Source organism: Takifugu rubripes, chromosome 13, assembly GCF_901000725.2.
Source record: "Takifugu rubripes chromosome 13, fTakRub1.2, whole genome shotgun sequence".
Lineage (NCBI taxonomy): Eukaryota > Metazoa > Chordata > Actinopteri > Tetraodontiformes > Tetraodontidae > Takifugu > Takifugu rubripes.
Genome location: NC_042297.1, coordinates 17,680,662 through 18,808,380, shown reverse-complemented (window position 1 = coordinate 18,808,380; position 1,127,719 = coordinate 17,680,662). Strand labels below are relative to the sequence as shown.

At 46.5% G+C, this 1,127,719-nt stretch overlaps 51 protein-coding genes and 4 long non-coding RNA genes across 134 annotated transcripts in view; 32 read left to right on the top strand and 23 right to left on the bottom strand.

Annotated features, from left to right (window-relative positions):
• mrvi1 (murine retrovirus integration site 1 homolog) overlaps nucleotides 1–16,693 on the top strand; it is a 20,402-nt gene extending 3,709 nt beyond the window's left edge. The window contains exons 15-37 of one of the 3 annotated variants that reach the window (XM_029845754.1): nucleotides 1–26; nucleotides 301–988; nucleotides 1,374–1,527; nucleotides 2,994–3,022; nucleotides 6,578–6,793; nucleotides 8,973–9,079; nucleotides 9,150–9,211; nucleotides 9,451–9,624; nucleotides 9,707–9,834; nucleotides 10,217–10,657; nucleotides 10,825–10,903; nucleotides 11,217–11,331; nucleotides 11,431–11,461; nucleotides 12,684–12,824; nucleotides 12,950–13,081; nucleotides 13,203–13,356; nucleotides 13,473–13,522; nucleotides 13,799–13,936; nucleotides 14,119–14,180; nucleotides 14,699–14,809; nucleotides 14,979–15,113; nucleotides 15,285–15,365; nucleotides 15,675–16,693. The exon at nucleotides 1–26 is cut by the window's left edge and continues 66 nt beyond it. In XM_029845754.1, the coding sequence (XP_029701614.1) occupies nucleotides 1–26; nucleotides 301–988; nucleotides 1,374–1,527; nucleotides 2,994–3,022; nucleotides 6,578–6,793; nucleotides 8,973–9,079; nucleotides 9,150–9,211; nucleotides 9,451–9,624; nucleotides 9,707–9,834; nucleotides 10,217–10,657; nucleotides 10,825–10,903; nucleotides 11,217–11,331; nucleotides 11,431–11,461; nucleotides 12,684–12,824; nucleotides 12,950–13,081; nucleotides 13,203–13,356; nucleotides 13,473–13,522; nucleotides 13,799–13,936; nucleotides 14,119–14,180; nucleotides 14,699–14,809; nucleotides 14,979–15,113; nucleotides 15,285–15,365; nucleotides 15,675–15,942 (3,522 nt within the window). In that variant the 3' untranslated portion in view covers nucleotides 15,943–16,693. The remainder of the gene's footprint in view (nucleotides 27–300; nucleotides 989–1,373; nucleotides 1,528–2,993; nucleotides 3,023–6,577; nucleotides 6,794–8,972; nucleotides 9,080–9,149; nucleotides 9,212–9,450; nucleotides 9,625–9,706; nucleotides 9,835–10,216; nucleotides 10,658–10,824; nucleotides 10,904–11,216; nucleotides 11,332–11,430; nucleotides 11,462–12,683; nucleotides 12,825–12,949; nucleotides 13,082–13,202; nucleotides 13,357–13,472; nucleotides 13,523–13,798; nucleotides 13,937–14,118; nucleotides 14,181–14,698; nucleotides 14,810–14,978; nucleotides 15,114–15,284; nucleotides 15,366–15,674) is intronic. The other 2 variants (XM_011610246.2, XM_029845755.1) reach the window with 2 other exon arrangements.
• Nucleotides 16,694–17,232: 539 nt separating this feature from the next.
• On the top strand, nucleotides 17,233–19,208 carry lyve1a (lymphatic vessel endothelial hyaluronic receptor 1a). Its single transcript, XM_003970010.3, has 6 exons — nucleotides 17,233–17,609; nucleotides 17,688–17,871; nucleotides 17,944–18,083; nucleotides 18,159–18,374; nucleotides 18,455–18,527; nucleotides 18,616–19,208. The coding sequence occupies exons 1-6, from the start codon at nucleotides 17,522–17,524 to the stop codon at nucleotides 18,779–18,781; spliced, it is 867 nt and encodes a 288-aa protein (XP_003970059.3). The 5' UTR covers nucleotides 17,233–17,521; the 3' UTR covers nucleotides 18,782–19,208.
• ampd3a (adenosine monophosphate deaminase 3a) lies at nucleotides 18,967–28,029 on the bottom strand. Of its 2 annotated transcripts, XM_011610245.2 has the most exons (16): nucleotides 27,972–28,029; nucleotides 27,808–27,877; nucleotides 23,233–23,455; nucleotides 22,971–23,151; nucleotides 22,701–22,866; nucleotides 22,398–22,617; nucleotides 22,179–22,308; nucleotides 21,843–22,037; nucleotides 21,634–21,765; nucleotides 21,409–21,572; nucleotides 21,209–21,335; nucleotides 20,970–21,133; nucleotides 20,708–20,828; nucleotides 20,190–20,363; nucleotides 19,730–19,840; nucleotides 18,967–19,651 (listed from the first exon to the last, which is right to left on the bottom strand). In XM_011610245.2, the coding sequence occupies exons 2-16, from the start codon at nucleotides 27,863–27,865 to the stop codon at nucleotides 19,484–19,486; spliced, it is 2,334 nt and encodes a 777-aa protein (XP_011608547.2). In that variant the 5' UTR covers nucleotides 27,866–27,877; nucleotides 27,972–28,029; the 3' UTR covers nucleotides 18,967–19,483. The 2 variants fall into 2 exon arrangements, with proteins under 2 accessions (XP_011608547.2, XP_029702115.1); XM_029846255.1 differs by lacking the exons at nucleotides 27,808–27,877; nucleotides 27,972–28,029 and adding an exon at nucleotides 24,415–24,455 and having other exon boundaries at nucleotides 19,462–19,651.
• A 1,902-nt stretch (nucleotides 28,030–29,931) lies between these two features.
• On the bottom strand, nucleotides 29,932–32,319 carry adma (adrenomedullin a). The gene is given in 4 exon segments (NM_001032581.1): nucleotides 29,932–31,142; nucleotides 31,286–31,411; nucleotides 31,519–31,621; nucleotides 32,198–32,319. Coding segments are annotated over 3 exon segments (525 nt in total). The 5' UTR covers nucleotides 31,614–31,621; nucleotides 32,198–32,319; the 3' UTR covers nucleotides 29,932–30,838.
• Nucleotides 32,320–34,772: 2,453 nt separating this feature from the next.
• On the top strand, nucleotides 34,773–93,926 carry sbf2 (SET binding factor 2). 3 transcript variants are annotated; one of them, XM_011610243.2, is made up of 42 exons: nucleotides 34,773–34,932; nucleotides 41,661–41,746; nucleotides 54,447–54,584; nucleotides 57,355–57,489; nucleotides 57,776–57,886; nucleotides 58,480–58,582; nucleotides 61,432–61,564; nucleotides 61,858–61,966; nucleotides 62,156–62,269; nucleotides 64,092–64,169; nucleotides 64,278–64,391; nucleotides 65,103–65,231; nucleotides 65,395–65,493; nucleotides 65,652–65,856; nucleotides 65,995–66,104; nucleotides 66,595–66,744; nucleotides 72,218–72,286; nucleotides 76,950–77,120; nucleotides 77,340–77,605; nucleotides 78,485–78,657; nucleotides 78,942–79,015; nucleotides 80,555–80,750; nucleotides 80,871–80,998; nucleotides 81,280–81,455; nucleotides 81,554–81,687; nucleotides 81,777–81,978; nucleotides 82,257–82,453; nucleotides 82,532–82,672; nucleotides 83,333–83,416; nucleotides 84,531–84,605; nucleotides 85,543–85,721; nucleotides 86,248–86,424; nucleotides 86,750–86,851; nucleotides 88,651–88,836; nucleotides 90,033–90,159; nucleotides 90,361–90,488; nucleotides 90,955–91,179; nucleotides 91,255–91,362; nucleotides 91,447–91,637; nucleotides 91,926–92,013; nucleotides 92,081–92,212; nucleotides 92,684–93,926. In XM_011610243.2, the coding sequence occupies exons 1-42, from the start codon at nucleotides 34,878–34,880 to the stop codon at nucleotides 92,780–92,782; spliced, it is 5,697 nt and encodes a 1,898-aa protein (XP_011608545.1). In that variant the 5' UTR covers nucleotides 34,773–34,877; the 3' UTR covers nucleotides 92,783–93,926. The 3 variants fall into 3 exon arrangements, with proteins under 3 accessions (XP_011608545.1, XP_011608544.1, XP_011608546.1); XM_011610242.2 differs by having other exon boundaries at nucleotides 58,477–58,582; XM_011610244.2 differs by lacking the exon at nucleotides 84,531–84,605 and having other exon boundaries at nucleotides 34,774–34,932; nucleotides 58,477–58,582.
• A 2,910-nt stretch (nucleotides 93,927–96,836) lies between these two features.
• swap70a (switching B cell complex subunit SWAP70a) lies at nucleotides 96,837–102,315 on the bottom strand. Its single transcript, XM_003970008.3, has 12 exons — nucleotides 102,162–102,315; nucleotides 101,596–101,736; nucleotides 100,856–101,029; nucleotides 100,552–100,779; nucleotides 99,889–100,035; nucleotides 99,652–99,760; nucleotides 99,368–99,549; nucleotides 98,704–98,811; nucleotides 98,422–98,588; nucleotides 97,951–98,149; nucleotides 97,471–97,567; nucleotides 96,837–97,185 (listed from the first exon to the last, which is right to left on the bottom strand). The coding sequence occupies exons 1-12, from the start codon at nucleotides 102,255–102,257 to the stop codon at nucleotides 97,073–97,075; spliced, it is 1,761 nt and encodes a 586-aa protein (XP_003970057.2). The 5' UTR covers nucleotides 102,258–102,315; the 3' UTR covers nucleotides 96,837–97,072.
• An 860-nt stretch (nucleotides 102,316–103,175) lies between these two features.
• Nucleotides 103,176–113,328, bottom strand: ipo7 (importin 7). Its single transcript, XM_003969963.3, has 25 exons — nucleotides 113,029–113,328; nucleotides 111,617–111,698; nucleotides 109,829–109,982; nucleotides 109,585–109,743; nucleotides 109,359–109,515; nucleotides 109,166–109,255; nucleotides 108,982–109,076; nucleotides 108,811–108,895; nucleotides 108,594–108,728; nucleotides 108,394–108,493; nucleotides 108,237–108,313; nucleotides 108,000–108,116; nucleotides 107,791–107,880; nucleotides 107,528–107,693; nucleotides 107,283–107,443; nucleotides 106,762–106,890; nucleotides 106,155–106,221; nucleotides 105,906–106,031; nucleotides 105,713–105,810; nucleotides 105,539–105,634; nucleotides 105,100–105,317; nucleotides 104,793–105,001; nucleotides 104,486–104,692; nucleotides 104,289–104,405; nucleotides 103,176–104,201 (listed from the first exon to the last, which is right to left on the bottom strand). The coding sequence occupies exons 1-25, from the start codon at nucleotides 113,110–113,112 to the stop codon at nucleotides 104,104–104,106; spliced, it is 3,117 nt and encodes a 1,038-aa protein (XP_003970012.1). The 5' UTR covers nucleotides 113,113–113,328; the 3' UTR covers nucleotides 103,176–104,103.
• Nucleotides 113,329–114,407: 1,079 nt separating this feature from the next.
• tmem41b (transmembrane protein 41B) lies at nucleotides 114,408–119,771 on the top strand. Its single transcript, XM_003970007.3, has 7 exons — nucleotides 114,408–114,952; nucleotides 115,919–116,036; nucleotides 116,272–116,400; nucleotides 116,602–116,695; nucleotides 117,529–117,633; nucleotides 117,768–117,906; nucleotides 117,998–119,771. Exons 1-7 carry the CDS (start codon nucleotides 114,856–114,858, stop codon nucleotides 118,165–118,167), a joined length of 852 nt encoding a protein of 283 aa, XP_003970056.1. The 5' UTR covers nucleotides 114,408–114,855; the 3' UTR covers nucleotides 118,168–119,771.
• A 1,332-nt stretch (nucleotides 119,772–121,103) lies between these two features.
• Nucleotides 121,104–141,045, top strand: dennd5a (DENN/MADD domain containing 5A). 5 transcript variants are annotated; one of them, XM_011610240.2, is made up of 24 exons: nucleotides 121,104–121,329; nucleotides 127,481–127,546; nucleotides 128,246–128,355; nucleotides 128,430–129,114; nucleotides 131,164–131,351; nucleotides 131,428–131,739; nucleotides 131,856–132,071; nucleotides 132,152–132,386; nucleotides 132,563–132,703; nucleotides 133,661–133,811; nucleotides 133,886–133,979; nucleotides 134,434–134,565; nucleotides 134,694–134,846; nucleotides 134,929–135,013; nucleotides 135,105–135,192; nucleotides 136,623–136,751; nucleotides 137,079–137,200; nucleotides 137,291–137,436; nucleotides 137,840–137,958; nucleotides 138,049–138,230; nucleotides 138,411–138,493; nucleotides 138,982–139,105; nucleotides 139,310–139,478; nucleotides 139,592–141,045. In XM_011610240.2, the coding sequence occupies exons 1-24, from the start codon at nucleotides 121,230–121,232 to the stop codon at nucleotides 139,773–139,775; spliced, it is 4,014 nt and encodes a 1,337-aa protein (XP_011608542.1). In that variant the 5' UTR covers nucleotides 121,104–121,229; the 3' UTR covers nucleotides 139,776–141,045. The 5 variants fall into 5 exon arrangements, with proteins under 5 accessions (XP_011608542.1, XP_011608543.1, XP_029701749.1 ...); XM_011610241.2 differs by having other exon boundaries at nucleotides 132,563–132,637; nucleotides 139,592–139,775; XM_029845889.1 differs by lacking the exon at nucleotides 127,481–127,546 and having other exon boundaries at nucleotides 139,592–139,775.
• Nucleotides 141,046–141,676: 631 nt separating this feature from the next.
• sinhcafl (SIN3-HDAC complex associated factor, like) lies at nucleotides 141,677–145,980 on the top strand. Of its 3 annotated transcripts, none has more exons than XM_003969962.3 (6): nucleotides 141,677–141,787; nucleotides 142,869–143,022; nucleotides 143,137–143,236; nucleotides 143,319–143,433; nucleotides 143,931–144,081; nucleotides 144,170–145,980. In XM_003969962.3, exons 2-6 carry the CDS (start codon nucleotides 142,895–142,897, stop codon nucleotides 144,348–144,350), a joined length of 675 nt encoding a protein of 224 aa, XP_003970011.1. In that variant the 5' UTR covers nucleotides 141,677–141,787; nucleotides 142,869–142,894; the 3' UTR covers nucleotides 144,351–145,980. The 3 variants fall into 3 exon arrangements, with proteins under 3 accessions (XP_003970011.1, XP_011608541.1, XP_011608540.1); XM_011610239.2 differs by lacking the exon at nucleotides 141,677–141,787 and adding an exon at nucleotides 141,796–141,917; XM_011610238.2 differs by lacking the exon at nucleotides 141,677–141,787 and adding an exon at nucleotides 141,956–142,064.
• Nucleotides 145,981–146,779: 799 nt separating this feature from the next.
• scube2 (signal peptide, CUB domain, EGF-like 2) lies at nucleotides 146,780–161,856 on the top strand. Of its 3 annotated transcripts, none has more exons than XM_029846565.1 (23): nucleotides 146,780–146,986; nucleotides 147,449–147,565; nucleotides 147,843–147,968; nucleotides 148,149–148,283; nucleotides 149,024–149,149; nucleotides 149,233–149,349; nucleotides 150,306–150,395; nucleotides 150,988–151,104; nucleotides 151,231–151,353; nucleotides 151,928–152,044; nucleotides 152,150–152,272; nucleotides 152,553–152,669; nucleotides 153,436–153,525; nucleotides 153,662–153,784; nucleotides 154,256–154,423; nucleotides 154,692–154,895; nucleotides 158,354–158,524; nucleotides 159,311–159,478; nucleotides 159,579–159,740; nucleotides 159,842–160,039; nucleotides 160,111–160,263; nucleotides 160,354–160,433; nucleotides 160,709–161,856. In XM_029846565.1, exons 1-23 carry the CDS (start codon nucleotides 146,899–146,901, stop codon nucleotides 160,853–160,855), a joined length of 3,060 nt encoding a protein of 1,019 aa, XP_029702425.1. In that variant the 5' UTR covers nucleotides 146,780–146,898; the 3' UTR covers nucleotides 160,856–161,856. The 3 variants fall into 3 exon arrangements, with proteins under 3 accessions (XP_029702425.1, XP_011608539.2, XP_029702426.1); XM_011610237.2 differs by having other exon boundaries at nucleotides 146,781–146,986; nucleotides 154,689–154,895; XM_029846566.1 differs by lacking the exons at nucleotides 152,553–152,669; nucleotides 153,436–153,525; nucleotides 153,662–153,784; nucleotides 154,256–154,423 and having other exon boundaries at nucleotides 146,781–146,986; nucleotides 154,689–154,895.
• Nucleotides 161,857–162,483: 627 nt separating this feature from the next.
• On the top strand, nucleotides 162,484–165,824 carry tmem9b (TMEM9 domain family, member B). Its single transcript, XM_003970005.3, has 5 exons — nucleotides 162,484–162,705; nucleotides 163,205–163,296; nucleotides 163,373–163,481; nucleotides 163,604–163,738; nucleotides 164,870–165,824. Exons 1-5 carry the CDS (start codon nucleotides 162,634–162,636, stop codon nucleotides 165,023–165,025), a joined length of 564 nt encoding a protein of 187 aa, XP_003970054.1. The 5' UTR covers nucleotides 162,484–162,633; the 3' UTR covers nucleotides 165,026–165,824.
• Nucleotides 165,825–166,077: 253 nt separating this feature from the next.
• dennd2b (DENN domain containing 2B) lies at nucleotides 166,078–198,836 on the top strand. Of its 3 annotated transcripts, none has more exons than XM_003970004.3 (20): nucleotides 166,078–166,193; nucleotides 175,710–175,808; nucleotides 177,959–179,209; nucleotides 180,245–180,390; nucleotides 183,650–183,762; nucleotides 184,339–184,554; nucleotides 184,816–184,912; nucleotides 185,062–185,106; nucleotides 185,253–185,437; nucleotides 185,974–186,083; nucleotides 186,255–186,324; nucleotides 188,359–188,436; nucleotides 190,016–190,156; nucleotides 190,288–190,436; nucleotides 195,030–195,207; nucleotides 195,867–195,908; nucleotides 196,197–196,308; nucleotides 197,793–198,032; nucleotides 198,204–198,290; nucleotides 198,382–198,836. In XM_003970004.3, the coding sequence occupies exons 2-20, from the start codon at nucleotides 175,735–175,737 to the stop codon at nucleotides 198,414–198,416; spliced, it is 3,369 nt and encodes a 1,122-aa protein (XP_003970053.2). In that variant the 5' UTR covers nucleotides 166,078–166,193; nucleotides 175,710–175,734; the 3' UTR covers nucleotides 198,417–198,836. The 3 variants fall into 3 exon arrangements, with proteins under 3 accessions (XP_003970053.2, XP_011608532.2, XP_011608534.2); XM_011610230.2 differs by lacking the exon at nucleotides 166,078–166,193 and adding an exon at nucleotides 169,238–169,467; XM_011610232.2 differs by lacking the exons at nucleotides 166,078–166,193; nucleotides 175,710–175,808 and adding an exon at nucleotides 175,868–175,995.
• A 517-nt stretch (nucleotides 198,837–199,353) lies between these two features.
• On the top strand, nucleotides 199,354–212,471 carry trim66 (tripartite motif containing 66). 4 transcript variants are annotated; one of them, XM_029846636.1, is made up of 19 exons: nucleotides 199,354–199,555; nucleotides 201,628–201,839; nucleotides 202,233–202,446; nucleotides 203,786–203,915; nucleotides 204,241–204,357; nucleotides 204,435–204,549; nucleotides 204,794–204,940; nucleotides 205,108–205,225; nucleotides 205,354–205,654; nucleotides 205,808–206,141; nucleotides 208,066–208,269; nucleotides 208,882–209,011; nucleotides 209,106–209,184; nucleotides 209,264–209,429; nucleotides 209,521–210,326; nucleotides 210,402–210,525; nucleotides 210,726–210,800; nucleotides 210,930–211,082; nucleotides 211,166–212,471. In XM_029846636.1, the coding sequence occupies exons 2-19, from the start codon at nucleotides 201,831–201,833 to the stop codon at nucleotides 211,400–211,402; spliced, it is 3,459 nt and encodes a 1,152-aa protein (XP_029702496.1). In that variant the 5' UTR covers nucleotides 199,354–199,555; nucleotides 201,628–201,830; the 3' UTR covers nucleotides 211,403–212,471. The 4 variants fall into 4 exon arrangements, with proteins under 4 accessions (XP_029702496.1, XP_011608535.2, XP_011608537.2 ...); XM_011610233.2 differs by having other exon boundaries at nucleotides 205,354–206,141; XM_011610235.2 differs by having other exon boundaries at nucleotides 199,355–199,555; nucleotides 205,354–206,120.
• Nucleotides 212,472–213,343: 872 nt separating this feature from the next.
• Nucleotides 213,344–221,659, top strand: stk33 (serine/threonine kinase 33). Of its 4 annotated transcripts, none has more exons than XM_029846670.1 (14): nucleotides 213,344–213,427; nucleotides 216,212–216,409; nucleotides 216,777–216,890; nucleotides 217,022–217,126; nucleotides 217,268–217,406; nucleotides 218,083–218,165; nucleotides 218,626–218,713; nucleotides 218,838–218,919; nucleotides 218,991–219,103; nucleotides 219,181–219,266; nucleotides 219,345–219,417; nucleotides 219,526–219,665; nucleotides 219,878–219,964; nucleotides 220,276–221,659. In XM_029846670.1, exons 2-14 carry the CDS (start codon nucleotides 216,263–216,265, stop codon nucleotides 220,465–220,467), a joined length of 1,449 nt encoding a protein of 482 aa, XP_029702530.1. In that variant the 5' UTR covers nucleotides 213,344–213,427; nucleotides 216,212–216,262; the 3' UTR covers nucleotides 220,468–221,659. The 4 variants fall into 4 exon arrangements, with proteins under 4 accessions (XP_029702530.1, XP_029702531.1, XP_029702532.1 ...); XM_029846671.1 differs by having other exon boundaries at nucleotides 218,844–218,919; nucleotides 220,276–221,658; XM_011610227.2 differs by having other exon boundaries at nucleotides 213,348–213,427; nucleotides 216,218–216,409.
• Nucleotides 221,660–314,507: 92,848 nt separating this feature from the next.
• LOC115252091 (uncharacterized) lies at nucleotides 314,508–337,280 on the bottom strand. Its single transcript, XR_003890531.1, has 3 exons — nucleotides 335,553–337,280; nucleotides 315,279–315,405; nucleotides 314,508–314,885 (listed from the first exon to the last, which is right to left on the bottom strand). It is a non-coding gene; the product is annotated as an uncharacterized lncRNA (long non-coding RNA).
• On the top strand, nucleotides 316,866–339,838 carry lmo1 (LIM domain only 1). Its single transcript, XM_011610224.2, has 4 exons — nucleotides 316,866–317,721; nucleotides 330,442–330,655; nucleotides 337,305–337,430; nucleotides 339,276–339,838. The coding sequence occupies exons 1-4, from the start codon at nucleotides 317,700–317,702 to the stop codon at nucleotides 339,379–339,381; spliced, it is 468 nt and encodes a 155-aa protein (XP_011608526.1). The 5' UTR covers nucleotides 316,866–317,699; the 3' UTR covers nucleotides 339,382–339,838.
• Nucleotides 339,839–362,878: 23,040 nt separating this feature from the next.
• On the top strand, nucleotides 362,879–365,411 carry ric3a (RIC3 acetylcholine receptor chaperone a). The gene is made up of 6 exons (XM_011610223.2): nucleotides 362,879–362,910; nucleotides 363,127–363,347; nucleotides 363,536–363,608; nucleotides 363,719–363,812; nucleotides 363,881–364,038; nucleotides 364,112–365,411. Exons 2-6 carry the CDS (start codon nucleotides 363,153–363,155, stop codon nucleotides 364,825–364,827), a joined length of 1,236 nt encoding a protein of 411 aa, XP_011608525.2. The 5' UTR covers nucleotides 362,879–362,910; nucleotides 363,127–363,152; the 3' UTR covers nucleotides 364,828–365,411.
• A 79-nt stretch (nucleotides 365,412–365,490) lies between these two features.
• tub (TUB bipartite transcription factor) lies at nucleotides 365,491–387,962 on the bottom strand. 2 transcript variants are annotated; one of them, XM_029846470.1, is made up of 12 exons: nucleotides 387,859–387,962; nucleotides 373,951–374,002; nucleotides 372,994–373,156; nucleotides 372,251–372,388; nucleotides 371,132–371,284; nucleotides 370,284–370,405; nucleotides 369,715–369,906; nucleotides 369,527–369,639; nucleotides 368,112–368,226; nucleotides 367,757–367,855; nucleotides 367,501–367,672; nucleotides 365,491–367,125 (listed from the first exon to the last, which is right to left on the bottom strand). In XM_029846470.1, exons 1-12 carry the CDS (start codon nucleotides 387,912–387,914, stop codon nucleotides 366,992–366,994), a joined length of 1,509 nt encoding a protein of 502 aa, XP_029702330.1. In that variant the 5' UTR covers nucleotides 387,915–387,962; the 3' UTR covers nucleotides 365,491–366,991. The 2 variants fall into 2 exon arrangements, with proteins under 2 accessions (XP_029702330.1, XP_003970049.1); XM_003970000.3 differs by lacking the exon at nucleotides 387,859–387,962 and adding an exon at nucleotides 377,087–377,438.
• A 1,068-nt stretch (nucleotides 387,963–389,030) lies between these two features.
• rras2 (RAS related 2) lies at nucleotides 389,031–408,156 on the bottom strand. The gene is made up of 6 exons (XM_003969960.3): nucleotides 407,521–408,156; nucleotides 393,680–393,767; nucleotides 392,903–393,005; nucleotides 391,995–392,103; nucleotides 390,958–391,076; nucleotides 389,031–390,792 (listed from the first exon to the last, which is right to left on the bottom strand). The coding sequence occupies exons 1-6, from the start codon at nucleotides 407,620–407,622 to the stop codon at nucleotides 390,705–390,707; spliced, it is 609 nt and encodes a 202-aa protein (XP_003970009.1). The 5' UTR covers nucleotides 407,623–408,156; the 3' UTR covers nucleotides 389,031–390,704.
• A 951-nt stretch (nucleotides 408,157–409,107) lies between these two features.
• Nucleotides 409,108–415,403, bottom strand: copb1 (COPI coat complex subunit beta 1). 2 transcript variants are annotated; one of them, XM_029845834.1, is made up of 22 exons: nucleotides 415,249–415,403; nucleotides 414,396–414,548; nucleotides 414,063–414,292; nucleotides 413,802–413,971; nucleotides 413,597–413,711; nucleotides 413,431–413,523; nucleotides 413,208–413,345; nucleotides 412,982–413,101; nucleotides 412,639–412,746; nucleotides 412,416–412,562; nucleotides 412,188–412,333; nucleotides 411,963–412,059; nucleotides 411,724–411,884; nucleotides 411,519–411,639; nucleotides 411,218–411,445; nucleotides 410,928–411,107; nucleotides 410,512–410,656; nucleotides 410,313–410,432; nucleotides 410,084–410,229; nucleotides 409,924–410,013; nucleotides 409,539–409,694; nucleotides 409,108–409,400 (listed from the first exon to the last, which is right to left on the bottom strand). In XM_029845834.1, the coding sequence occupies exons 2-22, from the start codon at nucleotides 414,484–414,486 to the stop codon at nucleotides 409,368–409,370; spliced, it is 2,835 nt and encodes a 944-aa protein (XP_029701694.1). In that variant the 5' UTR covers nucleotides 414,487–414,548; nucleotides 415,249–415,403; the 3' UTR covers nucleotides 409,108–409,367. The 2 variants fall into 2 exon arrangements, with proteins under 2 accessions (XP_029701694.1, XP_003970008.2); XM_003969959.3 differs by having other exon boundaries at nucleotides 409,108–409,380; nucleotides 415,249–415,402.
• Nucleotides 415,404–416,819: 1,416 nt separating this feature from the next.
• On the top strand, nucleotides 416,820–436,987 carry pde3b (phosphodiesterase 3B). The gene is made up of 16 exons (XM_029845817.1): nucleotides 416,820–417,872; nucleotides 428,335–428,385; nucleotides 428,867–429,115; nucleotides 429,537–429,688; nucleotides 430,061–430,161; nucleotides 430,244–430,472; nucleotides 430,556–430,632; nucleotides 430,808–430,989; nucleotides 431,058–431,192; nucleotides 431,339–431,450; nucleotides 431,541–431,654; nucleotides 431,783–431,982; nucleotides 432,901–433,104; nucleotides 433,195–433,356; nucleotides 434,035–434,287; nucleotides 434,429–436,987. The coding sequence occupies exons 1-16, from the start codon at nucleotides 416,985–416,987 to the stop codon at nucleotides 434,644–434,646; spliced, it is 3,327 nt and encodes a 1,108-aa protein (XP_029701677.1). The 5' UTR covers nucleotides 416,820–416,984; the 3' UTR covers nucleotides 434,647–436,987.
• A 457-nt stretch (nucleotides 436,988–437,444) lies between these two features.
• On the bottom strand, nucleotides 437,445–440,109 carry cyp2r1 (cytochrome P450, family 2, subfamily R, polypeptide 1). Its single transcript, XM_003969957.3, has 5 exons — nucleotides 439,873–440,109; nucleotides 439,431–439,572; nucleotides 438,692–439,324; nucleotides 438,257–438,586; nucleotides 437,445–438,156 (listed from the first exon to the last, which is right to left on the bottom strand). Exons 1-5 carry the CDS (start codon nucleotides 440,107–440,109, stop codon nucleotides 437,939–437,941), a joined length of 1,560 nt encoding a protein of 519 aa, XP_003970006.1. The 3' UTR covers nucleotides 437,445–437,938.
• A 3,593-nt stretch (nucleotides 440,110–443,702) lies between these two features.
• calca (calcitonin/calcitonin-related polypeptide, alpha) lies at nucleotides 443,703–446,805 on the top strand. Of its 2 annotated transcripts, XM_029845818.1 has the most exons (5): nucleotides 443,703–444,184; nucleotides 444,273–444,364; nucleotides 444,447–444,575; nucleotides 445,566–445,747; nucleotides 446,081–446,805. In XM_029845818.1, the coding sequence occupies exons 1-4, from the start codon at nucleotides 444,062–444,064 to the stop codon at nucleotides 445,726–445,728; spliced, it is 507 nt and encodes a 168-aa protein (XP_029701678.1). In that variant the 5' UTR covers nucleotides 443,703–444,061; the 3' UTR covers nucleotides 445,729–445,747; nucleotides 446,081–446,805. The 2 variants fall into 2 exon arrangements, with proteins under 2 accessions (XP_029701678.1, XP_011608487.2); XM_011610185.2 differs by lacking the exons at nucleotides 445,566–445,747; nucleotides 446,081–446,805 and adding an exon at nucleotides 444,951–445,548 and having other exon boundaries at nucleotides 443,706–444,184.
• Nucleotides 446,806–513,309: 66,504 nt separating this feature from the next.
• Nucleotides 513,310–617,844, bottom strand: sox6 (SRY-box transcription factor 6). 7 transcript variants are annotated; one of them, XM_011610181.2, is made up of 17 exons: nucleotides 617,403–617,844; nucleotides 601,504–601,575; nucleotides 595,587–595,640; nucleotides 583,570–583,810; nucleotides 581,229–581,439; nucleotides 567,980–568,069; nucleotides 558,792–558,964; nucleotides 557,273–557,341; nucleotides 547,286–547,409; nucleotides 543,979–544,058; nucleotides 536,451–536,600; nucleotides 534,350–534,518; nucleotides 533,978–534,165; nucleotides 525,052–525,157; nucleotides 518,872–519,045; nucleotides 518,519–518,735; nucleotides 513,310–518,211 (listed from the first exon to the last, which is right to left on the bottom strand). In XM_011610181.2, the coding sequence occupies exons 3-17, from the start codon at nucleotides 595,619–595,621 to the stop codon at nucleotides 517,908–517,910; spliced, it is 2,331 nt and encodes a 776-aa protein (XP_011608483.1). In that variant the 5' UTR covers nucleotides 595,622–595,640; nucleotides 601,504–601,575; nucleotides 617,403–617,844; the 3' UTR covers nucleotides 513,310–517,907. The 7 variants fall into 7 exon arrangements, with proteins under 7 accessions (XP_011608483.1, XP_029701596.1, XP_029701595.1 ...); XM_029845736.1 differs by having other exon boundaries at nucleotides 547,286–547,406; XM_029845735.1 differs by lacking the exon at nucleotides 617,403–617,844 and adding an exon at nucleotides 603,046–603,152.
• A 1,302-nt stretch (nucleotides 617,845–619,146) lies between these two features.
• On the bottom strand, nucleotides 619,147–666,745 carry plekha7b (pleckstrin homology domain containing, family A member 7b). 12 transcript variants are annotated; one of them, XM_029846606.1, is made up of 29 exons: nucleotides 666,447–666,745; nucleotides 666,287–666,363; nucleotides 666,127–666,184; nucleotides 645,987–646,070; nucleotides 643,994–644,111; nucleotides 643,158–643,268; nucleotides 642,979–643,051; nucleotides 642,511–642,611; nucleotides 640,347–640,525; nucleotides 639,312–639,689; nucleotides 638,610–639,147; nucleotides 636,510–636,593; nucleotides 635,842–635,976; nucleotides 634,720–634,773; nucleotides 633,336–633,407; nucleotides 632,182–632,262; nucleotides 631,941–632,090; nucleotides 631,489–631,590; nucleotides 631,202–631,313; nucleotides 630,854–631,008; nucleotides 630,496–630,687; nucleotides 630,299–630,413; nucleotides 630,125–630,216; nucleotides 629,834–630,052; nucleotides 627,999–628,226; nucleotides 627,651–627,784; nucleotides 627,354–627,490; nucleotides 625,294–625,460; nucleotides 624,067–624,565 (listed from the first exon to the last, which is right to left on the bottom strand). In XM_029846606.1, exons 1-28 carry the CDS (start codon nucleotides 666,527–666,529, stop codon nucleotides 625,309–625,311), a joined length of 4,014 nt encoding a protein of 1,337 aa, XP_029702466.1. In that variant the 5' UTR covers nucleotides 666,530–666,745; the 3' UTR covers nucleotides 624,067–624,565; nucleotides 625,294–625,308. The 12 variants fall into 12 exon arrangements, with proteins under 12 accessions (XP_029702469.1, XP_029702466.1, XP_029702467.1 ...); XM_029846609.1 differs by lacking the exons at nucleotides 624,067–624,565; nucleotides 625,294–625,460 and adding an exon at nucleotides 619,147–620,321 and having other exon boundaries at nucleotides 666,447–666,744; XM_029846607.1 differs by lacking the exon at nucleotides 634,720–634,773.
• Nucleotides 665,098–669,013, top strand: LOC115252141 (uncharacterized). Its single transcript, XR_003890587.1, has 3 exons — nucleotides 665,098–665,470; nucleotides 665,569–665,707; nucleotides 668,629–669,013. It is a non-coding gene; the product is annotated as an uncharacterized lncRNA (long non-coding RNA).
• Nucleotides 669,014–669,292: 279 nt separating this feature from the next.
• On the top strand, nucleotides 669,293–675,253 carry nucb2a (nucleobindin 2a). Its single transcript, XM_003969954.3, has 13 exons — nucleotides 669,293–669,441; nucleotides 669,853–669,993; nucleotides 670,731–670,838; nucleotides 670,909–671,041; nucleotides 671,170–671,273; nucleotides 672,139–672,324; nucleotides 672,397–672,487; nucleotides 672,573–672,631; nucleotides 672,700–672,792; nucleotides 672,870–672,959; nucleotides 673,048–673,218; nucleotides 673,575–673,635; nucleotides 673,728–675,253. Exons 2-13 carry the CDS (start codon nucleotides 669,853–669,855, stop codon nucleotides 673,955–673,957), a joined length of 1,467 nt encoding a protein of 488 aa, XP_003970003.1. The 5' UTR covers nucleotides 669,293–669,441; the 3' UTR covers nucleotides 673,958–675,253.
• Nucleotides 675,254–675,392: 139 nt separating this feature from the next.
• Nucleotides 675,393–681,594, bottom strand: caprin1a (cell cycle associated protein 1a). Of its 2 annotated transcripts, none has more exons than XM_003969953.3 (16): nucleotides 681,436–681,594; nucleotides 679,762–679,896; nucleotides 679,274–679,336; nucleotides 679,015–679,101; nucleotides 678,670–678,911; nucleotides 678,504–678,586; nucleotides 678,268–678,423; nucleotides 678,132–678,184; nucleotides 677,965–678,048; nucleotides 677,713–677,874; nucleotides 677,439–677,547; nucleotides 677,015–677,076; nucleotides 676,475–676,631; nucleotides 676,194–676,376; nucleotides 676,006–676,112; nucleotides 675,393–675,933 (listed from the first exon to the last, which is right to left on the bottom strand). In XM_003969953.3, the coding sequence occupies exons 2-16, from the start codon at nucleotides 679,894–679,896 to the stop codon at nucleotides 675,853–675,855; spliced, it is 1,764 nt and encodes a 587-aa protein (XP_003970002.2). In that variant the 5' UTR covers nucleotides 681,436–681,594; the 3' UTR covers nucleotides 675,393–675,852. The 2 variants fall into 2 exon arrangements, with proteins under 2 accessions (XP_003970002.2, XP_011608480.2); XM_011610178.2 differs by having other exon boundaries at nucleotides 678,132–678,181.
• An 18,978-nt stretch (nucleotides 681,595–700,572) lies between these two features.
• Nucleotides 700,573–712,149, top strand: alx4a (ALX homeobox 4a). The gene is made up of 4 exons (XM_011610177.2): nucleotides 700,573–701,277; nucleotides 707,842–708,131; nucleotides 710,806–710,934; nucleotides 711,675–712,149. Exons 1-4 carry the CDS (start codon nucleotides 700,605–700,607, stop codon nucleotides 711,993–711,995), a joined length of 1,413 nt encoding a protein of 470 aa, XP_011608479.2. The 5' UTR covers nucleotides 700,573–700,604; the 3' UTR covers nucleotides 711,996–712,149.
• Nucleotides 712,150–714,789: 2,640 nt separating this feature from the next.
• ext2 (exostosin glycosyltransferase 2) lies at nucleotides 714,790–728,364 on the bottom strand. The gene is made up of 15 exons (XM_003969684.3): nucleotides 728,212–728,364; nucleotides 727,439–727,779; nucleotides 727,120–727,343; nucleotides 726,756–726,845; nucleotides 726,337–726,453; nucleotides 725,978–726,173; nucleotides 725,745–725,884; nucleotides 725,567–725,660; nucleotides 721,802–721,933; nucleotides 718,968–719,157; nucleotides 717,456–717,622; nucleotides 716,839–716,982; nucleotides 716,572–716,700; nucleotides 715,899–715,981; nucleotides 714,790–715,768 (listed from the first exon to the last, which is right to left on the bottom strand). Exons 2-15 carry the CDS (start codon nucleotides 727,751–727,753, stop codon nucleotides 715,630–715,632), a joined length of 2,160 nt encoding a protein of 719 aa, XP_003969733.1. The 5' UTR covers nucleotides 727,754–727,779; nucleotides 728,212–728,364; the 3' UTR covers nucleotides 714,790–715,629.
• A 933-nt stretch (nucleotides 728,365–729,297) lies between these two features.
• dagla (diacylglycerol lipase, alpha) lies at nucleotides 729,298–752,514 on the bottom strand. 3 transcript variants are annotated; one of them, XM_029846109.1, is made up of 23 exons: nucleotides 751,875–752,514; nucleotides 751,321–751,773; nucleotides 751,048–751,144; nucleotides 742,830–742,931; nucleotides 742,539–742,750; nucleotides 742,341–742,442; nucleotides 742,122–742,260; nucleotides 741,918–742,005; nucleotides 741,460–741,594; nucleotides 741,299–741,376; nucleotides 740,793–740,917; nucleotides 740,398–740,548; nucleotides 739,412–739,495; nucleotides 738,899–738,976; nucleotides 738,609–738,689; nucleotides 738,271–738,413; nucleotides 737,284–737,352; nucleotides 737,121–737,193; nucleotides 736,611–736,819; nucleotides 736,162–736,288; nucleotides 733,315–733,481; nucleotides 733,074–733,091; nucleotides 729,298–732,648 (listed from the first exon to the last, which is right to left on the bottom strand). In XM_029846109.1, the coding sequence occupies exons 4-23, from the start codon at nucleotides 742,922–742,924 to the stop codon at nucleotides 731,562–731,564; spliced, it is 3,261 nt and encodes a 1,086-aa protein (XP_029701969.1). In that variant the 5' UTR covers nucleotides 742,925–742,931; nucleotides 751,048–751,144; nucleotides 751,321–751,773; nucleotides 751,875–752,514; the 3' UTR covers nucleotides 729,298–731,561. The 3 variants fall into 3 exon arrangements, with proteins under 3 accessions (XP_029701969.1, XP_029701968.1, XP_011608476.1); XM_029846108.1 differs by having other exon boundaries at nucleotides 751,048–751,773; XM_011610174.2 differs by lacking the exon at nucleotides 733,074–733,091 and having other exon boundaries at nucleotides 751,048–751,773; nucleotides 751,875–752,512.
• A 568-nt stretch (nucleotides 752,515–753,082) lies between these two features.
• On the top strand, nucleotides 753,083–755,566 carry LOC115252152 (uncharacterized). The gene is made up of 2 exons (XR_003890591.1): nucleotides 753,083–753,239; nucleotides 753,931–755,566. It is a non-coding gene; the product is annotated as an uncharacterized lncRNA (long non-coding RNA).
• A 359-nt stretch (nucleotides 755,567–755,925) lies between these two features.
• polr2l (RNA polymerase II, I and III subunit L) lies at nucleotides 755,926–757,040 on the top strand. Of its 2 annotated transcripts, none has more exons than XM_003969683.3 (3): nucleotides 755,926–756,051; nucleotides 756,321–756,425; nucleotides 756,623–757,040. In XM_003969683.3, the coding sequence occupies exons 2-3, from the start codon at nucleotides 756,331–756,333 to the stop codon at nucleotides 756,729–756,731; spliced, it is 204 nt and encodes a 67-aa protein (XP_003969732.3). In that variant the 5' UTR covers nucleotides 755,926–756,051; nucleotides 756,321–756,330; the 3' UTR covers nucleotides 756,732–757,040. The 2 variants fall into 2 exon arrangements, with proteins under 2 accessions (XP_003969732.3, XP_011608475.1); XM_011610173.2 differs by having other exon boundaries at nucleotides 755,966–756,051; nucleotides 756,300–756,425.
• Nucleotides 757,041–757,281: 241 nt separating this feature from the next.
• On the bottom strand, nucleotides 757,282–761,314 carry LOC101070366 (cleavage and polyadenylation specificity factor subunit 7). Of its 3 annotated transcripts, none has more exons than XM_029845931.1 (10): nucleotides 761,141–761,314; nucleotides 760,692–760,788; nucleotides 759,633–759,836; nucleotides 759,452–759,555; nucleotides 759,230–759,375; nucleotides 758,824–759,148; nucleotides 758,602–758,705; nucleotides 758,162–758,306; nucleotides 757,828–758,045; nucleotides 757,282–757,559 (listed from the first exon to the last, which is right to left on the bottom strand). In XM_029845931.1, coding segments are annotated over exons 1-9 (1,341 nt in total). In that variant the 5' UTR covers nucleotides 761,143–761,314; the 3' UTR covers nucleotides 757,282–757,559; nucleotides 757,828–757,831. The 3 variants fall into 3 exon arrangements, with proteins under 3 accessions (XP_029701791.1, XP_011608473.1, XP_029701792.1); XM_011610171.2 differs by having other exon boundaries at nucleotides 757,828–758,048; nucleotides 761,141–761,313; XM_029845932.1 differs by lacking the exon at nucleotides 761,141–761,314 and having other exon boundaries at nucleotides 757,828–758,048; nucleotides 760,692–761,134.
• A 55-nt stretch (nucleotides 761,315–761,369) lies between these two features.
• On the top strand, nucleotides 761,370–764,058 carry sdhaf2 (succinate dehydrogenase complex assembly factor 2). Its single transcript, XM_003969950.3, has 4 exons — nucleotides 761,370–761,512; nucleotides 762,188–762,411; nucleotides 762,549–762,658; nucleotides 763,424–764,058. Exons 1-4 carry the CDS (start codon nucleotides 761,486–761,488, stop codon nucleotides 763,552–763,554), a joined length of 492 nt encoding a protein of 163 aa, XP_003969999.2. The 5' UTR covers nucleotides 761,370–761,485; the 3' UTR covers nucleotides 763,555–764,058.
• A 2,959-nt stretch (nucleotides 764,059–767,017) lies between these two features.
• On the bottom strand, nucleotides 767,018–824,846 carry syt7b (synaptotagmin VIIb). Of its 3 annotated transcripts, none has more exons than XM_029845928.1 (13): nucleotides 824,713–824,846; nucleotides 798,485–798,588; nucleotides 791,881–791,960; nucleotides 791,289–791,423; nucleotides 788,595–788,795; nucleotides 785,489–785,836; nucleotides 783,340–783,462; nucleotides 773,859–773,979; nucleotides 771,895–772,162; nucleotides 771,630–771,799; nucleotides 771,058–771,172; nucleotides 770,655–770,854; nucleotides 767,018–769,823 (listed from the first exon to the last, which is right to left on the bottom strand). In XM_029845928.1, exons 1-13 carry the CDS (start codon nucleotides 824,759–824,761, stop codon nucleotides 769,719–769,721), a joined length of 2,019 nt encoding a protein of 672 aa, XP_029701788.1. In that variant the 5' UTR covers nucleotides 824,762–824,846; the 3' UTR covers nucleotides 767,018–769,718. The 3 variants fall into 3 exon arrangements, with proteins under 3 accessions (XP_029701788.1, XP_029701789.1, XP_029701790.1); XM_029845929.1 differs by lacking the exon at nucleotides 824,713–824,846 and adding an exon at nucleotides 808,024–808,063; XM_029845930.1 differs by lacking the exon at nucleotides 788,595–788,795.
• Nucleotides 824,847–829,225: 4,379 nt separating this feature from the next.
• Nucleotides 829,226–831,387, bottom strand: LOC115251948 (uncharacterized). Its single transcript, XR_003890430.1, has 3 exons — nucleotides 831,264–831,387; nucleotides 829,854–829,991; nucleotides 829,226–829,320 (listed from the first exon to the last, which is right to left on the bottom strand). It is a non-coding gene; the product is annotated as an uncharacterized lncRNA (long non-coding RNA).
• Nucleotides 829,232–830,204, top strand: saa (serum amyloid A). Its single transcript, XM_003969682.3, has 4 exons — nucleotides 829,232–829,369; nucleotides 829,457–829,556; nucleotides 829,635–829,773; nucleotides 829,848–830,204. The coding sequence occupies exons 2-4, from the start codon at nucleotides 829,457–829,459 to the stop codon at nucleotides 829,984–829,986; spliced, it is 378 nt and encodes a 125-aa protein (XP_003969731.2). The 5' UTR covers nucleotides 829,232–829,369; the 3' UTR covers nucleotides 829,987–830,204.
• A 34-nt stretch (nucleotides 831,388–831,421) lies between the features above and the next one.
• apba2b (amyloid beta (A4) precursor protein-binding, family A, member 2b) lies at nucleotides 831,422–861,017 on the top strand. Of its 5 annotated transcripts, XM_029845925.1 has the most exons (16): nucleotides 831,436–831,558; nucleotides 831,749–831,877; nucleotides 836,914–836,971; nucleotides 846,740–847,231; nucleotides 847,444–848,483; nucleotides 850,053–850,133; nucleotides 850,447–850,486; nucleotides 850,882–851,027; nucleotides 854,094–854,129; nucleotides 855,692–855,781; nucleotides 856,521–856,706; nucleotides 857,724–857,903; nucleotides 858,741–858,953; nucleotides 859,071–859,190; nucleotides 859,635–859,775; nucleotides 859,871–861,017. In XM_029845925.1, exons 4-16 carry the CDS (start codon nucleotides 846,760–846,762, stop codon nucleotides 859,940–859,942), a joined length of 2,817 nt encoding a protein of 938 aa, XP_029701785.1. In that variant the 5' UTR covers nucleotides 831,436–831,558; nucleotides 831,749–831,877; nucleotides 836,914–836,971; nucleotides 846,740–846,759; the 3' UTR covers nucleotides 859,943–861,017. The 5 variants fall into 5 exon arrangements, with proteins under 5 accessions (XP_029701784.1, XP_029701783.1, XP_029701787.1 ...); XM_029845924.1 differs by lacking the exon at nucleotides 831,749–831,877 and having other exon boundaries at nucleotides 831,422–831,558; nucleotides 836,914–836,966; XM_029845923.1 differs by lacking the exon at nucleotides 831,749–831,877 and having other exon boundaries at nucleotides 831,422–831,558.
• Nucleotides 861,018–861,154: 137 nt separating this feature from the next.
• sord (sorbitol dehydrogenase) lies at nucleotides 861,155–863,732 on the bottom strand. Its single transcript, XM_003969681.3, has 9 exons — nucleotides 863,604–863,732; nucleotides 863,482–863,515; nucleotides 863,149–863,313; nucleotides 862,912–863,071; nucleotides 862,651–862,769; nucleotides 862,314–862,379; nucleotides 862,044–862,222; nucleotides 861,780–861,901; nucleotides 861,155–861,708 (listed from the first exon to the last, which is right to left on the bottom strand). Exons 1-9 carry the CDS (start codon nucleotides 863,655–863,657, stop codon nucleotides 861,543–861,545), a joined length of 1,065 nt encoding a protein of 354 aa, XP_003969730.1. The 5' UTR covers nucleotides 863,658–863,732; the 3' UTR covers nucleotides 861,155–861,542.
• A 540-nt stretch (nucleotides 863,733–864,272) lies between these two features.
• On the bottom strand, nucleotides 864,273–865,944 carry terb2 (telomere repeat binding bouquet formation protein 2). Of its 2 annotated transcripts, none has more exons than XM_011610169.2 (7): nucleotides 865,636–865,944; nucleotides 865,305–865,386; nucleotides 865,072–865,211; nucleotides 864,934–864,995; nucleotides 864,795–864,843; nucleotides 864,610–864,698; nucleotides 864,273–864,533 (listed from the first exon to the last, which is right to left on the bottom strand). In XM_011610169.2, exons 1-6 carry the CDS (start codon nucleotides 865,697–865,699, stop codon nucleotides 864,640–864,642), a joined length of 456 nt encoding a protein of 151 aa, XP_011608471.1. In that variant the 5' UTR covers nucleotides 865,700–865,944; the 3' UTR covers nucleotides 864,273–864,533; nucleotides 864,610–864,639. The 2 variants fall into 2 exon arrangements, with proteins under 2 accessions (XP_011608471.1, XP_011608470.1); XM_011610168.2 differs by having other exon boundaries at nucleotides 864,791–864,843; nucleotides 865,636–865,943.
• A 10,015-nt stretch (nucleotides 865,945–875,959) lies between these two features.
• Nucleotides 875,960–934,336, top strand: tjp1a (tight junction protein 1a). 10 transcript variants are annotated; one of them, XM_029845914.1, is made up of 31 exons: nucleotides 875,960–876,527; nucleotides 883,953–884,154; nucleotides 912,981–913,037; nucleotides 914,008–914,132; nucleotides 914,292–914,394; nucleotides 914,514–914,841; nucleotides 915,510–915,613; nucleotides 915,969–916,137; nucleotides 916,257–916,392; nucleotides 919,132–919,271; nucleotides 920,260–920,365; nucleotides 920,476–920,626; nucleotides 921,729–921,837; nucleotides 921,920–922,139; nucleotides 923,124–923,308; nucleotides 923,431–923,526; nucleotides 923,904–923,930; nucleotides 925,203–925,285; nucleotides 925,581–925,791; nucleotides 925,915–926,015; nucleotides 926,101–926,445; nucleotides 927,305–927,556; nucleotides 928,543–929,352; nucleotides 929,436–929,518; nucleotides 929,665–929,835; nucleotides 929,949–930,055; nucleotides 930,137–930,390; nucleotides 930,465–930,619; nucleotides 930,693–930,913; nucleotides 931,010–931,153; nucleotides 932,718–934,336. In XM_029845914.1, the coding sequence occupies exons 1-31, from the start codon at nucleotides 876,436–876,438 to the stop codon at nucleotides 932,810–932,812; spliced, it is 5,382 nt and encodes a 1,793-aa protein (XP_029701774.1). In that variant the 5' UTR covers nucleotides 875,960–876,435; the 3' UTR covers nucleotides 932,813–934,336. The 10 variants fall into 10 exon arrangements, with proteins under 10 accessions (XP_029701774.1, XP_029701779.1, XP_029701778.1 ...); XM_029845918.1 differs by having other exon boundaries at nucleotides 875,961–876,527; nucleotides 915,507–915,613; nucleotides 931,010–931,093; XM_029845917.1 differs by having other exon boundaries at nucleotides 875,961–876,527; nucleotides 915,507–915,613; nucleotides 931,010–931,114.
• A 747-nt stretch (nucleotides 934,337–935,083) lies between these two features.
• On the top strand, nucleotides 935,084–968,887 carry fam189a1 (family with sequence similarity 189 member A1). Of its 5 annotated transcripts, none has more exons than XM_011610218.2 (12): nucleotides 935,084–935,911; nucleotides 948,610–948,666; nucleotides 957,006–957,116; nucleotides 958,343–958,474; nucleotides 962,973–963,080; nucleotides 964,627–964,787; nucleotides 965,641–965,776; nucleotides 966,490–966,568; nucleotides 966,632–967,402; nucleotides 967,585–967,656; nucleotides 968,055–968,377; nucleotides 968,617–968,887. In XM_011610218.2, the coding sequence occupies exons 1-12, from the start codon at nucleotides 935,660–935,662 to the stop codon at nucleotides 968,806–968,808; spliced, it is 2,394 nt and encodes a 797-aa protein (XP_011608520.2). In that variant the 5' UTR covers nucleotides 935,084–935,659; the 3' UTR covers nucleotides 968,809–968,887. The 5 variants fall into 5 exon arrangements, with proteins under 5 accessions (XP_011608520.2, XP_029702440.1, XP_029702439.1 ...); XM_029846580.1 differs by having other exon boundaries at nucleotides 966,472–966,568; XM_029846579.1 differs by having other exon boundaries at nucleotides 958,310–958,474.
• Nucleotides 968,888–969,931: 1,044 nt separating this feature from the next.
• golm2 (golgi membrane protein 2) lies at nucleotides 969,932–975,375 on the top strand. Of its 3 annotated transcripts, XM_011610159.2 has the most exons (10): nucleotides 969,933–970,942; nucleotides 971,987–972,041; nucleotides 972,153–972,255; nucleotides 972,320–972,410; nucleotides 972,533–972,632; nucleotides 972,700–972,783; nucleotides 972,857–973,117; nucleotides 973,212–973,346; nucleotides 973,945–974,112; nucleotides 974,622–975,375. In XM_011610159.2, exons 1-10 carry the CDS (start codon nucleotides 970,616–970,618, stop codon nucleotides 974,696–974,698), a joined length of 1,401 nt encoding a protein of 466 aa, XP_011608461.2. In that variant the 5' UTR covers nucleotides 969,933–970,615; the 3' UTR covers nucleotides 974,699–975,375. The 3 variants fall into 3 exon arrangements, with proteins under 3 accessions (XP_029702441.1, XP_011608461.2, XP_011608463.2); XM_029846581.1 differs by having other exon boundaries at nucleotides 969,932–970,942; nucleotides 973,945–975,375; XM_011610161.2 differs by lacking the exon at nucleotides 973,945–974,112 and having other exon boundaries at nucleotides 969,935–970,942.
• Nucleotides 975,376–975,510: 135 nt separating this feature from the next.
• ctdspl2b (CTD (carboxy-terminal domain, RNA polymerase II, polypeptide A) small phosphatase like 2b) lies at nucleotides 975,511–983,444 on the top strand. 4 transcript variants are annotated; one of them, XM_029846583.1, is made up of 14 exons: nucleotides 975,511–975,687; nucleotides 976,927–977,032; nucleotides 978,235–978,425; nucleotides 978,778–978,916; nucleotides 978,997–979,143; nucleotides 979,219–979,461; nucleotides 979,540–979,636; nucleotides 979,713–979,824; nucleotides 979,904–979,990; nucleotides 980,097–980,159; nucleotides 980,238–980,317; nucleotides 980,428–980,554; nucleotides 980,632–980,727; nucleotides 980,827–983,444. In XM_029846583.1, the coding sequence occupies exons 3-14, from the start codon at nucleotides 978,258–978,260 to the stop codon at nucleotides 980,890–980,892; spliced, it is 1,425 nt and encodes a 474-aa protein (XP_029702443.1). In that variant the 5' UTR covers nucleotides 975,511–975,687; nucleotides 976,927–977,032; nucleotides 978,235–978,257; the 3' UTR covers nucleotides 980,893–983,444. The 4 variants fall into 4 exon arrangements, with proteins under 4 accessions (XP_029702443.1, XP_003969729.1, XP_029702445.1 ...); XM_029846584.1 differs by lacking the exon at nucleotides 975,511–975,687 and adding an exon at nucleotides 976,207–976,848; XM_003969680.3 differs by lacking the exon at nucleotides 976,927–977,032.
• A 128-nt stretch (nucleotides 983,445–983,572) lies between these two features.
• On the top strand, nucleotides 983,573–994,631 carry strc1 (stereocilin 1). The gene is made up of 29 exons (XM_029846089.1): nucleotides 983,573–984,907; nucleotides 984,983–985,007; nucleotides 985,090–986,416; nucleotides 986,486–986,799; nucleotides 986,950–987,313; nucleotides 987,395–987,460; nucleotides 987,699–987,809; nucleotides 987,901–988,055; nucleotides 988,511–988,697; nucleotides 989,230–989,345; nucleotides 989,533–989,662; nucleotides 989,740–989,922; nucleotides 990,180–990,218; nucleotides 990,303–990,473; nucleotides 990,610–990,750; nucleotides 990,869–990,930; nucleotides 990,999–991,134; nucleotides 991,223–991,311; nucleotides 991,446–991,581; nucleotides 991,688–991,884; nucleotides 991,952–992,042; nucleotides 992,218–992,389; nucleotides 992,502–992,677; nucleotides 992,786–992,941; nucleotides 993,003–993,145; nucleotides 993,239–993,387; nucleotides 993,477–993,574; nucleotides 993,661–993,811; nucleotides 993,959–994,631. The coding sequence occupies exons 1-29, from the start codon at nucleotides 984,562–984,564 to the stop codon at nucleotides 994,051–994,053; spliced, it is 5,526 nt and encodes a 1,841-aa protein (XP_029701949.1). The 5' UTR covers nucleotides 983,573–984,561; the 3' UTR covers nucleotides 994,054–994,631.
• Nucleotides 994,632–994,676: 45 nt separating this feature from the next.
• eif3jb (eukaryotic translation initiation factor 3, subunit Jb) lies at nucleotides 994,677–998,292 on the top strand. The gene is made up of 8 exons (XM_029846586.1): nucleotides 994,677–994,823; nucleotides 994,955–995,043; nucleotides 996,388–996,445; nucleotides 996,531–996,634; nucleotides 996,701–996,803; nucleotides 996,878–997,048; nucleotides 997,132–997,205; nucleotides 997,313–998,292. The coding sequence occupies exons 1-8, from the start codon at nucleotides 994,811–994,813 to the stop codon at nucleotides 997,436–997,438; spliced, it is 738 nt and encodes a 245-aa protein (XP_029702446.1). The 5' UTR covers nucleotides 994,677–994,810; the 3' UTR covers nucleotides 997,439–998,292.
• cilp (cartilage intermediate layer protein, nucleotide pyrophosphohydrolase) lies at nucleotides 998,252–1,003,803 on the bottom strand. The gene is made up of 9 exons (XM_003969943.3): nucleotides 1,003,707–1,003,803; nucleotides 1,002,888–1,002,991; nucleotides 1,002,702–1,002,755; nucleotides 1,002,363–1,002,632; nucleotides 1,002,075–1,002,254; nucleotides 1,001,701–1,002,006; nucleotides 1,001,516–1,001,624; nucleotides 1,000,927–1,001,075; nucleotides 998,252–1,000,818 (listed from the first exon to the last, which is right to left on the bottom strand). Exons 2-9 carry the CDS (start codon nucleotides 1,002,949–1,002,951, stop codon nucleotides 998,459–998,461), a joined length of 3,492 nt encoding a protein of 1,163 aa, XP_003969992.2. The 5' UTR covers nucleotides 1,002,952–1,002,991; nucleotides 1,003,707–1,003,803; the 3' UTR covers nucleotides 998,252–998,458.
• An 18,376-nt stretch (nucleotides 1,003,804–1,022,179) lies between these two features.
• Nucleotides 1,022,180–1,065,287, bottom strand: igdcc3 (immunoglobulin superfamily, DCC subclass, member 3). 3 transcript variants are annotated; one of them, XM_029846394.1, is made up of 14 exons: nucleotides 1,065,174–1,065,287; nucleotides 1,064,921–1,065,014; nucleotides 1,059,507–1,059,812; nucleotides 1,038,829–1,038,973; nucleotides 1,038,625–1,038,755; nucleotides 1,038,238–1,038,375; nucleotides 1,035,929–1,036,087; nucleotides 1,034,033–1,034,198; nucleotides 1,029,622–1,029,869; nucleotides 1,028,651–1,028,815; nucleotides 1,028,370–1,028,558; nucleotides 1,027,970–1,028,288; nucleotides 1,027,681–1,027,891; nucleotides 1,022,180–1,027,607 (listed from the first exon to the last, which is right to left on the bottom strand). In XM_029846394.1, the coding sequence occupies exons 3-14, from the start codon at nucleotides 1,059,736–1,059,738 to the stop codon at nucleotides 1,027,482–1,027,484; spliced, it is 2,229 nt and encodes a 742-aa protein (XP_029702254.1). In that variant the 5' UTR covers nucleotides 1,059,739–1,059,812; nucleotides 1,064,921–1,065,014; nucleotides 1,065,174–1,065,287; the 3' UTR covers nucleotides 1,022,180–1,027,481. The 3 variants fall into 3 exon arrangements, with proteins under 3 accessions (XP_029702254.1, XP_003969991.1, XP_029702253.1); XM_003969942.2 differs by lacking the exons at nucleotides 1,064,921–1,065,014; nucleotides 1,065,174–1,065,287 and adding an exon at nucleotides 1,063,543–1,063,839 and having other exon boundaries at nucleotides 1,027,970–1,028,105; nucleotides 1,028,184–1,028,288; XM_029846393.1 differs by lacking the exons at nucleotides 1,064,921–1,065,014; nucleotides 1,065,174–1,065,287 and adding an exon at nucleotides 1,063,543–1,063,840.
• Nucleotides 1,065,288–1,068,795: 3,508 nt separating this feature from the next.
• On the top strand, nucleotides 1,068,796–1,082,865 carry ano5b (anoctamin 5b). Of its 4 annotated transcripts, none has more exons than XM_029845905.1 (22): nucleotides 1,068,797–1,068,934; nucleotides 1,071,266–1,071,483; nucleotides 1,071,595–1,071,639; nucleotides 1,074,457–1,074,518; nucleotides 1,076,666–1,076,773; nucleotides 1,077,067–1,077,135; nucleotides 1,077,275–1,077,559; nucleotides 1,077,637–1,077,756; nucleotides 1,077,980–1,078,095; nucleotides 1,078,174–1,078,308; nucleotides 1,078,964–1,079,069; nucleotides 1,079,168–1,079,228; nucleotides 1,079,307–1,079,458; nucleotides 1,079,525–1,079,599; nucleotides 1,079,695–1,079,920; nucleotides 1,079,985–1,080,163; nucleotides 1,080,399–1,080,496; nucleotides 1,080,581–1,080,711; nucleotides 1,080,783–1,080,988; nucleotides 1,081,118–1,081,305; nucleotides 1,081,387–1,081,492; nucleotides 1,081,586–1,082,865. In XM_029845905.1, the coding sequence occupies exons 2-22, from the start codon at nucleotides 1,071,459–1,071,461 to the stop codon at nucleotides 1,081,781–1,081,783; spliced, it is 2,691 nt and encodes an 896-aa protein (XP_029701765.1). In that variant the 5' UTR covers nucleotides 1,068,797–1,068,934; nucleotides 1,071,266–1,071,458; the 3' UTR covers nucleotides 1,081,784–1,082,865. The 4 variants fall into 4 exon arrangements, with proteins under 4 accessions (XP_011608456.1, XP_029701765.1, XP_029701764.1 ...); XM_029845904.1 differs by having other exon boundaries at nucleotides 1,068,799–1,068,934; nucleotides 1,071,269–1,071,483; XM_029845903.1 differs by lacking the exon at nucleotides 1,071,266–1,071,483 and having other exon boundaries at nucleotides 1,068,803–1,068,934.
• A 1,126-nt stretch (nucleotides 1,082,866–1,083,991) lies between these two features.
• On the top strand, nucleotides 1,083,992–1,094,081 carry slc17a6b (solute carrier family 17 member 6b). The gene is made up of 12 exons (XM_003969940.2): nucleotides 1,083,992–1,084,395; nucleotides 1,085,459–1,085,714; nucleotides 1,086,439–1,086,557; nucleotides 1,087,886–1,088,000; nucleotides 1,088,810–1,088,897; nucleotides 1,088,994–1,089,080; nucleotides 1,089,243–1,089,385; nucleotides 1,089,467–1,089,616; nucleotides 1,090,303–1,090,435; nucleotides 1,090,735–1,090,845; nucleotides 1,091,356–1,091,483; nucleotides 1,091,705–1,094,081. The coding sequence occupies exons 1-12, from the start codon at nucleotides 1,084,322–1,084,324 to the stop codon at nucleotides 1,092,044–1,092,046; spliced, it is 1,746 nt and encodes a 581-aa protein (XP_003969989.1). The 5' UTR covers nucleotides 1,083,992–1,084,321; the 3' UTR covers nucleotides 1,092,047–1,094,081.
• Nucleotides 1,094,082–1,103,814: 9,733 nt separating this feature from the next.
• gas2b (growth arrest-specific 2b) lies at nucleotides 1,103,815–1,113,499 on the top strand. Of its 3 annotated transcripts, XM_029846035.1 has the most exons (9): nucleotides 1,103,815–1,104,043; nucleotides 1,104,449–1,104,542; nucleotides 1,106,339–1,106,563; nucleotides 1,106,643–1,106,788; nucleotides 1,106,894–1,107,035; nucleotides 1,108,041–1,108,104; nucleotides 1,108,541–1,109,000; nucleotides 1,109,077–1,109,184; nucleotides 1,112,844–1,113,499. In XM_029846035.1, the coding sequence occupies exons 3-9, from the start codon at nucleotides 1,106,353–1,106,355 to the stop codon at nucleotides 1,113,045–1,113,047; spliced, it is 1,335 nt and encodes a 444-aa protein (XP_029701895.1). In that variant the 5' UTR covers nucleotides 1,103,815–1,104,043; nucleotides 1,104,449–1,104,542; nucleotides 1,106,339–1,106,352; the 3' UTR covers nucleotides 1,113,048–1,113,499. The 3 variants fall into 3 exon arrangements, with proteins under 3 accessions (XP_029701895.1, XP_029701894.1, XP_029701896.1); XM_029846034.1 differs by lacking the exon at nucleotides 1,104,449–1,104,542 and having other exon boundaries at nucleotides 1,103,816–1,104,043; XM_029846036.1 differs by lacking the exon at nucleotides 1,104,449–1,104,542 and having other exon boundaries at nucleotides 1,103,819–1,104,043; nucleotides 1,106,679–1,106,788.
• A 148-nt stretch (nucleotides 1,113,500–1,113,647) lies between these two features.
• Nucleotides 1,113,648–1,119,929, bottom strand: tmem276b (transmembrane protein 276b). Its single transcript, XM_003969679.2, has 4 exons — nucleotides 1,119,301–1,119,929; nucleotides 1,117,093–1,117,206; nucleotides 1,116,584–1,116,721; nucleotides 1,113,648–1,116,372 (listed from the first exon to the last, which is right to left on the bottom strand). Exons 1-4 carry the CDS (start codon nucleotides 1,119,695–1,119,697, stop codon nucleotides 1,116,125–1,116,127), a joined length of 897 nt encoding a protein of 298 aa, XP_003969728.1. The 5' UTR covers nucleotides 1,119,698–1,119,929; the 3' UTR covers nucleotides 1,113,648–1,116,124.
• A 317-nt stretch (nucleotides 1,119,930–1,120,246) lies between these two features.
• Nucleotides 1,120,247–1,127,099, bottom strand: slc39a13 (solute carrier family 39 member 13). Its single transcript, XM_011610152.2, has 10 exons — nucleotides 1,126,557–1,127,099; nucleotides 1,125,344–1,125,709; nucleotides 1,124,877–1,124,984; nucleotides 1,124,533–1,124,675; nucleotides 1,122,546–1,122,650; nucleotides 1,122,381–1,122,470; nucleotides 1,121,770–1,121,820; nucleotides 1,121,567–1,121,699; nucleotides 1,121,387–1,121,486; nucleotides 1,120,247–1,121,305 (listed from the first exon to the last, which is right to left on the bottom strand). The coding sequence occupies exons 2-10, from the start codon at nucleotides 1,125,669–1,125,671 to the stop codon at nucleotides 1,121,230–1,121,232; spliced, it is 1,134 nt and encodes a 377-aa protein (XP_011608454.2). The 5' UTR covers nucleotides 1,125,672–1,125,709; nucleotides 1,126,557–1,127,099; the 3' UTR covers nucleotides 1,120,247–1,121,229.
• Between the last annotated feature and the right edge of the window lie 620 nt (nucleotides 1,127,100–1,127,719).

Here is a 1,127,719-nt window from a genome sequence, read left to right as displayed (position 1 = left end):
AGCATCAAGCAGCAGCTTGTCAATGTGTATGTGAGTTTTTTTTTAATACCCACCCGTTCTCCTGTTATGGTAACAGACTGGAATTGGTTGATGTTACTCTCTGTTCTGAGAAGCCTCCTAATAAAAGGGGCATCTGGTTCTGACAGCGTATTTATGATCATCTCCGTTACACAAACCTTCGCAGTTACTATCTGCTGTGTGTTCGCTTCTATCAGGGATAAGTGCAGGTTTAGTGCCCCTTGGTAACTGCAGACATAACACTGGGAGAAGGAGATGTTTATAAAGCGGTACTGGTTTCAGGCTGCAGGAGCTGGAGCTGCACAAGTGCATGTGGGAGGAGAAAGGGGAGAAGGTGGAGGAGCGCCGGAGATCCTCCGAGCAGAACGAACAAAAGCAAAGCCAGACTGGGAGCCAGATTAATGTCCAGGATGCCAAGAAGGTGGCTGTGGTGAACTGGTGGAAAGCCTGCAGATCAGAGGGAGCTACGGGCCGCAAAAAAAGAACCGTCTCTGAGACCGAAGAGAAGCTCCAGCAGGCAGAGCAAACCATCAGTGATATGCAGGAGCAGCTCCGCCACCTGCAAACCTCCCTCAGATCTGCACAGGAGCGTGAAAGCAAGCAAACAGACGGCACAGTTGTTCACACCGACAAAGGGACCAACACAGAGGAGAAGGACGCGGACAGGCCCACGAAGAAGCTCCTGAGGGATGCAGCAGTGGCCACAGAGGACTCTGGGGGAGCAGCGGAGACAACCCAGCTGCAGGTGACCGCCAATGGTCTTCTCACAACCCTCAGGCGGATGGAGGCGCTGGTCAGCAACGCCATGGAGAAGGCTGAGCTGGTGAGGGAGAGCGAGCAGAGGGTGAGCCAGGTGACAGTGAGGATGGAGAGCATCACTCGGAGAGTGGAGGAGGCTCTGGAGCGAGCGGCTGACACCGACCAGCAGCTCAGCTGTCTGGAGGCCAGAATCACACAAGCTTCAGCTCAGGTGTGTAGAAAATGTGTGTGGCCCAAAGAAAGCCCAATATTTTTTATTTGATGCGACTGTAGTTCAGGCATTTACTGCTGTGTTTGTTTGTTACGGCCAAATTAAAATGGCAGTAAATGAATCACAGTTATGTTCACATTTTTCAAGCCTGTGCAGATTTCTTTGGCTCAGAAGGGAGGAAGCAGTCTGATGGTCCTGTTTTTTCCCACAGTGCAATCCAGAAGGTTGTGCTGGTGTCATACAGATTGGACCAAATTCAAATCATGCATAGGAGACATTTACAGCTAAAACAAATAAACACCCACTCCCCCCATCTCGCAACATTAAGTCTGACTTTTCAAGTCAAAAGTTGATTTATTGTGATTTTTCATATCCCGTATATAAGTCTGCAGGTCCCGAGCCGTCGGCTGATTTCAGGACGCATGCCACGTGTCCGGCGGTGGAGTCAGAAGGATGGACAGAGCCTGAAAATGAGGCGAGAGCAGAAAGTCCCCCCCCATCTCCCGACGTCAAAGAGCCTCCACAGCTCCCCCTGAATGGTACGATGGGCTGCGACTCATATGGTCCTGGTGATGCTGGGTTATGGGGTCACTTCCTTCTCTGATGGTAATCCCTGAGGATGTCTGAAAATAAGTGCAGCCGTTATTTACATAGCTCTGTTGGGGAAGTTGTTATCTGTTAAAGAAGGCCAGGGGGAGGAGAATGGATCGAAGGTATTTTTAACTCCATTATAAATTCAACTGGGGGAAATTTTAGAACTGCTGGTATTGATTTAAAGCTTTGGGGGATTATTGAGGGGTTCCTGGTCTTGCTGATATTTACGACAGATGTATATTTTATAAGTGATGATAAATGTGAGACCACATTTAAGTGCTTCCTTCCACACAGTTTGATGAGCCTTTACAGGGACCAGTGTAGATGCTGCTTGGATGGATTTTGCAACACTGTTGCAGGGAGCCCAGTGATTTCAGGAAGATCATGGGAGATGAATTTATAATATTTAGGAGGGAAACGGGCTTTCTTTTTACTGTTCAATATGAATTCTCTTAGCTAACCCAAGTGAATAAAATCCACAGAAAGCGATGAGGGCTACCGTTAACACGGCTGTTATTGCCATCTAGTGGTAGTGCATAGGTACTACTATTAATAATATTGATACAATTGTTATTATAATAAAGTGGTACCACATCAATGCAGTACAACCACGATAGTCCATGATTCCTAAAAACAATTACAGAATGATGTTCTATAAATGTTCTTCAGTGGCTTTTGTTATAAAGCTTTCTGTTCTGCTGCCCTGCTGATGTCGATCAGCTCGTGTTGAAGAAGCAGGAAGGAAAATAAACACTTGGCATGCATTGTTCAAAAACATTATGGTACCAGAAGCTCAGTGATTAAATTATCTTCTGATTTAACATTTTAAATCAGAAGATACACACAAAAAAGTCAGGCTCTATAACTAGAATGTGAATCACTTGGTGAGGGCAGCTTGAACTGGTGAGAATTCCAGGAAGCCTGATGTGGAATGAAAAAGAGAGGAAAAAAGAAAGAGGACAAACGGCGCACTCAGCAAAGTCAAGCACCAACTGCAGGTTTCCTACATTTAGAATGGATTTATGCTTCATGTGGGGTTTCAGTTCAATTCTGCAGATGAGCGAAAACACAATAGTCTTCATCAGAGCTGAAGAGCTTTTGACCAGCAGATCAAACGTCTCATGATGGTTGCCAGGTTATTGTTGCCCTTAGTTATGAAGGTGTCAGAGGTGGGGGGTGGGGGACACACTTCCTGAAACCAAATTTAAAGTCGTTTAACCAACCAGACGAGGTAAAAACCAAAACAAATGTCTGTCAACATCATCCTCAGCATAAAGAAAGTCTCTCTTCGTCCTCTTTCTGACCCCTGCTCTTTATTTAACCGTCTTGTTAGATTTGCATCTCTCATGCTTTTCCTGTCAAATGCAAATCAGCTTGTTTTTTTCTGCTCTCTGTGCTCTGGTTCATACAGGTGGCACAGGACCAGGCAGCTGCAGTGAGGTGAGACCACACACACATCACTTTTTCACTTCTGTGTATGTGCGACGTTGTGCAACAGCTTTTTTTCTGCTTGTTCGCCGCTGCTTCAAACTTCATCTCCTCCAGACTCAGCCTCGCCGTGCAGTACTTTTGGATCCCCGGCCGGTTTGTCTCTGTCATTTTTCAGCATTTCTGTTTGTAAGGATGTGGAAAACCATCCAATTATTATTCAGAAGAGCAAAACCTTACTATCTCAGAGGGGAAAGGGCAGTTTTTAAGGGCTAAAAAGAACATCTGACTGCTTTAGCTCATCTTGAAATCGGGCTGTGAAGCTGTAATTCGCTGTGAATGTCAGATGTGCGCCTCTGAACAATGCGGCCGCTGTGCTCTGCTTTTCCGCATCGCTCAGGACGAATGCGTTCATTGTGCTCGCTGTTGAAATGGAGCAAAGGTTTTGCCAGCGCGACTTCAGCGGTGGCGACTGTCAAGAGCGCGGCGGCAGATGCGTCTCGCACACGGGCTGGATGGATACAACATCCCATAAACATGCTGTCACATGCAACAACATTCTCAAGATGGCCTCCTACACTGGGATTACAGAGGAAACAAAAACACCGAATCTCACACAAATAATACATTTGTTCAGGATTTATCTAAGGGATGATCCTTGGAGAACACACACACACACACACTTACACACACATGCACATACACACACACACACGCTCCACAGGCGTACAGAGCCCTTCTCCTTAAATGGTCAAAGCTCCCAGGAGTGAAAAAGAGGCAGCGGCTGAAAAAAGACAGGGAACAGAGGGGACGGGAGAAGGAAGCAGAAGCCCCGAGGACAGAGGAGTTTTCTGAAGCTGCAGGCTGAGAGTGACAGTTTGGTAGTTGAGGAGATTGGCAGGGGTGTGCGTGTCTCCGCGGGGCTGCTGGTGGACTCAGGTAATTTGCATGCCCCCTTCCGTTTGCATGCTCTTCTGCTGGGCAGGTGTGTGGACTTTATGTGGACACTTCGGGATGTTCTCGCTGCTTCTGCATCTTGTGGTTCTCTGGACTTTTTCTCGCTCCAGCAGAGCTGAGCGGTTGCTGCCCCCGGGGTGAGTTTACATGCTCAGGTGTTTGTCTAGACGAAGCTGCTCCTTATGGATGTTTGTCGCCGTGTTTTTCTCTCTCCTGCTCCATCAGTGGATCTGCTTCCTCACTATCGATACCAGCACATCACCTCCTTTCTCACACTCCTCGGACCTTCCGTGTAGCGAGCACTTCCTCTCTCAGCCGTGCAGAGCCACATTTTTTACAAATCTGGCAGGAGTCATTGGTCTTATGTAACGGAGGAGGGGAGGAGGCCATTTGTCCCTTCGTCCCCCTCGTGCAGACAGCTTAAAGGCGGGTTGGAGCGAGAAGAAATCGTTAACAATTGTGTTGTCCTTTCAGGGGATCAGTGCGCGGTCTCCATGTCATGAACAGGTTGTAGCAAAGGGACGGCCTTTGTTTTGGTCTGTGTGATCCGTCCCCCAGGAAATAATCTCTGCGATTCAATTAGCTTCATAATCTGCCAGGGAAACTATCTGCAGGGGACTGTCGGGCATCTCCGTGTGGGCCTAATCAGTTTTTAAAGAGGCCGTTGCTTCTTTTGCTTCTGTCAGGATGGCTGCAATCATACCGACTATTTATACTCTGATGTCTGACGCTTTCATTCATCTCCTTATTTGGTATTTTCCAGGGAAATTGCTTTAATTTGCAGAGCTGCTCTCTTCAGGTGTGAGAGGAATCTGCCATTCTTGGTTAAAATATGGCAGATCAAATGTTTTACAGCGGCAGTGCAGGAAGTGTGGGAACAAAAGGAAACCTCCTGGGCTGCATAAACGCTGCAGCTTGAGAAAGAACGTTGAATTTACAGTTTGACAGAGTTCTTGCGGTCAGGAAATATCCCGGCAGCTGACTGGGAGTCGGTTAAACAACTCATTTCCTCTATAGAGTCACTGCTTTTGTGTGATCACAGAACCTGTGACACTGAGCAGGCGCTGGATACCCCGGCCCAGGATCGCCGAGGATTCCTCCTGCCTTAGATGTGTTCTGCACCTTTGAAATCAGCCACAAGTCACCCAAGCTGAACCTGCACTGCTTTATCAGCAAACACAGGCCTGCATATGGACATCTTAATATTTACACTTAACAATCCGAGCTGCGTTCGTGCTGTGTGTGCAGCCCCAGACGTCAGCTCTTCAGACGTTGGTTGATGTTTTCTTTTCCCTGAGCTGTAATTAACCAGCTCAGGTTCTCAGATTTGCATGAATATGTTCCTGGGAGAGTTCTCTGCTGCAGAAATAAAGCCCAGTCCTTTAAATCAGCAACGCTTAGTGAGGCCTGGAGAAGAGGGGGTGCCTGTGTCCATCCTGCTGCTCATATAAGAACGACTGGTTTGGTAGAGGTTCACTCGCATGACGAAATCTTCTAATAACGCTCTTGTTTGGTGGAATCCTGAGATCTGATTACACAACAGATGATGACACCGGAGCTGATTTTTCAAGCTGTTCGGATCACTGGTGACAACAGAAAGCCTCCTATGAATGCACCTTTGATAGATCGCGTTTCACTTTTGTTTTCTTTATTTTATAGACACTTTTAACGTTGTCTTTCTTTCTTCCTGCTATGGCTGCCAATTTGTTTACCAGGTAGATGATGGGAAAAGCCATGTTTTCATCATGTTTTTTTTGAACTTGTGTCCATGAGAGTTTCCACCAGGAGCAGGTTGCGCCTCAGACTGTCCTCCCAGAACACTTGGGATATTGGATATAAGCTAACACAGTTCTGAGAGACATGACCATAATAAACATAGCGTGTAAGCTTGAGAGCGAGCAACATCAGGTCCTTTGGGAACTGCACCGACAACCTTCCAGATGACAATCTGTCTGCACCATGTTTTATCTTGATTAAAAGGCCTGAGCACTTCCCACATTTAGGTCAGGTGACCGGAGAACCCTGGTCACTCTCCCTAAAGTAAAGGGCTCAGATTATGGTCAATAAAATAAACGATCCAAACATTCACATATTTTCTTAGTGTTGGTTGGAGTTGGAGTTGGACTGAGGCTTCAGCAGAGTTTGTCATTTTTACTGTAAAGAGAAGGGGGGGGGGGGGGGGGGGGGGGGGGGGGGGGGGGCAGGCGTTTGATTCCAAACATCTAAAGTTGCTGCTACACAAACAGGGTTGAATCTTTTTCTCAGGACTGATAAAAGCTTCCATCAAGTCAGAAATTAAAACATGTTAGTCCGAGAGAACTCAGCAGCAGTGCAGTTAAAGTTCTTTGAAGCTCATGTTCTGATGGACTTGATGTTTTGGATGTAAAAGCCTGTTGGGACCTGTTGCTGATCATTTAGTCCTGAGGCCGTGGAGAATGTGGCTATATAAGGATTTGAACATGGTGATGGTGGTTTTTGTTATCGTGACTGTAAAAGTTTTTCTTTCCGTGCATCTCTTTTCAATTAATGCTCCACACCACAGACGTGCATGTGTGTTTGTGTGCATGTGTGTGTGTTTCTTCGACACATACGTGATTTCTACCTCTATAGTTTCAGGAAGACAGGGAACGCTCCCCTCAGACGTCCATTCAGGGAAGCGATCTCAACCCTAAGAAGCCCCCTGAGGCCCCCTCTGCTGCCGAGAGCCCTTTTGTTTTCCCACACACCCGATCACGCCCCTCACTGCCCCCCGCCATGCCCACACTGCCTGAGGAAGAGGAGGACTCACCTGAAGATCTGGACAGTTCATCCAGCTCTCCCAGCACAGTAAGCGCACATTTTTGTTACCTAACGTGTTACTGCTGGACATAATGAGAAGCATGTGAAGACCTAAAAATGAACACTGACAAATTTGGAATTTGTGTCTCAGATCAAACAGTGTTGTGCTTTTATCCAAGAAATCCAAATGATTTGACAGATATTATTAGTTTAGATTTTTCCTGCTTACCTTGCACATGTAAAATATTGTGTAATTACAAACTTATTTTTCTGCATTTATTCAGAAATTAAATGTTTTTTCCCCTTTAAGACTGAGATTCATATATAAATAGTGGCATTTGACTTTTAGTTCTAACACAATAATTTTTTTAGTTAGGTTTCGCTATTAAAAGAATGCTAGCTTTATAACGAAAGATAACACACTGAACCTTAAATTTGCTGTCGTATTCATCACATTTAAAGGTTCTATAATGTCAATTTATGCTCACATAATTGTTTTGGGCAACTGTAACTTGTTTTTACACCTTTTGAGGCAAAAAGTAGTAGAAGCGACTCTCCTCGTTATATCCCAACATCCTTTAATTATCACTAATATTAAATATATTCGCAGCTACAGCGACCCCTTCCGGCAGTATGATGTAGTTGAACAGAAACTTAATTCAATGCATCTTATTAATTAACTGGAAAAAATGAATCTTCACTCTTTTTGAATGCTTCAGATATCGTTGAAAATTGACATCTTTTATTCATTCTTTCCCGATGCATTTCCTATAAATTGCAAAATTCCTTTGGTTTCAAGTTTCTTCTCTTTATAATTAGTATAATTTTAAGATCATCCAACAAGAAATTACTTACATGTACATGCAATTTATTTCCATCATAGTAACTTTTTTGTGTATGATTGTGAATCAAAATTTGAATCATTCTATGCAGCATCCTTACTTTTCTCAAACTTGTAATGTATAAGTTGGAAAACAGGGTTTATTATCCAAACCCACCGATGTTGAAAGCAGCAATATTATTGCGCAATTGTCAAAATGTCATACGATTTAAAAAGAAAAAAAAAGTCCAGATGTCAACAAACTTCCTGCAGAGCGAATGTGTCTTCAGCTGCGCTTGAACACACCGTTCAGGCGGCTGAATCACCAGGACGTTTGCCAAGGCTGTAAAACATTTCTACCTTTAGCGCAGCGGCGTTCTTCCTGCAGCTGCACGCACGCACGAAATCATGTTGTTTGGACTCCGGCGCAGAGATAAGGCCTGAGAGGAGCTCTCAGAGGAAGAGTGTTGGATATCCATCTAGTTTTATTTGCGTAGTTATCGTTGATGGGTGGACAAGGTTTTGGAGAATTTTAAAAATAAATCAGGTTTTGTGTATTCCATTAGAAGGGTTTATACCTGCGGGAATATGAGTCCTGCACCTCTGCACAGCCTCAATTATAAACCACATTCATCACACGCTTTGAGATTAAAGAGTTGCTGATTTATACCGCGGGGAGATGAGGAGGTCGGAGCCAGACTAATAATCCAAACAGGAAGGATGAAGAAAAGCTTAAACACGGTTCCAAACTCTTCAATCAGGTCAGAAATAAATCCACACGCAATCCATACAGGACTTAAAATAAAGCACGCAGCACAGGTGAGAGCCAAGGAGACACAGGTGATGGGTTTAAGCAAAGTAAACGTATGACGTAAACAAAATTCACTTTAACGTCAGAAATCTGAACTAAAATTGATGCAGATCAGCATGAAACAGGGAAAATAAGCAGAATTGACCCTGGACACTGACAACATGTAGCAGAAAAGCTAACTCTGATTCAGATGACCATTTTCTTTTATCTTTAATTACATTTTAATGTACCCACTCTTATCTGTAATAAAACAAGTGATTTGCATCAGTCCTATGTCAAACATGCTGTAGAAAAGCCAGGCACTACAGAAATGGCCTTTCCTCTTAACAGTTGGTTCGCTTGTAAATTAATTCGGGGGAAGGTCGGTTATTCTTAGGAAACTTAAAGATGAGCAGAAAGTGCCCCGTTGCTGAGGATCCAGAGGAAGTCCGTGTTGTTTCCCAGGAAATGTCTGCAAGATTAAACCAAATCCTAGTATGTTTATGTGAGATGTTCCAGTTTATGAGGACGTATGAGACTGCTCTGAGTGACCTCTGACCTGTCCAGGGTGGATTCCGGTTTGTCCTTAACTTTCTTTGACCCTTTTCACCCACCAGTCGACACCAGGTGAAAGTCGAGCCATCATCATGACCGCTCCCACGATCGTCTACCCCCAGCAGGCTACAGTAGTGCAGCAGGACGGCCAGCCCCTGGAACAGAACAGGTCCCATTTTCATACTTTTACGGTGTCAACGAGAGAAACGTGCTTTAACTCCCACCACTTCCCCACTCAGGCCTCACAGTCCCAGAAGTCGGCTGTCCAGGAGCTCATCTGGGGGGCCCATCACCACAGTCGGTGGGTAAAAACCTCTTTGATATGATGAGAAGCTTCAGAACATTTCAGAACATGAATCTGTCTGCGTCAGGAAAGAACGTTTTCATCATCTCCTGAATTATTGGCTGACGTCCTGCTGTAAGTTCTTATTTAGGATGACAGGAATTCCCCTTCAGATGCAGCTGCGCTCAGACGGTTCTTCAGTAAATCCTATAAAAGGAGACGAGGAGAGGCTAAATGAGCTTTCTTTTTGTGTTCAGACAGCACCGGTAACGTGATCGACCTGGTCAAAGATCATTTGCCAGAGCTGCAACTGTCTGAGGAGGACCGACAGAAGAACCTGGAGCTCCTCGAGCAGGCCAAGAAGGTCAGCGACCGCTTTTTGACTCGCCGCGGCCGCCGCTCCACCACCAGCCTCTCCGAGTCCCCGACAGGCACGTTGCGCTGTTGTGCTTAATCGTTCCGAAACATTAGTTATATTGTGAAAAACCTCACGGAAGCCTTTTTTGACCACAGGCCTTTCTTCAGCTCCGAGTGCATCCTCCTCCACGTGCGCTGTGGCTCCACAATCTGGGAATGAAGTCTTTTTTTCGGCTGTGGGACACACAGAAACAAGCCACATCAGCTCACAGACCGTTAGCCAGGTAAGAAAATCCGCTTCAACCTCCATTGGCTTCGTGGTCGTATGGTTAATCTACCCGCCAGCGTGTGGCCATTTGACTTGCATCTTCAAGCTCTAGTTTTACAAAGAAGTTTGCTTAAGTTTTTATAAGAACTGAGGTGAAACAGTTGAATCTGTTACTTAGAGATGGATTAGAAAACAGAATCCCTGGCAGCATTTGGAAGGCCACACAGGATCAGGCAGCCAGAATAATAGAGTCGTAATAGAGCGTTGTTGTAGTTTGGGTTGATCGTGTGGCCTCTCTGAGCAGGTTTCCATGGTAGCATTGGTGTTGGTTGTCCATCCTCAGAAGACTTAACCCAGCTGAGACACTAACTGTATCGGTAACTGCGTTCTCTCTTCAGGGAAACAGACTGCTGGTGGACTGGAAGCCAAATGAGAAGAGGAAAGTTTCCTCAGGGACTCTGACGCCCCGTTATGCTGTACAGAAGGAGAACTTTGATCCAGCAGTATCCAGGAGTCCGGCTGCTGTCTCCAAAGGAGATGACGGAGGTCGAAACCTCAACCTGGCTCCGGCCACGGGGGTGGCCAAGCCCGTCCCCCGACCTCCAACCCAACAGGCGCCCTGTACGGCCGAAATCAAGACGATCGGGGCTTTTCCTCCTCTGATGAGGGCTGTCTCCTGGGACTCTGTAGGCAGCATTGCCTCCAGAAGTGGAGCTCAGGGTTTACCACCAACACCAGAGGATACGTTCTCAGACAGAGACAACGTCTTCAAGGCCTCAGGATACAGCGACCTCTCCGCCCAGCCCGGGAGCCTGCTCAAACTGTCCAAATTTAAAGAGGTAAAACACTTAGCACACAAATTAGCCTTCAGTTCTAATATGTTGTTGCTGTAAACTCAGAAAAGTCATTCACCCCCCCGTGTGTGTGTGTGTGTGTGTGTGTGTGTGTGTGTGTGTGTGTGTGTGTGTGTGTGTGTGTGTGTGTGTGTGTGTGTTTGGCTTCAAAGGAGCACAAGCTAATGCGTAACCAAAGCATAGCCGGATCTGCGCTACCAGACCTGAGTGAAGCTGCTGAACAGGAAAAAGGTGAGTTTTTTTCGCTGTCTGGTCTGTATAAGACGGAGATTCCTGTCAGCGGTTTGTCCAGGGTGGGCACTTCCTGGATCTCTGGGAAAAGGACCGATCATTTGTTCTTGTGTTTTTGTTCCTCCATGCCACCCATTTCCTGGCAGGGCTGTAATAAGGAATTAATTGATTTCCCGTCAGCAGATGGCTCGGTTGTTAGGGTAGAGCCCAAAATATTAATAAAACAATAGACAACAGGGTCTGACGTCGACGCTTTGTTGAAATTTGCACGGTGGATTGAAGCACCACGTCTGTGTCCGCTTTCTGCTTTTAGGTGCTTCACCAAGCACGGCTGGGAGTGAGGAGGCTAAAGAGAAGTCTGACGCCATGCCCAACATTTCCGATGTGATGCTGCGGAAACTCAAACTTCACCGAGGTTTACCGGGCTGGTGCGTAACAGAAGCGGCTGCCGGAGCTCACACTGATTCCAACCACTCATGTTTATTCATCACAAGCGTAACACCTCCCCTTTTCTTTTCCTTTTCCAGTGCACCCCCGCTCACAGAAAAAGAAATTGAGGTTTGTACACACGCGCGTGCTTGACGCTGACTTGTAATAAATGTGTCATTACAGTCTTTGCTATCTAAATATTACCTGTGGGCTGGAAATATGTGTGGAATCAGTTGTCAGGAACAAAGTGTTCAGTTCTTGAAATCTCCACACTCACACAAGTTGTGGCTGAAGCTCACACTCTCGCGACACTATTAAACGACAACAATCCTGAAATTCACAACTGAAAAGCAGATGTAGTAGCTGCTATGGCCAAATTCTGGTTTAAAGTAACAGATTGTTATTCTATTTGCTGTGAAATGACTAATATTCCTGTTTTCAGATGATTTGTAATCTTTAGCTTGAGCTAGGCTATTGCTTAGCTATACTAACCTCCTGCTAGCAGCAGATTTGTGTAGTGAAAGTAGTGCTGGTGGCAGTGGCACAATTAGGCCACAGCACCAAGGTTCCTGGTAATGGACAGGACCTGCCAGGGGTGTCTTCCTGCCTCTCACCCACTGCCTGTTAGTGTAGTTGCCACTTGTCATCCTGATTAGTAATAACTGGTTAACAGAAAGTTATGGAGAGATTACATTTATGTGCATCTTTGCATTGGTTTTTAATTGGTTGAGTCCTTTCTCAGTTGTCAACACAAGGCTGCACATCTGCCACATGCAGCCCTCTCGCTTTTTCCCCCCTTTTGTTCCCAAATGGAATAGTTGAAATGTCATAAAAAGTGCACGCCTGTATCAACAGGAAAGCTTTTTATTTGGTTCCTGGTCCTGACTGATGACACACACGCAACGATTTCCTGTGGAGAAAAGGCAAACATTAGTGACGCTGTCAGCCTCGCACTGTGGCCCCTCTCGCCGATCCCTCAGGGACGCATCTGCTTGAGGACAGGCAGGGGTCGTAGATTTCCTCTGGGCCGCGTCCCCTCCGCGGTGGAAAACTGCCTCGGCTAACTTTGATCGCCCGGGAAAAACACCAGCAGGTCAAGCGCTGGAGTCACTGTTCAGTCTGCATGTCAGCTCCAGAGCTGCCCAACCGCCCCGCACGCTTTTTAACCACTAAAAAATGCATCATCTGCGCTCGCCGCCATCCAAACATGTTTGTTGATGTGCGTGTTTTATACCGTGGGAGACTTCTGTGGAGAGTCTTCGGAACCATTCCGCTCTGCTGCGGCGCTGCCTTTAGCAGCACTTCGCTATCGTTTGTTGTAGCGCTCTCAGTCTCAACTCGCTATCTGCAGAACGCATTCGTCCAGCTGTCACTGGCCTTTCGCAATGACAAGTACACTCTGGAGATGCGGCTGAAACAGGCAGAACGTGAGAGGAACCTGACCGAGGAAGACACCGAGAAGGAACTGGAGGAATTCAAAGGAGCGCTGAAGGTCAGTCCTCCAAAACAGATGAAAATAGAGGAACGTCATGGTTCCCAAACACCCCACACTTTAAATGTCCCCACAGAATGGGAACACAGGTGTCCCATCATGAGCTTTGGTTGCGTTTCCTGCAGGTGACCTCACCGCAGTGGCAGAACCTGGAGCAGCGCGAGTCCTACCAGCGCCTCGTGGAGACGGTCTCGGTGCTGCACAGGCTGGCCAGGCGGCTCTCCAGCAGGGCAGAGCTGGTTGGGGCGGTTCGACAGGTGCGTCTGCACTTGTGTCAGTATGAGGACAAATATAAAGGACCGTTTACATCTACAATGTCATGTAAGAAGGCCTGGTTCTATCATCGGCCGCTGATCCGCTCCGTGTTGGTGCAAACAGGAGAAACGCATGAGCAAGGCCACCGAGGTGATGATGCAATACGTGGAGAACCTGAAGAGGACGTATGAGAAGGATCATGCCGAGCTGACGGAGTTTAAGAAGCTGGCCAACCAGAACTCAAATCGCTCCTACGGAGGGTCTGTTGAGACTGGAGGTGAGAAGGGCCGTGACGCCGTCTGCAGGCCTTCGTATCTCATGATCAACTTGACGATCTCGGCACATTTTTGAATCAGAAAGTCACCTTTATTTTCTCTCTCTTTGCCCGAGCAGATGATGGCGTTCCTCGGCCGTCAAGATCAATGTCGCTCACGCTTGGAAAGGTAAACGCCTGATATTTTTGGAGCTGGAATATTTTGAAACCACTTCTTCAGTCTCAAACAAATACAAGCTTTTTTAGAACGCGGAGTGTTTATTTCAATCATTCTGCGTCAGTGCCCTCAAGTGCACTTATTTCGCAAAGGTTTTCAACTGGTGTGCACTTGGAGAGCTTTCTGAGGCAGGTTTGAGTGGCACCATCTTGTCCTCTCGCTGTCTGCCAGACTCAGCCGTCACATCACATACCTGTTAAACCCTTTCCTGTTCCACCTCCTGTCCAGGCTCTGCCAAGACGCAGGGTGAGCGTTGCCGTGGTGCCCAAGTTTAACCTCCTGAACATCCCCGGTCAGACGCCAGTCACCAGCCCGGTCTCAGGGTCCAGCACGGGACCAACCCCTGGAGCTGCTCTTCCTGTCGTGGTAGGTTTTTCCTGTCAGGATGCAGAACGACACAGCCGGTGTTTTTTTTTAAAAAAAAACAACAATATTGATGATGCATTAGTGAATTAAACCCCGGCAGGCTGTTGTTGGCTCATGAAAAAGACCTGACGAGGGCACATTTGAGCAAAAGTCCAAACTCGGCGTGTTTCGCTCTTTTGTAGTGTGAAAATAATGATGTGAAGGTCAGCACGCCCACAGAAGCCCCACAGCCAGCAGCAGAATGGTATGTGTCGTGTACTCCTTCCCTCGCATACATACCCCCCCACTCCCACCCACACACACACACACACACCAACCCCCGTTGAATAGATGTCAAGGACACCACACAGTCCTTAAAACAATGAGTCAAAACAAACCTGAGCTTTTAATCATAGTTATCAAAAACATTCTGAGCTGAGGTTTGACCTGGGTGACCTTCAGGATGTGTAGGACACCGCAGATGTGGAGGTGAAGCTATCCCCATAAGCCTGAAAAACAACCTGATGGATGCGCTGTCCTGGAGCCTAATCTAAACATTTCTGCGTGAGCGTGACAAAGTCCAGACATGAGGCTCCGAACACATCCTGGTTCCACAGACGAGCTTTCAAGTCTCTAAGATGTGTTGTGAGGCAGCCCCGGCATGTGTTCCCGCCACCCCCACCCAGCGCCCCCGCTGTGTTTCACCCATTAAAAACTGACCGTTACCATGGCGATGCTCTGGTTTCCACCTGTAATTGTTCTCTCCCCTGCGAAACGATGCAGTGGGAAGAGCGTGACGGCGCCCGACAGCGAGCCAGCCAAGCCACCGGTGAATTTGGAGGAGATCAGAGCCGAGCTCAAGGCAAAGATCGAGGAGGAGGCCTATAACAAAGGGTGAGTCCTCGCACTCCTGGTTCCTCAAGACACTCGCACCCTAAATGAAGCGTTCATCATAAACCTGACCTTTACTGGGGGGTAACCAGGGGTGCTTTATGGTTTATTTTAATTAATAAACCATCTTAAACTCAGCATCAGTCACCGGTTCACTGTAAAATATCAACAGCTACCAGGAGGGACTGAAGCATAGTAAAGCCCTCCAGGAGAAGAGGCGTGAGGAGGAGGAGGAGGACATCGCCGAGAGACTGCTGGAGATGAAAAACAAAGATGAGGAGAGTGGGAAAAAGATCAACAAAAGCAGGTAATCTGCATCTGCCAGTCCAAAATACAGAGATCCACCTTAACCCGTCGTACCTCCCGTCACCTCGGCTGCTCCGTCGTAATGTTAAAGGTCTAGCGTGTAAGATCTGGCGACATCTAGCGGTGGACATTGCAGCATGCATGACTTTAATACCCCCTCCCTTTTCAACAGTGTTAGAGAACCTACGGCGACTGCTGAGGAGCAAAGTGGATTTTTATCCCGACTGCATCCACAAGTATCCCCAGTCCAGAGGTTTGTTTGTTGTAGATCTGTGCAGAGATGAGACTAGTCTCTGGAGACTGAAATTAGAACTGCGGATTAAAATGTATATTAGTATAGTATAAGTATAGTAGAGCGGAAGTACACGGAGGGGGACCCGCACCAATATTGGTCCAGAGATTTTATCCTGACTGGCATGAATCAGTGTAAAAGGATTCTAAACTAAGGTTTGCTTTGTTTTTGGATTATTAAGAATCTTACACACTAGACCTTTAACGTTCAAGTGAAACAAAAATCCCTTCACTGCAGTAATTCGCTGTAATCCTGCTGTTTTCTGTTTAGAGGAATCTTATTTTATCTCAGTGTGCCATCGTTGTCCTCGCAGGAGGATGGAGGAGGTCCTGCTCCTCATTGGCCGCGTTTGCCCCAAGATCTCCCTGAGTCGACGCCTCCTCCTGATGGCGCTGACGCTGTTCGTGGTGATGTGTCTGATCATCAGCATTTTCACCTTCTTCGGCGGATACTACAACAGGCGCGAGGACACGTAAGCAGAGGTGGATCTTTGCCTGGGGAGGGACGGCGAAACAGCGAGGTGTCAGTCAGCCCCTGACCCCTTCAGCTGACCCCATCGGCCCGCTGAGGCTCCACGAGTCCATGACCCAGACCCTCAAGGGTCAACAGCGGTTCAGGAGACCTCGTGGACGGGGGTGCATTGGACACATTCACACGATAACTATGGATCAGAAAATGAAGAGAGCCTTTCTTTAGGGACCAATAATGTAGTGTAATGCAGAGATAGTGTTTCTGATTTATGGTTTGGGTACATTCAGGAGACGACTGAGGTCAAAAATGTATATTTGTGTTAACGAATAAATAAAAAAAACAATCTATTTATCTTTAAAGGGACAGTTTTATTCAATGTCAAGCTCTGGCCGGCAGGAGTGTCCAACCACTTTGAATAGTTGTCTAGAGAGATTTCTGACAGTTTTTTTATTACAATTATTTAATTCTTTTTTTTTTTTTTTGATGAACTGTCTCTTTAAAATACATTCTCTCAGGTCTACTAGATAATGAGAGACTTTGATTTCTTATTTAAAGACATAGAATATAAATGTTTTTAAGATTCTTTTAATTTTACTGTATATTTAAAAACGTAAAAATGTGAACGCATTCCGGAGTAGCTCTTTAACTGCCGCGTGTTGCAGTTAACTGTCTGTGTCACTTTGGGTTGTGTCTGAGCACTGATGGATTTCCCTCATATAAGTGAGCACTGTTAGATGGTAACGGGCTGGTTTTCATCTCCCTGCACAGCTGTCTCCTTTATTCTTTTCTCTATCTTTAAATAAAAGTGCCTGAAATAATGTTGCAGTTATTTAAATGCTTCCACTGTTCAGAACAAAGTTTTTGCCTCATTTACAGCAAAAAAGAATTTTGGTTAAAAAAAGTAGAACATTTTCTGCAGAAACTAAGCAATAGGTCTCAAATTTTCTCCAGCTTAATCTCGCCATAACCCACTCGGGAAAACCATTTACTGCAATTAAACATAATTTGACTCTCGGCCCTCCTCTCATAAATCCCCCCCCGGCACATGAAACCCACCTTATCAACGCTCAACTGTTCCACTCACTCCACATTTTAATTTTTTTTTTCTTTTTTGTTCTAACGCCCCGGCGATCCACTCACATTCGACGGAAACCCGTTCCCGTCATTTCCTGCTGTCGGCGTGTGTGTTTTTGTGCATGTGGGATGTCGCCCAGTCCTCACCAGAGATCACAAGCTGCTTCACGATTGCGCAATGTCCCGTGGGAGGAAATGATTTGGACAGAATGCTCAGTGCTGTATCGGTTAAAATCACACCATGGAGATCAAAAACATTAACATTTCCCCCTTTTTCAGGCGCCGCGCTTTCACAGATTTAACACACGTCTCTTGGGTTGAACTCACAACAAATAAAAAAACATTTCTGTCTGTTTGACAGTGTTGACGTGAGTTTTATCTTTTTCTCCGGGGCCCATATGATGGCTCATAATCTGCCCTGTGAGCTGGACTTCCCTCTTCCTTTTCCTTTTACGCTCTGGCAATGACAGAATTCACACACCCCAGCGAACAGAATCACCTCTACTTAACCCTCCTCATTCGGCTGACGGGTGCTAAAGTGAGCAGCTCTCCGTCTCTTCACTCCTCCAGCCATGAAGAAGATTCTTCTTTACATCGCATCAGCGCTGTCCGCCACCGCCGTTGTGTGTGCTCAGAGTTTTAATGGAAGTGGCATCAGAGGTAGGCGATTTCATTCTTATCCACTTTCTGAACCTGGGGATTTCTTTCAATCTGGATTTTTTGGTATGTTGTTTCCAGTTTTCCCTGCAGAGAACCAAAGTGTTGCAGGGGTATTCCTGGTGAGTCACTGGAACGGCCTCCACCAGCCCCAGTACGCCTTCAACACCTCTGAAGCTCGGAGGATGTGCGGCTCCCTCGGCGTGAGCATCGCTTCAAAAGCACAGGTCAAAGAAGCTCTGGACAGGGGCTTGGAAACATGCAGGTAACGGAACACAGAGATGGCCTCCCTCGGCTGACAGGAGACTGCATATGAGGCTGTTGTTGTGCGGCTCAGGTACGGATGGACCGATGAAAACCTTGCAGTTATCCCCCGGAGCAAGGCTCTGGCCAGCTGTGGCCAGAACAAGACGGGCCTGGTCACCTGGAGAGCTGCAGTGACACAGAAGTTTGATGTGTTTTGCTTTAACGAAACAGGTAGGAGGCAGTCGCTCCATTCATTCTCAGCCGAGTATTTTGGAGCATTGCCTTTATCTAATCTCTCGTGCACAGATGCTGCAGCACAATTGAGGACTACAACAACTGATAGCCTCTTCAGTTCCAGCGATTTCCCCGAGCAGACTCATTCATCCTCTACAGTAGCCAGCCCCACCAGAAACATGCCACCCTCCTCTTCCCTCACCCCTTTTCCTTCTTCGTCCTCCAGCCCTGCGGACAGTGAGGTGGAATCGGCCCTGTTTGTCGGCAGCACAAAAGGCTCTTTTGGAGGTCTGTGAACAAAGGAAGGAATTTTTCTTATATAAATAAAAAGGCACTGACTGTTCTCCTTTCTCTCTTCTCCCCCCAAGCCAAAGCTATTCTCATCACATCAGCTTGCGTCCTCCTCCTTGTCGCAGTCGTCATCCTTGCATTTCTAAAACTGTGAGTATTTTCTCATCTGTTTCCCCATTATTCTCTCCTGGTTTATCTGGTGTTTTCTCTGTCTTGTGCACACTATCTATCTCCGAAGGAGAAGGAGACACGTAATGAGTGCTGACATGAAGCAGCCACAAGAAGAAAGCATCCAGATAGAGGAGTGGACATGTGGGGGAAATGGACAGGAAACCAAGACAGATCCTCAGGAAGATGAGAGGATAGAAGTGGGCGGCACTTGTCAAACTGATGTTCAAGGATAGTCAAAAAAAGAATCAGTAATATTATTAATATTGTTCTTGTTTTAGAGCCAACTACGTCTCTCAATATGTGTTTTCTTGTCTAAATGTCACAATTGTTTTTATGTACGATATATTTTCGGTGCCGCTGCATTCTGAATTCTTGCCACTAGTTGGCGCCGTTTGGCCCATAATCACCGAGACTTGTGTTGACACTTTTATATTTTAATTTCTTCAACTATGACCAAAACCTTTCTGTTAAGAGCATGTACTTTTCCACGTGGGCATTTCTAATGCTTTTCAAACAGTCTGAGCCATATTTAACTGTGGTACAACACCGTGTAAAGTTCTCTCAACATCAAGAGTTCTTATGTCTTAAGCACACAATAATGGAAAAAAAACTTTTTATAACACCAGAGAGGGTGTAAAATACAACAGTTTATACATAGTTCTGAAGTGTGTATGTGTATATCTCCTTCACACACGGCTGTCTGCAGATGTACTTTAAACCTTTAAGTACCAAAGTGTCATCGGTCATACTAGTGGCGTGTTCTTACTTCAACCGACACCTTTGTTCTTGACTTGTAGCCACTTGAAATATTGAGGATTTTTTTTCCTTATTGTTATTAAGGAATCAGAATGTTCCCTCTTGGAACTCAAGATAAAGGTAAACAGTGACAATAAGAGCACGGCATGCTTAGCAAGGTGTCCAGTATCAGGTGTGTCTTATTCATTGACAGTTTCAGACTTCACGGCGTCGACAATGAAGCTGAGCTCGTTGCACAGCGTCTCGTGTCTGTAGGCCATGCGGATCTGGGCCACGTTGGTCCGTCGGATGTCGTTCCCTTCAGGTCCGTCTTTCAGATAATTCGCTCCTAAGAAGTGCTTCTTTTCCTGCAAGCAAATATTTGTTTTAGGCTCGTTGGGTTGAGCGTTAAATCCGACAGGGGGGCCAAGGGAGCGGCGGCGTACCTGGTGAGACAGTCCGCTCTGCAGCACGCTGTTCCTGGCTATCTCACACACGTCGCAGGTGCTGAGCTTCCACAGCTGGGCTGCAATTGCGTACTCTTCCATCAGAGGTTCCTAAAGATCAGAAATAAATACAAAAATCAGATGCAAATGAATGTCTGGCAGACAAATGGAGACCTTCTAAATGGGTCAGTGTTTTCTTGTGTCCTGTTTTGTTGGGTTTTTTTTAGCTTCATCTTGGTTTACTTCTCTGCCTTCATTTTCTGTCCTACTTCACATGTGGAATTTAGTCAGCGGTCCAGTGTCCTTAGGTGCATATCCCAGATTTAGTCTTTTTTTAGATTGTTTTCCTGTTTTTGTCTAAATAAATAGCACTCAAATATCCAGATTTGCCTTCAGTGACTGCACTGTGGTTAATGAGCAGCAGCCCAGAATCATGGCCTCTTCACCCATTTGTCCTTACTTTGGTGTAATGGAACAGCATGGGATCGTCTGTGGACAGAGACACGCACAGTCCTTTGTGCAGGAATTCTCTGAGAGGGTTCTTGGAGTATTCCAGGAACAGGCTGTTGTTGCTGAGGGGAGACATGGCGATTGGAACCTGAGCCAGGTAGTACAGGTACTGCAGAACAGGGCTCTGTGGGAAGACGAAGTTCAGTCAATAACACTCACAGGCGCAGACAGGAAGGATGTCATTGATTCAGCTGCCTAACACACACAAAGCCTTGTTTTTCCTCTTATCTCAAGTCATCTTATCTTTACAGAGCCGTGGCAGAGTGGTTCTGTGGCTTCTACAGGCTGCACAAGGGCCATTGCAAAGCATTTTGTTGCTTAAACTCAAATGTATGAGAATTCAATTGTTTTCTGTACTACCATCCCCATTTTCACTCTTTTAATCTATCCCTCAATAAGGTCGATCCCCTGTTGACACGAGTTTAATCACAGCGGGTTCCAATGCTAATTCCAGCAGCTCTCAGGTACCTTCTTCAGGTTCAGGCCATGTGAGATGTTGTCAGATGTGAGGAAGGCAGAGACCAAATGAGTGATTGAGCCAGCTTCACCACAGTGGGGGCGGAACTGGAAGGTGTTTAGTCCCCGCTCCCTGGAGGAAACACCGAAGCAGAACACACTTACATCCACCACACCGGGGCAGAAAAGCACAGGTGCTGTTCACAAGCCACTCCGACCTGCTTAAACAGGGACTTCAAATGAGCTTTTTGAGTTTGAAAGGAGAAAGACTCACTTTCTGAGGTTGTTGAGGACCATGATGTTTGCATACATGTGGAAAAGGTAGTAGCTGTAGGGAGGGTTGTCGTCGGTGGTCCACTGATCTGGTTTGGGGCTCCTGTACGAGAACATGTGATCGCTGTGTTTGGACTCATCGTCCACGCTGTCGAAGCCGGACACCTACCCCAGCGAGGGAGCACGCGGTCACTTGCAGTTCAGATTAAACAGGCTTTAAGCCAAGACCAACAATCTTACATATTTGAGGAAAACATGAAGTTCTTTGTGGTTCTGTGGGTCAACAGTGGCCTCAAACAGAGGAAGAAATATGTTCTCCAGCATCTTGGCAAAATTTGTGACCAGCTTCTTTGATTTGAAAATGTCACTGAAACACAAAAAGTTGCCTCACACCATTATAGGGATTATCGTGTTCTGTTGCACATATGCTTAGCACTCACTAGATTCTGGGGACTTGGATCATCCAGCTCATGTTTGGAGATTGCATTTTGTGGTGAATGAACCACTTGGAGAGACTGTCCCACTCTTCTGGACAGGAACCGTAGATGGAAAGCCTTGGCTCTGCATGCTGGTACTTACTCTCCTCCAGATCGTGGGCCACTTCCTGTTGAAGGGTCAGAGTCAAAGTGCGCTGATCCGTCTCAGCATTACAGTCTTTGCCATACCTTGATGATGCGGGCGAAATAGTCGCCGCCGATGAGGTTGTCGGTTTTCAGGAAGATTTCCCGTAGTTCGCTGGCCCCGACAGGGTTGTATTTTGAATTGAACTTATCAAAGCGGTGGAAGGTGTGTCTCCCCTGTCGATAGACAACCACAGACCCATCACACTAAAAGAAAAGAGGCTAATGCTACAACATTGGGAATTTTTGCTCACCGCGTGCACATCCAGAGAGTCCACGGTGAGATCGTAGGGGTCCATGTCGAGGCTGTCGAAAACCTGCTGGAGCGTCATCTTCTTCCCGTCCTTTGCCAGCACAACCCGGTCTGCATCGTGGTTATATGTCTTCTGTATGAAGGTCAGGAGGTGCTTCTGGGACATGCAGGCAGCTGCGTGAATGTGCGTGTCCACCTGCCAGGAAGAGACAAAATTATATAGAATTAAGGCCAATTTGAATGACTTGATTTAAAACCTGTACGAGTTTTTAAATTTCCTTTTTCTGAGGCATTAATGGTGGGGTTCAATATTGGTTTACAGAGAGCGATTTCTAACCTTCCGGACGTTGTAGAAATCTCTGTGGGGCACGCTTTTCAGTTCCTTCAGCTCCGCCATCTCATTCAGCATCTCATGGAGGTGGAACTTTGAACTCAAGAAATTCAAGCGTCTGTGGCAGTAAGTCTTCCTGAAATTCAGAGCAGGGCACTTACAGCAACCGGTTTGACAACTCTGTTTGTTCTATCGGCATTGCCCTTTTTTGTTTTGGCAACTTACGCGGGCCCGTCGGCGATCATGGCCAGGACATGACTGAGGTCTATGGCGAAGGTCTCTAAGTCTGGGTAAGGGAGGTCGTGGGGACGGTTTTCACTCAGGGCCTCAGCATTGTCGTATACATACACGATCCCATCTTTCATTTTTAGGGGATAATTCAAATTTTCAGGGATGTTGTCCATGCTGTAGGGATCCTCGCCCTCTGCTGGACACTGGCAGACATCTGCAGAGCAACAGATCACCAGTGACGTGACAATCGGAAACAATGAGCTGACGGTGGGAGAAGAACCTGCTGATATATCAAACCTGGTTGGACCTCATCGTCTTCAGTCCATCTTATGTTCTCTGCACTCCGGAGGAACTGGGCCGTGGTCCTGCAGAACTTATGATAAGCTAGTTTGGAGTATTTCTCACGTATAAGCAGGGCCTTGAAGAGACCTTTAGCAGCCTGTTCGTAGTCGTCCACTGTAATCTGAATTAGGAGTGGATGTACATTTATTTTTAAATAAATCTTTTTTTTTTTTGGAGTTAATTGATTAGCTCTGCATGGATTGTTATTTTATTGCTCCTACTTACTCCAGCACAGTAATCTCCACTGATTGTGACTCTCTGGTAATCAGGGCAGCTCTCTGGCACTGAAGAGCAGGTGGAGCTGGAGGACAGGAACGGAGAAACGGCCAATGACCGCATCCATTCTGCATTCAGTGGGATCTGCAGGGACATCGACTGGGAGCGGATCATCTTCAGACTTTTCCTCCTGTAATAAACGAATTTCCCATTTCATTTCGTGAGACAAACGATAATCACTGTAGGATGTCCCTCTAATAACAAGGCCTACCTCTTGGTGCTCTCCTCCGACTGCTGCTCAGCCAGCTCCTTAAGGATTTCATGTTCCTTGGCCTGCTGGAGGCCGATTGGACAGTCCTCGGGCACGGTGAACATTGACAGGGCATCCTTGTGATCCTCTTCCTTCAGCGCCGATGCAAAAACCTTTTCCGCCAGAAGCTGCGTCTCCTCCTCCACCTCGCTCAGGGTTAACTTCGGGAACTGACGAGGCATGTCTGAGGGCAGAGAACGAGAGTGAAGTGAAAGAGGACGTGCCCTTCTAATTGTACCTTTCCTCACCTGCCTTTGTTATCATGTAAACAAGAAAATCCACCCGTAAGCCAAAAGCCCGCAGTGTCGCAGTTCCACATGACACTTTCGTGTATTCACACACAACCCACACGGCGTGAAATCACACTGAACTTTGGTGGAGAGCAGCATTTCTTGAGTACCAGTACAAAATATCAAATTATTCCACAGCTGCTTTCCACCCAATTTTAAAAGGTACATTAGAACAAAAACATAAAAAGTATGTTAACATAAGACAGCAGGAGAAAATAAAAGTGAAAAATAAAAATGAATAAAGTCAGCAAATGGGAAGAAACTAACAATTTGTGCATAAATAGAAGGAAAAAAGAAATAACCTAATTAAACTACTATATAATATAAAGGGAGGTGAAACAAAATGATTGATGATAATATAATAAAGGAATGCCCAACGTGCTCAATGAAGATTAGATCTTTTAAAAATAAAATAAAATTGGATGCATCAAACCGCTTCAATAAGGAGAGTTGAGGGTGTTGATGTATGTGATAAGAGATTGCCCTGTTTTATAAAAAAAAAATAAGGTGCTGGGCCTCTTAGAGAATATTTCACCTTTACCAAAGACAAAAATTGCATTATATCATTTAACCAAGAAGAAGAAGGAGTGTTTGCAATTTTAGTAGTAAATACGTCTGCTAGATTGGGACAAGAAAGAACATGAACATGGGTATCCACGCCTGAGCTGATGCCTCTCCACCGCCACTCTGATTAATCCAAGCCAAGTTTCCTTACCCAACTATCCATGACCCTCAAAAGGGAATCGGTATTCATTAATCAGTACAACAGTGTTTGATCAGTATTCTAAAAGGACCGTGTGTTTAGTAGGAACTAGAATGGAAAAGATCTGTCATGGGGTGCTGGTCAGAATACCTCAGGGTTTTAAGGCAGCTATTCACAACTCTGGGGTTTAGCAATAGCGCAATATAAAGCCTAGGGCGGCATTATGGTCACAGTATACAGTATGTCACTTGATCAAAGTCCCTTGGCTTGGATGGTCAAGTGACAAAGTCTCCTTGATATCATCAAGGAGACTTTGTTTTATTGATTTCTTGGTAAAATCTCTTGAACATCGTAGTTGTTTGATGTAACTTCTGTGCAAGTTCACACCCAAATGTGCAGGACACAATTGTTCCGAGTGGAAGATTCCTTAGTCTCCTTACAGGAAACGTGTTTCCAGCCTCCATTTGACTCAGATACCGGACTTGGAAGAATGAAACAACAGGTCAGGTGTAAATGCATCCCCTGATATTCATGCCAGTAGCTCTAACGAAACCATCATTGTTGGGATGAATCTTGACTACACGTCAGACAGCATGTAGCCGTGAAGGCGCCCTGGATCCTGTAATTGGTCTGTGGGTTGGGAGCCGGAAAAGAGGGAATAGACTGTGTCCACTGGTCACCTGAGAGTCCCGTCACACTGCCGACAGGTGGAGATCCTTAAACCAAGCAGTCTGGGAGCAGTAGGCAACACCAAAGTCCCCTTAGATCCATTGTCGAGGATGGCAAAGGTTTCCAGGCTCCACTGTTCATACTGGACACTCACCAGAACCACCATCAGTACAACCCAATTCTGAGCACCAGGTCTATCCAGTTATAGGTTATTTAGCTTCTCCGGTCTGCTATTGATTTCATGCAGCACCAACTTCCCTTGACAGAAGTTACAGGACTAATTTAATGTGCACAGGTCACATCACCACTCTTATTGAAGTCATGCTCTGTACTCTCGCTTTTGGAATAGGAAGCTCTCCCTGACAGGTCTCTGAATCAGGGTGGGATGGTCACCATTGGGCTCCCAGGACAATTGTCATGGCTCAGGAACTGCCTTTCTCTTCTGCTCCTCCCAGTGGACTGTGTTTTAAAGCTCTGACCCCATGAGCAACAGCTAATTCCATCAATTCCACTAGATTAATTGGGACTTTGAAATAATGGTGACTAATTATCAATTTTATCAGCTGATATGAGCTATTTGAATTTGGCCATGCTATCTCTGATAAATGTAAAGCTCATAAAGAGCAAAATGACGTAGAAAACCTCATTTAACTATGTTATGGGTGTTTAGGTTCCGTAGTTGTCCGCTAGGGGGACCCCGCATCAACCTCTTAGGCCAGAAACCGGTCTGGATTGGAACTCCACGTTTATCACCAGCTGATCAAAGCAGTCTGTGTTTTGCAGTAAATTTTGAAAATACAGGTTTACATTTAACGTTGATTAAGTTTATTTTTAAACTGCACCGTAATGGCACAGTTAGACTCACTACACAGCACATAAACGGCAGGGGGAGTTGATTATGTTCACATGCTTATGGAAGGAAATTTTATGTGCATTGGCTTATAGTTCGTATTTTTATAAAAATTGGTATCAGTTTCAAAATTCCTTTATCAGCAAACCACACACAACTTATCAACTCACTGAAAACAACATTTGCTGTTGTTTTCTATGCCAAAAACCAAGTTCACTCTGAAAAAACAAGGTTAAGCAACCACTTCAAGTTAAGACTAATATTTAGTAGCTCAACCTTTGAGAACATTTATTGCACTTAAGTGTGATATAAAGTTGCTATTTAAGGAACATTTATTGTTTGTTCAACCAAGCAAAGTTGACCAGACATTACTAGTATCAATGATTAAAAACCAACACATGCCAGTGATATTCAGTAATAGCATATAGCATTTGTTAAAACTAAAGCAACAGTATTCATTGATGACTTCCAGTAACCGGATGTATAAAAACTTTACAAAATGAGATTAGGTCATGACTTTATAAAAAAATTATATATAATGCTTATAAAAAAATGACAAATTCATTTTTTTCCAAACTGATTAGCGATTCATGTATGAATATGTGAAAGCTTGTGCTGTACTGCTCTATACATGTAACAATTGTTGGAATTTGCTTCTGTTATGGATGTCAATCAATTTTGTATCAGATGAAGGATTGTGTGAAACGTGCTTTTAAAGCCACGAGGGAGCTCCACACCTCCAGGGATGAATCCCCTCGCTCCATGTTATCCGATCACGCTGCTGACCAGAATCAGCCCCGGGCTTGTTTGTGGCCATCATGTGCTTAGAAATTCGACTCTGCTATTCTGCAGAGCACAACTCATAAGTGGAATTACACAGTTTACCGTTTGTTTCATTTGACCGGCCGAAGGGTACCCATGAGTTCATTTCTTACCTTCGTTGTTGTTCACGGCCACATCTGAGGGTACTGGCGTCCGAAGCGTGTTGCAGTAAGGCAGAGAATGATTCACTGGGAGGTCTAAAAAAGCTCTTCTGTATCTCATTTACACTCAGATCCATGTTTGGTGCCATGGTGGTACACGATTTTTATTTTCCTGACTTCCCATCTCTTTCCATTTAAAGAAAGAAGTGGCATCAGGCTATAAGAGGTGCAAATATGTCAAATCTGGCCATAGATAAGGAGCTGATCTCTCGTTCCCATCTGGCTGCTGCTGTGAGTGGCTGTCTGCATCGCACTGTGACAATCAGGCATAACCAACAGGCCGTCATCCCAGTTTCAGTCAGTAGGTCACAAGCTTTTCTCTTGCTTCCCCCGGGCTGGCCGGCTGTGTAATAACAATCATAGTATTTGTGAGTCCCCTGCACCATGATTCAATTTGGCTCCGTCCTCGGGCTCCTGTCTGTTCTGATCTCATTAGATACAGGTCTTCAGCTCCCTTGAAGCAGGGCAACACTGCGGCAGAGCCTCGACATCACTGGGGACACCTCTGCATGCCAAGAGAGGTACAAACACACTCTGTAGGCCTCGCTCAGCCACTCCTATGTGTGTGTGGTTACAGTGTATAGATCCCATCAGGGTGTGTTCTGATTGAAACCTCTGTCAGTCCATAAAAGACCCTCCAAATCAGCACTAAATGAATACTGCCAGCTGCTCATCGGAGGAGCCTTTTTTCTTTTCCATCAATGGTTCCAAGTTTAGAACAAAGATGGCTGGAAAACGCCAGCATGAGTCGGCTCCATAAATCCCTACCAGAGACGAATGTGGGGAGCATTTTTAAGGCCTAATGTGTTTGCATATGCTCTCATAAATGTAAAGGGAACGATATACACTCTCCGTACTTCAGTGTCGTGGAGTGCTTTGCTACAAGGAGGCTCCTTGAGGCCATTACTGCACCACTCAAAGCCTCCTCTGAGCTCTGGCATGCTGTGTTTTTCCCACCGACACATCACTGCTCCACAACTTTCGTGGGAGTTGAAGGGTCAAAAAGCACAAGAACACACACATTTTAGCCAAACAACTCACTCTTTCCCAAGCAGGGGCTTGACTGTTGTCTTAAAAGAGGCGCTTCTCCTCTTTTCATCCTTCCAAGAGCCTGGAAAGATGACAGTTATAAGAAAGTGCGTTCAGGTACATCTTATTTGACAGCTGCCCGGTCACGCCGGTGACATTCATTCACGTGTACTCACCTCCGGAGTCTCTGCTGCTACTGAGGTGGATCTGCTACGAGCCGGTCCTCTCGCTCAGAGAAACATCTATGTCATGCTGCTGTTGTTGTGGCTCCCGTTATGTGATATCTCATCCACCACCCCGCAGTGCACATCCTTAACCCTCTCCCTGCCACAGCTTAGCATCTGGACACTTATCACAGAGTCAGCAGCGCATTAATACAGCCCCCCCCCCCCCCCCCCCCCCCTCCCCAATATATTTTGCATTTGCAGAGAATTCTGCTGAGTCATAACAGGGTTGTGAGGATCCCTGTTGGACTGGATCACTAACTGCATGTGTTTAAGAGGGACATAAACTTTATTGGGTCTGTATCTCAGGACACTTTCTCGCATCAGTTTATGGGGCAGGAGGAAAGGCACTCGAGCACTGAAGCTTAGGCTCAGACCAGGACCAGGCTTCGCCGCTGCAGGGGGTCACCGACAGGGATTTAGCTCAACAGCATTTCAGATTATCAGGCTAAGCCTCTCAACTCAGGTTATCAGGGAACTTTGAGAGTTAGCAGCAGCCAACTGACTTCTAGCCCTAGATCATGTCGATATCTATGCCTCCTCTGTCCTCTCCTCTCCTCTCCTCTCCTCTCCTCTCCTCTCCTCTCCTCTCCTCTCCTCTCCTCTCCTCTCCTCTCCTCTCCTCTCCTCTCCTCTCCTCTCCTCTCCTCTCCTCTCCTCGCCTCTCCTCTCCTCTCCTCTCCTCTCCTCTCCTCTCCTCATACATTCCTCATTTATTTTTTCATATGATGCCATCATTTTTTACCAACACAGTGCTCCTCCTAAAACAAGCTCCGCTCCTAAAATAATACCACAGAAGATTGTCTAAACACAGCAGTGGAAAAACAATCTAACACTTGGACTTTAGCGTGCAGTAAATCCTGAAAAAGTGGGTATTATTTTTTACCCGCTGACCTACAGTTTCTTGACACTCTTATCACACACTGGCGTCACTGACTGATTGGCTTAGCAAGGGAGTGACACGTATTTAGACAGCACATCGAATCAACCAGATCCACTTTACCTATTCTTGGATTTCACAATGTGGTAAGAAACCCTCTGCTTATTTTTACTAAGCTTTGCACTCAAGGTAAATCCCTTGAATATAAATATGGAGGTGATTTAAACGGCCACCAGGGGGCACAACCGTCATATGGACTATTAGATGTCTGAAATAATTAAATTACACATTCCAACAATACTGCCCCCCCCACACACACACACACACACACACGCACACGCACACACTACACTCTACACACCCTACACACAGACTTGATAAAACAAAGAAAAAATATGATCGTATCATCGTGGTACACTAGATGGCGGTAGAGAACACACAATCGTGGGCCTCCAAACCACAGCCAAAAAGTGCCTCGAGACAGTAATTTAGTTTCATTTTTAAAACCTTTTGATGATTAAATTTTATCGTCTGTACAAACTATTATATAGATTAGTCAACACATCCAAAGACAATTATAGAAGATGCTTCATTGTGTGTCAGAAAGGTCTCAAGGGTCTGTGTGATTAAGGAGGTACTAATCAGTGTTTTGCTGGAACGCTTCATGAGATGCTTTTTCAGGAATGCCTTCCCAGAACCCCCCCCCCCACATCGGCCTTCCCGTGCCTTAACAATCCACCATTGAACACAGATGGAGCTAATGCTTTGGGTGGCTTCGGGGCACTTCTGCGGCGTGGCTACTCGACAAATATGAGGGAGACGTGCAGGAATGTACCAGGCACCCTTGTCTGCCCCCTTTTTTTTTATGGGAAGGAGGGCATCATAACTGGGGAGGGTAAGGGGTCGATCTAATGAGACCCTGCCATCACCTAACAGAGACCAGGTGTTTACAACTGAATACGATGTTCTATTTAAAGGATGGAATGAAGGGCTGAGAAGGTTTCAATTTTGTATGCAAAATGTTTATTGAATAGCAATATTACTGCTGACACAAACAAAATAGAACACATTTACAAATATATAATAAAATATATAGCTATAAAACATATCTCCTATTACCACAGTATAATGACAAATAGCTACAATGCCCATATATATTTCTTCCTGTACAAAAATAGGTCTATCTGTAGAAGTACTTTAATGCAACCAATATATAATATTTAAATAAAGTGATTCTTTTATACAAATACCTGAAATAAAAAAAAAATACAAATATACGTATAGATTGCACATGTTTTTGTACACACAATAATAATTTCAAGTATATTTCAATCCATTGTGGATTGGCACATTTCTCAAAGAATTTAAGGCATTTTCTCGAATAGTGTCCACACCCGAGAGCTTGTGAGCTCTATAGCCTTCCTGTATGGTGTTGTGACAAAGATGAGTTTTCCTGACGCTTTATATGACTTTAAGTCCCAGTAGAAAAGTGCAGACGATTTCTGACCGTTTGGAACAGGTTGGTATAATCCTTAGAGGACAGCACTTATCGAAATCTTGGCTTTGAGGAACGAAATGCTGGAAATCACACAAAAGATGAATTCCTGCTTTAAGACAAAGGACGTGTCCATTTTTTTTAACCCCCCTACAAACTAGCACTCTTCTCCTCCCTCTACCGAGTCAAGAGCAGCATCTGGAGTTTGCGCCGCACTTTGCCATCCAGTGACTGTGAGTCCGCTGCGCTTGTTGGCACCTCCGACATCACTGAGTTGTGAGGCTCAGGCTACCTGCAAACGCTCAGTGCATCAAATCTGGCTCTGACTCAGTCCCCTTGTCTAGAAAAATGTTCTGGACAGTACTTGGTGGGAGTCAGAGGCATTTGGAGAATTTCACTCTGTGTTGCTCTCCTGCCTTTCTTCCGATCTCCTCAGGGTCCCACTCATGTCTGTCTCAGGAGAGCCTCCAGCTTGTGAACTTGTGAGGCTGCTCTGCTCCACACGGGCCTCAGCCTGCCCTGCTCCAGCCTCAGCGTGACCCTCTGCTCGGGAAGGGAGCGACGCCGCCGGCCGTATCCCTGCGGGCTGATCTTGTCCACGGGGGCAATGTCGATCTTGTACTGGAAGCCGAGCTGGTGCAGCCGGAAGGCCAGATCATGCACCGTGCAGGTGCCCAGCGAACAACCGTTTTTTCTCGACTGGTTGACCAAGTTTTTAGACCGCTTGGTTCGGATGTTGATGTCAGTGCTGGAGGAGAGAGGGAAAGACACTTTAATTCACTCTTGAGGCACCACTTTGAAGTATTTTCTGAGTACTTTGTTTTTTCTACAGGCAAAGAAAAAAAATGGAGCGATTTAGAGATTTTGAGGGATCTGCTGTTAGCGTTTTACCTGGAATGTGGCAGCAGCGTGTCCCTGATATCCTCTGGTCTGACAAAGTGCTGCAACTCTTCTGTCTTCCCTACTGACACTCTGGCCAGATCTCTTCTCAGTCTGTTCCTCAGCAATATATTTAACCTGGAAAAGGAGGGAAAAAGGCTTTAGGACTGGGCAAATGTTGCCGATCCATCATTACAGTTGCATCTTGAATCATTTGTAACATTTTTTGAATGACTCCGACTCACCTCTTCTTCAACTGTGGCTTCGCATCAAATTCCACACAGTGTGCTACTGTTGCCAGCAGACAGCAATAGAGAAAGGACTGGAAGATCAATTTCATCTTGTCTCCTGCAAAGAGCAAAGAAAACATCATCATTTATGTGACAAAGTAATCCTCAACTGCATGGATTTCCAATTGCACACGCTTGTAAATCTCCCTCGTACAGTATTCCTGCAGTTGCCAAAGCAAAGCTTGCTTACACAAGAGTCCAAAAGCCAAGCTATTTGCACTTATCATTCATTTATTTAAAATGTTAAGCTGGGGTCAGCTCTTGCTTGGTTAAGTAAACCTACAACCACGCTTTGGGCTTCAGGCCAACAGGGCGAGCTCAGCAATGCAAAGGACGGTCTACCAATGACCTGTCCCAAACACACTCGAAAGCCAAGCAACTTAGTGGCCTCTTTAAAGCGAACATTGCAATTCTAACTTTTGTAAATGCCGAACATCGGATGTTCTGCCTCTGCCGGATTCTGTGCAGCAGCTTCCCAGCAGACACCCACATTAAGAGCTGAACTGCTTATATAACCACACAGATAACCTGTCCTTGCCTCTCTACACGTGCACTGACCTCAAAAAAGCGAGGATAAACCCATCAGCTGAAAGCAGAGCAGCGTAATACCTGATTTAAAAGAAAGTGGACGTACCTGTAAGTCAGTCGTGACCCCAATGAGAAACGGCTTCTTGTAGGTCCGGTCGTGAAAGAGCACTCCACAGGGTTCTTGGTATTGCCAGTGGCTCTGTAAGGCAGCTGTGTCACTCTGCTAATAGTTCCTACACACCAGACAGCGAGCATTTATAGTGGAGGTGGGAGGGACACACACGCACACGCACGCACACGCACGTACACACACAGACACAGGCACACACACACACACACACACACACACACACACAGAGTCTCTCATCCTCTTTCCCCCACCCCACTCAGTTCATTATTGTGCCGTGGCCACGAAGTACAAAAACATAGAAGTAAAAATGATTAAAGCCTGAAATAATAGCACACATCTGACAGCTGAAGTCTGTTTTCATTCTTTCACCGAGTCAACCTTTCACTCTTCCCCCAGGTCCGGCTTCCTCCTGGACTTCTCAAATGATGATAAAACTGTCTTTGTCCATTAGGAAAGTACCAGAAGAAGATTGTGCATGTGTGTAATGAACACATAAATTATCATCAGTTACGTAAGAGAAATTATTACACCTCGGGAACAGTATGACCATCTCTGCCACGATACAAATAAAGACATAAATAAAAGGTTGAATTAGACTTTTTGTAGTGTTCCTGTCAGTCCGACCAGCTAAAAGGGTTGAATAAAATTCACGGAATTCTGTCCCGGGGGACTAGAGGAGGAATCGGAGGTTTGGAAATAAACAAGCACTGAGTGACTGGTTAAATATGTAAGTGCAGCGGGTCCAACTGCAAACACAACAGGCTCAATTTATTTGTTCGAATGGAGCCAATATTTGACTGCTGACTACAGACCGTGTCAGTCAGTTGGTTATTAGACCCACACGAGATGGAATTTTACAATTAGTTCAAAATAAATCCAGGGACAAAATGAACTCAAGCACTAATATAAGGTGTGTGAACAATATTGACTTTTCCGCCTCAGGAATGCATGTGCATTCAATGCTCTATGATTTATTATTCATGAAACAATAGAATAGAAAAGTAGGGTGTTTCATGAAGCAGGTGTTCTTTACGCTCGTAGGGGGGAACATATTGTAGGTGACAGGTGACACCTTGGTGTGTTGTCACCCCACAGTGGATGCGCGCGGATAACCCACACCTGTGAAACTTGATGCATTTCCAAAAGAGTGAAATCATCTATCCATTTATGACAGACTGTAAATACCAAAGGTGGCTACATTTGGTTTTGTCATCACCAAAAGTCCAGTGATGAAATTTCCTGCGGTACATTTGTCTTATAGTCAGAATCCTGCTTTCAGTTTTGATCTTTGTTTCACTTTCAATTGCGGGAAAAGCGCGTCTTTTAGCGCGTTTCTGCACGCTCGACATCCCGCGCTCCACGTACAGGTTTCTCCAACTGTTTCCGACAGAAACCATCCTGGGTTTATTTTTATCTCGCACGACCTCATTCTGCTCTCAGTGTCTTATTTTAAACTAATAAAAAAAAGAAGTTGAGAAAAAAAACCGGGTGGATGGGAAATGTTAAACACATGTGCAGAGAACCACTGAGGTTTTGCAAGTGCTATGCACCGATAATTGTCTCCGGCAGACAAGTAATCCCTCTATTGTGCAATAACGACCAAAACCATAAAAAAAAGTGCGTTACTTTTTCGGCTCCTTATATAGCCATCCTGCTGCGGTGCTGCGTGATGTTTGGGTCATGCGGTGACTGTCAGGTTTAGGTGACCTTGACGCTGTGTGTTCAGGCAGGTATGAATGGCAGGAAACCTGAACTGCGTGCCAGAACAAGGGTGTCAACCCTGAACGCACAAACCTATAAGATGATTCATACAATAGCTGATACAACCGGCACCTCGATACACACTCGCTTCAACACACACGTCTTTCCGAGCATTATATTGTCTTGGCAAACGTAATAATTGTAGTTTGTGTTTGGTATTTAAACTTGATTTGATTATTGGAAATGCAGTGGATATTTTACAATGTTGAAATGAAAAAAAAAAACAGAAACAATATTCATTATGTATATATATCTGCCTGTGGAGATTCCATTTATAATCACCTGTCCCTTGTATTAAGTCGTTGAGTAAGAGTTTTCTTCATGCATTCCAATAAAATCAATTCAGTTTAGACACTGAGGATGAATTTGGCTCACAGAAGCTGGATATTCTCAAGTGCTTTGGGTATTCTAGTCAGTATTAATACCGCACTATTCCGCTTTGTGTGTAAATCACATCTGACAAAATAGAATAATTTCACATACAGGGCATTTCTTTCGAATCATCCTCCATCTGTGTTTCTGTCAGGAGTTTCCCCCTCTCAATATTAATAGCTCCAGAAACTCTTGGAAAGCCGTCAGGGAGTCTCTAGAACACCCAATCTGTAATCTATCATGGCGTTTATTAATCTGACTGTAGTTTTTGGGTTTGCTCAAGAGCGTGCGTTGAACTGCTGTGCTGTCATAATTGTTTGTGATGTGGACCCTCCCGTTTCGGAGCCAAAAATGGGGCTCTGTAGGGGACACAGTGCTCTATTTGTGAAGCGCCGGGCCCACGCCCAGGGATGTCTCCTGCTCCTGCGCGCAGGCGCAGTGGCACTCCTGTCAAACATGGCTGTGCTTTGGAAGAAGGAAAAATGCTGAATTGTGTTGGCATATCTCGGGAAAAACAGCAGACATGGCAAGATTGGGTGACTATTTTATTGTCGTCGGATACGATCAAGAGAAATCCGGTAAGTTTGGACGGCGGGGCGGCTCTCGGACGGCTGTGCGAGGGTGATGTTCGCGTCCAGGCCGCCAGTCAGTGTGTCATGATGTTGATGCTACATAGCTGCGGTTAGCTTCAGGTTAGCCGCCGCTAACTCAGGCAAGACGGGAAACGCATTCTTGTCTTTCTCTCCCCCCTCATGACCTAAGACTCTATAGCTCCCGATGTGTGTGTGTGAGTTTGTGGAGCGCTTCAATTCACCAGTGTTTAGAGCTGACACACAACACGCTGCGATGTTCCTCCTGGATCAGTCGGAACTTTTTTTTTTTTTTTTCACCCCTCGGATTCCCAAAAAATCTGCCACATCCTGTCCCCGCTGAGCCAGCAGTCCTGACAGTGTCCCATATAGGGGACAGGCTTGTCATAAGATTACGAGCCCAGAGTTTCTAATCCAAGCGTGTTTATAATGTTGCACGGGAGCTAGCCAGCTCGGGGTAAAGGTTGCTAGCCGGTGGCTGACCCGTGTTGTGCGCATTTGTTGCTCGATGTTGTTGTTTGTCCGTCCTGCCCTGCAGGCTGTGTTTCAGGTGTGTTTTACCCGCTGCAGCAGCGCTTGTCTGTAATTTGTTCTGCTGTATTTGTTTATGCCGGAAGGACTTTGGTGATGGGTCAGACACACAGCTCCAAGGAAGGGCAGTCCCTGTGCGCACAGTTCCTCTTCCCACCTCTCTCCTCCTCTCCTCCTCTCCTCTCCTCATGTCTTTTCCTTTCTCCCTGCTGTAGACATGATTCCATTGGGAACACGGGGAGTTCTTCAGCTTTCCCAATTCACGTGGTTGGCAGTGCATAGTTTCATATTTTCCCACCCTTACTGCCTTACTGTCACTCAGGAGCTAATTTACTTTGCAATTTATCTTTCACTCACAGCCGCAGTTTGACTCGTTTCTCAGTTGTTGCCATTTTTCAGTGACATCCTCTCAGCTCTTTCCCAGAGGGCCTGGAGCAGCTGATTCCTCTTAGCTGCCCTAGCTGGTAAACAGGGTCTTTCATCATCTCTGCACGCCCACGTATCAACTGACCATTTTTCCTTTTATTTTCGTGCTTCTGAGACAAAATGTTCCTGGCGAGACCACGTGGTGAGATGAAGTGTCATTCGAGGAAAAGAAAAGGCATCCTGAGACAGAAAATCCACCTTTGAAAGCAGGCAGAGCTGAAAACATGGACAGAAAATCCCAGATTGGCAGATATCGTGTATGCAATGGACGTCATACCTTCCAAGTGTCACTGACATGAAATAGCCACGATGACCCTTCGCTGCTGCGCCGTGGCTCTATTGTTTGGAGCAATCTGGCCCAAAGCCCAATAATAGTAACCGTGCAGCAGGTAGTCTAGACAACAGGTTTTCCCCGTCCATCCTAATTGTTAAATTGAAGCAGAGATCCCCACACGGGTCATTTTCAAGCTTCTTGCTCTGCGTTGGCTTTTGCTCCACTGGCCTGACCCAGTTCTTACAGTTAAGGTCTTTGCACACCAGTCCGACACTCGGCCATCTGGCTTCAGAGGGAGTCGTTGAACCAGGTTTGCTCGGCGTGTCCCGCAGCTGTCCATGGTTGGAGTACAGCAAATACCTCTGCGGCTTTTTCCTTCTCCGTTATAGACGGTTTAACGTGCACAGACCTTATATATGCCAGGGTCTTGCAGATCCCAGGGCAGTTCTGTATCCTCCACTTGTATTTATTTAATTCTTTGATACCAGGGCCACATGGACGCCTCAGTCTAAAGGCTTTTGCCTCAAGAGACTGAATAGAAACCCACCAGATGTAGGGTTGTGAGTCCAGCAGCATGTTTGGGACGCTTAATTGAATAACACTTGTTTAAATCATCCCCGCTCATTGCAGCAATTTGAAAATGATTGAAGATGAAGTGGGGGGGGGGGGGGGCAACTCTTTATATGAGTATAAAAGTGAAGACGAGCATTCCTGCAAGCCACAAACGATGAAGATGGTTTGATGAATGCTGCTGGGAAAAAAGAGAGTATAAATAAATGCAGTCTGTAATAAACGCTTGAATATTTTCCGTTTGGACGGAGACAGTTTCTCATTCCGGCTCAATTTTATATACGGCCTGGCAGCCTTTTCCTAAACAGTCGACTGCATGGACAGCGTCACTCCTTATTGAATCAAACTGTTTGGGAATGCGTTTTATAGACGCCGCTCTTGCTGACCCTATGGGTGCGTACCTTCTGCTCTGGATGTGGAGAATGATTTATGTAACCCAGAACAACAAAATCTTTCCCAATATTCAAAAGAATGTTCCCGTCATTGATTCAAACGGCCGCTTTTTCCTGAGATTTATCCCGGATATACCTAATATTGATCTTGCATGAACATCTCATCTCAACGACTCTGAACATTGAGCAGAACACCTTTAATCCCGAACGCACAGATGGTGTGTAACAATTTGAGTTCATGTTTTATGGTCTTTCTTGTTGCTGCAGTCATCTATTCTGGTGTCTGTGCTCCGGCTCATGGTTTGGTTCCATAAACCCAACACTGAGCTGGTGGGGCTCCACTTATCTTCATCTTTGGCAGCATTTCTGTTGAGTACTTTTCCCAAAAACTCAAGCAGCGCATTACTACATCACTTTATGAGGCATGAGAAGAATTTTGAACTTTCGTAACTTGAAGTTCCTGGTTACAAAATGCTTTTTCTATAATAGAACGATATGAAGCTTCTGGATCCTGTTCTGAGATCTTCTTTTCATGAGATTTGTTTAAACGTATACTTTAAGCACTTTAGAGCAAACTCCCTTAACCAATCTGAGATAATATTTACTCTTAATTCATGTCAAATGTGGTGACTTTGGGAAGTATTTAATAATGCCATATAATTTTGGTTTGGGGGTCCTCCAGCAGCTGGAGATGTTGATGTAGTCGAACCGCGTTGACACGGTGGCTTGCTCAACTTATGGAAGAGGAGGAATAACTATACAATCACGGTCCGTGTGGTTTCAACATTTGCTCCCCGTCTTTCTTCCTCTAACATCGGCCTTGTGCAACATCTTCGGTGACGGCGCAGAACAATAACGGCAGCCGCTGGGATCAGATGGCAGCCGCTGGTGTCACCAAAGGGCTGCGGTGAACAAACCTCAGCACCTTTCGCTCACCACAGCCGGCGGCGCTGTGACTGTAAGTCAGACGGCAGATGTGTGATGCCGCTTGCTGCCTCCGTCCAATGTTTTCCTTTGGACTCCGCATTTGGCAGCCTTAAATTTGGATCCAGAACTGGTGGCATCCTGACCACAATGGAGGAGTTCCTTCCTCCCTGCTGTAGGGTTGCGAGCTGAATTGTGGGGGAGGTCCACCAAGAGGTTTCTCTTTTGTAAGAACGCAGTGTAACGGTGGAGCAGACTCATAGGTTCTTCTGAAGATGCCGTCAGTGGCAGGGCCGATCGGATCAGCAGATCGGAGTGAGGAGAAGGTGTCATGGGGTCCATTTCTCAGAGGTTTTTAGCGTCCCACAGTCAGACAGACGTCATTGTCCCTTTAAACATCTCGAAAGACAAAATATTAGGTAAGAAGGATCCCATGATTCTGTCAGTGGCTGTCCCAGATCCCCAAGAAGAGCTGTTGGAGTCGTCACAGGGCTCTGTGGGAGCATAAACTTCATCTTTGAGTCCAAGAATGTGAGATATCAATTCTTCCAGGAAATTAATGGTTTGGAGATGAGCTCGCGATTGGGAAAATAGGACAAAAATAGAAATCGTCAGGAGGAAAATCAAAGCTTCAGCTGTCAAATATATTGCCCAAGTTTATCTTCACGCCAGCTGCTGACAGCAGCAGTTCATCAGAACTGAGCTTCACAACAAGCTGCAGCACACACACCCTTAATGTAAGGGTGTGGGTCGACACCTTTAAAAACTTGATGTGAGTAAAGGGAAGCAATGTGTCGGTATATAGCCACATGGATTTACATAAAGTAGGTCTACTTAGGGCCATACCAAAGATATAATGAAATTGGCTGATTCAAGCACAGATAAATCAGAGGGATAAATGCAGCATTTTTGTGTTTCCTATGAGCAGAAACATCTGCACTAAGCAAGACGGACTAGCAACAGCTCTGCACTATTTCACTTGTTACGACTTTGCTGAATCATGCAACTTCAAAAGTGACTATAGGCTCTATTTTTTACATTCAGTTGCATCTGTTAGGTGGCGTGTAGTACAGGCAGAAACCCGCCCTTGGCCACGGTGTTACAGAGCTATGTTACCGCTATTACCCAATCAATTCATGGCCGGGCCATTTTTCTTTTTGTATTGTCACGGCAAATCAAAGCTTTAAAGATAACAAGCCTTTCATTGCATTATTGTGTCGGGATGTCAAAGGCCAGTTGTGTAATAGTGTATAACGAAGACAGCGCCATGAACTCGGCAGGATTTGGACCAAAGAGAAAAACGGCTTGCATAACTGAAACACCTGACGGCACAATTGTTTCCTTTCTGTTTTATATCCTTTTGTCCTAAATGTGAAACATATTTTGCAGATAATTTTTGGATTACATCGGTCTGCTGAGAATTTGTTTCAGCGATTGTGTGTCATATGTCTACCTTAAATTTTCGGAAAAAAAAAAATGAAATAAAATGAGAACTGAAGCAGGCATCTGCTGTGGATCAGCAGGATTTTAACAAGATATCAGAGAAGCATCTCTCAACAGCGACCAGCTGAACCACCAACTTTGTTATATTCTGGTAGAAATTTGCCACGGTTTAAAGTTCGCACATGGGTTGCTTTTCTACTCTTCAGCCCAAATAATTAAATAAATGATCACGATCTTGGACTTCACCCCCATCGCGTTTCACCGGCGGATGTTCAAATTAGCATGTTCCCTTTTGGGTCTGGGTTCTATTAGCTAAGCCGATGGGGTTCTTTTTAGTTGTCGGCGGTTGAGGGGGGGTGTTTGGAAGCACAGCTTGTTTTAATACATGACTGCAGCCTTCATGGAATGTGAAGAATTTTGTCTTTTAGTTTCAGCCATGGTTGAAAATTTGAACTTAGAGGACTTCAGACATGCGAGTTCAATTAGCAGAGCTGTAAAAACCTGTAAAGACCAGTATCTGCTGGACAGATTTCCAGCACTGATCTCCAAGCAGAACCCATATACAGGTCTACCTACCAGCAGCATTTGGGTGTATACAGGTGAACAAATCAACCACTGACTGCCTCTCTGCTCTGATCATTAAAAAAAACCAACCTCCCGGCACAGAGGCTGTTATTTAAGTGGCTTGATAGCGGAGTTGCCGTTGTAGTGCCACAGAGGACGTGTGATCCCGTTTGGTCTGACAGTTGTTCCAGCAACTCGCCTCTCATGTCCTCCTGTCACTCACATGCAAAGGTGTCGCTCAATCATGAGGCCTGCTTGTCTTTCACCAACTGAATGTCAAATTCTTGCAGGAATATTTCACAAATATACAGTTTTTGGTCCAAATATTGAAGCCAGTTGTTGCACCCTGCGGCCTTCAACAATCCTGACGCTGCCTTGGACATAAAAACCACCCGATCGACAGTTCAGTCTCCAGATGTTAAAATACACCTCCATCCAACATGCTATGATTCTATACAGCACAAGCACACCAGTTTTTGTTTTTTGTCTAGTTCATCAAGTGTAATGGTTGGTGCAGTCGCTTCTAGTGGGGAGGATCAAGGTTCCAATCTTGGTTGGGTTTTCTCCACTTGCCTGGCTTTTCTCTTGGGTTTGGACTTGCCCTTGGGTATGGGTGTGTGAGCCTACGGCATCTGCTCCCTGCACAGGATCAACAAGTTCGATCTTTGCCGAGATGATCGCGCTCCACGGCTGACAAATAGATGCTATTTTAAGAGTTTCTTAGAATATCATTGGGATGAAGTCATGGGGTCAGCCAGCCCAGGGATGAATAAGCCCCGATGGTTTTGGCATGTTAAATGAGGGAGTTTTCTTAAATTGGAAACAATTTCCACATTTTAGTTTTCAGATTGCTAAAGCAGAAACTTGCCTTCATACATCAAGTGTCAAGAACACGTGCTGCTGATACGCGTTGCAGATCTACTTTCAGTTGCAGTGGTCTGCAGGACGTGTAGGGCCGCTGGTGAACCTCAGGATGGCTGATTGTGAAGTGCAGCACATCTGCTGTAGATTAGCCGTCCTCAAGCTGCTCTCACACTATAGTGTGTAAGCGTGCCTGTTTTCATCGCCCTCCGCTCGGATCTCAACATCCTCATCCTGATGCGCAAGCTTCATGCAAACAATTTAATGTACAACAGTTTAATGTTCACACCGTGTGCACGTTAGCGCGTCTGTTTAGTGTCAGGTTTAGGATGCACCAGGATGTGCTTTTTAAAACAAGGAGTGAGTGGAGGTCTGAGGTCGAGCGAAAGATTTCACACACATTGGAAACAACCTGCTACCTGTGCTTTTGCAGATCATCGAGTTATTTTTGCAGATTTCTGTAGACATGAAGTTTTTATCCTTATCTTCCTTTCCTTTATTGAGCATTTAGAGTTGGGTTGGGTCTGGAGTTCTTCCTGTGCTGCTCATTGATCTACATTTGATGTTTAACCCATGTACGAATCTGCACGTTCATCTTTTTGTGGCAGAAGTCTGAGGGACGGTGGCACACGGAGCTGACGCCCTGCTAAATAAGCTGTTTCTCATTATGAAACGTGGTGTTCGTTGTTTTTTCTGCTGACTGACTGGACGTCCTGTGGATTTACCTGCAGGCTCCGGTGAAGGATGTGGGAAGATCATCCAGCGATTCCCCAAAACAGACTGGGAGGGAACAGCCTTTCCTCAAGGGGTGGAGATGGTGAGTGATGTGAACGTTATCAAGACGATCAAGGCTTCAGTCATACTGTGATAATTGCAATACAATGACAGAATTATATATACCTGTACGTATAGTCACTGGAAATCTGCTTCTGTTTCATAGAATGTGACATAAACTGATCACACAGCTCCAGCAACATGACTAACTTTCAATCATAAAGGCTCTGAAGGCTTCTGAAGAGCACCATCATCACTGCGCTAACATTATTAGGACGTATTGGGTTGGTCACAGCCAGCCGAGCAACTTTAAACTTCCCTCATTCACTTCTCTTATCTGAAGATATAATTGGCTTCAGAAATAAAGTGTTCTCCCACACGTCTGCCCGCAATCCTAAAAAAGAACAGACGTTGGAATGGCCTTCACGTTACTCGGCCGACGCATTTTGGTTTGTGTGAGTGGACGAAGGGTGTGAGTTTGTGAGTAGGTCCGCGGGTTTGCGTCACGACTGTGACTGCGGCCTTCGCTGACCCGGACAATAACACAGGTTTGGAGTTTGTGGCAGAAACGGGTCAGATGCCGTCTCAGGAAGAGTTAATGTGTGATGTGCAGGTTTAATAATGTTTGTCCGGTTAGCGGGTGTCCTTGTTCCTATCGGTTCCAGGGTTATGCGGTCGGTACGGTTCAGAACCTTCGGAACAAAATGGGAATAAGTTGTCCGACTCGGGGCCCAAATTATATTCGGTGTAGCAAAAATGACAAATGTTACCCGAAGGAATTTTCATGTTTTGACAACACGTTGCCCTCTGGAGCTCGGGTAGCAGATATTGGTATTTCCTGTCTTAGATAAATTCTTAATTGTTGTTTATTTAAAAGTTTGTTTGTTTGGAAACCTTTCAGCGTTCCCTAATTGGGAAATATCTTCCCCCGTGAAGCTCGTGTGTAATATCCAGTCTGCTTATTGTTACTGTTATGTGGTGGGTGACCCGTAGGGGCCTGTCACAGTGGAGTATTTGCTTATCAGGACTGGGAAAGCTCTCTGTCTCCAGGGACACGCCAGCTGAGACTGCGCAGGACAGGACTGCCCGTGTCCAGACCTTTATTTATGCCGTTCTCAGTAGATAAACCGCCCAACCGATTCGTTTTGTCTGCAGGCTCTGAGGAAAAAGCCAGCAAGTAAATTTCAACATTCATGTCGTTTCATATTGATTTGAAGATTTTTGCCCAAATGTCACCACTGTCTGTCAATTTTGGATCAAAACTGTTGATGTTTTTTTTTTTTTTTTTAAAAGCTTAAAGTGTAAACATTAGGGCATCAATCATGCAGAGACAAATCACAGGACAAACGCACTTTGATGTCACTCGTTCATCAATGAATCTTCCGGTGTGTGAATTATATTATCGGGGTTGCACCGTCTCAGCAGTCATCAGGTGAGAGGCAGGAACGAGCTTTGGACAGGTGGCCAGGCTGTTGCAGGACTCTCAACATTTAAACTCCTCCTGGGCCAAAGGAAGCTGTGAAAGACTGCAGCAGAAAGGCTTTTGTGCTTCAGCAGGTGTGAGGCCAGCAAACGGAGTAATATAGGTCAGATCTGGAGGCCAATGTCAACACGAGGAGCACATTCAAACATTAGGAATTCACAACATTCTTACACAGCAATTTGTTTTTCGCTGTGACTGGAACTCTGCAGATCCCTAAATGCAACACTTGACTCTGGACCCCAAGTTATTTGAATGGCAGCTTGTTGTTTTTTTTGGTTTGTAATGGTCACTGATGGCCAGGAGTTATCAAAGCCGCAGCTGGAGTCTTTGGCTCTGGTCAATGAGATACTATTGTACACAGGGCCTTGTTTATGCAGTGATATTCACAAGTCAGTTGTGGACAATTGAAGCTCTTATTGGAGCACAAACGGACATATTGTGAGTGGGAGGTTTTAATGGCATGCAGGCTTTTCCCTCATCACCAAGTCTGTTGGTGGCCATCAAGGGTGTCATTGTTGTGAGTTACTGTTAGTAGATGCGACTACCGCATAGCAGAGTGCTAGCGTCTTCATGAGACGCTAACGAGATGCAGCACGCACCGCTAATTAAAGTTGCAAAAAAAAGGTGTTGTGTGAGGTTTGAAGACATGGTTGAGGTTGAAGTTTTAATTTCCATTGATATTGAGAGAACGAAGCAAGGCACTGGTTTTATTTAGCCAGCAATTGTGAAACAGGATTGAATTTATTATCTCTGCGTCATCGCTCAAGCTTCCTGTCATGGCTCGAGTTTAAATTTAGAAACACTTTTGCAACTTTAGCTAAATATAAGTTTAGCTTAATGTTTCCAGATGTTACTGAGGACCTGTGTACCATTTATTATACCATTCTGCATGTGTTTGTGCGCGTACCAGCGTGCACGTATTCATGCTCTGTTATTTGTCTTTATTGTATGTCAGCGAGGATGGAATTGAGACACACTGCAGTCATCCACTGCTTCAACCCTGATGTTCCTGATGGGAAGTGGTTGGAATCATGAGGGTACACGGAGTGCTAGCTACATACTTGGAATACTAGGATACACATCATGGGTTAGGAATGATACACATGCTGAATGAATCCATTCTATGCAGTTCTTATGAACTATCAGTCATATTTATGATAATAATCATTTGCATAATCTTTGTTATTAGTAGTATTTTAGACAACTATAATGAACAAAGTTCTTGGAGATTAGACTAAAGAATTTACATGTGACAAATTCTTGAGTCATCTTGGGGTTGTCTAAAACAAAAGCATATTGGCAAACTTAACTGTACATAATTGTTTTTCTTTTTTCAATGAAATAACTACCGAAGGAATAAACAAAGACAGGAAAGAAGAGGTTATTTCCTACTATGTCAAACGTTGGCCCAGAGCCAAATGACTGAAATTCCAACTTTGAAGCTTTAATGAAGATAAGCTATATCCTCAAAGCTATTTGAATGCTGGTTTTGGTATATAAGCCACTATTATTTACAGATTTTTCCTGGACTTTGGGGGGAAAAAAAAGCTAATTTACAAACACAAAGTAACACATCTGTGGAGACCAGTGGATGAGGCCGAGCACATAAAACATCTTGCGGTTACGACAGACCCCCAGCAAACTAAACAAGCACAGATGAGGAATGCACAGACAAAAAGTGTTTACAACTTGCACCGAGAAAAAAAATGTGTTTCTAATCTTTCCGTGCAAGTGCTGATGATACGAACCAGCACGAACCCTCATCTGTTGTGGATGAGCCGTGTCTGTAGATGGAGGTCGTTGCCCATCTAGTATATTTCCATCACCTCTGGTACTGTATCAGATCCTCATGGAGAGAGGCTCCAGAGATGCTGGGATGAATCAGCACTTAAACCAAGAAAGAATTCTGTGTTTTCATTCCAAACAGCACAGCGCATTCGGCTACAAAGGTCATTTGGTGTGATGGCTACTACAACTGTAGCTCCGTTAAGAACAACATGCAGATTACCTGTACATCGTTAAGGTGACTAAAGCCGGAAAAAGGAGTCATTGGAGGATGCCGCTGACCTCAGCAATGAAGTCAGAAAGTCATTATCGGCATTCCGACTGTGTTTATGAGCTACCGATTGGAGGTTTATCTCCATGGAGATGGTTAATTCACATTCTCCTACATTGCCACAGCATGTGGTTTGTTAAAGTTTCAGGCAAGAGGAGCAAGTATGGCTGATAATGGCCAACAATCTGAATTATTGGCAGCCACATTTCATTAGATTGAGATCAACATTTGCTACAAGATTCTCTATTATCTAAATTTGCTGGTTGGTTAAAAACACAAAGACAGTATAAACAAGTTTGTCTTTCCAGGTTTTTTTTTTATGGCTTGGTTCAATTAGCGAGCTGTGATTTGTTGGTGTTGTCGCCACTGAGGTTCAACAAGTCAAGTGTCTCCATTTAGTTACGCAAGTGGCTGAAGTTTAGAGCAGAAACTGGGATTTGCCACACATCTACAAAAAGGAATGTCTGGCTATGAGATGGAACTTTCCAAAGCTTTTCTTTAATTTCATGTACTCCTCGTTTACTGCACAGTCACTGTGAATATTTATATATACGTATATATATATAGTATATGCTTGTATCAGTTATTTTCTGAAATAGGACCGTTTATGTGACTGACTGGAATTCAACGCTGCTGCTCAGCTGTTTTTTCTTTCTTTCCATTTTTTTAAACAAGTAATTAAGGAAGCACTCCAGCAATACAAATCCAAGGAAATTGGATTAGTATGTTAACAGATTTCCATAATCCTCTTTTAACTGGCTTTATCGTCTCCAAAAGTTTGTAGAACACACTTTAAGTCTAATTCATAAAGGTCCCCAGAGCCACAGTGATAATGGCCGCCTAAGGCTCCGTTTACACATCAAAGTTTTCACTGTAAAACTGTCCCCCGTGCAGGCGGCACCCGGACCACCAATACGCTATCGTGCACGTTAGCTGTAATGAAACAGACGCGCGTACACGTATACTGAAGCACGTGAACAGTGAACATTATAAGCAGCGTTTATAACGGCAAGAAACAAAGTATTCCAGTGGGCCGATGATGAGGTGAAGTTGCTTCTGCCAGCAAACCCGAACAGTGAAAATCCGAGATAGTGGATTGGAAGTGGTCGAGACCACTTGCACGAGCTCAGTTGCCTTTTGTAATCGTGCCTGAAATCGCTGCCAACATCAGGTTTTTGCGTTTTCACCCGAAAGTGTTGTTGTAGGAACATGAGCCTAAAGAAAACAGTGAGATGAGACGGATGAAAATGCGTAGCATCACTTTCAGTCTCTTCTGAAGCTCATATGAATCCTGACGCCTGACGCCGAGAGGGCAAACGCGTCCCAGAAGGCAGCAGAGTTCAGGAGCGCTCCGTTCCAGGACCCTGCAGCCTCGCTGCTGCTGTCGCGCTCCCCAGCACGAGCACGACGTATCTTCCCTGATAGCATGTTCTCAAACGTAATTGTTGCATTCTGGAAACTCTAATCACAGGGAACAATTACAAGAAGTTAAAGACTGAAAAGGTTTTTAAAGTTTTTACAATCTGGTTTCGGACTTTTGTGCTGTTATTTTTTTTGTTTTTTTTTAATGGAAAAAAAATACTTGTCCGGTTTAGAGGGATGAAAAAAAATGAAACGATGTCGGTTTTGCCCATTTTTGTTATGTTTTAATTGGTCTGATAGTTGTTACATTTGTACATGCTTCACATTCCTCCTTGCTAGGATGACGCATTTCGGCAAAACACCACTCAAAGGAGAAATATCCACCCAGGGTTTGTTGTCCACCTGTTGTGTCTGACGTATTTTATCATTTGAGCACAAAATGTGACGTTACAGTGTAGGCTTATTGCTGAACTTTGCTTTTATCTGTGGTTTTGGGTACATGAACTACGGTTGTCTTTTTGGTTTGTTAGTCAGTCTGTTTCTATTTGTAAGTCACTGCTAAAAATCCGATTGTAACCTTTAAGTCCAACCACAGGTCCATTTCAGTTGCACACGGGTTACATGTCTCTTTCGCACAAACTATGACTTGCTCAGTTTCTCCCAAGCCCCCCCACGAGGAACGTGGCGCACGCTTTCGGGAAGGGTGCTGAGGAGTATATGAAAAAAAGAAATTTCAACACTTGTCAGATTTATGCCCCTGATGCTTTGTATCGAACCCTTTTGATTTCCAGTCATGCTCAAGCATCATTTTGAGTAAAAGGAGTCTTTCATCTGCCGTCCGCCTTGCATTGGCAGTCGTGACCAGACCTAACTGCACTGTTCAGCTCGCTGGGTTAGTCAGTTTTGGGCCCAAAGCCAGAGACTCAAAAAAGAATTTCTCCTAATTGTATCACTTCATGTGTTTGCTCAAGTGACCAATAACTTGACATGTTCCGCTACACGTCGGTCTCCTGATGTTTGCTAAACTATGAGCGAAAAACTAAACACTGCATTCCAGAAGGGAATGCCAGAGGGAGAATGGGATCATGTGTTTGTCAGGAAGATCCACATATGAGTAATCAATGCTCCGTCTGCCAGTGAAGCTAAACACATCAGGAAACAAAGCTGGGCTGTCAGGCCGGCAGGACTTTCCATGCTGAAACACACTGTGAGTTCACCAGGAAGTGGGAAAACACAGGATGGAATGAAGTCACAGCACTGGAAGTGCAGACATTCATATTTGGAATAGCATGATTTAAGCTGTGCGTTTGTGTAATTACTGTATTATTACAAAGGCCAGTTTTTCACCCCTTCACAAGATAAATGACTGATGGGTTTGAGAGCAAACACTAACCCACCTTAGCCCCTAAACAATCTGAAATGAACACACTGCTGATTTGAGCCCTCATGACAATTAAGCAATAGCAATTTAAGGTAAGTTTTTACAGTGTAAAGACCAAAGACAAATTGTGAGGCCCCAGTAAATTTCCTTCCTTCAGTACTTGAGCCGGACGACCTTCTAATTGGCTGAGAATCACTGTCTGGTATGTGAACGAAGATCAATTTTAAATGTGACAGTGAAAGATTTTTATTTAAAAAATATGATATTTTAATATGATATATAAAGTGTAATATAGCATGTTTGTCATCAATCCTCTCGTGCTTTAATACGCCCAGAATTAGATTTTCCTTTCAGCCTTTCTGCCAGTGGTTTTAAACGTTTCAAACAGCCGTTTACTTGAGAGGTTCCTCCGCGTTGGCATCGCGGGGATCAAATCCAGTCCAATCCAGAGCACGGCGCTGCCAGCTGAAGGTCCGCCGAGAACAATTACTGCTGTAATAGAGACGAAAAGGATGTTTGGATGTTATGAGTGAATAATATTCTTTGGAAGCGTCTTTTCCACTGACAGCATATCATTTAGTGCGCTGCTATATTACACTGCTGTTATCCATTGACATTTTCAGCCGTTCCAGCAGAGGTGTGGGGCTCTGGCATCCCATGATGTTTGCAGTCGCTCATCGTGCGTGTGCACCAACAACTGGCTTCAAGCAACCAATGTGACAATAGCTGGTGGTGCCATTACGTAATCTGACATTCCACAGTCCTTTGAGCCTTGACCGTGATCCTCGATGTCTTTGTTAATGTCTGCCCCTTTTTGTATCCTGTTATTTCTTTACATTTAATGTCTATTGGTATTATTTGAGTCCCGGTCACATTGCATTTTGGCGCTGGAACTGAACACTCTGAACATCACTGTTTTAGAAACGGCTTGTTTACTGGACACTACGGGGACTGAAACTTTGTCCTCGTCTGCCCCGTCCAAGCGGAGCTCATAAACAATGAAGCAGCACCATATTTATGCAGCTGATTTGTGTATCTGATTTGTGTATTTTCATTATTTTTCTGTCATGTGGCACCAACTTTTAAGTATCCACCATCCGCTTGGCTCCTTTTTCAGAGAATTTTCTTTCAGCATAATATTTGCTTGACCATGTCAAGGCGTCTTTTTATCTTGTTGCAACAAAATACGATTGATGTGAGGAATGTCTTTGCAGTGAAACAATTTCTTAGAAAAAATGGAGCCTGTTAGCGTCTCGACTGACAAATGCAGCAGAGGTTTCCTTCTGTAGTCTATCATGTGGTTTATACTGGGCTTCTTAAGGGCAGAATTGAGACTGAGGCACAAACACTGGAACCTCAACAGATCTCCCACCCAGAAGTGGAGGAGGAAGCACCTGTTCCGCCGCCATTATCAAACCTTATCTCGCTGTGCTGTCCGGGCGGGGGTCAGCAGCCCGGCGCAGCCATTGTAGTCATCTACAATCTCAGGACAAAGCTGTTTACCCCTTCTCTTTCTTTCATCGCGCCATGCGTCCAAAGGTGTCTTTTTGAAGTTCTTGTTTTCACTTTTTTTTTGTAGGGAATCAAAACACGACTGTGTCCCCAACGTATGCGAAAGCATTCCAGTGTTCATATCGGAACCCCAGGAATTTAAACGCGATGGATGCAATGTGAAAAGGTGTCCATGAAACAAATGTTTGGGAGGAATTTCTTGGAAGTGGCCAACTGTGAATGTGCTGATGCACGACACGTGGTTATTTTTTGAAGTTTAGCTCCACTTCTGGCTGGCTGCACGCCTTTAGCATTAACACTTGCTTTTGTTTACATCGTGCTTCCCGTCTGTGGTCTGATGTCCTCGGTATACGTTTACAGCGTCTTGGCTTGAATATCGAGCGTGTCACAAGCCTTAAGCTGATTTAATTACGCCTGTATTTTTATAGTTCAGGTGGTTTTAATATTGGCCTTACAACCAAAACCTGCTTTTGATGCTAGTATGAAGCCACGGATTTCCTTGAATGTAGAAGAATGGATTTCGCACCCTTGACTAGATTTTCCAACAGTCACCCCCTCCCCCCCCCACCCCCCCAGATGTGAATCAGCTCATTCACTCTCTTGATCTGTTCTAGTTAACCTACTTTCAGATTTATTAAATTCCATCCGAGGTATGAGATCCTCATTCCTAAACTGGTTATGTGATATTAATTTACTTATTGTTTTCCGCTCAGACTATTTGCCCTGAAGTGAAAAAAAACGTCCCAGGGGATGTTGGGAATCTGTAATGCTTTTGTCTACCAGAAAAAACATCTGTTAGTAGGAACATTTTCTGGTGTTTCTTCTGTACACACATGACATTCGTAAAGCATTATGAACACAGCGTGGTCCACAACATTTGCTCAATCACTCATCATTTCTTTGCAATGACTGGTGGCCATCGCGGTTCTCTAAAAATATCCCTCTAAAATAAACCATATGATCCTGGCGTTGCATAACATACCTGTATAGGGAAACTAGGACTCCGCTGACACTGAGGAGTCGCTGCGCTGCCACCTTCATTTAGGTTAAACGACTGAAGAGCACATGACGTCTCCTCGCTGCAAATGAACTCACACCTAAACAGTCAAGTTGAATTTATGTCTGATGGCTTGAAAAATGCAACAGAATGGAAGACTGCTCTGGGAAGAAGAAGCAATCAGTGTGATTGACAAGAGGCTGGAATTGTGTGATAAGACAGACGGCTGGTTTTGCTTTGTTTTTTTTTCCCTTTGCTGCATTCTAAGTTCAATCAATCTTTATTTACATATCATCTGTTACAATCAGGTGCTTTCCAGAATCCCAGGGCTTGACCCCCGACAAACAGCAGTGGCAAGGAATAACTCCCCTTTAACAGACAGAAACCTTGAGCAGGACCAGGCCCATGTAGGGGGACCCTCCTGTTGAGGAGAGGAGAGGGGAGGAGAGGGGAGGGGAGGAGAGGAGAGGAGAGGAGAGGAGAGGAGAGGAGAGGAGAGGAGAGGAGAGGAGAGGAGAGGAGAGGAGAGGAGAGGAGAGGAGAGGAGAGGAGAGGAGAGGAGAGGAGAGGAGAGGAGAGGAGAGGAGAGGAGAGGAGAGGAGAGGAGAGGAGAGGAGAGGAGAGGAGATTACAATTGTTGTAGCTCATCCTGCGAACTTGATGACGCAGGGCTGGCAGCTCTCCACTGACCTCCACAGGTACACCACCTCCCCCACGATGACACGGTCCGTTTCTCTTTCCACCATTGTGGCGTTTTCCTGGCATGAGCCTCTTCCACATGAATGGCGAGAAGCTTGATTGAAGTGAGAGGGGTTTGCGCACATCTTTTCCTGAACACATTGTCTTGGCAGAGATGTTTTCCCAGTATTGTATGTAAGAATGGATGGAAAATGAATTTCTTTTTATATTTTTTTTAACCATTTTCCCTTAAGGCAAGTGTTAACATCCCTTTTTTTGTAATTAATTTACTCATATGTTTATTTTACATTAATTTCTTTCATTATTCTATATGTCTTTAAATGGTAATTATTACTAGAATATCATTTACTATATAAACTAGAACTCTATTCCAGTAACGTGCGTATTCCTGGTTTTTTCCCTGCATGTTTTCCTAAATTCCTGATTCCCAGAAACAAACAGGTTTATTTTTGTGTTGTGTCAGTGTTGAGATAAGCCAGAACAACATAGTTTGTGAATGATCTATTACATTGAGAGACAACACGGAACACTTTTGGTGTTTGCGGGTTTGTAAATTAGGAAACAGTCTGATTTCTTCATTTGTGATGATGTTTAAGTTTTTATGAGCCACTCAAGGCCTGTGTCATCATCTTCAAGTAGACGGCTCATCTATCACGTGCCAGTTCACTAACATTCTCTTTATCACTTTCTACTGAGTCATCTTTACAAATGGCTACAGATCCAGTTATATCTGGCCCCCGCCGGCCTGATGCAGCATTCATTTTGTCATCATGGTACGGGAATACAGCTCTGTGGTGAGCGGCGTGCGTGTGTGCGTGTGTTTTATGGAACTGCTCATCAAACGCTCCATTGTGACGATACTTAACAGGTCAGACTGCAGATCCAGTGTCAGCGGCTGCGTTGGAGAATAGAACATTCGGGTCAGTCACACCAGGCTGATGCGGTGCAGATTTAGCCGGGGGCAGCAGGGTTTTATGCTGCTTTGACGCTAACATGGGCAGTGTGTCCCTTGTGGGTTCCCAGTCACTTGACTCGGGTCTAATTTGAGATGGGGAGATGTCCTTTTCTCCCCTCTGTATGTGCTGCACGGGGGCTGCCCAGGTGGTAACCTTTGTATTTGTTGTGCTGCAGAACATTCCCGTCATGCTAAAGCTGGGTGCAGAGCTCGTGTCCATCTGCCTCCACTTCATTAGGTCCTTAAATCTCGGTCAACCCAGCTTTTAACATTCTTTGAAAGCCCCTCAGTTGCAGCTTTTTGGGGGTTTTGCAGCCCTTTGCAGAACTTGCTGAGACGTGTTCCAGATCCAGAAATGGAGGCATCTGTTTCAGATAGTTTATTCACAAACAGCAAAAACACATAAACATGATTTTATAGAGGACACAAGCCTGGTTTGATGTAGCCAATAAAAACAGGACCAGACAAAGCTGGATGATGTTTCAGGGAAATAAGTTTACAGCATCAGTTATGTAAATGTTTTAATGAGATGAGGAAAAATTTATTGGCTTTTTTATCTTGCTCAGATCATGCACGTTAATCCACCTACAATATTGACCCTCCACAGCCATTTCATTTCCTAAAACCGTGACCCTGGACCATAATTATCTTATGACTGTGATATGATGCAGGGACAATTATTGCAATATTCTATCTCAGTGATGGTCCATGAATAAAAATCATTTTGTAAATATTCAACTCCCTTAAGTGTCTTTGGGCCTCCACCAACTCTCAAGAATCCCTTTTGAGACAGACATGCAAGATAACAACTTTGAGGAAACACAGATTTAATATCAAGGAGGTCGATTCATTTTCACACATTTGTCTCTCTGTCACGTGCACGTACAGCTGCAAACAGATGTACAGGATGTCATATCTATTGTCAACTTCTGAGCTGTGCAGCTGTTTATCTACCTCTGACAACAATGAATGGCATAGTTGAAATAGTTTAGGGCAGCTTTCGATTCACACTTGTGCACACACATGCACACAGGTGTGTGTTTGTGTGGCTATTTTGTAGTCTGATACCTGTCTAGTGTGTTTTCTCCAAACAGTGACTGCTAGAATAGACTCCAGCATTGTTGGGTGAGCACTATTTTCTCTACGGTATCTTGAAGTCTCCCTTTGAAACCGGGAACTTGAAGATGGCTACATCAGCTTTATGGTCTTGTGTAGTAACAGCCCCAAACATCTCAATGTAATGAAGCCTGCAACCTGGGAGATTTAGAATTAAAAGAGGAACTGCAACAAATGGAAACTCTAAAATACTTTCAAAATTCCAGTTACCCACTAAATAATCTATTTTTGCAATCCAAAAGAAACTGTAAACTACTCTACTGTCACATTTCTTTTCCATTGTTTGCAACGTGCTGCTCTTGGGCCATATAAAACATCACAGCGCTGTTTGTCATCATACATCTTTTTGTAGGCCGGCGGAACTGTGCTGCAATGGTTGTGTTATTCTGTGTTATTCAGGACTTTTGTCCCCGTGCTGTGGTCACTTTGTGTTTGGGAGCTTGCCTTTACTTCGTAACTCTTTTCTTTGCCACCTTCGTCCTTACACTCATCCATCTGTCCAGCATTCCAGCAGGGTTTGGGCTCACCCACACGTTCTCTTGCCCGGTTTCTTTCTGCATGTGTCCAGTGATCCCTTGTGTAGCCTTTAAAGAGCAGTCTAAACACACTGCACAGAGCCAGGGCAGTTGGGCCTCCAGCAAAAACAGAGTCTAGACACAAACACTCAGGCCTCAGTGACCTGCCTCCCATAGCTGCTCCTTTATGTGCCATAAAATTCATCTGTTACTTGTGTTACCCGTCTGTGTTTGTGCATGCGTCTGTTTTTGTATCTGTGGTTGTCCGTCGTGACAAACAGGTGACCTTTCAGAGGTGGCGGCAGCATGAATGTGAGCACGTGAGTCATAACGCTCTGCTTCTTTAACCACTTTTATGAACCTATGTTTCCTGTTTTCACTGATGGGACAAACGCTGCGTCAACTCTGGCTGCCCTTCGTTGACTGAGGCAGCGCACTGCATCAGAGAACGCTTGTGTCCTGCCTATTTTTGATTTATCGATTTGCAATAACCCGGTATCGTTTTTACAAAATGGTTTTACAGAGTGACGAGAAGCTCAGACCTTTTTCAGTGTTTTGTCAAAGAAAATCTCGTGGCACGTAGTAATAAGCCCCGAGCCTCTCATCGTTTCAGATTCTCCCTGAACACGATCGTCGTCTCAACTGAAGCACTTTATTTTCATTTCAGTTTTGCCAGCCTGGAGGTTGGAGGCTCTCCAGGGACAGGAAAGCCCCCACGTTCTTCACCGTTGTCCTGACAGACATCGACTCGGACCGACACTACTGCTCCTGCCTTACCTTTTATGAGGCAGAGGTCAATCTGCAGGTAAGACTGAAGCACTGGCGTGCGCCCATTCATCCTCTGATGGGGTTACAAGACGATAAACCCTCCACTGAGTGCGAGTGAAACATGTTTTATTTTACTTCAAACAAATGGAACAAAACCTTGAGCCTGAAATGGAGATTAATCAGATCTAGGAATCATTAGAAAGACACGCGAAAATGATCTCAAGAAAGGTGTTATTTCTGCCTGAAGGCCTAACAGTGCTTTACTGGGTTTCTGAGCAAACTTGAGCGCCGTGGAACCTCAGGGCAGGAATGAGAGCTTTCTCATGACCAGTATTAAGATCACGTTTTCACGTGTCCCACATGATTAAAATAAGCTGGAAGTGTCTGTGTTGGCTGTCTCATTGTCTATTCCATTTTATTCACAGTATCGGTGCTCTCTCGACCAGAGATGCTCGGAGTGTGCGTTTAGCGTACATATAGCAATAGTAATTGGTTACTTATCATAGTAGGTTGCGTTATGAACAAAGCCTTGGCTTTGATCTTGTTTAAGGTCTATACTTGCAGTCAGACGGACAGACACGCCGGTTTTTGCGTAACCGCCAAAGTCAATAAATATTAAATCAAATGTGAGCTGGATGGAGGATTCCATTAACGAGGGCAGGATGGACCTGCGTTCTCCTCTGATGCTTTTCACGTGCGATCATAGATGTGTGGTTATGAGACACATGTTCAGAAACCCCATAAATTATTAATTACAGATTTCTTTGGAAAAGCTCATTTCCATTCTTGAATTGTTTTGTTAACGTCTCCCTTTGCCAAATAGCCAAATAATCATTTCACTGTGCAGAACTTAGAGGCCATAAATGACTCGTGTCCTTCTGCCCTCTGACTTCACATGCAGTCCCACATGCAGGAACATTCTGCTGAGATCAGTCAAACAGTCCCCCCTTTAAATGCAATAGGCAATAGTCTATGAGAACAACCGGCCGTGGGCTGAGAACTGTTGCCGAGCATCTTTTCCCTGTTACTTGAGTAATGCACCATTGAGCCATAATGATACAAATACTTCTCTGTGGGCTCTGAAGCGTGCGACAGAGAAGGGTTTAGGGCACGTTGTCTTATCAAAGGACAAACGTAACTGAACATAAAGCACTCTTTTGGTCTATTTCTAGTCATTTAGGTCCTAGAAGCACGTGAGAGATTATTGACTGGAGGTTCATGTTTACTTACTACAGCCCTCACCTTCTGGAACCAGTACATAAACTATATCTAATCCTCATAAACTGACTTGTATGGATATCTATGCCAAAAGCTTTTGACCAAGGCACGCGGATGGATACCTTGTCCAAAACATGCTGTGAAGAGTGAGCCCTTTTAATTGAATAGAGCCCTAAAGCACAACACCACCCCAACCCAGATCATTATTATAGGTAGCCTATATTTGGCTTCATCCAGGTGTTATATCCTCATAAAATAAGCACACATTCCAGGATTCAGTGGAGAAACGTGAGGTTGTTTAAACAATCTTTGCTCTCTAGACTGACATCCTTGTCTTGTCAGATGGATTACAGGCAGAGTTTAGACAGCAAGCATGGAGGAATGTGTTTTGTCTAATAATTGTACAAAATCCTTACAATAATGGTGAGATGGGACTCCCATCTGAATGGGATATTTTAATTTAATGCTGCAGGGTCCCGAGACACCAAAACACTTATGGCATGTTTTCACTGCTTGGAGAAAATATACCAGTTTGTGCTAAGGGGCTTTAGTTAGGAATGAGCAAGGGTTAGCCATGCTCTGGGGTTCCTGGATCCCCGATAGAAACCAGATTGCTTGTTTATCAGGCATGTTGTGAGTTATATTTTTATATCAAGACTGGTTTTATAGTCTGGGATGACTGAGTGTACAGGAAACGGCTTGAACCGCAAACTATACATTTCTTATTGTACATGTTTATGTGTTGTTTTATTGTACTATAACAGTACATCATGCCTGAAATAAGCCCTCAACACAGTTTATGTCTCGTATTTGCAATCTGGAACTAACAGCCTAAGAATTGCAGACTCAAAATGCCAGAAATGATTGACACAGTGCACAACAACGGGTTTTAGTGTATGTGTTCCATTAATAAAAAAGGAAATCAAGACAAGTCTATTCACTTCTTAAAGACAGGTGTTTCACACGAAAGACTATTGAGTCAGTGTTTTTGGTTCAGCATAATAACTTCCCACTTTGGTTATCAGTGTTTCTGAGGAGGGACACCGCATTTATCATCCAACCATATTTTAATTCTCTGAGGTACCCCGTCACTGATTGTCTATTTACAGGCGAGATCTTTTATTAACCATCACAATTCAAGCTAAGTGTCCAGTGAGTCCGGTGGGATGAACAGCTGCACTAAATGGGGTCAGACTAGGAATCAAAAAATAATAGATTAAACATCCGTAAATGTGTTTCTGGACACAAAGGAGGTATTTTTACCATTTCTGGGGACCTGTTGATAAAAAAAAAATGTGATAACTTCATCTCCCATAATATTTTCTTGGTTATTTTTATCTATGATGAAATATAATCAACTCTGTGTTATTATAACTCAGTGCAATATTATCGCACTCCCCTAAAATGAAAATGTGATGGAATCTGGAAATTTAATGGAAGTTAAAGTGAATGTCCAGGAAATTGAGGCACGTGTTGTAATTTGAAGTGAATCACTCGCAGGGTCTCAGCCCTGCAGTGCCGTTAAAGATCTAGTCCACGATACCACGTTGAACTCTTGAACTGAAAGTACCTCGATTTTATTGTTTCAGGGATCAAAAAGCATCGAGGCTGATGGGGATGAAGACGAGGAGTCGGAGGAGAACGGCCTGATCCAGCCAGCTCAAGTGTTTGCACCGAAAAGTCTTATTCTCGTGTCCAGGCTGGATTATCCTGAAATATTCCGGGTAATAATGTGCCGTGTGATCAAATCTTGATTAAATAGCATTCCCTGTCTTGTTTCATATCATTGTTTTCATCTTGCAGCTCTGATCTCTACTGGCCAAGATGTAGGCCATAAATCATGGGCACACAGTAGATGTGACGCACAAGCGTGTCTGATGTGTTCCAGATATCCAGACTCAAAATCAGCATAATATTAAACGTCATTAGTCGTACAGCTGCTGTCTGTTAGCAATTTATCTGCCTTGACTGCGTGTGTAAAACCACTATTTCACTTTTTTTTCATTCCAGGGGTGCTTGGGACTCATCTACGCAGTGTACATTGATAACCTGCCTTTTCCATTGGAGGGTCTGGTGGCCAACCTCTTCACATTCCAGGTTCCTGTTATTGGTGGATCTCAGGTGTGTTCTCGACCCCACTATAACTGAAATGATTCATGTTAAACATGTGAAACAGCTCAGTCTAGATTGAAAGACTGGCACAGACCCTGACCTCTTTTTGGTAGCCTCACATCAGATGCTCAGACCCAAACAGACTGGCTGGTGGACAGTCAGATCAGGAAATCCTCAGTCAAAAACAAATCTGTTCTAACCTTTTGTTCTAAAAGGCCTTTGACCCTTATTCCAATGAGACACAGCTGCTTTAGACCTCAGACGTGCCTTTAGGCATCACCCCAACCATGGAACTGACTCATTTATCAAACAGTACGTAGGCAAGCTGTCACGTCACGCCTCTGTTGTGTGTATTCCAACAACAGGCAGACATTGAATATTTTTTAAATGTAAGGAGTCTAAAATAATGCGCTTGTAAGAGAGAAAGTCTGTGTTTCAAGAGCAGGTAAAGGAGATTTGTCTTGTTCACTCAAACACCTTTATAGTTTCTGCAGCAGGGAAATCTTAGTGGAGGCCTTTTTTGATGTTTTTCCCCTTCAGGCAAGATGACCTTAAAATGTTTACGAGCTTGTCTGTAAGTGGCTTTGCTTTCTTGACAGAAGCTGTTCAGCCTGGGAGCAGGAGACAGGCAGCTCATCCAGACGCCTCTCAACAACACTTTGCCCGTCACGTGCAAAAGCGTCGCTCTGCTCTTCCAGCAGCTGGGTGAGTCCGCACACTTAAGGACCATGACTTATTTGTGAGTCTGTGTTGTGTCGCTTATTTGTTAACTTCCTGTTAAAGAATTTATTCACAGAGCATTGTTTCCTGCCCCAGGTCGTCACATCAACAGAACTCGCGCTTCTTTAGTGTTCTGAAGCACATTCGTGGTGTTTTTTTTACTTATCAGGGCTTGAAGGAGCACATGAAGATATGCAGTCTACAGCATTCAGACTTCAGATGAGTTTTACATTCAGTTAGCACTTAATTTTTCTGAGTAAAACTAAATGACATTTACCTGAAATCTGATCCGGAAAGTTGGCCCTCACTTAGTCCCATTTGATTGAAAGAATGCACTTCAAAACAGAGTGGAATTTATTTTCTGAGTGCCTTTGCATCAGCCTCCTGTTTTCATGGATAAAGTGCCGATCGTGCACATAGAGGACAAATGCAAGCTCAACGCACGTGTGATCAGGTTATGAAGGAGTCATTGGAACGCACCAAACAAAACAAACTGGACATGATTATTACCCAGCAAAGGACGGTGAGCCTTCATAAGCCTCCTAATCAGTACATTATGCAGCGTTCTTCCCCTCATCACAGCCTCAGGGTCACAAATCCAAAAAAATGTGTTTTAACAGACATGTGCTCAATATTTGAAATATTTTTAAACCGCTTTACTGTAATTTTCAACATTGAACTAAGAAATTCTCGACTGACAGACGACTGGTGTTAAATAAGGGCACGACTCGGTTGAGGGTACGCATTATTTAAAAAGGTCTCACCCTTTGTAAAGGAGCAGGTTATCCCACATGATCCGGCAGCACTGGACGGTTTTCTTTGTGTGAAATGATCAATGTATGAAGGAACATTTGGAACTAAACCCTCAAGAGAGGCAGCATACATAGTGAAAGTGGTGAACGGTTAAGCGTTGACTGAGTTAATCATTCTACCACTCTTAAATGTTCTTTACGTACTGACAGGAAAGTAAATATCACCAGTCATCTTATCAGTGAAACATAAGCAGAAAGCAAGCAAGCGGAGTGTTTCCACTTGTTAGGCCAGCCTCATATGTCCATATGAGGCTTGTCCAGGAGCTTTAGAGGCCGGCAGATCCTGTGACATTCTTCGCTGTCAGGTCGCACACGTCACGACGCAGGAATGTCTGCATGTCACCCCACGCAGGAAGTACATCCCCCCCTTGGGTGAGATAAAGCCAGCCATCAACAGCCTTGTGTTTGTTGTTTGTTACCATTGTCTCCTTCCAGAAATGGTGGTGTCACTATTCAGGGCTTGGAAACACGCTCGCTGTTTCCAGAACACCAACATGAACACCTGATTCTGAGGTGGAAAAATGAAAGTGGAAGGAGACTTTTTATAGAAAAGTTCCCAAGATAGCGTTTGTCAGCACCCGCGCTCGTACCAACCAAGTCCATCTGGGTTGACAGATTTTGTTGATGTTCTGGTTATGTTTCCTGTTTATCATTGACGTGCACCAACCGTCCAGAGCCAGCACCCCCAGTGGTGCGGATATTTGTCTGCCCGGGTTCCTCTCTTTATCACTCAAGTGTGTGATGAATGGGTCCGTCAGTTGCTTGATAGGAGACAATAGCAGGAACTGTAATCTTAGAATTCTTCCCGATTGTCACATCAGCATTTGATATTATTTATACTGTATAAGAGCATACTACTTCCTATTGTTGCTTATGTGCTTGTTTACTATAGACTTCAGTTCCAGTTTGGCTGTGGCGACATTTGCTTTCTTAAAACATGAACTGGATCAGGAAGCTGTGAATAGTTTTCAGCGTATCTGAATGGACTGATTTTGATCTGATGTTACATCAGACCTTTGACACTTGTATTTGTGATGCTATGCTAATGCAATGTGTTTGAGGGAGAAATGTAATAATCAAGCCTTGCAAGTGGAAGAGCTGTAAAAATCATATTTTTAACTCTATATTGATTATTTAGTTGTGCATAGATTGAGCTCTGAGCGAGTCGGAGCCCAAGTGTCTCTTATTTCAAATGAGCTTTTCAAGAAATGGTCTGCAGCACGCAGAAAAGTTCTAACCTCCACCGCTTTCTTCCTTTTATGCTTTCACTTTCTTTCTATCCACATTTACCCAAAAACCAGGCAACTGACTATTTCCATTTTGATGTCCCAGATTTTCCAGCGAAAGATTCCATTTGAAATTGTTGCTTTGCTAATCTTATGTAAGTCAGCCTCATCTGTGCTGTCATCTCATTTATCCATACGGACAAATCTGTGGAAAATAAACAGTTTATTTAATCAGATTCTTCAGTTTGAGTCTGCATGATATCTAAACATAGCTTACTTTAGCAGTTTAATCCAATCAGGATCAATCATCAGGGCTTGCGCTCTCCAAAACTTGATTGTCTTTTTCTCCTGCTTCTATTATAATTGGCATATCACCACAAAAATCCAGTTCTAAATAACAGCAAACCTTCACATTTAGTTACTGTTGTCAGTCAGAATTCTACAGCTGTGGTATTTTAAATGTGAAAGTAATCACTATAGCAAAAGCAGGCACTTGGAGAGAGAGAGAGATCTGAGTTATCTTCCTTTAATAGGGGTTGTTGGACCTAAAAATAACCGTAGAAGTTAACCAGTACAGAAGTACCACTATGTATGCAGTATATAAACAGTAATACTACAGGGTTGCATAAAACTTTGTATCATTAAAAAGGAAAAACCAATACCGATACTTTAACATTACATTTTAATGCCAACATAGGTCAGTAATATAGGACATCTCTAATTTTTTATTTTAACCCATGATTGATCTGCAAAAGCTCTGCAGTCACATTCCAACAAACATTTCTTCTCATTCCAGGCATCCAAAATGTTCTGAGCTTGTTTTGTGCGGTTCTGACCGAACACAAGATTTTGTTCCACTCCAGCAGTTATCAGAGGCTCGGGGAGGCGTGTCGAGCCTTGGAGGCCCTCATGTTTCCCCTTAAATACAGGTGAGAGGGCCTTCGACGCCAGCACCATCACAGAATGTCATGGGATTATCGATCCTACTAACGATACTGAGATCAAACAAGGAAATGTTGAAGTGTTCAAATGATGCAGTATATGCCAAACCAGCTGTCAATCAAAAAGGGATTCATTTGTAGTCGATGAAATATTAACACATCGGTGAAAATTTGACCATTTAATTTTTGACATTTTGGGGGAAGCTTTGCTTCTTGCATTCTTAGAGAAATTGCCTCTGCTGTACTGTGCATTTACTGTCCGTTTCTTCTTGAACACGTAGTTACCCATACATCCCAATCCTGCCTTCACGGCTGCTTGAGGTGTTGAGCTCGCCCACCCCCTTCATCATCGGCGTTCACTCCAAGTTCCAAAATGAAATTCTGGAGCTGGTGAGTGAAAATGTCTCGGGCATGTGTGTTTACATGCAGGGTTTGGGCTTTTGAATGCTGTAACTGGTTAATCACACGTCACATATCAGTGTTGCCACGGGCTCAAACTCACTCATTTGTGTTAAACTTGCTCACGCACTGTGGCGTCGCCTCAACCTTGAGATTTACATGTTCGGTTTTATTCACTAGTTGGATGTTATTATCGCTGACCTGGATGGAGGAACAATAAAGATTCCCGAGTGTATCCACTTGTCCATGCTCCCCGAGCCTGTCCTGCACCAAACACAAGTCGTGTTGTCCATGGTAAATGCACACACACACACACACACACACACACACCCATCCTTGTACTTCTATCTTTGTGAGGACTTTCAGAGACATACATTTCCCAGCCCCTTACCCTAACCATCCCAACTAACCTCCTTACCTGAACTCAGAACCTGACCCTAACCTAAACCCAATTCTAACCTCAACCTTAAAACCACGTCTTAACTCTCAAACGGTCCTTTGAAGTTGCGAAGGCTAACATCTTCCTTGATCAAGCCCGACATCTTGCTTAGAATTGAACGTGATTGATCTCTGACCGGTGGATTGCAAAGACGTGCTGATTGAGTTGAAGAGCTCAACGTGACGGGTGACGGTTTGCAGAGTTACAAAAACAGAAAACCGTAGCAGTGGCAGATCAAAGAGCGCATATCTTTGCCTGCTGGACATCTGTACTATAGACATTCAGTGGAGTGGAATGTGCTACTGGCTCTGCTTTTATTGTCTTTAGATCAACACACTGTATCCATGCTCAGATAGTTTCACACACATAAAACATGTGCCTGCCCCACATGGGGCCATCTAACAGTACACCGCACTAGGGCATGTTTACAGCTGAACGTGGCCAACAACCATCCCAGTTAATGGCGCTTAGCCAAGCGGAGCAGGAGCAGGTACCACAGTGACTGGTAGGAATCTGTGTATTTGTAGGAAGCTAAGCCTGCATGTTGTTTTAGTTTGGCGTTCAATAAATGTTGACTTGATATTAAATTAGAATGACAGACAGTTTGTTTTCCTTCCTAACTTGCACTGCAGTGGTTTCATGTATTAATTGCACAGGTTTTTTGGTCTTGAAGAAAACTGCAAAACGGAACTCGCCCTACATTTTGCAGCAGGGGAAAAAAAGGGGAGAAATAAATCACACGTGCAAAAAAAATTAGCTCCATCGAGATGGGCCCTGACACGCCGTGATTTGTTTTGAAAGCTAAAATCTCGGTTCACGTCTCAAGTGTCAAATGTTGACGATTGTTTAAGCACTCGAACACTTATCATATCTGTAATCAAGAAAGTCAGGGCTGAGGATTTTCTGTCGTATTTTGGAAATACAGCAGTGACAGCTCCAGAAAGGCGAGATAAAGGGGCCGACAGTAAACAGACACATTGGAACAAGTCCCAGAATGAGAGAGCAAATGTAAAACTTGTCACCCTGATGCAGCGACTTTACATTTAGCTCTTCCACTAAAACATAAACATAAACATATCTGACCACATTATTCCAGCATAAGAGCTCAGCCTGGTGCAGCACAGTAGGCTACGTTACAGCAGGAAGTGGGCCGTGACTAAAGAGCAGCAGCTTCCGTTTAGAAATATATAATAGAATCCCCCACATATTCTAATAAACAAGCACTTCATCCAAGCAGTTTTTTTAGTTCCCCAATAATTTCAGGAACTTGGATTTATTCAATAGGCAGGAGTCCCTCATTTATCATTAATGAATTGCTAATTGACCTGTTCAGGTATTATCATTGTTGACAGCTGTGTGTCACAGCATGATTGAACCAAATTATTCTATTTTTTGTCAGCGTAATTTGAAAGTTGTAATGTAACCATACAGTAAGAGAGCTTCTGGCGTGATTTGCATTGCAGTTTTAATAAAGATCCTTTTTCCGTCAGCATCATTTTACTTTTCCCGCACGGCACGCAACACACAAGGGCTTTGTTTTTCTATTCTTGCGGAGTGACTAATAAAGGGGTTTAACTTTAATGGTCAGACATCTTAGCTGGTTACTTCAGTAACTGGAAATGGTTGCTAACGCCGCTGGAAAAGCTATTAAACTTTGCATAAACATATTCTTTGCAGGTTCTGCACCCTGATCTGGAGATAGCAGACAATGCGTTCCCTCCTCCTCGCACTGCACCGTCCAACCTCAAGTTGTTGGTGAGTAAGACTCACTTGTATTATTAGCCAATGTGTCCTCTTTTTTACCCCCCAAAATGTACAGAAGTCCTAAACATGTGTACAATATTGTATGTCTGTGTGTTACAGGACAAGGAAGTCAGAGCCGTCTTTCTTAGGCTGTTTGCACAACTCTTCCAGGGCTATAGATCCTGCCTGCAGCTTATCCGCATCCATTCTGAACCTGTAATTCACTTTCACAAGGTTGGCCTCAAATATCTGGACTTTCCTGATTTTTATTCCTTTTTTTTGTCTTCTGGGAATTTTCTTGTTACTTGATCTCTTGAATCAAAAATCCCTGGCAGATAATCCAGGGTCGTATAGAGCGTGCGTATCGGTTTTTAAATGTGCACCCTCACTCTTCTGGGATGCTCTCGTGTTTACGCAAGCACCGGACACAATCCCGTAACCTTGGGCAATGCCCTGCAATGAGCCATATGAAACACATTAGGTTTACATTTTTGTTTTGCGCCGGGGATTTTGTTTGTTCGTGTCTGTGATGTCTCCGTGGTAACCTCTTAGCACATCACCCTTAAAGTACCCCACATGGATCACATTATAAACAAACTCTGCTTATTCGCCTGGAAAGTCTGAGTGGGAAAGGCTTAGCTGAACTGTTTTATCTCTCCAACCCACATGCACACATAAGTATGCATGAAGTCAATTAAACTCATTTGCATGCAGGCATTTTTAGCTAGATTTGTTCCCCATTTTGCATCCACTATTTCAGCAGCAAAAGATGTTGATCTCAAGCCCCTCGCTGAAATTTGTTTGTGAGGTTTTGCAAGCTTGTTCTAAAAATGGATCCGATCACGCTGCTTATTTTTCATTCTATCGTACGTCCAAACGAAGGAGATTACAACGCTCCCATCTGCGCGGGGGACTAACTGTCCATCTGATTCTGACATTATGCAGACTGCCTTCCTTGGCCAAAGGGGCCTCGTTGAGAACGACTTCCTGACCAAGGTTTTGGACGGCATGGCCTTCGCCGGCTTTGTCTCAGAGAGAGGTCCACCTTACCGAGCCTGTGATCTCTTTGATGAGGTACAGAACCACGACGCACCACTTTTTCTGTAGTTAATCCCGCTGCCCGGATACTGCATGAGCCGTCATTCTAACTGTCAAGAGCGTGATTATCGATGAGTTCAACCACCTAACCCATTGATTGTAACATATTACTGCTGTTTTTTTGTCTATGGTTTTCTAGCTGGTGGCCTTAGATGTTGACAATTTTAAAGAAGAAGAGGAAAGTCCGGCCAAGCTGCAGAAACGCATCAGAGAACTTTCTGAGCAGCTGTACAGAAATGTAAGAGTTGGAGCAGATGGTCATCTCATCTGTTGTCTTAGCATAGGTACCAGTTGTCAAATAGCACGATCCAAGAATGTCTTGCTGTGTGTTTACTGCACATACATCTGTGGAACACATTTAATGATGCACGTGGTTCTCTGGCATGTTTCTTGTAGGAGAACCCAAATCCACACATGGCTTTCCAGAAAGTGCCTCGGCCGTCAGAGGGATCACACCTGCGAGTCCACCAAGTGCCCTTTCCCCACCTGGATGAGGAAAAGGTGGAGAAAATGGTGCTGGAGGGTGTGGCCAAGCACAGCAGCACACCTGTTTGCACACGTCCTGAGAAGAAGTGTGTCGTACCTGCTGGGCCACCCGTTGGTACGGCCCGGAGCCAAATGAGCTCATCTGTGGCTTTAAACATGTTAATTTGGGACGGCGCTGAAAGAAATGTAACATCTGGACTTGAATATGTTTTACTCTTCACTCGTGACTCTTTTATTCTGTCTTTTGTCACAGTGTCCATTATGGGTAAAAGTGGCTCAGTTTTCAACAGCGCACGTAGGCTGGAGGTCGTGCGTAATTGCATTTCCTTCATCTTTGACAACAAGACTCTGGAGACTGAAAAGGTGATCCATGTTGCTTTGTTTGTGTGTTGTTTTTTTATTGGTTTTGATTATTAGAGGCCGTCGATCCCATTAACTGACTTTATAGGTAGAGAAACTTAATGTGGCAATTTCCTTGTCACTCAAATAAAAAGGGGCTGAAGTCCAACAATTCCCTCTGTTATCGCTTGTGTTTGTTTCTAAAAACATTTTTTTTGTCCTACAAAGATATTTTTCATCTAGTTTCCTTTTTTGTGACCAAATATACAGGAGGTCGTAGCCTTTATCCAGCCATTGTGTTTCTGTTAGAATGCTTCTAGGCAATGCTTTATATATCCCACTGGCTTAATATAGATGTTATATAAGTTCAACCCGAGTCTCTGTATGTCACCAAAACAAGCTTGTAAATTAAGTTTCTGTCTTGAACCATTCTAAGACTGATTCCAATTCTGCCACAAATACCTGAAGGTCCTCATTTGGATCAGTTCATTAATGTGTTTGTCCTTCTCGACAGACGCTGCCGGCTGCACTGCGTGCACTGAAGGGTAAAGCGGCTCGGCACTGTCTCACCGAGGAGCTGAGTCTCCACGTCCAACAGAACCGCATCATAATGGACCACCAACAGTTTGACTACATCATTCGAATGATGAACTGTGCCCTCCAGGTGAGTCTACAGTTGCCACCTGTACCTGTTCTGTGTTTTATCAAGCCGGTAGTCCTTGTTCTGTAGTTCGCAAGTATCTATAGTGAACCTTTTTTATTCTTGTTTATGGCTTATGTCATACAGCATTACGTGATTTTATAGTGCACCTTGCGTGTGACCATTCCGGCCCCCAAAAAAGTTGAATCACATCCAAGCTGAGCGTCTTCCTTTTGAGTTTTAAATTGGGAAAGAAGACGACTGACGGAGAAGGAGATAGAGATGCACACAAGCCTCCGTCACAAAAAAAGATGGAATGTATGAGTTACAATCCTGACGGGGCGAAACACACAGTTTGAATGAGTACAGTCAAATCTTTTTTGGGGGTTCGGTACCTTGCTCAGTGGTACCTCAGCAGTTCATTGCACCTCCCCCTGCTACCTGAGCACCTTCCCTCGCTTGTCTTTATCGAGACCTGAGCTGAGAACCCTCCGTTTCTCAGCCCAGTCCCCAACAGACAGAGCTACCTCCTATGTTTATAGCATAACAGCAAGGTTTCTCCTGGGCAGATATTTCCAAGCAGACGTACAGTTCAGGCTCTTTTGTGCAGCAGATGAGAAACACACCAAACTTATTGCCTTTTGAAATCAGAAGATGTGCAGCAGTGCCATCAGAACCGGCAGAGACCAGCAGGTACAACCATCTACTGGCCATAAGTGGTCTTCAGAGAAGAGTTGTAGCCAAAAAGAAATCCCTCCGACATGGAATCAAGGCCGATCGACTCAACTATGAATGAAAACATAAGAACTGTAAAAATGGCAGCAGGTGGTCGGGGCTGAAGAGACTAAATTTGGAGTATTTGGCTGCAGCAGAAGGCAGTTTGTAGAAGGGCTGGAGAAAGGTACAATAATGAGTATCTGCAGGCCACAGTGCATGGTGGAGGTTCCTCACAGGTCTGGGGCTGCAGTCCTGCAATTGGAGGGAAATTGATGCTGTCTTGAAGGCAAAAGGTGGTCACAAAAAAAAACACTTCCATTTTGGAAAGTATTCTTAGTTTACAGCATTTTTTTTCATACCTGCCTAAAAGCTTGTTACAGTACTTAATACAGTGTAATACATTGTTAATAATTAAAACCTGAAGACTTGTTTTTCCTGTGAACCTTAGGTGTGAACTTTAGGTCACATGGTCAAATATTTGCTATTTTATTTTACATGAATTCCACTGTGAAATCTTGGAAATCCCACTGAACACGCAAAGTAAAGAAATACGTATATTTTAAAATAATCTTTATTCTCAGGACACTAAACACTAAATTGTGGGGGAATGCCTGCAAAATAAATCTACAGGGAAAAACCAACATGCACACCGCCATCTGTTCACAATGCAACACTCGGGAATATTGCATCATACATCATTACCTCTGCTAAATGATCAGTTTTCATTCAAAATGATATCTGTGGTTTTGCTTAGGGTGAAAAATAGTATTTCCATGATTTTATCTGCCGGTAAAGCTGGCTCTTGAAGCCTTTATTAAGCGTTTTGCTTAATTACATTAGCTCCTTCTAAAGGGGAAATCTGACCTGAATCTTAGTTCATGCCACATTATGCTGCACAAACACTTTAGCCCCGGCAAAAACATTTGCTCGAATTCAAGGATGAGGCGGTTGAATTTTTTTGGGGTCAAAGGTCAGGGTTTCAGCGAAGATACATTGTGAATGGAACATGTTGAAGGGTGTGTTCAAAGGTCCCCATGGGGTCAAGGCTACACGCTGTACTATCAGTTGCTCAAAGGTCACTCGAACCTATTAAAGCAAATTTAAGTGTTGTCTAAACCAGTCACAACTAAACACTAATATATTTACATTCATGGCAAACCTGTTTCCCATCTCTGCCTCGTGCCTTCATTCCACAACTACTCGTGAAAGCGAGTAAGGGATGTGTTTCTGTGCAACTCATAAATAGCTGGTGAGGCTTTTTTATTGGTAGTTCCTCACGTTTTACTGCCCTGAATCAGCCTCTCACAGAGAATTGAATATTTTTTAGCAGTCCTTACAGAGTGCAGTTTTTATGGAGTGGCTTAAGATTCCAGCGATTCTTTTTCCTTTTCCTATAAATAATCGCAAGTCATTACGTCCCTCCATCTGTGTCGGACCGGAACACACGATGTCATTTTATGTGCTCTTGGTTCTCGTATTTAGTAAGTTGCCACGGATTGCTTAATATTTCTTTAAATTAATTATTTCAGCACGCTATTAATATGCTCTGCGTGTGTGTCCTCACGTCTGTGTGTCTGTATAAGAGCCAGAGTGACTGCACGATAAAAAATGTTCAGTATGTGCAGTAACAGAATTCTGCCTGATTAGGATTTCTGGCATAAACGTTGATGTGACATATTGATGGTTGATGACCTCATCACTGTGAGGCCCGTTTTATGGTGTGACTGTCAGCTCCAGCCTGACAGGACTGTTTTCTGCTTACAGTCAGAGTTGAAAGGTTCGCAGGGGAACACAGCTGTAGGATGTGATATTCAAGACGGAAATCCATAGGTAATAGTTTTACCGTCCCCCGTCGCCACTTTTTTATTTTACTCACATTTCCCGGTGCAGCGCAAATTAGCCTTGATACACTCTCAGGAATGCCGTGTTGATTAGTTACAGCGATGGCTTTTTCCTGCTCAGGCATCTGTTGCACTTCTTATCGGAGCTGTTTCACCATGAATCACACAAGAATGTCATTAGCCTATTTGAATTAATTGCACTCAGTATTTCCCTGTGCGTGTGTTCCAGGCTCTGCAAGTAAATGTTGTGCAAGCCATGTGGGGGAATAATTCGTGCTGTGGATGTATCCTGGCATCCCAACCATTTCCTGTACGATAGGATTATGAGCCCTCTGTGCTCTGCTCTCTCATGGCCCAGGGCCTCATGATGCTGCTCAAAAACACACACTCAATGGCAGTTTACTGTGAGAGGGGATTAGTGCGGGGGGTAGATAGGACCCTCCTCCAGTGGCATGGAGTCCAGGAACACTGTAGGATCCTCAGCTTGGCCCTCTGGTGTGGAGAGCGCCCAGAACCATTTGCAGAATGACTCTTCTGCGTGAAATTTCAGTTAATTAGCTGTTTTAACTATCAACTGTATCTGTGGCCTTTGACCCCTGTGCGGGGGGAAAAATGTTGTCGGCCTCCATTTAATCACTTTGAACATTTCCTTTACTGTAGGAAGATGACTACATGCCATGTTTGCATATTTTACATCATATTTTAGTCTCTTGCAGTGAGAACATGGCCTCTTTCTGCCACAGCATTGATATAAAGGGTCACATGGTGGGGTCGCGTTATTCCCATCTTACTGGCCATCCTTATGTGTGGGTAAATAAATAAAATAAATAGTTTATCATTTTCTTTATGGCATCTAATGTGCATTCCCTCCATAATTAATCTTTCAAATCTTTGGCTTCATTATTGTTTAGCATGTTTTAAATGTCGCTAGCTATAAATGACTCAAAAACAGCCCCTTGCAGTCACCTTGCAGCTTTTCCCGTGAAAAATATTCAAGCTGAAACGCACAGGAAGCCGCTGTTTCTTCACATCCTCTGTTTTTGTCACATACACAGAATTCTTGTTTGTGGCTCCCTGGATGCGTGTCTGACACAGAGTAGCTGCCTTAGTCATCGCAGCTATAATGTATGTGAAATGATGGGGGAGACGTTAGAAAGAAGGAAGAAAGCAGGTTGATATAAACAGAAATGTGAGGAGGTGAAACAATCTCATCACTCGCTAATGTTACATGGCATTTGCTCTAGTCTGGCACGTTGTTGATTTTGTTAACAATACTTACTAAAATCTCACCTTTGGCAGCGTTGGTTTGCAGCGATTCCTCCCTAATTTTATCTCAGACCTGTTCTGATTCCACTTCTTATCTCTGAAAATGTGCATCGACCCTCATTTATTTTAAGCTCTCCCTTGCTGTCTGTCTGTGGGGGACTGGGGCAAAGGTTTTTAGGAGATAATAAGTTGTGTTTTTGTGAGAGCTGCCAGTCTGAACCAATCCCGAGCGCCTCTCATTTGCTTCTCTTTGTTTGTCCGGTGGTGTTTTCTCCACTAGTTTTTTAGTGACTTCGATGCATTTCCACGTCTTGTTCTGTTTTGACTTGGGTCCAGGAAACTCCGATGACCTGCTGCATTGTTATGGGTGCCAGTAAACTTTACTTTGGGACTGTTCAAACGTTTTACTGCTGCCCAAGTAAATGCAAAGGGAAAAATTAGGGACAAATAAAACAGGAACTATGTTGCTTAGTTGACAGGGGGTCAGACTTTCATGTGTGAAACTGGTGTTTTATATTTTCTCCCCTCGTGGCAGTAACAGAGTTCCCAATTACAGGCTGCCATCAGGAATTGCGGCATTCTTCCCTATAGTTGTACGTTACATCATTTTAGTTTTACTCTGCCATTAAAAAAAGGCATCTTTAAAACCAAATGTTGTCCTAAAAAATAAATGTGTCAGGCATTGTTTTAGTCCTAGAGGAACATTTTGTGTGCCGCTCGGTCACAAACAGTCCAGTAATTGGTCCATGCTCTGCACTGAAGTTTCCTCTGGCCATTTACAAAGACGCGCCGATAAAGCCCAAAAGCTTCCCACAGATAAGTACCAATTTCCTGCTAAGTACTTTTGAGTTCAACTTTTTTTCTTCTGTTTTTGCCCGTCTCTGTGAGCTATGCCAGAAAAGGACCCTAAAGGACCCCTTCCTTAAGCCTCTTAATGTGCTGTTAATCATTTGTTTTGAAACCACCATCGAATGTTGCTCCTTTGACATGAAAAGGCCCCAAATACAAAGACACAGACCTTTTGTGGTCATCGTGAGATTGAGTAACAAATTTCTGGTTTGTTGCGGCTCCTTGGTAAACGGCCTCAGCTTTTTATTGCCGAAAGGTTTGAATTGTGTGCAGTTACTTTCAAAGAGTCTCAAAGTCCTGCTCAAGAATGCAAAACATAAAATTACCAATAAATTGAAGGCAGTAACACGTCCCCCCCCCCCCCCCAACGCTTGCATTATATAAGGCTATTGAAAGCATATGTCACAATAATTGGGTGGTTTTGGCAGGGCAAATTTTTCAACGCACCACTGTGAAATTGAAGACGACAGAGTGTCTTTATGTGACCGCCTCAGATAATATCGCCGCCCTGGTGTTCATCCAAGATTATACGTCTGCACCGCCGTGTTGTAAAGGTCGCCAACCATAAGCCAAAAGGCGCATCATCAGGTTTCCCGTCATGATTTAACCTACATCCCCTCTCAGCGTATCAGCAGCATTTATGTAACAACATGCTTTATATATCAAAAGGATGCGTCCACCTGTGTTAGATTTTTTTGTCCCAGCCTGTCTAAGCGCTCTGTTGGAACTCTGTGCTTTGAGATGAACACGTGCACGCTACATGTACCATGTTTCTTGCTGTGTCCGGTCCTGTCGTCACTCATCTCCTGTTGTTTCACCCACAGGACTGTTCCAGCTCAGAGGAGTATACTGTAGCCGCCGCACTGCTGCCCCTGTCAACAGCCTTTTACAGGGTAAGGAACTAAATAAAATATGTCTAACTCCTCTCTTTAGTGAACAATATGTGCTAGAAAAGCACTTTTTTTTAGCATTTATGCTACTGGTGTGGTAGATACGGCGACTCATGTTTGCTTTTATGTTACATTCAATGAATATAGAGAGTTTTTCTTGTTTTGTTCAAAGTTTCTCATTTGAAACTACATCCCGGGTTATTAGATCAGGACATCGGGGTAGGCCTGCAACCCGTGCTGAGGTAGAGAAACGTTTCTTTCAATAGACAAAAAAAGCTCAGTACTATTAAAAAATAAAATAAAATTCAGCAGTGATGGCAAATATCTGGTACATGACTGTTGCCATCGGTCCATCATGAGGTCCTTCATCAGGCCAGCAGTGTGTCTGAAGACCTGAAAGAGCTGTAGTTGGACAGTTTTAATCAGATTACCTGCTCGGGGTCACAGGAGTCATGGTTTGTTTCCCTGCACGGTGGGTTTCATAGATCTGGTTGGCCCTTTGTTTGTCTGCAGGATTAGTGACAGCTGATAAAATGTGTTGTTTGTTTACCAGCAGCTAAGCTTCAAATAAAACAGCAAAAACAGTAAGTATTTAACTTTCGTTGGAGCGTTCTTCCAGTCTCTGAAAGCTAAACGGTCTCAGAATTCGCTCGACACAAGTCTGTGCTCGTGTTGAGTAAAGTCGGCCTCGGCCTCTGACCTTTTACTGACCTCCGAGCACATACATGCTCCGATCAACTTGTTTAAGGTCTCCAAATTATGTTGTCAACACAGTGGATCCCCACGGCTTACTTGTTGCTATGGGGACAGACATAACTGTCCACATGGGCTTTCTGCCGGGTACCAGTTCGATATGCCAATGGGCTGACCTGGAACCGCTCGACCGCCGCATGACTCATCATCCTGATGCAACTGCTTGGATAATTTGTGTGTGTTCACATGGTCAAACCAACATTACAGAGTAACCCAACAGAGAACTCTGCAGCCTCTTTCTATTATTTGTGGCTAATTAGAGGCTGAGAGGCATTTCAAGATGACTGAAACCACTGACATGTTTGAGACCTGCCTCACCCAGAGATTGAAATGTGAGGTCAGGCAGGACGCTGCCAGTTGATTCTGTAATCTTTGTGCATTCGTTCGGCCAGGATCATGGCGTGAAAATGAGCGCGTAGGAAAGCTTGGTAATGGAGGATTCCAGCAGCTGTCATCATGGGTGGGTGCATTCTCCTCATATCCTTAAATCCATCAGTTGTTCTTTTTCTTTCATTTTATTCAATTATGGTTGTTATGAAATGAAACAACAAGCTGACAAAACTCACTTAGGACAATCGATGGCTTTTTTTTTTTTCCTTTCTGAGGTTTTCCAGCCAGTGCACATTCTTTGTCCATTGCGGGCGGTTTGTTGTGTAATAATCTAGAAGTGGTTTGATGGTGCCCCAGTTAGGTTTTAAGGTGGAGCGTTGCTCTTTCTTATGTGATGAATGCAGCGCACCATTTATCACAAAGAAATAGATCTTTTTTTATTCCAGTCACACACTTTTCTAGGGAAAAATCCATCCCAATCATTTACATTTACATAGTATTTCTCTCATGAACATTAATTTGGGCTCATGCGTGACATAATCGGATCTTGGGTATCAGCAATTAGCCCGTGCTAAATATATTTTAAGTCCATGATAGAAAAAAACAGATGTATATTGTTACAAGGTTACACAAGGTTGTGCAGCTCATATTGGATGCATGTGTTCATACTTTATTTCTTACTATGAAATAAATCATTGATTTGCTTATGTCACCATGTAACAACCACCTTAAAGGACCCTTGACATTAAACGTGCACCTTTTGGAGTACTGTATTTACCTTTCCCTACACATTCTCATGAAACAAAATATTTTAATAGTCTCAGTTTTACTTTTGCTCTATGATAAAATAACTCTTGCACTATATGATCATGAGACACCCACGTGTTGTTCCACTGCCTCTGCATGCCAAACTGGGTAAAACATTGTCCTTGTCTGTTCAGGCGCTGGACATTAAAGGACTCCAGTTAGACATTACTCAAGCCCCTGTTTGGAAGTGCTGGCCAGACTTTGTGGGCTGACACTGTCTTCCTGTGGACACAGAGCTCTTACTTGACCCTTAAGTCAAGGTTATGGAGTGTCGGATGACTGGATCGAGACAGGCGTCTTTCTGACCGACACGTCGTATTTTTATATCAGTTTTCATCAGATCGGGACATTTGAATGATGGCATTCTGATAGAGGTTTTGACCAAAATATGACGTCATAAGGCCAACGTAGGTAAAGTTTACCAGGATGTCACAGACCCTTTGCACAGTGGCTCTTTGTTAATTGTGAGCGTTAACATTTGTTTGTCATTCTCTGACCTTTCCTCTGGCGTTCATTATCTAGCTTGGGCGGGGCTTATCAGAGGATGGACAGGTTTCAGGGCCTGATGTTCTGTCTCCCACAGCCTCACATGACATTTGATGTATTTGAATTAATTTGAAGTACAGACACTCTGGATGACTTTGACGGCATGAGCACTTGACTGTTAGCATTCCTATGCACTGCGATGATTTAGCCGTGCGTGCTGGCCAACAGCTATAGGACGTCCTTGTGGGGAAATTACGTACCAAACATGTCCAGCACTTGACTCAGAGACTCGTTGTTTACTTTCTTCGGCCTAATTGGTTGTGTGTGTTTCCACGGTTGCGTCTCAGAGACACTCCGTGTTATGTGTGACTTGGCTCTATTTATTTTACTGTGAAAATCTGGGTCTAAATGAGCAGATTTCTTTCCATGGTTTCGTGATGCACGCAGGCTTTTCATAATACACTTTGTTGTGAGGAGATGGATTGCGTATGGGTCAGGCATGCATCCCCACAAAGGACCAGAAATAACAAGTGTTTTGTATCTGCAATTCAGGAATGTTGTGAATTCTTCACAACACTTGTAAATAATCTTGCTGCCCCAAGGCTGGTCACATATCAGCCAGAGCGTCTTTGCTCAGTGACAACATGCAACATCTCTCAGCCTGACACGCTTGACAAGTGCGACGCTGTCTGCCGAATAATCGGAGGCCACAGTCCATCATATGATGACCTGTAGGATAGTCTCCTAGAGTTCATGGCCAGTTCCGGGATCCCGATAGCCTCATTCCTCTGCCGTGTACGTGGCATTCTCTTCCATTTATCCCCTCTTGTGTTTGTCTGTTTGTTTTCACCCTCTCTCCCTCCATCTTGCATTCCTCCCCTGCACTGAGCACACAACCAGATTGGCCCACTCAGTGTTTACTCCCTCCTTTGCCTTCATCTTTACTTCCTACTTTGCTTTTCTCCTCCTTTTCCCCTCCTTTCTTCTCTCTATTCCCATCTTCCTCCTTCACCATCTGTTTTGTGACTGTCTCTGTAGGATCAGTGTATTATCATATTGGGAAGAGATGACCTCGGTCAGTGTGACCTGCGCATATCTGGCAAGTGAATAAGGAACAGCCATGCTGAGTGTGGACGCACACCCACACAGGATCTGCACACAGCACCAACATACTGCTGTGAGAGGTGGACCACTTCCATCCCGAAGGCTTCAGTTCATCATGTTATCAGTTTATCTTATGATTTATTGCTGTTCTATTCCAGTTCATTTTCAGGTATCTCCCAAATAATAATCGGCACATTCGGAATGTTGGCTTTTCAGTTTGCGGTTAGCAGTTCGCAACGTCAATGTCGGTGTTTTCCCAGAGCAGTACTCATTATTTCATTTTTTTGGGAAGGTTTAGCTTAGGAATGATTATTTAGCACAGCATAAAATTAAATGTCTATTAGAGAAAAGGCTGCAGGTGGAAGGGTCGAAGGTGCCAGTAGGTTCAAATGCCACAGCAATAAATAAGTTTGAGTTGTGTTGAGAGATTTCTTTTGTGGGTAGAGGTAAAGCCTCTCTTTTCCAAGAAAATTCGGTCAACGAGTGGTTGACTTGATTGGGGGAATCTGCTGTGTTCCATTATGGTATTATTGGTTTATTCTGTCATCCTGCTTCATCCTGTTTCCAGTGCATATCGAGATGAGCCCATCATATTCCCAGTGATACATCAATATACATACATCTGTTTGACTTTTAAAGTTTCAAATTCTCTCGCTCGGGAAAGCCTAAAACACTATTTTAAATGCTTCTGCATTTCATAATAATCTTAACTCACTTATGTTTATAATGAGGATGGGCTGATTACAGTTACATCAAAGTGTTTAATCTTATCAGTGTTTGAAGTTAGGTATTAGCTCTCCATCCTCTTTGTTCCCTGCGTGCCCTCTCTGCACTCCTTATTTTTGGCGTCTGGCCTGTCACACTGGGACTGGAGCTCTGTTAGTTCTGGCCATCATAATTACAATAACCACTCTAGTTCTTGAACAGCAAAGGTAAACTATGAAGTGATAATGGAAGCTGCTATGTTTTGTCAGACTCCAATGGGAGAAATCGGAAGCAAATCAAATAACAGGCCTGGGTCTTGCAGGTGGCCACCCATGCAAGATGAATGACTAGTGAATGCTGTAGAGGGCAGGATCAATTTTTGCAATAGCCTGCAGAAAAAGGAAGGGAAAAAAAGGAACAAAATTATTACACAATTCCAAATATTGTCTTGTGTCAACAATATCTGTGTTTTGTCTTGCAGAAACTGGGTCCTGGAGTCAACCAGTTTGCTTACACTTGCATTCAGGACCATCCCATCTGGACCAACCAGCAGTTCTGGGAAGCCACTTTCTACAGCGAGGTCCAGAGTCAGATCAGAGCCCTTTATCTTAACTCCTCAGAGGAGAAGATGGGCCTCACTGTCAGGCTACGGGTAAGAAGAAAAATTAAAAAACAACGTGGAAGTTGTGGATCTTAATACCTGAAAGGTGTCAAAACCATGTTTTAATGCATTTATTGGACTTGAAGCATTTGGCAACACCTAACCCTCCCATAGCAAATGCTAACGCGGGGTAGCTAATACTATGGATAACCATGTATACTCAGATCAACCCTACAGAACAATCTTAAAAATCTGCTTTGACCTCTCCAGGATACAGGGGCCTCTGCAGACAAAGATGGGGAGCAGACAGCCATGGACCTGGCAGCAGAGCAGCTCCGCTTGTGGCCCAATCTAAGCAAGGAGAGGCAGCAGGGGCTGGTGAAGAATGAGGAGAGCACTGTGTTCAGTCAGGCCATCCACTACGCCAGCCTTATGGTTTATTTACTAGTTCCCTTGGACACCAGCAAGAACAAGCTGCTTCGAAACACACCTGTCGCCGACTGGGAAAGCGGCAGCAACAGCATCGTCACCAACAGGTGAGGAGGGCAGCAGAGACGCAGCACTGCACTGTTGTTTTATGACTTGCATGCTTCTGTCCACAAATATCAAAACTTTCCTAGTGTTCCCCTTCATTCGCTCCTCTTTTGTAAGGTAAAACAATCAGTTTCATCTGGAGGAAACGGCAAGAACAGGTCCGAGTATTTGGGAATAAATGTTCTACTGTTAATAAGGTGATGATAAGTATGTAGGTGGATGCGGTTTAACCCACAGTCTACATGATACCTCGGTATTTGGCCAAATGAAACACGGAACCTTTGCTGTTTCCAACCCACATCCATCCTTGGGGCTTACTTTGCTACTGCAGAAATCAGATTGAGCCCCATTTACTTCTGTTGATGGTTAAAACCCACAGGGAAGCTTTTTTGGACCGTAGTGTGCCGACGTGACATCTGTGGAAATCCTTTTTGCCGTGGAGGGTTAAAGAAAATCCATTCCTTTTACTGAATGTCAGGGTTTGTTCCTTAATTGTCAGAACACAAAGTTCTCATTTGTTTGATGTGTTTCAGTTTGACCAAGGCAGAAATGGGATCACTTCAGCCAATAACTTGTTTATGTGGAAGCTTTCTCTCAAATTTGTACCCCAGACATGTTTATTTCTCACATAAGATATTTTGATTTCAACATTCTTTATTTTGTCAACCCGGAGGGAACATTGCATCACCATCTCATGTGACCCATTTGTCCGGTTTAATAAAGACTGAACGATTGGTGAAAACCGCTAAAACTCTTATGCCAGGCGGCTTTTTATCACTCTCAATCCCATTTCTGTCAACACGTTAAACCTCCGAACTCCAATTGTATCACGTTTTGGATGCCGTCACTTGAACTTCCTCCTTTCCTTCCGCGCTTCGCAGCATCGCCGGCAGCGTTGCAGAGAGCTTCGACACTGAAAGCGGGTTCGAGGACTCCGAGAACAGCGACGTGGCCAATTCTGTGGTCAGGTTTGTTGCGCGCTTCATCGACAAAGTTTGCACGGAGAGCGGCATTACCCAGGAGCACATCAAGAGCTTGCACAGCATGATCCCAGGTAGAGTAATCACACTGTTCATTCATGCGTCGCCACTGGCCCAATTCCATTAGCTTTATACCGAGACAGTTGTGTGTGCGTGTGTGTGTGAGTATTCTCAGCTCAGGACAACAGTAACTGAGGCCTCTAAGCTGATTAACTTTTGACTCATTAAGGCCTTATAACCTGTAAATACCCCCTCTGTTTTTAAGGATGTGTGGACATGCATGTGTTTCTCTGTTCTTGCCGTGCGTGTGCACTCGCGTGTGTCCATATGGTAACCGACCTCGGCTTTTGACCACCAGGCATCGTAGCTATGCAGATGGAGGCTCTGGAGGCGGTTCACAGAGAGAGCAGGAGGTTACCCCCCATCCAGAAGGTGAGTGTTCCGGAGGTTAAAAAAACACTACATTTGAAATATAGACAGTTATATCCCGGCTTAGAACTGAGAGTCTGGGTCACTGGCAAATAAAACACATTATTCATGTTGAACTTTTTCACCCTCACTTAAAAATTCACCAGAAAATGTTTCCCCTGAAAGCAAAGGTCACACAGCTCTAAGAGTGGAAGCCAGGTTAAGATGTGAAGATAGGAATGAGAAACTGAAATAGCCAAGATTTATATCTGATACATCATAGATGTAAGAGCTGTGGGAAGTTTGAAAGCCTAAAAGCAGCATTGGATGGTGTGCAGTGTATTCTCTGCACATCAGCACAGTTATTTGGTCTTTTGGTCCCTGCTGTGCCGCTCATTTCTTTTACATTCGGGCTCTTTTTCATTCGCTCAACAAAATGTCACACCGACTCGGACCGGAGACGATGGCGAGCAGTCTGGGCCAGATGTCTGCTGTGAAACGTAGCTAACATTACAAACTTTTATGTGTTTGGACATCCAAGTTGGACCGCTTGACGTGAGCGGCATTCCAAATACTAAAATGTGTGGAAATGTGAATGGAACAACATCCCAGAATCATGACAGGACACTGAAAGTAAAAACAATGGACACGTTTGATGCGCAGAACAAAAAAGACAGTTTGAGGCCGTAATGAGGTGCTCAGGGTTATTGGCTGAGGTCTTTATAGAAGTGCTGTGAATGATCTAATGTCCCTTTATATTAATGACAGCGGAATAACTGAGTGTTTCCAACCAGGCTTTGGGTGCCTAAAGAGTTCAGGCACCATAAGGTCGTTAGTTACCCCAAACACTGTTTGCATTGGGTGTGTTTAATGTTAATCAATAAGAAAACAAAAGCTCAGTCTGTACGTTGGTTTATTTCATAAAACATGCGGTTTTCTTTGGAAACGACAGGGAAGTCTGTCATTTTGATGCATCTCGTGATAAACTTGAATTGATTAATGAATCAATAAGACTTTTTCTGATTTTTAAAGTGACCCAGTAAAGATTGAACTGATAACCTTTAACGCCTTTAACCTAAGAGTAAAAATTCATAACTTAGCTCTCTAAACATTGAATTCATGGCGTGGTTCTGGTTCTGTAAATTTGATAAGCTGCAAATCTTTTATATGAAAAACAGATTAAGACTTTTGCCCCAGCAGCCAGAGAACGCAATTATGATTTTGTTGGCAGTTTTGTGGGGGTTTTTTCCAATGCCATCAAATTCTGTGTGTGCTTGCAAAATGTGTGTTTTCGATAACGGGCTGATGTGCATGTGAGTCAAAGCTTCTTCTGTATCGAAGTCCTGTAGCGTTGGGAATTGACGTGTTAACATTCACTTGATTTCCTGGCACTTTTAAAAGTCTGACTCAGTGACAGATGTTTCCACATTTGGAGTAACATCTTGACAGATCTGTTCATGTACCATGTGTGCATATATGCAAGTTTCTTTTCATTTTTGTGTGTTTTTGCGCAGCCCCCAGTCCCCTCATGCAATACATTGTTCTATGCTCTTTTCCCACTAGCCCAAGATTCTCCGTCCAGCTCTGCTTCCTGGAGAGGAGATGGTGTCAGAGGGGTTGCGGGTGCTTCTGGACCCTGATGGCAGGGAGGAAGCTACTGGGGGTCTCTTGGGGGGCCCACACATCCTGCCAGCAGAGGGAGCTCTCTTTCTTACAACCTACCGCATCATTTTCAAAGGCATGCCACACGATCCACTGGGTAAATAAGGATTACGACAACAGCCCGGTGAAAGTGGATCAATGGGAATGATTCCCATTTTTCTGCCTGCAGCATCTTGCACCCGTCCTGTCATTAATGTGATGTTGGTCTGTGTTCCAGTGGGGGAGCAGGTAGTTATCAGAGCTTTTCCGGTGTCCTCACTCACCAAAGAGAAGAAGATCAGCATCCAGAACCAGCTGCAGCAGAACTTGCAGGAGGGCCTGCAGCTTCGCTCTGCATCATTTCAGGTAAAAGCACAAAAAAAAGGGTAAAAGCTGAAATCTTGAGTGAATTTCTGCTGCAGAAATATAGTATTAATAATAGAGGAAAATGTCATTGAACAATTATCTGCGGCCTTTGCTTTTAGTAAGTCTGAGCTCTGCTGTTGCATTATAGTCTATTTTTAACCAACGGGTTTGGGAGCTTTAGCAGCTCTACTCTTAAAGCATTACAGGCCGATAAAGGTGGGTCTTGAACTGTGTGTGTCGGAATTTAGTGCTTGCTCAATAACCAGTAATATCTGCTACAGCTTATAAAAGTGGCTTTTGACGAGGAGGTGAGCTCAGAAATGGTGGAGATCTTCAGAAAACACGTCCAGAGGATCCGCTACCCACAGTCCATCTTCAGCTCTTTCGCTTTTGCCGCCGGACAAACGACACCCCAGCTCATCCTTCCAAAGCAGAAAGAGAGGAACACTGGCCTGAGGTACCTTCGGTTTCAGTGCAAACTGTTCTGACCTGGCCGTTGATCGTGGCCGTTATCACTTATTAACGCAACCAGCGGCTGTCTTGCTCTCCTCGTAGAACACTGTCTAAAACCATTGTGAAGGGTGCAAAGAGGGCTGGAAAGATCACCATGGGCCGAGGCAGCCAGAGTACCCTGAAGAAAAATGACAGAGGCAGCCGAATGACCTGGCACGAGGATGATGACATTTCTAGTGAGGGAACTAAATAGCTGCGGATCAAGACAGCAAAAAGGTATTAAGGCCAAAACAAACACGCACCAATTTGCTGGCTTGTGTTTCAGTCTCAGACGACGGGGAGCTGCTGCCCACCAGCACCTTGCGAGCCTCAGAGAAGTCCACCATGGAGCAGCTGGTGGAGCAGTCCTGTTTCCGTGACTACCAGCGTCTGGGCTTCGGCACCATCACCGCCAGCTCGTCTCGCTCCAAGTCAGGCGAGCAGTTTAGGATCACGGCCGTGAACAGGCTCTACTCTCTCTGCCGCAGGTACGCACGTCACAGGTTGCACACCTAAGTGCCTTTTAGCAGCAGAAGTGTTATTTTAAAAACCCGCCGATCCAACTGAGCCGTGCTAATCCCAGCCCACTGGAGCGGCTCACAGTTAATGGGGTTTTGTGGGCCTGCTGGTATCATTGTCTCAAAAAGCTGATTTTGGAAATGTTCACTTCATTGAGTCAGCTCAGCATTTCAGTCCATTTCGACTTTTCTCGTCCCTATAATGAAAGAAATGTCGAAATTTCCTTTCATTTCCGCCTCTCCCTCAGCTACCCGGGCCTGTTGGTCGTCCCTCAGGCAGTACAAGACAGCAGTTTGCACAAAGTGGCCCGTTGCTACAGGCACAACCGCCTGCCAGTCGTCTGTTGGAAGCACCCGCGGACGAAAGCAGTGCTGCTCCGCTCAGGAGGCTTCCATGGCAAGAGCGTGGTGGGACTGTTCAAGTCGCAGAACCCCTCCTCAACAGGTGTGCCTTGTGAACGCTAAAGCTTTTTGTAAAAAAAAAAAGGGAAAATAAGTTTGTTGTTGTTGTCGTGTTTTTTAGCGCCTGCATCGTCTTCAGATTCATCCAGCAGTCTTGAACAAGAAAAGTACCTCCAGGCCATCCTTGACTCCATCCCCGTCTACTTCAAAACCAATGGAAACAACACCCTGTCGAACCGCTCCCTCATTGGCCTCTCCCCAGGTACGTTCCAAACCTGAGCAGAATGTTCTAGTACGCTGACCTGTGACCTCAGCCTGACCTTTATGTTAATCTAAACTAACATCATAGCTCCTGGTTGGCCTTATTTTCCCTGCCATGGATCTAGCGTGGGAAAAAAAATCCGTCTCGTTTGTTTTGAGGGGCCAGAGGCCACCGAGGGTTCATTTCTTCTGATAAGGAGAAAAATTGCAGATTTGCATTCTTGAGAATTATTTTTGTTCGCTCAAGCTGCTGTTCTTTTCTGCCATTGGGCAAGCGTTCCTCTTCCTTCCTTTGATTTTTTTTTCACCTACTTATCTTTGTTTGGGACGGAGCGCAGCGGACTGTGTGAAAGAAATAATGAATCTGAGATTTGGTAACATTTGAAAGGAAATTAATACAATAAAAGGTTGTGTAAGGATCACGGCACAACCTGAGATCACTGCCCTGCACATCTGTCTCCGACATCCTGACATCTGTCTCCTCACGAGCACTGTTCATCCAGTAAACACACTCGCACGGACAGATATGTGTTATTTGTGGTTCAACCACCAACCACCATGTCCTGTTTGTTTTCTTGTTTGCGGATGATTAGTCAACCTCCTGTTTCGTGGTCCCGATAAACTTTCCTGTTTCTGACACTCGCGCTGTCCCAATTTTTAGGCATCGACAGGAGGACATCCAGGATACCAAAGATGGCTCCCGTCCATTTAGACATCCCATTTGCAAATAGCTTTACCCGAGGAGGTGAGTGTTGTCCCCCTGTTTATTTACTCATCGTGCCGTGTGCCTTCCTTCCTGGTGCTGGATGAACTGGGAAATACCAGAGGTGCTGAGGTGCACGACCGTAGTCCGTAGAGTATTTTAGCCTCACCATCTCTCTGAAGGGAAGCATATTTGTTACTTATTGGACAGCTAAGTCTGCTTTTTAGTTGGCAGATGATGTGACAGCGTAAACTGGAATGTAAACTCCCCACCAGCGCTGCTTGTTATGCCTTGGACACATGTTGTGCTCGGTGTTGGTACGAGCTTAAGCTGTTTGTCACCGCTGCAGATGAGAGTCAAAGGTGAAATTGTTTCTGAAACTGAATCAGCAGTTTTCAGAAGACTGGAAAAGATGACGCATCATCTGTGGGTATTAATTAAATAGCATTTGCAGAGGGTTTTTTTTTTTTATCTTCTAACCACATGACTGAAACACATCCAGTAGTAATCACAGTTTTAATGGTGGGACGCATTCTTTCCCTCCGTGGAACCAGAGTTTGTATTTCCAGACACATTTCGCCAGAATCTGGCCAAATAAATGACAAAAATGACAGAGGTCCAAGACTTGACTTGTGCAGTTCTCCCGTTTGCTCCCCTTGATTTTTCTGTAACGCTGAATCCTATTTGCAGCCTTTTGGTGCACTCAGATAACAACTTTTCCACATAAAACTTAACCCTGCCAATTGTGGTTCATGTCATTAAATCCTGTAATGTGGACCTCTGTAAACATGCCTCACGGGAGAACAAGCGGTTTGCAAACCAGTCCAGTCCTGTTTGATCCAGACATCACATGCTTCTGAAACAAAATGTGTCACGTCTCTGAGTAACCGCCAGAAAAAAAAAAATCATCGGGCTATTACTTTTCATGCCATCAGTCATAACAGTAGAAAAACATGCATGTTTTGATATTCATCCTAATAATTCAACAAAATCATCTCTGAACTGTAACTCCTTAGATCTGCTTCTTTTATTTGAAATGGTCAGTAAGGGGGGGGGGGGGGTGAAGCTGTTGGTTATGTTTGCCTGATACTGATGTGGTTTGATGTTTTTCATACCCTGGCCCTCATCTTCTGCCCCTGCCTTCTGTAAACTCCAGTGCTTGAGTACAGAGATAAACTGTTCACTCACTCAAACCAAAAACCGGCAAATAAGGAAAGAATCCACAATCAAGGTATAGTCCGATCCCGCCCCTCACTCCCTCTCCCTGCCCGCCCTTGATTTCTTTCCACATCGTCACCCTTTTCTTCCGCTCTCTTCATTTAACCAGCTCGTTAATCTCTTCCTGCCCTATATTATATTGCACGGTGCAGCAGAAACTGGCTCGCCACTAACCGACTTGGTGGGTGCTCGCGTGGAACCTGAGCTTCCCACCAAATGCTTCCCTGCAGCTCCTTCTGTTGTTATTCTGCTGGATGCTCTGCAAAGCCATGGAAGCCATTTGTCATAAAAATGGAGTCATGAATCACCCAAAATTGGCCCCTTTGATCCTATTTCACTGATCCTGTTGATCCTTCATGTATTCTGTGAAGGGGACCGGACGGGAGTTGAATGGAGCCCACAGAAAAAAGGTTTAGTGTTCAGTTACTGTGTACGGTTGTGGTGACTAAGCTGCAGCAGTCGGGTGTAACGCCACGTAAATTACAGTTAATCGTATGGCTTTTTAGGAATCTTTACATTTAGGTCACAGATTTGTGCTGCGTAACTGCTCCAGATGCAAACACCAACGTCGGTGTTGAGTTCGCTGAAAAGTGATTAACGGGGATACTGTGAAAAATAATCCTCCTTCCTCTCAGCGGTCGATTCTTTGGACGGTATTGCGTGGTATTCTGAGAGCTGGCTTTTAGACCTGTTGACTTGCTCAGAAATTCCAGCAACTTCTGCTTCTAATTTCTCAAGACACCCGGATTCACAGAGGCATCTGCCTTTTTGTCAGGCTAGAAGAACGAAGCACGTTTACATAATCGCTGTTGTTCTGCCACGCATGTAAGCCTAGTCTGCATGCCTTCTGTTGTTTGTCATGCGTCCTCAGTGTGTTTGACAGTGTGTGTATATCTGACGGGGCAGCCCCCGCATGTGTGTAACTTTGGTCTGCATGTGTGTGTTTGCAGGCATGTGGGCCAGCCTGCGCTCCAGCAGCAGACTCAGCCAGCACCCGGCGACACCAGACGTGGGAGCCAGGATGGCAGGGAAGGAGCTGGCGCCCCCTGTGGGTAGCAGCAGTCTGCAGGCTCAGCTCCTCAAACAGCAGGCTGCTCTCTACATCTTTGGAGAAAAGTCTCATTTAAGGGTGAGGATGGGGGGCTTTATTGTTTTCATTCTCAATATCCAGTTTAAAAGCATTGATAGATTTTCTATTTGCAAATGGAAGAGCAACATTTATCTCCTGTGATGACTAACTCACTGCTTAATGATGTTCTTACTGTGTAAAATTTCAACTACTACTTTAAAAACAGAATTTAAATAGAATACATGCACACGTTTCGCAATGGTGTCTTGAAAAGGTGCTGTTGTGCAGAGGAAAGGAAAGAAATGAATAGATAACAAATAATAAATAGATTTTAGGCATTAGAAAACAGTACGACAAGGCTTGGGGGGGGGGGGGGCGGCTGTGGCGTTGCTCGCTCACTTTGCTCATGTTGAAGTGTGAATTCATTTAAAGGACAATTTATTTAATGAATTCTGGATGAATTGCAGACTCCAGCAGATGTCCGTACCCGGTCAGGAGGAGCTTCAGAGGAAGCCTTGGTCTTTATCTGTGCTAGAATGAAACCTCTAAAAAAAAAAGAATATTTGCTTTTGTCTCTCCCACACAGGGCCTTCGCCTGGACTCTTGTCTGAACTGTGAACTGGTGCCTGTGGAGTTTGCCGAAACGCGACAGGTTAAAGCCTCTTTCAAAAAGCTGCTGAGAGCCTGCGCTCCCAGCGCCACCTCCAACGACGCCGAAGACTCCTTCCTTAAAGTTTTGGAGGACTCTGAATGGATCCAGCAGGTGAGCGGATGCAGGGGGAAGAGCAACTGTGCATTTGTCAAGGATCTCAGACGGTCTTACTCCGCTCATCAGGCATGTATGAGATTCTCATAATGAATAAATCCAGCCTAAAGCCATTTTCCCAGGGGAACAGACTCGCATTAATGGGATAAAAGTGTAGTTCTTATTATCTGGTTATCTTGATTGACCTCTGTGAGAAACCGCTCAGAGACAACAAACATTTCTCATGGGAACGCATGCACGAAGAGGATTTTGGACTGTGTTTCAGCGTGAGCTGTTTATGGTTGTACATATGGTCACGTGCACGTATGCCCGTCTCCCGCAGCTACACAAGATCCTGCAGCTGGCGCTGTTTCTGGTGGAGCTTCTGGACAGCGGCTCATCTGTCCTGCTGAGCCTGGAAGATGGCTGGGACATCAGTACACAAGTAAGAAACACACACAAGACAAACCTGTTGGAACGGAGGCAAAACATAGAGGTTTACTGCACGTGTCCATCAACCATTGGCTCATTTTTATGTTTTTATTAGATTAAGTAGACTAGCAAATAATAGTAAAGAATACAGGAAGCTAATGAGCATCCAGAGAGCTCAGACTATCCAACAGATGGAGCCAGAAACATAACCTGCCTGGTGGAGGTTTGTGTAAACAAAAACACAGAGGTGCCCTTTGTCGTCAGCTCTCAGGTTCTGAAGCTGAAAGAAGGAGCATTAAAATCATCCATCCATCACAAAATTAGAATTAAATGTGAATTTTAAAGGTTGAGATTGCATATGTGTGTGCTTGTGAGTGGGCTGTTGATGTTAATCTTGCAAACCTGCTTTCAGTCTTTGCGCACAAATGCCTGTCAGCTCTGATCCTGATCAACACTAGTAAACTGCCTCTGTCAGCATATTATCACATATCTACTGCTTTAGCTCATGTTTCCCATATTAGGGGAAAAAAAGCAGCTCTGCAAAGTAGGTGTGTGTTGCAAAAGTGTCCCACACACGTGTTTAGAGTCTTTCGAAAATCCCGTGCTGCCACTCAAAAACAAACTTGTGGGACTTCATGTGTTCGGCACGTGTTCGGCTCAGAGCATCGTCCTCGCCTGGATCCATCGTGCCAGATCTGTCCACACAAACGAGCCCCACATGCTCCGCAGATCCCCAGCAGACAGGACAGGGAAGCATCTTTGCTCCTAAACTCCGCTCACCTCGCGTGCATTCCTCTCTTTATTTTTATTGAACCCACAATTTTTGGGATAATGCTTTAAATGGCAAAAAAAAAAGAAGATTAATTTGGAGCTGAAGGGTTCTTCTGGGGCTGTAAAATGGATCTAAACAGATCTGAACAACTTGACGAGGGAAACTTGAGAAACACTGGGAGATGACCCAACACCACCCTAAACAATCACCTTAAAACTGAGCAATTAATGTCAGTTTAAATTAATATCAGCTAAAGGAAAGTCAGAAAACCTGGTCTGGTCTAATGTGATGCTCAGGACTTTTTAACTGGGCTTTTAAGAGCTGCAGCACCCTTTTCCCAACACTTAAAACCCAAATCATTAGAAACTTAACACAAAGCAGCGCAAATAAAAGTCAAAATGGATTTAATCTGTGCGTATGTAAAGAATTCCATCCTCCCCCTTTCGTCTGGCTCAAAGGGGCAGCGAATATTTCTGCTGGTTTCACTGCGAGGGTGGTTCTGTGGCCAACACGCGGGTCTTCCTGCAGTTCTGGGGGCTTTCTCTGCCACTCTGGACTCAATGTTCTTTTTGCACCCTGAGGGGTTGCCATGAAAGTTATTCCCACTCATTCCAAACGCATCACGCTTGATCAGTAGACTTGGAAGAGACCCAAGCAGGGAAGCAGGCCTAGCAAGTGTAGACAAGTGGTTCCAACCGGGGACGGTAGAGAGACTTTGTGTGTTGAGAGACGCTAAATTTAATATTTAAATCAATTAACTACGGCAAAAAAAAAAAGTTCCTTTGTCCATTATCAGCTTTGAATATCAGTACCAGGTTGTAACCCTTCGTCCACAGTCACTTAAGGACAAACTCCTCATTAGCAGATGATAAAGAGAAATTAGTCAAATCATCACATTTGGACTTTCCAGGAAAAATCTGAAGGATTTATTAGAACGTATAGCTGTTTGATATCCATGCATCCTTTTGTTGTTATTCCCGTCGGTGCTGCGGATTAAACCCTGTCATCACTCCCACCCCCCCTTCTCTCCCTCTCTACAGGTGGTGTCTTTGGTGCAGCTGCTCAGTGATCCCTTCTACCGGACTCTAGAGGGTTTCCAGGTGCTGCTGGAGAAAGAGTGGCTGTCCTTTGGCCACAAGTTCAGCCAGCGTAGCAACCTGAGCCCCAGCAGCCAGGGCAGCGGCTTCACACCTATTTTCTTGCAGTTCCTGGACTGCGTGCACCAGGTAAGGCAGGTTTAACGGCGTGTGACCCCCCCAAATAAACCCATCACGCTGCTTTACCCTGTTTTATGAGATGGCAAATACTCTTCAATAAAGGTTAATTTAAAGACTAGAGTTTTAGTGTTAATTAAAATGATGGTAACTCATTAACTTCAGCCTTCCACCAGGGGGCGGTAGTTATTCCCTGTCCTCTCTAAAGTCTGTGGATTAAATAAGTGAAAACACACTCAGCACCGAGAGCCTCACCCGTAAAACTGCACAGGCTGGGACTTTTTTCCCCGCCGCCACACAGTCGAGCATCTCTCCTCTGCGCTACGTGACCTTGTTCCACTTTTCCTCCCCGACACGTCAGAATTCATACCATCCTCGTGAGCTCACTGCATTCCTCTGCAGCAAAGAGGCGAGAGGACGAAGCCGGCGAGAAATTCAGCTGTCAATATTTTAGGCATTTCCATGTGGTTCGGTTTTGCACTTCTTAACTCTGGATGTGTAATTTCAACAGCGTATTGCACCATGAGGCGTGCGGAGAGGCTGCTGCCCAGATGGCCCCCGGGCCCAGGCGTCCGCTGATGCCGGCGATCGCGTGTTTTGCCGTCCTCTCATCGTTTGAGTGCGTGTTTAGAGCGGCGTGTTGAAAAGTGCTGGTCTGGGGATTGCGAGGCTCGGTGCAGCGATGGGAGGTTGAGGCAGTTATGAATGAAATGCTAATTGTGGAGGGTTTTTTTTTTTTGGTTTTTCTTCCTCCTTGGGGGGCTCAGACAGATCCACCCCTGCACGCTTACATCAACACATAGTTTCTGCATTTGTCTTTGCCTTGGCCACTGAGACACTCTGGCAGGGGTCTCGGGGTCTGGGGATCTATAAACAGGAGGAGAGCGGGTTTGGGAACAGAGCTGAAAATAGAAGTGCCTCATCTCCAAAACAGCTGTTGTTTTTGCCAGTAGACCCAGGTGGCCCCGAATATTCAACACTGTCGCTGGAAACCTCACACCCCAGGACGGGAACAATGGAGTTCCAGAACTGCTGGTTCAGTCTGGATTGTGTCTGGCAGTGATGATATCACTGACCTTTGCCTTCAGAAGGACTGGAGACGTTCTTTCCTGTCTCATGCGAGGGGGATGTGATCCAGCTGTCGCACACACTCTGACCTTCCTCCACCCTCTCTAACTGTCTCTCTCTGTCTTTTTATATCCCTGCAGGTTTTGGAGCAACATCCTCTGGAGTTTGAGTTTAATCAGTATTACTTGAAGTTCCTGGCCTATCACCACATCTCCAGTCGCTTTAAGAACTTCATGTTGGACTCGGACTATGAGCGTTTGGAACATGGTCAGTTTCATTTCGTTGTTATCTGAGATCGTCCTGCAGTTATTTAGATTGATGGAGAAAATGAGCGAAGGTTGATTAACGCAGGCGACCATTTTTCCTGAGCTGCAGAACATTTTGACTGGAGGGTTACATCAGCTGAACCCACGGGGGGGGCGAGTTGGCTCGCGCGCTGAATTGCTTCTCTGCTGTGTCTTCACTCAGGCCTGCTGTTCGAGGACAAAGGTGACAAGCAGGCCCATAGAGGCATCTGCATCTGGGAATACATCAGCAGGATGCACAAGAGGAGCCCCATCTTCTTCAACTATCTGTACAGCCCCCCCGAGAGCGAGGTGACCCCCTTTGGTGCAACATTAGTCCGCCTCCGCCTGGCAGTGAACAGCTGCAGCACGCGGCTATCGCATTAACCACGTCTCTCTTGTGTCCTCGTGTATATCAAATGATCGCAATCAGCTTTTAATGAATGAAATCAGTCTTCCCATTAAGCACAGTGTTAATCTGAACTACCAATGAACTTTGTTGGAGCAGAGCTGAGGTACAATATGTCATGTATCTGAGGTCCATTATTCCAGTGCTAAATGGTGCTAGCTTCAAAGATTGATAAAAACCAACACAATTATGAATAAAAAAAGCGCTTGATGTAAAAACATCCCTTCCAATTAAGTGTTACTATCGACGTTGCACATCACACACCAATACTGACCACGAGCACACTCATTAATGGGTAAAGTAGCTCTGCAGCAGCTAAAAACTCAGCGTTCTCCTCATCTCGTCCTGGTTAAACTCTTTGTTTGGCAGGTGATCCTGAAGCCTTCCATCAGCATCCCCAGCCTGAGCAAATGGGACTTCTTCACCGATGAGACTCTGTCCACGGGGCCTTGCTACGACTGGAGGATGACGGCCGTGAAGACGCACGGCTGCGAGGAGGCGGACGCCGTCGCCAACAGCAAGAGGAGGATCGTGTGGCCGTGCTACAGCAGCGTTAGCCACGCCCAGCCGGACGCCATCACCAAACTTCTGGCTGTAAGATGGCTACGATCTTAGAAGTCGGCGGGTTTTTATTTTCCGGGGCGTCACAATCGTTGTCGTGGTCGGCAGGACATCGAGAGGCTGGAGGGCGAGTTGAACCAGGGCGCTGAAAAATGGCAGGCAACCCTGGAACGAGTCCGAATCAGCATTCAGGAGGACCTCGCGCAGGAAGGAAATGTGCGTCTGGACGAAGGACGATGTTCTGCTCCTCACTGTTGTTCGGGTGTGTAAACAAGTTATTATCTCCGCTCCGTCCCTCAGCTCGTGAAACAGACGGTGTCCGTCTCCGGCCTCATTCCCACGTCCAGCCTGCAGGCCTTCCAGCGGCGCTCCATGCTGCACCTGCCAGACAGCGGCCTGGGCGAGGACCACAGCGCCGCCACGTCCAATGGGATCAACCGCCGCGCTGCCACGCTTTACAACCAGTTCACCCCCAAGAGTGAGGAGAACAGGTGGGTCGGGGTCTCTCTGAGGCCCGAGACAAATAAAAAGTCACTGTTCCAGCAGGATGAGTCAGAGCTTCACTATGGTGTGTTTCATATTTGCATGGATTGCCTGTTCTCTGCTAAATTCAGTGTGTAATTATGCCCCAGTGCCAGCGCTGAAGCATTTGGAAGCTTTTTATGACTGTTTTCCTGCCCGATGTTTGACCTATAAATCATACGAATTTTATTAGCTTCATTTTATAGCAATGAACGACAGATATTTGCACAGAAACATGAGAGCGATCTGATTTTTAGGTCTTACGAGGGGATCCTGTATAAACGGGGAGCGCTGCTGAAGGGCTGGAAGCCTCGCTGGTTCGTTTTGGACAAAACGAAGCATCAGGTGAGACCATAGCGACGCGCGTCGGCCGCGGCGACCGACCGCAGCTTTAACTTCTGCCTCCCCACAGCTGAGGTATTACGACACCGGCGAAGACACCAACTGTAGGGGCCACATTGACCTGGCGGAGGTGGAGTCCGTCATGGTCGCCACGCCAACCATCGGCGCTCCCAAACACATCAGCGAGAAAGCGTTCTTTGACGTGAGTACATCAGCACCGGGGTCACGGGGAGGGGACACAAAGGCATGAGTCGCCAGTTCATCACAGGACCCTTAATGAGCTTTTGTGGGGTCGGCACCTTGCTCGAGGGTACCTTGGCAATGCTCCGAAGGTTTTACGGCACCTTCCCCTACTACCTTCCACGTTTTGTCTGCCCTGGGGCTCGAACCATTGACCCGCCGCTTCTCAGCCTAGTTCCCAACAGACTGAGCTACCACCACGGCGTCATCAGCGTGCGAGGAACAGGGGCAGCAAAGCGTCCTCTGAACAGGTAGAAACCCTGAGCAGGACCACGTGGGGAGGGGGAGGGGGTGTCCTCCTGCTGGTGGCCGGCTGGTAAAGGAGCGGAAGGGGAGATCGGGTTTCCCGGGGCTTTAGGAGCCTTTCTGCCAGGAACCAAAGGTTCTCGTGTGGCGCGCTAACCTCCTCCGTCCATCTTCGTGTCTTTTCCAGCTGAAAACCAGCAAGCGAGTCTACAACTTCTGTGCCTCGGACGCGTCCAGCGCTCAGCTGTGGATGGACAAAATCCAGAGCTGCATCTCTGACGCCTGAGCCGCAGACCTCGGCGTGGACCGGGGAGGTGCTGTCAGGGCGTTGAGGGAAGAGACGCGGCACTCAGATGTCTTAAATTCGGGGATCACAGAGAACAAAGTGCCTGGCAGGGGAGGACGAATCCCGTCCGATCACACCTCTCCGCCTGTTTACACCGCAGCCAGTCAGTCCGGCGTCAGTGCACATCAAACCCGCCGGCCTCGGCTATCAGCTCCCTCCTCGGTGCCTCTGGCAGGGACGAAAGCAAAGATAAGCTGATTTACTCGAGGACTGCACTACCGAGGAGATCCGTATCCTTCTTAAGCTGTAAATCAAAGCAATATCACTGGCCAATCAAACTGTGGGTTCAAGTTTAGAGTCACTAGAGTCACTAGAGAATAACCTATGAGAGAATTTTATCAGATATTTTACTACAAGGAGAGGTTATTGCTGCTTAAAGAGACCACCAAAAACTCAGAGATTTTAATGCACAACATGGAAAAGCAATTCCTTTGCACTTCGTTCTAAAGTATGCACTCCTTACCAGCGCTAGTTTCTAACGCAGACAACGAGGCCAACGGCATTACGTCAACACGTGCATTTCCTCAAGACAGTTCAGAATTTGCACAGCGAGTTCAGCAAACTTACCCGACCCTCTTTTCTATTTAAATACGTGACGTTTTCTCTGTTTTGTTGAATGTTTATTGATTTCTAGGTCATAATCCCATGTAAGTTATTATTATTTTTTATTAAACGTGCAACTAATTTCGGTGGCGTCTTCTCCCCCTCCCCTCCCTGTAAATACACGCCTGACATTTCATTATTTTTTATGTATTGACTGTTTCTACACTTAACTCTTAAAACTTAATGTGACCAACATATTTTTTTTTTTTTTAACGTGTCAATACTGTTGCAAGACAAACCCCGCGTGGCCTCTTACCAGGCTGCGAAAACCGTCGTCCATCGTGGTCCCAGTTGTCCAGACGGGCTCTGTGCTTTTTAAGGGCTTTTAGAAGAAGTTAAGAGGAAAAACAAGCATGTAGGATTCTGTTGGGGGGGGGGGGGTGAGACGATTCAAAGATGTCAGAGGTGTTTTTGTTACTGTGTCTTTGTACCATGTTTTTGTTGTGACACTATTTTTTTAATAAAGCAGACATACTTGAAAGCATTTGTTTTTTTAAAATATTCACGTGTTTAACAGGCAGAAACCTCCGAGCAGACCCCTCCACCCTCCCCGACTGCAGCCCTGGCCCGGTCGTTATTTCCCTTTCTGGAGTCCGTGGGGGCTCCAGTAAGAACACGGTGCTTAAGTATTAATTTAACGCATCTTTTTCTGTCCCACACAACAACTGTGGCTGACTAACAGCTGAGCGCTGACATGCTAGCAGGATAGAGCAAACACAAACCGGCGCTGACAGCGTGTTCTCGGCCAGGAATTTTAAACACTTGCACAACAAAAAAACAACGCTGGCTTCAGCACGGCGGCGAAACCTGGAAAACAACAGTAAAATCGGGATGTTTATTTCGTTTGAGTCATAGTTTGAAGTGTTGCGTCCATGTCTCGTAAACCCCGCCGTGATAAAAAGCGCGTGTTTGACACATGGGGACGTTTCCAGAGGTCTTTGGATCGTGGTTAGCATTTCCAGTTTTTGATGGAAACACGTGCCGAGTTTAAATTTTAAGAGGTTTTACGAAAACAGACCTCCCCCGTGAGCCACCACCCTGTTTTTTTTTGTTTTTAAAAAAATAATATTTAAGCAGATTTATGGCCCGGTGTGACATCCTTTGTTCGATTTTCAAGAAAAGGAGATTTAAAAAGCCTCTCGCCTTTGCTGGGATTAGTGAATTTACCTGAGCTTATCGGCATTGCCAGGCCTGAAGGACACAAACCGCTCAGATCCACGCTCACAACCGGCCAAATTAAACACAAATCAAAGTTGGGGAGAGCAGAAAGACCCGGAAACGAGCAGCAACTGTAGAATCTGGCGGTTCACGATATAGCTCGATTTGGCTCGTTGGTCCCTCTTAACTGCTCGGCTCCGTCAAGACTTGCTGAACAAATCTGGGAGAAAAGGCCAGGAAAGACTGAAGACAATTAAGATCATTTGGGGCCGAGTTGGAGCAGCCCGGCGCGGCCTGACTGGACTCCTGATCCGCCACGTTTTCTCTGGCTTCCTGCGAAGATGCAAGTCTTGTTCTTTCTGTCAATGAAAGATGATCACAGATGGCTGCAGATCAGTTTCCTGCAGAGGCCAAAAGCAGAACCTAGAGAGGAGGAAGGAGGCTCAGGGTCTGTGGCGTGGACCTCAGGACCCCCGTGGCCTCGGGAATGTTTGGAATCGAGCTGAAGGTCAGGAGGAGAGCAGATGCGAGGCGGCGCGCTGTTGTCGATGGGAACCAACTTGGCCGCCTCCCACTGGCAGCAGGTGCAGACGCTGCCGCAGATGCACATCTGGGCACAGCTCCTGGCAGGCCCCTCCATATTTAGCCTCTGGGTTTTTTTGGGAGATTAGGACCTCTGCCCGAGAACGGTGGGATGAAGCGGAGGTTATCCTTGAGGATTATGTGGAATGGCATGATCGGAATCACTTCCTCCTGAGGCAGAAATGGAACCGGGCCATTTTTTTTATTTTTTTTTTTTGTCGATTACAGCTGTGTTCCACTGACTGAATCATCCAAGTTGTGTGGAAGCTTCAGGAGATGAATGATCTTTGGCAGCACCACGCCGAGAGTACATCAGAGTTCTCGCTGAGCTTCTTCCTCATCTCCTGGTAACACGTTTCCCCCCAAAAATGTGGTCTTATGTAACATTTGTGCCTGAATGCAGTGCGTGCACTCGGGGGTCTGCACGGGAATGTGTCACATACCTGAATCCGCTAAAGTCCAGATGATGTTATCCCGACACCATCTGCTCCTCCGTTTGTAGACGGATTAAACACGTGGTTTAGCTGAGAAAGGTGCAGTGAGACCGGAGCAGGACCTGCAACAGCGTCAGGAGAGGAACCAGGACAATAAAAATATGAGGAAAATAAGAAATATTTAAGCAGAAAGACATTAAAATGATACAAGTCTTAGAGACAGAGGCTAGCCAGACAGGCTGTCCTGCTCCCTGCCCTCTGCTCTGCCCCTCGCCTGCAGCTGTAGCTTACCTGCCCTGTCTGTCGGAATTTCTGACCAAACCTAGAAGTATCAGTCGTAACATTATTCCCCAAGTTCCAATCTGTCAAGCTGTCGGATTGTGGGCCCAAACCTTGAATTCTTAGCTGTGTTGACATCAACCGATGGACACGTCAACACAACGGGGACGTCCATAAAAGGAGAAACCACCTGGCTCACCTGACCTGCTTTGGTGTTGAACTAGATGAGCTCAGACAGTGATCTGACAGTGATTCTCTGGAGCCCTCTGGTATAAAGAGATCTGTACGGTGCTGACGGCCAGATCTTATCTCAGCCTCTCATCCAGAGCGAACCCAAGATGAACTGATCCCAGGGTTGGAGGCTTTAGCATCCTTCCCAGTGTTGCCTCCTCTTCACTGGACCAAACAGACACAGCAGGTGAAGGTGAGGTGCAAGAACATTGGACCTTTGTTGTTCTGTTATGACGACGGTGCTGCTTCACATCACGCACATCAGTAGGATTCATCTGGCTGCACCTGTAACTGGAACGGTGACATCATACCTGTCAAAACACTCGGGGGAGTATTCAGGGACGCCACCGATCCCTTAAAGCTCCAAACCTGTGGCGAGCAGGCTGATACTTGTTACACCTGTTGACGCCCCCCTGACTTTAGTATTTTATATTACACGTATGCACTGTTGTGCACCTGCATTGGGAAGCTGTTTTTGGTGATGAATTAGTAAATCCTGTTCAAAAAATCTGCTTTGGACCCCCAGCACCCCACCAGTATGATTTAGTGGTGTAGCCACGTTGACACGGTTCAAATGTGCTCCTTCACCTGCCTCTTTATGACCTTTGAACAAAAGCAGACCGAGCTTTTTTTCCAGGTTCTAACTTTCCCGGGACTGTGTGTTTGGCGCCCCCTGCTGGGCGCCCGCCGAAATGATCAAGCCAGACAAAGGTCGGCATTATTTTATTTTCACACTCTCGCGATCATGTACTTTCACAAAAAGATTGTTTCTATTTTGTTAATTCCTCAAGTCTGTTAGTTGATCTTTTAATTAACAGAATCTTCCAAATGGAGATTACATTTTGATGTTTTATTTCTACATAGCCTGGACAGCTGCTATCGTTTGTCCAGCTCGGTAAGTTCTTATCATCTGATTATGACGCTGAAGAGCCATCTGCAACATTTACTGAGCGTCTTCATTCTTCCTCTTCTGCCACGACTTCTTTCTCATCTCCAGCTCGGTATCTGTGATCGAGGCCAGACCCCAGTTCGTGATCCTCTGAGGTCCTTTATGGCCTGAGGGACCAGGAAAAAAGAGAACCTTTAACACAAAACAGCACTCAGGTGGACTGCACATATCTGCACGCCTCTACTTGGAATTCATCTTTCCACTGTGAGCTGCAGCAGCAGCTTCCATAGATTTCCTTTATGGTCTTTCAGAGGCCAAACCCCCCCCCCCAAAACTAAGTGAAATCCCTCTGGGAAATTGATTATGCTCACCTGAGATCCTTATTTGGCATATTTGATCTGTATCATTTATCAATCAACTTGTAATAATCATTTGAATTTGACTTTATCTACCTGGCTGTATGAGGCGCACCAGCCCCTCATGTTTGGCCACTTTGTCCTTCCAGGTCTTTGTCTTGTTGGCGGCGTGTTCCAGCTTCCTCGACACCTCCTACATGAGACGCACAGAAAAACAGACCTGGAGCCATGTTCAAAGATCCTGAAGGACCTGGGCTAGCATTTATGGATGAATTTAATTCATTCGATTTACTTGTATATACCTATGTATATACCAATAAAGATGACTCCTTAGGAGCTATAGACTGAGCTGGTGCCACCAGACATTTCTCCAACGAATATAATTTCAAACCAATTAACACAAAATGACCAGCAGAGGGAGCTGTTCGCAGATAATGATTAGGTTCGATGATCTATTTATTGATGAAACACTGCAAGAGCATGTTGGGAAACCAAGTCACGTGATTGGAAACAGGTGTAATAAATCAGAAAAAGCATCTTCATAAACTCTGAGGAAGTTTTAAACGGTGCTCTTACCTTATATTTCTCCAGTGCTTCCTGTCTCTCACTCTCCAGTTTGTCCAGCTGTGACATAGCCGCCTGTAGCTGCCTCTCCTTGGCCAGCTGTTCGGCCACCAGCTCCTGTTTTTCTGCCTCAGTTTGAGAGAGCGCCATCTGCTGACTGAGGTGGAGCTGCTCCAACTCTGCCCTCTTACCCGCCTCTTCATTCAGCAGCCTGGATGGGGGGCAAAAATATATATATATATATATATTTTAACTTCAACTCCCTGTAAATAACAGCCGTGGTCATTGCTGATTAAGTTGGATTTTAATTCGATATATAGAGAGGACATCTTGGGAGAGGAGGGAATGCACCCAGGACAGGTCACCAGACCATCCCAGGACACACACACACACACACATACACACACACCATTTGTTTCCACACTCAAGCCTGAGAGGTGAAACCAAAACCATGGAGGAACAGAGACAGGTCCATTTGTGCACCTGGCCTGTAGTTTGCGCATGGCCTCCTCGTCCAGTTTGGCCTGTCTCTCGTCCTCTAGGGCCTCCTCCAGCTGATGGTACATGTCCTCCAACTCCTTGACGCGCTGCAGGTACTGCTCCAGCTCACTGGACTTCTGAGCAATCTGCTTCTCCATCTGCTGACGCACCTGAATCAACCACACACACACGGGATGCTGCAGGTGCCATAGATGGCAAAGGGGATTTTGCCTCATATATTTGAATGTTTCTTCACTGTTGGCACCCACAGAGAGGCCCTGTTACCATTTTCTCTCTCTCCAGGTCCAGCTGGTAGCGGTTTTGCAGGTCCGCCTGAGTCCTCTTCCTCCTGTACTCCTCCATAGTTGCTCTTTCTGCAGCCTCCTCCATTTTCTACACAGCAAAAAGGGGGGATGAAGCTGTTACTTCTGTGTGTGAGATATGATCCCCATTAACAGCCGCGATCTGAAACAGTGAGATTTAAAAGATGTGTGAAATTTTGAGATATAAAAAAAAAAGAGGCTTCAGATGTTGCAAAAAGAGAAGTGAGAAGCTGTGAAGCTGTGAAACTGCCATTTCGCTGCAGATGAAGAGAGATAACTGCATGTGTTTGCATATCTGGTTTTACTTCCCTGTTTACTGATCACCGTCCGCTGCACCATTAGTGGGGAAATGCAAAAGACATTGACAGAGGTGTCCCTGAACTCAACTTCCTGTCTATCACATTGCTTTTAATGGACCAAATCTGTCACCAAACCCTACAGACAGGGATCAGATCTGCGGTCAGCGAGGGGCCCTGGCCGTCTAACAGCAGGATGAACGTCCCCCCCCCCCCCCCCCCCCCCCAGGTTTTCCCCTGCACATCTGTCGTGTTTTCGGGGGCTGAACTCCACATCGGGACACGTTTGCTACCCACTGTTAACTGCTCAGATCTCAGAGACGACGCTACCTTCCTCATCTCTTCCAGCTGCCTCTGTTTGTTCTCGTTGGCCGCCTGCAGCTGCTTCATCCTGTCCTCCAGGTCCTCCACCTGCACCTGCTGCCTCTGCCGCAGCTCTCGGCGCCTGAGCCGGGCTTCGCGGTGAGGGGACGACAGGCCCAAGCTCAGCTGCTGGATGCAGGTTTGAATGGCTGAAAGGCAGCGAGGCAGGGAAAGGTTATGACTCCTGAAACAGGAGCTGCAGGGTTAGTTTTTCAGACTTGGACCCTTAATGGGGGAGCAGTGAAAAACACCTTGAATCCATTCCTGTTTTTTCTTCTTGTCTGAGGCGCTGATCTCAAAGCTTTTATCGCTGCACTTGATGATGAACAAGCATTTCCTCCCTTCTTTATCTGCCAGAGACTGAAGGAGAGAAACGCACACAAGAAAGATTGAGTCTAAACGTGAAGGTGCATCCAGTCAAGTCCAGATTGTAGTTGTAGTCCAGGACTAAAAGAGGATTAAACAACAAATGGCTGAACAGTGTGAACCTCCACAGAGCAGAACTGGTCCAGAACGATATCTCCTCTTTTCTCCACCAGATCTTCGGAGATGTAGTACGACAGCGAGTTGGGTCGAAGGACAAACCAGCGCTCTGTCCAATTCTTCCTTTTGTGTCCCTTCTTCATCATGTAGCCCTTTAAAACAGCATGAAGGAGAGAAAGTCTTTTTTTTTTTTAATAAATCATTTTCATTTTAACTTTAGAATCTGACACTGACATTTACATCAACACCTACAAACGATGAGTAAAGTCTCACTTTTGTCTGTTCTGGGCTACCGTAGAAAGATGGCAGAGCAACATATGAGAACCAGTTTTGGGGAACCAACTCTAATTTATACATAAATAGTCCACATTTGACCTTGACTCATCAAGGCCCAGGGTGTCTCTACGGAGCACCCTGGAGTAGTGATCAGGTGGCAGTCATGGCTGGGACAGGAAGTAGCTGCTCTAAAGGGGAATTTTAAACTCGTCTAACAGTTCCTGAGCTTCAGTTAAATGTTCTGTGTTACATTAAACCTGTTCTGATGATATTTTCCATGAAGTGTTAAACTAGGAAGCATTTTCCAACTTCAGCATCATCACCCCTGAACTATAACACTGGGGAACCCCCGGTGTAATGTGAACTCCGTTTCAAGGCCGATCTCACCCGACCTGCTTCAGCACATCCAGGATGAGCTCCTGGAAGAGCTCGCTGATGCCCATGGACAGACTGTGATGGCTCAGGCCTTTGCTGAAGTAGCCTGACCCCAGCAGATGGAGCAGCTCCCACACCGTCAAGCTGTTGCTCTTTAAACTCAGCCGCAGCTTCTCCTCGCTCCATCGGCCCTCCCCGCCGCCACCGCCGCTGGCCTCCATCAGCTTTCGGAGAAAGTACTCGATCTAAGAAACAGACGGACGGACGTTCCACTCAATGTTTGACATGCCTCTAAAGGAACGTCTGTGAGCTCCTCCTCACCTCTTCGACCACAATGACCAGAGGGTATTCGTCTTCTGACAGGAAGTTGAAAATGCACCAGACTTTGAACGCATCGTCCTCTGAGATGAGCAGATGCTTGACGCAGATGTTCTTCTTGCAACACAGAGTCCAACACACCTTGTTGAACTCCAGTATGTCAAAGTCCTCTTGTACCTGAGAAGGAAACCTTACAGTTTAGCCTCTTAATCTCTAATTGTTTTAAAATGACCCCAGCGGCCTCTGGGTGAGAGGCAGGAGTACAGCATGGACGGGACACACACACACATACACACACACACACACACACACACACACCCACACACACCAATAATATCCACCTTAAAATCAACCTGGATTGCATGTTTTTGGTCAAGGTGCACAGCTCAGAGTCAAACCCAGAACCTTGTCGGCTGTCCCAACCACTGCATAATAACGCGATTACACAAGCGGAGCAGTGGCTTGTTTGTCCTGCAGGACCTGAGCAATGAACGTCTCATCTTTATTCAAGTCAGAGCCTCGGAGTGAAAAGCAAGTACAAACCAGGCTTGTTTACGAGCGAGAACACGAGAGTCGGTGCTGTAAACTAACTTGGAGGAAAAGAACAGTCCTTCAATCATCAACTCCACAACGCAACAGGTGACAAAATGTGTTCGGATGAAATAGAAGTCACATGTTGAATTGTTGATTAAGGATCATGATTAGAGGGGCACTTTCTGTGTTTCAGTATTTGTTGCCCTCACCTTGTCCAGAATGAAGCGCTTCAGATAAGGCATGTAGCCCTGGTTGGACAGAGGTCCTTCGTTATCATCTCTGAAATGCTCTTCAAGGGCAACAGGGTCGTGAGGGATCTTCATCACTGTGCAAAGACTATGTGACAGCACCTAAACAGCATAAAAGAGCCATAAGATACTCTTCAAGTGAACATTGGATTTCTAGACAGTAAATTTCCATCCAAAAGGGTTTAATTGTAACACCAGATGATTTTTTAAAAAAAACAGGATTATATTGACCTAATTTGTGCAGCATTAATAAAATATTTTCCTGTTGGATGGTCAAAAATTGCAGTTTTAAATATAAAATCACCTATTTGTAAAACTGAGTAACTATTGACCTCAAATGAAGGTTAAATTGATGTCAATTGCTTTTCATTTTTAAATAAATATACATGTACAGGTTAAAAACACTGTTTTATGTTATGGCTATTTCTTATATATATATGTATTATTTAGTAAAGCTAGTGTCTGCTAGTTGTGCATGTTGTTCACTTGACCCTGAAATCTTAAAAATTCGAAGTCTTTGAACGCACCTTGAGCTGAGACTTGGAGACTTTTCCACGTTGATCCAGATCCAAGGCTCTGAAGGCGTGCCATATGGACTTGAGAAGCTCCTCTCGAAGCCACATTTCGTCTGTAGCTGCAGGTTTGACTGTCTCTTTCACCCCATAGTTTTGGGGTTTTTTGGTAACTTTGTTCCAACCAAGATCACGATACCCGCCGCGCCTGCAGCGCCCCCTGCTGTTATTAACCAGTTTCACTCTAAAACGAGCTCCGTGCTCATGTAAAAGAAATCTGTCAGCACCATTAAAGTGTGCAAGTCAAATTAACGGTATAATAGATGAAGTTGTTTTTAATTAAGTGGTTAAAAATAAAACAAAATAACCAAAACAAAAACAAGGCCTTGAAGTTATTTTCTAATCAGAGGTAGTAATCATTTAGGTCAGAACCGACATTCTCAAAAATGCGCAACCAGTACAATAACATGGTTTCATCACGTAAACACCATTTTAAAGTGTACAAACTGAGCATGCTTAAAGATGAATTGGTACATCCAGGACCAGACATCAATTAAATATGACCTGCTCATTACCAAAAAAAAAGTAGGAATTTTGGATGCATGAATTGGTGCAAGTACAGAACTAGACAGCTTTAAAGACAATCAGTGGGGAAAATAATACACTCCTTTGAAATCAAGCAAGAAGTGGATGTTCTGATATTAAAAGAACCCGCATTAAATGGGCCAAGAGGCCGACGGAGAATTCCGTTTGTTCCCTACATGAGGCCGATCTCCCAAATTCTTCCCATGTTTTGTCAAAAACATCAGATTATCACAACACATGTGGAATAGCTGAGCATGAGTGTGTGACACCAGGACGCTGGAAAAGCTTGACAGATTAGAAAAGTAATCCAACACGCACCGACTTTAATTTAAAGTCTCCCTTGAAGTTGATTATAAGTTCGCGAGCTGAATCAGGAGCGGTGTGATCTCCATACAGCTGCATCAAAACTAAAACAGAAAGGGTCGCAGTAAAGAAACACAAACATTTCCCTTAGCTTTTCTTTTTTAATGTTGTATATATAGATGGTTCATCCATACACCAACCAAAAGCTTGAGAGCTTGACGATTTCAGTGCTCCAAAACACGTCCTGCAGCATTTCTGAACACCAAGAGCATCCTCTTTTCCATGAAATTCAAAGTTCTCAGTTGCCCACTGACCTGCTCTGCCATTAACCGAGTCGCTTGCAAAGTAACAAAGTTGCAGCTGATTTCATTTTAAATAGTCCTCAATTTTAAAAAAATTTGCAGTCTGATACAGAAGGCTAGGAGACCTGAACAATATGAAAGTGCTCGTCATTATCTTACAGAGATCAGGCATGACAGTGCTATCACGTATCCAATATGCTACATATGAATACAACTGTTAACACCTTACAAATACCTCTGGTTGGTTGAGCCAAGGCTACTTGAAAAAACAAACAAACAAAAACAATATTAAAAAAAAAGAGGGAAAAAAAGCTAACCTTGGCTTATATATCCATAAACATGAGTTTATGCAGTAATAGATATCCCAACTACCAGAGGTGTGACTATCTTGAGACTGTTTAGCCACGGTGATAATGAAATATTTAATGCCATTATCAATTTGTAACTGTTAGTTTGGGAAAAAGAAACAACAAAGAAACAAAAGAGTTGGCATCCTGGTATTATCTTTCATCTTGGGCTCCAGAAAACAACGTTCAGAGCTTCTTCTCTTGCGTCACACTCAAGTCCCCAGCCATTGGTTGCATTCTGGTTGCTTTCTCGCATCTTCTGCTGCTATTTCCCCCCCCCCCCCCCGAATCAGACAGATTGAAGAATGACTGAGAAGAACCAGTTCCGAAACCACTACTTAAGGGAACAACACAAGCTTTTTTTTTTTTTTCACTTCACTACAATCAGTCACAGAGTAATAAAAAGTAGAACAGATGGATTCAATTCATTCCAGGAGCGCTGCCTCCAAAGTTGAAACTAGATGGGACCACCGGCGCCGTGAACTTGTAACCGCCGTGTTTCTCAATCATCTTGGATTCTGCAATCAAAACAGGTGTTGTTGTGTATGACGCGTTCAGGGAACACAGGATATTCGGATGAGAGCACAGTCTCATCTGGTACTGACCGTGTGCTGCCCGTCTCTGGTCTGCAAGTGTTCCAATGTCCTGAAGGTGTTTCTTCTGTTCCTCATTGAGGGCCTGTGTTAGTGCCTGGTACCACGCCGGGTCACGGCTCTGAATATCTGCACGGCGGAAAGGACGCATCAGACAGCTCAATCATGGCCGGCGCCGCTGCGATGAACCACGTTTCTGATCGTCTTACTCTGCAATATGGCTTTGAAGATCTGATACTCGTCGACAAAGTTGTCTTCGTCATCTATGTTTGTAGTGTATCCCTCGAGCGCCGTCTCCTCGGCGTCGTCGTCCTCCCAGTCTTCGTCGTCTCCGTCCTCCCCAGCCTGCTTGGCGAGCATCTCCAGGTATTCCTGCCCCTCCTCGTCAATGTCGTCCTCGTCGCTGCCCAGTTCAGCTACAACAACAGTTCGCCATCCCGGTTATAAGCGTTTATAAGCTACATCTCATCATGTTTAGAATCTACATCATGCGGAGGCACAGAGCTCGTTCCCTACCGTTGTCATCGTCCTCTTCCCTGTCTTCGTCATCATCATCTTCGTCGTTCTCGTGTTCTGCTCTGCAGGCGTACGCCCTCTTCAGGCCGTTGAACAGAAGGATGGCTGCTGGGAGGAGCTGAACGGCTAGCTCGTTGACAATCTGAGGCCTGTGCTCAAGGTCGATCAGAGCACAAAGCCCGAGGATGCACATCTTCCTGTCGTGGAGGCTGCGTGAGACACAAATGTAGGGTTCCGCTCCTTTAAGTGACTCGGGAACAAACAAACAAAAATCCTTCACTGCATGTGTGACGCATTAAACTCTCACCCGAGGAAGCAATCGACGTCTTTGAGCCACCGGGTGATGAACTGGTTTGTGATGGATTCGGTGTTTGGAAAGCGGAGGTTCTCCAGCGTGGTGAGGAGGATATGTGGGCTGTAATAAAGTGCTGCGATTGCCACCTGCAGGCACATCGTCCTCAGCTCACTGGTCTTCACCTCCCTGGTCAGACGCTCCAGTGCAGTAGCCACAAACAGAGGCACCACCTGCAACAGCAGCAAGCTCATTTTCAAATTCAGAATCCATATGAACCGTGCCTCTATCGACTCTACAATCCCTCTGGAATTCTATGTAATTGGGTGGTTACTTGGGGAATATTGAAGGAAGATGATTAAGAGCGTGTCTTCAATTTTTCTTCCCACGATTTCACAAATGTTAGCATCTTTGAGCCAGAAACCTGCTCACAGGTAACAGTTTTCGGACCAACCTGGTCGATTCCACGACCTTTGCACTGCAGAATGATGACCTCCAACAGCTTGGCTGCGTGGCACTCTGGGTCCTCGCCTGGATCACCTGTCAAAACCTGCGAGGTGAAAGTCAGGTAAACCCCCAATAAGAGCACTCATTGAAAAGAAACCATTAAAGGCACCATTTTTTTTACCTTCTTGCACATGCTATAAATGATCTCCAAGTATTTGGTTTGGGATAATAAGGCGTCTGTGTCAACTGTGACGTAGTTGTGAAGAAGAGGCATCATATCTGAAGCACAACACAAATGAATTGTTAGAAAAGAGGCAATGTGTCTACATTAGGTTAGAAACACTGATATACTACAGACACTGGCTGAGCATCACCTGTGAAGTAGTCAAAGCCGTCCTGCTGGAAGACCTCATACACCAGTGGAAGGAGTTCCCACATTTGATGCGACACCTGCTGGCAGGTCAGGCTATGAGCCAAGGACAGAATCTCTTCATAGAATTCTAGAGGTTTTAAAAAAAGGACAAGCTTGAGACAAATATAAATCACTTGCATCAAATGTATTAATTTGCCATCCAACAGTGCAACATATGCCAGCAGGTGCCAGAGGAGCCGCTAATACGTACCAAGTACGTGTTGATGGAGCACTGTGCCAATGACCTGCAGGCAGATTCCCTCCAGCTGCTGCGTGATCTGAAAAATAAAACAAAACACTTTTTATGACTGGAAAGAAACCGTTTTATGTGAATGAGAGAATGTTTCAGTTGCACATCGGCTATTTTTCTGAGCAGGGAGGGAGACATAACATCTCTGGCACCTCCGCAGTACATTTTCTCTGCTGATGCGGCTAAAAATAGTTCCTATTTTGACCAGAGCGCGATGATCCAAGCTACTGAGCCGTTATGTAATCTGAATGATTTCTTAGTTTAGAAGAAGAATTCCTGGTCCAACACAAAAGCTTTTTATCTGCGAGCACCCACAGTCCTAAGTTTAGACAAATGCGGTGTCAAAGAGCTCTGGCACCATTTCTAGTATCCGCTTCAGTTTCTGAGTCATTTGAAATATGGGGGAAACGGAGCGTGTTGCCAAGTGTTGGTGGGTAGCAGCAACACTTGGGAACTGTGTTGGCGACTATACTCCTGCAGACAAGAGCCGCATAAGTGAAACAGCTGAGTTATCAGCCATGAAAGTACACTTGTATGTTTGTGCGTATACACATATGTGGCTCCCAACCTCTTTGTGGTCTTCCACCACGCTCAGCAATGTGTCAATGGTGTTAAGGATGCCCATAGCAGTCACAGCCTTGTCATCACCGCCCTCCTCATCAGGCCCCGTCTGAATCACTTGGTTGAACGTCATCGCCTGGAGGGATGAACAAAGAAACATCATGTTTGCATCTGGAGGCTTCAGGAGTCACATTTTGTGCAGCGCAATTATTTTCCCCAAAGTGTTGAAAAGGAAACAGCTTTATAAATTTTGATGTATTTATACAGTGGGATGTCTAAAACGCCAAATGAAACTAATCCTGTTGCTAATTTAGGCTGTTCTGTGTAGTGATGCAAAAATTAGCAATGTAACGATAAGATAAGGTGAGATTTTCGTATCATTCCATCCCCACCACTGTGGCACTTTGACCTAATACACAGGCGGTGTTTAGCCTATGCCATCAGCTCATACAGCCAGAGGCCCAACAGGCATCGGAATAATGAATCACACATGTAATGACACAACATGTGTCACACTTATGAGCTTACCAGGTGTTGCGTCATTTCCACTGCGATTGGTGTGACTTCCTCGCTGTATTCACAGATCATCTTCTGAATGACATTGGTGAGGTCATCGTTCTCCGTCTCCCTGACGATGTGCAGGAGTGCATGCATCACTGATCGGATGAAGGGGGTGATGTATTCTTTGGCTAAGAAAAGAAATAAACGGTTAAATAAACCATACATTTAGTAGAAGATGAGAAGAAATCTACAAAACAGTGTTTGCAACTTGCCTTTCTCCTGGTTGCTGATGAGGACCTGCAGGGCAATGGCGGCTTCAACTTTAACCGGCATCTCGTTGTCGTTGATTAGGCAGAGACGCGTCAGGTCGAGAGCCGTCTGCAGGTTCTGGTCACTTTTGAACTTCACCTCACAGAAGTAATGCAGCACCCAACAGGCCTGCGTGAGAGGGAATCGGACAAAGGTGGCGACGGTGGAAACGAGCTACACTCCAGCAGAAACAGGCCGGTTTGATTGAAAATTAGCAATCACATACCCTGGCTCTCATGTAGCCAAGTGCGTTTGTGAAGAGGGGGAAGACGTGAGCCTGCAGCATTAATTCCATCTGGTCTTTGTAAATTTTTTTCTGTTCAGAAGTAAAAAGAAAAAAAGCTTTTTTTATTCTTTTAAAAAGAGCCACAAACAAATAGAAGTCAGGAGGAAGATGGTTAAGTTGAGAAATACAGTTTAATTTTATGCGTTTACCTTCAGCAGGATTTCAGCCAGAGAGCCAATCATGTGAAGGGCGCCATCTTTTTTCCTGGCGTCACATGCAGGATCAATGAGAATCTGGTAGCAGAACCCCATCGTCTTTTGCAGCACCTTAACACAACAAGAAGATAGACGGGTTAAAAAGAAATTGTTAAGGCACTTGAATGCTTGTTTACCCACACAAAGGTCATTAAGCTTTAAAGGAAATAAACGGGAAACATTTCATCTTGCCTCTTTTCTTTTGTTGCAGGAGGTGAAGAGGAGAGTCTGCGCTGCAGTTGTTGGAGAAATGAAGTCCTCAAACACATCTGGAGGAAGCAACAGACAAAACGTTTAGTCATCAGCAGCAAATTCCTCTTCGGTTAAAGCATCCCTCTTCTTTGCTTACCAAACTTCATGCGAATGTACTCGTATGGATCCTCCTGCCACAGTCTATCATCACTGTCTGTGTAACACATGAGGGGGAAAACCACATCCTGAATGATGCCCTAAAGAAATAAATTGAAATAATTAAAGGGGTTCCAAGCAGTCCTTTAATGACCACTCATTTGGATGGACCTGAGAAGGTGGACACTATTAAAATGATACCTGGATATGTGGTTTGAGGTTTCTCCATGTCAGAGCATGTGCGATACCCTGATTGATATAGTTCAGAGTCTGTTGGAGGACTCTTGGAGCCACATACTGCTTCTCCTTGTACTGGTACAAAACTTTCAACAGAACCTGGTAGGAAAAATCCTCACGTTATTGACAGTGGAGTTAAGGTGAAGGCAGCCGTTGCTGTTAAACCACCTGAACTTCCTACCTGCTGAGCAGAAACTGCAAATTCCTTCAGGAAAAGTTCAGCAAACTCTGTGTACTCTTTGGTTGTGTTGCCGGGGCTTCCATACCTGCCAAGGTCGTTTAATAAAGCAGCAATTTATATTCATCACTCAAGAAAGCTGGTTTAAAAAGTTAAAGAGGTATGATCGCCCACCTTTCAAACAGGCGAGCCAAGATGTGAAGAGCCCACTTCTTACACTTCCACCACGGCAGCTCTGGTAGCTCATCTTCCTTTATTTGCGCCGTTTCCTGCAACGTTCCACGACAACGATTGCGCGGTCAGAGAGTTTACGGACATTGGATGTGAAGGTCAAGAAACTGTACTCTGCGATATCTACCGGAGGGACGTCTCTATCCACTACTGTCTTCAGGATCTCCATCCATTCTGTCAGGTTCTGTCTGTTGATCAGTTCCAGGGGGAGGTTGTACTGGGGAGGCAGATCAGTCACAAAGCTCAGTTTGATTGTTATGAAATTACTACAGAGGGTCCATCGACCAGGTCAACATTAGCCAGCTGGGTACAACCATTACCTGGAAGAGGGCGTACAGGATTTTGAAGATCTGTTTCTGTACGAGCACAGAGTCGACGGAGTGGTCGGGGAGCAGCTGGATAAAGCGGTCTTTCAGCATGGGCATGAAGATATGCATGGCAGCCACCAGAGGTGCACGTTCTTCTGGTTTCTTATATCTGTTTGACACACAGCTCGTGTCATCTCCTACACAATGCGGACGCAGCGATCATACGAGGTTGACTTACTCATAGTTTTTCACGAGCTGGTAAAGGCAAAGCAAGATGCCGAGCCACCCTGCTCTGTTGTCGGACTGCAGATAGAAGCCAATCTTGTCCACGATGGTGGTCCACTTGCCAGGGTAGTCATGCTTGATCATGTGATGGATGCAGGTGGTCAACTGTACCCTGACGAGTTCAAAAGAGCAGTTAAAGACTGGCAGATTTAGGAAAAACCCCATTTAAACTCAACCAACACTTGGCGGCATGTTACCTGATGCGCTCGGGAGAGTGGATGATGGCCTCCACGATGCTGTCTCGGATGAACTGCCGGTCCTCGTCAGGAATGTTATTGACGGGCGTCTCTGTGCCTGAACCATCACCGTCGCTCCAATGCTGAGTTATCATGTTCTTCAGATAAATCACACCTGGACAGGAGGCAAAAATTGGTATTTATGACCAGAACACAGCATTTAAACATTCATGAAAGGGGGCATTTTTAAAAAAAAAATTGTGCGGGGGACATATCCTCCAATTGTAATTTACATTGTTAATATAAAAAGTGAGTTATAAATAAATATGTGTTCATTTGACTGTATGTTATATTCTATATGGCCCGATTTTGACTTACTTTAACAATATAATGTGAAATACTGACTGAGCCTTTAAAGCCAGACAGTTGTGCAAATGTAAGAGATACTGGCCAGATAAAGACTAAACATACACCTTCCTAAATATTAATAACACTCAATACAGAAGTTGTCCTGGTATGTGCCGTACATTTATATCCATGAGAAATGTTCCCTCTAAACTTGAAAATGAAGATGGGCCCCACAGTGGGAGAGGATGCAGGAGTGAATCAGACAGACTGCTGACACAAACGTCTACAGCACTGGCGAGGCGATCATAATCCCGCCTACTGATGCTGACAGAGCATTAACTCATCTCTATCAGCCTCAGTCCGGTAAAACCAGCAAAATGAAACAAAAGGACATCAGCGCAAAAAGCCAGCATATCAATTCCACGAGCAAAAGGATGTTTGTTCACCATCATCTTCCGCTGAAAAGGTTAATAGGCGTAGAAAAAGTGTAAACTTTCCAACTACATTACGTAACCCCCCCCCCCCATGCAGCTTGAATTTGAGTTTAAATTGAAACAAACTTCGCTACAGTGCTCACAATAGTCATCCCGCATCAATAGAACGGAAAAGATCTATATTCTAATCTGATCTAAATTCACACCATCACTGGGAAAAATAAATGACACTCGGATCACCCCAAGCACTCAATTTATTCAACTCCGAGTGTGACGAGACACACGCTCCCCAAACAGAGCCAAGGTCCAGAGAATAACGCTGGACGACTGGTTGTAATGGGACGAGCTGTGGCCTCCCAGTCCCATCGTTTACAACAGTAAAGCTGTCGGACTTTCCAAAAGCGCACTGACTTTAGATAACCAACCGAAAAGTTTTCCCTACAGCTCCAAATGTGATTTATTGAACTGAAAGACCCCCGTCCCCCCAAAATCAGCCGTATACTTCATTAATTTACTATTTTCTCAGACTGCAGTCGTTCACCAAGCACAAAAAAGCTACATTTATCCATCTCAACGCATCTGCTGCACTTCAGCGGGACATTTTAACCCCTGCAAAAACAGGACACACACACATCCTCACTAAATTATCTTTTTGAATGTATTATGTAAGCAACCCACTTGACTCGCAGTCATGAAGAATATTACTAGCGTCTGACCAAACAGATCCAGCAACACTGAAAATAAATGTTCTTCCACTTTTGTTTTTACTATTGTACACATTAAAAATAAAAAAAACTCCTTTTCGTTTCATTCGTATTTTAAAAAACAAGCCTCTTGGCAGGTCTTAGCCAAACAATTAAAACAATTACCAAAGGCCAGTGAGCAATTGTGATAAAATGACAGCCTATCACTGTGCCAATACGCACAACAGAGTCTAAGAGGAGCTACATTACATTCTGTAATGATTCCCCATGCATGAAGATTTGGCCAAATATAAATCAGCGTTCCAATTGTAGTTTATACTCACCTGCTTGCCTGACAGGCAAATCCAGCTGATCAGACATGGTGATCTGCAGCAGAGTGGACACAAAGCATACCTGGGTGTGACCCTGTAAAGGAAGCAGAGGAATAGAATCATCATTTACACTCAACACTATCAAATCAAACTTGCATGGCATAACCAATGTGGTTATTTTTCTGTGCCAGGGGAAAATTCGGATGGTAATGGCATTGCATATGCAATATTTTGTTATGACAAAGACACAGAGTGCACTTTGGTTTGACCTCAGTCAGCAAATAAGCCCATTTCACTCTCAAATTAGGTATTAAAGAAATGAAACCGGAATACAGAGCTTAAAAGAAAACCCTACCAGTTATTTGCGCATTTCCATAAATATAATCTAAAAAAATAAATAAATAAACACTTTATTTTAAATGGATTCCATCTGCCTGCTAAACAAATGAAATGTTTCTTTGGGCAAACAGAACTTGTTCAGCTCCAATCATCGACATGTGCCCAGTTTTGGCCTTTAATCGAGCCATGCTGTCAAAGTACGTATGTATGTGAAAGGGCCTTTAACATAACACGCATACACTCAACTTGTATCAAGGAAATACAGAAAGGAATAAACCAGAAATCCCACTTCTATGCCAAAAACCTTTAACGTTTATTGACACAATAAGGGTGTAAAAAGACACATTGCAAAACATCCCATCACGGAGCAGCTCTGCTAACATGCCAGTACTTGGTTGCCACTAGCTCACGTGGAATGTGGCTACACAAACATTTCCACATTTTTACGGACTCTTATTTAGGGGGGAAGGAACACAAGATGAACGAAACAAGTAAATCGTAAGAGTTGTTTGGTCTCGGAGGTCTTGGGGATTCCAGAATGTCATCGGTTCGGGGCTTGTCACAGTGACACGTGAGCAGCAGCTATCGCAGCCAAGTTAGCCAAACTAGCCGACACTAGCCACACCGCCAGCCTCTTTACCCAACAATTACGACACGTTACCCGATATATTACGAACATTGAATGTGTCTTTCGTGAATAAGCACACGCCAGGTGTACGATAGCTGCATTTTATGCGGCTGACATGCCACTATAAGAAGTGTTGACTTGGTTAGCATTAGCCTTACAGCTGGCGAAGCTAACATGAACATTATTTTAAATTGGCTCAGTAGTGTCATCGGGAAAAAACATAACGGCTGTGAAACTAAAATTTAAAAAAAACCATAACGGATGTTCTCCATTGGTAAATTCCGATCAAAAGAGGAACGTTAAAGGGTCTTAAACAGTAACGCGCTGGAAACGTAATTTCATCGCAACGGAAGCTCCGACCGATGTGCGTGATCGCACCATCTTGATGTTGTCAACGTCCGAGGCCCGAACCCGAACACAACCTCCATCACAATTCCCCGCTAAGTCCAACTTTTACCTCGTTCAGCTGTCTCTCGGCGGCCTCTCGCAGGCTGGGGTCCATCGTGCCCCGCAGGGCCTCGACCAAAGCGTCGGGATCCATTGCGAAAACTCTTCTTTTGCGGCTCGGATTTTTCGGATTTCAGACGTGTATCAGTTCCCAGGCGATGCGCACATGGACGCGCGGCTCTCCGGTTACCCGGCGCGAAAGGAAGCAGTGAATGAAGTACCCGGATAGATCAGCGCCAAATTTGTGCAACACGAACATCCGGCGAGATGTTCGGAGTGGGAGTTGTAGTTCTATTTATCTGCTGGGCTCACGTTCGTAAGTTAACGCAAACTATATCTGAAGACACTAACTTGGCCTCTTAAGATCAAACGACAAAAGCATTTGATCTCACAAAGATCAAAATCTTTGATCCTTGCCCCCCCCCCCCCCCTTCCCCACAACCAAATAAATAAACAAAACAACATTTTGAAACACCAATCAAGTTGTGGCCTTACTACAAACGCTGTGATTCTGTTTCAGTCAGTTATTGTTAAATCATTTCCCCTCAGATTAATGCAAGGGTTTTGGACTTCAGTCCCCAATCCGGGGTTTCTCAACTACCAGGCTGAACAATTACACGATTCCGTGCATTTTTATTGCAATCTATGAAGCCTGGAATACACTTGTGGAACACACCCCCAAATTATCTGCTGTTAAAACAAAGAGAACACAATATATTAACCGCAGATGTCAGAAAGGTTTAAAGCTGGAGTCGCTATCGAAGCTCGGATTCAGGAGGAGCAATGTGGTTTTGGTCCTGGGCGTGGAACAGTGGACCAGCTCTACACCCTCAGCAGGGTCCTCGAGGGTGCATGGGCGTTTGCCCAACCAGTCCACATGTGTTTTGTGGACTTGGAGAAGGCATTCGACCATGTCCCCCTGGGGGGTCCTCCGAGAGTATGGGGCGTCGGGCCCCAGGATACGGGCCGTCCGCTCCCTGTACGATCGGTGTCAGAGTTTGGTCCGCATTGCTGGCAGTAAGTCGAACTCGTTTCCAGTGGGGGTTGGTCTCCGCCAGGGCTGCCCGTAGTGGTGAAGAGAGGGCTGAGCCGAAAGGCGAAGCTCTCGATTTACCGGTTGATCTTCGTTCCAACCCTCACCACCGAAAGAACAAGATCACGGGTACAAGCGACCGAAATGAGCTTCCTCCTTAGGGTGGCTGGGCTCTCCCTTAGAGATAGGGTGAGAAGCTCTGCCATCCGGGAGGAGCTCGGAGTAGAGTCGCTGCTCCTCCGCGTTGAGAGGAGCCAGATGAGGTGGCTTGGGCATCTAGTTAGGATGCCCCCTGGGCGCCTCCCTGGTGAGGTGTTCAGGGCATGTCCCTCCGGTAGGAGACCCCCGGGAAGACCCAGGACACGTTGGAGAGACTGTGTCTCGACTGGTCTGGGAACGCCTGGGGATCCCCCGGATGAGCTTAGGCTGCTGCCCCCGCGACCCGACCCCGGATAATGGACGGATGGAGTCCCTATTTCTGTGTCAACGATGAATACCAGTCGCATTTACAGAGACAAAAACCCCCAAACAAATCTCATCAGCTTTCCTGCCAATGAAGAAACACTAGGATAGGGGAAATGTCGCCGTCCCATCGTTGAAAATACGGGGTTGAGCTGTGGGACCCAGCTGCGGGACATGCGGGGACGTTCCAAGTCATCCAAGGGTCTCTGTACCGGCAGGGGGCGCTGTGACGAATCCCGAAGGCCTCCGTGCTGATGTGCAGGTGAAAGGTCACCAGCGAGCTGTCGCTACACCGGCGTCAGCCTTCCACGGTTCCCCGTCTGACCCGAAAGATCGCAAAACATGGCTAAAAAGCGTGCAGAGAGACGAGAAGCCGACGGGGTGTCCATGTCGGAAGACGAGATCAAGGCGAACGCTAGAAATTCGCAAGCCTTAAAAGGTGGGTTGTGATTGTGGTGGCTAAACTCAACTGTCTATTCATTCTTAACGAAACAAAATCATGAACAGACTTGAACTAAACACAACGAAACGGTGTTCTTGATTCTGCTTAGAAGTTACTGGATGACAGAACAGCAATTTTAAGAACAATTACACTGGTTATCTTACTACACCAGGCTAGCTAAGATTAGCCGACTGTGACTTGGCTAGCTACAGTAAGTAGAGCCAGACAGCAAATAAAACACCACTAAGTTAGTCAGAATACACTCATATTGCAGCAAACACAATTTATTTGGCTCGAATTATAGTTAGGGATAATTTTTAGACGCTAAAATAATCTGCAGAGGAGCAGGAGAAACAAAGATATACTAGATGACCTCCTTGTGGTCTAAATAACGTATATCAGCTACTTTGGTATAAAAAATTAGACACAGCTCTATTAAATCTAACTGCAGATCTTAAATCACTTTCAAAGTGCTGTACGAAATACATCTATTTTTGCCCAATAGAATGCAAAATGAGGAAATAAAATCACAAATCTAGTAAGAAGACCAATGCAACGCGGTGCCTTTTGAGATAAAGTAATAAGAAATACTCTTATTGCATCCACAGAGTATTAGTTAACCAGTTTTAAGGTATTTTTGCCTAGTTAGGACTTTTCCTATAAATACCTTTGATCATTTCAGCATCTTTTCCATAAGTACTTTGTCATTGAATATGTCAGCTCAGACCAAACAGACATGAAACTATTGGCATCAATTACTATAAAAGCAGACATTTTTATTTTAGTGCTTTTTCTGAGTATATCAGCGTACCTTGGAGCTGAAAATACTTGTTTTACAAATAACTCTGTGTATTCATCGTGTTAAATTCAAAATTTTGTAGGACAAAAAAATCAAATCACTGTAAAGAACCAGGAGTAGCCTCTTTATTTATTGGTCTTCTAAAGCCCTTTTTATTCTTCCAGAGGACCAGCAGAGTGTGGGAGGTTCAGCACGGATGTCCCTGCTGATTCTGGTGTCCATCTTCACTTGTGCTGCCTCGGTTATGTACCTGGTCTACAGGAACTTTCCAGAGCTTTCAAAGTGTGTTGTTTTTCTGATTTATCCTTGGACATTTAAGTCAGCCTACAGAAGTGTTTAATCTTAGACGGCAATGAAATTGTTGTAATTTAGTTAGGTTGCTTCTAATAATATCACAAAGCAAAGCAGGATGATATTTGATTATATCTGTTTCAATATTTCAATATTAGCTAGGATAATTAAAGTCTTTGAATTAAAAAAATAATAATAATTGTGTGAATGTTTTTTACCTTCCTAGTGATGAAATGGAGAAAATCAAGATCCCTAAAGACATGGATGATGCCAAAGCTCTGGGAACTGTGCTGTCCAAGTATAAAGACACGTACTACACTCAAGTTTTAGTGGCCTATTTTGCAACATATGTTTTGTATCCTTGAAGCAAAGATGCAGATCTTTCAATGTCTCCATTTTGTTTGCTGCTGAGGCTGTATTCAGGATTCAAAGACACTATAGGTGGCCTACAGTATTTGTATGTTTGTGACCTTTAAAGTCATTTAACTTATTTAGCCATATTACATTTTTATACATATATTTTTTGCACGTTCCTACCTTGACATTTTGTTGCCAGCCTTCAGACATTTGCGATCCCTGGATCCATCTTCCTCAGCATCCTGTCTGGGTATCTTTACCCTTTTCCTCTGGCTCTTTTCTTAGTCTGCTTGGTAAGTAGAAAATCACAGGACATTTCATTAAGAGTCGACTCTTCTGTCAACAATTGTTCAAAAGATCCATTCTTCTGTGGGTGGTGAAATATATAACTAAGTATATGTTGTCATGTACTTTATGCTCAAGTTGAAATCACATCAATTAGGTTAGTAACGGTTTTTACAGCAAATTTAAAATCAAGGTCAAACAAATGTAATTGGCAGCTTTGGTACTAATTTGTTTTAAACTATGGTGGATATAATTTCACCAATGCTTTTGATTCTGAAAGCATGTTGCAGCTGAAAGACTCCATTTATCATCACAGTCCTGTAGATCTACTAACATGAAACTATGCTCGTGTTCTGGAAACGGTTTAAGACAAAATCAATTGTTGGCTGCAGAGATAACAGCAGCAGTTCCTCAGACATCAGTAGAACTCGATGACGCTAGCCTGGTTACATTTAATAGAAACCAAAAGCAGCGTGCTTCCTGAAACCATGACCTGCTTACTCAGAATAAGCCACATATGTTGTTATGAGCAGTTTTGTTTATGAGCAAGTTTCTCCCCAGTACCATGAACTTTACCACACCAAAAGGAAACGTGCATTTGCATTTGGGAGCAAAGTTCTGTGGTTAAGAGAGGGCTGTAACATTAACCTGCTCGTGGATGAGTACACAAGGGCCTGTAAATCTCTGTTTAAAGTCTTAAACCTTTGTGGGGACATTTGTTAAGCATTACTGAAGCAGAAAATGTGTGCAGTGAGACAAAGATGATGTGATTGTGCGTGAACCACGATCGCCCCCTCCCCGTCATACGGTTGCCTTGTACTGTGTTTTCTGCTACCCGCAGTGCTCTGGCTTGGGCGCTTCCTTCTGCTACATGCTGTCATATCTGGTGGGTAGACCCATCGTCTACAAATATCTATCGGAGAGAGCCCAGAAGTGGTCCCAGCAGGTAAAAATCACAACTCATTGTCCATAAAACTCGTGACCTTCCAAAATAATCAAATGCATTGTGACATCGTAAACTTTTTGGAATATTACTTCAACTCGGGTGTATTTATGTATCTATGCCTGCTTTGTGCACAGGTTGAAAAACATAGAGACCATTTAATCAATTACATCATCTTCCTGAGGATAACCCCGTTCCTCCCCAACTGGTTTATCAACATCACCTCCCCCGTCATCAATGTGCCTTTGGGGGTCTTCTTCATCGGTACCTTCCTTGGTAAGCCCACTCATCCCTTCTGCCACGTGTCATTTAGCTGTTTCTGGTAGTTTCCGTTTACTCATCCATGTTGAATCTGTGCCATTCACAGGAGTCGCCCCACCTTCTTTTGTAGCGATCAATGCCGGCACGACGCTGTACAAGCTGACAACAGCAGGGGAGGCTGTGTCCTGGAACTCTCTGGCTGTGCTTGGAATTCTGGCCGTGCTCTCAATCCTGCCAGTTTGCTTTCAGAAAAAACTGCAGAAGAAACTAGAGTAGGACGGCAAACGCCTCATCTCCTGGTCCCGGCATCCCCTCTCCTCGGCTCAGGAACGTGCAGCTGTTGCTCCAGTTGCTGTGGCTCGGTCTCCTGTCGGTGCGCTGCTGGTGGGAGAGTTCAGAGCGCTGGCAAGAAAAGACATGTTGGTAGGTAGTCACCAAGATTAGGGAAATATTGTATTATTGGGCCGCTGCCTGCACACGTGGTGTTTCCCTCTCCCATTTATAGTGGCACATCCTGTACATAAGTCAAAAAGTTGCTTCTATTTAAGAAAGTTGTCACTGTATGATTTGTGACAATTAAAGGTGCTACTTGAATTTTTTTTTTAATTATTATTATTTTGAAGGTTTATGTTTCTGTCTGAAACTGAATTGCAAATATGGAACTGAAGGCGGTAAAAACACTTGTTATATCCTGTTAGTAGCACCTTTAATTTTTACTCCCTTTTGAAATATTTTTGTGTCCATGTCCAGCCCCACTGGGCTGTACCGACAGCAATAACCTCGTGGCAGTGCTTTTAATAGTGTTTTTAAGTTCATAAATGTGGCGCCTGCCTTGGCTAATGTTCTGCAGTGAGGATGCGATGATGTTGGGGACATGCTAAGCGTGATGCCTGCTTGAAGTTAGTTAGTGCTCTTTTGTAATCGAACAGGGTTCCCATCTTTTATGTCTCCTAAATGGTGCCTGCGTCATTGCTCCCTGATGCTTTTTCTTTTTTCTTTTTTTTAAAAGACGAATGCCAATTTCTTTGCACCGAACAGACTGAACCAGTTTGAAACGTTGAAACGGACTCATAGCACAACAGCGCAACTTTGGAAGTGTCCAAAGGAGAACATGACTTAACCTCTACATTAATTTTGTTTCCATTTTTAAGAAAATGTGAGTTTCTTTTATGCCCGTGTACCAATTTAACTTCAATGCTGCTGCTAAAAACGTTCTCAGTAGTTTCCAGAGACGATGATGCAGTGAGAATGTCCATGCAGGCGACTGATTCAGTCTCTTAAAACCGCACATTGAGGGTTATTTCTTTTATCGTTATTTAAACTATATCATGTTACCTTTAATGTCTTATTGGTTATTACATGTCACAGTGTACTACTGACGGATTATTTACTCGGACTGAAAAGAATTGATAACAGGACTACTCGTCTTTGGGTTTTTTAAAAGTTTAAACATCTTTTAAAACTCAAAATTATTGGCTCGGAGGGTTGCATTTGTACAACTGTAAGAAAATGATTCTCTAAACTGATCTTCAAAATGTCTTACTATCAAAACTGTTTTATTTCTGAAAGGTGTCCTTATATCTGCCAAGAGACATTTTCTCCACTTTATTTTCAACTTCATATTTTTGCTACTCATTAAATTGTCTTTTTAAATGTTGCTTTCTGTCTGTAATCCTAGAAAAAAAATCCTTGTTAAACAGTTATTACATTTCGCACATCAGTATTTCTTTGTACTGAGCAGTCATGTATGCTGTGTGAAGTTTGTACAAATGGCAACTTATCCTACTAATCAGTAATTTATTTTTGGTTTTATTTAATTTATTGAATCATTAGTTTTCTTTACAGAATCAGAAGTTTCAAAATAAAAAAAACCTCCTCACACATCAAACGAATCCTCATCATTTGAATTGAACCTGATTGAATTATTATCCGGGATTTTAAATTTTCAGGCCATTAAAAATGGAGGCTGTATTTTGATGTTTTGGTTCCACCAGATGGTGTTATTGTAGCAGCTGCTGTTAAAAGCTTTTCAGCATTGGACCCTGCTTCTCACAGCGAATTCAGGAGTGAATCCATTTTAAAATAAAGAAAAAAATCAAAATGGGATTGATTGGTTGTCATTAAGTATGGCCAGAGTATATTGAAGGGCTTAACTGTAGCTTTTAACCTAAAAAGAAGTACAGGGTCCATAAGTATCTTTAAATGGCCTAGAACAGATCTGTGGCCATTTGTTTATTCTTGGTTTCCGAAATTAATTTGTAACATCATCAGACCTTGTGTCCACCTCCTGTTGTGTTTTTGCGGTGATGTTCTCTTCGTGGAAACACATTTAAAAGAACGCATTTCGAAATCAGCCGAAATGTAGCGTTGAAACTGGCCACGTGACCGCCCGTCACTGTTCTAATGACGTTTAATCCTGACTATCACAGGTAAACAACAAAGTCGCGCAACACCTTTGTGCTGACAAATCATTGACCCGATTCTCAAGAGTTTACCACATCCTACTGATTTTTCCTCCCCGTTATTTTCCAAGCGCGCAGAAATGTAGATGGTTTAACCAGATTTACTCTTGCCGCCGTAGAATATCAAATTGTCTAACTACTTCTCAGTCAACTATTCTGCCAAAAAATTATGCTATTTTCCAATAAAATATATATATATACACACACATACATAACATACATATAATAAAGAACTAATACTTTCCAAGTTGAATAGAAAACGTTATAGTAACACTTTTTATATTTATTTGATTTTGTCTACCAAGTTGTTTAGAGCTGCATCGAATTGTTTAGTTGCCTAAAATATGATCTTATATTAAAGAACAACTATTTAAAGGTTATTACATCTACGATATTGTTGATTACCCACAATGCATTTCGTCTGCACGATCTGATTTCTGTGCTTGTGCAAAGTTCCTGTTGCCAGAGTATGATCGGAATTAAGCCGGAAGCTTAGAAATGCCTAAAAATAAGGCAACATTGAATTACTTTTATTTCATTTAGTCTACAATTACAAACACGTTTCTGCCGATTGTATGGTATTTAGTAAATATCATACAATCTAAGTAAACTAATTAAATCATAGATTACATTTGTAAAAGGTTTCGCTTACTCTATAGAAGAAAAATAACTGTTCGTGTTTTATTGTGAAGAAACGCGAGCGGAAGTTGGTTCCTCGCGGACGTTAGCGTAGGAACAGGACAGCTGAGGATTTGTACTGATTTCCAGGCGTTGCAGTAACACAGCATCTGTGATGGCCGAGAGAAAGCGCTTCTCCGGGTTGCTTTAATATGCTCCCCGTTGAAGGGATTAGGGAAGCACTGGACCAGTCTCAAAATGACCACCGGCTTCAGCTCCGGTTCCTGCCGATTCGCAGATTATTTCGTAATCTGCGGACTCGACACCGAGAGCGGACTGGAACCCGACGAACTGTCCGGTAAGCATATTAGCCGTCGGTGTGAATGTAATGTCGGGCTGGTTTTTCTAACGATAACAACTACGACGCCGGGGGGAAAAGGGGGTGAAATAACAGCAGCCCACTCTTCCTATTGAGATTTTGCCATCCCGTAATGCCACCGTTGCGCATTTGTCAGTTTTACGCGTGCTCTTTATTATGAAGACCAACACAAAGCGAACGTATCGTCAGGCCTAGCGCATCAGCTCCCAGCCTGTTTGTGCAGTGCTCGCAGCGAATCGATGGGATTACAGGCTTGTTTTGATGTCTTCACCCCACTGGCGTGAATTTCAAGTCATACGCGGTAATACACGCACGCACAAACGCGCGAAATTACGAGCACTGCGGTTAAATTCGATTGCAAATCGAATCCTGTCCAGCCACTACTGGCTGTCATCCTGCAACATGGTGCCGTGGAACCACCAGAAATTCGGGACGCGAATTTGTCTTCGGCTTTTGTGTCGAAGCGACATCCTCACAAAGCCCAGATTTACATTGTGCCCTGTGCATGCAGCCAGTCTGTCGACACACCCCTGACACGAAGTCCTGTACAAGCAGCCTCACCACCAGATGCAAGATGCTGGGGAATAATGTGTGTGACTGAGTCGACCAGCATGAGCATGTGGAGAAGACGGAGGGCTTACAAACCCTACCTTACAACCCTAACCCTTTACACCTGCATGTTGGCCTGAGAGTCCCTGACCTGTTTAAAACACGAGCATGAACTTTTGAGACGTTACCACGGTGATAGGGCTGTTGTCCTGTCCAGAAGATGTGTAAAAAAAAAACCAAAACTGGATCAAATGAAGTGTTGTGTGGTTGTAAATAATTGTGTTGTCAACGGGTGTTTCGAAAATTGTACCTAATCAGAGACCGGCCAACACACCATGGAGGTTTCATCTGTGAAAAAAGCCTCTAATTAACCCTCTCGGGGCAGAGCAGCTTACAACACAGGTTAGGGCGACAAAGGTTATCGTTTAAATGACTGACGATGACGATTTGAGTCACTTGGAGGAAGGAAGAGGGAGGATTATTGAAAACATCACCACTTTTACAAGGAACGTTGACCTTTTTTACTTCATCAGCAGTTTACAGATCAGCATCTCGGTTGGGCACTGACAATTTTTGCTTGAGGAGTGTCTATAATAACCTTATATCATAAAAAACACCCCGGTTAAGTTAATATGCTGGCAACAAATTTGCTTATTTGAACGAATCGGCCGACCAGAAGTGGCGGGCTGATTTAAGCACACTAATACATAAGCTCTCACTGACCGGGTTACATCGTTGCATCTAAAGGAACAATCCAGGTTATCCAATTATCTTCTTTCGGTCCATATTTTAGTCTGGGAGAAATAGATATGGAAACAATCATGATTTGTGTGAAATGCCAGCGTTCCTTTTTTACACATTTCTGTGTAATTTAATCTGATGCAAACAGTGAGAGCCCTGTAGATAAAAAAAAAAAAAAGAAAGTTACTTCCTCTTACAGCGCGAGTAAAACATCTTTTTTTGCCCACAATCCTGCACTTCCTTTAAAAAAAGCTTCCGTTCATTCGGGTTTTGGTTTGCATTTGAGCCTGCGTCGTTCTAATATGATTCAATTACACCAACATCGATCAAGCAAGTGTGCGAGAGCGCTCTTGTGTGTTTTGACCTTCCATCTACTGTAAAGTCATCTGTTCCTTAACTGCATATACCCACTAAAGGACATAGCCAGTGGTCTATAGAAACCCCTGACTACTGCCCACTGCATTCTAATGTTATTATACCTTTGGCTATATTTCCATTATTATTATTATTTTATATAGTAGTACCCAAAATGCCACAATTTTCTACTGCTTCCTGTGTATGTAATGTGGAATAGATCAACATATTAGTGTTTTTTTTTAATTTTATTTCAATAATATCTTTTTTATTCATAATAATCCTGTTTATGGCTGTGTGGATTTGTCTCCATAGGGCTTTATTTTTTCATTTGCTGTGAGGATTCCTGCCGCGGCCCCATCTCCTCTGGCCATTTGACCAGGGATTAGTACGCTCCGGTCTTGTTTCTGGAGTTCAGGCCTACTTTATAGCCTCGGTCGTGTCTTGAATATTAGAGGGCGGCACCAAATCCTGGGAAGTGGCACCTGTAGCGGTGACGTTGAAGCGTCTGCGTCCAGTTTCACCTTTGAATAAGTGAAAAGGTTTTAAGTCACAGGTTCTGTTACAGGTCAGGCTTCATGTTTCCTTCCACAACTCTCTGAACACGGTGTGTTAGTGTTTATTCTTGTAAAGTGGCCTAACATCCACTTCCTCAAAGAGGAGCTCAAACATGTTTACTGTATGATCAGACGTCCCTGAAACTGTTCTACTTATTGCGCATTGTTGCTTTTTACTGTAGAATAAGGTCAGGGACTTACCCCCTTCATCTGTCAGTGTCGAGGAAAAGGAAGAGTGTAATTTCCACGGTTACAGATTCAAAATTACTGTAAAGTGACATCCTCCCATACCGAAACCTGTGTCACCATTTGATAAAATCACATTGGCCTTTTAGGAGAAAATTGCACCCTTTTGGTAATGCAGCGATATTGTCATTTACATGTCTGATACTTTTGAGAAACATTTTTGTGTTGTGTTGCATTAGGTACCTGAGGTTTTTCACATTTCCTCACAATCGGTGGCTGTTGATGGAGAGCTGCCTCCTAAACCGACGCTGAACACATCCCTAAATTTTTAATAGGGTGCAGTGAAAGACAATCGATTCTGACGGGATAAAGCACAATGTTTGGCAGCATCACGAGGACACGATTAGCATATGTATGACCCTGCAGGCTCACAGGCAACACCGGGAAAAAAAAAAAAAAACCCAACACACACAGGGTACTGAGGGACATAAGTACACTCACACAGGCTCTATTTATTCAAATGCTAAATATCCTTTTGAATTTTCCGGGCAACCTCACTTCCCCAAACAAATGGGGCTGAATGGCTCGAGGTGAACGTTGCCTTTAAATGCATAATGTAAACATTCTTATTTGCACTTTGATGTTGATTTGTGGACTCATCTCTCTTGCTATTTGCCGCCATCCCCAATTATAGACGACAAAACAGATACCCTTATTTTGAAAGTGTGACGGCAACGTTTCACAGCTAATTAGCTGAGATACTGGTAGTGAATAAGAAATGCTTGTCTACTTCATTTAGAGTCATGCTTTAAACTTTCAACCAGCTCTGAATGCATGATAGCATCAAAAGTTCAGGCTTCTCCTCAATTTTAGAAATACACTCAAAGATTTTCCCTTCATCTGATGGCTCGGTTCAGATCTGCCAAAGAGGAAAAACGACGCCATTATTATATCACCTGCGGTTGCTTTATCACACCTTTAGCCGGAGAGATGCTAACATTTATTATCAGCATTTCATAATGAGCAGTGAGCTATCTTCTTTGTCAGGAAGGTGTGGGCGGGAGTATAGACTGTGTGGCGGCACAAGGGGCTTTTGATGCACCTACACAACTTGGGACCGCTGTCTTGATCTTATCTCACCTTTAAATACAAAACCACAAGATTCTGTTCAAGAGTTACTGGAAGGCTTTCAGTTGGAGATCTGCTGGTCTCTCTTCGAGTGGGGCGCCACAGTTCCTCCTAACATCGAGGGCAGGGTAATTCCACCTGCACCATCTTGTCTACGTCTGGGAGTATTTTCCATGGGACTAGACTTTGTGCTCCACAAAAAGCCTGACGCTGCATCAGAAGTATAGTTCTTGTCCAGTTAAAAGTATCCTTTGTATTTATTTAATCTGTGTTTGATTTTACTATTAGATTTGCATAGGAAAAGGGATGGGGTGGAACAATTTTAATAGGGATGTTCGATACCACTTTTTTTCAAACCGAGCTCGCGTCTTCACTTACTTTTTTGCTTTGAGTATCGGTGACGGGTATCAGCAGTTATTACTACTTAGTACTGATGCTTTGAAATGAGGCTGTAGTGGCCCGACTCAGCCAGTCCTAGTTTTTAACGTAATAAAGGCATCCGGCAGTAGTTTCGAGGGACTGCGGTGTGTTTAGCTGAGAGCAGGTGTCCTTTCAGTCAGTGTTGGTCCTCAGGGTGATAAACTGTTAATATTTTTGTGCTTTCACACTCTGCTGTGGGTAGCGAAGTGTGTCGTTTCATATAGAGTATATATATACACTAAAGGAAGACATTTTTTCCACACGAATGGGTAACAGCAGCTTGTAACCGGCCGTAAACACCTGGTGGAAAGAGCACCTGTGTGTGCACAGGAGTCCCAAACTCGAAAACCCCGTCACCCTGTTAGGAAACAGGAGAAATCATTTATTTTCCTATTTTATGCTTCGCTAATATGTTTTGTGTTCTTATGTTGTAACCTGCCGCTGGCACGTTCCATGATAGTTACCCTTCATTTTTCCCTTTATTATTAATTCTTTACTTGATCATTTTACTGCATTTACCAGCAGCTACAGTCGAGCACTGTTTTCGCTGCATTTCTGCGTCTTTATACTTGTTAAACGTTCCAGAACATGGAAACAGCATTCCTAAAGGTTTAAGCAACCAGCCGCCTAAAACGTTGCAGCATGAATGGATCCTACTCTCATCATAATGGGATCAAAATTTCATAAATAATAATGACTCATTTCAGTCCGGCCCAACTTGTAATAAGCTCGTTGGCTGACCTGTCTTTGGTGATGTTGCTGATGTTTTTAAAAAACTGGGTTCTATTCCTGACCTACTTTCTTCCCTGTAGGCAGTTTGGATCAAACCGTTGACAACAAGTCACTTATTGTATTGACCAAGCTGGATTCGTCTCTCCATTCTAAATATGAACCTAATCTGAGATAGTTTATCACCCCCACTCAACTGCTGAGTTGGAGCCTAAACTTTGGACTGTCGGCTAACAAACTTTGCCTCAGTAAACTAACTTTCTCCAACACATTTTCTCACATTATCAACTGAGTTTATGAACTGAGTTTTCAAAGCAACTCACCCAATACAAATTGTTTGTTAAACCCTTAAATACAGCCAGATGAAGGTGAGCTCATGCTCATATTTCTAGGCGCGTGAGCAGCCTCCTGTGTGAAACTGGTGTGGAACAGAGAGGAATCAATGGCATGCATGACAGAGTTCACATGCAGCTGTAGCGCAGGCGTCGGTTTCCTCCAGCAACAGCTCTGCCGCTGCGACGCTTTTGAGACTGGGAAAGAGCTGCACGAAACTGGGCAACAACAAAGTGCGTTACTGCATCCGGACCATTTTATAAATGTTACATGATCTAATTTATCTCCATGGTCTCTTCATGCAGCAACACTGCAAGTGCTCGTTCTCTAAATCAGTGCCGCCACTGTTCTCTGAAGACGCGCCAGAGCCGTGTTTTGCACCGTTGAGGCATTATATAAACTGGTTGGATAAGAAGTCACACGTGAACAATGGAGGAGATTGTGCTGACGGCTGTTGGTGTGCTTGACATCATCGAGGAGACGGGTGTCATTTGAGAAGAGGAGGAAGACAGTGGGAAAGCAGACAAATTGAATAGTATTAAGGATGTGTTTAATTGGACATAGTGTTATATATTGTGTGTTGGATAAGATAAATATGTTTATTGCTGGTTGTTTTGTCAATCATCTCCACTGGCTCACGTGACCTTTTAGAATCACCTCAGCCTGGTACCTACAGTGACTGACTAATTATCTCGAAATCCTCCTCCTTTTATTAGCAGCAAATTGAGAATACATCTAATATCACGAACACTAACCTGCATAAGCAAGTCTTAAACTGAGGCCTCTGCTATCTGCATGTTAGCATGGCATTAGCTTTTAGCTCCAGGCCTCAGAGGGCTGGGTGTTCTTAACCTATATTAAACCAAAAGTGTTTTTGTTTGTTTGTTTTTTTGCATGATCTCTTAAAGAAGGGGAAAGCAGAAATGCTTAATCCTTGCGTCATAACTCCGCAGGCTACATTTGATTAGCCAGCCCACCTGTGTGTACATGTGTGTACGTGTGTGTACGTGTGCAGTTTATTCACTCGGAGCAAGGCTTTGGCATCTCGGGACGCAATTGCACAAATGAGAAGTGATGCGCTAACCACCCAGAACCAGGTTTTTAATTGTATTTTTGTTTTATGTGTTGTGTAGCTTTATGCCAGTATATAGAAGCTACTAAATTCAGAGATGGGGCCAGAGGAAAATTGGCAAATGAAGGTAACCCTCCCACCACACACACTCCTCCCCTCTTACCCTCAGCTCAGCTTTAACCCTGCAGTCTTTCACCTGGCACACCTTGGTTTCACACCTCCCGGCAGCCCTGTTTCATTTGTTCAAATCCTTTTATTTCTTTGCACAGGTTTGAGAGCCTTTCTGTTGGCACAGCCCTCCTTTTATTTTCCTCCTCCTCTCCTCCTTCAGTTGCAGTGGAGCAGTGAGCCGACGTTTGACAATCACTGCTTCTAATTCTCACTCAGATCTCTCCCCAACACTCTGATGTTTCAGTACTAGCTTGGTGTGTGCATCACTTCTGCTTTACTCTGGGTTCAAATCAACTCAAAATGTGCTTTGCTATGACTTATGTTGTGTTTTCCTTTTGTATTGCCACTAAAGCTGTCAGGAAGCATTGAAATCCATCAATTATATCAGTTTTCCTGCTTAAATTGTCTGATGTGAAGAATTAGATGCTGCCTGAGAGCGTTGACAGCTTTAATTGATGCGATACAGTCTTTCTCTTGAGACAAATGTGTGCAGTAGCTTTCTCCTCTAGACCTGCAATTTAAGCCTACATCTGATCCTCAGACTGTTTTCTGCTCCTTTTATCTACTCTTGGAATTATGCAATGCTTCTAATTTGGCTTTTTCCTTTTTTTCCCTCTTTTTTTTTTGTTTGTTTCTGCCCTTCTCTCTGTTTCAGGTGAGAATTTTGAGCAGAGTCCCCTGCGGAGAACCTTTAAATCCAAAGTTCTAGCACATTTTCCTGACAATGTTGAATGGAATCCATTTGACCAGGATGCAGTGGGCATGGTACGATTGTTAACGGTGCATTGCATTGACGCAAAGGTCTCGGGTTTACTAAAGTGATTACTGTCATCTAACAGCTCTGTATGCCGAAGGGTCTGGCTTTCAGGACGCAGGTTGATTCCCGGGAGCCTCAGTTCCACTCCTTCATCATCACGCGAGAGGATGGCTCTCGGACTTACGGCTTTGCCCTCACCTTCTTTGAGGAGGTGACCAGTAAGCAGATCTGCAGCGCAATGCAGACCCTTTACCACATGCACAATGCGGAGCAGTACGACATCTTGCACACCCCCATCGCGCCGCCGGGATCGGAAGAGCAGAGGCACCAGCACTCCCACCTCCGTCCTGTGCTCCACGCGGCGCCCGCCATCTCGCGCCTGCAGCGCTTCAACTCGTACGACATCAGCCGCGACACGCTGTACGTGTCGAAGTGCATCTGCCTGATCACACCCATGGCCTTCCCCCAGGCCTGCAGGAAGGTGCTGCAGCAGCTCCATCAGGCCGTCTCTTCCCCCCAGCCCCCTCCCCTCCCACTGGAGAGCTACGTTTACAACATCCTCTATGAGGTCCCCCTCCCGCCTTCCGGGAGATCCCTCAAGTTCTCTGGCGTCTACGGGCCTGTCGTCTGCCAGAGGCCAAGCACATCTGAGCTGCCACTGTTTGAATTTCCCATCAGTGAAATGTTTCACCTGCTGGGGGTAGAGAACGTCCTGCAGCTGTTCACCTGTGCCCTGCTGGAGATGCAGATACTTCTGTACTCGCAACGTAAGTATGTGTATGTGTGTATATATTTCAGCCAATGAAGCTTTGATCCTGAACTTCACAATTCTTGCATTAGAAAACCTGATTTCCTTGTATGTTTACACTAGTCCAGTATATTAGACCGTGTGTTGTTATTCCACTGTCGTGGGACCGTCCTGCTTTAGAGCTGGCAGATATTAAAGTTTAGATTGTCCCTGTGAAAAGTGTACCCAAAAGCTATGTGGGTCTGATTCATCCGCGTGGCTGAGCTCATATCCCAGAGATAGGACAACCTTTTGTGCGCTCCCATCACGGCGCTGCAGCACCACGCCGGCACCGGCCCACTCATGAATCACCGACAGCTCACATTTGTTGGCATGTCCGCACAAGCTTGTCTTGTTTATTACGTTTTAAATGCAGGGCCAAAAGGCGTCGTGTGAAGAGGTTATGGCATCGTTCGTGGTTTTAGGAAACGCGTCTGTTCGGGAGCAAATTCGTTTTAGGGGGGGTGGTTCTGGCCTGGTGATCGGATCCATTACACTGGCATGGGAAGGCAAATGCTTTACAAAACAGCAGAGGCTGGCGGGGGAGAAGCTCTTAAGGGAGAAAGCTGTGGCGTTGCTAGGCAACCGGGAGACACGGAGGTTAGTGGTGATGCAGGGTGATTATTATTGGTTGGAAGTGACATCATGTTGCCCTCCCTATGAGTCTCATCACTGCGCAGTGTGTGAGGGTTGTTGTGTGCAGTTGAGCCCTGGCCATCTTCAACAGAAATGAGATTGATGTTCAACGCACACACACACACACACACTGAGGGGACTGAAGAGACAATTAAGTTTATTGAGGAAAATAATAGTGGAATTCTGATTCCAAAAATGAAATAACAACCTAAATGAACCTAAACTCTTGTCGGTAAAGTGTTTGTGCGTCTAATGGCTGACTCTGAGGCAGCAGTGTGTTCTTGTCAGGATGTCCTCGTCTAATGCAGCTGGGTGATGTTAGTATTCTTGTCTGCGACCAAGAACAGGAAGCCCACTTAGATGGAGGATAAGAGGGAGGCCTCAGCTGGGGTCACAGCCTCTCTTCACGGAGCAGCACATGACCAAATGAAGGAGCGGTAGTTATTTTGCCACCATATTGGGAGCGGCTGAGCTTCTGCTAAAGGCACGGCGCTTGTCAGCAGATGGTGCAGGAATTCAGATGTTGAGGACCAGACACATATTTTCGTGTCTGCTGGTTAAGTGTGACAGCCTGGCAGTGAACAAGTGTCACTGTCATGACAAAAGAATGTTATGTTGGAGGATCAGCTGACTGGTTGTGTCACAGTTCGGAGTGCGGGGGGTCAGTACTCACATGATACGGCCCCCTGCTCCTAGTGACCAAAATACCTTATGTAGCATCTCTCTCTTCAGATATTGATATTTGAGTGAAAACAGTCACAGCAGTGGGAGAATTTGGAGGTTCCTTTTTATTTAAGATCCTTGAAGAGGTTTTACCCTGAATTTTAAAATACTTCCTAACTTGTAGAATATGATTTCAGGGTTTAACGCTATCTTACCCTCAACTCAAGTCGGTCCCGAGAACTTGCAGATGTCCGGCTGCAGGGAAATTTCACAAGATGTCAAATGACAAAAAAAATGACTAAGTATTTTTCACATCCACTTTTTCTGTTCTGAATCAGCTGATAAACCAAGTCCAGCCTGTGATCAAAGAATTCCTCACATGATCTCTTTCTCCACCAGAAAGACTGGTTTGGTCAGGTGCTGTTCTGTTGGTTAGCCAGACAGCTAGCTAGGCTACGGAATACGCAGTATCATGTGTTGTATCCATGGGGCAAACAGAGAAGCAGTAGGAAAAAACAGTCTGAGTTTAGTGACATTACTGCGTGTTGTCTATATTGTTTCTTAGGGGTGTAGGTGTTTCGGAAGAATGCGTAATTATCAAGGAAAAAATCCATTCCTAGTATAAATTCTCTTGACGACTGAAGAATACTAACCCCTTGTTTGCTGAAATGTGTGGAAAAGTGAGGTTAAACTCCCATCTTTTACATGTTCTGTATTTGATGTGTGACAGATTATCAGCGGCTGATGGCGGTGGCAGAGAGCATCACCACCTTAATGTTCCCCTTCCAGTGGCAGCATGTGTATGTTCCCATTCTGCCTGCCTCCCTCCTTCACTTCCTGGATGCTCCCGTGCCGTATCTTATGGGCCTCCATTCTAATGGCCAAGATGACCGCAACAACCTAGAGCTGCCACAGGAGGTGCCAACCATTTACTAAATTGTAGCAACACAGTCTGTTGTATATCTCGTCCTCATTGTCCTTGGTTTCTTTCCAGGCTAACTTGTGCTTTGTGGATATTGACAATCACTCTGTGGAGCTACCAGAGGATTTGCCCCAGTTTCCCAACAAGCTCGAGTTCATTCAGGAGATCTCAGAGGTTCTCCTGTCCTTCGGGGTGTCTCCAGAAGGAAGCGTTAACTCCAGCGAGAGCCAGTCCAAATACCGCAGTTTCAGATCCGTCGACATGGTCTCTGACAAGCGTAACGGCAACCTGGCCTCACCCCTCAACTCCTACCTGCTGAGGGAGAATGAGACTATCGCCAGACTCCAGGCGCTGGTCAAGAGGACGGGGGTCAGCTTAGAAAAGGTGACAAAACTGCCATGATTGTTATTTGCACGGCCAAATGAAAGAAGTTGGGACAATCAAGGCGGCACAACCCCGACATGGTTTCATTTTCTTTCTCCTGTGTGTCGGTGCATCAGCTGGAGGTGAGAGATGATGCCAGCGGCAGTAGAGACGGGAGGTCCCAGTGCGACGAGGAGGAGCTCAAGATGCACCAGGTCAACATCCACGTGCGCGAAGTCTTCGCCAACCGATTCACTCAGATGTTTGCCGACTACGAGGTGTTTGTCATCCAACCCAGCCATGACAAGGAGTCCTGGTTCACCAACCGAGATCAGATGCAGAACTTTGACAAGGTCAGTTTCTACCCTTCGGTTCAGTGAACTCCAACATTATTCCACTGTTTTTAAATGAACATTTTCTTTTGTGTGCGAAGGCGTCCTTCCTCTCCGACCAACCAGAACCCTACCTGCCCTTCCTGTCCCGCTTCCTGGAGACCCAGATGTTTGCCTCCTTCATCGACAGTAAGATCCTCTGTCACGACGACGAGGAGAAGGAACACACGCTGCGGGTGTTTGACTCCCGCGTGGACAAGATTCGCATGTTAAACGTCCGCACACCCACTCTGCGCACGTCCATGTACCAGAAATGCACAACTATCGAGGAAGCAGGTGAGGACCTCTGAAAACAAAAAGAGCTCGTAAGGAAAATGGAATTTTATCTTTGCGTAGCGAGTTGGTGTTAAATGGAAGTTTCAGTAACTCACAAGCACGTTGTTTGTCACGTGTTCCTGACGGTGACCTGTTCTGCTGGGATAACCGTTTGGTAATTGCTGTCTTGTTTGCAGAAAAGCTGTTTAAGAAACGATATGAAAAAGCAGATTTTGCTGCGCCTGGACCTCATGACATTAGGGTTGAGAACGGCAAGACTCACGTTCTTGATATTTGCTCTGGTCAACTTAAACATCCCTGGGTGGGAGTGCAAAGCAGTGGGTAACCTCATGGAGGACACACAACCACACTGAAGCTTAGACACTAAAGACAAGACTGTACTTTGTATGATTATTAGCCGTATGTTCAGCACAGATCACTGGGAGTCCTCTCTGAAGTCCTTGATGCATTGCACGCCTATTTGCTGTTGCAGCTTTGTGAAGCTTTGAGCTTTTTTGGACTAAAGCACGCAAACCGTCGATTTCGGGTCGATGTTGTCGGACTGTGCTGAGCTGAACTACACGTGGAGCAGCTCCGGGCTCTCCAGTTTCAGTCGCTCGCCACGGATTGCGATGGTGTTTCATGTTCGGGTGGAGGAGTCACGTCGTTACTGCTGGTGTAAACGCAACATCTCCGAATTCTAATATGTTCACGGTGCTAACTTACAGCATGAGGGGGAAGTGGTGTCATTCAAACATGGTTCCTGAACTACAGCTTCAAGGGTTATTTCTTTTTTCTGACAATGTTTTTCTTGTATTTAAGTTCTTTTTCTAATTCTGATTCTTTTGTTACGCAGCCCCTTGGTGGTTGACAGTCATCTTTAATGTCACTCTTAATTCTGTTTTTGTTCCGATGAAGAGCGACATTTATTTGTTTTCTTTGTTCTGGTGCTTCTTTTTGTTCTGTGGCTGTTTGGGAGCATCATTGTAGACCTTGGTTTGTCCTCTTTCTTCTGCTGTCACTCATTTTGTTCCAGCCAAATGACACATTCTGCTGTATTCTTTTTAAAGAGACTACAATGTTCTTATGGAATGATTGTTACCATTTAGAAAAACCAAGGAACTATCTGAGCTCAGAATATCCATAGAAATAACTTTCTTTTAAAAGTTTGAGGCAAAAACCTTTTAAAATTACACATATTATCTACCGGTACTTACATTGAGAGATTGTTCACAAACAGAAAATAATCTAACGGTTATCCACATCCGTCTCCTCAACATCCGTCTCCTCAACAGAGAAAGCCATTGAAATGAGGGTCTCCAAGATCGACCATACCGCCCTGCACCCCCACCTTCTGGACATGAAGATTGGCCAGGGGCGCTACGAGCAGGGCTTCTTCCCTCGTCTGCAGTCAGACGTTCTCTCCACTGGGCCCACCAGCAACAAGTAAATATCTCAGATCATAAACAGATTTTTGTCGATCTGTGGCAGCTGGTAAGTCAGGTGGTTTCATCTTCCAGGTGGGCCAAGAGGAGCGCTCCTGCCCAGTGGAGGAGGCGGGACCGACAGAAGCAGCACGCTGAGCATCTGTATTTGGACAACGACCAGCGAGAGGTGAGAGGCCTCGGCCCTGGTTTTGTCCCCCGCCTCTTGTTTTTTTTGCCTTTTGTTTCTTTTATTTTTGCTTGAGCCTTTGCTTCATTTTAACCACAGTCTCTGTCTGTTCTCCTCATCCTTCCTCACACTTCCGGACACCCCTTTTGTTTTCTCCCGCCTCCGCCTCCCTCTCATTCTCGCACACTCTCAGCATGTAGAGTGTTTGTTTTCGGAGCTGCAGCTCCTGCGGTTTCTTGACTACTACTGGCTCTCGCAATCCTTCAAGCCCTGTCTGAAATCGGTGGCTGTGGACGTGGTATGTGTTTGGATTTGTGATGACTGTAACCTTGACGCTGACCTCTGTAGTTTTCTTTCTTCTGTTTCTCTGGAATAACCTGTGATAAGAGACCAGTAGTGAACTGAGATGATTTAACTGTCAGCTGTTTTCAGACTCAAGCCTTTCTGTTGGCAGAAATACATCCAGGAGGCTCGAAACCTGGGTACAACCATTCGCCAGCCAAAACTGTCCAACCTGTCGCCTTCTGTCATCGCTCAGACGAACTGGAAATTTGTCGAAGGACTACTGAAGGAGTGCAGGAACAAGGTTTGTATAGTGTTCATAATGCTGTAAAAACACACTAGAATCTTAAAAATACATCATACAAAATACAACCTAAACATTTCAATATGATTGGTTCTGTTCTCTGTGTTAATTTATGTGTCTACATGCAGACTAAGCGTATGCTGGTGGAGAAGATGGGGCGGGAAGCGGTGGAGTTGGGCCACGGAGAGGTCAGCATCACCGGTGTGGAAGAGAACACTCTGATCGCGAGCCTCTGTGACCTGCTGGAGAGGATCTGGAGCCACGGGCTGCAGGTTAAACAGGTCAGGAAGGGAAACCTTTGAAATCAGCAGAGTAGCCTTTTCATGTGACCCTCGATTCAAACGCTTTTGGGTATTTGTGCAGGGTAAATCTGCACTGTGGTCCCACCTTCTCCATTACCAAGAAAACAAAGAGAAAAATTCAACTCCAGGCAGTTTGGGACCTCCAGGTAAATAATGAAGCCTGTTCATCTGAGGAAAGGAAATGCAATTTTGGAGCTGTCAAATTTAAGATTTTCCTTCTTTTTTTTTAATCTGCAGGCCTAATTCATGACACTGAGAGGCGCAAATCTGATGGCGGCCTTTCAGCCATGGCCCCTCTTAAAGTGTCACTGATTCAGGACATGAGGTGAGGAGGACTGTATTTTATCTACATATAAGTTAAAAGGAGGCGGAAAATACCAATTCAGTGCACTTTAAATTCTTCTACCTGCTTCTCATTGTCAAAATCCTTGGCTGGATCAAACGTTTGGTTAAGGGCGCCCCCTTGTGGTGGATGTAAGTCAGACCGTTTTCTGGCGTCCTGATGCTAAAGAATACTAGAAGCATCATTTCAGCAGGCACACACGAATATCTATGGAAGTGTGAAGTTACTTTAACTCCTCAAGACACATATAGATATGCACTCATTAATTAAACAGATGTTTTTATTGTTGACGGTTGGCAGAATACATGCTTCCAAAATCACATTTGTCACTCAAATGTCATTTTAGAATTGCATTTCTCTGTTAAATTGACCTCTGTCTCTCTCACTCACACACATACATACAGCAATACAGACTATGCTTAATTTCAAGGTTAAAATTTAATGTCACAGTAAGAAGATAAAATTGTAGTCGTATCATTGCAGATGCTTTTACACCCGTTTTAAGTGCGTTTGTGATTGTCAGATTGAAGAGTCAAGGTTTGTTCCTTAAAGGAGGCACAGTGCATAACAGCATGTTACTTCCAGTCTAATTAACAGACCCCCACCAGACTGACTCAGATGACGGGGTCAACCTAGAAGAAAACATCAGCCTTTCTTCATAAAGTTTAATAATTGATAATAATGTCTCAGACATAGTTACGGTACTACATCTTATATTTCACGGCCTTTTTACAAACAATCATCTAGCTGATATCTGGTTACACTTTGCTTGTTTTAGAGTAATAAGTTATCGTAACAGGATGTGTTGTGCATGGTTATGTCTGTTGCCATGGCAATCGCCAGCAAAGAAAAGTGGGTTACTTGGTTTGTGAGCAAACATGATAGGTGGAGACGTTGAGGGGGGTGGAAGTTAGCAGAGTGGGGGCACTGAGCTCTCAGCAGACGGCCGTATGGCACAGGTGGAGTGGAAGGAAACGCGTCCTGACACCAAAACCACGAGTGATGACATAAACAGTGGCTCTGGGTCTGAAGTCTGTGTAGAAACAACCGTTTCTGGGACCAGAATGTCTCATTCCGCCATGTCTCCGCATGAGTGGTGTGTTTAAAAATATATTTGATGTAAACTTGACTAAAACAGATTGACGCCCCCATGTTGTTGTCTGCGTATTTCAGTTACTGATGCCACATTTAATCCCGTGGGCATAACCACTGCAGTCACTGTCATCAGGAGCAGTTTTCTCTCATTTTCTTTTATGTTGATGGTTTTGAAACCAGCTGCTGCAGTGACAATTTTCCTTAATTAGCATCATGGTAAACAGGCAATAATAGTAGACGCAAGACCAATATTTTTTTCCAAATCCACTTGAGTTGAATGCAAAGTTGCAAAACCTAAATCTGTTTTCCGTGTACAGACACATCCAGAACATGAGTGAGATCAAGACGGATGTAGGGAAGGCCCGAGCCTGGGTGCGCCTCTCTATGGAGAAGAAGCTTCTTTCCAGACATCTGAAGCAGCTGCTCTCAGACCACGAGCTCGCCAGGTAATGGCTCTTGCTTGGGATGCTTTCCCACCTCTCGTGGCTTCCTCGTCCCTTTCTCCAGTCTGTCTTTCGGGAAGAATGACTGTCTCGTGTGGAATTCAGTTTATGTTTGACCTATGAAACATGGAATCATTTCAAATTGCAGAGCATCATACTCTGGTCCGCCATCACATCAATTATTTGCAGCGTTCTTCATAATTGATATCTGACTGTGAAGTGGGTCAAAAGGGTTGTCTGTCTGCCTTTCGTAACCGCGTCTTTTCATGGATTCCTTCTTTCTACGTTCTAAACTGCAACCCAACCTAATTTCCATTTGTTTTTTCGTAGAAAACTTTACAAGCGATACGCTTTCCTCCGCTGTGATGATGAAAAAGAGCAGTTTCTCTACCATCTCCTGTCCTTTAATGCTGTGGATTACTTCTGCTTTACCAACGTATTCACAACCATCAGTGAGTGTGCTGACACCAGAGCGCCCAGCAACACTATTCAGAGTGTTAAAAGTGATATGTTTACGACCTTTGCTCTGATCCGCCTTCCAGTGATTCCCTACCATGTGGTGGTTGTTCCCAGTAAGAAGCTGGGGGGCTCCATGTTTACTGCCAACCCCTGGGTGTGTGTTTCTGGTGAGCTGTCAGAGACTGGAGTCTTGCAGGTTCCCAGAAACACTTTGGAGATCACATTTGAGGTTGGTAGCAACTCTTTTTCTGACACGAGGTTGAAGATGTGATAGACATCTCTTATATGATAAAATCACTTCTTTTGGTTAAAAATACCTTTTTCACTGGCTGGCAGGTTCTCAGGACCTTTTACACTTCATGAAAACAAAGTCACTTTTTCTGAGTGAACTCACTTAATATTAATTTTCCTTTGAAAACTTTCTCTGCAAACATTTTCATCTCTTAAGATATTTTTCAATTATGCAGACAAAGTAATTACATAATTACAAAGTGGAATGTAGGGAAAATTGTTTGGTCTCACTTATTGTTCATTTTTATTCATGGGGCCACATTAAAAAAATAAAACATCAAATTGCTGATTTAAAAAAATGACCAAATATCTCAAGTGTTCTAAATAAACCTCTGTATCAGTGCCAGAATCTCGGAAAGCTGACCACGGTGCAGATGGGTCACGATAACTCAGGACTCTACGCAAAGTGGCTGGTGGAGTGCGTTGTGGTCCGCAACGAGATCACGGGGCACACTTACAAGTGCGTATGTCTTTGGAGCGACGAGAACACGCTACGGTGTTTTGTTGAGCGTTGGGTTCCGGAGCAAAATGAAACCAAGTCGTCCTGCAGGTTCCCTTGTGGACGGTGGTTGGGGAAGGGCGTGGACGACGGCAGCCTGGAGAGGATCCTTGTGGGAGAGCTGATGACGCCGACCACCGAGAATGATGAAAGAATGTGCCGGACACCCCCGATGCAGCAGTCCCCAGGGATGATGAGGAGGTTTGTTACCATCTCACCAAACACCAAACCAAGTAAGTTCACCAAAAACCGTCATTTTAAACCCAAATAAGTTTTATTCAGAAGTTGATTTGTATCCCAGCAGAGGGGAAACGTGTCCTCATTTTTAGACGTGGTGGGGCAGCATTGGCCTTGGCTGCTGAAATCTTCCTTCCTGTGTGCTCCTGTTGATTGTCCGCTTTGTTCTCGTCCAGAGTTAAACACGGGTCAGATCCAGGAGGGAGTGGGAGAGGCCATCAACGGGATTGTGAAGCACTTTCACAAGCCAGAGAAGGAGGTGAGGGAAGGCAGTCTAGACAGGCTCCAACATGCAGCTCTATTATTCATCACCACTGATGAAGAAGCTTTCTGCTTCGGTGGTCCCCCCACCCCTCAGCCACTGCGTGCCATGCCATAATAATATGGCTTCAGAAATAAGGATAAATAAGAGCGACAAGAATGAATTCTTTACTCGTCTGGAAACAGAAAGCATCGGCTCCCTTGATAAAACTTTATACACTAGTAAAACAACTGTTCCCTTCCTTGTGACTTTTATTTTTATTAACACAGCTATTTAATATTGCATAACTAATTGTTTGTTAAAAATTATTAACTTTGTTACATTGTTTTATATATATATATATATAATGTATACTCTTCACTTTTAATGTGACAATTGGATTCAGGGGAGATAAAAACAATTTCCATAATTTTGTGTTTGGGAAAAGATGCCCTTTAATCGGTAACCAACAGTAACCATGTGCGTTTTGCTGTTGCTTTCCACAGAGAGGCAGTCTGACCCTTCTGCTCTGTGGGGAGTACGGACTCGTCTGGGCTCTGGAGCAGGTTTTTCAACATGGTTTCAAAACGCCGCGACTCTTTAAGAATGTCTTCATCTGGGACTTCTTGGGTAATTCAGACTATGATCACATTCTGTCTCTGAAGGCTAAAGAAAGAAAGAACTGTTCTTTTGAAGCACAGCCACAACCTTTAAACTCACAGGAGCTATATCCTTGTGATACCCAGCTGTTTTCCTTCAAACTTTTTCGCACGTTGTTAATTTTTCCTCTTGTGACTCTTTTATGTATTTTTTTTTTTTTTTTAAATTTGACAGAGAAGTCACAAGTGTACTTTGAAAGCGCGGAGCAGCGAGAGGTGACACCGGATGAAAACTGGCAAACGAGAGTGCGGCACTTCTGCCGCTTCATGCGTGCCATCAACAACACATCCAGAAACATCGGGAAGGATGGCAAGTTCCAGATGCTCGTTTGTCTGGGCGCCAGGTAAGACAAGAACGCATCCTCGCTAATACATGAGCAATTTAAATTTTGATGTAACAATAATGACCAAACAGCCTTTTTGATCCGAGTGTCCATGTTGACTGTGTCTCTCTTAGGGACCATTTGTTGCATCACTGGATCGCTCTCCTTGCAGACTGTCCAATCACTGCTCAGATGTATGAGGACACTGCTCTAATTAAGGACCGATCATTGGTAAACTCTCTGATCCGAGTACTCCAGACACTGCAGGAGTTCAACATCACATTGGAAGCATCACTTGTTAAAGGTGTGGGGATCTAATCCAGCCCGACTTCCCACCAGTTCTACCAGCTGGGGACCACTAAAACCAATAACTCAAACTTTTATATGCAGGAACTGACTTGAACAACAGATGTTTTCTGGCTTATATTAAAGCTACTGTTACATTTGCCATATATCAAGTGCAATGAGCCTTTCAAGATATGTTGTTATTTTTATCCTCAATGATGTTGCATTAGATGTTAAAAAAATATGTTTTCTATTATGAACTATGATTTTCACATTATTGACCTACTTGCGCGATAATGTTTTATTAAAAGCTACATATTTTCATTGTTCTTGTGAACTGCTGACAATGGCTATATTTAAGGGAAAGAGGATCATACTGTTAATATATTTTCAGAGAGAACAGTATTATTTTGTTAATTCAGTCAGGTTGCTCGCCCTGTTGTCAACGCAGATTCCAATGTCATTATGCAGAGATTAAAGCGAATGATGTAGAAGTATGCTTTATAAGTATGTGTATGACAAAGGGGTTTGCAGTGTGGAAAAGGAGTCATCTACCAAGACGTACATAGGCTTACATTTGTCCCCTAACCATGCACTAGTATGCAGATTTTTACCTGGAATATTGTGAGCAGAGAAAGAAAACTCCCTCGTGCATGATATTAAGACTGTGACTTCAGCCTGTATCCAGTGATGGAAACTAATAATATGGATAAAAGAAAACATCAAGTCCTTCAGTTGTGTTCCAGACTCTAGTCCTCATGATATATTTGACCCTGCTTTCTGCACAGAGTGGATCCAGTAATGGGATTATTGTAAAGACCTCCAACCAGCCCTGCCCCTGTATACTATACCCTCTTCTGAACACAAAAAGAGCACCGTCATTTCTGTACACTCATAATACTGATTGCTTCCCCTGCAAGGAAAAGAATAGGACACCCTCTTGTGTTTTCATCATGGTTTCTTGCTATGCAATGCCCAAAAGAGAGAAAATTCAACTTCCTACAGACTCCATATCAGGGTGTTGTGAGGTTTTAATCCTCCCCTTCTCCTCTTCTATTACATATATTGAACCTACTGTGCAGAACAGATTTTATATGTGGAGGACTTTTACGTGCCAATGTCTGGAATGACTGTTGTACTGGTCTGTGGGTGACCTACACATGAGCATCTTGGGAGTTATATTTTTTTCCAAAATTGTTGTACATTTATTGAAATAGCTGTGTAATGTAGTGTTTACTAAGTGAGCAACAGTGTACAGTGTAAAAAAAAAAAGAATAAAGCATCTGTACTGAGGTTAAGTCGGTTTACTTGTAAATATATATTATTTGAAGTTTATTATATTTCTTAGAAATGTGATAAATTATGAGTAATGTGAATAGCTGTTTCTTAATCCCAAATATTTTATATATTGTGGCAGCTCATTGCCCAACTAATTTAATCGAACACTATCGATTATGCGAATCATTGTCATAAAACATTTAATGCAATATAATCGGCGATTGTGTGAATGTCAATTTAAAACCATTAGCAACTCCGGACGGTTCTGATATAAAACGGTATAAAGGTCGGTCAACTTTTGGTTAAGGACAGCCAGGTGGTTAAAAACTGTTTAATGGTTAATAGTCAAAAAATAGTTTTAGTTCCTCTGTTAAACGTGTTTCCTCAGCTGAAAATATGTCAACAAAGTCTTCGCGCCATTCACATAGTGCTGTTTTTCTTTAACCATTGATTCAAATGGCTTATGGGACTTGTAGTTTCAAAAGACAGTCTGAACGTAAAAAGGCGCACTTGTTGACTACAAATCCCATCGTTCACGCTCATTCGTGCTCATTCGTGCTCGACGTGCGGTACGCCTGAGGAGCGCCAATTGGTTGAATTCGTATTCGAACTCAACGGCTGCACTCCTTATATGGTCATTAGGCGCTCGGTCCTTTCATTCCGGCTTTTTATGCTAATGATATTGTAATGAACAGCTGTATGCGTTTGTAGTAAGAGCATGCGCAGTGCGTAAAAAGAATACGGCGAAGATTCAAAGTTTTTGTTCGGTAAGTACATCGATATCTGTCTTGTGTAGAATTCACAATCGTGGAAACTTATCGGATGGCAATTTTTAAATAGACCGAATATATAGCGCCTCGGTCGCCGCCTGACGTGTGCGTTTCCATTCGCTGCGAGGTAAATACCGCTACTGTGTTTGAAAAGACTCGACAATGGGGATAACGTGGAAGTGAACGAGAGCGTGGCGTGGTAATGGTAGCAAAGTCGGCTAACTAGCATGCTAATAGCTAATAACAATGAGCCATGTTTGGCGCTCTGGAGGACGTAAGTTATAATTTCTAGCGGAGGATCGTTTACTCGTGGGATTATGTACTAAATTTATATCTTAGCGTTGCACACCATCTGTACCTATTTAGAATCCGTGCGTTTTGATACACGCGGTGGACGTAAGTCAACGAGTAGCCCGGTAGCTTTTTGTTTCTTTACTTCAGCGTCGTTGCCCGCTTTTTGTTTCGAATTTTCGATGCGAACAAAACCATAGTTGCTTGATACGTTGCGTGATTGAGAAACCATTTCTTGACTTAGGAGGGTTTTAAAAAGTTTTTAAAGCGAAGCTCTACTGCGCTGGAAAGTAAATACTCATGAAAGTAATACTCGTGAACCGGACTAAACAGTGTTGTGGGTGTGCATGGTGGATGCAAGTTTGGAATTTTGCATCGTTAACTGTAACGACAAAGTCAGCTAAGCGACTTTTTTTCTTTCTGTTTGTCTCTAAAGTCAAAAGAAACAACATATAGTCGTCACGCTGTGTGTGTGTGGTTGTTTTTTAGGTTTTTTTTTAGATCGTTTGTTTTTAGCGTTCCCGCTAATTCGACTTAAATCCAGTATCCGGATGTTGTTGTTTTGTCTTAGATTGCTGTTGCGGTTGAAAACGCACTTGAAAAAAAACGTCGTTTTAAACACCGATCTTCGTCTCAGACGTGTTAAATAATTAATATATTTATAATCCTATACTTGCGTGTGTTGGGGAGGTTCCCGCCCCCTTTTGGTTTGCAGAACCTGCCTGCAGACGTGCACGCTGCTCGTTGCGAGGACTGGCTTTTACTCATCGTTGGACTGTATTTTCAGTTTTTGTCACACAGACCGAGGAAACGATGTTTGGTTTTCACAAGTCAAAGATTTACCGGAGTAACGAAGGATGCTGCATCTGCAAGACCAAGTCGTCCAGTTCGCGCTTTACGGACAGCGGTCGCTACGAGGAGACCTTCAGGCTCTGTTTTGGGTAAAAAAAAATTAAAAAGAATCATTTGTCGTGCACGTGTCTGTAATTATTGAACCAGTTGCACCACCTCAGCAGTTGCTGATTGCATTTGCATGCCCTATTCTTGACTTTAAGGCTGTCAGAAGATCGTGTTGGAGACATATGCAATGCCTGTGTGCTGTTGGTGAAGAGGTGGAAGAAGTTGCCCAGTGGTTCAAAGAAGAATTGGAACCATGTAAGTGATGTTCAGGTGGAACGCGTGACAATTGTTTTGCCACTGTTGGGCTTGAATTGACATCCCTCCCGCCCTCAATCAGGTGGTGGATGCCAGAGCTGGGCCAGGATTTAAGGTCACAAAACCCAAAAAGATCAAAAACAGCGATGGGAAGAAGAAAAGCAAACTAAAGAGGCTTCACAAGCTGAAGAGACAAGGTTGGTTCTTTACAAAGACTGGGTTTAAGATTTTGATGAGCGAGGGGAATGGCTGCATTTAAAAAGAACCTTCTCCTTAAATGCCTGCCGAGCAGCATCTTGTGCTTTGTGTCGGGATGCTGTGGTGAATTTATTGAGGCTTATTTAATCTTATTGTTTTTTTTTCTTATGAAATAATTATGCATAAAACGTATACTCCACATTCCAGATGAATATTTATCATATATAGCATTTGTATGTATTTTGGGTTATAATTAGTTTATTTATTTTTTTACATTCAAATACTGTAGATCTTTATTTTTATTCATACTTTAAGTCACAGGCACTTTTTGCTTTAGTTCCATTCAGTTTTTGTTGGCCATGTTTAATTATGTGGAAAATTGATTACAGTTACTAATCTTGGATAATAAATTAAACGGCTATGTTTCTTTTAATAGTGTCTCTGTTGAGGTGAACAAATCTTTCATGGGGTGTTTTTTTTATTTATTTTTTGGTAGACTCTGATGCCCACAGCACAACCTCCAGTGTGTCTCCTGCTCAGTCGCCCAGTTACAGCAACCAGTCTGATGATGGATCTGACATCGAGTCCAAACAGAGACGCTCCACTCCCTCCATCTTCTCTTTTTTGGATCGATCATACTGGAAAAGGTACCTGTCAGCTCATCCATCTGCACTGATACTGAAGGGATCGAGAACAGATGGTTTATTTCTTCTTTATTTCTTTTTACCCATTCAGGCAAAAGGTGTGCTGCGGCATTGTCTACAAGGGTCGCTTTGGCGAGGTGATCATTGACCCTCGGCTCTTCAAGCCTTGCTGCAGTTCCAAAAAACAAACGCTGGGATCCACACAAGTGGCCACACGCCTCCCCGATGCGCTTCCTCAGCAGCTCCAGGAAGACGTGAAAGAAAGCTGGTGATTGCTTTTATTGAACCCCCCTGCAGGGTTATCCATGGCATCCGCCTGACATTGTCTCCAGTGGCAGACTTCCATGTTTCAATTCCTCCAATGAAATGTTAGATTTTTTTTTTTTCTATTAAATGTTTCTTTTTATGTGGGTATTTTTTTACATTTTTGTATAGAGGCGATTTTCTCTTTTATTAAAAAAGGTAGAAAAAAATAAAAAAAAATATTACGGGCATTAGTGTTATTTATAGGATAAGGACAAAATGTGAGGCACCATTTCTGATTCTGAATTCTATTGATTAATTTGTATTAAGTGATCAACATTGTAAATATTTTTGTTAACTTTCTTACATATCAAGTCTTTTATTATTTTCTGAATTTGTAAGTTGTAAGTGCACAAATGAAAGGCCCCAGTTCTCCTGACACGGTCTCTGCTGTTGTGTTGACTCCTCGACACACGGCAGCGGTGGTGTATCTGCTCGCTCCGTGCGCACAATGCAGGAATTTCTAGGATTTTAGCGTATGAACGGCCACTCTCACCAGGGTTTGTTAGTACAACTGTTCTCTATGAATTTGACTTCAGTGTGTGTAGATCAGATCTTTTCACTGTTAAACCATGTCACCAATAACTCCATGCATGCAGTACATTCCTGTTTCTTGACTGGAGATGTGATTTATTTATTTTTTTTGTACAGCCAATGATAAAGTGACTTTTTTTTTTTAACTAGAATTGTAAATACAGTTTTTTGGCTCTTGCAACATTCGTTTTGAGTTTGACACAAGCCACTACAAATGTCTGGAAATGTACTTTCATGCCTAGCCAGTGTAATCGTACCATATTTTCACTTTGTGTTCTTAGATTTATTTTTTTTCAAGCAGAAGAAACTGTTGTTGCTTTTGGAAACTGTAGACACTGCAGGGATAGATAACTGCTCAATACTGTAATCATTTTTCACAAATGGCAAGGACAAGGAGGCAAATGATGATGGTCACTTGTGTAAAAGATGGCTGTTGAAATGTTTGAGGCTGTTGTGAGTTTTTTTTTGTCTCTAATCTGCAGAAGCAATTGTCAGAGTTCAAACTATGCAGACGTTTTGAATGTGGAAAATGCTTTAGATGCTTTTCTGTCTCGCTACTGTAGTGCGAAGTGACGGATCCCCACGTAACCAAACTGGCTTGTAAAGAGCACCCCTTTCTTCCGTGGTTATTTTGCATTTTTCTACTAGGTTACTTTTCTAGAATATTGATGTGATGCTACTTTTTTCTTACATATATCAACTTTTACGGCAGGGTTATGAAAATGCTGAACATTTTATGATTCCTATGAAAAGGAGAAATTTTGGTTCCCTTTTTGAAACCTAGAAAATAAGCTTGTTTTTCTCTCTGGAGGGTTGCCATATTTTTGTAGGAGGTACATTTTGGGATGTAAGATGTGCCTTAATGAATCTCTTGAGCTTTTCATTATGGATATCTTAATTTATATTTATTTATTGGAAACTTTTATGTGAAGCTTTGGAAACTGGTGTAGAGCCTTTCAGAAACTGTTTTTTGTGCACTTGTTTAAACATGCAATGTAGATGTATTCTGTCTCTTAACTTTACCACAAACTAGTTCAGTATTGTAATAAAGAAAAGACAAACGTTTACTTGTACATGTTTTTACCCATAGGTGGCAGACGAGCTACACGAAGGGGAAATATCCCCATTGGTCGACACTTTATATTATTTTGTTTAAGTACTCAGTTTTACCTTATCGACCAACATGATATTTTTTCCCCTTTTAACCTTAATCATTACTCGATGGACGTGGTTTAAATTATTGCTAAAAACATCGTTTTAGCTTTGGCTCTTAACAAACCGTCAGATTTGAAACGAAGAAGCTATTTGGAAGGATTCTTTTAAAAGATGTTTTGAAACAGCGAGGCATTATTGTTTCTCCCTTTTTCGTATTTCTTGTATAACTTAATGAATCAAGCGCAAACAAAAACATAGATGGTGCTCGCCTCATCTATACGTCGTAAATTAGGAACGATTACGGCGTTACCTAGCAACCAGGTTGCTTGGCTAACAGTGGCTAACCGGAACTAGCATCTAGGCCAAATAATGACTGCCTCATAACTTTGTCTTGTTTAGACTGGATTTTTGAAGGTCAGCTCTAAAACAAACACCAAAGGCCGCGTTTATAGCAGTTATATTTTATAATTCGATAATCGCATCATCCAAGTATTTCCTGTCCTGACTTTCAAAACAAGCGCATATTGGGCGGACCTGGATTAAAGCGTTTTACACAGACTTCCGGTTTTGCTCAGTCAATCTAGCTGACTTGACGCGCTGAGTTTCTTTGCGCGCGCGCACGCTCTCATTCATGGTCTCTCGCACGCACACGCACACACACACACACACACACACACACACACACACACACACACACTCCTTTCTCTTTTCAAAAGCCCCTTGTGAAGCAGATTGACAGACTAGAATGAAAATGAGGCGGACTCTCGTTCACCACTTCAGTGCATACGCGTCCTTTTGAGAAGACCTCTAAACTTGGATCATATCACCATGGGAGCGATTTGGGCTGCGAGGGACCTGTGTTTGTTTTTGCTCTTGTTAAACAGTCACCAAAGTAGAGCGCTTCCAGAGATTCGAGGTGGGACGGTTGTAAGCGTGTGTGCATGCATGCATGCGTGTGTGTGTGTCCGTGGGTGTCGTATTTTCTGGTCGCTACTTTACGCTCCGTTTTCTTGAGTGCGCTTGTGTTAATTTTCTCACTGCTTGATTTCCCCCCCTACATGTGCAACAGTGCGTAATTGGGAAGTAATAATTGTGTTGAGGGAATATAACGCGCATGTTACTCGTACACGCGAGTGAATTCAAGACAGTTTGTTTACGGCGGATTATTTCAGCATATCTTCAAATCGCTTCTATTACGAGAGCACGTTATGTTTTAGGGTTCGTAAATTCAATCTTATAATTATTATTATTTGCGCTTGCATTTTTATAAGCGCCGTCCTCGGATAACACGGCAAACAAAAGTGCTTATGCTGAATGTGTTATAATACAAGATTCCTGGTTTGGTGGTCCTAACCTATAAAATCCCGGTGGGTTCCAGATCCATGTGCAGAGGGAAGTGATGGCTGTCACATTGATGCTATTTGTCAAAGTACTCACGGTTCATACAAGTGCACGTGTAAAGCAGGCTTTAAAGGCGATGGACATCACTGTGAAGGTAACACGATCCTTTTTGTTTCACAGATCTTATTTAGAGTCAAAACTGTCGCGTCGGATCCAAGAGATCGCGCAGTGACTGTGATGCAGAATGGCATGATAATCGATTATACCAGTTTCTCGTTTGGAAGCTGCTGTATCTTTTATTTTGCTAAATTTGGAAGTTTGCACCTTTAAAAATAGGCACCGTGCATCCGTTTATGTCACTGCAGTTGTTCTTACTGAAAATCCAAACTGTTGGAAGAGATTGTGATGATTTTTTCTCCGTGGTTTCGCAGACATTGATGAGTGTGACTTGGAGTCTAACGGTGGTTGTGTGCACGAATGCAACAACATACCCGGCAACTACCGTTGCACGTGTTATGATGGGTTCCATTTGGCGCACGATGGACACAACTGTCTGGGTAAGATGTTCCTCCTTTAGTTGAATAACGAAATACCTAAATGGGGTATTTTAAGAACTTGCAGTGTTTGTGGCCCGTTTCCAAATCTGTTCATGATCTGAACAGATCAGACTGTTTCTGAAAAATAGAAAGAATTAGCAAAAATTGGGAAGCCGTGCCACTCACTTTGCTGCCTTCTAGATGTGGATGAATGCAAGTTCAACAATGGCGGGTGCCAGCACATTTGCGTAAACACCATGGGCAGCTACGAGTGCCGCTGCAAAGATGGTTTCTTCCTAAGTGACAACCAGCACACCTGCATCCACCGTTCCGTGGGTGAGTACACACCCTACACACATCTGTGGCAGCGCCGATCAACTCCACCGAGCTCACTTTTCCTTTTTTTTGTCAAAAATGCATTGCAGTGTGTCATAATTGCTTTTCCAGGCTGTGTTTTTGTGTGGTTGTGATGTCCCCCCCCCCCCACCCTTCCGATCTATGTAAAAAAAAAGACTTTGAGCAAATTCTCCAAATCTCATATACAAACCTTGGATTGACGGCACAATGAGGGGTGACAGGTTCAAGCTGACTCTCGTCCCCGAGCTTTTATCAGCGGCAGCAACATGCTGTGGGAAAAGGATCGCCATGTCCCAGAGAACAAAATGCGCTAATAACAGCAACACCCTGCTCTGTGTCACAGATTAGCCTGGAGTGCTTTTGTTTTGTCTTCTTGACTGAAGTCAACTTAAATGCAAGTACTTTCCGCTCCATTGAGTCCCGACAACCCTGGTAAATCCCGCGGACAGTTCCACTCGACTATAGAGATGAGCTATGTAAACATCGGCTCATCTCATTTTACAGCCAGGCCTTACGCGATGGCGATGCCACAGGGATGGCGAGCTTTTTATTCAGGGAATAAACGCTTCGGCCTGGTTCTGTGTAAGTGCTGGAAGTCACACGTGGCCTGATGTCCGTGGATCGTGTCAGGTGTGAGAACAATCACTGTCTTCTGGGTTGCCGGGCTAACCTCTTAGCATGTGTGCCTTTGTGTGCCTCTCAACCTCTTCCTATCTTAGAGGGCCTCAGCTGTATGAATAAGGAGCACGGCTGCGCCCACATCTGCAAAGAGACACCCAAAGGGGGCGTGGCCTGCGAGTGTCGTCCGGGGTTCGAGCTGGCCAGGAACCAGAGAGACTGCATCTGTATGTGCCCGCCATACGCACGCCACACATACGCATGCAAATCACGGCATGATGTAACGCGTTCCTGTTTCACGTGACCGCAGTGACGTGTAACCATGGCAACGGCGGCTGTCAGCACACCTGCGAGGACACGGAGAACGGCCCGATATGCAGGTGTCACCTCAGGTACACCCTCCAACCCGACAAGAGGTCCTGTGTAGGTAAGACTTGTTTTTAGCGAACGAGCAGACTGTAAAATCCCGTCAGCACGGCTGCCAGTTCGTGTTTTAAAACACGTTGTGTCGCCTTTGATGATCCCAAATCCCCTGAAAGCACGTCTCACTCCTCTGATGTGTGTTGTCATCTATCAGCCTTTGAATGCTCGCTTGCCGTTTATTAATTCATCAAACCTAAATCGGTTTGAAGAGATTAAAAGCGAGACTTAGTTTGGCTTTTTAAGGGAGGACAGAGAGTCTCATTACTAGATTTCTCCTGGGTGTTAGGAAGGTCTGCCTGTAAACTTTGGAGAGGCAGAAACGAGCCTCTCAGTTCAGATTTCCCCTGAGATACAGAGAAATTATAACCCAAAGGGAAATGTAATTATAAATGCCGCCTTTATTTGCCCTTCATACTTCCTTCGCTGTTAAACAATGTTACCTCACTTGCTATTTGCTTACATATCTATAACCAAAATAGGTCATCCACGGGTCAGAATTATGCTTTATTGGGTTTATGATCATTTCAGTGCAGATCTCGACCTTACGAGTGCTTGGAATGTGTGTGTGTGTTTTTGTAAAGTGGAGATGAAATAACAAAAAGCAGAGTAAATGGAAACATCTCTCTCTGTGGGCTCTACTGCTGGTGCATTTTTCTACACAATGGTTTTGTAGGATAAGGATCAGAAGTAGGGTAATATCCATCCCTCCAGCCGCAGTGTGTGTGAGGTCTGGGCGAATCTCAGCGATGTTGTCTCCAGATTAACGTGTGCGCGTTATCAGACACACAGCAAAGCGCCACAGGCTGAATATCTCACATGTAAACATGTATTAAAAGGTGACCAGTGGGAAGCTGAAGTGAAATGTGTTTTCGGCTGTATGCTATGTCTGTACCATGATCCATTATATTGCTGGAACCCAGTCAGTTGCTATATTAAGGATGACAATGTTGTGTATCACAGAGCGAGACGAGGCCAGCACCGATACCTCAGAGCACAACTCCACATCCTTTACCGAGGTGGACAAACGGGTCAAGCGGCGACTGTTAATGGGTAATAATGACACTCGTTCATCACTCGTTTACCCTGATGTGTGTTACCTTCAGCCCCCGCTGTGCTGCCAGGAGCCACTCAGGGGTGCTACTAATGTCTAGTAAACCTATGCATTCCTCAGACTTTTAAGCAAACTGTGAAATGGCCGTGCACTCGCGTTCTCACCCCCGGTTCCACCCTGAAAAATACGCATTTGTGACAGTGTGGTACATTTCGCGTTTTCCTCACATTTGGAAAGGGGCAGCCTGTGAATCTTTACTTGTGTAGTTAGTATTTATCAGCTGTGTGATTCTGGGTGATGCATGTAACCAAATATTTGGGTCTGAGAGTCCCGCTGAGCATAAGAAATAACAGTCAGTGTTATGGTAGCTGTACGGAAGCACTCTCCAGTGTATGGGTGTAAATATGGGTGTATCAGGGGAGTAAAAAGTAATATTATGTAATATTGCTCTGCTGTGAGCTGGTAGCGCTCCTATGATAACGGCGGTGTTTCTCTAGGGATCTTGGGGCTGGCATTGAGGGATAATGTTGCATTTCCCCGCAAAGAAAGCAGGTAATTCATGTGCATTCTCCTTGTGTGCTGTAATTTCAGAAACCTGCGCTGTGAACAATGGGGGGTGCGACTGCACCTGTAAAGACACATCCACAGGTGTGCGCTGCAGCTGCCCCGTTGGCTTCACACTACAGCCGGATGGAAAAACATGCAAAGGTCAGGTGGCGAGTTCCCAAACAACCTCCAGGGATTGGGCCATTGTTGCAATAAGCTGACGTGACCGATTTGTGCAGGAAGTCGGCTTGACGTGCTGTAAGGATATCCTCACCTGTTCCCCCACAGATATCGATGAGTGCGAGCTTCACAATGGCGGCTGCGAACACTTCTGCCGAAACACCATCGGCAGCTTCGAGTGCAACTGCAGAAAGGGCTTCAAGCTGCTAACGGACGAGCGCTCCTGCCAAGGTAGAAACCGCTCTGTTCAAACCGCCGGCAACCGTCCGCTCAACAATCGTTCTGTAGTTGGAACTGGTTGTGAAGCGACAGCCCAGATAAATGTAGGCTGATAACGTCCAACTATGTGACATTTTCACTGAGGAATTTACATTCACTTATTACCAAATGTTGAACAAACCGATTCATTTCTTATAATGTCAGCTTTGTGGGCTGGACGCCCTTCGTCATGATCGGGGGGGATGGGGGGTAGAATGTGTGTTTGTATAGTGTTAAATATTAAATATTTTGCACAAGTCCAAACCTGACCGTGGCAGTATTCTCCGATCGAGTACGACTCCGTTTGATGACCTGTCGCTTCCCAAATGTGAGCAAAAAAAGTGACGGAGATGCGTCACAGGTGGCTTCAGACTGATGCAACTGCGTTTAAATTTGTCTCGGCGAGAAACTGCCTCGTCTTTGACCTGTAATTACCATCAAGCATCAGGTGCGGTACGTGTGTGCGCTGCGGTCGGGAAATCCCTCCTCGTAAACATTACAGCCGACCTGCCCTGCTTTCATATCACCTGCCTGATTGTGATTACAGATATAGACGAGTGTTTTTTCGAGCGCACATGTGATCACACATGTGTGAACTCCCCTGGTGGTTTTCAGTGTCTCTGCAACAAAGGCTACACCTTGTATGGACTGGCCCACTGCGGAGGTGAGTCTGCACACATGACAAGTTGAGCGGAACACGGCCGCGCTCGGCGCAGGGGGGAGCACAAAGGCCAGCACTTGCCGACGGTGTTTTCCCTTTCCCCCTCAGATATAAATGAATGCAGCGTGAACAATGGCGGTTGTGAGCACGGCTGTGAGAACTCTGTGGGGGGATTTGAATGCTTTTGCCATCCTGGCTATAAGCTCCACTGGAACAAGAAGGACTGTATTGGTAAGCCATCTTGGTTTATGAGAGGAGAATCAGCTGAACGCTGTCGCCTGGTGCAACAATCCGTGTAGATTAAACTCATGGGGGATAAAAACAGGAGATACTTTTGATTCTCTCTTATTTCTCTTCACTTTCCTGTCACTTGGATTTCTTGTGCTCGCGTCAAGCAGCCGTGATGCGGTTGACGCCGTCAGGACTGTTGTTGTACCTTCAGGTCCCGCTTTTGCTTTAATGTGGACTGTCCCTTTTTTGACCTTGGAGTTTTGCTCTGATTCCCATCTAGAGGCCCAGGGTTTACCTCCGGCTAACCCCCACTCTAAACCCACCTTGAACTGTAGCAAGCAGGAGGGAGGAGACCGCTGCTTTCTCACCTGCCAGTCTCAAGTTCACATCAGCAGTGGTGAGTTGATGCGTCCTCATAGCCACGGTCATGACAGGGTTTGTTTGGAACTTTACATGATTACAGGTCTACTACAGTCTACAGTCGCTGTAGCATAAGCTCACCATGAGAATTTAAATGCATAGCTCACATCACTTCTCAACCTTCTCAATGATGTGATAGTGGAGAGGTGAATCCACAAAATGCTCACAGAGGTTTCAGAGGTAAGTATGATGGCTCAGTTGAGCGCCATTGGATAGAATGGTGCCATGGCTTTACCCAGTTATTTATAAAGCACATTTTGAACTTCAACATATGCGGCTGTCAGTGGATCTATAAGACGACAACACAGCATACGTGTTGATTTATGGAGCATTCTCCCAACCATTATCTGACATCCTGCTTGATAGATAATGTCTGTTCATTTTTTTTGTGAATTGTCTCTTTACAACTTGTGTCCTATTGGTTTGTGCTACCTCTCTTCTTCATTTAAATTTTTGTCAGCCGTTGTTCATGTATGTCTTTGCTAGTCTGGAAACAATAGCATTAGTTAGTCATTAGTTGACCTGACACACAAAAGGCAAGGTGAAGGTCAGGCATCACCTGATGCTAAGGTCTGCTAATGGAAGTGTAATTAGTCAGGGAGTCAGTCTGTCTTAGTCCCGGTGTCAGTCTGCACTACAACTTTTCGTGTTCCTACACGCTGCCAGTTTGCTCTCGCTAACTTCTGCCGTCTTTACTTTTGTCTGTGTTGGTCTGCGTGTCACGGCCTCTTGTGTGTTTTCAGGGATGGAGGATTCCTACACGGTGACCTGCGGAATGCCGCTGCCTTGCCTGGCTGACACACAAAGGAACAACAGTGGCTTGTCTTGCTTAGGCGAGTAACTCACATCGCCGATTTGCATCTGTCTTTACGCTCTGCCTCACAGAGCTTCGTGCGCAGCAGCAGCACAGTCTCAGTTGATACATAAATAGCTCTAAATTATAAGGTTCTCTGCCTCCTCATCTCGCAGGTTCAGAAAAGGCCACCGTCCCACGCATTAAGACAACAGCCACGTTCAAATCCGGCACTTCCAAATGCAACTTAAAGCGGAGTCACGAGAATCTGAAGCAGAGTTTAAACTGGGCGCTCTCAGGTACCGGGGATACCACCCAACAATAAAAGCACGCATCAGCCTTAAAATAACAACTTGCTCTCTGGTTTACCAAGAACTGCCAGCGTCTGAAGCCACAAAAGATAACCAGACCTGAAGGCAGCTTCAAAGGGTTCCAAAAACCAAAGGCAAATGTGAAAGAAATTTGTGGCGATATTGATGTGGTTTTGAACGTCTTGACTGTCTCGGTGCAGCACTTTGTCTGGCAGTGACAGGAGGGGATGTAATTAGACATCGTGTGCCTTTCAGTCCTGTCTGACTTTGAGCTTTGAGTTGAAGGACTGCCTTTCTTCTCCAGAGGCTTTTTAAACATCCCAGAATGACACATGATAATGAAATTAAAGGAATTATAGTGTTTGCTATCAACATGAAATTAGTTTCTTAATCATATTGCTTTGTGTGTGTGTGTGTGTGTGTGTGCGGATGGCTGATCCTTATGTCCCATGTCCACAGACAGCAAGTTCTTCTTCACTGAAAATGTCCAGTTCAGCTACGTGAGGCTGCGCTGCACCTCGTCTGGGCAGAAAACGCGCAGCCGCCACGGCAGGAAGGCTGGCGAGGAGGACGGATCCTCCATCATGGCCGAGTTTGAGCTGGATGTGAACCTAGAGGAGGTAACAGGTTGGTCTCCCATGCGCCGACTCTCCGACGGCCTCCTTTTGCTCCTCGTTCTCCGTCTTTTTTTCCCGTTGCTGCCTGTTCATTACTAAACCGACTGAACCCGTTGAAGTATCTCCTGTTTTGACTCTGTTATGGTGGTGGGCTCCAGGGTGAAGCGTTTGACCGGTAGCAGGGTGTCTAGCATGTGACCAGCGGTTCATGAATGTGCGTTTTCTGTTGGCGTCTGTGTGGTGGAAGCAGCTGTGGTATCAAGTGCCTCTCTCAGCAGAGAGCTGTGACCTTTCCTGCGTGCGCCGCCGCTCGGAGAAGAGGCTCCGGAAGACCATCAGGACCCTGAGGAAGTCCATCAACAGGGAACAGTTCCACCTCCACTTTGCCGGATCAGACTATGAGCTGGGCAAGAGTCAGAGCCAGCCGGCGGAACTGCCGGGACACTGCGTGACGGGGCAGGTGCTGATCGGCAGGAAATGTGGTGAGTCTGTTTTCTGTGTTTATTTAATCAGTGTTCATCGCCAGCGTTGGCATCACTCAGCCGGCTGTCAGGTTTGGGGGGAAACACTTATGTGGAACTGGAAGTTCCGTCTCACCGCACACCAGAATCACAGTTGTGCCTTTGAGCGGTTGAAATTGTGCAAAACAGTGAGATATATTTAGACGAGCTGCTGCAGTGATTGGCTTTGGAGCAGGTGCTCTCCAGATGAGGGCCAGATTTGGGTTGCAGACGTACTGTAATGAAACCGGGAGTGAAAATGAGGGAACAGATGGACTGTTGTTGGTTTGAGATGTGCCAGCATCAGGACACGTGTGCAGTGAGCCGGCTGTGGGCAGAGTCGCTGGATTCTGCAATTCTTCAATCTGTGACGGGGAAAAGCTTCATAAAATCGACTCTCTACTGTAACATGTGGTTTCTCTGGCTTTTAGGAAAGCTCTCCCCTCGTTTTGGGCCTCACACTGAGTTTGCTGCCTGTTGTCTTAATATCAGTCTGGGAAATGTCACACTTTTTCCATTTCTTGGGGTTCAGTGAGGCTGATGGAAGGCCTCCAAAACTACAGCCATCCTTTAGTTTCACGAGCAGTCAGTATTGTAATTTCTTTCAATCAAAGCCGTTCCTCCGGCCGAACCGCACGGCCGTGATTTAAGCCCAGGCTGCACCACTTCATTAGTGCTGTTTTCCTACAGTAAAGTTCTGGGGTGTTTATTCTTTTAACTCCCCCGCTACACTTACAGGTCAACATTAAGCAGTCTATTGGCCATAGCAGGGGTGTAGACATGTAATTTAGGAGAAGAAGAAGAAAAAAAGGGTTGGGGTGAAGTGGGGGGGGGTCTGAAAGGCATTCTTCTTAACCTCCAGCTCTTTAAAACAGCTATATTTTTCCCCTCCTCCCCCGACTCCCACTCTGCCCCAGCTCCGACTGCAGTTTAGGCCTTTTCAATTTACCCGCTCCATTGAAGCCTCCATTCGGGGCTTGTTCTCGGAGCCTCAGAGGGATGACAGCAGTCTACCGTGTGGGTGTGTGTTTGGAAAAATGATGTTTTTAAATCCGTGCGCCCTTTATTCCTGCTCCGGTGTGTGACTCATTCTGGATAATGGCTGCTTGTTTTTATTTTCCGGGACATTGTTTTTAATTAACTAAAATGGTTTCAATGATCTAACGAATCAGACCTTTATTTATTGATATTTGTTGACCGTTTTTCCGACTCGGCTCGTTTCGAAGCCTCAGCGTAAATATTATCATAACCTGGGAGAGCTGGCGTTGAACATTTTGAGACGCTTCCACCGAAACGCACCAGCACCTCTTTGACTTCTGTGTCTGGGTGTGTTTGTGTGTTTGTTTTAACATTGAAGATGTTTAGGAAGTGCTGTTGATTCAAGCTGGCAGTTTGAGTGCTGTGCCCCCCCCCCCCCTTGCCCTCCAACTGAGGCCACTTTGCATGACCCCCGGCCACTAAACTGCTCAAGAGAATTGACTTCAGCCACACCATGGGAATCAATTAGCATCATTTGTTTGGGCCTCCGCTTGATGGGCGCAAGCAGCGATTGGGCCGAGCAGAATGGGGGGATTCAGAAACCTGACCCCTTTTATTGGGTTCAGCTCCTTACCACTGTGATACCGGAGTGTTTTCCTATGTCATCAAGTAGGCAAAGACTAGGAACTTGAATAGAGGTGAAAGGTCTTTTAAACCTCTTTGGGGCCATCAGTTCGAGGACTATATAGAAGCACTTCTTTGCATTTGAAAGGCTTCAAGGTTCTCCTTCTGTCTTTCTGTCTCTCTCCTCTTCTCTCGCTGCTTTCCTCTGTCAAATAAAAGCTGTTTGAGGACAATGCAACGGTGGGTCCCTTATGGTCTTTCAGAATAAACAATAGCGTTGAAAAAATAAACTGCTCTTGAGAGAATTACATTTTCTCTCTTTTTTGGAATTGGAGAATCTGCTGAGATGTGTATGATGGACGTACGTTAAAGCTTCTGTGCAATGAAATGTTGGTGGAGAACTTAAAAGCAGCAGTTTAGGTACATTTTTTGTAATGCAGTCAAAGGATTTAATCGATTTATTCTTATGAGATGTGAGTTCATCTTCCAAGTCGCCTTCTAAAGACCATCAGACAGACACAGCAATTCCCAAATTAATTACAGACATCAGTCGGAATGGGAGGAACCAAAGCAAAAGGGCCCTTTAATAAAGCGTTTGAACTTTTGTGGAATAAAAGGGAAATATTTTCTTTGATTTGCTCCCTCGTCTGCTTTTAGAAGAGGTGTGGGCACTTATGGTGGCATTAAAGTTCCTCCTTGATGCATGATGTATGAATTATTTAGATGTGTGAAGGGCAGGAAACAAGGGCAGGAGATCCTAGTTGTTCTGTCATCGAGATCAGCTTCAACGCATCTGGACAAATTAGCGTCAAATCACTGTAATTTTATAGTGTTCTGATGGTTTAGTTTGTTGTTTTAAGGAAAAGTTTTTGTTCCAAAAGAAGAACCGTAGTCATTTTGTTCTAAATTTACAATTACTAATACATACAATAATCTTCAGATTTACTAATACTCTGAAACGCTTTGCGACCATCTTGTACGTTTTGTTCATACGGGACTAAACCCCCCTTTGTGTGCGATGGATGATGTTCAGAGGGATTATCCATCTTTATTTTATGCCACAGAATTTAAAAGACTTTATTAAACATTCTCAGCGCTTGTTTTATCAGCTGCGTGCCGGCGAACTAAAGCCGGTCTGTCTGGACACATCAGATTAGCTGTGACAGCCTGAACCCACCCAGAACCGGTGGAAAAATAACTCAGCCCAGCTGCAGCATTTCAAGCCCAGGTTGGAATCGGGTAATCATACCTGTTATGTTCATTATCGTGTAAAACTCTCAGATCTGTCAACAGATTAAATAATTGCCCCGGCTCTGCTGTTTCCTTTGCCGTGTTAAAGATGTTCTTCATCAAGTTTAGCCTTCTGAAATATGTATGTGGGCTGGTGTGATTACACTTGAGAGGCGGCTGATGGTGAACCGGTGGCTCTACTTGAACGATCTTGTCACGCAGTGGAGCTGCTGTATTTACGGGGTGAATCTACCGTGTGGTTGGGGAGCGTTTGATCGCGGCGACCCTCGGGGCATCCTGCTCCCGTTGTTGTTTCATGTCTGCGTTGCTACGTTGTCCCTCTCCCAGAGCACGCCGCGTCATCCATCTGTCTGCTAACCTGTTGTCAAATACAAGCCCTCACATGCGCACACAGACGTCTGTTTTGGGTTTTATTGTGTTTGTTTTTGCTTGAAGAAAATTATTGATTTCAACAGCTCTAATAGTTCCATTTGTTCCAACCTGATGGCCTGCGTCCAATATTGGGTATTTCTTTTAAAAGACGTTAGCTGTGTGCGTGTCAATAAGAACAGAATCTAACGCGGCGTCTTTCCTGGCCTGTCCGTCAGTGAGCTGCGGCGCCGGGACTCACTACGATGGCGATCAGGGGCGGTGCGTGTTGTGTCCAGCCGGGACGTACCAGGACGAGGAGGGACAGATGTCCTGCGAGGTCTGTCCAGGACCGGAAGGAAGAGAAGTCTCCAAGGTCGTCGGCGCTCGGAACATGTCCGAGTGTGGGGGTGAGACGCGTGTTTAAAGATGCTTTACTATCCGTGCACGCTTTCTCTTTCGATTCTGAGCCGCCAGCAGGGATCAAATCCGCTGAGTGGTGGAAAACCGTTGTTGCTAGTCTGCGTTTTAAGCTAAACGGAATAGTGGCAGTTCTATTTTAAAAAAATGGAATATTCTGGTAAAATGTGATAGATCCATGGTGTATTTTAATGCCGTCAGCGGTGGGAAACCTGTTTAAATCCCAAAGACAGAAATCTAAATAGAAATAACAGAAATTGGGAACCCGATCCGCACAGGAAGTGTCGGTGCCCTGATAACCATCTCCCCTCCTGGCAGGTGTTCCGCTCTGTGTCAATCCAAAGACGCTTACGTCTAGATGATGAAGATGTATTTGAATTCTAAAGCTCTTGAGTAAGAGCTGAAGGAGCCACCATGTTTTGGTCACCCTCAGTCATTTCAGGGCTGGATCCCAGATCCCATCTCCCACGTAAGACTAAACACGAGCTATCAACAAACTCCTGCGTCCACCCCCACATGGGACATGGAGAGAAATCACGGTCATTTCACTAAGACCCTGAACCAAGCCCCTGAAAACAACCCCTCCCTTTGTGTTATCTATAAATACTAAATAGATATTCAACCTAGAGTTGCCTCCAAAGCTGATCATCTGAGTGCATGTGGAAAAGGCCAAGTAGGTCGCTGCCACACGATTGGGTCCAGAAAAACCAACCCCCCCCTTGGTGTCTGGTGTCTTACACATTTACACTCTGACTTGACCAAATGCATGTGTTCAGGCCAGTGCTCACCTGGTCAGCACTCCCACGATGGCTTCGTCCCCTGTTTGCTGTGTCCACTGGGGACGTATCAGCCAGAGGTTGGTCGGACCACCTGCTTCCCCTGCGGCGGTAACCTGGTGACCAAGCGCATTGGTGCCGTTACCTTCCAGGAGTGTGAAACCAAAGGTAAGAAAGTGACAAATCCCCCTCCGAGAACACTCTTTCGTGTCCTCCCGATGTATAAATCACTCAGCTAACATGAGAAACCTGTGGGTGGCTCCTGCAGTCCAGTGCTCCCCAGGACATTACTACGACACCAGCACGCACCGCTGCATCCGCTGCCCGACGGGCACGTACCAGGGGGAGTTCGGACAGAACTACTGCGTCGCCTGCCCCGGGAACACCACCACCGACTTTGACGGCTCCACTAACATCATGCAGTGCAAAAGTAGGCGACCGTGCCCGGGGCACGTCTCTCCCTTCGGGTTCTAAACCCGCTCACACGGACAGAAATACCAAACTATTTAACAAGAGCGTGTCACTTTGCAGACCGACAGTGCGGAGGAGAGCTCGGGGATTTCACCGGTTACATCGAGTCTCCCAACTACCCTGGAAACTACCCGGCCAACGTGGAGTGTACCTGGACCATCAACCCACCGCCCAAGCGCAGGATCCTCATTGTTGTCCCAGAGATCTACCTGCCTATTGAGGACGAATGCGGAGACTATTTAGTCATGAGGAAAAGCTGTAAGTGTTGAGCGTATTAACCCAGCAGTTACGCTGCGATATCGTTCTAAACCCGGACCTCCGCTTCACAGCTCTGTCCAACTCTGTGACGACCTACGAGACGTGTCAAACGTACGAGCGTCCCATCGCTTTCACCTCCCGCTCCAAGAGGCTTTGGATCCAGTTCAGGTCCAACGAGGGAAACAGCGGGAAGGGCTTCCAGGTGCCATATGTGACATACGACGGTGAGAAATAGTTCAGGGCAGCAGCTTTGAAGCTGCTGTGCCGCACTTTTACGCGATTCTGGATCAATAAATGTTTTCGTTCGTTTTCAGAGGACTACCAGGAGCTGATAGAAGACATTGTCAGGGATGGACGGCTCTATGCTTCCGAGAACCACCAAGAGATCCTCAAGGTATCTGACATTAAAATAAGTTGAATAAATAAATCTGAAATGGGAAATATGCGCATTTTTACCTGTGAATGGTTTTACCCCCATACTAATCTCTCTTAGTCCAATTAATGCCCTCAATTTTAGACCCCCCCCCCCCATTTTACAACCTTTTAAATCTACATCCTGAATTCAGCGCCTAGCGCCAAACCTCTTCTGGTCGTGTAGCGCCCCCTTTAGGAATCTTGTGGAAGTACACGTCCACTCTGACGACCTGCTTCTCTTATTTTTTTACCCAGGACAAGAAACTCATGAAGGCCCTGTTCGATGTGCTGGCTCACCCACAGAACTTCTTCAACTACACAGCCCAGGAATCCAGAGAAATGTTCCCAAAATCCTTCATTCGTTTCCTGCGTTCCAAAGTCCTCAGATTCCTCCGTCCTTAGTGGAGATCTGGTTGCTGTTAACTTGCTGGATGCTTCATAAAAACAATAATAATGTACTGTCCAAAGTATCAGTATCAATCCCTGGACTCCCCTCATAGGAAGAATGCTGCATCAACTTCTGGAGCCGCGCTAATCTGGAAGAGAAAGCGGAACCCTCGAGGTATTGGACAGTTAACTGGCGCTTTAAGAGGGGAAAATGATGGATAAGTGCGATGCAGTTTGCAGATTTTCAGGGGCATCCTTAGACATGCAACTGGCCTATTTTCTGCCACAGTTTTTTTTACTGGCAGCAAAAAGAATTATAATGACCTCAACACTAGAATGTAAATCCAAAGTCTTTTCTTGGAAGTATTTTTGAACAGCACACAAACCCGGTCTGATGATGAAATGATCCAAATGTGGCAGCTGAACTGATATTTAGTGGATGTCAGTGTTGCTGTATAGGTGGCATCCATTCAGTCGTATCATAGGCGTCTTCACAGTTTTAGTCCGACTGACAGACACAGCACAAATGCTTCATGGAGATTTTTAGCCCTCACCAAGAAGTAGCGGCACCACAAAAGCAATTATTCAGAGAAATGTTTTGTATATAATGTAAAAAGATTTAGGTGAAATTTTAATGTATCGTAGCTACTATATACAGTTTTCACAGAATAGCAATGCTGCAATTTACTCGGGGTCTTTTGTGGTACAGGTTGGATGAAAAACTACAATGTACAAATGTTGCAACGTATTTACAGTTGCTCTAATGCATCGATGAGCGATTGACAGTAGCAATCATTGTGAACTAGTAACCAATGGCAACAGCAGATTCTGCAGATAGTCCAAGAACTGGAGGTGATGTGGCTGAAGAGACATATACGAGGTCCGAAAATGACATGTCCTGTAAAATAGAATTGAATTATTCACCTTAGATGACAAGTGTATGTATATTTTTATGGTTTTGTACATCTAATGTGCTGTAAATAAAAGTAGAAGGATTAAAAAGTGTTTTAACTTTTGTTCCATATTCATCACTGCAGTTCTCTGGGTTCCCTGATTATTTTCTTTATTATTTATCACAGCCAATTGCCTTGAACCCAACCCTAACATGAACCTAATTTTAGTGCTCAACACTTGTCTTAAATCTCTTGGTTATTATATTTGTGAGCACCAGTTGTTAAAATCCCTGTTTACCATTAAAACACACAGAAACGTGACAGGTTACATTTTCTACCTCTTTTCCTTTACAGTTGGAGGCCTTTATTTAATTTAATTTATTACCTCAACCAAAGAGCTAATGTTTGAGCTAATTACGTTTGTAATTTATGTAACCGAATTTAATTTAAAGGAAATGTTGATAATGGGTTAAGGAACAAAAGATTTAATTTTGGTGATTCTGGAGGGACTTTACTACGTTACCTTGTTGTACTACTGCTTATATACAGTATATTATACTGCAGTGTACGTCACAATATATGGAGAAAATGTTATTTCCCCGACTAGATTACGGTTTAAGATTAGGAATATAATCTCATAAAGACATTTTGGGGAGAAACGAAAACAGTTGCGTCACGTCTCCACCCGTCCAGAACTGACCGTGAACAAAATCGAGCGCTCCTGTTTGTCGTCAACGAGCCGCCGTCCCTGAAAACTACAAGTCAGCTGTCCGGAAGTGGACGCTGTTTATTCCCGTTGTATCCAAATGGGAAACGCTGTAAGACATTAGCTTGGGATTTCTTGCACTAACAGTGCTTTTGCTGGAAACAACCGACATTGAACATCCATACGATTCGAAGATGAAGTATTTGTTTCTTGTTGAGACTGTGGTTTTGGCTGGTTTTGTGCTGCTATGCCAAGTGACTGCGAAGGTAAGGCCAAATGCTAGCGGGATTAGCCGGATGGATGGTGGTTTAATGTCAGCGAAATTCACGATATATGTGTAACTGCATTCAACATTTGCTCCCTAAAGTGACTAATTGTAAGTTGTAGAATAGGGTTTGAGGAGCAAAGCCAGCCGATTTTTCTCAAACGTGACAGTTTAGTCGTAAACACTGTACTCATTGTACATGTTTAATGGGAGTTCCACATTACAATCATTAGTAAAGCTGCTTCCTTTTAGCCTTTTAGAATGTTGAGCAACCTGTTCAGCCTTTGTTACCCTGCTGACCAATCCGCTCACACGTTATTACATTGCAAATATGCCATAACCTCACAGATCGTATAGTTGTCAATAATAAGAGTATATGTCGTATATGAGTATATAATAATAATAATGTCTTTGCATTTGCAGCAATGCCAAATGTTTGGACGCTGCTTTTGAAGCTATCTTTAGCCATTAAAACTTGATGTGCATCCCATCTGTTGCAGAATTCTGAGGACATTCGCTGTAAATGCATCTGCCCACCTTACAGAGAGGTGGAGGGGCAGATCTACAAGCAGAACGTCTCTCTCAAAGACTGGTGTGTAAAGTGATTCCTCGCTACGTTTGACCTCCTCCTCTCATTTCACCAGCTAATTGGTTGTGGTTCTTTCCAGTAACTGTCTTCATGTGGTCGATCCAATGCCAGTGGACGGAAGAGACGTGGAGGCGTACTGTTTACGCTGCGAGTGTAAATATGAGGAGAGGAGCTCAGGAACCATTAAGGTAGATGAACACTGAGCTTCAGCGTGAGGGAGTTCTGAAACGTGGGGGCTTTAAGGTCATTTTGTGAAGTACAAGTAACCCAAATGCTTCCTCTGATGAGTGAACTTGTGTTTTTCTTTCAGTTCACCATCATCATGTATCTGTCCATCCTGGGCCTGCTGCTGCTCTACATGGTCTACCTGACCCTGCTGGAGCCTATTTTGAAGAGACGTCTGTTCGGACACTCGCAGCTTATTCAGAATTACGACGACGTCGGGGTATGTGCTGCATTTAACCCTGCAGATTACGCTACAAACTGGCTCTACGTTGTGTCCCATATGTGTCGCACCTTTGACCCTGAATGCTCTACAGTTATCCCAAGAATTTCCCATTTGTAGGATTGCACGAGGCCATCGGGTAGGTGGGGTCCGAATGTGCTGAAAGCGCTTGTAAATGTTCAAACTGTCTTTAGAATTCAACCTGCGACCTCTGAATCAGCAGTTACTGGGTGATATAAACTCTGAACAGTCATATTTGGCAGCTCCTTAATTTAAAGGGTGTCAGAGCCTCGGGGATGAGAACAGATCCACAGCATAGAGTGATAAGATCTTTAATTTTCCAAGCTGTTTTAAAGATGCCTTTTAATATCAGATCCAGCTGCAGTTTAAAAAGCTTCCAGGTTTTCCCTCCACCTCTGCATGATAATGACCAATGTGTGATTGTTGCTAGCGAAGGGAGGAAACCTCAGTGCAGAACTGAAACCTAATTTCACACCTCAACTTTCTTAACAACGCTCAGCCGTTCTTTATATACGAGGTGTTCGTTTCCACTTGCAAACTCAACTCCAAAATGTTTCGTAACCTGGATCAACGTCACTTACAGCTGTTGACAGAGGTCAAGAGGGCGCGCGGCCAGTGAGTGTTCTCAACAAAACCAAAGTGTTTGAGTTTGACGCAGTTTAGTGAAAACAAAAACCTAATCAGGGACCAGTTTACTGTCTGGTTAGCACAAGGACAAGCGTATAAAAAGGGGAGGAAAATGAGGGCAGCCGTGCTGCGGTTATCCATATCAAGGAGGGACTATTTCTGGTTACTGGACCCAAAACAACGTCAGAGCGAGATGCAATCAGGATCGTTCTAACTGGAAGCGCAGCACGAGCATTAATTACAGAGGAAATGGTGGGTCTGTAGTGTTTACACTTTAATACCCACAGGCTGCTCGGTTGATAGTCGCAGGGTGATCCTCCCCTTTGATTTTGTGCCGTGATTAAACAACAAAAAAGGAGGGGTGGTGGGGGGGGGGGGGGGGGGGGGGGGGTTGAATTTAGCAGGAAGGAAAGTGAGCAGACGGAACCCTATTTTACAGCTGCTCCTGCATGTGAGACGTGTTTTTGCCCGCCTTGTTTTCAGGACCAGCAGCCTTTTGCCAACGCTCACAACGTTCTGTCGCGGTCTCACTCCCGACCCAACATGCTCAACAAAGTGGAGCACGCTCAGCAGCGGTGGAGGCGGCAGGTCCAGGAGCAGAGGAAGTCCGTGTTCGACCGCCACGTCGTGCTCAGTTAATCCCCCCCCCCATCAGAAGCAAAATCCCCCAGAAGAGCCCGTCTCTGACTGAACCTTCGGGTTATATCCTTCCTCTCCTTCATTTGTGGTTGGTTCCTCATCAAAAGTGAAACTTTGTGGTGATATTTGCAGAGTAGTGGTCAATTTTTAGGAGATGGGTTCTATTCCCTGGTCAGCACATCAGTTTTTCTTTTCTCGACATGTCAGCAGTTAGCGTTCCTAATTGGTAACCAGGAAATAAGAATCAAACAGTCGAGCTGTTACACTGACTTCGTTTTTGCACATTGTGGAAGGTCCTCAAAGTCTCACGTAGGGAAACTCTCATCAAAATGACCAGATGTTGCCAGTAACAGTCCTGACCGAAGCTCTTCTTACTGCACGAGAGTGGACGTCGTGTAAATTAGCCGCTGCAGAAGCATGTTTTAAAATAAATGGTAGGTTTTTGTGTCGTCGGTCCATGTTCTAATGTCTTATATCTACTGTGGGAGCATCAGCTCACCTGTTACCTGTTCTCCAGACCTCATTACCGGTACTAAAATCTTTACCACCTTCCTTGTGGCGTCGCAGTGAAATCCGTTGTGCTTTAGCTCCTCGTCCGGCGAAGAACAAAGCGCCCTCTCGCCCCCGTCTGTCCTGCTCGTCTCGTCTGAAGCAACATGAAGATAAAAGTGAAACTGTCACATCAGGATTTGTGTTTTGGGCGGTGAGGATGAAGAGATGCCTTTGAGGGATGTGTGGACGTGTTTTTAAGTATTGTATACGTAAAACTGTAACTTTGAAATAAATTTTACGTAGTAAACCTGGTTTCTCCTGCCTGAAGTTTTCATATAATTGGTCACGATGGTGACCCTAATTCTCCCTTTTTTGAGTTTAACAGCTCTGAAACGAGCTGAACTCCATCACACCACTTGTGTCCCACTCGTCCCCGGTTCTGAGTTCCTAGTTCTGGTTCTAAAATGATTTCCATACAGCTGCGTCATCATTTCCTGTTCAGTCAACTTTTTCCTTTTTTTCTCTCCCCCCTCATTGCATGAAGTTTGGAGGAGAAGCTTTTTTTCCACAGACAAAAAAAAAAAAAAAAACCCAGATCCGAGGCTGCACAGGCAGAAAGCGACCAGAGCAAGAATGGATCTCTGAGACAAACCGTCCAGTGGACGCAGACAGACAGGTAGGACTGGTTTTCCAGATCGTTCCATGCTTTATGTGGGGGGCGACGGCGACGTTTAAGGATTTTTGGGGTTTGGAGCATCTTTGGGTAGTTTGCCTGGTAAGAAAAGTGCGAACTTTTGTGTTCGTTTTCTCTGTCGTGCTGCTGATTGACGAGCAGGACATTTTCCAGCTGAGGTTTTAATCTCTCGCAAATCGATGAACGCATGCGGTTTCTCCGTTTGATGCGTGGAAGAAGCCGTTCTTCTCCGCCCGAGAACCGCATGTGCGGCCCTCGGCCTACAGAGGGCGCTTCAGCCCCTGCGGAGATGCGCGCTCCTGTCGCGTCGTGCGGCGGCAACAGTCTGACTGACGCGCGTTTACTGACGATACGGCCGCAGCTTTAGTGAAACGGGGGGGGAACAATCCCAGTAATGGGATGGAGGAATGTCCCTGCGCCGCTGGCTGCTGGGCGACATGTTGTGAACGCGCATCTGCAGTTCCGTGAGCCCCCGCAACGGAGTCAAAAATAAGATAATGACAAAATGGTGCTGGCTTTCACATGAGCACAGCGTTTGAAGTGTTCTCACATTTTGCATCAGCTTTGGTTCATTGATTTATGTTTGTGGGGGGGATGTCCTTAAATGCACGTGATGAAGGCTCGTTGTTTGTGATCTAAGAATAAAAGGATGGATTGATGATGTGTTGAATAAATAAATAATGGCAAAGTAAACGCGTGGGTGCTCAAAGCTACAATGTAACAATATAAAATACCACTATCGTGAGGTAAAACCTTCATTTAGCACGTTCGTCATCTCATCGCCCCATTTTTGTTGGATTCTGAAGATTATGTTGTTTACAGAATCTTTGGTATTTTGCCACAAAAATAGTGAGCAGGGAATAAATATTGCATCCATCAGTGTTGCTCTGCCATGTTGCTACAGTGGCCCCAAACAGACCTTCCTCAAAAACAAACTCCAGTTCTTGCAAATGTTTCTACCACCAATCCCTCATTTTTGGAAGCGAGTAAGCTTGTTATGGGTGGGGGGGGTGATTTGAGGACAGGTTTTTAACTCTTGCAGTCTGCATGTTCACCACTTGATGCCACCAAATTCTACATCTGGACCTTTACCTGCAACGTTAGCATGATTTTAATGCGACGGTGTCAGCGGGGAAGCCGTCAGCCTGACAGACGACGCAATGGATTCAAGAAAACATCCGACGGTTTTACCCGTCGGGAGGGTTGATCCTGCCCTTCCCGCCCGGCTCATCTCAACCCCAGAGGATCGGCCTCAGGTCTGCCAAATGTTGTGGCTGTGGAACCCATTCTCAACAAACATGACGCAGATTAATGTGCCGGGCCTTTCACGCTGCCCTCGGACCTCTGAGAAGGTCCAGGAGCTGAAGAGATCAAGTGTGTGATCATGAGAATGGGAAGCAGGGCTGTGTCGGGGTTTTGGTTCGTCTTATATTCAAGTAAAGATTCCACCAGCCTGAGGGGGGGCAAGATTTAGGCCTTTGATGCTTTCATGTGGAGAAAGAGGAAGTGGTTTGTAATGAGGAACGCAGACCAGCAGCTTAATGAAATTCATCCTTTTGAAACATCCCACAGAAAAGTCTTCATCCCTCCTCTGCAGGAGTGAGGACTGCTGGTGTTCTCTAGGAAAGGGTTTTTATAGCGAGCCCGGGCGGAGCGGCACGGTGGCGGAGCGGCGTGGGTTTCCTGTGACGACAGATGGGGCTTCCGTGGCTTCCTGTCTCTCCAGGCCTGTGGGACGATCAGACCTCTGGGGGGAAATCGGCTGTAGAGATGAGCACATCAAGGGCAGGAGCACTTTTACCTGCGAAGGTGATTTAGCTCCAGCTTTTGTCCCCAAAAACACAATTATAAATGGAGCCTCACCACATCTCGTTACTCCTTTGTGAGCTCCTCCAGTAGACATAATCCAGCTCCTGACCCGCCCAAATGTCCTCTCATCCCCAAAATGGTCTCACTTACGGTACTCCACGCACGTGCACGCACACACCCACGTGCACACGTTGGGTTTTGGATGAGCAGTGATCCTGACATGTGCCCCAGATCTCCTGTAACCACCCACCTCTGGTGTCACGGGCTCTCAGGAGCACCTGTTCAGTAAATAGTTCTGATGATATACTGGATTTAGACACATTCAGCATGTTAAAAGTACCAAAATGTTTTTTGTTTTTTTTTTTTTTACCCACAATGCTTTGCACAGGACTGAGTTTACTGAACACACTAATAAGGCCTATAAATAAAATTATTTCCTTTGAAGTAACAGCAGAGCTCTGTGGGATTAATCCCTGGTGAAGGTAAAAAACTGCTTGTTAACTCTTTTTTTCTCTTCATTTCCATACATATTTCCTGCCAATTCCATAAACTTTACCTGGGAATTTTAATTTTTTCTACAATTTGATTTCTAGTTAATTCACGGCAGTGGCCAAAGTCGTACAATTTCATTTATCTTTGTGAACCTTCATATGCCCACGACTAATTTCCCTCAGCATTGTGCCTCATAACTCAGCTGCTGTCCCCACATATTCCTCACTAAACAGACGACCGCTACGGATGTTGTTATTGATGCCCCGTGAGTTACAAGTACTTTTAAAAACAGTTATTTCAGCAGTGAGATATGGCACAAGGTGTTTGCTCCAGGCCGCCGTCCCACCACTCGGCTCGGGCTTTGGGTCCCCATGGGAACAAGTGCCGTGTCCTTAATGGCATTCAGAACCTGGTGTCTCTGTGGCCCGCTTTGGTTCTGCACATTCATCATCTCCAACAAATGAAAGGCACCTTTGTGCGGCTGCAATGTTGTCCTGGGGAGCAGTGGGCTCAGAGGAGGGTGTCGCCATGACAAAGAGGTGCTGCTACTCTGGCAACTCGCTCGTTCATCCCATCAGCACCGCTCAGCTGCTGAATATTCATCCATATTCCCAACAATAAACAAGGCTAGGAGAGAAAAGGGCTGAATGCCTGGATGAAGAGGGTAGGGGGTGTAGGGGGCAAATCCCAAGAAGTAGTGGGGGCAAACAAGCCGTTGCTATGGTAACAAGTCCAGCCTTCCGCTGTGCAGCAGGCTGAGAGGGGAGGCAGGAGGGGTTTTTTCCCCCCCTCCTTCCCCCCGCAGTTTGGCGGATTTTAGTTGGAAAGATACGAGTCGGGTTTATTCAGACGAGCAGGTAACAACTCGACCGACTTTTACCGCCGCGCGCAGAGCCGAATTTGGGAGTTTAACCCGAGAATGTCAGCAGACATGGATGCGTGGAGGAACTCGGAGGTAACACTCGTCCGCTTTTTCAGCCGACATGAGCTAGCAGCAGGGGTCCAAACTCCAGTTTAGAGTTGAAAAACAGCCTCAAAGTTTCGCAAACGGTGATAAATTAAAGCGGTAAGGTGCGTTCAAATGCAGTCGAAAATCTCCATGTGGCCATATTTGGTCATCGGCATGTTCGCTGAAGGCGGCGATCCGAAACAACTACGGTGTTGGTTTGTCCAGACAAATGTTTAAATGAACAAAAGTGTCGCAGGAGGGGGGCACAGGCATCAGCATTGCCATTCCTCTGATTTAAAGTCAAACCAGCAGAAGAATTACTTTGACCTGGATGAATGAGACCCTTCAGGACATTTTCTAGCGGTGGAGATGGAAGATATGTAGTTCCAGTTGCATTCAAAGACCTGCCTCACAGCAGACTGTGCACACTCGATATTGTCACTAACAGTTTTGCTCTTTCCATCCCAGATTATGTCAGTTATGCACCATGGGACATGGGGCTGGTGGTCTTTGGCCGTGTTTCTTTGGTTTTTAGACTCTCTTGTGCAGATCAAACAATGACCTTCCCTTCTCACTGTCAAGGCTACTGAGGAACTTCTTCTCTTCTCATATGAACAGGAGCGAGCCAGACCTCTGTCAGACATTTTCAAACAGTCTGTTGTTCTCCCAACACCACAATGGAGGCAGCTCTTCTCTTTCCTGCTCTCTGTCTGTCCTGATAGTTTTGGCATGTTTTGCTGAAGATAATAAAAACAACGATGTCTCTGCACAGAATCAGGAGATCTGAACTTGTGCAGACAGAATTATGGCTGGTCCAGGTGTGTTGTTATGCACTTTATCAGGAAACTTTGCTAAATTATAATAAGCGTGCACGATTTTTGAGTAAACATTCTTGATTGGAGATGCATTTAGGACCCCCCCCCCCAAAAAAAATTAAAATAAAATAAATTACACACGCTGGTGGCTTGGAATTTTTGGCAAAAACAATATCATGTGATTTTATTTGAGCACAAATTTGGATGCAGCAGAGGTTGTGGAATTTGTGTGCAAAACATCTGCTATTTTCCAGATGAAACACAAGTCATGAGCGATGTCTCCTTAGCTAGTTTTATTTAAACTTAGCATTAGCCAAAACAAACATGCAAGTGTCAAGTCAAGGGGCAAGAAAACATTCTCCTCCAGTATTGTTTGTCATTTTGGAATAATTTAATCCAGAAATGGAAAAAAAAATTCAATTAAAAAAAAAAAGAAGAAATCATTGCACGTTGTATCTAATTCTAAACAATTTCTTTATTGTTTGTGGTGTGTTTTTACTGGCAAGTGTGCGACCCTTCATAACTCTTAATGCGTCGGATTAATTTCTAACACAAATTTATCGGAATCTCAAGCTGTGTTGTGAATATCACATTTGTTGAGTTAAAGCTGTGATTTATGAGAATCAAGCATGAGGCTCTTCCCAACTCTGAACCCAGCTTTGCAAGGAAAAGCTCCACCGACTGCTCACATGTTGCACACACCTATAGGTCTCACAATTTGTCACCATCATGACAGTTCTGTTAGGTGTTCCACGCCGAGTGGACTCGGCGAGATGCTGTGAGATCCCGCCGCTCACACCGAACAGTTTAAACTCTAATGTAAGGCTCTTCCTCCATTTTCACTGACGATGCCTTCAGGGTCGCCGTGGCTGTGTGGGATTGTGGAAAGTTCTTGTCATTTTCAGCACTGTTTCCATTCATATTCCACCTGTTATTGATCATTTTCTGTCCCAAGCCTCCACACTGATGGCCGTATTTAGTTCCTGAGCAGACAGATGTTTACGTCTGGTGGCTCTCCACCAATGAGAGGCCGCCGCTGCCCTCTGATGTTTGTGTGTTTGGTTGTGTTTATAGAGCCCTCAGTATGGATTTAATGGCAGCAGAATCGTTGTTTGTAACTCACAAAGGACTCGAAAGACGTCCTCGCAATTCTTTACGTCACTGAGGAGACAGAACATGACTGTTGGGCTCCTTTCACCATGTTCCAACAGAAAAGCTTTTGTTATCCCCATTTTAAAGTTTCATACCGCCGTTTTCTTTTAAATTTACGCTCTCGCCAGTACGCTGACATGCAGATATTGTGTGCATTTAATAAAAGCTCTATTTTGCACTTGAAAATGAAGCCGAGCGGTGCTTTGTAGAGCGTGCCAGTATTTTGCTTCACACGCGTACGCCCAAACCGACACATGAGCGTTGCTGTTTGTCTGGGCATTTAGGTCATTAAACACCTCACACGGCTGTTTATAGCAGAGAAAGAATTCATGTAACCTTTTTTTCAGCACGACTCTCCTCTCACTTTCCTTTAACCCCAGGCTACAATAGAGAGAGAGATTTTTTTTGCCATTTTGAGTTAAGAAATTTTGATTTTGAGTTTAGCTAATTTTGATTTGGGGTATTTACGGGGACATTACGCCGTTTGTGGTTTTGGTGAGACCGAATGGAGCAGATTTAAGGGAGCTGGCAGTGCAGCGGCGACCTTCCGTACGACCGACCGGATACTTCCAGTCACACGATGAGCGTTTCTTCTCGTGGTATTGGAATCACATTTAACAGCTTGTATTGGTAGTTTCTCCATTTCTTTTTATGCCGTCCAGCTGTTGCGGGAGGATGTGAGTAATTGTGTTAAGTAAGTGTGATTTTTATGTCGACCAAAATTGTCTTGATTATGATTTTTGGTAGAATAAAACAGCCATTAAAGCAACTTTAGAATATTTGCTTTTATCTGCTATAGATGGGGTTAATAACCATCAATCAGTGAAGACAATACATAAGTAGAAGTTATTCTTATTATTGTTCTTATTATTATTCATCTAAATTCAGTTTTAGACCCAAACAAGAAAGCATCTTATACATTTCACATCCTTGGAAAATTCAGTGTGGGTCAGAGGTCAGCCCTGCGACACAAATCTTAGCCCCCCCCCCCCCGTCACTGGATATAAGCCCGTTTTCCACATGCCTGACTCTGCAGCTGTGCACGCTCGCGTCTGACTTACACTGGAGGCCTTTTTCTTTTCCACAAAGAGAAAATATGCGGCGATTGCCTTGAAAGAAAGAGCTGAAACGGCGAGAAAAGGAGATAAAATAAGATTCCAACAATTGCTTCCACCTGGTTAATTGAGCCGTACAGTGGCGGCGGTGAACCATGCGATGGTCATTACGCCAGTAGCGTCAACCTTGGGGGGTTTTCTTTGACATATAGGCGTAACGGAAGCTTAAAGTGTCGCAGACCATATAAAATATACTGCATATGTATTCAAATTTTGCCCGTCACGAACGTGCTCGCGCACGTGCCCCGTCTCCCAGCCTTGTGTGTTGTTAAAGCCTCGGTATGGATCCTCGTTGAGCACAAGAACCGGGTTCTTCTCTACTGGGATGGCCCGATCCAGTGTGTGGGATCACGGCTGCCAGTCTGATTTACCGCGCTGACAGCGTTGACAGTCTGCAGGGTTCTTCGCTCTTCCCCTCCCCGCCAGTTTTTTTCAGCAGCCCTTAAAACTTTGAAATCGGGTTGCTGATTAGCAAAAACCAGGAACTACTGTGTGTTTGGTTGAAACCAAGTGCTCTTAAACAAAGCCAGATTGGGGCTATTGACAGTTCGCCCATCATTACATCATCAGACGCAGACTGTGTTCTCATCAAGTTGGGACCATGTTTGGGTGTAGTCTTTATTGCCTCCCATTATTCCCTGTGAAAAAACATTGTTTAATATTTTGAACGTCGCCTGGGCCTGATGGATAAGTTAAATATTAGTGCATTCCTTCGTGTAGTGGAGAGGACTGTGTATCAGATGATACGTCAACGGGACAGGGCCAAGGCCGTTCGGGCTCTCCTTTAATAGATATTTTACCTAGCAGTCTCGGTCTCTGAGCATCTCACACACACACACACGCGCGCGCGCGCACACACGCGGCTGATAAAAGCCTTACTTTTTAACCACGTCTCATTTTCAAGGACATATCAGACACAAAGAGCTCTTTTATTCTGGCCCGGTCTAATAAGGGCACCATTCCGTCACATGCATGTGCTCTGCGTGCTTCGGAAAATATGCTTCTCAGATACAAATATTTCTTGAAATAAGTATCAGACGCGTCAACAACGGCTTTGAGAATAATTATTGAAAAAGGAAATGCTGTTTTTATATTTAAAAAAGGGCTGTTGTCCTGTTGCGATGCGCCAACAAACGACAATGGTTGTTGTGGTGGGATTGACCTGTGTGTGTGTGTGTGTGTGTGTGTGTGTGTATGCATGTATGTATGTATATAACAATGGGTTAGGGTGACATTTGTCCCACTGTAAGCTGTCAGAGTCTCTGGTGCATAAAACAGAGGGATAGGTCATTGGGAGCCATAGAGAGGCGTCCTCAGACATCCACAGTGCGTTTCACTGTTATTATTTCCATTTTATGGTTGGTAACTTTAGAGATTTTCAGGAGTTTTCAGTCTAAATGCCCCCCTCAAAAAAATCCCGTCTCTGTAGTGGCTCAGCACAGCCATTCTTTCACAAGCACATTGCTAATATTTGTTGTTTCATTTCCGCGATAAGAGTAGATATTGAGAGTCCGTGTGAGCGAGCGGCCGACAGTGAGACTGCCAGAGTGTCGACTCATGTCTCGACTCATCCTGTCAAATAGAAGATTACAGGTGAATCAGTGCCCATCTATCAACCGTTGATTTGCCTTTGGCGCCCTCTCAATGATGTAGAAACTGGTTGAGTGGACCTGAAAATTTTTTTTTTAGAAGTAGTTGTTTACAGCTTGTGATTTTTGTGGGGGGGAGATGGTATCAGAGCTCAGGAAGTCAGTTGGCTAACGCCTTGGTGTTTGTCCATCTTGGACTCATATGTCCCACGCATGTCTTTCTGTCACTGTCTTTTCCCAAAACGTGCATCCACTTTGTGACTGGACTTTAATGCTTCTAAGGACATTTGTTTATTTGTCAGGGAGTTCTTTTTAAAGGTGGACAGGTGTATATTGGTCATGTGGAGTTGCACTGACGGCATTTAAGTGCCATTTAAGTGTCATTGGCATAAATGCAGCTCTTACTGCACGTGGTGTACAGCAGAGGGTCCTATTTTATGGAGAAAAACGCCCTGTGCTCTTCAAAAGTCAGTCATTTTGACAGGAGACAGGGGAGGATCAATCTATGGGAACAATAACTTATGCTCGCCCCTATTAGCACGCTTTACAGCCACAGGAAATAGCTGTCAGCAGGAATGCTCCCTCTCTCCTCATCTGTCTCCATGAGCCTGGGCTTCACTACTGGTTGGCTGGATTCTTCATACAACAACTTCCTGTAAACAAGCGGTGCTGCCAAGCCCCCTCCCATCCTCCACCTCTGATCTCCAGAGATCTCCATCTGACCTCCTTATGCACCAGAACAATTACTTCGAGCTCTCTCGAAAGGGTCATTGCTGCATTTCTCAAAGTGATTTTCAGGGGCAGTGACCACCAGTTCAAAGGGTTTAATCTGCCGCTGGTACAAATACCATGTTTAACTTAACATGCAGACCATAATGGGGAATTCTTTGAGCCGTGTTTTGTTTTGCTACGTGAACATAACCCGATTAAATCTCAAGCGTTTTGCATAATTAAACATTTCATGCTTGACCTGACTGTGACCCACCGTAACCCCGACGGTCACACTGTCAGTGTTAATAAAATGTTGTGTTTTCTACTTAAAAATGATCATTTACAAAGATTGTCTTGCCTTTCTTGACCATTGGAGTGTGTTCACTGTACTTTATCAGGAGCTGAAACTGTTCCACTATCTGACTGTGCTTTTTGGAATGTTGCCCATCTATGGCATTGCCAAGGGAATAAGTAAAATTAAGCCCAAGGCTGTGACGTTTGCCCAGAAAAACCATTCAGTTTTGTGAACTTCATGTAATTGTTAAAAAAAGTTTGTGCAGCAGGAATATGGGAGTGAATCCCAGTGATGTAATGTGAACTGAACTGGTCACACTGACGCACGGTTTAAGCTCCGGTCCTTGACAGGCGCCTACAGGAATGTAGCAGCTATCGATTTAATCTTGAGTAAAAGCCTGTCTTTATGACAGGAAAGTGTCCACTGTGAATCCACACATTAACCATTTCTCATCCCTGAAGTTAGAACTTTGTATCCAAATTTTTTTTTAAAAAAGCAGAAAAAACCTGGAGAGAAAGTCCGGATTTAGGACTGGAATTAGTAAATGACTTCAGGTGTGTTTGTCCTTTAGGTGAGTGGCTGGTGCGGAGATAAACATGACTGCCAACAAGAGTTCGAAGGCTACGGCTCGTGCAGGAGGGGGTAAAGCTGCCCGGGACGTCTCCGACAGGTCAGTGACATCTGGGACAGAGAGGGTGAGAGAGTCGGGGGGGGGGGGGGGGGGGGGGGGGGTTCTTTCGCTCTTCAGTCACGTTCTACCAGCAGGACACCGAAGAGCTGTCTGCAGTGTTTAAGGCTACTCATGGTAGTTTCACATGTATGAGCCTGAGTTCTGGACATTCTGGACCTCCGCCTCTGTGAGTACAGTGAAGCTCGCGTCAGCATGTCGAGAACGTGCACCGTCCCGTCTGTCGAGGAGCCATAATTCTTTTAAGTTTCAGCAAAAGTTACTTGCCAGAAAGTTCGTGTTCCTGTGACTGTAACTCACAGTTTTACTTTTAATAATGCTAATAATGAGCAGGTTTATTTTACAATCAGGCAGTTCTGTAAACACCCAGGAACCTATCAGACTCTGAATACTCAAGTAACCATTAATTACATTATTTCTGATCGTTAAGTTCACAGAGTTGACAAATACACTCTTTTTCCATATGAGGGAAAACCGTAACCACAGTAGCATCGACCGCACAGTTGTGCATTTAACCTCAGCCCCTTTTGACAGATCTATGGTCATTGTAGTACGTGATACTTGTAACAGCTGTCCTGTCGGCCTTTTCACATTTAAGGCTGATGAGCTGAAGATGGTTCGCAGCTCCAGGTTTTAGTGCTGCGCAGCGCCATGAGCCAAAGTATGATGTCAACCAGGGATCAGTTTCTAGGACAAATTACACCTACAAGGCAGCTTCACGTCCTCAGGAGGCACACATGGTAACATGTTGCAGCATGTATTGGAAAAAACAATGCAGGTCACGGCAGAAATATATTCCTGGCCTGCGACCTTTTGCGATTGATTCACAACTTACTAATCAAATCCAGAGGTGTTTTTGGCAGCGGCCGGCCGTCCAACTGTAACAAACATTGACAGATTTCCCAGGACCAGACTGAAATCTGAGAAAGTGTAATCAAGTGTTGCAGAGCGCTAATGGAGGAATGAGTTTGCACGTTACGCTGTAGTGCTGTTGGTACGAGAAGTCTGGTCAGCAGCAGGAAGTGGCTTGTGGTTCGCCTGCTCTCCGAGGCTGGATTCCAGCTTGTGACGGACATCCAGTCCTTTGTTCTGTGCTGTACGTGTGGCTGGGCCACCTTATTCTGATTAAACGTTGTACGTTTTTAAGATCATGTTCCAGACTAGGGAAAAAACCACTATCAAAAGCAGTTTAAGTGTATCATGTGAAGAATACAAATAACCACCAGTGCATCATCTCACCTTTACATGAAGGGGCTGATAAAGGTTCCTCTCTTGAAGGAAGTGAGAAGGCCATTTCCGGTTACATGATTATACCGGCAGTAACGATCTTCTCCAGCTGTGGGGTCAGAGTTCAATGCCTCTCCGAGGCAAGCGAGCTGCGCTGCATTCATCATGTAGTTTGCTGGATTGTCAGTGCTGTGAGTGTTCTCACCCTGGAGGTGGTTGAATGAAACCAGGGAAGGGCAGAAAGGTGCGAAGCAAGATCTGCCCCAACCTGCATTGTTTGATCACAGTCCACCGAACCAGCTTCCTCCTCCCACAACGCTTGTTATTCCAAGCGTGGCTGTGACATCAGATCTCCCAGTGCTTCACTTTCGCAAGAGCTCGTCAGCTTCCAATCCATGACAAGGCTGCTGAAAACTTTGCCTGTTAGGAAACGCTCCTTTTCGGTGGAAATCTAAGACTCGGTGAGCAGTGTGAGAGAACAGTCGGTGGTGTAACAGGAGTGTTTGTGACCGTTGTAGCACAAAGATCACAGTGTACGTTTTGGGAATAGAGGGGAGCGGTGATTTTCCCAGGTAAGAGCTGAATAATCCTTGCTCTGGATGCTGCTGTTTGTGAGGTCTCCGTAAGATTCTGTGGAAAATCCTCAGTGGCAGTTTAATGCAGCCTCTATTACTTTTGGCCTTTACTCTGATGACATCCTGCCAAAGCGAGAATACTTTCCTGTGGTCGTGCAAAATTACTGCCTCAGGTTTTCAGTCTATCTTTGATCTTGGAAGTGAATTCAACATTTCCAGCTGATCCCCAAAAGTATTTTTCTATCTGCTCCACTTCTCACTCGGGAATTCAAGTTTGGTTTTGTTTTAATATCTTCTCGCCCATTTTAAGAGAAACGTTTTTTTTTTCAGGTGCCAGTCAACATCTCCGTGTCCCGTGCTGTCTGTCAGTCAGACACAGAGCCAGCAGTCGTTCCTCGGCGACCGTGAATTGGGAAATCAGGCGAAGTACATCAGGACCGACGGCAGGTTCCTGGTTCGCTCTGGTTGGAATAACAAGACCGCTACCCTGTGTAACCCCCCATCTCGCGCCAGTGACTCTGAGGGTCGCCTCACCAAATCAAAAAGCATCAGCTGTTTGGACAATCGGCTCTCCATCTATAAGCCACAAACACAAACGTCCTGCCAGGAAAGTCAGGGCTTCCAGGAACAGAAAGTGAAGCAGGGGGATCTCTGTGCAGGAGATGGTCTTAATGGTAGACCTCTGAGCTGGAGCACGCTCTCGCTGGGATCTTCCTCTAGCCAAAGCCACAAACGTACGCTCTCTCTCCCTCGCTCCGCAGCAGGTGTTCCTCCCACCACCATCCGCAAAAAGATCTCAGAATGGGAGTGCAGGAGGGTGTCCCTGCCTAAGATGAGCCTGTGTCTGGATAAAAGAGTGGGGGAGCGTGTAGATGGCAGCGAGGGCTGCCCCAGCCTGCTCTCTTCTCCCTGCAGTGAGAAAAACTTTGACTTTAAGGGGGTTCGCAGGATGAGCACGGCCTTCTCGGAATGCTCGTACACCGAGGAAGAAGAGGCGGTTTCAGACCGAGACGGAGTAGGCCGCTTCCAGAAAAGGACAGGCAAGTCAGAGACTTCGGGATCCTTCGTACGATCCATGTCTGCTCGGAAAGAGACGTCGGCCGTCCTCAACAGGATACAGAAAATCGAGCAGTCGCTGAAGGAGAACCCCAGCCTGCCGCCGCCACGGTATCTGAACAACTGCTACGCTCCGGACAAGACGAAGCAGAAGTCTTTTGTGATAGGTGACGACTTTGACAGCACGTGCGCCAGCAAGCGCAGCAGCATTTGCTCGGTCGCGACCGAACCCGATTCCGGTTCAGTGCCCGATAAGCTGTCTAAACTCAAACAGAGGTTCAGCATGAACTCAACCAGGTCTGAGAGCCCAGAACCACCCAGCTCACAGACGCCCGTCGGCACACCAATCAACCCCTTACCTAAACCCAAACGCACTTTTGAGTATGACGCCAAAGGGGACCAGAAGAGCCTGTTGCCAGCCAATGGACTACCTCCGAACCGAGGCTCTGAGTCCCCTCCACCACTGCCCTCTACTCCTGCACCCAGCGTGACACGGACACTAAAGACTGGGGGGGGCAGCCAGAGGTGAGAATGGCACTGTGCTTTTGTTGAAGGTCAGCTAAAGCTGTGAGAGGCACATTGAAGAGCAGCAATAAAACAAAATGTGCTGCAGAAATGCTCTTTATTGTATTATTTTTTTACAATCCAGCATATCCACTTTCATCAAACGGACATTTTCAGACTTTGCTCATGAGGTAATACTCGTTCTGATTTCTCTTCACAATAGAGCTTCCTACTGACAGAAGTGATTTTATGGCAGCATGACGTGCTACCGTTGGGAATGGAAAATTGTACGTTGGATTGCATTATGATCGCTGGGTGTGTGAACCAGAGGAGAGCGAGTAAAAGTGACCTTAGGAAATAAAGTCTCAGGGATTAAGTTCTAAAAATCACTCTAACCAAACTTTGAATTGTTGTGGCTTTTTTTGTTGCACTACTAGGTCGTTGCGTGTTCTTGTTATTCTCAATCTACAGGTCTGGATTTTTGGGTTTGGGCGTGAGGGTGGGACTTGGGATTTTCTGACTTAATGAAATTCTCCACCATTCATCCCTTGTGTTGAACATTCCAGTGGCTTTAGCAATTGTAAGCCATACTTAAAGGCCACAACCTGTCGAGGGTTTGACGTGACCATACCGTGTGGGCCTTTGCACTAATGCAGTTCCTCTGGGGTGCTTTCACATGTAATCTGTGTGTTTTGCACTGCTAAGAAATAGCAGGGTAATTACATGTTCCCATTTTGCTGAAGCAAATGTTGGTTCGGGAGTGTTTAAAGCAGGGGTGCCCAAGTTTAGTCCTCCAGGGCCGCACTCCAGCCAGGATTTCTGTCCCTTTCACCTGGAATCTCACATTCCTTGGAGAAAGAGTTATCTGCCTGGTAGGATATAAAACCCGACTGGAATGAAACCCTCAAGGACTGGATCTGGCACCTCATTTAAAGGAATATTTTTATATATATGTACTTTAATTCCTCCTTTGAAATAGGCATTTGTCTCTTCTTGTTTTGAGTGTGTGTTTAGTTTCCTACCTTCCTACCTTTGACTGTCTTCTTTTCTTTGCAGGGAGTCGTGTGAGTCCGAGGATACGACCAGTCTGCCGTCTTCATATCCATCCTCACCTACAGAGAACGGCAGACTGACCACACAGGCACGTAGTCGACCCTATTCCAAAAGCACTTTAGAGGAAAATGCCTATGAAGACATTGTAGGTAAGCGCCTCGTTCATTTGCTTAAACTCCACTTTAATCTGTCCCTGGTTTCTGTCAGACCCGCTGGTTCTTGTTTATGATCCCAGAAATATTTTGGCCCTTCGGCTGGATGAAACAACACATTTCATTATAACATCTGGGGAATTTTAGATGGCCCAGTTTCACAGTTTGGTGCTATTTTGTGGACAGATTAACCTGTTGACTGTACAAACAAATCACTTCAAGATGCGTGGTGTAGAGTAGGATAGCAGGTTTGTGTGTTTGCCTCCGACTCGCTGCGAAAAGCAGTTCTCCACTCCAATGAAGCGGGAGAGAATTACTATTATTCATGTTCAGTCTGTCATTATTGTGCAATGCAACGGGGAACTTGGCAGAAAGCGGCAGCGGTCAGTCAGTCACACAGAGTTAGCGAGAGTGATAGCGCCACAGGACGGCGTAGCGTTGCTCCTCCTACTACGTCTGCATCATGTAGACGTGTGTGGTTTAGAAAATCTCTCAGTGGGAGCACTCCCTGATCACTGACTAAAGACTATGGATAACATATGTCTATGAGCTATACTGTACAGATTATCTGCCTGTCATCAGATTTCAGCACTGACAAACTGCGTTACCCACAACGATACTGATATAGGTATTAGAAAAAGCCTCAAATATGCAGCCCTAAAACCAAAATTAGTTTGAGGAAGGTATTTATTTCCTTCGCGTAACCATGAATCGACCATCCTGTACTTTACCGTGCACAAGATTGACGCCAACGTTCTCAGCGAAGATGTCCCTATGAAATTCTGGACATGTTCTGAAAGCCAAATTCCTTTCCGCTAGCGAATGACCACAGGCCCGCTGCCATTTTCCCCAGTGCATACTTAATGTGGTGGAAATGTGTGTCAGAGTGAGCGCAGTTTCGTGATAAACGTTGGATTTCAGATGCAATAAAACGTTTTTGCTTGGAATTTTTTTTTATGATAAATGTTCGGCGGTGGACAAATAAGGGCTGATTCAAATATTACATTACTTAGTGGTTTTTCTCCAAGTGCTTTTCTTTGATCAGTGATTCGTTTGGTGCTCAAAAATATGCTTTCCCCCCAAAAAGCTGATGTTGTGCAGTTGTCCCAAAGAGCGCGTCAGGGCACGACTGACTTTTGTGTCCACAAAGCCTCCATTGTTCATTTTCTTGTGTGCTGTTTGGAGATGTGCTTTTGCCAATAAGTTGGTTGGTGCCAAAGATATTGTCTCGGGATTAGTTTGAAAACCAAGAGCCTGCTCCTGTGCCAGATCAGATGGTCCATGTGAGGCGTAAATGAGCCGTGATCTGACCCTGTCATCCTCCCCTTTAGCTGCACAATATTTCATGCGCAGGGTTTTTCTTGGGAGAACACCTGCACTTGCTGTCAGATGTTGATTATGCGATACACCTTTCAGGCGTTTTCTGCTTTGAAAAGATTCATTTCCCTGATTTTGATGGAGCTATGTGGGTTTATTCTATCCCAAAAATGTTTGAATGATGGAGTTTGGAGGGCAGGTCAGAGCTGCGGTGGGCATGCTGTCGTATTAAAGAAATTCCTGAATGATGCTGAACCGGTTGAGAGCTTCCACTGTTGGCCGTGTTTCTGCCAAGAGCCTTCTTGGTTTGTAATAATATCTGGAGGTGAAACCATGGCAACGGCCGCTTGGGTGCCATGAAAGTTTCCCAACATCGCAGCTGTCAGTTCTGACTTCACTTGTCAGCACTTTTAATGTTGTGACTGTAAAAACGAGCTTTGTTATCTCATCATTGTGTTTTTGAAACATCAAAAAGTGTCATTTTTAAAGCTGCGACCAAAGAGGTTGGGCTGGCCTGCGTTACTGTAGGTTTCATCTTATACGGGAAGCCCAAATTGCTGCCCAGGGACTCCATTGTCTACAGAAAAATGCACAATCGCAGTGCAGTCAAGGTGTGTCTACCCTCTGCTAATGCTTTGTCTGTGGGTGTGTTCGAGAGCTCTGAGTGTTTGTAATCAGAGGTGTAGATTAGAAGCTTCAGTACATCAGCAGCTATACAGACGTATAATTTTCCCAGCAGGCTCTCATTACAGTATTGCTTCAGTTTTACAGACTTGCGGCACAATGTGGGGTCAACCCGAGCCCTCTGACTCCGCTCCTCGGCTTTAATGATGCACAGAAAATCACTTCAGTAGACTAATTTACTGCGGCACACAACATAACACTTTAACGATCCCGAGCGCAGTGTGTCGTCTGCCTATGTCTGTGTTTGTGTATTCGCCTCAAATTGGTTCAATAATTCGCCTAAAAATAGATTCCTGCCTGCCTGTAAGTTAAACTCTGCTGCTGTAAAACCAGAAAGTCATTGTTTGACGTGCTGAGTTCACTGGGTTTTCCCGTTAATGTGCTGGGACAGGAGCAGCCCTGCCTCATAGCTTTTTTTTCCTCCTTCTTTTCTATTCTTTCCTTTTCTTGTAACAGATAACGCTGCTTTTCTTTCTTTCAAAAGTTGCCCTCGTGCATTCTGACGCCATCTGGCTCCGTATTTGTTCTTCACTGTGGTTTTTCACTTTCTCACAACCTTTTTCAGACCCTGCCAGAAAGCTATTCTCAGAGTGCATGTCTGAATAGACGCAGCTTCACACAAGGTTTCTCTTTATTGAGCTTGGCCTCCTGCCAGGTGACGCCAGCAGAGCCGTGCACTGCTTCGTAACGTTTGTGTGTTTTTCCCCCGTCTCCTATTGACCCTATCAAATCCATACAGCGGCTCAAAAGAGCCGCGGTTGCATTGTCATTGTATTGTATCGTAAACCTGACGAGGCAGGTTTGTACAGTTCAGTCGGGGAAAGAGGGTTACAAGAGTGGTCAAGTAAAAGACAATAATGTTGCCAGCAGAGTCTCATCCTGAGAAGGTGAATCTCCTCCTTGTTTTTCACAGCAGGCTGTTGAGCATGCCTGGACTCTGACTCACCAGTCCTGTTGTGTCCAGGAGTTTCAGATGGGCCAACTGGGGGCTGTGGGCCCAGTGCCGACAGTAACAGGGGAGTAAAAAAAAAAGAAGAAGAAAGAATTCACTCCGGCCAGCTGAGCGTGACCTTTGACTCACCTTTGGGACTGACTACGTTCCCGGGCAGCTATGTCAAGTCCCCCTTGTGCCCCCGGTACCCTTTGCTGCCCTGTTGTTGCCCCTTTTGTCAGACTTGTGTGACGCTCTCTCGCCGCGCTTTGGCTTCTGGGTTGAAAGTCTTTTGATTTCAGCTCGTATACTTCCTCTCCGCAGAGAAAGAGAACCCGTACGAAGATGTTGACCTGAAGCGAAAGAGTTTGGGACGGAAGTTGGAGACAAACCGATCTTGGACTGCCATGGACAAGAAGCAGAGCTCTCCCCCTCAGGTGAGTTCCAGCCTGAGATCCTCCACGTTCCTCCCACTGAATCAGGGATAATGTTGATTAGACAAATGTGCAGTTCCGTTTGTCTTCCTGTCTGTCGGGGCAACATTACTGGCAGTCATGTGAACTGCAGCTGAAAACTCCAGCGTAAACCATATACATTGAGCACTTAATTTGGCTGAATTATGATGAATTATGAACTATGAGAAGCTGCTGCTTCCACTTAAAGTGTCCTTGGTTAATAATTAAGCCAGGGGGCGTGTAGGCTGCACATGCTAGCAGAAATTAAACAACACTAAAGTAGTTCTTCATATGAATGCTTCCTGCCACTTCTTATCACTCGACTATTGATTATTATGGATTACAAGTTAATCACTATACGAATTTTAGCTGTTTGTCTTTGCGATATCAACTTTCACGACAACGGTTCCTTTACAAGGGAGGTTTTCCTTGTCTGAGGTCAGACTCTGGGTTTATGTACAGCACCTACATTTAACCCTGATGACATATTGATAAACTTGAAATGAAGCTGAAAAGTGACTAAATCTATAAATGTAAATGTATTTCATTTGGGTCTAGTTGCCCTCCAAACCCAGCAGCCAGTCCCTCCGTGTGTCTGGTCCTAGTGACAGGAAGAGCCACCGGACATCGCAGTTGACCAAACGCTACAGCCACGATGAAATGCTGCTTCTGCCTCAGCTGGGTGTCTCAGCTTCACCGTGTGGCCTACTGGATGACAGCCTCTGTAGCACCGGCGATACCCTGGCCTCACACAGGCACTGGAGGATCCCCAAGGTACACAGTCCCAGATCCTACACAAACATCTCCGCTGAGCCCGTGCAGAGCCTCGACTGTGTTCTCCTTCATTTCTTGCTCCTCAGACCAGCTCAGGTTTCTGTCGAGGCCAAGTCAGAGTCAGAGCTGCCCCCGGATCGCTTAATTCCTCGGTTTAGAGAAGATGTTTTTGAAATAACCTGCCTCATTGCATGACATTAGTCCTCAGATTTTCAGAAGAAGTCTTGTAGATTTGCCCATCGACATTTATTTTGTTTACAGCTGGTCCAGAGGATCAACTCCATTTACTGCACGAAACGTGGGAAAAAAAGGCTGAAGAAGCTGTCTATGTCCACTGTTGAGACCACATCTCTGAGAGGTAAGGGGTCCTTCTTGACGCACTGGACAGACGAGTGAGTAAATATTTGTTCCGACTGTGCTCTCCACATGATATCTGACCACACATGTTTGTGAAATTGACCTCTGACCCTTTAAAAACCCTCTCGCCCATCTCATGTCTGCCTCCAGATGACAACAGCGAGAGTGAGAGTGACTCTGACGACAGGTTCAAAGGTGAGTGACCACAGCATTCATTCCTAAAGGTCAGGGGTCGGAGTTCCTTCGGAGTTGTTTTTCCTCACTGTCTAAGGACTCTAGATTCAGATACTACCACAAAGCGAGTGCTGTTTAAATGTACTGATGATTGTTTCCCTCCGCAGCTCACACCCAGAGGTTGCTAAAGCTACAGTCCATCCTTCGGCGGGCGCCCAGCTACCGCACGCTGGAGCTGCAGCTCATCGAGTGGCAGGAAAGGGAACTTTTTGAGTATTTTGTGGTGGTTTCTCTCAAAAAGAAACCCAGCAAAAACTCGTACTTCCCAGAAGTCACTTATCAGTTCCCAAAGGTACGAGCGTGATTACACGACTAAATATTGAAGGTAGAGGAATCACATGTGAAGAAGTGCTGCGCCGTGCACCGGTTTCTGGCCACCGGTGCTGGATCTGTGTGACGTTATCATCATTGTGTAATGCTGCTGACAGGAAGGGCTGATTTGAAAAGAACTTGATGGAACATGTTAGTGTGTTCAGGTGCTTGGATCACATCAGTTTATCTTCTGCCACAGATAAAACAGGGCCCAAAAACGTGTTAGAGCAAGAGATGAGTGGAGACGCTGTGTTTTTACTAATGATTTACCAAAACGTGTAACATCTTCGCCCTGCATCTGGGTATTAGGGAGCTATGAAAGAAAAGCTGTGGAGAAACTGGGGATAAATGTACCCGCTAACAATCCAAAAATAAGTTTTTATTGTCGATGGCATCTGGCTCATCACCCTTATTCTCTTGGAGAAGCACTCACAGTATCTGCCCACACATAAGGTGTCCTATTGTTGAGGTAATGTTGCACGGAAGGTGTAAAGGTAAATTTCTCTCCTCGCACAGCTGGAGAGGCCCACCAAGCAGATGAGGGAGGCGGAACAGAGGCTCAAAGCCATTCCTCAGTTCTGTTTCCCAGACGCCAAAGACTGGAGTCCAGTGTCTGACTACACCAGGTATTAAAACTCCCTTGGACACGTGCAGCCTCGTCACCGAGAGCGTGTCAGGACCATTTCTCCAGTGACGTCACTGGTTACCCATCACCCAGCTGATGACTGTATATCCTATTATATTATAAATCATATGAGATGAATAAATAGTCTAATCCTGTTGCCCTCTTTGTACAGTGAGACCTTTTCCTTCATGTTGACTGGAGAGGACGGCAGCAGGAGGTTCGGGTACTGCAGACGCCTGCTGGTAAGCTGCTGTCGAACACCTCATCCTCTGCTCACACCCTGCTGAGCCCAGCTTGTTCCCACAGATATGTGATATATATGGAAGACCGTTAGGGCCACCCATGAGACAAGCATGTCCAGAATCACGTGGAAATATAATGTGGCTCTTTGGAGACTATAACCCCAGCACATGTGACTGCGTCTTTAAAATGCTGTGACTTTATCCTTGACTAGAGATGCGGCTTTATAAACAGAGCCGATTGCTAAGCGACGGTTTCTCCGATTGTCCTTTTTTTGGACATATTATCCACGTGAAAACATTTTGGGTGATCGTTAACTTTGTCTGACAACCACTATTAGATTTGTGAAACTTGTGTTCTATTGTGAAAATGCAAAAAAAGAGAAAATCACTGCCTTTTTCTGCAATTTGGACTTTACATTGTATTCCGAGGTATTTCCACACATTGTATTTTAGCTTCATTCTAAACATTTTAAACTTTATTCTCAACATTTTAACTTTTTTCTTGGAGTGCATGAAAAAAAATCCACCTCCTCTCATTTTTCTATCTCATCGGTGGCCCAAATTTTTTTTATATTTTGCTGAGCTACTGATGGGTTGTGTCAATATTTGCTGTGGCATGTAGAAACAGAGTTGCAAAACAAAACTGGGGGCATTTAGAGGAAGTACAAATGTAACAGTCCCAGTTAAATTAAGATTTCTTGGTTTGATGCTTAGTCCAGATCACACATTTGCTGACGAACTGTTTCGCTCTCTGTTCTCACTCTGACTGTTCGGAATGAAGAATAATAATAAAAAGAGAGATACACAGAAAGCTCCAGTCATAGTTATGGCTGCTGATGAGCCTGAAGGTCATATGTCATGTGTTGTCAGGTTTCTGGTCTTGCTTGCCCAGGATGTCAGGATGTACCTTTTAGTCAGCAGTTCCAGAGACTTTTAGCATAAAAAGTACTAAAACCACATTGTTGCTATGAGAACCTGAATTCACTCACTATAAAAATACATTTCAATCATTCGATAATCGCCAGGGCGAAGCATTCGGCCTCCATCAGGAGGCTCATTAATACACAGACCAACAATTTATGACTAAAAACCTAGTTAAAATCCACTGTTTTGGTTTAATATCGAAGATCTGTAGAGCTTGAAGAATCCTAACTTTGCCTGTGTGAAGAATTTCCTCCCCCTAATAAAGGACAGAGGAATCTTTGAAGTGTTCTGGACCTTCTTAATAACTTACTGGCAGAGCTCGTGACTGTGGGTCTCAAAATGTTTTCCTGCCCCGTTGAGCTGAGATTTATGCCGATAAACGTTGATTTTAATGAAGGTAGAGGAGAAACGAGCTCCTCTCTGCTAGTAACTTTGCTTCCTCCTGGCTGCCGGCGCGGTCGCTGGCAAAAACCACACATTCCTGAAGACTTGAATCGCATAGTTGATTTAATCATCCATTTGGAAAAGCGGAGGAGAACAAGAGCAGAAAATTGTATACCTAATATGGACAAGTGGATTGGCGTTGGAGTGTGCGCGCGCGCCTTCATTTGTTTCTTTGTGTTTGACTGTCTGTGTCTAGGAGCACATTAATGGCTGAGAGTGTACAGAGAGAAGTAGATATGATCATCTGGAGCAGATAAACCAGCCTGCACTTAGGAAGTTTGTGTTCACATAAAAGACTTTCACCTCAGATCTCAGATAGAAGGACAAGAGTATCTTATAAAGTATTTGAGATTATGATGTGAAAACTGGATTGTGTCTTCATTCCTGTGGTTCTGAGGGATCAAACCATCATGAAGTCACCAAGCTGAGAGAAAACACATTTTGTTTAATAGAAAGCGTAAGATAGAAACTGGCCTCGTTGTGTTTAAAGGCTCTATGCTTTGACAAAAGGTGCATTATGGGATATTTGACTTGGATTTTTGGCTGCCGCTGCCTCCTTTATTCTTCAAGTTTCAGTATATTTCTGTTTTCTTTCTGTTTGTAATTAAAAAAAAACATCTGTGAATGTGTCTCTCCATCTTTATCATGTCTGCTGCTTTCCAACAGCCAACTGGAAAAGGACCTCGTCTTCCAGAGGTGTACTGTGTCATCAGCAGACTGGGCTGTTTCGACTTGTTCTCCACGGTGAGCTCAGGCTGCCTCATGCAGCCGAACGTCCCCACGTCTGTCTCTGCAGCAGCACAATGACTTCAGCAGACATGTTGCCAAACGCCTGTTCACGGTAGAATCCTAAATTCATCGTCCTGAACCCCTCTGCCAGGTTCTTCTCAGTGGCGCTAACACACAGTCGAAAAACTCGTCCTGAGTAAGTCCAGACTGCTGAAGCACAGTTGTCTGCTATATGGCATGGAAATGCCGTTCCCTGCTATATTTCAAAGATAAGCCACAGGAACTTTTATCAGTCAAATGGGATTTTGAAAATCGTCAGCACATTTCCCCCGAAATAACCACGGGAAAAACGTTCCTCTGACCCCCAAACATTTCCTGACCACAACAGTCGGGGTGGATCCGCTCGCTATAACCCTTCCCCGTACATCATCAGCCCAATTTGAATAGATATTGTGTAACTTTGGAGCGCAGTGGAAACACAAATCACACAAGTTACCACAACATTTTTTACCCGGGTAAATAGAGTCCTGGTGATAAAAATCCTGAGGATATTGTTGGAAAAAGACAATTTCCTGTAGTGTCTAATATTAGTTCTCTTTCATTTACTGGGTTTTTACCTTCTATTTAAGAAGTTGTGGTACCAGCTTAGACTGCAGGAAAACACAACACATCGAGGAGTCGCTATATTTGAATGTCCCCTTGGGCATAATAAACCATCTTAAATTAATGATAAAAAAAGACAGTGACACTTTCTCCTTTTGATTCGCTGCTACTTGAAGAGCCCAGACAGAAAAGCAGCTGCAGTCACAGAGGGAAAGCTAATTTAAGCCAACAATGTGATGATATTTATTTTTGTGTCCGCTCATGACATTTTCTATTAGCCTCTTCATAAACACCTCTATCAGATATGTCAAAATGAATGAAAGTGATGGTGATGTTGTAACGTACTGTCGGCGTGGACGACACATCTCCACATGCCTGTTTCTCCTCTGCCTGAACGTGATCGGCCAAATATTTATTTATTTATGAAGGCTGCATTTCTGCTGTCCTAGCACTGGAATTATACAAGATTGAACTTTTACTTGTGTGAAAATGGGGGGGAGGGTGCTAATGTCATCGTGAGAATAGCACTCCAGCGAGCCTCAAATCTAAAAAGCAATACATTTTGCAAGAGCTTTAGTGATAAAAGTGCAAAGAATCCGGTGTTTGATTTCCGAGGGAGTTCACCATGTGTGTGAGAGAGAAAAACATGAAAGCAGTGAGATGGAGAGAACAAGAGAGACGCTATCACATGACCGTCATAACATTGTTTCCCAAATCAGCTTTCCAGACAAAAGGAAGTTGGAAGCAAAACAGACAGATGGGCACGCCGGGTGGAAATTTTCCAGCCCCATCGGCACGGAAAGAAATTCATGTCCGTCTTTCAGAGCAAAAAAAAAAAACGTTATTGTTGTCAAACAAGTGTCGTTTATTCTTAAAATCGGCGTGCAGACAAGGAGCTGGCGTAACCGCCGAGGTCCTAAAACCCACGAGTCAACAAAGCAAGTGTGTTGATGTTACAGCTGTGTAAAATAGACTGTGCTGTCATTCCCAGATCCTGGATGAGGTGGAGCGGCGGCGGGGTGTCTCCGCAGCTCTGGTCTACCCCTTCATGAGGAGTCTCATGGAATCACCGTTCCCTGCACCAGGGAAGCTTATCAAAGTTAAGACCTTTCTGCCTGGTGCAGGAAATGAGGTCAGAGCAGCTGACAGCAGAAACACTCTTCACACTCTACTTCAACCCTGGAAGATAGCGAACCGTTTCCGTACGCTCTTCTCAGGAATTCGATCTAGGGGTCATTTTCTTCTTCTCTTTTCGTGTCCCAGGTCATCGAGCTGAGGCGGCCCAGCGACTCCAGACTGGAACACGTGGACTTTGACAGTCTGTTCAGCTGTCTGAGTGTGCGTCAGGTCATCAGAGTCTTTGCCTCTCTGCTGCTGGAGCGCAGAGTCATCTTTGTGGCTGATAAACTCAGGTGAGTCTGAGGATTAGTCTTAGAGCTCATCTCTGTCACCTCGAGGTGTGTTCATTCTACTCTGTTGGCTCCAAACAAATGTATCATAATCCCTCCCACAGACCGCCGCTCTGACTAATAATGGCAGAATTAACAGTAGTTAAAGCTCGGAAAATGATTTATTCATTCAGGTTTCTCACAGTTGATTTGCTACAGAATGCCCTGAACACATCGCAGCAGAGCTTGTCCAGATTTGCTCTCAGCCTGTTCAGCGGTTTGATACAAGGTGGTCGTGAAGTTGGTCACATGTCTGTTTTGCTACAAGACGTAAAGTGGGTCACATCAGTGGGAGCTGCAGCTGGCGGGGGCTCGGGCTCGGGCGGGACTGATACGATGTGAGCGGTCTCCAAGGACTCAGTGTCCCAGTCTGTCCTCTGGATAGAGAAAGGAGAGGAGTGAAGGCGAGGGTGGAGAGATTTTAGAGAATAATCTCTCCATGTATCAAAGCCCCAGTTTAAACAAACACTAGTGGGGGCAGTGACTGTGAAGAAAAGGAATGCACTTCCTGTGTGCACGGCTCTGCCCTCTGTGATCTGCGGCCCAACTGTCACCGTTTGACTTATGATGCCACAGTTCCTCGCTGTTCCTGAGCTCCGCGGCGGCTTTGCAACCTCGCATTTCTGTTTTGGTACGATCTAAGCTCACCGATGCGAGCATGCTAAAACTGTTAGCATGTTACCAGCTCAGATGAGAAGAACACTTGGCTGCGGCGGCTGAACGAAACAAAGAGCTCCATCTCAAACTGCAAATTATGTTGCCAAAACTGAAGTGACTATTAAGAAAATTGCAAACGTGAGCTGTATAATTTCGTGTCTTCGATACGCAGTTGTGTTTACAGTACTCTGTGATCTACTCTAAACATTTGCTTGTGCGTATGTGTGCGTGTGTGTGTGTGCGTGTGTGTGAGGGGGGCTTTCCAAATATGCAACAATGCATGAAAGCAGGCAGATCTCCCCTGTTTTCATTTCATTTAAAAACAGCGGGACGGCCCCAGTGCAGCATAAATGACTATGATATGAAGGGCTACTCCCTCTGGGACCTTGATGCATGATCCAATCCCAAAATACCTCCCCAAAAGAACATGATGTATGGTTTGAAATGCATATCCAACACAAGTAGGAAGTGAGAATGTGAAGCCCTGTTAGGCAAACCGCTTTCTGTGAGGTTCTTTTTTGTGTTGGGGGAAGGTTCTTAAGTTAATGTTCCTTGAACTCTTGCACATGCAGAAAGTTGTTGGTGTTTAGAGGTGGGTCTGTTGCTCCTGCACAATGACGTGATCATCAACCAGCCGATGCTTGTAATAACAAGTTGGCTGTCTAATTTATCTCCAGCTCTGTCATGCTGTAACTGCTTCACTCCACTGAGCCCTGCAGACTTGAGTAAACATCCTGTTGGTCCTCCGGCTGCTGTTGAAATCAGCTACCAACATTTTACCTGGGTGTTAAGGCTCAGTATAATGGAGCAGGGTGGGTAAAAGGCACTATTATAAATGATTATGACCATCAACACTGGAGAGGAAGAGCTCTACTCCCGTCGTTTTGCTAATTAATGCACGTGGATGTTGGTTCTCACAGAGGCCGATCCATATGGGTGCAACGCCAGAACCGCTTTAACAGCCTAACTGGTTTCCCATGTGGTGCTTAACTCAGAGGTGTACTGAAATCCACACTGTAAACATATGAAACGTGAAAGACTCCAGCTGATTTTTGCATTAGTGTAATTCTCATGAATGTTTACACCCACGTGGAAATGGTTACACACACACACACATGCACTCACACACCTGCACACATTCATCTGAGCTGTAGACGGTGCTGATCAGTCTCTGCGCATTGTGGTTTTAATAAGAGTATGTATAGAGTTTCCCACCGGGAAGCCGGTTCTCATTGTAAATGATTTCTGCTGTTGCTTTCTGACAACTGGAGATCCTTCCAGACAGGAAGTGAGGGAAAACAATTTGGGCATATGGGAGCAGAACAGTTTCTACTGGAGGATAAAAATACACCACCTGCAGCTTGTCTTAGGAATCCTGTAGGTCTGTACTGCACACTCTTCTGAAATTGTATGTGATGTTTTTGGCACTATTGCAAGGTTGAAAACACCTCTGACATTTAAGGATTGTTTTGCTTTAACTGTGCAGCACAGCTGGCATCTGACAGCCACGGTTTTTTTGGTCTCATTCCTTCCCTCCATCTTGGACAGTGAAATTTCCTCCTCCTCCGCTGGGCTTCACACAGTAAGCCTCTCGATCCCATGTTTCCTGGAGTGTCTTTCAGCTCAGCTTCACACACATTAAACCTGGTCTGGCAGATCCACACAGCTAATATGTCAGGATCAGCTCCCAAAACCTCAAAACATAACAGCTCTGCACAGACCTCGGCCCTGCAGCCCGGTTTGTGTCTCTTCTCCTAAGAGCAGAGTCATTAATTCTAACTTTGAAGTTCAGAATCAGATGCAATTAATCACATTTATCTTTCAGAGCTGGATTACACCAAGTATGATGTCATTTCTTTCATGCTAAAAAAAAAAGAAGCCGAAGCTTCTGCTTGTCGTCATTTCTTTCGCCATGGTATCATAAAGCTCCTCTCCATCGGAAACCATCAAGTCAATTTCACGGCTGGTGAAGCATGATTCAGGTCACTTTGAGAACTCAAGGAATCGGTCCATTCAACTACTGGGGGAGAAGATTGACAAGATAAAAGCATAAAAAAGGGAATTACCTGTCTGATACATTAACATTCAGTGTTGAGCCAAAAAACATCTCTTTAGTCCAGACGGGTCTGATTGGTTTTTCAGTTTTCAGACAGAGCAGGTAAGTTCCAGCTGCAGGCAGACAGCACCAACATCAACATATCCCATCGCAGGATGCCAAGAGGAAATAGTAAGGTTCACCACGAGGATGCTAACAGTCAAGTTTTCCATTTCCCGAAAGGATCAGTGGGAATGTAACCTGCTGTGATGTGGTCATAGTTGGAATTACTGAAAATATCTCTGGCGGGAATCAACCCAACCTTCGTAAAAAAGTTCCTGTGTTCGCTGGTGATGGACTGACTGTCAAAGCATCCAATCAGCCAGTCCTTGTGTCAGTGAGCAAGCACATAAATCAACCTAAAACAAGAACAAACACGGCATCATATGAGTCATAAATCCTCACATCGGTGATTCCGGATTTTATTTCTGTTATTATTAATCACGGAGGTGTGGAGGACAGAGTTCTCCTCTTTTATGACCCACGTGTGGTCTGAGGATCTCTTGTTTTTGCTTTGGTTCAAATTTGGAATTGAGTGGCAGCGTCTGGCGGCGCAGACTGTTTTTACTGAGTTCCTCCTCTTCCCATGAGTGCGCAGTGGAGAATAAGCGTAACCGATCCTTCTGGTGTCGGCGGTGTGCAGGGCTTTTAGCAGCCTGTGGCAAAAGCTTTCTGAGATCCGTGCCCTGGCGCTCCATGTTGGAACTCGCCTGACCCAGGAGACGGGATCTGTTAGGAATTATCAAGACCTCCCGAGGCAGATGGAAGTCAAAGGGGCCAAGCAGGCTCACAAAGACGACTGAGCCAAGTGGTTAATGCAGCTTTTTGGGTGTCTGTATTACGTTAACGTTGTCAAGACGACACGGTTTCATCTCGGCGATTTGACTCATGGGAAGTTATAGTGAGAAGGGTGGGGGGGTGGGGGGTCGCCGGTTCCTCACGTGTCGCTCTAAAAATGTAATTATGAAGTTGATGGCGGTTGTGAATGGGGTCACTTAAAAGGGAGAATGTTCTGTTTACTGGGATGTTCTCTCTGTTAATGACAGCGACCCTGGAGAACATTCCTCATCACTGTGTATCTCATCTCACGCAAACTGCTTTAGCATACCATGTTTGATCCCTGGACTTGTTTTTAATCCATACTGGCTTGGTGCTGCTGCTTGTGTGTGTGTGTGTGTGTGTGTGTGGTTTATTTTCTCTGTTTTTGTGTGAGTGGATTGGACAGTATGTTGAGGACAGAGGGGAGGAGGGTCAGCCACTGTCAACAAGGGACGGATCGTGAGAAAGGCAATCTGTATTTTATATCACAGCTGTTGGAATTAAAGCAATTTAAGGTTTTTTTGGGGGGTGAATGGGTGTTTCAGAGAGCCTGTAGTCTAACTCTAGCAACATGTCAGAGTCACACCACCCCTACAGACAGAGAACAGTGCCTCGATAAGAGTTTATGTGTGAAGAAAGTTTAAGAGATGGTGAGCAGCAGGAATAACAAAGAGGTGATGTTGTGTGCTGTTAGGGATCAAATGTCTGATTTTAAGGGGGAAAAGGGATCAAGTGTCATTCAACTCAATAAAAAGGCAGCTTTTAAGGTTGTATTTAGACCAGCTGAGGTTTAAATTTAGTGATGAAACCTTTCTAAGGTTCCTGACAGGAAAGGTTTGCCACAGTAAATAGAGCCACTCCCTGTTTGCTCTGGAAATGAAAACATTTGCCCCGTTATATGTCTTGTGTTATCTGATGTGACCCCAGCAGGACAGTGTCATGTGGAGGGGTTGGACTCACAGCTTGTTGCTTTTATTCTTCATCAGCACTCTCTCCAGCTGCATGCATGCGGTGGTGGCGCTGCTCTACCCGTTCTCCTGGCAGCACACCTTCATCCCAGTGCTGCCTGGCTCCATGCTGGATATTGTGTGCTGTCCCACCCCCTTCCTGGTGGGGCTGCTCTCCAGCTCGTTACCCAAACTGAAGGAGCTGCCTGTGGAAGAGGTCAGTGCCGTTTCCTTTTATCTTTTGTTCGCTCATTCACCTGATTCTGATTCGGGAAATATGGATATTGTTGTCCTGGCTGATGAAATTCCTGATGCGGTTCGGTCTGACCTCATGTTCTTTGTCATTATTCGGGGGAACCGGCCTGCCAACTTTCAAAAAAATACAATTAATTGTGAATAAAGGCACATTTTTCACACCAGAACAACGCAGAGACGCCTGCGCTGATTTTTAACCTTCATAGGGGCACAACAACCGTCACATGACTGCCTCTGTCAGGGACATGATCGAGCCACATGTGTCAGACAGATCCGTGGGGAGAGAAGACAATAAATACACGAAATAAAGGATACATTCTTTCATCTTCTACTGCTTTATCTCGTGTCATGGTTGCTGGAGTCTGTCCCAGCTGCCTTAGGGCAAGAAGTGGGGTCCATCCTGGAGGAGTAATATAGAACAGACAAACAAACGCTGACATTCACACTAAAGGTCAATTTAAAGGAGCCAGTTCGCTTATCCCCACATGCATCTTTAGTCTGTGTTATCTTTTCACTGAGTCATGTCACATGAGCCTACTTTCTGATTAACTCCTGAATCCATTTATGTTTCTAAAGCGTCTCGTAAGAAGAAATTTGCCATTCTCTTCATTTTTTTTCCAGGCTTTAATGGTCGACCTGGGAACTGACAGATTCATTCGACAGGTCAGTGTCTGAACTTATGAGGTACTTATGAGGTACGCAACTAAAAGTAATAAACATCCAATCAGAGTGACTAGTCTCACTGAAACAGATGGAGCGGCCTCCGTGTTTCCAAAGTCTGTTTATACTTTATAACGCTGAATCTGATTTGAGGGAAAACCTGTTTTTGTCCTCGTCTGGCCTAAAACGTTGTTGTAAAACACGAGCTTCTCTGTTGTTAGCCTTTGAAACTTCTTGTCTAAACAGTTGTTGTTTATCGATGTTGATTCGGGTCTCTTTGCTTGTTCACAGATGGATGACGAGGCCTCGCTGTTGCCACGGAAACTCCAGGCAGCCCTCGAGCAAGCGCTCGAGCAGAGGAATGACATCATCAGTCAGGACTCCGACAGTGAGTCAGACGAGGGTGAGTGGCCGGCGATTCCGTACCAGGGATGTTATCGTCATTGGCGACAGCGTTGACTGTGTCTCCGGGACGCTGCCGCCTTCCTTATCGTCCCGTGAGTCACAGAGGCTCCGCTATGGCGAAAATCTCCGCAACATCAAACCAGACGTGGAAAGAGAGTGACAATGAATCAGTTGCTCTCCCATACAGATGTGAGGCCTTCCAACCTCTGCTATGGGAAAATACATTTTATTTTAGGAGGGTTTCTCCCCCGGGGATCAATAATAGATCTTTACTCACACGATCCATCGTCTCGGTGTGGATGATTCATATTTTTGGCGCGTAACGTTTAAGTTGTGTTTTCGGTTATTTGGAAAATGTAAAACAGCACATCTGCGTGGCAGTAAATTGTGGTTTATGGTATCACTGATGTTTTGGGGAGGTCTGCAGAGTCATTAGGAGTCTACAGAGCGTCCTTTGAGACACCTTGTGGACTGGATAAAAAGTGGGTTTGGACATGCATCAGCGGCACAAATGAGCGGCGCAGTCAGCAAATGTTAGAGGCAAAATCTGATGAAGTCCAGACGTCTGGATTCACCTAAAACATTTGGGAGAAGAAAAATTGAGGAAATACGATCGAAAATATGATCTTTTTCTAAATGCACGTTACACGGGGAGGCAGCCTGTCCAAAATGGGATTTTGGTGCCTGTGTGAGTCTGACAGATCAGATTGTGCTGTGGATTCATTTATTGTCATATTTTTGTTGAGTAGTTTGCTTGAATGTGGTGTGAATGTGGTGTGAATCACTAGTTTATTTTTACATTTGACCCCCCGCCCCTTCCCGTTTTTGATTTTCTGTAATGATGGCAGAGCTCATTGCTCATCCCTTTAATTTCTACAGTCATTTGGATTAAAGTGATGTGTTTGATGCTTTTGCTGCTCATTATATTCTCTTCTCTGTGTACTGAGTCAGCCCGATATAAAGGCTGCATTGTTCCAGAGCTTTATCTTTGTTTTGAGACAGAAAATACAAAGAGGACACTTTGTTGAAAATGCAGCCCCTTCAAATTCAGAAGCAAATTCATTGTAGGTTTTGGAATTTAAGGATTTCTTTCCAAGTGGTCCGATCTGGTTCTTTTCTCAAGGATTTTTTTTTTTTTGATGAATTGTTTTAAGGTTTGGTTTGGAATGTTTTCTTTGTCAGATGGCTTTTTTGATCCTGAATTTGGACACTGACATTGTCTTTTCTGTTCCCACAAAGCTTCAGCAGACTATTGTAGATCTGAAATACTGGCAACATCCATGAGACGACCACATGCCCATTGTGCCTTATTGTGTGGTTAATTAGGTTCAGACTAATTTCAGTGTACATGGTGGGACGTGACCCTCCCCGGTCACAATGTGATTACATGTTTAGCTAATCTCTGTTTTCGCTGTGTGTTGCCTTTAGTCCTGAATGCTGATATAAACGGTTGAACAGAGCACGTCTCCTTCGTGTGTGCAGAGTATAATTCCTTGAACAGCCTGGTGTCGGAGGCCTTTATCCGCTTCTTCCTGGAGACCATCGGACACTACTCCCTCTTCATCACACAAAACGAGCGCGGGGAGCGGGTCTTCCAAAGGGAGGCCTTCAGGAAGTCTGTGGCGTCCAAAAGCATCCGCCGTTTCCTGGGCGTCTTCATGGAGTCCCAGATGTTTGCAGGGTTCATTCAGGATCGGGAGCTGAGGAAGACTCGGGCCAAAGGTAGCTTGCCTACGATTTCACACCAGAGTGTGTAGAAAGAGAGCGTAGGCGCTGCAGTAACACTGATCCCTAGTGGTGAATGTTACCACCAGCATGCTTCCCCACACGGTCATACTGACATTATCAGCATCATGGTCACTGTTAATATTAGATTTGCTTATCTGTTGACAGGTCTGTTTGAGCAGAGGGTGGAACAGTATCTGGAGGAGCTGCCGGACACAGAACAAAGTGGAGTCAACAAGTTCCTGAAAGGTCTCGGTGAGTTCTGCAGCATACACACCAGGCAGGACCCAGAAGGAAGATCAGCACAGTTTACGCAACTAAACAGGCGCTTAAACTCTGTTTCCAGGAAACAAAATGAAGTTCCTCCACAAAAAGAACTGAGGGGGAATCGTCCCGTCAACCCAGAGGCCTGATGTCTCCATGACACTGCATTATGAGGATTCAGTTATTTGTCCTTTGTAAACATGTACATATGATTTTTAAGACGGCCGTGAGACTTCTCAGTGTGGGTTTGCCGTCCCGTGTGAGACGGCGATGCAGTGTAGCAGGACGGTACACGGCAGTGAGCTGCAGAGTAACCACTGATGCCCAGGCGTGTGTGTGAAGACGGAGTGAGTGTAGCGTGTCTTTCAGATGTACAGTCGGTATTGTTTTTATTTAGCATTCTTTCACAACCGTGTTGTCTGGTTAATGGTGTAAAACCGGCTCAAAAAACTGATTCTGCAACAAGACAATGAAGAAAATGATTGTAACTCTTCATAGAGTCTTTTTACAGCTTTTTATTAAAAAAGTTCAAATGCTTCTCTGCGTCTGACTTACTGACATCGTACCCGCTCGTTTATTACTTTTTAATCTTGTCTCTGTGTGTGGAACGTGTTTCAGATCTTACAAAAGTAAAAAAAAAAAAAAAAAGGTTCTTTCCCTTCCTGTTACTGTTCAAGATTTTTGGTTCTTATAGCTGTGTGGATAAACTATGTGTGAGACAAATGTGTTCAGATGTAACACCTGATCCACCATCCCAGGTACAATCTGTAGGTTGGGCAGCTTTTATTTAGTAACCTCTGTCCACAGATTATGTAGTCTGATTACATCTAAAATCCTTTAGAATGCTATCCGGTAACAGGGGGCACAATGAACAAAATGATTCCAGGTGATTCCAGAAATGTTCATTAATCATAATTACAATTTAAAAAAAAGAAGCTTCCAAACAAATGAGTGACTCAGCTGTTCGCCTTTCATTTCCACGTGAACGCGTGCGCGGCTATTTCTATAAAAATAAGAAAGCATTGTTCTCATCTGCGCATTTCCTGTGACAAGGTGCCGCAGTACATCCACAGATGCTGCCTCGTCCTCCCGTCCCAACTTTAGTCACACTACAGCTTTGAGAAACGTCAGAAGTGTTGCATGAGACCGGACATAAAATCTCACGATTAACTGCGAGACTTGACATCCCCAAATTTTGGGGAGAGCGTAAAGAGCGGCGGCCGCTGGGGGGGACACTCGGAGCCTGGCGGGTCAAGGTAAAACCAGAAAAACACGCGATGAACTCGGTGCTTTGACATGTGACTGACAGGCCGATAGAAGTTGAGTTGCGGCGAACGCGGCGCCGCTCCGACATCCTCACGCACGCCCGTGTTTACCTGACAGATGCTGCGCACTTAACGAGCGGAATTAATGTGGACGCAGACGCAGTTTGAGGACGCCCCGCGCACACGTTCGACTTTCTGTGTTGTGATCTTAATCTTAATCCTCGTTTTTGGTCAAGTGCACCTCGACAGGGGCGTAATCTCATGCGCACTTTGTAAACCCTAATCTGGCGCTCAGTGACGCGCTGGATGCGGGGCTGCAGAGGCGCAGGCGGGCTGTGGATGCGGGGGCAGCTCTTCTGCGGGTTGACTGACACGCTCATTGTGGATCAAGTGCAGTCAGACTGACGTGAACGGGTGGATTTAGCCAAACGTCAACGATGCCGGAAGGAAATTCACTGGAATGAGCAGATTTCCTCAGCGTGACGGACCACCCGTTCCTCATGATTTCAAGGATTCGCCGATCATAACGTAATAAAAACGCACAGATAAAAACAAAATCGAACTGCTTATTACCCAGCTACAGACAGTGTAAGATAACGGTAAAGTTTTAGTCTTGTTCGATTCCAGTTATCTGATGAATGTTACTTTTAAAAACGTAAAGGTAGCTCCACAACACCATGTGCACCCCAGAGGTTTGTTTGTTGGAATTTAGAATGCAGCTTCGCCAACCAAAGATCGGATTCAAATCATTTTGTCCATTCTGGGCCAGTAGAAACACATTCAAGCACACTTGGAGGGCACCTGTGCCAATATGAAAGTGGATAATTTACCCGCTATTTTATAAATTAATATGTATGTGTTATATTATGTGTATATTACATTTGATTTGTGGCACCAGATGATTACAAAATTCAGTTTCATAAGGGTAGTAATTCGTACTATTTGACCAGGAAGACAATATGGGAGATTTATATTTTAAATAATTGTTAATTTTTTAAATTTTTGTTCTTAGATGACACCTACTGAAACGCTTCAGAGACCAAGAGTGGTTAAAAGTAATCCTGCTTTCTGTGTGATCTCATTGCTCGAGCGTTAATAGATGTTACGCCAGGGGGTGCTTTCAGGGGGAGAGATCACTGCGCAGGTTTCTATTTAGGATCTCTTCCCTCCAGACGGCACCCTTTTATGGTGCCTCGGTGCCCTTCTAGCAGGGCAGAAAGTGCCGGTGGAGGGGGTCAGTCTGAGGGATAAATGCTGTGCAGTGGCTCTGGCAATAAGTGCACAGTTAAAAACATGCGGGGTGGGAAGCGGTTCGACTAATTGTGTGTCAAATTGGGTCTTTGGTGATTGCTCTGGGCTCCCGAGTGAAGCACCCAAGGATGAGAGAGTTGTCAGATTTGTAGGTCAGCCTCCAGGGGTTGTTGTCAGGCAGACTTGTACTCGGCTCCAGATGTGGCAGCACATTGGCGCTGGGATATATTGGATGGCAGGTTGGTGGTAAGCAGACTTGTTGCCTTTGCAGGCACGTGAAGGAGCTTTTCACACTTTCACACGATTCTCCCCCTCGTTTGATTGAGTTAGTGCCGGCTATTTCCTCGTTTCATTTTCCCTGACATGCCAAGTTAAATTGAAAAAAGGAGCTGTAGGAGTGTAACCTATCTGGAGCTCATCAGAGTCTGACCTGCTTTTGGCACACCACGTTAGCGAACGGCTCCCCCGGGACCTGTCCCCTGCTTGTGCTGACTGTAAGAAGAAGGCCACAACCAGCCCAACATAGCCCGGAACCACCTGACAGCTCTTAACCCCGCCTCGTGCTGCCACGGTGACAGAATGTAAAAGTTGCTTACAAAATAAAACTCCTCTCTTCCTCCTTATTTTGGGTCACTTCATTTCAGTCGTCCTTCCTCCATTTTGGAAGGAGCTTCCGGGCATATTTTGCCCTACAAAAAAAATAATTATCTCATCTCTCTAATTCCCAATTATTATGCGCAGGCTTATTTAAAGAAAAAGGATTAGCGAGGAGTGGTTGAATTTGATCGCGATGCTTTTTTCCTCCGCCGCAGTGAAAGGGGAGTCCTGCACATGGATGAACCAGGGGAGGAGAGAGCACAGTGAGGCTGTCAAGACGTCTCCTCTGGGGCCACCTCTCGGCTGCGCTGCTTCCTGCCTCAGGTAGGCGCCTCAGTGCTGCTGCTGAGACACCAGGCTGCTCGCGCCCCTCTGCTCATCCTCCAGCTCCAACAGCGACTCCACTTACAGCTCTGCCATGGAGAAGGTAGGAAGGCTGCTTCAGCTATATTTCAAGCTCATTCTTGCTTCTCAGGAGACAGGATTCTTTTTTTGTTCTGGTCTTCAGCCCTCGTTCTCCTTGATATTGTGTCGCTGTCTCTCTTCTCATCCTTGATGTTTTTCAAATTGCTGCTGTGGAAGTAATGTTCGCCCCAAGGGTGTTTTAAAAGCTCAAGTAAATTCAGCCTTCTTGTGACTATGATCCTCCACTCAAGTATCTCAGCCTCGCGTGAGAGCCACTTTCTGACGTGACTTCAGCAATGTAGTGCGGCAGAATAAATATTTGTACTTGTCACTCATTTTCTTTTTTTGTCACACGGACATGTTTCTGTACGTTTTAATTGTTTTGTTCGGTGGGGGGGGGTTGTGTCTTTTGCAGAGCTGCTCCGAGTGCTCAGAGCCCACGCTTGCACAGAGCCTGTGTACACTCTGCAACAAGTGGCTATGCTATCAGTGCACTGACGTGCACCAGCATCAGAGACCCTCTGTCCCCTCTCAGTACTCAGACCTGCACCCACAGCAGAGGACCAGTTCCATCCAGTGTCCTGACCTGCACCAGAAAGGCTCCAGTTCTCTTCCTCCAAATGGACAAGGTATGACATTTGCATGATTCAAAACTATGCTGCCTTGTTTTCAGGCCAGTGTTATCATATCATATCATATCATTCATTTCAGCATAACCTCTGACTCTCTTTTTGTTTGCTGAAAGTCTGCTTTTTTTTCTTATTTATTTTCCCGCAGTGCTCCATTTGTTTGTCAGTCATATCTCAGTATGCGCCATTGCAATGAATAATGCATGGAACTGGAGATGGCTGATAACAGTTCCTGGATATCCCTGTGTTTTATTACACCTCTATTTAACACATGGCCCAGATTCTAAAGTGCTCAAATGATTTCATTTTGGCTAATATTAGTCTATGCTATTTAAAGACTGAGTATGCCTCAAGTATGGAAGCTTTGTTCCCATCTTCTTTTGCATGTCTGGATTGCAGGAGTTGTTGGCGCTGCAGATATTTTATTGCCGTGTGCTTTATTTTGATGCAGTGCTGCTGCTGCTTGCTTTGTGTAGTTGTGAAGACATCTGCGACTGCTGCAGACAGGATGTGGTCGGTCAGATTTTGGTGATGCACAGGCAGCAATGCATAGCTCTCCACCACAAAGACCTGCGGTGGTGTGCAAGCTGGGGTGTGTGTGTATGTGTGTGTGTTGGGGAGGGTGGGGGGGGTGTTTAGGGGTTGGTTGATGTGAACTGGCCAGTAAACAGCAGTGTAACTCTGTTCATTGGCCTCACCCACCTATTGTTGGATTGGCAACTAAGAGCCTCTACCGTGACCTATTTAGAAGCGTGTGCGATATCATTGAGTGTGTGTGTGTGTGTGTGTGTGTGTGTGACTGCATGAGTGCTGGTGCATCAAAAGCTGTTTGGATAGCACGGAAATACTCTCAACTTACTTCACTTTATGCTTTTTCAAGGCAGCTCATAAGCTCACAACTCTAGTTCTTTCAGCGATGGTCCTTTTGAATGTTTCATGGGAGGGTAATCCATCACAGTTTACTTTTAACCACCCGCCGCTCCACATCCAGCCCCCTAGTTCACAGGCTGCTTTGATTATGCTACTGTAAAAACATTACCAATGCTTTTTAGTCAACAGAGATGCAGAAGAACTATTGTTTCTTGTCCTAATGTTGCTTTGCCCATCTTAGCATAGAGGATGTTCATAAAGCCGGACTGGCTGCATATCTGCAACAGAATCGAGCTGCCAGCACCGTAAGTTTAACGAGGCTGGTGTGAAATGCATAATGGATCTTCAAACGGTGACATATTTGATGCTGAGGGAGGTTTAGCTCATCAGAAACTCTTATTTGTTGCTCCTCTACCTGTATGCTGACTGCCCCCTCCTGTCCCCTCCCCCCTTCCCGCCTGTCTGTTAGGCCCGGGGTCGTATCCTTGTTCCCTCCTCATGTGCCACTCTCACAGACAGGAGCCCTTGGAGCTGTTTTGTGAGTCATGTGACCTTCTGTGCTGCAGCAGCTGTCACCTGTCCTCCCACAAAAACCACAGGTCAGTCTACAGACACACGCGGCACAAGGACGTTGCACGGAGGGGCTAACCATAGGTTAAAAATTTCATGTGAGCAACAACCCTCCTTACCTGCCCTGTCACTTTTACCACCTGTATCTGCATTCCCTACCCTTGGCCTGCCTGATACCTCATTATGCATTCATGTGATTTTGTTTTCTGGGATGTTTCGCTACAGTAGCTGCCTCTGAGGTCGTCTGCATAATAGCTTTGTCCTTGGGGACATAAAATTTAATTCGGGTTCTTTTCCTACCCAAAGACTGAGTTAGTGAACACTTCGACCCGCGTGGATGTGTTGTGTGCTCAGGGTGGTGCAGACGGGGAAGGCCCTCCAGGATCAGCAGTGGCTGTTTGAGAACCTGATGGTTCAGGTGGAGGAGAGGAGGTCTGCTGTGGAGAACAGTGCCAAACAGATAGAAGACAGGTTGGTTTGCACTCACATTCCTATTTATTTGTTACGTTTCTGCTGAGGTCGATGCCTTTATATCCTTTTTTTTGCAGACTTCATGGAGTGAAGATTGCTCACAGGAAGGCAGAAAACCAGATTAAAATGGCAAAGATGATTATGATGAACGAGCTTAACAAACGAGCCAACCTATTAATAGAGCAACTGGAGGTAATTACTTTTCTCTCTTTCTCTTTCCTTCTTATCTTTAAGCCGTCCGGGAATCTACATGCTTGGAATCAGTGATCGCTGCGATGTAATCGGTCCTGAAAGCAACCAAACCAAAGCCAAATGATAATCTGTCAAAGCTGCTTAAGTCAACTCCTCGAGAAGCCCATCCCCATCATCCCGAGGATTTCATCTCAGTGCAGATAATGACACCTAACTGAAAGGTTTTTCTATGGGGTGCCCACAGAAAATCTCGGAGGACTTCCAGCAGGGTCTGGAGGACCAGCTGCAGGGGGCAATAGAGGCATGCAGCCAGCTGGACCACGTTCAGAAGTTCATCACCTGGGCTATGACCCACCACTGCAGAGGCCCGGTGCTCTTCAGCAGGGCCCTGGTATGTTGCCACTGCAGACAACAGATGCCCAGTGTCTTACTGGTGCAAATACAGTCCAGCCATGAAGCGGAATGCCTAATCTACTGATGGCGGCTAACGTCACCAGCATATACAGAATGGACATAGCTGAAGGGACAGGTGACTAAATTTGTGTGCACTTCTCTCAGGTTTCCTTCCAGATGCAACAATTGCTCGATCAGCCACTTAGTTCAGACTCCTGGAGTCCGCCCAAGATCAAGTTCAACTGGGATGCCAGTTACTGGACAAAGCATATTTCCTCCTTTGGTAAATTTTTTTTAAATATAAATAACTGCATTTCATGACTCATTTCAAGAGTCATTAGCTTATACTGTATATAGCTTCAACTACGGTTACTTAACCACAGTCTTGATATGAGACTTTGTGTTCCACAGGTCAGTTGACAGTTGAAGGAGGAAACTGCACCTATCCTCAGGGCCTGGCCTGCTCCAGTATTCTCAGGCCTCAGCCTGTCACCTGCCTGTCTCTGCCGCCAGTGTGCCACCGAGGGCGAGAGCCAGGCTACGGCTACCAGGCCTGCTGTGAGCCTCAGAGGTGCTGCCTGCACGATATCCCCTCCCAGTCGGATCTATCCAGTCTGGACAAAAACCAGATGGATGTGCCCATTTGCAACTCCAGCTGCATTCAGCCTGCCCACATCGCTGCCTCTCTGCACCAGAACCAGCAGCTCCAGAGGTGCTGGGACCGGGAGAACTTATCACAGCTCCATCCCTCTCCGTCACCCGTCCCAGTTCTGGGGCTCGCCTGCAGTCGAGGATCTATGGTCCCACCGCAAGTGGGTCCTCCTCAACCCCAGTCGCTAACTAAGTCTTATCTCTATCATCAAAGCCCGGCAGAACCAGACAGGCCCACACAGTGTACGGGGAAGCTGTCGCCCAGCCCAGACCTGCCCCGAGAACTCACAGCCGCTGAAGCAGAATACATGAATGAAGAGATCTGGGAGGAGACGTGCAGGCTGGAGGAAACCCGCGGACAAACGCTGCGGGCCGACAGCCGAGAGCTTCTGGATGACGTGCTGCAGCAGGACCGCAGGGAGACAGCGGGGAGTCCTGTCCAGCAGCTTCATCCCGCTGCAGAGATGAGACAGGAACAGCAGTGGAGCAGACCCACACAGACGTTGAGAGACCACAGAGACGGCAGGGTGAGAGACCCAACATCTCACGTAAAGATTATTTATCATTGTTCAATCATTTCAGCTGATATTATTGACAATACTAGGTCTTGTTAAATACTGCCACAGTAAAATCCACCGGATCACATATTCTATACGGCACATAGATGTTCGACAGAGAGAAAAGAGAAAGAGAAAATGTGAATATGCAGTCGTCATAACAACATTGCATGCATGCATCACTGACGACACTTTATTTGTACGTTGCTGTTAGATTTGACGGATCTAACAAAGCATTACACCAAATTGGTGTGTTTGTTTGAAGCGGTGTATGTTTGTGTGTGTGTGTGTTCTTGCTTCATATTGAGTCCCAAAGTCCTTATTCTGCTAGCAAAGTGAGGACATTTTGGCTGGTCCTCACAACTTCAAAGGACAGTTTAAGGGTCAAGACTTGGTTTTATGGTTGGGATTAGAATCAGGTTTAGGTTAAGATTGGGATTAAGGGATTGGTTGGGATGGAAGGGTAATACATTATGCTTAGTCCTCACAGAGATAGAAGTAGGATGGGGGTTAGGGTTACCTCAGGTTTTGTTTTTCACATGCTGCTCTGTCAGATCTCTGCTGAGAAAAAAGGAGCAGATGTGGTAAACCACAGAATGCTTCATATGCAGAATTTATCATTTGACTCATGCCCGTTTCCGATGTAGCCCAGGTGTTCAAACCCACTCAAACGAAGAACAAAAGCAGCAAAGCTTACTTAAGAAGCACCAAAGTCAGTGGAATCAAGTGGATTGCATAAATTTCAACCACCGAGAGAGTATTGAAACAATGTCAGTGCTTGTTTTTGAATTAGCTTTAGACAACAGCAAGTGAAGAAGCATTTCAAGCAAATGCCAGAGTGACGCTGTCCCACACTCTGCCAGCCTGAAAACAGATGGCACAAAAGGAACGTGCTCCCACTTTTAAGATGAAAGGATGACAGGAAAACAAAGCGCTGCTCTGTCAATTAGAGACATGCCGCTCAGAGCGACACTAGATCCAGGAGAACACTGTTCATTACAGTCGCACCAGAGGTTCGAGCTGCTGCCTCTCACCTCTCGGGGCGCGCCGTGCACGTCAGCGGCAGACACAGTGATGTAACATATTTGTGTTTTCAAGTCACAGCATCCGAAAAGGACACGAAATCACCTGGGTGCAGTCATTTATGGACTTAACCTGTCATTAATGAGCCACTGAGGGAATTGGGGGAGCTGCCAGCTCGAGTTCTGTTCTGGTTTTCAGCTCCGAGATAAATTTCTGCGCAGCCCCTTCAGTGGCGATAGAAGGATTAGAGTCCGCTCTCCCCGTGCGTTCTGAATCCTGCGTATTTCTCCCGAGGGGGCGCGGATCAGGTGAGTGTTTTAATCGCAGGGTACTCACACGCCAGCAAACGCTTGTCAGCCCGGGCTGAATATGCATGATGGCGCAGTGGGGGGGGGGGGAAAGAGAGCCAGAGACCTTTTTAAAAACCCCGTGTTAAATGATTTGTCAGCCTCTCCTGCTTACATTAGTGAGAACTTTAAAGGAGCTTTTCAGGACACTCGCATCGGTTAAATAGCAATTTGAGGAAGTGAGGCAGAGTGGTAGAGAGTGATTTGCTGTCCTGGTTTAATCAAAGTGCCACACAGCACTCCAACTAGTGAATTTACATATGATAATTGATGCTGTAACCAAACCTGCCACCATCGCAGTAATATATGCAGCTGTGTGGGCCGTCCTCTGTGTTCCGAGCAGCACTGAATTAATCCGAGTCCCTGAATAGTGTTTTTGTTTGTTTCGTGTGTGTCTACTCATGTGTGTTTGTGTGACACTCATTTGTTTCCACGTCCCACTGGCGTCTTCTCCCCTTTGTTTTTAATGACATGAAGCACGGCGCTGCCTGCATGTGCAGCCGTGTGAGGCGCCGCTCCGTTCTCAATGTTTGTATATCTGACAGAGATCCACATCCCTGGAGGTGTCGGTGACAACCTGTGAGCGTGTAGCGAACATGCAGAGCAGCAGGATCAGCCCCGGTTTAGCGTGCACGAGGAGGCGGCGCTCCCAGAGCATCCCGGCAGAACTGGCGGCCCCGTTTGCCGGCCCTCTCTCTGAGAGACCGTTAGGATGCACGCCAGGCAGAGAGACGCGAGATGCAGACGCGGTAAATCAGAACCGGGGGGGGGTAACGTTTCGGTCAAAGTAGCAGATCATTTTTTTCCTGTGAGAAATTTCCATCATAAAAGTTGGTTTTAACTGCTTAATATCAGCGTTGATCTGCTTATTTTAATCCTGATTATTTACTCAACTGCTCTGTAGATCATCTCTAAGAGACTTAGGACCTAAACTCATCTAATTAGTTTGGCTTTTCAACCATGAATCATCCAAAAACTTTACTAATCTTCTGTAACTTACAGCCAATTCATTGGTAGACCATCAATGTATCAGCAGATGAAATTAAGGTCAGAGGTCACACAATTGGCATTCTATTTGAACTAATTTAAGCCTCTGGAGGGGCAGGACTTGTGTTCAAGTCCCTCCAAATGGCGCTGGTGATTATGTCTGTCTGGTTGATGTGTCCTGTTTGATCCTAATTTATGTTTGAGGATACTATCTCGGTCATAATAGCTTATTAAATCATAACTTTAAAGTGTGACTGCAGAGATTTTTGATCGCCCCCTGGTGGCAGCCTGCAATACAGACAAGATATGTGACGTGATGATACATGTGATATATCTGTCAGATGAAATTTTGAGAATGATATTTTATTTTCCAGCATGACACTATGGATCCCAGACAGAGGAGAGCTTCTGATGGATTACTCTCTACTGTAAAAGAAAGCTCACGTAGCACAGCGCCCCCTAGAGGTCACCGCTCTCCTTTACAGTCTTACAAGACCGAGCCAGGTACTGCAAATATATAACGTTATCACAATAACTCCCTAGTAAAACAAAAGATAAATATATCATTATCATTGTGGTTATATCTTCATTTTCTTAGATCATTCTTTAACTCACACAAATGAAAAACTTGATCATGATACTAAGGAGAAATGCGGCGTGTCCAGAAACGGCCACAGGTGTGTTGGCTGTCACATCAAAGAGGTGTTCTTGCTGTGTAATGTTCATCTTTAACCGACAGTGTGTGGTATGATTTAGCGCCGTGGCTGTCCAGAAAGACTCGGGAAGGATCAGGGTTCCGGTAGTTTGCCTGGAGCGACTCAAGATACTTGTGTCTCAGTTGCCTCTGCAAGGACGCCGGCAGAGCGACCCTTTACCAGCCAGTGGAACAGAGAAGAGGACCTGGCACGCTGTAGCTCCTCAAGTACATCCTCTTAATCAGCTTTTGTTATTCCTCCATAACAAAGCATGTTGTGGTTAAGAAAGAATGCATGTATCATCTTCATCATCTGCAGGAGGCAGCTGGAGGTGTAAAGAACATGGGGACCACCCGCTCACTCACAGCGCCCCCGTATGGGGTTCGTCAGAAGGAGAATCCCTTGACGACACATTCCACCCCCTCTGGGCCGGTCATCCAAGGGAGGAAAAGCTCACAGGAAGCCACCCGCTCACCCACTGACCTCAAATATGCGCCACAGAGTTTGTCTGTGCTGGAAATGGACTCTGACTCTGATCCCAACACACCCTCAGAAGGAGAAGCAGAAGTTTCTCCAGGCGAGTCTTCCTCTGAGGCCGAACTCGAGCGTCTGGCTGAGGAACAGTCAGTGGCTGCAGGAGGGGCGGAGCCCTGCCCTGGAAATGATACTACAGATTCAGAGCCAAGTTTGGAATACGAGGGAGACCCAGAGTCAGATCCCGGAGCAGGATCAGAGGATGGCCCGGAGGTGGAATCGGGAGAGTCAGACGTCCAGCCCGACTACCAGGTAGAGACCGACTCTGAAGCCCCGCCCCCTGACTCTCAGGGCTCTGTGGAGTCTGAGCTAGACGTCGAGTCAGAGCTGGAGCTGGCGACGGATGAACCACAGCCGCTCCGTTCCGACCTGGAAGAGGACTGCCACGAGGGCCCTGGTCAGAGGCCGCTCCTGATGGCTAACCCCATCGCTCAGAGAGGCCCGGAGGAATTCCAGTCTGATGACACAGAAATGGAGAGCGAGGACTTCTGCGCCGTGTGTCTGATTGGTGGCGACCTGCTGTGCTGCGACCGCTGTCCAAAAGTCTTCCACCTGTCCTGTCATGTCCCGCCTCTGCTGAGCTTCCCCTCGTACGTATGGCCTGACACTAACACGCACGCGCAGCTTTTGCTGTGTGTTTATTCCTGTTTGTGTATCTGCTGCAGGGGCGACTGGGTCTGCAGCCTCTGCCGGGACTCCGTGCTGCCAGAGGTCGAGTACGACTGTGAGAATGAAAGAACATCTGGAGAGCACGCGCACAGCCAGGGGCTGCCTGCCTGCGACCAAAGAGTAGGTCACATCGGGCAAAACGCCACTAATGAGAATTTGTCAGTTGAACTATGCTGATTTGAAGACTAAATAAAAGAACAATTTGAGGGCTTTGTTGTTTTGAATGTGGCCCGTTCATTATGCTTTTTCCACACAGTCTTTTAAGTTAAATCTCATATCTTTCTGACCTGCTGGATTCAGAATACTGACTGTCTTTGTAGAAATGCGAGCGGCTGACCCTCCTGATCCTCAGCAACATCCTGAGTGCCCCCTTCCATGAACCCGTCAGTCCACTGGTGAGGAACAAACACCCATATGCCACAGCTTTATTATTTACTATCATCCAGGTTTGGCAGTCACCACACGTCACTGTCCTAATCGGATCCAACTGGGTTCTTGAGTGTGTAACGGTGTGTTTCATGCAGGCTCGCCATTACTACCAGATCATCAAGAGGCCCATGGACCTGTCGGTGATCAGGGCCAAGCTCAACAAGAGGAACAGTCAACATTATCACTCACCGGACCAGTTTATTGCCGATGTCTTTCTAATGTTCCGCAATTGTGCCAAGTTCAATTATGTAGGTAGAACATTAAGATGTGTTCAGGTCCAGTCTGCAGTGTCTACTAATATTAACAGTTCTCTCTCTCTCTCTCCTCGCAGCCCGACTCAGAGGTGGCCCAGGCGGGCCGGAGTCTGGAGGTGTTCTTCCTCTCCCAGCTCAGAGAGGTGTTTCCAGACAGAGCGTTCCCTGTGGCCGAGGACGATTCCGACAGCGACGAGTACGACGAGGCCTACAGGGCAGCAGGTGGCGGGTTCCCCTGGCCCGAGAGGAGGGAGCAGTGCCACAGGAAGAGGAAGAGGAGAAATTCCCTCAAGTCCAGAAGACACCACTTCTAAAACCATGCGAAAGGAACGCAAAAGTAGACTTGGTTTAGGTGGTCTGCAGGTTATTCTGTCATATAAAAGTAGCCCTGAGATCATAGTGCACTCGTGCCACGGCAGCTGAACATGCTGAATCAATATTGAAATACTATAAGATCGTTAAGATAATTATATAGGATGAAAATGACAAATTCAACGTTTTTTCTTAAATGTCTTCTGCACTAAGTTGTAGCAATGCTGCAGTTGTATAATAGTTTGACAGTTGAGGAGTTGTGATTAGAAAGTTCATGCTGTAATTATGCACTGATCACGGATAGTAAAAGAATGCTGATAGCTGTACAGAGGACGGGGATATTTAACAGGCTCACACATTATAGAGACTTTATACACAGCACTTTGAAACTTCCATACATATTTAACGTGTTGTTAAGCATGTTAATGCTCAACTGTATAGATTTTTTTCTATATTTTTTCATTTTATTTACAATCCAACTTAACATATCATAGGTTTTATTATTGATATAATTCATTTTTAATGTGTCTTATGGACCAGTACAGAATGTGAGTAAATCCAGTGTTAGAAATAAGCAGGATGTGGGTGTTTTCATCGGTGCTGGAGGAATTAAAGGTTTTTTTCTATTATAATTGAACATATAACTTTGCTGTTACACCAGTTTCTTTAAATAATAAAATATCTCAGGATAATAAGTGTGCAACTGATAATATTGAGTTTCGCTTATATATAGAAATGTCTTACTGTTTGTAAAGCAGCATTGTTGTGGTTTTATAATGTCTGTTGTAGAGATTTCCCTCTTGAATATAAATATTCTTTACGTGCTTCCCCAGTTTAAGATTGCATCTAGGAGTTGTTCAGAATAACTATATAGAATAATCATCTGTACACTTATTGCTCAGTGTCATGAATAGTGGACCTACAGCATATCAACTATTACATGCTTTAAAACCAATCAGTGTTGAATGATATTAGTCTTAAGATACAGTAACTTCTGTTTCACTTTTACTGTAACTCTCATCAGTAAATGCACTTACTATATACTGCTACCAATAAAAATAACATGTAAGAGCCTGCATTCATCTGCATTTCTTGACTAGTTGTGTCTTGTGAATTTATATATATATATTTATATTCTTTGTTTCATTCATCATACAAAGTGTCGCGGACTCAAATTACTTTGAGTTTGTTTGGCATCAATAATCAACATATTTTACTGAATACTCAATATTAATTTTACAGGCTGGGTTGCTTTTACAGAATCATAGTTTGCAGGAGGGTATATGATTTCAGACCTTTTCACTTCTGACCTAAATTAATTAGCCTGTTGGCCCCCTCTGAGCAGTCAGGCACCACAGTAATTACAGCAATCATTGTTTCATGGATTGATTTAACTCACTTCATGCTGTGCTCATTGCCTCATGCCATTAAGGCTTTGTGCATTTCTATTTACTGGGCTGAACTCTTAACTTTAATTAAAGTTGGTGAACATTTAATTAATACCATTAAATGCTTTCTACTAAACAAACAGACAATGGATTTGGTTTTTGTACAATAATCCATGTTTAGAACACCAAGTATTTATACCACACAAACACGCGCGCGCGCGCGCGCGCACACACACACACACACACACACACACAATTTTACTTATTTGCTGTGAAGAAAAGACATGTGTAGGACAATATTGTCCACTAGATGGAGACAAGGACCACGATAAACTTTGGCCGCCGTTGAGAAAAAAAGTGACTTTTATCTTTCAAAGAAAAAAACCACATGAAATAAAAACCCTTATTAATCAGTTGTAATAGCCAAACAACATTCAAACGTTGTCATGTCATCATCAGTAACGCGTCAACTAGTTGCCGTCTTTTGTTGATAGTTATCCAAACCGGGAGGGTATTCATGCTGTATTATTAACCAGCACCTCATTTACTCATTGAGCCTCTTCGGCCCCCGTAGTCGGTCACGGAAAAAGTTTGGAGGTGATTAGCGACTTTGAGAATTAAACCTACATCTTTCTGCAGGTAGGACTGTTGCTTTGCTGTCAATATTTATTACAACTTCGTGAATGCATCGTTTATGATTACTTTCCACAACAGTACGTTGTAATGTTTATGGCTGCTCGGTTTCGTTGTCATGACAACGCGTGCTACCTAGCTCTGTCAGCTAGTTAGCTGCTGCGAGGAAGTTAATTTTACGTTTGTTTTTTTTGTGTTTTTTTTATATCTTTGCTAAGGAGGTTGTGTGACAATCGGCGTCTGTCTATAAACAAAATAACTCGAAATGTTATGAAATGATTTGAATTAAATTTGTGTGGTCAAATTAAATAGACTAATAAACGTTATATAACATACGTCATAGTGCACTGTTTTTAATTAGGGCACTAAAATGCCTCTCTAATAACTTTCTTAGCTAATTGGATTAATTACAGCATAGCTGGATCATCTGTTTAATGCTAACTGTTTCAATAATAGCTCTACGGATTATAAACCATCCAGTAACTTTTTACTGAAATGGTGTTGAGCCACTTGGTTGGTAACCTGGCATAAACATGCTTGGTTTTATAAAGTGCCCACATTTACCTCCACCAAGAGGTGAAGAGGTCTGTCTGCCTGTCTGTCTGTCTGCCTGTCTGTCTGTCTGCCTGCCTGCCTGTCTGTCTGTCTGTCTGTCTGCCTGCCTGCCTGCCTGCCTTCTGTCTGCTATGCCTGCCTGTTCCTGTCTGTCTGTCTGCCTTGCCTGCTCTGCCTGCCTGCCTGGCCATGCCTTGACTGTCCTGTCTGTCTGTCTGTCCTGCCTGCCTGCCTGCCTGCCATGCGCCTGCCTGCACTGTCTGTGCCATGCCTGCTGCCTAGTCCTGCCTGCCTGCTGTCTGTCGTGTCTGTCTGCCTGCCTGTCTGTCAGTCTGTCTGCCTGCCTGTCTGCCTGTCTGTCTGTCTGTCTGCCTGCCTGCCTGCCTGTCTGTCTGTCTGTCTGCCTGCCTGTCTGTCTGTCTGCCTGTCTGTCTGTCTGCCTGCCTGCCCGCCCGTCTGCCCGCCTGTCTGTCTGTCTGCCTGCCTGTCTGTCTGTCTGTCTGCCTGTCTGCCTGTCTGCCTGCCTGCCTGCCTGCCTGTCTGTCTGTCTGTCTGCCTGCCTGCCTGCCTGCCTGTCTGTCTGTCTGTCTGTCTGTCTGTCTGTCTGCCTCAGAATAGCTTGAAAAGTTAGATTTTAATGACATTTTCAGGAAAACAGATTAAATTTTACTGATGCTCTGAGTCCAAGTGGACTTTGACCTTTGACCTTCCAATTATCAAAGTATTATAAGCACGCACGCATGCACGCACACTCGCGCGCACACGCACGCGCGCGCACACACACACACACACACGCCACTAATCTATGGGTGTAAGTCACAACATTGTGGAGAAAGCAGCTGCTTGGCGGAGGTCTTTTTTCCTTGTTGTGCGCTGTGACATGAACGTACAGAGTTGTGTTTGGGTTTGTCACCATTCCATTTGTTCTTGTTTCTGCTATGGCCCACATTTTTATAGATGTCTGCCCTCCCAGCTTCCCAGGGCTGAGCCCAGCAAGGGCAGAGATTAGCCTTAACCAGGATTAAACCAATGAGAAAATTTGAATTTATTGGGCCTTATCTTTTAGCAACATGTGGAGCGCTCTGAGCAAATGGTAGAATTGGCTCTTTGCTTCCTTTTAGCAAAGCATGTTTTCCTGCCAATAGACACTTATCTAACATGACCATTGGACACAGAAGGAATTCTTGGAGGGGCCTTTAAAATGATTTGTTTATACGGGAAACAACATGAATAACTTGCTTGTATCTATGCAGGAAGGCAGCTGCAACTTTAGATTCTCCTTTTTGACAGCATTTCCAATCCACCAGCTTTCAGATACGATAAAATGTGATTCTGCTTCGAGCTTTAATAACTGAACATTGATAATTGTGCATTGAGAGCTTTGATAATCTTCTGGTATAATATTAGGATTCACCTCCCAACTTAGTAAAGTAGACGGCTGTGTATTTGCATTCTAAACATGCAATTTCCTGCCTCATCAGGTAATGTAATTCCACGCTTCATTAGGACTGTGACGTTTATCATTTGTCATCAAAGCCGAGCTGTCAATAGATGATTAAGTTTCACATGCAGAAAATGTACTTTTTGGTCTCTTGTAGTTTACATTTTAATTGCACCGGCGGGATTGGGCTTGTTTGATTTTTTAGGCCTCGTGGTTTCTGACAGTGAGAGGCACCGGAGCCTGAGAACAGAGCCGCTGAGCCCAAATATAACCCAAAACGAAGATTCTTCCTTTAAAAGCAGCCGCTCCTCCCTCCAAACGGGACCCCTCACCTCACCCTGACCCCGACAGAACCGCTCTTTTGTCCCTGGGCCCCACCTCTGACTGGGGACACCTCAGGTGCGCGGCGCTCTCCCTCCTGGGCCTTTCCCTCTCTTTCTCCAGTGTTCACATCCCTCTGTCACCCTTAAATGAGCTGTGATTGAACTGATTGGAATTTCCAGAGGCTGTCACAGTCGTTTTGATTTGAGAGCAGACGGGAGATAACGGGAGAGGCAGGGTGTTGTGAGGGCACCGTCGGGAGTAAAGTAATGTGTCGGAGCCCAGAGGTTAAGGATACCACTTCCTTGTTAATAATTATTGGCTGTGCACGTGGTGGATCCACTTCATCGCTCCCAATCATCTTCGGATAACGGCTTTACATTTAATTTAGTTTTAGAGACTTAGATTTATTTTGGCCAGGGGAAAAATGTGCTTGCAGTTCAAAGATCTCTTTTCTCGTCTTTCACCTGGAGATGCAGCGATCCAACGCGCGTTCTGCACCCATATAGGACGTCCTCTGGCCCATGTTTCAGGTGGGACCGCGACGCCGGATGACGCTGGAAGATGCGAGTGGACTCGACATGGCGACCACGCGGAGAAACAGGGACAAACTGGACAAACCGGACGGGGATATACCTTTAAAACGCCTCGACAGCGACGATGACATTAAGGTATGGGCCACACTAAAGCATCTGCACCATCAACCCTCACTCAGCAACCCCCCCATTGGGGAGTTTTACTGCTCCCCACTAAAGCCGGAGCAGCCAGTGCTCAGCCTTGCATGCACACAGATAATGATCAAGTTAATTAGACCTGAGATTGAACGAAGTGCAGCAGCAACTTAATCATTTGTAACTTGATTAGAAATAGCATATTCTCCGCCTCTGGAGGCCTGGAAACTTCTTGAAATTAGGATGCGCTTTGGAATTCGGGCCATGAGAGAGGATGTAAAGTCTTTATAGGCAAAACATCTGTCTGTGAGTGACACTGAGCAGGGGTAGATTACAACTCTATTAATGTTTTCTTTGTATTTCATAGAGAATTTATCATTTTGGAAGGAAATTAGGTCAAGGTGGCTTCGGAGTTGTTTATGAAGCCACCCACATTGAGACGCAGACAAAATGGGCTATTAAAGAGATTTGCAGACCAGAGGTAAGTGTGTTTTAGCATCCCCCTGGGAAGCCTGAGTTTTAATGTGCCAGAGTAATAAAAGAATTTAATGGGTGAAAAGAAAGACGTGGTAAAAGAAAAAAACCCACCAGCTGTGCTTTCTGTTAATTTAGGCAGGAAGTTGGAAAGTGAAGATGCTGGAACATGAAATTAACATCCTCAAACAAGTAAATCATGCTCACATAATCCATCTGCAGGAGGTCTACAACACCTCTAAGGTGAGCACGGCAGCACTTAATTAGGCTAATGAAGAGGCTGAACCGCAGTGTGTGTGTGATGCACGCCAGATATGATAATCCATTACTTAGATAAGCACACAAATTGATTATATATTGAGGCTGATTATCTTTTGTTCGGAGATGATTTATCTGGTTACCGAGCTGTGTGTCGGGGGCGAGCTGAAGCAGCTGCTACTGCAGAGAAACTTCTTCACCGAGGACGAGACAAAGCACATCATCTGTTGCCTGGCTGACGCTGTCGACTACCTCCATAAAAGAAGTAAATCTACACATTTACATTTCAAAGCTAGCAACAGGCATCTTAATCCTAGCTGGAATTCTTGCTCGACAATGTCCTCCAGTGATCGTAATCCTCCCATTGTTGCCGACAGATGTCTGTGGCAGCTAATACAACTCTAATCAGAAAGTGCGCAGTTAAAGTGTTTGTTCACTTAACAACTTCAGCAGAGCTGGTATAGACCTGCGATGTAAATCTGCTTTGGGTGATGCCGTTTGCTTTTTAATGGTGAAATCTGTGGTTGCAGCTAATGTGGGACATTGTCTAGTAATGAGGCATCATTACATGCGGCTAATGACTAATTTGCAACAACCTAGTGAGCAATACTGATTAATAGCTGCGCTCTCACATGGAAAGTCCCTGTGTGCTAGTTCTCCTCACCTTCACAGAGAACGGCGATCCTGCCGAAGTGGTCGGGACCGTTCGTCCCCCACGTTCGATTTGGCCGAGTCTAAATGTTCCTGCTGTCTTTTGTTAGCTTTGGCTGTTTCAAGCATCAGACCTTCCCTGAGCATTAATGTTCATTTTCATCGTGATGTTTCGCAGCCATCCGTCTTAGCACGTAGCTTCGCACACCAACTTTAATTAAAACATTTTTTTTTTCCCAAGTAAATGTATTTCTCTGGCTTCCAACAATATAATGTGCTCCTCCTCACAGATATAGTGCACAGGGACTTGAAACTCGAGAACATTCTCGTGAAAAATTCCATTGTGGACAATAATGACAAGATTAACATCAAGGTAAGATGGTGAGACAAACCGTGAAACGTTCCGCCGGCACCTCTTATCCATGCTCTGTCAAAACGGGCTCCTTTTCCTTCCTGCCTATATCTCCTCTAGACATACCTTGAAATCCTAACTCGTTATGTCAGACGCACTCCAGTCTCCTGTTATGGTGCACCTTTTTAAAGAGAGACTTCTTTAATCAAATTACCAGCAGTGCACGGCATGGTGCACTGACGACAGGCCGACCAAAGCAGATGCCCAGCGTGTGAACTAAAGCAGCAGGAATTTTCCAGCCTGCCCTGTCTTGTCATTACAGGCCGAGACACAAATATGCAGTATATATGTTGTGAATAGGGTTCGCTCACATTGCTGCAGTAGATTTCTGTCCAAACCTACTCTAATCAGGAATTTAACAGCGGTTCCGTCAACATGAATCATTTGTTTCACTTTTTTTTATCGTCTTTCTTCCGCCTAGGTGACAGACTTTGGTTTATCAGTGCAGACTAACGGATTAGGGATCGACCACATACTGACGGAGTCCTGTGGCACACTTACCTATATGGGTAAGACATTATAGTCCTCACAGGATGCTAAATACGTATCTTTTGACCGGCGGTGGCGCTGTGCGCCAAGGTTGTAGGAAGCTAATGTCCGGTACCGAAAACCTCACTTTTGAGCATGTCTGAGTTTCAGCGCCTGAAATCATGAGCGGCCGAGGTTACAGCCACTGGTGTGACGTGTGGAGCATGGGGGTCATTATATATTGGCTGTAAGTAGTTAGACGAAGACCGTAGACATACAGACGTACCGTGCACGTGTCTGATGGGTTTGTGCATGCAGGCTGTGTGGAGAGCCCCCATTTGTTTCTAAAACAAAGAGTAAACTGCTTGAGGAAATTACAGAAAAGGGGCTCAGATTTAAGCAAAGTGTCTGGGCCACGACCAGCGACGCAGGTAATTCTCATGTTAAATCAATCCGTCAAGCAGGTATTTTCTTGTCCTACAGCAAAGTAAAATACCTGCCTCCACAGCGAAAAAGGTACTGACCTGTCTTCTGGATGTGGATCCTTCTTATCGCATGTCTCCTTCCCAGCTGCTAGAAAACCCCTGGATCACCGTGAGATTTGTTCCAGACACTTCTGTTCACGTTACAGTGGTCAGACGGTAACTGCTCCTGTGCTGCTTTGTCCTCCAGGGTGACACCGGCGTGCCCTCTACGCCGTGCAACGTGCTGGAGATGATGCGTCAACACCTGGAAGAGAAAGACAGTAAGATGCTCAGTCAGGCCTGTAGTGTTTGAGGACACAGGACAAAACCATGTGGATGGTAGGAGAGATGAGCTAACGCTGCGTTGGGTCTAAAACTGTCTGCTACAGGTGCACAGACTCTGGAGGACTCGTCTCTGTCCTCCTCTGAGGAAACATCTCACGTGTCCGAGGACAGTGGAGCAGTCTCAGCAGAGAGTAACCACGCTAAGTTCAGTTCTGGGATGGACAGCAGCTTCTCCAACACCACGGTAACGCATCCGTTTACACTTCACTAGCTTGGGTTTCTTTCTTCGGCCGTTTGTAGCATTGTTGCATGAGTTTTTAAGGTCAGTTTACTGTTCAAGGGTCACGTTAAGAACCCAAAAATATGACAAAGTAACACACTATAATAACTATAATAGATCATCACAGAGTCCAGCTGTTGATCTCTTCTCTTTATTTCTTTACATCTGGAATGAAGACAGCAAAAGATGGTCACAGGCTTCAGCAGAACAAATTCGCTAACAGCTCTGAACCATCAGTGCCACCTCAGGCCAACCCCAGACAGGTTTATGCAGCCTTTAAACTCAGCTGAAACACTTTGTTTTATATACTTTCTGCAGGAGATGATATAAACCATCTAATAAATGTTATATTGTGTCAATGTGTATAGATAATGTTCATGTAGAATTAATGCAAACAGTCCTGGTGCCAAAATCCCTTTGTGGCCTTAACAGGCTATCATATTCCATCACCACTAGATGGTGCCAAATCTACCTGTTAGACGATTGTGGGAAAGGTGTGACTGTGCAGCAGTAAATAAATACATGTAAAATTGGATCCAGTCATGTGAAATGCCTGTAAATCTGATCTCCACAGTGTCCTCCTGGAGTGAAGCTACCCGCAGACCCTGGTGTAAAGAGGTGCGCCGGTACAGGACAGAAAACAGCCCCCTGCGTCAGGAAAGTGTCCAAAAGACCATCTACCTCTTGTAAAACAAAGAGTGAAGCACACAAAGCCTCCACCATGGCTAAGAGCAACACTCCCAAACAACAGAACGAAAGACCCTGAGAGGGAAGACAGCAGCCTGATGTGGTAACTCCATTTTAGGGCTGATCTTCGTCTAGATACTGAAAACATGATGAAAGCAATGTGAATGATGCAACCTGGCCAACTTGACAAACCGGTAACAACCACTTGTAGATGACCTTGTTGAACAGAAATAGTGTGAAACTACAGGCAGGGACATGGATGCTGCTGCTGCACAGGGTGTGAGGTGTGTGTGAGTGTGTGTGTGTGTGTGTGTGCGTGTGTGTTAGCTTTAGTTTTAATTTCCTCACAGAAGTAGCTTTTAATCGATGGAACAGGCCAGTCAAACAAGATGTGAAAATACCTGAAACAGCTGCATCTGAGGGTCCAGATCAGCTGTGGTTTGTGCCAAAGAAAAGATAAATTAATAGAGATTAAACAGCCGTCCTGAGCTAAAACTGTGATCTGGTGATGCGATAATCGCTCTGTGCACTTTAAAAAACAACGACACCAGATTTAAATCCCAAACTGCAAAATCTGCCAAATATCGTAGCGCAGACAAACCGTCGCTGTTTAACTTCAAAGTGCGGGACATTCTCCCGGACAACACCTAACAACACCAAAGTTAGCGTCAGGGGATTTTCTTTTCTTTTTCTTTTTCTTTTTCTCCCTCCTGACCTCTCAATTCCAAAATGGCCCGTGTGCAGCGGCTGCACCCACTCGGTGTCAGAACAGAAAGACTGTCACACAGGCTGGTTACGCTCCATCTGAATGCAGAGGATTGGGAGCGAGGGCAGCCACGGCTCTAATCTCGTTTGGAGGCCATTGAAAGCAGTAGGAGCTACTTTGAGGGCACTGCCATTCAAGCACAGGTTTTTCTGCTGTCGAGAGAATAATCCCCAGCATAGATATAACATTAAAGTAGCCAAGCATAACACAGAGAGGCTGAATTTCAAATCCGGACATTTGCATCTCGAAGTGAATGAGTGCCAACAACGGGGCTCCGTGTTCACGCTCAGGCTCTGTTTTAGTGCGCCTGCGTGTTGTTTAAGGCATTTCAGGGAAGTTTTCAGGGTCAAACGTGCTTCACGTTCTCTCCACACACACACGCCGATCGCCGTCGCCTAATCTGGCGAGTAGAACAACGCCGAATGTCGCGATTTGTGGTTAATAAAGTTGAAAGAACAAGTTTGCCTGGCGTTGCTTTGATGTGAGTTTTCTGGTTGCTGGGGAAGTCAATCTGAACAGAGAGCCCGCCCCCCCCCCCCCATCCCTAAAATGTGCTACCTAGTTTTGTGTGAGGAATGCTGAGTCGCTGCTCATTAAAACGGTGACATCCGTGTAATGCGTCGCTCATTAGCGTGTGCCGTATTTAATGTCGTGGCGGTCTTTTCACAGGAGCGGCGGTTTTGTCTCTGTCTGCCATTTTACATCTGTGCGGTGACAGAACCGGAGCAGGGATTTCACCATATGGCCGTCGCCGCTGTGATTAATTACGAGATGAATGAAAGTCTTCAAATTGATTTGTGCACGCAGAGTGTGCAGCAAAAAAAAAAAAGGAAAAGACTGGAGGTGGCATTTAAAGAGAAAAATCCATCGGAAAGATAATAAAGAAGGATCTTCGGCTCGATGTTGGACAGCAGCAGCTTTGGCTAAAATGCTGCCAGTTTACTTTAACAGCTGTAGCCAAAATGACAGAGAATAGCAGTTGGGGGTGGGAGAGGCTGTATGGTGGATAGGTTAGGGGCGTGAATTTGGGACAAAGCATTGGAGCCAAAGGAAATTAGAAAATTCGTCGGGATGGAACAAGGGATCCCCCCCCCTCCACCCACCCACCCACCCAAACAAACCATCCCCCCTCTTCTCCTCCAGCAGCGCTCCTGACAGATGGAAGTAAGGGTGGGTGGGTTGACGGGATGGAGGGATTAAAGCGCGGCAGCCCCCATTTTGGAGTCTGAGGAGCGTGCGTCCTTCCTTTAAAGGTGGGGCGCCGAGAGGCACTTGTGGCGCGAGTCGCGGGGCGTTCAGCGCGGATGCACGCGGGCTAATGTCAGGAGAGGCGAGGACGCTTCCTCCTCTCTTGCCCCCCCTCTGAGGAGCATGGAGGGTTTCGGGGGGGGGGAGTTCTCAGCGAGCCTAATAGAGCTTCCTTTAATTAATCGGCTCATCTGCAGAAGCTGATACCTGCAGCTTGAACCCTCTTCTCACCACAAACGCTACATCCTCACGCTGCGGCTGTGACATTGTGGTAATGAGCTAACGCAGCTACAATGTCACGGAAGTGTTGCGGAGACGTTATCTGCGGGCCCTGATAACACATGCTGATGTTCCTGATCCCCTTCAGTATTCCTGTTAGCGCAGCTCCATAAAAAAAAAGGGGGGGAGGAGGGACCCAAACCTATACATTTGGAACAGATGGCAATTTTCAGAGCTAACCTCATCAATCTCTGTTGACAATAATCATAATAAAAAAAGATTTATTCGGAATATTCGTAAATACAACACCGAGTCTCAGCTCGGTTGAACACTAAATTAATTACTGAGCACACTGGAGTAAACAGCTCTTTAATAACTCCTTGTTAAAAATGAAAAGTTCTCCACTACGGTTGAATGGCGTGTTAATTTACAGTGATATCTAATCCCACGTTACTCCACATAAAAGGCATTACTATACATATTTTAATGTGGAGGTGGTTGTTTTCCAGAGCAATTTTCTGCTAGAGCACATTTTTAATTTATTCATATTTAATTTACTGGTCTTTGCCTACCCGCTCAGTCAAACTAATCAGCGCCATGTATAGGCCTCTCAGAGCCACATCTCTGGGGTTTGGCAGCAGCCTCTGCTCTGGGATAAGCCCTCCTTTCTTGTGCACGCAGCTGGCTGAGATGCCCCCAGCCGGGCAGGAAGGAGGGTGCCACCTCGGGGGAGGGACGGTTTTTAATCTGGGAGAAAAAAACTGGAGGGAAGACAAAAGTCATCCGGTCTTGAGTGGTCCAAATCCTTAAAAAACAACCCAAAGCAGGTTCAAGGCAGTGATCAGACGGAATAACCACCCCCGACACCCACGCCTTTAATTCCCTGCCCTTGATTTGGTTTGATGGAGCATCGGCACAGTTCGGAATCTGGCCTGCGCTCCATTTATCCACCGACCCTCTGACACTGGGAGCACACGACCCTCCACGTGAGAATGATTTCATTTAATTATCATTCCCCTTTGATCGGTACGGGGCGGGAAGGAGACAACAGGAGCGTTCCTCCGGTGTAACGAGCTGCGGAAAGGTCGTTTGACACATTCCCGCCAGGATGGATTCGTTTACTCCGACCGTCACCAAACTGGCGCGGGGCCCGAGGAGCGTAGGGAGGGTTCCATCCCAGCATCTCGAGCTGACGACAGGTCTGAGGGAAACACCTGAACAGAGAGGGAAATCAGGCCTTCTATCATAGGAAAATCACCTCCGTCAACCCCCCCTAAATTGGAGCATTCATTATATTTCAGCAAAAGTCCAGGTTGCTATTAGATGAGCAATTTGAAAGTGGGTTTGTGGAGAAAGAGAGACTGGAGGAGGTCACAGATACGGGGTCACAGTCAAGTAAATAATGGGAATTGGTCCCGCGAGGCTCGCAAAACCACAAAGCCCATGGTCACGCACCGACGTCCAACTCAGCATGGACGAGAAGCAGGAATTCAATCATCTGGCAGAAATGAAAATGAACCCTCATGCCCCCTCAGCAACACAACTATTACAAATGGAAGTCTTCCTGAGCAGTTTACTGTCTTTTACGGGCTCTGACCCCATGAATAGTGGGAGGGGAAACTTTAACATTAAATCTTTAAATTCCCACGTGTGAATGCAGCCGAGGATGTTGCTTCCTTCTGCCGCTGGAGGCGTCGGTCCTGCAAACCAGAGCTTTTCTATTGTGTTTGGCCCTTTCAGCAGAAAGAGAAGACAAAAGGAAACCTCCATCAAAGGGCCGTATTTACCATGGTCATGTTGAAAAACACAACAATCGGGAGGGAATTTTACAAAACCAGTTCCAAACAAAGACCGCGCAACAGCGCAGACAGGCCGCAGCTCCGCCGCCCCCCCCCCCCTTCCCGAACACGCCCGAAGTCACGACCAAAAACGCGTTTCTGGATTCTCTTTGAGAGACTTAAACACTCAAAACAAATCTGCACAATTACTCCTTTGTGAAGCTGCCGCTAATGGCTTTTCTTTTTTAGCGGGAGAAAGCGCCGCCACATTAAATATGAATAAACTCGTCCTGATGAAACAATTAGGCAACGGTCTTGTGCGGAGCTGGTTTTAGCATCTCGGTGGAAAGAAAGCGCTGATGACAAAAACAAAGCTGCAGAATAGTCCTCAAACGAGCCTCCCTTCTGTGTGGAGCAGCCGTAATTATTGAGGGGAAAACCCACACAGGGCCTCTGCTGTCAACCACCCCTGACAAATCAGATAAGGATCCACCCCAATCAGCTTTTTCCCATCCTTTTTTTAAAAAAAAGAAGCAATGTTCTTGACAGAACAACGCGGCAGAGTGTGGGGTGGCGCTCTCCTCCGGCCCTTTTACCCGCTCAGGAGGCAGACTAGGCTCCTCACCCTCCGCTGCCCCACATTATTGTCCATTATCACACCGCGGTCCGTGTGCGAGGTGACAGCGGTGCTCTGATGGAGAGGTGGCAGGGGGACCCGCACTGCAATAAAATATTATTAGCTTTTTCTTTTTTTTTAACTCTCTTCTTCACAGCTCCACCGGGCTGGATTTACACTGGATATCCAGAGACCTCGGAGGGCAGTTCGCTGTCACGGCGGCGTCCAACAGCAGAGCAATCGCCAGATACACGACGGTGCACGTGGAAGGAACAGGCTCGCGCGCACGCGCACGTGGGGGGCGTACGCACCCACTGACAGGCCTTTTCCAATTAGCCTCAGTGTTCACACTCCTCTTTTTCCCTAGATACATAGATAGATAGATAGATAGATAGATAGATAGATAGATAGATAGATAGATAGATAGATAGATAGATAGATAGATAGATAGATAGATCGTCATTAAACGGTCCTCGCTAATGCTAGGCGCTCTTATCCATGCTAATGGTGACACTGTGACGGACGCCTCTCGTCCCAGCCCTGTTTATAAAACAGTCAGAACTTCGTTAAAGGACAATAACATCAGCGGGGCTTGATTATAGTGACATTTTGCTGACATGCAGATTGCCTCCCCTCCATCTTTCTTTGTATGTAAAATCCTGATGTGCCAGTCACCTATGGATGGATGAACTTTGGGAGGATCGATGGTATTGATGAATCATAGATCATACGAGTCAACAAGACTGACGTCGGCAGAGCGAATTCCTCGCACGCAGGAAGTCAATACCAAATTGTAATCATAATCAGACAAAGTGAGTTATGTGTAATCGATAGCACAATTATGATAGCGCCAAGGAGTCGCGCTTGGACGATGAGCGCTCCCCGGCCGGCTTATTTACACACCTTTACATATATATTCATATATAAAAGACTGTTGACTCTCTCTGGGACTGTGGGAATAAGATCAAGATTGACAGTGGTTGCTGGAGGAGTGTGTAACCAGTTTTGGTGTGAAATATGTCCGAATTTTCAGGAGGAGACAGCACAATAAGGCTGCTAAACCCAGCGAGATGATGGCATTTGATTGTCCTTTGGTGTGGCCTGAAATATTGGAAGGATTGCAGGGTATTTCAGAGGAGACGCGCGGAAGCTGCACGTGATATTAGCGGGAAATAACAGGAAGAGTAACGCTTTTCCGATCTTTCTCCCCGTTGTGGTTTCCGACAACGTCACTTGAACACAAAACAACGGAGCTGTACTGATTTCAGTGATGTGGGGTTCCGGGGTAACGGATAAAATAACTGAAATGGAGGAGCAGAGAAGATAAACTGCAGGTACTGGATATAATCAAGTTTCCCAGCAGCATCTAATCATGCCCGATATTGAAACCTCACTCTGAAATCGAGACGGAAACACCTTGCAGGGGCTTCCTTTGTGAGGAAGGTGTTGGCACAGACTGGAATAGACGGGCCAAACATGGTCCGCTTTAAACAGCTCAGACTGATTTCAAGTCAACCTAAACACCTCCATCATGTAATTAAACACTTAATCTGGTTTAATTAGACGGGACGAATACGTTGAAACGTTATCCTGACTAACAAAGCTGGACCGTCACTGGATCTGCTGTGTTCCGTCTCAACTTCATTAATTAATGAGGCCTAATAACGAGTCAACAGCCAGCGGCTGAAGGTTAACGGCCGCGTGCGAGGGCGTCGTGACAGTGAACAGAATTTTTAACCAGGATGGAAACAATCGCCGGCGTCTCCGGTTAGACGCCACTTATTCCCAATCAGGCCGGGGGGGGGGGAGTCCCAGCGGTCAGGAATCACCAGTTCATTAATGAAGACATTTATGCTAAACTGGCCATTATACTTACTTTTACCCTCGTGCAATAACGTGGAAAATCTGTTGGCAACTTTTTAAGCATCAGTTAACCTTGGTTGTGTAAGATGTGAAGCCTCACTGGTTATTTTTCTTTCATAAGCAACCTTCTCCTACATGAAAGGCGACATAAGTACAGGTCTGAAAACTCCAGGAAAATCGCAGAGACCTCTTATATGTCTTTTTCTCTTCTGTTAAATCTTATATATATAAAATATAAAATATCCAGGATATGATTGTAGAGGGCAGAGAACAGAGGAAAGAATGGAATGGAATCATTAACATGTGAACTGAAGCAAATGGACTGTGAGTTTTAGGCCCTCAGATCTGAAATATAGCTGAAGGCTACATGTTCAGTTTGGCTCGTGGTGATGCGTTCACTGAGTGTGTGTGTGTGTGTGTGTGTGTGTGTGTAAAAGTTTTGATGCACAAAATACCTGAATTCAGAAGAGATTTAGAAAAGTAGTTTAAATTAAATCTTAATTAATTCAACCACCTTTATTACCTTTTCCTACTTGATTTGAATTATTTGTACAAAATCGTGGTGGTACGCTTGAGCATTCACGTGCACACGCGCGCACGCTCACACCCACCCACACACTCACATGTGCACTCAGACAGACGCTAACAAAAAATATGGGGATTTATGCAACTCAATGAGATCTTAATATACTTTCAAGAGTGAATATAATCATCAAAACAAGCTCTCTCCCTCTCTGGACCGTGAAGGCGCCAATAGAAAGCATCACACATGACTCACGTGATGTGAGGCTGCTTTTTTCCTAATCATTTCCCCCCACGAGCGAAACAGCCTCTGTCATCTTCATTAGACGATGACGGCTCTCGCCATCAAAAGGCTCGTCTTACCGACGCACAAGTGCTTTGAATCAGACGCCGTAATTGCTGACCATCTGAAATCCTCAAGGCTGCTTGGAAACCGTCCTCGCCGAGGCCTCATTGTTCTATTGTGACTGGATTGAGCTGCAAGGTCTAATAACTTCAGAAATTCAGGTGCATACCTGATAATCCCCCCCCCCCCCTCTTCTTTTATCAAGGTTTTCCTTCATCATTTCCACTTAACTACTGACACTTGAGGAGGAAGGATTTTTTTCTCTTCTGATTCTTTGTAGCAGAAAGATGTTCTGTGAGGTCCACCACTAAATGGAAAGAACGTAATGTCCATTAAAAGGTGCGGGAGGTCGAAGAGCCCACATCCCGTTGCCCTTTGCTCTGTTTCCTTTCCCTCGCTGGCTTTTGTTGATTAACCATAATGAGGTGCTGCGCCACAGAGCCTGTGATGGACGCCCTCTCCACCGAGGTGGCACGCACGGAAAAAGTGGCGCCGCGGACTGACGGGGAGGGGGTCAGCTCAAATCGGGCAGAGGCTTCCTTGTATCTGGCGGCCGACACTTTCAAATGTTAATGGACGGGGGCGAACAAAGTTGAAGTGGGCCTGAAAATGGTAATTGTCCTTAATTCATGTAAATAGGTTTCTTAATGGAGGAATTAAGCATTTTAAATATGCGATTGGAGGTAATCAGTCCTTTCATATGGACACCCCCGCCCCCCCCCCCCCCCCCCCCCCGCACAGGTGTGTTGAATTGAAATTCATCTTTGGCTCATTTTTCATTCAGCCGCGCGCCGGCGCGGATGACAGCGACTGGAAGAGAGGCCGCTTTTCCGTGCTGTTCCGTACTGATACGGCCAAAGGAAACGTGTTGCGCAACCTTTAATCTGTCGGCCCAAACGAGATAGAAGGAGAAGGCGATCGATGCAGATGTTAATTAACGCTGGTGAAAAGAGCTCCGGGTAAAAATATGGGGGATAATTTACTGGCACCAAAGAGAGATGGAATCTCGACTGTATATGAAAGATAGAATCTTATAGCTACAGTGGTGTCATGTTTAAATTAAAAATAACAACAAGAGCAGCACACCGCAGAGGAAGGAGGCCCACCTAGCTGCACATCACGGGCGGAGGAGCAGCAGAGTCGACAGCTCTGACTTATTATTCTGATCATCTCAAACAGACAATAAACCAGGAGGTCATGTTTCAGCATGTAATAACACGGCGCAGCGGCAGGACCAGAGACAGTGGGAAATGCCGTGTGTGCGCGGGCCATGAATCAAACGGGCCATGCATTGTCTCACAAATGACTTATTAGTCAATATAAAGGTGGATACTGTGTCTTTGAGGTGTAAATAGCTGCGGCTCTGCAGAGAGGCGGAGGCAGCCCCGGTTAATGAACGAGACAAGAAAAACCTTGCTTAAAAGGACAAATCAGATCACAAGATTTCAACCCCATTAGCTGCTCCTCACTGGGAATGATAAAAATGATAAAGGAGGGGAGCGCCTTTTGATTTCCGAGCAGCGAACTCCGTTGTCTTGAGGAAAAAAAAAAAAAAAAAAATCTTTTCCTGGAGGGGAATCAAAGAGCAGTTCATTTTCACGCTGACCTTCAGGGCTCAAGGCGGCCAGACAAGGGCACAAACAGATTGAGAATTAATTGGTGCAATTAACATTTTGTGATTATAAGGACTGCAGATCAATACCCTATGCAAATAGCAGTATTGATGTGCGGCAGAAACCTTGTTAATTGTGTTTGGCGAACAAACAGGCCCCCGTGTTACTATTCCATAATGGAACAGGAGGCATGGACAAGTTCAAAACGCTTTAGATGCATGAGGACGCGCAGCACTCTCTCTCCCCTCCATTTCACCAGTTCGCACCCCCCCCCACCCAGCAGCCTGTTTAAGAATTCGGGGAAAACTTGCAGAGTTGGGTGCGTTGGCCTCTCATCAGTCCTCAGGACGCAGATCCTCCGCTGTCTCCGTGCTCATCTGGGGCTGCGGCAGATTACGCCAGCGGCCCCGTGCTCGTGTTTCCCAGTCCTCAACTGTGACATATGAGGGAGGATAGAAACACGCTGCGTGGAAGCCAACGGAATGAATTAGTTTCAGCTTTATTGCTATGGACCGGATTTTCCACTCTTGTTATTAAACTGCGTTAAAATGCACTTTCATTTCAGATAAGTACCAGTAATCCTGTTTGCAGACCACAGCAGATGAAGTTAAATATAATTTAAGCAGAAACGGAAATGGGCAGAGCGGCGTAATCGCTGAAAGTGAGATTGGAGTGATGCTATTCTTATCGTTATTAGTGTTTTCATTACTGTCGGTGTGGAAAGACGGGAGCGGCAAAGACGCGGGGTGAGAAAAGATGAAAAAACAAACCACTCCATGAACCATCTGAGCCAATAAACCCCTGCTCTCCACCACCTGTCTGACTTCTTTGTATGACAACCGGCGTACATCCTGTGGCCTTGAAGCAACACACCAAGCTGGCAACAGGCACAAAGCGCCAAGCTACCGTTAATTAGCCGAGTTTACAGGGCAAAGGAGCAGTTCGCGGGGTCTTTCATGTGCCACGCTGCCCGCTGGTGCTGCTGTAATGATGCCGGGATTGATTTTGGTTTGGCGGGGTGGTGTCACATTTGCTGGGATGGAGCAAAACAAGGTAAAACCTTGGGGAGTACAGAGCAACTGAGAGGCAAACCGTGCCCTTTTAAATAAATAAATAAATAAATAAATAAAGTCCCTGCAATGACTTGAGCTGCGGCCTAATTGAAACGATTGAGATTAAAATAAACCCCAATTTCACCATCATTTCATATTAGGCTCTCCAGAGGAACAGTCAGGGTTATATAATAAAAATGTTACAATTACAATTATATTAGCCATTTGTTAGTGCGCTAATTAGAGTTAATTCTTTTCAATTTTGGGCTGTGCTCCTTAAGGCATTAGCCTTAATCTCCCTGGTGATGAAGTCGGTGAATTAAACAGGAAGCACGGGCGGGTGGGGAGAGTGGACGTGCAATTAAAGCATCATGAGAACGAGCAGGTTCGACAAACACCAGCGTCTAACTTCACTGTTCTACAACCACTCCAAACACCTTCATCTAAAATTCATTTGTGCTTTGAGATTTCATTATATCTCATTTAATAAAACACATAAAGTAGCTTCCCAGCAGAGGGCTTTGATGCCTAATGAGGAAAAAAGTAAACAAAAGAACAAAGAAAAGGTGATATTTAAAATCAGAGAGGGACATTTTCAAATTTTGTGTTGCGGCTGGATGAGAAAGCTGACACAGAGCCCCCGTGACCTCATGAGGTTTTCATTCATTCATTCATTCATTCATTGGCTGATTCAGTTGATGAACTTCTGTGATCAATTTGGCCGAGCGTGCAGAATTCCGGATGTAATAGAAGCGCCAGTGAAGCCATGAGTAAACATCAATACGAGGGCGCTCAAATCTGAGGGTAAACATTGCTACGACGATGATGATGATGATGATGATGATGGTGAGGATGATGTCGTCGTTGGAGAATTGATTGTGTGTTGGCAGTAGAGGAGCGGAGCAATCAGCTTAACAAAAACACATCACGCTGGCTTGTGACTGGTACGGAGCCAAAAATGATGCCGGCAGTAAATCATAAAACAAGCGGCCCAAATGTCCACCCGGAGCCGGGCCGCGGACGGCGGCTGAAAAATACACGGCGCCATTGCATTTTTAGACGTGGCCGAAAAAGAACTTGTGGAGATTGATGCGTCTCCCGTAGCCGTGGTTAATAGTGAGGCAACGCCACCGAAATTAGAATCCACTTTCTAAGAGTGCACCTGTGAACGGAGGACATCTGGGGTTCATGTCATCTCTGTGGGTTCCCCAGGAAGGAGAACAGCCAATCTGTGAGATGTAATGGATATGTCAAGAGTTGCTAAATCATAGGTGGGAGAGGCAGAAAGACAACTAACCCAACATAATGTCACGGTGGAAGCAGCACAAAGAGGAGGGATGGAAACAACAGCGGCCTGTTTACAACCAGGGATGCAAAAATGAGGCAAAAAAAAAATAAATTAAGTGTTTATTTTCCTGTGCAGTGTTCTTTATTATTACCTATTTGGCATCTCTGGCTGGGTGCATTATGGAAATGAAGTAATGCTACTTTGGTTAACAATAACACACTGACTTTGAATCCTCTTACTTAAGGTTTGATTGCTTCTTGACGGTGGTTTTAAATGAATTGTGTTGAGGAGTGATAAAGAGCTTATTGCTAGGAATAAAAGCCCAGAGCAATGAAGAAAAGCTACACACATGGAGTGGCTAGGCGATACAGGCTATTACGGTGAGGGAATGGTGTCCTTGACTGCCAGGACGGCTTAGAATTTTATTTCATCTTGTTTTGCCGGCTGCTGACAATGATGCGTGACTCTGGCACTGGAGGAAGAGGGCAAGCATGAGAGCCATTTTAGATCTCATTTACATACACTGTCTCTGTGGCAGCATGAAATAATCGCGTCTCCACGCGTGCATATATGCAGGTTTCGGGGAGCGTGTCCGTAGTGATGCTCTATGTTGTGCATTTCTATAGTTTTGAGAGGAAGTCGTACCCTTCTCTGTGCCTAGGACACACTTGATCTGACCTCTGGCGCTTGCATGTGCCGAAGGCCCCCAGACGTCATGTAAATTTTGGCAGAGGAGGACTGGGTGACTCCGGGAATTCTTGTTTATCAGCGCAGCGAAAAGAAAGGTTGAACCGTAATGGCTCTCCGGTGGGCCCGGCTCGCAGACTCGTCTGTGAGGCAGCAGTCTGCAGCTTCCCTCTGGAGCTGCACATCCCTGCGCCAGTTTACTTCGGTTCTTTGAGTCGGTCCGTCAAGGTGAGTCGGTGCTTTTGTTGCATGCACTGGCTCAGGGATGAAACAGCAGGATCTCCAAAGGAAAGTTCTTCCTTGCTGTGGTGTTTCTGTTTAGATAAAAAAAACCTTGGAGTGCATTCATCCAAGGTTAAACTTTTTCATAGGTCAAATGTTTCCTGCTTAATGATCCTGTTAAACAGCAGCCCAGCAGCCCAAAGTACCCTGCATGCTACAACTAAAGAATACATGTACTCATTTGGCTTCTTTGGTTGGCTTGATTGTTTTCCTCAAAATGAAAAAGAAACAAAAAAGAATGCAACAGACTAGTAGTGTTTGTAGAAAACTCATATGAGATTTAAATTATTGAATAATAATGAAAGGTTATTGCCATCAGATGAAAAAAGTTGGCAAATTCAAAACAATAGTGCAGGTGGCCTTCAGATGGCTCCGTCACGTGGATTTAGCCATGCATGATTAGACATGCTAATCGAATTAAAAATGCTGCAAACTTTCCATGGAGTTTGACAAAAGTGTCATTTTTTTACAGAATTATTTTAGAAAAACGACTGCGTACAATTCTGCATTCAGATTTTAGGGTGATGAACCACCCTGGTTCCATTAGCATGAGAGGAACGTTAACAGGAAACCTGGATGGATGCAACATTCTTTTCAATAACAGCCTGACTGGATCAGGAGTGCTGCTAAAACCCACGTTTACCAACCACTGCTAATCAGATGCACTGATCAATGCGACGCCGGAGCCACACGCCCCCTCCCCTCCCCTCCCCCGCTCAGACTTGTAACCACGTTCAAGCCTGAAACTGCTTCATCTGAGGTGTTCCATTAATGAAGACGTCACCTCCTTCACTGTCTGTTAAAGGAGCAATTTCAAAGATGCAGAGTCAAACGTCTGCCTTTGTCAGCTTTAGCTGGCGTCGTCAGAATTCCGCTGATCTGAAAATGAGGCTTGAAAACAAACTGTTACACATTACACCTGTAAAGGTGTTTTCACGTCCTCACGGCCGTGTGATCTTAGATGAGGGTCCCGCCCTCAGTCTGCTGCTGAGGAGGCATCGCGCTCGGCGTGCTGCAGAACTGCTGCTCAGATTAGATATGAGGTGCATTTTAATCCATCCCTTTAAATATTTACTGTTGTGTTTTGGTTTCCCAAAGAGCTGAAAGTGTCTGAACACAATCTTCGGAGGTCCTGGACAGTTTTATCTGGACAAAAAAAGAAACTTTAGACACTTTCAAGCCTCCTAGAATCAAGGAAGTTCAAGAGCGAGACACTAAAAATGGGATTATTTTGACTGAATCGGTCAGACGGCAGCAGATGAACGAGGACGTTTTAGATAAAACCGAGCAAAAAGGGAATCTCACAGTTTCTCAGAAACAAACTCCGGGCTCTGCCTTCATGCCCACAGAAAGCTATTACTGTTTAAGAGGAGGATATTCCCAGCAGTTATTCCATATGTGACAGTGTGTATTCAAGCAGATGGAAAATAATGATCGCATGTTCCAAAGTGCCCGAAGAGCCGTGCGGCTAAAACATCTGCCTCTGATACGGTCAGGCATTTCAGATGCCCCTTGGTCAGAGCTCCTTTAAACTCCGTGGAATCGATCCACGGGATTAACGGACGCCACGCCATGAATGTGGAGGGGACCACATGACTGCTGCCGCCCCCCCACAGTGTGTAGCTAAAGTCACCTTAGCTTCATATGCTGTCATGAGCTCATTCGAACCCCAAATGAAAGCACAACGCCAGCTCGGCCCCTCGGAATCATCGCCTCCGACAGCAGCACCCCCGACCACCCTCCCCCCAAATCCTCCTCCTCCCAGAACTTTATTTAATGAGTGAAGTTTGGAGGTGGGGGGTTCTCACTCCGGGGCTGGAGAAACAGAGGTGGGGCTTTCACAAAACCGTGGACGAACAAATGGGATTTAACACACAAGAGGCTCTGATGGCCTATTAATTCTGCTTTGGCTGGCATCCAGAACGCAGCAGCTCCTCTCCTAATTGGAGAACGGCTAATTTCTATCAAAGGTATCAGGAGACTTTTTCTTCTCTGTGCAGGATGCAACCACATAACTTTAATGGATTCATTCAAGGACTACAGCACGCGAGCATTGATTAGATTACCTCCGAGGCCCCCGCTGCTGGTCGCCCGACATAGGCAGCAAATGAAATGTGACCTCTGGTAAAAGGACCGGACCAGCCAGCCCCAGTTTAATCCATTAGCTCGAAACCTTTCCCAGTTCCATTTAATTAATGAAGCAATTTGAAAGAGGGCGAACATTTACCAGTGCCTGGAACTGGAAAATAGTCAGCATGCAAAGTAACTATGACAACGGGGCAACAGGAGCGGCGGTTACCGGCGGCTCAGAAATCCCGCTGACATGGTAATGGTCATGCAGCAACTGTTACGGCAGCGAGATGGAATATTAGTTCACCTTGGAGACAAGATGCCCCAACCCAGAAACACACCGAGGTAACGAGTAGTGTTCGGAAAAAAAAAAGCCACTGTTGGGTCGGATTCTAAGTTGAGGAGCGGAGGGAAGAAGTGGGTTTGTTCCAGCTCATCAAAGTAAAGACCGAGAGCCGTGAAGGAGATGTTAATCTGGGAAATAAGACGCAGAAGAAGAAGAGGAGCTCTCCCACTTCTTTGGCGAACAAAGGCTCCACTCGGTTCTTCTTGTGTCGTGGCTGTGCAGCGGTGACGTGCACTGATCTGCGCCTTTCTGTACCTGCTCGCTTTCTTCACACACCTGCAGGTGTAGCGGCGGCGCTGCTCGTCTCCAAAGGCTGGAAAACATCAATGTCAAAAGAAAGACGAGCGCCGCGGCCCTGCCGGTGCATCTGTTGCATTACTTATTTTTCTAATTGAATTCATTTATTTATCTTCATTTAATAATTTACGGCGCAGCACTCAGTGGTATGCAAATGAACTATTTAAATTTAATGAGTTTTTAATGACCAGACAAATAATTAGCCGAGCCCGGTGTGGTGTGCATGTAATTTGAGGAGGAATAAATTGGAGAGCTTTGTTGAATGTTTGAGTACAGACAGGCTAATTTACCGAAAGTAGTTTATGTAGGGAAAAAAAACGCAAAAACGGATAGTCGCCACCTCAAGGTCAGACAGATGACAGTCGTGGTCACGCCAGTGGGAGGAGATAAGGTAGGACATTAGATTACGGCAAAGAGGAAACTAGAGGCCGATGCTGCGAATTCAACTCACACGCTGACAAAAGAAAAAAAAAATGCGGTGTGGGTATCCGAAATATTCCGGCCAGTCTCGTCAGTGTGGGCGGAAGCGGCAGAGGGCTACATGCCACCGGATCCAAATGGCATCTGATAATGACCTCCCCCCCCCCCCCCCCCCCAACCCCTCAGCAAAGCCAAAAGACATTGTTAAGATTTACATGTTCGGATATATGCTGACCTTTTTTCTCCCCCCTCTGCCGTGTTCGCTTGTCATCAGGACTGTAATTGAATCAATATATTTCCTGATCAGTCCGCGGATTGAATAAGGTCACGGGAAGCCATGTGCGGACATTAAAAATCATTATTCTACTCAAACGGAGCAGGGATGGCATTGGCCATTCAGGGTTCAAAATGAAATTATATTAGAGTCTATTACACTTTTACAATTATAGAGACATTCCAATATTACAACGGGAAATGAAGTCATAATAAAAAGCCCAGGGGTGTATTACAAAAAAATGACCCAACTTTTTTCACTTTCACACTGTTATTGAATTGATGAAGAGAACTTGGTGGCATTATATTCACTGATAAGTGACCTTATTCATGAAAAATAGAGGGGCAGCTTTCAGCAGCTCCATTTTCTGGCTCCACATTTGCTGCGGAGCTGTTCTTTACCTGCAAGGTTTCCAGTTTCTGTGTGTTTACATTCCTACACACACACACACACACACACACACACACACACACACACACACACACACACACACACACACCTCCCCGTGATACTAACGCAGCAGCTCAACCACTCACCGCCTTAATTGCCTTTAAGCACACATTTATTTCAATTATTCATTTATTTTCCGGGATATGGGATTTTTTATGTTTCATTATTCATTTATTTTGCTCCTCGCACTTTTCCAAGCAACAAAATGGTCCTAACTCAACAGAGATGTGCCAGTGGAAGGCAAACTTTGAGTCTTGTTAGTCCAACGCTGCAGAAAAGATTAATAAATTAAACCGCACTATTAACTGGGAGGTTTCAGCGGAACCCTGCAAATTATCTAACCATCCCATTAGACAAAACTTCATTTTTTACTGGCTCATTTACTGAAATAAATAACACCTGCATTAAACTGACCAGAGCAGCATGAAATAAGAAAAAGGGCATGAAAAAATGTAAATAGTTAAGTTAAAAGTGTGACCGCATCATCGGGACCTTTTCAAATTTAAATTCACCTTCATTCATAGTGTCTGTTAAAATCAAAATGGTCTCTGGGCTCTTTACAGAAACCCAGGATGTGACCCCAAACAAACAACAGTGGCAGGAAAACATCCTCTTTAGCAGGAAGAAACCTGCAGCAAGACCAGGCTCATGTGGGGGCCCTTCTGCTGATGGAGGGAGGACAGGTAGAGAGAGAATAGACATAAATCATACTAATATATTAATTACAACAAGCTATCAGTAGAAGATCTGAGTGGGTCCGAGAGTAGCAGCAATACTTGTAGATGGATACAGAGAGGGGTGGAGGTAGGGGGTACGGAAGCAAAAAACTACACAAGAAAACGAGTTAATGTGGTTGAAAGAGCCTGGAACTCGTCCAAACTCACATTTGTTCTGTTTTTCAATTGTCCAAACACCACCGGATTGAAGTTTGCATAAATGTCCTAAAGCACAGGTGTCAAACTCTGGCCCATGGGCCAAATATGGCCCGCAATGTATTTATATTTGGCCCGCGAAGCAATACCAATTGACTATTAGAGCTGGCTCGCCGGTATTAAAGTGCATGTGCTAATACTACAAATACCAGAATGCTCTGCTGGTGTTTTGGTGTGAAAATCCACACTCCGCATCAGTTGGTGGTGGTAATGCAGCAATTTGTGGCTTGCCAACCACCAAGAGAGAGGAAGTAGTCATAGCGACCTTATATGCTAATGCTAATTCTGGCACTACCCCTCTGAAAAATGATTAAAAGAAAGGCAGATATTCTGAAGGAAAGGTTTAGATATATAAAAGACGGATCTGTCTGTCTGGTATGTAGAGCCAATGTGCATTACAAGGAGAACAACAACAGATGACACTATAAAACACAACACCAAGACAAGCACAAGCTCCTGGAAATGACTCAAAGGCACCAGAAAGTAGAAGAGATGAAAAGGCATTACATTTACATTACATTAACTTACAATGGCAAAAGATTGCTGTTGAAATTTAATTCAGAAGGCTGCAAATAAAAAGAGAAGAAATGAATGCCAGTGATGTGTTTTTTTTAAAATTTGAATTTCGATTTTGCAAGTGTGCAATAATAAATTATATATTGTATTGTGTTATGCTTTGCTTGATCCATGTTCAGTTGTTGAGTAAAACTAGTTTGGGTCCATGTCAAAAGGTTCCGGGTTATAGCTGGAGGAAGATTTTTTCAATAAATATCAATGTTGGCCCAGGACTTTGTCCCAGTTTTGAATTTTGGCCCACTGGGTATTTAAGTTTGACACCTCTGTCCTAAAGGCTGCAGGTTCCCTCCGACCCCCCACCCCCCCAACTACAGAGAGAAGTCATACCCTCCAGTAGGTCCTTCTTTCAGGGGAAGGTGAGAGAAAGTATTTTCCTGGTTAATTCTGGTGGAAACGTGCCCAGGTTTTTCTGGGTAAATGATGATCCCTGCAGTTTGAAAAGGAGCTAAATACAGACAACTAAAATTGCTGAGAAAGTGGTGTCCTGTGATTCCTGAGGAGGGGGCTTATGTCTTCAGTTGTTATACTTCTATTTCACTTAAAGCTCAACCACTCTGGTCAATTAACCATGAGGGCCAGAGTGTCTGGAAAGCGCCGACGTGGCGCTCCTCAAAGCCTGTCAAATGATGGTGGGGCCCGATCACCTGGAAACCGCGGCAGCCCCGGAACCCATCATCATCATCTCCGGATGTAAATAGCTTTTCATTTCAGGTGGAACAGCACAGCCAGCATGGCCTGTTTAAATCCTGCATACGGGGGGGACGAGCCGTAATGAAAGGCCCATTCACATCCGCCGTTCCACCTCCACCTCTACACACTTTGAAAATATTAAACCTCCGAGTGGAACGTTTGCGAAACACATAATGACAATCTAAATCGGAGGGTGGCTTCAATCTACGGGGATTAGTGGGCTGGGTGTAGTTCAACAAGTGAAGGAATACTTGTCACCTTATTACTGTAAGAGCCTGAGAATTCCTCCCTGATGGAGGAGAGGAAGGGTGAGTGCGCACATCTCTGGAAGCAAATTAGGGGCCTCTATTCATCTGGGGGGGGGGGGGGGGGGGGGGGGGATACAGGTTACAAGCCGCTCAGCCTGTCACGTTCTCAAGGAGAGGAAATATCTGTGGTTGATTTTAAGGCTAATGATATGCCTGGAAGATTCCTGCCGACTATGATTGTACACAGGTAGGTGTGAAATGGAAGGTGCTGCTTGTTATAGAGTCTCAGGGTCCTCCTGGGTCATTTGTGTGTATTCAGTATTGACAAAACTTCAGGAACCAAAGGATCAAAACAGGACACCAGCATTAGCGCCCCTCTGAAACCAAGGCGTTACTTTAAATTGAAGAGGATTTTACTTGGAAGATCTCATGGCCTCCTCCAAGGATTTTATCTCTTCCGCCTGGTTTTGAGCTGCACTGCAGTGCTGATTTTCATGAAACTGGGTGCAAAGGTGACGCTAACAAAGGAACCAATTATGGGTTTTGCAGTATTTCAGAATCAATGCAATTTTTCAAGGTAACTCATCTATTAATTTAAGGCTGCTCTGTTGTTGAGTTATTGTTGTAGGGCGGGCTGTTTCTAGGCTACGGCATTTAAAAACACACAAAGAAACTTTTTTTTTTGTTTTTATCAGAGGGATATCAGTCACATTTTTTTAAGACTGGGGCTTTTTAATTAGTTAGTATAGACCAAAACATCCATATTATTATTTTTGAGCTTGTTAAAAAGAAATTTCATTGGAATTTAGCGGAAGGTCGGTTAAATGTGATTTAGAAATTGAACATTTTTCTTGTAAATGAGTTTGTAGATTTTTACTTTTGGGGGGATTTTGGTGAATTGAGCTTTCTCAGCCGCCACAGGCTTTTATCTCCCAAGCTCATAAAATACTGATGCACACTGATTTTGTTCCTATGTGTCGCAAACTATAGCAGCAATAACCACAAATGTCACCAGAGCCATACAATAATAATGGGAAAGTTATAAGAGGAGGCATTTTAAAAGATGATGGAGCGTGGCGAGTCGTAATTCAATCTCCCTGAATATCTCCTCTCGCTCCCACAGGTGAAGCATCTCACTGGTAAACAATATTAGATAAATCAGGATAAGTCAATGTATTGATGAAAACAAACCTTTAAAACGGGTTTGATGCAAAATTGGTGCTAAATGTCCTAAAATACTTGTCTGACTACCTGTTCCCCCTTGAAGTCAGCAGGAAGCTAAAGAGCCTCTCCACTGGGGCACTTGAGGCTGTTGTGTTAAATTTCATGGATATGTTGGCATGCTCTCGTCTACGCCTCACTCAGGGTGCAGGGTTTGTGGTGGTGGACAGTTAATTCTGACCTGGGCAAAATTCTTCTTCTTCTACTCCTCAGAGAAACAGTAAAATCAAAGTCAGGTCATGCAAACCGGCTCAAAATGGGAGATTTGTGCAGAAATGTCCTATTCTGGAACAGTAATCTAAAGTAAGTAATCTGTGTGAAGATGTGGAATAACCACTGTCATTCCTCCAGTGTGCTCCCTACTGGTCGGTGTCTGGGTTAATGAACAGATGTCTTCACTTATCTAGGAAGCCAATTTCAGAGAAGGTTTCCAAATTGCAAATAAGACGGTCTCTTTGAAGACCCAGTTTACTGAGAACAGGCCACTAGATGGCGTTCAGCTTTAAAAGAGAGCTGCAGGTTGTCATTAGTTGAAGGTCTCACAAAAACACACTCGGTCTCTAGTTCCCACAAGGGGTCTGTGGTCGATGTGCTCTGCAGTCTGATCGTCTCTGTCTTCAGCCAAACTGGCTGGCTCGCTCCATCACCTCGGTCTGTTGGAGGCCCGATGGTGATGAATGTCTTTTCCTCTTTGTGAAGTCCCCTGCATTGCTACAGCATGCCAGGCAGAATGAAAAACAGATTAAGGAGGTAGGAAACCAACACAGAAAGGATGTTTGGCTGTTGGCTATTGAGTTATCAGCCCTTTTCACACCTAATGAAACAACTTTCAGCACTGCGGCTTATTAAATATCCCCCAGACGCTGGGCAGAGCTGCAGAGTTGCCAGGCCCCAAGAAGGCTACATTAGATTTTAATTAAAAACAAACAAATTACCCAGGGCTCCGTGCATCCAGGAAATTCAGCTTAATCCAAATAGGGGCCTAACTTTCAACTGCTGAGTGTTAGAGGATGTCTAGAAGCCTAATGATCTCTTTGGTGAAAGGTATTCAGATATTTAAGATAATTGATATGATTTGATAGTGTGAGAACCTGTTTGGTAGCACAATTGCCAGCATTGTTCCTCTGGGGTGGGGGGTGGGGGTGGGGGGGTGTCAGCTAGAGACTTACACACTGGACCTCAAAGGTACATTATGTTGTCTTACATGGTTGCAGAGCGATTTTTGTCTCTAATCGCTTCTTATCTTCCTTAGCTGCGCCAGCTGCCTGCCCCCTGAATACAGTGCAAAAATGCCTGGTCTCTGGAGACAACAGGGGGGTCTTGAACGTTAAAAAAAACAAACTAGGGTGACGGGCGGTGCCCCAAAACAGACCAAACCAAGTTCCAGCACACTGGCAAGGTGGTTGGATAAAAGGGGTGGGGGTTAGTGGGCGTGCAGATATAAATATCAATTCACTCGACAACTAGTTGGAGTTAGCTCAGCCATCTTAGCGATGTTAGCGTAGCACAGATGCACTTTCGATTTCGATGTTGCCTTCATGACAGTTACGGAAACATTGGGGGAGGGGCGAGCATTCTCTCTTTTATATTTACTTTTAATGGCAAAGTGACATCATGCATAGTGCAGCTCAAAACCTAACCAAACAAAATGCTTTAATGTCTTTTTCCCCCCTGAAAGAGTTGGATATAGCTCCATTTTAGCATTAATTCTGCTACCAGATTGTGTTTTGTATGCAGGTCAACGAACACAAAGCCTTCCCACAATGCCTGTCTTCTCTTTTCTTTTTTTTAAATCTTCTTCAACGCTCCATCTTGTTCTTTTTCAGCTCCCTTGAGTACAAATCAAATTGTATCATTATTTGGATTTCGTCTGTGCCTGCAGCTTCATAAAGCACATCTGGTTCTCCTTGTAGCGGGGCATCATTTGTTTTAGCCCAACATATCTTGCCGCGTGAAAAAGATTCAGCTCATTACCGAAATGTAGATATGAGGTAGGAACATGTGCATTAACATTTTCCTGAGACAAACGGAGACAGAATGGAGGCGCAGAATTGGCTGAGAGGCTGAAGGGCGTCTGTCCAAGGTGGCTAAACCAATGGGAACTACTTCTTCAGGCTTTTTCCTCCCAACACTGCTCCCCTTTCTCCCTCTGGATTTCCGCTGTCCTCCAACTGCACACGTACCAGGCTTGTTCGTTTCATTTGGGTTTGACCCCTGCTTACCTTACTTCCGAGCGGGCTTCATTAAATGTCTTTCTGCCTCTTTCAGGGCCTCGTCGCTCTCCCTCTCTTTTAAGACACTCGCTAAGTGGGAGAACAGTAACAAAAGGAAAGCCTCTTTTCCCAATTCTCAGTGGAGTGGGTGACCCCAACTTTAGGGAGGAAAAGAACCTGAGGATAATAGCAAATGAAGCCAAGGGCTGCATTAATGGGCCGACACGGCGCGCGGACTTCCTGGTGCAGCTTTAAGTGACAGACATGTATATTAATACTCAGCACTTTTTTCATGAAAAGGAAGGAATATGAATATTCATCCTCATTTATATTTCAAGGCATTTCCAATCCTGCGGGATTCTCGGTAGTTTTAGACCAATTTTCATCCCCATTACAGAAATGACAGCTCTCACTCTCGGGCTTTGACAGAGGTCTGCCCAATGCACAGGAGGTCTTACAAGAAGGGAGCTGCTGCCCGTTCCCAGCTGTCCACAAACACTCATTAACACAGGAAAATATCCAACGGAATCTCTGTGAGAATTTTTAATCACACAAAGGTCCTGCTAATTAGGCAGCTGATGGGGCATGGAAAGCACAAGGACGAATTCTTTAAACAAAGGACTAGAAACTTTAGGAGCCTTAATTACTCGGGCAAAGAGTTCATTCCAGAATGGCAGAGCACATCATTCCACTAATGAGACCAAGTGGCAGCACATATTAGTGAGAAATAATGTGGAAAGTTCAATTACATTGTGCTTTTGGAGCCTTTTCCCTCTTTCCCTTCCTGCTTCTCCTACACATGCAGAAGACAAAGTCCAAGCCAGCATAAAAAGCAGGCAGGGGCGGAGGACACATACTCGCTGGCACCGGCGTGCTGTTCCTCACATGTTTCTTGGCAGGCTTGATCATCTTAATTGCCCATTAGAAAGTTCTCCTGTTAAAGTGAATATCATTATGGTGATCCAATTCTGGCCCTTGCTGGAAAGACTTGCAATTTGGCCATTCGATGCTTTGTGTGTCTAAAATTCCAAACACACATCCAACTAATTTTGCTGGAGTGTTTTCAATTAAAATGGACAAATTTGTCAAACAGCAGGCACACTGAGCATTTTATTTGGTCAGCAACCCCCCCCCAAAAGAAAACCCCAAAACACACAATGACCATACTGTTTATATTTTAAATACATTAGAAAAAGCAATTGTACTTGCTGCCCTCTTGTGGTATAAACACTTCAAATACCTTAGCAGTCACATTGCTAATGTATTGTATAAGCAAGCATAAATCTGTTTCACGTGTGCAGTGTTCCAGCCCCTCCCCTTGTCTCTGCACGCTGGAGGAGCCCACAGCAGCACTTGTTATCCTAATCAGGTGGCGCCTGGTTCAGGCTACGCAGGAAACCAGAGCTACCAGCTCATCTCATTGTTCTCTCCCTCTCGTCTCGTCCCCAGGATCCAGCCTGTCGAGGTTAACGTTTGGATGTTGGTCCTTCGCAACGCTAAACAACACTTACACCCATACTGATCATTTGTGTCCAACAGACCCCATGAGCCTTGAAAATAGTTACATTCACTGAACCACAATACAATGATTGGCATTCCAACCTGTCTGTTTTCCCTTCTTTGTCACATTCAAGGAGCTGGTTTATGACAAGTGGGTACTCGTCCAAAATGTCTGGAGCTAAAAAAATAATGTTGGTTGGTGTTAAGCTTCTGCATAAATCAGAGCTAATTTATTGACTTGTCTTTTCTAGGTGTGTTGCCATTTGGTTATGGCGTCAGCATTTTCATTTACCAGCTATTTTTGGAGAGGAATTGCCACGTTGATTGGTTGTGGGTAGCCATTTTATGTGTGTTTATTCAGAATCCTTCAGTTGCCGTCCTAGAGCAGCTCAAAAGGGACCACCTTATGATGACTGCAGAATTTTATGATGTGGAAAAAGATAAAAAGCTTTGTTTAAAGCATTGGTTTGTCCTGTGGACCCATAGACTCCTAATATCATGCTGCTTACATTCTTATTTCCAATTCTGACCCTCCTCTTAAATTGCTCCTTTGGTACCAAGGTTGCAGGGCTTGTGGGGGTTGGAGGATGTCACCTGGAATTGAACTGCAATGCACATGAATGACAAATATATCTGTAAAAAGCTCCAACACCATCACAACGTCCAGTCTGGCAATAAACAATATATTTCCAATAAGCAGGAGTGCTTTGTCAAAAAACAGGATCGTTCCAAAGAGGAGTGAAAGTGGCGAGTGCCGGTCATTTTGTAGAATGCAACTATTTTCAAGGGGTACGATGGACACAAATGATCAGTACATTATGGAGGGCTCGGATGAACGAGCAATGTTTGGGTCCGTGTTGTTCAGTGTTACGTTAACCTCGACAGGCTGGATCCTGGGGACGAGACGAGAGGGAGAGAACAATGAGATGAGCTGGTATCTCTGGTGTCCTGCGTAGCCTGAACCAGGCGCCACCTGATTAGGATAACAAGTGCTGCTGTGGGCTCCTCCAGCGTGCAGAGACAAGGGGAGGGGCTGGAAACCCCCCTACTCGTGAAAAAAGAGTTCTGTCCAAAACCTTGACCACTCACCATTATGTAGCAGAAACACAACGGATAGTAGAAAAAAGGAGCATACTTATCCCTTTTGGTATCACAGTTTTATGTTTGAAGTTCATGTGCGGTGCGATTCACTGCCAGGCCACATCGTAACAGCCATGATCTTTATCCTCATTACACATTAATGCACGATAAATATTTGTGATTGACAATCCAATAATGCGCTACTGAAAATGCTAATGTGTGCACATTCTCACCTGCATGAAAACCCAAATGACCACATCGGGAGCCACGGAGATACCAATTACAGCAAACAGGAAGGAAATTTCCCATGAAATAAAACTGCTAATGGGAAATGGAGGGCTGTGGGCAGCCTTCCATAGACCTGCTTAGCTGGAACAGGCAGAGCTAAAAGGTCCTCAACTGTCCTGGAAAGATGGGAGGGAAATAGGACGCCAGGAATGAAGCTGCATTTCTCTTGCTGCATCTCCAGGAATGTCTGATGACGGCTCTTCGTCACCCATTTTAAACAATCTACGGGGTTTTAGCTGCTGTATGTTACTTTTTAAACATGTTCTGCTATATTCAGACCAACCTCATAAAAGAAGGATGTTGACTTTTTCAGAAGCTCCACCTCCGGACCGTCTTTGGGCAGACAAAGCCTGAGAGAACAGCGCGCACAGAAGGTCCTCCATTGAGGAAACCTATTGATTTTTGTCAACCCCCCCTCCACACCCCCCACAGCCTCTGCTCTCTCAGTTGCTTGTTTCATTTTTGCTCATTGGCCTCGTTTCATTTACAGACAGTGGGATCAATAGAAGCACTTCCTCACGCGTGTTTCTGGCTTTATGTGACTGAAACGTTAACAGTCTTAAACACGCTGCCAAAACTGCATCATTTGTGCAAGTGGTTCAAACAAGATGCTTTAGAAATGCTGGATATGATGCATATTGTGCACCTCTGAGCTGTCACAACATCTCATTAAGACTTTTGCTGCCGTCGATTCTTAAAAACGCAGGATTGAAAGATTCCACGAACACCTGTTTGGATCGATGTGACCGTTGAAGCTGTTTAGCATTTAGTGCAACTGCTAACAGTGTATACAGGCATTTATACCTCCACTTAGACCCTAAAACCCGGTTTTCTGAATCAGATGAGTCAGAGTGCCCCAGTTTAAAGGAGACTGTTCTCTCAATCAATCAATCAATCAATCAATCAATCAATCAATCAATCAATCAATCAATCAATCAATCAATCAATCAATCAATCTTTATTTATATAGCGTCTTTTACAATCAGAATTGTTTCAAGGCGCTTTCCAGAATCCCAGGGCCTGACCCCAGACAAGCAACAGTGGCAAGGAAAAACTCCCCTTTAACAGGAAGAAACCTTGAGCAGGACCAGGCTCATGTAGGGGGACCCTCCTGGTGATGGCTGGCTGGGTAGAGAGAGAGTAGAAGGGGGAGGACAGGTAGAGGAGTGGGTCAGTGGGGTCGGAGGTCAGTATACAGCTCTGAAGGCGGCGATGCCTGTAAATGGATACGGGGGGGGGGGAGAAAAACTACACAGGAAATAGCATTACTAGTCTACTTGATGAGGAGAGGAGAGGAGAGGAGAGGAGAGGAGAGGAGAGGAGAGGAGAGGAGAGGAGAGGAAACCATGACCCAGTGGGGTGACAGAGGCCTGTCAGGTGATCATGTTTCTGGACCCCGGCAGCCTTGGCCTATAACAGCATAGCTAAGATGTGACCTAATGATTAGACGACCCCCTAAGTATGATAATTTCTAAAGCTGTCATTTACAACGTCTACATGGATGTTAAAATCTCCAATGATAATGACTTTGTCCGTTCTTAGGACCTCAAGAATAATAATAACACATCCTGCTTCACGAAATTCTCTGGAGGTCTTTATGGGGATTCTGTCAAAGAAAAACGTGACTATGTGGTTGCTGTAATCTCTTCTATAGGCTAAAGTTAAAGGGAAGGCTGCACGTATGGATAAAAGAAGCTACAGTTGAGTGAAAAACAAGCTCCATGTCAAGGAGTTGGCAGTTTTTATATTGGGGCTCTCAAATAGTTCAAGTGTGTTGTTACAGGTTCCCTGTGAGATGTTTAAATAACACCACATATAGGCTTTAGAGAAGTCAACTGGACTTCTGTTAGTTTTCTTCTGTTCTGGTGGTAATTCCAGAGATCTATATTATGCTGTTTTACTCAATGCCGACCTTAGTGGTCCTTGGTGGTAATTTGCATTATTAAAGATTTGTGGATTATCCTGGTGATCATGTGATATTGGGTTTGCATGATTGTGACCCTTTTTGGAAGAGGAACCCTGGAAATACCCGATTTACATGGATTACACTTAAATGCTAAAGGAACTTAACCTGTAAGAGTGTTGTAACATATGTAACACATTTAAATACTATTATAAGACATGTAAACATGCAACTGTTTACTGTGTTTCATGTTTAAGTAGAGTTGATTGTAACATATGTAATATGTGACATATTTAGTAAGTCTGCAATCAAATGTTGGTTTTCAAGCAAAGTAATACAATTTATACTTATACTTCCTATACTTCTTATACTACACAATTTATTTATACACTGCAAAATGATCAGGCTGCTGAACAAACCTGGCTGTGGTGCATTCAAACAATGTTGGTGGGGGAATCTAAAGATATAGATCAGGTAATAATACACTTTAATACCCGTGTTTGTATAAATCTTTAACTGATACACTGAGTTGCTGTTGCCTTCAGGTACGACGAAGAGCTGTTCCATGGTTTTTATCAAAAGCTGGACCACAAGTTGTCAATAAAAAAGAGAGCGCATCGTCATCATCACCATCATTACCGTCTCAAATATCCACCATGGTCAAAGATAAGGACTGACACCGCCACCCTACAAATATTTCCAGTAAACATACAGACACCCTGCTGTCTGACGTGCATTGCTCAAGTCAGACTTCAGCTTTTACACAAATAGACTAGTCAGAATGATGTTAAAAAGGGGACACTGAGCCGTCATTACATGTGGCCACCATCCACAAACATTGTGGAAACTGCTTATTTAAGTAGTAGCGCAGTAAAGTGAATATTGTTTATACCAAGCACGGACGCTTACAGGTTGAAAATAAGTTTGTTCCATCCCTGAGAAAGGACTGAAAGGGGATAGTAATCACATCAACATGCAGCAGGAATGCCACCAACCACTGCGGCCTTTAATGTAGCGTGAGCTGCTGCTGTTTCAGGAAACCCTGCTCCTCTAGATTTGAAAGGCACCAATGGCGTCGGTATTTTATAGACTTCTCTCGCCTCCCGTTGACAGGCAGGCTGCTCCCGCCCCGATGCAGAATGCTTCCGCAGGCATTTTGGTGCAGAGGGCGCTACACATTGAATTAAAAGAGTTCTGATTGATAAGGTAGTTGAAGGCAAATCTGCTCCCACTAATTGTCTTTCAAATGCCCTCATTAATCAAAGTGGAGGCGCCCCAGTGACGGGCGGCCCTGTCAGCCGCTCTGCTACAGGCTCTCCTCCGGCCACTCACCTCCCAGCATGATGCCTGTTTCCCCTCTGTCAGGCGCTGCTGTCCGAGGACTAGAGGAGCACAGGCCATCCGTCCGTCCGCCGCACACCTGCCTTCTGCCAGACAGGGTCTGACCGCCCCATGCCACCGGGACGGCCCCAGAGACCAATTTAGCAGCCACTTAATGATTCATGACTTCAAGTGGTGGAAATGAGGGCAGCATATGATAACAGGAATAAACACATTTAATTAGCTCCTCTTATACATTATTTATTTATTTACCTGCACTCTGATTAATTTATATATTTTGTGTTTGTGCCGGGGTTTTTTGGTATTCACAGCATCTGCCAGCGAGCCTTTGTTGTGGAGCTGAGAGAGCTTCTCCCATAGCTACAGTATGTTTTGGGAATGGGTAAAATGGCATTCCTTCCTCTTATCTGAGGACCTTTTGCAAGGGTGCAGCGAGGTGGGGTACCAGCAGGGAATTGGCAAGTCCCCAACGAGAAAATGAAACCAAATGACGGGGAATATTACACTTTAAAATATACAGTTCCCTATGCTCTAAGTAGCCTTGTTTGTGAGTTTTCTGACAGGTAGTTACTCCCCCAGTTTTCTTTGAGCAAAGGGCATACATTTTCATGGAGGTACTAATCAAAGCTGTGCTGCGGCAAACAGCCCCACCACAGCAGGGCCAATCAAAGCTGTGTACCTGGTTCTCTCACGCGGGGCTCGGGGAACGCTGATGACAACTTTTACCCTAGCATCTGCCATCGCATCCATCACAGGTTGACGTCTTTTGCACTCATTCGCCACATCGCGCTCTCAGAGACAGGTGAGCAGGCCGGATTAAGCAACACCAACTTCCGGAGAACTATCCTGGGAATAAACGCGTGTCACGCTTCCATTCGGAATATTCTATAAACCTCATTTTGATGGATGTCATTTGCTTCAAAGGACAAAAAACCCCGGCCACAAACACTGTTGGATTTAATTAGATCCTGTTGGGGAAAGAAACTAAGCAGCAAATTAAAACATCTGACGTAAAACAAGCTCATAGCGGACAGTGTGGGAGTGGCCTCGTGTGTTCTCTCTTTGTCCCTTTTGTGAGGGAATGTATCGAGGGCGGCGGGAGGGTGAGGATGACAGAGTTGAGCAGGAGGAGAGAGAGAGGCCTAAATCTGAAGCATGAGTGGACGCCGAGATTCCCATTGAGAGAGCGATTCTCCTCCTCTTCACTTTTCAGTTTCCGCGTCCACCCTCTTCTCCTCTAATCCCCAGTCACTGAAGACCTCCAGACGCCCTCCTCTCATAATGACACGGCTATCAAACCCAATTGCTGTGGCTCAGACCCAAGGCAGTGCATTAAACCCCTTAGTGTCTGATTGCTTCTCCAGAGTCAAGTGGTTGTGTCCTCCCTGTCATTCCCCCAGCCACCAGAGCTGCCACCCCGGCTGCTTGGAGCTGCTGAGCCGAGGGCCCACACGCAGACATGGTTTACCTGTTCACCTCAAACATGCAGGACGGGCAAAACAAGGTCATCTACAGGAGGTGGGGCGAACGCTACGCCATTAAAATAACCATTTAAATCATGTAATTACAATCCCAGACATGTACGAAAGATTATATAGACGTGGATCCCACCAGTGAATGGATCCCAATCTGTTTTTCCCTTTGGTCTGATCTGATTTATTTCATACAGCAGTTCCAGGGCAAGAGGTACCGATTCTCCTGGCTCCGCTTTGATCTCTTCATCCCTGCCATCTTTTCCACTGTTCAAAACAAGTTGGTTGCAGCAGTGTTGGAAAATGTCGTGCAAACATGAACAATAACAGAGGGGACTGTGGTTTTCCAACCCTTCGGCCTTCTTCACCTCAGACGAGGGAGAGAAAACTGCCAAAAACAGGAATCTCTGCTACTGTTATCAGGCGAAGAGATGATGCGAAAGCATCACATACGTATATACATACATAAACCATCAAATACTCCTGAATGTGGGAGGAGTGGAGAGGTGTGGGGGGTGCGGGAGTGTTCTGGTGCTGGGGGAGATGCTATGACACCTTCAGCACATGAGGTACCCTTGAGCAAGGTAATAAAACCCCCAAATAGGTGCAATGAGCTGGCAACTCACTCCTGTGTTTACACTGTTTACGCTCGTATACAGCTGGGATAGGTTCAAGCCCCGTGACCCCAAAAGGGACAAAAGTCCACCCCCCCCCCCCAAAAAAAAAAATAAATAAAAAAAATTCTGAAGCACTATGACAAGGTTTTGTTAAAAAAAATACTTAAAAGGTTTACTGACAACTTTCTGTTACAGTATCTCAAGATTCTCAAGTGTGGAAACAGATCTTTAACCTGACATCAGATTTCTTTCAAACTTTTGGAAACTGCTGTTTTTATTATTGTCTTCTTAGTCTCAATTAAATATCCAATAAACTACTTTTGTTTTTGCTACAGTGCTCTCGACTCCTGCACATGAAATCGAATCAGTTTATCCATTAAAGAAATTCTGGACCTGCGTCTTCACAGACCCCACAGTTATAACAGCTTGACTGTATTTCCAAACATTTCTTTTATGTAATTGATTGCAACATTACAGTAATGACTTGTCGAGGGGGCCATCAAAACATATTGCTGCGGGGATTTTTCAGCACTGCAAACGGCCGAGCGTTGCCCACGTTGCCTGCCTCTCTGTGGCTGCACTGAAGGGAAAAATAATGGGAAGGAAATTGCAAATGTGTGTAAGTATTTGTTTGTCAGCGTGTGTGTTCCCGCGCGTGTGTACACATGTGCATGAGCTGTATTTGAGCCTCTGTGCCGGAGTGCAAGATGGAGTGCAGTGTCGGAGTTTGGGCAGAAGGTGAATAACTACAGTGCTTACAGTGTAATCATGGTTCCTGTCAGCCCAGCTCCAGAGGAGGGGGTGGGGGGTGGGGCGGTGGGGTCGCCCGGCAGACTGAGCTCCTCGGTGATGAAGTACGGGCAACCCAGGAGCGTTCTACACCTGGATATTTATTAACACAGGCCTGACAGTAATGAGCCCCGAACAGGTGGGCTGGGACACACATATCAGAGTGAGGAGCATCCGCCAGGAGGCAGTGGGGGAGATGGTGAAGACGAGTGGGAGAAGTTCACTCTGCAGGAACGCAGCCCTACAGCGAGCCGAGGCTGCACACCCACTCACACTTGCATACACATCTAACTTGAAAACAATAACAGAAAGCAAGCACTAAATGTTTATTGCCTTAAAAACTTCATAAGGCTTCAAGTTTGCATAGAAAATGACTCAGACTAAACTTAAATACGGAGACAGGTTACATCAGACGGACACAAAAAAGTCTAACGGGGAAACACAATGCACTGCTATTATTGCTAACGCTTTAAAATTATTCATGTAGTATTATTTATACATAAAATCAGGGCCTTCTGACATTTTCAAAGTTTTATGCTGCACCTGAGATGCTGAGCTGGGAAGCAGAACAAATAATAATGAGGGATATACAGCCACCATTACACCCGCAGTTAGGGAGGGAGTGCAGGATAAACTACACACCAGCCAGTTATTATAATGTGATCTAGTGTGCCTGCGTTTGTCCTGCGTTGGCTTCCCCTATGCCGGGTGTGTTATTAAGACTCTGAGGATAATCACTGCTGTCATCTGACGCTGAACAGATGCACCGAACAAAGAAGAGGAGGAGACTCTGCGCCCAAGGTGCATCTGCGGGGGAGGAGGGAGAGCTGATGCTAGCGGATGGTGCTCCCTGTCAAGTAGCCCTCTCAGAGACTAATGGGTGAAGAAAAAGCAGAGGGTGACTGTGTCCAACATTTCATGTCAAATCCACCTTAATAATTTGTCCGCGCCAGCTGTGACTGACAGTCATGCAGGTGAGATGGCTCGGCGTGCTCGCCCCGAAATGGCACATGCGGAAATTCACTTAACAAGTGGAGTCGAATCTAGGCGCGGTCGTGGCGGAGCCGTGTCTTCAGTGTGTGAACAAAGTGTGAGACTCCAGGAAGGAGAAACCGGACGCTCCCTTATTCTTTTGTTGCTGTGTCTCTCTTTTTTGTAATTTAAAAAAAAAAAAAGACTGCTGACAGGCAGAGGTGTGACTGTTAGCTCAGTTCTCCATCCGCCCTGCTGGGTCTGCTGGGAGCCTTCCCTCATTACCTATGCAGGCGCTCCTAACAGATGACCTTGGATTCATCAGGACGGCCATAGATCTCCCCACACCCCAAAAAGCACAATATTCCCATTGAAAGTGTTCTCTGAAATCTCACTGTGTATCTGCCAAAACTGGTCAAATTTAAGCTTCGTACGCCGCCCGTGGTGGCATTAACGTCATCCCAACAGCTGCACCATTATTCGCCGATAAGGTTCATCTTAAAATGTGCTATACGGTAGCTTTGGGTTAATATACACAGATTCGAATCTCCCACGATGGGCCCTAAGCTGCTCTAAGTGCATGTTCTGGAAGAAAAGTCCACAACAAGAGTAATTGGAAAGGCATGCACTCTACATGGATTTAAATGAATAGCACACATATCCTGCTTTACACATCAGTAAAAAGGGAGCTTTCTCTTGTGCAGCCTGTTCCAATTTTAGCCCTCTAGTCAAAACAGTCACATAAGCATACAATAGGGCTTTCCAGTTGTCGTGCTGCTATGCGAGGACGACAGATCTCCAATCTGAAAAGAACAAGTGGTTCTCTTTAAAGATCCTGTGTTTAGAGCTAATCTGGTAAACTCTCATAAATGCACTCCGGCACCCCAGATGGAAGGTATTAGCAGCCCCAGACAGTACAGAAAGGCCTTAAGCCAGTGATATACCTCCGAGATTAATTAACTTTCAAGTTTCTATATTATTATAGAATCTTTGCTTGCTACAGAAATTACCATGTCTTCAAGTCCATTAGACAGATCTGCGCTGTGGACCAGGGAGAGAGCCGAGGCGCTTAGCAAGGCTCTGTCTTCCATAATGCATGCTGGCCTCATCCCTTCTCTGACAGCACTTAAGAAACTACATCCATTTGAGTGACAAAGATCTCATCTATTTTTCAGTTTTGATTCTCACCGTATAAGAGAGGACCTTTCGCGCCAGAACGTGCCGGCGCGTGCGCGCGTGAGCACACGGGCTACTGTTAGACGAGTGTTTCGGGAAAACAGTCTCAGATTTACCCACAAATCATCTCAACCGAGCGTGAGCTAGAGGGTCTCTCCTCGTGTGAGTCGTGGTTTTAATGAGTTCTCTTCATGCAGTGCTCTGCCGCCTCGCTCGCTGGCGCTGCAGATTCACTGTTTTGCTCTTACAAATCTGTGTGTCGGCGTATATGTGTAGGATAAAGCTTCCCATTGAAGGAAGGCGAGCAATACATACCGAGGGAAGAAATACTCCTTTAAAAGGAAGAAAACAGACAATCTCCTGCTAGTAAGAAATCTGTATGAAATTGTTTTGAGGAAATGACCTGGAGTGGGCAGCTCAGACCTCCATCTCTGTCCGTGTCAGGAAGCTTAGATTCTGAGTCTCCCAATCATCCCTCCTGCTTGCTCGGAAATGAATTTTATTTCATGTGGTTTCAAAACTTATTACTAAAGTGCTCCAGCATTCTTAACACCACCCCGTGCCACCAACAACATGACGAATACGCCACAATGAAGTAGTCTCCCCAATAAAAACCTATGTGGGCTCCAAGATACATTAAATATCTTTAGGCAGAGCTGCTCAGTATGCTAACTTTGGCCTACACAAAGAGGCCAAGCTGGATAACAGAGCCAACATGTGAGGTGCAGCAGACAGGTCCGCTCCAGGATTGAACAGCATCTGATGTGGCCTGCTTCTTATTGCACATTGAGTGTTTCCAGACAAAAGAGCATGTGGTGAGCGATGCATTAGTAGACAGGCTGCTAAAGATGTGTGCACTCTCCTGGATGCCACTTGTATTGATTTTTATAGCCTTTTTAATTTGGGGCACTCCCACTTAAGGATGACACAAATGTGAGAAAAGCCTGGCTGCATATTGGGCTGTTAATGCTACAATCATGTTCAATTAAAAATGCATGGGGCCACAGATTAGGATGGGTCCCTTGAATCGGCGTATTTGCTTGTCATTCAGCAATTAGGATTGGTTAAAGGAAAAGGTAGCTGGTGAAAACAGGATGGGGGCAATCAGAGGCTCTGAGTGAGGTAGCAAGTGAATGTAGCACATGGGTGAGCGTGACCTTGCAGAGCAGCCTTGAAAACCCTCAGATGACTGTTCTGCTGTCTGATAACGCTCACCTGCATGCATGCGTTAAGTAAAATTGCTGTTTTCAAAGATTTCAGGCTGCTGTTTGACGGCATGCAGAGAGAAAGGAGGAAGGGAGCGCATAGAAATTGTCTGCGGAGCAGGCTGGGGGCGCCCAGTGTCAAGCTCATTAACCTCAGCAAGGGAAATGTTGGAATGAGACAGGAGATATGCACGGTGTCGGGTCACATCCTCAAGTGCTGCTCCTTGTAAAAACCTGAACCTTCACCAACTGACACAGCTGCATTTTATATATTAAACAGCTTTTGCTCTGAAGTGGAGCCATGGTGTTTGAGAGGAGGATTGGGAGCTGTGATACTTTACTTTGTGATACATTTTAAATATTCAAATGCAGAGGAGAAGTGAGGAGATGCGGGAAACCTCGTTACGCCTCCGCCGCCAGGTTTCTTCATTTAAGATGTGTCTGGTACGGTCATCTAGAAACCCGGTCTGCTCAAATAAAGCCTTTGTCCCACACCCACACACACACACACACACACACACACACACACAATCACGGTGATGAGTAAACACACTGCATCTATCTTGCCTATTAATCTGGGCACCCAGCTGTGAGAATATCTGCCCCTGTCTATCCGCAGTAACCAGCTGGTTCTGCCGTCGTGTTTGGATTTCATCGTTTCTATGCAACACGGATCACGAGGTGGTGGCGAGTGACGTGTCCCTGGGAGTGTTGTGACTTTATTGTTCGAGACGGCAGAGATTGCTGTGGCTACTCTGGGAGCTCGCACACCCCACACGCAACCCACTTTTTGAACTTTTGGTAACACAAACTAATACACGACAAGATGCAGGAAGACCAAAGTCTGCCTGTGAAAGTGACCTAGAATATTCAATCAACACACAATTCTTGATGACTTAGACCTTCGACTCGACTATATTTTGTGCTCATATAACACCACATAGTAGATGGCAGCATTATTCATTCAGTTTAATTACTAGTTACTTTGCATGAGGATTCTGGACATTTCTGGAGAACTAAAATGTATTTAGGTTCGCACATTTCTTATTTTTTATTTCCCTTGAGAATTCTCTCACAGAGGAGAAAAGGGAAATGACTTCAGGCTGGTCTGTAGTTACGGGCCTAGTAAATGTTGTAAAATATAGTCAAATATACATAAAATGATGATTTAGAAAGAACACCTCCAACATTGCAATAAAAATCCGATGTAAAATGTATAAAAGCAATGTTTTAAAAAAGCGTTTGGTGTGAGGTTTACGCCCAGCTTCAATCATTGCATCTAATAGAAATGCATGAAAATGATTTAAAAATGAACGTGAACAGTCGTGCTCTCTGTAATGCTGGGAATATTCCAGAGCTTTTCATCTGCAGCGGTATTAAGGTGTGGGGCTGCTGTGGTCACGTGGGAGGGTTTGGTCCCATTCAGGAGTAAAATGCTGGGGCAAATAACCAGGAATGGAGCTACACTGTGGTGATTTATGGCCGCGTTAGTAGCTTTTTTATGGACATGATATTAACTGCTACAGAGTCTGACAAAAGGCAGTTCTCTTTTTCAATTCATGTCAGTTCAGACATCAATTCGTGTCAGTACAGATGGCGCAATTCATGGAAACTATAGGTGCATTAATAGAATAGAATGGAAATCCTATTACTCTTCTGGATCTGGGTGTGAAATGCATAAATTGCGAATGTGGAACACGGAGGATCTGTTAATGAAGGACTCTGATTAGCATTTGTTGAAACTCAGTGAAGTTCTTACGTGCTAAAGGTCAGGCCGCCGCTCTGACACGAGAAGATGAAAACGTTGTACTTTTTGGGGAATGTCATGATTTGAATTAAGATTGTCAGATTGGCTGTAAGCTCGTATCACGGTGCAGCCGTCTTGTATGACCTTTTCAAGGAATTGTCATTTTCTGCCCCTGTGATGCCACCGAAGCCCCCTTTCCTGACCATGTAATTTCTACTGGCTGTTACCTTCCATGCTGCACAATCGCCCAAAAGCTGTGTATCTGCAGACCAGCAGGCTGCGACTGTTGAGAATGCGGCTGCTTTGGTTCTACTCCACGCTCTGAGTGAAGAGGAACAGGCCTCTGCTGTGTGCTGCTGCTGCTGCTGCTGCTGCCTGAGCGTCACACACTCCCAGCTTTGTGTGGTCTCAGTGCTGGAGCATCCACTGATCTAAAGCAAATATGATGTCAGTAAACCACAGCGGCTACACTTGCTACAACAGCTGCACTCATGAGTGATCGGGCGCCGATGCTGTTGGGGAGCAGAGCTGCTTTACCGTAAACTCCTACATTTTAAAAAAAAGCATACACTGCTATGATTCTGCGTGGGTCACTCTGCATTTATTAGGAGTAAATGTGTGATGTATTAGAAGTGCTGTAATCTGACACAGCCATCATGAATCATGGATTCAGTCCACAAGACTGATTACTTTAGTTAGTGTTTAGTTCTTGGCTGTATTTATTAGTTTAGGCATAAAAAGACAAACAACTATATCACAGCCCTTGACATATTTCATTATTTTCTGAAAACATAAACATTAGAAACAGCTACTTTAGGCATCATGCACATGGTTGTGATTTCCCAAGCAGCAGCCATCTTAGTTTTTAAATTCTAAACCATTGCCATGTCCGACCTATAGGGGGCACTGTAAGGAACACGGACCAAACGTCCATGGAGTTGGCTGGTGTGCACGAATGAATAAAAGGGCTGTCCATGCGGCTGTCCACTACAGGGTTAAAGTTTAAAGCGTGTAAAATTGCAGTTTAACTGAATTGTTAGTTTAACTGAAGACAGATTTTGTGAGTGAATTTCCAGCAGTAATGACCATTATTGCATTCCCAGTAGTACCCAAAAGTCACATGTGCACCAGTATTCTGGCATCCAAATTGTTGCCAGAACACTAGCTGACTGTGGCCATTCAGAACAGTCAGGAGGTGCCCTTGAGAGGACACTTTGTGCCCAGAAAATGTGTTTTCACCAGGGCTTTTGCCAAGAAAATACAAATATAAATAAAAAAACAAGATGCTTTTCTTATTTAAGTGAAAGTTATTGTAGATCTACAACTGTGAAATACGTTCGGAGTCAGGAAACACTAAACTTTTTATGTTTTTATGTTTATCACGGCGACATTGTCGCTGCCTTTGTGCTATCTTCAGTAACTGGCACACCTTGCACTCATCTCACTCATCTCACCAGTGCCTAAATTCACATTGGTTTTGCTTAGAATTGCAAAATATCCACCGTGCACATAAATGGAAACCAGACTAATGATGAAATCAGCATAAAAAACCATCAAAGACTCAAATCTGTGCATGTAAAGCAAACCAGGTGGGCAAAATTCTCCTCATTTCAAAAACATCAGGTGGTGATAAAAGCTAACTGGCTGGGGAAGTGGGGGGGGGGGGGGGGTGTTGAGCGTTACGCCATCAGATAAAAGGGATTTCGTGGTCAACTGTGAGACTCTTCTATCGTTTCCTGACACGGACAGAGATGGATGGAGCGAAAGCTGCAACATCAGTTTGTTTACAGCAACATTGATCCATATTCCGCTGCAGTGACATAATGGCGTGGGCGGCCTTCGGCGCTTTGTACCTGCTGTTGAGGGAAGATCACGCTGCAGAGCAGGACCGGAGCTGATGCGGCCCCGCTGTCCTTTCACAGCTAATTGGTTGCTCGGCGCTCATCATCTGGTTATCAGCAGTGATTGGCTGATGGCAAAGCTGCCACTGGTCATTCAAGTGTCACAAGGCTGTGTTCCCATAATTAAAACCTGTCATCCAGAACCGCATCCCTCGTCTCCGCTAAACCCTTCCGTCAGATGGCAGAGCCCAGATAACGCGCCCTACAGTTATTTCTCTGATCGCACAATGGCACATTCGTGTCAGACAGAGAATAAGCGCCCAACTTTCCACCAAGATTACATGTTGAAGTTGGTATGTTAATAAAACAAATCCTTACTGCGTACAGCCAGTAAAGCAGTGCTTTGTTAAAAACATGTTTCTGCACAGGCCTTTTGCTGCTGGAAGGCGCCCCGATTTCTAATGTGGCTGGCCTTCAGATACACAGACATCAGAAATCTTTGGAATTAATTAAGTAGACAAATCCCTTCTTGCTACTGAAGTGTGGCATTTAAGACATTGTCCTTGGCGCTCATATATTACCACCTTTCGGCGTCGACCCCTCTCCTTCCACCAGCTGGATAATTCAGCCTAATCCACATTAGCAATCACTCCGGTCCCTGTTGTGTCGTGGCGGTCCTTCCTAATTGCTTGGCATTATTAGGTACTTTACTTGTAAATTTGAAGAGGAGGAACATCATTCTACTGCATCCAAGCAGCAAATGATCCAATTTGCCTAATTCCTAGAAACACCTCTACAATCTCTTTTTTTTTTACCCTCAGTGCTCCCCCTATTGTTTGGTGGCTGGAATGACAGGGGATTTTATGCTTGTATATTTCAAGGTACCCTGCATCAGTTATTAAGTGAAAATATGAAAGTAGAATGCATCTCCACGTGGATAAAACGTCCATATCCACGGACAGGCAGGGTAAGGAACAGCAAGACTTTCATCATACTTAATCACCCTGTACAATAAAGGAAGAGGCTCCACTGCGATGGACTGGCAACGCGTGCAGGGTTCCGCATCCGTCCAATGACAGATGGGCTCTGATGGAAGACTTCCTTTGAGCTTCAGCGCTGCACAATGATTGACTTAATTACAAAATGTCATTTATTTACAGATGAAGCTCTGCGTGCGTGACGGCTGTGACGACGTTCGCCTGTCAGCCAACGCGTCTGCTGCACCGACGTTCTGATTACAGGATGCTTATTTCTTTGAATATGTAAGTGGCATTTATTTCTAACAGCTCTAATTAGACAGAGCCGCGCCCAGTGCTGTTGAAACAGTCCCAATCCCAAACAATTCCAAGAATTACATCAGGAATCTTGATAACAGGGATGCAGGACACTGACTAATCTGACAGCTGACACCAGCAGAAAGACCTATAAGTGAGGGATAGTGGAAAACTCTGCCTTTAAATAGCTAATGTGACCTAATGTGACCTAATGTGACACTCAGAGGGCCAACGGAACCCTGCGCCATCTCCCCCACTCTACCTCTGTGAATTTCTTTCCAAACTTTTATTCCTCGGTCTCGGTATCCATATAACTTTCACTTTTAAAGAGATTTCCTTATGAGCTGTTGATCTCTCGTCTCCTTTTATTTTTCTGGATTAAGGGCCACGTGTATCCCAATCCAGCACGTCTCTCCCTCTGCCTGTCATCCAGCTCGACGGCCGGCGCGTCCCTGGCTCGCATGTGGTGGAAGCCGTAGCCCAAGGCGTTCCAGTACACACCGAGGGGTAACAAGGCAGACGTGACAGCCTGATGACACTCGCTTTTGTGTATCGTATCATTTTACCAATCATCTGCGTTTCATTTATGTGAGACTCTGCACTCCGACGCAAAGTGTCAAGCCTGTTGGCCTAGTTCAGTTGAAAGAGAAGTTCTGCAAGTAAAAAAGCGAGCTGATGAAACCTTCCTGTCCGTCGCTGGCTGACAGCCCCGGCACTCCAAATGGGAGTGGAAAGGCATCCTTATTACAGTGTGTTTCAGTAAACGTGAAAACAAATGTGACTTGATATCCCAGCATGCCCTTTGTTGTTGCTATTACTGCTGCTGATAATGCCTGGTGTTTTGTTTCAGCTGTCTCCTTCTGCTGCTTTAACCAAACAGGATTTGCTAGCAGAAGAGCCTCTGCAGCCGGGAAGGGACGATGCTCATGTCCCACATTACCGGCTGCACTTTGTTATTTTTTCTTACTTTGAGTTATTCTCTGTGAATTTGAAAGCTGGGGATGCAACAAAAAGTAAGAGAAGTCTGGTCTGAATGTTGTTCTGCTCCCTGAGCGGAATGTTTGGGATTACTTTCACATTTGAAGAAAAAAAAAAAGCCAAACCCAAAACACACTCTGAGCATCTGATGAACAACATCATCAGTCTACCAAATAATGGATTTTCCACCCACCAACTTTCTTTCAGCAGTTTTAAAAAAAAATCCAAACTAATTAAACTCAATCATTTTATCCTTCAGATGAGAACAAAAACAAACCGAGTCTTTTGACACATCATTTTTAGATTTCAGCTCATTCAGCTAAACAGCTTAAAGATATATTTTTGAAATCATTCACTGTTGATATAGAAGGAACATTACGCTATAATAGCAGAGCAATTACACCGTTCTCCACTGATTTTTGGAACCGTTTTCAAGTTTCCCATAGGAACATCGACACTCGGAGACAAACATTTAAAAGCTCTTCATGCAAAAGTGGTAAGAGACTGCCATCGGAAAAGGTCTAAATACTGAAATGAATAAATAAATACAATAAAATGTGGGCACTGTTCTCATTTTGCAGCTTGGATGCAGCCTTGTCAAATAGCACTTAAAAGCAAGGGAGCTGGTCTTGGGGGAGGTTGAGATGTTTATTCTAATGGATGCCATAATGAATGCTTACAGAGGCAGGCCTTGGCTTCGGCGGGGTGGGGGGGCTCTGTGCCAGCATGGTTTTAAAGGAGAACAGTCACTGCAGCAGCCCCGGGCGCTTGGCACACAGAGCTCCCCACAATCTCCTGGTACACACAAATGGCACCAAGGACCTGGAGATAACCGCCCGTGAAATCTCTCATCACATGCTTTTGATTACTTGTCCACTATTTACTGTTTTTAAACCCCGAACTTCAAACGCATCACATGAAACAGCATTTCCGTGACATCACCCACCCACCCCCCCCAAAAAGTGTTGTGTTTATTGAAGATATATTTCTATAAATTGTCGTGTTGCCGCCGTCTCTCGCTGCTTTCCACAAGCGCAGAAAATGAAAGGAAATGGGAATAAGCGAAACACCGGATCGTCCCCAAATATCCAATCCTTGCTCACTGTCAGAGAATCACTAATTTCAACATCCGAAGGAGCTCTGACAAGAGCGGCTTCCTGTATATTTCCATAAACGTGTGTTTCTCTGATTCTGTTACAGAGTTTGCAGGGTGCAACTGTGCATCAGAGCGCGCGTGCGTGCGCGCGTTGGAGCCTGCTGGGGGTGAAGACTGAAGCGCTTTATTAAAATGATGAGAGCAAGTTCAATTTGAATCATGCAGTGCCTGTCAGTGGCTTCTCGAATTGCAGGGCTGATGAAATTGCTCTTGCCGTTATTTAAAAGCAGTTGTAATCCATCTGAAAATGCTGTGATATAATCCATTTAATTTCTTATTCCTTGCAGCAATAACACTGAGTAACAAAAATCTATTAAAGCAATGTAACCCGGTGATTTAGCAATTATCTTTATTTTACATTACTGCAATTCAGCCTGGATTAATTGGAGTCTTATCAGAGCAGAGAGGCAGGTCACTTACCTTAATGCAACACAATGTGTTTTTATCTTAGTCATCAACCTCCACAAACGCAATTGTGTCCTGCTGTGCCGGGAAACTATTATTTTGTGATGCATAAAATTGTAAATATCCCCCTGCAAACCAATAGTCATTCAAGTGGTCTTAGCGGGTCCCTTCAAAATGGAACATTAAACAAAATTAGAAAAGGTACACAGCTGATTGTGGAGGGAACGTGATAAGCAGAATTAGACAAGTTTAAATGACTTAATTTCACAGACGAATTGTCAGGAAGCAAAAGACACTGATGTGTAACCAGACATGATGATGATGATGATGATGATGATGATGATGATGACGATGATGATGACGGTGACGATGATGAGCAAAGAAAGTCAGCACAGAGGACAAATGAGAGAAGAAGAAAAGATTTACATCATCAATAAACTGGAAATGATCTTCTGATCAAAAACACTGAGCACTTGTTCCTTCTGGGAACGTTGTTCTTTAAGTTCACACGAGGGCACCACAGCAATGGAGACCAGGAACAACCCGGTCCAGCTGTGGAAAACAGGCCGTGACGCTCTCACAGGACGCATCAAGGCCATTTCGAGGTGATGGCGGTCGGTATACGCGTGCAGAAGTGAAAGAGCTTTTGACTTCTCTACTTCATCACCATCTATAGCGAGGATGCTATATGTCCAATACCCAACTGGAATATGAAATCAGCCAGCAAATGAGAGAACGGACAGTAATTGGAAGACATGAAGGCAACTCCCCTCCGCCCACTGTCCGGCTTCCTGGAACTTTGAGCGCATCAAAAATAGGGAGAATTGACGAGTGTATCGGGCAGGATCAAGAATCAAACAAGAGGCAAGCGTGAACACACCGGGAGGGGGATCCCCTGGGGTGAATTTCTGAGAAACTGTCACAGACAGTTAAGGACACGGGTTAATGAGGAGGAAGAGGAAACGCAGTGGAAGACGAGGCCTCTCATCGGATGTACATCTGCAGGTAGGGGAACCTTGCAGACATCAATAAATCCTCCCAGTGGCTAAAAAGGTCGGACCAGATAACACAAAGGCTCGGAGCGCAGGAGCAGGCTCTGAGGTCTCAGGGCTTTATGAGCACAATCCAGGCTAACTGGCCAGACAGGAGCAGAGGGGTGCAGGTAGAAATGGATAGAATAGATAGGTTCTATTTTATTCTGGAAAGAATAAAGCTATATTACACCAACTGTATATAAAAAGAATATTTCATGTAGGTGTGTGTCATCGTCCCACAGAAAAACGTGGGAGGAAGTCGCATCCAACACGGAGAGAAAGTGTGTGCGTGTGTGTGTGCGCGCGCATGTCTGGTTGAACTATTTCTTTCAGTGTTGTATTTGGGGCGTGCTTTAACTGTCAGCAGCAGACAGCCCCATAAATTAGCACCTTTGAGAGACAGAACAGTCCAACCAAAGACGCTGGTTAACGCGGGCGTCAAAGCACAATGGAAATCCCTGCTGATAATGAAACCATCCAGAAGCAGCAACTGGGACACAGATGTGAAGTGTGAAGTTCAAAGTCGGCCCAGCGTTAATGGTGGGAGCATTAGAGGATTTAACCCCAACATTCTGGAGTGGATCCAGCAGGTACAACACCTCAGATCTCTGTCCAGAGCAAATTTCCTACTTTCTGTCCTTCTTTCCTTCCTTCCTTCCTTCCATCCATCCCTCCTTCCTTTCTTAAATTAACCTTTTAATTGGACGGGAAGATTTTAATTGAGTCTGATCCATCCTAATAAAGTTGGGTTCATTTCTCTTTCTGTTCATTGGTCCAGAAGAATGCAGATTCCAAAGTTAACAATAACTTTTTTTCCCATTTGAAGATTTAAAAGTCTTCCAGAAGGTGACCTCTTCCAAAGACCTTATCAGAAGAATGTCGTAATGAGAAATCAAAGGTGACGGCTGCATGTTTATCGCAGAGTAAATGTCACTGAGCAGATCCTTCCTGGGAGAACACACCAAACGTCCACCATTGATCAGTTGTTTAGCTTGAGTTAATGTACGAACGATGCTCGAGGTATTCCCTGATGGGTTCGCTGTCTGCATGCAGAACACGGGTAATAAGACATCGCACAGCAGCATAATTCAGCCTTTCTCCAAGCCCTGTCTCCCTTTTTTTGCTCTACCAGGGTTATTGGACATCTTCGCAACAAGGACATCGAACTGCTTTTCTTTATATCAGTATCTCCAAAACAAATTATTAGCCTGGATGACAAATTTCTGTTGCAGCTCATTTACGTCATGTCCCTGGCATTATTCGGATCATTAACCCGGGATTACGTCGTTGCCGTAGGAAAATTACCTGAGTGGGCAACAATGGCAACTGTGACAACAACACAGCCAACCGATGGAATTTGGATCTTTAAAACAAAGCCACTCCCATCAACCCCAAATAAATGACCAGAATAACAACACAAAAGGCAGAGATAAACTATACATTTACGTTTGTGTTTGATATTTGGTGTAGTAGTTGGATGAAACTGGTCCTCACTGAGACTAACTGATTTTGTCAAATGCGGATTCGATTCAGGAAATCAGCCCAGTTGTTATTTTGACAGGCCAGTAGCTCACACACATTCACAGTATTAATGGAAAAATACAGGCATTATGCTTAAACACACAAATGGCCTTTAAAATACAAAAAAAACAGGCTTCATTAACAATCTCCCTGATATTGTAAAATAAATGTAATGGTTATGAGGAATTCAAGGACCAACCGTTGCACAAATAGTCAGGGTACCTTATAAAAAAATGCTTTAAAAAGACAAAACGTGTGCTCTTTAAATTACTTACGGTGCACTAACAGGAGTGCTGTCTTTTCCCCAATGGAAAAAATAAATACATCACAGGCAGCAGGTAGAAAAAAAATCATTAATTTTGATTTGAATTTACCTTGCCTGCAGCTATGAGTGTATTGATGCCATAAAGAAACACACATAACAGGCCAAAAAAGAAACATGTAAACCTTCAACTGAGGTGGGACTTCATGATGGCATTTTCATGTATTTTGATCAAACCATCTGCACTCCCAGAAAGCTCCTCACATGTTCTGCGGCATAAGTGCTCATGTCTAATACCCTCAGAGGACGTTTTGGTCTGTCTCTATGAGTCTAATTTACGGATATCTGCATGAATTGGGAGGGCCTGGGGCCAACCATCTCATGTCTTTTTAAGGGAGGGGGGGCTGGGTTGTTGCGTTAGTGGGCCCTTTCGGGACAGGAGCAGCATTTCAGATAAGATCGGCGGTGGGAAGTGGTGAGCCGGGCCGTTTGTTCTCGTTGGCCATCTCTCATGTTGCACCACTGATTGGGAGGAAAGCTAAAATTGCTTTCACCGGGGCTCACTCCAGCAGTAGGCAATGATAACTAACAATGCCCCCGGGACCTAGTTAAAGCTGCATCACACGCGCTGGAAAACCACTTTAATGTGGCAGCATTAGGAAGCTGTCAGTAGGGCTGGTAGGGGGAAACAGATTCCAACTCACGGCCGTTTTTTGAAAACATTTGTTATCCTCCCTTCCAAAATGCATATAATCAAGCAGGCATTTTTAATTTTGTCTCACACACTTGCTGCGAAGAGAAAAAAGGGTTTAAAGATCATAAAAGCCAGGGCTCCGAGCAGAAATTACCACGCACGCCCTCATCTCTCCAGCCCTCCTCTGCCTCGCTCGGTCACGAGCACGATCGCAGAGCTCTTAACTGAAATGCAGCAGGTTGCGAGTGTCGCTTGTAACTCAGGTCGTAAATCAGGTGCCATTCAGCAGATGTATTTTGCAGTCTTAAATTTGTTCTAGCTGCTCATAATTACGGCTTTACTTGCCAAGCGTGATGTAGAAAAACCACAGTCTTTATGAGGTCTGTGATAATGGAGTCGTTTCTCAAACAGCCGCTTCATTACAGGGAAAAAGGTTAGCGTGGAAGAGGTTTACGGTATTTTATTTATTTCATACAAAACTATTTATGTTAGGGGCGGAACAGTGATTAACGTGGTTTCCTCATGGCTCAATTACAGGCTGGGAGCCTTTTTTATGTGTTTGTATGTTCTCCATGTGTCTGTGTGGGCTGTCTCCATCTATTTTGGTTTCCTCCCACAGTCCAAGGACATGAGCATTAGACTAATTGGTGGGTATAAATTACCTCTTGTGCGGTGTGTGTCTTCTGTTCGACTGGCAACCTGTCCAGAGTGTATTCCTCCTACGTCTTGCCTGGTGACAGCTGAGATAGGATCCAGCAACCCCACGACCCTAATTAGGATTTATTAGAAAGAACATAAGATTGCTGGGGGAATTAACTTTTGGAATTTTTCATGCTGGAAGCACATCGTATTCACCCCCCAGAAAATAGACAAATAAAATAAATCACAGCTTATATTTCAAATGAGATTTTCTTTTCCTCGCAATTATGAGACAGGTTTCAAGTTAATTTTCCAGATAAATTTGGACGGGTGCCACGCCCACCGCTACTTTATGATTAGAATAGTTGGCATTCCATTTCCTCAGCTTGTCTCCAAAATTTGAGAGGTATCTGAGTCACCACCGAGCAATCTTGGATGCATTTCTAATGCCTGAGTTTATACCCGTGGAGAACTCTGGGCTTTCCTTCTGAACAATCCAGAGCCTTGAGGTACCTGCACAGTGTTGACAAACTATACCATCAATATTTTCAGGTCGGAAACAGATCTAACTGTTGTATCAGACTATGGCCTGGACAGCAGTAGAGTGGACAAGGAGAGTGCAAGTGGACCTCATTCTCCAGTTCCTTTGTTGACCCGACTGCTCCAGTGACAGACACCTGAACCAGGTGGTAGACCCCCAAGTATGGGATGCTGTCAAGCTGGAGTCCTATTGAGCTTGGTTGTCTTGAGCAGCCGTTGGGCAAAAACTTGGGTCTAAGAAAAGTGAGGGAAGGCCATGGATGAGGCCTAGAAGAAATTCTGGCGAACCATCAAGTGGAAATTTGTGGTCGATGGACTTCTAGTTCCTGTTGGCCTGGTATTTTTGGCTGAAATAAGAAATAAAAAAAAACAACCCCCCAAACTCTTCTCACATCTCTGTCCTCTTGATAAGAGCCGAAGTTGCAACACAATCTAACGATATAGTTAGAGTAAGAGTTTTACATGTGGCATCGACCAGCTGTAAGAGCTGCAGGGCTGCAGTCTTTGCTAATCTGAAACGATTTGGGATAAACTGACGTGCGCAACACATATTCTGGCATTCTTGGAGTTTTGGTTTCTCAGCTATCTTATATTCATAAAGCCTACATTGTAAAAAGGAACAGCCAAACACAAAGTGCTATAAAAATACAAGATATGACCAGCTAGCCAAGTTCTGTTACCATTCCAACAGCAAGAAAAGTCAGCATGTTTTCTTCCTCGCAACCTTTATTTTGCGAAGCGCTCGCCAATGACTAAAAGCTGGTGAAAGGTTTACTCGTTTACTTTCTTTTAAATTCGTGTCTTCTTTTGCCAACATCCTCACTCAAGTATTGGGGCCTATTCCAACTCTGCTATCTTGCCAGATTTCCCTGCGCCTGACCTGGAAGCTTCTTCCTCCTGCTGGAATGAAGTATCGATATTAATGACGTCAAACCCAACACTTTGTCTTCCCTCGAGGTCTTTGGACCAGTCCAGAACTGCACAGATACTGGAGGTGCACAGTGAACTGCATTTTACCTGTTGCCACTATTAAACACCATAATATTCTCACCTTTTTTACAGTCTAATTATAGATAATTTGCCATGTTGATTTATGGGGGGTTGTTTTTTTTGGTCAGTGTCTTCAACAATGGACGCAAACAAAGACAGGTGGAATGTAGCACATTTTCTTTGTGGTGTTTTACAGGAACAAAGATGAAGTGAGACAGAAGAATAAAGAGAGGTAACTTTAAAAACTTCAATAACAAGGGTTTTTGCTCATTATCTGGTCTGAATCAATGAGTCAGGAACATTCCTGTAAGAACCTGCTTTTACAACAGATTGATAAATTACCATGAAGTTAACGTGCTACCATCAGCAAATTTAGATTCATGCACTGATTTTTGAATCTGTTCACAGCACAAAAATGTTCTAAAACCTTTACTAAATCTCTCTTATACCCTGACAGCCAATGTAGCTTCTCTTTGCATAAGGAAAAAGAGCCGAGTCACTCTTGATCACCATTTTAGTTGTTTTCAGCAGCAAACATTTTTGAAACCACTTTAGCTGGTGTACTGAAAATAAATTATTTTATCTGACTCGTTATTGGTTCTGGGTCTGACCTTTTTTTTTTTTCAAACTGATTTCAATATGTTATCAATTATTTTTAGATTCTAAAAAGCTGCGTGCTGCCAAATGGTTAGAGGAAAAAATGCTTCCTGCATTTCCTTGACTTGAAAAATTAAAACGACAAAAACAAGGAACAAAGCTCTTCATCCATACCCACACAATCTCTGATCACTTGACAAAAGACACACCATCTTTGTTTAATGCCTTCTCCTCCATTTGGAAATGCTCTCTGAGTGTCTAAGAGGTGTTCTTATCCATTTAATATATGCTCAGAGTGTATCCTGTCAAATATAGATTTGAATCAATAGCACTCTGGAGTGGCTCGTTAAACTTAAATCAGCTTGGAAGTGGTGCATGCCTGCCTCACAGCTGCTGTCATTAACCACTGCCTTGAAGATTATTGGAGAAATGTCCTTGTGTGAGCACATTCTCTAGTTTACCTGACTGGCTGCTCGGAACTCCAATGTAAGATGAACCGGCACAGGTGTGCAAGCAGCACAGCCTCGCAGCACCGCAGCAATCCTCTACCAGGAGTCTATCTTTTGGCTGCTGACTGCGCTGCTGTGTGTTCTGGGATATTTGTTGTCGAGAGTTTGCAGTTCTGACCTTCACAGAATGTGGGGCCCACTTGAATTTGAATCAGTTGTAAATTCCCATAATGAAAAACTTTTCAAACTCGCACAGTATATTATCCTGGCTGGCCATTCACAGGCTGGACGCAGCTGCTTCTGCAGATATCGGGACCGGCCACTAGGGGCGCTACAGGCAACAAACGGAGCTTCTGGTGCTGCTGAAACACCAGCTGGTGGCATCAATATACATCCATAACAGTTTCTCATTGTTACTTACTTTTTGCCTCCATTTCAACGACCATGTGTGAATACAGACCTCAAGCTTCTTTGGTAAACACGCCTGTTTCTGCATTTGATAGCAAATCTAAGGATCCGATTCATTAGTATTCCACCTCAGCAGAGGAATTGTGGCGTTGGAGGTCAACGTTATAAGACGTTTGAATCCAGCAGGAGGAATTTGTAAGAGATGTAGGATTTGTCGAGGGGCCAATGAAAGTTGTGGAAGGCTACGGTGAGGTGGGTGCCGGGTTTTTAGTGCAGGTGAAAACTCTAGCTGCAGAATTCTGAAAACATTAGAGCCTATCTAGGCCTCTGCTGGAAATCTCACAGGAGTGCACTGCAGTAGTCCAAGCATGAAGGCCTGGAGGAGGGCTCCAAATATACAATGATCAGAGTGTGGAGATGTTTTTTAGGTGAAAAAGGTGGTTTATGTGAGACTGTAAGTTGAAGGTAGACTCAAACATGACTCCAGGAGAGATCTGGTGATTGAGCAACCCTCCAAAGATTGGCAAACCTCCAATATTATTGAAGGGTTGTTATTTGCAACAACATGAGCTCAGTTTTATGACCGTTGAGTTTGAGGAAATTGGTTGTCATTCCATTTGTGACGTCTTTCAGACAGTTGACCAGGGGGCTGGTAGGAGTGGAATGGATGGCTTTGTGCTATTGTAAAGTTGTTATGTCACAACGTAACAATAGAAGTTGAGGCCATTCTTATAGATGATTTCCCAACATCAAAAGAAGGAAAAGCCTCAATGTTTCTAGGACCAGATGAAGGATAACTAATTTCCATCAATACACAGAAGTGTGTGTGTCAGGATGAAGCAGCTGGGAATCAGTTCTCTATCTCTATCAGTAATCAACGGAATTGTAACCTTTACGGCATTCCCAATCAGCGATCCTTTTACACAGTTCTCTTTCGCTGGCCTTGGCTTCAGTCCTAGAAGAAACGTCCCTCGACTTTGGTTCTGTTCTCTTCTGTGCCTCAACAGCATTAATAACTGAGGGGGGAAAAAAAACCTGAAAGCTAATTTGTCCACACTGCTGTAAAGAGCTTGGTGCGCAACCACGCCTTATGGGAAAGGGTTAACTGCATCAACAACAATAATGAGAGCGCAGTGAGACGTATGAAGTAATTAGTCAGTCTGCTCTCCAATATTTACCCAGTTAATTATTTGCGAGTATAACTCGTCTCCCCCTCAGAAGGCTGCCTGTTGTTTTTTTCCACACCATTTGTCACTGTCCACCTCTCCTGGCTTCTCATCTCCTCTTCCTGTTGCTTTTATTCCTCGCTCTTCCTTCTATAATGATGGTAGTGTGGCATTTTGTTGAACTTTTGTCAGTGGAGGTGTTAGACCGCTGTCCCTGCCCGTGTGAGGTCAACTATGATTATCTGTCTGTTTGGCTAACGTGAGTAGCAAGATGTGAAAATGGCTGCTGATTTTCCAGAGTGGTGCCCAGCGCAGAAAGGTCAGATGAAGGAGAGGATGCTTTAAAGTTCATAGGCCTTTAATATGTATGTATTCGTCCAAGAGGCAAAAATGACACCTGCACCAGATGCAACAAAGGACCTTTGCCTTGGTTGTTGGATGAGGTTAAAAATAAAAGTATTATGGTATATACATTATGGTATATGGTATTATGACTATATAGTTAACTAAATGTGGTAATCACAGGCTGCAATATACGGAAGCTGCAAACAATAATTGATGTATTCCTCTAGGATCACAGGAACATATAAATATTTGTCTAACTGATAAACGCTTCTGTAAAGGTATTGTGCAGCATTTTTATCACTCTAGCATCGGGTTTTGTGTAGGCAACACGATTCATGTGCTTGTGCTATTATAGGTCAAATTCTGTGGGACTTAGTCTGGTCCTACTCAAGGTTCCTACTTGTTGAAATGGGTTTTTTCTGTCTGTAGACAGTCACCACTGTAAAAGCTGTTGAAGATAAAGGTTCAAATAATTGAACATTTTATGCTTTAAAAAGCACGAGGTTATGGTGCCCATATATACAGTATTCATTCATTCATTCATTCTCTATTAGCCATCAGTTGTTGAGATCCATGAAAGGAGTGGGGGGGGGGGGGGGGGGGGGGGGGACGACCATCTACCTTGGAGTAGAAGCAGGAGATGCAGGAGGATTTGGGGGAGAAAGACTCAGCCAAGGCTGCAGCAGTGGACGGTGTTGACCGTCTCTATAAACAACCTGAATCTCCTCGCTGTGACAACAAGCAACATACCACAAATCAAAAATACCATCCCATCCCATCAACTAGCTTTTGAACAAACAGCTATCTTTCCTTCTTCACGCTCCACTGCCCTAAGTTATTTATTTCTTTACAACCCCATTTAATATTCTTCAATTTTTTGTTCATGTGTGAATTTATGCACAGTTTGTGCTTGCATGTTGCCTCAAGAACAGTCAGCTATGCTTAAGGGATCTTTTTCTTTCACAGTTTGAGAGTGAAAATTAACCTGTGGAGGCTGAAAGCACAAAGCACAGATGAACTGAATGAACACCACGTAGCGGAAGAGGAGGTTGAAGCCTTCTCCGTTCAGCTGTTTATAAATGAAGCTAAAATCTTATATTAATTCCACAAAAATGAGACCAATTCAAGTCAAGAAAAAAAGCTCAAACGCCCCCCCCCCCCCTTCAAAAACAAACTGTTCTGTTGACTTTGAGGAAGCAAAATCAGCCTTCGGCCAGTGGAGCCAATCTCAGATTGTGACTGAAATCTGTTATCGCGGTCGACATTCAATTAATGTTTCACATGCGGTGGAAATATGATCATATTTTTGCAGCGTTTGGGGGGGGGGGGGGGTCAAAGGGACTGGGCGGAACGGGAGACAAAACAGTAATTATTTCATTATGGCTCGACAACGATAATATTATGATAGTGTAGTTTGCAGTTTGCAGTCTGCAGACGCCGATCTGTGGAACAAATGAGCTGTCCCTCAGGAGAACAGGGAGCCTAAGGTAAGGTCTGCATCGCTCTCTCTCTCTCTCTCTCTCTCCACCCCCAACACAGCCGTATGTGCACTTTCCCCTTTCTCAGCTACTGTTTTAATATTCTTATTCAATACACTTGCAATTATTTTAAAAATAAATTTAGCACAGATAAAAAAAAAAAAAATGAGGGAGCCTCTTGGGTGACGCAAATGACTTCCTTGTTTTTATTAGAAGACAAGGTGTTTATTAGGAGCCTTGTTGGCTTATTGTAGGAGGTTTCTGAGTTTGAGTAATTGTCCAATTAGGTGTAATTTCTGGATTGGTGCGAACCCAGGCGATTGTGCTGTAAGAGGAAGCCTACCGCTGGGACACACATTAATGAATCCCACTGAGACCTGTCTACCTTTAAGAAAGAGAGACTGTGTCGGCTTCTGTTTCGCCTTCCCAAATCTTTTTAACGAGGCATTATAACTGGGATTTGCAATTGAGACAAGGCACCGCTCCTCCCTCCCCCACTTCATTGTTCCTTATTCTTCACTGTCTGTGCACTGGGTTACAAAAATAATTTATCATTCATGTTATTTCACTTCTCTGAGCAATTGCCTCTTATTCAAACAGAAAGGTTACCTTAATTGTTATGTAGCTCAGCTATTTATGCCCTGGCATAAAAATGCATGTTTGCTGCGCCATGGAAAGGTCACTCATTACAACCCAAGTTACTTTTGCCCCCTTCTCTCTGTTGTTGTGGGCCCCTCGAAGTGTTTGTCGGCTACTTCACGCAGGGAGAGGGGGGCAAGGTTTTCAGAGAGGGCTCCGGAGGATTTCAGCTGTCGCCATCTCTCTGATGTCACTAACTGTCGTTCCCTCTCCTGGTTTCCCTTTGAAGCGCGCCGCCCCCTTTAAGAGCACTTCAGCAGTTGGAGAAAGATAACCACAATGCATGATTTGTGATTTGCAGCGGGTTATCTGTTCCGAGTCTCTGGCTGTGGTATCGATCTGGTCATTAAATTCTCAGCAACCATGTCAACGCCAAAAAAATCATGAAAGCCTTCATTACTAATTTAGCTGGAAAGGGCAGCTGAAGTGAAGAAGAATGGCTGCTTTGTGCGTAAAAACCTACTTTGTTTGTTGATGACCTCATTAAATAGGAAACAATCCCGGCGCGTGAAGAAAGGGAAAGAGATGGAGAAAAGGACGGGGCAAATGGAGGACAGCGTTGGGCTAAGAGCTGCAGGACCCGCGAAAGACACATAAAACCTGAAATATTAATAAGGTGGAGAGCTGTGAAGTTTAAACCCTCAGACATCTTCCTGTGTTTGCTGGGCTGCTCTTTGCAGACAAATAACAGGTGTTGTGCTGATGTCAAAAGTCGGCGCGATGCATAATGTACAACGGCCTCGCACGGAAACAGGTGAGTTTATCAGAGCGGGACTGCTGCTACTGGCTTGGTGCTCCAGCAGGACACCGAGGGAAGATGTGAAGGAGACTTTCACTTGAGCCCTAATTAGGTAAGAACTAACGTGGCTGCTCGTCCCCCCTCACCCAGGTCTGGACAGCGCTGGACCTGAAAGTGGCACGCTGTTTCTGCCAGTGGCTAGCTGAGGCGCTAGGCTGCGAGGGCAGCGTCGAAGAAACGCATCCGAAGCTTATATTTAGTTTGGGTTCGCGCTAAGGTTGTATTACAGCCAACCGCCAACACAAAAATGCCGCCCTCTCCTTTTCCTATCATCTCCGCTTCGTTCTTTCTCACGTTAGAGCCACTCGCAGCTCCACCGCAACCACTGACACCACCACGAGCACATCACACCCTCGCAGCCGCTACCCGCCGCTCATCTCCGCGCTAAACCTTGTCCTTCTTTTAGGCTTATGTCTCTACGCTCCCTCTGAAGTGAGCCATTTCAGAAAGATTCGCCAGAGCCGCCATGCCGTATAACCGCAGCCATCACGGGCTCCTTTGCTGATACAGTCTGACGTTTCAAAATGCTCCGGGATTCAAAACAAAATCAGGCTTCCTGATCCAGCGACAAACTGAGCTACCGGGAAGGCGCTTTTGCTAAGACTCTTTGTGACATGATGATTGGGAGACAGGCTCAAATTCTCTATGAATATGGATATGACTGTTTATGCCTCTAGGAGAAAAATATCAAGCACATACTTGGCTGGTAAATATTTGTATAAAAAAGATCTTGGAATGCTTTTGGCGATGAAGGCTATATATCTGTTTTGTTAAGGATAGATGATTTCTTTCCAGTGTGTGGGCTTGGACTGTCAGTTCATACTATCTTAAAAAGGATTATCTGATGCACCTAGGTCTGATTTCAATTTGAATAGGTGTGAATTTATTTTGCAGTGCTCAATATCACATGGAAATAAGACTGCTATAATCCAATTCCACCCTCACCACGAGGAAAAAACAGGATAAAATAAGAATCTCATTATGCTGTCCTGCTTTATGTTGGCTTGTTCCCTCGCAAACAATCTACCGAATTCAATACCAGAGTATTTACTCACGGCTCTTGAATGGAAAGAAATGTAACTGTTTGACAGGCGATTTTCTTTTTCTTTTCTAATTTCATAAAATTCAGGTGCAGAGATCCACACCGAGGCTTTAATTCATTCAGGAAAATCCCATGCACAATGTCTTATTTACTGCCCTTGTGATACTGAATTCATTGTGATTGAATGTGGGGCTATAAAATTAGATTGCATTGTGTGTCTCTGGCTAATAATTCCAGATGGAATAGCTCCTCACTCTGCTTGACATGATGCACCCGGAGAGAAATATGGAAGTGGAGAGCCAAAGTTAGGGTTGCTTAGGTTCATCCAGAGGCCCCAGACACCCGATGAATCAAGTTTTACTAAATCTTAAGAGTGGGAAGGACCCGTGTAATTTGCTGTGAGAAGTATCCTCGGAGGAGGTGTGTGTGGCGCTCTGGCCGCAGGAAGAGGCCCGGCCTCTTCTGTGAACACAGTGTGATGTGATGATAAGATGAGGTGTCCTGTTTAAGAGCTTGATTAATGGTGGAGGAAGAGATGGCCTTTCAGCACAGATACTGTTTGCCTTTGCTGAAGCACACTTGTGCTCAGGCGAGGGAGCACTCCTGTGGCGCTCTGCTCCGTCCTCACGCAGACCCCAAATTACAGACACCGCTGTCACCACAGCTCATCTTTACTTAAGGCGTAATGGCACAGATCGCGATCAATTTTCACAAGTCCATCGGAGCAGGCCCCTTCATTATGTTTAAAAACCATTCACACTGATTGATCCACAATAAGTGCACGGTATTGATAAATAATTAAAAAGCTCTCAGTTTAATTTGGGGGTAAGTAGAGGATGGAGAATGTGGGAAAGGGTCGGCGCTGCGGTTGTGTCAGGCCAGCGGGCTCTTAGATGGTGTAATGAAGCCCGGCCCCCCAACTGTGGCACACCCAGCCGCGGCTCCTGTCTGCCTCCCCACTTTTCCCCAGTGGACGCGCAACCAGCTGGATTCATCTGCCATATTTGAGGCAATCAATGCAATCTGGCTTGAAAGAAAATCAATAAGACGTGTCCACTTATGCCTCGGAGTGTAGAAGAAGATCTATTGCGGGGGCAAATCTGCAGGACTAAAAGACAGATTTCATAAAATGATTCCTGACGTGTCCTTGGAAACCATGGGACTCCATAGTTTTTAATGTTTCTTTAAATACTATTATATAAACAGCTCAGGCTGCAGCAATTATTTAGAGGGCTCGAAAGGCTTCAGACTCATACGTGTCGTCATGTCACTGCGGAGGCCCTAAACACTGTCCAGCTGTCATCTTAACGCTAAACAATAGCACTTTAGCAGCAACCACAATGGTGATGAAGAATCTTTTGGCTTTTAAAGTCTTTTTTACTGATCTTTGTTACTGATGAGTGAGCGAGAAAAACAAGCGGACTGTATTTAAAATCCTAAACTTGATCAATTTCACTCCAGATTTCTGAGCTTGGGGCTTTGGTCTGACTGCGACTGTTGACTGAGACACGTTCAAATAGCTCCTGCTGTTCGAGGAGGTGCAACAGCTTCTGTTTATTGTTAGCGCGTGCGGTTCAGAATAATTCTTCTCGAAAAATAAAGTGCGGCTTACATGAAGAAACACTCGGCTGGACAGATTTTGTGGGTGTCGGCTGTGTTGGCAAATCTGTTTTAATAAAACACCGCAGATGGATGCGTGAGTGCTGTCTAAATGTATCAGAAAGTGTGACATTGTTTTTAGAGGAGTGTGAGGGAAAGCCCGACGAGGGGAAAGTGTGGTATCATTCAAATCCCCAGGTCCCTGCGTCGCCACCTTGCTAAACCAGTTAACACCGCTGGTTCGAGGTCACAGCTCGGCCGGGCTGGTGCAGCCAGCTCCTGTAGGTGTGATATGAGGCCTCTCGTGGTGTCCGACCCACTGCTGAACATCAACGCACTCCGGTTATGGACTCACACCTCCACCGAGGAGCAGGAGGAATGTAAATCTGCAACAAAGCAAGGTCAACTCTGACGCAGGCGGACATTGATGCACACACAAAGTGTCACCTGGAGCTCAACATGGAGTTACAGCTGTTGCCACCAAGACGCCGCACACAGCTCCGCGCCACCATGGACATGCCTGCACCACTCTGCTCTGACGTTGTCACTTGTTTGACATCCTGGCTGCTAATTTTTGAAATTTCTTCATAGAAATTGACAGATGTTTTGCATTCTTTGAGGGACAAGGCTGTGCGAAGGCTTTGCCCCTCAAGTTGGTCCATTTTTCGCCCCCCACAATAGATGGAAGCAAATGAAATGGAAGTGCGTAGGAGGAAACACTAAAAAGAGAAGCAACTGTTGTGGCAGGCTCCCTCTCTGCAACACATATTTGCATTTCTGGGGTGCACATCAGGGGTCTTAATAGGGTCATCACACAAGCATAACACAGGCTTAAATAGGCTACCTAAACACACTACACGTGTGCGGAGTGGGGAGCGGTGTGTGTGTGTTTGTGTGATTGGCTGCCATTCACTGATCTCCTGTACAGCCCAACGCCAGAGAGACGGAGCATTATGCTGCGTCACATGTTTCCGTGCTGATATCTGTCTAATTGATGACTTTGTGCCTCATCAATCCATTATGCATAATTTAACATGGATCAAGTCCCACATTAACATAATCACCCATTGGTTATTCTGCATAGTGTGACACGCTAGTGAGGAGCAGAACCCCAGCCTGAGAAAAAGTGACAGGGGAGATGCACCCTGCATGAGCAGCCAAACACACACATGCAGACACGTGCACACCGACATGCGCGCACACGCACAGACAGCAGCAGAAGCTGGGATGTGACTGATATTACAAAGATGTTAGATCTTACCTACTCCTCATTTTAGTGGGAGTCTAGTCTGAGCATTTCATGTTTATGCCCAACCACATAATAAAGAAATAAATAAACCAACACACACGCACACACACACATGCACACAGGAACAGCTTGGAAAAGTGAGGGGTGTGAAGCTGCCTGGTTAGACGCTGCTGTTGCAATCACTAAGCAGCTTTAGTGTCTCCTACCACCCTCCTGATTTAAAATTCATAAATGCTAATCCTTCATAATTTACAGTTTAAAAAGCAGCCCTGTTCACAGGCCCTGTGGCCACAGCTCTGTCAGAGTAATTATACCAAGGAGCTGGGAATGGACTACTAGCAGACTTTCAGCAGTCAAGGAAATCCCCCTCACTGGCACCAGACCCAATTACTCCAAATACCTAAACAGATTAGCACGCCATTTTCCAGTTCAAATTGAGCATAGGTGCCAAATCAGTGTTACACTATAGTCAGGTAGGTAAATAGCATTAAAGATGAGACATGTCTGTTTCTTATTAAGTGAAAAGTATGCCAAGTAATTTTATTAGCTATTTTCATTTCATTTGTGGCCTTGGTTATTGTCTTTTATAAGGTTACGAGGCCCTCTCCAGTGTCAGGCGGTGATGTGCTGCCCTCCAAGCGATCACGATGGCGCACGGACTATAATGGGAAGATAGCTGTCCCTGATGATTGGAAGCTTCTACTGGAAACCAAAGTGGAGCAAAACAAGGTCCTTTGTTGCTGCCAGGACAAAGTATATCCATTTCCATGTATCTGTGATTCTAATTAAAGCCATTATCAAAAATGGTCCGATTTCAATGCAGTGGCTAAGAATGATGTCACAAAACCTTTGTAGGTCCTGCGTGAGAGCCCTGCTTTACATGATGAAGCTCTCAGGACAAAATGGCTCACCATCTTTTTAAATGTATAATTAAGTAGCCATCCCAAATATTGACTCCTCTCTCATCCTGAGCGAATTGTGGACTTTTGTAGGACAAAAGCACTCGCTTTGGGTGATAGTCATCACTGTCCCAGCTGCTCTATCAGTCCTGTCTGGCACACACTTGTGTATTTAGATTCCAAAAGGTGATATGACAGTGATGATGAGTTCTACTCATATTTGCCAAAGCTGAACAAGAATATAAGTCAAGTAAACACGTCTGGGCCTAAAAAAATAGACAGTGGCTCATTAGGGAAGACCTAGACACCAATAAATGAGGCAATATGCAATAAGAAGACACACAAACACAAACATCTTCAGAAAGGTGGATCCTTAGCACTCATTTTTGGCTGCTGGTCCCCACCTCCCCCTTCCTACAGCCCATCTCACAACACCCACTCTGCTCTGATTGGTAGCCCTGCATGCTGGACAGCTGATCTCCACTCGATGTACTGCCTAGAGAATATGACTACACAATGAAATTCCGCCCTCCATGACATCAATGAGAATCATTGATAGAAGAACCTTTCCACAAGGGAACGTTCTCAAGACCTGGATGCTCCACTATAAGGTGCACAGGGACGCAACAACCACACAATACATGATATTGAGCAGGAACATGCTTAGATTAAACATACATATTTCCAGTGTATGGAAGTTTGCAGACCTTTTTACTTATTCCACATTTTGTTATATTAAAGCCTTTTGCTGAATTAAAAAAATAAAGTAAGAAAGATTCCAAATGTGGTAAATTCAATTGACTGAACGTGATTTGCAAAGACTCACCTCTGCCTATAGAAGGCTCCCAGAGGAGCACGTCTAAAAACCAAGGTCAAAAGAACTGTATCAAGAATGTATTAAAGCACAGATCTGAGGAGGGCTACAGGAAGTTTCTCCTGCACTGAAGGTTCCCAAGGCACAGTGGACTCCATCATTCTGGGATGGAACAACCAGATATTTCCATACATGCCTGTCAGCCTAAGTAGGCAATGTGACATATACATACCCCCCCCCCCCCCCCCCCTTTACACACACATATTTATATATATATATTTATAGAAATGATGATCAAAATAAACTTCCATATGATGGTTTCACTTTCCAAAAGTCCTGGAAAATATCAGAGCAATTATTTAGTGTGTGAGTCTGTCAGATGTGTCTCCGAGGTGGACTGTGGAAGATATTCTAACTGCAGCGGCATCTCCAAGTGAAAGAAATCAGGATTCCATTAAAGAAGATTAGGAAGACAGCACTGGACATGGTGTCACAAATCCCAAGCTTTAAAGTTTCTCCGACGTCTCCTCCGCACCCGTCAGCCGTACAGACGGATTCCAGGAAGGACTCGCGTGTCACCAAACAATATAAGAACTAAAATCATTTCCAACGTTGAGTTCAGACGGAGTGCTGGAGGTGACAAAATAAGACAGATTTAAAGAAATTACTCAAACAACTCACTGCTTCTAAACAAAGGACACATTTTATTCTATTTTAACTGTTAAAAGCTAAAGAAAAGAAAAGTTGATGTTGTGGTCGTGTCAGGTGACACAATTATTGTAGGGAAATGGAAAAAAAGGACATTGAAAACGCGAGTTATAAATATATGTTGTTGATTGGCGTTAACATAATATGTTAGCAGGCATTTGTGATATCACATCTAACATGTTTGCTTTGAGTCCAGCTGACTGAACTCAAAAATAACTAACAAAAAGAATATTTGTTGCCTTTAAATCCCTTTTTCACTGTAGGAAATGAAGCTTCCTCCTGCACACTTATCATCGTTACTACTGAGGGACCACTGCAGGTAATAAGGAATTATTATTTTCCTCATCAAGGATGATTTTATCTGCTATTCATTTTTATGACCTGGCCAGTCGGATCAATACACCAGGACGTGCACATCACTACGTCTCTGTGCTTCTCCTGAGTTAATTGGGGGGAAACTGGGGGTCAGCGAAGGCAGGGGGTCGACAGATCAAGGACCACCTGTCCCCCAGCGGAGTCGAGTGCAGATATTTAAATAATAATGCACCGGGGGCAGCTGCTATTTCGATGGGAATGAGAGATCACACAGAAGTTAATTTGTGTTATTACCAAAGCACGCCTATTAGTTAAGCTATAATGCATGCCACAGCCAGATTATGCATTATTTACTGGCATTAGCATCCATGATTTGGCCATGCCCTAAATTCATTTACTGCATATATCATGTAAAATAGGGCTGTTTGGATCGCACTTCTCCCAAGGTTGTCATTAAAACGGCATGGATCACCTTTGGAGGAGCTTCATTTTAGGACCAACTGGAAGTGGGGATGATTCCCTCCACATGTGCCAGGCGTCAGACATCAAAACCAAAACTTAAATCAATTAATCATCCAAAATTACCCATTCAAATTTATCCCGGCTGCTCATCCAGGATCCTGGAGTGGGACTGGCATCAGAGGTGAAACGTCACCACCGATGTTCCCAGGCTGGCTCGTGACCATCGGAGGAGGAGGAGGAGGAGGAGGAGGAGGAAGGCTTCCACTTTGTACATTTTCTGCATTCCTCAGAAATCATGCCAATTACCTCTGAGTCTTGTATTCTGAGGATGACAATCTCCACAAACATGCCTGAGTTGTTTTTTTTTATCCTGCTGCATCACTGTTCAAAGAGGCAGCTTCAGAACGGCAGCGCGTGCACACGCTACTGTATATCTCCTCCGCAACACATCTCGGCTTCTAATGTGTCAAGTTTGTGGTGCGGCAATTTCACAACCAAATAGCTTTCGGGGGTGATAAGAGTTTCATTATTGCGTGAGCAAATCAAAGGCAACAAGCGGCGTCGCTCGTAAAACAGATTTCAATATTTCACCTGTTTAATTTAGGTGTTCAACAAAGCAGCGGGGAGATGGAAGAGGGAGCAGGGAATAATGGAGTTGGTGCGTATAAATACACAAATAAGGCAGCACTCCAAAGGATATTGCTTTTAGTTGCTCTGGATGTGTGTCTGTGCTTCTGTATGTTGTGCAATTTTGAAGGCAAAGACTGATCACACCAACAGCGCAGGAAAGAATGAGCTTCCCAACCACTTGCTATTTTTGTTATTTAGGCTTTGAAGCTAACCACAGCGTTCCGCCGCCTCCTCGTCTTTAGTTAGAACAGTCGGAATAATTGACCTCACTCTAAATAATTAGATATGAGATTAGATCCCATTAGGTGGACACAACAACAGCAATAGGTGCACCATTCACATTGTGTTCTAGAGAAACTGCCAGGCGACTAATTAATCATCCTTTAATTAGCTGCATGGTTTTACTTTGATGCTATCACATCTTGCGTACGGCACGGAACAACCAAAATGGCCATCGACGCAGCAGCAGCAGCCTGTTAAGACCTTGAATGCACAAAATGCAGATAAGTGCGCGGAATCTGATCCACCGGGGCCAAAACGGCAAAATTAAAAAAGAAAATGAAGTGTTTTCATTCTGCGAGCCTTCCACTCATCATTCAGCCTCGGTCGCATGAAACACACACAGCACCACGGCTTATAAATAAGTCAGCGCTGTAGAGGTTCAGCTGATGCAAATACTTACAGGATGCGGCGTGCGGTGTCACAACGGAAAGGGACGTTTGGTTCCCGAGCAGCTGGGGGAGCTGCAGCTCATCGCGTGATGACGTTCGTGTCATGAGCTCAAGGTCAGTGAAGTTTGGCGACTGTGCTCAGTTTGTTCTGCGTGCTGTTGAGTAAACGGTGTCGCCGGGAGGGGAAATACGGCCCTCATATCAATTAAAGCAGAATTCCTCCATTTGCCCCTGTTCCTGCGTTTATCTGCTCTGCAAATTTAATTCCAGAGGTCAGTTGTGGAAAATACCAGCAACATATCCTAATTTTCCCTGATGTCGTTCTGCTTCTCAGCGACATGCCGAGCAGTAACTCTCACCGGTTTTTGCTCCAGATAAGACATCAGATTAGCAGAACATAGCCTTTGGTTAGCCCCACTCGCACTATCCCACGATGCACTTGGCCAATCTTTAATATATTCACGAAATCAAGCAGCCTACCTGGTAGCGTTGCAACCTTTTGTTAACTAATAACTTCTCAGGAAAAGATGCATTCAGGCACAGATTGGGTGAGAAAGTCATTTACATTCAGTCAAAAAACCCCAAAATAAACACAGTCACGTATGGAATGTGTCCGAAAACCTCCATAGTGAATGAAATTGCTCCTTACAAACCAAATGTTATTCCCACCACTAGTTTGGAGCACTGTTAGCGACCAAATTCTGCATAATTTCAGAACTGTTGGCTCACAGCAAGATCCAATCTGTGCTGCGTCATTCCTATTTCAATGTTGCGTCCATGCCAACATGGATCCGACCCAGAAACACAGCCTATTTTACTGTATACTGCCTATGATGTAAATGTGAGCATATGCAGCTGTTTTTATATGATAGCAATGTTGATGAACTGGAGACCTGTCCGGGAGAGATAATGGACCACTAATGGGTAATTTCATATAAATTGCCGGCCTTTGCTTGTCGCTGCTGCTTCGTGTATTCAGATGATTCAATTTAGATAGTTTAAACAGGAATAATGACACATTCAAGAGAAGCAATAACAGCAGCACATTTGATACTAAAGACGGAGCAGATGTTGATGTCTGGAGCTCCTTCCTTTGATCCAATTATTCTCCTAAACATTAGTAATCGCTGCTGGAAAAGGAACAGGAAATTACAGCGAGAGAGAGAGAGAGAAAAAACCCAACTCACTGGCCCACATGCCGGCAAAAACAGCCTCACAGTTGTTGTCACCATGTGTACAAATGTGAATGTAATTACCTCGTCTATGAAACCCCCCCTTCACCGCTCTGCTCCACACTGTCGTACAGTTATTCTGTCCCTCCTCGTGTGAGGAAATAACAAATAACTCTGTGATGAAGCCCTGGGAACCTCTGAAGCTACGCTCTTCCAGGACAGACAGCTGGAATTTTGTTAGAAGAACTTTTAATTTAGTCACATTTACTAAGAGAACTCGATTTCCGGGATTTTTCTTTAATTAAAAGCTGTAATCTCAAGTTATCTTGGTAACACGGGTTATTACTTAGTATTCACTCTCACATCGTTTCAACATTAGGGAAAATGCTTGATGTGTGGTACGGTGAGCCATACAGAGCCGCCCAGTTTGACTCTCATAACGTAATTAGTCCATCTCGCTAGGAGGTTTTATGAGCTTTTCCTATATGCCAAAGTAAAGTGCAGTCACTTTGATGATAAAAGGGATAAAAAAGGAAACGATAAGGTGGAATGTTGAGCACTGCAACGCTGGTGTGAGCCAGTCAACGGAGGTCTAATTGGATGAAGGAACCCTGTTGCATCAGACGCTCTTTCCTAGGATCGCAAAGACATTATAAAAACCTCCCGCGCTGCTTTCCCTCGATTCAATTAATTTATTTTTCTGCTAAACTGATGGAAATATTGCCTCTTTCCAATAAAGGCCTGACAGCTTTAGCGCTGTAACATGTCTTGGAGTCCTCTGCTCTCAGGAATTTATTGAGAATGCGCTTTGCTTCCATCATACAGCCTTCAATCACGTCCTGAAAGGAAACCTGTCACCCCGAGTCCGCCGTGGCCCATTTCGGGCTCAGCCTCTGGTCCAGTAATCTCATTCTCCTCCTCCATGTTTGGTGCTCTGGCTTTTGTTTTGACCGGGCCTGCGACTGAGCCTCGGCTGATCGCTGCGGCTCGACTCGGCTGAGGAAAAATACCGCTCCAGACAATAGGCAGAGGATCAGAGAGGCCGGGGCAAACGTTTCAGGTGCCCTGAAATGAATTAAAGCGTGGACCATGGATGCGGAAATAACTCTGTGTGAGGCCCTAATCAGTTGCAAACAAGGAAGGGGGGGTGGGGGGGGGGGGGAGCTTTCATTCCTGTAACTAATCATTTGCGGTTTCCCAATGCAGTCAGCCTAACGCCAAAGGCTGAGACTAATAAACTGGGAGGCTGTGTAGATTTATAAATGATTAATTAAGGGGCCTCCCACGGGAACTACAGCAGCTATAAGCAAAAATATTAATTAGTTGAGATGAGACTTAAACTAACAGGAAAACATTCCAGCCATGTTGGAAAGCTTGTGGTGGGGGCAGCGTGTTTTGACTCCAGGCTGACAAAGAGGGCTCTCACTGCTGTATGGTGGCGGCGGTGGTGGTTGGGGAAGGGGGGGGGAATTTGGCGACAGGATAATGAAGAGCTGCACAGAGTGTCAGAGACACACACGGGTCCTTAGCATTAAGTTGTAAGGAGAGACGACTGAGTGACTGAGAGGGTTCAGATTTGGACTGAAATGAGTCCTCGACTGCTTTGAGTGCCTCTGTAGACCCCTCCCAACACACGCACCTACACACCTACACACACACACACACACACACACACACACACACACACACACACACACACACACACACACACACACACACACACACAAAGAGCTGCACTACAATCTCCGGTTGCCTCTCCTCACGCCTGCCCTTCAGGGAGGTCTCCTAAACCTCTCTCCTCAGCTTCTTTTCATGAATGTCAAGATGGTGCGTTTAAAGTCCTGCAGATTAAACGGGAACAGTTGAGGTTTATTTTGCATCTAAAAAAAAAAGATTTCATTCCAGGGATGTGAATGTCACTACGATTTCCAACGCCATGAGCCAGATCTTTTAATTCTCTTCCATCATCTGGTGGGATGAAAACACAAAAACTGATTTCTAACTTTTTCCTCCACTGCAGAATCATCAAGGATGATGCCAGATGACTGGTCTAAAAGAGTGTGTGGAAGTGTGACATAGGATAGCAAAGTGAATACCAAGGGTGGAGAAAAAACTGCATTCTTCTCATATTTGTAGTAAAAGAGTCAGCTCTGAAGAGCCGTGCAGACCTTTGATGAGTGATAAGTATTCCTGCGAGGCTTCATAATTGAGCACTGGAGGGCCAGACACTGGTGCCAGAAGTCAATTTTACCAAAATCCCATGTCAAGGCTTAGGTTTTCTTTTTTATTTGATGAAATAAATAATTTATTCAGCCATCGATGGTATTTATGTGGGAGAAGAAAAGGAGGCCTTTCAACTGTGAGTTTTTAAAGAGTCGGTGGTGAATGCAGGAAAACTGAGGCTACTAAAGGCTACCAGCAGCACAGAGCAAGGGAGGCATTGTGTTTCATTGCCAGACATAGAGGCCAATTCATTTATACTGATGTGACCATCAATACAATTTAGAGAACTCAAATTTGGGAAATTCACAGTAGATCACACAATACTGCATGAGTGGGATGGTAAAAAGCACTACAGGATTAGTACAATTATTTACCCAAATATTTCCAAGTAAGAGGACTGAAAGTCTACAGGGTCATTGCTGAAGGATTATGCAGAATCTTATACAGACTAAAAGACTTTAGCACCTGTCAACCTTCTTGGAGAGCATCAGAGTAGCTGAAGGCTACAGCCAAGAACAGGTCAGTGAGGAAGGTGCACATTCTATACACCATCTACGCCACATTGCTGACATTATGGGCTCTTTATATCACACTCTTGCACTCCAAAGGGAAAGGTCTCGAAAAAGCGGGACAAACGGTTGTTACGGAACTGATTCAACCTGGCCCCCCCCTGTACAGCTCAGACAATGTGCAGCTAAAGAGGCTAGTGGAAACGCACCAAACCAGCACAAATGCATCTGGAACATGTGAGAGCCATAGAAATGTTTCCTTGAGACACCGTGGGATGAAGAACCTCAGGAGCTAAATAACCGCGAGCCAAGCACGCTCTTTTCCTGTTCCAATTCACAGACGCACAACTCTAGGTCTACACACACACACACACACACACACACACACACACACACACACACACACACACACACACACACACACACACGGTGGAGAAGACCTTTGAGGTTTTCACAATAGCACATTTATCCACAAAATTAAAAATGGTGATTGATCCGTGGAATATTAACGGTCAACAGTGTTTTTCATTAACTTGTGAAGGCGAGTGAGGAAAGGGGAGAAGAAAGGAGAACAGGAGGGGGAGAGAACAGAAACCTTTATTTAATGGGTTGTTTTTTTTTTATAAAAAAAGAAAGAAATGTAAATCCTCAACTTCAATACCGCAACAGCAAACTTATCATATTTACAAACTCTATTAAATTTGCCCATTTTGTTCGCCTTGCTCAGGAGGGCCTAGCATGTAATTGTGATTGTAACCACCGTTAGCTTATGGAAAAATTTAACTGCAGTGATATCAGGTGACTGCTGGGATTATTATTACTTTATTATGGTGCAGTATATGTTTATTAAAACAATTTGTCATGCAGAACAGGAGTGTGGAATAGAAACATTAAATCCTGCTCCACTCTGGCTGCAAAAATGAGTTGCAATAAAATTAATGGTGGGGAGGCCCAGGCTGACACCAATTCAGTAATAACCCGCTGCTTCGTTTCATTTGCCGATCATTTCCTGTCGGGCCCTCACCATTAAACATACATGCTGGGGATTATTGAAATAGCCCGGCAACGGCTGTTGTAGTGCACTATCTCTGTGTCCTGTCAGGCTGTGTGAGGCCTCGCCTCTACAGTATTTTTTTTCCAGTCTGTGAACTCTGGCTGCAAATTCGGCTTTTATGTGTCGGAGAAAAACACTGGCGTCATGGCAATGTGCCACGGTTTGTTTGTTTTTCTGCTCGTGCTGTTATGAGAGGAGAAATATTAGGAAAAGAGAAGCTGGGATCTGAAGTCTTAGGAGGGGCATCATTTCACTGAGTGCCTGGGAGGGGCAAGATTAGTCTGTCAGTTCCGTCTAAGATGACTTTGAGGCGGTAGCTTCAGGGAAATAGTCAGAGTTTCGCCTCGGAGTCAAGTGCATTTCCACTGAACAATGTCCTTCGTTCCCCTTGCAGTTGAGTATTTGTGGGCCCGACCATGTTAACATGCAGATATGTTGATATTAGTCTGCACAATATTGACGGAGAGCTTGAGAGGGTAGTATCCTTGCAAAGTGGGCCCAAAAATAATAACATGATGTACTTGTTGTTCACAGCCATATTGTGAGCCGACTCTCCTTGCACTCAATTGAAATTGGAGTGTTTTTAGGTGCGATTCTGTATTTCTTAAAACTATTTTAGGCCCTGGTTATAGTAACAAGGCTCTTTGCATTCCATTTGCCCTCCTTCTCCGTGGTGAAGGGAAACAGTGAAAGTAATAGGACCGTATCCTTCCATTGCCATTCCAAACAGCCTGACCCGATCACTGCTTCATAAATGCTCGGGTGTTGTGCTGTGTTTTTGAATTTACTCCTCCACCAGTTGTACCAACAAAGCCTCAGTTTTCTAAGAAAAGCTCCCCTATTACACTGGGTACACAAATAAACCAGAACTACCCTCTAATTCCACAGTAATTAAAAAATAAGCCTCAGCTCGCCAGGACATGACTCCAGAGTTCTGGGCCTTGGTGGATCTGAGGAGAAGGAACCTGCTGAGGCATTTGCACTGTGTAGATCTGCTATTTAAGTCCTCTGGTTACCCCAAGAGCGCCATCATTATCTCACACAATCTGGTAAGACTGTCCACAACCTTTTAAATGACGTCAATGAAGCTCAGCCTTCATCATGACACAATCCGTCCTTCTGCTCTCCATGTGGGAGTCTGGTTGGTCACAAGCAAATTCCTAGAATTTACTGACTTTACCTGCCATGCTGGACATTTGGAAATGTAATAACTGTAACGGTGGCAGCCAAACTCTTCAGTATACACTCTGCATGTCTTACAAAGCACCAGTTATTAGGCAGTAAGCAGGCATTATTATACATTCTTTTTGCTGCAAATGTGGCATTTCTGACAAAATTACAGTTAAAAAATGATGGTAATCAAGTGGACAATTAGTTTATAAGTGAGGTCGTAGTGCTCATTTCTCTTTCTAATGTGCACCCCCACCTCCATACAAAGCCTCTTATGACCGAAGCGCATTAATGCACCTAATTACCATGTCAATCACAGGTAATGCTTATTAATTGCCCCAGAACAGGGCTATTTCAAACAGTGGGTAGCGCCTTTAAAAGCCCACTGAAAGGCTGCCTGCATGTGCCGGCCGCTGAGCTCCAGCCTCACTGCTGGCATTAGTCAATCTGCTGTCCAGATGTCTTCCACAGGTGACAGCTGCAGTAACCTAACAAGCAAATTAATCACGGAGCTTTTGTGGCGCTTCATTTGAAGGAAACTCATTTCGTTTCATAAAAGGCTTCATCTCGTCTGAAAAATGACAAATTGCAGGCGCGGAATGATGTGGAGGGCCGAGCCGCCGCCTCTCCTTTCTCTGCCGTGCCTGCGAGGTGCTAAAGAATAGAGAGGCAGTCAGATAGAGCAGACGGAGAACCGGGCCAGAACCAGCCACATGGTAATGAAGCCCAGCTCTGCCCCCACCCGGGGTGGTGGGGGGGGGACTCAAGTTCTGAGGAGCCTCACAGGTGGTTTGGTCAGATTAAAACTCAGTTTAATAGGATGAGGTTCTGAATGAGCGGGATACACTTCTGAGCACTGTCACTCATTGTCCTGGCACAGCAGCGCTGGGAACATTTTAGGAGTACTGTTCCAAACAAGGGTTTTGCTGGGAGGGATATAAACCCAGATAAATGTTCCACGTCGGTGCATTTTTAGTTTTATTTGATTTAGTATTTATAGCTTATTTTCTGCCACAGGAACTTTAACCGTTAACCCTGAATTTTTGAAAAACCTCGGTCTGTTTGCACAGAAATTACCCAGGAAAAAAAATGTTTCCTCAATGCCAAACTTTCCAGAATAAGGTACATAGTAGAGGGGGGTGGGACTTTCCAGATTCCCTGGAATTGCTGAGGGGCGGGGCTACGTGCTGAAGAATGCTGATTGGAGGAAGGCCGTTGGAGCTTGGGGTTCAAAAAGCTTGAATCTGATCACTTGGAAGATGGAGCAAAAAAACGAAAAGATTCATTTCGAAGGATTTCGGGGGAACATTATCCAAAAATTTGACACAGTGGAAATGCAACCCACACAGATTACCAGGACTTTATTTAACAGAGGTAAATGCCTGGTAATTACAGTTGCTGGTTGGTGGGAAAATGTTTTACACGGACTATTATACTTCTTGTCTGTGTAAATTCTCAGTCATCCAGGTCATTGTATCCAAGGTAGTTTTCTCTGTCAACTGGACTGGGTTTCTTCTCTTGAAGACGTTTCGCCTTCTATCCAGAAGGCTTCTTCAGTTCTGAAATCGCTTGGGAGAGAGCTTGAAAATATATAGCCCCTGTGGACCATTTGCATGCTAATGATCCGGGTGGTCACCTGAGAGTCGTTAGCAGGGTCGTTGGTCGGGTCGTTCACCTAGTTTCTGTTGAGGTGTCTCCCCTTTGTCTGCTGGGTCACATGGTGATGAGTCACTGGGTCTCCTGGAATGGTGTGAATGTTTGTTTTGCTGTTGGAAGGAGTGGAGGACTGCATTGTATGTGGGTGATAGGAAGTGCCTCAGGCCACCACCTCTGTTCAAGGATGGTTTCTCCAATTTAACATGGATAGCTTCCTTAACCCCCCTTTCAAACTTCTATTATACTTCTTATACTTTTTAGTAGCTTTTTCTGAATTTTTGCAACCACCAAAAAGTAACAATTTGGTTTTCTTTGTCATGGAAATCAGACGTAAGAGGGATCATTAACGTTGAAGGGAAAACGCTGATCACATTTCAACATTAACCCGATCGAAAATGTTATTTTCTGAAGCAAAACTAGAGTTTTTATGTTATGTTATGTACACGGTGGTGCACCGATGTCACCTGTAAAGACGAAAACACAAAGTTAAGGAGAAAGTCAGATTTCAACTTAAAGTATGGGAAATTGAAAACTGACAATGGCCACACAGAACCGGCAAATTAAACTTTTTGGATTTAAAAGCTTCAAAAATCCATTAATACAAAAAAAGGAGATAAATCCTTGAAAGCCGTCCAACAAAAACTGTAATTATCATTGTCAGTAGAAAAGAAAAGAGCACGGGGAGGCGAGAGGATTACACTCCTTCACAACAGACGAATGTTCTGTGTTTATTTCTCTTCATTCGTTGAAAGAAATTCTGGGGTGACAGATGCAGGCAACACTTTATAATTTACCATAATTATCATGTTCCCTCTATTGTACGGCTGCATATTGTACTCCACTTTCTATTCTTCCCGTTCTTTCTTCAACTCACTTTTATTGAGTGGAAATTCCTATTTGCCGTCTTAAATGTTTGACCGTGGCACATAAAGGGAGTCTTTTGCTTAATGGATTAGCAAACGCAGATTCCTTGACGGCACAAAGAATGTTGTCATACAACTGAAAAAGTTTTCATTTCATTCTCCTTTGGTGAAGTCTTCCCAAAACTTAATATTTTAATGCCTGTTTTTGACTCCAGTCCCTGAAGTTTAGTTCAGAAATGAAGGTTTTGTGGAGGTTTTAAATGTGGCCGAAGAAAAGTGTCTAACAGAGGAATTAACAGTTTGATCTCAGTGAAGTGTCACCATGGGAAGCTGAAATCCTGACATCCAGAGTCCACGGCATCCCGAGACTGAGATACAGCCAACCGCCGACTCCTCGTGGAGGTCCCACGTGCAGATAAGCTCTTATCAGACGGGGCTGGAGCATACATCTTCCAACAGCCAAAGACGTACAAAAAGGGGGCATTAAATAGTGTAATTTCTAAGAATAACAGCTGCAGTTGCCTATTTTGTTGATTTAAATGGGCATTTTTAGATAGAAGAATTTAAAAATTGCTATGTGATGATCTAAAAGCACAATTTCATCTGGAGTATTGCAGGAAGTCACACACGCTGGGTGTGTGTTGATCTCCAACACCTTGTACACAAGCTGATCCGGCCACATGTTCACGCTTGTCCGTGTGAATTGTCACCTCTTCCCTGGTCTCGGAGCCCTTGGCCCCCCCTTCCTTTATAAGGCTACAGCCAGTATCTTCGAAATGAAGTTGTGGATAACTGAATGAAATGGTCACCTGAAGACGACCAGGAACTGACACCATCTGTAAAGAAACAGTGGTTTTGTCGAATAAGTTGTCAGACAAAAAGGTTCTGCAAAGTGTTGATGTTGTGTTTGCACTTTGCAGATCCCCGTAATCAGAGGAGACGATGGTGGGGGTGGGCAGAGGTAGAGGGAGATGTGGCTCATGATATGTCACCAGACGTTGAGGAGTCATGTTCATTTTAAATATGTATATCACTGACAACAGCAGTCCAGTCTGATTATTCTCATTTTAAAAGTGACGTTCCAACCCACGAGTTTTCTTGCTCTTTCCTTTTAGTGTCTTGGTCTGTTGCACCACCCTCCACCTGTTATTGCCTCACTAATGCATGTAACTGCATTAGTTCCCCCAATATTAGAGACACCCTGATTTGCTCTGACATGTATACGCCTTAATTGGAGGTAAACTGCAATGAAGTATAACCCCAGAACAAAAACATCCAAGATAGTCAGTCACAGAACAAGGTCACCAGAAATAGCGGGCAACTCTTCTGTAGAATAATTAACCTGTAAATGAAGTGCAAGATGAACAAAGATGTATGATTATCCATCTTCTGAAAACGCTGGGCTGCCGCCTGACCGTCTTTTGTGATGATGGCTAACAGAAAAGGGGGGCTGAATTAACCTGCAGAAAAGATGCTTATCGCCATCTAGTGTGGAGGAGGAGGAAATGTTGCCATTAGTTATTCTACTTTCTTGGCTGTATTTCAACTGGAACAAAAAACAAATCCCAACAAGATGCCACGATCTAATTTTAAGTATAAATCTTTGCAGGTAAACGTACAGACTCGCTTGACTGTGGTTGCAGTACCAGTTTGGGCCGCAAACTAACACAGAGGCTCTTTCAAAAACAGATTAGCTTAGCCTAACCTGTCAAACAGCATAAATCAGTGTTGATTTTCAGTTAAAGCTGATAACTTAAAGACAGACCAGGAAGTAAAGATGTGTCAAATTGGAACTATAAAAACCCTACACACTCGGACACTTAGCGCCCCTTTCCTCTGAGGGACTCGCTGCTAATTAGCTCTTAAAGCATTTATTTATCACTGATAAACTGTCCTGCAATCTCACTAGCACATCCCCAATGGAAATACAAGAACTACTCATTAGTTTGTTCAATTAAGCTTCTTTTCCCACTTCACCCACTGCACCATTGCAAGGAGAATACACTTTTTGGTCAAACAAAAGTTGCTTTCCTTAAAGGGACAGTTCACTCTCCTGCGGTTACATCACCATCTATCACTCTACACTCACAACATGTCAATGCAGCAATAAAAGCAGCTTTAGCAGCTAAGCTTTGTGAGCTACACTGTTATCCAAATGTGAAAAAGAAGCCAGAAACTGACCTTTCATATGGAACACGGCCATTTATTACCTGTTTAACCTCAACAGATGCACCGATGGTATTGATAGGCAAAATTGCTAGGATAGCAAACAACGTTTCAAACGAACAAAACATGCGGGCCGTATGGGGTGATGTATGAATAAGGTCACGTTCATGGTCAACCCCTCATCGGAGATTACTTATTTTTCCAGCAATGTTCTCCTATGCCAAAAATCTTCAGCGTTACAACCATCAACAGCGTGGAGTCTGCCTGCTGATAAATGTGCTGAACTTGGAGAGTGGATTTTACTTTCCTCAGGACTGAGTATCTATCCCCTCAAGACAGTATTGCAGACACACAATGGAGGCAATATTTGGTCCATTCCATCACTCTAATTCACTCCCTGCACATCCATATTTCATTCGGCCTCGGCTTTAATGAAAGTCACGGCAACTTCACCACCACTGGAGTCTGCAGCACACACACACACACACACACACACACACACACACACACACACACACTGAGCAGAAATAAAAAACATAAATAAGGACATTGGCCTTCATACAAACAATATGAGAGACAATGAGGCCGTAATAATTCTGGGTGTTGAAAGTTGGCAGAGTTCATCATAGCTGGAAGAGGATGGCCATCGCTCTTTACTTCCGCCTCTTTCCTCCACCTTTATTTGTAGAATAATGCCCAACTTATCTGGAGCATTATGTTGGGATGTTGCCATGTTGCTCATCTGACTGAGCCACACAGAGTTGGACTCTAACTGGACTCACAACGTGGCTACGAGGCCGATCTTAAAAAGCAATGGACACGTTGATTTTGGCCATTTTTATTGGCTAAGAGCTACTTTTCATTTCTCTTCCTACATTGGATAAGATATACATCATCCCTGCAGTGTAACATTATGTATTAACGCTGACAGAGAAGGCTATAAAGGCGAGCTAAAAGGCTTGAATTATTCCCCCATTAGCTTACTTAACATGATATCTATTTTTAAAGAAGCGACAGCCAGGCAGACAACCACAAAAATATTTATTTAACAAGAATAATTTGTCATGAAGCTAAATATACTGGTTTTTATGTTTCTGCAGATATACTTCAATTCAGAGTGTGCCTAATGGTGCAAAAAAGAAAAGAAAAAAGAAAAGCGATAATAAATTTGTGTATCAATGCCTATTAAAGCCAGTGGTCTAAAAGCAAATACAGATGAGTCTATTATCCTATTATGAAGTATAGAGACATAAGAGCAGGCAGAGCCCATCAGAGAACATTAGATGAGAACAGCTCCCACTCTCTCTCAACAGGACCGTTTACACCAGAATTACAGAAATAAATGCTCACCAAGTCCAAAATGCAACGGTGGATATCCTAAATTTAAAACAAAGAGTCCGAAATGAGTATTTACAACAACGTGGAGTTCATTGCCAAATTCACATGTTACAATTCAAGTTTATAATGATCTGTGTGACGTAACCTTATTCACATTATAAAGCACAGTCACGTTAAGATGTGGCGTGCAGTTGGCCCGGGCTTGTTGCAACTGGCAACTTTGTCCATTTCCAAACCTAAAATGTCTCCAAACACATCTGCTCGGAGGAGCCGACGGTGTCATTACCCCGTTGGCCTTTTTTTTAATTAAATATGTATGTTGTTTGGCCAAAGTGGCCCTCAGTGCAGCCTCAGGGGTGGGGCTTGGTTAAGATAAAAGTAATCAGCTCGTACATTCAGGCACTTTATTATCATTTTTGACCACTTTTGTGAGCGCAACAGGACGTGGTCCCTTCCAGTTTGTGAAAGTTAGAATATCAGGACGAAGTTCTTCCACATGAACTGCAAACACAACTGTAAGGGAGGCGCACTCTGCACGCACCCCCTGAGGCCTCCACGCATAAAAGACGCACACTCAGCATAAGGTACTCACTTTGCAGATAAAGGGCTTCTTTCCACTGGTAATCAAAACATACAATAATGCATCATTCTCCACCAGATAGCCAGAAAAGAATTAGCTCCAATTATTTTAAGTTGGTCTTAATTACATTTGGAGCCTGAAGCTGTTCGCTGCAGCCGCTCGAGCCTCAGAACTGCCAGAAAGTTTACAGTAACTCTCGTTAGTCGATTTATCGCACCCCTCCTCCACCCTTTTACCCTCCCACCACTTTAAAGTGATGCTTTCTGAAGCGTCCCACTCTTTATCTGTATGTACACCTCCAATGTGATCACAGCACTAAACGATATTTCTGCCAACACTCATCCCTTAAATTAAAAAAATCAGTGGGCGTGCATTTCTGAGGGCACAATCTTAATAATCATGATCTTTCAATGGGCCATTTATGTAGGGTTTTAAGACTCTAATTATCTCAGGCCATTACGGAATCACAGCCTCGAGTGGTCTGTTGTATCCCCCTTATTCTGTAGGGACAGATGCCTGACATGCAGAATATTTATCTCAGATTGTGGAGACAGACGACAGTATATTTAAAATGGCTTGCTGTACATTTAAGGCTTATATAAGACAGGAGTAGAAGTGAAATGTTCATGTTTTGCAGTGATTTTCCATGAAACACGGGGCCCTCAAACGCAGACGCGTGCAGCCCGACCTCTGACAAAGCTGTTAATGTTCAGTAAAGAATGTGCAAATTGCAGAAATGAGTCCAAGTGTGGGCAGAAAACACTTCTGGTACTTAGAACCAGCGATGGAACAAATTTGGTCAAATTGGTAAAGTGCCCGAAGGGAGGAGGGAGATGTTCCACGGAAAACCAATTCCAAGCTTGGGTGAGCTCAGGATTGTTTGGAAACTCTCCAAAACTGCATTGAATTGTGTGTCAGGCAGACACTGTTAAATAAGATTAGAATAAGGACCGGGAGAACAGCACAGGTACCTCGCTGGATGGCTGGGTAAAGAACAGAAGGAGCCGTAAATCAGCTAGCAGGCGGCGGTGAAAAAGGTAACATGAAACATGGAAACTCAGTGGACAGAAGGAGAAAACATTATCAGTTTTTAGTGCATTATGAGCTCTGTTTGGAAGAACTCCCACTTCTTGCTTTGATTTATTCCTCGTAGCACCAATTAGTGTTGGTCCACTCCTGGCGGAGTTGAAAAGCTGATGATAGATATGTCATGAGATGGTATGATCAAAGCAGAAAGCTAAAGCAAAACACAGAAACAGAGGAGCCTCGTTCGGCTTCATATTTACTGTATTAAGCCTTCAAAAGAGTCTGTGCTGCAGCTTGTAAATGCAGGAACTTCCACCAAAAAAAGATGCTTCAATCTGTGCAAAATGAACATGACCTCAAAATGAAATAAACAGATAAATCAACATCTTTGATGCTTATTCCAGCGAGCTAATGAGACAGAAATATTTCAAAGACTCAGGATTCTGACTAATCTTTGGCTTCCGTCCTTTTGGTTCAGTTATCAAGAGCAATAACTCGCCATGCCAAAACATTTAGACTTGATGCAGCCATCAATGAAAAGGTCACGTGGCTCTCTCTCCGTTCAGTATCTGCTGATGTCGTTATATTGGAGTTCATGTTTTTGGGAATGTTTTTTTTTATCTCAATAGGAGAATAATTCAGCTGTTTGTTTGTTTTTTAAACTGTTAGTGCGACTAAAATTGAAGATTTAGAAGCTGAGCTAAAACACCAAGATAATGTGTCTGAACGCTGACCTGGAGGTCAGACAGTATCTAAAATGGTAAAGAGAGGAACAGGAGGAGGAAAGCAGCGGAAGAAGGTGAAAACACCTCATCTGCACTGAAAGTAGAAGGACAGCAAGTCCACTGTACAAATTCCCAACATCGTTGCCTTTAGGTTGCCAAATTGCTAGTTGGCAAATACTACTAATCTGATAAGAGTGTAAATGGTCACCTATCCTCTCAAAGTTTTAATCATTCCAACAATAAATCTATTACATTCTGGAAACAATCAGAACCAGTTATGGCCACGATATACCGAGCACGTGTCCTTTAGTCTCCTTTTTTTCTTCTTTTTTCACATTTTCTCAAGGTTTGTATGTGGGAACTATGATAGAAGGCACAGGGCTGCCAGAACAATGTGATCATTTTGATCGTTTAATCATAGAGAATAACAAGAATAACCTCCGACCGAGCCAGTAATCACAGTGTTCAGACGGTGACCCTATGCGCAGAACCTACATAGGAGGCTAACCTAGATGAGTATAATTCAACCCTTTAAAGGTTAAACACTGTACAATGTTCCACGAAGCCAACGCCTATTTTATAAAACCCAGCCGAGTTATTTGGAGAGACTGAAAGACGCAGTCCTGTACGCTCATCGTTAAACACAAGGGTGCGGAATTAAAAGGCTGCGTTCCTTCCCTTTATCCCGAGCTTAGTGCTGTTTGACGGAGACAGATGGGGACGGTAAATCAAGGCAGCTGAGTGGAGAGCACTGCTGACAGCACATTAGAGCCTCTCTCAATGAACTGTCACGAGTGCACAGGGAAAGTAAAGTTTGATCATATGTGGCTGCTGTCCTGTCAGACATCCTTAAAAGCAAATGGGGTCTAAGTGCTGCAGAGCACCGAATGAGCCTGAAATGACAGTTGTAGAGAGGGCATCCACACTCCATCATGCAAAAGGACAATGTGGTGACTCAGGCAGCTTTTCTTGCCCCACACCCTCAACCTTGCAGTGAAAGCATTTGACAAAGTGTCAATCTCCCACATCCTCGGTTGCACTGTTAATGGCCAGGATTCAACTTTTATCCCGCTTTTTCAATAAAGCCATGAAGGTGTGCCACAGTTCTTATTCTCAGCAAATTCTTCCGGCAAAGTTCAAGCCTTTAAAACAGGTTTTGGTGAAGGCCAAACTTCTTTAAGAGCAGATATTTGAGGCAATCAACAGGCTTCTTTTGCTGTGTTTGCCTGTTCTTCCCAAACATCTACATGTGTGTGTGTGTGTACAACCCAAGCTTGCCTTATTCTTCATCAATAGTGTATAGAAAGCTTTTAACCCATGACGCATTAGAAAAGCCAACAGTGTAGTAAATAAAAGAACTGCCTAAGACACAATTCATGGGACGCACGGAGGCCAAAACACTCTGTCTGCATGGCTGCTCACGTGGGACTCGCTGATCAATTTTCCATTTGTTTCAATCCACTATTTAGATCATCTTTCTGCTGGAGGAAAATAAATGTGCGAGGGCACAGTGGAAAGCTTAGGCTTTCTGTTGAGAGTTTGCAAGTTGTCTTCGATCAATTTGATCGAGATTGTCTCCAAAGAAACCCAGAAACCGACCCAGAACCAGCAACAGCAGCGAGGAAAAACTTCCTTTCAACAGGATATATAATATGTAATATATAAAGTAAGTATATAAAGTAAGTAGATAAGATAGTATATAAAGTAAGAACTTCAACATTATTTATTTTACCCTTCAAAAAGAGCTATTTTCACTTCCCTGTTCAATCACTTGGCAAACAATATCGTCCCAACTGACCATCTTGTGATTGGCTGTCACACGAGGAGGGACGAAACTCAAATGTTTCTATTTGTGTCCCAAAGTCTCCTGAAATCTGGAACAACAAAGGCCGAGTGTTCTCTGCTCTGTTTGCCTCTGTCTTACGAGTGAGCCAGCCAAATGTGCCGCTGAGCTGAGGAGGGCAGCACTTGTGTGTAAAGGTGAAGACTCGTGGTGGCAAATGTACAGTTCCCCATCAACGAACACTGCGACTGCTCAATATTCAAGCTCCTGATGTTGCCTTTGGGCTGATGGGCCAAAATGAAAGAAGGCTGCGGGATTAAAGAGCAGCAGTGCTCTGACATTCAATACATGCGAGGAAATAAGCTACACTTTTGAAGTGTGCGGATGCCTGACGGCTGATGTGTCGTCTAAATTCTCACAGCTGATTCAATGAGCTGGAGATCTCATTTATCACGTAATGATAACCTAAAAACTTACCAAAACAACAAGTTACAGTAAACTGAATGCTGCCAAGCACTTTTAACCTAAAGATGGAACATTAGTGGGGTCAGATGTGCGTGGATCTGAGGTCTGAAAAGTGCAGGTTGTGTTTCTGAACAAGTGGAAGAGGTTCCTGTTAATATTACATTTTTGCGGATGCCGTGAAATTGTGCGACGCGGCACAGAATAATTCCCTTCCAAATTATTTTGAGTTCAGCTCAGTCTGTTAAATCACATCTCGTTCAAAACAGAGCGTCGCTCCTTCTTTTAGGCAGCAGACAAATTAAACTGGAGATATGAATGGCAGCTAAGGGCCGCTGTGACTTTTACAAAGCAATTAAAAGATAAAAAGGCTAATAAATAAAAAGAGCCTGCTTTCATCACTGAGTAATGAGTAAAGTAATGAATGACGGATTACTCTTTTTAAAGCTAATTCCACAATATTGTTATTTACTTTAGCTATTCATCATAGGAGCGATTGGTTGAGATCAGAGAAAGTCTGGAATAAATGGGCGAGTGTTTCAAAGAATATAACAGGGCAGATACAAAGGTAGAAGCCTTAAACAGGAAGTTTACATCACCACATAAAAATCCGATTATTGCCCGATTTATCGGATTATTTAGGTGATGATGTCAACACCACGACATGATATACTTTATCAGATGAGTGCAGTAATCCGATGACAAGAAATCCGATCAACATACCTGGATTTGTCCCTAATACTCCTAAATCTGCATGTATGTATACAAATGAATCTGAAATATTTTGTTTATGTGCATCTGCGTATGAGGAAAAACCAACGTGGAAAACAAAAACAAAGCGCCGACCCACAGTCGACGAAGAGGCACTTCAGGCTTTTCCCTTTCAATTGTTAAGTCACAGCTGAATTATATATAAAGGAAATTATAGAAGCTGATTAAAAGATATAAACCTATCGTAGGTTTGAGAAGTTTTACTCCCAATTATGGATTTTTATGGTCACGTGTCACTACGCTCATACGAATGCAGCATCTAGAAGTCGGTTCTGTAAAGTGCACGTGAGCAGAGAGAAGTGAATTTTTGCTCCTCGTGCACCGAACCATTCGGCCCCCGCACTCTCGTGCTCAGAGCCTCTGCAAGTCGCTCCACTCATTATCTCTCCCCCACTTTAGTCAAATTTAACTCCACTCTGCTGAAATCGCTCACAGTTCAGTGAAAACTGGCAGAGACTGGAGCGTTGCAAATAGCCCTTCCTGCAGATCTGGGTGAAAAATGCAAGTGTTTTGTGGTCCAGGCAGATCACCCAGCTGCGGAGGTGCACGGCTCGTCTGGCCAACATGGCGCCCAGAGCGTCCAGCCGCCCTTTACATAATGTATTTTTACAATTAAACAAACAAAAAGCTCGGTAAGGCAGCGTTCTCTGAGTGCACAATTTAAACTCACCTTGATCCAACAGCACAAAATGGAGGGAGTAATTAGTGACCAGGTAACAGCTGGGATAATTACCTCACCTCCAGTTGAGCCACTCCAGTCCTCCACCCCCCACCCCCCCGGGCCAAAATCTCTGCAGCTGAGTGCCAAAAAACACTCACATGATGATTCATCCCTCTACAAAAGCAAACAGATTTTTGAGAAAAACTATAATGGCGGACCAACAGTTCGTATACGCAGGTGTGTTCTGGTTCAGACACACTTTAGACCCATCATGGATGGAGACACGCTCCAATGTTTTAGGTTTAAATGTGCAGCCCGCTCTTCCGTCCAAAATTCTTCCACTCCCACTCTGCCCACTCCTGTCGCGCTCCTGCCCTGTGCGCTACACGTTGTTGTTCTTTTAATTAAAATCAGATAGAATTCTGATTGATATCATGATCATATATTATATAAAGTTATGAAGGAAGTCATAGTATCCAAATATGTGATATACTGTAATTAATGAACTTAGCAAGCGTGAATTTTGTGTGGGAATAGCAGCTAGGTCACCCGGAGCACGACGATGGACGATATCGCCTTCATGTAATTTTGAGTTCTACTAAAGAAAAACACTATGACAACCGGATCATTAGATCTGTATCAATATCTGAAGCTTATTCAGAATCCACTGTAGCTTTCACTGACACAACACTAATTTTATAGCCTATATAGCCAATGCGACCTTCAGCTACTATCAGCACGTTTTAAACATCACAATGCTACGGGGTAACCCTCAGAATCACCGACATGAAAATTGTCAACAGGTTGGAGCAACTCAAGTGTGACACTGAAACCACATCAAATAGGCCTTTTGCTATTGCCAGAATTAAGGCTTTTATGTACTTTTATGTGCAAGAGATGTGTTCTTGCTCCCAGGGATACGGGAACAAAATGCCACTTTTGTTCTCACAGCCGTGCTCTGGGAGTTCTCACAGCTCGTTCTTGACCCATCATCTGGCAGAACCTTTTTTCCTCGTCTGGTGTCTGAGAAATATTGTGCGATTGTTCGGAAATTTGGAGTGGCAAACAGCTGGCCATTACGGTGAGGAAGTAGACATAATTTGTGACATGTGCTGTGGTGGGAAGTGCTTGGAGCAGGAGTTCTGAGGTCCTCAAGACGTATGAACTCCTGTGATGAGAACTTTGTTCCTGGCACTGCGAGAAATGAAGTTTCTGTGGAGAATCAAACACCTACTCATTTTGCAAAAGTCACTTTATTATGTCTAAAAAGGGAGAGAAAAGGAGAAATGGCTTAAGGCAACCAGAAAAGAACTGGCTGTAATTTCGAGAAGCTCAACTGTGATAGTTAGGGTTTGCTTTGTGGAACTGAAGCGCCGCTCACCTTAAATGTGAGAAGAGAGAATGGGCTGGGTACTGTGGAACAGGTGCCTGCACTGGCATTTCTTTGACAAATGAAATACAGTCGGTGGGCCTCCGATGGGTAGCACTTAACCCCAGCTGTTTACCTCAGCCCAAAACCTGCGTGCTGACAACGAACACTACTTCACTCTTCCATTAGGGTTTGCGTTGAGGCCTGTGCCCACTGCTTAGCCGGGCGCAGGAGTGCTTCTAGCAGTAGGACTTTGGTCTCCCTTATATTCTAAAATCCACTTTCCTTGGCTTCCCAGTGGGCCAGCATTCCTTACCGCTGATGGAAAAGGAACACTTTCATAAGTGCCCTGCTGATGCGGGAAAACAGACAAACAAAGAAATATTCAGGCAAGGATTGAACTTTCTTGTTCTTGACCAATTTGTTTGGTAGGTGGTAGTAGGCAAATGGGCTGTTTCTCCGAAAGGAATGTTTTACACACTTAAAAAATTTACAGGGTGGGCGAGCAAAGCGTGTACATTGAACGTGGGATCATCATTATGTCATTAAAAATGCAAACATTTCTAGAGGCCTTTTAGAGTCCCAGTGTGGGCATGTTTGTTCTACACTGATGCTTTCAATGTTGACCATTTAACGCTTAAGTCATTACTGTCCTCCAGGGAGATTTCTTTTCCTTCAACAAAGAGGATAACCTAGTTCAAAAAGCACAGAACAAAGGACGACGGCGGAGCAGAAACGGCCCTCGCTTTTAACGTCTGTGTTCTTAGACAGGCATCACCCGACGCTTAGCGGTGGGCTGGCACCCAGAGACGCGGCCATTAGGAGTGATTCAACTGCATGAAAGTAATGTCTGACAGGTCCACTCACAGTGACAGATGCCATTATAACCTGTAAAATGTAATAGAGCCACTTTAAGGTTATATCACTTTACCCCACAACGCTGGCAGCCCATCTGCTGGATAAGAGCATCTCTTTGTTTTAGGTCACAGAAGCAGTTCTACATTACTCCACCTTTGTTTGTTATAAATGTTGAAGCCCTGCCCATTAGGGACTGTTTTCACTTCCTGGACTCCTGGCCACTGTCTTGTCATTTAAGAGTGATTTTCTGCTATTTTCCCATACATTACAGAGATAATCAGCAATATCGCTCTGTTTATTGGCAAAATTCCTTTCCCAGTCTTTGGGTCAAAAGTCAATTTCTTCATCTTTGACTCCAGACAGGAATTTCGACACATAAATCTGAGCTGAAATTTTCATTGCGGCGACAGTTCAGATGACAATTATGACAACCTCGGTTTAATAATCGTTCGCCCAATGTCAACATGAAACCTTGACGAGAAAAAGAATCCTGCCTTTTTCTCGCGAGATAAGCGGCGCATCGCCGCTCCGGGAGGGAGGGGGAACTTGCAGGTCGCACGGCAGAGACTTGCATGTTTTCTTATTTTTCTCTCTCTCACACGCTCTATCCTCCCCCTCTCCTTTTTTTTCCCGAAAAACCACCCAAGAAGAGATTAATCATGAAGGGAAAACTCAACTTCACCCTCTAGCTGCAGGTCACAGTTCTTATTTCGTGTGGAATTGGCTTTCGGAAAGCAGAAGGCCTGCCCGAGGGGCAGGGACCTGATATGAGAGGAATTTGAGAATGAAGCAGAGGGGATTGATTAGCTCACTTCATATCCCACACTCTGTAAGCACAGTCCAGCTGCAATCTAACACACCGCTGAGCTGAATAGACAAGAGAAATTGGATTCCTTCCTAATATTTAACCTTCAAGTCAGCTCTAACAGCTGTTGATGGGTTGCTCTACCAGGTAGCTACAAGAGGACTTTTTACACGTTACACAGAGAGGGAAGAGCAAAGTGGGAATGTGATGACTTTTCTGTAGGTTATTCAATTACAACGGTGCGAGGAGCAGCTAGGCCATCGAAGCGCATCATCTGCATGCAACTGCAGTGGTGGATTTAATTTTACACCTCTACTTGTCTGAACAGGCCACGTGAGAGCGTGTGGGCACCACTGACACACACTTTAGTAAATGGGACACACATGGGCACACAAACACACAGACTACTAAACAAGCATGTGCACATTTACACCCATTAAGGGCAATTTGGTGCGCAGCTAATGGATGGATCATATACAGCACGGCCGCAGTGACTCCAGCTGAACCTATTTTCCTATTTCCGCATAGGAAGATGCTTGGAAATATCCAGTAAAGGCTGATGAACACCAACCATGGCAGCAAACCTCCTGCCCAGAATCGGAGTCTTTCTTAATCTCTCCCCAAACAAATGAATGCACGGGAAAGCACGAGACGGGCAGAAATGAATGTCGAAGTTTAGGGTTCGTTTGGATCCTATCCGCCCATCTCTAGTGCCAGTTGGGAAGTGTTGATAAGAGAGCAGGATGTCATCAGGCTCTCTTTCTTCTAAAGTCATTAATCTATGCGGTTTATTCTGAGCAGTGCGTTTCTATTTGAATGTGCACATTAGCAAATGTCTGATGATAATTGAGAGCCCGAGTTGCAGCGTTGAGAAATCAGATTCATTAGTAGAGTCACACATTTTTTCATTAGCACCTGATTCTGTTCCAGGGCTGCAGCTTCTCTCCACACAATGAGAACAATTTAAGCACTGAACTTCAACGCTGAGAGGACATTTTTTAAAACGGTTAGTTATTTGTTCCTCGCGTGAATTTAGGTCAGTTTGCTAAAACATATTAAAAGCGTGGACAAGCAATTCAATGAAGTAGTTTGTGGCCAATCTATAGAGTCATGATGCTTCACTTTCAGTTATAGGGAGAATTTGATCTACATCAGGATTTTGTGTCCGTGTTTTTGAAATCATCAAGGATACCCTGGAGAGAGAGAAAACCACCAAGGAAGGACTAGTCAACTTCCTCTAGACGACTGGTAATGTGAAGCCAACCAACGCTGCAAACCAGTGCTCCCTTATTCCAAATTGAATATTGACACATTGACTATCGAGCACAGACCGAGCCAGCACGAAAACAATCCACTGGGGAGCTCATCCAGGGAGTGGGATACTATACTCACAACACAAATTAATTGGAAGGAAAAATTATTTGTAACGTTCCCTTAAGAGGGTCTTTCATCTTATAAATAGTGTCTGCAAACTTGAGTATTTCTGCTTAAGTAGCAGCGCTGCAGATGATAAGATTTGTTTGGCTCAACCCCAGGGGCCCCAGATGACAAAGAACACTTGTTTAGCGACTGCATAAGCAGGTCCCAACATGGGCCCGTGACTGTACCCAACCTCACCTAGAAGCCGACTTCATTTGCATTCTACCTCTCAAGACACCAGGACAGAGTCTAAGGGGATACTGCATCCCAGAGACGGCATTGGAAGCCCACACATAAATTAGTCCTAATTCCCCCACCCCTCAAATGCACCCTCCCTCTCTCCCAACGCCGCTCCTCCCCTCTTCCCCTTATTTGTCCCATGGCTTCATCGCATCACAGTTCATGCAAAGGAGAGAGTGAAATCCAACTTTAAAGTTTTTCCCATCTAATTACAATCTGTATTTACTTTCCGGAGGCAGCTGCGTGAGCCGGCATATCAGCTTTTTAAGTGCTGAAAGGAATATTTAATTCGGCGATGAACAAATCCAGAGTAGAACGAAAACAAGAGTGCAAAGTACAGTCGGCCAATAAACTGAGATCCCATATTTCTGGAGAGGAATTTACCACTGAAGTCTAAACTGTGTCATCCTCATCTGAATGCGTGTTTATTGACACTGGAGGTCTGCATTCACCCTTTTCTAGCTGTGTTCACCACATATGTGCCCCACCATCAGCCGGGTGAAAGAGCGAGACCACCTCTGTGGCGTGGACGCGTCCAGACGTCCCATCACGCTCACCTTTGGCAGGTCATTGCTGCAAATATAGTCATGAATGTGCCCTCTCCAATGAAAATTTAAATACTTACGACGTGGTTTCCCCCCCTTTTCTCGTTAATTAAATACAATTGTGACCAACTTAAAACCGACTTCATCCAAATGCACAATCTAATGTTTTGTATATGATATAAAACATCAAGTCAATAATTTATTCAATTACTTGTCTCCATTCATTTTCTTGTATCTATAATTGATCTCTCCAGTTGAAACTGCGTGGTTCCTCTTACTCAGCTAGTCTGTGGAGAGGCCTCGTGACGTCCCTGTGAACAGGGCACACACACCCCCCGCTTGAAAACACACGCGTGCTTGAGCCGTGTGTCATTTGTGCAGCAACAAAGCCTTGCAATGCTAACACAGGCGCCATCCCTATTGTAGTGTATGATTACGTTAACGATGCTCAAATCTGTTTCGACCCCTGAGAAGTGATCCTGCCATTCTCCTGAAAAAAGTTGTGCCAAAGACCCAGAGCACCTGCTCCTTAAAGGCAATGGGAGACGGTGCTCCGGTTGGATTACTGGCTGATACGCCTCAGAAACACCCTGAATTAATGAGCTGATTCAGCCTAACCCTTGTAAACCTTGTGCTTGGCACAGGATCCCTTTTTTTGCCATTTAATTAGAGAAATTGGGGTTGCCACCCCCCATAACTGTGAAGGTACCAATTCACCAAGTTGAACCATGTTCTTTAAAATCCTCTGAAGACTTTGAGCTAATATAGAATCAGCCGAAGGTGCAACTCAGCTTTATTCTTTATTCAGTCTGAAATTATGGCCAGAAGTCAGACTGTGATGCAGTGTTGAAAGTTGTTCAACTATTTGTTACGGTGCTTGTTAACAGTCAGGGAAACGCTGTCTCTTTGAGGGGTGGTTAATTTATCACTAGACATGTGGTTGCAGGGGATCTAATAAGCACAACGACATCTCGTTTCTTTTGTTTTTTTTATGGACATTCAATCTTTCCTCAAGGTTTTTGGAACTGGACGGGCAGACCCCAGCAAATCGGCTAACGTGCACGCGAGCATGCGGCAGCCTGGCTCTGAGCCTCCTCTATGCGTCTTTTGTTCGCACATCTACAATTTTGGCCGGACAGACAGCGACACTGCCAAGAAACTGACAAAACTGGAGCAGCGCTACACCGATTTAACATGCAATTATTTTTAGACGCTTCTTTGATTATCATTTGCTGTACGATCCCAAAAGGATTTACAGGTAACAGTGATAAAAATACAGCCGTCTGTATTGTTTTCGAGAGTGCGTCGAGTCAAAGGTAGACATACAGTATATGAGCTTAAATCTCCAACCATTTCAATGGCGATCCCGAGAACAAAGGTTTAAACTGACACCAAGGACAGACGAGGAGCCATTTTCAAAATTGGTCTATAATTAAATGTTTACATAATTTGATGGTTCATTTTGGTTCATTTTAAAATTCAAGTGCCTCGCCGAAACAATTTCCTCTCCCTAATTGTAATTTCCTTTCATCCTGACATTTACAATGCAATCTTCAGATCTTTGGAAATGTGTTTCTGATTTATTACTTCTCCTGTCATTGCAGTATTTAGCGACGAGGAATGAATAAGAGCTCAAATTATTACGGCCTTTGACCCGTGCCGCTGAATAATTAATGTCTGTCAGAGGCGAGCTGAAATATTTTTGACAACCGTGTAGCAGAGGAGAAGATCAGAGGCGGAATAGGTTGTTTCAGTTCTAACTAAACACCTCCCTGCTATTGAAACCAGCAGCGGGGACATCAAACACTCGTGGTTGTGCAGTTTCCAGAGCGAAGGCAGACAAAATTATTCGATGCCATCTGGGACTTACCGATGCTGAAGATCACAATGCTGCTAGTTGACACACTTGTGATTATTCGTGGCACTCACGCTCATTATCCTGGAGAGAGAGAACAATGCTTTTCCTCTGGTGGGAAGTGAACAGTTTAAGTTCTAACCTCTGCCAAAACAGTCACCCATTGCGCTTCTTTCAGCAGTGGAACAACAGAGGGATGCAGGCGTCTCCGTCTCCCTTGGGTGTAATCTGATTTAGGCAAATATTTGCCACGCCGTATGAACACTACACAGAACCGTTGTGGCGCTAGCTTGAATCCTTCCCTCTGCCACGGAGCTGGATTTCAGCCTTGATGCGACTTTTATTCAATATGTCAGTGTTTTGCTAAAATATCAGGCCATGAAATGCAGCTGAAAGCGGAATGAAAACTGCATAAAAAGAAAAATCAATGAAGAAATAAAGTTGTTTTTAAAAAAAAATCCACCTGATTAAATTATTTTTGGCACGGAAATTTAAATGCTTTCAAGCCCACAGTGATATGAAGAGGTTTGGGGGGGCGTCGGTTTTGGTTTTTTTAAACTCTCATTTAGCTTTTTTTCAAGCAGGTGCGTCGAGCATTAGCTGCGACACAAATGATACTGCTTTGACTTTGAAGAGCTCCGGTAAAGCTGTTCCCTGGATTTCTTCTTACCCCACAGCGGACGCTGGCCACTGCAGTTCATGTTTTACCATCGAACACATCCATCACAGAGTCAGGAATCATATCAATACTTGCCCATTTCTCCATTTGGGGAGAGCTGAGTAGATCAATTCATTTAAAAGGAACCACAGCCAGACATCCGTTTTAGAGATTAGAGCACATATTGGCTAGTCATCTGATGGACGTTTTAAGGTTCATTGAGTCAATGGAATCTTTAATCAATCTGTAAACCTTAAGTCCAGGCTTTTATGGCAGAATTTCTGCTGCATGTCTTCTTACACTCGTGAGGCATAAAACACTAACCAACGGCAGGCTTATTTCCATTTTGTCCTGTTTTGATAACCTTGGCTTTCCTTTATTTTTATTATTTGCATGGGGGAAACCCAGTCTGAGAACAGAATGCCTTCCAATCCCATTATATATTTAGAAGATGATGTAATGGAGTCTGGAGAAGATTCTCCTGCCTGGATGTTGAGGGAATGAAACTGTAAATATGGAAATATCGGTGAGCAAGAAGTTGTGGTCTCAAAGGCAAAACAACCAGTAATCATGGAAGGACAAAGGATAGTGGGAATCTCATCGAAACCCACTTCCAATACCGTCCAATGAGTGTGTGTGAGGGGGCAAAGCTCAATCAGCGGGTTTATGTAAATCCTCTGACTCAAGTTCCTTTCAACAGTCCAGTGGATCGGTCTCCAGCTAAATCACGGGGCATAACTCTGGCTGTGATTCTTGAGTGTCACTCGTGTCCACCTGAATTATTGTTTTTGAGGAACGCAGGGGAGATCCAGCATGTAATAAGAAGTGGTGGTGCCCTCTGATTGATTGTTAAGTGTTGTCCAGGAGCCTTTTGCCAGACTCCACTTAACGGCCTGCACGGCAGAAAGCAATCAGTGGCTGTTACTAAGGGTCTCGTGGGGATGGGTCGGCTCATGATTGATCTTCAATGAAACTCTGAAGATGTCTCGGGGTGTTTTCACACCCACCTTGTTAAGTTCTGCTGAAACTTACCCTGGTCCATTTACCTCTCGGTGTTTTCCTTTGGGCATGTGTGAAAACAGCAATTCCATTCAGGTGAGGGACTGAGGGAAGCAGACCGAAACCTTGTTGAAGGGCTAAGTTACGAGCCGATGCTGGTACGGTTCATTTGTGATGATAATGTCATCTGACCTTGATCCGAATCAATGTGTCCCATAACACACCACGTGGCTTCTGCGGCAGCTGTGTGGTGCATTATGAACTGCGGAAGCTTGCAAGCATTGCTAAATAGTTAGCATGGTAGCCATCTGGGGAACTACACCAATCAAGCATTGGCTTGGGAAAAGACTGAAAAATGTGGTTCCACCGGCTGATAGGCCCTGGGGCCGTGAGGTCCTGGAAGCCTTCGGACAACTGGTTCAAGGCTATTAGACACATCGTGGCCTGTCTGGTTTCGATGTGGTAATCCCCATTTGACTCTTCTACTTACCCTTCAGCTGGACCGGTGCGGAGCGCATGTCTCCGGGTAACTAAAGCGTCAGGCCTCCTGCAGCACCCTTAACATCCACCGCCGGTCGTTGGCGAGCTTCCTAGGTTATTCCGGTCTTGAGCTTCTTCTTACATTTTGTGGTGTGCAAAGCTGCACTGCGCTGGATCGGCTTGGCAGGGTGGAGCACATTAGCCAGGTTTCCGCTAGGGAAGAGTCAGGTGCCTAAACTATGAGACTCCACTTTTGGCTTCAAACTGGTATTCTATTCTTCTTTTTTGCTGAATTTATTAGTGCGCTGTGTCGCACTGCTATTACATCACAGTGCTTACACAGCCAGGGAAGCTATTGCTAAACATTTTTAACAGGAATTCTGCTTAAACGTCGCCATGGAACCAAATTAACTACAATTAACCACAACAGGTCTCATGAAATTACAAGTGTGTTATGGGTAACTTGAAAGAACATAGCAACACCATTTGTCCACTGGAGTATGGCACCTGAGGAGACACACGTGCACACAGACAGCTGCCTCTTGTGTCAGACAGCAGAGCTTCTGGCTCTCCAGTGGTGCTCGGTGACCAGAGGGCCTGGTGTTAGTCTCATTACAGGGGATCAAAGGGACATGAGCTTCACAGCAGCAGGGACTCTCTTCAGACCCCTGAGAAGCAACTCCTCCTCTAATCTGAAAGGTCACATTTAGCCATTCAAATATAAAACGCCATCACATCCATAGCACACAAGTGACCCGTTGAAGTCTTTTCCAGAGGCGAGGTTGAGAAGAATGAGACAAAGAGTGAGTTTGGTTCATAACGAGAAATAATCTCAGATGTCTCCAATTGTGGATGTTGCCGTCGACGTCCAGCCTAGACAAGTAAGGCTGTTTAAATCTTCTATTAAAACTCTTGCTGCGAATAGTGACCATGATGAAGAGACTCCATGAGCATGGCCAGCGTGTTGTTTGTACACCGGTCTCTATAAGACATGTTGGATGTAAATAAATCGATATAGCATAGAGCTACAACCCCAAAAAATGGACGGAACAGCGTGACAACTACGCAACTAAAATCACACCAGTGATTTTTGCCGTGGAATTTAGTTTTCATTCTTCAAATGACACGGTGAGAGGACAATGATGGTGGCAGCTAATAACGCTGGAGTGCCAACAGCGGTTCCTCGGGATCTGAGCAGCTGTTCCGCAGTCTATATTGGCCTGTTCTTCAAGTGGAGTGAAGAAAAAAAGAAAAGAGCAACCTAGATGAGAATTTTGTGCTTCAGTGGCTATTGAAAGATGAGGCAATAAACTGCTAAACTTGAGTAATCACACACTCCCTGGGGAATTTCTCAAATGGAGATGGTCAAAAACCTTGAAATTTGAGCAGCACGGGCTTTAACATTTGATGAGATTCATTATTGTAGGAAGCTGAATACAAGTGTCTCCTGATTACAGGGCACTGCCATTAAAAGTTCCCACCGGTGCGCATTTCCATGGTAGAATGTCAATGGGATTAAAATCTCAATTCACTCCAGTCAATTCTCCAGTAACAAGATTTCATTAAACGCAGGCAGGAAGGAAAATGGACTCGAAAGCACTGAAACAGCTGGACTATGAATTATAAAAATGTGCTTTCTGCTAACTGAACACACCTTCAGCTTGCAGATGCATTATTATTTAATGTTCAGAAGAACTAGTTTTATGTAAATTGGAGTCTTCTATACACCCCCCTCCCCCCACCATGCCAGGTACTTCCGAACCAAGCAAAGGGGGGAGATTATGCAAACCAATTAACATATGAAAATAACATATTAATATACTGTCTCTGAACTGTATCCAATCAGTTCCTTTTCACTGGCGTGTGTACAAAACAATTAAAATTAAATTTATACTGTGCTTCCTTAACATATTCTGCAGCAAATGGAGTCAGTGAGCAAATGCTGACAAAAGTTTTACAGGCCTGTGTTCCCCCTTAAAGGCACACCGACTTTAAGAATATTTATAAGAAGCTATGCTAATAAATTCCGGTCTTTGTTTCTCCCTAATGATGTGTGCATCTGAGACAAAGCAGTGAAATCCATAGTGGCAGCCAGGTGCTAATGAATGGTTTACATTATGCTGTCCGCTAATTACCGCTGCACCATAAATAAAACACAAGACAATCAATTAGTGGGAGACATGTGTTTGTTACTCATGGGCAGCAGGTTCCTCCAGGCCAAACCTTTGCACAGACCTACCCCAATTCTTAAAGGGGTTCGCATCGCGTTTGGAGACTCGGCAAACGCACTCCGGGCGCCTCATTTCCACCCTCACAGATCCTAAGTGAATTAAAATTTGCCTGGTTTTGGGAGGTGAGCGAGGTTTTAACGTTCACATGAAGCCCAAAGTCCTTTTCCACTGAATTAGACAAAAGAACTCCAGCGGGCGGAGACGGTCCCCCTGCTTTTTAATGTAGCCCTCTGCTCCGCTTCATATAAAGCTCCGCCAGTTTTCCAGACACCAAAAGGCTGACGTATCATACTGGATTTGAAGCAGAGCAGGGGAAATCAGAGTGCATTAACACCGCATGTAGACGGCACTAACCGAATGATCCCGGGCATTATGCGGCCTCTGGCCTCGCCTATCTGCGTAGTTTGATGCATAATTTGAGCATTAATGTAATTTACATTTTAACACAGTCCCGAACGTAAACTGATTAGTTTGATAGATATCTACTAATGTGCCAAGAGGACCCGCATGTCACTGGCGTGCAGGCAGGAGGACAGGATTACACATGACAGGGTTAGCCTCGCAGGAAAACAGACAAAGAGAAGGCGGCTGTCAGAAGGACGGACGCCAGGGAGGGACGGCGCCCGCCACCGCCACGGTGCTCACCAGGTCCGTCGGGAACCGTCGCAGGTGAAGTCCAGGTTGTTGCATCTTGGTCTAAAATACACCTCAGAATCGATTCTCATAATTTGACCAGATGACTCCATTAAGTGGTGCATTTAAACATTCCAACATCTGTTCAAACCGCGCTCTGATACCAACCAACGCGCACATGTGGGCACTTCACTCGCCAGACATTGTATAAATCAATCTAATATTCAAATTTCAAAACTTATTAAAAGTGTTTCTGGGCCATCAAATGTCTTTTATCTCTGTCCCAGCAGAGTTCCCTCTTTTTCATGGAAGGAATTAGTGCCCTTGTGGATGACAGAAGGGCTTTAAAGAAAGTGCAACAGAGTTGTGGTCCCATGATGCAACGCTCCCAGTGGTTACATCTGCTTCCTGCTTTCATCTTTCTCCATTGTTAGGTGGGAGCTGTCACATTAGGAGGAGGATCGTGGCTCCTTCCCAGCCCCGAGTGCCCCCACCCCCCCTCCATTCCAGCAGTTGGCAGGGTGGCAGGGCCGTACAAAGGAGCGTGCACCGGGAGCACAGAGGGGAGCACCGTTAGAGGAAAAACAGTTTGGGAATTAAGGTCATTAATTTTCCACTTTCAAGGGCTGCCACACAGACGGAGATAAAGTCAGCATAAATATTCCACCGAAGTTTCCCCTGTTTTTCTCCTCTCCCCATTTTCATCGGCAGCCCATTTATCTCCATGCTGTCAATTAGAGGCAAAAGCAAAGAACTAATTAGGAACTGTGCAATTTTAATTAGCTGTTTTGATAATTAAACTAATTGGTTCCCTTGTGTTTCTGCAATGTGTTCTGAGAACTTTTTTGATATCTGGGCAGCAGATTTCCCATCCGCTGGTTAATTAGTCACTTTTGCATTAAAAAGGAGCCTGCCTTAATAGCCTTAATTTGCAGTTGAAAAGAGAATCTACCATCAATAATTTGTGTAATTGGTAACCGTTTGATTGTAATTTAGAGGCACGGCCGGACAGCTCGGCATGTCTAATTCCTAATGACTAGGATTAAAGTTGGATTAACTGTTTGGGAAAGGGATTCACTCTCCCTTCTCCCCTACCCTCCAAATGACACCTTGTCTACATTTGATTGGTCATGAAATTCAAATTGACGAGGTGAACGTCGGATCTTATAGCGTTCCCATTACTTCCTATATGGTGAGCTGTCAGGTCGCATCAAAGAGATTCCGATAATTCTCATTTCCTCCCACAGTTCCGTAAGCAAGAATATGAAAGCAGGCGCACGTTATTATGTTGTGTCTTAAATCCTCTGCCGTTAAACCCATTTGTGTACAGGCCGGTGGGGGAGACAGAGCCGCGGTGAGCCACTAGGAGGAGCAGAGCCTTAAATCTCAGACGGGGAAGTAAAGTAGGCCTCACACAACAATGAGATTTGTTAAACAGCAAGAACTGTGACTCCGATCGTATAACATTAATGCTAAAGAGAGTATACGCAAACACTGTCTGCCCGGGGTGGATGCTGACGTTATTTATACACCGTTTTTTGCCCCATTTAGAGCTCAAAGCCCCGGTGGGAATCGCCCCGGCGCTCACAGGTGCCAGATTAACACGAGGATGCATTTGAATATTGCTGAAGTCCGGACGGTCGGATTAAAATCATATATCGTTCATCATCTTAACTCTCGGGCGCCGTCTGTGTGTGTGTGTGTGTGTGTTTTCTTTTTGGTTTTTTTTAACAGCGCAGGACACCGTCAGTAGTCTGATTAAAAAGCACCATTCATCCCACTTAGCCGGAATACAATTAAGGGACATGGCTTTAAAAGCCCAGCCCTGAAGCCTCTCCCCACCCGACATAAAAGGAGCACTCTCCGCAGAGCATTGCCTGTAAATATCATGTTTGATCTGAGGTTTTAATCTGCTTAGCCATTCTGAACTATAGAATGGGCTCATCCTCTCTGCGAAGCCCCTGTCCACCGGGTTGTGTGCCTGAGGACGAATAGGAACACAACTCCGGTGCTCTATCTGATTAGGTGGGGTTAATTACAGTGCACTGTTTTGTAGTGGCTACGTTTGAGAGCCGCCCATAAATAGATGGCTATGGCTAATGCATGAGCAGGAATGAATTTTAATTAACGGTGCATCAGAGAGGCCCGCTCGGGGGCTCGTTTCTAGTGCCGACCCGCTGTTAGGACGTGGGCCGGAAGGCTCGGTCCACGCCCCCGGACACTGGGTGAAGTGTACGCCGCGGCCTACTCAAGGTTGGTCGTGTGTTTCCTGGTCCAGATCCATGGCGGTGGTCCACAGCTGGACCGATTGTCTTTGCGGTTCTAAGTGAAACGTGTTCACCCACGCCGCTCGGTGTTAGTCCTGCACGCCAACACCTGGTGGCGCCGACCATCCAGTCCGTTCGCCCTCACACTCGCCGGTCCGCACAATGGTCACATGTGGTGTTTTTTACTCTGCATTTAAATGTCAAGCGGCGACTGGACGTCATGGCTGGATGGCACCGGACCGTTCTCTCCTCTTTCCTTTCCAGTTTTCTGTGTGATTGGATTAATTATGTGTCACTCACTTTGCTAGAGGTCAGCAAACATACATTCTCGGTCATAAGTCATCAATCTATGTGACCGTGGAGATGAAAAGTCAAGCATGTCAGCCAGGAAGCTGGACAGAGAGGGATCAGGACATTGATTTCAGGGCCAACCCAATCTCACCACAGTAGGCTGCCCTGAGAACTGAAATTATCCCTATGGGCTATGTACAGTGAGCTTTAAACCTTGGATTTGTGGTGCATGATCACATTAAAGCAGCCAATAGATGGTTATCACATACAGAAGCACGTGGCGAGTTAGCAGCGGAATTGAATTGAAAATAAATGCACTCGTTTGTGAATATCATTATTTTTTACTCGATATCCCGATGAAACCTCTCACCTTCAGCCTTGTTTGTGGAGTTTGGACCAGCGGTGGAATGCAGATGGAGAGCTCCCCTAAGAACCGATTCCTCCATCGGAGCATGTTCTTGGTTGCATTTGCACCAGCAGGAACGACGTCCTGAAGGCTATTTTAAACACAGGTGAACAAAAGCTGCTAACATCCACGAACGAGGCGTGCAAAGAGAAACACCTCCAGAGGCCCAACAACCAAACCCAGCTGCCGTGCCGAGCCAGAGCCTGATGGTTTTCTATTTCTATTTCGGTGCCCTGCGGTGCGTATATGCATTCCAATTTGCCCTTGATCCATTTGGTGCCCTTTTCCCTCCATTAAAATGTTGGACACTGACAACAAACTGATTTTTCAGGGTGGTTTAATATCATCAGGTGTGGGGCTTTTGGATGAGCCGTGTGGCCTACAGCAGCGTCTGAGGTACACGTACCGCGTTCAATCAATGAAAGACCACCCTGGACATTTGACATGTCCTCCAACCATCATGACTCAATGCATTAGATTCATGTATGCTACATTAGTGTGCGTAATAATTAAGATTAGCAGCGTTGCAAGTGCATAAGCTAGCAGCTACAGTTATTTAACTGTAAAGTGAGAGTGGCTGGTAGTGGCGTAGTTGTTCCTGCTATAAGAAGATGCCAAAACGGTGTCTTTCCGGTAAATGGGTCTGAGAACCGGAGAGTGGTTCCTCCAAAGCAAAAAAAAAAAGAATTAAAAGCAGCGTTCCCGGCTGCAGGAATCGCACCAAATATGGCGCTGCACTCGATGCGAAGTTTGAGAGTAATTATTTGATTATAGAGCTGATAATGATAATGTGCTCAGACTTGGGTTGCAATATCTGCCGCAAAGATCTAACAGAAGGCAAGGGCAGACTGAGCAAGTTCACACCAGAGACAGTCTGCTGACGAACCAGCGTTATTGTAGCCATCCTCCACTCCACTCTCCTAAATGGCTAATCTTTGTTGGATCTCACCCTTAATTGGTTAACAGTCTCTGCAGGGCAAGTGAAAGTGGTGCTATTTAAAGCTCCGCAATGAAACAGCAACACTTTCATCTTGGCAATAACAGACAACAATTATATTAGCAGATTTGAAACCGAACCGTCTATCTAGCCGCTAATCAAAAACACAGCCCATCTGTTCTGCTGCCTCCTCTGAAATGAGTGTTTATCTGCAGCCTGTATGATAACTGCGTCTGGACACTAATTAGCTGCTAAACAGACCACAATAAGACGCTATTTCCATTAAATCCTGCGGCAACGAATACATAAAGAGAAGGAAAACAATAACTGTGTTTTATGTTTACTCCAACTGTATTAGGCAACGGTGGAGAGAGCCTCTCTCTCTCTCTCTCTCTCTCCCCTTGGCTCTCTCCCATTTGCGCGCACCCGCGTCCGTGCACCAGTATAACCTTCCGTACATGCGCGTTCTCCATCTCTCTCACTCTCTCTCTCCCACGACCATTCAAACTGGCAGGCACAACAGACGCACTCTCTCTCTCTCTCTCTCCCTTTCACACGCACACGCGTGCGCGCACGCACACTTTCCCTTAACTGTGCTTTTGTGTTTTGTCAGAATTAATGAGAAAAGTTCCCTTGCCCTAGGGGTAATTAGTGTCCTTGGAGTTAAATAAGCTAATACTTAGACACCTCTGGCACAAGCAATTATGTTTGTGTATTGAATAATTGATTCAAAGAGGGGGGAAGGGCTGCTAATCAGATCTGAGCATAATGAATTGATTTAATTAACAGGGGAATCCGAGGCTCTCTGGAAACAGCGCGCATTTATTCAGCGGCGGCAGCGGCGAGCGCGGCACAACCTGGGAGCGCGGCGGCGGCGTGAGTTCGCTTTCAGCAGTTGTCAGATTCGGATCGGATTTGTTTGAATATAGTTGCCGATTCGGAGCAAATGAGCGCGACAGAGAGAGAATATTAAGAGCGCGGAGAGCTCGGCCGGTCAGTCGGAGCGTTCCAAGCGTCCGTGCGTGCGCGGTCAGAGGCAGGCGGCTCGACATTTATCCCGCTTTTCATTGTTTTGGCTCGGGGTTTTTCGTGCGCGTGTGTGTGGGGTTGCTTTTTTTTATATATATATTCGCATGGAATTCATCGGGAGCAGCCGCCGCTGCTTTTAGTCGCGTTGCTGCTCAGGTCGGACGGACGGATCTCGCCGCGTTCCGCCGCCGCGTTTCTCTGTGAATTATCTTAGATAGGGAAGAAGGAGAGACGGGGAGGGGAAGAAAGCGTGCAGACGGCGACTCGTCTTTCCAGGGTTCTGATTTATCGAGGCGTAGTCGAGGCAGCCGCGCGTTTCAAAGCCGTTTCCAGGAGCAGCTCTGAGCCAGAGCGAACGCTCCAGCCCCCTGGAGCCGAGGACGGATCGCCCGGGGAAGGACTCCTCGTTCCTCAGGACGATGGTGTTGGACAAGGAAGAGGGTGAGTATCCAAGCGGGTCGTGTGGTGTTCGAACCTGGGGTGCGACTGTGACGTTAAACACGCCAAACGCGTCGTCCGGACCGCGGGCACCGGCAGCCTGCCTCGACCCAGTTTGGTGGCAGCAGGTTCCGGGCTCCCCCACCCCCTGTTTCTTCCTTTCAGAAGGAGCCCGAATCGTGCCCGCTCTCCGTGGCGTGAACTTGGGGTGCGCCAGCAGAAGCGGCGCGGTGCGGCGCGGCGCGGCGGAGTTTGGTGGATCTGGATCAGACGTGTCCGCAGCAGCTCTGCTGGGACTCGGACTTTGAGGAGAGTGCGCGGACGGCGCGGCGCACGCGTGTGGCTCCCCTTTCGGTGCAGCTTTGAGTGTTTTTCCCCCCTCTTCTTCTCTGCGCCTGCGAAGTTAGCGAGGCAGCCTTTGACTTCACCCCGGGATGGGAGATGACAGGGGAGTGCTTTCAACTTGATTGCAAATCATGGCCGGCGCGCCGCGCGCGTCCTTCCCTCACTTTCCACCCAAATAGGCCTTCTTTCTCCACTTATCTATTTCAATGTATTCAGGTTAATGGGTGAGGCAATCTAATTAATTTCAATTTAAATCAAATTCGCCTCTAATGAAGTCCCATTTTGGATTAGACCGCTGTGCAGATGTGCAGGACATTTATCACTTTATAGTCCTCAGTAATTATGCGTGCATGAATATATTTATGCAGTCAGAATATTCCAACATACAGCAGTACAGGCTCCGCTCTAATGAAGTTTCCCCTTCTCCTTTTTTTGACTCTTTTGGGTCTTTTCTGCTTGTTTTGCTGGCTGACTGGACCACCTGCTGTCATGCACACTGAGCACCAGCACTAACATGCAGCACTTTGTCTCATCTCTCACACTACAGTGTAGTTGTGGCACCTTTTCAATTACCCAGGGTTCACTTGTTATTGATGGGTTGTTTTTTTTTATGTTTTTCCATATCTGTCTGCAGAGCTTCCTTTCGTTTGTTCATCTAGAAAACCAATAAAAGATTGCAGCAGAGACATCCATTGGTCCGTCTGGCTGTAGCCACAGTGCACTGCAAATGCAGCTAAATTAACTCAACTGTAAATTGTCTCCTCTGGATGTCTGTCTGGCTCAAAGTTCTCCATATGATTCATGATTCAGATTGCTTTTAACAGTTATTGGCCGAGCAATATGGTAAATGTACAAGGTGATGCAAATGGCATTAGTGGGAAAGGATGCACAGGAGCATGTAATGCAGTCAATACTACATTAACTACTGATGCCCAATTACAGAAGCGGGGAGAGTGGCTTTTAGGAGCATTAGGACTTGCAGAAAAGCTGAGATCACCTGCTGCTCGATGCCTAAAAGCTTCACCCTTTATTTGCTGGTCCCGGCCAGCCAGCCAGCCAGCCCCAGCCTTCCGGCCGTGGTTTGTCAGCAGGGCTGCTCGTCTCTTTCACTGCGGAGCCTCTCAGCGTTTATGGCCCTGAAGTTATACGCCTGTCAGTTCAAACCTTCTTGTCTAATGCAACCACTTAGCAGCGGCGCGATTAAAAGCGTCGGGAGGGAGGTGTTGGGTCGGCGTCCGGGGCGACGGGGAGCATGCGTGCGCAACTTCCCTCCCGTTGCTGATCGATTCCCCGCAATGCCCCTGAGCGCGCACGCGTGTGTTTTTACACTGCTAATGAATTCATATTTCAGAAAAACAGGCCACCTATTAATTAGACCGTCGGTGTTCCCGGCCTTTTGCTGGCGGCCTGCGAGCGCACGGGAAACCTACAGCCAGTTTGGAGGGAGGGCTGCAGGGTCTTTGAAAAGTCTGACGCCAAACTCGGCCGCCGCTAACTGGTGTCAACGTGTAATTGATCACTCGAGTCTCACCTTGCTACTCCTGATGTCTGTGTGCGTCATTAACCTGCACACAGGTGGAGCCCCACGTGTGAGGACGACCTGGGGTGTAGGTTACAGCGTCCCGCGTCTACATCTGATTCCAGGCGTCATCCGAAGGATCCAATTTATAGCTAATTCGGGGCAGCTCGGCCATGTTCTCTGTTCCTTCCCAGCAGCTGCAGGGACGGCGCCCAACGCACATTTAGATTTACTCAATATGCCGCACAAGCCTCCAAAGCCCCCGCTCTTACCCAGATATGTCTGTTTACCTTGACTTGGTAATTTAGGAGCCCGTAATCATCCTGTCCACTGAAATTTGTGCATTCATAAAGCATGTGATTGAAAAGCGCGGCTGCAGATGAACGCAGACTGCTGATTTGTCGGCTGCTGTAATAATACTTGGGCTCCAGGCTCCGATTTTTAGTTTGAAATAATATAAATTGCTTCATTCTTTATCGGCGTTACCATGGTAATACTGTCTTGTAGCAATGTTATATTGATTTAGAGAGTGGACAGTAATATTTCTTTTCTGTTATTTGGTTTCCGAGGGTTGATTTCTAATTTCCAGTTGGAGATTACTTTTATATGTTCTTTAAGTCTTTTCACTTTTCCAAAGGAATGCAATTTGCTTCCCCGTATTTGCTATTTTCACAGCTTATTGGTTTTCTCTTACTTCAAAATTAAACTTGCCCATTTCAAATATTGAAATTGCGTCTGTTTTTGTGCTCAGGGCCCTGAACAATATTACAAAGCCACTGCTGCGTTTGAAAAGACGGCCCTTTTTTTAATTGCAGTGATGTTATTACAGGTATCCACCTTTGCAGTCCTTTTCCCAATTTAGTCCTAAGCAGAACCTTACTGGTAAGTCTTTTGGTTTTGTTTTGATGTGCTTACCAGAATATTACGGCATCGAGTTTCCCCGAAACAAACGCAATAACAAGCGCTGCGCGTGGAATTTGTGATGCTGTGCTCTCAGCATCCACGTCATATCAAAGGTGAAGCTAAGCTAGGCTAAAGCGTAAACACAGAATCGCCTCTTGTTGAGTTTTTCCTCCTGAGTTACCTGCTTCTGCTCCTGCACGCATCAAGAGCTCCGCCACACCTCCAGATTCTTATCCACCCCTGCTGTTTCATCTACGAGCGCTCCAGATTTGTATCTCGTTCTGTAATTTTAGTGGAAATCAAAGGGACTGATGTGAGACAAGAGCGGAGAAAGGAGGCCCGTGTTAGCGAGCGAGGCCGTCTGCCTTGGACGTAACGGGCTGCACTTGTTGGTGCGGCACAACAAACTTAATTATGCACTCCTGAGCTATAAGAGCATCCCTGTTATTGTTGCCGGGGGCCACGTGCTGGACATCTTTTCACAGGAAGATAATCCTGCTGCATGCTGGGAGTCTCCAGTGTTACGTTTATTTCATTTTCTTTTTAAAAAAAAATGTCTTTCTGATGTCAAGACGTATTCGTGACATTTGGTGGAGTTGTTGAAAGCTGCAAATCCCATAAAACAACCCCCCCCCCCTTCCTAAAAAAAAGAAGAAAACTGACCCAGATGCAGACGTGCACACTTCTGTTAACATTCGTGTGCATAAAACGCATTTGGGGAACGGGAACGGCTTCTGTTGACTCCGCTGCTGTCAGAGGGAAGAAAGTATTCCTACTGCAACTTCTCTACAAACACACTTCCTGCTCAAGCCCATCAGTTTGTTTTCACGGTTATTTATTCACCTGTTTACATCTGCGTGCCGCTCTCGAGCTCTTTCTCTGCTATGTGGAAAATCTCTCCTCCTTTATTCTGTCTTCGTAGGCTCGGTGAGAAGACAGAAAAGATGAGAAAGCGGCACGCAGCGAAATTCTTGAGATGAGCAGATGTCAAACTGCAACGCAACCAACCATGAGGGGGGGGTTTTGGCAGCCGTTAAGTGTGAGGATGCTCAGAAAATGTCACAGAATAAACCGTCTTCTACTGCAGTCCCCAATAACATGTCACACTCTATAAAGCAACATTAGCGCTCGCGTAGCTGCGACGGTGGAATGCAGCAGCGGTGCCAGAGTCAATGCAACGCCTTAAATATTTAAATTACATAGTTTTACATGCAGTAACATGTGAGAGCGTAGAGAAAACTGTCTCTCAAATTCTCTACTCCAACGTATTCGGAGCCCTAATCCTCACTTTCAGCGTAAACACGCGCTAAATGCTAAATCACTCCGTAATCGTGTCAGTTGAAAGTTGCAGTATTTCAACCTACTCCTCTGCATATCTATGGTGACGGCAGGCTCTATACGTGCATGACAGTGAGGGCACTTTAGAAAATAATAGCTGCAACTCAATCATTTACATCTCGAGCAGTTCCTGGTAGGTGTGTCCTTTTCCATGTCACCGAGCTTATTGACTGATAATAAACACTTTACTGACTGATTTGATCCACACGGTTGATGACAAACCCGCAGGACGGCCGCTAAGTAGTACTTTGGTCAGAGCCTCTGTTGTGGGGGCTGTAAGGAGCAGCGTCGCCTCTAGGGGGTGCTAGTGATGCTTTGAGTCTGTAAAAACGCCTTGAAAACACCGTTTTCTCCCCCCAATTTCACTTTTCTTTATTGCACCTGAGACAGTCGTAACTCCTTGAGATGTGAACGCTATTTTGTGAAGCTGTTTTTATGTAGAGTCACGTGCAACGCGCGCTTCGACTTCTCGTGACCTTTACCCGGCTACTTCCCAGCTCCGACAGAGGGCTGTAGCATTAGTGCGGATCGAAGACAAGAAGTAAAAAGCATACTCAGGCCTCCTGGAGACAAATAGGGAGGAACAATGTGAATTACCGTTTAAATAATTGCAGCCATCTTGATGCCGAAGAGAAAAAAAAAAAGAAACCCGGGCGCCGTTTCTTAAATAATAGCCAATCTGCTGAGAAGTAATCACTTATTGGATGACCTTCAGTTAACTGAGTCGTAAATAACTAATTAAAGTCTCAGAGTGGGGAGTGCAGATTTTCTCCCACTCGGTCGGTCGATGGTTTCGGGTCGGGATTGTCAGCTTTGTGATTAAACCGAGATGCGCGTGCGGATCCGCCTTTGTCACGTGACTCTAACGGGTTTACAAAGCAGTCAGGCGCATTTTGGGCGAAGACCGGCTCCCCGAATGCACTTAATGAAGCCCGGCTCATTATTTACCCCATCAGGTGTGAGAGCTGAGTGACATTAGAAGCATGTGCTGCCAAATAACTGCCCCCTGTGGAGAATTTGCATTATTCAAGATTAAGGAGCCTCACACGGCGCTCCGCGGCGTGGCACTCCTCCTTCCCCTCTATTTTCGACACGCCGAGGACCTTGAATGGCGCACCTGTCTCCTGGCATATCCTTTGAAATATTAAGTGTGCGGTAATTGCTGGGGAGTGGGGAGAATTTTGTACAGTCAGTTCCTGACCTCATGAGTGACACAAACTTTCGAGGGCTACATTTATTCTTCCCCAAATGCATTTTTAATGGTGGACTGAAAGTGTTTGTGCATTATTCGGTTCCGGATGGAAGCAAGTGGCCATGACAGGTCTAATGGCTTTTTATTATTATTATTATTATTTTCATATATATATTTATATTTGAAAGCAATCATAAAGTGGCACTTAAGATTACCTTGTCCATCAACACTAAAAGTCTACTTTGTGTGAACAGGGAGATTTATGTTGATGGATCTTACACCAAACTAAAAGGCTTGAAAGGGAATAACCACATATAGAGTGTGCACTTTTATGACAAACGGGGAAATGATGGGTTTTAGGAATTCACGGCCTTACACAGGAAGTGCCCGAAAAGCAACAATCGTGCATTTGATTGGCTAAATGCATTAGCGGACCTTCCCGTCCTCTGGTGTATTTAATGCCTTCAGGGGTTTATTTGGAGCAGCGCGATGCTATAAAAGTTTGTGTCATTTCCGCTCCTCCCCATTCATCTTTTAGCCCGACTCTCATTTACTTGCCCCACCTCCAGCCCCCTCCCTGCCACTGACAGCTCAGCCCCGCAGAGCTCCCTCTCCCAGCCAGCTACCAAGAATTGGAACAAGTCGCTTTCTGTAATAATTTGGAAACTCTGCCAGTTTCATGTCTTTATAAAAAAAAAAAAAGCAGCGATGAATTTAATTAGAAAGCTGTTGCATATCTCTGTGATACATTTCTTTTAATTAACCCCATGTGAATAAATTAAAAATAATAGGGGGCTGAAAAGTGTGGAAAAACACCCTAATGAAGTTTTCCGTTAATTGGGATGGAGACTGCTGCCAAACCACAGAGTAGAGACGACCAGGAGCTAACAATGCCTTCTGTAAGCTGCAGAAAAAAGAACCCAGGGCCTTCGTGCTGACTTCAAGTGTAAGAAATGCACCTCTGACGTGATGGAAATGACCGTGAGATGGGAGAAAAGGCAGTCCTGTTCCAGGCCGCTCTGCTGAGACTCCCCATGCCGCGCTTGAAGCCGGGCCAGTGTTATTGCAGCCCTAATGCGGCTGACTCATTTGGAGCGGATCAGGAGTAATTATGGTCGAGAAAGTGGCTGCCGACCGTGGGGGTCAGGACACTTGTAACATGTGAAAAGAGCAATTATTCCAGTAGACAAAACCTTCCCTTATCGTGGGCAGTGCCAGGGTCAAAGCCAGGGACGCCCAGGCTCTGTTTCACTGGGCCTTATTAGCCGTAGCAAGCTGCAAAGTTTGAGCGAGTGCATCTTGTTAATGAACGGTCCCCTCCCCGTCCACACTGGCCCTGTCTGCTCTCACTCCCACTTACTGTGGGTGTTAATTATGTCATAATCATAGCATGCACGCAGTCCCAGAATTCACCTCACTGACAGCATTCATACACAACCATCTGGAACTCCAGCAGCACGTACAGTAACACACAAGGTTTTTACAGCAAACTCAGAGGAAAAACACCCCAAATTAATTGTACTTTTGGCAGCATATGTTGAGTGTGTGTTTAGGTCTCTGTCTGCACGTGTGTGTGTGTGCGCGTGCGTGTGTGTGTGTGTGTTCTGGCATAATCTTTTAGCTTTTGCGCACACTTGAGCCAAGCATTGGTTAACTCAGAGAGAATCAGCGCTCTTTATTTTGCTTATCGCTCTGAATTCACTCATCAGTCCGCTTTCATTTGGCACGTGCACGCCTCCCGATATTATAACCAGATGTCGCACAGTTTTGTCTCGGAAAAAAAAAGAGAGAGAAGGAAACACATGTATGTATGGGCTTAATTAGAGCAATGACGGAAGCTGAATGAAAGGGACTGATTCACAGACTCAATACGGAGACATCTGCATGAGATCCCCATTAATCCTACAGGACTTTGGATTAAGGACAAAGTTCGTTAGAGCTGCGGCCTTTAAGTTTCACACTGAAAACATAAAACAGCCGGGCTTCACATGAGAGAACTTTAGAAATACATTTAAAAAAAAAAAAACCCAAAACACATTATGGTCTTTTTATTGCCAGACCACTAACTGCATTAATCATGCTGGGGTCCAGAAGAACCTTTGCATCATAAAGCAATTAAGGCTGAACCCAAAGGTCTTAGCTAGCATTACTTATTAGCCTGATGGCTCCAGGCTACCAGCAGGTGTTCACAAGCAAACGGAGAAAGTCTACTTACAGCTTTACATGGTTTATTTTATGGGTGTTGGTGACCCAGTCAAGGCTAGAAGACGGATGGAGGGAGGGACGGGGGGTGATACACTAAAGACGAGGGCGTGTCATTTGACCTGGACCTATGTAATAGGGACAAGAGAGAATAATATAACAGCATTACTTGCCACAAAGTCCAGAGTATAGGAGCATTCCAGCTTCAGGTGGCAAAAACTCTGGACTTTTCTTTTCCCATTTGGAAGACAGGCCTTGTTTTACATGCGAGCACATGTATTATTCAGGACTATTCCAAGGAGAAGCGTGATCCTTTATAGTTCTGCTGTATACTGTTGTCCTGTGCTGTTGCTGAAAGCCACCCAGCCAAATTTGGATGTCATTTTTAAGACGTATTTGGATTTCAAAGAAAAAACCTGGATTTGTGTTGGTGCCTTAGCTCTTTGTCAACCCCTACCACACAGCTCGTATTGCAGTCTGCAATTTGTGCACCTGGAAATGAATTTCCACTAATCGCTATTAGAATTTTGTATTTTTGGGTTCACGTGGTGAATCTCTCTTGAATTTGTCCACCGGTGACCTACACACACAGCTGGTGTTTAAAGCATCACATGCTTCCATTTCAGAGGACACTTTAGGCCAGATCAGGAGCGTCTGGCCCAGTTCGCCACCCAGTCTGGGGCTGCGGTGGGGCTTTGATGCCGAGGCATCGGTCCAATGCCGCCATTTGCCCGACAAATGCTGTTTTTTTAATCACTTTTATGCCGTCTGAAGGAGAGTCAAGGTGCCGTGAATGCAGCTGTGTACTCTGGACACGCCAACTTTCCTCAGCTGGAAAAAACTGTGGTCGACACATGGCCTCAAGTTACCGCCGCTGCTTGTTTATCAAGCGTAGAGTGTCATTATTTCTGTGCTTTTTTCTTCTTACATTGGCACTTACCAGTGCTCAGTTTCACAACCAACGGACATATTTATTTTCTATCAGTCTGATCGGATCAGCCGCCTCGATGGTGATGATTCTACCCAGACTCCTGAAATTCAGCCCTTCGTTAAAAGTATGCTCCAAATGATTAACTCCGACGTGCAGCTGTTGGTGGGTTCCTCACAGGCTATTAGCGTCTGGTTGATGTCTTGTGCAAGATTGCTTTTGGTTGAACTGATGACGGAAATGTACTTTCAGTGCATCTCCCATCACCTCAGCGTATATCTAATTTCCCTGAGCATCACCGGTCTGTGTGTTCATCACACTGGTGGCTAACAATCCCTTATTTGCTGCAGCTGGGAGCTGGAATTATAGGGGGCCCCTGAGAGGAGGCCCACCCAGACTCAGCTCTACCCTCCATAAAAAGCCCCCCCCCCCCCACCGTGTGTCTTGGAGGCTGGATGAGTCTCATCAAGATCCTTTAGCTCCCCGTGAAGCAGCAAAGCCCACACCGCCCCATCAGTGCTTTTAATTGATCAGAAGACATTTAAGGAGGAGGAAAAAAACCCCCAACTGTCTCTGTCGCTGCTGCCATTAGGGATGTGAGAGCAGCTGTTCCACTGGAATCAGGTGTAGCCGAGCGTAGTTATCGGGAATTTGTGGAACAGTGTCCTCACAACGCTGCTGAAACCATTGATGACGCCTTCTTTCTATCCATTTTTTATACCGTATTGTGTTAGTATGCTGTGGGACTGTTAGCCAAGCGGATCACCCCCGACTTCAGAGTTTAACACATGAATATTTAATTTTTTTAGATGTTCACAGACAGAACAAGCAATTGATTATCCCAGAAATTAAGGGCCGATCATACATTAAGCAATGATCCTGCCGTGTGGGGATTATGTAGTGATTAAAAATAATGAAACTGCTCTTTTCTTTTTTTACCAAGACCTTAATTATATATCAAAAAAGGTTTGAGACCGATGCTAGCCTTTGAAAGCCTGAAAAGATAGAGGTTTAATGGGGTAAGATTGATGGGATGCTATCTCTATAATGGAAAATACATGCTCTGATGGACTGCTCGGGCTAAGAGAAACTAACTGTACATATTCTTGAAAGATACAATCTCAAAGAAAGTAGATGGATGAAAGAAGGGTGAGATGACAGGCCTTTAGACACAGCGTTAATGGCAAATTAAATTCCCTCTTAGGAAGGATACTTGGCAGGGAAGTGCTGTCTCTCCACTTTGAGGGGTAAAATGCATCCCTTGTTGGAGAATGAATCGCGCCGGTGAGACATGCTTTTGGTGACATCAAATGACACTGGAAGGTCAGTGGCACTTGTATCTGTTAAATGGATTGGATTAAGTGGAGGCTGCCTCCTAGTCCGCCGCTTCCTTTCATAATGCAGCTTTTCTTTGTGGGAGGCGGAAAGCATGGGAGGCTCTGTTGTATGCCGCAGCTTCACACAGCACCAGGAGTGGGGACAGGTGCAAGAGAATGTCTGGCGGCATTAAGGGAATTGAAAAGACATTTACTTTACAAGCGGCTTCTTCTTCCCCCGTCACGTTGCTTTGTTTAGGAGGTAGGTTCGAACCGGCGCTTGCTCCACTGCCATTAAAAGCTGTTTTCAAGAGGCCGTTTTGGAGACATCAAACCCGGGTTTGAAGGAATGCGACGGCTTTTGAGCGTGCGCGCTGGCAGATGTAGAGCGTTCTCCTGGTGCAACATACTTCTCATACATACCTGGACGTAAGAACAAAAACATGAATATGAGATGAACTGCTAACGCGGGGGGGGGGGGGGGGGCAGCGAGGCTTTGAAGAAGCAGAGAAAGGTGCATCCAACAGGGGAAGCGTGCAGCAACTCTCAGGTAGGTTAAGTGTTGGCCTTTTCAAACATGCGTAAAACACACACGTGATGCATGTTTAAAGAATGTGCAGCGCTTGTTGTCAGCCAATTAGGAGCGGTTCTCTGGAGGTGGAGCGACGACCTTTTTGTATAATTAGTTCTCTTATTTAAAGCAAAGATTTTGAGTAGAATGACTAATTAGGTGTCATAAAAGGCAAATTAAAGATTTTTGTGATCCCAGGGGGAATTGCAGTAACTCTTTTCTTTTCTTTACACAAGATCTAAAGTGTGTGCGTTCTCTCTCTCTCACGCACACACACACACACACCTCATTAAGACTGTGTTTTTAGTTCTCCAGACGTCTGTCAGCCGAGCACTGTTGGCGTACCTGCAGAGAGCTCCCCTAACAAGCCATGAAATGCAGGTAGAAGGGTCCGCCCTCGGCCAGCGTGGCTCAAATGTGAAGCTTTTTAGCTTCATTTACACTGAACACTGGTATTTATAGCAGGTTTGTGATCCTAATGTGCCAACTTCAAGGGAGCTTTGGAGGTGAGGAAGCTGGAGGCCACACAGTGGCACACCTCTCTTTTGCCAGCTGTGGTTTAAAAAGGGACGTCCCCGCAAATTTGAGGGCTTAAAATCTGACCACTGTATCATCTTGTTTCTCTTGTGATCGTCCGTCAATGACAGAATAGTTCCATCGTGTCGTGGAAACTCTTCACAGAGGGTTGGGGGTTCTACTCCACGCGCTCATAATATAAGCAGGCTTCACAGAAATACACCATCAAAAAATATGTATGACCACTTTATCCCGCTTGGGAAGTTATAATTTGATACTGAGAGTTAAATAGTTGTCTGGAGGGCAAAACAGTATCGATGTAAGCTGTCCACAGGCTAGCAAAGTGATAAAAAAGTTGTTTAAGCGAAGAACCGAGAGAGAACGATTTTCGGTCGAGCTGGATGCCCAATCAGATGAGCCTGACTGGACTGTTGCTGTACTCAAGTAGGCTAGCTAAACAAATATCAGCATCTTAACATGTCCAGAGGAGTGTAAACACCACGCTGGGTGGCTCTCGGAGCAACATTTAGCATTAATGCTGCAGCACCTGTTTTATATGGATCACAAAAGTCGGATCTTGGTTTGATCCATGACCGACCCGATTTAACACCTTCAACGCGGTCCAGGCGAACATCAGCCCTGACCTCTGAGATTCTAATTTTGTTTTTCCACTTCTCTTTTCCGCCGCAAGGTAATTATAAAAAACCTGATCTGCTCCAGACAAAACACTCCGTGCACATGGAAGCACTGCAGTGACATTATCGGAATAATGGGTTTTATAGACGCTCTCATACAGAATGCTGGTCCGACCCCCCTCCGTGAGGCAGAATGTCCTGCCTTTTTTTTGCGAGGCAGCGAGTGTGAGGGAGAAATGTGTTTTGAAAGTAGAGTGGCAAGTGGCGTCCACTGTGTGTTCTTTTAGGCGGATCAATAGCTCAGTGTGTGAGAGAGTGTCTTAAGAGCTGTTGTCTTGTGCTTTCAGCTGTGGCAGACCTGTTAGTGCTACAGAGGGGAGCTGTGTGCCCCTGCCTCGCTACCACCAGTGGCCTGAGGGGGGCTTTTAGTCCAAACACAAATGTCAGCCACACATAGACTATTAGTGTTTAGTGCAGTTATTAAATGGACTTTATTTGTCCTTTAGGAGGCTAAAAGGCATGCTTAAAGGGGACATGCGTGACAGCAGGGCAATTTGTGAGTTTAGCAACATCGGCTCGCTCTGTGCGGACGTGCGGCCACAGATAAGTGTAAAAGGAGGAAAAGCTGTAATACTCTGAGTGGGGTGTGTGTTTGTGGTTTGTGCGCGCAAATGCATGTCCGGCCCTGCCTGTGTGTGTGCGAGACACGCAGCATGAGTGTATGCTAAAAGGCACTTAGGCCATAACATATCTCACTGGGGTCTGTTAGCAATGTTTTTGTGGTCAGATGCTTTTAAAAAGGTTAATGTTAATCTATACCAAACAAAGCCCACGAGGAGCTTTTATAGCTGCGGACAGTTGAAATGGGCTCTGATGAAATGGTAGGTAACCAAGGTGCACGGCTGGCTGTAAATACCAGAGTAAGTAAAATAAACAGGGACACGCGCTACACGGCCGCTCTTCTGACAGCAGCTGGAAGTGATCATGAAACTTGTGTATGACAGCGCTGGAACAAGTAAGTCAGGGCTGTGTAGTGCGATGTGACCCGGGCGCCTATCTACATGGAAGAGTGTTTTCTTTAATGCATATGAAGCAGGGAGGCAGCGTGCTGTGGCCGCGAGCGAGACCGGGCTGAGATGCAAGAAGAAGCAGCGGGCTTATCAAAAAAAAAAAAAAAAAAAAAAAGACCAACATGAAAAGTCACTCGTGTTCCTGGGCCGTAAATCATGCATGGCTGTTTGTCTCCTTATCACTCCAGGTGTGCCGATGCTCTCTGTCCAGCCCAAAGGGAAGCAGAAGGGGTGTGCCGGCTGCAATCGCAAGATTAAAGACCGCTACCTGCTCAAGGCCCTGGACAAATACTGGCATGAGGACTGTCTGAAATGCGCCTGCTGCGACTGCCGTCTGGGGGAGGTGGGCTCCACCCTTTACACAAAAGCCAACCTCATCCTGTGTCGCAGGGACTACCTGAGGCAAGAAAGACACACACCTCGCTGCACGCCCGACACACACAAACGCCGCGTCATTTCCAGAGCCGCGTCGCGTCGAAGGGTCAAAGGTTTCCGAGTCGCGGGTTAAACAGAATATACAGTAGGTGTGAAGTCGGACCGGTTGAGAGGACAAAGTGTGATATTATCTTAGCGTTAGCTCCATTTTCCTTCCTCTTGATGCTTGTTGTGTCAGCATACCAGAAGCAGACGCACTTTTTTCTGCTCTCCTAGCAGTTTTGCATTAGCGTCCTCTGTTATCCTCTTGATCTCTGTTCCGCCGCTCTGGGGTTTTTTTTTCTCCTTTTTGTATCGATTACGCAATAATTAGTTTGCGTTGTTAAGCAAGAGTCCAGACGCAACGCTGCAGCTTCCTCACGCTTTCGGAGCGGTCGGCAGCTTTCAGGTGCAGATTACAGCCACCGTCTGAGTCGGTGTGAATCAGAATGGTCGATTACATTCCACTAATGAGGCCATCTTAGGGGTTTTTTTCTTCTTATTTTAATGACTGAGGTGCATAATCCGGCTATTATCCATTATAATCCAACTGACTATTTTCACGGTTAATTAACAAATGTATGTAAACTACTGCATCTCGCTTGAGGTCATTCCGTGGAGCTGGATATCAGCAGAACTCCAGGTCGGGAGCGTTCTGCCGGCCAATCGCAGGACAGGATCTCTGCTTGAGGCTGTTGTACGGTGAAACTTCTATTATTCTGTTCAGCCTCATTTATTTAGCAGCGATCTTGAGCAAAGATCTGGTGACGTGTACAGTCGTTGGTCTATTATCAGCTCTGTAAACTCTGGTCTGATGTCTTTGACGTCTTTATGTCAACAACGTGCAGTTTGGGATCTGTTTGTGTGAACAAAGCAGAGTTTCAGATGATGCCCCGATGCACCGAGGCTGCAGGCTGGATTGTTGTCTCCTCAGTGTCTTTGGCTCTGTAACCCCCCCCCCCCCCCCCCACCCCTTCCCCTCTCAGTTGTCCCTGCCATCTGCTTGTTAAATTAAACATGACCATTTCCTGGGTGTTAAGTCACATTCCCAATGAGATCCTCCCATTTATATGAGAGGAAATCCCCCCGGGGCCGACTTAGGGATGCCAGTGCCCAAGGCCCCCCTCCCAGAACTCCCTGCCCCCGTTCCTTTCTCCATTTCCCTTCTAGTTATTTGCCCCTTTCACATTCTAACTGATACCCCTCACTTTATTGCCACCTGCTGGGTGTGCAATGTTTTATTTTTAAAAGCAAATTGAAGCACCGGCCATAAATTAGCATCTGCGCCAAGGCGCTCTCAATTAATTTGGCTTTCCTCTGGTTTCGGTGGCAATCTCGCCATGACATCTTACTAGAACCAGTGCTCCTCCTCTGACCTGGAAGGAGCCCGCAGCTCACTTGAAAAGCGCTTAGAGATGTTACGTTGAGATGGGCCATTACCATCCATCAGTTGCTAGCCAGCGCTAATGCTTTTAAGATGCGGTGAGAGGTCCACTAAGACCTAATGCTGCCCCCAGAAGGGGGAGATGAGGTAATAATAAATGGGCAAATGACCAGGAGAAGAAAAAAAATGATGAAGTTGAGAGTCTCACTTGATAAAATACATCTGCTGAAAGGGCTGTAACCCCAACCCCCCCAAGTCATTAGAACCCAAGAGGCTCAGAGGAAAGAGCGAATCTTCCTCTCACTTTAGACCATCGAGATGCAGAGGCCAAAGAACGGAAGGAAAATGTGAGAATCTAAAGTTAGGACTCCTGAAATAAGAAGGAAGAGAGCTTTCTGCACTCCTCAGTTGCCCTGGATTGCCTAATGAAATCCATCCCACTCTCCTGATCTCCTGCCTGCGACCAATGCAGATCACTTAATGGCCAGAAATGCTTGAAATGAATTCCATTATGGAACAAATTAAAAACCTCGCCTTGCGTATAGAAAGGAGGAAGTTTGAGAGACTATTTCAAAGTAGGCGATGCGGCCTCCGTTCAGCGCCAGCTCCTTTTCATTCCTCGCTCTGTGTAGTCAGATGAAGCCTCCCTCTCACCTGCAGTAATGAAGTTAAATCTGTGCACTGAATTAGCCGCCCACGCTTCATTAAAAACAAGCGGGTGGATCAAACACAGTTTGGTTATTTCCCAGGGTTTGGACCCCTGCCATGCTCACATTAATTATTATAGGAGCTCCATCTGTGATTGTCCTTCAGTGGCATTAGCAACTTATTGAATCTACGCACGCTTTCCAAACTAACACACAGACACGCATGCACGCACCTGCGTGCACATTTCAACGCACGCATACCTGGAGCGGCGTCCTCTGATGCCCTCCAAACCGCTGCACCCCCACAAAGTTGTTTCGAACACCCCGACAATCATCAATTGCCCCTCTCTGAAGACTGAAGAGAGAGCGGAGGGGTTTTTTTTTAGTAACGTTGGCACATTTTTCTTTAAAATAGATTAATTAGGCGTTTGCCTGATGTCTAGAGTCCACGATCATGTGCCGGCACCGGGACTGACAATTTAGTAATGGTGTGATCATCAGGACTCGAAGCTTGAAATCATTTAATCTTCTATTTCATATATTAGAGAGGACATAATAGTCATCCACTTATCAAAATGGGGTATAATTAACTGTAAGAGGAAAACGTTTTCAAGATAATGAACATTATAAGTCATCCACAAACCGGTGAAATAGAAGGGTGCAGATGATAGCTCTGTCTGGATGTGACTGTTTTTCAAATCTCTCCTCTTCTTTTACATGGTCGGGAGGTAAAACAATCCCTTTCCTGCTGAACAGAACCCCTCTTTTTCTGGGAAGAATAGATCTGAAAAGAGCAGTTTAAACTCCGCACGAAAATCCCACACAACCGTGGGGCTGGGGGTGGGGTCAGAACATGCAATGCATGCATTAATAGCTCTGCGTTTAATGAAATCTGGCAACCCCTCGCGCGGCTTGCAGAGTCTCAAAGAGCTCATGGGAGAGGTAGAAAACTTCAAGAGCCAGGGCCCAATCTGAGAGAAGCAGCAAGGAGAGGCACACAATGCACCGAGCTATCGTGGGTTTGAAGTTAGAAAAGCAGCGAGGAGAAAAAAACCGAACTAAAGAAGGCCATCTTTTCTCTAAAGACCTATTGTAATAACTCAATAACAGCAGAAGGAGAGCCAAGGTTGTTTTATATTCACACTATTCAACCCTGCTCCCATCAGCCCACATCAACACATAAAGCTGCACATTTTATCTACTAAATAGGAGCTCTATTACGGAGAACCAAGCATGATCACCGCAGAATGAGAATCTACGAATTATTGATTTAGTCTTTGTTGAAAAGAGCTTCCCCGAGCTTCAGGTCCCTGTTGTCATTAAGGGGTTTAGTTTCTTTTAGCTTCCCAAATGCACCTTTCCTTTCTCACGCATGCTAATAAATGAATATAACAGACTTTTGATTGGACAAAACAAGACATTAGTGTCATATTTAGCCCCGTGAAACCGAATGTTGCCGTGTTAAAACAGTCGGCCGATGGAGCCCGACGCGGCGATGCGCCTTAAAAGACATTTTCACCTCTCCGCAGTCTTATTTTTAAACCTCAATCCCATTTTGCTTGCAGAGAATCCCGAGTTATTTAATCCAAATGACGGGGGAAATTGAAGTGCATGAGCCACTGCTCCCCTACAATGCAGAGCATGTGTCAGAACAATACTTGAGAACCGTGCAGAAAATAGTCTTTTCAGACAACAAAGACTTCTGTTAATGAAATGAATTCATAATTCCCTAAAGGTAATCCACAGTGTATGTTCTTTGAAGGTTTTGTTTCACTGCTGTGTAGCATATCAAATAGATGGAAGGGATGAAAGCAGAAACAGGTGCATTAACTGATAAATAACAAACAGAAATGGGTAATTATAAACCATCTGAATCTGAACCGTAGTGCAGGCACAATAAGGTGTTCTCCCCACTTTGCCTATCTGGCAGCGTCTGTATAACCTGAGCTAAAAGTTGGATGATCCTTTTATACAGCTGACATCAGATCCCTTCACCTTTTCTGTCTGGATCAGAATTTAGTGTCAAAGAACTCGCTGCTCCTCCACTTCAGCTGCTACTCGTGGAAGCGCAGCGGTGGAGGCTCAACTCTGGTTGTTTTTAGGCTTCAGAGGAGCGGGGAGAGAAGAGCTGTAATGTGTTTCAACAGTTCTCTCATGCTGCAATCTCCTCTCGGCTCAAGGAGTCCAATTAAGTCATATGTTGATGCTATATTATAACCCAGATACATCAGTGTTTGGCCAAGAAGTGTGACAGCGTGTGCAGCAACATTCGTGCAATAGCTTTTACACACTTAAGCTCCGACGCTGTGTTATAAAGGAAATGGAAGACAGGGTGACGGTGGTCAACAATGTAGCGTGTAGCTTAGAGCTAACATTTAAAATGTTCAAGCTCAAATGGGCTTTAACCACAACGTACCCGGATATTGGTTCAGTCTTTTAACTGGCTTTCAATGTCTCGTTTAGCGTTGTCAAAAATATTGATCTGAAGGGTAAATAAATGCTTTAGGTCTTGTTACGACGCATCCCAACGTGGCTGACAGCTCCATTGATTTAGAAGGAGTGAATCTATGGTATGTGAAAGAAAAAACACATCTCCAAATGGGGTCAGGTTAAATAAAAAGGAGAGCTGCCCCTACCCTGCACTCAGTGTGTGTTTTCCTGTCTTCTGACCAGAAAGCTACAGGCCTCATGTGAGAGTTAAACCTGTACATCAGTGGAAGCTCTAGTCGGACTCTGATATTGTTTCGTGTTCGACTTAGAATGAGGCTCTCGTCTTCACAGCCCGGACGCGTGAAGTGAGCACCATGTTCAGGGCCCAGCAGGGCGTGTTGGAGATGGGTTAGAGTATTCTTACCAGCGGTTACAGGTGTGTGCACGTCAGCCTCTGTGAGTGATCAAGGCTCTCTGCGGTCCTTTATATCCTACATTTCCTGGGGGAGAGAAACGGGCATCAGCGTGAGACCATTAACTCCAGTGAAGAGCTGAGACGTGGTCAGACCTGGAGGGGATGAAACCAGGGGGACTGGTTATAATGCACAAAAGGGAAAGCAAGTTTTATGATATGGCATTCAAAAATTAAGTAAAATGGCCACCTGTCAAGCTGCAGGTGCCCTCTCTGAATCAGCATATGACCACCAACGCTGAAGAATTTGGTTCAAACCCAAGAAATGTGGAATCAGGCCTGTTTATATGCAACTGTGTGTGTCCATACGTCCACACAGATATGAAACCCAGTTATCAGTTGGGGCCAAGTATGAAAAATCTCCATTGAGGAATAAAAAAAAACAACCAGGAAGAAGAAGCAAAGACGAAAATGCCTTTGGTGGCGGCTTTTGCCAGCGCAGAGAAGTTAAGCATAATCGGGGCTGCCAGCGCGTGTTGGAAGGCTGACTGTACGGAATGTAATGGAAACAGGGATAACTTCAGAGGCACTGATGTGTGTTCTATTTCTGGATCAATACCGAATGTGTGAGAATTCTCTGTTTGGAAAAAGGATTTCTTTTTTCTAAAGACCTCTGTGAGAAGCTAAACAACAGATTTGTGTTGTAGAGTGTTGGGTGGGTGGCAGGCGTGTACTGTAGGAGACGGAGGCACATTTACTGAAACAGTAACCAGTTGTAACAATGTCTCGGTTTAACGCCTTGTGAATCCCTCTTGTGGAACATAACAAGCTTTCTCCCTACCGTTTCGGTCTCTCCTGCTCCTGTGGGGCAGTGTCTGCTTATTAGAGGCAAGCCTGCTGGATAGACCCATTCTTTAACAAGGTAAAAGCAACTGAGTGGGGGGGGGGGGCGCAAACGGAAGGTCCAATATCAACAGGGTGACATGGAGTTTGCTGGAAAAGCATCTCTATCCCTCTATTGCAAAGCTGTGAAATGGTCCTTTTCATCCAGGAGGAAATACAACACAGGAGCTAATAAACAGGAATGTAAATTGAAGCAGGAGGCATCTGCACCAGTCCTGGCTCGTTCTCTTCCATCTCCATCATTTGGTTTCTCTGTAATAAGTCTAAAGCAGCATCTGGATGGTGCTCTGTGAAACATTTAGTCTCCTCTTCAAGGTTACATCTGCCATCACTGTCTTGGTCTCCCCGCTAAATGAAAGGCAAAGATGGAGAAAGAGAGAAGAGCCAGAGCCAAAAAAATCAACTCTTGAAGTCGGCACTACAAAGGCTGCTTAACACAAAGGCTACCGTATATAACATAACGTGGCGTGCGAAAGTCTGCCTGGTTTTGTTGGGAGACAGACTCATTAGGCATTTTTGTCCTGAAAGATGAAAACGTTCAGCGGCTGTATGCTTTACTTTAGATCTTTTCTGCAACTTCGGAGCGGCAAATGTTCTGAAATGCGAGATTAAAACCATGTGATCATTTTAATTAGATCATTAGCAGAGAGCCGAGATGCGTGTTTGTCTCTCTCATTAACAAAAACACCACGCGGCTGCCAAGGCAGATTTGTAGATTGCCTTCAACCGATTTGAATTTTGCCTCTTTCCCTCTTTCCCATCCACCCTTTTTCCCTGCTATTCTTGTGTTCCGTCTGCTGTTTTATTGCATCAATGTAAAGGGAAGGTGGGCTAATCTCTGCCGCTGCTTCTGTCTTTCAGGCTCTTTGGTACAACGGGGAACTGTGCAGCCTGCAGTAAACTGATCCCAGCCTTTGAAATGGTGATGAGAGCCAGAGATAATGTTTACCATTTGGACTGTTTTGCCTGTCAGCTTTGTAACCAGAGGTAAGAATGGGAATCACAAACCACTGTGTTAGATCAAAAAAAGTGCAGCAGTGCAGTTTTTTTTTCACTCTTTCTGTGTTATTAGTTGATTCAACTAAGCATTAAACGAGCCTCTAAAAGAAGCTGTAGCTTCCTGGAAAACTACACCACAAGTTTGTTCACATCTGCTGCTAGCTCTGGAAGTCTTTTAAACCACGGGGATACAGAGGTATCTCATTCTCATGTGCAGGGAGGTTTATGAGCAGGGAAAGAACTCATTCAGATGGCAGACGTACATACTTTAGGTGTGCGATGACATTTCTATTACGACAGAATAATGCAGGTTAGAATAGTAGGGTAAAGAAAATGTCCAAATATTTTTACTTTTTTCCATTAATATAGTCTATAATGGTACCACTCCGGGAGCAGAAAGTCCTTTCCATGCTTGTCAGGGGTGCTGTGACCCTGTTCCCCCACACAGCACAAGCCTATTAACCTTCTGCAGGCCAGATTCAGTTACCATAGTGAACACCTGCTGTAAGGGAATTATGACTGCAGCCTCTCCTCTTAGCTGGCAGTCCTGAAGCCAGCTCTCATCTGGCACACTATTGCCATGGCTGTTTAACCAGCCTGCCTCATTACTGAAGCCAAGTTATGGTTGATTATGGTCTTATCTGCACTCTTCAGTTATATTATGGAGCCGCCTCCGCCACAGTATGTGACAAACAAACGGCAGCACAGACGAGGACGTGGTTCAGCACGAGGGACGAGACCTCGTTTCCTCTGAAGACGCTGTCCTACAGTCAGGACGTGACGTTGTGACATTCCAGAAAGTTGTTTTTTAAGCTGCAACGGCACCTTTTGGCCGGTGTATTGCATGTTTGTTTAATGAATATAGGGACTTGTGCACAGTGGGATGCAGAAATCAACTGTGCACAGCTCCCTCCGTTAATTAAACCAACATGCGATAAACCAATCAAGGAAGGCTGCTGTCATTACCTGTACAGCTGCACCCATGGTGCAAATATGGACGGTACCGGGACAGAATTAGCAAAGCTACGTGCACCTCTCGTGCCCAGAGTCTCGCCAAATTTAGGATGACCCACATTTTATCTGCACAACTGTACAAACATGCATCAGATCAAGTTGGAAAAGAACTCAAATCGTCTGTTGCCGTTTTAATTAAATATATTACCACAATTAATGTGATTATAAAATATTAGGAAATAAGCAGCTGGTAAGCAGCAAGTTAAACATCCTCATGGCTGATCTCAGAAATCGGTCTCAGAAAGCAGATTATCAAACTCGGAAATTAGTGATTTCAATGGGCTCATTTAAATGAAAGAGGTGGAGGGAACTGAAATCCCTTCACACAAATCCATGAAGATGTTCTTTCTGCAGAATCCTGCTTATAAACACCACCTTAAAAAACATCAATGTGAAAATGCAACACCTTGAAAAGGGAGGACAACAGCGCCACCTACGCCACGCAAGTGACGGGGGCGGCGTCTGGTGTGGAACGGCTAACGCCGGGGCGGACTCGGCCCTCTTGTGGTGCCAGCACCTTTTTTGCCAGGCCACAGGGAGCTGACCTGACTTTCATTGGGCGCCAGCTTGTTTGCTTTGAAATGATCGGGTTTAATCTGCTTTCATTTGAAGCCACGTATTTATGAGGACCATCAAAAACACGCTTTGAATCACGGTGCGCTGTGTAAAACATCCCCAGCGGAGTTACCCCTGATCATAAATGCAGGGATTTTCTCTGCCAGAGTAGCCACTAAACACACACACACACACACACACACACACACACACACACACCGTTTTGCATTAACACTAATCGTCTCTGTTTTTCTCTCTCCACAGGTTTTGCGTTGGGGACAAGTTTTTCCTAAAGAACAACATGATTTTGTGTCAAATGGACTATGAGGAGGGCCAGCTGAACGGGAGCTTCGAGACGCAGGTTCAATAGTGGGAATCTGGTGGCAGCAACAGTCGGCTCCACACTTTACACACCAGATGGATGTTCTGCTGCACTTGGAAAAAGACAAGCGTCTGTCTGCTTGCCTGCAATACTTTTTAAGACCCCTTTATCGGTCCCTAAGGACTCTACTGTAAATGTCCATCTTTTTGGCCCCGCCCCTGCGCCCCCCTGACTCCCCCATTCCCTCCCCCCAACCCAACCCAACCCAACCCCAACACTGAGCAGTTACAAAAATTTTGATGTACAGTTGTGCCTGCTTAGCTGAGCACTGTATTGCTTGTATGTTTTGTGAAATTTGTTTCTGGTTTGTTTGATTCTCCTTTCAGAAAAGGTTCATTGGAGGGTATGTACAGTCTGTTTTCTCTGTATATATAAACTGGAACATTTATTTTATGAAATGTAATGCAATTTTATTACTAGTGTGAATTAAAGATTCTTAAATGTTCATAGTGAGGGTTCTTTTTGTTGGTTTCTCTCTCTCTTGCGCCAAAGCCAAAGTTGTTGGAGGAGTTGGGCCCACGTGTCCACATCATCAAAAACAGTCAGACTTGCAAGAGAAGACACTTTTGTCTGAGTCCTTCTTCGAAATGCGATGCAACAAAGTGTTTTCTATTCATTTTACAGCCACATGATGGAATTAGAACTGCTGTCAAAAATCATATTTTATTTGGAATAAAAGAATGCTTCTCCAACCTGTGTTGTTGTGAACGTGCAGGTTTCATGAGAGCGAGCGAGCAGAGCCGCGCTGCTCCCCGCCACCCGGCCCGTGTTAATTGCCACCCCGTCCTGAGGTCCAACGGGTCTGGAAATGAAATGCAACGGCAAATAAACTAGAAAGAAAAGGCTCACCGAGTTTGAGCTTGTACGAACTCGTCGGCGACGGTTGAAAGAACCCGACCGTCGGTGGAGACACCGAACACTCGGGGCCACGATTCATGTCAAAGACTTTAGGAGTGGAAATAATAAAGCAAACATTTCACTTGGTGAACCATTTCCACAACCAGTGACCCACTTGCTGTCGGACTTAGATGCTAAAAAAATGCAACATTAGACTGAAGCTCCAACTATTCACTCCGGATGATGCTAATGAATCATTAAATAAATAAAAGAGGGTCAAAGTGATGCAAAACTACAGTAAAACTATTGGGAAGATCAGCGCATGCTGAATTTCTCACTCCTGCTTCAAACATTCCCGCTAATTAATTTCTCGTTATCAATGCGTGTTTTTGATGATCCGTTTTCTGCTGATCCAGTTAGGATTAAAGATTAATAACCGGCTTCCTCCAGGTCTTTGTAGTTGTGAGTGGCTTCCCCCGAGAGGCCCGGCTTCCTCCCACAGCCCATAGACATGCAAGTTATGTTAATAGCGAGTTAATGCGCATGTGATTGGTTGTTTGTCTCGATGCATCGGCAACCTGTCGAGCACGCGCCGCCTCTCACCCGTGTCCGTCGGGAAAGGCTAAATCCACCTCGCGGCTCAGCAGCGCACACGCAGATAATGGATCCCATTGAAGCACCTATCGTACAAGTTAAAACCATCATTCTCTGATATGGCTTTTTCTTTTTTTTTTCCCCGGAACGGAACAGAGACCTTAGCGGGAAACAAATGAGAAGCGCTTCTATAAATTAACAAATAGATCTTATCCATTTGATTTGAGGTCAGGTTGAGGAACAGATGCATCATCCCGGACAGCGGTCTTTATTTTTACTCAGGGAAAAAAAATGACATCATACGTTATCAGACCTCCAGAATGGCTGAACTCTGCAAACCCAGAAGACCCAATTTGTCATTTTACATCACCGGCTTTGATTTAGTGTAATGTTACAGAGTGTCTGGAAAATAGTATCTCTCATCACTCAGCCGCCAGTGGAATGTAAGATTCAAAGATTGTCAAGGACTAAAATCTCCCTGGCATGTTTTACAGTAGCTTTGTCGCAAAAGCCATTGATATCATTAGCTTTGGAAATGAATTTAGCATATTTATTACAAATAGAAGGGTCTTTAGATGGACCCCTTCTCTTAAAGTTGCCTCATAATGATGGGAAATTCCCAGTAGCGTAGCGCCTGCTGTTAGGCGCTGGCAGTCATCTCACCGGGCACGGATAAAACATGGCCTGTTTGCATACGTATCCCAAAAGGGGGGAAATGGCAGTATCATCCACACACTGCGTATCAGTAAATTTGGCAGATGGATCACACCTTGCCTGAAGGGTCACATGAGCTGCATATGCAAGAAGCTGACTGCAGGATCACGGAGACGTGATGAAAGGACTGACAGCATCAGAGAAAATGGGGCTATATGACAGAAATGTTGGAGTGCACACCTACAGCATGACCACGTAGCAACAACATGGACGGGAACATCAATTTCGCACAGGTAGCTGTGATCAAGATGATGTCTAAAAGGGTAGGCGACCACGCGGAGCAGACGAGCGCTGCCATGGAAAAACAACGCAGGCCCGATATCACAGGTCACCACCATCTGTGCTCATTGTCACGTGACAGCGGGACACAAAAGAAGCGCGCGGCCCTTCACCTGATCACCACTCGATCACCGCCTCTGTCGCCAGACACAGAACGGTTAAGAAGGGAGGAAGCTGGAGCGCAAAGATGGTGGGAAAAGCTGCACTTTTGCTCAGGTCGCTCCTAATTCCCCACAATGTGAGACGCTGCATGTGTTGGTGCAGATAACGAGGCGGCGCTCCCTCAGCGGGCGCCAGAGTGTTGCCCCGCAGTAGTTTTGGGAACCAACAGGCTCAGATTCAAACCTTCACGCTTGTTTTACTGACTGAATTCGGACAACAAAAGACGGGAAGCAGAAGGACGTGGAGGAAGAAGCAGCAACTAGGAGCGCTAATGCTAACGCTAACACGTGATTTTCTTGGTGGATGGATCATCATCCGTTTTCTTCACTTTTGACAAATCCAGCAAAGTGGGGAAAAAAAAGTCTGCACTTTTCTGCAAGCAGGACGAGAACGTCGATATAATTTGCTAACACATAAATTAGGTGTACAAAGAGCATTAATTAGAAATTCATTAAAAATTCAGACTCGGTGGCAGGTGTGCAAATAAAGGATTAGGTAGACATCAATTATACCACATAAGAGAACATTTTAATTGCAATTCCTGGATTGATTTACAGAGGGAAACAATCAGGCTGCATGCAATATGGCTGATTGCTTATTTTATGGAAAAATAATGAGGAAAACACAAGGTAACACTGTTCCCAGCTGTAAACGAACACACACGCGCCGTGCTCTACCACGCATGTGTGTGCAACATCCGAGCTTGCACGTTTTCTATTAGAAAATAAAAGCAAATATGTAAAGAAGTGACACACACCGACACCACTCACTAAGACTTATAAAACCCCGATGCACACACATAAATGCGCCGGCACGGCTGCTCGCCATTCCATCTGCTCGCTGTGGTGAAGTTCTTAAGCACCAAATGTTTTGCTGTTATGACTCAAGTTTGTGAATTCTCAAACCTCGCCTGTGTTCCTGATTACTGCATTATGGCATCTGCTTAATTAGCTTGGCTGGTGTCATATGTTGCACACAAGGGGGGTGTTAAAAAGTGTCCTTCCCTCTTGCTCATTATCTGGCTCGATTGGTGTGATGTATAATCTCTCTTGACAGACATTCGTATTGACACAGGGACAGCTGTCAGCAGAGCGTGGCCATAAAGGAAGCGCGTGGAATGAAAAGCACGAGCAGAGCAGATAAGTGAAACCGGTGATTTGGTGTTTCATTCCATCCATTAATGCTGTAACGCTTCTAATTAAAGTGGATTTAATTTTATGGATGAAAGTTGGGGGGTTTTTTTGTCGAAGGAACTGATAGTTGGCCTTGAATTTTGATTACTTTAGGTCATTTTCATTGTAACCTTGTGCCAGCGTATTTTCTAAATTCACGTGGCGTCCAAATCTTGGCGGGGAATCAACCTCATTACTGCAGTGGCACAAATTCTACTCATTATCTGCCTAACAGCTCCGGACAATCATTTCTATGGCACAATATGCTACTGTCCTTCATTGGAAGGAAAACGTCTCCTATTGACAAATTAATAAATGGTATCTCAATTCAAAGCACATTCCAATATGACTCCAATATCAAGAGATCCCTCTGAGATTGTTGTTGGAGCGTAAATATGAAGCTGTGGTTCTGGGACTGATTCCTTCAGTCCGTGAAAGAGACCCGAGGCCAGAGCTGCTGAGGCAGCTAACAACTGTATGTTATCATTTCATCTTGGCGTGTCCTCATTTGGGAGGGCTTTAATCCAATTTAAATGTCTAAATTGGAGAGTTCTCATTAGCTTGGCTTTACCTTCTCGGGCTTCTTCCATCTTCGACTCCGGCCGCGGCGCAGAGGTCGACCAATCAATTGCATTTGGAAATTCCTCAGCCGGGCTTAAAAGGGATGATAAAGCTGTTTCAGTGGTGGCCTGAGAGCGGCGGAGGAGCCTAATCCTTCACATCAGAGCTGACCAGACCCATTTTAAAGCACGACGGCTGTCAATACTTGTTAGCAAGATAAATTAACTTTTATTGTGCATGCAAAATGAGTTTTGTAGGGTTTATCGAGCCGCGTTCATTGGCGATTCATAAATTTGGCTCGACGAACCGGCGAAGCTTCCCGCGTGGTGTCGAGTCAGAAGGTTCTGAAGGTTTGTTGGCTTTTAACGCAACAATCTGGTCTAACTGGGAAGCCACCAGCTTTAACACACCAGTACTGCTCAGTCCCAACACATTTAAGCCAAACAAGTGTTTCAGGATCTTGTACTGGACATTAAAGCAACTTTACTTCAGTGCAGAATCAATATTCCCCCCCTAGAATCAGGTACACTTTACTTTCTCAGCAAGGACTCGGGGAAAAAATGAAATAAACAATCTGCTTTCGCTAAACAAAAGCCATCATGCTGTTTTCCCAAACTGCTCTGACCTCACAGCTCTCAAAGACAAAGCCGCGGTGGTTTGTTTTGAAAATGCGAAGCTCAAATAAAAGAAAATCTTTGGAGAGATGCTAAACGTGGTCAAGTGACTATTATTCCTGTTGAAAACAAGCAGAATTTTACACCCACTCAAAAACTCCAACATATGTTCCTCTTGGTCTAATGGGCTGCTTATGCCTCGCAGATTGGTGAGGGCAATTAGCTGCATGTGGCTCGGATTAGCGCCGATTCCACAGCAGTGCGCGGAGAAAGACAATAAACAATACACTAAATTACGGGTAAGGAACCTTTTTTGAGAGAATGCAATGAAATAGGATGAACTATTAAAGTTGGTAATAGCAGGTAAATGTGAATAAGTCAAGTAGAGCGCGGTGCCGCTGGCTACGATTATGCGTATTCTACCTCCAAACGGGCCGCGCCGGGCACATGCATATAAAACTGAAATAAACGGCTACAGATGCATGAACTTGCCCTGAAAGAGGTTTGCCTACTCTGTGATCTCATTCTTAAATGAAACCAATTTGCCTAGAAATTGGTTCTAAGGCCTAATGCTGAACTCTGTACATCGCCTCCGCCACACACGCTCCGCCACTCACACACCCGCTCTGCTTTTCCAAACGCACTTTCACAGTCACACTGCTTCCGCCCCTTTCCCTCGCCGCAAATCTTGTTTGACTTTGAAGTGCTAATTTTGGAAGTTTAACCAATTTTTATTTGCTGCTTTGAAATGTATCCCCTAAGCTGCTGCCGCGGCGGCGGAATATACAGACCTTTACAATGAGGGATAAGTGACCAAAATGAGGAGCGCCTGGTTTTCTTCCCAACATTATATAACTGGGAATAATCCCACTGAATTTCTCCTGTGCCATCGCCGCCTCAATTTATATTCCAAAAAAATATTATGCAGACCTTTTACTTTTTCGCTCATTCCGCCACCCCCACCCTCTCCAACCGCCCCCTACCCCCACCCCCCCCAAAAAAAAGTTTGAGCTATTTTAACATCCTGTATCTGCAACACAAATGCTGCAGGGGAATGCCCTAACACAGCCCCCACCCCACATTATTCCACAGTTTTATCAGTATTTGCAAATGTAAGTAAATTCATGCAAGAAAGGGTGACGGCTGAAGATGTTCTCACTCCGATAATGCTTTGGCGCCGTCTAGATTTCGCTAACGGCGCGCCGTGTATGATCCAGTTCAACATCTAAACATGATGTTAGATACAAACTTCAGGGTTGGGGGGGGGGTTGGTAATTCACTGTACAATAATGCAGCGGCAGCATTTGTGGATGGATGTGAGGATGACCTCAATCAGAATCCATTCTTAGCTGCTTTCAGCGAGAGCTGGAGTCTTATATAGTAAAATAAGTTGATCAGATTGGCTCCTCACCAGGCAGCAAAGCTAATAACACGGAAAGCAAAGAGCTGGAGGGAGAGGAGATTTGGTGTGTGGCTCCTCCACTTTCGAGCACCGCTCTGCTTTAACACCGTCCTGGACTTGGCAATAAATTGCTTTGGTAATCAGCTTTTTGAAAAGCTTATTTACTGCCTATTTGTGTTTATTGTAGCTCCCAGAATGAAATAAGATTGGATTTTATTACATGTGCAATTTTCTGTGTTGGTGAAGAATAGAGAGGGAGTGAAGGCACATCACCCTGTCGGGTATGGATGATCCAGAGAGGATCTATAGTGTTGGAGTTTTGATTAGCTCTCTGAGGCTCCTACTGATGCACGTGGTGCAATTAGGCGGGACTCTTTTTTTTACCAAAATGTCCAAAACTAGACAAAAAAGTCTATATATCAACGTATGTTTAAAGACAGAAGTTTCTGTGCGGGGAGACGGAGGCAGAAGGTTGGAAATGTGTCCATTACCCAGATTTTTTTGTAGGTTATTAAGACGAGAGCAAAAGAACTGTAATAATAATTCCACATAATTGGGTGTAGATAACGTGATTGTGTCCACAGTGGAAGCTGCCAACGCCACCCTCCACCTGCTAAAACAGCAGCGTGGTTCATTCCCGGTTTTATTCATGGACTGCAGCCGACAACAAGAGAATTCGAATGAATGGAGCCAGGATGTGTGGACGTTTCCTGTTTCTGACTCTCAATTGTTCTGTTTTTTTTCATTATTATGACCTGAATTTCATCTGTAGGAGGCTGTAGGCGGGGGGGGGACTATTACTCGTGCGACGTGATGTATCAACAGTAAATAAAGATAATATAACAATTATTGTTCTACTGAGCAATAAAGTGACTTTCTTTTTGAAAAGAGGAGCAGGTAATGAGTAATAGATTACTTCTTCCACCTTCTAAGCCATTCTGGACCCTCTTTTGCGTCCACCCGCTGCTCTTCTTGCTGCATTCTCTGGGTTCTCCTTGGTCTTTTCGCTAGAATAATAACGGCCATCTGTGCTAAGGCAGATTGCACGTGGCCATCAAAGCTTTTAAACACAATCACAGGCACCACGATATTGCTCACGCATGATAAATTACATTGCTTGCGTTCAATTGAATGTGTCTTCACCCACCTGCATTTTGCACCTCGCTGCTCACTCTTAATGGGCCAAATTGGGACGTTTTAGTGAGTGATATCCTGTTTTTTTTTTTACATGTTTCTGTCCAGGCAGAGCAGGCCTTTGGTTTAAAACTAGCAGAAAGACGCCATGTTTGGTTCGATTTAGCCGTTCCAGCATCTACGACAAAAACTTCTCTTCATTTGTAAGTGGCTGCTTCGATCGTGCGTCGATGATGAACAATAAAAGGATTCCAGTAAAGTTTCTTGCTCGGAGCTTTTCCTCTAGTGCCGTGTCCTAATTTAACTTCACTCCTTTGTTCATCTCATCCCACTCCTGATTATTCTGCCCCTCCCTGGTTTCATTGTTCCTGTGTTTACTAGCTCAGATGTTTCCAGTTTGCCAGATTTGGTAAATCTGTGGGTTTTGGTTCTTTCAGTTCTCTTCTGTGCTTTGACTCTAAAGTTGTGAGCTCCTCTGTCTTCCTCCTCTGCAAAGAGGGATCCACCGGATTCCACCGTCCACCTTAGATTATTGCCATCTTGTTTTTACCCAGAGGCCATTGCAGTATTTGCTAGTGCAGTCTGTGGGAGTCAGATTTCGCTTTGCAGGATTGTATCAAGTTGCAAAAATATGCAAAGGTTTCCAAGAGCGCCCAATGGATCCAATCTTAGCGAGGCTGTCTGGTCTTGGTCAGAGACCTGACCATGAATCCAGTGGTCACTGGTTCTGTTCTGAAGGTCAGCGTCGGTGTAGCAGAGGAGGCCAGACAGAAGCCTCCTAGCTTGTGGACACCTGAAAGCACCTACAGGACTCTCAGAGCGTCAGAGACAAGATTTTCTGGGATGAAAGCAAGATTTAACTTCTTTCCTAATTTTCAAGCACCATGTTTGGAGCGAGCCGGGCTCTAACTGTGCTTTCCTATCCAAACTGCAGGGTCCACAACAGTCCGACTGCACCGGGTGAAGCCTTGGAGCCTGAACAGCCTTTCACAGTCTGCACTTTATGCTCAGCATAACTTAAAACTTAACCATTCTTCTAGTGGCACAGAGGTACAGTGAGATCTCCATAGCACTGACACACTTTCTGCAAGCAGGTACAGGACGCCTCATATATGATTAATTAATTGCGGCAACCTGCCATCTGTGTTTTAACTGATTAAATAGCTCACAAAGTGGGATGCACCGTTTGATGTGAACCTTTGGGGAACAGACTCCGTCTTTGTATTTCTACCTTGATTAAGCACAATACTCCAACACTTCCTCCAGTCCTTGATTTCAAAGTCTCTTTAATTTGGGAGGAAGGGACACAAAGGCGCTCGGTATGCTTTTAAATGCTGCCCATTTCCGCCAGTCAAGGAAATGATTTTCTCGCTCTCTCTCTCTCTCTTAGTTTTCTCCCCCTTTTATAAAGTGAATGCTTCACACAGGGCAGGGCAGGTGAGCAAGCATCGAGATTTCAGATAAAAATTGATTCCAGTAAATTCTCACCTGAGATCCATCACGGTGAAAGGCTTTAAAAGGTCACACATGTAATAAGTTCCTATGGTCGCAGTCCCTCCAATAATAGGCCTTTAGTCTGGCATGGAAGGCTGGTATATAGAAATAATTGAGTAATCTGTGGACCGTTCAATTCACTAGTGAGGCCCGGTGACAGTGCAAGGCCTGTTGGGCCGCGAGGAGGTTGCTGCGAGGCGTCTTTTTGCTGCCAGGGAAATGGTTTGTCGTCTAAAGACATGCACCTCCATCTTTGTGACGGCACATTGGATCACTGACATTTTAGAGGCTCTTCCAGGCTCAACTTATACAGAACCTGGTCGGCATTTCAATCAGGAGAATACGGCATTCCTGAGGCTACGAGCTTAATCACGCGCTCCCGTGTTATCCTTCTCAACAGGCGTCCTCGTTGGCGATCGCCTAACGGTTTATAAATGATGTCAACCACACTTCAGTATGTATTAAAAAACTAATGCTTAAACATGCACAAAAATACTAACAATAACTGATCGGTCTACGTTTTTAAGTTCGATGACATTTGTATCCCTTCTTTGCTCAAGGAGTCGGTACGAATCGCAATTTAATTTACATCTTTGCCAACCTTTTGTGTTATTTGGCTCCGTTAATCGGCTTTCTTTGCCAAAGCAAGTAGCTGACAACGTCTAAACTTCAAGGCAGCCATATTGCTGCAACGCCAACGTGGATCTGTTTTGAACTGTCGACAAACAGCGGCGCTAAGTGTCACAGTCTTTACACGTTTTATTTCCAGCGAAACACTGTTCCACCAACAGTTTCCGCGCACAGACACAAGATGACAGATTTAGAAATATGACGTAAATCTGAACAGATGGCCCTTAACAGTAAAACACAGTAATTCAATCTGGCTAATGGGAGGAAAGCCACAGACTGCTCCGTTCTCATTTCTCTGAGTAAAAAACTCGTCTGCATCGCTTCTGCAGCTCCGACGCTCAAACCCTTCTATCATAGTGTGTTTCTGTGTTCCCTATGCATATTATAAGACATTTAAAAGGAAAACAGTGTATATTTACTTGACATGCTTCATGGTGTGCACAGACAGGAGCTATTAGTGCTCAGAGAGGGGAAATGCATTGTAATTGATTGTTACAAAAGATTACCCTCTTCAAGATGCATTAAGCTATTTTAGAACTCTATTTGACACCTCAGAAGCAGGGCAGAGAAGGCTCTTTTAGTGCTATACATTCACGCCGGCGTGCAGTTTAAAACCAATTACTGTGAGCTTTTGTTTGATCCCTGTCCCCACTTTGGTTCCACTCATTTTCCAGCCATGAGGGTAATCAAAGCTTCTATCAATGTTGTCACTTATAGACAACGGTGCGGTCGGAGGCTACGGGCCCAAGGAAGCCTTTTCAACACTTAAATGATGCATTTGAAATGATAGGAAAGTTGTGTGGGCAATAATAACTAATGTATTCAAAGTGCTAGCGAGGCTGTGTGGTCTTAAATAGAGAAAAGAAGCTAAAGTGCAGAAGAAGCTAAAGTAATATGATAAGTCAAGAACACAATGGAAATGAAAAGAAATGAACATAAACTAACAAAAAGCAGAAAGTCCTCACTTTTTTTATATATATTCTTGTATAAAAAAAACAGATAAAGGGATGAATAAGAACTGATTTCCAGTCTATAGAGCTGGGTATCAGAGCAGAAGAGGACAAAAAGATGCTATCCTCTAATTAGCTCAGCCTTACTGTCCTCCTAGAGTTCATTTCATTTTCTGTTAACGGCTGCTCATTCCAAATCAGGGTCGGAGGGACGCTGGAGCCCATCCCAATGACATACTGTACATTACTGAAAAATGCCTCCATTTTTTATTCGCAGTTTACACATCCAAATGATAAATAGACACCGGACTTTAATGGTTTCATTTAATTAACGATCGTTTACTTCCAAAATGAATCTTAGATTAAATGTCAGTCCTGACTAAAGCTCTGGCTGGGTCAGGGTCACCCGATCGGAGCTGCCGCTGACAGCAGCAGGTCAGAATCAACTAGCTATGAGATGATCTCCAACATCGTTGTGGAACATCTGTGCAGGGACAAGGGTGCCCCTGCTTCACACGCTCAAATGTACATTCACATAAAGACCCAAGTGTGGCCCCTCACAACCGGACCTAAACAAACAATACAGCCTAGAACCCAGTTACTTCCTGTTTGGCACGGCGTGCTCCAGTTCCAGAGAAACGTCCCCTCCAGCTTTGTTTACACGTGCAATGAATCTAACTCTACTAATCAAATAAATAATGACAGCAAAAAGGGCTCTCCATGCAGTTAAGAGTGCACTTTAATAATCTATCTGATGAGAGATTAGTGGATAAACGCTGCGTGTAGATCTGGAATTCTGGAATTTAAACATGCAGCACAGCAGCAACGTAGCTCAGAAACCTCCAGTCAGTCTTAAGGGCAAATACATAATCTGTGACGCCACGGCCAACCTTATTGTCATCGTGACCCACCTCGTTGTTGACGGGTTTAATGAGCCGAACGCTATTTATGATGTATAGCATAATAACCCAAATGATGTCTGTAGGCTCTGACTCTTAATATTGGCTGCCGAGCGGATCAGGCAAAATTATTGTAATGAGACGGAATTTCCATACAACAGCAGGATGAGTTCATTACTCTAAGTTATATTTGTGAGGGGCCCTAAATTGATTACGCCGGGATTGAATTTTCACCATAAACTGATTACAGGCACGCGGAGGCAGACATATCGACATTATTGTCGATAAGAGGTTATAAAAATGTCCCAAATTGCCTTTTCCGCTGAATCCTAAAGGATTCTGATTATTGGGAGAGATGATAGGACTGCAGCAACGTGGGAGATTATTTTTTTGGGTGGTTTTTTTTGGGTAGGTGACCTCTTGGCCCCCTCCGCCCACCTCCTCTTTGTTTCTGCCCCTGGATCCAGTGTTTGCACCAACAGTGTCGACAAAGTGTGCAGCTGGCAGCAGATCTGTAACGGTGCAATCTGAAACTACGTGGTGCACCAGCCGCACAGGCCACATGTGGTGAAAATGAGAGGCGCCTGCACCCACGCCCCCACCCCCCCCGTCAGGAGACGGTTATTTTTATACTGTTGTTTTAAGGCAAAAATCAAATAAAGCCCCATCGTGGCTCTTGAAGCAATTTCCAAGCCCTTCCAGAGTAGCAGGGAGATGGATCCCCATAACATAACCTGGGATCGTTGCCAAATTGATCATTTCCTGCGCACGTAGTTGGTGACAGACACATTTGTGTTTAAATAGAAATACCTTCGGCTATCAGCGCTATCGACCGCCATTCAAAACCTGCATTCCTCATACGCGTCTACGTATCTATTAAACAAAGTACGGGCAATCATTCCTCCCTGAGGCTTCCGTCCCTCAATAGCTGCTCGTGCTCGCCAGCTGCCCGCGCACGACCGCTCCAATGCCTCCTCTCCATCAGATGATCATGCTATCTATCAAGCCCAGCTGTCACTGCCCATTTACACCTTTGTAAAGTCCTCTGTGCGACGCGGCGTGCTGCAAACGTACGGGGGGGAAACGTGATTGCGTGTTTGTAACGCGGCGCCTGAACATCTTTTGCCCTTTGCATTTCCCAGAACGGATAAGCGGGACGGAGCGTTTAAAGACGAGCCGTTCGGGGCTAGCGCCGCGCGGGAAAATGGTCCTGTTGACGAAAAGCCTGGCGTGGAAGCTAACGTTTCTTCCCGTTCCTCCTTGTAGTTAAGGAAAAACAGATCCCAGCTCCTTGTTGTTGTTGTTGTTGCCATGGCGCAAACAGGAAGCTGGCAGCTCCAAAGATTCAATTATAAAAAGTACAGAAAATAATTAGAAAAAATAACAGCACTTGAAAAAAATTGCCCCTCCAGAAATTGCGCATAACAATAAATCTGTTAATTAGCTCATTAATATTCAATTGGGGTCAGTGGACTTAATGGAACCTTTTTCATGGGCCAAGGAAATGTTTAACACTCACTTTTCCTCTGCCTGTTCTCATTATCAACCATGCACAGGCGGGCCTTATCAGCACTCCAGATGGCGAGGAACAATGCGGCGCCATTATCGTCTTGCAGCAGCGTGTGTGCCTTGTAACCGGTGTGTGTGCCTGGGACAGTGAAGTATAGATACTGAGGCATTTAGTGTAATTGATATGTGGTATATATAGTATTGTTTAGGCCCGTTTGTTTGCTCTGCTGGTATTCAAGGCAAAAGGCGAAGGCAGAGATTGATTTTCGCCGCAGCCGTTCCCGCTCTCGCCACAGGTCACAGATAACTTGTCAATGCGGGGTTTTTTTTTGGGCTGGTGTAAAATGCATCAAGGCTAAACTCTCCGGGGCCCGGTGAAGGATAGGGAGCTTCATGTCTGCAAACACGAGCCCGCTCGGCGCCGTTACCTTGTGCGTGAGACAGATGTTTTATTCAACAAGTACGCGGGACGGCGAGATGTCCAAACCGGAACCGTTTTGCATCTCCGCCCTGGAAGATTGCCATTTCTGAAGTTGTTCTTTTGCTTTCAAGTGCAAACATAATTTACTGTGCTGATAGATATTGATTTTTTTTTCTTCCTTTAGCATTTATTTGCAGTGTGGAAATAGTGCAGGCGTGAAATAAATAAATGGCAGGATGATTCCGGCTGATTGGCTGCTGAAATATCGCAATTGATGAAAAGAATTTCTTAATCAAAACAGTGTCAGGAGGAATACACAAAGCCTGAAGGATCCAGATGGTTGGTGCCAGGCTAAAACCTGTATTATTACACTTTGCAGAGTGGGCACATCATATTTTAGATTATTAATTCAGCAGCGTCGCATCTTAGCTGAAGCTCCGCGGCACAAACTAGCATCGTCTCGGGCTCCTCACTGTCATTTCTGAGCTTCTCTAAAATTTGGAAGACTCCAAGCTCATTTTCTCCAAGTAGAGCTCTGGCCTATCATCAGAAAGCAGACCAAGACAGAGTTACTCATGCATACACAATTGGCCAGGAAATGACTGTGTCAGAGTCTACAGTAAAGGCGAGTTTAATTAATGTAGGTATGATGAAGGCTAAGTTGTCACTAAAGGGCATTTTAAACCAGTGACATTTAAATTGCCTTTGTTGGGATCGCTTCCAGAAATCAAGAACACTAAGCAATATGCTGGGGAGGATTTCACACTCCTCTGATTTCCTGAGCAGAGTAAATAATACAATCTGCAGAGACATCTTCATTCACTGGCAGTCACTGCTGAGCTCCTTTCCGCCTCTTACGCATATCATGTATACTTTAATTAGCATTTCCCCCCTGAAGCTCCTCTTATAGAACCTTTGCAGAATTGACGCGCAATACCCACCGTGACCGCTGGTGTCGCTGTTGCTGCCGCCCAATCTACCAGACACACAACTGGAAAATGATCTACACATCTAATGGGAACATTGGGAGTGGGAGCAATCATGGGGACTGATTGATAAGCCTTTATCTGACTTCAAAATTACATTTTCTTTGACCCTCTGGATTTGGCACACATTAACTAAATAAACATGCCTGGCTCGTGCACAACGAGGACGCCGTGAGGATCCGTTCACAGAAAGCATGCTAAGAGCTGGAGGTTCAGGGGAGAAGAAAGAAATCCTTTCAAGATTTTCACCACAAGTAAAAAAAAACAAAGCAAAACAGGTCATTAAATGTGATTTCACTAAATGTTCATGATCATTAAAAAATAATTACTTTTCTGTCTTTGGGGAGCACGTAGCTGCACAGGTGAAAACAAACCAATCATCTCAGCAAAGGAAGGCTAAATCTGCAAAGTCTTATTTTGGTTCTACCAGAACCAATTAAAAGTAAAAGAAAATAACAATACATGCAAAAAGATTTAGGATCAAAAGGATACAGCAGCGAGTGAACAGATAATCAAAGTGTGATTATTTACACAAAGGGGCATTATTTTATAACCGGAAGAGTCAACGCAACAAATGTTGACTAAAAGTTGGATCCGACGGAGCAAAAAGCCACATTTTCCATCTCATCTAAGTTTCCCTTTTTCATAAAAAAGAATGTTTGTTTTCATCCTGTATCTGAGGGAAAGCCTGTGGATCTTTGGAGATAAAGGATTTTGCATTTGTTCCTAACGTATCAGTTTATTGACAGTGTTTCCACAAGAAAGGGAGATTATTAGAAATGACAGATTATCGCTTAAACGGAAACATTTTTATTCCAGGTCACTGGTGCGGAAAAACGGTGAACAGGGAAAGACTGAGGGAGCTTTTGCTCATCTTGTCAACTTTAAGTGAAACTAAAGCAAAGTCAAATTGAAATTGCCTGACAGAGACAAGACTGAGGCTTTAAAGCATTTCTAAACAAACAACAAACAAGGTCTTTCTGGGCCGAGCGCTAGCAGGGCCACCATATCTTAGAGCCCCACAAACGAGGACCTTCCTAAATTGTGTGCTAAAGGTTGCAGCCCCAGAACGCTGGTGTCGTACGTAATTCCTGCTCACACATCTATAGCACTCACTACCCCCCCCCCCCCCCCCCCCCCCCCTCCTAGCTTAGCTTCACCTCTCTTCACCGCTATCCTATCGATTCTCCCCCAAAATCTCCAAACCCCGGCCCCCTCCTCAGCTCAGCCGTGAGGGCAAAGGGAAAGAGGACGCTCCCCACTGAGCGCAATTGGGATTTAAAAACGTTAAACTCTTCTCAAGCACAAAATTTCAGCCTGGGCAGCAGAGATGGGATTCTGTCCTCGGGTCCCTGCCTGCTCACCTGATCAGAAGGTCAGTCCCCTTGCCCTCATCCTCCTCGCTGCCTTTCACTGGGTCTACGGGGGGCTCGGCCATCTCATTAACTCCAAACACTGCTGTCAACAGTTTTTGCGGCCGTCCTTGACTCCGATACCAGATTTTGAGAATAACACACAGTGGGGGGGGGGGGGGGGGGCAAAAGACCCCCAAAAAGGAGACGGCATGACAGCAGACAAGGTGGTGAACTTTGGTAGACACTATAAACCCCCAAATATAGATAACTGAGAGGTGTCTGTCTTTATTCAGAGCGGCTGGACTTTGAGAGACTGGCGAAGGTTTGTTAGCATCATACGCTATCGTGACGTCTTTGGTCCTGCTGGTGGCGCTGTGACAAAAGGACAAAAAGTCCTCGGTAGGACAGCAGCTAACATAACATTAGCATTGTTTTCTACCACAAAACAATCTCAGATTAGAGTCTTTCGGTTCTGCTCCTGGATTATTAGCGCACATGTAAAAACTCTCTTTTCTCAGAGCTGCCATTTTATTGTAGCGACGGTGCTCTGGATGTCCAGATTATCACGACACAACGCCCCCCCCCCCCACCTCTCTTTAGAGACACACGTTCACCCGGGAACGATGCTCCCGCCACAACCTGCAGGAGCGACGCGCTGGTGTTGGAGGCGGCATCGCCGCTACATAAAGAGCTGTATGTATGTTAACAAGAACAAGACAAGCATATTACGCACAATACGGCCCAATCCCGTGCTCCCTTTCAGCCGGCGCGTCCCACCCCCTCGGGGTTAGCAGACCTTCCTTCATGTTCAAAGATTATCTGTTAATCCAAAATGTGCAGGAGCATGAGATGGAGGGAAAGGGACCAACACAGGGGGAGGAGGGAAAGACGGCATGGCTTTATTTGTTTATTGGCTTTCATATTAATCCATTGGAGCCCCCCCCCCCTCCGCTTTTCTGGGCATGTGTGAATGTTTTAGAGGCATTAAATGGAAGATGGAATTTTCAATGGATAGCATGTAAAAGTATTAATTGTAAAGACCATTATTTGGTGTCCATGAGGCTGAATCAGCTTAGCCACTCCATCCCCCATTTGCATACAAAATGCTTTATTTTGGCAATCAATGAAAGTGCTCCACTGTATGTGTGGCTTATCACATGCTTGCAGGAAATGGATTCCTTAGCCATCTCGTTAAATTCTGTTGATGCAGAACAATTTGAGACATGGCGCAGGCAGCAATGACATTTAAAGATGCCTCAGCTTAATTATATTTTGCAAACATTTGGGCTGTTTGTCCTCGGGGATAAAGTGCCTCCAATACAAAGTTAACTTGTTAATAATTCAAAATGAACCTCTCTTTTTGTTGAGCGCCAATAATTATCTCCTATTAATGCCGGTTGAGGGCGTTCAAGGTGCCGCAAACTCAGGGGGGAGACATGCAGCTATTTGATACTTGAACTCAAGTACACGCGAGAATTTCAGCAGAACAAAACAACCTCTGAGCTGTCTGTCAGCTAAAGTCCCTGATTTTAGTCTAATAATTCATTACTGCAGTAATTCGTTAGTAGATCGGGAATAGAGGACTATGTTGTTTTGATCATTTAACAATATTAGAGGTATTTATTGAGCAGAAATGCGAGCGTCTAATGCTAAATCCCTCTGAATTCTGGTGTGAGTGTTTATGTGTGGATGGTCGGGTGCTTTATTACCTCATCAGCCGCTCACCTAACGAGCAGGAATGCTAGCAGAGCTTCCCATCAGTGGCTGGCTGTTGGTAAACTTCCAGAATTAGAGCTTAACCCGAACATGCGTCCGAAACAGAGCCAGGGGTCCGTTCACACCCCCTGCTCATCAACACACTACCTGAAAAGGTGATTGAAGACGTGGAAACGTTCAGCAGTCCTGGAATAAACCACGGAAGCCTTCTCAACGCCATCCACCATATTTCTGAGTGGAATATTTTCTGTACATGACTCCTGACTTTGCACATTTAGCTAATGCTAATTACAGAGACATAAACGGGAGAGTTTGTGCCTGTTTAAGCGGTGGCTGCAACAGTTGGCCAGCCTGGAATCCTCCCCTCTGACCCAGCGGCTGAAGGCCGCAGAGTCCAGGAACATCCTGCATCTGAGCATTCATGAGAATCTGAATGGCGCCTTCTTGTTTTGTTCATCCTCCCTTTGATATACCGTCTGTCCTTCTGACGCTGATGAATTAAAGCAGACTGGCAACCGCACACAACCAAAAGACAGTCAAGGTCTTCCCTATATTGTGGAGCAACTTTCAACTCCATTAATCCACCTCATTCGCTTTTCACACCCGACTCCCCCCCCTCCATGAATATACGGGATTCAAATTTGCGACGGCGTGTCCTTCGTGACACTCGGAGCCAGGTGCATCCCCATCAATATCAGCAAAAAAAGGGAAAAAAAAAATTAAACCTTCTCAAAATACATACTGTTGGAGTGCATTGATTTAATATACTGCCATAAGCCCTTGCTCCTACACTCGACATGCAATTTTGAAATAAATTGACTGATTTAGATAGAGGCACGGGAGGAGCTGGGAGGAAAGGAGGAGGGAAAAAAGCCGCTGTAAACCAGGGCTGCTATTCACTAAGGTGACATTGCGCAACAAATCACTTGCATGAATAGAGAAAGAAAACGATTTCTATTTCTAAAAAGTAATTTTGTTTGGGGAAGGTGCGTTGATTGCCACGTATGTGAATCCATTCCTCTCTCGACTCTAGGTGCGCGAGCGTTTTATAAAAGTCAAAGTTATATTTTGCTGTTAGCATGGTAATCAGAAAGGCCAGACTTTCATCCAAAGAATAGCAGAATCTCATTTATTCCAAGTACATAATAGAAGGCCAACTGGAGCAGCCTCCCTCTGCCGCCACGCCGCCGCCGCCACCGCCGCCCAGAGAGCCGACTTCTGCCGCAGCCCGAGTCAATTGTGTTTTAATTGAGCCGAATGAAGAATAATTAAGTAATCAAAGGCGCGATAAGAGCGAGGCGCGGTAAACAGATGAAAGAGGCGAGCTAGCTGCGGAGTGAGCTGGACGCTCACTCCAGCGTGTCGCCTCCCGCGTCCGACCCAACCGGGCGCCTGGACTGGGAGTGCACCGTGATATTTTCCGCCACTCTGACATTAGCATCTCTCTTTTTTTGGTTTGAGTAATTGTGCAGCTTGAAGTGTACTCATGGGTTTCCATGAGAACGATGAAAGTCTTATTTCAACCGTGCCACAATTATGGGGAAATATGGGAATACGTTTTGTGCCGGTTCACAGTCGACTTGTCTGGAATAATGGGAATAGAAAACAGTAACAGGGAGCAATGGCAGAAATATCCTTAAAACACCAGCTGATTGTGAGAAAGAGCCCTTGTAGCCTCTAATGCTAACGTTAAAGTGCTGTAATATTCGCTTCATTCGACCTACAGCGGCTATAATCTCTGCTGGCATCATATGCTGTATGGCAACGATAGTCCATAATCCACTCAACCAGAGCGGCTGCACAAATGCATATTTGTTTCCTGAGATTAAAAGCTCACGCCAAATTTTGGCCGGATTGTGGATTTGGTTTCCAGAATTTATCGCTCCAAGTATTTAAACAGACAGCACGATGTAAAAGTCCCCGGTAACGTGCCGCTGTGGTTAAACATAAAAACATGATCTCAGCACAGCGGCTCTTATTTTGGGGGATCATTCCGGCAAATTTGCAGGAGTGATGAGAATTTTGATTCCCTCCCCTGTCAGCCTGCCTTGTGGTCAGAAAACAAATCTGTCACGTGAAGGTCACCGGTCCACGGGCCAAGATTGAAAAGGTCTGCAGTCATTGTTGTAAAATGAAATGAAAACCTGAAGTGCTGCAGAAATCGGCCAATCAGAACGCTGCAACACATCTGGCTCTAACTGAAGCATCTGCTGCCGTTTTAACAGGAACGGCGTCGGTTTCGGAGGTTTATCGGCCATTAAAAAACAACATTCTGCAGTTCCAAACACTTCATGCTGCCTGTCCTGATATCATGGCTAATATTCTGGTCTGTCCTACTGTCTTGAAGGTTGTAAATGACCCTCATTTCCTACCCGCCACCCAAGTATCTGCACTGGCTGTGCGGCTGCGTAGCCCATCGGGTTCGAGGCTAGCGCCGCCCGGCGTGACGCTCGCTGCCGCCTCGAAAGGCGCCGCCGGTTCTGTGCCCTGAAAATGTTCATGATTTCAACAAACCGGGTAGTGAGAGGTGAGTTCTGGTGGCTGGTGGACCTGAGCGGGGAGGGGAGGAGGCTGCCGATATCGCCACTTCACGAGTGACTGGTGACGTGAAACGTCACAGTTGGTGGCGAAGTAAACTAAAGTCAAAGTAAATCGGTCGATGTGCGGTTGCCGGCTACACACCCACACGCAGAGACGCAGACCAGAACTTTAAGTTTCCACGTGAGGGGACAGCAAGAGGCGAAAACGGATATTAGCGAGCGTTCATCGGAATACCGTGTTGGTCGGAGAGTCCTAAAACTAGAGGGAAATGAAACACTTCTAGGACCTCTGTTCTGTCCCAACGTGCCACAAAACTACCTGGAGTTGATGTCTTTGCGCTTGGATAAACCTGCTGTTAGGACTGTAGGTTGACACGGTGTAGCTAACAACCTGTCGCTGTAGCGACGACGCAGACGGGTGTTGTTGCTGCCAGGAGACGGAGCCGTGGGGAAGATGAGGAGCTGCTGTGTCAGCCCCGGAAAATGGAAACAGATCAGCTGGAAGATAACGCGGATCAAATCCGACCCTGACCGCTTTAGGAAACGCCTTCGTCCGCTCCTGATCCCGAAACTAAGAATTCCCAAAAATTAAGGTTGCCAGGGAGACCATCTATCGAACCGGTAACACCATCGAAGAAGAATAATAATAGTAGTAGTTGTGTTTGTACTATTCTTTATTAATACTCTTTGTTTTAATTTGGTTCTTTTTAGCTTCAAAAACTGGTGCTTCCCTAAATAATGGTCAGCTGTTCCAGCTGGAGTCCAAATGAGCAAAATTATGGGCTGTCCTATTGAAACAAAAATTCTTGACTTACACAACAACTTCTGACCTCTGGCCTGTCAAATCGAAGCCATTCTATGGTCAGAAAAGCAGTCGTAAATGGGAAAGAAAGACCCTTCCTCAAGGTGTTCCGGAGATATTGTGCTTGTGAGAATGGGACAACAGATGGCTGAGTGAATGGACAGACACAAGGACGAGGTGAAAACATGGCGTCCTCAGACGCGGCTCTAGCCAAACTGTGAAGCTATTCAAGACGTTCTGCTGATGGCAACAAAGACGACTCGACGGCATAAAGGCAACTGGAAGCCCGGCTGGGGAGGACTCATAGCTCTGGCTGCGAAAATGCTAATCTCAAACACGCTAATGGTTTAGATGTTATTCTCAAGGTTGCTGATAAAAGCTTTGTACAACAAAACATGCGTTTAGCTGCGTGCCGGCCAAGTGGCAGTTTTCACTTTTTAGATCCGGAGCAAAAAGAGATCCAAAAGCCCGCGTAAATACAGGAGCAATGACGAGGAAATAACATTTTAAAAACACGGCGCAGACTTTAACTGGACATATACTAATTCTAACTGAACACGTCTGTCCAAGTTTTTATTTTTGTCGGACATTGGTGGATCTGAAGCCACAGATGCAATCTGAGAGATGAGTAAAACATCCATGTCCAGCAAATATCCCATTATTTTCTAATTCAGAATATTTTTCAGTTGTATCTGATTCAGCCTTGTTTAACTACTAGTATTAATGATATCCCCAAACACCGACACCCTTGGTCACACAACGTGGGCTTCAGGGGGTTAACAAATGTTCCAAGGTGTGCATTTAATTTGAGAGGATGCAAAATGTATACATTTTTCAAAACTGATTTCATTGAAAGGTGACATGGATTCCAAGCTAGCTTCATCATAAATTCACAATAACGACCGATTCAATACGTCAGACCTCTATATCTGTACCTACACTGCCATCTGCTGTTCAGACGGGGGAAACACATGACGGCCTGCGCAGATCCATAGGTTAAGAGGTCATATGATGCGTTCAAGTGCGGGTCGTAAATCCCTAAACCCTCAGACTGAACGGGGCATATTCAAGTCTTCATATTTCCAGTTAGTAAATGAAGTAACAGAGGGTTTTTTTGCCTTAGACCAGATCTTTGTTCCACAACGGCCACTAGAATACATCTGAAGACTCAGCCTTTCTGTTGAGATGTGGCTGGTTACTACAGACCCCGCACACCTTACATTAACAACATCCTTAAAGAAAATAAAAGAGTTGGCAGCTTTATCATTATACCACAGTAGCAAAGTGCACAGGGTTGGCTGAGGCTTTCATTTTTTAAAAATGAAAATCTATCAAAAATCTAATTTTTCCAGGCAGTGCTCGAAAGCAGCTGTTCTAATCTGATGTAATCTGAGCAGAGACGTCATCCAGATGAGAGATGGCATCTGTGGGCACTAGCTTTGCTCTTCAACCGATATAAACGCACAGCTGCCGATTTTCTCCGTTAAAAATGCCCATAACGACTTGCCAGAAGGTGACTCTGATATCATGTTCTGTTCTCTGTGTTTCACTCTTCCTGCCAAGGATACTTTTACCTGCTGGAAAAAGGGAAGTGGGGCAGCCTGGGGGTAAGTCGGCTTATCAGATCATCACCACATCATCTTTATCATCATCATCCATCACCAACCATCTCCATGTCTATCTGTCCATGTGTGTGTTGTGGATGAGCTTGTTGCTCTGACACCATGAACATCAGGCTTTTAAAAGTACCACCCAAATTCATCACACATATTCCTATGTAGACTTTTGAAAATGTGCATTTTAATTCTGTATTTATCTCTATTCATTTATTTTACGTTTCCACCATACGAAGAGCAAAAGCAGAGCAAACTTTTTTGTCCCGCTAAATAATTTAGTTTTGTAAACCTGCACATTGTTGTACATTAAATAAGATACGAATCGCCACTGTTCTGAATGTCAATTAATAGTTTTATTCCAAAATGGACCAATTCATGCGGGGGTTGAAAAGCGATAACTTTGAAAGCGAGCAGATGATTATTATTGGTCATAATCCCTGTCAATCACAGATTCCAGCCTGTGATTGGTTTATAATTACCATGGGAACCGCCCACGCGCTATAACAATAAGCGGTGTCGCTGCCTGAAACTGCCGTGACGTAGACACAGATAGTTCTACAACCAGAAACACAAAAACCTGTTAATGCTGTAGCTGCCCTAATGTTTCAAAATGAATTCCGCACTTAGATTATAACCCTCGTCTTTGTTTATTTTAAAATATCCAGAAGAATGTTTCGTTGTTTATTTCTGACATACGTTTGTTTTCCGCCGTTGGCTTAACAGAAAATACGGAACTCACGACACATTTTTCATTTCATTCGGAGTCAAAATCCAAATTACACTGTGCAAAATCCAAAGTGTAGCAAGACATCGCGGGAAAGACAGCTTAACTACGCACACCTAACGTGACTGCAACAAACCAACCAACCTCTTAACCATAACTAACATTTAATCTATAACTAACAACTTCTGTCATCTGCTACACAGCTCAGAAACGCCTTATTTCTAGTCTTTATTATTTATTTAGCGAAATTAAATCCTAAACACCAATGTTTAAAAATGGCGGGATGACCCGTCGCTCACGTGACTTACTTGTGACGTCAATCCGATGACCAATCAGAGCGTTGCACTGTCTGCAACCTGGCTACGTCACTTTTTAGGATCTGGAAAACCGGAAACCAGACCCGCAGGTACCAAAAGGAGCATAAACTTAAGCAAACGCGAAGCAATAAACGAGCGCTTTCATGTCTATATCTGAAGGCGAACATTATTTTGATATTGGTATTAATTCTATGAGTTTTCATTCACAGGAAATTGTTTTCATTATTTTATAATAGGAAAAAATGTGTTGGGGGGGGGCGTTAAAGACAGGGAATGGTTAAATGTGGGATTTCTGTGTTCTCCAGTTGGACCCGGATTTTATCCAACTGTGATGCACCAGTATCAAATGCATCATGAGGACCAAGACCAGTGGGGGGTGGACCATCCCTCCTCCATCACTCATGGGGCAGAGGTCATGCTTAAAATACAAGGCAGCCAGCCCCGAAGGAAGCACAACCTAATGGCTCAAGTCATACCACTATATGGCTTTGGGATTTTTCTTTACATCTTTTACATTATCTACAAGGTAACTCTTAAATATTAAACAGACAATATATACATGGACATAGACTACACTGAACATTTATTTTCAGTGATTGACACAAAACATTTCTCATATTAATACACACAGATGCAGGGTCTTTGTTTCCCACTGACCTACTTTGAGTACTGTGTGATATATTTATCCACGCCATAAGCATTTTATATTTACAGCTTACATGCAATGGAAAGACTGTTAAATCAGGGAACAGTGCGATACCAGACTCAAGCATGGAGCATAAGAAGAGTAAGTATCTGTCATTTAAAGACTTCTTTTTAAGTAACATATGTCAGCTATGCCCCTAGCATAAGGTAGATGTGCTATAATGTTTGCTGAGATGCTTTTGAATCCAATAGTCATCAACTGTGAGCTGATCAGACTGCAGGAGAGGCTGCAACAGGCAGAGACAGTGATGGAGAGGATTGTCTCTAAAAAACAAAGTTCCAGAAGGTAAAATCAAAACTTAATTAAGATACATCATTCTGATCCTATGACAACACGTTTGTGTCGCCCTCTAGCGGTAGACGAAGGAAGAGTAAAGGGACGCCCTCCAAGAACGAAGAAAAATTGCTCTTCCAACTTCGACAATTCAGTCAACTGATGCAAGATGGGCGGTTGGAGGGTGCTTCTCCAGAGATGGAGGCAGAGGAGGTCCCCTATGGTGCAGACTGGGAAGGTATTCAACAAAATGGGGACATCCAAACTCCATTCATTTGGAATGCTGCGTTTATGCTTGATTTCCTTTGAAGGCTACCCAGAGGAGACCTACCCAGTGTATAACGATGATGATGAATATCGGGGTGATGATGAAGACTATCCCAGGCCCAGAATTCCAACCTTTATGCTGCTTGAACCATCCCAGCAGCTGTCTGCTGAGGCACTGGCGGAGAGGATGGAGCAAGTGGAGGAGCAGGCCATGGCGAGGAAACTCTCCATTGTGAGAGAGGTGGACGAAGAAGAGGAGGACGAGGAGGATAAAGAGGAAGAGGAGGACGAAACAGAGGAAGACATAGAGGAGGAAGAGGAGGAGGAAGCTGAAGCAGAGAAGAGGCACCTGCTCAGTGTGAGTTCGGCCCAGATGGAGAGAGAGGAGCGACTGGGTCTGGAGATTAGCAATGAGCTCCAGGGTTTCAATGGCGGGAAGAAACAAATAAGCTTCAGCGAGCACACAGACGTGTTTCACTACCCCAAAGAGGAGACATACCAGGAGGAAGACCAGGAAGGTGATGGAGATGAGGAGGACGAGGGGGAAGAGGAAACTGATGAAGATGACCCGGTGATAGAGGCAGAGAGTCTCCAGTTCAGTGGGGACGGTTGTCTGAACCCGGAGGAGGAAGCGGAGCGGGCCGTCCAAGAGTCCTTACTCACCTCTGAGGACGGAGGTGGAGAGCCTGATGTTCATACTGAGGTGCCCAGGGGGGTGCAGGCAAGTGGGCTGAGGATGCGAAACAGGAGAGAGACCTAAAGAAAAGATCCTACCCCTGAACTAAGAACATTCCAACTGAAGCTGTTGTGTATAAATGATTTCACCCTGGTCTAGGGTTGGTTTTTGGCTCCGGCGTGAGTGAATGTGCTGTCTCTGTAAAGGTTCTAGACATTTACAAACATGCTCACTAAATTGTTCTTTTAAATGCTCGATGGGTCCCCCTGGTGGTCACAGGAGGGGGTGGCACCACAAGCACAGAGACCCCGTCACCCCCTGGAAAAGCGGGCCATTTTCAGGTGTTTTAGGAAACACACAAAGTATTGGTAGCATCAGGAGTGGGGGAAACATTTTTAACAAAACTGACCAAGGCTCTTTCTTCAGGTAGGTGACGAATTCACATATAAAAATCTATCTATGCAGTTTTAGGGCAGCAGGGCCGAAGTACATTTTCTGGTCTGTCTTATTATTTTATGTATAAAGTCACATCCAAGACCCTGAACCTTTAATCATAAGTGTCACAAGATCTCTCCAAGACCCCTGAGATTTATTACATTTGGTGTATGCAAGCCTGAGAAAATATGGTCAATAAATCTCAATAAATATCCTCCTCCTCACCTTTAAAACTGGGGTCAGTCTGCACTTTATTTAAGCAGTTTTGGGGAACTACAAAACAGCTTTTATGGACAGAGAAGAAGATATTTTTGAGGATGAGGAATGCAAAGTTTTTTTTCCCCTTTTTTAATGATCAAAAGTTTAGACCATCACAGTAAACTTTACACCATTTACTATACATTACAACAAGAGTACTAAAAAGAGAAGGTGAAAGAAGCTTTAAGGTCCCAGACACACGTATGAACAGCAGACAGCAAGAGCATCAACCATTCACAATAGAAATCGAAAATAGAAGATAATTGAGTACAAGAATAGCACATGGATAAAGTATCAGATTGTTCTTTGCCTTTTCTCTTTTTTCCCTTTTCACAAGCCATAAAATACAAAATATTTCTTTTTTTTAATATTTTAGATATCACCCAATAAGCAAGAGAAGAGTAATACTTTCATTAAAAACATGAGCAGCACATGAACGTGAACCTACGGCTGGGCAGATGAGAAAATTCCAATAAAGTGAAGCGAAAGTGAGAGAAAATGGATTAATACTGATTAATGAGATTAGGGGACAAACATCAGAAGACGGGCGCAACGTTGAGCCGTGGCTGCCGTTGCTACTTTAGTGACTGCGCAAAGAAAATGTGGTGTTTTTACTTTATAGTCGTCTGGGAAAGAAATGAGCTGTTTGTTGTTCTTTTTTTCCGCCATTAAGTGAAATTTAACTGTCACTCAAACCAGTTTTAGCCCCTTTGGTCCTTTTATGGGATGTCACGGTTGCTGATGACGAGGAAAACCTTCAAGATCAACAAATTTCACATTTCATCTGAGCATCAATTTGAAAAAATATAAGAATTTTGACTTGGCGGTGACAGAAAAATGACAGGAGCCGGTGGAAACCGAGCTCCTCCTGCAGCTAAAGCCTGGAACCAGAGTCAGTCTTCAAAGGCACCGTAAAGGACGCGCAGACACGAGTCAACCACCGCAGATCTCAGCGTAAAGTGTCCCACCATCCTACACATTCACATACGTGATGGGAGGTGATATTTACTGAAGTGGCCGATCTCTGCTCCAGGTAAACGATGTGCTCGGCGTGGGTCAGCACTGCTGGATTTACTGTCAGTGGCAACAGAGGGAAAAATAGGTAATAAATACATAAATAACATAATAAATACATTGTGACGTGCAAGGCTATATAGCTACTGTAGGTACACGAGCGGGTGTCATGCTGGAGGAAATCTGACGTGGATCCGTGTTGTGGGTTAAACTCCGGTCGACTTTCAGAAGCAGATGTTTTAGTTATTTTAACACGTAAAGAAAAATGTTAAACGTCTCCAATACGACAGAAAAGAAGTGTTTGTTGTTACGGTACAAAATAAAAAGGTTTATAAAAAAAAACGTGTTTGACTTTCCAAGTGTTGGACTCAGTGTGCTTTCCCGGCACTGACACACACACACACACACACACACACACGTTGAGGCCCATAAGAGTTTCGCGGGACTTCCAAGGTGATCCGGTGATGCTGAACCTGCCCCGGAGGTCCGTTGGAAGCCCTTGTTCCCAGGACAAACGGAGCGTCCCAACCTCCGGCTGGGTTCACTCGCAGGCTAGCTTGCTGTCGAAGCTGGACAGCGCGATGGCGAAGGCTTGCAGGGCACACATCGGGTAGTTAAAGTCCATGGTGAAGACGTCTTCTGCCACACGACCAAACTGCATCACGATGTAGTCGGCTGCAGAATATCAGCAGAAACAGGCTGCGTGTCAGTGGTTATCTTCAGACTGGAACAATAAAAAGCAACCTTAAAGTTGACGTTATAGTCTACAGATTTCAGTTTTGGTGTATTAAATAAATAAAAAGTAAGCGTGACTGCCCTCTATGGGTGGAAACCCGCTATTACAATAAATTTTTGCTATTTTCTGTCGACTAGTACTGTTAGAGTCACACTGTTAGCTTGTTAGCTGTCTTAAGTGTCTGTGTGATTCTTTTATTTTGTGTGTACTGTAGTGGTGGCTGTTGGAGAATTGCCCCATCTCAACTGCCCCAGGAGCCCTGCCCATTGTCAAGGCATCTTTGGGGCTCTGAGAGTTCAGGTGCTCATACTCACGGTCGTTGTCGTGGATGATCTGGAAATTCTTGACGGAGGCCTGTGTGACTCTGCCGTGGAAGTTGAGCACGTAGGACTGAGTGTCGTCGTTCCACACGGGCGTCTTGTTGTGGAGCTCGATGACGCTTTCGGTGTTCTTGTTCTGCCATCTCGCCAGCAGTGACTCGTGCTCCTGAAACGAAGAAGAACGAGCTCCTGAGCGTGACAGCGCGGACACCGGACACGCGGCACGAGCATCAGAGGCGGCGCTGCGTACATTCCGCGGGCGAATAGACACCCGTTCATGGTCCATGTTCATCCCTGGAATGATTACGCTCATTTTACGAGGTCCTTTGAATCCCAAAACATTGGTTTCCTGAGCGAGAAGAGAAGAGAAGACAGAGCTGTAGCAACAACAAATCAATAAAAACGATGGCAGTCGGCAGCACAAAGGGGCGTCTTCTTTAATCTCAGTAACAGAAACAGCTTCTAATCCTTTAGCGTTCATCATTCCACATCCTCTGGGTTACTGCGACCCACACACACCTCCTGTATTCAATGAACACACGTTTACACACACTCGTCTCGCGGTCGGTTCTGAAAGTGCGTTTCTGAGGCGGGTCTGGACTCACGTAGCAGATGGCTGCCAGCTCTTGACGCAGGTTCCCGGCTTCCAGGCTGCTGGTGGTTTTCACCGGGTTGAGACCGCTGTCGTACACCGTGAACTTGGTCCCCATGAGGTTGGACCTGCCGTGTAGACAGAACTGAAGCAGAGCGCAGCTGACGGCTGGAACAGCCCTTTTGACACTACGACCCGGCGCAGCCAGATTACGTAATATCACACAACCTTGTGCTCTCATTGGACGTTAAATTCTAACTGCTATCAGGTCGGTGGCCCAGCACGCACACTGTGGCTCAGACTGATGGCTGGACTTCCTGGTGGTGGACGAACACACCCCGTCCTCCCGCCATCAGTGAGCGTGCTTTGGCCTTTAAGCTAGTTTGGGTTTGTGTTTCTTCTGTTTTGGCTCACAATGCTTCCTGCTTCCTGTTCTATTCCGAACGCTCTCTGTTCTGCTCTTGCTTTGTCTTTGCAAACCCTCTTTCTATTTCCCCCGACTGTTTCAGCTGCCTCCTGCTCCCAGAGTCCTGCAGCCCCCCCCCTCCCCCGTCACGCCATGATTGATTGATTCAATTAGCTTGTCTTGGATGGCTTTTTCTGGAGCCTCTTCCGTTACTTCGTCTCTGTCGCAACTGTTGCGTTGGCGTTTGGCCCCGCCCACCCGGATGCAACAATAGCTGGTTTTATTTACAATAATCGCCATAAAAATCCTCATTCCCGTCCTCCGTCGCACAGGTGATTCCCACCAGTCAGAGTTGCTGTGACAGCTAATGCAGCGGGCAAAACGCAGGATGCGAGCGCACGTCTCAGCTTCCTGTCGGCGGCCGCTCGTCTCAAACCCTCGCGTTGACTCTGCGGCGTCTCTACCCGGCGTGGAAATGGCCCGGTGCTGCTGTGGTTCGGACTCTTTCCCAGCTGTACGGCGCCCTTCGCCAGGCCTCATTTAGCGGTTAAGGGGGACTCTTGAGGAGCTCCGGATGAAAGGTCAGCGTTCACTTAAATTTAGATCTCCATCAATCAAGCCGGGCTGTGATTGCGGCGGTTTGAGCAGCGCATCGACCGACGACCGGGCCGCCTCTGAAGATTAAAGGCTGAGCAGAGTCGTATTTGATTAAACGCCGTGGCGTTTCCATGGAGCCACTGACGCCGGCCCGAAGCGCTCTTCCCAGATAACACGACCACTCATTTCCTGCCGGGCCCATTGTGGCTGAGTCTATAGCTAATGCACATCTATTAGACAGATCTATGATAGATAGAATGTGATGAAGAACATGCAAGAATATAATTTTAAAGTGGCTAATCAGGAAGCCATTGTTCACATTCAGACTGGACCTGCTTGTGATTCAGTGATCACAATGTCAACAGTGCGATGATGATGGTGGATATAGTCTCATCTCTGTTGCAGCAGGTCTGCGGAGAACTTACCTCAGTTTACCGATGAAGCTTTCCCCACCGCGAGACAGATCAGTGGGATCAATGGAGATGAGGTAATTCGATGTTTTGCTCTTTTTCCTCTTCCTGCCGGCCAACAGGAACATCTGCAACCAGCAGAGATCCCAACGCTGAAGCTCCTCCCATGAAGCCAAGGTTAGATTTCGCATCCCTGAACTCACCTTTTTCCCATCCTCCTTCTCCAGGTGCAGGTAGTAGGTGGGGTACATGCCTCGGTCCATGCCCTTCTTGTCCCTGGTGATTCTGCACTTCACTCGGACCCCCTGGGGCGCGGGGCGCAGCACGAACTCCTCCAGGTCGTCCACGTCCACGGCAGGGTCGCCGACCGGCGGGGTGGGCGCCGACGCCACCTCCTGCGCTCGGGGAAGGAAAAAAAAAAGACCCCACGTGAGACGGCGGCCATGTGAGTGACGCACGGCGCCGAGTGTCAGCAGGTCGGAGTGTGATGAGCACATCGCTCACGGGGAGAAAGAACCAGCACACGGGGTCCAAAAGAAGGAGCTGAGGCACGAGGAGGAGAACCCGTGAAAGGAAATGAAGCCATCAGCCCAACACGCCCGACATCAGTGACTAAACCGAAATAAGCAAAGCCCAAAATAAACTCTGAAGCATCCAGCTGAGCAGAAAATTGATTCTGCATCCCCCCCCCCCCTCTCTCGGTTATTAACTGGCGAACGGCTCGGCGTTCTCCGTGTGGGGCCAAACCGCGCGCTCGCAGCACGCCGCTTACCTTGCATGACTTCCTGCTTGTGGCGGAGCCGGGCCGCGTGTTGCTGTTCAGCTGCGAGGAGCTGGAGCTGATTTCATCCTCGTCGTCTTCCTCCTCGTCAAAGTTCATACTGCTGGATATACCTTCATGGGTGAAACATATCAAAGAAAGGAGGGAAACTAAATAAGGCGTCAGCCCCCCCCCTGTTAATTGGCATCGTGGAGTTTGTAGCCTGCGACAGGAATGCCCCCCCCTCATTCACAGTCAGGTTTAATCCATCACAGAGGAGGTGTGAAGCCCCCAGATTAATAATGCCTTCGAGTTAGCAGCTTTAAATGAAATAATGATGCATCCTCTGTTGTCATATTACCAAACCAACGCGTGGCGGGTTGATGGCGCTTTTATGGGAGAAGACGTGCAGCATTTGGGTGTTTTCCTCTCTGCAAGGACGCAGCTCCTCCAGTCCACAACAAAAGGCCCATTAAAGTAAACTGACCTGGACAGAACTCAACGAAATAACCTGAAGAAAGAAACTGCTGTTTTCTGCTAGCTAATAACGCTCATGCGGTCATATATATGTTATATATGCAGCGGGTGAGTGGTTATAACCACCACCTCCACTAAAACAAATTGACCGGTTGATCATTAATGACTGGAATCTTTACAACAGAGGATTTATGCGCCAGGCTGTCGATATATAGGGCTGAGGCGCTGGCTCTTAAAATAGCATCTGTGTGCTTCTGGCGTGACTCAGTGTGTTTTACCCTCCTACAAGACTCTGCAGAGCTGGAGCAGAATGTTGTGGGTGTAATTACGGACTTGTGGTCAGTGGATTTAACGGCAGAACCACTGGTTGCTGCTGACGGTACCTTTCTTGAGCATGGTGACACGCAGGTCCTGTTTGCTCTGCGAATGAGTGCAGCTCATCACGGGCTCCGGGTTCCCCTCCTCTGTGCTGTTGTGACCCACTGTCAGGATCTGGATCTGGCCGTCGTCCTGCTGGAAACCCAGGCCGTCCACTGCTGCAGAGCCACAATGCAAACAAACCATGTCGGTCTCCGTCACGACGTTAGCTGTTGCTAGGCTATTGCATTTGTTGTGCTAAAATGGAAAAAATAACTCAAATCTGTTCTTCCCAATCTACTCTCAATCCCCCAGAACCAAAAAAATGAAACTACAAATTCTATGTTGCCTATCTTCTATGACACCTTAAATGCCATATTTCACTTTGGACTGTGAGTTTGAAAATCTGGATCTAAAAACAGTTTTTTTTTATTTAAAATGTGGGCAGTTTGGGATTCGCCCCCTAGCGGTCAACCAAGGAACTGCGGGATTTCTTGACAGTCAAGAAATTGTGTTGTTTTCTCTTCTTCTAAAAAGTAAGGAGTGAAAACAACCAGTGGTTTTCCAGTGTCCGCTGAAACGTGTTGCATTAGAAGCCTTCCCTCATGTATCCTGTTGCCTGATACGTGTTTATTACTGCGAGTCCCTACTCGTGCTGTAATCTCAAGAGACTCGGCGAGTGAGACAGAAAAGACGGTGAAACAGGTCCTACTGCTGACCTGATTAATCGCTCCTCTCGGGGGAATTCTTTTTTTTTTCTGGGACAAAGTCATTTCAAAGATGAACATCTCGTATCGTTGCTGTGAGGATGATTTCCCAAATTAGCCTTCAGAGTGCAGGAAGATACTGTATTTGTCTGTGCTGATATTGTGACACATTCTCGTGGACAGTTGCAGTGGCAGAGAGCAGACAGCCCCCCCCCCCCCCGATGCCAGTCTGTAACTGAGGGCTTGAACAGAGCGCTGCAGCTGCAGGGTCATTCACATTCTGGGCTGCTCTCGCCGCCTAAATCAGCTTTTTCATCGTGTTCTGCTTTGTTTTTGACCGTCTCCTCCTTCTGTCAGTTACTCTTTCTTGCGTGTCTGTTTTTTTGGACATTCCCCTCCCCCCACTCCTTCACTCTACCCATTTGTCTCAATGCTGACCTTTGTGCTTCCCCTTCCTCTCCTTCTTTTCGCTTCCGGTCTGTGGCGTGGAGCTGGCCGACGCTTTGCCCTTTTTGGCCGAGCGGGGCGGCTGTGCATCTGCTCTTGACGTCGCCTCCTCCTGTTCGGCCTCTTGCACTGAACACAGATGGGGAGTGGGTTCTAACTTTGGAAAAGCAGACTGCATATTGGACTCCATTTTATTCTCACAGCAAGTGCGACGGTTCCTACAATAAATCAGAATTTTGGCTTTGAAATGTGTGAAAGAGAACCGCCCATATTAAAGGAAAAGGCAGCTACGTCCTGCTCATGAAGAGGAGGTTGGTAAAGGGAATATTACCCTCATTTCATCAGAATATTTGCCTGGTGCAGTTTGTCTGTATATTTTCTCCTCCATCCTCATGAATTGTGACAGTTTGTGGCCTGCAGCCCAGTAACCGGGCCTCAGAACTGGAGATTAACTGGCTGCTGTGTTCTCTGTGCAGATAAGCAGACTTCATCAATCCCCAGTCCCAAACCACTTCCTCGGATTTGCAGCTCTCCGGAAAACCCACAAAATAAAGTCTCATAATTTCCGCTGCTTCTGATTGAGGCGGTAACATTCCGGAACCCCGTACGCCATCCGTCATTGCAAAACCCATTTTCAAACCCATTTTCAAGCCAAGAAGTTTAGTGAGTAAGCGAGGTAGACAGATTTATCAGCCCCGTCCTCCCCGGGACCGGGGAGCGCTCCTCTTCCTCACCGTTATAAATGGTGCTGCTGTTGCTGCTGAGGTAGGATTCCACCAGAGGAGCCTGTTCCTCGCTCTGCTTGGTCCGCCGAGTGCGAGACCTCCCGTCCACGGTGGACTGGACCATCAGAGGCTCCTGCCTCTTCTTCTTCTGCTTCTGTTCAAGGAGCGCTCGCTGTCGAGGTCGCGGTGGCGTGCGCAGGCATACAAACAGACAGACACGTGGAATGAGACTCAAAATATTTCGATTCCGATCTGGGCTGCAACAAAAAGGCAAAGTGGGTGATAAAGCTGCGATTTCTGGCTGCCACACAGCGGCGGAGATAATCCTCGCTGATATTCCAATATCTCCCTACATGATTTTCTCTTTCTGACAGAGGATTATTCATTAAAAGTCTGGGGACCTTTGAGCATCCTTCAGTATTTGAAACATATGCTGACATAATTCCTCTAAAACATATCTGAGGATGCGCTGCCAAAACGGCTAAAACCTGCGCTTCGATACTCATCTGGACTCCATGTCACATATACGCCAGACTCACAACCAGGACTCATCAAATATTAAAGGTTTCTATTAGTGGAGGAGGCTAATAGGCTACGTGCTCCACAGCTGACGTCCTCGCAGGAGCAGCACCGGCCCAGAGGCTTGGAGGGTGCTCGCGTTTGTGCACGTCAACAAAAGCTGAACCCAGTGAGGTTAAACAATGAAACATTACAGCCAGTCAGTCCTGAGGAGTGACATCATCCGGATCAGTCACCTGACCTGCTGATGATAATCTGAGCCTTTATCACTTGGTTTTAATCCCGTTAAATATTTACTCTTCTTCTTGAATAGGTTTGAAACCCCTTTCCAAAGGTGCGTGCTGCATTATTTACCGTCCTTAAACGCATTTCCTGCTCACGAGAGGGACCGGAGTGATGGAGAGAACCCTGTTCTCCTCTCTGGGATGGAGTGTTATAATAACCCACCTGTCTGTCCAGCTTCTGCTGTCGGAGGTTGGTTCCCTCATCATCTAAAGAGCTGCAAAGAGAAGAGGAATAAGACGCAACTTAATTAGCCTCCTGCCCTTTAATTACACTGCTTATCTTCGTGCCATTCACCAAACCGAGCCAAAGTTTTGGACTGAAAGGAGCTTCCCAAAGTTTAAATTGGACCGAGTTTTGATTTTGGAGCTAATAAAAACACAGCGTGCGTCTATGGAAATGCAGTGCAGAATATAACGGCATGAATCATCTCCAGCGGCAGCCGCGGCATCTTCCTTTGGAATGATAAGCAGCTTTACAGATCGCAACGACCACCAACCCGAGCTCAATATCAACAAATCAAACGAGCCGGTGTCGGACTCACGCCGCAGCGGTGGAGTTTGCTGGGATTCATGCCAAATTTGCCTCCGCCGACCGGCTCCTAAACGTGATCCTGTGAATCTACTCGTTGTGGAAACGAAGCTTTATGAACACACAACACGCAGCAGGGGCGAGGATCTATATATGATCTGAAAACATGAGTGACGGCTGTCACTTTCCAGCCATTCTGTGGTGCGACTCACACCCGTTAGGGGTGGACAGGGCGCCCCCGCCGCTCCAACACACTCCCATCAGCAGCAGTGGAACCACGACTGTGTTCTGAACGCTTGTGTTGTATCCACACAGGGACGTTTCTGGAACTGATCCCCTCCCCACCACACCGTACTAAGAACCTGCAGGGGCCTCCAAGATTCTAATCAACCTAATGAGCATATTTTTCCAAGGCTGTGGGAGGAATCTGGAGCAACTGGAGGAAAAACCCACGCAGGCAGAGGAGGAGGACGTGCAAACTGTGCTGCCTGTGCTGCTTTCTGAAACGGGCCGTAAATTTGTGCCATGTAAGACGGGTCAGCTGGTTATTCCCAAACGCGTGCACACAGGAGCCGGCGTGGCTGTTTGTCCCTGGGAGGCCTCCATAACCTGTCACCCACCACCTGGAACAGGCTCCAGCCTGCTGCCGTCCACATGGAGAGAGCAGCAATGGATGGACAGACATGGTGGGACAGAAACAATGACACAAAACCAGGCAAGGACAGCAGGGACAGGGGGTCCTCGAGTGCTCCTCTAAAGACCGTTTGGATGTCATCCACCACAAATTAATGACGCCCCTTCAGGTCGTGGGTTTCCCAGGTGACATCACTAGCATGGACCCATTTTGGATGGGAAGCAGCCACGGAAGCTCCCACTGGCTCATCGATTCAAAAACGTCTGACCATCCTAATCAAATTAAGAGACGAGGACTTCCTAAAGGAAATAATCAGCATGAAGTGAGTTCACATGAAAGAGATAATGGGATGTCACCAGTGTTCAGCCTTCAACCCAACACCTGGTACTGCTCTACAGGTTGCACTGGACCGAACCCTTTAGGGTGTGACCCCAGACTTCCCTGTGAACCCTGACAGAGTCCAAATGATCACACAAAGTGAAGTAAAGCAGAGAAGAGATGATTGAGGGTGGAGGAAGTGGTGCTGCTGGTGGGTGGGAGGAGAGGGGAGGGGGGTCTGCTGGCATGTGAGAAATGAGAAAATGTTGTCGCCGTCCAGATCTGCTAACGACGACGGCCACTGATCTGCTCTTTATGTGTTTGCATGGCTAATGAAAAACTGCCATTGTTGCTCTGCACAGTCAGATTGAGCTCCTTCAAGCACCTCAGCATACCTTCTCTTCATGAATCCAGGGGTAAAATGCACATATACGGTTAGAAAACGAAGTCAGCTCCCATTGGCTTGAATACCAGCAGTGTGATGAATAACAGACATATGATGAGGGCTGTTTTCAGATCCTTCACACACACACGCAAACAAAACACTCTGCATTCAGTCGTCATCTGTGTGAATGGGCATCAGAAGATAATGGCTTTAGAAGAGCAGCTCCACAGGAGGTCAAGCAGCTCAGTTTGGGCTCTGTTGTATATGTATCTGCATCATATCAGCGGTGCTCCTATTAAATAGCCATTATGGCTCTTCTGCCATGCAGGGCAAATTGTAAAATAAGGTGCAAATGTTAGTAATGGATGGGTTTAACATGGGCGAGATGGGTTCTCGTAACTGTGACTGACACATGCAGTGATGACAGCCTGATGGGATACAGCATCAGGGATGGAAACATTCATGACTTTACACGCCCAGTTTAACAAAAACTAAAGGGGATCTGACCAGGGGACTCAAGGAAACCTGGGAATCTGGACTTTTTCAGAAAGAAACAGGATCCAGCACAAACCCCACCCTCTGTTTAGGGTAAATAATGAAGCTGGTGCTAACGACGGGCTTCTTTTGTCCCCTCATCGAGTGCGAAGCAGAAATAAGACAAAAGATCTTCAAAATGCTGAGACGCTGATGTGGAAGATTTGCCCCAAATTCAAAAAGCAGCTTCGGGGTGTGTGTTGTCGGCTGTCGGGAGAGTGTGTGTTCCTTCGTTCCGCTCCAACTTAGCACAGCTGAAGGAGACTTTTGGTTGTGTGTCGCTCATGTCTGTGTGGGGTTAAGCCCAAACTCGCAGTGACACTTCAACAGCTTGAAAAAAACTGAGTGCTGGGTCCCCATTTCCGCATTTAATAGAAAATTAATATAAGACGTGTTCACTTCCTGCCGCAGCCTCATTGTGGAATCTGTGGACCGTCACGGCGGCAGCGTGAACCAATGGCTTCAAAGTAAGTGGGGGAACCATGGCGATGGGTTTTCAATCAGCCAGGCTTGTTAACAGGGCTCTTCAAATGTCAAAATCAGGCCAAACACTCAGATTTGCAGACATGACACGAGAAAAGAACACACAACGCCTAAGAACGATATACTATGAGCTATTGTCATATTCAGACACAAAAAACCCAGAGCATTCTTAATGATACGGCCAGCTAGAACTCCTGGATTCACTTTGGGGAATAATTGAATGTTCCTGTTAGAGAAGTGCCCGTGGAAGCGTTAAACATCAGCATGTTCCTATTCAGATCAGAACAATTCCCGTCTCCAAACCCCGTTTGTCTTTCCTACCAGTTGGACACGTGTAACCGACCAGCTGCTCGATAAACAAACACGGGGCTTTAAAAGATGAAAGCGCTGCCCTTTCCCAGGGGGGTGCACTGTACCTGTAGGGGATCCAGTCGGAGGAGTGCTTAGAGCTCATCCTGTGTCAGTCACTCCGGCTGCTGCTGCTGCTGCTGCTGCCTGACGGACTGCGCCAGCGCGGGTGGAAGCGGCTACGGGGGTCTAAGGACAGCGCTCACAGCTGGAGAGCCCGCATCGCCTGCTCATCCTCCGCAGTCTTGATGTCCCCGGACCTGCCTGGCTTCCTCTGCGTGTCCTCTAGCAGTGCGGCGGGCAGAAGCATTCCACGGTCACGGAAAAGGAGCCTTTTCTCGTCTCCCATGTGGATGCTTCCAGTCGCCGCTGCTTCTCCTCATGCATCCGCCTCCCCTGCTCCTGCTCTGTGCTGGTCCCCCCCCCCCCCCCCACTCTCGCTCTCTATCTAAATCTCCATTTGTTTCTTGCCCTTTAAATCCCCCCTCCCCTCCCTTTTCCCACCTCTCAGTCCAAATCTCACTCTTTACCTCTCTGTCTCATCTATCTGCTGTTATCTGCCGCGCGGCACCACCTTCGGCATGGAGTGGAAAACCTTAAGCCCGGGAAGGTTGCGGCGCTCCTGTTTTGTCCTGCCTCTGTGTCATTTCTGCACAGCGCCAGCCCCCATCCCATTTTCTCTTCCTCTCTCTGTAACACACGCTCTGTACCTTCCTTGCCTGTGTTGCTCGACGCATGTAAAGCAGGGAGTCAGATGCGTTTTGTGGGGCCATAATTTATTTATTCTCTCAGAGTAAGGGGCATTAGCATATGACTGTGCAGGCTAGTGCTAACAGCCTTTAATTCAGCCAGACAAAGCCACCCTGTGATAGCGGCGCGGCTCTGAACCTCGCTCACACACATCTGCTTCCGTCCTCCTCCTGCCGCCCCTCACTGTCAACACAAACACACATCGCTCACTGTGCTCCCGGGTTATTCAGGAATCCGTCTACAGACCGTCCCACTAAGTGGCTTCCTTGTAACAAAACCGCCTCACAACGAGCCGATTCACGCCTGCGTGCGCATCCATTTCAGCAGTTATCCATACAGGTGTTGTGTGAAGGTGAGGGAATTGATCTGTGGAACGTGTTCTTCTCCTCATGGGTGTGGATGAAAGCCTAGAGTCTCCACAGAACGCCGTCACAGCCGTGCACTTTTACGGGCTCCTGTAACATGCTCATGTTGATTTACAGCATTAAATGCAACAAAGCACTTAAATAAAAGCAACAATTTACTGTGCGAGTTGAAACCCACGCCCATTTTTCTCAAGGCCGGCTGTTATTATCTGCACGTCTGACACACGAGCAACGGCGTTACACATGATCTTCATCCCAGCAGCTTTCATTATTTATTGCTTGTACGAAGACATGACTCACTAAACATAGAGCACACGGCAGTAAACAAGAGCGGTGGAAGCTAAAACAGAGGCTTTTTGTCCCTGAATCAGCTAAGGTTTTATTCCATGAACGACTGGTGTTTTAAATTAAACTACGGCTCATCCAGCGAGTCTGGACGGACGGATGGACTATTATAGACCTCGTCTAAACAAATGCATCTTCCAAAATCCTTCTGGTACACACAGAAGGACTAAATGTCATATCACACAGTACAAATCAGGCCAGCCTGGCTCATCGGGGGTGGCAGGGAGTTGGCTGGCCTTATCTGTCACCAGATCTTAATCCAACGCAGCGCAGGGATCTGGAGTTTGGCTTCATGGATGTGTAGCTGACATATCTGCAACGAGTGCCTGACGCAGTCGTGCGAATACAGGCCGAAGTCTCACAAATGACATCTGTAAAGGGCAAAAGCAGTCCTGCAGGTAACAGGAGGCCTGACCTGACTGTAGAGAGCAAGAGGAACAACGTAAAACCTGCAGAAATAAAGAAAGGCCAGGCAAAAGAGCGCCCCCTAATGGCTAACGGCTTTGAAAACAGAGGCGTAAACGGTTGACATGCTAGACACATGAATGCTGGAGTATCTGGAGGACAAACATACAACCATGAAGAACTGAATGGGACTGTGGAACATTAATCAAGGGCTGCATATACAGGCGAGAGGCCACGCCCCCTCCCGTTGTTGCGTTTTGGCCCAGATAATCACAAAGAGTTCCAAAATAGAACAACGTGCACCTGCCCCACCAGAGATCATCCCACGGGTTACTGTATCAGATAGAATCAAACACGGGCATTAACAGGTGCTCGCAACGGGGGGGTCCGAGCGCCCTGAAGCAGCCGGGCAGACGTTCAGGAAACTGAATGCAAATTGTGGCCACGAAGGGGCAACGAGAAGGTCGGCGCAACACCCACACGCAGACCCTCAGACCCAGAGAGCGACCCGCTGAGCCTCAGAGCCACCATCTGGTTCTGAACAGTGTCTGCTCACAGGCGCTCATGATTAGCCTGAAATGTGCCAGGCCTTTAAAAAAGAGCATTCGCTCCAAATTCGCTCCTGACACGACTGAAACCATTGATTGAGGATCTTTCAATTACAGCCTCTCGGCTCCTCAAAAGAAGAGAGTGTTGGGTCACGACCCTGGAAACGCGTGTTCCTTCTTTAAGGACTTCTGCCATTATTCCATTAGAGCAGTTAGCACAAAGAGTGACCTGAGCTTGGAACTGAACGGCATCGTCGACCCTCTGAGGTGTAATTATCATTATATTTGAGGAGGTCTTTTTTTGAAGGGAGCTCTTCCTGTGCTCCTTGGAACGGTGGCTGATAGCCATAGAAACAGACGTGTTCTTTAAAGGTGCCTCTCACAGTTAATGACAGAAAAGGGTGGAAATGGCCCGAGGCAGCTCCTGGCCTGCCTGACGAACGTCAGAGTAAATAAAAGGAGCGTCGCAATGATGGAACAGGTGTAACGCAGCGGCCTGGGAATATTTGATGCTGAGAGGACTTTGAAGTTCGGCGGCGGTCACCAGAGGGCCGCTAACGGCCGAGTTCCACGTGATTCCCCAATGGCAGGCCGTGTTTTATCGGCCTGAAGCGGAGCGTCTCTTTCCTCCCTGCTGAAAGAGGCGAGGAGGAGAGAAACAAACGCCGCAGCGTTTCCATCCCCTACCTGTCTGGAGTCTCGGAGAAGTTTAGGAGGATCCTCCAGAAACACGACATACCGGTTCATTTCAAACCCAGCAACACTCTCAGACAGAGGTTAGTACACCCAAAGGACAAGACACCAAGACCCAAACAAAGTAATGTTGTTTATGCTGTACAGTGCCAGGAGAAATGCAAGGAACTGTACATTGGGGAAACCAAACAACCTCTACACAGAAGAATGGCACAACACAGACGTGCCACCTCTTCGGGTCAGGATTCAGCAGTCCACTTACACTTAAAGGAGAGTGGGCACTCCTTCGAGGACAGCCAAGTACAGATACTGGCCAGAGAAGACCGCTGGTTCGAAAGGGGGGTCAAGGAAGCTATCCATGTTAAATTGGAGAAACCATCCTTAAACAGAGGTGGTGGCCTGAGACACTTCCTGTCACCCACATACAATGCAGTCCTCCACCCCTTCCAACAGCAAAACAAACATTCACACCATTCCAAGAGACCCAGTGACTCATCACCATGTGACCCAGCAGACAAAGGGGAGACATCTCAACAGAAACTAGGTGAACGACCCGACCAACGACCCTGCTAACGACTCTCAGGTGACCCAGATCATTAGCATACAAATGGTCCACAGGGGCTATATATTTTCAAGCTCTCTCCCCAGCGATTTCAGAACTGATGAAGCCTTCTGGATAGAAGGCGAAACGTCTTCAAGAGAAGAAACCCAGTCCAGTTGACAGAGAAAACTACCTTGGAAGTTCCTCTTGACAAAATCGATTTTTCCTGTTCAGAATTGGCGTTTTCCCTAAGGCGCCGTTCTCCCGGTAACAGGAGGCCGGTGGCACCAGTAATTATAATAACGGTCCTGGCGCAGAACGCTGATGTGGAAATGGAGCTCTGGCTTGTGTCTGCTTGTTGCCGTCACACAGCCCTAATAATCCGGTCCAGCACATCTCAGCTCTGTAGAGGACCCCCCCCCCCCCCCCCGTCTTCCCCCGTCAACCTAAAACATGTCACATCCTGCACGAGCCGCCATCTCATCATGGCGGAGGGATTTGAGCTGCTCTCTAATGACCCTGATTACCAGCCGGTCCTGTTTCCCCCAAAACAAACCAGTCCTCTGTCCAGGAAGACCCTAATGGAGAGTCACTGCTAGACCGGGAAGCGTGTCTGTCAGCCCAAACCGGGGGAACGGGACCATCCAGCTGACATGGATGAACAGATGGAGATGATCGGAAGATCAGCACACGTCCAGAAACACGTGTGAATCTTCCAGATGAGCACATCTGCAGAGCTGGAGACGGCAGCTCCCCTCAGCGTCTCCCAGCATTCAACTGGGTTTGTGACGCGAAGGTAAAACTCTTCCTGCAGAGAAGCAGCTGCGTTGGCGGGAGCACCGAGGTCGTCCCCATCAGACGCTTCCGTCAAATTCGGCCTTGAAAGACGGGACTGCGAGGGACGCAACTAGGACGCAAAGGGAGGAGGCGTGGAGTGGACGCGCGCGGCGTCCCGTTTCATGTGGGGGAGGAGGGCAGGAGAGGGAGGGAGGTTCTGCAGGGAGCATTTAAAGTCTCACAGGCTGATGGAGTTTAGCAATGCTAACAGATTAATCATGGATAGGGTGAAATGAATGGGTAGAAACATAACGGAGGACAGGAAAAAAGGATCAAAAGTGCTTCTATTTCCACTCCTCAGATTTGTTGTAATGTGACCTAAAGGGAAATGAATGCATTTAAAAGTGAGGGCAGAAACACAGCGGGAAAGTCTTATTAGATAAAGGGCACGTCGATGGAAACAAAACTAATCAAATAGTGCACGGCGCTCGGGAGAAGTGGCCCTCAAAACCTAATCTGGCCCTTCAATTTGCTCCGAACCTCCCAAATGAAAGCATGTTGTCATTACATTACCTATTTCAGAAATCTTAACCTTAACCTGGTTATCGGCCCCGGTGCGGCAACATGGTGGGGGGGTCATACACATGACTGAAAACACGGGACTGAGGCCCTCTGTTGATCTCATACTCCAGCAGATATCGAAGGGAATTTAAAGAGAGAATTACGAAAAACTAAAAAACCCATCTGCATTTTGAGGGAAACCTCAGGGCGTTAAGCAATAATGTACGAAGCAGAATGTGGGCGACCCCCACTCTAGGGCTGCTTCCTGTCGTTAGACCCAGAGCCACGTGCACAAAAGCCTCAGTCAGACCCTCTCGGCAGACCCGGGACATGCATAAAACATGATTTGGATGAGAAAATGTCAGGCTGGATGGAGCAGCGTCCCACAGAGGGGAGCAGATGGACTGCTTCAGTCAACCACTGCGCCTCTGCATCGCCGCGTATGTACGCAGGCACAGCGACGCCGCCAATACCAAAACAAGGCTAGAACAATCCCAAGGTTCACTGGGGCTTTTATGGCACAAACATCCGTCTGAAGACGGGACCTAAGTGAGTGTTGCGGTACAGGACGTCAGAGCGGCGCCTCATTGTAAAACTTTCACTTTTTTAAAAAAGGACTTCAACTCAATTCAGTCAATTCTAAGCTGAGACGATGTGCTTGCATTTGAAAGCCACCGGTAGCCATGGTTACCACACAAACGTCCTTGTGTAGCAAGATAGCAAAGCAAGTATGGCGCGGCGAATCAAAACGAGTTTTTTCTCTTCCCCCAAATGAAAAAGTTTCTCACGTAAAAAGCGCATTTGCACCATTTAATACTAGATCCTGGATGGGCTCTAAAGAAGAGTTCCTGTCATCAAGAATGACGTTATGCTGGTAATCTCACTCTCAGAGGCAGCGATGTTCCAGCGGTGCCATCAGGGGATGCGCCGCGTATTAGCCTCGTCTATCTTTAGAGAGCAATTAATGGACATGAGTCATTCCGAGCTGCTCCTACGAACATTATCTCCATCGACGGTGTTGAGAACTCCACCGCACTTCCATAAAAATCAATTAGAGGAGGGTAAAGCAGATATGCCACAGCCATATTGGCAGATCACATTCAAACGCAGCCCTCTGGCAAGAGAATAGCAGGACCGCACACACACACGCACGCACGCACACACACCACTGCTGGTTTGATCCTGTGACCATGGCAACAGCAGAGTCTACATCACTGTGCTTTAACCTACAAATGAGTTTGTATTTTATAGATAATAAAAATACACCACATGCAGGATTTCCACAATGAATGTGACTAATTGGTGTGTGTCGACAGCAGGACGGTGGAACGTCTCGTTGTGCTACAATTATCTTTTCCGACCGCAGACGTGGTGTTCATCCTCGGCCACACGGGGGCGCTGTGGCCCAGGCTGGCGGCCCCTGGAGGAGAGGGGCCATTTCAGAGGCTGCAGCTGCAACACTTGGACTCAATATTTGCTCATCACAGCCATCATTCATTTCTCACACTGTTCCATTGAACTATTCGCATTCACAAAGATAAGAAGGAAAGTCAGCCTTAATCTTAAAGGATCAGTGTCGGCTGCTAGATTTGATGTGACGCTTGTTTAAATATGTGTTGGCTTTTCTCTGCTTTTAGAGGACGGCAGCCATCCAAACACACTCGGATTCACATGCTGTCTGCATTTAATCCTTTCATCATTACGAGTACACTAATTGCCATTTATTATTTTCCATCAAGCTAGTTTGGTTCAATCTGTCTCCATTAAATCGGTGTCCCCTGCAAAGGTGGGTGCTTTATGTCATTTGCTGGCTCCCAGTCACGCCTGTCTGGTTCTGTGTGCAGCAGACAGGCAGCAGGGTTTGTTCCACGGTTGTTTTCTTTGTTTACTCGCTCCCCTGGAGCTGCAGAGCATCACTCGGGGCAGCAGAAGGAACCACACGACCTGTCAGTGTAGCGCTGCTATGAACATTAACTCGCTGACTCAGCATGGATCAACGACCCGGGGCCTTAATGAAGCCTCTCGATTACCCTTTTGTTGACTTCCTCTATGAAAAAGGACGCGCAATGTCTACGGTGTCTCCCTCTTTTGGCGAGCAGAGCAATTACACAATCTGTTATCGCATCTATGATGTCATATCCTCCACATAAGCGCCGCTGACGCTCGTCCAGGTGAATAATGTCGGACGTCTGTTCGCGCCCACAGTCTGAGCACAGATGAATGGAGCATGAATAGGAGAACAGCAGGACGCAGGACAGAACCATCCTGTACCGAGGGATCCAAGTTAAATGTCAAAACATTCACAGTGAAGCGAACTGATTGTAAAAGTTTAGAATAAAATAATCCACAATCAAACATCGGGGGGGGGAAATGTATCACTGCGCTGCTAAATTGCAGTCAGTTAGAATGGAAACAAGTGGAAAATTACAGTTCGAGAGAGCCAGAGGAGCTAATTAGCAGCATGCTAATGAGATCGAGACCCTCCTCCCAAAATGAGGAGGTCTAATTATTTGGTCATTTATTCTTCCTTCCTTCCTTCCTCCATGCTAACAGACACCACGTCTAAATCTATAGGATTTGAATATATTTGGAAAGATTTCCAAATGTTTAGAATAAAAGCGGAGCACCCACAAACGTGGCTGTTCAGATCAAATCACATCCTAACAAACTGTGAGCCGTTAGCTGTCAATCAAAGCAGCCTTAATTAGGAAAACCTGGTGCCATAATATCATTTACACAGGTAAAGACTTATGAAGTCAAATCAGTGAATTATAGGGGGCCAGACAAGCTAGTTCTGAATCATATTCCTCCTCCAGCAATGATTCAAAGCAGATCATTTATGGTGAAAGGGGCCCAAAATAATATTTCAGCTATCATAACAATCTTTGGTGACTCCAAGTCGGTGCTGGATGATGGAGCCCTTTAGAATGGAGAATTGGTTCAGCTCAGAAATGCAGAATTGCAGATGGAACCAGGCTACGTGTGCGTGTGTGTGTGTTTTCTAATCATCGGTCTCCATAAACCTTCCAATGTCTACTGGAAACGTGTGCGGATGCCTGGATGCTACATCTCCAGCTGTGTAGTGTGATTGGAGGCTGTTAGCTTCACATGGATCCAAGCTCCATCATCCCTAACTAGTCTGTCCCAGGGGCCACTGGGGGCCATACAGGAAGACACCAACCAAGGGTCAACAGTCCATCCAGACAGGCACCATTTAGAGTATCTAACCAACCTGTTTCCACCTCAAACCGGAGAGACAAGATGGCGGACCATGGCTCCCATCTGCCCCTGAAGACTCATTCAAGGCTGTTCGGGAAAACCGTCGATAATAACTTACAGATTCACCTGCAAAACCACCGCGCGCGACCCTGCAGCCGGTTTGCTTTGCCGCCTGCTTCCGCCCGGTTACTACAGAAACAGGCTGACATTGACTAATCTGTGACTGCGTAATAGCTGGAGAGGAATCGGTCTAGCAACCGCACAGCTGCCCGCTGCTCCTGGAGTGTGGACGGCTTAATTGCAGAGGTCAGACTCACTGTGACTAATTGGTGTGTGTGTGTGTGTGTGTGTGTGTGTGTGTGTGTGTGTGTGTGTGTGCTTGTAATAACAGCACTATAGCAGGAGGGTCATCGAGCTGAGAGGTGAGCAGGTCTGATGAAGGAGGAGGGGCCATTCCAGACACAGCAGGTGGGGAATTATTCTTTTTTTGTGTGTTTGCTACATGAAAACAAGAATGGCTCATAACGCTAACGACACTTTCACTTTCAAACTTATGAAGCAACCGGATAATTCTATCTTGGAGAGTCTTTAATGCCACTGGGGGCCCTCAAAACCATGGATCCGGGCTGCAGGTATGCTGGCTCCGTGCACACTGTGGCCCCCAGGATGTCGGAGGGCTCGAGAGAACTTGATGAGTCAGCATTATTTGATTAGATATTGACAACCTGGTTTTAAAGTGGTGCAGATTAGTTTCTATTCAAACCGGCAAGAATAGAGTCACACGAGTCGTCCTTGAACTCGGCTCCTTTGACCCAGAGGACAGTTTTCCACCTGTTGGGCTCCTGTGTTTGCAGACTTGGTCCCATTGGCAGCAGAAACACCGTCCTTGAGGGCTGTTGTGGCCTGACGGGCGACACTCGATTTCCCAAATAAAGAGCGTCAGAAAACGTGTGGTAGATTTACAAGTTTTAAATTTAAGGCGACAGGTGAGCGCTTGCGTTAGCATCCAGCTGTTTGTCCATTCCAGGTTGCCGTAGGAACGTGACCGAGACACATTCTTGCACCAACGGAGGGGGACAAACCTCAGTATTTAATATGAGATATCCTATTGCTAAGAATTCTTCTGTTTATCACATTAACAGTATCACACCCATGAATTCCACCGCAGGCTGCTGCCAGGTGGCTGCTCGTCAGAGGGAGAAATGTGCGTGCACGTGGTGCTGGGCCATGTTTCTGATTAGAGGAGCCGAGATGCGAACACTCATCGTTGATTAAAAGAGGCCCCGTCTGCTCTCAGCTCTGTCTCTCCAGCCCACCTTGTCCTCCCATCTCCTGGAGACGCTGTTTGCTGAGTGGGCGCCGGGACACGGTGTGATTGTGCACGACGTGCACGCGGCGTGCAGACGTGTTGTGCCATTAGTATTCCAAAGGCAGGACAGTAGCTGGTGGTCGTGTTTCGCTGTCAGAGCTGCATTTGGACTCGTTAAAGCCTCGTTCACACATCGCAACATCACCCAACGTCTCCCCAAGCATGACGCGGCATTTCTCACTCCCAGGTGTTACCTGAATTACCAGATGTTAATCCTACTTTATAACTGTTTATAAGCCTTATTATAACCTGCTCATGGACCAGAGCTGAGCATTGATGCCAGCAGGGGGGTATCAAGTGTATCAAAGTTATATAGTGATCTTATTCGGATCAGGATGGTTTTAGCTTTAATACTTTAAGGGAAAAAATATCCAAACTGATGTGTTGTGTAACACACGCTTACAAATTCACACAAATATATGAATAGTAAAGTCTAAAGTGACTGGCAGAGTGTTGTGATCACTATTACTACAGGAATAGAACTGCTAAAAAACCAACATTCCTGTGTGTGATAGTCTTAAAACCATGTAAGATGTTGGACGCACGCACGTGCACGTGGACAAACTGTCGCACATTTTAACAGTAAATCTCCAGATGATTCCCAGTCGGCGCTGAGGGCCCAGTCGGCCTGGAAAGAATCTTCCGGTTTTGACAAGCTGGTCAATATTGATCGCACAACCAAACCAAAGCAACACGTCAGCACGAGTCGTCAACATGGCTCGTTCACACTTTCCCCGGGAAAGCGTCCCGATGGCGTCACATTTTCTGATCACACGTGGGACGTCACACATCCAACATTTCTCCTTTCCATCCCAAATCTCCGGAATCCTCCTTGGACGTGAACCCAGAAGGTGGTTCCAACACACATCCCGCGCACTTTCTATTCTTAACATCGATGGTCATGAGACACCTGGGAGGCGTCTGTGCACAAAAGTTCTGCGGAAGGTGAGATGACACCCATCCAAAGGTGTGTTGACGACGCTCTGGGGACATTTGGGAAGATCACGCGCACCGTGCAGCCTGAGCTGAGGCTGCAAAACATCAGCTTTAAGCTGCTTAATGACGCTCCTTTTTCAAATTTCCCAAATCCGTTGCACCTGTCAACTAATCGCGCAGATGAGGGCTGGTGTGTGTGTGCGTGTGCGTGCGTGTGTGTGGGGTGTGGGGGGGGGGTACTCTCAACCTGACGGCCTGAACGTGGCGACACGAAGCCGATAGCCTAGGACGCGTTCTACGAGCGCTGTTGTCAACACGAAGGCTGTCTTACCTGTCATAACTCCATCTGCTGTAGGACATGCTCCTGTTGCCGCTGACTCCCTCCATGGCTGCCGGGTGGTGGTGGCCGGGGGCGGCGGGGGGTGGGGGGGGGGGGAGCGGACCTGAGTGGCGGGGCGAGAGTGACACCGGCGGAGAAATCAAGTCAGATCAGATCGGACGGGCGTCGTTCGCCGAGCGGAGGAATCGTCTTCCCTGTGAATGAGCGCTCGGGCGCGCGCTCATCTGGGCTGCACCATCGCGCGGAGGGGGCGCGCGAGCTGTCAGGGAGCGGGGCACGCGCCGCTGCATCTCTGTCGTTTCATTCACGCGGACACAGCGTGCTAATTAACTGTAGCTAATGGCGCGCGCGCACACGCACGCACGCAAAAGAACAATTTGCCCATTAACACCTGTCGCACTCAGCTATTTTAACAATAAAACTGAAATCAACTCGCAATCACGTGACTACTGTGGCCCAGAGGGATCAATCCCTTTGATTACCTGAGCTGCCATGAATTTAAATGTACTTTGAGCCTAAAATGACAGACACGCTTTGCCTCAGAAGGCTTTGCAGTCTGCACAGTTGTTGCTTCCTCTGTCCTTAGACGCTTCAACCAGTTCAGGGCAAATTTAAAGACCCTTTTTGGGAAAAAGAGAGAACCTGTTGAACACGGATCCAGACTGGGATCCGGCTCCTGAAGGCTCTGCCCCCTTTTGGAAACACTAGGAACTACAAGCGTTTTGAGAGGGCAGAACTCTGGGCAGAGTTCACTTAAATAAGAGGGCGTGAGACAGTTCTGTGTTCCTGGTTCTAGTCATCATTCTGGACCAGCTGCACAGTCGGTAACAGCAAGGCTACAGAATATGTTCCCCATGTGTTTGGGGCCTAATATGATAACATCAGAGTCCAACTGTAGGACGTTCCCGGGCCTCCTTTTGTCTTTGAGTTTCAGGAGCTGATCCATTTGGTCAGGCTCCATTGACAGAAATAATTGGATGTCATCAGCATAACGATGGAAGTTTACTGAATGCTTCCTGGTAAGCGTGTATAAAATGAGCATATTTGGCCCGAGCAGTGAATCTTGTGGTATTTTCTTTCTCTGGCTCTAGCGATGATGTTTCTTTTTTGATGAAAATGGACTTCATGCATCAGGAAATACCCAGAAAAGAAACTCTGCTCTGTTTCTAGCTCGATGACAGATTTTATTTTAAACACCAAAAGCTACACACAGGGCAAAAGACACCGATATGGAAGAAAAAAAAAAGAGAGAGAAAGGAAAGACCATGATTCAGATGAGCGTTGGGGTTTGCGATGAAATGGCAGTTTGGGTTTCTTTTAATCTCAAATATTCTAATTCATTGGTGGGAGGACCTCGACCCTTTTCTCACACCCTCTCCCCGGGCGTGGCCCACATGTGGCGGACGCCACGGGTCGAATAACCTCCGTCATCAAAGCGATAAAAACATTCCTGGTCGCGTCCGGATCCGATTTTGACAATTTGGGCCAAGAGTCTTCTTCAGTTTAACAGAATCAAGAGAATTAAATACTCCTCTTTACACATATACACAGCGGCGCTGTGGCTTTGTATTCACTTATAAACATATAAAAATACTAGTTTGATAAGAAAATAACGTATAAAAGTAGAGTAGAAACGTTTAATCAAGTCCACCACCTGATCTTCTCGCTTATGTTACAAGATGATGAAGAACAGACGCAGACGAGCCTGAACAGAAGCACGAGAAGGCAGAAAAGTGATGCGTCTGTGGCCCCCGGCGCCGGGCCGCTGGGGGGCGGCGGTCTCAGCGGGTCGTAGCAGAACACGCGGGGGGGACTGAAACGCACCTGCGACCGCGTCACTGGAATGATAGAACGCCTGTTTCGTCTGTGTTCTAGAGCAGATGTGTGAGAAATAGAGCCGTTAAAGAGGAATATTAGGAACCGAGCGGAGCCCCGGCGGGAGCGCGCTGCTGATGACTGCTCGTTAGGAGTGGAAAACATCCCCCCGCACGCACGGAGTTTCAGACAGGTTTGTAACTTTCTGTACATTTAAAATATGGCATTGGTCAAGGATCCTTCAATCTATAAGACTTTTAGAAAACAAAAACAAACCCAGTACAGTAGACACTGTAGAATTGGCAACTGAGATAAAAAGCAAAAGAAAAAAAGAAAGAATCCACTGCAGAATGCCAAAAAACATCTATCACTGTAGCTTTAAGGGCTGTCTAGGCATTATATACAATCTTATATATTCATTTTCATATATGCAAAACCAAAGTCAACCTCACACACTGTACTGTGGTGATTTAATAGTTCATTAGAAATACACTTTTAAAATCACAACAATTGTCACATATGTACAGCAGATTAGCACATGGGGGTAAAGGTCGATATGGCACAACATACACAAAAGCTTCATAGGATAATCTCTCCGCTCTGCTCCAAAGAAACTCGTTAACATTCTGGATATATCCTGTTCATTCAATCTCGGTAGCAAGTACAAATGTCACAACAAGGCAAGAGAAGTCCTTCAGAGTACAAAACATGGATCTGTCGGGCTGAATTAGAAGGCAATGTTTAGTGTTGGGACTCTCTGGCGTGGTTATTTACGGCTGAAGGTATAGTGGTGTTAGATTTTGGTGTTGTCGGTCGTCCACTGCGGTTGTCCCGGGGACAACGGTTCCCGGTCAAAGCAGCTCGGAAAAAGGCCGTCTGGAGTCGTGCGCGTGGAGAAGGCAGCAGTCAGTCATCCACGGAGGATGTGATGTCAGGCAGAGTGGGCAGGGTCGGGGGTCGGTGGGGGGGGGGGGGGGGGGGGGGTCAAGAGTAGCTGCATGAGTTACAGTGATAAGGCCGACTCAGAAGATCACGCAGTGGCAGCCGCTCTTGTCCTTCTCTTTGCTTTTCGGCTCTGGTGACGGTGGACATTCCTGCTCCTGGAATTTCCTGCGGAGCGGAAAGGTCATCAAACAGCGGACAACGCGTGTAAAAGTCACTTTGCATGTAGGTAACTCGAACTGGAGGCAGAAGCGGAAAGAATGGCGAGCCGTTAATGCCCGTTGGGAGAAACAGCGACACCTGGTGGACGCCCATTCAAGAGACATCCCTCACCTGATGACTCGAACCAGTTCGTGGAAAGCCTGGTCTACGTTCATTCGGATTTTGGCTGAAGCCTCCATATACGTGACCTTGAGTTGTCTGGCGAGTTGCTGGCCCTCTTCCTGGGTTACCTGAGGACAGAGGGAATAATGAAGCTACGGTCTGATGTGTACTGTCCACAAGCTCCTAAAACAAACCCAAATCTCGTTAAATGACATCTGGCTCTAACTTAGAATGAGTACATTTAAAACCAAAAACATCGAATGACCCTAAAATGTACAAACACACACTGTCCACTCTACCATAGCAGTGGATACTGTTCGCATTAAGGACTAATTAAAAGCTGTTTAAAATGCCATGAAATCTGTGATGTCAAGACTTTCTTCACAATTTAGATCCTTTTCTCAGCAGAATTAGATTCACATTATAATCATAAAGCTGAAAATCATTAATATCCACTTTTTTTCCTATTTGTGTCCGATCTTTGTGTATTTGTATGTCGTTCTTTGTGTTGCTGAGACTTTTCCGCTCCATCTTCTTTTAAAAATATTTTCGGCACAAAGTGACAAAAAGACACGAAAAATACAAAACACCCACTTTGAAACGCAGGATAAACTAAGGAGAGTTCAACTGGGTATTGCTGCTGTGGCAGGATGCCCACACTACAACAATGAATATGAATAATTGTGGCAAAAAGTCAGTAAAATGAATTTAATGTGATTATTTTGGCAGAAAATACTGGCCGCATATTCACATGCGTGTTATGCGCAGCGCCGCCGCCAGGGGGCGGTGTGGTTTTACCGCAGACCCACTGCATAACAGCCAGCAAATTCATCATTTCATCACATTCCCTTTTCTCTCCATCCTTCCCTCCCTCCTGACACCAGCATTTCTGCAGCCGCTCTGTTCTTTTGGGCGCTTTCACTCACATCCTGTTGTATCTCTGCAGCTGGAGCTGCTCGCTTCCACTTTCAAACACATGCAAATGCTCCTCCAGACCGGCTGATGCCATCGACCATCAGAGCGGCTGGCTGTTCTGGCGGACTTACTTGTCTGTGCTGCTCCAGATCCGCTTTATTTCCTACGAGGATCATGGGAAATTCATCTCTGTCTTTTACTCGCAGGATTTGTCTTTGGAATTTGTAGATTTCCTCAAAGCTGTAAATAATAATAATAATTAAAAAAAAAAAAGCCAAGACAAAATGATGCCAGACAAACACAGACTCAAACCTAGATCAGAGAAAACAGGAACACCAGTTGTATAAGCGGCTTTAAAATGTTGGAATTGGCCCCGTCTGACGCAGCTGCTGTGCTGCTATAATATAAATGTCACGTGCCTTTTTTTTTTCCAACTGAAATGCAAGAAGACATGTCAGTGTGGGGTGAGGAAGGGTGGGCAGAGCTGCGCCACAAACCCAGGGCGGCATTCCAGCCACAGGCGTGCACGGACAGCTTGTCGAGCACATAGTAAATCTGGAATGTCTTGACTAATATAAATGGAGGAAGGAAAGACTGTTTACAACATAAACACTGGGAGGGGGCGGGGGTGGGGCGGGGGAACGCAGCTTCCAGACACGGGGAGGACGGGGTGCGACGCCCATCGGGGGAGAAGACTTTTTGTCGAAATGGTGCCATTTTCTGGTCACTTCTGGGGTTTTTTCTGGTTGTAAATCAGCCGTGCTGGGACCAGAGTGTGTGATAAGGCCACGGAATCCTGTTCCACCTACCTGATGGCGCCATTAGATCCAGAGGACACAAAGCAACTACAGCGACTAACTACAGATCAGATAACCAGCAGGAGGAGAGCAGCCTGGTTGTAGCCAGCTCTGTGTTTATGGTCTTAGAGGAGCAAAGAGGCCAGACGAGAGGAGGGAAGAGTGTGTGGCTGCGAACAGCAAACAGAGGTGTGCAAACAGGCGGAGAGATTAGTGGACGTGTGACGACAACCGTCACTCACCTCCCTCTGTCGGTGACCGAGAAGACGAGCAGGAAGCCCTCCCCTGTCCGCATGTATTGTTCTCTCATGGCTCCGAACTCTTCCTGTCCAGCCGTGTCGAGGACTGGGGAGAGCGCACAGTCACACACGTCAACACACATCGGTAGCTGGCAGCAACGGGACACAATTCTGTTCCTCGAGTACGACAACGCACAGCGGAATCCGGCCAAGCGTTTGGCCACAGTAAACACGCGCTGGTGGGACTGGTTCCTCAGTGACCATCCCTGGGTTAATGGTTAATTCATGGATAAATAATCTTAAATGAAAGCCTCGTTTTTAAAGTAAACAATGATTTGCGTTTCAGTTTGTTCATTGTAATTACGTAAACAGGTATTTAGATGATGGTAATTTAGCCATTTTGGACGTTGCTTTCACCCTCCTTCAGTCCAGAATCATCACCAGGGATCTAGAACTTGTTACACTACTGGTTTCTGAGTGAGGGCCTGGATTTTACCATCAACTGATGCGGCGCCTGTCGGGCTGGTTTTAATGTCCCTGGTTGCGGTTTCTGATGTGTAAAAGCTGGTCTGAAAGTGTAAAAGATGATTTCAACGGTGCTTGTGCCAACTTGTACCCAGAATGAAGCTGTGACTCCTTGAGAAACACTGGGCCAATAACGAACCCAGTCAGGCCCAGGATACACCCCTGCACACAGATAGCTGAGATGTGTTGGGGTGTGTGTGTGTGTGTGTGTGTGTGTGTGTGTGTATTCTGGTTTGTTTGGAACAGAGCACTTACTGTCGAGCCTGGCAGCCCTTTCGTCAATAACGCACTGCTTGGTATAGGAGTCTTCGATCGTGGGGTCATAGTCGGTTACAAAATATGACTGCAGAGGAGAAAAGAGGGAGAAAAGAGGGAGAAAAGAGGGAGAAAAGAGGGAGAAAAGAGGGAGAACACGGTCAGTACGTACAGGAGAGGCACAAAAGCAGCATGCATGCTCCACTCAGTTTTGTAGCGCTATAATAATAATGATTAGTGCAAACGTGTGCACACAGCTGCGTGTGTCAATATCATTGTGACAAAAGGGAGAAGCAGCAGACAATTCCCCCCCTTTGTTTTAGGTTGAAACAGCTTCTTCCACTGCTGTCACGCTGCAGACAGGAGGTAAACACGCTGCAGACGTGCACGCAGAGCAGTCAACTCTGGCACGAGGACCACTTCTCATGCTTAGCTAGCAGGCTGCGGCTCCATGCTAGTAACACATTTACAAGAAGTCGTTTCAGTCGCAGCTTCTGACTTCACAAGGCTTTGACTCTTGCGTTCTGGGGCCAATATCTGGTCTCCTAGTAACCTCAACTGGAAGGGTGGGGCAAGGGGGGGGGGGCTGGGAGGAAGAGGAGCCGCACATTTTTTACATTTTTCCCATGTTTTGGAGTTGCAGTGACAGCTGAAGGGAGTGCTTCGGGGATACCGAACCAACATTCCCTGATGAGTCGACGCGCAGCTGAGAACGGTTTGTGTAGAGCTGTGGGTTGTTAACACACTCGAGGATTAAAGCCTGGGGGGGCTTCTGACTCTCCATGAAAGTTCCTGATGTTATAAGACTGAACTGCGACTTATCTCAGGAATATAATGAGTTCCCATCGCAGGACTCAATAACAAACAGCTCCAAAAGCACCCGCCGATAATTCACTTCTGCTTTGACTCTCATATCGACGTGTGAGGCGGGTGTGTCCCGGCTTATTGCCTCTCATATCCGCTGCGTCCATTTCCTCTCCTCACCTGCAGCTCCGTGCTGCTGTGAGCCATCGCTCCGCTCCTCTCCGTTTGTCGCTCTGCAGCGCGCGGCGAGTGCTCTGGTCCGAGTCACAGCCACTCGCCGCTCTTCAATAATGCATCTGCTGCACGGCTCTGCCCTCGGAGAGGAAGAAAAGAGATGCTTCTGTCTCCCTTTTTCGCCCCTCCGCCACCTGCACAACCCTTCCGGCTTCAGTTTTGCCACGTGACCTCGGCTTCTTTCGCCCTTTCACGGCAGCACGCTCCGCCCGTGCTGCCACGTGCAGGGGTAGATACCTCCGGGGCTGTTCTCCGAGACCCTTGGGGCTGTGGCCGATGCTACCGGGGCCGGAGCTCGGGCCTGGCTCCAGATCAGCTGCGATGGGCTTCGAGAAAGGGAAGTGCGGCGTGACTCAGGAGGACTACCACTGCCTGACAAACCAGCCTGAGTCATATCCAGTAACACACCCTGGAAATCATTCCATTAGCTCATGACTTCATCTGATGCAACGGGCTTATCAAACAGAATAAATCAGGTTCCCTGAGCCGAGCTGGTCCGAGCCGCCCTGGGCCACAAGACCTCACCTCCCATCACGCCACATTGTGCTCGCAGCCCTAAACACAGGATGTTTACCCCCAATGAGTCTTTACTACGGAGGAAACACCGTAACCACCCCAGGACCGTTGGCTCGCGTATCACAGCGGCAGGTTTCGGAGCGACGGCGTGTTCGTGAGGAATAAGTCACGTGACCTGTCCCTGGAGCACCAGGGGTCGCGATGGGGGTTACCCTAAATCAGGATGAGCTGTGACGTCATCGACGTGACATAAGGAGGCTGCGGAGGCTCGCGCTCGCTCCGACAGTTGACGGACAGCTGAATTTACCCGACGTTTTACGAACGGTTCCAGATTTCAGATGCGGCACAACTACGAAACCGCGTTCAGACGCCGGCCACGCCGGATCCTGCCGCGCTCAGCAGGAAGGAAACTCCACCTCTGCGGGCGACTGTGCGCTCTCAAGCGCAGCCCTTGGGTGTTGCTGATGTCACAGGCTACATGTTCGCCCGACCCCGCCCGGCCCAAACCTGTCAGTCAGTTCCCCTTCCAGCATTCCAGCTGTACGCCCCCCTCCCCCTCCCCCACCCAGCACATGCAGGCAAACACCAGGAAAACATTAGAAGCCTGTTTTGGCTGCTGGATGAGTCTCAGCTGCAGCCTGGAATCTTTGGAGGCGTCTAAGTCTACAAAATTACCTGAGCATACTGCTGAAGGCCTGATTACGTTGACGATCATTCTACTAGTCAATAAAAATCGACATTAATTCCACAACCGATTTAATTCCACGAGCACATTAGCATGGTTATTATTTAAGCAGTCCTGCAGCATAATTAACGGACATGCTGGGAATATGCTCATCCGTTCAAACTGCTCCTGCATGGAAACATACAGCAATAAATCCAGAAAAGCATGAACGGGTGATGTGTAGGCGTGTCATGAACATCATGGTTACACCACGCACCCACTTCCTTTCCACACAAACAGCTTTACAAACACTAAATATAGATTCTTTTTCCATCTGTCAGTTATCCCGCTTGGTTTGGGTAGACCTGCATCTTCTTCCGCTCGCCGACGCTGCATCATAACTAGAGCAGGAAAAGACAGATTCAGCAGCAGGAAACTGCGATTTTAACAGAAACAGGGGGGTTAAAAAACACAACAAACCTCTGGTGATTAATTAGAGAAATCACACTGCGCCTACACAGATGAGGGGAAATGGTTTCCCCTCCCTATCCTCGGCCGTCATAATGAGAGGGGAATGCTGAGCTAAACCAATACTCATCAACGTAGCGAGGAGTTAATTACCTCCTGCGTGTGGCGCAATGCCCGACGAGATTTCACAGACCTTGACTCAAAAATCATCTCCCACAGTTTTTCTTTAATTAATGTAGGGCGAATGCTGCTAACGCCTGTTGTTCGAGGAGCAATTCTGTCCACACGTGCACGTTTATTCTCATTCCCTGCACCTAAATAATCTCCCGCGATGTTTTTATTTTTCAGTTAATGCTCGTGCAGCAAATCCTGGGAGGTGGAACTGTCACTGGACCAAAGTATTTAGTAGTTAATTAGTAGTTGGCAAATACTACCAAAACTAGACAATACTCAATTACACAAGTATAAAGTCTGTATCCACCGCCTCCCTGTCGATGCCCAGGTTAGCTTAATAAACTAGACATCAGTGTATAGATGTGCCAACAAAATGACTGTCAGTTTAAATTACCCAGCTTAATTCTAATGAATGCTTTTATCATCACCGGTGAGATGCTAAATTTGTTAGCATGCTGCTAGTTTGGGACTGCAGGTGGTGGTGAATTTTATTGGTTAAATGAAGAGAAGTGTTTGATAGGAGAGTCTGGTGCTGGTTCTGATTACATCCTGACATAGCAGTAAGCATCGTGTACCTTCAAATACAAGTACAGGTGTAACTTGGTTCAATACGTTTATCCTCGCAAAAAATATTCCGAGCTAGCAATATTTCTTTTTAAATTACTGCACGACAACAGCGACAGATGGTGCGTGCCTAAATTTGAGTGACAGTTGAAAATATCTGCCAAGCCCGGGTGATAAGTAAGTCAAAGAGCTATGAGACGCAGCAGATACAGCACACACACACACACACACACACACACACACACACACACGCCTGACAGAAATGCACAGTGTAGTCGAGTGCAATCGACCAGAGCAGAGTAGCCAAATTATGTGTTAACAACACGGCAACATTGTCAAGAGGCATTTCTTTGAGAGGAGCCTTTAATGTTGTTGGATTTCCACAGAAAAGTCATCAAATCAACATATATCTGTGGTCGTACATTAAATAAAGAGTTTACGGCATATGGAGAAATCGGAACATCCGATCTATTCCCCCCACTATAATCCCAATCCAAAGCATGAGTCAGCAGCTAACAGCAGCTAGCAATTAGCCTGTCGTCCCGTGTGACACGCAGCAGCAACAGAACCCCCTTTCCCTCAGATCCTTAGGAAGAACAGGTCCACGGAACATCTGGACATTCATACCAACCTCATACATTAACATTTAATGGATAACCAGTGGAATAAAGCAGTGCTAATGTTTATACCAAAACCACTTCCTGTTTCCAAATAAACTTTGCTGTAACCTTTGGCGAACCTCTGGCCTCAGCAGCTGCTGGTGATAATATGACCGCCGTACGGACGTAATGTAGAACAGCTGGAACTGAAGACCGGCTCTTTTTTACCCGAGCCGCCCTCCATCATTACCTCTTCCCAATCGCTTTCCAGCCTCTCACACTGTCTGTGAGGAGCATCGTGCTGCCGGGGGCCTACGCTAACGCTAATGAGACGGGATGAAAGGTCTCGAGGAGGTGGGAGACACAAGGAGAACGGGAGAAAAAACGGGGGAGGGAAAGGCATTAACTTCCTGTGGAAACACCCACTTTTCCCCATGAGCTCACACAAACCAGAAAGGGCACTTATTCAATAACAAACACACAGGCAGAGATGCCTTAAGGGCCCCCGGGGGCCCATCGGCTAAACAGCAAAAGTTTGCTCTCCAAAATTAAAAGTTGTCCGAGAAACACTGCGACTGCCGAACAGAGCGCATCTCAGAACGAACCCATGTACATCTGTCACCCGGCGGGCTGTCCTTAAAGCTGCTGAAACCCTCCTACACACACTCCCTGCATCCACACCCACAGGACATCAGATCACGGACGCTTCCCCAGTTTAATTACGCAATTACAGGTGTTGGGCAGACACAAATGACATTACATTTGGGAAGCTCATTAAAACGGGAATGGTGTGCTCGCTGCGGCTCATCGGGCGCTGACGTTTGGTCACGACCCTTCCGGCTCGCAGGGTGATCTGGGATCAGCGGATGACGCCCGAGCTGCACACGTCATGCGTGACATCAGCGCGCTGGTGTGACTGCGTCGCTCTGGGATCCCTCTAAAGTGGCGAGCAAACATATGAACTTCTCTATTGTGGACTCGCTGGCAGCGACAGTTGCCCTCCAGGAGGGTGGACGGGGGGAAGGGGGGGCAACAGCACCCACGCAGGGAGTAAAGCAGAGAGTAAATGTCTCACCAAGCGGGGCAACGCCTGGTCGGTCCGCCCCCTGCTCCGCGTTGACCTCCCTGACCTTCCTACTTCAATCCAAGTCCCAGATATCAATGCGAGCTGGACGCTGGACACTTTTGAACCTGTTCAAAGCTGCAGAATCAAAGGGGTTGCCATTTAAAGCCCCCCCCCTCTTACCCCCCCGGCTGGACTGAGAGCTGGTGCTCATTCTTCATCTCTTTTCCTTGTGCACTTTTATTTAGTTCCTAGAGCAAACCCTTTTGAACAGAACAAGGCCAATAAAAGTGTGTGAACCACCCTTGTTCTGACAGATCATGTGACACCGCTGATGCTCCCCATGCCTGGAATAAGCCCCCCCTAAGCCCAGCCATTGACGGGTTATCAGCTCCCTTTGCTTCTACGGCCCTTCCTTGTTTTTCTGGGTCAGAGAGACTTATTTTGACAAGAATTACCCTCTAAAACAACATGGGGAGTGCAAAACCTGTCTGGAACTGCCATAAATCAAGAAGACGCTGACTGATCGGCGACATGAGGCTCAAACAATGTTGGTTAAAACAATCCTCTATTATAATTAACAATAACCAACGCCAGACAACCATTCACATATGAGTTCTCTGATAGTTTAATAAGGATTTCTAAGACAACCAGCAGCTCCTGCAGGGCTGATTTCATCTCTTCCGCCTTCTTCACCTGCTGAGTGTGTTTCGCCCCCGTGTCCTTTACCAGGGAGCATAATTCCTGGCGTGGTGCGATATGTCAGAGGAAATGGGGTCACTTCCCTGGCATCACGTCAGATGCACAGCAACATTACTGATGTGTGCTTTCAGGCCAGCAGCCCCACGACGCAGGCAGCAGAAATCTCATTACTTCAGCCCATATCTGCTCATAAATACCAGCTAATGGACACTTGTTCTCTATCTGATGGCTCCTCCTTCCCCGTCCTGTCGCCCTCATTAAGCGTCCCTCCACTTGGGTGTATGTTACGCGTGCGTAAATATAATCCTCCGACTCCCCAGATGTCCGACCGGCTGAAGCCGACTGACGTGCTAAGGCCCATTAAACCGACATCGTGACGGCCAAATCGATTAATTCCACAGGGATCACGTGGTTGAAGCTGCAGTGCAGATGCGGCTCTGGAATATGAGCTCATAACTGACACCGAGTAACTTTGTAGACCTCAACCTCCTGTGACCTTTGTCAATCCAGAGCAAATGACATGTAGCGAAGGAAAATCAAAGGCTCAGTTTTAGCGTTAGCAACAGAATCAGAGCAGAACCCCGCCCGCCGTTTCAGTGCTTCGCTCAGCAGAATGAACCTTTTCACCACAACTGGGGGGGGGTGAATGTCACGTTTTTAGCGATTGTAAAAACCTTCATTATGTTGCAGCACAGCTGGCCCAGAAGGTGACGGCAGCGGCGGCTCGTCCACTGTATTAAGGTGCCGCGAGCACAGCTGTGGAGCCGGTGAAGCCACCCAAAAATATCCGCTCCGTGTCCTTTGGCTTTTTCTCACTTCTGCACAGGAGCCCGGCGTGCACCGGTTTGGACGCTCGCTGTACCGTCACCTGTTGAGGGGCTGTCTGAGTCCATGCCTCACCTCCCACTGACAGGCAGCAGGTGCCCCAAAGACCTCTGGACAATGTCTGCACGAGATGTGCCAAATGTTCATCAGCTGCCTGCCAGGCCACTCGGGGGCCTGGCGTTGGCGACGAGCTAAAAAGGCACAGACAGAACCACCCGTGACGGTGCTTCTGCGACGTTATGTGGAAACTGGCCGCTATTAAACAGCAGGCGATGTTCAAAAATGGCTGCAATCTCCTGAATATGGTCTCAACATTAATAAACGTAACGCAGAGATCCTCTGATGGCCGATTGTTAGACGCGGCGAGAGTCGGCGTGCTATTTTCCCACAGGCAGTTATTGTTGTTACATGGCTCCGAGATGTGAGACCTGATACTGTGGTCAGTTATTCTTTGTCCTGATGGAACAGAAAAAGCCATAAAACAACAGAGAGGAACCCGCTGCCCTCTCTGTCTGTCTGTCTGTCTGTCTGTCTGTCTGTCTGTCTGAGGGGCAGTGACCTGGAAAATAAGGCAGATGCTGCAGGTGGAAGTGCTGGATTCTCTCCCTTTAACAACAGCTTCAAGGTCTGTAATAACTGTGCTGATGAAGATGGCAGCATTTACACAGCAGCGTAAACAGGTTATAACCCCATAAAAGACATGAGTCATTGAACAGATCAATGACCCAAGCAAATATCTAATATCAGAAGAGTCATATGTCTGCAAGATTTGGACAAACTGGCTTTTAGTCAACTGGAAAAATGTGTTTACGGGCCTAAGAAGATCGATCAGGCGGCCGAGGGACCGCTGCTGCCCGCGTTTACAATAGAACAAAGGAACCGGATCGCATCACAAACACCTCCTGTGTCCTGACGTCGGTGTGTGGAGCTCCAGGAGAGGCCAGATATGCTCCACGGAGTTACTCTCACATCCAGACCTTCCTGTGCTGCACCGCCGTCCTGCTAATTATGGATTGGGAATTCTCTGCTTTCATATCGCGCCATCAAGGTCTCTCCAACGTCCCCTTGACTGTAGGAAGAGGCTCGTCCTCCCTGCCGGGATCGGCAGTGTGCATCGTTAGCGCTGCGGGATCTCCGTGCACGCACATCCGTCTGTGTTTTGTGTCAACAGCGTATACGGGCATGTGCCCTTAAGGGACTTCAGAGAGAAGCGAGCCAGGCCAAAGACAGACCTACAAACGCCGCTCGTGTGAAACATGGCTGCCTTTTCTTCTCCCCGCGCCAGCGACCGTCACCGGCCGAGGCGCCACGTCGTCAGAAAAAAAAAGCCGGCGTTGAGGACACGGTCCGATGACGCCTGCTTCCACAACAAAAAAGAGCCACATCAGATTTACGGCTATCGTAAAGGACTAACCCACTCTCACGGTACAGCGCGTTCAAACCGGACAGCCCCAAATACCAGTATGAGCTGCTGGGAGGTCCTGAAAGGGTGATGATCAAAATGCTAAAACGACCATAAAGCGATCACACGGCTCACCCCGTCCCACCATTACTCACTGAACAGGAATTCCAGGAACAGGAATTCCGAAGAGCAGCGGGAACAGTGAATACTTTTCCGTCCGTGATTGTGCAAAGTGAAAAGGATCCCTTGCTCCGCTGACTTGTTCACACACGCTTTAATATTCATCAGCATCACTTGCTCCTGTGGCTGCTGCCGACTTAAAGGGCTCACGCGATCATCTGATCTCAGATCTGTAATACGTGGTGGAAAACACACAGGGAAGCGCCCTCGCCTGCGGGCCGCCGCTCTTCCTCTGCACAGCGCCGGAGCTGCTTGGGCAAAGATGGAGGACAAATAGGTTTGGAGAGCGAAGCACCTTTTAACCTCATGTTTGATTGCTTCCTTATTTCCACTGGAAACGAAAAACACGAGGGGAGGGAACCTCAAATAAGAGCTTGGAACGCCCTCTGAAGGCAGCGATGTGATGCCAGGGGAGCTGCTGTAGATTGTGAAGACAGCAGGCTTCGTTTGCATTAAAGGCCATTAAAGAACGTGATGAACTCCAAACGGCCCCCAATCATCTCCCAATGCCCCCAAAACCAAGTAAAGCAGGACTCGAAGGTACAGAGGCTTGGGGCTGCGTGTTCATGGTCGTTGGCGAGGATGGGAAAAGGGGAGCTGGTTCCGAGGTGAGGACTGAGGACACGGGCAGCGGTGGATGGTTCAGGTGGGCTAACGGACGATCCGTAAACACGGGTCGCCGCGTTCAACCCGCCTGCCTGAAAATGGCCTCCCAGATCGAGAAGAAATGATCCCGAGGGGGCGTCGTCTAGAGCCTGGAAACCGGTTCTTCCCTGCTCATTAGTTCCTGGGTAGTTTGGAGGCGAAGGGATGACCTGCGTGTCTCTGGAGCCCTTCCAGATGGGTGGGGGTGTCCTAAGCTCCCTAACTCCCTTTCTGCATGAGCATTCCTGGGCTGTGCTGTTTGGCATCCCGCCACATCGCAGGGAATTGCTTCAGCTAAGGGGCTCGACGTGCGTTTGTTTGAACATGCAAAGCCTCCCAGCGGCCCCGGTGCCGCGATTCACAGGGAAAATTATTAGGATTACTGGCCAGATTTATCGGATACGGCCGATTCCATTTGAAATGACCGCAGTCTTGACTCTAACGCGGTTAAAAAAAAATCCCTTTGACACTGGTAAAACTAAACTAGACTCAACAGGTTTTAACTTGGTGCCAGCAGCATCATCGTGGTCATTTCTCTGATTTCTCGCCCCTCGTGGGCACATTTAGAACAGGTGTGGTATTTTACAGCGTCCACTGACTTCGCTCCTTGTTATTTATTCTGGGATGATTCTCCTGAGAGGCCGAGCTGCTTGGACATCTGACTGTGGGTGGAGGTGCTGTGAGTCTCAGAGGGGTCAGGAATCAATCAAACACAGTAAATGAACTCTAAAGTAAAGTAAAGTAAAGTAAAGTAAAGTAAAGTAAAGTAAAGTAAAGTAAAGCAGACACGTCGTTTGGCCTGTTCCCTCCATTAAAAGAAGACTGCGTATGTGTTAAATTTGCTTTCAGTGTTGCCCAAACATTCAAGACGTGCACAGAACAGTGAAGGTGATGACATGAAGCGGATGTATCCGACACGCTCCGGCGTGGAACGACGGCTGTGATCCTGTTTTCCCTTCGCTCCGCTGTGGTGACATTCAAAAATGCACAGTCGGTTCTCTTTGTCTTGACCACTTTTGGGGTCGCGGTGAGGGTTCTGGAGCGGATCCCAGCCGCTAATGGGCGAAGGCAGGCGACCGGGCCCTAGGTGAACACTTGAGGTTTCGGTGCCTTGCTCAAGGGGTACCGCGGCAGTGCTGCGAAGGTCTCCTGGCACCTCAGCCTGAGCTGCCCCCACTCCTGCTGTTTTCTTGGGTGAGAACCCAACAGATGACGTGACCGTAAAGCCCAACAAACAACGCGTGCGTGCACACACCACCTGCTGGATCATATGCTCCAGAAGAGCTGTGAGAAAGCTAATTCAAATGTAGGAGTGGAGGATTGAGAGGACGCACACGGGGGCAGATATGAAGACAGGAATGTAGCCGTGTCTCAACCTGGCCCAGCGTCGAACCCACGCCACGCTGCAGCCGGCTCGTTAATGCCGAACCGCCCGCGGCTGTCGTTGGGGAACGCACACAAAATGGCGCTGGAACCTCAGACCCGCTATCATCGCGGAGCCTTGCGTCCACACACGCCCGAGTCGAGCTGCCCTCCGAAACCATGTTTGTCCTCCGGACGTTTTTCCCGACGGCAACATTCTTCCGCAGTGAAGTCACGACTAAATCACCAAAACTTCACGTTAAAACTATGCGAGTGAGGGGGCAGCGGGATTTAGGAACAGAAGGTGAAGGATGGCGCGCGTCAGGTGTAAATCCGCCCGGAAAACTCGGCTAATCTGCCTGGACTTGGCCAGCCAGGATGTTTCGCTGGTCCTGAACGAAGCTCCGCCACCGCGCGGCGCTAATATTAGCAGCGGCGCGCGCACACATACGTGCATAAATATAAATGTACAGCGAGACAAGGCGCGCGCGCACACTCAGACGCGCAGCGACTGCCCCGCGCGGCCCTCTCATGGTCCGCGTGAGTCATGTTTTCCCTTACTTGGGAAGCTTCCTACATCGCAGACCTCCCATTAAACAACACGCCGTGCTCCACAACTTTTGTCAGATGGCTCAATGTTACGTCATCCTGATGCTATTTCGGCTTGAGTCAACTGCTTGGCGCTAACGGGGGCCCGCAGCACCCGGGGGGGGGGGGGAGTTGCTGCCATTCCGCTATTGCTAACCTTCCAGAATTCCGCGCACAAAAAGCAACTAAGAGTTATAGATGATATATGAGGATATGGCGATGAAAATAACCCCGCTGTCCGTCCAATCCAACGCCGTTAAGACACATTTGCTTGGCATTCGGTGACTCATACGGTCACGGGCTGTTTCCTGATCTGAGTCGCGGCGTCTAATTATGGGATTCTTGTCGGTAAAATGGTTCCGATTTTACATATTTCAAAGCTTGGTGCAGGAACTTTGAGCTAATCAACAAACCACTAAAGAACTTCAGGATGCTGGTTTATTGCTGGCAGCTAATGCTAAACTGGTTTTGTATCATCAGTGATAAAACCTCAAACCCTTGACGGGGCTCCCGTGCACACACGCGCACGCTCGCACAGAGCTCCAGTGATTCAGGAAACAGGTCATGTTTTTCCATGCACAACTAGAAGTCCCCGTGAGCAGCCGTATGGGGACTTCCTCTGCTCAAGGGCTAAATTCCACATGGCCCATGACCATTAACCCCCCAGGCTGACTCAGACCCCCCACCCCACCGGGCTTACTGCCCCCCCGCAGAGTTCAGGGACAGCCTCCACTTCTCAAACACTTGTTAGGACTGTTCCAACTTCTACAAGCTTCTGAGAAGGTTGACGGTCCCTTTCACACTTATCATAAAGTTCCAGCAAAGTCACAATGGAAAAAAGTGTTGGTCTTCTCTGAATGGATGGAAGAATGATGGATGGATGATGGATGAATGATGGATGGATGATGGATGAATGATGGATGGATGAATGATGGATGGGTGAATGATGGATGACTGATGGATGGATGATGGATGAATGATGGATGGATGAATGATGGATGGGTGAATGATGGATGACTGATGGATGGATGGATGAATGATGGATGGATGATGGATGAATGATGGATGGGTGAATGATGGATGAATGATGGATGGATGGATGAATGATGGATGAATGATGGATGGATGATGGATGGATGGATGGAAGAATGATGGATGGATGATGGATGAATGATGGATGGATGAATGATGGATGGATGATGGGTGAATGATGGATAGATGAATGATGGATGGATGGATGGATGATGGATGGGTCAATGGATGAATGATGGATGATGAATGGGTGGATGGATGGATGAATGGATGATGGATGGATGGGTGAATGGGTGGATGGATGAATGGATGGATGATGATAGATGGATGGATGGGTGAATGGATGGATGGATGGATGATAGATGAATGGATGGATGATGGATGGATTAAAAGGCTTTTTGAACAGGTCTCATTAGGCTTCTCATCGCGTTATCATTAATTAGTTATCATGCAAATCTGCCTGAATAACAGATGATAAAATAGGTGTTTTGCAGGAACTCTATCAGGAACTATATGTATATGTATATCAGGAACTATATGTATATGTATATCAGGAACTGTATGTATATGTATATCAGGAACTATATGTATATGTATATCAGGAACTATATGTATATGTATATCAGGAACTTTTCCAGGGACCCTTTGAAAGAGCTTCCTACTTTTCCACCACTGGTGCTTCTCCAAAGGTTCAGGAACTTTCACCTGGCGCTGAAGCGGGCTACTTCACGCCGATGTCACTTCTGAAGGTTTATGGCCGATATTTGGCACAAGCATCGGCCTCCCAACCCCGTCGGCAGCGTGGGCGCCTCTCACAAAAGCCCAATATCCTCTCTTTGTCTTTCATTTTCAGTGTGAAAGCGGCGCCGGCCTCGGGTCACTCGGGTCACGGAGCCGCGGCACCAAAAAATCCGTGCCACAGTAATCTGAACCCTTTTTCTTCTTGGTATGCAGTTAATGAGCTTTTTGAACCCTCATTAGACACAACCCCCCCACCAAAACACACACACACACACTCAGCCCCCCCTATAAAGCATGTACCAGCCCACTATTGTTTGACAGTATGGAGACATGCAGCTGCCTGCAGTCTGGTCATGAAACACACGAGGCAGAGGGCAAAGTTTGTCATCTCTTTTATACAGAGAGGGCGTGTGTGTGCGTGTGTGTGTGTGTGTGTGTGTGTGTGTGTGTTGGGTGGGTTTGAAAGAGCATTCTGAAAGCCTGGAAGGTCAAAGCAATGCAGGCTAATGTGTCTGCAGTGTGCAGGAATGCGCGGAGATGGATGGGAGGTGAACTGTTTACACGACTCCCCAGGGTGACACGGGTGGCGTTTCACGCAGGTCGCTGTGAAAGAAACGACCAAATTAGCTCCTCTTCAGCGGCTGTGGGTAGATTTATATCTGCAGTTTCTTTTTTTTTTGATTCCTATTGTTTGCCTGTCTTCCTTATTCTGAAGTCACAGAAGGGGGGGGCGAAAGCAAAAGTTAACCACCTCACGCAGCACTACGGGCCTATTTTACACCCTCCGAAACCCATAACGAACATATGCTGGGAGAGTTTGAAAGAATTCACCCAGAAAACAACACCCACGTCCACGCTGCTGACATTAACGCGGCGGTCTGGAGCCACTTTGGCACTTTTCTCCGAGGGCGACAACTTAGCTCGGACTCCGCTACTTGCTAAGAAAACAGGGCGACGTAAGAAGTCCGCGGAGCCGCGTCGCGCTGCGGCTAAAAACCGTCCCGTCGAGGCGGCTTTCTGGACGGAAAAAAAAAAATAAAGAAATAAAATGGTCGCGTCGTCGTGTCAGCCGCCCTCTCCTGTTCAGCTCAGCCCGACATTGTCCGACAACTCCCCGGTGAAGAGTTGTAGGCCTCGGCAAAGTAGCGGAGAAGAAACCCGTCCCCGGTATCCTCTTACTGGGGGTTCCCGTGTCTGGCCTCCCCCCCCACCCCCCGTCTCTCTCTTTAGCTGTTGTGTTTTTAAGGAATTCAGAGCAAAAGCTGAAGGCGGACTGACCTGGATGAACTGGATAGTCAGGGCTGATTTGCCGACGCCGCCACCTCCGACCACCACCAGCCGGTACTTCTCCTGCACCGAGCCGTCCTTCCAGCCAGCCATCGAGGACACTTCGTTGCGCTCGCCGCCGCCGCCGGAACACCAGTGAGCAGCAAACACCCACTTTTTTTTTCCCCTCCTCCGGTCAAATGAAGAGGCCCCTCCGGTGGAGCGTGGACGAAGAGAGGGCAGGTACGTGGCGGAAAAACAGAGTGGTGGGTGGACTCCGTCTAGTGCCCGGTTAGATAAGAGAGGGGCGCCCTCTCCACACGCCTGTCCGTGTTTCAGCGTCGGCAACGCGGCGGTGTTCGAGCCGTGGAGTCGTAGGCAGGAGGGATCCGCGGGGGCAGTACCGGTGTCTGCCGCCAGGGGCGCCTCCGCTGACAGCGTGTGTGTGTGTGTGAGGCGGCTTCAAAACGCGTGCGCGCTCACACACACGCTAACTAACATCACTCCCCTGCAGCTACATTCCTGTGCACACACGCGCGCGTCATAACGCTCCCTACAATCAAATATTGAGTGTTCATAAATGCGTTGTTACTATAAAGCGGCGGCGTGACACAGACGGACTTCTCCGGCTTTAATCGACGCACTTGACGTCACTGCACAGTGGTAAATTCCGTGAATTTCGTCCAAGAATTAACTCGCCCCTCAAAACGGGGACCGACCCAGCAACGTGTAATTAGCCGCACATTCGCCGGGACATTTATGTTTGTAAAGTCTGTTTCCCGAGGCGCTCTAAAGAAATCTAATGCGGAGCCAAATTCTAAAAGTAATTCCAAGGGCGCGGCGCACTTCCTCTTCTCATTAATATTGTTAATCTATAAGCATTTATGTAAACAATTTCTCCAAAAAAAAAAAAACAAACCCAAAATTTCTCACGTATGCAGATAAAACCGTCGTTGCACCACATCTCTTATTCCAAGGTCGGACAGAATATTTAGAGTTCATTAAAATGACTCTGAACAGTTATAAACGCCTTTGTAGCGAGTTTAGATTACTAGCGCCATCTGGCGTCCTGAAGGCGATGGCGTTCAAATCAGTGACAAATCAGTTCACATCCATGATGTGGAGGATTCAGCATTTTATTTTAATTGTTTATTATAGCGTTGCAACTATATTATTGTGACACAATGTTATAAAGCCATAACTATTTAGACAGTGTAAAGTCCGATTGTCCAAAGCCGGACCTCCAGGGCCCTATTGCAGCCGGGTTTTGGGACATACCAGGTAGACGACTGCCCAGATTCCATCCTTTTCCAGGAAATTCACCTGAACTCATGAGTTATCTAAGAGAATAGGTAAGTGTGCACCGATACTAATCCATTTTCATCCCGCTTAAAAAATAAAAGGTTTTAACGACATCAAACTGCAGAAATTTTGATTGCGTTTTGTCTGAAAAATCACCGCGGCACCTAATTCTGGAGGACGTTTTCAGTTCATCCGACTTAATTAAGCGAAACATCTTTATTATAGGACAAACATGTTGAGATTAAACATAAAAATGTGAAGCAAGTTTGAAGATTTGAAACAATGAACAACACAGGGTCAAAGTCTTTTCCGTTCTTTTAATACATTTGTGTTTTTATTGAAAATTTTACAGGACAGGGACAGAATTTAACTGAGATGTACAGTTCAGACAGCGGCGATGGAAATAAAAAAAAAAAAGAGGAAAGAGATCTAACCTGGCAGCAATGAAACGGCTGTAAGACGACAGGCAAGAAAGTAGAAAAAGGAGAGATCGGCGGGAGGAAAGTGGCCTCAGACATTCGCCTTCTTCTGAGAGAGGTTGATCTTATCGCCGAGGCTCAAAGCCATCCCCTGCGAATGAAGGATACATGCTGGATTTAGCATTAGCCAGTTCGTATATATATATATATAACAATATAATGTCACATGTTATAATCAACTTGGCTGCGACCAGAAGTAGAACCAGACGACAGTTGTGTTACACTGGATTTTTCTCAGCTGTGACCCACCTGACTTTTGGCTCTGATGCGTATGTGTCCTGTGACGGGCGCCTCGGGGCCCAGGTGGATGGGCTTCTCGATGCTGACGTTAGCCAGGGCGTCTTCTCCGAAGATAGAACGAGCGTAAAGGTTGGCAGCCATGAAGCCGCAGAAGCCAGACAGAGCCTGATGGTGAACGAAAGAACTGCGGCTATTAGTGATTGTTTTCTGAATCGAAATAGAATCAATTCCATTTACAAACTGCTTAGGTACAAAATGAGTCTTTATTATCAGTTATGACGCTTCAAATGGGAGGAGGTTATATTTAAGGGCTTTGCCATATTGAAACGTGTGTTTTATCTTTAAAGCTTAATTTTCTGTCTTCACCGTGACCAGTGTGAAGCCTCAGACCCACCTTTTCAGGAGTCAGACACTTCATGTTGGTGGACTTCAGGATATGCTGAAGATAATCGTTCAGGTCAATGATATTGGTGTTGACCGTCACCTACAACAAAGACACGGAGACGTAAGACTCGGGATTTTCTTTTCTTTTTTACAAGCAACTTCAAATTTACCTTATTTTCCCACTCAAACTCCGCCCACATCTGTCGGAACTCTGCATCGGTACAGGAAGCTGGCTGGATGTAGTCCATGATGTCGATGTGGATGTCACTGAGGACCACGCAGTTTCTGTCGCTAGCAGCACCAGAGACGTCGTAGACTGACGAGAGGGAGACAGACGCGAGGATCAAGCACCGTAGCAACTAACCTTCAGCTAGTCAGCAAACAAATAGATCATCTCACCGATGTTGCCAAATATGATGCCGTTCTCGGTGGAGGCCACCTTCACGTTGGCCTTGATGTTGGCGAAATCGTGGGGAGCCAGAGTCAGAGGGGAGGGCTTTTCAACCAACTTCAGATCACCTGAAGGAAAAAAAGAAAGCTCTGATTAATATTGAGTCATGTCACACAGCCGAGTGCTGCTGAGGCAGAAGCAGCTCACCTAAAGTGGCCAGCTCAAGGGTGCAGTTCTGGAGGGTATCACTGGTTTGGTTGACCACCAGTACATCCAAAACAATATCATACTGGTTGACGTGAACGTAGGCTTCCGCATATACAGGGTCTGAGAAGCCAGTCAGCTGGGTTACCTAGAATGGAGCCGAGTAGAACGATAGTGTCATTATCCATCCATCCATCTCCTAATTACTCTATCTCAACTTTGGTCCTCAACCGGGACTTGAACCATCAACCTGGAAGCCTCTCAGCCCCTCCCCAATAGCTGAGGAGCCACCGCCCATTACATGTAATGTTTGCTATAGTTCTATGCATATTCTTAAAAAGACATAATGTAAAGATCCACCATTGATAGAATTCTATAATCTCAGATCACATAGAGGGCGCGCTTGATTTGTGAGCCACCTTGTTGAGTTTTGAAGCGAGTGGGTCGGCAGCCTCCTTCCTCTGAGTGTTGCCCATGGCAGCCAGGAGACTGAGCTGGAACTGGTCCTCCTTGGACGTCATTTCGTTCTTGGCCGTCAGCTGCATGAAGGAGATCGGGTCGTCGGGCTGCACGGTGACGTTCCGCTTCTCCGACTCCTTCTGCGGTCAGAGGCGGACGCACGGTTACTTACAGACAGGACGCCGCGGCCTCGCTAGCGAACGACAGAACGGAGGCCGGCGTTTTCAGCTGCGTGAATAAGCGCCTTCACCTTCTGCGAGAGCTTCTCCTCCTCCAGTCTGACAGTCAGCATGTGTGACAGGGATTTACGGCACTCCTTATTGAAAATGTCATTCATAAGTGGCGAGCACTCCGACAGGACTTTCAGGCACAGCGAGATGCGGTCCACGTCGTCGTCTGTGATTGGCTTCTTGGGCAGAGAGGACTTGCCCAGGTGCAGCACAGTGACCATGATGAGCATGGCCTCTGCAACGAAGGACTGAAACAGACAGCGGACGTCAGAGCAGCGGACAAACATCCGCTTGTTTCCAGCGCGGCGAGCGGCCACTCACATTTTGCCTCTTTTTATCTGGGACGATCTCAACGTAACGCAAGGCCACTTTGGTCAGCGTGGTGGCCAAGGACGCTGCCACGTAAAAATCTCCATCCATCAGGAAGCTTCTGAGCGGAGGTCTGGGTGGAGAGAAATGGTGACGAGTTGTGTGGAGTTTGGACGCTCCGTAGAAGCAGGGAGACACAACTGGAGACACTTTTTACCTGTCCTCTTCCTTCTTTGAGGGCCTGGAGGAGCTGAGAGCACTCTGTGTCACATAAGTGCCCATTTCTGTCACCAGCTTCTGAGCTGGAGCTGCACTCACTTCATCCTCTGCTTTCACCTCCCCCGTCTCTTTCTTTATTTCATTTTCTACAATGGGAATCTGTCCAAATGGGACACAGCCGTTTGTTGCTTAACTTATGGGATTCCCAGGTGAGGGTAGTGTTGTCACAATGCATACCTCTCCCAGGGACCTGCGCACTTCCGTCATCACGCTCTGGATGTCTTCCTTGGTGCTGCAGTATTCTCCCAGGATCCACAACGCTCCCCTGTAAATCCTGAAAAGTGACAACTTCCATAAAAACTCCTTTTTACTGACTCTCATCAAATCCTATGGCAAACTCCGTAAAGCCAAGCTGACATTACGAACATCGGCGGTCCTCTAGATGTGCTCGTAAAGCCTTACTTGACAGTTCTGATGGCGTGGAAAACTTCCAGCATCTTCTCGATGACGAGCGGCCTCAAGTTATCGAACCTCTGAATCGCCTCCCGCACAAACTCCAGCACGTCGGCGGCGGCCGCTTCATTAGTGTCGCTTAGGAATTCCATCAGCTGCGAAGGATTCCCACATCCGAGGTTTTCACCACTTCATACATCAATGCAAACATGTGTTTATGAAGAACTGAGCACTTACTACAGGTATGACATTGGCTGCCATGTCAGGGAAGCGCACGCTGCAGGAGTGGAGCGTGCGCACCAACAGCTGCCTGTACTTATCCGTGTCTTCGTGTTCGCTCACGTTGTTCGTCTTGATCACCTCTTTCTTCAAAACGATCACCAACTGCGACGCAGACGGGCGTCATTTCATTCAGGCGGCTCGGCGACGGCAGAAATAACCTGGCTGTGTGGTCACTGACCTCTTCTACGTTACGGGACGAGACAAGGTCCAAAGCCAGCTGCAAGGTCTTCTTTCTTACTTCGAGGTCCGGGGTGCTGAGCACGCGCAGAATGTCCATGACCAGGTCCTGGAAAGGAATAAAAAAAAAATGGACTTCCATATTTGATAGTCACACATTTACAGAGAAATCGTTTCTGAATCACCCGAAATGTAACTTTAAATAACTTATCGGAACACAATATTCTGCTTTTTAAGGGTTAAAACGGCACCGTTAACAAATGCCCTCCTCCCTACACACACTGTAGTTTGTTCATTACAAATGCTAATCCCAGAACCTCCACCTTAGTTTGGGTCCCACCTACCTGGAGAACACGCTCATGAGTGGGATGCTCCTTGAGTTCTATCAGGCGGTCGAGAACGATCAGCTTCACGTTGTTGTCGCTCTCCTTGATGATCAAATCAATGTAGCACTGGGCTGCAGCCTGAAGCCCAACACAAAGGATTAAAGTAGCGACATCAATACTCTGGTACAATAGAAATATGGACCAAACGATACATGAGCCGACAAGCATAACCTGAGTGGTTTACCTTGATGGCTGTGGGAGCACTGGACAGGGTTACAAGAGTGCCCGCAGCTTCGTATTTAACCGCTGGGCTGGAGGACTGCAACAGGTTGTAGATGCATCGGATAAAGCGGGCCCGTTCAGAGGGGTTAGCATGGCAAACCTAACGGGTAAAAGGGTTCTGGTTAGACAAAACAGCATATGAGGTGGGAAGATTGTAAAGCTTGAATCAAACAAATGACACCAACTTTGTAAATCAGCTCCACAATGACCAGCTGGAGAATGTCCCCGAAAGTGTGAACTTGGTCGATACACGTGCTGAGGTAATCCAGAGCTCGATCCTGTCGGACATTAAAGTGTGATTAAATCCTCAGGGACCAGTCCTCTCTGTCTATGAGAGCAAACGCTGCAAACCTGATCGGCATGAATTAGCATCATGAACGCATTTCTCTTGCAGCTGGCATCTTTCTCATTCACCAAAAAATCATGGATCAGCTCTGGAGCATCTGGGATGAGGTTTTCAAAGTTCCTGACACAAATACGCGCAGTCAGTCGCTTGGTCGTGAATAAACGCCAGACAAGCACCATTTACGTCCAAGCAGAGAGTCAAGCCTTGTACCTATAGATGGTGTAAATGGCCAAGACGGCATTTCGTCGCACGTAACTGTGACGGTGCTCCAGACAGGCCCGGATGGCTGGCATGAGAGGCTCCAGCAACTCTGGCTCCTTCAGTTTGCACAGGAAACGCAGCGTTGAGCCACGGATGAACTCATTGGGATGCTGAAGGTCCTGAAATCACAAGGAGCTCTCAATATCACCACTGGTGATTCAACGTAAGCAAACGGAAGACGGTGCTCACGAGTGCTGTTTGCTGACTGACCTTTCTGTAGGCATCACAGACCAGGATCATCTCCTGAAGGAGTTTACCATCAGTTGTTGTTTTGGGGACAATCTCCCAGAAAACCAGCAGCAGCTTTTTGATGGTGTGGTCCTGAAGTGGCAGCACGAAGCGAATTATGGTCATCAGCAGCCCTGGCAACTTTTCACCATTTAGGATCATGATGATGACCTTCTTCAGGGCTTCGGTTTTTGCCTTGATTTCCCCCTTTTCTGTAAAGAAATGTGATGAGCTCTGTGGTTAGCGAGACTCAGCTGAAAACCGAGCTAGATGTAAACTATTATAGCTATATGGGCGAGTGGTCGCAAAACATACCCAAGTCAGTTTTCAGGCTGACTTCGGAAGGAGGCTCTGAATCAGATGTAACATTGATCAGAGTGTAACAAACGTTCTCTGCAGCTGTCATTTTGCTGCTGGACTTGTGGTGTTTTCGCAGAATCCAAGTTAAATTTACTCACTGGGCGACACCTACAAGAAAGATTTAAAAAAAAAAAGAAAAGTAAGTTGAATTTTGAGGAGAAGCTTTTGCAAAAGCTGCAAAAGGAAGCAATATGCGTTTGATGAACAGTCCTATTGACACAAAAACGTCTGCCCGTCGACAAACACTGTTTAAACATCAAGAAAAACCTTCACAGGGAGAAAAACGTGTGGCGAAAAAAGGAAAAATTATGGAAAATATGCTAAAACGTTGGCTGACACAAGCCGGCCTTGGCACCAGGATGCCATATGCACACTGCAATAACTTCTTAGATTCCTTCTGTCGATTATCTTGATTGTATTGCTGCGGAGTTCTCCTTGAATAGATCTAAATAATAGAGCAGGTTTGGAAACAAGCCGATGAATGATGGTGTTAGTTGCCCTGAAGATGTGCGCAATGTTATTACACTTGGTTAATTAGCTGCATTACCACCCACTAACATCCGTACATGGGTGCCTTACGAAAACACTCGGGTTAATCAATCATTTCGCAGAATATAGTGTTGGGTTAAAATGACATATGCAATCAAAGGTTGAGAGTTGAGCTTCGGCTAACGCTAATTTAGCTTCTGCCTGGGCTAGCAATGAAATGGAGGACATTGCGTCGGTCTCTGACTGAAATATTCAACTACATCTGGACAAGACAGTCAAACCTCACACGCACTGGTTGATAAACTGCCACATAACTCACCCGGGATGGGATTACTATGATCCTAACTGGCCTTCGATTACCAGTTATGGACGTTTACATCTGCAAAGATCCCCCGAACCTTCCTTCGCTGATCTGTCTGTCGGTGCTCCGCCACTTCCTCATGACGTGGAAGGTTAGCGCGAGAGCCACATCACTGCTACGGTGGCCCCGAAGACCCAAACAACCAGCAGGCCAAACGCGAAACAACAACCTCGTGTTTACGCTGTATCTCTGGCAGCTGTGTTGTGGTACGAATTATTCACATAAACAGACCAGAAATACAATTATATACGCAGCACCAAAGAAAAAGTTATGTTTAAAATGCGTTTGACAAATATAGATACTAAAATACACACGATTAGGGCACGTTGTGTATAATTGCCTTTAAGGGTAGGATAGCAAACTTTTTGTTGAAGTATATGGTCTAGATCACATCCTAAAGATAGCATCTTAGCAATAAATAATATATATTTAAATTATTTTATTTTAACAAGGTAATTTTGCTCTCTAACACACCAGCAGTCTCAGTGGTAACGCAGCGCCCTCTAATGTAAAGTAATGTTAATGTCAGTCGGGAAAAAAGTGACATACGTAATGAAGTATTGACTGTTAATAATAATAATAACAACAACAACAATATTAATAATAATAATAATAAATGCGTTTGTAATTGTGTTTAAATTCAATATCAGTATGCTTGATCAAAATACAGTCAAATTCAAAAATAAAGATTTCCTTTCATTTCAATATTTCAATGACATGGACACAGAACCTTATCAAGTTTTTTGCATATAACTTTACATCACGTCAGCATGGTTAACTTGTAGCCTATATAATGTATAGATATCAATATATTTAGGCTTCCTTACATTTTATTTCTTAACCATGGTTTATCGAGAATTTTCTTACAAGTTACAAATCATTGTATAATTAATATCCATTGTATATGAAGTATATATAGTTAGAAGTATTAAAGTTTTAAATGTATATGTACAGTTTATGAGGCATCTCATCTTGGGTGATCCGTGGGTCGAGAGGACGTGTTTATATTGTTATTTTAATCGTTTAATCGACAATTGACTTGCTGTTATGAATTCATGGCAGGCAAACCAATCGATCCCAGAACTCTGTGAAAAAATATGTATTTAAATCCCCATGTAATTATTCCAAATCGTGTAAAATGCAAAACACTATTACCAAACGTGTCGTTTATTAAATGGTTATCAACGCTGGACTTTTCACCTAATTCATAGCTATATTGTTAAACTAATAAATGATAAATTGAGGGAAGGGAACGTTGTAAAAGATATTTCTTCATAAATAAAGGCTAATAAGTTACACATTAAAGTTGCGCGCACTTTAAAGGAGACGCATTACATTAATCCCCATGTAAAAACGTGACAAGGAATTTCTCATAAAATCGCTGAGTCGAAATAAGGAGACAAACATAAAAAGAACTGGATTGTTTTTGGTCATCGTTGAAGCTTCGTGGTGTATTTATCATAAACTGTTAAGTTCAGCCACAAAGACCCGCAGTTCGCGCCCGATCCTGTAGGGGGCGCCAGGGAGCCCCGTTTGGGTAAAAACAACATCTCACCTTCTTTCTTTAGTCCGACTGCTGGAGCACGTTTGAGTGACCATGGAGTGCGTTTGCTGGCATGTAGTTCAGTGTTAACAAAGCGTGAGAAGCAAGAGAGGGAGACTTTTGCGTGGATCGGAGGAACCGCAGTCGCGCCATGGCTGCACGGGAGGAAGGAGAGGGTTTGCACGGCAAAATCAGGCACCACGACGGAGCTCGGAGTGTAAACAGCTCGGAAGGCTTCAGGAACGGCTATGTGAAGAGCTGCGTCACCCCTCTGAAACAGGACCGTCAGAGGGGGTTTTTGGTGAGCGTGTGCAGCTTGTGCAACCAGGACATCGTGAGCTCCAAACTGCTGAAGGTCTCCGCGCTCTACGCCGCTGCGCTGGCAGTCTTGGCGCTTTCTTTCCTCGTTTCCAGGAGCTTGCAAAGTGACCCGCTGTGTGATCTGCGGACTTTCCTGTCGGGCTTCTCCCAGTCCATCAGTCCTTTATTCAGCATCGGGTGCGCGTTCTTCTTCCTGACCTTCTACCTGCGGAGGAAGAAGAAGGAGAGCAGCAAATGCTGGCTGGCGTCGCTGCCAGCTTCGTGCTACCTCGGGGATTTTTTGGTGTTGCGGGTCCTGCAATGGGGAGAGGAGCAGCACCAGATGCAAATGGTGGGCAGGTTGTTGTTCGTGCTGGGCTGCGTGGGTCTGCTCACGCTCATCCCCACTCTCAAACTCAAACACAGTGTCCTCGTCCTGGTTTTTGCCAGCGTGGTTTGGCTGGTGTCGCTCACCAGTTTGAGCGCCCTGCCCGCGCTGCTCAGACCGCTGGCCGCCTGCCTCTCCGGGGTCTCCGGCTCCCTGCTGGCGCTCTGGTTCGACCGCTGCTGCCCGCCGAGGGACCCGCCGAGTGGGACCTCCTCCGCCGAGGAGAAGGTGCCCGTGATCCGGCTGAGGAGACGGTCCAGCTGCGTGTCCCTGGGTGAAACCTCCACCAGCTATTATGGCAGCTGTAAAATGCCCCGCAGACCTTCGTTACCCTGCATATCCAGGGAACAGGTAGGTCTTTATCTGCAGGACTCTCTGTTGTTGTTGTTGTTGTTGTTGTTGTTGTTGTTGTTCCAAAGTAGGCCCACGGATTCTCCGGGGATCCCACCAGTGCACATGTGCATCCAAACCAAAATAAAGGAATCACACGATCCTAAAAAAAGCAGCTTCCACACGCAAACTGCTGATTAAATACCTGCTTTGATATTGTCACATTCAGTTACACACGTTTCTGGGCTTCTACACACTCTTCTACACACTCGGCTTTAGTTCTGGGCCACATCGTGGGGGGAGGTTTTGCATCGTGCATGTGGAACCCGTCACGTTTGGTTTGAGCGCTGATCAAAAGTCGCTGCAAAGATGCTGGAAATTGTCGGAGCATCAAAATGGAGCTCAGAGACGGGCCGACAACACACACAACACCGACAACAGCAAACCTGAACCACCCCAACAAAGCCCAGAATCTCTAACGCCTTCATTTTACCGAACGCTCGAGGTTGTTGCGGCACCATTCGATTATCGCGATTCCCAACTTGTCGTGGAAGTTTGTGATGCGATTACGCGGCCCCTGACGCCGGGACGCTCCCCCCAACGCAAGCGTGACCGTGTGTCCTCCAAATCAGATTAGTTCTGAAGAATCTCCACACGTGTGGACTCAGGAAGACGGAGAGCAACATTAGGAGACACAAACTGGGGAGAAAAGACGGTTTTGGACACATTTACGAGGTCTCTCGGCATCAGGAACGTTCACGTACAGGACGTGTGAGCGTCCGTCCACGTGGACATTAGGACAATAGAGACAGGACAGATGGTTCTGCCTCCCTGTGAGCCGCTTCTCCCTCTCTGACTCCAGAATGATGGGATGGAAGCGCTCCGCTCACTGTTTGTGTGTATAAAACGAAAACAGCCACAGGGGCCGGTTTTATAGTTGGTAAAAGTCAAGCGTGTTGTCTTTACAACAGACGCATGCGGGTCTTCGGCCGACGCTGGGCCCTCCGTCTTTGTGGGCTCCGGGCCACGTCGGGGGTCTGAGACTGTGGATCCAGGTCGGCTCGGTTGGTTCCCATCGTGGTTTTATTTTTAGGCCGTCAGCAGCTGGAACATCTCAGATTTTTTAAAAAAACACACAACCACTTTTTGGCCGTGTTTTGATTCTATTACCCCGGATAGGTTATAACATGTCGTTATTACACGTCTGGGGAGTGCTGGTGGACGGGACGAGCGAGGTGTCATTAAAGCCCCGGTGATTTCACACATGGTCTTCATCTTCTCACCTCCCCCCCCATCTTCTTCGAAGAGGGTTGTAGGTTTACTGTCCGCCGGAGGATTGTTTCCTGTTGGCGTCAGCACCACAAAACAAGTTCAGCAACACGTTGGGGGGGTGGGGGGTGGGGGGGTAGTGGTGGGAGGTGGTGGTGGGGGGGGGGGGTAGTGGTGGGAGGTGGGGGGGGGGTACCCTGCAACACTACCCTTCCTCCTGTCCTCACTCTCTGTTGAAGAGTCGACAGAGCTTTAGCTGCCGCCGCTAATGCTACGGTTTTAAGCTGTTAGCTTCTTTAGCGTCGTTTCTGTGGCGCCAACTGAGCAAATTAATATAAAACGACAGTTTGAAGCAAAACTCTGCGGCGCCGCGGCGATAATTGTCCTCGCCCAGGTGCTGTTGTTGGTGTTGTGACGATTTTGATGGATTTTAGCTTTTTGTCGCCCGTTTTGGACATAAAACCGCAATAGTTGTAAATATTTAAGGCTGGTGGCCCAGAAACAACTGATCCATGGAGGCTATATTGTTGTGGTCTATCACGTAGGACTTTATTCAGGTCACTGTCAACACGGCCACGCCGTCAACACCTTTGATGTTTTCCGTGCTTTGATCACGTTTTTTGGTGTGGAGGCTCCTTGGAAGGATCCCGCTCGTGTCGTCATGAGCAAAACGCACGGCCGAGGCTTCCGAAAAAGTCAGCTTAGAGCAGAAACCGGTGATTTCTGCCCCACTTTCCTGGGTTCCTGCCCTGGGAGCGGCGCTCAAACAGGCAGAAGGCCTCCTTTTGTGTGGCCCCCCTCTCCTCGGGGGCAGGAGGGGGCAAATAATGCACTCAAATACCCCGTATTCAGAGGAGCACAGAGGCTGCAGGGAGAAGAGGGCGGAAGGGAGAGGGGCGATAAGGCCGAGCGGCGCTCAGCGGTCACGTTCGCTCGCTGGAACGCCATGTGGATGATGTAACATTGACGTCACGGCCCGGTGACGAACCGCGTGCGGGGGGGGGGGGGGGGGGGGGGGGGGGTGTCACTCATCGGAATACGGCGTCTCGTTCCCGCGGTGACGGGAAGGGGAGGAGCGTCTGCGGATGGTGCGAAGGAAGGCTCCTCAGACGTCACGTTAAAGTACCCGGCGTCATTCCCAGTGACGTGCGCGGCCTTTTGGGGTCCAGTCCCACCGCGCGTGTCTTTCCTGCTGTCGACGTCCTAAATTCCGTTTTTTTTTTTAGTGATTAAACGCATCAGGGGTGAATTTAGCAGCACTACTTGTGTTTAATCTGCAGCAAACTGCACCAACGGGAGTCCCTGCTCCCCCACGTGCACGCCGTCGTGCACGCCGCTGTGCACGCCGCCGTGCACGCCGCTGTGTCCCCCCGCTGACTGTTTGTTGGGCTCTGACGTCCGGGCCGGCTGGAGGGAGTAACGGGGGTTAAGGCAGGATGCGGCGCCTGCAGCCCGCCGCTGTGAGTGCAAACAGATGAGGAAGCGCTGGAGCGGCTACTCCAAAACTCCGGTTGCCCCGGCAACGGTTTGCGTCACGGTCGCCAGCAATTAGCCCGCAGCTCTTTAGTCTTCGCGATAGGTGCGGCGTGATGACTCGGGGGTTTTATCTCGCCGCGCTTTTCTCCTCCGACACTCTCCTCATGAGCCGTTGAGCAACTTTGGGGCAATTAGAGGCTTTTTGCCTCAGTGGTCGGCGGCAGGGTCACATGGATGGTTCAGGCAGAGGTCGTTGACCTCGCATGTGTTGACTGTTCTCAGCGTAGGGGGACGTAGCTGGCGGCTGCCGCCGTGGGGGGGGAGGGGGGGGGGGGGGGTATTTAGGGCAACTTTCCCCGCGGCTCCTGTGCTCCCGCAGCTCTTTTTTGCCCCACAAACTCTCCCGCCTTTTACCCTGACGTTTCTCCGGCTCCTTTTCCTCCCGTCTGTCTCCGCTTCCCGTTCTTATTCTCTCGGAGCCTCTTTTGAAAACGGTGTCAGCGCTGCTGCTTTTACACCAAAAGGCCGTTGCTAAGCGACGGCTGACGTCAGCCGCAGCTACAGAGGAGGGCTTGTGTGTGATTAGCAGCGGAGGGCAGATCCCGCTGAAAAGGGCAAAACTAAGAAGCACTATTAGAACTCCGAGCGGCCGGATCCAACAACTCAGAACACTTTAATCCGCCACAATCGGAAGTGGGAGATTTATCTGTGCAGATGTTTGGGAGCGACACTTCTATCTTCTCTGCACTTTATTTCAGTACTTTCGTCTGTGTTTGCCCCTCCCCCGACACACACACACACACACACACAGGTTCAAATGCCAGACACTCTCCTCCCCCAAAGATTACGGGAGATTTCATACATAGATTTTGTGTTTCGCTGCTCGTGGAGCCTCACATATCTCCCCCATCAGCTCGCTCTCGATCTGCTCGCCATGGTCGAGTGTCATCAGTCCCCTTCGATAGGCGGCGGTTTTGATGGCACGGCCCCGATGCAACAAACCGATACATCGGCCGCGGCCTCCGCCTGAACCTTTAGCGCACTCGTAAAAGCCATAAAGCGCCGGGATGAGAGCGGCGAGCAGGGGTGAAGGCCAGGAAACGCTTTCAAAGGTCCCCTCCCGTTCCTGCCTCACGTGGAGGGCAGGTAAACCCGGGGGGGGGGGGGCAGAGAGGGGCGCTCCCAGACCCAGAGCTACATATAAGTCACCAGGTTTTGCTCGTCCTAGCGAAACGTGTGTTCTGAGTCATCCCGCTGCCGTCGGATGTTTCATGTTTCAACCTAAAAGGTGCTGAACAGTCAGAACGGGAAGAACCGAAAGGTCACGCGTTAGCACGTTAAGCTAACGTGCTAACGCGCGCCCGCGTCAGCGTTCGCCTCAACCTTTTATCCCTGAGAGAGCAAACACACACGCGGGAGGTGAAGTTCCGTCAAAAGCATCTAAATGTTCCAGAGATTTTGATTCCGTAGATTGTTTCTCTGTTTATCCATCGAGTCACGTTTGAGCTTCTCCAGCGACGCGGGAAGAACGTGGAATCGTGTCTGATCGGCCTTCGGCACAAAGATGGTTCCAGCTGTGAAACAGTGTGTGTGTGTGTGTGTGTGTTTGTGTGTGTGTGTGTGTGTGTGTTGGGGGGGTCGTTAATCATGCGTTGGACACATTAATGGGTCGTCCATTTATGTAAATATTGCAGTTTAGCTAAATGCTAACATGCTACGGTGCAACGGTGGGAGAAGTGCGCTGAAGGTCACACTCAGGTCACCCTCTGCGTGCTGCACCCCCCCCCACACACACACACACCTCTCCCCCCCCCCCCCCCCCCCCCCCCCAGTTTGCGTCTTCTGGTGATGCAACCCCGTCAGCGAGCGCACAGGTGCCTTCCTGTTTTTAACACTTTTATCTGCTTCATTTACGCAGCGCCGTCGCCTCTCCTTCCTAGAAACACGCGCCCCCCCCCCCCGCCCCCCCCCAACACCCGTGCACGTCCCCCCCCCGACACCCGTCACCACCTTTGCTCTGTTTAGTAAACCCTTCCCGGGTTTGTTGGTGCCACTCCGACTCACATGACAGCCGCCCAGGGCTCCACTATTTACACCGCGCGTGTGGCGGCATCTCAGGTGGCGTGGAGCGGACACACACACGCACACACACACACACACACACATGCACACACACACACGCACACACACACACACACACACCGTGTTGAGACCAGAACTTTGTCATAAACTTTGCCTGCAGTTTTTTTTGGTCACGTTGGTTTTTAGAGGTTCGACGCTCTTGGACAGTGAACCGAGGTCACATGACCAGATCTGCCCTCTGAATCCGTGTGCGTCGCCCCAAATTGCCGTTATCTCCCCGGTCTCTCACGCCCCCCCGGCAGGACCGCAGGGTCCGACCGCCGCCCCCCCCCCCCCCACAGATGGTCGTTCTGCTGACGCGGCGCAGGATTCGACCCCAAACCTGTCGCGGTGACGCACGGCAGCAGGTGTCAGTCGTCTCTGCGGCGCCCCCGGTGGCGTCTGCGTGGAGCGGCGCCCCCGGACACCCCCCCCACCCCGAAGCGGCCCCAGTTTAGCCAGACAGAAACATTATTGTCTGCTGTGAGTTCACGTTTCTGACCCGCTGAGACGCGTTTCACATTTTTCACCAACACAGGAAACGACCGACGTCTTCGCGAGAAAAAGCCTCGTCGTTGTTGTTGTTGTTTTCATTTTCCCTCAGACGGCTAACTTCTTTTCTGCCTCTTTTCTCATTGTTCTCTGTCTCTATCTTCCTCCTCCTCCTCCTCCTCCTCCTCCTCCTCCTCCTCCTCCTCTGATGGATGGCGTTTGTGTTCTCATGCCTGTTATTGACCGGGGCTGCAGGGCTCAGGCGTTAGCTTGTGTTTATAAGAGGAGGCTGCGCTGATTCCATGATAAAGCCAGATGTTCCCTTACAAGGCCTCCAGCCTCCCTCGTCCAGCGCTCATGTCCATATCAGGTATAAACTTCCTGTTGCAGCGGGGCCTCGCAGCCTCGCTCGGGCGATGAGCTCCGCCGCGTGTGAAGAACATGCGTCGCGCCTTTGCGCCGCGCTAGAGAGAAGGAGCCGTAGTTCACGGCCAAACGGGGACGATCTGCTCTCAGAACGCAGCAAAACAGGAACGATAACTTCCTGTTTAGCGTCGCCGCCACAACAAGCGAGTCCAATGTTTTCGAGCCCTTATGTGTGGGAGAGATTAATGCCTCACTGATGCACCATTAGCTCCGCGCTAGCTTGCTGAAGGCTAACGTAGGCAGGTCAGAGTCCAGGAGAGCACGTGCACATATTTATTACAGAATTATCTATCAGCACCAGCGTTCACCAACACTTTCCTCACCTAGCGCGTCCCACCTAGCAGCAACACGCTATTCATTGGGCAGAAATGCTTGTGCACACGAGTGCACTTTAAGGCATTTAAGACATTTGTTGTATATTTACACGCCGTGTTACAGAAACATGCGTCGGCCTCGGTGTGCACGCGTGGCCACAGGAACCTCCGCTCACGTCACCTTTGTCCCCTGGCATACACTCCGCGTCTGACAATGCTAACGTTGCACCGCTAGCTGGGAAGCAGCTCAGGGGTAGTTTGATATTAGCCTGACACCAGGTAAACCCGGGATGTTTATACGGACCCGTTCATGCAGATCAATGTCAAAACGGGCCTTGAGACGTCCGCCAGTCAGAATATTTAGGCTCTGGCACCTCTAACCAAAGGTCACGCACGCCGATTTCCTGGCCCAATCTCCCCCGATAGTGGAGAATTGCTGCATTCCAGGTCAACGGAACTTCTAAGCTCGGATAAAATGCTTCTAATTTTAGCTGCGTGACTTGCTGACTGGTTCCCAGCAACAGTGCGGCCAGCGTCAGGCTGAACCGACGCGTCCCGTGGAGACCTGGAAGCTAGCTTGGTAGCGCCTCTGTGCCGGGCGCTAACTTCTCTGCATTCGTTTCTTAGGACAAATAAAACTTATCGTCATGGTGAGTGTTTGTGAACATATTACAGCGCCGAATGCTAAATCGTTAAAAGAACGAGCGATGTTACCAGTTATGTCGTGTTGTGGAACTCGTAGCCAGTACGACGCGTTTATCGACGTGGAATTCGTTACATTTCTGCCAGATGATTCACTGATTGGCTACGTTGTCGCCAATATGCCGAGTTTAATTACATTTTAATCACATTTACACGGCAGTTGTTCCATTTCTGCCTCTATGATTCATAGATCAGGTCAAGAAATTCCAAGGTTGCAGGTTCGGATCCCATCCAGGGTTCTCCAAAAGCCTGAAAAGTATCGAAAGTTTGTCACCCAGCAGCTAGACACACGCTAACCGGACCAAAACGTGCACTTTCTCTCTCGCTTTTCTTCATTTTTCCTCCCCTCTTATTCGACTTCCTTGGCGGAAGCGACCGCGGACGCGCTGCGTCTGCTTGAAAGGCTTCTGTGGGCGTGCGCCTCACTCGCCGTTTCATGACTCATGTATCGAGCACGTCAGCGCCAAAGCGCACGTTGCTGACGTAAATGTGACGGGCTTGAATTTCACGTCTGCTTTTTAGCTGATTGATTGATTGTTTGGTCTGAACCAAACACCTTCGTTATGATTTTAGCTGGGTATCGTTATGAGTGGGATCCAGTCCCACGTTCAGAACTTTAATTTAATAAAAATGAGATTTGATTGTGTGCAAAATGTGAATAAATGGCTGTTTGTGTAGCGCTAAACGTGCTACCATTAAGGCTTCCTGTTGTGTTTGAACAGGAACGAGGGCTGAAACAAAGGCAGGGAAGGATTAGCTGGGTCTGTATTGTGTCAAAGGTCAGCCTGCTAACCTGGGCTGGGCGTGTTTGCTCTGCGGAGCGTCGCGTGTATGCATAACCTTATGTGTTCAATGCCCGCTGCGCTGTTCAAAACACACTCGTGTAGCACAGCAGGACGTGCGCACGTGAAGCTGCAACCGCATCGAATTCTTTACGCTCAAAAGGTTTCTGCTAACGTCTGGATTGGTTTGAGCTAGTTTAGCATCACCTGGTTGGACGCTGCAGATTAGCATTTAGCATTTAGCCTCGGTGACCAATTTCATCCACCCATCCATCCACCCATCCATCCATCCACCCATCCATCCATCCATCATCCACCCATCCATCCATCCATCCATCTATCCATCCATCCACCCACCCACCCACCCATCCATCCATCCATCCATCTATCCATCCATCCACCCACCCACCCACCCATCCATCCATCCACCCATCCATCCATCCACCCACCCATCCACCCACTCATCCATCCATCCATCCATCCATCCATCCATCCATCCACCCACTCATCCATCCATCCATCCACCCACCCATCCATCCATCCATCCATCCATCCATCCATCCATCCATCCATCCATCCATCCATCCATCCATCCATCCATCCATCCATCCATCCATCCGTGTAAACAAGCACGTCAGCTCAGAGGAGCGCGTGCTGGCGAGGCAGCGCCGACCCGGTGAAGTGGTAGAGGAGTGTGAAAGAGAGGGCCGACATTCTGCAGGAGCCCCTCCGCTGGGCAAGAATGTTCCACAGTCCTGCCAGTCCGCCCAGCACGCCGCCGCTGGCGGCGCCCGCCGGCGTTTTCCCGCCCGGCCGCTGTGCCAGCGACACAATGAGAGTTCTGCTCTGCTCCTGTTGACGGCACAAAAAAAGGAAGCACTGTTTTCTGTCGGCACCGCCGCCAACGTTGGACCGGTAATCAGAGCGTGACGAGCCGCCCGCCGGCCCCTGTCGCCGGCCCCCCGGGCCCCCCCGGAGGTCGAAGCCCTAACAGGCCGTGCGCGCTGCGACGTGCCCTCTCACCGGCTCCGTGCGCTCCCCATCACGCCGTCCGCCGCCTCCGTCTCCTCCTCCCTGCGTCACATCTCGTCCTTCCGTGTGTCCGGAACGCCGTCCTCATCACCAACGCCGCTGACTCTCTCTGTCGCCACGGGCTGACGTCAGCAGCACCCCCCCGCCCGCCGCCGACACCGTTTCCTGCCCCACAACACACACTCGCGCGCACATGCATATTAGCATGTTTTTATCAGTCCTAGCACCTCGCGGCTGCGCTAATATGACACGCAGGTGCAACAATCAGCCGTCTAATAACTCGCACATCTATAGACGGGAATATTTACAGCTTGTTTTAGGTAAATTATTAGCTCTGTCTTCCATATATGTCCTTCTAATTCTATTCTTTCATCTAAACGCTGCAGGTTTCCCCCTTTATGCAGACGACACACAGCTGTTTCTGAAGTTGAGCCTCGATGTTCCTCTTCCTGACAAACGACTCTTTTTTTCCTTGCTGGGGGGGTTCTGAACCATTTCTAATGATTTAAAGTTAGCGCAGCTGCTGCACTGGTAATGTTATTAGCAATAACAACATTTCCCATCAGCCCCTGCTGATCCCCATCGCTCACATTAATAGAGTTCAACTGAAGTTGATTACAAACCGCGTCGTCAGTCACATTTCTCGAACCTGCGTCGCGCCGCGGTGGCGGCCGGCGTTGTGTTCGCTGTAGCGTCTCCAGACTTCCTTAGCTTAGCGCGTCCCGTCTCACTGACGGCCGTCCGCCGCTCCTCTCTGTAAACAAGCAGACAGGCCGGCGGCGCGGGCCTCCGGCCGCCTCCCGCCACCACGTTGCCATGGTGTGCGGAGCATTGTTTGCCGGCCTCTCTGTCAGGTTGCCATGGCGCCGCTTATTTGCCATATTAAATGTTTGGCAGCATTGTACAGATGCTGATGACAAATACCAACATCCCACTGATCGATGAAGTGGTTAGCGGTTAGCATCAGAGGCAGATGCTGCTAGCACGCTGCTGTCCAGTACTCTGTGTGTGTGTGTGTGTGTGTGTGTGCTGTTGAATTATTCTTCCTTTTTTCTGTCCTCAAACACTTCTGGTATTTTTAAGAGCGGACGCCACATTCAAGAGTGTGAGTTAATCCGATTACCCTCCACATAAATTGAATTTGGGTAATTAAATGAAGTGTATTTTAATCTGATTGAGCTTTATGAGTTTGCTGTCGCCGTGACGACACGATTAATCAGGCGAACGAATCACGCGTGACGCCAACAGACCACGTTTGCCCCAAACATGAAGCGTTTCTCCCTTTTCTCTGCTTCAAACGCACCTTCGAGCTAATCGCTAAAGCTGCTGGCGGATTTGAGCTTTTTGTGGCGTCTCCGCTAACGTTCGTAAGAGTCGCCCGACGGCGGCGGCGAAACGGCCCGAACCCAGCTTGCGTTTGGCCGTTTCTTCCTCTCTGCCCTCGCCGATCGGCACCTGTCACGTGTTGTTTTCGCGCTCCACCTCGGGTGAACTCGAGCGTTACGCAACCGCCGCCATACGTCGCTGCGCGGCGTGAGAGCGGCTGGTTACCAACGGAAACGCTGCCGATTGACGTAGTTGCCGCCAGATCAGATCTCACGGCCCCATTGTCGACGCACTGCTGTGGTTTCTGTGGCTTCCTTTTCTCCTTTTCTCTCATCAGTCTCAGGTCACAGGCCGCCGCCGCCGAGGCGGCGTGCAAGCCTGTAGTAGCGCGTGCAGCGTCCCGTCCAGGAAATCCTCAATGTGAACTGTCGCTACGCCGTGTGTCTGGACGGCGAGCGTGCGGGAGGCAGAAAGTCGTGTCTAAACGTGCGCCCGGTGGTCCCAACGGTGGCGTCCGCTGACGTGTGCTCTTGTTCCTTGCAGATGATCCTGTGGGACTGGGACCTGAAACACTGGTACAAGCCGCAGTATCAGGTCAGTACCGCGCCCACGTCAGCGCGCACGTGCACGCGCACGCCTCCTTTAGGTGACCCACATTCCTCCTCCTGCGCCGCCAACAACCCGGGCGCACGCCGAGCCCGGAGGCGCCGCCGCCTCTTCTTTTATCTTCTTTTTCTTTTATCTGTCCCAGGATTTGCTTTGGTTTACAGGTCAGGAGGAATAATGAAGCTTTCCCACTGCTGCCCCCTTCAGTTCCCATGAGAACGGCCCGCTCCGGTCCGCTGTGGGTCCCGGGGTCGCTTCACCCCCCCCCCCAGTTCTAAACAATAAAAATCAAAGCTAAATGAAGCAGCATTTTTTTGTGGCTTCAGCATAAACGCTTTTATTTATTAATGCAGAAGTGAAACAAAGAGAAACGATGAAGCCCAGCAGAGAGACGGACCTAATACCCTCCTGAGCAGCAGGGGGCGCCGCCCTGCAGCAGCTCGCTGACGGGGACTCTGTGTGTCCCCAGGGTGCGTCGACTGGCAACGGCGTGGACCTTTCGGTCATCAACGAGGCCAGGAACCTGGTGTCGGACCTGCTGATGGACTCGTCTCTGCCGCCACAGAGCGTCTCCACCCTGCGCAGCATCTCCAGCCTGATGGGGACCTTCTCGGGCTCGTGCCGCCCCAGGGTCAACCCCTTCACGCCGTTCCCCGGGTTCTACCCCTGCGACGAGGTGGAAGACTCCGCCGAGAGGAGCGAGAGGAAGAGCATCAAGGTTGGACGGCAGACGAGTCTTGGACAAATGTTTGTTGCTCTCTGACCTCTGACCTCTGTATCCAATATTGTTTCCATGTGATTCCTACTCCGGCCACTAGAGGTTCCGGGAACCTCCCCCCTGTCTGTGTTGCCTATACAGGTTCTGTGTTGGCGCCCACGGCGAGGATAATCGTTTAGCAACCAGCAGAAGTTGAATACGAGACAAAGCAGTTTGTCTGGTTTCGGATCTTAAGAATATTCTGATTCCAGGTGGAGGAAAATGAGCGGTTTTACAGGAAAGATTAGAGAGCTGCTTCTTGGTGTTGTTGTCGGGACTCGGCCCTGACGGGCGGCAGCAACAATATTTATGTGGCAGGACCAGCACGGGCTGCTTGTGTATAAAACAGGGACATAAATCGCTCACTTCCTTTCTCCATCAGGGTCTGAGCAGCAGGAACAGCCTCCCCACCCCTCAGCCCAGACGCAGCTCCACCTCCTCCTCGTGCTCCACGCTCCCGTCTCTGGACTCGGCCTCGGCACGTTGGGAGCGTAACACTGGCAAGAGATCCCACCCTGACCTCAATTTAAGCAGGTAGCAGCGCAGATATGGACCCGCTGATCATTTTCAAGCCTTTCTAACGTCAGAGTAAATGACAGAATCTGCGGACTTTCTTCTCTTTCCTTATTTCTTTATGCTTTCACTGACAAATGCAGTCAGAAGTATGAAGTAAATCAGCCCGGTGGGTCACAATAAGAGCAGTATTGAGTCCCGCATTAAGAGAAACTAAATGTTCTTTATGGGAACAAACATATATACTGTCCCTGACCTCGGATGTAGTACCTGCATGTCACCAGACGGTGGCAGTAGAAGACAGGCCCTCACCAAAAAGCTTTATTTTATTTTTGTCTGTACAGAACTACTGTAGTTGGATGAATCGGAATTTAACACGGCATTCTTTTTCAGCCCAGGTCTGTCAAATGGACCCAATGCAAATCTGCTGACCATCCCTAAGCAGAGGTCCTCGTCTGTTACTCTGACCTACCACGCGGGGCCCCGGAGATCAGGTGAGCCTCCCGGGGATGTATATCCTTCAGGTGGTTTTTTTTGTCCTTGCACCTTTTTTTATAAATCTGTGCTGCTCTTCAGGCGCTTCTCCAAGCCTGAGCCCAGTGGCTTCGCCGGCCCACAGCCCTGTAGCCATGGGCATGGGCTCCACGTCGTCCCTCATCCGCCCCCCCGTGGAGTTCCCCGACACGGCCGACTTCCTGACAAAACCCAGCGTCAGTCTCAACTTACACAAACCTCTGGCCTCGACGCTGAGTTCGCCTGATTTCCAGCAGGCCTTCCGCGGCGCCGCCTTCCCCGTCTGCACCAGGTGAGACCTGCGGTACTCATTGACCTTTATGGCCGCCGCGCAGCGCTCGTCTTATCTGGCGTGCTCGTGTTTGACTGTTGCAGCTGCGGCCGTCAGATAGCCAAAGGAGGCGATACGAGCCGCCTGCCGTTTTCCAACGAGGCTCAGCGCAGACGCTCAGGTACTTTCACAAACTCATCAGAAATAAAGCGGATTAACGAGCAGCAGGGAGCGCTGCTGCCCTCTGCTGGTCATGATTAACCAAGCACGAGTTTAAGCGCTCATGGGCACGGGACATTTATCGAAAGAATGAATGTAAATTGAGTTTAAAAGTGCTGTTTGCTCGTTGCGCTAAGCTGGCGAGGGGCTGGACTTCCAAGGAGAGCCTCTGATCAGGGAGGAGAGCGTGGAGATGGAGGCGTCTGCAGACGGGAGGCAGGATGCAGCAGGAAAGCTGGTCCAAACAGAGGAGGAGGAGGAGGAGGAGGAGGCGGCGGAGGAGAGCTCAAGCACGGAGCAGCCGACTCAGGAAGCAGAGGTTTGCCCGCTCAACCATCGGTCCCGTGGTCCGGCGACAGGCTCCACATTTCCCGTCTCTGCCTCCAGGTCGAGCAGGAGTTCATCCTCGATCCCGTGCTGGAGGAGCACGAAACCTTCATGGAGAAGATGAACACTTGGAACTTCCAGATCTTTGAGCTGGTGGACAAAACGGGAGGGAAAACCGGCAGAATCCTCAGCTACGTCAGTACAGTCGCGCCTCCTTTTCCTCTGCTCCGATCAAACAGAACCAATAAAACGGCGGCTCGCTCTCGTCGCCGCGGCGTCGCTGGTGGGATGTTGACGTGTTCTGTGTGGGCTGTCAGTGAAGCTGCCTTGTGTCTCCACAGGTGACATACACCCTTTTCCAGGACGCGTGTCTGTTTGAAATCTTCAAAATCCCTGTTCGGGAATTCATGACGTACTTCAGTGCCCTGGAAAGTGGCTACAGGGACATTCCCTGTGAGTGACGCTAAACCCTCCTGAGAGTTTCGTGCGACGTATCGACGTACCGGCGTATCGTTAAATGCCGTTTCTGTCGCTAACCTGCAGATCACAACCGGGTCCACGCCGCTGACGTGCTCCACGCCGTCTGGTACCTGACCACTCGGCCAATCCCCGGCTTCCAGCAGATCCACAGCGAGCATGTGACAGGAAGTGACACAGGTGGGATGTCAGTGACGGCTGTTGAGGTGACGGTGAAGTGCATGATGGGAAGATGCGACGCGTGGAATCTGAAAATGATGAAACTCGGACGACGCGGTCACGCCTCTTGGTTTGCTTTTGCGTTCCAGACTCCGACAGCGGCATCTCGCCGGGCAGGATATCCTACGCCTCCTCCAAAAGCTGCTCCATTTCAGACGACAGCTACGGCTGCCTGGCGTGGAACATCCCCGCGCTGGAGCTCATGGCGCTCTACGTGGCAGCGGCCATGCACGACTACGACCACCCGGGCCGCACCAACGCCTTCCTGGTGGCCACGAACGCGCCTCAGGTAACCTGCAGGCGCCTCCTGGTATTTGAAGGTTTACTCCATCAACACGGCTCTTCTCACACACAAAAACACGCCCGTGTTTGCAGACACAAAGAGAATCCGGGCGGCTGCGGAAATCGCCGGAGCCGCGCAAATATGCGGAGTGCAAATATCAGCGGCGCTCTGTTTCAGAGGCGTGTTGAAAAGAAGGCGCCACCTTCCGTGGAGCGGCGCCCCCGTCCTGCGTCCACGCGGTGGCTCCGAGCAGGAGTGTTTGTTTGTTTAGTGCAGCGTCGCCGTCCACGCCCTGCTCTGCGCCGAGCCCCGTGCACAAGCGCGCACTCCCGCGGCCGTCTCAAGGCTCCACGTCTCAAATGGGCGGTCGGTCCTGTGGTGCCGGGGAGGTCACGTCAGGGGAGCCGCGTACCACTCTGACGTTCCCACTCTGACGTTCCCACCCGATCCAAACTATATCTCAGGGTTAATTTTTAACCGGACGGTTTCCTTTCGTGCCTTTTTCATGGCCAGACGTTAGCGTTTCCCAAACGGAATCCTTGGTTTTGAGCGATTTCACACCTTTATAGAGGACAGAATGGATTCCTGACGTTCCCTCAACAGGAAAGGTTAACCATGGCCCATGATATGACGTCTGCTTTTGTGTCACAGTCCCAGGAAAGTGGGTTAAAGGAAGAGGGAACCCTGAACTTATTGATCGCTAGTGTTGACAGCCTCCTTATCTGGTGCATCTTTAAGCCTTTTGTCGTGTCACCCGTCCCAGCGTCTGCCCCCTCAGCTAAACGAGCCTGTGACATTTCTGTTCTCATAAACCTTTTTGAGCCCATTTTAAATTGCGTAACACATAATAGAGATTTGATCAAATCATGGAATTTGTTCCACGTTCCCTCCTCTCACCACTTGTTGCCTCCTCCCTCCTCGCAGGCTGTGCTCTACAATGACAGGTCCGTGCTGGAGAACCACCACGCCGCCGCCGCCTGGAGCCTCTACCTTTCCCAGCCAGAATTTAACTTTCTGGTCAACCTGGATCACGTGGAGTTCAAGCGCTTCCGCTTCCTGGTCATTGAAGCCATCCTGGCCACGGACCTGAAGAAGCACTTTGACTTCCTGGCTGAGTTCAACTCTAAGGTCTGAGATGAGGAGATGAGAAGAAATGAGATGAATCTGGACATCAGGGGGTGGCGCTTGAACAGCACGATGCCTCCGTCTCTGTTCCAGGTGAACGATGTCAACAGTCCCGGGATTGACTGGACCAATGAGAACGACAGACTTCTGGTGTGCCAGGTGTGCATCAAGCTAGCGGATATCAATGGACCCGCCAAGATCCGCGACCTGCACCTCAAGTGGACAGAAGGCATCGTCAATGAGTTTTACGAGCAGGTGAAGACACGCGTGGTTGTACTATCATTGTGAGGACCTCCATGGACATTATGCCCTCCAAGGCCCTTGCCCTAAAGCTAACCCTGACTAGCCAAAATATAAAAGTGTCCTCACTTTGCATTAGAATTCTGGTCTTCACTATGCAGCACTATGCACACACACACACACACACACACACACACACGCACACATGAATTGACTATTTTTATGGGTTCTATGGGTGATGTTCATGCCAGCGTGGTCCAAGAAAACCCAGTTTGGTCCGTAGCAGAATGTGCACGAGCTTTGACAGCTGTCTGGAGGAAGCAGACTATCCAAGGACGCAAACCCCGTCTGTTTAAAGGGGATGTTTTTTGGATAGAATTCCTGGTAAACAGACTTTCCACGGAATGTCTGTCACCTTCCACACATAAACCCATTTTCTGGTAAAAGCATCATTCCAGGAAATGTTTTTTTGGAGTTTTTCTCTTGGGATGACCAGGTCCAAAAAACCAAGCCTATTGTTTAAAACATGGTTTGTGACATGCTCTGGAAAATGGGCCAGAATCCAAGATTCGGTCATCTGAAATGGTATTTTTATTTTTTTTATAAATGGAAATGTAAATAATGCATTGTTTGGAGAGGAATTTCCTTGTAGTTTGATTCGGTTGACACCCTGACCGGGCTCTTTGTCTTCAGGGAGACGAGGAGGCTAAACTGGGATTACCTGTCAGCCCCTTCATGGACCGCTCCTCCCCCCAGCTGGCAAAGCTGCAGGAGTCCTTCATCACCCACATCGTGGGACCGCTCTGTAACTCCTACGACGCCGCAGGCCTACTTCCTGGTTACTGGATCAACCAGGAAGGATCAGACGAGGACGATGAAGAAGGGCAGGTGGAGACCGACACGGATGAAGAGGAGGACGACGAGATGGAGGACGAGCTGGAACCAAGTAGGGAAACTCTGGCACGCGGTCCGATCCTGATTCTAAATAATAATAAAGGCAGCGCAGGTTCATCTAATCTGGCCCTAGCTCGCTGTCAGCCGGTCCAGATTCAGCTCTCACGTCCCTTTGTGCTGTCTCCTGCTGCAGAACGGAGGAAGAGCCGCCGGAGGTTATTCTGCAGCATCATGCAGCACCTGGCGGAGAACCACAAGGTGTGGAAGAAGACCATCGAGGAGGAGGAGAAGAGCAAAGAGCTCGGCAAACCGCAGCAGCAGCCCGACAGCCTGCCGTCCAGCCTGCCCACCTCCCCGTCAGACGACATCCAGGTCATCCAGGAGGAGGAGGAGGGCGAGGAGCGTCCGTAGCGGGAGGAAGAACAGAGCAGAGAAACTGAAAAAAAAAAAGATTAGAGAAGGAAGTAGCACTCGTTCTTTCACCAACAGATATGAGACGCAAGCTGGCCGCCGGCAAATGCACATAAATTGCTCCCTCTTACACACACACACACACACACACACACTGATTCACTGTGCAGACACAGATGTTTAAGCAGTCACCTTGTTTTTTGGAGGAAAAAAAAAAAGGCCTTACTACTGTGAGCGGATCCTTGCTGCAACGGTGGGAGCCCAACTGGTGTGCACTTTTTCACCCCAGAGAGAGAGAAAGGAAGAAGCACCAGAACTGAGGACAGAGGTGCGGAAGAAGCGTGGGAACGGCGGCGCTGACCATTGTGCCCGCCGCGGCGAGCGAATGCAAAAGCGCTTAAACCTCCTTTAGGTACAAAACGAGTCCCGTCTATTTAAAAAGGAAGGGTAGAAGAAAAGAGGCGTCACGAAGTGATCGATGCCCTTTACCAAAGTGAACTCTGAAAGACGAGAGACTGAGACTGTTTAGGCCTCCATGTCAGGTATATTTATATAAGTATATGCACACATATACAAATATAAATATAATATTATATATATATATCTCAAGTGTGCCTGTTTGAACCTTTACTGAGTCCATATTGGCCCCGAGACCACCGACCCGTGTAGTCCTCTCTCCTTGCTGGTGACACGAAACACTGTATCAGACTCAGTCAGAGACATTAATGAGGTATTGACTGATATTAGCATTATGTCTGCATCCTTTTGGATGCTTTTACTCATGTGTACCGACCTGTTTTGACTCTTTAAGTCCTGTCGCTTGGCCTTCCCCCCCCCCAGAGCATATGGAATTTTATTTGGCAGGAATGCGATGAGAGAATGAGCGGGGAGGAAGGGAGCGCCTTTTCTAGCGATTTCTGTGATCCGCGCGTGCGTTCTCGCCTCCTTTCGGCAACGATTGGGTTTTTAATCCGCCTAATGTCCTTTTTTAGATCGGGAATGCTCTTTCACTGAATGCATTTCTCATTTTCCTCTTTGACTCAATTATTTTTTTAAAAGTTACTCAGGATTCATGCAAAGTGGAACAGTTGTTTTGCAGGATTTTTATTATTATTATTAATATTATGAATATGAAATACAGTTTAAAAGCGTAAGAGAATTCAAACCGGGTGTATGAAGCAGACGAACAGCTTGGTTGCCAGGTCCTCCGTGATGGAGGCGAGCGTGCGCCATCGCGGCCATTCCCACACCGCATTAGCGTTTTATGGCCTCGGTAAAAGGCGTTCGATTTAGCAGTTGTGTAACGCTTTCTAAGTGGTTTCATTTGCTTTGGAGTCTTTGTTTCAGGGGTGAACACCGACCCGACGCTCATCCAGCTCTCTTTTACTTGTTCCTAACTCTTTTGCCAGACTTGGCCAGTGTGTAAAGAAGGGATCCAGGGTTTCATTTCAGCTCACTCTTATCTATATGTAGCCTACTAGCGCTCTATTTTTATCTCTTAAGAACTCTTGGCATTCCATTAGGGTAGACTTTTTTTGTGGAAAGGAATCTCTGCCAAGGTCCTCAATCACCTTATTAAATCATCATCATTGTCTGGCGGGGGAAAAAAAGAGTGAGCGGAAATTGCGGTAATATTTAAAGACGAAATAGATACAGGCGTGCACATTTTAATACCAAACGAGTGTTTAGCCCCTGTACAAAAGAGTATGTGCATATAAATCTATATTTTTTAAATAATCAAATGAATGCCTCTGTTTTTCTACACACAGCTGCCATGTTGTACATTGAGATCTTGTGGTCACCTTTGTGTTTCCAGAGTTTTTACCTTCTTCTTTTCACAGCTGGGAGATGCGGTGATGTGATTCTGACCTTTCACCTCTTTTCAGCCGAGATCTGTTGTGCATCAAAACCACTCGTGTGCGACTCTCCCCGTCCACCGCTGACACTGTCGTCACGGTCGACCCGAGCGGTGCCAAACCCTTTTTTTGGTTGTTTTTTCTAAGGAAACGGCTGTCCGTTGGCTGCAGTACTGTTGGTGCAGGAGAAGCCAGTTACGAGGCGAGAGATTGGGTCAGGACCCGGTGGGCTCGGCGGCTCCCGAACCGGGGCGCTCGGGCTCATTTGGTCCTACAAAGTCTGTTGGCTTCTCGCTGTGCGGCCCTCCAACCCAATGTGTTCTCTGATGATTGTGCCATAAACGCATCGCTGAGTGGTCGTTCCCTTTGTGTAGCATCAAAATACGTACGTTTGTCCAATGTAACCATACACCCTTATCTACATCGTGGAGACATCTGATTTTTGTTGTTATTTATAGCTGTCATAAAACACCATCCCTAAAGTATCAGAGCTCTCCTTGACTTTCATTGGTGTGTGTATGTGTGATCTTTGTTTCAGTCTACAGATTCTAAAGTGTGTTTTAAAAACTCAATCAAACATTATATTCATAGTCCTTCATAAACGCTGACCCGTAATTAAGGTTGAAACGCAGGATTAGTGTCATAGACATTGGATTATGACTTGGTCTTAGTGGTAAAAGAGCTAAATGAAGACAGTGAATTCTCTGTTTCGTTAGGAAGAACTTTATGGATACAAAAAAAGACCTAATCCCTTCATCAAAAAGTCACCCTCACCCACAAACATACAGTACTGATAAGCACCATTTTGCAGAAACCGGTGCTGCAGAAAGTTTCTAGAACTCCACCGTCTGATTTTATAAGCCACAGATGTTTCTTGGAACTCTTCCCTCCTGCTTGGAACAGTGTGGAATTCAGTCCCGGCCGAGCTCCAGCTCCAGCTCCAGCTCCAGCTCCAGCTCCGGTCTGAACTTTCTTGGAAAGCAACATTTCTCCGAAAACCCGCGCGGTGATCTAATTTGTCTGACCTGGAACGGCGAGACGGCAGGGCCATGAACCACCGTAGGTGTACTTACTATCAATCATTGATATAAACTTCAACCCGCAGCGGCTGCACCAAGGTTCGTGTACATTTTGCAGTCTGGCTCAGATAAACTCTTGGCTGCAGCTCTAAATCAGTAGTGTACTTTTGTCCCCTGGACATCCTGTGAGCACCAATGTCGATCTCGTCTGATACCTCAACCTAATGTGCATGTGCAATGTTGTAGTAGCCACAGAAAGAGCAACTTGTCTGTATGTTAGACGCTACTTAGGCTGCCTGCCATGTTCCGTACCCGTTAATTGGGATCCCGATGCTGCTTCACGCCTGTGTCGTGCAGTTGCATCAACTGTTGGAAATGTAAAAATTCCTTCCCGAACAGTTCTAAGTGCTCCCAAGCCTACTTGTGGCAAGGAGTGGTTACAGAGATGAGGCTCTTCTGGTGCCTGCGGACGGCGCAAATGGAGTACGGTTTGGGCTGGAGGGTCATGCCGAGCTTCGGGGCGATGGTGGGAATGGTTCCCACGGGGAACTGCAGATGAAACCTCTGCAACAAAGTGGTGAAAAAGAGGAACATCTCCATCCTGGCCAGCTGCTCTCCCAGGCACTGACGCCTCCCTGAAAACAAAAATCCACGAGTTAGACATTAGGTAATCCCAAATTTGTCCTTTTTTTTTTTCATGTGCTGTATTTGTAACAACGACAGAGAGAGTCTAACCCAGAGAGAACGGCAGGAAGGCCTCGCGCCTCACAAAGTTGCCGTTGGCATCCAGAAACCTCTGTGGTGAGAAAACGCCTGGATCGCTCCAGTACTTCTCGTCAAAGTGCACAGAGTACAGGTTCGTGATCACCATTGTGCCTTTGGGAATCGTGTAGCCGTTCACATTTGCGTCCTGAGAGGTGGCGCGGAAAATGCCGAGTGGTACAATGTTGCAGAATCGGAGGACCTCGTGCAGGACAGCCTCCACGTAGGGCATTTTCTGCTTGTCCTCCAGCGTGGGCATCCTCCCGTTGGCCAGGACGCTGTCGATCTCTCTGTGCACCCTCTCTTTGTGATTAAGAGATTACCAGACAATTAGGCGCACGTAACACAACATAACCGTAAAATGGAACGTCAGACTGGGTCCACAAGCACGTCTCAAGTCGCACTGACCTTGTATATTGGGGTAGAGCGCCATGTACAGCATAGCCCAGCGCAGGGTATTGGTCGTGGTCTCTGTGCCCGCAATGATGAGTTCACCCACCGAATAGATGAGGTTCTCGTAGGAGAATGAGGAATTTGGATCCCCCGCATTCCTCTCCAGCTCATCCAGGTAGGCGTCGACGTAGTGCCGCGGCATGTGTGGGACCCTGCCTTGCGAGAACTCCTTTGTGACCCGCAGCAGGAAATCGTACACCTCAGCTGCGTTAAAGAAAAGCTTCTGATGTTTTCCGAAGGGCAAATACTCGATCCATGGGAAGGCGTTGTAAAGGAGGGCCCAGCCGCTCACCGCCAACTCCACGTTCTCACTGAAGAGCTCGATCATGTGCTGGAAGTTGTGGTCGTCGTAGGTGAACCGCTGGCCGAAGATGATCAGGTTGGTGATGTTGGACACGGCGTTGGTCACGAGATGCTTGGGATTAAAGGCCTTCCCCTTGTGCTGGTCAATGGCGTCGACGAGGAACATGCACTCCTCCGAGATCTTCCTCTCGAAGAGCCTCTGGCCGCTGCCAAAGTAACGGAAAGAGTTGCAGGCCAGCTTCCTGTGCTCGATCCAGCCTTTGCTGTATTTGCAGTTGAGAAGCCCTTGGGACAAAAACAGTTTAGTTGCCACGTCAGCTGCATTTTTGCTCAGATACTGGAGATGTGGCCCGAGCTGCAGGATCGCCGCAGGGGTCCCAATGGGTCTTACCGCCCATTTTGGTCATTTTTTTGAACAGCGGTAGCGACGGGCGGTCGGCAAACACTTCGCTCTGATTATAAAGGCATTCCCTGATGCAGTCATACCCGTTTAACACCACGGTCAAGATGCCGCCCAGGTCGATACTGAAAATCTGCAAGACAACATGAGGCGACATGAGAGCTGACACCCCCTCCTCCTGATGTCTGTGCCCATTATCATGGAAATCAAATTCCTTGAAGAAGGAATGTGGCGTTAACTCTGGGAGATTTAATGAGCAGACTGACTGTCGTCAACTCTGCCTGTCTGGACCTTAAGATAGGAGGTGTGTCTTTTTGTCGGTTTCATAACTGTTTCCAGGCGAGCTGCAAGTTCGCGCCAAGCCTATTGTGCGGGATCTGTCAAAGTTCGAAGTGCAACAGCTCCAAAAAAATAGGTGTGAAAAAGGGTTTACCTGCCCGTGAACTTCGCTCTGCTTCTTCAGGAAGACGTGCGGCTCGGTGGCCAGAGACATGATGTTCCCGATGATCGGGATGGGCGAAGGACCCGGGGGGAATCCCGGCGGACGCCTCTGCTTGACCAGCTGACGAACCAGTAACACCGCGAGAAAAGCGACCGTCAGGCAGGCCAGCCCGAGCAGAGCCTGATCCCGGGAGGGGGGCACCAGAGGCGGCGACTGAGCTGGAACCATCTCCGCGGAATTGCCTGCTGGTCTCCAGCTCGGCTGACTCCGGCTTCTCCCCTCGGTGCAGCCGAGGCACAAAGGCTATCATCTTGCACATGTTCCATCCCCCGCCTCTCAGGCGAAGATTGGCCAGAAAGTCAAGGTTAACTACTGCTGAACTTCGTTCCGCTCCGATCAATAATGCGACTCAACTCGGTGTTTTAACAAAAAAGGAGCAGCGGGACCGAACATCTGTATGTGTTTGTTGAGGGGGGGGGAATAAAACGACCTGGGTCCCATTTTAAACGTATGGACTCATTGATCGGTCGGGAACGTTTAAAGATGCTAGAATAAAGACTGACGTTTAACCACCTACACGTTTTAACTTAACTTTTTTTTAACAGTTTTGGATAAGATCACAAATGTATTGCAAATTGATTCTTATAATGGATGTGATATGAATCTTTTTAATTGTAAATGAAACAATAAAACACATATAATAACGTTACTGAAAGACCTCTGAATTTAGAAATCCGATTTAAAGTTACAGCTTTATTTTTACAATTCGTACATTAGCACAAACCATTATTTTTAATTATAGCATTATTGAAAAATGTATTTACTTCTGTAGCAATGACAGAATAGTGCAATAAATAAATGAATAAAAGTGAATAGGATTTGGACACTAGAGTTGAATGGCTTCCAAAAATGCATCCATATTTAGCATTGAACCCTTGATTTATTGTATATAGTGAGTAGTGTGCAAGTTAGCTGATAGGTTCAGCTGATGATAAATATTTTTTACATATTTTGGTGCTCTTCTAGTGTGAAGCAGATAAACTTTGCCCCAGTAAACTGTTGCAGGTTCTATCACCTCAACGGGTCACAGATCAGGTCACGCTTTCTAGTCAGAGGTCAAAGGTGACAGCAGAGAACACATTCCAAAGTTAAAGCTTCAATGCGAGCGAGGGGTGTGCGACGACCTGTAACCACATGCATACGACTGTTCCAACCACAGGGCGTAAAGCTGTAGTTGCAATAACATTTTAGTCAAAAAAGATACAAAAAAATCTATTAATTTATTCACAGGTTCCTGCCGGTCGAGAGGTCTTTTGCAGGAGGGTAATCTCTGTGAACAAGGCTAAATGTTGTGGTTACATCGTCATGCTCGTTCCTCTGAGCCGTGCCGTCCTGCTAAGAAGACTAGACCTGTTTTTTTCTTACATTCTCGATTGGCCTCTGCAGGCCTCTTCATTCAGATTTCTTCTGAGCTGACCTAATGAGGAGATCCTTGCAGATTGTTAGCATGCTTCCTGCCAGCTCCATCAGAGCTGCTGGTAGCGTAAAACACATCAGTCAAGCATAATCGAATGAACCTTTTGCTACAATCGCATTACCTCGTTAGCAGTTGGGTTAAGCTCAACACCAAAGACAAGTGAAGCTGGGATTAAAGAAACAGCAGAATATTGCCCCCAGTTTTTGAAAAGCTAGATATGAATGGAGGGTTTCGACTGGGATGCTGTTTAGGATATTTTCTGCAGCACTTCAACTTGAAAGGTTTTGACTTCTCCTACGGGTGTCAGTGCATATGTGGGAGAAATCGATCAGTCTTTCAATTATAAATTCATTTGAAGAGCGTTCTTCCTGTTTTTGGTCCCTGGACCACTGTTCATTCACCATCTGGGCGACCGGGGTTATAAATTGCGTGGAAAAACAAACTGAATTACCTGCTGCTCCTGGGTTCACTAATGCTGTCCAGAACCTTCTCCTTCCTAAGAGCATCATGGCAGGGATGGCAGGAGGCCCTTTAATCCCTGTGTAACCACTGGACAGATGCTTAAATGTCCCTGGAAGCTGTAGTTTGCCCTCTGGCTGACAGCAGAAGGTGTACATCTTTGGTAATGGTTTTACTTTGTGTTTCCGTGAGCTTTAAATGTCAGGTTTTACAATATCTCCTTTCAAAAGGCGGAAAGTAAACAATTAAGAGCTACTTTACGTCTACACGTTCTGTCTGAATTTGTTGTCAATTACTAGATACAATTTCCTGATTCGTTCCTCTGTTACGTAACTTAGTTGTCATTTATTTCCCCATTCATTCTCTAATTACTGCAACTCTTCCTAATCTGTTTTTTCCCCTAATCTCCTCTTCCTGCCTCATCTTTCTATTCTGCACCAGAACTAAAAAAAAACATTATAAAAAAGCATCCTCATCAGAAAGTGATTCTGATTGTCTACGTCATTCTAATCATCTCCATCATCGGTCCAGCTTTAATCTGAATGAAATGGAGGCACTTTGGGTTCCATCATGCGGATTTTTCCACAATGAAAAAAAAAGGCAAACAGAAGAGAGTAATGAGAGAATCCTACTTTATCCAGACCTGCCTGCCAAACCTGCTATCCTGTTAGTGTCAGTGACAGATGCCAGGCGTGACATCTCGATGAAGTGCATGTTCTGGTATCCTGTTGCAAAGCTGGCGAGGAAGAAACGCTCCCCTGCAGCCAAGAGGAGGCAGCTTTTGACCCCAAACTGCGCATGGTTCAGTCTGCATATCCCATACTAAATGTTAGCATTTAGGCTAAATAACAACAGAGGGAATCATCTTCAGTAGTGCAAAGATGGTTCATGCTCTGATCGCAGAGGAGCATTTCATGAGGTGGCACTCTAGTGTTAATTCATGAACCTTTGGAGATGGCTAAGCCACCAAAAAGTGAATGAAGTATTGGGGAATTATTGGCTCTGGCTCTGAGGTGGCCACAGATTTTGTTGTAGAAATGATAGCAGACAATAAGGCGCCCACCCTTTCTGCCAACAGCGCCGATTAAACCGTCAGACAGGTGCTTGTAACATCCTGGCTGATCTGGGTGTGCTAGCTGTCAACCCTGGCTGCCTCCTCACACAATTTTAGGTGTCAATATGAAACAACTTTGACGGGAATTCTCACCGGGGGCTTTTAGCGGCCCGCCCGCGGCCTTGCCGCTCATCTTTTGTGCAAAGACAAATTCCCAGTGACTCAGCTGCGACTCGCTGATGAGCGATGCAGAGGAGCATAACGGCGCCCTCTGTGTCATGAATGCTCTCCTGTGTTGTAATTAATTTTCCAGGCCAATTCATGCCTAACATTAGGGGATGTGAACAGTGTGAGTTAATTGCATTCCTGACAGTAGATGTTTCCCCCCTGGACTTCTGTATGAACTGATGTTCCTGGTCAGGCAGTGGTGGGGAAGGATGGTTTTTACTGGTTAAATATGGAGGCCGAGCCGCTGACGGTGAGGCACAACGTCTGTATAATTGTGTGTATTTCTGCCGACGCTCTCCTGTGTAATAACCTGCTCTCAACAGTGCTAATGGTCTTATTCACACTAATGAGTTTCCTCGTGACGTCAAATAAGTCAACAGATATAGATAAATATGTTGGAGGCAGGATGCTTTGTTGTGGATCATTCAGTATTGTTACATAAGGGGAATTAGATGATGGCCAGAGACCAGCAGCTCAGTAATTAGCACACGCAAACAGACAGAAGACACTTGGTTCTGCGGAGAACTCACGATACGCTAATCCCACAGACATGCATCATGTTGATCAACTATCAGGCATCAGGAGCAGGATTGATACTGTTATGTGATATGTTGATATGTTTGTCTTTACAATGCAGGTATAAAGTAGCTATTGATGTTTAGTAACAAGTACTTAAGCAAAATTAGTTTAAGTTTAAATGAAGTATTTGATGTAAGACAGCATGTGAATGTGGACTGAGAGCTTCCTTTCGGGTCGGACCAAATTCATATTCCCTCTCACCGCGGTCCCACATAAGGCTGATTTTCACTGCAAATGATGCCAGGGGATGTCCTGGTATCCTTCAGGTGAATTACACACACATGTCACCATTCATCCGTGTCGCTTCTGTGCACGCCCATTTGCTGGACTCATGATTGGCTGGCAGTCCGAAGTAAGAGAGATGAACTGGCCAATAAAACAGGATGGAGCTGGTCCTGAAACCCAGGAGGTTTGTCTATAAAACCCTTGCGTGCGTTCAGAGGTCTGCAGAGCCACAAGTAAGAATATCAGCGACTCTTCAGGACCAGGACATCCACCCACCAGCGGTGAGTAGTCAGTCATTCCTGTTTGTTTAGGACAGGCTGATGAGAGGGAACCAAACCGAGGACTGCATGAAAACACCGTTCTCCACAGGGGACCAACGTGATGCTGAAAGCCGGGACGCTGCTTCTGGCGTACGCGCTGCTTGTTTGTCCGATGTACTTCTCGCAGGCAGCTCCATCCAGGTACGCTCGCTGCATCCTCCCTGTATGAATGGATGTAAGGTCCGTCAAGGCCCTCTTGCACTGAACAAAGGTGTGTTTTCAGAACCAGTAAAGAGTCTGTCTCAGATGGAGTCTCACTATCGAGCGATGACGCACAGAGGTTATTCAATGCCGTCAAGGAGCTTCTGCAGATACCTTCAGATGAAGACCCCCAGACAGCCGACGGAGACGGGTACCAAATGGCTTTAAACAGTTCAAATGATGCACCCGCTTGTGGGATAAGATACAGATGTAACACACTTTTTTTTAAAAGCTCAGCAGCTCCAACTTGTTTGCTGTTTTTATCAAGGTATATGGTGACATTCGCATGACTGTCCTCTGCAATGATCCTGTAATGCATGAGGCTCACTCACTCACTCACTCATTCATTCATTCACCCATCCATTCAGCATTAACTCAACGCCACTGGACAGAAATGAACGCCAGCGTGATGCATGTGAAGCCTTCCTACAGAACCGGAAACGCAGCATGGCAACACAACGTTCGCTCATTCTGCATGTTGGTGTCGCTGTAAGTTTGTCTGCATGTTTGTCTCCATCTCTGACAGTGTGGACAGGCCGGTGTCGCGGCGCTGCGCTGGGCTAAGCACGTGCGTGCTGGGCAAACTTTCCCAGGACATTCACAAACTCCAAACCTATCCGCGCACCAACGTGGGAGCGGGGACGCCCGGCAGGAAGCGAAGCCTCCCCGAACAATACCAAAACTACGACAGCCCGTACAATTGAAACTGTCCGTCTCATCGACCGTCTGCTTTTCCATCCGACCGCTGTTCACGCATGACGATCCAGCTGTGCGGCCAAAGTCACGAGACACCCTTTTTATTTTTTAACCATCATTTTATTAATGACAGAAGTGTGGTAGAACAAAAAAAATAATTTCTTACAATAAAATCTATAAACAGCCAAAAATCCTTATGCTTTTTGTCTCTGTGGCAGCTACGATTCTGCTCCAATAAAGTCAGATTTGAATGGAAACTTTTTAAATCACATAATTATTCAGAAATGCAGGGGGGAAATGGTAAGCACGGCTCCCTCGACAGGACATACAGATATTACCTTGTGTTTAAATTTTACCGACTCTGCTGAACTCTCTTTTGGAATGTGAACATTTAGAGTAGCCTAATGAAGCACATTTCACTGCTATTCTTTATTTTATTTTTAAGTAATACAACAGTACAGAAGCGGGCGTGCAAAACAGCCACATGCGTAACCCACCGTTTGGCCGACTTCCTGAGCCGATCAGGAGGACTCGGGTACAGCAACTTCGTCCCCACCAACGTGGGCGCTCAGGCCTTTGGCAGACGGAAGCGGCAAAGCCCCGTGTGAGCACCAGAGCGGACACCAAGTAAGTCACAACCATCACTTGAGCCTTAGAAATAGTAAAGTAATGTGGAAAAAAACAACATGGGGAGAAAAATCTTTATCTTATCTGAAGCTCTAAATTGCCTGTGTGGGATTAAAGAGGTTCACCATCGACGTCTACAGCGGTCGACACTAAAACCACTCACAATATGTTTTTTTTTGTATATTTATAATTTGATCCTTTCAGTCTCTGAAGTTATGGCTGGCAGAATCGGGGTTGCTATGGTGATCTGAGAAAGACAGCGGGCGTAAAAATGAACTTTCAGACACAACTGATACACATTTGGGCAAATTTCATTTTTCTCCTTTCTTTCAGGAGCACCTTTGTCCTGCATCATCACCAGAACCTGGCAGCATTTCCTCGTGGTATATTCTCCGCTGAAACACGATCCATCTACTTTCATGTTAGCGCCAGAACGTTATTGTTATTTATTAAAAGTCTGGATTCAAAAAATAAAAAAGTGACCTTGTGCCATAGTGGGAAACTAATCCCAAAAGATTTTCTCCGGTCAGTGTGACCATCAGCAAAACTGTCAACAACTGTGACCGTCTTGTTCCTCGATGTTTGGCAGTTTCGATTTCACTTTAACGAACAATGCCAGTGTAAACTCATTACCTGATGACTGTAATAGATGTGAAATAATGTGAATAAATGGTATTTTAGCTACCTGTGGCTTCTAGTACTGCTTTGTGATTATATACTGTATGCTTGAGTATCTTTCTAACTTTCTAGCCTCATTTTGGCCCCTAGTGGTTAAATTACGTTACTGCACCCCCAGTGTCTGTAAGCTCTTGAGACATCAGAGCTATAATAATGTGAAAATATCAGTTAGAATCATAAAGCTTTGAGATATATAACATTGCAGCAAGTCCTGCATAAGTCTGGTAAAACAAAATTAATGATATAGAACACACAGATGTATCACAAGCTTATTGAGTTTATATTATTTTTAAAAAAGGCTCGGTGTCTATGATATTTATGATTTTTTTTAAGTTGGTAATTTTATTAGTCTCTGTCCAATAGTCATCTTAATCTGAATTAAATACTTCTTGTGTACCAGGAATAACAATATTAAACTTCTATGTGCAACACCTCTGATCAGCTATCATGACTTTTTGAGAATTGTGTGTCAGGAAGTTTGGTGTTTATTTTTTTAACGGATGGTGGCCTTCAGTCACTTTCCTGATTAATTTGTTTTAGGCTCATCGGCCCCCTTGAGTATTTCCACTGTCTCTGGAGTTCCTGTGCAGCAGACTCTGAACTTCATGGCTGCTCGTCTCCTCTAATTGACAGACCTGTTGTTTTAGTTGCCCACCAGCCTGTTGCTCTCTTGGTAGGAAGATGCATTTGTACAAACTTTGATGACATCACTAACAGACTGCCAGCGTGATGGCGGAATTCTAATAGAACATTTTCAATGTCCTCCTTGTCCTGGAGTCCTTAAGGTGTCTGAAAGAATGTCTCCTTCCACCTGTACGCTCCACCCTGCTGCTGTTCAAAAACAGTGGGATGCCCAATGAGCCAGAGTATCAGCACCGTCTTTAGTAGTAGAGAGCAACACAGGTCCGAATCGTCTCTCTTGGCCATCCAAAGATCATCATGCTGCTGAGATGAGCCCTCGCTCGTCCATCTTGTCTATGTCCTGACTCAGAAATGGAAGGTTTTTCCCTTCAGGCTGAGGCAATACTCAGGGTTCACTCTCATCTGTTGTCAGAAGTGCAGTCTTTCTACTCCTGGACCATTTTCGGGATAAAATTTGTTGTTGTAGTGGAAATGTTGCCCTCTACCTGGTTGTTTGGCACAGAACCTTTTTAAAGACTACAGGTGTCCTTTTGTAGACATTGTGGAAGTGATATCAACACAGCAACGTGTATGCAGAGCCAGCTCCACTTCTGAGGAGTCAGTTGTACTGAGAGGTGTAGTATGAGTACCGATATGTGGTCAGACACTGGCTGCGACCATGTACGCTGCCAGCCAGTGTGTCGTTAGCTACCCCAAACAGGAAAGGCTAACCTTGGATACGACAAAAGGACCTAGCATGTTGTGTGTGTCCATGGAAGGAGTGGGAAACAAGATCTGGTCACAGTCAGCTCTGAACCTCTGGACACCAAGTAAAGGGAGGCCTGAGAGCAAGTGTAAGAAATTGGGTCAATCTATGGGACAACCTACTTGTCCTACTACTTGTTAAGGAGGAGTAAAGAGGGGGTATTTTTGGTTGGGGCACACAGCTTCAAGGGGCTTTTAGAGGGTTAAGACTTTTAAAGGTTAGAATTGAGTTTACATTAAGGTGAGGCATTTATCTGTGTTGCGATTATGATCTGGGGCTGGAAGCTACCTATTGAGTAAGTCCTCACAAAGACAGATTGACAAATGTGTTAATATTTTTGTTTTAATGTCTGCGTGTAAAAAGCTGGTCCCCTTTTCATTCACTTGTATTTAGGTTTGACATTAGTGACCCTAAAAGAGGATCAGCCAAAGATGAACAGGTGGTTTACTCAGCACCATCCAATACTTAAGATTTCATTTTGACACCAATTGATGAGCTAATTAGTGTCTGAATAATTAGTGTAGGCTTTTGAGTATGTTTAAATCTATTACATCTATTGCTCTGTAGCGCCACTATGTGGTAAATATATACATTGCAGCGTTAGTGTATGCAGTTGTTTGTGTGTATTGTGAGAATAGATTAAATTTTATATTTATTTTTAGTGTTATTGAAAGGTTCACTGTTTTAATTAAATATTTTTCACTCTCAGTCCATCAATGGGCTTGATTTGCCTATGAGAATACATGGTACAGATTGACTTTATATTCTTAGACCGTAAAGTTCAGCTAAAGAATAATAAAAATTACATTACAAATTACAAAACTGCTGAAAAAATACAAGTCAAAAATTCTATGACAGTTCCACGCTGGAAATCACTGAGCTCCGGAGAGTGGCCCATTCTTTCACAAATGTTTGTAGAAACAGTCTCCATGCCTAAGTGCTTGATTTTATACCTCTGGCTGGGCCAAGTGATTAGGACACCTGATTCTGATCATTTGGATGGGTGGTCAAATACTTTTGGCAATAAAGTGTCCATTGTTATCTTACCCTGAAAACAAAGTCCGAATCCTCCAAACTTTGCGATTGTGAGGACGTGTCCTCACTTTCCAAACATGTCCTCAATGTGTTGGTGGAATGCATTACTATGGTCCTCAATATGGTGCAAATACAAGAACACACACACACACATCTATTCCATTTCCAGCAGACTCTACTGGAAATGCCATTCAATAATACAAGACTTTCATATTCTATTCATAATATGCTATTATGAATACTGCAGACTAGTCTGCTGGGTTTAATTTAATGTAATTTCAGGGCCTAATTTGGCTCCCTACATGCCAGTGGTAGAGTATTTGATCTAGAGACTCGCCTGTCACTTTAAAATTTTAGGTTGGTCTTCAAGGATCAACTTCACACAGTTTTGGTTTACATTTGTTTTTAGGCAATTACATTTTTAGAGATTATATTGATTATATTTTAAATTATATTGTTTTATTTTAATTGACTATGACTGATTTTGAATTATTTAACTTCCAGTGTAAATATGCCCGACCAAAAACATGACATCATTGTGTGTTAAACTTGGTGCAAGTACAGTATTAACTGCTGCCACACACACCTTGAAAGAACACCATAATTAAGGTTTACATTTATAATCCTAAAACTAACCCTGAGTATAAAGTGATGTACTTAAATGTAATTTCCATGTTATGCATTATCTTTTTTCAGAGCTAACATTTTTGCTTGTTAACCAGATATTTTGATATAAAGTATATATACCAGTGGCACTATTCTTTTCCTTAAATTCAATGGACTTTCAATGGTGATATCCTTTCTTGTGCCAACTCTATTTATCTATCCAGTATCTGGTTTTTAGTTGTTTTTTTTTAAGTTTAGAAAGTGCTCTTTAAGAATATGTAATGTCATTTTACAGACTGAAGGTGGCAGCAAAGAGCCACGCTGCTCCTCCACTGGGCTCATTCATTTTTCTATTTCTGGAGCGTCTTAAAAACAGTTTGCTGTTTTCTTCTGTCCCAGATTTATCAGATACATAATTAATGCAGATGTCTTTCCTTTCTGGCTGTAAAACCATCTAATCATACAAATTATTCCAGCAAGGAGGAGAAAATTCATGGGATGACTTAAAGAGCAGCGTTTATAATTGATGATGTTTCAGTCCATGGTGAACACATAATGGCAAAATGTTGTTTTAATCCAAAATGATCTTCTTATTTTTGTACATCTTGAGATGGTTTGTGACTGTGAATATCAATAACTTCACGTGGAGTTCACCCCCCACCATCACCACCAAAACAAAACACCTATTATTTGCAAGCCGTCAATTTTGTTGATTTTATATTTCTGTACATTCATTAAGACAACTCGAGCACTTTTGAAATGTAACTCAGAGGAAGGTCAAAAATCAGTTCACTGTCATTGGAAAAACTGAATGAAACCTTCTAATAACATTTGTTATTGTGAAAAGAAAAGCGTGCATATTTTTAAGAACCATTTCATTGTTGCCCTTCTGGACATCCACAACTCTCTAAAACCACATCCAAACTTGCAGAATAAATATTCATTTATATTCTTTGACCAGGGAAAACCTGCGTAAAGCAGAACCAAAACCTGAACTTGAGCTCAGAGCTGAGAGCGCTCGTACGGACCTACTGCTCACATATGCACTCATCTACTGATGATCTGTTTAATTGTAAATGACAGAGGGATTCAATCATATACCATGTTTGATAAAGGGCTTCATCTGATATGCTCCTTAAAGACACACACACACACACCCTCCTAATTGTTAGGCTCCTCATTAGGGCATCATCATGGGAGCGTGATAGACGGTAATACAGATATAATGTTACAGTGCTCCTCGCATCTAATGAGGATCTTCTGATCAAAACTGGATTGGCTTCAGCCACCGTCTGAGGCACCAGTGGTTCATACACGTGCCTCACAGTTTGGTACTGGGCAGTTTTGATTTCACCAGTTAAGGAAGGAAGCACAAAATCAACAACTGACAGCCTCCAAAGTTGTTGTGGTGATCGAATTGAAAGTCTTTTGTCCCCCGTTTATGCAGATTTCTCTCTTTTGTTATTTTAATAATCACTTTTTAATTGAATTGTGATTAAAGTGTTTTCCTGAGGTGGAGGTTCCAGCCGCTCCCCCTCCATCATGATAGGGAATACATTTCCAGAATAAGATCTTTTCTGATATTTACCTTATATATCTATATATAAAATTAAATCAAATGTAATTTATCTAACTTAAAGTTTGACTTGCTTCTGTCCTCTGCTACCAAAATTGATCCTTGTCTTTACCCCCCGAATGCATATGCTGCAGTGTGCTGGCACCTTCGTCCTGTAACGGTCGTTGGTTGGCGGCAGTCACCCCCCCCTACACACACACACCCACACACACACACACACACAGGGCGGCACAGATCGCCCCTCACATGCTGCTCACATTGTCTCGCAGCCACACTTTTAACTTCAAAGAGCGGCTCGCCCTCGTGTCTCTGGAGTAGTGGAGGTACCGGAGCCGCCAAGCCCTTGCTGCTCTGCCGTGGTTAACTATGGCTGCGGGCTAGAATCTCTCCCACTGACACCAGAGCAGGGGCGGCGAAGAAGGGAGCTACTGTGGCGCCTTTCCACCACATTACCTGCAAGACAGAGATGCATTATGTGGCTGATACAAGGACACACTTGTTGAGTCCATGAAAGAATAAATAAAACACGCTCATCAAGCTTCCAAAACACCCTAAAATTGGATTGTTGATATTTACTGCAATTTAGAGTTTTGAAAACCTAAAGAAACAGAGACTTAGATAATAGAACATTGAAAATGGACTTAAAACAGACAGCTTCTGTGCATTTGTTTGTGTTTGTAGCAAGATTCCTTGTCGGTTCAGACCTGCAGACCTCAAAGGGAACAATATGCTGGAATTACTATATTATGAACAAAGCCTTTGTCTGGGCTGCTCACACACTACAGAGCAGTCCGGCTTTGAACTACCTGGTCAAAGGCATCACAGAACTGAAGCCCTGTTTCACATCCAGCACGTACCTCACACCAGAGGCTCGTCGAATTTGTCCTTTTGATTGTCCTCTGGTTCTTTGGAACCAGAGGTCATCCTGACGCTTTGAGGTTGAGAAAACCCCCCCAAAAAAGTTAGTTTCTTTCTCCCCGATGAGCGGCGCGAGGGCTTCCACCTGTGAGCACGGTGGCGTGGCCACAATCGGATCGTGAACGTCCGCCTCCGTGAAACGTACCCACCAAGTTGGCCCATCGTAGCCAACCGCTGAAAACACAGAGTCTTTTTGATCTTAAGTCCTTTGGTGCGTGCGTGTCTTGGCTCAACTCGCCCCTGGATGTTTTCACCTTCTGTAAAAACTTGCCCCAGTGCCCCACCCCCACCCGAAGTACGTCTATCCGCAGTTCAGCCGGTGGTTTTTATCCGGTGAATGTCATGTTTCTCTGTCGCACAGTCACGTTCTTTCTCCTCAAAACAAACAAAATGATACAGACGGGACTCCCGATCGATCGGCCGTAGAACACGTATCCTTTGACTCCGGGCTATTATTGCTCGGGCGAGATATTGACCGACTCAGGGTTTCGATGATCCGCTCTCAGGTGAGAGGAAGCCTGCCGTGCATAGGGCATCAGAGAGGCCACAGACAAAACACAATGCTACACCTACAAACACTCCCCCCCTCGGCCCTCCCCCGCCGTTTCGCTGTACAGATGCTTGATATTGGAACTTTATCATCTAAACTCAGAGCTTTGAAAGCTCCTGAAGAGAAGCTCGCTGGACATGATAACGAGTCCTTTAAAGGAGTCAGCGCTGTCTTCAGCTATGATGCTCCAGACCACCAGCAGGCAGCCAGAGGTATGGTGTCACCTGAGCGACACACCGGAGCTCTGGCTTTGTGTGGTGGGGTGTGTTCATTAAACCAAGGCCCATTTCACCCTCTCTTAATCAGCAGCACGCGTGTCACGGGAGGGTAGCGCCTGGAGCTACAAACGGGTGCATAATTTATAACTCCAGGTCAGGCTGCGCAGCGAGCACATATCATCTTGACAAAGATCCGCTGCCCTCGTGTCACGCCTGTATTTGTATTTTAACAATTCTCGGTCTAAGAGATCGACGTTCGGTACGTAAAATCTCGCCTCCAACTTTTTTTGGAACAGGCAGCTTTCTCTTGTGAACATCTGTCTCTGCCACAAAGTGCGTGCGCTCGCGCGTGCGCGCATGTGTGAGCGTGCCAGAAAGTGTCACAGTGAGCTGTGACACTGCAGGTGTTTAAACTGTGGTGATGTAATTGGTCACAAGGGGAATAGAAACAAGGGCTGCACAGTCCTTGATTTGATCCCTTGGTTATTGATTTCTCAGTCTGCTTCTAACGGAAATAATTGCCACATGTAATGTATTATTCAATTACAAGACACTGCTCTCAAGTTTGGGGTTTGATGGTCCTTTTTGAATCGCGGAGACCTATAGATAATTCAACACCGTCAGCCCATTAAGCGGCAGGAATATTAAGAGGTATGCGTTAATCCTGCCTATTTATTAGCGACTGCGGCATTCGCCAGGGCGCAAAGTTCCCAATTTTCAGCCTTTGTATATCTGAAGGAAGCGGTCTCAACCCTGGTGCCGGTCTAGTTCTTGTGTTCGACCGTGAAGGCTGAGCTCAGGCGAGAGTCCCTGAGGGCGAGGCTGGCGGCCCGTCGTCGTTGGCAGGGTCATACGCAACTTTCAGGGTTGCAGCTGCAGTTGTAGTGTAGTTTCATTTTGCTTATCTCACGAACCGTTTTAGGCCATTTGATATCAACAACAACAGCAACTTGAGCAACTAGAGGAACATTTTGTAGAAACAGTAAGCTGGGATTGTTTTATGAGCATTGCTCCCAACCCTCATCTTCTCACCGGTCTCCTGAACTACAGGTCTGCTGAAATTGTGTTAATATTTAATCATTTATGTGCAGTTTATAACACTGTAGTTACTATTCTGTAGAAAAGCCACAGACAAATTCTACAATCTCTGACACTTTTTGCGACCGTCCAGGTCTTGTTTGTAGCATCAGTTCTGCTTATACCCACTCTTAATATTTAGCCTCTCTTTTAATTAGTTTTATTTAGTTAGTGATGTGGGTACAGTGGTGCTTGTGGGGGGCTGCTGGTGGACCTGGCCTCAACTTTATCATTGTGACGGTCAGGTTCTGTTCATTAGAGCCGCATGTTCCATTTTCATCAGAGTAGATTCTGTAAATGCAAGAAGAGCCCAACCCTGCAAGCGCTCACAGGGGAGGAACACGGCCTGTATAAATTATCAGGAATATGAACCCGATCGAAGATGTTAATTGCACCAATGGTTAGTTATGTTGGGAATTTCCTCGCATTTCATGCAGCGATAATAAAAATGAATTTTTGAACAAAGGGATCTTAAAATAATATCTCATCTACAGAGAATACCCACATCAAACGCATAATTAAAACCTTTGAAATGTATCTTTGTGGTCAGAAATGTGAAGTGCTAGCCCCGCGAACACTGCGCCCAGCTTAAGTTTGTCAAAGGATAAAAAAAAAAACCCAACACAAAACCAGAGTTAATTAACAGTTATTACTGGCCTTTTCAACTTAAATTTGACTTTCAAATATTAGCTCTTATGTTTAAACTATGCTTCTGGCGTCTGCAAATTAGCTTTAGTATATCTCCTCTAATTAGGCCTGGTTGAACCCGTGCTAACTCGCGCACAATGACATTAATAATTCAGCAGCCTCAGACGTATTCAAAATTATTCATTAGAGTGCATTTTATTTTCATTGTAGCAATTTGATAAACATCACCTCAACTGCTCAAATCTATTACATTAGATCAGAACTCAAATCTGATGATGAAGCCATGATGAAAGCTAATTAAATAGCTTTCACTGGGGTTTCAGGAACAAATAATTAATAAAGCAGACTGCTGGTTTGTGCTGTGAAAACTCAGCTAGTTTCAGGTCAATGATACAATGATATAACTCAGATCTGTTGATATATTATTGTTAAAATAAGCCTCTTAAGTAATTCTATAACATGTAACACACACACACACACACACACACACACACACACTCCCTTCTGCATTATGGCATGTATCAGAGGTTCAATTTAAAGAAAAAGATGTGTGCTTTAGTAAAGCCTGCCCCTTAGCCTCCACAAGTCTCCCCCCTCTCCCCCCTCTCTCCCACCCACTTGCCCTCCTATCTTCATCCTCCTGCCATCTCTCCCTGTCGACGCTAATTTTGCCTCTCACCGCTGATCAAACGCACCTTGCCAAGCCCTGCTAACATTCCCGAGCATGTTCGCTAATTACCCACAAAGCCTTGCAGATTTATGCTCCTAATAGGGGCTTTGCCTCAAATTGGAGGCAGGGTCGGGCCGCATTACAATAGTATTTATTTACCCGCGGAGGGGGAAAAATCTCGAGGGAAAACAAGCGTTTGTGGAGCTTAAGTGCAAATAAGCTTACTCCTGCACAACTGTTTCGCCGTTCTGGATCCTCCCTTCTGTTCTGCTAATTGTATTTTTTTATTATTATTATTCTAATGGCTTTTAAAGAGAAAACAAGAGTGTTGAAACATGTGTGATCATGGCTGCTAAGAGCTAACCTAGCGCTGAGGTTTGCTGCATTAGCATTAGATCAACAACAAGCCTTAGCACTAATTATAATCTACTTGTTTCACTCTAATTAGACAGGAGGGCCTTTTAACTGTGCAGTTAATTGGGGAAATTATAGATTAAGTGCTCCCCAAATTGCCAGTTGTTTTAAGTGACTACAGTTCACACAATGGACACTATCAGTGATACTGAAGAGATGCAGAACATCTGAACATATTTAATGTATATGATTTTCTGTATTTTCCACAGTTTGTGTTACATTTGGGACTTGCCAGGTCCCATCATCATCTGGCGCACAGTTACGTGCTAAATAGTTGTAAAAGACTTCTCAAAGATTGAAATGATGAATGAATCTGTAGCTTTGGACATGATTGCAAACTGCATTGCTGAACTTCAACCGCCATGACGTGACAGAAGCTCATAATTTCAAGAGATTTTAAATCCTTTAAAACGTCCTCGATCCAAAAATCCATTACATTTAATTTTGTTCACTTTGAAGAAGATCAAATTGTAATGTCTAACATTTATTTTAGCTGAAAGAAACACGGATGACCTCACCTTCGGGGTCTAAGTCCATAATTCTGAGCCTCAAACATCATTTTTGTGAGGTAAATGATGAGAGACAGCGTTCCATGCAGAGTCATTTAGAAGGAAAAACACATTTCTTTCCCTGAGCCTGCTACTTTCTGGATGGTTTGTTTCTCGCCGCTGATCTAATGGAAGGCGAGCCACTCTGCCAGTCCTCAGCTGCGGTTAAAGCCGTCGCCGCGTGCGGAGAGGGAAGAATATGTTTTAGAAGCTTCAGCTCCTCAAAACAAGCCGAGCTTTCACTCCAGCAGAAGCTTCATCATCGGAGCGTCGCTGGAGAGAAAAAAAAAGAAAATGACAGGAGGGAGAAGCTCAGGATCCGCTGCAGGGCACAATCTCATCAGATTTGGAATTTAAAAAAAAACGAAAAACACAGCACACGGATGAAATGTTGGAATTCAAAATGCCAACAAGGTCATTAGGAATAATTACAACTATACAGTTGTACTTGATGTAAAAACAACAATAAATCTGCTTGTGACAGGTTTTTTCCAGGTAGTGGATTAAAAAATCCACATCAACAAACAATATAATTTGTGTATTTTCCTTCAGCACATCTGTAAAATGGATTAATAGCTTGCAGCAGATAGAGCTGTTGCAGCCTTAATTGCTCCAATTGACCCTGCGGGGGGCAGATAACAGAAAAACAGACACCAGCTCCTACCTGCACACATGCACACACAACCCCCCCCCCCCCCACACACACACACATAATAAAACCTCCTATGAAAGGATGTTGTCAGTAGGAGAATGAGCAGCGGAGACACCACACGTTTGTAACCTGCCAGCACTGATCCCCCCAGCCTGCCTTCAAAAGCAAATGAAGAGTCTTAATAAAGGCTGCCATAGCACCAGCTCCTTTCAAGTCGGACGCCCCCCCTCCTCTACCAGCCCACCCCCTGCTGGGCAAAGACCCTTTCTTCACAACCTCATTTCCACTGATCAATAACCTGAAGTCCTCTGAAGACAACTGCGCTAAACCACGGATCATTTTCTTTTCCCTGGATCAAATTAGAAACAAATAATCCAAAATTATTTATGGAGTATAAAGATGCTGAACTTCACAGCTGTTTTTTAGTTGAGCTTCTTCCCCCCACTATGATCTGTTGTCATCTAGGCTCAATCACAGCTAATATCTCAGAAGAAGGAAGTTGTTTTGCATGTTCCTCAGCCAGAGTTAATCATTAAACGGATTATAAATCATTGAAAAGTAAGCGGAATAGTTTATGCAGTTATAGCAGAACAAAATTCTGCTAAGGTGGGATATTGGCATGCAGAAAATGTCCTTGGTGGGCTGAAAGTGTGCAGGAAAGACCAGATGGTGGAGCCAAAAACTCACAGGAAAGCACCTCCGCCTTCTAATTTGTCCCTCCAACAGATCGCTAGTTGGAGTGCAAGTGTGGATTTGAGTGCATGTGTGCTTACCGGAGACCAGAAACACTCCAGGAACAGAGAACAGGGCTCATTTCACCGCACCCCCACCCCCACCCGACCAGCCCCATCGGCTGGTTCCGAGCTACAGATGAATAATGGCTGAATTCAACTGTGCTGAAACAGAAACGCATTCCGCCCTCGCGGCAAAGCTAATAGCCAGAGCCAAACAACCACATTTGAACATTTACAATTAAGGAAGCTCAGGGATGGAATATCCGGGTGACTGATAAGTCAGGCAGCAGAGTGAGATAAAACGCAGCTCCTGGATATTGCTGAATGCTTCACAAAACCGTAACTATGTTTTAGATGTGCCTCAACAACACTGGGAAATGAGTCAATTTGACAGGGAGGGACATTTTGTTTATGAGGAGAGCACGCAAGGGATATGGAGGTCCTGGCGTGTCTACAAAGAAGAGCTCTGTGATGGCCGCAATTTGTTTAAAAATGCAGATCTGATCATTAAATTACAGTTTTCCCTTTTTTCTAACCCAACTGTCGTGATGAAGATTACTGCATCATGTATATTTATATGTATTCTGTAAATTAAACATTGCATTTTTATATTTTTGTCAATATTTAGCATTTTTATTCAGCAGCGGCGAAAAAGGAGTAAGTGATATTTAAAAGAATTCTTCTGCATAATGTTTGAAAGTCATTGCGGTGCCTTTTGACCTTAAGGTCAAAGGTTAAAACAGATTTAATTGAACCTCTCTGTACTTAATGGGTTTCCAGCCTCGTGCGACAGCTCTACTTTTTGATCATTTCTTGTTCACTTCAAGAGCTTCTCAACTACGTGCTCGCTGCAATTTGTAAAAAATGATTCTTTTCAAGGTTTGGGCAAATATCAAAATCTCTCCTTTTTCACCCACACGTTCGGGGAAAACAAAACTCCACGCGCACGAAACCCCCTCACAATCAACTGTGCGAGGCTTGTGGAGGGTGGACTCGTTCACCCGTGGCCTCTCAGATTGCTGTGGTCATCACAGGCCCGCCGGGCTTCACCTGGTGGCGCTCCGTTCACGGGGCTGACATCTCGCGCAGTTACGGTTTGGCAGGTGTTCATTCCACGGAGCCTCGGTTCGCTGACGTCTCCATTTTATCAGCCCCTGGTTGTAGAGCTGGCCAGAAAATTATTCTGCAGCAATTAGCGTATGTTGTGATTGTGACATAAACTTTGCTGCATCTATGGAGCAGGTGCACCACTGCGATGCCACATTTCCTTCAGCTGTAGTCAAATGCACGGATCCTCCTCATTAAAGCTTTGGAGATCTGTTAAAAAAAAGTCATTGGGCGGCGTGGCGTTGCGCTGGTTAGCACAAGCACCTTATACATGGGCTCTCTGTGTCAGGTTAGCATGCATAGTTGTCTAAAACATGCACATAAGGCTGAATGGAGAACCTAAATGGCCCCCTTGGTGTGAGTGAATGGTGCCCTGATTTGCACACACGCCAGGTAGGAGTTTTTATTCAGGAAGTATACAGTAAATTAGCTATACATGCTCCCAAGTTCAAATAAATGAGCATATAAATACATCAGGCGCAGCAGAATCTGGAATAAGTAATAAAAAAACCCAAAACAAAAACCTGGCAGTTATTTCAAGTGTCCACTGGAACATTTCCAGTCAGTAATTTATTTACAGCACCTTCCTGCCACGTCTGAGGTGGAAATCCTTGAAATGAAGGGTTTCTCTCTATTGAAGCACCAGAACGTTTTAATTTAACATCACGCAACAAGTGTGGGTTTGTGTTTACAGTGTAAAAGGGGAGCTTTGTGAAGTGAGTCCAGACAAAGGTTCACATTCATGCGTGAGCGTGCGTCGCTAGGCAGCACGGACCATTCCAGGTGAGGTTTGTCTCTTTGAGACCTAATCAGATTCTTTCACAGCTGACAGGCGGTCGAACCCCACACTTGAGGATTTATTTGGGAATAAATGCACGGGCGGAATTGACAGGCCCCATCGCCGTTCGGGGAGAGAACACTGTAGCTGGTGCCAGAACAGGCCGTAATCAATCACAGAAATTTGGCAAATGCAGGGATTCCCTGGCTTGAGCAATCAATTATCTATTTAAACATGTAGCATCTATCAGAAACGGCACGGCGGCGCAGGTGGTATGTTAGCGCCGCGTCCATCGGGGACCAGTGGGAGCCGTGCACGCAGGCTCCTCTTCAGGCCTGCGTGCACGGCTCCTGCAACAAGGCTGCCTGATCAGCCGCTCAGAAACCCCGGTGTCGCTAAGCCTGGAGCGCACACTTAGATTTCATATCCCTCACACACAAAGGACGAGGACCTGGCGGGAAAAAGCAGCCGCCCCGGGAGGTGGAAGCCCTCATTCATCCTTGTGTGTTCTTGTTTGATTTATCAGCGACGACACGAGCCCACGAGTCGGTGTTTAAGTCAATCATTCCAGCAATGTCACCTCACTAATTCATCAGGGCTGCAGCAATTAATATTTTAATGGACTGACTTCATAAACAACACACTGCTTCTCCCTCCACTTATAAAAATTACAATCAGTGCGGAGGCTTAAAATACGATGTGCTAGTTTTAATAGCCCAGTAAGCTAATGAAAAATGGTCAAACCTGTGGCTGAGCCCCGTTTACTGCTTCTCTATCCTTCATGTGCAGGACATTATTTATTTATTTATGGGTGGAAAAGAAACATTTTAGGGAGTTTCTTATGAAAGAAAGGACTCAAACAGGGAAAATGAGACGGTGCGTTGAAAACAGAAAAACAGCCCCAGTGTGTGTTTGTTGTTTTTCTATAAATGGGAACTTGGGAAGAATAACTTCATTAAAAGAATTATTCCACTTCCTCATAGGCTGTGGGATTGCTGGGTCTGACACAGGCGAATAATCATTCGCATTTGGTGCAGCGATGAATTTGTCAGGGGACCGCGGAGAAGACAAAGACCCAGAAATTAACTCAAAGACAAGTTCAAGAATAATTAAACTTTCATGGCGGGCGAAAGACATCCTTTATATGCACAGCAGCGCTCTGATTCAGCTCAAATGTGACAAGAAAAATCCTCAAATCTGGACTATGAAGGAGTTTGTTGGGAGTGACATCACACCCCATCTGCCTCATATGGATCAAACTCCTTTAATGCTCCAAGTAGTGTTAATAGACTGCAAACAAATTCATTCCTGTCATACGCCAAGTTGCTACGTATTGACATGTGGAGGAAGACAAAAAATGGTCCTTTTCATATTCAATATTCAAATTCCTTTCTGTGCGTCCGTGCACGCACGAGTGCTCGGTGATTGCAGCCCACCGATCGCTGCCTGGAGTACTGCGGATTACCGGCTCTGACATTTTCCCATTGTGCACAGTGCGGCGGCGGGCAATAATTGAATATCAGGTGCATAAGCTGCTCTTTAATTTGACATGTATGCTCGAGGCAATAAACACATGTGGTGCAGTGGGGGCCGCATAATTGCAGAGGAATAAAATATCATATCAGGAGTGAGAGGATCATTGTGTCAGGTAGCAGATGACAGCTCATTTGATCATTATGCCAAGGCTAAAGAGGTTGCCTAATTAGTTGTCATTAAAACTCACCCTCTAATCAGGGCCCGCTCTTGCATAAAAAATGTCCCCGTCTCATGATCGGTGAACAATGGCCTTAAAACTTTCATGCCAAACTGTTACGCTGCAGTTTCAGGGCTAATTATCTGGCCTGTTGAAATGTGGCTAATTTCCCGGGTTGCGCCGTCATTAGCCAAACAACGGGCTAAAGCACGGAGCGGGAAAGAGATGAAGGCAGCACGGAAGACACAAATGCATCCTGTCACTGTTAGGGGACACGGCTTCTTCAGACAACACCCTGGTGCACCTCTGATGCCTCAAAAAAAGAAGGAAATCCACGGGTGCCGCTTGCCATGACTTTCAAAGATGGCAGAGAGTGCTTCAGTGAGAGAGCCATGCATTATTAGCTGACAGTCCCATATAAATAATAAGGCACATAATGCCAAGTGTGAGTGCTTGTGTCTCCGCAAGGACGCTCAACAGGTGCACCTCTCGTCGCCGCGTTTCCATTTTGTTCAACAAAGAGCACCCCTGTGCCAGCGACTTCTGTCTGAAAGCTTTGGCTGATCATTCTTTTATGTGCCACTTCCAAGGATGCACAACATTCACGGGACCTCATGATAATAGGCTCGTCGGGGGTACAGAGAAAGGAGCGAGACGCTTGTCAGAGTGGATACATCTGCGTCTGACTCCAGGGAGACGGCTCTGTGCACGACACATCAGCTGCAGGACACCGAGAGATCCTCCCCCCTTGTCCCCTGTTTGAGGGCTGATGGTTGTCGGGGAGGGCCTGCGCTCTTGTCTGGGCAAGGCCTGTTGTCATGTGAGATCCATTAGAGGTCGCAAGTACACAGGATGTGTGGTCGATTGATAAGGCAGGGGAGAAGTGAGGCAGAAGCAGGGGAGAAGGAAGCTTTTTACCTCCATGCTGTACTGTGCTCCCCGTCAGGGAAGGATCAACAGACGGCACTGGACTGGAAAAACGTGTCAGGTCTTAGCATTTTATTGTACTTCTGAGACCTTTGACCATTTTAGCTCCCCTACAAGTTCTAAAAATAATCATTTCACACAGTTTCAGGGCCATACGCTTTATGTGGAGTAGCAGTATTGGGTTTCTACTACTTTGGTAGCAGTTTTAACTCATTCTCGTTACATCTGTCTGGCTTAATTTGCATATTATTAAAGGTTACAATTTTGAGTCGTTTGTCATTCTACAAGACTTCAGTTTAAGACTAAAGCAATCCCAGTCCTCTGTATGTCCCATCTATGCTGTAGAATTGTCTATAAAGCAAACTTTGACTATACTGGAGCATTTAGCACGATATCCATTCTTATTATTTTGTTGGTTTTGAAAGCTCCTGGAGCATTTGCACCTACCAACCTTGAAGAGACACAACTTTGTTACCCATTACAACTGCAGAAAATATCTCAAGAGCTTTCCAAAGTACGATTATATTGGATATTGGATAATTTTTAGGATGACTCTGATCTTTATCTCTGCATAAATGTACTCATTCAGGATTTTATTTTTTCTCTCATAATCAGGACTGTCAGAAGCAGGAAAAACTGCCTTTTAATAGGGGAAAACCATGATCAGGACCAGCCTCATATAGAGGGATCCTCCTGGTCAGGGTGTTGGAGGAGGAGGAGGAGAGCTGGGGTGGTAGATTTCACTTCTAAAGGTCATTGTTATTGTAACTGACTGGATGTGTCATGTTGCTTTATATTCACCGCATCTATTATTCAAAAAGTAATAGTAATAGTGGTTGACTTAAGTCTTGAACCCTTTTAGATTGTTTCAACTGTTCCCCTAAACTTGACTGTTAACTCATTAAACCAGATTACAACTCTGAGAGAGACTGTATCACTACCGGATCTAGCTTGATTTATTTACTTGTTTCAATAAGGTCCTAAATATTCATAATTCTAACCTTTTTGGGGGGGTTCAAAAGGCTTTATTAGGTTTTCTTAAATCACAATCTGTCGTTACTTCAATAACAATAATAGCTAATCCATGCACGATGATATCAGTTGTGACGGAAACTGACTGGCTCAGATTATTGTGGGAAACGGGAGCCTTCCTGGGCTCTTTTGAAGGATGCTACCTAACTGTCGATGGTAATTAGTGAGCTGTGACCTTCTCATTAGAGCCAGCAGTCTGCTCCGTCTCTCCAGCCCTCCCTTTCACATCACGCAGGCATGCCACAGGACAACCACTATATCAAAGTAAAAATATTTATTAAAGCCAAAATTATAAAAACACACTGCACTACGTTTGAATTACAGACCTTAATATATGCGGAGTCAAATGAATAGTTGTGCTTAACCCCCCACAGACCCTTCCCATCCAGCTAGCTTGTAGCTTAAATTTTTCATTACAAATTTCCAGGGCTTCAAAGTATCTTCTCATAGCTAATCCCCCCTCCCACCATTTCTCTGGCAAAGACAAAGACCTATTTAAAATACCCCTTTGTTTTCGACCTGCTTCCCCTTTCCCTTTTATATCTAAATGTCAAAAAAATAAATAAACCTTGACTAAATAATAGGCATTGATCTAATGTGAATGGCAGGGTAGAATATGAGGGGGGTGGGGGGTGGTAGGGGGTGTTTAAAACCCTTAGTTGATCTTTTACATGGATTTTATTTCATGTCTGCAGCACTGGCTGAGACATTAGCATTGGGATGTAAAGAAGCATAAATTCAGACCTTGAAGTTCTGACAGTGGATTCACAATCATCCTGGTGATTAGAGAGTCTCTCCAGTTGTGTGTGTTACTACATATACCCATTTTACAAAGTGGCAAAAATATTGTGAAATGGGGCCATTTTGGTTACCACAACATCAAAGAAATATTTGGGGGTTAAGACGTGGTTTTAGGGGTTAAGCTTGAGTTGGATTTGGGTTTGGGTTCAGGTTAGTGGCGATGGGTAGGATTTGGTAGGTAGATGGGTAACGTATTGTGTCTATGAAAGATAGAAAGACGAGTGTGTGTGTGTGTGTGTGTGTGTGTGTTGGGGGGGTATGTAATTTTCTATGTTAACACAATTATGAAATATCAGTTTTGCCTGCCCAGGTTTAACCAGGCCAGTTCTGTCCACTAGTGTGTGTTAACTTCTGCACCACTAATTTCAACACTATGGACAAACAACATATACACATCTTTGTGATCTCTCAATAACCACACACACATAAAAACTGGATTTATAAATTAATCCATACATGGATTTTTTTTTTCTTGGAACCGTTTTACCAGAACATGTAATATATATATCCACAGTTCACATTAAATATATGAGTATAAACTACAGTCTTGGGAAAATGTCCAGCACGTTAGGGAGATCACTCTGGTGCCCACATTGTATTGATAATCCGAAAAGCTGTGCCAAAATAAATCTGAGTTTATGACTTCATTAAAGCATAACTTTGACGCTCCGCATCATCGTCATTGTGGCGATGTGTAGATTGGAAATGACATGAGGTCAAGATGTCTCATTGGTCCTAATTGGGCCGTATCTGATTGGCATTATGGTAAAGAGGGAGTTTTCGCTCAAATCGCCCTGTACGTGTCTGATCACCCTCCCGGCTTCCTGCGAGGTGGCGGTTGTGTGACAGACACTTGCCAGAGCTCGGAAACAACGCACCGTGTCGTACAGAGGACTCCGTGTAACCGTGGCACAGAACCCCCCCTCCCCCCAGCACCTGCACGGTTTCCTGAGCTGTATAAATTAATCACATGCAGTCCTCTGCACTTTGATGCAATTTATAAAGCCCATTAATGAGGGCTGACAGCTGTTACTAAAAGGCAGAATGATCACTTAGAACTCAAATAAAAACCACAGTGCAATAACAAAAGTCATTTGCATGACCCCCCCCCTTCCCCCCAAGCATCATACTTTATTTCTAATCTCTGATTTCCTCGGTTATATCAGAGGCCGAGTGAATGTGAAGCCTAAATGATTCGCAGATTGATTCCACACTCAGGCAGTGTCTCACTCCCAGTATGAGCCCTAATTGTACATTGTGTGGAGGTGTTGCGTTTATTGGCTTTCCTCAAAACCTCATTTTAATTTCAATGTCTGATCAGTCACCTTTGTTAAGTCACTACTTCCTGATTGGCATCTGTAAGCTGTGCGGGTAACGCTCTGCTACTGATTATTTAGACTTCTCCATATGTCTTTTACAGTGGGGGGGGGGGACTCAGTTTTGTTTCCCAGTTCTCATGAAACGCATCGTGGGTTCGCATCCCTGACAAAATATTGTGTTCTCATCCAAGAAGACATGGAGGAAGCCTTTTAGGCTGACCTTCAGAGGTACTAATTCAATTTTGGATGCGTGGTGATGGTATAACTGATTTCATTCTTCGTTATGGGCTGTAATGACATTTCTCAGCTGTCACAAGCAGTGCGGGAGCCTGGCGTGTGAGCTTTGGCATGAAGAAACTATTACCATCACAGAGAGAGAGAGAGAGAGGTGGAAGGTTTGATATCTCAAAACTATTTCCTCTTTGAAAAATCAAGATCTCATCAGAAGAGAGGAAGAGCTCAAGCTGAAGAAGAGCTCATCATGATAGCAGCTCATTTAGAGTGAATCAACATGAAGAGAGCATTGCTCAACATTACCAAAGGAGCTAAGCAGCAGCTAACGTGCTAACAGGGATTTCTACGGCTCCAGGTTACACATTTACACTCACCATTTATTTAAAAGAGGCTTAGGATCCAAAACATTGTCAATACCAAAGGCACCAATGTAATAGGCCAAACACGAATCTTATTAATATAATGCACCTAACATCATATATCTTGGATACATATTCTGTTTTCTTCTTATGGTCCCTAAACGTCCCCTCCCCTCCCCTCCGCTCCTCCCAGTTTTGGGTGATGATGCTGGTTCTTATCGGCTTCTGCCGTCCTGCCTGTTTCCTCTTTTCCAAACAAATAATGTTGAAATAGGCGCTTAACAATCACAATGGCTAGTTGTTGTGGATAAACTCCATTGGACTTTTTTGAATATGTAATAAAAACCTCTAAGGAAGTGAGCAATTTCACTGGCTGTTCTTGCTTTTGGAGAATTGAGAGGTTTTAGGCTCAACCTCAGCCACCAAATTTGGAGGGATTTTGAAAATAAATTGGGCGTCAATGGAAAGCCTTTGGTTTGAAGTCAGTGGAGAACAGAAGTGTGGAAGTTCTCAGGTCGGAGTCTGTGACAGAGATGTGCTGCTGTAAGAGGTGGACACACTGAATATTCAAAAGAAAAGTGGATAACAAACAAACAGAAGGGCTCACTTCATCTGCACATTTTGAGAAACCATCTGCATATATTAAATGACAGCATCTTTTGGAGGCCCCCAAAAATCTATCATTGTATATTTGCGTATGTTCTATGAAAATTAAAGACATTTGGGACGATGTCCGAGTCATTTACTTCATTTATTGACGCCTGTGGATGAAAGTGATGTGGATTCTTTCACCAGTTGAAGCCTGTTCTGGATTACATTGCACGTCGGGAAAATGCTGACAGTAGCCTGGCTGCTTTGATGGGATGGGATATGATGGAAGTGGGGGGGTGGGGATTCTGGGTCACCGAGACCTCATGTCCTCTTCAGTACTACTCCATTCGTGGGCAACCAAGTGAGCCACCACTGTCTTTGTTAAATATTCAGCCCCCGTCAATAATTAAATGCTCATTATTTGAACTTGAAGAGTGCTGTGATTCCAAAATTAATGTGCTTCTAATGCATGGGGCGATAAGGCGAGCCTAATAGCCAGGCTCCATGATGAAAGGTCGCCCCGTGAAGCCTCATCCGGCCTTTTCTTAGCGGAACAGGTAAAAAGGATCCGTGTTTCAAATGAAAAATTCACAGCCGTTGTCCAGACTTTTTTGAAGAACATCTGAGGTTTTGTATTCTGCGACTGTACATGATTTTTTGAACAACCGTCAGAGAAAAGAAGCTTGTTATCTCGGCCCGTTTGAATGGAAACCTTCCGGAAAGAGAGCAGCTTTTTCGGTCTAACAATCAGCCGCCCACGCGGGAAATAATGACACGCCAGCCAATTTAGGTGATAAGATACAGTCGAGGCATGAATACACAAATACACAATAAATATGCAAACAACAAGATCGGTTACCCAAAGGGTTAGAGGCTCACACGATAATACAAGGATCGTCCTGCAGCTATGTAGCACGCTAGTTCAATCAGTTATCTCCAGTGCCTTGAAACTTTGAAGAATTTTTAAACACATAACCGTTTCTTTCTTTGATGTCGGGCAATTTTTTTTTGTCATTGTTGTTATTATGATGTGATCTGAGAATTACCCCAGTTGTTCCCTAAAAACAACACACGAAACAAACGTGCGTGAGCGTGTGTGTTTATGTGCGAGTGCGCCTGTTCTGGTATGGCTCAAGGACCCGGCTGTGGTGTGGTGTAAACACAGCGAGGGTAAACAGACTCTTCTCCATTGTTATTATCCTGTTTGTATAATTAGCCTTACGAATTGCTCACATCAAAGGAAGTGTCCCCTGAAATGCTTCTTGCTTCTCTTCAAGTCGTGACTCCGTCTGACTAAAAAGGCTGATGATAGAACTTGGTTCAATTCAACTTTATTAGCACAGCGGTTGACAATCGCTGACAAGAGTGGCAGGAAAAACCATATGTTCAACAGGAAGACCCCTTGAGCAGGACCGATGCTTTTTTATCCTGAAGGTTAATGCAACGAAGCAGAAAATCATGTGTTCACACTTGTTTTTGAAAAGCCTTCCTTTCACTGTGTGGGAAGGTGTTGTTGGATCATTATTTTATGAAAAGCCAGATATGCCGGCAGATATTGTTTCCCTTGTTCCCATGAGGCACCGGGGTCGGGAGGTTTGGTCTTATTGACGAGTTGCCCAAGCGCGAAACATTTGTTTTTCTAAGTCCTGACAGTCGCTGGGTTTCCATTACTTTAGTCTTATGGGCATTTTCAACTATCACATTATGCATTTGATTAGCGTAAATTTTAATCGCTATAGGTTTTTTAAATGTTTTAACAAAATTTGTCTCTTAAAAGCGTGGCTAGTCTGGCCTAGTGGGGAGGACGACGAGCACTAGATGCCCTAGCTTGACGGCTATTTTATCTATAATTAAAATTTCGCCAACTTTCCGAAGGCAGATTGATGATATTAGACTTATTGACTCGTGATGAGTGTTTTGAATGCTGGCAGGTCTGGGACGGGCAGGTCACCAAGTTCCCACTGGAATTAACATAGTTCGTGTCCTTTCTCGCCCCTCCCACTGGTGAATATTGCAGCACATTTAGATTAATTCCTCTTCCTCGCTTGGAAAAAGAGAAAAATATAGTTCATTTAATGACCTTTCTGACCCGTAGTAAGTGTACAGATAGGAAAGTGCTGAAGGGTACAGTATGTGCTGATTCTGCTGCACTCTGAGACGCTGGCGTGAACAATAATGGCTCGGCAGCTGGAAGCGGAGGGGGGGTCACCAATTTGATTGACAGTACCAAAGCTGCCTCTGCCATCAGTTTAATGGCAATTATTAATTAATGTATATTACTTAAAAGCATATGCAAAATTAAGATTTTGTCACAAAAACACATTTTATATGGTATTTAAAGAATAATATGCATAATATATTGGCCATTAATATTCATGGCAAAGAAGTTCAGGCATTTCTTGTCTTTAGCTGGTCCTGCTGGAAGACTCTCATGATGTCAATTAATAACTAAGAGAAGCAAGAAAAGGACAGAGCAGCACAAAAGTGGAGGCTTTTTACACGGAGGAGAAAAAGCCTGCCAGAGATCATTTATGTCACGTTCACATTCAGTTATGTGAATGAACAACAGGCCGAGCGCCTTCAGGGTGCGATTCACATACAGTAAAGCACTCTGGGAAAACAATGTTTTCACAACACTTTTCAAAGCGATATTGATTGTTCATAAATGTTGAATGCACCGCAGAATATCATTGTCATGGAAAGATACATCTTCATTTTTCTCTATTAAGATGGCCTGAAACGGGCTGGGATTAACCTTGTGTCAAGGGTATAATCTCAAATTAAATAGAGATCATAAGGATGTCCATGGGATTCTACAAACTAGACAGGTTCTACTACTTTTAGTCCTACCCATGGACATATATACTGTCCATCCGTCCATTTTCTGTTAATTGTTCCTCATAATCTGGGTCAGGGGTGGGGTGGGAGGTGATGGGGGAGTCAGGGGCCGGTTACAGTCTCCAATCAATCAAATGTGTGTGTTTTTAGACCGTGGGAGGAACGCCGGAGCACCTGCAGACGTGCCACCCGGTGGCTGGGAGAACGTGGAACTCTGGAACTGAAACCAGAAAGCAGAACTGCACAAAATGTATTGAGGGCAGGGGTTTTTTTGGACAAACATTATGATAAATAAGTTCAAGACTGCAGCTGACTGGATTGAAACGACTGCCTAAAAAAAAGACTTTTTTATGTCTACAATCAGCTTTTTTTTTCTCTACTTCTGTCAAGAATGTGGTGAGCGTGATTGACACTTAGATGAGCGTTTGACGGCCTGTCATCACTCACACTCCAGCCCTGTGTTAATATAATTAAATTATAAATGAGCCCATGAATATTAATTCATGATGGGAGGGCAATCAGGGAATTCGCCGTTGCTCTCCAACATCAACATTCTGTCATTTTCAGCACGCACGTTGATCTTAATCCACAGCTGAAACACAATGACAGGGAATTCCAGCATGTCCGAGCGAAGCGTGTGTGTGCGTGCGCGCGTGTATGTGCGCGTGTGTGTGCGCGCCCGCGTGACGGCGGCCTCGTTGTCTCCTTTTAGGATGGAGGTCACGGCGAGAGTCACAAGGAGAAGGGGAATATTTTTACAAGAGGACAGGGGCGAAGGTTATGAGATAAATAAAATGTGCTTGGTTTATTTTGTGGACCCCCCCCCCCCCCCAGGGAGCGAGACCATGAACTGACAGGCCCTATGTAATTCCTGACAGAGGAAAACTTTGTATACAGACGGTCTCAGTAACGTGTTATTAAAAAGATGAGCGTGGCTGTGGAAAATAAATAAATAAAGAAAAAATACTGATTAAATTTTAAGCAGCTGGCGGGCCGATAGTTTGCCTGAGGCGTATTTGTCAGTTTCAAAGGGTGTTTTTATTAATTTTGTATTTTGCATTTTGTTAGTGGAAAGAACCCACTCCACCGGGAGCGCCACAAGCTATAGCCAGCAGAGCCTATAGCAGAGAGGAAGGAGACGCAGAGCATGCCAAGCAGATCCTGCACGCTTAGAGAAAGGGATTGGCTCCAGAACACCAACAGAAAACAAGGATCCCCCAGCCTGTATGAAACCATAAAGAGGCAACACACACACACAAGGCGGTCTTTAAATGCACGGAATCTTGCGATATGAAATTCAGTTCTTTTCCATTTGACTGCTGATGTCAGACAGCTCTCGACTGGGCTGGACAACAACGCTGCCGCTGCTTCCTGCACGTTAGGTAACACAACAGACTCACAACCTATTAAAGAAACGTGCGTTTGGTACTTGCAATTGCAATTCACAGTTACTTACCGAGCATAAGTTATTAATGAGAATAGAAGTCCGAGTAATATACATTTCACTGCTGTTTCTAGAAGTCAAGGCATGTGACAGAGATTAAGGAAACACAGGAAATCTTTATTGTCTTCAAAGTTGATATTTATTATGTGCAAAGTTTATATTTATTATGACAGACCAGTCGAACAGGAGCAGTCCTTTTTGCAGTCCTTCCGCCCATTAAAAAGCGCCATTTTGTGTCCGTATAAAAAGCAGTCGGTACAAATGGAATAATGCAAATAATGGAAAAATGAATAAATAAAACAAGAGAAACTTGAAGTTTCTCAAACTCCGGGCAGATCGCATCAAACAGCATTGAAGGCTGAGCTGCAAAGGCTGCCCTCGGGCTATAATTTGCAGAAGTTTTACCTGCTGCTGGCTGAGCCTGAACACCGGTGTGAAAACAAAGCTTAGGCGAGCGCGCGTGTGTCCGCGCCTGCACCTCACATCACGCTTTTCCAGACCACTGCCAGCGTGCGGATCAGGTAAAACTCTCCACCAAACCAACACCTCTAATTATTCCAAAGAAGGAAAGAAAAAAGAAAAACAAATAGCCGTTGAGGCCTCGGATGACTATTAGCGATGTGTGTTAGGCTTCGTAAATAACCCCTCGCTCCAAAATACTCGTAAAACATCTGCGTCAAATCAGTCAGAGCGGTTTGAAGTGGGAGCGACTTTGTTGTGTAAAGGTGAAGGAGTTAATTAGGTGATGGGATGGTGACTGATGCTGCAGTTCGTATGTATCCACAGCTCATGTGACTGGGAGAGAAGCCAAGTGGGCTGCTAATCATGCCCTCCACCCCCTGACTCCTGCATTCATCTGCAAACATATGCTTTTGAAGTCAAGGCTGTCAGCAGCTCCATGACGCGCCCTCACTTTTATTGGATTTGGTGGAGAAAGTGTGCTTTGTTTATAGCGGCTGATTTTGAATAAATCACAAATGGATTAATTTATATCGAGGTGATGCATTCGTAAAAGCTGGAGATGAGTCGGCCGTCCGTATACGTATATAAGTAACGCGTGACATGCTGTATTCATCACCCGTCAATATAGATTAATGTAATTACATCTGAAACTGTATTACAAGCCAATGTATGTAGAAATGTTTTTTATTTATTTGGAGCTCTTTTGTTGTCGACACGTCCTGACACGCCGAGTCGATCACAGCTGATTCATTCTTGCTTGTGTAAATTAATAACTATTTAAATTGCTATATTCCGTTCTGATTGTCATTTATGACATCATTTATTGGTATATTAATGTTTAAAACAGCACATTTGTGGTTTTCTATCTGTCGGAGGGAGCTGCCGTTGATGCTATAGCGTTCAGCCATGCAGGAATTTCTTTTTCCAGCTTCACATAAACGCATCACGGAGGGGGTGAAGATTCATTTGATATTTCATTTGTAATGCATTTATCAGGAATGCACTATATTTATTCATCTGCTCTCTTCATCAAGAGAGCTAATTGGAATTTTTTGGTACTTTTCATTTACCTGCTAATTCAGTTTTAGTCTATAAGGACTACCCATACTAATAGCTGACGTTAATTAGCAAGCTTACATTAATTAAAATGCGACCATCTATGCTGACTGCTTCTTTCAATCTCTTTTATTACTGAGAGGAAAATTTTGTGTAAAGGTTCTTTTTTTCTTCTGATATGGAAGTGTGTGTAGTTGTTAAAAGCAGGTCGTTTCTTGTAATTGTAAAACAATTTCAGTGGAATCACTTGATGCCTCCGGGAGAGTTGCATGATTTTCTTGAAATTAAATATCATTTATCGTGGGGTAAATTCAAACCTCTGCGAGTGCAACAGTTTAACTGCTGCATCCTGGTCACTTGCTAAATCATTTCATTGATCACAGGCTGTGGTTCCAATCAAAACCATAGCAAGCAATTAAGCTCAAAACTTATTATAAATTAATGATGGAGACAGTAATTAATTATTAACGGCAATGGAATTACAGACCTGAAGTGTTGTGTGCTGTTGATGGATGGATGTACGGCTAAATAAAGGCAGCGTAATTATTAGTGATAATTTCCTGCTGGTAATCTCCTCTAAATCTACCTCAGGAGCGGTCATTTAGAATATTATGACTCTTAAAAGAGCTTTTATGAGTCGAACTCTAAAACTCCTCTTGTTCCTGTTGAGGAGAACAGGAACTGTGGAAGGAAAAATACAACACTGACCTTCCATTTAGTGTTAACTTGTGTTTGTAGGATCCCCTGTGACGACCCGGCAGATTCTCCCCGACATGTAACGCGGAGCCGAGACCTTGTTTCTCTGCCGTGTGGGTCGAACTCCCCCGCCGCCACCCACTCTGCATCTAAATAATCAACAGATGAAGCGCAGAGTTTGTCAGAAAACGTAGCATCACAGCAGCCGGAGCGGCCCCAAACTGTAACTGCCGTCCATTTCTTTGGGGGGGTGGGGGTGGAGGATCACACTTAACCAAGCCATATATCTGACATTCCAGCTGTCCATTATCCTATTTAGACAACAATGAGCCAAGAAGTGTCGTCAGAAAAGACGCTGATGCGGCAAAACCATCAAATTTAATGGAAGGCACTGCCCATTTTCATTTTCTCTTTTTAGCCTCTCTGATACATTAAACTCACAAACGACCTTTGAGCTTCGTATTTTTTGCCATTTATCTCAAAGCCAGGGCCTATTATATTTTTTTTTCTTATTTATTCTTGCCTTAGTGGTTAAAAGAATTCTTGACTTAATTCCATTAACCTTGTATTGCCGCTCAATCTTTGGCGCCTTGAGCATCGTCGCTTTAGCCGGTGCTGTCTTTTAGTGGTTCTGCTTCACTGGTCTTGGAGAGAACATGACAGTTACATTAATGTCCCCATGTAAATTGCTGTCTACATGAAGGCAACAACCCCCCCGCAAAAAAAAAAAACCCACATGGAACATTCATTGCCCCTTGACAGAAGAAATTACAACAACATTCATTGTGTGGAGCTGCAAATGGCCGAGTCTATTATAGAGCTGAGCAATTTCACTGGGACTCCAACCAGGAAGATGGACAGCAAGAAAAAGCAATGACAGAAAACATTCACTCACCCCGCGTTTCTTAACCAAGGAGGAGAGGAAATAAAATAAGGGAATAGGGGTCAAGCCTCCTGTTACCTTCATTTCTGTATGTATACTGATGTGCGCAGTCCTGTCGTGCACAATTTGATGTGTCAGCCTTATGTTTTATGTCATCTACTGTATGAAATCTCAAGGATATGCAATGAGGAAATTTAATTTCCAGAGAAATTGTGAATGTTCCAGTTATGACTCCTGATGAGGTCCAGGTGTTTCTGGGAGCAGTTTGCATGTTGGTAAAAGAAAAAAAGTGTTTTTTTTCCAGTACTTCATTGGGAATTTTGGTGATGTGCATCATGTTCTTCATCAGAAACTAGACGGAGCGGACAGTAGTAGCATCAGAGGTGCGGCAGACCAGAGGAGGCCTGATGACAACTTTCTGTCAATTCAAGCCATGTGACGAAGCAACATTTGGTCATAAAAACTTAAAAGCGGTTACACACTTTGCAAAAATGCAGACATTTGCTTTATCTATCAAGGCTGCAAGAAGTAAAACCAGGCCATCTTTTTTCTCGCAGTTTCTGTCCGTCAAATGTAACAGAATGTACATTAATTTATGCTGAGTCATGTTGTTTGATTTGTTTGGTCCCAGGTTTCACTGTCCATTGAAGTTTCAGACGTGCTGGAACCAGCCTGCAGATCTATAGCTTATCCCCCAACAACCTATAAAAAGGCTTCAGTATAATTTTAAGGTCAAGAGGAGTTATGATTGAGTGATACAAAGATGAAGTGTATGTAAACCAGCCCTAGACTTTAAATAGTACCTCTCATTTGATACCCAGGATGTGGGTGATTCTTGCTCTGACTCTACTGCAGGAACTCATTTGAACTTTGTAACAAATGAACAGCAATGACGTAAATGCATCATTAAAATAGTGCACGTTGGTTTCTCATGCAAGTGCTTTTCATAAAAATCCCTGAATCAATCCATTTTCTGCTAATGTCAGCAAAAATTGTGTAGAGTCCACATAAAAAGCTGAAAATTAAATTTAAAATAATTTATATGTGTATCGTGTCTTTTACAATCAAAGTTGTCAGTCGGTATGTTGGAGAAACCCACGGCCTGACCCCAACCAGCAACCGTGGTGAAGAAATACTCCCTTTTAACAGGAAGAAACCTCGAGCAGGACCAGGCTCACTTGAGAAGATCTTCCATCTAATGGCCCACTGGGTAAAGAAGTATAGAATTATAGAAGTATAGAAAAAAAGAGGATAGAATTGATAACTGCATCATCATCGTTCATGCAAATACAATAATTGACCGCCATCATGCCCAAAAATTCCTTAACGTAGAGACTAAAAGCGCTACTGTGTGAAAAGTTTACGTGAGAGGATTCGCACACCTCAGAACAAAAACCCAACACTGATTTTGGATCTTCTGCTGTAGCAACTGATGCAGAACTTGTGTTAGCTCTGAAGTGAGGTGGGCAGTCGGCACTTGAAAGGACATCTAACACAAAAGTGCCTCAGAGATGTGGAGAAGGCGACACTATGTCCCGAAGACACGTGTGAAGATGCGCCCTTTGTTGTGCTGGTGCGTTTTCAGACTCCTCCGACTTCATAGCGCGTACCCCAGCACCCCGAGAAGTCTCCTTTTCACTTTGTTTATCCCCAAGAAAAGTAAGATGACAAGATCGGGCTGCAATTGGAAGAAGTACAACATTTTTATTCTTGAAAACCTTTTCATACATCTCAGACAAATAAACCCATAACATACAATCACGCAGTCTTAGCCGTGCGTATCCTCTGTGATGATGTTCCCCAGGTTGGAATAGCTGGTAAACAGACAGTTATTATACAACGGTAAGGAAAAGCTAACGATATTCCCTTTTGTACTGCGATATCCATCATGATAATGAATGGAAATAACCCGTACTGGGACATAAATCTGGCAGGCACCAACAGCAGTGTGACACAGCATTTAATTACAACGCATGTCTAATTGAAACACCCCCCCCCCCCACCAGAAAATAGTTGGCTGTCTCTGTCGATGTAGCAGGGTTAAAAAATGTAATTAATTATGAGGCACCTCCCTCCTCCTTTATTCTGAGTCAGTGGCGTCGCTGCCTCAGTGAGCTGATGACATTTTCAGCTTTGCTTTCATCCTTCAGAGAAATGAATGACGTGGTAGCGGCGTTATCAAATGAGCTGTAGAGGCAGCCAGTGAATATGTCATCGAGTGCGACTGCTCCCTGAGTGAATTGTGATTTATCTCCGCCGCTGCCTAGTAATGTTAACCGAGTTGCTACCCCGGCGCCCCCCTTCACCCCCGCCCTCCTCTTGACAGGCACAGTAGATCATCTGGAGGATCTGTAGGTGCGGTACCGGCTAATGTCATCTGGGACCCTCCTGAATAACAGCACCCCCGCATTTGACCCCACGTACCCCCCACTACACAGAAGTGTTTCCCCTCGTCGGTTCACGTCGAATCAATATCACACGACACCCAGACTCATAGATGGTAATATTGTCTATAGCTGTTTACTGTCTTTGTGTCTATTTGTTTTACTCTAATTAAGTGGTAATATTGGAATGTTTGTTTTTGTGACCAGAGCGAAACAAAGTAGCAGACCTTCATCGATTGCGGATGTCACAGTCTTGCAACTAAAGACATCTGGTCTCACAAAGTGACCACTGTGACGTGTCCACTTTAGCCACGCCCACTCCAGATGTCTGACCAATCACACGATAGTTCTCGGGCGCCAGCCGTTCTGCACGGGTGATGTGTGGAGAACAATCTGCAAGAACAAAATGGTGTTTTAATCTAAAGAGAGTAAAGTTCGATGAGATAAACAGAAACTCCTGAAGGAAATGCTGTAAAATAATGTGCTCCCTTGGTTTGTCTGAGCGCTACGTTTTTGTCAAAATTATTCCATCTAAATAAAGTCATTTTTTACATTTATTTTTTCAGATAAACTTGGCACAACTTGTAAAAATGACTTGGAGTTGTTGACAAGATACTTTCTGATCTTTTACAAAAAAAAGAAGGCGCTTTAAAGTTGTTTATGCTGGAATCAAGTTTAGTGAGAAGATGTAAGGCATCTATCAGGCTCTCCTAATTCCTTAAAGTTTGTCAGAGGCATCTTTTTACACCCAAACACGAAGGAAAGGCTGTGGGTAATCACGGGGACAAGCAAGGGAACACGGTGGGACCGCACTCGTTGAGAAAGCGTGCCGTTCAGCACCTGTATCCGTTATCCACACCTGAGTTTCCACAGTGACTTAATGTCGGCATGTTAAAGGCTGCCAGCAGACACCGAAACCGATGATTTACCTCCTCTGGAAAGGCAAACTCTGACAAACTTCAGTACTTTCATGCAGTTTTGTCGTACATCCCTACATATTTCCTGCAAACTCACCAGTATATTTCATGTAATGTATATATTTTTAGGCCTACTCTTTTTATATGGTCTGTTAAAAAATGTAACCATCACTTCCTAGCCGACCCGCATTAAACCATATGGGAGGCAGATGGACGATCCCTGTGTTGATGCTCAGACTCGTGAACAGACTTTCATATTAGCCGCAGCCCCGTTGCCTCTGTCATCCGAAAAGACAGGTCATTTGCATTTTTGATAAAACGATCCTGCATTTATTTATTTGTCTCTGAAATTAAAGACCTCTTTAATCATTGTGGATGGAAAGGGGGGACCTAGCCCACGTACTTATGTGTTTCTGATTGCATTAGAACTGATGTGGCGTGGCATGATGGATATTTAATAGTTGCGCTGTCCCTCCGTATCATGTCAGGGCTCTGACGCAAACGTACGCCCCGGAGTTCTCTGTCCCGCACAGAATTGCTTTAATTATTAGACCTATCATCTTGGCTTTGAGCTGGAGGAGGAGGAGAGAAGGAGGAAGTAGATGTAAACGCAAATGAAAGACAACCATGTGAGACGAGTGAAATGTTCTGAAAAAGTTCATTAGACATTAGTATATGGTGATGTGATCATGTCATATCCTATTTGTTTGCAGTAGTTGCTCCTCAACAGGCCTTATATGGGGCCTGTGGTTACTCTGTGTACCTATAGAAGCTGTTGAAGGGCCCCAGGCATTGCATCGACCAGACCCCTCCCCTTCCTGTGGTAAACTCCTCTCATTTGGTTATATTTTAATACGCAGTGACATGAAACTGGTTTCGCATGATTAAGAGACATCAAATGTTGGCCCCCGCCGAGCCTAACAACTCAAAAGAAACACCAGATTTGCGTCACCAGTATCACAGCGACATTCATCGGCGCACGGGTGCTGGCAAGCCCGTCTTTGATAATCCAGAGCCATCATGGAGGGGTATAAAACAGCCATACAAATGTTGCCGAGAATGCTCTTTATGGGGAATAAAAGAGGACCAACGTGAGCAGAGGCCAGAGAGCGATTATGCCGGAGAGAACAGCCACTCTGGCGTTGGCATCTCCAGCACGCGGGCCATCTGCATAGAGGGCCTGGAAATGAGAAGAACAATGCTAATCACTGCCATGGAGGCCTAACTGGTGTGGATGAATGGCTATCCCAGCCTCTAAACACAGTGAGGAGCGCTCGTCGCACAATGTTTTTGTCTGGGCATGCCAGGTCCACAAGCCTCCACCAGCCCCGCCCTTTTCCTGTACACACTCAGTGTAACATGTGGACGGCTTCCTGTTAGTTCAGGAAGTCTTGGTTCATGTCCCAGCCACATGGACCAGGCAGAGGATACTTATTCATTTCCTATTTCCCTATTAAGTAATTGTTGTTGTCTATTCTCATTCATTACCCCCCCCCCCCCTTCCCCCCCAAAAAAAAGAATCATTATGTGTTTCTTGTTTTTGTATCACTGGCTATATTTTTTGTCATTTGAAACTCTTCTTTGCTGGATGACTTATTACGAGTGTGTATTTCTTAATAGAGCCTTGGTGTGTTGCAGAAAACAAAAACAAAAAAAAAGCCACGGGGTCTGTGACACGCGTAGCCTCGGGCCAAATCAAATAATCAGAGCCGGGCAAATCGTCCTGGGGATAAGATCAATCTCGTGACATGTATTTTTTTCATGACGGATCAATCAAAAGGCCAAATCAAAAAACCGCCAGCCTTTGGATGGCAGAACGCGTCTGCTTAATTCCTTTATCCTCACAAAAGATTGAGAACGGCACATTTGCATGAGAGGATAAAAGATGGTGCCAAAGCAGTGGTGCAGGATTTCGCTGAGGAGGGAAGACCCAGATTCTCAACTTTTCACGCTGATGGCTTCCAGCTGTAACGGCCTGTCTTTTTACGGGTGTCCCCATACGAGACGGTGAGGAGGACCAGCTGCCTGGCAGCGTCGCTGGTGGCTTTGAGTTTCCAGCAAACCCCATCCGCTGGGGCTGAGGCTACCTGCTATTTGGCCTCGTAAGCTTGAGCGCAACGACGTGCAGTGCTGATTGAATATGACAGTGGGAAGAAAAACCTGGTTGGCCTGGTTGTGTTTTGTGCATGAGAATGCAGCTGTTGAATTACAATGATTGACCTGTCAATAATATTAGCATATTAGCAATATTAGCCGTTCCGTCCAAAGACTGTTTAATAAGTTTAAGTTATAACAATTATAACCTCATAATCACACATAATTAGAGAGCTTTAATATCAGAACCACACAGTGCTCGTAGTCTCTTCCAGTTTGAAGGACTTTCGTTTTCAAAGTCCAATGGCGAGAAAAAAAGAACAAAAAAAAAATAGGGTTGGACAACTGCATTACTGTCCAAGCTGTCAGCTTTGTTGAATGTAAGCTCAAATCCCGCCTTCCAGGGCCTTAAAAGCAGAGCTGGCAGAGTGCACGGCTCAAAGCGACAAAAGCAGATAGCTGCAGCTGTGATTTTTGGGGATGGAGAATGGACACTTAAAAGCACTTCTTGTACATTTGCGCGGAGTTCATACCGCTCTCTATGAATCAATAATAAGCAGCACACAGGAGAACCCAGATACAATTATCCGCTCTGAAGTACCTCCCTTGTCAGTACAATGTGAATTAAAATCAACACGCTGTCAGGTGCAATGGCATTCATGTTCTCCCTCTGCTCTTGTAAGCTCGTCTCACGGGGAGGGGGTGGGGGTGGTGTTGGGGGGGGGGGGGGGACGGAAAACCAAGGTGGTCTGGAAACATCAGTTTTCCCACTGCACAATTATGAAACTCCTCTGTGGAAGCCGTAAAGGAAAAGTCTGTGTTGATTAATTTACTCATCTTCTCTCACCCTCCAAATGTAAAAGCAACAACAGGAGAGCCTTTAGAGCTCGCCGGCCGGTCTGAGCGCAGCAGTGACGTTTTATCAGACGGCAACACCGTCACGCTCACAATTCATTAACATCCACTTTATCTTTCACAAAGGCTCCAGTCACTTTTAATTGAAGCTGACACGTGCAGCTGTTCCTCTCATTGGCCCTCAGCAGATCGCGGCTCCACGCTTCAGTTGCAAAGCTGGAGTCCCTCGGCTCCACGTATGGTTATTGAGATGTTTCATGCAATTATGAAAACCTCATCGCTCACATAAAACATCCATAAATTCAATCACAGGCCATCTTAAGGTTGCGTTTCACCACCTCGCTGCGCCCAGACGCTGTTTTTTCCCCCTCAGTCATCGATGATGATCGAAAGAAAGAATAGTGGAGTCTAAGAACCCAGAGCCATCAATGGGTATGAAGAAGACTTTGTATCTGAGCTACATTGGAGCACATAAATAAATGAGCAAAATCGGCTCGGGCCGTATAATTGGGATACAATGATATTCCCTGATCCAGCCAATTCCCCGTAGAATTCATAAGATCCATACTCATGGATATGGACTTGTTTTGAACCGCAGAATAAATATGTTGAATAAATATGCCAATTTCAACAAAAAAAAGAAGTATTGATGAAATGGATCCACGAGAGCTCTGATCATGAAATCAAAGCCGGAGACACCGAGTTTGATCATCTTGAACCAGTCAAACCCGAAAACCTGTGCCAAAACCTGCCCGAAACAGGGTAAAAACATAGAAACCATTTGTCTCAGAGTGAGTTAGCTCATTCCAAACTCTCTAATTCAAACATACTGCTTAAATATGAAGAGAATGGAGTGTCTCTTGCACACAGGAAGTCTTACCCACATTTATTGCTGCACACGTCCGATCATGGAAAATGGAGTGTTTCATTTAATAAAAACTGGTAAGTGCGATGGAAGATACAGGTGAGATTTAGAGGGGGTAAAAAAGCAATTTGATATTTAAAGAATACAGAAGAGAATGTGATAGAAGTGTTATATATATATATATATTTAAATATATTTGGCATTGCTGGTCCTTTTCTGAATGTGACGATCGTGTGAAATCGCGGATTGTTTTGGGGCACAGAAAGCTCGGCCAGGGTGTTCGAGAGCCGAGGAACTCGTCCTTTTCCAGCAGTTGACTGCAAACCTTTTCCACAAAGTGCTCCAAAACGGAGCCATTACACCCCCGAGGTGGAAGTATTTGGTTCTGTCCTCCGATGGGCAAACACTGTTTGTGTGTCACCACTTCCTAATGATCTACCAGCTGCAATTAACCCACTGTCGTGAGCACAGAGTGCTGCAGACCCTTTTTATTTTACCAAAGACTTAAATAAAAAGCTTGATTAACGCTCTCCTGTACACTGTGTGAGCAGTCTGCGTGCACTGATTGCGCACGGCAATTAAAAACAACGGCAAAAAAAAGGCAGCCTCTCCCCTGGCGAATTAGAAATCAACCTGTTTGACGGCCCCCGTTTGGTTAAAACAAATGTGAGACGTGGAAAATTGTTTGACACACTTTCCTGAAAGCAAGTGGTGGCACCCCATCCGTTAGCGGGTGGCGGTGCCCTCGTGTTGCTAGATTCAATGGAAAAAGCCATTCATACTGTTATGTGATTGAAAAGAAAATTGAATCCTTTTGATGTTACAAATGTGTCTATTACCGCATTTGCACACAACATTTCTATGGAAATTATAGAGAAAGGAGTGATTCTCTGGGGGGAATGTTTAGGAGTGACATATTGAATTCTGCCTGAATATCAATATACTGTACGCATCCTGGAACAACTTCCAGACCATATGATTTTTCACAGGGCTGAAAGGCTAAAATTACTGCACTCGATACGTGGAAAAGGTTAATGGCGAGGGATTTGTCATCTTCTCTCCAGTTTGCTGCTAAAGTTGGGGGATAAAACTTTTTTTTTTTTTGCGTAATGATGGTTTGTCTGCCCACAGAATTCAAAGAAGGTTCATTGTACGGCTCCAGTTGGAACCATTATAATGATGCCAGCCAGTACTGGGTACACAGACTGGTATGACGGTACATCTTTCACTTTTATTGATTTTTTTCTATAGCTGGTTTCTTGGTTTTGAAGGTGCGAGCAGCATTTCCACGCTGCCACATACAGATTGCACCTGCTGGCTGTTGGGGGCTTTTCACTGATATATCCCTTTTTTATACGCTCCGCACACCTTGGCTTGTCTAAACCTGTGAAAAACACTGTGAAACAGGAAGTGAGGATCTCAGAGGAGGTGAGAAATGCTGACGTATGTGAGGGTTTTATCAGTTAAACGGCGGTGTCCTGCTGTCCCCGACTGGACCATGATGACGGGTATCTAATGACGCTGCGCTCCAGACTTCCTTTTACTAATTGCTGTCAGAAATAGACTCCTTGAGTGTAGCATGAGGGTCTGAAGTCCACAAGTAGGGACTGTGCTGGTATCCTGCAGCCCGAATCGGTCAAATTTGGCCAATGTGATTGTGTGGGGAACATCCACAGCCCCATTTATACTGGTGCTGTGGTTTCCCTGGAATGCACGACAGTGTCCGGCCTCATGTACCAGCAGAACCTGGATGTTGGAGGCCATGATGCTACCTACCTGCCTGCTAAGCAGCACCTAAAGGTGCCGGGTCGGAGTGTTGCACCTCAGCAGAGAGGCCCTAAACCAGGTCAGGAAGGAGACCCACGAGGAGATCTCTTATCTCTTCAGGAGCACGCCCAGATGTTGTAGAGAGTCACACATTTTCCTTAGAAACACTGATAGCTTTCACATTTTCTCAGGGCCTGTAAGTCACGTTCCAAAATATTTAGCGGTTCCGTGTAAAATTGCTTCCTAAATGCAGATTATTGCAGCAACCAAAATAAGAAATGCAGAAGTTTATATGATTTATCACTACTGCATTTTGAATGTGGGCCTAATTTCCAACATGTCAGTCATGAATGTGTCATCTTGAGATCTTGCAAATGAATAAAAGTATTGATTTTCTGAAATATGAATTAGCGTTTGGGTCTATTTATGCCCATGATGGTGGTTTTTAAAGTCAGTAAATGCCACACAGCCGATCCTAAAGTGGATCTGAAGAGCCGAAACTACTGACAAAACCTAGGAAACAACTAGAACGGTGTCTGTATGGGAGGTAGCACTTCTTATAATTTAACCCATGGTTGAACACAAGCTGTTTTCTGATCACCACACCACAACATTATTCAATTGCCTTAATGAGTTCACTTAAAGATTTTTCAGCTCCGCTCATATTTAATTTTAAAATTTTTTTTGGCCTGTTGTAAAACATTTTGAAGTCTCGGCAAACGGCTGTTAAACCCCACCCCACCCCAAAAAAAATGCTGATGATGATTATGGATGTATTCAAATTAAATTAAATCTCAAAGACTGTGATGCAAGTCACTGCCACCAAGTCAAGCGCATCAATCCGTTTCCTGAAGCTCGCAGGAACGCCGTCGATTCACTCGCAGCTACTTTTGATGTCGACACAAAGGAATAATAATTGCTTCGATTCAAAGGTACACTTTATGCTCGCAATTTCAATCAGATTTCGATCCAGGATCAAAAAGGCGCACTCGCATTATCCTCTGGAGCAATTAAATCCCCGGGTTTGAGGACAGATTTTCTCCGAATGTTTGGTAAACTGAAAGCCAGATGGCGGTTTGTTTTTTGTTGCATTCATCGCATTAAAAAGATGTTCAACGTTTTCCGCCCCGCAGGACATAAAACCCCCCGAAATATCGTGATTAAAAATGGCTGCGCTCGGGTGAGGGATGGGGATTATAGACTGAGTGATAATTTCAAATTAGAAACGTGCCCCAGCTCGGGTCATTTCCTCGCGCGGTTAATTGCAAGTGGCGTGATAACGAAAGAGAACTTTTCCGAGGCCGGACGGCAGAAGGTGCAGCGCTTCGTACTCAAAGGAAAGTGTTGCGTTTTTTAGGTTGCCAAGCAAAGGAAGTTGAGCAACATGGCGGATCTGTTTTTTGTTTTTTTTTGTGAACGTAATGGATGTGACCCGAGGACAACGGGGTATTAATTTGCATGTGATTAGCGGGGCTGTGATTGAGTGGATGCACAAGTAGCGCGCTATGGAGTGTTGTTGCTGTGTGACGAGGTTGTCATCCGGCGTGTGTGTCCGTGCACGTGCTTGTGTAGCAGAGTGTGGAACAGGCTCAGTGGCTGCAGGTGTGAAAGTAGCCTGGGCTGTGAACTCCCTCATCCCCTCTCACTTCCTCTCCCGCTCATTTATTTTCCCTTTCCTCTGATTTGGGTTTACACGGCTGCACCCTCCTCATTTGCATCCTGACATCCTTCACACACACTCACACACACACGCACACGCACACACACACACACACACACACACACACACACACACACACACAGAGGTAGCATCAGTCACAACTTGGGCCCTCTTCAGTGTGAATTCCCGTCATGTGTGAGAGGCTGGTGTCAGACCTTCTGTTTAACCTGTGTGAATTACGGATTTTCTGAACCGAACCTGAACCTTCACCTGTGAGCGCACGTCAGGGTTGGAGGGAATCGTTTGCCTCTGATTTACGCTGCAGCGTGCACGCGTTTGCTGGGGGTGGGGAGTTCAAAACATATGTTTGTGTATTTACACAGATGGATTCAAGCCTGAATGCACAAAGGAAGCGATTATCAAATCTTTGATCTAATTAATTTATCCAGGCGACAGAATGAGCTCAAACTATCAGAAGAAGGCTCTGTGATGATGTTTAATTAAAACGCGGTATAATAATAAAGTCACTTTATACACGGGGGTGTTATCCTCTGATATATTTAGCAAAATAGCCTTTGTTCAAGCTCCAAACTCTGCAGTCATTTTAAGCCTTTTGGTTAGATTTTAAATATATTTTGGCCCGACCGTACACTTTATATCAGGCTATATTGAATTAAATTCTCCATCTTAGCAATCTAAAAGAAAACATACTTTCCAAATTCAGTTATTCTATATTATAATAGGCTTTATTTTGTATTCAACATAATGGATTTACTGGATCAAAACCGTCTTGGCAATTCAAGAAAAGTAGAATGAAACGTGGAATCTTCCTAAACATTTGCGAGTCACAGGTCAGGCTAATTATGTTTTCTCCTGAAAGATAAGCCTGACCCTGCACAACTCAAACAATCCCGCATTGATTTTCTAAAGAGTGCGCGTTTAATAAATTTAGCTACAGTAGCAGGACCAGGTGGTCAATCATTGTCCCATTCTCAAAGGCCCTGATGAGCGCTGAGAACGGTGACAGAAATAATGCCGCATTGTTCTGTCTAATTACAGCGTGTCACGGACAAGAGCCCATTTGCATTTTAAACAAGCACTCCTTCTGATTGAGGAACAATTGTTATATATTTCATTAAACGCGGGCCACGCCGAGGGCGGCAGGCTCCCGCCAACCACGGAAGCTAGAGGCGGTGTTGCCCGCGGAGCCGCTCAGTTCTCCTCTGTCCTTCGCGTTTCATCGGCGGCTCGCTACATCGGCGAATATATGTTTGTTTGTTTTCATTTCTTTAACTCTTATGCATACTTTAGTGATCTTTTCCTCCCACCAACGATTAATTTAATCTCGCAGCCTTCTTCAAGGTCTGCACCACCACCCCCCCTCCCCCTCCCCCGGTTCAGTTCAAGCAGAAATGAGAGAGGGTCTGCAGAGAAAGGCAGAGGAAGAGCTGAAACAAGACGCCAGAATCAAATGTACTTTAACACTTTTTGACTGCTTCTGCACTATTTTTCTCCGAGTGGATTTGAAGCGGGGCTGGGCCGCTTCCTGAATATCTTACAGCCTCCTCAGTGTCTTTATCTACAATTCCACTTATTTACAGATCACTGGAGGAACATCTGCTCCAACACTTGCCCCAAATCTAAGAAGTGATGTTTTGCAATATACCATTTAATTTTTAATGGCCAAATTCAGTTCTCCTTCAAACACAGAAGAACTTTCACAGACGAGCTCCTTTTGATGACAAGCAAAACAACATCCAGTTTGCCTGGAAATATACTGGAATTCAAGGGGGTAAACACAAAATCTTTCAAACAAACAGGCGCTGTGCGGCTTTAAAGAAGCAGCAAAAGTTGACATTATCACAGCAACGTATGAGTAACGGTGCCGCCTTAAAAAGGAATTCATCTCAGTCAGAGCAAGTGGACGACTCCACGGGGCCCGGTCCAGCCTGGAAGATCGCTGATCGCTGGTGTTATCGACACCGTTTTTTTGTTACCCCAGCCCAAGCCGGACCGGGCCAGCCCGGGCCAGGCCAGGCCAGTCCACTTAAATGCAGCACTTATTTGATTTGTCATCCAGAATAATACCCCATCAGCTTATTTATCACTGCTGCAATGAGTGAAGTGGAGTCACAAGAGCAGCAAACAATCCTGTCAAAGAAATTTTGATCTTTTTTTGACCCTTTAATTCCTTCGTTCTCTTTGCTGTTGAAAGGAAATTGAAAGAAACAGGTTTTTATTGAAAGCCTGCCACAGACCTACTAGCAGTCATTCGGTTTTCGGACAACTTTTAACACATTAGCCTTTCCTTGACAAATTGAATGTAATTTAAATGATCCCTACCACTTGAGAAAATGCCCTATTTATTTAGTAAATAGTCCTTTGACTGCTGTGGGCTCCGGCACACCTCTCCCAGAAACATGGACGGTATAGTAACCTACTTCTCTGAGGGTTAACCAATCAGCTGTGATGTTGTTGTAAGGTGTGAGTCAGGAGTTACGCCCTGACCAAACTGAAACGCTGAATAACGGTCTCACACTCCTCTCTGGGAGCACGTCTGAGGCTGTTTGCGTTGGACAGAGTTCATGGAAGTCATTCCATAACAGGGCACTGTCTGTGCACGGCACAGTGCACGATTTCATCCGCCGAATGTAAGAAAAAGTGCTCAGTTCGAACACAATAACGAGTTGTGCCCTGCAGTTTTAGGCCCCAGCTTTTAAGGTGGGATACAGCCAAATATGAGAATTATGACCCGTGCACTGCAAAGCTCGGCGGCCCGTGTCCACATACTGACTGATAATTATGGACACAAAATGGGCACGGTTGAGCTTCTCTAGAACTGAGCTTTTTGTATCAGTGTGTGTTCTTCTGTGACTGAGCGTTTATCTGCATCTGCCCCTCCTCGCGGTACCTGCCCCTGCCTGGCCTCCACCCCCCACCTCCCTGTGTTTTCCTTGGCACGGTTCGACCAGTTCATCCATCTTGGTTGTGCCGACTCCAGTTATGCAGGCGGAAAATAAAGTCTTAAGCAAATAGGAAAATTGAAACTGATGGATGGGTAATTCAGCCAAACACTGTAAAGTATGCAGCTTATCATCTGTAAGCAGGAGGGGCTGTTATTTAGAAGACATATCTGACCAGCAACCTTTTCCATATCTCCAACACCTCTGCCACACTGTCTTTTGTTAGCATACCACTGGGGAATATGCAGGATATGTTTCATCAGCTCCTCCAGCAAACTTATTTAGTTCAAGGTTTTATATATTGACTTATTTTTCTATAAATCAACTAGTTTAGGAGAGGAATTAGCTTAGCAACAAACACTAATACTGCAATACAGGTGCAATACGACAAAAAGAAACATTTCAAGTGATATTTCATTAAAAGAAAAAATAGAATGTTGTTACTTTAAAAAGGGCAGATGGAAAACTGGACAACACACATGTTTGGATGCAAACAGTTGTTCCTGACAGAGCGGGGCAACGGGAGGAGTGATGTCATTGTCAATGACCTTGTGTTGCTCTGACAGCACCTAATCACACCCCCTGTCACCGACTGGCTATCCGCCATCGCAACAACACTTGTTGTATGTGACAATCACTGTCAGGAAGTGATGCTTTGGCCGGGCTGCGGCTGTCCGTCACCGCGGTCTCATCAGCCTTAGATTGATACTGTACAAACCCGACTCACCCGTCAGCCTTCAGCATCATAATAGGCCCCAGGACTGGGCCGCCGGCTCTGGACCAGCACAAACCCAAAGGCTTTCCTTTTTTTGAGAGGGTGTGATCGATAGATTGTGCAGCTGAAGTTGCCCCCACAGAGGCGAGAAGGTGTAAACTTTTGTTTTACACTCTGTCTTTTCAGGAGAAAAAAGAGAAAACTTCAAATGGAGAATACATCAAACACAGGAGCAGATCTCTTTGATCTGGCTTTGAATGCAATGAACTTACATGGCATTAAATTTTAAGAGCTGGGCATGAAAATAGAAGAGTGGAGAGAAGCCTGTAGTAAAGAACACCAACCTGCGCTGAAAAGAATATTTTACAGTGCGCTCGGAAGCTACAATAAAGCCCAGTATCTTTGGATGATTGAAGACATGCCCGACAGTCTAGAGACAAGAGAGGGAACGGTGCTGAGGCAATGTTGGAATCACCGAGGGATAATATAATACAACCCCCCAACAACAACACACACACAAACCAACAAAACACAGCAAACAACAAAAAACATCATTCCTCGTACCCCAACAATAGTGTGGACATTTTTTTTTACTCTTTTCACTTTGATGATTAACTGAATTACAGTTAGTGCAGTTCAGCAAAGCCAATTCTATTGGTTTATGTGCACTTTGCACATTTTGCCCTGTTTATCTTTATATTTTGCCTCTTTGATTGTTTAGTTGACATTTTAAACTGTATAGTTTAACTTTTTAACTGTATATTTCATCTTTTTAACGACATTTCTTCAATTGGCCTTTTTAACTGCACTTTTCTCCCACTGTTACTTGACACATGGCACATTTTGCCATTCTATTTCTCCATTTTACTTTTTTAGCTTTTCTTACCTTTTTAACTGTGAATGTTGGCTTTAACTGTAGGAATCTGCCTGGTTGTGCTGGTTTTTCCTCTCTCCCTGCTCGGGTTCCCTGGCTGGGTGTAGCTGCTCAACCTCTGTCATCAGCTCACCTGGCCCACTTCAACATCAACAGCACCATAAAATCCAGCTCCATTCTTTGTCCGTCCGCTGTCGAACCCTCATGGTCATTTTGTCTCTTGAGACCTTTTTGGGTATTGTCGCCTTCTGCTGTTTTTGGAGCTTTTTTGAAATGGACTTATGATCACGGTGCCTCATCTAACCTGCCATTTTGTCTCTTTTTATTTGCCTGTCATTCTCTACTCGACCAGCCAGTCATGCCCAGCCTCCTGCCTCGTCCCAGCTCTGTTCTGCCTTCTATGATGAAGCAGCTCCTGCTATTTGGTGTTCAATAACACTGGTCAGAAAAAGGGTTTCCCTCTTGTTTTATAAGGGCTCTGTAAAAGTTGCATTGTTTAAATATACACGGCCACTTCTTAATTAAAGTTGTGCAGTCCTTTTGTGCTTTTAGGAACAACGACTTTCTGGACCAGGAAACAGAGCGAGCATATGAAACATCGTATGCAACAGAAGCAGCAGCATCCTTTCTTCCCTCCTGTGTTTACAGCTCGCATCAATACGTGCTGACAAACGGCCGCGGCCGTCAGGACAGTTTAATTTACTACTGATTAAACAGCAGGGCTCTTAACAGAGAGCCCAGGCATATTTTATGACTGTACAGGGGTGGCATGCCCCGGCTGTAAACACAAGTAAACACAGCTCTTTGTACTGTCAGGCTGATCTGGCATATAAAGCTGTGATTGCAGCAATAAGGAATATGCAGTTAATAAGGAATAAGCCAGGAGAGGAGGAACGCCGCAGATACTGTCAGGCTTTATTTATCCTGGAACTCACATCAACTTTTTGGGAAAACATAGTTTAGAAGGCAAATGTTTTTTTCTGTTCTTACTGGTCATTTTTTTTGAGTTAACCGGCACTGAAATATTTATCGTTATCATTTATTCCTCCGTGTTTCTAATTGTGTTCATTACCGTTGCTGAGGAGGTGCAGCATGCAAGACAAGTATAGATTGTAAGGTTGCACAAGCGGGCTAATTGTATGACGTTTAGATCATATATTTGAAACGTATTAAGTTTGGAGGTGGGTCCATATTTGGGGTGGGGATCTTTTCCATTAGGGGATGATTAAATAATGATAAGCTTGTGAATATTTACTGTGATATTACAGTGAATGTGGTGTGTGACCCACTTTAGACTTTCACATCTGAAAAGGATAAACCCTTTGATAATACTTTGACTACGCACACTGTTTGACAGTCAGTTTTGGGTGATAAAATATGCTTCCCCCCCTGTTTTCTTCCGCCCTCCCGTCTAAATTCTGACGAGGTCCTGCATGTGGCAGGTCGTCAGATGAGCTGAGTCGAGGTGAATGTCACATATAATCTCTCGGACACATCCAGAGGACATTATTCCAGGAGAGGATACGGCTCATGAAACATTTATCTGGGAAGAGTAGAAGAGAGACGGCAGAGAAATGGAATGACAGGAAGGAATGAAGTAGGGGGAGAAAATCACAGGGAGAGTGTTTGGATGTGTGGTGTGTGTCTTAAAGTCATAATACTTGAAAATAATGGCAGTTGTGCTTTCAAAAATGTACAGTTTTTGCCTCATTAAGCCTCATTTGCATTTAACATAAACAATCCTGTAATAAGAGGATTCTGCGCACACACATAGAAACACACACACACACACACTCTCTTTTAAACACACTCTCAAACATTCTTTGAGAGCTTAGTGAGACTTTGAGGGTGATAACTCGGAACAAAAACCCCGAGGCTGAGCTATGAAATAAATCTTATAATCTGGTCCGGTGTTCCAGCGGTGGAGCTCCGCGAGCTGCACGCGCACCTCTGGACTGCAAGGCTCCTTATTTATCAGGCAGTATGCGAACATCTTCAGATGTGTAATAATGCAGAAAACCAAGAATCTGACTGTCTATTAAAACCTGCAAATGAAAGCGGGTTGATCATGAGTAAAACGCTTGAAGTGGTGAACTTGTTCAGCAGGCCTCAGGATACTGATGCATCCAAGTATTTCATGTTTCAGATGATTTCTTCTTAACTGCTATGTCACATGTGAACACATCAACATACAGCAGGTTTATTTTAATGCATCAGCAGATGCGGAAACCTGCCGTCGCTCTGCAGAAATAATGTGCGGAGTTCCCCAAGGCTCTGTTCTTGGTGCTGTTTAATCCAGAGAATTAAAGCCCCAATCAAGATTATTAAGACGCCTATAAAACAGAAGTTTTGTTAAAATAAGATGAACTAACCTGTGGTTGATAAAAAGAGGTTGAATGATGAACTTTATCTTCACTTTCACATTTGTGGGTTTATTTGTTCTTTTCATGAGTAAAACTTCTGACGATGTTTTAAAACCAATAAGTTAAGCATCAAGTTTAATTACGGCGCTGTATCTAGAAAGAGAATTTATGCAAACCGTAAAACCTGTTGCGTTCATATTTAAAAGGTTATTTCCCCACATCTTAAACATCATGTGTCTAATCAGAGATTATCTTTGAAGATGGTTGAAGGTGTTTCTCACCAAACTGAAACATCTTCGTCCTCAACAATATTAGCAAACTGCAGCTTCATCCTCAGCTCATGTGTCAGAACTACACTTAGAAAGAATCAAAGCCTGTTGAGACAGATATATATTTTTAAAAAACTGTACAAAAGAATTATCTATCCCAACACAAACATAGCCCTCTTATCCAGCAGGGCGCCACGGGCGACCGCTGGTTCCGCTGGTCTCAGCATGCTGTGAGAAAGGTGGGCAGGAGGGTCCACTGTCAGAGCGAATGAGACAGGCCAGGCGCACATAAAAATGATGCTTTGTTTAACAGATGAATTTCAGAGCTGCAGCCAGCGTCGCGCTCCACTTTGTGTTTGGATTCCAGACTAATGTCCTGCTGTAAATGTCATAAATAACTGGTGAGGAGGAAAGTGTCCGAGATAAAGATTCATTTATTTCGATGGAGGTGAACAAGGTTGTTCACTTCATCACGAGTCCACGCCTTGCATTGATGCACCAGTCAGCGTATTTGTGTGACAGCTCGCACCGGCTGTCAACATTCCGAGTTTTAAAGCATTTTAGATTTTGAGAGAAAGGGTCCATAATTCCGTGACTGGTCATTTTTCCCCATGAAATATTTTAACTACATTTTCTCTGTAAGCAAATGAGGCAAAGGATCATGGGAACGATCTTCCCATCCCAGTTTATGCTCCCAGAAAGCCTTGGTTTTGCTTGGCTGGCCCGCCGTGCTGATGCAGCACTGCATCCTCAGATGCTGACAGACCCCAGAGCCGAGTGGGAGCCTGATGGAGTGGCCGCTCTCACAAGGAGGAAAAGCTGCTGCTGCCCAGACAAGGTCACTCTGGCCTCCTGTCATTATCTCCCAGGCAGACAGGGGGAACGCCGCCCCATCCAGCAGCCATTAGTGCCAGGCAGAGACCAATTACCACCAGGCAAAGGGCAAACAGTAAGCACACATGAATAAAGCCAGACGGGTCAGCGTGGTCACCCGTAGCAAAGGTCGGTGTTGTCATCATTTCAGATATGTTAAAGTTGTAAAAGGTTCTGTGAAGAAAAATGCACGAGCAGGAAGGGTTAAATTAATTACACGTTTCCTGAGTGCAATGATGTTGTCCATTAGGGAGCCTGACTGCAGTAAAAAAACATTATTGTCATTATGTGAATTGTCTTTCCTCAGTGTCTTCACCGGAACCTTCCGCACGGACAATTTGTCTTTTACAAATACATTTGGGATCAATAGGGATGGTTATTATCTGGATAAGTTTGTCCTTGAAGCTCTGCGTGTCACTGGTGATATCTTCTCTGTCCCTTCAGAGTCCCGACGATTTGTCAGGAACAACAAGGGAAAAACAGATTTTACACCTTGAAGGGTGGAAATTTGGAATCGTTAGCATATTTTGCAGTTGCAATCATACGTGTGCTGCTACTTAAACATTGCTGGGTTTGCAGAAATGTTTCAAGGCTTTTTATTCATGCAGAGCAGAAACTGCTTATTACGGGTATTAAACACATCACCCAGCACTGCATGTTGCAGTTGACATTAACAACTCTTCTGTGGCAACAATGAGATGAGAGAAAAAGATTGAAAAAGATAGAGGATAAGAGCATGATTAAGTGCATCTATTCAATTAATTGGAGCATTACAGGCAAAAAAACCCTGAAATTTCAACTGATGTAAATTCAATTTAAAAGGTGTCAAAAGGCCTTTTTTGCGTCTCCATTTTTAAAGAGGTAAATACACAAAGGTGGTGTTCTGATGCGACACTAGCAGTCGTGCGTTGTAGGAGCTTGAAACACCTACAGATTTGGGTTCCAAGGAAGTGCAGAAGCGCTGCTGAAAGGGTAAACGTGGAACTAAATTTCAACACATCCTCTTCTTTCATGCCACACAGGGGTGATCAGCTGGAGGAAATCAAGCCCCCTCTCTAAATTTCCTCTCAACTGATTAAGATAAACTGCTTTTCAGCCATGGTTACCCCCCAACCAATCAATTAAAGTAATCAATTAAAGGCCTGCCGGCTGAGCCTTTGGTAATTGAGGGTTGAATAAACACAGGCTGCTGATCCTGATGATAAAGCCGTAACAAAACCACGGGCATGAAAGAGGCTTGAAAAATGTAATGTCTGGGATTTTAGCAGGTCTCAACTGTAAAATATCAAAGGAATTCTCTGTCTTCTTTTTTTTTTATTCCTATTTTTTTATTTCATTTCGGAGCCAGTGCGGTCCTGGCTCTCACAAAGTCCGCCCCAGGATGTTAAATATTGAATAAAATCATCAGCGCGGCCGTTCCAACTGGCTGCGGCTGCTTTTGCCCGTCGAATTCAAACATGCCACTGTGTTCCTCGGAGAGGGTGGGGGGTGAAAGAAAGTCTTTGGACCAGCTTGGCTCCTCTCCTGCTGGCTTCAGGTCCAAGAGGTGAAGAGGCTGTCTGTGCATCAGGAAGGCTGAAATCTGGCCACGCCAGACCCCCCCCGTCCCCGACTCACACGCTCAAATATGCATTCATATCAGAGTCTTCCCCTAAACAGGAGTTTGATCACTTCACTTCTTTTTTTTTAAAGCTTTGGTGAAAATATTTAATCCACTATTTAGGATGCAGATTTTTATAAAACACTCGATGATCCGGGGACCACCAGAACACGACAAAGCCAGTGGTTATAAATGTATATTAAACGTGTTATTACCTGAGTCCTGCTGACAAGAGGATGGAAAATAAAGGCTGCGCCCGCTTGGGCTCGTTATTTAACAGTCACATAACATATTTAACATTTCCTTTGTGTTCAGGGACATAGCAGCAATTAGTTAACAAGTGGGTCATCCATTAACGTGGCCCGTGGGCCTGGCAGGGATATCAGCCTCCAGGGCAGCTCTCAGCAACTCCCTGGAACAGAGAGGCTGGGAATCCATTATGACCCAACATTCTTTGGTAATTGTTATTACCGGTGACGTAGAACAAGTGGTTTTGTTCTATTGTCGCGTTCCCTCCTTTTCCCCTGATGTTTTCCATCGTCTCCTTTGGCTGTCAAGTGAAGAGGAGCCACGCCGGGAGGCCGGGAACTCGCTCCCGACCGAGCCCGAGGCTGAACGAGCCCCAGAGCCGCCGCCGCCGCCGCCACGTCCGATTCTCACAGCTGCTTTTCAATGAACATGAATAATGAATGGCTGCTGATTTTCCAAAGGTTGCGTTTGTGCTGTCGGAGCGTGCACTCTGAGGACCCTCGGCCGCCGTCCTCCCCTCCTAACTGTGGATGCGACCTTTGACCCCGACCCCCCCACACACACGGAACAAACAAAGACGAGCCCCCGCCACTCCACTCGGACCTGGATCTCTGCGGGGATCTCGCAGACACTCCTTTGAAATAGTTTACTTAAGGATAAATACTTAATGCGGCGTTCTTTTTTTCTGATGAAATAATTCATCGAACACACAAACATTTGTAATAGCCAGCCGGCCCCTCACAACGGCGTCGGAGCAGGGCTCAAGGTTGATCAATAGAGGCCTTGGGGGGGTTTATTTTCTGTTCCTTGATCAAGGCTGTCAGATTAGTATAGGTACAGTGTAAATAGAGTATAGGCGGCGTCTCGGCAGCGCGGGTCGGAGCATCGCTGCCTCATTAATATGATTAGGAAAACAGCCTTCGGGCAGTGAGGATGCAGAGCAGCACACAGAGGCTCTGCGGATACCAGCAGGACTGCAGCAGCACAATGGCCCCGTCAGTTTGTTTTTCGCTGCCCTTCTTTTGCAACTCAAATAATCTGAGCTGAATTCATGAATATTGCCCCCCCCCCCCCAAAAAAAAGGAGACATATCTACACCCTTGCAAATCCGATTCCTTTGCAGCCATAATTGATGGCTGTTTTTGATCCGCGCAGGAATTTAATTACTGCAAAGAGTGCAAATATTTTAACACCCTCAAATCTTACAAATTCAGAGGTTACTGGTTTGCTCCCGTTCCAACACATCGTACTGTAATTTGTCATTTGTCAATGCCCCCCCCCCCCCCAACTTCCCCAGCGTGGATCAACAGTTTGCTCACCGAGTCAGTCTTTTTCACAGCGCTCGCTAAAGCCTTCCGGGTTGTGAGGCCCGCGTGTCACATCAGTTTCTGGGTGTGAGATGTGAAAATTGGAGACGTTTCAGTGTCTCCACGTTGTCGTTGTTTTATTTTAATTTGTCTGATTAATTTGGGGTGTTATAAAGGAGAATATGAGCGATATTATAATGGACTGGTAGTAATCACGTCTCATTCGTTTAGGTTTGGTAAACAGTTAGAGGAGCTGTAAATTTCTCACTTCTGTGTGTGTGTGTGTGTGTGTGTGTGAGATGAGGATAGTGACACGTCTACTGATCTGTCCATCGTTAAGTGCTGATGAGATCTCCCTCCTAGCTGGAGAAACAGGTTGTCACTTCCTGGATCCAACAGACAAAAATGATGTGTTCCAAACTCAGCAAAAAGAATCCGGAGTAAAAATTATTCCATAACATGGACAAAAATCCCCTCTTAAGGGCAACGCATATGGTGACGACGTTCCTATCAATAATAACACAGTATTAAGCTTGTTATTACGCTTTTCCTTAGGACAAAGATCTTTGTGGATGATTTCAAACGCACTCTAGTTGCAGCGTTTTAGCAGCATTTGTTGCAGTCAAATGTTTAAATAAAATAGCGTAAAGTTTAGCTTTTTTGAGCCTATTAGCATTAGATCTTTTTGTTTTATTTCCTTTAGCTTGTATTGGGTGTTTCCTCCAGAGCGAGAACAGATGAGCAGAGAAATGTTGGTTCTGCGTCTCTTACCTCAGACAGCCAGTAGATGGTGCTCTACTGTGGGGTTAAGCTGGGACATGTTTTGTCTACACAAAAAAAACCCAACTTGATGTTCTGGAACGCATTAGTCACCACAAACTTATGAAATACCGAGTATTTAAGGAGAATCTTTAAGAACGGATCTCATTTTTAGGGGCTCTGTCGGCAAAGAAAAGCAAAGAAAAAAAAGGAAAAACAAGTGACACCAGAGAAGTTATGTGGTGATAATTGTAGCTTTCAAGGCTCCTGCTCATTCATGTTGCATGGAAAACACAGACGGCACACGGCCGGCTCCCCTCACGGCCCCGTCAGGACGAACGTCGGGTGGGTGATAGAAAAGCCAGATTAGCCCTGTCAAAAACCAACAAACAAACACACAGGCAACAACTTGGCCGGTTGCTTTGTTTCCCGCTTTCAAAGCCATTTGTTCTTTGACAAGGTACCGGAAACGATGTAAAAGAATGCACTCCCTATCAATTGTGTTTTTCTTTATCCGCGGTCACGTTTGCGGGGTGTGGGAATAAGCAGCGTTCTGGGCGCTGCTGCTCGGAGATAGCATTCACAGAGCAGAGCACAAGAACAGGCTGAGGCATTCAGCCCGGGGAGCCGGAGGCCCTGCGCTTCAGGGGGGGACAATGTTCGCTATCTTTGGTCTGGACGCAGAATAAAAGCAACGATTTTTTTGTGAGGTTTGGCAGGTCCGCTCTGCAGACTGTCTGTTCAGCCAGTCTCGTATTCACCTGCTGACGCCCGGCTGCACCGGCTTTTAAAAATGGCCGCTATTTCACATGGCACAATGCTTAATAGCGGACGGATGGACGGACGGACGGACCTCACATTCTCTGCCCCGTGTTTCGCCATTTCCTATATTTTTGGAGTCCTGTGGAGGCATTTTCTTGACACAATTAGAACAAACAAACAAAAAAAAAACCACAAAGATTTTCACATTACGAGTTGAGCAAATAGAAATCTGGCAGCAGCTAATATCGTTCCTGCTTGTCGCTCGTCCGCACTGATTTTTGTCGCATTCAGCTCATCAGTTGATGTGAAGGCTAAGCGATTTTAATCGTCGCCGTACCCACTGCTGCCTCCCACAGAGCCACCACATTGCATTGGGTAAATTAGTATTATGATTTTAAGGGATAAATACCCGTTCCACCTAATTAATCCGCCACATCGCAGGGGGATGTGACACCATTAGCCCGACAGATCAAAGGCCACAGATCAAAGGCAGCAGCTCTGTTAGAATCCCACACAGATGAGAAGAAGGTTTCTTGTTTATTTTTATGTACGGACGGCCTGTGAGCTAATGACTAAAGAATGCAGCAATATTCGCAAATTTCCTGGTTTTTGTGGCTATTAGCTGAATGATTTTCCATCTCTGCTCTGCTGCTAAGCAGGTGTAATTGGCGGCGCGGTGGAGGTTTTTGGAAATTTCAGGCTTGTTGAAATCCCTTGTTAGCAAAAACACGGAGCCATTACCCTAATGTACGACTTCCAGTTCCACTGTGAGCTGTTGTTCCCCACTAAGTTTTACACAAAATGGTTCTGGATTGTCTCGGCTTTCTCGTTAGGTCCAATTTGTGGATGCTGGAAAGCGTGGACCAGAAAAGTGATTGTGGTAAGCCTTTATGCAACAGTGTGCGCTATTACTTCAGTAACAATGTTTTGAGCGCCATGTTTCTAGAGGAGAAGTGGTGCTGCTAAAAAAGCTTCACCTAAATGGAAACAGAATCAAAGAATTCTGGCAAAGATCAAAACGCTGAAAGTTGTGGCGAAAACGAAAAATCGTTATTCCGACAAATTACTCAGGTAACGTCTTAATGAAGTGTTTGCGGGGAAAAAAACGAATTTCCACCCTTGAAACCTTGAGCCGATTAAATAACCCTTCGGCTTTCAATTTAGCTGGACTCTTTCGCAAAATGTAATTATGTCGTTTCATTTCTCTGACATTTTTATGTGTGTTGGAAGCCAGATTCAGATCTTGATTAAATTCGCCGCGCCGCAGTTAAAGATTTAAATTAACTTTGCGACTTTCCGCCGTGTTTGACGTTCCCCCGACGCAGCGACGGTCCTCAGCACCACGCAGGAGAGCAGCTACAGTAGCTGCTCCTCAGAGCCGCTCTGCTCCCCAAAAATGTCCCTCTCCTGCCAAGCTCACCACATCTTCGCTGTTTACTGATGGCTGCTACACATGTGGTTTTTGCATATGCTCTCCTCTCCCACTCAAATCTCCTGCGGTCCCTGGGCTTCCTTCTGACATTGGCGCTTAAATTTTTCAAGCAAAGAAAAGGCACTTGTATGAAATAATAATGACCGTTTCAGACATTTATATTCTCCACGTCCGGCTGTCATCTCTCCTTTTCTTTCCGCGTCCAACACAATATCCTAAATCTGCGATGCACGTCTCCATTGTGGGGAGACGGTTGTCTTGGCTGAAGTGGATACGTTCCCTGTTTTTACAGTGAGATCCTCCCCTGTACGCTTCGATTATGCACATTCTTCCGGTTGGGAATGCGTCAAAATCCGGGATGAACCCCTGACACGTTGGCCCTCCCTCTCAGAACATTCTCCCTGATATCAGAGTCCTGGTGTCTCATTAAACAATATGAAGAGCTTCGTTAATAAACGAATCCGTGCCGCTGTGAATGCTATCTCCCGCAAATGCAGGATTTACCTTTATTATTATTGTGGGTTTTCACTGCAAAGTTCCTTTTGTGGAATCTCCAAGTGCCACTCAAAACATTCTCCATAATTTATTGAGGGTACTGTGAACCAGCCCTCTCCTGTCAGGAGACATCAGTATAAAGGACGTACACGCGTAGCGTGGCGTGGCGTGGGAGCCCTTTCCGAGTCGGCGCTATTTGTTTTGTCGCTCTCCCCTTGTGCCGGCGCGCCGGCGGTCTCGGCAGAGTGTGGATGTCACAAAGCATTAGGAAGTATGAGATCCGGGATGTTTCGTTTAATCTCCTTGACTTCCCCGGTTAGAGGAGGCGAGCGGCGGCGGCGGCGGCGGCAGCCGGGGGAGACCTGGCAGCCTGCAGAACAAAGCTGACTGACACCATGTTTGCCTGAGGGCTCTGCTCTCTCTCTCTCTCTCTCTCGCCCTCCCAGGCGTCGTCTGTGAGCGCGTAAAACAATGAGAACCAGCCGGCTGACAGATACACTAAGCTGCAGTCACTTTGAATGACATCCGCGCGGAGGAGCCGCGGCGGTGGCCCTGGTCTGGGACTCGCTACTAATAGCTTCGCGAGTAGAGACCGGAGCCTCTTGATGATGCTGCGGATTGTTTAAACCCCATCAGTCGTGTGTTTGCATGGGATGTTTTTAACGGCGTTGCAACAATGGCCGCTCTGGTCACTCTGATTGCCCCGAACGCCACACCGGTCTGGGGTTAAATGGGACCAGATGCCTGATTGAAGCGAGCGAATACCTTCAGCTCAGGTCGCCCAGTTCAGCTTTCAGCCCATGTAACGATGATCTGTCGCGAGACGACGCATTTGACCCCCTGCGATCCCAAAGGTTATAGGAATTACAATCAGGGGGAGTTTCTCAGATTGACCTGATCTGATGCTCAGCTGATTGAAAGACTCCAGCGCTCTGCGTCATTTCCAGGCTGACCCTTTTACCTCTGACTCAGGAGTCAGGTTACGACCACAAAGACGCCGTTCAGGTACGGTCGAGATGGCGGAGGCTTTCCAGAAACCCACAGAAAGAATCGCGTTCAAGGTTTTTATATTGTTGAACTTTAACGTACCACAGAGACGCCAACGGTGTTCCTGGTGGTCCACATTCGAGTCTTGCACACGCACACGCAGACTCCCACTCCCACGGGGGCGCGGCCAGCACCGCCGCCGCTCTCTCTTCAGGTAAAGAGCCCCACTCGGCCGGGTCATATGACTCAGCCTTTGGCTTTTCTGCCCATCCTCCAGCGCATCTCTGGGGCCCACGAGGCTCTCTGGCATCCAACGATGCTCTCATTAGCACATGCCAGCTTGCTAGTTGCTGCCTCTGAATCCAGAGCATGTCAGGAGCCACGTCTAGGAGCCACTCGAAATGACAAGATGAGAGTGAGGGCCAGGGGCTGGCATATGGTTCTGATTAGCAGTCGAGTTTACAGGGGTCCTTTAACCGCAGAACATAATCAGACCTCCCTCTGTCTGCTCGCTGAACAACATGGTGCCCATGCTGATAAGCCCAAATGTAGCTCAAATTAAAACCAATCATTTCAAAAATCTTGCTCCAAAATGAATCCTGGACTTTTCGTGTATTTGGGGAGAACAACTCACAACCGACAAGCAAAATTCAAAGATTGGACATAAGGAGGGAAACAAGGGGAAATCCCAAATTCTATTCGATTATTTATGAGCGGTTTCCAATAATCCGACGCTATTAGAGACCCCCCGCCAACCAGGCGCAGAGCGCAACTCCCCTCCACCGAAACTTTCAGTGGCACCATCGAAGCAGCAACATCTGGCTCCTCGTGTAGGCGCTTATTAGGATCGAATTAAGTAGAAATGAATGGGATGATACATGACAGGGTGCAGATGTTCAAAGCCGTGGTGTGAAAATCTGAGGGCAGAAAACAACTTAATGAATTCCGCGTTTTACAGCAGGGGCGGGGCTTGGGGTTCACAGGTTACAGAAAAAATGGCTAATTAAATTCTGGAGCAGACGCACATGGAAACGGATGTTTGGTCCGTGTCGCTGCCCACATTTGCCAGGAGCAGGATCAGGGATGGCGACAGGGTTTGTGGTTTGTTATTAACGCGGGGAGTTGCTCTTCTGGGATTTGTCTCTTTTTGGTTTCAGATTTTCAGCTGTAGTTTTTAAAAACGACATGTTATTATTATTTTTAAAAAAGGCCGTTCAAGAGTGTCACAGGCAACAAGTGGCTTTTATCCTCTTTTCTTATGGTCCACAGGGTTTTGACCCCTAAAACCTGGGAGCAGGACTGTAAGAAACCTAATGGGTCCTAACAACATTTAAAACTGTCAGAATAAAAACAGAAGCATATCAATAACTGATGCTTTCAGTCACTTTAATCTTCACACACGCAGGGAGGGGGATCGTAAGAATAGTAACCCTCTGCTGCTGAGCTGAAATAATTAAAGGTAATAAAACCCTAAATATAAATGAAACCAAAATGACGTCGTCACAGTTAAAACGGGCTGAATCGTTACCTCATTTAATTAAATCGTGGACAACTATTATTTGACTTTATTTTCCTCGTGTGGCTCAAAGCTGTTTCTCTTCCGAATGGCGCCCCGCCTCTTTCTCATTAATGTCCCATCAACCCGCTGGTTAACAGCGCACGGCCGACCCTAATTTACACATTTTCACCAGCGTAATCTTAAAGGCCGAGCAGTGATTTCTCTGCCCTGATGTGGAGGGGCGGGGCTTATTCAGCCTTCTTATTTTTTTTATTATTTTTTTTTAAAAGCTTGGGGTGTTAAAAAAAAGAGCATTTTAATTACTCACATGGGCTGTGAGGTCCCAGCACGGCTGCAGTGGACCCAGGACGAGGGTTCGTTAAAATACTGAGGACCAGAGTCGTCATTTAATGCTTCATTCTTTCATAAATGGTGCGAACTGCAATTTACCTGTGATTACAAGAAAAAGAGGAAAAAAGCCATCATTTTCTCTGTTTACTGTTGCACCGTATTGATGTGAGCGTGGGGAGAGGAGCGCAGCGGCGCCGAGTCCAAGGCCCGTTTAACGGTGACATCCAGAGGGAGCAATCCTTTACACACTCCCAAGTACGGGGCGAGTGAGTTATTCCTCTGGCTGTGTTTAACACGACCACGTTCAGTGTGGAGCACTCAATAAAATTTTCTCTTCCTTCCAAGGGAGATGTATTGTACTTTAAGTGTTCTGACACATAAACACTCCCCCCTCCCTCCTCTTTTGGTGACTTAAAGCTGTATTTCAAGCGGTTCTGTACGCAGGGAGGAAGCCCAGCTCTTCAAATGTTGCAGGAGCCTTCGCAGCGATGTGCAGAAGTTTGGGAGTGTGGTAAATTTACTGGGCTGGCACCCCCGACAGGAAACTGACAGCATTATGTGACACCGGGGAGCGCTGTAGCGAGCGGCGGTGCGCAGCTACACCCAGCAACAACAGCTCTTTTTGTCCGGCCCTTCCGTCACAGTCTCAGGCTCCCTGTCAAACACAGGTGTGGCTGGAGAATGCATGCTTTATGTACACTTTCTTTTCAGCGCACGTCATGAAGAGGAATGAAGTCAGTGTTTCTGAGCAGGAATCAGAGTCCTCCAGGGAACGCCACGACCCTCCAGACGACGCACCAGCCCTCACAGAGACCAGTCAAAATAGACGTTGCTGGTGGAGTCATGACTGGATTATTTATCCCAAATGAGTTGAGTGACAGAGAATGGGACTGGACATTCCCACCTTGTTCCTGCCCTCCACCGCCGGGAATCTCACAGGTCGGGAAGCGCGATCAGAAACGGCGGAGAATCGAACATATTTGGCTCGGGCTGGGTCGGACCTGCTTGGCGCTGTCGTGAGGTCAGAGAGCCGTTTCCAGGGAGTGAGCCGGGGGAGGTTTCAGCAGTGAGTCAGAACGTGGTGGAGTTCCGTCTAAAGTCGTGGAGCTTCTCTTGAGATGATGTCATGCCGTGACTCCAGTATCATGTCAGTCTCCTGTTGATGGAGCCAGAGTCTGACCTCCAAACAGAGGCGACGGGCCTCTTTCACATTCTCTGTCTTCTCTCTTGTCTTGACTTCGTCCGTGAACGCCGCGCACGTGACATTTCCCACGGAAATGGGCTCAACACGCACGCTGTCAACAGCTGTACACACGACCGTTATTACATTAATTACATTTTGCTTTTTAAAGAAACCCAAATCTTTAAATTATTTCTTTGAAAAGGGATTTAAAGTTGATTATTTCATAAATTGCTGCAAATGGAATCGTTATTCACCAAAGTGTTGAGCTTGTATCGGTGTATTCTGGTCCGTTGGGTCGGATTTACCAGTGAAACCAGTTTCCTGACAGCCACCACAGTTGGAATTGTTAAGATCCAGATGCAGGAAATCCAGAAACACAAAGGTAGAACATCAACCAGGCTGGTAGTTGAGTCGGTACTGCAGGACGAGATTGAGCCGACTCTCCAGTCTGGAGATTTGAGACGTGCTTCACTGGGGTTCCAGCCACACAGCGGGAAGAAGATAAAAAAAGAAGGGGGGGGGGGGACTCACAGCGCATTAAAAACAAATCTACTGAGGGATCCAGCAGCAGCTTAAGTAGGCCAAGACGATTAAAGGGTCAGCGGTGGGAGACGGGTCGAGCCTACCTGGAGTCTCTAACCTTGGTTCAGGCTGCCAAAGCCGATCGCTCCCAATCAAAAACACACGTACGCACGACACGCGAGGAAAGTCAGTTCAAAGTTACGCAAGATAATATCAACTGGCTCAGCAGATGTCTTTGGCTTGGCCGGCCGTTCTTTCCCTCTTCTGGCAGGAGTCCTGATGGTTCCACCGCCTTCATTTTTCATCTTAGAACAAACATCCATAAACACGTTTCTGTCACTTACTGAAGTTCAGTTTTGCTTGCAAACAGCATCATTTTAACGCTCAGATGCTAACGGATCCCAACAACGTTCTTCTTTTATTAAATCACAGATGTTTTCTGTACCTGTGAGGGGCTCTTCTTCTTCTTCTTCTTCTTGTCTTCTTGTCTTTCCTCTGTGCCAAAGATCTGCTTTGTCAAGCAGCCTGTTGGTTTCTCCAGTATTGACGCTTTTCTCCTCCTTTTATCTTGAACGACCTTTTGACCTTGACTTGATAGCCTCTGTAATTTGGGTTCTCTCTAGCTTCCATGCCAGGCATCAACCCCTCAGCTCTAAACAACCTACAGAATATTGCCATTGTTACTTTTTTTTACCTGTTTATATGATGTCAGGTAATCCCGATGATGCTCGAGGGGGCAACCATCAAGTGGGAGATCAAAAGCAGCTAACAGCAGTTAGCAGCTAACTCCAAAAGACCAACCACAACTGTAAATTTCAGTAACTGTGTTGACACAGTGAAACTCTGTCCCTGCAGCAAACGTTCTCCCTTTGTGTCTTTTTGGATGTGTGGGTCCTTTAAAAGATTTATTTTTAGGGCCAATGCTACATTTAGGGTGGGAGTTAGTTTAGCTTCAGGATTTGTGCTCTAACCCTAACAAAGAGTGACACAAAAAATGTATTTTATTAGGTTGTGTTTGGGCATCCCATGATATTAGATCATACCTAGGCCTTCATATACAAAGAAATCACTTCAGTGCATCTTAGTAGCATCAATGAATAAATGCTAAAGGAAAAGGTTCTTTATTAGAAGAAAACAATACACCAAAACATTTAATGAACAAAAGGATCCTGTTTCATGAAGCATTTGTAGGTTTTGGTTTCCACAAACTGGTCAACAAGATAACACAAGTCACCTCATTAGGCTACCGCAAAGCTTTTTTTTCGGAGGGGGGGCCTTCGTACGTATTGTGCTAATACTTGCACATCTATTACACATCCAGGCTCGTACAGGAAGAATGGGAGCGGCGGGGGCGGTGGCGAATCACCACAGTCAGAGAGCTGAGGCTGAAGCAGAGAGACTAAAAAGACACTTCAGGTTGCGGTTTCACACATGAAGTGCAAGAAAAACAGCAGCCCACGTTTGGCTCACGCAGACAGCTGGACGGGTTTGAAATAGGACATGTAATCGCTCCGCCAGAGGCTCGTGAAATCAGCGGCGGGCTCGATCCGCTTCAGGTTTCTCTTTTTTGTGTGTTTTAATGGACAGTCGCCCGGATCCAGAAGGCACAACACAACTGGCCTTCACGCATCCCTGACTGAGATTAGCATCCAGATTAACATGAGCTCTGCGCAGCAGCGGCGGCGTGCTAACACTTCTGCTGATGACTCGGCGTTTTCTGTTCATCCCTGCTGATGGCGTCCAAGTTTACATGTGCGTTCCCTCCTCAGGCACAAGGCCTCGCTGCAATGATGTCGGGGAAATATTGTTCATCAGAGTTTCAGTTATTTCTGGAGACCGACGTCCTCAGAGTCTCTGAACCTCCCCCTCCGTGCCGGCGGTAACGTCACTCCCTGTCCTCGCTTAGCTTCAACAGTCGATCTTGCGGTGGCGTGCGACACAAGAGGCCGGTCCGCGCTCCTTTTCTAACTACAGGGTTGGTACGTTAGCAACCCTCCGCCCCGATAACCGCCAAAATCGCTGAGGCTACGAGTGCTGCTGTGCGGTTCTGAGCGACGCATTACAGCACACACTTTCCATTACAGCATGAATTCAGTCTGATCTTTCTCTAATCAAAGTGTCGCTCTGGCCGTGGAGGCGACCGCACGATCTAGATTGAGAAGTCTTTCTCTCGCTCGCTCCACCTTCTAAAGTTTCAGCCATCATACCGGTGGAGGTGGGGGAGGGGGGGATGGGGGAGGGGTGGGGGGATCTCACATGCTGAAGACAACAGTTCCAGACAGTCACTGTTGTAGTCACACCGCATCGTTACACCCTTAAGGCATTACACCAAAAATACACCCCTGGAAAAATGAAATGAAGGCGACCAGCTAAAAGGTTTTAAACCCAACACAAATATGAAACAGATGGTCAGGTTTGATTTAGGTTCTGATTCCAAACAAGGAAGTGCCAAACTTCTGACATCTCAGTCATTAAAGACTCCAAAATCATTAAACCCTAAATGGACAGCGTAACTTCCACTAAATTCCACTTCGGAAATTCAGGCTGGCGTCTTTTTAACAAAGACTTTTGTGTGCGTAGGTTTCAATGTGATTCCATTTAATGATGATTTGCTGCCTTTCACATTAAAATCGCCCACTGCAGTTAATCTGGAGCCTGTTATTTTTGGTGCCGGCCAGTTAAAAATCAGGAAATCGCTTATTATTATTTCTTTAATAGGCAAATAACACTTGTGGGTAAGTCTTTGTGTCTTTTCCCCAAGTTTATTTCTAGGTGTTGATCATTTGCACGTTATCCCTTTTTACTGCAAATACTTTGGATTCTTTTAGTATCAGGTTTTTTGTTTTTTTTACTGGCTAATCTTTCGTTTGTTATTTTTCACTTGCCGTCAGAGCCGTGAGCTCCATCATTTGTCTTTTCAGAACAAATGATGGAGTTAGTTTCTTGTTCCACCAAAGACTCCTTTGAATCTATTGTAATTGCGTGTAAGGCATCGAGGGTCGGGGGTGGTGGTGGGGGGGTTCTGGACCTTCCTGTGATCTTCTCCAGTGCGTCCCGGTTTCTGGCCCACACTGAGGGTACATAATGAGGCGCATTAAAATCACAGTAGATATTAAAAAGGCAGCACAAATCAAAAGGTTTGGCCACCTCTGGGTGGAGGCTAATTGAGCTAGCTGGCTGTACTCAGCACCTCTGGGATCGGGAGTCAAAGCCAAGCGCACTACAGCGGTGTCACACTGGGACCTTCGCAGCCTTGTAATTGATAATAAGACGACCCTCCGTTCGCTCGGTCTTGCTGCAGGCGTTGCTGAAACACTGACAATAGAATTATTCACAACTCCTCTGACATTGTGTAATTATGCGTGCCCAATTTGCCTCCTAATTAGACAACAATATTAGAGATCATAGATTCGGTTCTGAGACGTTGGTGATTGATGGAGGCTTCAGGGATCTACAGTTGGTGTTTGTGGGCAGTAATTCTATCACCAGGAGGGTTAAGGTTACACGTTTCCATACATCTAGAGCTTCTGATCGGGTTTTATTTTTGCAACAGACTGCTCGTAACTTGACCTTGTTGACCTCAACCATGCAGCTACAGTTTTTGGAAATATTCGTAGTGGTTGTTGGTTTGAGCGTTTTTATGTAATTTAGCTTCCTTGGTATTTGACACCGGTGCCAAAGCTGTTATTTCATCTCTCCAATTAAAAAGGAGTTAAACTGTCTGTGAATTTCATAACAATACTTAATATTATCCTTGAAACATGATTCAGTTGGCAAATGTTTTAAAGGGTCTCCCTCATTTTCTGTCAGTGTCAAGACCTGCACCAACGCATCTCGGGCGTCATTTCTCAGGAGACACTCGCAGCTGGAGGGCGAGGTCTCAATATCGGCGCGTTCCCGGTGTCCTTCTTGTTTTACCTGATTTAGTTTATTTGTGGTTTCCTATTTGATTGGTCTAAGCCAGCTGAAGCCTTGTTAGCATTACAGGAGGCGATCTAGACACGAGTGATCAGAATTAAAAGGCGTCCACGTTCGACAGCCTGCTGCACAGAGTTCCCATTATATCACCACAGCCGTGCTGTCGTCAGCCGGCACTGATTCGAGTAGGACCGCTCTGGAGAGGCTCTTATTTGGGTTTGTGAAGCAGCTGCACCTGCACGTCAGGCAGCGAGGGCGAAACCGACAGCCCGTTAGCGGCTTATGCTAACGCATCGTTTGACGGATGATTGACTCGTAGGGCTGCCTTTTTATTGGCTGACACATAATTGGCCGCATCTATTGTTTAATTAATTACCCTCTTGTGTTCATCCCAAGATGCCAACGTAAAGTGTGTTTTATCGTTGTGCAGCACACACGATCGCACCCTCTAATGCTAATAAATAGCTGGTTGCTGGTGGAACAGTCATCAGCACGAACAGCTTCTTTGATGCCCCATCGAGTAGAAATCTTTTAAACAAAATGTTTGAAGTGTCTGCCTGTGTAATAATGATTTATAATTCTCTTGAACTAATGCGAAATTTGCTAGTAAATTTTTTCTGAAATAAAAATAAATTGTGCCCGGAGGGTCAGGCCAAGATTCAAACGAAGATCACCCAAGAGCAGCAAATGATTTAATAAGCCACCAGCTCCACTTGGGCATGGAGAGCAGCAGAATGGAGGATTTCAAAGGGCGTCTAATTAAAATCAGTTCATCACCACGTCAATCTCTTCGGCCGGAGCGCGAAGGAGCGTCAGGGTCTGGAAACACACGCTAAAACATATGGAACCGAGCTGAACTCCTGAGGTCTTTTTCTGTGGTTTCATCGCTCATCATACACACAAATATCATATGAATCCCATCACGACGGAGCATTTAAGCTTTGTTGGGAAAAAGCACACACACACACACACCTTCTAATCATTTTTCCTTGACTATTATTCCTCGAGGACGCAGTAAATGAATATTTAATATGATTTGCATCTATATGGTGTCACAGCAATTATCCCAGCCCCGGACGCTTGACACGGCTGGTGTGATCAGATATTTTTCACGTGGAGACAATGCTGCGCTCCTCAGACGTTGCTTTTTAATCTCAAGTTGGGGTTTCATCAGCTCCCGGCCTGCTGAGACCCGAAAGCAATCATGAGCATGATCAGAAGGGCAAAAGACACGAGCTTCATCCCAAAACATTTTTAATCATATCTTCTAACCTGTAGTGCAACAAAATGGGAGCTTCAGCGCCCTTCTGACACGCTCGTGCACGTTCATTTGGCGGCAAGCCAGATTTTGATAGTGTAAAGAAAAATAGGGGGGAAAGGATTGTGCACATGGTTAACAAGGGTTAGACTAATGAATTAGGTTCCATTATCTGAATCATCACACACAATGGACCAATCAGATTGCCCTCCAAGAAGCAGGTGTCCCCGACACGTTGTAGGAAGACAGCGGGATCGCTTCCACTGTGCACCAACGCTTCATTTCTTTTCAATATGTTGCAACCTTGTGCCCCCTTTTGTTCACGTGACGAGCGCCACGTGTGCCCGTGAGTTTCATGGTGCATCTTTGATTATATCGTCACAGAACACGTGCACTTCTGAACTGTTGCTGTTGGCGCCATGCCTTGTACGGCCAGTAGGGGCGCTAGCTCAGCATATTCTTGTTGGAACAAACCATGACAAGGGTTTATTGATCAAAGGTCCATATGTAAACAAACTTTATCACTCTCAGTAAATAATTAACTAAACATCTAATACAAAGACAGATGAATTATAGACATTTATTTTTCTTACCCAACTCAATATGACCCTGTGTTGTTTTTAGGCTGTGACTTTATACAGCGGAATATTTTAGATGTTTTCTACTGTAAACATCAATATATTGATCGCTGTAACCGCCAACACCAAGAATATACCATTATTTCAAACTCATTGTTTGTTTCATTGCTGAATGATTTAAACTGTTTGTGTTTTTTTTTTCTTTTTAAATTTATAATCAGTATAGATTCGCATCAAGACACATTTGTTTATCTTTGAAGACCCAGCAACACCATTTACATAAATATATCCCCGCACCAATAGGGAGGTGGGAACAAAGTGGGCGCATTGGTGAAGAAGCAGACTTGAAGTCCCAGCAGAAAAGGCAACACGGCTCCTGCCTTCATGTTAAATTCATGGTTGAGCTGGTACACACTGGTACGAGCAGCGCTCACACTCAGCGTGCATGTCTTCCTAACGTGGTCGACATGCATTCGTTTTGATTATTAACATAAATGAAGACATTCCAAGTGTCGTGCCTTTAATATAAAAGGATTCAAGCACCTTCAAGGCCTTGCATGCAAGCAAACGTACACGCTTTAACTGGAAAGAGTTAAACTAAAAACCTGTGTGAGCTGTTAATACACTTCACGGAATTTGTTCAGGCAAGAAACAATAAAATGGAAAAAAACCTTGTGAAATTACCACTAATAACACTAACTATTTTAATTTAACACACTTGTGCTGACTCCTTTACGACCGCAGTTTTGCATTTTAAAACAATGCATTTAGTTATTATCCCTAACAGTGAATTCTGGGAATTTTTTAGAGAAACATTTCAACCAGAATCCAACATAAGTAATCTAAAACATCTAAAAATGTTATGAGTGCACTTGCAGATGGGAGGGAGGAATCCATAGATCATTTTAGAGGCAGCTGCGGAGCACAAATCATATTCATTGAATTACAGAAATTACAGATGTAGCTCAGAACCTCTGAAAATGTGATGATGAATCCCTTTTTTTAACTTCTGGCTGATAATTCATCAAACCACACTGGCAAAGTATTGGGCTTGTGAAAAATGCATGAATTACTAATTAATGAGGCATTCTCGCGGCATTTACATATTCATAAAGGTGTGTGATTCACATATGCATGAGCGAGCTGAGTGATAGCTCTGAGAGAATAACACATATTCTGAGAAAGATATCTTTCATTTTGCTCAATTCTTTCAAAAAAATAAAAAATCAGCTGAGGGAGCAGAAATGCTTTTAAAAAACATTACGCATTTATTCTTCCCCACAGAAATGCGCTAAAATGCTCCGGGAGACAAATGCACCGAGGAGATGCAATGATGTGAAACAGTACGCAATATTACATTTTGAAAGATGGTCCCGTGTGGATCTTCAAAAGTTCATTTGGGCAGCCCAGTGTTTGCAGCAAATCTGAGCCATTTCCACACAGACGAGCGCAGCCTGCGTTAGGAGAGGGTAAAAGGGGATAGAACAGGGAAGGACACACTTTTCCAATTCATCTCTCTTCTCCTCTTTGCTGACTTTATTCAGGATATTTCAAATTAATCCACCAAACTAGCGGCCGGCCTCACGGAGACAATCGTTCCAGTGAAGCACGTCCAAGACGTGTTGGCTGGTTGCGCCGCCTGTCCCTCTGACAAGGCGCTTCGCCATTGTTTCAACCTTCCCACAAGGCCCCAGTGAAAGCCGTCCCAAATATGGGTCAAAAAGCACAAATAACCCTCCGATGGTTCCTAGGCGTTTCTCACAGCTATGTCCCTGAGAATGACAAGTCCAACAAAACCGTGTGGAGTTGTTCACCCTGTGCCATTGTCTCTGGGCGTTAGCTCCAAGCTGGGCCGTTCCGGCGGGGCCAGGGTTTTGTCGGGGCCCACTCGGATGCAGCCCAGCTCCAGCAGCAGGCTTGGCTTCTTCTGCAAGGCTAAGGCTGATTCAACCCTTTATTCCGTTCCAAAAATGGAGACTTGGACGCGTCGGACAAAATTTCTAATGAGAAATACCACAAAGTAACAAGCAAGAACAGTCTGTTTCATTTAAAGTTCAAGCCAAGAACAGGAAGTAAGAACGGCGTATTGCTCAAGACCGCAAATTTCGAGGCTGGAAAAAAGACAATTAGCTCGATCTCTCCTTTTATCTGGCGCGAGAAAAACGTCAGCAAGACGTGATTAATGGGCTCGAATACAGGGAAATTATCAAGCAAATCACCTGTTTAAGACACTGAAGGAGAGGGAGGAGATGTTTACTGAAGATGCAGAAATGCAAACAACGGGGACGACATTCTGGGATGCTTAAGTTTGAGTTTAACCTTGCAGGACTTTTGGAAGGCACATCTAAACATCCGGCACAGGGCTTGGCAGCTGCACAAGGAGCCTGGTGGGTCAGCTCGTCTCCGGGAGCCGCTTCTCCACACTAATCTATTTTAAACCATCTGTGAAATTAGCAAGATTTCCTAAAGTCCTTCACCTCCAGGGTTTCAAACACTGCGAATGCACGGACAGATGTAAGAGAACCCACGTCTTTGTCGCCGACTGAACACAGAGGTATGTAGATTCAAAGTTAGGAAAGCAGTTCCGGTCACACTTGTGCGATACAGCTTTGCACAAACAGGAAGACCGAGGCTGCTCTAAACAAGTTAACCGGCTCCTCCTGTACGGCTGCCAGAGCCGGCACAATGAAGTCATGAGTCAACTCTAATGAGAAAATCAGATTAATGGCGGCGGCTCTCGGGGAAATGGCGCTGTCTGACAGATTCACCGGGTGCAACAGCGGCCGCAGCGCCGAGCAGGACAAAATGAGTAAAATATTGTTGCGGGCACCTCTAATTGCCCCCCCCCTTCCCACCGGAGTTTAGTCATCAGAGCTGTGAAATAGCAGCCCTGCCGCTGCCGCGGCCTCGCTGCATTAATTATTACCCCCCCGTTCAAGGATGCACACCTTTGTAGAGCAGCCACAGTCCATCAGTGTTACTGTAGCCCTCCATGAGGCTCCCAAAACTCTGTCGTTCATCACAGCCCTGTGATTAAGTGCACGACAACCGATTAGAGAGTGTGTTCGGATTAAACTCTCATGCGTGGATCAGTAGCTCCAGCTCGTTCTCATGCTAAATGCTGCCTAAACAAAGACACCAAGTTTCATTCTTCTCGCCGCGCCGTCGCCAAAATGAAGGCTGGGAAAATTACTGTAAGATTTACTGTGCGGAGGTGTGCGTCTAATTTACATCTGCGGTGGAGCGCACGTGCACTGAGATCTAGTACAGAGGCCAAAGCCCTGCAGTAATATACGGTAAAATAGACGCACACAAAAAAAGAAGTTTGATGAAGAAGATCAGGACAAAAATGTGCTGTTGAGTTCAGGTAACAGGAAACAGACACACAGATGGAATAAACCAAAGATACTAGTTTAAATTGGTGTGGGACAGTTAGTTGTGATGATAACGAGGTGAAGATGGCAGAAATCCAGTGACGGATGATGGACGTAGTCTGGCATTTACAGCCTTCCACATGACCTCTGGCTCAGACTACTACACACACACACACACACACACGCGCGCACACACACACACACACACACACACACACACACACACGCACACACACACGCACACACACACACACACACACACACACACTAAGCATCCATGAGCTTGTAGAGGGAGAAATTCAAAGGTCACAGCTAAGAATGTGTGTTTTCATGGGACAGGTGTGTGTGAGCGAGTGTGTGTTCTCACATTTGCTACACATTGTGTACCAAACTCCTCATTCTACTAGCAAAGTGGGTTTTTTGCTGGGTCCCACAACATTAAAGAACTTTTGGGGCAAATTTTAGCTTTAACAGACTCAATTTATTCGTAGTACCTGATTTATGCTTGAGACTAATAGTTCAACTTGATTCATATTCATGTCAATAAAGTTTATTTTGGAGGATTTCATATTTACTGCTCATAAAAACACAGATTTGTACATTTGTGTAGACAAAATGGCAAATGAGCATTTCACCAGTCCTCATTTATAATGATTTCTTTCATTATTTTATGATAATCTTGTCGATGCTTCTCGCCTCCAACCCTTTTGTCAACCGCTCGTGTGCGTTCCACAATGACAACAAAAAAAGCTGCTCGGATCTTAAAACAAAATGTCTCTTTAATTTGTGTGAACAGCAGTACAAAAGATGGAGTGATGGGAGAAACACAAACATCTCTTACAGAAAAGGAGGAAATTCTTGAGGTAAATGAGCTGAAACAGGCAGTTTCTCATCCCGCTGTTGCATTGTTTGTGATGGACGATGGCGTTCGATCACTCTCTGCCCGGATTGATTGGCGGCAATAACTTAATCAGACGTGGCGCACGTTTTCCTCCGGTGTCGAGCGCACCCAAACATGTGGCGCACTGGTTTTTGCTCAGAACCGCTAATAGTGTATAAACACAACCGAAGCTGAGGAGATAGCTCTCTGCACACACACCACTGTAAAATGATTCACCTTAAAGTTTACCTCACGTCAATACTGCACATGAAAACCAAAAGATTTGCTTGTGTACACTTTGAAGCCAAGCAAAACCAAACAAACTTAAAAAAAAAAGTAACATTGTCATTTTTTTTCTTTATAGCGATAATAGCCCTAGCAAATAATGGATCTTCTGTACTGTATAAAGAAGAATGTGAACACAAATGTGATGGCAACATTTTAAGTTGAATTAAAAACTTTACATTGGACTGTACAAGTTATTATGATAAACTATTTACATATTCAGACATAAACTTTTTTTTTTTTCCTTTTTTTAAGCAGCGACTGACACTATGCATCTTGTTTTGTCTAATAACATCCAAACAACACTCGCAGTGGGCCTAAGTATCTGCCAGGGGGAACTTAAAAAAAAAAAAAGATCTTTGCAGAAAATTCTATCAGCATTTTTCAGAACGGCTCCAGTGATGGAGGAGCCCGACACAGTGTTGCTTCAGAGACACGAGAGTACCAAAGACAACCAATGTTGTCCCAAAAAAATTGAAAAAAAGAAAAAATCACTCCTGAACAGCAGCTAGCATCTCAATCCAGCATGTCAGTGAATTGTGCTGATTAAGTTAACACAGAGGACACTCCCACCATATACATCAGAATGTACAGACAGGGGAGGAGAGACGGGAAACAAAAATAAATTACAGCAAGCAAAGTTTTAGCAAGGAGCTTTTTTTTGTTTTCCGCTGTTTGATCAAAAGGTTAATGAACGAAAGCTGCAGATCTGCTGCAGATCGTGCAACATAGGAAACGACGAAGAGGACAGAATCATGAAGGACGCACGTGATTGCGCGTTCCACCACACAAACAAATAAATATTTGCACACTCCCATGTTTAAAATAAAAGAAAAATAACTACATATATCAATTGTTTAAAACAATCATTCATAAAATTTGCAGGCCGAATACTTGCAGATTTTTGAGGATGTCGTCCGCTCTGCATGAGAAATCTGTCGCGTACTTTTCTTGCTGAGAGGATCCACAGCATGACAGTATGATCAATAAATAACTCTCGAGTTTGAGCAAGTGCTTGTCGAAACCAGGATGATCTTTGCGACTGTTTTTGTGTTCGAGAAGATGATGGAAACATTTTAGCTCCGTCTCAAGTCCAATGCTGCACTCTTCCAATATGCAGAAAAAACACAAAACTCAGCATCATGAGGTACAGTGACTTGTCAGGTGTTAAAAACACAAACCCACATACCCACATTGGAACAAAAAAGACATAAAGATCATAAAACAGAACAGCCACATAACTTATACTTCACTAATGAGCGAAAAATAGAATTCCTATGTTATATTTACAATAAAATCCAAATGAAATCTTTAATTCACTGAAAACATTTGAGCTCCATTTGAACAACTGTGTTTTGTTTTCTGTCTGATTGTCCATAGTTTTGTCTTCGCTGCAGGTTTTAGAGCCGGAGGTGGCTGATAATAAATACAATATGTCGATAGTCTACAGTTTCAAATACAATATACAACGCAGTGACGTTTGGAAGGCAAACCGAGCCTGCTGCTGAATTTCTCTTCTCGCTTTTTTTCTTGTGCTGAGTCTCTCCCCTGGGCAGCCCTGAAGCTTAAAGGACGCGTTCGTCCGTCACGTTGTGTCCTTGCATAAATAAAAACAATACAAAGACAAAAAAAAAAAAGCGACTCAAATCAAATCCACTTGAGTCCAGCCGGGGAATTATTATTTTTTTTCTGTGGTTGTTCATTCAGGATGTTCTTCCTCAAACAGCTTCACATTAGAATTGATTAAAATACAATTGATATCCAGTGCTTGTAACACTTACGAAACATTGTCTCCTCGTGAGTTCTTGTCTTTTTCTTTCTCCATTTTTTTTTGTCTTTTTTTATTTGACTGTAGAGGCACAGTCCAGTTTCAGTTGTGTGATGAGTCCGTTTCAACTACCAGCCCACTGGAGCGTGCGGCATTGTCAGGAAAGTATTTACAATCACATACAGATCAATCTAACACCAGCAAACCAGAGCAAACAGCTTTAAAAGACCAAACAGGCTGATTTGGAATAGAATCCATGCGGGTTTCTAGAGGAGAGCATTTGTAAAATGTCTGGTACCTTGAACAATGTACACATTGTGTGAAGGGGGGTGGAATTAAAAAGAAGAAAGGCTGATATAAATGATTCCAGAGAGTAGAAAAACATCGCTGAGAGTAAGACAGGAGACACTGGAGCTTAAGATAAAGAACCATCTGTACCATTTGGGGCTTGGAGAAAAATGCAGTGACCAGCAGCGGGTGGACCTCCCCTCTCTTCCTCAAACGGACAGGTTCAAGGGCAAGGGAGGCGAGGAGCTGGACTCATGCATTAATAATGCTGTATTTCAGATGATACCCAGTCGTCAGTCATTTTAATAATCCCCCACAGCTTGATGTACTTGTTCCATCTGCTCGCCGCTGCTTGGTGATTGGGCTGGGGTTGGAAGTTCGGTTGAGGCCTGACTACTAGCACTTTGATGGAGAGCACAATGAGGCATGCAACGCCCTGTTTTCATTGTTTCCTACCCCTCCCTGGTGATTTTTCCCCTTCATCTGAGCCAGATGGCGCCCCCTGGGTGCTGAACTTGGCACGACTAGGGGTCAGATTGGGGCATGGCACGGAGGGAAGCCCCTTAGACCTTCTGCCCTGTAAAGAGGATCTGAGTCTCAACATCAGTGGACTCGGGAACACTTGTCCGTGTTTCTGGAACCAGGATTAAGGCTTTGTGCCTCATCCATTAATTGTTAAACGTTGTCCTACTTTAATTCAAGACTTCAGTGAGCTTCGAAAGCTGACAAAATGATCAAAAATAACATAAGGCTCAAGCAGCACAGATGCGTAGATGTGCAGTAATGAAGAATCTGTTTAAGGTAACCCCTCTCAAGTTCATGCGATGAGGTAATTTAAGAAAGAAACTCGACCTTCTGTCAATTAAAAACCTTGCAAAAAAAGGTCACTCCATTTAAGACTACAGCAGCAATCATTGCATCAGCCCAAATGTCCGTGCTCTGCTTTAAGACTTCTTAGTGTCTATTTAAGATTTACAATGTCTAAAAGAATTAAGATTGGAAAAAAAACCCAAAGCACTAAGAACTAAGACTTTAAACTTGCTGTCCAAATAAGGGCTAAAGTGTTTAACAGAATACACTGTAGCTACACATTGTACAACATCAATTTGAGATTATAATGCCCCCAAAGCTGCCTTTTGATGCTGTTCCAATCTTACAGATTGAAGGCCTTTGGCCCTTCAGCATCCCGGCCTGATTATAAATGACGATTAAGAATTTGGTGAACAACACTGGGTGGCAGAGCTAGGGGAGACTTAAGAACACTGGGGACAAGGACGGTGAGGAGGAAATGAAAAAGGGGGCTGGCCGTTTCCTCATTGTTGATCACTGCATTGGACTCCCCGGAGCGCTGCTAGCACCGTGGGACAACCAAGATGTTACACACTTTATGCCTCGCCGAGCCCGCTGCTCCTCATTTCCTGAGTTTATTTTTTGTTAGGGTAATTTTTTTTGGGGTGGGGGGGGGGGCGGAGGATCTTGAAGCTGTATTAAGAGATTGTCTGAGAGGCAGAAGGTCGCTCTCAAAGGATTTTCCAGGGTTTTTCATCTTGAAATGTTTGGCACTTCTGCACTCATATATGCAGTCAGTTGACAATAACAATAAAACTAACAAACTAATAATAAGGACAATAATAATACCATGTAGTTTCCCTCGTAATGCTGGACGTAAATATATATTTTGTTCTGGTGATTCTTGATTAAAACATTCACAAGCTCTCTTTGCTGCCACACTATACCTGAGTCAGAGGATTGTTCCTGTCCACAACGGTCCTGCACCACATCCAAATCATCCGATCGAAGAGAAACGTGATGTAAGAATATTCAATTTCAAGTTATGTCTTTAAGCTCCAGGCAATTACCAAATGGCATAAATGTCCACAATCACAAAAATGACAAAAAAAAACCAACTAAATAAAATGTTGAAATCACAACCAAACTGCGTCACACTAAAATAAACACTTAAGACCAAATAGCTTTTGATTCTGATGAAGCCATGTCTGCATGCTGGCTCCTAAACCCAGTTTTCGCCTGTGTTTTTTCTCCCCTCTGTTGTTGTTTTCTCTCGCTTGTTTGCTCCATCAGATCAGACTGGCCGTGTTGCTGTCCGTTTCCCTCTCGTTCCGGATGTGACAGGTCTCAGTTGATGCTGACCGGCTCTTGTGTTTCATTTTCACTACTGTAGTCCGATTTGGGCTCGTCCTCAAAGTCCTCGTACAGGTCCATCTCGTCCTCGCCATTGACCGGCTCGCTGTTCGCCATGGCGTTGGGCTCTAGCTTCATGTTGTAGGTGCTCTGAATGACGGGGATGGACGGATCCGGACTTGCCGAAGCACTCGAGCACTCGGACGTCATCTGAGGTGACGGTGTGGTGTTCGTCATGGTTATGGCCCCTGGGTAGACCATGCTGGGGCTGGTAGTTATGGGGATCTGCGGTGGCTGTCTGGACGTAGAGAAAAGAGATCAAATAAGAATTTAACTTTAATGAAAGACCACAACTCAACAGACATGAAACCAACACGTGGCTTCTTTGTGTTTCTGAAGTGACTGACGGTCATGACTAAGGTGGGGAAACCTCCCTTCACAGTGCTACCCTAAAGGCTTCTGTAAGTCTGTTTGCAACTCTTTTAGAGGATGATATTGTAAAAAACAACTATGGGTGTCGTGTTAGAAACTGAGAGAAGTTAACAGTTTGGAAACGAAGCGCTTGTGTGGATTTCCACTTTTGATTTTGGAGATATTGCACCTACCCCACAGTGAAGAACTGCCTCATCTCTTGCCGCCGTGAGCGCATCAGCTGCTTGTACTCTCCGATGCGGAGTTTTTTTCCATCGATGATGCAGGTCCTCTTAGGCCGGGGTTTATACTTGTAATTTGGGTACTTCTCTAGATGGAGTTTACTCAAACGGGCCTGTTCTTCATAGTAGGGCTGCTTGTCCTGGTTGGACATACCCTTCCATCGAGAGCCTGAATCACAGAACAGATTACACGTTGCTGGCTGCTGTTTTGATTGTTAAACTGTCTGTAGAGTAAAATACTCCAAGACTAATAAGCACTTTGTCATTGTCTCGGGGTGACTGGTATTACATTTAAACGGTCTTACCTAAGATTTTGCTTATGTTAGAATTGTGCATGTCAGGGAAGGCCTGGAGGATCTTGCGCCGCTCGTCCTTGGCCCACACCATGAACGCGTTCATCGGCCTTTTAATGTGGGGCTCATTGCTGTTCCTTCCTCTAGCTTCCCTGAAGACTCGCGCTTCTGCAGATCCGGTGCCTCCTGTTGGCCAACAATAATAGGGTTGGGGTTTATCTGCAGAACCATTTACCTCCTTGGGCCCTGCGGTGCCAAGAGCAGGAACAGGAAGAGAGAACGAGGCAAGACAAGGATTAAATGGCAAGCCCGTGTTCAGACTCTTTTGTCGCTGCTGCTATCATCATTAGGAACCGTTTGGCATGTGTGTGGGAGCCTATCACTATCATCCATCCATCCATCCATTTCTGTGCTGGAGTACGTCCCAGGGGTCACTGGGTGAGACAGGTGGACATGTCACCAGTCACTCTTGCACAAATTTAGTGTCTGATCAATCAAATGTGCATGTTTTGGGACTGTTGGAGACCGAGCAAATGTCACAGAGAAACATCTGAGCAATCTCACCTCGACAGCAGTGACAGAAAGATCGAGAATATCAAGCAGCATTTGAGGAATTCTCTATTTTTCCTTCATTCATCGCACACACACACACACACACACACACACACACACACACACGCAGAGTGAAACAAACCAGATGCACATTTATGATGCCAATTCTGCAAAGCTCCGTGCCTCAATCAGGGCATTCACAATCAGCATAAGAGAGTTTCTCTCGATATTAAACTGTACATCAGAGTGATAATGATTTCTGTTTGCATGTGCATTTGCTTCATTTTATATGTAAGATGTGAAAGAATTAAATAAAAGCAGTATGAATATTTAAACAAACAAAAACATGTTGATAAACAAGGCTTGAAAAATAAGACAAAAAAAAGAGGCTTCCATATGCTACGATACATCTTTAATGATCTCAAATCTGGAAAAGAAAGCTCGGGATGACTCATGCATATTTCATCATCCACATGTGAAGCCTTCTCATTAAACCCTCCATGAGCGGGCTTGGCAAACATTACCTGGGGTTTGATTTCTATTATTATTTCAGTCAATAAACAAAATCAAACTCTTAATGAGTAATTGAGATTGTGCGGGAAAATCCTGGCTCGGCTCGGATCGCAGAAGATGTTCTGCGCTTCCGTCCCGCTGGCTCGGTTTTGGAGGAGCAAGTTAACTTTGACCGAAGTATCAGGACAGGCCAATAAGGAAAAGGCTGCGTGTGTGTGTGTGCGTGCGTGTGTGTGTGTGTGTGCATGCTCACATTTCATTCAGATGTTGTAATGGGACACACAACCAATGCCAGGATAATTTAAAATGGGACGGTTGTGCCGAGGAAACAGCCTGACAAATTGATTTTCACAATTCATGTTTAATGGTCAAACAGCTATATTTTTGATCCATAGGCTTTCCCGCAACTTGGAAATGTGTGTGTGTGTGCGTGTGTGTGTGTGTGTGTGTGTGTGTGTGTTTCTTCCTATGGGGTTCTAGCTTGGGGATTTAACTCGTGCTGTGGGTTCTTCTTCAAGGCCAAAATCGGGGCCCCACAACTCGATCAATAAAATACAGCGTGGAAACTTTAAGTCTAAGAGTCAAAACTGAATTGAGGTTAGAAAAAGGTCCGGCCTTTGGGTTTCGGGTTTAGATGGAAAATCATTGTAAAGGACCCACAAAGCTGCTTAAACCACTGAATGTTGCCAGTCACATCTAAAAAAATGGTTTGGAGTCATTGTTAGGAAAGGGGATTTTTGTTTTGTAGGTAAATATCAGTTAAAAGGAATATTTTCTTTTATTTAAAAAAATATTTTATCCATAAAAAATATACAATTTTATCCAAGAATGATAAAACAGGGTGGCAGTAATTTATGAAAGTATTTACATTTTGGTTTAATTATTTCAGTTTTTTTAATTGAATTAAAGAATAATCTAATTGTTTAAAGATTGTCTCCTCTCATCTCTTTCCAAACTCCTCTGCTGCCAGTGCCCCCCAGATCTAATGAATTCAGAAATAATACACTTCCCTCGCTCCCACCGCAGCCCCACAGTACGTTCATTTCATTTAGCTTACGCCTGTGTCCGGGATGAATTGATTTCACTTTGTTTGGTTTTGACAACCATGTTTATTGTGCAATGAAATGTGGTGTGGCAGAGGGCTGACAGTATCCATCAACGCGGGGCAATCTGCTGACTGCCGGGGCCAGATGAAGGTATTCATTAGCTCAGGAGCGCAGCGCTCACTCAGACACGACAGCCAGTGTCTGCGCCACGGGATCGCTCGCTGTAATTTATGATGCTTCCCGTGCCATTACTCTATCACTGACACTGATTCAGCAATTTATATACTGCCATGCATGCATACGGGCAGAGGTGAGCTTCTTACAGCGGGGTGGGGGAGTGGGGGGAGGAGGCAAGTGCCTGCAATCAGCTAGAGTCACATCCATAGTTAGCCAGGAAACCAGCCACGTGACTCTGTTCAGCAGAGGGAAACAGATGAAGCATCGTGTTTTTTCGCCATGTTGTCGGCTTGCAGGGAAGTGCCGCCGCTCCCTCTGATGCTGCAGGAAGCAGCTGAAATGAAGAAGTACGACAACATCTCCACCCGAGCCGAGACAGGCAGGTGCAGCGGGTCGGCGTTTGTGAGGAACAAAGTAATGAAGGTATCAAACGGGGCTGAAACCTTCTGCCTCGGGCCGGACACCCACCCATTCAGTCGACTACGCTGGTCTCTGAGATGCGCTAACTCGTCAGTCCAGGACGGAACAGTAGCTAGTGTGCCTCATTACTAAAACAAAACACAATCAACCTAACCTTCATGAAGCTGGGTTGATTGCAATTAAACCAACTTCGTGAAAGTTTGCAAACAGCAGAAACAGTTGGTCACCAAAGCACCATGAGTTACTATTGAGCTCCCTCAACCACGGTGGACAGTTCGAGTGTTTGGCCCTTTGACTCTGTCAGTACCTTAGAAATGTTCTGTTCTGCCCATATTTAAGAAGGCTCAAGAAAAACTTCGACCAAACGCACTAAACAAATGGTGCAAATGCGGATTCAAGATGTAGGACTAGCATCTGCACGGTTTATAGAGGAACACAGATGGCTAGCTAATTCCAGCAGTGTGGAACACAGTGAGCAGCAGTCAGCAGAGGGATTTTTTGTAAGGCCATAAAATGCTTTCTTGGAAAACTCATTCGCAACTTTAAGATCGTATTCACGTCCCTAGAATGTGTTAAATGTGACTTCATCAGAAGCACAGGCGCTAAGGATTACGCGCATAATCGTTTCAGTTTTGACATCCTGCAAATGAGCTTTTTTGTTTTCTCCCGGAGGTGTGGCACATCTAGAAATCAGTTAGGTTTTGTGTGTGATTGTGTAAATAAACACAGATGTTTCACGTCGACGGGGGCAGGCCGCCCGGGTGGAGGCTGAGGAGGCGGTGAAACAGAGGGAGTGTCGCTTAATAGAATTTATTTTGATTCATGAGGCCCACAGCTCAAGTGTGACAGAGCGATATGAGAGCCCGCTTTTAATTTGTCTATCCTGGAAACACAGCGGATGAGCGGCATGAATTACAGTGGGAAAGAATTGTGTATGTCAGTAAAAGGAAGGTGTGTAGGTGTGTGTGGTGGTGGTGGGGGGGGGGGGGGGTAATAGCAGAGAGAGAAGAAAAAAGAAACGGTATGAAGCGAGGCTCCAGATCCTATAACACCTGTGTGCTGCAGGCTCAGACTCGACCAGGTAACAAGCCAGAGGGTAACGCTGCCCCAGCCCCCCCCCGGCTCATCTTTGTTCTGCGGGCAGACACATAATGTCACCCAGGAATCCGCTCAAGAGCACCAGCGGTTAGCAGGCAACAATCACGAAAAGCTGCCAAGTCTTCCCCCTGTTGAGATCCCATCTAACTCCTGCGACTGAAGGTATTTTACGCTCAAAATCGAGCCTCTACCAGACCTGAAGCCAGCACTGGAACCCACAGGGTGACCCCCAGTGCCCCCTTATTAGAGTCTGCTAATAACATGCTAATTAAACAACTACAAATTAAGAGGGATACCAGTCCGATATTACGATGTTTTCCCTTTTAGGTCTACATTTTTTCCAACTGTGTGTGTGTGTGTGTGTCTGCTTGTGTAAGTGTATCCACATGGGAACAAATGCTAACTTGTCCGAACATGCAGGCCACGTCTTTGACTTATGTTTTCTCCCTTATATGCATTTAGCCGTGTTTAAGTGCAGCCTTTCATAACAGAAGAAACAGGGAGTGTTTGGGATGAATTTCCCAACATTAGAACTCTGTATTTTTTAGTTGTGGTGGTGACTTATTTAGCGATTGTCTTATGGCCTCTGATGTAAGGAAATTCTGAGCGACAAACCCGTAGCCTGATTCCCACGGCCTCACAGTGGAAGAAAAACAACAACAGAATCCTCCTCAAACAATCGGATCACGCACGGCTTAACGGCAGTTCCGAGCAGTCGACGTAAAGGGGCTCGGTTGGACTCATCTTTTCTTGATATCATCGCGCTTATTGTTTCAGATTAATTCCATTTCCTGTCTCCACATATCTCTCAACAAGCCTTTGTTCTCTGTGGACGGTCGGTGACGGCAGGGGAGGTTCAGACAAACACACAGCCTCGGCTACCGAGCGCCGCCACATGTGAATGAACAAAGGCCCTCCTCTGGCCGAGGCCTGTGTGGTATTTGCTGATGTTTTCATCGGAGCTTAAAAAGACCTAATGAATTTGTGGTGGGATTCGTGTGTGTGGCTCGTGGCTTTGTGAAATGAAGGAAATCCTATCTATTTCCATCCCGGCTCTCTCCCCTCCCCGAGTCGTTGGGACTTTGGTTGCTGCGTGCTTCACAAATATTAGCTTAAGAGACCGAAAGCTTTCTGTGAACTGCTGTGATGACAGAAGCGTCAGGTCTGTTCGGACCAGGCCGCTCTGATTCCGAGTAAAGGCTGCTTCACACCGAGGGGCTTTCACAGCCGAGGTGAGGGGGGGGACGGGGGGGGGGACGGGGGGGTATGGGGTGGGGTGCGCCCAGTAACTTTCCTGTTCAGGAAAGCAAAGGAAGCATTTGTTAAAAGATGTATAACTGGACTCTTTGGTAGTTTTTTGAGCTTCCGAAATTCGGGGAAAAAAAGTACAGAGTAAGGTTTCATTCCAACATTGGAAAATGCCAAACTGATTTAAGGCTGCTTTAAAAGTTTACATCTGAGGATCTTTTTGAGAGACGCGAGCACCAAAAACGTGAGTCTGATATATCAAGGTACACAGAGGAGCTGTGCCTCCGTTTCAGAGAGGTCTTTGAAAGTAAACATCTCCTCAGAAGAGTAAACACTCGATGGTTCACATCATAAAACTGTCCACTTCCCTCGTCCTGCGTGTGGGGCTGAAATAGACGGAGGGGATATATTTGTGCTTGGAGGAATGAAGAAATGATGAGTCTGCCGCAAGCTCTGAGTTATGCCGACTGCCCCGGCTCCTGGCGTTCCCTCCTGGGAAGGGGACCTTCTGACCTCTCCCTGCTCCTGATCCACAGCCCACTTGGGAAAACAGGAGTGCGGCCTCTGACGTGAGCTCCTCCCCCTTTTGGCCCTAAAAGGACACAACCATCCTGGTGTTTCCTCTGTTTGGGTCCTGACTCCACAGTAGCAGGGAACAGAAGGTTCCCACCGGGATGGAAATATGGTGCTTTTTAAAGCTCCTGATAGGTTAAATATCTTCTTTTCTGCGGCATCACAGACGACTCACTGTATTTACTCCATTTTCCTTGTTTTCAAGCGCCATGGAAACCGCCCAAAATATTTATGTCGGACAAACATTAACACACGGAGGCGCTCCCTTCTTCTTTACGGCAGCTTGGCCCACAAAGGGCCGATGATGCTTTGCCACGCGGGTGCAAACCTGAACCTGACACCCCTGCGGCCCAGACTTCAGACAAGGAGCTGCACTGGGAGAAGAGCCAGCTTTTGTCCTCAGACATCCTTGTCCACCGCTCACCTACCTGTGAAAACCTTTGTGCCCTGGCTCATCTCAGTCAGCGCTCACCCCCTCACACCCCCGTGTCGACTTTGTTTTTCCAACAAACCCCTCAACACTCTACAGCACAGATGACAGGTAGAGAAGAGGAGGCGGCCTTACCGTCCAGATCCTCCGGCCTGGTCAGGTCAATAACTCTGTGGCCAATCTTTCCTTCTTCACCCAGCTTGCCAAAGTGGTGCCCGATGCTGTCGAAGTGTACCTTCTCCTGTGGGGGGGGGGACACAAATTTGCACCATGATTAAAATAAAAGAACTTGCCAGGAACCTGAAACCCCACCTCCCCCTCAAAAAACAAGGTTTTGAAGCACATGTCCTTCCGAAGAGCTGCTCTTTTGACATGATGTAGCTGCACTTCCTCTCTCTTTCCTGCTGTAATGGACGGCAGGAACCAGACAAAATAGGGCCAGGGGTGCCATAAATAGATTTACAGAAGGATACTTTGTGATCCCAAGCACACAATGGGGGCCGCGGCCCTCTTTGCAGCGCTCAGATTTTCCTCTGTAATCTTCTCCTTACATCCTCCCTTCCAGTCTGCACAGCTCAGTGCCCATCATTTATTCAGAATTCATGCTTTGCAGAATGCGCCCGTGTTTTCCCCCCGTTTGTCATGTCGCTTTGTGCTCAGATTAAACTTGGCATCGTGTTGTACTTGACGCACAATAAAACCCTGTCATTCCGCACTCCGTGACAGTATTAAATGTCATGTCCATGTGCATTTACAGAATAAAATAACAGCTTTCGGGGGGCCTCTGAATGGTTGCTGCACATTACACTTAATGTATTATGCAAGGGGAGAGTGCCGACTGCTGCTTCCTCCATTGTTGGATGACCTACTTCCTCTGTGAATACGCGGGGCATTAGCAAAGGGCTGTCTTCCTTTCTAAAGACTCAACTAGGAGATGGACACTTTGACTCCGCATGATACAAATAATACCCCCCCCCCCCAGGTTTCGCCTGGATGACACTAAAAGCAGGCATGTTGCCACCATCCATAAAGAAGCATTTGTTTTACTCCCAGGGTGAGCGTTCAATCTCTGCCAAAGATGCGCCGCCTGCGCTGACCTCTGCCTCTTCCTTTTTCTCAACCTGTCCATCACACGCTCAGGTAGACCTCCCCCGCACAATGCTAACAGCTCCCTCGCCGTAGCAACATTAATCTTTTAGCCTTTTGTAATGCATTGTAACAGTTATGTTTTCCTCATTCCTCCCCCCACTGGGAAGTTTTTGTCCACTCGGAACAGCAGAAAGGTGTTGAAAAATTAAGCAGACCTAACTGATTGTTATGGCGATAGGTTTCGCAGCTGAATTTTAGATTGTGTTACAGTTACCTGGCCGGGAAAAGAAACATACATATAGGGGACAATTACATTGACAGGCAAGAGATTTAACTACAAGACATTTCAAAAACATCTGTCAAAGGAGACGGTCCTCCATTTTCCCCCTCCTGGCTTTAAAGAAAAGTGACAGGATGAAGGATGGAAACACTCTGAGTCCATTTGAGGTCTTTCACATTCAGATTTCCTCCCTGCTTTTATTTATTCAAAAACTATTTCTCAAAAGAAAGAGACTGTGAAAAAGACAGAAAGAGTGCTGCAATTTACCAGCGCAACCGAAGGAAGGAACGCTCATTATTTATGGCCAGCTGAGTGATTCTGATATACAATTAACCACTACCTGCTTATGGCCTGTGATTAGAGCCTGTCCGTCTGACGGCCCTCTGCTTACTTAAGTGTTTTCTAATTATGACATATGTGACGGTCCCCGCTGGGCGAGAGGATGCTTTCTAAAGCGTGAGACGGAGCGCGGCGCTTCTTTTCCCCGGCCCCACCCCCGTGTCACGCAACACACGCACGATAAAGCACAGCGGTATTTATCACCCGGCCACATTATTGCTCTTAATGAAAAAAGCCAGCAGCCCGTTGACAAAGTGACTGATGTGCGATTAACCGGACAGTTCGCCGGCAAGGCGCGGCGTTCACGGTTACTGTACGTCTGTAATAAAGTCGTCATCTCGTCGCTCTTCCGCACTCCGGCGGCACCTCCTTATCAATCAAGTCCTTTTATAAACTCATGATCATTAAGCATCACGTTGGGCCGAGAAGGCGGGAGAACAGCAGCCATCCGTCAGTGGGTGTTATTAATAACTACCTCGGGGCCCAACTCGCACCTCCGTCGCACAAAGTCGTGCGATCAGATGAACACGTAGGACAGCTGGAGGGAGAGTGAATGAGGCCGTTGTTGGAGGACCGACTTCATTTAACATACCGTAAAAGGATCACGTCGAGCCATGCTAGCCAGTCCTGCACGCAAGGATACAGCCTCCTGTTAGCCACGCTAATTAATATCTGTCTAATATGGCGTCGCAAACTTTAATAAAATTTTATATACTGAGCTTAATACACTTATTGGTTATAAGTTTGGTGATTTATGGCTGCAAATTAGAATCACAGTTGAAATGATGGCAGTAAATTATCTATACAGCATTGGAGGTTTTGTTTTAATGCCTGAAAATATTCAGTGAAGTAATGCTTCTTTACTGCCCACACATCAACTGCTGTGATAAATTAATGGCACTTTTACAATTTTATAGTGTCATTAAATTTTTACTGATCACTCTAACATGCAGGAGTAACAGAGGACGAGTGGCGTGTCGGGAAAGTTGCAGTCGTGCCAGCAGAGATGGGCTATAAGGTGGAGGTTTCTTCCTGCAGAAAAGTGCACAGGAGACGGAAACTACGGGGGAAGTGTGTCCGTGCGAAGGTGAACATGAAAATAAAGGCGACAAAAGACGTAAAAGCTGGCGCTGTTCTCCGCCCTCCCCGACCACGAACGCTGAGGAGCAACCGGTTCCTCCCTCAAATGGCTTCAGCATGCGTCTCTCTCCACCCCACAACTAAAATTACAGAACTCTCAGCTGTAAAAGACTGCCACCCGCAATAATATCATCCCCGTTCTGTTAAGTGGCGGCCCGGCAAAGTTGCGAGAGAAGTGGAAAGACAGATAGTGGAGTCTGTGCAACTTGTTGGCCGGAGCAATGCGAAAGAGGCCTTGTGCTGCTGTAGAGAGAGCTTTAATCTGGCCCACCGCAGAACATGTGCTGGAGGCCTGCCGTTCTGCCCACAGGGTGTATTCTGGGCAGAGGCGGGTGGAGGACGGCCCTGTGCATTGTGCCTACTCCTGCCCTATATTTAGGATCATGCTGCCAACCTTTGTAAATAGCTCCCAGCTATAGGCAAAGCCTCCGAATCTTCCAGGTTTGTTGAAATATAAATGAAGTTAGTCTGTATTATTTACACTGAATTTGCTCAAAATGTTCCTATACAAGGGAGCAGAGTGAGTTTGGAACTCCTGGAAGGAAAAAAGTGAACGTTTTGATGCATGAAAAGACTGCAGTTGTGTGTGTATAACAGGAAAGGGATTCGTTTTCAGCAGCAGATATTGTAATAGGGGTACCTGTGGAAAGTCCACGTTGCAGAAGAAACTTAAGCCTGTTGATGGAGAAGCTGAGACAGAAAGAGAAACAAGAGTGGACGGACAGAAATTCAATGGGGAGATCTCCGGATTTACCGTTACTCCCTCACCCCTCCGACTGGTAATTCTTCCTATGACTGCTGGGACCTGAGGAGGCCTCAGATCCAACACTGTTGGTATTCTTTCTACTCTGCCTTGAAACTCAGATCCTGGAATTTCCTTTAGGTTAGTCCTTCTTCAAGGCCATAATCCCATTTCTGTGGTTCAAACAAATGGTTTTGATTTGAATTGTTAAGACAATGTCTTTTGCCCCACTTCATCCATGCTATCAATACCAGTTTCAACGCTGTGTAAAAATCTGTTCTAGTTGTATTTATGCTCAGTCTGAATCCAAAACCCATCTGTGAACATCTCAGTTTTTCCTGCAGGGCATGCTGATAAGGCAGGCCTGAGGGGAAGAATGGCTCAAAGGTGTCTCAGTGAGTTAAAGAACAAGATGTAGCAAAGCGCTACAAATTCAAAAATAGCCTCTTAATGGAATACTTCGCAAAAAAGTTCACCTAAAGTCCAAACACATTGAAAATTTGACTGCAGTTTAATTGTCAGATGGACCTGAGAGTTGCAGAGAGGAAGGCAGACAGAGAAGGCCATGACGATATGAATATATATTAATGATATCCTGAAAAACACAAACCACAGGACACCAGGATAATAAATCCACCAGGACCTTGTTTGTTCAGACAACCGGCTGCCATAACATTTCTTCTACAAATTTGGAGGAGCCTGGTATAAATCATGTGGCCTTTAAACCTTCTGTAAACACTTCATATATGATACTCCGTCGATTCTGGTCAACATTTGGGAACTGCGCGTCTGCACATGTTTGAAATTTTCATTATTGGGAGCTTTAACAGCTGCAGGATCAGAAACGGCTACTTATGGTTGATAATGTGCTGGCGCTGCTAATATCATACACCTGGAATGTGGCAAGTTGCAGGCAGTGGCTCCGACCACAATGGAGGGCTTTGTGTATCAAATGTCAGTCAGCGCTGTGGTCTGTGGCCCTCTATTCTTCTCTCCAAGGGTCTCAGACTAAACCCCTCAACAATCTGTCCCAGTCCTGCTGGAAACAAAGACTGCCCTTAACACGGCTCAGCACCTCATCTGTTTTGGATTTTTATTGTAACCAGTTGCGACGTTATTTATAAGTCTGCAGCTTTCAAGTTGTTTCTGCGACTCCTGAACCATCTATAGATGTTAAGTACAACCAGCCATGCGGTGAACCCACGGCTCCTTTCATGCAGGCACTTTTTTGGGGGGGTGTTTTTGTACCCAGAAGCCTCCCTCTGCTAAGACTAATAGAAGAAATGGTAGAATCAACAGTAGCGGCCGCAGGAGGCTGGCCCGGGTTCAGTCGCACTCGCCCTCTACGTCAGGCAGAGATTGCAGGTTGGTGCCGTCTCATTTGGGCTGCCAGGGCATCACCTCATTAAAGAGATGGATGGAGGGCTGATAATTAAATTAGGGCTCTGAAAATATTTAAAAAGCTCGTCGGTGACTCTCATCCGGGCCGTCTGCCAATCGACTGTTTGTTGTTTGTTTCGAACGGAGAAAGAAAGATGTGCTAGCGTTATTCCACATGTGTGGGTTTTTCCTTTCTTTCTTTCAAGAGGGGAAACAAGTCAAACCCACAAAATATGACCTTTCAGCGCCAATTTGAAATGTGGATTTAGTCTCAACAAGCAGATTTATTTCACGTTTGTGTGCACGCTTCAGAACACTCACACACGGGCTAAAATATTATACTCTTCTGTCAATCTCGGGCCCATATATATGAAAAATAATTTGAGGAGGGCAGAATGTGAAGCCATTTCAACACCGTGGTAGCTCTGCTGCGCTAAAAAGGCTTATCAAGACCCCCAGGATGCAAATCAGAGCAAACCTGACGAGCAGTTCCACACTGAAAGCATTGTGAATCCATGCAGTAAAACAATACTAGAGACTATAAATGGTGCTTTGTGGTCTATTATCGCCGCCATGCTTTGTTGCACGTAGCACAGGCACTGGCTATCAGGCCAGGCAGCGTTTCTGCAGCAGGCCAGAAAATTCACCACGTCAAATGACAACTGTAGACCATAATGGAGCGGCCGCCGCCAAACGACCCTAGCAAGATGCTGAATTGATGCCTTTCTGGGGAAGAGGCGAGGCGGGGTAGAGACCTGACCTGGGAGAGCAGCCTGCAGACCCACGCACATTATTCAGAGTCATAAATTGTTTTTAATCTTTTGGCACACGTGAACAATTGGACAAAGCATTAATGTAAGCAATCTTCACAATAGCACTCTCTGGCTACAGCCAATGTCTGGGAGCTGAGCATAATCTAATTTGGATGGGCAAACCCTTGTATGCCAAGGATTTACATTGCAGCCAAAACGCCTTGGTCTGCAATTTCCAAGACAGCAGTCGAAAAGGAGCAGAAAATTGCTTCCAGGGCTGCAGACCAGACAAGATTATATTGAAAGTCTTTGTGAGGGCCCTGGCATCACACACACACACACACACACACACACACACGTGTGTGTGCCTGGGTACATGCACACAGACCCACATGCACGCCGGATTCAACGTTGTAACCGCTATAACCAATAGGTTAGGAATCTGGATTTTGTGGAGCCCCGGCGTAAGCTCCATTTGAATATTTACAGGATGAGCTTTGGGATGCGGCAAATGGACAATTGCAGTCATCAATACGGGGGAGAGGTGCAGCCGCAGGGCAGAAAGGGGCAGTTCAATAGGTTAATACACTGGCCTTTCACCTTTTGATTCCAGTTAGGGACATGTCAGCAGAGGAATATATTTTATCTCGCACGATCTCCGGGGCAACGCAGATGCAGCGTCAGACAAACTGTCCTAGCAAACTATGGAGCTCGTCAGCACAGAGACTCCACTCGACTCTTTTTGGTCACCTTAAGGTGGCCTGGAAGACACCAGATTTATGTAAACAACAAAAATAAAGGTCCCCAGGAAGAGCCATCAACAAGCCATCAAGGTTCCTGACCAAAAGGGAGAGATGGGTGGATATTCCATCTAAGTGCAGACATATGGAAACCAACACTTGATATTTATTCACCCGTGACCCTGATAAACAGCCAGATATAGCTGCAACGCATTATAGAGGGAAACAATTCAAATGGATACAAATGGATTCACGTGGATTTGTCTGTGGGCACATTCAAGGTAAAAGCCTCCGCTGGATGAGAGGAGATGGTAAATAATGAAACAAAGTAATTGCCCTCTGCAGACAATAATACTTTTAGATAAATATTTCAAAAGGGTAAATTGCAGAGGGGCTGTAAAAGGTTTTATTGTACTGATGGGATGTATAGTAGTAAAAAGAGACAAATAAAAAGACAAGAATGTCTGATCCAGTTAGGCATGAATATTTTACATGTCCTCGGGATAAAGGCTGGTACAGTGTTCTGAGAGTGTGTTCCACACCTTGTTCGCCTATGGGGGTATGGAGAAGAGAGAGAGAGGGCGAGAGAGGGACTGGTGTGAGAGGTTAGGAGGACTGCATTGTACTGGCGGGACCCACTTTGTATAAAAAGATGAATTGATCCATCTGTAAGCAGCACTTAGACCCACTCCTCTGCCCGGTCATTACAGCGGGATAAATCAATATTTAATATCCCCCTGCCAACAGCCACACTGGATGATCTTAACCTCTCCTTAATCCCATTTATGTTACCTTTTTCAGAATCTTATTCATGTAAGCTCTCACCATGATAAACTTCCAAACAAGAGACTGGGAGCGGCGCTATTAGAGAGCACGCTGTATTTATGTCTGGTGACCCCCTCCCTCGGTGAAATATTAATATTCTGAAACTGACCAAAGTGGGAGCTTTTATCCGAGGTTCTAGTTTCTCGGCTTGTATCAGCAAAAGACTCTCTCTCTCTCTCTCTCTCTCTCTCTCTGTATGTCTCTCACTCGCTGTCCTTCCTGCCGCCTCATTTCACTGAATTACAGCCTGCTGTTCTTTATTGCCAACGAAGGACGAAGATGATGGGGCAATTCTTTTAGCTGACTTGATAAACTGGTGTCAGCCCAAACTAAAGCCCTCTCTCACCACGATGTGCCTGATCCCGGAGCATCGAGCGCAGCCGTGGAGGCGTCGTTGGACCAGCCAACGCTGCTGTGAGGGGACGTGCATGACGTGCATGACATGATGGTTTATTTGTTGATATCAATAGGAAGCAGAGGCCTGTTTTTGCATCACTTTCCTTTACTTCACGTCACACTTTGCTGTGGTGCGACCCCACCGCTGCACTTAAGGCCGGATAATTTGCCCTTCGTCTGGGCTGATGCAGCTAGCTTGTAGACCTGCTCACCTCTCTCGGTTAACTTAGATACCTCTCCATGTTAGAAAAGGGGAGCAGACAAAAGACAGGAAAAGGGGAAACAAAAAACTTCTGAGGACTAAGCTGAGAGTTAAGCTCTGCCTGCACAGGACAATGAGGCCTGTTGAAAATTGCCTTTTACAGGCATTGTTGGGTTACAGCTTTCATGTCGCGGCACATTCAGCCGCGAGGTTGACCACAGACACACCTCAGCTGGGAGGAATGAGGGCAGCTCGCACGCGTTTGCTGAAAACCTCACATGCCGTGTGGCGCTGAACAAAAGAGCGAAAGAAGACAGATTACAGTAGAGATCTCACTGGCGTCACGGAAAACTGATTAAATTCCTGATGCGGCACATTTAGCAAAGTTATACGGATGCCTAAAAAGGTGGACGCATTAGAGAAGCGCTGTCGTCTGTGGGCTGCACCAATTAACGTCGCTTCTGAGACAGCGCGCTTGATTGCCACCTGCATAGACCCTGAGCTCTCCCGAACGCCGAATTCAAGTCAATTCATTGACTTTTTTTTTTTTTACATATACACTGACCTAGTTGAGGCTGTTGGTTGAAAGTGTCAGGTACTGAAATATTAATGAGCATCGCTCCCAGTTCCTGCCTGTTCCTCACAGCCAACTGGCAACGTGGCATCAAGCTGAAGTGAGGAGGACAGTTTTTTTTTTTTTTCCCCTTGATTGACTCATCGATTGAAGATATTTTTAAAGGGAATCCCTGGGAGTGTGTGTTCCTGGTACAAAGCAACCTCATCCCATGTCAGGGGACGGCGAGGGCTGCTAGTTTGCTTTAATTGGGCAGAGACTTCAGAGTGTTCTTTAGCCACACCAGGGCACCGGCGTGGCCTGTCACGGCCCTCACGCCATCAACGCCGAGGCCAAGGCCTCTGAACATGCACATACAAACATATTTAGGCTAATTTAAGCAAACACACATGCAGACTCTGAACTGTGCCAGCTCCTACCTCCCTGGATCTGGATTTTAAAAAAAGGATTCTTAAGAATTTAGTGATGTATCAAAACCACCATGTTCTACTTTCTTCTATGTTTCTGACGGTAGTTGAGCCAAACATGCACAAACAGGTTCCTCGGAAGTTGACCTGAATCTGGTATGAAACGGCGAGCGGCTTCCCGCCGGCGGCCCTAACCTTGTCGGTCCTGCAGTTGTTGAGGCCCACTGAAGTGAGGGCCGACAGCTTCGCCTCCATGCCCTGCTGGTGATGCTGCAGCTGTTCCCTCTGGATCTGCTCCCGCATTTTCCGGGCCTCCTGGATGGCCTTCATCACTGTGTCCTGGTCCCCGAACAGCGCGGTGGAGTTTAAGCTGGACAGAATATCTGCGCACACACGGTTTGGACCATGAAATGACGGAACAAAAAAAGCCACAAAACCAGGAAACTGACTTCACAGTGGCACTTTTCTCATATTTAGAACCGAATGGGAGCTTGCATTTTGGGACTGCAATAAATCCCCTTGCGTATGTGCTGTGCTTTTTTTTTGTGTGTGAAGTGACGCTCTTACCCAGAGATGAGCTACGGCCAAGGCCTCCTCCCAGTGGACTAGGAATCCCACCCTTGGGGAGAAGGCTGGGACTGTTTTTACTGCCAAGAAACAGGTTTTGTGTCGGGGACGTGGGGGACTTGACCGTCTTCGGTCGCGCAGACAGGTTAAGTGGCTGTGTTCCTTCCTCCTACGGAAGCAGACAGAAAAGAGCATGACAGAAAACAGATGTGAATAGATGCACCCCCTCTGCCGCCTTTTTTTTTTTCAGAGTTGGGGGAGCTCAGTTTACCCAGACTGCACAGATCTCCTCTGTTCCCAGTTAATTATAGGATCCCTGTCTTGACCCACACCTCCTCCCTGGATCTTTCCTCTCTGCTTTTCTCCGCTCCTCTCCTCATCCATCCATCCTTAGGAGCCGCGCCACTGTGATCTTCCTCACAGTTGCCCGGCGCCTTTGTTCACACTAATTAAAGCAGATTGTGTCTCTCTGTACATCTTCATCTGTTCTCCCTCTCCTCCTCCCGGCTCTCCGTGTCTGCACTCCGGTTCGAAGAATAAATAATGACCAGATAACGGCGCTGCCAGTGATCAAAGGCAGCTGTTCCATTCATCAGATGTCGACTTGCATTATCTCCTTCATTAATTTGTTTTTCTAATTTCACTCCTCATTTGTGCATAGTTGTATTCATCATGTTTGCACGGATGTATATTTGTTTATCCCTGAAATAATAACATGTGGTGCAATGTTGCTTGAGGTTTTCTGTCTTCGGAGCATTATTTTCCAGGGTACCACTGATTACAGGATTTAGAGGATAGAAAATATGTTCAAAAAACTTGCATATTTAATGCAGTAAATAAAGAAATAAGTAGAGCAGAAGTAATATTTACATTCTCTTCTATCCTCTTTTTGCTAGCAGAGTAAAAATGTCCAATTATCCCAAACTTTTAAACCGTATAGACAATCGTCACCCTGCACTGTATAAATAACCCAGCATATAGAGGGTTTTTTAAAGCCAGATTAGGCCGTGCAGTCATTAACAGCTTCTCCAAAGACGAAGTGTTTGCTCGTCCAAACATATGGCTCAGGCAAACACTGCCCCAAGGCCTTGTTACTGCTGTGCCAATAACATTTTGTCACAGAGCGAAGCTGAAAGCAAACAAACCGAACCAAAGGCGATTCCAGCGGACTGAGGGTGCAGATGGTGTGTTCCCTTCTTTTTGTGATATCTGGCATCATTCAAAATACTTAAAATTAACAAAGCGTCAAGTGAATCTGGGGGAAAAAAAGACACTTGTAATAATTTAAAGAAATTCTTGGTCTGAGAAAAGTCAACCTGACTTCCTTTTAGACCTTTTCACCTCTCATCCAAGAAGGTTCGTCACTTCTAACCCCGCCGATGAGAGACGAAACATCGGGAAAAGGGAAGGGATGCCCAGTAAGCCAAGGAATTCAAGTTCTGATAGAGTTCATTTGCAATCTCAGGCGTGCAAACGTGTGTGTTAGAGTGTGCACGTGGCATCTGCATCCACGAGCGCACGTGTGTATTTAAACAGAAAACCAGAGTGGCTTCCTACAATTTCAGGCCATGATTTAAGGTCTTCTCTCCATTGTGATATTATTAAGTTAAACTACTCCAAATGGGCATGTGTTTGTGATTACGGCCCTGGCGGGTGGAGATGATGTATACGGTCTTTCCTCAGCGTGGAGGTCTGGTGGAGCAGTGCCACGCAGCAGCAGAAAACACACATTCTGCACTTGGGTTGTTTATGAAAGGCATTAATCGCACATTTGCCTGACGTTTGTCACACACACACACACGCACACACACAAAAAGCTGTTGTAATTCAGAAAAAAAAAATACATGAATCCATGTGTTTCACAAATTACTGGCTTTGAGCAGCCATAGCCATGGCAACCATGTCCACAGAGTTCTGGTTTAAAAGAGAAAGCCTTGTTAAAGCTGATTGATGGCCTGTTCCAGGCTGCGTCCAGCTCTGGTCAGGCTGGAACACTGAAGGCATCGGTGAACAGTGTGCATGTCATGTGTTCAGACAACAACAGCTGAAGCGGGACAGGTCAAGTGCCTCCGAACACCCGGGAAAGAGCTCAGGCTTGTACCTTGACTTGAGTGAGGGGGCTGGTGGAGATCTTGTCATTCTTCAGAGACGAAGGAGAAATGGGCCCGCTGGTGTTGAGGGGCTGTGGAAGCGGGGGCACCTTGGCTCCGGGAGAGACCTGCATGCTGGCAAGTTGGGCGGCATAGAGTTGCTGCGGGCAGGCGGAGAAAGCGGCAAGGCGTTAACATCGAAACGCAGCAAACATTCAAAGATTTATATTCTCTCTTTTCCTCTCGTGCTGCTCCTGTTTGCCTTCAACTCCCCCTCTCTTCTCTCTTTTACGTCTTTCCTCTCTTTCCGAGGGGCTGGCAGAGAACCTCCATCAAAGGTCTTAACTGTATTTCAAAGGCAGAACCCAGAGAGAGACAGCAGTCTTAAAAACCACACAAAGATGGCTTTCTCTCAAAATACTTGGAGCCCCTGTTTTCCACTCCCCCCCCCCCCCCCACACACACACACACACTGACTGGTTGCAAGTGTGTTAGCAGAGATCTCATTTCGCTCCATCTACACAGCTTCCTCTTGAAGTTTCTGGTCTGTGATTTGTCTCCATGCAGCCATGTGAGTGCCCCCATTCTACAATTTACGAAACCCTAACCTCAGCTGGATCGCCATCACACGGGCGTCATTAAGGCTTTGAAACCTGCACAAAGAGCGCTGACGTAATCGGTTGTTTTCGCTGGCGTGAAGTCAGAGGGATGTCCAGCGGTTGGTGACATGATTCACAGACTCTGGGGGATATTTTAAATGAACGGGGCAGCGCTCCATCTTTAATCCTGAAGGCTCGACATTCATTTCCACCCCCGGCGCTGATTGTGTGGGATATATTAAAACCGCGGGTTAAAAAACTGATGCTAGAATTTGGAAATGCTTAAGGACGTGGTGCTTCATTGCTGATACATGGAACAAAGTTTTTTGTTTTGCTCGTTTTCTCGGCACCTACGGGGGCCAGCGCCGCCACCCTGCCGCTACTCCTTTAGCCCGAGGTCTGTATTGATTGGCAACCTGGTAAGTGGTGAATTGGCTTTTGTCTGCAGCCACAAAATTGCAGGGGTCCTTTAAATGGAGCTACTGTCTGGGAAGCGTCGCTGCTCTGTGTAGCCTTAGATCTCACTCCATCAGACTGATAGCGCCCCTTTACTCCCCCGCTGACCCGATGTCCTCTGGGCGGCGTTTGGTTTGTTATGTTATTCAGTCAGAGGGTGCTGTCAGAGAGAATTTAACTTCTCCTCTTTGGGTCAATCAGTAAACCTTGTCTCATTTCCTGGTTCCATCGGCCGCAGCCCTTGTCTGCGCAGATGGGGAGAAGCAACCCCGCTGCCCTCAGCTTCAGCGGGGGTTAATGCACACCAAAACCAAACAAAGCGCCTGTGTCCCACTCACGTATCTCAAGATATAAACACACGTGTGTTCCTTTAAGAAACTTTATCATTTTCTGCATAGGCGGCAATACAAAAAGTCCATTCTTCCAGGGGAACGCAGGGATAACAACAGCACACGGGCAGCGGAAATGACCCGCTGATTATGTTCCCACAATGATAGCACTGCCCCCACCTCCATCACAACCAGCTTTTTGTCTCCAACAGAGACGGACACAGGAGCAGACCCGATTCTGTTTTCTTCTCAACTTCGCTAGACTTAGCTAATGTCACCGGTGAAACTATGCCGTGTGTCTTGGGCAGAAGGGGGGGGTGGGGGTTCTGGAGTCAGTGCTTGACACTTCTGGCTACACACAAGCCCTGATAGAGGGATGGAAGCAATGTCTGGTGGACAGATGTTTGCCAACGGGCACGTCGACACTCTGACCTTGGAAGAATAGTTTTTATTGTCCGGGAAAAGGGGCTCAATTAGACATCAAATTAGACACATTCAAGGATCCTGTTTTTGCTGCTGATTAGCAGGTCAGGTTGGGAACACTCTGTCAGGAGAACTCAAATAACAATAAATAAAAGTGGCGATGAAAGTAGTCAGGACACAGCATATCCACACTGTTCAAGGCCAGGTTTGGAGTACCTCAGGGCTGTAGAGTGAAGGCTTTGGGCTTCACATACGACAAAAGCCAGCTCACATTTAATTGGAAGTGATGCTTCCACAGTACATCTCAGTGCTCTCTCCAGTTAATTATCAAACATCTGAAATCTCTTTCCCTAGAAGGGGGTGTGAGAAAAAGTTCATTATCGGCCTTTATGTCACATTGAACTGTTAATTCCACCACATCACGCCGATCACACCACATCTCACTGCTGTTATGGTGAGTCTTAAACGATATACAGTTAGAAATATCTATGCTGTACAGTAGTGTAGCAGTAGTTGCAGTACTGTATATCTGATCTGATTGTCCGATTCTGTCGGACAATCAGTATTCAATTCTGACATCCTTTAACCTCCTATCACACCACAGTTGCTTCTTAACAGCTTTGAAAATGTTTGCCGTGTGCCTAAAAGACATTTTTCCGTGCAGATGGAGCGGACGTTTTGACCCCATCCTTCTCAGTTTTCCAACAGAGCGGAGAAGAGCTCAATAAGCGTGGATTCGAAGCGAGTGCGGCACGCTCAAGGTCAGCCCGTTAGCCTCTGGTAATTAAAAACAAGCCCTCTGGAGGCAGCAGAGGTTAAATGGGGAGGCGTGATCCTCTGCCGGCGACATTAAACTGAGATTACACAGTCTGCTAATGACATTAGACATCTCGGACATATGATCTGCAATTAAAATGCCCAGTCTGTTTGTTTAGGGAAAAAACAAAACGGCATTCAATTAGAAATAAATACGCTTGCACCTATGGTGGTAATCAGTCTGTAAATAGGATTTCATATCCTGCACTAGCTGTGGAAAAACAAATGCGCTGCACAGTCCAAGCATGGCGACACAAGCTGGAAAATTCGGCACCAGGTAGTTATCAGAATTCCTGCAGCCGGCGGTGAAGGCAGACTGGAACAGACAGCGCAAAACGTAACAAGTTTAAAAACTATTTAACATTCTACGTATGGAGCTTCATCCATTTCACTCTTTTGCCCTTTGCGTACGTAGACATCTGTCTTTGCCAGTCTCCTTCGCCTCTCCCTGGCCTGGGTGCTCAGCACTGGGACAGATATGAGGGCATTAACTGTGCTTCAGTGCACCGCGCCATTTAAAAGGCAGCGCAGTGCCAGCCCCCTTTGCCACAAGGCTTGTAGAGGCTCATTGCCCAGGGCTACCAGGCAGGCTGACCAGGACTGAAACCCAGATGTCTGAAGTGGAGGAAGGCGCCCTGGTGCACTGTGCCGAGGCTTTCCAGTATGGCCCAACATCTGTCTCATCTGCTGGCAGCCAACCTGCTCCAGTCCAGGCCCTCCCCTCCCCATCTTAGATCTACATATATATGTATTAAAGTTCTCTAACATTTCATCTTTCTGGCAGACACACACATGTGTGTGTGTGCGTGTGGGTATGTGTGTGTGTGGGGGGGTGTTCGGGGTGTTCTCCAGGCCCAGGGGTGGCAGAGGCAGCCCTCCCATTCAGCTCAGCTCGCTGCATTATCCAGTCTATCTGTCCATCTGTCCCTCTGTTCACTGCTGCCTCCATCCAGCTGCTCACCTAGCCGTCCTATTAGCCAGCCTTCACGCACACAGCTAGCATTGCTGCACTGCTCTGGGTTACCTTCAAAGACCCAGCTCTCCTCATAAACACAGAAACAGCTGCTCTCTACAGCATGTCTGTTCTCTCTTTTCTCCCCCTCCTCCTCCCTCTTCCTATTTCAAAGTCAAAAGTGCTTCACTTGTTAATGATGAAGCAGTTACTCCACATCTGTACCACACGGGCGTTTACATCCAAACAAAAGATAATGCACTCTCCCACTTTCTTCCTGTTTGTCCCTGACTGTGTAACGCTCTTTCTTATCACTCCAGTTGCCTCCGTGGAGTCCTTCAGAAGCAACGTCTGCTCGAGATCAGGCAGCCGGTTTGTCGCTGAGCACGTGGGATGCTTTTCATCTTTACAGTGGGAGCACGGGGCCGACGTCGGGGCCCAGGTTCTTTCGCGGGCCCATGCAGAAACACCACAGAGAATGCGGTGAAGGATAATTGCAGTGCGGCGAGGCAAACAGCTGGACGCCGCAGAGTGTAAAACATAATGATGCCACGGGTCCGGACAATTTAGGGAGAAAAGATCAAGAGTGCGACACAGCCTAAATGGAGGATAAAAAGATGTGAGTCAACTAAATAGAAATGCACAAGACTTATAAGGAAGATGTAGATGTATAAGAGATGAATTTGAGCGAGCGAAAGTAGCACGTCTTTATTTGTTTGGTCCTAAGAGTGATGCCGCCTACAGAGAACCCAGATGTTCCATTTTATTCAATAATGCTCCCTTTAAAATGGCCAAAACCCCAACGTCTGCTTCCAATCATAGAAAACAGGACTTCTCCAGAGGTCCTCCTTCTGTTTAGTGCTTCTATAAAAAGGTTGGGGTGATACATATATATTAAGTTCGCGTTGGCCTTAAGAAAACAGTTTTTTCACCTGGCAACTGACATGAGATGCAGTGTACAAACAGCAAATGATGGAACAACACAGACGGGGAAAGAAAAGGAAAATATTTGGTGGTATTAGAACAATTCCTCGTCAATTGAATATAGTTAAGTGTCCGGACAGATTGGGCACTATCTGCGCACAATTTCCTGTGTTGGCTGAGAGGTGTCAGTTGTAATCATGGGAGGACAGGCGGATACGGAGCCATTGTTTCCTGCCGGCCCGCGGCTCATCCCGGCCCTGTGTAGCCGCTAATGAAGAGGGGCACATCGCGCTGGGATAGTTTAGCCTCCTCCCCTCCTGTGACTCGAGGACGAGAGCCAATCTGTCAGGACAGCATTGAGTGAAATTGCCCTGTGCCGCGGCGACGCGCGGTGACAGCCACTCGCCGACTGCCAGCCGGCGGAGTGATGCTACAGGCCCGTATTGACAAGCAAATTACACTCTCCACCACTCAAACGGATTCTGGAAAATTCATTTACATCCATCAGTTCTAAGCCTTTGTTTCCTTGTTGGGTGCTTTTCTCTCTCAGAGAGGGGGCCGGGAACCTGGGGGGGGGGGGGGGGGGCATACTGTTATGACAGAGGAGCCTGCGAAGGGGCCGCGTGGCCGACATTAAGAGTGACGGAGCGGCGTGCCCCTCCAACCGGATGGGTGATCACATTACCTCAGCAGCATTGTGGGAATTAATCCCTCCAATAAGATAATTCTTGTGGTTCATATATTTCACAATTTAAACTGAGTAAATGGCTGAAAATTACACGTTGCCATGCAGCTGACAGAGAGGGTGGGGACAGGGAGGGGGTTTAATTGGAGCTTGTTCAGTATACTGTACGTGTAAGGGGGGTTTGTCCTGTACGAGTTTGACGGGGACGCAGGGAAGAAGTTTAGAGGTGAAAGCAGAGGATCCGAAGTGCTCGATGATGCGTGAAGAATAACTTCAGCTATCTGAGCAGGAAGCACTTGCAAGACCTTAATCAGCCCGAGTTTGCAGCAGATATGTGACGTTTGGATTCCTGCGTTTGGCTTCAGTGTCCAGCTGTGCAGGATCTGAAGAGTGCAGCACTTGTTTACACTTGTTTCGCTGTAATGAGTGACTCATTTACACAGTTTCCTGTTTCTGTTTTGGAAGCCTCGATGTGTTTATCTCGCCGTTCACCTCTTCACTGGATTTGGCTTTTTGGGGCTTTTTTCTAAGCCAGCACACTGCACTATCCCACATGAACGCCAGAAGCCGCGCCCTTTCCATGCAGCACAAGCGCACACCTACGTAGCGACACATTTCATCTTGGGGGGAAGACGTCGGGAGCCGTTATTTCTCCAAACGTTTCCGACTTAATTCTGCTCGGGGCTCGATGAGGCGGTTTTAATCACTTCCCCGCACTTTGTCGAGGAAGCGGTGTCAGTCACGCCGCTTGTTGATCCCAGCGCTGAGGAAAAGGGCATGTTTGAGTTGCCTTGCTGTTTTAAGAGGAGTCCCTACGCAGGGTAAATAGCAGCCAGCAGCAGGAATATGCAACAGTCTTCAATTAATGGAAAAATGCACCTCTTTTTGTTGACTGTTCTCTAAAGGTCGGCAGAGTCACGGTCTTAGAGGCACTCTTCTGCCCATTCCCAGGGTTAGATACATAATCACTCAATCAATTAATCACGACGTCCCTTCTGCCCTCCTCAGATATACGACTGTGTCATCTGACCTCCCGCAGCAGCTATAAATAATCCCAGAAGACGCTCTCTGTCTTAAACTACCTCCCATTTTGGCCAGTCATCAACACAAACCTCCTTCCCAGCACAGCCTACGTTTGCTCTCATGCGAACGCATCCTCAAATAGGAGGAGATCCATTTAACACCTCAGGTGCTCTTAAAAACTCTCCTCGCTGGCAGATAATGATGCACATCCCTTCAGAAGCAGCTGTAGGCGTTGTTAGAAGCGGCCAACACCCACTGACGCTGACGGTGGTCACATTTACCCTCTCATTTCCTTTGTTTTACCTTTATAAAATCTTTTTCTTGCCTTTAAAGTGGTATTTGTTGCATCTTCCTGAACCTTTTCATGCAGCAGTGGTGACCTGGACCAGCATTTTTTACATCTTTGCTTTTGTTTTCGAGCACCGCTTTAGCTTCAAAGAGCTTTTAAATAGATTCTTCAATTCCTCTAACCTGTAACTCATAATTAGATAAGATTCTTTTTTTTTAAGAAGAACAACCAGACAGTTGTCACAAGTTTGGAAAAGAAGCCAAAGCGTTGTGTGAGAAACGTTCTGGAAACATGCAGATTGAATGCAGCGCATAGATAATATTTATTTAACATCGTGGCCTCAGGTTAGGCACTGACCCAGGTTCAGCTTTTTTAAAATGTTGTGTGAGAAAACTCCTGGAGGAGCCTGTAGGGCTTGGAGCCTGTCCCAGCATTTTCCCTTTTGTAAGCCTTCTTTTGTGATATATGCACACAACCGTGATTCAGAGGAAAAGGCCGGGAATTTGTGCAAAATGACAAAAACAATAAAACCAGATCGACGTCTGAGGACGCTTCTTTGATTCCCGATCAAGAGGCTCTCTTTACCGATTATCCTGTTTTCCCGCGGAATGTTCCAAACAGGTGTTAATGGACATTCCTGCTCTGTTCTAACTTGTCTAAACTGTACATTATAAATCATTTTAAAAAACTGTTAAGGTTTCCTTCGTATTATTTAAAGAAGCCCAACCTCTTTTTCTTTCACATGTTCCTGATTGAGTGTCATCTGTTAAATTATTGGATGACAATCAAGGTAGCCAAATTGATTCCCATTGCCTCTAATAACTATTATCATCCTAAATCCTCTGCCTGGCAAAGCCAGAGGAGATAAATCCTCTATAAAATGGGATGAATTACATATGTAAGGTGATAAGCATGTGTGAGCTGGGGGCCTGCAGGATTATTTAGTGTGCAGCTCATTACTTAGCGTACATCTGCTTAGCCTTCATTTATGCCCTAGGCTTGGCGGTCGTCCTTAACATTCTTTGTCTCAGTACTGTACATACCTGAAGCTGGAGGGGGCTCAATCCTGACGCTGCTGCAGCTGCCATTGTGGAGGGAATGAACTGCACCGGGTAGTTATCACCTGTCACGGAGGGGAGAGAGAGAGGGGGAGAAAACAATGTATGCAGGTTCAGACAATGAGCCTTCCCACGGCGTCCAGGCAAGTGCCAACACAGATCCCTGCCCTTCGCCATGTGACACGCTGCACCGAGCCCTCGGCTTCACGCCCAAAATATCTGCATTCATGAGCAGCACGGCTCCTTTGGCTGGAGGAAACTTTTTTTTGCTGTGTTAACTCTAAATCACTTGTGAAACACACACATATATAGGAGTTTAAGGTTTATTTCACCCTGTCCTGAAGATGTTTATTAAGTAAGTAAATGCAGAAGCACCCGTCTTAGTCATTACGTTCAATTAAGTTCAAGTTCTGCTGAGTATTTTTCTACAGCCACGGACTTGTTCTGGCTTTTGTTCCGTGCTGCATTGTTTGTGTGTGAATGACAGTTTGGCAGTGGGGAGGGAGCACTTGTACGCAAACTGGTTCGAACAAGTGCGCACTCACAATAACAAGGCAGGGGGAAAAAAGCCCTCCACATTCTTATCTCCCATATCTCCTTGTTCGAGCAAGGAGGCGCCGCGCTCCCAAACACGGAGCTCTCCCTGGCGGGCCGCTGCTGCCGACCTGCCGGCGCAGCATCAATATGGCGGAGATATAAATGAAACGATGTCCACATGGCCGTGTAGCTGAGCAGCAGACAGCTCTGCACACTCGGCGCGGCGGGTGGAGACGCGGCCCGGCGCTCGCCGAGGGGAGGCTGGTTTGAAGCATGTGTCTGGAGGAGTGGAGGCGAGCCGCACAGTAGGAGGGGGGGGGGCTGCAGTTGGCCTTCATTCAGACCCCACTTCTGCCTGTCACTTCTTCTCACAAACATATGGAGCCATTAAACCGCAGACAAGGTAAATGCATATACCTTCTCTTTCGCTCTGCCCTCACTCGCTCGCCTCACTTTGCAATCTTGTACGCCGCAGCACAATGTGATACAGGCCGCGGAAATTCAATCCCCCATTTAGTAGCAAATAAAATCACATAGCAAGAGTGGTTTCAAATAGTGCTTGGTTGGATGTGTGTGTGCGTGTGTGTGTGTGGGGGGGGGCTGTGGTTATTTCTACACCACCTCTTTTTGGTATCACTTTCTCTCCAGTCTCCCTGTCTCGGCGCTGTCTGTGACGTAGGGTTTGAGAATAATAAATGTCTGGATCCCTTTAGAAGTCATGTGAAACCAGGGGAGGGTCATGCGCTAAGTAAGACCAGTACAGACTTTGGGGGGTCTTTGACCCCCTGGGTCAGGTTTTGGGAGGGCACGCTGACTCCAGTAGAAAGGTGACATGTCAGGTCAGGCAGTACATTCACACCAAAAAATTGGAAATATTGCATTAGTCTGAATAAAACTATATCGGTGAACATCGGCTTGACTGATCTTTTAAAAGTTGAGCAAATGCAGCAGGTAACACAACATAATGGCGAGCCGTGACGCTAAAACTGGAAACCTTCTTAGACCAGTTACAATACACACAACCCTCCAAAAACATGTTCTTGGTCATATATGTGCAGGAACAAAGATAAAAATGGCTACGGTGAATATATTTGCTGCTATAAGTCTCAAGTCTATATACAAACATGCTTTGTTGAAATCTATTGTCTAGAAACATGAGGTGAATATCGGTTTTTTGGGGGGGTTTTTAAAAAGAAAAAACAAGGATGAGGATTGCGCCAGCGGGATACAGGCTATCAGAGCTGCCCGGAGACGACGGGGTCGTTTTACTGTTCCATTACAGGCGCCTCCCGTTGAAGGGAAGTCCTATGGCCTCTATTTGTTTAAAAGATGAGTTGGTGTTTCTGCGACTGTGCTCGTCACCCGTGCAACGCCGCGCCATTGAGCACAGCCAGGGGATGGTGCGATGACCCACCACTAGGACGCCAGAATGATTCTACGACGGGGTTGGGGGGGTCATAAGCTGGGGAGCCGGCTGGTAATGGCGGCTTCAGATTAGCCTGCCTCAGTCTTAAAGTGTGAACGCTTGGCCACTCACTTCACGGGTGCACCGTGCACACCCTGCACACCCTGCAGGTGGTGGCGATAACATTGTATTCTCTGGATAGAATGTGCACATTGTGTCGGCCTGAATGGTGGAGGGGGGCCGAAAGACCTCTCCGAAATACAAGAGTCATTTTGAGACCTCTTTTCCCCACTTCTTTAGGCTCATGAATTATGCAGGAGCCGAACACATGGCGACCCCTGACCACGATTCCATAACGGCTCCTATTATTTGAACTAAAACATTTTCCGTGTTTTGCTATTGCAGAAAGCCGAGCGGTAAAAGACTCCCCCTCAGGCACTTTGTTTAAGCTGTCATGGCTCCATGGTTCCAAAACAGCTGACATTCATTCTTTTTTTTTTAAATCCTGTGGTTTTATAGTTAATTCATTACCTGCACTACCACACCTTTTATTGCTCTTCTTTAAACGTGCTCAGTTCCCAGACCTTCTTGATCCAGCTTCACTTTCCACTTTCTTTCCAAACAACAGCAGCTTTTTCTCTTTGATAGAAACTTTTGTTCTTTTTTGTATCAAATCTCTCTCTTCTATTTCCACATGAAGGAGAAAATGAAGAAATATAATTCAACTTAATTGGATGAAATAATCAATGCGGGTGTTGTAAAATTGCTGGAGGACACGTGAGGTGAAAAGCCTTGAATTCGAGGAGCCGTTTGGTCTGTGCTTCTCTTCTCCTGAGGAGGCTCGGTGGCAGAACGAGGTTAGATAAAGGAAAAGGTGCTGCACTGTCAGGCCATCAGTCAACATGTTGCAACAATTAACTCCTCTTTTTGTTTTTGAAGACTTCTTTGCTCCATTCAAAAGAAACAGAGAAAAAGGAGGCGAGTCCGTACAGGCAAGGAAAAGGGTTATTGTATAGGTGTGTATCTATTACTCAGGTCGCTATTCAACTCCTCACTTCAGGACCGTGAATTCCCAAACGATCCATTAAATACTGCTGAAATGTGAAAGGCTGTTTTATTTTTTTTACTTCTTTATTTTGGCAGCATTGTAAGAGCATTCTCACTTCCTGGGTGACTGATTCTCTTATTTAAAACACTTGAAAGCCCCCTGAACGCTAATAAAGGTGTGTTTACATTCCCCTGCTTGGCTACCCATGTCTATATAGGACCAGGACGGCCCGGGATCAAGCATTTATCGGCAGTGCAACATTCTTCATGAACAATAATGAAAATGGACAAAGAGGGGCATACCTGGCTTATAAGACATTCCTGGAGGGAAGAGAAAGCCTTGCTGGGCGGCAGCTGCTGCTGCCAGAGTGCGTTGGTCGTGTGGAAAAATGGGGATCATGAGCGGAGGCATGTGACCCTGGACCTGCTGAACAGACAAAGAGAGGAGATCAGAGAGAGGCCGAAGCAAAGTACACAGAAATACAGAGTACAGCGTTGGCCTTGGGGGGGGGGCAGATCACAGCTCTTCCTAATGTACGCTGACAGGGGACTCGGCGGCAGCCCTCGTGCGATACCTGGCCGGGCTACCGCCGCTCTTAATCTGGACCGCGGTTTCGCCTCAACCCATCAAAGGCCCCCGCGCTAATCCAGCATCGGTTACAGGAAGTGAAGTGTGGGAGTGAGGTGGGGGGGGGCGCAGGAGGTCTGAGCAGCTGAAAGGGAGCGCTCGCGGGAAGCACCCGCACCTACTGCTGCTGGAGCGGCGAGCATTGTAGCAAGAGGCCCAGAAGCAGAGCTGATTGGCGTGGATGCCGCATGTGTAAACACACACACACACACTCACACACACACACACACACACACGCACACCTTGCATATGCATCACACAGGGTCCAAACTGTCATTCCCTGCTTCCTGAACCTGTATGATGGCGAGCAGCAAAGCTACCGCGGGCCCGTGAGAGTTAACCTTGCACTGATCCAGGCCACCTCAGGGGAACCTGACTGGAAAATGGGTTAATAAAGGTCACCCCCCTAAAATAAACACTTTGCAGAGTGTTTCTCCATTCATCCTTCCTTAAAATCAACCCGCAATAAAAACTGGCCTGGGTGCAATTACTGCCGCAGCATTGGGGCATGAAATCAACCTGCTCTGAGCCCTGACTGCCCCCCCCACACACACACACACACACTTCCCCCTTTATGTGTGTGTTCTGGGTGAGGTCTGCTGTGATCTTCACTTTTCTGTCGGTGCTGCTCCCTGTGCAGACCCTTTACTGGTGCGGTTATAACCCCGTTTCATCCGCAGCTAGTGTGGCGCACCTACTTAAAGCCACGTTATTGATCCGTCCAGAGGTGCTGGCCTGAAAACCAAACACACAGAAGTATTTTGTGTCTACTGGGCTTTTTACAAGTTGCAAAAAGTGCATGTGCCGGTGAGGGAAAGAGCCATGTGAAATGGAACGTATCTTTCCGGAGGGGTCAGCATTGCGAGTTTTTAAACAGGGGTGAAAGATGGTCCCTGCCCTCGCACGTACGGAACATATGGAAAAATGCGCTAATTAATGTCACAACATGAGCTGTGGCCGGTGACAGAAGGGGACGCTGGGGAACACAGCTTTGCTCTGTTTGAGCATATCTGGACTGTAAAAGCAGCTGGAGTCGGTTCTGGACGCACTCGTTGGGTATCAAAGGGGTCTCTCAGGCCCACGGCCCGTTCAAGAGTGTTGCAAGCGGATTACAGTGGACTCCATTCATTTTTTATTTTAACACATGCGTCAGAGGTGAATCAAGGTCGGAAAAATACTCAATTAAATCTTTTTGGACTGAGAATTAAAATAAATGGAGGTGGAGTCGTCTTTTCTTTTTCAGCTCGCCAAATTAACCTTTTAGACTTGACGTGAGATTATTCCTTATGATAAACCAGAGAAAGACAGCGGAGAGAAAAATGGGGAACAAACTGAGGTGCAAACCGTTAGGCGCCCCACACCCAAAGGGAATGATCTCATTTCTTCTGGGATATCAGCTTTTATTACAAATGTTATTTTAAAATATGGAGTAGAATATACAAGATCCACTGAGGCAGGACGGAGTCTCCGTGTGTGCCGAAGAGGAACTGGATGTATTGGGCCTGAATGGCTGTGATTTGCAGTAATGAGCTGAGCGCATTAAAGTTTAATTTACAGCGGCTAATGTCAGAGAACAGCGAAACAAATTCTGAGGAGCTTAAAAGTGGCAACAAATAGTGGAGGTTCGCTGAGCTGCCAATTAAGCGCTGGCACCGGGGCCCAACGCAAAAAAATGTTTTTCTCCGATAAAGAATACGTTTTTTCTTCCATTAACTATTGAACAAACAGGGAGAAGGATGTAAAATTTACATAACAAAGTTTACATGAGAGCGACCACCTCCCCCTCCCCCCAGAACCCTCCTCAAGTTCATCTACGTACGGGCTGATTGCCCAGGATGTTTCGACTGCCAAGATGATCTGGAGGAGTTGGAGAAGGACGCGCAGCAGATGTGAGCGCGGCACTCAGGCAGCATCCTCCTTTCTCCTCGTAAACACGGGCAGCATTGTTGTGCTGGCTCGGCTCTTCCTTTGTCTAAGAACTGGATAATGTCATTTCAGACCATCTGCCCTCAGGCTTCATTAAAGATACATGAATGGGCGATCTTATGAGGAACAGGTGCTATTGTTTGTCCCCGAAGACCCGGCACTGAGGATCTGACTCGGAATTCTTGAAGAGGAGCATCTGTAGCCATCAGTCAGGCGGACTTGGCTGAGGCCCCTGCCTCTGCCGGATGAGGTTTCTGGGGCAGCTCGGCCACCTTGCAGCATGTTTCACCAGTTCCTGCGACCTGATGAGGTCTGTCGGACCAGCATGCATCCATCCTCTCAGGGAGGGTCTGATATGTGATTAATGGGAACAGACCACAGCTGCAAGTCGGGGTGGTTACTGATACAAGTATTTGACTTTCAGTCCATCAAATTTGTAATTTAACAGCTTTTTTATTGGTTCTTTTTTTGTTTTCCTCAAAGATATGCTCCAGCATCGCCCCGTCCTTTGGGTTTTAGTCCTTGATTTTCAGGGGTATAAAACTCAGAGTCGGAGTAAACTCGGGCAAACAGGACTGATCCTGAAGCAGATGAGGCCTTGAGGGTTTTCCACCGCGGCCTTGTGGTCGGCCAGGAGTCAGGCAGACTCCTCAATGAAGGCTAAAGCACAACAGAGGGGATGTGGAAGAGCTCCGTTCCTCAGCGCTATGCATTGACAACACAGGCTCGGTTGCTTCAGGGCATGTTTTTTTCCTCCTTAATTTATCTTCACAGACATCTACCTGCTCGGGAACACGGGCCACAAATGGAGATGTACAGGGCATTACGGCCCACACTTGAGCCCCTGTCGACACCCATGTTCCTCGCTGTCTGTTACAGCTTCTGCAATCCACCCAGGAGGTCCAGAACCCCCCCATCCCTCCTACACCACCACCACCACTACTGATCCACACACAGGACTGCTAAATCATTATAAGACAAAAGATTAAAACAAAAATCACAGCCCTCCCTCATTCTTGGGCGTGTCTCAGAGTCATCGTCATTAACGGATCTCTATCACCTTCCCAGCAGGGAAAGTGTCACCAGTTATCCTTGGAGGGATCATATTTCATTAACGTTCATTAAGAAAATCTAAAATTAGCAGCACAGGTCTCAGATTTCCAAGTTCCTATTTGATAAGCTGCACTCAAACGCACCTTTTGTCATCTCCAACAAATCCAGACAGTGAAATTAAAACTAGACGGGCAAATTCAGCCGCTCCCACCCACCAGACACGTGCATTGATCAAAACGAGCTGCGATGCTGTTTGGATTTGTCTGTAACTAATGGTAATCAGACAAATAAATCAATAGACTTTGAGCTTTGATGCTGCAGACCTCTGCCCTTGAAGGAAGGCCTTCATGTTCCATCCAACCAGAGCGCTGTGCGTTATTCTCCGCTCGGCTGTGCCGCATGAAAATGGGCACGGCCAAACGGGGGAGGGCAAAAACAACCTGGATATTCACAAAAGGCCCTTCTCTCACTGACGTCCTGGGCCGTTCCCCTCACTTCCTTCCTGCTTCTGCAGATCTGTGCTGGACTCCCCCCCCCTTACACAAGTCTAATACAGACAGAGATGGATGGTGTCCAAGCAGCAGACCCGGAATGACAGTCAGGATTCCGGCTCTGAGGGGTCGCCTATCGGCTGTGGTGTGTGTGTGTGTGTGTGTGTGTGTGTGTGTGTGTGTGTGTGCCACTCAGGATGAAGTGCACCAAATCCAGACTGAGTGAGGTCAAGCTATCCAGAGGGAATAACCAATAGATGACTTCTTGTTCCACTAATTCCTTACACAGTAAAACAAGCCCTCTTGGAAAACAGCCATTCCAATATGTCTATATTAAGATGGGAGCTTGAAGGCAGGGCGGTCTGGCCCCCTCTGTCCCGCCCAATACACCCCCACCCCAAATCCCTGCACTCAGCCGTCCCTCTTCTCATCATTCCCTCTGACTTCCTTAAAAATTCTGGCTAAAACTGCGAGGTTCCTGCTTGCTTAGATCCAGCGGCTGGCCTTTATCAGAGCTCTGCACACTGCTGCGCTGTAACGCCCTTTCAGAGCGGCACAGTGTTTCGTGTGTGAGATCAACCCAGCTGATGTTGTATTGTGCTGTTGTGGCCTCAGCAGCTGTGAGCACAACAGCGAGCGAGGCGTCCCTCAGAGCAGGAGCGCAACAGGACGACAGAGAACACAGGACAGGTTCGGCATCCATGTCGGGGAATCAGAAGCATTTCAAAATGTCAGGCTTATTGAGGCTCTTACACTTGCACATTTATGAAATAAAAAAGACATTTTCATTCTTGTATATGTAATAATGCAGACTGAGGGACTCTCAGCTGATGTAGAAAAGTTAACATGGACATGTTGCATCGGCCTGGACTCTTCTTTCCCCCCTCCACCCGCCCTCCTCGCTGCCTGACTTTGCCCGCTGCTGATGTGATGATGCCGGGGGGGGAGACGACCCAAACAGCAGCCCCCCATCACAGCCAGTCACGTTGAGCGGCGGCGCTCTTTTCCAGTTCCGCTCCCCCGTTTACTGCCTGTTATCCCACACGTCGGGCCAAAGCGTCCGCCTGCTCCAGGAAGCCCTCGGGTGCCTCATTGTGAGCAGACCCTCAGGTGTGATTTCACACATTACAGCCAATCAGGTGTCAGATCTCGGATGGAGCCGGTTAATTATCGCTGCTTCAGCTGCAGAGGTGTCTGAACACACGAGACACACAAGAGCGCCGCGTCACCGTCGAACGGACGCCGTTCATGGATACGAGCTGGTCTGCAGCTTCAGAACAAACAGTTACGACAGTCAAAATTTAACGCTTTTATCCAGAACAACACTAAACCGGATATATGACGGCAGGGCTGCTGAATCCATAGGCTATCAGAGAGAACGCCGCGGTTCCACTTATTTGCATCTCATCTGCGCCCAGCTTGTTCCACCTCCGTGCGTCATTAACTTTTAACAGGGTGGCGATGGCTTTATCGTCCAAACTCCACGTGACTTTGTTTAACGTCAGCATTTCTTCTGCTTCCTGACAAGAAGTCACATTTCATAACTAATTAAATTGATCCCCTCACACCCACCCCCACCACAGGCACAGCCCCTCCTCCCGCCCTGAGGAGGCCACTAAATGGGCTGAATGAAATTATTTGTATCCAAGTGTCAATATATTAAATCACAGGGGCTAATGAGTCGGGTCACCGCTTTCTTTTATCCTCAGTCTTGCATGTGCACATCTTCATCAGCTAACAGTCTCCTTAAATGGAGGATGAACACGCTGGACTCTCTGGGCGGGAGCCAAGCCTGTCTTACTAGGCTGTTAATGCTCCCACATAATCCTACAAGCCCGCTAACACGGGGGCTCTTCAGCACAAAAGGACGCACTGGCTGGGACGGCGTCCACACCAGCGCGCATCTGCACACACGCAGCACGCGCGCGATCGTTCCCTGGCTCCATTATTGTCGTATTATCATGCTAACAGTTCCAATCTAGCTGTGCTAATTGGCGGACTTACACATTCTCTTTCACAATGTCTATTTCTGTGCCTTCTTTTTTTTCTTTTTGCCAGTGCATTAATAAGAGTTTCACACAGAGAAAATCATTTGTGCTGGGGAGACAACAAAAGCATCACACAAATTAGCGCTTTTATCTTGTTGCAATTACCATACAGCCCAGTGCTTATTTAAACTCATCTGATTGATTTAAAATATTTACCATAACATTGTAGTTTGGGAGTCTTTGCTCATCTAAATTGCTCACCAAACAGGATCATTGGAGTAAATTGCCACGCTGGAATGAATAACATGCATATTCCTATTCAAAATAACAAAGAAGCTATTACAAATCACGACGGGTAAAAGCCAATTTTCTATATATACCCAGAGGCAATTTAACAGAATGCGATTCCGGCCGTCCTCAGAGACCCGCTGAGATAAATATGTGTGCCGATTCGGACAAAAAAGAGAGCTTCAATATATATTTTGGGAAATAAATTTGAGGACACTCTGCACTTCTGCACATTGTGATATTAAATGTGAAGTCAGTGTAACGGGACCTTACCTTGATCACACTAGCACGCCATTACAAAAGGTCCTTGAGAGAACGGATGAATGACTTGTGAATGTGGGAAAGTCAGATTTAAAATTCCCAAGTTGTTACTTGTTGCTGGTAGATAATGCCAGAGGGGTTTTGTGCTTTGGTTCCAAAACTTGCGCGTGTAACACAAAAATGTGCCTCTGATCCCGCCCACAAAGGAATTTTCTCATTTTTCTTTACATAAAGGACAATACTGAAGTGAATAAGGCTCCTCAGTGACAGCTCCTCAGTGTCAGAACAGGCTCTACCTTAAATCTACCAGAGCTTTATCCATTTCATGAATCGTGGCCAGCTAATTGCTGGTGTAATTGAATGTCATCTTTAATCTGGGGACCTTTAGCACCCAACCAGGGAAGGTCTGCATGTTCCCTACTGTTTCCTTACGCCATGAAAGGCACATGTGAGAAAGACTGAGACTTTGAAGTGGACAAGACGGCCTGGCTTTTTCTCTTTTAATCTTCTCCCTTTTCTTTTTTTTTTTTTTTAAATGGAAGTGCTACACAGGTTCCCCATGTGCACGCTCAAGGCTGAGGGCATCACAGAGACACGCAGGTCAAAGAGAAATGAGCAGAATAACTGATCCTGTGAGGTTACATCAAGAAATGTGTTGAAACCAAACATTTGCGTCCTGCGCCGGCGCGTCAGGCCAATGAGAAATGCTGCCATATTGTGATATTTCAACGTTTTGAATCAACGGCGTCCCTCTGTTTCATCTGGCGAGCTGCGCTTTCTCCCGTCTGGGAAGATAAAGTTCACCCTGACCTTTCCAGCAATATTTCTTCTCTTGATGTGCGCAGCAATCTCCGCGTAAACCTGCACGCGCTACTGTAACGTGCATGTGCGCGTCTTCATAAACCTGCCCAAACTCCAGTTTGCAAGTGTTTAATTTGATTTTTTTTTTTTTGTGAAGGAATACTGGAGGGATACTTCGCAGAGCTTCATATGAATCCCTGACTGGTGCCGGCGTGTGTCCCATAATGCCTGGAAATGCGGGCAAGGGAGGGGTGTGATGCGGTTTTAGCTGCTTATCTGCTGTGATTGCTCATATGTCGGGCCTGGACTCCGTGTGACTTAATGACGATCATCCGAAGCAAATATCACAAACACAAAATTGTGCTCCCCTTTAATCTCTCATTGTCTTCCTGGCTTCCTCAGAAGAACCTCTGAGGGAGCGGACAAAAAAACCTTCTTTTCTAATACATGTGTTAAATTGTCACACTTATCTTGGCGGTGCTTCACATTTGCTAAGTCAACTCGGGAGTTAATCAAATCCCGAGAGTGATTTAACGCTGCGGCGGTTCTAACCAGTAGGAAGGACTGAAGGAATACAAACAAGCTGAAACCTTGAGCTTTAGCATTTGATAAGCGCCTAACGCTGCAATCAAAACATCTGCTATCTTAAAACAAGTGACATTGTAATCCCGAAGGACAAAGCCTAAATCTCTTTCCCACTCGCTGGGAATTGATGAGAGAAGGATAAATGGCAATTCAAAAGGAAAACTTGATTAAACCTCACGTTGTCTCGCTAAACCCCCAGAACCAAACACGTCTGACAGACTCCCTTTGGTCTGCATGCAAAAAGCACCTTAAGAGCGCTGGCATGGCGTGCCATCGGAAGGCTCCGGTTGCCATCCCCACAGTTTTACTGTTTACAATGTCCACTGATGTGATCAGTTACATCCTCAGTGCAGGACCTTTGCAAGACTTTCTCTTGGTGTTTCTCCCCGAAGGCAAAACAGAAGGACTTTGATGGCCGATATGGTCCCCAATAAAGTTTAGAGCTCTCCATGCTAACAGCACAGTAACTTAATCCCCCTACTACTCACCGCGGTCGTGACACACGAGCTTGCTTACGGAACTAATTAAGTCAAAGCTGTTGCGCATTAAAATCGGCCTGGTTTCCAAAGTACAAGCAATGAGAATGAAGTTGCAAAAAAGCAAACAAACAAACTTCATTCTCTGGTTTTTCTTTCATATAACTTACAGAGATCTTCAACGATGAGTGTCGAGGGCGGTCATTTTTTATTCTTGGGCTCTGCTGCGCTGGCAAGCGTCCGCCAGCACGGGCTGACGGGAAGTGTGACAGATGGTGAAGCAAAGATGCAACTCTTTTGTTGAATAGTTGATGCGTTTCTTCTTCTTCTTTTATCCGGGACGATCTGTGGCAGGCTTGATCAAGGGTGGCTAACTGGGCTCTGCGTGGAGGGACTCTGCTTGTATCTCGGTTCAAGTGTTTGAAATCGATATTTAGATGTACGCCGCGGCAGACGCCCGCCCCCTCCACCCGCCCTCGCCTACAGCCTCGCTGAATGCGACGCATCAAGAGGAATTTTTTCCGGTGTTGTCCACCTTTAACTTTTGTGATGAAAGCAGGGGCTTCTAAATGTGAGGTGCATTAGCGCCGTACCCTTATGCTCAATGAGCATTATTAAAGGGCCCTCCATGATGTGAGCCTCAGCACTTTATCGGGTACTTCATGTCAGAGTGTTTTCAAGACAGAGATCATCCTCGCCGCTTGCGTAAAGTGGGGAGAAATGTTACGTTCAAGACTGTCCAGTGGTAGAGTCAAAGGTCCAGGCGAGTGGCGTGTTGACAGGAGGGCCTTTCTATCAGAGAGAGCTCTTGACAGAGCAGGAACTCAAGTCAGTGTATCAGAAGAGCGCATGGCGTGTGCGGGAGAGTGATACGGTGTTTAGCGCTGGTGAGCGCTTTCACTCGTAGGCACAAGAGGAAAAATGCCAAATGAAAGGAGAGGATGGGGAGTTGTCAGCCTGAAGAACAAACAGTGGAGGAGGAGGCGGAGGAGGAGGTGAACGGTGAAGGATGTGCCTGACACCGAGCACACCCAGCGGGATAATGTTAGCCTCCAGCGGCCTTGACCGCTGCCTGTGACCAACCCTGGATTATCCAGTACGCTCTGACCATGTCCTGCTGCAGGGCTGCCTGGGTGGTCTGAGCACACAAACAGGCGGGCGCCGTTTGGGATGAGGCGGGCGCCTTCACCTCGGGAGGAAAGTGGAACGGCGTGCAAATACGGAGTCAATAGAAGAATGCGATGGGGATGGGGGCGCATAATGACAATGCAAATTTGAGTTCTGGTGCTGTATAAAAAGCGTGCCACGCTGCCCGACTGGGAGCGACTTGTTTCAGAGGCGTTTACCAGCCTCTTTCATGTCCCCCACCTCCAGGCTCTACTTCATCGACAGGACTCATTAGCTGTTGTTACACCCCCACCTCCCCACCCCAGTTTTTTGTTCATTAAGATGTGCTAATTATTCCCCTCCATATTTTAAAGCCCTCCCGATTACCAACAGGCAATTAACATTTGATGAGAGTGATGACACAAAAATTAAAGATGGAATGATGAGAATTTTGAAAAGAGCGATGCACTTTTGAAACAAGATGAGATATTGGCGGCGACGCGGGTTAGCGGTTCTTCGACGTGTATATTTTTTATTGCTACGTAATCGGAACATTTGGGTCACGGAGACAGCAGCGGAGCTCCGATTGCTGCAAGTCTCAGATGGCATAGGAAGGAGTGTGTGTGTGTGTGTGTGTGCGTGTGTGTGTAGCGAGACCGTGTGAGGGCCCACAGAAACACACTGACCTGGATCTGCTGCTGGAGGAGGTTGATTTTGTGCTGCTGCTGCAGGAGCTGCTGCTGCTGCCGCGCGATCTGTTAGGAAACACGAGTCAGAGGCGGGAAAACGAAGGTTATTCCAGGCGAGTGATGCTGGAGCAGCAGGAGAACACCTTTGCATCAGGGAAATGTTGCCAAAGCTGACAGCAAACCTCAGTTTTTAAGTCTGCTGAGCCGCACAGACAATTTTTAGAAAGACAATAAATGATTTACAGGCTGGAGCCACAGAAACGCGATGAAGGAGAAGCGCTCAGATGTGACGGGACCGTTGGGGGGGTCCAACGCCACCCCTGAGTGACAAGCCGCTGCTCTGCAATCTCCCTTCAGCCCCCCTCTCTCCGCAGTATGTGCCCACTTGATCGAGCGTGACAACCTGGTTTTAAATGTCATTTAATTTTCATTTCTAAAATATAATTACAAAGCGTTGGCTGTAAGATACCGGCCGTCTGCAAATGTGTCAAGATTAATTTGTGCTGGCTTCCTCGCGAGTGTCAACAGTTAATTACGCCGTTGTATCTTGACGGCTGGGTGACATTCTGGCTCTCAGCGGGGGGGGGGGGGGGACACGACTCTCCCTCCGCTCCATCTCCCTTCTCAGCTTATACGCCTCCGTTTTTAAAAAAATAAAAAAGAGATCAAATCGCGAAATGTCTCAATGTCTCGGCTGCAATGTCCACAAAGAAGTGCGGAGTTGAGAGTAGTTTTGCAAAAGAACATCATTGATTGGAAAAGAGATCAATGCCGTTAATGTATTATTAGTGTACTATGACCAAATGCATCACTCCGAGGTATATGGGCGATCTCTTCATTTACCACATGAAGGTCTGAGAGTGTGCTGAGAAAACTCTGAGTGAACTCCTCACTGATAATTGACTCGTAGCCATTAGGGTGGCTGCTGATAATAAAAGTGTCGGCCGCCTGGATAGTTTGTGTCCTTATTTCTTCTCCGACATTAACACACTTCATGGCCCCTGCTAATTTGCTGATTTGTACAATATGGCTCATTGGCCCGATTCACACCGCAAATCTAATGCCAGGCCTGTTCTAATAGGAGTCGATTTATAAGATGTAGGAGGATTTCCATGTTTAACACGACGTTTAATTCGCACATCCCCTCGCATTTGTTGGTAAAAGTCATAATAACGTTTTTCCTTCCACGCAGCATAAACGTGGGCGAAGGAGCGTGGCAGAAATATCCGAGGTAATATAGAACGTAACGTCTCTTAAATTTAATATTATTGCAAATTCCCGCCCGGGTCCGAGAGTTTATGGGCACATTTCGGGCATGAAATCTAATGTGACGTTGAGTAAAATGACAATTTGTTGCAAACTCATTTAATTGGGTTTATTACCGACAGAGAGGAGATGAAGTAAACAAGACTCCACGAGAAGGGGAATAAATGTTTTCAGTCCTAAAAAAGATGGAACGCTGAGCGCGGCTGAGGGATAAGTGCCGCAGGTTTTCCTAAGATCGGGAAACTCTCACCTGCTCCTGTTGCTGGCGCGCCAGCTCCATTTGTTGCCTCTGCTTCTCCATCTGAGAGGCCGCCAGCTTCTTCTGCTCGTCGTGGGCGGCCAGGAGCTGCTCCCGCAGGCTGATCAGCTGGCTGATCATCGTGGAGAGCTGATGTTCCTTTTCTGCCAGGCTCTCTGGAGTACCTGGGGAGGACGGCGAGAAGAAGGGAGAGTGGTGTCAAGAGTGGAATAGATAACAACAACGTCAAAACATGGAAGTGTTGTGCGTACCTGGGAGTACACAGCTCATGGAATAATAACCGGGACTACAGAGAGGCAGTTGTTCGTTGTAAGGAAAACTGCAGTGGCCTGTTATTGTACACAGCTAAATATAAAAAAATAAGTGCACACAGTCAAAAGGACCATGTGTCCAACTGCAGCGGCACCAATCAGCCGCCTCGCTTTAGGAAAGCGCCAAGGGCGTTGGTGGCCTGCAGGTGTCTATCTTTCCGTGGATGGTGTTCACAGCTTTAACGGGGAGGGAGGAAATGAATCGTTCCCAACACACAGACAAAGAGCTGCAGGGAACTGTCACACCGAGGTGGCAGACTGGAACAGGAAGCGTCGGAACGCCGTGCAGAACGCACCAGAACCGTGCTATAAATACGCACTCTGACTTACGAAAGAGACATTTCTATCGTAACGACGCACCGTTTTCTGTCGTTACCCGTGTGGTTCCTCCATGGGCCCAATAGGCTAATTCCTCTCTGGAGTCACATGTCTGCACAGTGTGTGATGGAGAGAGCAGCTGAGCGGCATTGCTCTCTCCCTCTACCTAATCAATGCTAAGTGATCCTACCATTGACTTACACCGCCAACATAATTGCCAGTGAGAGGCTAGACAGTAACTCACTCTCCTCCCACTGCACTTCAGTGTGACAAGCTGATCCGGGGAAACGCACAATGAACCGACAGGAGAGAGAGAGGGAGAGAAAGACTGATAAAAGCATGGATACCCAGATAACAGTGTGGTGGAGGCTGGCCCGGAGCCAGTGGGAGCTGAATTCCTTCCTGGGTGTCTTCCTCTCGTCTCTGGCCACATCTGTCTTGAGTTTCTGCGAGAGCTCCCAGGGGCCCTCTCCACTCAAACTATTTTAATTTGACTAAACACCTGATTTATTTTATCTCTCCGATGAGGAAAGTCGTTTGTCTTAATAGGGCTTGTCAACCTCCAGAACCCATTCAGGGCAATTTACTGGCAGGCTTGTCTGAACCTCGGTTCGCCCCACTCTGCCTTCACCGCCCGCTGCAATGGAAGAGAGCTGCAATTCTTCATTTATTCTCCTGACGAGAAAAAAAAGGAAAAACACCTAAAGGCAGCTATTCATCGGCTTCGTGCGCAGTTTCTGAGGGTTGAATTGACTTCTTATTCACCAGACTACGCTTGTTGTGAAAGGCTTATCTGTAAAATTGATACAATCGGCACCAATTTTATTAACCTTTGACCTTGTCCACCAGGGAGCCGTCTTTTACACTGACATAAACCGTCTGTGGTCACCATAAATTCCCATAGTGAGGGAGGAAGATACCAAAGGAAATAATAAGGGAAGAAAGAAGGGAAAACATAAAAAGAAACGCATCCAAACAAGGACAGGGGGTGGGGTGGGGGTTGGGGGGGTTCATAGGGGCCAGCACGGGTGACCTTGAGTTGGGAACAAAACATCTGGACTCAATGACAGCCCGGATAATTCCACGTGACCCATCATTTCTGACTGGAGTGTCAGTGTTGTAAAAGCACAAAAACAGAAGCAGGCAGAAAGAGAAAAGTCCTGCAACGTATTGAACATATCATGAATATGCAGGAGGGCTTGGAAGTGGCGCTCCCCTCGCTGGGCGAGCCTGAGCTCAGACTCCAGAAGAATGCCAACAGAGGGCTCTTTGTTTTGAGGATGAACTGAACAGCAGGAAGCCCAAACTGCCCTCTGGATTACCACCCAAATGCCCCTTCTTCCTCACGTCTCTTATGATTGAAAACTTTCTGTTTAAAAAAAAAGAGTAATCAGTGCAGATATACGGTAATAAACGTCAACAGTGAAAAGTGGTCATAAAAGAAGATATGCTTTGTTTTTCAGTGTTAAAATTTAAATTCTTTCTGCTTTAAATTATGGATCGGCTTTAAAATGCAGATAAAACTTTTATTGGGCGGTGCAGAAGAGGAGGGTTGTGGTCTCCGTCTGACCAGCCCGCTGACAAGAGAGGCCGTTTCCTGCATATTGCATGGCTTTTAACAGCGGTGGGGCCGGGGTCTGCCCGTTAACACGTCTCCTCACATCGCGCTTCCGCCGCCAAACAGACAGGCCAGAGCCGCGCGGGTGCTATATAAACCCTCGCAGCGAGCCCAGACCTAACATGTTGTGACATCCTCCCGTTAAGGCGACTGAAGCGCAGTGGGACAATGAACCGACAAAACAAGCAGGAGCCCACGAGGCAGCGGTCAAGCTGCGCCGGCTCCTTTTTACTGTTTTCTTCTCAGGCCGCCGCGTTCCCTTGAAGATTTCGGGTCCGAGCCGTCCGTCCGTGGCGTCGGAGGGTCTGCGTTCGGTCACGGCGCATCCTGCATCCACCTTTTGAGATCTCGGTGTCTTTCAAAAACGTCACAAACTGGGGCAGAAAACATCAACGGGCGACTAAATAAATGATAAGAGGAAAACAAGCAAAGCCATGGTTGCTTGGGGAGGAATGGGGGTATTTGAGCCTTGGGGTACTTGGATAAAAGGCACTTTGTAGGGGTGCGATTTGTTCTGTCCAATACCCACATCTTCCTCTCTCTTGGCTCCCTCCTCTCAGCTCTAATCAAGCAGTCTCTAATTTGGGTTCCAAGTCCAGTACCGGGGAAAAAGAAGGAGGCTTGTTACTTTGAAGAGTCCCGAGTGAATAAGGCAGATAAAAGATTCAGGCACAAAAAAGAAGTGTGTGTGTGTGTGTGTGTGTGTGTGTGTGTGTGTGTGTGGGGAGGGGGGGTGAAAAGTGGGAAAATCACAAGGCGCCCTAGTCTCTTCCCTTTTTTTGGTTACAACAGCTGAGCCATTCTAAACAGATCTGAATCCAGGTTTTCTTTTTTTTAGTGCCAAAAGACTGGAATTTCTTTGTCTCCCAATCACGTGGATAGTTCGGATGCTTCCGTATGCTCCAAACCCACCCTGAGCAAACTCAAACCCCTCTTAATGCTGCGATCCGAGCAACACATAGGTTGAACACTGTCTGTGTGAAGGAGGTGTGAGCGTGTGCACGTGTGCGTCCTGCTACTCCAATCGATAAAAGGTACGTGCCCCTGCACGCTCCCTGTGGTCTTCTGACCCTTTGTCCAATCTTTCCCAAGAAAACACAAAGAATCAATTGAACAGCGGCTAATGGCATCTATTGCTACTTCCTTCAGTCTTCAAAACTGGATTTTTTTCCTTGCTTAAGGAGTTTTCTTCAAAACCCTGAGACCGCTGCAAAAATAGAATCAAACGCAAATCAATCTTTTGACCAAATTCTGTTTTTTGAAGCTGAATCCGACCAGAACGGGAATATTCCGTGTTTTTTTTGTTATAACACTGGCTGAAAACCAAGGCGGAATGAAAAGGAGCCAGTGTTGGTGTTACTTAGCTTTTCACGGCTCCTGTTTATCCACAGCGATAATTCAAGGCCATATGTGTTTCCCAGAATGTGGCGCTAACACGTGCCCTACAACCAGACAATGTGAGCAACAGCTGCTTTACCTGGCGTGCTGCCTCCGCCATGATATAAAAGCTGCTAATGTTGCCAATAAATTCCCATTAACAAGCACTTCTAATGATAAACAAACACGTGTCAGACTCCACCGCAGCGACATCCAGACCTCCAGCTTTACTGCGTCTAAAAGTTCGGTAAACAGGCCACACCTTTTGGGATGTCTTAAGTGTGGAAATTAAAGAAATTGCTGATAACCGTGTCACATTTCTAATTGGCTCAGGGATCAATACTCACATGCAATTGTTGCTAATGCAAGTGCACTTCAACCCTGCTGGCTTTGCAGCTCAGCACTGATGGAGGCTAATATTTTGATGATAGAGGAAACTTCACTCTTCAGTGTAATTATGCTAATGCGAGCGCTCCAGTACTTCACTGTCCACCCCCTGACACCGGACAAGGCACTTCATCATCGTCGAGATGGGGGCTTGACCTGAACACGCTGCACTGCGGGGAGCGCAGATGACCCTGAAATACACACTGGAGGCTTAAAAGGGAGTCAACACAGAAACTTTCCTTCAGTTCTTGGAGTACGTGGAAGAAAACTCTTCTTTGACTCTGAAATACCTTGTAAGATCTCTGCACTGGGGAGGGTGTTGCATGTATACAAGGCCGCATAAAAGAAAAACAATCTTCACTCCTATTCATCTATTCTGGCCATTATGCTGATGAGTCTGGCCCATGTGCCCTTACAATCTAAAAAAGCATACGCACTTTTCAAGGCTTTTAATTAAATAAAACTCTTAGCGCCTAGAATACCTGGAGACAGCAACGGCATATTGTTTGCAAAACCTTGTAGGTCTATTAAAGAGTTAAAGAATGAGCGGTTTTTTTTCATTCTTGCCACCGTTTATTATGACAACAGGAGACTCTTGGAAGCATGTGAATGAAATGAAAATGTGATGTTCCAGACAGAGAAAAACCGGTGCGTTTAATAAAGAGACAATAAGCACAAAGTAGAGGTGCAGTGAAAAGCAGTGACGTGCACGTGTGAGCTCACATGAATAGATGAACCTTTACATGACCGACAAAAACACAAAAAAAACCCGCATGTCCCCGTTTGCCAAGAGAGTGTCGATATCTGAAGGCAGGCCTGCTTGTTTAGCGTCCTGAGCGCTAGCACAGGTCGGCTTTTCAGGGTTGTGAAAACGTGTGTGCGTGTTGTGTGTTCTCGTCAGCTGGAAACAGACTGAGCGCGCCTGTTTGCATCGGGTCCATTATGCAACTCTAAAAGTCGTTAGTGAAACGATTCATGACAAACCGCCGGAGCATAATTCAGAGCACAAACAGAAAGCCCTGTCCGTGCACACGCACAGAGATCCACAAACATTCACAAGGACAGCACTTCCTTCTTTTTACCTCCATCGCCACAAGCTAAATTCTTCAATTCATTAGAGGAGAAAAACACACAGTCCAACACTTTCATACATTCATCTGGCAAATGTGGCCCGAGGAATAATGATTTACTATGGCTCATATTTCACCTGAGTGCACCGAGCAAACAGTTGACTGAAGTGTTATGGAGAAAATGCAAACCCAAGCATTTTATTTTTTCAGGGGGAGTGACGGGACAGATGCCGTTTTGTGCCGCGCGTGAATGGTTTTATTTATTTATTTACAGCACGCCGTCAAAATTACAAACGCTGAATTCTTTCCCCGCTCTGTCCCGCCGCCGTCTCGGACAACACCTCGCTTTAGGGAAGAGATGGCTCGAAAGCGTTTAAAATGACCTGCAGCCTTTTTTAGGTGAAGGCTTCTCAGGTCAGTATCACGTTTAACCTGCTGCCCTGAACTTCCTGCCCTCCTCTGCCACACACACACTATTGTTACTTTGACTGTGACAGCCTACTGGACTTTGATGTCTTCCATGGTAGCATAGAGCAGCAGCTATGTTGTTTTCTATGCAGATGATACATGTATATGTGTGATAGATAGATAGATAGATAGATAGATAGATAGATAGATAGATAGATAGATAGATAGATAGATAGATAGATAGATAGATAGATAGATAGATAGATAGATAGATAGATAGATAGATAGACAGATAGATAGATAGATAGATAGATAGATAGATAGATAGATAGACTGATTTACTGCGTAGTTTCCTTCAGTTCAGTACTGAACTCGAAGACCTTGCACAAAGCAAACATTTAAAAGAGAGCATCGATATTTCCCACTGGACACATTTGACACAATATACCACACGTACACACACACACACACACCCAGATGTCTACACACCTCCATACATCTGTGCCTAAAGGGTGAGATGAATGGAAGCTTTGCATGATATTTTTTTAAAAGACACAAATCTGAGATGTATAATTATAAATGTCAAGTCTGAGTATCCACATCTAAAATCTCTTTCTTTCTCTAGGCTCCCTCCACTCCTCCTGCACTCCTCCTTTTACCTAGCCTCCTATTATCTGCTACTTTTTGTGGTTTGGAGCCCTTCCAGATGGCCTGCCTTTCTTGCTCTGTGGTTTTGTTCAGGAGATTTCATCTCCCTCCTCATCGTTCCTGCAGATTGACAGCTAAGCTCAGGTATGAAAACAAACAGTTAGCTCTGGAATTGACTGCTGAAAAGAAATCCACTGCTAATGCTCCTTCACAAACCCTCCTTTTTGCCTGCTCCTGCTGATGCTAAGCCCTAACAGCATATATAAAAAGAAAAAAGGCAGATAGAGATTTAAAATCATTAACCCCTTGCTAACGCAGCTCTACGTGTCTGGATTAAGCACACCACTTTTGCTGGATTATTGTGCTTGTTCTTTCAAAACCCTAAAATTTAGGTGGAGGGGGGGGGGGGGGTGTCTTCACTCCAGAAATGGCACACTCTGGGTCTAAATATCCCCGGTGTCAAAAAGCTGTAATTACAGATGAGTCATGTGGAAGAGGTAAATGCTAGGGTGAGCGAGGCGACTTTGAAAAGCCAATCTCTGATTCTACTGATATAATTGTTTTGCTTTGTTTGTTTACCACGTGCGCGCGTTCACGTCAACAGGAAAAAGGCATTCGGGACGTGTTTGAACACAGGTGCGGAGAAGAATGCATTTATGGCTCCGCGCAGAAGCCTCGGGTCAAATTCTACCACACCTATTGTTTTTAAGACGTTAATTATTTTTTATATCAGCACAAGTCAGCCCCATTTTCTTCCAGCAGCCATACAATTTCTTGTTTTTCAAGGTTTCACGACAATGCTGGAAGGTGGCCTCATACAGTAGGTGCTCTTTGGAATCAAGGAATAATCTTCACTGAACGCGCAAGGCCGTCTCGTGGGCGGGTTCCGTGGTGATAATATGCAGGGTATTTTGGCTTCTCTTCTTTTTTCCCTGCCTCCCTCCTTTGGATCTGATTTTAAGCTAACAATTAATGGAACCTCTGATTCATCGCAACACTCTAGATCTTAATCATGAGGTGTTTTCTACTTGCTACCTTTGTTTGTGTTTTAATTAGATGGACCTTGTGTGTCTCCAACCCTGGGCTCCTTTTTAATTGCCTGTATTTACATCAGGCAGACATCAAACACACACACGCTGGGGGGGGGGGGGGGGGGCATTTGTAAGGGGGAGCACAAAGCCGCCCTTTGAAATGTCTACAGTCATATGAAATGGCATGCTAATTAAAAATCTAAGGCCGCCACTGGGAAAGGAGAAGCATTTATATTGGGAACGGTGGTGTATAGACTGGCTCATAACTCATCAACAGACAGAGGCCATAGTGTTTATTATCACACTCCCTACCTGTTTACAGACCACCAAGTAACCTTCTTGTTCCCATTCATCAAATAGAGGAAATGCCCTGCCTGTAATTTAACAGGCCGCCTTTCAAAAGGCTAAATCATCTTAAACATTTTACCCAGAGCACTTTGATCTACTGTGGCACGCCGGATAATAGGGCAGGTACGATGAATCTAATTCCCCCGCTGTGATTTATCCTTCAGTTCATTAAGGTTATTGCCACTGAATATACTACAATGCTAGAACGCTGCACCAGAATCTAACAGCAGCTCACACCTAAGCTCGGCGCTCATTGTCGTTTCACCGAAGCATGTTTTCCACCGCAGGGACCATTTACTCGGGATTTTGAAAAACCTTGGTGCACTTCAACCAAAGTTCCCCAGGAATAATACTTTCTCTCGATCCCAAACTTCCCCTGAAAACGGCACCTGGTTGGGATGAAGGACTTTTCAGGTTTTTGAGGGGCGGGGCTTTGTGCTGAAGAACGCCGATTGGTGGAAACCATTTCTGTGAACCCGCCGTGGTCACGCCAGTTTGCAGCTGAAAACTTGTTCTTTTCACTTACAAGAGCTTGACTTTGAAAAAGGAAAAAGAGCTACAAGACAATGACATGGTCCAGGCTCAGTTAACTTGAACCAAGCAGAAGTTCTGCAGAACTTTGAGAATTTAACCGAATCTGTGGACGAGTAGTCGCCCCCCCCCCCCAACAGCATGTTTGATTTGATTTCAGGAACTTTTTTAGGCACTGGAAATGGAAACCACAGTAAAATAAATTATTTGCAATAAAATAACATTTTTTTGGAATAAAAGTTCCTGGAAACATTGGTGGAAGGGGGGAAAAGGGCGGGGGGCTCAAACAAGACATGAAAGTAAATTTAAATTCCAGGTAACTGAGGGGTTTATTCCAAGTCCCAGCTGTTCGGTGACTGACAGTTTACTAACAGGAACCATAATGATAAATAGGATAAGCAGATAAAGTGAAGGAATCTGTTATCTCTGATAAAGACGCAGCTAATGAACGCTGCGGCCGTGTGCCCACAGTGACGGGCTGCTGTTATCAGCCAGCTGGTATTGTGCTTCTCCGTGCTGTATAAACACAGCAGCTCTCAGTAACAGTCAGTGCTAAGGACTGAGCGGGAGCCCTGCCCATTCGCGGCCCACCTTCACCCTGCCATAAACACAGACTTCGGGGGAGTGCTGAGTTATGCTTCGCCCCGCTGCATTTGATACACCTCACAGAGGCGCTCGCTGTCAGAGCCGAGAAATTCGACTGAGTACAGCGCCTCTATTTTCTCTCCTCCTCTCCACGGCCCCGCGCCTCCAACCGGGCTTCTGTTTACAACGAGCGCACGTTGGGGTTCGCGATCACCGCAGCAGCAAGGACCGAGACGCGGGACGGAGAGCCGTCGAAAGTGACAGCAATAAAGTGTCGACAAGCAGACAGAGTCTCGGAATTGACCTAAAAATGGTTGGAATTTTTAAGACGGCGCTCTGTAGAGTCGAGCATTCCATCTCCAGATAAGAGCACGGAGAAATGAATAAGGAGGGCAGCCAAAGGCCTTTGTTTTATTCCAGAGTACAAGACTGTTTCTGAGATTATACAGCACATGGATAATATATGTCTGATAGGAATGAGGGACTTGTTAACATGGCTCAGAGCGGTGTTTGTGTGATAAATCTGCCAGGTTCCACTCAGCCCTACCTTTGACTTCTGCCAGCAGTTCACTGGTGTTGAGCCGTTCCATCTTCTCCTTCCAGTCTTTAGAGAGAAGTTTCTCCATACAAGTGGATTCTGAAAGAAAAGGAGCCGTTTTAAATGGTTTATCCCCCATTTTGCGTGACTTGTTGTATATTGGAGTTAAATATGATGAGCTGAAACGTGGCAATTTATTAAAACATTAAAAGTGGAGGGATGAGCTGAGGGTTAAATGGGGATGGAGTGGAAGCATTGTGGGGATAACATAAGGGCAGATCCATTTGAGAGGGAGGCCGGGAGTGAGACGGGGTACGACCGAGTGTTCTCATGGCTGCCAATGATGAAAACAATTAACATTTGTCCAGCTGACAATGAATCAGAGGAGGAATGGCTGCAATCTGCCATGCTGTCGCTGGGTAGCTGATAAAGAACACACTGGGCCAGCTGACCCGGGCCTCCACCATCCCTGCACTGACTTGGCGTCAGTCTGTTCCCATCAAACACCAGCAGCAGAAGAAATCCTCTACCTTCAGAGGCAGTCTCCACCAACTGGCTCAGCTGGGAGCCGAATATGTAACCACTGGTACCGAGCTGTTAATGTTGATTTGGGCGGGTTCTTTTCTCCTGTTTGTATCTAATGTGATCATTTCACATCAGACCGGCGGGTTTTTTTTTAACCCATCTGCAACATCTCTTGACTGCACTTCCACAAACCAAACACTGCTGCTTCCTCCTCCAAACACTGACTTCAGAGGAACTGGGAGGAACGGGGGAGTCGCTACTCCGTGTGGCCTTGTTTATGGATGGCTTTCAGTGAGATCAAGCGGAGTGGCCATTTTTGTTTGATTGTCCACTTCCTCCGGTGAGATAGGGGTCGACAGGACGTCTTCAGCTCGGGGTCATTATAACATTACTTCTGCTTTATTGACTTTCCAATTCCGAACTCACAGTTTGTCCCCTTGACCCTGAGAGAGGGGTGGGGAGAAGGTGGGGGTGGGGGGGGGCTGCTCGTGTTTGCGCGTATTAACTCCCTTCATAGCGCCGAGATCACAGATCAGGCCTGGGAGGATGTGGGGGTGGGGGGTGCCCACGAAGCATAGCCCTCCTCCCCGGCTCCCCACCCCTGGGTGAGATGACTTCCTCCCCTGGAAGAAATCATAATCCTCCAACAAACAGGGCAACATCGGGCACCACATTTTCTGCCCTAAAGCACAGACTTATTTATAAAGTGGCAGAAAGGGGAAATAAACAAACAGTGAGCATATGTTAATATGCACACATATGTTCTCTCATTCACACGCACACGCACGCACACACACACATTTATCACAGATGCTGCTCCAGCAGTTGATCATTAAGGAATGCACCAACTGTTGGAGATAATGCGGTGCCAGCTTCCATTCTACTCCAGTCCTCCCCCTCCTTTCCTCCTCCCTCCCCGGAGAGCTGCCGCTCCCTCTCTTCTCCATCCCCTCCACTGGGCCAGACACGACCTGCCAAGTCCTGCAACAGGAGAAACTGCAGCTGGAATGCACCGCTGTCCTCCCTGCCTCCCCACCTGGGAGAGGTGAATAATGACCCGGATTACGATATAAGAATCACCCACGAACATCGTTCGGTGTCGGAGCGGCACCGGCGCACCAGGCAACCCAAGATCTCTCTAATGAAAGAGGAGCAGGTTTTATAGACGTGCGGGAAAACCTCCGATGCCTGGCTGTTCTCCCCTCTAAAAGCATATTTTTTGCAAAGAATTTATTGGAAAATAAGAGGAATGTAATTTCATGTAGAGTGTTTTTCTTCTGGATAAAATAAACTCCTCACTGTCAAAATAATAATTACTGTTGGGTAATAACTCAGGGGGTCAGAAATAGATACCGGCTGCATTAGTACTTAAGCAAATATTTTCTGACAATTGCGATCAAGATTTCTAGAAGAAAACCTAAAAAGTCTGGGGGCAAAGAAGTTTGTTTGCTTGTTGATTTCCAAGTAGGACATCCCATACTGGGGAATTAGCGAACACAAGAGAGGAGCCCAGTGAGTTTATTTTTATTTTCCTATGTGGGATTTAAAATCTCTTGTACCCCCACCCGTTCCATTCCTTTCCCTTGTCCCTCTCGAGATAAAATGCTCTGTGGCTGGGGAGCAGGCCATTCAGCTGGGATGAGAATGGAATGAAAACAATAGCCCTTATCAGGCTCTTATTTACATGTTCCCAGCGTCTCTGCAGTAGACAGCTTGGCTTGTCACCAAGCCCAGATCGCCTCACTGGACGCAGACCAACTTCCTCCAGCCCCGGCGATTCCAACGGTCCCTGCGGACACTTGCCTGGCACAGACGGCTCAGCAGCAAGAGCAGACAGCAACATACAAGACAAAACTACTGGAGTGGGCGTCCAAGACGTGTTCCCAGTGAGAGAGGAACGGTTTCTGGACTTTTAAGCCTGTCTGGGTCTCATTGTCTCCTCTCTGGGGCGGATGCTGTAGAGCTGGAAAACTGCCCTCGACTCTTTTTCGCAGATTTATGTGAGATTCTCCAAGCGGCGGCCGGAAGAAAGTGCGCAGCCTTCGCTGATTTAATTCTGCTAAATTCAAAGAAGGGTTTATCTCCTATCAGCGTTGTCATCTATGCGGTGCAGCGTTCCTGCACAGGTGTTCCTCTGATCTATTGATGTGGGCCAGATTTAGACACCTAAAGCTGAGATGAGCGGGCCAGATTAGGCGACATCTCCTTACAGTAGGAAAAACAAAGCTAATGATCCTCGTAAATCTTCACAAAAGACAAGTATTCTGTTTGATAAGTCACATTTCCAGAGGAGAACGCTGCCCGTGAGCATGTTTCTACAGCTGATTTAAGGAGCTCCATCGGCTCAAACAGTCGCTGCACACTGGAGAACCTGGAGGAACGCTCAGTTCAACAAACCCATCAAATCTTGTTACCTGTAAAATGGACAGTAATGAGACAGAGCTTCAAAGTTCAACTCTTATTTCAAAATTGCTCTGCAGATCGCACACAGAGATATGACGTCCAGCTAAGCCAGTGCTACACAGAGGTCTGAAAGGTTTCATTTGCCAAATTAAAATATCAGGCGAAGCTGCAAAATGAATCATGAAGGCAAAAGTTTATTATTATATATATATTTAAATTGCATTTTAAAATATGAAAAGCTTGATTTGGTGCAGAAAGAAGGCCCACAAAAACAACGGATTGTTGTAACAACTGGCCTTTTACTCCACATTGAGCTGTCAGCCATCAAATGATTTCACATTTTGAGCTCTGCTGGCAGGACGGAGATACGTGTCTTTGAGTGTTTGTTGCGTTGAGAAAGAGTTGGCAGAGAACAGAGGTCTATCCAGCACAGTGGAATTAACCATAAGTCACGGATAACGCATGCTAGCGCTGGCCTTGTGTATTAGCTGCCCCGGCCTCAAGGGGAAACGTATAATTACTAAATCAATGATCAACTGACACTGACCATATCAATTATTGTCTTCCCTGAATGCAGAGGGGGAAAATGCCACGAGGAGAAGCTGCAGAAAGACGGGAAACTGGGCTTAAAGCAGTCAGCAAATGCTTTCTGATTTGATATAAAACAGTTAAAGCAACGTTTGTGGGTTTTCTGAGCGCATAAGGAACAGACTGCTTAAAGGTCACGAACATTTACTTCATGCAATAGGCAGGAAATCATCAATCTCGCTTGTTTGCTCCTACAAAATAAGATGCTTACGTGCGCAGATTATGAGGAAAATGTGAGACCGGCGCGTGAATGATCTCAAAGAAATGAACCTGAATAGCTTTCAAAGACAAAGGCGGTTTCTCTGCTACCTTTCGAGCGCGCAGCCCGTCATAACCGAGGCGCCGTTCCTTCGCCGAAACATAAAAAAAACTGCGTCTCTCAGACAGACAATGATAGGTCGGCGTTTCATTTCCCATCCACTCTCGCTGCACAGGAAACAAATCAAAAGTCGAGACTGACTTATAAAAAAGAGAAAAGAAAAGAAAGAAAATGACTGTCACACACTCCAAGGAGTCCTTTGAATATCTTAATCACAGACACACTAAAAACAAGACCCCATCATCACACCAAATAAAACATAATAATTAGAAGAGGCAGAGTGGGAAGTGAGACGCGGAGAGAAAACATGTTTTTGTCATTCAGCCGGTAGCTCCCAAGACAACAGCTGCTGGATGCTGCAAATACTCCTGAAGTCTCCATAATCATGCCCTCATTGAAGTGAGGACAAAAAGGGCACTAATTGCAAGGGAGCAATCGGAACGCAATAGGTTACACACCCGGGTGATGCCGCACAATGGAAACGCTAAAGAGCGAACGGGGGGCATTCGGAGCACAACAGTTCGTCGGCGCTGGTATTCAGGTAATTACCTTCCCTCGTCGTCGCTTTTAATAAACTCTACCCCGTTCCAGAAGACTTTTAGGTGCAGTTAAATAATTCCATTTTTTTGTAATTAGTAGTTCTGGCATGCATAAATAAAAAGGAGCTGACATGTTGGAGCATTGTGGAGCACCTGCACCTCATGGTGGGCTTTCTTTAACTGACACCTCATCATTATTCCAGTTGGTGAGCATCTCAGTTAGCCACCTTTAGCTTATCCTGTTCAGTCATGTAAACGGCTGCTATAAATACACCGTAGCTAACCTGGAGTAGGTGCGCTTCAGCTACTACAGATTAAGTCTAAAGTGAGTATCACAGTTCCAGTCCTCCTTTCTGGGGGAAGGGGGGGGGGGGTTTGAGCGCCATTATGTATTCATCCCAATATAATGGGTGACCGCACAGCGACCGCTTTTATTTCGGCAAATTTCATCTTTCGGCTCCTTTTCCTCAGCACTGACCGACGCGTTAATCCCACCAGGTTGACCCGGCCGATCTGCAGAGACGTATACACAAGCAGCACCCTGACCTCTCTAAATAGGACACGTGTCTATCAAGCATATATGAATTAAGCGTCCCCGAGGGCCCTCACCTCCTGAGCTGAGCAGCATGTGACCTCTCCCAATCCATTTTACTGCGGCACTCTGTGGCAATCAGGCTTGAATTATTAAAGTGAGCGGTGAGCAATGATCAATTCATTGAGGCCCCCGCTCGCAGACCGCCCGGCCGTACTTCAGCAGAAATGACATTGAGATCACTTGAGTATGCTTCCAGACAATGCACATAAATGTGAAATACGTCAGCCCCGATATGTCAATAATCATAACCGTACAGGCTGAGGCCATGTTCGGGCTAATCCCGTGGAAACGGCGTTAGCAGATGTGAGGTGAGCAGGTTTGAGTTGAGAGTCCAACAGATGCTGGAGGAGTTGAAGAGCACCAATCACAAACCTCCCATCAGTAATGTTAATGTTGGACGGCGTCAGGCCCCCGCAGAGGGTCCAGAAAAAGCCAACTTTCAAAGTCAAATCTGCTCTGGAAAAATCCAAGGCGCCCCCGAAGAAACACGAAGTCCGAGGAAGACGAGAGGAAAAAAATCCAATCAAACTTCACGAGGAGCAGATGAGGAGCCAAGATAAACCAGCACTCAGAGCCCCCCAAAACTGCAATCTCCCCTTAAGCCGGAGAGTGGCAGCTGGCAGAACAGCTGGTGAATAGGATTAATGTCAGAAGAATGAAATAAAACTCAACATATGTCCGAGCCTGAGGTGTTGGGACTGTGCGTGATTGTGCCCCCGATGGATGCCATGTGTGCATCTGGAAGGAGCTGCTGCGCTGCTCCGCTCTCAACCCCACAAGGTCACTTTTAAGAACGAGGACCATTAAACGCCTCGATAGCAAAAGGAACTTTCCCCTCTGTCGGCTCTTTGCCCCTCTGCAGGGCAGCCTTCATCCAGGCAGCAGAGGAGCTGGGACAGACGGCTGAGAATCGGAGAATATCGGAGAATCCAGGTCTGATATGACACGTTGAAAAGCCCCGAGAAGGTCGGAGACGAAAGGTCGGATAAAATCGCATTCTCCTTTAAATGGCGGCATTATTGGGGGGGCAAGAACTGAAAATGTAGCTTGATTTCTAAAATGGCAGTGCTACAATTTAAATAAAAAATGTAAAAAAAAAAAAAAGAGAAACCGGGGAAAAGACTCTAAAATCACATGCAAAGGACCCGCGATAAGAAACACGTGCGGATCATTTTAATTTATAATTTCCATTTGATGTTGGTAATCATTAGCGTCCTCATGCTGTAATAAATTATAATAATTTCTCACAAGAATTGAATTACCGGGTACCTTGCATTGGCAGGTTTTTTTTCGGGTTTTTTCTTTTGGGGATGGGGGGGTGTGCACGCTACAATTTAACTGTCAAATCTGAACTTGCCTGCTAATCAGTGCTGGAAAACATTCACATTTATTCATCTATGTTAAATTAATAGACGTGTAGATGTGTGTGATCATGGCTGCTTGGTGTGATTTAGTAAATTAACGGGTGTCTGACTCTGCAAGGACAAAAAGAGACTAATAGGATCCACATGAATGCATTACAGTGCACAGTGAAGCCAAGTGTCGGGGAGACACATCCAAAGTTTATTTCATCATAAACGCTGGGCCACCGCGATGTGCTTGAGAGATTAAAAAACACAAATTACAAGAGCAAACCAGCCCAGATGTGGTGCTGCTGGGTGTTTCTCTATTTAAATGAGTGAGTTTTTTTTTTTTTTTAAAAAGAAACACTATTTCTTATTTTCAAACGGTAATTAAAGGCGTTTATTGAATTCCACTTCCAGCTTTGTTTACCGAGATGCCAAGAGTTCAGGAATGTTCCTGCGAGCGCTCACCGGACTGGAACACCGAGACAGCCACTATTTTGAGATTGTATTTCTCTTTGTCTTGCAGGAAAAAGTTGGATCCAGACGCTTTATATTTGCGCCGCAATTTGCCGCCACACCGTAATAATAAACGTCGGGAGGAAAAATCTAAAAAACCTTTCGGAAAATATAAACTCCGATGCTTTCTGGAAACCACAAAAAGAAGCGCTCGGATGACTTAAAGCACAGTTGTTGGGGGAGGTGGGGGTCCCCCCCCTTCATATTCAGCCCAGGTCCTTCATGAATACAGAGCTACTGTGTTCAGGCTGAGACCTGCTGGGCAACGATGGAGAAATGTGCTTCTCATAAGTCACCCAGCTCACTGGTCTGACTCACAATTGGAGAGCTAATGACAATATTGGCTTGTAGAACCAAATGCCAGCCACCCAGAAAAATGGTGACAGGGAAGAATAAAAAGGAGGTAAAGCGATTATAACGTCTGAGCACTCCATTTTTCCAGGTCTGTGCTTGTCCGTGCGAGGTGGGGGGAGAGCCAGACAGCAACAGGAAATTAATGCTAATTTTAAAAAAGTAATGCTGTGTGATTGGCTGGGTGTGTGCTTGACGTGGCCTGAGGACCGAGCCCTGCCCGGCGGAGACTTGAGGAACAATTTTCTCACTCTTCCAAAGGGAGACGATGTTCGTCAAATAATTAAAGCCATTGGCACCCGGGCTCCTTGGCGCAATAAAACACATTTCTATTCATTTCTTCTGACATCTCATCTGCTGTAATGTTATTGAACAAGGAGAAAGAAGTGTTAGGAAACATCTGGTGATCGCTGCTGATTAAAGAGTCTCTTTGTTCAGGAGTAAACCCCGATGAGACGTTCATGCGTGCTCGGAGCGGGGAGGAAAATAAAAAAAACACACGAAACAGAGCGAAACAATGCAAACGTGTTAGTGCAAGTACGCCGAATGTCATGTTTTCCTGCGTCAATGCGGATCCTTTTGCTGGTTGGCGGATGTGCGAACGGCTTACGGAACAAGCCCCGAAATCATTAGGAGGCCACAGAGACCGTCTGTGTCCAGGGTGTGAGTTACGCTCGCACTATTTTGATCCTCGGTCAGATGACACCTGCTCCTTTGTCAAGTTATGTGTGGAGAATGCCTGGGAGCTGAATGCCACGGCTAGGACAGCGATACCGAGCTGGCACACGAGTCGGGACCCACTGCAGGCACTCACACACACACACACAGCAGGACACATGTGCCCTCTCTCTGCACCCCATCCCATTGTGGAACGGCCACCCCATCCCCCCTCCGCTGCCCCCCCCCCCCCCCCCCCCCCCCCCCCCCCCCCCACGCTATTAAATTTGTGCAGACCCCTCTTTGCTGCGCTGCAGCTTCTTCATTTCACAAGCAAATGTCAGACAGAACGACATTAATAGCTTCTCTCTCCTTAAGTGTCAACATTATGCAAAGAGGGGCTTTTTTTCCTCCCTCCATCTAAATATATATACGTATCACAGGCAATCGGCCGCGCTACCGCGGGCCGTGGCGTCACTGCCGAGACATACCTACAACATGTGCGCGGGTGTGTGAATATGTGGAGACAAACAAGCCTCTGTGCAGCCCTGGCTGTGATTTGTCTCTCACAGACACCCATTTCCTCCTATCAAGGGGTTCCTGTGCAGCCACTAAGGCAGGATCAACAATGGGAGTTTTGTGCGGCGCTGGGTGCAGGGGGACACGCTCAACAGCTGAAACCCAGGAAGATGGTCCCTGGAATGCTCCGGAGCAGTTGCTACTGTTGACTAATCGGAATATGAGAACGGGGGAAGGTGATCTTGAATGCAAAGAATGGCACATTGAAGAAGCAGCTGCTTGTTTTGTCATCCGAATGACCAAGACAGCAGAAAGATTTCCCCTTTATGAACGCGCAACAAAATCTGCATCTTAGCTGGTGTAAAGTGAAACCTGTCCAGGCACCCCCTGCCCCCCCATCTCAGGGGGTGGGGGTGGGGGGGGTGTGAATGCGGGGGCTCTGTTTTGGAGCAGAGAGAGCCAATAAGGGAGGGGGCGGATGAGCCACTTTGCTCTTCCTGCTACCGAGCTCAGCAAGTTGGCCACCAAAAAGACAGAGATTTTTGAAGGAGAAATCTCGATTGGGACGACACGGGGCCGGCGTGGATGAGGGGAGGGCAGGAAAAAGGCAGGCTAAAAGCATGTCAAGGAGAGGAGGAAGTAAGGTTGGAGGGGATGGCGCTTTTTCTTTTTTTTTGAAAGTTCAGATGTCAGGCTGGCAGGCTGCCCGCGGCGTACAGCCGAAAAATCTATTTAACGTCTGCTTCACAGGGCGACAAGAGGGTTGATTGGCAGCGAGCAGAGAGCTGCTTTTGATCATGTGTCCTAACAAGCGATTCCAGCTCATGTCTCTTCAGCCTGAACAGATCTACATTACCTATTCAAACAAAAGTGACAGACCAGAGCGCTGCTCCGCTGGGCTGCCCTGCCTGCCACAGGCCAAGAGAGCCAGCACACACACACACACACACACATGCGCACACACCAATTTACACTGGCTAGTTGATCAAATAGATTACGTGCATTAAAATAAGTAGCCTGCTGAAATCATGATGATAGTAGAGAGAGAAGATACTTAAAGGAGGAGCAGAGATGGCAGGCAGGAGAGAGGCTGGCGCTCGACTGATGTTTGGCCTGCGCGTGTGTGTCCTGCCAGGAGGGTCGCAGATGCCTCGCATCATTCGGCGAGAAGCTGCACGAGAGCGGCCTACGTGTCAAAAAGGGCCCGAACACCAGCGACCCGGGCAACTGGATTCCGGTCCTTATTGCCTATGCATGGAGTCAGGGGCTCGGTGTTACACCTTTCCAGAATCTTTAGTGCGCTGCATCAAAAATAAATGAATCTTCCTCGCGGATCATTCGACAGTTCTGTGATTAAACAACTCAGGGCCGCGGGGAAGAGTGGCGCCGACGGCAGACGGGGCCGTGGACTGATGCTCCTCGCTTCCGCCACTTCTCACCCATGCCTGAATCTCATTACATGGCCTGTTGTAATAGTGGGATAATGACCCGGGGCTACGCTCACAATGCCGCTCGCGCACAACCTGCCGCACGGTCATTATACAGTGATAATACGCACACCCGGTGGGGCGGATTACACTTACAAACAAAGGAGAGGTGATGCAGGCAGAGGCGAGAGAAAGACGTCCTGACAGCTCTCGCGCATGAGCTTGGCTACCTGCTGCTTTGGGAGGACGTCCACACAAGTTCTTGCAAAATCAGGACACTAATTAAGTAGTGTCCCGCCATCGCACAACGTTGGACGGTGGCCGATCATCACGCCTTGGTTGTTATCTTCTACTGACCAGACGCAGAGATGCAGTAAGACCTGCTCCTAATTGCCCATTAAGAACACGAGAAGGACAAACGATGATAACTGGATCCATTGCGGTTCTGGTTTCATTGGCTCGGGAAGCAGAACCCCGGATTCCTCACGCGTGAAGCTTATCCCTAGCCCTCGTCCTTGTCCTGGGGGACGATCGTAAAGGCTCAGCGTGCATGCATTTCCGTGTTGACTTGCACAGTATTGATTCATACTTTAGTGTATTATATAAAACTGTTCTAATTGCTTGTGAATCAAATCAAGGTCACCTTGAATTTTTATAATGGTGGCTATTTTTTGTCCACCCCCCCACCCGATACTTTATACTGACATTTTTAACTCTTGACAAGTGCTGTCCAGAGGCCTATCCATAAATAATGCATTTACAATACCTAGTAAATAAACATGGGGCACAATCGTTAGCCCTGCTGGCAACTGGGCCTAATAGAGCTTTTACAGCAAAGGTGACTATTCAGCTAAATGCGGCGCTCACTGCCGGGAGGACATTTTCATTCATTAGCACAGTCACAAGCACTTAAAGCACTTTAAGGACCAGAAATGGAGAGGAAGGGTGGAAGGATAGAGAGGGTGAAAGGGTACAAAATTGGAGATGAGGGGGGTGGAGGAACCAATGTCTTAAAGGCTAAGAACGCTTCAATTGTTTTAATGTTTTTAGGGTTTTCTAGTATGGCCTTCACCTGTTGCCACAGGTCATGTTACAACCTGACTGGTGCCGTTCTTTCAGTTTGGACTTATTTTTCCAAAAGGGTCAGAAATGGGAGGGACATGAAAACCATCCTAACTGTGTGTCAGGTACACTTCCGCATGTGCAGAACATGCCGCAGGACACCGGGCGGCTATTTTCGAGGTCGCTGCATTCTTTCTACGTCCATCAGGACAATGAACCCTCGTGTCCAGACAAAGAGGCCAGAGAGAAGAATGGCAGCATGTGGGGCGTCTCCGAGGACCGCTGTGATCCGGACCAGGCAGGCACCGAAGCAGCAGAATTAGACACAACAGTTGTCACGCTTAGATAAGCGATATATTTAGCTCATCTGTTGCCTGTGGCACATTAGCAACATCATTAAGACAACAAATGGCCTCTCCAAGGTTAATCCTGTCCTTTTCAATCTCCCCAACAGCATCTCTCTCTCTCTCTCTCTCTCTCACTCTCTCTCTCTCTCTCTCTCTCCACAGACAGGCAGCATTTTCTGGAGGTTTTCTTTTTGACTTTAAAGAGTCCCTCCCACTCCTTTTTACAGTAATCACTGATCATCACCGCTGAAGCTTCTTCAAGCACTCTCAAGAACAGAGTATCTCTCAGTTCCCGTGGCTCGGGGGCACCCCGTTGAACTTTCGGAGGCTCTTGTCTTCTGCAGCGTTCCCCGGAAACTAATTTCCTCCCGACGAGGGAGTTTGCTTAGGTGGCGGCGGTACATGGCACATGAGGCAGAGCGAGCCTCTATTATTAACAAGAGATTAAAACAGCTGTACTGCACTCCAGAGCGGCCACTCCTCTCGGCGCTAACATACGGCCCTGGATTACAAGATGCACTTGACCATTTAAATTACTGCAACAACCAGCCTTCACCAGCTGGGGCTCATTAGCATAACACTCGCCATCACTGCAGAGAGCATCGAACCATCTTTTCCTGGAAATCAGCTCTGCACAACCCAAACTAAATAAATCCCTACCTCAGGGATATAAAGGGTGGGGGGTGGGGGGGGGGGGTTACAGAACTCAACGCTTTACTGAAAATGTTCCGGTGCTGAGAGTCGATATTCTCCAGTGTCCCGAGCTCAGTTTTGATTGAAAAAGTTCAGCAATAAGAAAACGAATTATTCCTAATAATATTCATGACTTCAAACCTGGGGGGTTGGGGGGAGTGGGGGGGGGGGGGGGGGGGGGGGGGGGGTCTCAGCTCAATACTGACTCTAGGTCACGCGATGGTGTCAGACATCCCAGGACCATCTCTGTTGGAAGAGTTTAATTTGCTGTCCTAGAGCATAAAAAACAATGTTTCATGTTTTTATGTTTCAGGGTCTGCATGGGACGTAGAAACGGAGGTGAGTTAGGAGTAAGAACGGGCTTTTTGCAAGTAAATTTGGTAGAATTTAATCAATTTTCTGTGGTCACTGGGCCAGTTTTTAATCATTGAAGACGAGTCGTCCGCTGCCGTCTTCAGAACACAAATAATCAGCCTTCACATTAGGACATGGCTGAAAGGTTACCTATCTGACACTCTGATACAAAGATCACCCAAGGAACACTTAAAAAAGAAGTGGCAAATTATTTTTAGGCTAACAGAGGTCTAATTTATTCATATGATAAAGTGCTTAAGCTAAGAGCTCCCCAGACACTAAATGAGACACATGCATTCCCGAGGGTTTAAACATTTGATTGGGTGTAGTTACATTACTACAGCCCTAATTAAGAAGGGGGATGCGTTTCAGCAGCACTTTCAAATATTTGTTTTTTTCCACCATGCCCTCGATAGTCTGCAGGCTGTGGGAGAGACAGCAGGGTGTAGTTATGACACAAACCTACGTGAAGGCGGATTTTCATCCGTTGTAGGAAAGTAAAACATGGTGAAACCTCACGCTGCTCCGAATTACAATTGAACTTTTAATCAATCTGACATGTGACAGGTAAGAGTGAGTTTGGTTTGTTAACAGTACAGCGAACTGTGAGGAACCTCAGAGAAAAGGGCCGGAGACGTAGAAAAGAGGTAATGTTCCTGGCACCGGGTCAGCAGAATGAATTTTATAGTGAAATAGTTTGCCTTGGCGCGGCAGCGGACCACACTTACGCCGGGGCGCGCTGCCACGCAGCTCTTTGTCACACTGGAAAAAGCTCAGAACAAACTGGAAACACAGTAACGTCAGAATTCCCGTGTGGCGTGCGCCTGCGTGAGGGCTCGGGACTGAGATACAAGAAGGAGGAGCTGGCTGTTGCAGAAAGGTGCACGTTCAAAAAAATGGGGGAAAAAATTGGGGAATATTAGGACCACTTAAGAGAAGGAAAGTACACACACACACACACACACACACACACACACACACACACACACACACACACACACACACAGGGGGTCATACCGTCTTGCTCTGTCTTTGTCATCTCCTCCAGTTTCTTCTGCTTCAGTGTGTCCACTACGTCTGCCAGGCTTCCTTTACGGCGCTCCGGAGTTCCAAACGCTGATCCGCTCAGCATGTCGCTTCGCTCCCGGGCCCCCTCCTCTGGCTTGTGCGGGGAGGTGGAATTGTTCCGGAAGGAGTACTGGGAGCACACTTTATTGCTGTCAGATTCCTGTAGACAAAGAAGAGTTGAAAAAGGGGGCGTGGTGGCGACGCTGGACGGAAATTGTAATAAATGAGAAGTATCTTTTCACATTTTGTCACGGCTCTATTTAGCTTTTCAGCAGCTCTCCTTTCAAACCCACTGATTGCTTCGTCTACTTCTAGTTTCTTTTTTTTTGTGGCGTAGGGGCAATCCGTCCACTAAAAATTGCCGTTTCTCGGGCCCTTCTGTGCATTCAACAGAGCCGCACTCGTAAATGAGACATGACAAGTGAAAAACTGAGATGAAATGATGAAGTATACTTTCACAGGGCCACATCCATAATACGCGCGAGCTTTACTTTTCATCTGCACCAGACGACACGGGGAAGAAAAAAAAATGTCTCCCAGCTGTAATTTCTCAAATTGCTTTTGAGTGTGCATTTGTGTTTGGATGACTGCTGTGTAATTTGTTCATTTTCTAGTTGAGACTTATTCTCAGCTGAGTGCCTTCAGTTGTCGTAAATCTGCATCCTGTCTCGAGCTGTTGTTGTTTTTCAGTCCCACCTGTGTATGGTTTAGTATTTAACCAAAGGTTCTGTCTCTGGCTGAGTGCTTCCCACACACAAACAGATTCATGACGGAAATGAAGGCAAGAATGGCGGATGGAAGGGGGGGGGGGAGGTACTTGGAGGGAACGCGCGAGCATGCAGACTGTGGCTGACATAAGGTGGTGTTAATTATGGTTTGTGGAGTCTGAGAAAGCCAAAGGGAGCCGGGTTTGCAGCTTTTAACGGGGGAACACTTAGCTTTGATTTAAACTTTGGCCCTCCGTAGTAAAGAGAACAAACAAGACGCACGTTTGAATTCTTGCTGCGCGGCTGCCGCGCAGGAGCGAGTTTCCGACAGCTGCGTCGCGAAGGGTTAAAAAGCAAAAGCTCGGCAGACAATCCCAAAAAAAAAAATGAAAGGAATGCGCCGGAGGAAGTGCCAATTCCTCATCTGTGCGCTTCACGTCGCGCTCCAGGCGGCGTTGCAGCGGTGTGTTGGGTGGTCTGGTACCAAGCGCCAGGGTGGCACGACCCAGCGCCAGCCAACGCCGCACCTCCCTGCCCTGGGCTGGGTGATTATGCAGTGTGGCAGAGACGGTGGAGAGTGCTCGAGGGGAGTGGAGCAGCGCCGGGTTAATCAGCTGGCACCGGTTCAGGGCACAGCCCCCACAGACGTACGGCACAGCAGTGGAGTCAGGTAATCAGCACGAACGCCACTCTCCTTCCTTTCTCCTTATGCTTTCCCCTCCTCTTCTCTCCACCTCTGCCCACCACCCTCCATTTTATCTTCCTCCCCCTTTGTGCGGTTGAAGTCACTTCCGTGAAACGCGCTCTAATTTCTGTGCAGCAAAAATACGCATTTCTTTTTTTGTTGCCAGTTCTTGTTTTTGTAGACTTGCACTGTTTTCTTGGGGCCGAAACGCTCTACAGAGATTCTCTTTGCAACAGATGAAGACAACACCTGAGCCCCTCTTTTCTTGTCAAGTCTCCACCCCGTCAGGCTCTTAAGCTATGTGCTATCACTGTTGCCCATGTGTCTGGGCTGCAGCGCTGACGTGTGGAGGGTCTTGGTGGCCAACTGCGGCGCTGCTTCGGAGGCCCTCTGGGTCTCTTTACCACCGATCCGTCTGTCACTGACAACCACCTGCCTCTCCTGTCTGTAGCTCACAATGGTCTGTTCTTCCCCTCCTCTTCCCACACATTCAAAGAGCTCTGCGCTCCTTAGCGTGAACGCCGTTTCTCCCTGCAAAAACGTGACCTTTACTCAGACCTTTGTCAATAACAATACCATAAGATGACGCTGTGGTTTTCCGCGGTGCCGTTTGACAAGGGCGGCATAATTCTGCCGAATCTGATGTGTTTTGGCAGAGCTGGAGGCTGATGATTGCAGAGGTTTCGCAGATCTTACTGGGTCAGGAAAAGTACCTGCTGATTATTGATCGCAAACGCCGAGGACAATAAAACAGTGCGGACAGGAACTCACACAGGGTTTTTCTTTTTGCACAAAAGCAACAAAACGTGATACAAAACCAGTCATCAACTCCTCCCAATGAAGTGGAAGCAGTGCCTCTGCAGAACCTATGCGGTTCTTGTGTGTTGTTATGTCTCACCATGCGCTGCTGGGCCGACACCAGGCTGTCCCACTCGCTCTCCGGCGGTATGCTGCTGAGCTGCTGCATTTCCTCGTGCTGGGCTTTTGCGTGGAGCAGGCTGTGCAGGGGCAGCTGCGGCGTGCCGTGGGCTTCTGCGCTCTCCTCTTTCTCCCACGACAAGTTGTCCTGACTCATGGCATCATCCCCGTCAACCACGGAGGCGAAAGGAGACGTGGCTTGCTTGGAAGACATGACTCTGCTGCGGGGCGACGAGAAAAGAGGGGCCTTGGTCAGGACGAGCAGACGGCAGCTCACAAGCACAAAAATTCATATTATCGTACAGATAAGGTAATTGGATTGGAGTTATTAATGAAATCACATTAAAGTTGTGCGTAAGTGCGCGTAAATGTCTTGGACAGCTAATGCAGGAACTTACATGGAGGATTGATCATAGATACCGCAGGCTTTAGCTAATCTGATTGTCCTTTGTTGAACATTGTACAGAGAAATGAAAATGTGTGTTGATGTTCAGGCCTCCAAACCAGAAATTAGACTGACCCCAGAAGACATTAGAGGTCTATGAAGTAAATGCTGGTATAAACAGACTCAGACACAGTGACAGACTGTTGTACTCCCTCTCTCTTTCTCTCTCTCTCTTTCTAGCCCAGTTCTACCAGGGCAGCCGTTGTGGATCTGAACAACGGGTGCCTTAGTTAATGTTGTGTAGCAGCAGCTGTACAAACAAACCCACATAGTCAGGTAGATGGCCAGCCAGGACCATGAGACTTGTGTCTCATGGCCATGACTTCCTGGGTCCAGAACAGGGGCCCTGGCCCTTAATTGGAGCCATCCATTCAACTGTTTTCTTTAATTAAATTGAAGAACTGGTGGATTGAAAAGTCTGATCAAAGTTCATAACATTTATGTAATGGTAATTAGACATGGATTGCGTGTGTGTGTGTGTGTTTGTGCACATTTTATTCATGCACGCAAAAGGCCCGCCACAAGCGGCTCGTCCTCAATGGAGTGTGTGAGTGAAACAAAGCACTGCTTTTGTATCACGCCGTAAATCAGGCGGCATTATTTTATCACTGAAATATTCAGTCTCTCCGGCACTTTTGCTTTGGTCTCCAGCCATCCGTCAACCCAGCGAGGCGTGAGCAACAATAGGGGACAGAGAGGCAGCGCGAGCGCTGGAGACTCCATCTTCCTATAACATGTGTCTACAGCAATCTTGTTAAAGAATGCAACAGATCTGCGGCAGGCTCCATAACAGTATTTGTCAGCAGGAGTTAATAATTTATTAGCGGAGCTGGGAGGGCTGCGCTAAGGCAGGAGAACCCCCCCCCCGCCCCCTCCTCTCTGAGCCCCCCTTTCCACACTGCCTCATGTAACCGAGCGGGGAGAAGGGGAAGTGTGGCAGTAATTCTCTGAAAATATCTGAGGGCATTGGGTGTTTTATTCCTAATATTTGGAATGGGAATCATAACAGGGCTCAGATCCCGGGGGCTCCCAGTGCAGCACGATGCAGGAATGAGACGAAATCAGCTCCATTTCACAGAAAACGTTCGGACTAAACGCTGTTTTCACCCCCTGCGCATGGTTACGAATCGCATTCTCCTGACGCTGAAATAACCTCTTATTTTCCTCCTTGTGAGTGGAAAAACCAAGTCCAGAATGAGCTTTAATTTACGACAGAGAAAAGATGATGAACTCAAGAGGAGAGCTCATAAATCCCCAACAGGCTGCCCTCCTTTATGCCTGATTAAACAACAACAATGAACAGCTGAGGAGTGACTGACAAGTAATCAATAACCACACCAGGCACCATCTTCCTAAAGAGCCCCCCCCCCCCACACACACACACACACCCAACCCAGTGACTTTGAGGACTCCAGGCAGAGACAAGGCGTGCGGGGGTGCAGTGGGGAGGTGGGGGTGGTGGTGGGTGTGTGTGTGTGTGTGGGGGGGGTCATTTGGAGAAGAAAACGCTCTATATATAGCTGACAATATTACGCACATATGAAGGATTAGGACTCAAGGTCTCCAGCCGCGGTCTCATATGACCCGGAATGCTTTGACTCATGAATTGTTCCCCCCGATAGTGTTTCATCATCGTGCAAAACAACCATCTGTTTAATTGGTGCGCATTAGGAGCGTTGTGCCCCGCTCATCTTCATGGTCTTGTGACCGGGGTGGCGGGGGGAGTGGTGAGGATGGTTGGGGGGGTATCTCGTTTCTTCTTTCATCGTAAAAGGGTCTGAGTGACTTTCACGTCTGCTCTGTCACACTGTTTACCTTTTATAGACAATGGTGATAAGTAACCCCCACCCCCAACAACACATGTCCCGCTTGTTGCTAACGTCTTGCACCTTTGGCACCTGCTGCATCGGCAGAGCGGATGAGGGAGTCACAAATTGTGGGGGATAAGGAGAGCTTGCACAGTTACTCGTGCACGCAGCCCGCCCATAAATGCTCACTATTATTAGTATATTAGTATTACTGTTACTGTCTTTAAAACAGGCCTCAAACATTCAGAAGTTTAATCTTTTTTTTCCCAGTCTATAAACCACCCCGACTCATGCGGAACATTTTGCAAAAGGTGGTGATAAGCTTGCAAAAAAAAAAAAAGTGTGTAATCATTAATGATAAAACCAAAAAAAAATGGTTTGGGGGCTTGGAAGCATGTGAGCGAGAGACAGAAAGGGAGAGAGAGAGAGAATCATCTGCGCGTTTCCCTTTAGGGGCTCCTCGTGTTCTAACAGGTGCCGCCGTGGGGTTCCTCTGGGTTCCTCACCTGCCATAATGAGATATTACTACCTGACAGCTCCCAGCTGGAGGGGCACTGACACGGAATCCACCGTTTAGCACAATTAAATTGTCACCCTCCATTGTGATTGTGCCACGCTGTGCAGCAGCCAGGCTCCTGGGTACATAATCAACTCGTAACACAGGCTGTAAACTGTGCACCGTTAGTCTCTTTATCCTTACACACACATATTAAGACTGCGAGTGTGTGCATATACTGTTCATATACTGTCCTGAGTGCTGGAGTCATTTCCTCCTCCTCTTGCAGTCACTTTGAATCTGCGATACGCAAGTTGATTTAAATCTCTTAAGCCTCGGTCGACAAAGTAATTACAGATAATGACATTAAAATGTAGCAAATGGTTGGGAAAATACAGATTTTTCCAACAAGGCAGCTCACTGTACGGCAGCTAGAGAGTTGTCTAAACGAATTTGTTTGAATTGTTCCGCCATTATTGTTGACCTCGCCTCGCAAAAAGTCAACTCAATTACGGCGCCACTTCATTCTCACTTCACTCTCCCTCCTGGTGCCTGTCTATTAGCCGCCACCGCGGCGAAAGCCCGCACTCGAACGATAGCTGCCCAGAGCGAATTAAGCCAGCCACCTGAAGTGCGCACTTTACATACTGAGCAGAGCATTGATAATTACATTGCAGGGTAAATTATTTGCAGTAGTATGCCGCTGGAGGAACTGCCTTGTATCTGACTTTATGCGCTGGTGCAGCTGCCATGCCAGCGTGGTTGGCGTCCTTGCCCCCTACACAAGGCGAAGGCAGATGCAGGTGTGAGAGTGCTTAAGTGTCCCTGTCTGTCTACTCAGAGAGGGTCGATGAGCACTCACACACCGAGTCCCTCGCCGTCCCCTCCCTCCTCCCCCTCCTCCTCCTCCTCCTCCTCCTCCCCTGCCCCCCTCCTCCCCCTCCTCCGGTGTGCGCCATTGGTCGTTTTCCTGATCCCAGGACACAAGCTCCGAGCTGGATAACATAACAGCCTCTCAGTTCACCCGGACACTCAAGTTCACTCGTGCGTGCACTTTCACAAATGAAGGATGGCCTTCCCAAAAAAAAAATCACCACTAGCATTTTATTTCTTTCTTCGCGAACTGACTTCGGGTCTTTAACAGACGCTCTCTGCCAGCAGAGGGACGGGCTGGATGTTCTCATCGACACCACGAAGCTGCACCAGACAAACTGCTTCCGTGTCTGAACGGGTGAATCACTCTGACACAAGGGAGGCAGCTTCTTTTTTTTTTTGGTTTACCCCCCTTTTTTCCCCAAATTTCTTTTCTCCTCCCGTCATTTCTTTTCTTCATCTTAACGACCCGCCGGAGAGACGGCGTTCCCAGAGAGCCTCCGGCCGCCGCCGCACTTAAGCAAACCTCACAGCGAGCCGAGCCGTCAGCCGACACAGGCCTGTTTGCCGAGCAACAGTGGAGCTTTGTGGCCGGCCTCGCGGCTGACAGTAAGTTATGAGCCCTTTGTGAGCAGCAGAAGGAAAACAGAGATCGGAATTTGGCAGGAACATAATCATACAGAATTCTCCTTTTCAGGGAACCTGAAAATTTCATGGAAACAATTGGGCATTGTTAAAGGACAGAAAAGCGGCGGTGACAGATGAAATATATAGCAGGGGCCCCCGCTTTTTGTCCAACAGTAAACAGAGCGCCATTCAGGCCAGGTCCCTTCTGTCATTTATAAAGAAGATAACTTCTATGCAGCAGACGTCAAGAAATCCAGCGTAGCATCTCCGTGGGGGGAGGAGGGGTCCAAACAGAAGCAATGGGAAGTGTCCCAAATTCCCAAAGAGGTCTCCATTCCATAGAAGAATGGATGATAGAAAGAGAAATAAAGCAACACGTGATTTTTTTTTGGATTGTTATCGTGATTAAAAGCTGAACAGTTTCTGTATTTGTTTGCAATTTTGTCCTTAAAGGGAAAAATTATGGTCCAACGCAGCTCTGTTGTTGAGGGGCTGGAGGACAACAGCTCATTAGCTGCAGTTAAACCCAACTCCGATTCATTAGAGGCCCCCCCCCCCTTTACTGCGATTCTTTATCTCTTCCTGAATCCCTTAATTGTTCGCTGAGAATGCTCAGACAAGGGAAGGCAGACAAACGCCTCTCCCCGCTCACAAACGCTGAATTTCTTTTCCATCTCTGTCTTTGAGGCTTTTCATGGTTTAAGTGCTGCGAGGAGACGGGCCAGAGAGAGAGGAGCCACGTTTCATGTGACACGTCAATTGGAAAATCAAAACAGGGGTAGTTCATTTGCTCCACCCAGATGAGGCCATCGAGCGGAGCCATGATGAATAGGGGTCAGGCGAGCCACACCTCCAGGATTTATGATTAAGGCTTATTATGTTGGGAAACTGACATTGATTGCTGATTTAAACCACTGAAACCAATTAATTTGCCAGTGCTGAATAGCAAGCATGGGCAACAGTGTGTGTCATCCTGACAGGTTGGACGGGAAGAAGCCAGGCGGAAGCGCAGGACCGAGCATACAGTGCCGGCTCTGTTTGGGGGCAGTTAAAAGTTACCGTGAGTGATTGACAGCTGATACAAAAACCAGAGAGACGGGAGGAGAGAGGGAAAAAATGAGCCCTGAAGAGGAAAACCAGAAGCCAGGGCCGCTGATGTGAGTAATTGCCCAAAAATTTGGTTCACGGAAGACATGTAGAAGCTACTGCTTTAGCAACGCTAAGGCGGCTTCATTCATAGACCAACGCTGAGAAAAGCTGAGTAAATGAACATGGAACAGAGCTCTAATAAAACCAGAGAGCTGACAGACATGGCTGAACAGAAAAAAAAGTGGTTGTGGAGTGTGTGTGGGGGGGGTATTTCCATTTTGGGAAAGGGAGCGCTATAGTGGATCGGATGCTAACTGAAACAGCTTCAGCGGCCTGCAGCTAACCATGTGTCTGACAACTCGTACCCTGCTTCAGCTCTCCTGCATTTGTCCAGAGCGACACAGGGAAGAGGAGACAGACGAGTGGCGCACCTCCCGGCGTGTTCATGACAAATGTCGCATCACGCTCCACTGCATGTTATTTTCTGCGTGGTCGTCAAGGAAGCGCGTGTTTACCAGTACCTTCTCCTCCGTGCCCAGAGGACACATGCATCATGACAGTGCTTCAAAATGAAATCATTAACTAAATTGCTTTCTTAAAAAGCCACAAGTGTGCAGCAGGATTTGTGTTTGTGTGTTTGGCTGCGGGCCACAGGCCTCTGGTTCCCAGGCAGCCTCTTCCTCGGCTCTGTTGTGGTTCCCTGCCACCGCACTCATTATTGCTCAGCCTCGGCGCAGCGCGGCGCGGCGCTGCAGCGCGCGGGGCCGGTAGGAAATAATCTGGTAATCTCAAACTGCTTCATTTCGACTGCAGCCGCGTTTACACAAAGAGCGCCTTTGTCCCGGGAACGCCTGGATCGCAATCAGCAAATAAGGTGAAAATGGGCGCGACTTTGATTGGATTTTAAGGGACATCTATACTCATCTGGCATCAAAACTAAGTCTCTATAAATGTCACGCATGTTTGTCTATATCATGGATTTTAAATAGGGGGGGAAGGCAGGAAGCAGTTAACAAAGAGAAACAGAAATCCATCAGGGATGAATTTCTTTAACCAAAGTTAACAGAAAGGAAGGTAAATAAGGAGCGAAGGCCAGACAAATATTTGATATTTAGCGACTGTTGTTGAGGTCACACACACTCACACACACACACACACACACACACACGTACACACGGACCCTCGCCCTGCTGTCTATCTGCCCTCCTCTGAGTTCAGGGTAGCAGATGTGTCTTTCACAGCCTAAAGTGTACAACTAGTCTGCAAACAATAGCGTGGACTCGACAAAGGTCGCTGCACACTTTACAGTAAAGAGCAAACCTCATGTCTGAAGCGTAGCCTCACTTTTCTACCTCTCCCGACTGCCCTTAGGAGGCCTTCACCGCCCCACCACATGCACTTTTCAAAAGAAGTTAGAGTAAGTTAGAGTCAACTTTTAACTTAACCGGCTAAGATAAAAGTTAGTCAACAAGGTCGTCCCTGTTCTCTCTACCTTTGCAACCGCGTGATGTGTACGTGCAAAGCGCTCCCAGATCATTCCCAGAGCACGGAACGCTATCTTGACCATTCCTACTGTGTTGGTGCAAGGTTGTGACGAGATTCCCTGATTCCGCCTCCATGTCTGCGCGTTTGGGACCAAGTTGTGGAGAGCCTGTGCAGTCCATAAATCCCCCTCTCCGGTGTCAGCGGGGCAGCTGTCCAGCATCAGCCTGGCATGTGCTATAAATGGCAGCTACATCACTATAGCTCAGGCTAAAAATATGGGACCCATTTTCTTCCGTTTCCCTGCATTCTCAATTGTGTGAAACTTTAGCTGAGAAAGTCTGTAAGGCCAGGGTTTATGCGGGGAACAGCGAGAGTATTGGTTTTGGACCCGCTGAAGCGCATAAAGCAAATCCCCAGTATTTTAACAGCAAAATCCCAAAAAAATTACAGCATTAGCAACTTTTTTTTTTTTTTAACTTTGCTTGTGAGCCAGGATTCTCAAAAAGCTATCAAATGTTTCAAAATTTCCCACAACCCCCTCATGTGGGCGTGCCCGTGAAGTGCTTCACTCCCATCTTTTCAAAGGCTCTGAGGGATTGCATCATGGGGACGAGGGTGTAAGACGATGGTAGCAACATGGTGTAACATGGAGGAAATACCTCATGGCGGTTGATTCATAAACACGTCGGGTGCGCTGCCAGACTGGCCTCGCAGTCCAGGCTGGTCTGGGCTGGATGTAATGTTTGACTGTGTCCAGTGCCAAGTCCCCAAACTGTCCTCAGAGCTGTGGCAATATAGTCTAGGCCCCGCCTCCACCATGGAGCTTCCAACTAAACACATTGACCCTCATTATCAGAGACCCTTATTTGATGCAGTTACACCCGGCACGCCACAACCGCGCGCCAAGAGTCAACAGCGATCTGCATATTCAATCACTTCCGTAATTACATGTGCAATTCATCAGATGGGAGGTGATTGCAGGGGAAGTGGGAGAGAGTGGGATAGGGAGTAACAGAGAGGTCTGATTCCTGGAGGACCAAAGTCTAATCACAAAACTAACATGATAATTGAAATCCAAATGGAAAAGCGCGGCTCTCTGGGAGAGCGTGTCAGACGCGGAAGAGCAGAGGTGCGAGGCGGGGAGAAAGTGTGGCGGATGAAATGTGATTTAAACTGTGCGTGTAATACACAGGATGGCAACAATACACCCTTAACGAGAAAAACGGTGCCTCTGTAATCCGTTTAGCGGGGGCTAAATTTGATCTAACAGCCTGCAGTGGAAAATACATTCATAATTTCCTCATAGCAACGCGGAGCTGCATTATGGCTGAATGCAACGTCTTCGTCCCATAGTTGATATCAAGTGGGGGCACGCTAATCAGATCTGACAACAAATACACAGAATGGCGTCACGCTTCCTCTTTTCTCACATTTTCCTGCTTTGACGGGCGTCATCCCGCACATCTCCTGTCATAATGGACGGGATTGTTCCCTGACATTGCGCCGAAGAAAGTTGTCCTCCGTTTCACCCCGACAGCGGTCCACAGACAGTGACCGCAACTGCAGGACAGTCCTCCGTCCCTCTCTCTGCAGCGCACCCCCACCTCCATCCCCCCCTGGATTCATATTCATCCCTCAATAACATTTAATTAGTAATGCCAAATTCATTAACCTGTACTGCTGTTTCGCTGGCCTCGGCCATAAATTAGCTTAATGTGAGCAGACGTATTACAGCTGTAATAAGGGACATAAAACTGGGAGGGAAACACATAGCGCTCCTCCATCGTCCTATCATTATAACTCAGCCTCTTCATTTTCAGAGTAGCAGCTCTCCATTACGTTTCAGCAATAATCCCACCTTTTTTTTTTTCATTTCGTAGGTAAATTTGTTTTATGTGCTGAGAAACGCAGCGCGGAGGTGCCCCGGGATATCATTATTAAAGGATAAAGATTATTGTTGAGCGATTCTGCCGCCCCAAAAATTAAAGATAGGAAAGTGCCATTAATATGAGCGCTAAGCTAACGCGTGGAAAAAGTGACGTAGACTTTGTTGTTTTAGTAAAATGGATGCCGAAATTGCGAGTAATTGTTCGGTTTCTCGTGCTTACGTAAGCGGGGGAGGGTGGGAGGTGCACGTTTTGGCTCTCGGGTCACTATTGGAAGCAGATGCGCTGTTAGCAGTCCTTATTTTGTCTGTTTATTGGTTAGACAAGCGGATTCAGGCAACAACCTGCTATTGGATGACCTTCAGTGTCCTAGGATTACACACTGACCTTCTTGTTCGCCTTTCCCCCAGTGATCTCGCCTAACATCTCGCACCAGAGAGCCTATTAGGCCTGGATCCCACTTTTGTTGTTAAAAAGGGTCTTGTCCTTTCAAAACACTCACTTCCTCCCCTCCCCCCCCCCTCCCCCAAGTAAAGGTGCTGGAGGAACACAAGTTCATTGTTGCCTCGCAGATGGAAGTTGGAGTTACCAGGGTAACAGCTCTAATCCTCCCTCTTTTCTTCACCACTTTTATATTAACAGCTCATCGAGCGCTACCTTTTAGGCGACGGACGCCACCGTTCACTTAATTTGCCGCGATTCTGTTTTGCCGAGCGACGGGCGAATCGAAATTCACGAAATAATGACGTACCGCCGGCAGCTCCTCTCGTTCTCGCGCGGCCCGCTCCAAGAATAACAATAATGAGGCCATTATCGAAGATTGCACTTTAAAAAGCGGCCATTTCACCAAAACAGAGGGCATAATTGTTCTGGTGTTTTCCATACAATCAACAACCCATTGTTGATGACTTGAGAACTAAGGGAGCAAAGAATGGGCGCCATAATGATTGGTCTGTGCTGCCACCAAGATCCCGTACAAAGTGTCCACTGAGAAAGGACTCTGATAGACTACTGATTTGCCTGCATGAGCTCCGGATGATGACAAATGTCTGGCTTTGTTTAAGTCCAGCTTGCTTTTTTGTCTTTCTTGGCCGTCAAATGGCCCCCAAGCTGCCATTAAAGAGGAAGTGTTCCGAAAATTCAGTCCCAACATTTGATCTGCGTCACTTTGTTCCGCTGGTCTTGGATGTCTTGTGTGATGATTCTGTAGATCTGAGCAGCAATGTGACGATAAAAACAGGATTATGGGTAAAATACTTCACTATAAAGTTCCACAGTAGAGCTTCCTGGACGAGGGCTCAGTGCTGTGCTCGGTGCTGCAGCTATTAGCTGGGCTCCATTGTGTAAGAGAGAGGGAGAGAGCGAGAGAGCTGGAGGGCAGGAAAATGCTAAGTGGGCCCCTTAGCCTAGTCAACCTTCAGTGGGTTTCATTTATCTTCATCTTGTTAGACTAAATTAATTAACAATCTCAATGTTACACACTTTCTCCTTTCATTACATCAAATAATGGCAGAAATGTAGGGGGAGGTCTGGCCCATTGGGAGCAGACAGACATTCTCTTTCTCCCTCTCGCTCTTGCTTTCTCTCTCACTGTCTGTCTGCCTCTCTCGCTCTCTCTCTCTGTCCGTCTGCCTCTCTCGCTCTCTCTCTCTCTGTCCGTCTGCCTCTCTCGCTCTCACTCTCTCCGTCTCTTCCTTCCCCTTTCTCCCACCCACCTGCTCTCACTTTCTCAGTCTCTTTGAATGCACAAACAAAAACCTGTTAAATATCTCCCAACCACGGATGAAAAATTGATGTGAAATGAAACCGTGTTAGATTTACAACGACACACACACCCCTGATAGATGCAGGCCGCGCAACTTTTGTGTTGCCTTTGAGAGTTTGGCGTTATTTCCCTGTGACGTGACGAAGATTAAAAGGCGAGGAGTTTGATGTATTTTTAACAATGGCTGAGTACGTACGCGCGTGTGCGTGTGTGTTTATCCGGCACCGTCACACACTTTTACTGCTGCAACCGCTCGAGTGTGTGTGACACAAACCCAAACTCGTGACTCATTACAGTCATGAAACAGCTATGTGCTGCCTTCCGTGTGCTCCTAACTCAGTAACATCTGCAGACGTTAGTAGATTTGCAGGATTTTCCACCTCTGTCCTCATCCCCACTCTAACCCCCTGCCCCCGTCAGCCCAGTGCCCCTCCTGGACCCGGGTCTTATCCAGGGCGAAAGGGCAAAAAGCCCAGAGCAAAACGCTGCCTTAGGGCGGCGGCGCGCGATATCGCCCAGCTAGCTCTTCATCTTTAATCAAAAAGGACGCGGGACAGAAGGATCGGGATTAATCGCACCGTAATGGGTTTGCTTGAATAACCGGAAGGTTTCCCCGCAGATCGAGGTCAAAGGTCACGCTGGAACAGGCGGACTCATCCATGAACGGGGACGTGCTGATGGCTGCAGCTCTCAGGCCGACAGAGGCGCGTGACTTTTAAACAGAAGGCATTATTTTAGACCCTCCTGGGATTCTCCCCTGGATTACGGCGGCGTAATGGTGTCAAATCGTCCTTTATTTTGAGATTGCCCCCGACGGTTCGGGGGGGGGTCTGTTAATTTAATCAAATAAGTGACCTTTTGAAAAAGAAATCAAAGAGGATTCATTAGCTTTAGCAAAGTTTGGCTGACAGCAGCTTTGAAAGGCAGATGCTGCTGCTGCGGCTCCTAATGAGCCCGGCCTAATTAGGGAGCAGCGCTGCAGCCCGGAGAAGGTGTCTGACGAGGAAAGGAGCCGACGGTAAATACGCTCCCTTATTTACTTCCTCTGTATGTAATGACAGCACAAATTTTTAATTAGAATCCCAGCGAGAGCGGAGATACGGTGGGGGGGGGGGAGTAAATCTTTGTGCTGGAGTGAATCCGAACATGGAGGAGGGTGGGCCGGAACACAAAACATACGCTGGACCCCAAAATCCTACAGGGTGGTTGATTGGGGGGGGGGGGCGGAAAAAATCTGGGAGGAAAAGGGGAAGCGGGGGTGTGACTCCGCATGTTCGGGTTTGATATATGTTTATCAGTGTGACGGGGGGCCTGTTGGGGTGGGGGGGGCATGAGTAACGAGTAAGAAAGTCTGAGAAATATCCTGGAATACACACACACACACACACACACACACACACACACAGACACGCACACAGGGGACAAAGTCTAATGCTAACAATGTGTCAAAGTGCTTAACCCCTGTTAGCCCCCCCCCCCCCAAACCTGTGATTCTGGATGGCAACAATGGAAATGAAACTAACCTCAGTAAAAAGCTGCTACGAAGAAAGCCCTCCATGTCAGCGTGTGGGGGTGTTCTGGCAGGAGAAACGACAGAGAACCAGATTTTCACTATAAAACGAGCGATATTCAGGAAACAAGCACAAGGAAGGAAGGAAGGAAGGAAGGAAGGAAGGAGGGAAGGAAGGAAGGAAGGAAGGAAGGAAGAGAGAACATACATTTTCCTCCTATAAGCACGTCTTTAATTAAAGCAGAATATGGTTTCCCATTCTCTCTTTTTACGAACTGACATCATTAATTACAGCTCTTTCCATTGTGGGGGGGGGGGGGGGGGGGGTGCATACAACGTGGGTTTTGTCTGATGATACGTTTGCATCAAATAAATCCCGCCCGCCGATCCCCGCGCTGCCCCCCCCCCCCCCCGCAGCTGCGCGTGGACGGGCTGCGACCGCAGGTCCCCGAGCGGCCCCCGAACGTTCGGAGGGGCCGGCGGTGGTCCAGCTGCAGCCCATGTGTGGCGAGGGCGCTGCGGCTTCTGCGAGCGCGGCCGCAGAGGACCCGGAGCGGAGAGTCGCAGCGTCAGTGAGGCAAAAGGATGTGGTCATGATGTCATCACGCTGGAGGGGTCGTTTCCCCCAAACTACTGGAGACATGAAGAATCAGATGTTCTGGCTTTGATTCGGGACGGACGGGAGGGTGTTTGAGATTCGATTGCTGCGGTTTCGCTGCCATTGGACCTCCGAAAAGACACAAATATATTGATTTGGTATTTTAAGAGCATGAAGCGACCATAGAGGGAGTCGTCTTCTGTTCAAGCGTCGGTTTTTATGGCTTTTAAGTCGAGCCAGCTGTGAAAATCGCACTTTTTTTTCTTTTTTTTTGACGCCGCTGAAAGGAAAGCTGCCCTTTCCTGAAACTTCATTTGTCACGACGCTCCCTCGTGAGCGTCGCCATGAGCACCAAAACACAACAGCAAATGACATCTCGGCCCTGTTCACACCAACTTTCGGTGACATGGGTGTAATTCGGCTTTTTTTCTACCCTCTGCTCTCATTATGAGACAAAGCCTCTGAGAGATTGGAAAGAATGAGCCCGGCCCAAGGACGCCGTGCCTTTCAGCCTGGCCCGGCACTTAGCGCGGCGGCGGATGCGCCGGGCTCGGAGGGCCCGGCCGACACTTTTCTCACAATGAGGTGTCTGGGGAGGCGGGAGTGGCGCGGCCGGGGGCGCCGCGGCTCTGCTCTCTTCTCCGCTCGGCTCGGCCCCAGAGCACATAATACCATCACCACGGCAGGGCGCAGCGAGCCGGTGACAACGTGAGAAAACAACCGTCAAACAGTGCAGAGCAGGCCAAGCGTGCATCCTCACCTCTCAAGGTGCAAAAAGCACGCGGACCCCGAGCGCACGCCAGAATGAAACAATGGCCGCCGCAGGAGCGGCGTTCCTTCTGAGGTCCTATGCTACATGCAGACGCCGTATTTACATAGTGAACACCAGAGTTCTAAAAATAGCATCAGGTGTGACACAGAATGACTGACGCGCGTTACTTTTTCACTACTGAATCATTCAGCTGAAGAGACGGTTGAACGCTCGACAGTTCTGTCTTTGACTCCCAAAGTTTTGTCCTGCGTTCGTTACTGATTGCGGTCCAAAACAACCTCGCCCGCGGGGCAAGCACGCGGCGCCGCGGAGCTGCTCGGCCGCAGCTGAAGGACGGGATCCTTGATGAATGAGGAGAAGCGGCGAGGACAGACGCAGCCGGGTTGGCCTGGACCGGGTCGTACAAGCGCAGCAGCCTTTTTGGAAGGCGAGCCCCTGCCAAAAACTGCCTCTGCCTAACCGAGTCTCCCGCCATCTGCAACAAATGTGCTCTATTAAAGCAGTACCATATGGACAACAAGCTAGCTATTAACACGGCCTCAGCACATCCCCATAACCGAGTCCAGATTTCAAACTTCCAGTCAAATTGACTGCTGATTTAATGCACCGCCAGCAGCCATGTGGGTCTTGGCACGGGACGGCGGATCGCAGCCCTCAGTCATTAACAGGCTCACGTAGAGCGCAGCGAGACACAGAAGCTAGCTGCACACATCCTACCAGCGACTACAACCCCCGGGTGCTTCACGCGCACATCTCGCTGCGCCCTGTCCGGGCGCTGCGAACTTGTTAACGCGCGTAAACCGGAGTTTAAAAACCTCGACGGCGCAGAGTGGAAACAAGCTCATGAAGTGGATCTGCCCGCAGGACTGCAGCGTCAGCCCGTGCGGTGGCTCATGTCTCACTTCTTCCACAGTGATGGAGAACCCATTGGCTCCCTGTGCAAGGATCCGAAATGGCAGTGATTAACCCTGCGGGTGTGGGTGGTGGGGGCGTGCAGGGGGGGGGGGCTTTAATCTGTGGAGGCGGCGCGGCCGAGGAGACGCCTCTTTGAGTCGGTAGGCGGACCCGCCCACCACTGGCGATGCCGTGCGCGGTCCTCCTGAAGCTACAGCAACATGTGGGCCCGCTGCTCTCTGACCCGACTCCAAAGGTCGGCCCCATTTCTGTATTTCTGTTTTAATGCTGTGTTTTTTCAGCCGCTTCTGATAATTACAGCGGAGAGACTTTCCTTCGGTCTGGCGCTAACATGAGTCGTGGACTCACAGAAGCTGGGATTACGTTACGTCACAGGGACCATATACATGCGCGTTTCACTCTGTAATAAATGCCTGGAATTGGAAAGATATCGTAAAACACGAGCGGCGTTCCCTGGAAAATTACCAGCCTCCCTGTGGAGCTTGAAGTGATGAGCTAAAGACTACCTGATGACAGTGTAATTAAATCATTTTATCAGTTCACTTTGTGGAGAACTGGCGCGAGAACTCTTCCAGATCCGGAGGAACGGTGCTGGCGTAGCAGTTGGGGGGGGGGATGCTGATGGGATGCTGTCCAAGCAATCCCAGAGTCCCAGCCGACAGCTTTGCGCCCACTCAACACCTGGCAACATGTGGTACGGTGATACCTGGTCCATGTGTGACATACATGCACTTTACACCTCCTGCTACCTTTACTCAGTGTCCCATTCTACCCCCCCCCCTCCACCGCTACCAACTAAAGCACGCTTTACCTCTAGGCGTGCACGCAGGCACACACATGTGCACCTCAGCCAGAGCTGCCAGATGAGTAGTGAATTAATTTGTGTGAGCCACTTCAACATTAAGAAGGTGTGTTGAAAGGTGTCTGCTCATGTTTCAAATTAAACGCACTGCTGGTCAGCATTAGCACCTCGCCCCCCGTCGGCAACTGACACTTAGGGGGCCGGGGGGGGGGGGGGCGGAGGAGAAGGAGCCCATCCGCCGTTCACACTGGAATAATTAGAACATGTCAGGAAGAATTAATTTCCTCATTTTTCAAAAGGATACACAGAAATTACCATGTTATTATATGACAGGGTCCCTGGGAGGATTGGATTAAATTTGATTTCTCGCGCAGCCCACACAACAAATTAAAGTCATAAATAAGATGGAAGGAAGCGGGGGCACAGAGCATATGTTTATGGCAATGAGTGAAGCCAAGGGACCAGAAACAACTATCTTCATTTCATTTTATTTAAATCAGGCTGACACCACGTGTCTGAATGACAGCGGTTGCTAATAGGTCGAGATTAGAGGCTCCTTGATATTAACAACGGAGATCAAAGAATTTTAGTTTAAAACGCTGTAACGCGCGACGTGCGTGTTATGAGGTCGGCCTGCATTCCACGACTTCATCTTCTCCCGACCACAACAAAATGTTCAGCTCTTACCCAGGCGGTTGATAACGTTGGCTAACCTGAGTCTGGTGGTTAGCGCTAATGTTTTCACAATGAAGATAAAAGCACCCTTAAGGAAAAACAAAGCGGAATAAAAGATCTATTACGCACTTCAAATTTTAAAGAGCGTACTTAGCTGCGGCAGTGGGACAACACCGGCGCTTTTAGCCTGAGGTCCATATTGTTACAAATTAATACCGTCTTGCCTGCGATGAGTTTTCCGACTCTTTAACGGGCTGTCGTTACTGCGTAGCGCTCCCCTGGGTGCTACAAACTTTAAATAATTTGCAAATCAATTAACGGGCTACTCTCGACGCGCGGGGGATTTCACACGCGCAGCCTCAGTGGGAGAGGATTCGTCATGTTTTGGGGAGGAAGACAAAAAAAAAAAAGTTGCCGGTTAAACTCATTAATTCATTTTATCAGACTTTTAGTCCTGCTTTGCTTGCCGCAGCTGAGGTAGGAATGCTAATGACACGCTCCCAGCTATTAGGGGAACTTCTGTCCTGAAGCTCGGAAACAGCATGGAGGCTAAGTACGCGCTAGCCTTTTAGACTAAGAGGGAACCAAATTCCAACAAACCATTAAATAACCTTAATAAATCCCCGAATTGCATCATAACCGCCAGCTGAACTCAATCTGTAAACAGATAAAACAATAAATAAAAATAAAATGCATATTTTGATCTTTCCTTCAGTGCTGTTACAAAGAACAGGGTTCCCCTGACAGCAGATAACATTTAGAAGAGCTCCATTTGATAGAGAAAAGATAATGATCCTTAAAAGGGCCGTCCGTTTTCCATGTGATGATGTGATGATTATTTAACTTCTGACAAGAGGCCTGGATGCTTCCAAACCTCACCCTTGATACTGGAGTCGGAGCCGTACGACCACGCGGCTGAAGCTTATTAGATAAACAACAGACTGGAAGGTCTGACGTGTCCTCGGGGCTTTCCAGATTGGATTATGTGATTAAATGTCTCTAATCTAAACAAATATACTTGCCTTCATGCACGTGTACACATATATAAACAGGCTAACAAGTTAGCGTTGCTAAACGCGACCCACAACGACGCTTTAGCGTTACAGTTAGCAACAAAAAGCAATGCTAGCTCAAAATAAGTGATTCCTCTTAAATGGCCAATTATTCTTTAATCTAATCTCAAAATTCAGTTAGCTGGTAGTGCTCAGCCCACTGAATCCCCCAAAGGTCAAAGGTGAACTCTACTGTTATGGGAATTCAGCGCTGGAAAATGTACCACCTGCACACGGCTGCCATGGCGCTCTGGCACACTGGGATGTCTCCACTAATTTGACAGTGGGCTTTTTTTTCCTTCTCCATCTTCATCTAACAAACACGGGGAAGCGTTTTAAGTTCCAGACATTCACAGCATATCAGGAAAGTCTGGCTGAAAAGAAGGCGAAATTGCCTGATTAAATAAGACGTAAGAGCCGTGAACTTTGAATTCAGGTAGATGTTTCCTGTTATTGAAGAGATTCTCCAACAATAATGACTCCCACCATGTCTGCGACTGACATTTAAAAGAAAATATATTATTTCCACTAACCTGCTCACCTTTATTTGCGCAACACCTGCAGTAAGACGCGTCTTTATTAGAAAAGCAGCAGCAGCAGCAGCACCGATGATGCCTCAATGCTCTTTATTGTGTTATTTTTATTTATTTTTGTTGCTTTCAGATACTGGAACATTCTACCAGACTGCCTCTGACCTCATTTGATCATATTTGTCATGTAGTTTTGGTGTAAAATTGCCGCATTATTTGCGAATCTGACGGAATCTGAGGCATGTGGCTGTTTCGTTAAGTGAAAACGACTGGCGCCTGGTGTCAGTTACCACTGTTCTTTTTTTACTCGACGTTTTCGCATTTGCCCCAAAGGTAAGACGGCAAAAACGGCGATCCGCACGCACGCAGGCCGGGACTGCAGCAACACAGCAAAGCCAGGGTGGGAGGGATGCTAAGACCAGGCTAACCTCGTGGCTGCTATGAGTGTCTAATCGTGCATACATTGTGAGTCTATCCAATTGTCCACCTCATTTGACGCAGGTGTTCCATGCGGGTGGGAGACAGTGGGGGGGTGGGGGGGCTTTGACACATGCGGCAACAGAGAAAATGCCAAACAGATACTTACAAAAATGTGAAAGACTCGATCCCCAGCTCCCTGCAATCAGTGCCCGCGTGGTGTTGGATTCATGTAAAACACCTGAAGGGCGAGAAGAAGACAGAGGCGAGCTCGTTTGAGTGCGTGATCACGCGACACGGGACGTTGGAAGCTTGATTCGAACGGTCAGAAAAGCTGAGGTGGCGAATACGGAGGTGCAGAAGTCCTGCTGAGGGGCTCCAGCAGGGAGGGAGACCCAGCTGGGGAGTCGTCATCCCAACTCAGGGTCCCTGCTCCTTTTATTGAATTCTTCTCCGCTTTTTTCACCTCTGCCTCGCTAACGGTTTATTCTGAGGCCGTGCTCTGCTAGTTCCAGCACGGTGCATGACAAGCAAATGGAAGGGGGAGGGGGGAGGACAAACAATTCACCGATCAGGAGAATCTGGGGATGAAAAGCTCATTCATGGTCATTTTCTCAAATTATTTTCTGTTTCACAATAAGCCAAGATCTCATTACCGGTTGATTTATACAATTAGTCTGCCTCAGCTCCGCCAATTAAAGGGGGCCAAGGGTTTTTTAAGGTCACGCTTAACCGATCTGCCTCTAATTTACACTATGGCACCTCGGTCTCCCATCAGCGGGACCAGTAAGCCGCCGACAACCAGGCTCAGACAAATGTACCGACCGCGGCTGCATTGTTGTCGGAGTGCCGTCTGCTGTGTGGGAGGCTGGAGAGCGAACAGAGCGAGCAAGATAAAGACGGGAGTTGCAGAGAGGTCTGAATGTGGCAGCCTTGAGGCTGGAGGTGACAATAGGGGAGAGGAGACCCAGGTGACCCCAGCTGAATGGAGAGCTGTCGCATGAATAGCACCTCCGAGTTTAAAGTCTACTCCTGCCTCTCAAATAATGCCAGACACACACGATTTCACAGCTCTGAACTCTGCTCCAGATGTAACCAGCCACCCACACACACACACACACACACACACACGCACACACAGATGAACTTATTCTAATAGCTGCCGACACCAAATCCCTGCCTTGTTGAATAAAACGCACGCTACAAGGATGGTAATTCAATAAGACGCTCCCTGTCAAACATCTGACTGTGTGTTTAATCTCTGATAAACTGGAGCTCTCGTAATTACACTGGGAACACACCAGCTAACCTTTGAATCCCTAATGCGCCGTTAATAGAGAACAATGCTGTAAATAATACATGGACAAATGCAGTCCTTTTGCAGCCTGTAATCTAAGTTAATTATTTGCTGACTGGGAGAGGAAGAGAGGGAAAAAACAAAAGAATTTATAATTGAATATAATGAGGGAACCCAAGTGATATTATAATGAAGCCAGTGTAATCCCAGTGGTGTAATGGGAATGAGTGTCAAGCAGCCTATTGTAGCGGCATGGAGCAGCTTTTTTTTCCTGCTGTGTTGGACCTACAGGCAGGAAACATAAAACAGGCACTCCCCTTTCCTAATTAGAGGATCAGGGACTTATTAAATTCACTTTGACGCAACCCTAAACTCAAATTATGACTTTAATACTTTTCTTTTTTAGAACCGAACCTGCGAGTGGGGCGCCGAGGCTGAGCGTTTTCTTTTTTTCCCCCCGTGACAATGCAGAAGGTTGACTCTCCAAAACGAAATCTCCGAATCCAGACGGGCCGACATCAAAGGAGCAGGACGCAGGCGCCGACAGCTTCGCTGGCATTTCTGTCAAAGGGCGGCACGCACGCACGCACGCACGCACGCACGCAAAAACGACGGGTTAAGCTGTCCGAAAGCATCCAAAGTAAATCAGACTCTGACCCTTTTTTCAGACATTCAAATTCCAAACTTCGGCATCTGTGAGGTCATTTCCACACCATCCCATCACATGATCGGGGAACTACCGCTGAATACACGCGAGGCTGGATTTACCTCCACTTGTGTTGGGAAGAGCTGACATATTACGACAATCCTCCATCCCAAATCCTCGTTCCTGCCCCGTGTCTAAAGTGGGAATTCTGCAGAGTCCGTTATTTTGACAATGCAGGTAATCTATGCCATCGGCGGGCTGCTGCCGACCTGGGTGCTGCGCAGTTATCTCTGCAGAAGCAGCACCCACAGAGAGGTGGGGGGTTTGGGAGGAAATGGCCCTGGGAGAATGAAGAAATGGGGTGGGGGGGGCAAAGCTAAGTGGAGAATATTCTGGCATAGAAATGATCATGTGACTGTGTTAAACACGGAGCTTCACATCGACCTCACGGGAGCCTTTTGGGAGGGCAACACTCAGGTGGTCCCCCGGTGTTCATCTCGAGGGGTGGGGCTCTACCACGTCCTGTCACGTCCTGCCCTTTGGACAGCCGAGTGCAGGGGGGGGGGGGGACCCAGCTCGAGTCGGACGCGCTGCATTTCAACCAGAAATCCAGCATGTCATTGAGTTATTTAGCGTTGGAAACAGGTCAGTCACGTGCAGCTGTTTCATGCTTCAACACCCTGTTAGCTGTCGCAGCCTTGCAAATCTCTCGTCCCCTCTTTTTATCTTCCCTCCGTCTCCCTCAAACCGCCTTTTCTCCGAGCCGCAGTGTAGCACCGGCGCATCGGGAGAGGCTGCGGGAGCGTCGCCGGGGTCAAAATGTCTTCGCTGGGAGGGAAACTGCCACCTGTGTTTCTCCAGGAGTGAAAGGAAAGGTAGGGGTGGCAGCTGTTCCAGCCCAAACCCGTTCTCTGTCGCTCCTCCGGGCTCAGAGGAGGTGAATAAGAGTCTTTTAGGGTCGAGGTTGGGTGAGAGACAAATCGAGAGCGTATCTCCGCAGTTCAGCCCCCAGTGAAACCCATCGATTCTCTTTGAGTTTTACTACAAAGGCTGGAAACACAGGACACAGAACAGGCTTGTTTTTTCCCGGGACATTCCGATGTGACTTCTTTTCCGCCAGAGCTGCACGCACATCATCTTCTCCTCTTTTTCGCTGCCTCCGCTCAGCGCTGGGTGTGGGGGATTGCGTATAGATGTGTGTTTATGGGGGCAGGGGGATGAAAACAAGTCTCACCCGCTCTCCCAGGTAATGTGTTTATTTTCCTGGATCCATCGTCTAGTTTACTGCGTGGTGGCGTTTCTCCCCTCTTATCGCCTGGCCCTCACGGGGCATTTTAGCCCCTCAAATCCTGTTCACCACATACTGGTTTTAGAATCTGTGAAATGAGTGCCGGAGAAGCGTGGACACAATATCAGCCTGTGTTGCTGCCGGGCTCAAATGGGTTTGGTGCTTTTTTTCTCTTTTTTTTTTGTCCAGGGAGATGCATAAATGGAAGTTTTTAACACCTCAAAGGAGGCTGGGTCTTTGTGGAGCCACACTAGAGGAGCCTGCCAGTCTCCCGAGGAGGCAGACACACTGAGTGCTGCAGGACAAAGAGCTGGAGGAGCAGAGCCAGCGGGGGCATCACTCTGCTCCGGGCCCCCGAGCGGGTGCACGCATGTGAAGCCCACACACACACACACACACCGTCTCACCGCCCTTCCATAGAAACACACGTAGAAACACACACACACACACACAAATTCTCCCAAACAGTAAAAGGATCTGATCTGATCAGCAAATCCCTCCGTTCATAACTCCGGAACTTCGCTCACAATGCTGATGATGTCATTCATCTGAACATAAACACCGCTGTACATCACCGCCTCCAGTTTAAATAAAACATACGGATCACTGTAAATATATTCATATGCCACTGTACAAACACACTCCATTAAAAAAAAAAAGCCAAGGGCTGCTATTTCCTTCTTATTGATTTCGGCGAGTCTGTTTGAAAATAATTCCCTCATTTCCATCCCCATTTTCGTTATTGAATTTTTTTTTTTTTTAAACCCAACAGCTGGCATTTACAATCAGCCTTTATGCCATTTAAATTTCTACAATAAGCATTTAGATGCAAATATCCCGGCCTCATACAAAGGAGTTGCAACTTTTGTCAGTAACACATAATCAACCTGCAATTGTCTCCCGGCTCCGAGTGTTTTCCAGCGCCGAGGCCCCGAGCCGCCGGCATCTGTATTCAAATGGTTCCCCCACTATTTCAGGCACGCTTTATTGCGGATATTTTCCAACAGTGGCGCACTGAAAATCAATCACATGGTGAATTAAACCAGAAAGGAAATAACTGATCCATAAATGATCAGGTTACAACGAGGCATTGGTTGTCTGCAGATTATTCCCTGTTTTCCTTGTTTCGAGGGAAAGCGGCGACACGCTGTTTGATGGAGGCTTTATTTCCCCGCCAGCGACTTGATTTACTGTTGCGCGTCTGCGCGTGTGAAAGGCTGCTGGGAGCTGACGGTTATTTTAGGGGTGGACCTGGGTGAAGGACCTGGGATACACACGGGATTTTATTTTTTTTTAAAAGAAGGAAGAACAGGACACTGGGGTGGAATCTGCTTTGTCATCCTTTGCCCCACAAACCAAAGCCTCCGAAGTGACCGTGCACAACCACGTGTAAATCTGCTGCCTCGGGGTCCGCTGACCGCCGCGGCCGCTTCAACAATTAACATTACGACCTCTTTCTTTATTTACAGTGACACATTTGTCTTTTCCTGAAACACACAATTAGCAGCAGCATTTGCAAATGCAAATGCATCAATTTAGGGGGAGGGAAAATGACCAGTTGGAGAATATTTCTGCCTTCTTAATCTTCTTAAGAGGGAAATGATTTAGAAGGAGGACACAAATCTCCAGTGACATGGCAGGAACTCTAGGGCTCTCTCTCTCTCTCTCTCTCTCTCTCTCACTGGCTCTCTCTCTCTCTCGTCCCCATCCCTATGCCATTCCTCCCCCCACCCCCTAATTTACCCCCTACCCTCCCCTCTCCTTGGCCTTGGAAGGTCCCGAAATAAGGGACACTTGTCTTGCCCCCCCCCACCCCCAGAGGAAAACAAATGTAGTGTTGGAGCCACCGATCGCTGGTTTAATCCAGTTTAACACACTTTTTCTGGATTGCAAAAAAATAAAAGGTCGAATTACCTCCAGAGTCAGGCAATAAATAAGTCAAACAAGGTAAGAGGTCCCTGCCAGCATATGTTAGTGGCAAATTTAATTAGCTGAAAAACACGACGCTCCTCTATTCCATACTGCACCCAAGAAAGCAGCACCAGTCAAATTATACCAAAATAATAATAAAAAATCTAAATATAGAGGCAATTACCATCTACTGTTTTACAAATCACGAAGTCGCTCAACTTGAGTCTGAGCGGCACTCTTGGACACTTTTCCATGCACTTATATTCTCCCAATTAGGTAAGACATCATATGGCCTTATGGTACATTGACTGCAGAACAAGAGGAGGAAAAAAAAGAAAATTGGCATCTCGTAAGGCTGCAGTCTGGACCAGAGGCACCAAAGGTGAATGAGAAATGTGGAGAACAAGGGAAAGGGAGAGACAACACTGCTGTACACACAGCGAGCTACAATGTGGCCTTTGTGACATAATGCACTCTGGACAGCAGATTGTGGAAAATAGTCGAAAATTTACTGGTTCGCATATCCAGCAATAACAACTGACATCACCCACCCCGCCGTATATCCCGCGTTTCTGGGCACATTTTAATGTCGAGTGAAGAATGAGGGGGGTAGAAAAAACATTGTCGTGCCGTTATTACGTTGCCACGATGTCCTGGGAGCCCATTACGGCATGGCAAAAGCAACGGTAAAACTGAGAAAGTCAGCAGTCTGAGGATAAAGACGGAGGGCTGGGGAGCACTTAGGCCGAGCCCGAGCCTGCTCCGCTGCGCAATTTAACCGCTGCAGAAAGACGGAGTTCAAGCAAACACTTTGCACCTACAGATTATGTGTTTAAATTCTGCCAGTCATTAAGGTTTAGTCTTTCCCTGCATGTGTTGGCTTCTGTGTGCCTCCCTTGCAGGGTTCTGCTGGGCACCGTTGGCCGGGTTTGAAGGCTAAAAAAAGGGTGATGAGCCACAGAGGAACGGCACGGTTTCCAGTCCAGACACTAGCAGCGAGGTAGCGGCGCCGCAGGTGGGTCGCCCCGAAAGATCGCCGCCTTTTCCTCACCAAAACACGTGTCTCTCCTTATTCCACCAGGAAAAGAATCCGACGTTGCTCCGAGCGAAACCATCCTGGCTCTCAGCTGCATCTTCTATTACACATAAACACACATCTGCATCTGACTGGTCGAAAAGAAAAAAAGTTTTCCACTGGAGTGAAATGAAAATGTGCGCAGATGAAACTGCGAGTGCCACAAGGCGGTACAATCTGAGGGCTGTAATAAGAGAAAAACACCTGAAAGATCAATGGAATCAAAGGTTTGAGGAAACGCATTGAGACATCTGGCTTAAAAAATACACGTGTGAAGCCAAACGATTTGAGTGCTCGAAACATTATTTCCAAAGCCTCACAGTTGACTGTGCGTGTGTTCATACAGTAGGGATGCGTCTAAGCCTCCACAACGGTCGAAATGTGGAGCTGGACAGACGACGGCCCCGACAGTAAAATGTCGAAATTGGAAAAAATATTACCCTTCTTTCCCTCCAATAGCCGGGGAGATAAGCACCCTTTAGCAATGAAGCCGGCGGAGTTTAAGCTTATTATGAATACCTCTCGGAGCGCAGAGGCATGTGCTGTGGAAATCAAAGGCAGTAATAGGCAGGTAAGCCCGTGTCATTTTGAAGAGGAAGTCAGTTGTGAAATTGTGAAATCGTAAAAGGCCCCTCTGACAATCTGCCGCAACGCTCTCATAAATGATTCCTAAATGCAGCGGCTATCGCTGGTCAAAATCGAGAATTCCGCCGAGGTGAGTGCGAAGCGCTTTCATTAAGTTCAATAATATGACTTCATTCTTTTTCGTGTGTGTGACTGCTGTCAGTTTCCCGTGAGGGCGACCTGGTGGCGCAGGATGTTCCTCTGGTTGTGAAGGTTCCACGGCATCATTTACGAAGGTCGGTTTTTTAAAAATTCCTACAGTAAGCGAGGCCACGTACACATCGACTCTCACTGCTGAGGTTCCAGCATTCATTTAGCTGCTCTGCTGGGTCACCTGTGATGATATCAAGCGCGGGCCGATGCTCTTTACCAGCCTCAACTATTCGTCTGTGCCTCCACATCATCTGCGGGTCGTCCAATCTAAGTCACCCCCTTTAATCATCCTCTTATTAGGTCTTAATAAACCATTTTGCCCTCCTCTTGCAGCACCGCTGTGTCAGTTAGACATCAAATCTGGAAAATACTACATGAAGGGGCCGTCAGACTCAAAGGAAAGCTCCTCGGGCGACAGCGATACGGCCGCTGCAGGCACACCCTCTTACACTAATTGAAATTATCGAAAAGCTCCGCTTACATCTGACACTCGGCCGCATGTGAAACCGTGGCTTTTCAGTACGGCGGCCAAAGACATGACAGTTTGTGTGAACACCAAGAGTCTACCGAGTTCTCTGATGTCTGGTAATTGTTTAAACCTGAGTGGATATGGCACGGGGCCTCACGCTAACTGGTCTGCCAAGGGGGGGAAAATAGGTCCCTCTAGCACTTTTCTCCTCTGTTTCTTCTATTCTAATTCAGTCTAGCATGGACTTCAGGGAAAGCCTCAAAGATTCTATGTTCATCTTGGAAGAACCGTTGCTGGTCATGATGATCACTGGCCACAAGTTGATAATGATGACTGTTTAATTAGAAGCCTTTCTTTGGCCTGACCGCAGGCCAAACTCCTCCACCCTGCAGATGGTAACCAATAAATTTAGCATTGCTGAGGATGAGGAGGAACATTGTACCTTCCCATTTTACCCTCAACCCCACCCCTAACCAAGAACATAAAGCCTTTCTCTCTGCTAACACACGCACGCAGAAAAATAAAAAACACAGCTCTGCTGCATGTGTCGGGATCTGAGTTGAAATGTCCCCCAAAGCTCTGCTTTTGATTGCGAAAGGCCCATGAAGACAGTAAATAAACACAATCTTTTCCCTTTAATTTTCCTCATATTCATTTTTCAGCCCGTTTTTACCTGGATTTTTACGACACCTACCTGGATTTAGCACATCTGCAGTGGTGTATCGCCCAAATGTCGACCCCATTCTCCCTCCCGCCTCATTAAATAATGAAGACTGCCTCAGCAGACATGTGACACCCAAGTTTTTTCCCCAGTGACTACACCTACATTTGTTGAGTACTGGCTGGGATTCAAAATTAAGTGCCCCGATAGATTACATGCTTCTATGTTTACCCAACAGAATTTTGATGTCCTGACCCTAAGTGTAACCTTAACCCTAATCATGAGCTATAAATAGGCTAGCAGGCATGTCCATATAACATCAATGCGTCAGCGATGGCGCAATCATCGGGGAGATCTACTAAACACCTTAGAAAGTTCTACCTGATCCCTCTATTTCCCGCTGCCAACACATGAACATTTTTGCTAATGTTCATGTGTTTTACCGTCGCCTTCCCATGCAGAGACGTGGTAGGGAGCAGAGCCACACCACCAACTGCGCGTCACTGTGAATGGGTATGAATTTCATTAACAAAAGTTGCCGGGGCTGAACGTGTGCAGGCAACTGAAATGCTTCAGTTAGAAGAAGCACTGTGGTTGTGGGGAGCACATTATGGTTTGGGTTTGGAAGCGAAACGCTTCGTTAAGGTTAGCAGAAACATCGTACACATGGTAAATATTGAAAAGAAAAAGTCAACAAGCACGGTATATGCACCTCAGTCTTTACTGTGGAGGTCATGTGACCCGGTGTTGACCCAGGCCTCCTCCCTGTGACTTCTCACTGTGGTATGACGGCCTAAATGTGTGAAAATGTCCCGACAGTGAGCATAAATCACTGTTGCATGTGAACACGCCGTGGGAGGGGAGCTTTTTAAAGCTTCTACGGCATATAGTTATGTTTGTCTTCTGCCCTCGTCCCGTTTTTCCCCGGCAAAGTTCTGGACCATCTTGTCTCATGGAAAAAAAGTGTTGTGACAGAACAACCCCTCAAATAATTCCCCGGTCCTCCCTCGCTCCAGTCCACACCCATCTCGTGTCAATCATCCAGCCCAAGACATGACTCCTCCCAGTGGGTGCATGTGCATGTGTGTGTGTGTGTGTGTGTGTGTGTGTGGTGGGCGGATGGCGTGTGCCAGAGTGGCTATCCCCTTAGATTGTCATAGAGGCTCATGGGAAATTTACTCCACAGGCCAAACCACAGGCTTTCTCTATCATTTCAGCAGATTTCTTCTTTTTCATTCCCATTCAAAAAAGTGATTATGACAGTCTTTTTTTCTTCTCTCTTTCTTTCTCCATGTCAGGCTTTCTGGGCTTTCCTCGCTGCATCTGCAATTTGCTTATAAATGTTCCGTTGTGCAAGTTGGGGCTTTTTTTTTATTTTTTATTTCAACCAGTCGGACTGTTTCCACGGCCTTCGACGGTTTATTTGGGCATCTCTGTTAATTCAAAGATCCTCAAAGTTCGAGCAGATGGATTATAATTCAAAATTTGCTTTTGTGTTTCACTGTTTATTTCTGGTTATAATATCAGGGAGTGGAAAAAAGACAGCTGGATAAAGTTCATCGCAGCAGCAGTAATAGCAGGAAACCTCATCTGAATTGAAATAAGCAGGGGAAAGTTGCCTTAATGGTACTGCATGCATTCCCACCCACGACGTACAATAAGTGTTCTCGACCACCTTCAAAATATTTCTCTTTCCCCTGTGAAAAATTCCTTTTGAGCAGCTCAGCTGAAAGATTTTCCAAGACTAAAGCAGCCTCATTTCGAGCTACTTGCACATCATTATTTGTGCAGCTTCTTTGCCCATCTCCTCACCGACAAGGTCCAAACATCCCTCCGCCCCCACCAGCCCTTTATTCGGGAGTGTGAGAGAAAGAGGATAACAAAGACAGACAGCGAGAGAAAGACAGAGAGAGTGAAAGCTTGTGGTCAGGTCTGGTGGAGCCATTTTCTCATAACGCACTGCCAAACATCCAAGACGGTGCAGAAAGAAATTATTCAGAGAGGATCATTTCAAAAGATAGGGGAGAAGAGATGCTTTGGTTAACTCCATCAAAACTTGAGCCGCAAAAACCCCCTTTCCATCTATTCCTCCTCTCTACCTCTTTGTCACATTGATTCATTTTTGGCACCGTGCACGAGCATTTTCCAGAGTGAAGAAAAAAACCTGCTGGAACTCCAATGCATCTTTTTCTTTTTTTTTCTTCCATAACTTCCTCGTCTGTTTTAGAAGTCACAGTAGCTGCTCCATGATGCAAGCGCAGGAGCCATCCAAGAGGGTAACGTACACATTATCTGAGACTTGGAACTCGGGCTGCGACGGAAGAAACGGGCTTCAAACAAACGAAAGGGGGCGAGTAGTAACCGACCCGGGACTCATCGTGTCCCATTACTCCTAAAGATGCTCAAATGGACACGTGGAAATAAAGCTGCAGATCTAATCTGAGAACTGTTGTGTGAAAACAGCACAACTCCTGGCGTGGAGGCCAGATTGGCCGGCCCGGCTGCACAGCCACGGTGAATATCGTATTTCTCCTGTCAGATAGCAAACGGGCCGTCCAGCCCCACCGACTGGATCCCCTCTGACTGCTCAGCCTGCAGAGACGGCGCAGACTTATGTAACTCCGACGGCCCCGCCGCCGCCGCCGCCGACACACGCGAACAAAGCAATAAAACAAGGCAAATAAGTGCGACTTCATAAATATTGAAAGGATTCCTCCTTCACAGATGGTATGTCCTCCCGGAGGGGCCGCGATCCCGGCTCCACATTCGTTTACATGACAACTCTGTCGCAGCTCTTCATGTGGGCTCAAGTTATATTTTCATAAGAGCCCGTTAACTCTTCCTCCGAGGCGGCGGATCGCCCCCCCCCCCCCGTGAGGCCTGATCAGAACACAATTCGGCGAGTGGGGGTGGGGGGGTGGTGGTGCTGGGATCACAAGAAAAAATGCTTGTTATGATCCTTTTGTGCGCGAGCTGTGTAAAATTCCCACATTGCACTAATCTCTTTTCCCTTGTTCGCTCACAAGACGCAATCTCAGGTCTTCAGAGCTCCCCCGACCCCGGCACAACAGAAGTCGCTCGGGGGCCAAAGATCACAGCTTCTTCTTCTTCTGTCATTTTAAAATAATCCCGGGGGGGTCCCCCGGCAAGGTCACCTATCAATAAATACACATCGGCATTGAGGCTGGACAGCCTGGATAATAAGCCTCGTCCCTCTGTGGATGCTGTCCCAGAGTCAACGATTAAAGAAAACCAACGGCGACCCTCACAATGTAGCTAACAAAATGGTTGCCAAATCCCTAAAAAAAAAAAAAAAAACCAAAAAACATTAGCTTTGCATTCTGCAGTCAGATATCTGCAGAGGGAACACGAGTGTTTGTTTAAAATTCAGTTTCAACCACCTGCACTTTTTCCACACAACCTGACACTTCTCAGCCTTGGTCCATATGCTGCATGTGTGTGTGTGTGTGTGTGTGTGTGTGACTCTAAACTCCACCACATTTTAATTACTGCCCGGCTGCACTGCGCGCCTCTTTGATATGTAAATACAGGCGTCTTCCCATCACCACTGTACAAATCTTCATCTGATTCATAACAAACAATGAGGCCGACGCGTTCCTTCACCTGATTACTGTCTCAGACCTGCGCCGAAGCCACGCTGCCACCGAGGCCCCTGCAATTAATTCTATATATTAACACGACAGAAAGGAAAGAAAAAAAAACACAACAAAGCCTCTAACGGGGACTGTTTGCATTTTGAAGTCAGAGTTAATTATGTGCAACTATGCTATGCAGATTCAAAAGGAAGAAGAAAAAAAATCCAATTATTTTTGGAGAAAAAGAACATTTTGAGAGAGTGAATAATACAGATCGAAACAGGCAACTTAGGTTACTTGTGTAATTATGCAGTTCCTGCGAGGTTACACATATTTAGCCTTTTTTTTTTAATTATTTGTAATCCTTTAATGTCAGCAATGCTGCTCACTTACACCAGCCAGAGGGAGACGAGGCTAAAGGAGCAGGAAAGGGCGACTCAGCCTTCGGTGAGTGTCGGTGTGTCGCCGCAGTTCGTGGCACAGTTGTGATCTTGAATCTGAGTTCAAGGGGGGAAACAACTGTGGCGTTCCGGAGATTATGCTCGGGGAGCTGGGATTACTCTGTCCAGATGCGCTTTCTCACACCAGGAGGGAGGAGAGTGGCGGTGATGTGCTCCTGGTGACGGAGGTGAAGCCTAGTTTCATCTGCGGCGACAGCAGAGGGGACGGAGAAACCCCGACAGACGGCGTCTTCGCCGCCATCCCGCCAGTCCCCGCTACCCTCCCGACGTGTCTCTGATGTGCAGAGGAGGCGAGACTTCTGCCACTGCATGAATGCATTCATTATGATGCCGCGCGCCGCCTAATTACCACAGAGGGAAATTAGGAATGGTGACGGGGGCGACGTGCTACAAACTCGCCGCAAAGTTTCCGCTGAGGCGGGCAGATTACCCCCGACCCCTGGCGGTGGCGCGCCCCTGGTCAGTTTTCATCATCTCTGGAATATTCTGCAGCAAATTAGATCACGCTTAGACAGATGTCACAACATCTGCTAGCGCACACACACACACACACACACACAGACACACACACACACACCTCCAGCAGGCCTGCTTTTGTTTATCTGCTCTCGTCAGCTCTTGTTAGCGGCCCTCAGCCAACACAGAGGCAAAATATCATAAAAATAATCACGATAACATCTGCGGAGACACGTGTTCTCCATCGCCACGACCCTGCAGAACGCCGTCATAGCTGCTCTTCTGCAAAATGCTCTGAGGAACGCGACGCTGCACTGATGCTACAGCACAACGCGCAGTTGGGGAATCAAGGGGTAGCGGCTCAAAAGGTGCACGATATAAATCTGTAAAATTTGCCCCTTACACATCTGAGAGAGGGAACGATTGACTCCTCCGGGTGGTCATGCTTGAACACACACACACCAACACATACATGCACACGTACAGTAATCTAGCATAACTGTTGTTTGCCACATTTGAAAAGGGTAAATCTGGATTTGACAAGTGTATTTCAATGGTGGGGTTAAAAAATGTTGCCTCTCTTAAACTGAATCCAGACTACTGGGTATCAAAACTGGTGGTATTTTCCTCAGAGTGTGCGGAGCAAATGAAACCTGCGGCACTTTCACCAACAGAATTGGCTCTTTTTTCTTCTTTTTTTTTTTGAAGATCAAATACTCTGCAGCCTCACACACCTGTGAACTCAACACCTACGAGGGCTTTTTTTAGTTTTGTAATAAACCTCCTGCTCATCAACGTCACCTGTCAAAAGAAACGATCACCTTCGATCTTTATGTTAACAGCATCGGCCGAAGAAAAAAAGGGGAAGAAAATCATTTGATAACCAAAGTGTCGCTACAGAAGCTAAAAAGAGACGTAAGAGACGTAAGAGACGTATTTTTCCTCTTCCTCCCCCTCATATTTCTCTATTTTCTGTGATCCCTCTGTTTTCCACCTTCATACAGCAACAACAGTTGAAACTAGAGCCAGAATTTATTCTCTTTCCCATTTCTCTGTAATATTTTCTAACTAATTAATATGGGCAGCAGCGAAGTTGCTCTTGCAACACGGGAGACATTGAACCCGGACAGAGTGCAGGATATGTTTAGACAAGCCAGGTGGCTTTCTCTCTTCATGCTGAAATGAAAGTCCTGAATTCTTTGAACTTACTGACACATCAGCGAGTCTGCGTGTAAAAAGAAAAAGGTGGGAAACGGTTTTGAGAGAAGAAAAAAAATGCAGCCAATTAAAAACCACTGGTTTGTATTCCCAACTGGTTGGTATTATTACTTTTTAAATCAGACAATTTACTTATATATATATATATACATACATACATACATACACACACACACACATATATGATCAAAGACCAGATTTGAAGTGGCAAAATAGCTATGCTCTATTCATTCCTTCATTTCTGCAGGCATCACACACACATTCTCTCACTCACTCACTCACACACACACACACACACACACACACACGCTCACTCACACACACAGAGAGCCAAGTTTAAAGAGCTGAAGGAAGAAGGTGAATAAGGCTGTCGACAGATTCTGTGCGTAAAATGGTTAAAGGTGAGGGCTGTGAAGCGGTGCTGTGCCATTACGCAGCCGCGTCTCACTCTTTCCCCTCTCGCTCTTTTTGTGAGCAGCACAAGCCGTCAGAGAGACAGAGCCGAGTGTCCCTGTATAGCAATCAGGACAATGTGCTGAATGGGCAGTCTAATTATAAATGTCCCATTTCGACTCGCGTTTGGTCCCCGGAACAGTCTTACCTTATGTGGAGACCTGCGGTCACAGCGACAGAGCAAGTGCCCGGATAACAGCAGAAAAGATCTGTCTGCTGCCATAACCCTCCACCTTCCTCCCCAAATCTTACTGTTTTAATGAAAATGGGGCAAGAGGGACAATTACCTTGTCTCGAATCAGCCACAGGTGTGACGTTTGTTCCGCTCCAAGAAGCGTGTTTAATAATTGGAATCATAATAGTAGTAATAAAGAAAGACACGGCAAGAAAAGGGGGTTTTTACAGGGTTTGCAGTGAATTCCAGTTACATGTTTTCGTGTCGATTTTTGGACTTTCAAATGTGGGCGCAACACACACGGGCAATATCGTGTCCAACCGCCCTATTTTTTTACGCAGTGCCACCTTTATTTTGGAGGTGGGTTATTTAATTTTAACATAAATAATCCCCGAGGAGCAGAAGAGTGGGGACATTTTTAAACTCCAGTCGAAGAGTTTGTTTTACGTTACAGTAGGCCAATACTGAAATGGTGATTGTTTTATTAAACCCGAGGTGATCAATTGTCTGTGTTATCTTGCAGAAAATGAGGGCAATAAAACAAATCACCCATGTTAAAAAGGCTGGAACAAGACAGCCTCTGTCAGTTCGGTGCGGGAGCGCCGAGCTTTACTGACTTCGGCTTAAATGGAAAACTGTTCAAGTGCATCTTCTGTAAATGGACAAGCCCTGCGATTGTTTCAATTTTATTTATGGCTTATGCATTCTTCTGAGGTCGATTCCCCTAACCTCTTAAGAAAGTGAAGGAAGAGCGCATTCCCTGGCTACAGAGAGACCATGTGTTGTTCTAAATACATTTTAATGCGCGTAAAAAAAAGCAGAAATGTGGACTATAATAAGAGCCAGGCGAAAGCTTCAAATAAACTTGTCCGGCTCACACGTAGAGACGGCAAACCTACCGGGACGCGCGTCCCTGTCAATGAAGAGTACCGCACTGTGGACGGACGCGAAACTGCTGCCAACGCCAGAAAAGTTACGGAACGTGTGAACACACGACATTACAGCGATATCGGCCTTTAAATACCCGCACCGGCGTGGCTTGGCACCAGCGCTCGTGTGCGGTGTTTGGTAGTATTAAAAAAAAAAAGTTTTGCGCGTCCAGTTTACGCCGCGGAACGCGACGAACGGTGGGTTGTGTCCGCCCGCGCCGCTTTACTTCTCCCTGCTGCAATAAGCAAGACAGATAAAAATGAGTTTTCTTTTATTAATTCGGGCCTCGCTGAGTTTGTTTCTGAAGTTAGACTTTGAACAAGTGCCGATTCGCCGTTTCGGAAAGAGCAGAGCCGCGGTAGCGCCGCGCCGCGCCGCGCGGTGCTCGACCCGCGCGCACTTTGCTTGTTTTGGTGAAGGAAAAAGCGTCAAAGCGACCGCAGCGATAAAAGTTGGGCGCTCTCCGGGTCTAATCCGCGTCACATTAACGTTTGGAAAACTTTCCGTCAGTACTGAGAGCGGGGAACGGACGCGCAGCCCCGGCGGACGCTGGAGCTGACAGCGCGGCGAAGCAATAAAACACAAGGTGAAAAATAACAGGGCGACACACAGCATGTTGAAAAGTGTAGAGGGCAACAAAAAACGTGTTGTTTACCTTGATGAGATCCGTGAAGAACGTGAAGACGATATCTGTGCTTCCTGTCCGCGCGTAAAGACTAAACTGCACTTTGAGGATCAGTGGAGAATCTGCCGAGCGAAAACTTAAGTCTGCTCACACGGGGCCATGAGGGGATCCCGCACACTCTCCCTGAACTTCAGCTGTCCAAAACTACAAGTACCTTTTGTTGTTCGCCTATTTGTTCTTTATCTCCCCCCTCTCTCTCTCCCTCTCTCTCCGTCTCTTGCTCTGGCTCTCTCGCTCACTCGGACAGGAGAAGGCGATGGGCAGAGCTGCTGTCAATCTCGGCGATCAATGCGCGCAGCCATGTCGCAAGTATTCAAAGCATTTCCCGTCGTGCAACATCAGAAAGTGAGTGGCCAGGGCATTGATCTGAGGAAGGCAAAGAGGCAGGACTCCCCCCTCCTCCTCCTCCTCCTACCAGACAAGAGATGCGAGGGAGAGAGAGAGAGAGAGAGAGAGAGAGAGAGATTGTTGTGAAATGAAAGTGGAGAGGGGAGGATGGTTGTAACTGGCCGCAGTTGGTTCGCTTTAATAAGATCACCTAAATGAACAGCTCGCAGTGACTACAGTTAAAAACGACTCCCCTCACCCGGACTGTGAAACACTTTTCTTTCTTTCTTTTGGTTTCACGGAAGCGCGTTTTTAAAAAATTACAATTATTATCATTATTATGAAATCGTGATCGATTCTTCAGGCGAAAATTTTTTGGGGGGTTGGGGAAAAAATAAAATCGGCATTTCTTTAGAAGAAAATGTGAAATGAGAGCCAGAGCAGGTGAGAGAAAAGAGGAGTTGGAGGTCAAGATTTTATTTGGTCAGACGGTGATTATATGAATAGATTAAATCGACGCTCAAATATTGTACAACCTTGTTCTCCCCAGTTCTTTTAAGTGATCATTGAAGTAAGGAATTCTTTTGCAAATGCTGATTCCAGAATAATTCGGCTCCTCCGTAAGTTTCGGGAATAATCACGCTGCTTTCTGGTTTCCATTTTTTCCCTTGACGGGTAATTAATATATGAAACACCGTCATTTTCAAAATATTATTACAACACGGTTTATTATTCTTGAACCTTCGAAATTTAAAAAGCCGAAAAACTGTGGCAACTATGGGAGGAAATAAATTACCAAAGAGATTACTTGAAGTAAAATAAAACGATTGTAAAAAATTGTAAAATTACTGTAAAATAATTGTTTTCCACCGTTAAATAAAAGCTCTATGTAGCTAAATTATTTTTTGTGTTTGTGTTAAAAGAAAATTAAATCCATGAGGAGGTTTAATACCCAGACTATAGAATCAATCAATACATTATGTTACCAACTCGCTCCTCCACACTGAGTTTATTTTATCCATTTACATCTATTTAAATGAGTCTTATAGGCCCTCTTTATTTTATATCTGGAGTTAGAGCTGGGCTGCACACAGAGGAGAGACTGTTAAACAGAAACAGAAGCCCTTTTTTCGACATTTATCAGCATTTAGAGGCCGTGGAAGTGATCAGAGGCCCGCACGTGCCAAACGCGCCAAATCAATTAAAGCAGGAGCGAGCGCGCCAAAATCACAAACACAAGAGCCAGCCGGTGCGGGGAAAGTTGTAATCTGTAAATCAGATGAAGCCTTTCTTACACGTCAACGCACAAGACGACACTCGACCGCCCTGAGCACCCCCACGAGCACCCATCACCCCCCCCCCCCCCCCCCTCCCCCAGGTAACATTCCATAAGTGTCACAACGGCAAACTATCACATATCAGGTAATCAGCAGTGAGAAAGTTACTTACAAAGAGAAGAGACAGCAGGAGGAAATTCTGATTGTTAGCTGCAGTCACACAGCTACGAGGAGAGGGAGGAGAGAGAGAGGGGAGGAGAGAGAGGGGAGGGAGAGAAAGATAAGGAGAGGAGAGAGGGAGATTGTGAAGGAGAGAGAGAAAGAGAGAGGAGATGGAGGGACCAGGAGTGGGGTAGAGGGGGTAAAGGGAAGGAAAGAGCGAAAGAGATGCCGACATCCATTCATCACGTGGCACCAAACTGTTCCTCACTGTCCACCAGCTCACCAAAGTCCACATCAGTCCATCCCCATTTAGAACTTTGTCAAAGAAAGAAAGAAAGAAAGAAAGAAAGAAAGAAAGAAAGAAAGAAAGAAAGAAAGAAAGAAAGAAAGAAAGAAAGAAAAAGGAAGCAAGAATCCCCCTTAAAAGCCCCATTTCTTTGCACTAAAGACATAAGTCAGAATCAAACCTGTCAAGTTTCCACGTCAACCCTAAATAAAAGCTCTCCGATTTGGCTTTTTCCGTTCTTCCACATCCATCCCCGATGATCCCTGGTACCATCTTCTCAGGTGCGGGACTTCTGGAGGGGGGCAGAACGTCTCTTGCGCGTGTCTCATGCGCCACCTTTTGGGCAGAGCTGGAAGTGCGCAGCTTCTCCGACACCACGGCACATGAATGATTCTCTCCACAAACTTCCTGCATCTTTTCTTCCTTCTTTATGCGGATTTGCGCATCATTGACGTACCATCAATGCAGCCATGACAGCAAATCTATCACTCACAACCACATTTTTTAAAAAAAGGGATCAAATTTTCATAAGCTGCTGGTTATCGTCACACTTTTGGGCAGGTTTACTTTGCCGAAACCGTTATGCTGGTTAACTCCTCCTGCTCCTGGCTCGGGTGTGTTCACTACTGGCATGTAAAGGACAGGTTAAACGCAGAGGTCACATCCACTACAACTAATTAGTGCGTGTGCAAATATTTCGGTTTCTTCCTTTTCTTGGGGCGATTATGGATGCAGCCGAGCAGGTGCCAGCAGGACTTGGGATGGTCTTCAAAACACGACGTTTCTATCGAGGTTACTGTAATGCCTTCCTCTTTGTAGTGCGGATGTGTGTGAAGCCTGCGTGAAGAGAAGAAGACAGTCCAACTTGTTGGGGGGTAATGCAGATGCATTTGCATACTCTGTGAGGCTTTGATGCATCTTAAAATCCAAGTCTAGCCCATAAATATTTGAAAAGGAGAGTGCATGAAAATCAACATTTTTGTTACATTAAATTAACATGTGTTCTTCTCCTGTTCTGCATGGTTAATTAGAGAACGCCATTCAGCCAGTGAGTGAGGTTCGGGTGGTGGGGGTGGAGAGAGGGAGGGGTTGTCTTTGATTACAGTGCACCAAGAGCCGCTTTTAAAGGTTTGCAGCTGGGATTTGTATCCTCGATGAGGCCTCATTCAGGGCTGGATTATTATAGGCAGCAAAAGTTCTGCGTTGAACTTGTGCGCGTGACGTTACTGATACCAGTCAGCAGCGATCAATACGCCCGCATGATGCCGTAATTGGCTGCAAGCGTTTTCAGATAACAGATGCTTGAACAGAGATGCGTCTCTGTCGACTGACACTGAACAATGACGCAACTCGCACTGTTTTTACTCGAGGACGCTCGTAGACGCTCAACAAACTCGATCAACTCATTGATTATTCTGACTCTTTCATGAAAACATTGATCAGAATGGCCCCGGAAACACCGAATTGTGCGGCTGAACAGCTTCAAAAGTCTATTATTAAGAAGCCTTTCTATGCCTGCTTATACATTCATTTTAATCATATAGTATCATATCTAAGAAGTGTGGGCAGTAACTAATTTTATTAATTTAATTATCTCAAACTTCCAGAACAGCTTTTACTCAACGGCCATTGATGAGCTAAGCCCCACCCACCTGACATGGGGCTGGATTTAAGAAGACTGTACAACCATCCCATGTAAAGCCCTTTAATGCATGTGCATGTGTGTGTGTGTGTGTGTCCCCTGGCACATGCGTTTCAATAGCAAAGCCAGGACATTGTTTTGGATGTGAGGACATTTTGCAAAGTCAGGACATATTGGGGGGCCTGACAACCTCAAAGGGCCGTTTGAACATTTAGAGTTGGTGTTAAGGTGACAGAATAAAGTTTTAGTCAAGGTCAGTGTGAGCGTTAGGTGACTTGTGATGGTTTGGGTTAAGGACTGAGAAAGGCATTATTTCAGCAAGGCCTCACAAAGGCAGAAATACAAGTATGTGTGTGTGTGTAATGGGGCTGAATACTGTGCAGGTTTGTCTTCAATAGAGAGACATATAATTCACCGTATGTCTCAGACACAATAACCATAACGCTATATTATTCGGAGCATTCGCTATATTATTATTAAGCATCACTAAAAACCACCGTCAGGGTCGTTCGTCCCTGACCCCAACAGCCTGGATACACATGCATGCCACTATTTGCACTGATGCAAATGATCCCTCTCCCACTCGGGGAGCTCTGTTCTCATTAGCTGACCCAAATCTCCTTTCTGTGACTCCCGATTCCATCAAAGTTTAGTCAGGATCTAATATTTCCTTTCAAGTTAACAGAGGCGCTGATTAATCGTGTCGAAATAAGGAGCGCGACATGCCAATTCTAATTACACACTTAACGGGGACGCCGTCGTGCAGCTGGCACCGGCACGTTAATCCCGCGGCGCTCCCGACGACGCTCCAAGCGGTTCGATTTTTTACCTGCTCTGCGCTGATGGGGCCCCCGCCTGGAATCTGTGAATGTACAACAGATTATTGTCGGGCGGCAGCCTCCTCTGCTCCAATCTGATGGTTTTTCTGCTCTTGTTCAGCCTCGCCGATGATATCGCGTCTAATGTCTAACCGTTTTATTGGAACCATTACACGTGGCACATCCTGTGTGTGTGTGTGTGTGTGTGTGTGTAGAGAGAGAGATAGAGAGTGCTGCTAGATTAAAGAGGAAGCCCAGGGGCATTTGGTTCATTTACAAAGCAAATACTTTCATGTGCCAAAAAGGCATAATTCACTGTAGGTATTATAAAAGCTTTCCATGAAAAAGAAACGAGATGAGTTTGTTCTTGAACGCACCACAGGATGTTGTGCGTTTAATCACCTGTGCTTAAGGAATTGTCGTCACCTGCCGTTTAGACCCTGGAACTGTAGAAACTGGACTGTTCTAATGCGCCTTAGCTGCTCCAGCAGCTGGAAAAAGGAAGATCGGAGAGACGTCATTGTTTAGTTTAGGTTGAAGAGCCGCAATTTAGCAATCTCCTTTATTCTTTCTTACAAGCGCAGACGCGTTAGGAATCACTGAATATTCTTCCCAGCTCTTCAATTATTCAACAAATCACCATTCCGTTTCTTACATATTTAAAATAAAATTGCCGTGGAGCTCAGAAATGATAAAACAGCATAAAATAGTCTTTGGGAATCAAAGCACCTTTTGCAGCGGCTCCCCTGGTTTTGTATTTGTACAATCGCACTACAATCGGGAAGCGCGCGGAGGAGGCGTCGGCAACGGCGTGAACGGTGGTGGAGGGGGGCAAAATGTGGCAACAATGCGGGGCCGAGAACTAGCCCGGGCTCTTCCTTCCTTTCCCCTCCGTTCAGCTGTCGCAGAGAGGAATAAGGGAGGCTGGGACGTGACGGGAGCTTCTTTATTGCCATTAAACCAAACTTCTTTCATTTCCTTTTCACCCTCCGATAAGCAGCCCCTTACAGGGAGCCGAGCTGATGAGCCCTAAAAGAAATGTAATTTCTCCAGCCAGCAAATATTTAGTAAAGGATTAATGCGGGAGGCCTTGATTGCGTTTAACTGAACAGGACCCCATTAGCATAATAGGCCCTCTTTGATTCTCTTTGAAGTCCAGAGCACAGAATAACAAATGTACAAGAACCAGCAGCCAAACGTCAACGCATGGAGATGCCACAATCCCTGGTGGAGGGTCTCGGGGTGAATTTTTGCAGGAGGAGGGGGGGAAAAAAACACCCCGTTTTATTGCAAAATAAGCAGAATAGAGGATGGGATGGGTGTTGTAGCCACCAGGGCCAGCAGGCACCGTGGGGCCCACCACCCTGGAGGAGAGAGGAGAGGGGAGAGGGAGGAGAGGAGGCAGCTCAGGGAGGCGCATCCGACCTCATTCAGGTGCTTTTCCAGGCACATGCAAACGAGTGTAATTACCCCCCTCCAATTAAAGATAAAGATGTCACTGGGGAGGGAGCTGCAACACAAGCCCGCTACCAGCCGAGTCCACGCCGCTACCATCCACGGGCGCCTTCAATTTTCCGGCTGATAAATATTTTTGCTGTAAAGGAGCAAAGACCGCTAACGACGGGGTTTAAAACATTCTCTCTGAGTCTCTCTTTTTGAATCCGAAGTTCAATACGTGCATTTCTCATCTTCTCCGAGGTTTCTTTCACAATTGCGGCGGAGACGCGTTTCATGATTTAAAGATACGAATTCTGTACTTCAGAATCCAGAGTTATTAGTATCCACCTTCCTGGCTGGAAGTACACGGAATTAAAAATGCCCTTTTTGAAACCAAAAACACTTTGAACTTGAGAAACATTTCAAACACACCCCCACCCCTCCTTTTTCCCCCTCTATTTTTGTATTGAAAGTTCACCTCCTCCATCGTTCTTTCTCCCAATAAAAGATGTGGAGGTTCAAACAGAATCTCCAGGCTGTGACAAATGCGCGTTTTGTACATGATTACAATAAAAAGGTGTTCAAATTTAAGACAACAAAGCCTCTTCTTGGGCGTAAAATGGATTTTCTTGACATAACTCCAATTTCCTTGTCATATAACGGCACCAATGAAATAAATGTCTGATTTAAACCCAATTTGTTGTTAATATCTTTAATATTCACTTTTTTTTCATTTTCTTTAAAAAAAAAAAATTATGCATCCTTCTCTTCTCACACAGAAAATATGTTAAAGTTTATCCTGTTGTAAGCAAAAATAAAATTCATCTGGAGAAGCTATAAGGAGCGTGGCAGTGCTACGGGGGGGCGCGGTGATACTCCGAGTGCTCGTATGAATGTGACGTACAACATGATAAAAATACTCCCTCTGTCTTCTCTGTACCTTCGGAAAAGAACGGAAAAGTCAGGAAACATGATCAGATGCTCTTTTCCAAAGGGCAGCGAGGTGTAGGAAACATCTCCGGTCAGCTCCGGGCGACGCTTGTCCAGGCCGGCGCCGCGTCGGAGGGAACGTTAGCGTTCGGAGCGGCTTTTGTGCTGCCGGGAGAGAAATTAAACCAAAATCCTCTTTTGGCACCGAGTCGTCGGGCTCGGAGAGCAGCCTCAGTGTCCGGAGATGGCCTGAGCTGAGGAGCAGGAGGAAGAGAAAGGCAGAGTGAGCGGGGGGAGGGTGGGGGGGGGGGCACGTGAGAGTAGCAGGTGCCACAACTGAAAATGTTGAAAGCGCGGACGGGTCAACGGGAACTTGAATAAAAATCCGAGCAGCAGCAGCAGAGTACACGCCACAGCTAAGAATGCACAAAAGAAGCAAAGCAATAACGCAACGCAGCAAACAGGAAATCGAGCTTTGGTTGGTGTCACAGGCTCTCTTCCCCTGATCACGGCTTTTTTTGGCTAATGAGGCAGTAAAATGACACAAAGCCTCTCTTTTCCCAGCAACAGCGCTGGTATCTGCTGCCTCTCCTCGCCTCCGTCAGCCTACAGATGGGGAGCTAATTGGTGTGGTGGAATGCAGCTGCGCCGCCGCCGAACTGTCAGGGCGCTAAATCAAAAGGTGTCTCTTTTGTTAATTATACACAATGCTACAAACAGCCGCCACCTTTCTTTTCCTCCAGCATCTTTAAATATTTTGGCAGCGACGCAAAGAGGAAGAAAAAAGGGGAAAAGAGAACAATTTACACACAATTATCACAGTGGGACGAGCAGACGTTTGTTTGGATGACAATATCAGCGGGGGGGGGCGGGGGGGCTTCACGACACAGACGACAACAGCTAGCATGCGGCGGGACTCGAGGCGCGCGGGCAGCGGCGAGGCCTCGGAAAAATCGTTGTGAGCATGCAAGAGGGCGCTTACTTTTACATCCCGGGATCAGACAAAAGTGTAGTGGATCCCGTTGCTGAGAGGAGAGGGGGGTGCCAGAGATACGGGAGGAAGAGGAGGCGGGGGAGGGGGCGGCGGCGGTGGTGGTGGCGGCGGAAGAGGTGGGGAAGGAGGGGTGTGGAGGTTAGCCAAAGGTGGAACTACAGAGGAGAGGACAGGTGGGAGACAGAGGGGAAGAAGACCACAGGACAGCTTCAACTTCAGGTGAAAGTGTCTTAGGAACCACTGTTCAACCCCCCCAACACATTTATTCCTGTGTCAACATTAGGGAAACAGATTTTATTTTTTTTTACACTTCAAAGATTAACTGCTTTTTTTCGGAGCGCGTTCTACCCGTGTGGCGTTTCTGTGCGTCGGTTATCTTAACGCAGCTGCCAGCTCTTATTAAAAGGCTCTTAACACAGTTTTCGTGCACTCGTGGTCACGAGAGCGGCGAAGGATCAACGCTACTGTCTAGACTGCAGGTGAAGTGACATAAACGGCCTCTCCCCCCACAGCTGGCGCCCTCCTGCCACACCTGCAGCGGCAGTCAGACGCTTCTTGTACATTTAAATGAGCATCGCTCAAATTAGGTTACTGATTTCTGCCGTCAGATGATGCATCAGTGTCACGGGGGGGGGGGGGGGGCGGATTCGCTTCCGCAGGTGCGAGCGCGACCAGAAGAAAGTCCGAGGAGAAGACGGGTGACCTCTGACCTCAGCGAGTGGTGGGAAGTGTCCGGGGATCAGAGCCAAATCTGGTGTCATTAGCATGTACTTGAGGTCGTTTTTAACTTGAAAACCTTAAAACAGCACACATTTACACCCCCCCCCCAGGAGAGATGTGATAAATATCATTTTTAATGAGCCGCTGAATGAGATGGCCTCATCTTCATCCGTCTCTTTTGTTTCACAAGGTTTCAGCTGTTTGGTGATTAAATACTTGCAGCATTATTTCAGCTTAATTCCTGCATTTTAAGAGAAAACATGCGATTGTGATGTGAATGCAACGCTGCATTTCATCTTTAATGCCAACATTTAGTCGGCTTCACGCTATATGAATAGAGGAAGAGGAAGTTTTAAATGAGTCACTCTCTGGAGTATTCATCGACAGTAATTACAGAATACTTATTTTGGTTTTATTTTTAAAATATGATTTAAAATAAAAATGTAAAAGGCGGCTATTTAATAAAGACTGAAGGTGATTTGTGCTGCATATTCCTGCTTTTCTTTCAGCATTATTGAAGCCTCTTGTTCAAAATACTGTGGAAAAGGCTCCTCTTTTTTTAATTCAAGGATTAAAAGAAAGGAGCACCAGCTCGCCTTATTTTAACACCAAAGCGAAGCGAAAGTCACTGATTCCGTCTCCGCTGACAAGATGCCACCAGTTATATTCCCTGACATTTTTCTGTGCCGGAAATAATGTTATAATTGTTGACTTTGCCTCGCTGTGCACATTAAGCTTCCACATGCGCTGACAGCTTGAGCGTGAGCGTGTGTGACAGATGTGCGCGCGTGTGCTGCAGGCGTGCGTGCGCCCGGCAGACTGACAACCTGCTGCAGCTGCGCTGGAAACGAACTTACGGTGGAGTTAAGAAAAAAAAAGAAAAAAAAAGAGGGAGATGAAAAGTGAGTGAAGTGTCTTTTATGCAGGTTCAGAGCTGCGTTCAAAGCGGCGGCGGCGGTTCTGCGGGAGGAGGGTGTGACGGGGTCATTGATCAGCGCACAAAATGGCCTCATCAAGAGATTCCTCCCCTGTCTGGAGGATCTGACACGGATCGCAATTACAGGCTATCTGAGAGGCTAATGTTCAGATATTAGGAAGTGAGCAACCATGCCCGGCAACCTGATGCCCTTCTCCCCCCCCCCACCACCCGCCCACCCAAAAGATGTAAATTGAGGCGGGTGGGGGGGGTTTATTGAAGAGCTGGGGGGCTTTTTTCCCTCAGATCTGAAGATTATTCACGCATTTCTGTTGAAAATGCATAAATGTTCAACAACTCGGGGGCCTGCGGGAAGAGAAAATCATGGGAGGTGATTCCGTAAATGACCGACCTGCGACGAGTTTGCTCTTGAGCGACGCCTCAGAGGCCAGGGTGTACGACATGGTGATGATCCTCTCCTGCTCCTGCAGGGCCAGGGGCCCCACCTCTGGCTTGTCCAAGGCCACGGTGGACGCGATGTTCTGCACACTGTCCCAACAGGATAAAGAACACCCAGTTCACAGAAAACCAGCGCGTTCTTTTTTAAGGGAGCTACAACGTCGTCGTTGATGTCTCAAAATTGTTGTGATAGACGGAATTCCAACTACTGCTAGACACCCAAGTGTCCCTCTCTACTGGGACAGCTCACCTGGACTTGGCCAGGAGGCTCTTGATGCGCTCCACTTTACGATGGCGGTCCTCGACCTCCTCGGGACTGAGCGGCTCCTCGGGCTCCGAGTCCACGTAGCGCTCTGGAATCAGCACCTTCTGGGGCAGAGACAGCTGCCCCAAAGACAGAAGGAGTGTGTGAAGAGCAGCTTTTGCGCAATTCCACCGTTGAGCCGAAGAAACCAGACGTTATTTTTTGACGGTCCAAGAGCCTCATGGGGCTGGAGGACGTGGCGGTGTTGCTGATGTCATCCATTTTTTCCACCCTCGTCCTAACAATATTTAAACCTTCAATTAGCGGCCTGGAGGCCGTAATGACTTCCTGTACCTCTTTGTTTAGGTCCACATCGTAGTTCAGAGGCTCCAAGTTGACCTCGTTGGTGGGGGGGCTCATGGCCGTGGAGCAGAAGGTCAGCCATTCGTCAGAGTGTGGACGGGGCCTCTCTTTGTGCTCTGGAGGTCTTTCCTCCCCCTGAACGCTCCTGACTCCGTGCGCCTCCTCCCCCTGCACCGCCCGTTCCAGTAACTGCAGGTCAAAGTCATGCTCTCTCTTCCACTGCTCAGTGAACAAAAGAGACGACAAAAAAATTACAGGATTCTGCACAATAAAGGCAATATTTAACTGAGCAATACCGTGGTGATACACCGTACAGGCTGCAGGGTGTGTGTGTGCGCGTGTGTGTGTGTGTATGTGTGCGTGTGTGTGTGTGTGTGTTTAAAAGAAAATAAAGAAATAAATACGCAGCATGCATTCATGCTCTGATACACGTGATTGAGCTGCATGCTGAAACACAACCGGACGTTTAAACAACACAACGAGACACACAGGACTAACTTCACTCTTAATGACCACAGTTTCACCACACATGCACACAGACGCGCACACAAAATACAAATCTAATTAACAAAAAACATGGCAATGAATTCATTAAAAAAAAAAATATTTATTAGCAAACATTCACATTATAAAATCGGAGGGCTCTTAAAACTAGTAATTAATTATTGGATAAAACCTCAGACACTGTGGTCTTTGAAACTGTATAAAGCGAATGTCAAACAAACTTGAGCGACTGACAAGTGGATTTTGGGACAATAGTCCGCCCAAACCCTATTAACGCTCAGTCTCTAACCTTCATTTTAGTACAAAATAAATTAACGAATGAATCATGATTAAGGAAATAACGCCGCATTAGGCTGAAATGAGACAGCTGAAAAAGCTGGAGGCTGATTTAGCTAGATGCATATCAACGTTTTGGTCAGTAGGAAATAAGGCACTTTCTTTTTTAAAAGCATAAACTCAGACTCACACGTATAGTAGACAGACGAGCACACAAAGTACACACACACACACACGCACACACACACACACAAACAGGATGTGTGAGTGAAAGGATGGATGTGGATCCGAGTGTCCGCGATGCAGAAAGAGAAGCTGCTGTGACAGGACAGGCAGAACGGGAGCAAAACTCCGTAATAGAAAAGCATTTAGTGTCGAGAGTGAAGGCGCCAATGCTGGAAAACACAGAAAAGGCCAGAAAGTAGAAGAGGGGAGGTGGACTTTGTTCTGTTTGAGCTCATTAGGATGATGGCTGAGATATGGTTTGAAATTAAATTCGCATATAAATGAATGGCAGCACTTCAAAAGGTGGCCTTCCCCCATCCCAGCTCCTGGAATAATGACCATTCCTCCATTCAGTCATCAAATGAACACACGTTGGTCAACATTCTCCTCATTCTTTAACATCTGGAGCTGACAGACTTGTTTTTTAAGGTTATTGTACACGCTATTGTTGCTAGAATGAGGCATCCGTCTCCTCAGACGTCTCTCCACAGCAGATACATTGTCTCCACACAAACGTACAGGCGAGCACAGTTAGTTGCATCAATAATTCCTCTTAATGGCTACACTGGAATCGAATGGCTGCGTGGTTACTGTGGTTACCGCTCTAACTAACATCTGGTGAATTCTCACTGCTGTAGCGAAAAATAAACCCCAACCTGGACACCAACATGCACGATCAAAGGTAATTATGAATTGATACTAATTATATTGAAAGGGAGGGTAATTGCAGACGGCCTACACCAAGAAACCGCATGCTTGACCGTCGTGGATCAGCGCCCCCGGTTTGGTTCACGTCATGCGTGAGAGTGTGCGGAACATACTGATCCCAAATCTGCTGAGAGCGGCCGCGGGGAGGACAGGGCGCGCGGTGACGGGGAGGCGTGGCGGTCTCCTTGGCTCAGGGTGCGTTTGCGTTGGCGGACGAGAGCCTTCTGGTGCCTCTTCATCCTCTCGAGCTGCTCGTCGGCGCTCATCTTCGCCCGCTGCCTCTGTGCCGTGTCCCCGGAGTACAGGCGCTCCAAGGCGCTCTTTGGTCGCTCCTGAGGGGGGGGGGGTAAAAATGTACGGCTCAAACTAGAAATCTGAGGGCTTCCGGCCGAGTTGTGTCTCACCGTCACCCCCGAGGCCGAGGCTGCTCTCCGGAGGGTCACGTACGAGGAGATGCTGGACGACTGATTCAGGCTGAATGAGAAGCTGCTGGCCCCTGTGGGAGATACCAACCCCGAGGGGTTTTACGTCCAAATGACAGCAATCTGTAAATGCTGGTGGCGCCGTGGCGTGCGTACCTCTGCTGGGTAGTGTCTGGTAGCCGTCGGGACCGGACACGCCCACGCCCACGTGGCTGGAGCCGTCTCCCGCTCCCACCAGCTCAGGGTCGCTCAGGAAGGGCCTGAGCTCGCCCTGGGGTTGAGAGACAGATGAGAGATGGTGGATTTTGGTGCCGGTGCTGCCCGCAGGCCCCAGCATCTCGCCCTCTCGCTACCTTAGCGTCGCCGTTGCTGAACTGGCCGATTTCTCGGTCCCGTTTGCGCTCGTCTGACTGGCGTTTGAGGCCGCGCACGGACGTGTGCCTGATGACTGTTGTTTCTCGGGGTAAAGGGGGCACCGCGGGGGGGTTCTCATCGTGACTGTAGAGCTGAGGTAGAGGAGGTCTTGGAGGCACGTCATCCTCACCCTGAACACAGAGCAGCACGCAGGGCCTCTTTCCTTTAAAAGCCTTTTTAAAAAATCTGGCTGTAAAATGCTGGATTTGTTCACTAAAGACAAAGAAATGTTGTTTTATTCCTGCTGGGCTTCATCATAATGGGAAGACATTTACCCCTTCCACAGAGCTCACTCACCCACTGAGGCCCACGGGCTGAAACGGTGGGTGCGTGGCTGCTGGGGCTGAGGTGGGGGCTGTGCTGCTCCTCAGACAGTCTCATCTCCATAGAAGACGGGCTCTCCGACACTGAAGGCACTGATGACGCCGCCATCGAAGGCACAAATTTCCTCTCTGGGGGATTCAATGTTTATGAATGCAGCACGAATGCGCGGACTGGGAAAGACAATGCAGCCCCCCCCACTGGGAAATGTTCCCAGCATTAGTGTCTAATATACATCTAAGTGCTTTAATGAGGCGATAAAGTAGTGTGGCCCTCCTTGCTTGTACAGCATGAGCGGATGTTGCCCATTCCGGCGCCTCTAACCTGGGTTGGTAACGGAGGAGATGGTGACTTGGTAGTTGGCTTTACTGGTGCTGAGGCCTGCGATGACGTCCTCGATCCTCCACAGCTCCTTCCTCATCTGGACTTTCTCGTGCTGCACAGAGAGGGTTGAAAATAAATCACACTATTCAGAGAAAAAGGAGCACCTCAGTCCGCGCACGCGCGCAACGCACGCCGGTTCAGGGAATTCCGCCTGTGTTCACACACCTGTGTTCTTCATTTTGACTCCAAGGACTCAAATACCTGAGAGAAACGATTAAACCACGGACCTGAGGAAGATCGCTGCGGCTCATCCGCCCCTCCAGGGCCACCTTCAGCCACTCCACGTCCCTCTCCAGGCGGCTGTACTCGTTCCAGGCGTTCTCCATCTCCTGCAGCACAAGGCGGCATCATGCGACAGCGGCACGTCAGCTTCGCAACCATTAACGCGTTAACAGGCGCCCGTTAACACGTAGAGTCGATCCCACGCACGGCGAGAGCCAGCTGGGAGACGCTCGGCACGTGCGATAATTTCACCTTCTCGGCTGGAGCCTTTTTTATCATCTTTTTATTTTTCCCATCTCATCTGTGCTGTTCTCTCATTCTTACAAACATTTAGGATGCAGCTATATAAGCAGAGAACTTATTTGAAACAGAAAAAAAGGACTCGGTTTAAAAGGAAGTGTGAGTAGAACACCTGCTAAAGAGAAAAGAAGTGCATTGTGGGAGATCCGTGTCTTACTGTGGAGACTTGGGATATCTCGGCCCTGATGTGCACGACGTCCTCCTGCAACAATTTCTGCTGGTAGGCGATCTTCTCAGCGTGGGCCGGCTGGTCCCTGTACTGCTCCATCTGCTGGTGCAAAACGTCCAGCACCGACTCCAGCTTGTCCTGGATACGGACGCCGCAGACGCGGTCACAACACACGCTGACCGGAGCAAACAGCTACTAAATATGGAAGAACACAAAGAGGCGCAACGACCTTGTCATCTTTTAAAGAGCGGATTTTGGCCTCCAGCTCCTGCAGGATCTTGTCTTGTTCGCACAGTCGGCTCAGCTTCACCTAAAGGGGGGGAAAAAATATGAAAGCAAGGTTAGCGTGAAAGCTAACCCCTCGGCTTGGCTCTGAACGCTCCGCCAAGCGTGGAGAAGATGTATGAAACAGCAGAAAAGATGCGGCGCAGTATCTGTTACACCGCGAGTCCATTATTTCATTCTTGTCTTCATTTATTCCAACGGCGCCGCCAGAGAAGAAGAATTGATCTCCTGTAGTTGTTGCCCGCTTTCAAAATATGTCAATAACCCTCATCGGTGCGAGAGCGGCCCAGAGGAATTCCTCTCATCAGCGCAGCGAGGAATATCAAACGGCTCTCCACCGTCTGGTTCGGGGGTGAGATCTGGTAATGCCCATTATGACTAATCATAATCAAAAATCCATATTTTCAAATTCACTTTTGGAGAGAAGCGTGCTCATTGGGAGTGACAGATTTGTTTTCCCAGAAATGGCTTCTGCATTTCTGAAAACAACATAAGATCTTCCTCACACACTGCAGCTCTTCCTCGGATCTATTTATCATTCTGTTCAATTAATAATTAAGCTGCTGTTTTTTTTTTATTATTTTCGCGGCTGTTTATTGTTGTTTTTAATTGCATGAAATATTCAGCGTTCAGACAATTTTACTGGCAATTTCTTATAAATTGTTAAAGTGGAACAATGCTAATGATGAAAAGCCAGGACATCCATCTGATTTACCTCCATTCAGCAGAAAACAAAGAGCCGGAGAAGCGGGATCAGGCAAATCAAACTGAAAAATTCAGCAGCTCAACATCTTAAACTCCCATTACATGTATTTTTCCCTTTAAATTGCGGGGAGGAAAATAAAGAGAGTGGTCGATACTCTCAGGCCCTCACTGAGCGGCGCGGATGCTTGTCCCCACAGTGTTGCAATGTACACACGTTGCCTTTCCTCCACAGCCTCTGTTTACCACGACTTAAGTACACACACGCGCGCACACACACGCACACACCAACCACAGTGAAGTCAGCCGCTTCTCTGCAGTAGATTGAAGGATTCAGGAAAAAAAAAGGGCAGACGGATAAACAGCTCTTGTGCTTCGAATCAGCAATTCACTTACATCCGCGTCACTCTCTGCAATCTTCACAGGCCTCGACGGTCGTTCTGCTTTGAAGCTCTCACGTCCGGTGACCTTGAAGCAGACGAACACCAGTCACGAAACAGACGGAGCACGAGACGGCCACGTTCAGCGAGGCCCCGGCGAGCCGCGTGCTTCAGCGCAATCAAAGGCAAAAAACATGACACCAAACCGGAACACACACTTTCACACACATGGGGGCAGGTGGAGGTCCTGCAGTCTGGTTTCTGGGATGGATTCTTGGTCTGATGACATCAAAGTCGTCGCAAATTTGGTGTTTGGTGATCAAATGGAGTTCAAAGGTTCAAATGCGATTTGTTTTTTTTATATCCTCGTTTTGCTAATTGGGGACTGAGATCATCTTGTTCCGAACATAAGGCAGGATCCGGCGGCGTGTCATCTGCCTCAGTTACCGATGGATGGAAAGTGTGGGCGGAATATTCGGAACAGAACCACATCAGGGCGGCCACACCCAACAAAGCGGCAGCGGTGCACACCAGTGCAAACGGCAGGCCCTCTAAATGGGGCGATCGTCCCATCTGACGCGTCAAAAAAAACGGTCAGAGTCAATTACTAGTCACGCTGAGCGCTGACTTATTTATTACGTGGTTCTGGAGGGAGTTTCGTCAAGGCTGGGAAAATGATTCAATGAATCTGCGAGATTTGTTTGCATGGAAACGACCAGATTCTCCGCGTTTGAATTAGCAGCATTTTTATTTGTTAAATGATCGTTGTCAACTGGTGACGTCTTAGTGCTAATGAATTTGAAAGGAACGCCATCGTATCAATGATTAATGGACTTATCACAGCTAGTTAGCTTTATAGTGTTGTTGCACGTGACTGGTCGTTAAACGGGCACCAGTGGGGCGAGTGAAACGACTTCATCTCAAAATCGAGCCGCGGTGTTGGGCGGGTCGCAGCCATCCCTTCCAAATCTTCCAATAATTCCAGGGATGCATGAACGTTCCTTTGGAAAAGGAGGGAAAATGTCCGTTTCCCTCCCCTCATCCTTACAGTCCAACACTGCCCTGCCTGGATGAGCTGTCTCCTGATCTGGGACATAAACAGGAAGTGGAGCGGAGCTGCAGGATGTACAGGAGAGCTCCCTCCACGTTAGCCTCTGTGTGGTATAAAGAGGCAACAACTCAGAGTTGGGGATTAGCAACGAATCGGATTCTGCCTGATTTCTCTCCCTCCACAAGGCAGGTAACAAACATTTTCCTCCCACCGTCACAGAGTGAGCAGACAGAGCATCGCGAGAAGAGTGAGAAGACAGACAAGAGGAGACATCAAAGAGGAAGGGAGGATGCAGAAGGGGGAGGAAGCAGAGGATGAAGAGGAGAAAGGTTCTTTTATCGGGGCCCACCTTCAGATCTAGATACTCCAGGTCCTTCTTCAGTTGTACATAAGTATCATCGGCCTTTAAATGAGCAATGGAGACATAAATCAATTGAAATGAAGCTGCAAATGATAATGCTTGGCCAGAGGACTCCCAAGGCCTTTATTTTCCCTTGAGGTTGCACTAACAGAACGTCTTGAACTCGGTCTTAATTACAGTTTACATAAATCTGGATTTTTGTTCCCAGATAGTAAAAGACTGCAACCTGTAATTAAGTAATTGTGTTGTTGTTTTTTTTAACCGTCTCATCTTTGACCTCATGCGCAACTGGGCGCAGGCCTTTTGCATGTGTGCATGGTATGTGGTCAGAACTGCACGTAAGCGTGGAGCTTGGCCAGATAATGATGTGGGGATGTCATATGGAGCACCACTGCAGCTTCGCTGCGGGATTCTAATTTGAGAGCAGGGAACGGATTCACAGGAAAGACGGCGGTCTGATTCCTGCTGCAGCCTGGAAACGTCTACAGCACCAGATCCATCACACAATAGGATTGTATTCCAGGTGTCCGTTCTTTTGAGGGCGGTGCGGAGCTTTCAAGATGGATAAAAGAGGGGAAAATAGAAAACACAGGCACAGCCGACAAGCCGCATGCTTCAATGTTGCTTATTTCCAAGTAAAATAAAGTTCTTTTTAGGAAAATGTGTGAGTCTGGTGCACAACACAGTCCATGCCGATGTGCAAGACACCCAGGCGACAGGCTACACGGTAGTTATGGATGACAGGGCGGGATGGGATGGCTTTGGCTGGGAGGGGGCAACCACGATGCACTAACAGGGGATGCAGTCGGTACGTTTACATGACCTCAGGGGGGAAATATTAGCTAATGGCGAGACAAATCCACCCAGATCATCTGTTTAGGAGGCCAAATTCCTTCTTTTTAATTAGCTACATGTCCACCAGAGGAGGAATCTACAGAGAAAACTGCACGATTGCAGTCAGTGATGGATAAACAAGGGTATTGGTGACTGTTAACCAGCTAAACAGGAGCAGGTCACCGTCAAGAGCCACAGGGGAGGAACGGCAGCCGTGCATGTAAACGTACTGACGGTGTCGTGGAGAAAATTAGGGGAGTCCGGGGGGGCCCTGACCTGCATGCTGGGGCCTAGAAGACTGCTGTGCTGCTGGTGCTGCAGGTGAGTGAGTGCATCGCTGGGGCTATTCACACCAGCCATCTTGGCCTGGTGCCTCCGAAGCTGAATGAGCAGCAGAGTCAGTTCCTCTGGCTGCAGCCAAGCCCGGAATTCAGAGGAACGAGAGAAGATACTTGAAAACCATCTGGGCAGTTACATTAACCACGAGAGCCAAACGGTGGCGCGGCCACTTTGGCAAAATACCGATCAATAAAATAAATAAAAACTTGCAATGTGAAAAGCGACAGCTGCATTCTGAACACTGAGAGGACAATTTATTGTGCTAGCATGGATTTTAGCAGTGCGGTCACAATTGAATTCATTAATTAAACACAGCAAATATCACATAAAATATATATAAACCTGTTTAATCAGGTTGAGGGGCTCGTTGTGCATTTCTGAGGAGTCTTAACCCTCCTCTTATCGTCCAATCGGCTTGGCGCTGAAGTTTCTTTCTTTCCATCTTGGATTCTCTTGTCCTCCACACAGATTTCCAGCCTGATCTTGTTTTTCGTCTAATGTCGGTAACAGCTCAGCCAGCACTTACATGATAAATTACAGTAAATACAGTTCATCCAGCAGACTGATGGGGTTCAATCATGACCGTAAGAGGGAGAAAATCCTACCGTTTTGCCGTGCAAGGTGGGCGCGCTGACGGTGTGGGTGATGTAGCCCATGGCTGGCATGGACCTTCTCTCTATTTGGGAAGTCTGCAGAGGAACAAAAATTCATCAACTTGTTATTACAGATCTAATAAAGTCACATCAAACAGACTCTGTAATCCTCACTTGAGTTTTGGAGCGGGAGACGCAGACCACGCCATCACGCCGAATCAAAGTTAAACCATTGCCTCCAAGTCTACAAACAAACTTGACTACACAGCAGATTTGATTTTCTTCATCCCTCCCTTTTCTCCCCTTTCATCGCCGCTACTCTTATTTGAAACAAGGTGTGCCCTGAGTTTAAGGCGCTACAGGGCCTGGGAAATTTGACATTTTTGCTTAACACACAGAATTAGCGAAAACGCGGGCCCACTACACAACCTTAAAAGGACACAAACAACAAGAGATTTAATTAACTACACATAAATTATACCAAATCTGCTTTCTTAAAATAACATTTGTTTGCTACCAGCAAGAGCAGCACTGTAAGCCGTTCCCTTTGAGATTCCCATGCCACTATTTTTTGCTGCATAATAGGTTTTTTATTTAAATGCGAGATCAGAAGAAAGAGACCGCTGCTGATGTTTAAGATAGAGTAGAGATGTTTATAGGGTGCTGAGAAGCCCAGGGCAAATTGGATTAGCCTCTAATAAAACCTACTTCCTAATGATATTCCACAGAAGCTTCTAGAATGCTGTTACTTAAGTGTTCTCCAGCCAGGGAACGCCATCAGCCTCGGAGATGCCGCATGAAGTAGAGCTAAGTTCACTTCAGATTACGTTTAAACGGGCGGAAAGGGCCCTCCTTTGGATAGCCTTCCAAAGCCACTGCGGCTTCCCTTTGTTTAAAAAAACCCCACAAACATCCTCTTTGCTTAATTGTGAGAAATTCTTTTTTTAACGGTTATAATTGCTGTCTTGTCGCTTGGATGAATAATGGAGCAAACAGATGATCTGTTTACTTGTCTAAAGCCAACGAGGGTTTGAGGCTTCTGCGTGCAGGCAAATGTGGTGCTGGTTGGATAGGAGAGCTCCTCACATGTGGGGGGGTGTGGTGGGCAGGCGGCGTGGGCTGTGGCCCCTCCTTCCGTCTCCTGCGGTGGTGTTTGAGTGCTAAGAAAAGTTCTGGGGGGGGTGACAGAGCGGCGAGGTCTCGCTCGCCCCACCTGTGGAGTGGAGGCCTGGGTGTGGACTGTGTGAATCTGCAAATGATTCACTTGAGCATCAAAATGTGTGTGTGTGTGTGTGTGTGCGTGTGTGTGTGTGTGTGTGTGTGTAGTGTGAAGCCTCTCGTGAAAGTCACAGCTTCCCTTCGCTCACGTCCTAAAACGATCACGAGACGGAGCCTTGTCACGTGGCTCAGAACGAGTGTGATTCAGTTTCAGGTCTGATCAGCGGGAGTGCAGGCTCATCAGGGCATCGTCTCCAAGGGGGTGTGCACGTCGCTCCTACCGCTCCTGCAGTGTGTGATCGTCCCGGGCTCCACCAATCTACTGATCCACACGTGTTTGGAACCACGGATGTTGTAAATTCCCCGTCAACAAGGAAGGATCATTTTGAACCGACTGGTTTGTGCTTCTGGCTTAATCCAATATCGATGAATACAGCATCAATTATTTTTATTATTATTAATATTATTATTGTTATTAGCATTAGCATTATTATTTCATTTAGGATTAATCATCAAACACTTGTGATATTTCCCTAAATGATTTAAGATTTTCTGAGGTTATGAGCTGAGCATGTTTGACCATAAAGTGAAGACATGATTTTTTTAACTTTCTTTTTTTTTTAACAGGTACTCTTTAATCCCTATTGGACAATTGTGCTTTAATTTTTACGGCGGCTTAAGTTTTAGAATCTAAATCTCACAAAACAAGACCATAAGAAGAAATAAGCGTCTGTTTGTTGTTTGTAGTCCTGTGAAAGGTGAGAAGCCACACAGTGAAGTGATAGCAAACATTCTATGGACTACAATACCCAGCTTATGTGAAATCCACAGGATATGGTGTGATTTTGTTTTTCCTTCCCCGAAAAGGGTCTCAGGGGTTAAAGTGTGTCCTACCTGAGTGATTTGAGCACAAATATGGCTGGGGGAGCTGGATCTTGTGCTGTCCCCGGGCAACATTTCATCCAACGGTTTGACTGAGCGCCTTTGGGACGGAGTGTGAGGACGACGAGGCGACAGCGGCTTGAACGAGCAGGGGACTGATGGAGGGACTTCACACGGAGATGGGGGCACGGAGATGGAACGCGGCATCTCCATGGTAACTCTGAACGACGCCGAGTCTGTGAAGTTGGGGCCTGTGTAGATTGGTGCGGTGGGGCTGCCGTGACGGAACTGCTGCCTCTGCTGCCACTCGTACAGCTGCCACACCATCCCCTCCTTTGTGGCTATTCGCTCATCTGTGGACATGCGGAAGTGGCTCAGTCGATCGTGGGCATACTTGTAATCACTGGGCAGGCTGCAGGATGCTGGTGGAGAGCTGCTGCTGGTGGGATGGGGAGACTTTGGCAATGATTTATAGGTGGTGTCTACTGTGCTTGCTTTGGGCTTTAAGGGTGGGGTCCTTCGGGAGAGGTTGTACTCAGCTGTCGGTGCGCTGTGACAAAAGAAATATTCACATTTTACATAAAGAACAACAGTTAACATTTTAAAAAGTTGACTTCTATCTCCGAGTATTTTCTAGACACTTCTCAACTTAGCCACTAGATGGCGGAAAGCAGCCAAAAACCCTTTTTTGAAATTGTGTGAAGGAAAAATGACCTTTGTTGTGGATCCCCCTTCTGGACTTTGACCCACTGCTCCACCTGAGCCAGCATGTTCTTTCTCTGCACGTGTTTCTCACTGCCAGCCTGGGAAACGAAGCCCCTCTGATAAACCACATTGCCGTTCTGTTCTGGCGGCAGAGTCACTTGGATTACAGCTGGCTGTCCGTTCCTGTGGGCGCCACCGTCAGCGTAGTCTGAAGAGCACCTCCTGACCCGCTCCTCTAATTCACACCTGGCATCGTCGCAGGGAGCCAACAGGACACCATTATCTGAGGTTTCCTTTCTGTCTGCCTGAGGTGAGCTCTGCTCAGCGTGGGTATGGTTGGTCTGGGGGAAGGCCTGCTGCACGCTCACCATTGGCTTCTCCACTTCTCTGTGGAAAAGGTGAGACAGAATATGGATTTTAAAGTGCCTGTAATACTTTTTAAAAAAGGTTTAAGGGACAAGTTCAGTCACAAAAACCTTAACAACAGAGAAAGCAGCAAACTGAGGACTCTTGTGCACCAGCAGTATTCAGCAGTACCGACTCCCAGCGGCCTCTAGGTAGCATTATTGCACAATTCTTTCAGACACTGTGCTGCATCACGTCCAACTGCAGCCTTGAAACACATTTTCCATGGTTACAGGAATCCCAGCCCCGTACTGGAAACGCAAAAACCCCAGTCGGCCTTTTAACACCATCCGATATGAACACGATTCGCACCAAATCCGCATCATATAGTGAGATTAATACATGTCACAGCAGTGATTGCAGTATTTATTTAGCACTAACAGCTGTACCAGAATCTACTAGTGGTGCACTGCACAAACACACACACAGCAGACAACATCTGATAGTCCCAGAGCAGACGGACGGGGTTGAACCTGCCGGAAGACTGTTTATTACCGTTAAAAATTGAGCAGCTGCAGATAAGACAGAAAAAACACAGACGACGGCGCAGCTCAAGACTGTATTTGATGCAAACACCTCAATAAATAATATACGTCCCCGCAATAAGAAGCTAATCCCACTTCATGGAGCGAGACCGACCTCTTTAGAGTGTGGCTCTGCTGCATCAGTGCCGCCTGGTTCATGGCCCGGATCCAACCATTCATGTCCTCCTGTGTGTCCGCACTGAAGAAATATGTGCGCATCCCGCAGTGTTCCGCCTGAGAGCCAATCACAGAGTTCCTGTTGTAAATGTAGGAGCGCATTCCTGTATGGGTCGCCTATCAAAGAGAGAGGAAGAGATCAGAGGGGACAAAAAACAGATAGATATGAGAACTTGTGTCCCGGAGGAGACGAGACACAGCTGCCAGGGAAGCTGAGGAGGAAACAAACGTTGCAAAGTGGAAACTCGGTAAAGTTCACAGCAACTTTTGCTCAAGGGGGGAAGGCAGGACAATAAAGTGCACATAGGTTTGTTGTTTCCTTGTATTTCTCACTTTTGCCACCAGGAAATTCAAGGATAGTAAATGAGCACAACTACACAAACCTAATGTAATGCAGCTGAGTAAACTTTTAAAAAAGAAGCTTCATTTGACTGCGAGCGCAAGTATGGAACACATATTCAGCTATAATGCAAAGTTGACTTACTGTCGCAGTAAAGAAATACAGATATTTACTCATAATAATGCAGCAACTGGCAAAACAATTATCAGCACAATCATTTTTTATTCAGACTCTCGTCCTCGCGCAAGACTGGAAAAGCAATGAAATCATATCAATAACGATAATAAAGAGGGGGGGTTACTCCTGATGTTATGAGATGTTTTATTTTATTGGATGGCAACATGATTGATTTTATGGGGGGGGGGGGTGTGAATGTCAGCAACAAAAAGATTGAAATCGAGTAAGTGAAACTTTGATGTTTCAATACTCTGCTGGTGAGGAGAAACGCAGCCTCTGACAAATACCAGAGCCCCCCCCCCCAACACACACACACACACACACGTATAAGACACTGATCACATGTGTGACCACTAATCCATGGGACGATTAAAGGAGTTGCAGTTCTCTGAGATTCATTTGAAATGTGACTCCAGTGCAGCGCTGCCAGAACAATACCAGATGTTTCTCTGTCCCATCCCAAATACTTGGGCGGCACCGACACGAAAAACAAAAGACTTGTGTTTGTTCTTCACGCATCCCAGCAAAACAAGTTAGTTACCACTAAACGGCACCCATATGGGCTCTGGCATTGTCCACAGATGACTGCAGCCATGCCTGATGGACGCTGTCAGCAGCTGCAAGCATGATGGGGAAAAAATGAGCCGAGTGTGGTGTTTCACTGATGTGAAATCAAATACCTATTCATGCGAGCCTGGAAGCTCACGGAATTTAGGACGAAGGCCCCGGAGAAAGGGTCACAATGGGAGGCGAAGCCGACAGGGGGATGAGAGAGACGGGGTGAGATTAGCCCAGATAAGAGAAGTTACAACACATCAGAGGGGTGAGAAGGAACGAGGAGCGGCTCCGGCCGTGACCCGATGGCACCGTCACAAATACTGATGGAGTCCACTTACGGCCTCAAACAAACCCCCTAGAAGCACGCCGACTCAGCAGAAACTGCTCCCCGAGCACCTCGGGTGCAGCACAGGTAATGACATGCTGTACAATCTTCACCTTTAATGCCTGTGGAGCTGCAGGGAAATGAGATTTCTCCTATAGGTGGCGGCGTGGCAGAGCCCGCGCTCGCTTCATCCAACCTTATACATGCTGCCAGCGAGTGGTGGGAGGAGACGGGGAACCGTCTGAATGCATAATTAATATCCCCGGCGGTGCAATTATCATACAAATGCCATTGTGTGTAATGCGATCTTTGGAAAGACGTGTAGTGTGAGAGAACAGAGGCGCAGCAGCGGTGATATCTGCACGCTGTCACGCCGAGAATCAAAGAGCAAAATGCGGTAAAGGAGCGGAGAGGATTGCGACAGAATGCCCCGGAGCATCAAACATTTAGGCGCTATTGTTTTGAGCAGAAAGGAGGAGCTAGGTAACGGTTGCATAAATCCCTTCTCTGCTCTCGCAGGACTCACGGAAGGGGGGGGGGGGGGGGGGGGGGTGACATTGCCCCATTCACGGAAAAGTTGTGCAGCCTCACATGAAAAATGGTTCTCTCAGCAAAAAATAGGAGCTTGCTGCTGTGATGATTGGGCACAAACTGGGGGTATCAGAAGTGGACATGGACGTGACGCTACAGCAGATCTGTTACCTTGAAAGCGTAGCGGCGGCTGATGTTGTCGTCGGGCTCGACCGGCGCGATGACATAACTGGGCAGGGGGATGCTGCCGAGCACCGTCTCCTCTCGGCTGTCTGGAGAGGAAGCGAAGACGGCAGAGCTCAGTGCAAAAATGACCAAACCCCCCCCCCAAACAAACGAGGGGGACATGATTCATGTGGGACCCTGGTCTGCAGCATGTGGCACTGGGTGGCATGGAGCTTATCTATTATTCAGTGTGATTAATGGAGCAGAGGCAGCCGCGTTGGCAACACAAGCAGAGATTACACCCCATAATAAAATACTCAGATTAATAAGGACAGAAAAGCGGGAGGAAGAGAAGAACCAATGAGAGGATGAGACAACCAGATACGTCCCACATCTAATTACAGATGTCCGTTCATCGAGAAAAGTCTCGTTAATCTCCGGCTGCGTTAACGACCGTGACCGAGCGAGACTCACCTTTGTAGTAGAACAAGCAGTAGTCTGACAAAACAAACCATTTCCTCTTCCACAGCCGCATTCCCGAGCTGTCCTGGAGGTACGGGGGGGGGGGGGGGGGGGGGGGCGCGACAGAGCAGCTGTTTAGAAACGCAACTTTTGGATCCACGGCCCGACGCAGCAGAGGAAGCCCGGCTCACCTGCTTGTAGAGCCAGCCTCTAACCACAACTGGGACGCTGAGGTTTCTTTTAATCGCGTGATCTCTCTTGCCAAAACTGTGCACCTTTCCCTTTCCTGCACCTCTGGAGTTCTGCAAGGAAGGGGGGGTTCATTAGTTTCATTGGGTTTTAGATTCACTGAGTGTTCTCACTGCTAACATCGGTTCAGTGAGTGGTTATCACCAGGTTATATTTAACTAGCTGTGGTTGAGAGCTCCCATCTACAATCTGAGGTGTTGTTTTTGGCAAAGGGGTAAAATTCTGCAGAGAATTCAATGGCATGCACACACGCACGCATGAAAACCTCTGCTGGGTTCACACGAGTGTTGGTGGGACACAGAGGACCGTCTCTTTTCAGAATGTTACCAAAAACAACACGATAAGGTAGTTAAAGACTGAACTTTTCATTTAGACGGTAAATATTTCACGCGGGGGTGAGGAATTGGCAGAAAAAAATGAGAGCGGTTACTACGTTTCTGGCACAGTGGAGAAAAAAAACGTGTTTTCCAGGAGAAAATGAGATGAGAAAGTTCTAGTGGGTCCTGGGTCATCCCGTGTGCCGTTGGAGGGGCGGTGCGTCACACATGCGGCCTGCTGACAAATGAAAATGTCTGTATCTGCAGTGGAAACATCAAGTTTATCTCGACCGTGCAATGTGCCTCCTGTCCCACAGGAAAGTGGTTATGGCGGCTTTAAAATGTCAAATGGCAATTAGTGGCGAAGGTGCGTCCTAAATAGGAGAAACGCCAGTGAAATCGGACTTTCTTCAAACGCTAACAAATTAAATAGCACCTCGCTGGAGAACTGACTAGCTTACCTTTGACCCCGAAGTGGCGTCCCCTGCTCCCGAGGTCATGGCGCGTGGGGGCTCCCTGACCAAAAGCGGGGACCTCGAATTAGCCGCTGACTTAGACATGTGGGACTCCATCCTGTAGCTGAGGGGAGAGTGAAGAGGGTCAGATGTGATGACCGGGTGAGGAGCTCTGGAGAGTAATCGTCCTCCTCGCCACTGTCCACACTAACAACACCGGGGGGGGGGGGGGGGGGGGGGGGGGGGGCACTGCTGAGCTGAGCGTTCTCATGTAAAGGATATGACTACTTCCTGATGCTGCCACATGACCTGACACAGCCTCTGTGTCTGCTTTCGACACAGCGTTCAGAGAGCAACAGTTTCAAACGTTCCATTGCCGCTCGGCAGGGAACACGCCGCGGAGGTCACGGGCGAGCGTCACCGCCGCCTCTCCTGCTCGCCGTGAAGAAGGGTCCATTTCAAAGGGATGAAAACTTTAAAAAGACACAACAAAGTCACTCCTGGTGTTTGCAGCCGTGTTGTGATTCGCTGCCGACTCACAGATTTTACTGTCGAGAGGAATAAAAAACGTTTCTTCTCTTCCAAAAATGATTCCAATATTCAGTTTTAGTTTAGTTTTAACATTCTAACATTCCCACACTTGTCTTGTTTGGAGGGTTTTGTCTGATGTTGTGAAGTCCAACAATTTCCAATCTGTTTTCTTCTTTCATGTGTGACGCTTTGAGCCATTTCTCTATTTTTAATGTCTCCCTCCCTTTTCAGATTGGTGCCAGCTGCTGACGAAATGACTTGCACACGTCCCACGTTGTTGGATCTAAAGTCATATGTATATAATATATAACTATTTAACCAGTCATAGGTTCTTACCCACCCCCCCAAAACCATCTTTAACATCTGGTCCAAAAACTGAACGTCACTGCACCCAGCATGCTCCTAGATGTCACAGCAGTCAAACAACATTGTGTGCATCCTCTTTTTCCCCCTTTCCCCCCCCCCTTCCTCCTCTGGTCTCATTTTCTGCTAAATGCATCAGTCTTCTTGTCCTGGAGGCTGATTTGAACATTTGACATGTCCCTCTGGTCTTCTTGTCAGGCTGAACTAACAAAACCTTTAATTAGAACGAAGCAGCTGCACGTGTTAAAACAGAGGAGGACGACTGGGGCTGCTTCCTGACACAGGAACTACAAAACTCGGGCAAATCGGGCTGAGCAGATTTCGTAATAATAAAGCATTTGTCCTTGATGGGGACGTCCACATTTGCAGAACTATGACACCACCCAGGGAGGAGAGTTAGGTTATAGTGGATGGTTGCAGAGCAGAGGGCAGAGATCAGGAACCTGGATTCCCACGCCATGATGTAAGAACAGTACGCATGATGGAATTTTAACAGAGACAGAGACTCCACCAAACAAGGGGATGGTCCCCATCCACACTGGACCCCCACCAAAGGACATACAGTAAAATATTGATGATGTAAGCTTCTCCTGCCACACAGAGAGCTTTATAGTGTTCTAATAATCCAGAATTCAACAGTCTAAATAGCTATAAAAGCAAAGACGTCTAAGATCTGCAGACCCCTTCACCTTGTTCTGTCTATTTCACCACATCCTCGCCCTTGACAACAAGCGATGCAATACTGACCGGGGCTTAAACAGATTACGGCCGTCATTTCAGTGACAAAGAATCAATTATGTCGCGGTTGAAAACATGCAAGTGCATGTAAGTAAGCCCCTTGATTCATCCTTCTAATCCAGGGCTCAGCAGAAGCGACTATGAATAATGGACAGGAGATGAGTGACAGCGGAGGATGCCGGTGGATCACTCCTGAGAAGGTGGCGCTCATGAATGCCGGGATCGGCGTCACGTGCGATCCCGTTACAGACGCAGATTAAACGTGAATTAGCGCTCGTATCGCGCCCTTCGCAGTCTGAAAATGTGCAAGAGGGGATCAAACAAAAGTCAGCTGTGAAATGAGGACGTCAGAAACGGAGCCGCTCACCGGTCTTCTAGCGTGTATTCGGTGTTTTCAGGGGAGATCTTCCCAGTCACCGGGTGGCGGAAGGACGTGGCCCTAAGGTTGTGGCTGCAAGACAGGGGAAGATGGAAAATTCAGGAGATAGAGCATCAAAACGGGCGCCACTTTGTCATTAAATCAATGCTAGTAATTCCACCAAACGAGGCGTTTCTGCGCTTGAATATGGCCACGGGTTGTCAGAGGGGGGCCTGCAGGCCTGAGCCAGGAACCGCAGCTCATATTTCTTTAGTCAGAGCCCAGGACTCAGCGCTCCCGCAGCCATCTCGTCACGGTTTTATTGATTCCAGTTAGTGGGAACTATTCATTGCTTTAACCAGAACATAAACACATTACTGTCACAGTAAAGAATAAAAGAACAGAGGAATGGCCAGTGGGTCAAATCTAGAGAGGCCGTGGCTGCAACACCTGTTCATCTACTTATACTGTATTTATATGTATACAGCTGGCGGAACTCTAAAATTCATTTGCAGCTGGCCACTCTCTGGGTTTTCTATTGATCTGCTTAGTTTTTGTCCCCTCCAGAGTGTTGATTGAGTATTCCATAACAGTATATCACCAGTAATGTGCGGGTACGTAGACATTGCAGGAGCCGAATGGTGTTTTCATGGTAATCATTAAAGTCTTTTAATTATGAGAAAGCAGTTTTACCATTGAGAACCACAACTTCAATAATCTGCTTCTGACTGATGCAGTATAAGCCCTCTAATTGTCTTTGCCGTCCTAATTTATGTTCGGGTTATCCACAGTCAACCTGCTAAAATGGAGATAGAAATAAGTGCAAATAGTGCGGCGTGGAAGCTTAATCAATACATGCTGTTTTCATTAACAAACACACGGACACTGTACATGTTTAACGGTCCAACAATGGAGTGTACAAAGGACAAACAACTGGCCATGGATCCCCACAGGAACCGCTGGAAAATGTCAGAAACTGTTGGCACGTGGACGCAGGAAGAAGTCACCCGCTGCATCGGAGCGCTGCGGAAAGGAGGAGGGGCGAATGGACCCAGGTGGGATAAACATACGACTTGACATTTCAGGAAGTTCAGAAATGGAATGCTCCAGTCATCAGGCCGTCACCGCGCAAAAAAGTACACAACCCACTCATGGGAAAGGTCACACGTGCACGTACACTGGGGCCGTGCACGTGCCTCGCATTTTGCTGATCCACGGTCTGCCCACATGGACCCGCGTCCACCCTTAATTAGGGATTAGCATTCTTTGAGGCTTTTGTTTTAGACGCATTACTTCTGAACTATTTGTCATGGAATGTGCAGCATCTCCAGCTAGTGTACAAACACTGCGGCACAGCAGGAGCGTTTGTACGTGGCGAGGAACTACTTTCTGTCGATGCTGGCATTAAACCTGTCCCCAAGAGACAGGGAAAAATCCTGCTGTAATGGTCCTGCAATATGCCACCTTAGAACCAGAGCTTTGTTGTCCATGTCACCAAGTAGTTGCTCTAGAGTTTGATTAGGAGAGGACTGGGAACTAGAGTTCCTAGACCTCTCCTAATCAAACTCCGTATGTACTAATACACACCAGGCTTCAAAAATCATTGTGAAGGGATCTCTAAGATCTCTAAAGCTCCCTCGCCCTGCAGCAGAGAGCCACTGCTCCTTTCCTCCGTTACAGGGCTGCAGAAAGGTAAACATGGGCTCTGGTGGTGTAGCTGCCCCCATGGAGCCAGCTCTCCACCCATGTTACAGTTGACTTTCATGAAAGTGGGTTTTTGACGTGACGTGGCCCCTCAGGATGCACTGGCAACTGCAAACAGCAGCACTGCAGCTCAGTGCTCCCACAAGCCCGGTCCACACGGTTCAGTCCCGTCATTTTCTCCTGCGAAAACAAGAAGCGCGGCGTAATCTCTTCCCAACACAATGGTTAGTCTTGGCAGCAGAGGTGTGATATCTCTCTCACACAGAGGGACGTACTCACTGTTGTTATGCAACACGCATTTAAGGCACATCTCCGTGCGCTCCCAACTTCTGCATCCACTTACAACAAACCCTGCCAACTCTACCAGCGCAAATCTCCCTGCTTCTCTTTGTTCCTCCGCTGTAGAACAGAGAAGATGGTCTGACCTGCTGCGAGCGGATCATCGCGAATCAGCCGCTGAAGGTCATGGAAATCCTCCCGGCTCTGCGAGGGCAGGTGGGAAGAAGCGGAGGGATTCTTCGGAGGGCAGCTGGCACCAAGTGAAGCCGGCAGGAGGGGGAGCTCTTTCTCTCCGGGCTCTGCTGCTCTAAAGTTTCAGCCCAGGCTTGCTGAGCGGAGGGTAGATGTAGAACCTCCCCTCCCACAAAGGGAATACCTCGGCTCTTTATCAGATCCTCCTCCCTTTTCATTCTTTACTTCCCTCTGCACCCTCTCACTCCCTCTTTCCGAGAATTGAATTTGCCGCAGCCCACATCATCTCTTCCGAGGAAAGAGTTTTTATGTGGACAAACAAGTACCTCATTTGTCACTGTTGTCTGTTTCTAAAAGATTAAAGGGTCCTTTATAGTTTGCAGCTCTCTGGTGCCACATTTAACTTCTTTATGTTTATCATAAAGCGTCCAAGAATGACGAGATAATGTGAAATATTTCAGATATTTTCCATGAATGTATGGCAACCTTTTAAGGAGATAACCTCCTGTGCATTTTCAGGGGCTCCTTCAAGGGCACGTCAGGGTCACTGGTGTTGAAAGCACTGGTTTAACAGTACCAGTAAGAGGAAGCTATCTGAAGATGGAATTCCATTTAATCCTAAAGAATGTAGCAGAGAGGAGCAGGTGGGACCGCAATCCTGGGAGTTTACCTTCAGCTGCCAGGTACTCCTCTGCTATTAGCTTATGGATTTGCTGTTTTTCATGCTTTTTTTCATTTGCCGATGCACTTTGATTAAGGCGGCTTTAACTTTTACAGCATCTTTAAATATGTACAAAAGAATTTGATTTTTTTTTTTATCTGAGCCCAAAGAAGCGCTTCAGCAGAGCCACCGAGAGCACCAGAGGGTAAAAGTTCTCAGCCTTTGTTCTGACTTCATAATCGGCCTCACAGCATCAATGTGGTGCCTGGAATGAAAGAGGGAGGTGGAATCATGTGGAACAGACGCCTGGCTAATTGTTCCTGTTATTAGTCTGTAACAAATGGGGAGTGGGGGGGCAGGGTTCTGATGCAACACACCGATGTTCATTACACTGAAATTCATCTTCTTTGCTGATAGTTTCCCTGCTTTGGCATTAATTAGGTTGAATCCCAGACATCAAGACCTGCAGCTCTGACGCAGAAAATCCAAATCAATGCTGCGCAGCTGACCAACAAAGAACACACAAAGGCAAACGTTTGCTTTAGTCGGAATGCTGGTTTTAAGTTAATTATCTGTAACTAATGTGTCACCAGCTCCAACAAACATGGGCAGATGTGAGTCAAAGAAAGGACGTGATTTAGTTCCGGGGGGAATGAGACGATGCCGTCCGACAAGAAAATACTGGCGATCTTAAAAGCAAGAATTTGTGCGCGGAGCCCAAACGTGGAGGTCCAAAGGTGGAGCCAGGAAGCCGAAAAAGCGCTCTGCGGCAGGAGTGGCACATGCTGACTGACCTTTATCGGGTTTATAGCGGCAGCATTGCTGCAGCATCAGCCTCTCCCACCTTCACTTGCCTCACATTCATGGAGAAAGTTCCAGGGACGCTTCCGTTTATTTCCCTGCGTTGATCATCAACCTTTAGCTTTTCCTTGAGTTGAAGTCAATGACCTGGCCGGTTAATCAATAAATTGATGGCTTCTGGCTAGATCATCACACGGGCTCAGTCTTTTAATTATGCTGTATCAACACAGCAAATACCAATATTTAAGTCAACACGGGATTATTGCATCGCATTTATTTTGCAACTTAATGCACATAACTGGAATTAATGGAACCTTCACTGAGTTGACTTATTATCTATTCTGCTCATGGACTGATGGTGGGAACAGGCAGAAACAGGCGTGCACTTATCTAGAGCTTTAACAGAACTGACATAAACATATACAGCTGCAGCTGGCAGGTTTGACAGTGGACATATAGGCTGTAAACATGAAGTATGAGAGGCTGTTTTGACTCAACGTCAAGTGGAAGGAGACGACAGGAGCAGAATGGGGGAATTTATGGGGTTTTTGGTTGTTTGGCATTCGTCATATTTTGATAACTGACATAAACTGCTTAATATGGGGAAAGGATATAGTTAACGACATTTTTGGTAAAAAGGAGCATAAACGTATGTCTTATTTAGAGACTGTGATCAGAATTCTCTTTGTTCACAAACTCCATGAGCAGAGACACTCGTGCTGACCGCCGGGGGGAAAGGCATGCGTCTCTATTCTGTCTCCGGCCATCAAGTCCCACCAGCCGCCCAGAGGAAAAAGGGTGGTAAATCAGGCAGAAACAGGCCCAATAAAGAGCTCAAACAGGTGCAGGGCTCTGCAAGCCTGTCGGACAGAGGCTTGGGCAGCATTTGAAAGAGCTGTCACCTGATTAACATTCAAAACACATGCAGATCTGACGCAGCACATTTCGCCGCAGTCACAATGGTCCTTTTGGCCGAAGCTGTTTCTAAACACGAGCAAAGGCAGCGGCAGGCTGAGAGGCAGAGGGCTGAAGAAAGGGCTGCGTTGGGCCAAAACCAAAGAAATGGGATGAAGAGAATTAGTATTCGAGTTGCAAACACCACTCAGAGGGAAGATAACACCCCACAGGTTTAGGACACGTATAAATTATGTCATTCCTTTGAATCTCACATTGCTGAAAATAATGTAGCTTTTTATATTTACTACCAGAAAAGCATTAGAAAAGTAACGATCACATCCCCAGGAGATGGTTTCTGCTTCTTTTATTGTTATAAACTCAGCTATAAGTGGTCTCATTAGGACCTAAAGATCAATAAACTGTCTTCTCTTCCTTTGTTCAGGTGTTATATAGCACATTAATTTAAGTGACACAAAGTAACACATGAAAGACATTAAGGTTTCTACATGTTCTCAAAAATGGCAATAAACCTAAGGAACTAAATCAGCTTAAGTATTAGCTACGGCAAAGAAAAAGCATTAAATTCTTTGGAGCGGGCATATTCTCTCCAGAAACATTTAAATCAATCAGAGATCCTGCAGTTTTAAATCAGTATGTGCAGAACGTAACAGCGCAGCTTTACCCTGACATTTGCTCGGTGAATAACGAGGGCAGCGCGCAGGCAGGAGGGCCCATTTCTGCTAACAAGGAGGGTCTGACGAACACGAGTCTCTGGGGATTCGAGTGGAGAGTAACGAGAATTTGACCTGACGTTACTCCAAATGTCGTTAGAAGATGCAGCCACAGGTGCATCACTGGCACGGCGCCAGAAAAGAGTTGCTGCGCACATTCACCTCTCCTGGACTATTTTGCAGGTTTGGTTTCATTTGAATAAACAGGAAGTTGCAAGATAAAAAGAAAAACCCAAACAGTTTTGATTGAGTTGTCCTTTCGAAGATCAGAGAAGAAAAACAGATGATGTTAATGAGGCTAAAGTAGATGTTGACATGTAACTGAAAGGTTATACAAAAGAATGATGTTTTTTTACTGATGAAATTACTTCATCCCCTGCCTTTTCTCCTCTAAGGTCAGGAAACCAAAGTCACTTGGATTTTGATTATCAGACAAATGTAATAAAGACTCCACTCCAATAAAGAAGCTCCTCCATTCAAAGGTATGAGAAAGATTAAGGGCAGTAAAACTAGAAGAAAAGCCCCTGGACACCCCAGGTTAGTCAGTAAAAATCAAGGTGACCTTGCCCTGCAGAGGCTTCACGGCTGCAATATGCACGTTGGGGTGCAGCTGTCTTTGGAGCACGAGCTGACCTGCTTTGAATGTGCACACGAAACCTTCAGATAGACTGAAACAGACGGTCGATATCTCAGTACAGGCTGAATATAAAAGTGATCATTTTCAACTCTTGTCTGTCCACCACCAAATGTGCACATTGTGTTAGCTGGTAAAGATAACGTGCGTGTGCTACCTGCCGGTACTAACCCTTCTGTTCTTATCAAACGCCAATTTAAACACACTAATTTCTTAAAGTATCATGCAAATGAAAAATGGCTGCAGTGGTGCTAGCCCTTGTTGTTTACTGCACAATGAGATTTAGCCAACGACAACTTGACGCCCTCAACCCGGAGCTCACTGTTTAATCTTATTGTGGAAGCTTGAGTCTTCTGAAAATGAGTCTAAAGTTTCCCTTTGAAACAGCACGGCAACCTGAGAATAATGAAGCACCGATAGCAGCTGCTGGTCCACCTGCTATCTCCACCCAAAATGACTTCTCTCTCCTCCCACTCAGACTTGGATTTGCTCCTCCAGAAATAACGGTGTAATGTACAGCCAGACACGGAGGCAGAGGAGCTCATTCCGCTGCACTTTATGGTGGAAGACAAAAATGTAATTAAGATATATGATAGGACGACGTGATCTTATTGAGTTAGCTACACAGATGGAAGGACACAAGGTCTGCATCTGCCATCCGGCCTGATGTAGCCGGAAGAGCCGCTCAAATTTCCCAGTAAATTATTGGAACTGACAGAAATCATCAAAGCTGCTTTCAAAGAGAAGCCGTTTAAGATTTGCTTCCTATACAGCCGAGACATGTTTTTACATCTGGCTACTGACCTAATGAAGGAGCGTCTGAGCCAGAGGAGCAGAAGGAGCTGCACTGCAGCAAAATATTGAAGCTAAAATTGTTGGCATGGTGGAGGGCTTGAGAAGTGGACAAGGAGACACTCCACACACAGAAGCCCCTGACCTCCAGGGAGATTCAAACCTGAAAGCTGCTCGCGACGGGGCGAGGTTGCACCGCCGTGCTGCCCAGGTCAGCAGGTCTTTACTGATAATGCTTATCAAGTAATTGATTTGGTGTGGCTGAAGTTCCAATGTCATGTAGCCTGTAAACAAAGCACGCTGCCACGTGCAAAGCATGTGATACATCATCCACCCGGCGTTTAGCTCAACTGCTGTCGTAGGTGTTTTAATTATCAAATCAGCAGCCTTTGTGAACACTGTTCTCATTGTGAGAAATGAGGGTAAATCATTAATTTTGAATTACAAACTCTAGAAACTCGACTTGGAGGAAACACCTTTAAATTCCTTTAAAGTGGAGGAGAATTAGCGGGCTAAGTGTTGACCGCGTGCTGAGCAGAAAGGGAGCGTCTCCACTCCCACTGCTGCAACCAAACATTTCAAACTGGGACACCAGGCTGTCATCTGCCATAATTGGACCCTTTTGCTATCAGCAATAGGCAGAAATGTGCAGCAAGTGTGCACTTTTCCAGGAGCAGCTTTGGAATTTGGTCTCTCTGGACAGTTTTACACATCCTGGAGGAGAAATAGCAACAATCAGGACTCAAAGTTCCAAAAGCATCGTAATAGTAACGAGGGCTCACGGACACAAAGTTTGTTGGAATATCTTGACCATTAATGGGTTTATCCTGGTTCCACCATTTTTAAATCTGTAAATCGGACGAGACGAGAGCAAACAAAAACAGCCAACCTGCAACTTTTCAGCAGGGTTCCGATACAGCAGCAGTCGTCATTTGGCAGAACTCCGACCATTTTCTCCACCTTCAGGCCCAAAAAGACTCTGCTCCCAAAAGTTTTACAGTAAGAAGTGAGTGAGCGGCAGCTTCAGTCTGTCTGACTCGCCTGATATGAGGCAATCCATCCGGCCGCATACGTTTCCCCGAGCGCACTGTCGACAACACTCACTCAATCTCCTTCTCTCTCTCTCTGAAACACACACACACACACACACACACACACACACACACACACACACACACACACACACACACACACACACACACACACACACACGCCGATTGCATATGTTCTTGGACAGATTATCTGTCTGATCTCTTATCCCCATAATCCCACAACATCAAAAATAAATCAAGCACCACAAAAAAACCCTCTAATGGCATCAGAAGAGCATAAAGACAGGAAACCTTTAAGAAAGCTACTCTAAACATCTGAAAACATGTTGCTCCTACAGGGATCCGGCAGGCTGCTCCATGCCGAGCGGCCCTGGATGCATGAGAGGTGTAAGGACGATGAAGGCCTGAAAGCTGTTGGCTTTTACATCAAAGTCACGTTGGGTTGTGTCGCCCCTGTCCAAAAAAACCCCCAGAGGGTTAGAAACAAGCGGATTCAGATAACCCTGCTGCTGGGAAACATGTCAAAAATCCCTTACACGCTCGTATCACAGGCATTATGTCCACCAAACACTAAGTACCCTCCTCCTGCATGCACACACGCTCGACAACTGGAAGACGGTGAAGGATTGCACCCCATAACCCAGCCTGTTGGAGCTCCAAGAGCGACTCAATCCTGCAGCGCTCCCGTTACGCTGGATTTGTTTGAGGATTTAGTACAGTGGTGTAGTCATCACTTTTTGTACTGTTACTCCATTGCCCGAATCTGATTACTCTGCCGCAGAGAATCCGAGCCCTGAGGGCGTCCGAGCTGTGCGAGTCTCCGCAGCAGTGTTTGCTTTGGGTGTGTACAGCCAGTCGGCTCCAGAACACATCTGGTTTGGCAGCTACTTTCTTCTCAACTCACAATAACCTTTTTTTTTTTGTTGTTTTTGCAGGACATGTGGCGAATACGTAGGTGTGTTTCTGTGTGTGTGTGTGTGTGTGTGTGTGTGTGTGTGTGTGTGTGTCTGTGTTGTGTGTGTGTGTGGGAGAGTCTGTGTGTGTTTATCAGGCTGGGACAGACTGTAATTCTCATTACGAGACCTGAGCAGATACGAGAGCGACCGGAGAACATACTCCCAGTGGGAATTTACCTTAGAGTGACACACAGGGCTAAAACAACACAGCTACTCAATGAGGACAATTCTCCACGGCAACAGCAGGCAGACCTTTAAAGGGCCCAGAGGCTAAAACACACACGTAATATGGTGTTATTATATCGGAGTGGAACGCTACATGTTCGTTAAACATTGTCAGTTGATTCCATAAAGTATCACAACACAATAAATAACTGTAGTTAGGCTGATTGATCTATTTCTATAATGACTGCAAAATTAGATTTGATAATCATCTTATAGAGTCATTTTCTCAAGCCCTCCTCCCTCCCATCTGTGCATCAAATCTGCTCAGCACACAGACCATCAAACTGACGTTTTCTTGAGGAAATTAAACAGCTGGATTAAATGAGCTAGGTGAGGTTCCACTTTGCTGCAGGAGGGTAACTGAATTCCACTGCTATTTTTAGAGCCCTGTGTCCTGTGTGCGTGTGTGTGTGTGTGTGTGTGTGTGTGTGTGTGTGTGCGTGCGGAGAGCCGCTGGAGATGTAGGAAGCCTATTAAGTCAAGCACCACTGGAGGAATGTATAGGCATGGATCTTGGAATGGCGAGCAGGACTGAGCTTATCAAAAGGCCTCTTCCCTGGAATAAAGCTCCACTCAGAGAGACTCATAAGAATCACAAGTTTAACAATGGAAAAGATACATTTGAAATATAGAATATAGTCCTATTTCAAGGTGGCGTTTTGGGGCCTTGTCACGTGTTCTTAGAAGGAGTTTCCTTGGGAACAGCCGCTGCCCCCTGTCCTGTCCTGTCCTGCCCCCCCGTCACACATCTAGATAGCGTTTCTGTACGGCAGCCATCTACGACCTCTATTATCAGGGAAGCACACAAATGAAATGCAGACTTTTTGGCCGAGGGGACAGACGATGAATAATCTGGAACTAACTGGGAAGTTACTGGAACTGACTGGATGAAATGAACAACACTATCAAATGTTTTCCACACTGAGCAGAACTGGACCGAACCGGAATCGGGTATTACGCAACCCAGTGAAAACCAGTCCGCCATTCACAACTGGACGGTCCCACGACTGGACGTGTGTCAGTTGGTTATCCACTTAAAGTTTATGTGGAGTTAAAAAAGGAATGCCGAGCTGGGGTGTCAACTACCGCTGTTAGCTGCTGACCAGAGCGCGCACGTAGGCATGGTTTCGCATTGTGGTCGACGGGGAGGGCGGGACCGCTGACCAATGAGGACGCAGGTAGCAGAATGGCAAATAGGTAGAATCACCTTAAAGCTCCATCTTACGCTGAGAGCTTGAATGAACGATAAGTCGGGAACGCAATCCACAGATCACAACCCCTCTGAAACCGCTTTGATGCTGAAGGTTATAGGTTCATCGCCCTGTGAATGGTTTCTGCTGGACTGTAAATACCTGCATGCGGAAACGTAGGCTGCAGTATAGATTGACCAAATGAGAGCTCCTCAAAACTGAAGCCGGTGCATTTCCAACGTCAGTGGGTGGCTGATCAAAGGCACAACTTGGTCCACATTTTTTAAAAATTACTCCATTCATCACCCCCCCCCCCCCCCCCCCCCGACACACAGGTAGTTTCAGTTTTAACATGGCATGCACTCAGATGTTGTTTTCTTAATAAGTTACTTCTAAAGTCGAGTGACGGTCCAGTAGAACTTGGACCTAACAGTGAACCACTGGCTGCCCACAACTCCATCAGTGCTAAACGGAACAGCCCAAAACACAATTTGAGCTGTATTTTTAAACAGAATCCGGTGTTAATGGATTTGTAAAAACATAGCAAGTCAATAACACAATGAAATCCATGTCCATTAGTTATAATGGGGGGGGGGGGGGTAGCATGTGTACTGTGAGCTAAAAAATGCAGCATACATCAGGAAACCAACAGATTCTTCTCAGCAACTCATCTCTGTGTGGGGTGGAGAGCTCCGTCCATGCTCCATTACAGGCTAATACTTCATTAAAATCAGGCGTAAAACAGCAGGGAGATCACAGTTCTGCTGACACCAACACCACAGTCAATGACCTGTGGTCCGAAGGCGCTGCAGTGTGCTTCCCTCTCTCTCGCTCTCCCTCCCGTCTCTGACTTCTTACTGACATTCATTGCAGCGTGCGTTGATGTAATTCTCCAAACGCGTTTCTAAGCGAGGCAACTAAAAAACAACCCGTTAATTTTCTGCCACAGAATCCTACATGCAAATTAATAGCACGCAATCTTAAGCCTTTTGCCCATAGTGCCGCTGCCGACGGAGCTCTTCGGGAGCTATAAATCATGAGAAGCGACGCAGCCACAGACCGTCACGTGCGCGCGCACACACACACACACACACACAGGGTCAGGGATACACACCTGAGAGTCGTACGATACGCCGGCTCCCTCTTGTAAGTGATATGTAAGACTGAGTGTCTTGGTTGGCCCAACATGTTAGCTGCAGCCCTGTGATTTGCTCTTCACAGTGGTCTCTGTGTGGGGACGGGCTCCTCTCAGCTAGCACTGCTGCTGCTGCTGCTGACGTCCTCCGCTTGTGCACTGGGGCATCAATTTATTCAAAACATCCTCTTTCCCGCTTCTGCTGCGCTGAGGCTGCTGAGGTGGAGCTTAAAATACATGCAATCGCTGGGCAGTTGCCCCGTCTCTGGGAGCAAGAGGTTCGTAGCGGGCATTATTAATGGACGCCAACCTCAGCAATACATCATAGCAGAGGCCCCGGGGCTTCAGGTAAACCCAGAGGTACAAAGCGTCTTTTTAAAAGACAATGGGCAAAATTAAGATGACATTCTTAACCACAGCACTGTCATTAGAGCGCTTCCTTGAACTGCACTAGTTCCTCTGCAGCAACACACAACGAGCGAGTAAAGAGGGCCGTTTAAGGGTTCTGTGGCCTATGATATATGCATACATTACGTTGCCAGAAAATGTCACATGGCCGTGTGAGAAAAGGTCCACAACATGGATGGGGATAATGACAACACTTAATGAAAGAATTGGGTTTAAAGACAGCACCTCTTTGAAGCAATTATAAAGGTTGTTTTTTTAAAGAATATTTAATATATGTATTTGCTGCAGAAGTCCAGTGCAGAGATGTACGGTATGTTGCTGCAGGAGATACAGGCTTCACTAACCTAAATATTCCAGGCTGATAAAAGAGCCTATTAGCATGCTTAAAATAAACTAACCCTCATAATATCTACCTGCAGTTGTGAGCATATTTATTAAAAACAGCATTTTTAATATAATAAATGACACTATAAGAACCAGACTACATGACAAATGGCCATATCCCCACCAGTAATAGCATAAACATGGATATGAAGGCAAAAAGTATGCAAAAAATGGGATATCAGCCAACCCTAATCTAACAATAATACAGCACAGGTACTGTATATTCCCATATAATATAGCATAGTAACTTTATCATTAAAGCGACTGCACAAAATCGAGCCAGGAAATGCTGCAAGAGGGGGGAAAAATGAGAATTGGCATCGTTCTGGACTTGAGATATGGTGGTAAAGACTTGGCACTGACCTAACAGCTAAGTGACTGATGATCATGCCACCCTTCGCAGTCCTCCTGTCTGCTAATAAAGCAGGGGGCTGGGGCGGGTGAAAAATGTCTCCTGCCCCAACTTAACGCTCAGGATGTCAGCACGCACATTACACGGAGCACCTGTGCCCATAATGCAGGTAATGCATCCAGCTGCTGCTGCCCGCAGCCCCCCACACCTATGGTCGGCTGCTCTCGGCGGTCCTAGAGCACAAACGTTACACTCGGGCCACCCAGGCACACCTCTGATCTTCCAGAAATCAATAATCTTTTCAGTATTAATCAACATCTATATCCTACTCACCAACGAGTGGCCAAATACGAAACATAGGGTGTGGAAAACTGGCCAAATATCCAAATCCTTGACCTGCAGAGAGGAACCGCGTAGTGCCCTCAGCCTGTTTTAACTGCGCACCATCCACGCACGATAGGACGCAAAGAGCAGCCTGAAATAGGAGTACACAGTAAGTGCCGCTTCAGCTTTGTCTCTCTCACTCTCGATTACTCAGTAACACTGACAGCTCTCATGTGCATGTAGCCCGATACTTAGCCTGCCTGTGCAATAATTAAAGGCAGCCACCAGACACAGGAAGAGAAAAAAAAGGGAGGTTGTACGGTGAACCGACTGGTACTTTGGGTGGACTCGGTGTTTGCTAATATTGGCAGTACTGATCAGCAGTATTCACCCCCGCGGGCTGTCCAGTCAACGTAAAGCATTGACCTTGGCGTCTCACTGGAACCAGAGCCTTCAGCCTCAGCCCCCCCAGTCCCCCTTTATCAGATGCCACCCCGGCCAGCCCGGGAGAGGGTAAAAAGGATGGAGGACAAACTGGCCCGGGCTGCCGCAAAGCCAGTTCAATAATCCACAGGCGGGCGTAAAGATAAGAATGGATTTGATATGGGCGGCTTGGGTCGATGCATGCGATGGACAGCCGCGTCAACATCCATACCTCATTCTGTCACTCTCCATCCTCCGCTGTCGCTCGGTTATATGAAGAAAAATGTTCAAATACTGTAACAAACCCGAGCGAGGTGCAGGGGCTCAGGCGAAGGCAGCGACGATGAAAAACCTGCTTTAGTTTTCGACCAATATCCTTCTTTCACTATAAACAGGAACATTCGTCTAAGAAACTGTACCAACCTTAAACAGTTCAATTGTTTTGTAGAATCAATTCATTCTTACACGCAGCAAATTACAGACAGAGCAGGTATTAGACTTTAATCCCAGCCTAAATTAAAGAATTTAAAAGGTGAATCAATCAGCGCGTAAAAAAGGGAATTAGCATTACAGCTCCGCAGTAATTAGGTTGGATTGATTTGCGAGAGCTCACCCAGGTAGCTGGTCGATGTGTCCAATAAACGCCACGGTGAGGCAAAAGTTCCATTACCACCTCAGTAGCTATCACATGACTGATGGTTTCATTTAGCTCAATAGACGGCTCAAGGGACCACTATTCACCAGGTAAGCCACTATAACTATTTTCAGGACTCACAACAATCGTTCTGTGGCTCAGTGTTGCTAAGACATCAGTTATCAATCACAGGTTGTCAATGATAGCATAGCTCAAGTTAGCAATACCACTTTGGATATTTAATGTGTTGGACACGTCCCAAAGAACAAGTCTGGGACTGAATTATGAGAGTACAGCGGATCAGCTCCGCCGCCATGTTGTTCTGTGAATAAGGCGATTTACGTGTTTTTGTTTTTAGGTGAACCTGGTTCTACTTCCTGGACGCACTGATTCGGGCCTGTCACCCTCCCAAATCTACAAATATAATACCCGTCGAGAGAAGATGGACGTGATATCTCAGCGTGATAATAGGTTCCATTATAGATGATAAATGTTGAGCATAAATGGCCCCAAGAGTGAGAGGTCCTGACATCCCACCAAAACCTTTGGTCATGAATCCTAATATCAATTCCAGTATCATCAGAAGAGCTGCGAAGGCGTCGTTACAGGATTAACGACTCATTCTTCAAAATCAAAAGTGAGTTTAGCCGTGTCTGACAGACGGAAGTGCCCACAATTTTCCGTGGAGCTCCACTGCTCCATCCGACAATTCCCATCGTGAAAATGTGAGAAAGGAAATGTTTTGATGACCTTCCGTTCGGATGAAAACGCCACCTAAAACAACCTCCAGCGAGCAGCACTTTCCACAATGACGATCCAGCTTTGGTCTGTCAAGACCCACAATTCCAGGGTGACTAATTTCAGATGGAGGTCGTCGCTCCTGGGCAGGGATGAGAAAGCGGCAGAACGTTGCTCATCCACAGGCTCAAAGAGAAACACTCGCAGTGTCAAGTGATGAAGAACGTGTCGGGAAAAACAGATGTGCAATGACGACGTGAGCGCCCTTGATTCAGGGATAAAAAATAACCACAACACAAATCTAAAGGATGCCAGCGAGGAGTTATCGTGAGGTGGTGTCACAAATGAAACTGACCTTGAAAACAGAGCATTGTGTAAAATAAGTACCATCATTTTTAAAAATGTATTTTATTTTTACTTCTATCAATGCAGATTTTTAAGGTTCCTAGCTGGACGTACATGGGGGGGGGGCACATTTATAGTTGCAGAAACACTGCGTCAGGCCAGGGGAAACTAGTGAAAATAAATAATGACGACCTAAAGAAATAAGGGAAAAGAAGTTGTCGATAAATTTATTAAATTTAGATAAATTTACATTTTTAAATTTATTCTGCTATGTATATTGTATTCACCCTCTGTACTATGTACAGGTATACAGGGGCCGAGTATCCATTTACCTGGATTATTGTAAATATACATCCTCTTTGTATATTCCAAATTCTATTCTATTTGATTTTATCTTATTTTTCTCTGCGTGCTCTGCTGTTGTTGCACTGTAAATCTCCCCTGTGGGACAATAAAGGACCTGAATCTGAATCTGAATCTAAAGAAGCTGAGCTCAAGCGTGATGGCATATTAATGTGACACATACAGATGTGTTATTACGTCAAACATCTGTTTGAAAGGCAAATCCATATTATCCCCACCGTCTCACCTCTGCAGCCTGGTTCCTATAGGATGGATCGCCTCCATCCTGTTTGACACCTTAGTAATGCTTTTCCCATCTGACACCTGTGGGAGGACAGCTCCTCCTAACTGGCATGCAGCGATGCTCTTTATTACTGTGCAGGGTGCTGAGCAACCATCCACCATTTAGTTTTAGAGTCACTATGCTTTGATCGAGCATCAAGCGGGTCAGGGTATCTTAGAGCAGCCAGTCTTCAACACCCGCTGGAATCCTAGATTAATATCTGTGGATTAAGGTGTTGTGTTCTGACTAATCCAAAGGATGAGGTGTGAGGATTCAGGGATGATTTGCGAGGTGTGAGCGGAGAAACGGGCGGCACCTTGTCACACAGCATGGTTAAAACGGGGGTCAGAGAGCACAGAGCTGCACTCTTCTCCAAACACTTGGTCAGGAGTGAAGAATCTTTTGGAAAACACGCCTCAGAAACATGGCGCTACATCAGAGGAAGTGGGGATAAAGCAGCGGTTTACTTCCTCTTGCACTGTCCAGTGGTGTCAGACCTGAACAATGGGGGACCCTGTTCTCGACAGGACAACATTCTACCTGGTTTTGGTTGCCCCCCCCCCCCCCAGGCAGCTATACAATTGCACTCTGTTTCTTCCGTGAATTCCGGTGATATGGCCAGGACACCTAACCGAACTCCCTGTTTCCGAGCTTTTGTTTGAGATTATTGAACAATGGGGCCTATATTTACACCCAGCACAAATCCACTCGACTGGTTTTAGCAAATCTTCAAGATGGCAAATCCTCCTGAACCAACTCATATGGGGGGGGGGGGGGGGGGGTGCAACATAACAAAGAAAATAGAAATATATTTTAAAGGTTCAGACCAGTTTAAAAGCCAGGTGGTGACAGCACAGATGGCGAGGTCAGATACACACCCACTATTCATTCCTTTGCCCCCCCCTCACAGGAGTGTAAATCAAAGTGGCCTTTGAACATATTTAATCAGAAATAATGTGTAAATATTGAAGCGAACAGCTTGAGTGTGTGACAAATATCCTTCAATGACGTGAGCGTTTTATTTCCTTCTACACGGGACCTTGGGTTAGTCTTTAACAGGTCAGCCGCTGATGGCATTCTTCACGTTTCTGTCAGGGGAGGGTTGTCAAATTAGGGAAATAATGGATGTGACAGCTATCCGTGTCAAGGTAGACAAACACGTTATATTTACCAACTAAACCAGCAGGACCCGAGGAGGAAAACAGCATTTGTGTGAGTTGAGTTGGAGTCGCTGTGTGCCAGGAACAGAGAGTAAAGGTTGATCGGAACCTCTCTGAATATGAAATTAACCTTTCAGCCTGTACGTTCACCTTTTGACCTGCCAGTGAAGTTCGTAGTCAACTGAATTTGTCACAGTGAAATATTGAATTATGTCCCGTCGGCTTAGTTTCCTTCACTTCCCCTCCTTTGGCACAGGGGTCTGGTTGTTCCGTACAGAAATGGGACCGTTGTGGAGATTATTTTCAAAGTGGGCCACAACCTCAGAGGGTTCAGAGAGACATTATTTCAATCTGCTGCCACAGAAGACAACAGACGGCGCCCATTATTTCTGACAATCTCCTAAACATACAGTGCGTCTGAAATCTTCATGGGTAGGCAACATATATTGTACAGTTTATTGCTGTTAGACTGCGACTGTGAACCTGCCCAACAATAAACCGACAGCTCAGGTTCAACTGACACCGTCTGGACGGGGAGCTAGATAAACACAGACTCTTTCAAGCTGCACGCTTTAAACAATGCAGCCTTTGTACTGCACTTCAGCTAAATTCCACCATCGCCACACAACAAAAATCGCCCGAGCGTTGTCAGGGCAGCGCCGTGTGGACTTCAGTCCCACTCGAGTTCGCCGTAAACCTCCTGGATCGTTCGCTGTGGGCAGAGCTCTGCTCCTTTACCGCCGTGGAGCATATTAACATAAATGATACCGGGGTGAGAACACTTCACCAAACAGAAAAGAAAACACGGCCTGCTCTTTGACAAACGGACCATTAATTGGAGCAGCCGCTGGGACATTAATGGGATTTTTAAAGGACCGAGTTGCAGTCAGTCATAAAGTAAAACCAATGTGTGTGATGTCATAAAGAGGTCTAAAAGATGGCCCCAATCCAAGCTGCTCTCCACTGGTCCCTCCATGATTACAGAGCATATTTCTCCTTTTCAAACACTGAATGAGCTAAATCTTGAAACTCCTTTTATAAAATGCCCTCTCAATAAAAAGGCCCTGTGCAGCCACTTAGAACTAAATTAATTTTCTAATAGCAGGGGTTAACAGCAAGGACAGCACGTACACGCATCATTTGGAGCACCGGGAAAAGAACAGAAACCCTGCTGTTGTGACTCCTACTCTGGCCCCACCTCCTCCTGGGCAATCAGCTCAACCACCACCACCTGGGCCCTCTCCTTCAGCTGCACCCAATCCGCCCAAACGACTCTGCACCCATAAAAGGCCCCTATGCACTCAGGCCAGTGCTTGATCTTACTGATGTTTTTGGCAACACTTCCCGTCGACCCAGCATCTCTCCAGGCTCCCCAGCGACTCCCTGCGTCTTCCAGCGACTCCCAGCGTCTCCCCCGGCTCCTCTGCAACCTTCCTAGCCCCTCTTCCTCTGACCTCTTTCTCTTCCCCTTCCTCGGACGGATTTCTCCTGGCCTCTGGACACTTGGACTCCCCCACGGACTCTCGCCCCTGGATCTCGAACTTGGTTCGTCTGCCGCATCACGCACCTATAGTTTGTCTCGGCCTCTCTCATTTAGTTTCTTCCCTCCTGTTTCTTTTGCTTCATTAAACCGTCTGAGTTTACTTTCAATTCCCGTGTCTGTCTGCCTTCTTTGGGGTTCCGCCACACTTGACCGCCAGTCCTCTCGAGCTTAACACCTGCAGCAAAATCTGAACTATACCAAATAAACCCAATGCAACAGTCCACAAACGGCATTGAAACGCTGGCACGGCACGGCCGGAATTATAAATCATCCCATCAACATTAATTTCCCTGCTGAGCTGCGAAGCAGTCGACTGTTTCTCAGAGTAATTACCCACATGAACATTAAACTTCAATGCGGTACTTCAGTGTCACAACAAGTAAACAAAGAGCGATCTGTGTAACAGACTGTTGCATGTGACACGGCCTTGTCACGTTTGCATTCATGTTATACGACACACAAAACATTAATAATTCACGTTTTGGATTAATTATGTACAGACATGTCAAGGTGCAATGATAGACATAGTTGTGTCTAAAGGAGTTCATTCATTTCTTTTAGTCTTTAACCAAGGCACCAGTGAAAGGTTTAGCTGGGGTCCTGCTCGCCGCTGGAATTTAATTTTTGAAAAGAGAGAAACGAGCTGAGGCCAAAAACAAACAGGATCCTTCCGCCAATTCGACGGGGGCCAGCGAGGAGTCGACTGGATTAACGGCCGTGACTTTAAGGCAGCCATACATCACGCCACTTCACTGTTGTTGAGAGTGAAAGTGAAAGAAACACCTCCTCCGCTGCGTCCGTGGGAACTGCAGCTTCACAGACGTAGGCTCAGGAATACGTACAAGCCCTAAATACGCTGAGGGGGAGCGTTTTAACTTGTAATGATCCCTCCCCATTGAAGAATCCATCCTCTTTTTAGACCAGAATGGACGTTCTAATTTGATTACACACAGCGTGACCTCCTGGTGGAAGCTAATGCCAACTGAAATACACACACTGGCCAGCACGGCTCTGACTCACGCCAGACTTTTTTAAGCAGATACACAAACCAGAGTCTGGCTGAAATTGTGTAAAATCTGATTTCCAGGAAGCAGACCTACACGCCCACATAATGCGGCTTGATTTGGCGCGAACCCTGCATGTTGACACGAACCGGACTCGGAGGAGCCCTCGATTCGCCACCTCGGCGTTGGTTCAGAAGTCGATGCAGGACAGAAGGCTGATGACCTGCACGTTATGGAATAAACGGGATAGTTTGTCGACTCTCCTCACCTTGACTTGCAAGGAGGCGACCTGTTTGGTCTAAAGGTAAGCCGGTGTTCCCTCTAATACTATAAGAGAAAAGAATAGCGCCCCCTGGTGGCGCTGGACCTATTAATGTATATGATCCCTGCTATACTTTCAAGGACAAAAGTCCCAAACATGGTCTCCCTCCACTGGTGTCAATGTCAAGGTGGACGCGAAAACAATGATCTCTGCAGATGAAAAGGCAAAACATATCGCACAGAACTGCGTGATCCGTCCAATAAACCGACCGATGGCTTTGTAAGTTCTCCCCTTTCAGCTCAATAACGCAATCACACCATACATCTCTGTCACTACATGGTCACACCCCTCTGCTGCAACCTTTTCCAGTCCATCACACACACACACACACGCACACACACACACGGCGTCTGTACACCTATCTAATGGAGGGAGTAGAGGTCCTGCATGGAGGATGTGAGGAGAATTTTAATAGCTCTTCTTTGCTGCTCGGCACGGCTTCTTTCCATTCATAATGCAGGCAGAGATAATTAGTTTCACCTCTCCGGTGGGTCCTCTCTGTGTTAAACTGCCATCGGCGAGTCTTCGGAGGTGTTTATTCTAGTTTTGAGTCGCATTGTGCCGCAATAGCAAAGTCGGTTAACGGTGGTGAGAAGCAGCAAGCTAAAGCAGTGAAACAATGCTCGAAAGCTACTGACTTTATAAAGTAACTGGCTCCTTCGTCCGTAAAGCCTTCTTCCCATCCTCTGGGCAGATCTGTAAAACAAGCAGAAACCGCGTTGAACCGCCGAGAACAACCGCAACGCGGCACCAGGAAACCCCGAGTTGACGGTAAATCACAACTAGTTTGTGGCGTACCTGAACGTATCATGTGTCCGGAGTTAACAGGTTCACCAGTGCGGGGATGGAGCCAAGTGGTGCTGCGAGTTTTGTCACTGCAAGACAGACACCTGTTACTAAACCCTAATAAAACCACATAGTGTCGCCTCCATAAGTGGGGGGATGAAAGTCCGCTCACTTGATGAAAAACACCCGACCGTCTCTACAAACTCCGTAGGACCAGCAGTCGGGCAGGGTGTCCCGTCCGAGAGGTGCCGCCATGATCTCTCCGACTCGGCTTGTTTCCCCCTTCTCACTCTCCGCAGACTTTCCCAGGGAGCCCGGATAAGACCCGCCGCTAGGGCTGCATGCTTTTTAAAGGGAAAGAATACCGACGATGAGCCACTTAGGCGGTCCTGATTTATTTATCCTTTTGTAAACTGCAAGACGAGCTCCCAGAATGACGGTCCTTGAACGCAGCAGCAGCCTGGTGGATGATTAAAGTCAGACGGATAATAAATGAATGTGGCTGCAGGGAGGGTGTAGCAGACATGCACCAAGCGGGAACTTCACTCAGGGACATTTCAGGACAAAGTTCTTCTACATAGACCTATATATACTTAAAAAAAAAAAAAGCCATTATGTAGGAATTAAAGTAATTTTAGAATGCTTCTGCGGCCATTTAATCTTACATAGCCCATTTAAAGGATTACATATCCAAAGCCAAAATAGATTAATATACTTAATTATCTTCTTAAATTGTACGTGGGAATATTGGCGGGAGCTGAGAGGGATGAGACAGTGAGATACACTGCACCCTCAGAAAATGAATTACACTTACAATTGTGTGTGGAAAATACGGAGCCATGCAGGGTTTGTCTAAGATTTACAGGATTGTTGTCATGTTTGACATAAAAGCTGACAGCCTCTGTGAATGAGCTGTTAAAGCTTTTGCACGTATCATCTCAAAGGATGAATGAGGTGAGACTGCAGTTTTACTCTGTACTTTAACCCCATGAACTTAAATTAGAGGGGTGTGTGTGTGTGTGTGTGTGTGTGTGTGTGCTTTGACTGATAGATCGCCCATTGAAGATTCCTGCAGATTTGTAGTGCAGGTTTAAGGAAAGCAAGCGAAGGAAACATGCACCTATAGAAATGCACAATATAGAAAAAGAAAAAGATGTGCTGTTGGTGCTGGCACCGGGTCCTCATCTTCAAATTAAATGCAGGCGCGTGCACGGTCTGCCATGACACATTACAATAATGCTTACGCTGCATCAAAAGCAGCATCCTGATTTATGGGAGCCTCCCATAAATTTCACTCTGGCTTCGTCATAGTGTGGGCAACGTTCAAAGTCACTGCAACTTTGGCACAAGTTTGATTCGCGCTTCCTCCCCACCCTGCCCCGTCCTATGCCGTAAAAATGTGGGAGATAACAGCAGGGAAGTAGCAAAATAAAATATCTGAAGTGTCTGACAACACCTCAAAGAAAGTGTCTGTGACTGAAATAGAAACTAGACATAACAGGGCTCCTGTACTGCAACCAATTCACAGCAATTCCCTGCTGCAGAGACCTTGAATAAAAAGTTTCAGTGCACTAACACATAATGTACAAACTCCAATTCTAAGCGCTTGTATGAGGTGTCAATAAGAAATGCTTGGTTGGCTTCAGTGAGCAGAAGAGACGGTTCACTGGTGTAAAGTCGTGATTCATAGGTCAGACCCTCAGGATTTGGAGCACCGCCGCTCAGCGGGGTCAAAAAACACCGACGGAAAATCAACTGGTCATTTATGGTGAGCACTGTTGTGCTATGTTGTTGGATTGGTGCTGCTGTTTTTACATCGTGAGCTTGCGTATTCCGCTAACCTTTTTATTTTTATCCAATGTTCATTTCCGAAAAATAGTCACGGTAATGTTCAGTTTCTGGAATTTGACCTTGCTATGGTTTTTCATTATCATTTCAGCCACATGCACTCTCACTCTCTCCCTCCCTCCCTCCCTCTCTCTCTCTCTCACACACACACACACACACACACACGTGCGCGTACAGTTGTTGCTGTGCTGTGGAGAGCACCTCTGCAGTACGGTCTGCTGCTGATTCCGGCTGTCAGTCGCTCACAATGCAGCAAGGTGACTCAATGATATTGTTCTCTCCTCAGAGAGCCTCCTCCTGCTGATCACAGCTTCCAGAAGGTGCTTCATTGTACCTCTGAGGGTTCTAATCTAGCTGACAAACAGCACAGCAGCTAGTGGGCATACAGAGTGCACTTTCAAATCATTCCTTTATTGTGTTCATGGCTCGAAGTACGTGAATTAAGCACACACAGTAGTCAGAAATCTCCTTTTTTGGAATAATTGCTGATGTCCTTTCGTCCACAGATGTTCATCCTTACACCGATGATTTGGGAGATGATGGTGGATCAACGCTGGTTCAATGGTGTGTTGGAATATCGCCGACAGGAACGTTAACAGAAGTCTTAATGGCCACCACATTTCACAACTTACTTAACTTTCTCTCTACAAGAGAAATAATGGGAGTTTCTCATGAAACTCATGAAGGTTTTGGTTGGCCACCCAGCTGTTGTATTAATTCACTTCTGCCCCCTATTGTCTGAGTAAAGACTTGCACTGATTCCTTCCCCTTTGACGCAAAGGTGAACGGCCTGCTTGCAAATATTTGAAGGGGGGGGGGCTTCAAAATGACGTTATGGACAAATGATTTGTGGAAATTGCGTCAACTTAAATAAAGATATTGTTGGTTGTACATTTTGTTGGAGTACATGGCCTGTTAAAGGACATAAACAAAATTAATATATTCGTTTAATATAAAACAAATAATAATAATATGAAAACTGAAATATAGTAGAAACAACAGGTACTATTGAAATGTTCGATGGTTTATAAAAGAAATAATCAGTAATAAGTCAGTATCGCATTCATTGCTGCCCTAAATTAGTTATTGATTTTCTCGATAAGGACCCGCCCACCTTCTCCGGTGTTATCTCGCCACGTACGACTCGGTGCAACGCAACTTGATAGTCTGTATTACGGACAGCTTGACTGACCACTCCGGAGAGCGGAACCTCTCGCTCAACCTAGCTTGCTGACTAGCGAGCGAACCGCCGATTGAATGCCTCATCCGACAACACAACTTCAGCGAAGAGGAAGCGCCTGGAGGAAAGAAACGGAGAGGTGAGCACCAGTCTTCACTTCGTAGTAAATTCATGAATGACACTCGGACGGAACTGAGGAGTTTTGCCGTCTCTTTTAAATGTCCTAAATATGTGACGTTAGCATTACACTCTCGGTCTCTGAGCAGATTAGGTGATTGAATCTGATTAGCCAAATCTGTCAGTGGCGTTGCTAAAGCTAACAGAAAAGGAGCTTAACAGTCTTGTAAACATCACCAGCTTGTCGAGAATTTCTGCAATCTTTGCGCTCAGGAGAAACCAGTGGAGTTGGAGTCCATTTAGAAGGGAGCCACGCATTGACCATTGATCACAGACACGCTGACAGACTCTCCAGCTGCTCCCATCAGCATTCACTGATAATGTTTAATGATGATATTGCTGTAGCTAACCTGCCACTTTGTTCCTGCCGTAGATGGGTTGGATCCGGACCCTTTTGACAGTCTGGATACTGTTGCTGGTCCAGCTTCTGTATTTAGAAGCAGTGCCAATAAGCATTGATAAAACAAAAGTCAAGCAACCAGAGAAAGAACCCGAAAAGCCCCCAGCGAGTGTGGTAAGGATACCCCGTCTATAATTAGCTTAGTCTGGCATTAATTGCTATTATCTGCTGTTCTGCTATCAGAAGGATGTGGGAGAATTCTATGTAAGTGCTATGTTAAGATGTTCTTTTTAAATCTGTTGGTCAGAACAATCATCACAATTCACAACATAACATAATTCACCATAAAATAATCCAGGTGGCCTGTTGATGGCGGCTTTACCTGCAGTTTTGCAAACCATTAAAAAAAAAGGGAAGGAAAAGAGACAGGTCTTGCATTTGGTGGTTCAGTGTTCAGTTGCGGTCACTGTTGTGAGATTTCATTAGACCGGAGCCTGTGATTTCAGCTGCAGGGAAGCCATCGTTTGACGTCAAATATTGACAGATGCTGACTGTCTCCCAGCATCAAATGGCATTTAAAATGCAGACAATGTTGTGTGTTTGCATGCACGTCTGACACACACAGTAATTTGCTGAAGGCAGTAATTTGTTTTATGGCCACACAGGCTAATGTCTGTCATATCTTCCTAAACCCTCTGGACAGGAGAAACATATCTAGCAAAATAAAACGACTACGTTAATCACTGAAGGTGTTTAATCGACTGATTCTCTAAAATGCCTATTATACTGTGTTATTACATAAAAATACAGAATAAAAGTCACCATGTTAACACTGTGTAACTATGATTTGGAAACTATATATCGTATTGCGCTGAGCGTTTGCCTGACAAGTATTTTGAATTGTTGTGCAGGACACTGGACTCCACTATGACCACTACCTCAGGGAAGTCATCGATTTTCTCGAAAAAGACGAACATTTCAGAGAAAAGCTCCGCAACACAGACATGGAAGACATCAAGGTAACGCTTTTTTAATTCCTATTATGACTATTATTATTGTCTGTTTATATTCTGTCTTTGTATGTCGCAGCAAGGCAAGCTGGCAAAAGAGCTGGACTTTGTGGGTCATCACATCAGGACAAAACTGGATGAGTTAAAGAGGCAGGAGGTGAATCGACTCCGGACTCTGATTAAGGCCAAGCAAGACCTCGAAGGAGGCAATGGTACGCCGGGCGGCTAAATGTTTGCCGTGGATAATAAAGTGCTACGTTGCTTAGTAATGAACCTCGTTATAGAAGTAAATTTTCCACATTTGTGCTTCTTTCTCTGTCGCCGCCTCCTCAATGTGAAGACATATCGGTGGACCACCAGGCTCTTCTCAAGCAGTTTGAGTACTTGAACCACATGAATCCACACACTTTTGAAGTGGATGATCTGGATCTGCTCATCAAATCGGTGAGGAGCATGCGTATTTTTGTGATTTAAAAGATGAATCAGTCATGCGTTTATTACATTTGGCGCAAACTAGTTTGTTTTTTTCGCAAATTCACTGGGCCAGTTTTGCAGATATTTGGAATTTCCATGACAACAGTTCCTTTCATCAGTCGAGGTGGAAATAGGTCCACTCATGGGGGGAGGAGTGCTGTCAGATTGGGAAATTCGTGATTTTCTGAAGGATTGCGAAATGAAAACACATTCTTCAAAAATGTGTTGCATCAGAGATTTCTTTTCTGATTTTGCACTCTGGTTTTTTTGGCCCTGGCTTTAGTGTTTATACGGTCATATGATCCATGGCGTTCTCTGGCTGCCATCGCTCCTCTTTCACATCTGTGCAACATAAAAGCCCTCATCGTGACCTCTGACCTCTCATCCAGCCAAGATGCTTGTGTGGGGGAGACGACAGACAAGAACAATCGAGTTAAAACACTTTATAATGCTCATTTTCTTCAGGTGCCGTTCTGTATCCTTCTGTATATGTGGGAATTTGATTGTAGCCTGCGCAATATTTGCATTTGCGTCTGATCTCTGTGTTTGCACAGCTGCTTGAAGCAGCAACTTTCCTATACTTCCATCTTTTATCACCAACGGTGTAGGGATTCAGACATGAACACGGATGCTGTGTCTGTTTTTGGCCTCTCAGATAGGCTGATGTTCTCGAACACGTCTTTGCTGTGACCATTATTATGGTATTTGCGTTATTGAGTTAGATTGAACTAAGTTTTCCTCCTCCGTATTCCCCCAGTTTATTATTAGATGTGGACATAAAACAGGACAAACTTGAAATCTGCTCCATGTCCATTTTGTTTTTCCTTTCAACCAGGCCACGAACGACCTGGAGAATTACGATAAAGAACGACACGATGAGTTCAAGAGGTATGAAATGATGAAAGAACACAACAGACAGGAGCACCTGAAGACACTGGACAACGAGGAGAGGAGGAAAGAGGAAGAGCACTACGAGGAGATGAAGAAGAAGCACGCCGATCACCCTAAAATCAATCACCCGGTGAGTGGGAATGGCAGCCACTCCGATGGTGGGTGATCCGGACCTTTAACGAACCGCTGATCGTGTTTGCAGGGGAGCCAGAATCAGCTCAAAGAGGTCTGGGAGGAAGCTGATGGCCTGGACCCCGACGACTTCGACCCCAAGACCTTCTTCAAATTGCACGGTAGGCACCAGCTGGTGTGGCTAGTTCGGGCTGCAGCAGGACAACAGCGTGTTTACTGCTTTTCTCCTTGTATTCTGGAACGCAGACACAAACGGAGATGGGTTTTTTGATGAACAGGAACTGGAGGCGCTCTTCACCAAGGAGGTAAGGCCGGTTCTAGATGTGTGGAACTGCAGCGAGCGCTGACTGAGCGTTGGTGTCTGTAATTATAGTTGGAGAAAATCTACGACCCCAATAACGAAGAGGACGATATGATCGAGATGGAGGAAGAGAGGCTACGTATGCGGGAGCACGTTATGAACGAGGTCTGCTCTACGCTCACGTTCACATTCTGCCTCGTCCATGCTGGCGTGTGATGTCACAGCTTCTGTCCCCTTCCCAGGTGGACACCAACAAAGACAGACTCGTCTCTTTAGAGGAGTTCCTGGTCGCTACTCGGAAAAAGGAATTCCTGGAGCCCGACAGCTGGGAGGTGATGTGACACCGGAACGTTGATCACGCTGAGGAAAAAGAGAATTCTTTTGTCGGAACAGGTCGCCACATCTGTTGTGTTTCTTTAGACGTTGGAGCAGAATCAGGTTTACACAGACGAGGAGATGAGAGAGTTCGAGGAGCACCTCACTCAGCAGGAGCAGGACCTGAACATGAGGTCTGCCGACCTCCAGAAACAGAGAGACGATCTGGAGCGACAACAGGCCGAGCTCAACGCCCAGAAGGTTGAGCTACAACAGGTAAGATAACATAATGTACAATGAAACCCTTTTAATAGTGGGCACCTTATAGTAATCAATGGGTTCTGTTCATTTAGGTATTAGTTCACATGGGAGTGGTTGGGACGTGGCCTGTAATTAGTGCAATCTGGATTCTCACCGCTAGATGGTGCCAAAGTTTAGGTATTTAGCGCTGTGGTCTGATAATGTGATGACCCCCTAATCAAGGTTTCATTTTAACACGACGTCATCTGTGATGGAAATTTCAGTGTAGCAACAGTCACAGGTTTTATTAAATATCTGCTGTTTATGCTGTTATAGCTGATCAACCACCATTAATGACAGTATATTAAAAAAACATGAACATCATCTTACAGGCGGTTGAACACATGGAGCGGCTGAAATCGCAGAAACTAGAACCCCCTCCAGAGGTTGTCGGTGCGTATTGTCGAGTTTTTAAAAACAATATATGTTTCAAAGGTTGTCTACAGGTGAAAATCTGAAATTCCAAACCTCCATCTGTCTTTCAGTTGAAGGAAACGCACTTCCAGAAATTCACGCCGTTGATAACCAGCCGCCGATGATGCAGGAAGAGCAGCTCCAAGGGCATCACGCCGCGCCCCAAAATCCTCACGATACACCTCAGGAACACCTCAAACAGCAAAATCAAATCCTGGCCCAGCAGGGGTTCCCCCAGTCACACCAGGACCTCCCACCGGGAAACCAGGAAGCCGCTCAAGGCCAGCATCACCTGCCATAACCCTGGTGCCAGAACCGGAACACCCATTGTGAGACTTGAGCAGCACTGGAGCGTCCAGGGGAGCGGCCCCTGCTGAGTATTAGGGCGTGAAGATGAAGGAGCGGCACCAAATCAGTCCGTTTAAAGACAACATGGGTCAGTAATAAGTGCAATCCTTGGACAAACCACAATTTCAGTACTAAAGTATGCACATCTTCAAAGTGTGCACAGCAACACGCACGTGGTTTTTGGTTACGTTAGAAGTTTTGATAATGAAATCTAGTTTTAAAGAGCCGTTGAAGGTTTTGCCGATGGCAGCTGCAAAGCCTGGGTACACGAGTGAGATATTAAATGAAGATGCGGTATGTAAATAAAGATTTGGTTTTAACTTTATTCATCCCTCTTTGTTTTTGAGACTCCAAGAGGTTTACGTGTGTGATCAGAGATGTTTAATTAGTTTGATTGCTCTAAATACGACCGGGCCCTGCAATTTAAACGCAGTCCCATCCAGTTGGGCCCACATTGCAAATATCCACTTTTGTAAATTTCACCTTCATCTTCAGCCTTGTGTGAGACATCGTCACCGGTTTAATAGTTAAACCCGCTCTTGTCCTTGTCGCAGACCGACTGAAAGAGTTTTGGGCCCCTCTGCAGCTGCCTCCAGCTGAATTCCATGTGACCCGTTTGGTTCTGATAGATAAATACCGAGTGATGATCCTCCCTCCGTCTCCATCCAACCTCTCAAATCAATAATTGCAACCATAACAGGACAGGATGTGTTGAATGTAGGCATTGGGGTTTGGTCGATTTTACACACACACGTGGATGTGGCACGATTATGGGATGGATGATGGCAAGTTTTTCATTGGAAAATTTTTTATGAGTGAGTGTGCAGGACGGTCGACCTAAGTGTTTTTTGTGAAGAGCAGACGTCTGAGTCTCACAGGGTTTTGATTTTATTTTTTAAGGGGTCTTAAGTCAAAACTGCGTAACATTTATTGTATTGGCTCCAGATGTGCATTGGGTCCGGTTTATAAACCTCAGCTTGGTGACTTTTTGACCAGTCTGGTCATGTTTCTGCTTCTCTTGTAACGCGTTATCAGGCAGGTTGTGGTGAGCAGGTGTCAGCGGGTCGATTCTTCCGTTTATCTTGTTTGTGGAGGTGAATTCATTCTGTCCCGTTTCGTTTGTTTGCCAACTGAGATGATGAACATCCTCAATTGCTGTATTTTCTGCTGGTTTATCAACATAACGGTGATTTTTGACACCACTGTTCGGTTCAAAACAATAAAACAGTTATGATCTTTCAGTTTCTCTGAATCCGATCACTCAATGAAACCTTTAGCGTCACCATGGTAACCCTTTTGATCCTAATAAACCCCCACCAGTTAAATCTACATGCAGCGTTGTAATATACTGATCAGGGTTACATAAAGTGGAAAGTAATGGCCTTCAACAGAGTAAGAACACGACTTTATTGAACCAAGAACATCAGCGTACAAAGGTGACGGAGCGAGGTGTGGAGGGGGTAAAGAACAAAAACAGCTTCATGAAACGTAATAGATCAGGGGGAGAGATTTGACGGCGCAGGGCGGAGGAAACCCGTCGCTGCGCGTCAGTCTGACAGTGGCAGGGTATTTTTTGCATTCATTTTGTACAAAAAATAAATAAATGAAATCTTTCAAGTTTACAGGAATATCTATTTTATTTTATATCGCACAGAGTTGCTGATTATCCTACGTGTGATGAAGGTCAGCGTTTGTGTTAAAACATCGAGAGGATCTAGACAGACCTAAGCAGGCTGACTCAGATAAGTAGGCCGGGTGTTAAAAATGACAAAGAAACGTTATAAAAGTGAGCTGGGGCAATCACATTCGAAAAATCCTGAATGGTAAAGGCGGCGCGCCTTGATGAACTTATCGCACTGACGGGGTGTTTCCTCGAGACAGCCCCCGGGGCCCCTGGGCAGCTCCTCGCTTGTAGTTTTGATACCCCTCCTTAAAGAAACCAGAGGTGGTCACAAAATCTCCTGTTTGGAGGATTTCACCCGAGAATGAAGGCAGACTCACCCGCTGGTAGGTGTTGTTGGAATAATCTCGTGAATTGTTGAACTGGGTTTGACCGTAACCGCCGCTTGGAGCATTTGAGAAGGAGGGACGATAGCCTTCGTATCCACCTGAGGGCCAGAAACGTGGATCAAATGGGGCACTTATTACAAAATGTCTCTCGGCTTCACGTGACCTCTCGAGTCTCCTACCTCTAAATCCGTTTGAGGAGCCCCGATATCCGTTCATCACGCCGCGGGGGTTCCTGGGGCCGCCCCTGGGCACAGCCCTGCTGTTGTAAAAAGACTGGCCAGGCTGTCCGAAGCTGGCCGAGGAATCCTCAGAACCTCCGGCCGAAGCCATGACCTGGTCCTGGGTCTGGAATCCACCAACAACTGGACGGGAGATGTGAGACTCGTCAAAATGTGCCGACATTTCAGCCACAAGTGTAAACTGGTGTAAAGTGAGAGACAGACTGCGTTGCTCCCCTCACCTGACTGTAATGTCTCTTGTGGGATGTCGGCTTGGTCTACAGTCCGCTCTGCCTGGCTGCCGAAGCCCTGTCCATAACCACCGGGGAACTGGCTGGGCTGCTTCAGAGAATCTACTGGGCCATCGGAGGCTGGAGGGACGGGTGCGATGTTGAAAACCTGAAAACAGGACAGAAACCTGTCAAGACTGAGTGTATGATGATTCCTATTCCATCTGTGGAGCAACAGGTAAAGGCTCATTAAACATGAGGGAACATTTATAATGACTGCTTCTATTCAGTGGGGGGGGGGGGGGTAGTTTGAGAAGTCCAGTAAAAGCGGCCTGGGTTTGGATACAGAGGGAAAGGCAGGGGACAGGGAATCAGCAATTAGTGGGAACTCTATGACTCCGAGTATTCTCATACTCAAATGACTCCAGTAGCGCCACAGTCATGCGGACTTGACCAGTTGGCCCCCGGTTCTTCTTGTTACTTGGTCAGGAAACCACCCTTCAGCAGATGAAGACAATCCAGTTTTACAGCCTGCTTTCTGATTTGACTCACCTGTGTGGATTCCAGTCCTGACACAGCACTCGTCTGAGGAAGTCTGGACTCCGACAGGCTCACTTGGAGGGAAACACCAGGAGAAGATGTTTAGCTGCATCAGCTTCACCCACATCAACAGATGTGGAACCATGACAATGTGTTTGCGCTGGGCCTGTGACCGGAAACGACGACGGGGTCGTTTCCATTCAAATTAACGCTGGCGTGTGTGTGTCAATGTGCTGTGGCGTCAACACAGCCTGAGCTCTCCAAAAAAATGCGCCGAATTAGCAGCTGTAGAGGCAACAGAATCTGAACAAAAGGGGTTCAGCTGCCTGCCGGAGCCGCGCCGCCGGTGTAGCAGACAGCAGATTAGCATTTTGCATCCAGTGTTTTATGGTGATTTAAATCTTGTAGGGGCAATAGGAAACTGAATGGAGCTCACTTGTGGGGCATCCCAGCTGCTGCAGGTCCACAGTCTGCCCAGGCTTCATGGGCTGGGCGGACACGATGGCTGGATCCAGGGCCTGGCCATCAAACTCCAACATGGAGTCCTGCAAAAAGATGCAAAACTAAATAAAAATGCCTGGTGGATACAGAAAGTGACTCAAAGAGGCACATTTTTCTTCCAGGTGCTTCAAATGAAAAGTAAAAACCAGACATCACCATTTTTAGGATTATAGATTAAAACACTTTAAGCTACCTGGGTGATAGTTTACCTGCATGAAGTTGTAGGTCCCCTGCATCTGCGCCATTAGGTCTTGCACAACCTGCTTCCTGACCACAGGGTCACTGGGAGGAGTAGGTGTGACATGGTTCACAGCAATGGGAGGCTCTGGAGTCAGGAGCGATGGAGGCTGATGCTGGAGAGTATTCACCATCTACTCGAAACAGAATACCTCCATGTCATTTACAGTGTGTACGAAGAGCAGGGACATGCAGGAAGGTTGTGGCTGGGTATCCAAGCATACCTGAGCATCTACTGTCCACTCCTCCACCTGCTCTTTGTCTGTAGCGCTGTACGTTGGTTCTGGAATGAACTGTCTGTTCACAAACTAGGACAGAAAAGCGCCGATGTAACAGAGCACAAACAGCCTAAAAGGTGGTTAAAGATGGTTCATAAAGCAAGTTCACCCACCTCTGTTGTTTCCACCTGAACTGGCTCTGCGTATTTCTCAGTAGCCGCTCCTTCTTGAGAGAGGATGGAAAATTTAGGGGGTTCCGGACGTGTGTAAAGAAAAGTCTCACCCAAAGACAGACGGGTCGTTGTGTACCGGTTTCTGATGGCTGCGGCCCATCCTGGGACTCCGCCGTTGCAGGTGGCTCCTCCTGCTCCTCCTCCTCCTGGCAGGTTCCATTCGGATGAGCCTGCGCTCTATCAAAGTAACCGCTGTGCAGCACCTTGTGCAGAGTGTCCTTCAGGGACTTGTCTGGAGCAAAAAGGGTCTCGGCTCAAAGACAAAACACAAGCCAACGCTCAAAGGTGAAGCTCGAGAGCCGAAACACTTACAAGTCGTCCCTGCTACAGCCTTGTCCCGACCTTCGAGCAGCTCCCACAGGTGTAGCGACGCCGGCTCGTATTGGTCAGTCAACCTGTAAATTACACAACAAAGTGAACATCAAAGTAGGACCAGACAGCACTTTAGCACCAGAAGCCCCATTCAAGACAACCGTACCTCACATCACAGCTCCTATCAGGCCCAACCAGCTTATAAAACTCATCCAGGGACGCGAGGTCGGCATCGGTGAGCAAAGACGCCCCGGAGGCATCGGGTCGTTTAAGGTCCTGTCTGATCTGGTCTTCACCCAACTGATCCAGTATGAACTGCAGCTCCAGAACCGTCTTCAGCCGCCGCTGTTCCAGTTCCTCGCGCTGCAGCTGTTCCCTTCTCGCAGTCTTCTTTACCGCCTTTTGAACCTGAACATGCACGGGTTCAGATTGCCAATATAATATTAATAATAATGGTTATGACAATCATCCAAATATCTTGTCAGGACAATGATCAGGATTTAGGAGTCACCTCTTGGCCCAGTGTCACAAAGCTCTTTTGTAATTCTCGGGCAAACTCCAGATTGTTGATAACCTCTTGGTATTTTGTTAAGGCGTCCTTCAGGTGCATTTTGGAAAGAAAATGGATATTTCATTGATTCCATATTGGTTTTCATCAAACAGAGCAGGATAGGGTATTAAGTTATCTATGAGATGTCATTATATTAGTGAAACTGCAGCAGACTACAACAATAAAAAGATGCTTTTAAATTGACATTCGCTTGTCTTACCAGCTGATCTTGATTCAGTCGCTCCCCTTTATTCTTCTTTGTTTGGTAGTCGTCCAGTTTGGACTGTGAAATCATTGAGAAGCACGAATTGCCAAATATGAAATGGGGGAAAAAAAGAGTAAGAACAGAGCAGAAATTCAGGGTTCGACCTCTCCCACAGCTGAAAAAGTTTAGCTGTCAGTGTGGTTTTTATTAGCGAAGGAGGGCCTGGTCAAAGATATATCACATGCCAGATGCAGACTGTGACAATGAGAACAAAGTTGATTCAACACAAAAAGCAACAGAACTGACACAGGCTGTCTCAGGAAACAAGAAAATAGTTTCCAATCAATTACATTTTCTGCTGAAGCTCCTAAATGTGCCAAAAATGAAGGAAAAATGAGTTCTCAAACAAAAACAATGGTGCAAAAAGCCCTCAAAACCTCCCAGTTTTTGTCAGATTACACAAAATAATGTAACGGCAGGTGTATGACATGTAAGGAACGTACCTTCTTCTTCTCCATGTTGCGAACCTTCTTGTCTATCACGTTGAAGATCTGCTTCATGGTCTCATTATGACTTCCATTTCCCAGGTCTGGAATGGCAGAAGTGGTAGCAGCGTTGCCCACCATCGCCGAAGGCATCTGGGGGGGGGGGGGGGGGGGGGGACATTGATTTTATAAAGTAAGACTGCCAAAGAAACAGTGGAAATTTGTTTTTTAGTCCTAATCAGAAGCAGATAAAAGAGCAGAGTAGATGATGCTTTGTAGGAATTAGGAAGCATCACTTACAACAATCACACGTGTCTGGTCTGACAACCAAGATGGATCAGAGAAAATTATTCTGGACGAGGTGCACTTTTATAGAGGAATTCTATCCAGGAACATGTGTTAATGTTACTCCTTTGTATGCACTTTGAAGGAGGGTTGTGCACGTCTGCCCCATTCCTGCTGCTTGTTATCCAGGAAATACGAATTATCAGTAACCACAATCTCGTCAGGCCAACTACACCTTTCACGTCCGTGTTTTTTCTATTCTTGTTATAACACACATTCCAATGGAAGACACTGATTTCAATCACTTTTTTCTGTATTTGACCTCAGGATGGGATAACCTGTGACCCCCAACGATGGCTCAGGTCCAAGGAACCTTTGACACATCCAATTAGAGTGGAAGCATCTTCCACTGACCCCCATCTAAAAACACCTCCAATGTTCAGCGTCGTCACACTTATCCTGTTAGCAAGATACCTTAATTTGTAAAAACCCATTTATCCCTTTAGTAGTGCCATCAAATACTTTTGTTGGGAGTCATTAACTCACAATACGGTTGAATTTCAGATTCAAGGAGTTAGAAAAGATAAAAGCAAAATCTTTTTTACAATATAGGTATAGTTTCTATGCTGCTATCACTGCTCACGATGCTAAACAGGCTATGCTGTATAAAATAAAGACATTTAAGGATTTTAGAATGCTCATTTACTTGGTCTCCTCAATAGAACCGGCAGCGGCTGTAATTGCTGTGGACAACATCTAAATTAAACTGAATGTTCATAAGCAGCTGTCTTGTGGCCCGTTTTCTGATCCTAACCGGTGCTGTATTTGGCATTATGGGTTAGACACGAAGCCTAACCGTTAAATTTAAAAATTCGAGTGATGAAGTAAAAACTAGTGAAAATGTCGGGCCTCTATTTCCAAGGTAAAGAACGGAACTTCCTTCTGAGACGCCAGCTAATCTTTGACAAATGCTAACAAATATGAATCGATGCCAACGTCAAACGTTACTTCACTCTAAGGGTCGTTAATCAACCTAACATTTCATAAGCATGGATAAGGTATTAAAACAGAGGTTATACATTTAATACACCGAAAGCTTTATTTTCATAATCTCCTTGTCCCATTGTTAGCTCAAAGGCTAGCGTGCTCGTAAACGTCATGCGACTAATGCCATAAGTTAACCGTTTACTACTTAACAGTAAATCTACTGACAACCTTTTGACAATATTTAAATAAAAATTACTGTTATCCATATACCGTTTGGAGCGACAGAAAAACAGACTCGGTCTGCGCTACTCCGTTCCAGGCAGATACATTCAACGTTTAAACAGTCGTCCCGAATGAAAATAATTTATTAAACAGATACTGTTGAAATGTAGCTGGTTAATAGTGCTATTAATCCGATACCTTTATACTCTTGTCTTCGAAGAGATTCCCTTTGAGTGGTTTTGCGTTAAATGTGTGAGACGTGGGTATCTTCTGCGTCCACTGGTATTTTTTCTAGGAGGATGCTCGGTTGTAGCTGGAGCTAAGCTAACGATAGCGGCTACAAAGACCCCTATGGTGGCCTGCGAACTGCCTGAAGCTAAATGGTGTCTCGGCGTGTTCTTTGTGACGTAAGTTCATACAATTGACAACAGTTATGTCATTAATATCTCTCTGGGTTTCATGAAATGTTGCAAACAAAAATAAAAGTGCAAACGGAATGCAGACAATGTTTGATTGGTCAGAATCACAGCATACTATCACGTCCATATAGGTTCTCATTCAGCAGGTAAAAGTCTAAGAGTCACCTGAAATCAACCTGGAGACGTTTTATCCCATAAACTTCTATACTACTATTTAATCTAAAGTCTCCTATAGTCTATAAGATTGCCAGGATCAATAGAGCATTGCGCTTCTAAACAGTTTGTGAACTATATATTTTGCAATGACTAAATTCCTACACTATAAGGATGTATCATAGAAAGTTATGATAAAAATATAACATGACACAAATTTCAATAAACTGAAAGTCCGGTTTCCCCTAATAGTAAACCATTGTGAACATTCACAACTATAAACAGCAGATGGCGAGGTTGCCCCACATTCTGAGTGATTTCCGACCTGTCTGAGAAACTATAATAAAGGTTGTCGATGTGCGATCACTGTCTTGTCATTTCTGAGGGTTTTCCTCACTTGGTTTTTCATTTAAAGTATGCAGAAAAGGGTATAAATTTAATGCGCTGGACTTGATTTATTTTGCAGATTTAATCACGGGAGGAATGTGCAGAATGCCTTTATTTTTAATTGAAAGGGGAAGTGTGATACATTTGCAATAATGTGGATAAAGGACAGTAGAAGTGCTGAACTAAAACAATATCGAGGCTTCTGAAATATCAAAGTGTAAATACAAAGAAAGCAAAATTGACTTAGTCAGATTTTTGGTTGAAGACTGCTTATAATTGCAGGCTTCTGCGTAAATATGAGCAAGTCAAAATACACATTTTTGTGAGACACACAATGGAGATAATTTAATTTTTATGAGTAGAAGCAACGATTGTGTTTTGAAGATGAAAACTGGAAAATTGTGCACATTCCAGATTAAAAAAAAACTCACTTGTGCAAACAATTCTCGTTAGCACTGTGTCATCATGTCGTGTAAGACGGGATTCCCACGTCATTTTTATATGAAATTTGATCTCAGCCACACTTTGGATCACATGGAGAAAATTACAGCAGTCGAGAGCGTCGCTGAAGCCCTGTTAAAAACATCTCCCAGTAACTTTCATTACAGACACGTCCCGTATCCGTGTGAAGGATGGGGATGGTTTCTGAACGGTGGATGACATGTAGCTTCTCTCCCTCTGATGTGGGCCGTATGTCCATCACTGCACCTCTCCTGCAACACATTTGACTCGATTAAATATGTGCAGAGGATTTATTGGCTATTAAACCGCAAGGGTCTCACAAAGACTTTGACCTCAGACCACTTGATGTGCAGCCCGCGAAGCAAAGGAATCCATCTCCAACCTCCTGGCTTCCTCTTCTATCGCAGTTCTTCCCAAACGGCGTCTCTTTACGTCCTGGGCCGTCCTGTTTTTCAGACTACGTTCAATCCGTGGCTGCACATGTGTGAGACAGATAACAGCCCCGACCACAGAATGCTTTCTTCCATCTCGCAATCTGCAGCTCAGGCGACTGAGGTTTGGATTTTCAGAATGTTTTAAGTTCGTTTCCACAACCCCCTCTTTGGAAAACTCATGTGATCGCCACCAATTTCTCATATTTTAAAACCAAAAGAATTTATTTGAACAATGAGGGGTTGAAAAGGGAAACAATGATGATTTTCTTATTGCCAGGACGAATATGTCCAACAATTATGGACTCGACGTGAGAGCTTTGTGCATTTCTGGTCACGTATATCTTCTAAAAAGCCACATGGGCTGTTGGCATTGTGCTTTGTAAAGCAGGGGCCCTGGTGTTTTTTTGTTTTTCTTTTTTTACTCTCTGTTAGTATTTAATTTGTAACTTATGTGGTGTCACAGCAGCTGTAACAGGACCAGGGTGATCTCGCTGGTAATGACCACAGACATACATCAAGAGACACATCCAGCCATGTGAAGTCGGGATCTGGGCCTCATCCCGGATCGACTGCTGGCTTTATTTTTTTCCCCCTCTTTCATTGTTTGAGTTGCTTACAATGGATCTTAGTCTAATCCTAACATATTGTGCTCTCTGTTCGTATTCCAGAAATAAATCAAGAAAACACCGTGAGCTCTTGTAAGTCTGTTGACACTCGCGCCCATCAGGGGAAAAGAATCTTTTAGGTTAAAATGCTCGCAATGCAGCTCCCCTCTATCTTTATGTTTCAGCGTCTTGACTAGCTCATAAATTATATAATACTAAATAAATCTGTTAAATGGATTATGAATAGGAAGTCATTGTAGATTTCTAACTTTCCTTGAGTCCTTCAATCCTCATAAAATCAACAACAACAAAAAAAGTTATTAAAGTCTTATTTCCTACTGTTTTATTTGTGTTTCTGCCTTGAAAGTGGGGCCCGAAAATAAATTCTTCTTAAAGTGGATAACTCATCCCAGCCTGAGTTGAATAGCAGCTTGTTTAACACCGTTTCAACAGTTCAGGTTGTCTTGCATTACATCCAAGTTGTTGTTTGAAACTTCACACACACACACACACACACACACACACACACACACACACACGAAAAATACACACAACATCAGCATATTACACAACAAATTCAGATTTTTCTTACTTATAATTTGAAATGCTAAATTATTTAATTTGAGCGAGATTAAGTATGATGTCAAAGCCTCGTCGTCGATGGCATCAGAAAAGTTGGCGCCTGTTTGCATTTGTGGTTTGGAGAAAACAGCTTCGCTCTTTTACCTGTTTACGCACATGGAATTTCTTGGAAATGGGACACATCTCTACTGACCGACGCGCTGCTCTGGTCTCTGGAATCCAACATTGACCAGATATTACACTCCAAACAGGAAAAGAAAAAGGAGAGCTGATCACTGTTATGCAGTTCAGAGTGGTTTGATGGGGCCTCGCAGATATTGTATTATGGATTGTGTGGTTTATGTTGATAATGATATAAAATGGCAGCGCCGTAAAATACTGTCAGAATATTCAGCGGCAATAAGTTGATCGATAAATGTAAATTAGTTGGAAAACAATACCTATGTGGTAAAACTGTCAGATGATTTACTGCTCTGGATGGAGAATAAAAGGACATATTTGTCTGCAAAATGGTCTGACCCTTTGACCTTACTGTGACCTTACATCCTCAACACCCCCCCTCCTTCCTCCGGCTTCCTTTGCCTCCTTATCTCCTCTTTTGCCCGACCCTCCTCTTCATCCCCCATCTTCATCTTTTCTCTCTCCTCCTCTCTTTCACCTCTTCTTTCTGGCGCCTCTCCCGTTCTGATCCAGCTTCTTTTTTTTTTGCCCGGGCATTGAATACAAGAAGAGGTGTGTATTCCTCAGACAAGTTCTCACAACTATAAGCAACAATGCCGTCAAGAAGGTGAAGGAAATGTAAACTTTACACCCTCTGAGCCGCCGGTCTTTGCTGCGTGACGCTCGCTGGCACCCGAAACCCAAACTTCAGTCCCATCAGGGTTAACCTGCTCGGCCCGGTGACAGGAACCTCACATGAACTGATCGTATCTGACAGCATGAAACCAGAGCTCGCATGTGTGTGACAGAACCAGAGTTGTCACTCTACACATGTGCGCGTTGTGGAGGAAAGAAAACTTAAATATTCTATACGTCACCATGTGCTCTGAAGGCTCTGAAGACTGAGCGTCAACGCTCAATCACAAAAATGGAAAGTGATGCCTCCATGTTGTGAGAATGTGCTAGCAGGGAGGGAGTTTTGCCATGAGGAGGACTCCTATTAATCATGCATGTAAAGCCTATTAATACACACTTCCGCAGCAGTTTTTTTTTCCCAGATTCAGTTTTTTATTAAAGCGCAGGGAGCTGTTGTTTATGGGAATGTCTCCTATGTGCGTGTGCGGCAATGTGGAGCCTACCGACTCAAACTTGGCTGGGATTCCCCTCTCCTCTTCCTTCGAGGCTCGATCGGTTTTGTTGCAAACTAGATGGATTGTGTCATGTTTACTTTGCGTTTAGATGCAAATCAATTTGGATGAAAACCTAAACGGGGATGGCGCGCCAAATAGCTCCGAATCTCGGCCGGCGTTTCAAAGCTGGGGAAGATTCCTGGACTCCCAGTGTTGCCTCGGGTGGAATCCATCCCAGCTGAATAACTGAAACAAATCAGTGTGGAAATAATAAAACAATATGTTTCATCCAGTAACTCAGATTAGAAACATACTTGGAAGAAGGTTGACCGTGGAGATGGTATCACTGAATCAATGGCTAAAAGAAAAGACTTCCTTGAATATTTGGTTAAAAAAAAAGAACTTCTCTACAAAAAAAGGGACTCTGACTATTTTAAGTCAAGTCTTTCCAAGAGAAATGAAAGTTCTCATGAAGTGAGGGGCAAAGGCAGTCGAACGTCTCTGTAATTAAGATGGCTAACAGAGCAGGACGATACAGAGAAAGCCAGAGAAATGTAATCCTGCATTCATGTGTGCAGAGTCGGAGCTTAAACAAACAAGCGTGGACCTGGACAATGACACATGCACAAGTCTTTTAGAATGAGTGTACACAGAGCTCTGATGCCTGCACCATTATGTCCTACATGCGTTCACGGGACACACAGGAGGCCGGCGTCTGGTTTACGTTCGTCGCAAAGCGCTCTGTTGCGACTCCCCCGAAAGTTCCCGGTGCTTCTGGCGGGGCTGGTGCACAGACCGAGACAGTATCTGGAGCCTGTCAGCGTTTCCTGAAAGACCTCAATTATGGAGGCAGGCTTAATTAGATCAGCTCTGATTGCTATTTCAAATGACGGGAATAACGTGGAGTTTGTCATCCCCACCCATCCCTCGTATAAAAAAAAAACAAAAAACACAAGGACCCGTCCAGAGCCGGAGTGTGAGGCGGCGTTGTGATGGCGATGAAGGGCTGACGTGGCAGGTGCTCTGGGGATGGTCTGGGGTCAGACTCTGGATTGGAGCTGAAGACTTTTTACGGAAAGTCGCGCTTTTGACATTATGCACAAGGCTTTCGTGCCATGTGCATCTATACATATCCTGCACCACAGACAGAAGTACTCCCAGACACTGGCACGCATGGATGACGCGCATGAGACCGGCGCAGCGACCGAGAGTTTAGTCCCAAAGGAGGGCTTCATTTGTGTTATATCCAGCATATATGTGCATGGGTGGAAACAGAAGGCTGAGGCTATATTTATGCCTGCTCAGGCCTGCAAACAAAACTGGATAGGAAAGTATGTTCTGTCTGTAATGTCATCACTGACTCTCAAGAGGTGGTATCTCTTTAAATTGTTTTTTTCCCCCCCTGAGCTGTTTGAGAGGGGAAAAAATAGCTGGTTACATTATTCTTTGGGTCTAATGTTGCTGCCAGCTGCCTTTCTCTTTCCTGGCATCCTGATCCGTGCACAGTGGAAAAACTAACCCTTGCTTCACCCGGTAGCCCACGAATCATCATTAGCTGACCCAATTACCAAGGTAAGATTATCAGCAATGGGGTTTCTTGTTGTTTCTTGTTGCCATACATTCATGGTGAATGTATGGCAACAACACGTTACATCCGGTTGAGTCAAAGAGGGGTGTGAGCTTGGCGACTTTCCTACAACTAACCATTCAATGACGTTCCTTTTATTAACTCTGATAAGCGGGGATCTTTTCCAAAGGCCGGGCCCATCTGCAGCACACATCCTCCTGCACACGCCTGCAGTTATGGACATGTGAGAGCACAAAAACCTCCCCTATTTGGGTCGGGTTAAAACTGCGGAGTTAAAATTGGCCTCCCAAATCCGAAGCAAGCAAGAATTTCCATACTTGTTTTCTTTGGGCACATCAGCTCTGAACACTAAAGCGATTCTCTGTGGGGTTAGCGATGACCTCAGGTTAAATTGCTGGACTGTGATATTCTTTCGATTTGATTTTAAATGCCCCCACGCAACCACCGCTAAACCTAATGCAGATGCTTTGTCATTTGGGCAGGGGATGTTCAAAAATAGGCACAGGAGCCCACACAGGCACGAATGCACGGACCCAAAAGAACCGCTTTGTGCCGACGCAATCTTCGGTGGTTTAGCTTAACCCAACCAAATAATGGAACAGTTCACAAAACAATACCGTCGTGCGGTGTTGAAAAAGAACCTCATTTCTGGCTGGCGGGCCCACCGGCGCTAACTCGGCTAATGAGCGTGTGGCTCTGCAGTAGCATCGGTGTGGATTTGTCAACACGACATCTGTTTGGATTGCCCGGCTCTGACTGATGTCATGCTGTGGTTGACACCCTGTTGCTCAGTGATGGACAGGACACCGCTGTGGTGCACGGATGGCGTGCACGGGTCGAGTCCTTTGATGTCGCCTGCTTCGCCTCTTGGTTCGCTTCATCCTCATCTAAAAGCAATAAACCGCTTTTGCCCGACTCTCTGGGACTGCGCTGTAGTTTCCTCCGTGCTGCCCCTCGCCCTCCTTATCTGTTCGCCTTTTGGGAGGTCAGAGGGTGCACGACGTGCATCCTCGGGATGGGAACACAACCGCGGTTCTGGTTTAAACACTACCACAGGAGGAACCGAGGAGGCTTTAGAAAATACAGACTCCTGTCAACGGAATAAGGGATCACCAGCAGGACTTGATTCCTCCTGTCACCAAGGAGACGAGGCCATGAAAAGCATAAATACTGCACTTCCTCCTCCTCCTCATGGTTTCCATTCTCTCCTCAGCCCGTGCAGCCCTTTCCCACATCTTCCGCAGACTCTCCCTCCAATCAGGCAGGACGGTGTGTCAGGGACAACCTTTGTACAAAGATAAAGAGGCGCTCTGATCTGATCACATGCCGGCGAGATGATACAGACACGAGTTAGCATGATGTGAGTGGATGCGTGCGTTTTAATGGATGAAAAGAATCCGTAATTGCGAGCGACGTGCTCCTGCAACACTGTACATCAGGGCGAAAGCATGTGGTAATTACAGCGACCTTGTAGACGCAATCAAGAGCTCTGAGTGTCCTCAAGCGCTTGCTCCTCTCTTTGTTCCACAGGTCCATCCTCAGTGCCTGTGCTTTTTTTTCTCTCCGTAAAACAAACAAAGAATAGAAAAGCCGTAGCTGTGATTAGAAAATCAGCAAATCCTCAACAGGACATGAGCACATGGGCCTCCGGGGCTTTTCTATAAGGAAGGGTCAGTCCATATGGGTGAAGAACATGGGGTGGAGGGAGCCGAGGTGTGAACCATGAGCCGGCTCTCGTGGTTCCATGGGAACGTCGCTTCTATTTTCTTTTCATTATGAGAGCAATCTCCCTACAATCCTTCCAAACAGCTTTGGAATAACAGCGTATTTGCTGTGTGTGGCCTCAGCCCACAGGCTCAGCTTGGACGGGCTCGCAGAAGGTGGAAAAAAACGTTGCAAGATTAAATTCTCCCCCTATGCGTCCCACTCCCCCCTTTAAAACGCCACCTCACAGGTGTGTCACGGCCTGCTGCCAGCAGAGACACGTGGTTCAAAAGGTGTCAAATGTCAGCATTAAAATGCTGGTTTATATTTGAGAACACCTTTAAGATAACAAATTCAGTTGAATGAAATGTGGGTTGCCGCACGTCAAACAGGCCCTTTTAAATAACTCCCAGGAAACAAAAACAGCAGCAGATGTTTCCCTGTCTTGGTTTGTTTCAGCAGACAGGTGAGTGATACATATTGCCACGACTTGGCACGCCCGTGTGGGGCTCGGCTCCGTTTCTGCCTAATTATCCTCCCCACACGTAGGCTGGTTCAGATCAGACCTGACAAGAGTGTGTGCAGCAGACCTCTGCACGCGCGTGAGAGGGTTTTTCGGGTCTGTTCGGAGTTCCCCCGGAGGATCTGGGCTCTTTTAACTGCTCAGGAGACCTTGAGGGTTCTGAGACCGGGCGGAGTCGGCGCTAACGTATCAGCAGACGATAGAGATGATGAAGGCAGGATATCAGTTACAGATCAACTGGCACCGCAAACGGAACCCATGTGAGAACTGGCTTTAATGGCCTTAATTGCAACAAAGGTAAGTAGGAGTATTTTTGGGAGCCAAGCTTCAACAAATCCCTGAGATTTCTGCCTTCTCCGCGTTGAAATGAGTGAACGTGGCAGCTATTTAAGTGGCAGCCATATGGATGTTTGTGCACATGATGAAAGGTTTACTTTACACTTTGAGCCCGGAGACGAATCACTGAACAAAATTATTGGCTGAACGTCGCCATTTCCAATGAAATCCCCGGGATACCGTAGAGACGTGCGCAGAAAAAAACGGGCAGCGAAGGCCTCCTTCTGAAAATCACTTTAACGCGAAAGAAGAACTGGAAAACGTCTGTTTTGACAACGAAACCCAAGATGTATCTTCAGAGGGAATCAAAGGCATGTCCTGAACATTATGCTAGTAATTATAGCCGTTCAACAAGCCAGACACTCTGCGTCCCCTTCTTCTTTGTCCGGACTTAGCTTTTAATGTAGCTGCAATCAACCACAACAAGATTCTGGAGGCCCAGTGCAGATCCCACAGAAATCCCACCAAACGTGAGTAGTATTGGAATTCCGGAGCGCCATGCCAACCGTGAAGCCTCCCTGCCTCTCACGAGCGCTGCACAGAGGGGCAATTTTCCTCCGGCTGAGGTTCCCAAAGCTGCCTCACCTGGAACCAATCTGTAACACAATCGAAGGGTCCTAACTTGAAAGCCTGTTCCTTCCCTTTGATAGTCTTCTTCTTGGTAGCGTGCACGGCACTGGAAACAGGCCTTTTGTAATCTGCAGATACAAAAGAGCCGGGGATTGAGATGAGTAACCCCCCCCCCCCCCCATCTCCCCATCAAAGCTTATTATGCAAATCATCATCAACAAAGCTCAGATACATTCTGGATTGTTTCAGACTTTTTTCTTTCTGCTGATGAAGGTGAAATCGAGACGGATTCGGTGATTTCTGCAGCTCTCGTCTTCTCTTTTATTTCCCTTTAAATGTGGCATCGACGGAGGGATTAAAAAGTCATTTTTATTGACAGGGGTTTCTGGTCGCCCTGCTTCCCGAGTCCACCACCCGACGTGTCGATTCATCGCCGTCTATTTCTGGTTCCTGGGAAATTCAGCCAACATGCTAAAGCCTATTTAGCCTTTTCCCGAATCGTTCAAAGGCCGTGCGGGCTCGACCTATAGCTGTCCTCGAGGCGAAGAAAACAGACAAACCATAAAGGAATAATGGTATAATGTAGAAGGAATGAGCAAAGTCGATGTCCCACAATCCTCTTCTTTGAGAACGGGCAGGGAACAAAGGTTATTTCTGAGGACAGCCCTTTGAAAATGTTATCCAATTGCTCGTGCATGTGATAGCAATTGAGTGATTAGAAGCAATTGAGTTAGCAGCAGCAGCAGCAGCAGATAGTGTGGCCGGGTGTAAACGCTGGAAGAGAAAAGGACGTTTGTCTGGGGCGGCACCGTCCTGCGACACCGGTGCTGCTGCGCTGCACCCAACTGTTTATTCCTGTTATTCATGTCTTATATAATCTTTTTTTTTTTTTTTTTAAGTTCAGCACATCTGTCTCATCTTCAGTTTAATGAGCTGTTTGTTCCTTTAAAATCGTCGGACTTCCTTGAAAAAGAGGTTCCAGACTAAACTGAGTTTTTAATAAAATTCTGCCCTCTTCACGTCAACCCGAGACGGAATATTAAAAACTCCATAAGAGAGAATTTAGAAATTGGATTCAGGAATTTCCTACTTTTCCTACTTTTGGTCTGCAATGTAACTTTAAAACTGGCCATGAAGCACAAAGTTATTCAACCCCCCCCAAAAAAACAGTCATGCAACCCCCACCTATTCCTATAAAAGGGATTACTGGATTCCAAGATTCTTCTGGATCCGAAAAATAAAGGCTCGGGTTTCTGACACGTCTTTTATACAACGTTGCTATTTTCTCACACAGTATTTCACGTTAGTCACGGCAGTTGACAGGGAATCTCAATGGGGGTGGGGGGGGGCAGGCAACTGGGAAACCACTGGAAGAGAACAACACGTTGAGTTCAACTGTTGTGGCAACAAATGAAAATGATTGTGAGTGTGCAGGACAAGAGGGCTTAACAAGAGAGGCTGAAGGTGTGTGTGTGTGTGTGTGTGTGTGTGTGTGTGTGTGTGTGTGTGTGTGTGTGTGTGTGTGTGTGTGTGTGTGTGTTAAAGGAGGCGGAGGGAGCCAAGAGGCCTGCGCCCTCATCTGATGCTGCTAAAGCAGTTGTCACTTTCACACTCATCCCCATGGAGACTGTTTAGGCTGCTTGTTTTGCTGTCTTGAGCGATCCCATCGGATCCCATCGGATCCCGTCGGATCCCATCCTGCAGCTCCGTCCATGTCGATCTGAAATCCGTGATGTGAACGTTGAAAACGTTCCCGACTGGTTTACCGTCAGGCGAGCTGCAACACATCCTGAAAAACAAACAAACCAAAGCTGCAAAGCAAAACCATTAAACGATCTTTACGTAAGGAAACCTTAAAACAATGTTTCACAATGTACCTGTTAAATCCCTAAAACGGGGCTTCGCGGCCCTCTCGGCTTCTTTTAGATCCGAATATTCACCACACTCATCCGGATGGGCCTCGCAGCTCTTGTCTCGTGGCCAAGCGCCTGTCAGCAACAGAAAGCACCTTCCTAATCCTCCATTATCACCATATGATGGTTTTTATAGCTACTTTTCACATTTTATTTATTTAATTTAAAAAAAAAAAAAAAAAGCACGACCACATTACCGTCAGCCCAACTTGGACAGAAGTGTCCGACATTACGGAATTCTTCCCAAGCATCTGTAAGTTCCATTACTCAGAATTGTGTATGTTTTTCCTCAGGCGCTACAGACTTCCTTATTTATCTTCTCCTTCCTCTGCCCTCGCAGACAGATCACCTTTCTCCGAGTCACATCCCGGCCCGAGAAGGAACAGAACCTGGCTGGTTTGAGCGTTCTGCTGATGTCGTTTGTGCGAGTTGGATGCCGTGGCGACCTCTACCTGAGCTCCTTCTCAGGCTCTACAGTAAAAATCAAAGCAGGCTTAATCAGCTGGGCCTGACTGTTATTCTGAGCAGATTCGGGTCAGAGTGATCCAAGGTTCCTTCGTGTTTGACTTGCACGACCCCAGCCTCAGTAAACAACACATGCAACTTTAATTGGAATCACTTGGTTGCCTGAAACGGATGAACGGGGCTTTGTTGGCAGGATGGCAGCTCCCAGAACCTGGCAGGCGGAGCCGCTCGGACCACAGAAGACACATGATGCTTCCACCGAGCTGCGGACTCATAGCGTGCTGCTACATAACAGATTAGTAGGAATACGGATCCCTTTTATAGGAGAATACCCCCCCCCCCCAAAGAAAACCCAGACTCAGAAAATACTGAAATCACGTCAAATTAATCGTAAATGTTTAAATTATTCGAAAGCTGCCAGGAAAGTAACGCAAGTAAACAATGACACTAATTTCCATTATGACTCCACACAAACGTGTTTTTGATTAGTCACACAAGCGGCAGACGACGATATGATTTATTATTAATAAATAGACTCACGTTTCCAAACATAACGGCTGTCATGGAAACAGCTATTGGCCCGACCGGGTCATAACTTCAATTGTTTAAATATTGCGTCACTCAGAGTTCGGGGTGATTTCAGACCACAGCAGCTACAAATTAAGAAAAGTTCCTGAATTATGATTATTAAAGGACACAAATAAACGTTTCATTTTCACTCTCATCTTCCGTTTGTGGGGTTTAGTGGTTCTCCAGGTCCCACCACCGGTAACAGGGACAGAACTGGCTAAGAACCAGTCTGACAGGACCCGAATGGATCAGTGCCGTGGCCCCCCCTGTACTAGCCTGGTCCCGCTCAAGGTTTCTCCCTGGTCAAAGTCAGTTTTACTGCCACTGTTCGAGGGTCTCTGAGTTTCTGTGAAGCACCTGGAGACGATCGCCAAGCAGGTGAAGGTGATTCACCTGATCAACCTCGTCGCTTCACCTGGAACAAACCAGCCGTTTGACCATCGAAGAGATCGAAAAGCGAAGGTTCTTTCTGCCACCTTTACCTTCTGCTGTGTCAAACCTTTAGAATTAAATACAAGATCCGTAATTCATCATTTCCTGTCAGTTTGATCATTTGGTCGACTTTCAGGGACCAGATGAATAAGATTAGAGCCCTTAAGGGCGACTTCTGCAGTCAGAAATAGTCGACACTTATCTTCCTTCAGTGAATAAACGGCCATCTGAGGAACATGGCATCTGTCTAAATTGAATAAAGAACATGACTCTGATTAGGATCCTGCTTGAATGCCCCCCCCCCCCCCACTCTTCCCCTTCCAGGACATTCCAGGATATTAGAGCAGTGAGAGAGTTCTCTGTTTTCGCTGCTGCTGACCTTCACTAAAAAAGGTCACATGGATTTAAGCGTCGGTCATCAATACTGTTGCAGAGACGTGGCTGCTTTAAAACGGGCATTTAGAGCAGGGGTCAGCAACCTTTTTGGCGTGGAGTACCACGTTAGAATGATGTCGTTATTGAGGGCGCCGCAGACTTTTGGCGACGTGGCTCATCAATCGTGCATGGACTCCAAAAACACTCCCATCATTCACTACAACATTATAGTGGTAGAAAATGTCGAAAAAAGGAAAACAGGCAAACAACGAAAGCTAAAGCTAAAACCCAATGTAAACAGATGCTGGGACCATACATCATCTGAGGGCTGCAGTCGGTCACTTAAAGCTGCAGACGTTAAATTAACTTATGTCAATTTCATTTTATTTAGATAGCAACATTGTCTCAAGATGCTTCACATAAGCCAGAGAGCAAACAGGAGGAAACCCAGAGCAGAACCCAGAGGAGAGGAGAGGAGAGGAGAGGAGAGGAGAGGAGAGGAGAGGAGAGGAGAGGAGAGGAGAGGAGAGGAGAGGAGAGACGTAACTTGACGGTTCAAGATAATCATCTAAACATGACAGTGAGTCCAGATCACAGAACACGAGTGAATGTGTCTTCACACCTCTGTACATGTTCATCAGCCACCCTGACCTTTGACCTCCTCATTAAGCATCCTACATCCTCCGCACCCTCCTCAGGAGTCCCGGCAGCGCCGATTTCGCCGGTCCCGCTGATGACAGCGAGGACCTCGCTGTGAGACTCTATCGACCCATCAAACTAAACACGGGAGGGTCCACGGTCCAGCCCCGCTGAGCCTCAGAACCGATCCAAAAGGTGTTGGGATCATCGGGAATGTGGCTATTTTAGTTTTTCTTGTTCTGCTTAGAATAAAAAATTGACAGATATTTTGGAAAATCAATTAAAAGAATAAATTCAGATTAAACGTAGACAAAAGAAGGAAAAAACTAATATTTGATGGAAGAAAAGTGGGTGGAGTGAAAACACTGCATCCATAAAAGCAGCATCTGGACCTTCATGTGTGCTGTGGTGGCGGGGAGGGAGGGAGACAACAAATTGCTGGACATTAGCGTAATTTATTCAGAATACAGTGTTTTCCAGATTGCAGCCTGCAAACTATTTGCACAACATTATGTCTCTGAAGTGGTTGGAGCCAGAGAACCCTTTCTGGAGCATCCTCACACTGGTGCTTGCCAGGTACTGCAACACGGCTGACGCTATTTCATAAAAAAATGACCCCAAAACCTTCCGTTTCAATCGCACAGCCTTCCGCTCAGTGTTAAAAATGTGGTTACTGTAAATGATAAAATGTTTGCAGCGGCTAGGTTAGCATTACCTTAAAGATACATCCGGTAGCAACTGCACGGTTATTCGTCTACAGGGAGCAGCTGTCTATTGTGGCCATAAGTGTTTTTGTTTTTAAAAAGGCCGACGGGGCCTAAATGCAGGGGGGGAAGCTACACATGAGAAGTTAGCAAACATGCATGTTAGCATTTTCCAGCCACACAAAGCGTGATTGGGTAATTGTGCAATCTTTAAAACGAACCCCGCCCCCCCCCCATTCAACTTCTGCACATCTGCCTAATAAATGTGAGCTCCTGCTCGTATTTTCCCTCATTTGGAAATCCCTAATCACGAATAGTAAAGTACAGACTTAAAGCATCATGATGGGATGTTAGCATCAACAACTAAACCCCAGTATGTTGCGTTTTTTTTCCCCCTGCAGAGACGCTGATTGTCTGACCACGTTCGGGCAAATTTAGCAGGCGATTGTGAGTGCAGAGGCGTGTTTTCGCCTGTGATTTCGGCGGCACGCACGCAGGTTAGCCTAGATTAAGTCAGCGCTCGCACACCAGCGGGGCCTTCAGCCGGGTGTGCTCTGAATTTGATGAAGCAAGATAATTCTCTCATCACATCATTTCTCTAAAAGAAGAAGGGCGTCTGGGGGGGGTCGACACATATGGGAAACATTTTTTTCCCCTGGCTCCTAATAAACTTTCATCTGCGGCTGGCTTGCTGGTAGCGGGTCTCCACGGGCCGGGCACTATCTCCAGACCGCTTGAAAGCTCTGCGGAGACAAAGTGGATGAAAGTCGGGCTGGCTGTGGTGCAAATGTGTCCTGTTGGAGCTCGTCCTGGGGCGAATGCGCGCGCTTCTTTCTACTTTTTATGACATTTGTATCTGGTAAACAAAGAACCAAAAATGGGACCCGCACGCAGATGTCGGGAGCTCCGCCGCAGATGCTTCGGCGACATGGCGGAGGTGCACGCTGCCACTCCGCCCGTGGAGACCGACGTCACACGCCAGCCGAAAATCAAATTTAGCAGGAAGAAAGCGAGAACAGATGATTTTGCTATATTTATCTCCGTGGGCACTTTTATTGAATAAGATAAGTGCAACCACTGGCTTTCACCCCCCCCCCCCTTCCCTTTTTTCTTCGTTTAATTCGATTAGAAAAGCTGCTGACGCAATTTGGTCCACCGCTCATGTGAAACCAATTTCTGTGGAGCACAAGAAGCACTTCAAAACCATGGGAGGCCCATCTCACCCAGGTCCAGGAGACCCTCGGTGCGGTTGGGCACAAACACGTCAACTTTCAGGTGCATTCGCGCCGGAAGGGGGGTGATGGTCGTACAGGAAGGGGGGGGGGGTGGAAACAAGGCAACAGTTCTTCCGGTGTTAACATCCATGAAGGCTCTGGTACAAGGGGGTCAAAGGTCAAACCCATTTCATATTCTATTGTATGAAAATGGCCGCCCCCAGGACGCCCCTCTCCAACAGGAACCCCTGCATTTCAGTTTCGCTCTTTTCCCCCCAACTTTTCCTCCACATTACTTCAATTCATTTGACCTTGAATCAAACGCAGCGGTCCGTGTCGGCGAACGGGACGTCATTTATTGTGATCTACTGTTTCCCGACGGAGCAATCAAACGGGGCCGAGCGGCGTACATCTGCGCGGGATTTTCCTCTGACTTTTATCAACGCGCACGCACCGCGTTATCGCCGCGCCCCGTGCCAAACGCCGCAGCGAGCGCTCATAAAGAAGCCCGGCTCATGTTAAACTGAATTATATTAACGTCGTGCAAATATGAGTACCATCAGAGATGTGTTCACATGCCAGTAAAGATTTAGTTCCCATAAGCGCTGGAATGTCTGGTTGGCGTTAGCCGCGCCGCTGCTACGGTGCATCTAATGTGTAATACGGCAACATTTCTGAAGGCCTGATGTGAGCAGGGGTCACGTTTATGTGAAAGCAGGTGTCCGAAGGGCTAAAGTGCTGGTTGGCGAGGGTTTTGGAATGCAGCTCACTGAGGGAACTCCAAATTTAGACGCTCTGATGCCGTGCTGCTCCGTCTGAGAGAGCTTCACTCGCAATCCATAACTGACGCCTTCAAACGCACGTGAGGGAGTTGGTCTGTGACACGAGCGCATGAAAATGATCGATCCACCAGTCCGGCAGGAGGGCGGGGGGGTCTGTTTTTTCACATGTGGCTCCTCTGTGATGTTACGACAGGAGGTCAATCTGGGATCCAGTCAGATAAATCGCCTGTCGCTGGGCTGGATCACGTCAGCGCGGCGCGGCTCGCTCTCCCTGTCGGAGGCCGAAGATGCGATCCAGAATCATTACAGATGCTTCGCCCGTGGGCCGGACCACCTGTCTTTGGGCCAGATAACGGCTCAGGCGTTCCTGATTTTGGACCCTGCCACTGAGCTGTTGCTCCATGCTCCATGTGACGTGGATCCCCCCCCCCCCCCCCCCCCCCCCCCGGCTCCCAGGCAAAGGCCGACACCACCAGAGACCCAGAGAGGAAGACGGAAGAGTGTCGCTTTTATGTGAAATTAGGGCTTCTCTCCTTCCTCTTCCGCTCTCCGTCCACTTCCATCCTCACACAAAGCCGCGTCTCCATGCTGCATTAATGCCCATCAAAGGCCTCAATCAGGCTGCCTCGCTGCAGGCTACAGCCCAGCCGGAGAGGCTAAAGTTTAATGTTGTCGGCGGCGCGATAGGATGTGGCCTCGTGTCTTCATCCGCAGTCAGAAAATATCCAGTTTAGTGGATACTGATTAGTGGAAGACCGGCAGCCCGACCCGGTGACCCGCAGGGTCAGGGGGGACAATAATTTTTGTGTGAGGGAAGAGTCGGGATGCACACCATAATAAAGAAGGGCTTCCTAAAAAAATTAGTCACGGCTGGGAGTCAATAGGGCCTCAGTTTAGAAGGATCCGGCGATGACAAATATTTAAGAAGCTGCCGGCTGTCTGCTGACAACCCCCCCCCCCCCCCCCCCCCCCCTCCACTCACCCACCACCAGCCGCACCCCCCACGTCCTTCAGCCGTAGCTTTTGTTCTGGAGTCCCCGCCGCAAACAAACATGCCATTTTGAAATGCAAAGAGCACGAATGAGACCGAAGCCTGATCCCACCGACGTGCGGACGTAGGGAACATCGGTCCACCTCATCAGAGGAACATATAAGGCGGAAAACAATGTCCGATGAACAGCAGTCAGACGTCAGATGGGTGACTTTGAGGAAGGGAATCTGCATCTGAACGCAACGTGCGCACGCGCGCGCGTGCTCGTGCTCCATTATTTGCTGCAGGTGGGCCTACTGTCAAAGGGAATGTCTCACTCACACTGCCAGGAAACTGACACATAAATAATTTCGCAATAGCAGGGACTGCCCCTCCTCCAAAACAAACCCCCCCCCCCCTTCCGTCCAGAGGTATAAAGGCAAACGAAACTCTGCCTGGTTCTTATAATAAAACAATTGCTGTTGGTAAAACAAGGGATGCTTTTCTCTGTGAATAAAAGGAGATCAAGTCGTGCTTGTGGCCAAGAACGGTGAACCGCACTCGGAACATGCCGGTGGAAACACAAAACACATTCTAGCTCGCCTTTATTTACAGCCCTGGTGGAAGTTCTTGGAGCGGTTCTGGAGATGAAAACAGGTCAGGGAACATTTAGGCAGCACTCCGAGTCCTGGTGATGCCGAGGCTCCATAGGAAAAGAGCTGCAGGAAGGACACTTGCGAGGCCGACTTGAGTCCTCTGGCCTTTGGAGCTCTGAAAGCTCTTCCCCTAACATCTGCTCTCAGAGAGAGCACCCCAGCAGGTTGGCAGCGAAGCTAAATAATCATTAGGTCTGGTTCACAGCCCTAAATCACTCCAGAGTTCGGAGTAATTCGATATTTGTTTGAGTGCACGAATCACAAATTGCCGCAAAGTGACTTCATCTCCCAGCAGCCTTCGGACGGCGGGACTCGTGCGGGGCGGGGGCCCGTGTTTTCAGAGCGGAGACACCTTTCAGGTTTATGCGCTTAATCTAATTTAAATACAGCAGATTTTCTCCTCTTTTCTCCCACACGCAGTGGCACAGATGCATGTGTGCACCACGTGTGTTGTCAGATGTGCACAATAAATCGGAATCTTTCTCTTTGGGCTCTATAAAAGAGGAAAAGGACACCGGTGCGATGGATCACACGCACGGCAGCATTAAAACATCCACCATCACTTCAAGGTTGACGTCAAAAAAGACTTATGTAATTATATAGTTATTTATGTAACTATATAACTATAACTATATATACTATATACTAAATATATTTATACTATATTTTTTCTTTTTAAGATTTTTATCCGTAATAAATGATGAGCATGCAGTTATTAAGTGATGTAACTGAATTACTGTCGCATTTCTTTTTTTCCTTTTCTGGGCATAAATATTTGGAAAATTTGAATTCTGTGATACCCCAAATTATGCATAAAAGCCGAGGAAATTCGGATGGTCTGGAAGTACAATTTAGAACTTCCCTTTATTTACTTCTTATTTTCTATTGAATTGTTGAGGGCGTGCTTGTTTTAAAGGATTTAACCAGGAACAATAATCATCTGATTCCGTTTTTAAATGGGAGTTTTGTTAAAATCGGTCCAGGAGCCACGGAATCGATTCACCTGGGTTGTTGGGGTTTAAACGTGAGTTTGATTCCAGGAATATTAATAAATGATTAATATTCATCATCAAGGCCACCGGCGGAGGCGGGCCAGGGTGAAACGGAGACGAGAGATGATTCTGCTGCAAGCAAAGAAGGAAAATCCGCCTCTTGTTCTCACATTTGTTTCGCAATTTATGATTTTTTTAAAATCGTATATATGTATTTTATTTTTATTTTTATTTTTTTTAAAAAGGCTTTTTGACCTCGCGCGATTTGTGCGTAAATACACATTTGCGATGCAAGTGGGGGGATTCCAAACAAACACTGAAGAGCTGGTAACAGAAAATAAAAGAAAGATAAAACTAAAACTCACTTTTATTCAGAAGCCACCACAAACACAATCAGCTCAGTATGGATCGTTTGGCCTCGATGAACCGTCGCGAATGAAGCGTGAAATCGCGCCCTCTCCGCCCCAGCGCCATCACTCAGGACCTATATTCGTATCCGAATTACATTAATGTCATGTGTCAAAGACCCCCCCCCCCGCCACCACCTCCAGGGCCTCTCTATTAAGTCCCCCCTCCGCCGTTAATAAGCAGCCTCACTCGCTCATGTCATCGACACAATCGCCGGGGAGAGCAGGAGATCTGAGTCCCATCCTCAGAGGACACACGGGTTTGTGCACCTCTCCTCAGACCTGGGGGGGGGGAAGTTTGGAGTGTTTGGTCAACGACAGTGGTTCCTGGAAAAGATCTGAATCGTTTTATAACCAAATCCAGCTGCGGACCAGTGCGCGCCGCAGCCTCAGCGAGTCCCTGCAAGAGGAAGAAAGGGGGGGCGTCGGAGGGAGGGGGAGCGCGAGAGAGAGAGGGAGAAAGAGAGAGAGGGGGGGGAGAAGTTTCCTTTTTTCCTCCGTTGACTCTTTTTTAAGCATGAACGCCGAGATCTGCATTTCATACAGCGATATGACATCCATGGATTCGTACTACAGCCCCTCAGCAGTGCAGAGCAGGGATCACCAGACGGACCACTTTAGGACATTCCCGGCCCCCGACACCAAGTACAGCCCGACCGCCTTCCTGCCCAACAAAGGTCACGCGTACGGGGAGAAGTCCCGGAGCCCCTTCCAGCAGGAGTGCCCGTCATTGGATGCCGCTGCAGCTGGGCAAGGCACTTTCAGCAAATACCACCTCTTCACGCAGAGGTCCTCCTGCAAGACACCCCCGGAGGAGGGCAAACTGCAGCAGGACGGCGGACACGGCGGCGCGCTCGTCTCCTGTTATGGTGAGTGTGAGACGGAAAGAAACTTTAAAAAAGGTGAAGTGAGGAGCTGAGGAGAGGAAGAAGTTTCCTCTCGATGCAGTTCGTCATCCACAGCGGAGGGTGATGAGCTCCATCGCTGTTTACGTCTCTTTGGAATCCAAATCGCCACGCAACAAACGCGTTTGCTGCCTCTTTTCCATTTGTTTCCCCGCAGCCTTTCCGCTCCGGTTTGCGCGTAAGAGAAGTGAGACGCACTCCTCGACGATCAAATTGTCCCATTTGCTTGTCAAAATTGAATTAGGGCGCATTTAATGCGATAATCTGCATTAAAATCCTCAATCCCGGAGCCGGGGAGCAATTAAATTAGCAGGTTTTCAGATGGCGCAAACAGTTAACTCCAAACAGACAAGATTTTCATTGCGTTGCTGTGCACGATTGACTGCAATTAGATTTAAGTGCGTGTGTTGGGGGGGGGGCGCAGCTCTGGTGGGTGAATAATTGGGGGGGTTGAGCCCCTGTACAGGTGCGGCGCATTTTTATAGATTTATTTGGACGCTTTATTTGCTTCTGTGCGCGCAGATGATGTTGGAGCTCCAACTCTAAATCGAAACAAGGAGCAAGAGGTTATGAAGACGATACGACACGCGCGCGTGTGCACGCAGGCAAACGTTTACTATGTCGTTCCATCACACCGAATTGAAGCTTAAAGAACTTTTGCTTGAGTATTAGATTATATAGCTAATTGTGTGTGTGTGTGTGTGTGTGTGTGTGTGTGTGCGTGTGTGTGATGATCACAAAATGTTGTTTCTGTCCGCTCAACAAATCTGTTTATCTGTTTTTACAGTTATTTACCCGGGAAATAATATTGAATATTGACGCAAACCGATTACAAAAAAACTAATAAGTAAAAAAAAAAAGTCAACCTCAACAATAGTAATTATCATCATCAACAACAACCACAACATCAACAATAATAATAATAATAGTTTATGGCACGGTGTTTCAGGAAACTAAAACAAATATTATATATATTTTTCTTGGTTTGTATTGTAAAGAAAGATAATCATTTATTTATTTATTTATTTAGTTAGTTAGTTCACGCTCGTGCTGAATAAGGGAAGTCGTGTCTGCAACAGGTTTCTCATACAATGGTTACAAATGTCAGTTTCCCGATTAAAAAAAAAATACATGTACATATATTTATATTTTATTTATATTATATTTCGGCCTGTTTAAATCCTCCGGACGTATCCACATATATCGGTGGGGAAAAACACTTGATTTTAAAAAAATAAGTTAATTAGAAACATCTCGAATTCTTGAATTAAAATCGATTTTCCCAACGCGACTGTGGAACCAAACCTCCTAGAAATTCCCTTCTCTTTTATTCTAGCACAGAAAGACGATGTTGCTGCTGTAAAACGTGAATTCCTGATGGAGACCTTTTATCTCGCGTCTGTGGCTGCAGCTCCATGATGAATGAGTCCCCGTGTGTTTGTTGGAACGTGGAGGATTTTACTTCCTGTCTCATTTCTATATCAAACCTGTGTTTTACGCAATCGTCGGGTACTTTCAAATCGTCAGCGTGGCTTCCAGCTTATAATTTGTGGCTCCATCGGTTCAGTTCAGGCTGTTTTCAGATGTCCGTGACAACAGACCCGAGAGGAAGAGTTGGGTCCCACTCAGACCAGTTCATAATTCAGCCATGCCAGAAAAATTCAATCTGCTGGAAAACATCCAGACCAAAAAAAAAGTAAAATGTAAAAAACGTATATATCTTGAACAATTTTAAAATGCATTTAACATCTTCCTTCAATAAAAATAAACACCCAAATAATATAAGTGATACTGTATCCACACTACGTCATCTTATTTAATGAATTCCTCTTTTATTTCTATTAATTCCTCACTTCAAAAAATAGGATTAAAGCAGGTCTTTAAAACATAATAATAAAAATGAATAGAAGCAATTAAATTTTCTAATTGCTTGAATTTAAAACCACGTGAGGCAGAAAATTCAGCACAAACATATAATGTTCAAAGTGAGGGACTCGATCATACGCAATAATAAGCGAGTAATAAGCGAGTAATAAGTGAGTAATAAGTGATTAATAAGTGGTTAATAAGTGATTGATCAGCCATTTTGCTGTCTTTGTGGTCCTCCGCATTTCCTCTTTTGATGCGTCCACATCCTCCCGCCGCATCAGAGGGCGCTGACCTTTAGCTCGGCCTTCCTGCCGCCCCGTGTTTCGGGGGGGGGGAGCGTTTCTCTGACAGAGAAAATCCATTTGAAACCCCCGAAGCTCCAGTTTGCAACATTTGGATGCAGTTTGGGACGGTCCGTGTCCAACTGCAGCGAAGTGAAGTTTGCTGCTTTTTCTGTTGATTTGTGGGGCTAATTATTACGGGATTGGGATTTTTTCTTTTTGATCACTCAATTTATTGTCGGATGCCAGAAAACTTTTTTCCTCTTTATTATTCATTCAGGATCGACTTTCCAAGTCTTTTGTCTCCTCTGATTATCTGTTAGCCGGCACAGCACCACCAGCATCCTTCAGTGGCCTTTAGCACTGATTGGTTCGAGCGGTGGGGGGGGGGGTAATGGGAACCAGTCTCGCCGACCGGAGCAGCCCGGCACACTTCGGTCGGCCTCTGACATGAGCAGAGGTGACAGTGACAGAGGGTCATTTCACCATTCAGCCTAAAGTTGGGCAGCAAAGTTTACTTTTGGCTCCATTTACACGGGCGAGTGAGGGTGCGGCGGATAAAGGCCCCGGCGGCGAGCAACCCCGCTCTGCTCTGAAGGTCACTCACTCAGGTGAGGCTTCGGGGGGGGGGGGGGGGGGGGGGGGGGGGGGGGGGGTTAGAGTCATGAGGCAAAGATAGAATAGGGTCAACTCTTGACACCGGATCAAATTTTGAGGCCTACGAACCTGTGGAGTGGACTTTACTGGTATTTAATAGGCATCTACTGCATCAGTGGGTCCCTGAAACACGTAATATGGGTGTTCCAGCGTGATGAGTTTGTTTGGTTGCCTGTGTTGACGGGCTGAATGTGACAGTAATGATGCGGCGGTTGCTTTCATAACCTCTGCTGCTGCTTTGAGTCTGTCGTCAGATCCCATTTTAGAGCGCTGAAGGCTTTTATTCGCCGCAAACGCGGAACAATTTCTGTATGAACGCGTACAGAATGTTCTACACACGTGATGGAATGTTCTCCTTCTATTAAACAGCAAAAAGCAGGAGGTGAAGGGAACATTTGGCAGAGAGCTGGTGGGATACAGGGAGGAGGAGGGGGGGGGGGAGAGACAAAAGAGTGTGTGAAAGGTGATTTATCAGTCCTGGGATTTATGGGTGTTTTTGTCAGACGGCCTGTGCATTTTGGTCGTGGATCACCGCCGCGTCAGTCAGCGGGCTCAGATTTCAAAGCGCAGGGCTACCTGTCACGAAATAAAAGTTTATGCTGTGAAAAAAAAAGTGTTAATGTTAACCGCTGTGTGACGTACACTCTTTTCATAGCTGCAGTATCCAGCCGTGTGTGTGTGTGTGTGTGTGTGTGTGTGTGTGTGTGTGTGATGAATGCACCTGACACCATAGAGAAAAACACAGCATCAAGCTATTCATAGTCGTGTTATTTGTTCCAAAAGAGACCAGGGTTAGATTTCAGAAACGGGTCAAAGAGACCGTCAAGATGCGTCTCCCACAGCGGAGGAATCGGCTATTTTTACCATAACAACGCATCATGTGAGTGCGTAAAGACAATACCATTGAATTATCGGCCCGGACGCTCGGATTTAATTTTATTTACGACACGTTTGAGGCTATTTTTCAACAGAGGCGAATTGAGCAAACCCAGACCAAAATAAGTAGTTCAAGGATTCACAGTGGATCCTAAAATTTCATCTAAGTCTGACCAACGTGGAACTAAATAACAAATTTAACAAATGGTGTTGACCACCAAATCAAATTGGTTTTTTCAAAAAAAGAAGAGGATTTATTTCTTTATTTTTTCCCCCCAGGAGTGAAGCAGAATAATGAATTTGGAAAAGTGGACTTTTAATCTCTGGAATTGTTTTCCCGACATTCTCATTTTATCATATTCACAATTTCCAGGAGTGTATTCAGGCGACCGTCTCGAACGTCTACCAACACAAGTCAGTAAAGTATCTGTGAGATCTTGGAGTTCTGCATAAAGCAGCAAAAAGAAAGAATCCCTGCACATCTACATGTTTTGGATCTACGTTTCCAGCCAGTAAAGCAGCTCTACACATAAACGCTCGGGTCCCAATATTTCTTTTCTTTAACTTTGACCTACGTGTGCTCAATCCGGCTCGGCCGCCGCCGTGTGGTGTTTAATTTATAGTGTTTCCTCTTAACGCGGCGCGCTGACCCCAGTCTTCCCAGTCCGTAAAGAGGCAGGGAAGGTGCCCTGTCGCTTTACAGCTCGTTAAATGACCCTTTGATCTGGCCTCCTCGCTCTCAGCCGCGAATTAAAGAGCCGTCTGCCGCGGACGTCTGACCCGCGAGACGGCCTTTCCGGAAGCGTCGCGCAATGTCCAAAACAGCTGACGTCAGGGTCGGTTGGCCCCGGCGACGCACGCCAAGGCGTCCCGGGCGAAAGGGTGATGATTACACCCGTCCCTTTGTTTTCTTTTCGGCGGTAACCTTTTATTTCGTTTTAGCCCGTGTTCCTCAGACATGTGGCCGTCCCCGTAGGTCGGCCCGCCGCTGTCCAGGCCGAACAGCCCGGCAGCCCCGGCGGATCACACGGAAACAAACAGAAGATTGTCACAATATCCAGCCCCCGCCAAGAAAACAGCAGTGACGTGCAGTATAAACAGGGGCCTTTGATCAGGTGGAGGCCTGGCCGTGTCGGAGGGCCCGGCGGCTTGTGGCGACCGGGGCTGCGGGCCAGGGAAATATGACGAGTTATTTACGCTGGGATGAAACGCATTCGATCCTCTCAGAACTAACAGGATGTGTCAGTCACGAACGGCGGCGCAGGAGAAAAGGCAGAGAGCGGCCTGACATGCAGACACGGCGGCCCATCCAGACCAGGGCGGACTCGCTCTGGCCCGGAGACCCGACTGTAGTTCTAGATAGCGCTGGGACGGGACCGCAGAGGACTGAACCCTGACAAGGTCCAAAAGTTTCCATGAGAAGCAAAAATTGGCTTTGACATTTGCAAACCTGCTGTTAGAAACGGACAGAAGGGCGCGTGTGTGTGTGTGTGCGTGTGTGTGTGTGTAAAGGAGAAGACGAGTGCACTGTTGGTGCCCGGATCGAAGAGTGTCTATGTTATTACTGAGTATTTGTGTTGGAGAGGAGGTGGAGAAGCTGTAGCTGCTAACAACATATCAGAAACACAGATGTTTGGAGAAATATGCAGATAAAAAGGAAAACGGTGCATTTAAAACTGCCAGAGTTTAATATTCACAGAGGAACCGGGTCGGGTCACAATGATGAAGCAGAATCAAGGGAGGAGGATCCGGAAAAGGGCATCCTGTCCTCCACCCTGGATAAAAAGCATCCGTAAGCGAGACGCGTCCCGTGAGATCGCCACACCTGAACCGACAGGGTCGGCAGGTGGAGGTCAGCTGCCTCAAACCCGACAGACGGCCGGGATGAAACAACAAGGAGGCACGTTTAAGCTCAGCGCACGTTTAAGCTCAGCGCACGTTTAGAGCTCAGCGCACGTTTAAGCTCAGCGCACGTTCATCCAAAGGTGTGTGATGGCTCGAAGGGTGGGAACGCCGCTGCCCACTTAGACCAGAATCTGTGAGAGCTGCCAGAGGTTTCACACGGAAGAAAGTGATCGTGTGTGTGTTTGTGTGTGTGTGTGTGTGTGTGAGCGAGAGAGAGAGAGAGAGATTGTTTTTCTATGGAACTCTCTCACTAATGAATTGTGACAAAGGTTCAGTCGATGTGTATGTTCGTCTGTTTGGCTCCCACAAAAGCTCAAAGCGATTGTGCAACCAGCCCAACTGGCACGTACTCCATTCGCATGCCATTGTAAAATATATATATATTTTACAGCATAGCCAAATTTAGTGTGAAATCCATCCGTCCCGCCCCAGCAAATGTTGTGTTTCGCCACGCTGATGAGCCTAATACATCAAATGACGACCACACTCCCAGGGGCAGGTCGAGGGAGATCACAGCTGACTGGAACAGCCGTCCGTCGTGCTGCGAGTTTGTTTGCGGACGACTCTTGGCTACTTCCAAGAGGCCGTTCATGATAAATGGGCATCACAGTCAGAGATTATTGCTAAAGGCTGCTTCTAATATTTGGGATAAAGCAGCGGGAGTCGAGCGTTTATGAAGTTGGAATATCAGCCCGTGCACTTTATCATGTTCTTCATCTGAGGAATCCTCACACATGCCTTCGGTTAACTCTGCATTACAGGCTCAATCCTGAAAAATAGCAGTTCAATTCGGCACATTACGGCCGCGGCTGTCTAATATGGCTGACGCAGGCCCGGTGACAGATGGCGTCCGCGTGTAATGATCCTCTCACCTCGTCAGTTAGAAGGTTGTCCGGGCTGGAAGGCCTCCGTTGATTCCACCTCCTCCGTCTTCCTGCAGGTAAAGACGGCTCGGGCCTGGCAGACTCGGCACCAGATTCAGAACCACCGGGAATGGACTCCAGCTACCTGGCTGTGAAGGACTCGGGCATGAAGGCCACCTCCGACAGCCCCCTGGACAAGGGGGACGGAGGCGAGAGCAACAAGGGGAAGAAGAGGCGCAACCGCACCACCTTTACAAGCTACCAGCTGGAGGAGCTGGAGAAGGTTTTCCAGAAGACGCACTATCCTGACGTTTACGCCCGCGAGCAGCTGGCGCTGAGGACCGACCTGACCGAGGCCCGCGTGCAGGTACTGTAGACCGATCAGAAAGACTTCTCTGAGGTATCTAAGTGATGGGGGGGGGGTAATATAGCCGGCAGACAAGTTAAGATAACAAGCATCAGATTTGTAATAACAGGCCGAGGTTAAGCTCAGATTCAGATTAGCCGTCTAATCGTGAGCCTTTCGGCGAGGAGCGCTTCGTCACAGCACAACAATGTTTTCAGAACGCGGCCCCGCCGATCCCCCAACATCTGCAGCTCTGCACAGATAACGTCACTCACGGCGCGGCGAGAGGCATATATCTGCTAGTGTGGGGGGGGGGGGGGGGGGGGGGAAGTGGGAGCTAGCGCAGGCTGCGGGGGCCCACAGAGCCGAGCGGCCTGGGCCTCATATGTGCACTCTGAGGCGCGCTGACTCCCAGCGTCACGCGAGGAAACGTGTTTGAGTCCGTTGTATGTAGATGGGGAACACCCCCCCCACCCCCTTCCCGTGTCTCTCGCCATTTGCCTTCATGAATTTGCGAGTTCGGCCGGTACGAGTGGCGCCCGAGGCGTCCGGGTCCTCTCTGACCCGAGCCCTCGCTGTGACCTTCTGAACTGATTTACATACAATCTGATCGTGTAACACACACCGACATCTGTGAACAGAGAGCGGGACCGCGTGCGCATGTGTGTGTGAGCACCAAAGCCCAGGGATTTTCTGTGTTTTTCTTTCATTAACATCCTGTTCAGACAAGAATGTGTCCCTGCTGTGGCGTCCAAGGTAGGTGTGAAACCCTTCCCATGAGCTCCGAGCCAGCCGGGGACTGATATTAGGAGCCATATCTGGGTTTTTCTGAGTGTTTTTTAATGTGCCACGCGCCACAAATAAACAACAAGCTGGTTTCATTTGCTTTGTGTAAATGAGATAAGAGGGCGATAAAAAAAACAAAACAAATAATGATAAAAACGCCCCTTCATGTGACGTCCTGGAACGGTGACCAAAGAGGCAGTGAAACACAGGAAGTCTGCGTCACCGCAGGGTTATAACTCAACCCCGAGGTTCTGAGGTTAAGGCGCTCCACACTGCAGCTCAGACTATCACAGGCTCCTCAGATGGATGCAGCTTTACAGCCCCCCCCCCCAGCTCTCCCAGCGGCTCCCTTAAATCCTCCATTTAAAAAAAAAAAGATAAAAGCCCCAAGATGGCTGCACCTCTCGCTACCTTTCACGCACAGACGGACACTTTCTCCGTGAGTTGTGCTCCATCGTTTGGCACTAAGTGTGTAAAATCTGGCGGGCGGATATAAAGCGTGAGGAAGGTTACGGGTGTTGCACCTCATCATTCGCCGCTTCGCACACTAAGTACGCTGGGCAGGAGAAGCGGACCTCGGGGTCTGCGGTCTGTTTGCTTTTTCATTCTCGGCCTTTCAAAGGGAGAAAGTAGGTTCAGATCCGAGTCATACGCCCTACAGATACGCGGGGAGGTCAGGGGTCAGGGGTCGGGGTTTCAACAACATCGCATTTCTCGGGTTCGGTGTTCTGTTAGCCCAGGGAGCTCAGGGAGATTAGATGGCGTCCGACATGTGGCGTTTAGCAGGCAAACACAGGTGTGCGGATCCTCCAAACACAGACCAAGATGTCCGGGGGGGGGGGGTCTCTGAATTCTTGGTGTAAAACCATCAGAGGGATCTGTCAAGCTGCTCACATCCAGAAACTGCTGGAGAACACACGGGGGTGGGGGATGGGGGGGGCAGGACGCTCTTAACCCAATGAACAATGGCGTTTGCCCGATATTGGTCGAGCTTTTCGGGAGCGTTGGAAAACTCGATCCAGGCTCAGCTTTGGATTTCTATTCGTTTAGGTCACATGAGTGACAGCGGAGGTGGGTTATCAATCCTCTGAACCGGTCTTTCACTTCAAAGTGTTTTCAGCCCCATACGGCTCTCCTGCTGGGGCCAGCTCGCCGTTCCTCCGCTCCTTCTCTCTGGGGCTGTAACATAAATAAAGCCTCATTGAAAGTCCAGCAGCTACTTAAGCTGTCATGGTCTTTACCAATTACTGTCACGACACAGCGCACGCAGCACAGAAATATGTCCTCTGCGCGTAATGGCCAACAGACTCGGCGCGTAACAGCGACGGGAGCCGCCGCCGACCCTTGAAAGCACCGAGATATAAGCGCATTTTAATGCTTTATAATAAGGCTGTAAACGGTGATCGGTGGCCAGGGTAGAAGGTGGTGTGAGCGAAAGTGGGATTACATCCTGTGCTGCATGTGTGTGTGTGTGTGTGTGTGTGTGCCCCTTAATCTGTGGAGGAGACAGCATCTCAAAGCCAGGGAGCTTCAGGCTTCAGGAAATTAAAAAGGAAAACGTAAACAAAGCTGACGCATGATCCCATCTGACTTTTCAATTTCCCCGATCGCCTCGTCGCTGTGAAGTGGGAGCGAAGTGCCAGGTCCCGAAGTCGCAAGTCTGATCGGCGAGGAGTCACGCGGACGCGACCGTGGAGCCCGCCAACGCTCGGGGAAGCGTGAAATGAAGCATTCAAATCCAAAATCTGGAATCTGAGGGGTTCTAGAAGGGGTCTCGAGCAAAAATAAGAGTGATTCTGAACAACTTAAAGCACAGATTAAACCCTGAGCACAGATGCAACAGCTCATCCCTCACATCCAACCATCTGGACGTGTTCTTGGCTAACACCCAGGCCTTTTCTCTCTGCAGGTGTGGTTCCAGAACCGGAGGGCAAAATGGAGGAAAAGGGAGCGTTTTGGTCAGATGCAGCAGGTCCGAACACACTTCTCAACGGCCTACGAGCTGCCTCTCCTCACACGTCCTGAAAACTACGCACAGGTAGAGACACAACACCTGAATGCAGATGTCATTTAGGCCCATTACCATCACGGCTAAATCCCTCGGGATTAAACCTTAATCTGAATGTTTACCTGAATCTGGGTCAACGGGAAAGTGTTTAGGTTGTTTAAATCCTACTTATTAAGGAGAAGGTGGAGATAAAAGTAGAACCTTCTTGGCAGAGGTAGGGAACGCAGTGACATCTTGAAACCATCAGGATACAGCAAATGTACAGGAATTCCTGGCTGAGTTTCAGTGAAAGGAGGGCGGAGAAATCTGAACGCGACCTTCTGGATTAGAGAAGGTCCAGGAATGACCATGGCTAGATGGTTGCATAAAGCTTTGGAGCCTTTATCTTCTGCTTAGATCACAACGATCGACAAGCAGATAAAATGTGTCATTTGAAAACAGCGCGCAAATCCTTAAACCTTGACTTGTAACTTGGGAGGCCGCAGTGGTTGAAGGGCAGATTAGGTTCAGGGATTTAGAATCATCCTGGATAAAGCTGAACAATCAACAATCAACTATACAGATACATCAACACCAGGGGAACACTGGCGCGCTACGATATAGAACAAGACAAATTAGCAATAATGCCGCTAACAACAACGTATCGTCTGCATAGAGGAGACGGCAGAAATCCCTAAACCCTTAACGTAAACTAAGATTAAAGGTATGACAGCAGCATCTTAGCCTCGGCTGTGACCCTAAACACCGTTGCTCTCTGCTCATCCCTCCAGATTCAGAACCCCTCTTGGATTGGCGGCAGCAGTGCAGCATCACCTGTGCCGGGCTGCGTCGTGCCCTGCGACACTGTGACTTCCTGTATGACGCCTCACCCTCACTCTGCCAGCGGGGTCTCCGATTTTCTCGGCATGCCAAGTCCCGCCAGTCACATGGGACAGGCTCACATGGGCAGCCTGTTCGGAGGGTCCCCCGGGATCCCCGCAGGCATCAACACCTACGATCTCAACATGGACCCTGACCGCAAGTCCTCCAGCATCGCCGCTCTGCGCATGAAGGCCAAAGAGCACAGCGCCGCCATATCTTGGGCCACATGAGGCGTTGGTGTCTGAAAGATGGTGGGGGGGGGGGGGGGGCCTTGTTGAGTCCTGAGATGTCAAGACGAACCCAGCAAGGGATGAGGAGGCACCAGAATTGTAATCTCCAAAGGCAACAGCCTGAACGTTGCAATAAAATAGATATGCAAAAACACACGCACGGTGAGGAGCGAACACCTCTGGGGAGGGACAGGAGACGGTGGGTGGTGGGACCTTTTGGAAACGCCCGACCAGAGCTGTTGTACTGATGACGAGCGAAGGATTAGATCATTCTAAACAAAGCCGTGCACTTAAGATAAAATACAGGAAGACGTGTTTGTAGAACACCTTTAGTGTCATTTTGGTTCCCTGTTCAGGTGCTGTTTTATTACTTTATTATTTAAATTTTGAATGCCGTTCCCCCCCCCCCCCCCCCCACCACCACCACCCTTCCCCCCGGTGTGATGTTTTCTTTGCGTCCTTGTAAGTTTTAATTGCTTTTTTTCCCCCTTTTTGGTCATGTGCCTTTCGCAAAATAACACGTACGCATTATCTGAAAGAATGAAGGTGCAGGAACGGCCTGCTTCTCAGTATAACGCAGGCGAGCGTCCGTCTTCGGGATACACCTGCAGCAGCACTGACCCAATCCACTGATAATCGGAGAGGAGAAAAGAGGGAGGAGGAAGAAAGGCTGAGGAGGCTGGGAGCGCTAAACCTGAAAGCACGGCCATCTGTTTGGCTCCGGAAGTGGACACGACTGTTCCCTCTGAGGTTCCAGTCTCAGGAGAGTAGCGCCTACGATTCAGCCATTCAGCCTGAAATAACAGCGTCAAGATGAAGAGGGGTCTGGTGTGTGTCCTGCGGGCCTTATATCTTCTACTATGGTTGTTAGCCGTCTCAAGCTAAGTGGCTACTATTTATAAACCTGCCCAATAGTTAATGTTTGGTTTTAATTTAATCATTCCAGCGAGGAAATTTAGGAATCCATCCCCATTCTTCAGCTGTGTTGAAACTTAGTCTCCCCAAAAATCCCACCGCACATTTCTGTCACAGCGATCAAATTAACTTTGAATTTTGTCCAGGAATTAGCTGCATTACATCAGCTCAATTATGCAACGCACCGACGAGTTAGGCTCTTGAGGGAGACGGTGTCCACATTAACTCTAATTGAGTTTACACCGCGTTAACCTTTGCTTTGGCTCCTGAGACAAACCTTTTGCAATGCCTCTCAGAATTCCCCTTCTCTTTACTCTGGATGCAGCTTTGACCAGGTTACTATGATTCAAGCAGAGATCGAAACTGCTAAAATCGCACCTCTCGATTAAAACCCGCCGTTCCCTCGGCAACCCTTGGCTTCCAAAGCTTGATTTCAGCTTGAAGCACATCAAAACAACACCACAAGTCCGTGGCCGGGTTTACCTCCTCGGCCCAACTCAGCAGAGTGTCTGAAAACGGAACATCTCTAGCAAATATAGACACGGGGGCCCCTGGGCTGCGACTCGGGGGCTGGACGGAGGACGGACCATGAGGACGTCTGCTGTGTTCCGGTGTTCTGGGAAAAGGACGGTGCACACAGCTGCACCAAAGGGGGTAAATGCAAAACAAACATGCCTCACACATGCTTCCCCCTCAGCTGTCATGGCTCTGCTTTCAAAGATTCTTTTCCCTCCTATGAGCCCACCTCTGCGCACACACACACACACACACACACACTTGCTCACTTCCACTCTGTCCTCTGGCTCAGCTGCAGCCCTCGCTCTCAGGGCCTGAGGCCCAGTCACACACACAGACCAGGAAGGCTTTTTAATTAACCCAGAGCCGTGTGGAGGCTGCAGGATTGTGTGTCAGGACAGACAGGCCTGCTTATCTTCCAGCTGGTTTAACATTGACCGTTTGTGTGACCGGCATGCACACACACACACACACGTTGGCATCTGGTAGCTCAGGTTGTAACGCGCGCTCTTCGCCTTTGTCCTGCTTATTTATGTCATTCTCCGAAGCGCCACCACGACACGTTAGCGTGCGACGCTGCAGTACCGCATCTCTCATCTCTAGTACTACTGAAGCCAGGCAACAGTACAACTGTGCAGTATAATTGCGTTGCTGTTGTGTGTATATTTTAGTGCATGTAAATTGTTGCAACTCTTTCAGAGGTTACGAGACAATTCCTTATGTGCGTCTGACTTTTGAAGTGTTTATTTGATACGTGTTAAAATTTCCAATTTTGTGCCCCCCCCCCCTCTCTTTTCCTACGAGTTTTCATTTTTGTGGCTTTGACTTTTGAAACTAGTGTATGGGTTTATTCATGCTTGTTTTATTTTGTGAATAATTAAAGTACAATAAGTTATTGCACTTCCACTCTGCACTAGTGTGGTTTCACTCCTCGGGAAAATGCTACACCGAGCGTCCCTGCAGCCATTGGCCGGCCTCGTCCCGGCCCTCGTCCTCACAGGCGGAGGACTGTGCCATCCCTGCAGCATCAGGACTGAAATCCCCACATGTTCAGCCCCTTTGAAGGGACTCAAGTGCTGAAACGAGATCGCGCAACCCATAAGAGTATCACTCTAATTGAAGCTGACAAAAATACGAACTGCGCCCTTTTGAACTGCTGACATTGAACAGGGTGGATTAGGCCGAGTATATTAACAACAGGTGACGGGCCGGAGGGAAGACTGGAGCGTCCAGAACGCGACGGGTTGGGCTCCAGACCACTGGAGGATTGAGAATGGAGCACAGACAGACATGGAAACAAAACGATTCATCTTATTCCCAAAGGTGAACAAAACAAACAAAAAAACATTAAAATTGCTTTGTGTTTTTTTTTAAGTGCGGTCCTTTACTCGTGTTGGCTGTTACAAAGTCATATATACACACGTTTGGAGGATTCAGTCAAGGATTCAGTCCAAAAAAAAATCTAAAACAATTTCATTGACCTGACAGAAATAAAAGTTAAATAAAAACATGACTACAATGATGATAAAAAGCGTGCTGCCTAAAGACGGGAGCTGGGAGACCTCGTGATGAACCCACAGCTAATAAAAATAATAACGTTGCATCGTATCGACAGTTTATATACATCAGGTGCCTGAAAGGCAGAGTTCAAAACGAACAATATACAGAATTCAAATGCAAGAAGTAACTCCTCTGTTTAAACGTGTAAATGATACAAGAATGGCACTGGCTCATCCGGCTCAGCCACTTTTAATACTCCAACATTCCAGCGGCTCTACACTGATGCCTAAAATCAGTCGCTACGGTAGCAACCTGAGTAAATCAGACCGTATTAGCCACCGTGCTGTTCATTAAATACTAGATAAAGACTTCCTATCAGCTCATTGAGCATATCCTGCAGAACACACACGCGTGTTGCTTCTTGCGTTGGTACAGGAGAGCCAAACGTTCGGTGTCGGATATTTGAAACTAGGCATAAATTAGGATATTCGCACAGCACAGCTGCAACATGGAAATATATACACTGTATACGCTGAGCCGTGTGGCGGCAGATCTCATAACAGCATGTCAGAAAATGATTCCGTGGAAGTCCCGTTCACTAACCTGGATGCTAAATTCACCGAAAATCTGCTGAAAATGCAAACGACCACTGTGGAAATGTTGCAGCTGATGAGACGGCGTGGAAGCGTCTGGTCCCGGCGGGTCAGAGGCTGCCGATGTTGGGGAAGCTCTTCAGCTTCTCTGGGAAATCGTCTTTGTAGAGCACCGGGTCTGCGCGGTGCTCCACCACCTTCAGGGGCATGGTGCCAAACACCGATGCAAACTTGTTGATGCACTCAGATCTGGGAAGGAAAGAGAAAAACCCACTTAAAGATCTTGAGCCTCTCTATTAGATGGACGCATCTCCCATTTATCCGCATCTGATGATATATAAATCAAAGAATTTAACACAGTAAGGCGAGTGTGTGACACCTTTCCACCATGTGTGTCTGATCCAGGGACAGGCCATCGATGGCAGTACACTCGGGGCACTTGAACTTCTTCCTGGGGGTCACCTAAAAGAAACAGAACCAACAGGACGCATCACACACAGTTAAGCCTCAGACGGGCTCTAACACGCCGTCTGATAAAGTGACGACCAACGAGAGCTGTTCCCAGCGTGCAGCGTGTCCGACTTCTCCTCCGGGGAGTCGGACGTGCGGTTTTCCTCTGTCCAACCTCCGTCACATCTACAACACCCCCGACAGCAGCGCTCAGAAGCGTGGGGATGTAGGTGCGTGTGCGGGAGAGCGAGAGAGACGGAGACGGAGGGCTGGAGAGGGTGAGTGTTCACTGAAGGAACCTGTGTGGGGGGGCGAGGGTGCAGGCAGGAGGAAGTGTGCGGATTGTGATGTGATGGCAGGGTGTGCATGAGCCCCAGAGTTTAGGAAAACATACGCAGGGAGGGAGTGCCAGTGAGTGACACCCAGATAAGGGAGGTGAAGGCTGCCCTTCAGTTCAGGCCCCCCCGCTCCCTCACATGACAAGGAGGGAGGGGAGATGAAGTCGGAGGGTGAGATCTGATCAAACCCAGAAGATCTGGCCCCCTCGTCCAGAGTTTATCCCCCCCCCAGAGCAGCCAGAGCAGCCACATCTCTTAATGTACCTTTATGGGGGCTTTGCCTGTGATGTTTGCGACCAGGAAGTTCATGGCGATGTCCTCGCAGTTCATGTGAGCGTCCACCCAGTTCTTAATGTCTCCGGGCATCTTGTACGTGTACAGATAATTGAAGTACTAGAACAGAAACGGGGGATTACCGGGTGTCAAACACTGACGTGTTAACCTGTGTTATAATAATTGTATAAACTGAAACAGAAGCTAAAATCTTTCTCAACGTGACCACGAAGTCAGATTTCCTGGAACTTTAGCCACCTTGTGGTAAAAGGCTGCTCCAGTTAGAACCATGGAGACCTCATTGGTCCACTCAGACTCATATTTCCACTTCCCCATTTCGTGGTCCCAGAGGTGCAGCCGGCCCGGGTAACCCACCAGCCTGTCTGGGAACTCTCTCCACACCTGCGGTAGGACAGAACAGAGTCAGGAACCAAACACTAAAAGATAAAACAACAACAGAAATAACAGTTATGATGGGATTTAAAACGCTTTTCTAGCATCTCTCTGACCATAGCGATCGCGACACAACTTTCTCCCAAACCGGTGTGATCCAAGCGGAGAGGGATCTTTTCTAAACTGTCACCTGACCGGCTCCTCAATCCTGCCTGCAATTCCATGTAATTATCCTTAATCTGAGCATCATTTTATTAAATGGCTTCTAAATGGACTCGGGTGAGTGGACCCGTCAGGATTGTAGGCATGGAAAACATCAGCTCTGGAGCCGTCGTCGCTCCTCACACATCAAAAACGACGAGCGGCCGGTCGAATCCTCCGCCACTGTAATCTCCCTCAACGACTTTAAACACTGGGATTAACTGGAAATGGTTCCCTGCAGCACCTGCCAGCAGTCAAACAGTAAAGACTACTTTTCTCACCTCGTAGCCAAACTGCAGCTCGTCGGAGGTCAGCATGATGATGTCATCGTCGATGGCCAGGACGGCCTCCGTTTCGATCTCATCGTACGGGAAGAAGCGGTTACTCAGCTTGTTCTCTTTAGTCCGCACGACTTTGAGAGGAACGCCGATCTTCGGCCAAAGGGAGTCTGCCAAAGGAGCAACAGCGGCTAGTTATCAAAGAAAATCAAAAATATACGTCACGTTTTCAGCAAGTTGTAGCGGTGGTGCAGGACTATGGTCGATCATTTTAGACGGGCGGAGGCGGCAGCGTCCGCTCACGACCGCCCCGTTTGAAGTCTGTCGCTGCAGAGGAAAACAGTGTTTTCTGGATCCCGGTTCGCTCGCTGCCTCGCGTTGCTGTGCAAACCTCAAGTATGTGTGAATCTAACCAGACCTCGCAGCCGCTCTCAGGGGTGCGTTTCACAGTTTCTTGGGCTGCGTCCATGGCACGGATTGTGGCACAGAAAGATCACACAGTGTGTATCCCCTCATTAATGGGGTAACTGGGGTCTGGCAGTCCATACGAAGGGTTACATATCCCACTAACCACATCTGAGGTCTCCTGTCAGAAGCTATTGTCAGGAAAGCTGCCATGTTTAAAACCCATATTCATCATTTTACTGCTGCTGGAAGCATGGAAAGAAACCAGCGTTGGAAAACATCTCACCCAAATCGAAATAAATTAATAAACTGGAGTAAAAATCCTTTGTTGACCAAGATTTTGGCTCTACCTTTAGCTTAGAATTTGCTTCCAGTGTGCAAGATCTTCTGAAAAGTTTATTTAGGGACAAAATCAGTTTTTAACGCTCCAAACCAAATAACGTTAGATTTTTAAAAGAGAGACTTCTTCCTTGGGCAGCATTAATACAGGAAGAAAGAAAACAGGGGTCTGAACACTGGGGCGATACTGGACTGAGCTCCTGTGAGTGTTGACCCAGCAGTGGCCCCTCGTTAATTCTAATGGGCCACAAAGCTCCAGCCAGGCGCCGCCGACACCTCTCACTGAAAGGTAAGTCGTCTTGACAAGGAGCACTTCAAAAGGTCTTTTCAAAACTTTATCACATTAAACATCAGCGACTTGCACCCTGCTAATTACATTAGCAGGATGTTCGACCGGCGGAAGCGCCGAGTCCACATTTGTGCACCACAGATGCAAAAGTAGAGGCAACTAAATAAAAAGAACTCAGTTATGTGTCAGTTTTCTGTACAAAAAAGGTGTGAAACCATGTGTGTGACAAAGAATGTACAATAGGTGACTTTGTTCATGCCCAGTACAGACTAGAGTGTTATGGAGCCCAGTGGGGAACTGAGGAGGAAGAACAAGCTTTTTTCTTTTAGCTTGGTACAGGGTGTATGTGTGTGTGTGTGTGTGTGAGACACTATACCTTACTCTACACCTACACATCAATGGATATGACTCTGTGACCCTACTGGTTATGCAAAACCGGTAAAGTAGAGCCTTCCTTTGGGCTGAGAATGGGTTGTACTCACCCTCAGGAGGACTCTTATTCTGATTGTTCCACACCACCAGGAGCTTTGCCAAGCTGGGAACCTTTGAGATTTCTGTGATGACCCGGAAAAGACTCTCCACCCGATCGTAGGTCAGCACCACGGCCGTGAACCCTGGAGCTCGTGGTGGGATGAGTGGCAGGAACAAAGGGCTGTTCACGCTGGACCACTTCTGCAACCGACAGGAAAGAGGAAAATCACTTCACATTCTGCTATCAACCCATCATTGCAAGGATCCTGTAGTGGATACGTTATTGGCAGCCATTTAATGATTACATTTAATCGTTTTATTAAACAGCAAGGCTCCCAAAAAGACAAGTTTCTGAGTGGGAGTGAACAGAAGTGAATGTTCCCCTTTAGAACGTCAAATAGGCCTGATAGTCCGAGCAGTAGTAGACAGGTTGGCTACTGTTTGGCACGGCCTGCTTTGGGGTTTAAGGGGAAATAGCTAAAAACAGCTGATTTTACTGACGGGCAGCAAAGACTGGATGACTATAATCAATGCGGACCGTTTCTGTCGCTGCTCCCTTTTAAAAATGCCAATAAAACCAGTGAGCCACACTTACAACTTAGATCAAGTAACATAGTTAACTCAAGAAGCCACATGGGAAATTTATGGTTTTGCTCTCAATGCTATTTTTTAAAAAGTTACACATATAGTTCAGTTAAAGAAGCAGCATATATATTTTATAAACATTGTTATCTGCTTAAAAAAAACCAAATCTGGGCCTCCAAGAATGCTTAAAATGTGCCGCCGTGGTTGCACAAAGACAACATGTTTAACGCGGTTATTCTGTGGGCTTCTTGAAGTATTTGAACAAAGTTTCTCCTCTGATCCCAGTTGGCCACACAGTGATCGTGTGGCTCCTCCTATAGCATCAACACAAATGTGTCAACAGAGACGCCGCCACGGCGTCCGAGACAACATCAGTCAGCCCTCCAACTGTAAAGTGTTGCTTTATTGGCAAGTGGAAACTTCCTTGTGGCCATTCTCAGAGTGTCAAACACGCAAAGGGGGAAATAATGAAACTAACGCATATATGCAACCAAAACGCTGTAAAGAAAGAAAAAAAAAAAAGGTTGATGGCTGTTAAATCATTTGACAGATGAAGAGAAAAGCCACGCCTCCATATGAAGAGAGCAGACCTGAAGAGTTGAATACTTTGTGTTTACACTAAAAGACTCTTGAGTAGTTTATCTTTATTGAATTTGAAAATGAGATAAACACAGCTGAGTATTGAAAATGCCCCAAACAGTCGTGTTCATCTTGATAAATGCTCCCAATGGAAGAGTGTTCAACGTTAACAGAACATGAAAGTAAACACGACTTAATTCTCTTTGGCAAACGCGTCCCAGGGGACAGAAAAGGACACGATTGTGTACGAGCACCGACAAGAATGCAGAGGCTGCTGCGCCCATGTCCCGGCTCCCACTCAAACCGCTCACATTATTGCCAAAATATCAGCTGTGGATATTCTCCTGCTGTATGTATGTAGCTGTATAAGACCACAGATCTGGAGGAGCTCCCTTTGAGTCTTTAGGAGAATACACACACTCACAGCCCGACTCCTCCGGCCTTTATAGAAGGAAGACGTTCACAGTCACAGCAGCCAATTTCCAAACCGACCACAATCATCCTGCTAATGTAACCAGCACAACGACAACAACAACAACAATAATAATCTGTGCAACATCATCATATTCAATGTAAATCAAACGTTTCTGTCTTAAATGTAAAAGAAAAATAAACATGATGCATTTAATTGTGGAATAGAAAAATCCTACGCTTATGCCAAATACCTACGGCTCCAAAACAAAAAGCAGCTTGTCTGTTCCTCAGAACCCCCCCGCCCCCCCCATACGGCACCAGCAGTCCTGGAAAATGTGTTTTCAATTACCAGCCTCAGGACTAGAGCAGGCGAGGGTGGAGGTGGGGTGGGGGATGGGGGGGGGGGATGTCTGCCTGATTTATTTAGTGCATTGTGCAAGTTTTTCTCACATCCATTCACTTAAGCGTCAAGAAAACACCTCTCCCATCTCAGGTGGGTACAGCCAAAGGTTTGCAATCTGGACAGAACGAGACGGAGTACTTGCTGATTAGCAAGCTACACGTTTGAAAGTATCAGGCAAATGTAGCCAAGAGTAAGCAGCTGCTTTAAGTATTAATTCTGACTGACTGTGCAGCTGATTACATCACTTCCTCTTATTTCCATCCATCCTGATGTTTTGGCTTAAATACCTACTCTGGAGCCCCAACCACGGGGATGCTAAACACATAGGCCATACGTTAGCAAACTCTCCATAAATGGAAGGACCTAAACATGGAGGAACTTACTTGTCACCAAAAAGGAGGCCTCTGAGTGCAGATATACTGACACAAACAGGTGTGTGACCTGTACCAGCCTCTCAAGAACATGCTGCAGGGAGAGACGGGCTTTAAGGTGAAGGAACCACTCGATTCTTCAAATGCATTTCTGAAGCCATTTTAACAGGGTAAAAGGCTGAAATTTCTCATGAACCAACGACTGTGGGAATAATAGTTAAGTGTATGTGTTTCCTGACAATTTTGGTGATATTAATGGATATTTATGCAGAGAGGAAAGCACCACATAAGAGAAAAGCAGTTATTTCAATCTTCACCAGTCTTAAGTCTGAATAAACAATAAAAACCTTCCAATATGTGGAGAAGAGTGAAACAAAGCAAGAGATTAGCTCCATTCTTAGTGCCTCAGAACACACATGGCATGGATTATGAGGCAAAATATATACTTACAATATATGAGAAGGATAAAGAAAAAGTGGATGTGGGTACCTACCACCACAGGCGGATTGTTCCACTGTTCGTAGGTGCGTGCAGCATATGGATAGATCCGGTCGTTGATGATCTGGAGCGTTGTCAGTCCGATGGCCTTCATGGAGCTGAAGTAGGCCTCCCAAAACCAGCGTGCCTGAGGATGAAATGCAGATTCAAGAAACACAAACATCATTTCTCGGCGACAGCGACATGCCAATACTCAGAGGAATGCCTCAGGCCACCGGCTACTGCTGCTCTCTTCCCATTAAAGACATTATAGAGGGACATAAGTGAATATAATGACAGTTCAGAAGCACGAGAAGCTTGTAAGTGTTAATGAAGCTTTCAACAGCACAGCCTCCACCCCGGAGGCCCCGTTTCACTAACACAACTGCACCCCAACACATTCTAAGTGACCCACTGTTCCTAGGTAATGAGGTACATTTATTTTCCAGTTCCACTATCCTACCCTGTTACAATGCCCCAGTTTTTTTTTTGGCAAAAACACTGCCGATCTAAAGCAAACACAGCCCTTAGTGGCACATGGCCATATGCCCGTCGCCTGGGTTACCCACGTCTTATGGGATGATGCTTTGGAAAAGAACAAGAGCAACAAAAGCACTTATTTTTCTAGAGGGGAAGCCAAAAAGACTTTCTAAACTTCAGGGGGAATCCCAAAGGCTCATAAATCAGCTGGTGATGAAAGCTGCTTTTCTGATGGGGAGGAGGCAGAAAGCAAACTTTGCTGCCCAGAGGGCCCGTCCCACCACCCTCCAACCTCTCTCAGCGCCTGCAGGAATTTTTATGAGCAGGGACGATACTGCAGTGAAAGGGAGGAAGTCTGATGTGGTAACAATGAAGTGTTACTCTTCTGTTGGTTATTATTCTTTGCCGTGCTTGGTTCAGTGTGACAACACAAGCAAAGCGATGGACCGAATCCACAAGCTAACTAGCTTCTGCTAACAAGCTAAAAATAACACAACAACAGAGAGACACAGAAACAGGCAGCAAAATATCTGACAAAACAAACTGCTGAAATTTTCATCACACTTGTTCAAATACAATCGACATCTAATCTTTGGTGTGTCACTAAAACCGGCTGTTAAAATAAAGGCCAAAGCGGTGATCAGGACACTATGTTGCCAAGTGCTTGACAGATGTTTCAACCTTTAGAACAGAAGTGACAGCATTTCATTGGGTTTTGAGCCAGCATGCTGTCTGGATCACCTCAAAGATGGTCACAGAGTAGTCTAGGTTGTGAGTTTAGGGTGTCTGACCTGTTGTAAGGTCTGTAATGCTCTGGACCAGGTTTTCATTTGGCCTCCCTCTCAGCTCTGACCAGTCTCCCTGTCATGACCTCAGATCACACATCAATGTAACGCCACATCAAAAATGTTCAAACATCTGTAACCTTGCTTTGATCGGGTTCTCAATATAAGATCTTTTGACCTCATGGCTTGGTTTTCACTCCATTATAGATTCTAATATGAGAAGCCCTTTAATAAACTGGTGTATGTCCACTCAATTGAATTTACCACAGGTGGACTCCAACCCAGGTGTAGCATCATTTTAAAGATAAGGAAGCCGAATAAAAAGGTATGGCATAGAAAAGTGTCTGAATACTCCACTACATTTAAAAAGATGCTTAAACTATATATTCACGTTTCATTCAAGGATATTGAATGTCGATTGATGGTGGAAGATGTCATTTTTTGGTTTCAGCACAAGGCCAGAGCCTAACAAATGTGGGAAATAGTGAAACCTGGACTGTATAAATGTGTTGGTATCAGATCAGGTTCCACCTGAAAACAAGACGATGTTTTTAGCAAATACATGGTGATATGTCCAGCCAATAATAGAGCGTACTTGTTCGTGCTAATTTAATAAACGATCTTAAGTGTCCCCTGTGTGTTATATTTGGAGGTTATGACCCAAAAAGTCTCATGGAAGTCGGTACACAAACACAGGCTCAGTTGTTTCACTCATAAGATCCTGCAGCTGTTTAATTTGAGGCCTTTTAATACATGACCTGGATGGTGTAAATGTCATGTCAAATTAGAAAATTAGTTCTGCTAACTGGAGCAAGTCTACCGACTACCGGAGTCAAAGATCAGCAGCCATTAAAATGTGACCTGACTTCTAGATTATGTTGACTAAATGCAAAAATATTATGACAGCATAATATTATATACAGTTATATTTTTTGCAACATTAAAACAAATGTCCAGCCAACAAATAAATAACACTACATTCAAAGACCAGCAACAGCTGGTTTTTGCTTGTGCAGTTTGTCTCACTATAATAAGTAGAATAATCTGTCCCAACAGACCTTTCATTACATCAATTATATTTCTTTCATGATAATTCCTTTGAGATCTATTAACATTTCCTAAGTCTGCTGCACAGAAGCACATGAAAAAGTGGCGTGAGGAGCCCCCTGCTGGTCAAACCAGGACATTGTTCTTTCTTTTCCAGAGATTCCAAACAAAAAAAGGGGAGGATTTATTTTGAATTGACAAGAAATGACATATCTCATAAAAACTTTCTTGAGGGGAAGAAAGGGCCTATATGCTGTCTCTCAACACACTGTTGGACTGTTATATGAAACAAGCCTGAGCTAATAAACATCCAGGCTATAACAACTCCTCACAATATTAACTCTTACTATATACACGCCACAAGCTCTTCTTAACTTTAACATCAGTAAATATTGACATGTTCTGCACATTTATGTTACGTGTCTCCTGTTTACCAGTAATGTGTTATGACTTACGGTAATTTCTTTCTCTTTCAAGAGCATACTAAATTTGCCAAAAACATAAACTTGGATTAGAAATTATCTAAATTTGCCCTTCTAGCCCAAAAAAATGAAGCTTTTGGCAAACTTTCATCACGATTCTTAAACATTCTCCGCTATATTTTACCCATACTGACGCACATTGTGCGACGCTCGTTTCCGCCTGTGAAAAAAAACAGGGATCGTATTTCACTAAATTACTTCTGAGGAGAAAAATAAGGCAAAGATCAACATGTACACAATGCACTTACCACCGAGTGCCGTCGGAGCAGAATCCAGTAAATAAAACCCAGGCTACCAAGGAAACTTTGAGCTTAACAGCAGAGGAAAACTAACCCAACAACACAGCCTCACAAGCAAGCGGTTCTCCAGGTTGTACGTAATCCAACTCCAGGCTGTGTTGATGCAAGGGAATAAGGAGCAGCTGTACCCGTGCACTTCTCTCCCAACTACTTTTACTTTTGTTTATTGTGGCTCGGGTTAGATAAAACAGAGTGAGCGAGCTATCTTCCGTGCTTTTGACTCAAGCTAAAATCAACATAGCCGAGTTATCTTAAAGCTTTTACAAATCTAGATGGAGCACCTAGGGAAATTGAAACTTACCAAACCCGAGTCCGCTCTCAACAGAAACAGATTTGGCTTTCCAAGGGTTCAGAGTTCAGCTGGTAAAACGCGACTCAGCTGTGAGGGGCGCGTGTTTTCACAAGGCCGTACATGTCAGTTTATATGCTCTGCCATTATTACAGTTTGACAGTAGAAGATGTGATTTTTACCAAAACAACAACCTATATATGACTGCCAATGACACTAAGGTATTAAAAAGGGTGAAGGTAGAAAAACTGTACACTGTTGGTTATTAGAAACACCAGCCAATACATATTTTACATTCTAAATTACACTTTGGTGTCTTGAAATAAACCGCACCACCCTGGTGATCTGTGCAACTAAAGTATTCGGACCAATAAAAGGCCTATTACTTTCACTCATTACCTGTCTCTGCATCTCTTCAACCTGCCTGTGAGGTATACTCTTCAGGATGCCGTACATCTCTGACAATTTCTCCTCTGGAATGAACACAGATGCCCTGTGCAGAGGAACAATCCAATTATTTCAGTGTACATAGCAGAAAACAAACCTCATGTGCTTTCCAAGTGTCACTCAGGTGGACCTTTTCCAGTCAAGGACTTCAGAAAATGGGAGAATGTAGGAGTCGGCGAGGATCACAGGAACACATCCTGCCTGCAGCACATCGCTGAGGGCAGCCTGACCAAGACGGGCCCCCCGCAAAACAACACAGAACGAGGAATCCTGTGGCGACACATTAAAAAAGACTGTTAACAAAACATGTACTTATACCACCATTCAAATTTGGGAAGCATTTTACAATGCTTTGCATCACACCTGCAGAACCTGGGGGTAGTCGTAAACCTGACCCTTGTAGCAGCGCTTCCGTGCAGAGGCAGCCCCCTGGGAGAGGTTGCTGCACTTGTCCAAGAGGAGCAGCGCTTCTCCGTTCTCTTCTTTTAAGCGCTCCAGTTCAGCGCGGTATTCTCGATGAATGGCGGTTTGAGAGGAGAGAATGAAGTAGCGGCGTGGCCTGAGGATATAAGATGGAAGACGTGTTGTCATTACATTAACTTGACAGAGACTATAAACTGCACACGACCCAAAATCATTTAATTTAAGAATCAAGTTTATACGTCACACATAACTGCTGATGTGTTACTCAGATCATGAGTATTAAAAGGTAATGAACGCACCCAGGCTGCCTCTCAGGCAGCTCAACATCTGCGGAGAGGGGACTGTACACCGGGATGGAGACATCGTAGCCTTGTCTGTAGGTCCAGGTGGAGAATCCACCCCCAGCAAGCAGGGCCCTGAAACATTGGCAAAATCTTTTGTCACACAGTAGCTTTTAAAAGAAATAACCTCAAAAACCACACACATGAATTCATTGTTTCTCCTGAGGGCTCCTCGGAATGCATCAGATGGTGAAGTTAGGGTTCAATACTTCATCAATGAACACATCTGTGCTTGAATCATACCTACCGGTACTTTGGGAACTTATGTGTGAAGATTTCAATCATCTACCAGGCAGGTTCCCCTCTTTTCTTGCATTAACACTTACAGATAGATGCATACGTTAATCTTGAAGCAACTCAAGTTCTCACAAACATACCTGTCTCTGGGTACATCCAAAGCAGTGTTGTAGTCTGGAGGACCTCCAGGTAACATATTAAAAAGTAGGTGGTTCATCCCTCTGTCCCATCTAACAAAACATGAAATGTAATTTTGTGAATATATAGTGAATGAAATATCCCTTTGTTTACCTATGAATTTTACAGCTATGTGGTTGTTTTGCTGTCACAGTATTTCCAGACAAAAATATTGGCTGGTGTATTATTTGAAATGTAGCATATAATTATGTTACCTACTGTGCAATATACTGTACATGAACATACAGCTGCAATGGGACATCATCAGTGTCAAAAACACGCACACAAAAATAAATACAATCAATCCATAACTGGGTAAAGGTTTACCTGGGTAGCATTGCCAGAGCCTGGGCCGTTTCTCTGATCCTCAGAGAGTTCTGATTCAGCACATCAATAGATGGCACAAAAAGACAAGCCCTGGTGACATCGTCCGTGTAAAAGTCACTGTCAGAAATGGCACCGAGCAGGTCATTGTATTCACGAGACAGTCCGGTACTACTAATGGGAACCCCCAGTTCATCAACAAACTTCTGCAGAGGATAAATGTAGACCTGCAAATGCAACAAGACAGTCAACAGCACTGCAAAATGACCCAACGTTTCAAGCTTGATGCTCCCAGATCAGGTAATGGTGATGCAGCTGTTACCTTGATTCTGTTTTTCGGATTGTAGCCACACCTGTACACATCGAAACAGGTGTGCATGCGACAGCTGAGGTCCCCCCTCTCCGGTATGGGACTGGAGACCGGCAGGCGGACCAGGGGGGCGTCGTGAACGCTGCGCTTGTCAAGAGTCCAGTCGGCTGCAGACTCAATGGAGTGCGGCCAGAACTGAAACATCCCTGTGGCAATAAGTCCCAGCAGCACCACAGAGAAAAGGGTGATGTAGTATATTCGATGCTTGGTTTTCATCCGCGGGATGAGCGCAGGGCCCCGGGAGCTGTATTTCCCAGCAGCGTACATGTCGGCCGCCTCCTGCTTCTTCCAGACTGTGAAGTTAAGACTTTGGATCAGTCAATATTGGGCGCGAATGATGCCTAAACCACCCAAATTAATCATCTTCTCGTGTTTACACGCCATGTCCAGATGTGTATGTGTAGTTATTAAGAGTGTTTACAATGTCATTACTAAAAAAGTGTAGTCTGATTAAATTTATATCTGTAACATGAAAACGCTTACAGCAGTAAAAGTGAAAGCCAAACAAGATGAACCAATTCAGACACACCACCAGTTGATGAATTTGTACCAAAATAAATCTTTAGCTTTTCTGAAACCAACATTAGAAGTCTGTTTACTTAGCTAAACAAGCTATCCAAATATCCATGGAGAGTTAGCTTACAATCGGCAGCTGGCTTTATGCGTTATTAAACGATGGAATTAAAATATGATGCAACACAATAAGGTAAACATATTTTACCCACCACGATGTGAAACAGAATGATGTTTGACAGCCGCAAATTAATTCATGGCATCCGTTTTCTTTTTTTAAAAAAAAGCTCCGAATATATAAGTGCCAGCTTTAAGCTAACGCTACCGCCTCAAAAAATCTTCTTCTGTGGTTGTTCCAGCAACCACGCACAATGGAACACTACCGCCACCTACCGGGCAGGACTGGAGGCGCTATGCTGCTATGTTTTCCTCGTTAAAATATCACTATTCCAGTTTTCTACAGTAGATTTCTACAGTAAAATTCTCATGAATGATGCTCGACAGCCACAAATTAAATCAATCATGATTACACACATGATTACAAAGATATTATGCATTTCTTTCAGTGTGCATACACTTTAATCTTTAAGTATAATATGATTAACCCTAAAGTTTTAATGGAGAAGAGTATGTAAATAAAGTCGTTCACAGCTGTAGTAATATGTAGGGAATATTTTCTGAGTGAAATGTGGCAAAACAAAGTATAGAAGTAGCAGTTTTCCTCTGAAACCAGCAGTCAGACCAGAACAGCAGCAGCAGTGGATACTTTCATCAGCAGTTTCCAAGCCTTTGGGGGTGACTAAAGTTAAAGTCCAAAATGTACATTGCAATTCAAAGTTAACATGAATCCATTACAAAGTACAAGCAAGAAGTTGATAATGAACACCTACATATGAAAATAAATTATTAAACTTATAGTGTGATAAAATACCAGACGTGTGGAAATTTGGCTGTTTTATGTAATCGATGACCACTACAGATCTCTTAAATGTCCTACGATACCTCCATGCGGTCCAACATTCTTCCAATCTGGGTCAGACCCACTGCACTCATCCTATACAACGCCTACATTTGGCTGCAAAAAATAGCGGTTTTTAAAGCTTCTTTACTCAACATCCAGCAGCACTCAGCAGTGCAAAGCTCTTCTAATATACAAAAAGTTGTTTTGTTTTTTAAAAGTATCGTTGAACTTCAAAATTCCCACGAGTGTTTCCAAAAAAACTGAATCATTGACATATTAGACAATATTTGCCTGTTTTTGGTTTTTTTTTTTTAAAGACATGCTCGAGGTAGTCATATTTTGATCATAGTTTGCACTTTATTCCATAACAGGCAGGGCAGTAAGAGGGAGGATTACATACATTCTCATTATGGGGCAGGGAAGGAAGGAAGGGAAGCAAACCAGGTAAACATGGACAAGACATAACTGAAATATTCCTCTTCAATATAGACCAATTTGTAAACCTGCCAATACGAATAAATATGATAAAATATTTCGATGTCAAATTTTCTATATGCCATTATTGATATCCTTCGATATAAGTTTATTGTTATATAGATTTTCTTTTACATAATTCTATTGGAAATTCACTTTTTTTTTTTAGACATCTGCATAAATAATTACACATAGAAGATGGTGCTGTACACATCATGGTGGACATTATCATGCTTTCTTTCAGCAGCGTTTACTGTATAAATGACCGCAAGCAAGACTTCTGAATAAAGGAAACTGCTGTCTTATCCTAATTAGTTTTAATTAATTCAGATTTTGCTGTGAAGGACTGACTTGAGTGATGTCTGACTGTAAAAACAGGCTGGAACTCTTATGAGTGACCAGAGAAAATCTTATTGTGAGTGTGTCGTTCACCATGGTGAGTGGGCTTGGTGGTGACGCAGCAGGTGTCTCCTCTATCAAACATTTGTAGATACAGGACACTGTCCCCCATGCCATTGCTGAATATCTAGTAGTTGCACGCTCGGACAGTAAAAAGCAGAAATAAATATCTCCTTAAATTTGGGAAAGTCCAAAAACAATATTCACACTGTCCCCAAGTTAGCTTAGATAAATCACTGAAATGAAATCAATCGGTTGCAAAAGCAAAAACAAAAACACCACCAAACAGAGCAATAGAAGTGAAACATTACCAGTAATAAATAGTGAAAACGCCCAGACTGATATGATATATTGTACACCACTATAGGAATTGCATTCCAAAACGGTCCAGCCCACATTCATTCGCTCCCAACTCGAGGGTGTCTGAGGTGAACCGTGTTAAAGGGAAGCAAACACCTTGACATCCAAGATGGCTGTGAGCACCAAGAGAAAAGATGAGATCCTGGCTAATATTTAGGATATGATCACTGGATCAGTCATGTGATCCTGATTGGTTTCTCTCAAAAGGGTGACATTTGGATAATGATATCTGCAGACTTTCGGAGCTTTACGATGTTCTACAACCAACCACCCCATTCTGAAATGCATAAAACACGCAGATCCTGGCCATGGCACGTTGCTGTGAAAGGGTATTTTAGCAGCAGGCAAGTTCATTAACGGTTCCAATCCAAAAAAAAAGGTTAAATAAAAATAAAAACCCTAGTCACCCTAATTTAATTTCAGGATGGAATCTTTTCTGCTGTGTAACAGTCTTAATGTGCAACAACAGAATAGCCTGGGAAGAAAATTACAGTGTTTAAATAATAAAGTGGCTTTATAAATATACAAAATGAAATACAATAAATACATTTGGCAATTAAATGTGTAATTTTTTTGCAAATGGAGTGATGGACAACGTGACTGTGCAAGAGTCTTCAAATGTCAAGCTGTGTGGCTAATAGATCATTTCTCTTAAAAATGAAAACAAAAATTCATGCACCATAAAGCAAAAACCAAGACTAAGAAACATCCATAGGCGTCTGTAATAACTGTCACAATCACTACATTTTTAAGACACATGAGTTCTCACCAAAGCAACACACACTCTCTCAAAGTCAATTCTTTATAGACCTGAGGAACTTTTTTCCCATCTCTTCTCCCTCCTGTTCAGAAACAACTATACCCATTTTCTTATTCCCATTTGCAAAAATAAAAAAAAAGATAAGCTGGCGCTGCTGAGGGTGCAGGAGGTGGAACAGCCCATCATCACAGATGATGCGTCTATGATACCTCCACTATAGTGTGAAATCTGAATCCCTGCTCATTTTAACCGGACGTGTTCCTATGCAGATGAGACCATTTTTTCCCCTCTTTTTTTTTTCCATAATGGCATCATGGAGCTACAAAACACGTATATTTGTTATAGGTTTGTTACCCCAGAAACAGGTCAGCCCCCTGGCATGCAGAGAGAGGTATCTTTTCTTCTTAGTCTTTTGCAATAGTGTGAAAATGTTTGAAACAGTATTCAAAAAACCTGAAGAATGGAAATCAGTTGAGAGCTGGTTCTGTCAGCGGCTCTCTGATGAGTGAATGCATTCCATCACATGCACGTACAGTGATATGTTTCAGAGTCTGTGTGGTCACACCTCGCGTTTCAGAGCAAAGAACCAGCGGAGTCTCAGGAGAACACTACACCATTGATGACAGCGTGTTCTCTTCGGGACAGAGGCAGGGGCTGGAGGTTCGTATGGAGTTTATGGCTGGAAAGGCACCCTCCCCGGGTGACAGGTCGTTGAGCTCCTCGGACGATGAAAGCGGGAAGGAAGGTGACAGAGAGATGCCTGAAGAGGGATCAGCTGATCCGGCAAAGGTGCGGGGGGGCTTGGGCACCAGGTTTGGCTCCAGTGTTGCTCTGGCCAGAAGCTGTTTGTCATCCAGCTGCTGTCCGTTTCCCAGACTATCGCCCTGCTCGAAGGAGCCCCGGCCCGACTCCGACTCTGCGTCCGACAGCTCCAGAGGCGGCGAGCTGCTGCCATCCAGTTTGAATAGTGAGTCTAAATACTGGGCAAACTCCAACACTGCCTGGCTCGGATTCCCATTGGATAGCTGGGGAGGAGGAGTAAGAACCTTCTCTGCGTGTAACTGTTTCTCTGCTAACCCCAACTCCCAATCCTCTTTTTCTCTGTCATTTGGTCGAGAGCCAACCACTGGACTGAGCGGGGCATTAGGAGTGCTCCTAGGGCTGTAGACGCCTGGGATCTCTTGATCCCCATCGGGAAGAATTTTCGGATTGAGATTGGGGTCTGGTTTTACAGATTGAGCCTGGACACTGTGGTTCAACAGAGCTGTGGTGTGGTGTCCGCTGAAGTGAGGTGTGGCAGGAGACAGATGCATGGGGTATTCCGGGGTAGATCTTGTCGGGGTAAAGAAAGGCCCAACCTCACCCAGGTGCTCTGGTGTCGCCTGGCAGAGGCAGTCAGCAGCCAGCAGTTCTGTGCGAGAACTGAGAGACGGATTCTCTTCAGGAATTGGCGCGTCCAGAGGGAACGGGAGGCTACTCAGCATAGGCGAACCCCTCAGCGCGGCAGAGGAGCGTCGGGAATCCAAACTGTACAGGGATTCGGCATCCGAGAGACTCTCCATGATGGCTAATGGTGCTTTACGGTCCCTCAGCTCCACTGCCAGCCGCTCCCGTGCACCACGCAGTACGACGGGTACTGGAGGAGGGGGGCACTCGGAGAAACCATCCAAGGATATTTCGGATTGGGCACATGAACTAGAGGGAAGGAGAAGAAGGGATTGGAGAGGAGTGAGAGGGAATGGAGGGACGAAAGGAGGACCCAAAAGGCAACGTGGATGTGGAAAACGGGCAGGCACATTTCACACAGTGTTAAAGGAGGGAGAGATCCAGTTAGAGTTCAACAAAACATCTAGATTCTAGGTGCAAAACACTGCAAAAATCAAACGACCGAGTGGGGGCTGGGAGGTCAGGAGTGAATCCTAGTGGTAAATGAGCTCTTGTAGCATCTTAGAAGGTAACACAATCGAGCCATTACCACCAGGATTTCATCCTGACATTGAACTACTGACAATGTGGAGGGATCTGAATACTACCATACGTCGTGACTGCTCTGTGGTCAGACAGCGTGCATGTGAAAAGGGAGCATAGTGTGCAAAATTAGTATAGCATGCTTTGCTTACCGTGACAATGGTTTTTGTCTTTTTTTTTTTTAAACAACAAAACAACATACAGAAATGGTTTTGAGAGAACAATAAAGGATCTGTTAGCATCGGGAATATTGCACCGACTAGTTACAATAACATTTTAAATTATTATTCCTAACATTAAAGAAGAGGTTCCAAGGTATGACTTGTGAAAGCAGAACTGTATATACAGAATAATCAAAGCTCCTAAGCGCCTACAGTGATGCGCGGTACTGACCGAACACTACTGTTCCTGCGGTGGTGGACCGTAGGCGTCGGCTGCTGAGAAGTTGCTGACGCATCCATGAAAATGGACTCGGGGTTCAAGTCCACTTCCGTGGGGCTCACCATGATCTTGGCTGCAGACAGCAAAGCGGTTTTCCCTTTGTTGTAGTTCTCCAGCACCTGCCACACGCACAGAGGTTCACACAGGCACGTGATTGACAGGAAGATGCACAGATGTATCAGGGAAAAAGAGGAAAAAATGATTATAATACACATACCTGCTCTAACTGATAAACAATCACATTTACTACAGGTAAAATGCTGATATTCTGTATTGCAAATGTCCATAATGCATGTTTCTTTTAAGATCTTTAGTCATATGTGAGGCCACAAAGACCATCATTTCTTTTACTAATCAGGTAAGAAAGATTCCTAATGTATTGTTTATGTACACAATAGTGCAACAAAGTCTAACAACACATTAATATAGTGATAAATTCTGAGGAAGGAAGAAGCAAGGGTCTAAAAGTAAACAGTAATCCATGAATTAGTCAACTAAAAATATTCAGGGTTATAACTTTTCTTTACAAATAGAAAGAAAAATGATTACATTAATGGAAAATTACATAATTACACACTTACAAAATGTAGGTATACAATATGTTACTTTTAATTGATTAAAACAAATGACATTAAACCATTTTCATCTAAAAAAAAGGGAACAGTTAAAGGGCAAAAACAATTCACATGACAATGCAACATGGAATCGATACAATGGGGGAAAATAACAGACATGCTGAAGACACGAGGTGTTAAAATGGCAGATGTATGCTGTTTATATGCTTTTTAGTTATGCAGATGGATATAAACATGAACAAGAGCATGATGCTGTTACAAGATGAATATGACACATGACATATGACAGCTGCACGTGATAAAGTGCAGAAAACATCAGCTATCACCTGTAATTATAAATATAGTAAACATTAAACATGTTAAATTTACGTAGGCACATCTTAAAATGTCCGGTGGAAGACAAATCTTGAATCAGAAATTTGCCATCCTTGGTAAGCAGTATTCACACATGTATTTCCTCTTGCCACTCTGAATGCAGCGGAAGAGACTTTTTTAAAGGATTGTGAGTGAGGAAGTGGTTCTGAAAGGGAGGAGAAAATCCAGAGAAGAGCTGCCGCTACCAAACCACCCGTCCAAGAAGGAAGAAAAGGCAACATTTCATGAGGAGGGAGAAGTTACAGAAGAAGCTTGTGAATTTAGAAAACTCAAGACGATCAGGTGATCAAGTTCATGCCACTGCACTTGACCAGATGCACCATAGCTGTGGGGAAAAGGGCTGAAATCAAAATAAGAAAGGAAAAGAATGAATTTGGATTTGAATCATGACCTCACCGCTTCAGCATGCAATTCTTAAATGTTCTTTTTTTTTGTCTTATCCTTGAACAAATTAGGCAACATCCTAGAGTCCTGCCTGCCTAGACTAGGGGATCCAGATTGTCCCTCAGCTGGAATGTTTAAATAGATTGGGTTCTGCTCCCCTCCCTATGATGAGCTTTTCCATCTCGGTGCCGTCTTTAACGGAAGCATTTCATTTTGAATAAAACTGATAATTCAAAATCATATCCGGCATACAGATCTCTGGCATTTTTAGAGCTTCTACATAATTGTAGGGGAGCAATTTCTCTCATCTGCTGGAATATTAGAGGGATGAATTGTAATAATATCTGTAAAAGGGGGAGCGCTGGGTGGGTATGATAATGTTGAGTCATCCTCCACAGATGGAGCTCCTGACTGAGAATCAGAAAGACTGTTAAAATCAGGGGAGGCTGACCCAGAGTGAGGCTGTGGGTCAGAAGTAAAGCTTGGAAGAGGGAGACCCGCATCGGTGTCTGAAAAAGAAGCAGCAGGAATGGCAGTGAAAGGGACAGGGACGATAATGGTCTCTGCGAGGACAGCGCTGCAGGACAGATCTTTTGGAGTGGCAGCTGAAGAGTCAGAAGGGAGAGAACAAGGATTTAATTTTGTCTGTGAAGGCAAGAGCTCTGCAGCACTGCTAGCTGGTTGAATGAACTCCACTTCCTCTAGGTCTGAGCTTTCCTGTTCAGACAGGGGACAAAATGGTTCCAGCACCTGCAGAAACACCAGAGTTATCATACTACACACCAGGTACGGAGGACAAACACAAACACCCATCCAGTGACCCTGGACAAGCAGGAAGTCAAGAGAGGAGAAAAACGGCAACACTGATTCATCCCCAGCAAGACCACAGCCACCCCGTGATGTCCGTCACATGCAATCAGTAACATGATAAGGTGCTGCTCATTTCTGTACACAGGACACGAGGACCCAACCATGAGAAGGTTTCCCGTGCTTGAAGACTGGAGTACAAGCAGGGGATTCGAATTTGTAAAGACGGCATGCATGAGCAAAAACAAATATTAAATGATGAAAGCCTCAATTTCAACTACCAAACAAGACCCAGTGTAGTTTAGGAGCCCTAAAGCGGACACAAAACTGCATCTTTGATAATTACTGCAAATATTGAGACTGTCAGGTGAATATTTAGACAAAGTTTACAAATGCTCTTCTTCTAAAATGTTTAATCTCATAGCATTGGTTAAGAAATGAATACTCCTCATTAGTACAGGAATATATTGGGTGGTTTGGCCCCACAAACAGCTATTGAACTTTCTTGAGAAAGAAGCTGAATTACAGAGTTATGTAATCATCTTCTTCCTCCATAATTTAAATGATCCAGTGCTGGAAATCCAGAATAGCAAAACCAATTCACCCCCTCAGCAAAGACCCAAAGGAGCATGCACAAAGGACAAAATAAATAACAGACCTTGTGAAGGCCTTCCATCACCATGTGAGGCATATGCTCATTAAGCATGGCGGGTGATATGATGACCTCATTGAAGGCCTTGTTGTCCCCCCATAGAGCAGAATAGGTTGGCTCTTCCTGGCCACAGCTACAGAGAGGGAGAGGGGAAAGTCTGAGACTGATCTTTTTAAAATGTGGATACAAACAAACATGTGACATTGACATGTGACAGTTCAACCATTATTGTATTTTAGGATTGCATTGTTGATTGATTGTTACGTACAGCCAAAATGTATATTTAATACCCATGGCTGTGTTTATTTACAATATCTTGAAACATTTGTTGATTTAGGGGATATAAATTGAATAAATAAAAAAAATCCATTTCCAGAATTATGACTGCACTCTCTTCTAAATTCCTGAACAAATATGGTAAAACTGAGAGGGACCCTTCAAATTTGGCTTCTCACCATGTCTCAGGAGGATGGTTGTGCACCACGTGGATGATCCTGCCTGGAGGGTACAGCGGGGTGGAGGCTGAAGGGGCGATACTGAGGTCACTGAGGTGGGGCCACAGGCAACTGCTGGGGGGTGCTGCTGGCCGAGCCTGAGTTTCCTCTTCCTCAAGTGGCAGCTCAGACTTGGGGATGCATTTTGTTCCTCCTGCAATGATTCTCCACTTTTGGATGGGGGAAAAAAATGCATTTTAGTTCTCCAACATCATCAAACTGTTTCAAATTTTATAGCATTTTATATTACCAATTGTATTTTTTATATATTTTATATTTATTTATTTGGCACATGACAACAATTCTAATCAGACACTAAACTATAATGTTTGATGTTCAAGGAAAACAAATTAATTTTTTTTTAAAAACCCATAATACTACTGACAGGATATTGTGTATATTTAATTTTGTTTAAACAATATGGTTGACCTTCGTTTTAATTTCCACAACATAAAAATGACATTAATTTACCTTTGGCTTGTTACTTTTCTGTAAAACTTCCAGAAGGTGGCGTCGAAAACCCTCCAGCTGACACAGGCCGAGTCTTAGAAAGAATTAAACCAAACAGAAAATTCTGCAGTGATTAGAAAGTGTGAAGTCAACCACAGTACACTGTGTTGGGAAGAAGGATTACCTGGGTACCAGATCTTTTCCCAACACCACAGATGTTACAAATTCTTTGGAGTACTCCATAGCATCCACACTAGAAAGAGAGCAACAGAAGAAAAGAAAGAGCTAAATTATGACACCAGAATATAAAGTAAACAAGTGATAAGAAAGAGAACAAAACAAACATCTCCTAAAAAGGTTATCTAATAGAGTCTGAGGCCCTGTCATACGGAACATAAAATGTCTATTGATCCTGAGCATCAATCAGAAAAACCCACAAGGTGTGATGGCGCTGAACTGAATGAAAAATGAGCAGGTAAAAATAGAAACAGCACTAATGGAAAGAAAAACCCTCCAATCCAATTTGCACATGTGCCATAAACTAAACAGGCGCTAACAACTGTAGCACCATTTCCACTCTATTTGCATGTGAAGACATCAACAATCTGTCAGCATCATGATCACAACTAATCAACCAAAATACCTTTAATAAATCAACCAAACGAATTCAATGACAGGTGCACTTTCACACAGCAACCCAAGCGACAGCCAAAAATATTCAAGCCTCTCTGTAGCAACCGGCTCTTGACTCAAGGAATGCAACTATTGAACGACTGCCCAAACAGAAACAGTGGAAAACAGTGAGAGGGTCATGAGTTACGACAGTTACTTTAACATTAGACTGAGGCTTTTATGGTCTGTCCCGTCATCTGAGGGCCCACAGCAGTCTGAGAAACACACACCCAGGACACCAAGTGTTTGGACTAACAGACCAAGGGACAGTTTTTACAGCCGAGTCATGGCCCTGATAAATGCTGACACAATCACGTGTAAGTTAAAGGCAATAAATGTTTGTGGTGATGCAAGTAAATGCTTAATATCACATTGATGGTTCTATTAAAAGCAGTTCAGATTATATAAACCTGACGTGAACAAGAGCTGTAGACCAATCTTGGAAAAACTTAAAGCTTTAATGTGCCTTAACATGCCTACGGAGGTCTGCCCGACTTACCTGAGAAGACCCCCAGGTGGAGAGTAAGAGTAGCAGTGCAGAGTTGGGTACCGGGGTCTCAGAAGGAAGGAGAGAATAGCAGCAGTGCCTGCACCCAGAGAGTGTCCTACTATCACCAGCCCATAGTGCATGGTGCCCTTGTTCTGGGACAGAGGGAGAGAGTCATTACACTTACAACTGCGTTAAGAGTAACGATCCTCTGGCTTTGGTTAAATCTCTGCATATTCTAAAATGTGCAAGCTCAAAATGTCTATATTAAAATTAACTGATTTGGGAAATTATGGAAAATAGTCATTACTGCTCCCATCATTCTTTGTAAAGTAAACCGAGTCAGGTACCAAGTCTCTTCCAAAGGCTTGTGACAGGATCATCTCCTGCTCCAGTTTCTTCTTTATGTATTCTGCTGAATAAACCATCCCCTGAGAGTGTGGGGGGGGTGGGGGGTGGGGGTTCAGAGGAGGACAAGACATCAGGATTGAAATCTGGGACAGGAATGCAACCATAAATCTCTTAAAGATACTCTAGTCCATCTACTGAGATGACCTTGGGGGGGTTTAAACAAGGCCTCCCTTAAATGATATTAGAGGAGACAGTGGTACAAAAACACCTCAAGACAGTCTTCTCTTACCTTGTGGCCCAGCCAGGTCCCGTGCTGCTCCTCAACAGGCAAACGTTCCGAATCTCCCGTCAAATCAGTCAAGGCGTCCTGACAAAACACCACAAGTTCTTTTAAACATGTTTGCAGCACAAAAACAACAACTAAAAACAGGATCTGGATGTTCCTGAAGCCATATAGTCCATATTCACAGTTTGCTGTGGTAAACTTTAATTTCAGATGATCTACACACTGAAACAACTGTCAGTGTTTGGTTACTTTAGATCTGGGGTACTATGGATGTGAAACTGAGGTAGAATCTCTCTAGACATTTAGTTACACGATTGGCCCATCTTACATCTTTCTGCCCGCTAATATTGACCATCACTGAGTATAGATGCAGATTCTTTGAAATGCATGCGTAGAAATCTGCATATTTATCACGGAAATGCTCCCGTTTCCTTTCGGTGTCTGAAGGTGAGGTTGTCCTCAGTGTATAAAAGGGAAAACATGACTTTGAAACAAGGTGAACACACCGAGACTCACCTTCAGCGACAGCGTTCCTCTGATACTAATGACGACCTTCTTTTTATCGTGATCCACCGCCACAAAAAACGGTGTCTCGTAAACCTGCGTGGAAGGCGTGAGATAATAAATGGAGGTGAGAACGTGAGTAAGAGGAGGAGGAGGTTAAGAGAGAAGGAGGGTAATGCTGATATTTATGACGCTGCCGCATTTGATATTGACCGGTTCCAAGCCGTCCTGAGCACTACCTAATACTGTGTTTGGCTGCCCAGCCATGTTCCAGTTATGGGTTTCACTTAAAAATGTTAATAACAAATATATGCAAACCAACCAGTGTTCACCATGTGGCTAACTGTAAATATATTAAAGGCTAAGCAGAAAATATGAGGTAATTTTCACAGTATTATTTTTTCCTAAAAAGAACAACTGAGGATAGGGTAAAAATTTTCTTAAAAGTACGAAAAGTTATGCAAGACAGTGCTGAAAATGTCACTAATGATGTTCTTGATAAAAAGCTAGACTGTAAAGGTTTACCTGTGCACCACATTTGGAGCCTACAACAAACAGGATGTGCCCAGGCGATTACAGAGTAATCACACAGGCCTAAATCAACCTTTCAGGAAGCGAAGGCATAAAAAGTTGGCTCTTCCTTGAGGAGAGGGATATCCCTCCAAAGGAAACTATTAATACAGACTTTAGGCCCTGGCAAATGGACTGAAACCCAACAGAACAACATCATGTGACCAGAACAGAAATACACTTCAATATTCTGCCACAAAGACAAGGGATCGACTGAAAATCTGGCAGCGTGGATGGCACATCTCAACAGTGAGTGTCCAGTAAAGTGTTAGCAAAATAGACAAATGATGGGCAGGAAAACAGTTGAATACTGAAAATGATGGACGGATGAAAATCCCCCATCACTCACACAGCCCTTCCTTTGTATTACTCAGGAAGCAAGGCCCCAACACCTCTGATGCTCATTAGCTGCTTGTCAGATTACTCACAGCATCATGGCAGGAAGTGTAGACAATGTGAACCTGCTTGAGGTCCCTGTCCAGGAAGTGTCTACGGATGGCTAGGATGTTACAGCCACAACAATTATCCTCCTCCACTGTCACGGTCTGAGACAGCCGGGAGCCTGAGTTTGACGCACAGCTGGGTAGAGAGAGAGAGGAGGAAAAAATGGCCTAAAAATGTCCAAAGACAAACAGGAGAAGCACAGCAATTAATTGGAAATTCAAATTAATCCTCTCTGGATAAAAAGACTACTAGAAAAACTAGAATGACTTGGCGTCTCTGTAGATTACCACTTTGGCTGGAAGATGTGAAATTAGGTGTGGGCTAAAATGAGGTTCAAAAGAAACCAGAATCCAAACTGTGCGAGTGCTGGAGTGCTTACGGGCAGGAGCTGGCGAGGTGGCACAATCCGCAGACAGGTTTCCTCATGAGGTACATGGGCCACCCGTATGCAGCCAGTGCAAAGAGCATGTAATAACACACATCCTTGTACATGTTCATCTCAGCCTGGGACAGGAGGCAGACACAGACACACAAATAGCTGTGAGAGGACGAATGAGGGCGAGGTTTGAAAACAGGAGGAATTCATCAACTAATTAAATAAGCCGGGGGGGGAAGTAAACAAAAGGCTCCTTAAAATAGACCCTGAGGCTTTTGCAGTGTTTCATCGATCTACCTACACATTACATTATTATCAAACTATAAACATGAGCTTTTCGTCACAAATTCGACCTCAACACACACAGTGTTGACGGGATCAGGACTGACCCTCCAACTGGCATGGAAATTTTGTTGCGCAATCAATTGAATAATGTGAAATGAAGCAACTCCTTTCTTTTCTTTCTTTCTCAAGTTAGGCAATTATTTTCTTTAGCGGCGGAAACTCACAGAGCTCTTGAGGTCCAGGTATCTGGTATTCCGAGTGACGGGCATTCCGGATAAAAAGGCTATCACATCATTGTTGGCCTTGGAACAATGTAAAAGGTTATTTTATACAAAGAGAACAACTTTGAGCAACTGAGCTGATTTCAAAAATCTGACTGGGGTACCTGGTCTAGGATCGAAGATCTCTTGGACCTTTGTGTCTGCCGAAGGAGTACCAGGCCAGCAATGATGTCACTGGGCACGATGTCCAAGTCTCTGAAGAACTCTGCGAAAAGACTGGCCACTTCTGAATATGCATCCTGCAGAGAGGGGGGCAGACGTAGAGACATGTGGCAAACACACGGTCAGAAATGTTCAGTCTTTCCCTTGTGAGTCGGCAGGGTTGTTGTTGTGAAGATTTCCTAATAACTTTCAGGTTTTAGCTTTTCTGAGGAACAATAACAGTACTGTTGTGGGGCATCTAGAGCAGAGGTTCTTCACTTGTTCTGGGCTGCTTGCACGATGAAATGGGCTGAGATTAATTCATGTTTATGAGGAACAACTTCTTTTGGTCATGGTCTTAGGGATTTGTTCCTTTTAATTTGAACTGTCAGCAGAGAGGAAAGACCGCAGTGTGACTCACCGATTGTGTGTCCTGGGCTCTCGTGCAACACATGAAGAATTTAAGTCTCCTGCTCCAGCTGCTGGCCTGGCCTTCCTCTAGCCGATGTCTAACAGAGGGAGGGAAAAAGGCAGAAAGACGGCAAAAATAGTTTTGTTAGCCATGTTTGTATTTCATTTTTTAGGTAATTAATTATTAAAAGAGAGAAAATTGACTTTTTAATACCTGAGAGTATAAGTTGTGAGATTGCGCTGACGCCTACGAGTGGCCTTCAGTTTGACAAAAGTCCGTCCCGTGGGGTCAAAGGTGCACATGAGGGTAATGCACACGCTGAGTATCACTAGCCAGTTGCAGGCAACGATTCCTGCACAAACAGTGATGATTATTTTAAAAACAAACCAGAACAGCGTCCTCTTGGATTTCTTTTTCGGTCCTCTCACTCACCCAAAGCCAGGTTTTTGGCAGTGACATCAGAGCACGGCTGGTAATACTGGACGAGCCAGGCAATTCCCACCACAGCATACACCAACTCCACCAACAGAATAGCTGGACGGAGACCAACGGGGAAGCAAAGTGATGCATCCAAACAGGATAAACGCATTCAAATTGTAAGCTGCAAACTAAAAGAAATTCTCCCGATACCTAGCCGTATGTAGATGACATACTGCACAGCTTCCCTGGGCTGGGTGTACAGAATGCTGCCTCTCATGCTCAACCACATGATGGCGCTCTCACAGATGAGGCAGCTGACCAGAATGCCGAGGTACCCCCGGCCATGGTCCACCAGTGTTACAGAGCAGGACTGGTCGGAGCCGTACGGAAGGCCGAAGAGAACCACAGACAGAACTACCAACCTGGGGGAGAAAAGCACAGACGTACTGGTGGAGTCTTTAATAAAAGTCGACAGCCATAAAAGCAGTGACAGGAACTCACCAGATGCAGTGCAATATAAAAAGGAAGAGAGCGGGCAGCACTAGGTCATCACTACCAACTGACCAGCGCCGCCGAAACATCACCATCCCAGGCATCACTGCCCTGTAGGAAGAGACGAGCATCTTCAGCAACATTGGACCAATCGACTTAATTATTATTCATGTTGGGACAATGACAAAAGATGACACAGCACATTTATGCTGGCATGAAGCGGTGCAACATCAGCATGAGTAAGGCAAGGATGGCCTTGGAAAGCCTCTACTGCCAAACCGAGGAAGAGCTGAAGGGACCAAAACAGAAATAGACTTGAGCAGAGTGGAATGACAGATAATGGGACCAGCCGAAGAGTGAAAGGACGCAGAGAATGCGAGCTCCTTCCTCAACAAAAGAAGGACCAGCTCTGTGCGCCAACACAAAGAAGCAACTTTTTGTCTCCCTGTTCGTCGTCTTTGCTGAAGAGAAAAAAAATTCTTACGTTTACATAAGGTGCCTCCAGCCAATGCTGCAGTGAAGTGTAAAAGGCACGGTGGGATGCGGGTAGCAGGCAGAGGCAGCAGGCAGAGGCAGCAGGCAGAGGCAGCAGGCAGAGGAAGCAGGCAGAGGAAGCAGGCAGAGGAAGGGGGCAGAGGTAGCAGGCAGAGGAAGGGGGCAGAGGAAGGGGGCAGAGGCAGCAGGCAGAGGCAGCAGGCAGAGGAAGCAGGCAGAGGAAGGGGGCAGAGGCAGCAGGCAGAGGCAGCAGGCAGAGGAAGCAGGCAGAGGAAGGGGGCAGAGGAAGGGGGCAGAGGCAGCAGGCAGAGGCAGCAGGCAGAGGAAGCAGGCAGAGGAAGGGGGCAGAGGAAGGGGGCAGAGGCAGCAGGCAGAGGCAGCAGGCAGAGGAAGCAGGCAGAGGAAGGGGGCAGAGGAAGCGGGCAGAGGAGAAGCCACGCAGATGCTGATGCAGGCTTTATGGTGCCGTTATAGGCTGATGCAGCCTTTATCGCCAGTCCTTCCTGCACATTTGCTGAAAGCTAAAAAACACTTTAAGTCTGTCCAAAGAGAATTCCTTCCATCAGGATGAAGCAATTATGCGTAGAACGTCTAGCTGCCAAATGAAAAAGAGCAATACCGACTTTAACTTGGCTTCAACATTTGGAAGATTTTTCACCCTTATTTAATACATCCAATATAGTTTAAAGGTTAAAAAAAGCTGTTGGCACCAACTCAAAGGTGAACTTTATACTAATCCTTATCATGTAACCACACACATATCACTGGCAAAAATCCCCCGCCACCCCGAGGCCACAACTCTTATCTTCACGACAAGCCTATTAAAAAAAAAAAAAAAAACCTTCCCCTCGTCTGTTTTTATCAAGTAGCTTTTGTTTTTGTCCAGCTCCTTCCCCACATTTGTCCTGTCAATGAGCCTAAACACCTGCGCTGATTTGCATTTTGCCCCAAAACAAATCAAACATTGTGTTGCATGTCAATGTGAGTTCCTGGTATTTGCAGAAGGGTTGTGACCAGCACACTGGCGTGGACCGCCCTGCACGTCAGGCACTGGGGCCATTTTAAAACCTCTCTGCATCTCTGCCTTCTCACAGTCCCGCTGCCAAAAACTGACAACAACCTGAAAATGCACACAGGAAACCATCACATCACGTTAACAGATGACCAGCCACAAAATACTGTCTAGTAAAAAGAAATCAATATGCCCGAAAGACACAATAATAACACAATAAATTGTCTTGGTTCAACACAATCAAGTGCCCTCAAAACACTATTGCGACATCAGTTTTCATAACACAAAGCTTATACAGACAAATGTCTCCAATATTGGTTATTTAAATCAAAATCATTTAAATGTGACAAAATACAGTTAGTGCTCAGATTTATACAATGTGTCTGCACATTTTGTTGTGTTAAATTACAAGCTGACAAATTTGTAGTTTTAATTGCTTCACTTCAGGCCTTGGTGCCTTATTATACAGCCTCAGCCCCAAAACAGTGTTCATTCATATTGTAATCTATTTAACTTTCCTGTTCATGCTTGGAAGACAAATACAATCATCAGTGAAATATTAATGCTACATGTTTCCAAATCCTGCACCTGCAGACATCAGTACAATCCAACCACTTTTGTGCGTCTGCAATATAGAGAAATGCTGAACCCTTTTCATTAGCTTTAGTTTATATGCATCATACAAATCGATTCTCAAGCGCCAACCTATCAGATGCATCATAATTTTCCCATTATGAAAATAGGCACACATCAGAAGTCACTCCAACCCCCAATATTATTATCTTGCAAAGGAGATTTATACCTTCCAATAAGTAATTCAAGCAGCAAAGGCTTTTAATGGCTTTTACTACATACACCGATTAGCTGAAACGTATCATGCTGAGATTCCATTTTATTTTATGCCCTAGAATGTGAACCAGCTCTAACATTGTGGAAGGATAGAAGAAACTAGGCTGAGTAAATGGGTCCATATCACTGAGGGGAAGCCTAATAGTGACCTGTTAAAATCAGAGAAGCAGTATCCCAGAAGAGGATGGTTGGAGGAGGAAGCCTAGGAGAGAGGAAAGAGTCACCAAACATTGGGACTAGACAGAACTAAAATATGCTGAAGTAACTCTTATCTGCACAGCACATTTTCCAAACGAGAAGACACCTACTAAATAATTAAAAGAGTCGTCCCGTCAAGCTGCACTGGTGAAAGCGGTGATTTCCTGTCTGTATTTTCAGAGCACAAAGAATGTCAACCGACCTGTATGAGATCAGCTCTACAGACATTATAAAACATCGTTCTGGCCATCACGGCTGCCTCTGCCCAACATCCTCATGTGCTTCCCCTTTCCCATCCATCAAGGGAGGAGATGTTGGCCGATTAGTGGTGCTGTTTTGCTTTTCGCCGAGGCCATTAGCAGCAGACTTTGACACTGAAATACTAGCATATCATACTCCCATTAATTATGGGCCCTGCGGGGTCCCATAGGTCAAGCTTTCTTCTGAGAACATTTATTCAGAATATTAGGAGTGTAATGCGATACAAAAAACTAGCAATTACCATAGCCTACACCCAAGCATTTCATCTTATTTGGATTCAACACCAAATGTATTTTTTTCCTGAGACTGCAGGCTAGCAGGGGCAGAGGTTCTGGTGCAGGAGGTGTCCTTACCCATAACAGCCATGTCATGTTCAAACTTGATCTAATTTCTAGTTTGCTCTGTGCCGGAAAGACAAAAATCAACTCACGCTATTCTGGAAAATAGCAATCGAGACCATAACGAAGCTCCACCATCACAAATGTTTTACGTAGCTTCAAACAAAAATCCGTTTTCCTATATGTAATTACTGACAGGCAAAGTCGTTCTCCATAGCAAGCATGGCTATTTATTTAAACTATGCATAAGAATACATGGGCTTTTTTTTTTAATCCCACTGTTAAAGTTCATCATCAGCAGATGGTGTCAAACTAAACTTGATTAAATGCCTCCAGTGACTCAACTTGTTTGTTTTTGGTTTTTTAAGTAGCAGCAGCCTCACGAGGATTAAAGTCACTGAAAGAACTCTTTTGACCTCGGATCATACATTAGAACACAAGTGTAGGAGCCGAGGGGAACACCCTGCTCACGCTAAATGCCTAAATCCTAACCTTTAGGCCAAATGTGTGAGCTGCTGTCATGACAGTTGCGATCATGCTTCCTGTAAAAGACTTGAGTCACACGCGCTGGGATTCTTATCACGGCCAAAAATCTAAAAAAATGACACATGTTTTGTCAAGAGCCTGACATATTCTTGTGTGCGCAGTGCTTTTGTGCTTCTCAAAGCGTGCTGCTGCGTGCCAGGCCCAGGCCCTGGAGCCACGTGACGCAACAACAATAACAGGACTCCCCGGCCATCGTCATGGCTTTGTCTTGCTGAAACAAACAAGGTCACGTTTGTGTAGCATAGCATCTAAAATATTAGCCGAGAAGGAATTGCTTGCTCTAAATAAGACTTACGGTGCAATGAGTGGGCCAAATAAACAAGGGACCTGAATCCCAAAACTGAAGTCTCACCTGAGACAACCGTAGCTTTATGGTTTTACGCAGCGCGGTTCGGTGCCAGTAAGACGTGCAGCCCGTTCACACAGTGTCCTGCAGCAACACTAAGTCTGTTTGTTTTGTGCCCTGAGAAACCTGTAACACCACTGACACTGAACAGTCCATGTCCCTCGTCACACACGCATAAGCAACAGCGACGTTTGAGAGAAACCCACATTTACTTGTTTGAACCTGACAACATGGATCCTTTCTACATTATCGCTCTTAAAAATGTCTTGTTGCTGCTACAACCAGCTGAGTATTTGATGCTGCACCATACCTCTGTGAAAAATGTGCATTAGCATGCACAAGCATGCAGGCCAAGGTTAGATTATCCTGCAATGCTGGTTCAGTTTCTATGGGCATGCTGAGTTTCTGGCCTACTGGGGGAGAGAGAGATGCTCAGAGCAGATTTAGGGTTTAAGGAGTTCTGCCGCTCTCCTTGATTGAAAGCGGACATGAAACAATGCTCATTTGTGAGGGTCACTTAACAAGCAGCAGCTGCAGAATTTATTAATCCCACAGAGGGAAAAACTCTTGTTTTTTTTTGTTTTTTTACACACAAGCTGCGTTCTGTCGCATAACCAAACAATGATGCACAATCATTAGAGAGAGGGAATGATTGTGGACAGTGAGTAAGTTACCCCCAGCCCTCTTTTCTGGGTTCGAACCAAGAACCCTCCAACTCTCTGACAGAGGTGCCGCTTCCCTCCTACACCAATCTGCTTTGAAGACGGATCTAACGTTTTTTTTTTTTTTTACAAATCCTACTGTCGTCAAACGCTGAACAGTCAGTAATCCAGAGAGGACTGGACCTCTGTGAGATGTCTGTGGAGATTCTCAATCATCCAGGTCATTGTATCCAAGGTAGTTTTCTATGTCAACTGGACTGGGTTTCTTCTCTTGAAGACGTTTCGCCTTCTATCCAGAAGGCTTCTTCAGTTCTGAAATCGCTGGGGAGAGAGCTTGAAAATATATAGCCCCTGTGGACCATTAGCATGCTAATGATCTGGGTGGTCACCTGAGAGTCGTTAGCAGGGTGGTTGGTCGGGTCGTTCACCTAGTTTCTGTTGAGGTGTCTCCCCTTTGTCTGCTGGGTCACATGGTGGTGGGTCACTGGGTCTCCTGGAATGGGGTGAACGTTTGTTTTGCTGTTGGAAGGAGTGGAGGACTGCATTGTATGTGGGTGATGGGAGCCACAAGACGCATCAAGTACCCTTGAACGTCACATCCAGCTCTTCTGTTTCATGCGGACAACACTCTTATTGGAACAATCGTTCCAACAATAGTGAAGGAACGATACCTTTTGTGCCACTGCTTTATTTTATTTACAGGCCGAGTAGAAGGAAACCTGCGGGAGTCTAAAGTATGACTACTGCTGCTCTACTTCCCGTGGTTTACGATTTTATCACATGTGGCGTGAAAAGTGTCAGCATGAGGTTTTTCTCTTGCACTTTTAGAAATGGCCAAACGGTGCATTTTAAGCGTCCTTTATCGTGTAAGCGATATCCTGTTACAAATCAAATACACTTAGCCACTAGTGATCTCGTCTGCTGTGCCAATGTCAGGTGACCAGCCCTTGTTTTGTCAACAGAGGCTACCTGAGAAACTTTAAAGTCACATTTCAATGGTCATCAGGGATGTGATTTGTGAGAAGGCTGAAAATAACACTCCTTAACTACATACAGCAACATTAGCCGAGAGGAACTCTGCAGAGAATCTGTATTCACTAGGGTGTGCCTGACAGCCCAGGAGAACAGACTCCTGTTCAAATATTGTCTTAAATGTTCCAGCCCATTTCATGATAAGGGTAGGATTTGGAGGAATGATGTGGCAAAGTTTACGGGCTGGATAATATCCACTGACCCCAATTCAAAGGAGACCTTACATGCATCTAGGGTGAATCTAAGGCTACATGCTAACGTGGTTAATGTCTGTTCCAGTCCCTCGCCTTTCCAGCCTGGGTCAACCTTCTACTCCACAGATCAAGATGATGTCTAACATTTGTTCCATCTCTTGTCCTGCTCTGTAAAGATGATCTATCTCCAGATTCCGCGCAGCAATTTTCTGTCCTCCATAAAAAAAACCCGATAAAATCCATCTTTCTGCCATCTCCATCTCGCAGCTTTCTTCCCATCTTCACGCCCTCTCCTACTTCTCTTCTACCCACAACCTCATTCAGTATTCATATTTCAGGAGGACGTTTATGAGCGCGCGTGTGCATCTGCACCATTTTCAGCACGGACGAGACCTACATCTTCTTCTCCAGCCCTCCCCGACCCCCCCTTCCTCTGGTTAATACAGATCCTGCTTGTGGTTTTGTGTTGCTCATCTTTTTTTAGACTGAAAGCCATGTGCCACTCACTCCTACTCTCCCTCTGCCTCTTTCTCCATCTTTTTCTCCTACTGCCACCCACTCAATCCCTTTCACCTCTTCCCACTACATTTTCTCTTGTTTCGATTGGCGTGGTAGTATGTGAACTGCTGACAGCGTGTGTGTCTTTGTGTATACGTTAGTGGTGTTTTTGTGTGTTGGGGTGGCAACGCGTGTCCTGCCAACCAGTCTGAGGCCTGCTGATACGAGCCATGCACAGATCTGGATGCAGTCGCTGCGGACTGAGCGTACCACTGCGAGCGCAGCCTTTCATCAGAGCGCCGAATACTTAGCGGCACTTAAAATTTTGACACTTGTGCATTGAACAGCAACCTGTCAGTGGTTGAGCAGGATCACATGACTCTGGTCCTATAGGTTTTTGCAATACAGCGTGCTTTCTGGAAGGGAGGGGACGCACGCATACAATGACACACTACCTAGCGTCCACGCTCGCCGCATTGCTGTCAGCATGGACCCGCTGCAGGCTGCAGCCGATTCAACAGGTCCGCAGAAATATTTAAGGGGTCACGTTTGAGATTAAGTGGCACATCATCTGCTAGTTTACTGTAAGAGAAAAATATTGGCCTGTTACATGCATTCAAATCATTGTGTTACAGGGAAAAGTTAAAACTAATCTTCAAATTACCGTACCAGTGTATGAACAGAAATTCCTGTACACGATGATCTTATAGCCGTCTTACCTCTTGTAATAACAACCACCTCCCAACTAAACATACAGGGGGAAAAAAATGTGTCATAATGGCAAGTGCGAAACAGTTAACACTGCAAACTAATCTAGTTTACTGCTGCATAATCCCAAAATGGTGAGATTACTTACTGTGAGCTTTCACCCACAATAGGCTTTGTTACACCAAATAAGCCACAATAATTTGACGGAATTGGGACAGACAAATCTGCTTTCTGGCACTGGGCCGGCTGTCAAACAATCTTTGATTGGGGGGGGGTAGTCAGGGCACCTGCCAGGTTTCCCTGGAGGTCCTTGATTCCAGTACAGGTAGCAGTGGATGCCACTGGACCATGTGTAAACACATGCTCCAGCTTTACATACAGGAGTCGATTACTTATGCAAATATCCATATACAGGCTCGTCAACAGGCCAAAGGATGTAGGTCCATTTAAAAAAATGTTGCCAAGGCGGTTAAACTGAGCCGACTCCTGCGCTTAAATGGGACTGCTTAAAGCAAACTTATCTGGTTACCAAAGCATAACACACGCACGGAAGATAAACCGGTGAGTGATCACATACTTCCACACCCGCAGCATTCCTTTGATCACTCACGTTCCCTTCGGCAACATTATAAAAAAAAGGTCCACATGGTTCGATGGTTCGTCAACTTTCACTCTCGTAATGAAAAGGCTGGATTATTACGCAACTAAATCCCAAAATAATCTGCAAAGCAATCGCCAACTAAAGAAAAGTAGGTGTGATGGGGCGTAATGTACCAGCATTCGACTCATTATGGGCTGTCAGATGGATAATGCAATAAGATGAGGGCCACCCTACAGGTCTGGACGCGCAACAGCGCCAGAATGCGCGATTCCAACAAGTCGATCCGTAGGACTGTCCAACCACATCAGGACAGCTGCATCCATCACGTTCCCCGGGCCTAGTTAACGTGGATGTGGCCTAAAAATATGTGTTTGGCATAAGTAGTCGGGTGGAAATGTACCCGCGGAGGCGAGCCCACTGCCCCGCACGTCTACGCGGCGGCTCCGGGCAGCGGTGTCCGGATCGCCGAGCTCTTCATCCCGCTCACCTGAATTTTGACGATGCCTCGCCACGATCCACTGCATCGGTTCCGCTCGCTCTCCCATTTCCTTCCCACTGTAGAGCCGCTCCGACCTCGTTTTCCTCTTAATGTTCGTCGGTGGATAGATCACACGCACATTAAGAAAGAAAGAAAAAAAAATCACGCTCGGTTTAATTGCGATAACCGGGCGAACGTCATCACAACAGCCGCGGGGGGAACGAGCTCCGAGGCGGCCAAGAGCCGGGGCTTCCTCGGCTATGAATCAGGTGTCAGGCAGACCTGGAGCACGCCGGCGAAGGCGTCATCAATTAAACGGCTGTGATGTGAGCAGAGGTCGGTGGTGGGGTTCTCCGCTTCGCCGCAACACGTCCCCGGCTGCGGCGTGTTCAATGGACGCGGCTGGCGTTCCTGTCGGTGGGTCGGTCGGTGCTCGGCATAGTTATTAATACCAGCGGAAGAGTCTCAGTTATGCAGAAGAAAAAGCCCTTCCTCTCCTGCGTTTTCGTCAGTAGCTTGAGTGTGCCATCCGCCGGACAACTCCCGAACCCCAGCGCGGCCACCAGAGCACCAGAGGGAGCGTTTCCCCGGGGTTGTAGCCCACCGCCCGGTGCGTTATTCCTCCCGCAACGTACCAATTCGTGATTCAGCTTCCGCGTGAATCCCAATCGCCGCTGTGTTTACGCACACCCGACCCCGCGTTGGAAGTCCTGCCCCGCAGAAACGCCGGAGATCCTGCGGAGAAAGGGCGCCACCGGTGGTTTGTGAATTTCAAGGAATCGGGAACAGACTCAAAGAGGGAATGTCGGTAGAGAGGATTCCGTCTGGAAACTCACCACCCGGTCCCGGACAGTTTGTCAAACAGTGTTCTTGTTGAGAAACTCGGGATAACGGGGTGTTTCGAGCGATACGTGCTAAAAAAAAATTAAATAGCATTCACTAGTTTTCGTGTTAAATTAAGCGTAGTTGGGCCAATGCGCAGGCGCAGTCTAGTGCCAATTAACACGAAAATTAGCGTCGGTGGTGCTGGGCATGTTGACTAGTGTGGAAAAAGAAATTTTACCTATTAAAAAAAAGTCCTGGTTTCACCGCGTCTAAAGCGTAATTTGATCACCAAACATTCAGACAGTAAATTAATTGTTTTGAGAGCCATTTCAATTTGGTTATTGGCATCTTAGCGCAAATGACGTAGCAAGGAGGATTGTCTTAACTTCAAAGTCCAACGCCGTCACGTCGACGCCATGTTTTACCGATGACTATCTTGGCCTTTTTCTCTTTGGGCCGTGGACTGGGCGTGGATCGTGTCACCGAACGTACGCGCGAAGGCGCCGTGTCATCTGTCAAAAATGCGGGCGAGTGTGCCACAGTCACGCTGCCGCTGTGGGGATAAACTTCAGAGGGGAAATCGCTGTGATTTTCCCATTTTCTATAGATTTGTGCTTTAACATCTGCATCAGGTCTCGCCTTTTTGTTTTTGACAAATATGATGATGTGATGTGAGAATGTGTAGAAACTAACTGAAGCAAAAAAAAAAAAAAAAAGGTTCCTTGAATTGTATCAGAAAAGATACACTAGAAATGAGGAAGTATAGATATATAAATTTAGATTTTAGTTTCCTTTTAAATTCTGATAAATTTTATTTTCCTGTGCTGGCTCAACAACCCCAATTCAACTTTGACATAACATGACATTACATGAAATTTTCAGTTTAAATTAACTTTAAGCTTAATTTATAATCATTCTTACAAGAATACATCTATATATAAAATCTGACTTCAAATACTTGAACACCTTAACTTAAGGTACCAAAGATAAAAGTCACATTTAATATTTCAGATATATTTGGACTTTTTGTACCTCTGATATTTTACATACAAATGCATGTAAAACTTTTTTTTGTGTTATGGTTAATACGTTAAAAATATATATATTCCAATGTATCTTAAATAAATCAGATTCCTGTGGGTGATTTTAAATGAGGACCAAAAAGAGCTGACTCCAAATAAGCTCCCCCCCATATTATGGACCATAATGGTACGCTCCAGGCTCTCCTCCTCGTTTCTCATTCTCCTCCTCCTGCCTTCTCTGTCCTCTATCCACTTCCCCTCATTTTCCCATTTTGAGGGTTATTTCCATTCACAGAATTTGCCGAGCTCCTCGTACATCTTTCCAGCCCTGTTTTCTTTGCAGACCTGTCGGAGGTAGGTGAAATCCCACATTTGCTGCCACAACATCACATCAGGATTTGATAGAAATCAGTTTTGTAAATGACATGTGCCCATTTTAATACTGCAATCACCATCTGTGATTCTTTAATTCTGTGTCAGATGTGCCTTCTCTATAATCTACACCCTCATTTCTGTTCTTATTGATTGTTTAACAGCAACGCTGTGGTGCTTATTTCTCTCCTCCATCTTGTGCCCCATTTATAGCACTCATGACTCATGCGACATAATAGAGAGGAAGAGCAGTAGCATGCTCTGTACATGTTATGTTGGATTAGACGCTTGCTACAGTAAGAATTCGTATGTCAGTGCTTGAATACAGATGAGGCCAAATGCAACACCTGTTTGTCATCTAAATCATTGCTGGTCGAAATGCTTCGCACCAGAAGCGGGCATAAAATTGTCGACGTCGTTCTATGTGAGATTATAATCTATCCGCGACGTTTCATCATCCCACCATCTCTAAACGGTCAGTATTCCCATCAATGTCATCTTTTTCCAAGGTCACATTAAAGGCCTCGCCTCCAGATGACTGCTTCGCTGAAATACAGGCACAAGGCCACTAGGACTCTTATGTGACTGTCTCCACATTCAACAGAGCAGATAACACATTTCAGCCTAATATAGGGGGATAATCTGGCAGTGTCTGTTTGCTGTTTTTCCTCAGTGAAGCGTTACAGAGCTGACCGTATAAAGACCAAACCAAATCTCCATGGAAGCTAAAGCCAAGGCCGGGGCCACAGCGCCCAAGACGGCATCTAAAGCAGAGAAGAAGGAGCCGGCAGCTCCTCGCAAAGCCGACCCTGCCCCTGCAGCCCCCGAAACGGAGACTCCTCCACAAAATGGGGCATCGGAGGCGGAGGCGGAGGCAACGGCAGGTGCCGCAGCTGCGGCCAGCGGCACGGACTCTCTGGAACACCTGAAGCCCTTTCTGATCGGGGGTGCCGTTATTGCCGCAGGAGCCATATTGCTGGGAGTAATACTGCTGGCAAGAAGGAATTAAAACCAAACTACTGCTTAAAAAGGAGAGGGATCACTGCAGTATAGCTCACAGACTATGATGGTAATATGGGGGCTAGGCTACTATGCATTTTATGGGATTTTTTTTTTAGTCTGCTATCACTGTTAGTGAAATAAATCTCCCAACGCTGCATGCATGATATTGCTTCAAAATTACACCTCACATGTAATAATTGTCTGCTGGTCTGAGCTTACTATCCAAGTCTCTTCAAATGGAGATTATTAAACTGCTTATGTTTGTTTTAGTCTGTTTCCACAGATGTTGGCAAAAGCCTTAAATATCTGATCATTGTTGAAGTGGAAAAGAGCACGGTTCGCTTTGATGAAAGAACAGGAACCAGATTATTTGAATGTCTTATTTTCCTTGGAAGGTCAAAGAACCGGCCGGAATATAGCTGGGGATATGCATTGTAATGTATTGCACATATTTTGTCAGAGTTAGCAATTAAATGAGGAGATTCTATTAGTCTTTTTAATCAACAAAGTATTCAAATAATCCCTATATATCCAAGCATTGTCATACAATGGAGAAACATACATCTGTATAAGTCTGCAGTGATTTCTAGATGTGTTGTAGGAAACTAGTGAGGACGAAACACCATGTGGATTAGAATTACAGTAGATTTAGTTCTTGTTGTGGATTAAATATATTTGATATTCTAATCATATTACAGTTCAGCTACATTCCATCCTAAATATTCACAATCATAGCAGATTCACCGATTCAAGTTATCCAGTAACTTTAGAAAAACGTCATCGATAATGTCAGAAGATTATCTGAGTCGGTCTTCACGGCGCCCACATTCACCTGTACAGTTGTTGACCAATCTTGTAAATACAAAAGAAAGGCCACACTAAAAAAAAAAGTTAAAAACATGATGCATTCACTCCGACACCTCCAGCCATCCAAAATATACTGAAACCAAAACTATCTTCACCTTACATTGTACAATCAATGTATGAAAAAAAGTAAACAATCTTATTTTCATAATTTCAACAGCGTATAAATGCAATAATTCAGGTAGGCCTCCTCATTTAGAATATACTGTAGCAAGACATGAATGATGTTATATTATTACTGGTGATGGTACATGATGTTAAGGATGGAAACGACTGATGTTTTAAATTATGGTGATGGTGAGGGCAATGTTTTTCATGATGGCTGTATGATAATGATAGTTAAAACTTTGATATATTTCTAACTTATGCTCACTGCTCTGCTCCAGTTTATTTGATGTAAAAACAAGTGTACTCTAACTCACATTAAAGTCAGTCAACCAGTCCGAATGAGTGTTTATTAATAAGTATATCTTAGCGATATGCTAAGGTGTGCCATTCAATGCTGCATAACAATGTTATACTTAGAATAATGAAATATGTATTGGATGCCAAATCGAGCTTTATGAAACAACACAATTTGAATTTTCGTATATACAATACTTTATGTACTTGAATGTGTTATTTTTTTTTTTAAATATTTCACCATGTTGAGTAATTTAGTTTTTTTTATTATTTTATTCTAAATAAGTGGTATTAATTGCTGGTTTGTTTGTTTTTTTTTGGGGGGGGGGGGGGGGGGGGGGGCATTAAAAAAAAGAGGATTTCATCTTACAAACTATGTATAAAAAAAAGTTCTTTTAAAAAAGGCTTTTATTTTGAATGTCCCTTTACCGGAAGTCGGGCTGTTGTGGCGTAGAGAGAGAGGAGTGAGGGAAACGCAATTTCACGAGGGGTTTTTAAATCTAAAATACTGGTCAAGTGACGATAAGTAAGTAAATTTGAATTGGTTTTTCGGCTTTTATTAATTAATACTCAGAGACTCAGATACTATAGTAAACCTTTAAGACAGAAACGCCTTTTAAGTTTGTGGTACAACCACGTTGCTAACGGCTAGCTTTAGCGAGCCATTTAGTTCTTGCAGTGAAGCTACACCGAAACGATATTAGTGTTTGTATTCCTGTCATTTTCTTATTCCCTGGAATAGTCGAATGACATTCTCGTTTCTTTGTTGTCCTGGTGTTTCGTGCTTCTTCCTAGATTACTGACAATGATCATCCCCATCCGGTGCTTCACCTGTGGCAAAATCGTGGGTAACAAATGGGAGGCATACCTCGGTCTGCTGCAAGCAGAGTACACCGAAGGGTGAGATGCAACATTAAGCCCTTATCCGTCATCACACATGATGTACTGGGTCACCCTTTCCTCACCCAGAGGCTAAAGTGGTCAATGCAATGTTCTTATAATAATAACAGGCATTTCCCTTTGATCCTGAATTTAGAATGTCACTAATCTCTGTGCTATGGATTAGGACTAATATTATCATCTTTTTTCCTCTGAAGTGATGCCCTGGATGCCTTAGGCCTGAAGCGGTACTGTTGCAGGAGGATGCTGCTCTCTCATGTGGATCTTATTGAAAAACTGCTGAATTACGCACCACTGGAGAAATGAGGATGGCTCCCGCAAAGACTTGCACCATGGACAGATTAAAATCCCATCATACTCATCTGTGAAGACCTTTCAAACTTTTATTTTTATGAGGATAGCATTGTTGGCAGGTGCAGAATGAAAACAGTTTCTTTAGATTGTGACTTCCTGGCATTGGACTTGTTGGTTGGATAAAAGGGGTTTCTTCATTAGTGGTGCAGAGTTTGCACTCAGGAAGTAAAATAAGTCCTTAAAATTAGAAAATTTTAAGACCAATTATTGGAATTGCTATTGCTGTCACTGCTGTGAAATAAAAAGAAATTACTGAATTCATTCTTGAAAATCTAATCTGAATTTACAGCCTGTTGGTACAGAATCCGGAGGATCTGGTAATAGTTTTATCAGCATGTTTTATATCTGAGGCTGACTCAACAATTCTTTTAAAGGCATATTTCCTTCACGGACAAGTCAAATCTTATAGAAGAGGCCACACATTGGGATAAATGCAGTTTTCAATGCTCTGCAATATTACATTTATGTTTATTAGGTTTTTTTTTTAAAAAAGCAACACTGATTCATATTTTCAGACATTTTTATTTTGTAGATTTAATACAAAAAGGTGATTATCACACTAAGTTATATTCTTATTTCAGAGATTTCACATGCAAAACAATGGAATCTTGTGTTCCAGACACAAATCTACAACTTTTCTTGTACAAGTAGAATTATAAACAGGTGACTAAAAGAAAAAAAAGTACACTTAATAAATTTTAGAGACACATCCTGTCTCAATTTACGGCGCTCCAGAGTTTTCTCCTCCTTCAGCCTGGATCTCAATTGAAGAACTCCAATCTGGGAAGAAAAGCATATTTGTTTAAATCAAAAAGGAACACTGGCACACAAATTGTCCAAAGTCCTATAAAAACCCAACTTAAACGCAGGCTAATTTAATCTAAACATGAAAAATGGTTAAGTGTTAATTGCTAACGTGTAAATATGTTCAATAACTTAATTATACAATAGGAATGTGATTTAATACATTCGTGTATTGTGGAAACTGTAAAAGTGTAAACATGTCTGATAATGAATCACAAAGCAGCGCCTGGAGGGAAACACTTGCCAAGTCAGCGGTGTCGGTCTCTGTGCCGCTCCGCCTCCCGGGACCTTGACCATATCCTGTCCCTGTCTCCACTCCAGGAGCGTTCTCTGTGTCTTCGGGAGGTTCCTGCACTTTCCCAACCATAAGGATCCTCTCTGTCCCGATGCCGGTCTCGTTCCGGCTCTCTGTCACGGCCTCTGTCCTGACTCCTTTCTTCGTACCTAGACCGCCGGCTGCTCCTGCTGGGAATGGATTCAGTTTGATAACCGACAGAGAACAAGCCGGTGTAGCTAATGCTACTCCCACCCTAAGCTGCAGTTATTTTATTAGAATAGGTAATATTTTGTGGACATGCCTGTCACAGTAGGTTCCCTGGATAGAGGCAAGGCAGTCTTTCAGAGAGGTGACCAGGGCTTGGCAGCATTCATCTTCATACACTCTGGACTGCTTAATGATGGCAATAGCAGTCAGTAACGTTTCTGTGGCAATCTGAAACTCTCCTGCGTAAAAAAGGTTATTATATTGTGAAGCCAGCATCTTCTGGTTGCAGTTTGAAAACAAAGTTTTACATTTCAAGCATTCACAAAAATCTAAATACAGTAAAAAGGCCATCAAAGGAGAATTATCTACACAGCTTTAAAAGTCATCAGCCTGTGTTCCCAGAGATGTTATTTACTCCATGAACCTATCAGGTCATTCCATTCTGATTTTAGCTAACAGCTGTCCGTCACATGAAATAACTGTCCATTTTCAACCTCACTTTTTTACATTACGATAGGAACCGGTTGCACACACCTGCTGTTGCTGAAGACACAGCCTTGGTGATGGCAGTGCTGGTAACAGCTCTGTTTCTGTTCATCAGCTCCTCAAAATCTGCATCATTAATACAATGGTTTTGCCTGAAAATGACAAAGACTCCTTTCACAGGATGCTTGCAGTTGTTAAACATTGCTATCTTAACTATGTGTTGTTTAAGATCTCCAGAGTTACCTGCTGATAGCAATAAAATGTTGTTACCTTTGCTGGCTGTAAGATATGCTGCTCTGCCCACCTCCTCCTGGGGGAAACATCGCTGGGTTTGTATGCACACTGGAAGGAGGGTGGCTGAGAGCATGGAGTTGAGGAGGAGGGAAATGTGGGGGCAGCAAGGGCGGAGGGATGTTTGGTGGTACACCTGGGTAAAAAGGAGGCGGCTGGCCAAGGAAAATGCTGGGGAAAACGTTTGCATGAGGAGGAAGATGGGGAGGCAACGGGGGAGGAAACTGCTCATGAGACATTGGAGGAAACGTTTCTGGTGTTTCTGAGTTAGCAGAATCCTTGGAATGAAGACGAAGGGGTACACCTGAGGAAAGGTGGAGATCCAAGATGTAAGGCAATGTAAAGTGCATTAAATCTTACTTTCCTAAAACTCTGTTGTCCTTACGTTGACTTGCTTTCTCTTCAAATATGGAGAGGTTCTGAAGCGTGGCAAAGCGGCAGTCTATGGTTTCCCCATGGAGGATACAGTCAGGTACTTTTTCCAACAATATCTTTAGAGACTCTTCTGAGGTTACCGACATTTCCGCAAAACTGTATTACAGGGGAAAGTAAAAACAATCATTACTCATGACACTTAAAAACACACACTAACTCAGAAGGCACTCACCCCCTGGACTGGCCGTTTACTCTGTTCTCAGCAAATTTAATGTCTGTAACATCCTTCACTCCCAGCCTTTGAGCCAGGCACACAAGGTCTGAATCAGAGGTCCACTAGGGCAGATTTTCAGAGACGGAAAAAATATATAAACTTGAAAACTTGAAAAGTGGGATTGAGTAATGAAACATACCCAAGGAAAATTTCCAATGTAAAGAGACAGTTTCCTTTTTGCAGTTCCTCCCATTTGGATTTTCACAGTTGCTGGTTTGGGTTTGTCTTTATTTGATGGGTCCTTAGCAGCGGCCATTTTCTTGGCAACATTCTTCTCCTGATCAACTGACCCAGTCAGGACAGCATCAAAAAGTTCATCTGCTTCAGCAATTCTATCCAAATCCTGTGTGAGACAGATGTAATCCAACATGGTCATCATATTTAGAGGGTCGTCTAATTATTAGGTCACATCTTAGTTATGCTGCTATAGGCCGAGGCTGCCAGGGTCCAGAAACATGATCACCTGACAGGCCTCTGTCACCCCGTTGGGTTATGACTTCCTCTCCTCCTTCATAGCTGTATGCTGACCTACTGACCTCCGACACTGCTGACCCACTCAACTCTTACACCAGCAGTTTGTTATAATTAATGTATTTCTATGATCTCTGCCTAGTCTCTCCTCTACCTCTCCTCCTCCTCCTTCTCCTCTCTCTCTCTACCCAGCCGGCCATCAGCAGGAGGGTCCCCCTACATGAGCCTGGTCCTGCTCAAGGTTTCTTCCTGATAAAGGGGAGTTTTTCCCTACTACTGTTGCTTGTTGGGGGTCGGGCCCTGGGATTCTGTAAAGCAAGCAATTTCGATTCTAGCAGGCACTATATAAATAAAGATTGAGTTAATTTGATTTGATATACTGTGGCTTACTAGTCTCAGTATTTTAAAAGTATGAGCAACAGATGTTGGCAAAAGAACCCCCCCCCCCCCCCCCTTCAGCATACTTCAGCAGGTCTGTAGTGGTCCATTTTAGTTGAAGTATGGCATTTCTGTTGTGTCTCAATTAAATCGAACTCAGCCACAAAAACAATTCTGTGTAATAGTTTGGAACAATGTTAAATGGTTGCTTATAGATTAGTGAATTCAAGCTTTATTGTGATACCAGGTATAATGTTAGAGAAGGATTCCACCTGTATGCACGCATTGGATGTAATGATTGCAGCAATGCATTTATGCAGGTCGGAAATATGAAAAAAAATAAACTTACTTGGTCGTTTCGATTGCAGTCACTGTAACCATCTAGGTCCAAAACCTTGGAGCGATTTGGTCCAGGTGCAAACTCCGCACCAGCCATACCGCGGAGCCTAAAATAAAGCAGTTCTTTAGATTTGTAAGTGTTTTGAGAATACTGTGCACAGAAGAAAAATGTCTGTGCATTTCAAAACTTGACTTTTGGATATTTTGGATTTCGGAATACCACAATGTCTCGTTTATATGGTAAATGTTAGCCAACGCAAACCACTGTTAAGCGGGTACTGGAAAATGAGGCACCGTTAGAAAAATCGATTGGAAAAAAACCTGAACATACGACATGTGTAAATGAAAGCCAACACTTTAATGAGCACATCAGTACATCATGCCATAGACCCCTGGATATATAAATGTGAACTGTACACCTAGGCTATTGCTAATGTAGCTCAACGGCGATATATTTACATTTGAGTGCGTCTGATGTTTTTTCCGGGCTATCAACAAGAGACAACAATGGTTCCTGCCACACGACCGTTTACGTTTGCCACAAGGGCCACGTTCAACCGATTGTGTAATTTTTGTTTTTTTTTAAAAGCACAACAATCAACTAATTTTCTCCATTAACACAACGACGACCGTAGGGCAGACGTTTGTCATAGATCAACAAAATTACGATAGCGTTAGTAACGTCACATCCGGTTCTCACTCCTTAATGCTTCCGTGTTATGAAATCTGCTTTTGTAACTTCAGTCTTAGCGTTTGACATTCAGACGGAGAATTAATTCAGTCCCAAAGTCTCACGATTGAAAGATGTTGTCTTCTGTTGCTGTAAAGAGAGTGAGTTGGAACGTAACGATTGTTTATATATTTATTTGTTTTTATTTTATTGCCATACAATGCCATGGTCCAATGACAGTCAATAGAAATGTAATTTCTTGATGTATTACTGTGGTATGGATGTTGTGAAGGAATTCAGTTTATTAATGCAAGTTTATTAATGTTACCATTAATGTTACTGTTACCATTAATGCTTTTCTGACCGTCCTGCTAGAGGACAGCGTTTCAAAGTCAACTTTACATATTTGAAATGTTATATCATTTTGCTCAATATTGAATTTAAATGAAGCAAACGAGATTTTAAAAAAAAGTGTTAAATGTTAGGTTGAAGTTTCGTTTTAAAAGGCTTTTACCATTTGGAGCCATTTCACAGATAATATCTCAACTTTCTGCCCTTCAAATCCATTTGTTCATCCAAGCAGTATTTTACTTCCAGGTCTTTACTGCAGCTTTCCAAAGCTCACTATAAGTAGGCCAAGGTTTAGGATTTCTGAGAGTATACTGTATCACATTTGCATTTATGCAGACCTACGGTATAATGCAAATTTATTAGGCCATCCTTTCATGGTGGTTTGTATTGGTGGGCTGACTTCAGCTGCAGGAGCAGCATTACAGCTGTAACAGGGTTTTTCCCCCTCATGTGCTGAATTATTGACATGAATGCTTTCTTGTAAGCTGGTGTCAGGGATGTGTCGGACAGCTCAGAGACCAGCACTCATCGGGATGGTGTCTGCCCGTGGGTACCGAGGAGATTCACCGGAGGACACGAAGGGAGACCTGATTGAGATTCCTCTGCCACCATGGGAGGAGAAGATCGACGAGCCCGTTGAGATCAAGAAGCGGCGTCTGCTGTATGAGAGCCGGAAGAGGGGCATGCTGGAGAACTGCATTTTGCTCAGGTTTGTGTGTGTGTGTGTGTGTGTGTGTGTGTGTGTGTGTGTTTGTGTTTTTTGTGCAGACAGTTATGATTCAGAGACAGGGATGTTAAAATTGAACTTGTGAAACAACAACTCTTGGAACTCTCTTTCCTCTGCAGCCTTTTTGCAAAGCGATACCTGAACATGATGAGTGAGAAGCAGCTGCAGCAGTATGACAGACTGATTAACGAACCGAGCAATGACTGGGACATCTACTACTGGGCAACTGGTAAGACAAATGGACTGTTTTCTGCTCTCATGTGTCCTGTCTTTCCCCAAGATAATTGTAGAAGAGTAAGAGACTGAAATACATTTAGAAATGAGCAAATGTAATTGTTTTTCTGTTTGTTTGTTTTTTTTTTAAAAAAAGCTCTTTGTTAACTGGCAGTCATTTATGATGAAATACCAGCTTTGTGATCAAATCAACTTTTTCGTTGCTCTTAAAATCTATTTTGGCAGACGGTAGGAAAACCTTCACTGTCTCACTGTGAAACAGAGATGGTTACGTTGTCTCCAGGAACTGGTTGAATTGGAGTGGATTCCCTATTGAACGTGGTTTATTCAATTGTGTCCTAAAATAAGAAGCAGAATACTTGATCAGAGAAATAAAGTTAATGGAATCAATACAGGAAACTGCAATATGAATATTTATTACTCTGTCAGAAAGCCTTGAACAATCCGATTCACCAGAAATGTACAAACACAGACTTATAAGCTTTGGCAGCATATTGACAAAGAATAAGATTCAACATCGTGGGATGTCAAAGAGAAAACAAACCATAACCAATTAATTAATATTGTTCCATCATCCACTCAACGTAAAAACCGACATGAACTTTTGAACTAAAACTGGTTTCCTAAATGGTAACGGCATTTTATAAAACAAAACTCCAATGAGCATTAATTACCAGTTTTAAGACTGAATTTCCAGTCAGTTTTACTCTGAGGTTCTGATCTGAAGAGACATAAATCTGTTGCTTTTTGGGGTTTGCAGAGGCTCAGCCCACACCTGACATTTACCAAGGAGAAGTCATGGACATGCTGAAGGAGTTCACAAAGAATCGTGAGCAAGAGCAGAGGTTAGACGCGCCCAGCTTGGAGTACCTGGAAAAGGAGATTCAGTGAGGCTACGTCGACCTCCTCAGAGACTCGCTTTAGATTGGTCGCTGTGGAAACCACCAAACTACAGAGAGTACGAATACTGTATTTAGACCAGTTTTCACATGAATGTCATAAATTTGCAGATTTTGAGAGAAGCTTGGGCTTGAGACTCATAAGATGCTTGTACACACCACCTGAAAATAGCCTGAGCTTTAGGAACAGAATAGGACAAATGGGGAAGAGCATTTACAGGTGCTGAATGTCTCTTTCAAACAAATGTAAATTTTATTTATGGCATTTGTTTCATTTTATTAAGAAGCTGTGTATATATCTGGCATGTGAAGGAGGAGGTGGCCATGATTGACCCTACCGGTGATATTTACTGTATTATGTAATGAAGGTTGCGCTGCCTGCTGTGTTAAGATATGGACACCAGATGGCAGCAAAACAACATTTCTGGGACCGTGTGTAAGCGGTTATAGTGGATTTTGTGTATTCATGTTCTCAGTAAAAATCTAAATTCAACCTTTTTCTGTCGATGGCTGATTTTTCTTTCTTACCTGATCACGGCACTGGGGCGACTGGGGTCGATCCCAGCTGTCACGGAAGTGGGACTACAGCCCCCAGACTGTGCCACGGGGCACGTGCACTGACACATTCGCACCTAGTTTGTTCTCAGCCCAAAGAAAAGCTTCGGCAAGGAGAAAACTTCTAGATTCTACGTGAAAAGACTGGGATTGATCTCAGAACCTTTGCTCTGAGGCGACTACACCAACATTTGCACCACTTACATTAGAAATCGTCTGGGTTTTTTTATCACTTGAAATGTAACAAACGTCAATCTAATGTCTGAAAAGGAGGTCTTCATGATGTAAAATTAAATGAGCCAAGAAAACTGAATTAATCTCTAGTTTGTTCTCAATCAACTAGTAGCTATTAACCTGGCTGGTTATGTGTGGCGTTTAGCACGAGTGATGCAGAACTGTGAGCAGCTGCTGTGGGCTTAACTGACAAAAGACGTCCATAGGTGAGATCTCAAAGGGTAAAAAATAAGTTGGTTATATTGTTGAATGATGTAAAGACAATATCAAGTGTGAAGTTTTCCCCTTCGGAGGATAAAATGGTCAGTAAGGCTGCGATAAGACTGTTAGCAACGATTGAAGAGGTACAGAAATCAAGCCTGGATTTCCCTGAATCATTTATATTCAGAGGTGATTTAGGACGACCCAGAACATTCGACCTCAAGCTCACCAGTCTTTGTGGCATGTAATTAATTTTTGCATTCATTTACCCTAAATTGGTTTTCTTAACTGTAATTATCTCCAGGAGGTTATGGGATGGCCGGCGTTTCTAATTTTGTTTGTTAGCGTAATAACTCCAAATGTTCTGAATGGATTTTATTGACATTTTCAGGGAACGATGATGGGCCAAGGAACCGATGATGATATTTTTTGTGATGTCCTGGATTCTAGGGGGACTTTGGCCTTTGATCTTCCAAAGATCATATTATGTAACATTGTATTTCTACATTCTGTATATATCCTACAGGTGTGTCACAAGGTGTGAGGAAATGAGTTGCTTGTTTTTAGGTTTAATAACTTCCATTAAAGGGAGTGAGGGTGCACACGCACGCGCACGCACGCACGCAAGGTTGTTTAGAGTGTGAGTCCAACTATCGGGAAAATGAGCTTTGCTCTCTGAGGGCGTCTTTCTAGTTTGGGAGTAAAAATAACTAAAAAAGCAGTGAATGGATTTTAATGAAATTTTCAGGAAATGCTGATAATGGGCCAAGAAAGAGCCCATTAAATTCTGGTGAAGTTGCGGAGGGACACTGAAATGTGAACAGCGAAGGATAAAAGACAAGGGGGGGGGGGGGTGATCATAAAGTACTATGTTATGTAAACCTGTATTACTACTGCCTGTATATAGGCGACGCTACAGGTGTCACACCAGATGTGTGGAAATGAGTCTCCACTAGCAAACCAGTGTTGCGATTGAAGGAACAATTGATACAGATACGGAACCTTTTTTTCTCAGATTTCTCCTGTGTCCTGTGGAATGGGCCGGACTTCTACGCTGCTATAACACCAACCTATAATATCCCTAAAATTACCTCAACCTGTTCCAGCAGTGAAATAAAGGAATGTGATTTGCAAGAGGGGCATTTTGCATTGATGGCACAGCATCTCAGAGCAGAACAAAGGCTAATCCTGCTCTAGAGTCCTCGAATGCATAATGTATTACAATAAAAACCTTCTGGGGAGTCACGGTTTCCTGCCGTGAAGAAGAAATGGTGCCACCTGTAGAGCGCAGGTGCCTGGAGGGGGTAGCGCGTCGCACATCTCCGTTGCTCTCAGTCTGATTTCGGAGAGTGCGTTCATCAGTTGCCCACGCACACCCACTGAGCCTCTCCGCAGCCCTGCGCTCCTGTCATCCTCCGCCGCCGCTTCCTGCGTCGTGACAACTCTCCGTTTCATCCTCAGCCCCGTCGTCGTTCTCAGCTCCCCTGGAATTTCAATCGAACGCGCTTCCCTCCAGTTCCTCCTCCTCCACCAGCCTTTATGAGTACAAAGGGGGAAACACCAAATCACCTCTGCCAGGGTTAACTCTGAGCGTTTCACTTGAGCTGCTGAAGGGGACTCTTGTGCTGAAGATGCAGTGAAATTTAGAGTGTGTGTGTATGTGTGTGTGTGTGTTTTCGTACTTGCTACCTACTGAGTACCAAAATCTGCATTCTACTAGCAAAGTGAGGCTATTTTTGGAAACTGAGGACTTGTTGGCTGGTCCTCACAACCTCCAAGGACTGCTTGAGGGTTAAGACATGATTTTAAGGGTGAAGTTAGACAGATTTGGGCTGAGGTTGGGGTTGGGGTCGGGGTCGGGGTCAGGGTCAGGATTAGGGGGTTGGTTGGGATGGTTAGGGTCATGGCATGGCGTTGGGGAATGTATTATGTCTATGAAAGTCTTCACAAAGATAGAAGTACAAGGATGTGCATGTCTGTGTGTGTGAATCCTTGGATTTGCTACATGTTCCCAAAATACACTCTACTAGCAGAGTGGGAGATCTTGGCTGGTGCCCACAACTTCAACAGAATGAGAGTTTAGAAGTGGTTTTAAGGTTGAGGCTAGAATTTGGTTTAGATTAGTGTTGGAGGGGTTAGTAGGCAGGGTTAAGGTTAGTTTAGGGGAATGTACCGTGCCCCCGCAAAAATAGAAATATGAGCATGTGTGGGGGGATCTAGGTATGTATTCCCTTAAGCAATTCAAACAATGTCCCCGCTACAATTAAAAAACTAAAAAGACCCAAATAGATGCTTCAATAACCTTTTCTTTAAGTGGTTTGGAATGTTTCTGCAATGATCCATTGAAAAATCATGTTCAAACTTCAACACAAACTTCAACACAGCTCTCTCGTTTGTACGGATCTTGTTGGGACAGGAAAAAAAAAGCCCAAAACAACAAAAAAACCCAACTCAAAACGATACCGGAATGTTGATTGTTTTATATACACATGTATATTTATGTACACTGTACAGATTTCCAAAAAAATAAATGGCTGAGATTCTGAACCCCACTGATGTGCGACTACAAAGACTGATGGGGTCGAGTGAAACCAAGGACACACATGTCAACAACCCCAGCAAATACAGTTTGTCTTTTCCACTCACTGGACACTTCACAATCACATCTACGATATACAAATAACACGTCCGCTGGTGCCCTCCCCGTGTTAAGCAGCTCTCCCGTGGAAATGCCCTAAACGTGAGGCTGCCTGGTAAAACCCACCAGTCTGGTTCATTTGGCCGGTGAAGAGCAGACAGTCCTTCCAACTCAAAGTAGAAAAATCGAGCCCTGATTGTTGGTACACCAATAGCTGGACTTGCATTGACCTTAACGGAGCCGTTGGAATGTAATACCTCGCTAGCCGCGCGCGGCGTAGTGCCTTGTTTTAACGCAAGGTGCCATCGGAACACAAAGGGGAGCGCGTGCCTGGTTATTTTGGGATGCCCTGTCTGCTCTGACCTGAGATGTTGCTAACCATGATGCAAAGAGGTGATGATTATCTACTCTCCCACCTTCACACCCCCCACCCCCTCATCCCTTTGGAAGGGCGCACATATGCTAAAGAGCAAGGAGCGGCGGGCGCAAAGCCGGGAAGCATGTGCACGTGACGGCAGGGGGGGGGGCTTGTGTTGTTATGGTGACACATTTCTATTTTTTTTCCATCCTGGATCACATACAGTAGGACAACGAGGACAAAGATAGCTGCGTCGGTCAGCTGTCAGGAATGAAGAGAGGTTTTGGTGCAGCCGGTGCGGCCTCGAAGAGACGACGCCTCAAAAAAAACAACAGTTTCCTGTACAGTTTTCTACGGGATAAAAACAGTAAACAATGCCGCTCCGTATTCAACTGGCACGCACATGCACACGAACACACACTCAAACACGCCCGGACGGGTGGGGGATGTAAATCTTAAACACGGACACACGATTTAAAACCGCCTCACCCGCCGTGCGCGCACATGAAGACACTGGAATATTAAACAACGGAGGCTCTCGTGTGTTTTCGTCCGAACAGGCCGTTTCCGCGGGGGCCCGGGGAGGTCACGCGCAGGCAGCGAGACAAAAACTGGAAGACTGACTGGAATCTGGTAAAGCTGCACGCTCTGAAAAAAGAGCTCCCCCCCGATCCTCTTCCCCTCTTTAATCTGATTTATGTAACTGAGAGTCGCCGCGAAAAGGATGAGGCGGGTTTTATTGATCAGGTTATCTTAGCATGATGACGCTAAATCACTCGCTGCCCGCACTCATAAATTGTCAATTCACACAGATCCAATAATACAGAGTTGGACGGGTGGCAGGAAGGAGGGGGCGCTTTGCTTTCAATGCCCTCTTCCTTTCTGAGATGTGGCCGAGACGGCATCAAAACCGGCCGACGGCTTCAGATCAGGGATTCACGGTTGAGGGACGGACGCCGACGGCGCTCTTGTTTTCCCTTTCAGCTCTGGGCTCTGAAGGGCTTGAGGATCACCCCACTGTGAGAAGGACACGTTGTGCCTCTGATTTATGTGAATTGACCTTTTAACCCGTGACCTCCCCGTAGCAGATATTCTTTTTTTACATTTTAATCAGGTCACCCCCCCCCCCACACACACACACACACACACACAAAATGCCCACAAGTGACACCTTATTTTAACCAGCACCTGTTATTCTTTCACTCTTACGTGGTCACTAAAACAGCTTTCCATTATTATCCTATGGAAGTTGGCATTTTCCTTGTCTTCTGTCTGAAAGAACGGACTGTTTTTTTGTTTGTTTTTTTAAAATCCTTTTTCAAATTAAAAAATAAACAACAACACTATTGACCTTGCTCTGATTTTCGGTCCATGTGGGGCTTCTTTTCTAACAAAATAACAGCACTTTTTTTTAAATCCCTTTTTTTTTCACTTGCCCTCTTGGTTAAGTGTTAATGTTCATGTCTTTTTTTTCCCCTCTCAGAGCAGCAGTTAATTTGGGTTTACAGCACATCACCCACGGCACACACAGACAACGAAGGTTTCCAGAACCGTCACTGGGCTGCCAGAAGAAAAGAACCAGGGAAAAGTGACAAAGATCAAGAGCGTGTTGAGAGTCCCGTTCCACATTTCATGTGAAATACCGACGCTCCCCCCTTCACCGGTGTTGGATGACCTTTTTTAAAAAAAAATTCTCAACTGTCTCAAGGTTGGGATGAATAGTGACAGTGACAGATGTGGCAGTAAAAGGGTAGGCGGGCGGGCGCTGTTCGCACTCATATCTGATTCATGATTGAACTCTTCCCGCCGCCCCGAACAGTGGCCGGAAAATCCTTCTGATCCATTTTTTTGGCAGGAGGCAAAAGGTAGCACTCGGGTGGCGACTGTTTGACATGGTGGAGGAAAGAAGAACAAAAAAAAAAGAAAGGACGGGGGTCAAATGGAGAAAGAGAGCAAGGACATCAAAGCCTTCCTCTCATAAGTCCACACCAAAAGATTTAGAGGGAATCAAAATCTGACCAGTGGATATCAAAGAGGCCTGAGAACAAAGGGATGACACACAATATCTGCACTCGGGGTGGCGGGTGTGTGTAGGTATGCGCTGGAGGTGGGGGTGGCGCTGAGAAGCTGGTGCTGACCAACACTGGAGGCAGGGCGATCGCTGTCTTCCTCAGGCCTTCAGGGAATGCCACTGGGAGACGGCCGTGCGGGGGTGACCCATCATGTCCTTCCAGTGCTTCACTTCTGCAGGGCCGCTCTTCCATGAAAGATAAATCTGCCACAAACAGACAGTCGCATGTAACAGAACTGACGTCAGAGAGATTGATGGTATTTAGAAAGACCGTTCAGCCCCTAAAAAAGGAACTCAGTGGGGTGTCAGAGCAGCGTTGCTGTCGCTCTAACTGGGATCCAGCTCCTCTCTAACAAATGTGGCCACGAGAGGAAGCGACCTCCCTTCCTAAATGCTTAGTAATAATTGGAAAAAGGCAAATTCCTCTTGGACAGAAACCCTGATGTGTTTGCGCATCACAGTAAATACCATTTCCTTTGTCGTCCAACCTTGTTGGGGTTATTTATGACTGTGCTATAATAAGAAACCTGTTATAACCGATGTACAGCGTGTGGGCAGATAATATAAATGGCTGTAGGATGTAACACCTGCTGCTCAGGCTCAGCTCAAAGACCGCCCCTTCAGAAAAGGAAGAAAGATGTGCAGCCTCTTGCAACAGTTTTTCAACCTAAAGGATCCATTATTGTTTCATTCGATCAGCTGTAATACATCTATACGCTTGTTGTGGGTGACCGGATTCGTCCAGTCTAAAACCGATACGCAGAGATTCACGTGCTCATGCATCAGCACAAGCGCACCTGCCTTCATGCCGTGCTGCTGTGCGACTCGTGACTCCAGAACTACCTTTTTAATGATAAATAAAAGTTGCCGATTGGCGCAGGTTCTCGGGTCTTTGCAGGTGGCTGTTCCAGCAGGGGTCAGTAGAGACTGGCTCAGTGATCGCCTGCGGTCGCTCTGTCACGGGGTCAGATTGAACAGCAGAAGAAAGCAGCGAGCAAGAGTCGAGAAAGAAGAAGAAGAAGAAGAAGAAGATACCTTGCCAATGACATCATTGCGACTGAGCTTGTCCTTGTCCATGACAGTGATAATTATGGTGGTCTCCCTCAGCACGTGGGCCGGCACGTCAAAGGGGAAGGACTCGTTGAAAACAGGGTTCAGGCAGCGCTTCATTACCACTGTCTTCTTCTTTTCCACGCGCTTGTCCTTGTGCATCAGCCACACTTTAACGTAGGGATCTGCAGGGGCAGAGAAAGGCTCTATAAAACACCCCTTATCATTATCAGCGCAGCCATAAACATTACTTGTGCGGCGCGATAGACACCAGGCCCTTTTGCTCTGAGTTGTGAACACGTTGAACTAGTTTGTTTTGCTTCGACGGTGCAACCCCGTATGAAAAGTGAAAAGAGGCAAAGACGAGACATGAGGGGGCGTTTCATACCAGAAGTGCCTCCAATGTCCATGGCTTTAAGGTTGCGGGCTTTGATGATGCTCACAGTGATGGTGTTGGCTGTGGGGTTGTAGCACAGAGACACCAGCAGATCCCCTCGACTCCCCTATAGAAACGACACACAGCAGCGTGAACGTGAAAACCCCCCCGTGTTGCCTCGGCCTCCCATGTTTTGCAAGCTTGGAATTTCGGTTTCTTCCACCAGTTGCCCGTCCTCCCACTCTCTACCCGTCAGCCTCTCCATATTCCCCCTCCATCTCTTCTCCCACCAGCACGCTGCCACATCTCCCCCAGGTGCATCTGGGTAGCCAGGGATGACATCACCCATTACATTCCGTCCCATCTCCTATCTTCCACTCACTCTCTCCTCTCCTCTGATCCTTCTCTCTTCAGAAGATGGCTGCTGCCATATTGCATCACATGGCGTCCATGCAGGCCAGGCCGCAATGACGGATCAGCCGTCATACATGAAGCAACAGTTTGGTACCAGTTAAAGGTGCGTAAGATCAGCCATGCGTTGAGTCCCAGCCTCGTGCGCCCACCGCTGCCACCATCTTACTCACGCTGCCGTCGCTGCACGGTTTCAGCTCCTTCCAGAATGTCTGCATGTTCGCCAGGTCCAGTTTGTTGAGGGGGATGGACACCTCGCCTATGGGGTCATTCCTGCTGAACCGGTCGTAATCAAGGACCTGTAGGTATAAGGTCCTCTGGACAACCTTTTCGTATGGGAACCCTGAAAAAGACAACACACTGAAGAAACATGCAGAAAAAGAAATAGCTAAGTGTGTTCTGACACTTGAGGGACCAGAAAGGCTTCCTCCTGCACACCTTCGAAGAGGAAGGTCTCGTTCCAGTGCGGGTTTAGATTCTTCCGTTTGACTTTGGTCTCCAGTTTGTGCTTCTTGTCTGGCAGCAGGTAGAGTTTAACAAACGGATCAGAGGTGCCGGAGAAGTCCTTGGCGGGCAGGTCCTGGCCCTTGAGGATTTTGACAGTGAGGGTGGAATCCTGAAAACTGTAGCCGACGCTGAACTGAATGCGGCCAAGCTTCTCACACACCGGGCCCTCGTGGTCATCTTCCTCTGAGCCTGGAGATAACTGGGATGGCATGAAAAGTGATTGATGTAACGTATCATTGATGGTATGAATGAATATTAGCATTTCGTATCATTAAAGTGTAAGTGTGTGTACATGCGTGTGTGTGTTGCATTCACTCATCTGCCATTTGTGTGAAAATTCATTTGTCACATTTGACAGAGAGCAATCAGACGGAGCAATCTGGCCGAAAGCTCAACGCAATTTCTCTGAACCACGAGCGCTCCGCTCACTACATTGAAGAGTTCATCAACACCTCAACACTGTCGAGACAGAAGTTATGGCAAGATTGATAGATCATAATGGAAGTGAAACCAGGGCTTCCTAGAGCAGAAAAATCGGACCTCCGGGTCAAACGTGTTCACAGCCGCTATAAGAGACGACTGGGTTTAACCAGAACCACGCTGCAGCATGAGAAACGAAGCGGCTCCAGGGCGGAATGTTGGGTCACGTGGCTGAAATCATCTGTGTGATGATGAGAGGTGGTCAGTTTCAGGTAGAGGGACCTCCTGAGGGCACCAGGAGGGCTCCAGAATGCAGAAGCACATTCCACGTCCTCCCCAATATTTCTAGCAGTGATACATCACTTAATTCTTTTTATGTTTTTACAGAAGAACCAGAGTTCTTTAATTCTGGGTTAAGAAAACACAAACATGATATTTCTGACAACAGCCAATTAAAAATCTGGCACACTGGATCTTTGAAGGCATGGGAACTGCTGCTAATGAGAAAATGAACAGAAAAATGATTTAAAATAGGACTATAGTGAAAAAAAGTACGTTTTCTTATCTACGCTAAAGAACTATTGTTCAAACAACCATCTGTTAAGACCACTTGTGTGTGTGTGTGTGTGTGTGTGTGTGTGTGTGTGTGTGTGTGTGTAAGATAATGTTTAGACTACCTGAAGAAAACCCACACAGACACAGGAGGAACCAGAAAACTCCTCAATGCCAAAAGGTTCTGGGTTCGATTCAGGCTCGGGCTTCATTAGGAGGAGGCCGTGACGCCCTCGTTAAGTTCCATCTGTCTGTTCCTCAGACCCGCCACATAATTATATGGAGGCCATACCTGTTGCTGCCGTGCTCTCGCAGCGCCCACGGCGCCGCATGTTCTTTCACAGCTAATTACCGAACATCAGTGAATAAAGTGCACGTCTCCTCCTTTCCCCCTCCCACTGTTCTTACTTCAGGGTGTAGCTGTGGAGCTCAGTGGGATGAATATGGCACTTTTTAAATGATTAAAGACTGGTGAAGAGCAGTCTTGGCATTTGTCATCACTGTTTGAAGACAGGAAATCAGCGTTTTATGGTCAGAATGTGTAAGAATGTGTTCAATTGTGGCCAATTTTCTCTTTTTGTTGTGGCCAACAGCAGGGTGATAAATACAGGAAAACAGGATCGACTGAACTGTGACTCATTGGACCTCCGAACTTCGAAAGCAGAAATGTAAATATGTGCACAATACATTTGTCTTAAAATATGCTTTTAGCCAGTAATTAGCTTCACAAAGTACATTTAATATAATACATATGAAAGAGTTTTATGCAAGCAGCATTACAATGTGTATTTATTTATTTACTTGTTTGCTAAAATGTTAAATAGATGGAGGTGTATTTTTGTGCGAGGTGATTTAGGTGTTATTTTATAAAAGTGGCTGCATTAGTAAAGATATCCACCATTGTGCATCACACAGCACGTTACCATGAGCATGTCACTGGTGACTGAGTTGGCCAGGTCAGACACGGAGGAGTTGGCCCGTCGTCCAGAATCATCTGGATTCTGACCTCTGGGGCTGCTGCCTGGTCTGTTCCCAGGAGTCCTGCTAAAATGAACACACAAAAGAAGAGTACATTCAGATCAAAAGGTCAGGATGTTCTCTGTGCAAAAAGGATGAAGATGGTGAAGGAAATCGTTGCTCTCTGTTTGGAATCCACAAAGTCAATTTGTGTAGGGGAGGAAAAAGAGCGGATTTAGTTGGAGGGGGTTAAAGAGTCGGAAGCAAACTGACACTCTGACACTAGAGAAAACATCAGAACACTTGGAAGGAGGCTTCGGCGGAGTTTGTCTGGCAAAAAAAAAAAAAATCAGAGACAAGAAGTTAAAAGCAGACGGGAGAAGAAAATAGATATGCCGTGAAGGAGGATGTAATTGATTCGTCGCTCTGTGTTTCTTCCCCTGATCTTCAGGTGAAAGCGGCGACGATGCGGCGCAGAGATTATTTAAAAATAACAGCCGCTCTTTCAGATACCGTCGGAGGCGACAGAAACGGTGCCGTTAAACCAAAACCTGTGGAGAAGATTTTCAATTATCACATCTAAAAATAAGCACTAATCACATTACAGACCAGCGGTCCCCCTGACCTACACACAGAGGTCATCTACAAACCTGTTTTTTTTAGCTATTTTACTAAAGTTGTGCACGGTTGATAAAAAAAATATGTGCAAGGAATCTGTGGAGACATATCTCCATTGGCAGATTTTAGTGATTTCCTGGACCTCTGCAGTCAACAAATATCTAGATTTGACACGGCTCAGTTTGCACCCAATCCAGCACTGTAGTTGCATCAGACCACAGGATGATCTGCCATAGTGACAAAATAAGTGCTGTCCAGAGTCTTAGCCAGCTGGGCACCACTCCTAGCTGGAGCTGGCCAGCAGGAATAAGGTTTGGATATGTCCTTGAGGATCTGTGACCCCAAAGTAGGGCTCTAACCTCTCCAAAATATTATCTAGCACTATAAACACATCTATGCTCTTCATCCCATTATGGAGATGAACTGGCACAGGTTTCAACATCACTTTTCCAAAGTGACTGGTGTGGCCAGCGTAGACTCATATTCATCGGCCAATCATCATGAAGATGTTTGGGTCTTGAGCTTTGGCCACATGGCCGTTGGCCATCCACACCTCAGGCACCTGCTCTTCTTTTTAACCAAGCTGGTAAAGTCACTTAGGTAATGCTCCCTTTTTGGGTTTTGGCATGAGCTTTGGGAAATGTACTGTTGCAGAGTCTGATCCATACTAGCAACAGCTACACTTGCTCTTCTTCTTGGTGAAAGGTGTCCTACTGTTTTTACATTCAGAGAATGATTTTTTTTTGGGAATACACAACTAAGTGGCCCACCTGGAAGACAACCGAGTGGCTTGGAACCTCTCCTCTAACCACTTTGCCAGATCAACCCAGCCCTAATGGTTGAGGCAATACTCCAATAGCCTGGAGGAAGTTTAGCTAGCAGTCTGTCTAAGTGGGATCCACACTATAACGTGCTTTCAGTAGCTTCCTCCACTGTGGCGAGCACCCCCACAAGACTGTGGAGATGCTACAGCCAGGACAAAGCCCTCAAAGACTTGAGCATCGCCAGGCTTTAAGGGATGCAGGATGGTATTCAGTTCCCTTTTTATTAACTGCCTGGGCTCTCCACACTTTCAAGAACACTATCTAGTACTTTCTTTAAAAAAGTGATGTCTCCCTATTCACCTGAGCTAAACCTGATGCCAACAGTGGAGCAGATCATCTCTAACAAGTTGGGATTTGCAATGTACGCTTTAAACACAATGTGTTTACATAAATACCCTCAGGTGTCAATACTTTTACTCACTAGTGAGGGGTAGTTATCCCAGTATTATTAGCTACCCGCATATTTGCTAATGCATGTAGCTGGAGGATACCAGAACAAAAATGACACACGTCTGTGACTTAAATAAAAACAAGCAGAGCGTATACTGAGACTGAAGACATTTTAGCATTTAACCATATAGATTTCCCCCCTACACCATTAAAGTATCTTTTTCACCTTTTTTATTTCATTAATTGTATATTTAATCTAAATGTACCTTCACCACAGTATACTTACATGATTTATTCTTTAGAGGTTGTCGTAACCATGACTACTGAAATGTGCACTCCCGTTTAAGGTTGTACTCACTACCATCCTGCGATCTGCAGTAACCATGGTAACAGGAGCCTTCAAAAGAGGGCGATAAAATCCAAGAAATTTCCACAGAGAGGCAAATATTGAAAATGGGGGGGGGGGGGGGGGGGGGGGGGGCGGCGACGACTCTGCAGGGCATCTGGACCAAACTTTTTTATAGCCTTTGAAACATTTGCTTTGACTTCCTTCCGCACATTTGCCACCTCAGGTGACCGTGGGAACGCACCGCTGGTTGTTGTGTTTGTGTTAAAAATCATTGATTCACAAACATCCAGAAAAGTGCAGCGACAATCACCAAATTAAGAGGCAATAATGTGGAATTACACTGTTTCACCTTTTAAAACCAGACTCTGATATATGCTCCCTCCCTCCCTCTCTGTCTCTCTCTCCTTCACACTTCACAATACTGAAAAAACTCTGACTTTTGACCTCAATCTGGGACCTGGTTGTCAGCTATCATCTGCGTAATTCTGCCGATGCCGAAGAGGAACCTTATCTGCTCATATCTCACATGTTTACTGTGTGTTTGCACATCTGTTAAGTTCCGATTAAGAAATAACCCGACAGAGAAAAGTCTATTCCTGTACCGCTGTGATAGATGAAACAATTAAAGTGAGAGGGACAAGATACTTGAAAGATAGTCGAGCACAGAGGGATTCTTCATCAGAGGAGGTTTGTGTTTCCACCTAAATGTTTGCCTCTTTGCCTCAAACATTGCGTGTATGTGTGCAGCATGTGCAACTTAATTTTCTAAATATAACCAGCCGGAGTTGTGAGAGCCGGCGGGAGACAAACGTGAAGACGCCCAAAAAGTTCTCGCAGCAGTCAAGAAGCAACCTCTGGAGGCGGAGCACCAAAACCTGCAGGTCCTGCAGTGGCCAATTTAGGCTGACTTCAAAACTGGGTCAGTCCTCAAAAGACTGGTTGTTAAAATACCCACTAAAGCAGGGAGAAATGGCAGAGTCGAAAACATGTTTGGGATTGATCCTCTTTGCCTGCTACTGAAGAAGAATTCTAAGACTGATGTGGGAGTCATTAAGGTGACTCATGCAAACATTTGCTGATCCTGTAGCACCTCCAACACCCCCCCACCCCTTCCCCCCTTAAATTAAAACTCCTCCATCTGCAGATAAATCCAATGATTCCTCCCTGCCTCCATCCTCCGTCTTTAAATTGCTGGTAATAACACATCACGATCTTTTAGAATGTTTGGTCTTAATAACGTCTTTAATTCTCCTTATGAGTTTGCATCCGGTGAAAACTGCGATTTCTGCTTTTCACTCAGCTGCAAAGTGAAGCAAATAAAATCAAAGCGCATCCCTCACACCCTCGCCCCTTTGGGCAATCTATAGTCTCCAGTCAACCTAATGTTCAGAACCTGGAGAAGACCCACAAAGGCACAAGGAGAAAATTTAAATTACACATGACCAGCCCCAGAATCAAACCCCTAAACTAACCACTGCTCGGTTCAAACGTGTCGAGTAGCAGCGAAACTCTGTGTAATGATAAAACCCCGAGAGTTTATCAGCCTCGTTTATTGTTCTCCAGATGTCAGGCCACAATAAGATACGATAAGCTATTTAATGGCGCTATTACAATTAATTATTTTACAGTAATGTTGGTTCATATGAGGAGTCAATATAAATCATACTGACTTAAATTAAACTGACTAATTAGGTAAACAAGAATGATATTATAGAGGGTGGTAGCCACTTAGATAAAAAGATGTGGAGCTAAGGTTTAAACTAAACAGCTGGTGCGGATGGTTCAGTGTGATGTTGTTAAAATTAAATTCCTGTTCCTCCAAGAAAACTGGTTTTCTATTTGACATTTCGTCCATGAGACTGGCCAAGCTGACAGACATCTATACTTATCAAGGAGGGCTCCTCTGACATCATCCCATTACAGAAAGGCTGGATTGGGGAATTTGTAGACAGTAGAATGGAAAAGGGTTTGTGAGAATGAGACAAATTGGCACAACGGTACAGGAAAAGAAAGAAAAAATCGAAGCGATGGGACAGATGTAATTAAATAACGCGTCGGACGGAAGATTGAGAGGAAAAGTGAAGAGTGAATGAAGCAGAAATGAGGAAATGACGTTTTATTGGGGGGAAAAAAATTGAGGGCCATGGAGAGGATGAGGGGGGGGGGGTGAGATGAGGGATGAGGGCGGCCATCGGGGATAAGAACAGCGTAAACATGCTGGAGATGAGTCTCGCTGGTATCACATTAGCCCTGGAGGAGACCATGAAACACATTATAGGTTCCGAGTGTGATGATGGATGGAGGCCAGGCCCCAGTGTCAGCCCACTCAGCGCCCCCCACCAGTGGGGACAAATCACTTGGGCCCAGACCCCCAAAACACATAGGCTAATGTAACTAATGGATCCATCGCCAATGTTTGACTGGCTTGATGATCTTTGAATAGACTCCTGTTGACTTCTTCTTCTTCTTCTTCTTCTTCATCACGTTTGTGAAGCCCACCTTCAACACGCAGCAACAGCCAATAACATCTGCCCCGTCGACCTCAAGAAGACTTTTACTTTTACCCTCACTGCCCGCTTACACCTTCAGCGATGATGTCAGCCTCACTTTCCCTTCAGGGGCGCTCTTAAATCAGCTCTCTGCTCGCAGCCGTGAGCTCCAACCAGAGAAATGGTGAACGAGCTCCAGACTCAGATCTGACAGCTTTGCCTCATTTGTGCTGACCTACATTACTTTTTTTTTCTCTCCAATCATCTTTCCTCCCAGGCCACCGGCGGCTGCCATGGGGACCATCGGCCGGCCCAAAGAGTCATTAAGGGACTTGACTTGCTGTGATTGCAAAGCTTGGACGCGCGATTGAAAAAGTCGAGGACGTCAGCTAGACTTCAGACTCGTACGGAGATACGACGGCGTTACAATACAGACCCCCACGACGGCGTTGGTGGCGAGAGGCCGTCAAATATATGACTGTTTATTCCAAAGTGTATAACCTGCTGGTTATCTTTAAGAGGTCGTTCCCATTCTTCATGCTTTCCTCGCTCTGTTCTTTTAGCCTTGGATGGACAACAAACAGAAGAGAGATCTGTGGGCGTAGCCGTGGGGAGCCATTACACACATCACACACCCTCGTTAACTCCATTACCAATCAGAAAGTATCGATCAGTGCAGCATTAAACCAGCAAGCATTTTAGTAAGCTGGGGCAAATGATCACACGTAGTATATTAAAAGGATTTACAAGACAATTACATGGGAATGGAAAGATTATGGAAGGAGCCAGGAGGAAACAAGCTTTTAAAAGAACTTCATGGAGGTATGTTATAAAAACCCAGCAGAACAGGAGCTAAAACCTATCAAACTGTCATTAGACATTCGGGTGACAACGTCATCAAACATGCGGAAGGAAAAATTAAGTTTTTAAAAAAAATAAAACATGAGTTTTTAATAAATGCATGAGTGTTGACAGTGTGTGGGAGCCGACTGTAGATATATTTAGTCATCACATATTCATCATGGCGCGCTGAACCTGGTTTTTTTCATTCTGACTGCAGTGACTGGAAACACACTTTTTCATTTTCTTGTGACATTGTTTTTTTCCTCCAGTGATCTGGATCTGTTTGTTTATTCCTCACTGGTGCTGCAGCCTCTTAGTCAGGCCTGTTTTAAGAGCGAGCTCTCGCTTAAAGGTTATGGACAGTCAGCCACCACGGAATCATACATCATGCATACCACGGCCGCTCCTTCCAAACAGCCTGCTGTGTATTTAAGGTTGGTTCTTCTTCTTTTGCTAAACAGGTTTGACGGTGGAGAGGGAGCGTCACCCCTCACTCTCCCGACAACAAGCAGCATCCACTCAGTGTGCCTTGCTGCTGTCTGGGCGGCGTGCGGTCACTGGTTGTTGATCCTTCTGCCTCCACTGTCTCATAATCCCCTGTCTCATTAATAACCTTGTTTGGAGGCCTTTAAACAAATGCATTAATTTGAACACCCCATGTTTGATAAGGAGCAGATTATAGTCCACAAACTGGATTACAAGGCTGCACATGAAATCAATTTTAATTAGGAAATTATTAAAGGTGCTACCTGCATTAGGTTAGGTTTAATGTTCTATTTGGGTTTTTTTGACCTTGTGAATGCTTCAATCATTGCATCACTTTAAACAAGAAGTTTTTCCCTCTCATGGCATAATAGAACCCATTATTCAAACGTGGCATTGCATTACTATGCACAAATACATTTAAATATACAGAACCCCCCCCCCCCCCCACACACACACACACAAACCCCCCCCTCCCCTCAGAACATTAATATTTTATGAAAGGAACTAAAGAGACAAGGAGTAGAGTTGCACTATAAATATTAATCCTCTATTGTCCATTGTCCATAATACAGGATAGAAATTATCACGACCGTACCGTGATATTGGTTTAAAGCTGTAAAATTGTGTGTATCAAGTCCTTTTTAAATGATTCTGACCCTTCTTCCCCTCTTACAAACTCAGTCTAAAGGGAGTGAGGCAGGCTTTAACTGACGGGATGGGTTTTTTTTTTGCATTTTTCTCATTTATTTCCCTGTTGGGTCTCTGTGTCCGGACTCATTAAGAAGCAGCTCGTCACCTCAGCGGCTGCTTTCAGAGATGTTAATATCACAGATAGATCCAGAGCTTCCACGGCACTTATCTGCAGGTGGGTGATTACCTTCGGACCGCCACTGGGCTACGGCGGCACCGCCATGGTGACCCGGCCGGCAGCCGTCGAGTATACGGAAAAATCAAAGACAGTGAGGCTCCATCCTCTGATAATATGGTAATTAACTGTAATCATGACATTTAACGGCTAATCTACAGCACAACAGATTTGTGTTGAAGAACGCTTACAAGATTTCTTTCAGTGGTGTGAATTTGAGGGTAAATCTTTGAAAAAGGGGCTTTAGTTTTAATTATTCATCTATTTTTTTAACCAGGTTAAAGAGAGAAAATGAAACTGAATGGAAACCCAATGCAGCCTCATCAATGAATCAAACACTTTTCGAACAATTAGGACTATAACCAGCACTTTGTCACGGCCGTCTGCAGCTTCGATGGCTCTTTTTAAAACCTGGACCTGCCGACCGCCATCGAGGACGCTGTTTGATTCAGACGCTTTATCAACCAGAAACAGCTGGCAGCCGTTTTCAGTGGAAAAGCTCTGACGAGCCAGATGTGCACCACCCTGACCAGCATTAAATGGCACGTGGATTTCACATGCGCTAGAGGAGGATTTCAATTACCACAAACATGTCAAACATACAGACACAATCTGAGGCCGGAATATTCCTGATGGGAGCGTTGCCGTGGTTTCCACATGGCCCACCATTGAGACTCAGCTGCCATTCAACATCGCCACAATATCAAACCCAAACTGATTAAAGAATCTGATAAGAATCAGTGACAGAATCCATTTTAGAGGGAAAAAAATGTCAAATCTGATGTTTGCGTTGTTTTGTTTTTTTCTTATCTGCACATCCTGACTCAGCAAGTGTCCCAGATTTAGAAAGACGGTAACTCAAATATAGATTTGACCTAATACACTGAGCAAACTGCCCCTTTTTGTGACATTATCTTCCATAATGAGATCTGATGCTGGTAGATATTTGTGCTCTGAGCTGCGTTTGATTTCATCAATAAACCAGCAGCCTCTCAAACGTGCCTATTTTTATCCGCTGCCATATTTCTCTAGAAAGCAGAAAGCCAAGTTTCCCCGCTTGGTCTCGTTCACGCCGCGGCGACCGTGTCCTGTCTCATCGCGTATACTTGGCGTGGGATCATTCTGTCCCGTTGTCCTCGGGCCCAGCTCCGCAGGAAATGCTGGGAGCGAGCCATCAGACGGACTGCTTACAGGATCACCGCGGAGACAGAGAGCAAGATGGACGGAGATGATGATGGAGAGCTGTTATTAGTCGTGGGAGGACACTAGACAACTAAGACCATGTGACCCCCCCTCCTCAGGGGGGTGCAGCTTGCTGTGATTACAGTTAGGTGCCTGACAGACCTCCGGAGGGGGAGGAAGCGAGGATGATGGGTGGAGGGGGGGGTTAGGGCTAAGGTGGTTCTAATCTCCTGACTGACCCTTGGATGGTTCAGAGTGAATTATAAAGGCATAAAGGGATCACACTTGATGCAATAACGGAGAAGGATCGGACTTCCTGGACGCAGCCATTTTTCATCAGGCAAAAATTTTACAGATGACCTAGTTAGAGCGGCAGCAGGTTCGGACGCGGCACAGCAGGAAAACTTCCCGTTTAAGAGATGAATGCCACATTTACACGATTTTAAACACTGGGGAGAAAAAAAACAATTAAAAAAATGTAATATATCTGTGAAAAAGCAAAGAAATTGTCCGGCTCTGCCAGCATTGAACCACTGGGTTAAAACAGTCATGAATAAAAGCACGAAATGTGCTAAAAGCGTCGCTGTATGAATTTATTTCGAAGGGAAAAGCGAGCGTGACATCACGAGGAAAAACCAACAGAAGGCGGAGGAGCGAGCCAGAAATGCTGGGAGTCAAACCGCCATGTTTTAATGGCAACGAGCAGGCTGCCATAAAGGAGACGAAGGTCACATCCTTTGTATTGTTTCTGAGGACGTGACGGCTTTGATGGTCTGCGGAGGAGCCTATAGATATTTACATTATCGTTGCAGACCATAGCACATCACAAGGCTGCTCTCAGCCTTGTGATGTGCTATGCTGTCTGTAGGATTGTTGTGGTGCAGGGCAGCGTTTTAACAATCAATATAATAGGAAGTATTGATGGTGATGAAATACTTCTTTGATTTTAGAGGCGAAATCGAGTCACTGCGGCCTCCAGACTGATTGGCAGTAGAGTGAAAAGGGGTGTGGCCTATTTACTGGTCAATCATATAGTTGTGTTGTCGGGTATTTTACCAGGGAAAAGTCATTTCCACCAGCTGAAGCACTTAAAGCACTTTACATACCTTCTATTGCCCCTTTTTTCAAAAACTTGTTTATTAAAATGAGATACCTGTGTGGATGTGACGGGGTGGGAGAAAAAGCCGTTTAAATTAACTGAGCTTTCCAGAGTTTGGATACGTGAAGGTTTCATCCTGCATCGGCATAACTGAGATAAGACAACATGCAACATTAAATTACCCCTCATTACACTGTGATCGACCTCAGCCTTGACATGCGGCAGCCTCGTCTACACCCCCTTTAACTTCTGATTCACAGTTCTAAAAATGCCTCTCTCTCCTTCTGTCTATGTCTCTTTACCTTTTCTCTGACGAGCTTTCGTTTTCTTTGTTTGCCGGTGCCTCCTGCAGATCGGGGAGGTTGGCGAAGTCGTCCTGCTCGGCGAGACCGATGGCCAGAGAGAGGACGACCATCTTCCCTTCACTGGACACACAGACAAACCACATGTCACACACAGACACACAAACACAACAGAGTCACATGGAAAGTCAAAATGAGGGAACGTTGATTCAGTCTGTGTGGCATTATTTAACATCTTCCATTATTTGTCCCCCACCAAATAAAAAAACCCATTAAATTAGAAAAATCTGAATGAATGTTGTTGGGTGTTGGTCAAAAAAAAGTAAATTATGGTCTGAAAGGAACCTCAGACAAAGGAAAACAGCAAATGAAATGCAATAGAATGGAGGCTTTCTGCAGAAAACCCACCAGTATGATAATTTAATACAGTTATTCTCTCTAAATACAAACTAAGTCATTTAAAGGACGTTTGTTGCACTGCAAATTCATGAGTTTGTGCAAACAGAGAGCTCATCAGATGGTCTTCTCTTCTGCATCCATGAGCTCTGTGAGAATACTGAATTAGAATTTCCGGACGATGGAGTCAATCACAGACTGTTATTACAAACAGAGAGAATTTCTCCAGTCCAGAAGCAGCTGTGGAGCAGAGCAGAACGGCCTAAACGTGCCACATGTCCTCCCTTGTCTGATGCTACGCTATTGTATCGGTTTGATCAGATTCGCCTGACGTTTCTTTCCCTGGCATCTCCTCATATCTCACAGTTTGGGTGTATTCTCCCCGTCTGGATGTGCTCCCCACCGTGGAGTCCCTCTTTAACGTGAGGCTGTTTGTCGAATCTTTATCGACACCGAAAGCGGACACATTAGCGCTCGACAGCCTGCCGACCACTGGGGATGCGTGAACAGCAGCATTGGGATGCTCGCCGATACCTCGGAAAAAGACCAAGGCGCACCCCAACATGACGCCTCCCATAATCAGGCCTCCTCAGTCCCGTGTCAGCCATGAACACGATGCTGGTCGCTGGTGCCCCGATGGTTATAACTGCACCGCGTTGCCGCCCCCACAGTGTTCTTCCCACCCCAGGGTGGAACGACCGACGTGTCTGGTCCAGTTAGGTTCACGAGGACAAGGAGGACGGGTGATACCACCTCCTCACGTATTATTTGAAAGATGATTCACGTACGTAGGATGTCACTGGCCCGGAGACATAGTGAATGGGGGAAACACGCACACGCATGCACACACACACACACACACACACCCTCACACACAGTGTTTGTGGCTGTGTTCATGGACAGGACGATGTAATTCTGCTCTGTGGAGCACATCATCTGTAATCTAACATAAAAGTTAAGCGGACAGAACGCATGCTCACCATGTCGTGCTCACCATCCCAACCAGTTGGGGAACCTTTACATAAATATTCTAAATGTCTGAGATTTTTCTCTGATCTTTTCAGGGTTTTCTCATCAGCTTCATTTGGATTTGATGGACATTTTCAATAGAGTCTAATAACCTTTCCTAAGCTGAGCACAATGAGTGTTTCTGCAGTGAAGACTAAATTTAGGGCCTCAGGAATGTAAACACTTGTGGAAGAGATTCATTTTGTTCCACATCAGCAGCCGTTGGGGACACTGACTCTCGTTTAGTGTGTTTGCAGAGTTTGATATAAATGTTTGGGCTAAATGATGATCACAATTCAGTCTCCTCAGTCTCAGTTTGTGAACGCGCATGTGATGGTAACGCCACAAAATTGGTGTAAATTATACCAGCTTCTCCAGCTTCTGGGTGGGAAAACTGAAGAAGTCTATTTGATGCTATTGACGTTCAGATTTTTAAATTAATAAATCAAATGTGGAAAAAAAACTGTTCATTTTCTATGATTCTGTTCTCTCATATATCACCATGATGGCGATAATTCACTGTTATGAAAACAGGTTCAAAAGTCCTCACTTGGGGGGGGCAACCCCTCCATCCCTGCACGCTAGTGCGGCTGTGCAGAAATGTGCGAGGTGATGGAGCACACGCAGCTGTGAACTCGTGCCGGGCTGAATGTAGATCTCATTTTCTTAAAACTGCCTCTGTGATGATTCCAGACGTGTTGGATATTGAGTCAGTGCGCTTTGAGGACAAATGAACGTCACTTACAGAAACGACTTGACGTCCAGCCCTCTGTGGCGGATCTGCTCCACCATGTGATCCCAGCTGCCAGGATTCGACCTCGACCGGCCCGCCCCTCCTCCCCTGTAACGGGAGGCCCCGGCCGCACTCCCCCGCACCCCGCGCGGGCCACCACGGTGTCCTCCACCACCTGGACCAGTGTGAAGCTGGCCCAGGCTCTGAGAGGTGACTGGGGGGTCGTTGGGACCCGGCGGGGGCTGGTGGGTGAGGGGCTGTTGCAGGCTCTGCTGTCGGACCAGGGGTCTGGGCCGCGCCACGGCCGAGGAGGGAATGTGCTCCAGGGTGGAAGCAGACGAGAGGGAAGCGTCCCCGAAACTGAGCAGACACACGACAGGTGATTAAAGACAGAAGTGTTAAGCAAGAAAATGGCTGACATCATATCAAAATTCAGCTTTGGGGATTCAAAATGTGCACAGGTGCATATTTGGCAATAATATAAAATAAAACCAAGAAACATTGATAATATTCTGTGCAACGTCAACATTGTGATATTTCAACATGTGGTGGAGCGATGTGGGTGCAGGGACGTGCTAGCATGCAGCACAGAAACACCGACTTACTTTGCAAACAGGGAGCAAACAAGACAAGACGGTTCTTTTCAGAAGCTTGAGTTTGGTCTCAGGTCTCCATCTGCAGCACTAACTGACTTCTCCCTCCTCTCGCGCTCAGCCATGACCTACTTCCACTCCTCACCTTGTTCTTCCACCAGCCTCTTGTTTAACTCCTGCCTCCCTCTCTCCATCCCCTCACTTCCTGGCCTGCCTGTGCGCTCCCTCATTTCCTCCATTCATCTTTTCAACACTCTCGGCCCTGGCGTCTTCCCGCCGCCCGCCTCAAATCACTCCTCGTTAAACCTGCAGTCTAATTACGGCTCTCTTGCTCTTCTACTCGTGTAGTGGCGCTCCGGCCCTTATCCTCGCTTCAATCACTGCCCTGCCTGATAACTGTAGGCTTAGGCTAAACAGCTATGTCTGAAAGCTCACGCTGCGGGAAGGATTTACTGCTTGGTCTCGAGTCGAGTTAGGGTTGCTCTCAGGCATTAACTCTGCTCTTAAGTCTGCTGGAATGCCAGGAGACAAGCCCCGTTGGGGAGCGCAGCAATGCGGGATTATTCAAACACAAAGCATATACATGCTCCAGTTTTTCCTTCAGACGTTTCGTTACAGTTCCATCAGACTTTGAGGAGAACATTTCCGTTCATTTGTAAAATGGAGTTTGAACCGCGTGAAACGTGCTTTCCTGCAGGATCTGCGGCACCCCTGCACACGGTTGCCTGCGGCGACTATAAAGAAGACAATGAGAAGACTCAGGACACAGTGTCACAATGGATAAGAAGTTCAAAGTAAAAGCCTGTGTGTAGATATTTCTCCTTCATTACTGTGTATTTCAATAAGAACAGTGAAAGAGAGGTCAAAAACTTGGCGTATTAACTGAAACCGGCATATTTTTTTTCCATTTTAAAAAAAACAAACAACTTTTTTGCCTTTTCCTCTGCTGTCATTTGCACCCCTGATGGTCTCCTTCAGCGCACCAGCCGCAGCAAAGACTTCAACTGCTTCCAGTTTGAATTAATGATCTTCTGAGATGATTTCTCATGTGTACGAGGCAGGCCGAGCCGCCCCGTCTAATATACACATAACTGACGAGGTTTTTCCACATTTATTATTCATCCCCGGGACACATGAAACACAGCAGAGTGGGCTGCAATTAACGGAGCAAAACAAGAAATCTGGAGTTAAGGTGGACAGTTATATGCAAATATACCATCCAGCTGGACAGTCAGCAAATCATTTATTCATGAGTGAATTTATTTATTGATGTCGAAGCAAGGAGGTTCCGTGCTTTTGGACTGTTGCACTTTGGAGCGCTGGGCACGCTCCAGTGGTCTCCTGTCTGTACAGTCACATCCACATGCTCTGAGGAGGAACGATCCTTATTGTCTGGATCCTATTATTGACTTAAGAGGGTTATTTTCACATTTGTTGCTGCCTGAGTGTCAATTAGGATGACTATAAACCTTGAATGATTTTGTAATTAAAGAAAATTGAAGAGGGTGGAAAAACAAGGAGACTGAAAAAAAGGGGGAGAAAAATTACAGACAGAGGAAAAAAGAGATTGGGGAGTGAGAGGAGGAGGTGGGTTGGGGGGGTGATGCCTAAAATAGAAACCAATTCCAGAGTAGAAATGGGAATACAGGTGAAGCTAAATAGAGGGATACAACGGGAGGCAGAGAGAGGAGTGACGGGAGTGACAGAAGGAAGGCTGAAATTTTGCCATGCGTCCAATTATGATGTTGTTAAAGCCACTCGGAGTATTTACGAAAACATCTGCTCGTGCATGAGATTCAGACACAGACTGACAGCCACCGTTCTGCTGTCCAACGGTTCCACACTTACTGGTTGCTAAAACTGTAGGGTGACTGTAAAGACAAGTTTGTTAGTTTCAAGTTTAGTTGATGGTTTTTTTTTTAAAACTGGCCAACACAATCATGGAATCTCTCAGTTCTTCAGGGTTTTAAATTGTCGTCATCAGCATGTATATGCCATCTTTTGTTCTGTTAAACTGGGATTTTTGCTCTGGTCTGACTACTGGGGTAACACAGGCCTGTACCTTCAACTTCTTATCAAAAACTGACACCTTTTTGGCGGCTAATGTGCTTGGTTCTTGCCTTTGCTTCATATTGTGTTCATTTTACTCAACGTCCTTGTGGCTTTTGAAATGGAATTATAAATAAAATGTAGCATTATTATTAGTTATTACATCCTGTGGAATAAATGTGGGTAACCGAGACATTTCCACAGACTTTTCCGCAGCGAGCTGGCGGTCTTCTCTCATGCTACATGTTGTGAATCATTTGGGTTGACCTGTTTTTTTCCCTGCGGCAGTGACAAAGAGCTTTAGCTGTTTCCATTTATGCAAAGCAGCGGCCCTGCTTTCCATTATTTTCTGCTCTACTTACAGCATGACCGTCTTCAAGCATACACTTTTCAACATACAGACTTTCCTCCAAACTCCACACCATGCTGTCGTCGTGCCCAGTGTAGACCCTCATGCGTCACCATGCGCCACTCACTTGCTGAAGCGCAGGCCTCCAGCATGCATGTGGCTCTGGATTGTCTGCCACCGCCCGGCCTTGCTGCCCCCCGTCACCATGCTGCGAACGCTGTCGCTGCGGCTGGGCCCTGCCCCAGCCCCAGAGCAAGCACCACCCCCGCCGTCACTGGCCCCTGGAGAAGGCCCAGCGCCGCCCTGCCCACCCTTATCCGCAGCCCCGCTGATAGACACAGTGAGGCCGACCAGAAACAAAGAAACGCGGACGCACGGGCAAAAGAAGAGAGAGAGAGAGAGAACGCGGTGGACAGAGGACGAGACAGACGTACAGGTCGGACAGCAAAATAAAGAAGTTAGTAAAATTTGTCACAGAGGTGGAAAAAGACACCGTCAAGGCTTTGGATCAAGCCACCACGAGTGTCCAGTGTACACCAAAACCAGCAGCAAGGAGGTCTCGTCTGCCCTTGGAGGCAATAAAACCCTGCAGTTGACACCTAAATTAGAACAAGAAAACTTTTTCCTGCAACAGATGCAACAGATGCTCACTTCAGTTCACCGCCTAAACCAATTTTATCCTGTCAAATGCTAACAAAGGAGGAAACGTTTTCATTGTGCATGTTTACAGGCACAGGAGTACCTGAATATTACCAGTTAACTCACTCTGTACTTGTTACTGGTACACATTATTATGCTGGTTACCTTGTAAACAGGAAGCCGGAGAGCATCTTAACCTGGCCTAATCTGAATGTCAGCGTTACTTTGTGCAAAAGTGAACTGAAGCAGGTTTTTTTGTGAGAAGTATGAGTGAGTGTGTAGGTCTGTCCCGTGCACGCACCACACAGCAGACAAAAAGATCATTTTCTTTGGCATAATGGCTCGGTAATGATACCAATACATCATCTTCAAAGTTTAACCTGCAGATGCAGGAAATGATAATAGAACAATAATGTTTCTGTAATCTCGCAGCATCTCACCTGCAGCCCGTGACATTCATCTAATACTTTTATGAAGAAACATTTCCCAGTAGAAAACTCTTGGTTTTTTTGTTTTGTGCTTTCCTTCCTGTAAATCCAGCAAATCTCGGCTCACAGAAACATGATTTGGACTTGTGTTTTTATTGACTCTTGACAAACACCACAGCACGCAGCTGCAGACACCAGAAAAGCCTTTAAACACCGATGGGACGCGTCCACCCTCTTATGCACCAGCAGCAGAAGCATTGGAAGCTGCGCGCAAACACAAATATGCACACACAAGTGTTTTCCTCTCTTCATCCGGGGGTGGGCCAATTTTAATTAAGTTAATGAAGTTTTTAATGTTCTGATGTATTCATACACCTTTTGGAGAGCACTTTGGATTGCTTCTGAGTTGGAAATGTGATTAAAAAGTCATTATTTTGATGGTTGGGTCTCGGTGATCTGCAATCAAGTACCTCTCGCATTCAGCTCCAGAATTTTTATTTTGATAAAACACGCTGTCACGGTAACGCCGACTCCATTTAATTCAGCGCCGCAGCACAGCAATTAAAGAGAATAAGACTAAACAGATTCCCTTATTTACCAGACAGATGCTGAGCTTCGTCTAGACTGCAGCAGAGATATTAAGGAGCAGTTGACCAGAGTAGGACTTTAATGTATCCCACATCCGACAAGAGGAAAGCAACCAAAGACCAGCCGAGCAGAACAGGAAAATATGCTTAGATTATTATTCTGAAGAATAATACATTCACCTAAATCAGTAAGGGCAAAAGCTGTGATTGATCCAGGTGCTGGTCCGTTTACTTCTGCCCTTTACACTTATTGGTGTTGCACAGGAAAAGAAATCTGCAAAGATCTTTAGGCCCAGACATCTACATCCCTGTATCCCCGTGTTTTAGCTTCTCAATCGTGGAATTAAGAGCGAGAGGATACTCGCACATCTGGGCTGAACCTTCTAATCTGATCTTTCATTCTGCCTAATTAGCAACAAAATCGCTTTTGAGGGCATTTGATTCAGCCGCTAATTGTTGTGCCGGATTGGTTCAGTTTAGGTCACCAACGTACTCAATTATTTAATCTTGACTCTCCCAGAAGCACACCGACCAACTGTCCCCTTTATAATAATCAGGAAAATTCCCATAGAACATAAAGAGTAAAACATCACCAATGAAACTAGAAACTGTAGCAACTAAGTGCCCCCTCCACATCGTAACGACACAGCAGTGATTAACAGCTGTTCTGGCTCCAGATATACGATTTACGGTCGCTAATACACATGAACGCAGCCGGAAATGAACCTCATTTGTATCCGTGTTAGGCCAGTCGGTCCTGAGAAAGGCAGCAACACTGAAAGCTGCCGCTGCACATCTCTATCAGGTCCTGAGTGGCCAGCAGCGCATACCAAACACCAACTCACCGTGGACGTGGCCGAAAGCTAAACCGTGAGGATTACCAGGAATGAGAGGACACTTCTGCTCTAAGATGTTGCTGGGCGCCGTTTTAAAATGAGGCTCTCTGCTGCCCTTAAGGATTCCACATGTGTTGGTGTCACCACGCGGTGAGTATGTCGTGAGTAGTCAGCAGCTAAAATCTCCGTGAGGGTCGGATCTTTATGGTGATCATAATAGAGTGTTTGGATTTTATGACGCCAACTGCGCCCTGTGGAATTGAGGCGGTTTTGCAAAATAAGCTCCGACCACAGATGGAGAAGAGCCTGACTGGCAGTGACAGACACTCACTTGGGCGTGAGGCGAGGGTCTCCGTAGGGGGCGTAAGGGGACATGTTTAAGAGGAACTCCTTCGGTGGGTAGGAGCTCCACCTCTGCTGGACGTTGCTGCTGTCGTTGTTATTCCAGAAGTCTCTGTCTAGATCACTGAGAGAGAGAGAGAGAGAGAGAGAGAGAGAGAGAGAGGATGGCAACAATAAAAGAGACCTAATACGATTAAGCCAGGATAACATTTTCCTCTTTTTCCTCAGTTTGGATTGGTTCACGTTCCACGTTGTCGTGTTTCTTCTGTGATTTTTGTAGATGCAGCTTTATATTTCATTTACCTGTAACACAAACCTGAATTTACAGAAATACGATACAAACAACTTTCCCCCCGGCCTTTTATCCGCCGTGATGAATGCGAAGTGTGTGCACTGCATCACGCTGTCTGGAGAGCGCCGTGTCAATAGCGCACAGCTCAGACCATGTAGGGGGTGCTAGAAGATAACCTTCGGAAAATACGCCGGAGACCTGATTGGAAAGCAGCTGCTAAAATGTGATATTATCATCACATCATGGATCATTTTCGTATCCCTCCGCCTAAACCACTTCTGACACTTACTTGATGGCTTTATTTTCCCCCCGAACTCTCACAGAATCTGGAGAGCTGGCCGCCTCCACCCCGGGCTTATTCCTTTTCCCCTGCAGAGGAGATGACAAGACACACGTGCGCACGCACACACACACATACACAACAAAAGGACAGATGGTTGTTACAGTCATGTCTAGCTCATTGTTTACAAAGTCATTTTTGTGACTCAAGTGCTCATTATAGCCTCTTTCTGTAAAGAAAAGGGGCTCCGTCGTGTAGTAAAATAAGACAAATGGGCGAGGAGCAGCAACTGGGTTAATGCCAGGACCGCCGCCAGCTTCTGAAGATCAGAATGTGACGAGACCGCTGAAGAACAATGAGATGCGAAGGCACACGCTGGCATCTACTAACTTGTCTCCACAAAAAGGAAAGGAGCACCATTCAACCTGCTGTTTCTTCCGCTTCCCATCCGGATCTCCGGCATTGTTCTTTTACAAAAACATGTTGCAAAAGCCTCGTTGACATTTTTCCTCCCTGCCTCCATGTGATCAGAGCTAGAGTACATTTCAAATCTCATTTAAGGACTTGTGTGAGGTTTGCGCTCGGGTTCTATGCAGCTACTCCATTTCACCCCACAAACTATAATAGCATCAACACAAATGTAACACATGCGGCAAGGCATGCACAAGAATTACATTTATTCCATAAAAAAATAAAGCAATCATTTAAACTATATGCAAAAAAGGCTTATTCTTCTCAAAATGTTGTTCACAAATCTGTGTAAACCTGTGATATTGAGCACTTCTCCTCAGCAGGGACACTCCAGCCACCTCATCGTGAGCCTCAGGCTGCCCACAGTAGGTGTTATCACACAGCACAGCCACAGTTCACAGGCTCCCCCAAGTTTGTGATCGTCCTGCTGACTGCAGGAACGTCCACCAGAGCTGATGCCTGTTGTGAGTGTTCATTTCTCTACTATCACACCTCTACCAGAGAGTTTGGCAGGACGTCCCACCGGCTTCACAACCTAGCCCCCGTGCAACCGCACCAGCCCAGGACCTCCACATCCAGCATCTGCACCTCTAAGGTGGCGTGAGACCAGCCAGGCGGACACATGCGGCTGGCTGATGTCACCGTTGTGGCTCCAGCGGGCCGCGGGGGGGGGGGGGCATGTATGGGCAGGCGTATGTTATGGATGATGGACACAGGTGTGTTTTAATGACCGCGTGAGGAGATCTCGAGGCCCATTGTGGAGCCTTTTCTTGTGTGGTGAAGCATCACCTCATGTTGCAGTTTACCACAGTAACATTCTACAGGACACACACACACACACGCACGCACACACGCACGCACACACACACACTCATCTGTGTTCCTGAGAATGTCATTCAACTTGTGCTGAATTTTCAGTTTCATCCTCATTTTGTTGTGTTACATTATTCAAAGTACATTTGTAGGTTTGTTTGTTGTGTCAGATACATATATGTTCATATGGTCTTGCCTTTATTGCCTCAAAATCTTGATGGTACTAATATTTATCGTGCATTTTGTGACAACGCTCCGCAGAACATACCCACTGCAGAGAGGTCAACACCAGCCGTAGGAAATTATAATGAAAACAACATGGTTTCACTTAAAAAAAACATAAGCCCAGAGGAGAAGAGAAGACACTGTAAATATTCTCAGGTCAGACACCAAAAACTTCAGACAGCAGAAATTCCTAAAGTTTTCTTGAAATATAGAAACCCGCTAACTTTTTCTCGCTTGCTAACGCCTCTAACTTAATGGATTGTGCTTTATAAGTACACAGAGTTAGTGACCCTTCTATTTTATTGAACGCTGTATTTATTAAACTCTTGAGGCGGAGAACGCTGGGCTCAGTCACAAAGACCCTCTCTTACATAATGGTTTCTCATGGTAGCCTCACAACCATGAAGAGCACAGAGGCCAAATCTGCTCACTGAAGACCCTCTGCGCACGTGTCAGCGTGCTGTACCACGATGGGACTTCGCAGGAGTTTTGTCGCCGACACGTTGGACTTGATTCCGTTTGGAACTTTTCAGCGACTCGCCATCTGTTGCTGCAGAAAATGATTTACCCCAGCAACCTCGGAGACTTAATCCCATATGTCAGGTTTGGACGAAGCATGGAGTCATCTCAATTATGAATCCCACACACGTCTCCGCTCCGAACGCTGCCAGTAACAACTGAGCTGAACAACTGAGGACGAAAAAGTAGAGACACAAGTCGACTGTGTGCCCTGTCTTGGACTGACGACCTGCTCAGGGTGTTTTACTGCCTGTCCCCGATGACTTGGATTAGGAATAAGCAGCGGCTGACCGGAGATTGATGAAAGAAGAGTCAAACACCACCGTGTCCTCATTTATTACGTCTCTCTTTGAAGTGTCAGCTCAAGACCTTCCCTCTACCTTGGGGCTGACGCATTTCAGCAACGCGCCTGCAAACAGCGCGAGACAAAAGAAGAGCAGGAGCGCCGACGATGACGATAAAATGATGCAATCCGGTGTTGTGAAGTTAAACAGTGGGAGAAACTGTTGTTTGATTCTGTTTATTTGGTTCTCTGTGACTAGTTTGGGAAGCTGCACATAAAAAAAGAATCCTATTAAGGCCCCTTGTCAGCGCTATTCTCCAGTCTTCTGCCACTTTCTAATTAGCTACATCTAGCATATGTGGCTAGCTTTTTGTCCTTAAATGGTGCCGGGTCACGGGGCAGCAGTCTGAGCAGGTCCACCCAGACCTCCCTCTCCCTGGACACTTCCTCCAGCTCTTCAGGGAGGATTCCAGGTCATCCTCCCTGGAGTCTTCTCCCAATGGGACACCTCCCCACAGAAGCGCGCAGAGGGCATCCACTACAGATGCCCGAGCCTCCTCAGCTGACCCCGGCTACTGCAGCTCCCCTCTGAGTTCCTCCAGGGTGGCAGAGCGCTTCACAGGATCTCTAAAGGAGCGCCCCGCCACCCTGCAGAGGTCACTCCTCTTGGCTGCCTGTATCCAGCATCTTCTTCTTTCGGTCATGATCCAAAATTCCAGACCACAGTTGTGGGTAGGGACATAGCTTTTCCAGTAAATCTACAGTTATAATATAAATTAGAAACACATGAGTTGATGGAAGCGAGCAGACGAAGAAGCTCCTCAAGAAACCCTTAACTGGACACCTCAGATGAAGAAAATAAAAGATCACTTCGAGTCAATTGAGCAGACTGAGGAACAGGACAAGGCAGGACCACAGTACAATGGCCAGAAGGTCTGGCACAGATTTGAGGACAAAGAAGACCTCTATATAGGAGACAATTGGACCCAGATAGAGGACAATGAGATTATCAGGCAGGTGATGAGGGAGGGAGAACACGTAAGACAGAACGTACAAAGAAAACAGAACGAGAAACTTGAGATGGAACCAAACCTAATGAACTACAGAACAGAACAAAACCTACCAGCTACCTTTAAAACCAAAGATCCTGACCATCAACAGTCTAAAAACATATTAATTACTAACTGAATTAGTCCAGATTCTGCTATGAACCTTGATTTATTCATCTGAAACCCCCCAGTTTTGCATCTTGCAGACTGGTGACCACTTCATGGAGCGCCGTTATTTATCACCCGTCCAGCCGGACGCAGACATCTTCAACAAGAACAAAGCATCCATCGCTAACCTACTTCCATCCATCAAACTGCAACTGCAAACACGCTGTGCACAAGACTGTAGGACCAGAAAGATAGATTTCTAGAGTGGGGAGCGCGCTATCGAGTGCAGCTCATCTATCTTTCAAGGGAATCATAAAATCTTGAGGAGGCTGAAGAGGAGCAGGTGGAGAAGGTATGAAGTGGAGAGAGTGTGTGGGAGGATGTGAGAATCTCCAGGGAGAGCTGAGGGGTGGGAGGGGGGGGAGTAACACCAGCAGTGAATGGAGGGGCAGGTGAGAAAACGAGACCGAGATGCTCTGGTGACATGGAGGGGAGATTATATTTGCCTTTTCCAAGCTTGGAGGTCCCAGATTTTATTTTGTCATCATTTTACTCACACACTAACCACCACCACTCTCTTCTCCCCCCCCTGGACCCCCTCCACCATTACCAAATGGCCCGTGAACTCCTCCAAACAGCCTCAACTCTTCTGGTGTTGCAGTAAATTCATTTACCTTTGCCTTTTTATGTGTGTATTCACGCACAAATACACACATAAAGATTTTCTTATCTTGAGAATCCATCCCCCTAAAATATCTCACTCTATTTTTGTACAAAGCATAATTGCTGCGGCGTATCCTCAGAGGAAAGTGAACAACCCGGGTTATGTGCAATGGATCAACGCTCCCTCCTGCACTCGTTAGCGGCCAGGTAGAGGCGGCGGGTGGTCGATGCGCCGGCTCTGTTGGCGTTGGACGCCAACAACAACAGCGCGCTCAACAGCTGTGTTTGTTCTCACGCAGGTGAATCGGCCATTTCACAGCGCTTCAACACATGTTCAACACTGACTGTTCAAACACTCTGGACGCTATAAGCTAGCGGGTTTGTTCGGGCCCATTGCAAACCCGTGTTTTTTGTTATGTCCCAGGTCGCCGCGCGTTGTTGTTCGTAGTTATTTGACCTTTACAAAAGACATTATAATACTATAGAAAGGAACGGGATCTCTGGAGGTCTTGGGTGGAAAAAAAAATCAGTTACGTTCAGACGCGGACATAAAGATAAAGACAAATACGATCCAGACCTGACTATAAAGGAGGAAGGAAGAAACAAAGACAGAGACGTTGATAACGCCGAGGTAGACGGAGGAAATGGATTTGTCTGCCTGGGTCAGGGGGTTTAATAATCTAAATTAATAACAGAAATTTGATTCTAAGCAGCCCGTGATCATATTTAGACTCTTATGGCCTAATCTGGAGAGAGAAAGTTAAAATCTCTGAACCAATTATCATCTGAATATCTCTGTCGCTGCTGCTAAACCCTCAGACGTAGCAGAGATTGCATATCTGCTTTATTTTAACAGTAATCCCCGGAAAATTCCTGGAAAATATGAATGAAAATGGAGGACCATTATCTATAATCAGTATCTTGAAAATCTTTTAAAGACCACAGAAGAAGAAAAGGAAAAAATTGCGACTTAATATCAAGTGAAAAAGACTGTAGAGGAAGAAGGAGCATTGATGTCAGTCAGGTTCACCTAAAAGGTGACGTGGGCGAGGTGTGGCCCAGGGCGATAGGATTTTGCTGTCTCCTTAGAAGATCCTGTTCCCCTCTTCAACCTTTCAGATGAGGTGCAACATCTTCTAACGGATAACATTCAAGATCAGGGAGATCCAATTAGGCTTTGGCTGGAGATTCCCTCAAGAAATGTCAGAGGTTCTGGATTCAGATGATTGAAACAGATGAAACGTGTCAGATTGGTGGAATCAGACGTCAGGACGGAGGCTGTCTTGCCTCCTGAATGCATGTGGCTGCTATGGAATCAGTGGTGGCGTCCCATATTAAATACTGCAAAACCCATGCACAAAAGACCAAAAATGGCAGAAAAGCCAACATTTTTCATGGCAAAGAAACCAAATATTCCTAAAATTGCCATTTGTGTCCCTTGACCACAACATTTATATGGTCTCGTTTCACTTAAATGGTGCTTTTGTGTGAAATGGCAGAGTCCTCCTGGTAATCGGCCCCATTTGTGACATTTTTGCACTTCAGTCTCGATCGTCGGCACGTGTCCCGTGATCGGCAATGAAGAGAAGCGTGCCATCGTCAAAATCATTACAGGCCTTACTGTAGAAATCAATATGGTGGCGCTGAAGGCTGCGGGCGGTCGGCCGTGATGCACAAAACTCGTGCAGCACAAAGTCGCTGTTTGCAGGGAGCGCAAAGGTCTCTAATCGTGTTTGCAGTCACGGCCAAACACGCGGAAAAAAAGAAATTTAGACAAAAAAAAGGCAGTACAACAACAAAGCAAGGGTTGTTCACAACATGCGCTTGATTCAAGGTCGCAGGGTCGGACAGAAAGTCGAGGTTGCCCACTCTGCTCTCCTTGCAGCACCACAAGAATGTGTGGGCAAAGAAAGGAGAGTTCGGCATTGGAGAAATATAAAACAACTCGAAAAATAAAGTCTTAGCTTGATCCCTGAAGGCAACAGTTTCTACAATGACAGAGTCGACGATGCAACTTTGGATCCCCTCAAATAACAACATCGTCACGTCGCTGGACTCTTTAGCGACATTAGCGGTTTAGATGTGCGTTGTTTGGTCTTCAGTGGGGTTTGAAACTAACGTTATGATTATGGACTTTTACTCGAGGATTAAAAATGACCATCCATGAGGATGAGCCCTGGGGGTGCTACTAACTATGCTAATTATTAGCTCTGCTATATATATATACATGTTTTTCGATCCTTTACTAGTGCGTTTTGCTTGTCTTGAGCATTTTATTCCCATTTTTCCCGCCTACACACAGAAGATACTGATTATTATCATTGCAACCCCCTTTAGAAGTGAGGGAATTCGCGTGCATCCTTTAGCATTCATGTCTTCCTTTGGTCGGCAGCTGTTGGAATCACTAAGATGTTATTTGAAACGTACTGCAGCTTGTGTCAAACGTGCACACTTCAAGGCGTGGAAATGCAATGTATCTTACCATCTTGCGCTGGCACCAGGTGCAGACGCCACACAGAGCGACCAGCCAAACAGCGCACACGACGGACGCAACAGACACCAGGAACACGCTGAGAGACACCGAGCCTGAGGAGAGAGACACACAGAGGGCAGTGTTAGTTCGGATCCACACAAAGCACCGCACAACTCCCCATTTAGGGGCCTATATAGGTGTAATCAACAGCGGCACCCTGTAATCTGCACCCCGTCCTTATTTCCCTCCTCTCAGCATTCATCCTTATCCTCCCTGTCATCAGCGAGCCATCCAGAGGAAAGTAGCAGCCAGAGTAAGGAGAAATGACAGAAAGGCCCTGAGCCAGCGCCACGCTCATGTTCTCTGCATGTCCCAATGGAAGCACACGTGTCAGACAGATATAACACCAGGGGCCAGGAGCCTCACAATTAACAGCTTTTTTTTTTTCTCTCTTCGGTCTCACATCTTGTTTGCTCACGTCTCAGTAAAAAAAGGTGTGAACTTCCAGGGCCTTCGCTTCCCCGTGTCTGTTTCTTCTGATTAATGCCTGTCAGGAGTGCAGGTCAGTCATATTTCACGTATGTGACAGATCTGACTCTCAGTCGACTCGTGTTAACGCTGAGCTACGACTGTCGAGCGTCTCAACTGTGTATTTGAAAGAGACATAATGTGCTCGTCACCATCGGTTTATTGTCATTCCCACACACACACACACACACACACACACACACACACAAAGGGCTTAAAAAACACCAAAAATGATAAACAAACAAAAAAAAACGTAAAAGAAATCTTGTTAACATCGTTTTTTCCGACAATGGTGCAATTCTTTGCTGATTTTACCTTTGACGCTTTGTGCTTTGTTCCCTTTCTACTCCCTCCTTTAGATTTCTAGAAGCACTCAGGGCTCAAAACGCTGCCAAAACTAACTAATAAAGGTTTCTTAATGGGTTCTTCTTGGATCCCTCACCCACGTTTCCCTAAAATCAATCCAGTTTTGCATAATGCTTCTAAAAAAAAAGTAAACATAAGGAAAAACTCTGCTCTAAAAGAGCTACAACACCATCCTGGAGCGAAGTTCACATGCTGTGCACAGACACACACACACACACACACACACACACACACACACACACACACACACATGCCAATTTTACATGGTTGTGTTAGCCTGGATTGTGCTGCTATAGTAGCTGACTAAACAAAATGCCTTCAGATGTTTTGGGATGTGGTTTTGAAGAGATGAGTTGATGGATCTGTCACTAAAACTTCTTTTAGTCACCATGAAAATCTACCGCCGCTTGGCTCCGTACTCAGTCATTTGCTTCACTTCCTGTTGAGGAAGATCAGTCACACGACTGATGGAGGAGATCAGAGGATGAAGAATCCACCATCTGGATCATTTAATACACACAGCTAATTGGAAAGTGATTTAGTCACATTAAGAAGGTCGTCGTTGAATTGAGGATTGAGTTCATTCATCTTGATGTTGTATGTTAGATGGACGATGATTGAAACAGGGCTGGGCTTACTCTCACGAGCCACGATGTCCTGATGATGTTTTATCATGTACATGATCTTTGCTGCTAAAGAAGTTAAGCTAAATAAGCTAAATTTGGTGTTGGGGGGGGGTTGTTGTCTATATTCTTCATGATAAAGGGTGAATTGGAAGTTTGAGCAATCCTACAGGTCTGAGTGTGACAGTGACCCAGTTTAGAGCGTTACTAATGTAATATTTGTTGGTAAAAGGTTTGGAGATGGCCCCCAGATGCAACCTGCTGTGCTGCGTTTGTCCCCATGCTGAGCACCTCCTGCGGCTTTGAGTGTAACCAGCCGACTGGCAGAGCAGCTTCCCTCTCTTTGCCTTTCCTAAAGTCTGTCATAACTGGGTTTTACCGTAATTTGTGTAACGTCGGGTCAAGCTGGGCTGTGGCATTATTCTCTACTCTCTTTGTAACGTATATTCCTCCCTGCTGCCAAGCTGCTCTTCTCTCTCTCTCCCTGCATCTGTCCTCCATTTCTTACCAAATCTCACATCTATTATTCAAGGTGTTGGAGGAATTTACAACAATACTGCGCCGTAGACGGCCACATCATTGTGAAACCGCAGTAAAAAAAATAAATTCTATATTGAAATCTATGATCTAGCTGGGTACATTTGTTGCGGTTGTCCTCTGAAAAGCTGTAAAACTCTGTCAACAAGAAAAAAAACTTGTGTTTAAAAAAGCTAAAACAGGACGAGTTCAAAACTTTGCTTCCCATCGAGGCCACGGAGGACCCCTGGGACCTGGGGACAAGGACACGAAACATTTCCATCCAGACCTGGATCCAGCCGCGGAGAAGCTGGAGGAGATCGCTGGGAAAGGATGGCTCAGTATTATATGGTACGGGGCCTGCTGCCCTCCCTCCACCTTCACCGGCTGGCTGAGCCGTCTCAGCGCGTAAACAGTGCTGGGAATCGTTTTCCCCTCAATAAAACATTGATTTGGATAAAATATTCAAAGTCAAAGTTTGAGTTGAAGGAAAGTTAGTGTTGAATAATATAAACCATGAATGAAGGACATTTTGCCTCTCTCATGTTTACGTCTGAGCTGCAGAGTAAAAAGATTTCACCAGTGTTTAATCAACTCGATAAATAAAAGGCATCACCGATATACTGAATATGCTGTGTGGCGAGATTTTCCACGCTCAAGCCCTGTTTTAAAGACATAACCTTAAAAACACTGAAAAAAAATTGAGATTTTTTTTAAAATATTGCACTTATTATTTCTGGTGCTGATGCTATTTTGGTCTTTGATAATTAGGAACCAGCCCACAGTTCCAACATGGCCACTAAGGCCTTAAAAGCTCACTCCGAATCCAAAAACAGAAATACCCGTCCAGGTTTCTCTTTGAAGACACAAATACCACTGTTTAATATCAGTTTGTGACTTCCGTTTGCAGCTTTGTGAGAAAGCAAAAACTGCAACAAGACTCTGACAGTGCGGAAGGCTTCCTTCCTTCAGTCTTTCACCGTCACGTAATACACAGTAGACGTGGACAAAAAGGCGTAAAACGACGCAGGTGGGTCCCTGAAAAGGTTTCTTTGATTATTCATCTGTAGCTTTTGTTTGAATGTAAATGCAGATGTTGACAGATCGCCACAACTCGTCATAGAAAACCTGAAATAGTCTCATAAACATGTTAACAGAACCTTTAAATCAAGGAAAATCTAAGGCATGGAACCGATACCTTGGGAAATAAAGGAGAAAACTATGTAACAATATAACCACGCATGGCATTTGTTGCACCCCCCCCCCCCTCTCTCTTTAAAGTGGACCTCTCTCTCTCCTCCCCTCTCTCTCTAAAGTGGACCTCCCCCCCCTCTCTAAAGTGGACCTCTCTCTCTCCCCCCCTCTCTCTCTAAAGTGGACCTCTCTCTCTCCCCCTCTCTCTCTAAAGTGGACCTCTCTCTCCCCCCTCTCCCCCCCCTCTCTCTCTAAACTTGACCTCTCTCTCCCCCCCCCTCCCCTCTCTCTCCCCCTCTCCCCCCGCCTTCCTCCCGCTGTACTCGTCCATGTGTGCTCTGTTTGCTCCCCTCCTGGTGTGAATGCAGCAGGAGGCCCCCAGAATCAGCGCTGTTTTCCACTTAAGACCCCTGCGGGCGCATCTCTTCCCTGGGGCTGGTAGTGCTCGGGGACGGCCCACTCCCTGCAGGGGGGTGACCTCTGACCCATGCAACAGCCAGCAGAGTCACGGCCGCCGGGAGGAACACGGACATCCAATTACGCAGAAAGACCGAGGGGAAGGATGGAGAAAAGCAGGTTGTGTAAAAGAGCAGCGGCGTCATCAAAGGGCAGCCGAGAAGAAGAAGAAATGGCCGCAGCTCATTAACCATGAAGATTAGGTTATTTACTCCTCCCGGTTTAGTATCAATGCTGGCAACACGCTGGGGAAACAGGCTGTGTGTGACGTGTGGCAGGGTGGAGGAGACAGCCGGCTCCGGCATGAAGTCCCAGCGTGTGTTTTTCCCTCACCTGTAAGAAAATTCCTGCCCGGCTGGTTGGAGATCAGTTCATTTGTGAAGCTTTTATCGCGTCTCCTGCTGGTCTCGTCTATGAGAATTCAATAAAGCTGAGAGAGGTGCGATGAAGCGGCTTCTAACTCAAGTTCCTACCAACTGCACCTTCTCTACCTCAGGTTTGGTCTAAACCAAAAGAGAAACTCTCTCCTGAAATTCTCGGTCTTTCCTCTCATTGGAAAGCATCACCTGAAGTGCTCCACTTCCACACATGAATCACCGGAAACCCTTTCATGAGAATAAAGTTCTGTCAGGAGGGGAAAAAAAGAAATCAATGGGGAGGGTTGCAGCAGGTCGGTTACTTCAAACGTCAGAATATTTCCCACGTCTTCGCTCCAAACCGCACAGAAGCTTTGTTCCTGCACGATCATTTGAACGTCTTAATTCTTGTGCTCAGAGTGGAGACAGACCAGCAAACACCGGATAATTAAATTCAGAAACCCTCAAATTTAAAAGCCAAGCCAAGGTTTAGATGTTTTAAGCTTAAATCAACTGGTTTGTCTCCTTCGGTTTATTCCTCTACGTCTCAACTCAATTAAAGTTCAAGTTCGTTTCTCACGTGAAACCAAACTGATGTGATTCGTGATAAAAGCGACAAACGCGGCAAAAAAGTCTTAAGAAAACAACCGAAAATGTGCTTACGACAATAAAACAATGTGACAGAATCCCCACTCACTTGGTGACAGACCCCAAAGCGTCATGGTGACTGTGTGCAACCCTGAAATACCTCCCCCGGAAACGTCAAAGCATTCCTCTGTTCCTTTCAAAGCGCGACCCTGCCGCCGCAGGAGACAGAACCTTCTGTTTTTAACACCGCCTGGAGCCACCTGAGACGCAGACATTAACAGAACACTCGCTCACGAGTCTTATTTGGCGGCTGCGGAAGCTAAATCCAAAACTCCAACTGTGATGTTCTGAGAGAGCGAAAGGTGCCTCAAAGGGCCGCAAACCTATGACAGTCTGTGTGACCTCTGTGTGACACGCCACACTGTCGGGCGCGTTCCTCTGGCTGATGGTCTGCAGGTGGAGCCATCAAATGTTTGTAGGGAGGCTGGGGAGGCTTCTTTAGAATTGAAAGTGGCCAACAGCACAACAAAGTGAGGCCACCCAGTGGAAATAGACTGTGAGAAGAAGAAACTGTGGACAGCTGAGGCGTTTTGGCTTTCGGGGGGTTTTAAAAGAGGGTGAGAATCCCTCAGCTCATGACATCAGGTGTGTCAGTTAAATAGTCAGGGTTTGTGATTCTTTGCCATTAAATATGGACTTTTCCTGGATTGAGACAGCAGCACTCTGCAGGTAAACAGGTTCAGAGGCGCAAAGAGTCACAAAGAAGTTGGATTATTACCATTTAAAGCTCAGAACCTTTGATTTTTCAAGGAGTCTGGAAAAAACTATACACGAACTTGGGGCGAAACTGAAATTTACTGAGCATTAAGCCCCTTTCCCAACAAGTTTCCCAGGAAAGTTGGAATGCCTGTATTGTTCTGCTGTATAAATATGCTCAGTAGAACCTGGATATATAAATCACATTAAACGTGTTCTGTGGGCCTATTGAATCAAACTTGTTGACATCATTTTAACATTTGCAAGCAGAATAAAGGCCAGCAGACTATATTTTAAGTTATATAACATCCAGAACTGCACTCACCACCAGAGTTTGCCCTCAGCTTAGACGCTGAAATACACAGCATTTGTAATATGAACTCATGTAACTTTTTCTTTTGGGTATAACGTCGTCAGTATTCGGAACATGAGCATCTATTTCCTTGAGCAAACGGGGATATTACATAACTCTGCCTTTAATTTGTGATATGCAAATGAAACATCTCCGGGCTCTTTTCGTTCCTCTCTTTCATGCTCCCTGTTCTCCCCTCTCCCCTGTCCTCCCGCCTGTAACCTGGAAATCCGTCTCGGAGCGTCATCTGGATGTTTCTGTGAATGCAGCTCGGGGACGGAGGAAAAGGGAGCAAGAGGCGATCCGAACATTTTTACGCTAATCGGGTTGATATTTTGAATTCCGAAATGAAGGACAACACACTGATGCCTTTTCCAGCTCCCCAGCTTAAGTCCCATATTAGAAAGAAGGAATTGCTCACACAGAACCTTCCCCATTCCTCACTTTCTATCTCGCCGTCTCCTTCATCCTGCTCTTCTGTCCACACCTCTGTCCGGGCGCTCTCTCTCCGATCAGTCACCGCAGTCATCCTTCTGACTCCTCTGTCGTCTGCGTTTAGCCGCGGCTCCTGATGTGCCGGCCTTGACATGCAAAGCTGCGTTTCCAACCGCGCCGTTCGGCTTGTAGGTTTGTGGGAAGTGAATAAAATTGCATTAACTCCACGGCGGTTCGTTTGTTTAATATGCATTTCATTTCCAAAATTATCTTTCCACACACCGTCACACCAACGAAAACTCGGCGCTGCCTTGGCTTTCACACCGTTGTTATGCTAATCCCGTTCTTCACACATAACTTCCACAAAAATCCTGGCCTTGTTTTGTTGCTGTGCACAGCAGCTGCATCCATCTAGAAATCTCTTCTCCTGTAGTGTGGAAGCAGCCTTTATTCCTACTGTTCCAATTTTCCATTTCGAAGTATCACTTGATGGAGATATTCGGCTCTTCCAGCCCTGAGACAGCAGACTTGTTAGCGGGCGCGTCGCAGCCTGTTTGGCCGGCCAGAGCTCGAGCTCATCATGCATAATGAAGGAAAGACGTCCCATGAGCCCTTTTCACAGACGCAGTTTCACACAAATCTCACACTGTTGTCTTTCTGCTGGAGATTTGGAGTCTCGCTGCAGTTTATTTGTGAAATAACGACGATCTAATGGTCTCTTTAAGGCCTGAAGTTGTTTCTACAGCAGCTGCTCAGTGGCTGAAAGTTGCGATGACAAATTTGGTTTAATTACTGCAAAAGCAAACGCGATTGTGGTGGAACAACAGTATAAGTCAAAGTCTTTCACCTCCTGAGGAATTCATGTCTACTATTTACTCTTTTCCTCCCCCTTCCTCTTTAGTCACAGTTTTTGAGCAGTGCTGCAGAGTGAAACACTTGGTTTCCCCACATATATTGTGACTTTCCCCCTCAGTATAGTGTCTATACAGACAGTCGTAATACAAGGCTGCATTATGCAGTAGGTTCCTTTATGGTCAAAAGTCCCTCTGAAACCCAGAACATCACCAAAACAGCTCCGCCTCGGCCCATTGTCCCCATTTATAGACAGACAGACCGAACCTCCTTGGTGGATGCAGCAAATCAGGACATTTGCAGGCAGGACATGTGAAAAGGATCTGAAACGCACACGTCACGACCAGCACATCCCCCAAAGGCTGCTCTGCATGTACCTGCTGCGCGTGACCCCCCCCCCCACCATCCTTTCCACATTTACCGCCAGTACGCACTAGCTGATAGCAAATGCTAACGGTGAGCACAGCTTTGCCTCAACATCAGCACGACTCTGATTATTACGCAACTTCCCCTCGATCTGCGACTGTAAATATTGGTTTTCGGCTGTTTCGGCCTCGGCCGTATTGCTTATCACCGCCAACCAGAGTCTGCGTACAGGTGCAACCTTTCTTAAAACGCGCACGCATTCATCTGATACGGAGTTCACAACACAGGCGTGGGCCCCTGTTTGTTTTCTTTATCAAGCCCGGCAGATTTGATTGGAGCGAGGTGGATTTAGGTGGGATTTGCCGCCGTGTACGCGGATCAATGAGACGCAGCCGGCTGAGCCGGAAAGCCCAACACAGGTGATGAAGTTTGCAGAGCCAAAAGAACAAGAGTTCAGTTATTCAACAGTGGCCAGGGAGTCACATAGAACCCCGAGATAATGGTCATCCGCTGGAAAGAGATGGTGCTGATGGGCAGGCAGCTGCTGGTTGTTTTCTAATGGAAAAGTAAGGATTAAGGAGAATTCCAGATTTTGGGAAGAGGAAAAAAACCCCACATTTTCCATCCAAACAAAAACACAGTCAAGGATTCGATTAAAGAAAAACGATCCCAACCAAGCCGACAGACAGAGAAACACTGGTATTCCATGGAAAACTAGTCGGAAGCCTTTAACAAGACGCCCATGCCAAATGGGTAAGGTGACCCTGAAATTCAGGAATTCAATTTAGAGTTTTTATTATACAGAATCCATTTGCTAGCGGTGGTGGGAGCGTGCCAGGATCCGAATACATTTCACTGCAAAAGCCTGCAGAGAGCCAAGGAGGAGAAGATTTGCCTAAAAGGATGCCCGTGCCCCATCTTCAGGACACCTGGCGCTTTTTTTGGGGAAGCGCCGACGATTGTCGTGCCTGAGTGGCAAGAATGGTGGCGTCCATGTGCACGTTTGCAAAGAAAGTGACTCATTAAAAAGTCTTCACATCATCTTGTACAGCTGATTATTCCTGATCGTGCTGTTTTTAATATTTTCCTGGCGTTTAAACACTGTTACCCATTTGTTCCCATACAAAAGTCCCAGTTCTGTCTTTTTTCCATCTATTTCCAAGGCTCAGGGGTGATATTCACACTATCCTACATGCTCTTATGATAAAATAATGAAGATAAGATTTCATCAAATGTCCACTCCAAACTTGCCTCTAAGCCGGATTTTGTCTGAAGCTTCATAGCTTTCAAATTTCAAACGCCTAAGAAAGGTTAAGCGAATGTGGAAATCTTTCATTTTTCCTTGCATGTTCATGATACAACCGCTATTAAAAAAATGCCTGCCTGGCTTTAGCCGCACATCAGCAGGACAGTACTTCTGCCAGAAATTGCCATATTAAAAAAAGATTCATCCTCTACAAACCAAGTGTAATGGAAATCCATAGCTGCCAAGGTATTTCGGTCTGGGTCCAAGACCGATTGACCCACATCCCCAGAGCCTTGGCTAAAAATAGACATGCTAATGATTAGCTAAATAATAGAACATCTTCTACCTTGCAGCGTCGCTCCATAACTCCTCAACTCAACGGTGTAAAAGAACCTGTCAGCCTGTATTCAGTCAAGCTGAAAAAAGGCTTTACGAAAAAACATGCACCTCTTGAAGTTTAACAACTTCTTGTCACCCACCCACCATTTTTCCCCCTCCTAGCAGTAACATAGCAACAGCTGCTCAGTAGCGTAGCGCTTGCCCTGGAGCGGTGTGACTGGCATTTTTATAGTGTGCCCTCTGACTGTCACCTTAATCACATAAACACATGAGGAAGGCAAGAACAGAGAGGAGCCGAGCAGGCTTAAAGCTTGTTAAAGAGGACACGGAGCCCGGCGCCGCTGTTTATATGTGGGATTCTTCGCTTTGTCACGCTAATTTGAGGAATTTAAGCTGAGCGAGGATTAATGTTAGGCAGCTCCCGACGGATTCCACTGAAATTGAATCGGAAACACGTGTTGTAATCGAGCAAATACTGGCAGAAAATGCAAGAATTGGACTGTAAATAAAGTCTTTGTCTGAAGAAGAATGCTGATCGGTGGTAAAGTTGAATCCTTTTTTCTGAGGGTACCCACCTGTAGGGTCACGGTGGGGGTCCATCCCAGAGACAAGAGCACATCTGGACAGTCCGCCGCAGGACACACACCATTCGCTCACCTTCACACTCAGGAAGAAGCTCCGAACGACCCAATGTGTAAGTTTTAAAATGTGGGGGGAAAGAAGCTTTCCAGGAGAACGCCATAAAAACTGGGATCAAACTGGTTCGGAGTGGCTGTTAATGCAGCGCAGCATCCTGTCGTGTTTGTTTGAGCAGTCAATTAAGAGCCATTTCAGATAAAGCAAATCTGCTTTGGACAACTAATTTGGTCCTGTGCGAGCTGAGGTCTGTGCTGTCGCAATTAGACGTGCCGGTGATGTCAGCGCGCATGTGACAGGAGCGAGAACACCGCCAGAGAAACGTTCCTACGGGATACCTGGGACAAATTATCCACATAAATACTGTATGTTCTCCACTTAATCAGTCTGACATGTTCTCAAACAGGAACTGCATATTTGCAAACACCCCCCACCGATTAATTTCCTGGATCCGTTTCTTTATCTGAAGCTAACATTTAATTAGTTCTTCTTGGCGTTTATTTCCCATCCTGCTTCCAAGATTTGTCTAAAGCAGTCCAGCATTCCCAGTCATGCCAGATAACAAACGCAGAGGGCCGGGAAGTGTATTTTTAGTTGCTGAACAACAGGCAAATGTGAGCTGAGATGAACGCGAGCTAAAATGAACATATCAAGGATTTAGCATGAACTCCTCCTTCTTCTGTGGTGGTATTGTTTTTGGAAGTCTTGAATCTTTAGGGTCACTGTGCAGAGCGCTTCCCTGACTTAAATACTGACACTTGGGCCCAGGAAAACTTCAACCCGTGACCCACAGCGCGATGATGGACTGCCCTGCTGAGTGTCTTTGACAGGGAAGTCCATAAAACTCTGATTGGCTCTCTGGTGGCCCGACTGACTGCCTTTTTTACACTCTTTGGACTGACCTCTGTAACTCACTGTGCAAAGGCGAACAGGACGATTTACAACAAAACACGTGGAAAGAAGACGGGACACGCGGTGGAACCGCTGATCTGGACACATCTGCGCAGAGGACGGCGTGCCAGCAAGCGGGAAGAACTCCGAACAGCCTCGGGACCAGTCAGAGCGTCAGTCAAGACTGTGTCTCATCTGTTTGACAAGAGGAAGTCTTTGTAGGAGCCACTCCACTATCTCCCCAGGCCCCGAGGTCCTGCAAATTATCAGGCACCAAAAATGTCCTCGCAGCTCTTCGGGTGAGGCCAACTTTTGAAAAAGACGACTTATAAAAGATGAGAAAACCCCAATGTCAGAACACACAGGCTGCACCAGGTGAAGTGTGTATTTTATTAAAAAAAAGACTACATAAAAAATTGGATTATTGTCAACTTTGTTTTGCCCGGAGGACATCTGATCGTCATTGCAAGAGGAACAAGACCCGCTCCTGGCTTCCGATTATTTTGACCTTTCTTGGCCTGGTTACGCCACAGGAAGTAGCGGAAACCGTAGCTGGGTACGGGGTACCAGCTCCTACCTCAGGGTTAGCGACCAGATGCGGACCTTGCGAAACGCTGACATTTTTTATAAGAAATGGGGAGCAAACGAGACAACTGAGCCGACGCAAAAAAAATCCAGGCAATTAAAATGGAAATGCTACAAAGGGCGGCACCAGTTAAAATGCTAATATGTTCACCGCTGCACAGCTGTGAAATCTGACTGTCAGGCTGGAGGCTTGAGCTCCGGCACACAGCATCTGCTACCTGCAGACGATCCGCTCTTCATCATCGCCTGCGCAAAAAGGAGGAGCGGCGCTTGGTCACCTGTAGTAAAGGAACAAACACTTCAACCCCCATTATTCTAAAACGGGAGGCCAAAATTACAAGCGCTCAAACAGCCAGACGTGTTTTCAGCTTTTTCGGCACTCCTCCACACGCTGATCGGTTCGAGTGTTCATTATTGTGCCTGCGGGGGGGGGGGGAGGAAAACAACCCAGGAGCTCTGCTTCCTGGTCACTGCAAATGTGCTCAGCGCCCATTTCCAGGCTTCGGTTAATTCACCTCCACGGTTGGACACGGGAACGCATCATCTATCTATAGCACTGGTACCGTCACGACCTGCCGCCACCCTCAGCTAGCAAACATATCGGAGCATCATAAAATAGTGGGAGGAAAATGCGCCCGGAGAAAAGAGATTGAAGTTATGCACTGTTTTAGTTTTAGCTGAAGATTCAGAGGTAACCCGTATGATTTGAGCTTTGGTAACTCTTTCTGTATATTTAGGTCCTATTTATGGTTCAGGCCACAGGAGAAAAGTGTCACGTCTGAGACGGCTATCAATGGATAAACGGGAGTGACATGAAAGTGGAAAGATGGAGTCAGCTGGGAGGCCGGAATGGGCACCTCCTTCACAGCGATTCTGTTGAGTGAGTTCCAAAAAAACCCCCAAACTCTGAAGGTTCTTTTCAAAAGGTTACGTTCTGCTATGAATCTTCAAAGTATAAGATAAAAAAAAAGCCCGTTTAGCCTCCGTGTCCTTTATTGATTTTTAATTTAAGGGAGGTTGGACCCTGGCTCAGATACTCGCTGCCACTCCGGGTCATGTGATGCAGATCCTTCTGTTTTAGTTCAGTTATTTGTTTAGTTTTTTATTCGAGGCGTCTCTTTCATCTCGGAAAGATAGCATCAAAGACTAATATTCTAAAATTAGGATCAATCATGATGAATCGAAGCCTCCTGAGATAATTAGATACCTTTAATATCTTTTAAGAGGTTTTAGAGGACGCGGAGTACATCTCTTCAGAGCCAGCATGCCCACGGAAGCAGCAAATCAATAGCGCTGCTGCTAACGGCTCTTTTGTCAAATGATGGCAACAATGGCAACAAATTATTTACCTCATCCTGGCAGAAACCAAATACCGATCTGTGTGTCGAAATTACTTCAGTTTGATGGTTTCCAGCCGAAAATAACATAGTTTGCTTTGATCTCTATTGAGACAGTGTGATTAGGCCTCCTATCACAAGGGACATTGTTTTGATCCCACTAAACCCACGTGGGACAAAAAAATAGATTTTTTTTTCCCTCCCCCCTCGCCGTGTTTTGGTTCCACTGACCTGGAATTACCTCACGGGCTTTGCATTTAAATTGCGTCCTACCACACGGACATTTTTCCTGGTTAAGAGCCATTTGGAGGCATGCCAGTAGCCATTTAGGAGAATGTGTTACCTTAGATGGATTAAGTCAGATGAGGACAAAATATTAAGGCGTGAGAGTCTCCTGTTGGTTTCAGTTATTCCTCCATCTTAATTCTCAAGGTTTAATGTGCTGTAAACCTCAGATATGGACAAACACCAATAAACATTGACTGCGAGCCTTTAATGGAAATACGCTTGTGTCACACCTCATTCCTGAAGTTGTTACACTCTCGTTCAGTTTAAACTGGTCGCTCCCATATCCCTGCATTATAAAGCTTCATCCCATAAATCTGAATCTCCAGTGTTTCTATGGCAATGACCCCATAAAGGAAAAGACATGTTTAATGTAAGTAGGAGTTGTCAGAGCATCTACTTTAAAATCAGCTGGGACACCCAAAAGAACATGTGGAAGAAGAAACTGACTGTTGCGTAACAGATTTGGGGAGTCCAGGAGTAAACGCACTCGCTGTGCGCTGAGGACTGAGTGTGAGCTGATCTGAAAACTGCTGAAGGTTGTGAACACAAGCACGAGGAGAATGTGTTTCCACTCCACACCCAACGAAGAGTAGGTTTGGGTTCAAATGAGCCAGAGAGGCGCCGGAGAGTAATGACCTGATAAAAGGCTCCGAATCATGAACTCATTCGCTAATTCACGCATTTTTAAATGAACTGGATCACTCCATTGAGCGCCGGCTTGATATTTCTAATAAAACATCCTATTTCGGTCTCTCCCAGTCCACCGTTCTTGCCTCTCTCCCTCTTTCCGTCCATCCAGTCGGCTTCCATCAATTCTCTAAGGTGTACGTTGGCTTCTTGTTGCCCTCTGGGTTATTTAATCTTGACTAATCCCTCAGAGGCTCGTATGGCTTAAACATACACGTGTGACTTAGTGCTGTTTTCCTTTTGGTTCTCCATCAGGATGGAATTTACTGCATCCTGTTTGTTTGATCGAGTGTCAGAGAGAGCAGAGGTGAAGCTCTATCATGTTTGATCCGTCTCTGCCATATTATGACAAATCGTACAGATAATTAGGTGACTCCAGCCAAAAGCTGCAGGTTGGTTTTTTTTATCATCCACCCACAGCATCATATGCTGCTTGCACCTATTAACGGGGTGTCTAGTGTGACAACATTGCATCTTCCACAATGAAATCTGTGGAGCTGTAATTTATTTTCCCCGTACAGAGAATAAAGACATGACTGCACGTCACACCGGTGAGGAATACACCCCTGCTAATGCTAACGCTAACCGCCCGCAGCCCACGAGTTGTTCATTTAACCTGTAAATCTGCCTCACAAAGGAACTAATTTGTGTTTTTTCAGCTGAGAAGCCACGCTCGGTTACCGCTCAATAGCCGGTTTATCAGACTGATTTAAAGTAATTAGCGAGTATTTTTAAATGCTGATCAGGACTGAGCTCTGAAAGGCAAATGCGCTGGGAAATCTCTGCGGCTACACTGCAGCAGGCAGGCATTCTCTCCAGCTCTCAAATGTTTAACCTTGTGCACCGAGGCACATATTCATTCAAGGCTGAGGATGATTTGGACCCAATTAATTGAATACTGCCCTTGAAATCACCGTCAGTAACCGCAGGGGCGGTGATCACCCTGACAGCACCCTGTTATTTTTAGACTTAACATATACATTTTTCCCCAGCTTGTGCACAAATTTGACTAAATAACTTCCTGTTGGGGTAATAAACATCATTATCTGTGATGAGGAAGCCTCACACTGTGCGCTGACCTCTTGATAAAGCTGAAAGAGCTACCTGCTAAGAACGCAAATCTGTTTCAAAATTTCCTGTTATTAGCATTCCGAGCTCAGTGGATCTGTGGCTTCCTGCCAGGAGGTGCCGACGCGTTCCTCCCGTGTTTATTTGGTCCTTTGTTCTGTGTGAACGTGTGCCTTGGTTTGCATACAGCTGCAGGTCTCCCTCACCTGTGGCTGCAGAAATCCCCCCCCCCCCCCCCCATTTATGTCTTCATTGGACTACTCAGAAGGGTACAGTTCTGAAATGAGTGATGCGTTATGACACGTCTATCTGCTTCAGAGTTTCCATTGTGATGCCGTCCTTTTGTCTCGGAGCGTCTCCGGCTGTCACTCCGTTTTTGGAAACAGTCAATTACAAATCCAGGCTGCCAGTGCGCCGACGTCTTTTACCTGAAAGCTCCGTTCCTCAGTTCGATTTTCAAAGGCTGCGCGTCTTAAAATAGAAAAAAGAAAGACATTTACTATCCCTCTTTCAATATGCCAACTGCTGTGTAACATAATGTGTTTAAAGAATAAAATGGAGCTTAACAGAACCACGTGTGGCCCCGCCGCACCCTGTAAATAATTAGCCCTTTGTCAAGGTAACCCATTATAATATTGGAATGAAGCTGGAATCCTTTATCATAATTAATTCAAAGCACTCTCTAATATGTCATATCTAATTCATAAGAGGAGTCAAGCTCTTCAAGCTAAGCTCTCTTTTTCTACACCCATGGGGGGGGAGCTCGACAATGCTAACCCGACGCACCTCGTCATCGTGCGTACGAGCCCTTTGATCCTCGCTCTGATCCTGTTATTTCTTTGCGTCAGATGTGTGCGAGTCGGTGGGCGAACGGAACCAGATAGAAGATGGCAGCGGTTTCTCATCTCTGGATGAAACAGCGGGATCATTTTAATGGAATTACTGCAGCAACTTCCTGCTGCTGCCAGGTGCGTCCTGGCCGTGTTTACTTAATATGCAAGAAGGCAACACTCTCGGAGGAGCTGCGGCACCTTCAGCCGCACACAGAGATGTTCCACAGAACCTGGCAGGAGGTCTCTTCCCTCTGACTCCTCCCCCTTCCGCCCAGAGTTTTGATATACGTATTTATACTCTTTACACTGCATTTCCTTTGTTCAGGGTCTAAATTAATCAAAAGCTGCCTTGCGTAAGACTTTTTGATGCTTCTATTTATGGAGACACGTTCCCATTTTCAGCACTGGCATGATCCTCAAGGACAAAATAAAATTTGGACCATGTGATCTTGTATATATTATAGATGACATTAAAGACATTAAAGGAAGTTTGCCAAGACGTGTCTTACATATACGGTCGCGGCGCCACGTCAATGTCATTCTCAAGCAAAGTCGGAGTGTGACGGAGCAGCGAAAGCATATTTAAATCTCTCTGCACCACCTTTGCTTCAGGTTAGAGGATTCACAACTCATTCAGTCATTTCTGAGGGTTAAATCAGCGTTTTTGCAAATATCAAAGATCTTCCTCTGTAAATTATAGAAGATGATCTTGGAACAATCAGTCAAATCCTGATTATTTAAGGTTATTTTCAGTGTTCCAAAGTCATCAAACCTCTCGCTCGGAGCCTCTTCGACTCCACTAATGGGACACATTCTTGCACGATCATAACGAGGTTACAAATTTCAGTTGTCATGTGGTGTTGACTGGAGTTCCACAACTGATGTCCATTAATCAATGTGAGGGGGACTTAATGTGAAATTAATTAGACCAACAATTAAAGTTGGTGAGATAAAAATGAAGTTTGATATGTGGAACATGATGGCTTCCTCCACAAATGATGGACAGTGAAAAAAAAGGCGAAAAAAGGAAAAAATGGGGAGGAAACAAGGCACGGGCGAGGGACATGAGGACAGATAGCTGAATTCTGCAAAGGCGTCCAAACACACCGGCAGCAAACAGGAAAACAAACTCAACAAGAGCAGCCTGAGACTCCGACGTCCGGAGTCTTTGGGCAGATCGTCCATTTCATCCTTTCAGGGGTTCCCACACCGCAGGCCCCTCTATCGAAGTTTGTCTCGCTTACAACAAAGCCACTTTAATCAATTGTTCCGTCTGTTCTTCGCACGTCTGTTTGTGTCTGCGTTGTTGTTGTTGTGCATGTGCACATCTGTGGGTGTGTGTAATTACTCAGACATGCAAGGTGACTCACCAAAGAGCCCAGAGAGATAAAGGAGCCGCGGCAGAGGCAGCGGGACCGGAAGACGAGTTATTCTGTCCGGCGCAGCTCCACATCCGTGACTCACTTTCACTGATATTTGCTGCTGCGCTGAAACATTTGTTCCGTTCCTTCCTTGAGCGTGAGAGAAAGTATCCCGTTGCTCGTTAAATAAATGAATGCGGACGTGAGCTTCCCCGCCCCGAAGGGGAGTTTTGTGTTGTCCGTCTCAAACGACAAAAGAGACCTAACAGATCATTTACAACGGAGCATATTTTCTGCACAACAGGAGCCCAAACTGGAGCAGATGCCACACGATGGAGCGATCGATGTTGGACTGGACGTGAGCGCTTGAGTGTGATCCTGACACCTGCCGCGCCACGGCCTGGATCACCTTCATCCTCAGTTTAAAAACGCTGCACCCTCTCAGATCCACTCACAGCTGTATGTAAAGCAGCACACGGAGGAAAGATCAATATTTGTCTTCCACGCTCGTGGGACCTCGACACCTTTCCTGCGTCTCTGTTCCTGCTCTGGATGTCACAGCCGCGCCATTTCAAGGGACTTTCGAGCCGGTTTTTGAATTGGAACGGAACTATTGTCTTGGGTGTTCTCCTCACGGATGAATCCCAGTTTTCACTGCACAGGGCAGAGACAGGTGGTGTGGGTGAGAGGTTGGCTGATGTCGCGACACAGGTGTGTTTTATTGACAGCGTTTTAGATGCAGAGTAGCGTGATGAGATCTCGGGGCCCATTGTGGAGCCTTTTGTTGTGCCATTGATCCACGAGCATCACCTCATGTTGCAGCAGGATGCTTCACGGCCCCAGTTTGCAAACATCTGTACATGATTCCTGGAAGCTGAAAACATCCCAGATCTTGGATGACCAGCAGACTTAGGGACGCGTCACCCACTGAGCATGTTTGGGACGCGCTGGATCAGCGTGAATGACAGTTCCTGCCAAGTTCCAACAACTAAACGTCCCACAGCCATTGAGCAGTGGCACAATCATCAACCGGATCAACTCTGTGAAGATGCATGAGGTAAATGGTCCAACCAGACACTGACTGGTTTTCTCACCCCTCCAGACCCCCAACACAGTAAAACTGCACCTTCTAGAGGCCTTTGATCATGGGCAGCCTGAGGCTCACCTGTACAATAATAATGCTGCTGCTCAGCATCTTGCTACGCCTAATATTATAATAGTTTATTTCCATTGCAAGTTTCCAGGATGTCAAATGGAATAACCTCTTTGTCCAGATGGGAACAGCACACGTGGATGGTTCCTCTAAAACATTAAAAGCATTTATGTATTAATAAACACTGACTGGGCTGTAGTTCTGTCTGCTGCAGCATCCATCCATCCATCCCAGTAAACAACCAGGAAACACACCAGCCATGCCCAGCAATTCTTTTCATGACTCTGTCTGTCCTCCTCCCATTTCAATAATTCCCCCCACCCAAAAGGTTTATTTCAAAATGGTGGTGGTGGTGGTGGTGTGTGGGGGGGGGGGGGATCCTCCTGAATCAGAATGGAGTGTTGCTGTGAAATGAAATGAACTCTATAAAACATCAGAATATATCCAGTGTGCAATATCGCTGATTAATACGGTGTTGATGGTTTGATTTGCATCAGAATTTCCAGTTTGGGATCATAAAGATCAGGATAACGTTCCGTGTGAACGTCTTTTTGGGAGAGTGAATGAACTATGCAGACAGCGAATTAAAATATGAAAAGCGCTTTAATGTGGCTGACGCTCTCGTAGAATTCCCAAAGCAACACGACCAACAGTGACCAGGTTTCCCAAATGGGGAATATTGGGATTTTAACCTCACGCAGCTCATTCTTGAAACGAGACACCACCATGCAAAAACACCACTTTTTGATTATTTTACTCCAAAGGAGGTCTTGATTAGAATGAGCCTTAATCAGACCGAGACATGCAGGGCGCACCAGAAGAATATAAAAGGGATTAAAAGAATGAAAAAAAAACATTAAAAGGCAGAAGAAAAACAAGGGCCGGTGTCACCGAAGTGAGCAGAGGAGCTTGACTCAGATATTTAAACTAAAGCAAAGCTAAGTAGCACTGAAACCACAAACGTGTGCATGAGCAAATAGCCTCCATTCAACTGAGCTGAAAACAAATGCACACTCATTTTTCTCCATATCACTCCCCTGGGGGTGGGGGGTGGGGGGAGCACTGTTTGCCCGATAGCTGGCAACAGGAATATGACAATTACATTAATCAGTGGCTTTGAGCAGGTGGTAGGCGTTTAGCTGTAATGGAAAGGATGGGAGGTTTATATTGCAAGGTTGTGCAGGTCCAGCCAGGCTTTTAAAGGTACTTCACATCCTATAAATACGTTAATACTCTTAAGTCCTGTACAACATTGGCCTTTTCTGTTTTAATACCATTCCCTTGAAATGTGAATCCCCCTATTTTTGCTGTAAGGTGTAAGGAGTCTACAGGTCGGATTGAGCAAAGTTCTGATGAGTGAGAGGAGCACCGGACAAATATTGGAGCTCAACCGTCATTCAGAACACAGGAGAACCAGGTGTCCAGTGATGGGGTGCTCAAAAATCAGAATGACTGCTAGAATAGGTGTTGCATAGGATGGTCGAGTTGTAGAACCTCACCTCATAGCAGGGAGGTTCTGGATTTGATATCCCGATTTGTGGACTTTCGTGTTCTGGACCCAGTTCAGGTAGGCGAGCGCTGTCATGGAAACCGTGATCCCATTTGAAGGAATTTGGGTGACTTTCTTCAGAAATTGACGCAAAATTATTAGAACCTATAAGCAAAAAATTTCAAAAAAGACATTTTCGGCTAAAGCGTACATTAGCAGGTTCGCAGTAGCTGATGTTTTAGCAAAATAAAATCTAGTTTGCTATTTTTTCCATATTATACGGCGTCCTCAGGCCAACTGAGGAGAATTCTGAAAGACTTGACTGCATCCTTAAGTAGTAATTCTGACCCGCGGATCACCTTCAGTGAGCCCCCACGAGTCCCTTCTTCCATTCGACGTAGCTGCTGTCAAAGAGCTTAACAGGTTATCTGCATTCAAGGGGCAATCCGTGCACTTTATATTGTTTCCCCATTAGGGGACTGAAATTTCAATCAATCATATATTTCCAACGGCTTGGTTTATCTGTGGAATTGGCCGCATTACATTGCCGGGAGTCTGATGTTTGCTCTAATGAAATCATCGGGGGAAAAGTAATATTACAGCACTCCTGCGAAATGTCAATTCCTGAGATTAAAGTGCCAAGAAAGTGTCACAAGCATCTATTTAGAGGTAAATATTCAGCATTATCACAGCAATTAAACAATAGTGATCAGAGTATCCTGAGGAAGAGGGTTAAATGCTACATGTCTAAATATACCCCCCCACTGAACTCAGACAGAATCGTCCCACAGCTACACCAGCTGCTAACAGAAACACCGAGCCTGTGGCGCGTGACTGCTGTTGAACTTTATTTGGGCATGTTTGAGGCAGAATTGGAGTGAAAGCCATCTGTTGCTGCCTGGCAGTCTCAGGCAGGATTGATGCACCACCTCTCATTTGCATTGGGAATTCCGTCCTCACTAACAGTAACTGAGGGAGAGTTGGAAGATGCTGCTGGTCTGTTCAGGATTTTTTTAAACAAATTTGTGGCTCAAGGTTGCACCGGGAAATGTTTCAAATGAGGCAGCCCATCGCCTCGGAAGCCACGATCGAAAGGTTCAACCACATCCTATTTCTTTCATTTATGACTGGAAAATTACAAAGTACATATTTTTTAATAGATGGAACCTGATTAACCAAAAAGATCAGAGGAAAAACCTTTAAACTGTGCACAACAGCCAGATTTGGAAGTTTAATGTTGCCCACAGATAAAACTATGTAACAATCATACGGTGAACCCGCCACAGGGGTTCGCAGGTCTCCCTGCAGGGTCCTGAGATGGTTCCTTGATACAACTAAAGTCCTCCAAGATACTTTCATGTCTATTATCCCAGAGGACTCATACTACAAATCCCATAATGCTCTCCAACATGAAATGAAAAACAAATTTAAAATTTGCTCTGCTTGGAAAAGAAAACGCACATGTTCGGTTCGGATTTCTGATAAGAACTTGGACCTTTAGTAGAAATTCACTGTGTTTAGCTTACAGATTTGATTTTGTGTTCAGTTGTGGCTCCTCTCCAGTGACCAGTAGGGCCTTAATAACCAACATAAGCTTAGGCAAGAAAATGCAGCAGCAATCACAGAGAAATTTAATTTACTCTTATTTAACTGTGTGCTATATTAAAGAGTCTCTGAAAGCATCTTCCTATTAGATTATTAGATTATACCGTCTCTCTCCTACCTGTAATGAATAATTTACCAGCTGAGCATACTTTTTTTTTCCTCCAGGAACACAAACCTGCTCGGAAACTCTGCAGTCAGACGCTGGTGTTTGGTGGGATTCCTGTACTTTCCCACCGGTCTCAGAGCAACACAGGGACGAAGACTGAAGGACGAGGGACGTGGAGGACGTCCCCGAAACAGAGGGATGGATGGAAGTGCGAACAGAAACAGTGAATTTTAACAGCGAGCCGCCTTCGGAGGATCCCGAGCTCTAGAATGTGACAGCGTCCTCGTGTCTGCAGGTTCACGCTCGCGCTCTTCTGCAGGAGGATCCTGTCTGTGCGTACCTCTGTCTCACCATCTGTTCCTGGCTCGACTGCTGATACCTGTTCTTATAATATCCTGCTCACCTATCTCAGCCTGCAGGGTGCACCTGTCTGCTCTCTGGATTATTTCCTATCCTAATTTCCTATTTTTGTATATGTCCGTCCATCCATCCTTCCCTCCATTCATTCATCCATCCATCCACTTAAACAATTAATTTTGTGTGCTGTTCAATAATATGTGCGGAGCCAAGTTGCACTCTTGATGCAGTGATGCTTCCACTTTTAAGCCTCCCTTCTGGGCAGGAGTACAAACCACAAATAGCCCTCTGCCTTACTCATCCTGAGAGCCTTTCAGAGAAATTCTGTCTGCTCCATCCAAGACATGCAGCAGGATATCAGCCGTCACGCCACCACATGTGCTGGTGCACGTTGGTGCAGGGGTGGGAGAGTAGAAGCTCAGAGATACACGTCAAATGGCAACTGGCGGCCTTCCATAGGCGTTTTTCTTTATCCCTCATTCAACATGTATCTCTCCCTCTCTTTGGCTCTCCTTTGCAGTCTTTTAATGAAACAATTTAGAAGGCATCTTTCACCCGTGGGGTCAAAGGCCAAGGTAGGCGTTAACTCTGATGAAAAAAGGTTTGTATTTCTAGCCCCCAGTGGTGCGACGCTGTGAAGCTGCCAGAGGCGGTGAGGGCATTCTACCTTGGTGCCATCAAAGACTGGAAACCAACAAACAATCTTCTCTTCTCATCACCTGGAAAGCACTATCCCAGAGACCGCGGCGAGGGCTTTTCATGGCCCCCACACATCACGCAGCTCAGCCGTTAGCGCTGCTATCACGGCGACAATCAGCTGTTCCATTCTCTGGAAGAGCATAAGTGTGCGGCGTAAGTGTGCGGAGAGGTAAATGCCATCTAAACTTTCTTCACTTTCTCCTCTTTCCGTCCTCTCTGCGTCGACAACACCGGTTCTGCTACGAAGGATTGTGTTTACAAGCCCCAGTGTGTCTATTTTCTCTTGCAAATGCACCCACTACTGGGAGGCCAAACATAATATCGCTCCAACACGTATCTCTCTGACGGCCTCAGTTTTGCTGAACAGCGGAGCGCTGATGGCTGCGCGCAGCTGTACTCACAACTGCAGAATTACGTGCAGTTTGATGAAATTGCATCTTGTTTCTTTGAAGTCCCGAACCGAGTGCCTCTCGAATCAGCGTGTAGAGGATAGCGGAGGGGTTGTGTTGTAAATGTAGGTGTTATTACCATGAGTTTGATTCGATCTCAGCCAGGGCGATGTCTTTTATTCCCTGCACACATACATTCAAAAATTGTTCGTGTGTTGGTGATGAACTTGACTGAGTGGACTTTTTAGCTGCATCGGCTCTTTGTCATCGTGATGCTGCATTCAGGTAAAATGGGGGAAAAGAAATTTGGCCGATTGACCCTTATGTTGTGGCAACCTGAGGGTGGGGACACACCTTTGTTGTCTTGTTTACAACAGAAACAACAACCATTTCATCCTTTTAAAGGTGCAGGTCAGTGCTGGACTTTGGAACCCGCCACCCATCGGTCCCAGTCAGGAAGTGCATGTTTTTCTTCTTCATTTCTCCCCTTTGGACCTGACTCTTTTCAGCTCCTCTAAGCACAAACGCTGGGTCAAACATCTGGTAAACAGCAGCTTCATGCTGCAAAAGTGACTGAGGACGCGCCTTAAATTTTCTCTATCGTTGTGAAAGGCACGAGCCATTCCTGAATCCCGAAATCAAGAGCACGGAAGACACAAGCAATGCCAATTAAAACTATTTAGAACAGCGATCCACATATTTTCGGAAGTTTATCTCCAGATTTTCCTGAATCTGTTCAGCTAAACGTGGACGTTTTAGAGCAGAACTCCTGCAGCAAAGGTGATCCAAATGATCCTTGAATATGAAATGGACATTTACAAACTTGTGTTGCAGATCAGATGGAAGCATTTTATTGACCCCTTTTGCCCTCTTGTATTTTTAATCACTCACAGTTTATAATGCAGGCGTGATAAATATCTCCTTTATGCTCCATTGAGGCGCGCTCCGTCTTCTGCTCGTCTGCAGCCTGAAACCGTGTTGCTGTGAATCCTCTGCGTCTGACTGGTGTTAATGTTATGCAACGGTCTCTGACCACCAATGCGCAGGATAATGATGCTCTTTTGCGCCCTGCGGTGAAGACTGTTGACACCTGACATTTACACCAGGCCTGTTCTCTGCACATTAACACAACGCTGCAGCAAGACCTCGACAAATCTGCGGCTGATTACAACAGCAGCGCGCTTCCTCTGGTACACACTTTCTCCAATGAAACCAGTTCTTTCAAAAGAAATACGTGAAAACGCGGCGTAGATTGCAGTACTTTAAAGAGCCGTGTTGACACCTATGAAAACCAGATCGTTGGTCCTAATTGAAGCTTATTGATTGGCATCAAGACAAATGAGGCCCATAATACTCTGATTTTCAGCTCTCATCACAAATCTCTTGTCATATCAACTGACCCAGAATAGAAATAATTGCAGAGAGCATGGTTTAAAGTGTATATTTTGAAGCAGGATAAGACAAGTGTGTTTAAAATACATAAATGTGATCTGTATTCTGCAAGTATAATAAATTAGGAGCTCAAAAGGTAGGGTCCAGAATTAAAAGAGCTGTCCTTGGGTTTGGGCAGCGCTAGGAAGAGGGAAAATCTGTTGCAATTAAATGAGATACTGTCCTGCATTAAAGGAGAAATGAGATCAAAGCTCATCGTCAAGGTGAATAAGTAGAAAACAATGTCATGTGACTTTTCAATATATGAAACCTGAATCCTGCTGTTTGTGTTGTCGACCCAATAGATGTTTCTAAAGGAAAGCAAAGTAATTTGTGAATCTTATCACGGCAATAATTACGCTATTAAACCTGGAATCTGTTTTTTTTTATCCTCATTCGTTAAGACGCAGCAGAGAAACGAGAAATGTGAAAGCCAGCCTGTTTTACTAGCGTGTAAAAATTCTGTTATGAAAAAAGGACAGTTTTTTTGGAAGATAAAGTCACTTCTCAGTAAAATAATTTAATTAAATGTTGCAATCCCACTTCCTAGGGTCTTTGGAAGGTTAAAGCGTTACATTTCTAAGAGAAAAACATCATGTTCCACACAAATGGTGGTGGTAAGCATGAGTTAGCACCAAGTTTGGCTTGAATAAATTTGAATCCCTTAACTTTCTCTTTTTTCTTTGAAGATAACACATATTCTTTGATCCCCGAGTAAGTTCCTGTTTGACAGCAGACATCTTACACATAAATCAGACAAATCCTGCATTCATCTGCTGAAAAGGGTCTTTTTCCCCGAATGGAAGAGAACAATACTAAATGATTATGGGTGCTGTGGTGCAACTAGCACAACGCCTTTTCCTTCTATATGCAGGATGGCACTTGCCACCATCCTGGTGTGAACCTGGGGAACATCAGCGCCATCTGAGGCGGGCCCCAGTGTGGATTAGAATCACGCAAGGCGAGAATATCTTCGCCCCAATTTTCATGGCGCCCAGGCTGCGACAAGAGGTCCCTGATTTCTGTTCCAAACGCTCCTGCTGAAGGATCCAGATTTCATCCTCCTGCTTTCATCCTCTTCCTCTTCATCATGTCCACAGTCTAAATTAGGTTTCCTCTTTTATTTTCATCGGGCCTTGCTCTACACACACGCCCACACACACGTGCACACACCCACACAGGCACGCACGCGCCTGTCATATAGTCATGAAATCACTTCTAGATGCAGATGGTGACTCATCTCCTGTCCTCGGTGTAACCGTATCTGGCAACGAGGTCATGAGACATTTGGGAGGATGGGGTGTGCAGGCTGCCACTGTGTGGGGCCCCACTCAGCATGCGGGGGAACTCCCTGTTAAACAGCTTTTATGCAGCTGGTAAAAACAAAGATATAAGCCACACAAAGCTTTACAGCTGCACAGATGCATAAATGTTGCAGGGCTCCGTCTGGAACAGCCCACCGCTGTCAGCACAGATGGAAGAGTGAGAGTTTGCAGGAATAATAAGGCAGGCCCGTGTCCTCACGACTGACCTACAAATATTGCTGCCTGTTTCTCGTCTGAGGTCGATTACAGTTTTAAAATGACCCGTTGAGTGCTTCTCAGACTGTGGCCTTATTAAACCACACCAATTAGTAGAAACTGCTTTTAACCATGTGGGTGTGGTTTGCTCCTGTTGCCAGTGGTAATTTGACGTCTCCCATTAAGACTCAAAGGCTGCGTCATGTGGAGAGCCAGGCAGATGTAAATCTCCAGCAGCATCAGGTGTTAGACGGTGACCCCGACCCCCGCGCTCAGAGGCTGAGAGTCAAAGGAAAATCCTCCTGCGCGACTCCATCTAACAGAAGCAGCCTCATTACCTATGCTGATGGGATGGTTGGTTGTTACGCGTCTGCTCCCAGACAACCCCCCCCCCCCCCCCCCCACTAAGCAGAGGGCACACATCGGCGTCCGTTCACCGAGACGGCGGCGCTAAGCAGGAAGCTCGGAGGCACACGAACACGCCGTGGATGGATGACCTTGTGCGTTTGTGCTCGGGTCACCTCCCGGCTGAGCACAACAAGTGCCCAAGTGTCTGGCATACACGCCAACAAACGCACGCGCGCGCGCGCGCACGCACGGCGACTGGGATATATCATCCTTCCTTCCTCGTTTCTGTCGTGCAATGCCTCCCCCCCCGGCTGTAACAGATGCATCACAACAATATGCCACCCGCTTGTTGGAATGAACCACCACAGCATCATTACTTGACACACTCAAGGGCAAGCGGGAACCAACGCGAGAGCTTTGAACTACACGCAGAGTCTGGATCAACATCCTCCGCCGATGGCCGCTACAATCTTGAACTCACCTTCGTTGTTGTCTTCTTCTCTGTTGAGATGCATGACTCTTCTCACCATGCGCTACTCATTTAGGCTGTCTCGTTCACGCAGCAAAGCCGTGCGTTTTGTTTTTTGCTTTCCCTCAAAAGAGTTCCCAAGATAAACTCTTATTCCAATTTCGGGTTTTCCTTTATTGTCTTGTTCGGCAGGCGTCAGGCATCCAGACGCGCCTGCACTTGCGCGTCCTCTTCCCCCTGTTGTAAAGGAGGAGCAGGTGATCCCGCTGATGCTTGGGGTGAATTTCTCCCTCACTTTTCTCTCTGTCAATCTGTTTCTGCTCTCTCTCTCCCTCCCTCCCTCTCTCCACAGCACAGAGCCGCTCTCGGGGATGGTGGCGGCGGAGGTTTTAGGGAGGAGACGGCAGCCAGACGGGCGGGGTGATGTGAAGTAAGTCGGTAGGAGGTCGTCTACTCAGCTGAGACGCGGAATTTGTGCGCCCTCCGCGCTGTTGACCGTTCCTCTGGCTCCCGTCTCCGAGCTCCAAACACTGTCTTTGCTTCATTTCGAAACTACATCGGCGGGGTGTGATTCCAACAGTGACAAATTTAGAAATCCACAAGAATAATTGGCTTTTTATCGGCCAATTACGCTCACATTTATCTGAGAAAAGGCGAAAGGGACCGTGAAATATAGCTGTCAAGTTACTGTATCCACCCTTTGCGATGATACTGCTAATTAAGGCAGACGGATGGTTCCATTCTTCTGCTCCGTGCAGTGAGTGCACGGACCTGTCGCTCGCTACTCCGTCAGACAGAAAAGAGCGCATGTGACAGCAGAAGTATAACCATATCGCTGATAATGTGAGCAGCGGTGCAATGAAATCACGCTTCTCACACATCATCATCCTCGCCTCACTGTCCGTAATCGATGGGATTCGTGTGGGGACCGATGTGCGCAAAAGGCCCGCTTTTTACGCACAACTGGCGGCCAACATTTGCCACTGTGCCTCGCGCGCTGAGCTTCTCATCAACGTCAACAGACGCCTGTGTGTGTTTTCATCATGACCGTCACGCCATTACGGCCAGTTGGCCCGTAGACTCGACAGGACACATTGACTTACCGTTCACGTTCGTCCGGAGAGCGCGTGTCCAAATTGGGTTACTAGCGACCTCTAGCGGCAGACAGACGTCATACCAATCAACGTGCACAAGAGTCCTTTTACACCATTGAGTTCATTTATGTCTCAGGGCAACAGTGCCTCTCCACACGGCTTCCTGAGTTCAGTCCGGATAAAAACATTAATTCTGTCTACCATCCTACGGTTGGTGGGACGTGACAGATCCGTTAGTTAATTTATGATGTCCTGGAAAAAAAGTGTCACATGTCTGAAATCTATTTCTGACTCCAACTCGACATTACATCAGCTTTGTTTCTCACCTGTACTCTCTCCCCTTTCATCACCTAGTCCCCGAGACATGTGTCACTGTTTCAGTATCAACACTTTCTTCTGCAGCTACAGTTTTATCCCCAGTGTTGCAAATATTCTCAACTTAGACGGGTTCAGTGTGTGTGGTGAAGTTTCAGTTTGGATGCATGAAAATCAAATCCTATGATTCCAAATCAGATACGGAAGTATCAAACAGGAACGCAGCATTTTGATTGGAAGAACAGCCTCAAGACCGTGATGTATTGTTCAACCATATTTCCAGTTCTGAGTAAAACAACAATATAAGTTTGACAGTCTTTATGCTTAATGGGGCTCAAGGGTTGCAGCGTTTATTTAATTGAACCCGCATCCTGAAGCTCTACAGTCTTCTGTGGAGATGGGCTTTATATATAATGATCAGAATATACAAAATGTTCCATATTTGCTGGATTTTATATGTGTTTTGTGTTGTTGTTGTCCTTCGACTTGGTTTTAGAGGAAACAGCTCAGTTTTCTTTTTTAAACAGATAGAAACCAAAGCCTGAGTCAGTTGCACAATTTCAAAATCTCCCCATAGCAGCGATGCAAAGCTAAAATTGGAGATTATTCTGGGCAGAACTGCTTATGAAATCACTTAGTCGCAATGGGCACAGATTTAAAAACACGTCCATTCTCACCGCACGCTCGTTCTGTTGCTCTGACTTCTTGAGAGGCTAAAAACTGTTAACCCAGTGTTGAAGGTTGTAGCAGCTACAAAGAAGCCCTGAAAATGTTGAAGATTATTTCATCTTGTTCTAGAAAAGAACGAATGTGTGTGTGTGTGTGGGAGGGGGGGGGGGGTGTATGTGTGTGGGTATTCAGCAAGTTAAGGCAGCTTTTCGCGATACTTATGCGGATGCTTTTATCTCTTTGGCGTCTTGACTGAATGCAGTATGTATCTACCCTGCCTAAAGATGGCACAAGGGACAAAACAAGCTAGCAAAAACTTCATATTAACTTTCTGTCCTTGTTGCTGAACAACTGTTCCTCTCTCTGGAGCAGCCTGCCATCGTCGTTGATTCAGACCTGACATTAAAACCTCTTCCACGCAGATAATTCATGCAGTCATTTCCATGCAGACTGTTAACACGGACAAGTCGAATTGATTTCAATGTGTTTTAAGTTAATGATGAATTATAATGACTTTGGTCACTTGCTGTTAGGCATGGAGTGATTCTGATACTCAAAACACGCGGGCAAAGGAAGTCCTAGCTTTAAACATGAGTAAACCACAGGCAGTAAGCTGCTGGTGGACCTAACTACCTACGGTAACTATATGTGGCGCGTCGATTCTTAGAAGTTAAAGCCATGTGGAATCTGCATCGGTGGTTTCTGTGCCACTTTATACAGCCCTTGGAGGAGTTTGGGGGATCACAGATGCAGGAGCCCTCTTTTATTCAGCCTTACCAACAGTTGGCTTTGTAGACGTAACAGTCGCCATGACAATAATAACAAAGCTGCTCCCGGCTACAAAAGCTGGCCATAATTAGCCTACCTTTTTCATCATTCATCCACAGCACAACTTTAAAACAGCTCCATATAGACAACAATTCCACTGCTGAAGTTGAATTATCGCGTTGCTATGCAATTTTTTCTCACCAGAGGGGCTCTGGTTTTTCACCTGCGTGACCTTCACTTTCATCATGTAGCATTTGCTTCTCATTCCAAGAACAGCCCATTAAAACTAGTGCACGGCAGAGTGACACAATAATTATTTACTTCACTCATATGACAGCTTATAAGTGTGTGTGTGTTTGAGCAGTATTATAACTTTAATGCACTCGAATGCATTTCTATGTCTACAGGTGAGTATTGAAGCATCATAGAATACCCTCTTAAAGAGTTTTACTTCAAATCATAATCAACCTTTGACCTCTTCTCTATGCTAGAAAACTACAGTTGGTGGTGATGTTGTGACGGGTGCAGTTTGGACCCAAATGCAGCACTCTGGAAAGCTGGACCGTAGTAATGACTTTTATTAACACACGGGCAAACAGGAACTCAGGCAGACAAGGAAACACAGGAAATAGTCCGTTCTTCAGGCTCTGGGCCCGCACAAAGTCTATGGGTTGCAGGCTCGGGGAGTGGGACGAGCAGCAGCGAAGTCGGGGCCGGGCGGAGAAGTCTAAACCAGGTGAGCAGACAGGAACCAGAGACGCTGAGGCAGAAGTTGTAGTCAGGGGCAGAAAGCAGGTAGGTTGGCCGGGGAACAGGCAAGGCAGGCAGAACGAAGACAGGCAGGGTCGGTAACGGGTAATCCGGCAGGGACACAACGCTGGAAAGTCTTGCATGAACGCAGAAGAACAATCTGGCACTGAGTGAGTGTGAGGCTGGAGAATATATACACTGGTAGGTGAGCTGATTGATGAGTGAGGGCAGGTGTGTGATCAGTGACTGAGAGCAGGTGTGTGATCAGAGGGTGGTGTGAGTGGAAAAGTACTGGGACAGGAGGGAACTGGGGAAAAGGGGCTGTGACAGATGTTGGCTAAAAAAAAAAGATGCACTAAACCAAAAATAAAGCCTGTTGTGGTCTCTGCCATAGAAACTGACACCGTTGCACAATTTGACAACGTCCTCGCCATATTTTTATGGTCTTTCTCGGCAGCGAGAAAAAAAAGTGAAGTTTCTGACCTGGAAAACATCCTCACCAGTCTGAGGGTTTTTCCTCTTTATTTAATTACTTAGTTGTCTCATCATTTTCTTTTTTGCGGGCTTTAATCTTCTTATTTGCTGGAGTTACTTCTAGTTTATGTAGGAGTAGGGAGAGTATAGGTCTGTATATGTGAATGTCTATAAGAGTAATTATGGTATAGATGTGTCAGGAAGGGGTGGTATTAAATAAGTATTACTTCTTTCCGTTTTTTTGGATATGTAGGTCATAACTTTCATTTTCATGCTTTTTTTGTTGTGTATTTTATTTGTCCACTATTGCATGATTATTTTCTCATGTATTTTTTATTTGCATGTTTGAAACAAACTAACAGAACACGGCCGTTTGGACTTTACAGTTCTGACGAAGCGGAAGTAAACATGATGTCTTCCCAGACAGGAAACCCCTCGCGGTGTTTTGCTGATTCTTCTGGCAGCTCCTTATATGGGCGCGACAGCAAATATATAAGAAAGTCCAACTCTCCCCAGAAAGGCACCCAACAAAGAGCTCCAACAATCAAGACTGCACAAAAAGAGAAAATTGAAATAGACTCTTCCAACCTGAGTAAAATGTCGGTAAAATATATAATTTTCTATATATTTTTTGAACATTTCCAGGAAGAAACGAGTGCATGCAAGTGTTTTGTTATTCTTTCAAGATGTCTGCAAAAATGAAGATGCTTCTGGCAGTGATTGTTCTGGCTCTCCTTGTGGAAGCGAATGCCCAGTCAGGCCGTTTCATGAAGCAGTTTGCTCAAGGTCAGGTGCTTGAAATTTATCGCTGTGAATTAAATCATAATTGCATTTTCTTACATTGACTGCATGGGAATTTTGCAGGATCTGCTGACATGTTGCGAGCCTACAGGGATATGAGGGAGGCCAACTGGAAGAACTCGGACAAATACTTTCATGCCAGAGGAAACTACGATGCTGCCTCAAGAGGAGCGGGGGGGAGAGTGGCTGCTGCGGTGATCAGGTGAGTGTTTGGATCTTTGCATCGTCTCACATGGTCACGATGTGCTGCTGCTCATGCATGGGTTTCTGTGACAGCAATACCTGGGAAGGGATTCAGAGAGCGAGGGGCCGCCATGCAGAAGACTCTGAAGCCGATCAGATAGCAAACCGCTGGGGCAGGAATGGAGGCGATCCTAACCGTTTCAGACCAAAGGGGCTTCCTTCTAAATATTAGTCCACCTGCAATCACAAGAAGAGTCTGCCTTTGTTCACAGTGCAGTTTCAGAAAAATTCTAAAAAATCAACATACTGTATGTTGTATGATATAATCACGCTTTTGCTCTGACTTCTACTACATACCAGTGTTACACTGCATATGTTGCCAGGAGCCACAATTCAAGGTCTCTAAGTGTAAGAGTGGAATCTTGATTTTTACTTGCAATGAATGCATCCTGAGAAACCGAGTACTGTGTCTTTATTTAAGTCTTCTAAAGTTTTAAAATTTAGTTTCTGTGCAGATCTATTGTACATTAGCTAATGTCTACAGCTTGTTTTACACTAAACTGTACGAAAAACTTAACTATGTACCTTTTTAGTACATCTTGAGTAACTTTTTTGTCATCTTAAACGACCCACAAATGGAGCCTCAGCTTCAAATGTAATGACACTACTCAGCCACGTGGCGGCAGTGCAGGATTCTTAACTGAATAATAATAATAATAATAACAATAATAATAATAATATAGTGATATATTGTTGTTATTTTAATTATCATTATATTATTATTATTAGTAGAAGTAGTAGCAGCATATACCTTAACTTGCTGAAAGCATAATGTTTGACATGAAAAACAAAATGAAAAAGATTTTTTTGAAAATTTTGTAAAGATCATAGAATGGAGATCACATTTTAATAGGTCCATAGAGATAATGTCGAATTTACATTTAATATTTTATATTTTGCCCACTTAATTTAAATTTGGACTAGGACAGTCATTATTCAAATATGACCTTTCAATCGTCATCTTTGAAACTGAAAATGCACAGAGGCTGCAGGAAATAATGATTATTCTATGTACTTTATTTCATTTTATTATTATGGATGTATATGTCAATGTTTCTACGTAGTTTATTTAGATTTCATGTAAACTTTGTTTGCCTGATTCACTTCCGGCCGCCATCTTTGTTCGGTTGGAAGCTGCTTCAAAGTAAACAATAACATTTATTTCAACTGTATTTGTGGATTAATTTAATGTTTGTGTCACTGAGAAAATTATAAATTTATTTTAATGTTATAAAATTATGGGTTTGACTGCGGGCAAGCAAATAAAGTCGCATACATCATAGCTAGTTAGTTCTTGTTCTATGGTTTTGAGTTTTGCCCTGTTTAAAACAACGTGACGTATTTATTTTTGACCTACAAAAGTGGAAATCACACAGTAAAAGAATCAATTTAGGAAAATATGCATAGATAATAAGGCGTGTTTGTTTGTGTGGGAGAGCTATAGCTAACCATCAACCAACGTTTGGTTCTCCCATCTGGAACAGCAGCCAACCGAAGCGGCTGCATCCGTCTCTTTTGTCCAAACGTCGGTGACCGTTGGGCGGGGTGTAGCTCGGTCGCTGGATCATCCCGGACCAGAGAGCCGCAGTGTGCTGGCTGCTGTTATGCTCGTTCCGGGGCGCCGCTGTCAGGCTCCGTACGCTGCGTGTGGATGAAACAGACGCCGGGTGATGCTCGACCAGCGCGGACCAGCCCTCAGCAAGCCCGAGAAGAGGTGACTCGATCTGCATGTGACGTTCTCCAGGTAGGAGATGAATGTATATGACTGCGGTTTTAATAAATGTATGTGGTGCGGACGCGCTTTCGGCTGTGGTCGCGGCTGTGATCGTAAACCGGAGGGTGTTGTGGACAGATCCGCTCCGATCTGCTCCCAGCATCGGTGAACAGGGCGGAGAACGATGCCCAAAGCTGCCTTAACCGTTTCGTTTTTTCAGGTTGTATAACTTCAAAATCTCCGGTGCTGCTGCCTGATTCCGCCTCATACAACGACCTAATAAACAGCATGAGCGCTGGGTCCATCCGGTTCTAACATCGTTGCTGGAGGCCTTTCAGTGTGTGAGGAGGTGGGGAAGGTCATTAATTTGTAAATGCCTTTAATGTTTCAATTTAGCCAATGCGTGGTTGAAGTAAACACCCCCGCCCTGTCATCACTTGAGACACGCATTCTAATTCCACGTTTCTCGGTATTTGCGTAACATTTCTTGCTTGAATTCCTCCCACACATGGTTCCAGTCCCAGATTGTAGTTGAAAACGCATCAGCACTGTGGAGGGCGAGCATCAAAAAAGCTTTTAGATTTCTGGATTTGGTGCCAGCTCCGTACCAGTTGCTGACAGGCGTTGTGTGTGTGTGTGTGTGTGTGTGTGTGTGTGTGTGCGTGTGTGTGTGTGTGTGTGTGTGTGTGTGTGTGTGTGTGTGTGTGTGTGTGTGTTTGTTTTTCAGAGTGGGGGGGGCAGCTCCAGTGGTCTGCTCTGCTTCACCTAACGTTTGCTTTCAAGTGTCTGTCCACATCAATCCATGGAGAAATACATTCTGTCCTGGTTCCATCTTACTCGTCTACCCATTTATAATCTGTTGCATACAAATTTAGATTTGATGTTTTGTTTTTTTCATCAGCTTTTATGGGGATCTATTGTGGAAATAACCTCTGTAGGTTCGTTAGATTCATACACGCCAGCAGAATAGCTCTTCTTTTTTTTTTGAAAACATCAAGTCAGCTTTTCATTATTTATAATTAGGGGGGGAAATGTAAAGCTCTTTGAAGGGGGTCTTTGCTGCGGAGAACAAGCAGAATGAGAGCAGTCAGATGTGTCCACAGCAGCGGACCAGAGGAGAGGATAAGACCAAAGAGACGATAGTAAATTCTGCTTATAGAAGAAAGTGTGTGTGGGGGGGACCCTCGACAGAACGGCGAGGCCTCGGGGAACGCGTGCATCATGTTGTGTTTAACATTGTGCTCTAGTAGCTCCTTTCACTGCACTGTCCTCCACCACCATCTCTGTAGCCTAGGCTTCTTCTCTATTCAGCACCTGCATTGAAGGGCAAACACCTCTCCTGCAGCCCGCTGGGATCTTATTCATGATGCTGTGGGAGGATACTAAATTGCACTCCGAGGGGGGGCGGGGGGCAGAGCGGGATAAAAAACTGTCTATCCTCGTTGCTCAAGGTCTCTGAGAATGAACAACAATGTACAAAACTGTGACATAATTAAAGGTCCGACTGCAGGAAAAGAACTTCCTTGAGCAAACGGGGAGAGGTGGGGAGGTGCTCGTGCAAATCCAGGAATCCACTATAAAACATCGTGCTCAATGTCTGTAAGGATTTGGTGCCAGTTCAGGCAACAGATATTTAAATTTTCTGCTCATGTTCACGCAGGCGGAGAAGTAATATCATATTCTGCCCTTTGGCACAAACTTAGGCTGCCAAGATCATTAAAGGCTCTGATTAAGCAGCATGTGCTCTGATATTTGTGTTACAGTAAGAATATTATTATATTTTAAAGGCAGTAATTTATAATGATGACAGATGGATGAGTTCACCTGTGAAAAAATCTCCTTTGGCTTCTGATTATAACCCTTTGACTAACAAGTTTAAGCCCCACCTCAACAGTTACTCTCTTTATTTTAATGTGCGGGTTATTTTCCTACCACCCCCACATGACATTTCAAATCCCAAAACAAACAATGTGTCGGGCATTTATTTTCCCCTACAATAAAATATACTGGGTAATTTCATCCGCTTTAATACAATCAGGAAAATGTGCAGATGGAGATATTCAGGGTGAGAGAATGTAGGCAGCCTTGCTTTCAATCATCAGTCGCTGTCCTGTTGCTCCATTATTCACCATCTGTGGAAGAGTTGTACCACCAGATGAGATCATCTCTATATTTATTCTCTCTGCTATTCAGCCTCACAGACACTGAGCTTCCCCATATTACAGAAATTACACGCACGGCAATCACGGCTAAATATTGCCCTCAATGCTTCCAACCTGGTTGTGAGCTTTACCTTGTCTTTGTTGACCGTCTGGATAGGGAACCACAATCGGTGGTTTCCAGTCAGATTTACCCACCTGTAGATTCACCTCAGCTCTGCGTCCTGGAGTCTTTGGTTGGAACAGAACGGCCTTTGATCTACTGATTTTATCTTCTGAAAGAGGCGGGGACTTTATTATTTCAGCGCTGTGAAACGTACAAGGATAACTGACTCACCCCCAAGCATGGCGTGATGGTGACTCCGCTCGCTGCGGATGCTTGTTACGCGTTTATTTTGAATTCCATCAAAGTTGCCCTTCAGCGTTCAAATTTGGATTTGAATGATCGCCGCGAGCTCAGCAAGGTCATTCCAGATTTATGCTCTTTTATTCACTCAGACGGCCGTCGCGCTCGTGTGTTCTGATCATCCATTTGCCCGTCGATGCTTCGTTAGAAACAGAAGCTGTGAGCCGTGCAGAAGCACAAACGTGTCGTCTTATATAACACCGCCCAGATGCGGTTAATAGCTGCGATATTTAGTGGTTATTTGGCCTTTTGGAGGTTTTTACTATCCGTCTGTCTGTCCTTTGTTCCTTCTTAAGCTCACTGGTGTCATTTAGAAGTGCTGAGGTGTTTATTCCATTAGCATGTTAATGAGTTCACATCGCTTTCACAGCCTTAGTGAATCAGGTCACACTGGGAAGGAGGAAAGACAGGAGGAAGGTTTAGAGATCTAGGAAACAGTTATCTTTACATATCAAACCCTTCTGTTCTTTTAAAGCATATACGTTCCGTTCTGCCTCGGAGGTTTGAGGACTTCCTGTCAGCCGCTGTCGAAAAGATTTTTTTGAATTAAAATGGATAAAATGAATAACTATATGCGTGCGACTGTTGTGAAGGGCGAAATTACAGTAATTCTACAGCTGCCTTTGATGGAAAGAACAGTGAGAGCTTAGTTAGATAATCCAAAACTCTCAATCCAACCTTTTTAGCACTGGTAGCTTTGAGGTTAGCTGTGTGTATGTTTGGATCGGGGGATCACGCCTATGCAGGCGCTTATAAACCCTCTTGTACCCAACCTCCTGCTGTGTGGGGACTCTTCCTCCCACTCTGCTGCCACTTATGTCATTACTTTGGCAAAAACTGCATCTACCAAGTCAGCTCATTAGCTAGCATATTTGTTGGAAGCAGCAGGATATTAACATTTAGATGTGCCTCACCTGCTGCTGTCACTGGCACATGAATTTAATGGAATAGCTGTAGCCTCCGTACCATTTTTCCATTTTTGAAATCCTTTGGCTATCTATGGATTGGCAGACTCGATTATTGTTAGATAAGAGGTGATTTGGAGCATCCAGATGGTTGATTTATCTACCTCTGGGAGGAATGGGGAAGATGATGAGACCACACAGAGGTGAGTTTTAATCCATCACAGCGGTCTGTGTATTCCTGCATCTCCTGGTTCTGTTGACATTATAGATTAGAACGTGTGTGCGTGCACCGTGCACGGAGCCACAGCTTTAGGTGACTTAGACGCTTCCCTTTGTTATAAAATCAGAGTCTTCAATAATCTAAAGTTTAAATAGCCCATGGCTCTGCTGTGCATGTCTATGCATAAACAGAACCTTATTGGACTTGTAGCGCACCACATTGATTTAACGGGTAAGATATTGCATCAGATATTCTCCCATATTTCTGAAGACGGTTCCAGAGTCATTGAAGTTCAGGGGAGCTTCTCCTCTCCGATAATCAGCTCAGGGCTGTATTGTTTGGACCTGGTTGTCGTAGTTGACCTCTCAATCCCCGCTCAGTTTAAATTATTTGAAGGATGCTAATGAGATAGTGCAGTTGGATCCCGCTGTACTCCGAAAGGCAATCTGGGGATTAGGACACCGTCTGGAGCGAGTAATATTTTAAAGTTGCTGCTTTATAGAGTTTTCTTATTAAACCTGCAAGGAGCTCAGCCGAAAGAGCTCTACAGCAGTTATATAATCCACAGTCATACATTCCTAAGCACAGTTTGAGTTTTCTGGGGTTTAAAAAGGAATAATGGTGTCGGTATTGAAGATATTATTGCTCTACGAGAGAGGATAGAAAGGAGTCTGAAATGAATGGAGAGAAACTGAGCCTTCGCGAGCATCTTATTATTAGTACGGGGTCTATTATGAGTTTTGCTGAGTGTTCTGTTTTAAAGTCTGTAGCTGCAGAGCACTGCAGCCTGAGTCGAACCCTTTGGGAACAACAAAGGAAGAATAAAGGGGCCTGTGCTAAAGTCCAGAATGACTGGAATTGACTTTTGCTGCTGCCCCCCTTTAAATTTGATGCATCTGGATATTCAATTTGCTCACATTTGGATTGATTTGGTCGTACTACAGCAGCACAACGTTTAACCAAAGTGGAGAAGCGGAGGAGATGTCTGCTAGCTGCCACATGGCCACCACCGCTGCAAATCTAAGGCCGAGCCGCGTTTTTCTCCTGCCTTCGATCACTTTGCTTCACTCCTCTCGGCCATAAGCGGCTGCTGTGAAGGAGCTATCAGTGTGTGTGTGTGTGTGTGGGTGTGTGTGTGTGTGCTACCACCGTGTTTTCTGGACAGGGTAGGAACGCAGTGAGAGATGCTAATGTTGCAGCCCCTGCCAGCGAATAATTGCTCTGTCAAATCTGTCGATTGCTTCTGGACCGGTTTTAAATCTCTTCCCGTGAAGCCGTTTCCACTCATGTTAGTGCTAATCACGCCATGTCCAAGGGTGTTCCGTTTTACTGTCTTTAGCACTTGTTTTCCTTTTTTTTAGACTTGTGGAATAACAGGGAAATCAGGTGTACGTTAATTGTGCTGCATTCATCGTCTGCTGTGATATTTAGTGAGTGCATCCTGTGCTTCACTGGTGATCTATTTAATCCACAATTATGTCATCATGGAATAAAAATCAGTTCTTATTGGATAGCAGCCACGTAATTTCTTCAGCTCCTCGCACTGATTTTTTTCTTGTTCCTCATCATCAGTTTCAGTCCCTTTCTTGCACCGGCAGGCAGGGGGGAGAGAGATGAAACCTTCATGCTGATTTGTCTGTTTTTCATGTGTTGTCAGGTGCTCGGCTTGACGCTCGGTCTCCTTTTGTGTTTTAGGTCATTGCCTGGAGCAAAAACAGTGGAGCCGCTCTGCCTGCCTACACATATCAGTAAGGTAATTTTGTTTTTGCCTTTGCAGAGGTTATATCAGTAATGATGTGTGGGGGGGGGGGAGGTTGAATCAGGTTATGTCGCTGGTGTGCTTAAAAAAAGGTGGAAAATACAACTTGATATTTCCTAATTGTGCTGAGCATTGATGACATTGATGACTTGTCCAAACCGATCATATCTATCATAACATGGGGCCCTTCAACATGTGGCCTGGTTCTAAATATAGATGCACTGATCTCCATATCCAGGGATATGAGCACACAACAGTAAAACAATGGCCATATGTTAATATCCAGGCAGCATTTGACCTTGTGCAGCCAGGGTGGATGCTGGGGTACAGCATTCTCAATGTAGCCTGCTCAGATAACTGCTGTATGATCAGTTTGACTGTCCTGGCGATCCTTTAGATCCAGTGTTGTAAGCCTCTTTAGGGATCAGGGTATTTGCTGTGGATGTCACACTTCAACGAAATGTAATTGTTAAAGGTCAGGATTTGATTCACTCTCATTTATACTGTATCCGATGCTAATAATATAATAATATTCCTGATGTGTTACACTATCTGCATTGTTTGCCATTTTTAGAACAAACTGGGTCAAAACTGTCTTTTGCCACTTCATTACACTCAACAACCTCAAAGAATCTCCCGACAAGACAAATGAAAGAGGGTCTCCATCCGTCTGTGCCCTGGTGATGGACTATATCAAGGGCTGTTTGGATCAATACCAATGAATGTGCTGATGGACTTGTTACGCGGATGGCTTCGTGTCTAATAGTGAGTCCTGCTGGGCGGTGATGTGTGCTCAGACTGAGCTGTTACGCCTCAGTTATTCTGAAGAAAAACGATTTAAGGGTGAGGGAAAAGACAAGTAATCTTTATGGTTTATTAGAACTCATCAGGGGTCAAAACAGCTCCTTTAATTTGTGCAGAAGTCCTGGGATAATACCCAGCGAGCTGAGTGATAATTCCTGTTGGAATTCGAGCTGTGAAGTCAGACACGTGCGACGCTGTCCGTCTCCTGGCTTTGGCCATCCAGGAAAATCGTTTTGGTGGGAAAAACGTGATCTGCAACGGCGCACGGTGATAACGTTGCTGTCCGTTTCGCATCCAGCGCTTGAACCAAGAGGTCGGAGTACAGGGTCCGATTTCGCCAACTGACTCAGGATCTTCGACCTCAGACACGCCCTCTCCCGCCAGGCCAGTGGAGAGGGCGACTGGCCGGATTCAGAGTGACGTGATGTAAGCGGATTCAGACGGGGGCCGCAATAATCCAGATTTCTTCCGTCATTGGGATCAAAGCTGCCATTTGCTGGCCGCTGCCAGCTCACGCCGCTGAGCCCCGTCAGACCCTCGCTGTCTCTTCTTATCCCTGGCTGCATCCCAAAAGGACACTGGAATTAATACTCAGCACACCACAGCGAAGCGCCCGAGGGCGTGCGTTTACAAGCTGTCATCGTCCGTATTGATTTATTTTTGCTCGGATCCGAACGTCCACATAATAAGTATTTCATCATGTAGTCTTGGCGCTGGCAGACAGCGTAAACAAGCGTGGAATATTTTATACCGTCACAGCTGCGCATTTGAATTGTTGTAGACCCAATTCCATACATAGCGAGGTCAATAAATACATCTGATGAAGGAATAACAGACAGTGACTTAATACAGTTAGTTTCTGATTTGAACCAGAACAGATGCAGCGTGACGCAGCGGATCCGCGTTTTGCCGTTCCTTGTAGGTAGAACCCTGAACCGCAGCCAGCCTCATTACTAAACCCAGTCATTGACTTTGTTGTTGCTTGGCACGGTTTCCATTATGCACTGTGAGCAAGATTTCCCCAAAGAAATAAGGTTGATCCATCCCTGCTCTTGAAATAGCTCCGCATCATACATTATTTCATAGAGGGCCTCGCCTTCCCTGTCAAACTACGCTCTCCTGCTGATTATTGTCATCTAATTTTCGCTCAGATTGCGTTTCTAAAACATTCCCCCGTCTCATTAGCATAGCTTTATAGTTCATGTGCAGCAGCTCATTGGTGGATGTTCCAGCTCTTAAAATAAACGCACCAGAAAAGTAAGAGCAACTTAGAGCACAAGAAGAAGTCAAGCAGGTGGAAAACCCAGAAAAAAAAAGCTTTTTTTTTTTTTTTTTAAACTGTGCTTATATTTATGTGAATAAAGGGAACAGAAGTAGACAGATGTCAATCTCCTGCTCTGACTCTTCTTGCTTCCCTGGTATAAAGATTGCTTGACGATGTGACACCCCCTCCTGATGCTGTCACTGCTCCAGTCAGATCTCTGCAGCACACACACACACACACACACACACACACACACACGTGCGCATGCGAAGTACGCAGGTGCTCGGATTCAACTGATAAGCACACACAGTCACCCAGGGCTTCATCACAGAGGCAGAGGTCCCTGCACGGGACCGGGCTGATGGTCCAAATCTTTCTGCCCGTCCGTCTGTTGCTCTTGTCAGAAGTGGTTCTCCTCTGTGTGATTAATCCGCCTCCTGTCAGCTGGCCGGCAGCGATACCAAAACCAAACAGAAGCAAAGTCAAAGCTGTGCAGCACGCACGCACGCGCGCACGCACGGGCCCGGCGTCTGCGTAAGCATGTGCAGATGCGTGCGGCTTCAGGCTCGCAAATAGCATCACGGCTAAGCAAAGGAAAACAAAAGCATTTGAAATTGCGGCTTTTCCCAAAGCAAACACTGATGAATGTGCTTTGTTTTTAATTCACCCAGATGATTACTGTCACGCTTGGATGTGTAGTTTCCACTCATAATTCGGGCGTTTTGTGACAGGTTTGGTTGTGCACACCGGAATCATGCTACTATTTGCTGTTTTGGGCTTGTGTTTATACTGGAAAACGAGCAAACATTCCCATGTGCCCGACATCTCTGCACATGCAGTAAAATGAAGGCTGGAAACACACTACAGGATTTTTGACCCAGTTCTGAGCCCAGAATGTCATGGCTCAAATCGGGGCTTGTTGGGCAATTATTGCTTCATGTCTGTGGTGTCAGTACAACTGCTCCTGTGGGAGTCAGAACGATCAGGAACCGGATCACAACTATCAAATATATGATATGATAAAACCATGGCACCAACACGGGTGTTTGTTGTTTTAGGTTAACAAGACAACACCAACCAGAGCAGGTGGTTGGGATAACCTTCACTTCTGATGTCGCCCCCCCTCATTTCTAAAATCAGGCAACATTCTTCCCACAGGAGGCAGGGGTCAAGCCTCCTGTATTTCCAGTCGGTAAAAACAGCTGGTTTGTGTGTTTTGGGCTGTTGCTGTTGTTTGGGTTTGATGGGAGCTGAGCGGGGTGAGGAGATAAAGGCTGCTCATTATAATCTGACAATGGACGAGGGGACGAGGAGACGAGAGCCAACGGTGGTTGAATTAGCCCTCCAGTTGGTGTTTTTGCACATTTGACTTTACGACGGTACAGCCCAGTGGGACAAACATTCATTTATTCTGTGAAGCCAAAATTCTAAAAGCTGAGTTTCTCTTCGTTCATTGTGACTTTTTTTCACTTACATATTTTATGTTAACATTGTTGCTGCTGATTTTCCAGCCGCTATGTCTTCTATTTATTTTCAAATTTCAAAGCCTCTTCTCCCCTCACAAATCGTCATATTATTTGACCGCTTTTCATCAGCAGAGAAGTTCATTTTCAATCAACGGCTTGATATTCTTTATTTATTTTATTTGAGGGATTATTGCTGCAGAAGGATTTCAGAATGTTTTGTTTATTACAAGCATGTTGGCCAGAGGTGTTAATCCCCGGGTCCACTGGACAGTCGTGGTCGTGGAGTTGCGTGGTGGTACAGGCTCCTGTTAATATGTGGTCATATGTGTAATCCCTTCTTTCTTTATGGTCCTAGCAGGAAAAAAAAGGCCTCAGAATTAAATGGTGTGAAGTATTTCACCTCAAACCCAGTCTCCCTGACCATCCTGTTATTAAATTAGCCATTCAAATGGCATTTAAAGATGACTTTGCAGGGCTTTAGTGTAGCTTTTCTTAAACATTTGCTGTTTGTGTGTCTCCTTACTGCCCCATCTGATCACAAAACCAGTGACTGGATGCTTTTTAAAAAGTTCAAATGTAACCACACTTAAAAACCGGTGTCACTCTGAACCACTGTGGTCGTGGCAAATGGGGCAAAACGTGTCTACGAGTATTGTCAGACTCGCTCACGGTTAGCTGATTAGCTGTGTGTTTACCATCGATCTTAACTGCTGCTTAAGCCCCGCCCACAGTCAAGGCTTTTCGATTTTACTAGAAATCTTGGGGTGTAGTTACACTATAAGCTTATTTTTATAAATTTTGTATTTTGACTGCTTGACTGCTTTGACTGCTTGTTTACAAAGATTGATTCCTGGATTTCTGGAAAATATTGATCACAGAATAAGCTTGTTATAATCTAATAACCAGAAGAGAACATAATGTGATATAGTCATATTTTAAAGACATCAATTTATCAAAATGCCACTGTTCAATACCAAGAAAAATGTGTCATCAAGTTTCTTTTATTTGCTTAATGCAAAAAGAGATTAGTGTCACAATGCCAGATACGGCTGTGTGGGAACAGTTTAATTTCTATAAACATGACAAGCTTATAAAATGACTCCGGGTTTCAGCTCCTGCCTCACAGAATGTAACCAGATGCTCAGCGCCTGCACATTCTTCAACACCAGACAGAAACGGTGCAGACTGCCTTCACATGGCTGTGATGACCATCTCCAGTGCCAGACTAAGGCATCCAATTAGCGGCTAATGATTAGCAAAAGGAACCAGCACACGTAGCATCGCACGGCCGTGCTTGTAGACATTTCATTTCCGATGACTCAGGCCGACTGTAGTGCATGAAAATGTTAGTGGATCACTAAAGTCATGGAGTTGGATCCACTTAATACTGTTTGTCAGCAGGTGAGAGCAGAGCTCTGGTCCATTTACTGATGGCACCGTTCCTTACTACTAATGAAAACGAGCAAGGGAAAATGTGAACAAAGCTAATTAATTTTTAAAAGAACCTCCATGTCCTTGTCATTGTTGATCTATATTCAGACTTGTGAACATTCTCCTGGCATTCTAAAAAACAGGCCTCCTGCTTTAGTCAGGTCTTTCATTACATTTCATCCTCCTGGGGGGTCTGTGTGGAGGCTTTTAGCTCGGGTTTATACAGTGAATTGATGTGGCCCCGTGATGCCGGGTCAACCACAAAGTAAAGTGTCCTTTGGGGGATTTCATTCTTCCTATTTATCCAGTGAGCATATTTAGTTGACACAGCGAACAGCGAAGCATTCGTCTGTACAAAAACTACTCAGAACTACCAAAAAGTCTGTAAATATTGTGTGTGTGCACGCCTGTTTGTCTCGGAGGAGAGGTTTCTTCATGATCGACGTCCACAGCCAGAGAAACGGAGCTGGCAAACAAAGCGTCGCCATGGTAACAGTCAAGGGTGAAGGAGGAGGGTGTGTCTCCGGCGTTCTGGCGGCGAGACGGACATTGGCAGGCAGAATGGCGAGGGAGCCCGTGATCCGCTGTGCGGTCCTGTGCCATTGGCTCCGCTCGCCCGGGCTCTGCCTTCCATCCCTTCCCGTCTCCCGCATCGCTCTTTTGTCGCCGTCCTGTGAATGAAAGGCTGCGAGGAGAACAAACACTGAATATAAATGAGACAGCTGAGAGGAAACTCATTTTCTCCTTCTGTCACTCGCCGGTAGCCCCGTCTTTGTTTACAGGCGGCAAAACACAGCAGGTTATTACATAATTATTTTTGTTTGTGTTTAATGGTGCAGAAGAGCTGTAAAAGTCATTAAATGCCACACTGTTAAATGTTAACAAGATCATGTGGACAGAGCTGACAGCAGCCTCGGGAAGGGCAGCGGAGATTATTTCTAGTGTAAAAGTGTAAGATTGCCCAGCGTCAAAGAGCTCGCGGGGGGATTTTAGAGAAGGAAGAGCATCCAGATGGTGTTCCAAGTAGGAACGCTGGAAGAACGAGTGAGTAAAGATGATGAGCTGATAATTGAAACCTAATAAAAACAGTTGAAATGGACCTTTCAGCTGTGATGGATGATGGAGTGTCCATAAGACCAACGCTGCGTCCAACACTTTCCTTCCAGATGGAGTCTACTGATGTATGTTGGTGACCCAGTAATCGATTCTGATTTTCACTATATTGATCGAACTGTTGAACGCAGTTATTCGGTGTTTTAGAGTGTCTCCAACATCACAAGAAGACAACTGTCGTTTCTCATCTCACAGGGTTTAATATATTTATTTTGATTTAACGGAAACTGCGATCGTCATTCCCGGCCTTCCGTAAGAGATCAAATGTTTTCCCTTCCATTAGCTTCGCGGCAACTCCCAGTAAGGGTTTTTCGTCCTCTTTTGTCTGAACACATCTTGTGCACCAAATGTGTGTGCAGAAAAGTCAACCTCAGACCATTTGCATGGCTCTTGCTAAGTCAGTTCTTAAATTTTCCCTGTAAAAGCAGTTTTCTCTGCTTTTTCTTTTACCCTGTAGTTGTTTCTCCGTGTGCCTGACATTTGGAGTTAAATACCTCACTTTATTTCATGTAATGTGCATAATGTTTATCTTTCTAATATGCCAGATCCCGAAGCCTGTGTCAGAGAAATCACTTTCTGCTTACGGGGTCAATAATAGATTTTTAATTTGGAGCTGGGTTGTGTGCGTGACTGGCGAGGGAAGATCATAACTTTGAATTCAAAGCGGAGGGACATTAGTATTCCTGAGGCCTTCACTTTAACCCAGCCATCTGCTTCTTTCAGACTACTTCTCTGTCCTTTTATCCTCATTTTGTGCACACACGCGCGCACAGACACACACTTGATACATGTGTCTGCAAAAGAATGGAAGAGTGTGAGTGTAATTTAAAGCTTTATCGTGCTATAGATGAAGCCTTTGGTGCGAGACGCCATGAATCGGTCTTTCTGGGAAGAAAGCCCTGCACAAGCAGTCCTGTCTGCAGCTCAGAGCAGACGTTATGCTGCTTTCCCAATGTGTGTGTGTGTGTGTGTGCGTGCGTGTGTGTGTGTGGCAGCCTAGATGGCTCTAATTGTAATGTCTTTGCACTTATGAGACACAATTTACTATTTTGTGCTTTAGAATCCTGCCGTTTTACTGTTCCGCTCCAAAAGCTCCTTTTAAAATGTTTCAGAATATAAATATTCCTGCTTCTGAATCAGAAATCTATACAGAAATCTATAGTCTGGATGCTGACAGCTTATTTTAGTCTTTATGTGACTCTGTTTTTATTTATCAGCTCAAAAGACTGTGTTCATCCCTCTTCCAGGTTCCCAGTATTGATCTCTCTTACCGTGCAAACTGATAGACTACAGTTTTTGATTATTCTTCTATTCTGGATGCTTGAGCCTGTTTTTCCGACCAGTGATGGATTCATTCTGCTTCTGACACTCATTTCCGGTACCAAAGGGCTGGAAAATATCACTGCATTTAAATCTGCCGGGCAGAAAACAGCAATAAGCTGTTCTGGAGAAGGTAGAAAATATCATATAAAACTGCCTTAATGTTTCGACTGCAGAATTCCAGTTATTCATGCATCTTAGAAGGGATTATTGCTGTTATATCTCTCCCCATAAATATTTGATCTGCCTTTTCTCCCCTGCTGACAGTTGCTGCGGGTCACTCTCCCCGTCATGCATTACCTGATTAAAGATCCTGTTGTATAGATGAGAGTGCAATGTGCCGCCTCTCTCTTGAATATATCAACCTTAATATCATTCAGATTGTGCTGGAGTTCACGCTGAAAGGGTGAAGCATTTGCATGAATTTTGACAGTGGGATCAAGCGTGTTTATTTGCCAGAATCCTTTCTTTTTGCTGTGAACTGAAGCTACAGCCTGGCTCAAACAGGTCTCAGTAGAAATTCAGTTTGTTTCTGCTGGTTTTGTTTCTACGATCTCTTTTCTCTCCTGTAATGCATCAGCTAGATGGGAAATCCAGTTAGTTGCATTCGCTTAAGCATTGAAACGGACAAAGTTTGAATAAGAAGTCTGAATAAATTACTCTCAAGTTTTAAAAAACTGTGTATTTATGAGTGGTTTTAGAAAAATAAATATTCTTCTTTATGTGGGCTTTGTGAGCACATGCTGTATTATTCATAGTGTCATTGTTTTACCTAAATGTATGTCTTTTATAAATACATCAGGGCAGTCACAAAAAGGTTTGGGGAGTGCTGCATAGCCAGGATTGTCACATTTGCAAACCAAAATGCAACAAAATATTGTAAAATCGGTCAGGATTTGTGAATACAGGAAGCTAGTAAAGAGGAGGTCAAAGGGTGTCTGTCCCAGGGGATGCAGTTACCCGTAGTAACCATCCTTGCCCTCACACCCAGGGATTTGGCAAGGCAGAGGAGGAGGATGCTGGGATACAATGTGGATGGAGAAGATTGGGTGGAGCCAGTGAGGTGCGTGCACAGTGTGAAGCAGCTGGTGGGGGAAGGGAGGAGCAAAAAGGGAGGAAGGATGGGGCTGTTGTTAAAGAGGACCAAGTGCTTTTGTGCTGCACATCTCGGCTCAGGACCTCAGGTAAAAGCTGTATTCAAGCCATGATTTTTTGTAGAATAGTAATCTGAGCTCAGGGATTGTCTGTCATGTAGTATGAAAAGTGTATCTGAAGCAAAGATTTGATTGATCACACGTAAATGGACCGTTCGTGAATGAGATGTAGAAAGAGTGTGACAGCTCAAGGACCTGTAGATCAACTACCTCTGTGTGCTTCCTTTCTCTGCTTTTGCCTTTGATGCTTCAAATGAATGTGTTCGTACCACGTTATGCATAGCTTATTAACGACTGTAATGGCTGGCAATGGAAAATGTAATTATGGTGAAGGAAGGGCAGAAACAGCGTGCCTCTGAGGGCAGTCGTTCATGGCAACTGGGTACCACAATGGCGAGGAAGGTGTCAGGTGCACACAATAAAACAGACATTAGAGGCCACAATTACTCACTGTGGACTAGTTCTGAGTTCACTTCAACCATCTTATTAAGACTAGAATTAAAAGGAAACTCACTTTTTCTTCTCTTTAATAAGATTTGTTCCGTGTTTTTTTTCTCTTCAAGACTATTTGTAGACCTCTGCCTGTGTTCTGCATGCCTAACTATGATGAATTCTTTCATTATTTAACTGCCTATATTGATTACAGACATGGCTTTACAGCTTAGTTTATGGTTTAAACAGTGCAGTTGTTGGGGTGGCGTGGTGCAGCCCCGCGGTTCACGTTGAGCTTCTAACAGGTTCAGACATTTTATTTTTTCAGCCTACTTCACCACAGTAAACAATTTGTTTTGTCATCTGACCTGCCCTACTCAAATGGAACATATCGAGAGCCTTTATTGTCTCTCAGGGCGACCATCCCTCACCAGTGAGCGACCGAAGGATCAATACAAGCCGTCGTTCGTATCTGTAAATCTCGTCATGTCAGGGCTGAAATGCAAGTCTAGTGTGAGCTGACCTTGATGTGACTATTGACTTTTTCTCCTCCAGCAGTCTCCCGTGAGGTATTCTAGGACAGGTTTATAGTTTTGTGTGTGTTATTGGTAACCAGACTCTTGTTTGATATTATTTAGACATCTGTGGTGCATTTGAAGCAGTTTGTAGAGGCCCACGGAAGAAATGAGAAATGAAGAAAAGAGTCACAAAGAAGCTGAACTCATGGGTCATTGTTCTTACACTGTGTCCCTTTGTCCTTTTTGAATGTGTCCACTAGGATCCAAACACCAATAATGCATGGCCTGTAAGCCACCAGTCATGGCTCATAGGAAGAGGCCGGGAACCAGCGGAGGACACATCATGGCTGCTCAAGGCCTTGTCTCCGTCCCCACCCCTCATCCTACAGAATCATGTGAAAGGAAAGCACTTGCCTCCCGGCACCGCCCGGTCCGCTACCCTAAAGAGACACGAGACCCAAAAGCCCTCCCCCCTACCTGCAAGGTGCAATACGTCCCTCCCAAAAGTCAAAAGGAGAGTCGGGATCCTCCGGAGGTGGAGGCTGAAGAGGCTGACGTGAAACACCACAGTAGCCAAGTTCAAACAGAACCAGAGCATCAGCGGCCAGCAACGCCCTCCACACCGGAGCACGAACGAGGCCGAGACGACCGCGAACGGGCTGAGTTCCACGGTGGAGCGGACAGTCTAGATGACGACTCCAGCTCTGACTACATTAACAACACCTCGGATGATGAGGAAGACTATGATGATGGTGAATACGGTGTTATGATAGATTAGGACAGTTTTAGTTGCACTTTACCAATTCTTGATTTCTGTTTGATGAATGTTAGTTGGGTCAAAAGGTTAAATTAAGCGATTAAATTATACTTAATCGTTAATTACATCTTTTGGATCACGGGCACTACAATGTTTAGATTCTTCAGGCACTAACTAGAATGTTTCTTCTATAATGCATCATTCTAGGGTTGGCAGAGGAAGATGAAGGTGTGACATACTACATCCGCTACTGCCCAGAAGATGACAGCTACCTGGAAGGTATGGACTGTAACAGTCAGGGAGACTGCAACCACAGCCAAGGAGACTGCTCTGACGCCGCCCAGCAAGGTGAAGCGCACCCTGAGGAGAGCCAGGAGGAGGTGGAAGGTTGGGTCCAGGGGGGAGAAGTAGAAGGGGAGGAAAGGGAGGAAGAATGGGTTCAGGATGAGGAGGGAGAGGGCACAGTAAGGGAGGAGTGGCAAGATCAGGAGGAAGAAGAAGTGAGAGAAGATTGGAGAGAGGGGGACGAGGAAGTGAGGCAGGAATGGAGAGAGGAGGCCCAGCTGAGACAAGACCACTGGGTGGGTCGTGAGCGACACAGGGTGGAAGAGTGGGGAGAAGGAGACGGGGAGGTCCGCTGCGAGGTGGTGGAGCAAGATCCAGACGAACAGATATATAATGGAAGACCAGAACCCATCCTGGATCATCATCACCATCTCCACCACCAACCTGGTTTGCAAGACGCCCTGCAGACTAGAGAGGAAGAGGATGAGGCCGAAAGTGAGGAGTACTGCCCCAATGAGGAAGAGGACGAGGAGGCAGATGGAGGGGAAAGACATGGCAGGGCCTACACAGGGGACTACTATGCACCAGAGGACAATGGGAACTCAGTGCGGGTTTCTCCATATCGCGGGCGTAAGGTGGTGGTGGTAGAGGGAGAAACAGGAGAGGAAGCAGAGGAGGACATTGACCAAATAGTGGCTGAGATCAAGATGAGCATGAGTATGGGCAGTCTGAGCAGTGGCACTGACCAAAGTCCAGAGGAGATGGTGCCAGAGCCCACATTAAGTCACTACTCCCACCCTAAGCCGGGCACAGCCCCCTATCCCCAAGCTCACCATCGCCATGACAGCAGGCCCAAGTCTTTGAACCTGCCCTCCATGCACCACACAAATCCTGACCTCCAGAGGGACCTCAAAGCACATCCACGCTCCCCAGAAGACAGACAGAGATGGACAGAGGAGGCGGTGAGTTGCTTTGGAAAACATCCACTGTGCTGAAGTGGTTCATTTAAACCATAGAAAATAGGAACCTAGACTTTAATTTTCAAATTAAATCTATTTATAAAAACTGTATTGTTTGCTATGACAAGGAGACAAATATTAAAATAAGCTGATATTAGCTATAGCTAATAGCTTTAAAATGGCCAAATTAAGCATATATAGCTTTGAAATTTCGTTTCATGTACACGGTGGCATTTTTTTTGTTTATAGCAAAACTGGGTCAAGCATGCATTTTCCTAAAATCAGAGTTAAAAGGTGATCTCTTATTCATCCTCATCCCAGCACAATCGCCGGGCTTTTCCATCCAGGGTCCTGCTCATCCTGTGCACATCGGCGTCCTAAACATGCTCCTCCCATCATGTAATGGTCAGACGGTGAAAGCAGAACAGCCATATTCTCCTCTGGGCATCATGCTGATACACACCTGCTCCACAGTGTACACACGTGCATGTGCGCTCCTACCCTGTAGCTCATCTGTGGCACAAAAGTGGGTCAGACGCCATTTAAGTGGATCCATTTCAGAGAATTTACAGCACGCAGCCATTCTGATGGCTCCCCTGATCACATCAGCATGTAAGAGCAGGTTTGTTGCAGGTCTGCTTTCAGTTTAATTTAAGATCTCCCTGAATTATTAACTGTTTAAATGGTTTTCACCTGAAAAAGACATCCTCGCAGACTTTAAGGCTCTGCATATTGTGGCAGCTGTCTGACTGACAGGATGGATGGAGGTGTAGCTGGAGATGTTCTTCAAGAGCAGCCAAACTTATAAAGGCTGATTTGTAATCACAAAAACAAAAATCCCCATTCCATGAATCATTGCCACCTGTTATATTGTCCCTCATGTTATATACTCACAAATTAAATCAGAGTGGATATTAATATTCAGTCCAGATAAATGCACGCCGGGGGTTTGTCTGGATTCACTTGCCATTCTGTACACAGTGTAATTCTGCCAGTCTTACCGGTTTAGCGTGCTGTCCCCCGACAACAACACAAATTCCATTAATTAAACGGTTGTTTGCACAAGCGATACGGGCAGCATGCAAAGAGGGCCGTTAACGTCACATTTTCATTTATGACAACGTGCTGATCGTCTGGATAGCACTTTGTAGGGCCTCATGCATGTGTGGAGTATAACAGTTGTCCATGGGGAGTGCATGCAAATGTCACCCTGTCATTGTTTACATTGCTTCGGTCCACATACAGAAAATTTAAGATGAACCCGAGGGCAAGCGAAAGAAAAACGCAGCAGTTTGAATTCAGCGTGTTCGATTTTCAATGCATTAGCAAAAAAATGAACTCTTTATCAGTGGTAATGCTGCGGTAAACCCAGCACAGCAGGACTCATGTAAATGGCAGCCCACCCACACAGTCGCCTCCCTCGTGTGAGGTGCATATCATTACCTCCCACTCAAACCTTTGGCTCTCGGAGCAGAAGCCGCCTGTGACAGCTTACGCGGCATCTCACTGTTTAAATTTGTGGCAGTCCTAATGGTTTCCGCTTGCACCTGTTCTCCCGTGTCGACCCGACAGGTGAGCAACGGCGCAGAGCAGCCCAGGAAGCAACAGCGCTCCGACCTCAACATTCCCCTGGAGAACAATAATGTGCCAGAGGTAAGATGCTGCTCTGCTGCTGTCAACACGCCTCTGCTCTGTTGCAAGGTCATTTACACTTTAAGGGCTGTGGCTGGTGCGTGCGTGCGTGTGTTTGTGTGTGTGTGTGCAGAATATGTGCAACACGAATGTCATCAAGTGGTTATTATGTTTCCGTAAACAGGTCAGAATAGGTTTAGGATTAATGCAGAAGGACCAACTTCCAACTGTTTGTTGTCAGAAGAGGATGAAAATCTTCCCCCTCAATTGTTATTTGACACTTGAGAACCACCAGATATTCACCACAAACCCGTGTATCCCTTTTTTTTTTCAGCCAGCGAAAAAGGTGGCGTCCTTCCCCAGCTTTGTCGACGGTGAGTTCCCCCCAGTGTGTCACATCACAGGCTAAGATGAAGCATTTTTTTCTCAACCTTTGCATTCTTTTGGCTCGCCTGCTGTCGTGGCAGCACGCTGTGTCCTGAAGTGGGTGTCTGAGAATCCATATCTGCATATCACAGATGCAGATTAGTCTCAGTCAAACCTCCCACTGGTTCTGAGCCTCTTTCCGCTCACCGGCAGCGGCTCGGTCCCACTCAGCAAGCCACTCTCCTCCTCATCACCATCACCATCATCATCATCATCCTCTCCTGACCAACACTGTTGGCCCTGTTTCTCCACACAGCGTGTTGGCTCCGCCACACATCTGACTCAGTCCTTCACCCTGGGTCTGCCCATTAATCACAATTTCCTGTTGCTTCCTCTGGCTCAGTCCCAGGACCCTGTGAACCAGAGGACCTGATTGATGGAATTATCTTTGCTGCTAACTACCTGGGCTCCACTCAGCTGCTGTCTGAGAGGAACCCTTCCAAGAACATACGCATGATGCAGGCCCAGGAGGCTGTCAGCAGGGTCAAGGTACTCCAAATCTCTCTCTCTCACACACACACACACACAAAATCACTCTTATAACCTCCACCGAGGAGGTTATATGACAGCGGGCGCGTTTGTTTGTTTGTCTTTCTGTTAGCAAAAATAACTCAAAAAGTTCTGAATGCATTTTAATGAAATTTTGGTGATGTTCTGGATTCCATTATCCTTTGATTGTCCAAATATAGGTGACGATCAAAGCCTGCTAGGTTATACCTTGTATTATACTGCTATAGGAGTATATATACGAGGGTAAGGTTCATTTCCCCACAACACATGGGGGAAGATGAGCTGCTTGTTTTTAAGTTGAACAACCTCTGTTAAAGAAGACAACTCCAGCACTTCAATTCCCTAATCAGAGTCATCGTCTCTAATCTGCCGCCTCAATCAACAACCCTTTCATCGAGGCTAACCCTCGAATACCAGATGAGCAATATGCAGAGACAGACAAACTCTTGAAGGTATTTGGCTTGATTGGCGTATTAGTTTTGAGTGTAATTCACAATATGAAGGGAAATGAGCTGCTTGGCAGAGGTCTGCCCTCTCCCAGTGCTTTGTTTCTAGTTCGCTTATTTAAAGCAGGCATTTTCATTTCGGTCACATAATTCATTGGTTTGTTCGGAAGGTCTGCTCAATACATCTAATTTCCCCAGTGGTGTTTGTGCAGCGCTGGTGAATCTTACTAAAAGTATAAAACAAAACACAATAAGACAAAGTTCCTGAGCATTTTCATAGTGTTTGTCTAACTTTACACGCATTATTGGAGACCTACTGTGTTGAAGAGCAATACTTTGGTTCTGACCTAAGGCAGGAGACTCTTTTTCAAGGTTTTCTTCAATAGTAATCTTTTTTAGACTTGAATCCAATTGGACTTTAAGTCGGAGCAGACTTAGGGGACAGGTGTGGCTCTTCGGCTTTATGGGCCCTAAGGAACCACTTAAGCTGCTGTTCTTCATCATGGTTCTACCAGGATCTCCCTTGTTGATGCTTCTTCTGTGTTGTTGGCTGAAGATGTTCAGCAGTGGGATGATGAACCATAGTCTCATCCATGTGATTAGATCACTGCCGAAAATGTGGTTTCGTGACAGGATGACATCATGCAGTGTGTGTGTGTGTGTGTGTGTGTGTGTGTCTGGGGTGCACTGGCTGCTTTTGTCTCCCTCTCATGTGAGCACAAGCTGGGCTGCGTTTCTAAATATTAAATGAGCTCCCCTGTAGTGGTCTACTTTTTAAGTTGCATGCTGTAACGACACTTGGTTAGGTGGGTGCACTTAAGCGCGGGCCTCCGCTGGGACGTGTGAAGAATTAAAAGCTCCTGACGCTACTGTTTGGAGGTATTAGGTCAGGTTTCACGGCGCATGATGTCACCAAAGCGGAGCTCAAATCCACAGACGGTTCATTCGCCATCTGTTCACTAGTGCGTTTGAAAGCAGCGTCGAATCGTCTCTTGATTTGTTATAATGCAATTTCGACTGGAAATGAGCACAAGGAGCAGCTGAAAAAGGCATCATGGCTGCTTCATTTTTTTTTAAAAAGCTCTCACCGTGGAGGATGTGGGCTGGCATCATGTCACATTTGTCCAATCTGTGTTTGGTTTTCACTCACTTGCTCACTGTCTGCATGCACGGGTGTCTTCTGCAAAAAAAACCCAAAAAGACCCAAGACTTGTGAGGATGAAACCATGGCAACGGTTTGCTGTCACCTTTTAACTGCCTTCCTCCTGCTTGGAAGAGGTCCACTGAACAAGCAGAATTCTCCTCATTTTTCCTCCTGATCCACACTTGTCGAGACAATCTTTGACATTGACAAGGACACAAACCCGTCCAGGTCCACGCACGCGTAAGTACAAAAAACACGCACTTACACCCCGTAGTGCTGAAATCAATTTTGGCGTGATGTTCCCTGTGTTTGATCTAAAATTTATGCGTCTTCTACGTCTTTCCTGCTGCGTCTCCCCACCCTCCACGGCTCCTCCTCAGATGTTTGTCTCGTGTGGGAGCTAATGATGGAGGAAGATTTGAAAAAGGAAAATCTGACGTGGTCTCTCCTCTGGGCTGTTTTCCCTGCTCTTAACTTGTACAGTACTTTTTTAACGGTCTGAAGGTCAAGCCGGGTTCCTCTGGCAGATGAGAAATAGACGGGCGCAGCCTCTCAGCGTGAACTCCATTCGCAGTATTGATGATTAAACATCGCAAAGCAGCTCAGCGGATCGTCAATGGAGCTTCGCCCCCTGTAGGGGCCGTAGCGAGTCCGGAATGACTGATGAATCCCTCAGAAGTGTTAGCCGAGTTTAAAAAGTATAAAGCTGATACCAAATAGGAGATGCCCCCTGGACGCCTCCCTGGTGAGGTGTTCAGGGCATGTCCCTCCGGTAGGAGACCCCCGGGGAGACCCAGGACACGTTGGAGAGACTATGTCTCGCGGCTGGCCTGGGAACGCCTGGGGATCCCTCCGGATGAGCTGGAGGAGGTAGCTGGGGAGAGGGAAGTCTGGGCTTCTCTCCTTAGGCTGCTGCCCCCGCGACCCGACCCCGGATAAGCGGTAGAGAATGGATGGATGGATGGACCAAATAGGGAGCCCGGAGATGAAATCTTTGGCTTTTTCCCTTTTCCCTGTTGCTCTTTATTGTTTCCCATCGAGTCTTTAGTCTCAACGCTGACGAGCGGAAACGCCTCCTCCCTACAGGCTTCACATACTTCATACATGTTCGTGCAGCCATGATGTCTGTGCATGCCTGCGTACTTTTGCTTTTGTAGTAGGAGGGGAGAAAAAAGCAATTATTACTGTGTGTAATTGCTGTTGTGATTTTTATCTGACAACCAACAGGGCTGTGCGAGCGCTGAACCAAACACACACACACACACACACACACACACACACATGAAATCATCTGTCTGTCTCTGAGAGCAGCAGTAGCACTCCCTCTGTTTGGTTTGGGGTTGTACTGTCTTCCTTTTATTTACCCTCTTTATTCCCCCTCCTCTCCCTGTCCTGTTTTTTTGTGCTCCTGTATTTGCTGACCCTGTCCCGTCCCAACGCCCGCCCGCCGGCCAGAGGGTACAGAAGGCTGCCAAAATCAAGAAAAAGGCGGTGTGTAATAAATCGAACAGAAGGAAGACCCTTTGGCCACCCTCATGTCATTTTCTTTTGTTTTTCAATTCCACTTGCGTCTCAGTGTTGCTTTAATGTCCATCCATCCATCCCCGTCCAGGTGTGTCGTGTGCATGAATCTCTCGGGCTGTGCAGAACTAAAACAAACACACATTCACCGTTTCTGTTGATTGCTCTGTGTTTTCAGGCTCTTTTGCACTAATGCTGTTTGAAAGCGTCTCAGTTTTAACTGGCAACCCGATAAACAGTTTATGTCACTGAGACTGAGGTCGGGGCAAAGACAGAAGAGGGAAAACCACGGAAACCAACAGCAGGGTGAATTCAAATGACCACAAAGTAATGAGATACATCAGCAGGACACTGTGTAGGAAACTTGACTTAGCCTGTAAAAAGCGCCTCTTTTTATTCCCTCTGACCAGAGATGTGTTTTACGTTCACCCAAACTCAGGTTTAAGCAACACGACACACACTTGTGCTGGTAAAATCAATGTTAAGCTGAATAATAAGGCAGGAAAGGGAACGTTTGGAGGAAAATAAGCTCAACCTGTTTCCTCGCTAATTCATATGCAACCACGGCTGCTAATGTGACCAGAAGAAGTACGACACAGGTCACTTGCCAGAGTAATCTGGTATAATTAGGCTGCAGCATTTGTGTATTGTGTGGTTCAGCTAAAGGCTCTCAACAGCATTTGAAAACAGCCTCAGTGAGAAAGACTGTGATAATTAGGAGAGGGGATTCTAGTAGATAAGCTGAGCTAATTCCACACAGTTTGAAGAAATATTATTCCCCTTTACGGTCTGTTTTTATGCCCCTTCACTATTTATTTAGATTAATGAAACATTTCAGTGGTAAAAAATCAGGTTTTATGGTTGACAATGAAGTCAGGGCCTTTAGCTCGTGATGCATTAGCTTCCCTGGACCATGATACCTTAAAGCTACCAAATGTAGGGTTTTAATTCAGTCAGGCTTCGGTTAGATAAACTCCACTAGCGTGCAGCATGACTGCATTACCTTGTGTTTAAATGAATAAAGATTAAAACCGTTTACAGAGTCACTCTGGGATTCTGTCCAGTTCATGGTATGTTAAAAAAAAAGCCCTTTTACAATAAAGCTTTACTTTTGAGCACATCTTGAAACCGAGCAGAAATGAGATCAGATTACATGTAATCTGATTAACCTGCACTACGCGGTGATTGGAAGGAAAGTGCGTGCAGGTTTGATTCTGCGTGGCGTTCGCAGAGAGCAGCCTGCCGGGTGGGGTTTAGCGTTGAGCCGGGTCTCCTTCCTCTGCCAGCTCGCTCCCCTCCTGCCAAGACAGCTGATACCAAACAAGATGAAATCATCCCGCTGCCAACATTTTTCCTTTGCCTGCCACTCCCTCACCTTTAGAACGGCTTCCGACTGAGCTGGAATCCAAACATACATGCATGCATGCGCGTTTACCCAAACTAATCCTGTACTGACCTCACGCGTACCTCAGCCATCTCGTTTGGTGGGTTCTGACCAGTCCGCCTGAACTGAAGCCTGTTCTGTCTTGCAGCAAAGTGCGGACGGAGACGCACAAACCCTGACGGAGGTGGATCTGTTCATCTCCACCCAAAGGATCAAAGTCCTCAACGCAGACTCTCAGGTGAGCCTCCGCCTCGCCGCTGAAGGGTTAAAGCCGCGCCAACGCCGTGTTCCGCAGCGCTGCGATGACAACAGGTTATTCCCCATAATCCCTGATGATGTCACATCTGTTGGGCTGCGGGTGAGAACAGACTCCGTAAATCTTGCAGAACATCCGAGCCTCGGAGCGGCGTTTCATGCGAAAGCTACCAGCACATCCAACGGGGAAGTTGGTGTTTTTCCATTCATCCTTCCAACAGAAACTTCCCTCTTTTATTTTTAACAACAACGACAAAACAACATTTTTAAACAAAGCTTCTCTCAAGCTTTACAAATTTTCTCAGGAGGGTGAACGCTCGCCGGGAGCAGAATTAACTTCTGAGGGCTCTGCAGTTGTGGGGGGGGGCAGCTTTGTGCTGACGGTACCAGTTAAACGTACATATGATGGATGATTCATTCGCAGCATGTCAAACAGAGCTGCTGCCTGCGCCTCTTCAAGGCCTTCTGGCAGAAACAGATGTGCTGCAATGCAGCGTTTTCCTCGGAAATGACAATTAAGACTGAAAGCCTTCGCCGACGGCCTCGGCGTGCACGTGCGCTGTTTGACGCCGCAGAGAGAGGCCTCGGCTCCTTGGAAATCATTACTCCTGATTAAATCGGCTCCCGTCCGTTTAAAAATGTCCGTCTGTAGCTGGAGCCGCCACCCGCGCGGCACCGTGATGAGCGTAATCACGCGTTAATCTGACGCATTCGCCCTCCAGGAGACCATGATGGACAACGCGCTGCGCACCATATCCTACATCGCAGATATCGGGAACATCGTGGTGCTGATGGCCAGGCGCCGCATGCCCCGATCGGCCTCACAGGACTGCATTGAAACAACGCCGGGGGCACCGGAGGCCAAGAAGCAGTACAAGATGATTTGCCACGTCTTTGAGTCCGAGGACGTAAGTGCGCTGAAGTTCTGCAGCTAAACGATGATTTGGGCTCTCTTGATATTTTTGAAAACTTTTTTCGAACCTAGATATATTTGAGACACCCCGGTTCCGAAGAAATTGTCCGGTCGTAATTATTTCTTGTTAAATTTGAGCAGATTAGGTCCAGGACCAACGCAAAAACAGCCAAAAAGCTGCTCTCTTCTTCTTTGGTGGCAGGTTTGAGTTCTAACTGAAAGCATCCAGCTGATCATCCATCAGCGGGAGCTACTGGGCCTGCTCGCTCTCGCTACAGCGTTTTCATAGTTTTGCCTCTTTTGTTGTTCTGCAAACCTAATTTCCAGTTTATTGATTCTTGGAGTTTGGCTGTTACTGCCTGAAAAATGTACAGGAGATTTATGTTCTCGTGTAGAATTCAATTAAACAGGAGAGAGAGGAGGCAAAGTGCAGCTCGCATATCCTCCAGCTCTGTATTAGAATATTATGTTCTGCAGAGTTTATTTTTTTGTGCTTTGCTGGTTCAACTTCATAAAAATGTTTGTTTCCTTCAGCAGTGTCCAAACATCAAGAAGCCATTCAGCATTTAAAAGATGTTTATCCAGGAATTCTTTTATTTTTTCCTTTTTATTGATCTTTTTGCTGTTGATTCTCTGTCTCACAACAGGGCTTTTAAAGGCTAAGTCATGTCGTTGGGAGGCACAATGTTGTGGCATTTTGGTTGTTTATCAGTCATGTTATTTGGGTTTTTAATTATGAGGACGTGTCGTTTAGGTGGCGATTGCAAACGCAGGCTGGTGACGTTCACGAGATGTTCTCTCAGAACCTTGAGTGGATTGACTTGTTCTCTCCGTTATCTTCATTACACGTAACTCCTGCTCAGTGGGGACTGCTGCTGAGGAGTGTCTGACAGCACAAACCAGTGTGTTGGTGTCTTAACACAGTCTCTGTTTGTGGAGTTTGTCAGAGGGAATCGGCATCTGTGGTTCCCCGACACGCTTATCTCCTAATTCCCTTGTTTTGTGCCTGCAGGCGCAGCTTATTGCTCAGTCCATCGGTCAGGCTTTCAGCGTAGCTTACCAGGAGTTCCTGAGAGCCAACGGCATCAACCCCGAGGACCTGAGTCAGAAGGAGTACAGTGACATCATCAACACACAGGAGATGTACAACGATGACCTCATCCACTTCTCCAACTCTGAGAACTGCAAAGAGGTTGGTCCTGATGAAATGTGCAGCAGAGTCTTTCCACTGCTGCTGTTTGGTGCTTTGTCAACACCAGTGAAATACAAAAGAAACAAAAAATACATTGTGAGGTGAACATCAGCCCTGCAGCAGGAGCATTTATAGAAACTCACAAGAATGCAGGAAATGTTGACTAATTCAAAGGCAGATGGCAGCGTGATTCAAGTCCTACATGCTTCTTATTGTTGTAACATTTCCTGCTAAGCTAATACTGTGGCCTCATAGCATTACTGGAGGATTTCGGAGAGTTAGAAACTGTGAAATACTGTCTGCCGTGTTAGCGGAGAGGCTGCAGGGCAACAAGCAGCTGCTATTTCAGACGCACTTAAGAGAGAGAGCGAGGGAGTTTCCTCACAACTCTTTTTACAGTCAGAATGTTGAGATGTGAGCCTGAAGATAGACTTTTATTCAATAACAAATGATTAAACATCGTAATAAAATAGTCGAAAGGAAGTGCATTGTTTACATTTAGCTACATCTGTGCATTGAAAAACATTACATATAAAATAAAGATGTACTGTGAGTTCACTGAGTTAGTGACCATGAAGAAGGGCCCTGGAATTTACAGTATTTAGGGTTTATAAGGCTGTTTTCAGTTTGTCAGGCTGCTGCTAAAATAGAATTATATTATATAATGATGAGGGTTTGTTGTTGTACTGACGTTGGCCGCTAGAGGGAGACATATGGACCTCCGCCATGCATGTCCCTCTTCAGTCTACTGAAGAAGTGTGGACATAACCCCTCTAAACGGCACCTCAGATATGATCACCATGACCTTGGTGGAGCTGACATTCAGTCTCCGTTCAGTTGCAGCTGGAGAAGAGTAAGGGGGAGATCCTGGGCGTGGTGATCGTGGAGTCCGGCTGGGGATCCATCCTGCCCACAGTCATCCTAGCCAACATGATGAACGGCGGCCCTGCGGCTCGCTCTGGAAAACTCAGCATCGGAGACCAGATCATGTCCATCAACAACACCAGCCTCGTGGGGCTGCCCCTCGCCACCTGTCAGGGAATCATTAAGGTATTTCTAAATAAACCCTTTCACCCTGGATGAGCTGTGGGGGCGTGTGACCCAAGTAGGAGAGGAATAGTTCCTAAAATGAATGTGTGTGAGCCCGTGTGTGTTTCTCTGTGGAAGGGCTTGAAGAACCAGGTTCAGGTGAAGATGAACATCGTCAGTTGTCCTCCTGTTACCACTGTCCTCATTAAGAGACCGGATCTCAAATATCAGCTGGGCTTCAGCGTCCAGAACGGCATCGTAAGTACAACACCGGGGTCATTAAAGACACGATCTACTACTACACTGGGATCCTGCTGGTTCTGATCCTCCAGGACCACAATCCAGCCGGGCTTTCTGTCCCCCCCCCGGGGCAGGAAACGCTTCAGCAATGAAGGCGTGATCCCAGAAAATCCCATCTGGGTGCCTGGACCTGGACCCCCCCTACTAACATTCTCAGTATTTTATTACTCGGGTGCAGCAAAGCAACCGTCACCGGCAGCTGTGTGATAAATAACATTACAGTATTAAACTTTAATACTTGCTTTAAAAGGCAATAGATGGATCTTATCAGCATATTTAAGGCTGAATATATTTAAGGCAGGTGCAGTTTCAGCCAATACGAGCCAACGCCTGTTCCTGGTGCCATGTTGACATTAATCACACATCTTTTAGGCGTTTAGAGATGCATCTCTCTCCCCACAGATATGCAGCCTGATGCGAGGAGGCATCGCCGAGCGCGGCGGCGTCCGCGTGGGTCACAGGATCATCGAGATTAACGGACAGAGCGTGGTGGCCACAGCGCACGAGAAGATTGTCCAGGCCCTGTCCAACTCTGTCGGAGAGGTGCGACGCACACGCGCACACACACTTTTGACTGGGCGTCGCAGATGATCAGGATTAATTGGGAATTAAAATGTCTCCTGTTCTCTTCCTGTCAGATCCACATGAAAACCATGCCGGCCGCCATGTTCAGACTCCTGACGGGACAGGAGACGCCCATGTACATATAACCAGCGTCCTCCCCAGAGCGGGACAGCTGTGGTGGGGGGGGGCAGACCTGGGACTGAGGGGAAGGACGACTTCTCCGCATCATTTCACTTTTACTTTGATCTGATGACTTCAGCTCTTCATCTCTTTCCAATGCAACATTTTGACATGAAGAGACTCTGCGTGTGTGTGTGTGTCTGTGTGTGTGTGTCTGTGTGTTATTTATTTGCCCTCGTGCTTTTACAGTCATATTTTCTGACCGTGTGCGCCGTCTCGAGTGAAGCATCACAGTTTATTTTTTATACTCATGTAATGCAATATGATACTTTGACTATACTCCTTGTATAGTTTCATTTCCCTCTATTTATTTCTCATGTAAATACATATTTTACTAATAATACAGCTGAAGGCAGCGGGGGAGCATTGTAAATATTTACAGGAGCTTGATGTTTAACAGAAGGGGGTCGTTGTTGGCGGACAGTTGTGTATTTGGTGAAATGACATTTGAAGCGTAGTTGACCTGCACACGCCGATCAAACAGACTCTTGCAGGAGTTAATGGGGGGGGGGGACGCCATATCCTGTTCCTCATCAAATGGCAATACCACCAGTTCCCAAATGGAAATTTGTTCTTTTTGTAAATGTCGTGTACAAACTCACCCTGGTCAAAGATAACAAGCAGCCGGGGCGACTTCAACGTGCGTCCGTTCCGCTTTGATCGGCGCCACATGTGCGGTGGTTTATCCCTGCGCGTTACTCTGTACCGTCTGTTCACCGTCGGCGTTCCTGACCGAAACTCGCGAAAACTGAGTGAACTGTGAATGTAACCGTGTCGTGCGAGTCGTCTCATTTGCCATCAGCAGTATTAGAATGTCTGTACATAAAGACAAGTTCGTCTCCTAGTGTGCTCATGTGGAAAAGATGAAAGAAAAGAGGTTTCGACAAACACGCTCCCGTCAGGATGTGGGATTTGAGCTCGAGGACAGATCCGAATCGGCCATCGTCGTAGGAAACTCCGACCGTACCACCATATCTGTGTGCATGCTTTGTAAAGTAGTATCATGTCATTGTGGTCAGATAATAAAATTTGAGCTAAACATGACTGGTTTTCCTCTGTCATTATTTACACAGTAACTTTAACCTTTCCTGTAACTAATATTACCCCACAACTGCAGGATCACTTTAATGACTGCACGGAAGAGCGGAGGTTGTGAGTATTATCGCTGGTTTCTTTTATTTTGCTGAAAGAAAAAAAAAACTTTCTCTGAAAATCTTTTGCTTTTCTAATACATTCTTCCACAACTCTATTGCTCCCTCTATCGCCGCAATGCGGTACTACAGATGTAATCCAAAGTCTACTTACTTTATTCATAATTATTAGTATTGTTACCATTATACCACAGTATCTTTAAGCAAAACATACAGAATGTGCAAACAAAATATACTTGTGAGTGAAGCAAAGCTGAGCACCACAGAAGATTTTTAACCGTTATGCTCTTCTGAGCCGACTGTTGTCTGTCGTCAGCCTGTCTTTCTGACCTAATTACCTTATCTGTTTATTCAAGGGTCAATGTCCAACGTTCATCCGTCACGCCGAGTCGCTCTGGTTCGTTTCCTGCTGGGATCAGGGATTCTGATCCTCCTGGTCACACTTTAACATGACCTTTATCCCGATGCCCTGACGAGTGGTCTCAAAAGCCTTGACCGCCTGCTCCAGTGGGAAGCGATGGGTCACCAGGGGCTTCACGTTCACCTTCCCCGACGCCAGCATGGCGATGGCCATCGGCCAGCTTCAAAACAAAGTACAGATGAAGCGGCCGCGAATATAACGCACTCGTGAGCTGAATCGGACGTCATTTACGTGTTGCGGTAGCGGAAAACCCCTCTGATGTCCACTTCTCTTGTGGCGGCGTTGATGAGCGGAAGGGTGACCATCTCAGAGCCCAGGCCCACGACCACCACCACGCCCCCCGGGCGCGTCGCCTGAGAGCAGAGACAGAGATTACGTCACTGTCGCCATCTCATGATGCACGGCAGTTGTGTCGCAAGTCCCGAGCTGTCAACAGTCGGAATTGATGAGCATCGATGTTTGTCATTTGGTTCCAGGCTCCGACTCATCACGTACATAGATGGCGGTCTGGATGCTGCTCTCCACGCCCGTGCATTCGATCGCCACATGAGGCTGAACGCCCAGCAGGTCCTCCGCCTTCTTAGCCAGCTGCTTTGGCTCCACCTTCCCGGTTACTTTCAGCTGGAAGTCGGCCCCCAGCTCTTTGGCCAGCGCCAGGCGTTCAGGAAACAGATCTAAAGTAGACGGGACAGAGATGGGGGGGGGGGGGTGGGTGGGAGCCTGTGTGTTTGCCATTAAGCAACTACAGCTGCAAAGGGTGTTTACCGGTGATGACGACCTGAGACGCCCCCAGAGCCTTGGCAACAATCAAACACACCAACCCAATGGGTCCTGACAGGGGAGAGAAAGGGGAGGGGCTGAAGCGCCTCATCCTAAACCACCGTTTTCGCCACCAGATGTTGTTAAATATTGAGTTCAAAGAGTGTTAAGGTTCAGCCAGTTTGAGGAGTCGAGACGATTCATGCGTTCACAACACACCCATCTGTTTATGTGAGCTGCTAAATTCCTCTTCGGGGTTCTGACACGTTGCAGCTGGTTTAAGGTGCTATAGGCCGCTGCAAATATCAAAAAAATCCATCCCATCACTCCGGCCGAGTTTTACCTGCACCACAGATGAACACGGTGCTGCCGAGGGTCACGCCGGCCCTCTGGCACGCGTGGATCCCTACAGACAGAGGTTCGATCAGAGCCCCCTCCTCGAAGGTTACGTTGTCGGGCAACCTGGTTCGTTGAAAATTAGCCACGGACGCACAGAAAAGCAGAAGGACGAGAGGAAGAGCGGCGATGTTACGCAAGAGTTCAGAGAGATCAGACAGCTGTTGGGCAACCTGTGGGACAAAGGCAAGCAGGGGCAAACGGTTACTTGTAGCAGAAGTTGGCATTGTGCTTGTAGAATCGGCAAAGATTTCCATCGTCGGGGGGCGTGGCGCAGAAGAAGATGGTCGGAGACAGGTTGTATTTGCCCGTTTTGAAGTACTCGTCCATCTCACGAGGGACGCCAGGCTCGATGGCCACTCTGTCTCCTTGGGAACGAGTCGATCATACACACTTATTGATCATCATTTTAGGAGAGGAACGCCTCCTCTGGCTGCCTCCTTACCGACTTTAAGATGCTTGACCGCCGAGCCAACTTTCACCACCCGGCCCGAGGCCTCGTGTCCCAGCACCATTGGATCTTTGACAACAAAGTCTGCAATTCTGCCATGCTGCCAGTAGTGAACGTCTGATCCACAGATCCCAACGGAGTGCATCTGAAGTAAGACATCTGCAGCAATAGAGATGATTCAGAACTTTTAATTAAATGTAAACCTTACAATGGATATGCAGCAAAAACAAATACAGTGTTTATTTGGCAAACACTCATCAACCAAGCAACTTGTAGTTTGGAATTCTTCAGGAAAAAGGCAGGAAAAACTCGTTGAATGTATTTTACCATTGGGTCCGGGTTCTGGTACGGGGAGGTGCACCTGTCACAGATTCGAAGTGCTCGCAGTTACAATTCAGAAATTAAAAATAAATGAACCGATGAAATGGAGTTTTTATTTAGGTTCCTACCAGCCGGAGGTCTCCCGGGGAGTAAAGCACAGCGGACAGATTTTCTTGTGCCATGACGAAAGAGTCGGAGCGAAATAAGTCCAAACGACACGCGACAGAACCGGAGTCCGACTGCGCTTCCTATGAGTGAAAACAAAGGCTGTGATTGGCTACCCAGCAGCGGAAGAGTCCATTTCAGTAGGGGGATTCGCGAAGAATTTAAGAAGAATTTAAAGAACATTTTCCTAGAAAACACGAAATTCACATTACTATGTTACATATTTAAGAAACAGCTTTAAGATAATGTGATTAGGGTTCTTTTGTTTCCAAAAATGAGTCAATAATACATCAATATAACCATCGTGAATCCCTTCGACTTTCACTGTTCTGCCGTCCGTCCCTCACAGCCAGAATTATGGATTGGACCCTGCAGAAAGACCCCAGTTGATTCCATGAGTTAGAACTCAGTAGATCCTTTTCCTCCTTATTGCTGTTTTAATCTGTTACACTGTGTGTCATTGTGTATTTTCATATAGACCGATGAGCTATATTTAACCCCAGTTTAGTTTATGTCAAATTAGCATATTTCTATTCAATGTAATTTGAGTAGTGATATGCTGCACTACTACTCATCATATAATATAAAGGATAGAAATTTATTTTATAACCTAAAGGGACATGGCAGTCGGAGTCACTTAACAAACGTTTATTAGCCGTGGTGCAAGCTTTATTTAACACTGTTCTACTTTACACTCCAAACACAAATGCAATTGCTGTGGTGGTTTCTTTAATGATAGACGTGGTTGTAATAACTGCTAATGTCCACGGTTTCCTCTCAGAATGTGTCCAGTGGGCAGCAGGGAGCTTTGCAGCTGAAGCATCTCAACCTTGCAGGAACGTAATCACACAGGTCACCTGAATATTTCGGCAGGTTGTCCATGCTTACATACCCTGTGGTGAGGAGACCAGTAATATCAGCATCAGGAGATTTGACACCGTAAAACATTCCAAAGCCAGACCGAATTACCTGTACATGTGTCACGGTCTGGAGAATCATTCAAAGAGGAACCCAGAGAGTCTTCACTTCCTTGCGAGTGTGCGTCAGACGACGATGAACTGAATAAAGAGAGGAGCAACGGATTAAACTCAGGGGAACGGCCTTTAAATCCCACTGCAGTCTAGACATCTTTACTGGAACGGTAACATACTCACTTCTGCTGGATCCTTCGACAGGTCCATCATCCGTCTGCATGCTCCAACTCTTATAGCAACAATGCAAGACAGAGAGAAGTGTGAGGACAAGACAGCACGGTGGAGTGTATCAATTCTAAATTTAGGGGACAGGACTCGCCTCTGTTTCAGGCTGCTCATCAAAAGACTCCCAAATTAACCTCCCGACCACCTCTCTGACTTCTTAAAATCAGAGACAGGAGACCACAAGAGTTGGAAGCAGCGATTTGCTGTGACTCGCAACCCATTGCGTTCTCACCATCCTGTATGGAGGCTGGAGGCAGCACGTAGTGGCCAATGTACACCGATCGGACACTCCGGCGCCGCTCACAGGTGGACAGGAACAGGCTGTGAAACACCACCACTTGGTTCCAAAGGTAATCTCTGCTCTCATATATCCTGGGAAGAGGAAAGAACTTTGTTCAATAAAAAAGACGACTGATATTTTAGATTATAAATATGCTGCTTTATTCATATTTTTACCATGCTCACCTGAGAGTATCTGGACAGGTTGCATCCTCACTGAAAAGGTAATCTGCTTTCCTCCACCTGGCAACACTCCCACCCTCCGATACTGTAAGGGACATTGTATATTTAATAGCATAAAGCTAATTTTAAGTCGTGTGAAAATTGCCTTTTTACAAACAACACTTGTGTCTACGAACCTATAAATCTCTCACAGCTCGTTCTACCTCTTTACAACTATAATATAGCTAAAGCTTTTCGATATTTTAACATTTGCAGCTTCGACGTTGTTAATAATGGTAGTTGATGTTGTTAGCAAGGCTAAGCTAGTGTGTTTATCTAAAAGCTATAAACTTACTCCAGAAATGTTGGCAGGCTGGTGGCACACTGCTGGAAAACCAAGCGGTTTTATTCCTAAACATTTCTACAGTTAATGTGGGTGACGTATAAGATGGAACATTTATTAAAATCGTTAGCAAAGAGTGTGTCTAAAAAGCCAGTTTTTAACCAGTCTTTTGGCGCTGGTGCATTTAGGTGCTATCGGAAATAATCGGAAACAGGACCAAAAGATAAAAATAAAATAAATAAATAAAAACAAACAAACAAACGCAAAAGCTGATATCAGCCCAAATACTGCTTTTAAATGATCCGTTATCCCGGCTATTTTAGAAATGACACAGGTGGATGAAGAGATGACGCAGAAAAAGGACACAAACACCGAAGCGCCACAAATTAATGCATTAATGTATTTTTTTTTACATTATTTACGTATTTTTCAGTAATGTTTTAACTCAAAACTATCTAAACCGTTTATGACACGCATATGATTTAACGAAGGGCAGCAGTTTATCCATAAACGCGAGTTACCCGCACTAGTACTTTCGGCCGCTAGATGGCGGTATTTTGTTACAGATGTTGACGGTGAACTCGTTTTACATTTTGTTTACCTCAAGCCGAGTACAAGCTAATATAAAACACCATATTGATTTTATGATTTATTTTCATACCATTAACGCTGCAGTAAATAATGGAAATAATAGTCTAAATCAAGCTACATTGCCATGATTTATGAAGGCGGTGATGCTGCTTGAGGGAGGATGAGGATTTCACATCCAGATGTGTGTTGGCTTAAATAAGGATCACTCCAGTAGTATCCAGCAAAAGCCGATGCTGACATCCATCCCTCTGCTTTCTGCTTTGTCCCCTCCTCTCTTGGGCTGTTGGAGCTCATTCCTAACATGCTCCTCTCCCCTGTTCTAAAGCCCAATAATCAATCAACTTTATTTGTGTAGCACTTTTCATTCCACGGCCGCTCAAAGTGCTGTAACCTTGCGTTAGAAATGTCGTGTAACCATGTGTTTTATAACAGCAGAGGCCTGTGAAAGACGCCGCGGCGCTATAACGTGGCCGGTATAACTGATGGCTATGCTTTCCTGAACTCTGAAACCAGAAATGCTATTACCGTTCTATTGGGGGGGGCTGCTGGTCTCAGGAGCTGGTTAGAGTGGCGTTCAGCCAGCGAGCGTCACATGCACATGCTCAGCAGCCGCTCTGGAATGGCCGATTTATGCCGCTGATACCAGGCCGCCGACTCTAACGCGTATTCCTGCGCGCATATTGGAACTACTCCTGCTAGCGCCCGCCGTTCTGCCACCTCACACAGTCACTGGCTGAGGGGGTTCGACCTAACGTGCCTCTGTTGCCATGACAACAGCAAAGCCACACCTTTTTTTTTTTCTTGCACCCAACCATCCCCCCCCCCACACCAACAGGCGCTGGAGCTGGGGCAACCATGCAAGGATGTTTAAGACGAGCTTGTGGAGCATCATGTATCAGCATCGGCTCCACACGTCGGAGGGTTGTTGGCTAAATGCTCGTCCCTGCACCTGATCCTTGACTCCATCGGGCGTGAGAACCATTTGCAGTCGCCGCGCTGAATTCCAAACGACGCCGTTTACGAGCGGCGAGTGTAACGGGTTGAAAACCGACATCACTGACGTTGTGGATGTCGCTGCTTCAGTCATCTGTCGAGTAATCGTTGCACAGTGTTTTATGTAGATTTGAATGTAGATTGTAAACATGGTAATAAATAAGACGACCCATGAATTGGCTCCACAGACGTCTACTGGTGTGTGTGGTCTCTCCAAACTAGTATTCCTTAATCTGAATGCACCCCCAGCAATGACTTTGACCCAGATTAACCTGCTCCTTGTCTGGGGTTTGGGGTTGTTTTTTTGGATACAGGGAAGACACAGGTGTTACACAATTTATTCAGAACGATTGTGGCACCTTTCTGAGGGAACGTGACTGATCTCCATGGCAACTCACCGCAGCGAAAAGAGAGCTATAGTAAAGACCTCTCTAGAGAAGTGGCTGATTTCCTGTTATTTCATGGAGAGCGTCTTAATCCAAATCTGCCCTCCTGGTGGACGACTGTGGAGAGAAGACAGAGACGTTAGTGGTGATTATGACCTGATTTAAGACATTCCTGTCAACCTAACATCATGTCAAGGGGCGTGAAAATTGTCTCACTACTCCAGGATGATCCACGTTTGGAGTTTCATTTTCAATGGTTAACAGACGTGTAGCCTTCGTTAGCTAACGCTACAGCTAACGATTCAAGTTCTGGTCCAGATTCATTGTCATCGTGATTAATCCGCAGCAGTGGGCAAAAGAACCATTTGACAGAAAGGTATGATTTGAAACCGCCTGTTTCTTATCAAACCCGTCAGAATTTATGGTCCTCCATTTCCCATCATGAACCACACATGCGCTCTGGGTAGCGTGCACACGCTCCAAACTGCTTTAAACAGTCAGAAAAAAGGGGTTTAAGAACTGAAATAAGCGTCTCTATGACACCGCGGATGAATCTGGACTATCAAATAATTCCCAGGCCAAAATGAAAAGCTGACATGTGTTTACAAATCGCCGCCGGCTGTGAATTTTACGGCTGCCAGGTTCCACCAGACCGCCGCTCGCCGCTGTGGTGGGTGCTGAGACGGGAGCGTAAACCACGGCGAGGCTGCGCCATGACGTAAAACCGACCCGTCCAGCTCGTTCCTCCGCCTCGCTTCCCCTGCAGCCCAACCAGCAACATCAAAGGCGCCTGCTTCAAATCGCAGGTGTCGAAGGATTAAGGCCACGGCGGGGACGGTTTCATCCTCAGCTCAACCTTTGATGCGGCGCCCCGTTCACTCACCTGTAACCAGGGTTGATCGGCGTCTCCACGGTGCTGAGCTCAGTGGGCCCCTGCGTGCGTGTGTGGAATAGGTGAGGTCAGAGGTCACGGAACGCCCTGGACCCTAACCGTACAGACAGCCATTTGCAGTACCTCGGCCCTAACGTGTAACGCCCAACGTGAACGTAACACCTGATAATCAGCAGCGTGTTTGCGTTAGCGCACGTTAGCATAACGAGCATTTAGGTCACAGCGGCGTTGTGTAAGGCCTCGCGCAGCCGCCGGGACCGCTGTCAACTCTTGTTATTTATGGGGTTTTTTTCCTCCATGTGGCCTTTTTGTGTCTCTGGCGCGTTCCTCTAATGGTTTTATACCAATTTGTTCGCGATGCAGCGTGAATTAGCTGGTTTTTAGCAGCCAACCGGTCCTGATCCTGCTGGTCAGGGTGTCGGGTTCATCCCTAACGGGGCGGAGGGCATTGTGACATTCCCTAATGACATGTTAGAAGTGAAGCAGAGGAGACGATGGAACTTTAGCAGCGCTGGGATCCTGGCTGCAGGCCCTGCGTGACCTTTACCCTGTTTGGGCCACGGGGGGGCGCGTTGGTGGAGGGACAGCAGGGTACATTGCTCCTCGGACCGTTAAGAAGCCATTTAGGCAACAGCTGAACAGAGGGGTGAGACGTCCCAGCCCTCACAGGCTCGAGGAGACCAACTCATCCTCGGCGTGGGCCCGTGTGGCCCACACGTCCCCCACGTGCACGCGCGCGTTCGCCGGGCTGTGCGGGGAAATCGGTTAGGCAACAAACCAAATGAGTCGTTTGAAGAGAGGACACCTGCGGGACAGAAGCTGCCAACGGAAGAGTGTTTTTCTGTCTGAGGCGCTGCTGTGTCGCCGTGCCAACCGTGTGTGAGTGTTATCTGCCCTTGATGGGTCCGCCGTGACTCATCATCCGCAGGACGGCGCCACTCGGTAATGGCCGCCGCGTGGCGTTAATGCCCCGCTGAGTACCAGTCACCTGGATTAATGACGTGATTCGCGTTCCTTTTCCTCTCTTAGCTCCCGGCCCGACGCCGTCTTGGCCGGTTGTGTCCTTCGAGCGGATGAACGCCTGAAGGTTCGTCTTCACGAAGACAACCACGACACGTGCCGGCTGATTAAAGGGAACAATGTGGAGTCATGAAATCCTGATTTGGTGGCTTTAGCTTAGGTTTCCATAAAGATTTCTTTAACTGTGACCTTCTTAGAACTTCCCAACTCCAAACAGATGATCCGTTATTCAGCAATTATCTTATAATTGGGGTCAAACATGCCACCTAATGAGGGTCAAACATGCCACCTAATGAGGGTCAAACATGCCACCTAATGAGGGTCAAACATGCCACCTCCACGCAGAACGCCCTATGACATAGGAGCTCTCTAACTATGGCCGCCCGAAAGGCTCCTTGTATCCCTGTATGAAGGATATCATGTCGTCGTCCTCATCAATAGGGTAGCCTTTGGTGTTAGCAGCAGGAGCCGCTAGCAGCTAGCCTAAGCTACAGAAGTGCCTCTTCCTGTTGGATGCTAGTCTGACAAACCCAGCGGACGGCGGCGACGGGATCCTCCGTATTTACGAACGAAGCCTTGTCCGTTCCTTCTCATTCTCGCCGCACAGGACGACCTCGTTTAATAAAAACAGAGCGAGGCGGCATTTATTTCGCAACATTCTCTGCTTTTCATTAAAAACGTCTACAGTGTAAAAGTGTGCACAAATATTAGCACAAACCTAAAAGCCTTTAGACAAGAATAATTTAAAGTGCTGTTTAACATAGCGCCCTTATTTCAGGACTCCTCTCTTGCTCGCCAGGACCAGATAGCCGGACTCAGGCTATCTCTTTTGAAACAAACTCTAAACTGTTGAGACTAATCTGCCAGTTTGTGTTACTGATGTAGACCCTCTCCCGAGAGGCGAGGAGAGCCGGGGACAGGCTGACTAAAGTTTTACATAGATGATTGGGTTAAAGCGGTTCTGACTGATGTGCCCCCCCCGGGGCGAGGACAACCGCTCCGCTCATTCATCTAAGGTCGTGGATGATTTCACTGTCTACGTATGCAGATGATGACCTTAATTATGAAATGGGCTGGTGCTCTCCACTCAGCGCCGTGGAGTCGCTCCTGCGTCACGTTTCACGCGGATGAATCAGAACTGATGGAACCTGCTCTTTACCTGAAGGTGATCGGGTCATCCGGGGCGGCGGCGGTCGAGCTGATTGGACCGATAAAGTCCTTTAAATGAAAATGGTCACATGGTCGCCTGCTGTTGTGTCGTTATCAACCCTGCTAGCGGATTAGCTAACTGTTTAAATGACATTTTGGAGCACTTTCTTTGTAAATCCTTGGTACAATAATACTACTAGTATTGGGTGAGATCATCTCAGAATGATCCTGAAAAGAGTGAATAAGGGAAGGAGAGCTTCTGACCTTAGAGAGGAGGTCTGAGGACGGAGGGCGTCTCATCGGTGGCGTCCGTGCTATTTGCGGATGTTTCTGTTTTGGTTCATATCAAAAGGGGGGGGGACTGAAAAGAAATGACGTGTGTTGCCTGTTCCTTTGAGGTGTGACTGTCAGGAAGTCCAGGAGAGAGCTGGCTGACAGGCTCGACGCTCCGACCGCTCAATCACACCCTGTTAGCCGCTGGTGTCTGTCACTGTCTGACTCAGCGCCGCGCTGCCCACCAGCAGGATGGACGCATAGCAGCTCTAAACTGTTCAGCAGCTCCCATAATGCACCGTTCCGTCGTTCTGGGGCGTCCGGAGGTCACGTGACCTCGAGAAACTGCTGTTGCTACGGTCCTCTTGGAAACAGGCGAAAGCTTAGACTCCGGAGAGAACGTGTGGAGATTGCGAAGGCCGTCACATGACGGGCGGGTTCAGGTTACCTCTGCGTGACCTTCACCTCGGCCTCGCTAGTCTGCGCGGGGCTGCAGAATCTTTCCTTCAGCTCGCCGCACGTGAGCGATGTAAAGAAGACCTTCATCCTCTCATCTAATCTACACTGTTTAGCATTTGTGCTTTGATGGACTGAGCTTTCATTCCCTTGTGCACGTGGCCCGCGTGGGTTTTTTTTTTTTTAGCACATGTAGCGCACACGTAGGAGCGGCGCCACCTGTTTTAGCAGAGCATGCAGCGGCGTGCAGGGTTGTTGCACGCCATGGCCTGAGAGGACCCATCTGAGCAGCTCGCAAGAAGTTGGTTTTAGAGTTTAGAAGTTGTTATGTAAGGAATGCACGCCACGCTCGTGCACACCCCTCACGCTGTTGCCGGTCCTGGAGTTTTGACTGGACCCGGCGGCGCTCCGCTTTAGCTCTCCTCTCCGTCGATTGGCCGCCGTGGCCCAAGAATATCGCGCGCAGCCACTCGTTAATCCCGTTTCTCTCCTACTTTCAAGAGATTAGTCAGCAGTTTGTTCCTCTTCCTACATTTGCTGATAAATGGCCACAACTGCATTCTGGTTCGGAGTTAATCGAGGGCTTAAATCATAAACTCGCTCGTAAACCAGTAGACCAGTAAACCAATTAGCAACAAATGCTAATTTAAAGCTACGGCCTATTTGTGTCCACAGTTGGTAAACCTTTACATTTGCATGAAAATACAAACCAAAAACTGTTGATGAATGTTGTCAAATGGGTCCATGTAGGAAAAAGTCACCACAGTTACTTGCAAAAATAAGTTTATTTACATTTCATTACAAATGTGGGAGAGAGAGCGAGAGAGAGACTATGTAAATGTATGCACTGACAGATGGTGGGACGTCTCCTCCTCACTCTTCACTGAGATTTCTGTGATAGAATACACAGTGACAGCATATGCACATGCACACGTATGGCACCACCTGGGGCACCGCTAATATGATAAACATGCATCTGATAACATACATTTGTAGTGCAAATCGCCCAAACTGACTCGCTTCTTGCTGATTTGCATCATCTCGACGCTGCCTCACGTCTGTCTCCTGTTCAGTCTTTTAAATTCAAGAGCGCATCTGGTCGCAGCCACAGGTGTGAAATCAGGTGATATTCAGGGGAAATATGGCGACGGTGCCAGAGCGTGGTAACACGAGGGGACACCCTGTGCCAGCCGCTCAGAGGCCATGGCGGCGTCAGCAGATCCGCGGCCGGAGCGGGACAGGTGAAAGTTTCCACCTGGCAGCCTGCTAATAAAGGTGACAGCAGGGAAGGGAAGGGGGGGGGGGCGCCAAACCCTGCTGACTGGAGGAGCAGCAAAGGTTCAATTTACTGTAGTGTCACCCCGTTTGCTGGGGGACAAACACGCGGTGATGGATGGACTCGTGCACAAAGTTGGTGAGGAAATTCAGGCGTAATATCTGTTGACGTATATCCCCGTCACCTGGAACCATGATTGTTTTCTTTCCTTCAGCTCTGAAGCTGGAGCATAAATCACCCCTGAGCAGCCCCCCCCCCCAACACACACACCCTCCGTTTGTCTTCCACTCCACCCTCCCACACCTCCGTTATTCAACCCGAAATCTGTGACCTGTACGTGCACGCAGGGGGCGGCGAGGAAGGGTGTGGAAGGGTGTGTGGGGGGGGGGCACACATAGCGTGCAGAAATGCCTTCACGAAGGCCGTGCGGCTTTTAAAGGAAGAGCGAACTTCTGCCACCGCTTCATTTCCATATCGCATTAGCCTCGGTTGGTGCCCGTGCCCTGCGTGCCGTGCGCAGCGTCCACGTCTGGCCGCCCATGTGTGCTTTCTTATCACATCACCGCTCTCTGGCGAGTCACGGGCGGGTTTTTAATCAGCAGACACAGTTAGTTATAGCTCCGCGCCGCACCTCTCGCTGCCCATTCCTCTTTTTCTCGAAGCGCTTCATCCTCCCATCCTTCATCCTCCCACGGCTCAGACGTCCCGGGCGCATTTAATGTCCCGTCACCGCCGTGTGAGATGCAGGACGGCTCGCCGCCGCCGCCGTTATTAGATTGTCTTTCATCCCAGTTCAGTCTGGAACTGGAGCCAGTGCCAGCTTAACTGTTTAGGATCCAATTTTTTTTATTTTTTAAAATCTGCTATTTTGTGACATTCTCCCACTTAATTCCGTTCTGTCCGTTTATTTAAGCCGCATCGCGTTGAGTCACAGGATGAGCGCGGCCTCGGCTGAGGGCTGGCGCGGTTTCATGGCGGTACAGGTGGATGACGCTATTTCCGGTTTGGGTGTAAGTTAATCTATCTGCTGGGTTGTAACACACACACACACACACACACACACGCCGTCCTGAGTCGATGTCGTGTGCACAATGATTACGTGCGCCTCGGACATGAAAGGGAGCCAGAGGGAGCGAGAGAGACAGTCCAAGGCTACAGATTTAATCTGGATGTTGTGGTCATGTGATTAATCGTGGACAGGGGCCAGGGGATAGTGTAATTTATGGTGGTGGCACTTGTGGGGGGGGGGGGGGGGGGGGGGGGGGCACCACATTGGGATGTTTGCTGCTCCTCAGGGAAATCTCATCCTTAAACCAATCAGTATTCTTCTCATGTCCTTCTCGACATAAATTCATCACGGGAGGGGATCTTTGAAGGCTTTAAAGTCGCTTTTATTTACATTCTCGTGAGGAGTTTCTACATCTGCAGCGAAGGAGGCGAGATAAAGAGATAAAGAGTCCATTTTAAAGTCCGTATCGGCAATAAAGTTTGATTTAATAACAGGCAACAAAGACAATATGGACGGCGTCCTGAGGAGTTGTGCGTCATTCTCAGTCCCCACTGTCCTCCTGGCTTAAGACCATATCGCTGCTGGGGCGCCCTCGCTATCCTCGCTCTCTTTCAGGTCACCGTGGCGTGTGTGTGTGTGTGTGTGGCTTTGACTTAATCCTCTTTCTAACTCCCAGAAGTGTAAACAAACATGGGAGAAGAGGGGAGGTAGGTTGTGTTGAGGGTCCGCTGGCAGGAATTAGTGTTGCTGTGCAGCCGCCAGCGCTGAAAACAGCACTTTTCCCTCTGACCTTGGCCACCAGCTGCGACCAGACGGCCCCATCAAACACAGCTCGCCTGTTTTTATCGCGCCGTCTCGAGCGCGGCTCGTGCGCTTCTCCCTTCCGTTCCTCTGTTTAATAGCGTGGACGAATGTTTATACGGCGGGAGGGAGGCTTCTGTCATCGCTCACGCTGTGGTTTCATGGTAACTTCATGTCTGGGAGACTCTCCAGCTCCGCTGCCATCTTGTTTAAAGTTAATGGCGCTGTCCAGAGGATTTACGCCGTGTTTATGGTTACGTCACGCTCCTTCTAAACACCCTGGAAGAATCAGTGCAAAGGTCTGGCTGGAGGTCGCACGGAGACACCCAGACCTTGTGTTCATGGGTGTTTTGTCCTCGAGGACTCGCCGAAGACTCGCGTTTACTGGCATTTAAATATGACACCAGATCGATCATTGATTTGCATCTTCGGGCCCCACCAGAGGGGGAGTCAAAGGCAGCTGGAACCTCTGGCTCAGCAGTAAGCGGTAGCTTGGCTTACATGAAAACGTTCGGATCAAATGGAAAATTCAATGTCATTTTCCTTCCGAACTCGTAATCTCTCTGGACCTTAATTAGCTCCGTGCGGCTCAGTTTAACCGAGCCTTCAATAAGATCATGTTGCCTTAACTCATCGTCCGGTCGTGGCTGCGCGACAAGCGTGTGGCCAGTTAACAAGATTGAGATTTAAATAACAAGGTCAGTTCTGACAGAAGATGACACGGAGCCCCATACAGCACGCGGACACCCACTTCCTGCGGACAAAATCTGCCAACCTTGCAGAGATAGCCTCCAAACATTCAGATGCTATTGTGAACTACAGGATACTTATGCTAACAATAACCTGACCAACCTCCAGAGGTCTTGGAGCGCGTGTCCATGTTTACACTTCCTTTATTTGGCCCCCGTTTACCTTCTGATGCTAATAAATACGCTGAGTAACAACCTCAGAAGGGTTAACACTTTCAAGGCGCTAATGATGCTCCTAACCTATAATACACCAGGCGCTCCACTGCACATTATACACACTTGTCGTCCTCGATTTTATTTGATCTGTGGCCAGCAATGATCTTATGAGAGTGGGTGGGGAAACGCACTCGAGTAGGAGGCTCAAGTCCAGCTCCAGCCCCAGCGTCACCACCAAGCCTCTACTGGGCAAATTCTGGTTGAAAATGATGCCAGCAGCAGAAAATGGCAGTTCGCGGCTTTCTCGTGCACGCGGGGGGGTGGGGAGGAAGTGGCGATGTATCGTCTGTGCTTATTTTATGTGGCTGCCTTAAGTGGAGCCCTTATAATATTGATTACATTGTTAATTACATGTTGTAAATATGGTAAAATAATCCCGATTTACAGCAGCAGCAGCAGCAGGTTCTCCCCTCGTAAAGCACCACACAGCTGCCTCGTCCTTCCTCCTCCTCCCCTGCTCTTCCTCTCCTCCCTCCTTGTCACTCCACAGCTCCCTCTCCCTCTCTTTGGACACAGGCGCGCTTTCCTTCCTCCTACCTCACAGACATTCGGGTGCCACCGCCGTCGCATCCCCTCTCTCTGCCCCTTGTTTCTTTCTTTCTTCCTCCTCACTCTTTTTTCCTGAATTAAAGCGGCACAGGGGGAGGAAAGAGCAGAGAGAGAGAGAGAGCGAGAAGAGGGGGTAAAAGTGGGCGCTACGGAGCGAACCACAACAATGACCCGGTCCTGACTAAAATTGAATGGATTAAGCAATCTATTCTGAGCGCTAATGAGATTAGAGACATGGGTCGCGACGGCGTGGTACCTTTCCTTGAGCTCCTCGGGGAACATTTTCCCCGTCAGCGCTCCTCCATTCGCGGAAATTGCGTGTTCTGATCGGGGGACAATAACAAACACTTGAATGCGCGCTTACCTGTGCCGCTCCAGTGGCGCGCGGATTCCTCGAAGTAGCAGAAGAAGAAGAAGAAGAAGAAGTAGCAGCGCGAGCCGAGGATGACAAAATGAAGTACCAGAAGTACATCACGGTGATGCAGATGGCCATGGGAGTGACAGCCTCCAACAAAGACTGCCTCCCCACCAAGAGACAGCTGTGGTGAGTACAGGGGTGGAGGAGGAGCGCAGCGCGTGGGCTTTGTTGCTGCTTTGTTTTTATAGTTGGCATCTTTGTGGGAAAACTGTGGCAAAGGTGGAGGACGGCTCCGTTAATTAGCCTGTTAGCCTGGTTGTCATGGAAAGCTTCAGTCAGCGGCGCGTGCGAAGTTGAAGCAGCTGTTGGCGGAAGTCTGTCTCTCTCTCCGTGGTTCTATGTCTCTCTCTCGCTCTCTCGCTCTCCGTGTTTCTATGTCTCTCGCCCACACAGGCAGGGCTCTCCGTGCGTGTTGATGCGCGTTTGAACTCCAGGTTGTTGCGAAGCGGACTGACCCCGGAGCAGGTGTAACCGCACCAGCAGACACACGACCAACTGTTCCGGCTGCATGTGCAGCAGCTCGGCGCGTGGCTTCGGCTGCTCTGCCCTGTAGTGGTCGTTGATTTGCCGCCTCAGATTCTAATTTTGGCGATCGAGTCTATTTCTGTGATCTGATGTAGGAGGAAAAAAATATGTCGGCTGTGGGTTTTTTTTTTTACCCCCACTGATCATTTATTTAAGAGCTGCACGTTGCCTACATCTGGATCAGGAGGCAACTGGATCTGCTGAGCGGTGCTCGTGTGTGCGTGTTGTTCAACAGTGTCATTTAAGTCATTCGGGTTTGGAACAAACACCCTTGTTTTGCTATTTACCTCAGCTTTGTGGCTGGGTGTTTCTCTGTAGTGTGATATACACCTTGTTTATTTTGAATTTCCAAACTAATCGATGGCCATTTTATGATTTCTCATTCCAGAATATGGTAGCAATGTGCAATATGTCGCTTGACAATTACTTTAATGTGGATTTATATTGGACAGAACTGCCAGTAGACATGCCAGTATCTTATAGGAGGTCCTCTGTATGAAGGCCTTCGCCCCATCATTGCTCCATCCCTCTTTAAGTCTTTGCACGGTGCAGCCTGGAGCTGCTGTCATTAACAGCGGTCCCCACCCTAAACCCTGGAACTGCTCCCCAATTCGGAGACTTTGTTGTTGGTGAGAGACATCCACAGTTTGGGTCCTGTGTCCAACCGCGGACCTGTGTGCCAACCGAATCTTTGAGCAACGCTAAATGCCCCGCGCAGCCTGTAAACTAGAACAACGATAAATGAGAATAAAAGGTCTTTTCAGTCGTATCTTTAATTAAAAATTAATCTCGGATGGTTGTGTGTTTGACGACAGGAGGAAGAAGCACGTGCGTGTCCTGCTGTATGAGAATACTGCGTTATTATGGTAAACAGTGAGTTCCTCTTCCTAAAATAACGAGGAGCTCATTAACAGAAACGAGGGAAAGTCAACATTACAGGGCAGTGTAGTGTTCAGCCCAATTATAGTCTCGTTATTTCAACAATGGGCAAATTCAGTTCTCCTGTAATCCTCCGAGATAACATTAGGCACAAAGAATAATCCTCCCCGAGTGGCATTACTTTACAGCGAGAAGACAAACACTGATTTGTTGTAATAAATGTCAGAAGCTGCTCCTGAGGTTTTTTTTTATATCCTCTGTGGAGGCTTTATGACTTATGCATGGCCGCTAATGCACCTAACTGATTCATCACACGTGAGACAGACTCATCTATCTCCTTTAAGCTCGTGACTGCCGGCCTGACTTGGTTTTAACATTTCTCCCTTAAGAGAGGCGCGGCTGTATGTCTGTGGCCATCACTTCATGGGTGGGGGAAGGGGCACGGCCATTAAAAAAGGATTACAGTATTGCCTCCGACAGCCACTTTAAGAAAGAGAAGCTGAGCCAGTGCGTGCTCACAGTGGGCGCCTCATGGAGTCACTATGAGCACTCGCTCACACGCCGCCTTTGCCTTTATTCAGCGCGAAGTCGGAGCGGAGAATCAGCAGCCTCGCGTGCGCGTGGTTACAGAACAATGCCAGATTCAGGTGACTCTCCGTTATCTGAGAATAATCCAAGTAAACACGAGCAGATACGTTGCCGAGTTCACTCTGGTGTGGTAACAAACGGGGCTATGAGCACTCTGTGGAAGATTGGGCTGTAAAAATGCACACAATGTAAATAAATCACAACACTTCTCTTGTCTTAAAGCTCAATTAAAAGCTGCTTTCAGGAAGAGACGTAATCAAAATGAGGATTGTGGCTAATTTCAATTAGGCCACGCCCCCTCACGGACCGGTGGGCTGATCACATGTTGCATGGAGCGGATGCAGGGATTTAAATTTCCACTGGACCTCAATTAAAATCTCCTCATCCCTCCCTCCGTGCTTTGAGAAAGATGAACAACAGGAAAACAGGTCACTGTTGTGGGATCAGTATCAGGAAAAAAAAACCTTCATTTCAAAGTGAGTTCTTAACGCTCTTGATGGCGGAGGACATGGATAATTTATTCACTAAGCTACTAACTAAGAGTTGGAATGAGCTGTGGCCTGGTGAGGTGTGTCAGGGTGAGATGTTTGTGAGGACCGCCCTCATGGGTGACCTGTAAACAACCAGTTGTTGTTGTTGCCTCTTGGTCGGTGTGTTCTGTCCCACATGCTTCTCCATTCTGTTTATTCCGGGACTTAAACTCAATCTCAGCCGACCTGGGTGAGATTCCGAGCTCTAATGAGTTTTATCTGATAGCAGTTATCGCCGGTTTGACGCGTTTAGATGAAGGCGGTGAGGAGAACTGATGGAAGGTTAACGGGAGAACGGAGGGAACGCTGCGTGGGGCTGCGGGAAATATCGCTTTCATCACGCAAAACATCGCAGCAGTCTATAATAACCACATCACTGTAATTAGGCTGGTTTGACATGATCCATAAATAATAATTATCCCAAACTGGGTGCAGATCTTCTGAACATTTGGGTGTGCCAGATGTCTACCCCCCCTCTCCACAGTAAGAGCTCTTCCTGGTGCTCTTAGCCCACCAGCTTAATGATGCATAAAGTAAGCGTTCCTGCTACCCCCCCCCCCCCCCCCAATGCACATGCAACAGCCCCCTGCCCTCTGAGTTGACTGTCTCTCTCCCACTCTTCAAAAGAACCCCCCTCCCCCCCCACACCTCACGTGTCCACTTCCACGCGTGGAGGCCGCGATGCGTAATCTCACACAAACTGACAACGCCGCACATTAGTTACCTCAGCAGGAGCCCAAATCCAGGGTGGGCTTGTCATGAAAATCAGCACTTTTCTGAAATACATCCAGAAATACCACCCCCCCCCCCACACACACACACACACACACACACACACACTTCCTTCACTCTCAGCACGTCTCCGTCTCACTCTCCCGACAGCCAGAGGAGCCTTTTTGTATCAGCAGCTTCTTCTCAGAAGCTGATCTGACTTCAGATCAACCTCGGAACAAACTCCTCTCAACTGGGTTCAGAACAGGGTCACTGCAAAGGTGCACACACACACACACACACACACACACACAGACACACACACACATACATACAGACACACGTTTGTGTGTTTTTATTCAGTGTTTTGGTCCATTAGGAACTCGCATGTTCTTACTTTAGCTGAACAGTTGTAATCTCCTCTCAGATGGTTTATGCCACTAAAGGGAACAGATTACAGAGGGTTTATTGACTCGTGGCTCACCCCCACACCCCCACCCGCTCTCTGAGCATCCCGTGTGTGTTTGCTGGTGTGGGTCTGTGAGGACACTTGTGTGTAACTGCACATCTGTGTGTGTGATGGGAATGCTTCAGGCGGTCAGTCACAACTAACACCTTCAAGCGTTTAACTAACTAACTTGTTGAATAGCTCCAGTTTCGCCCTTTAGTGTTGAACTTTTAAAGAAGATTTGAGGCGAATTTGTAGCTTTACCCCAGATTATTTTGAGCCGTTGGGATAATGTTCAATTAATTTCAACGTTAGCAGTGCAACAGGTACAGAGGGCGGCTCATAGCGTTTCCACCGGTAAAGTTGGGTCACGGGAGCTTTGCATCACGTTTCGGGCCATTTTTTTCACCTCATTTAGAGGAAACAAATCCACATTTTCCAGTATAAATGATTTATTGCACACGTTTTGCACAGGTGGCACTGTTTATTTGGAGTTTCCAATAATCTTTGCAAAGTTCTCTTGAAAATCTTAAATGCCATCAAACCATTAGAGCTGACTGAACACATATTCCCACGGTCAAAACTAGTAATTGTTCTAAATGATTCTGAATAAGATGCCCCTGTTGAACGATCATCAGTATTTCTTTATCGCGTGTCCTCGCTGAGTGTCTGGTGACGGCAGCCTAAAGAGCCCGTTGGGTGCAGCGACAGTAATGGAGGCCTCTCAGGGACTCTCCAATCAGTCTGACGCAGAGCAACGGTGACTTTTAGAATGTGTGAGTCACACGTTCTTGGCCTCTGGTGAGTCCTGACTGTCGCGATCGTTCTCCAGGGGCTGACAAGATTCAATCCATCACTGCCGTCCCACAAAAAGAGAAGGACACGGGAGGTCTTCTTCTTTTGTCTGACAGAGATCACAGTTCATCCTTTCTGCTGTCTGTTGGCTTCGCTCACACACACACACACACACACACACGTGTCTGTACATCTACTTTTTTTTGCTCTTTGCTCATTTTCGGTAACAGAAATAAGCTCGTGTGAACAAAGTCGGTGCCTTTTACAACAGTTGCGGTCAGACTAATGCCACCTTCGGCCGTAGAACCTTTTTAATTTTGGATTGTGACGCAGCGGAGCTTGACGTGCAGTGATGTTTACATGGGGCAGACTTTCTGCTTGAGGACCAGTCGTTGACCTGCCCACCAGCCTCCTCTCCACAGGGGTCAGACGGCACTCGGACACCAGCGATGTCTCATCTCGTTTGATACACGTCTATATGCCTAATCTCGTCTGTCCATCTGTCGGGCCCGTCTGGCGTAAACCCAACTGACTCAGGATCTGCGGTTCCCGCCACAGATCCTGAGTCAGGCTTCCCAGGTGGTTTTCAGAGGGCTTACGGGCTCTGATGAGGAAATGAGCAGCACCAAGATGGTTCCTGGTTTCCAGCTTTCATTCGTCTGACTTTTGCCCAGTTGTCCCAAGCGTCATGCGCGTTGTTCTTCTGTGGGGGGGGGTGTCATTTAGGTTATGTAGATGAGGTCACGCGTGTCACGCTCTTCTCGTCACAGCTTGTCCCCTGAAGTAGGAGGGCCGGGGTCCGTGAGCAGAATGATGCATGTTCATCGGCTGCCATCGCTTCCAGCTGAACAGTCAGGCATTACAAAGCAGTCAGGATGACCTCTGAGCCATATGCTGACAATGCCCCTCTGTCCTTTGTCTCTTTGCATTACGCTCCTTTTGTCTCTCAGCCTCTGTTCCTATGTCTCCTCTCTACCAGCCTTCATGCTTTATTCACCTGTCTCCCTTCAGCTTCTGCGTCTTTTCACTCTAACATTTGACCCCAAGTCACCACCAACACCACCACAGTTGCCCCGACTGAGTTTAGACTGGAAGGAAATGAATGTGAACCTCTCAGTGTGGGCCAGAGCGTCTATGAATCCCTCTCAGGGTGTAAAAGGGTTTGGTTCTGTTGACAGAACAGCGTCTCATGGATAAGCCATATTATACATTAAATGAAGGCTAATAGAACACGTCCTTGCAAACGGTTCCTGTGTGTACACCGTTATCACTATTGAATCATAAAGTTTCACTAAGTATCACTGCTATTGTGCTTTAGAAGAGTCAAGCACATGTTTTCCTTGTAAATAAAAAATGTATTGTTCAGTGAGAAGGGGGGTTTCAGGGGACGAGCACCAGTGAAATCAGCTCCCGTATCCGTTTCCCCGCTTTTGTTTCTGTGGTTGCCATATGGGGTTTTTACGCACTTGTGTGCCAGTCTGGCTCGGATTCTTCCCTCCAGAGCCCAAAGCTTGACTTTATCTTTCCAATTAAAGCAGTGTTTTTATCTTCTGTTTAGGAAATTTTGAAATAATCAAGTGTCTAGAAAAACGCTTTCACCGAGTTAGTTAAAGAAAAACAGCAGCTGTCGCTTGTTTCCTCGAAGCTACGTTTTCTATCTAATAACTGTTCTGAACTATCGTCACCTTGTATGTTAGATTTCACCATTTTCATTGCGTAACCAAAGACAAAGGCAGCCAAAACACTGCTGCATTAATCAGTGAATCAGCTACCAAATACCTCTACAATTAGACTGTAACAGTGTGGCTGGGATTCTGTGATGAGGTAATCTGTAAAGCTTTTCCAGTGACCTCTCAAATCCCAGGCAGGAGAGAGATTGTCTATTTTTGGGCCGACTTTCATGCAATATTCATAAACACTGGTTCTCAATGCAGTCTATGGCTAATGTGACTTGTTGTTTTGTGCTGCAAGACGCTGCCGCCGCCTATTGATTGAGCGAACGGGGTCAGTTTGGGTGCGTGTTGCGAGAGCGGCCTGTTTTCGAGCTGCTCGATGCATCTCCAGAGAGGAACAGACGAATCTCCGTCAACAGCGCCACAGACGACGCGTCGGGTGTAGACCTGAAGTGAACCGTCCCCTCTGCCTTCCTTCAGATCCACCACACCACACAGACCAAAAGGACCTCATTGACCTTATCGACAGCCTCGGGTTCATATTCAGCATCCCTCCATTTAAATGCAATTGAATAAAAACCTGGCATAAAGGCCCAAAAAGCCTTGGGATCAAGGCAGTGAAGGGCATTTACCCCTGGAACGACATTAAAAAGCTGAGGTGAGGGAGGAGGAGCCAACACACACCATGACTCTCTTGGGAAAGTCACCCTAAACGTGAGACCGCTCCGTGTAATTCAGCATGTCTTCCTCTCTGTAAGCTCCCAGTTTTTACAGTAAATCCAGGGATCCCTGCGTGAAGTAAAGCAGCTCAACGGTGGCTTGATTTAAGAGTCCAAGTGGATGTTCCATACCTTGTCTCCATCTGTGGGCTACCCGCTGACATTCAGCCCTATTACTCACGCGTGCTCGAATCCCCCCGCAGCTAACTGGAGAGGATGTCCTTTAAAAAGTAAAGAGAGCAGGAGGAAAGTTGTGTCACTTTGATCCCCTGGGCATCTTCCTGTCTGCCCCCGGTGGTGCCGTGGTGCCTGCCAGCCGAACGTGCGGCGTCAACTGCTCTTCTGAGGAATGCGCCCCATTTGAATTCTGCGGTTTATTTAATGGACGCGGCCGCGTCAACTTGTTGGAGCCACCGGCCGAATCGCATCAGGCGGATTGAGGGATTAAGGCATGCCCACCAAATCGCGGATGTGTTATCGTGGCGTTCGCTCTGAAAACTCCCAACGCGCGCAGATTTGAAGCATTAGCGAAAATGGTGACTCTCGCACGCATTTGCATCTTTTCTAAAACAGTCGGCTTCATGTTCCCCAGGTTGCCGTTTTCATGATCTCAGCCCTTTTTTTGTGCCTCTTTTTAACCCTCTTTTAATGTCTAATGCACAATTTCATCTCCCCTGTTGCAGGGTGACGCCCCAAGATGGAGACACGTCCCCCTCAGGCGCAGACGAGCCTACAGGTGCTACAGGTGGAGCCGGTGCTATGGCGATCTCCGCCTCCTCCACCCTCTCCTTACCCATGAGCCAGGGGAAACCTTCCCTGCGTCGCATCAAAGGCCGCATTCACCGCAGCAAGAGCCTGGACAGCATCGAGCTGCTGGACTCCAGCGTAAGACCTTCGTTTGACCCGGCTACTCCAGTCTGCCCTTTAGTGATTAACTGATTCAGTCCATCAAATGGCTGAAATTAGAATAAAATTCAAGGCAATTCTAAAGTTTGATTCAGTCCGAACTCCAAACATCAGATGTTACTGTGAATATGAGCTGTTAATTCCATTTTTTCAAGGTGACCCCTGAGTTGCTTCTCTATGTGTCTGGAGATTACGCAATGTTTTTTTGAATTATTTTCAGAGGAGCGCCATCTAACACTTCCCATATGTCTCTCTCTCTCTGAGACTGGTTTATTCTCATGAAAAGTATTAATCTGATAAATGATTGGGTAAGCCGATTGGACCTAAAAACCCTTTCTAACTCTGGGATTGTCCATTGAGCTGAGAATTGCTTTTGGCCCACTCTCCGCATCAGTCAACAGCTCGTGCGTGTGCGGTACCTGTGTGTGTGTGTGTGGAGGCGGGTGGGCGCGTGGGTGATGCTAGCTTTCGGGAAAGCGACCAACGGTTTATGATGTTAAATCATGCCAACCTGCTACTAATGCGTGCTTGGAAAGGCTGTGTTTTTGACTCATAACACAGAGCAGACAGCCGTAGATAGTGGAGGATTTCTTTGCTACCCCTGTGTCTTGGCTCTTTGTAAATGTCTCCTTTAATAAATGTTCACACTGTGACGTGTCCTGAGCACACCCATGCTTCCTCTGTGTGGAGCCAGTGTGTGTGTGTGTGAGAGAGAGAGAGAATGTCCTCCACACTAGCCACCATGGTGTCAGTTCCGTTTAGATAAAGGTAATTCAGATGTGGAATAAAGGTGAGTTGGGAGTTTTCGCTGGTGTGTGAGGTGACACAACACAAGTGTCCTGTCATGAATTAGGGATGCGCAGTTTAGCTTTATGTGGATTTTAGCTGTTTCCCTGTCAGGTGTTCTGGAATAATACATGAGAGCAAATCCCAGTTCCACCAGTTCATGGTGAGTTTGATCTGGGATGGACTGGGGAACCGTCCGGGTCACCCCGAGTGGGACCTGTTCCTGGCCCGGCCCGGCCTACGCAGACCTTGTTTTTGCTTGATTCTTCTTGAAGTGCAGTTTTTAATAAATGGGATCATAATTTGAGCCCTTGTCCTGACATGCTGACAGACAGTCTGACCTGCTGGAGGCCTCACATCCATCCAGGTCAGCATTGTTTCTTTCACATTCATTTCCACTTTTAGCCATAGAAGGGGCTGTTGTGCAGTCATTATTGTTACTTCTGCAACTAAAAATTGCTCTTTTATTCTTTGTGACTGTTCCGGCTCTCTTTGTCTGCGTTTGTTATGTCATCTGAGACAAACCTTTTTTCTTACCATGTCAGCATGACACAGAGTATTTCAGGTATCGCAGGAGACGTTGCAGAAAGTCAGAGTCAGAGTTCTGATGCTTCACCGAATTAAAAAAACATCCATCGGAAAAGTAGTCATCAAAGAGAACCTTTCTTTGCTATTTTAGTCCTTTGTCTTTTATCCAGACCCCGAAACAGCCCCACATCTGCCACGGTGTCCATAAATATCACATATTCCCAGTTTGAATGTGATTCTCCAGCACTGATTCTCTCCCCAGCCCTTTTTTTTAATTTTTTATCTATTTTCCATCAAGAGGTTCGAGCTGTGAACTAAAAAAGTAAGCCAGTATCCGTTTCAGCTGGCTGCGCTCTCGCTCCATGCAGAGGTATCGGGTGATGGGAGCATGTTACACACGTGCTTCCATTTTGCTCTGCTGTGGACCTGAGCAAAATGGATGAATAATAGATGAAAGAAAGAGGATATAATGCACTGTTTTCTTCTCTTTTTTTACCTGCAGCTATTCCTGTGACTTAAAAAAGGCTGAGTAGAAGAAAAGAGGTGGTTCTGTCGTTAAACTGGGTGAACCCACCTGGGACTTTAGCTATGATTCGTTGATTACAGATCAATAGCACTCATGTTTGTCGCCCAACATAGAGGAGCTGCCAGCGCGTCCAGGACGATGGCGCCGGGTCAGTAAGAGCTCAGATATGCAAATAGAAAACAATGACTTAAGCAGGGTGAAATGTTTGCTTGCCAACTCTGTTGCCTGAGTTTTGCAATTCAAATGTGGTAGAATTCCGACAATCGTGTTCATTCTCCCAAATTTTGAATCGCTCCCTCGATGGTGCGCTGCCATCCAGCCGCCCGCGGTGTCCGACGCTCCCGGAGCTCATCTGCGCCGACTGACAGGAGACGTTTGAGAGGAACCATTACAAAAAAAAGTGATGGATGTGAGGGGAAGAGTGGAGGTTGTGACACGGCCAGAGATGACAGAAGGCTTTGACAGCGGGGCGTCGGCCCACTTGATTGGATTGGAGATATTTTCCCCGGACAGACACGAGAGCCTGTCTGAGATTGTGAGACCACTGGGTGCTGGGGACAGAGACCGGGACGACGTTTCTGGACGCTTCTTTTGCGTCCGTATGCATGTCTGGTGCACCAATGTGAAGGCATAGATGGAGCGAGCGCCATAGGCGACCCGCTGTGTTCTGACCTGGCTTTGCGGGGGACGGCTAATGCGTTTATTATTGACAATGAAAGCAATAGACAGCGCTGTTTTATGTGCCAGTGTGTTCGCAGTATTGACTGAACAATTGTCCGTTTAAATATTGAACAGTGGTGCTAATCTGCTGGGTTTGGGTCCATAAACTCTGCTGGATGTGTCGGAGAAAAAAGGCTAAATAGGGAAAAGAAGGCTAACGCAAGGTAGAAATTCCTTTTTTTTCACTTGATAATGGCGACTGTGATAATTATGCTAAGCGATGCACGCATTAAAGAAGCAACCCAGTCAGAATCAGCTCCATCTAATGATTATGGAAAACAGTTTGCAGCCACTCTGTTGCATAATGAGCGCTTGTTTATTTTTTGCCCCGTCCGTTTGCTGCATTGTTTGGAGGAAAGTATTTATAGGCCGGCGCCTGTTTGCAGTCCTCTGTGCACCTTTCACTCGTCAGTGGATGTTTACATTGCGGGTACACGCCTGAGATCTGAGACGGCCGATAAAGCCTCTCGCTAATTGCAATCACCATTAACCAGCAGCAAATCCATAGGCTGCAGCTTTCACGCTCCCTATGGCTTTGACTGTGATTCATTAGCTGCTTGAAGTCACGGAGCCCTGCGCATAATGACATGCTCCCTGCCCCTGGTGTTAGCCTATCATACAGCGGTGTGCATGGGTAATGTCTGACAGGAAGGGCGAGAGGGATCAATGTTGATTCTATAGATAGATTAGCTGATGATCCATGACGTCACAAGCGGCAGCCTGTAAGTGAGAAGGTCCTATTTTGCACAGGATCATATGGAACCGGTCAGAAGAAATGAAATGAATCAATCCCTCCTGGTTTATGGGGTGCACGTGAGCTGGGATGGAAGGACGCCCGGTCACGTGCTGGAAAGCGCGGTTTTGTATTAGTATGTCCGGCGCTCCTCTGTCCTCTGCGTGATATTGATTGGTCGCATTAGGGAGTCTGCAGGTCAGCACTTCTCCCACAGAGGAGGGCAGCGAGGAGGCGTGGTGGAATTATTGTAGCGCGTTCAGCAGCGGAAATAAGGGAAAAACGGGGACAGAGGTGGTGGACGCCAGATTAAAGAATCACTGCATTCAAGAAAAAGCCCGGGTCCTGGTGCCGTCTGCCTGACCTCTGCCCCTTCCTGCTGTCCTGGTATTGAGTTCAGCTTAAAACGATGACCTATTGTTCTTGCCTGTGTGCTCGTTGCTTACATGTGTGTTTATTAACACTCATTTCTGCACCTGCCAATATCTCACGGGTAACATACGACCTCGCCTTCGCCTGTTTACCTAATGAAGCACACGGGCACACAGACGACTCGTGCGGCGGCCCCGGTGGTTTGTTTCTCTACGACTGTGCTGGGTTTTAGTGGGAGCAACTGACGGCTTTGACTCATTGACCTTCAGACGTTCTTGGGCTTTGATGTCAGCTCCACTTCCAGCCCCGGTCTTTGTGCTAAAATGGTGGCTCTGAATAATTTATCATACTTAAAAGCAATTACGGCACCTTGTTGTCTATAGTTAGACTAAATGGCCGCAGAAACCTACAGTCGAGAAACGATCCCGGCTTTGTTGTTGTCCTCCGGCCTTTTATCTTTCCACCTGTGATTTGTGCATCCTCACGGAAACCTTGATGCCTTGTTGACCGGAGCAGAAAAATGGGGTTGGACCACGTCTGAGAGAAGATTGGCTTAATTTATGACTTCAGCATTCATCTTGTAGCAGCAGCAGCCTCATCTGAAGATGGGATGGCTTCCCAGCAGCTCAGAATTTAGGCCCATCTCCTCTGTTTCCATGGCAACACCATTACTTTGCCCTGGGTGTGGGTGGTTCGGGTGATGAGGCTCACAGCCTGGAGAGCGGGCAGATGTAATATTGAGAAGGCGCGGGATGGAAAGGGGCTGCAAGGGGGCCTCAAAGACCTGATTTTGGTGAGACGCAACTACTCGTTTTAAAACTTAATTGTCATTTGCACTTAATTGTTATGGATTTTTCCTTGGCTCGGGCTCACAGTGGGTTAATTAGCCGCTACCGCCAAACAAAACATCTCACCGAGAGCGTTTGTTGGATTTAAAGAGACAGGCGTTGTTACCACAGCGCGCCCGGGACATTTATCACGAAACGCCCGATGTCACACTTGGCGTGTCAGTAAATCTGCGGAAGTCGTGCACGTCTTGAGTGAACGAGGAGTGCATGGTGTTACCCAGCCGTCACCTCGGCTCCTCCGCTTCGCCTCATCACCCGTGCGTGCCGGCGTCTTTCAGCAGTGTCACCTCAGTGAACCCGACCAGGATTCTCTCTCACCCCGCCCTCCCCATCGCACGCGCCACCAGACTCTCCCCTTTCCCGTTTGACTTTAGTTTTCCTTCTTAACCAAATTGACCGCTGGAAATGTGAAACTTTGTAAAGTGAGATCCCCCCGGGGGGGGGGAGCCGCCATGCCAACCTGCAAACGGCCCCAGCAGAGAGGTGTAAAACAAGTGAAAAATGGAGCGGGGGCACTAATCCAAGCTGACAAAGATATATATGTGTGTGTGTTTGTGTGCGTTTGCCTCAGGAGGAGCGTTTGCTCAGGGACCGGGTGGGGGGGCTCTCGAGATGGATTTGTCAGAAGCCAGGGGCTGTGCTTTGCACCATTAGGATCAAGGTTTCTATTTCAGGATGCTACCTGCTGAGGGATGTACTCTGCTCGCCGTTTTGATGGCCCCTCCGTCCAAGTCCATTAAAACACTCTGCGATGGCCTGTGCAGCACAGAAACTAAGATGGCGCCCCGACTCGGGGAAGTGACCCTTCCAGACGCTCCTCTGACAGTTCACATATTTACATACTTTAGCGTGGCTCTCTCTCATCTCTGACATATATCTGATACAATATGTTCTTTTGCTTATGCTAACAGAAATAAAGTCCAGATGTATCAGCATTTCTTGAGAATTGATGTCCACAGCACTGGGATTTAAACTGCCTTCTGAGGTCAAAGGTCATGTGTGACCATGCACTGACTGATTCAGCAAATGCACTGTGTGCGTGTGTGTGTGTGTGTGTGTGTGTGTGTGTGTGTGTGTGTGTGTGTGTGTGTGGACATAATATTGACAAAAATATAAATGCATCACTCAGGACTTGCTCTAATATAATATCCCATTATTTACGATTTTAAATAATATTAAAAACGTATAATTTATAGCATATTTAACATAATCAATAATAGATATGGGGACATCTTTAGTGGATTTATGGATACATTGTGCTGTCAACAAACTTTTATGAATACACACATCTATATGTCAATATAATTTGGTTCATTATATATTTATATGCAAGAGACTGGTTGTTGAATAATATATTAAAACTCTTCCCTCCACTTAGCGTGACATTATATTAATATTAACAATTAATTACATGAGTACGATCTGTTTTTAACAATAGGGACTTGTTTGTATAGTTTTTAGGCAGGAGTAGCATCAAATTCTATAAAATAGTTTTAATGCACAAAACAAATGAAAAACATTTATGCTGTCCTACATTACAAAGCATTGCACATTTTGACAACCAAACATTTGCCTTTTGTAGAAGGATACTTAACAGTGTGTATTCATATCTACCTCAGAGTCAACAACATCTCTTAATCGATCATCCCTCTACATTAAATCTAAAGCTAATATATTTTAATTTCTTAAGACGGTGTAATATACCCACACGGCCACTGGGGGTGCTACAGTCTATGTTTAAAGCGTCGTCTAATAAAGTGAGTTTCGATGAGTGTCCGGCAGAGGTCAGGCTTTCCCCACTATGGTTCCTAAAGCAGCTTATGAAAGGCCGCTGACCCCCTCAGCAGCACCGGGCTCCATTTTAACTAAAGGACAGAGAGCGTATGTTATCCAGACGAGTTTCTTTTTTTTGATGTACATTTCTCTGAAGCAGATGTTTTTACTATTACCCTGTGATTTAGTGATAAATTCTCCTAAAACTCCTGTTATTCTTTCATCTCGGCCCTCTGTGAAAACAGATTCATCGTTGAAATGAATTTCAGTATTTACTACCATACAGGAAGGGATTAAACTCAGTTATAGGATCAAAGTAAACATATATTTTATGAGGCCAGAGGTCAGCGTGACTTGATTATTACCCACATATAATGATATGAACCCAAAAGGATGATATGGACTCTCTGCTACGGCTGCATATATTTATGTTGTCAGACATTTCATTAAGAGGAGAGGTGGGAAGGGTGGAGAGCAGTGCAGCATGACTGATCAGTCAGGTGATAGGGATTATGTCATCCATGGGTCACTGGCTTTTCTTTCAGTCTGCCAGAAAGCTGTAAGACTCAAAAAAGTGCGCTCTACTTATTTCTCTACATTGCATTAAATATCATTTGCTGCCTTTTCTAATTTGTTTGTGCTGTGGAGGTTTAGTCAGTGCCGGTGCAATATATTTCTGGCTGGTTTTCAGTGGGAGCTCCCTCACAGCCTCTGTAACAATTCCAGCAGATTAACTGTCCTCATATCCTCGTCTCCTGCTTGTTTTCTTTTAATAAAGCTGGCTTCCCTCCTTAGTCCCGAAGCAGGCTGGCAGACAGACCGGCAGATGCGGAGCCAAGCAGGTGGGCAGCAATAACAGGTAGAGACAGTTTGGCGGGAGACAAACCGGGCAGAAGGGGGGGGAAACGCGTCAGAGCCCGTGTAAGGAAAAGGTGGAAGGAGACGGCGCGATCCGTTAGTGCACGCCGCCGTCACAGTTGACGCGACAGCTCGGAGACGTTGTCGCCTTCGATCCCCCTCCCCCGCATGAGGAGACGCATTCCTGTCAGAGAGACTGGCGGCCAGAGACACGGCCATACACGTGGGACACACACCAACCCACACACACACTCGGCTGTCAGGGGAAAAAAGGCCAGCAGGAAAACAAAGCCGGTGTTTGATCGACGGTCGCAAGACCGGAGTTTCAAACGGACAGTGGGAGGATTTCAAGCACTCCTGTGCAGTTGAATGTCATCACCTGCCTTGGTGGTGTCGTGGGATGGTGCCATTCCTCTCCACCACCAACCCTCAGGTCAACTCAATCACCGCGGCTCCCAGACGTTCTTCCCTAGTGGCGACCCATCAGTAAAGGAACAACCAATGAAAGGGAATTGATTCCCACAGATTTATCCTCCGTCTGACCTGACCCGCATTATAAATCCCCGCGCTGCAGCGCTGCAAGCCGCCCTGTCTTGGGTGTTTTCACCCTCTGCCCAGTGTTTGTGAAAGTAGTCCCGCTCAAAAAGGAATAACAACCCAGTCTGCCAAAACCCTTTCTTTGGAACTCTGTGTGATTTATCTGCTCATTTTATTGGCACGTGTCTTCTGCTCACCTGATGTTTGTCTTTCTGCGCTCTCGCTCTCTCTCTCAAACACACACAGACGCGCACGCTCACGTGCACACACAGGCACCTTTTGGCTGCCTGAAGGAAATTGAGCAGAGTCTAATTGAATCATGGTATTTGACCTGCCTTTCTGCTCCTTTTGTCTCTGTCTTGTCGTCCCGGAACAAATTTGAACTTTGGTCTCCGTGGCTACAACAATGGCGAGACGCTCGCGAGCACAAACCGCTATGTAAATCATCCTCACCCAGTCTTGTCCATTCATCTGACGCGCATGGATCCGATCCATCCCCACAAGCCGCTCTGGCGCGGCTGCACACGGGCAGCGTTTCTCTAAGTCTGCGCGTCACATGACCGATGTTCTCCCTGTAAGTTTGCGCTCATCTACATGTGACGGTCCCCGTGGGCACTCAGGTGCTCGGGTTTTCATTTCCTCCCCGTTTGCCGCTCAGCTCTGTGGTCCAACATTCCACACACTCTGCTGGAATTAAAGGAGAGGCCTGCTGCAAGGCAGGGAGCGAGCTCAGGAATGTCTCTGTTATCACAGCCAGAGAGAGATTGGAGGGAAGAAGGGAACATGAGGTCAGGCCAGAGGGCCCCAGCGTTGTGAGGCCGGCTCCAGACTGGACTCACCGTGGTTAAGCAGGCAGATTTCCATCCCAGAAACCGCCCATAGGACCGTATCAGCAGCCAGGCCCGTGCCTTTGGTCCAATCATAACGCATAGGAATCTAATTTTAGATCTGGTTGCTTTTTAAATCAATATCGCCGCTCCTGTCAGTGGCAGTGTCACGTAGATTATCTGACGCCCTTTCACAGATGTCACACCAGGTTGGATTTGCTCTCAGTCCACAGCGCGCGCTGCAGAGGATCACTCTTCTTTCACTCGCGCAGGCAAATGCCCTGAGTGGCACAGCGCTCGTGCGTTCAGAGGGACACTGACCCGGGAGGCAGCACCCCCTGGGTTAACCGTAGCTGCAGTCGGACCGCGCAGGCTTGTGCACTTCTGTGTGGTGAGTGAGCACAGAGATTTCAAATCTGTATATTTGGGGAAGGATGATTGAAGCGAGTCCCTCCGCCGGCTCCTTTTATCCCCCCCCCCCCCCCCGCATTTGATGTTGATATACAGAACTCTTGTTCTGTTTTTAAATGAACGGTCTGGTGCTGACAGATGAAAGTGGATCTTTGTTCCTACACCAAAGGACATTTTGTTGTGTGGATCTCTCGGCTCTCGGAGGAAGCACTTCAAAAGGACAACTGTCCCTCTTTCTTTGAACCGTGCAAAATAACTTTACTTGAGCGTGTTGATGTGCGTATCTACACTTTGCTATTTTTTCCCGTCCCATTTTAACTGCAGTCTGTGGCAGAAATGTGACGCACAAGAACCTTTTTTCCCCCCTGTCAGTCCTGAAAGCACCAACAGTTCAAGGATTGTGATGTAAAATCTATTTAATCCATCCCATGTATAATGTCAAGCAACCTATATAGTGTATGAATAAGAGGATTACCGTCTGCTCCTTCCACAGCTCTGTCTGTTGACGTCGGTCAATCATGTCAAACTGTCTTCTTCAAAAGAGATCATCGCACAGACATTTGGCTCCTTCCGTCGTGTGAAGGCTCCAGAAGCCTGACAGTAAATATGTTCACTTCCTCTGTGTAACTGCTGTGATTCAGACACTTTCTGGTATAAAGCGTTGTCCTGGCTGCGCTGATGTGTCGCACGGCCTGACCTACCCGCGGGACTGCTGCTCTTGCACATTACACACTGACTAAACAGCATGACAACACAACTAATCACAGCCTTGTAGCTGCGGTCTGCGTAAAGTTCTCTCTGCTACACTCTGTAATTAAATACACTCATGTTCCATTAGCTTAGGAGATGGATATTGTCGACTCTTTATGCTTATTTTGGTGCTTGTGCATCATATAATTCCCAATGTTGCTCAACAAACCCTGTCATTTATTTCTCTGATGACAGCTTGTAGAGCAACAAAGAGACACTTAATGTGTTTTTCAAACTCTTTTTACAATATTGATGAATTCTAATTTAAAATTCTATACTTTAGCTTCAGCTTTTATCCTCCCTCAGTCAGTAGCTGTGCGATAGTCCCCACAACTCATAATTCATCCAAGAATAACTTTATTTTCTCAGTTTCATTGCTTTTACTGACGATAGGATAAATTACAGACAGGCAAAAGCAAAGAACAGCCCTGAAGTGTTTTTCAGCCTGTGTTCCCTGGTGTTTTTATCCCAGCAGTGATGTTTCCATATGCTGTTTACTGTACGTGTCACATGCTTCGACCAGCGACACTCGTTCAACCAGGCGGGCCTGAGGTGATGCCAGAGCTGGAGGCAAATACGGACCAAACACATCTCTGTTCCTGCTGACGTTGCAGCCAGGACGCATACCCACAATGCATTTCAACTTTCTCTCGTGCCAATATTGTCCAAAAGACAGAATTAATCAGAATAGCTTTTCTGTTTATTTTTCATACACATTTAAAATCTATATTTACGTTCAGCCATCGCAAATCAAACGGAGTCACACCCTCCTCTCGGCCCACCGCGCCGCAATGGTCCGGATGGATCCACTGGTCACGTACAGTATGAGCTCATGGAAATATGCTGCAGAATGCCGTTCTATAAATCCCAGCTCAATTCCGAGCCAGCTCAGGCTCACAGTGGCCACCCTGAGATGGGTGGCTTAGACTGGCTTTTTCGGTCTGGTCCCTTTCTGCTGAGTTCATCAGGCTGGTCCTTTAGAGCAGGGAGCCCAGCCGCTGCCTTGTGGTGCTTTCTTTCTTTTCAGGCAGCAAATGTGCTAAAGCAGCACTCCATAATCACTTGGCATTAGGGGCCCTTGTGTTGGGCATTAGCGCTTCGAATTGACCAGTGGGACATTGTAAAAATGAGTCTGACAAGAGAACACCAAAGCTGATGAGTCTGGATCCTGGCACTGGACAGCCAGTGAATTAGTCAGCTAATACACTGGCTGGGGCTGCTGCGGGGTCGGGTCCCATCGCATCTCATCACGAGCAGGCTTGAAGCGGCCCCCGTGGCTGCCGTGTCTCTCTGGCAAGCTCGGGTTCCCATCCTCCACTGCTTCGCCTCCTTCCGTTAGATCAAAACTGCAACCTCACCTCTCGTAAGGTCATGTTTTTGAGGGCGGAGCCACAGAGAATGAGTCACACTCGGGGTTGTGGGGGACTAATTCAGTGGGGCTGAAATAATAATGCAGACGGAGGGAGCTAATGCCTGCTGAAAAAACACACATATTGTAAATATATATATTTCCAGCACAGTTCAGCTGCATATGCACATCTGATGCAAATCTGACATTAATAAGGAGATTTTCGCATGATAATCCAGTTTTATAACCTGAATCTACTACCATAATTCAGCAGTTAGCATTTATTGATCCCTTATCAACCAACTATTCCAATGAATCAGAGAATAAATCACACTTTACCCACATTAACCGACTGGTGCTCTCCTAACTAACCACTTTTGTGTATTTGTTCAAATGTGCTGCGTTTTAGAGTGATGTTTTCCCCTGGAAGCCTGTGCCGTTTCCACCCCTTTGCCCAGAGAGAGTAGTTTCATTCTGTTGGAATTCAGCAGTAACAGGCAGTACCATGGGGAGAGCGCCAGCAGGGGTGGGGTCGGGGGCCTCTGGAGGTCACCAAAGTTGAAACATTTCCTCATTGTTAGTGTCTAATATCAGCTAATTCTGTCTTCTTTTATTGCTCTTAGTCTCAGATGTGTCTCAGCATATTTTCTCTCCTGCGGTCTTTCACATCTGACATTTTCTTCACCCCAGCCTGGCTCCTCTCAGCTCTTGTACTGGGATATTTTCCCTGCTATTTGTCGTCTTTCTTCATGTAATCCGTCGGCCCTTCACCTCACTTCTTCTCCTCCGCTCACCTTCTCTTTCCCCTTCCTGTTTTCGATCCACTCTGACTTGTTTCCTGCCTTTCTTTTAAAATAAAACCTCTTTTCTGTTCATGACGTCTTGACCCCATATGTAACAGTATCTGCAGTTTGAGCCCAAAATGCTAAAATCTTATTGGAGGACTTTCAAACATATACTTTTTACCTCTTACTAATCTCTTTGTCGAAAGGCAAGTGATTCTCTCTTATCTCTGAAGTACAAAGACAAAACATTCTGTCAGTGCACATAAGTCTGTGGGTCAGAAGTCTGTATAATCTCCTGTGAATAGACGGGAAAGTGTAAGAACAAAAATACGCTAAGCTAATGTGTTCCTTTCTGGATATCCTGTAATGGGGATGATTCATCATGATAAGGGAGCAGATTGCTATTTTCCAGAGGTGTGTTCTCAAGTAATCCACTGATGAATGAAGATGCACAATGATGAACCGGTGCATGTATCTCATGATATCTGTCTTATGAGGCTTGCACATGTCTGGAGTTTCCTCGTTTCCTCCTTGTTTTCCTATCAGCTCATCCAGAAATCACCACTTCCTCTCTTCATCTGTCCTTCGTTGAGGGCAGGCCTTCGTTACAGAGTTACAGAAAATAGAATTCATTAAACGCAACAGTGAAAAAAAGCTGGATAAATCGTAATCATGAGGATAAATTCACAAGCTAAATCCCCTGCAGATGCCTAATTGTTAGATTATAATGAATGCTAAAGCTAAGGCTAAAACAGCATAACTGTTCATCACAGATTTTTTTTGTGTGTATGTTTTAATACATAGCTCTTTTATTTGAACATAAAAAACTAGAAAATTAAGAACATCTATAAGTCATGAAATGGTTCATTGCATACCCTCCAGACATCTTTATTTCATTTTATATACAGACAAGTTTCACTGAAGAGTTTGCCTTCTGTTTGTCACCAGCTATTACTTCCATGAGATATAAGCAGGGCATTCTATAGGCCACTGCCACATAGCCCCTGTGTCAACATGACAGAGTGCAAAAACTATTTGTGACTGTATGTCTGGTTATACATTAACCCACGGAGACAGTCGCACTCAAACATTTGCTGCGCTTATACATCAGAGATTTTGAGGGTACGCGTTGATTTGGCCGCGTCAAACACATCAACCAAGCCGAAATCTGCCCCCGCCTCCTGCCTCTCTGCAGGGCAGCCACAACACAAATCTCCAACTCAAAGTGCAGCAGCCCGACCTGCGTCAGACTTGTAAATCTTCAGTCTTCCCTAAAAAATCAATTACATGCTGCTTTACGTACGTGTCAGATGGCGTTTCAGTGCCTACTGCTCGCTGTCAACACTGTAACCGGAGCTGCAGCTGCTGGACCCACTGAGACATGACTCTGTCTCCCAGTTTAAGGGAGGCCGCTCTGTGTCGCTTGTTAATTAGGGGGGAGATTTACGCCACACTTGGCCCCTCACACGCGCAGACCCAGACGTAAGAATATTAACACTTATGCCGTTGCTAAAATGTGTTTGTAATCTGCTTTGTAACCTGCTTTGACGCTGAGTTAGCAGCATCGGAGTGATAAATTCCCTGCTGTTCTTGGACTCGCTCGGAACGAAAAATAAATTACATAAACATCTCTAAAGCTCGACAGCCTGGATGAAAACTCTGCCGGCCTTGTTCCATTCCAACTCCTTTGTGTTGGATATGAGCTCCCTGACAATAAGAAACATCTTGTCCTAAAACCCTCTGACAGCATTCTTTTCCATAACCAAAACTGCAGATCAGGTTTGGATTTAGTTGAGACGTCAGCAAACATGCGCCCGGTTGTGTTCCTGCACTGTTATTACGGCCTCAGGTGGCCATCGACTGTAAAATTAACCACCATTTTGACGGCGGCGTCTCCTCATCTGACCTGGGGCGACAGATAATTCCGACAGAATTAACAGCTCATCAGTATCCAAACTGTGTGTCAGTCAGGGAGGTTTCTCTGATTGCCAGGAAATGCGACAGTTCAGCAGCAAAAACACGACCACAGTATTGTTCATACACTTGCTATTACATTCTAAATTCCTCCACTTCCTGTTGCTGTTTATTCCCCTTTGTGGGCATCTAATTTATCTGCTTCCATTTCCGTCTTAGCTGAAATTCTTATTAATGCACAGGAAGCAACCTTCTGTTTGTCACGGTGAAGATGATGTTGGAATGTTTTTGCAGGGATCACAAGGGTTCCAGAGCGCGCCTGTTCCCTCCATGTTGCATCTCGAAGGACACACTGGCACAGACACTTTGTAACACGTCGCTGGGAACAAACTGCATTGTTGGCTGTTCCCTCACAACAATGAAGGGAAAAGGTCGAGTTGCTTGAAGTATTTGGGGGCACAACACACACACACACACACACACACACACACACACACACACACAGTCTCATTGTCGATCACTTATAGAAAACATGATACAGTAGTAACTTTTTACTTTTCATGCATCTTGCTTGGACGTTTTCCTTGCTAAAAGTGTCCCGGATATGTAGCAGAGATGGGTTCATTGAGGTTCAGCAGTGGCGAGAAAGTTCCGAAATCCTCATCCGTTGGAAGGAGAATGAGTAGGAAAGACGCAGGGGAAGAGGAAAATGAGATTTTTTTTGGTTGGTTGATCATAGACTGGGCCTCGGAGTGAATGTCTTCAGAAGATCAAAAGGACCCTGGTTCTCTCAGCCACTGACCGACTTTGGTGAATTTAATACTCCAAAGGTTTTTTCATTAGGAAAAAGGGTCTCCAAATAGCTCATTTCTTTCTTTTTTCTCATACTTCTACATACTTGTGTTGTAAATGAATGAAACCAACGGTATTATTGATTTTCTACAATAACAAATATGAAAACACCACTATTCGTTAACCAGGTTATGCAGCATTTTATTTAGGAGTTGAGAGTTTTCACGGCCGAGCCCTAAATCTGTCTGCTGTTCCACCAGTAGGATGGCAACAGCATTTAGAATAACAGCCTGTTACGGCAAACATATGCTACTGCTCAAAGTCAACACAGCTATCAGGCTGGGGGCGTCATAGAAAGAGTTTAAATCTATTATATGTTAATAGGTCTGTGGCGCGTTTCAGGTCCTGCTGTTTAACCTCCACTAGGTCTTTGCTGAGGCGACCCAAGACCAGTATTTAAGACCCCCCTGACCGAGATGATGGAGAACCCTCACACACTTACCACATTTCAGAAATCTTCCAGGGGTATTTTGCATCAGGTTAAGTGTGAATGGCGGGGAAGGTAAACCTGATCTGCCCGTTTCCCACCTCAAGGTACTGTAATACTACACGGTCTGCACATGATGTCTCCTTCATATGCAGCCAAGGAACCGGTTAGGTCCATATTTGCTGTGAGAAAATATATCCTCAGGGTTCTAATGATTAATGTCCACTTTTCTTCATCCCCCCACACCTCATCTAATACTAATAATTCGAACGCCGTCTTTAGCACGCTGCCTTTTTAAACCTAATAGTATTACAGAAATTGATCGAGAAGCTCTTCCTTTCTCCAGAAGGTTTTTATTAGTATGTGGAAACAGAGAGTCTTTCTGGACCGGTGCAGCCCTGGGTCAACAGGGGGATAACACAGACTAATTCGAGACAGATGAAAACGGAGAACCGAGACTATCCGGTGGCCGTGCGGCATTCTTCTCCGTTTGTAATAACAAAAGTTGTGCGTTCGCTGAGGTGAATGCCTCTAAACACTTTATTACCCACAGGTTCGTGTTGGTGGAGCGTGCACATTATCCTGTTTCACTCCACATTAGCCTTTTCGCTGCAGGAGATGCTGGTTGAGTGAACCTTGTGATGCGCTGCAGCCAAAAGTGGGCCTGCGTGTTCCGCTTTGTTTTCCGTGTGCCTGCTCTTCCATGAGTGCACCTGAGCTTTGAAGCTGCCCCTCGCCTCAAAGAGCCGCGTCTCCCTGCTTGTGTATGTGCATTTGTGAGAGGGAGAAGGTGAGGGAGAGGGACGGCAAAAGGGCTGGAACTGAGGGCAGAGTTGCTTTGATCCCGCTGGAGTGTCGCTAATGTCATGCAGCTCTTTGCCAGAACATCTGAGGTACCATCGCGGGTGTGGATCGGAGTGAGAAGCGAGCAGCACAGGAAGCGCTTTTTTACTGCAGCACTATTTTCTGTGGTGTCTTTGCCTCTGAATTACTGATAGGCAATCGCCCGCTGATCATGTTGAATATACTGCTGTCGGCGCTGCTCGATCCCGACAAGCATCTGAGGAGCTTCAGGAGAAGCGAGCGCCTGGCATCCATACTGGTATGTTGCATTTTAATTGCATGATTGGAAGTTGTCTCTGTTTTGTTCAGACTTTTCTGTTTCACACCCACGTGTTAAAAACAAGGATGGGTTCTCCCTGGCTGAAGAATGCTGCAGCTGTAGTTTCGCTCTTTCCTCTTGATATTCGGTCTTTCTGGAGGTCACACCGGTGTCTGCAGCCCTTCAGAGTTATCTGCTTCTCTCGACTCGTGGTATTTCAGCTTTGTGGGATTCTGTCTGTTGGGAATTAACCCCTCAGACCACCTACACTGACCCCAGACCCTCCTCCGCAGCGGAAGTAAAAGTTGAGAGGGAATGTGAGTGCTCAGACTGTTTGGAAAAGATGGCTGAAGTGATTGGAGATATCAGTCGCTGCTGTCCCCATAAACACTTGTAACTGAAACAGGGAATCAGAAAAGGTATTATTGTCTCACACTGGCTCCTTAGCAGCCAAAGTTAACATTGTTTACTGGAAACACAAGTAAAGCGAAACAATACTAGCTGAGATTGTTGCATCCTGTGGGTGGGGTGTGGTTTAGGAACCAGTGAATGGCTTTTGTGGTTTCCTGCAGGGAGGTTTGTCAACCACATGCATCTCTTGAGGAGAATAGTTTTAATTATTTTAAAAAAAGCTTGCTGGTCAATTCTCTAATCTTCTGAATAGAGTGCAACTAAAGCACACATAACCTGGAAGGGAACATTTGGCTTGCATATTCCATTGTTTTTGATGTGAACACGAGCTTTGGGTGGCACGATGCCTTTGTGTTTATTAACTACGCGAATACTGCCTTTGCTTAGCCATGAAAAAGGCTTAAAATGATCTGTATTCAATGTGTAGCAAATGAGCACAAGATTGTCCATCCCTGTACTTAGAAACAGCATTCAACATCAGCATGGACAGCGGCGTCGCTTCTCCTTATTGTATCCCGGACCGTTGATTCCACCAAATAACGAGGGGGAGGCAGTTTCTCCCATCAGGCGGATATTTCAATAATTGCTTAAACGAAATCACCAGTGAAGTGTAGCGTGCACTTTACGGCAATCTGACGAAAATGATTTTTACTTAATGGGAACTCGGGGTGTAAAATTGACGATGACCCTGTTTCTCAACGCCGCGTCCCCCTCCTCCCTCATAATGGTTCGGTCCGCACTGGCTCGACACGGCCGTTGCTCGCAGAGCTGGGAGCAGGGGAAGGTTTAGCCAGCAACCATTGCTAGTGAGCGCCGCCTCAGTGATGCCTTCCACCCGCAACTTTTCATCCAGAGGTTAGCGACCAAACGTCCCGACGAGGTGCTTTTCTTCCCTCCATCGCGGCGAGCTTCTCCCACGGTTCAACACCCAGCTGGGCAGGCTTTAGCGTTCCGGGCAATGAAGATAAGATCATGAACTTTGGACTTTCCATACGGTTTTTCGTGACATGTTTCTCGTCGTGCCGGATAAAATAAAATAAGGCAGCCCGGCGTGGCGGCAGCTGGGCGGAAAAATCCAACTGGAAAGGAAAAAGTGCGCACTCTCCCAAGTTATTCTCAAAGGAAAAGCGCCCCCAACTTTTAACGTGACGCTGTTGATAAGGAATAGGGGTGGAAAATGTCCTCCAAAGCTTCCAATAAGGTGGGTACCTGAGCCGGGAATGTGTGAGCAAGTGGGACCGAAAGTTTGTCAAAAGCGGAAAAAGTTCAGCTACAACTGTGAGGAAATTATCACTTAAAAAAATTAATCCTGTTTGTACTCGTGAAGCAGCGTAGTGAGTGTGGTTTGTGCGCGTTTTGATTAAGACTTATTTTGAAATCTACCACCAGCAAAGACTTCCTGTTTTGCCCTGTTTAAATAATGTGTCCGGTACTGTTTGTTCCCTTTGATAAGGTGTCACCTCCTCACCCAGCTGGGTTTATTGTGAGGCTCGGTGTACCTGTTGATCCACATGGTATCAAACCGTGGCAGCGCCGAGAGAAACCGGCCCAGTTGGGCTTTAATGGGACCCCAGACTGGGCTGAGAGGATGCAGGAGGTTGAGGCCAGTTTGGGCTCTAAAGTCTGCTGGTTTCACCTGCAGGAATATTACAGCTGAGTGGGATTAGTGTCCGTTCAGAGGGCTACAAAAACAGCTGGATGAAGCCTTTGGGTGTTTTTAGTTCTGGACTCGTTTGTCTTGACCGGTCATCTACACTACTTTTGAAAATTCTGGAATAAAAGCTTTTTAGCGAGTTTAATCCAAACGACAAAGTCTTTGGTTTTTGAATCGAAGTATTTATTACTGTAATAATCCACTTGATTTAATTGTATTTTTCTCTGTCTGACGGGTGAAGAATGTGCCGTGTTTGTCCAATAGAGTTAGTGACATTCAGGTTGGGTCGGTTCTTCCTGTTTGACAAAACCAGCTCCATCGTGTGAGCTGCTGACGTTATGCACCATAGTTACACCTTGACACACGGCGAACACCAGAATAAGACAACAGGCGTTCCTTGCTTTCGTCTTTATTTTTTACTTGAATCAAAAGTAACCCCTGTTGCAGCGTGCCGGTGCTTAATCTCTGTCCGTGAACGGGTGATGACTTTTATTGATAAGACCTTTTTATTTTTTTTTTGCAGCACCCTTATAAACGCACCCTCAACGAATGTGAATATCCCAGCAGTCTTCTCTGTTTATATAATCAGTTTAACACACTTTCTCATCACTTAAAGGTTCCTAGACGTCTGTTCAAAAGGACTAGTGACCTAATGACCTACAGAGACACCATATTTATTAGCTAACAAAGCAAAATGTGTAGTTTAGAAACATTAAGCACCGATAGAGGAGGAAAATTCTGCTTTAGCTTCATTGGCTTGTGTTAAGTTTCACTGCCTGGCTGTGACGGATGATAACGGTTAAAATGCTGTAGTGTTTCAGAACACAACCAGCATTTAATTTAATCTTTTATTCACTCTGTGCATCTCATTCTTTGCACAGCAGAAACGCCAATAGTTAAATCTTGCGTTGACCTAATGCTGACATGTGGGAGCAGCTAAACGTTCATGCGGCTTTGGCGGATGTGTTGCTGTGAGGATGGAAAAGGAAACGTGCTATCGTACTGTTTGGTTCCGCTGGTCGCACAGGCGACGGAGGAGACCAGCGTCATTCAAAGCAGGGATGAAACCCCCAAAATTCTGAATATTTGGTAAAAGGTTTCTTTTTTCTTCAGGAAAATAAGGAAAGACTTAAAAGACTGCCAGTGGTATCAGTTTCAGCAGTTGATCTCTCAAGGAATACTTCAAAAAATGGTGAAAAAGAGCATTTATTATGATTATAAAGACCATTTAGACTTGCATTTAGTGTAAACAGACTGATGAGATGGAAAACACACCGAGTTCTAGACGGCTTTGCCAATTAGGCTTGCGAGCTCGGACCAGAACTAAATGTGTGTTGCTTTGATGCTTGCATGTTTTTGCATTTGCATCAGTGAAGGAGGGAAATGTAATTAAAGTGCGAGGGCGACACAAGTGTCCTTGTGGCTGTTTTTCTTCTTGGTCCTGCCCCTTCATCCTTTTGAGGGTAACAAGTTATTAACAGTAAAGCGGAACAAAACAAATCTGACGTCGAGAAGAAGAAGAAAAAAAAGACTCCAGGAGTTACGTCTGCACGGAGCTGCCAGACACTTTTACCTGTCCGTCTGTAACAGAGCAGCCTTTGATTGTGGCGCCGGTCCTTGAGGAGAGCAGGTGTAGGCGGTCTTTGTGTTTAAAACCAGAGGGTTGCCATTTGCCCGGGATGAAGACAACGGCTGGGGGGGGGGTTCAGCTGCGCTTCACTTTTTTGGCTAATTTGTCTGAAGCTGTGACCTATTTGCATCCAAACCCACAAGAGTGTTTGGTGTAATTTTGCTGACACAACACATCAGCCCATTGAAGGGGAACGCACATTTTGGATTAATAAAACATGATTCAGACGCGTCGTGTTGACTGAAAATACCCGGCGAATTCGCAGCCGAGACCAGGACACACGTTAGCCTTGGTGGCAACGCTGGCAGCAAATGAACAGGAGGATTCATGATATCAAAAATGGAGGCAAATGTTAAACCTGCTGCACCTTTGAGGCATCGGAACTGCGTTGAGAACTTCCTACAGCTAAAACTCGGAGGGAAAACCTGTAACGGGAGCCACAGGGCACGGCATCAGAAAGTTTATACGTGTCCTTTAAGACATGAGACACGCTCCATTGTTGTCACAATTAAGTTATTAGTTGTTATTCTCTTGTGAATTACAGAAGGTAATTGGATCAAATCACAGCAATCTTCTTGTCAGCGTCCAGATAAAAACCCCGAGAGAAGGCAGATGTTTGCGTTCCATGCTGGGAGACGCTGGAGTGTGACAGTTATCAAGGACATCTGACCTGTTTGTCTGCTCGTCCCTGGAGGAGAAGACGGGGCAGACGCACACAGCAGGGGGCAGGTGGGTGGCAGGGACAAAATGAAGGGGAGCAGAAAATGCCTCCTGGGGAGGGAGACGTGCAAAATGGAGAATGGGAAGAGTGAGATGGAGAGCTCCAACGGATCCATCTTGGGTCGCGTTTCCTTTCCTTCGCTACAGAATGGTCCTCCTGGCTGGGCGGGGGTGAACTTTTCTTGAACTAGGTGCCGTTTTTCTCAGGGTGCTTAATGTGAGGGGTGGGTGAGAGATGGACATCGCAGGGAGAGGGAGAACGCATGTGGCAGCAGCCCTGGCTCAGCTGGTTGGGAAAGAGAGAAAGAGCCTGGAACAGATTTATCCCAAGGCTTCTTCCCCTACAAAGCCTACAAAGTAGGGCTGCATGATTCCAGAGAAAATATGATTTTTATTTTGGGCTTGGAACCCAGATCATTATTCTCTGGCAGTCAGTACAGTAAATATGATATTAGGAAGCTTGATTAACACTTTAAAGTTGTTTCTCATATGTGCCGCGAACCTTCAGAATCCTGTCGAACCATGAATCAGATGTTTCTCTTTTTTCAGCCGTTCCTTAACTGAGCGGTTTTCACTTTCACTTAGGGAATTTTGGAGCCGTGGTTGTATTGGAATGAGGTCATTTGTTGCATTCATTTACCTCGAGCTCCTACCATGAATGAACAGCATTCCTGCTGACTCCATCGTCCATAGAACGTCGTCCAGAGGGCCCGCACGTGCCTCTTTAATTGCAGACTTTGAGAAAGTGAACTCCTGTGTGCTGCAGGGTGGGAGCAACACACACAGCTCTGTGTGAGCAGCAGGAGGTGTGACCGAGGGAGGCAAAAAGAAAACCAAAAAGTTCTACGTGTTTCGGTGCTGCTCCGTGTGTTAAAATAGGTTTTTTTAAAATTCACATTTAATGCATTCTGGACTGAGTGAATTTTTGAATAACGCGTTTGGGAAATAGATGTGATGCGTTCTGCTTTTGCCTTTTAGTGCTCCAGGTGTATTCTTAGATCGCCTCGCTGTATTTATTCAAAAAGTACAGTAATATCAGCATTAGTTTATGAATGCATTATCTGTGCTGCGTCTCTGGTGTGTTTATAACCAGTAAGAATCTTTCATCTCTCTCTGAAATGGTAAGCAAAGGCCAGTGGAGCTCTGGGAACCTGCGGCTGCAACAGTAACTCATTAATTCACTATAGATTGTGCTCGACAACATGCCTATTGTCACCAAGTACTCAAAAGACTTGGGAATGCTATTGAGTGGGCTGGGCCTCTTGTTTTATGGCACCATGTGACTCCACAGACGGGGAATTCTACTGTAGAGCTGCACAATATCTGTTTTGCAAAGCTATTTAATCTGTTTTGGGATCACAATAATAGTCATAACTGGATTTTATTTGGAGCACATTGAATGTGTCGTTGCACCTCGTTTTTAGCACTCTTTGCCCATGAGGATCTACAACATGGGTTGATCCTTGCTCATCGGACTGCACTGAAACAGCTACCCAGCATGATGCAGGCGTGGATGTGACAACCTCAACAGTTCATACCAGACCAAAGAAGCTTCTTCCAGTTAACCTTGGGACACTCCTTCTGTATGTTCATCAGACATGAGGGAACTCTTGGCTTCTCACCAATAAAGCTGTTATTGTTGATTACAGCTTGAGGGCCTCATTCACAGGCACAGTTACATCATATTTATATATGTGCAAGTGTCTGATAAACATATTCGGAGGTAGTTCAATGGCTTTAACCAGTATCATACCTTTGAATAGGATTGACAGGGATGTTTAAGTTGTGTGAGTGGCCATGGAGACGCATTAGCTGCACAGTGTTCTGTGTGTGAACTCTGTAAACGTGGCCCAAATTGCTTGAATTTCGGTCTCTTTAAAGTGCTGTAAGCACGGAAGCATTTGCATTTTTACATTTCATATTTTCTATTGATTGGCTTTTAAATACCGAGGTAGAGGTTAAGATAGAAGGATCTAAAGAATGAGTGGTGTAAAAGGTGAAAGAAACTGTCTGGAATAAGTGAGAGAGCTGTGCTTCCTTTTCTGCACATTTGTGTGTGTGTGTGTGCGCGTGTGTGTGTCTGATGGGTGGGGAATCCAAAGGTTCCAGTGCTGGACCGGGTTATCGCTCACCTCGGAATACAGCTGGTTTCCACAGATACAAAAACAAAGAATAACCTGTGTGTGCGCTCGAGTGTGTCTTTACATAAGAGCTCACATTTTAGATGTGGATTTCTGGATGAGGGCTGAAACATGCTGTCTTGATGTGTGCATGTGTGCATGTATGTGCATGTAAATACAGTTTTACAGCAAAGAACAATGCTAAACTGTAACACCTGAAGTTTCTGTCTTCATATAAACCCACAACCTCTGACGAACATCACAAAAGGGGCAGCAAACAGACGAATATGACACATTAATTATTAACTTCAGCTGTATTTTTTTTCCACAAGATAATTAATTATAGAACAAATAAGCGCACGCTAGACACATTAAACACAGAATTAAAGGTATTAAGAGAACACTCAACTGTTTTTTTCCTCTTAAACATTTTCTTTAAGGTTTGAGTCCAACATTTTTGGATGTTTTCCACAGCAGCCTGTGGTTTTTGTAAAGATGGCTTTCCCAGGGGCTGAAGGGAATGTGGCAGCTTGGAGTTTACCATTCAGCCCAACCTTCACCCTCAAAACACCTGAGGGAAAAACAGCTTTCTGGTCCAGAGACTTAGGAATTCTGGGAGGCTATTTAAAGTGCATGAGAAATCCACTAATCAATCTAAAATAACGAGAAGGATTGAGTCACTGTCCCATATGTTCCCGCCACCCGGGATGACCTCAGCGCTTCCTGATGTTGAGCTCACATGACTCTGGGATTAGCTGAACATGAGATGTGAGTCAGGTCTGGCTGCCTGTCCACAGCCAGGAAGATGCACCACTGTAAATACAATATTTCTCTTACTTGAATGACACAAAATGATACTTAACAGTCAAATATCACTTCGTTCCTTGTGTCTAGGTCGAATTATTGACCTTTGGACTAGTGCCGATCCCGTTGTACCGAGGAGAAAGCTGCCGATTCAAGATGGGAAATTACAGTAGATTCTTCTGCTGTCACGCTCGTTTGGGAGCATAGAAGGCATTTTATTATCTGTAAAATAAGAGCTGCAGCATTAAGACAGGAGCACGACTAAAACCTCATGTTATTGACACGACTCTGCCCTCCATCCTTCTGCCCCCTCCAGCTCTCCGTTTTCATGAGACGGCCACAGACTTCAGAGGAAAGCATGGCTCAGATTAACATTTTAATCCAAAAGCCTGGATTAATGGTTTTGTATTTTATTTCCACTCTCACTATGCAGCAGTGATTCTGTGTCAGATACTTTTGAGCCGTGTGTGCGTGTGTGTTTGTGTACACGCACCATTTGATAAGTGTCATGATGGAGGGATTTCAAGCTGCTGTTTAAACCTAATTAATAACGATGCACTGGTGCATCGGCCAAATATCGGCAACGGCCGATATTCCCCTCCACTCGTCGTGGAGCTGTGGCCGACTCGGAATGCCAAGGATCCGCAGCCGGTGTACACACACGCTTTGATTTGAATGGAAGCGTATCTGCTCCGCCTACATTGTGGAGTGGAGACGCAATGCAAAGGTCGGCTGCACACGGCTGTAGTGTTGGGGGGGGGGGGCGTTGCTGCAGACAAGTGTTTTCACTGTCGCCTACTTATTTTTGGGCCCAGAATTTCATAATGGGTGCATCCCTATGGAGTCAAGCATATCAGACCATGGCAACATCCTCCATCGCTGCTGAGTGAGATTTTACGGCATCACGATCGTCATCATCCTATTGGCTGTTTGCCCCCATCTGCGCGAGCACGTGTGCACAAAACTGCAGCCGTTTCCCATTTTTTAGGGTCCCAACCTGCCCAATAGTAGCAGTAGTGCTATTTATAGGTTAGCACGGAACACACCAGTGTTTTCGCTCCAGGAACAGCATGAGCATTTCTCTAATTAAGTGTTGTTTGAGTGTTCTTTTGCCTCCTTCTCTCCTTTGGGTCTACTAGGCAGGGAGAGACGGTTACCATGGATTCAGTTGCCCCAGTGAGGATGAGAGTTGTGGTTCTGGTTTGAGATGCTGGCCTAAATGTTGTTTTAGGAATCATTTGAAGCTTCAGTTTTGCGTTTTGGTGCCATATTACTACAAGGACAAGTCAAATTCTTGCAAAAGCCGCCTGGCCGGTGACCACTTCCTGTCTTCTGGAGAAGTAAACGAGGTTCAGGGTGCTGTCTTGAAGACCAGGTGAGACGTACGACAGAGAACCAGCAGAGAGCAGAGGGATTTGGAAGCTGCGGCTTGTTCATCCAAACAGGAAGAGCGGTTTTTCCTGTGGGTGCAGTTGCTGCTCTTGCTCACATCCTGTCTAAAAGGAGCAGAAAGAGAAGCAGGCACACTGACCTAAAGCTCTGCTGGGGTTTACTTGATGTCATCTTTGTAGGCTTCCTGCTTCAAGATGCTTGGAATGTCTCCCTTATCTGCCCAGTAATCTAGTGTAAACAACAAATGGTTCCCCATCAATTACAGCTCCAGTCTTTCCTCTATCTTTAACTTCCAGTTTCTCTAATTTTCTCTTGCGTTTAACTTTTTTGATTGCAGTTTTAACAATTAGTTTGAATTGGCCCCGCCCACATGCAGTGACTTCATTGGTGGATGACTGATAAAGAACTTTTTTTTCCCCAGTTACAAATGTTTTCTCTCTTTTATAAACGTTAACATGGCCCCGTGATGTCTAAATGAAATGTTAGTGCTTTGTTCAATAAAAGGATTAAGCCGAGTCGGACTTTAAACACACCAGTTTCACAGTCCTGCCCTGAAGGTCCAGTTTGACCGCCTTTCCCTCTAAATCCAGCTAATCACCATCCCCGGACCACCTTTGCACCTCCCTCCCACCTCTTCTGCCAGGGAGAAGGCGCAAGAGAGGCTTTTACATGCCCGTGGCTTTCAAGTGCTACATGACGGTGGTCCAGGAAGTTGTGAACAGGTGAAGCAATCAGGAGAAAAGAGCAGATCCTCCGTTTGCATGGGAGGAGATGTCCAGACTGTTACGCAACAGTCAGAGCTTTTGGAGACACATTTTTGTACTCCGGCAGCTTGCTAAACATTGAATTAGTCTAGAAAGTGGCACTTACAGGTGGGGAGGCCCTCCAGATATGCAAATGTACGCACTAAAGCAGTGGAAAACGTGAGTTTAGCATAATATGTCCCTTATAAGCCACCCAAGAGCACCGTTCCCAGTTGATTTATTCATTGATAACGCAACACCTTGCTCTCAAATTCCTGACACATTCAGAGGATTCCTGCGCTGTGATGTTGATTCCACTTGTATATCAAACATGGTATAGAGACTCTAAAGCCATACAGTGAAGTTGTTAATGCCTGATTCGACCTGATTCTTCGTAGTGTTCTACAGGAGGTTATTATTGTCCATTTCATCTCGCTTTTTCCCCTCCGTTCAGCTCGCTGGTATCAGCGTGCCCTACAGAAATGGATTAGTCTGAGCCTTTGAAGAGCCTGAGTGAACTGTTATCATCTGCACTGGCCTGTGTGTTATGGTGGGCCAGGCTGGCTGGCTGCAGCCTGAACAAAGAGGCCCTTTAGTGTTAGATCGTGGTTGTGTGTGTCTGTGTCTGAGAGTGAGGCAGTACATGTGTGTGTGAGTGCTAGCTGCTCTTTGTTTCCCAGCCCTGGGCCTTGCTGGCAAGAGCCCGGGCCTGACTAATATGGGTGTATAAATACACCAGGCTGCCTCGGTTTGTGCAGCATCAAGAGCACCATTGTTTCACGCGGCTGTGTGACTTCTCAGATAAATTTCATTGTTTTATGTTTTTCTATACTCCAGAAAATTAAGCACGCTCAGGTTGACGTTTTCTTTTAGCCTCGACTCCTGTCTGTGTGTAGACTACACTGTTTTGTTGTTCACACACAGGCAGAGCTTGATTTGCTCTCGCCGCTACAAAAAAATGATACTCCTGTGTTGATTTTAATGTTGTGAAAGGTGAGACATAGCAGAATGCCTTGTTGACGTCACTATTCAATTATCTATTTATTACATTTGTTCATTTGGGGCTGAGCGCATCCTGCTTATATCTCAGCCAGACTGTTAATTAGCTCCTCACATGGCAGTGATTAATAGTGTAATAGCCTCATCTAATAGTTGGAGCTGCAGTCCCGGAGGGCTGATCATCCCAATCAGCCTCTTTTCTGTTAGCACGCTGCTGTAAACAGCTGGTTGGTCCAGCTCATATAGCTACTGTACAGACCTTCAAGTGGGATGTCCTTTCAGAGGTTCAGTTTCATAGGATGTAATTCAACTGGAGATATTAATCTGTTGGTTTTTTATTATTGTATGAAACATAGACATGACCTTTGGCCTTTCCACTTTATTTATTTATTTTTTTTAGCAGATCTTGTACCTGTTCTGTGATGTTGTTGGTCCGTGTCACCCATCGGAAGGCCTTTTTTTCATGGGATTTACAGACCTTTTTACAACAGAAGCCTGAATTTAATCAGTATGAAAGAATAAAGCAGCTGGAAGACCGAAGGCCCATATATTCATATTGTATAATTTAAAGTGTGACCTTTTCCTGATGCTGAACGTTGTCCAGTCCCCAACCCCTGTGCTCGTACACCTCCCTCATTCTGGCCTTTAGTGCAATCCACAGTTCAAGGACGAGGCCACCTGCCTGCCAGCCCGCCTGGTCACATGACCCTGCACACTGTTATTTCGAATCATGGCGCATCCCTTTTGTCTGCCAGGACTGTTGGATGACTGAACAGATGAACGGATGAATGACTATTTGACAAAACACTTCAGTGAAATGAGTGTCTTTGGGAATGTTGGGGGGAGCCATCATTAAATGGGTCAGGTCCCACCACACAAAAGCAGCAGTTCGGAGTAGACGTGGAGAAACTCTGTTTGCCAATTATGGACATAAATAACATCCCTAAAGAGCTGCCATGAAAATTAGGGTCAAGGGGTTAACAGTGTCTAAAGGTTCAGACCCACCGAGTGAAGTTGCTGATGCACAAACCCAGTTAGGAGACCTCCAGTAGCCAAGGTCAGTATCTGCTGGGTTAAAAGCTTATGTATTAAGCCAGAAGTCGTCGCCACACCAGCGCCAGTGTCGACCCGCGTGCTAGGCGAGGTGCCACCGGACGTCCACAGATTAATTTAATGATGTTCATTTGTAACATTCATTTAGAATCTTTTACAAAGTGTTGGCAGATCAACTGAATTAGTCAATTTGACCTTTTCAAAGACAGTCTTGTGTTCACCTTACGATAACACCGTGTAGGAGTTGACCTTTGACCCACTCAGGTTGTCTCCTAGGTGGATGATGTCATGTTGAATCACAGTTTCATCGTGCCATAAAAATTCTTTTGCCAAGTGACTGTGCAGTAGCAGCCCCGCCCTCTACATCCACAGTCGGAAACATTTCAAACAGTGACGTGCATGTGTCACAACACGGCCTTAATCTGTTCGGTGCCTTACACCTTGACCTTGAAAATATCAGCTTTAAAGGAGCTGGACATTTTCTGTCCTTGATAAACGGTCCCCTAAGTTCCCCAAACGACCTGCCTTGCTAGACACAATACTCTTAACGTGAACTGTAATCATTTTTTTAGTCTGCACACATCATTTTGGAAATGACATCAACAGTAAAATACCAACCAGAGGTTGCCGAGACACTTCACCTTCATCATGTGTTTCAGGTCGCAGCTCGTTGTTTTATTATTGGAAAACTAAAAATCTTTCTTGCGTATAGCTTGTCGGAGCAGATAAAATAAAGGTTATCAATGAGCTGGCTGAGGCGGCTTCGCTGTTGAGCCTGGGACTATGGTGATGACAGGGTTGAAACCCCACGGTGTGTTATTTTAAACAGTTGATTATAGAGGGCGTAATAAACGAGCACCCTGCCACGTGTGGCGGTGTTTATGGTTCTTTCCTTCCCCTGTGACTCGGGTCTGCACTCAGCACTTCTCCATAGACGGCTGTATTCCCGGCAGGCAGACAGGACGACAACATCATGCTGTGGTTTTCCCTGGGAGTCCAGTTAAACACTCCTCACCCAGTCAGATGAGGAATGCGTGTCCGATAGCAGTGAAATGATAACGCTTTCTGTAACTTTGTATGGAATAACCAGTAATTGTGACTAAAAAAAACCCTCCAAAACGATCTTCCAAGTACATTTGAATTAGGTAACAGAAGATAAATCCAACTTGTGTTGTGTTGCAGAGTGCAGCGATGGAGGAAACTGTCATATGGGAACAGCACACGGTGACCCTTCACAGAGTAAGTGTTTACAGCGTTCCGTCCTCTCTCCCCTTTCTTTTCTCTGGTCTTCATCCCCTCTCTGTCACTCCTCCGGCATCCTAAAAGATGCACTGATGCCGTGTGTGTTCAGCAAATTTTCGTCCCTGTTCCTCTCCCCGTACAACTCTTTTCTCTCTCTGTACTGAGAGCCAGCTGTAGCAGCAGGATGTGCAGTACTGAAACAATAGTCAAGAAACCCAGATGGCAGGAAACAAGACTAAGGAAGACAAAAATCAGCATCTACTTCCTTACTACTTCATTTCATTTCCTTCCTGTTGGCAGCATGCTCTTCTTAACGCAACTCCATGGAAAGAGGTGCATCATTGTTTCACTCCATGTGCTTTTTTTTTTGTCCAGTGGTGCGTGTATTCGTGGTAGATTTTAAGAACCTCTTAACCTCAGTAGCTAAGATTTGGGCAAACGACTGATTACGTCCCCTGGCACAATCGGCACCATCAGGGTTCTTGCACGTTTTTAAGCCGTTTCGTGGAGGAGCACTAACAAACGTCACACTTAATCCTGAAGTTCTGAATGTCATTTAAATTGAGATTAAACGCAACATATACTGTTGTGCCACGGGATTGTGTAGAGCACCAGTCTAGACTGTTCTGCTTGATTTAATCTAATTAGTGGCTGCTTTATCGGAATGAAGAGGCAGTTTTTGTGGCCTGCAGCTCTCATTCTTCTATTTCTACTTAGTTTTGTTGTCATTTACATCACACAGCTTCCTCTCCCAGTGCTGGCAGTATCCAACACAGCGCTCCCTTAGCTGTCTTCCTGTCAACAGTTTTAAGACAATCATGCATAGTAATGTAATGTAAATAAGCCGTAATCTATCTTTAATCCAAAAGAAAACATTCTGGAAATTGGCCTGCATCCAATGTGGACCAAAGTAGGTGCAGGCTTGATGTATTTTACAAGCAGTAATTGATTTTTTTTATGTGTCCAGGCCCCGGGTTTTGGGTTTGGCATTGCCATCTCGGGTGGACGAGACAACCCCCATTTTCAGAGCGGGGAGACGTCCATCGTGATATCTGATGTGCTGAAAGGAGGTCCTGCAGAGGGATTGCTGCAGTACGTTTCCCACTCATGCCATGTCATTGGTGATGATAATGCTGTTTCTAGTACTCAACAAGGAGACTGTTATTTAAACCGTTTTACAGGAATATGCAGATTCACACACATTCGATGTGCCAATGTATTGATGGAATGATGGATGTTGAATTGTTTTAGAGAGAATGATCGAGTGGTGATGGTCAATGCGGTCTCTATGGACAACGTTGAACATGCTTATGCGGTGCAGCAGCTCCGAAAGAGCGGCAAGAATGCAAAGATAGTAAGTATGACCTTGGATACTTGAGCATTCCAGATTTCGGTGTACATGTTTTATTTTAAGCGTTGTAAAGAAAACCGTGACATTTGCCTCTTACATACAAATGATCTGGTTATTCCTAGACTATTCGACGGAAAAGGAAGGTGCAGATCCCTGTTTCACGTTCAGGGGACAGAGAGACAATGTCAGAGCACGAGGAAGAGGATAGTGATGACGAAGACGGCTACGACCACCACAGTGGTCGTCCTGGTCGAAGCGGCTACGAAGGAGCAAGTGGAGGCACCGGTACCGGCAGACGCCAGGACCGAGAGCGTAGCAGCAGCAGCAGGCGGGATCACAGTGCCTCTCGTGAGCGGAGCGTTTCCCCGAGATCCGAACGCCGGTCACAAGTTTCCTCTGGTCCAGCCAGGCCTGCCAAAGTCACCCTTGTCAAGTCCCGTAAAAATGAAGGTGAGAAACCTCTGTCAGAACTGAGCACATTTTGAAGTTTCCTGGTTCAAACAAGTGCAGACAATATCTGTCATTGCAAAGAGGTGTCTCTGGGTTTAGCAACAGCCGGGTCAGACCCGTTCATCTCCATCTGTGTGGGTAAAGCTTAAACTCCATCTCCAACACTTTCACCAAATCTCACAAATATTCACAAAAAATAACTTTGTAAATCCCCCAGTTTGTTCCCAACACCGGTCATAGTGATACATATTGCTTACGTTCTCCCTTACTTTTACTTACCACAAATGTTATTTGCTTTCTTTAAACTAAAACATTCTTCGCCAATAATGTGGGCTAAATTTAGATCTTTAATTTATAATCCCACTTTTTACATCTCTTCAATTAAAAACAAGTGTATACACCAAATATCTGGTGGCAGAGAAAAGAAACAAAATTTTTCCAATAAAACTGGCTTGTTATACATTAATAATCCTTTTTTTGTTGCTGTTCAGTCGCCATTAACCTGCCCACAGAGCAAAGCTAAAACAAAAATATGTTTAAACTTCAACATGTGTTTATAAATCACATTGAAATATTTGAATGCTATCACAAGTGTTCCTGATACAGTGGGATGTATATAGAGACGAATGGATCCTTACAAAAACTGTTTTAATGTACTCTGAAAGTAGAGTATGGGTTGCGCTTGGCCAGCCACATCTTTGTGAAGGACATCTCCCCTGAGAGCCTTGCTGCCAGAGATGGAAACATTCAAGAGGGAGATGTTGTACTGAAGGTAAGAAAACAGTGTTTGGAAGCTATGACCTCTGTTAGAGGGTTTATAGCACGTCTGAGCATTTAATTTATGGGGGCGGTTTACTGGGAAACTATCAGTTAATTAGTAAACAGGGTCATAATCTGCAGGAACAATAGAACATTTATATTCTTTATGGAAAACTGAGGTCGAAGCCAGTTCTGCTTCAAGCATAGAAAAGATATAAAATCATTGTTCTGAAAGAAGTCAGGACCCGTATCGATATCGGTGTGAGTGTCTTTTGACATCAGAGGCTCAGATTACCGTATATCCTGACCTGGTCTGTCCCCTTCTGGTGCTGACGTCCCCCCCCCCCCCCCCCCCCACCCCCCGGCAGATCAATGGCACCGTTACGGAGAACTTATCACTGATAGATGCCAAGAAGCTGATCGAGAGGTCAAAGGGCAAACTGAAGATGGTGGTGCAGAGGGATGAGCGAGCTACACTGCTCAACATTCCTGACCTTGATGACAGCATCCCCTCGGCTAATAACTCTGACAGAGATGGTGAGACTCCGACCACGCCGCCTCACATTGCTAAAACCTGTAATAATTCCATTGCTTGCTGTTTTAGCACTCTTGCTCTATTGTACTGACCATGTACGGATGCACGATCTGATTTTCAGACATTTCAGAAATCCATTCCCTGACGTCAGACCATTCCAATCGATCCCACGGGCGAGGCAGTCGATCGCGCTCCCCCGACAGGCCCGAACCATCCGATCATCTCCGTCACTCACCGCGACAAATCAGCAATGGCAGGTAAATGGATCCAGTTCAGTTCAGCTCATCCACAGAATGTTTGCAGAAAGTCATTTGATTTAATTATTAAATAATGGATCCCTTGTAAATCATGAAGCATCCGACACCCCTCCCAGGAGCACGCACACGTCTGTGACTGCAAATCCAGTGACGGGAAGCAGTTATCAGTCATACTGCAGTTGTGCGTCGGCACTCCCACAACTCCCAACTTCACACATCCATAATTTATCGGGCGCTTGAGTAATTGCCTTGAATCCCTGATGGTAAATCAGTAGATAAAGACATTGCATGCATAAGCACTCACTCCCTCCGGAGACATCACAGAGTTCCATTAATGCTTTGTCCTGGGAGTAAACTGGGAAAGAGGCATCGATTCATCTCCGGGTGGATTAAGTGTCCACTACCAGGTCTTTGAATGGCCTTCGCCTTTTAAAACATTTGACTTTTAATCACAGCTCTCTTTATCATGCAAGCTAGGTTCAATTAATATATAATGCATTGCACTATTGTGCTTTAAATATTTTTGAAAATGTCTTTAATGTAGCTGTAAAGTATCATGTGTATTAATGTAAAATAGTTTCTCTGTTCTTATGAGGTTTTCAGAAGTTGATTTAAATGTTAGTTTGTTCAAAGATTTGGACTAAAATCATTAGACAGGAAGGAGTCAAATAAGAGAAAATGAGCTGCTCTGAACTTGAATCCAGTTGGTAACTTTGCAAAATGAATCCAGGCATGCTTGTTGTGTCTCCGGCTCCAGTGACAGAAGGCTGAAAGAATCTTGCTTGTTTAGGGGACGAAAGGTTAAAGCTTTCTGTCAGACTGGAGTCTTCAGTTGTTGATGCAAAGTGGAGCTCGGCTCAGTAGTGCTGCCTTATTTCTCTACCTGGTTATATTTGACTTTCTTTAGAAATATATCACCTCAGGCAAAAATGTACAAATACCCACAACTGAACTTTAGCCGATCAAAAGTGGTCCAATTCATTTTTTTTACATTCCAACATCCCAAAAGTTGTCTGATCTCTATGTGGGGAAAATAATTTAAACCATTTTAAGATTTTTGGAAGCCCTACCTCTACCTACCTTACTTTTCCAATAAACCTCTAAACTGTCAAGATCATCACCTCCATCTTTGCGTTCCTGACAAAACGGTGCAGCATGAGTGGAATGTTTCTATTATCTGTCAGTTTAAGAGGTGAGAGGAATTTGACATACTTCCCACAGCGCTTTGTCCCAAGCCTGATGGTTTACTTAACCTGATTGGCCGCAGAGCTGCGAGGCATTCATCTGCCCCAGGCACGATACTCTTGGATATTTTTACATGCAGCCAATATTCATCCTGTGTTGAACATGAGCGCCGTCTGGACACATGCACAAGGCTGTTAAAGAACTAAACTGCAAAGCTTCATAATCGGCAGCATGGTTCACTATGCAGAGACAATTATGTAAGTAAGTGCTTTGTGTTACAGTTACCGTGTTTTTAGACTGATTTTCTTTTATTTATTGTACTTTGGTTGACGATCTGAGGCTATTTTTGTTGTTAGAGATTTTTATGTCTCTTTTTTCCTGCTTTTTAACTTGTTTGGATGAAAAGGTGAAGCGGTTGATGTCTGGATTCATCTCGTTCATGCGTATACACCCACTGTAAAGATGTGAAAGCAAAGAGTGTGAAATGAGCATGTTGCAGCTCCAAATTGTCCTTCCGTGACAACGCGGTGGCGTAAATGTCTCAGATTCCATTAATACAACATATACAACCTCAGTTCAGCATTAATATATATACATATACAATATACATTTGTGAAAGGCCCTTCTGTGTTTAAAAATATACTCTACTTTTTATATATTATTCCCTGTAATCTGCTGCAGTGTGGCAGTGCACATTTTGGGATAGAAGGCTGCTCGGCGAGCGGACGGCCCAGCCCACACCTTCACATACTTCTACCAAAGCTTTTGAATTCAGATCAAGCACTGTGCCAGCTGGCGGTCATGTGACCACAGTGGAATTCAACCATTGTTTTAAGCAGCAGAGCTTTTCTACTCTGGTAGACTTGGCCTGCCACACACACACACACACACACACACACACACACACTCTCTCTCTCTTTCTCTTTCTCTTTTTCTTTCACACACACACATGCACACTCTCTCTTCTGTCTCTCTCACTCACTCACTCGCACACATACTCTCTCTCACACCCACACACACTCCCTCTCTCTCTTACACACCCACACACACTCCCTCTCTCTCTTACACACACACACAAAAAAGTTTCCCTTGTTGGTTTTGCTCAGGTTAAACAGGAACTTGGACTGAAAAGTATCCCAGCTCAGGGGTTTTCATTGGGACATTTGGTCAGTCTTTTCCTCACTGTCTTTGCTTTTTATGAAAGCATATGGACAGATTTCTTTTCAAGAAAATATTTATTTTAAATTTAACCCAAACTATGTTGATGCCACCTTAATGCAATTATTTTAACACTGGCACTGCATGCTGCATAAACGAGCATCTAGTTAAATAAAATAAAATGTAGCAAACTATAAACCCGAGACATAATCTTTGTGTTTATTTCACCTTTTTTATTGATCCAATAAGACCATAACATGATAAAAACAACCAGTCTTGCGAGGTAAACTACACATTATGTGATTATTATAAGCCCTGATTTTTTTTTTTCTTTACATGGTTTCTAACTGAAATCGTTTACATATTATCTCACGGTGTTATTTCGGTATGTTGCAGCCAGCGAAGTCGAGACGAGGATCGCGTTTCGAAGCCTGGGGCCATGTCCACGCTGGTGAGGAGCTCTGATGATGGTGTCCTGTCACAGGGCAGTGACCAGGCCAGCTCCAGGGATGAGAAGATCTTACCCCCACTGCCTGGTACAAACAGCTTATTTTTCCTATTTTTCATCATAAATGTGTCTATTAATGCATTCAGGCACATCAACACCATGATACCATTTCATAAAACTTACCAAATTGAAATATACCGATTTATAAAAATGGGAAGAGGAAAGTAGTGCAAGCATTTTGATGGCCAAACATCTGAAATGTCAAGTAGGCAGTTGCTACAGATAAAATACTGCCTGCAGAAATACTCCACGGGCAGTGTGTAGCAGGCCCACATCACGGTGTGCAACATCCGCGTGGACCAGATGTTGGGTCTAAAGATCAGAGAGGATTACTCTGTTTTGTTTTCTGGAAGATGTACGCCCAAGGAGAAACTATAAAAAATAGAAAACCGCAAATTTCCAGCAGTAGCCTGAAGTAAACGCCTTTACTACACATAAATCCTTGTCAAAGTGTCTGCAGTGATTTCAAGATAACACCTCAAATCTTTCCAATCGTCACGACAACATAATACTTCACTATATCGGTGGAAAAGTGTACAAAGGAAGTGTTTCTCCAACTGGACACGTAAGGGTGTTTGCTTTTGCTTCCGTTTCACAGCTTTTACTTGGTTTCACATCACCGTTAATTCGGGAAAAAAAACACAAGAAGCAGCCGAAACACTGAGATCTATTTCAAAAATGAAGCGTTCAGGCAGAGGAGGCCCGAAGTCTTGGAGCCCATCTGAGAAAACGTTTCAGCGTTCTCCCACATCAACAAATGTGGATGTCCAGCAGATTGAAACTGAAGCGAACACAATAAGATGAATCATGTCAGCCTGGAAATGCTTTCATACATGAATAAGTCTTAAGAATGAAATGTCAAACTTTAGTCTATTCACCAGACTGACCCGACTTCGGCCTTGAGGATGTTCAATCCCTTTTATAAAACTGGGGATCTGAGTAGTTAGCATACAGCATGAGAGTCCGTCCAGGAAACCAGGAATGGTATCATGCAATATGCGTCTGTTTCACGGCAGAACCAAAGCCCGTTTATGCACAACCCGGTCAGCCTGATGTAGACCTGCCCGTCAGCCCTTCTGATGCCCCAATCCCGAGTGCTGCGCACGACGACAGCATCCTCAGGTAAATACCCTCCACATTAAGTCACAGTCACTTTTATAGTATGTGTCCTGTACATTGTGTGACTTTTAAATCACTTTAAAGCTCCAATTTCTGCTCCCGCTATCTTTCAGGCCAAGCATGAAGCTGGTGAAGTTCAAGAAAGGAGACAGTGTTGGGCTCCGGTTAGCTGGAGGGAACGATGTGGGAATTTTTGTGGCTGGAGTTTTGGAGGACAGCCCTGCAGCCAAGGAGGGGCTTGAGGAGGGCGACCAGATCCTGAGGGTAACATTTTTACTCTCTTTCTTATGTATGAATCCGATTTTCTCTGGTCTTCTATCAGCATGTTGAGTAAAATATGGTCCTAAAAGACTGATGGGATTATCACCAGCTCAGAGATTTGGGAGGAAAGACCTTTTTTTCTTAGGTGATTTATCCCTTTTGACTGAATTTTGCATAATCATTTATAACAGATCAGCAGGCAGGTCTAAAAGTATTTTATCACTGGGGTGAGTGTGGGATGAAATTCAGCTGTGAAATGAAGTAATTCCATGGACACAATCATTTTATTTCCAGTACAATGTATCTTTCAGCCTGTGAGTCATTCAGGCCACGAGTCAAACGTCCCCTTGTCTTCATGTGAAGATGTAATAGAGGTCGCCCTTGCTCTCTGACCTTGGAACAGTTCACTTTTTGTCTGAACACTAGAGTAACATTGTTGATGGGGTGAAACTGTGTTGATGTCAGAGTTGGATCCAGTCTGACCCGTTTATGTACGAGCCACCGAGTCCACCTGCTGTTTAACACTCTTATTGTAATCTGTTATGCTATTTTGCCCAATAATTTAAACATATTTAATCACAGCAGTAACATTAATAGACTTCTAATTATTTCCAAACGTCCTGCGCAGCATAGGCCTCTTTCTTTATTGTTTGGTATGCTACACAAACATGCCTGAACTTCAAGCACATTGTTTTATTCACACAGTTTCCCTTAGGTGTGCTAAAGATAAAGACGTCAAGATCTCCTGTTTGTGGGAAGGATGAAAGTGTCTTTCTGAGGTTTAGCCAGCCGGTCCATGTGTTTCTGGTTCTCCAGCTACACCCAAGCTGAGTCAATAAACAGTAGTTATTGTGTTTGGGAGAGCAGCAGGAGGCAAGGAGGAGACTGCCTGGTTATGGGGTGAATCACCCTATCGTCATCACTGTGGATTTGTTTTTCTTTTCATGTGTTGTTCCTCATATTCTGTGTCAGATAAATGGAAGCAAGCTGTTAAAATGTATTGCTAATGGAAGGGAAATATTTTACAGTAGTTTCAAGGCGTCCAAGCCCAAAATGTGTCTAGCATTACTGCCACAGTGCGATACCTTGTATTCTGCATTTGCAGGTGAACAATGTTGATTTCGCTAACATCATCCGGGAGGAGGCTGTTTTGTTTCTGCTGGATCTCCCAAAAGGAGAAGAAGTTTCTATTCTGGCTCAGAAGAAGAAGGATGGTCAGTACTGGCTAAATGAAGCTCATTGTTCTCATCGCATTGACATAAAACAAAAAAAAATGTATTTATTCCTTTTTTCCAGTTTATCGGAGGATAGTGGAATCGGACGTGGGTGATTCCTTCTACATCCGGACGCATTTTGAATACGAGAAAGAATCTCCTTATGGGCTGAGCTTCAACAAGGGAGAGGTGTTCCGTGTAGTAGACACGCTCTACAATGGAAAGTTAGGCTCCTGGCTTGCCATTCGTATTGGCAAGAACCATCAAGAAGTAGAGCGAGGCATTATTCCAAATAAGAACAGGTAAAAGAGCCTCCATGTCACACCTTAATTACCAGTATATCTTGTTGTAGCACTTAATGAATGGACAGTTGGCGGCCGTTGGAGTACCGGTAGTATCATCCTAGGAGTTGATCTGGGAACGCCTCAGAAGGATTTCCTTTTACATAGTCGCATTTTACCCTTCGATTTTTATTGCTTCGTTTCAGCGATTCGTCTTGTGAGTTAAAGATACAGTTTCTGCAATTGATAACTGGAAGAGTGCGCACCAATCTCCAACATTCTCCACTTTCTTTTTGGCAGAGGAGGTTTGCTGCATAGATACAGTATCTCTGACACACATTTCATAGTGTGTGTTTCATAGCTCCTTGGCCAAGTTACGCTTCAAACTTGGATGCGTCAAGCACCATTCAAATCAATATTGTTGTTTTATTTAAAAAATATTACATAATGTTTGGCAGTCCGTCCCAGATCTTTGTGATGAGTAGAAGAGTGGTAGTCCACCAGAAGAGAGAAGAGCAGCAAGACGAGCAGCATCTGGAGCAAAAGAAAAACAATCTTAAATCATCTAACGTGGCCCATTCACGTGCGTGTCTGTCAAAGCTCGATAGATAAGGCGAAAACAAGCTTCTCAGTTTCGGGTCAGGATGATGAGTCCAAAAAAAAAAACTTTAAAAATGTGCATTCACTCTGGAAAATATGCTGCTCACCCCCCAGGCTCCCATCAGCTGCAGCAGATGTTCATTAGGAGGAGGGTTTTTTAATGCGTAAAAAGAAATGCTGCAGAAAAATGTACCGCATCGCCATGACTCTTAACCACATATTTACAGATGTGGGTAGCAAGTTACCTTTAGTACTAAACTAGTAGCCATTCAGTAGCATAACCACTGAACATGGCAGTACGAAGGTGCCTTGTTCTATATCATTACACCATAATAGCTATGTAATCTTACTCGGTCTGGATAATTGGACCCCCCCATGACTCTGCTCTCACTCTTGTCTGTCCAGAGCGGAGCAGCTTTCCAGTGTGCAGTACACTCTCCCCAAAACACCAGGCGGCGACAGGGCCGACTTCTGGAGATTCAGAGGACTGAGAAGCTCTAAGAGAAATCTGCGGAAGAGCAGGGAGGATCTGTCTGCCCAGCCGGTCCAGACCAAGTTCCCTGCCTATGAGAGGGTGGTGCTGAGGGAAGGTAATGTTAACCTTATGTGACTCTTAACAGTGAGCTAGTATTAGAAAATAATGCCTGGTCTGATGTAGGATGCTGCCTCTGAAGTGTTGCCATTGTCATGATGTGGTCTTTTTCTTGGACAGCTGGTTTCCTGAGACCCGTGGTTATCTTTGGACCAATAGCAGACGTAGCCAGAGAGAAGCTGGCCAGAGAGGAGCCAGACATTTTTGAACTAGCAAGTAAGAAAGCAGTCACTTCTCACATTTGTGCGACCTCTGACCTCTGAGGAGCAGCATGCACCAGTTTGATTCATCATGTATTTGGTGGATGATCACTTTGTCTCCAAGATTTTGGTTTGTTTTTCTTCTAGTTTCCTCCTGGGTACTGCTGTTTTGTTTCAATTCATTACATTTATTTAGCCCTTTCTTTGCCTTCTGAGAGCAGCTACTTTAGCCTTTCAATATGCTGCATTTTATCTTAAAGCAATGTGGAACAACCCTTATTAATGTAAACAGGTCTGTTGTTTCCTACCTAGACTCTCCTGCACATCGTTTGCACGGTCCTTGATATTTATCCTTTAACTCTCGTGATGTTTGTGTGGCTATTGTCTTTCCAGAAACACAGCAACAACACGGAGAGGGAAGTATGTCACTTAGTGCATCTGCTTTTTTAATTTGGTCATTGGCAGATAATCTATAAACTGTTGTGTGATGGCGAGCTCACCTCTTGATGCTTAAACAGTTTGTTTATAGGGGAATAGCACTGTGGAGAGGATTGTTTTATTCATTCAAATTGATTCATATGAAGTTACGGTAGAGATTAGATAAGATGAACAACCTACCAAAGCTTTTGTTACATTCAGTATTATTTTAATTTTTGTTTTAGTGGTATTCCCCTTTTATTGGCAGATTGCATCATGTCGAAAGACAGCGGGGCGACGTGTCAGGTGTGCAGTAGAGACGCTTTTTAGAGGACGTGTGTGGTTGCACTTTGATTTTAATGCTATAGTTTAAAAAAAAACTAAAGTAATGAGAAAAGTTGGTCTGAAATAACAGACGGCACATACTTTAAATGAGTAACCGGCTCAGGAAATCCCATCAATTGTCAGATACACTCATTTTACAAATGAGAATAATGAAGTTTTCTGAACATAAGTTCCAAGTTGGGCCACAATCGTATCACTAATAACCATTTTGTATCGTTGACCTGCTCCCAGTTCAGCTGAACTCCTCGGATGCATGTTTCCGACAGCCTTATCCCTCCCCTGGCTGTGTGATGTTTCCATGTAAACTACTCCTGATCGTATTGATATGAGCGTTCCCAGTATCACATATTTGAATTTAGCTGTGTGTGTGTGCTTAAACATTTACTTGCTGCATTGCCTATTTGTTGTATTTTTGTGTCCTTGGCTATGATAGTTTTAGGTTGTAGATTGTGTTAGAATGGTAGAAATGGTGCCACTATTAAAATGTGTATAGAAAAGGAGGGAGACAAGTGCTTATGTTAATGCAGAGCATAAACTTTCTGCACATCTCGCTTAAATCACGAGGCTCACAATAACCGTTCTGCTTAATCCCAAATGCCCTTTGGCCTCTTCATGTATGGATGCATATTTCATGTTTGCATATCCGTGTTACTCATTTCCCACCATATTTAATGCATTTACATCCCGTTGCATGTAAATCACACACCTTGATTTTCCTAGAACAATCCTGAATGCCTTATGATTATCGCATGACTATGGCGCCATTCTCATTTCATGTAATTAAAAGTGCCCTTGACGACCGCCCGTGATTAACAGTCAAGTCAGTTTATGAGAGTTAACAACTGCACAAAATAAGGATGCGTAATTGGCACACAGCTGTTTTCCTTTGCGTGGTTGTGGTGGAGTAATCCTATCATTTGCCTTGTGCAGAGAGCGAACCCAGGGACGCAGGAACTGACCAGAAAAGCTCCGGAATCATCCGCCTGCACACAATCAAACAGATCATCGACCGGGTGAGCGAATCCACCTTTCCACACACATTTAAATGCTCAGGCAAAAGGTGGAGATATAAACACCTTCTGACAGATTTGTCACGATAATGGAAAGATGGCCGCGCGCCAACGTGAAACACAGCTCACTGCTGCCCCCTGGTGTTTGTGCTCTGAAACTGGTGAGACAGTGCAGTGACAGATTCATCAAATTAATGCAGACTGATGAGCTTACAGAGATTTCTAGATGCCCATATGGCTGTAGTTTTTTTCTGATTAACTGTCAACATGCTCATTTATGTGTTTTCTGTCTATGTAGGACAAGCACGCGGTGCTGGATATCACGCCAAATGCCGTGGATCGACTGAACTACGCTCAGTGGTATCCGATTGTGGTGTTCCTGAACCCAGACACCAAGCAGGGGGTCAAGAACATGAGGACCCGTCTCTGCCCTGAATCTAGAAAGAGTGCCCGCAAGCTCTTTGATAGATCCCTCAAATTACGGAAAAATAACCAACATCTCTTTACCAGTGAGTCCACAGGCGGGGGGGGGGGGGGGGCTACACTGATGGCTCAGAGAAATGAGAGGAGAGAATGTGCAAAAGATAAAAACCAAAGCTTTTTTAACTGGATCCTTCTTTTTTTTTACTCAGCAACCATTAACTTGAACAGCATGAATGATGGTTGGTTTGGAGCCCTGAAGGATATAATCCAGCAGCAGCAGAATCAGCTGGTCTGGGTTTCAGAGGGCAAGGTAGGACGCGTGCACGCCAAAAACCTCTTAGACCGGAACAGCCGTTCTTGCTTTTCCTCCCTCACCTTATTTTTTGTTTTTCCAGGCGGACGGAGCGACCGAGGATGACCTGGACATCCATGACGACCGCCTGTCCTATTTGTCAGCTCCGGGCAGTGAGTATTCCATGTACAGCACCGACAGCCGCCACACCTCCGACTACGAAGACACCGACACGGAAGGTGGCGCGTACACCGACCAGGAGCTGGATGAAACCCTGAATGATGACGTGGGTCCACCCGCGGAGCCTGCCATCACCCGCTCCTCCGAGCCTGTTCGCGAGGACCCGCCCGTCATCCAGGAACCCCCCGGCTATGTCAACTACCAGGTGCAGCCGGACCCCCTGAACCGCATCGACCCGGCTGGATTCAAGGCACCAGTGCCGCAGCAGGTAGCGTTTCTGAGAGCTGCCCGTCTTCCCTGTTGTCTGGAGGACGTGGTGTGCGTTAGAAGGGTTTTCTGGAGGCGCTATTGAAGCACTTTTTCAGTTGTTCTGTCTATTCACTCTTACAAATGAATATCGGTGGGAAAGGAAAACCCTTTGTGGTCAAATATTTATTGAATTATACAAGTACTATGCATATATACAGTATATGATATTTATTCTATTTTTCTTTTATCTAGATGCCTTCTTGTATTTGTTGGTTATTTGTGAGAGCGTTTATTTTTGAAAAGGACAAGAACTGGATAAAACCACTGTTACTCTTGTACTCCTTGTATCACAATATGTCTTTCTGGTGTGACTGTTCACGCGGACAGAATCTACTACGTGTGTGCGCGTGTGTGTGTGTGTGTGTGTGTGTGTTTGTACTAATACTCACTTATGAGCGATACTTATTGTCTAACTTGTGATTAATACTGTGATGCCATTATACCAGAAAGTATTCTGTGCATGTTGGATATACGTGTGTATTCATGTGTCAATCAAACCCTAATTGGCTGCTGTGATAATCAAATCCACACATTTGTCATCTCATGATGTCTTCATGAACATAGAGGACCCAACGTAAGAAACGACTGTATTGTACTCTAGAATTAAAATCAAATTAGTGCACTCTAACAAAGAAAACTTGTCCTGCTGCTAATTCCTCTCGTCCCATCCCCTGATCTCTAGCTAAACTTAAATATATGACGGTGGATAATTGGGGGGGGAGCAGAGCTTTGTACAAGGGATTTTAAGCTAGCATTTGTTACTGCTGCACCACAGTATGTTAGCGCGTGTTATTAAACATGTCTGAACCACTTCACAGAGAGCAGAGGCCACTGCCGTCCCTAGCATCCCCCAGCAGCCCGAGCCCCTGACTGAAACAGTGCTCCCTGCTGTCGACGTTACTGTAAAAACTGTAGGGGGCGCGAGCCCCGACGAGGCCCCTGCAGCTCTCCACAGTCAGCCAAGCCCCATCCCAGAGGCTGGCTCACTCAGGAGGCCCACGGCCGAACTAGCTCCGCAGACCATCACCCCAGAACCTCTGCCGTCTGGACGGGCCGGTTCTGAACCTAAGGTATCATCGTTGCTGGACGCTCCGTGACCCCCCGGCTCCGCTCAGCTTAGACTGACCTGGCTGCCGCTGCTGCCGCCGCCGCCCGTCTACCTGCCGACCTCGTGCTGCCACGCTTTCCTCTCTCGCTCCTTCTGCCCTGCATGTCTGCTGACCACAGCGCTGCCCAGAAGATGTGTGTTTGTGTGCCGACAGGGCCCGTCTGTATGCGCGTGCACGTGCCGGAGTGCAATCAAATGATAAGCAAGGGTGCGATTGGAGGTCACCGTTGCTTATTGTCTCTGCATGGCTGTGACTCATTTGCCTAATTCTCCGCCCGCTGCTGCCCGTTGATCTGTTTATTCATGGGTGCAGATTAGGTTATTTCTTTGTAAAAGTAGCCATTAATGTTCCCAGCAAGGACCCATCCACCTTTATTCATCTGTGTCCTGCATCTGAAAAGATGACGTAAAATCTTTAACGACAAATGGATGATTAATGGTTACTTCTTAAGTATTCAGGACTTCAGACATGAGTTCTGTACAGTGTGTTTGTAATTTTTAAAAATGCTGTGGATGTTTGAGTTTTAAGTAGAATTGCACCAAAGCAACGGGGGTCATCATTTTTCTGGTGTTTGTTGTTTTTTTTAAAAATTATAATATAAATATAGTTATTTAAAGTGCTTCCCATTGCTTTGCTGCAGTTCTTAAATCAACAGTGCTGTTGTTTTATTTTATTTTTTTACTTAATGTGATATTTTCAAGCCAAAAGACTGTCTAGCCATGTGATTTTTTTTTTTTTATTTCAAATACTGTCTGACGAGTAATCCCTCTCAGTTTCTCTATTTCAGGTCTTTCCTTCTCCTTTCTCCCTCTAATCTAACAGACTTGATTTAAGACTATCGCTTTCTCCGACTCCGGCTAATTTCATAATCATTTTCACGTGTTTTTTTGTTTGTGCAGGCTGGCTGCTGTCATTAACACTCCCTATCTTCTCTTTTCTTTTGCTAGATCTTTCAAAAGGATCCGTACAGCACAGACAGCACAGGGAGGCTCGGCCACAACATGAAGCCCCTGTCTTACAACCCTCCGCAGGGCTTTCACTCTGAGCAGCCCTACAGAGATTACGACCACCCACCCAGTCGGTATGACGTCAGCAGCGGCGGGGGAGGTTACCCCGATCCAAAGTACAGAAACTACGATTCTAGCTCGCCCTTCGAGAACAGCGTGCCTCAGTACGACCAGCAACAGTGGAACCCCTACAACCAGCCGCTCTCTCCCGCCAACTCTCATGGCTATGACCCCCACTCCCCGTACGGCGATGGCTCTGACTCTCATTACACCCCTCCCCTACGCTACGACGAGCCGCCGCCTCAGCAAGGATTCGACGGTCGGCCCCGTTATGGCAAACCGACTGGAGCGGTCCGATACGACGCTCCTTCACCTCCTGCTCCAGGGTCTGACATTAACTACCAGGACTCCCACCTGGGCACCTACCCCTCTAGCGGCCGTTCCTCGGACCACGCTGCTCAGCGGCCTGCCTACAACCAAGGACCAGCACCCCAACACAAGAGCTACAAAACCCAGCAATATGACCCCATTCCTGTGAACTCTGAGAGCAGCCCCACACCCCCCCCCAAAGCAGAGGCCCCCTCGCCGTCCTTTGTGGACACTCCAAAGCCTGTCGCCGCCAGAGATGAGGAGCAGGACGACCCGGCCATGCGGCCGCAGTCGGTGCTCACGCGGGTCAAGATGTTCGAGAACAAACGCTCCGTGTCGGTGGACAGGGCCAGAGACGTGGGCGAGTCAGCGGGGAACAAGGTCGGCGTTTTCTTCTCAAGCGTTCTAAAAATCACAGGTTAACTGTTTTAACTGACGCAGGTGGGTGTTTTATACGTCCGCAGGCAGCTGATTTACCTCTGAAAACAGGTGGAGTAATCCCCAAAGCAAATTCCCTGAGCAACCTGGATCAAGAAAAGTCCTATCGGTGAGTAAATGCTGTTCTCACTCCCCTGATTCCTCGTGGTAAAAGCTGTTCCGCGTGATATAAAATAGTTATTGAGCGATCACGCTGCATTAAACCTGCTGTTTGTTTCCTCTCTGCTCGCCTTTGACTCATCCCGCTCTCCTCAGAATTCCGGGGCCACAGAAGCCTCACGCCAGTGTGACTGATGACATCGTGCGCGCCAACCATTACGACCCCGACGAGGACGAGGACTACTACATGAAACAGCTGTCTTACTTTGACAAACTCCAGTCTGGCCCGAACAAACCTCAAGCACAAGTGCCCCACAACTACTCCAGGTGAGCCCCCCCCCCCACACACACACACACACACACACATTCCTGTGTAGTTGAATACAACTCTTTCCGATTTTAGACTTTAGCTTATTTCTGTTTTTGTCGTTCTGGTCCAGGCCAGAGCCGGTGGAGAAGCCAAGTCCAGTTGAGAAGAAGTATGAACCAGTTCCCCAGGTGACCCCCTCTCTGCCCCCCGTTACACTGCCAAAACCTGCACCTGAAGGTAAAACTGACCCTTCTAACCGAGCAGCGTTGGTCCTTCACCAGAAGTCTCAGCTGACCCATCTCTGCGTCTCTCCGACAGCCAAGCCCGTTGCTCGGGAGGACACCGTTCAGTCCAACTTCCTGCCCCACAAGAGTTTCCCTGAGAAGTCTCCGGTAAACGGAACCAGCGAACAGCCCCCGAAATCCAACAGCGGGGCTCCAGGCGTGTCTAGCTACAACCGCTTCACACCCAAGCCCTTCACCACATCGGCCAAACCTTTCGCGCGCATGTTTGACAGTCCCAAATTCAACCACAACCTGCTGCCCAACGACAAGCCTGAGAGTGTTCCAAAGGTAGGTGGGGGGGGGGGGGGGGCGGCAGCAGCAGCGGACAGCGAGATGACGCTCGATTCTTGTGTTACCAATAGGGCCGAAGCTCCAGCCCACTGAAGCCACATATACCTCCACAGCCACAGAACACCGACCACGACAGTGGTTTAGACACATTCACGCGCACTGTGGAGCACCGCCCCAAACACCAGCACAACAACGTCAACGCGGTTCCCAAAGCCATCCCTGTGAGGTAAGAACCACACCCCCGCTGTGAAATAACCCTCCAAGAAGAAGCGGTGACGGTAGCTCCGACTGTTCCCCAGCCCCACTGCCCTGGATGACGAGGAGGATGAAGACGAAGGCCACACGGTGGTGGCGACAGCTCGAGGCATCTTCAACTCCAACGGCGGCGTCCTGAGCTCCATTGAGACGGGAGTGAGCATAATTATCCCGCAGGGGGCCATTCCTGAAGGTGTGGAGCAGGAGATCTATTTCAAGGTGTGCAGAGACAACAGCATCCTGCCACCACTGGACAAGGAGAAAGGTGAGGAGATCCAGACCCGGAGCGGGCGGATGGTGCTGGAGCTCACCTTCACCTCCAGATGTTGGGACTCTTCACTAACCCTGTTTGTGTTCACAGGAGAGACTCTGCTCAGTCCTCTGGTGATGTGTGGACCTCACGGCCTCAAGTTCTTGAAGCCTGTGGAGCTGCGCTTACCTCACTGTGCGTCTATGACCCCTGATGGTTGGTCTTTTGCTCTAAAATCCTCCGACTCCTCGTCGGGTATGCTGTGCTCTCTGTTCTTCCGGGGTCGTTTGGGCTGGCTGTGTGGCATTTTGAGGGTTGTGGGTCACTTTTCCCCCTGGTTTGGCTGATCAGGCAAATCGGGAAGAACAAATCAATATTTGGAGCCTATCGGAGAAACAAACTACGGGGGAAAACTGTCCTTTTTTTCATAATTGTGGCTTCATTTCAGTTCCATCACCTCCATAAGATAGTTCACCACCATTTATTCTCTCATTCACTGTTTGGCTAATTCTATTGGACGTTTATTGATCGTGTTTTATCATGCTGAAACATTTCTCTAATGATTTTCAATCACCTTAACGAGTTTTCACCCTTTTCATTTAACCCCTTTTGGCTGTAAAATGATTAATAAGCTGATAAAATGCTGGTGCATGCCGCTACTTTCTCACATGGCCGCCCAAATCCTGACCTGGAGAACAGTTTTGATAACCATGACGATAGATGGATAATAGGTGACCAGCTTCTCAACTAATATGTGGTGTAGGACAATCCTGGAGGAAGGAGTTTAAAAAAAACCTATTTATACTTGGAAATTGATTAGCAATGTATTTAGGACAGTGTTTGAAGTCGTCTACAGTTTAATTAGAAACCCAACGTTGGAGGAAAAGCTGGACTCCGAAGTGATTTTTTTGCTCAGTGGTGTCCTCCTCTCATCCTGTCTTCAGTGGTCACAATTAGCTGCTAATTAGCCTCATTTTAAGGATGAGACACTGGGGCCTGAATGAGATGTGAGCGCACTCCGCCGTCCCGCTGAATTTTGGGCGGATTATTGAGCCGCCCGGTAATCCTCTTATTGTAAAGCGGCGCCGCTCTCTGGCCTCCTGCCGCCCCCTGTGTTTTTTCTTTGTCTCCTTTTTTCTTTTCTGCTTCTTTTCTGCTTTATCTTCTGGTGTTTGTCCGGCAGACGATTCAGTTAAATGGAAAAATGGAAAACTACCGACTTCTGATGACACGTCTCGCATTAGTTCTCTGATCGGCTGTGAATGGAAATGTTACAGTTTGTATTAACAACCTATACAAAGGCCGATGGTTTCTATCACCTGGGACCATTATAGCCACGTCACAGCCGATCACATCAATGTTTTTTGGGGATACAGAGAAAAGAGTTGTACATCTCGTGAGCTGTGACGTCCTGAATGCTGCTCATGTCTGTCATTTCCATTAGCATTGTAAGGAACACACGTGCGTTCTGTCCAGGCTGGGTTCACTTCCTGGCAGACCGACGGTGAACGAGAGGATTCAAAGGTTGCTCATCTCCAACAGAAGACCTTCAAACTGCTCACATCATATTGATAGAAGTCTTTTCTCTGACCTTTAGAATATTAATGAACCGGTTGGACGTGTGATCATCCTCATATTATTAATCTGTGCCGATGACGTCGGCCCACCTGCTGTTTGTAGAGTGTTGTGATGGCACAGAAATGAAGGTTTTATGGCTGTAATTATGTTCAGGCGCGACAACAGTCGAGGACCTTGTATGGAAACACGAGGTTTCTTCTTCAGTCATTCAGCCACCTTTTTTTTTTTTGTCTCGCTGCAGCCGATCCCAAAAACTGGCAGAACAATTCTCTGCCCGGAGACCCCAACTACCTGGTGGGAGCCAACTGTGTGTCCGTGCTCATCGACCACTTCTGAGGGAAGGACGTCCATGCATGTGAAGACGGCGGACGAAGACGGTGGACACGCTGACAGCACAGCACATCTTTATGTATGAAGAAGACCCAGTCAGTTCCGTTTACTGTACCAGACGATGAAGGCAAGACAGCGACGGTCCACACAAGCTGTTCTATAAACTCGTTCCCCTGATTTGAAATTCTTAAGAAATAAATGTGAAATAAGTCCAATAATGCATGACCTGTGTCCCCAGAGGATTTAAACTATATATAAGGCGGAGTTTAGTGTAATTTTATACATGAATATAGGTGGTTTTTGAGGCAACATAAATGCTTCAGCACTGTGTCACTATATTTAAGCTATATATGCATACAGTATATATAGTAGTGTAGATTTACTCAAGTTTTAGTTGTTTCAGTTATCAATCGGTTCAGAAGGCTCCAAAAAAAGATGTTTCTAAGACGAGGGACTCAAAATGAAGGTTAGAGACAGAGGTGAACCTCTGTTGTGTCGGAGCGAGCTGCTCGGACAAGCTTCCTTTACTGCTTCCTTCACTGCTTCCTTTACCTTGTAGCCTGATTGGGTTCCCCCCCGCCCCCTTGGCCAAGTACTACGTTCCTCTTGTTCCAGCCTGAGGGAGATCTATGCATGTTCTTTACTCAGGTCCAGTAGTTTCTTCATCTCCTCCCTCTCTTCTTCTTCTCTCTGCACTCCTGCACTCACACTAATATGCGGTGATGCCTTATCTGCAGACTATTCACAGGAAGTTGAGACAAATTATGGCGTAAAGTCATTTGTGTTGCCATAAACCCACTGCGTAAATGACCTTGGGTTTAGCACACGATAACGGTTGAAAAGGCTAACAGAGGTATGCTCTTCTTTATCTCCTATGCATTACTTAGAAGTTAAAATTAAGAGATGAACCAGAAAAGACGTAGCTGTAAATAAAGCTGTCATATTGCCTTGTTTTCTTTGGTTTGTAAATGAACTTTTTGTATGTCTTTCTTTTTTGTAAAAAAAAAAAAAAAAAAGAAAAAACGAAAGAAAAAACAAAGCAACTTGGAGAAAACGTGTTTTAAAAAGTGGAGGAGAGCGAACGCCGTCATCTTTGTATTCTGGAGACACCCTCGAGCCTTGGAACTTGTAACCCGACCGTAACGCGCCGTCTTTTTCTACCACTCGACTCACGACATTCCGTCTCACAACTCCACTCGTTCAACTGGTGTCTGGACTGATTGGGCTCCAACACGTTGCAAACATGTTCTTTCTGAACGGGTGCGCCCTCAGTGTCCCCCTCACTCGTTTTCTGATACTGGATGCTGTATCGTGTGCCCTTAAATGTATTTTTGTACTAATAGACAATATATGACGTATGGCACACCAGTACCGTTTTTATTTTTTAGATATAACACAGCTTTAATTGAATATTAGCTCTTCACGTGTGGCTGAATTTTTTTCTCTCCTCTACAACACAATTTTACATATACCACTGTATTAATAAATAAAAATCATTTTTAAAATAAAGTCTGGCATTAAGAACCTTCATTCAGATCACCCCGTGTATGTATTTCTTTTCCTTAGTATTGATCTTATTTACTTGTATGCCGCAATCCAAAAAGCAAATTATATATATTTTTTGTCATTTCTTTTGAATGTTTGCGGCCGCCTCCGTTGACGTGACGCCTCCGGCAGGCGGCGCTGCGGAGCTCTGGGTGAGTTTTACTGCATTAAGAATCGCTATATTTTTAGGATTTTAATCGGAATATTCAAATGCGATTGGTTGGAGTCTAAGAAAATGCAAATTAACTTCCTATATTACATCCATGGATGTGTTAATTAAACGTTGGCTTCAAACGCTTTATAGGAATCGGAACTGTACCGAGCTTCTCTTCAGATGAAGATCTCAGCTCGTCGCCATGTTCACAAATGTGTTTGGATGGACTGCGCCAAAGATCGTCTCTATTTCCAGGTGTCTGGTCGAACCCCGACAGGTGTGTCGCATTTAACCTGCGGGCACGTGAAGCCTCGCGTGTCCGCTGGCGGCGAGCGTGCAGCGATGGCGTTACGATCCCGCACAATTAGTGTTGCTTTTCTTTTAAATGAAATTAAATTTTAAACAAAACAAAAAAAAAACCCTCAGCTTTTAATTTCCTCATAAGACAAAGCTCGTCGCGCGGCTCTCTAACGTGAGCTCGCGCTCCACGTTTCCGCCCTCCGCCACGCGCAGCGCTACCAAACGACCCCCCCTTCTCCTCACCCCCCCACCCCTCCTCCCTCACTTTCGTAGTAAAACGCAGCACTTCGCCGCCATGTAGACGCGCAGCACGCCTCCAGTGCGCATTGTGCGGTGGTTTGCGCGGTTCCTCACGCAGGAGAGACGCTCGGATGTTCGCGCCGCGTTTCCGCCGCGTTTCCCACCATCGAGGCGTCAAACGTCCCGGAGGCGCGTTCGTGTCTCGGTTTTTTCCCCATCACCAGGCTGCGTCTCTGCGCGCGGCTGCGGCGGCGAACATGACAGCGTGACAATGGTACAAAGCTGCCTGACACAAGGACGGCGCTTTGTTCTTTTACCTTTATTCCACATTCTCTCACTCCCCAGGAACAACTCGTGGCGTTCTCGGGCAACTCTTCTCCCTGGATTTGGTGAATAATCCCACTTCTTTGTGCGCGTTCCGGTGCCTCTTTTCCTAATCCCGCTGCGGCGCGTCTCTAATTGGAGCATCTTAATTGATGGAAACCATCCGCGTCGCGCACTGATCTCCAGCTGCTCCGTTTACCGAGGGGAGGAAGTCCCAAAATACACGGCGGCCCCGCGGCTGTGGACGTCATTGTCCTCCCTCGCCGCATCCGTCGCACCGCGCCGCCACCATGCCGCTGAACGCGCTGTCCCGCGGCGCGGCCAGCAGCGCCGTCGGTGGCCCGGGCTCCTTGAGCCCCGCGTCGCTGTCCCGCAGCCTGTCCCGGCTCCGGGAGTACCGGACACGGACGAGGATCATGCTGGCTCTGGGTGTCTCTCAGATGGTCCTGGGGAGCCTCATCCTGGCCGTCAGCTTTGCGGCGCTGGCTCTCACCACCTCACCCAGGGTCCGGCACTCGTGTCCCTTCTGGGCGGGTTTCTCTGTGAGTATCAGATCCACGCTCATTTCTCACGCAGGAAAAAGGCAGAAACGAATCTGTCGTCATTTTGTTGTTATTGGTCATGTGCATCCTTGTTTTATTCTTGTTGGGATGGAAAGCTGCTCCTTTGAGTAAGTTGTGAGGCTGCAGAGCTCCTGTCGTGAATAATGAAAGGAGGGTTTTTAAATACTACGGCTCCGCGTGAGACCTGGTTCATCATTTCTGAGGTTGATGTTTGTTCTGCATGTGAAAATTTCATGGTTTCTGTAAATATTTATGAATGAATGACCCCGAAGCCATTAATTATACAGGTGTTGGGGCAGAAAGCAGGGGTGAGGGGGAGGTCTGTGGCCACAAGGACCATCTGTGTGTGTGTGTGTGCGTGTGTGTGTGTGTGCCGAGTGTACAGTTACAGAGGAACAGTCGTCTCAGGGGTCAGAGGTCAAAGGTTGATGGTCAGTATTTTGAGCTGATTTGCCTGTTGTTGGTTTCTTAAACGTTCTATTTAGATTTTAGAGGCTTGAAATAAATGGGGAAATATTTAACCAGTAAAGCATTTCAAGGGGAAAAGGACACAGGTAGGACTGTTATAGTTCCTGAGTTTAGCCAAAAGAAATGTCTGCTGCAGAGCTTTTAGGGTTTAAAATAACACCAGCGCGCAGGCAACCTGAACGCAGCTTTGGAGTCTTGAACGCATCTTCAGTCAGATTTGACAACTTAGCTTAGCAGAATAAAGCTGGAGAAGCTACAACAGGCGTGCGCGCGTGTGTGTGTGTGTGTGTGTGTGTGTCAGGCCATATAAGCAGCAGTGAAACAGACGGATGTTTCCTCATTAGAAATGGTGAAACCTTCTGTAATAAATAAAGAGCTTCTTGATGATTCTCCGCGCCGTGCTTCAGCCTTAAAAGCCTTTAGCGCCCGTACAGGCGATCTCCTCATTTTAGACAAACAAAGTGCTTTTTTTGCTGTCTGGAGGTCTGTGTGAGGAGTTAATAGGCGTTGTGGTGGTGAAAAGAGGCCATTATCCCCAACATCTCCCACATATACTCTTTTGCAGCACGGCCACTTTCCATATTTTATGAAAACATCTTTATTGTGAGCGACGCCTGTAAACAAGCTAAAGCCTTGAAGCTGCAGTGTGAAGATTTAGCAACAGTTAGCAGCCTCTCTAGCGCTCCTGGAGGGGGACCCGCTTCGATTTGCACCTAAACGCTCGGACGCTTCTTCAGCTAAATCGCTACAGTCCTTTATCACAGCTTAGTCAACAGACACAGGGTAAATGTGTGTGTGTGTGTGTGAGGGGGGGGGGGGGGGGCATCAAGGTGATGAGAAGAGCAGGATTGTGATTTTTTTTTTTTGGAGAAGAAATTTTCATTGCCCACTTCAGTGTCAGACTCCTCCCTACTGTCTCCATCCTCACAGGCCCAAACACACACACACACACACACACACACTTGTCCCTCCTGAGTGCAGCGAGGGCTTAGCGTCACTCTTCTTCACGTGCGGCCTGATGCCCGTACATCGCCCCTGTAGCGGGGATCCAGCAGCTTCACCTGCTGGGGGGGGGGGGGGTCACCATATCCTCGGCTGGGGAGTTGGCTGACGACGAGGCCCAGTGGGCCACGTGCACCGTGGGGCAAACTGCCGCTCACCGGGCATCTCTGCAGCGCAGCTTCAGAACCAACTCGTGTGTCTGCAGTTATTTCCTGTCAGAGAATAAACACAGCAAAACATCTGAGCGGCCGGATCATCAGAGGGAGGCAGCGCTGACGGGACCCACGAATTCAGATTAGGCTCCGTGTCTTCTGTCTGGAGCCGTTAGCCTCCCGCTCTCATCACACTCCCTTTAATGCGGCAGGAGAGGAATTTTTGGCCGCGCTAACTGGAAATGGAACGTCCTGACCTCCCGGATCCACAGAAGGAGCTACAACAAAGATGATGGAAGATGGTTTTCTTCACGTTTCGCTCTCAGGCGGCGTTTGCAAAGTGTCAGCAGATTCTGTGCTAATCTGCTCACCCGTGTGTGTGTGTGTGTGTGTGTGTGTGTTTGAATAGTTGGCTCTGCTGGTTTGTTGCGGAGGCGCAGCGTGTGTGGGTGTGCTTTGGGCTCGATGTCCCCGTTGTAGGGAAGGTAACATTCCTACACACACATTATTGTCTTTTTTTCCTTAAACACGGACGTTTTACCCTTTCGGATGTTGGATTCCTGGTGCTGAGATGTAACCATTCACCATTGTTGTTTGCTAAACTTACCCAGATTATAGAGGATAATGGGGGTTTCTGTGCCAGGCAAGTCAAAGAGTTGGATATAAAATGTTACATAAACCTTTCAAAAGTTAAATCTCTACAGAGCTCCAATAATAAAGTGGGTTAGCGCCCGAGGCTGCGGTTCAGGTGACTCCAGGAAATGCTCTGCTTTCAGCGAAGGGTAAATTTAGCTCGCGCTAGCATCACACTACGCTCCGCTTTGATCATTTCTTCAAAGGATGTGTCCAAGACATCAAAGCATGACTCGTGCCCCAGAATCCCACCAGAGCGACGCGCAGGTCTGGTTCCAGCGCGTTGACGCCGGGCGGCCGCAGGAGCGAGGACGCCGGTTGTGCCTCGTTACTGTTTGAAAGCCAATTTTCTATTTTATTTTGCACCCAACGCCTTCGCTGTAAAGCCGGTTTGGTTTTTTGTCTGTTACAAACGTTCCGAGTTCTGGCGTCCTGACAGGTGTGCTGTTTTTAGCATAAATGGAAATGGAAGCTTTTGACGGTTGTTGCACCTGGAAAATGAGGCCACGTTCCACCATCTGCACCAGTGTCACACACACACACACGCACACGCACACACACACACAGCTGGTGTGTACATAACCCCAGCCAAACTTTTGGATATTTGTATCTACTACAAGAACCATTCAAAAAGAAAGCAACAATATCAACGGGGTTTAGTCGGATCTCCCATGTTTCAGACCCTCAGTCTGTTCTGTTGTTTGGATGCATCCGTTTGTTCCCAGCTGACGGTTCAGAGTCACTTAGATTAAGGCCTGTGTGTGTGTGTGTGTGTGTGTGTGTGTGTGTGGGGGGTGGGGGTGGGGGGGGGATCCCAGATCAGACCAGGCAAAGTAGTCCAGACTATTCTGGACCAGCGAGACCAGAGTGGATGAGACTAGATGACGATTACATTAGTGTAGACCAGCTCGGACCGACTGACTAGACTAGACCAGAGCAGACGAGCCCAGATCCAACTGGGCCAGAGCTCAGCTGGACTCTGCATTGATTGTTCAATCAGAGGAGCTGCCTGCACGATGGGGCTCAGTTCCTGCTGCACCCTCCGTTAATGATAATGAGCTGCAGCTCGTTACCCTGAGGACCCTCCACCGCCCCCCCCCCCCCCCCCCACTCCACTCCACTGAGCACCGGAGTGGAGAGAGCAAGAGTTCCTCGTGAACGTCTGCAGCACCTGCTGGATCCAGAGCGGCGCCGCTCCGTCTGCTGGCGCCCTCAGTGGCCGTTTACATCCGACTCGATCTGTCGGCGCCTGAGTACCATCAAAGACACGTCCGCACATCAAAGACACGCCGGCGAGTGTCGCTTTCTGGCGTTTGAAGAGCGGCGCCGCTTGATCCGATGATGAAAAGGTGCAGTCTTTTCATTTAACTGACCCCACGAGTGCATCTGACAGGACAGAGTGGATGAGGCTGTGTGTGGGGGGGGGGGGGGGGAGGAATGTATGACATCACCCGTGGGTCCCGTCGGGCCTCCTTTTGTCTCCCATCGCGGGTTTTTGTTTAAAGTCTACGCTGGTCCGAGCCAGCAGAATGCTTGATGATGCATTTCTTTACAAACCGCCTCCACCTGAATGGAGTGGTGGTGGTGTGTGTGTGTGGGGGGGGGGTGGTGTGGGGGGGGTGGGGGGGGTTAGGTAAGCTCCGGAACACGGCAGAAAAGAGACAAAGCAGACCAGACAGTCACACACCTGTGTTTACATCCGTCATTCCACTTCCATCTTTTATTAACATGAATGGAGGATCCCAGGTCATGGCGTGCTTGGACCCCCCACCCCACCCCCCCTCCCACCCCCACCCCCGCTTGTAGGCGGAGCTTTGTCGACGTTCATTTATCCACGCACAGTTTTGATGAACGGGCGGGAGGACGTGCTCGCAGGGAAGGCTTTCACATTTACGTTTGGAGGATTAATCCTCCGGGTCAAAGGTCAGACATTTTACAGCGGATAATGGTGAGCAGGAGGTCACCTGATTCACTGTCAGATCATCAGTCACTCCGCGACTCCTTTTGTCTCCTGGCAGAGCGGAGCGCCGTCATCTTCAAGTCATTTCTCAATGATAATCGGCCCCGTTGGCTCCCATGGGGCGGGTGGTAACGGGGGGGGGGGCAGTTCTTCCCTGGGTGTTTTGTGGTCACCTGCAGGGCTGTTTCTGTCACAGACTTCAGCAGAACCTGTGGATTCTCAGGACTATTTTTGGGGGTGTTACATCTGTTGGCTCAGGAGGATGATGGGGGCATCACCCCCCCCCCCATTAAGGTTTCACTGGGGTTCCCCTCCTCTTTCTCTCTGGATCTGGTGTGTGCCGCCTCTGCCCCTATTTCCCTCCCATAGTTGTGGTTTGTGTCTGTTATATTTATCTTTGGATTTTACATTATTACATTAAATAATTCTTTTGTCTTCAGTCAGCAAGTGTGTGTGTGTGTGTGTGTGTGCGCGTGTGTGTGGGTGTGTGGGTGGGTGTGTGTGTGTGGGTGTGGGTGTGTGTGTGTGTGTGTGTGACAACCTTGAGCAACCATGCTTTTGCACGCACCGGCTGAGGGGGAGCATTTAAACGATCAACGATTTATTCCCTATTTGCAAGGCATGCACACACATACTTGTATTTCTACCTTTGTGTGACCCTTGCCCAAGGCTAATACGTTAGCTACAGTGGAGGCACCAAAGTCCGAACACAAAATAGGGCTGTTCCTCCTCTGGATGGAAAGAAATAAAATGTCTGCTGGCTGTTTCATACACTACAAAGTGGTACTATCACTTGGTCATGCATGGTTTCCTTCATGGTTTCCTTCACTCGTGCCTGTGGGGCCGCACCTGAACATGCATGTGTGAGCGTATTAGCGCCGTAACCCTAAACTAAACCCAATACCGACCTCAAACTTAAAACCATGTCTTAATCCTCAAACAGCCTTTTTTATGGCCCTTCCAAAATGTCCTCACTTTGCTAGTAGAACGAGTACCTAAATTTGTGGCAAATACAAGGACACACGCGCTGGCTCAGAATGGACCCAGCTGCTCGTATCCGAGTCACATCTGGGCTCGGTCCCCTGATCTTTGCTCGGCACGATGACGGGACAGACGGACGGACAGGAGGAACCCGGAGACGCTGTGTCAAACTCCTCTCCACCGGGGTGGAAATGTGTGAGAGCCGATTGGGTTTCTGTCCTCTGGCCGTGAAATGAGCTGGAGGAAGGTGATCCGAGGGAGGGAGGGAGTCTTAATGGTGGCCGTGGTTCTACGGCGTGACGAGACGTGCGTTGCCCCCGTTCCCCTGGTGGAAAACACACACACACACACACACACACACACACACACACACACACACACACACACACACACGTCCAGCCTGAGGCAGAACGCCGTTAACAAATCCACGCTGGTGTGTTTGTTCAGGTTAATGAGAGATTTCTATGCTCTCCCCAGCAGGTCTTGTGGTTGTATTGTGCGTTGCCATGGAGATTAGAAGTTCCCTCCACAAGTCGGTGCAAGTGTTCGAGCAGCCGTCAAACGCACGCCGACGTTTCCCGCCGCGTGTCGTACGTCTGGTTCAGTGGCCGGCGTTAAGGCCGCGTCCATGGTAACGCGTCCTGCTCCAGGACAGATGTTGATAGATGTTTTCGTGCGATGGATCTCACGGCTGAACGACTACGTTCAGAACCTCGAATCCCCCCCCCCCCCACAGTCAGTGGGGGACTCTCCTCCCTGCTCCCACTTTCCAAGCTCTCCCTCCCTCTAACTCTCTCTCTCCCTGTGTCCCTGAGTCTCTCTCCCCACCCCCTCTCTCCCTCCATCCCTCCCCTTCCCCCTCTGTCTATCTCTCTCCCTGTCTCTCCTTCCCTCTGTTTCTCATCATCCATCCCTCTCTCTCTCTCTCCTTCCCCCTCTTTCTACCTCTCTCACTCCCTCCATCCCTCTTCTCCCCTCTCCCTCTCTCCCTCCCTCCACCCCCTCTCTCTCTCCTTCCCTCCATCCCTCTCTCTCTCCTTCTCTCTTCTTCCCTCCCCCTTTCTCTCTCCTTCCCTCTCCCTCCCTCCCTCTCTCCTTCCCCCTCTCTCCCTCCCTCCATACCTCTCACTACCCTCATCCCTCTCTCTCTCTCTCTCCTTTTCTCCCTCTCTCCTTCCCTCCATCCCCCTCTCTCTCTCCTTCCCTCCATCCCCCTCTCTCTCTCCTTCTCTCTCCTTCCCTCCCCCTTTCTCTCTCCTTCCCTCTCTCTCTCATCCCTCTCTCTCCCTCCTTCCCTCTCTCTCCCTCCCTCATCCCTCTCTCTCCCTCCATCTCTCTCTCTCTCTCCTTCCCTCTCTCTCCCTCCTTCCCTCTCTCTCCCTCCATCCCTCTCTCTCCCTCCATCCCTCTCTCTCCCTCCATCTCTCTCTCCCTCCTTCCCTCTCTCTCCCTCCTTCCCTCTCTCTCCTCTCTCCCTCCCTCCTTCCCTCTCCCTCCTTCCTTCCCTCTCTCTCTCTCTCCCTCTCTCTCTCCCTCTCTCTCCCCATCTGCAACGTGTAAATCAGGAGCTGTGGGTTTCGAACTCGCGTCGTTCTCCTCCCTCCTCCTCCAGTGGAAAACACCCTCTCAGGCTCTAGTTGATCCCACAGTTGTGATCTCAGGTGTAAGTGGAGCAAAGGTGATCCGCCGCCATCAGAACGACAGATCAAGGCAACAAACAACTTCAAAGATTTGGCTTTGATTCTTCAGTTCAACCATTTATAACCTCTTTGGAGGAGATGATTAGATTTTAATTTCACTTTTACGATGTCTTTATTATTCCACTGGTTTAAGGCCTCAACTGTCTCTGGGCTCGTTTGAGTTTTTCTCCGCCAGGGTTGCTACGGTGACGCCGTTCCTGCTACTGCTGATCCCGTTACTGTTTGACAATATGTCCGATGAGTCCGGTCTGACCTCTGATGCGATTGTGAGACCGGGACTTTTACGTTTCACTTCCCGTCTAAAGGACGACGCGTCTGATCTCCGCCCGCCGCCTGATCGATACGCAGGAGGACCGCAGCCCCCCCACAGGCCCATACCGCCACGCCGCCATGGAAGGGCGGCCGCACCGGCCGGGCTCGCTCCCAAAGTAATCCGCATTGATTTGTGGGACCACTTTAATAAATTGTGAGGGGGGTTTAGGTTTCTCCAGCTGGCCCTGGTACCCGTGCACGTCGGGTACCCGTGCACGTCGGCCCACTGGACGCTTTTCCCAGTTTTCGTCCAAGTTTTGCCTAAACTAAAAACGGCCTCCGAAGTGCTCAGCAGTAAATTTGATATTCTAATCATTGTTTGTGGAGGCGACAATGCTTATTAATATTTATGACAGTGTGGAGGCTTGTGTGCGCATTCATTTGTTACCCAGGGTGACGGTTCGCAACGTGCAGCTTATAATAAATAAGAAGGGAAACAAAGGAAACCTGCTTTGTCCTTGTTTTTATAAAGTAATTTAGTTGGAACGGCTGTAGGTGGGATACATTTAATCATCACTGCAGCCGACACATTTGTTTCTCCATTAGCAGCAAAGTGTTGGCAGAAATGAAGTGTTTAAAGTGTGTGTGTGTGTGTGTGTGTGTGTGTGTGTGTGTGTGTGTGTGTGTGTGTGTGCGCGCCAATAGGCAACATTGGGTCTTTGAGGTTTGGTGAGAAAATGCATCTGAAATTTAATCAAATGGCCTCAAGATAAACAGAATAGGAAGATGAAGCGTGAATGTGAGGGTAGAATTGAAGGACGTGTGTGTTCAGGCTCTGCAGGGCTAACTTTCCTCACTGCTGAAACCATTTTGTTCTTGGCGGTTATCGCATTTATTTGATGCGGTTTGAGCCGCCAGATGTCTCTGTGATAAGGGAAACAAATTAGAATATAAAACCAACCCCATGAAAGTGTTTCAGAAAAGGCCTCAGCGGTTGTCACCTGATCAGTATTTGTGTCGGCCACATTTAGCGATAATGGTTCCACACCGGAGGTCGTGACCTCCTGCGTGCTGCTAACGGGTCGTTAGCAGAGATCAGAACGGGAGATCGTCTCAAATCCCAGAACATCATCGCTCTCATCCAAAACCTGATTAAATGCAGAAATAAACTGGAGGAAATCGTCTCGGGGCTCAGACGGTTATTAAATTTGTCCCTCTGATTTCTGTGGTGGAACACAAAAGAAGTGATTTTAGGCACAATTAGTTTGTAGTTTTGTTGTGTGTTGTTCATTTATTAGCACGATCCAGACTTTTGAATCAGGGGGCTGTTGCATAATTAACTAGGAGGAGAGGAGAGGAGAGGAGAGGAGGAGTTTGTCCTTCTGTCCTTCCGTCCCCTCTCCTTAACCCCTGTCCAGGACCGTATCACATGACCCACTCGCCTCTGTGACTGCGTGTGGAACCATCCATAAAAGTCTGAGAACGTGGGATCGGGCGGCGCCGTATCACACACGGCGTAACTGAAAACACCCACTTCCCTGTGATTCCGGCGCCACACGTGCGCTCGTAAAGGCGAACTGATTAAAGCGCAGCAACAGACGCTTTAATCAGGACCGGAGTGGCGGACGCCAGCTGCCGGCGCTCTGCCGTCTGTGAGCGGGAATGTTCTTATTCCCCGATGAAGAAACATGTGAAACCCACCAGAGTTTCTGTCTGACAGCCGACCGGTCCCGGAAGCCCTCGGTACCGGAAGCCCTCGCCCAGCTGCTTGGTTTGAAGGTGAGGGTTTGTGAGGGAACCACCAGAAACACCCTCCACCCAGTCTGACCAGTAGCTAGAACAGAAATCTTCTGTTCTAGCTACTGGTCCTGGAAGACACGTTCAGTTGGACCCTGATCGGCAGTGGTTCCCTACCTTCCCATTCCCATCTTCCATCTGCCGGAGGTCCTGGGGAGGGAGGGCAGAGCGGCGGAGCGTGGTTAAGAGGCAGCAGTGCTACCCGACGTGCTGTTGTGCCACTGTTTCCATGGCGATGGCGGTAAGGTGCCGCAGCCGCTCCGGATGCCAGCGGCGCTGTACGCGAGGTGGGGGAGGGGTCTGGGAGCAGGTGGCGGGAGAAGGGAGAAAGGGAACGGATGTGGGACAAGAAAGGAGGGATGGGGGGGGGGGGGGGGGGGTGCTGTGGTGGAATGGGGAGGGCAGATGAACGCGTGTGTAATCTTTGATGAACGCCGCGTGTGTGGACACACGCTCGCCGGTGGGGCCGCGCGTGCCGTCACACTCCGGCGCCGCGTCCGCGCTGCGATCAGAGGTCGTTTGAAGGTTATCTGGAACCGAAAGTGTCGCACAAGCACGATGAAGGCTGCAGCTCCCCTGGTGCTGCAGCTCACCTTCATTTGTCTTTCATCTGGCCACACACACACACACACACACACACACACACACACACACACACACACACACACACCTCCGTCTCTGTATTTCTAGGTTCTCTAAGACCACCTTCTGTATGGGTGTGTGTTTGGGGGCGTCAGGGTGTCGTGAGGGTCCCTGCTTCTCTCAGAACAGCAGCTGATGGTGGATCATTATGGATCTTCCTGGCAAGTGGCCAGCTCCTGGTTACCACAGCAACGGCTCTGGCACCATCCATCTTGGCTGCTGTGATGTTTGAGGAAGGGCCTCCCTACTGACGCCGAGCTCTCAGTAATGGATTATTTGATTGGTATCGTGCATAAATGAATAAAAACAAACACCGCCACTGTCCCCACTCTGGGAATTCCTATTCTTGTGAGAACCAGTAGCAGTACTGCATCATGTTTGTTTATGTCATTTTAACACAGCAGGACGGGCTGAATATCTTTACATTTTGTAAAAAAAAACTCTTCATCTGTCTGATCTTTCCCAGACTGATCAGGGGTTTGTTTCACTTCGATTAACCCAAACGGACCCGCGGTACTTAAACACAAAGCGTAAAGCTTTGATCCTTCTTCGATTAATCTTCATCTGTCCGCTGTTATGAGAGAATAATTTAATCTGCAGCTGTAATTTAAGGCTCCTGGCGGCTGAAGTGTGGCCCATAGGCGTAATTTATGGAAAATAATGAGGCAAATAACAAACTATCGCCTGGAAAATCTGTCAGAAAATCACTCAATTCTGTATTTTAATGGTGGTGAATGTGTGTGTGGGTGTGTGTACGTGCGTGTGTTCATCCAGAGGTGTTTGTTGTCAGAGTAGCGAAGCATTCCTTCATGCTGACGACACCGGGAGCTCTAATCCGCTCCCGTGAAAGAGCAAAGCTCTGCTTTTATCTCCCTCTTTCATTCGCACTTTTTGGGGACGTTTGCTCGCGGCGAGTGGGAAGGCGCGCGCGTGTGTGTGTGTGTGTGTGTGTGTGTGTGTGTGTGTGTGTGTGACTGAGTGTCCATGTGAGTATTGGACAGAGAAAACCATTATGGGTGTGGAAATATTGTCTCCTTTTAAACTATATTCCTTCAGCTGGATTTATCAAACAATCTGTGCTGTTCAGGCTCTTCCCGCGAGCCGCCCTTTCTGCACACCGTCATCCATCAACAGTGGGTGTTCAAGATGACACAAACATCCCAGCACTTCAGTTTCTTTTAAATATGACAATCGAGATGGTTCCTCCGCATGTCATCATTTATAACAGATGTTCATGCGAAATAGTGGTTTTGGATTGATTCGTTTGCTCCAGTTTGCGCTCAACAAACACATTTTATTGAGCTTCTGCTGAGCAGTTTGAACTCTGAAACGCTCTCTAGTCGACGCAGATGCGGCCAGCGCGTTCCTGGTTCAGGGGATTTCTATGATTTCTTAATTTCCTGCCCCATCACTCCTGTTGTTTTACAAAGCTTGTCAATTAGCCCATTTAGCTTCCAGGGAAATCTGCACGATGCTCTCAGAGCCTTTTTTTCCTCCTCACATCCGTGGCTGAGCTGCAGCTCTCGCTGGCTAATGCCGCTAAATGCTGCATGCTAATCCTCTTCCGGGAGCAGCCAACAGGAAACACCTCAACCAGCTCACCTATCCCATCATGAGATCTCCTGGCTAATGCCGCCGCTCTCCCCCGCAGCGCCGACACCTCCGAGTTCTCTATGAGTGGACGTGAAGTCACTTTATTCTGTGACTAGCGTGTGGTTCGTTTGTTTTTAACGTCACGGCACTTCTGTGTGATTGTGGAGCCCAAACGTCGCCGTGGTGATGTGTTCATCATCGCTGCGGCGATGGAGGCTCGTAACGCCGACACCCGGGACTCGCTGTCGCAGCGACGCCGAGGAGGCGTCAGCTCACGCAGCAACTACAGCAGATTTATTTAGAGGTTTTCATACTCTGGACGCAGCTTTTCAGGTCTCACTTCCACATTTTTCTGAGACAGTCACGTAAACAGCGACAGAACGCTCCTCCTCGTCCTAAACCCGCCGACGAGCAGATTTCACACCTCGGAGACGCGGTCTTCGCCAAACAGAAATAGAACCGCCTCGTCAGGGGGGAGAGGGAGAGACACAATGATGCGTCGATGGGCTGCTGCAGCCGCGTTCTCCCACGCTCGCAACCGGAGCAGCAGCGCCAACTTTACGCTTTACGACGTTTAATCTCGTTAGACTGAAGAGAATTAATCAAAACCCACCCAGTCTGCCTCTGTCCACGAGAACAACCAGATGGTTTCTGACATGATGGATTATTCCTGCAGTCTCCAAAAACAGTCGAGAGCTGGAGGAAGTGGCAGAAAATGGCAGAGAGGGAGAGAGAGATGCTATCAGGGCGGCTGACGATGAGGAACGGTGTGAGGAGGACGGAGCATTTAGTGGGTAATGGAGGGTGAAGAAGAGTGAGAAGGCAGAGAAAGAGAGAGTGAGCGGTTCTGATGATGCAGCGGGTCAGCGGAGTGCTGTCCAGTGGCCCGTTTGTGGGACGTTTCTCTGCTGAGAGAAAACTGGCCTCAGACAGGAGCTCAGGTGTGGGGACGTGGAGGTCAAAGGTGATGAGCCGTCCATCTATCTGGACCCGGACCTCCTGGACTGTACTCCAGTCTGATCTGCGTCTGGATCCTGGAGAGACCAGGAGAATTAAGGGTGATCAAATGAACCAGATCGCCGACAGGGCTCGAAGCGATCCGGTTCGCTCGTCTTCCCTTTATTGGGCCATTTAAATGACGTTCCCCCACTCGTTAACCTTGTTTACCGTCCAGCACAGTTTGAGCTGCAGTCCTGTTGAGCTGAACCTCGTTACCGTGACACCCGCCCCCCGCTGAGACCTCAGGTCCTAATTTGGCCCCGCATCACTTGGGTTTAGATCCATCAGCCTCGCAGCTAACTGAGCTAAGAGTCTTAACCCCCCCCCCACAGTAAACAGAATCCTCAGGATGAAAACAGGAAATGTGCTCGTGTTCCTCTTATTAGCTCTTAGCTTTGACCAAATCACCTTGTTTTGCAGATTTCCAGCCAAAGTTTGACAAAGTGTGACAGGATGAAAGAACCAGATTTCCCAGAACTTCTTTGCTCTCTCCTTCAGGTGCTGCTGTCTGGGCTGATCGGGGTGGTGTCGTGGAAGAGGCCGCTGTCGCTCGTGGTGAGTGTCCTCCAAACGCCTGTCGCCCTGAACAGGGCCTCTGCATTAGCCATGTTGCTACACGCCGCTAGCATAACGAGGATATCTGTAAATGACTGACAGGGGAGGACAGGGTTCTGTGTAATGCTTTAATCCCGATAAATGTTCCGAACTTTGCTGGTTTGTGACATCATAATGTACCCTTCCACTCTCATTATCGATTGGGCTTTGACCTTCAGCCCTTCAGATTTGACTTCTCTTCTTTTTCCCGCCTGTTTGAAAATGTCACCAATAAGAAAAAAAGAGGCGAGCTCAGCTCAGCCGTTTGGTAATAAATGACACATCTCAGCATGAGTTTTAAAGGCTTTAACGTCCGTAAAGAGCGTGGAGAGTCCGGTGGAGCCGTGTGGACCCGCCTGCAGAGGTCGCCTGCCTGTAATCAGACGGGTCCGAATGCTGGATCCGTCCAGGCCGGTTCAGGTGACTAACGCACCGGCTGGTTGCATGGAGCTTTGGCAGCAGGGCAGCAGCCGGTCAGCTGACCGTGGGCGGCCTTAATGACTCAGAATGACTACAGTTCTTAAACTAATTTAGGAATTTTATTACTTTTGTTCTGAGCTGGGTTACAGCAGCCTGGAGCTCCATACGGTCCGTCCAGGAAGTGAAACCTGTGGTCAATTAGGATTTGCCCTCTATTGCTGGCATTGTTGGTATTGATCGGTGTTGATATTGATCAGGTCCAGATTCTGTATCCCAGATTCCGCTTTGGTTCGTGGAGGCTGGTTTCGTCTCCATCTTTGACCCGATGCAGACGCCATTTTTCTGTGCTTCTGTTAGCCGTGTGTTCCCGGTGTTCTCTTAGCTCTGCTGTCACAATCTCATTTGAGGACATCCTCCACGTCCGCCTTATCTGGAGCCGTGGTCTCCATCCAGCAGGGATGTCGCCTCGGCAACGTACCGAACCTGCTGCCTCGGGAGCGACATACTGTACACGAGCGAGAGCAGGAGGCAGCAAATCGTCTCTCCTGATGGAGACAGTCTGCAGCAGTCGGCTCGTCTCACCTCCTGTTGAACACACACGCACACACGCACACACACACACACACACACACACCGAGTGTGATCTGAATATCACAGTCAGCTTATCTCAGCGCGGCGCCTTTGAGGAAAATAAATAGTTTAAACACCATCTGATTTAAAAGATGAAGTTAAGAAATGCTTCTATTTTCCATTAAACACTGTAGATATGTTTAAAAAAGTCTTTTTTTAAATTTTAATCTCGAACAGGACCCAGACTCATCTGGGTGGATCCTCCCGCTGACGTAAAGGACGGGGAGAAACACATACATGCATTATATGTGCAAATACATGTGTGGAATCCCCGTGGGTCAGAGGTCAGCTGGAGCCGCGGGGGGGGGGGGGAGTATGAGATGTGACAGCAGCCACTGAACAATAAGGCTCAATCATAGCGACTTGGGACTCAAACAAGTGATGATTTATTGGTGCAGTTTAACCTAAATTAGCCTCAACAATTCAATTGGGCAGCAGACGATGATTCTTCTTTACTTTCCTCTTCATATTCCACTAAAACACATGAATCAATTGTGTGCCTGACCTCTGACATGTGCTTGACCTCTGACATGAGGCCTGATGGGATTAAATCTGCTTCTCTGCAGGGAGCCTGAGCAGTTTCTCCCAAATGGGACTGAGACACTTTTCTAATGTATTTCTGTAACTGTTGACGGTGCTAAAGGCCTCCGGCCTCCCGACAGGACAAATATCCACAACCGCACGCGTTGCTGCACGAAGAGCCGACTCCTTAAAATGCCCCCCTCCTCATCCATCTGCCTTTTGCTCCTCTGGGACGCTGAAATCAGTCTTCCATGTTTGATCTGTCCAGATTAGCCGCCGTCACCTCCTGGTGTTACGGTCATATTTCTTCCTGAAGTTGTCGATATTCCACCGGTAATCCCAGGCGGCAAGAGAGAGTGTGTGTGTGTATATATGTGTGTGTGTGTGTGTGTGTGTGTGTGTGTGTGTGTGTGTGTGTGTGTGTGTGTGTTCCATGTGGGAAAATCAATCGGCGACAGAGGAGCTCATCCATCCATCACAGGTCAGAAACCTGTTTTGTCACCTGTTCCAGCTGTCAGGCTGCTCTCCGAGGCTCCTGAAACACTTTCACAGCAGCGGGAGAGTCAGAACGGCTTTGTGAGACTGTCTCCGTGACGACCCGTGACCCTGCCGGGCCATAAACACCGCCTTACTGCAGCTGATGAGGGAGGCGGAGCTCGCCGTGGTGGCCACGGGGAATAGACATGTACTGGCAGGCGGCACAGGCGCGAGGACCAAAACAACAATTTGATCACCGCTGTTACTGCTTTATCCGGTGAAATTGGCACAGTTTTGCGCGGCAGCGTGAGTCCGTCCGGCCCGGTTGGGTCCTCCAGACCCACGTGGACGGGCTAATCCTGTAAGTGGCCTGTTAGCGGCCTCTCCGCCTGCTGCCGGGTCCTGCAGGGATGCTACTGAAAGGCAGAGAACACATTAAAATGATCCCTCTGGCCTGGTGGTGAATGGGCAGGAAATGAGGGCTCTATTTTGGCCCCCAGCCCCCCCCACCTGACCATTTGCTTTTTTTTGTGCGTGATGGCGTCTAAATCCAGGCTGATTTCCATGAAACCTTAAACTCTCCGCTGCAGCTTGCAGCTCCCCCCCCCACACTCCTGTCACCCTCGGCCGCTAACAAATGTCTGAACCCTGTGGGGAACGGAGGCGGGGTCCAGATCAGCGCCCACAGCTGACCGAGGACCTGACGCTCTGTCAGAGACGGGAGACGAGATCCTGATTTACAGCCGCGTCAGCACTATTTAACAGCTGAGTGAGTTGATTACTGCGACAGGACTGCAGCTACCGCAGAGACGCCGGAGCACCTACAGTCACGTGACCTTCAGGGTGGTGGGGGTCTGCGAGGTTCTAGCGGCGCAGGAGGAGCAGGCTTGATATGGATTTTCTGCATTTTTGACAAAATCTGCCTGCAGAGGTGCTTCGAGACGCCCTTGAGCTCAACAGTTGATCGTCTGATTTCAGGATTTTAGATTATTCAGGTGATCCTGTAAAGAGATGTGACGTGTTTTCAATATAATGCGATAGCGGCAGGTTTCGTATGGTCACGTAAACGGGCACGTTCAGGCTGTTTCGACCACGTTAGCTGCCTGTTGGACGCAGCCTTGGTGTGAATGTGCAGGCCGGATGATATTTGATCCTGTGTGGATTTTATAGCACAACCGTGTTTAGCTAATTAAACCAAACAAATCGATCGCACTCTCAGTCGCATCCCGACACCCCAGATATGTTTCACCGCAGTGAGAATTGTACAGTAAATATGTCTCTGTGTGCGTGTGTGTGTGTGTGTGTGTGTGTCTGAGAGAGCGAGAGAGAGAGAAATAAAAACACTGAATACATGTGCAAATATTTGTGAGCTGAGTTGAAGGTGGTGTTTCGGGGTGTGTGTGTGTGGGGGGGCAAATAACACAGCTGGAGGAAATGTGCTACTTCCAGAAAACTAGCTCTGGGAGGGGATTACTCCCATCCATAGAGCCTCGCTGGGTTTTTATCACTTTATTGTTTGAGTTTCTTCGCTCTTTTGAGCGGTTTAACAAAGCTGGTGCAGAACAAGCGAGAGGCTCTGAAATCAGATCCTGCTTGATTGTTCCGCATTGTGATTCTCAGAGACGAGGGGGAAAAGCTCAGTCAGGACGGCTCGAATAATGGCTCGCACCTGGGGACGGGCCCGCTGCTCCAGGGAAGCGATATGAAGATAAAAAAGAAGTCATCCTCATCTGAGTTGGGAATTATTTCATTCCGTTCGGTCCAGCTGCATTTATGGCTTCTGTTACGGTCAGGATGGTCTCCAGGCCGGAGTCTCAGCCTTGAACAAGCAACCGCTAAAGGAAACACTGCCTTTTATATTCGGTACTCGGTCACACGGATTCTGGCCCCGGTTGCCAAGCAGCAACTTTCTTTAAATCCCAAGATGGTAAAATTCCCGTGCGTTTGCTACTGTTTTGTCCGAATCCGTGACCTTAATGAAGCTGAGCTTCGAAAGTTGGGCAGCCAAACATTCTCTTGCTTCTCTTTGCTGCTGGACGAGACCTCGTTTAAACAGGGACCTCCGAGCGTCCTGGAAATGGACCACAAACTGCTGCCGTTAACCGGAGCTGAAGGCTCTCAGGGGCTCCTCAACAGGCCAGCATCAGCACAGATGATGTTTCTGTTCCTGCTACGATCCCTGGTCTCCCAGCCTCGGCGCTGCCCCTCCCCCGCTTCGTAACAACTCCTTCAAACGATCAAACAGCGGGAGCAGTCCCGCTCTGATGCCCTCCTTAATGGCTTTGGTGACTAATGACGTGTCTTTGGAGCGCTGACGAACACCCAGATGTTTGCTCACGTCGCTGCAGTGGGCGAGCTGCAACAGAGAAGCGCTTCATCTTCAGGCATTCAGTTATCCAATTATTGGGACGCTTTCTGGAGAAAATGGCCGCAAATGTGTGGTTAGTCTTCAACTATAGTTTGGAGGTGAGTAACTGCTAATAATGTGAGGAAACCTTCAGGTAAAAACCTGAAAACTTCCTCTCCCACACCACGTTAGCATATGCTGCTCTACACGGCTGCAAGCTCACTTAGCATTAGCTTCTCATCCGTTCGGTTGTTTTGGAGGCGTTGTGGATCCTGTTCTCCGCTTGCTCGTGACTCATTTCCTGCGTTTCATTTATAAAAGTAATCATTTTGCTCACAAACAGGGTGACCGCTGCTCAGGCGTACTTCTGCCTTCTTCAGGGTTTTATTGTTAGCAGACTGACAGGTAGCTGGCACCACGACGAGCGCGACAGAGCTCGCTCGGCTGGGCGAACATGAACCTTTTTTTCTCCTCGAGATAATTCCTGATGAATGATGTCCTCCTCCGAGGCACCGGGAAGCAGGAAGTGTGGTTCCGTATTAATTAGAATATGAATTAGATAGACCCTCTTATCTGATGGCTCATATAAGATTGAGAGCAGCTTAATCCAGGAAGCCTCGGCATCAGCGCGCTTTCAGTAAATCGTCAGTGCGCCGGTCACATTGGGCTCCTCCAGACACTGTGGACGTGAAAAGACATTAAATAAATGCTAAAAGACTTACTGTAAATACAATACGTTGTATTAGTGCCACTGCAAACATCTCCTCATTTCCTGACTCTTTATTGGCTGTAAAATCAGCCGGTTGTTCACGTCAGTGTGACCTTTCCGCCATCTGCACGTGCTTTTGCTCCTTCAGGAACACGCGGCAACCTTCAAAATCTCTAAAATCCCAAAGTCTCCAGGAGGTTAGCGAATGTTCCGCTCCTCCGATTCTTTGCTGGCAGCCCGGTGGAACGATCAACGTGACCGAGCTGCTTCTGGTGGTAACTGGTCGGGGCCGTCAGACAGTCACGTGTCACCGCCTGACATTTAAACAGATTTGGCCGTTGGAGTCTTCATACTTGATTTTCAATTAGGCGCTCCGAGTTTCCTCCGCTGCTGTGTGGCGCCGGGGTCTGTGGGGACCGGGTTCATTAAGCCCGTCTCATTACAACAGGCCCAGCAAGACTCTTGTGGAGCTTCTTCTCTTTGGTCCTTAGAGCTCCGCGGTTGATTAAAACATTAAGAAGCGGAGGTTAATCAGCCTCTGACCCGCCGGGTGATGTGTGGCCCATTTTAATCAATAAGTGGGTGGGCAGAGTGTGTTCCTGCTGTTATATCAAACCTTTCTTGGACAACCAGAGGTCAGCCGACCCTATGGTAGCACGCTGGCGGGGTGGGCTTCCCCTCTCTAGTGTTGGAATTTCCACATGATGTCTGCAACCACAGGAAGTAATCCATCACTTCCTGCAGGGACGCAGCCTGACCCGAGCTTGTCGGCACATCACATGTTAAGAGGCCAGTTGGAAAGCAGAAAGGATAAACTGCTGAGTCGTGAAGCAACCGACAGAGAGAAGAACCTCTTTAATCACCCATCCGTGCAATGAAATTAACCGTAGACTTTGTTTAAGACCTTTTTCTTAAACGTGCTGCATATGTGCCTGAGCAGGGGTCTACATTAGGAGGTCTGTGGAAGTCTTTAGTTCTGCTTCTCCACCGCTGAGAGGTCGCATCAACACCTCTGTTTATTTGGAAGGTCACATGTCAAACCCCGACTAATCCCCCCCCGACGTTAATCCAAACACAAGCACGGATGTAAAGAAGAGCCTCGTGGAGGGAGGAGCTGTGGAGCAATCAGACGCTGCCTACTTATCGAGTCAACAACAGCGCCCCCTAGAGGAACCTGTTTGTGTTTTACTACATGGGAGCGCTGCAGAATCCTGGGGATTGCTTAACTCTGTGTGTGTGTGTGGGGGGGGGGGGGGGGGGGGGCTGTGATGTGCAGAGAACAAGCAGCATCCAAACACTGCCTTCCACTCTGGTGGCTGAGGGATAATTGAAAATAAACAACCTTGTGTCGCAGTGCTAATTTGCGCTGCAGCCGAGGGTGGAGAGCCGCATTTCACACATCTGTAGTTGTGTTTGGATCCAGTCATCATAAATGCAACATTCAAAACACGAGAGACGTCCCACGTCCCCCCCCACCCCAAAGACCAGCAGAAACAGGCTGACGACTTCTCTAATTAGATGTCTTAACTGCTGGTTTCCAGTCAAACTGTGACACATTTGCAGCCTCACTTCAGTTACAAATGAGGTCCTGAGTGAGAATTGTACAGTAAATATGTCAGTGTGTGTGAGTGTGTGTATGTGTGTGTGTGTGTGTGTGTGTGTGTGTTTCTCTTTGACATGCAGTGTAGCAGTAATTAATGTCCATTGCCATCCGACATGGTAATGAGGAGCCATTCGGTTACCGTGGCATCGGCTTGGTGTGGGGGAGGGGAGGGGAGGGGAGGCTCCCACACAGCCAGTCATACCAGTGGTGTTTTTAATGAGGGGTAATTGGGAGGATCTGACACTTTCATTGACGACCTAATGCTGACGCTTGCAACAGGAATGAAGTATCCCTGTTCAATAGTCAGGAAAAGCTCTTGGAGTGCACTTTGTCCATAACTTCCATCCCACATTGATCAGAAATGGATCCAACAGTGGTTCCTCAGTCAAAGGGAAGAACCAGAACAGTCATTTTGTCCCCAATAGCAGAACCACTAATCTGCTGCATCAAGACCATCAGCAAAGTCTCATAGTTCAAGCATCATCGTCATCATCATCATCACCACCACCTCCTGTCGATTCACCGAGGTCACGCTGACACGTCTGTGTTCACACGTCATGGTTCCTCAGAACTCACCCAGCTTATAATGATTGATGGTAATTTGGGTAATTTGGAGCAGACTGGGAGAACACAGCATCATGCAACGTGAGCACGGAAACAGAGCTAACTAATGCTAACTCTGCTGTTCACTTCCTTTCTCTTATTTCCTCTCACAGCTGCTCTAGCAGAAATCCAGGCAGCTCATATCACATTCAAATAAAATGCTGATTAACCCGCTCTACGTCCTGACCCTGAACGCACCACATGACCGCAGAATCCTCCTCTTCTTCCCCTTTGACTGTTGGGTTTTGTTTTGTTTTCTCCTTGTCCTTTTCCTCCTCCCTCACTTGGATTTTTGTTTTTTTTGTCCTCCAAAGATGCCCCCCCCTCCTCACGCTCCCCCATCACGCTCTCAATCTTTCAATTTTCTGCCATGGTGAAAAGCACTTAAAGTTATCGCTCCATCTGTTTATTACATGCCACCTTCGCTTCCTTCTGCTCCTCCCTTTCCTCTCTCCTCCTCTCCATCTGTGTGTTCCCAGCAGCTCGACTCCTCCTTTTTATGCCCTTTGCGTCCTCGTCAGCGTCGCCCTTCGTTCCAACAAACGCCAACTTTCTTGTATCGTTAATCTTCAGTCATTATTTCTGTTGAATGCAAATGTTCTCGCTGTAAACTTGGAAAACGAAGAGTTTTTCCTCATGAGCTTTGTCACATGTCGGCGTGAAGAAGTGATGAGAACGTTTGGCCCAGATGGAGGAGAGACAAAACATCCCTCCATCAATAATTGAGAGTTTGAGAGTTGGGGAGTTTCTCGTGTCATTAGGTGAAAAGCTTTTCTGTAATTAGGATTTTTCTCGTCTTCAGACTGTGGAAGTCTCCGGGGAATCTGGTTATCGATTCCTTCTGACATCCGAGCTGATCCTCTTCTGCTGATATCGCTGAGCAATAACTCTGCGGCCGAGCAGCTGCTTTCAGCCGCAGCCTCGGCGATGAAGGAGCTCGACCGCAGGCTGCAGCAGGTTCATGCTGCTCTCTTCTCCCCTCCCCACAGATCACCTTCTTCATGCTGCTGTCTGCGGTGTGTGTGATGCTCAACCTGGCTGGATCAATCCTCTCCTGCCAGAACGCTCAGCTGGTCAACTCTCTGGAAGACTGTCAACTGGTGAGACCGTCTGAACCTCCACACACACACACACACACACGGAATACTCTATTGTGGCTCAGGGGAGAGTTTAGTCCAGTGTTTCCAATCTTTAATGAACTGGAGATGCTAGATAAGATGCGAGACCGTTCTTTTGAGAGCATTGAATAACGTATAATACTATTGACTCTTACAGTATTAATGTAACTCATAAGCTTTAATCACTGCAGCCTGCAAATGATGTTGGAAACACAAGAAAAATCCATCCATGTCACCGTTGACACTATTGATGGCAAATATTGCAGTCACATCCTGCACAGGCGCCTTTTTCCATGAATGGTCTTGGTCTCCGTCTGGCTCCAAGAGCAAAATAACAATATAATTCCAGTATAATTCCATGTGGTCATTGTAACTGTGGTTAACCTCCCACCCCTGTGTGTCGTCATGTCTTGACGATGTTAAAATCCAAGCAATTGACAGGCTGCAGCTCTGTTCCGAACATGCAAAAGAACTGAGGCGTCACCATCAGATATAAGCAGAACTTTTTATCTGTGACTGACTAGTAACTCCTGATGGCCACACAGTCTTGATTAGGATGCCTGATGCCCGGTTGGGTCTCATTCCACCTATACTGGGATTCCTGGTGTTCAGAGAGGAATTTATACACAAAACTTTTCCAATTTTTAACCACTGATCACCAGAGAAATCCACATTAAACTGCTGCCAACGTGCATCAGTTCAGCTGCATGTCCCTTCTCCCACGCTGCGGCTCTCTTTCCATGATTGATGACAGCTCTTGGGATTCGCTCAGCCACGCCAATTCTTTGCACCAACCCTAACAGCTGCGACAGCTTCACGCCGCTCCCCAGAGACGCTCGCCTCCTCCTGAAACGTTAACATTCCTCCTCTCTTCTCCCCGATGTAATTAACCCGCACTTGTCGGGATCACGTCCTGCTTTCTCTCAATCTGGGACACGCGGCGGCGGTACGTCGGGCCAACACCGCACTCAGAGACGTTAAACACTTCTGATCGGCCGAGTCCAGCAACAGACTATTTATCCTGTTATTTACTGTACAAACTGCTGCTTTAAACGCTTTACTAATCAGGGCGAGATCAGACTTTCTGTAAAATTTCATTTGAGGACCAGCTTAGGTCTGATCTGTGTGTGTGTGTGTGTGTGTGTGTGTGTGTGTCCTTGTGTGGCGTGCATGAGTGCGGATGTGTGCTCTCTCCTTTCCCCCCTCAGCTCAAGTTTGATAGTGACGGCGTGTGTGTGTGCTGCGAGCTCCAGCAGCAGAGCTCCAGCTGCAGCAACCTGGGCGAGACGCTGAAGCTGAACCCGTTGCGGGACTGCAACACGATCCGACTCCGTCTGAAGGTGAGTGAGGAGTCAGAACCAGAACCAGGACGAGAACCAGAGCTCTCTGTCACCTTTTTCGGGTTGGATTAGGAAGAAAATGTGGGTCGGGGACGCTGATTTATCGCTGTGATGTTCTGTGAATAAGGCGGGATCCACAGGGCCTCTGTGTTAGCGTGCACGTGAAAAGAGCCACAGAAAATAGCGCCCAATCACAGATTAATTGGGCAGGAAGTCGATAATGGCAACAGCATTCGTCTTCCCCCATGAGGTAGACTTAAATCCTGGCCTGGCTCTAGTTGGCCGCTGCGTGATCTCTTTAGATGAGCTGGACTTGGCGTGGGGGCAGCAGTGATATACAGCAATTGCCGCTACGCTTTTATCGCCTAACAATCATATCCATTCATTTTATGTCCCTGATTGATTATAAAACATTGATACCCGAATAAAAAGCTTCCGGAGAGGAAGCACGTCCAGGGAAAGAGGAGGAAACTGGGCACATTTTTCATTTGTGCCATTCATTGTTCGGAGAGAGATGCTCGCTGGAGCTGTGCACCTTTATCGGTGCCAAAGAGGACACATGTGTTGAGTTAGTCCTGAGAGGAAGCTGTCACGCCGGTGTCCCTCCACCATGTTGGGCCGCTAATGAACTTGTGATGCTGCCCCACGCTGCTCCACTCAACCCAATACAAGAAGTGTAGACAGAATTAAACACAAGTTACAAGAAAGAAAATCAAAAACAGTGACAATGAAAATTACAAATAATCAAATGAAGCTCCTCATAGGGGGTAAAAAAAGACAAAGAAAAGTGTTTTGAAAGCAAACAGGAAGCACGTGACGCACGCCCTCTCACTTCTGGTTGACTTTAGCCCCCCCTCGCTAACAGGCCTGACAAAGAGAAGAGACGACCTCATTCATTCGCTGTTTGTATTCAATCCTCTCTTATATTATGTGTAATTATCTCCCACCAGAGGTTCTGAATCATCCGTGAGAGGGAGTTTTGAGGTAATGTGTGATTTATTCTGCGGGGGGGGGGGGGGGGGGGGGGGGGGTGGTTGAGTGTGTGACGCTTCTGAATAACCTAATTGCTCAAGGCAATTTAGCTTCTGGAGGTTAAACATCAGGTGAGCTGGGATGTTAAACGGTTTCTGCAGTGGTGTTATTAGTGCTCGCAGCCCAGCAGAGGATTTATTATGTCATCATTTTTTGGGCGTCAAATGTGGGCCGACAGGTTTCCCGTCCCCCGGCATCACCCTCCCTCAGCTTCGTGGTTTCCTTTGCGGTTAAACGAGGCAGGTCGGCGTCTGCGTGCAATCGCGGGACGTTACCTGAGAGCTGCACAGCAGGACGAGTGATGATGGACAGTCAACAGGTTCTTGTGACCTCTGGAGGAAAACCGTCGTTTAGAGCGGATTCCCATCGGCGATGCCGTCCCTCGCTGCTGAGGCGCAGCTGACGGCTGTGGGGCCTCTCTTCTGCTGGGTTCAACTCTTTCTGCACAATCATGATAGAATGTGAGCGTCAGCGCTCAGCCAAGCAGGAAGTAGATCTGATGCTTCTGCGTCCAGCCAGTCACGCCTCACTATATTAGCGTCTCCTTGTGAGGGTGAACGCTGGTGATGACGGTCCTCAGACAGAGACCCAAGATGGTGTGAAGGTCTCTGGACGTCCGCTCCACCTTCTGATCAGAAGTGTTGCAGCTCCAGACAGTTTCTACGGGTTCTTAAATGCTCTGAAGCTCTGAGATAAACCACAGGCAGGATGAAGCATTAAGAACGCTGCTTATTTCAGTGGGGTTGACACCTTCAGCGCGTCGTGTGAAGTGGCGTCTGGGATCAACATCTGCTGCCGTCTGTCGTTGATGTTCGAAAATCTGCACGAGCTTTGCCAGTCGACAATCCGGACACACCCCCCCCCCCATATTTACATCCAACCGCTATAGATGTTTACCCCATATTTACATCCAACCGCTATAGATGTTTACCCCATATTTACACCCAACTGCTATAGATGTTACCCCATATTTACATCCAACTGCTATAGATGTTGACCCCATATTTACATCCAACTGCTATAGATGTTTACCCCATATTTACATCCAACTGCTATAGATGTTTACCCCATATTTACATCCAACTGCTATAGATGTTTACCCCATATTTACATCCAACTGCTATAGATGTTTACCCCATATTTACATCCAACTGCTATAGATGTTGACCCCATATTTAGATCTTCAGTCTCCACTGAAATACACATATGGGGTCTTGAGGGTCTTTTTGGTGCAGCACTTCATTCCTTGCACATGATGTACCCGTCAAGCTCAAATACAAGGAAGGATTCTACAGTGATTTAATATCCTTGGCGCCATTCTTTTGTGCCTTTTATCATTTATCTGAACTCCCCACAGTCATTTTCCATGTTTGAAATGTCAGTCGACGGCGTCCTCCAAGATTTCCCTCCCACATGAAACATGGACCGACAGCAGACGTCCAAGTATCAGATGCATTTTATAATTGGCAGCTCCCAACTTCAGCTCCATTCCAGCTCATTTCACCTTTAACTTGCAGCTTGATCTTTGGCAGCCAGTTACTGGGCATCAAACATGTTTGAAAAACAGTTGCACGGCTGGCTCCTCCGTGCGTCCTTCGTGCCAACTTCCATCCATTTTATGCTTCAGACTTCAAAAAGGAGGGAAGTGTGTAATGGGATGTAGCTGGCGAAGGGTTAGCGCTTGCTTTAGCCTCCTTTAAATGGTCTGCACGGCTGACAACACTCCACTTGGAGGGTTTTCAGATGAGGCGGCAGCAGTTTTTCATGCGCTTCTGCTGTCACTTGCAATTATGTGCTCCTAAAATCTGGTGAGTAATTTGATAACTGGGGAGCGTCGTGCACGGGTCTGCGTCCAAAGCACAGAAGCCCAGTGAGTCGGGTCTGTGTTCAAAATATCTACCTGCTGAATTTAAGCACAGTTTCTGTGTATTAGTAAATCCGTGTGTGCTTGGGGGGGCCGTTTTGATGATTCAGGACTTTTCTGCCCCTGTTTGCATGTGCAGAAGGCTTTTTTGTAGAGTTATAATCTGGGAGCTGATTCAATACAAGAAATTCAAATGAATAAATCTAATTTCGCTGCCCTTCCTCTTCCCGGTCCCTCTCCGATTGTGCCTGGCGCTGTCCTGATAATTGGTATTATCGCGCTGATTCTGTCGTTGAATTTATTCTGATTGATTCTTTCCTGTAGGAAAAGAAAAAAAGGACTGTAACAATTCATCTCACCTGCTAATTTGGCAGCACCCATATTTGTCACCTGGAGATTCGGGTCATTTGTCTAAACCCCGGCTTGTTTTTCACCATCACACATTTCTGCCGACGTGTCACCTTATTGTTGACTGTGTTTATGCTTCTTTGTTCAATCACCTTGGTTATTTATGAGGTGACTTTATCTGCTGCAGAGACCTCATATTTTTTATATTTTGGACTTTTAAAGGTTTCCTGTAAACTGAATATTAACAATTCACGCTCATCGTGCACAGAAAAGTCATTTCTCTCTCTTCCTCTCCCCCTGCCTATCAGGCTTACGGCGCCATTATGTCAGCATCGCGCCTCAAACATCAGATTTTTCCATGGTAACGTGCACCATCGTTGAACAGATGGATTTGCAGGAGTGCACAGCGGCGCCCGAGGGTGCAGGTTAATGATCGACTTCATACCTGTGTCAGCTGATCTGTGAACATATGTTCCACACATGCAGGGAGGCAGGGCTGTGAAATGATGACCACCTGGTGGTGAGTTGGATCAGATGGCGCCTGATGTCATGAGGTGAAGGAAATACTCAGGTGGGGGGGGGGCTTATTTTAAGAAAGAGGGCCAGGAGTGTGCTGCCATATCAAGTATATCTATTCCACCAGACGGGAGCTCATCTGTTCAACCTCAGAGTCAAAGGGAACGATGCCGCTTTCATCACGGGCCTGGTGGTTCTTCTGTCTCTGGGACATGAGAGGTCCACTGATAGAGCCCATTTGCATTTACTGCATCACACGTATTTCTGACCATTTTCCAGTGAGAGTGGGATCTCCCTGGGCGTCCATCTGTCAGTGGTGCCAAACCTGAAGACGACAGATGATTTAGTCCTATTGGCTCCGTCAAACTGTCATCTGCTCCTGCTGGAGGGCTTTGAAGCTGGGTGGGAAGGAGCCAGATGAGGAGGTAGCTCCCAAAAGGGTGGATTGGAACCTGCTCTAGGTCCGGGAACAGTCGGGAATCGTGCATTTCAAGCGCTGGTTTGTGGGTAACTTGGCTGGAGAGCTTGAGCGGTGCAGCTTCTGCAGTGATGTTGATGCTGTCGAGACATAGAGAGACACAGTATCATCTGACCTCAGACCAGCTGGTGCCTCCCAGAGGAGCTGGAGGCCGTCACCAGAGAGGGAGGATCTGGTACCTGGATAGGCAGACTAACAGGTGGAGGGAAATGTTCTCATTGACTGTCTTCTCTTCTTCTGTTCTCTCCCCCCTCATTCAGGAGCTGCTGTTTAGTGTTTGTGCGCTCAACGTCATCTCCACCATCGTGTGCGCGCTGGCCACAGCCATGTGCTGCATGCAAATGGTCTCCACTGAGGTGCTGCAGATGGTGAGTGGGATGAAGCAGCAGGAGAATAGCGATTAAAAAATATGTGTGCAGTTGTTGAAACTCCATAAACGCCAGTTTTCTTGGCCGCCACAGTCCTCATTATGACCCTGTTGTCTCTGTGCGTAAAACAATGGAGCCATTTTTGACAGACAAACGCGGCCGGCCAGGTGGGTTTAGCCCAGCCAAGACAATCTCTCCCCCAACAATGGTGATTTCATGGGTCTGTCCACATCAGTGGCCACAAAGATTGACGGCAGCAATGCCAACATGCGACCGAATAACGAGCCTCTGTACGTTGGACTGGGTGTCGCCTGGGTTTGACCAGAGGCTAAAGTAGAAGGAAATGAGAGCGCCTGGTCTCTGGTGGCCCCTCTCCTCAGAATACCAGCATATTCTGGCAGATAATCAGGCTGTCCGGCCGGGCAAGAAACCTTATCATGACCTGGTCAAAGTCACACCTTTGATCGAGGATCCCACCTGAGCTTATAGACAATTTGAGCACTATAATGAATTAAAGCATGAGATGTTTCATCCTGACCTCTCATGACTCATAAATCAGAGGTGATGTTCACCCAGATCAATGAGGGTGGGGTGTTGGGTGGAATCGACTTGGCAAGAATCTGTTTCCATGCGGGCAGGTGGACTCGCACATCAATACCACAGTAACAAAAGGCTGATAAACGTTACCGGGATACAGGTGGATGTGTCTGTTTCAGTGCTCTATAATGTGACCAGGTTTTACTTTTAACAAAGGGTAGATACGGAGAATAGATTGCTTCCAGAATGTGTGACATTTATATAAATTTACATTTATATTTTACAAACTGATGTTTAGATGTGTTTTATTGCTACTGACGTGCTTCAAAATGACCTCAGGGATCAGATCATTTGACCTTGATTACGCAGGTCTTAGGACTTTTTGTGAGTCTGAAATTTATGTTTTTGGGCAACCAGAACTATTCCTGAGATACCAACCAAAGCCAACCAACAGAACCAACAGAAGCCTATTCATTTCTATAGAACTATTTAACAACTCTTATTGATTTAAATAAAGATTTAATAGAGCAGGGAGCATTTTAGCCTATTTAAACTCGTTCGGTGTTTTGCAGCATAATCTGAATGATCCGAAAGTGCGACTGGTGTTGATCCAAAGATTGAATTCCCATTGATCGCCACTTCAGTGGCCCAGTTACAGATTGTCAGAGCACTTATTATTCCCAGACTATCCCACTGTCTGGAACAGCAGGTATTAATGAATCTTATGACTCATTTTTGGATGGCTGCTGGATCGGGGGTGGATATGTAGCACCGTTCAGCAACAAGGCAATTTAATCCTCATCACATAAGACACAAGGGTGTCAACTAAAACTATAATGGATAATTACGCTGAAGCTGAAAGGGAAAGATTAGATGAAGTTGGAGGGAACTTTCAGCTGTTAAAAGGGAGGTGACATGCACTTTTCATCCCCTAGATTTGGGAGCTAAAAGGCCTCTTTTTTAATTGTGTTTAATTTAAATGACAAGGGTTGTCTCTGGTCTGTTTCAGTTTATGCCTCACAGAGCGCGAGCCCTGAATGCTGACTGCATGACCCCCCACGGAACCATCCTCCACCAAACCTTGGACTTCGACGAGTTCATCCCACCCATCCCTCCCCCACCATATTACCCTCCAGAGTACACCTGCACCCCCTCAATGGACGGCCAGAGGTGAGATTCAACGGAAACCCTTTGCTTGTCAGCTAAAATGACCTTTTCTGCTTAATAAAGCAAAGAAAATACGGCTCCTTATGCGGAGCGTCGAGAGAGAAAAACTCTCAACTACACTCACATCCACAGGCTTCCTGCTTAACAGCACGGCTGAAAGGAATGTGGAGTCTTTCTCTCTTTAAAATCCAGTAAATATCCATTAGGGGTGGTTTTAGGGCCAGTTGTGTGTTTTTATCTGCCGTTCCCACTCATAACCCTTCCAGAAATGTCCCGTTAGATTTATGCAAAAAGCACTTTAAAGACATTTTGAGCCCCGTTTTGGGCACATTGGTGACACACATCTGTGGCTCGCTCGATCCTCTTTTTGTTAAACAGCCGGAACGTCTGTGATTTCTGTTGCGTACGGGAGGCATCCGTTGACCCCTCCCCCTCCGCGCCCTCCATTTTCTTATCAACCAAAGCTCCGCCGATTCGGTGGTTTGACAGGGGGCCGCATCTGTTTGTCAATTACACCGTAAAGATATACGAGGCGGGGGACGCTTTTACGATGTGCAGGGCCGTGGAAGTGTCATGACATCATCATGGCAGGGATGATTGGTGGAGCCGCTCAGGTTGTATTTTATTCTCTGCTACTCCCGAGCAGGGCTGTAATTAAAAGATAAGGCTGCACGCATGAGTGCAGAGTCTTCATTTGCATTGTATGAAACTGCACCGCAGTGATACGGTATGATGTTGTCTGGGGCGGCGCGCTCCAGAATGTCATCTTTTCACCATGATCTGGGCTATTTTTTACACATTGCTGTACCTGTTTCTGCCCTGATCCTTGGGGGACCTTTGCTCTGATCCTGGACAGAGGCCTGCACCTGGACTTCCCCCATTCTCCCTTCAGTGCCATCTACGGTGTCCCCATCAACAGTCCGGGGACGCTCTACCCGACTGACCTGCCTCCTCCATACGAGTCAGTTGTGGGGCACACCCCCGCCAGCCAGGTGAGGAACCTGCTCTGTCTTTAAAGCATCGCTGCTTCCACAGGCTTGATGCCCTTTGACCTTCAGTTCCACTCAGAAATTCTGCTGATGATTAAGTGTAACGTCTTATGGACTCCTGAGCTGGAGCTGGGCATAGCTGAACATTTCACATATCTGTGGTTTTAATGTTGGTTAATTGATCATAAACTAAAACAGTCGACATCGTGGATGAGAAGGCCCCAAATGGTGTTTTGTGTCCGATGTTCAAGGCAAAAATCCAACATTTGTTGTATTTCATGGTCGGCTGCTACAGAATATACCAGTACAAGCGGATCATTTGATCTCATATTATATTCTTGGAACCATTTAACTCCTGCGGCCGTTAAACTGTTATTTCCACTACAGACGTGAAGTGAAATCCAGACTCTCCACATAAATGTTTTAGTGTCCACACAGAAATCTGGGGAGAGGCTACAGATAATAGGACAGAAGCTAGCATTTATAGCATTTATGTTTTAATAATTTTAAGGAATATTTTTTTTAATTTTAATGAATTAAATGCTTTTTTCCCCATTATGAATTAACTGACAGTTAATTCAGCCATTTCATAAGTGCGTTACGGTGTTAGAGAGCCCCCTACTGACCATAAGGTGTCAGTGCACGGCTTGTTTTTTTTCTTGTTTTTTTTTTACAAAGTGTTCTTTGGCTTCTGTTAGAACGGATTCTCATTACAGGTAACCACCAGCATCGAACAGCAGGCAACTGAATCCAGCCTGTGTGAGCGAAACACCACCGCAGGTCTCAGCACTCAGGGTAAGTGCTGCAGAGCTTCTTCTGTGGTCGCCGCTGCTCTGATGCCATTTATCTCACTTTTAGCTTCGGTAGACAGCGCATCGCTGATGGTGTCTGAGGTGGTTGACCAAGACCAGACCTGCTCCTCAGAGGACTTGTGCTCCCTGGAGGTGCAGGACTCCTCTCCGTTCGGCACCCCTCACACCGCGCCCATTGACGGGAGCTGCACCAGCCTGGAACTCTGTCCCCGCCACTGTGGCTTGTCGAACACGGAGGCCCGGCCCAGCGATACTGGATACAGCGAGTCCTCACACACCCAGGAGTCCCTGGAGCGCTCTCCGGACTGGTCTTCGGAAAACTACAGCAACCTGGACCAGGAGGATTCCGCGGACAACACGCACCCGTGCGAGGAACTCAGGGCTGCCATGCAGATATGTGACGAGCTCGCATCAGCCAAACATTTGCCAGAGGAGCCGCCCATATCGTCTGCCCACTCCTTCATCAAGGCCAAAATGATGAGCCGTAAGCTCACGCTGCCCGTCGCCCTCGCGCACCCGCCGCAGCCTTGCTCCCCCACCTCTCTGGCCTCCTCAGGTGGGACAGCCATCAGCCCTTTGCCGACATCCCCGTCCCCGTCCCCTCCTAGCAGGTCGCGCGGCGCCAGGCTGTGCTTCAGTGTCTGGTCGCCCTCCTCCATGTCACAGCCCAGCTCTACCTCAGCCCAAAGTGACTACTCGCCATCAGAGAGACCGCGGGGACTGCGGGCGGCCAGGAGGTACCGCAAACTAGCGCGCATTGTCCGTTCCACCAGTGACCCCATCTCCTGCACCTCTTCCACAGGAAGTGAGTTCAGACGTGAGACGTGTTCTATACCTTCTCAAATTTAAAATACAGTCGGAAAGTTCACCATTTGGAGTATTTCGATTTTTTTCTTCTTAAATAAACCAAAAAGTTCGGAAGCTAATTATAAAAAAAAAGGTCCACTTGAACCTGAACCTTCTTTGTTGGACTCCACTGCTCCTTGTCGCCCCCTACAGGTGAACATTTAATCTGCCCCTCTGCGAAAAACCCTGCGGCTGCTGGTCCAACCCACAAGTCACCAGAACAAGGTACCATTATGGAAATAATCCAACATTTCCCTTCAGTTTGTTTACGCCAGTGGACTAAATACACTGAACGCCGACTAATGCTTTTAACTCAGTGATTTAGCTTTGGTGTTTAAATCGTGAGTGAGAAGCTGTTACCTGTCGTGGAGCAGCATTACAACACCAAAATACTGGCTCAGTTTATGCAAACAAATCCAAAAAGACAGCCTGTTTGATTTAACATACCATAATAGGGAGCAACCATGTCACAGCTGCACATGCGCCTCCTTCCAGACGGACATCCGTTCCTTGTACTCACCCCCGCATTAGCTTGCTTTGTTCAGGAAAAATAAAATGCATGTCCTCTATTTCTGTCGTTTATGCGTCTTTAGCTGTTTAGTTCTGCTCTGTTTTACCTTCAGAACCCACAGAACTTTCATCAGGCACGGCTGCCGTCAAAAACAGCCACGCAACGGTCAGAAAACAGCAAAAGGAGGGCAAGAAGCTGGACGTCCAGCTCAAGCCCCAAGCCCTGCGCACGCACTCGCCCAGCGAACGGCCGCACTCCCTGGCTGACCTGAAGATGTACAAAGACACCAAAATACTGGTGGCCAAGTTCCTGGAGCACTCAAGCTGCAGTCTACCTCCTGATGTCCAGCAGGTCGTCAACAATATCAAATGTGTCATCAAGCTGGATGAGAAACACATGGAGGAAGCCATTTTTAGTGCCAACGTCATCGATCAGGTAACTCGAGTGCAGGAGTAATGTGCCAAATCAGCAAGAGAGAGGGAAAGATATCAGTCATGTAGCTCAATATAGGCAAGACGAGTTTTTCCTTGAATTAAAATTGAGATCCACGAGGTTTATATGAAGTATTGATTGTGAAATACGTAGTCGCGAGGGCGGCGGCGCAGCGCGAGCATCGGCCAAAACAAACCAGAAAGGCAACTTAGCAGGGTGTGTCTGTTTTTGCTGTTGCACAGATGATGAGTCAGCGGACCGCAGGCAGTCCCAGGAAACATGGGCAGGAGGATCTCCATCTTCAGAGCTGCGGCGCCTTGAGTTCATCGCCTTCCACGCGGCGTCCCAAAGGCCTCCCTCAAACCACCAGCGCCTCCGCCCCCCTCCGCAGCTCCCCCGAACAAAGCCTCGAGTGCAAGGAGACCATCCTCTGACCCTCCTGTGCTCCAGGCCGGCTGTGCTGAGCAGCAGATGTCTGTAGAGTCTTGGGTGGTCCCTGCAGCAGAGGGGGGGGGGGGGGGGGGGGTTCTTCTGGCGGTGTGAGCGCACCACAGGGGGGGGCGGTGCGTATTTGTGATGCAGCGCCAGCCGGGTCATCAGCAGAAACGGTAGCAAACTTGGTACGAGCCCGCCGGAGTCTGCAGTGGCTTCTCACTCCTCAGAAAAAAGAAAGTTAATGAGTAAAAGAATGTTTCTCCCTCAGGGGATGTTTTCTACTGGATTTCCTCTTTAAAGAAACACAAATGCTCGGCTGTGAGTCTGGATCTGTGGATAAAGGACAGAGACTATTGTGTTGTCAGTATAAACCGTATGTGCCCCCAGAAGCCTGGGGGAGATGTCCGTGCGCGCTCGTTTTGAACCGTGGAGACTGGTTGTTCCCACTGGTTCAGACACTGTGGAACTGTTTCTAATAGGGTGGTGAATATTTTGTGGTGCTGCTGGTTCGAGAACATCACAGATGTGGATTATTTACCTCATTGTGTTACGATTCTTATCAGTGTCACAATAAAATCTGAATTTGTTATCCCGTGGTTTATGTCCTGTCTTGCAATGTGTCAAATCGGTGTTATGAACAGTTCACATGCACAAAGTGACAGATTTTATTTTCTTATCAGTTTTTCTTAAAATGTAGAGAGGTGCAACGTGCAGACTTTAACACGCTGCAGGAACACATAGAATTATGTCATCGTGGCGTTTTAATTTGCTACAAATACAATATGATATTAAGGGAAACGTCCCAGGGTCTGATTATTTTTCAAAATCGAAAATTAATCCAATCGTTCATCACGTCCTGAATTTAAACCGCTTGTTGGTTTTCCGGGTTTCATTTTTCAAAATGAAGACACTGACGTCTCCGCCATTCCACTTCTCTCATATTCAGCACATGTTTTTCGAAGGTAGACCTAAATGTTTAAAGCCGCTCAAAAACGTATTTTGAGGTCATTTATTCGACAAACTAATCAAAAAATATATATCTTTCGTTGTCGCGTTAACGGGACACGCGTGCTTTTATTTTGTAAAGCCGCACCGGAGCGGAAGTCACACGTCTGTATATAAAGGGAGCTTCGCTCACCCAGGAAATTATCACGTCCAGTCGGCGCAGAGTCGTGTGGACTGATACAAAGCCGTGGTATTTATTAGGATTACGGTCTGCTCACCCACGACTACAAATATTTTCCTTTAAAAAGAAGATTTTTTTTCCCCGGCCAGTTTTGAATGGTGCTTTAGCCTCTCTCGTGCTTCGCTCGAGATAGCTGATCTGCGTTCCACGTCAGTGTGAGCTAACGTTGACTAACGGCCGAGGTCCGAAAATACTATATACTAAAATACTAAAGGTCGATCTCGGCCTCCTTTAGGCTCCATTCCGGGGATGCTGAAGAGGCGTGAGGGGGAGCGGGCGACGGGCTGAGGTTGTGCAGCTAGCGGCGCGCTGCGCGGTGCCACGGCGCCGTCCACGTCTCGTCTCGTCTGCTCTGTTGTGTTGAGCGTTGCCAGCTGAGCTAGGCCACGTCTCCGCGGAGTCTGCTCCGTCGGGCCGAGACGCAGGGAACATGCCCAGTGCGCGCAAGCTAGACGGAGGGGAGCGAGGAGCGCGCATGTGAAAAGTCCTGGACATTTATGACCGACTGCGTGTTTGCATTCGGGAACTGTCTACGCGGCATGTCACGTATACGGATGCGTCTGTGCAACCTTTGATCTGTGTAGGTCAACATAACGGAGAGAAAATCGTTCACTTTTGACATGATCGGCTTTGGCGCAAACCGGCGCGGGGGCCGCCTCCCGTCCTTCATCCTCATCTTCCTGATGGTGGTCATCGCCATCCTGTCGTTCAACTACTACACGGTGTCCAACAGGCAGGGCCGCTTGCTGGACGAGCTGGCGGAGGTGCAGTCGCAGGTGAAGCGCACGGACGCGGCGCGCAGCCGCCTGGAAAAGCGAAACTCGGAGCTGATGGTGCAGGTGGACACGCACAAGAAGCAGATCGACCAGAAGGATGGAGACTACAGCGTTTTGGAGGGCAAGCTGCAGGCCCGAGAGGCTCTCAACAAGAAGTGCACTGATGAGAAGGTACAGGCGTGAGGACGGGGCTCCGCAGTCACCAAATCCTCCTGTAACCACTAATAATTAGCATTTTCTTTGGCTTATTGTGAAACACACAGTGATCCGGCCTTATGTGTCCGGCGTGACCGGGCTCTCCTTTCATTTGTGCCGCACGGGGACACATGAGGACGGCAGATGGGAGGCAGGTTGTGTGTGATTTGCATCCAGCACGTCGTCTGTTTGGTTCCTCTCCCCCCCCCTTTGACAGCAGGTCCCAGCTGATGGGCCGCCGCCGCTCGCCGCGTTTCATTCGTGCGAGGACGTCCGCGGATGCCACTTGCACACTTGTTGAGTCCATGAACCTGCGGTGCGACGCGGAGGATCCCTGCAGCAGATTAACCACAGCTTAGTTTTCTGCGCATGGATGAAAGCACCCAGGACGTCCCGTCACTCGCCGCGCGTTCGGGACAATAATCCTGGTCAAGTTAAAGGTCGGCGGCGGCGTTGGCACACGGACTCTGCTGCTGGCTGCCCTGAAACGCCCCACCCTGTATAAACACGGATAGACGCGACGCGCCTGATATTTGATCCGTCAACCTTCTGTTTTCCGTCTCGTGGAAAAACAGGTTGACGGTCCTTTGTTACAGATTCCTGCTCTTGGATTTGCTTCCCGTTCGGTCACATTTCTTCAGCAGCCGCATGACAATGAGCGACGTGAGCACTGCTAATTGGCTAATGCTGGCTAGTCCTTTGTAGGAGGTGGGGGGGCACTAATTCTTTGTGGTTGTGCGATGGGTTGCCGTGGAGACCCGACGTGTTCCTGCTGGATGTCGCCTCGGGTATTTGGCACAAACTGTAGCAGGAGATGTGCCCGAGTTGACTTTGGCCACGGGCGGGGAGAGGATGTGGAGCCGTTTGTTTCTCTTGATGAATATTTATCGTGCTCAGCGATGAGCCGCTGCTGTGTCACTCCTCACGTCACCAACACGCCGTTACGTCCCGTTAGCGCTTCACCTGCAATAGAACGACTTTAATTAAGCTAGCTCTTCTCTTTTCACCACATCTGTGCAGATGAAGTTGCAGGATGATGTCACGAGCCAAATGACTGAAATCCAAAGACTAAAAGGTAAGATGGGGGGGTCTTATAGGTGGGGCGTCCTCAGCCTCCCACCAGGGGGCGACTGTTTACACGCATCACATATTAAAGGTGAGTTAATTGGGATGTTTTTGCAAACAGAGCAGCTGACGGAGCTGAAGCAGGAGTTGATGAAAAAGGAGGATCAGCTGAGAGAAGTCAAGAAAAACGGCACCAATCTGGAGAAGAAACTGGAGTACGAGAGGTAAATTCAGCCTCTCTCCTTTCGGGACGCGCGGCCTGGAGTTGACGTGGCGTGTGTTGACTAGTTTGCAGTGTGGGCGTCAGATTGCGCAACTGAAAGAAGAATACGAAGAAGCGAAGAAGACTCTGGAAGCCGAAGCCGCGAAGCTGAGACAGGTCGGTATGGACGAGGTCCCGAGGAGCGGAGACGTCTGGGACGCTTCCGCAAGTCTAACCGCAGAGTTTCAGGGGCGGGTGGGGGATTTGGAAAGCACAACTTTCCTTCTTTATTCCTCCAGAATGTCCTGAGCGGGCTGAAGGATGCGGGTCGGCACGTGGAGGTGGCTCCAGAGCGCCACACGGTGGCCGCCCACCGGCGTGGCGCTCCGGATTTAAAAGGTACTGCCCATCTTCCCGTGAACAACGTTGCCTTTACGGCCCTTTTACATGGCTTCTTCTGCTACAGAGGAGATGGGAAAACCCGGCAGCGACGCTGGCATGCCGGCCATCGAAGACAGCGAGGTGGGAAAACTGGAGGAAAACCAGTTTGGTAAGTAAGAGAAAAGGAAATGAGCTGTTGAAGACAAAGGTGAGGATCGCTTATTCCTGTTTGTCCCCTACAGCCCTGAAGAGACCGGCCATCACCCAGAAGCGTCATGAGGCCCAGGACGCGGTCATGGGGGCGGGGGCCGGGGCCGGGGCGGCCGATGGCCTCGGGGCCCAGAGCCTGTCCCTGGATGAGCCGAGGCTCCAGCAGGAGGGCCGAGCCGTGGCGGCCGCACCCCCCGGTGTGGTACAGGACGAGAAGGCGGTGGTTTTTGAAGAAAACAACAAGGTCGGAATCAAAGCGGACGAACTGGGAGAACAGCAAAGACAATTACGAGGTAAAGACGGACCTGAATGCATCACGGTGCGTTCACGCGCGTCTCTCCAGACAATTGGAATAAATCCACTTTTTTATTTTATTTTTTTTCCCAGCTCCTGAACCCAAGGATGTCGGGGATCACGCGAAGGTGATTCCTCTGCCCCTTAACCCCGCCCAGGTGCCCAACCCCCTCCAGCCACACCACGCCAAAGACCTGGTCCCACCAGAGGCCGTCCACCACCGTCAAAGTGAGTCCCCCCTCCCGCTCTAGGTGTTCTGGGGTCCACGTGGGCTGAATTGACCAAAGCGAGCCGATTCCGGCCGTCCTCCGCGGCTCCTCCTCTGCCGACTGTCGCCTCCTCCGTGAAGGGCGTTTGACCTTTGGGCACGTTTGTCAGAGCAACGTGGCGTCGTGGACGCCTCAGCTGCAGAGGAGGACCAAGTGACCCACGCCGATGCTCTGTTCCTCCCTCCCCCCTCCCTCCATCACTCACCCGTCCACCTCTGCGGCGCCACCACTCGGCACTCTTCTTCTCCTGCCCACGTCGGTTCTTTAGCCCACTTCATCCACCTTCAGGGCTCAGTGCTCCGTAGCCGAGGCTCCGGGTCGCGGGTCGACTGCGTGGAGCTGATTAGATGGGCGAGACGTTCAAAGCCTTTTGTTCTGCTCAACCCTCCACCTCCAGCTCCACGGTTGACTTCCGCCTTTCGAGCCTCTTGTAATCCGCCTGTGCTGCCATCTTCACCTCCTCTCCTCCTCCCTTCCTTCCCTCTGCAGAGCTTTTTCCCTGTTTTCCCCCCTTGCTTCCCTCCCTTCCTGACGAGGCCCTTCTCTGCCTCCTGCAGGCCGGTTCTTTGATGAGAACGAGTCCCCAGTAGATCCCCAGCACGGCTCTAAGCTGGCGGACTACAATGGGGACGACGGGAACGTGGGTGAGTATGAGGCCGACAAGCAGGCCGAGCTGGCCTACAATGAGGAAGAGGATGGTGATGGTGGGGAGGAAGACGTCCAAGGTGAGCCAGGTTCGGGGGGCTGGATTTGCCTGTCCAGATGTGTTATCCACCATTGCACCCTCCTCCCTCCACCCCTGTCCCGCCGCAGCTGCATCTGTCTCCACGGCGGTTGGAGCGGCTCACAGGACCCTGAGTTCGGTCTTTACAGAACTCCCGACCCGATCGGTCCGGTTTGAGCCGCTTGGCCGTGGAACTCGTGCTTCTGTGAGCCGGCGCTCTGCGCTCTCCTGCCTGTGCTTCATTTTAGCCGTGCCACCTGTCTGTGCCCACCAAACATGTCCACCAGTAGATAAAAATAGCTCGCTGTGTAGCTCGCATGCCCTTGATGTCTGTCCTGCGTCGGTGATCCAGACACCCCGGGCTTACAAATCAATGTTTGAGTGTTTGAGCGTCATTTCTGAGGTCATTGTGTCCCCGTCCTGCTCAGCGGGCCGCTCAGGTGGTTGGATGAGCCTCCGTGATCATTTCCCCTCGTTCCTGATGTTCTCTTCTCTCCTTCTTGCCCGTAGATGACGAGGACCGGGACGTCCAGCGGGAGCGCGCCGTGGACTACGGGAAAAGACACCAGGCCATTGACATTCTCTGAACGCCGGCCCATCTCGTCAAAAGTTCGGAATCCTGGAACGGCGGACGTTGGCGGGGTGCGACCCGGCGAGGCCGACCGCGACGAAGGGGAGAAGCTAATTTATTATTGATGAGGTAGCGAAATGCCAAGAAAATCAGGCGGGCTTTTGATTTCCGGTGGTCAGAACCGCCAACTGTACCAGACTGGTTCTGATCCTTGTATCGGTTCTCAGAAGAACTCAAGAAGAGGCCTCAAGGTCGGGCCGTTTTCGTTGATTTCCTTTTCATGTTCGGTTGATTCAGGAAAGAAACTGATGAAGCGACTAATCTGACAGGTTTTCTAACACTTTTTGGGACGAGGACATTTTTTTTTTTTGTTATCGGTGGTGTGAACGGACTCTGTTTCTACATAAACCCTTTTCTTTTATGAACCCAACAACTCTTTTAGTGTCATTGCATGATTTTGAAGGTTTATAAATGAAAAGAACCCCTTCCAAATGACCAGAATATCGACGCTTCAGCAATACTTAAGGGGATTGTTAGTGTGCAAAGGTTTAACCAAGCACAGATAAACCTGTACACATGCTTCCATTATCAAGGATTTTTGTACATAATGCAGTCGAGGGCAGACGGATTCACCGCCATCAAAGTGGCACGTTGAATGTAACTGAATTTTATTAAAGTTGATGCTTCGTGGCACGTCGGCTGTGGTGTTTGGAGCGATTGGGTCGTGATGGATGGTGGGTCTGAATGCGGCGGCTCCGCTGCGAGCTGCGGCTGCAGCCTCTGAGGTGAGGGGGTGTGTCCGTGGCCCATACGGGTATCTGCCTCCCGGAGACGGAGCAGAGGCGGGAAATGGCGCCTGCTAACACGGCGATGTGTCATTTCGCGCACGGCGTTTGAGCAGATGTCCGCAGAGAAGCTCGGATCCGCTCCCAGAACGCTGCGCCCCGGCTGTAATGCTCCACCGCTGCTGAGTCGCCGCCTCACAGCACCGCGGATCGCCGTCAAGTGAGTGTCGGGAGGGGGGGGCCGTTTCAACGTTTGTCTCCCTTCGGGTTGCGGTTTATGTAAGGTTGGCTAACGACGGGGTAAATATTTTCCTCCCTCGGCGGAGCACATCTGCTCGCCCGGAGCAGTTTTTCCCCCAAGCGGGCTACGTACCGTTGATGCTAAGCTAACGTTGCTAATGTGTTACTGGCGAGGACGGCTAAAATGCGGCCTACCCGGGACCTGGCTAATTCCTGGTGGGCTTTAATGTCGAGCAAAAAAATAAATGTTTGTAATAAAACTGCCTGGCTTCGCAGTGTTCGCCGGCGAGGCAGAAGTCGGTGTTTCCCTTTTTGCCATTATGTCGCGTTAAATCGTTGATCGGCCAGTTAACATTAACTAGCCCCAGGTTACGTCTTCTAGCTGGGAGCGAAGCTAACGTCCAAATCGGCATTCCTGAACACAACTTCGGTAGGTCTGCATTCTTTAGCTAGCCCCGGCTTTTCCTTACACCATTCCAAATGATGGCAAGTCATTAATTAAAACACCGCGTAATAATTATAAGCGTCCGGAGGAAAATCATTTGAAACGCTGCTTGTCTTGTAAACGCAGATAAACGATGTCTGCCTACGTGCGCTGTCCAGCAACGTGCGGCTTTTTATAAAAATAAAGTTTGCACATTCCAAGGGGACAGTCGAGCCGATACACCCGTTAAACCCAGCAGAAGTGGCCCCGATAGTGTCCCACTAAATTTCAGCGTTATTTATCTCCGCCTGCGGTGCCGCACTGGCTCGCTAGCGTCGCGTTAGCACCCTCTGTTTTGCCTGGTGACATGCTGCCGACCACTGGGTTTTCGGCTTTGTGTCGATCCTTTTAGCCGGAACACTTGCAGACCTCGGTGTCGGGGGATGTCACGGCCATGCAACGCCGCGAAAGACGCCCTTTATTTGCTTTCTGCAGCCTTTGCGCGGCGCCGCTAGCGTTAGCTGCTCGGTTAGCAGCAGCCGCGATCCCGTAGCGCGACTCCTGCAACCGATTTCGAGGTTAAAATCCACCAGCCGCGCCACCTACTTGTCCTCAGACTTAGTGTTTTGTGCAAAGGAGTTGAGACACGTTACGAGGCAGCAGAGCCAGTCTCGGCATTGATGACTGGACCCGACGGGGCCTGACTCGGTCCTGCAGGTTTGGATGGCTAAGGTTGGCTAGCTGAGCCGAACATTCATGCATGTTCTTATTTCCCGCTCCCTTCATACATAACAGGAGGGAGCCCCGCTTCACGGAACCATTGCCTGGACAGGGAGCTCTTCTGCAGCCGCGGCGTTGTTGCCATGGCAAGATTTTGCCTGAGTGAATGGGAGGCAAAGAGGTGAGGGTTTAAAAAAGGAAAAGGGAGAAAACAAGTGCGAGGAAACCTTATTTTCTACACACCAGGAGAGAATCATGACCCACCAAGATCTCCTGGAAGATGCGTTTGCAAAGCAAGAAAGATGGATGGAATTCACCACTTAGGATCGACCTTGTTGGTGGTTTACCGAGGTGTAAAATGTTGCTTCTGAATTTTGAATCAAAGGACGAGGGTTGCTGTTTTTTTTTAATTGATTTGTGCAAAAATCCCTAATTTCGCTCTCCTCTCCGTCGATGTCAGCGCAGCGCTCGGCCGCTCTTTGACAGGAATCACGGCGGCGGTTTGTGATTAGTGGAAATTAGAATTTCCGAATCGCAGTTTCCTGTGACAGGAGAATCTAAAGCAACGGGATTAACGCTGGCTGGGGTTTCCAGCGAAACCGCAGCGCTTCTGCCCTCCTTAAGAAAAGAAAAACCTGCAGCGGAGTTTTGAGAATTCTTTTGGACTATTTCTGTCTCCATTCTGAGATTCGCTCCCGCGGGATGGAGGACGGCGTTCAATCGCTACCGCTGACCACCTCCGGGGACGGTGACGTAGGTTTCGTGCGTTTGTAGCTGTCATTAGCGGCGATTGTGTGCTTTTATTAATGTCCACCCCCTCACATTTCAGCTTCTATCAATAAGGGTCCGGATTTGCCTGTTTGAGACGTCCCCGGGCTGCTGTTACTGTACGACCACGCAGATGTAAAGCAGATGTGGCGGAGGGCATTCTCATCGTGTTTTTTTTTTTTTGTTCCTGGGGGTAATGTCGGGGGTTCGGGGCAGGTTGGGGACGCGTCGTCCCCCTCCAGAAGACGTGTTTTAGTTCTTTGTCCACGTCCACATTCCCTCCGTCCCGCTGACTCCTCTTTTGATCTCCCAGCTCCAGCGACCCTGGGCATTTTTTTTTTATTTTTTAATCGTAGAGGTGGAATTAAAGCCAGCTGTGGCTGCCGTGATCCACCGTGATGTCAGTGAAATGGGATCCTGAACGCATCCAGATGTTGTTAGAAAATGCACGAGTGTTGCCCAGAGGTCCGCCCAGAGTCTGAAGCAGCTTGAAAGTGGACGTCCGAAACGTCTCCGAGCAGAATAACCTGCTTCGCTCCGGGCCGCGGGGCCGCCGTGGCGGGTTTTTCCCTATTTCTGTGACACGTCTGGGCTTTTGTCGCCTCTGTCCCACAGCTTTTCATGTGACTGCGACAACAATGAGGCTGAGAATGCGTAAAGCGTCTCAGCAGCCGAACCCCAGCCTGGCGAGCCGCCCGTCCCGTACCAAGCGGAGGCATTCAGAAGTCGAGGAAGATCCTCCTACCAGCGGGGGGCGGGGCCTGTTCTCCACCATCAAGAAGTTTATCAGAGGAAACGCCGTCAAGGTAATGACAGTTTCGAACCACAGCTTCTCGTTTGGGGGGAGTCGAGCGGCTACCCGTGCGTCCGTGCACGCCCAGTGGGTTCAGTAGCGCGCTCCTGCTCCACGACAGTCGAACGCAGCGTGGAGCGGCGCCGAGTGTCATGTTTCCCAAGAAATGCCTGCTGGAATGCAGCGGCTTGTCTGGGAACCAGGACCCTGCGCTAAATTTAGCCTCTGGCTCGCCGGGTGTGCAGAGACCAGAGGTGGAAACGAGTGGAAAAGTGGAGTTTGACTGAAACGGAGGCTCATCAAAGTTTCTCCCTTTATTGGTGTCCCCCCCTCCCCCCCCCACCACCACCCGGCTCTCCGCTCAGGTGCAGCAGGAGGCCCCTGCTAAGAAGTCGCGTCTCGACTGCGACGTGGACAACAACCTGATCACCTCCACCACCCCGAGCACCAACACTCCACGCAAGGCCATCAGCCGGGTCGGCAGGAGAGGCTCCATCAACGGCCGTGAGCAGGCAGCAGGTTGTTGGCGCCGGTTTCCCCGTTTGTGGGTTCTGTTGACGCGGCGTCCTTCCTCTCTCCTGCAGAGGCAACCAATCACGACAGGAGTAGGAGGTCCAATGGCACGCTGGAGGAGACGACGGCCGTGGAGGTGCCCAGCAGCGCTCCCAGAACCACCCTCTTGGGGACCATCTTCTCTCCTGTTTTTAACTTCTTCTCACCAGCTAAAAATGGTAGGTGGCGCCGATGGCGGAGAGACGCGGGTCCAAGTGAACACGACCTGACAAGTCCCGGTCTTTGTGTTTCAGCCTCCTCTGGGTCGGACTCTCCCGACCAGGCGATGGAGGCCGAGGAGATCGTCAAGCAGCTGGACATGGAGCAGGCGGTGGAGATGCCTACCAGCACCGCCATGTCCCCGCACGACCTCTGCGTCGCCTCTAATTTCCACTCCAGCGTCTCGCCGCTGCCGCCGCTGCGGCCGCCGCACGTCCCGGAGGCGTCGCCGTTAGCGGTGGAGGAAGAGCTCGACGCCGACCTCCCGCCGCTCACCGGTAGGTGGCGCCGCTCCGAAAAGGTTTTGGCAGCAGCCGAGAACCGCGCTCACGCCGACGCCTTTGGTGATTTCGCAGCTCCGGGCTCCAGTCCTGACATGACGTATGTGGAGGCGCCACTGGCCGCGGTGCCGCCAGAGGCGTCCTACGAAGAGGACTGGGAGGTCTTTGACCCGTGAGTGTGGAGTCAAAATCGGCCTCGCGCGGCTGTCGGCGATGAAAAGAACCGTTTTTAATGTTGCGCTTTACAGGTATTTCTTCATCAAACACGTCCCTCCGCTGACGGAAGAGCAACTCACCCGAAAGCCGGCGCTGCCCCTGAAGACGCGCAGCACCCCCGAGTTCTCCCTGGTCCTCGACCTGGTCAGTACCCGGCAACTGGTCACCCCGAGTCATCGCGTTTGTGGGTAAAACTGCTGCTGATTCCTGGTTTGTTTGCTAGGATGAAACGTTGGTTCACTGCAGTTTAAATGAGCTGGAGGACGCGGCGCTGACCTTCCCGGTCCTCTTCCAGGATGTGATTTACCAGGTAGGTGCTGACCCGCAGGACCCTCCTCCTGCACTGCTTCATGGCGCCACTAGAGGGGGGTAAAGTCGCACTCCCGTATGTTACAGCTTTGCGTTGTCTCGTGCAGGTGTACGTGCGCCTGAGGCCGTTTTTCAGAGAGTTTCTGGAACGCATGTCTCAAATCTATGAGGTAAAACCAAAATCCAGACTGGTGAATTCACCAACACCGTGCTGGGTTAAAGAAACCCTTTTTTTCTGGTTTTGGCAGATCATCCTCTTTACAGCCTCCAAAAAGGTGTACGCAGACAAACTGCTCAACATTCTAGACCCTAAGAAGCAGCTCGTGAGGTAGGTGGGAACTGAAAAGTTCAAACGAGTGTTGAGTGGCGCCGCAGAGCCTGAAATCCCTCACCTCCCCCCGCCCCTCCTCTTTGGCTCTGTCCCCTCTTTACCTGCAGACACAGGTTGTTTCGGGAACACTGCGTCTGTGTCCAAGGAAACTACATCAAAGACCTCAACATCCTGGGCAGAGACCTGTCGAAAACCATCATCATTGACAATTCACCACAAGCCTTCGCGTACCAGGTAAATGCCGACACCTGCGTTTCCAGCGCACCTAGAGCAGGCGAGCGGGCAGTAACATCCGGCCGTCTGGTTTCCAGTTGTCCAACGGGATCCCCATCGAGAGCTGGTTCATGGACAAGAACGACAACGAGCTGCTGAAGCTGGTTCCCTTCTTGGAGAAGCTGGTCGAGATGGTGAGGTGTTCGTCTCTTCCTGCACCACCTTCCCCCTTCCGGTTAACCTAGCCTAACTCCTCTCCATCACTCACTCTTCCTCTCCCACGACTCCTTCAGAACGAGGATGTGCGGCCGCACGTTCGGGAGAAGTTCCGGCTCCACGACCTGTTGCCTCCAGACTGAACCGGACCCGTCCCGGCACCACACGAAAAGACTGAAACAAGGAAACGACGCGTGTAAAAAGCCCCTCTTTGGATGACGAACAACAACATTGCCATTACTGTTAAGATTTTACACCCCCTCTCAGTTTCGCTTTATTTTTGCTTTTTTTTAAAAAAAAAACATTTGGGGGGGTGCATTTTTAAAAACCTGGGGGGAAGTTTTCTAAAGAAAAAAAAAAATCATCGTAGAGGTGAAAACACACCACGAACAAGCCCAGACGTTTGAAACAGACTCTTGAGCTTTGGACGTTTCCACCCTAAATTCTGACATCTTGGTGCTGGTTTGGTGGGTCTGAAACGGCCCCCATGTAAAGAGGAACTGCACCCCGACCCAGACCGACCCCTGGTGCTCGCACTGTTGACACCGGTGATTTAACTCCAGCCTGGCTACAGTGTCTGTAAATGGCCTGTAAACCAACCCGTGTGTGTGTTTCTATCACACACACACACACACACCTACGCTGTAGCCTTGGAGAGCATATGCATTCCTCCGTAGCCGAGTTGACTTTAGTGTTCATGTTTTCAAATGTTTGATTCTGTGTGTATTGGGGGGTGGGGGGGCAGTTCTGAGTGTTTGGGTGACGGTCCACTGCAGAGTTAAATGAAGTCCCGATTTGTGGTAACAAACGGAGGTTTATTTAACCGGTTTCTTATTGGATGTTGGGATTTAAGACTCTCTTGGCCTGTAAATCTGAAATCTTGTAAAGGTTCGAGGGCATTCATTTTCCAAGTGATACGTGTCGATGTTAGCCTTTCTTTAACAATAGTCTTTGATTTTTAGAGCTATAATCAGTGTTGTCTTTCACTCCTAACCGAGCGTTCTGGCTAAGCCGGGTTTCCTTCTGTTGTGTCCTGTGATGGTAGCATCCTGGCTAATGTAGCGCACGTCGACCGCCGCGTCCCGATGAGAAAAGTGATGGCCAGACTCCGAACCAGCCACATCTGGCACCAGCAACATGCTCTTCTCTATCCAACCTGCTTTTCTTTTTTCTTTTTTTCCTTTTTAAACTTTGTGTTCATGCGTTTTTAAGTGTCGTGTAACCGCGTGAATGTGGATCAGCCCCATTTCAGCCAGACACTTGAGCCAAACTGACATTTTTACCCAGTGGTTTTATCTTTTTGTCGTCGTCGTCGTCGTTTAAAAGTGAGGTAAAGTTTCTGCAGAAGTGTGGGTTTTGTGTTCGGAGGCGTCAGCCTGTCGTGCAGTATTTCCTCAAATAGATTTGCCCAAACGAGCTAGCTTAAACCTCTGGGATAATTAGGCGCGGGGGGAGGGGGGGGGGGGAAGCTTCTTTTTCTTTGTCGTCGTCGGATTGTGAATCAAAGTGCATTTTAAGTGAAAGCAGAAGTGTCCAGATTTGCCTTTTCAGTGCCATGTGACTCTGCTAAGATAGGAGACAATCAGAGCTCTGCTGATACCGAGACCGAGGAGCCCGCCCTTCCTCGCCACCTGTCGTAGCGTGCCGTGCGTATCATGTACTGCAGTTTCAGAGGTGCACCCCCCCTCCCCTCCTGCTTCGCCCCCACCACAACAACGCCTGTTGCTCACAGCCCAGTTCCTCTTTTGCCTTTTTATTTCACCACCAGAGGTCAGCAGCTCCCAAGAATTTAGTCTGTGTTGGAGTCAAAGCGCTCCAGGCCACCGGAGTGTGTGTGTGCGTGCGCACGTGTGTGTGTGTGTGCTCGCTCAGGCGGACGGTTGCGTGTACATATGTCCAGACTATGAATGTAAATTAATCATGGGGTGCAGTCTTACTCAACGACGCCGTACATGGTCGAGGAAGCGAGTCCCGTGGTCGTACGGCGGTAGCCCCTCCCCTAACGACCATCCCGACTTCCAGCTTTTAGCATGCTAGCCTCACCTTGTAGTGCAGCCCAGCTGGGCTCAACATCAAAGCGGGCTCTTTGTCTTTGATTTCTCTGGAACTTTGTCTCGGCGTGTCTCTGGTGGACGGACGGACGGATGGGTGGGAGGTGTTTGATCTTCCACCCAGCTCATTTTTATGTGCATTACCAGTATAATTGTACACTGAGTATTGTACAATACATGCAGCTTCATGTTTTAAAAAAATCCTTAAAGTAAGGAAAATCTTTTGTATTTTTGATTTCAAAAGGCATGTCATATCTACTTTTTAAATGTATTAATGAAGATTTAACTTTACTTCAGATGGAGTGTTTTTTCTTACAAATACCTGTATGTTTAGTTTAGCGCAATGTTACTGAACTGTTGAAACTAGCATGTAGAAAAACCGCTTGCTTTGTGGGAAAGTCCTGAATTAAATTTTAATCATGGCACTTTTTCTGCAGGAAAAAAAAAAACCCCGTCGTGTTAATGATTTTTGGTTTTATTTTTCAGTATCCTTTAAGCCATTCTACTTGCAAGAATTGCTATTTGTGCTGAAGATGTATTTAAAATGTTTTAAGACATCTGTTAGCCATCAGGCTATATGCTATTGTAAAGTGTATATACCGTTACAATGAATTTCTGAAACAAAGTTTTAAAGTTAAAACTCTTTACAAATGATCTTTGTTTTTATTTCTCCAACACCGGGGATGATGTGAGATGAAGTGCTGCTAGCTAAAGGGAATATTCTAACTTTTTATAAGCAACAGCGCCCCCCTGTGGCAATTCCTGGCGTCAGAAACCTCTGAGCTGCCACAATAAAAACACATCCCATAATATCTCCAGTTAAAGACGCGATAACCTATGTGGATTCCACAATTCTTAAGACTCGATCCCCTGCAGTAACGGTTCGTTCAGCTGTTCTGGATGGTGCTGTGTGCGTCCAGGCTGCCTGGGCCGACCTTTGACCCGGACTCGGGTGTCACACTCAGGAGTTAATCAGCTCCCCTCGTCAATAATTCAGCACCGACTGTCGGCTCGGTTGCAGAAATCCCCCGAGCAGCCGTGGTTTCCTGTGCCGGAGCCTCGGTGACGAGCAGACCCGCATCCGCTCCAACCTCCATCGATGATGAAGCCAGACGAAGGTTCTGGTCGCCAACAGGATTTCAGCTATTGGATTTGATATTGGATCTAATTTGTTTTCAATCGGGATCAGCAAAAATGTGGCGGCCAGCATCCACGTGCACGGCGTGCATCGTTTTTGGTGAGTAGCACGGTGTGAAAGTTCGGTCACCGGGGATATAACCGGGTTTCTGCTAGTTCAAGTAAGTGAATGAATAAAGAATATCAACTCTTCCGGATAAAAGTAATAGAAATTATATAAATGTTCTGTCGTAATTAAAGTTTTAACCATCACTTTGATGTCAGAGTCAAATATATTTAGTGATATCAGCAAACGTTGGTCCAGGGATTTTCTTCAGGCAAGTGCATCCACAGTCCAAACTAATTCAGAGAAGGTCGCAGCAGCCTACTGAGGAGGCCGTCAGGCTGGAGGAGGACGTCCAGAAGGTCCTCCGTCAGATCCACGCCGTGTCCGAAGGTGAAGACGTGCACAGCGTCCCGGCAGAGAGTCCCGACCTCAACGAATATTCCAGCTCCCTGAGCAACTTCCACAGAGTCTTCCAAGCGCTGCTGACGGAGCGGTTCCTCGAGGAGCTGCCCAGGACGGCGGTCTGCGTCCTGTCTGGGAGACGGGACTGTGGACCTGAGGCCGACCTGACCAGGGCCATGTCGCTAGACTTGATAAAACCTCTCTTGGGATTTGTGTCGACGGTGAGATCCCAGACGTGCACTCTGGGTCCCGGGGGTGCAGAAACTGCCGGGGCCTCTCTCAGGGTGGGGGGGTCCACGTCTGGGGCGTTACCCAGCCTCCAACAGTCGATCTTAACCACGCTGTCCAGTTTGCCTCCTGGAAATCTGCTCAGCACCCTGAGGGGCCTCATAGATGCAACCGTGACCTACGCCTTAAAGTTTGTGGGGACGTTGCTCCAGGTTCCAGTGGACTATGTCAAACTAGCGCTACAGTTTGGGATCAGAACACCTTCCTTGGACGACAGAGAGACCTGCGAGCAAGGTAAAACAGTATCCAGACATATAGAAACGGGCCTGGTGTAAATGGGTGGTCACAAAGTTCTTTTCTGGTCTGCAGGAGACCTCAAGCAGCTCCTCATGTGGTGAGACATCAGCTCAAACCCCTGAACGGTATCAAATAAACCGATGACGACTTGCACTTGTACTTATTCCTGCTGTGTTTAGGGGGATGAGCCACAACGTGAGCTGGTCTCTGGGCAGCTCCCTCGTCAACATCCTCCTGGCGGTCTTCCTGGTTCCAGAACAGTCAGTGTGCACCTACCCAGGGACCGAGTGCCGCAGCACTCCCAGAGTCACGTTCCAGCGGACGTTCCCCAACGAGGCTGACGATTACCGCAATGTCCTCCTCAAGTGCGACCACCCCAACCTGGCTGAGCTCAACGACACCCTGTGCGCGAACGTCCTGGCGTCCTCCGGAGCGGGGTCTTCTCCGTCTCTGCTCACCTTGTGCCAGGCTCTGAGCTCCCTCGACACCAACCAGATGGAGCAGGTTTGGAGCAACATGTGTTCTGCCGTTCAGGCGCTGGTGTCGCCGTTCGTCGACAAGGCGGCCAACTGCCCGACTGAACACGTGCCGCCTTCCCAGGAAACTGTTCCTCACCGGGTCGCTAGAGAAGCCTCCAACCTCCAGCAGCTGGCATGCGACTACAACAGCTGGCTGGAGAACGGCGTGGAAGCCGTCCTGGTCTCGTTATGCAGCGATAACGAGCGCGAGGAATTTGTGGCGCGTGTGTGCGCGAATGCGCTGCTGATGAGGAAGCTGCTGGCGGATCGGGCTACCAGCTGGCTGTACGGATACTGCGCTAACTCCTCCGCAGACCCCAGTTACCTGGTGGATCACTTCTGTGAGTATGACCATTGGGTCGTCCAGCCCACAGATCCCGTGGCCCCCGCCTTATTAGAATTCTGTCTGAACCTGGACGGTCCCAGACTGAGCAGACTTGTCTGTCAGAACACCGGCTTGTTCATGATTTTATTCTCCAACCCTGAAAATGGGCGGCTCATGCCGAACTGCTCCGCCCTGACCCTTCCACCACCAGCACCGGACAAAGGCTCCCTGACACTGGACTCCTGCCGTTACTCAGAGTGGCGCGACGTGTCGAAAATCAGCTTTGATCTTTTGTCTCAGTGCATCCGCTTTGATCACAGCGGCTTCGCCCGGGAGGTGTGCACCAACGCGACCTTTCTGAACAAACTGCTGGTCGACCAGGGGAACGCCTGGCTCGGAGACCACTGCAGCACTTCTCTCAGCATGCTCACACCAGAGCCCACTCGGCCCTTCGACATCGCCGACTGGTGCGACTATAGCACCTGGGGGGAGCGGCAGGTGGACGACTCGGTGGTCGCGCTCTGTTGGCAGAACGATCGGGCTGCTTTTGAGAAGAACGTCTGCTGCCAAGTGGATGTTTTTGAAAAGCTTTCACGAGACCCACAGAACACGTGGCTGAAGTCGGTCTGCTCCAACATCGACGAAGCAGTGCTGTTAGCACAGGTGAGCTCTTACCTGGATACTCGAATGTTAACTCAAATGTTAAGTTATCTGTTGTGAATTGCTCCTCAGCTGTGCAGGTACTCTGAGTGGACCCACCCTATCATAGTGGACATGACTGATCTAGCCCTATGTGCTGAGAAGGACTCTCAGAACTTCTCGTCCAAAGTCTGCGCCAACACTACAGTCCTCCAAAACCTGCTGGCCAACCAGGACAACGGCTGGCTGATCCAGCACTGCGCTAACCAATCGGAGCCTGGTGGCGATGGGGGGAAGGGAGGAGTCGGCGGGTTCAACCCTTCAGAGCAGTGCCAGTACTCCAGCTGGACCATAACTCTCCCAGATGTTTCTCTCCTGACTCTCTGCTGGGAACATGACCAAACCAGGTTTGTCTCCCTCATTTGTCCCAACGCAGGTCTACGATTTCGTCTGTCCCAGGAGCCCGCCAGTAGGTGGGTCGGCAGCATGTGTAGCACCTTCACTAACTTCACAACCCCCACCACCACAACCCCCCCCACCACCACCACCACCACCAGCAACGGCAACGCTACCTGCCTGGTCTGGAATCTGGCGAGGCAGTTCAACTGGACCTGCTCAACTGATCTGGCCTCGGCCTGCGAGCCCGGGGCCGGTCAGGGCGCGGCCCTGCAGATGATGGCACACTGCTGGGTGGAAAGTCTGGGATCCAATATGGAGTATCTGCTTAGTCCGCCTGTGGCTGCCGTGCTGGAGCAGGCAGTCAGCTCCACCGTGGTCGTTCTTCTGGCCTTGGAGGAGGTCAGGAACGTCTCCCTGCACGTGACCGAGAACATACGAAGGAAAGTGCTGGAGACCGTCATCGAGTACCTCAAGAACGAAGACAACTTTGCTAAAAAGAGGGTGTTGCTGCAATGCTTCGGGGTAGGTGGTCTTAGCATCATCAAGGGCCCCCGAGAGTGTAAGTTAACATTGGCGTGTGTGTGTGTGTGTGTGTGTGTCTAGAGAGTCCTAACAAACTTGATGAAGACCACAAGAGATGCCACCAGTGAGCAGTCCTTCATCATTAAGGTGATTTACCTAAAATAACAGCTTCCTAGCTCTTTGTTACCTTTTTACATCCACACGATTACGATTTTTAACAAATTAACACTAAAATCTCGTATTAAATGATTTCACTTGGTTGAAAAGCCACCTGTCCTCACTCGTCGAGGCTTCAGCCATTTAGATGTTTGCACACCTTTGTTGGTGTTGTGATTTTTAGAGGTGCTGGTTTTCTCTTATTTTGTTGTGTGTTTTTTCTGCGCAGGAGTACTTCAGCATACCGCTGAGCAGCCTGGAGTCTGTGCTCGGGTCGGCCCACGTCGCCACCGTCCGACTGATCCTTCAGTACTACGACAGGAACAGAGACGCGCTGCAGGTCAACGTCCTTCCGCAGGAATCCCAAAATGATCAGATTGTTTTTTTTTTACACGACTACTGTAATAGTGTACTGGTCGTGTGTTCGGCAGTTGTCTGACGCGTACCTGTCCATCATGGCGTCGGTGCTGTTCCAGAAGCACCTGATGGCAGACGACAGTCTCTTCCCCGATGTGGCGCCGCTGCTGGTGACGGCCACTCCGGCTGACATCCAGGCGTTGCCGGCGCTGCAAAACAGCACCACCGTGTAAGCGGCGAAGTCCGGATCAAATTAGTAAAATTCGTCCCAACCATTACTAAATGGAGCATTCTTTCACCTGAGCATCTGCTCTGGAGGGAGGCGCCAGACTGGCCTGCTGCAGTCTTAATAACCCTGAAGTTAGCAGGTAGTTAGCTTGGGCCTGTGGTGTCCGGCGGGACCTGTGTGTCCTGTTACAGCTGAACATGCATTATGCATCGTAAGTAAAGGAAACGACCTGGCTGACTAGATTCCAGGTGAGATAGACCTCATTCACAGTGTGAAGGCATTTGCTGTCATTAAAGGTAAAACAGAATCCAAAGTGTGTATCTCAGACCGGCACGTGCTGTAAAATCAGCCGTGAGGGAAGTGGAAACGATGTCACTTCCTCACAAAGACCAGCAGATAGTTGATAGCTGGGTAAATCGGTGCGGCACAACAGAATGTATTTGATTCCTTTCCAGGAGAGAAACCATTAACAGGAACATGTGGCGCATGAATCAGAACCAGCGTCTGGCCTTTGGTGTGTGGTACGGTAAAGCTTTGAGCCCGTCCAACATCACCCTCGGCCCCCCATCCATCATCAGAGACACCGGAAACCTGATCGCCTACCTGCCCTTCCACGACTTCCAACACCTCTCACCGGCTCAGGTAACAGATCTCTGAGCTCTGACACCTGGCTGGGAAACCCGAGGAAGCCAGAGCTCTGCCCGGGGAACGGAAGAGCGGCTCGTTGCATAGCGGCGATCTGCTGCCTTCTGCCGTCACCGCGGCGGGTTGTGTCCTCGCAGCTCGTGTTCAATAAGTAAAGACGGGAATGAAGGGTCAGGGTTATCTTAGGGTTGGGATTTGTTAGGGTTAGAGACATGAATGAAACAGGAAGTCCTGTATTTTCCATTAGCTTTGTCACCTTCCAGAGCTGTGAGGACATGTCCCTAATATGCGACCATTGCTTCTCCATGTATTATACTCTGCTAATTCCTTGCTTGTTGTTTTAAAGATTAGCTAGCGAGCTAGGTTAGCATGCGTTGTTTTGTTGCTGATTACGAGGATGATTTAGAAAAACATGTACCGCTAACGTGTTACCCCAGAAATGAATGTCTGGACTAATACATGTTTTAATGTTTAAGGTTTTCTGTCCTAGTTTGCCGTTGAACACTAGTGATGGATTGTGTATCCGCAGCTGTTGGAGGGGCTGGAAGTGCTGCGGAGGAACACGCTCACGCCGCTGAAACAGGAGTTCATCGCTCAACGCATCACCGGCACCTTCAGGAACCTCACAGCTCAGGAATTCACCAGGTTTCTCTTCCTTGCTGCATTTCCACAGTCTTCACAAACTCAAATAGTCATTTTGGTTTGAAGACTTTTTGTGTTTTAGCAGCCTTTTGATGTCATTTTCTAAAGCTTTTCTGTGGTTTCGTTTATGATAAAAGCTCTTTATTTTGTACGACCTTCGGGTTTCAGACACTAACGTCTGTGATTCCAGGCTGGGTAACCTGTCGTGCCTGGCAGACCCGGAGGATCTGCTGGTGTACAAAGACTCTGGAACCTTTGGGGTCATCCAGAACATCATCCTGAACTGCACACGTGCTAAACGCAGCCTCCCCAGTCGTCTGGTGGGAATAGAAAACATCTTTATCGCGTCCTGCTTTAACGTTTAAATCTAAAAGGAAAAGCTTCTCGCGCTGTGCAGGTTTCCAGTCTGCTGCTGGACAACGCTGACCTAAAGAGCCCCTCGTCTCTCGGACCAGCCCGCCTGGCGGAGCTGTCCCCCTTCCTGCCGTTCTTGGGCGCTCCGTTCCTGCAGGCCCTCACGCTGCCGCAGCTGCTCGCCACCCTCCCGGCCCTCAGCTCCACTGAATTCAGTCCTGCACAGGTAGACAATGGGGGGCGTTTTTACCTCATTTTACCGCGAGATTGGAATAACTATCAGGTGTCGGTGAGTTTGGGGGGGGGGGGGGGGGGTCACATTCACTGCAGGAGCATCTATTTGTCATACATGGTTGGGTTTGAAGGCAGCTGGCAAGACCTGTGGAACAGCTGACAGGTAGCCAGGCTGCTGCCCTTTGACCCCAGTGCTGACCCCCCCCCGCCCCCTCCCCTCTAAGTTCCTGCTATTCTCTCCTTTTCCAGGCTGCCATCATCGTAGACAAAGTGTCTCCCAGTAGCACCGTGAGTTATTCATCGTGATGTGACTTTTTTTGGGGGTGGACGTTCTCGCCGCCTGATCCCCACGCCGTCGCTTTCCCTCCCCAGCTGACGGCTCCGGGACAGCTGGAGGAGCTCGGCTCGCTCGTGGTCGGGATGAAGGCGGAGACCTTTCTGAGCCTGACCTCTGACAGGCTGCTCTCGTCTCTGCCCGCCATGGCCCAGCAAACACCAGGCCTCAGCCCAACACAGGCCAACGCTGTGGCCACCAAACTCTGGGTATAACACACACACACACACACACACACACACACACACACACTCACACACACACACACACACACATAAATGAAGATGATGATGATTGAGAACTGGAAAAGAGGCACCTTTTACCAGGAACTCTTCTCCTTCTCAGGGTTTTCCTGAAGTAACCAGGTGGTTGGACGACGTGGAGCCTCTGCTGGCTTCCACCCCTCTGCTCAGCGTTCAGGCCAGAACACATCAGCTCGTAAACAACGTGACAGCCGTGTCCATGAAACCCTGGAACACGCAGCAGGTATCCGCAGGGGCAGGCTGCAATTTGTTTTTCCTTTGGAAAATGGGGGCAGTGTTGTTCCCCCCATGTATGAACAGTCAGGATGACAACGTACGGACGTTTCCATGTCCATCCACAGGCTAAAGCCATATTCAAAGAGCTGAAGGACACCAAACCGGACTCAATCAAACAGGACTTCCTGTGAGTAGAGTTCTTATCGTTTATTATTGATTCGGCCCACGTTCAACCCTTTTCCTTCGTCTCATCAGGAGTCTGGGAACACTGGGACAGGGTGTGAGCTGTGAGGTCTTACAAGAACGTTTCCGGGCCGATCCCTCTCGTCCCGCGGTGCGAAACATCCTGACGCTCCTCAGACAGCAGCCCGGCCCTCTTCACACCTCCCTGGTGAACGCTTATATTAGGGCAAGCATCGAGTGGCCGCCTGCAGGTTGTTAATGCGGGTTCCCCCACGTGTCTTTCTTCTTCTGCACAGAAAACGTGCGTGATTGATGAGCTCTATCAGTTTGAGTTCTTCTCCGAGCTTCTTCAGGACCTCGGGGCTGAGATTGCCCTGTCCATGCCGTAAGTGACCCGCAGCCTGCTAAGCTAGCTTCCGGGAATCAAAGGAACGGCAGTTAGCAAGGCTTAATGGCAGCTGGTGTAAGATAATGGCAGCTAGCCAGAGCAAATGAGATGTGCTGTGTTGTTTCCTGCAGGGTGAGCACCATTAAGAAGTTCCCAGCGGGAATGATGGACACCCTGAGGATCATGATCAACAAGGAATACGTGTATTTTCTCATGTTGTCCAGGACCGAACAGGAACTGGTGGTGGACAAAATGCTGCAGAGGATGGTCGGTGGTGCCACTGCGTTGCCATAGAGACTTGTTGCTAGGAAGAAAGTAAAAAATAAATAAGTATGCAGGTGCTTCACCTGTTTCCAATGGCGTTTTTTCCCAGGAAATGTACACAGGGCTGTTCACGGAGGAGGAGTTCCGCTTGTTGGGCATCATGGCTCCGTTTGTGGTGGACGAAGTCTTCGTTCAGCTGGACCGCAGCTTTTTTACCCAGAATCTGGATTACCTGTCGGGGCTCTGCTACAGGCGCACCAAGATGGACATCGTAGCGCGCATCCTGCAAGAACCCGCCACCTTCGGGTACCGTTCCGAACCGAGGTAACCTCCCTCCTTTAACGCCCGACCCAACAAGCGTTCTTTCTTGCAGAGCGGTGGAGAACTGGAACCAGACGACGCTCAGCCAGGTGGACCGATTTCTATTTTTTCTACCTGAGGACAAACTGCAGGACATTCCCCCGGTGAGGCGGCTGCCCTGTTCCGATTTATTCCGTGTTGAAGGCGCTGGTTCCAGGAACAGAGTGAGGCGTCAGGGTTGTCATTTGAGCCGACGGCTGACGCCGGCGCCGGTGTCGGGGTCAGGTTGCGGCGGCCTTGTTGCGCGCCTGTTTACGCGTGTCGTTCCCGTTTCCACAGGCGCTGATGACCGTGGGGCGAATAGAGAGGCTGTTTATGAGCCAGCGGCGGTGGGAAAGAGGAGACGTGGGCCTGCGCTGTTTGGACGACGGCGACAGGAAGTGGATTTTTGAAAAACAGCAGTTCGTCCTGCAGTTTTTCCTGGGCTTCCTCAAAATAAATCCTGCCTCCCGTGAGCGTCCTTTTACCCCCATGAGCAGCTCTGAAAATTCCCCTCCAACTGCTCTTCGGGAATCAGCAGCATCTCCTGATGACGTGTGTGTGTGTGTGTGTGTCTGTCCCAGCCGCTCCTACGGTTCCCACCTGTGAGGTTCTGCACACGACGGCCCCCTCCGCCTGGACGTCCAGCAGCCTTACCGCCATGTCTGTACCGGCCTTCTCCAGCTGCCTGGAGCTGATGGGTCAGGATCCGTTTCTTGCATCCTACCAACGCAGCGAGGTGTTCAAGAGAGTCAAAGAGGTTTGGATCATCGCTTTAACCTCTCGGATGTGACTAACGCTAGGACCGCCTTAACGCAACGTTCGTTCTGTCTCTACCGGGTCCGTCTGGAATAATGCGGCCATGAAGATACACGGCCCGGTCTCGTCCTTTTCTCAGTCCCTGATTGCTCAGCTGGGCGGGGTTGCCGTGGAGATGTCAATGGAGGAGCTCGGCAGCCTCCGACTGATGGAGCGGAGGAGCATCGCTGCTGTGGGGGCGATCAGTAGCTGGAGCCAGAGACAGGTACGGCTTAGCTCTCCTACCTGGTTCCCCCCCTCCGTTAATGACTCTTGTTTCCAACCAGCTCGCTGTGCTCTTCGCTGTGGTGCTGAACTCCACCAAGCAGAGTCCGAGCCAGCTGGACTCCAGCACGCTGGTGGCGATGGGCCACCTTGTGTGCGGAGCCAAAACCACAGAGATGAACCTGTTCAATGCCGTGGAGTTCAGGTGAGCCTGTGATTAGAGCTTCTGCACGCGCTCTTTTACACACCCGGTGTCACTGACTCCTGATCGTGATGTGTCGCCCCCTGGTGGTCGCAGTAAGGCGGCGCTCTGGCTGGGCCAGCTTCGGCTCTCATGCTCTGAGGAGCAGCTGCTGGTTCTTGTGGGTCTGCTGAGCCACAGCCTCGCTTTTGGCCCGATTAGTTCATGGGGAGCAGATGTCTTCATTGAAATTGGAGTGCTGGCAGGTACTGGGGGTGAAATGTCCACTTGTAAATCAGTGACAGGACCAAGAAAAGCTTTCTAATGCTGCTATTTTTCACCCCTCTTCCTGCAGCTGGTGTCCCAGACATGGCCATGTCAGCTTTAGTGAAAGAGCAAATTGAAGGAGTCACGCCGGTGGCCATCGCTATGATACCGCCTGATAAATTTGCTGTGAGCCGACGCCCCCAGGACCATCTTTTAATGAGCTCTGGAGGACTGGGTTGCGTCTCATTTGATCCGCTCTGGCTGTCCCGCAGGTGGTGTTCGACCAGAGGCAGATCGGCATGTTCTCGTACGCGCAGGCCGCGGCTGTGACGGACGATCAGCTGGCTGCTCTGTCCGATGTGCAGAGGACGGCTCTGGCGATGGTGCTGACGCCCCGGGAGGACCGGCTCGTAGACTTCAGAGGTGAAAATTGGTCTGTCTTTCTAGGCTCCCAGCACTTTCCCATCGCTTCACGTGGGATGCTGAGCCATGTAGAGTCTGCCCCGGGTCATTGATGGTGACCCACATGGTCTCCGTGGTTTACTGACTGGATTAACTGTGACCCTGCAGGGAGATCACTGGGGTTCCGGCTCAGCCACGGTCCTGTGTGTGTCACTCTGGGTCTACTGGTGCAGCTGATGGTGGCAGCCTGGCTGGACACATGACCCCGTCTGGATCAGAACACACATCATCTCCTGCAGTATAAATATATATTCTGGTATTTACCCAGGCGTAACCCTCCGCCAGGTCCAACCACATGAGACTTTTCATGTTTTTATCATTTATTTACTTGTTTTGATGCTATTACTGTCTTATTACTGTCTTAATACGGCATTCTTAGCGCTGTGCTGCTACACCAGGAATGATTATTTTTGTTAGAATCATTTCCATATTATTTCTGGTCCTGTGAAACATGATTAGATCAGCGGTGTTCAGTCTGCGTGTATATTTGCTGTGAGATTTGTGTTGTGATGAGGACATGAAAGAATAAATCCAATCCAACCCAACTCTTCTTTTCTTTTTTGGTTTCATATTTCACACAATAGAACGATTATCGCCATATTTAACAAATATGTTGTATTCTGCACCCAAATTGAAGATGATATAATATATACATGTTTAAATATAGCGAAATATAGATCAAAGGTGGGGGGAAAAGAACACAAGTAAAATGTAGATCAAAGGAAATGTCTTTCTTTTTTTTTTTTGGCCCCACGTTGTGTCTCGCCTCAAGAAGACAAGAATCAGAGGTTCGGACTATGTTTTAGAGGGAACTGGTCCCAACTGGAGCTTCATTTCCAGTGGAATCTATCAAAGTTAGCGGGGAGTTCCCGCTCGGCCGTGACGCGCCGGAGGTGGGAACAGTTCCCGCGGCGGCCAACAGGCAGCAGCGCCCGCAGCAGCCTGTCAAACACAGCCAACATGGCGGACTGGGGTGAGAAACCAAGTTGGGGAGGATAGCCGTCTGCAGCATTCGCTGGCCCCGGCTTTGTTTTATGGGTGTTTGTGATCCTCTCCCGGTAGATGTGGATCGGTTTAACCACATTCATGTTGTCCTTTTTACAGACGCTGACACCTACGAGCCGAAGGAGCCGCTTAAAAAGGCGACAACGATGGACAAGTGGGAAGGCGAAGACGAAGACGAAGATATTAAGGTAAATGAGAGGTGGAGGTTGTGGGCTGAAGCCTTCGTTTGTCGGGGCCACCGTCACGTTGCGGGTCCGTTTGAGCCGGACCAACCCCGGCTTTGAGCGCTGTCCCCGCCGCGGTGCCACGCTTCGACGCGGGTCCAGGCTGTTAGCATCGAGCTAACCTTAGCTGGTTGCTAACTCATGTGGCTTCCATCTGGAAGACCCGGTAACTTCTCCTGTTACTCGTCGGCTTTCTGCCGCCCCGGTTTCTCACCAACCCCGCGAATGTCAGCGCGGCGGGGCGAAGGTGTCGCTTACGGTGAAAGTTCCCGCATAACTTGAAGCTGAAACGACGTCAACGCCAGTTGATTATTGTGACGAGCCGGCTACATTTTGATAGTGTAGCTTTAGCCAACTAATCAAGCTAGTTAGCTACGGTGTTTGCTATCTTGGCGTCATCATCGTTGCGGTAGCGGGGAAATGACCTTTAATTTCGGCGGACTTCCACCACATCGGCGTTAATCCGTGCGGTGTGGGTGCGTAGCGGCCATAGTTACCATCCGGCCGCATCAAAGTATCATGGCAGCGAAGCGTTTGCGTCCAGAATTGAGTTTAAGTGACTTCAACATGCGGCGGAATTAGCCTGCTAACCAACTTTAGCCGCTATCAGGCGAAACCACCGCCTGCATTGATGAGTCAACTCGGCCAAGGAGCAGGCCTGGAACTTTCCCCCAGGACAACAGGCGTTTGTGGCGGGGCAGGTTGGGCGCTTTTTGGCTGCGTTTGCTGTCTAGAATGCTCGGTTAATTGATTGAGGGAACGTGCTGGCGGAGGCCTTTTCAATTGTTGGAAGCCGAACTAAAGAAAGTGATGATTTCACGCCTGCAGCTCACGGTCTTATTCAGAGCAGGTGAAATGTTCACGCAGGTGGGAGAAAACGCACACAAAGTCAAGCCAGTGGCTGCTTCTTGTCCCTTTTACAGGTGGGTTTTCACAGCCAGGAACTATTTACCTTCGATTGCATTGGTCCCTGACGTGTTTCTAGATGGATTCGCTACAGTAGCATGTTGTTAACCCTGCAAATTTCAGCATCGTTGTGTCCTAAAAACCACCACTCGAACTGTCTCCGGCTCCTGGAGACCTCTGGGTCTTTACGCCAGGTGTGCGCAAGACATCAAAGAGTTTACACACGCAGCCACATGCTGATCTGTCGGCAGGCGGTTGTTTCTGGGCGGATCTCCGCAGTTGTTTATCACGACGCGACACTCGGTGAGACCGACGTAGACGCAGTTGCTCTCTCAGCGGGGCTCAGAACGCCTGAAACTGTGGACCCGGTCGACAACGTTCCCATTTTGTCGTTCTCCGCAGGACAACTGGGACGATGAGGATGAAGATGAAGAGAAAAAAGCAGAGGTGACCAAAACAGGTACAGCAGGAAAGCTCCCGGCGGACTCCCGCTGACGTTCCGGGTTGGTTCTCTGCAGATTGAGGTTTTTCATTTTACATTCCAGAGCCCAAAGTCTCTGAAAAGAAGAAGTTGATGGAGAAGATCAAAGAAAAAGAAGAAAGACTAAAGAAGAAACAAGAGGAGCTGAAGAAGAACTTGGAGGATGAAGTATGTGGAGCCATAAATGCTTTATTCCAGCTGCCTGTTGCCTTTTCTAGCTTCTTCTTTTTACAGTTGCAGGAGGAAGAGCTCAGCCTGGAGGAACAGCTCGCGGAGAAGCTGAGGGTGAAAAAGCTACAGGAGGAATCGGATTTGGAGCTGACAAAAGATGCTTTTGGTGAGGACAGACTGGTTGAGAAGCGTTGAAACCCCCCAGAAGGCGGCGAGTCATTGGTGTTTGGGCTGTTTCAGGCGTGGGCGGCACCTCCAACACCGTGACGGGCATCGACGCCATGTGTCCATCCTCCAAAGAAGAGTTCAACGAGTTTGAGAGGTTGCTAAAAGAAAAGTTTTGCCAGTTCGAAAAGTCGGTGCATTATTCAAATTTCCTGGAGTCGTTGTTTCGGGAACTCTGCATTTCATGTAAGCGCAGCGTCTTTTCGCGTAGAACCACCCCAGAGCTCCTACTTTGGCCCTCACTCACTTGTGCTTCTCCCCTCTTACAGTAGAAGTAGACGACTTGAAGAAGGTCAGCAATTCCCTCTCAGTTCTACTAAGTGAAAAGCAGAAACAAGAAAAAGTGAGTGCTTTCCCCCACACACACACAATCAGTTCCGCCGACCTCCAACAGGGGGCGCTGTTGACAAGCGCTTTTTTTTGACAAGCGCTTTTTCTTCCATCTTACAGCAAAACAAAGGCAAGAAGAAGAAGAAAGCGGTCTTGGCCGGAGGATTGAAAGCACAGATGAAAGACGACCTCGACTATGCAGCGTTCGACGGCGGCTACGCCCAAGACTACGAAGACTTTATGTGACACTGGCTCCAACGCCGCCGCCCCCAACCCCCCCTCCCCACATCCCCGCTTCCCCGTTTCAACCCTCAGAAACGCAGCTGTACTTTCTCACGCTGGGAAACCCAAACTGCCCCCTTCGTTGTTCGGCTACATTGAGCAGAGGGACCGTACCAGGAGCATCTAACCCCCCCTCGCCTATGGGATTGCCTTTTCTTTCTCATCACTAATGAATCTGTCGGGGAGGGGGGGGGGGACGCATCGTGACCCGCTTCTACGGGGCCGTTTTATCAGTTTGCTCGCGCTCCCAATGGCAGATCCAGTATTGCAGTTGTAAAGGTAGTGACATAGAAACTCCAGGTTCTATGCAAATTCTGAAACGGGAATGTCGTGTACATACAGCTCCCACCTGTGGATGACCAGTACAGGCTCCACCAGCAGTTGCCAAATCCAGAAGATCATCCAGCTCGTTAGCGTCTCGGTTGTTGCGTCGGCCGCCCTGTTGGGTGCGGCGAGCGCGTTAAACGTGACGTGATCCATCGCAGCCTTCCACACGTCTGGAATATCCGGGAAGGAAGCGGAGCTTAGAGTGCTGCTAGGTCTTTTTCTGTGCATGGGAATTCATTTGCAGAATTGCGTTTTGCTAATGCAGGTCAACGAGAACGCAGCGTCCTCTACGCCGCTGCCGTCGGCTGCACGAGCAGCCCGAGCTCGGCCTCGCCGTGGTTACGGTTGGCTGAAATGGGTTCATTTAGCCTGTTTTCTAACAATCGAGCGGTTTTGGCGTTACATGGAAAATTGGACTGGTGCCATGTGGCAGATGAAGCATCCGCAGTGTTTTATAAGCATCTAATTTAATAAATCACTGGTCAAAATCATCAACTGTGTCCTGGTCTTGTTTACAACAGTGAAGGAGACGGTACCAGAGCACGACCCGGCTGAGGATGTGTAATAAATACTCTATTTACAGTCAGTCAGTCTAATACAGCTGAAAACGTAAAGAATAACAAGGACAAAAACCCAAATATTGACAGCTCGGGCCGGTTAATTCTCTCGCGCTTTGGTCGCCGTCTTCTGCGCCTTCCCCGTGTGGTTTCTGGCGCTCCGCCGCCGGCTGCCGCGGGCCGCGTTGGCTCTCTGCCGCCGTCGGTTCTGTCTGCCCTCCCCGGTCCCGCCCGTCGCTTGGCCCTGGCCGCTCTGGAAGACGCTCTGGCGCGTCGCCTCGCGGTCTCCACACGTGAACCCCAGAGCCACGCCCTCGCCGCTCTTCATGACCCGAGAGGTTCCGTCGGAGGTGCCATCGAAGCAGCGCCCCAGGGCGATCTCTTTGGCCATGCGAGGGTCCTGGTCCGTCACCGTGTAGATGCCGTAGTTGTGGCCCAGAGGGTCGAGGGGGGCCAGCATGGTGAACTCGTTGGTGTCGTTGTTCACCACCAGGGGCAGGTGGTTGACCAGATACTCCATAAGCATCGGGTTCACGTGCTCCCTCTTGCAGCTTCCTTGCGGGATCACCTTCACCAGGGTCCGATCCACGCGCTCTTGGTCGTACAGCATTCCGCTGCACTTGAACTCGAGGCACACGGCTGAAACGTTGGCCTGCTCCATGTCCCGGATGCTTTGGGTGTCTCTGAGGCCGTAAAGCTGGCCCACAGTCTTGGGGTGGGTTCCCCCCATGTTCCGGGACCTTACGTTGAGCTCGTGCGGGCTGCTGAGTTTGACTTTAATGTAGCAGGCCCGGTATTCCGTGGGCTTGGGCCACCAGCTCAGGTAGTCCTCCGTCCAGCTCATGGGGTCGTCCTCGTTGAAAGGCACCGTGTTGTAATTGTAACCGTCGCCTTCAACCCTTGAGAAGCGGAAGTGCGACGCGCTGAACGGGGCCTCCTCGCACTCCTTCAGCTTCTCAACCGCGTACACCGGCCCGTTTCCCTCCTCGGCCGTGTTGGCGCTCGGCTTGGCCACGTTGATGCTGAACGCCGTCTTCTTCAGTCTCGGGTCCTCGTGATCTGACCGCCTGTAGTTCAGTTTGTCCAGGTAAGGTTGAGGCACGCCGATGAGATTAGGGTTGAGTTTGGGAGAAGACGAGACGGCCTCCAGCTCCTCCCCCCCCAGGTTGGCCATGACGTGGGCAGAATAAGCATCGGCTCTCTGCTCGTCGCAGAAGGCGGGAAGACACGCCCCGTTCGGGCCGGTGACCACGCTGTCGAATCGGCCCCAGGCGCGGGGGTTTGACGAGTAGCCCGCCGCGGGCTCCATGTTTATCAGGCTCACAACCACACCCTCCACCTGCTCGCTGGGCATGAAACGCTCACTGCGGAAGGCTCTCACTTTCACGTAGCACCTGCGGTTCTCCGGGACATCCAGGTTAAAGAGGCGCCGCTCTCGGATCTCCATGTTCCCGATCAAAAAGGTTCTCTCCTCTCGTTTCCCTCTTCTTTTCTGCTCCACCTTCAGGCTTCCTTCCTCCTCCCACAGGCCAGTATCGGGGTTCAGAGACCACAGTTTCATGGAGTTGACGTGCTCGGGCATTTTCACCTGGGCGGAGTCCAAGAATACCTTCACTTCACCAGCGTTTAGGGGCTCGTTGGTTTCCCCGCCCCTGAAGTCAACTGAGAACATCCCATATGTTCTCAGTGGGAGAACATCTCCTTCATTTCCCACAAAGTTGAGATCACTTTGAGCAGCAGCGGCCGTGGACACGTCTCTGGGGTCCAGGAACGTCACGCTGGCGTTGACGTTACCTGTAAAAACCTCCCCTTTTTCCGTGTAGAAGGAATTTGGAGGGATCTGAAGCCGAACCATCGCCTCCTGGCCTTCCACCTCTCCGAGCTCCAAGGTGTTGGTTTCTGCTGCGCTGATTGTCACGGGGGTTTTTTTTCTCAGGAGCTTAATTTCGTGGTAAACTGACCCTCCTCTGGCGTTAAATGGCAGCACTTTTGTGGTGTTGATGAATTTCTGCATATTGTCCACGAAAGTCAGGACCAGCCTCTCCGTGTCCGGGGGAACCTGGACGGAGAAGGTGCCTTTGTAGCCCGTACGACCGATCCTGACGCCGTTCATGAAGACGTGTCCGAACCTCATGGGCTCACCGTTGTCTGCAGCAGAGGCCCTGCCGTACACAACGGCCTTGGTGTCCACGCACTTCTGGCAGCCGCACTGGGTCACCACCATGGTGGGCAGGTGGTAGCCCCGGCACGTCAGCTGCCTCTCCTCCATCTTCTGCACACCGCAGCAGTAGGTCGCCTGGTCTTTGCACCTGATGCCGTTGTCCAGATGTCCAGAACAGGTTCTGGAGGTACACTTGCCCACATCGTAGTAGAAGGAGTCGGTGGTGTTCTGGTAACAATCGTGTGGAAGACGGATGAGGTGGGATTCGGGTTTGGGATTGCACGACTGCTCATCTTTAGCTGTGAAGGAGAGCAGATCGCAGTTTTAATCTGATCGTTTTGATCTTTTTGAAGAAATAAACTCTTATCCACGTGAATTTGTGTGTCGACAAATTTACGGAGGCACACCTAAAACTCTGAGCATCGCTGGTTTGGTCTTTATGACCCCGGACGGCCCGCTGGCCCTGCAGCAGTACTCCCCCGCCTGCTCTGGACGCAGGTCTTTGAGGACTAAAGTGCTGTCGGAGTGCTTCTCCAGGAGAGTGTCGTTATGGAACCTGTGTGTTCACAGAAGAACAGAAGGTCATGATGAAGAGAGAAACTAATCCCAAGGTCATTTCACACCCAAATGGTTCCTTTTATGCATCTTCAGTTAGGATATCGAGCAGCACACCGAGACACGTCCAGAGGGAGGACTTGGCAGATTCACATTTATAGTTTAACTATTTATTTCTTATTCTGAATTTACTGGCAAACTACACTGCTACACTGTGGCACTGCTGTGGTGTCATGGTCCCTCCAGGGCAGGGGTAGTACTAACAGAAGGTGCACCGTTCTGGTCTATGCTGTACCCACTGAAGTGTCCTGCTAGAATGGACCAGTACCCGTAGGACAGGATGCTACACTACTGTGCTAACAACCGTTTCCGTGTCCGATGCATAGTTAACTGAAGCCCGTTTTGCCGCCATCGACGCTCATCAAGGATTAGATATCGTACCACTGGTATTTGTCTGGCTGTGGCGTTCCGGCCACTTTGCAGCAGAAGGCGGCGGTTTGTCCCTCCCTCCGGACTTTACTCTCAGGGTTGCTCAACACGTGCAGCTTCTCTGGAAAATATAAACATGATTAAGTTGTTTTGGGTTGTTGTTCTTCTGTACGTGTCGCTCCAGTCGATTGCCGTACCCGTCCGTTTCAGCTGGACACTGAGGACTGAGACCCGGTCGCTGCCGCGGGGCGCAGCGGCGCTGAGGGGGGAGTGACCCTTCAGGATGAAGGTCAGGGTGGTGTTGCCGTCGGGGCAAATACCAGGGATTCTGAAATGGCCGTTGTGGTCGGTAACTGTGAGGAGTTTCCCTGACCGAAGGATGGCAGCTCCTTCCGCGGTGAGACCCCCGGCGCCGCGCACAGAACCCAGCAGGGTGTGTTCTTCACACATGCACGCGTCACATTCTGCGTTGACATTGCCCATCGCACACAGCAGGGAGCATTCTGGGGAGCAGAGTTATGTCCAAATACTGTTCTTCCATGTGAGGAGATGATTGAATGAAGCCTCTGACCTGTTTTGGGGCACTCTGGTCCGTTGCATTCTTTTCCTCCCACCATTGGCCCAGTGCAAGGTGTGGAGCGTGACTGGCAGGTTCTGGAGCGAGTTTGGACCCCGACCTGGCCACAGAGTGCTGGACATGGGCTCCATTCTGACCACAGACCCCAGGTTCCCTGAATGTGGACACCGTCATCTGTTTGAGAGAAACAGGTTCTCCATGATAGTCGTGAATGCCACCAGATTCTGAGCCGTTTGGGCCAAACACAAAAGATGGATTTTTAAAGGCATTCCAGCACCAGACCTTTGGGGCAGAGGAATCGGACCGCGTAGTTGGAGCAGTTTCGGCCGGGCCCCTGCTCCTCGTTGAGGCACCAGAAGCCCACGGTGGGGTCTGCATGCACCTTTTCGCCTGTTTCTCGTACTGGCACCCATTCGGTGGTTCTTGCTTCGATGGCTCGGGGGTTCGCACACACCCGGGTACGGTAGTAAAAGCGAATGGCGTCCAGCTGCTCGTAGTCTCCACGGCCACCGGGGTGATCCACGTTGAACCAAGTGGTCCACTCAGAAGTGTCTGCGTCACAAACAGGTCAGGGGTCTGAATGGGTCTGATGGTGCATTCACGATCCTCACAGTACGTTACCGTCTGAGTGGAACCCAGCGGGACCGGACTCTTGATGGTCACGTCTCCGCAGTCCTGCCGACAGACAGACAGACAGGACAGCGTTTGTCTCTCACACAACAGCTCAGGTATTATCTCCAAACACCTCCCTGCTGTATCAACCATGCACGTGTCCGGGGAGGGGGGGGGGCTTCTTCAGGGACTCACCTTGTGTTTTAGAGCCGGAGGCTCCCACGACCGCCAGGATGAGAAGAAGCCGCCACGCCGGCATTCTTACACACTGCTGCTACCTCTGATGCTCGACCTTTCACCTTTCCCGGGGAGGTTTAGAGCAGGAACCCACAGTGAGACAAAGGCAAAACACACACACGCACACACACAAATGATGTAGAAAGACTGTAACTTTGCATCTTAACTGGATTCGGTTCAACAGCTCAACAAAAATACGGCTTCTTTCAGCAGAAATTCCATTTTGACTTTGAGGGTTAAAAAACACGGCTGGTTGGAGACCCCAGCTCAGGTTACACATCTGTGTTAGCCATCACCATTTGGCACTGGAGCGCAAAAAAATCCACTGACAAAACACTATCCAAACATCCAACACACACACACACACACACACACACACACACACACACACACACACACACACACACAAGCACAAGCACAACTTGTGTTGGGACAAAAAACAGATGATAAGCAGGATTTCTGCCTCTTTAATGGACCAGGAGTCGGATTTTCTCATGCACTTGTTATGTAGCACGAAAAGAACGTGTTAGCTAATTTATAAAATAAAACATCCTTGGAAAAACAGCATTAGTGCGGATCATAATTCACAACAAATGACAGCAAAGCTCAAATTTGGAATGAACGTCAGTTTCATCTTCTCATGCTGCAGCTTAGACCCTCAGATATACTCAAGCAGCAGTTGTAATTTAAAAATCCTGATTTTTTCAACTCTAATGGTGCCACCAGCATATTGTATATATATATATATGTATATTATATATATAACTACTCTCCTACCTCGGTGTCCACGGTTGTTTCCTGCTTCTGTATCAACGGTTTATTCTTTCCTCCCCGATATCGTTTCTCTCCTCTCTTCTCCTCCTCTGTTCCCCACACTCCTTCGCTGGTCCCTTTATACCTCCCCGCCCCCTCTGCCCCCCCCCCCCCCCCCCCCCTTAACGGCAGATACCATTTTTTCTAAGTTCTCCGCTCTGTTTGGACCGTACCTGACTTTACCTGACTGAGCCTCCCCCCATTATTCGCCATTACCGTCACCACCAGGGCAGCAGCACCACCCGACCCAACATCACCATATTTCCAGGCAGCGTTCAGGCTGCAAACATCAAACGGTGTCAAAGCTGGGTCGACCGTTCGGATGCATGTGTTGTTTTCCGTACAGGAATGCAGATAATTATTTCCTCTGGACACATGGGGGGGCAGAGGTGACAGGTGATGAAGAAGAGGGCAGGGAACAGACGCACAAACAGTCGGGTCGCCGGGAAACGGCAGCAACCGCAGCCCATTTTCACAGCAACAGCCTTTAAATGGAGGGCAGCCAATTCATGTTGGAGGAGCAGCTAATGAGAAGGTTGATGCTAACGAGGGCGATTCGGGCTCATTTCCTTCGGTTGGCGAACTTCAAACGCAGCAGGCGAAGCTCGGCTGTTGTCAGCCTGGTTCTAGTTCAACATCTGGCGGTGACTGCCGGGCACCAACCAAAGACCGGTTTATTTTTCCTGAACCTTTCGTTTCATCGCTGCATCCAGCCACCATCTTATTACACCTACGTCTCATCATTTATGTCCATGTGTGAGTCAGCAATAAGAGTCAACACGGCTTCTTTTATTCAGGTTACACAGGGAACGGCCAATGAACAACGGGAAGAAACCTTGAGCGGGACCGGGCCCGAGTGGTTCACGTTACACAATCGCCACATGACAATTTTCATTTTTATTCAACAGCTGCAGAATTCAACATCCGTCCAGTTAAAACCACAAACAATCTGTGTTGAATTTCGGGACTTTTGTTCCTCACCAACAACTGAACCTCTTGAGGCTTCGCATAAATGTAAATTTTGAACGTTCTGTTCTTGAATTCCAAATCTGTCGGCGCCTCTTTGCACAGAGGACCCCCCCCCCATACCTCTGTTTGATGCAGGGCCCCTAATGACAGTAGCAGAGGTTCTTTATGCTGCTAGGAGCCATAAAGGCAGCATAAACACCAATCCCCCCTCAACCTCTGAGCTTTTCCCCTTTGCTAGGTGGACACTGGACACCTGAAGAGCAGTTTCATCTGTAGAGGACGAATGACAGTAAAGAGGACAGCGAGGAGGACATGTTCTGGAGCGCACGTGTAAAGGTCACAGCTCTGCCTCCATCTTCTCCGGTCGCCTCGGCCCACTATAGCAAGCAGACGCGCAGAACTAAGAGCCAGATTGGAAACATGTGGGGCCGACGTGAAGGACGTCTGATACGTGTCCGCTGAGGTCGTCCATCTTCCTGCTGGACCCGAGGCCTCTGGAGCCCTGCCGAGGGACGGAATCTGTCTGGAGGGACGGAAAACTTTAAATCCGGAGTCTTTAAATCAGTTTCATGACTAGAACACAAATCTGTGCTCAGCGAAACATCCAGCTGTTTAACATTTTATCACGAAACTTCTGGGATATTTCTCATGTTTTATAAGTTTAAATCAAGATTCAACAGCTTTACTTAACAAATACAATTCACCACATTTAATTGGTCAAGGAATTATTAAATTTAAAAAAAAAAAAACACTATCTCTGACCAAATACAAAATACCAGGGATTTATTGGAATTTTACCAGTCTAACATTTGATAAATAGACACAAATCATTCGCTTTTACAGTGCAAAAAACCCCCACAAAAGTCCTTGAGCCTTTCTGCTATTTAATTACACCTAAAATGAAAATATTGCAGTTTATACGTCCTAAAACTGGAGGCCGTATTTTGTTCCGACATAACAAACACAGGTGTTAGCAATGGTGCTAATGGCTTTGTGACGTAACCCTCGCAAAGAAGGAATTCTTCTAATCTTCCAGGAATTTTACCAGCTTTATTTGGATTTTGTAGATCTAAAACCTGGCTCACATAAACGAAGATCTTTATTTTTCAGACCAGCCGCATGCAGCAAAAACCACGACCCAGAATCAGACGCACACGCAGGAGAGGAAGAATTTCATACTTTGATCCAGGTCACGAAGAAAAAACGTCGAAGTTGCTTCATACTTTGTGTCCCAGGATGGAGAACAGGAAACGGAGCAGCTGCAGCCTTCACCAGGCACGGGTCCTGTCTGTAGACGCTGTTCCGGCTAGTTGCAGTGGAAATACCGTGGAGATGTTCCCACCTCAACTGTTCCCTGATCAGATGACTCATCTGTATTCAGAGATCCTGAGGGACCCAGAGAGATTCTTTCTGTCTGAGCTTCACAGATCCCGTACAGAGGAGAGAAACCGGGAAACAAAGGGAAAATCCACCGTGTCCCAGTGAGGATCTGGTCCGATTTGATGTTTTTAGGTCCTGACCCTTTTCTACAGTTTCCCTTTATGGAAATTGCCCATTTGAATTTTGTTTGTGATGTGAATGGCAACATTTGCTCTGTTCGTCCCATCATTTGGTTTAAATCCATCAAAAATCTAAGCAGCAGTTGAATGGTGTTGTAATTTGGGTCATTTTATACGAGATTAAGTCCATGTATGATGCTCCTGGGGGAGACTTTCAAAGCCACCTCACAGAGGCAACATGACATCAAAGCACAATGAGGACACGACAATCACTGCAGGTCGTTAAAGGCGGGGGCCGTCCTGCAAACACATACTGGGCTGCAAATGGGGTTGCTTTGGTGTGAAGTACCCAATGTGGAAGAGTTTAAAGCTACAGTAGTTTGATCCACTTGCCAGATAAGTGGTTGAAATGTGAGAGAAGCTGGAAAAATGCCCCCCCCCCCAAAGGAAACGGCAATCACGGACAGATTTATGAGCCAAACCTGTGAGAATCGACCTTCTCCACAGTATCAGACAGATGACAAAAGCCTTAATATGTTTGTCAATAATGCGTGTAAATGTCAGAGCGCCCGTCACCTATAGGCACCGCGAGGCCTTCACGTAAAGGGGCAACAAAATGTCATCGATCGTCCTCGCTGGTGAAACCAGGACCAGCAGCCTCCCCCTCTGGACGACCACGCTGGGAACCAGACGGCGCAATCGCCTCCGGTGCAGGATCTTCTCAGAGCCATGACATCACTGTCTGGGAGCTCCTGCACTTCCTTCCTCCCCTCATCAAACTATTATCAAGACAACTTTGGACTTTGGTGCGATAGAACCGTAAAGACAAATAAGTTCCTGCTTGTAATCAGGTGCCGGTGCGGTTTTCCACATATAATCTGATGCCCTGATGTGTTCTGTCTGGAATTTCAATGATCCCAATGGCCTGAAAACACACCTGCTTCTCTTGAACGAACTAAAGAACACATCTCAGACTTGGCTAAATGTGCAGCGTCGTTCATTATCAACGCTAAAATAAAGGCAGGAGGTCTAATAGAGCCTAATCTGATGGACTCGAGACGATGGAAAAATCCATCTGATTTCCTGGAATCCACCGTAGTTCCTCCTGAAAATGAAGGATGAGAATAGGACCAATCTATCAAGGGAAGGGAGGTCACGGACAGAGTAATGGCTACGTTGAACGGACCCGTAATAACTGTTTTCACTCCACCTGTAATGACGTGTTCTCATGTCAGTGTGGCGTGATTGAAGCCCTCCGGTAGAACATGGAAACAAGCGTGACATTAGTTATGATCTGTGAACACACAGCTCTGATTCATTGGTTTTAACTTTTTATTGGAATGTCCATTATTACCCGATGACGCTCATTAGTCTGCTGCCCCCTGCTGTGCTGCTGCCACTATTTTTCTGTAATAACTCCTCCCTGCTCTCTTTTGTTCGTTATAACACTTATGGGATTGTTATGAGATGTGAAGGATGTTCACCAGAAAGCAGATCAGAATTATTGAGATTAAGATGCTAAAACAGTCTGATTTTTCTTTCTTTTTTTGTAGAATAATGTCACACCATACAACTGCGGGTCCGCGAGTGTTTCTGAGGTGATGCGCCTCTTTTCTGCCAGTAGGTGTCGCTAATGTGCAGTAAATCTCCTCCAGCACATCTGACACTGAAGAGATTAATAGGAAAGGAGGCAAAAAAATTTAAAAAAAATCTTTTGTGTGCAGCTGAAAGAAAAAAAGGTTACATCCACATACTGTTGTGGTTGAAACAACATATTAACCCCTGATGCTTTATTTTTTTAAAGGTTAATGCGCTTTAAAGGTCACAATTGGTAAAAACCCCCAGTGAAAATAAAGAAATGTTCACTTCTGTGACAAAACCAACATTATTCATCCAGTCATGGCTTCCTCTGTCTGTGCCAGTGGGCCACAGATGTGGACGACGGCACCAAACGTGTGCCGGTGACTCCCGACCAATATTTTTCCCATTTCACCTGAATGCAGCATCATGATGAAGAGGAGAGGACGCAGCTAAAAGCTAAAGCCTAGTTTATGCTTCCCTGCTAAAAGCTAAAGCCTGGTTTATGCTTCCCTGCTTGCCTGCATAGCGTAACGGAGGTTTAGCTAGGTGCTGCATCATCAGCGGGCCCTCTCTGTGGACTCATTCAAAGCTACCACACTGGAGTCCACCAGTGTGTCCTGGACCCACCAGAGAGCCGCACACAAACGATGAAACCAAACAAAAGTGTGCAGTGGAGACTGGCTTCCTCACAAATACCCTTTCAAACAGAGCCCGTGAGGCGGCTGGACCTCTGGTTGGATGCATCCTCACGCCACAGGGCAATGGAAGAGCCCTGCTCTCGATGTTAGTGCGCAATGCTCGCACAGGGTTCATTTGGATGCAGTGTAACCTTAAAAGCATCCGGAGTGGACTGAGTATGCAGAGAAACAGCATGAAGGTCACCTACCTGCTTCACAGATGTCAACGCGACAGGAAGTAGAGCGTAATGCAATCATTCATCCACTCAGAACTCCACATTACCGTCTGAGCGTTCAATTTTCACTTTTCCTCCTCTGCATATAAACTGACGTATGGCGTCAATGCAGCCTCCTGTGTGAGCTAGTCCCACCATAGCTCTCCCTGCTAATCCTCCAATAAGACGCTCACGTCCAAGCCGATGTCCAGCAGGTCGTGTCTGGGAGAGAATTTTTTATTTTGCTGGGACAGCGGAAGAAAAATGAGAACAATCCTGTGAAAAATGGGACGTTTGGCAACTACCATCCAGACTAGCGGAGCAGCTGTAATGAAATGCTAACTAGCGCAGAGCAATTGTTCGGGCTCCTCTCTACATCCTGCTTCAGCCTCACAGAGCTTCTAGAATTCTTCTACAGAGCTTAACCTTTAAAAAAAATCTTTCTTATATCTGGAGGTGAATGAGCCCACCTGCCGAGAGCTTGTTAGAGGGAAGAGCGGCGCATGTCTGTCAGAAATAACAGACGGGCAGAAGCCTGCAGGATAACGACTGATCTCCGGTGGGAAGGTGGGGGGGGTGTTCGGGGATTAGCTGGGATGAACGGGGGGCACCGGTGTAACTGTCAGGTGTGAGGACGGGAGCAGCTGGCAGACTTCACACTCGGCCGGTCAGAGGCTGTAATGATAAAGCTCCCACCAGATCCAACATCCAATCTCGCGGCTCCACGGCCGGAGGAGGGGCCCCCGCTGACGTCACACGCCACTAAACGCACCTTCGGGGATCAACACGTGCACCTGGCGCTTGATCCGCTTCATTATTAGGCCTCATCTGTTATTGCAGAAGGTGTTTGCAGCCGTCCGTGTGTCGCTCCTCAGGCTGTGAGAACATGTGAACGCCTCCCAGGCAGCACGAGAGCGGCACGTCGGCGCACCGACGCCATCTTTGATTCCCAGCGGGAAGCCACCAGGTTGTTGCTGTCAGCTTCATCCGGGCTCGCTCGGCTTTCAGGATTTCGGTCTGCTTGGATTTCAGGGAACGCCAGAATAAAGATGCTTTTCCTCCTCTCGTTTCTTCGTTTGACCGCCGTTCCACCAAATAATTGTCCGGGATGAACGGCTCTGGGAACATTTCCTCTCCCCTGCTGCCCCCCCCCCCCCCATTCCTCTCTGCACCCCCACTCTTCACACCTCTTGAGGTGGTTCTACTTACATGAGTTAATAAATCCTTCATTGTGGCGCCCGTTTATTCACCCTTTGTCTCTGCGCTGCTTCATTCAAGAGGCAAAGCAGCGCATCCATGGAGCGGGAACACTGGGAAAGGGAACCTTTTGTTCCGGGTCTGAAAGAGCAGCTTCCAGTCTGACAATTGGCAGCATACTGATAGGGGATAAACGGCGACTGTACACATGCGAGGACACTGGCATGGCCATGCATGCATCACACACACACACACACGCACACACACACACACACACACACACACACACATGCATTTCCATGAGACTGGAACAGTTGCGGCAGGACACAGTTTGCTTCTTTCCCCCCTTTTTTGTTATTACTTCCCTTTTGTGTTGCTGTCTGCTGCTGCATATGGAGTGTTGTGTTTATTGTCTGGCGCTCTTGACCTGCACGGCCCTTCCCATCTTTAAAGCCTTGACCCCCCCCCCCCCACACACACACACACACACGGCTGCAGGGAACCCCAGAGAGCCTCTCTTCCTTCTCTGCGTTTAAGATAATGAACTCTCGCACGGAGAGCGTGTGACCCACTTTTCTACACCTTCCATCCATCTTTGCTCTGCCAAAGAGAGAGAGAGAGGGGGGGGGGCAATAGAGGGAAAAAGGGTGAGGAAGTGACATTAAAACTAATACGATGGTGACAGATGTGGGCGCCCCCAGACCGAGGTGCCCCGCTCTGCCCGCAGTAATGGTGAGCTCAGGTGAAGAGGTGGAATGAGTCTTTTCTGGCCCGGCGGGCATTGATCCACCTGTGGAAGCAGGAAGCTCTTACAACAGAGATTACCTTTCCACCTTTTATTCTGACCCTGTGGCCGTGGCGGCCTGATTGAACGGGTCTGACCGGCAGTGGCCCTGAACAAACACCGAGTCCATTTCTTCTTCACCCTTTTGACTGCAGTTCTGCTCTTTTATCTCAGTCCTTTGGTGTTCTGGTCGCCTGCTTTATTGCTTTCTCTGCTCTGATGTAGATCCCAGCGTCGGATTCTCGTTTTTTTTAAGAAACGGGAGCGAAAAAAGATGTTCATCGTCACAAAAACAGAGTCAAATGCACATTAGTGTTGTTGAAAGCATTAATAATGCATGATTTTGTTTCTATTTATGCCCTTTGATGACTGGTTATCAGCCTCTCTTTAACTCTTCTCCCTCATTTCCATTCGTCTATAAATTCTCTTTCACTTTTTATTCATCCTATTTTCTTTCGTTCTTTCCACCAGCGTCCCTCCTGATTTCCTGATCCATTTCTTACCTCTGGAATTCCATAAATTCCAACATTTGCTCATTGGCGCTCCACATGTAGTTGAGAAAACGCGTCTAAATCCGACAAGGTTATCGAAAAAGACCGGGGGCAACAGGTCTTCCCCCATTTCCACCCATTCTTTGCCATCCTTTAATCTCCCCCCCCCCCCCCCCCCCCCCCCCCCCCCCCCCCCCAGTATTCAATGATAGATGAGTAAATCTGTAAATCTGTCCATCATTCCAGGCAGCCACTGACACTGCTGACATTCCGGGGAAGCAGAGACGATCTCCATCAATCATCTGTCTTTATGTTTCCGCTTTAATTTTTGTGATTGATTTTAGCTAAATTTTGCAACTCAGCAGTCGCGCAGGCAAAACCGGTGTCAGCCGGGTCCGATCCCTCAGCCGCTCGGAGCCAATTGATCCCGTGACAAGGTTATATTCCCAGGCCTGATCAATTAATCATGATGGATTTCCGATGGTCAGAGGCCGTGGTCGCTAAGATCCTCCTTCATTACCTCAGAGGCTCGGAGGACGACCTTTGCCAGCCTTGACGAGGCCACTCGGGCAGATTTGTTCCGCGTTACGCCTGAAAATATGGGAGGATAAAACTTTCATCCCCGATACGACCTGAAAACGTGTTGCTTTTAAAGGGACGCGGCGCTGATGGCCATTAATGTGACGGCCTCTCCACCGTTACTGCGGCTTTGATGGGGTGTCAGAGACAAACGAACGGCGGGTCGAAGCTAATTGGCCCCCACTGCTCAATTACGGCTGCATATGGCAACGGCGTTTCCCGGGGAAAGGAGGCGGCACGGAGCGTGTTTCATGTCCGGAGGAGCGATCTGGCATAAAAAGATGCTGTTTATCCAGGGAGGAGGGAGGGTGGGGGGCTGAATGACATGACTCTGATATGTGTGTGTGTGTGGGGGGGGGCAGATCTGTTGCTGAGCCCCGCGGCGACCTTCAGAAGACCTTGGTCAGGTGACAGTCGGCTGCGTGTTCACACAAAGTCAGGCACCTGCGTTTGAATTCCTTTGTTCCCATTATAAAAAACCTACGTTGGCAGGAGCAGTTTCATTCACACGCGACGACATTGGTAGTTAAATTGCTCCTTTTATGCTGCTCCTCACACAGGCTCCTGATTGGCAGGCTGCTTCTCTCAGGACGTCACAGACGTGCACAGCTCACACCAACGGACGCCTTAATTGGAAGGAAAACACTTGTTTCACTTGTTCAGCCATCCGTCCGTTTCAGTTATCCACCATTAAGGCTTGGGGGGGGTGGGGGGGGGATACAGGAGATGACCCAGGACAGGTCACAGCTCCTCTCAGCTCTCACACGCTCGCTCCTCCAGGTGATCTGGAGACTCCAATCCAGCAATTTTTGCACCTCTGAATTGTAAAATCTGACCCTCAGTGTGGTGTAACACCTGTTCAGACCCGTGAGGGTCGATCCAAAGAACCAGGAGCAGAGCAGCAGATCCTGAAACAGAGCTGGGGGGTAGCAGGTCCCCCCTCACCTGGATCCAGCTGCTCACACGGACTAGTTACCGGAATGTAATTATGGGGGGCTGCCAGGAGCTGGGGAGATTTTTCACACCTCCGTAAATAATGTCCCAAAATGCACGATGATGATGATGATGATGATGATGACGATGATGATGACGATGACGATGATGGGCAACAAGCATGATGTAACCTAGAAACAGGTAGCAGCTAATGATGCGTTATGAGGTGTTAATCAATAAGCTAACGGCCACAATGTGCAGTAACTGCTAATGGATGGATGGATGGATGGATGGATGGATGGATGGATAGATAGATAGATAGATAGATAGATAGATAGATAGATAGATAGATAGATAGATAGATAGATAGATAGATAGACAGCATTCATCCAGCCTGACCATGAAGAATTCCGGCCTAATTGCCTCCTCGCTGATTGGGAGGGCTGATTCCCGACGGCAGACACTTCCTGTGCACGTTTCCAGCTGTGGAATCTGGCTGTGATCATTTAGCGTCTCTATTCAGAAGCTGGGAGGAAAAACCAGAGGAAGAATCTCTGTCACGTGCGTGACATGCATTATCTGTGTGGGGCCACAATGAGGCTAATCAGCCATTGAGATGCAAATTTAAAAAAAAAAAACCCGCAGGGGGGGCAAACATCAGCATATTCTTCATATTAATGCTGAGGGGGGGGGGCTTTAAAACCATGTGATATCATAGGTATCCCACTGTGTGGACCCCCAGAGAACAATGCTGAAGCTTGGGGGGGCAGCACAAGAACCTCTGTGGTGTCGTCAGCTGCATCTGACAGCCCGTCCCCCCCCCCACCACCACCAAAAAAAGAGCCCCATTTCCATAGTGGTGGTGACAAAGAACCCTTAAGATGGAAGAATGAGGGGCGATGGGAAGTGAGAGGAGGTCACAGGAAGTAGCGTGTAATTTGTGCGCACAATCCTGCAGACATAAATCAATTGGTGGGGGGGGGGGTGCGGGGGTGGGGGGCACAAGTGTCCGCCACAGCATCTGCACACCAAATATGTTGATGCTGGATAATTTGGGCTCTGGCTGAATTTGTGCTGGTGGAAATGAATGAAAGGATTCTGGGAGCCTTTGATCTCCGCTGCCGGTGTCCTGATGATGGCTTGTTTAGGGAGACTGGAGGAGCCGGGTTTGATCATTGAGCAAACATGGAGGGCAGGCACAAGTGTAGCGGGGGCGGGGGTGCTCGGCACCGTTGCTGTGGCCGCCATCGAACTGCTCACAACAGCAGACATGTTGATGCCTGGAAAGCAGGGAGACGCAGGCGGAAGGATCCAGGAATTATTAGTATAAACAAATGTTCTTCCAATGTTTTGTTAATGTTTGACATTCCCATTAATGGGACGAATGCAAGTTTTATGACGGCCTCCGCGGGCGTCACGACGCTTCGCATAAAGCGCCGTTAGCAAACGTGGCGGCCTGTTACATTAGCTGGGCAGCTTTCATTCACTGTTTACTAATGGTAACACTGTTAGCACATGAAAAAACCCCAAAATTTATATTATTGATTTAACAAAAAAACACATTAAAAAACCTTAAAACCACTTTAAAAAACCACATACAAAAGAAACCTTAAAAAACCATAAAACCACCTTAAAAAACTTTAAAACCACCTTAAAAAAACCATAAAACCACCTTAAAAAACCACCTTAAAAAAACTTTAAAACCACCTTAAGAAAAACCTTAAAACCACCTTAAAAAACCACCTTAAAAAACCATAAAACCACCTTAAAAAAACCTTAAAACCACCTTAAAAAACACATAAAAACCATAAAACCACCTTAAAAAAACCTTAAAACCACCTTAAAAAAACCTTAAAACCATCTTAAAAAAACATTAAAAAAACGTAAAACCACCTTAAAAAACCTTTAAAAAAACTTTAAAAAAACTTAAAAACACCTTAAAAAAACACCTTCTGGAGGAGAGTCTCACTTGACATCAATGTGCTGAGACACTTGGGGCTCATTATTGCGGCCCTGCTGATTATTATTCAAATAAAAAGGTTCTGTCCCACAGAACAGGTTTGAGCAGCCCAGGTTGGTTCTGGGCGTCTGTTAAAGATCACACAGGGATCATTTAGGTGGGCAGTTAGAACCAAACAGTGGTCTCAAAGAAGCCGTTGGCGCTGGCACATTTCAGATGGATCACCAGGCTGCTGCGGTGCATGGCTCTGAGGTTACGGTGGAGGGGTGATGTGAGCAGGCGCGGGGTCGTGGGGGGGGGGTGGGGGGCTGGGGAACGCTGACAAATCCCCAGAGGTCGATTGGATACAAAGGCATCTGGACACATACGTCCAAACTGATCCCCTCAAAGCCCCGATGAGGCTGTTTGATGTGAGTGGAGGAGGATGCTGGGGGGGCAGTAAATGCAGTGACAGAGACGGATGTGCTGCAGGACCGAGCGCCGTCTCCTCGCCACCGTCCGCTTCACTGTACGCAGCAATATGCAGCTCTGCATGACTGATGGTCCCCAAAGGCTTTATGGTTGTGTGTGTGGGTCGACGGGTGGATGTGTGTATTCGCCACGCTACTGTTGGGAGGATGCTCCGTGTGTATTGACATGGTAAAGAAACCGCACTCTTGTCAGCAATGCTCAGCGAGGTGGTCAATCACCCGCCAATGACCCGGACGCTCCCCTCCCCCAGGGTTCAACGCGCACGTGGACGGTCGCGTGAGGGTGTGCGCATCGTAAACTCGGTGTCGTGTGATTTTTTTTTTATGTTTTGAAAAAGATGAATAGCGAGATCACTCTGAACTGGACAGAACATTGTTGAAACAGAGATATGATGCAGTTCCACATCTCACCGTTAGGGGGCAGTGCTTCCCTTTCCTGCGCTGTGAGCATTTGGCCTTTCCAGTGTGTATGCGTGTGCATGTGTGCGTGTATTTCGCCATCCATACATTACCCTCCATACAGCCCGGTGCCATCTTGCCTCTGAGATAACAAAGGGCCTAGAAGAGTCCCTGTAATGGCTGCAATAATGGGATGTGCGACCATTGTCCCTGGCAGACCCAACCATTCACACCAGCGCTGACAAGGAAAATTATCATTTTTATTCAATAAAAACACATACTTTTCATCAAACGTTTTCATCGTCGGTTATTCCTGCACCGCCACCTCAGTTTGTACCCGAGTCAGTTTGCGTTACACTCTTTTACTAATTGATCCCTCCGGTGAGCTCGCTGGTGTTTTATGGTCACCTATTGATCGCGCGATTAGCAGCACAGCGAGGCCGAGCCTCTCCACGTCCTGGGAGAGAGTAATGGTTACTGAGTGAGCTGTCGATGGTGCAGGAGGACACTGACAAAGAAAACAACATGGTGGTGGCAGTGGTTGGGGTGTGTGTGTGTGTGTGTGTGTGTGTGAGGTGTGCCTAACGGGAGCACACTGACCTTCACCGTAGCTCGCTGGCTAATTTGATAAGACAAAAGCAGCCACCAGGCCGACCTCCACCTGTGGCCCTCCCACCTCGTTGTCACGTGGAGCTCCGTGATGTCCGGAGGTCGTTCCTTTGGGCTCACCTTCACCCTCCCCCCCTCCCCCCCGGCTGATGACGCAACACGAGAGCAAAATAATTATTCCACGTTATCCCGGCTCGGAGTACAACAAAGAGATCAAAGCGCAGCCTTGGGCTAGTCTTCAATTTTATACATGTTGCTGCCGTCGACACAACAAACCTCCCTGAATCTAAGGCTTTGATCCATTTCCAGATGGTTTCTGTAAAGAATAACGCACGTTAAGAGCCGCCACACAGATAATTCACACCTTTGCACAGGTAACGGACCGAACTCCGAATGTGGCAAATCCAATATAGATGGAAAGATGGTGTGATTCCGGATTCCGGATCTGCTGGAGCAGATGAGGCGGTGGAGATGAATCCTCCCGGGACTGGGCTGGCGAATAATGGAGCGTAAATCTGGGAGGATTACGGCGACCTCAGATGGCAGGAGGACGAGGAGCAGCGGAGCAGCCAGCGTGAGCGGCCGCTAACTAACTGCATTCAGAGCAAAGAGCCAAATTACCTCATTCTAATTATCACTGAAACCTCCGTGTGGCGCGTCGACGTTAAACCTGCGCATGAGTGGATTAAAGGGAGAAACGCTAGCATCAAACGTAGCGCCTCGGCTAGCAGTCGTGCACCCTTGCCTAGTGGCGTTCACCTTCTTCTTCTTTGGTGTATATTAGCACGTCTTTCCAGTTTTGAGGTTTGAGGAACTCAGATCTTTGGTCCACTCCCAGGAGATCTTGTTGATCTCTCTGAGGCGGATCTCCGAAGGACAGAGATCTTCCCTTTTTATTTTACACACCTACAGCTTGTGTAAGGATATAAGGCCTGTTTTTTAACGCTCACGGCGGCGCACTTATGAGATCACGAGATCGGTGAGCTGCGGCTCATTTCTGAAACACACACACACACACAAACACACACACACACACACGCTAGTTTCAGCGGGGAAGCAGAATTAATCTGCCGATCGCAGATATGTTCAGTATTAATTCAGAGCGCGCTAACAAGAGAGCATCTGCGAGGGAACCCATGGGGGGGTTCAGGTGAGAGAACACCTGTTCAGGCTGTTGCGACTGGTTCAGTCTCTCCACGAGAATGAACGTGGCCTTTTTTTCTCGAGGTTTCGAGAACATGAACAGATTTTCTTTCCTACTCCCAGAGAAACTCCAGCTTCTACACATGTACACACCTTTTGCACCAACATTTACATTCAGGTTCCCTCCTCCATGAATTATTACCCATTCGTGTGTCTTTATACGCGTTACACAATGTGTTATACAAATTTTCCTACTTTCTGACCACTTCAGCCAGCTCTCCCTTTATACCACTGGCATTCAATTACTACATCCCCTCCACGATTCTATTCTGCCCACTCCAAATTTCACAATAGCCAATGAGAGAAAGTAGCTCTGCCTGGGAGAGCGTCGGCAGAACTAACCGCACTAAAAGGTGCACGTCAATTTGTTGTCACAGCGTTGTGAAGCCTTGTGCTATCAGCTAGCTTTTGTGTGCGAAGCATAGCTTATTATTATATGCAATTTCATGACGATTTCCCAGTTTGTGTGAGAGGAAATTGTTCCTAGCATAGCGCCTGCTAGTCTCCAAGGTGTAATTAATATCTCACACGGTGTATCTGCATGATAAAACAGCTATAATAAAGGGATAGAGCGGGGAGGGGGTTGTGCTGGGGGCCTAAGAATAAATTCCGACATTAGCTGTTTTCCAACGCCAACAACAACTGTAGTTCAGGGTGAAGAAGCAGGAAGTCAACCTTGACACAAAGCTGTGTGATTAAACCGAGAAAAATCAACCCATAAAATTAACAGACAGTGAAAGCGGCTTCGCTTTTATTGTCATTTGGAATGAAACCGCGTTTCCTGATGGCTGCAGGTAGTGTTGGGACACGGCTTTGACCCTGTGCCCGGAACAAAATCCTCAGTGGAGACACTAAATCCACGCATGGCGTCTCCCTCAGAGCCGCTCACAGGCGAGTCGGGTTAATGGAGACGGACCTGAGGCGATGCTCCGCATCCTAATGTTTTGAGTCTGAAGGAGAAAAACACAAATGGGAAGAGAGAAAAAAAAGAGCGGGATGGAAATGAAGCAGGGCAACAGTTAGCAACGCTACATGCTAAAGTCTCTTTACATCACGACGTGCTTAAACAACGACCACACTTGACAGCTCGTGCATTTATTCAACACCGATCCCTTCTTTTTGCCCTCGGTGTCATCGTGGCTCATCACGCGTTCCGTACGCTGTTATCGTTAAATCGAGTGTGAAGCAAGTGAAATGAGAATAATAGGGTGGCGCATCCCGACCCCCTCTGCAGTTAATTGGGTGGACGCCGCCTTCCCGGGACGCAGTAGCTAAGCTGTAGGAGCGAGGAGTGACACGTGTTCCAGCTTTTCCCTTTGGACGCGTCAGTCTCACCTTAAGAGGGTTTCCAATCGGAATAATCACATTCAGGATCAACCTTGGACTCATCTTTGAAAAAGAGCAGTGTCAAAAATCAGAATTATTCACTTGGAAAACTTGTAATTTAAATTCTAAGAAATTTTTTACCCCCGGCCACGGGGTAACTAAGTGTTCACCTCCCACACGGTGCTCATCAGTTCCTTTAGCCACTTTACAAACATCACTTATAGTTCGTTGATCCGCACATGTAGCATGTTTTAGCTAGCTCCGCGTGCACTGGTCATCAGAGGAGAGTTAACAGCCGTGACTGATGCAGCCCTTTCTCTGAGGTATTCAGTTAAACTGTGAAGGGAAAAATCACCTCCTCCTATAGATTGACTTTTTCTCTCATTTAGAGTCCTGAAGTAGCTTCAGAGAACTCGCTGAACGCGTCATTTCCTTTCTTTCCATAGACAAAGCAGTGCTGAAGGGACAAACAAGCCAGACGACGGTGTCAAGTGGGACATTGAAAGCTAGACTGTCTGGCGCCGTACGGGGGTGAAGCAAGTGACCTTCCTGAGGTAGGTAAGGCATAAAGAAGGTGGCTTCTCCTCAGAACTGGGGCATGAACTGTTGCCGTGTTGCCTCCTGGTATCAGTAAACACAAGACACCTGTGTCGCTTCCACCACCTCCATCCAGAACACCTGAGCGCCTCCTCCTTTAGGACTGGCAGAGGGATGAAGAGGACCTGTTGGGTGGAGAGCTGGACGGAACCTCCGTGGCGCTATCTTTGAATTTGAACACCACACGGTGCGTTCATGGTCCAGCCCCCCTGTACCTCCTGCTCGTCCTCTCTTTGTCTCCCCCTCCGTCGTTTCTCCGTCCTCCGTCTTGTCCACACTTTGCATGTGTGGGATGTGATGTCTTTGTCCTCCACACGTGTTAAACCCTCCTCTCCTTCCTTCTGTACCTGTGTACATGCTGAGCTGTGCCAGAGGAGTGTGTGTGTGTGTGAGTGTGATATATGAAGAGGAACGTAAAGGGGAGGAGGCAGCGTCATCCATATTTCTACACGCACGGCCTTCACTTAGAGCCGCCTCAAAGGTGGTGATTTCTCACTAAAATCCATATAAACGTGTTATAAGGTCAGTTATTGCGCCTGTGCGGTCGACTCTGGCGGAACAATTCCCCGGGCACGTCAGGCCTCCTTTTCTTGGAGGCAGTCAGTCCATTAATGCTTCCAGTGCTGCCTCTCCGGTGGCCTCCGCATGTTAATGCTCACATTTCCCATCAGTTATCCCCCACCGCACCACACTTCATCTGGAAATGAGCACGACAGGCCAGAGGGAATCACGAGACACTTTCATTATCTATTTATGCTGCTGATACCTGAAAACTGGGCTGTTCACCAGCAGCTGATTACACTGTTGAATTTCAAATTCAAATTCAGTCAAATTCACTATCACTAATTTGGAGCCAATATTGTGTCAAGGAAAAACCGGCTTTTAACAGGGAGAAACCTGGAGCTGGTCCGTGCAAAAGTATCACTCATGATTTTCATCCCGATGATGCAAATAGAAAAGTGCAGCGTCGAGGTCGGGGAGGCTTAAAGCTGCCGAGTCACCCAGACCTGCTCACCTACAAATGTCTCCTGGGGCCTCTCACGCCTCCTCCTGCCTGAAAATACTGTCCAGCCACAGAATTCTTAAGAGTTGACCCCTGACAGAGGGACACATGTGAGCTCCAGCGGCTTAAACCTCATGGAGACGACGGCGTCTGGACACTTGCAGCATTTCTACCTGAACATATAGAACATATACTTTTCTTGCCTTTCCTGTTGTTATTTTAGTCTAAAGCAGAGACATGCATGAGCAGCAGCACGTCGGATCTAAATGGAAAACTCAGGCTTGAGTCAGTGAATTCCGGATGCTTATTATGCTTCTGCATTGTGAAGAGCCTCCTAATTCTGCTCTAATTTGGTCCCTGCGTGTTGTGTTATAACCAATTTATCTTCTGGCTGCTTTGCTTTGCCCTTGCGGGGACGTGGGGGGGGGCGGGTCCTCGTGAGTCACCAGCTCACGTTGAATGTATATTTGTTCCGTATATAACTAGAAACAGCAAAACTCTGGTTATTTCCCTGGAATATTGTCACACAGAAACACGTACTGACCAACGTTCCCAGTTTGGACTCAAGTAAACACTTCCTCTCTCTCTCTCTCTCACACACACACACACACACACATGCCAACGTGCATGCGTGCGTGCACGTGAAGCAATGAAACCTTATCCCTGTCTGAACCACCTTAACTGGGCCCCGGCTCCTCCTGACCCCACAGAATTTAAAGTGAGTCGGGAGAAGGGACCTCCATTTCCCAGAGAGGGGCCGGAGGAGGAGAAGGGGGGGCCGCAGCTGTCTCCTGGCTTCACACAACCAAACGGCTTTTAGCAGCTCAAAGGGAGCAGCCAGGAGAAAGGGAGGTCAGAGGTCACGCCGGCCAGCTTTCATAACCGCCTACCTCTGATGTTTCTGCCCCCCTCCCTTTTTTTACTGTTTCCAGACTTCCCAGTTCTAACCTACTTCCCAGGTGACACCTCTGTCCTCCCCTCCCAAATAACCCAAACTGTCGTTTTAGCTTTGGTTTCTCCTTCTCATGTAATCACGTGTGTGTGTGTGTGTGTGTGTGTGTGTTGGTTATTCTTCTAGTCCTTTAGAGCTGCAACACACACGTTACTTTGTATCCAGAAGCAGATTCAGGGGTCGGATGTGTTGTTGGCGTGTTGGAGTCGTCAAGTCGGCTCCAAGTTTTCCTTCAGCTTTACACGTTTGCATGTTTGTCTTTAACCAGCGCAAGAAGCGGCTGAAATTGATCCACTAATCTCTTTTTAACCCCAACTCTAACTTTTCTCCATACATATGAGCCCGAGGATGGAATAATGTATAGTTTAATGTCTTGGTGGTTGTTACTTAAGTCCTGCGGACATCCTGCAGGACAGTAGGTCAGGATCTGACCCGTGGATGGATGGATGGATGTCTTGTGGAAAAGCTATGGGAAAATATACTAAAGACATATAGCGAAGGTCAAAGTTCAACAAGCAGATCAGCAACTGTGTCTCCACACTTTTTTCTGAATGTGGACCCAGCAGTTAAGCTAAAACTTAGCCCTCTAGCTTCAGCCAAATAATAAACTCATTTCCATTTTAGCGTCTCGCTGTATCAGATTTTGGCGTATTTGCTGTGGCGGCGTTCTCCGATTTTCTGGTCTGAAACTGGGGGCACAAGCGAAGCCTTTGTTTTCCAGTTCAGCGACACCCTGGGTGCAGCGGCGATCAGAGGAGTGGCACCGGCCTCCATCGACCCGCGGCTCCCCGGCTCGATACTCTTTGTCTGGCCAGCAGGCCTCCAGATCATGCGGTGGACAGCTGAGCGGCGAGGACGAGGAGGAGGAGCCAGCGACGGATTGATCCGCCGTATCTCAAAGGAGCGCAGGAACGGGAGAAACAACTCGTGGCTTAGCTGCAAATCTGGAAATGAAAGTTAACCAAGACACAAGAACAACAATGGACGCGTCTCTTATAACTAGAGCTAGTTTATTATCACTGTTATTGTTTTTTCCAGTTTTGCACAATGAACCCTAAAACGATACAACCCACTAAAAATGATGTTATTTTGCCTTTTTTTACACACACACACACACACACACCACACACACACACACACACACACACGCACACACACGGATACAGCTTAATAATTGCCACCTCTTCCTCGAGAGTCGGAACACAACAGCGACGATCCCTGACGGCGCTCTGAGAACGCTTCTCATGTTGACCTGAATTAAACTCAAGGCGGCGGCGACCTCAGCAGACACGCTTAAATAAAACAGGCACCACGTTTGCAACACCGCCAGAGAGGAGAACACAAAAAAGAAAGACAGCAGAGTTTTGACTGAACGTTTGGAACCAGCAGATCTTTCCTTTTCTTCTCTTGCCCTTTGTTGGCGGAGCTCTGCGAGCTGGAGCGCAACACGGCCGCTCATTCATTAAAAAAAATCAATCCGGAGGCTGAATTCGACAGTGTTTAAAGCGCAAACTCACCAGGGTCCAGCTTAAGGCCAGGTCGATACGCGCCTGCCCACCATAAAGGAGAGTTGGCGTTGGTGTTGGTGGGGCTCCAACAACACCAACGACTGTTTCATCGCAGAAATCTCTGCACTTTTCTATCTTTTTAAAATCCCCGTGCCACATTTTCGGTTCGTTTTTGATGGCTGTCAATCAAACTGGTCCTAAATAAAAAAAAACACAAGCCTGAAGTTGATCCCCAAGGGTGCAGAATATGCACAGAACCACCACATGACTTAAGATGGAAGCCAAAACCAGAAGGTTCAGATCTAACATTCAATTAGGGGCTTAATGCGACGGCGGATGCTAGCGTTTGATTCTTAATTGAAACCAGCAACACCAGGAGAGAGAAGCTCATACGTTCTCACTCCTGCGTGCTCTGAAATAGCAACAATTTGCTGTCGCAATTGTCTCCTAGACAGAGACTCTATGGATGCAGAGGTTAGCCTCAAACTGAGGTGGAAATAAACATTTCTGAGGCGCGAGCCGATGCTAACTCGGCAGGACGGGTGCCGGGGAGCCGCTCGCCTCCTGAAGAGCTGCTGGCCTCACAGATCGAGGCGGTGTTGACAGCGGCGGCACAGAACACGTATTCCCCTGAAGCGAGGGCGAGTTTTTGAAGGAAATAGAGGACAGCTGATAACAGGACTGACGAGACCTCACCACGAGATTCTAAAGAAAGGTCCTAGTTTCAGCGATACGGAGCAACAAAACAGAACGAGGATGTGAATGGGACCGTCAGGACCACTATACTGAGATCACAACAACTGGCCGCTTTCAAGCGGCGAAACATCACAGTGTTACGATTACGACTAAAAGAATCGCCAACTTACACTCGGCCTCTTTGGCGCCGCTAACGTAGATGCGCCTCTGTCAACTGCCTTCAAACACACCGGATCCAGTCTGACGTCAGAGGCGGAGAAAAGATGATACTGGTGTGAAACATTAAAGTACAATTACAGTAAACCACCAGTCGACTGGGCTCGCCGTTACTTGACATGTACAGGAGGTGCTGGGGGCTCGCAGTGATAAAAGCATCATAAATGATGGATGGAGCTTTGGACTCATGGAAGAAACCCAAACATTGTTACGGTACCGCATCCTACAGCATTGGATCTCCTGCTCCGGCCCGGTTAAGATGCCTTCGCTGAAGTAACCTCAGTAATTTGATCAGGGCCGGCGTCGGCGCTGTGTTTGGGGGGGGGGGGGGTTCATCGGCAGTTTTTAGCTTTTCCTTGATTTCAATTTCGTGAAATAAAAGGTTCCGGTGTTGCTGCAGGACCACAGAACATCCCCAACATGACCTCTAAGTCATCCACCCAACGACACGTTGATGAGTGTGTCCGGAATTTGCGAGGTGATCAAAGAAGGCACCTTTCACAGTGGAACCGGGTTGTGGACAGAAAACAATGCCTGAAGTCCAGTTACTAGGAGGAGTCCCTGAGTCTGGCAGCACCGGCTCACAGACGGGAGCAGAGTTTGATGCCGCACCAGCCAAGGTTAAAATATACAAGTCAGAAGCCCAGCGGCTGTCAGCGAAGCCATCGCCTGGTCTTCTGCGCCGTTATATGACACAAGCTCATATTTTACAGTCCAAGAAGAAACCCACGCATCTAATCTGGTTTAACGAGACCACCAATTCACCACGAAACCGCGAAACATCGCCACGTCCGCAGGTGGAACACGTGGGAGAAGGTACAGAGACGGACAGGTGAGAGGACAACACTGGTGGCAAATAAATATACAAGTTTGGCATTTGCTCTGCTGTTTTGTACAGTTGTGGAGGATGATATTAACACCAGAGTATCGACCATCTGCACACAAAACACGGACAAAATAAATCCGAAGACATTACTTTAGGGATATAGAAACTCTGGGGGGGGGGGGGCAACCCTCATATGGAATGTTGATGTATCAAAACCTGAAGAATAAAGTACATCAATTAAAAAAGACTCATTAAACATCAGCCAAATGGGAATAAAATGATAAACTTCATCTTATATCTTGAGTTTTGATCAGCTTCCTCTGATCTACATGATAAATATACCTGAACCGACTGAGACACAAGATGACCACACCATTTCATCCCATAATAAACAAAAGGAAACAAAAAAACGACCATCCGAACGGGTCAAATACCAAAAACAACCATTGTACAGTGTACCGAGGTGTGTTTGTGCGATCCCTGTTCCCTGAAACTGAGCACAAGAGATTACATTAGTGCATGAGTGTTCACATTAGAGCACGCGTGTGTATTCTGTGTGTTTCCTTCTTAAAGACCTGAGTAAACAGCCAAAAACAGGGTTACAGTGAGGTAGGCCAGTAGGTACCCATAATGCATCATGGCAGGTTATATGTGCAGGATGTGATGACACGCAGCAGCACCGGAGAGACACAACACCCGTTTATCTCTCCCCAGCAGCTGCCTGTGGTCATTATGATAAACCCGGAGTCCCTGAAGTGCTTTGATTAACCGGCATTGACGGGAGCAGCTTAGCAGCCGTTGTGGTTTTACTGAGAAATTTACAATAGCGTGATCCGTTGCTGCCGCGTCTGCGCTGAAACGGAGGTCTAAAACTCTGTTACTATCTCCGATAAAATGTGAATAAACCTGTAAGAGCAGTAAAAATGGTTGAAAATATACTGCTGCCGACGAGAGTCGAAGGAATAGCCCGACATTCGGGAAGAACGGTCTCCTAAAACCCAGAGCAGCAGCGATTGTTGGAGATCCCAAACTAATCTCTTTCATGTTTATTTTTGGAATCTTATTGTTTTGTGGAGACCGAAAGAGTCGGGACGCTCAGCTTGGTTTAGCAGAGAGAGGTTCCAGAGTCTGGAGCAGCAGCACCAGAGCCTCTGAAGTCCTTTGAAACTGTGGTTGGCCATCTGGCTTTGTTGGGACTTGCCGAGCCAAGTCAGCTCGAACCGTCCCGTCTGTGGTCGTTACCATGCTGCTCTGTTCAAACTTGGCAATTGACCTGCTAGTCTGGCATCAGCGCCCGGCGAGTGTTGAAAAACATGCCAGAAAGGGGAGTTTTGGCAGAAATTGTGACACAGGCTGTTGTGTTTACATCTAAATTCACTGAGCTAGCTAGTAAAAAAAAAAAGCATTGTAGGCAGTTGTTTTCAGGGTAAATGCAACCAGATTTCAACATGCTAAGCTAGGCCAACACGCCCTAACCCAGAGACAAGGGAATGATCCGAGCGGCAACAAAAACAAACGTGCATTTTTCCCAAAATGGCAACCTATTCCTTTGAGTCATGTCATGGAGGCAATTGTGCTGATTTCAAGAAAACAGCAGCAACAAAAGCCAAAAAACAAGCATTAAAACGGCGCACGAAGAACCCGAAATGTGAATTTTCAGAGTATATTGAGGTATGTACTGTGTGATAATGATCAAGTCCTATAATTTTATACCCCTGAAAGGATCATTAAAATCCAACTACAGTTTAAGAATGTCTACCTGGACCAGCAAACAACAGTGTTCTCAGTCTGTCAACCTTAACGAGCTACTCACATTGTGTCTACACGCTATGCTCATCAACAGATGGAGACGGGGCTCTCACGGGGGGAGGGGCTAAAAAAGGCGGGGTTCCATTATGCAACAAACAGACAAACAACAACAACAACAACAACAGCGACAACAGTAACGTCGTTATCGTGAGGTAGAACATTAACTTCAGCATTTGGAAGTGCTTTATGTTGGATACTCGTTTTTTTTCTTTTAAATTTCGACGAGCAAGAGAGAGAGAGAGACTTTTTTTTTGACATCTGAGGTAGCGCGGCGCCTGATCTGGTCATTTAAGGTGAGAAGTTCAAGTCCCGAAAAGCTTCTCACGACACATTCATTCCGGCTGAGGTAGGTTTTAGTTGAATCGCTAAGTTTCACACAGCCAAGTCAGTACGAAGGCCCAGAACTCATAAAATAAAACGTCGAAACAATGTCCTGAGACAGGAGATACTTCGAATCCCCGGACGAAAGTTGAGGTCTTCTGAAGGTGGGAAGGTGGAATCATTGGTAGGTGAGAGCAGGCAACAGGAGTCCTTGACATCCTCAAAAAAGTTGAGGTACAACCAATAACTTAACTGTTTAGACATAGAGGTGCTAAAGATATAATATATATGTATATATGAATATATTCATAAACCTAAACATAAACTCATTGTATAACAAGGATATTCTGGGGCCTGGAGTCTGTGTGCTGCCCAACACCAGCAAATCAACAAAAGACCAAAGTTGTACAAAATTCCAAAATCGGGACACAAACAAAACGTAAGTCGAAACAGAAGGTGAACCTGAAACGCCACATTTAGTCTGCAGACTTCACATCTTCTCCCCTACAGGTGAAGAGCACGCTCACTGCTGGCCTCCACAACCCAACCAAGAACCTTCTCAATGTTTGAGATTGGTGCCGCTGGCACCAGCCTCCACGTTTGAAGTTCAGATTCTGTTCCTACAGTTTCTTTAGCGCCGCGACTGCTTTGGAACAAGGCTTGCACAAAAACAGTCAGAGCAGCCTGCAGAATTCTTCGGGAGAGCCGTCCATCCGTGGAGGGCTTCCCCAACCCTGAGGCCAAAAATACTCCAAAGTCCACAGTCCTAGATGTCCTAGAACTTCTTAAATTAAAAAAAACAAAAAAACAAACAACTTTGCACAAAAGGAAAAAACTACTCTGAAAGAAAACACTTGTTAACCTGAGTGAAAAGAGTCTGAGTGGACGCTGTGACGCGCCCGCTGGCCTTCATGCGTGATTAGCCTTGGTCCTGCCGAATCGGTCCCCCTGCTGGGGGATCCTGGAACTGCGTCTCTCGCTCTACTGCAAACTCATCCAGCGGTATTGTGGACAACCGGGTGTCATTCAGAACACAGGAGTTGGGCTGAAAACAGGAAAAAGGAAATTATCCATCAAAATAAGTCCACCAATCCCCCCCCCCATCACCGCTAACTCACTATAGATGCGTCTTGTAGGTGGTGTTGAGTGAAAAGTCTCTCCAGCTCATTGCTGTCGGCCACTTTCTTCCCCACAATGCTGCCGTTGACCTCCATCTCTCGCCTCGTGGCGCCGCTCAGCGCAGACCCCCCCTGGGAAGAGGAAGAGGACTCCTGCACCACGCTGTGTGCCACCGGGGGGGTGTCCTGAACAGTCTTGCACATCATCAATCTGGGGACGACAGCGGGAAGGTCGGCAACGCAGTGGCGCCGATGAGAGGCCGTGACCGTGGACGGCGTGGGCACTGACCTGCCGCGGTAGCTGAAGACCAGGAAGAGCACGCAGAAGATGATGCAGGTGATCCCGATGTGAATGCCGGTGATGATGCCCGTGGTGGAGGTTTTGGGCTGCTCGTCCCTCCCACAGTCGCAGGAGGCGTCCAACACTGAGGAGAGACAAGCAAAGTCGCCCTGAGATGAGGCGTGAGGCGCACGGTCCCGCCACGCGTCATCGGGATAATCACCGGATTTCGCCACGGGCTCTCGCAGCGAAACGAAGCGCTCGGTAGCATTGCCGTCCCCGTGTTGGTTGTAGGCCAGCAGCTTGACCTCGTAGACGAGCGAAGGATCTAATTAGAGGCAGGAGACGTTTTAAAGTTAAAGTTCTGGATCAAAGACTTCAGAAGGAGACTTCAGAAGCAGCGGCTCACCCAGCTGAGTGATGTTGTACTGGCTGGTGTTGCGAGCTAAGACGATGGGGCCGACGAAGAGCGCCGTCTGGGCTCCTTTATAATAAAGCCTGTAGCCTTGGTGCTGGCCCATCTTGGAGGAGGGCTCCCACGACGCCTGTATGACGCTGCTGTTCAGCACCTTTGTGTGGAGCACAGGGGGCGCGGGCACTGCAACGCGACAGCGACCATCAACCACAGCGTCGGCGGGAAACGACCTGCTGATTAGCACCCACGCTGCGTGTTCCCTGACATCAACTCACCCTCCCCGTGAGTGGTCTCGGTGGCGCCGTCCGACGGTTTGCTGGCCCCGTGGGACGTGTAGGCCTTGACGTAGAAGGTGTAACTGGTGGACGGCTCCAGGTCCCTGATGATGTGCTGCAGAGTCACCTTATTGACGGCCTCCTCGTACTCCTCCTCTACCGGATCTGAGGCCGAGGGACGGGGAAAATAAGAAATAAAAAGACAAATAGGAAAGGAAGGATGCAATAAATCCGATCCGTATCCGTGTTACAGTTACTGGCCATTCGGCTGTTTTCATCCGAGAGGCTCTACAGGTAATAACTGATGAAGTGTGGCCCTGGGAACCCGAATGACAATTACACGGTGAATTGCAGGGCGTGGCGTGAGTAGACGGAGGTAAGAGGGGGAGTTATAAAGGATGTGTTATTGCCTTTTATTGCCTTTAATCCAGAGACAACCAACCATAACCGCTATCTACCTCCAGCCTTTAAAACCATTGGGCCATGCTACCTTGGAACAGTAATTACCACCAATCCTATTGGCCGGCCCCCGAGGCCTTTAATTATCCGTCCATACAGAGAGGAGAGCAACAGCCGGGCCAAGACTCTCGCCACACGTATAGCTCCCTATAGCTGTAAACAATATATGTGCACACACAAAACATGCACGGGCTGACCCAATAAACCAGAGCCGGGATTTTATTTTACTGCTTCTTTTTATGCCTTTACATACATGGAGAATGTGGTGATTTATGTCCTACATAATATGCATGTTTATTATCATATAAGCAGAACTAACCATCAGTTGTAAACAATACTATACCTATGGGGACCGGCCAGTAATGGGCAATAACGGCGAGAAGATAAATATCTATTTTTGTCTCCATGCATTGACACTGATTTTTATTTACACATTTAGTTGTCAGTCATTTTAAAGAACTGTTATAGCTAGCATGGTGCAACTCTAGGAGCTCTATTCCCAGCGGCCTCACCCGATGTCCTGCGGATGTGGAGCACGTAACCGATGATGTCCTGAGTGTTCTGGTCGGGCTCCTTCCAGGACACCTGGATGGTGGTGGGGGACAGCGCCTCGGCATGCACGCGGGTCGGCACGCCGGGCAGGCCGTCGGCCCAGAGGACCGTGAGGCGGGCGCTGGCCTGAGTGGAGCCGGCGCTGTTCTCCGCAATGCACTGGTAGATGGCCTCGTCGTCCTGGCTAATGCCATATATGGTCAACGTGCTGGTGGCGGACGGGAGAGGCGGCACAAGGAGGGGAAAAATGGAAATAAAGAGAGAATTTTGAGCGTTAAAAGCGATCCTGCCTCATGATGAACATAATTAAAATAATAGAGTAACTGTAATCAGGCGACTGCGGCGACGCCTTACACCTCCCGGAAGGAAAAAACAGTTTGAGATAGTTTTTTCCTCTAAACGGCCTTTTTTCTATCATCTTGCCTTCTGTGTTGTCACCTTTCATCCTTGCCTGCGTGCAGCAAAAGGAAAAAAAATAACGCGTTTGTCAGACTATAGAGATGAGACCCCGCGGCATAAAATGTATATGTGTGAGTCCCACGCCAAGGACGCGCGAGTGGTATTTAAAATCTAACACGTGTAGGAGAAAAGAGACGGGATTGTGAAACAGCCTTGACCATTTCCTTTTTGATCCTATCTTTGAGGCCATGTGGAGGTTGTGCTCATAGTGTCAGAGACTGCAAGTGGAAGAAAAGCCTCCGGCGCCGCCTTTCAATAAGTCAAAAAGAAGCTGCCGCCACCAGCAGCGCGTAAGAAGCAGTCAGGCATCGTCCTCGGACTGACAGGTTGGATCCGGGGTCTATTGAATCAGATTTTTATTAAGAAATAACGGGACAATCCCCTGAAGGAAAAACACGGTTTTCATGGAAAGAGCGGAGCTCAGAAATCACCGAGCGGCTGCTGCAGCTGTGCGATGGGACGGGAGAAAATGGCATCTCAGCGGCTGACAGGCAGCTCTGACCTCACCTGTGTGGTTGGTAATGATATATTTGTAAGGACAGGTGAGAATCCTGCTGCCTGGAAAGGTTACATTTCCTTTTCATCCGCAGTGAAATAATTACCAAACGTGTCTGAATTGGGTCAAAATCCACTGCCGGGTTGAAAGCTTATTATTCTCCCTGGTCTGTCAGGTGGAGCCAATCTGAGTAATAATCAGGTCAAAGAGGCCCTCTGCATTTCACCGTCTCAGAGCCAATCTCACCTCTGACCCCCGAGGTGGCAGCAGTTGCTGGTTCTCACCTCGCTACTCAGCCGTCACGTTTCTGACAGCCTTTCATATGGCCGATAGACGGGGTGTCAGCAGACAAGCACCCGCCCCATTTTCAGCTACAGGAGGCCCTCAGGGACCCTCTGCCAAATGCCACACAGCCCCCCCCCCTCCCCCCCCCACCATGTAAATGGGAACTGTGTGCTCCTTTCTGGCTGCCTCACATACACGTGCAAGAACGCGCAAAAAAACCCAACATGCATGCAGCAGAAAATGTGTTCTCACGACTCAGCACTTGAAATGGCTTCTTTGCACTTTAAGCGGCATTTTTGTTTCATTTAAATGGTTTTGACCAGATTTGGAAAAAAAAAAAAGGTTATATCCCGATGATCGATATGATGCTTACGGGCCTGAAAGGGCCTCCTGCGTCATCTGTGCACACGCCTTCTGTTGGCCAACCAAATATTAATATGCAAGAGCTGGGCTGGAGACCCGGGTCTGCTCTAAAGCCAGGCCGGCCTGTCTTGACGAGTTGACACCATCATTCACCCATCAGTTCTTTCAGACTGATGGATAAGCCCGTGGGCCAGGGGAGTGGCTGACAGGGGGGTCCGTGGGCCTCTTGTTTGGCCGTTAAGGCTGTGTTTACCCACGGTCGCCTGTGAGCAGTGCTCCTTTAACAGTCCGCATGACCATTCAGATTCAGGGAGAGGGAAAGTAAGGGGTGGGGGGGGCAAAGAAGAAATGAGAGGAAGAGGTGGCGAGGGGAGGAGAGCGATGAGCTGTCTGTGCCCTGAGAGGAGGGAAGAGCCCAGGGATATGACTGATTACAGGCAGGGTCAGAGGTCAAGGCCAAAGCCCAGGCTCCAGCTCTCTGTAATGGGAGCAGGAAAGGGGGGGAGGGGTGGGGCACAAAGAGGGGCCGCAAACAAAAAAGGCAGGTCTTAGTCAAAGAAAGTAGAAAAGAAAGCGGGGAAACTCCCCTGACACACACAAACACACACACACAATCATGCACACGCTTTTATTTTTTTTGAACGTTTTGGACGAAAAGGCGTCTTTTTTTACTCGGGATGGCATTTAACCTCAAAACTAATTCAGTCTAATGATCGCAGCTTGTACATTCCTCCAACATGGTTACGTGCTTCTAGTCATCAGGCTAAAAGGTGAAACGAGACTTCACATGTAATTAGCAACAGCTCTAACAGAGGCTTCAAATACCCACAGCAGCATGTTTTACAGGAGCCTGGTCAGCTAAGGCGATTAACAAATGGGGTGTGTTCCCATGTGTGTGTGTGCGCACGCATGTGTGTGTAGCCGTTTGTGCAGGTGTGTGTATCAAGTCCTGCCGAGGTGTGACAGGATGCAAACATACTGTATATACAGCGTTAGCCCCGTTAGCATTAGCAGCCAGTCAGATTGTGTCATAGGAGTGTTGACCACATGCGTCTTCTTAAGTTCAACGGATAAATGTTGGGGATGTTTGATTAGGCCTGTGCACAAAGTGAATGATGGCATCGAGCGCCAGGCTGTGTGTACACAAATGAGGCTCCAGTGCTTTTTGTTTAATGTGCATGCGTGTGCGCGTGTGAATGAAATGTCAAATCGATCCCACCCGTCCCTCACTTGCCCGGCGAGCTTTTGAAGGTCAGCGTCACGAACGACGGCCGAGCGGAGACGCCTTTGTACATCTTTACACAAGCACACACATTAATTAAAGCCTCTCTGCTACAGGTGCTGCAACCCCCCCCCCCCCCCCCCCCCCCCAACACAACACAACAGCCTCATTGTTCCCACCCAGAGAACATGCTCGCAGAGCCTTAATGACACCAGTATCAACGTGGCGTAACGGAGGAGTCAAAGGAGGAAGGAGGAAGATTTGGCAGCATCTAGTGGTGAGAAAAGAGGATGCATGCTTGGCACATGTGGATTTCCAGCGATGATTTCAAGAGCGCAATTAATCACACGGCATCTTTCATGTGTTGTTCCCCTCAGCTCCCCTCTGTTCTCGAGCATATTTCCTTGTCAACTAGCCGAGTTTACGAGCTAATTAGCTAATGGTAGAGCTCAGGCCTGCATCCCTGACCAATCTGGAAGCAGATATTGTCAAGCACGCGACCCACAATAAAGTGGCCAGCATGCTCCGACCAGCCTCTCTATTTACCACGATCAACCTCCCATTTATATCTTTCTCCTTTAACCCTTTTTGTTGGTGGCTCGCTCCGTCTGTCTGACTAAAATAGACCGGCGGAGCCAAGCTGTGAGCGATGGAGGTGTCTGCTGGTGTCGCTCACATCTACAGAGTGCAACTATTGATTTTCCTGGTGCATATTTGACACGTTCTCTCCGTGTTTCTCTCGCTGAATAATAAGTACATGCTATATAAGGATGGCGGGGTGGGCGGGTTCGACTGGAAAAAGGGAAGTGTGTCCAGCGATGCCGACTCGGATTTACTGAAGACAGTTGTTGGACGGCTGGAGTAAAACATCTCATCAACATTATCCGCCCACCAGGAATAGTAACGGCCTAATCATCTGCATCGTCTCATTGTGTTTAATGTTGTGCATTCATGAATTTATTGCCAGTCAGCATTACCTCACCTAGTCTAGAATAAAACCAGGGGAGGGTCTGGTTGCCAGCACTCACAATGGCTGAGAGGGAAGGAAGAAAAGCAATTTACCCTCAACGGTTGATCTGTTCTGATGATCTACAATCATCGTCCCTGTTGTGGTATTTTCTATTTACATTATCTCTGGGGCTTTTGGGGCTTAACAAATCAAAGGAGGCTTCTCCAAAAAGGAATGGCTTTCGAAAACCTGTTGCAAATTTGTCCCTATGGTCATTTGTCATGGACTGATGCGGCGCCCGATGCCGTGTGGAGGTGTAAGCGGGTTGGCGCTTTGAGGTTGAAGGTGTTATTACAGGATGTTAGAGCACAGCCAGGGGTGAAGCCGCGCAGTCTGGGAATCTCAGAATTATGTCTAAAATATCTGCAGATGAGTTTCATCAGACCGTGACCTTTGTGGCCCCCGCTGGGGTGATTTACAGCGTGACAAAGCAGGAGTGAGACTCAGCGCCTGAAAGGTCTGACCTTGAAGAGCGGCTGTTGGTTTGAGCAGCACGCCGCCGTCCACATGAAGGAACACACGACAACGCGTCCTTACCTGTTGTTGTTTTTGAGTTTGACGTGTCCGCCGGGCTCCAGGACCTGCCCGTTCTTCAGCCAGGTGAGCTGGGGCTCAGGCTCGCCCTGCGCCTGGCAGGTAAAGATGGCGGTGGTGCCCACCGGCCGGGCGATCGACTGCGGGGCCTGAACAAACTCTGCCGGAGCTGAAAAAGGAGGAGGAACACAAATTCAGAATTTGGTGCAGAGGGTAAATCCAAATCCAGCCAATGACCACAACCTTCAGTCAATTAGAGTTTATAACTTATTCATGTAAAGATCAGGTATTCAAACTGTATTAGAGTCTGCTGGAGTTTAATGGACTTCCTGTGGTTTGGCAGGTAATTGAGTCAATAGACTGATATGATGGCGCTGATTCCTCACTTGCTCCAGTGTTTCAGTAATTTATAATCTGAATTATTTATGGTAAATACTTTCCAAATATAGTGAAAACCAAAATTCTATGTTTGTCCAGTGGGGGATACGGTAGAAAAACCAGAATTTGTGAATACGTGCACATGACCCCCATCCTCTGCTCACTGCACTGGAGGATCAGGAGGATCAGAGCCTATGATGTAACGTTTTTATCACGCATCTATAAAGCTCTTTGGATTTTTAGATAAAAATGCATAACATGTAAAATTCACTGTCAACATCATTCTTCATTTAAAGCTGGACCCGGTTTAGATGATCCTTTTTAGTTTTAGACCCAAAGGTGGGGCGAAGCTGCACGGAACCTTTCAGATGTTCCACATTCTTGACGTTACTTTCACCGGGCTCTGCTGCTCTTGTTGTTTTCACCCTAACCGATGATTTGTTGTGTCGTGTCAATTACAGCGTTTCCGAGGCCGCGCTGTAAAAACGACGGCGCCCTCGGGTGCTCTGGACGGAGGCGGCTGACAGCACGTGACGGTCCTTTCATTTATCTGTCCCTCCCTGCCGGCTTCATTCTCTTTCTCCTTCAGTCTTTGACTTAAAGGTAAAGGTCAGCCTGGGAGGATATTGATTTCAAGCTGAACAGGTTTGAGTTAGATCAGCAGCACCATTCATCCATCTCCAGTATTTTTCCTTTTTTTTATTCTTTATGTGGCTGCGGGCCACATGTTTATTGTATGACGGCTTCAGAACAAACAAAACCACACGAATTCGAGAGGTGGAGTCTCTTTAACAGCTCGCCTTTATTTGCCCAAATTGATCAGGAGAAGTTAGATATTGACAGGTCATTAACATCTGTGCCTTTCCTTATTTGTTCCTGTCAGCGAACGGCTCGTCTCAGAATTGACAGGCAGATAAAATGAAATATTGATTGGGATCAATATTGCTCTGGGCTGATGCAAAGTGTGGCGCTTCTGATCAATATGTGCGTGAAGCAGAAGCCGGGTTTTCCTTTTATTTCTCCCCAGGAGCAGTGGATGCTCACGGCCACCCACACCTGACCACCACGATCTGGCACACACACTCCAGGAACTCTTTGTGACGCCAGAAGACTATTTCAATATCCCTGCACACACATGCACACGCAGGCGTGTGTCCCACTCAAACTGCTCCCCGGAACAAGCCCAAAGAAAACAACAGCGGCCGATCCCGTGTGATCCGCTCAGCAGGAGCTCTGATTTACCATCAGCACAATCAATATTTGTGGAAGTTTCCTTCCACTAGTTTGCAGCTATCTATAAAATATGTGTCATGCTTCAATAATGGACCGGAATGAACGCCCTTAGTTAGAACCAGACCATCAAACCCTCTCCAGTCGTTCCACGAGTAGCAGGAGCAGAAGAGTCTGAAGAAGTCTCTGGAAGTGTGTTGTGGTCACTGTGATTAACGTGGCCATTAATATCACAGCGTTATTGTTCTCTATTGAAAGTAAGCCAAAGATTATATTGTGATTGGAACTCACCTTGAACCACAAGACGTCCCTGAGCGGTCCTGCGAACACGGGTGCCCGGTTTGTTAGCGGCACATACGTAGACCCCCGAGTGCTGAACGCCGACATCTGAAATCATCAGGTTCCCCGTGCCGAGCACCTGGATTCCCTCCACCCCGATGGGACGCCCGTCTGCTCGGGAAACAGAGAGGTAGGCGAATCAAGAAATTAAACTCTGTCTATTCAAGGCTACTCTAGAAAGGCTGCGCTCATTTCTATGCGAATATCCTCCTATAAGTTATTGAAAGCAGTGCTTAGAACAGGACATTTTCCAGTGTAAAAATGGGGTATTTTTGACCGTAGCCTCTTGAAAATCTTCAACGATGAACCTTTCAATAGAAAGAAAAGTAGAAATAGTAGTAAAAAGGTGGATGCAGCAGTGGCTGCACCAGAGGTCAAGGATTCATCCTTCACGCAGAAGAGCGTGACTCCCTCCTCTGTGGTGTCTTGAGACAGAGCCCCAAACAATGGCGAGGAAGGTCGGCGGGTTTGTGTTTGCGTGTGATTCATATGCAGTTTTTTCATTAGGAGGTTGCCATGGTTGAAGTACAGCATGTCTTCACCGTGAGTCATTGGGTTTTCTAACGTTAAACAATGAATTGATTTTTTTTCTTTCCTGTTGCAGGTAAGCTCGGCTTCGCTAATGGATGTTCTGTTAATTAAAGCTTTCGCACTCGAGCGGGGACCTTCTCCACACATAGCCTTCGCAGCAGTTTAAAGGGAACGCTCCAGCAGCGACGGCTCCTAATCTCCTTATACAATCCATAGCTGCCTCTGTATTTACACGATAAGCTCTCATCTTATTTTTGTCCTCTGCTCCGTTGCCTCGACACAACCTGTGACTCGAGCTGCCTTTTGATTTGAGCCCCAGAGGGAAGCGGGCAGCTTATGTGGCCTGCGAGCCCCTGTGGGCCTGTTGGGAACCTGATCAGAACATTCTTGTAACACTGCAGTGATACAGAAATCTAATGCAGAGATACATAGAAAAAGAACCGAAATAACCATATTTATAAGACAAAGAACTCAAATGTTTCCGAGGTGCGCTCGCCGTGACGGTATGTTTAATAGCTGCTTCTACATTTTTCCCATTATCACTTTCTAACTCAATGAACCAAAATAAGTCAGCGCGGCGAGCCTCAGCCTCAACAAAAGCCCCCTTGTTCTCTTCGCCTTTTCCCTATGATTTTTCTCTCACTCCCTCCATCTGTTTCTCTCCGTCAGCCACTAATTAATTTAGTGTCAGGGAAGAAAGAGCGCGAGCCAACAGGCTGCGGTGTCGCTCGATGAATAGCATAAAAACAAACTCTTGTATAAAGCGGTGACTGATGTGAGACTATCAGATTCATTATGCAGCTTATTCCAGCCTCCCCGCAGTAATCGAATACATTCCAATCCCATCGTGTTAGCATTTCATTTTGGTGACATTGTGCGAGGAAATACCCTCAATCTGATTATGCCCAACTGCTCGGGAAGGGGAGCAATTTACATTTTGAGCAGCAAATCAGATTGGATAATAAGAAAAACAGCATTGAGAACGAGGCTGCGACAGAACAGAGAGTGATAGTCAGGGAGAGAAAAGTAAACACTGAGGGAGGGCAAACGAATCTTATCTGCCTCGGCACCTCGCGGCAATTATTCAGGAGCTCTCGGGTGGTTTCCGAGGCTCATGACGAGATGAAACACGCATTCATCAACACGCAGTCGAATACAATTAGCAATCGCTATTTAGCCTGGAGGCCCGCGCTGCTTTGTGTACGCACAGCACACACTCTACTGTAAAACGCGTGCTCGGTGCAAACGTACATGACACCGGGCGGGACGGATCAAAGCGCAGCAGTCGGGGGCAAACAAGCTCACGAGGAGAGACCAAAGAGTACGATTATGCGTACATCGATGCACAGCGTTCCCCAAATGGCCTGTCTCTTCAGATCTGTCAGGTGTTGTGAGGTTTGATCTTGAAATGAACAGGGCGAAGTACAAACACACAACTATTCACCCCGCGTTCAGCACCTTGGGTCATGTGATCTGGACGACACATCGGGAACATTGTTGAATCCTCCACGTGAGGAATTCCCTCTATCTATTCTAGCAAGAGGAGCCGGGTACAGGAGTCACATGCTGTCACATGCAGGTGACAATTTTCATCTGACCAATCAGTGCACTGCATATGTCTGGCCCCGCCCACACGTTTTCAAACCAAAGGGTAGCAAAAAGAGGGACAGTGCATATTATTCTTTTTGGACCCTCCCAGATTCTGCTGCTCAGTGTACAGACTTTCTCACCTAGTCGGCTCCAGGACACAATGGGCCGAGGGTATCCGGTAGCGACGCACTCCAAGATGGCGGTCTGGTGGACAGTAAGAGTGAGGTTCTCTGGACCAACCAGGATCATCGGTTCCTTGTAAACTGACGACTGGGAGCCTGAGGTGGTGAAAGAAAGGAGAGGGGGGCGGTAGCATGAGATGGGAATGAGCGTGATGGATGGCATCCTTTAATAGAATTCCTCTGGAGACCATTAGCTCGATATGTTGTATCTCCCCGATCAGGCAGACAAACAATAGGTTTGGAAAATCTCGGGAATATCCTCCGAAGATAACAGAAGAATACAGCAGGGGCAGAACAAAAGATTCATGATGAATTCATCCTCAGCGAGGCTTGAAGCGTACGGACCTGAAACCGTGAGGACCGCCTCCGCGCTGTGTTTCACTGCTGCGCTGTTATGGGCCACGCAGCAGAACCTCCCGCTGTCCTCCAGACGCACCCCTGTGATCTGCAGAACCCCCGTGGGCAGAAGAGTGTACCTACGAGAGAGGAAGGCCCAGTGAGCAACCCGTCGGCCCTCTAACCTACACGTGTGAGCTGCTCTGCTCCCACCTCTCGTCGCCGGTGTCCACTGGACGGCCGTCTTTTTCCCAGCTGATGACGGGCTCTGGCAGACCGTGGATCTGGCACTGGAACCTGGCGACACCGGACTCCTCGGCGTGGACCGACTCTGGCTGGACGTGGAAGTTTGCCATGGCTGCAGAGGGAGGATGGGGGACTGTCAGCCACTTCCTCACAGCGCAGCGTGTTGCCTGGCTGCTTACACCACACATGCATATTTATAGACGTGACATGGAAAATTCTCCCCCCCCAGAGTTTTATTTTGTCCTTTACTGCTCTGTCAATTATCTGCAGGGACGGAAAATAGCTCCGCACTGTCACATGAAGGCATTCATTAACACGCACGATGGAGAAAACGACATTTACTGGTGCTAATGGGAGAAAAAAGGTCATGGAATTTAGCAGAGAATGTGTATAAGAAGAGAAATAGTAAATTAGACTTACAGCTCTGGCTAATATGGGTCACCTTTTAATCTTTCAGCTAAGTGAAATGCCAAAATATTTGGACATTTTGTGATGAATAAATAATGACATGAGACAAACTCTTGATCCCAGTCCTACACTTGTACCTAAAAAAAAACTGTATTCTGAAGAATACAGTGAAACGGACTAAAATGAACATCTGGAATGTTCCAAACCTGCAATACCCTGACCTCCACCTTAAAAAAAACAATCCTACAAACCTCCTTTTGAAGCAGGGAGGACCAGACAAAAGCCACACTGTGCAGGAGAAATGCATATTCAGGTTCTGGGTGGGAACACACACACAGACACACACAGACACACACACTGTACAGCCAAAGTGTTATCAATAACCTTACGGCGAGCCTTATTCAGCCGCTCTTCACATCCCTACTCCCAACAGAGTGAAGGCGGCATGGAAGTCAGAGCCAGGGACAAACTCAATTAGGGAGAGAGCCCCTCCCCTCCATAGCTCCCCTCCCTTATTCAAAGCCAAAGTGTGCTCATTTAAATGTCAGCCGTAATTAAGTTTGACGAACGGGGACTTATCTGAACGCTGTTAACGCAACAAGAGCGACGGACACCTTTATCATTCCATAACCCGCCATCCCTCCTGACGCACAAGCCTGCGTTGATTCATTACTAGCGGGAATAGGAAGGGAAAATATGTTCACAGTAGCTCATTAATGGGTGTTTTAGGAATTTCATTTATCTCTTTTTCCTGGTCTTTATTGCACCCTGCAGCTCAGATTTGAACTGTTTTAATGGCTATAAGCTGCTGTTCAGACATTTTTGCTCGTAGAAAAATCAAACACACACTCACACGCACACGCACACACACACACCTCAGCAATCGTTATTACACCAATGTGGCTGCATCAGTGGTCTAACGGTGATTATTCCGGTCAGGAGCTTAATGAGAAGAGTGGCATTCTCCAACACGACTTGACCTTAGATCCCTGAACGGATGTATGGAGCTCTGATTAAAATTTAAACACACTGATTTAGTAATCCTCCAGCACTCGTCTGAAGCCGGGGCTCCTCTGTGAGCAGACATGGTCACTTTCCATTATTAGGTCGGCAGATCACCATTAGACTGACTTTGGGACTCCTACTTTTTGTTTAGTACTTAAAGCGGCTGAATGTCTCGCTGACGTAATTCGGCTAAAGTGCCTCTTTCTGGGGCTGGAATTCAATTTTTTCCTCCCACACGCGACTCCTCGAACCTTTTAGCCATAAATTGAGAGCAAACCTCAACCTGAAGAACAGACGGTTTCGCGCTAACAGAGTATATCAGTAACATTTTTGGCTGGAGGCTCACACAACATGATTTACCAGTGGGAAGAATGATCTAAACACCAGGTGTGAAAGATGCGGCTCTTGAGACAATGTTAAAACAGGTAGCAAATAAAAAAATAAAATATAAATCCCAGTACAGAGAAGAGCAGAAACAAAGGTTACCGGCACCGAAAGCAGCACCAAACCCTTCAAAACCCTCACGGGGCAACAAAGGCTTTCCTGATCAAAGAGGGTGGCTGTGTTTGAATACAATCTGAAATGAAGACACATGCATGCACGCCGCGGCCCGGGCTGCCATGTGCGCGGGGAAGACTGGGGGAGAGGGAGGAAGCAACAAGGCTGCAGTTGGAGGCTGAAACAAAGGAGGAGGGAAAGGGGAGGAACGGTGACAGAAGGAGCTTTCGGAGCGTCTCCTGATCAGGCTGCTGTGCGTGTGTGTGTGTGTGTGTGTGTGTGTGTGTGCGTGTGTGTGTCCGCCAACATTCAGCCCCCTAACCGGCCCCACCAGAGACCCTTATGCATAAAACATGCATCCTCTCAAAGGCCCACACCTCTGCAACTACAGTCAATGGCAGAATTTTTTTTTTTTTTTTTTTTAAATCAGATTAAACACACAGAAGAACAAACACACAACAGAGAATTTTGGTAACAATCTGCGGTTGCGGTCTGAATGAGCAGGGGCGGTTTCTGAAGAGCTCTAACGGTCAGACTCAACAGGATGAGTATATCGATCCCACGCTGGGCAGAAGACGATGAGGCGTCCCAACATACGTCTTCCTCCATCGTTTTCTCCCCACGTCCACTGAAAAGTGTTGACAGAAACTCACACGTGATTAAAGACTGTCCACCAACAGCGCGACACCTCGAGCTTAAATGGCGCACGGTGTAATTATGGCAATAGGGGAGGGAACAGCCGCGGCCCAGACTGAAGAGAAATCTATACGCAGGCGGGCAGGAAGGAGACCGCGCCGTGAGCATATGTTTGACGGTCCCCGTGTGACAACGACACAAGAGAAACGAGTGCGAGTCTAATGTGAGGGAAGGTCACAGACACAGGATGGATGATTTAGATGGATAGCGGCGCTCCGCATCTCCTTTCCTCATAATCCGGGCCGGCTCTCCTCTCATCAATTACAATTAAACACCCCAACGGGGGCCGAGCGGTGCTGACGCGGTGTCAAAATCCCACACGTTTGATCGCAGATACACAAAATAGGACATGTGGGTGGAAGTGGCGGCGGCTGTGATGTCACCAGGGGAGCTGAGAGGGGAGTCGGTGCCGACGACGCCCCCCATCCTTCACATTAACGGGTCATCCGCAGCAAAAACGGTGGGTTTTCGCCGTCCGAGCATCTTTGTCCTTCTCTCTAATGAAGAAATGTGGAGGAAACGGTGATGATGTGAACGAGCCACGGCTGAAACGTTTGGGAGCCTAATGGCCAAAGTAATGATCCGTTCTTTATCTGTTAAACACACACAAACTATTATGGTCTGCAGTGACCAGCTCGGCCCGTCTAATGATGCGTTCCCCTGTTTTCTTTTATTCTTTCGGATCAGATCTGTGGTGACGCGCTGGTGTTTTTCTCCCGCCGCGCGTGATTCATTGATACGACGGAGGTAATGATACGCAGCGCCGCTCAGACCTGCAGCTATGGCGTGAAGCTCCGCTCAACCCTGCATTATGTCATCGCCGTGCACCTGCCCTTTGCCCACCCCCACCCCCCGAGTCCTCTCAGGCCTGTGACATCATTAGGCACATGTTGATGACTGACCCGCCCACCCACAGTAAACCAGCAAAAGACAGATAAACAATGGAGACGGTGAACGGTGCTGCTCCGCACTTCAGCAGCCTTTAAACAGGCATCCCAGGAATCGCGTGGCCTGAGCCAGGCCCCCGGAGATGGCGCTTGAATGCAGGTGTGATATTTTGTTGTCTCCCTGCCCCACCTCCTCCGTGGGCCCGGGAGAAGGACCCACCTCCGGCCGCTCCCCCCTTCTGCCTGTTCTGTGGGTGGCGTTGCTTGAACACATGAGGAGGAGCCGCACTCGAGTGGGCTGTGACGCACGCGCATGTTGCGACTGCGGCACATCCTCACATTCACGTGTGCAGAACCGGAATCAGGTTCTCAAGTGATAGACGAGCCATTAAAAGGACCTGTTGATGATAAAGTTCTGGACAAATACGGACCCTTTATTAACCTCTGCCTCTCGTCTGTGTCTGTGACCTCAATCTGGCCGAATAATGAAATTTGGGGTCCTGTAGATACGTTGTTGTCCCAATAGCTACGCCGACGACGGTGATATTTGAGCTTTATCTGAACCCTGATGAATTTCATGTGGCCCGATTTTGATGCTTTATTAACGAAGGTGTCAGGGCTGGCGTTGAAATGTTGAGAGGAGAAGCTAACGCGACTCCTTTGCTGTTTATACGAGTCGTAATGTACAGTTTAAGTCTATAAACAGAGTTGTAAATGGAGATAAAGGTTATCGCGGCGACCAATAAAAGTAATGTGCAGCACCTCGTGGGGGTGCTGCGGAGTAAAGGCAGGAGTCACTCTGGGAAGCATTCGGCTGAATTTAATAAATACTTGTTTATTAGGACGACACAGATGAGACAGTTAATAACAACCCAGCCAGCTACACTTTCCCTAGTTTGTATTTTTTTATGTCTCTAAGATAAATGTGGCGTTAGCGTGTGAAACCATTTGGTGAATAAATTTGATGGTGAATACACGGGTAATCCTGCTTGTTTCTTGGTGTTAGGCGTTGCAGCGAAGTGGCTTTAGTCTTTAATCTGCCGTATTGATCAAATCAGTGCGGCTTGCGTGCGCAGTTAAATACAGTGAGATTGATAGCTGCTATTAAGGGTTCTGCAGAAGGTGGAGGCACGGGAACTATTTGTTTTGTTGGAGCCAAACAGATTTAGCAGAGGCTAATGTGTACTTAAACTACCTAATCTGCTTAAATCCAACATCTTTTTTTTTTTTAATTTCTCCATTTTTGAATCCCAAACCCTAACTGTTGCTTTTATTCAGGTTAGCCTACAGCATACTTAATTATTCACTATCGCCTGTCGGCAAATATTGAGCCGACCCTACGTGCGGTAAATGGGAGTAGCCATCAAGTAATTGTGTGAAGCCTCGGGCACCTGAGCAGGATTCAATATTTAACTAGTTAGGAATGAGAAGCCATTGATTAACGACAGAGATAGATGGGTGCTACGTTTTACAGTGCTGCTGTGAAGGCTTTAGGTTCGGGTGTCCAGGCTCAATGGCAAACAGGCCACAGCTAAAAACCAGGGAGGCAGCAGTGAATTAGCCATGCAAATGAAATACTGTACACGCTAATGCAGAGTTAGCCTTCAGCTGCAGTCTGCATTCACCATTTGTAGCACAGCAATTAAGCTGCTCAGTCGAGTAGACTCTCCCTCTTGTTGTTCCAACCTCTCCACCCCAGGGACAAAACCCAGGCCTTGTTCCTACACCACCTCAAGCCCCAACACTTCCACAGCACACAACACCCCATAGCCCCCCTCCAACACTCCTCCCTTCTAATACCCACCCCTGCCCGGTCCCAAATCTCTGTGCTAAGCCCCACCACTGTCCCTCCAGCATGCCGGCCCCAATTAAAGAGAGACCCGTTAAAGCACAACAGATGCTTAAAATTAAGGGATTATTTAAATGATTCCCAGTTGCAGCTCCTATGAGATTAGAGAGAGGAGCGAGCGGGAGAGCCGGTGCAGGACAGCAAAGAAAAGAGCTGAAACAACTCGCAGTAAAAACGGGGGCTCCTCCCTGCTGTAATTGGGATGTTTATGCATGCAGACTCACATGAGACAATAGCTGGATGAGAAACAGCCAGCTCATTAAACTCCGTCAACAGTTTCCTGAAAGTGCAGAACCGCCAGTTCGAGTCCATCAAACAGATTTCCAATTTCTGCCGGTTGATAACGCTTACTCTGTCGAAACCTGCCAGCAAGCGTCGGCCTGATTCTGCGCCTCTTTTCTAATAAAAAAACCACATTTTCTCGACGAGCAACTGGAGTTTTCCTGACGTGAACGTTCCCAACACACTCCAGCAACCAGGAAAGCCCTTTAGCATGCTAATCTTGTTAAATTGTGTTTTTTCATTTATTTTAAATGATTGTTCCGCGTTACAGGAAGGTTCGAGCGTGTCCTCGGTGGTTTTTCCACCTCTGCTCCATCCAGAAGCCCAGATCAATGTTGGGGGAATCCACTCGCGCGACCATCTGGCGCTCTCTGCGATACTGTAACAAAGCGTGATCCGAGCGCACACGTGGAATTTACAGACTTGTTTGTTTCCGCAGCAGCGGGAAACGAAGCAGGAATGCGAGGGGGAAGCGGGCGGAGCGGCTCCGCGTGCGGCTCCGCGTGCGGCGCCGGGTCACCTGTGTCAGACGTGTGGCGTTCACGCACGTGTCGCTTTCCTCCGTCGTCCGTCTGCGCTGCGAAGGTCAACGAGAACGGATCGGACCGGGCCGAGCGCGTCTCGCGGTTGTTGTTTCACGCCAACTTTACACCGAGCTGGGACATTTTCACCTCCCTTTTGTTCTCCTCACGCACTCGTAAACAGGAGAAAACGAGCCGTGCTAACTGAAGCGCTTCCGTTCTCCTGTTTAAAAGGGGGAAAAAAGCAGCAGACAGGCTGTCGCCGCGCGGCTGCACCCCCCGGGCCGTTTTGTACCTGCCTGGAGGTGACACATCTTATTAATATTAGCGGTACTTGGGCTTCAAACTGCCTGTTTCTGAATTCAAATGAGATGCATCTCTGGCCGCACTCCCAGCTCATAAAGCCTCTTATTTACATGGAAGATGAGCTGCCAATCACTCCGCTTCCTCCACAGAGGTGACGGTGCCACCTCGGCTTTATGTCTCCCCTCGTTATGCCTGGATGTTGGGGAGTTGGGAGAGAAATCGGTGCCTAAAACAGTGTCTATATTCACATGGAAATGCTGTGAGATCCTTGTGTGGGCTCGTCCCGCCTCTTGTTTTGTGGAGCCAAAAACGCCGAGGCCCTCAGACAGCCGCGGCTCTGAATAACAACCTGGACGGACATTTGGCATCGCCATCCCGCGTCCAACAGCCATTACTTCCCCCTCATTAGAGAACAACTGTTGGGGGCGAGGAGCCGTTCCTCTGAACGTTGATGTTCTCAGATGTTACGGATGGAAAGAGGAACATTCCGGTCAACGTTTGCACCTTTCTCTCCTCTCTTAGGTGTGGAAGCTGAAGTCAAAAGGGGTGCTGGCTATTTTTTGAGGTGTGGGGTGGGTGGGGTGGGATATGCTGGTGTGAATATGGGGTAGATAGATGACCCCCCACATCTGGCACTCCCATGGGACATCTGAAAGCCACAGGGCGGGGACTTGGCCTTGCGCTCCAGTGCTTTTGAGATAACTGACCCTGTAATGGCTGAAATGCTTTGTAAATCAGACCGGTTCCTCTCTCTCCCTGTCCTGGGCTTTCTACTGGGTCCCAGTCTGGCCATTTTTCTGTCCCCAAACCCCTCACAGTTGTCCGTTCAACCCAAAGTCCTGAATAAATATGCTGCAACATTCTCCTTTCCTGGCAAACATCAACATTAAATCAGGACAACAAAGATGAGGATTCCATCAGCTACGCTGAATAAAGCAGCAGCCACACTCTTTCACAGCTTTCACTATACTAGTGGGACTTTTCCTCCCAGCAACCACTCGGCTCGGCTCAGTTCCACTTGGGTTTTTACCATTCGGGGAAAGTACCTGGTACCTAGCAACGGTGACCGTGATTTAATGTCTGGGACTGATGGATATGAGCAAACCAGCAAACTGGGCAGAGCTGGGTCCAGTGGAGGCAACTGGAGGGTCCAGTGGAGGTAACTGGAGAGTCCAGTGGAGGCAACTGGTGGGTCCAGTGGAGGCAACTGGTGGGTCCAGTGGAGGTAACTGGAGAGTCCAGTGGAGGCAACTGGTGGGTCCAGTGGAGGCAACTGGAGGGTCCAGTGGAGGCAACTGGAGGGTCCAGTGGAGGCAACTGGAGGGTCCAGTGGAGGTAACTGGAGAGTCCAGTGGAGGCAACTGGTGGGTCCAGTGGAGGCAACTGGAGGGTCCAGTGGAGGCAACTGGTGGGTCCAGTGGAGGTAACTGGAGAGTCCAGTGGAGGCAACTGGTGGGTCCAGTGGAGGCAACTGGTGGGTCCAGTGGAGGCAACTGGTGGGTCCAATGGAGGTAACTGGAGGGTCCAGATCACGATCACCTTAAAATCAGGCCGTCCTGACAGACACAGTTGGTGTTCATTCTGCATATATAATATTGTGTTTTAAGGAGGTTTTTTTGCCCAGTATAGATTAATGTACAGCTTAATGATTTTACTCAGTCTAATCAGTACTAAAATGAACTTTCTTTTCATGCGCCTTATGGTGGAAGTTATATTAACCACATAGATTTTCCTCTTGTCATATTCCGCCCTGGAAGGAGCGAAAATGTCTGACATCCATATGGGGCTGCTCTCACCATGAATAATGCCCATTATACGTGCGTTAATATAAATGGGACTATGTCAGCACAATCTGGACAGTCGAGGATAGCAGCTGAGTGTACATTACAATAAAATTGTTTCCATCTGTAAAATAGCGCTTGTAATCTTATATTTCCGCCGCCTTGTGCCTCATTTGGCACCGACAGGATATTAGCGAACGGAGGACGTGCAGAAATTCAGAAGCTAAACACGCAAAAGAGGGCGACTGCAGCCGCGAGGCAGCGCAGGTTAGCCATTAAACGTTGAAGTGTTTGTGTGCGCAGGCTGCTGATGGAATCAGGCGCCATTCGTTTTCTGAGAAATGATCCACGTTACTTGGATACCGGGGCCAAGATGCGCTGTCACTTTTACTCTTAGCTTAAAACATGCGCGCATGCTAATTCATGCACGATGGCTCCAACACAACAAAGGTGGACAGACACGCATGCGGTCGCTGACAACTGCCAAAATGAGCACACACACACACACACACACACACACACACACACACACACACACACACACACACACACAGCTCTGTCGGTTCAGCTGACGGCAGTAATGAGTTTCTTCTCTGTTTCAGCCAACTGGCACCCACTCAAGGGAATTTTTCACACTGAACTGTGGCTATTAATCACAATGCCGGGCAACACGGTGCCATCATGTGTGTGGCAAGCACAGATTTGTGGGTCATTAGTACTGAAACATGGGAAAGGAGGATCTTGTCGAGTGTGACAACAGCGGAGGGAGTGATTCGGTGAGGAACGAGCATAAAAACCTGCAAACATTTGGCCCGGTACCTTCATGTCAGGGCGGGGAAATCCGAGCTTTGGCTCAAACTGGGCTAAATGGAGGATGAACACATTGGGCATGTACCGTAAATCCCAGATGCTCTATTGTGTAAATATGAGCCCAATTACTGGCGGGAGAGAAGCACCGTCATCAATCATGGTCAACGAGACAGGTGAGACATGCATCTGCCAGCTCCTGCTCTCATTTAGCTGCAACACGGGTGCACACTCCTGCACGTGTAAACAGGGGAAGATTGGCTCAGCGCGCTCAAATCCATGATACGGAGCAAAAAAAGGGGGGAGAGATGCGAGAGGCAGCGGAGAGAACGGTGAATAACGAGAGAAGCTGCGGCCGCAGCAGCGCTTCGCGATGGCGGAACGTCCAGGCACCCGCTGGCGTGTAAAGACCCGCGTCACCTCTATTAGAAGCCTCTAAATATTCCCACCACATCCTCTTGTCGAGCCAGCTGGAAATTCAAATGCCGCCTCCTTTTCTTTTTGTCACTATCTGCTCCTGTCTCTGCCCTGCAGACTGCCAGCTGACTGCTAACACCGGGATAACACTAGCCAACCCCCCACTTCCATGCAAACTGGCTAATCCTGATGAATTTATGCTAATAGGGACCCTTGGCTCTGTTTTGTGTGAACATGTGTGACCCCCCCACCCCGATTCCCCCTCCACCGTTCCCCCTATTCCTTCTGCCACGCCCACCGCTCAAAGTGCAATTCCTATCATTTTCCGAGGTAAAGACGTGGAGGGGGAAGAGGAGCGAGGAGAAGGAGGAAGCGCAAGTGCAGGCCCTGTCATAACCACTCAATGTTACGAGACAGTGGGTGAGGAGAAAAAAGCCCTTTGTCTCTGCCTCCAACAACAGCGTGTGCGCAAACAAAGACTGTGCAGATAGTGTATATCAGATAATAGAATGCCATTTTCGGGAAGAATGTAAACAAAGAGCTTCTTAGAATTTACATAAACCGAATGAAACAGTTTCCTTGGGGACAAAAGTGTCCCAAGGCCGAAGAGCTAAATAAAACATATACCGGTACTGGTTTTAGGTTGTGATGATTCCTTACTACAAAAATGCTTAATGCTGACTCCCTTGAAGCTTTAATAACAGGAGATGCAGCCGAGCCGCATGAGGGGAAACGCAATTTCCAAAAATTAGGAAGCTGTTGAATCTCACTAAAGCTGCGTTACAATTAGGAAAGTTGTGTTTGCGTAGCTGCGGCGGCGACAAAAGCAGGAATAAAAAGCTACGAATCGCGAGAACGTCGCGACGGGAGCCGAGATTTGTCCCCGTCAACGTCACTTCCTGTCACAACAAATCGATCGAATACCTTTGATCAACCTCAAAGCAGGGGACTCTACTCTATCCGTTATCCCAGCCCCAACCTCTCCCCTGTACCTCCGTGACTCCACCTCGCTCATCCACTCAACCGATAAATGCGATCATTGATAAATGGCGGCTCCCTGACGCGCTCTCGTCCCGTCTCCTAGAGCGGAGGAGGAGCGTCGCCGTCAGTTGTCAGACGTGGTGCGAGCGGCTCCTCCAACCTGCCATCAGCCGGCCCTCTGGAGCCGTCTTTCCACTAAAACTAAAGCCTATGTAGGCAAACGAAGAGGGTCATTACACCACGGGCGCCGTCTGTCATCTGTAAATGGCGCCGCCGTGAAACGGCGTGCCGCGCAACTTACTAATGTATGACATGACACCAATCTGAGCGGGGAAAATGAGCCACGTTCATAAATGTGATTAAAGCCCAGCAGAGGGACGGATGATGGACATTTTTATCATTATTAAATAAACACGGCTCGCCCCCGGGGGGGGAGGGGCCTGCCGGCGGGCCGACCGGCGCCTGATGTTTAAATCGCTTCGAGTGGGACCGACCGACCGACCGCGAGCCCCGTGCCAGTGTGTGCACGTGTCCGCGCGCACTGCCGTTATTCCATGTTAAGCGCAGGTAATGTGCGTGTTACGGCGAGGAGTTACGAGGACGGGGTCAGGGGAGCCGCTCTCCAGACGTGTTCAAACGGCAGCGGCGTGCCCCGCCTCCCATCGCCTCTTGCTCGCATCGCCGTTGCATGCCAAGTGCTGCCGAGGTCAGGAGGTCGCAGTGCGGCATCGGAATGGAATGTTCCTTCCCGGTTCAAGGTCCAGTCTCCAGAGGGGCCCAGAGATCATTTGAGACCACCAACATGCCCCCCCCTTTTTAAATTCCCTTTCATCTGCTGCTCCCGCTCTGCTGCTGGCGGCGCATCAGTCAAATTCACGCCGCTAAATCTTTTACACTTGCATTATGATTCAATGGACCTGATTCCCACGGGAACTAAAAAATGTAGGACCGCACAGGGAATCAGGTTGCTCAGTAGAGCGCAGGTCTGAGAATCAATACTCGCGGAATTCCGGGCTTATATTAGGGATGAATCCTTTTCCCGATCGCGCTGTGTTTTGCCTCTCAGCACACAGAGAAAACTATTCGGACACCTGCTGACCACCTCTGCACCCCCCCACCACCCCCCCCCCCACCCCACCCCCCCATTACCCCCCCCACCCCCACCCCCCCGTCCTCAGCCACGTGGCATCAACAAGGTGGGAACAGGTGAAACATTCCCTGGTCAATTTCTGGAAACTTTAATAGAGAAGGTAATTTTTTGGGATGTATGTAGCAAGACTATCCAAAAATATTTAATTTGTTACCAATTCCATATATTATGGATGGATAGGTATGGATAATTCCATATATTATGGATGGATAGGTAGGGATAATTCCATATATTATGGATGGATAGGTAGGGATAATTCCATATATTATGGAAAGATTGCGAATATTCCAGCCTCCTTCTAGAGCAATTAGGTAAGAATATAACAGTCCATGAAAGACAGTTCAGGTGATGCAATCCAAAATCCGGTTACCAACACGACACAGCCCACCTGAGAATTCCTTTATCTTGTGTGTGCGTCTCCTAATTGGTTCCTGTAGAATTTTTCCCATCCCTAGTGGCCAAATCCACATATGGTGGAGCCTGGCAGCATTTTAACCCCCACTTATTCTGACAATCTGACAATTTTACTCACCCCCCCCCCCCCAAAAAAAAAGACCCCAAAAACCCACCCAGCTGGCCAGTGACATACACATCACATTGATTAGCATTACCAGTATTGGCCGCTATCAGCATGTCAGATATCTCATGCACCAGATGTTCTAGCATACACATCAGCCTGCTACTGTCCTGCTCAACAGCGCCACCTAGTGCAGCCGCCACTGTGCAATGGCAGCAGTATTAGCTCAGAGGAGTTAGCACGTGAGGATCAAAGCTAAGATCTTGAACACGACAACAATGCAGCGATCGGCAGAACCAAGGCAGCTTGTAAAATGAAATTCTGGAACGTCGTTGTGGTGTGAGGACAGGCGTGAAAAGGCTAGCTAATACCCCGCTAACTTCAGCAGGCATGAGAGCAACACGCTGCATACTCTGCCATAATTTAACACTGTTGTTGCTCCATACATCTGTCTTTGTTGGAACTAAATTGGACAAGGACCCCCCCACCCCCCCCCGGGAGAAGGACAAATGTCATATTATGGAAAAACAAAACTTTTCTGTTGCTGCTCCAGGTTGCTGGTTTGCTTATTAAGGAAAATCCAGATCTGAAGCTGTGACACTGTGGCAGATTTGGGCCACCTTATTTCACTGCCAAAGCCAAGGTCACTGCCACTGCCCGGGGGCACAAAGACCGGGAAGGGGGGGTGGGTCCCGTCCCCAGTGGGAAATGAGCAGGAGGCTAAGTGTTGGAGGAGGGGAATTGTCATGGGAGGAGTATTAAAAAAAACGGGGAGGGGTATTCTGCCCCGGTGCACACAAAAAGGTCACCGCTTCCCAGATAAACCCTCTCTCAATCGTCCAGCCCCTTATGACCTCTGACCCTCCATTTCTGAGTCAATGCTGAAACTGTGGGAGAGGAAGGCGGAGGGAGAGTGAAAGGGGAAAACACACCCACCCGGAGTCAGCGGTGACAAAGGGGGGGCCTCAACCACAGCTAGATGAGTCCGCCTGGAGAGCGAGCGGCCGGGGCCACCTTCACAAAGCAGAGCTACCACAGGCTGCACATCTCCAAGGTCTCCAAGGTTCTCTAAGGTTCCCAGCCACTCTGCTGCTCTGTTACACAACACACAAGAGGTGTGTGTCAGCTCAAGCACACACAATGGGCGCAGAAAAGGAGAGGCATGTCTGCCCATCACTGACTGGCCTTTGTCTCCACCACAGAAAGATTCCCTGATCCCCGCTCAAACAACTGGCCCGAGAGGCCCGCTGCGCGTGTTTGTGCGGCAGCATTCTTCGCTTTACCGCAGCCATTAATGGAAAATTGAACGTACGGCGGAGTAAAACAGAGGAAGAGGGAATTTTGGTGTTTTATTGGTGGATGGTGCAGACCTCATAAAGGCTTTTAACTGCGCGATCTGGCAATAAAGTCTCTGTTAAGTGTAGTGAAGCGTGGTGAGGGAGCGGTGGCGAGCCCCCTTGCGAAGCCTGGAACCAAACGTCCGTGCACACGCTCGAAATGTGGCCAGAAATCCTTGTGTCGGCATATGAGAGTAAAGCAGAGCGTGACACTGCTGCGGCAGACTCAACAAATCACCCAGGAAAGATCATTCCGAGCACTAAAATTCATGCTCCCGTTTAAGACGCCAGGAAACAGACACATCATTAACACATTCGTGGAATAAAACCAGCCTTAAATGGGGCAACAACCAGGTCGGAGCGGGACTGCCTGGCCAGGACTCATATGAGGAGATCTACCCTGCGGAACCCTTGGCTGTGGCCTCTGCTCTCCATTCTTTCACCTCTCACCTCTATTAGCAAGGAATTCCTCCCATGAGCCTTAAAAGTAAGCAAAAAGAATGTACCTCCCTCAACACCCCCCCTCCCCTTGCTTGTTTGTTTGAGAATAGTGGGGAGGTTCCAAAGACAACCATAGACCACATGGAAGAAGGACACGCAAGATCTCAGCAGTGAACTTGAGATTGGACCTGGAAAATAGCTCAAACCTGCATTTAGAGCCAGGCTGGAAACGGCTGCCATTGTCTGAATATACTGGGAAAATAAATTACTTTAAATATTAAACTCGGCGCCGCTTTCAAGCATTTAGGGGTGGATGTTGATGAAGTGTGGCCCAGCGCCCGGGACGTCATGTTCAGCGTGTACAGGAAGGACCTCGCAGCAGGTCCGACCTCTGCTAATCCATCACTGGTGCATCTGGAACACAAACCAATCAGCTTAACATCCACCTTTGAAGCCAAAAAGGCCGTAAAAGTCGGGCTGAGTGATTGACACTCCTCTTTCCATTGAATCATAGCGCTTAGGAATGCAGATCAAACAGGAACCAACTGTGGCGCTAATCAAACCTCGTTTATGATCCCATTCCTGCGTTGATGAATTCTAACTTCAATGTTTTCACATTGATCCTCACATCTAAAACGATATCAGCTCTAAACCCAAGATTTCTACAATCTATTCATAAAACTACCCTGGTTCTAGTCGTCAAAGGCTTCTTTGAATTGGACCAAATCCTTCGTGTTAGCCTGGCTCCTGTTGGTGTCACTCAGGGTTTCATTCTCGGCCCCGTTTTGTTCCCCCTCTAAAGAAACGAACTGCAGTGTTCAGATGTAAATAGCCGCCATTTCCAGCCAGATAATTGAGCTGAGTTAATAACTGTTTATGTTTTGGACTCGTGTTTACAGCTCCATCAATTGATCTGAACAACGTGCTGCACTCAAACTACATTCATGGAAATTACTAGGAATTTAACCCGGTGACGGAGGATTTGATGTGATACCACTGCTTATTTTTAACAGCATCAGTATATGCAGCCATTTTACACACAAAGCCCGTCAACGCTTGTTGCCTGTACTCATTTCTGTATCCACCTATAGAGTGCAAATGTGCGTTCTGTAATTCCCTTTGAACCAAAGCCCCGTGGGCACGAATCTTTAAGGTCCCATATGAACAAACATATAGCCTGATTGCGTTTGCCGTGTTACAGTCTGAGAACCTACGCGGCATTAAAGCCACATCAGACCTGAGGAGAGCGCCTGGAGGAATAAGGAACGGGCGGTTTGATTTCTCCTCCAGCCATCTGTTACATCACAGGCTGCGATCGTTCCCCGTCTTCAGTGGCTTGATTTGCCAAGTGATGTTTACAGAGGCAGGTGTATTTTTAGAGCATAAGGTTACGGCTCCATATTGCTCATATAGTGTTATGAAGCAGCTCCTCTGCGCCACCAGAGTCTCCCACCTCCCCGTGCACAAGTGATCCGAGAAGTCGTACCAACATCATCATCACCAGATAAGAGAACAAAGGGGCCGTCGCATGCTGGAGATCAATGTGCTAGCGTTCTTCACAGGAATTGTATAGCAGATAATATGCACTATTTATTAAGTGTTTGCTGAATAATTGATACGTTTCTGTGTTATGGTATTTTATCACGCTCCACAGTTTGCCATTGTTCATTTTGCAGCGAGTCCGAGAAGACGTGTGGGGATTTTTTTCCACAGCTTCAAGGTCAATGGTGTGTGAGATATTGCGGACTCTTGCCTTGTCCCCCGCAGGAGAGTTACGCCAGCTGAAGCGTTTGTCAATGCAAATGTTCAGAGATGGCGTGAGGGATCCTCAGGTTTAATCAGCGGGTGAAGGGAGAGACAGCCGGACCACGTAAGACCACGTAAATACAACACAAAAGGGCACATTTATGGTTGAGAAATGAGCTCCGAGCCTTTGGTAGGTGTACGGTTACACAGCAGAGGTCAGAGCTCTCCTTCCTTTGGTCCAACTCATCAGCAAAGGGGGAGAAAAGGGTCCATTTTCCCCTGAATCCCTTTGACACAGTGGTGGACAGATGGAGGGGTGCTGACCACACAGCGGGAGGGAACTCTCTGATCTCACATCAGCCACACACGAGCTGCCCGGAGGAAGCAACGTGCGCCGTGTCCGTGTGCGCACGGCCGACATCTGAGGTCCTCGAGGCTCGTCAGGTGGAGCAGCGAGGGCGCACGTGAAGGCTCAAAATGCACATTTTTCATTTTAGCTTGAATTTGCGTGGATCAGAAAACAACCCAAGGAGGCTGCACTAATGTCAAAACAAGCTTGAATTAGCTGGCTAATCTGCGCGGCAGAGATGTTTTTTTTATGCTGTGGCGCAAAGATGGACAGGGGCGGGGGGGGGGGATCTGGGCGGGGGGGGGGGGGGGGGGGGGGGATCTGGGCGGGGCTTGGCTGGCAGACAAAGGGAGCTGCAAGGAGACGTGGGGACAGTGCTTCAGCATTCACCCAGGCAGGAGGCTATGAAAGGGGTGGGGACAGGAAGGTCAGGGGGTGATCGAGAGCCTCTGTCGATCCCCCCCCCCCAGCGCACGTGTACGCACACACACGCACGCACTCTCGCACACTCCATCGCCAACTCTCCATAAATCACTCTCGCTAAACGCCTCGGCAGCAGTCGCACGGGTTTTTAATGCAGCACGTAGCGTTTTCATTACCTGCAGCAGATACTGCCGTCACACACGCGCACGTGCGTGCACGCACACACACAAACACACACACACAAGCATCTAGCTCATGATTATTCACACGTGCTAGTCAGAGAATTGGTGAATGTGTATATATTGTGAGTCGTAGAAGCATCCCAGTCCCTTTATGACATGTAGAAATGTATCATATAAACTACACAGTTCTGTAGTTTACCGCCTGTTTTTAGTCTCCTTGTTTTCGCGCTGACTTCTCCTTTTGTCAGCGGGCAACATATTGTGTGCAAACCTTGTCAAATGGCCGCTGGGGTCAATTGCAGCCTCCCCATATAAATGGAACCAGAGAGAAATTATATCTGAACAAAGCTTCAACTCTTTCCAATTAATGCCAGACAAACTGACAAAAGCAAGTCATTTCAATTGATCCTAAAAAGCCATTTTGTAACAGGGGAGCTTTTGTGGCGCGTTGCCTGGTGACGCGGGCGTGCGGTGGGGGAGGGGCCCCGGGGACCTCCGTCGGGTCCACTGTACAAGGCTCGTCATTCATCCAAATGATGAAAAGCTTCCTGAACGTAAGCTAATGAGGAACTCCGAGAGAAACCGTGGAAGGAGAGAAAGAAGCTGACCACCAAAAAGATAACATTGGAGGGGGGTGGGGGGGGGGGGGGGGGGTGACGGTGGCTTCTGGATCGACGGGCGATTTAGAGGGCCGACGGGGCGTCCGTCCTACATCAGCTCCCAACAGTGAGCTTATACAAACGCTTGTCAAGCAAATAAAAAGTGAAATTTATGGTTGGAGTTGGTGTGGAGGCTGAGACGGAAGTGTTCCCCCCCCCCCCCTGAGAGAGCTGTAAAGGGGCTTCAGTAATCACAGAAAACATTGCATCACAGTGGTGCAACTTTGGGCTCCGTTGTTCTAGAGCAAATTACAAAAACATCACCATTAACAAACACTTTACGCAGAAAAGGAAACAACATAAAGGGGCTTCCTCTCGCTCGCACTCCATAAATTAGGTGAAAAGGCTACATTTTGGATGAAGTCAGGGCATAAATCCCATTGGGAGGGAGCCTTCTCTGCCCCGCAGGGACACCTGAATCAATCTAGGAGCAACATTTCCCTTAGCACAACTCAACAAAGACACAAATAAATGATAATGAAACCAACTCCAAAGCTACCAAGGCAACACCGAGTCCTCCAATATGGGCAACCCATCGCCCCAATTATGAGGGATGGTGTTCCCGGCCAATGGCGAGCGATGCTGGGAAGTTATACGTGCTTCACTCTGAAGCGTCTCCAGAGGATTGTTTTCACAGGGATGGTTTGTTGTGCCTCGATGTGTGGCGCTAGAGTCCATTAAGGAGACGCGGAGCATCGTTAAAGCAGAGCCTTTTACACCTCAATGGAAGCTGCTCCGCACAGCCCACAGGGGCAGAGGTCAAGGGCCAGAATGTGGCTTTCAGTCATTCATCATTTGCTTTCAAATAAATACAAGTCAAGAAGAGGAGCCAGGACGGGTCTGCAGGAGAGCAAGGCCGCCGAGTTCTGATCCTGGAGACTTGGTCACGATCCAGGTCAGGTTCATTCGCTCAGGGTTCGGGTCGCTGCTGAGTCCTGGGGATTTGATGCATGAATTTCTGGCTCGTTCTGTCAAAAAGTTGGACTGACTTCAAGTATAAAACCAAGAGCTCAGCTGCGTCACACTGTACATTTACAGTTAAACCTCTTCAGAACTGGCCTGGACCCCAGTTTGCAGTCAGCTGGGTGAAGCAGCCACTGTGCTCAGTTATTAACAAGTTCACTCAAACAGGTTTCAGGGATCAACAGATTTTCCCTATTCCCACTGAAACATGCAGTATTCTTATCGATAAACTAAATTTATACCCACAAAACTCATCCTCGTACAGAAAATGAGCCGTTTATACGCCAGCGTGTGTCCAAATCACCCTCTTGTGGAATTATTGCCTCGCTGACCAAATAACTAAGGAACCAGGTGACGTGTTGAGTGGAGAAGGCAACGCGGCATAAACCGCGTTTCCTTTCCGTAAGTAGGTGTCACTCTACACCCCGCCACCATGTCGCCTCCTTAAAGGGGTCTCTGTTTGACCCCCGGTCAGAGCCGAGGTTATAAACCAGGAAGCACACAGCGTTCCCAGTTGGATTATCTGGAGTTTGGTTCCTGTGTGAATGCACAGCACAACTCTCGGGGTCAGAAATCCACCCTGGAAGCACATCACTCTGAATTAAAAACTGCCTCATTCTCTGCACAGCCAAAGCCAACGTAACAGTAAAAGAGGGGAAGACATTTGATGCCACCGTGTGTAATTAAAATGTGCTAAAACAGTGGCTAACACCCGACCTTTGAGGAAGACGGACAGGGCGGAGGGGCCCTTAAAGGTCGCACGTGTTTGACGACGCAAACCTCGGAGCAGATGTCATTTTCCCCCTCAGCCTGCGATAGACGCGTCACGCTCGCCTTCCCCCGTCCCCGCCGACTGAAAAAAGCTCCATTCCACAGCGGTCCGCTGTCTACACACGAAGCAACAGGGTTCTGCAAGCCTTTGTTCATCTTTGTGTTGAGGAATATATAGAAGCACTCACAGTCTTAACTCAGCCCAGTGTGTACTGTAACACTAAAGCGGCTGCTGCAGTATCTCAGCATGTCCACAGAAGAATGCACACATCCTCCGAGCCTTTGATTTAAAGTAAGCTGATACATGCACGGTGGGTGAGGGGAAATAATAAAAAAAAAGGAGATTATGGGAGCAGACGGGCTCCAATAAGATGAAAAATGTTGCTAATGAACCATGGCAACAACACTGAGAATGTAACACTGAATTATATTGACTTCAAAAAGAGATCTGCTGGTCAATCAGGGGAAAGTATATCCTGATGATTCTACCAGGGGGCTGCTGGGCTGCTTTGAGCTTATTACACTCTTACAAAGCAGCTTGGAGTCGCTCAGCGTGAGCGCTTGCTAATGCTAAACTCAAAGGCTTGAACGTCTTAGCGGCGCAGTAGATGATCATCAGGAAATTAATTATCCTCAAAGACCGACACTACAATATTGAAATGACTCCACGTTCAGGATCAGTGTTCATCGTAGCAGCAGAGGAACAGCTGAAATCATCGACGCTGCAGCCGTAGTCCCACCGCTGTCACCACCCACTTCTTACGTAGTAATAACTATAGATAACAAGATCGCACAATTCAAAGAGCACAAGTCCAATCGTGTGCCAAACCGTGGCGAAGGTCGCACAGTGGTCATTGCATCTGATTAACGGAAAGGTTTGAAGTAGAAATGAGGTAACACCGGTGGCCAATCTGCAGCTTTAAATGTCAACACACACATGAGTGACATCCTTTTTATTTGACTGGTGCTGGAACTGGAGGATGGAAACTCTGAGGCTGCATGTGCTGGGCTTTTTGCCAGTGGTTTAGCATTTTGTTTCCAGGAAACCAGCGCAGACATCAGATGGGAATGTTTATCCTTTCTTCTTTATGCTAAGCTAATGCTGCATTCTCACGGTGACTTTGCAGGAAAGTGCTGCACCAGCAACAGAAACATGACTGCAGTGGATTTCAAGAGGGACAACTATGAGATTCGTTGCCTCCATGTTTTAGTTTTAGCTTAGGGGACACGGCTGATAGTAGCATGTCTGTAGCGGTAGCTAATGAACTGTACATAAAACCGCAGCTGACGCAGCAGAGATTTGCAATCCAAGATGGCTGCTCAGCTGACCACCGGTGACAAAGCTGGAGTAACTTCAGAGCAAGTTCATCTTCATTTGCTTCATCTGATTTGTTAATTTGCCAGGATTGCGCAACGTCTACACGAAAAGAAGCTAGTGTTTGCACGACAGTGATACATTTAGTAGCTAATGTCCCAGTAGACAAGTTTGCCAATAAAAAACGAGTAGAGCCAAAGGTGAGTTGTGGTGCAGCGGTTATTAACTGTGTCAATAAATCATGAGTTCCTTTGAAAATCTAAAAAATAAGAATAATAAAGAAGGTTGGACATATCAAACAAGGCAACAGAATCCCTCAAAGTCCAAGACGATAAGACAAAAGTAGTGACTTACTGGCTGCCTGAATGCGGGCCCTGCGGCTCACCACCAGCCCAAAGGAATTCTGGGCCACGCACTCGTAGTCGCCCTCGTCAGATGAGCCGTCTGATCTGGTCTTCAGGAAGTGAGCGATCAGGAGTGAGCCGTTGCTGAAGGTGGTGTGACGCTGATCCTGGATCAAAAGCAAACCGCTGTGCCGCCACTGTATGGTCACTGGGGGGAGGCCGCTCACCTGGCAGTGGAGCATGAGGGGCTGCTCCTGCACAGCGATGACGTCACTGGGCTCCAGCACGAAGGAGAGCTCCGCTTCGCAAATCACACCTGGAGACACACACAGGAAGGACCGTCACTCTCGACCTCTGACCTCTGCCCATGTGGCCAGTGTGAACTCCATCAAAGCTGCAGGTGTGATTGAGCCCTCGCTACGGAAGAGTGGTGGAAGTCCACAAACCCTAAAATTAAACTTTAAACTGTCCGTTCAAAAGTTCAGGATTACCGTCATAGTTTAAAGTGATGCTGCATGAAATTCAGCCGTCATCATCACCAGCGTCGGTACTGGGGCGCCGGGGGTCAGGCGAGGGGCACTCGTCTCGCACTGAGCGGATGAGTATCCGAATCCTTCCAGATGCCCCGCGCTAAAACGCCGACCGTATTTACTGTAAATCTGTTGACTTCTCACGGGGACTTACATAAAACAAATGATGCTCCCTTCAAGGGATCAGTTCAGGCGTCTGGTCCCAGTCGCCTGTAAAACCAGTGAGGCAAACCAGCACAGGCCGACGGTGGATCCCGAGAATCACGCTCGAAAGTTTCGGGATCGTGATCGAGAGCTTCCACTTAGGGGCGCTTAAGGTGCAAATTATGCAGACGGCGAGAAAATTCTTGGCACCCGACCGGCCTAATGGGAAGAGAGTGAAATACCGTGAGAGCTCTATCTGCACTGTCGGCGTTCTGCTCAGTGTCCTGCAGCTGCGGCCGTAAATCTTCATGCTTTATTGTTCCGTGCACGCGTGGCATGTACCGCCGCATCAGTAAACACTCCCTACGTTCTGGGGCTCCGGCAACAGTTGAGTCCCATCTCAAATCCCAGCATCACTTCTTCCGAGCGTCACTCTTTTTGCAGGAAGTGGCTGATAAGAGTTCGCCGGGGGCGCCGCTCCCTCCAGGCAACAGTCACCAGGGGATTTACACCCCCACGACAGACATTCATAAATGTACATCTACATCTGGGCAGTGGAATCGAACCAGCGCTCCTTTTCTTCCACTCAGGACAAAAGATTTGTGGTTTGGGGGGTCTAGTTTATGTATCTGCAGCTACTAAAAGCAAAGTGGTGGATGGGGAGGACAATAAATAGAGGATGGAAACTGTCTGACCTGAGTGGGGACTTTAAAAAAGTGGAGGAAAAGGCTTAGAAGGCTTGGTATCGTGTTTCAGCTGCTGATGGACTAAGCACTACCAGCCTCTGCCCCAGGCCCTGGAATCTGGTGTGAGGGGGGCTACAGGGGAGAGCAGGGGTGGGTGTAAAGAGCAGGGTCACACCAGAGGACCTCCGGCTTCATCTCTCAACGGTGACATTCCTGGAAAAAGCGCTCCGCCGCCTGTCTTAGGTGCAGAGCAGGAGTCCACCGACACACTCCTGCGTGAAGCCACAGGCGGCGTAATGCAAAGAAACATTTCCTCTCTTCCTGCGCTGTGTCCTCTCTTTATTCACGCCCCCTCCTCTTTTTCCCCCTCAGTAAGCATGGCACGTAAATGGCCATGAGACCAGAGAGACATCAGCCCTACCACTTGTGAAAAACAAGGGGGTGGTGTTGGGAAGGAATTAACCCTTAGCTGCCAGGTGGCCGTCCTGCAGCTCTCCACACATGACGCTGACCGCCACTCCGACCGGGCCCTGCTCCTCGGGGCTGGGGGTCCGCGGGCCTCACGTTATGATGGAGCTGTTGATATTCTCCAAGTGTTGCGCCTCAAGACAACATGCGAACGATTGCATTAATCCTCCCTCTGCGTGCATGGGCGCTTTGTTTAACCAGCTTCCAGAGCTGTCAAATGATATATACGCGTGTTCTCCAGCCTGGCGGCGCACCGGATCAGAACAATTCAGGGTGGTTAGATCCCTGATCTGAGCTGATTTGGCAGATTTATTATTCATGCATCTACATCTTGATGGCTTCCATAAATCAGATGCTTCCATTAGCCAGAATAATGTCCCAGGTCGGCCTGTCTTGAAGCAGAACAACGGGACCAGCCATCCCAGAAGGCCGAGTGGGTCCGAGTTTACCAGGAAGGAAAGGTCAGCGGAGCAGCACCGCTTTGAGGCTCGGCTGGGATATTAAAACGGATCCACGTGTGAAAGAGGATAGACGGGCAGACAGGCAGGCCGAGGCTCGCTGAGACACCGTAGCGCACAGGATTAGCAGGCGAGAGCAGGGACAAGTGTTAGCTAAGTGTGGCTCATGCCCTGACGCCCAGCTGACAGATCCGTGCGTGGCTCTGAGGTTTACTGCTGCACCAGTAAAGATCACAGCAGCTCCTGACGTCCACACACAGACGGCGGCTGGGTGAGCTCAGGACAGGCAGAGACAACGGCAGGAACCAAGCGTTGAAAGCATCTGCTTCTATTCCCTGAGGAACACCATGCCTCCTGCATCGTAATAGCCAATGTTGGCTTTCTAAAGCCTCCATACATCACCGCATACAATCCTATGCAAACATATTTGTTTCCTTTAGGTGCATCATATCCATGAATACCCACCAAAAGTGAGACGGGGAGGAAACCAGGCAGTTTCCTTTTTTTATGAGAATTATTGAATGTATTATATAGGTTATCTTTTATGGAGAGTCGGACTCAAAGGGATATTTATTGTTTCCAGAAGAAGGCACCACGTGCAGTATTGACGATCGCTCCTATAGGCTTCTGCTTGATAAATTATTAATCGATACAATTACCATAATACTCATGAGCCTGTAGTTTCATCCTGACATCCATCTGTTGTCAAAGCGGCGTTGTGAGTGTTGCCCACAAATGAGGAGGGGCTGCCAGTGTTACCCTCCAGAACCAGGATCCACACCTTCCCTTCGAGGCAGGACAATTGTCCTTCTTCAAGTTCTCACATCGTGAAAGGAAAAGTTTCAGCTCTTCAGTCAAGATATCCCACACAGATAACGCCCCCTCGCCGGTTTATTCCCTCTTATCGTTCCTGCTTTCAGATCGGTCGGCGGCTTTTATCGGAATCTAATCTCCGCACTGGGAAAAGCTTCATTTCCGTCATCTAGCCAGTTGCGTCCATCCAGAGCCCAAACACATCATGGAGGAAGGCACTGCAGGGTCTCTGGATACCAAAGATACAACCTTCTCTCCTCAGATGGAGCGAGAGAGTCTGTCAGGGAACAAAGGAATGAAGAAACCCCTGAAATTTTAAAGGTGGAGGTGGAGAGGGACAGTCCTGACATCTGACCATCTGAGGAAATACCCCAGCAGGTGTTTGCCACACGTCCGTCTTTGGACCACAGCAGGAACATCTGAAGGGAGAAGCTGCCTATTAAAGTTTCAGGAGGGTGTTTGGGTTCTTTACAGTGAAGCAGAACAGAGACTTCTGTGAGAAACGTGACATCTCAACAGCACTAATAAGCTACATTTACATTTGGGACCAACTCTAACGTCAATGTTGGACTATTTGGACTCTGCAGGACTCCCGTCAGTCATCAAAACACTCAGTGACAGGACAGATCACAGGACACCGTCTTCTGCTCAGATTCGTGAAATAAACCTCTAGATGTGGTGGGTTTTTAATTAATAAATGAATAAATGAATAATGCACGTGTGCGATCGGTGCATCGGACACACATTTCTAAAGTTTGTCGATACCTGCAAGGTCCGACTGGGTTGCAGTTCTGCAAAGAACTGGTTCCATCTGATTCGACATTCATACTATCGATGTTCTACCACAGACGGGAGATAAGTTCAGTCCAGGCGTGCAAGCGTGCACTCGAAACCCGCAATTATAAAGGTATAAACCAAAAATAAAAAGCCAACAACACGCAACTCACCTATCAAAGCGTTCAGGAGAATCCCCAGAACGCACGGAACAAGGCAGCGGCGCCCCGCGGATGCCATTTAAGCACTTAGAGGAAATATTCCAGCACTTGCAGAAAACCAACGTGAGGCGATTTGACGGAGGTTAAAAAAGAGGAAAAAGACGCGCACAGACACACGCACAGAGAGAGAAACTGCTAGCAGCTGCGGCTCCAGCCTACATGTTCCGACCTACAGGGCTACAGTTTGGAAGCTCTCGCCATTTTAACCATCTATCAAGAATCTGTCAGCATCCCGCTCCCGCTCCCTCTCTCTCTCTCTCTCTCTCTCTCTCTCTCTCTCTCTCTCTCTCACACACACACACACACACACACACACACACACACACGCACACACACACACACACACACTCCCTCTCTCTCTCTCTCCCCGGAACAAAAGACCCTCGCTCCCATAAACATCTTAGAAACCGGATTTTCTACATGTCAATAAAACGTCCGGGATAACACCCTGCCTCTGCTGCAGACCCGCCACACAAATACATTAAATCTAATACAAATAACAACAATAGGTTAATAATCCAAAAGCAAACGATGCAATGATTTCATCTTCCCAGTGAAATCTCTGTGCATATATGCTCCACTAAAGAGACTATCAATCAACATACATTTAGAATGACTAAATATACAGAGACAAACGTGGGGTGATTTAAAAAGCAAACAATAAAAACACGCAGCACTCGTCTCCAAACAGCTTTGAGTGCTTTTGTGTCACATCCCAAAAATGAAGTGGAGAACACCCATTTTGTTGTGGATGGTGGGATGAGGTGGGGTTATTTAAAGATGATCGTTCAGCACATGTGAACCGAACAAACGAGGACGACCACAACAACCACAACAAAGCAGCAGGTGTTTCGCTTTACTCCACCGCCCTCTAGTGGACGACGCCTGTATAGTAAAGGGAACAAAAGAAATTGTATGGCAAAAGCCATTCTATTAAAAAAAGAAACACATCTAGTCTTAGGGGCACATAAAGTCTGCTATACTGATATTACAGCAGGTATTTTGACAAGTATCACATCTTACTGCCAGCACTCATGAGACCTGAGCCATGATTGCTGGACAAAAGTGCATAAATATTTATACAGTAGATTATTCCCTTTCTGGGATGAGGTTACACGATTTGTCTTGTTATTGAATTATTCATTTGATTTCTGAATAAAATATATTTTTTTTAAAAACAAACCAAAATGGAATACTCCACACGCTCATAATGATGAAGCTCAAGCTAGCGTTTGCTTTACCTACAGGCAGAAAGTGGCACAACAACAACAACAACAAATACAAACATAAAATTCAATCAATCTTAAATAGAAATACTGTCTAATTTGACCTGGGAGAGAGTCTTAGAGCCTTCCCAGGCAGCCGCCAGGGGTGGAGAAGCAGGACCGGGGACACGTCACCAGTCCATCACAGGACAACCGGACCTGAGATAAATCATCATGGGAATGATTCTAAATATTGCACATATCTTTATGATGAGATGAGAGGACGGGAGATTTCCTAGTGAGACATAAAATGCTGCAGCACAAACTTCTGAGGCAAAGACAAATCACTGCAGAGAAAATTGTAATTTCCTTTATTACCCAGAGCTGCCGGCATGATTGGTGCTGGATCAGGACCTTCATTAGTCAAGAGAGGAGTTTGTTGCCTGTTGCCTGCTGAAGAAGAAGGTGGAAGCTGAAGAAGAAGGTGAATTATTCACCTCCATCTGCTGAATTCATCTGCTGAAAAGAAGGTTTCAGGAAACAGAGACCAACTGGGAATTATTCTCATCCTCATTCTATAATTATTCATTTAACAGGTAAAAGCTGATGAATAAAACATGAGATTGAATTTGAACATAAAATATAATATGTTAATAAGAATGTACAAATATATTTTACTTCCATTTTTCTGGCGCTGAACTCAAAGATCTAAGGTTTTTTTTTTCCATGTACAGAAAAGGCCAATTTCTGTCAAATCTCTCTAAATCTGTTAAATCTTACCGCCTCTCATCAGAGGTGGTGCAGCAGCATGATTATCGGACAGGTGACCCTCAGGCTGCCCACTACCAAAGGCCTCTAAAAGGTGCAGTTTTTAGGGGGGGGCATTTACCTCCTGCAGTGCATCACATAAACTGTCAATTAAACACACCTGTGTCCATCATCCATAACATACGCCTGCCCATACATGCCCCCCCCCCCCCCGCGGCCCGCTGGAGCCACAACGGTGACATCAGCCAGCCGCATGTGTCCGCCTGGCTGGTCTCACGCCACCTTAGAGGTGAGGATGCTGGATGTGGAGGTCCTGGGCTGGTGCGGTTGCACGGGGGCTAGGTTGTGAAGCCGGTGGGACGTCCTGCCAAACTCTCTGGTAGAGGTGTGATAGTAGAGAAATGAACACTCACAACAGGCATCAGCTCTGGTGGACGTCCCTGCAGACTTTATTTATCCAGAGGGCAATTTCACACCGTTTATTACACAGGCTGAACATGCAGAATGAGCAGGGAACACGTGCACAGACACTCACGGAGGGAGCAAACTGCCCTGGACAGGAGTTATGAGCATTTCTGGGGTCGGTATTTTGCTTAAGGGTACATCGGCAGAGCTCAAAAACTGCTACACTCTCCAGAGTGTTGGCTCCGACTCCCAGAGCAGACCCCTGTCGCTCATTTCCAAGGTCCAACAGGTCATCTCGCTGTAATCAACCAGGGGTCAAAGGTCAATAAGAGAGTGTGGCCATGCTCCTGTATACAGTAATTAGGCATCATTATCGTGCTGCTGTCACTGGAGCTCCGTTCCAGATCGTGCTGTGATCGTTGTTTTGCTTCATTTAGATAATAGTGTAAACTTTTATAGTGTTCCATCTCACAGGCTCCGCCCTCTAATGAGTGTCGATCACGACCATAATACAAATACAGCCAGCCTCACTCCACATTGTGCACTTTTGGAATGAAAATTGCGCTGTTTGACTGAACACTGTATCAGTATTTAACTGTGTGGTTTTTGATTCATTCCATGTGATAAGAATGTGAAATTCCTGCTATTTGTAAGGACAAATAAAACAATTTTAGGACCATATGTTCCTGGTCAATGTGACAGTAATTGTTAAGACTAATGTCGACTCTATTTTCTATCTTGTAAGGAGTGTGTGCTCCCTGTTCCGCCCATTCGTACCTGCTGAACATCTGGCAGGTGTTGCACATCTGGCACTGCTCGACTGTTCTTTGGTTTAGGTAACTGCAATTTGAAAAATGGATTTTTCATTAGGTGAATCTTTCTTGAGAAGAACTCTGATGTATAACTTGATTTGTTATTGATAGCTAAATTGCTATGGTGTTGGTGTGTGCTACAGTCTCAGGAAAGCAGAGCTGCTCCTGATCCTGAGGTAAACGATGATACGGATCCATGCATCTCTCTGGGATTTGACTGGTGAAGGAAAAAGATGATGACAATTCTCCGTGATGCAGCTGCCCATCACTCTTTCCTGCTAAAAAGCGTCCTGCCACTTTCAGCCGAGACCTTGAGTAAATCCGATTCCCTACTATGTGGCAATAAAATAACTGAATAAAATAACTTCAATGCACATGTTGCATTTAAAGTCATGCAACCCATGCAGACAGACACACACAGGCCACCTCTGGATGTCCTGGAGGCCAGAGGAACCGCCTCCAACCATATCGTGGTCCGATCGACCGTGGCGAGCAGGTGAGTGAAACCCCAGCAGGAAGGGACAGTTCCACATGCACGTTGTGGAATGACTCGAGGGGCAGCTTGGTGCGCTGGTGAACCATAGCAAGTCAGGCATGCAGCCAACCATTGCTTCACCTCCCTGCGATGGCTGTGCCGGACAGACGAAGACCCAACTGACACCTGGTGGTGAGAACAACGTAGCAGGGTGGAGCCGTCTCAGCGGAGGGCAGGATCCCCTTCCTGCACCACAGTCTCCTCGGGTTTGAGGTTTGCACTCTATCAAATACACCGTGCTTGGTAAAGGTTGGATCTACTTTTGCCATCAAAACTGCCTTCATTCTTTGTGGCGGCATCCTCTTTTCGACATTTTGTTCCAAAATAACATGATAGCATCAAGCAGCTGCTGCAGAACTGTTGGCTGAACGTCTATGATGCAAAAATCTGCTGTTCCACCACATCCCAAAGCTGCTCTATTGAGTTCTGATCACCGTGAGATGAGCTCTGTGGCATTATCCTGGTGGAACTAGCCATCAGCGGATGGGTCAAGGTGTGGTCTCCTGCTGCTGTGGCCCATCTTCTTCAAGATTCAAGAGCATTCTGCTTTCTTTGATCAGAACAAGGCCGCAGTAGAATGTGCTGGATATCAGGACACGTTAGCCAGGCACAGCAGGCATCTGTTGCAGCATCGAGGGTGTAGTCCAATAATTTAGATCAACCTACTAATGTGAGCCACCACAGACCAGAAGTAGTTTACCACCAGGCTGCTGTTTTTTCCGATTTGCACAGATGCGTGCCATCTAAAACTGGCGGCAGAAAAGTTGGCACGTCGACATGGCAGCTGCGCTCCCACCTGATATGGAGACGTCAGGGAAGAACACGGTAGAAGATTGGACTGATCGAGGTTATCGCTGCTGCATCACCTCTGCAGACCAACATGGGAGTGCTTACCTCAAAGAGCCGTCCAGTGAGACCAACATTACCGTCCTGTGAGAGGTCGGTGGCCCAGGGGGCAACACCACAACAATAGGAAACCAAGCCATACCACTCACTATTCTAACCCAGGGAAAGGAACAGAACAGGTGGAATAAGAGGTCGGGGGGGAAAAGAAACATTAGGAAATGATGAGAACTGAAAATGTCTTAAAATGTGGGATTTTATAGTCTTCATAAGTCAGTTTAAAGGGTCAAGACTCTGGGGTGGGGGCAAAACTGTTACAGCTTGGTCCTAATTTGACCATTTTTAAAGAATTTCAAGACTTACACAAACTAATATTGACGACATCTGGAGCTTGCCTTTAACCCTCCCCTTACTCGGCGGTTCGGCCGACAGAAACACCCTCTTGCCACTCCCCTTTATGCGTGCCTGGGCTCGCGGGTATCGCAGCGACTCCAGCAGGGCACGAGCTCCGGCGAGGGTCCGTCTCCACCGTGGTCTGTCAGTGTGACCCCCCCGTCCTCCCCCCTCGGGTAACCCAATATGCCTTATTGATCCGCGATCGCCTTTGTTCACCTTGGAGCGTCCGTCGACCTCGCCGGGTCGCAGCGGCATCCTGAGCGCCGCCAGCCGTCTTCATCCCGAAGGTGAATGAGCCGCCGCGATGAGGCGAATAACGGGGAAGGCGAAGGATGAAACTTTGATCGAGCTGCAGGACGCCACGGATTCCCAAACCACAGGTAAACGGGTGAGATTTATACTCTGCGACACTCTTCAGGCTCATTTTCCTGGAAGGTCTCTCCGGGCTGTGGTGCGTTCAGGGACCGAGATCAAATGTACTTTATAGAGCGCAGCCCATAACCTGCTGGTGAACGAGAGCATCGGCATTGCAATGTGATTAAAATGAATCTTAGATTCTTGTATTATATTCGTCGTATCCTGGCTGTCAAACCCTTATGAATAGATTTAAATAAAGGAGGACGCGATGCGTTTACAGTCTAGCGAATATCAAGTTTTCAGGGGTCACATAATCCAGCCGGGTTTGGTGTGTTTGTGGGCTGCCTGGAGGGAAAGTTGAAGTATTTCCTCTGTCAGACATCTTTAGTGTAACTATTTAAAGATATAACCCCACATTATCCTCTGCCATCCACCTGCTCGCCTCTCATCCCCACATTGATGAGATTACTTATAGGAGGTGACACAGTTGGTCAGAATTCAGAACAAAACAACCGCTCCAGGACACAAAAGGCCTTTATTTGATGCATTGATCCTAAATCTCTGTCAGGTCGAGTTAACTTGAGCAGAAAACGGCAGTGACGTGAAACAGGTGAGGCAACAAATCCATTTTTGCCTGAATGAGTGATGCCTTTTCACAGCTAATGGAATCGCACCTCCGTGGAGAAAGGCCCACTTCTGGTGTGGATGTCCTGGCCGCCGTTACCCTGCTGGGACGCTAATTGGTTTGCTCTTACTTATTGTCTGTGTTTGTACATAAATCTCCAAGGACATCGGAGAATGGAGATTAATAGTTCCTGGTCTGGCTGAAGCTTTGTGTGTCATGGCGGTGGGGCGCTGCCGTCTTAAAAGCCCTTCATTACGTCTCCCACAGGTCCTGTGGGCTGCACACTATAGGAGGGGCTTTTCAAGTGTACAGTTCTGTGGTATTAAATGTTAGATTGGCCTTATTTTGATTTCCAAACAGGAGCTAATAAAGACCCCCCCCCCCCAGAGGTTCATGATGAAATCTATAAAATAATTTAGCGTGTTTACATGACACATTAGCTTGGCTCAGACCAACTGCAGCCCTCTAAAAGACGGGGTTAATCGGGTTAAAGCTGAAGCTACTCGGGCAATAATGGGTCCGTCATGGCTCGTTAGCCACCTCTCCAAATTGAGACGCTGCCGCCAAGTCAGGTTTTGTTTCAATACATAGTTGTTGTTTTTAACTTCCTGGATTGAGGGAAAATAATGACCAGACCACATTAACCTGGTATATCATGAGATCTTTACTGTCTAAATGGTCGAGGCCTCCATAAAGACCCCCTTTGGAGTGGGTCTGGGATTGACTGACCACGTTGTGTCGTAATAGTGGTGTTCTTATCAGGGCCGTCCGTCAGTCGCTCATGGCAACAGTGAGAGGAGCGGAAGGCTTCTGTCCTCACTGTGGTATATGTCTATGTATGTGTGTGCTTACAGCCTGGTTCACAGCTGCCCAAACGCAGATATATGGCGATAGCTGATATCTCAATATCACGATACCATAAACAACTTGAAAATATGGCGGAAAAAGCTTCTCAGCTGGACTCAGACCATTATTGATGTTGTCTGGTGTTTGACATCCAGGCCTGCAGCGACTCTGACCAAACGATGCTCCTCTGACCACGTTTCCGTCTGAAACGTTGATTATTTCATCCCATTTAAGGTGATCTGCAGCTCCACCAGTGAAGTCATCGTGCAGTCAGAGGTGAAACGCCACCAGGCAATCGCTATGGAAACAGGGCCTTGTAATTGTATTAGCTACTTTGATAGCGACATTAAATCAAACAGGACATGCGAGGGGACAGCTGCAGTTTGCTGGGCTAGCTTATAACCCTTGGTTGAAGGCTTATTTTAGCGTGTCACTGTGGTCACCGCAGGATCCTGGCGATAACAAATGATGTGGGCGAGCAGGAGTGATGGAGGATCCCTCTTTAACGGCCTTTATTATTAACGTGTTTACTTCCTGCGTCTGCCGAGATCGTTCGTGCTGGACGCGTGCGCGGCTCCAGCGTTGATAAATGGACCCCAGGACCCGTCTCCTGCTGCGGTTACAGTGATTGACGACTGTTCCCGTATCAACGCCGAGACAGCCGTCAGTCACCCTCCGCGGCGCCCCCACGCTTCCTTCCTGACGCTCCCGGAGATTCCAACGCCCGCAATGGCGTGAAAGTTCCACGCCGGCTCCGCCGGCTGCTCGAGATGGTGGCGATAAAACTCAATCGACCGGGTTTTTATGTCCAATCTGGAAGCTTCCAGGTGTAAGCAGAGGTTTGAGAAAGGACGGCCGTTCAGTCACTTTGTGTTTCTGACAGCAGCCCGACGCCACAGGAAGTGTGACAGAAGCGATTCTGTGTCCCGTCGTGGGCCCGCGGCGAGTCCAGGATGTGGTTTCCCTTCGACGTCTTCGGGTTGGCGCCACATCTGCTGCTCGTCTCAGCGTCTCAGCGCCGCGTTTCTCACTCCGCACTGTGCCGGGTTTCACCTTTGTGCTGATGTCACGTGGAGATGATGATGTCACAGCCGAACAGCGGTTTATTTTCTCTCTTTGGGTTCTTCCCAGCAGACCCGGGGCAACATTCTGAGCACCGGCCGGCCCGGTTCAAGACTAACCCGTCTCTGTGTGTCTCTGTCCTTTTTAAAGTTGGTCCTGCAGTCTTGACTGCGTTCAGGATCCACCTGCACCCAGGTACGGGCAGATCGGAGGCCGTGTGTGACGCCCATCTGTCCGTCGTCTCATCGTCTTTGGCTGCTTCATAACCTCTGATGGGAAAAGGACTTTATTTCTGTCCTTTGCTGCTCAGAGCAAATGTTTACCTATCGAGCAGAGTCCTGCAGCGGCCCAAGAACCACAACCTGACCCCCGACCCCTCAACCAGTCCCTCATATTTAAGTTCTTTATTTAAAATTCTGGTTTGTGATCCGTTTGGCTTTCAAAATAAAACCCAATGCAGCTTGATAATAGTGATTTGCGTTCTTTGGGGTTTTATTTTGAAGTCCAAATTACGGCCCTCGTCCTCGGGGTGGGGCCCCACCCTACAAACCCGTCGAAGGGATCCGACCCGCTGCGGGACTCTGCTGCATCCTGTCTCCATGGCTGAGGTGTGACATCCGCACCGATGCATGCACTCATGCTGCAGCGTCCATGTGTGAGCGAAGCCCACCTGTGTGACAGTGTCATGGACGTGCTCACACGCTCTCTGTGCTCACACGCTCTGCCTCTCCTCTGCTAGCAGTGTCGCTACCTTCATGCGGAACAAGGGGTAGACGCAGGGAATCTAAAGAAAAGGTGAAGCTGGTTATCTGGACACGTGCCTGGTGAAATAGAGGCACCTCTGTGTTTAATCTATGTTCCTTCAAAGTGTCGAACGTGGACGGCGAGTTTACGATCCAGCGGTTTTTTAGGGACGCGAGTGGGTTTTTGTGGGCAGCGGAAACGTCATTTTTGGCTAATTCCGCCGCCTGGATATCTGCTAAAGTTTCCTCTTTGGGAACATTTGTTTTGATGAGTCAGTGGGGGGGCTGCTCTCCTCTCCTTTTTAAAAATAAAAGTACAACCCTCGGTCCATCACCTCGTGTCCTCGCGCACATTCCTGGTGGAGTTTTAGAGCTGTGGACCTTCTGTAATGTGGTTTCTGCTTTAGTGACTAATCTGAGGCCTTTACTGGGGAGCTTTAGCGCCGCTGTGGCCGTCAAGGCTCTTATTTCTGCTGCTTTCACTCTCAATATGAAAAACAGGCGACTTCAGCAAGTCCAGGAGCCAAATCCGTGTTTTTACTCACCTCTCCTCTCGATCTGAGGAGGAGCGTTAAGATTTCCCTGATGTTTGTGAGTCCATGTGTGTAGGAAATGGTGCTTATTCCTACGTGTTTTTCCTCCAGTCTGAACACATCAGGGAAGGAAACCTGCCAGTGAGCTGTTTTTCTCTTTGTCTGCACTTTTTAAAGTTTTTCTTTTTCTCCCAATTTCAAGTTTTTTGGCGCTTTTCTTTTGCTGCCTTGCAGTTTTATTTGATACTTTCATTCAGCTCCTTCTCACAATGATGGATTTGGGGGTTTTTAGCATTCTAGGCAGGAGAAAATCTACTGGTGCCGTCCGGTTCTGCTCCCCATGCGTGACCCATTTCTCCCCTGTGTTTGTCTCACTGGGAGCAGCTCAAACACGGCTGCCCCCCCCCACCCCCAAGCTTCTGTTTGCTCTGGCCTGGCTATGATAACTGGCTGCTCACTCTTGGAGTCAGACCAACTAAGTGAGACAAAGACAAAAAGAACCACTGAAAGTTTGGCTGTCATTTAAGAAGAAGAGCTTCCCACGATCCCTGTGGATCCCTGTGGAAACATCACAGCCTTGTTGACCTTTTAAACTCCAGGAGCCCCCCCCCCCCCCCCGTTACTGAGACGACATATTTTTAATCCTCCCTGCTGAGTTTTCTGTCACAGAGCTTCTACGTGGAGATGCCGATCTCTCTCTCTATCTCTCTCACACACACACACACACACACACTCTCTCATTGGTTCAACCAGCCGTCTGTCAGAAAGCTCTGTTGCCAGTGGCTGTGACAGTGAGGCTGAACCTGAAGGAGCCCCCCCCCCCACACACACACACACACACACTGACAGCCGTACAGCACTTCCCCCACAGGAAGTGCAGTTTTCCCATCATCCGTGGAAAAGAGGAGAGCGGGCCGACATGAGCACATTCCCTCTGCCAGTGAGGGAGGCTGCTGGAATGTGTGTGTGTGTGTGTGTGTGTGTGTGTGTGTGTGTGTGTGTGTGTTTACCATGAACACTCATTGGTATTAGTCACGAACTTGGATTCTAATCGGGGCCTCGCTTTCAGGGGCTTGATGGCTCTTAAGTCTGAATAATTCTGGCTGTCCTCTTGTTTCTGCTCATCCAGATCGTGGTTCAAGTGTAATAGTCTTAAAATAGAGAGGTGACTTTCACTCAGTTACCGTGGTTACGACACCTGTCCAGAAGAGGGTTTTTCTTCAATTTCTGCTTTTTGTTCTGCATCGCGCCTGTTTTATCGGATGCCGTCGAGGGTTTGTAGTCTTTTATTTGTCCCCCTGGCTGGACATTCATCATGTTCTGATGTGTAGAACTTATTACCACCATTTTTCCTCCGTTAAAGATTCGACATGTAACAACCAAGAAAAGCAGCCAGAGCAGACTAATAAACACACTTAGTCACTGTTTATGCCTCCCTGCCTGCTAAAATAGTGTGAACATATCTGTTAGGGTCCGTTTCTGCCTGTAGGCCTGAAGATTTCTCCACCCATGTGGGATCCACTCACATATTTAAGGCCATTTTTCTCTTGTGCTGCTGCCGTCGTCCTTTCATCTCCGCACGTGTTCACACGGACGCCGTGAAAATGTTTTTACCGTCCAAAAACATTTTCTGCAGCCAAAAAGCGCTTTAAAACTGCAGGTTTTGGTCCTTGTGTGTGTCCACTGACTCACAGGTGGACGTCACAGTTTAATCCTTTCATGTGCCTCTTCTGCAGACGAGAACAATGGGAATGGCGTCTCATTATCAGAGATGGCGATTCTTCCTGGACACACAGAAGTAAGTTCCTTCTCATCTTTCTGTCTTTTCTTTTCATTTTCTTCTGCTGTAGATGGAACTTTAGCCGCAGATGCTATTTGATACACAAAACAACTTACATTTTTATTGTTTTTAATCTACATAAATTTAGGCGGATAGCTAAAAGCCCCCTCTGGGATTGTAGCCAGACATACATTTTTGGGGGTGACTCACAATGTTCTCTCTTGTTGCCTGGCAACGTCACCCCAACAATAGCGCTCGTTTCTCATCTCTGCGTCCCATAGCCGCCATATTAGCCCTGAGCAGCTCTCACCAGTAGAACCAGTACCAGAATATTGACTTACTCAAGACATCAACCTGTGGAGCCTCTATGTTGGGGTGAACGTGCACTTGTCTTCGATGCACGTGAGCGTGACACGTAAACGCCGCCGCTAGTGGCCACCAGAGAGCGTTGGCTGCTTCTAGAACAGGCATGTCCAAAGGCCGGCCCGGGGGCCAATCACGGCCCGCGGTAAGATTTCATACGGCCCGCAACTTCAGTCTTACAATGTATTATTTATGGCCCACTGGCACTAACAGAATAAATAAATCACTAAAATGTAATTCCTCCTTTCTTGTAGATCTTGTAAAAGACAAGAGCAAAATTTACTTGTTTTAAACTTGATTGATAACAGACAACTTTGCATTACATTTATCAAACTCATGGAAATTTAAGGTATTCCATACAGTTCAGTGTTCAATGTTATCTGACTCTCCAGATATGAATTAATGGCAGAATTGTGTTTTTAGAGTTGTTCACGTCTGCCTGAGTGGCTTATATTTGGTTACACTGCCATTTGAAAAATAAAGAGAATTGTGACAATGATTATTGTTTTATAATAGTGTACATTTGCATGTACCTTTTCTGGTTAAATAAACATCAGAAGGATCTACTGGCCCCCGGGCATCTTCACGTTATCAAATCTGGCCCTCTCTGCAAAAAGTTTGGACACCCCTGTTCTAGAACATCCCAGAACACAGAAAGAACCTGCCTGAAGGCCTCAGCCAACACAGCAGCTGCACAACCCGCTCAGAACACTGTCAGTGCTCAGTCACGTGACTTCGGCGACACCTGTTGCAGTTCTGGCGGTCGCTTTGTGCGTTTCGCTGAAAATAAAGCCGATTTCTTTCAGCGAGGGGAAACGGCAGTTTACTACAGCTGCAGCTCTGCTCAGACCACAGGAGCCGCCACTGTGATCAGCCGGGTTCTGAAGCTTCAGGCTGGTTTTTCTCGCTGTGTTACAGCCAGAAAGGACTTTTACATGTTTCTGGTTGTGTAGAAGTGACAACAACCCTCCTGCAGATGAATCCCTGCAGCTATCAAACGGCCTTTGTCCGTCCAAACTAAAAATAACCCGCTGGTTTTCAGTCACCAGTGAGGCAACAACTTCATTTAGCTCCATATGAGCAGTCCCAGATGTGCAGCTGGATCAGCTTCCATCGTGAACTCGGCGCTTTCTAACGCTGCCTTCAGGTGTTGCTTCATCCGAGCAGACAATAGGGTCTGTTGTTGGATGTGAGCGTCTGATAAACAAGCTGGGCGGGGTCAGTCAACGCCTCAGTGGGCTGCACACTTGGAAGGACTCTTATAGATAAAGTACAACTCTAGCGCCATCACCCAGCCTCCTAACTCCTAACGTCTTCAGCGCAAAAGCAGAAATAAAAGTAATGAAGGAATCGCAATGTCCCAAAATAATCCGAGAGGAATTAGAAAGAGATTTGTTGGAGGAAGTGGCTCCAAAGACCTCTTTTATTCTGAGCACAATGGTAATATATGACACAGGGGATGTATAGAGAAGTGGTTATTCTTAAAAGTGGTTACACATCAGATCATCTGTCTTAAACAAAGGAAACAAATGCACAGCTAAATTAGATGTGTACACAGTCGAGCCTGAGGGGTTAAATGTGAAGCTGTGTGTGTTCATGACATCATTTCCAGGCTCTCTGTCATCATTTATGATGAACTCTGGCCGCCGCCTCTTTAATCTGCCCTGACAGAGCTCTATCTGTCCACCCTGATCGGCCCTTCCAGCCCTGAATGCCCTCTTTGTTTCACTTTCACTTCCCTCTTTGTCAAAGCAAGAGGACCTTTTTAAAATACACCTTCTGTTCTGTGTCTTTGTGTCCAGACGGACAAGCTGCAAACCAACCGAGACACCGTGTTCTTCAGGGACGGCGTGCGGAGAATAGACTTTGTCTTGTCCTACGTCGATGATAAAGACGGGGAGAAGAAGCAGGTAACAGGCGGGGTGGGACCTGAGTAAGCGGGGTAGGTGACCAGTCAGCATTTTGCAGGGTGGCGAGTGCCCAAGAGAGGAAGTGAGAACCACATGATGCTCACGAGACAGCAGTGAAATCAAATAATGATAAAGGTGCCCGAACTGACTGATCACGCTCTGCCTGCGCGGCAGAAATACTGTTGATAGGGTCGTGGTGATCAGGAGAGCGATGATACGTCCAAATACTGACCTTTAACCTGCAAATAAGAGATCAATAAGTGTAGCCTGAGCTTATGACTGTTCACTTCCAGGAGAGGAGGAAGGAGTTCGAGGCCAACCTTGAGAAAGCAGGACTGGAGTTGGAAACTGAAGACAAGTCGGTAAGAAGCTCAACCGCGGGGAAACGGCGCCCCCTACAGGAGATCTGTCGGTGGCGCAGTGCAGTCTGCAGGAGATGGTCTTAAAGGGATGGCGCGTTGCTGGTGACGTCAAATTCAATACATTTTATCCTTTGTCTAGGAATCCAAAGACCAAAAAACGTATTTCCTGAAGATCCATGCTCCCTGGGATGTTCTGGCCACGTACGCAGAGGTCTTAAAGATCAAGGTTCCCTTCAAGGAGAGCGACATCCCCCACAGTCAGGATGCCCCTCTGGAGTGGCTCTCGCACCCGCTCCGCCTGCCGGAGCACATCATGCGCCCCCAGCCCGACTACTTCACTTACCCATTCGACAAGAAAAAGACAGACTTCTTCCTCATCAGCGACAAGGACACATTCTTCCCGCCCTCCACGAGGAGCAGAATTGTGAGCGTGACCACATGATGGTTTAACACTTGTCTAATCAGACACAAAAGGATCCTAAAAAAGACTTTTTCCAACAGGTCTTCTATATCCTGGCGCGTTGCCCATATTACAACGAGGGTCGGAAGGACAGAGAGAAGACGGGAATCAAGCGGCTGCTCAGCAACGGGACGTACGCGGCAGCTTTCCCTCTACATGATGTAAGACTCATGGGAGGAAATGGCAGATAAATGTCCCCAAACATTAGAACACAAGCATCTTAAAGGTGGGACGAGAGTCTATTACAAATACATCAGGGGATTAAATGATCCACATGGAGCGTCAGCTTCGCGGTTCCATTTCCAACAAGCGGCAAGAGTTTATTCTGAAATAATCGAATCTCAAAAATGTGCTTTCATTTATTTATTATTTATCCCGTTTCAGTGTCGATACTGGAAAAGGGCCAGAAATGCAGAGTGCGAGAGTGAACGCTACAACCTGTACAAGAACTGGGCCAGATTTCTCTGCTTTTACAAAGAGCAGCCTCTGAACCTCATCAGGTGACCACACGCCGCACCGCACACGCGATGACGTGATGCTGTCAGCGGTCTGGAATGAATGACTTCCTGTGGTTGCAGGAAGTACTATGGGGAGAAGATCGGCATTTACTTCGCCTGGCTGGGATTCTACACAGAGATGCTGTTCTTTGCAGCCCTCATGGGTGTCATATGTTTCGCCTATGGATTGCTCAGTTATGACGACAACGTGTCAAGGTTAGTTCCGCCAGAGGGCGCCAAAGAGCAGCTGATGTTATTTTTAACGTATATAATTGTGATATCCAGAACTAGAAGTTGAAGAAGAATCGTTCAGTGTGTGGTTGATAGTTGTTATTCAGTTTAAGATGTCTAATAACCCTTATTTAATCATCATTCTGTTTTTGCTCATTCATATTGAGGATATTTTTTACAGATTTTGGCCTTGAAATACTGTATTCTAAAATGCTGTGCTGAAATGCGTTGGAAAAAAAAGTGAATGATGTTTTTGAATTATTATGAATCATAGAGTTTCTTCTGAGTTATCTCAATGATTCATCTGTAAAACCAACCTGTCAAAAAAGTGAAAACAGGCCCTGAAGACGGACGTCTGAGGAATGGTGCTGAAATACGCGTGTTCTAAATCTATCCAGGAATTAACCTCCTGACTGGAAATATTTGTGAATGCCTTCACAAACCCTTGTTGTCCTCCTGCAGGCTGCAGCCTCTGTAGTTCTCTCCCTTAAAGGAGGGTTGAGGAGGTCTTGCTGTTTTTACTTTCACCACCAGGTGGCGCCAAACTCGCGCTCTCCGTTTCAAAGCCGTTTCAAGGTCCCGTTTATTTAACAGCAGTGCTGCTCTTACAGAACATTCTTTAAATTCTGTTTTATTCCAGCAAAGAAATCTGTGACGCCAACATTGGAGGCAGCATCATCATGTGTCCACTTTGTGATAAAAAATGTCCTTTTTGGAAGCTGAACTCGACATGTCTGTCATCCTGGGTAAAACGCACACCAGTGCTATCATGCGCTTCAACCTTAAAACTTTAAATGGTCCGATAGAGTCCTCCTATTTAATAGCTCCCACTTCTCTCCTCCAGCAATCCCACTTGTTTGATAACGAGGGAACGGTATTTTTTGCCATATTCATGGGAATCTGGGGTAAGTGTCGGCCTGACGAAGCGCATCCGGTGCGGAGCGTCGACGTGGACCCTAACCCGGCTGTGATCGCTTTGACAGTGACTCTGTTTCTGGAGTTCTGGAAGCGGCGCCAAGCCCGGCTGGAGTACGAGTGGGACTTGGTGGACTTCGAGGAGGAGCAGCTACAGCTTCAGATCCGGCCCGAGTTTGAGATCCAGTGCACCAACAGGAGGCTGAACAAGATCACTCAGGTGCTTCGAGGGCGGCGCTGACCGCGACCACGACTGAACCGCGTTAACCACGGTTTTAACCCGCAGGAAATGGAGCCGTATCTGCCCGTCACCAGCAAATGCGCTCGCTTCTGCCTCTCCGCCGCCACTGTTATATTCTGGGTACGTCACTCTTGTGTGTTTCCAGGGAGGTTCTGGTCTGGCGGTGCCATCACGTGTGTGTGTGTGTGTGTGTGTGTGTGTGTGTGTTTCCGCAGATTTCCCTGATCGTGGCCTGCATCATTGGGGTGATCGCGTACAGGCTGGCCGTGTACGCCGCCTTCGCCAGCATCATCAAAGACCCCATGAGGAAGATCCAGCTGGTGGGCAGGTTCATCACTCCCCAGCTCGCCACCTCCGTCACCGCCTCCTGCATCAACTTCGTCATCATCATGATCCTCAACTTCTTCTACGAAAGAGTCGCCATCTGGATCACCGACATGGGTGAGGCGGCGCGGGCGAGTCCGGCGGAGGCTGAGCGGCCGGCGGCTAACGCTTTCACTTGCAGAAATTCCCAAGACCCACCTGGAGTACGAGAACAAGCTGACCGTGAAGATGTTCCTGTTCCAGTTCGTCAACTACTACTCCTCCTGCTTCTACGTGGCCTTTTTTAAAGGCAAATTTGTGGGACACCCGGGCGCTTACACGTACATGTTTGGCAATTGGAGCACGCTGAGGAACGAGGAGGTGAGGTCCGAATCTGCTTTAGCCCCTTTTCCACCAACATTCCTCCATCCTGGGTGATCTTAAGAGTCCGACCCCCCGTTGCAAGGTGCTTCTTTCAGGGAGGGTTTGGGGGAAGGGGGGAGGGGTTTCCCTGGTATCCCAGGTTTTTCCCAAATCCCATATAAATGATTAAAGTGGATTGGTTGATAATGAACCCACTCTCAGGAACACACTCATTCTCACCTCGCTGTCCCAGTGCGACCCGGGGGGCTGTCTGATTGAACTGACCACCCAGCTGGTGATCGTTATGACCGGGAAACAAATGTGCGGAAACATCCAAGAGGCGCTGCTGCCGTGAGTCCCCCAACTCTGGTTTCTCCCGACGTTAACGAGGCTGCAGGTGGACCCGCTAAAGCCGCCGCCCTCTCGTCTCTGCAGAGTGATGCGTAACTGGTGGAGCGGCAGGAAGGGACGCCACCACCCAGAGAACCACTACAGCCGGTGGGAGCAGGACCACGTCCTCCAGAACTTCAGCCAGTTGGGGCTGTTCTACGAGTACCTGGAGATGGGTGAGAGGTTTTTCCCCAGAACCGCGACGCGTTCCCCCGTCCTCCACCTGAACCCCGCTGTCTCGTTCCAGTGGTGCAGTTTGGCTTCATCACTCTCTTTGTGGCCTCTTTCCCCCTGGCCCCCCTGCTGGCTCTGTTCAACAACATCCTGGAGATCAGGGTGGACGCCTGGAAGTTCACCACTCAGTTCAGACGCCCGGTTGCCTCTAAGGCCCGAAACATCGGCGCCTGGCTGGAAATCCTCAACGCCGTGGCCGTTTTGTCCGTCGTCACCAATGTGAGTCGTGCGGCTGTAGCGGGACACACAGAACCCGCGGTAGCTAGCTCCTTTAGCACGCCGGACCACGCTGCTCATTCCAGGTTTAGTGGCCAGCTCTTCCAGCCGACCCGTCTTGTGTGTCACCAGGCTTTCATCATGGCGTTCACCTCGGACATGATCCCCCGCATGGTCTACCTGTACGCCTACAGTGAAGGCTCCAACATGAGGGGCTACGTCAACAACAGCCTGTCCGTCTACAACATCTCGCGCATCCCTCTGAGGAGCATGCCGGAGGAGCACGACTACTGGTTCGATAACAGCACCACCACCTGCAGGTGCCACCGAACTCCCGCCGCTCCTTCCCGACTGTGGCGCCGGCTGTGTGTGACGCCCTCTGTCCTCGTTCCCTCCCGCAGGTATCGCGACTACCGTTACCCTCCCGGCCACGAGAGGGAGTACACGCACACCATGCATTTCTGGCACATCCTGGCAGCCAAGATGGCCTTCATCATCATCATGGAAGTAAGGCCACACCCCCCCCCGCACACACACACACACCACTTTCTCCAGACCGCCATCATCCAACCAGACCTGACCAGGGTCGTTCTTCCGCAGCACGTGGTGTTTATGGTCAAGTTCTTCGTGGCCTGGCTGATCCCCGACGTTCCGTCAGACGTGAAGGCGCGGATCAAGCGGGAGCGCTACCTGGTCCAGGAGCACCTGCACAACTACGAGGTGGAGAGGCTGAAGATGCAGCTGAGCGCCAGCTTCGTCACCGAGCCGCGGTCCGAAACGTCCTCGACGATGGAGTGAGTCCTGCGCCCGTAGCTCCCCCAGGTGGGAGGAGCCTCAGTGAGCTTTGGTTCTCCGAGGGAACATCCGAGGGCTTCTGCCTGGGTCCGAGATGCTCTTATCTCTGTTTGAACTCCTAAAAGAGGACGGGTCACATTTCACAGCTCTTTCTGTGCCAAAAAGGAATCTGCAGCTTGAACTTTACGTGTCCTTTACAGCCAGTGTTGCCATCGTTCTCCTGGTTTTGTTAGCATGCTCTTCTTTTTAAAGGAGGCTCCAAATAAAACAGGTGTGAGGGAGCCGACATTCCAGGGATAAACGGTCTCATCGGTCACATGTGAACGTCGATCCGCTCGCTACGCCTCCATCAGCTCCGATCTGTAGCCGGACTATAAGATTGGCAGTTTTTACCCTCACAGTCGTGCATTTCAGAACCGAGTACCTCCATCACACAGCCTGGGGTGCATTTAAAGACCAGAACCCAGGATCCTTGGGAAGGGACGCACTATGTTTGGACCGCAGATAATCTGTTGAATTCAGTTTTCATGTCAGTTGTGAACAGTTGTGAAGGGAACCCGGCGTTAGAGAGACTGTAGGTACGGACAAGGTGTGTTTTAATGGTTTGGTTGTGCAATTAAGTTATTGCTGCGCTTTTGCCGCCTGCCGATGCAGCAGCTGCGGCTCGTCTTCGTCGTCTTTGTTCCGAAAACGTTCGAGTACATTTGGTTCAGATTGTTTCAGCTCGTTTTATTCGGAACTCCGCGTCCAGAAATACTTTTTGAAAACGTTCAGGCGAGTTTAGTTTGTGTTAAGACCGTAATTGCCACATTCTGTTGCAGCTGTCAGCATATAAATGTGAGAGAATCTCTGCCTAGCTTCCTCCAACCTCAGGATTAAACATAATCTAATGTTTGTAGATGAAGCATAACCCTACAAATGCCTTAAACATCTGTTTCCTTGTGTTTGTAACTGGACTCACAGACTGTTTTTTAAGCCACCTGCTGCCGCTCTTGACTGCCACGTCTGCATGAAACTGCTGTTTAAATGTTGGCTGATTCCGATGTGAAGCTGTTTGCATTATAAATAAATGAAGGATGAAATAACTTTGTGTCTGTGTGAAAGCCAGCAAACATCCCAGCATCTGAGGTTCCGCCACACTATCAGAAAAAGTGCCATTCACACTCATGAACTCTTCTTTTCCAACAAATCCTTTCCCATGAAGCCCAAAGTTGAATCACATCACGTATATCTTCATTTTACAGTTACTTGCAATAGTAATCTCATGTGTCTTCATGTAAGAATCATCTCCATCAGGTTATTTAATTATCAACACATTGTTTTGATGTAAAAGGGCTGTAAATTTAATCACAATTTAATCAGCGATGAGTGGAATAATATTAGAAAACGGTCAAAATATACGAAATAATTCAGCAAGTCAACTCGGAGTAATTTACGTTGAAAGAGTCAGAAGCGGTACCAGAAATGACCACCAGGTGGCGCTCAATACCAACAAATGACAAGAGGGGCCTTGAAGAGGATTTTTTCCCTTCCCTTGTTTTCTCCTACAATCAAAGCAGCTCCTCTTTCCCCAAATAAACAAATGAATAATTAAAAGATAAATTAATCAATCAATATGATTATTTATTCATTTATCGACGCACTTTCTCGAGTCACGGACGTACAACCCAAACATGCGGGAGGCTGGGCCCGTTGTGAGGGGGAATATGGGAAACGCTTTAATTATTGATGAGTCTTGCGTTGTGGAGACGAGATTGTTCTGGGAGGGGGTGAGGATGAAGGTGTGTGTGTGTGTGGGGGGGGGGGGGGGGGGGGGGATCCACTCCTCCTCGTTTGGTTTCCATAGAGCTGCCGTCCATACACACTTTTTTTTTCAAATCAATGCGTTAAAATAGCAAATGAAATACAACATTAATAATAATAATAATAGCGACGTTTAATCAGCGAAACGGTGACATTAAAATGGTGTGAGAGTGACACGCTGCTGCGTGTGCGCGTCTGAACCCGGGTCCGCGCCGCCGCTGGCCAGCTGTTGGACGCGTCAAGACGACCCAGCCTCACTCCCTCTTTGATTTTTTTTTATTTGATTTTTTTACAAACGCCCACTCGTGCTGTGTAAACTTTGAGCTTTTTTCTTCAAAAAAAAAAAATATATATTTCCTCTACACCCCCCACCCCCCCTCCCCGTCATCTCTCCCTCTCTCCCTCTCTCTAATTTATGGTTGCGGACGCACGACTCCGCGGCGCCGGCTCCTCGTTCCTGCTTCCGTCGTGATGGTCCTGGGCGCAGCTGCTGTTCGCCAGGCAGGGGACGAGCTGCTGGTGGGCGAGGGCGCGCACCTCCACTGATCCCTCCTCCTGCTCTCCCCTCGCGACGCTCATTCTGAACATCGGCGGAACTTGCTCGGAGGAGCCGCGTTGGTTCTGACTCGTTTTCGCCGCCTCTGCCGCGCGCCGCTGCCGCCAGCCTGTCCTGCGCGTAACATGACGGCCAGACAGTGAGGCTGACATCGAGAGACGGGCCTGCGCATCAAACTGGACATGGAGTCGGTGAAGATGAGAGCCACGGCGGGGGTGAAGGAATTTGCGGGGAAGGCCCTGGGTCATGTGCACAGGTAGGACCGTGGCGGGGTTTGGGTTCGAGCGTTGCGTTTGTGCGGGACACGAAGGCATTTTCAAAGCCCCCTCTGCTCTCTAGTCACGCCTCTGAAAGTGAGAATAAAATTATGCAATCAAGTGTGTGTGTGTGTGTGTGTGTGTGTGTGTGTGTGCGCGCGCGTGGAGGGGTGTGTACGCAGAGTCGGTCCATCTTGGTGCGGGGCCTGTGCGTGAGTGTCATAAACACTGAGGTTGCTGAGGCCGCGTCTTGATTGCACGAGCGTTGTATTTCCATACATGTAAAACGCAATGACGCGCACGCAGCTTTGACGCGCACATCCAGACCGAGGCCTCCGCCGGGCTGTTGTCCGCCCCCGTGAATGAACAACGTTGTGTTGTGTTCAGGTGCAACAAATGCTCCTTGTTCAGATTAAATGGACGCGTTTAATAGAAGGTTGCTCCTTTAAACCCAACAGCGGCGCCAACTTTGCATATTTCTCTCATTATTAATAAGCTGCTGCGCTTTTTTTTCGTGAATTGGCGTGTTTTTGCTGGCTTTTCCCGCGCTTTCAACGATCGTTTTCGATGAACCAGCATGTGCGTGAATGTGACTTTCCCAAGGAGACAAAAAAAGGAGGGGGGGGGGGGGGGGGGGGGTGTTTGAGGGATGCCCACCACAGACGCAGGTCTGGAGCCGCTGCCGGGCACCGGGAATGCTAATGAGAGAGAAAGTGGAGGCTGCTGCAATGCGGTACAGTCAGGAAGGTGTCCTCCTGGCTTCACGGGCCAAATCTGCCCCTTTATCCTCCGCTTGAGGCCCCCCCTTTTTTTGAAAAAAAAAAAAAAAAAAAAAAGGACTGGATTTGAACATCTGATTAGAACATGTCGAAATCGTCAGTAGTGGCGGATAAAAAGACAACATGGATCCAGCGGCGGTGAGCCTCGCTGGGGGGTTTTATTGGTGTGAAATAAAAATAAAAGAAGGGCCTCGTATTGCAATGTTGGGGGCTTTAGGAACATGGCGCTGCTGTGGCACCTGATTAAAGCCCACCCTGTCTCCTCCTCACCCGGCTGCTACAGGGTGATGGAGAGGAGACAGAAAACCGGGGAGGTGATCGAGCTGACGGAGGACGGGCGGCCCCGGGAGGCCGCGGAGAAGAAGCCCCCGCTGTGCGACTGCAGGTGCTGCGGGCTGCCCCGCCGCTACATCATCGCCATCCTGAGCGGCCTGGGCTTCTGCATCTCCTTCGGTATCCGGTGCAACCTGGGCGTGGCCATAGTAGGCATGGTCAACAACAGCACCGTCCACCAGAACGGCAAAATCATCATCAAAGAGGTGTGGCCTCCGCGCGGGCACCCCTGACGCAACAGACACGCACACATGCGGGACATGTGGTTCCGAACTGAATTAAAACTCCAGCAGCAGATCCCAGGCCTGCTTCGCTGACAGGCCTGAGTTCTGATGCACGGAAAAATCAGGACTTTGTCAAGAAATACTTCGGTTGGATTTTGGAGATTAAAAAAATAAATAAATCCGGGAATCATTAAAGTCATCACTTAACATCTGGTTTTCGATGGGGAACAAGAAAACTTTATTTTTAAAAAGAGAAATTGCTGCAGCTCAAACGCTTTAATCGATTCGGAAATATGAAGCTGCCGTTAATGCAAGGTTTAAACGAAGATGCCAGGAGATTAAAAAAAAACAAGAGCTAAATGTAGCTGCGAGTTTGATCCAAACCTCCATGTGTGAGTCTGCAGCGGAAAGAAACGTGGTCAATCCGAACGCACATTGGTGTTTCTGGATAAACGGTCGGTAGAGCTACCAAATCTCTTCTGAAGGGTCCGACTTCATTAACTCATGGTCGTGATTTGATTGCGGGAAATATGAATCATTTTCAATCGGATCTAAATAAATAAACCGACGCAGGCCTTTTGTAAACAGGCCCTGTTCCCGTTTATTCCAGATGTCACCGCATGAAACAGACTAATCACCTGCAGGCGTCCAGTCAGTGTTGTAATAATAAACGGTTGCTGACTGCATTTTGTGTTTCGCTCACAAGAAAGCCAAGTTCAACTGGGACCCGGAGACGGTGGGCTTGATCCACGGCTCTTTTTTCTGGGGCTACATCGTGACGCAAATCCCGGGAGGCTACATCTCCTCCAGGCTGGCTGCGAACAGGTAGGAGGAACCACCCCGGACACCAGGCAGCTGCTTCAATGTTGCCCTTTAAACGCGTTGCTGCTGGGTTTTGTTTTGTTTGCTTTTATTATGGATTTTATTATATATATATTTTTTTTTGGGGGGGGTGCAGCATCTTTTGCAAAAAATAAAAACAATATTTTAGAAAACAAAATAGTCAAATAAAACGTGGAACAATGGTGCGTTTCTGTGTTTTAAATCGAGCCGAGTATTTGTGTGCAAATGCAGCAACAGCAGTGATGGAGAGGGTGAGGAGGGTGATGATGGTGAGGAGGGTGAGGAGGAGGGGGGGGAGCGTTGGGGCTCGGTGCCACCTGTTAATGAGTTCCCCGGGGGGAGCCCGGCCTAATCTGTCGCTCTCCCGGGGCACGGAGACCAGGCCCTGTCCTGTCGCCGGAGGCTTCGATTCACATGAGAGCTGCCAGGGCGTCACCGCCATGTTTATGCTAAATTAAACAGCTAAATATGGGATGGTCGCCGTGGCAACCAGAATACGGCTGCGAAATATTCTGCACCGGCAAAATCTCGAACATGATGATGACGTTTAAATAACGGCATTTAAAAAAAAAAAAAACCCCAAAAAAACCATCTATAGGAGCCATAATAAAAGGCATTCGATTTATGACGTAGTAGAAAGTGGAATTTAATTCGAATACTTCCGTAAATTGATTTTCCGGATCCTGTTGATTGATGCCCGCTTGTAATCGAATCATTTGGTCTCGTGTCGTGGTCGCCACCGGATTAGGGGACTGCCCCCCGCGTGCAAAGGAAAGGGGGCGCGAGGAGGCTCGCACCAGCGATGACGGATGGCCTCGCGCCTCTGATCACGCGGACGCCAAATGCAGGACGAAACCAAACAGTTTCATATTTCCTCTGCAGGAAAAACGGCGAAATTTGACATTTACAGATGTGAGATCTCAATAAAGGGAAGGATCGATGCTTCGTTTTCAGACGGGTTATAAAAGAAAATCCTGAATGGTATCGAAGAGAGAACTGGTTGCCAGGCGACATCTTTTAAAACGGGGCGTTGCGGATGGAAATATTTTATTTTACTGACGTCAGAGAGCGCGTGGTGCACAGCCAATCAGAGACTGTGGGGGGGGGGGGGGGGACATTTCTGAAGGATCTTATAGTTCTAAAAAGGCCCTTCGAGCCCGTTTTATAATAATTATTAATTGTTTTATCTTTTTATCTTTCTTTATCTATCTATGGGGGTGACAAAATGACTAAATAATAACGCTCATATTGTTCTAAGTGTTATTATAGTGTAAATAACCCCCTTTTAAATACATTCCTGTCATTTTCAGGGTATTTGGTGCTGCCATTGTCTTGACTTCGACCCTCAATATGCTCATTCCCTCTGCTGCCCGAGTCCATTACGGGTTTGTCATTTTTGTGAGGATATTACAAGGGCTGGTGGAGGTAAGAAATATTGGCATACAACAACAATAATAGTAGGACGCTGATGTCTGATGTGGGCGCGCAGAGGTGCGGGGAGTAAGCAGAGACTCTAAAGTGCACAGGATGTTAAGCAGGGGAAATATTAGACGAGCTGTATCGATCCCTTCCACTACAGCCCAGTGATGGCGGGATAGACCGGCTCCTTTTAGAATACTGGCGGCACAGAGTGCACATGCTGTGAAGAAAGGGAGAAAAGGAGCATGTAAATGGCTCTGTGGTCAGACACACACACACACACACACACACACACACACACACACACACTCTCTGTCCTAAAAGCTGGTTGCCGTGTTGCAGCAGGAAGAAATGGCAGCATCAGTCGCTCACACATTCTAATCCATCCCTTGCAGACTGACCTCTACACACACTAAACTACACACAGATCGTGTTCTGTGAACACGGTTTGTTCACATTAGTGGCTGATGAACATTTAATAGCTGCAGGGCTGATTTTTCTCGTCTCTCTGCTGTGTGAAATGTATTCATGTTAATTGCAAGGGTTGAAAAGTTAATCATCTCTTAGTTAAGGAGGAATACTTGTTAGTTTTCTCCTACGCAGTTTCATTTCAATAAAAAAAAGAAATACATATATATAGCTTTTTTTTTTTAACAGGATAGAGAGTTGAAATATCTCTGAGGTGGATCTTTAGAGAGCACATCTAATTTTTTAAATCAACGCCTGCATTAAAAACTGCCTCGTGCCCAAATCCTCAAACGTGCACAGCCTTTTCCTTGGTGTATTTATGGACTGTTGCTTCGTGGTGCGTTCAGGGGGTGACCTACCCGGCCTGTCACGGGATTTGGAGTAAATGGGCGCCACCGCTGGAGAGGAGTCGTCTGGCCACCATCTCTTTCTGTGGTACGTGTTAAACGTCACCGGCATTCCAGATGGATTTGGGTTGGTTCAGAAGTCTGATCTTCTGGGCTTTGACCTTCCCGTCTCATTGTCTGTCAGGCTCCTACGCCGGTGCTGTCATAGCGATGCCTCTGGCCGGCATCCTGGTCCAATACTCGGGCTGGTCCTCGGTGTTCTACGTCTATGGTGAGAACGGGCCTTTAAACGCGCAGCCAGGCCAGAGACGAGGTCTCAGTTTGAGCAGATGGCTTGTTGAAAGACAAATGCGTCAGACGCTCATCCATTTTCTCCCCACAGTGTTTGGGCCTGTCAGTCAATAACACACAGTTCTGCCTGCCAACTTCACAGGGTGCGTCGGCATCTTCTGGTACATGTTCTGGGTACTGGTGTCGTACGAGAGCCCAGCTGAGCATCCCACCATCAGCGATGAAGAACGCTGCTACATCGAGGAGAGCATTGGAGAAAGCGCCAAGCTGTGTGGGCCTTCAGAGGTGAGGGGTCTCCCTCCTTTTAACGATTATAATAAATATAAAGTCCACCTCCAGACAGTCGTCTGTGATGCGTTACTGCAGAAATTCAAGACGCCCTGGAAGAAATTCTTCACGTCTATGCCTGTCTATGCAATCATCGTGGCCAACTTCTGCAGGAGCTGGACCTTCTACCTGCTGCTGATCAGCCAGCCCGCCTACTTCGAGGAGGTCTTCGGCTTTGAGATAAGCAAGGTGAGCGCGCGGCGCCAGTGGCAGAGGAGCGGGGCCGATCGATAGATGATAGATTCGCCCAATCGCGGCGTTTGAGCCGAGCGCGTGACCCTCCGCTCTGGGAATCAGTCATTATCAGAATCAATGTCAGCGAGACTGGCAGGCTGATGTATCACAGGACCAGCCGGCAGCCGTGTGAAGATATAAATAAATACTGTCACACTGAGGTCAAACCACAACGGGGGGGGGGTTGGGGGGGTTAGACTGCATGAGCCATTGGGATAAAAAATGAGGTGAATCTAACGCCAACGTTTGTCCGGCCTAACATTTACTTTACTTTTTTTTTTTAGTGTATAATGGCTTCATATACTGACGGCTGTCCTGTCATTAACCGTGGAGTCAGACATTTAGGAGTGGTTGGTCCACCATGTTTCTACAGTAGCCCAGGGTGGGCAAACCTTAAATACAACTTTAGCTTTTAATATAACTCAGAACTTTTTGGTTATATTTTCTGTGGGGATTTGGTCCCTGCCAGCCAGCGTAGCTTCTCCTGAACAGGGCCGTCGAGGACAGATGTGGCATTCTTACGGTTTTTACTCGCCAAAGAAATTAAACGCATTAAACATTCCATCTGAAAACTCATTAATGGCCAAACAGACTCTGGAAAAGATGCCTAAATATTCGGGCGTCCTGTGTCTGTTCTGCAGGTTGGCATACTCTCAGCCCTGCCGCATTTGGTGATGACCATCATCGTGCCCATCGGCGGCCAGCTGGCCGACTACCTCCGCAGCAGGAACATCCTGTCCACCACCACTGTCAGGAAAATCATGAACTGTGGAGGTGAGAAGGGCGTGCGGGGCCCTTTTTCCACACCTCTCCCAGCACAGAAACAGGGTGTTACTTTCACAGCGGTGGCTCCGCGACACTCAGTTTCTCCTCCACCAGACAGGCCTTTTATTGCCCCCCTCTGTGTTGCGTTTGGGTGTAAATCCATGCGCTCGATAGTTGCACACGAGATGCGCGATGGCCTGCATCGATTTGATATCTGTCACTTCTGTAATCGAGCTCCGATGACCCATTGTGCTCAATTCAATTTGTGTGTGTGTGTGTGTGTGTGTGTGTGTGTTCATGACTATCAGGATTCGGCATGGAGGCCACGTTGCTGCTGGTGGTGGGATATTCCCACAGCAAAGGCATGGCCATCTCCTTCCTGGTGCTGGCGGTGGGCTTCAGTGGATTTGCTATATCAGGTTATTGTACACACACTCATTTGCATCTTATTTTATATCTGTTGGCTTGTTAATCTAAGCCTGGTGTTTTCTGGAATTCTAACATAATATAAGCATTTTAACAGCGGATATTTAAAAATAAATGAATGTAGGAATACCGTTCTTTATCACATTTTTGAGGCGGGGCCTCATTATTCAACAGATAATTCTGTCTCTGGCTGCAGCCTGGTACCCTGCAGAGGTCCGTGACTCTGCCGGTCCGTTTCTCTTCTCCAGCTTTCTCCCGAAGTGTTTAATAATTCAGTGGTAGCTGTCTCGGGGGATCAGCCAGTGCGAGGAAGCGCTCTCGCTCAGCCAGTCAGGGTGGGGGAGGAGCACGGCTGTGCGCGGCCAGCCCAGTTCTGAGGGGAGGAAGGTCACCAGTTTGAGCTGTAATCCGCGACTGTGTCCTTAGGATCCAACTGTCTATTCAAAGGTGAATTTTGATTTATCCCCTGGTCTAATAAAGCCGTTGAAAACTCTCTCCGTCAGGCTTTAATGTCAATCACCTGGACATCGCTCCACGCTATGCTAGCATCCTGATGGGCATCTCTAACGGCGTGGGCACTTTGTCGGGGATGGTGTGCCCACTTATTGTCGGTACGATGACCAAAAACAAGGTAAGAGCTTGAAAAGTAGCAGAGTTTGGTGCCTTTATTCTCAATAAAAAAACAGCAAACATTTCATTTACACACTTCAGACAGATGCAGATACATGGTTCTACCCCCTTACTGTTCTGTACATTTCTACAGTAGCCCACATGGGACAAACAGATCTCAGTGTCATGGAAGACATGCCACAGATTAGAGAGCTTTCTGATGGGCTGTTTCCTCCTCCTCAGACCCGAGAGGAGTGGCAGTACGTGTTCCTCATCGCCTCCCTGGTGCATTACGGAGGTGTGATCTTCTACGGGATCTTCGCGTCCGGCGAGAAACAGCCGTGGGCTGACCCGGAACTGACCAGCGAGGAGAAGTGCGGCTTCATAGACGAAGACGAGCTGGCGGAGGAGACGGGTGACATCACTCAAAATTACGGTGCCTTCGGGGGCCCGGCCAAAACGTACGGGGCCACCACACAGGTGAACGGAGGCTGGGCTTCGGGCTGGGAGAAGACGGAGGAATACGTCCAGGAAGAAGGACAGGGAGCTGGGTACGGATACAGGCAGGAGGAGGGCTACTCCTAGACCAAACACACCTTCACTGACATGTAGTAGGATTCTTTTCCCGAGCGTGAATGTTTAGTCATTTAAAAAAAAAAAAAAGGAACCAATACAATCCCTCGATGTTTGCACAAATTAAGTCTTAAAATAAATCGAAAAAAAAATAAATAGCTGAAAACGTCCGAAAAAAAAATCAATTATATATGATGTATCTGGTCCATAGAGGTGTAACACAGTTCAAATTGGCAGTCTGTAAATGTATTCTAATGCATATTGATGATAAATATATTTATCTGGAGTGCAGTTGTGTATAAATGTGAGCATTTTCATGGCGACGCTGCGATCTCGCCAAAGCCTGTAGGGCAGCGCAGACGCTGTCCATCGCCGCTGGCAGCGTGCGCCCGCCATCACAGCGTCCACAGCCGACTGCACAGCATCGTCCAAGAGCCCAGACACACACGTAGATTGTACTGTATCTCTTCCCACTGCACTCAGAGTAGCGTGTCCTGTCAGCGCACAACAACAGCACCCATCTTTCCTCACCAGTCCCCCTGCGTGGATCAAAATCTCAGTTCCAGGAGTCGGCGTTCGGGATCACATTAATGGGGGGAAATGTATATGGAATTTTTGTTACGTGGTGCCTCTGCTTTTGTTTAGTGCCACATCCTGGCCTCGTTATTGCAGCCTATGTTTGTGGAGACGGACGGAGCGGCAAGAGCTTCGTCGTAAAAAAGCATTTATAATGAAACTAATGATGAGAGATGATTAAAGATGAATTGATAGACCGATGGATTCCCATAGAGAACCTTTCTGAAGGGTTTGTGCAATGCAAAGACAGAATGAAATCATGTTTTAGAAAAACTAAAAACTGAGGAGAAAGTGAATATATGAAAGAATATCGTGCTGATATTTGATTTCAAATCCTATTTATTTGTTAATTACTTGAAACTGAAGATATTTATGGAGTTGTCTTACAGCTGAGCAATTCAAATCAACATTCCTATAAAAAAGTATTGAAAAGTTTACACCATTGTACACTTTTAGACCAAGCAGATGCTTTTATTTACCAGCAGGTAATGGGCTTAAAGCAGGCGTGCACTTTGGACACAGTAAACAGTAAAAAACATGAAATCAGTTATTTCATCCTGAAAGGTGACCCGGCGGCCTTAAAATGCTGTTTACTCAAAGTTTAAGGACGAGGGTGGGTCACTTTGTCCGAGTTAATCCCAACAATCAAACAGATGATCTGGCCTGAGAGACCTTCGTGTCCAGCCCCTCGGTGAGCACTGCAGACGTGCGTGGAGGCGCATTCATGCACGGAACGAAGCGAACGTCTCCTCTTTCTCTACTCCTCTTTGTCTTTGTCGCCGTTGCTGCTGTTTCCGTTCCTTTGTCACAATTAACCAAAGGTGAAGAGCAGGTCAGAGTTTTTTAAGGGAAGCACACACCATCAGCAGTGGGGTTCCTGCACATGGACCCATCCTACACACACACACACACACCCTCAGCGTGCAAACACTCACTCAGTGTACAGAGCAATAAATCCACAGTTACGGTTCTGGTCAAACAGTTATTCTCTGGTTTTTTAAAGGCATTTGTTTAAAAGTCGTGTTCTTTGTGATAACCAATGTAGAGAATATACACTTGTAAAGAAGCAGACGTAGAAATATATGTATGAAAATGTAGTAATCGAGTCCTGTGCAGACGTCCTCGAGTGCCAGGAGGTGCGAGGCGTTTGTGCCGGGGCTGCTCACCAGATCAGAATGATAAATCGAGCCCTGTGGGATGCAGCAGCTCGTCTTCTTCATGTTCCTGTTTTTGTTTCGGTGTGCTCCGTGTGTGCTGCTCCTCTCCTCCCCTCTCTCTCCCTCACCGCCCTCACGTTCTCCACATGTACTGTGCCCGACCCCTGTGCTCGCACCCGGGATGAAACCTGAACATGGTGGCAAATGTGCAGCCTGAAGTAGTTTTAAAGTTTCCTGTTTCGTGCCTCTAAAGTTGCAGTGTGATTCTCTGGCTTCTGTTGTTGTGTATATCGAGAGGTTTGTTGATGTAAAAATGAAATACTCTATCCCGTCCTCTTTTTTTTTTATAAAGAAATCTACCAAATCTCTGTGTCTTGGGGAGTTTATATCAATGGAATAAATATTTCTGCTGCAGAAAAGAACCAAAAAGGTATTTAAAGGGAAACAATCAGTCCAAAACACATTTGCAGCAAATTTCTCTTATGACTGTTTTGTCCTTGTAATAATAATGTAATTAATGGAAGTGTTAGCTACTGTTTCCTGTAGCCGGAGCACGTCCATGAAAGCTTCAACGCACCAATCACCAAACCACATTAATGCTGATTAGTCAATCAAGTCGGTCGTCGACAGGAAGTCGGGAAGAGCTGACGCGTCTTTCCCGGGCTTGATTAGAATCAAATCCTGCTTTTCTGCTGTTATTTCAGTAGCATTTTGACGTCACGGCAAATCCAGGATCACAGCTAAGTTGGTCTAGTTTTGTTTGCGTCCTGGCAGATAAGAGTTCACCAAGGCCGCAGGAAGTGTACCGTTAATGGTCACCCTCCTTCCCCGGTGGTTGAAATCAATAGGGAGAGTCCCCAGCGTTCGGCCGAACCTATCGACTGTTCTAACCTCTTAATGGAGATGAAAGGGAGGAGGAGCACTTATTGAGCCATTTGGAGGTGTTACTTTGATTTAAGTGTCGGCCCCATCCTCCACTGACGAAGCTTCATCAGTGGTGGTTCTGTAGGAACACCAAGTCTCTTCATTTATTCATCATTTGTTTCTCTGTTTTTGTTCTCACGTGTGACAGACGTGTCCCTCTCCTCGTCTTTTCTACCGTGCTCTTCACCAGCAGAAGCACGAGGCTGCTATCTGCAGCCCACAGACGCTGCTCGGGCGTCACAGCTCGTCCTGGATGACAGATCCATAGGATCCAAAGGTTTTGCCTCCGTAAAGCTAACATTCTGCTAAACCCTCTAGCATGACCCCTGGCGGTGAGCAGCGGTGGTCAAGGCGCATCCCTGAAGGGCTGCACCAACAGCTGCATGCCAGAGGTGCCCAGACTGCTGTTGAGACCGTTGTCAGAAACCGGAGCTTGCAGGTCTGGGAGGAGCCCAAAAATGTCCAAATGTAGAATTTAAGAAGCCAGACCAAAGAGGATCGATGTCATATTTTTAGAGAAACAGATGATTTTTGGATAATTCTTCCTGCCTGTGATCAAAATCTACAATTCTGGACCCACTAAATCTCATCCTCAAGAACAATCCTGTCATTGCCAACAGGGAGCGTCGTTAGCGGGATAATTGTCTTTAAACTCAGGAAAAAAGTATTAAATCGACTCGTCAGACAAAGGAAGCAGCTCAGCCGTTGTGTAGAGGAGAAGGAAGGGAGACCGTCTGCTGCTCCCGCCACCGGGCTTTAGGGACGGTGCGGCAAATTCAATAACAGCGAAAACCCCATCCTGCCAAAGAAATATAAAACCACTAATGGAGAAGGCAAAGACATAAAGAAAGGCTGTGATGGGAACAGGGGCCCTCCTCTGTTCCATGTGCTTCCCTGTTCTATTAAAGCCAATCTGTCTCTGAAACGCTTGTGCTGCAGCTAAAAATTCAGACTGCGTCGCTTCCCCGTCGCCGCTGACGTCAAACACCCCTGCAGGGGCTCGAAAAAGCCCAAGGTGACACCCGGATCAGCGTTTGATTGACGCACAACTTCTGGATCGGAGAGTATTCAAAGCACGCCACCCCCGCCCCTGCGAGCGCACGCGCGCCACCTTTGTGTCGCCCCGGCTCGTTGCTTTTATTAATTTGGCAGGTTCAGTGGAGGCGACAGCAGTGTTTTCTCACAGCCAACCAGCCAGAACTGTTCGCCTGTCCTGGTGCAAGTGAGGGGGGTGACCCATAACCCCCCCACCCCGTCACCATCAATCTGCCCATTAACGATGGTGGGGGGAGAAAAATAAGAAATCACCCGCTTCTGTTTCTCCCTTATTGAACGTTAGAGTTGAACCACTTTTTTAAATTTGCATCGCATGTGTGCCTGAGACGCTAAACCCAGATTAGCATGCGCATACGTTCCACATCTTAAACCGTTGTGGTGTGGCCGGGGGGGCAGGTGCCACCTCTGCCTTCAGGGAGCCGGTGGATGCCAGAATCACTGCGTAATGACTGTTGGGGGGGAGGAAGGGGGGGCGGCTAAAGGCCCCCTGAGATTGTGTCGCTCGTAAATAAACTCCTGATTTGCACATTTGCATCTTTGGTTGACGGGAAAGCGTGACTCTCCAGATGGGATATCAACTTTAGACCAACCGGGAACGTGCGTGGATCCCTTTGGGTGTCTGATGGAACGAAGCCGAGCGGATTTCCACGCGTGTCACGACTCTGCTGCCACTTCTGATCTGTTCCCAACAAAGTTTGGCTTCCTCCTGCAGTCACGCGCGTCCACACGTGAACGCTCCTCGATGAGGCGCCGCTGCGTCACGCAGCCGCGGACGTGTGCACGCAGCTATACATAGATATGCAAAATATAGATGAGTGACGGTATTCCGGACCTTAAATGATCCCTTTTAGGATCTGTTTGGCTTCTACCTGAGCTCGATCGCCCCCCCGGCCCGACGGCGGCCATTAGGGCAGCAGCCATTGGCTCAGAACACAGAGGGTTCCGCCTCCCGCACGGTCCTGGAGGCGTGATTGGTCGCACACACTGATACATATTTAGCCGACACACACATGCGCAGCCTGCTACCAACTTGGCAGGAAGTGCGTCATAGACCTGCCAAGGGGGAGCCTCCGCTCTGAGACTCACCTCCAATAGGTCCCCTTCACGACAGATGCACACGCACGCCGCGCACGAACGCGCCGAAAGATCACGTGCGCAGGGCTAAGACGCTCCACAGACGCACAAGAGGGTTCACGTGCGTTGTTTCATCATGAAAAGGCTCCCTGGAAACGCGGAGAGAGGACAAATGTGTGGGATCTGATACGGAGGCGTTGCAGATGAAACTAGCAACATTTAGACTGATTTTTGCTGTGGGCTATTTTTATTTGGATGTTTTGTTGCTTTATTGTCTTTAATTGTTGCTTCAGTAGAATAAAAGCTCAAATAAGAATGTTTTTCTCATGGGAGAAGAGAATATAAATGTAAAAATGAAAGCAAGACAGAGATGTTTCAATAGCCTGAAAATGCATTTGAAGCCATTCAAAATGTGTGTGTGTATGTGTGTGTGTGTGTGTGTGTGTGTGTGTGTGTGTGTGTGTGTGTGTGTGTGTGTGTGTGATACATGCTTCTTTGCCAAGCAACCTTTTTTTATCCAGGATTTCCTCTTAATGCACCATCACCAGATGGAGCTAGTGGTGTTGGGGAGTGTGTGCGCGCGCGTGTGTGTGTGTGTGTGTGTGTGTCAGGCCTCCTTTTGTCCTCTTGTCTGTCACTGATGGCTTCACAGTGGGGTGACACACACACAGCAAATCTCATTAAAAGTGAGAGGAGGGATTTTTTAGTGTGTGATGATACCGAAGAGCCCATTAAAAGGAATAAAACACCTTTCCACCAACACGAGGTCATCATTAAATACACATGAATTATCATTAGCTTAACCTTTGTTTGTCGATTATTAGGAGAATTATTAACTCATTTCATTTTGTGACATGACTCAATCGTGGGAATTACGATAAGAAAAGAAAAGAGCCCAGCGGAGGAGAGCAGATAATAGCTGAGTAGCACAGATCGAGATAAGTAGGGGAAGATGGCAGCTAAATGTAGGCTGGAAACAATAATTACTGCTGTCAGAAATATACTTTAGCAGCAGATTATAAGGAGGGAGACAGTCGTCGCCTTAACAGCGGCCTTTTGTGCGACGCTCTCCAACCATTTGTTGTAATTGCTGCTGAGAATGACACAACTGAGCCCCTTTAAACAGCCTGCAATTTACCCATTAGGGCTGATAACTGCCCCGATTGCAGGCAATTACACCCCAAACACATGACGAGCTCCTCCCTGGTTACCGGCGACGACCTGCAGCCATAGTTAAGCCCTTAGTAGATTTTGTTTGGTGCGGTTGGACCCGCGGACTATTGACGCATGGCACCTTTAAGGATCAGGCCTGTGAGAGGCAACACCTTTGGACCAGCGTGTGTGTGTGTGTGTGTGTGTGTGTGTGTGTGTGTGTGTGTGTGTGTGTGTGTGTGTGTGTGTGTGTGTGTGTGTGTGTGTGTGCTGGAGACACTGGAGGCTCTGACATTTGCTTTGGGAACAGAGGGATAAATGAGCAGCGTTATATTTCCGATAAAGACAGATTTAGTGGCCAGACATGAGTTTTTCTACTATCTGAGCATTGCCGTGTGATCAGGTTCCTGTTCGACAGCCTGTGGAGGATCTGCAGCACACGAAGATGATGATGATGATGATGATGATGATGATGACGATGACGACGACGACGATGAAGACCTGAGCTCCAGATCGACCTCTGACAGACCTGAGCCAGTCACACAAAGGAGGTGGAGGGAAAGATGAGCTACCGCCACCATCGTGCTTTCATCCTCTCAGCTTCCTTTGTTTTCCTGCTCCCCCCCTCTCCCCCTCTCTCCCCCCCCCTCTCTCCCCTCTCTCCCTCTCTCCCCCCCTCTCTCCCCCCCCTCTCTCCCCTCTCTCCCTCTCCCCCCTCTCTATGTCTCTCTCTTTCTGCATGGTGACTCAGACACTGCAGAGATTCTACATCCGAGCGACGCTCCGGATGACTCACACACACACACACACACACACACACACACACACACCAATCAGACACTGTCCATCTCTCAAAAGTTTTCTTTCTTTCTGTCCAGTTTGTCTTCCAGGAATGATAAAATCAAATCAAACCAGGGGATTCCTCGCCCCAGATGAAGGACCCCATGGATGAACAAGTTGTTTTTGACGTTCCCTTTACACATTGGCCACTCTAACCCCCCCAAACACACACACACACACACACACACACACACACACACTGTCAATCTGCTGCTTCACAGAGGGGTGAGGTCTCCCACCACGGTCTCGTTCTGTCCATCATTCATTTGTTCGCCGTCTTGCTGGGACCTGATCCGGTGCTCCTGTTTAAACGCCGTCTGCCTCCACACCACCGAAGATGCGTTCAAGTGTCAGTCAAAAACAGAGTCTGACCAGAATCCTGCTGATTCGCATTGTTACAGGCCACACAGCTGAATGGTGGCCCTTTAAACATCGCTGTAAATCAGTGGATCCGTGAACTGAGGCTGGAATCGGCCTGTAACCAATGTGTTATTGATCTGTTATTACTGACTGGATGGATAAAACTGCACTGGGAGCATCAGCTGAGCACCAGGACAAATTCAAAGGGAATGAATTCCCAAAGACGACACACTTTGACAGCTGACCTGGAACCGCAGCAACGAAGACATAATCATAAATTTTACCATCAATGTCTTTGTTGCTTTGATAAAAAAGATCAAAGCAAAATTTCCAAGGGTTTTATCGAAGAACACTTGTAATCATTTGCAAATGTCAGCAGGAAAAAAGGTGAAAATATCTTTTTGAGTCTGATCTTGTTTTTCATCTCGTGAAAGGTGGTGTGTGCGAGTGTGGATGTGCGCGCGCGTTTGCGTGTGTGTGAAAGAGAGAGAGAGCTGGTGTGTACGCTCTTGTCTCATATGTCCTTGTCCATGTTTTTCCTTTTCATTATTTTTTCATGCCTTTTGTGTGTTTTTAAAAAAACTGAAATGAGTTGCTATGGAGACTGGGATGCTTGAATAAAAAAGAAGTCGCGAAAGAGAGAAATGTGGTTGTCAGGAGACGCCTGTGGTCCAGTATGTCTGAGGCTCATGTTTGACGGCCGCCAATCTTTATCTCTCTCTTTTTTTTAAAAAAATTATTCCAAAATGTAAATGCTCACATGTGCTGATGAAGCACTGCCAGCAGCGGCGGTGCGATCCTTCATGTGCTGACAGGGGTTAAGCGACTGGCCAGTGATAATACAGCACTTTCAGCCACTCCATCACTTGATAATTACATTACACCGGGACTCCATTGCTCGCACTCGCTGTTGATAATCCTGTTAAATTCCCAGTGATTGGAATCGCGGTGACAGAGAGACAAATGGCAGCGAGGCGGCTGCTGGTGGAGCCCGACTCCTCCCCGCAGCCCCGCCGAGTGGCCGAAGCTTTTGTCGGGTAACCATGGAGCTGTGTCGGCACACGGTGACTGGGTGTAGTTGTAAACGCAGGTATGGCTGTCGCCATGCCTGCTTCACAGAATGGCTCCAATCAAATGTAAAGGTGTCATTTTTGTCAAATCAACCAAAAATGCAACACATCATTCCCCAATCTTTAACCGTCTGGATGAGATTTATTTCATTTTTGTTGTTTCTTTACTGTCCACACCTGAGATTCGGACGCTTTGCTGCCCTCTAGCGGCCATTTGTTAACACCCCACTAAAATGGCCTCGACATTCGGCGAAATAAATGCGATTTTGTCTTAAATTTCTGCAGCACGCATGCACACAGGCGCACACGGATACTCAGAAACATAAACGCGCATACACACATGCTTAACCACTGATGTCAACGTTAATAATATGAAAAATTATAAATACAGTGTAACAAAAAAAAAAAAGAAACCCGATCTCTGATGGGATTCTCATTATTATCCCTGACAGGTGGTTTAATGCGCTGGCTGACGTAACCAGCGTTCATTTGTCAGGTTTAACCAATGATGACAGATTTATTAATGATTAACACGAGCCTGACGGTAGGAATATGGCAGGTTTGTTGTCTTCAAGTATAATTGGTTATTGCTAAGACACAACAGTCACTGAAATCAGCTTATCGGGGGCTCCCCACGTCGTGACACAGTAATAAATGTCTACCCACACATCTGTGGACTGTGGGAGAGGAAACACACATCTGGCATTATAAAAACCACTCATGAACCCACAACCTTCAGGCCCTGACTGCCCCACCGTTATACCACCCATAATGATAAACTGTGTTTATAAATTGGCAAATAAAGGTAAAATTGCCCTTTAAAGGCCTGTACTGTAATGTTCACCTCTTTTTCCACGTATTACACAAACAATCAGTTATGCTTCATTCTCCCTGCAAGTAAAAACAAAGTGGGTGGACGCGTTTTTGGCCAACAGCTCAACAATCTAGAGCATATTCACTCTTGAACAGACCTCATTCCGCCTTAAAATGAGATCGGCCCTAATCTGACAGAATGATAAAACACTTGTGAGTCTCTAATAAGTGTGTCCCCATCTGATGAGCCTCGGGTCCTCTTGACCCATGGGACCAATTTGAGTGGCGCACAGCACATGGTGCCCTGTGTTGAATTATCGACCCCTCTCCCCACCACCACCTCCACCAACGCCAGTGCAGGAGGATTAAGGTTCAGTTGTCTTGGCAACCTGCAATGCCATCTGTCATGTGCGCCGATCCACGTCGTGTAGCTGGGACATTGTTTTAATTCAATCATTCCCTCATTGGCAGACGGAGCCAGAGCTGGTGTCAGCACCTCCATAACGAGGAGGGTGGAGCAGCGAGACGGGCCTGTGCTCAAGCTACAGCCTGAATAAAGACAACCAGGACATCGACTCGTTGTCTGGTGTTCACGAGGGCAGACTGAGCTGGTTGTGTTAACTTAGGGGTCGTCATAAATAGCAATGTTGCAATGTGAAGCTCCGTTAACAACTGTTTGGTATAAAAACTAGAAGTACGTTCACATGACTGGAACCCTGATGAGGTTTCTGTTAAATATTCATGTCAGAGGTTCTTTTTTCTTTCCATAATATTTTGATCTTTGTCTGGATTTTCAGCATATTCAGCCACCAGGTGGCGTTTTTGGAGTTAGAAACTGAACCGTTTGTTTTTTATTTTAACTTTGCTTCAGTAGTTAACATCATTGTGTTCTGCTTCATTTCAACGTTCGGAAGAAAACGGCCAGTTTATGAACTCTGTAGAAGCTTTGGACTCGTTATCGAACTGCTTTAATGGGTCTATAAAACATCCGCAGCATGTCAGAGTCACACACAACACAACACAAAACAACACCACACAACACAACACCACACAAAACAACACAACACAACACCACACAATAACACATTACACAACATAACAGTGATAAACCCAACAACTCGAGCAGCATGTTGGAGTCACACAACACACCACACACACACACACACACACACACACACACACACACAAACACACACACTTAGACAATAGAAAAAAAATCTTATGAATGCTAACCAGTGGAAATGAGTGGGGTGTGTGTGTTGGTGTGTTGGGGGGGTTGCAATGATGGAGAAAGAGGGGAGTTGTGACATGAGGGACTTTTCCCTGGAGAGGGGGCTGCAAATGAACCGGCAGCCACACCTGGGACTACCCCCCCCCCCTTCTCCCTTTCTCTAATACACACACACACACACACGCGCACACACACACACACACATGAGATGGGGGTGAGTGTTTACCCCCCTTCACCACCTACCTGATTGATTGAGGCCCTGAAGCTGCTAATATCAAAGGGGCCAAATGTAATTAACATCCACGTCACGCTGGAAGCAGAAACAGGAAAGGATATTTATTTATCTGCCTCTTACTTAATATCCGAGCTTTGAAATAAATGTTGTAATCATGTTTTATGTCTGCTTTAAAAGGCCGCGGGGCCTCCGTCAGGTACAGTAACTGAATCATGCGGCTGCTTTGTTCGCTTCTTTCTTTCTTTTGCCATTTGGAAAAAGACGTAACTGCGGCCACGGACTCTGGATAACTTTCATATAAATAATATAAATTTAGAATGTTTCTAATGTAATTATGATACATCAAAAGGGCGACTTTAAAACGTGTGGATGGAGATTGCTGCTGGGAATTTTCTTACAAATGTAGAATTATGTTGCTTCCCTTGAGATGAACTTATAGACAAGGAGCCTTTAAAAATATAGATAAACATATCAGAGTTATAAAATAACTTAAACGGACAAAACACATTCTCATAGATGACAAAAAGAAAGGTTCCTTCACCATGCACGCTTACTAATATCATTCACTAACACATGCAGAAACAAATGAGTATTGTGCCAAGTGGAGACAAAATAAATGTGTAGCTCCCATTTCACTGGGCCTATTTGTCATTATACTGCGACTAATTTACTCCGCAGCCTCATTTTCTCTCTAAAAAAGGTGGTTTCTGCTACGAGATTAGGAAAATAGTGCCCCACCCCCCCCCCCATGGCTTCTTTGCATTGACAAATTATTATGATCGTAGTTACAACATACAAAGAAGAACTAAGATATTTAATTTTTTTTAACTTCAAACTATTTTGATTTTTCACTGACATCTGTTTTATTTTACAGGTGACCAATGTCTGAATTAAATACTGATGGCAGCTACAGGTTATGTTTGCATCCACTCTGACCACCCACTCTTGTAATTCCACTCCAGGCCTCTGGGTGTGCTGATGTGTATAGTTAACACACAATAGCCTTATTAAACAAAGGGGGGGGGGGGGGGGGCTCACTGAGATTGCAGTAAATGATCATAGAAGAGCAGCAGCAGATTCATGGTTAATAAAAGAGTCCTTTCCCCCCCCCAACTAATGATGTGGTGATCAGATGCTGAACTGTTTCTGATGCATTATTCAAATATCGAAGGCTTGTGATTCATGTTTGCTGACTCGGGTCATTCCGTTGAGTCCTTAAAAAAAACCAACTTGTTGCTTATTCGCCTATTAAGCTTTTGGTTTTCATAACTTGTGCCGGCAGATGTTGCTGGCTGGAGTTATCTGTGATGATCTCAGGTTGTAAACTGACACCACAAACTTGCAGGCGTGTGCGAGAGTTTGTTTTAAAGGTGAGGGCAGCCGCTTGGCGCTGCAGACCGACGTTCCCTGGATGTGGAGAACTCCAGGAACATCTGGTGATGAGCGTGCACGCTGCAGAGGGGAAGATACAGCCAAGATAAAGACGTTTGCATGAAAGCGGGACGTCTTTGGAAGGACGCTGTGAGTACCAACAGGAATTTCTGCTGACACTCTCGTGGCACCGACTTTGTCCTGCTGCTTCCAAAGGCTTTTAAATGTGGATTTTGTCCATCAAAAAACTTGTTTTTAAGAGTTAAATACTGGATTTAGCTCATCATGATATAACGTATTTGTATTTATCGTAAAGTTCCAACATTTCCCAAATATAAAATATGGGTTTAAATGTAACCTGCAGCAGATGTGGTTCTGTGTTTCTTCATGTTTTTGACACAATGTCCAGTCAACCTCAGGCTCAAATAAACAACTTTATTATTATTATTAATATTATTGTTATTATTATTATTATTAGTCTTCCAGCCAGACCTGTATTATCATTTCCATGGTCTCCAGATCTTTCCAGCTTGTGTTGATTTGAGGTTTATTTAGCCTAGACGCTGAAGGAAAAAGCCCAGCAGGGGACTGAAAGGAGGATTCTTGAACTGACAGATTTGCTGCCTCACCTTTTTGAGCCGTCTGTCATGTAAGGAAACGAGATTTTGTCAACCGGTTGTGAAGTTTACCAGACGGACGCTTTGATGGAGGCCTTACAGTCCGACCCAGCCATCGATCCCTCCGCCGCCGTACGTGCGTGCATGCGTGTTCAGATGTTAAAGGCCACCAGCAGATTTCAGGAATGCTGGTGTGTAATTTTGGTAGTTTCTTGCAGGTAGTTTGGATGTCAGGATGTCTTTTATTGAGCGCGCACAATTAAAGGGCGTGAAATACCCCTGAGGAAAAATGTAGGTTGGAAACATTATAGGTTGTGCACAGTAAAAAAAATGGAATAAAATGCCTCATACATGCATGGACCAGTGTGTGTGTGTGTGTGTGTGTGTGTGTGTGATGGAGAACAAAGGCTGCCAGTGTCTGCCAGTTAGGGGCATAGCTGACCTTTGCCTTCCCTTTCCCAGCAAGGCCGTCCTGCAGCAGAGGTGTGAATGTTGCACCTGGATGTTTTGTTGCAGACAGAGGCTCTCATGCCCCGTCGGTCAACCCGTAAACCGGCCACGGAACCTCTGTGCGCGCGCGCCTGCATGCTGTGTTTACGAAAGACATTTTCCCGTCAGAATGGTGCGTCTCTGACATCCCTAACATTTGTCTTTCTCAGGCTGAGCCCAGAATTCACAGGCGTACATACACACAGGGGACTTCGCTCTGCTCTTTTAGGCAAAATATACATTAAAATGCGGCGATGTCCCAAAGATACACAGGAGGTAAACAGCTATGAAGCTCAAACAGCTGTATGGGTGTGAAGATGCCAGTATGGCTGCTGAAAATTTGTCCTCCAGGATGGATCAGACTGAAAACAAGAGGATCTTTGTAGCCACACCACAGACAAGATAGACTATTAGCAAGTACAAAGAAGATTACAGGAAAAAATAGAGCGCTGAAACATTAGCATGGTAATTTCTATTACGCGGTATTAGCAGTCAAAGTCTCACAGCCACATTAAACATGCATGCTGACTATTCTGGGCTGCAGTATTTCTGTAAAGAATGATCTGACAAACCCAGTGAGTCTCTCTGTTAGCTCATCAAACATTTACAAGATCAGTCCTGCAGGATTATATTGAAATTTAACTGTTTAGGTTTTCTAATACACTTTTTGTGATGTCCCAGCATCACATAACTGACGATATGATACTCGTAGAAAAGGTTGAATTATGTAGACTTTTTATAAATCTCTGCTCTTTAATTCATGGTTCCAACGGGATTTTATCAGTGACTCGGACAATATGGCCACATTGTGATGCACCTCTGCATGGCCCCGTCTTACTCTCGTGCCATGTGACTGAGACCAACCCTGTCTGCTGTGTATTACCGAGCCGCCCCGGTGACCCACTTCATGTGTCACTGCCTTAATTTCCCTTGATTGGGTGTTGCTGGCAGTCAGAACAAGTCTCTGCATGGTGCTAAGCTGTATGACGGGGGGGTGGGCTGATCTAGGAACAGGACCCTGTAGCTGTCGTAGGAGACCGCCACATCAGTCCCTCTCAGTTTTATTTTAAAAGTTACACAAAATAGGAAGAAAATAAAGGAAACAGGATTTTTGTGTTGGGTTGTTGGAGATGTAACCCAGTGTTGGGAGATGTAACCCGGCTAATGGACAATTATTGATAGAAGAACTTCTCAGAATCCATCTCAAGACCATCTGGGTTGCCTACCTGCTTCTATGTGCCGATTGGCTGGAGAAGGCGTCAGTTTATGTGGTTATTTGACACAACAGGAGTCAGGACTGTCCCACCTGAGGATGAAAAGCATTCATTTGGCTCCTCAGGGTTCATCAGAGACATGGACGGTGAGATGGAACCTACGAACGAAAGGCCTCTGAGCCCAACGCCCCACACAGGGCTGGGCTTGAACTGTGTCCTTGGAAGATACAGACGCTCTGGGCCTGGTCTGGCCAGTCCTCAGGAGTATCACCAATGGCTCCCATGCCGCCACGATGCCAGTCTACTCCCCATGAAAGAAGACCTGGTCTCCTGGCTCAACAACCTCATGGGTGAGACAGAATCTCATGTAACACTTTTGTCTAGTTGGGTATGTTTCAGATCTCGGTAACACAAAACTTTGATTATAAGTTGTGGGTTTTGAAGAGCGTCTGTGGGTCTTCTCAGGCGTACATCTGACAGCAGACAGCCTGATGGATGGGCTGGATAATGGCGTTCTCCTCTGTCAGCTGGCGCAGCTGCTGCAGGAGAAAATGATCCACACCAACAAGGGCAAGGTGCCACAACTCTCATGCACATGTCGGGTTTTTTTTTTTTTTTTGCTAAAATAAGAGAATTGATACCTAACCTGCTGAATCTGTGTTCTCCTGTCGGTATCGCAGCCCTTCATGAGAAGAGCCATCCACTGGAGAGCTGACGCGGCCTCGGGAACATTTTTTGCCCGAGACAACGTCGCCAACTTCCTCTACTGGTGTCGGAAGATCGGCGTCGATGAGGCCTACCTGTTTGAGTCTGAGGACTTAGGTAAGTTAAACAGGACGGAGGCTCCGCCCCCACATTAGGGTTTCAGGAGAGTCAGGTCCTTTCTTCTCTGGGCTGAAGTGGATCTTCTCCTGCAGCACTTCCATAATGAGTCAGGGGAACATTTTTTGTTGGAGTTTCACCGGAGGCTGAAAAGGTTTATTATCAATCCTTGTCTAAGTCTGAATACACAATTTAGCTGTCACACCACTTTTTGTGATGCTATGAGCTGATAATGAATTCACAGCGTCATCATTCTTATTATTGAGCCTGGTCCTGCTCAAGGTTTCTTCCCATTAAAATCTTTTTCCTCACCACTGTTGCTCATTAGATAAACATCCAAAAACACCACAGCAACAACCGAGGGAAGGTATTCGCACACTACATGTGTTACACAAAATGAGCCTTAAAGCCCTTGAAACTTTGAAACACCCGTCGACAATGTGGGCCTGAGCGGATAAGCAGTGTCTGAGCGGCTTCCTGGGCATGTCATTGCAAGGTGGGAGATGCAATGATAATGCGCAGGTTTATCCCTCCTCACAGTGAGCCCCCCGCCCCCCCCCCAACAGACCCGAACCACTTCTGTTGTCTAATTAGGTGAAGTAACTCTCCTGAAAGCTTCGTTTTTGTCTGCCTCGGAGCGACAACACCTGATACACACCTGAATATTCCTTTTCTCCTCTCTCATCTTCTTTTCCTGCCCCTGCCATGGGGTAATAATGGATTTCAAAAACTACAGCTACTGAGAAATGACTTCCTTTGCAGCGTGGTTGGAGGTGTAGGCAGATGTGGATCTGATGCCCTGATGCCCTCAGCTGCTCCTCTAGGAATTCCTGCCTTTCCATCCAAGATAAACACACCACAGAGATAGAGTGCTGTCTGTAATGTCTCCAGCCTGCAGCTCCTGTTTCCTTTTGACACACAAAGTTTATCTCCGGAAGTATCTCTCCTTCCATGAGTCACTCGCTCCCTCCTCAATGTTGTTCTTCCCTGTTTGTCTATGGAAAGTCCTCCATAAGCAGCCCCGGGAGGTGTGCCTGTGCCTGATGGAGCTGGGACGGACAGCAGCCAGGTACGTAAAAAAGCCTTGTCAAGAGTATTAATGAGCCCAGTACTCCCAGTAGCAAGGACCTTTACGCACCAATCTCGCATCCACATCAGCCTGGATGAGTTTAAATAAGATAGTTGAAAGTCGGCACCTTTGTCTTTGAAGCCAGCTCATGATGGTGATACATTCGTGGAACGTGGACAGTATCAGATTTTTGAGAGACAGCACAATGTTTCAGTACGAGTTTGAGGAATTACACCGTCGATTTGGCATGAGAGCCATAGCTACAACCAATGCACTGCTTTGAAATGTGTTTTTATTGTGTTTATTGTTTACTGACATATTTAATTAGATTTAAAGCTGAGAGCAGTTCAAGGTAACTCCTCCTTCTTGGAAATGGCAGTTCTGTGAGGAAGTTAGTGTTAAATCCTCACGTTGCTCTGCTGATGCTCCCTTTCAGGTACGGTGTGGAGCCTCCAGGTCTAGTGAAGTTGGAGAGGGAGGAGGCGGGGTGCCTATCTCCATTACCCCATCTGCCCTTCTCCTTTTATCCTCCTCCATCATTGTTCTCGCCACCCCAGCCCCCAGCTTCCTCTCCTCCTCCCTCACCTGTGGCCCTCGCTTCAAGCGCAGCCTGTCTGGCTGAAACCCTCGCCGTCTCCCTCGCCTCTGATCTTCCATCAGCCTCCACAATCCCGACATTGGCGTGCGTATCCCCGCCTCAGTCCCCGCTCACAGCCTCCAGTCCCTGCACCACCGCTACCCCAACACAAACGCCTTTGTTGTCCTCGCCCTGCGCCGCAATCAACCCAACGGGCAAATCTCCGCTCTCCCCCGCCGCGACCTCCCCTCCTCCAGCGCTCGCCTCGCGCAAATCCACACCCCAGAGGTGCACAGCCACAAATATTTTGGACGATATTGTACGTATACGATCTCAAAATGAAACCATTTGAGTTGACCAAAGAAAAGCAAAAGTATTTCTGTCCGTCTGAGCAGGTGAGGAACATCACTGAAAGTCCTCCCTGCAGCTGTCCCACCAGGTTCCTCATTAAGAAGCAACCCAAAGGCTGCTACCGTGTCGGGGATAAAGTTCTGTACATACGTGTAAGTATGCCTGTATGTCATCTGGGCATCTCAAATGTAGAACAGATGCCCAAATCCTTCTGTTGTTCATGTCTGACTCTGCATGTTTTCTGGGATGTTTTAGTCCTCCATTATGGACCCTCACCTGCTCTCTGTAAATGTTTAAACACACTAGATGTGAAGAATGAATGCAGCAACTCTCAGTCATACACAAACTGGAATATAAATGTGTTGTGGACAGAGGACGATTGCTTGACTACCCACGTCTTTGACGTTGGCTTTTTACCAACACATAAGATGTGAGGCTGGAAGACCTTCAGGTTACAAAGCAACAGCTGAGGCATCAACAAGTGCAGTGTCTCAGATTTGCAATCATTTGGGACGGGGACACTTGGCTCCTCTCAGCCCGCGGATGCCGCGCACCGCCCAGTATGCATCTGCACAAAGGCTTGGGGAATGGCCTTCTGGGAGGCAATGTTGCTTGGCAACCAACGGTCAGGAGAAGACTGAGCCAACAATGATTTTATTCAGAGCGCAGGCCTTCGGTGAAGAGTTCAGACTTAAAGAAGCAGACATGACATGTCTCTTCAAGGATGATTCTTTTGCAGCAATAGGGTGTCTGGTGCATGGTTCAAATGGCACGCCACTTGGGAGGGCGCGCATCGGATGGCTTTACAAAGACGACGGCTTCAGGCTGCGAGTGGATGCTGAACAGAAAACTACGACCATAAATGCGACATTTAGTATTTATAATTCCACTTTAAGTATCAATTTCCCCAAGCCCATCTTCCCTCGGAACCTCACAGTTACAACTTGAATCAAACGATCTGGTGTTATTTTAACAAAAATAACACTTTACAGTCCATATTTTATGTCCTAGAATGTGTCAAGCTAAAATATTCTGGATATTGAGTGGATATTTCCTGCTTGGTGCGATCTGAGGATTGACGGGTCTTTTCTGTTGGTCGGAGAGAAAACTGAAAAGGAATTTGTGTGCGATTGTTTGATGGCACCATTTTTTAGTGTCTGAAAAAGAAGACAATATTTGTTCCCATCAAATACTCCCTTAATGTTGGGATTTTGGTGACTCGATAAGTCCATTACACTCAAATGTAAAACTACTTTTTTTGTTTATTTGAGTTATTTATTCATACAAATACATTTTGAAAGTGCGCGTCCCTTCAACACCCTTAAATTTCATCCGTCGTGGAATGTTTTTATTTTGGAAATTTACCGGATGTTATATTTAGTCTTTGCACCGAACTTCCGTTCCCGAGCGCCATGCGCTGTGCTCGCTTGCTGCGTGGCTTTTGGCTCAGTTTCGAGGCTCTCGGGCCACATCCCTTGAGTCTATCGCCCCGGAATCACCTGTTTCCCCTCAGCAGGCGTGTCAGTGATGCAGGAGCACAGGTTTCAAAGTCGCCTTAAAGCGAGGCAATAACAAGGTGACGGCTAAATAATGTTATTATGATGGCCAGGCCAGGTGGAACGTGCGTTAAATCACCAGGAATCGCTTTTATGTTACAATAGAGCCTTTCCCCCTGCACCGTGGTGACCTTCAACGCCTTTGCATGCAGAGTTCCTGCTATTATTAATCGTCCGTAGATGTTCTGCAGTGTGTTCTTTACCTTCTCTGACAAGCCTGCGTCAGAGGTGTGTGTGCGGAGCCCATCGACCCTGACTTCATCCATTACCTTGAAGCCCGCAGTTGCCTCCGCGTGTGTGGGGCGAAGGAGCCATAATCCTCAATTACCATATACCACGATAACCCCGGTGCAGCTCCTAGGAGAGCGTGCCATTCAGAGTGTGCAGGCCCTTTTAAACAACAGATACTATTGATTTCCCAGACACGGTCATTAGTGAGGGGTTTAATCAGACAGCTTGTTAATGAGCGGCTGAGCATGACGGCCCCTCCTCACATTAAACTTTACACACACGCACACACACTCCTCTCCCCTACTCATCCTCCCCGCCTCACCCCCAGCCTAATCTCTATTCCTTGTGGAGGCCATTCAATCACGTCGGCCATGGAGTGCTCCGCCATTCTTTGGTGAAAAGCGAAAAAGGAGCTTTTCTTTCTTCTCTGCGCCCAATTAGGCCCTCCTTCAGGGACGCTGCCCCGCGCTGTCAATCGCAGGAGAAGACACTCAAACATATTACACCATCACGCCACATCTGCATGTGCTAATGGATTTTATTTTGTAAAAAGGAATGTAATGGACAACACGTTTTGAACACTGCTTTCTTAAATTCATTTCAAAATTAGGTTTTTTTTTCGCCCTCCTTTTTGTGTGTCCTGCACAATAGTTTCAACATCTTTATTTCTCCCTATTTCACACCCTTGCTCTTTATCAAAAATGAATGAGCTAGAATGAATGGCTAGAAAAACAGTCTTCACTCTGAGCTAGCGCCCCCACCCCGTTTGTAAACTGGGGCTTTTCCCTCCTCTACAGTGTGTCAAATAGTTGTTTTACAGATATTGAATTGGTGAGTTTGACGCTTATGTACATCTATCATCTTACAAAGTCTCATCTCGGTCTCTTTTTTTATCCATGAATGTGGCTAAAGCCTGCCTCCTACTGGTGGGTCATTGAATAACCTCCGCTCCTTAAATACAGTCATGCATCTTTCAGCAGGGCTGGAGGGAAAAGACCAGGCTCTCGGACTGGCTGGTTATAGTTGTGTTGAAAAGAGGAACATCCCGTCACATTTCACTGTTTGATTGACCAAGAAACGCACCCTAAAAATGAAGGCTGAAAGAAAAACAGCTTGTTTAAACTCCTAATTGAAGCGAGGGCTCCTTTACGTTTTAATTTATTTTCCTGTCACCGCTGACAGGAAAAGAGGTTTACTCAGAATGTCAGGGCTGACCCCTGTTGACCTCTACATTTTAATCTACAGGATGACAGCTGAGACGTGCCCTGTCTGGGCCTTTCCTCTACCCCTGACCGTGTATATGTGTGTGCGCGTGTGTGTGTGCTTGTAACATTGATTTTTCATCTGGCACACACAGACACACACACTTCCCCACATCCGACGAGCAGATCTGCTTGTATTATCACATCCTTAATGGCTCCATAATGAAGGGTTTATTGGCGATAAGGCAGGGGGGGGTGGGCCGGCGTTAATAGAACATCCGATGGCTTTTGCAGCGCCTCCTGGGATTGTTCGTGTCTGCTGGGAGTTGAGGGTCTGCGCTGAACTCATCTCAATTTCTCCTTTCATCCCCCCCCCCCCCCCCCCCCCCCCCCCCCCCTTTATATTGTGGCTGTGGTTACCATGGCAGCAGTTGGTTTTCAGCCATGAGGACAGCTGCCTTTTGAGGATGTGTTGATTCTGACCTCCTCACCGCTAAAGCTAATGGATAACATGTCCACACAGGAGTCACACTAGTTAAAATATCTATGTTTATCAGGTGTTTTTCTGCGGGGGTGGGGCTCGCACGTCACCGCCAACGCATGTGCGTGCGTGTGTGACGCTGCATGATCATGTGTGGATTAGTGCTGCGTGTGTGCTCAGCTGCTCTCACGGGGTGTCGTTTCATTTGGTCTAATGAGATTTTGACAAAGCGACTGCATTTGCCTTCCGGGGGGGGGGTTGAGACTTCAGACTTCCTCATGCCGGTTGCAAATTCCTCATTTCCCAGCATTCCCAGCTTGACTGTGGTGTCACCTGTGCAGATGCTGAATGAGCGGCAGGTGATGGTGCGTGTCGGCGGAGGCTGGGAGACCTTCGCCAGTTACCTGCAGAAGCACGACCCCTGTCGCGGAGGGGGTCCGACCGGGAGGTCCGACGTCTGTCGGAACAAAGTGAGGCCGCCCGCTCTCAACTCCTCACCGGACAGCTACATGGTGGTGGGCGCCCATTGCCGGGCCAAGAAGTAGACTGGTGTGAACGTTGCTCACTGTTACCCAGGGAAATCGGAATGAACATTAAAAGGCAACGAGGCCCTTCAGGCTTCATCTCTGATGTTGATTCTTTCTGTCGTATAACATGTGAGTTTTACACGCTGTTTAACTTAAATAATCTCCGGAAACAAATGTAAACGGCAGCACTACAGTTGATTTTATTGCCTGTAATTTTCATGTAATCATCAATGAGTCTTGTAATGTGCGTGAATGTTCACTGGCAGTACATGTACAATTATAGATTAAACATCGTATATCTAAATTCTTAATAATAATAATTAAAAAAAAAAAACACATTAAAATTGTTTGAAAGTTGTCCAGAAGCTATGAAACAAAAAACCCCACCTTAAACATGTCTAATATACGGCAAGATTAGATTAAGATTTTTTAAATAAATGTTTAAATGAACCTATTTCCACTGATTTTGAGCAGGTATTTTAGCAGCCTCCAACCCAAACGCATGAAAACTGACATCCTCCCTCTAGATGGCACCATGTCCTCAGCTTCACCTCCCCACGTGGTTGTGGGGGGGTGAAGACTGGACCCGAACACAAACACCGGAAGTCACACCAGACTCATTAGCAATGACCTGTTTTATTCAATTAAAATAAATTAAAAATGTACACAAGCTTTGATCTACTGAAAGAAATGAAATGTAAGGAGATCATGCAAGACTGTGGCGCCGCTTCGGTCTGAACCAGTAGAAACCACTGGTAGAACATAACGGATGCGCTGGGATGGGCACTTTCACCAGTTCAAACCTGATTCCCTCTGTGGATTTGTTGCTACTGTGTGCTGCTGTTCTGACAGTTTGAACCAAAACCAATCCTGTGACACCCCCCCCCCCCCCCACCGCACCGTCATATCTCACTAGTTTCTCACCAGTAACACCCATTCGTGCTTCAGACCCAGCAACCTTTGCGCCACATACTGACGGGATTGACCCTGTTACTGGCCGCAGGATCCGAACGGCTGAGTCAGTGACCACAGATAGAGATGTATTTTTACAGGTACGTGTCCTTTAATCCTCCCAGAATCACCATCTCAACCTCCACATGGTTAAAGGAAAGAAAAAAATACTTAAAATACTTAAAATTTTTTTTTACTCCCACGTGTCGAGGCCCAGCGAAGAGCAAAGGTCAAACACGAGAGTTTTTGTTCGCGCCGCAGTTCGTTTCCCCGCCTTCGGAAAAGTGTCCACGGTCTCACCGAGTGGTTGATGGTGGCGGCGAGAGGACAGAACATCACACACAGTGTTATTAATACACATAACACCTTTTTTTTTTTCTTCTTATGTTATTTGACACAGCAGATAGAATATCTCATGGTTGACACTGATAAAAACTTCATCACACATGGCTGTAATATTATCATGACGATGTAATGGCCTCTTTTTTCTCATGAATTAGAATGACTTTGGGACAAATAAATAAATAAATAAATCTGAGTAACACACCATTGGCTGCTTTGTCTTCTCCTCGGCCTGCTGTACACTGGTCAAACCCACGTGAAGGCGTGTCCATGAACGCACCAGTCGCGCCGCTTCTTTAAAAACAACACTTTCGAACCCGACGACGCTGCTTCGGGGTGCGTCCTGCAGGACAGCAGACTGGGGTCTTTCTGGTCCTTGTGCTTTTCTAACTCCAGCTCGGGAGAAAGTATAAAGTATAAAAGTCTGAAAAAACGAATAATTACCACGTCCCAATAAGGCGCATCATGAATGGGGTGAATCAATTTGTACTATGTTTACAATAATGAGATTAATTGAGCTTTAAGTGATGCAGATGACTCCTACTGGAATCTTTTTTTCTTCAATTGTTTCTTAAATGTATAAAATAATCACCTGGCCTAACAGCAGCTCCAGCCCCGCACTGGTGCGTTGACGTGCCGCTGTTAGCGTGGTTTATGCTCCGTGTTGTGCTTGCGTTTTTTAGTTGTCGTGGGGGCAGGTTAAGGGGCGTCGGGGTGCGATGCGTCTGTACAAAGTGAGGGGGGGGGTTCAAACGCGGCCTGTGCTTTCATTTTGGGGTGAAATCAACAAAGTGGCACCTCTTTCTTTTAAGGCTCATCTTGAATATGCTAAATCCTTCACCGTTATTGCAGGCAAACACTGATTTTGTCCCCTCTTTGTCCTTTAAACACTGTCAGCCGACATTTCCTCCATAACCAAAAAGAGGGGAGAAAATGATTCCTGTCGCTCCTCTCTTACACTCTACTGGACTGGGACAATGATCTGGATCTACACAGATGAATTTGTTGACTATAGAGTCTGTACAGAGGCGTCTGAAAATCTGCAATTCAATGGAAATTAGCTTTTTTTTCTTCATCATACTGACATGCTTCTGGGAGGCCCCTGTGCTCTGAGGAGGCTGCAGATGTTTCCCCGGGGCCCCTCTTTAATATCTGTTTATTATAAACGGCGGGCAGCTAATGCCAGGATCTTTTTTTTTTACTCCTTTTTTTCTTTTTTTTTTAAATCCATAAAGAACATTAACACAGCACACATCACTCGACTGAAAGAAGACTGCTGACTTGATGCTCCGGCTTGATGTCCGCTCCTTTTTCGAGGGGATTTTCCCATCATTCACTGGGAGTAATTGAGTGGAATTGTGTGAAAAAGTGTGTGCTAGTGCGTGTGCTGCGTGAGTGTGTGTGTGTGTGTGTTTCCATGTGTTTACGAGAGCACCGTTGTAAGACGAAATTCTCCTTGGAGAAAACAGTCAAGATCATCACAAATTCAGCATGTCAAAGACCTCCACCCACCAGAAAAGGCGTATTTGTGCTATGAGACCCATGCCCATAATGATACAACGTTACTGTGGGTGTTGTTCCCGCTGTTGGTCCCTCAGGCGTTCTTCCACACTGGTGGTGAGACCTTTTTTTCCGTTACTTTGCTCCTTTTCAGGCACGATGAACACTGGGGGGGGGGGGGGGGGGGGGGGGGGATGGAGATGTTGAGGGCGGTGTACATGGTGAACGGACGAAGACTGTTTTAAACATCAACGTTCGAAGGGTGCGGGTTGTGCGTTCCGTGGGTCCGTCGCTGTCCTCCGTCACACGGTCCCGTTTTCCTGCCTCGGCTTGTGGGTCGTCGTGCGAGCGGGTGTGCTCAGGGAGGGAGCCAAGGTGCAGAGGAAGCCCGCCAGCAGGGTGAGACCCAGGCCCCCCCAGGCACAAAACATGGACCAGCCGTAGCCGTGGCTAATGTCCTCGGGAAGGCCGTACATGTTGCGGGGGTAGCGGGACAACTCGAAGTTGATTCCTGCCACGCACGTGCACAAGGAGATGATGCAGCATGTTCCTGCGTGAGCAGAAAAGACAGGTGGGGGGGGGGGGGTTAAATGGGACAGGTGTCAGGTTACTGCAGGACATCGATCTACTATCACAGCCTGTCCTCTCACGTCACTAAATAAACACCCAAATTGAAAACGATTGGATTTTGCCTGCGTGGAGAGGAGTGTGTGTGTGTGTGTGTGTGTGTGTGTGTGTGTGTGTGTGTACGCTCACAGTACCTCCCATGAGGAAGAGTAGCCCAGCTACATACTGCATGAGGTCATGCTGCTGGCAGCATCCCAACACTCCGATGATCCACCCGAAAAGGATGATGGACACGGCCATGCCGACGAAGCCGGCCGTCATCCTCCTCAGATCTGCAAACAGAGCACATCCAGTGCCGCTGCCCATCAGGCAAAATAAAACACATGCAAACACCTCATTTAAAACTCTATTTTAATGTCCAAAAGTACTAATGAGACGTGCAGAAGTAGGTGAAACATAGAAGACTGCTCGGCATCAACACACCGCTGCTTCTACCCAACAATGTTGGCTAGAAGATCACTTTGGCTAACACTGTTTCACGTGCTTGTGTGACTGACTGGTGCGTGTCTTGGGGTGGACTGGGATGGTTATTTTTGGGCAAATAAACAGATGTCATCGTTTACTGTGAGCAAGGTTAGAAAGATTCTACTTGAGGTTCTGCCGTCATTTGGATAAAGGCATTAAATCGCGTCCTGAGACTTACGGAGGGCGTGCCACTCGTCCTGCCGTATTGTCTTTGTGATGTTGATGGGTAAATTTCTCGGTAGGATGGATGAAGAGTAGTGATACTTGACTGGGGTACACCTTTGAATGATTCCTGTCCAGAAGAAAAAGATGGAGGCAAAGAAGATTACTCTCAGAGTCAAACTGAGACCTCATTTTCAGGATTAGGAGGAGCTGCATTTTCTTTTCTTTTTTTTAAAGTCACAATTAATCTTAACTCGGCGAGGCGGACTCATTAACCCCGCGTTCCCATTAATCCTCCCCAAAAACCTCAATTTTCTCTGCACAGTGTTGCATCTGAGTCACATCAATCGAACAAATGACGCGCAAATGTTTGTCCAACTACATTAACCCCTCAGTTCACCTCAGGATCTGGACACTGTTGACTGAGGAACCATGGGAGCCCTTTCAGGAAGCGGCTTTGAGTGTCAGGTGGTATCAGGAGGTTCCAGACAGGAAGCTGTTCCACAGATCCAAGGGTCCAGTTAAGCTTTAAGATCAGGATTTACTGGGCTGCTAGTGTTATCTTAAACTAATGTTAGGTAATAACAAGCAGCAGCAACAGTCGACTGGTAACATAAGTGTTAGATGGTATTTTTAAACCTGGTCCATTTGCTTTTGTTCTCCTTAGACCATCATCACAGTTGTCAATAAATGTTATCAGCTTTTACAGGGCAGGAAGTCAACACCAACTCCTGATCGACATCACGATCTGCTGTGGTGAAAACAACAGGCAAATTTGCCCCATTAGAACAAGTGCTTTTATCTTGCTGAAACAGTCCTTTAAGAATCTCTCACCCACCATAACAATCCATTTATTCTCTGTTCCACAAAAACCAGTCCATTTATCCTCTTTATCCCACTATAACAATCTGTATGTCCTCTGTCCCACTATAACCAATCCATTTGTTCTCCCTGTCCCACTATGACCAGTCTTTATGTCCTCAGACCCACTATAACCAGTATATTTGTTGTCTGTCCTGCTATAAAAGGTCACTTTGTCCTCTCTGTCCCACTATTACCAGTGCGTTTGTCCTCTCTGTCCCACTGTAACCAGTCAATTTGTCCTCTCTGTCCCACTGTAACCAGTCAATTTTTCCTCTCTGTCCCAATATAACCAGTGCGTTTGTCCTCTGTCCCACTATTACCAGTGCGTTTGTCCTCTGTCCCACTGTAACCAGTCAATTTGTCCCCTCTGTCCCACTGTAACCAGTCAATTTGTCCTCTCTGTCCCACTGTAATCCGTCTGTTGCTTTGGATATGTGCAGTTCCTCCTGTTAGAGTTTAGCAGGTAAAGAAACTTGCTGCTTCCATAGAACCTAAAAATACAACCTGTCATAAAAACACCTCGTTAAATTCAAATGACACAAAACTCACCAGAGCTGTCTGGGATTTACATCCCAGCCCCGGCTGGTTTAAATAAATCCTCCTTTTCAAAGACTCTCCAGTCTAATCCTGCTGGGTCCTGTCATGCCACCATCAAGCACTGGTACGGCTCCACTGTCACCACCTGTTCTCCAGGCCCGCCGTGGGCTCCACCCCAGTTTAACCCGTGAATGTGACTGTCTAACATCTGTCTGGGGGGGTTGTGGAGCAGCTTTAACGTGCCAACATCATTGTATCAACACCAGTCTGAGGAAATGTGCTCAGGATCGATACTGTAACAGGACCCGTGCAGGCATCAGCTTTCAGCCATGACTTCATCACCAGTCAAGTCAGGCGTCCTCAGTTGTGCACTATCAATTATTAAATGATGAGGACGAGCACGTTCCAGATGTCAGGATCCAAACAAGCAAGCAGACTCTGGTAAACGGGTGCAGGTGACAACAGTCACATGTGACCAGTTGGAGGTCTGGACAACTGAAGGAGGCCTGGAATATTCCAAGTCTCCCTCTTTCTATGTAAATAAAAAATCCACTGTAAATCTGTGTTGAAGTGAAATCACAGATCACAGCTGTTAATCCCCCCCCCCCCCCCCCCCCCCCCCCCCTCTTCCCCAGAAGCCATTATCAGCCTACACAAAGAAAGATGCCAAAGCTCCTCATGAAACCAGTGTGGATATTAGCAGTAACTATAAAAAGCAGACGCGTTCTGGTCGGTTGCGGCGAGGGCCTGTGCGCGTACATGTTGATGTCATGCTGGAGGTGCCGCGGAGCATCACGGCCTGCAGCGCCTCCTCACTGTTTACCTTTGTAAATCAGGTCCTCGGTCTCCAGGTCGAAACCCTCCCGGTGACACTTCCTCCACAGCCCCGAGACGGTGGAGTTAAACTGCCGGCTGCAGTGAGACTCCATCCCGGACGCCGCGGCCAGAAAGTGCCGCTTCCCCCTGATGAGCGCTCCGGCGCCGGGGCCGTTACCTTTCCTCTGCAGGCTCTTCGGAGGCATCTGGAGAGGGAGGTTGTGGTTTGAAATGTAGATGTAGCCCGGGTCGTTCCTCTTGTTGGCATAGTTTTTACACCTCTCCCGATGCCTCCTCGCGTCGGTCTCGTACCAATAATCGGTGCAGATCGCCATGGCGAGCAGCCCCAGCGCGCACAGCGCCAGGAAGAGCCCCGTGCCTGTTAATATTTTCATAGCGGCCATCTTCCCCAGCTCGATGGAGAGCCCAAACAGTCACAAGAAGGTTCCTCCGCGGCCGTGGCGGTGGAACCGTGTGAAACGAATCACGACAGCACTCAGAGACGCACGCAGCCCTGCACGGCGAGCATGACGGTCCGGTCCCAGCGCTGTCTGGACGGGATGCTGTCCTCTTTTCTTGTGGTACCAGCCGGGCGCGATGTTGTTCCCACCATCTGTTAACGGTACAGGAGGAGACAGGATGGATGGCGAGCAGCGCTGTGAGGAGGAGGAGGAGGAGGAGGATGGAGGTGCAGTTGCGCTGCCTCTCCTCCAGGTTGATGGAGAGGACAGAATCGGCTGGTTTTTTTCACTGAAATTATCTCCAGCTATTTAAAAAATCCTGCAAGAAAAGAGAAACTATCTTGGTTTCCTTCCCTGTTTTTTGTTATTTCCGGTGTATTTAATTAGAATGCTGACGCTTGATTTTACAAAACCTCCAAACTTGCAAATAAACACATATTCAGCTTTTTTTTTTTTAAACTGACCAGAACAGACACGTTTTTACTACTCCTGGTTGTTTCTTACATCGTGGAGCTTTATTAAAAGGCAATCTTATTTCAAAATAGTTCATTTTGACTCTGCGGATGTGAGAACAAACAAGAACTACCTTCTAATTTACACCATTTGCACGTCCCCCTAAAATAAATCCCTCCGATTGTCATCAGCAGTGGACCACAAATCAACATCTGCCACACGGCTCTCTTCATTCCGACACATCATCCCCTTTTAATCTTTTATTTCTTCTGACTTCCCAAGTGTGCCGGGATGCGATCAGATCAGATCAGATCAAACGGGTTCTGTCCCGAGCATCTCGCTCGGCACCATAATACCCTGAAATATTGGTGGGTTGTTGTGATCTCTGGCTGCGCGAGGCTCCGACACACAATAGGCTGCTCACAGGATGATGAGTAAGGAGGGCTACCCGCGGCGGAGTCGTTATGGCAACAGAGGCTTGCCAAACGTACTGCGTGGAAATTGGACATCAACAATAGTGCCCCCCCCTTCCTCCCATATGACAATTTCAGACATAAAACAGCTCTGACAGCACAATTACAAGCCCAGGTTCTAATATGCATCTTTTTAATACAGAAATACTTATTAGCGACAGAAGTTTTTAAAATAATATCTCTGAAAGTAAATCAATAACAATAACATTTCCGAAGATGTCCCATAATACCAGCTCCCATCCGCAGCTATATAAAGGGTGATATGATTGTCATGGTAACATATAAGACTTTGTAGTAACAGCTGTCTGTACAAACCCTCTGATAGTCATATTTGGCACATTTTAAAGCGTCCTCGTAAATATCCGATCAGCTGATCCTTTCTTTCTTCTGTAAACAGGTGACGTGTTACGGCCTTGGCGTAACCGGGGGTCAACCGGGGGGTCAACCAGGACGTGGGAAATGTCAGACCATGGGATGTTCTGGAAGAATTCCCATCTGCTGCGGAGATTTGGCATTTGATGGAGGGAAAAGTCGGCGTCTCCTCTGCATTCAGTCAACAATGACGGACAGCAGCGCCATGACCGCCACGCCAGCGAATAGGAGCAGCATCTGCAGCAACGACTGCCTGGGAAACGGGACAAAAACAAAGGTCAGCTCACAACAACAAAGGTCTGCAGGAAAGCTAAAATATGGAACAAACAGATACCTTAAACTGGACTCCTCCAGCAGGTCTGGCACCACATTCACCAAAGCGATGTAGAGGAAGCCTCCAGCGGTGAAGGGCAGGATCCAGGCGGTGGCGTTTTCTGGAAACGTTTGGAGAGACGGTTGCCGTCAACTGTGCGAGGAGCTCTGCGAATCACGTGTACGGACGAGCCCGTCTCACCTGCGCCCTCCGGAGAGTGAGCGCATAGCGCAAAGCACGCTCCGAACACCCCGAAGGTGGCCGTGGACAGCTGCATGCGGGCGGCGCTCCAACGGTCAAATCCAGCTCTGAGTAGGATGGCGAAGTCTCCCACCTGGGGAGCAGGACGCAGCCCCGACAGTTAAAACAGGACCAAGCTCCCGGGGAGGATCCTACCAACTCACCTCATGGGGGATTTCATGGAGCAGGATGGCAAAGGTGGTGAGGAACCCAACCTGCAAAACAAGTGTGGTCAACATCACGTGGACGTGGACGTGGACGTGCACGTGCACTAGCCCCACAGGGGACGTCTGAGGCTGCGCTGACAGAAGGGGAAAGTTTAAGAGGCTACTTCTGAGGACTCTGGTCTGAAGAAAACATCCATTTGTGCTTCTGCAGCGCTCATATTCAAGAACGCGACCAGCGAGTCGTGTTCACACAGAACCAAACACGACACACTCAGGAGCCATCGTGCACGCATGTGTGTGTGTGTGAGGGGGGCAGTCAACTTCCTCTCTGGCGGATGCATTTAAAGGTCCTGCTGTTAGCCTTATGCTTCTCAAGCTGGACTCTCCGTCCCACAGCTTCCAAAACACACTAACCTGCTCACACTCACACACACACACACACTTTTGGACTGGAACAGCTCTCTCACTACCAAACGCATCGATGGGATCTGGATGTCAGCTTTGATTACTCCTGTTTCCGTTGTATAATTATGATTCCTGTATTAGCTGTACTAGCCGTTTTCTTCATTGACACTTCCTGGTAGAAACCTTGAATGTCAGTTTCTCACCTTTTTGCTGACAAGGAAACTTCCTGCCACTGCCAGTCCGTGGGTGAAGTTGTCAATGCAGTTGGCCAGCAGGTTCAAGTATCCGCTGGTCTGTGGGCGTGAAACGAACGAAGGCTGTGATTATGCTCGCCCTGTAAACCTGGTCACCGCTGTTCTGGTCTTTACCCTGACTTTTCCTGATCTTTCCTGCAGACTCTGCTGCTTGGATGATTCCCATGACTCAGCACGGTGTCCGTTCTGCAGCGAAGCTTCGGTCTTTCCACCCAAGACCTGTGGGGGTAGGGGGGAGACCACAAACATGCCACCTGTTAATCTGCACCTTCAAGTCAACAGCGGCAGAATGAGTCGATTCTAGCGACCTCTCAGGTCAGAGGTGGTACAATCTCCTCTACTGATTATTATTATAAAGGAATGAGATTATTATAACACATCTAACATGAATGTAATCAAACTCATGTTTCTGACACGATATTAAAAGAAACTGACGTGACTGTTTTATTTATGCGACGTTAGCATGTTTGCTTTGGAAAATGTTTTACCGATTTCTGAATGGCTGTTTTCGGCTGTGTTCCTGGTCGCCATGGAGAGTAACCATGTTCCCACATGTCAAACGCGTACTGGCTATTACTAACCTTTTCAGCAAGCTGTGATATGACAACTATGAAGCCTTCAGCTATGAGAATTTAGTCTGCAATTTTAATCCTGTTTTCTTTTTAACACGTCCAGAAAACCACGTTAATATTTAAAACAGGCAGGTTCCTCAGAGGTCACAACAACCAGATGTCACTGAAAGTTACGTAAAAATCTTTACGTCAGCAGAAACACGCACTTCGGCTTTATTTTCCAGATAAGAGTTAACCTCCCAACTGCCTGGAAATTTCACGTTTTAAAGAAATCAAGAGAAAATGGAGGCTTTTTCCCAGAATAGCCAACTTCCTTGTTCCGCCGTTCAGAAAACACTTATGCTGCCACTTAGACTGATGGTAAATTAAGTGAGGAAAATAGCCTGCTGCCTCCCGTTAGCAAAGTCTGCTGCGTGTCAATGACTAAAGCACGAGGAAATAAAGTATGATTGATTCCCAGGGATATTGATGTTCTCCCACTGGAAGATGGAGCAGTGCAGAACCTTTGGTTAATATTTAAAAACAAGCAACTGCTTCAAATATTTCCATCCACAGCACATTATCCAAAATGATGAGCTTCAGCAGGTGGACAAGGGGGGATTTTAAAGCAGATACAGGTGATGGTTGTGAAAACTGAACATGTATTTTGTCTCTCCTCCTCTCTCCATCCGCTCTCGCTCATCTCACAGCTGGACAATGAAATGGCTGAAGCAGCTGCTTCGCCCCAGCACTATAAATAAACTCTGAAGGAGCCGAGCACGGATTTACGTCTTCTCCCTCGCTAGCATAACAGCCACAGAGGAGGAGAAAATGATTGCGCTAGCATCATTTGCATATTAGCACAGGAACCCAGGCAGCAGGAAACACGGCCTCCATAGCCTTAATGGTGACGGTTACTGGTCTGGACCGACAGGATCAGAGGATGCTCCAATTAGGCCAGATAACATTTACATTAGAGTCAAAATAAAGATGTAAAGGAGGACCGTTATTGTCCTTTACTATGGTGACGGAAGCTAGCGACTACAGCATCCACTGCTAATATAGCAGCAAACACTGATGGTGTTTGCTACCACGCACGTGTCACTGTTAACGTATATATGCTACGACTAGCACTGCATCCAGGGGCACGGTCATATGTTTTAAAGCAAAACCCCTTTTGATCACTTGGTCAGAAACTCAGCATTTATTCCGGAGGCTTACATCTGCACTCTGGAACTGACCAAAATAGATCCCATTCCCTAAAGTACGAGCAGCAAATACATATTTAATGGACAGATTCCTCACATGCCGACTGCTGACATTCAACCCTGCCAGAAGAGCAAATGAACAGCTTTCCAAAAAAGAGAAGAAAAAGTCTACGAAAGCACAAATGTGTGACATGTTGACATCGCATGTCTGAGTGTGGTGGAACAGACAGCGAGGCAGATCTGAGGTCAAGAGGTCACTTCACTCAGCCTAAATTAACTACACATCTACATGAAATGAAAGACCATGATGTTATCGGACGATATAAGACTGAAAGTACTCACAGCACAGTTAAAATTCAGATCTGAATGTGACGTTGCTTCCTCCTGGTTGTCTTGATCGGGGAACATCTTCTCCAACATTAAGAAGACCAACAGGCCGAGTATTACCCACAAGCCCTGTGTTGTGTAGTGGTCGTGACCCCCCGCTGAGGACAACAAAGAGAATGAGTGAACCACATGATGAGAGTCATGAAAACAAGCATCAAAACACAGCATTTGTGCTTCACGGCGTCTCAATGCGGCTCATTTTTGACTGAAACTGTGTCATTTTCTCATGAACCAGCAGAACAGGTGAGAGAAATGGATACTAGCAGCACACTAGAGGATATTAGGTAGCGCCGACACACCTGAGGCGCCAGAGTTGGCCCAGGCCTCAGGGAGGAGGTGAAGGAACACGTCGCCCAGGAGACCCCCGATGGCGAAGCTCAGCAGCTGCTTCAGCTTTTGGTGTCCAACTAAGAAAAAAGTGTTATTTTCAGTCGGCCGCGACCTTTTTGTGTGCCTTTAATAGCATTAAAACACACACACACACACACACACACACACACACACACACACACACACACACACACACACACACACACACACACACACACACTCTATGATTATTCCCACTTTCCTCTATGAACTCTAACCACGTAAAATGCCGAAGGCCCTAAAATATATCTGGAATGCCACGTTCCTGTAGGTGGGGCTCCTCAGACTGACTCACACCGACTCGGGCTCACTGCTGAGCACAGCAACAGGACCAGGCAAAGGAAAAACAGGTGAACAGAACCACCACAACAACTCCTGCCCCCCCCCCCCCCCTTACCTTCGGTTTTGAGGGCTGCCCCGGCTTCAACGGGGATGACGAGCAGGGGGAAAATCCCGCTGAGGCCGACGGCGACAGAGCCCACCAGGGAGAGGAGCCAAACGTGCGCTCGTTCGCTGGACGTGAAGTCCACCAGCGCCTGCAGGCCGGGCAGGATGTCGGTCAGGCCGGGGCCCGGTCCCGCCGCGGCCACGGTGGCACGAGCCATGGCCGCCTGTGACATCTTCTGGCTGCTGGATGCCCCCCTCGGGGTTAGCATCAGCAAGGTTAGCGGGATAAAGAGAGCAGCTACAGCCCAGGCGGGCTTCCCACAGCTCCTTCCTTTCATCCGTTCCACGGCCCGAAAAGCACTCGCCACCAGTAAAGCTGGGAGGAAGCAGCAAAAACAGGGATTAATCTCCACGTGGCGTGGACACGTCACACGGCCCGAGAAACACCACATAAACCGAGCACGTGGCCTCGACGTTCCAGACGACACGATAGCGTCAGGTGGGAAAAAAATGAAGGCGCCAACTTCCTGTTTCAGGGACGCTTAAAGGGAAGCGGTCACGGCGTGAAGGCGATCCATCGCCCGCCAGTCGGAAAAGTGAAGAGGCTCAAGTTCTGCTGGAATCTCACAATGTTATTTCTAAGATCAGTGATGTTCCCTACATGGGGGGGAGGGAGGGAACTGTTCCCAACAAACTTCAGCCATATTGAAACCTGTGGGAGTTAGATAGGAACCCTGGAGGGAACACAAGCGTGGAAATACCACCACCAGAGTTGTTACCTTTCAAATGTCCCACACGTTTCACCTCAAATGAACAAGTGGTGACGCGTTACAAAAATAAATCATAGTCACGAACCGAACCCGGAGCCCCTGAAAGTTTTTAAATGTCCCATTTTTAGTCACGCAAACGTGGAATCGTCTCCGACGCGGATCAAATAAACTCCAAAGTGTTCCAGCTCCGGGAACATTCCAGAAGATGGAAAACAAATCAACCCCCGGGGACACAAGAGGGAAAAGAACTCCGGTATCCGAGAGGAAAAGTTAGCAGGCTAAGGGTGGCTAAAGGGGTTAGCCTCGACAGGAGCAATCACTGCAAAACCACAGCTAACGGGATCTTCCAGAACCTCCTCCCCGCACATTAGCATCAGCTCCGGTCCAACAGAACCGATAAAAAAAAAATGCGCTAGATTCGTCCGAGGCTGTCGCATTTTCCAGTGGACCTACCTCTCGCTCTGGACCGCTGCTGCACCAGGGTGTCCCTGCCATCCAGGCCGACTTCATGTAGGGAGGCTCGGCGCAGGGATCGCAGCTGCTGAGGGGCAGGGACCAGCTAAGTGCTGGTCCCCATGGCGCTCCCAAACAGCCACGTATCAGGAGGGAGGGAGGCTCCGGGAGGAGCGGGGAGACGGGGGCTGGGATTCCAACCTTTTCCAACCAGGAAGGAGCTGTGTTTCTGTTTTTATGGCCCCCGGGAACGCAAAGTTTTCCTGCGGCGGCTGCAGTTCGTCTGCCGCAGCGAAGTCGCACGTTTTAAATAGACCCCCCCGGACCGTCTGTAATAATGTCATCAAGCATTTGCATGTGCCATAATTATAATCTTTATTTGCCATTTTTATTCAAACCCTGCTGTCTTTGGATTCGTAGATAAACCTGATAAGAAGAGTCGGTCTGAGGAGCAAAGCTCAAATATTCCTCACGTGAATCCACCTGAGATTTTCCTCATTTGTCCATGAAGGTGTCACTGGCGCCGACGTGGGGCAGAATTAAAGCTTCCTCAGGTGCTCTGCTCTATCATTAAGGTCACAAATAAAAGGTGTCATTACTTTGACTCTTTCTGCTGATGGAGCCTCTGTGGTTTGAAGTCACTTAGCTTGTTTTGAATCTTTCTCTTCAATTCCAAATTCTTCCCGCTCAAAATGGAAAATTCTACTGAAATGTGATGTCTGTAAATCCACAGTGTGGACGGTAAAGTGAACCCTGTTATCGTCCACTCTTGTTCCACACCCACAAGTCCAAACCATCTTTATTTCCCCCGTAAATTTTGTAATTCGTAAAAAAAAAAAAAGTCTGCCGCTTGGATTATGTCTGATGACACGGCTGTAATTTGGCACCACCACCTTGTACATTAGTGTCTGTACTACAGTCATAAACAGCATCAACATCTCAGAACACACACACACACACACACGCACACACACACACACACACACACACACACACACACACACACACACACCATGAGGCACATCTCAAGGATTCTTGCTAGCGTCCTCAATGCTAGCACCCTCTGAACGGTGGACGGTTTGACTTTCACCACAGCGTTGGTCCTCCACACAAACACACACATTTTCTAAACCCTCCTCATCATCACTGTCCAGCTCTTCATC

Excerpts from the sequence above, each read along its gene's own strand:
- lyve1a (XM_003970010.3), top strand. The coding sequence starts at position 17,522 with ATGAAGAAGATTCTTCTTTACATCGCATCAGCGCTGTCCGCCACCGCC. Across the intron at positions 17,610-17,687 it reads TAATGGAAGTGGCATCAGAG|TTTTCCCTGCAGAGAACCAA; the intron begins GTAGGCGATTTC and ends TGTTGTTTCCAG. Across the intron at positions 18,528-18,615 it reads ATCCTTGCATTTCTAAAACT|GAGAAGGAGACACGTAATGA; the intron begins GTGAGTATTTTC and ends CTATCTCCGAAG.
- ampd3a (XM_011610245.2), bottom strand. The coding sequence starts at position 27,865 with ATGAAAAGAGGAGAAGCGCCTCTTTTAAGACAACAGTCAAGCCCCTGC. Across the intron at positions 23,152-23,232 it reads TCGGAGGAGAGCACCAAGAG|GAGGAAAAGTCTGAAGATGA; the intron begins GTAGGCCTTGTT and ends CGTTTATTACAG. Across the intron at positions 21,573-21,633 it reads ATTTCGCCCGCATCATCAAG|GAAGTGGCCCACGATCTGGA; the intron begins GTATGGCAAAGA and ends ACCCTTCAACAG.
- sbf2 (XM_011610242.2), top strand. The coding sequence starts at position 34,878 with ATGGCAAGATTGGGTGACTATTTTATTGTCGTCGGATACGATCAAGAG. Across the intron at positions 54,585-57,354 it reads AGGCAGAGGTCAATCTGCAG|GGATCAAAAAGCATCGAGGC; the intron begins GTAAGACTGAAG and ends TTATTGTTTCAG. Across the intron at positions 61,967-62,155 it reads AAAATGAAATTCTGGAGCTG|TTGGATGTTATTATCGCTGA; the intron begins GTGAGTGAAAAT and ends TTTATTCACTAG.
- swap70a (XM_003970008.3), bottom strand. The coding sequence starts at position 102,257 with ATGTGGCTTCGAGAGGAGCTTCTCAAGTCCATATGGCACGCCTTCAGA. Across the intron at positions 101,737-102,161 it reads TCTCCAAGTCTCAGCTCAAG|GTGCTGTCACATAGTCTTTG; the intron begins GTGCGTTCAAAG and ends TATGCTGTTTAG. Across the intron at positions 99,761-99,888 it reads ACCAGTTCTGCTCTGTGGAG|TCTCTGGCAGATAAAGAAGG; the intron begins GTTCACACTGTT and ends TCTCTCCTTCAG.
- ipo7 (XM_003969963.3), bottom strand. The coding sequence starts at position 113,112 with ATGGATCCCGACGCTTTGGTCGAGGCCCTGCGGGGCACGATGGACCCC. Across the intron at positions 105,002-105,099 it reads GACGTCGATTGCTTCCTCGG|CCTCCACGACAGGAAGATGT; the intron begins GTGAGAGTTTAA and ends TGTCTCACGCAG. Across the intron at positions 104,406-104,485 it reads CTTCAAAGCCATATTGCAGA|ATATTCAGAGCCGTGACCCG; the intron begins GTAAGACGATCA and ends TCCGCCGTGCAG.
- tmem41b (XM_003970007.3), top strand. The coding sequence starts at position 114,856 with ATGGCTAAAAAGCGTGCAGAGAGACGAGAAGCCGACGGGGTGTCCATG. Across the intron at positions 116,401-116,601 it reads TATTTTGCAACATATGTTTT|CCTTCAGACATTTGCGATCC; the intron begins GTATCCTTGAAG and ends TTTTGTTGCCAG. Across the intron at positions 117,907-117,997 it reads CTTCATCGGTACCTTCCTTG|GAGTCGCCCCACCTTCTTTT; the intron begins GTAAGCCCACTC and ends TGCCATTCACAG.
- dennd5a (XM_011610240.2), top strand. The coding sequence starts at position 121,230 with ATGACCACCGGCTTCAGCTCCGGTTCCTGCCGATTCGCAGATTATTTC. Across the intron at positions 127,547-128,245 it reads AGGAAAATTGGCAAATGAAG|GTGAGAATTTTGAGCAGAGT; the intron begins GTAACCCTCCCA and ends TCTCTGTTTCAG. Across the intron at positions 137,201-137,290 it reads CAACGTATTCACAACCATCA|TGATTCCCTACCATGTGGTG; the intron begins GTGAGTGTGCTG and ends TCCGCCTTCCAG.
- sinhcafl (XM_011610238.2), top strand. The coding sequence starts at position 142,037 with ATGAGCCATGTTTGGCGCTCTGGAGGAC. Across the intron at positions 143,023-143,136 it reads ACCTTCAGGCTCTGTTTTGG|GCTGTCAGAAGATCGTGTTG; the intron begins GTAAAAAAAAAT and ends CTTGACTTTAAG. Across the intron at positions 143,237-143,318 it reads CAAAGAAGAATTGGAACCAT|GTGGTGGATGCCAGAGCTGG; the intron begins GTAAGTGATGTT and ends GCCCTCAATCAG.
- scube2 (XM_011610237.2), top strand. The coding sequence starts at position 146,899 with ATGGGAGCGATTTGGGCTGCGAGGGACCTGTGTTTGTTTTTGCTCTTG. Across the intron at positions 151,105-151,230 it reads GGATGGAAAAACATGCAAAG|ATATCGATGAGTGCGAGCTT; the intron begins GTCAGGTGGCGA and ends GTTCCCCCACAG. Across the intron at positions 152,670-153,435 it reads TCAAGTTCACATCAGCAGTG|GGATGGAGGATTCCTACACG; the intron begins GTGAGTTGATGC and ends GTGTGTTTTCAG.
- tmem9b (XM_003970005.3), top strand. The coding sequence starts at position 162,634 with ATGAAGTATTTGTTTCTTGTTGAGACTGTGGTTTTGGCTGGTTTTGTG. Across the intron at positions 163,297-163,372 it reads AACGTCTCTCTCAAAGACTG|TAACTGTCTTCATGTGGTCG; the intron begins GTGTGTAAAGTG and ends GGTTCTTTCCAG. Across the intron at positions 163,739-164,869 it reads AGAATTACGACGACGTCGGG|GACCAGCAGCCTTTTGCCAA; the intron begins GTATGTGCTGCA and ends CCTTGTTTTCAG.
- dennd2b (XM_003970004.3), top strand. The coding sequence starts at position 175,735 with ATGACTGCCAACAAGAGTTCGAAGGCTACGGCTCGTGCAGGAGGGGGT. Across the intron at positions 184,555-184,815 it reads GGCACTGGAGGATCCCCAAG|CTGGTCCAGAGGATCAACTC; the intron begins GTACACAGTCCC and ends TTTTGTTTACAG. Across the intron at positions 190,437-195,029 it reads TTTGTGGCTGATAAACTCAG|CACTCTCTCCAGCTGCATGC; the intron begins GTGAGTCTGAGG and ends ATTCTTCATCAG.
- trim66 (XM_011610233.2), top strand. Across the intron at positions 202,447-203,785 it reads TCTTCCTCCAAATGGACAAG|GCCCGGGGTCGTATCCTTGT; the intron begins GTATGACATTTG and ends CCTGTCTGTTAG. Across the intron at positions 210,526-210,725 it reads TGCCTGCCTGCGACCAAAGA|AAATGCGAGCGGCTGACCCT; the intron begins GTAGGTCACATC and ends CTGTCTTTGTAG.
- stk33 (XM_029846670.1), top strand. The coding sequence starts at position 216,263 with ATGTTTCAGGTGGGACCGCGACGCCGGATGACGCTGGAAGATGCGAGT. Across the intron at positions 216,410-216,776 it reads ACAGCGACGATGACATTAAG|AGAATTTATCATTTTGGAAG; the intron begins GTATGGGCCACA and ends TGTATTTCATAG. Across the intron at positions 216,891-217,021 it reads AAGAGATTTGCAGACCAGAG|GCAGGAAGTTGGAAAGTGAA; the intron begins GTAAGTGTGTTT and ends CTGTTAATTTAG.
- lmo1 (XM_011610224.2), top strand. The coding sequence starts at position 317,700 with ATGGTGTTGGACAAGGAAGAGG. Across the intron at positions 317,722-330,441 it reads GGTGTTGGACAAGGAAGAGG|GTGTGCCGATGCTCTCTGTC; the intron begins GTGAGTATCCAA and ends TTATCACTCCAG. Across the intron at positions 337,431-339,275 it reads TGTCAGCTTTGTAACCAGAG|GTTTTGCGTTGGGGACAAGT; the intron begins GTAAGAATGGGA and ends CTCTCTCCACAG.
- ric3a (XM_011610223.2), top strand. The coding sequence starts at position 363,153 with ATGCACCAGTATCAAATGCATCATGAGGACCAAGACCAGTGGGGGGTG. Across the intron at positions 363,348-363,535 it reads TCTTTTACATTATCTACAAG|CTTACATGCAATGGAAAGAC; the intron begins GTAACTCTTAAA and ends TTATATTTACAG. Across the intron at positions 364,039-364,111 it reads CTATGGTGCAGACTGGGAAG|GCTACCCAGAGGAGACCTAC; the intron begins GTATTCAACAAA and ends TTTCCTTTGAAG.
- tub (XM_029846470.1), bottom strand. The coding sequence starts at position 387,914 with ATGGAGGGAGTCAGCGGCAACAGGAGCATGTCCTACAGCAGATGGAGT. Across the intron at positions 367,673-367,756 it reads TGTCTATTCGCCCGCGGAAT|GAGCACGAGTCACTGCTGGC; the intron begins GTACGCAGCGCC and ends TCTTCGTTTCAG. Across the intron at positions 367,126-367,500 it reads GATCATCCACGACAACGACC|CCGACTACATCGTGATGCAG; the intron begins GTGAGTATGAGC and ends GATATTCTGCAG.
- rras2 (XM_003969960.3), bottom strand. The coding sequence starts at position 407,622 with ATGGCTGGCTGGAAGGACGGCTCGGTGCAGGAGAAGTACCGGCTGGTG. Across the intron at positions 393,768-407,520 it reads TGACTATCCAGTTCATCCAG|TCATATTTTGTAACCGACTA; the intron begins GTCAGTCCGCCT and ends TCTCCTCTGCAG. Across the intron at positions 391,077-391,994 it reads ATCTGGAGCAGCACAGACAA|GTAACCCAGGAAGAGGGCCA; the intron begins GTAAGTCCGCCA and ends CTCTGTCCTCAG.
- copb1 (XM_003969959.3), bottom strand. The coding sequence starts at position 414,486 with ATGACAGCTGCAGAGAACGTTTGTTACACTCTGATCAATGTTACATCT. Across the intron at positions 410,657-410,927 it reads TCGCTTCAAAACTCAACAAG|GTAACCCAGCTGACTGGCTT; the intron begins GTGGCTCACAAA and ends GCTCCATTCTAG. Across the intron at positions 409,381-409,538 it reads GCATCAGAGCCAAAAGTCAG|GGGATGGCTTTGAGCCTCGG; the intron begins GTGGGTCACAGC and ends CTTCATTCGCAG.
- pde3b (XM_029845817.1), top strand. The coding sequence starts at position 416,985 with ATGGCTGCACGGGAGGAAGGAGAGGGTTTGCACGGCAAAATCAGGCAC. Across the intron at positions 433,105-433,194 it reads TGGCTGAGTTCAACTCTAAG|GTGAACGATGTCAACAGTCC; the intron begins GTCTGAGATGAG and ends TCTCTGTTCCAG. Across the intron at positions 434,288-434,428 it reads GGAGGACGAGCTGGAACCAA|AACGGAGGAAGAGCCGCCGG; the intron begins GTAGGGAAACTC and ends CTCCTGCTGCAG.
- cyp2r1 (XM_003969957.3), bottom strand. The coding sequence starts at position 440,109 with ATGGTTCCAGCTCAGTCGCCGCCTCTGGTGCCCCCCTCCCGGGATCAG. Across the intron at positions 439,325-439,430 it reads AAAAATGACCAAAATGGGCG|GGCTTCTCAACTGCAAATAC; the intron begins GTAAGACCCATT and ends TTTTGTCCCAAG. Across the intron at positions 438,587-438,691 it reads GCTCTACCCCAATATACAAG|AGAGGGTGCACAGAGAGATC; the intron begins GTCAGTGCGACT and ends TTAATCACAAAG.
- calca (XM_011610185.2), top strand. The coding sequence starts at position 444,062 with ATGGAGCTGGTCCTGAAACCCAGGAGGTTTGTCTATAAAACCCTTGCG. Across the intron at positions 444,185-444,272 it reads AGGACATCCACCCACCAGCG|GGGACCAACGTGATGCTGAA; the intron begins GTGAGTAGTCAG and ends CGTTCTCCACAG. Across the intron at positions 444,365-444,446 it reads TCGCAGGCAGCTCCATCCAG|AACCAGTAAAGAGTCTGTCT; the intron begins GTACGCTCGCTG and ends GTGTGTTTTCAG.
- sox6 (XM_011610181.2), bottom strand. The coding sequence starts at position 595,621 with ATGGAGGGCTTTCTTCGTAGCAGCTTTTTACTGAG. Across the intron at positions 581,440-583,569 it reads TGTCGGCCCAGCAGCGCATG|GAATCTGACAGCAATAAAGT; the intron begins GTGAGACATAAC and ends CTTTGTCTACAG. Across the intron at positions 536,601-543,978 it reads TGAGCCCCCTCCAGCTTCAG|CAACTCTATGCCGCCCAACT; the intron begins GTATGTACAGTA and ends GCCTGCCCGCAG.
- plekha7b (XM_029846606.1), bottom strand. The coding sequence starts at position 666,529 with ATGGCGGCACCTCTCGGACGGGACACCCTGCCCGACTGCTGGTCCTAC. Across the intron at positions 643,269-643,993 it reads ACGCCACTTCGGGGTCAAAG|AACTCCAGAGGTGCAGGAAA; the intron begins GTAAGCTAGTCA and ends CCTTCCTTGCAG. Across the intron at positions 630,688-630,853 it reads CAGCCCGTGGGCCTCAGTGG|GGTGAGGATGACGTGCCTCC; the intron begins GTGAGTGAGCTC and ends CTCTGTGTTCAG.
- nucb2a (XM_003969954.3), top strand. The coding sequence starts at position 669,853 with ATGGGTTGGATCCGGACCCTTTTGACAGTCTGGATACTGTTGCTGGTC. Across the intron at positions 671,042-671,169 it reads AGACCTCGAAGGAGGCAATG|ACATATCGGTGGACCACCAG; the intron begins GTACGCCGGGCG and ends CTCAATGTGAAG. Across the intron at positions 672,960-673,047 it reads TGGAGCCCGACAGCTGGGAG|ACGTTGGAGCAGAATCAGGT; the intron begins GTGATGTGACAC and ends GTGTTTCTTTAG.
- caprin1a (XM_003969953.3), bottom strand. The coding sequence starts at position 679,896 with ATGCCTTCGGCGATGGTGGGCAACGCTGCTACCACTTCTGCCATTCCA. Across the intron at positions 678,912-679,014 it reads TTGTGACACTGGGCCAAGAG|GTTCAAAAGGCGGTAAAGAA; the intron begins GTGACTCCTAAA and ends GTGCATGTTCAG. Across the intron at positions 677,875-677,964 it reads AGTGGACAGTAGATGCTCAG|ATGGTGAATACTCTCCAGCA; the intron begins GTATGCTTGGAT and ends TGTTTCGAGTAG.
- alx4a (XM_011610177.2), top strand. The coding sequence starts at position 700,605 with ATGTCATCGACACAATCGCCGGGGAGAGCAGGAGATCTGAGTCCCATC. Across the intron at positions 701,278-707,841 it reads CGCGCTCGTCTCCTGTTATG|GTAAAGACGGCTCGGGCCTG; the intron begins GTGAGTGTGAGA and ends GTCTTCCTGCAG. Across the intron at positions 708,132-710,805 it reads TGACCGAGGCCCGCGTGCAG|GTGTGGTTCCAGAACCGGAG; the intron begins GTACTGTAGACC and ends TTCTCTCTGCAG.
- ext2 (XM_003969684.3), bottom strand. The coding sequence starts at position 727,753 with ATGTACGCTGCTGGGAAATACAGCTCCCGGGGCCCTGCGCTCATCCCG. Across the intron at positions 725,885-725,977 it reads ACTACCCCCAGGTTCTGCAG|GATTCCTCGTTCTGTGTTGT; the intron begins GTGTGATGCAAA and ends GTGTCGCCACAG. Across the intron at positions 716,983-717,455 it reads AGCTGCAGTTTGGCTACGAG|GTGTGGAGAGAGTTCCCAGA; the intron begins GTGAGAAAAGTA and ends GTCCTACCGCAG.
- dagla (XM_029846108.1), bottom strand. The coding sequence starts at position 742,924 with ATGCCTGGGATGGTGATGTTTCGGCGGCGCTGGTCAGTTGGTAGTGAT. Across the intron at positions 742,006-742,121 it reads CTCACAACTTATACTCTCAG|ACATCGGCTAGAGGAAGGCC; the intron begins GTATTAAAAAGT and ends TCCCTCTGTTAG. Across the intron at positions 733,482-736,161 it reads TGATGGAAGGCCTTCACAAG|GTGCTGGAGAACTACAACAA; the intron begins GTCTGTTATTTA and ends TGCGTGTGGCAG.
- polr2l (XM_003969683.3), top strand. The coding sequence starts at position 756,331 with ATGATCATCCCCATCCGGTGCTTCACCTGTGGCAAAATCGTGGGTAAC. Across the intron at positions 756,426-756,622 it reads CAAGCAGAGTACACCGAAGG|TGATGCCCTGGATGCCTTAG; the intron begins GTGAGATGCAAC and ends TTTCCTCTGAAG.
- LOC101070366 (XM_011610171.2), bottom strand. Across the intron at positions 759,837-760,691 it reads ACTGCAATCGAAACGACCAA|GATTTGGATAGAATTGCTGA; the intron begins GTAAGTTTATTT and ends TGTCTCACACAG. Across the intron at positions 759,556-759,632 it reads ACATTGGAAATTTTCCTTGG|TGGACCTCTGATTCAGACCT; the intron begins GTATGTTTCATT and ends AATCTGCCCTAG.
- sdhaf2 (XM_003969950.3), top strand. The coding sequence starts at position 761,486 with ATGTTGTCTTCTGTTGCTGTAAAGAGA. Across the intron at positions 762,412-762,548 it reads GAGAACTGCATTTTGCTCAG|CCTTTTTGCAAAGCGATACC; the intron begins GTTTGTGTGTGT and ends TTTCCTCTGCAG. Across the intron at positions 762,659-763,423 it reads CATCTACTACTGGGCAACTG|AGGCTCAGCCCACACCTGAC; the intron begins GTAAGACAAATG and ends TGGGGTTTGCAG.
- syt7b (XM_029845928.1), bottom strand. The coding sequence starts at position 824,761 with ATGGTGAGAAGAGTCATGCATCTCAACAGAGAAGAAGACAACAACGAA. Across the intron at positions 785,837-788,594 it reads GGAGGCCTGCGCTTCAGCAA|TTTCGGGGACGCTTCCCTCT; the intron begins GTGAGTGGCGCA and ends GTGTCTGCTCAG. Across the intron at positions 783,463-785,488 it reads CTGGACGTCAAGTCGTTTCT|TGAAGGGAAGATGGTCGTCC; the intron begins GTAAGTGACGTT and ends CTGTGTGTCCAG.
- saa (XM_003969682.3), top strand. The coding sequence starts at position 829,457 with ATGTCTGCAAAAATGAAGATGCTTCTGGCAGTGATTGTTCTGGCTCTC. Across the intron at positions 829,557-829,634 it reads CATGAAGCAGTTTGCTCAAG|GATCTGCTGACATGTTGCGA; the intron begins GTCAGGTGCTTG and ends GGAATTTTGCAG. Across the intron at positions 829,774-829,847 it reads GTGGCTGCTGCGGTGATCAG|CAATACCTGGGAAGGGATTC; the intron begins GTGAGTGTTTGG and ends TTTCTGTGACAG.
- apba2b (XM_029845924.1), top strand. The coding sequence starts at position 846,760 with ATGGCCTGTAAGCCACCAGTCATGGCTCATAGGAAGAGGCCGGGAACC. Across the intron at positions 854,130-855,691 it reads CCAAAATCAAGAAAAAGGCG|CAAAGTGCGGACGGAGACGC; the intron begins GTGTGTAATAAA and ends TCTGTCTTGCAG. Across the intron at positions 859,776-859,870 it reads TGTCCAACTCTGTCGGAGAG|ATCCACATGAAAACCATGCC; the intron begins GTGCGACGCACA and ends TCTTCCTGTCAG.
- sord (XM_003969681.3), bottom strand. The coding sequence starts at position 863,657 with ATGGCACAAGAAAATCTGTCCGCTGTGCTTTACTCCCCGGGAGACCTC. Across the intron at positions 863,314-863,481 it reads ACCAGAACCCGGACCCAATG|ATGTCTTACTTCAGATGCAC; the intron begins GTAAAATACATT and ends CTATTGCTGCAG. Across the intron at positions 862,380-862,650 it reads CGTGTTCATCTGTGGTGCAG|GACCCATTGGGTTGGTGTGT; the intron begins GTAAAACTCGGC and ends CTCCCCTGTCAG.
- terb2 (XM_011610168.2), bottom strand. The coding sequence starts at position 865,699 with ATGTTTAGGAATAAAACCGCTTGGTTTTCCAGCAGTGTGCCACCAGCC. Across the intron at positions 864,699-864,790 it reads GAAGGATCCAGCAGAAGTGA|TTCATCGTCGTCTGACGCAC; the intron begins GTATGTTACCGT and ends CTCTTTATTCAG. Across the intron at positions 864,534-864,609 it reads AGACCGTGACACATGTACAG|GGTATGTAAGCATGGACAAC; the intron begins GTAATTCGGTCT and ends TCCTCACCACAG.
- tjp1a (XM_029845912.1), top strand. The coding sequence starts at position 876,436 with ATGAAGTACCAGAAGTACATCACGGTGATGCAGATGGCCATGGGAGTG. Across the intron at positions 913,038-914,007 it reads ACACGGTGACCCTTCACAGA|GCCCCGGGTTTTGGGTTTGG; the intron begins GTAAGTGTTTAC and ends TTATGTGTCCAG. Across the intron at positions 914,395-914,513 it reads GCGGCAAGAATGCAAAGATA|ACTATTCGACGGAAAAGGAA; the intron begins GTAAGTATGACC and ends GGTTATTCCTAG.
- fam189a1 (XM_029846577.1), top strand. The coding sequence starts at position 935,660 with ATGCCGCTGAACGCGCTGTCCCGCGGCGCGGCCAGCAGCGCCGTCGGT. Across the intron at positions 967,657-968,054 it reads CCACAAGTCACCAGAACAAG|AACCCACAGAACTTTCATCA; the intron begins GTACCATTATGG and ends TTTTACCTTCAG. Across the intron at positions 968,378-968,616 it reads GTGCCAACGTCATCGATCAG|ATGATGAGTCAGCGGACCGC; the intron begins GTAACTCGAGTG and ends GCTGTTGCACAG.
- golm2 (XM_029846581.1), top strand. The coding sequence starts at position 970,616 with ATGATCGGCTTTGGCGCAAACCGGCGCGGGGGCCGCCTCCCGTCCTTC. Across the intron at positions 970,943-971,986 it reads AGAAGTGCACTGATGAGAAG|ATGAAGTTGCAGGATGATGT; the intron begins GTACAGGCGTGA and ends ACATCTGTGCAG. Across the intron at positions 972,042-972,152 it reads TGAAATCCAAAGACTAAAAG|AGCAGCTGACGGAGCTGAAG; the intron begins GTAAGATGGGGG and ends TTTTGCAAACAG.
- ctdspl2b (XM_003969680.3), top strand. The coding sequence starts at position 978,258 with ATGAGGCTGAGAATGCGTAAAGCGTCTCAGCAGCCGAACCCCAGCCTG. Across the intron at positions 979,144-979,218 it reads CTTCTCACCAGCTAAAAATG|CCTCCTCTGGGTCGGACTCT; the intron begins GTAGGTGGCGCC and ends TTTGTGTTTCAG. Across the intron at positions 980,728-980,826 it reads TGGAGAAGCTGGTCGAGATG|AACGAGGATGTGCGGCCGCA; the intron begins GTGAGGTGTTCG and ends CGACTCCTTCAG.
- strc1 (XM_029846089.1), top strand. The coding sequence starts at position 984,562 with ATGTCGCTAGACTTGATAAAACCTCTCTTGGGATTTGTGTCGACGGTG. Across the intron at positions 985,008-985,089 it reads CTCAAGCAGCTCCTCATGTG|GGGGATGAGCCACAACGTGA; the intron begins GTGAGACATCAG and ends TGCTGTGTTTAG. Across the intron at positions 993,812-993,958 it reads CCGGCTCGTAGACTTCAGAG|GGAGATCACTGGGGTTCCGG; the intron begins GTGAAAATTGGT and ends GTGACCCTGCAG.
- eif3jb (XM_029846586.1), top strand. Across the intron at positions 996,635-996,700 it reads AGAAGAACTTGGAGGATGAA|TTGCAGGAGGAAGAGCTCAG; the intron begins GTATGTGGAGCC and ends TTCTTTTTACAG. Across the intron at positions 997,049-997,131 it reads TCGGGAACTCTGCATTTCAT|TAGAAGTAGACGACTTGAAG; the intron begins GTAAGCGCAGCG and ends CCCCTCTTACAG.
- cilp (XM_003969943.3), bottom strand. The coding sequence starts at position 1,002,951 with ATGCCGGCGTGGCGGCTTCTTCTCATCCTGGCGGTCGTGGGAGCCTCC. Across the intron at positions 1,002,633-1,002,701 it reads CGCTGGGTTCCACTCAGACG|ACACTTCTGAGTGGACCACT; the intron begins GTAACGTACTGT and ends TTTGTGACGCAG. Across the intron at positions 1,000,819-1,000,926 it reads AGCGATGCTCAGAGTTTTAG|CTAAAGATGAGCAGTCGTGC; the intron begins GTGTGCCTCCGT and ends TCTCCTTCACAG.
- igdcc3 (XM_029846393.1), bottom strand. The coding sequence starts at position 1,063,609 with ATGGCATCCGCGGGGCGCCGCTGCCTTGTTCCGTGCGTTCTGGGGATT. Across the intron at positions 1,028,559-1,028,650 it reads CGAGACCACTCACGGGGAGG|TGCCCGCGCCCCCTGTGCTC; the intron begins GTGAGTTGATGT and ends GTCGCGTTGCAG. Across the intron at positions 1,027,608-1,027,680 it reads ACCTACAAGACGCATCTATA|CCCAACTCCTGTGTTCTGAA; the intron begins GTGAGTTAGCGG and ends TCCTGTTTTCAG.
- ano5b (XM_029845903.1), top strand. The coding sequence starts at position 1,068,859 with ATGAGGCGAATAACGGGGAAGGCGAAGGATGAAACTTTGATCGAGCTG. Across the intron at positions 1,079,459-1,079,524 it reads GGCTGAACAAGATCACTCAG|GAAATGGAGCCGTATCTGCC; the intron begins GTGCTTCGAGGG and ends TTTAACCCGCAG. Across the intron at positions 1,080,989-1,081,117 it reads TTTTGTCCGTCGTCACCAAT|GCTTTCATCATGGCGTTCAC; the intron begins GTGAGTCGTGCG and ends GTGTGTCACCAG.
- slc17a6b (XM_003969940.2), top strand. The coding sequence starts at position 1,084,322 with ATGGAGTCGGTGAAGATGAGAGCCACGGCGGGGGTGAAGGAATTTGCG. Across the intron at positions 1,085,715-1,086,438 it reads GCAAAATCATCATCAAAGAG|AAAGCCAAGTTCAACTGGGA; the intron begins GTGTGGCCTCCG and ends TTCGCTCACAAG. Across the intron at positions 1,089,386-1,089,466 it reads AGCTGTGTGGGCCTTCAGAG|AAATTCAAGACGCCCTGGAA; the intron begins GTGAGGGGTCTC and ends GCGTTACTGCAG.
- gas2b (XM_029846035.1), top strand. The coding sequence starts at position 1,106,353 with ATGGACGGTGAGATGGAACCTACGAACGAAAGGCCTCTGAGCCCAACG. Across the intron at positions 1,108,105-1,108,540 it reads CTGGGACGGACAGCAGCCAG|GTACGGTGTGGAGCCTCCAG; the intron begins GTACGTAAAAAA and ends GCTCCCTTTCAG. Across the intron at positions 1,109,001-1,109,076 it reads CAAATATTTTGGACGATATT|GTGAGGAACATCACTGAAAG; the intron begins GTACGTATACGA and ends CCGTCTGAGCAG.
- tmem276b (XM_003969679.2), bottom strand. The coding sequence starts at position 1,119,697 with ATGGCCGCTATGAAAATATTAACAGGCACGGGGCTCTTCCTGGCGCTG. Across the intron at positions 1,116,722-1,117,092 it reads GGACGAGTGGCACGCCCTCC|ATCTGAGGAGGATGACGGCC; the intron begins GTAAGTCTCAGG and ends CTCTGTTTGCAG. Across the intron at positions 1,116,373-1,116,583 it reads GCTACTCTTCCTCATGGGAG|GAACATGCTGCATCATCTCC; the intron begins GTACTGTGAGCG and ends CTGCTCACGCAG.
- slc39a13 (XM_011610152.2), bottom strand. The coding sequence starts at position 1,125,671 with ATGAAAGGAAGGAGCTGTGGGAAGCCCGCCTGGGCTGTAGCTGCTCTC. Across the intron at positions 1,124,985-1,125,343 it reads GGCAGCCCTCAAAACCGAAG|TTGGACACCAAAAGCTGAAG; the intron begins GTAAGGGGGGGG and ends CTTTTTTCTTAG. Across the intron at positions 1,124,676-1,124,876 it reads GGCCAACTCTGGCGCCTCAG|CGGGGGGTCACGACCACTAC; the intron begins GTGTGTCGGCGC and ends TGTTGTCCTCAG.